Here is a 1,153,433-nt window from a genome sequence, read left to right on the forward strand (position 1 = left end):
TGCTTAGTGGACAGCCAATCATAGCCTTGCAGATGATACACTTTGTCCAGGTTCAAAGTCAACACCAAAGCCATCCACATCCTCCCCTTTTCATTTGCTGCTACTGATAAAGCACCTACTAATGTCTCGTTTTTTGAGTGATCAAAAGTCCCCAAGACAAACAATCTGAGCTACCCTCATTCAGCACAACTTCTAGGTCCTTAGACTTTGAGTACAAAGTGATGGCTTTTGTTTAAAAAATATCTGCAAATATCCACATTCACAAGTATTTTAACAATAGGTTGGATTACAGAGTTTATCCATGCCAGTAGTGTCTATTGAGGTGACTATATTTTGGCAGATTAGATCACAGAGAATGTAGAACTAAAAAGGAACTTGGAGACAGCTATCCCAGCCCACTCAGGTTACAAAGGAGGAAACTGAGTCCTGAAGAATTTCTTTCTTTCTTTTTTCATAAAAAGATCAGTCCTTTATTCATTCATGTCCTGTTCTTTGTGACCCTATTTGGAATTTTCTTGGCAAAGATACTGAAGTGGTTTGCCATTTCCTTCTCCAGCTCATTTCACTATGAGGAAAGGGAGGCAAACAAGGTAACTTGACCAGGGTCACATAGCTAGAAGTGTCTAAGACTAGATTTGAATTCAAGAAAATGAGTCTTCTTGACTTCAGAACTGGACCATTCTATCCACTGTAACCTTGCTTTTATTTGAAGTCATGTCACCATTATCAATCAATCAACAAAAATTATTAAGTGGTTATGATGTGCCAGGCCCTACAAAGAAATACTCTAGTAGAGCTATCCCAAGGGAGTCCTTTGGACATCGCTAGAAATAGGGAAAATACCAACAGGATCAAATATTTAATACATAAAAATAAATAATAATATGCTTATGCATATTATGCACATATTGATATGCTTATGTTCTATGGACTAGTGTGATCCTCTTTGTACCTTCCAAACCCAGGTTTGATTTATGGGGACCTTTAAGAGATGATAATTGTCTCCTTTACTTCAAGCGCTCACCCCAGTTTGAAACTAGGAAGTCAAACTCAGGTTGTTCCTAACAGACTAGGCAGGAACCATAACGTTGAAATAATAAATTTTAAAATTAGAATAGGATTGAAAAGGAAAGCAAAGAGAAAATCATATAGACCATAGCTTTAGGGCCAGCAGGGACCTTAAAAGTCATTTAGCTCCTTTCAAACCCATCATTTTACTGAGAGGAAACTAATGGCCTGAAGGGTTAAGCTCTTATTCAAGGTCACTTAGGTAATGAGCTGCCTCCCTCCAGGGGGAAAGGGAGCTGCAGCCTCACAGGCAGGTCTACCCTTCCAAGAGCTAATGGCAAAGGAACTGGGATTCAAACTCAGTCCTGTGACTCCATGTCCAGCACTCTCCATTGTACTACGCATCTCCACACTCATTCCCAGAAGAGTTCACCCACATCCTTGATTCCTAAGAGAGCAGCCTAGAAAAATAGTTACTCTGAGATGGATGATTCTAGTGGTGAAAACTGGAAGCTCAGTTTCTTTCTATAGCTGGAACATATTCCCAGGTATGTCTCTAGGATCGGAGACCTCAATAGAAGGCTAGGCTGTCTGTGCCTGACAATTCCTGGGCCTGGGATCGCCCTCTTTTCTTGATCTTCTCCTCATACCCTGTCTCCTACCCATCTCTCTCTAAATCATCCATCCACATTCATTTTCTTTTCTTTTCTTTTTTGCAGGGCAATGAGGGTTAAGTGACTTGTCCAGGGTCACATAGCTAGTCAGTGTCAAGTGTCTGAGGCCAAATTTGAACTCAGGTCCTCCTGAATCCAGGGCCAGTGCTTTATCCACTGCACCACCTAGCTGCCCCCCACATTCACTTTCTCATCCATTGCCTTTTCTACTCCCTTTTCCCATTATCATTCTATTATTGTGGTGACACAAATTTGCTTTTCTGCCTGAGAGAAGGAACAGGAAAAAAAAAAAAGAAAAAAAACTTCTTTGATTGCTGATCAAGAAACTTCTCACTTCTAGAAAAGGAAATTCTCTCTCTCTTCTGCCAAGGAGAAATTTTCCCTCATACATGCAGAATTCATCTCTCCCCTTCTTAAGAAAAGGAGGTGAATTACAGCCTGGTCTATATTTCTAAGAGGTACTGGCTACATTCTCTCATGAATTAAAAATTTGGAGTCCCTGAAAAATCACCTTGGGTGCACATGTATCAGTAGGAGCACATCATAAAACATTTGTTAATATACATTATTTCAAATGCATAGACAACATGCAGGTGAAGAGTCTAACTTCTCTACCCTTACTCACTTATTAGTCCCTTGCAAACTGGCTTAGGACCTCACTCGACTGAGACTGTTCTCTCCACAGTTCCTAAGCACCTCTTAGCTGTTGGATCTGATGGCCTTTTTTTACCCTTGATTTCTCTTTATCATTTGACACTGTTGAACCCTGTGTCCTGAATGTTTTCCATTTTCTGGAATTTTGTGATGTTGCTCTTTTTTGGTTCTTCTTGAACCCATCAGACCCACTCCTCAGTTTGCTTTCAGGATCATCGTTCCTGTCATGCCATGAACAAGACATTCCATCTCTCAGCTCCAGGCACTCTCTCTGACTGTCTTGCTTGCTCTCCATCCTCCCTTCTGAGTACTGATGGCCCTGGCTTCCTTTAAGTCCCAACTAAAATCATACCTTCCATAGGAAGCCTTTCCCCACCCTTCTTCAGGCAGTGCCTTCGCTCTGTTAATTATTTCCTATTTATCCTGTATATAGCTTGCTTTGCTTGTAGTCTCTTCAATTCAATTGTAAGCTCCTTGAGGGCAGGTACTGTCTTTTCTCTTTTTGTATCCCTGGTGTTTAGTAAAGTACCAGCACATGGGAGGTGATTAATAAATATTGATTGATTGATTGATCATAACTGTGAATGTGCCTCAATGCTCTGTTCTGGGCCCCCTTCTCTTCTTTCTCTCTTCTCTTTCATTTGGTGACACTTGGGAGTTTTTTGCCTTTGTTATCTCCAACATTTAGTACAGTGTATTTAAGAAATGATTGTGCCAATTAATTATCAATTGAATGATTAATTATAATTATCAAATAATTGATATACTTATTGATTGACAGGTCTATATATTACTATCGCTACTAGCTAGCATTTATATAACACTCACAATGTGCCAGGCACTGTGCTAAATATTTTACAAGTATTATCTCATTTGGTCCTCACAACAACCCAGGGAGGTAGGTGCTATCATCATCCAGTTTTATAGTTAAAGAAACAGAGGCAAACAGAGATTAAGTAACTTGCCTAAGGTCACACAGCTAGTAGGTGTCCGAGGCTAGATTTGAACTCAAGCCTTCATGACTCTAGGCCCAGGGCTCTATCCAATGCCCCATCTAGCTTCAAACCCTAGTCTCTCCCCTGAGCTTTAATTATGTATATGGATCTTAAATTGAAGAAAGGAAGGTGATAGTGAGGCTTGAAAGATAGATTGCACCAAAACAGGGTTAAGTGACTTGTCTAATATCACACAGCTAGTAAATTTCTGAGGCTACATTTGAACTCAGGTCATCCTGACTCCAGGCCCAGAGGTCTATCCACTACACTTCCTAGCTGCCCCAGTTGGTACTCATCCCTGCTGAAATACTATGGATTTGGTCACATTCTTCAATCATCAATTTTAATCCAATCTAATGAGCTTTTAAAAAAATCTATTGTGCTTTTAATATAAAACAGGTACTGTGCTAGGTGTGTGGCTCACAATTCTCCAAGAGTTTACATTCTGCTGTGGCGAAACAGAGAAGTACATACGAAATAAATACAAAGTCATTTTTTGGTAAGTGGGAATCACTAATAATTGAGGAGATTAGTAAGGTCTCTTAAGGGTTGTGACACCTGAGGTGGGTTTTAAAGGAAGCTAGGGGTTCTTTGAGAAAGAGGTGAATTAGGGAGAACATTCCAGACATGGAGGGCTGTCCCTACAAAGCCATGGAGGAAGGAGAGGGAAGGCCATCTAAGGGGACCAGAAGGCAGGAGGTAAGATGATGAGTTCTATTTTGAACATGTTGAGTTGGAATTACCAGTGGGATATCCAAAGTGGTGGTGTCCAATAAGTACTTGATAACATGTGACCGGAGTTCTGGGAAAAGATTGTTGTTCAGTAGTTTCCAACTCTTCGTGACCCCACAAGGCAAACAGGGTTAAGTGACTTGGCCAGTGACACAACTAAGAAGTATCTGAGACAGGTTTTGAATTCATGAAGATGAATCTTCTGGATTCCAAGTCTAGTGCTCTGTCTGCTGTGCCACCTAGTTGCCCCTCTTGTGACCTTGGGCAAGCACCAGAATGGGAGGAGGGAGAAGAGCATGGTTGGGGTTGGGGCAAAGGAGAGAAGGAGGAAAGAGAGAGGAAGAAGAGGAGGAAAAAACTCAAGGCCCAAGAGTCAGGAACCACAGTCAATTGAAGACCTATTCGAAATGAAAATAACACCATTCTGAAATCAGTAGGAAGTATTGTTTGATTTACACAATTCAGTTTTTTAGAAAGAAATCTAGTGTAGAAAATGACCTACTGCTATAATCTTAAATTTCCTTTTTTGCCAAGATATTAACAATGATCAAATCATCCTATTCAATATTTCAACACTGCATTCCAGTTAACAAAAGGACTTTCCTCGAATAACCCTGTGAGGTGGAGAGAATTGTTATTGCATTTTCACATATGAGGACATTTAAACTCAGAAAGATTGTAAGGTGTCCATTGTCAGCCCTTGGTGTGCTGGTGGTAGGATTCCAATTCAGGTCTCCTAACTCCAGATTCAGTACTCTTTCCATTACTCTGCCCGATTCACTGACTTGTTTAATATTTTTCTCACTTTTCTGTACCCTTATGCAACTTAGTTTCTCAGGGCAAAGCCTTTGCCTGCCAAACACTCTGTCTCTTGGTTCCTCTTCATTAGAAAGGAAAGGCATGGGGCAGCTAGGTGATACACTGGATAGAGCACCGGCCCTGGAGTCAGGAGGACCTGAGTTCAAATCCAGCCTCAGACACTTAACACTTACTGGCTGTGTGACCCCTCGGCAAGTCACTTAACCCCAATTGCCTCACCAAAAAACAAAAACAAAATAAACAAAATAAAAACAACAAAAAAAGAGAAAGGACAGGCATGCATGTACACATAGTAGAGAGGCCAAGTTTCAAAACTTTACATCTCGAAAAGCTCTCATTTCCAAAATTTCACTTCTCTACTTAATTATTGATTTACATTTGCCTCTAGATACTCTCCCTGGCTTTTGAATCTGACTTCATCTTTCTCACCTTACAAGGTGAGAATTCTCTATGGCTGGATCCTAAATTTAGGTAATTCACTATATAACTTCTCAGAACCAGTGTCTCTTCTTTTTATCTTAATGATTGTTAATGCTATAATATTTACATAGTGTGTATTATATTCTAGGCACTTTGCTAAGCACTTTGCAAATATTATCTCATTTGATTCTCACAACAACCCTGGGAGATAGGTCCTATAATTAATAATTCCTCATTTTACAGCTGAGAAAACAGACAGGGTGAAGTGTTAAAGAAACAGAGGCAAACAGAGATTAAGTGACTTGCCTAGGGTCACCCAACTAGTAAATGTCTGAGGCCAGATTTGAACTCCTGCCCAGTACTCTACCCACTGGGTCACCCAGCTGCCTGCTTCTTATCTAATGGAATGACCAAGACCATGAATTTAAAAGGTAGAATGGCAGATGGAGACAGGCCTTGCAAATTTCAGCCTTCTCTGTACCTGTCTGCCTCTTGAAAGTACAATGTTGCTCTTTGGTCAAGGCCATTAAAAGCCATGAGTAAAGAAAATGTCTTTCAATTTCCACAAGCATTTTTGAATTTCACACATCTTGCTTTTCATAGCTGGGACACAGATTTAGTCAACTTATTATCGAGGCATAAAATCTTACTTAAATGAGCAAATGATGACCTTTCGTGCTGGAAAAATGAACAGAATCCTAATCTGTGATTTCGGTAATTAGGCAGCTTTTAACCAGAACATAAATCATAGGTTCAGACAAAAACAAAGACCGCCGATATATATTCACAAGGTCTTTCAGCCTTTCTCCTCCCCCACCCCTCACACACACACACACACACACACACACACACACACACACACTATTCTCTTACCTAGCCTCTTTTGTAAATCACCCATCTCTTGTTCTCACTTATTGACTCAGAAAATGTGGACCAGACTCACCGGGGAACATACTCTCATTTTTCTAGAATACATGATGATGTCCTTCTATCAGCTCAACAGCAGGAGGTCTCCAACCATCTATAATACGGGAATATTTCTGATTCAGAAAGGAAAGTTCTTTGTCCTGCCCCATATCACGCACTTTCATGAACTGGGGCTCCCTGGCCATCACACACATGCGGTTTAATAACCCAAGTTGTTTGACAGCTCATTTTTCCTAGGGAAAAAAAAAAGAACAAGAAAAAGCCCGTCTCTTTGGTCTGCATTTGACCAACTGCTTACTGTTTTTAGCAAGGTATTTAGAAGTATTCTAAATTATTAAAGGACTGTTGGTCCAAGATCTAAAAGAAATCATGCTTCAGAAAAAGTAAAAAACTGGGTAAGAATTTAAATAATTCAAATGATGATTCAAGGCCTTACTACGAATATTCACTGACTTCAGATAGATCATTACTATGACACCGTAAAGTGTGGGAAGGGTGAGTAAGAACTTTGTGGGCTGATTTTTTAAAATTCTGCAATGATTTAGTACCTCCAGGCAAGGTTACACTCATTTAATAATGTAAATAAATATGCATAATAGCAATATAAATTAATAAAATAAGCTTGGAACTTTAAATTGAGTTGTGGTAGTTTGATCCCAATTAACCTTTTCCTCAGAGCTGGCCCACAAAGCCTTCATTTAAATTAGAACACAAAGAGCCAGGTGGAGCTAAACCAGGGAGAGGGAGTGTCATCTGGGAAAGGGGAGGAGGGGAGAGGAAGGCAAGGGAAATTCTCCTTTATACAATTCCTACTTTGGGCTATGCACTGTGCTAGGTGCTTTTTACAAATCTTATGTTATTTCATCCTCAAAACAAACCTGTGAGGTAGGTGTTATTAATATCCCCCTTTTACAGGTGAGGAAATTGAGACAAACAGGTTAAATTGTCCCAGGGTCACACAGCTAGTGAGCGTCTGAAGGTAGATATGAATTCAGGACTTCCTTTTTCCAGGCCTGGCACTCTATCCACTTCACCAACAGCTGACTATTATTGTGGGCAGCTAGATCTAGTGCCAGACCTAGAATCAGGAAGACTCCTTTTGCTGAGTTCAAATCAGACCTCAGACACTTTCTGACTGTGTGACTCTGGCCAATTCACTTAACCGTTTGCCTCAGTTTCTTCATCTATTAAATGAGCTAAAGAAGGAAATGGCAAACCACTCTAGTATCTTTGTCAAGAAAACCTCAAAAGGGGTCATAAAGAGTTGGACACAACTGCAAAACAGCTAAGCAAAATTACATTATTGTGATTGTTGTGTTAAATTGTTTACCTGGCTCTGCTTACTTTGCTCTGCATCACCTCTTAAAAGTCTTCTCATGAGTCTCAGAATTCATCATATTCATGGTTTCTTACTGCCCAAAGTTTTTGCGTTACATTCATGTACTAACAGTTTAGCCATCTTCTGATTGATAGGAATTCATCTCCAGACTTTTCTCCTACCCACAAAGATGGTAGGATTGACAGGCAGAACCACATAGACCACGACTAAGAAAGCCAAAGGATTACACAGGTCAGGAGTGCAAGAGAACCATCGTGAGGCCTGGCAGTGCACTTTGAAAGAGAGGCTTTGGGAAGATCAGCCAGGGCTGTAAAGACTAGATTGAGCCAAAATGAACTGTAACTGTGGCAGGCTGAACTGTGCAGAGATCTCAGTGTGCTCCATAGTAAGTAATCCTCTTATCCTCAGAACTACAGGATGATAAATCCAGATCTAGACAAGAGCTCAGAGGCCATCCAATCCTACCCTCCTCATCTTATAGATGAAGAAAATAAGGCTTAGGGATGTTAAGATCATACAGGTAACAATCCTTAGAGGTGGGATCAAAAAGCACCTACTATGTGCCACACACTGTGCTAAGCAGTGGGATATGAATCTAGGTCTGCTGCACTATATCCCAATTTACATGTAAGTGGGTTTTCAGTGCCATTTTCTAGCACTGGGATATTATGGAATGCTTGGATTGAGTAAGGAGAAGGAATATTATTGAGACACAAGCTGCTAACTGGATGTTCTTTTTTATTTAATATTCCATAGACTATCGCATATACAAAAGACAAAATTACTGCTTTTTGTAGTTGAAAAAAATATTTGAATGTAAGCTTGTCTTCTAATGGCTCATTGACAACATCCTTGGTATACACTGTAGTAGCAGATAGGATACAAATGATAATATAGACTTCTTTCTATTCCTACAAGATTTTGGTTTCTTCTGCTAGGTGTCTATATCTTGAAGATTTTTCAGTCTATGTAGCTCAGAGATTGAGTATTTGGTATGGCAATGTCTGTTTTAAAAGTTGCTCTTAAATTTTTATAGAGCAATCTTATATCTGGGTGATTGGAGGCATAGTTTGGGCTGTGATCAAACTCTAGTTGCAATATAGTACATTTTATTGGTTGAGGTCTCAAGGACATTTTGGCGTCTATATTTGTATTATGAGGATTTGTTATTTGCCAGACCATGAAAGATAGCAAGTTTCTGATGGATACTTCTAGATACTAGATCATATCTTGCTAGGTATTTAGTAAGTACTCAATTTTTACAGCCTGTAGTGATGTGCTATCTTGCTTCTAGTGTTTCCTTTTATTATGTGCATTGATCCTATTGGTGGAGTTGTGAACCAGTCCAACCATTCTGGAGAACATTTTGGAACTATACCCAAAGGGCTTATAAAACTGAGCTTATCTTTTTTCCCCCTACATCTTTCTTTTTTATTATATAGTATTTATTATTTTCTAGTTACATGTAGAGATAGTTTTCAACATTTGTTTTTATAAGATTTCCAGTTTCAAATTTTTCTCCCTCCTTCCCCTCTCTTCCTCCTCCCCAAGACAGCAAGCAATCTGATATAGGTTATATGTGAACAATCAAACTAAAGAAAAATCAGAGCAAAAGGGAAAAAGCTCAAAAAAGGAAAACAAAAAAAGTAGAAACAGTATGGTTCAATCTGCATCTAGATTCCACAGCTCTGTTTTACTTTTTTTTGTTTTTGATTTGGAGAGGATTTTTCATCATGAGTCCTTTAGAACTATCTTGGTCCACTGTACTGCTGAGAAGAATCAAATCTATCACAGTCGATTAACACACAATGTTGTTGATACTGTGTACAATGTTCTCCTGGTTCTGATCATCTCACTCAGCATCAGTTCATGTGAGTCCTTCCAGCTTTCTCTGAAATCTGCTTGGTCAAAGTTTCTTCATATTGATTTTTTTTTTTTTTAGTGAGGCAGTTGGGGTTGAGTGACTTGCCCAGGGTCACACAGCTAGTAAGTGTTAAGTGTCTGAGGCCGGATTTGAACTCAGGTACTCCTGACTCCAGGGCCGGTGCTCTATCCACTGCGCCACCTAGCTGCCCCATCATATTGATTTTTTTTAAACTTTGTGTTCTAAATTTTCTTCTTCCCTCCCTATGGAATCAAGCAATTCAATATAAGTCATACATGTGTAGTTATGCCAAGCATCTTCACATTAGTCAAGTTGTGAAAGAAAATAGACAGAATAACTTTAGAAAGAGGAACTAACAAATAAAATTATACTTCAATTTGTATTCAGATACTATCAGTTCTTCCTTTGTTGATGGTTTGCATTTTTCATATGTCCTTCTGATATCATCCTGCTCATCATTTCTTTCACAGTTACTATTGCTAATTGTATTACCCTCCATCCTGTTCCCTCCCCTTGATATTACTCCATTTTCTATCTTCTTTCACTCTATACCTCCTCAAAAGTGTTTTGCTTTTTACTCCCCCCTGCCCCAATCTGCCCTCCCCTTCTTCACCTCTCCCCCCTTTCCCCCTTCCCCTCCCACTTTGCCTCAGGGCAAAATATATTACTATACCCACTTGAGTGTTTATGTTATTCCCTCTTTGAACCAATTCTGATGAAAGTAAGGCTCGCTCACTCCCCCACTCCTTCCCCATTTTCCCTCCACTCCATAAGCTTTTTCTTGTTTCTTTTATGTGAGTTTTTTTACACCCTTCCACCTCTCCCTTTCCCTTTCCTCCAGTGCATTTCTCTTACCCATTAATTTTATTTTAAAGATGTCATCATGGGTCTCCTAGGTGATACAATGGACAAAGCACCAGCTCTGGATCCAGGAGGCCCTGAACCCAAATCCAGCCCCAGACATAAGCCACCCCACAAAAAACGAGGACAAATACTTTACAGATATCATCCCTTCCTATTCAATTCACATCTGTGCTCTCTGTATAAGTATATTCCTTTCAGCTGCCCTAATACTGAGAGAGTTCTTATGAGTTGGAAGTATTATCTTCTTAAGTAAGAATGCAAACAGTTTAAGCTTTTAATGTCCCTCATGATTTCTTTTTCCTGTTTACCTCTTTTTATGCTTCTCTAGGGTCTTGTACTTTAAAGTCAATTTTCTATTTTCAATTCTTGGGAATGTGGCTATAATATTCCTGGAGGTTTTCTTTTTGGGATCTCTTTCTGGAGGTGATCAATAGATTCTTTCAATTTTTATTTTACCCTCTGCTTCTAGAATATCAGGGCAATTTTCCCTTACAATTTCTTGGAAGATGATTTCTAGGCTCTTATTTTGGTCATGATTTTGAGGTAGACTAATGATTTTCAAATTATCTCTCCTGGATCTATTTTCCAGGTCAGCTTTTTTTCCAAGGAGATATTTCATATTGCCCTCTATTTTTTTCATTCAATTGGATTTGCTTTACTGTGTCTTGGTTTCTCATAAAGTCACTAGCTTCCATTTGTTCATTCCTAATTCTTAGGCAATTACTTTCTTCAGAGAGTTTTTCTATCTCCTTTCCCATTTGACTTTTCAAGCTGTTGACTTTTTTCTTGTGATTCTCCTGTATTGCTCTCATTTCTCTTTCCATCCTTTTCTCCCTCTCTCTAAATCTTCCTTCTATCTCTCTTACTTTCTCTTCAAAGTCCCTTTTGAGCTTTTCCAAGGCCTGAGCCCAATTCATATTTTTCTTGGAAGCTATGGATGTTGGAGCTTTGACTTTGTTATTATCTTCTTCTGAGGGTGTATTCTGGTCAATCTTTCCCCCAAAGAAGCTCTCTATCATCCACTGTTTTCTTTGCCGACTCATCTTAAGCCAGAAGCAGGTGTCTGATTGAAATCTGGTTCTCTATGGTCAGAAGCTTGGTGTGCCTGTGCCCCTCCCCTACTGGGCTGCCACCACTCGATTCAGCCCACTAGTTCAGAACCAGGGTGCTTCACCCCAACTCCAGCAGAGACTACAGCCACTTCACACCAATAAACCGCCAAACTCCCTCACTGGTCTGGGAACTGAGCCTCAGAAGAGGCCACTGGCACTGGCTGGCTCTAAAGTCCCGGAGGTGTTTGTTCCTGGGTGGGTCCAGGCTGCGTGCTGAGTTCCTCTTTCAGTCCTATCAGCAGGTGATCTCAATTGCCTTTTTTTGGCTGGAAAATAGTCTCACTCTGTTCTTATGTGAGTTAGGCTGCTTTGGGTTTTTTTATGGCTTTATTTGGGAGTGAGTGGATGGGTTTATTGGGAGTTTGCGGGAGTCACAGCCTCTCGCCCTGCCATCGTGGCTCCCTGAGTGTATCTTTTGACTCAGCAATACTACTACTTGGTCTGTATCCCAAAGACATCAAACAAAAAGGAAAAGAATCCATTTGTACAAAAATATTTCTAGCAGCTCTTTTTGTGGTGGCCAAGAATTGGAAATCTAGGGGATGCCCATTAGTTGGTGAATGGTTGAACAAGTTATAGCATATGAGTGTGATGGAATACTATTGTGCTATAAGAAATGACAAGTAGGATTAGTTTAGAAAAATCTGGGAAGACTTACATAAATTAATGCAAAGCAAAGTGAGCAGAATCAGGAGAACACTGCACATAATAACATTAATTTTGTAAGGATGATCAACTGTGAAAGACTTAGCTACTCTGATCAACACAATGATCTAAGACAATTCCAAAGGACTCATGATGAATAATGCTACCCACCTCCAGAGGAAACTATAGTTCTGAGTGCAGATTGAAGTATATTTTTTTACTTTCTTCATTTTTCTTGTTTTTTGGTCTAAAATATGGCTAATGTGGAAATATGTTTTGCATGACTTCACATTTATAATTGATATCAAATTGCTTGCCTTTGCCAGAAAGAGGGGAGGGGCAGAAGAGAGGGAAAGAAGTTGGTACTTAAATTTTTTTAAATGAACATTAAATTTTTACATATAATTGGGAAATATAATATATATACATATACATATAATTTACATTTACATATAATACATTTACATATAATTGGGAAATATATAATGAGATAAATAATAGTGTATTAAAATTATATGTATTGATTTATATATCCAGGCTTCCTAAAGGATAACATTTCTATAACTTCTGGTGACAAAGATATTGATCCTAAATTGCCATTATAACCCCTCTGTCTCCATAAACAAATCTTACAACTCAGCCATTCTCTCTGCTTTGTTGTTTGTATATCACTGGCTGAGTTCATGTGGATGTTATTCAGGGAGTTTTTATTTCACTTTTAGATCATACATAGCCCTCTCATAGATTTTAAAAATTATTATTAATCTCTAGAGTCATATTGTACCACAATTGAAGGAGAGGTCATGTGGCAAAATAGAAAAAAATAGTGGTTCCAGGATCAAGAAACATAGGAGTCAAATCACAATTGTGAAACCTAGATGACTGGAAAAGTCACTTAACTTCTCTGGGCTGATTTATTACTGGCTTTCCATAATCCTCTAAGGTCACTTGAAGCTCAACAGATCCTTGTCTTATTTTATAATTCTTAGAATATAGACACACAGAACAAGAGGCGGGTATGTACTTGACTCTCTTCCTGTAGGTAGATCATTATGGGCTTTTGAGATGCTTCAGTGTTAGTTTCATGCAGGAGATGTTACAGCAGTGAGTTGAGCTTGTGCCCAAAGAATCCCAAATGTTGAAAAAAATGGTGCCCTGGCTTATAAACAAGAGAAGAAAACAACACAACGCCCCTCTGGGGACCCAACCTTGCAAGCTAGTGCAAAGTGGGCGAGTGAGCCCAGTGGGCTATGTGTGTGCTATATATACAATGGTGCATATATACATATATGTATATAAGTACATGTGTTGGCATGTTTATATGTTGTTCAGTCTTTTCACTTGTGTCTGACAGTTTGTGATCCCATTTGGGGTTTTCAAGGCAAAGATGCTGGGGTGGTTTGCCATTTCCTTCTTCAGCTCATTTTAGAGAGAGACCGAGGAACTGAGGCAAACAGGATAATTGACTTGCCCAGGGTCACACAGCTAGTAAGTGTCAAGTGTCTGAGGCCGGATTTGAACTTAGGTACTCCTGAATCCAGGACCAGTGCTTTATCCACTACGCCACCTAGCTGCCATGATGGCATATTTTAACTCAGGTCCTCCTGACTCCAAGGACAACACTCTATCCATCATACCATCTAACTGCCAGCATGTATAAAAATGTGTGTGTATGTATACACACACATACTTATGGCTATAGATATATAGACATGTGCATGTATTGATGTGAGAAGTTATTTTTCTGTTTACCCAAATGTTCAGTCTTTGGTGGCATATATACATACCTATATATCTATATCCATCTATATACTATGTGGATAGATGGAGACAGACAGAGAGAGAGATCAGCAATGTTAGGTAGTGGATAAAGAGCTGGCCTTGGAGTCAGAGTTCCAATTTTGCCACTGATCTATACTGGCTAGGTGACATTAGTCAAATTATTTCACCTTAGTATGCCAGGCAATCTTTTAAGCCAGTAAATTTCCGAAGCAGGTAACCAATCTACATTGATAGAAGATTTTCCTTGCTGGGATCTCTCTATACTGACAAAAATCAGTCTTGCTAGGGGGAAAAAGATGTATTTTGCAAATACTTTTATATACAGTTGTCTCCCTGAAAGAATTTAAACTCCCTGAGTATGGGTGCAGTTTCATTTTGGTCTTTACATTCCCTGTGCCTAGTACACAGTAGGCTTGTGATTTGATTGATCCAGGGACATATTTGGTAGATATGAAGAAGATATCAAATACTCTAAGAATACAAGCTATATCTTCATTGTTCTCTACAGTAAGTCCCATACAGAATACATATACACCTTGGTATTCAAATGTTGCTAGAGCCAGGGGCACCACATTGCCTGGCTATTGAACAATTTGCTTTTTCATATTGTCTTTATGAAAGCAGCCCAGTGGAACAAATATTCACCCACTGGCCTCAGCTGCAAGGAGCTGCTCCAGTGAGGAACTGACTAGTCCACAATCAGCCCCTCCAGTTCCCTGAAGCCTTGCAGATGCTTTTCATGTTCTAAATTTTATATTTTAGCTGATTTACCCCCAAAGTATATTCATCAGCTCTTCTGTTTGCCTTTTAAGATGGTGATCAATATATGCCTGGAAAAAACACAAACATGTTACTCCTCTCTCCCCTCTCCATTTCCTCTCATCTATCTATTGCCTAAGAGTTCTGTTTATATTCCAGAAAGCCCCCTAAGCACTCCCACTCCCAATTCCAGAAATAAGTAAGACACACTTATTTATTTTAAAGTTCAGTATCTCAATTTCTGGGTTCCAACCATAAGTGAACCCCTCAGGACAGACAGATGGCAGAAAGGAATAAGAGAAGTGATGAGTTAGACAAATAGGCTTCCAACTGTCCTCTTCATCAAAAGACTCATGGGTGCCTGGGTTCTTCTTTTCCCAGGGCTTTCCTTTCCTTTCTCTACTTCCTCTTCCTCCCTGCCCTGCTCTTTGATTTTGGGTAGGGTCCAGACCCAGTGATTCATTCGGGTAGAGAGCTCTCCATAAGGAAGCTCCCTCTGTCAATACAAAGCTGTGGACTGATCTGCAGCTTAAAAAGTTGACTGGGCACTGAAAGGTTAAGTGAGTTGCCCAAATTTGTATGACTAGTGTGTTAGAGAAAGGATTTGAACCCAGATCTGCCTGATTCCCAGGCTGACCCTTTGTCAACTGCCCCATGCTGCCTCTTGCTTTCTCCCTTGGTAATACCCAAAGCAGTGACTCCTCAATAAAACTTATCTGAAGTGGCATTGGCAGCCTCACGTAAAGTGAGTTAGGGATTTGGGTGGGAAGTACTTTTGACCTGAGTGAGAAGAACAAGGAGACCATTGTACATAGTAACATTGTATGATGATCAACTGTGAAAGACTTAGCTACTCTGATCAATATGATTCAAGACAATTCCAAAGGACTCCATAATGAAAAACTATCCACCTCCAAAGAGAAACCAGTGAACTCTAAGTGCAGAATAAGCATGTTTTTTTCATTTAAAAATTTTTCTTGCTTTATTTTTTGCACATAGCTAATATGGAAATGTGTTTTGCATGACTCTTCAACATGTATAATTGATAACATGTTGCTTACCTTCTCAATGGATAGAGGAGGAGATTGAGGAAGGGAAAGAATTTGGAGTTCAAAATTTTTTTTTAAATGAATGTTTACAAAATTTTATTTGTAATTGGGAAATATTTAATGAACAAAAATATATTGGGAAAAATAGGCATATGGGAAAAATGGATATTCCCTCTAGGGCATGGTTACCAAATACCTTCCAGAGATACTCCAAATAAATAAAAATATTATAAAACATAGATAACATTACATTTTAAAACTAGTCAATATGCAGGCTGCAGGGATATTATGTTTGGACTAACAAGCACCCTTCTATTTTGAACTTGACAATACCTCACTGGGGAAATGTACAAAAGTTTTAGCTCTTTAAAGAGCATGCTTCAATGACCATTAGAGATATTGCAAGAGCTGTAGGTGTTAGGAAGTCAAATATTTCAGGGACCTTTCAAGCTCACAATAAAATAGGATCAGTGACATTAAAACACAAAATACAAACAAATTAAAAATCCCTCCAAGAACTGTCTAAACTTTTCTTGCAAATGGGCCTGATTAGCCCTCAGAAAACAAGCAATTACCTTCAGAGGGACCTGGACACTATACTGGCTACTCAAGTATTTTTAAAATGAGACATAACTCTAATATTGTATAGGAATAAAATCAATGGATTTTCTTTAAATTTTGATTCAGAAATATCCACATTCCCTTATCTTGACATGCTTCAGTCATCCTTCAAGGAGTGGTTTTTTACTCTAGGAAGAAATTCAAAAATTTCACAGAGATATGATCATTGCAGCAAATTCATAAAAAATAAATTACTATCTCCCATTAAGCAGATCCTTTGGAATGGTCAAAGGATTGGATTTGGGGAAGAAAGTTATCAATATTTTAGAACCTAAACCTTTAGATACTTTCCAATGAACTGCAGCAGCATCTGTCATGAAGGTAATCTGAGAAATCTGTGGGAGTTTTTTCCTCTAGAACAGAATTGATCTGACTCACTCCTTTCCAGGATGTGTGAGCACACATACACACACACACATACACACACACACACACACACACCTGACCCACTCAATTGAGTTTCAATTTAACTTGCCCTGAATCTGGAACAGTAGAACAGCCATTTCAAACAACAAAAATAAAAACAGGACAGTATTTCATGAGGAACACAAATGTAATAAAACCCTGTGCCACACCCTGGTATACACTTGGCTATTAATACTCTGATGTTCCAGGAAGTTAACTTGAGCTACAGAAATGATTCACTGAAATCTCTGAAAATAGAATATGAATTTAACCTTCCCTGGTCTTGGGCACAATTGTCCTTCTTCTGAAAAAGAAAACTTCAGTGACCACATTTTCAAGCAAAATACACACTGCTTTTAGTAAAAACATATCCATTTTAAGCAGCTAATTAAAAAGCCATTTAAGCAATTACACTGGGGTAACGGATCATAAAATCATTAGGAAGATGAAGCTGAAACTTGGCATGTAAACACAAAGGCTTGAAGCAGGATGGCCAGGCTTCAGGGCCATCAGATAAAGAAAGGCTCCCAATGCCATCACATTCTGTAAGTTCCAAGTTTGGCCTTTCTTGTCAACAGTGTCAGACCATAAAGAACACAGGGGTGAAGGAAATACCAGATGTCCTGGGATTTAAGACCTCGCTTATAAGTTGATTGAATTGTTCTCTATAAAAAAGGTAGGGGCAGCTAGGTAGCGCAGTGGATAAGCACTGGCCCTGGAGTCAGGAGTACCTGAGTTCAAATCCAGCCTCAGACACTTAACACTTACTAGCTGTGTGACCCTGGGCAAGTCACTTAACCCCAAGTGCCTCACTTAAATAAATAAATAAATAAAATAAAATAAAAAAGGTAGATGTGACCTTGTCAAAAGGTCAACCATTCCCCAACACTAACAGGTATTTATTTGAACATCTACAAGTCAATTTGATGTGGCAGGCATCTCTTCAGTGCCAATTGTGTGTAGGTCATTGTGACAGGCCCAGGGATAAAAAATAAAACAACCCAGACCTTACTTTCAATGAGTTTTACAGTCTAATGAGTGGATTAAGACATACAGACAGATAAGTATGATATAATGGGTGGATAAGACATACAGACAGATAATTATGATACAAGGTAGACTGAGATACAGACAAAGTTTCTATAAGAACTTTGAAAAAGGGAGACATCATTTGTGCTGCAGAAGGATCAGGGAAGGTTTCTTGAAGAAGACAATATCAATAGGCTAAGATGTGGAGGACTATGGTCTAGTCTGCACAAGCATGGAAGTTTGGGACAAAAATTAAGGAATTGTTAGGAGTCCAGGCTGCTTCAATACATAGACTAGAAGAAGGGAGGAATCCAAGATAAAGCTGGAGAAGTATGTCTTCAATGCTAGGCTAGAGAGTTTAGACTTTATGTCATAGGTAATGGAGAGCCACTGAAGTTTTTGAACTGTGAAGATAAATATGGTCAGACCTGTTATTTCAGCAGATGAACTGTGGACGGAAGGAAGACTAGAGAACTGGAAAAAGGAAAGACCAGTTAGGAGACTTTTAATTTCTTAGGTGAGAGGCAGATGATGATGACAAGGTGAGTGGAGAAGAGTGGTTGCATTGTGGAGATAGGAAGGTGGGCTGGCATTATGCTGGCCACTAGGGAGAAGAGCAAAAGAAGTATAAGATGGGGTTTTGTATGCCCATAAAAATTTCATATCTAGAAGTAAGATCTGTGCCCTGTAATGATTGGAATGACGCCACCTGCTGGAGACTTACTGTAGAAAAGCTGAAGTGAGGGGGCAGCTAGGTGGCGCAGTGGATAAAGCACCGGCCCTGGATTCAGGAGGACCTGAGTTCAAATCCGACCTCAGACACTTGATATTTACTAGCTGTGTGACCCTGGGCAAGTCACTTAACCCCCATTGCCCTGCAAAAAAAAAAAAAGAAAGAAAAGCTTAAGTGAAGGTCTTTGAGGGCAAGACCAGGAGTCTTTTCTTTGGTGTCAGGAAGTGACATTTGCTGGTGAGGGGAAGAAGGAAGAGCCTGGTGCTCTGACTAGGGCCTTTTCCTGGGGACTCTGGCAGAGAGTGGAGCTAGAAATGCCCTCTCCCTTTAATAGATAGATGAATGTAGGCCTTTCTCTCTCTCTTTACCAAATTCTATTCTCCTTAATAAATGCTTTAAAAAGCCCAACTCTTGCTAAAGCTTATAATTTATTGGCGACCACTCATTAGATATTTTAGACCGTTTAGCTAGGATTTTAGCCCTTAACCAGCCCATAACAGATAACAAGCTAGTAAATGACATAGCATGAAATTGAGCAGAATAGACATAAGGAAAAATAGCATAAGAAAGTAAAATATAATGATAATAGCACAACCAACACAACTTTTAAGGTTTGCAAAGTATTTTCTACATACATGGTCTTATTTGAGCCTTACAATAAGCTGTGAACTAGGTCCAACTTTTCAAATAAGGAAACTGAGGCTCAAAAAGATGAAGAGATTTCCTAGTTGCTGGTGATACCTAGTAAGTGGTCTGATGTAAGATTGGAATTCAATGCTTTTTTATTTCAAGTTCAGCCCCTTTTTGTGTGTCATGGTCCTCTGTTGGGGCAGCTTGGGTGGTGCAGTGAATAGTGCACCAAGCTTGGAGTCAGGAAGATCTGAATTCAAATCCAGCCTCGAGATACTTCCTAGATGAGGAATTCTGCACAAGTCAATTTACCTTATTTGCCTCAGTTCCTCATCTGTAAAATGGTCTTATACTGGAGAAGGAAATGGCAAACCATTCAAATATCTTTGCCAAGAAAAGTCCAAAATTGGGACTTGAAGAGTCAGATACAATTAAAATGACTGAATAGCAACCACAACAAAAGTGACCTCTTTGAGTCTGGCAAAGCCTCTGAATCCCTTCTTGGTTGTAATAATGCTTTTTCTATGAAATAAAACACAAAGTAGAACAAATGAGAATAATTATTTTGAAATAGCAGTTATCATTTTTTAAAAAGAATCCATGGATACTACATTATGAAGCCCTGCACTAGCCATATGGTATAAACCATAATTGCCCTTGATGTGAGGGAGACAAGTTAAGAACTCCTGCTAAGTGATGGGTACGTGAAAAGATGAAGGGATACATATGGGAAAGTATTGGTATTGCTTTTCTTTTCACTTTTTTTCTGTAAGTACCGAGTCTTAGAGAAGTGTGCATATACCAGCGGTATGCTAGTAGGTGGTATGTTTACCCTTCAGAACTCTCCCAGTAAGTTCAGGGGAGAAGGGAAGTGAAGGGAAGGGAATGAAGGAATGAAAAAGCATTTATTAAGTGCTTACTATATATAAAGCACACTGCTGAGCACAGGAAATGTAAGTAGAAATATAAAACGGTTCCTGTGCTCTCAAGGAATTCACATTCTAATGGGGGTCAAAGGTTTCAGCTGCCATGGTCCAATGGCCCTTAGTGAACCGAAGGAAATAGATCTTCATTAAAGTCATTTCTACTGATAAAACCATATCTATTTCTGATGGCAAAGCATTCCACAGTGCCAAGGATTTTGGTGATGAGAACTACCTTTTCTGGTTTTTTAGTTGCTGGGATTGCATCACCCATAGAAATAGTTGCCAGGCTAGATCTAAAAGGAGGGGTTGCTTGTGGGCATCATGATTGTGGGGGTTGGGCTTGAAGCAGGATTGGTGGTGTGGAGGGAGCAGCAACTTCCAGGGCTCTTGTGATTGTATGCCAATTGTGCCAGGTGGGAAGCAGTCCTAGACTTTGGAGGAAAAGAGGGGAGGGTGGAACCACAGAAATACCAGCTCTTATTATCCACCGGAGGTTAGTGGGAAAGCAAAGACTGGATGGGATTTAGAATTAAGATCAATAGGAGATAAAGCACTGGCCCTGGATTCAGGACGATCTGAGTTCAAATACGGCCTCAGACACTGGGCAAGTCACTTAACCCTCATTGCCTGGCCAAAAAATAAAAATAATCAATAGGAAAAAATGTTTTTGATATAGAAGGTAGGAAAAGAGAAGCTAAATGATTAAGCAGAGATATTTTAATGTGTACAGGAGGGAAGCTGCCGGATGGTCTCCATATTCTGAATAAAATAGGATGCAATATGACTTGGTGAGGGGGATGATGTAAGATTGGCGGCTTGAAGACAGTAGGAAAGCTATGGAATTGCCATGGGGGGAATGACACTGTGGTGTCAACAAAGAGTAAATCAAAGTATTGCACAGTAGCATTAACCCCGAGGTTCGAATGAATTCATCATGGGTCCATTTAACTAGTCTTTTAACTTTTCCAAGAAATGCTCTGAAGATCAATGGCAAAATGGGACAAAAAAGAATAATAGGGATTGAAGTGACATTTTCAAGGATGGTTATGAGGACAAGGGAATTTGGAGTTTTGAGGGGGGGAACAGCAGATAGAAATATTGAATTCTACTCTTTTACCTCTGCCTTGGCTTGATACAAACAATTTCCCATGTCTCTTGTCTCCTTATTTCCTTCCCTTTCCCTTGTGCTCTCCTCACCTTCTTTCCTTCCTTTCAGAATTGCTTTATGGATCACAGAAGAAACAAACCAAAGTGGAATTAAAAGAGTAGCAGGGCTAGACCCCTCCTAAACAAACAAGGTCATAGTGTATTATCACATCAAATCCTACTTCTGTCAATTTAACGCTTGTGTGACCTTGGGCAAATCTTTTAACCTCCTAGGGCCTCAGTTTCCCCATCTGTAGAATGAAGGGATTAGACCAGATGACCTTTGAGATCTCTTCTGGCTCTAGATAATGTGATTCTATGATCCCATGACCTCTTCCTCATTTTTTGGTATTATTTTGAACTTACTCGTATGTGTACATATTGTTTTCCCCAAGCTACTTGAGGACAGAGATATTTCATTTTTGTCTTTGTCTCTCCATTGCCTGGTGAAATATGTGGCATAGAGTAGGAATTTAACAAATGCTTGGGTATTGATTGATGATCTCAGATTTCCGCCCTCCTGCCCAATCCCAAACTAAGCATGAATATGCTATAAAGGCACAGTGGTCCCTCATAACCAAGTTGAAATGAGACTTTTTTTTTATTCACCTCAGTCAAATATCATAAAACATTTAAATCAGGCAACACAGGATTTGCTTCAAATGCTGCTGGTGATTTGTGGGTGGGGGACACAGTGGCCAGAGAGAAGCCAGGCTAGGCTGCAGCCTTAGGGGTTGTGGGGGGCAATTGCAGTGGGAGGGAAAAAAATCTGAAAGTTCCTTATTGGAACTATTTCTTCTTGTAAATTAGGTGTTAAAACTCAGTTGTTTCTATATTACTTAAGGATTGTAAATGTTCTCAGTGCCCTTAACTCTTTGGCATTCTAGGGCAAAGCCCTAATCACCCCCCATCCTGGTTATGACTCCGCTACATCCACAGATTCCTTTAAACCTGAAAACTAATAGAACAGAAAAGAGAGACAAAGAATCCTCAAAATTTCGCTGTTACACTGAAGTTCTTTAGATCCGGGCAGGTAGCATGTAACTCACTGTCATAGCAGAGTTAGGGGGGTCATTGATTTATGGTCTGGGCTCTGTTCTCTAATCAGATGAACTGAACTCTACTCACGGGGCATTTAGTATTTTCTAGTCTTAACTTATATGCTCAGTATAGAACACCCCTAGTTCACACATAACACAGGGTTTCGATTTTTAAAGGGATTGGCTCATTTGATGACCCATATCAATATTTGAAGCCCTGAAACTCAGAAAACACACACATAAAATGGAAGCACCTTCAGGCTGCAAATCGAGCAGAAAGAAACCAACCCTTCAGTGCATAACATGCACAATTAACTTGTCCATTAAGATAGTTTCTTAGCTCCTACTGCAGTATTTTAAAAGCCTGTGGAAACAGATTGATCTGCAGTTTCTTTTGAGAGAGATAATGGACAGTGAATAGGAGAGAGAAAAGAGTAGTTAGAATTGGAAAGTGAACTGAAATAAGTTCAAAGACAAGAGAGAGTTTATCTTTCCTTCATATTTATACCTTCATATTATGAAACACGTTGAATCCATTTTCAGTGGGACTGTAACAGACATATAGCAGTGGGAGACAAAGAGTTAATGGCCAGCCATGGTATTGGTGGGGATCTGGGAGCAGGAGCCTCAAATTGAGGAAATAGTTGGGGTGCTGTGATGGGATGAGAAGAGAAGAGAGGAGTGGATAAGCAGATGGGAATGCTTGAAAGGATGAGGACAGAAGTCTATAGTCCAGTGGTGAGGATTTCAGTCAGGACAGCATGAATGGTGGCTAGGAAGGAGATGAAAGTGGAGATGGGCTGTCTGTGCACAAGCTGGATCTCTTAAGAGGTGGCTTCACTGAAGATGGTAAAGAACTAGACAATACCCCATTAAAATGTAAAGCTGTTTTTTAAATAGGGATGGATTTGTACTCAGTATAAAATCTTAGATTTAGAGCTCAAAGGGACCTTAGATGGACATATATTTACTCCTCTCTCTCTCCCTCTCTCTCTGCTCTCTCTCTCTCTCTTCTCTCTCCTCTCTCTCTCTCTCTCTTTCTCTCTCTCTCATTTTACAGATGAGAAATAGAGACCCTAAAAAGTTGTCAGTTTTTCAGACAACAAGCCCTTACTAATATATAAATATATAAAATAAGCCCTTACTAGGGGCAGTGAATAGAATGCTGGACCTAGAGTCAGGAAAATGATCTGAGATTAGAGTCAGGAGGACCTGAGTTCAAATCTGGCCTCAGACACTTAAACACTTACTGGCTGTGTGACTTCTGGGCAAGTGACTTAACCCAAATTGCCTCCCAAAAAAAAAAAAAAAAAAAGAATCTGAGTTTAAAATCCAGTCACTTCCTAGCTGTTTGACTCTGGGTAAATCACTTAACCTCTCTTTGATTCTGTTTCCTCATCTGAAAATGGAGATAATAATATATGTAGTATCTACCTACCAGGGTTTGTTGAAAGGATCAATGAGATAATATTTATAAAGCACTTAGCAGAGTATGCCTGGCACTATAGTAGGTTCTTCATGAATGCTTCTCTCTCTCTCTCTCTCTCTCTCTCCTCTCTCTCTCTCCTCTCCCTGCCTCTCTGTCTCCCTGCCTCCCTCCCTCCCTCCCTTCCTCTCTCCCTTCCTTCCTTCCTTCCCCCCCTTCCTTCCTTCCTTCCCTCTTTCCACCAGAAAAATTAAGTGAATTGGCCTCAAACATTTACTAGTTTTGTGACCTTGGGCAAATTACTTAACTTCTGTTTGCCTCAGTTTCCTCAACTAAAAAATGGGAATAATAACTTCACAGGGTTGTGAGATAATATTTGTAAAGCACTTGATGCTTAGTAGTGCTATTATAAATGCTTATTTATTTCCACTTCCCCAATGTCACTCAGGTAAGTAAGGAATCGAGAGGAGAGATTTAAAACAAATTTTCAGACTTCAGGATCAGTGCCCTTTCCCTTGTACCATATGCTCTGTCTCATGTAGCCTAGAGTCACACAAACTAATATGTATGTGAGACCAGATTTGAACTCAGGTCCTCCTGACTTCAGGGCCAGCACCTCTATCCACTCTGCCACCTAGCTGCCCTTTTATGCAGTATAGCCTAGCTCGTTAAACTGTGGGTTGTGACCCTATCTGGGGTCGAGTAACTGAATGTGGGGGATGGCCAAAAAATTTGGCAATAGTTAAAAGGTTATGTATACTATTTTATATACCTATATACCCGGGGTTATGTAAAAATTTCTCAGGCGAAAAGGGTCACCTAGTGGAAAAAGTTTTAAGAAGCCCTGCAGCATAGTATAATAGACAAAAGTATTGGTCCCATAGCCAATCTAATCTATTGCCAAATCTAATCTCTTGTACCATCAGAACATCTTTCATCTATCTCCTCTTTCTTCATTCATTCCACAACTGCCTCAGTTCAGGGCTGTCCCCATCATGTCTCAGTTACACTATTGCTGAAGCCTCCTAATTGGCTTTCAGGCTTCAACATCTCCCATCTCCATTTCTTCTGCACAGCCGCTAAGTTGATAGTCCTTAATCATAAGTCTGACCATGTCATTCATCTGCTCAAGAATCTTCAATCTTTCCCCTATTACCTCTAGGTTAAAGTGAAAACTCCTCACTTTGGCCCATTAAACCACCTTCAGGATCTAGCTCCAGCTGCTTTTTTGCAGGTTTACTGCACGGACTTGACATTCCAGCCACAGTGGCTTACTGCTGTACCCGCACTTAGCATTTCTCTCTGCATTCTGCTTCTTAGAATCCCAAGTTCATGTGTTGCTTTCCTTCAGGAATCCTTTCCCAATCCCCAGTTCAGTGCTCAGACACATCATCTTCCCACACCCTGAGGCTTCCTGGGTCAGGCAAGTTACTAATACTCCTTTACACACTTCTAGGTTGCTGCAGCATGCTGAAGAGCAGATGAGGGTGTGCCAAGAGAACTCCCAGACTTGTTTTTTCCTGTTCTATTAGCTTTATAGGAACATGCCTGAGAGGACCTCACAACCCCAAATTCACTAAAACATTTTGGGGGACGATAATTAGTTTGGGGAAATCAGAGATGAGAAATATTCACTCTGAAATTCACATACATTGGTTGGGAAGGAACAGCTAGGTGGTACACCTGGATAGAGCACTGGGTCTGGAGTCAGGAAGACTTTTCATGAGTTCAAATCTGGACTCAGACACTTAACGGCTGTGTAGCCTGGGCAAGTCACTTCACTCTCTTTGCCTCAGTTTTCTCATCTATCAAATGAGCTGGAAAAGGACTATGGCAAAACATTTCCAAGAGAACCCCAAATGGGGTCACAAAAAGTCGGATGCAACTGAACAACAAACATTTGGGAAATCAATGATGAGAATATTCAATGCTTGAGTGTCTCTTGTGATATAGTTTGCATTTTATTTTAAATCAATATCCTTTTGAATTGCTTGTCTCTGATAAGATTCACACCAGCTAGCTGGTCATGGGGAAATCCAGGGAAAACAATGAATGAATTGATCGTAAGCCCCTAAAAGATCTAGAAAATGGACTGTAGTAGTGGGTGACACGAGTACCATAAGCCCTTGTTGTGAGTCAAAGCGGAGTTAAAAAATAGAAATCTTCTTTAATGTGTAAAGGCGGGGTCCAATATGTTCACACTCTCCAACAAAATGAAATTGTATGTAGGTGGTTTCACGTCGCATGATAAGCTGCTTGGTGACTGAGTTTTGTCTGCATTTGGTTGTCTGCTCCTTTCTGAACCCTGGCTTCCATCCTGCTTCCTCTGTCTCCTGTTTCGTCGAGGGCGCTTTGGCTGCCTACTCTTCCCCTTGTCCTGTTTCAACCTGGCTCCTGTTATGTTACCACTTCTGCCTATTCCCTCATCTTTTTTGCCATGGACTCCTGACTCACTCCACTGTCAAGACTTCTTGGTGCCAGCAAGGCAGTCTGGGGTCCCTCTGTCCAACGGCTCTAACTCCTTGATATTATGAACTCCTTTGGCAGTCTCGGGAAGCCTCTGGCCCTCTGTTTAATTAAGGTTTTTAAATAAAGAAATCAAATACTAGGATACAAAAGGAAGATCAATTATATTGAAATACATTTACCAAAATAAATATTAAAGATCAAATGAAAGGATCCCAGGTTAGGAACCCCTGTTATAAAAACCAGAACATCTCTCTTGCTCCCTACCCTCAGCTCCCAGTTGTGGCTGCTAATTGTTTTGTTTTTTGGTGAGGCAATTGGGGTTAAGTGACTTGCCCAGGGTCACACAGCTAGTAAGTGTCAAGTTTCTGAGGCTGGATTTGAACTCAGGTCCTCCTGAATCCAGGGCCAGTGCTTTATCCACTGTGCCACCTAGCTGCCCCTGCTGCTATTTGTTAATCCCTTTTCTCTTGCCACAATGGGAAAGGATTATTTTTTTTTTACGGGGCAATGAGGGTTAAGTGACTTGCCCAGGGTCACACAGCTAGCAAGTGTCAAGTGTCTGAGACCAGATTTGAACTCAGGTCCTCCCAAATCCAGGGGAGGTGCTTTATCCACTGTGCCACCTAGCTGCCCTCCTTTTTTGGTGTGGGGGGGGATTTTTGATAGCTCTTAAGTAATACCTATAGACTCAGTGACTACAGTTAATCAGCTCTACTGATTGTTGTTGAGGGAAGCTCTTTGCAGAGCTTTGACCATGCTAGAACTTGTTAACAGCTTGTAGCATCTATGATGTAAGGCCAAATTTTGCATTTACCCAATAACCTGTTGAGAGGTATTCCAAGTTTAAGCATTCTCTGCCAAGAATCTCTCTTGCTCCTGGAATTTTCCAGTGATTCCCCAAAACCCTGGCGTCATAATTTAGTGCGTCCTGATGTTGAAAGTTAAAATAAAATCAGTTTCAGCATGGATGGAACCTCAGCAATCACCTAGTCCAACCTGTAAATGAAAAGCAATCTGTTTTTATAAAGTCTCCTGAAAGCCATTTAGCCCATATTTTGAGACCTCAATTGAGAACTCAATTGAGAACTCCTGACACAGCCTACTCCACTTTTGGAGGAGTTCTAATTGTTAGGAAGTTTTCCTGACATGGAGCCAAAATCTGCCTCTTGGCAACTCCCACACTTTGCTCTAGTTCTGCAGAAGAAAAATTGTAATTCCCACATTATAGCCCTTGTAAAAAAATAGAGACAACTCTTATTTCTTCCCTAAGACTCCATTCTCTAGGAAAACCTCTCCAGTTCCCTCAATTAATCGCCATTTGCCATGATTTCCGCTCTCTCACAAGCTTGCCACCTTGCTTTGGAAAGCACCTTGTAGTTCATCCTTTGTTTTTGAAGAGGACCAGGGACATCACAGGGTGATGGCTTGACTTGCACGTCGAGTTATGCTTAAGCAGACAGAGTGGCACAAGTCGTCAGCCTCACCTTCTCTTCCAGTCATTGAAGTGCAACAAAAGTCAGGATGACTAGCAATGGCCCAGGATGCAGTATAGTGACTTTGGTGTCTTCAATGCCTGACCATGTCCTAACTGCTCCCCAGTGCCTTGCTTCAGCTGCTTTCATGGCGGCTGGAACACCCCATTCTGCTGAGGGGAAGTATTCCCAGCTTGGGGTAGACATCCCCCTAATTCACCAATGGGGTTTGAGGTCTGTTAGTTACCCTCAGCCTGGTTTAGCCTGTCTGCCAAGACAGGTTTTGTTTTTTTTTTTACTGGGGTATGGACTGCTGTTCTTCTACAGCTTCTTGGAGTCACAGGTAAGAGTTGGGTGACAGGATGGGCACCTAAAGGTGGATGAGCAGCTCTGAAAAAGGCTCAGTAGCCATACACCCAGAGATATTGGTCCTTCCTGAACACGCCATACACCCCAGACACTACCCTACCTTGTCACAGTATCACAGGGTTTAGAACTGGAAGGAATCTTAGAGGTCGTGTAGGGTAGCCACCTCATTTTATAGATGAGCAAACCTGAGGCCCAGGAATTTGAAGTGACTTACCCAAGGTCACATAGGTAGTTATTCAACATCCTTCCTGAAATCTTGTGCCCAGATCTGAATACAATTCGCTAGATACTAGTCTGAGTGTATATTTTGCATCATACCTTCCCTACTCTTGACTCCATGGTTTTCCTTAATGTAGCCTAATATTGCAATGACTGTAAGGCTAAAGATCTCTAATGGACCTTGGACCTTAGCTCGAAACTCTATGATGCTTTCAATCCTATTATGTCAGGTACAGCACTAGACTTTGGAGATACAGGATATCTCAGGGTGCTGACTTCTATAAGATAGGGTTTCTTTTTTTTGTAGGGCACAGAGGGTTAAGTGACCTTGCCCAGGGTCACACAGCCTAGTAAGTGTCAAGTGTCTGAGGTTGGATTTGAACTCAGGTCCTCCTGAATCCAGGGCCAGTGCTTTATCCACTGCACCACCTAGCTGCCCTCCTCTTATCATCTCTTCAGTTATGTTGGATTCTACTTCCAACTAGCTATTTCTGTTTTTTTTTCCTTTCCAATCTAACATAATTTATAGGATCAAACATTTAGAGCCTGAAGGTTTAGACACTATTAAACCAATCCCTCACATTAGAGAGGACAAAACTGAGGCCTATGTCACACATCAAGTGTCCAAGGCAGGATTAGAATTCAGGTCTTCCTGACTCTAGGTCTAGGGGCTTCATCCGCTATACCATACTGTCTCTTAGTTGCCTTAAAACATAAGCAAAGTAAGGTTTGATAGGTTTGTCTTACACCCTCTATCTATTGTTTTCATCCAGCACAGTCTAAGCACTGGTAGTATCCCTTTCTTTGACCTTCTTGCTTGAAAACACAGTCCTAAAAAGAGTCCTTGTTGTCCTTAACAATTATCATCAGCTTATTATTCTTAGTGTTTTTGACACTCTCCTCATGAGTCTGACTCATGCTTTGGCATTCATCCTCAGACTCCTTCCCTAGCTTCCATTTCATGTATGTCTCTAAAAAATCTAAGTTGAATTTTTAAAAATATACAGAAGAGTGCAGAGAGAAATCCAGAAGTGGATACAAATAAGGAGGGCAGCTTTACAACACCAAATTTAATAGTTTAGTACAATGCTAAATTTAACAGTCCCCTCCAAAAAAATCAAACTATTTAACAAGTCCACAATTTTATATACAATCCTCACTTCCTTTTTTTTTTTTTTTTTGGCAAACTGAAACATTCATGTTTGTTAAGTTAGTAATAAAAAAGACTTTTTAAAAATAAAAAAATCTAATTGCTTGAAGAGTTTCTTCTATGTCTACATGATTCCCTTTCATAGCTCTCCCATTCTTCATTGTCATTCATATTTCCTTGTTGGAATTTGTTCTTAAGAGCATCCGATCCTACACTAATACATTGTTGGTGGAGTTGTGAAATGTTATGACCACTTTGGAAAGTAATTGGGAATTATGCAAATGAAGTGACTAAAGTGTCCATACCCTTTGAACCAGAGACTCCATTACTGGGCTAATCCCCCCTCCCCCCCAAGGAAGCCATTGATAATTTTTAAAACTCCCTATACTCCAAAATATTTATAACAACACTTTTTTGTGATAGCTAAGAATTGGAAACAAAGTAGATGCCTATCAATTGTGGAATGGCTAAATAAATCAAAATACTTCAATGTAATGGAATATTACTGTGCTGTAAGAAATAATGTGTATAGGGGCAGCTAGGTGGCACAGTGGATAAAGCACCAGCCCAGGATTCAGGAGTACCTGTGTTCAAATCCGGCCTCAGACACTTGACACTTACTAGCTGTGTGACTCTGGGCAAGTCACTTAACCCCAATTGCCTCACCAAAAAAACAAACAAAGAAATAATGTGTATGATGACCACAGAGAAGCATGAAAAAATCTATATAAACCTGATGCAGAGTGAAATAAGCAGAGCCAAGAAAACAATATACCCAGTAATTATAACAATTTAAATGGAAGAACAGTGACACACCAAAAAATCAAAAGTAAATGCAGCAAAATTATAGAGATCAAGTGGTACTCAGATGAAGAGATATGAGAAGATATCCCCCACCCATCCCTTTGAAAAGGTGAGAGGAAAACAGATGTTATATGTGACACACATTTTCAGACTTTTTTAGTCTATCAGTAAGTTGTGCTGACTTTTTTTCCTCTCTAAAAAAACTATTTGACATATGAGATAGCTCCTTTGGAGGGTTGGTTGGAGGGATACATGGAATATCATGGTAGTGTAAGAAACAGATAATATCAATAAGCACTTTTTAAGGAGAATTCTATCCATTTTGGAGTGACTTTTCCTATTTTTAGACTGGGACACCCAACCTGTACTTTTTCTTAACTCTTTTGAATTTCTTAGCAAAAAAGATTCCAGGAAATACTACATTCTCTTGATAACATCAAGCATCCAAGTGAAAAAAATGAAACCAAGAAATCAGAATTTCCAGTGTTGTCCTTAAACTGCTGTATCATTCGTTGTTGCTGGTCTTGTCACCACCCGAGATAATAGCCATACAATCCATGAAACACCTGCTTCAAAAACAAAGCAAGAGCATCAACCCTTCTTGTAACTGCTCAATTTTTGTCTGGAGTTTCTTCCACAGAAGTGTCAAAGAATGAATGCCATAGTGCAACAGGCAGAGGGCTGGCTAAAGCTTACCTTTGCCCTTCATTTGCTGTGTCGTGTACTCATATCTAGACCATGTGTAGGACAATGGTCCTCGTTTCATTCCTTGTTAACTCTTATCGTTTGGTTCATTTAGAGTCTCTGTAGTTGCGTGGGGCTGTGGTTTCTGGGTTGGCTTGAAGTAGTTTGGCAGCAATAAAAGAACCATCATGTCAGCTTTGAAAGTTAGATTTTGAATTTATTATGTGTTTTAAAAGAAAAGCAAGCTGTACATGATAAAGATTCACAGTTTCGTGTATAATCCTCTTTTTCTGTTCTGCTCTGTATATGGAAACTCCCATTTTATTCAGTGTTTAAATTCAGAATGAAAAGAAAAATAAAATAACTGTCATGTGTCTGTTCACTTGTACTTGGTAGATCACTGGTCCAGAGGTCTTACATCTAGCCTGTATTTCTTTTCCCTCAACCCTTCTCTTAAAAAAGAGTTAACTCCCCCCACCCCCCCAGTCTCAGGGGAAAAAAGTAAGGATATTGGGAGAAGAGAAGATTCTGTCTATTGGTCATATAAGCAGATAAGTTCCTTTTCATCTATCTGGAAATACATTTGAATTTTTCAAAGGCAAAGAAAAAAATACTTTGTTCAAAAAGAAAGCAAAAACCTATTACAGACAGCCAGCATTTCCTAGCTAAGCAGCTCAGTGCAAGTTTTAGGAAAGATCTTAATCTTTATTCCAACTTAGATGCAACTTGCAAAGTTTGAACAAGAAGCTTATTAGGTTACCAACACACAGCATAGGTAAGTAACCTAGACAGAGTCTGTCACAGGCGATCCAGGCCGCTATCCCAGCCTCAACTGTATGATCAAAAAGAGCAGTCAGAGCATGGATGAAATGAATCCCAACATGACAAATGCATTTTTGAGTTGCTTGTGAAACATTCATGTTATTGCCCTGCTGGGAGCACATCCGCAGGGAGATCAAATCCGAGTTCCCAGGGCTCCAGGGATTGTGGGGTGGTGGTGGGTAGGAAGGATGGAGGATGCTCCCTCTTTCCTATCTCCTCTCATTTAATTTAGAAGACAGCTTTTCTTTGAAGCAAGCCGTTTCAATTTGAACATGGACCTTGAAATGAATGGCTCTTCAGTGGTCTGATCAGGTATGTTGTAATACCAGAAAGTATTTTCAAAAGAAAAAAAAATAATAATAAACCCATAATGGAAAAACGAGCACTTTCCCTAAAGTCCTATCAGTTATTACTAGATCTGTTATAGAAATCGAGCTCCAAGTGCCCTTTCACAGAAGAGGAGGCTGTTTCCCTCTTTCTAATTGCTAGACTGGGAGTCATTTGTCTTCCGTGCATTAGAGTTGTGCAGCCCCTTTCTTCTTTGCTCGGAGTTTCATCGAGGCAATATGCTTAATCAATGTTTGCCAATGTTTATGGTCTAATGCTTGCTGACAGCAGGTGCAGGAAAAGTAAATCCCCATCTGCATAAAAATCTTCCTTAAATTCACCAGCCCACTGTTTTGCTGTAATTTTAGGAGACAGGTGATTTTTCATGGTACCTTCCTGAGTTACCTTCCCTCCCCCCTCTTTCCCCTCTTCCATCCCCCCTATAGCTGGCTCTATTTTCCTACCTGCTGTTCTCAGAAGTTATGGCCTTATTTGTAGCAACCATCAAGATATTCTCCTTCTAGTATATTTATCTGGCTTGTTGATGAAGTCTCCCTAGTGCCTGGTCTTGACATGCTGGTCCTGGAAATTGACTTCATCCCTTAGTAATTTAGGAGCCAGTGCTGCTGTGTCAGTTAAGGGGGAGTGGGGAGGGGGCTCGTTTGGAGAGTGTCCTTTTTAGATGTGGTCAGAGATCCTCAAATCACTTCACTGGCCCAAAGGATCTATATTCAATTCAATACAATGAAAGGGGATTTCTCTGCAGGAATTCCATTAACCTTAATGAGAGTCACATGGCTAATTACCCATAGACCTCACTGGCAATGTGCCTCTAACTACAGCCTCATCCTCATCATTATCTATTTACTGAGGCACTTGAGGTGGCTCACCTCTCTGCTCCCCTTGATGGATGAGCCTGCTTGTGCATGGATGATACCAAATCATCTTCCAGAAAGATTCTCTTTCCCACATTCCCCACCCCTCCGTTTTGGCTTTTGTAGTACATTTGGACCCAGATTTCATTTCAGTTGTGTCTGACTCTTTGTGACTCCATTTGGGGTTGTCTTGGCAAACATACTGGACTGGTTTGCCATTTCTTTCTCCAGTTCATTTTACAGATGAGGAACTGAAGCAAAGAGGGTGAAGTGACTTGTCCAGGGTCATGCTGTAAGTGTCTGAGACCAGGTTTGAACCCAAGCCTTCCTGATTCCTGTTTTATTTAAATTATTGGGGTCGCCAACTATTTCTAGCTAAATTATTGAGGGGCTAAGCTGGGTTTTCTAAAATATTGCTACTTATAAATTAATGGCTATTGCATCCATTTTGGCAGTATTTATTATTAAAGCATATTCAATATTAGTAAAGAATTGACCACATGGCATTTAGCATAAGCAGAAAACCCCCCAGCGACATTTTGTCTCTACATTATCTATACTGGCCTAAGAGGAGAGCGTTCATCAATGGAACAGCATTCTGAGCCTAGAGTGCAAGCCAAGAATGGCGCTGGCCTTGTGGTCAGAGGCTTTTTCCTCTTTTGATAGAGCTGGCTCTTACACACTGACTGAAACTAATTGGGGCAGCTAGGTGGTGCAGTAGATGAAACACCAGTCCTGGATTCAGGAGGAGCTGAGTTCAAATTCCACCTCAGACACTTGACCCCCATTGCCCCACAAAACCAAAAAAACTAATTGGCTAGCATCATTCAATCCCATTGGCTGATGTGACTTGAGGGTGATCCATATTAAAATGAGCTGTACTGTGATGACATCAGGGTCTAATGGGAGACAGACCCCCTGAGGGGCAAAGTGCAATTTGGGTAGTGTGGCTTAATCCCCTCAGTTCACTGACCTTAGACTCGTCCTGCACAGAATTAGGCTCTGAGTTTAGCTAAAGTCTCCTTCCAAACCTTCCAAAGTGGAGATGGGGGAAAGGCTAGAACTGGGTCCCTGGGTCCCCCCAAGAAATCCTTTTTTTAAATTATAAAAGTATTTTATTATTTTCCAGTTACATTTAGAGATAGTTTTCAACATTTGTTTTTATAAGATTTCTAGTTTCAAATTTTTCTCCCTTCCCTCCTTCCCCCCTCCCCAAGACAGCAAGTAATAGATATAGTAATATATAGGTTATATATGTACAATCACATTAAACATATTCTGCATATGTCATGCTGTGAAATAAGAATCAAGCAAAAAGGAAAAAACCCTCAAAAAAGAAAAACAACAAAAAACATAGAAATAGTATGGCTCAATCTTCATCTAGATGCCACAGGTCCTGGATTTGCAGAACATTTTCCATCATGAGTCCTTTGGAACTATCTTGGACCATTGTATTGCTGAGAAGAATCAAGTCTATCACAGTCGATCAACACACAATGTTGTTGATACTGTGTACAGTGTTCTCCTGGTTCTTCTCATTTCACTTAGCATCAATTCATGTAAGTCCTTCCAGGTTTCTACTCAGAGGTAATCTTAGAGGGAAGGCAACAAGGTTAAGGAGTCCTGGGTAGAGTTTCTGGTAGAAAGTAGAACTTTAACTGAGTCTTGAAGGAATCCTGGGAGGCAAAGAGGCAGAGGGGAAGAGGGAGGGCATTCCAGGCATAAGGGATGGCTCATAAAATGTAGGAGGCAGATTTTAAAATTGTTATCAGACCTGTGATTTCACTGGCATAGGGAAATACCAATGAGGAACTTCCTCCCCCAATTCAGCTCACATCTGTTCTATACCTTAGCGGCTTAGATAGTCACCTGGAGAAGGAAGATGTGGGATGATTTACCCATGGCCATGAGCCAGGATGAGATGAAGGCAGGATCTGAACTCAGCTCTCCTTGACTCTCAGGCCTGCTCTCTAACCACTATATCACAGTGTCTTTTTAAAAAGCAAAACAAAACAAAATAAAAATAACCCATACAAGGTGTAAGAGGTACCTCTTGGATATGCTTGTGGCCTTGGAATCAATTTAAATTCTGCATCTGACTTGCCAGCTATATGCCCCTGGCCAGTCCTTGAACCAGCCAGTGTCCTAAGCAACTCCAAGACTCCCCAACTACAGAGTAATTGCTATGGGGCATTGGTGAAAAGACCATTCACTCTGCACTGATACAATTTTTTTAAAAACTATGCAAGACAGGAAACATCCAAGGGTATAGGTGCCCTTAGACCATTAGACCATAAAAAAAGAAGACATTTCAAAACACTTGTGCAGTGGCCACACCAAGCCCACAGCATCTTTCCTCTTGTGGTTCACATACCTCCCACGCTTCCCTCCCCAAAGCCTCTGTAGGGGTCAGCTAAATCCTCTTAAGAAGAGATAAGCAAAGATGTGAAAGGGGAATGGAGCTGGGGCCTCAAAGACCAGATAGACATAAAAAGACAAGCTGGGGGAAAAAAATTAAACAAAGCCCTGAGAGGCATCTCAAAGCAAGATGCAGAGGAAAGCCATAGTAACCCAGGATCAATTGTGTCAGTAGATCAAAGCCAAGACCTAGTGTGGTGAAGGAAAGCTAGAGGAAGGAACACGGCAGAGCATTAACTATCATCAAGGGAGATGCTTTCCTGTGTTTTGGAGTGAAATGAGAAACTCTTCTCCCCTTAGATGATAAGATTAGCTTTAGTGTCAAGAGATCAACTCAGCCTGGGAAAAACAGTTGTCTTTACCCAGCAGTACCATAGCAAAGACCCAGAAGAAAAAGCATATTGGCCCTTGGTTGGGGTGGGTGGGGCAGCGCTGCCCATGCATGCCTGTACATATGTGCACAGTTGTTATTCGGTCATTTTCCAGTTGTATCTAAGTCTTTATGACCCCACTTCAAGTTTTCTTGGCAGTGATACTGGAGCGGTTTGCCATTTCCTTCTCCTGCTCATTTTACAGATGAGGAAACTGAGGTAAACAGGAGTAACTGACTTGTCCAGGGTCGCACAGCTAGGAAGTGTCTGAGGCCAGATTTGAACTCACATAGATGACTCTTCCTGGCTCCAGGCCTGCCACTCTATCCACTACACCACCTAGCTGCCCCGGGATGTCTATCCAAGGTTAAAGGGAAAGCACTGGTAGATATCTCCAGCTATCTCTCCAATGGAGCCTGAGATTCTCAACTTGAGAGGGGGCAGGAGGAGGAGCCATGACAAGGCTGTTCTTGATGTTCTCTGAGAAAGAGAGGATTGGATTGGAGCTCTATCAATATGTCGCCTTAAATGTTGCTGGTCCAGGGGTGTGATGGGTTCAGAACCACAACAAAAAGTCACTTTCCTGGCCTCTCTCTCTCTCTCTCTCTCTCTCTCTCTCTCTCTCTCTCTCTCTCTCTCTCTCTCGTGAGGCAATTGGCATTAAGCGACTTGCCCAGGGTCACACAGCTAGTCAGTGTTAAGTGTCTGAGGCTGGATTTGAACTCAGGTCCTCCTGAATCCAGGGCCGGTGCTCTATCCACTGTGCCACCTAGCTGACCCCTGGCCGCTATCTTTTAAGTGTTACAAAAGAGTTTAAGGGTTAGAGATTTTAAAGGATAAAGTTCGGCCTTGATACCCAGCTGTCCTCCCTGAGCAGGGCCCAATTCTTTTAAGCCAGTTGTCTAATGGGAAGATTTCCACAAGCTGAGAGGGCCTCTCTGCTTACCTGGCAGATAAGCACGAAACCTGTTTCTCAATTTTAATTTAGCAGTCTTAACAAATTTATTGTTGGATGGGTATCAGGACTATGGAGTGATGGGAACAAGAGTGGCAGGAGGGCTTGGCAGAAGCAGCTGCACAGATTTGGCCGGATTCTATTTAGAGCCCCAAAGAGGGACATGGTGTGTATGATATGCTGCCAATGCTATCTCTAGCTACCGGGAATCTATCTTTTCTGTACCAGGACCCTGGCAATGGTGCTATGAATGAACCAGACTCATCCATATGGAATCCATATACCCGTCCTATGTATGTAGGAGAGTCAACACATACCAGGAGTGATTTTTTTAAATGGAATTGATCAGTGCCTGGAATGGATATCATTCCCATTAACAAGAGAGAGAATGACACATTCATACAAAGACAAGCCTGGAGCCCACAATTCTGATAATCTTGGCCTACAGTAAACTAATCCTTGGTCCCCAGGGAATAGACTGATGTAAACAGAAGAGAAGTGTTAAGAAGAACAAACACAATCAAGCAGATGGTTCAAAAGGTGACTGAAGCATGCTATAATGTGCATGGATGAGTGGGATGGGGGTAATGTGCTGTCACTGAGCATTCATTTAGGAATGCTTGGTGTTTTCTGGCTGTTTATAGGAAGTGTTCCTCATATCTAAGCTGCCAGGCCAATAACTATCACTGTGAGGCAGTGTGGTGTAGTGGATAGAGTCAGGAAGACAGGATCAATTCTAGCCTCTGACATTCATAGCTGTGTGACCTTGGAAAAGACTCTTTAAATCTCTGATCCTCAAGTCTCCTTATCTGTAAAAGGAGGAAGATGGATTATATGGATTCTAAGATACTTTCTTGCTTTAGATCTGTGATACACACAATTATATCTATTATCTCTTTTTATTCGCACAACAACCCTGGGAGGTAGGTACTATTATTATCCCCATTTTAAAGATGAAGAAGCTGATGCAAACAGGTTAAGTGATTTGCCCAGAGTCACATAGCTAGTAAGTGTCTGAAACTATACTGAGACTCACATCTTCCTGACTCTAGGTCCAGTAGTCTACCAACTGTGCCACTTACCTATTCCATGATGAAACCAAGACAGAGAGAGCCTAAATGACTGGTCCTGAATGATAACTCCTGGTTCCCCAGAGCACCACATCTCTGGAGGGTCACCTCACTGAAACCCGCCTCAGTCACTATGAGCTTAGGTCAAAGGTACCTTCTAACTCTCAGCCCATGATTCTGTAATAATGTTGCCTCTCTATTGCTTTATAGTTTTGTGGGTCAATTTTGCTAGAGAAATAAATCAAAACATGGAAAGCCATCACAATGGCCTATGGAAGATCCTGTCACCAAAGAGAACAAAGCTTCAATCAATTCAGATAGCTAACATATTAAGCAGACCTCTAGCCTCTTTGTCAATTCTGACCCCTGGCTTAATTTCACTGGCTCTCAGCAAGTACAGAGATGGGAGTTATAACCCAGAGAACAAATTTCTTCTTAGAAACTATGCCCCTGAATCAGAATATCTGGCACAGGGCCTTGTGAATAGTAGGCATTCAATAAATCATTGTTGAAAGAATGAAGTTAACCCATTTGTTTCTGAAATTATTTAAATATTTTCCCCACTGGTGGGGTTTTTGTTGTCATTATTTGTTTGTTTTAAATCCCTCTATCCATAATCCCTACTAATACCCAGTTAGAACAGGGAATTGGATTTGATTTAGAGGAGAAGGAAGGCCCAGAAAAACAAAATAAGTGCTAGTTTTAATATAATGGCCCCATGATAGTAGAATGAGATAGCCTGGGATAGTGGAATAAGATAGCCTTAACTTCCCAAGAAGGACATGGCAAGTAACTAGGTGGTACATGAATAATGGATTCCCTAGCAGTGTGACTCTCAAAGGGCTCAGTTCCCTTATATGTAAAATGAGGATAATGATAACACCAACCACTCAAAGTTGTTGTGAGGGTCAAATGAGATACATAAAGTGCTTTGCAAATCTTAAAGTGCTACCTAAAAGTTATTATTAATAAACTATTTGGATAATAGTGACAGTGGTTAATTTCATGATTTTGGTACTTAACTATTATGAAATTCTTTTTTGAAATTTTTTTTTTAGTGAGGCAATTGGGGTTAAGTGACTTGCCCAGGGTCACACAGCTAGTACGTGTTAATTTGAACTCAGGTACTTCTGACTCCAGAGCCGGTACTCTATCCACTATGCCACCTAGCTGCCCCTATTATGAAATTCTTTAAGGTTCAGTTTCCCAATCTGAAAAATGGAAATAATATGTGCCCTAGCTACTTCAAAAAAGAACAAAGTCAGAGAATTTTTAGAGTTGGAATAGACCTTCACAGCCGTTCTGTCCAGTCAATACCCAAAAGGAATCCCTACAGCCACCAAGGGTCCTGGTGAGAGAGCCAATTGTTCGGTTTGTGTCTGTTTCCCCAGCACCCAGCACCATACCCAGCACATAGTAGGTGCTAGGAAAATGCTGGTTTATGGATTGCTTTGGAATCCTTTGTACAAAAAGGAGTTTTCCTTCTGAATCGGTCTCCCTTCTCTTTCTCCTCTTCTCTTTGACTCCCTCCCTTCCCTAGTAATTTCCCATACCCTAGAACCAATGGCAGGTATATAATTTTTCTTACTGGTGTCTACATTGGGTTGCTGTGAGGAGCAAATCAAGGGTCAGAGTGCTTAGGAATGGTAAAAGGGGAACATCAAGTACCTGTTACAACCTTGTGCAAGATGTTGTTGCACTCACCTGCTTCCAATCTGTGGGCATCATCAGTGGAAAATGTCCAATGAGGAAGTGAAGACTCCCAGAACATAGCATTTGGTGGAGTGATTCTCAGGGCATAACGGACAGTTGCTGATTGTACAAATTGCAGGGATCCAAAATTAGGGGTGTTGCTATTATTGTTTACAACTTATATTTATCTTATGAAATGTTACTACTTCAAATAATTGTGTCCTCCTTGTTAATTTATAAAGCCAATGACTGGAAAATCTTTCATACCTTATAACCTATAGGACAAACAAACAGGAAACCAAACTCTACATGTAGCCCTAAATTGGTTTTCCCCCTATTCAAGGTTCTACAGGCTCTTGATTGAATAATCATTGAAGTCAGGAAGACCTGAGTTCAAGACATGCCTGGGACGCCAACTGTGTAACCCTAAGCAAGTCACTTAACTTCTCTAAATTTTAGTTTCCTTAGCTGCAAAATGGGAATAATAACTGTAGTAACTACCTCAAAGAGTTGATAGGAGGTTAACCTGAGATAATTATTGTTTGAAAATCTTAAAGGACTATGTAAATTCTGGGATTATTGAAGTTATTATTTTAATTATAAAAAACCAACATTCCCTGGATGCTCAACAAAGTGCAATTGAATTCTCTCCCATTAGCAATCTTGTAATTAAATGATTCTTCTTCCAAAATTCACTTGATTTTTAAAAGCTGAGCAAATTATTTTCATAAAATAGAATTTTTTCCCAATCTTAATGGATCATGTGTTACTGAGAGTCAGTGTTACATAGTTGGTACAAAGTGAGCCTTGAGACCAGAAAGAACTGGGTTCAGGTGCAGCTTTTGACCCATGCTGGCTTGATGACCCTTGGAGTCACTTAACTGTTTTAGGCAGCTCTGCAAGCCTTGAAATCACAGACAATATGCCAGCCTGTGTTAACAGGGAGTTCCTCATAACAATACCACAGGTACATTCCCTATCAAATCAAAGATCAAATGAGGTACCATTTGGAAAGCACTTGGCACAGTGCCTGGCACATAGTAGGCATTTAGTAAATGATCGTTCCCTTCCCACTTTCCTTTTCTCCTTTCTTCTTCTTTCGAGGCATACTGGCTTGCACTAGAAAAATGACTGAAGGAGGCAGCTAGGTAGCGCAATGGTTAAAGCACTGGCCCTGGATTCAGGAGGACCTGAGTTCAAATCCAGCCTCAGACACTTCACACTTACTAGCTGTGTGATCCTGGGCAAGTCACTTAACCCCAATTGCCTCACCAAAAAAAAAAAAAAAAAGAACGAGGGCTCTTCAGTAGGAAAAAAATAACCTGTTTCATTTTCAAATATTCAGCAAGAATAAAAAAGAGAGAAGGAAGAAATAGAGAAAATTTCTGATGAAGGACCTTTTTTTTTTGGTTACACAATTAGCAAGTCTTTAATCTTAGGGAAGCACATAGATTTATTACTTAGTAATTATTGCTAAGTAATTACTTAGTGATTAGATGGTTAAGATACAGCAGGGACTCCTCCACCAGCTTTCTGTATGGCCCTGGGCAAGTCTCCTAATTTCTTAATTTCTAATTTCCTTAGATTCGTTATCTATAAAATGAGAGTAAAACTCTCTGCCTTCTGCCTCACCCTCCTACCTGTTCCATACCCATGTGGTGATAATGAGCTTTCTGAACAAAAAATCACCCAGATATCTGTAAGTGCTTCGAGCTCCTCAGGGAGTCCCTTTATTATTGTCTGCCTTCTATTCAGTGTCCTGTGTCTCTTTAGGTAGACTGATTATTCCTCTTCAGATAAGGCCCTCTTGCAATCACACCCTTTGACAAATCTCCCTGAGGGCTCGGCCAGAGATGGAAGGGAAAGATGTGTTATCCTTCCCTCCATCAGAGGGGTACCCTGGTTTGGCCAGACAGCAAGAGCAGAGCATCTGACTCCGTAGCCCATGGTGTATCTTTTCGGGGGGTGAGATCCTGCAGGCTGGTGCTACTTTTCATAGACTTGAATTGCCTTTACCTTGGAAAAGAGATTTCATGAACTCTCAGCCAAATCTCCATTGTTCAGGAGCCAGTTGTGTAAAAGCCATTTCTATGTCAGAGGTTGCTACTTGGAACTCCACTGTCCTTAGGTTCCCAGTGCCCTAAATACCAAACATAGGCCTGAGTGTCCCACTTTGGATTGGGAACCAGGGAAACTTGTGTTTAAATCCTGCCTCTGACATTTATGAGCTGGATGACTCTAGAAAGGTCATTTAACCTCTCTCTCAGCCTCATTTTCCTCATCCATAAAACAAGAGGATTAGACTAGAGGACCCAGTAGCCATATAGAACTTCCAGTCCTAAGCCTCCTATTTAATTATAGCTCTTCTAAACATTGTTTTTGTTAGTATTACTAGCAGTAGTCAAGAACTGGGATGACATTACTAGACTGAACCTGAAACCAACATCTCCACATGACTGACTTGGGGCCATTCGGACTACTGGATCAGAGGTGTTCCTCCCTATATTATTAGTGATTGTCTTTCTATCCAGCATTTCTCTAACATTTTATGGCAGGGAAGTGTGTTGACATAACTTGCTAACTGTGTGATCCTCCCCAGGGTTCTAGAAGGAGAGCCTTATGGTTATACACATTATACAGATAAGGAATCAAAGGGTTAGGTTAAGTTGGTGTTTCAGATCTTTGGTGAGAGTAAAAACTCCCTGTCTCACAGTTCTGTGTTTTGTCTCTTAGTTGCTGCTGCTGCCTTTCTTTTTTGTTCCCCCAAGATTCTATAACTTCATTTTTATGCTGTGTAGCATGAGCACTAGCTTGCCATCTGGAATTAGATTTAACCACGGATATTGACTTCATCCTGCCAGACAGAGAGCCAGCAATGGGAATAAGCCAATAAGGAACATGATGTATGAAATCACATGCCCTAATTTACTTTGGAGCCCCATTTACAGCCCATGAAACATCCGTTGTAATTTTCCCACTGCCCATTCAAGGCCCACTGGTGCCACTGGCTGAAAAGTAAGTCAAAAACCAAGGAAAGACATGTTTCCGTGAGACCTGCCACATTGTACACAATCTATATTATCTGATGGAGGCAAAATGATGTGGGACTTGTAATAACCAGAGCTAGCTTTCATATAACACTTTGAAGTTTGTGAAGCACTTGACAAATGTAGCTTATTTTATGCTCACACACACACACACACACACACACACACACAAAACCCTGGCTGATCAGTGTCAATATCATCAATTTTCATATAAGGAAACTAAGGCAGGCAGAAGTTAAGTGAGCTGTCTAGGGTCACCTAGGGAGCATTTATACCTTGCTCTTTCTATTTTCAGTCTGTGGGACCTCACCTTGATAGTTTATAATTAACCAAAAGGTTAAAGCTTAGGAAAACCTAAATCAATCAATCAATCAACTGATCAATAAACAGTTATTAAGCACCTACTATGTGCCAGGCACTGTGCTAAGCACTGGGATACAGAAGGAGGCAAAAGACAGTGCTTGCCTTCAAGGAGATCACAATCTAATGGGAGAGACATCAAGCTAACAATATACATAAACAAGCTATAGGATAAATAGGAAATAATTAACAGAGGGGAGATGTTAGAATGAAGGGGTTTTGGGAGAGATAGCCTATAAAAGATGAGATTCTAGTGAGACTTAAAAGAAGCCAGGGAAATCAGTGGGTAGAGCTGAGTGAGGGAGAGCATTCCAGGTATTGGGGACAGCCAAGAAAATGCCAGAGAGATGGATTGTCTTGTTCATGGAACAGCAGGAAGACCAATGTCACCAGATAAAATAGTACATGACAGGGAGTAAGGTGTAAGACTAGAAATGTTGGGGTTTTTTGTTGTTGTTGTTCAGTTGTTTTCATTCTTGTTTGACTTTTCATGACCCCATTTCGGGTTTCCTTGGCAAAGACACTAGAATGGTTTGCCATTTCCTCCTCCAACTCATTTGACAGATGAGGAAACTAAGGCAAACAGGGTGAAGTGACCTGACCAGGGTCACACAGATAATAAGAGTTTGACGCCGGGTTTGAACTCAGGAAAATAAGTCTTCCTGACTCCAGGCTCAGCACGCTATCCACAGCACCACATGATTGCTAGTAATGTAGGGAGGGGGATAGGTTATGAAGGACTTTGAACGCTAGAAAGAGGATTTTGTATTTGATCCTGGAGGCCGTAAGGAGCTGATGGAATTTATAGAGTAGGGAAGAGACATGATAAGACTTGTACTTTAGGAAAATCACTTTGGTGGCTAAACAGAAGATAGACTAGAGTGGGAAAGAGACTTGAGCAGGCTGATCCATTGGATGCTACTATAACAGTCCAGGCAGGAGTTGAAGAGGCCCTGCACCAGATCTGTGGCAGTGTCAAATGAGTAAAGGAGTGTATTTGAGAGATGTTGCAAAAGTGAAATCTATGTACCTTGGCAACAGATTGTAAGTGGTGCTGTAAGGGGGGAGAGATAGTGAGGTATTGAGAATGAATCATAGTTTGGGAGCCAGAGGAGCTGGGAGAATAGTGTTGCCCTCCATAGTAACAAGGAAGAGACACGAGCTCCTCAGAAGTTCCTACATCCCTAGGAGGTAAACAATGCCTCTGACATTTCAGTGAACAGGAAACTCACATAGGGTTTACAGGAATTTCTTGGTATTACATGGCTTAGTGGATTTTTTTTTTTTTTTGGTGAGGCAATGGGGGTTAAGTGACTTGCCCAGGGTCACACAGCTAGTAAGTGTCAAGTGTCTGAGGCCGGATTTGAACTCAGGTACTCCTGAATCCAGGGCCAGTGCTTTATCCACTGCGCCACCTAGCCGCCCCCCATCTTAGTGGATTTTTACAGTCAGTAAGACCTGGGTTTGAATCCTGAGTTAGCCACTAGCTTTATGATGCAGGACAAATCATTTAACCCCTTTGGATGTCAATTTCTGCTGGGGGTTAGCCTAGTTGGCTAGTAAATTGCCTTCCAATTCTAAATCTCTAAATCTATGACACAGTCAATCAAATGCAGAGTTCAAAATGTGTTTCTGGTTTTGCCTCTTAACCATCTTCCCCAGACACCGGACAGGCTGCCATATGGGTATTTCCTTCATCTCCAATTTGTCACCCTCCCACCTACGTGTCATATTTAGTGTCCACCATGAATTGATACTCAGGGTGCTTCCTTAGACTAATCCTTAATTTCCTAGCCAGCAGTACCCAGTTAATCCCCAACTCCTCCCACACAGATTCCAGCTAAACCCCAAATCCTCCTCCACATTTCCCAGCAAATTCTCAATCTGGTTCTCTGGATCTTCCCAGCAAATTCAGACCCTTTCTTCTGCGGCTTCTCACCCCCAAACTCCTCCCTGGCAGTGTCTAACTCATCCCAGTGCCCTCTTACCAAAGCTCCCAGGTAACACAATGAAAAAACCAATGTAGATTTAAATGCTGTAAAAGCAGAGGAGGAGACAGAGGGAAAGTTCTTTGTGTGGTGGGAAGAGAAATCAGCAGAGTGTGGTATCTCTCAAATCAAGAGTAGTCAGCGGGAGGCTGTTGACAACTGGGTCAAATTTTACAGCGTGACAAAGGGGCCTAAGTCAGAAAGAAGGTGACTGGGCTTGATGATTATAAGGTTCTTGGTGACCTACCAGGGGGTTCTTAATCCAGGTTCTTTGGACTTTTGTATAATTAGATAACCTCATTTCAATATAGTGCATTTCTTTTGTAACTCTACTTTATTTTATGCATTTAAAAACCATTATTCCGCAGTAGGTTACACTGAGGAGGGGTCCACAGGGTTCACCAGACTGCCAAAGGTGATACAAAGCAAACAGGCTCATCAGTGAAGTGAAGGCAGGAATAAGATTCCAAGAGCTTTAGGAGAGAGTGAGTGTATAGAAGAAGTAGAAGCATAGATTGCAGGAAACATTTTCAAGGCATCAGCATTGAAGGGGATGAGAGAGGGATGGGATGAGGAAGACAATTGAATAGAGTAGAAGCCATGGAAAGGATTTTTTTTTGAGATTAGGGAGATCTGATCACATTTACTAACAGAAGGAATGGAGTTAGGGAAATAAAGGAATGATGGAATCAATGAACAAAAAAATAGGCTGAGCACATTGTTAAATGCTGGAGATACAAATAGAAAAGTGAAAAAGTCCCTGCCTTCAGGGAGCTTGTTTTCTTACATAGGAAAGATAACACATATTTAGTGTTCACCATGAAGTGATACCCAGGGTGCTTCCTTAAACTAATAATCAATTGACACACCCTTTCTAGAGTCAGAGATAATGTTGATTTGATGACATTTCCCAAAGTTAGTGGTAGTGTAAGGGCTAAAATTCTAGCTGTACTGTCTAAAATATCTAATGATTGGTCACCAATAAATTATAAGCTTTAGCAAGAGTTAGACTTTTAAGCATTTATTAAGGAGAATAAGAATTTGGTAAAGAGAGAGAGAAAGGCCTAGATTCATCTATCTATTAAAGGGAGAGAGCATTCCTAGCTCTGCTCTCCACCAGAGTCCACACAAGAGTCAGAGTGCCAGGCTCCCCCTTCTTCCTCCCACCAGCAAACGTCACTTCCTGACGCCAAAGAAAAGATGCATGGTCCTGCCCTCAGAGACCCTCTTCTAATGTTGGAGCTTTCCTACAGTAAGTCTCCAGCAGGTGGCGTCATTCCCATCGTTACAGTAGAAAGGGGTTACCTTTGGCCTTTTTCTTTCATGTAGGACTTGATGTTCCCCCTAGGGTTCTACACTCCAGATGCATGGTACTATTCTAGGTAGGGTTTTCCCACCAGGGGAAAAAGCTCAGGATAGTTAGAGAATTGAGTAATGCTCCTCCCTAGTGGGCCTCCACTTTACCCAGGAACCTATATAATACTCCAAACTTAGAGTACCACCTTGGGTCTGCTACCACACACATAGTGGAGAGCATTTGGAATTTGCTAGGGGATGTCAGGAGGTCCCATCTTTACAGTAGGTCAACCTTTCCAAAGGGTCTGAACAATCTGATGACTTGTAGTACTGTCCTGGTTAAATGCCTAAAAAGGAGGGTAAGGCAATATACCCACTGAAGCAGATTGTTCACTTTTCAATATGAGCATTTGCACCTTGGAAATTAAAATTCTATAAATCAGGGATTATTTATGTTTTATTGATTATCTAGACTCTGTGGTGTTTAAAAAGTTCAAGAGACATAATTTCTGGGTAATTAGTCATTTTATTAATAATGCCAGCATTTTAATAAAAGAAGCTAGTGGCACTCTTGAATGCCAGAGACAATCATAGAAGTAGGCTCACAGTTTATATGCCCTTGGAAGAGGGGTGTTGCCAAGGAGAGCAATCAACTCTTATTGGTTGACAATTAATGAGAGAATGAATATTATGATAAGAGACTGAGAGTGACATCATGCCTCTCTTTGATAGAGAGACTCTTCCTATATCCAGACCATCCTTAGCCTTGAGCAATCTAGACAAAGGGTCTACCTCCACCCAAGCTTAATTGAGTGGAATTCATTTTAGAGTTTCCTTTTAAGGTTGGGTGGGGGCTCATAGAGAAGGAAGTTCAACCTTCAGAGATGGAGTTTTTGAAATAAGGACTTTAGAAAAAGGGGAAATGCTGGATCTCCCCAAATCACTGGCTATTAATAATCAGTTCTCTCAACTTAAAGTAATGGAGGAAATATTAGTATGGTGGTTTAAACTTAAAAGTGTGTCTCGCATACATTTTCCCCCCAGAAAGCCTGTTGTTAAATATTTGCCAGCACATCCCGGATAACATCCAGATTTTGCTCCTCTACACCTAGATCCTGAGCAATTAATGTCCTTTGGTCAGCCCCATCTCTGGTCACGCTCCTTTACTTCATTACTCCGGCTCCCTGTCACACCACTGTCCCTTTCCCATTTGCCCTCCATTTCTTTGCTGTCCCTGTTGTCTCTTCTCAACAGATGCCAGAGGTCTGACCAAGACCACTACGCTGCATACAGGGCTGTCCTCTCTGGATTCCTCGGTTTTGCCATCCCTGTGTGAACTTCCCACTTAGATGCTTCACTTGAGGAAATGGTGCCAGCTGTTGATGAGCTGGATAGTGGCAAATATTATATCGTGAGCTTCTCCATCAGACTATGAGCTCCTTGAGAACAAGGGACCTATTTTGCCTTTCTTTGTACTTCCCAGCCTTAACACAGTTGTCTGCACCATAGGAGGCACTTAATTCATGACTTGACATGCTGATATCATCAGTATCACAGCTCTTTCATGATGTTGTTGTTGTTCAGTTCTGTCTGACTTTTGTCACACCATTTAGGGTATCTTGGCAGGGAACCTGGAGTGATTTGCCACTTCTTTCTCTGGCTCATTTTATAGATGAGGAAACAGAGGCAAAACAGGGCTAAGTGACTCACCCAGGGTCACACAGCTGGTACATGTCTGAGGTCAGATTTGAACTCAGGAAGATGAGTCTTCTTGACCTCCAGGCCCCTGGTGCTCTATGCACTGTAGTGCCTCCTAGCTGCCTCTCATATTTCCTAATACTAAGGAGGACAATTAAATAAAGCATTTCAAAGAGTCATTTTGATCCAATTGAAGTCAATTCGATCCAGGAAACCCTTCTTAAGTACTCATCCCCATGGAAAAGTATCATTCCAGACCACTAATAGGAGATGGATGAGAAGTCACCAATCCTTGCCATTCCCCACTGCAGTTCCAAAATTCTATGATTTTATAATAAAAAACCTTCCCATCACATGGTTTCCAAGAATGTTCTAACCAGGTTTTAGGCTCCAGAAAGTCAATGTTTCTGAAACAGCGGTATCTCATCTATGATAGGGTCCCTTCCAACTCTGAAGTTCTTTCCCTCCAAGATCTGTGTGTCAGACAGTGCTAGTGACAGTGTACTCCAACACACAGGAGGCTTCTAACACATCCCAGGACCCTGTGAAGCATCTGCTTCTCAGGGCCCATAGTAGATTCTAGCTGTTTTTACATAGTCATCATGGTATTTGGTATAGAAACTGTTTGTATCGGTTCAGCCCAGGTGTACTCAAGTTCAGATAATGTGTGACAATCCTTAAGGGGAAGGACAAAGTTTCTTAATTCCACTGAGTCCCCAAAATAATCTCCCCTGTTCCTCTAGATACTGATAGTTGCTTATGGCTTATAAGTATGCCTGTGAGTCTCAGACTCATGCTTTGTAGCTCTCTCTCAGGAACTGCTGCAATTCAGATATTTGCTCCTACTTTCACAGCCTGAGGTGCTGCTTACTGATAAGGAGGAGAGTTTATTCCCCCCCAAGAAAGGGCAGAAAATATTGTACATGTCAGAGGAAACTTGCTTTGAACTGAATTTAAAACACTAGACTCTCATGGAGGAGTGCTCACTGAGGGTTCAAGAGAAACCTTGACCTCTGGAGGTATTGATCTCATGGGCTCTTGGTTGTTTCTTTAGTAGAGAGATAATGTTGATGTGAATCTAAGTCACAGAATTTTAGAGTTGGCAGTTGTAATTTGTGGCCCAGGGACTCACCAGGTTGGTAGTTCAATAGTCACTGTGTATGGCTCCTGCCCCAACCCCTCTAGGGTATCCTTAGGGAACATCAGAATTTGGACATGTCTTTCCTTGCAAAGGCCCTCTACATACTCAGGCTAACAAGACGCTGCTCTAGGACAGGCTTTATTTAATCTGACAAAAACACATGCAAATGTGTTTTTCCCCAATATTCCCTAAACGGATGTTTTATTGGAACTTTTTCTTTAAGATTGCTTTTTAAAAAAAAGTCTCCCCAAACCTTAACTTGAAATCCCATATATTTTATTATGATCTATTCATTGAATGAGACTGCATTTTTAGGGGGTTTTTTGGGGGAGAAGGATAGGGAGGTTGTCTAATTACTCAGTTCTCTACCTTATTTTGATAATTTGAAGGTTCTTAACACAGAGTCCTTGGCACCTAAACCCACAGAGAGCCAAAATAGTTTTCTCCATCTCCTTTGCTTTCTCTAGGGATCTATATATTCCTTCTGCTTTATAAGAAAACCCTGATTGGGAGTTCTTCAAGAAGGGGAAGAAATTGTTGTTGGAAGGAAGCAGAATAGTGAGTGAAGGAGAAAGGCTTTGGAATCAGAGGGGAAAAAAGCTGCTTTCTAATCCCACTTATCAAATCCTACCTTCCTTAACTGCAAAATAAAAGAATTTTGTTAGAATGACCGTTAGGGCCCCTACTATCTCTAAATTCCTGAACCTATATGTATATGATCATCTACTTCAATTCCCCTTATTTTACATACAGGATGGAGAAATGGAAACTTGAAGAGATTAACATGATTTATTCAAGGTCATAGGGCTAGTTAGTGGAAGAGTTGAGAAAGAAATCTCTTCTGAATCTGAGCCAACTGCCACTTCTAGCCTGTCCTTCTGCCTTTTTCATTTTATTTCAAAATTAAGTTATTATTGCCATATCTTGTTTTTTCATCACTTTCATTTCTAATATACATGTCTCTTCCTCCCCTAACCATTGAGCCAACTCTTACTACAAAGACTAGAAAGAAAGAAAGGGCCAAGCCTCATTACAAAGACTAGAAACAGAATAAAAGAATAGAAACTGAGATTACAAGAGAGGAAGGAGCTGACCCATAATCACCCAGAAATGTAGAGGCAGAACCTGCCCTCAAACCCAAATCTCCTGCCTCCCCAACTCCCAGTCCAATCTTTGTCTATATATCCATTTGATCTGTCCCTGCATAATCCTGCTCATCAATTCATGATTCAGTTTCCACTCAGGTGTTGAAAACTAAATTAAAAACACAAAATCAGAGGGGTAGACCCCATGATTCTATAGGGATTCAAAAATGGACCCAAATTATACACCTTTTCTCCCCAGGCCTATTTTAATTGCATTCTAAGTTAAAAGAGGCATTATAGGGCAGCTAGGTGGTGCAGTGAATAAAGCACCGGCCCTGGATTCAGGAGGACCTGAGTTCAATACAGCCTCAGACACTTGACACTTCTTAAGTGACCCTGGGCAAGTCACTTAACCCTCCTTGCCCCGCCAAAAAAAAAGAGGTATTATAAAACAACTCTGTGCCCACATGACAGAAAGAATAAGAAAGAAATATGGAAAGCAGTTCAACACAAAACTAGCCAGACATTAGCTACATCTAACAGCATATGATGGCTCAACACCCATAGTCCCCCACCTCTACAATGAAGGGAATGAGGTACATTTTCTCAGCTCTTGTCTTATAACCAAGCCTGGCCAATATAATTAATGTTCTTATGTTCTTTCCATTTGTATGGTTGTCCCTGTAAATAGTATTTCTCTGATCTGCTTACTTGACTGCATCAATTTATAGAAGTTTTCCCATGCTCATTGGTTCTTATGAATCAGTTGCATTCTATCACTTTCATGTACCACCACAGTTTGTTTAGCCATTCTCCAATCAATGGAAATCTACTTGGTTTTCAGCTCTTTGCTGCCATAAAAAGCACTTGCTGCCTATTTTAGAAGCAAACTAAAGCCTTTCCAGTGACTTGGAGGAGTTGGACTGTTAAGTCCTTGGTGGAAATTGATGGGCATTTCTCTCACCTGCTCAGGGAGTAATCCCTTTGCACCGTTAAGTCACAATAGGCAGCTAAGTAATACAGTAGACAGAGCATAGGACTTGGAATCAGACTTGATTGGTTTGAGTCCAGCCTCAAACATTTAACTAAGAGACATTTAGCAGCGTGACATCCAAGGTCTGGATGCATCAGTTTCCTCATCTGTAAAGTGGGGATAATAATACACCCATTTCCGAGTTATGAGGGTAAAATGAGATAATTTGTAAGTCACTTTGCAATCATAATCTTTTAAAGCACTACATGAATGCTATTCACACATCATAAGTAAGATGTGATCCCCCAGGGGTAACAAATTACTATTTTTATAAGTGTCAGGCAGCAAGCACCCAGATGTGGATGCAGTTCAGAAACCATAAAAACAGTAGCTTGTAGCCACTTGCCACCATCTGTCAGATAAACTCCTTCCTTTTTTTCTTTATTCTGTTCTTGTAAAGTGTTTAGAACAGTGAAAAGCACATATTAGACATTTATGTTTCTTCCTTTCTTTCCCTTCTTTTCCCTCCTCTTCTTTTTCTCTGTCCCACCTTCCTCTTTTCTCCTCTCCCCTCTCCCCTTCTAATCTATTCCCTCCTTCTGTCCTGCCCCTCCCCTTCTTTCCTAAGTTTTCCTTAGACCTCACAGTGGTGTCCACTTAGCTGTTGTTGGCACCCAGAGCTGAAGAGATTACTAACTTTTCCATTCCAATGATGTAGTTCTCTTTTCCAGGTAACTCCTCATGATTCCATAGACAGAAACAAGGCCAGCAGCCCCAGACGCCACTGGCCTAATCCAAACCCATGCAGAAGCACCACACCTCAGGTATTTTTCCCTCATTAGATCTTATCTGCTTCTTGTGGAAATGATCTAAGTTTCCTCAAACAGAATCTCTAAAATCTTTGGGGAGTTCCTAACTTAGAGAAAGGGTTGTAGGTTGTTCACAGAATATTTTCAGGAGTCCCAGTAAATGAAATTACATTTTGATAGAGTAATCGGGTAGAAATCAGTAGACTCCTAGGACTTCAGATTGGGATGGGACCCTAGAAGTCACCTAACCTAACTGCCTAGTTTTTTAATTTAATTTTTTTTGCAGGGCAATGAGGGCTAAGTGACTTGCCCAGGGTCACATAGCTAGTAAACTGTCAAGTGTCTGAGGCTGCATTTGAACTCAGGTCCTCCTGAATCCAGGGCAGGTGCTTTATCCACTCCACCACCTAGCTGCCCCTGGAGCTGATTATTCAAATCCAGATATCAATCCAGGTCTTCTGATTCCAGATCCAATATGATTTGCATTATACCTTTCTGCTAGACATGTAGTGACTAAGACATAGTCTGAGCATGAATATCTCTGGGTCTACAGGATGTCAGATCTGGAAAAGCATCTTAAAGATAGTCTGACTCTCCCTAACTTATGGAGGAAGAAACTGAGAATAAGAGAGAGGAAGGGGCTGACCCATAAACACACCCAAAATGTAGGGGCAGAACCTGCTCTTAGACCCAAATCTCGTCCCTCCCTACCTCCCATTCTAATCTTTTTTCCTATATCCATTCTCTCTGTCCTGCATAATCTGCTCATCAATTCATGATTCAGTTTCCAGAGCGAGCCGTTCATTTGGGTGTTGGAAACAGGAATTAAAAATACAAAATCAGAAGGTAGACCACACAAGTCTACAGGGATTCAAAAATGGACCCAAATTATACATTTTTTTTTCTCCTCGGGCCTATTTTAATTGCATTCTAAGTTAAAAGAGGTATTATAAAGAACTCTGTGCTCACATGACAGAGAGAAAGATTAAGAGAGCAAAATGGAAATTCTCCCTTCTATATATCTCACACAATCTTAGCATTGAAGGGACCTTAAAAGTTATTTAGTCAATCACTTAGTCACTAAAGAAAACCCCTTTACAAGAATGCATTCGATGATGCAAAGTCCCACTGCTTTGAAGTGTAGTTGTTCACTCTATTGTGGATCAGTCCTAATTGCCAGGAAAGTTCTTCCTTATCTGCTTAAGTACAAATCTCTTGTTCTCAGTGGAAACTGGAATGGAAATCAACCAAATGCCAAAATGATGATTTTATGTTAACCATTTTGATTTCCATCCAAACTATGCAACCATTGGCACATCTCTCAATGAGTTTTCATTCTGGGGATAGCTGTTTGCGGTTCTGTGGGATTGACACTCAAGATTGGTGGCAAATATGTTTTTGTCTTCCTTGCCTTAACTCACTCAATTTTTTTTTAATGTGATAAATTGCCTCCAGAATGTCTACCACCCCAATCTCTCTCCAACTTCTTCATTTATCATGTGATCTCACACATCTTTCTTCCCCACACCCCCAGAATGGTATACAATATTTATTTTGTGTCTTAAAATTAGATTTTTTCAATTACCCAAAATTTTTTCCCCTCATGACTTTCCCCCACCACTGAAACACACACACACACACATCCTTCTTTCCATTTCATTTCTAAGCGATTACAAGTGATTCTTCTAAGTAATTGCAAGTGACTAGGTCACCCTTCATTGTGAGCCAACATCCTGATCATCATAGGCAGTGCAATGGAGTTGAACATTTTGGATCTGGCTTTCATGGGTGCCTTCTTATCAATCATTTTAGTGAATGTGAATAAAATCGACCCAGGTCATTTTTCATCTTCTGGTACATTTTCTTTCCAAGCTGTTACACTCCCGCTGAAATTGGTGACCAAAAAGGTATATTGCTGCATCTTTTAGATTCCTAAGCCAGAATTCATTTATTCAACAAACATTTATTAATCGCTTCCTACGGGCCAGGGCATTATACTAGGAGCTGGGGAGAAAAAAACAAATTAAACATTTGTTCCCTCAAGGAGTTTACATTTTACTAGACAGAGTGGGGCATATTCCCAGCTGAGTAAATTTAAAATAGTCACAAAATAACTAACATGTATATTAATAAAAAGTATTACAATAAGTAATAATTGTTCAGGCAGCTAGGTGATACAGTAAAGAGAGTACCAGCCTGGGGTCAGGAAGACTTGAGTTCAAATCTGGTTTCAGACCATTTACTAGCTGTGTGACCCTGGGCAAGTCACTTTACCCTGTTTGCCTCACTTTCTTCATCTATCAAATCAGTTGGAGAAGGAAATGGCAAACCACTCCAGTATCTTTTCAAGAAAATTTCAAATGGGGTCATGAAGAGTCTGATACAACTAAAATAATGACTAAACAATAAATTATTTGGGAGAAGGGATGCCAACAACTGGGAAATTGAGTAAATGCTCCTTGTGGGAGGCTTTGCTTAAGGTATACTTTGAAGGGAGCTATGAGTTTTCCAGGAAGTAGAAGTAAGAAGGAGGAACAGCAGCAGTTCAGGCAATGAAGGACAAAACTGTGCAAAGGCATGGGGTAGGAGATGGAATGTTGTGTAGCAAGACCAATTGACTAGGTCAGACTTCCGCTACTTCAGCCCAAAATTATACCATCTTTTTAAACACTCACATCACACTACAGTATGGACTCACAGTGATCTTATAGGTCATGGAAATGTCTAGATCTTTCTCATATGAACTGTTATTAATTTATGTCTCACGATTCTGTACTTGCGCACTAGCTTTCTTTAGTCTAAATTTAGTCATGTATCAATAATGACAGGTAACAGCTGGATAGCATGAATGCTACACTGGTTTCCACAGACTTTTAGTGTATTGGGGAGAGTGCTCTATGGAGTATTGATGGAAAGAATGGATAAGAATTGCCCGTAATGAGAGGGTTACCATATGCATTAGTAAAGTGAATATTCACACAAATCCTATTCTGAGTCCATTGAAAAAAGTACAGTTCTGAACTTCATATTTATCTTGTTAGATTTGGGTCCATTGTTCCAGGCTTTTGAAATGACTTAAACATTTTCATTCTGTGTGATTGTACACATATAACCTATATCAGATTACTTGCTGTCTTGGGGAGGGGGGAGGGAGAAAAATTTGAAACTAGAAATGTTATAAAAACAAATGTTGAAAACTATCTCTACATGTAACTGGAAAATAATAAAATAATTTTATAATTCAAAAAAATTCATTCTGATCTCTAACATTTTTAGCTGTTCTACCCAACTTTATGTTCCCTCCATATCTGATATGCATTAATCTGTATCTTTATCCAAATTATTGGTAAAACTATTGGACATTATAGGATCAAAGACTTAAATTTGGAAGCATGCCATGGGCACCTCTTCAACCTAATGACCCTGGCCTCCTGATTATTCCATGAATAAGACATTCCATCTCTCAGCTCATGCCTGGAGCACTCTCCCTTTTCTTCCTCTCTGATTACTGATTTCCCTGGCTTCATTTAAATTCCTACTAAAATTGCATCTTCCATAGGAAGTCTTTCCCAACCCATCTTAATTCTAGTACCTTCCCTCTGTTAATCATTTCCTATTTATCCTGTATGTAGCTTGCTTTGTATATGTTTGCATGTTGTCTCACCCCTTACACTATAAGCTCCTTGAGGGCAGGGACTGTTTTTTTGCCTCTTTTTGTATCCTTAGCATTTAGCATAGTGCCTGGCACATAGTAAATGTTAATTGACTGATTGACTATTGGACGAGACTTCGGAAGCCATCTGTACCAGACAGTGATCTCCTTTATAATATCCCCCAACAAGTGGTCAACTAGCCTCTGTTTAAATAGCTCTAATAAGATCTTACACAATTTATTATTAGGATGAAGTTTCACTTCAATGCCTCAAGCCCTGCCATCATATCAAATCACAGAATCGCAGCATTGGAAGTGGCCTCAGAATCCATCTATTTCAACTAATGGCTGAAAAAGAATCCTTATCTAGAAAAAAAAATAGTAAAGTAAAAAGTACACAGCAGGGAACAAAAGAAAACCTAGAAGGAAGCACAGAAAAGCTGGGGAGCTTTGAAAACAATGTGGAGTGTTTATTATATAGGGTTTCTTGGAATGGAAACTTATTGCTTTATGTTGAATCCTCTCATATTTTACTGTGTACATGGAACTGTTCTTTTTTCCTCATTTTGTATTTAAGTTTAAAATAAATAAAAATATTTACCCCAAAAAAAACTCATGGGGAAAAAAAGAATCCACATCTGTAACTTACCTGAGAAGTAGTCACCCAGCCCTTAAAGACCTCTGGAGCCAAGTTCTCAATATCTCTGGAGGCAATACTTTTCGTTTCAGGGTTGTCTAACTGTGGCAACAGGGCAGCTAGGTGGTGCAGTGGATAGAGCACTGGCCCTGGATTTAGGAGGACCTGAGTTCAAATCTGGCCTCAGACACTTTACACACTTACTAGCTGTGTGACCCTGGGAAAGTCACTTAACCCCAATTGTCTCACAAAAACAAAAAGAGTGGGCAACAATGTGGCTCAGCATTTAGAGTGCCAGGCCTGGAGTCAGGAAGACTCATCTTTGTGAATTCAAATCTATCTTCAAATACTTACTTAGTTGTGTGACTCTGGACAAGTCCCTTAACCCTGTTTGCCTCTGTTTCCTCATCCATAAAATGAGCCTGAGAAGGAAATGCCAAACTACTTCAGTATCTTTGCCAAGAAAACCTCAAATGAAGTCATGAAGAGTTGGACATGACCGAAGAATAACAAAAAATTGTTAAGTTTTCCTGACATTTGTCCTACAGTTGTTTCTGTAATCAAGGTTTCTATTCTGCCTTCTGGGGTGATGTAGAATAAGTTGAATCCCTCTTCCATAATGATATCTCTTCAAAAACTTGAAAAACACTACTCAAGGCTAATATTCTTAATTCCTTTGATGGATTGTCATATGGCATCATCTCAAGGTCATTCCCTGACTAGAATAGCGAAGGACCTTGAGATCATTCCCTTCTAAACACTCATCAGCTTTTCAATTCCATTTCTAAAATGTGGCACTGAGAATTGAGCACAAGACACAGATCTTCTTGTCGTTTGTCCTTCGTGTCATGACTTCCACTGAATTGGATTTAAATGAGGCAGGGCTGTGCAAGGTCACCAACCTTGCTCTCTCCTCCAGAGCCATCTGGTCCAGTGGCAAGATACAGATCAGGAAGACTGGAGATGGCCTCAGATGTTTAAGGCAGTTGGGATTAAGTGACTTGCCCAGGGTTACACAGCTAGAAAGTATCTGGCATGAGATTTGAACTCAGGCCCTCCCAACCTGAGGACCAGTGCTTTATCTACTGTACCACCTAGCTTCCCTAGGTAGATTTAGTCTGACCAGGGTAAAGTACAATGGTTCTACCACCTTCCTGGTCCTAGAGATTATGTATTCCTTAATGCAGTCCAAAATTACACCTAATATTTCTGGGTGCCATAGCACTCTGTTGATTTATATTGAGATTGCTGTCCACTAAAACCCCACATCTTTTTCAGATAAATTGTCATCTAGACCCATCTCCTTAGATTTTATCCATGTAAAGTTGGTTTTTTTGAACACATATGTAAGACCTGATATCTCAAATTGTTTGTCACATAATTATTATGTGAGTGGCAGATACTTCCATGGCTCTCTGTGCTTAAATACTCCTTAGAATGCCCCTTGAAAGGATGGAGAGCTTGATGCACTGGGTGGATGCTCCAAACTGGTTCTTCTACTACTGTGGTTGACTAATCGATTGTCTTAGTTCAATAGCTCACATTTATGTAGCACTTAAGGTTTTGATTTTTACAATTTTTTTTGCGGGGGTGAGGCAATGGGGATTAAGTGACTTGCCCAGGGTCACAGAGCTAGTAAGTACCAAGTGTCTGAGGCCAGATTTGAGCTCAGGTCCTTCTGACTTCAGGGCCAGTGCTCTATCCACTGCGCCACCTAGATGCCCTGACTTTAAGGTTTATAAAGCAAACTTACATGTCTCATCTTATTTGAGCCTCATAGCAGTCCCGAGGGATAGTTGCTATTATTAACTTCATTTTAGAGATGAGGAAAGTGGAGCTCGGAAATGTTAAGTGACTCCCCCAAGGCACACAGTTAGTAAATTGTCTGAGGTATAATTTGATACAGGTCTTCCTGACTCCAGGTCGAGCACTCTGTGCCACATTACTTGTCTATTGACAGGAAAAACAAGAGAGATGGATGGATTTTCCCTTTAGTATATCGATGAAGCTCTAGTTTCACTTCTGGGAGGGGGGAGGGCTTGAATGGTTTTCCATATATATCTGAATTGTCCATATTGTTCTTGGGAAGTTTTATGTATTATGTGTGTTGCAAGCTGCCTGAGGTATTCAGCATAGAAGGCACCAAAGGGTTAGTTAGGCAATGAGTCTTCTGTGAACAAGGTCAACAATAGCTATGCTTTCCACAATACCTTCTGAACCTTTCCTTATTCTCTCCAGTGTGCCTGAACCAGAAAGTGTGCAATCTTTTGTGTTCCCATCTCCTATTATTGTGCCTTACACATAGCAGGTGATCAATAAATGCTTCTTGAATTAGACCTTTACCTCAGGAATATCTTTTTATATTTCTCTCTTTTCTTTTTAAAATTCTACTTCCATTTATTGCATCTCTGTGTTAAAGAAACAATCTTAATCATAGTGAGGAGTGGGGCTCTGAAATAAGAGGATACAGGGAGGGTACATCTGGATAGTACCAGGACAGATGAGGTCACTGAGGAATGGTATATTGCCTTGGGCTAACAGTTGTATATAGGATGCCTCAATGGGTTACAGTGGGAATAGCTAGGAATAGCACAAGGTCACTGAGTGACTAAAGGAAGAGGCACTGAAAGAAGTAGGAGGTACATAGTTTTGTCTAAGGATAGCTCTGAACCCAAGTATGGGGTAAGAACTGTATTCATTGAACTTCAACTGGGAATCAACAGACATCCCCAAAGTGACCAAAACCAGATTTTCATTCATCCAAATGCCAAGATGAACACTAGTAACTCCTTCCTCTAAGACCAGCTTCTAAGTTTAACTCTGTGTGCATGTGTGCGCATGCACACGCGCACACACACACACACACACACACACACACACACACACCCTTTCAACAGCAACTAAACTGTTCTGTGTCAGTGACACCACCTGGTGACAGGTATGGGAAATGGTCTGACTCACTATCACTTCTTCCTTTTCATTTCCTTTCCTCTCAGAAGGAACATGCACATGCTGTACTCCTTTCCTGCAATACTGTACTCCTATTTTCCTTTCCTTCTTTCTTCTCTCCCTGCCTTTCTTCCTCCCTATGACTGTCTGCCTCACTCCTTCTCTCTTTCTTTCCCTCCCTCCCCTTTTAAACAGACACATTCTCCCCCTCCTCCCCCCTTTCTGGTCCTCTTCAAACACCTTCCTCCTCTCTCTCTGTCATGTTCCTAGCTCCTCCAGGAATACTCTAATAGTGGAAGCAGTCTTAGGTGGTACTAGCATGTATGATGCTTCTGCTGACCCCAAAGCTATATAAGTATAGAAAACACTTCCCAAATGGCACAGATAGTTGCTTAGGCTTCAGAGTAGGAGGTCATACTCTCTGCATTACAGAATATCTAAGAGTGGTTTGAGACCTCAGAAGTCATCTATTCCAGTCTGTTTCTGGGCAAGAATCACCTCCACAACATCTCCCCCAAAGTGGCCAGTTATCTTCTGCTGGAAGCAACCCCTGTGAAGACAGACTCACACCACCTGGCAACTACTTCTGTCAGTGCTATAGCCCTTGCTTTTGAAGACCAAGAAAAGAAAGCTGGTCACCAAAGTCCTCAGCACTGTCAAATTGTCCACTATCTGAAACTGATAAGATGGAAATTGGATTAAATAAGGGACATTAACATCTGCTTTGCTGCTGCATCCTAAGGACTGTGGGACCTTTCCATCTCACTTGCAGTTGAAACCATCCGTATATGTTGTCTTCTCCATTAGAATGTAAGCTCCTTGAGAACAGGGACTATATTTGTGTCCCTAGTGCTTAGTACAATGCATGACACATAGTAAATTTTGTTTTGTTTTGTTTTGTTTTGTTTTGTTTTGTTTTGTTTTTGGTGAGGCAATGGGGGTTAAGTGACTTGCCCAGGGTCACACAGCTAGTAAGTGTCAAGGGTCTGAGGCCGGATTTGAACTCAGGTACTCCTGACTCCAGGGCCGGTGCTCTATGTGCTGTGTCACCTAGCTTCCCCCAACATAGTAAATTCTTAAGTACTTCACTCACTCAACTCATTCATTCATTCATTTATTTAAGATCACCAATAGGGGTAACCCACTCCTTCCTGAGGTATCCTGTTCCATTTTGAGGCAGCCCTGATTGTTAGGAAGTTTTTCTTTATATTAAGCCAAAATCTCTCTCAATTTCTACTCATGGTTCTTAGTTGTATATTCTTTGAGATTAAAGAGAAAAAGTCGAATCTCACTTCCACATGACAGACCCTCAAGCACTTGATGACAGCTCTCAGGTTCCCCCTAAATTTTCTTTCCCAGACTAAACATTATCAGTTATTTAAACTCATCTTTCCTTACCAGAGGGGCAATTTTGCTGTGAAGTGGATAGCCATAATAACTATCATTTATAGAATGCTTACTATGTGCCAGGCACTCTGCAAAGCACTTTTCAATTATTATCTCATTTATTATTATCTCAATTATTATCTCATTTGATCCTCACAACAACCCCAAAGAGTAGGTGCTATTATTATCATCCCCATTCACAGATGAGGAAACTGAGGCAAACAGAGGATGAGGCCAGATTTGAACTCAGGTCTTCCTGACTCCAGGCTCAATGTGCTCTCTCAACTTTACCACCTAAGTGCCTCTATGATGAAGGGCAGATATTATTCATATCCAAGAATGACTGTACTGTAACAATAGAAGTCATCAATAAAGCTTTTTCCAGAAAATGAATTTTTTAAAATCAAAGAGGAGGGAAGGTCACCTCGACACCGTAATGAAACACTGGAGAAAGGACTTAGTGGACAATCATGCATGTGCATCTAGAGACATAATAGAATTAAAACCACAGCTATTATGGTATTCTCTTTAGGACTAACCTCTCTGGCACCTGGATTTATGGTCTGTTCTATTGTGTTCCAAATGTTCCATGATCAGCTATGGAATAAGGAGAATGGTGTCTTTTGAACATGCTCACTCATTCAATCTAAGTAAACCTTTGACTTCCAAATAGTATCTTCTTATTATGCTTTTCCATCCCCCAAACTGCATTTCTCTTCTGAATTCCCTCCTTTCGATCAACCATAGTGATGAGGACACCACTTGTGACTCTAAAGTCTTTCTTTGGGCAAGACTCCATAGTTCTTAACAATTTTCCAAGGCTTCCTAGATGGTATCATTTTTGGCGGTATCATCTATCCTCCTACGAAATACAAAGAATGAGGAGTGGCATATGTGCAGATTCATGTTCTGGGAAGACAAAAGATGATTCTGTTGTTTGATAGACCTGGGTACTGCTCAGCAAGGAGTTATCAAACACAATTCTCTCCTCCTCCTCCTCTCACCACTTCTGACTGATCTCTCACTTCCTTGCTCCTTGGAATCTGTATCATCACTCCTGGGAGCACAAGAGATTGTGTTCTTCTGAGATGGTCCAGACCCCTTCTCTAGAGGAAGAGCCTCATATCTGTGATTTAGCTCCAAATATTTCATGGTCCTCTTTCCTTCCCTTCCCTCCCCATATTCTCATCACCTCACACAATGACCATCTCCATAGGTTGGTCTCCCTGCCGCAAGTCTGAGCCCATCCAGTCTATCCTCCACTCAGCTGTCAGAGGACCTTCCTAAAGCACAGCTCTCACCATGTCACCTTCCCTCCCCCAACCCCGATCAATAAAAACCAATGACTCACTGTCCCATCTGGGATCAAATATAAAGTCCTGTCTTTTTTTTTTTTTTTTGGTGGGGCAATGGGGGTTAAGTGACTTGCCCAGGGTCACACAGCTAGTAAGTGTCAAGTGTCTGAGGCCGGATTTGAACTCAGGTACTCCTGAATCCAGGGCCGGTGCTTATCCATTGCACCACCTAGCCGCCCAAGTCCTGTCTTTTAAAGCCCTTCATAACTTGTCCCCTCCCCACTTTCCAGCCTGCTTACATCCTGTACCCCATTGTGTACTTGTGATCCAGTGACACCGGCTTCCTTGCTGTTTGTCAAGTAAGAAACTGTATCTCCCACCTTTGAGCATTTTCACTGACTGTCTCCCCACCATCCCCCTTCCTGGAAAGTTTTCCCTCCTCATTTCACCAGAGGCAGCTGGTAGTTAGTAGAGTGGATAGAATGCAGCAGCTGTGGTAAGGAAGGTCTGAGTTCAAATCTGCCCTCAGATATTTACTGGCTGTGTGACTCTAGGCAAGTTACCTAACCTCTGTTTCCCTCAGTTTCCTCAGCTGTAAAATAGGGGTAATAATAGCACTTGCATCCCAGGATTGTTGTGAGGATCAAATGAGATCATATTTATTAAAAAATAAAAAGTGCAGGCAGCTAGGTGGCACAGTGGATAAAGCACCAGCAAGTTTCAGGAGGAACTTAGTTCAAATCCGGCCTCAGACACTTGACACTTACTAGCTATGTGACCTTGGCCAAGTCACTTAACCCTCATTGCCCTGCAAAAAAAAAATAATAAATGAAATAAAAAGTGCTTAGCACAGTGCTTGGCACCTAGTACTTCTATATATAAATGCTTATTCTCTTCCTCCTTCCTTTTCATCTCTACCTCTTGCCTTCCCTGGCTTCCTTCCAGTACCAGCTAAAATCCTGTCTTCTACTGGAAGTCTTTCCCAATCCCTCTCAATTCTAGGGCCTTCTGTTTGTTAATTATTTCCAATTTATTTTGTGTATAGCTTGTTGTAGAAAGCTGTTTGTTATCTTCCCTCTTAGACTCCATGAGAGCAGGGACTGATGCACTACTCTGCACTTAGCACAGTGCTTGGTGCATAGTAGGCCCTCAATAAATGTTTATTGACCAACTACCTACTGGCCCTCCTACTAAAAAGCTTAGCATTCCTCGCTGCTTTTTGTTTTTTGTTTCATTTTGTTTTTGCAGGGCAATGAGGGTTAAGTGACTTGCCCAGGGTCACACAGCTAGTTAAGTGCCAAGTGTCTGAGGCTGGATTTGAACTCAGGGGAGTCCTGAATCCAGGGCCAGTGCTTTATCCACTGCACAACCTAGTTGCCCCATTCCTCGCTGCTTTTTTTAAAAAAATGTCTATCCTTTCTTATTCTTGAAATGCCACTTGCAATTTTTCCTTTTTTTAAAAAAAATGTATTTTGACCTTGACAAACATTAACAAACACAATCATTTTCATTTGCAAAGAACTGAAAAAGAGGATTTTTACATGAAACCATGAGTCTCCATTTATTTGTACAGCTTGTTATTTTTTTAAAGAATATAATAAATTCAACACAGTAGTTTGAAACTGTCTTGCTGCTCTAATTCTGAGCTCCCTTATTCTCTTTTTTATGTATTTTCAAATGTTTCCTTGACCTTCTTTCTCCTTTTTGTTTGACATCACGATCGCTATACTCTCCCTTTATAACTTCCCCCAACCCAATCCTCTCCCGCCCCAACCAGCAATAGTCTTCCCTTGTAACAAATAAGTTGCTATTGTTCAGTCGTTTCAGTCATGTTTGACTCTTCATGACCTCATTTGGGGTTTTCCTTGGTAAAAGATATTGGAGGGGTTGCCATTTCCTTCTCCAGCTCATTTTACAGATAAGGAAACTGAGACACATAGGAGTAAGTGAATTGCCCCAGGGTCACACAGCTAGTAAGGGTCTCTGGTCACATTTGAACTCAAGTCTTCCTGACTCCAGGCCTGCCACTTTATCCTCCATACCATTTAGCTGCCCAATAAATAAGTATAGTCAAGAAAACACACACACACACAGCATAACAGAATAAATGTCATGCTTGATAATGCATGTTTCATTCTATACTGTTAACCGATCACCTCTCTTACAAGAGATGGGAAGTGTGGTTCATCCTTGGTCTCCTGAGCCATGGATCTTCATTGCAATGATCAGAATCCTTTAGTCTTTTGAGTCTTTACAATGTTATAGTCATTGCCTAAATTGTTCTCTTGGCTCTGCTCTCTTTACTCTGCATCAGTTCATATAGGTCTTCTCAGGTTTCTCTGAATCGATCCCTTTTGCCATTTCTTATTATGTGATGATATTCCATCATCTTCATATGTTGTGATATGTTCAGACATTCCACAATGGTTGGATTTCCCACTTTTTTCCCCCAGTTCTTTGCTTCAACAAAAAGAGCTGCTATAAATATTTTTGTACATCCGGGTACTTTTCCTCTTTCTTTGATCACCTTGGGATGCATGTCAGGTAATGTTATTGCTTCCTCAAAGAGTATGCATAGTTTACTGACAAATTACCTTCCAGAATGGAAATTCAACAAAAAATTGCTTTATCCTACCATTAGGAAAGTTGTGAACTCCTATCCTAAATAAATCATGCCTCACTCACAAGCCCTTGGGGGTTGATCCTTCAATACAGCAAACTAGGAGCTCCCTAGAATAGTTAGTCAAAATGATTAGTCAAGAGAGCTACTGAAAAGAAAACATGGACTGAGGACCTGATTTCAGGTAAATAAAAGGAAAGGGTATAGGATATTCTTCTTTCCACCCTATACCCCTTCCCTTATTTATCTGCAGAGTTTCTGTTCCTTTGAGTACCATACTCCCATGTATGCACAAAGTGTATTTTGGTTTCTGTCTTAGAAGACAAGATTAAGGAGCTGGAGGATAATAAAAATTTATTAAGCACCTACTATGTGCATTTGTGTTAGTCATCAGAGACAAAGTTGTAATCCCTATTTTCAAGGAGTTTCCACTCTAATAGAAGGAATTAGACATATGCAATAATAACTATAACTTGGCAAAATATTAAATGCAAAGGAGAAGACAAAAAATTCTATGAGAAATTTGAGAAAAGGAAAAAAAAACACTCTGGGCGCAAGGAAGAGAATATTATACGTGAAGGAAGTGGCACCTGATTCAATTCAATAAGCATTTATTAAAAGCCTACCACTGGGGGCAGCTAGGTGGCGCAGTGAATAAAGCACCAACCCTGGATTCAGGAGGACCTGAGTTCAAATTCATCCTCAGACACTTGACACTTACTAGCCATGTGACCCTGGGCAAATCACTTAACCCTCATTGCCCTGCAAAAAACAAAAAGAAAAACCAAAACCTACCATGTCCTAGGTACTGCACAAAAATGGACAGTCACTGCCCTTGGAGATTTTTATATTCTATTGGAGGGAAAGGGAGAGGGAGAGGAAGACTGTGCATAACTAAATAAATACAAAATATATGCAAGAGTAAATTCAAAATAGATCAGTGGATAGAGCACTGGGCTCTATAGGGTAATGGATAGGGCCTGGAGTCAGGAAGACGTATTTAAATCTGACCTCAGACACTTACTAGCTATGTGACCTTGGGCAAGTCACTTAACCTATGTCTGCCTCAGTTTCCTCATCTATAAAATATGGATAATAATAGCATCTACCTCCCAGGGTTGTTGTAAGGATCAAATGAGATAATATTTGCAAACCTTTAAGTGCTATATAAATGGTAGCTGTTATATAAATGCTCCTCATTGAAGGGAGGAATCAATCAATCAATCAATGAGTATTTATTAAGCAGAATGAACTGAAAGATATGACATATAAGATCACTCTGTAATTATTACTCTTTGACTGAAAAAAGATTTGATTCATTAGAGTGAAATATCTACTTAGTTGTTCAGTCATTTTCAGTCATATTCAACTCTTTGTGACCCCATTTGTGGTTTTCTTGGTAATGATATGGGACTGATTTGTCATTTTCTTCTCCAGCTAATTTCACAGATGAGGAAACCAAGGCAAACAGGGTCAAGTGACTTGCCCAACATCACACAGTTAGTAAGCGTCTGAGGTTGGATATGAAATCAGGAAGATGAATCTTCCCAACTTCAGACCCAGCATTGTGTGCACTGTGCCCCCTTGCTGCCCCATATGTACTGATAGTGATATATGGGTGGAATTGAGGCTTGAGTAGAGAAGATTTGGAACAATTACTGTGGGGAGTATGACTCAATCAGAGACTTTCATATTTTTATTACCTTTTCATGTGTTTTATGTCTTCTCTGCCTTTATGTCTTTAACAGTCATTATAGGATTCAATGTGCTTCATAAAAGAATCAGACAGGGGGCAGCTAGGTGGCGCAGTGGATACAGCACCGACCCTGGAGTCAGGAATACCTGAGTTCAAATCCGGCCTCAGACACTTAACACTTACTAGCTGTGTGACCCTGGGCAAGTCACTTAACCCCAATTGCCTCACTAAAAAAAAAAAAAAAAATTAAAAAAAAAAAAAAGAATCAGACAGACCAATAAGACCTAAAGCAGTAGTGACCAGTAAGGCCTGGTGACTCATCGGACTCTTTTCTTCCATTGTTGCCCCTCTCCCCTCATGCTCCTGCCCTTGGGTATTTCTTTTAGGCCCTGAGCCTCCCCTCGAGTGAATGTAAATAGCATTCATATAGACTTAGTATTCAACTTGGGAGGTGACAGTACCATTGGCACACCACCTGTAGGGTCTTATGTTCAGTTCTGGGTGTCACATTTCAGGAAGGACATTAAGAAAGTGAATGAGGGGCAGCTAAGTGGCACAGTGGATAAAGCACTGGCCCTGGATTCAGGAGTACCTGAGTTCAAATCCAGCCTCAGACACTTGACGCTTACTAGCTGTGTGACCTCGGGCAAGTCACTTAACCCTCATTGCCCATTGCAAAAAAAAAAAAAAAAAAGGAAAGGAAAGAAAAGAAAGTGAATGAGATAGTGAAGGGACTGGAAAATATGTCACATGAGGTTTGATTGAAGGAACTAAAGGTGTTTTGGGCAGCTAGGTGACACCTAGCTCCAGGTCTGGAGTCAGGAAGACCTGAGTTCAAATCCAGCCTCAGATACTGATTAGCTATGTGACTCAAGGCAAGTCACTTCGTCCTGTTTGCCTCAGTTTCCTCATCTGTAAAATGAGCTAGAGAAGGAAATGGCAAAGCACTCTAGAATCTTTGCCAAGAAAATTCTAAATAGGGTCATAAAGAGTTGAACATGACTGAAAATGACTCAACAACAGCAACAAGAGATGTTTAATCTGGAGAACAAAAAAAAACCAACGAGGGGGTACATGAAACTATCCTTGCCTGTCTTCTAGGAGTAGGATTAGATTATTTCTCCTTGGCTGCAGAGGGCAAAGCTAGAAGCCAAGTGTGGAAGGTTTATTGAGGCAGGTTTAGGTCTAATCCTAAAGCAGAATGGATTCTATCAGAATGTAAGTGATTTATTTTTCAGTAAATGTCTTCAAGTGAAGGTTAGATGATCACTTGTTGATTCTGAAGACAGGGTTCTTGGTCAGATATGGGTGATGTTAGTTGGCCCCTGAGGGTTCTGTCTAACTCTGAGATTCTACATCATTCTCTTGTCAAATTTCCAACTTATTCTATATAGTACAGGCAGTGCAGCTAAAAAAGTAGATAGAGAGTTGCCCTTTAGGACCTGGGTTCAAGTCCTGCCCAGAGTCAGAGACAAGACCTCCGAGGGCAAAAGAAGAAGATCTCAGAGACTTTCTAAGATTTAAACTTGTCCCGTATCAGGAATTTCTTATATCAATGAAATCACAATTCTAGCCCTTCGGATCATGTGATAATACAAAGGAGAAATAAGATAACTGTATTCTTTTAACCTCTCTTTTTATTTTGTTTTCATTTGTTTACCTGGATGTTAAATTTAGCAGCTCACTCACTACCTGCATGACCCTGGGAAAGGCATTCAACCTATAGGCCTCAGTTTCTTTATCCATGTAAAACTTTTGTTTTGTAGGTTGGACTACATTATCTCTAAGTCTATGCTTTGAATTTAAGTTATTTCTCCAGCTTTCTTTTCATCTTAGTTTTCAGGTGCAGTGGAAAGGCTCTTTTGGCCTCTATTCTTCCAGGAACCAAGTTTCATCTTTTGTGGAAGTAGCTAATTATGAAACCTATCTGACCTTGAAACCTCATGAAGATTTTGTTCAATCTGGAACTAAGCATCAAATCCTTGGGGATTTTTCAAAGCTCTGAGTAGGTGTTGGATTGTGGTGATTCACACAGGGATCAGGAAATTGAGCAATTTAAATGAATCTTGGTAGAACCTCGCGGTAAGGATCTGACTAATTAGGTGGAGTCCTGTCTGTAGCATGAGCACATGGAATGAGGCCACTGTTAAATGGAGACAGTTACAATTATAGATCAGGGCTAGGCAGAATATGCCCCCTTTCTTTTAATTATTTGGACAGATTTTCCCAGGAGACGTTTCTAAGGATGATTCAACATATTCAGACCAATCACTAAAGAATACACTCATTCAGACAGATAACAAGAACAATAACACTCTTATTATGTTTTTAGTTTTACAAAAAACATTTCCCTCGAGGGTCAGTCAAGAAATTCTGGATCAGTGTGACTGACTGCTCTCTTGCTGCAAGCCTATTTCTTCTCTTTGTATCCTATATATAAAGTATCTGTTTATGATTGATCAGTCATTTCCATTGTATCTGATTCTCCATGACTCCATTTGGGATTTTCTTGGCACAGATACTGCAGTGGTTTGCCATTTCCTTCTCCAGCTTATTTTATAGATGAGGAATAGGGTTAAGTGGCTTGTCCAGGGTCACACAGCTAATGTGTCTGAAGGTAGATTTGAACTCAGGAAGATGAGGCTTCCTGACTTCAGGCTCAGTGCTCTGTGCACTATGGCCACCTAGTGGCCCAATGTGTTGATAATTATTCTTAGTTTATTTGAGAGGCAGATAGTGGATAAAGTTTTCCACTGGAAGTTAGGAAGACCTGGTTACAAATCCACTCCTAGTCAATAGTTAATTCCTACTAGGTGCCAGGCACTGTACTATGCACCCATTTTAGGAATACAAATAAGAAAAAGAAAGACCGTCCTCACCCTCAAAGAGCCTATAACCTAATGTAGGAAGACTGTATACAAAAGGAAACTGAAAGGAGGGAGGGGTGGCAAGAGAGTAAGGGGTGTGTCTTGATGTTCTTGGAGTCAAAATGAAGAGTCATCTGGGAAATGCTGAGCTTTCTAGAAAGACTTTGGGAAGAGTTTATGGCTTAGCTCTCTAACCTTCCAGTCAGAGCTTAGGAGGTGTTGAGCATCAAAGCTGAATCAATCTTAATGATGATTCATGAGGTTTCAGATGATGGCCTTATCTTGAAGGAGGCCAGAAACCTCTGACACTTACTAGTTATGTGACCATAGACAAATGATTGGGGCAGCTAGGTGGTGCAGTGGATAGAGTGACAGGCCTGGAGTCAGGAAGACTCATCTTCCCGAGTACAAATCTGGCCTCAGACACTTACTAGCTTTGTGACCCTGGACAAGTCACTTAAACCTGTTTGCCTCAGTTTCCTCATTGGCAAAATGAGCCGGAGATGGAAATGGCAAACCACTCCAGTATCTTTGCCATGAAAACCCCAAAATAAGTCATGAAGAATCAAACACTACTGAAAATGACTGAATAATAAGACAAATTATTTAACCTCTCTGAGCCTTAGGTAACTTTAAGACTATAATATTATAGGTAGGGGTGATAGGTCCTCATCATTGTTAAAAACACTAAGTCACTCTTTACATAGATTTTTTTTCCATGCTAGATTACTCTGGCTTCCCTTTTACTTGTGCCAATGCTTAACTAGGCTGTTTCAGCCAGAGTTTTATCCCAAAGCACTAATGTCTGGGGGCAGGGAGTAGGGGAAAAAGGGAATAGGGAGAGGGTTTGCTTCTTTCCTGTGGCTGCCCTCTGGCCCACATTCCACAGGCCTCCTCATCCTCATCCACAGATGTCATGTGCCACAGCTGCCTGGCTGCCCCAATGCCCTTACCAAGCCTTGCACCTGAGGGCTCTACATGCCACTCTCCTCCTTCCCCTTTCCACCAGTTCCTGGCAGTTGAGGATGTAGGGACAGGACTCAAGTGTCCCAAGGGAGGGTAGGCTTTTTCCTTTCCTGGCATAACTGTAGCTGACCAGGCTTGGAGCCTGACAACATGCCTTTCATGGGAGTTACATGAGCTCAGCTGCAACGTCAGAGTCAAGAGAGAGCAAGGCCTTCCTAGGACACTCCAGCTGACCTTCCCTCCCCCCGTCTTCTCCCAGAACTGAACTGACCCTGGATATCAGAATTCCTAATTGCAGCCCACACAATCCTATTTGTAATCCATTTCGTATTTTCAGCTGGTCTTCCCCGGATCCTCTGGGGTTTTCTCCATATGCTTTTTAAAAAGCAAAGTCTGTAATTTGCCTCTACATTAAAGTCTTTGATATTGAACCCTAGACAGTGAAGATTTCTTTTCGAGCTCTTGTCACAGCAGGCATGAGAATGGATTCCTAGAACACCATAGGCACCGTCAATATCTGCTTGTCCTGTGAAATATGAGACCTCAGCTTCACCCCTGTTCCTCTGTCTGAAAATCAGTTTGGGTCATATTGTGTTTGGAAGATATTTGAGGTTTTGATTTTTTCCTGATTCAACTGACATTCACTATACATCTATATAGCTATAGGGATAGGGGGCTAGACCTGTGATTTCATTGGTGTAAGGAACTCCTAGGTGAGGAAAATACCCCTACTAATCGAAGTAGCCTTGCCACCTTCTCTGAAATGTATAGTCTTAGAAAGTTGACAAGGTTCTTGAGAGATTCAGGGGTCACATGTTATGTGTCAAGGGTAAGACTTGAACCTCCAGGTTTTCCTGACTTGAAGAATGGCTTTCTATCCACTATGCCCTCCTGATATACTGATGTGTGTGTATGTATATATCGGTGTCTATATACACATATGTATGTGTGTTCATATATGTGTATATGTGTTTATATTTATACATGTGTATACACACACATTTGTTGTTGTTCAGTCGTGTCTGACTCATTGTCACCTTGTAGGGTTTTCTTAGCAAAGATACTGAAGTGATTTATCATTTCCTTCTCCAGTGGTTAAGAGGTTAAGTGACTTGCCCAGGGACACTTAGCTAATAAGTATCCAAGGCTGGATTTGAATTCAAGAAGATGAGTCCTCCTGGCTCTAGACCTAGTGCTCTATGCACTGAGTCATCTAGCTGCCTAAATACATATGTGTGTATATGCATACATACAATCAACATGTATGTACATATGCATCATGCATATATACAATGCACACACATGTGTACATGCACATGCATATATACAATGCATCCATATGTGTACATGCACGTGCATACATTATACACTTATGAGTACACATGTGTATGAATGTACACATATACGCATATATATGCTTTCCTAAAAGTCTTGGTACAGTTTTAAGCTTGAATAGCTTAAAACTGCACATATATGGGATACTGCTCATATGCATGCACATATTTGTTTATATATTTCTATAAATATAGATAGATGGATAGAGAGAGATGATAAATAGAAATAGAGATAGGTAGATAGATGATTAGATAGATGATAGATAGATAGATGATTAGATAGATGATAGATAGATAGATAGATAGATAGATAGATAGATAGATAGATAGATAGATAGATAGATAGATAGATAGATGGTAGAAGATAGAGCTGGATATTATAATGTACAGTGTTGTTTAAATCATGAAGTTTTTTTTTTTAATTTTAACTTGGTTCACAGTAGGGTAAAATTAATATTTGGGTTTATGGTTCCACAAATTAGGATGATCTCTTGTGGTTTTAGATTGCGATTTTAGTTCATTTGGGGATTCTGCATGTACAACACATAAGAATTAACTGGAAATACATGCAGGAAGCAAAACCAGCAAATTTTAAAACACAGGCTCTGTAAATAAACATGAAAATTGAGAGGATGTTTCCCCCATTTGTCTCCAAAGTTTCCTTTGAACAGAGGTGCCTCCACTTTGGTGACATTAACAGGCTTTGCCTCCTGGCCCGTCACTTTGTTCTTGCAGTATAGGCCAGAATGTTCATGAGAAGGACCCAACCCTGGCATTTCCCACACTTATCTTACAAACCCTGATGCAAAGTCTCATTCTCTTTTCCCCTCTGGAAGACCCATGGGTTCTGAGATCTGCAATTTGCAAGAAAGTTGTAGAAGTGGAATAATAAAGATGAGCAGCAGATGGACCTTAACTATGTGGAAAATAACGTGGGAATTTTTAGCTGCTGCTCAGTTGGGATCAGAGGCAGGTGTCTGTAAGCTTACTTTGCATAGCACTTTTAGTGCTTCCCGGTGCACATATGGGCCTGTAATGAGCTTGAGTTCCCCTCTAGCTTAGGGGTGGGGGGACCTATGCCTTTGACATCGCTTTATGATTTCTCACAAAATCAAATGTGTGTGTAATGCTGCTTCCTCCCAAGCCTGAGGCGTTTTTTTGTGGAGAGGTGGCCCTGCTACTTGCTTGCTTGTGGGCCCTGTGACTTGCTTTCTTGTTCACCTACTATGTCTGCACCAGGAAGGAGGAAGGAAAGGAAAGTGTCTCCTCCCCATTGATTAAACAAAAACACCTCTTTTGAGTGTATACCCATTTTACCAGGGTCTGAAAGGAGAGTACAGAGACAGTATAGAAAGGAGATGCAGACAGGCTACTCACCCCACTTTCTGTCCTCAGGGGTGTGCTTGCTGGCTCTCTATAGACACGTTTAGGGCCACACCGAGGCATCATGGAGTAGTCCCTGAGAGGTAGGAAGGGAACTTTGGACAAAAAGACCAAGGAGACGGAGAATGAAAACCCAGTAGAATAGCAGTGAGTACTCCCCAACTGTAGATCCTTCCTTACTTTATGGGTCAGCTGCTACTGACTTTACTGTGGTAAGAGGACTTTAGGAGCAGTCAGGATGGGAGGTAACACAGATATGCCCATGGGGCCTCACCCACTGTCTGACCTACCACCATCCTTAAGGACTCAGGCATTGACATCTGAGCAGCGTTGCTTGTGCTATTTGGGGACCCGCATTTACAACTTGGCTCTGTTATAGAGCTCTAGAACTAGAATCAGGAAGACCTAAGTTCAGATATGGCCTTAGACATTTACTGGGCACTGTGACCTTGGGCAAGTCACCTTGTCATGGATGAAAAGACTGGTTCTTGGCTTTCCTCAATTAAAGAATTAAAAACTTGAACATGTCCTGATCAAAGATAAAAGTAAGGTTTTTATTTGGCACAAGGGAGGAAAGTCTAAAACATTAACCTCCCTGAGCTCTTAGAAGAAAAACAATGTTTTTAGGAAGGGTAGATGTGAGGGAACACTTGAAACTGAAAAGTGGTAGTTTTGGGGTTATCTCTGTCTCCTGGCTCCAGCAAGGTAGTAGACATACCTGGTTAAAACTTTTATAGCTGGGGGCAGCTAGGTGGTGCAGTGGATAGAGTACGGGCCCTGGAGTCAGGAGGACCTCAGTTCAAATCTGACCACAGACACTTGACACTTACTAGCTGTGTGACCCTGGGCAAGTCACTTAACCCTTATTGCCCCTGCCCCGCAAAAAAAAAAATAGGAAGAGCTTCTTTTGATTAGTCCTAGGCCTGTTTGCATCTTTGATTTTGTTTCTCACAGGAAAAGCCCCTTTTGACTGATTCTAGGCCCATGTTAACCTCCCTTCTATTGGTTTGTAAAGTGACTTATAAATATTATCTCAAATATTCATCTTCACAACCACCTTGGGAAGTAGATGCTGGTATTATTCCCATTTTACAGATCAGGAAATGGATACAGATAGAAATGAAATGATTTGCACAGGATCACACAGCTAGTAAGTGTCTGAGGCTGAATTCAAACTCATGTCTTCTTAACAAGTCCAAGGCACTATGTATAGCTGCCTCATGATAATTCATGATGTGAAAATGACGCAATAGGTAATTAGATATATAAAGAGAAAAACAAAACAATCAAAGTTAAATACTTTGAAATTATAATGATCAAGCTTGGAGGTATGAGAAGATACTTGCCCTTCCCCCCTTTTTTGCAGAGATGGGGGATCAATCATGTGTGTAGAACACTGAATATAATAGAATTTCTAAGTGTGTGGGTTAGTTTTGCTAAACTTTTTTCTTCTTTTAAAACGCTTTATTATATGTATGAGTTTATTTTGTACATATAGGTTCTTTAACTTTTTGTTTTTAATCTCTTTTTGGATAGCAACCAAGTAGTATTTATTATAAAGGATGGCTCTCCTGGAGGAGATATTGGGAGCACACAATGGGAAGTGTTAAAATAAATCAATTAAAAAATTTAAGAAGTAATTAAGGAAATTTCAAGGGGTGATCCTGGGACAAAAGGCTGGGACAGGGTGGGGAGACCTCTCAACACTGCCATTGGGTGTCAGGGAGGAGCTCACTTGGGGTGTGACCATCAGGGAGGGATAGCAAGAACAGCTTCTGGTAGCTTCTTATTTTAACTAATTATTCTTGCTAACCAAGTGCTAAGCTCCATTGTTTATGCCATTGAAAGAGTTTCAGTGCTGTCAAAATGTAAATGTAAACTTAAAAAAAACAACCCCCAATTAATCATTATTTTAAATTGCTGTGCTCTCTAAATTTTGGTGCCCTGCAGCAAAACTCCAAGCCTCTCAGCCCTGATTCTGCTTCTAGGTTTGGGTGAGTCTGTGGTTGAAGCTGAGAGGATCCATTGTTTCTACCTCCCAGGCTCTCAAGTTGTTGAAAGATTTCTATTTGATGATGAAAAAGAGGAAGTGAGCAAGCACAGAAGTTCCACCCTGCTTCTGACATATTTACACTCTCCGTGCAAGTCCCCAAACTATAGTCAAGGCAGCAAATACTGTCTTCTTGGTGCCCAGTCCAGCACTAGGTCCTTTGTGGGAGCAGAGCATACAATCTAGGTGAGCCAAGGAGGTTTTCATCAGTGAAACAACTAGAAAAGGATACAAGATGGTCACGAGCTGGGTCACATAGGAGGAAATATGAAGTATCATGGGAATTCAAAGAAACAGTTCAGTGTTGTGGGGAAAGCTCTGGGCTTAGAGCCCATAGACTAGCTTTGTGAATGTTGTCCAGCATCCTCATTTTATTGAGAAGGAAACAGAGGACCAGAGAAGTAAAATGACTTTTCCAGGGTCACAAGTATTTATAATAATAATAGCTCACATTTATATGGCACTTTAACATTTTCAGTTCTTTGCAAATATCTCATTTGACCCTCACAACAACCCTTGGGGTTTTACCTCACCTGATTTTACAGGTGAGGTAACTGAGGTAAGCAGAATTTACATGACTTGCCCAGGGTCACACATCTAGTAAATATCTGAAGCTGGTTTTGAAATCAGATCTTCCTCACTCCAAGTCTAGCTCTCTACCCAGTGAGCCACCTAATTTGCCTGTAGTCAAGAGTAAATAGTCAGGAAGTAAAGAGCAAAGCTTCAGGGTTTTTTTATCTGTAAAATGGGATAGATATAGGATAGATATTACTCTTTCACACTGAGTAGTTGTATAAAATAAGAGGTGTGCAAAAGTGCTTTAAACCTATTGTTCATCCTTTGTTTTTGAAAAGAACTGATGACATCATGGGTGATGTTTTGACTTTTAGGTGAATTGGCGGTAAGTGAGGCTGAGCCGCACAAAGTCATCAGCCCCACTCTCTCTTCTAGAGTCATAGAAGTCCTGTGGCAAGACAAAAATCAGGACAAGTGGAGATGCCCAGGACAACCATGGCATCTTCCATGCCTTACCAAGCTCCAAGTGCTTCACAGTGCCTGCTTCAGCCAACTTCAAGGCAATTGGAACAAATTGTTCTCATCCATCTGTTCTGCTGAGGAAAGTCTTCACCTGCTTACAATACACATCTCCTTAACTCACTGACAATTCTGAAGCCTCTCAGTTACCCTCACCCTGGTTTAGCTCAACTACCAAGATAGTTTTACCAGAGTATGGCTGCAGTGCTTGCTACAACTTCTTGGAGCCACAGGTGAGAACTGGGTGAAAGGTAGACACCAAAGGTCGATGAGCAACTTTGAAAAAGGCTCAGCAGGCCCTCACACCAGAGGTGTTAGTCCTCTCTGAACACACCATAGACCTCCTTTAAACCTATGAAGTTTTATATAAATGAGTTGTTATTATTATTATTATTATTATTATTATTATTATTATTATTATTATTATTATTATTAATTACTGACAACTAAGTCAGAGAAAGCTTCATGAAGGTTAGAAGACTCAAATTAGACCTTGAAGAATGGATCACATTTTGCTTTGATGAGAAAAGCAGAGAGTACATCCCAGGAAGGGAGACCTCAATAAAGGACTGACTTTCAATTCTTGACCTGTTTGAATGTTTATCTTTCTTCCCCTGTGCCCTAAGTACAATGCACCCCAGTGTCCTTCCCTTCGTTTCTCCTCTCATGATGTTCCAGTTCATTCCCATTATAAGTCAGTCAGTAAACATTAATTAAACACCAGGGACTGCCCCTGCTCTCAAGATGCTTACAGTCTAATTGAGGAGACAACATACAAACAATTATGTATAAGCAAGCTATAGGCAAGATAAGTTGGAAATAATCCACAGAAGGAAGGTCCTAACATTAAGGTGGATCAGAAAAGGCTTCCTGTAGAAGGTGAGATATTAGCTGGGATGTGAAGGAAGCCAGTGTAGAAGGCATGGGAACAGCCGGTGAATATGCCTGGAGTGGACAGATGGAGTATCTAGGTCAAGGAACATCAAGGAGACCAGTGTCACTCTATCACAGAAATACTTGAGGGGCATAAGGTATAAGAAGAAAGGAAAGAGGTAGGGGGACATATTCTGAAGGGCTTTGAACAACAAACAGAAGATTTTCTATTTGATCTTAGAGATGGAGTTTATCAAGTAGGGGTATGTGTGACCTGGTCAGACTTTCAATTTAGGAAGATCACTTCTGCAGATGAGTAGAGGATGGATCAGATGGTTTCAATGAGCCCATCTACACAACTGAGACAGCAGGGCACTAGAAATAAAATCAGGAAGATATGTGTACAAATCCATCATTTTATCATTTTCCAGTTATATGTAGAGATAGTTTTCAACATTTGTTTTTATAAGATTTCCAATTTCCAATTTTTCTCCCTCCCCTCCTCCCCTTGATAGCAGGTAATATGATATAGGTTATATATGTATATGTATATATATATATAATAACATTAAATATATTTCTACATTAGTCATGTTATAAGAGAAGAATCAGAGCAAAAAGGAAAAACCTCAAAAAAGAACAACAACAGCACTAAAAACAAAAGAAATAGTATGGTTCAACCAGCATCCATATTCCACAGGTATTTTTTTCTGGATTTGGAGAGCCTTTTCCATCATGAGTCCTTTGGAACTTTCTTATACCATTGTATTGGTGAAAAGAATCTAGTCTATCAGAGTTGATCAACACATAATGTTGATGATACTGTGTACAATGTTCTCCTGGTTCTGCTCATCTCACTCATCATCAGTTCATGCAAGTCCTTCCAGGTTTCTCTCAACTCCTCCTGCTCATCGTTTCTTACAGCACAATAGAATTCCATTACATTCATATACCACAACTTGTTCAGCCATTCCCCAAGTGATGGGCAGCTCCTCAATTTCCAATTCCTTGCCACCACATAAAGAGCAGCTATAAACATTTGTGTACATGTGGGTCCTTTTTCCTTTTTAATGATCTCTTTGGTGAAAAGACCCAAAAGTGGTATTGCTGGGTCAAAGGGTATACGCAGCTTTATAGCCCTTTGGGCATCATTCCACATTGCTCTCCAGAATGGTTGGATCAGTTCAAAGCTCCACCAACAATGCATTAGTGTTCTAATTTTTCCACAGCTTCTCTAACATTTATTATTTTCCTAGCCAATCTGATAGGTGTCAGGTGGTACCTCAGAGTTGTTTTAATTTGCATCTCTCTAATCAATAGTGATTTAGAGCATTTTTTCATATGGCAATAGATGCCTTTGATTTCTTCATCAGAAAACTGCCTGTTCATAGCCTTTGACCATTTCTCAATTAGGGAATGACTTGTATTCTTATAAATTTGATTTTTATTATATATATTTTAGAAATAGGGGGTGGATAGGTGGTGCAGCGGATAAAGCACTGGCCCTGGATTCAGGAGTACCTGAGTCCAAATCCGGCCTCAGACACTTGACAATTACTAGCTGTGTGACCCTGGGCAAATCACTTAACCCCCATTGCCCTGCAAAAAAACCCCAAAAACCAAAAGAGAAATATATTTTAGAAATGAGGCCTTTATCAGAAATACTGGCCATAAAACTTGTTTCCTAGCTTTTTGCCTCCCTTCTAATTTTGGATGCATTACCAAAACTTTTTAATTTAATGTAATCAAAATCATCCATTTTGTATTTCATAATATTCTCTACCTCTTGTTTGGTCATAAACTGTTCTCCTTTCCAAAGATCTGAAAGGTAGACTATTCCTTCCTCTACTTGATCCTTTTTTATATAGATTGTACATGTGTAGTCATGCAAAGCAAATTTCTATATTGGCCATGTTGCAAAAAAGATCCCCCCAAAAACCTACAGACCCCCTCCCAAATCCCAAGAAATATAAAGAATTTTTTTTAAGTATGCTTCAATCTATATTCTGACTCTATCAGTTCTTTCTCTAGAGGTGTATAGCATTTTTTTACCCTAAGTCTTTGGAATTGTTTTGAATCATTGTACTACTAAAAAAAAGCTAAGTCTTCACAGCTCATCACTGTACAATACTACTGTTAGTGTATACATTGTTTTCCTGGTTCTGCTCACTTCACTTTGCATCAGTTCATATAAGTCTTTCTAGTTTCTTCTGAAACCATTCTGCTTGTCTTTTCTTATAGCAAATATAGTATTCCATTACAACTGTAAACCACAACTTGTTCAGCCATTCCCCAACTGATGGACATCCCTTCAGTTTCTAATTCTTTGACCCTGCAAAATCAGTTGCTGTAAACATATATATCCTTTTTCTTTTAAAAAAAAATTCTTGGGGCAGCTAGGTGGCACAGTAAATAAAGCACTGGCCCTGGATGCAGGAAGACCTGAGCTCAAATCTGTCCTCAGACACTTGACGCTTACTATCTGTTTGACCCTGGGCAAGTCACTTAACCCTCATTTCCCAGCAATAATAACGATGGTAATAATAATAGATTTTTAAACATCTCTTTAGAATACAGACCTAGTAATGGTATTGCTGGGTCAATGGATATGCAGTATCTGCAAGGAGTGGTAGTTTTATTTCTTCATTGCCTATTTTAATTGCTTTAATTTTTTTCTTCTCTTATTGTTATAGATAGCATTTCTAGTACAAAATTAAATAAAAGCGATGATAATAGGCATCCTTGCTTCACCCCTGATCTTATTGGGAAAGTTTCTAGCTTATCACTGTTACAGATAATTCCTGCTAATGGTTTTAGATAAATACTACTTGTCATTTTAAGGTAAGCTCCATTTATTCATATCTATCTTTTCTTTTCCATATGAAAACTTAACATATAGCTATGAAGCTAAAAGGGAGCTCAGAGGCCAGCGAGTCCAATCCCCTCATTTTACAGGTGAGGAAACTGAGGTCTAGGGAGGTCAAATAATTAACCCTAGGTCACACAGGTAATAAGCATCTAGTTCTTCAGATTCCAGAACCAGGGTCCTTACTGTATTGCTTCTCATTACACAAAGGAGCCAGGGGGTGCAATATATTTCCATTTAATTTCTCTGAAACTGCCTAGGCTGATGAAAGTTTAGAATACAGGGGGAGAGCTAACTGAGGTTGGGAAAAAAAATAAAAAGCAGGGGGGGAAAACCTACCTCTGCCACCTAGTAGTGATTCATCTGAAATGACTAAATAATGGCCAGAGGCAGGGAGAAAGGCATGTCAGTTGTTTGGCCTTCCCACACCCAAACATTGGCTTCCAATGAGTTTACATAGCCATGATTATAGGGCGGCAAAACCTAAAGCTATTGTCTTGCTTACACAGCACAGTGATATAATGTAATTCTTTTATACTTTGGTATGTATTTCCCACCTAAGGTAGGATGGGAAGACTTCTTACATTGTAGGAGGGAGAGATCAGAAAGGGATGAAAGCTAGTGTGATTAGGAACTCAGTCCCTTGCAAGTGCTTCTTCTAGCCTTCTCTTCTTTCTCAAACCATTGGTTGCCTTCCCGCTCTAGTTGTAGTCTACCATATAAAATACAGCTTAGGTTCTATCTTCTCCATGAAGCCTTTCTTCATTTCCCTAACTGCTAGGGTCCTCCCTCCCAATCTGCCTGGTATTTAGCTACTTTGTGTATATTTGCTTTTATTAGCTTTTTATTTATGCTATAGATATTTATATATGTATTTGTTGTGTCCCCCATTATATGGTAAGCTCCTTGAAGGTAGGGATGGTCTTTTTTGCCTCTTTTTATATTCCCTGCAGTTAGCACAGTGTCTGGCAAATAATAAGTGCTTAAAATGTTTATTGAATTGATTAATATGTGCTTGTTGTCTCCCCCAGTAGAATGTGAGCTCCTTGTGTGTATGGCTTTTTAAAAAATTCTTTGTACTCACATTCCTTCTGGGGTCTTCATTTGGCAACCCACAGCACAAAGCCACATGGCCTTGGCACCCACTTTCACATACTATCTTAAAATATACTCATTATTTGATTGATTTTAGAATAGTAATGCCTTTAATTAGAATAGCACATTACAGTTTAGGCAGCTAGGTGACACAGAGGATAGAACTCTGGACTTGAAGTCAAGAAGACCCCAGTTCAAATCTGACTTCAGACACTTACTAGCAGTATGACCTTGGGCAAGTCACTTAACCCTGTTTGCCTCAGTTTCCTCATCTGTCAAATGAACTGGAGAAGGAAATGGCAAACTACCTCAGGATCTTGACAAAGAAAACCCCAAATGGGATCACAAAGAGTCAGACATTTTCTGAAAAAACTCAACAAGGTCCTTTTCAGCTCTAAATCTATGATCTTAGGGATTTAATTCCTCTTGTGAGAAATATAAATCTGCCATCTCCCAAGCTATTTGTCATACAATCTTCCCCTCTACACTGTGTCATCATAGAAGTGGATTTTGTGAAGACAATTAAAAAAAGTCACCAACAATATGTTAGTTATGTGGTACAGTGGATAGAATACTGGACTTGAAATCAGAAAGACCTGAGTTTAAATTCCACTTCAGACACTTAGTAGCTACATAACCCTGGGCAAGATCCTTTAACCTCTTTCAGCCCTCAGTTTCCTCATCTGTAAATTGAAGGGTTTGGGCTCAGTGGCCACAAAAGTCTCTCTCTTTCAGCTTTAATTTTATGATCCTAAGATGGTACTACAATGTCTCCAAGCTACATAAAATTTCTCTGCATTTTTTCTTTCAAGGAAGTGACTATTGGGTTTAATTCTCCCAGGAGATATCTCCTTGCTCTGTACACCGCTGTTCCTTTGAAGTCAGTGAGCATTTTGCATGTGAGGAAGATCGGAACGTGATGGAGAATTTGGTTGTAGGGTCTTTCCAGCAATACTTTTCTTTTATCATTGACTTTCTTCCTTCCTCCAGTTTTAGCAGGTCTCTGAGGGCCTCTGAGCTGGCATTGTTCATAGATTTGAAAGGTCTTTTTAATTGAGCAGTAAAAAAAAAAGACTTTCTATAGATAATTTCCCCAGAAATGAAGTCATCTTTGGACTACTTTTATTCCTTGGTGCTCCCTGTGCTATAGTGCTATAGTTCATTGAAGATACCCCATCTTCAGACTTTATTAGTCAATTCTCAAGCCTTTATTTTAATAAGTCCAGCTTGAGGAATTCTCTATAGGATGCTCAAGTAGATGGTCTTTTAAAAATCTAAAGCTTGCTTTATCAATTGAGCTGTTCCCACTTAAATCATATTGTCCTCCTTGGAATTTTATTAGTATCCATGAATTCCACTTGGGTCATATAGGGTTCCAAGAACCTAGATATGCATACATAGAAAGTACATGTCAAAAGGAAGGTTGTTAAAGAAGTGAATTCTCTATGGGGAAAAAAATGGATGGATTCATACTTTAAGAGCTAGGAATAAATACTACAAGTTAACACTACAAGGACCAGAGGTGTCAATTGATGCAATGATTTTAAAATAACTTTTTAATAATTTTATTAGAATTTATTATAATTTCTTCTATATGTGAAAATGTACCTTAAATATAAAAAATAAGCATGTATTATAATTTTGATTTGAAATAAAAAAGTTCATCCTACTACATACTGCTTGTGCCAGTTGAGGTCCTTGAGGTATTCTTAAATTCTGGTCCTTCTTAAGGTCAAAGAGAGGAAAGCCCAAGAGAGAGAAACACAATTAAATCCCTGTAGAGGTTAAGTGATGTCTTCTTGTGACTCTATCAACAGAATGGCCTTGCAGATCATGGTTACGAGCTACATTTTGGGTACTGGGCCAGTCGGCCAATCTCCTTCTCCTGAATCAAGGACTTAATTGCTTAATTTGTCTAGGATCTCATCATGGAACTCATTACTAAATCCATCAGGGCCCCTGAGCTGTGTCAGGATGATTTAGCAGCCTTATAAGTTTTCTCTCTACTCTCTAATAATTCTAATTTTACATTAAATGCTTTGGAATGACAGGAAGATGTAACTTATCAAAATGACTGGGGATGACTTTAAAAACATCCTTTTTCCAAGGGAAGAAAAGTGTAGCTGTTGAAAGAGTCTTTTAAACTGAAAATTAATATTTAACTAAGTTATCACTAAACCTTTTCTCGTTCTAGCCCTTGATTGCTTTATTAGAAGTAATTGCTTATCTTGGTTTAAGAAGATTGGCTCAGACAGCTTACTTGCTTTATACTTCATCCATATAAACTTTATATTACACATTTCAAATGAATTTTTAACTCTTAGAGTTCCAAAAATTGGAGCGAGGGGAGGGAAGCAAGGCCATCGACAGCAACCTTTCAAAATAAAAGGGATTATGTTTTTAACATGAGGATGTCACTCCCTTTAAAAATATCATTCTTATGAATGTCAGTCGGTCTCTAGGTACCTCAAGAGCTCAGAGAGCAAATTGAACAGTGCGGATTTGGAATGAGCAGAGAGAATAGGGTCATTTGTCTGTGATGTTCTGGTGGGAGGACTTTCAATTCTCTTTTTCCTGTTTCTTATTATAATTACTGTTTGGTTTCACAATGACAACCCTCATCACTAAGGCCTTTCCAGCTTACACATGGCAGGAAGATTAATGGAAAGAGGAAACACACTCTTTTGGTATTAGCGCTACTGCTAGCTGTTAATATAACAAATATAGTGGCAGCCCATTAAATCAATTTATAAGATTTATGTTTGTGGCAGTGGGTGAAGAAGGTTTGGGATAGGAAATGTTAAGGTGAAAGGCCTGAAATATTAGCGAGAGGTATATGAATTCCATCCCTTACTTTTGAGTGCTGAAGGGAATAAACATAACATATCAGGGATTGTTTGTTGTTTTGTCTATCATCTAGACTTAAGAAAGTGATGGAGAAAATGTTAATAATGCAGATTAAACTTTAAAACGTGTCATCTATTGCAGACACTTCCCCCTCTCTCACCTCCCTCCTTACCAAACAGAGCCAGTTGTTAAACATTTGTCAGCACTCCCCTGTGTAGGGAACTCCCCAGGAAGAACTTCTCCCAATTCATGTTGGCACCTGCTCTGCAAATTCATAGTCTTAGAGAGTTGCCTAAACGGCTCTATGGCATATATTAATATTTTAAATTAAGATTATTATAATTAATTTTGTTTTGATAGTTTCATTATGCTCCTTTAGAGAATCTGGACTATCTTGGGCAACCCTGAAAATGATTTTTTAGACCCAGCCATTCACAACATGTTTTGTTTCTTCCTACCACACCCTCTACTCCAGAGAATTTAAAAGAGAGACACAGTGCCATACTCTTCCATTTCTTAAAATGGCCAACTCACCGAGCCACTGAGATCTTCCATGTCCCTGCAGGTTGTGTCAGGCAGAGGAAGACACATCTCTTGATGTATATTCAAAATCTCTAGAATATGTGTGTGCAGGAGAGGAAGTATGGTAGAGTTGGGCAGAGTGTGTGATGTGTAGTCAGTGGTGCTCAGCTCAAACCCCAGGTCTGCCATTTTCTAGCTGTGGAACCTCCAGCAAGTCATTTAACATCTCAGGGCCTGAGATTCCTCAAGTATAAAATGTGGGTGGTTGGACTGTTGTTCGGTCATTTTTCAGTTGTGTCAGACTCTTCATGACACCATTTGGGTTTTCTTGGCAAAGATACTGGACTGGTTTGCCATTTCCTTCTCCAGATCATTTGACAGATGAGGAAACTGAGGCAAAAAGGGTGAAATGACTTGCTCAGGATCTCACAACTAGTGTCTAAGGCCAGATTTGAACTCAGGAAGATGAGTCTTCCTGATTCCAGTCCTGGACCTAGTTGATTGGACTAGTTGATAGATATTTAAGCTTTCTTCCATTTGTAAATCTTGTGAAGCTCTGTAAGTATGTTGACAACAATCCCTTTATTGAAACAAGCAGAAGTATATTTTTTAAATGCCTTTCCTCCGTCCGGGTTGTTTTATGGGTAAAATGTATTTTTTTCATAAATATATCTGAGCTGAAGAGCCAGGACAACTTTTTTTTTTCCTCCAAATCCATACTTCCTGAAACTATGTCCTGGCTTATATTTCTTCTAGTACAAAATCCCACAGGCCCTAATGAACCCAATGGGTGGATGTTGTTCTTGATTAAGATGAGGAGCAGGTAGGGATTGATTCCAAAGGAGAGGACTTGGTGACAGTGAGTGCCTTGGTCCTTGGGATCTTTTGTAACAGTTACAGTCATTCAAAGTCTGAGCTGGATTGGACGGCATTCCTATGGAGTGCTATTCTCCAAGAACCATAAACAGACTGTCCAGGCCTATAGGTAGTAGTAGTAGTGTGTGTGTGTGTGTGTGTGTGTGTGTGTGTGTGTGTGTGTGTGAGATATAAGACGTCCAGATCTTGGTGATATGGACTGTGGAGGAAACCAGGAAAGTTGCTAATTCTGACTTACTCCTTACACACCAATGCCTTTACATATTACTTGGGACGGTGGATCACCTTTTATTTCTTGATACCTTATCCTGACCCTGGCTTTTCTTTTAAATTGAGCTCTCATGACTTTTCTCCCACCTTTCTGACTTCTCTGTTATCTCACTTGCTGCCTCCTTATCCTCATGCCTCTTAAACATGTGCATATTACTTAGTGCTCTTCTTTATCTATACAATCTCCTTTGGTAATGCCATCTACCCCAATGGGTGCAGCTAAGTGGCACAGTGGATAGAACACTGGGCATGGAACCAGGAAGATTCATCTTCATGAATTCAAAGCATGCCTCCAACACTTACTAGCTGTGTGACCCTGGGCAAGTCATTTAACCCTGTTTGCCTCAGTCCCTCATCTGTAAAATTAGCTAGAAAAGGAAAGAAAACTCCAAATGGGGTCACCAAGAGTCAGATATGACTGAAACAACTCAACAACAACCACCCCGATGACTTTAATTATCCCACTTCTTTCTGGGCCTCAGTTTCTTCATTTGTAAAATAAAAGTGCTAGACTATATTGCTTCTACTATTCCTTCCAGCTCCATAATCCTTGAGACCATGATCCCTTGATTGACTTACAAATCTACATCTTTAGTCTGAACAAAGAGACAAAAAAGAAACAAGTGGGTTCAAATCCTATCTCTGATGCTTGTTCTCAGTGTTCAGATTGCATCTCCTCTTAGCCTCGGTTTCCTCACTGGCAAAGTGAATGGGTCAAACTAGATGACCTCTAAGGTTACTTCCATCTCTAAATTTGTGATACTATAGTCCCATGTCCAAAAAGGAATGCTTCCTCCTCCTTTCCCTCCTAAACCAGTCCCTTCCTATAACTTGTCTGTTTCTGTACATGGCATTATCATCTTGCCAGTCATCGCAGGCCCAGTACCTTCGAGCTATCTTTGACTCTACCCTCTCCCTCATCCTCCCCACCCCCACCACATGCAATTACTTGCCAAGTCATAGGAAGTCTACTTTAGTAACGTCCTTTATCTATCATCTCTCCATTCCCACTGTAACTACCATGGTATAGATGCTTATTTCCTTTTTCTATTGTTTATTTCCTTTTTAAAAATTCATTTTAAATTTAAGTGTAAAATGAGAAAAAAGAATATTTCCATGTACACAATAGAACATAAAAAGGATTCAATATAAAACAATTTATTTCCATTTCAAACTGTTTATTTTTTTAATGTAATAAATACTACACATTATTTTCAAAGCTGCCCAGTTTTTCTGTTTCCTTCTGAGTTTTCTTTTGTTCACTGCTGTGCACTTTTTTCTTCTTTCCTTCCTACCGCACCCTAGATAAGGCTCCAGTTAAACATGATTATATATACACAGGCATATATCTATACACACACACATACACACACATTTAAGACCATACTATACATATTGCTCTGTCAGCTCGTTCTCTGGAGATGGATGGCATCTTCCTTCATAGGTCCAAGTTTTCCCATATGTGTATATGTAGTTTCCCAGTTAATTTCTTTTAATTAAATATATTTTAGCTTTAACTTTATATGAGATCATGATTGCTAATCCTACTTTTTCTTTTACAACAGTTGAAAGCATAATACATTCTACTCCAGCCCTTTATTTTAACTTTGTGTATATCTCTCATTTTTTATTGTGTTTCTTTTTAAACAACATATATTTTAATTCATTCTGCTATCCATTTCCATTTTATGGGTAAATTCATCCCACTCACATTCAAAGTTAAAATTACTAGTTCTGTATTTCCCTCCATCCATTTGTTTCCTCACTATCCTTCTCACCCTATTTACCCTATTCCTCTACAATCTAGATCCAGTCTACCTTTTCAACCATATCTGCTCCTCTTCATGTACTCTAATTTCGAACCCAAATAAGCTACTCTATATCCCCTGCTCCTGTCCTGCTCTCTCCCATCTGAGAGCAATGCCCTGAACTGAAGGTCATTTTACCCTCTTCAAAAATCTCATAGCATTTTGCCTAGACTTTTGCCCCCTTTTCCTTTGTGTCATAGTTTTCCATATGCCTCTCTTCCCCCCTCTGTCCCCATGAATTTTCAAACTCCTTGATATCAGGAACAGTTAATTTCTTATTTATCTTTGAATCTGCAGCACACAGCACAGTGCCTTATACGTAGTAGGTGTTTAATAAGTGCTTATTAAAACAAATGATCAACAATGTACTATAAACTAAGGACTCTTGACATATGATTGGATTTGTCTCTTGGGTATCCTCCTCTTTTTGAAACCAATTGTCTTTGTTTCCACCGCTCCCTTCTCTCCACCCTTACTTTTTTATTTTAATACTCTTTTCTCAGGGACTTGCCCTAGACACTCCATAATTTGGGTCATACTGTCTTCAGTAGATAATGCTCCATACTATCTGCACCTTTCCCCATTTTCTTTACCAACTGAGACTTATCCTTTCTCTGTGCCTTCTCTGAAACTTATAATGTTAAAATTGCCTGGGCTACTGAAAAGTTAAGTGACTTAAGGTCACTCAGTTAATTTGTATCACAGGTAAGACCTGAACCTAACTCTTTTTTTTTTGTTTTGTTTTGTTTTTTACAGGGCAATGAGGGTTAAATGACTTGCCCAGGGTCACACAGCTAGTAAGTGTCAAGTGTCTGAGAATGGATTTAAACTCAGGTCCTCCTGAATCCAGGGCTGGTGCTTTATCCACTGCACCACCTAACTGCCCCCAGAACCCAATTCTTTTTAACTTCTAACTCTTTACGCATAACAGTTGGCTCCCTCTGATCTATTATAACAGGTATGCCCAATTTTTTGGTTCCTAAACACATTGGCTTTCAGTAAATTTATTCTCTATTCAATATGAAAGGAAATAAATTCTAGAGCTTATCATGCAGAAGGAAATAAAATAAGGGGCAGCTAGGTGGTGCAGTGGATAAAGCACCGGCCCTGGATTCAGGAGGACCTGAGTTCAAATCCGGTCTCAGACACTTGACACTTACTGTGTGACCTTGGGCAAGTCACTTAACCTTCATTGCCCCACAAAAATAAAAAGAAGAGATAAGATAGATAATTTCAGGAGGATAATATGATTACTTGTCAAATATTCTTCATATCCCTTGGTAAGTTTGTCATGCACTTGGAAGTATACATGCCTCATGTTAGAAATTCCTGTTACAAAAATCTATGATAACATGATAATAGAATAAGCCTAGAAGTGATGTGCAAATTAACCCATATATTTCTTTTTATTGATTCTCTTTGTATTTGCATGCCACAGCAACTTTTGGAAATATTCCCTTTCCACTTCCAGAATGAACTCTCCCTTATAATAGAAAAAAAAAACAATTAAGCAAAAAATGAATGCATGTGACAACATAAATACTATTCTTCCCTATTAGTCCCCCCACCTCTCTGCCATGAAGAGGGAGATATATTTCATTAACTATTCTTCCAGAGCATTATTTAACTTGTACTTTTTAAAAAGTGACCCTATGAAAGCAATGCTTCCTCATTTTTTGATCGGACCCAAAGTCATGAATATGTCTTGGCATCAGGAGCTCTATATTCTAAACCTGACTTTGCCACAAACTATCTGGATCGATTTGGCCAAATCATTTAACCTCTCTAGATTTCAATTTCCTCATTTGTACAATGAAGGGATTGGACAGATGAACTCTAGATCATTTCAAAGCAGTCTCTTATAATAAAAAAGCATTAACTTGGGAATCGGAAGGCAGGTATTGATTTGCAACAAACTCATTGCATGACTTTGGGCAAGTAATTTCAAATCCCTGGGTCATGGTTTTCCCATCTGTAAAATGATGAGTTTGGACTATATGATCTCTAGAGTGCCTTCCAGGTCTAAAATTTGGTGACTGTGAACTGCTCTGAAGTTCTGTGGTTCTAGCCTAGTGGTTGATATTCTTTTATTTTTTTTTTTTGGTGAGGCAATGGGGGTTAAGTGACTTGCCCAGGGTCACACAGCTAGTAAGTGTTAAGTGTCTGAGGTCGGATTTGCACTCAGGTTCCCCTGACTCCAGGGCCGGTGCTCTATCCACTGTACCACCTAGCTGCCCCGATATTCTATTTTAATATTAATCCTTTAAGGTCAAATATAAATTCCTTTTATTGGCATTTAAAGCCCTTCACAACCTGACCCTACCTTTCCAAATTTATTGTACCTTACTCTACTACCTACTCTCTAGACAGTCCAGCCAAACTTGCCCTTCTGCTATTCTTCACTCTATCTCTCATTAACTATAGGCTGTCTATCAATTCTATCTCCCATATTTTCTTTTCACAGAATGAAGTACATTCTTTCATTACCTTGACCACTTGAAATCCTTCATCTCTATCAAAGCCTAACTAAAGCAACCACCTGTCCTGAGCCTGATTCTTAGTAAACTACATTTATATAATACTTTAAAGAGAGATTTCCTTACAATAAACCCATGAGGTTGATTCTTGCAACAACAGTAATAGATAACATTTATATAGTACTTTATACCTGACACAGAATTTTCTTCACAATAGCCCAGCAAAGTAAATACCATACGTTTTATCGTCATCAATCCCTATTATTCATCTAGTCATCATCAATCCATCCATCAATCATCATCATCTTATATTACTCTTGCCTCTGCTTCAAAATTTTTTTCAGTTACTATTAAATTTTTCCCGCCATCCTATTCTCTTCCCTATGATATTTATCCCTCCTCAAAAGTGATTTGCTTCTGACTACCATCTCCCCCAATCTGCCCTCCCTTCTTTCACCCCTCCCTCCTTATCCTCTTCCCCTCCTACTTTCCTACAGGGTTAGATAGATTACTCCACCCAATCAAGTGTGTATGTTATTCCCTCCTTGAGCCAACTCTGATGAGATTGAAGTCTTTGTGCCAATTCTGATGAGTATAAGCCCCAGTCCGATTCTTACAGCTGTTAGTCCCTCCCCCTCCCCCCCCAAAGTCCTTTATTTTACACCTATTTTGTATGTACTTATATGTAGATGTTGTTTCTCCTTAATGGAAAACAACTTCTAGCTGGAGGAATAGAAGACTTGGGTTCTGCCACTGTGACTCGAGTCAAGTCATATTATCCCTCTAGGTTTTAGAAAATGTGAGGGCTAAACCCGACAATCTTGAAGGTTCCTCCCAGTGCTTACGTTTATTGAGTCTCAGTAGTAATAACTGACATTCATTTAGTGCTTTAAGATTTACAATAAGATTTTACATACATTAAACGACTTGTTCCTCAATACTCTTGTTATTTCAGCTTTACAGATAGAAAAACTGGGATTAAGAGAAGTCATGCTGACGACTTGTTCAGTTCTATCCATTATATCAAAAATTCTCAAACTTTCCGGTCTCAGGACTCCTTTATACCCTTAAAAATTATTGAGGACCCCAAAGAGCTTTTATTTATGTGAATTATGCTATTGATATTTACTGTATTAAAAATTAAAACTGATAAAGTTTTAAAATATTTATGTATTAAAAACAATAAACCCATTATGTGTCAGCATAAATAATACATTTTATGAAAATAACTATGTTTTCCAAAACAAAAAAATTTTTTGCGAAGGGTGGCATTGTTTTACATATTTCTGCAAATCTCTTTAATGTCTGGCTTAATAGAAGACAATTGGATTCTCATATCTGCTTCTCCTTTCAGTTTATTGTGATACATTGGTTTAGTTTAAATACATGGAGAAAATCTGGCCTCATACAGATATAAAGTTGGAAAGGGGGGAGTATTTTAGCAGGCAAATATCATTGTCATTATCATAAAAATAGTTTTGACTTCACAGACCCCCAAAAGGATTTAGGGAACCCCTGGGCCTCAGAAGACTACACTTTGAAAATCACTACACCACTTCTTTTCTTCTTTTCTTTTCTTTTTTTTTTTCAGGGCAATGAGGGTTAAGTGACTTTCCCAGGGTCACACAGCTAGTAAATGTCAAGTATCTGAGGTTGGATTTGAACTCAGGTCCTCCTGAATCCAAGGCTGGTGCTTTATCTACCAGCTGCGCAATACTAATTCTTTTCACAATTATCTTTTTTTTTTTCAGGGCAATGAGGGTTAAGTGACTTACCTAGAGTCACAAGCTAGTGTCAAGTGTCTGAGGTTGGATTTGAACTCAGGTCCTCCTGAATCCAGGGCCAGTGCATTACCTAGCTACCCAAAACTAATTCTTTTCAACAGGCATCTATTGCTCTGAGATGCTTCATGGTTACTTAAGTATTTGTTGGTTGTTGCTGGTGGTGGTCCTTTGTTCTAGAAGAGGACTGATGACATCATGAAAGTGATGTCTTGTCTTGCACAGGAATTGGATTTAAGTGAGTCAGAGATACACAAAGTCATCAACCCCCCTCTCTCTTTCAGAGTCATAAAGGTCCAGTGGCAAGACAAAAGTCAAGACAAAATGATCCTGGGATGTTAATTGACTTGCAGTAGTGGAAGAGAGAATTTGGTTTTCTTCCATTTTTATAACTGAAAAACCTGAGGCCCAAGGAAGTCAACCGACTTTCCACAGCTCAAACAGCAAGTTGGTGATAAATTAGCTTTACATCAACTATCTGAAAGCCATCATCCTCAATGCTGTTTTTTGTTTCGTTTTGTTTGGGGTTTTTTTTTCGCAGGGAAATGAGGGTTAAGTGACTTGCCCAGGGTCACACAGCTAGTGTCAAATGTCTGAGGCAGGATTTGAACTCAGGTCCTCCTGAATCCAGGGCCGGTGTTTTATCCACTGCACCACCTAACTGCCCCTTGATGCTGTTTTGTAAACACTACTTGTATTGCCTTTCCCTGTAACTATAGGAAAGGCATGTTTTTCACGACTCCTGGTACAATATGCCCTTAATTCTTTTTGGCTCTCAGAATCACTACTGAATAGATGAAAATGAGCAGGATTGTGTGATAATGAAGGGAGCAAAAAGCAAACCTCTTAGATCAGTGTATTTTGTGCAGGAAGCTATTAAACCATCTACCCTGCATGTTTTTCTAAATTTACATTCTGACTGAAATGTAATGGTTAGATGGACAAGCAGTAATTGGTGTGCTGGGAAAATGAATTAACACTGACTTGTCTTCCCTGCAAAGTGCAAAATATATTTATATCTTCCATCTTAGAATGCTAATGCCATGATTCCGTTTTCATTGATCAAAACCAGAGATGGGGGCAGCTAGGTGGCACAGTGGATAGAGCACCGGCCCTGGAGTCAGGAGTACCTGAGTTCAAATCTGGCCTTAGACACTTGATGCTTACTAGCTGTGTGACCCTGGGCAAGTCACTTAGCCCCAGTTGCCTCACTAAAAAAAACAAAAACCAGAGATGGCTAAATCTCTGATCCTTGGTTTTACTTACAACCTTTAGAGTACCTGTTTTGTTTCATTTCATGAACACTTTCCAAACCTTTGATGACACTTCCGCCCTGGGTGAGCCCACTAATGAAAATGCACATGTACACTTTTCACAGTAAATATTTTACAAGGGACATTGAGAAACCCAAGGGGCATTAAAGGAAAGAAAAAACAAATTCATTTAAGGCAGAGCAGAATCTGATTGAACCTTGAAGTTTTCCTTTATTTGGTTCAGTTATACCTTAAATGATGGAAAATGTGATTTATTTGGCTCAATTCTTTGTTGGCAAAGAAGGATACCATCATCACTGGATTGTGTTTCACCTAGGAAATCATGCTCCCTCCCTTCCTCAGCTGTATCAATACCTGCTTGATTCCATTTAGGCTACAGAAATAGCAGTTTCTTCCCTAGTTTTTTTTTTTTTTAGTGAGGCAATTGGGGTTAAGTGACTTGCCCAGGGTCACACAGCTAGTAAGTGTTAAGTGTCTGAGGCCAGATCTGAACTCAGGTCCTCCTGACTCCAGGGCCGGTGCTCTATCCACTGCGCCACCTAGCCACCCCATCTTCCCTAGTTTTTAAAAAGGGGTATAAACAATATTCATAGGATCAGAGAATCATATAGAGAGAGCTAGAAAACCCACTTAGCCAACCCACTCATTTTACAGATGAGGAAGCTGAGGCCCATGGAAGTTAAATGATTTTCCCAAAGTCATACAAGTAGTGAACGTCAGAGGCAGAATTTGAACCCAGCTTCTCTTATTCAAGTCTGGGTTTTTTCCATGGTACTATAACATAAAATGTCACATTTTTAGTCTACAAGGGACAAAGGTTTCCTATATCAGGAACTAAGCAAAAACCATTCATTTGTAGCAAATATGCCTGGGATTCCCTCAAAAATACACATGCTTATGCATGGCCACAATACCCAGAGGAAGTGAAAGGGGAGGAGGGTGGTAGCCTTTTGAGGGAAGGACACTGGCAAAAGGAAATGCTACATGGGCAGCTCTGTGATGCTTCCCATGTGACATTTTGTCAAAAAGCCGAAATTAGTCTATGTACAGGGCTCCATGAGGCATTCTGAACACCTTTCGGGGTGTTTTAATAAGGATCTATCTAACCCCAGGTACTTCGGTCTTTCTTCATCCTCTTTATTTGATGACCTCCTTATTCAATTTCAATGTTCTCTTCTTGAGCCTCTCATTTATGTATTCGTTTATTTCTTTTTTATTTCATTCTTTATCCATTAATTTTTTTGTCTTTTTTTGTATATAGATAGACATATATACACATTTTTATACAAACATATATTTATCTGAAAATTAATATTGTAATACATATATGGATATATATTTATATATGAAAATTATGTTGATTATGTTGATATTTTATATATTTTACATATAAATATGATCTGTTGATATTTTATATACTTGTATAATTTAAGGCTTTTGACATAGGTGGTAAAGAACATTAACTGTAATTCATTTTTGTTACCCATTCCAAAAATAACAACTTGTTTGTATTTCTGAGACTGGGTCTCTCTATCTTTTTGAGTCTTGAAGAGCAGTCAGTGGCTACTCATAGACCCCATTCCTACTGCCGATTAGAATGTAGGTTTTAACCTGCTCCATTTTTCTGATCTGATCTGCCCTTCCTCTGCTCCAAAAGTCCTACCATATTGGTGCCTTATTTAGTGTGGACACCCCGCAAACTTTAGCCCTACTGTAGCTAGAACTCCTGGACTCAAGCAATCCATTCATAGGAACCTCTTCTTCATAATTCCCTGCCGCCAATAACAGGGATCACAGGCATTCACCACCAAGTCTAATTTCCCTCTCAATCATTTAATTTCTAGAATATTCTCATACCTGGAATTCACTTTCTCATCATTTCAACCTTTGAAAAGTCTTTCCTTCTTTCCAGGTTTATTAGGTGTTACCTCCTCTGTGAAGCCTCCTCTGATCTCTACCAGCTGAAAATATTTTCTCAAACCTGGAAAGACTTACATGAACTGATACAAAGTGAGAACTCTGTACACAGCAACAGCAACATTGTACGATGATCAACTGTGAATGACTTAGCTATTCTCAGCAATACAATGATCTAAGACAATTTTAAAGGACTCATGATGAAACATGCTATCCCTCTCCATAGAAGGAACTTATGGAGTCTGAATGTAGATCAAAGCATATTATTTTTCACTTTATTTTTCTTTCATGGTGATTTTTTTTATGACCTATGTTTCCTTTTACAACATGACTAATATGTAAATATGTTTTGCATGATTGCACATGTATCACCTATATCAAATTTCTTACTATCTCAGGGAGGAGAGAAGGGAAGGAGGGAAGGAGAGAATTTGGAACTCAAAATTCTAAAAAAACAAATGTTAAAAATTGTTTTTAATGCATATATCAGAAGCAGGATTTGAATCCAGGTCCTTCTTACTCTGAGGCCAACTCTCTATTCTATGTCATGCTGTCTCTTCAGATTCATGACTCATGACAAAAATCCACAAAAATCAAACAAACAAAAAACCTCAGACCATATTTAGACTAAATAAAGGTAACAGAGAACATCAGCAACTGCTGATCTATATGTCTGGTATATAGTAGGTATTTAATACATTTTTTATTAAATTGAATTGCATCCTCAAGATAACCTAAGATGGTAGTAGAGTCAAAAAGCATTTATTAAACACCTCCTATGTGCCAGGGAGCTAGATGGCTCTGTTGATAGAGCACTGGGCCTGGAGTCAGGAAGATCTGAGTTCAAATGTAGTCTCAGACACTTATTAGCTATGTGACCCTAGGCATGCCACTTAACCCCTATTTATCTAGGAGGCAGCTAAGTGGCTCATTGGGTAGAGTGCTGAGCCTGGAGTCAGGAAGACCTGAGTTCAAATCCGGCCTGAGACACTTACTAGCTATGTGAAGCTGGACAATTCACTTAACTCCTGTTTGCCTCAATAAAGCGGAGAATGAAATGGCAAAGCCCTCCTGTATTTTTGCCAAGAATACCCCATGGACAGTATGATCCACAGGTCACAACGAGTCAGCATGACTGAATAACAACAGTAAGATGTACCAGGCACTGTACTAAACTTCTGGAGTACAAAGATACAAGAGAGTCTGCCTTCAAGGAGTTCATAATTTAATGGAGAGAAGACAACATGCAAACAACTCTGTACAAAGAAGATCCATAGAGGATAAATTGGGGGGGGGTAATCTCAGAGGGGAGTCACAAGCAGTAAATGGGACTGGAAAAGGCTTCTTGCAGGAGGTAGAGTTTTAGCTGAGACTTGAGGAAATCCAGGGAGGCCAGAAGGAGATAAGGAGGTAGGAAGTGAAAGTGTTATTATTCCCATTTTACCAATAAGGAAAATGAGGCTGAAAGAAGTTAAATATTTTGACCACAGTCCTATTTAATGAAATGGTACAGGACCTGGAGTCCCTGGGTCTTTGGATGTCAAATTCAGTGCTTCTCTGAGAATAGTTGCTAGAGACTATAATGGGAGAGGATATTCTCCTGACCCTTGGAAACAGTCAGGAAAAGGAGCACCATGCCACACATATAGTGAGGTTGAGGAGCCAGATGTGACTCAGTCTGGCAATGCCAGGAAAGCAGTGGGATGCTGGGGGATGGGGGTGGTGTGGAAATGATGAAGGGCAGACAATGGCTTCTTCTGAGTTTCACTGCCCTTGACCCCTCACCTCAATTCCACAGCCAAGAATACTCCAGAAATCCTGCTAAGAAGGAGTCCTGTTCTACAAGAGTAGAGTCCTTGGGGAATCTTCAGGGGAACCAATTTGTTTGTTTGTCCTTTGGCCTGGCAAGGGAGAGAGGGGGCTAATGATGGAGTGCTTGCAGTTTTTGCTGAGAGAGTCAGATCCTCAGCCCCCGAACAGCAGGAACCAGCCTGAAAGCACTAGCTCATTTCCTACAGGTCACCAATGGGCGTCAAAGGCTAATAACTTTTGGCTGCTACTTACCTAAGCTGCTGAATTAGAACGTGCCCTTCAAACATTTTTTAAAAATACGTATCTAGAGCAGCCTCACTCCTGGTGCTTCTTTCACAAGAGAAATAAATCAAAAGGGGTTGATGTTCTCACTCTTTCTCATCAGGAAAATGAAATGAAAATATAGGCAAAAATACATTTTTTTTTCCTCAGCCAAGCTACTGTGGTCTGTTCAGTTCTCTAGTAGTTTCTTTTAAGTAGCAAGATCTCCTAGTCTGGAGTTTAATGTTCTTAGACTTGTCCCTTTTCTGTAGGGGACCAGCTGCTGCTTATCACACCGCCATGGTTTCCTGTTTGGAATTTTGGTTACTGCCCTATCTTCCTCTGTATACACTGCACACATATAGTTCTTTCCTGTTGGTCTAGTCTAGGTCCACAGAGGCCAGTTTCCTATATCCTACTTTGCTGTGTCCCTTTGAGGTTTCCTTATTTCATGGGAGTATCCAATTCAACAGACTTCTGTTAAATCTCTATTGTGTGTCAAGAGGCAGCAACATGGGGTAGTGGATTGAGGTCCAGGTGCACTTGAGTTCATATTCTATCCCTGAAACATACTAGTTATGTGACCCCCATTAAGTCACTAACCTCTCAGTGCTCCAGGCAATGCATTAAGACTATAAATTGCAGAGAAAGCACAGATCTGCATTGGTAGAGGGAGTTCCCTATACCAAGGAAATCACAGATCTGTTTTAAAAAAAAAACACTGTGTCTGGCCCAAAGCTAAGCCACTGGGGCAAAAAATATGGAAAACAGTGCAGTCCCACCCTCAAAAAGTTTGCAGTCTGATGAGGGGTGTGGGTGTGGATGTGGAATGAAGGGTACAACACAAATAACTTTGATACAAGTTAGAAAATGATTACACACAAATTGAAGGCGAAAAGGTTGGAGTCCCATAACCACTTGCTAATGCCTCCTTACTACTGTATATTTACCATATTGGTAAGACTATAAACCATATATTTCCCTCTCAATTTGGCCTATATAAAGCTGGGGGACAGCCTATACAATTTGTGTAATTCTTAAGTGTATTCCTATGCATTTTTCCCTTTCTAAAAGCTCTCCTTTGAGCAGGTAGGTGGCCCAGTGGAAAGATCTTCCTGAGTTCAAATCTGGCCTCAGAAACTTAATAGCTGTGTGACCTTGAACAAGTCACTTAACCCTGTTTCCCTCAATTTCCTTATCTATAAACTGAGCTGGAGAAGGAAATGGCAAACCACTCCAATATCTGTCAAGAAAGCCCCAAATGAGGTCATGAAGAGTTGCACATGACTGAAGAAAAGAAACCGATAACAACAACAAAAGTTTTCATTTAAGGGGTATAGTGTATTTTAGGGGCCACCTATATCTAGACAAATACAATACATAGAATAGAAATTCAGTGATCCTAGGTATAATTACTGCCCAGACTGTGCCTTGAAATTCTAGGAGAAGGGATTACACAAAGAAATTTGTTTCTTGGAACATTAAGCTGGAGGAAGGTCTATTTGGAAAATATTTGGTGGGGGAGGATCCGAGTATGAGATCATATGCTCCTGCCAATTATCCATTTTGTCATTAAGCCTTCTATTCCACAGCTACTCTCAGCAACAATATTGAAGGCTGGCTGACTGAACAAGGAAGGTATTCACTCATCTTTCCCTCCTCTGCAGTCCCAGGAACAATGCCAAAGGGTTCCAAGGTTCCAACTCTAGGATTCTGTTGCTATCCTGCCTTTTTTTTCTTTTTCTTTTTTTCTTTTTTTTTTTTTTTGGCGAGGCAATTGGGGTTAAGTGACTTGCCCAGGGTCACACAGCTAGTAGTAAGTGTTAAGTGTCTGAGGCCAGATTTGAACTCAGGTCCTCCTGACTCCAGGGCTGGTGTTCTACCCACCCACCTAGCTGCCCCTATCCTGCCATTTCTAATTCCACAACATGTTTCTCTTCTTCACCCTGCTCATTATTCACTCAGCAATCCCTTTATCCCAGGTCCTCATTTCCCCTTGCCTGAACTATTGCTATGGCTTTCTAACTGTTCTCCCTAACTCAGTTCTATCCCCACTCCAGCTCATCCCCCACTTGGCTGTTAACTAAGTTCATTCTCCTTAAGTGACTGTGTCACTCCTCAACTCAATTAACTCCATAGGCTTCCTTATTGTCTCTAGGATAAAATACAAATTTCTCTGTCTGGTTCTCAAAGCCCTTCACAACCTCATCCTTATCCATTTCTCCAGACTCATAATGGCCTCTTTCCAACAGTCTATGGTCTAACCAAATTGGACTTTTTACTGTTCCTTACACATGGTACTTCCTTCCACATACTAATGAAGTCACAGGTCCCTATTCCTTATCCTGTAAATTCTTATTATACACATCTATGTTGTCTCTTGCTTCTTGAGGGCAGAGATCGCTTCATATAGACATACCTTAGAGATGTCATGGGTTTGGTTCCAGACCACCACAATAAAGTGAATATCACAATAAAGCAAGTCATATGAACTTGGGGGTTCCCAGTACATATAAAAATTATATTTACACTATACTATAGTCTATTAGGTATGCAGAAGTATTTTTTCATATTTCTACATTAGTCATGTTGTGAAAGAATAATCAGAACAAAAGGGAAAAGCCTCAAAAAAGAAAACAGCAACAACAAAAAAAGAGAAACAGTATGGTTCAATCTATACAACAGTATTGTACCTAAAAATGAACCCCAATGTACATACCTTAATTAAAATGACTTTATTGCCAAAAAATGCGAACCTTCAGTGAGTCATAATATTTTTGCTGGCAGAGGGTCTTGCCTCAGTGTTGATGGCTGCTGATCAATCAGAGTAGTAGCTGCTGACAGTTAGGGTGGCTGGGGCAGTTTCTTGGTTTTTGGTTTTTGGTTTGTTTTTTGTTTTTGTTTTTGTTTTTTCGTGAGGCAATTGGGGTTAAGTGACTTGCCCAGGGTCACACAGCTAGTAAGTGTTAAGTGTCTGAGGCCAGATTTGAACTCAGGTCCTCCTGAATCCAGAGCCAGTGCTCTATCCACTGCACTACTTAGCTGCCCCTGGGGCAGTTTCTTAAAATAAGACAACAAAGTTTGCTGCAAGAGTTGACTCTTTATCTCACTTGTACACTTAGAGGCCATTGTAGGGTTATTAATTGGCCTGATTTTAATATTGTTGTGTCTCAGGGAGTAGGAAGGCTTGAAAAGAGGGAGAGAGACAAGAACAGCCTGTCTGTGTAGCAGTCAGAACACACAGGATATATATCAATTAAGTTCACCATCTTACATGGGCGTGGTTCTTGGCATCCCAATACAATCACAATAGAATCATCAAAGATCACTGATCACAAGTAACCATCACAGATATAATAATAATGAACAAGTCTGAAATATTGCAAGAATTATCAAAATATGACACAAAAACAGGATGCGAGCACGTGTTATTGGAAAACGGAACCAACAGACCTGCTCAGTGCAGGGTTGCCACAAACTTTCAATTCATGAAAAATAATATCCATGAAGTGCAATCAAAGGAGAGGTATGCCTGTATTTGTCTTTCTAGCCTCAGAACTTAGCACAGTGCATAGCACATACACTAGGACTTTAATAAATGTTTATTGATAGATTACTTCATCTAGGCTCACCAGATGCATCAGAGCCTTTCAGAACATAAGAATGGGTTGCGGGCAGACTTTCCAGATTTTGCCTAGAGAACATTGACTGACATCTTGTGACAATGGAGGAATGGAGTGCTAACACAAGTTGGTCAATCTGATTCAGAGATAGAAATTAGTCAGTCTGTTAGAGCTTCTGATTTTCCAGATTCAGGACGTGGGAGGTGTCAAGGACATCACCTATATACACCCACTTCCTGAGTTCAGACTCAAACACAGTAAAGTGACGAATCCCAGTACAACCAGAATGGGACAAGGTAATAAAATATGTTGTCTGGCAGTTCAAATAATCAGTCTAATAAAAATACACTTCTATATAGCCTGAAAACCCCTAGAGGGTACCAATAACTCAGGTTAACATAACCGTGGACAGATGGAGGTAGACATGGCCCCTACAACAGCACAGAAGCTGTCAAGATAAAAAGTAAATGTATAAACAAGGGAGAAATGCAGAATAGCAGCAGTGTGGGTCAGCTACCTTCAATTATACCCCGAGGAAGTGATTGGAGGCAATGGATGAAAGACAGAACCAGAGTTTTACTTGTGATCATGATCAGTGGACTACGTTGTTCTCTGAGAGACTGAATATGTTGCAGCATTTTAGAGATGACAGACTGGGATTCAGGGTGTCTTCAAAGTCTGCAGTGGTATTGAGTTCCCTTTCTTCATTCCCTTTTATATGAGTTTGTGTGGCTCCCTAAGGCTCCTTCCATGGGATTTAAAGCACAGTCCTTTCTGTGGGTTATCTGGGAGAGTAGAGCAATATGGGGAGAGAGCCTGCTAGTTTCTTCCTCTTGGGCTGTGGGAATGAGGAGGGAACATTTTCTAGATCTGTTATGTCACAACAAGACACAGGCTATGATAAGATCTGGCCACAGACTCTTTTGGCCAGTGTCACTTGAGTTATACAGTGGAAAAGGGACTAGCTTTGGATTCAGAGGACCTGAGTTCAAAACCTACCTCTGACATTTGCTACCTGTATGATATTGGACAAGTAATTTATTTTCCTTGGGTTTCAGTCTCCTCATATGTAAAATGAGATAGTTGCACTGGATGGTCTCTGAGTTCTCTTTTAGCTTCAAATGTAGGATTCTATGTTCCGAAAACTAGAATTGCAGTAGTAGGGGAGAAAAGGCAGCAACTGATATGAGGCCAGGACAGTGTGTGTTTACTTTGCCCAGTGTATTGATTGCCTGGTTCTGTACTCTTGAAATCATAAAAGCAGTAACTTTACTAAGTTTAATGGTAACAATGCCATTTATATTTAATAATCAGAGGGTCATTGACCATAGTTATCTCTGTGGTTACATTTATAGAAGAACTTTATATGATCTTAACATGCAACAGAAAAACTCCTTTTTTTTTTGGAGGAGAGCCTGTAAGGCAACATCTTGGTCCAACAAGTCAAATGCTTTTTTGTAACTAAAACCAAAAAAAGCGCAGTAAATCCAGCATGAAATCTTTCAATCAATTGGATGGCAAAAATACATTAGTGATCTCCTTGATTTGAGCCCTCCCTTCCCTGGAGCTAATCAAAACCTACCCACCTTTTCTAATCTGTATTCTTCTATCTAGAGAGGTTTTATTCAGGGGTATGCTAGTAAATATTTAACCAATCACTCTCTGGAAGGCAAGATTAATCTGCATCAAATAAAAGTTTCTCTACCACTTTCTTAATTCTAGACAATCAACAAAACAATAAATCAAGTCCTGATTTGTTGCCTTTGTGAGATTTCCTAGATGTAAACACACTGAAAATATAACAATCTGTTCTATTAAGCTAATCTGAGCTGGTTCCAAAATACTCCTGCTTCTACCAAAAATGCTTAAACCAATCTTCTAGGTCTTTTTATATTCTGTAGTTATATTGTTTGGGGTTTGATTTGGAGACAAAATGACGTACTCACAAGTCATTGGACAGTTAACAATGGTTTACTGTGCCCTAACACAGCAAGACTGTGCAACAAGGTCTCTGGACCCAGTACCCTTCATCTATCCCTGTGCATCTGGTCAGCAGGGCTGGGTAAAGCGAATTTCCCATCAAGACCAAGGGGCCTCCATGTAGCTAGGACTTGATGAGGAAGCTGTGTTAGGGAAGCCAGGGCCACTCACACAGACCGATCAGATCCTGGAAGTAACCCTGTCTTCCTTCAGGCAAAGGCTCTCCATATTGGGGATGGGAAGAAAGAAGCTGTCAGAGAACTGTTCCTATCACAGGCTATCAGCAGATAGCAACACTCTGGTTGTCCATCTGTTACATTTTTCTCCCTCTCTGCATGACTGGCCTGCATCTTTTCCTAATCATATATTTCCATGATGATTTTGCTTTGGCTACTTTCTGTATGCCCATTGTCACTGGAAGAACATTCCCATCCTTTGGTGCCCACCATGCATCTCCCCATTGCTCTTTGGGCCACCAGCAATTGTTATTCCTCAGAGACTGTGGTATTCTAAGATTTGCAGTTATATAGCTTTTTTTTTTTTTTGGTGAGGCAATTGGGGTTAAGTGACTTGCCCAAGGTCACACAGCTAGTAAGTGTTAAGTGTCTGAGGCTGGATTTGAACTCAGGTCCTCCTGACTCCAGGGCCGGTGCTCTATCCACTGCACCACCTAGCTGCCCCTGCAGTTATATAGCTTTACATAGAAAACATTTGTGCTGAAAAGCTAGGTTTTTGTGCTTCAGAGAAGCTTAGGATCATTTAAAAACATAGTAAAATTTCTCAAATGCAATCCAAACTGCTCCTTTTCTTCTCCTTAATCTTAGGTACAGTTCATCATGCATCTTCAATGCTTGCCTCAAACATACATACAAATGGACAATTTCAATTGACGTACCAAACAACTGTATGTTTGTATTGTAGGCATTTTTCATCTATTGTTTTCCCTGTATAGATTATTAGGTCAATCTCTTCATAATAGTTAATAATAACAGTAGATAACGTTTATTTAGTGCTTACTATGTGCTCTTAGCACTTTATAATTGCTATCTCATTTGATCCTTACAACAACCCTGGGAGATAGGTACTATTACTACTCCCATTTTGCATGAGGAATCTGAGGCAAATAAGTTAAGTGACTTATCCAGGTCACATGGCTACTAAGAGTCTGAGCCTAGATTTGAGTTCAGGTATTCTTTTTTGTTTGGTTGTTTTTTGTTTGTTTGTTTGTTTGTTTGTTTTTGCGGGGCAATGGGGGTTAAGTGACTTGCCCAGGGTCACACAGCTAGTAAGTGTCAAGTGTCTGAGTCCAGATTTGAACTCAGGTACTCCTGAATCCAGGGCCGGTGCTTTATCCACTGCATCACCTAGCTGCCCCCAAGTTCAGGTATTCTTGATTCCAGGCTCAGAGGTCTATTCACTGTGCTATCTACTGCATGATTATTTTCAATATTCAGTAGCATTTCATTGAGGAGGCCCTGTAATTTTCTGGATCTTGATATGATCAGCACATTATCATCCCCCAAAAGGAGCACCTAGTGGACCTTGATAGCTCGAAGGAATCCCTTTCCCATATGGATGACCTAGATTCTGCCCTTGGGACTGACCCTAAGCTCTGACAGGTATCCCAATCTTGCCTAGAAATAGTCCTCCACATAACTTCTTGGCCATTTCCAAACTAGGCCACCTGTGCTCTGGCCAACCTCCTCAAACCTAACCCATCAGAACCTGGACTCTACCCCTGAGACCTTGGACGCTGGTTCATGAGTTTTAGCCTTATCTTGCGTAGAATCGGGGCTCCATGTTACTTCCTGGCAGCTTCTAAACCATGCTGCCTCACTTGTTTTCCCTCATCCCCCTTTCCAGTTCCCCCTCATTTATCGTCTTTCCCCAGCAGAATGTAGGCTCTTTGAAGGCAGGAATTGTCTTGCTTGCTTGTATTTGTAAGCCCAGCCATTTAGCCCAGTGCCCAGCATAGAGTAAGTGCTTCCCAAAATACTTTTTCCTCCCTTTGGTCTTTTGTGACAGTAGCAATCATGTTTGAGAAGCTTATGTCTCCCTGTTCTACAAACAGAGTAGTTGCATTAATCAAGAAATAGTCTTAATATAAGAACAGGTCTCCTTGTTGGAAGGAGAATACATTTTGCTCTACTGAGTCAAATGTTTTACAAAATAAACAGTACAAACGCCAGGATTTTATAGTCTTAAGAAAAACAATACCATACCAGTTACAAATAAAACTGTCAGCATTGCTAGTCCCAGATAAACAGCTGTGCCGCTCCAACCCCCTTCTCCCCCGCCAGTTTCCCTTAAAATTGTAATAATAAAATGTCTAGGATGCTGGGAAGGCTTTTTAAAAAATACAGCAGCAAGCTTGGCTGTTATATGAATTTGGGGACTTGGTATTGGGTCTATAAAAGTGGAACAAGGCATGATCATATTCTGTTGGCATCCTTCCAGAGTTTGTGTACAGTGTAGCAAGCTGCATAGACCCAACTGGTCTGAGAAACCACTGAACTCCCAGGAGTGGCTAGAATCTGTCCATGTGTTCACTCAGTTGGCTTTTGGGACAGTTGAACCTATACTAATAAGGCATGTAAGAGCCCTTGCTTCCATTCTCATGTACCTGAAGTTGGTCTGTGGAGTCTGGAAGGATGAAAAATGAGATTTAAAGGAGCTGGGGATCAGTGGAAGGGCTGGTGAAGAGCTGGTGTAGCTGTTGAGAGTATAAACCAAGAAGTGAGGCGCTTTGCGCTGGTAATCTAATTTTGTCAAGGCTCAGACCTTAAAGATGCTGATAGATTGTGACGTCACCACCTAAGTCAAGCATAGATTTAAAGCTGAAAGGAACCTGAGAGTCCATCCAATTCAGTGGTGTCAAACTCAAATGGATTCCTCACAGTTGCATGTTGACTTAGAAAAACCATAACTTAGCATTATTTATGTTGTATTCTATTTTTCTTTATTGGGTTAAACATTTCCCAATTATATTTTACATCTGGCTGCACTGGGGAGTTTTATATTATCTCCATACTACGGGCCCTGATTTTGACACCTGTGACATAGTACAATTCCATCATTTTACAGAAGTGAGGCCTGGGGATGTCAAGGATACCTTGCCCAATATCAAAGAGTTTGCAGGTGGCAGAAAAAGGATTTAAACCAATACCATAGATTTTGATAGGACAGCTATGTGGTGCAGGGGATAGAGCACCAGACTTGCAGTAAAGAAGACATGTCTTCCTGAATTAAAATCTGGCCTCAGACACTTGCTGTGTGACCCTGGACAAGTCACTTAACCTTCTTTGCCTCAGTTTCTTCATCTGTAAAATGAGAAGGAAATGACAAACTGCTCTAGTATGTCTGCCAAGAAAACCCTAAATAGGGTTATGAAGAATTGAACCTGGCTGAACAATTAGAAGACAGATTTTGATATGGAAAGGACCTTCAAGGTTCTTTCCTTGGTCCAATCCCCTCTTTTAAGGCCCAAAGAGGGTAAATTACTTGCACCAGATCACACAGATAGGAAGTTATAGAGCAAAGTGTGTGAACCCGGGTTCTTTGATTCCAAATCTAGTATCCTTTCCATTGTGCCATGTATGTTTTAGCCTTGAGACACATAAGATTATATCATATTCTTTTGAAGTTCCCTGTCTTTTGTGGTCCTTATGGTACACTGTGGTCTTTAAGTAAATAACTTGCATTAGTCATAGTTCATATAGTGTTGATATAGTGTTGCTATAGTGTTGAAAAGAGTTTTGGAACTAGAGTCAGGAAGATCTGAATTCAAATCCTGCCTTAGACATTTACGAGAACCTGGTCAAATCACTTAACCTCTCTTTGTTCAGCTTCCTAATTTGTAAAAGTGTGATAATAATAGCACCTACCTCCAAGGGTTGTTGGGGGATTAAATGAGATAACATATATAAAGTATTCCACAAATTGTAATGCACTGTATTAAATTATTACTGTTCAATTGTCTCAGTTCTATCCAAATCTTCATGGCCCCATATGGGGTTTTCTAGGTAAAGATACTGGAGTGATTTGTCATTTCCTTCTCCAGCTCATTTGACAGATGAGGAAACTGAGGCAAACAGTATTAAGTGACTTGACTAGGATGACACAGCTAGTAAGTGTCTGAAGCTGGATTTGAACTCAGGAAAAGGAGTCTTCCTGACTCCAAGCCTGGTATTCTATCTACTGTGCCACATAGCTGTCCCAAACTATATTAAATGCTGCTATTATTATTATTGTGATTATGATTATTATGATTATGATTATGATTATGCCAGAAAATAGAAAGTGATTCTTCAAAACACTTTGCAACCATTGTTTTGCTGGAACCAGCTTAGGAGAACTGATTGTTATATTTTCACTATGAGCATTTCTACCTAGGAAGTTAACTAAGGCTACAAATTAGGGCCTGATTGATTGGTTTGTTGATTGTCTAGACGTAAGGAAGTGATAGGGGAAATGTTCATGTTAACAAAACAGATCAAACTTTAAAATGAATAATTTCTTAATATCTTTTCAGAGGGTTGGTTGTTAAACATTCACTAGGAAATCACTTCTTGCAACCCATACTTTAAAAAAAAATAAAGCATGACTCAATACACCTGTAATCTAAATTCTGGGTAGGAAGAGCCTGAGTTCTTTCAGATTCAAAGGTTGTTGTTTTATTCCACCTATCTTCCTCATAATTATGCTGTGCCTTTTTGGATTGGTAACCAGAGTAACTGGAGCAACAACACCCTGACTCCTGGAAACTATCTTCCCTCATTGGAATGAACAGTTAGCTGGAAGGCTGGGCAGGAGACTCCTTGGCTCACCGGCTCTGTGCAGCTAGTGTTCCAACACACCCAGTTTGAGTCAGTGGAATGCGTTGTTATTATCTGGAGCAACCAACTTTAGATTTGGAGTTAAAGAATTCCATGAGGGTGGTTGGGTGGGGAAGGAATCTAGAAAGAATGATCATTTTCCCAATTCTATTTGAGTTTTTCCTACCAAAAAATCCTAATGTCTCACCCGGACATGAGAGTGACCCTTGGCTCTACAAAAGGTTATGTCAACATAATGTAAATCCAAGTGGCTTCCAATAGAACAGGAGCATTGGAGTGTGTGTACAGTCAGTCAACAAGCACTATTGTGAACCAGACACAGTGATAAGTGCCAGTGATAAAAAGAAAGGTAAAAACACAGTCCCTTTCCTCAGAGGGGCTCATTTTCAAATGAGGGGACAAAATTCAAACAACTATGGACATTCAAGATAGATACAGAGTAGACAGAAGGTAATAACATCATGGAAGGCACATGAAGGATGAGATGGGGTGGAGGCAGCAAGGAACAGGAAAGGCTTCCTGCAGAAGTGAGGATTTGAGCTGTGTTCAAGGAGGACAGAGAAGCCAGGAGGCAGATGTGATGAAGGTGTGCACGCCCGACATGGGAGGTAGCCATTGAAAAGGTATGTAGTTCAGAGTGTTATGCATGAGGAATGTTGTGTATGAGGAATTTGTGTTTGTGGACCAGAGTAAATAAGTGTGAAGCTCATCACCAGAGGGTCAGAGGACTATAGATTTAGGGCTGATTGGAAACCTTCAGGGACATCTAATCCAACTCCCTTCAGTTTATAGAAGAGGAAACAGACTCACTGAGATTACAATTTATAGCTAGTTAGCATAAGAGGTAGGACCTAGACCCATATCTTCCTGGCTACAGGTCCTGTATTATATTCACACACCACACTGTCATCTACTACTCAGGTAGGGACTTTATGACCAAAGAGACTAATTAAACTGTTGACGAAATCGTGCAGGGGCATGATGTACCAGAGTTCCCATGAAAGCTTAGAAGTACTAAAGCAATTGAATTTTAAAGTATATGTGAAGAAAGGGGCCTTTTTCTTTGATATTCCAATTCTAATCCAATTCTAAAATGGAAATCTAGAGATCCTAGGAGAGGAGAGAAAACAGAAATTACTGTGAACTTTGTAATTTATTGAAATAGAAATTTCAGAAAATCTCTGTCCAACCCTTACTTTTATACTAAGAATATTTTCCTTGCTGAGGTGACTATGCCAGCTTCTGATATCAAAGTCATATATATATATGTATATATAATGTATAATATTTTACACACACGTCTCATATATGTCTGTATGTGCATGTATATGTATAGAATACATATGTATGTATATACATATATATGAATGATAGTCTTCTGGTCAGGCTATACATATATACTACATATATATGTGTAAACTATATATAATACATATAGATGTATATGTATTATGTATAGGTAGATACATATATTCTAATATTAGACAAAGCAAGAGGTACTATTAAATGATTCAGAAGTCAGAGGACATGGGTTCAAATTCTGCCTCTGAAAATTACTACCCAGAACATGTTTAACTCCTTGGGTTCTCAGTTTCCTCATTTATAAAAAGAAGAGGTTGCATTATGTGGCCTCCTAGGTCTCCTCTAGCTCTGGATCTAGGCTCCTTTGATCCTCTATGAGAAGCTTTCCTACCCAGGAAAAAAGACTATGCTATAGAAGATTGAACCTAGTATACAGTAGGGGTTCACTACAAATTTGTTGAATGGAATTGAAGCCTATAAAGATTTCAAACAATCCCATTTGTTCTAAACTTCACAAACACCAAACTGATCTTTTCTTTTTATTAGAAAAATCAAATTCTCTTTTCCTGTCTAGAGTATTAGACAAAGGATGACAGTCTAGTTGCATGTGCAGGTTGTCAAATGGATACGTTGGCCAATCAGCATTTGAAGATGAGAAAGCCTAAATCATGGCCATATGGGAGATATCTGTCACACTCAAGAAGACTGAATAGTTGGTAAATTAGGAAATTCTGAAATAGCCCAGGGGGCCATGCTGTGTTTGAGGATGTCACCATGAAGATGTATGTAGTGGAGAAAGCACTGACCAATGATTTAAATTTCCCTGGTTCAATTCCCAGGGCTTACTTATACTCTCTTTTTGGGTGACCATATACAAATCACTTCATTTTGTGAGTCTGTTTCCTTTTCTGTTAGATGGGGGAAAATACTCAAACTACCCAGTTCACAGGAGCAAAATGCTTTGTAAATTGCAAAAGTACAATGGAGGGGAAGGCTATTACAATTATTTTTTAACTAATAGGAAATTTTCTGCAACTTCATTTTATGTTTTTCATTCTAGAAATAGGAAGAATTTGTTGGCATGATCCATGGGCTGGTGGGGAGATGTTCAGTATGACCCTTTGGCAATGCAGAAACATGAGCCTCTACCAGGGGTGGCATGCAGCGCATCTACCTATTGTGAGCAATGTGAGAGAGCCTGATGCTGTAAATGGCAGCTCTGAAAGATTTAACTTCCTCCTAGATCCGGTATCACTTACAGACACTTCCCCTGGTCTTGCCATTAGCAACAAGATCTCCACCGAACAGTACCCAGCTCTCTCCTCCACTGTGCCCGGTCACCCTCTACTCTTTGACCTCCTTCCCTGGCTCTTGTCTGTCAAAAACTTCTCGACTTACTGAATGCCCACAGGGTATGGAACCAGCAGCATAACAACAAAATGATCGCTTTCTCTACCACATGACAAAAGTCTATTTGGTTCTGCCATCAGAACCATCTGTGGGCTCCCTCCATGCTGAATTTAAGTAGCTCAGCTTCCTTTATAAGACCTCTAATTTTATCCTTTATCTTCATGTCTTGTTTCTTGCAGCCTCCTTCTTTCCTGTCTGATCCACCCACCAGACTTTAGTCTTGTACCCCTCTTCAAACTTCCAATACTTCCAAATGTCCAGGCTACCTCTGACTTTCCAGAATAGACTCTTCTATTGTGATCCATTTCCCTACCTTTCCTTTCCTGTAAGGAGATATTTTAGGATCAGGTGTCTACAGCTAACATACTTGACTTAGTTTTCTATTTTGGAGATACTTTGTTTGATGGTGGTGAAAACATTTTCTATCACTGTTTTAAAGCCTTGCTGTATTTTGTTTAAATATATGGGCTTGGATGGGACTAGACCTGTGATTTCATTGTTAGAAAGAACTCCTGGTGACAAAGCTCTTTCTACAAATCCCCACTGGTGTCTGCTCTGCAATTTATATATAGTCTTAGAATGCTGGATGAGAGCACTGAGAGGTTAGGGGATTTGTCTAGGGTCACACAGACTGTAGTGAGATTTGAATCCAGGTCTTCCTAACTCTAAGGCCAGATCCTCTCTGTGATGCTATCTCCCAATATATATGCACACACATACAAACACATACATACACATATACTTGTATATTGAGAGGCAGCACTGTTTATAGACATATATGTATATACATACACATATGCACACACATATACACATACACATACACATATACATACAGTATATATATATACAGTATTGCCTCTCAGTATACATATATAAATATATATACATATACATATATATCACATGGAAAATTGCTTTTTGAAAGAATGTGGTTATAAAACTAAGTGTATAAGTACATTGTATATGTATGTATATGTGTCAATCAATTACTATATCTATGTATGGGCATATCAATCATCAAACATTTATTAAGCACCTACTAAATACTAGGAGGTATATGAGGTGTTCAGGAGGACTAGCACCTTTAGTGCTGAGCCCTTTTTAGGGCTGCTCATCCACCTTTGGTGTCTACCCATCACTTAACTCTTAACTGTCTCCAAGAAGCTTTAGCATGCCCAGCTGCTACACCTGAATAAAACCGTTCCAGCAGATGATTTAACAAGGTTGAGGATAACTGACAGGCCTCAAACCTCTCAGTGAGTAATAGGGGTGTCTACCCCAAGCTTGTGACAACTTCCCTCCAGTGGAATGGGCAGATGAGAACAATTTATTCCAACAGCAGGTGCTGTGGAGTCTGGTCAAATATCAAAGATGCCAAGGTCATCCACTGCAACCCACACCATTGCCAATCATCTTGATTGTCCTCATTACCTTTGTCATGTCCTTGGTCTTCTCAGCAAATGAAGGATGAAGAATAAGAACTATATACAAGGCACTTGTGCTAAGTACTGGAGATACAACAAATTGTCAGGCAAAAAATTGTCCTGCCCTCAAGAAGTTTGAAGTAATAGTCTTGTTAACTTGGTTTTGTAACTCTAAGTTCTTTCTTTTTTTTGGTAGGGCAATGAGGGTTAAGTGACTTGCCCAGAGTCACACAGCTAGTAAGTGTCAAGTGTCTGAGGTCAGATTTGAACTGAGGTCCTCTCGAATCCAAGGCTGGTGCTTTATCCACCATGCCACCCAGCTGCCCCCACCAAGTTCTTTCAAAAAAGGTTTTCTGAGGCTGATGAATAAGATGGACAATGAATGCCAGATGAAGGAGGTTGGAGTGAGGCATCCTCAAAAGCTAGAGGAAAACTGGCCAGGTAGAGAGAAACCTCCTTCTGATGAAGACAATTATCATTACTAACAACAACAATAACTAGCATTTAGATAGGGCTTTAGGGTTACAAAGTGCTTTACAAATATCTCTTTGATGAGAGAGGTGGTATGAGAGATTGGAGAAAGGACAGTATGAAATAGCTTCTGTAGAGACTGAAATAGGAAATCTCTTGGGGGAAGAGGGGAAGCCATGAAGAATATAAGGACTGACTTACTTCAACAAGGATCTAATTAGGGTTGGATAACATGAATTTGTAGTGGACCCATTGACTGTAGACATTCAGCTAATGTTTAGATCCATAGGAAACTGATTGAAACCAATCACATGGCACTAAAGTTGGCATCTTATTGATCTAGAATTGATTTCCTAATGTGTTCAATAGTAACTAACCCAAGACAATTTGAACATATATCTCTTTTAGCAGAATGAATGTAAACCAACCAGTGTCCATTTATATTCTTAATTTTTGTATTCTAAAAGTTTCATATAGTTCCCTTTATGGATAACTGGGTAAAATCAGGAAGTTTAAAGAAAATAAGCAAAAGGGCTCATAACCACAACTGTGACCATTAAACATTTCATTAATCTGTACCAAATACAGAAGATATGCATATATGAAAAAAAAAAACATTTCTCTTATGAGGGGAGTCAAACTGCTTCTGAGGAGGTACCACATGTCTGTAATTGCTTTCTTTTTTAGCTTCTACAAAGATTCCTAGAAGTGGAAAGGAGGGTTCTGAAAGAGATGGGAACTAGATCTTGTGAAAAATTATTTCCATAGCACACTATGGAAGAGTATATTAAGAGGAGTGATTCCTTAATTCCTTTCATCCCTCTCCTGGCCCTGTTCTTGATGTTCTCAGGACTTGAAACTCATGCCTTTACCCTCTTGGAAATTCCCTCACTATGTGGATTCTTTTTTGTCCTGGAAATTTCTACATGGCCTGTGGCCTACTGACCCTGGAATTCCCCTCCTGCTGACCCCTGGACTACTCCTCCTCAAAGCTCTGCCCTCCCTTTCCCAACGTTGAGGCCTTCTTGGAGTTGCCATTTTGTTAAGAGGCCCGAGTTTGCCTCAAGTTCCTGACTTTCTCTGGACTTCATTCCCCACTTCCACACCTCCTACTTTTCATCTCCCTTGTGTGTGTTGTCTTATCCCATTAAAATCTCTCTTTATGCTCATATTTGTATACCCAGCACCCAGAACTGTGCTTAATACTTGTTTCCTTTCTTATTCTGAAGTACCCAAAGTTGTGGCAGTTTAGGAAGTGAGCCCATTTCTGGAGTTTTCTCCAGAATGCTCTGATTGGACAAAAGATTCAGAGTGAGTTGTTCCTAATAAAGTCAGGCAACAGGTCTAAACTAAGATTAGAAAAGGGCACTGAATAGGGGGGCAATAGGCCATGATGCTACTATTGGCTCTGCCACTCATTGCTATTTGACCCTGGAAAAGTCATTTAATTTCTCTGGGCTTCATTTCCCTCATCTTTAAAATAAAAAGGTTGAACTAAGTGACTTCTATAGTTCAGCATCTGAGGTCCTTTACAACTCTCAAATTCTAGGACCTATAAATGAGTGCTAGTGGTTAAAGATGAGTGAGGAATCTACCTAATAGTACCCAAGTATTCATATTTTTATAAGGCATGCTTTAAATACATACACCATTTAAATAAATGATTGGCAACATTAACTATTGTTTATACTTATACATTTTGATAAAATTCTATTTTTATAGTTTTTAAAACTATTAGTAAAATAGCATGCCAATATTTATTTCTTAGTTTTAAACGCTACCTATAGGTAGAATAGTTGTTCAGACAATGGGGTGGTAAATAAGGCTTTACCACCCACCTGATGACAATTCATTCTAATTGTAAGTAAAATACCGTGGAGAAAAAGTACAGTCTCTTGAAGACTAATCTGCCAAACCTAAAAAGAAAAAAATTGTTAATGCAGTGCCAACCAAGATCTCTCTTTAAATTGGTTTTCTTCTCATGGGTATAAAGGTGGGAGTTGATCGAGTCAATTAATTACCCCCTCCTGTAGCCCTGTGGAAAGTGACTAACAAGATGCTATACCCTGATACCTTATTCAGGTGAGAACACCTCTGTTGACTCAATCAATCATAGGCTTTAGACTAGGTATTAAAAGTCTTTGATCAATTCAGAAGTCCTTGAAAACCATTAGATGAAATGGAATGACATTGCAGAGGAAAGTATATTCAGATTAATTGAGAAGACTTGGTCATGGTTCCTGGGGCTTTTATAAAACTATCAAGTTAGTTTGGAATTGATTATTCCGATATCTGGTAGCTTAGTGGTAAAAGGAATTACTGAGGGTGAGGAAAGGGAAAAAGCCTCAGACTCTGTCTTGATTGTCTCTCCCTTCCTGCCTTCCCTACCTTGACAAAGGATGTCCTGGTCATGAACTTCAAAAAGTTGGGGGATTTGATGTTTTTATTGGCATCCTAGCAGTGTCCCTGAAACACAAGGGAATGGCATTACGGTCTATATCAGGAACCAAGAACAAACTAGACATACCAGAGGGAAAGGACTTCTAGAAACCAGGGGCTGTTACCCATTGCCACATGTACCCTCTAAACTTAAGCTCACTTTCCCCTGGTGGAAGAACATGTCACAGAATTTTGGGAAAATGTTTTATATCAGCTGTTCTTACTTAGTAAATACTCCTTTAAAAAATCTTACTTCCTGATAATCATGGCAAGAAGTATGCTAGTAGGGACCTGTGAGCTATAGCATTAGAAAGATACCCCCCAGCCAGTCAGGGCAGTCCCTAGAACCCTGAGAGGAGATGTAACATCTGTGCTCTGGGGATCTAGCCTGTGGGAGAAGAGGCCCAGAACATTACTGCATGTGGAGGCTCATCTGGGATGAACACTGAGCCCTTCTCATTGGCAGGGATCCCCTGGAGAGAGTCTCTATTTGGGAGTATTATCATTGGATACTCTGATTTTCTAGATACATTAGAGAAATAAGCCTCTCTCTCTCTCTCTCTCTCTCTCTCTCTCTCTCTCTCTCTCTCTCTCTCTCTCTCTCTCTCTCTCTCTGGCAATGAGGGCAGTGCTGCCCCCCTCTTTTGTTTTAGATTCCAACTAGATGGCAGTCTATTTTCCTATGTGTTTCCTTATCAGATAATCATAAACAAGGAAACAAGTCTACAAATATCTATTGATCACTTACTATATGCAAGGCACAATATTAGACACTTTGGAGAGGTAAAGAATGACAGGCCACAGACTTGCTTTCAAGAGGCTTCCTAGCCTTTTGAAAATATAAAATCTATTTGTTAGAAAGGAAATCATTTGGAGCAACTAGGTGGCACAGTAGATAAAGCATGGGCCCTGTGGTCAGGAGGACCTCAGTTCAAATCAGACCTCAGACACTTACTAGCTTTATGACCCTGGAGAAGTCATTTAACCCTGTTTGCCTTTCCATTACCCCCAAAAGAAATCATTTTCCAGCTTCAATCAACCTCTGATGTTATAGATCTAAGGATTCCTTTGAAAAATGTAGATTTCAACCTACCCAAGCCTTCTCTCTGCATGGCTCCTATTTATATCTTCCTGTAAATTTTCCACAGATCTACCCAACATGCTAGAGGCATTTTGCTTGGTTTCTTGACATCACACGGGTACCAGTGCAGTAGGAAAGCTCTCTCTAAATGATGCTTGTTTTCCAGAGGAGAACAATCCAGCTCCTTTTCTAGTCCTATATTTCTCTGATATCTTTTTATGCTGCCTCTAGTACACAATTTACGGAGGTAATATGCCTTGATTCTTTTGAAGCCATGGTATGAAAATAAAACAAAAAAAATAGAAAAGGACCCTTGGTTTTGTGTGGTGTCCTTCTGCTTCCCTCTGGACAATTGCAGGATCAAGGAAAAGAGAGCAGAGGGTGCTAAGAATCACAGTTTTTAGGTTGCTTATAAACATTTGTTTAACTATTAGTACTCTAATGTGAGATCTTTGTCTAACAGCCAATGCAGATGACATCCTGCCAGAGAAGCTGGATCATATCAACGTTGACATCCTCATGATAAATGCATTCCAAATAAGGAAGTTGCAGTTAATTGGAAGGATAGTCCACGGGGTCTCTTTGGAGAGGCAAATAGAAGAGTTGGTAGATTTGGTCACAGTGTCCAAGGCAACAAGATGTGTCATTTCATGTGACATTTGGCCTTCTTATCTTGCACTCATTCACTGCTAATGATAAGCATAGAGGAAAAAAACAAAACCTTGAAGACATTGTAACTCATGTGCCAACATCTGTTGCAGAGAATGAGGAGGTTAAAAAATTCTACAAATAACTCAATAGTATTCCCAATAAAACAACATTACTTTAATATTTTGTGATTTCCATGCAAAGGGAGGAGCAGAGGAAGATGGGGGAAAATAAGTCATAAAACATGGCTCGGGATCAAGAAATGAAAAAGGCCTACACAAAAGTTTTTCTTCAAAAAGTAAGTTGAAAGCTTCTGGGCATGACAGACACATATAATGACAAAAACAACAAAATGAAATTTATTATATCTTGACAGGAAATGTCTGGATACTAATGTGGGAATCATTTCTGAATTTGGGGACTATGTGTCTATAATTAGATTTACACAGATATTATCACTGCAAAATTACATGGGAAAAATAAAACTAATAGCATATTAGAAAACTCAGGGGCAGATAGGTGATGCAGTGTATAGAGCACTGGCCCTGGAGTCAGGAGGATCTTTATTCAAATCCTGTTTGACCTTGGGCAGTCATTTAACCCTGAGTGTCTTGCAAAAAGAAAAAGAAAAGAAGAAATATCATAATGAGCAATAAATATTACTTGTAATTAATATGGCTGACTGATTTAAATTGGTTACTGATACTAAAAATTAGAAATGGATAAGAAAACAGAGACCAACATAGACTATGACCATGTCCTAAGTCAGTTTAGCTGATATTAAAAATTGTTAAAATAGGAGGGCAAAAACAAATAAATAAAAAGCCTAGAAAACCATCTTAGCAAAGCATTGGTCTTGCCAAATGGAAAGATTCCATCCATGAGCAACACTGATTTAAAATACAAGCTTTTGGGCTTTTTCTAATGATTTCCTGTTGTAGAACACATCTTCATGATGCCACAATTGATGGAAATGTGTGGCATATTGAAGACGCCACTGTGGTTAATTGATTAATGATGACAAAATAACACATAAGTGTTTTTTCATTTTATTTTATTTTTGATTAATACAGAATTTTCTCTCCTTCCCATCACTTTAAATTAAAAGAAAAAAACACTTGTAATATATGCATAGTTGAGCAAAACAAATCCCCACATTGTCCTGATGGCAAGATAACATTTATCCATAGACCAAAACACAATCTTAAAGCCTCTCCAACAAGAAGTTCCACATGCATGTACGAAGATTACACATTATTACGTGAAGGAGAAAACCCATAAAGCTATATAAGCTTCTGATTTTCTATAATGATTCTTAGATTGTCAATATCAATATAGATATAAATATCAATATGTGAGTATATTGTTAAATGCCAATATCAATATAGGTATAGTATAGGTATTGTCAATATCGGTCAAGGAATAGAAGCAGGGAGAGCTATGCTTCCAAAAGTATTAGTTACTATCATGGAGGATATTTTATACAAAGTCTGATAGATGGTTCTACTTCTGGATGATACTACTCTCATTTTATCTATCCTCAGAGCACTAGAGGGTCTTCTCAAAACACCTGGACTAACAATGCTCTCGGGGGAAAAATGGATAATAAATGTTTATTGCCCAATTATGACATTTGGTTGGATCTCCAGTCCTTGGAGTTAGTTTACCAGGCAGTAAGCCTAGTTATATGCCTATTATGTTCCAGGCACTAAATGGAGTATTCCAGTACCTGCACTAACAGGAATAGGTGATGCATATCATTATTAACTGGGATTAGATAGGAAGAAAAGGACAAGTAAGACTGCATTTGGGAAACTGCATTGCTTTCTACAATACCAAGCTTTGGGAAACAAACATGTATCTGTTTATTAGGGAGTCACTGAATGAGGGGCAATATGGATAGAGAGAAGTTCTCAGAGTCAAGAAGACTGGGTTCATTCCCTACCTCTAACACATTCTGGCTCTGTGACCCTAGGCAAGTCTCTCAATTCCCCAGGCATTTTCTAAGACTATAAATTGCATCAAGTTCTACATTGATAGAGGAAGTTTCCTTCCTTACCAGTTCTCTATTTCACTGGAAATTACAAATCTGGCAAAAAAAAAAAAAATTCCTAGTGATGCTGTATCCTAACCAATCATGGAATGCCATAACATTTTTTAGAAGAATCAAAACTGTGAATGGCTCAAGGGCAATGGAGAACACATGATATGTGTAGATAAGAGGTACGTTATGTCATTATTGCCTATGATGCCATGTGGTAGGAGCATGTCCTGGCCCCTGCCCTATGCAGAATCAGCTAATGTTTCTTTAAAAGGTATCGAAGAACTGATGCTGAGTGAGATGAGCAGAACCAGAAGAACATTGTACACAGTATCAACAACATTGTGTGTTGATCAACTGTGATAGACTTGATTCTTCTCACCAATACAATGGTCCAAGATAGTTCCAAAAGACTCATGATGGAAAAGGCTCTCCAAATCCAGAAAAAAAAAGAACTGTGGAATATGGATGCAGATTGAACCATACTATTTCTTTTGTTTTTGGTGCTGTTTTTATTTTTTGAGGTTTTTCCTTTTTGCTCTGATTCTTCTCTTATAATATGACTAATGCAGAAATATGTTTAATGTTATTGTACATATATAACCTATATCAGATTATTTGCTGTCTTGGGGAGGGGGGGAGGGAGGGAGAAAAATTTGAAACTAGGAATCTTATAAAAATAAATGTTGAAAATGATCTCTACATGTAACTGGAAAATAATAAAATGCTTTTATAATTAAAAATAAAATAAAAGGTATCAAAGGATAAAAGGTATATGATTGTAATGGAATAACACTGTGTTATAAGAAATGATGATCTCAATGATCTTAGAGAAATATGGAAACACTTACATGAAATAATGAAAAGCAAAATAAGCATAACCAAGAGAACATTGTATATAGTAACAGCAATATTGTTTTAAGAATGACTTTGAGTGAAAGTCATTTTGACTGTTATAAATACCCAAATTAACTACAAAGAACATATGAAGAAAGATGCTGTTTGCATCCAGAGAAAGATCTGAGAAATGGACATATATTATATATATATATATATAATTTTATATATTTACAAATATATATGTCTAATAGTAGCCATTTGGGGAGGAGGGAAGAAAAAAAGGGGGAAATAAAATTTACATGATAACTTTATTATATATTTAAAAGGAATAGCAAGTTGTACATAATAGATTTGTAGGTTCATTTACAACCATCTTTTTCATCACACTGTGTTATAGAATTGCTTGTTTTATTGCATAAATTTTAAAAATAAATAAAAGCTATTGAGACATTCTGTGAGACTTGATTGGCTCTGAGTGTCAACTCACTTTGTCAGTGCCTGAGTACAAAGCTGGAGCTGCTCCTGAATCCATAGTGTATGGAGAGGGGACCTTTGCTCAGCTGAACCAACTCAAAGGGTTCTCAATGCTGGTTCCTATTGAATATTCTTCTCATGCTATGGCTAAGTCAACATCTTTTTTGTTAACTGTTGAATGATTTATGAAAGTCTCATCTTGTTCCAATTGGTAGAGGAAACTTCCTCTACTAAGATGAATCTTTACCTATTATGCAACTAAAAGTTTTAGAAAGCTACCTGGCTTGCTAAGAGATTGAGTGACTTATCTGGAGTCATAGAGCCAGAATGTGTTAGAGGTGGAGCATTCCCACAAGGACTAAACTAAACTACCAAGGGACCAGAGTCAGGTTCACCCCTGAACACATGTGTAGTGAGTAAAAAAATGTATTTAAAAAGAAACATGATCTGAGAGGGAAGTGGATCTATTACATAGTGAGATTGAGGGTTAACAGAAAGATGGCCTGAGTGCTACACTGGTAGTGAATCCTATTAGTCATGATAGTATTGATTTTATAAGTGAAACCAGGAGAGAAAAGCTGTGTTACCATTTAATGGAGGAATGGTTCCCAGTTGAACTTTGGAGGGATGATTCAGGAGTTAGCAACTTGGTTTTGTTATGGATCCAAGGGCAATGTGAAACATTTGATGACATCCTTGTCCTCTTCTATTACAGCATTTAAGATAAGCTTTTTCTTTTCTTTTTGCTGTAATATTTTATTATTATCAATAACAACATTCAAGATCATGTGTGAACGGAATGAGGTAGATTATTATCAGCATTTTCTTCTTTTAATCATAAAAGCATTTTATTATTTTCCAGTTATATGTAAAGGTAGTTTTCAACATTTGTTGTCATAAGATTTTAAGTTCCAAATTTTTCTCCCTCCCTCTCTTCCTTCCTCCGCAAGACAGAAAGCAATCTGATATAGGTTATATATGTATAATCACATTAAACATATCTCTGCATTAGTCATGTTGTGAAAGAAGAATCAGAGCACAATGGAAAAACCTTAAAAAAGAAAAAAACAACCGCCAAAAAGTAGGAACAGTATGGTTCAATCTGCATTCAGAAACCACAGTTCTTTTTTCTGGATGAGGAGAACATTTTCCATCATGAGTTCTTTGGAATTGTCTTGCATCATTGCACTGCTGAGAAGAGCCAAGTCTATCACAGTTGTATGGTAAGCATTTTCAAAAGACCTCTACCAAAATAATAGAAATTTATGTACCCATACTTGTTGCAGAAGATGAGGAGGGAGAGAAATTCTATGAAGAACCCAATCATATTAAATGAGCATATATTTTACTACTTAGCAACTTCAATTAAAAAGTTAGGACTGGACAAGATAGTGAAAAAATACATTGGGGGAAAATTGGTTCTGGTATAAGAAAAAAGAGACCAAAGGCTTCAATAGCTACACAAAAATCTCATGACTACATATCATGAATGCTTTATTCAAGAAGAGAGTTGGGAATTGTTGGACATACTGAACATCAAATAATGCAACATTAAATGAAGTTGATTACATCTTGACAAACAGGAAATTATGATAAACCAGTGTGGGAGTTATTTCTAAACCAGCTGCATATGGATAGTCAGACTAGAGCAAAGATAAAACTAAATGTCATATAAGAAGAAAGATTTTAAAAAAGAAATGAGAATATAAGGCACAATATTGAGGCAACTCTAACCCGACCTATTTGAACAAGATGTTGATGCCAAAAAATGGGAAATGGATAAAAGAATAGGCATCATCACAGTTTTATCACCATTTCTTAAGAAACTGTTTAACTGATTAATTTTAACTAATTAATGTTTAACTAATTAAGTTTAACTGATACAAATAAATTGGTGCAACAAAGAAACTTAAAAATTGCCTCAGTCAGAAACCACTTGCCTTCTTTGCCAGGAGTAGAGAAATGATAGCCAAAGGCAACATTAGTTTAGAATATAAACTCATTTCTCAATTCTTACAAAGAAGGATGGTACAAAATAAGATGACCTCATAAAACAGTGGGAATAGAGACACAAAAGTTTGAGAAAGTTTATTGAGTCTAAACTAAATCAAGTCATCCTGAAGAATGAATCAGGACAAGAGGCTGATGAAAAAATGCCAGAGGTCTACAAAGATTTCCATAACAAACTCTTCTTTCTTTAAATGTCAGTGGATCTACCACATCTTTGACTCTAACATCAAAGTACCTGATGTACTTTAGGAAGAAATTGTAAAAGCAATAAGGAAAATAATGGTAGGAAAAGTAGCTGGAGGAGACCAAGAATACACAAGGAGATTCATTCTGGAAGCCATGCAACTTTTAAGGATATTGAGGTATAGAACATCAAGGTATATGAATGACAGGAAGGATCCAAATGCTTGGGGGGGAAAGTTAGAGCCGTTTTGTTTCCCCAAAAGTGATGACCAAGAAATTATCTCTGTGTTAATTCATTTCCCTGCTTTCTTTTCTTTTCTTTTCTTTTCCTTTCCTTTCTTTTATTTTATTTTCTTCTCTTCTTTTGGTAGGGAAATGAAAGTTAAATGACTTGCCCATGGTCACACAGCTAGTAAGTGTTAAGTGTCTGAAGCTGGATTTGAATTCAGGTCCTCCTGAATCCAGGGCTGGTGCTTTATCCACTGTGCTACCTAGCTGCCCCCCCCCCCCATTTCCCTGCTTTCTTATTCTAACACCCCATTGCAATAATTACTTCCTTTTAAGCCTAGGGAGAAGCATAATGGCCCCTTTGGATTTCCTTGGTTCTCTCCTTTTCCACTTTAGGTAGTTTACTATAGATGAAAAGTTCTGAATTCAGTTGCAATCAGTGAAAACTATTTATCAAGCACTTATTAATATTATTTCTAAGGCAAACAGAGTTAAGTTACTTGCCCAGGGTCACATAGCTGCTAAGTGTCTGAGGTCAAATTTGAACTCAGGTCCTCCTGACTCCAGGGCTCTATCCTCTGTATCACCTAGCATCCATTATTATTTAGCCAATTACTGTGCACTGCACATACAAAGAGGCAAAAGATAGTTCCTGGACTCAAGGAACTTATAATTTAAGGGAAGGGGGGATACAACACCCAAAAAGAAGAAAGGGAAGGGACCATGGAAGGCATGCTGTAATGCAACTGTTGAGGTTGTTCTTGTTGTTGATGTTGGTGGTGGTGGTGGTCCTTTATTCTAGAAGAAGGCCAATGACATCACGTGGGTGTTATCTTTATCTGACCACAAATTGGATTTAAGTAAGGCTGAGCTTCTGTAAAGCCATCAGCCTCACTCTCTCCTCCAGAGTCAGCTGGGTGGGAAAAGAAGAACCCTCAGGAAATTTCCTAATACCCAGGCAGAGGTTGGACTCTCTATCTAGCCTTACATTTGTGTCTGTCTCTAAATAACCCTGGGCTTCTTGTGCTTGAGGCAAAATTAACTTGATTGGAAATGTTTGGGTAGCTAAAAAACAGACTATATTCTAGTATTTCTGGATATACAGGGATTGGGAAGGGAAGCTGGGGAAAGGGTTTTCCTGTTCTTGCTATGGTATGTTTGTAGAACCAATGACTCTCTTCAGTGTCTTCCTTCACTACCACTATCCAATCCTCCCTCCCTTTGCTCCTCAGATGTATATTGTAAATGCTATCCTTGCTCTAAACTTTTGAATCCAGATCCACAATCAGAATCTCTCCCTCTTGTTCTGAGATGGCTCCTTCCTTTCATACAAATTCCTCAGGGCAGGACACTCTCTTACACAATCTTACACAATAGTTTTGATTGATCCAAGGAAGTATGCAGGTCCTATTCACACTCAGCTCTGATTGTTTGATTCAATCCAAAAGTGTTCTTATCTAGTTAAGGTATCAGAGCTAAAATGTAAAGGTTTCAATCCCACCCTTATACTCCTAGCTTACAAAATCTTTATGAGACTATTCTATATTCTTATTAAGAGCATTTTTGATGAAGGGTAGAGAAGGAGCAGTCAGACTTTCACAAATAATATTCTCCAGCAAAGTGCATCTTTACTGTCATACTAGATTGAAAAGTATAAAGAAAACAATATCCCATTGCACGTATCATTGTTAACCATAAAATGGACTTAATTTAATATTACCTTAAAGTCTCTCTTTCAACTAGGTCTTCCCAACATGGTCAGGCACTGCTCTTTGTTGGCTGGTATGAAGAGGGAAGGACACACCACCTATGTCCACTATACACTTCCTAAGGCCTTGGGGTCGGAACATAGTCAGACCTAGTCTGAAATGGTAGAAGGAAGAAAGAACACACCCTACTTTCCCTCTCTCTGATGACCAAGGACACACCACTTTCTACCACCTTACTAGACTTCTGGAAACCCCAAAGACCACAAGACCCTCTTCCAGCCTTATCCTGCCCTACTCCACAAAACAGTAGTCTTTTGGCAGGAAACACACAACTTTATGCTCATGCATGCTCCAAAGTGGGCTTCTAGATGTTTCCTTGGCCATAGGAACATGGCAAGTTAGAAAGTTGAAGGTTGTACCCAAACCTAGGGAGTTAACATTGAACCTTTTAATCATCTGCCTTCATCACCAGATCTTACTGTTATTCTCCTGGACTCATTCTACAATGGTTGGCATGCCGGGACCCCTTCTTACTTTTCCCATCCCTAAAATAATGAATTCCCTTACCCTACCACAGAAGACCAAATCCCATCTCCACAACTCCTGTGGTGAACTTATGGGACAACAAGGACAAGAATCACATAAGATAAACTGGATTGTCAAATCTGGCCTCAGACACTTGACACTTACTAGCTGTGTGACTCTGGACAAGTCACTTAATCTTTATTACCCCACAAAACAAAAGACAAACTGAATTGATTGGGTTGTGGTCTGTATGATTAAAAATAACATCTACCTTGAATAAGATTTGAGTATTGGTAGTTGATGGACTACCAGGATTGGAGTCAGGAAGTAAGTTTAGTGGCTCAGTGGATAGAGTGCCAGGCCTGGAGTCAGGAAGACTTATCTTCCTGAATTCAAATCTGTCCACAGACACTTACTACCTGTGTGACCCAGGGTAAGTCACTTTATCCTGTTTGTCTCAGTTTCCTCATCTGTAAAATGAGCTGGAGAAGAAAATGGTAAACCATCCCAGTATCTTTGCCTAGAAAACCCCAAGCAGGGTCACAAAGACTCATATACGACTGAACGACAAAAGAAGAAAAATAACCTAAGAGGGGAAAGGCTCAAGTCCAATGTTAAAAGAAATATGACATCTGATTAAAAAACAAAAAAAAACCTTTAATAGCTATGTGACCCTGGGCAAGGCACTTAAACTTTCTCAGACTCAGTTTTCTTATCTGTAAAATGAGATCACTAACTCACAGTATTATTGTGAGATTCAAATGCAATAGTATATATAAAGTGCTTTGTAAGCCTTCAAGTACTATATAAATGTAAGCTATCATTGTCATCATTATTATTCATATACTTTTGCTTGTTTGTTTGTTTTGGGGGGTTTCAGGGCAATGGGGATTAAGTGACTTGCCCAGGGTCACACAGCTAGTATCAAGTATCTGAGGCTGGATCTGAACTCAGGTCCTCCTGAATCCAGGCCAGTACTTTATCCACTGTGCCACCTAGCTGCCCCCTATTCATATACTTTTTTTTTTTAAGTGAGGCAATTGGGATTAAGTGACTTGCCCGGGGTCACACAGCTAGTAAGTGTTAAGTGTCTGAGGCTGGATTTGAACTCAGGTACTCCTGAATCCAGGGCCAGTGCTCTATCCACTGTGCCATCTAGCTGCCCCCATATACTTTTAAAAACACTACTTTCATTTTCTAGTTCTTCCAAAAATTCCAAAACACTGACCATGTCTAACATGAATGCCTCATTCCAAACCTATAGTCTCCTGAGAGATAGAAAGTATCTTTTGCCACAAGGGCTCTGAAGTCAAGATTAGAAAGACCCATCTTTTAATTTTTACTTTTTTATTCTGCAATTAATAAGCACCAAATTAAATGAGCATTTCCATATATAAAATGGAATATGATGATAATGAAGATTACACATGAAATCACAAATCTTTGTTATGTACATGCAGCTCACTTACTGTTAAGGGCTAAAATTCTAGCTAGTCTGTCTAAAATATTTAATGAGTGGTCGCCAATAAATTATAAGCTTTAGCAAGAGTTAGACTTTTAAGCATTTATTAAGGAGAATAAGAATTTGGTAAAGAGAGAGAGAAAGGCCTAGATTCCTATCTATTAAAGGGAGAGAACATTTCTAGCTCCGCTCTCCACCTGAGTCCAGAGGAAAGAGCGCGAGAGCGAGCGCCAGTCTCTTCCTTCCTCCTCCCACTAGTCTGCGTCACTTCCTGACTCCTGGTCTTGCCCTCAAAGACCTTCACTTCATGGGCAGAACTCTTCTACAGTAAGTCTCCAGCAGGTGGCGTCATTCCAATCGTTACATTACTTTTATAACATAAATGTTCACTTGGTTACTCTATATGATTAAGAAATTCCCAGTAAAATTTGTTGTTGTTTTTTCTGGGGCAATAAGGGTTAAGTGACTTGCCCAGGGTCACACAGCTAGTAAGTGTCAAGTGTCTGAGGATGGATTTGAACTCAGGTCCTCCTGAATCCAGGGCCAGTGCTTTATCCACTGCGCCACCTAGCTGCCCCCCCACCCAGTAAAGTTTTAAAAGAGTACCAGATGAAGCCACAATCAGTAAAAACCAAAGGGAAACACTAATAATAATGATAGTGATAATTAACAATAATAAGCATTTATAAAGTATTTAAAGATTTGCAAAGTACTTTTCAAATATTATCTCATTTGATCCGCACAATAGCTCTGGATATATGTTGTTAATATTCCCATTTTACAGATGAAGAAACTGAGGAAGATAGAAGTTAAAGTGACTTTCCCAGGGTCACACAGCTGTCTGAGCTCAGATTTGAACTCAGGTCTTCCTGACTCCAGGCCTAGTGCACTATCCGCTGAGCCACTTAGTTACTTCCAAATCAGTTTTTCCTTATAATGTAAGATTATACAAGAAGATATATAGAAACCTGTATAGAAACTCCAAGCAGGCCTGAAGCCACTCTAATGTCTGGTACATGAGGCCTGAAGCCAGAAGGATTTTGGTCTTAGTTGATCAGAATAAGAGATGAAGTCAGCTTCTAGTAAGCCCGTATATAAGGAGAGCTGGATGTTTCTACCATGACAATGCTTGCATGTCCACGGTCCTTTAAGAGGCTTGAAATCACTCCAGATCCAGGTTGAGGATCATGCAGGGAAATGGGGAGGTACAGAATTAAGATGTCCTGAAATTGGGCATCCCCTCCCGGGAGATACCCCAGGAGTTCAGAAGCTAGCTTAGCCTCCATTATTTGGTAGCTGCATCAGGACAAAGCCCATTCCCAATGGGGACAATGATAGAGAGGCAGAGTCAATGCTGAGAATAGTACCTGAGTTGAGCTTCCAGAAGCCAGAAATTAAGGCAGAAAGCAGGGCCTGATCCCAGCTCTGACACAGCTCCTTGTCCCAGTCTGAGATGGTTGAATAAGACAGAGAGAAGGGCCAGAAACAAGCTACCACATCAAGGTAGTGTTAGCAGAATCCAGACTTCAGCGGGGCATAATCAGTAACAGTTTGCCCACCCCATTCGAGAGTGTGGTAGAGTCTTGTCCTGGCACAAAATTCCCATCCTGCAACTGAGACTGGAATGATGATTAAACATAAGAAAATTCTGAATACCATGAAGAAATGCTATGGGTTAAGAAAAGCCCCAAGGGGCAGCTAGGTGGCATAGTGGCTAAAGCACCAGCGCTGGATTCAGGAGGACCTGAGTTCAAATCCAACCTCAGACACTTGACACTTACTAGCTGTGTTACCCTGGGAAAGTCACTTAACCCTCATTGCCTTGCCAAAAAAAAAAAAAAAAGCCCCAAAAGGTAAACCCAGAAGAAAAAGTTTAACTACACAATAAATGCAAATAGCACCTCTGAACAAAAGAGTGATTTGTCCACATGGATTCCAAGAGTGAAGGAAGAAGCAAAGGAAGAGGTAAAAAAATAAAATTTGAGTTCTTGAGGGGAAAAATGAAAGGAAAATATATTAGAAGAGAAGGTGGAAAATATTACTTCTGTAATGTACTCCCTGAAAAATAGAACAGTGCAAATGAGTTCAACATCAGGAAACAAGAAATATTAGATCAATGTCAAAATATTAGGACCAAGAAAAGAAGAAAATTTAAGCTATCTACTATAAAAAATAATTACTCTGAGGAGCAGCTAGGTGGAGTAGTAGATAAAGCACTGACTCTGGATTCAGGAGGACCTGAGTTCAAATCCAGCCTCAGACACTTGACACTTACTAGCTGTGTGACCCTGGGAGTCACTTAACCCTCACTGCCCCCAAGAAAAATAAAAATAAAAATAAAAAGAAGTAATTACTCTGAAAAACAGGTCAAGGAGAGATAATTTAAGAATTGTTAAATTCCCTGAAAACTATAGCCAAATAAAAATCTAGCTAACATATTTCAAGAAATCTTTTTTAAGTATAAGCTTAATATAATAAAAATACAAAATGAAAATCAGAAGAATCCATCTTTTGAAAAAGAACTTCTAAATTGAAACACATAAGGACATCATAGCCAAAATATAGCGCTTTTATGTCAAAGAAAAAAATACTATAAACAGAAAGAAAGAGTTCAGCTACCAAGAAACCACAGACATGATCACATAAAGCTATGCTGTATCTATTAGAAAGGGAAAAAGCAAATTTTAGACTACAATATGTGAAAAGGTGACAGAAAAACACAAAACCAAAAGTAACATAAATATATTTCAAAACTGAATGGACCTTTAGTAGAATAGAAACTTTTCAAATATTCCTAATGAAAAGATCAGAGCGGAGTAGAATCTTTGAAGTCCAAACTTATGATATAAGCAGAATTGAAAAATGGGGAATGATTCAAAGATGGAAAAAATGAAGTGATCAGGAGGAGAACAATGTAGAAATGACTAAAATGATCTAAAAGAAAAAAAAACGTTCGAAAGACTTAAGAATTTTGACCAACGTAGCGATCAATCATTACCTCAGAAGACATGTTATAGTATACTTCCCACCTCTGCAGAAAGTTCATGAACTAAAGGTTCAAGATCACATATACATTTTTAGATGTGGCCAATGTGAGAATTTCGGGGCTGCTAGAGTGCTAGATCTGGAGTCAGGAAGGCTTACCTTCCTAAATTCAAATCTGGCCTCAGACACTACCTATGTGGCCCTGGGCAAGTCACTTCATCCTGTTTGCCTCCTTTTCCTCATCTGTCAAATGAGCTGGAGAAGACAATGGCAAACCACTCTGGTATCTTTGGCAGGAAAATCCCAAATGGAGTCATAAAGACTTGGATAGAAGTGAAACACCGACTGAACAACAACGTGAGAATTTATTTTCCCTGACTACATTTATTTGTTACATAGCAGGGCTTTTTTTTTTTTTGGTGGTGGGAGGGGAGTAGGGGAAGATTGCAGAGAAATGATCAGTGATTTTAAAAAAGGAGAAAAAAAAACAGGAAAAAAGCATCAATGAAACACTAAGAAATACAAAGAGGAGAGGAGAGGAAAGTTCAGAAAAAAACACAGACAAAGCAGCTTTGTACTTCCACATTAAATTTAAGAGACCTTTTAGGAGAGAGCAAAATCCTCCCACACTACACATATACAATCCTCATATGCTATTCTCTTTCATTGTTTTTTGTATGTTCAAATGTTCATGCTTATTGATGTTTTCAAATTCATAATAAAAAAGGAAATTTTCTAAAAGCCATCTACACTTATTGCCTCTACTTCCTCTCCTCCCATCTTCTTCTAAACTGCTTGTAATAAAGCTTCCAAGCTAACTGCTTCATTGAAACTCTAAGGTTACCAACAGTCTCTTAATTGTCAAATCTAATGGTTGGTTGTTGTTTTTTTTCAGTCTTCATCCTTCTTGACCTTTCTGTAAGTTCTGATAGAGTTGAATCTCTTCCTAGATATTTTCCTCCTTGCTTTTTGTCACGGCTCTCTACTAGTTTTGACCCATTATTTCTCAGATTCCTTTGCTGGATCATCATTTATATCCTGCCCCTAATTGTGGGGGTAGCACAGGGCTCTATCTTGGACCCTTTTCTCTTTCTACACCTTCTTTCTTGGCAATCTCATCAACTCAGTAATCCCATCATAATAGGTTTAATTATCATGTCTAAATAGATGGCTTCAAAACCTTAGTCTCCCTATTTCTGTAGAGGACACTACTTTCTTAGTCAACCAGTTTTGCAACCTTAGCGTCATCCTTGATTCTTCCCTCTCCCCCACTCACCAGTTGGTAAATCTTGTGTGATCTGTTTCCACAATATACAGGGTGTCCCCAAATTCTTAATGCAGGTTTAAACTTTTCTTAAAAATTTGGCAAGTGTCTGAGGTCAGATTTGAACTCAGGTCCTCCGGAATCCAGGTCGGGTGCTTTATCCACTGCACCACCTAGCTGCCCCTAAACTTTTTGTTTGTTCGGGTTTTTTGTTTTGTTTTGGTTTTGCTGGGCAATGAGTGTTAAGTGACTTGCCCAGGGGTCACACAGCTAGTTAAGTGTCAAGTGTCTGAGGCTGGATTCGAACTCAGGTCCTCCTGAATCCAGGGCCCATGCTTTATCCACTGTGCCACTTAGCCCTCAACTTTTAATTAAACAAAACTGCACCAAGACTTTTGAGACACCTTAGTCATGAATCCATTCCTTTGGCTTCATTCACATGGGCTACCACCTTAGTTCATACACTCAACACCTGTTGTCTAGACTTTTATAATGGCCTCCTACCAGGGCTCAGTCTGTCCTGTCCCCAAATCATATTCCACACAGCTGCCAAAATAACCTTCCTAACAGCACAAGTACTTCCTTGCTCAAAAAGCTCCACTGACTCCAGTAGCCTCCCAGATAAATACAGACTTTTCTGTTTGGCTTTTAAAGCCCTTTACAATCTTATCCCATCCTCCCTTTCTGGATTTATTTCGTGTTATTCCCCTTGGAGCACTCAACATTCCAGCCAAACCAGCTTGTTTGCTGATCCCTGAATTTGGCATTCCCTCTCTTGACTCTGTACCTTGACTCAGGTTGTCTTTCCTGCCTGGAAAGACCACTCCCTGAACACCTCTCCTTCCTCCACCTTTCCGGATTCCCCTCATCATTAGTGCTTCTTCTTCCTGAAATCAGCCTGAGTAGAGTTAGTCTGTTTAAATGTTGTCCACCCAGGACTCCTCCCCAAGAAGAATGTTAATTCCTTGAGGGCAGAAATGGTTTTGGTTTTTGTATCCTCAGTGTCTTGCACATAGCAGGTGCTGAATAGATTCACGTTGTATTGTGTTGTGTTGTATTATATTGTTTTGTACAGTACTATGTTTATTGTATCCTGTTGTATTGTCAAATCTATTTGGATCTGAATATAACCCTCATTTGCCCTGAGGATATAGTCCTGCTTTAAATATTGGATTCCAGGGATTCCAGGATGAAGGAAACTGCAATCTTAGTGTAATCAAGCCTTTCCCACTGGCCTCAGTCCCTTTAAGACTCGCAGGTCACCACCTCTCATCCCTCCATTCCCCAGCACCCTAGCCATCCCAGAAAAGGCAGAGTTGTCTAGAGAGCAATGGATTACCCTAATATGAGGGGATAAGCACCAGCAAGTCTCTGTCTGGGAAGCCTTTGGGGAATTGTGACCTCTGTACTTGGCCTGGCCCCTGTTTGGATATTAGCTTCCTGTTCTCACCTGGTCTGTTGACAATGCATCTGTTTCCTGCATCATCTTCCCAGAACTGGCTCCCATTTGATGACCTTTTCCCTAGCCCTGTTCAGTATGTCTGCTTCCATCCTGGGCAAAGACACAATTGGGCAAGCGAGGGGCATGGGAGCATGCTTCTGACATTAAAGGATGCCTTTGTGGGCAGACTCTGTGAGAAACAAACTGTCTATTCTCAGCAGTGAATGGCATTCCTTCCTTGGGTTTCATGGCCTGCTCTATGCTGAGCACACCTCACTGTGTACTTCTGTGTACTTCACACTGCTCCAACAGGATCTTCTTTCCCCTAAGGCCTGCCAATTGCTTCAGAATTACCGACACAAATCAGCGCAACCCCATAGAGCAGTGATTCTTCATCTGATGTCTATAAACCTGTTTTTTTATTGATAACTATTTCAGTATAATTGGTTTCCTTAGTAATCCTATGTGTTTATCTTATGTATATTCTGAGAACAGGTTCATAGGTTTCATGAGACTTCCAAAAGGACCCATGATATAAAAAAGGTTAAGAATCCATCCTGTAGAAGGATGGGATCTAACATTTTCTTTTGCCACTTGCATCCAAGGAATTGGAAAAATAGGAGAATTTACAGAAAAGGGTGACCATGACAATAACAGCTAACATTTATATAAATTTACATAAAGCTCTAAAGTTTCAAAGTATCTATCTTTCTCTTTCCCTTCCTCTCTCTTTCTCTTTCTCTCTCTCCATCCCTCTCATCTCTCTCTCTCTCTCTCTCTCTCTCTCTCTCTCTCTCTCTCTCTCTCTCTCTCATCTATCTATCTATCTATAATGGCTGTCTATCTATCTATTTATATTATGTCACTACAGCTTCTCCCAGAAGGAAGGCCAGAAAGAAACGCAGACAAGTAGTACAGCTTTGAAAGTTACTTGCTGAATTTATTATGTGCTTAAAGGGAAAAGCAAACTATATAATAGACAGTTGTGGTTTCATGTACAGTCCTCTTTTTTTTTCTACATTGTATATGGAGAGGCTCATTTTGTTTGATGTTTGTGGAGCTCAGAATCAATAACCCAATCATGTGAGGAAGCTCTTGTTATCCCCATTTCACCAATGAGGAGTCTGAAGCTGAGTGGCTTAATGTCTTGCTTGTGGTCACACAGCTGTTAAGTGTCAGAGTTGAGATTTGACCTGGATCTTCCTAGATTTCCTGACTCCAAGTCCAGCACTCTGGGGAAGGGACTTAAGATCATCTCTTGAGCTCAAAAAGAGAAGAGAGGACTTCACTTGTCACACAGAAAAAGAATGGGACCGGGGAAGAATTGTATGACTTGATACAAAGTGAAGTAAGTAGAACCAGGAGAACGATTAATACAATAAGAACATTGTAAGGGCAATCAACTCTGAAAGTTTTAGGAACTCTGATCAAAACAATCTCCTACCACAAATCCAGAGGACTTACAATGAAACGTGCTACCCATCCTTGTAAAGGGAAGTGATGGACTCAGAATGTAGATGGAGGCATTTTATTTTGGACATGACTAATGAAGGAATTTGTATTGCTTGACTACACATGTTTGTAATGGATTTTGTTTTTCTGGCTTTCTCAATACAGAAAGAGGGAGATGGGAGGGAGAGAATTCAGAGTTGAAAATAAAATAACATTTGAAAATTTTAAAATAAAAAAATCACTTCAAAAAAGGAAGAAGAAAAAAGAAATGAAAGGAAGGGAAGGAAGGAAAGAAAGAAGAGAGGCAGGAAGGAAGGGGGAAGAAGGAAAGAAAGAAGGAAGGAGAGAAAGGAATATGAAAGGAGGGAGGGGGAAAAAATGAATAGGACTTGTTTTTAGCCCCAGAGGGCAAAACTCAGAACAATCAGTAGAATTTACAAAGGGGCAAATTTAAACTTTAGTGAAGGAAAAGCTTCTTAACAATTAAAACTAGTCTCATAAACAAGCTTTTCTACTGTAGTTAGTCCCACTGAAGCTAATATAAGAGTTGGGTTGCCTAGCTTGACAATGCAAACAGACAGACATTCTCCCTCATGAGAACCACCAGGAGGCCATATTCCTCAAGGGACCTCGTCAAGATCCCATACCCATAGTTGAACCTCAAGACACAGTCAAGAGTCATATACCCACATACCAGTGAGACTCACTGGCTTTTTTTTGTATTGCCAAGGCCATGTAGGTAGGTGGTGGCTGCTGCCTTTGATTGCTCAGCTAGTGTGTAGTGCTGACTATGTAGGTGCCTCTCTAATCTACAGGTGCCATTGTTTTGTTCATCATTGTTTGGGCCTTTTGAAAAGCTGACCTATGAATCAGTTTTACTGTTCTCTGACATAGCAACCAGTGGTGCAAAGACCATTGGCCCTGGAGTCAGTCGACCTGGATTCAGTTCCTTCTTTCTGACCCCTAGTCCACGTTTGACCCTGGGCCAATCACTTGATCTTCCCTAGCCTCAGTTTCCTCATCCATAAAATGAGGGAGCTGGAGTATATATATACATGAGCCTCTGAGTTGCATTCCAGCTATCAAGGTATGATTCTTATGATCCCCTTCTCTTTTTCCTAAAGGATATCTATGGCAATTGAGGACAACTAGGTATCATCTTCTACCTCTGAAGACTCCCCACCCAGATCATCTCAGTCTAGAGAGGGAGGTCAGAAAACTACTGCCCTTGGGCCACATCTAGTCCACCTGCTTTCTTACAGCCTGAGAGCTAAGAATGGTTTTGACATCATTCAATACAATAAAACTTGATTTTAGTGACTTTTTTTTTTGGTGAGGCAATTGGGGTTAAGTGACTTGCCCAGGGTCACACAGCTAGTAAGTGTTTAGTGTCTGAGGCTGGATTTGAACTCAGGTCCTCCTGAATCCAGGGCCGGTGCTCTATCTACTGTGCCACCTAGCTGCCCCTAAAACTTGATTTTAAAATGTAAAAATGATTCTTCTTTCACGGGCAGTATAGAAGCAGGAAGTGAGCAGGATTTAGTCTTGGCCAATAGAGGTTTTATTTTTCAGAATCTCTACTTCAGTCTCTAGGGCCATGAATAGCCCACTATACAAGTTCCTTCATGTGAAACACGCTCTATAGGGCAGTTAGGTGGCACAATACATAGAATGCTGGCTTTGGAGTCAGGAAAACCTGAGTTTAAATCCAGGCTCAGACACTTCCTGGCTGTGTGAATTTGAGCAAGTCACTTAACCTCTGGTCACCTCAGTTTTCTCATCTGTAAAATGCAAGTAACAGAAGCCTCTACTTCACAAAATTGTAGGGATAAAATGAGCTCTTTGTAAACTTTAAAAGCCCTATATAAATGATAGCTATTATTTATATTATTATTACTATGCAGCACACCCAAGGTACTTCCAGGTCACCAAAATCTTCATGGTAATGGAAGACTAATTCAGTATACTCTAAGCAGTGTAGGCCAACCTACAGAAAGTCCTTTGGTATCTAAAATGGCCTATAGGGTCCAAGAAACTAAAATCATGATAATAAAAATAAAAACAATAATCATTATTATAGCTAATATTTATATAGTACTTTTAGGTTTGCAAAATGCCTTACACATATTCTATTTGAGTCTCACAGTAACCCTGAGAGGTAGATATCATTATTATCCCCATTTCACTAATGAGGAAACTGCATCTCTGAGATGCTAAGTAACTTGCCCAAAAGACACACAGCTAAAAAATGTTCAAGGCAGAATTTGAACTCAGAGCTTCCTAATTCCAAATCCAGGGCTCTTTGAACTATTATGCCTAGCTGCCTAAGATGAGAAATGATGCTGCCTAATGAGTTCCTAAAAGTCTGGGACCAGATATAGTTGTGTACTTACTTCTCCCATTCCATTGAACCATCTAGAAATTGGAGAATTATTTTAGTCTCCTTCCAGCTGCTGCTGTTACTGTTGTTGTTGCTGCTGCATTCAGGGAAAGAAAACTTATCTTCCTGAGTTCAAATCTGGCTTCATACACTTACTAGCTGTGTGACCCTGGGCAAGTCACTTAAGTCTGTCTCAATTCCTTCATCCGTAAAATGAACTGGAGAAGGAAATGACAAACCACTACAGTATTTTTGCCAAGAAAACCCCAAATGGAGTCATGAAGAGTCCTACACAACTGAAAATGACTGAACAACAACAGACTAATGTTTCGTGTACTTAATGTTTGCTGTAAACATTGAACCACCTAGAAATTGAAAAATTATTTCCTAGTCTCCTTCCACATTACCACTCATTAGTCTGGTGGCTTATAAAACGCAGCTCCCTTATACCCATAAGATGGATCCCATATTCTACTATTCCCATCTCCACTCTCCCCATTTCAGCCCCTTATTTCTCCCATAGTACACCCTCTCCCATAATCGTGAGGTCTAAAGGGTAGCCCATCCTAAACTCCTGGCTCTTGTGGAAGTAACCGTAACAATTCATGGACTGGAAGGAACATGACCTAGGAGTTTGGAGCTGAGACTTAGCCTTCTATAATTAAGCCTTTTGGACAACAAAAGCCTTCTACTCCTGGTACCCTCACTAAATCATCCCATTAGCACTGCCCTCAGAGAAACAGTCAAAAAGTACAGTCAACAGTCATGATGAATCAGCTTGGCTCAGCACTGGGAGAGTGGACAGCAGTGAGGCCCGCTGGATTCCTTTCCTCTTGGTGGGGGTGGCATTACCAGATATATTAAGGAGGAAAAGGACTGTTACTGATGCCAATGGATTAATTGGCTGGCTGGCTGGCTTTAAGGAGCAAGGAAAGAGGGATGGATTTGGGGTCAAAGACTTTATGGCTCTGTCACTTATGACAATCTCAGCTTTGCTTTTCCAAGTGATGCCTAAGGTTCTTTCTAGCTTCAAATATATAGTTCTATGGTTATAGGCAGGTTGGATTGAAGAGCAAGACCCTCGTGAACCTTGGAGCTGCTGTTGCTGCAACAAGGAGAAGCTTCACTATCTTGGATGAGCTCCTTGCCTCTTCCTACCCAGAAAGAGGCAGCAAGTGGAGTGTGTATGTACGTCCATGTGTCATTTCCCTTAAGTATTTGTAGTGGTATTTGGTATGGTTCCCATGTGATGAGGAGTCAATGGTAAGGTCTAAGTCGGTGATGAGAGGGTTTTTCAGAAATCTTTAGCAGGTATTTGACATTGTTTATTCTGAGATTCTGTCCTGTTACCCTAAGGACAGATTTTGAGTGTCCAAACAAAGGGTTCTACCCATATGGGAATAGATTTAGAGCTAAAAGAGACCCAGAGGATTATCTAGTGCACCCTTTTTATTTTACAGATGAGGAAACTAAGGCCCAGAGAGGTTTAGTGATTTGCCCAAGAAAGGAAATAGAAGAACTAGGATTCTAACCCAGGTGCTCTGGCTCTCCATTGCAGGCTTGCAGTCACATAGAGGAGGATCCTGGGTAAAACCTTTGGTACAACCCTTCCTGGCTCACACACCCTAGGCAACCAATAGGAAAATTACCATATAGGCTCTGTGACAGAGCTGACTCACTCTGAGAATGTATCACTGCCTCTTTAATCAAATGTGGAGGATGCTTGGGCTTCATAGAACCAAGACCTTCAAGTGACCTGAGCTTCTAATACCAAGCCATTTGTGGGCTGCAGGCAGGTTTGAAGATTGTACCCTTCTGAATATGAAAATTGTGCCTCTTGTTTGTTAGAGGTTTTGAGCATTCATTGCAACACATACAATTTGATGTGTGGCCAAATAAATACCTGCATAAATAACATAGAGACTGGGGGGCGGCTAGGTGGCACAGTGGATAAAGCACTGGCCCTGGATTCAGGAGTACCTGAGTTCAAATCCGGCCTCAGACACTTGACATTTACTAGCTGTGTGACCCTGGGCAAGTCACTTAACCCCCATTGCCCCGCAAAAAATAAAATAAAAATAAAAATAACATAGAGACTGGAATTATTTTTGGCATAAAAATATGTTCAGATAAAGCCTGGATGTGGGTTGGCAACTCTCAGTTGAGGAAATTCCCAGTAGCAATGGAGATTGGCTCTTCTCAGCAACTTAGACTCTTAAAAAGAGTTGTGATTTCCCCAGGGTCACACAGCCGCTGCGTGTCAGAGATAGGACATGAATCCATGTCTTCCCAACTCCAAAGCCAACTCTCTGTCCACTATGCCATGCTGTCTCTTTCTCTTTCAAATGTACATTTCTAAAAAATTAACATGTTAGAAAATGGTTCATTGTGATGTTCTCTATCTTACATCAGCTGCCTATCTACTCCAGCTCACCCAGCTATGCTTGGGTTTAGCTTTTCACATAGAAAAGATTGTCTATAGCTTCTTCCTTCAGGCTCAATCAACCAATAAACATTTATCAAGTTCCAATCACATACTGTGCTAAGCCCTGGGGATACAAAAAGAGGCAAAAGACAGTCCCTGCCCTTAAGGAGCTTTCAATCTAATGGGGAAAGCAGCAAGCAAACAAATATATACAAAGCAAGCTATTTACAGGATAAAGAGGAAATAATTAACAGAGAGAAGGCATTGGACTTAGGAGATGTTGGAGAAGGCTTCCAGTAAAAGATGAGATTTTAGTTGGCACTGCCTAGAAGACCATGATCTATCTTTGTATAACAAACACTCTCTGTGCTCACTCCCCTGACCCATACCAGCACTAGCAATTTGGGTCCCCAGAAGGCTGGCAGTTATTACTTTAGGGATCCCAAAGCTAACTTTGTATCTGGCTTTCCTTCTGATATTAACTCACAAACCTAAACCTTGGCTTCTCCAGACCTCCCTTCACTTATATTGCTTCCCCATTACAATTAGCCCCCAGTTTCATGTTTTGTATTGTTTTGAATATTTTTTGTTTCATAAATTAGTTTTCTTTTAAAATTGCACACCCAAAAAACCCAGTACACTTAAAAATTATCTTGTAAACTTCATTCGGTGTAAATGCTATATAGTTTCTAATACTATACAAGCATCTTTTCCCTGTTGTTTTTGTCTTAGAAAAAGGTACTTATTGAAATGATACAGTAAGACCAGTAGTTTAAAAAGTATCTCTCCTAAAAGAAAAAAGCAAACAAACTTGGGGTATGCTCTCCCAAAAATACCAAGTCTACCTTGGGGGAAAGAGTAGCCATGAAGAGGGAGAGGGGATAAGCATTTATATAGTGTCTACTGTGTGATAGGCACTGCACTAAGCACTTTACAAATGCTATTATCTCATTTGATCCTCACAATAACCCTGGGAAGTAGTTGTTATTATTACCCACATTTTAGAATTGAGGAAACTGAGGCAAACAGAAGTTATATAACTCACCCAGGGTTACACAGTTGGTATGAGTCTTAGGCTGGATTTGAATTCAGATCTTCCTTCAAGCTACCTAGCTACCTCATGTCATGCCTAGATGCATGACCACAAAGAACAGTGGCACATGTATAGGAAATACATGTGGTCCTGGGTCTCATGATTTCAGAATGGCAGGGCCTAAATATCCTTTTGTTCTCTAGAGGGTCCTCTTGAAAATCTCTACATGGAATAGTGTCAGTGATGGAAGAGCCTCTCCAATGCTCAGTTGGACTTGCCCCTCTAAGGACATGGCATTCCAATGGATAGGTTAATCCTTTGCTGAACCAAGCTCAACCACTGGGCTGGGCCTGGCCAATCTCTCAGCTTCTAGGTAGCTGCCACCAGACTGGGCCAGACAGGCCACTCTGCTGAATGAGGCATTTCAGATACAGGTTTAACCATCTAAGTGAGAAATGTTCCCACCAGGCACTCAGCCTAATAGATGGCTCAGCCCCTGCCTCTTCTCAGGATGTAGCATCTCTGATGGATGAGCCGTCTGTCCCAGGATACTCCCTAGGCTCAGTTTTCCATATTCCCCATCTTCTGCCATTGGCCCAGTTGGATTATACTATGCTCTCCTAAGCTGTGATGTTATAGTTTTCCATTACTGGGTTCTTTCGCGTGTGGCAAAAACCCTTAGTATAGGACTCCCCTCCTTGACCCAGATCTGAGGTGTGCAACCTCTAGATGAGAAGTAGAAAAGGTCTAGCTTCTCCTATTGGACAATCCTTTCTGGTTCCCTCCGGAAGGTACTCCCTTGCCTAATGGTGATCAGTCTCAATTCAGGCAGTCCCACTACAATTCAGACTCCTTTCTGGATCATGCTCTTATGTAGATGAGCAGCTAGAGACAAAGGTGGAAATGCAGCCTACCCAAGAGGCAAGTTCATTCTTGAACTAGGTGATCCTCAGACCCTTCCTAAGGTGTGGAAAATTTATCCTGTATCCAAAGGCCTTCCCCTTTATAGTTCAATGAGCTCTTGGCTTTTCCTGTACTACTTCTGTTTATCAACCATGCCACTGTCTTCTCCACCATCTGCCCAGCAACAGTTTCCACCTGTGACCTCCCCAGTTCAACCCAGGCTGCTTGCCTCAGTGAGTCATTCTGGCTTCCTTTCCCATCTGTGTCCCACATGGTTTGCCTTTGCTCACTCCTATGAACTGGCCTGCTCCGTGTGTGACCAAGCACTTATTGAGGGCTGCTCTAAGTAACTAGTCTTAACACCTGTCTTAACTACAGACCTAATTAAGAATTTATTTGTAACATCACATCCATTCATAGTACCTAGCAGCCTGAAAGGAGGGACTTTCAGGACACCACCTGGCTAATCCAGTTAAGCCCAGCCCACCTGGATAGTCTTGGCCCTTCATAGAACAAAAGTTGCTAGAGGCAGAAAAGGACAGATTGGGTTCCCTGTGCTGGTGGGTAATCAGCCTAGGTGTTCCATGAATGCTTAAGGAAATCCCCCAGCTACTATAGCAATAGACATCAAATTGAATTAGTACAATAAAAAAAACCATTTCTGCAACCACTATGCTGAAGGTTAAAATGTTGAATTAAAAACTGAGAGTAAAAGCCCCAAGAGGAAGGTGCATTTAAAAAAAACAGCCACAGTCCTCCTCCATTACTGAATGCTACATTGAATGCTAAAGCCATACATTGGCTATCACCTGGGTTGTGATTTTCCCTATCATCTGAAAACTATACTTCTTATCCATTTCCATTCCAATTCAATTCAGCGAGGGTTTATTCAATGCCAGGCACTGTTAGTTGTTGGGACTACAAAGACAAAACAAAAAATAGTCCTTATACTCAAGGAGTTGGTATTCTATTGGGGAAAAACAATATGTATGTAGAAATTTAAGTGAAAAATATGCAAAGTAATTTCCAAGGGGAAACTCTAGCAGCTGGAAGGAGTGAGGTATCTTACAGGGCTTCATATAGGAAACTGGAGATATAGGGCTCAGTTTGGCCACTGAAGGACACTGAGTTTTCTCTCTTTCCAAGTGAACTTTCTGTTAGTTTAAATCAAAGGAATTGCTCACTCTTTTTATTTATGGCTAGCTTGATAGCTTTGAAATTACGTTTGCATTCAGGTGTTGCTAGATATTCATTACCTTTCTCAAATGCTATTTACAAGGCTGATTGTTTGGGGACTGTACTGTAAAGAAGGGGACATTTCACACTTGGATGGTTGACCCTTTCCTGAAAATGCCACATTCAGAGGGCATTTATTTGCCCTCTCTATTTCATATACTACTCCTTCCACAGAGTTAGTCCTCCTCTTGTTTTAATTATCTCTCCTCTTGGAAAACAGCTTCTTTCTTGTTTCTATAGTGAAACCATGGCATTTTGTAAAGCTTGACAGCAACACTCAAATAATGGACCACTGAACCAACACTCCAGCTAACAAACATAATTTGAGAGGTTTCTTTATATCAGAATTTAAAAAATAACAACAAATGGGCAAGGGGAAAAATGCAACTTTAAAGAAATGAAGAATACAGCTTTATAAACAATTCACCAAACTGCATCCCACATATAGATGCTTATGCTTCTCAGAAATTACTGCATCTTCAAACCAATAGGCAAAGTCTTCTCTGAGGTGTTTTTCTTTCCCCTGCAAGAAGCCATAATAGGTATATATCTATAATGCCTTTCTGCCAAGGAGACGAAAGTACTTTCAAAACAATCTCATAACATTGTGGTGGAGGAAATGAATGGAGAGTATTATTATCCCCACTTTACAGGTGAAGGAGGCCCAGAAAAATGAAATGATATGTGTAAAGCCTTTACACAAGTAAGTGGTAAAGCGACAAATAGAGGCCAGGCCTCTTGACTCATAGCTAGGACTTTAGTAGTTAAAAGAATAATAGGTTCCTAGCCTACCTCGTCCTTCATCATGTCAAGAGGTGATATATTTCTCACTGAATTCTCCCTTTACTCACTTACAATGCCGGCCTCTTTTCTTGTGTATGTTTCTTTCTAAAGTACCAGGGCTCTTATCTTAAAATTTCTAAGCAATAGCTGATTTTGCATAACTAATGATAATAGCTGGCATTTATATAGGACTTGAAGGGTTTACAGGTTGCTGAGAATTTCCCTTATTCTTCTTAGTCTCCCTACAGGGATGTTCCTGGACCCCTCCAAACCAGCTTATGGAGTCTAAGAAGCAGGGTCTGGCGTCCTTGCTTATTGCCTTTATCTATAAAATGAAGCTAATGATACCTCAACTACCCACCTCACAGGATTGTGGTAAGGATCTGATGAGATGATGTTTACAGAGCATTTTATAAACTATGATGTTCAAATGCGTCCCTGATCTTTTCAATTTGGATATTCATCCAGTAATGTGGATTGCAACCCATCTCAAGCCCATTTCAATCTGGTCTCAGACGCCAAATATGTCACTCCAGGCAAGTCGCTTCAACCTCTGCCTGCCTCAGTTTCCTCAACTGTGAAATGGGGATCATAATAGCACTTATTTCTCAGGGTTGTTGTGATGATCAAATGAATCCAAAAAAATTTACAGATATCTGTAAAGCACTTAGCACAGAGACATCTCTACTTTCTCCTGACATTGAAAGGGTACCAAGAGGGGGCAGCTAGATGGCGCAGTGGATAAAGCACTGGCCCTGGATTCAGGAGTACCTGAGTTCAAATCCAGCCTCAGACACTTAACACTAGCTGTGTGACCCTGGGCAAGTCACTTAACCCCAATTGCCTCATCAAAAAACAAAACAAAAAAACAAAAAACAAAAAACAAAAAACAAAAAAACAAAAAAAAAAGAAAGGGTACCAAGGAAGCACTTGAGCTGTTGAACAATTGCCCCCCCCACAACACAGTCAGCCCATCTTCTTTTTGTTCCTACTTTCCCGTTTGACATCCATTACTCAGTTCTTCAAAGTTCCTTGTTTTTTCCATGTTGCTGCTTGCTCACGCCCACCATGTTCCTCTATGCTGCCTCTTGTGTGATCATTTTTAATTCCTTTGAGATTGTGGCGCTACATGACTCACAGCCATACAGCAATACTGGTAGAATATTTGCACTAAAAAGATGAGTCTTTGTTTCTGGGAGAAGTTTATATTCACTAAAGGAGCTTTATAATATCTTGAAGGCAATCCAGCCTGTTGGTCTATTTAATTCTTGGTCCAACATGCTATTCATTTGTACTATCTGTCCTATATACATATATGAATATAATAATATAACATATCTGATTATTATCAGGTTATGATACATGGTTAGATGGACAACCAATATATATACATATAAAGAGACATGTATATATAGATATACCTAATATATAGTTAGAAGTATAACCAATGTGTATATATACATACGTGTTGATGAGCTCATATACGTATATACCAGTTATCCCTTCTAGACTGCAATTTTCTCCATCGCGATTTTGATGTATCTCTGGTTGACATGAGAAATTAAATGGGAATTTGGGGGGAGTTTTGTGGAAGCTGCAGATGATACGGGAAGGCCAGCAGACAATGCAGAAAAAGTTTAGAAACTAAGAAATGTGGTAAATATATGTGTCATATTGTATAATAACAACTCAAATTTTATAATAAGCCACTGTAAACAGCCCATAAAAGAAAAAGAAAAAAAATTCAGACTTCTCTGGTATGAAGGAAGGGTCAAATGTTTAAGGTGGATTTTCTAGATAGTGTGCAGTGAGGGGGATGCCCCTTTCATTATGTCATAATAAGAGCAATTTGTCAATAAACCCTTATTAAACTTTTATTATGTGCCAGATCTTATATTAATAGTCATTCTTCATTCACTTTTACTAAGTGGGTAAGGGCAAACTTTTCTGACTGGTTACCCAACCTCTTCCAGAAAGCTCTACAATATTCTGGGTCTCAAAGTAGACAGAATGATGTCATCTAGGTGATCCATACACCAGAGTCTCTGGAGGCCCTCAGCATCCAGAAGACTTTAGTCATCAACTTGGGCTGGATCTCCTCCATCACTGTGGTGAGCACCTTTCATGAACACGTGTCTCTGTTTCATGCCTTACTCAATATTTATGATCAAATAAGTTTCCCTCTGTGGTTACATCTTTCAAGGGCTTAAAATGTTCAGATGTGTGGAGGGGAGACACCTTGCAAACTGTAAGGTGTTAGATAAGTGTCAGCTATGTTATTCTACCAATATGACAGCCTTCATTGTTTTGGGCCGTTGTATGAAATCAAAGGAAACATTTGGCAGGAAACTTCATAATATGGCAGAAAAAACATGGGTTTGAATAGAAAGCTTTTATTGGGAATTGGATCAGAAATTCAGCCATCGCAACTTACAACAAGTTGCAAAATGTTGGAATTTTTTTCTTTTTGGCTTGGCCTATAGATGTAGGCTTATTAAGTTTCCTCTTACTCCTGCAGTGTAGACTCATTATAAATAAACAGAACGGGGGCAGCTAGGTGGCACAGTGGATAGAGCACCGGCCCTGGAGTCAGGAGTACCTGAGTTCAAATCCAGCCTCAGACACTTAACACTTATTAGCTGTGTGACCCTGGGCAAGTCACTTAACCCCAATTGCCTCACTAAAAAAAAAAAAAAAACACAAAAAACAAAATAAATAAACAGAACGATAGAATGCATTTTTACTTTTACTTTCACATAATAGAAATATTAGCAAATTTAATTACAGGCTAAGATTTATATAGGATTTTATGGAGTTAAATAAAAATGAATTCCCACCCCCCCATCTGCCTGTTTCTAAAACATTTATTCATCTGGCCAAAGTCCTTTGGTACAAATGGCACATAAGTGGTGTTAACAGGACTGGTTTAAGCTAACTTGCTGGCAGCTGGTCTGTTTCTACTGTTACTTGAAAAATAATTTTCTCTAATGCTTCCTTTCTCTTGGACATCAATTCTTTGTTTTGTTTTGTTTTGGGGTTTTGTTTTTTTTGTGTGAGGCAATTGGGATTAAGTGACTTGCCCAGGGTCACACAGCTAGTAAGTGTTAAGTGTCTGAGGATAGATTTGAACTCAGGTCCTCCTGAATCCAGGGCCAGTGCTCTATCCACTGCGCCACCTAGCTGCCCCGGACATCAATTCTTAACCTCTTGGAGGGCAAGCTATAGTTCTCAGCCTCAAAACATTAATGGTTCCACATTGTATGTAAGAGTCTTATGCCAAGATCTTGAGCCTCCATTTTGGTTTTTCCATTGGGCAACAGCTTCTAGATTACATAACTGCCATCCAAACAAAGCATCCCAACTTTGATTAAGGGAACCATGCATTCAGGGCTGATCAAATGAACAGGGCTAGACTGAGGGTGTGGGCTCTAACTCTAGGCACACACCTAAGAGTGGGTGGGTAGAATTACAGAGGCTGCTGCCCACACTGTATCCTCATCTACTATGTCAATGTGGCCCAGCTTGGGTTAGGCAGGGCAGGGCAGGGCAGGGCAAGAACAGTAACAGCAGAGGAGGGGCAGAAAAGAGCCATTCTCTCCATGCATGTGTGTAGATGAGGGGAGGATGGAAAGCTACTCATGAGGGAAAAGTGACAGCCTTTTCAGGGGTATACTTTTTTTTTGGTGGGGCAATGAGGGTTAAGTGACTTGCCCAGGGTCACACAGTTAGTACATGTCAAGTGTCTGAGGCCAGATTTGAACTCAGGTCCTCCTGAATCCAGGGCCAGTGCTTTATCCACTGCATCACCTAGCTGCCCCCAGGGATACACTTTTGTTCCAGCTGTCACAACTTGTGGGTTCTGGGAATAAAGTCTTTAGTAAACACCTTTAACTGGTACTTTATGAGCTCATTATTCAGAATCTTTTTTTCCCCTAAGAAGTGAGAAATCATTGCTTATTACATAGCATGGGTAAAGTCAAATGAGGTTGCCCTAAACTCTGAAAACTAAAAACCTTGAATCATCTGCTTTTGAAAGTAGACCTCTATAAAGATTCAATGATTAAAAGGGTCTTCTTCCATTTCTTCTTATCTTAATTTTTTGTATTTTTAATTAAATTTTATTTTTATTTTCAATTCCAGATTCTCTCCTTTAACCCCCCTTCCCACCCATTGAGAAGGCAAGAAATATGATTCCCTTTTCCATTTCTTACATGAGCTAAGAGAATCTAATAAATACTTCTGAAGAAAAAAGGGCTTATTCTAAACAGACAAGTACATTTGGAGGGCAAGGCAGCAAGACAGGGAAAAAATCAGTAACAACTTTCCAGCTGTGAATATTCATTTCAGGAGGACAAATGAAAAAAAAAAGTGGGATTCTTTTTTAATATGAGATTTTTTTAAAAAAACAAAAAAATATAATGAGATTACCATTTTAAATCTGGTCTTCTGAGTCACTTTGAGGCTTCCTGATATCATCACAAGGATGTCCATTTCTTCTGATAAGAAATCCAGGACAATTCTTTATCACTGTTTCTTGACAACATCCCATCTATTGGCGGGGGAGGGGGGGAAGGAGTGTGTGAATCAGGCAAAAGCAGTATCATGGATCAGTGGAACCCCATCATCACTATTGCAAATATAACTCCAAATCTAACCAAAGTAGCTAATGTCATTTTCATATACAAAGGTAGGTCGGTCTTGGTTCAATAGTAAGGAACTAATTTGCCTATTTTTGTGCAAAAACTTCCATGCTGAGCTCAAGAGATCCTAGTTGCAGGTACATTCAGAAATAAGCACAACATGCTGTGGCTATATTCAGTCTCAATGTTCAGAATGTTCAAGGCATACCTTGTGAAATGAGAGACATGCCAAGGGTCTAATAAACTGCTATGGCAGCCCTTCCTAATAAACAATAAGACAGAAATGGAGATTCATACACAGATCTGCCCACACAGAGACTACCAGAGAAAGACAAAGACATCCATAGGCCAAGTCTCCATTGCTTTGTAGAATGGAATAAGGTGATGAACTGACATGATTCTATGACTGTAAAATACAGTAGATAATTGTTGTGCCCTATGAGTGCCGGGCAATGGACTAGACATTGGGGATTGGTGTCCAGCTCCAGGAAGAACGAAGCCTTGCTTTCGTCACTCTGAAGCACTAATTCTGTAGGCTGGGCTGGTCCTGTCACAATTCCACTGGGTTGTGTTTTCATACTGGGGGAGGCTCTGGGAACGGAGGAGTTGTATTGTCTTTTAGCAAGTGTTAGACATTCCCAAGAGGAGAGCTGTGACTAAGGGTTCTTAAGTGGAATGATTTTATTCTGTAGTTCCAGAGTATCCTCCTCCATCTCTTCATGTCCTCCAAATCATTTAAGGCATTTAAAAGCCAGCCTCCTAGGAAAAGATACACCCTCCATCAGTATAAGGTCTCTTTGTTAAGAACATTTACAGAGATCACTGGGAAAGGCACACTATGCTAAGGCATTATAAAGTTATATAGAATCCCTAACCTTGAACAGGATTATAATCCATCAGATGATTAAATCGTGAGCTCCTTGAGGGCAGGGACTATCTTTTGCCTTCTTTTGTATGCCCAGCCCTGTGCTCAGCACAGTGACTGGTGATTAATAAATGCTTATTGATTGATTTATTATAACAATAAAACAATAATTATTATAATAATAACAATATTAATACATCAATGTTGTTCTTCAGTCATTTTTCAGTCCTGTCTGACTCTTTATAACTTCATTGGGGGTTTCTTGGCAAAGATGCCAAAGTGATTTGCCATTTCTTTCTCCAACTACCTTTACAGATGAGGAAACTGATACAAACAGGGTTAGGTGACTTGCCTAGGATAACATAGTTATTAAGTGTCTGAAGCCAGATTTGAACTCAGGAAGATGAGTCTTTTTGACATTCAGGCCTGACACTTTATCCAGTATACCATCTAGCTGCCTACATAATCAATAACATAAAATAGAATAATAGAATAGAATATATTTAGACTAGAAGTTTCTAATGAAACAGCTTGACTAGTTCTAGGTGTCAGGTACACACTCCAAGACCTCTCTAGGGGTTTGATTTGCTCCAGGACATTTCAAATCTATCTGAATTCTGGATTAGTCCTAGAACCACCCTGACATTTTGATAATCTTCTAACTTTGGAACACCTATTTCTTGAGTCTTGCTGGCATCCTTGAGGCTAAGCCCCAAGTAGATTACTCTTGGGAAATTGAGTGAGTTGGTGAAGTATTTGCTTGGCCTTCTTCCCAAGGATATTATGTTAGTTTGGCCTTTCATCTCAAGGAATAAAAACACAACCATACTCATCTCTATGCTAATAATATGGTTTGCTGATAGCCAGCCTACAAACCACGAGAGGAGCACTCCATCCAGCAAATAAAATATGGAAGAAGTCATATGCTTCTGCTGGACTGCCATCAATGGGTCACAGCACTGGACTGGTTCTGGGAAATTGTCACCATATAACCCCAGCCCAGGCAATTGGGCTATCCAAATTATAGAGGAAGATGGGTATCTTAAGGCAGTGACAGGAGTATATTTTACCAAAGTAAACTAAGGGAGTTGCAGCCTTTTACAAATATACCAATCTAGGGTAGATAGACCTACCTTTGAATACACCAATTATGAGGTCAAATGAAGATCAATAAATGGGTTGGGATAATTCCTATGGCGTCAGGGGCTAAACTCATATATTCTGCAGTCATTCTAATGATGTCTACCTTTTCTTTAGGGACAGAGGACTGGTTTAACCAGCCTACACCAAATATTCTCCATATCCATCAGATTTTTAGTTCCTAGAAGGCAGGACTTGTCTTTTGCCTTTCTTTAATTCCCAGTTCTTAGCTCCTAGTAGATGTTTAAAAATGCTTATCAACTGACTCTCTCCATTTTTCAAAGGGTTAGAATTAGAAGTACATTACCAAAAACATGACATAGTACTGGCCTGACCTTAGGATTCTTACAGGTTTTACACATAAAGCTTAGGCTCAAATTACCATCGCATTGGTGTAAGTAACTCCTTATGGCGAAACTTCCTTCTGCCGTGCAGATCAGTGTAGCAAGTATTCTGCAATTTAGAATCTTATGGAGTTTCCTGGGCACTGAGACGTTAATTTATTTGCTCAGGGTCACGGAGACAAGATATATCAAAGGCAAGAATTGAACCCAGGTCTTCCTGGTTCCAAGGCCAATTGCTTATCCACCATGCCAGGTTCCCTCTCATATACAGGGATCTATCTTTGGCCTTGTGTTGGTCAGTCAATAAGAACTTATTGAACACCTACCATGTGCTAGGCATTATAAGTGCTGGAGATACAAAAAATAGTCTTTGATCTCAAGGAGCTCCCAATCTAATGTGGGAGCCAACATGGAAACAATTATGTACACACAAGAGAAATATGTATGTCTATATATGTAAATATACACACATGCATGTATATGACATTTACTATATATTTTATAAGGGCAGCTAGGTGGCCTAGTGGATATCGCCCTGATCTGAAGTCAGGGAGATTCCTTTTCCTGAATTCAAATCTAGCCTCAGACACTTAAGTGACCTTGGACAAGTGACTCAACCTGGTTTGCCTCAGTTTCCTCATCTGTCAAATGAGTTGGAGAAGGATATAGCAAAACATTCTAGTATCTCTGCCAAGAAAGCCCCAAATGAGGTCACGAAGATTCAGACAGGACTGAAAAACAAACAACAATATGGAAGCTTGGCGGGATGAGATCAACAACAGGAAGAGGAAACAATAGTCTCAAGAGAAGAGAACTGGTTCACTAAGGTGTCAAGATGGGAAAGGAGGAGAGGGTCGCTAGTACAGAGATGATGGCCTGAGAAAGAACTGGGGAGTGGAGATCATGGTGTGGGTAAAGAACAAGATATGGGGTTGTGAGAGAGAAGCAGAATTACAGTCGTTTTTTCCCCTAATAGTATCCGACTGAGGTGACTTGCCCAGAATCATACAGCTAGTAAGTGTCTAAGGCCTGATTTAAACTCGTCTTCCAGGCCCCAGGTCCCTTACTCTATTGACTGCAATACCTGGGTGCCCCAAGTGATAACGGGGTTGTGATCAAATAAAAGAATGTTGGGGTTCATGAATATGGAAGTGCTCTTAAACAGCTTTTGTTTTAAAAAAAATCAATGACTTGTATAAAAGTATATAGAGGCCATATTCATCAAATTTGCAGATGGCACAAAGCTAGGACAGACAGCTGATATACTAGAGCCAAGATCTGAAATTATCTCAACATGCTAAAGTATTGGATTGAATCCAGTGAAATGAAATCCAATGGGATAACTGTAAATCTTACATATGGCTTCAGAAAAGTCAACTTCACAAGAACGGGATGGGGAATGCATAGTTAGAGCACATATCCCAAAAGAGATCAAGGGGTTTTAGTAGACCACAAGCTCAAGATGAGTCCGTAGTTAGTCAGAGAAGCTAATGTGACTTGGAGCTTCATCAAGGAAGGCATCATCATCTTTAGGTATTCGAGAGAGGCCACAACTGGAGTCCCGTGACCAGTTCTAGGTGCCACATTTTAGAGAGGGCATTTTAAACTAGATGACTCAACCATGTCCAAAACAGTTCATTATCTTTCTCCCCAAATGTGTCCCTCCTCTAAACTTCATTGTGCCTCAGGAAGAGAGACTGAGGCTGGTAACTTTACTCAGCTCTGACTCACTTAAATCCAATTCATGTATAAGACAGGACATTACCCCTCGATGTCAACTGTTCTCTTTGAAAATGAAGGACAAATAACAACAACTGTTGAGGCCCTCACCATCCTTTTGGTCACCAGGATTTGCATTTTTCCCCTTTTTATCTTATATTTACTTGTATGTATGTATGTATATATATATATATATATATATGTGTGTGTGTGTGTGTGTGTGTGTGTGTGTGTGTGTGTGTGTGTGTGTTTACTCAATAGAGTAGAAATTCCATGAGGTCAATGAGTGTTTCATTTTTGTCCATTCCCAGCACTGAGCAGGTGCTCAATATGATGTCTATTGATTTACTGATATAGACAAGGAGCATCCACAGATGGACAAACAGGATAAAGAGTCTCAAGCTCATGCCATTTGAGAATCAGTTGAAAAAACTGATGGGTTTTAGCAGAGAAGACTCAGAGGGCAATGAGACAGTTGTGTTCAAATATCTAAGGGCATGGAAGAGAGATTTAAACGATCTCCAGGAGTAAAACCAAGGGGTTGATGTTACAAAAGGGCAAATTCAGGTATTTCAGGAAAGAACTTAAACATTAGAGCTAACCAAAAGAAGAATGGGCTCCTCCAGGAGGCTGTGAATCCTTATTAAAGTTCTTCAGACCCAGAATGTGTTAGAGTGGGGATTGTCTGTGGGGTAGATCTGGGACTTTCTAACCCTGAAGTATTGTGTGATTTGGTGATAATCCAGGAGACTCTGTGTGTGCTCTGTCTCCTCCCTAATCCTTAGTTGTTGTTGAATCAAACTCTTTGTGACTCCATTTGGAGTCTTCTTGGCAAAGACAGTGGAATGGTTTTGGCATTTCCTTCTCCAGCTTATTTGACAGATGAGGAAACTGAGGCAAACAGGGTTAAGAGCCTTGTCTGGGGTTATATAGCTAGTCCTCAAAGCTAAAATCACCTTTCTATTTCATTTGAATTACTTGTCTTAGTTCACTTTTTTCTTGGTGGCTGTGAAAAATTAGCCACAGATGGGATCAGATAAAGACTGGTAGCTTCTCCCAAATATGTGGGACAGCTAGGGTCTGGGTTGGAAAAATAATTAAGGGTTCTTCTTCTTCTTCTTTTTGGTGAGGAAATTGGGGTCAAGTGACTTGCCCAGGGTCACACAACCAGCAAGTGTCAAATGTCTGAGGCTGGATCTGAACTCAGGTACTCCTGACTCCAGGGCTGGTGCTCTATCCACTGTGCCACCTAGCTGCCCCCACTAAGGGTTCTTCTTACAGGACAACCATCATCCTCAGGAAGTTAAATCACTACTATCTTCTTTTTATTCTCTGAATGTTTTTCATGTTCTTGACTAGAGAATACTTATCATTCTCAGATCTTCTGTTTTTCTCTTTGGCAGTGAAAATCCATTCTATTTTTTTTTTCCTGATGAGGATATTATACCATCATATATCATTGCCCAATAAAATAGGCAAAATTTGGGAATTTCCAAATTCCTAGAGTCAAAACAAAACAGCTTGGCTGAAAGCAACTTTCTTTATTAGATAGATAATGGAACTTCCAACTCAAGAATGGCTTCTAACATTGGAAGCTGTTTGTTGTTGTTCAGTTATTTCAGTCATGTCTGACCCCCGTGACCCCATCTGGGGTTTTCTTGGCAGAGATATTGGAGTAGTTTGCCATTTCCTTCTCCAGCTCACTTTACAGATGAGGAACTGAGGTAAAGAGGGTTAAGGGACTTGTCCAGGGTCACACACCTAGTAATAAGTGTCTGGGGCTGGATTTGAATTCAAGTCCTCCTGACTCCAGGGTTGGCATTCTATCAAATTAGATACCTAGCTGTCCTGGTGGCCCTTTAATGACCCTGTGATAACAAGAGCAAGGAGGCTTTCAGCTACTTTTGAACACCAGAAGGCTTAGAAGACCAAAGTACACCAACTGACGCAGTGCATTTTTTTTAAATCTCTAAGGCAAAGGAAATTAAAACAGAATGAAAATTTTTATTTCTTTTTAAAAATAATAAACATTTTTTAAAGTTCTGAGTTCTGATTTTATCCCTCCTTCCCACTCTCCCCTCTCCCCTCCCTGAGGTACAATAATATTCCATCCCCATCATATACCACAGCTTGTTTAGCCATTCACCAATGATGGGCATTCCTTTGATTTTCATGAAAATTTTTATTTCAAAGAAAAAGTATAATAAAAATGTTGAGTCAACTGTTCTGCATGGTTCTTCACAGTGCTAAAAGGACTATCATAGAATGTTCAAGGGTTAAATTCCACAAAAATTTATTAAGGGCTTATTCTGATCTCAGCCTAGGAGACAAAAGATGAAATAAAGCTTAGACGCTTGCCCTCAAGGCATGTGCAATCTAGCAATACAATTTTTTTTGAGGAGCAATGAGGTTAAGTGACTCGCCCAGGGTCACACAGCTAGTACCTGTCAAGTGTCTGAGGCTGAATCTGAACTCAGGTCCTCCTGAATCCAGGACCAGATTATCCACTGCACCACCTAGCTGCCCCTAGTAATACAGTCAAAAAAATGTTTCTCTACCTTCTAGGCCAGGAACCCCTTAACTCAAACACCCATGCATACCGATAGACTGACTTCTCTTCACGTGGCAAATTACATTGCCAAAGCTCAGTGGCAATCCGGACAAAAGGAGTAGTGGAAAGCAGAGGGAACTTGGAAGATCTGCTTGTGATTTTAGGTTCAGATCCTTAAATAAGCAATCCACCAAAATTTATTAAGCACCAACAAAGTGGGTGGTACAATGCTAGGATCCGGCAACTCCATTCTCCCGCTCCCTTTCACAAAGACTTTCCCTCAATGAGTTGCCGTGTCACAGGGGAAATCACATATGCCCAAATTAATACAAAATAAATACGTAGTAATTTGCGTAGGGGAGGGGGAGGGAGAGAGAGAGAGAGAGAGAGAGAGAGAGAGAGAGAGAGAGAGAGTGTGTGTGTGTGTGTGTGTGTGTGTGTGTGTGTGTGTGTGACCCCTGACAAGTCATAGTTTCTTCAAAAATGCAAATAATCATACCGGGAAGGCCCACTTCACAGGGATGATGTGAAGAAAGCACTTTAAAGGTTACAAAATGCGGTTCAAAGGAATTGTTGGTAACTATTCTTTAAAGCTGTTATCAATTAGGAAGTTGATTGATAGAGCTGATAGGGAGTCAGCTGGGCAGAATCATTCCTATTCTTAAGGTCACAGTTAAGCATAGATACTCAGTGCTAACTCACAGTGCCTCTTCCTACTGGATGAGGACTGGAGAACCAGTGGCTTCAGAGTGGGGAGTGGAAGTTGTGGGATTTTTGGGTTTTTTTTTTGAAAAATTCTTTAAACAACGACAAAAAGAAAGAGTGTGAAAGGGAACTCAATAGATCCAAAAGGCTTTCCTGCACGCCCAGTTCAGGGTTAGCAAAAGGAGAACCTTGACGAAGGCACCAAGTTAAGTTGTCTACCTAGCCGGTGCTGGGGGATGAGACCCCTTCAGGGGTGGGAAGGGATGTTGGACAGCGTTCTCTCTTCTCCAGAAAACCTGAGGTACGTCCAGCCCACCCATTCACTAACGCGTGGTAAATTCCTTCCAATGTATTGCCTTCGAGGTTACCCGCAAAAGAAGAGATGGAAACTCAGCTTCTGGAAAACTCAGCGTGGGGAGTACCACTTTGTAATACAAACTGGCTTCTTTCTTTCTGATTCGGTATCTAAAGCCCAGTGCCTGGCTTTCCTTCGAAGGTGTCTCGCCTGGGCCTCCGGCAGAGAGTTTCCCCTCCTCGAAGATGAGCTCCAGACCTTCCGCAGGAGCTCTCAGGCACCCTCTGTCGCCTCCAGGGCCGGCCAGCAACTTCTTTCCCAATCTTCCCCAAGTTTGGAAGCTTCCGTCAAGTGTCCTGGCTCTGGCCCGCCCGCCTCCTGTGTCCGGGCTTCCCCGGACCCCCAAGCCTGCAAGCCCGGGGCTCCGGGGCCCCTGCACCCCAGCGGAGCTCAGTGCCGGGCCTCCCTCGGGGGTCCCTCCTTTCCCCGCCTTTACCTGACGCCCGCCAGCCCGCCCGCGGCTCGGGGCGCAGCAGCCTCCTCCCACCGCCGGCCCTTCCATTGGCTCGGGCGGCTGCCCATCTCCCCCGCCAGCCCCTGCTCGGGTCCGGAGGCAGGTTTAGCCAAAGGAGCGGCCGCCGCTCCAGCTCCAGCCGGGGCAGCAGCCTCGGGAGAAGAGAGCAGGCAGGGCAACTGGGCGCGGGAGGGCACGGCGGAGCGGAGAGTCTCTGCTGGCGCCTGCTTAGCATGTCCTTGCGCACAAGAGTCCCCCAGCAACGCCGCCGCCGCCTCCCCAGCCCCGGCAGCAGCAGCAGCAACAGCAGCAGCGCCACCGCCGCTGACTCCGGAGCAGCAAACTTGGCGGCGGTGTCTCCCAGCCAGGAGATGGCCATGTAGCAGCCCGCGGGGCTCCCCCCGGACCGCCGTGCGTGCCTCTCTCCGCCCCGCCAGGGGGAAGAGAGTGAGAACTAGCCGAAGCCTAGGCAGCGCAGCATGCACACCGCAGCTGCGGGCCCCTGACGTGGGCGCCCCGAGCCTTCTCCCCGACCCGGGGACAGTCCCTTTCGGCCGGTGCCGGGGCTGCACTTCGGGGAGGGCGAGGGAAATGGGCGAGAAACTTTCGGAGCCGCCGGAGCCAGTGCCCCGCCGCGACTGTAGTAGCAGCAGCAACAGCAACAGCGTGGTCCCTGCTCTGGCGGCCGTTCCCACCGCAGCCGAGTCCCCCTGCACCTCCTCGTCTGTGTCCTCTTCTGGCTCCGAAACTCTGTCAGAGGAAGGGGAGCCTGGTTCCCAGACCGCCGCCTCCTGCGGCCAGCAGCAGCAGCAGCAGGAGCAGCAGCCGCAGCAGCCGCAGCAGCCGCAGCAGCAGCCGTCGCCGCCGCCGCCGCCAGCCCCGGGTGCAGAAGGGCCGGGAGAAGCCCGACGGCGGCCGCAGCTAGAGCCGCAGGCGGATCGCGGTGCAGTCGGGCAGCCCGGGAGCCTGGGAGCCGTGCTACCTGGGGCTGAGCGCAGCAGCGCGTCGCAGGAGGAACAGGATGAAGAGGTGAGGATCTCCTTCCCTCTCCCAGCTCTTGGACCCTAACAGTGCCTAGCCCAGGGGGAACATTGCCCCCAGCGTGGAGGGGGTGGTGGTGGTGGTACTCGAGGGGGATGGTGGTGTACTGCTTAATGGGAAGGGTCCTCTGCTCGTTGCCTCACTCGAGGGTTGGGGGCTCTGGGGGTCTTTCTCATGCTGACCGCTCTCTGGCATCCCGCTGTGTCCAGGGCCAGTGGTGCTGACAGTTTTTTTGGGGGGGGGCAGGTGGTTGGTGCTCGCTCTGCGTTGGGGGTGACTGACTTTTCTCTAACTATGTATGCATCTATCTGGTTGGTTCTTACGTGTGGGTTTACAAGATGAGTTTATGTGCAGCTTGACATTTAAAGACGCTGTTTAACATCTTTATGTGTAAACATACACATGCATATAATCTACGTGCATCTATTGCCCCCCCTCCCCCGCGCGCCCCAAACTGAATGCTGCTTGGGATCCTTGATTTCCCGTAGAAGCTCCAGGTCGCATGGAGAGTATGTGGTGTGTCGTGGTAGTGGGTGTGTGTGGAGGAGGTGTGGGGGGGATGGGGGAGGGTAGGCTTAAGGAGGCCAGGGGATGATGGAACGTTTCTTGGAGCCTGGGGAGCACAGCTGGCCTCCCTGGGAACTGCCTTGACCCAGTCGCTCTCGCCTAAGTCGTGGGAGTTTCTTGCTCCGGAAACTTCTCCCCCCTCTCCCCCCGTTTTTCTTTCCCTCCGCCTTGGTGGGCGGAATCGCCGGGCAGGTGGCTTCGTATGCCAACCCTGGTGTTCTGGTTGGGGAGCTGAGTATAGCTCCTCCAGTGTAGTGTGGAGAGGTGAGTTCCCAGGCATCCACACCACCATGTGCTTTGTTCGTGCCAAAGGGGTTTGAAGAAGGTATCCTGGCAAAAGACTTGCCGTTCTGAAGGATGTTCTGTTTGATCCGTTTGGCTTAAAATGCAGCCCTTGGCTTTCGGAAAAGATGTTCCTACAAAATTTATGATTCCTGATCTTCACAGCAGATTAATTTGATGGTCCCTTGGTTCTCCAGCTTCCTGTCCTCCCCGGCCTCCCAGGTCGTCTTCTTTGACTTGGTGCCTTTGGAATGCAGCTGTTAAGTTTGAGACCAGGGTAGCTTTAAAGTTGTTTATATAGGACATCTCTTATGGGGATGTCGACTTGATTAGATTAGCCTGGTAGATTCTGAGCATCTCCAGGGTCAGGACAATCTTCTGACTTTTTTTTGCGGGGGGGGGGGGGGGGGTATACCCAGACTTAGCACAGTGCCTTGAACATAATAGGTGCTTAATAAATACTGAACTTAGTGCTTGGACAGAGTAGTAGATATAACTGTGACCATAGATTGCCTCCGCAAGAAATTAATTTTTCAGGTCAAAATAGTATTCTTTGCATCTTTGATCTCTTTGGCAAAATGGATAGCTGTGCCTGAGAGAGAAATAAAAAACAAAGATTTCTTGAGGTTCATAGCCAGGAAAACCAACCCACTAATTTTCCCACCTTAGGAAAGAAGTTTGACTTTGGCCATGGATACTTTGACAAGGAAAAGAGATCTTACTATCAGACAAATATTAAGTGCTTATTTTGTGCCAGGGATACAAAGAGAGAAAACAGCCTTTACCCTCAAGGAACTTAAATTCTAGGGTGAGAGAAAACATAAACCAGAACATAAAAAATTAATCTGATAGATGGAGCATCACCTGTTATCACTTGACCTTGGGTTGTACCTCCCAAGAAGACTGGCCAATTGGTCTCAGGATGAACAGGATTTCTGGAGGTATCCTACCAAGTTATGGATCCAGGTCTTGAAATTGAATGGCTGTCTTTATCTTTCCATAAAGATACTCTCTGGGCCTTGGTTTTCCTCCTCATTAAAATTAGGTATTTGGACTAGGCGATGGTTAAGGTCTCCTTTTTATGTCTTAATGTACCATATTCTGTATGGCAGAGCAGATGGACCCAGACTTGGATGGGATCAGCACTCCTTAGGCTGGAGAGAGCTGTTTTGGCCTGGTGAAAGGAGTTCTGGGAAATGTTAGTTTTGGAGTTTGCCTTGACTATCACAGGGATGGATATAAGAGAATGTACATTGGTTGGAGGCTGCACACAGGTCAATATCTGTTGACCTAGCCCTAAGTTCTAATTTATTGTTAGTATTCTATAACTTTAAGGTGCATCTGAGGCAGGGGTTCTTAACTTTTTGTGTGTCATGGACCCCTTTGGCAGTTTGGTGAAGTTTGTGGACCATTTCTTAGAATAGATTGTGAAGGAAATGAAAGATTAGTGTAAATAAGGATATAGTTTTTTTCCCCATCCAAATTCATGGACTTTGGACCATGACAATCTGCCCTTGTACCTCAGGTTAAGAATCCTTGATCTAATCTAACCCCCTAGTTTTACATATGAGGAAACTGAGGCCCAATAAGTTTTATTTACCCATAATTAACTGAACAGCACACAACACTCAAACCTTTGGATGCTCAGTCTAGTTATCTTTCCACACTGTATCATGCATTTCACTTATTAAGAATGATATACTTTACACAAGTTCTGCAGTTTTAGGAATGCAGGTCCTCTTTTGGCTGATAAAGATTTGGGTCTTAGTAGATGATTTTTTGAGTTGCTGTGACCAAAAAAAAAATCATTTGCTGGTGGTCTGTTTATCTCCCGTTGATGAACCATAGTACTCTACAGGTAACTAGCCTAATTCTTGGATAGCAATCAGTTATCCTTGGGGCTGTACTTAAAACTTTCCCGACTTGGTAGGATCATCCAGACCCTGTGTTTTGCTGGTGGGGCCCTCAAGAATCAAGGTCACCTGAAGGACAACAGAATAGTTCTACAGTGGAAGATTATTAATATTTATTTTAGAGGGAGGGACATTTGTATTAACCCTGTAAGAGGCTAGTTGTGGTCAATGTCATGGGCTGGTGGTTAGATCACAGGACTGGAAGTCAGGAACCTTTCACTTTTGATTTCAGTTCTGTTGCTGATTTATTGCCTAGCCTTGGGCAAATTGTGTTGTGTTGGTGTGGTAATCCTTCTGAAGTAGGAAATGATAACTTATTTCACATGGATGTGTTGTGTGGGTTGATTGATGAAAAAAGAAGGGGAAAGATTAACATGTAGCTGTGAAATCTGAGCAAATTTGATGTAAACTGATACATGTTAATTACATAATACTTTGTAGTATTGTCCTGGGGACCCCCAAAACTGTTTAGACAAATATAAATCTTTTGTTCTGAGAAATGGGACACAAACTAAAAATAAGAGTAGGTTGTTTTGGTTTTTTTTATCAGGAGGTATGCATTATTCTTAAGGGAAAAGGGCACATTTCAGTCTTTATTCACCAGCTCTTATAATGGTATTTCTTCTTGCTTCTTGGTGTGGCCAGCTGCTTGTTTGCTGCTATTTAGTGGTCTTATTAAAACAAGTCTGGAGAGGTTTTCATCTGTTCAGGCCCAGGTAGGAGTATAATAATTAGGAAATCAGGAACAGCTTTTTTCTCATTTGTATTTTGCAATTATTAAGATTACCCCCCCCCCAGATTCTGAATAAAAATACTAAAGTCTTGCTTTGAAGGCCAACTTTTGAAAATTCTTATAACTCAACAAATCTAATCATCGCTGGAAAATTTAATATTACTATGTTGTACTTAAAAGGCTTTTCAACAGATCATATTTAAGAAAGTCGGCGGTCATTCAATAATTCAATATTTTATCTTGTTATTGTCAATGGAATTTAAAGAAACTCCAATCATTCTTAGCTTTAAAAATAACACTTTAGTTTTACATGGCACAACTTCAAGTTTTCCTGTACTTCAGATTAAACACATAAACCACAGCTGGCGTAGTTTAAATTTTTTATTTAAATAAACTGCATCTGACCCTTACTACTTGTCCCATAATCTTACAGATTTGAGGTTTGTAAGAAGTGGGGCATTCCTCCTGGCATTGAGAGTGATCACTTTGGGAAGGTTCTATAGTAACTGTTTTGGCTCAGAGAAACATTTTTTGGGCATCTGCTTTTGGCTGGAGGAAAACGATTATACCACCTTTGAAAAAAAACTTTACATTTTGTGGCTTGGATGAATATCAGGCTTCAGACTTTGGTAAATTATGATGCCTAAACTCTGTAGGTCTCAAACCAAGAAGTTAAACAGCCCACACTTGGAGAAGGATGAAAAAAATGCTTTAAGTAGTTCTGCCAGCTAGAATGGAAACAGAGGTATAGTACTAAGGAGACACCCGGCTTTATTGATACTCTTATGTGTTAACCAGGGACTGGCCAGATGGCAGAAAAGGACTTTGAAGGCAGTTAAAAGGATATCACCTCCAGATTAAATGGATTATTTATACCTGACTCTGTTTTCTGTTTCCTGACTGATGGCAAGACGAGTTTGGATATGGCTTTAAATCTTTGCCCTCCTATTCCTCACTCACTTAATAATGTTTTGATGGTCTGATCTGTTTAAAGGTTCTTTGGAGCTATCCAAGGCTTGAAACTGATAGCATCTAAAAGGGAATGGGAAAAAAAAAACCTGCTGAAATTCAGGTCTATTCAGATGCTTTAGAAAATTGCAATTAAACTCATTGGGTACAAACTCAGGGAAACTTCTGAGCTGTGCTTAGACAAACTTTTTTTTGTGTCTGAAATTCCCCAATGTCAATTGTAATTATTTCCCTAACTTCTTTACCTTCATATTAAAATTTCATATCTTCAAATATGAGAAGAGACTTGCTTAAGCATTTTGCTAAAATGTATTTTGGGATGTTTTCTGGGATAAGTTACCTTTTTATAGATGTGCCCAGTGTCACAGCTTGAAAATGATAATTAGGTAAGGTTTGGAGCAGCAGATAGGCATCTTTAGAATCACAGATCTAGTTTCCTTATTTAACCAAGAAGCTAAGGAGAGAAAATGAATGAAGTCCTAGCTCTTATTCCTTTCTCCTATAGCTGTGGGTTGGGAGTGGATGAATCACTGTTGTCATCTAAGGTGATGGAGTGGGGAGGCCTGGGGTTCTCTGGGAAGGATTTGGCCCAAACAACATTTGCTCAGGAAATATAAAGAATTGCTCACTAAATTGATTTTTGAGATTTTCCTCCTCCTTCTACTGTTTGAAATGGAAGATTTTATATATTTTAAGTAAGTAAAGATATTGGATCCTAAAAAAATGATAGTACTTTATAAGATAGTGGGGTTTTTTGGGGTTTTGGTTAATCCTAATATCACCTTTTGAAAGACATTTGAAAGAAATGGGGTGTGTGAGTTTTCATTTTAGCTTGCTTTAGGAACAGATTGAAAGAGTAGTCTTTTGGTTTTAAGATCTCTAAGGATAAACACGAATGCCACTTTTCATTGTGACTTAAGACTGGTATTTTCCTTAATGGGGAATATTAATGGGTGGACAGGTTGGAAGAGGGGGGAGCAGTGTTGAGGTGTGGGTTCACAGAGTTAAGCTACCATAAAATGCTTGCTTCTGCTCTAAGTTCCAAGGAAATCACTTAACTTGAAATTGTTTTGAGGGGCAATTGTTTTGAGATTAGTTTTGTCAGTTTGTGGAACCTTTAACATCTATGTACTCCCCCAAGTTAGGATAGGAGAGATGGACTAAGTTGGAAGGTTTGGCTAAACAGGGGAACTTTAAAGACTGGCGGCTTCCCAGTTTCTTTCCTCCCATCTTTCCAGTGTCAGTCAGTAAGCACTTATTAAGTATCTGCTGGGCAATTAGGCCATGTATCATATAGAGCACCAGGCCTGGAGTCGAGGACTCATCTTTCTGAGTTCAAATTGGCCTCAGACACTTATTAGCTGTGTGACCCTGGTCAACTCATTTCGCCCTGTTTGCCTTAATTTCTTCATCTGTAAAATGAGCTGGAGAAGCAATGTCAAATCACTCCAGTATCTTTGCCAAGAAAATCACAAAAGGGGTCACAAAGAGTTTGATACCACTGAAACTACTGAACAACAACAAATATATTGAAATGCAGTTGTTGGGCATAGTGACTATATAATCTGTGTTACTAGGCTGAAGCTGGTGGATCGATTGAGCTCTTGAATTCTGGGCTGGTACCAATATCATGAAGCCCTGAGTAAAGGGTGTGTGTGGGGGGCCCTACCTTGTCCTGCCTAAAGAGGGGTGTCCTGTCTCAGGTTAGAAATAGAGTAAATCTTGGCTTCCATGCTGATCGGCAGTAGGATGTCTGGTGAGTAGACACTGTACTTCCAGCCTGAGAGAGAAAGGGAGAAAGAAAGGCAGTTATCAAAATAGAAAATAAAAAGTTCACAGACCCCAGACATCCAGCTCTAGAAGTAGCTTGAAGAGAAGGCTATGGAAGAAGAGCCGCTTGTTTGTTGCATTGCATATAAGGCAGGATGTCTCTTACAAGAAAGAATTTCCTATGTTGGGATATCTTGGTTTGAAGGAGAGAACCGGGTGATATATATAATAAATTATGCCCCATGGAGGAGAAAATGATATGGTATCTTTCATTCCAAGAGTGCTTCTATAATTTATTATTACTTAGTTTTTATATACTGTAGTGATCTTCCTCTGAAGAACTTCTGTCCTTTTAATGCCCATAAATCTGTTTGGAGCCAAGCTGTCAATATTATCCTGATTTTATATATGGAGAAACAGATCTAGGAAGAGTAAGTCAGTGGCAAAAGCAGCAACAGACAGATTCAAGTTACCCAGTCTCTGATCCAAGGGATTTTTGCAACATCTACTATTTTGCTGTGTAAACATTTAGTAGTCCTAGGCAGGCTGCTTATTCATGAGCAGTCAGGCATAAAACCTGGTGTATCACTTTTAATTTCATGGGGGCAGTGTTTCTTATGATATACAGACAGACAAGTTTTATGGTGTACGGTTCATTAAGCCTTCTATTAATACACACGCTCTCTCTCTAGTTTTACAGGACCCTTGCTTGCTCTTAGTGATCATTTATTAAATGATATCCTAGGACACCCCGACTACACCTTAAATTACTAGTTGCATCCATCCTTTCAGTTAGAAAGGCTGCATTACAGGACCACCAGTTAGGGGTGTGGTCCTTTCCTTCAAATAAAATCCCATAATTCCATATAGACATCATTTATTTCTTGGACTGAGAAGTGACAAGGAACTCATTCAAAATGAATGTCTATTTCTGCACAAACATGTAGAGCTTGAAAACATTCTGCCTTTTTATTTAAAGACCCGTTAGCACTTAGAGCACTTTTTAACCATCCTGCCTCTGATGCTTTTTTCCTTTGTGACTTTGGGTTAGTCACTTAACTTCTGTGGGCCTCAGTTTCCTTACCTGTAAAATGAGGGTTTTGGACTCACTGGGCTCTGAGGATCTTTCTAACTCCCGTGATCTTTTGATCTACCATGAAAAGCATTTTTTTTTTTTGGTTTTGTAATTAAACAGCTAACCTTTATATTGTGCTTCAGAGATTGCAAGGCACTTTACATACATAATCTTGTTGAATCCTCACCATAACCTAGTGAGGTTGGTGTTTTTATCTCCATTTAATACCCATAAGATAATACTCCTAAAGCATAATATAGCACAATGCCAGCACTAGTAGGATCTATATAAATGTGTATTCCCTTTCCCTTCTCTGTTTTATTGATGGGGAAATTGAGGTTAAAAGCTAACCATCTGAGCTGTTCAGACTCACAAGGACCAGTGTCTGAGGCATGATTTGAACTTTCTCTCTCTCTGTCTCTCTGTCTCTCTGTCTCTCTGTCTCTCTGTCTCTCTGTCTCTCTGTCTCTCTGTCTCTCTGTCTCTCTCTGTCTCTCTCTGTCTCTCTCTGTCTCTCTCTGTCTCTCTCTGTCTCTCTCTGTCTCTCTCTGTCTCTCTCTGTCTCTGTCTCTCTCTGTCTCTCTCTGTCTCTCTCTGTCTCTCTGTCTCTCTCTGTCTCTGTCTCTCTCTGTCTCTCTCTGTCTCTCTCTGTCTCTCTCTGTCTCTCTCTGTCTCTCTGTCTCTCTCTGTCTCTCTGTCTCTCTCTGTCTCTCTCTGTCTCTCTCTGTCTCTCATTCTCCCTCTCTCCCTCTCCCCCTCTCTCCCCCGCCTCTCTCTCTGAACATACATAAGAGTGGTGGGCCAGACCTGAGTTCAAATCTTATCTCAGACACTTACTGTGTGACTCTGAGCAAGTCACTTAACCCATTTGCTTCAGTTTCCTTAACTGTAAAATGGGGATAATAAAGGACCCACCTTGAAAGGCTATTGTGAGGATCAAATGAGATATTTATAAAGCAATTATGGCACATAGAAATGCTTATTACCTTCCTCTTTCCATCCTTCTCCTCAGTCCAGGATTAAATCTACTACAGACTACACAAATGTAAATGCATAGCTATCTAACTCACATCTTAGTATTTTGAGCGTAGATTCCTCCTGGTTCTATGTCCTGGTCCTGTAACTTCATTTCTCCAATATATTTAATAAAATCTAGATCCTAATGTTAACCTGTGTTTAAGACTTGATGACTGAAATAGCTAAACTTTGATATTAATAGGAAATGCTGGTACAATTGAGGTTCCTTTAGTATGTATCTTTAAGTTCTAACATGGATAATGGCAATTTGGCTTTAATAATTACGTTTGGGGAAGATAGATAATAGAGTAAATATCAAGGGGAGGGATTAAGATGGAGGGTAATACAGTTAACAATAGTAACTGTGAAAGAAATGATGAGAAGGATGCTGTCAGAAGGACCTATGCAAAATGCAAACCATCAACAGAGAAAGAACTGATGGCATCTGAATACAGATTGAAGTATAATTTTATTTGTTAGCTCCTCTTTCTTTCTTTTTTTTGGCTGGGTGATTGGGGTTAAGTGATTTTCCCAGGGTCACACAGCTAGTAAGTGTCAAGTGTCTGAGGCCAGATTTGAACTTGGGTCCTCTTGAATCCAAGGCCAGTGCTTTACCCACTGTGCCACCTAGCTGCCCCTGTTAGCTCCTCTTTCTAAAGGTATTTTGTCTATTTTCTTTCACAACCTGACTAATGAGAAGATGTTTTGCATAACTGCACATGTATGACTTATATTAAATTGCTGGATTTCATAGGGAGGGATGAGGAGGGAAGAAGAAAATTTAGAACACAAAGTTTTTAAAAATCAATGTGAAAAGTAATGATGAGCAGGAGGAGTTCAGAGAAACCTGGAAGGACTTACATGAACTGATGCTAACTGAGGAGCAGAACCAGGAGAACATTGTATACAGTAACAGCAACATTGTGTGATGAACAGTGGTGAAAGACTTGGCTCTTTTTAGCAATGCAATGGTCCAAAACAATTTCAAAGAATTTCATAATAGAAAAGTTCTCAACATCCAGAAAAAAAGGAACTGTGGTTTATGAATGCAAATTGAACCATGCTGTTTCTACTTTGGGACTAAAAAAAATTACATTTGGGGGAACACTAATCCTTGATGCCTAAAATTTAATTAATTAATTAATTTAATGCCTAAAATTCTGCTGCATGTCTAATGGCAGACAAGATAATGAGTAGGCCAAACTTGCTTTTTTGTATATGCTGTGGAGTTTAATGGGTCCATATGAATCATATGGGTTCAGTTCTACTCTAGAAATTGCTACCTTTATTTTTTTGGCATATATTTGAAATTTGATGGTTCAGATTCTATATAACTTGAGAATGCTGGTGACTGTAAATGTGAAATAAAGATATTCTACTATTTCCACCCTTGCCTTTGATCCTTAGGTTTAGAATGCTGGTGTTTGTCAAAATTGATTTAAAAGTAGACCATGTGACAAGCATTTTGAGGCATAGCTCTCTCTTCAGATATTCCCATGGCACACATGTCTAACCTTCAGTTCCAAGGTCTGTATCCTATAAATATGGGGGGGAGGGAGATGGAGAAAATGGTTAACTTACTATTTGTCATTGTGATTGTCTTCCTGTTTAAATATCAATATATTTCCATATTAGAAATGTTTCTATGTAAATTTATCTCCAACTCCTAGTCTATAATCTTTTGATCAACCATGAAAAGTTTTTTGTTTTGCATTAATTTCTTGTGACTTAAAATACAGTATTTTCTTTGGTGGTTTTCCTTGAGGACAGGAATAACAATAATAATACCAACTCTGGGTTATGCATGAAAGACTATGTTGAAGGGTCTGACTTATTGATCCTTGAGAAGAGAAGACAGAAAGGCTAGCTGTAATAGCTGTCCTTGAATTTGAAGGGCTGCCATTTAACTTTGTATATACCCAGTGAGTACAATAATTTAATTATTAAAGTCAGGCTGTGAAGAGCATGATTGTATATAGGGACAATTTGTATTCATTCATATAAAAATAGAGATTGATCTGCCAAAATAATGACAATTAAAATGTTCTTACTTCAAATCACTTCTCTGAAGTGTCACCTCCTATATACCAAGGCTATTCCCTATGGATGTGTCTCCCTGGTTTATGCCTAGGTAATCTTTGGCATTAAACAAAAATACTTTTATTTACCAGAAAATTACAGTACTGTCTCTGTGTACCAGAAAGTTTGGCAATGGGATATTTTGGCTAGTTGAATATTTTGGTTCATTGAGGGTTAACCTACAAACCCATTTGATCCAGTTTTTGCTGCTTAAAATCTTTCCGAAATACATTAGTGCAATTTTCCTGCCTTAGTGAGCACAGCATATAGAACCCATCTGAAATTTTGATGACTGGAGATCTTGTAGTGTTTTTCAGTATCTTAATTCTCAATACCTGTTTTCTCCATAACATTACTGATAGATATGGTATGGGTCTATATCTGAAGTAGAGGGGAAGCACTATACGTAACTGCAAGCAAAAAAAAAAAAAAAAGATGTTTTCTGTTTTCAGATTTTGTCTGTCATTTGCTTCTTTTCTGAGAGATGAGTGCAGGATACCCCACTCTTCTTCCCCAACAACATTTATTAAGTGTTTACCATTAGGACTTAAAGTTCAGAAAACTTTCAATGACTTTCAATTGCTTTTGAAATAAATGTTATTTCTTTATGCTTGTATTCAAGGCCCTCCTGTATTTGGCTATATTCTGCCTTTCCAGCCTTATAGCTGAATACCCACTAATGTGTATTCTACACAAATGTAGAATAAGCTGTATTTTATAGCGGAGTGTAAGATCCAAATCAAGAGTTGAAATTTTAGCTCCCCATAATAGCTTTGTGATTATGAACGAATCACTTCAGCTCCAGTTTCTTAATCTGTAAATGGGGATAATAATTTATATTGCCTAGTTTATAGGATTTTTGTGAGGAAAATTCCTTTATAATCCTCAGTGCTATATAAATGTGGGTGATTAAACTCCAGTCAAACTATGTAACTCACTGTTCCCTAATCCAGTTCTGCCTTCACCTTATGCTAAGCATGTGCACTGGACATCTCCTAGGCCTAGAATGGACTTGATTGGAATCTTTCTCCAAGAGGTTGGTGCTGTCTCCTCAAGAAAAACCTGATGATCCTTCTGCCAAAAACGAGACCTTTTTTCTTCACTCTCTTATCCTACTCTTTAATCTCTCCTATGCATTTTATTACTTTCTAACTTGTGTTAATAATAGCAGCTAATATTTATATAGCACTTACTATGTGCCAGGCACATAGTAGGTGCCAAAGTCTATATGAATATAATCTCATTTGATCCTGGAAACAACCCTATGAAGTAGATGCTATTATTACTTTTTTTTTTTATCAGTTGAGGAAACTGAAATAGACAAAGTAACTTGCCCAAGGTCATACAGCTACAAGGTCTGAGGCTGAATTTGAACTTTGGTCTTCTAGACTCCAGCTCCAGTTCTCTATCCACTGGGCCACATAGCTCTATAAATAATACTTTATAAACCCTAATTGAATCACCTTACCATCAATTTTATTCAACTTTAAAAAAAATTTTGAGTGTCTTGCCTAGGCTGGAAGTACAGGGCTACTCATGGGGGCTTTTACCTGCTCTCTTCTGACCAGGTTCACTGTTCTTGAGTTGTTTTTCAGTCCTGTCCAACTCTTCATGACCCTATTTTGAGGTTTTCTTGGCAAAGATACTGGAATGATTTGCCATTTCCTTTTCTAGTTCTTTTTATAGGTGAAAAAACTGAGGCAAACAGGGTTAAGTGACTTGCCCAGGGTCACATAGCTAGTAAATATCTGAAGTCATATTTGAACTCAAGAAGATGAGTCTTCCTAACTCCAGGCACTCTCTCTGTCCACTGCAGTACCTATCTGCTCATCCCTACCTTAATAAAGACTTCCTTAAGAGATCCATTGCCTTCTGCTCAAAGTCCAGTTCATTCAGTTAAAACAAAAAAAAAAAAAACACTGTACAGTGGAAAAAGTATTGAGTTTTCTTACTGAATTTTGAGTCACAGAACCTGAATTCTAATCCCAGCCGTGCCCCTTACTACCTCCATGACTGTTTGTAAGTAATTTAATCTGTTTGGGAATCTTTGTCTTATAAAATGAGGGAACTATACTTGGCCTCTGAGACCTCTTCCAACATTGGATCAATGATTCTGCCATGCTTTTCGTTACTGTTTTATGCCATATCTTTACTATAAATGCCAGTTCTAAGTCAGCAGACATAGTAAGTCAGCTTTGAATGTCATACACTTGGTTTATTTATGCTAGTTAAAATTAGGTGATAATTGCTAACTTTTATAAAAGGAATTACAATCAGTTGAAGTTTATGGCTGGTTGTAACAGGTCTTCCTTTCCTAATGGAATAGGTGAAGTTCAGCAAAGTTTTCTGTAAGTCAAAGCTTCTTAAACTATAGGTCGTGACCCCATAAGAGGTCCCAGAACTGAATGTGGGAGTAGAAAAAAAGTTGGCAACAGTAAAAGGATATATATATATATATATATATATATATATATACACACACACACACATACACACACACACATATACATATATACATATACATACATACCTATTTTATATACCTATATACCCGGGGTCACATAAAAATTTATCTGGTGAAAAGTGGTCACGAGTGGGAAAAAGTTTAAGAATCCCTGCTATAAGTGATTCCTCAGTTGCTGCATTATAAAAATAAAGATAGATTGTGCTGGAAAGTTATTTTTGCTAGTGGATTGAAGCAAGCCACACAACACAACAAACCTTTTAAAAATTATGTGTTTAAAGGCTAAACTATAACTTTCAGATAAAACATTAACCACATTAAATTCTAGAAATAATATTATGCTATTAACTCAAAAAATTCAGATACAGGAAGTAAGAAATGTGTAACAGTATTAATAGAAACTGGCAATGTAATCTTTCTTAAACTGCTCACTCAGTTTGCTCTCCACTATTGAGGAAGTAATTGCTGATGAATTAAAATTCTGTTATTCTGACTAGCTCGAAACTATCTCAACACGAATTTGAGGTTCTTGGCCTTTTCTTCTTCATTGTCCCTTACACTCCAGGTCTTTTGGCCAAGACAGATGACTTGCCTTTATAGGCAAATGCTTTTGGAGTTTCTTACTGACTTTTTTGATAGGAAGGGATGGGATATCTTGCAGTGGGCTCTAAAAAATTAAAACGCATCATGTTCAAATAATAAATTAAGGACCTCCTATGTGTAGGACACTATGAGAGATGAAAGAGGTTCTAGGAATGATTTGTGCATTCAGGGAAATCTGTAAATACTTAAAAATTGGTAAAGAGGGAGACTGAGGAAGAAGGAATCCCCATATATCTCTTATATTTTATTTGTATTCCTGGAATATGCTTGGCCAGAGGAAGGGATCAGACTCAACTAGGTGAGAGTTAGATTATTTGGTTTTTAAGATTTTTTTTCCAACTTACTGGTGCTATCATTTCTCAAGCTTTTGGCTAAGATCAAGTATAGTAGCTTAGTGGTGTTAGGAGTACCCTGGACTGTGAAAATCAGGCTGATGTTTACATAATTACAGTTAGTTGACATGGATATTTTACTCTGCTATTGTCAAGTCTACACATGGTCAGCTATGCCTGAAGCAACACAATGTACCTAGTACTGTAAGTAAAATTGTAGTTTGTCTTTGGTTAACTCGTGTATCACCGTCCCACCCATTTTATTTTTTTTCCATATTAGCTTAAATTAACAATACCAAAAAAGAAAACAGTATAGGTTGCTGTAGGTATTGTTGTTAAGTCATTTTTTAGTTGTCTGACCCTCCATTAACCCATCGGGGTTTTCTTATCAGAGATACTGGAGTGGTTTGCCATTTCCTTTTCCAGCTCATTTGACAGATGAGACAAATGGGGTTAAGTGACTTGCCCAGGATTACACAGCTAAGTAAGTTTCTGAGGCCAGATTTGAACTTAGGTCTTGCTGACTCCAGATCTGGCACTCTATCCACAGTGCTGCTATCTAGCTGCTCATTAGATAGATATCAGTGTTAGGTACAGGTATGCGGAACATAGAATTGATATAAAGCACTGTCTAAACCTTAAAGCATGATACAAATGTTAAGCCACTACTGTGGTGGTGATGACGATGAGGAAGTCGAGGAATGGTGAGGATGATGAGAAAGAGGAGGAAACGTGGTATAGTAGAGAGAGAGCTGTGTCCAAATGAGGAAGACCTAGATTCTAGTCCCATAGTAGCTGACATACTGTCTTTGTGATCCTGAGGCAGCCGGATGGCTCAGTGGATAGAGTGCCACACTTGGAGTTAGGAAAATCTGAGTTCAGTTTTAGCCCCACACACTTAAGTTGTTAGCTATGTAGCCCTGAGCAGGTCACACAGCCTCTCTATATCTCAATTTCATCATTTGTAAAATGGGCATGATAATAGTACAGGGTGGGCCAAAAGTCATGAAGGGGTTTCAATATTGAATAATTACTTTATTTTTGTTTTTAATTTAAAATATCATAGCATCATATACAGTATATGTAGGAAATGAATTTATGTTACATGTGAAAAATAAAGAAATTAAATTTCAAAAAGTTATTAAAACCTCATGACTTTTAGCCCATCCTGTACATCCTGGGGTTGTTTTGAGTATAAAATGAGATATTTGTAAAGCCCTTTGCAAACCTTAAAATCCTATATAAATGTTTATTATTATTATCATGTAACCTTTTGGTGCCTCAGGAAATTCTTTAGGACTTTAAATTTATTTGGAAATGAAGATAATGTAAAAACAAAAGGTATTAATACATTTTTTAAAAAAGAATCAGTTGCAGAAAAGTGGCCTATGTGGATTGATAGAGGGAACTTCCTTACTGGGACCTCTTCTACACTGATGAAATGATGAATCCTGAACTAGCATCCTAATAATAATAATAACACATTCTATAATATATAAATATGTGAAAGAATATATAGCATGTTATATAATATTAAATTATACATAATATATAACATAATAATATATGATATAACACTGATGCTAGAAAAATGTATGACAATTGGTTTAGATATTGTCGAATCAATTGTCATACATTTTTTAGTCTCAAAGTTTACTAATAATATATATGTAATGTATACTTTATAATGTATAATGTGTACATATATAATGACACATAATGTGCAATATGTGTAACATACATTATAATGTACAGTATATACACCTGTAATATATCATCTGACATATCATGTGTAATGATTATGATTACATTTTGAGACTAGGAAATGTATGACAGTTGATGTACAAAGTATGCAAATAAAAAGTTGTAAGATTTTAGCAATATATAAGGCTTATCCCCACCTTAGTAAAGATAATTTCCTTGTCAACAAAGGAGGAAAAAGACTGATGTTTTCATACTTCATGACAGAGGTTAAAAATTTTACAGAAATATTTTCTGAACAAACAGACCTCACTGCTTACAGCTATAGTAAATAAAACTGCTAATAGATACATAAACTGGTTCTACCTAACTTAACTGGTACTGGTCTACCCTCCTAAGGAGCCTGTGAAATGGCAAAGACCCAAGAATGTAGGCAAAAAGCCATATGGGCAACATCGACATGAGCAATATGTTGATAAAAGCGTCAAATAAATGGCTCAATCAAGTGGATTTTTTTACAGAAAAAAAGGGCTTCATGAGAGCATTCACTGCAGGATCGATCACTGCTTCCAGACCAAATGAAGCTCTTTCTTAAGGGGTACAGACTTGGAGACCAACAACAGAGTTTGCAATGAAATGGTAGAAATCATGCAGCATATCACTGCGGTTTGCAAAATTTAAGCCTTTACTGATTAAGCAAAAATTAAGCAATGATCAAGTAGCCGAGTTATACACTGGGGCAGTTAGGTGGAGTAGTAGATAGAGTGCCAGGGCTCGGAGTCAGGAAAACTCATCTTCCTGAGTTCAAATGTGACCTGTGTGACCCTGGGCAAGTCACTTAATCCTGTTTGCCTCTAATTAGGTATCGGAAGCATACCACTCTTTAAAAATAGACAAATTCTTGCCCCAAATTGCCTGTATACAGTGAATTCACAAGGATTTAAGAATGCTTTTGAAATAGATTTCACTGTGTAGGGTATTTGTTATGTATGGAATGTATGGAACTAAATTCTCTCAAAACACAGAAACTCAGCAGAAGTCAGAACTACTCCCATTGTCTTATCCTCTACTGAAGTTGTCTCTGAGTTGCTTTCAGTGCTTCTACAAAAGATGAGCTTGCATCTTAGCATTTTGATTCAGTTTTAAAAAATCAGTTCTTTTATCCCCCCTGTACAATAATTTGGCAAATGTTAAATGTCAAAAAAAAATTCTCAGAAAGCATCCTGTCTTAGGACCATTTCCAGCTGAATTCCATTGAACTAGAGGGGAAAAAGTAATAATCTCCCATTTATAACATTGTTGCTGTGACACTGGTTATTATTTTGCCTAGAGTTGTGCTTTTGTGGAGTTAATTTAGTATGTTAGATATGTTAGCTTAGAATTCTCTAATATGTTCTAATCATAAGTGATGATTTATTCTTATTTTCATGACCCGTTGTTTATGTGTATATAGCATATATATATATATGTATGTATATGCTACACACACACATATATATGTATATGCTACATATATACATATACGTAGAAGTGGGGCAGCTAGGTGGGGCAGTGGATAGAGTGTCAGGCCTGCAGTCGGGAAGATCTGCATTAAAATATGACCTCAGATACTTACTAGCATTACAACCCTGGACAAGTCCCTTAACCCTGTTTTCCTCAATTCTTCATCTATAAAATGAGTTGGAGAAGGAAATGGCACTCCAATATCCTTGCCAAGAAAATTTCAAATGGGGTTATAAAGACTTGGACACAACTGAAATGACTGTTCAACACCAATACATATGTATGTGTAAACTCATAAACATACACACATAAACATATATGTATATGCATATATGTCTACATACACAATTTACACATGCATGGAGGCAGCTAGGTGGTGCAGTGGATAAAGTATTAGCCCTGGATTCAGGGGGACCTGAGCTCAAATCCTGCTTTGGGCACTTGATACTTACTAGCTGTATGACCCTGGGCAAGTCACTTAACCATCATTGCCCTGCCCCCCAAAACTTATTTACTGCAATTATATGCTTCCTTTGTAATCTAGTCTTGGCCTAGTGGATAGAATGCTGGAGTTGGAGTCTCAAGAAGATCTGGGTTCAAATCCTACCTGTGACAGTAAGTCTAACACCTCTGTACTTCACTTTCTTCATCTATAGAATGAAGATAATATCAGTAGTAGCTTATAGTTTTTGTGAGGATCAGATCAGATTATGTATATAGAGCACTTTGCAAATGAAGATGATATATACATGCCAGTTATTTTTTCAGAAATATGACCTTCAAAGACCCTCTGTCTTGTATCATAACTTAGCATATCTTGTCCAAATAACTGTTTCATTATGTAGATTTTTGCAGCTATTAAGAACATAATAGCTGGTTCTTTCTTTAGAAATCCAAACATGTCATATCCCACTTTCATCTCTGATCCCTCCTTCTGTATCCTCTCCTCTCTTTTCTAGTCCTTTATTATTTTCATACTACCCTTGCCTTTCCTAAGCATCCCAGCCCTCCTAAGTTTGCTGTTTGGTTCCAAATTTCCTTTCCTTCCATTCTATCTCATCTGTTCTCTCCTTGGTGCTATGAATTTCAACTTCCTGTTTAAAGGTCTTTGTGTTTTAATAGATGAGCTTATTAGCTCAAATGGCATTCTAGTTGTTAGTACCCATGGGAGAAATATTTTTGTTTATCAGGATGCATTCCCTCAGCCCCAGCAAATTATCTGAGAAGTGAAGTACTGGGAATCAGAGATGCTTTTGGAGCAAACCTGTCATCCCTTTCACCAGGGTCTTGACCTTTTCAAGTGATTGTGCATCCTACAGAAAAAAGACTCGTGCAATCCCAGGGAGCAAGGGAATTATAGTCCACTTTTTGAATTGTCATTCCCGACTCCCTCCTTTCCCTGTCTCTAATGCACCCCCTTTCAGCCAATTCAATCCACATCCTTGCAAATTCAGTGTTTGCTTATCAAGCTTCTGCCTTGGTGTTGCTATCACAGGTTTCAGACCCAGATCAGGGTCATTTGTCCTTTTCTTCCTCTGTTTTTTATTCCAGCATCTACTGCCTTTGCCTTGGCTCCAAACAACCACCATTCTATCTTTCATTTTCCTAGGGTCTTTGCTATTTCTTTTTTTTTTTTGGGGGGGGGTGAGGCAATTGGGGTTAAGTGACTTTCCCAGGGTCACAAAATTAGTGTCAAGTGTCTGAGGCCGGATTTGAACTCAGGTCCTCCTGAATCCAGGGCAGGTGCTCTATCCACGGCGCCATCTAGCTGTCCCATCTTTGCTATTGCTTGCTACAGCCTCTGGTCCTCCTGGCTCTCATGGCATCTTGCTGGTTACAGCAGCTGGGCATCCCATGATTGCTGCACTCTCTCTCCTTGCATAACTGAGCCAGGAAGCTCCTTTATACATATGCTTTGGACTCATAGCTTTCTGGGAAGAGATTTTTGGACTCTTTCGGCCATTTTTAACATTATGGGAAAGTTTCCTTATTTCTTTTATAGCACATGCCTGCTATAGGAATAAGTTGGGGTTCAGTTGGAATGACTTTGGAAAGTGAAGATAGAGTTCCCTTGGTGAAATAATGCTTAACCCTGTATTTAGGGATATTGGAAGGGCATTAGGCCTGAGGTGAAAGTTAGACCGCTGGAGATTGACCATGATTAGCTGATATAGAATCCCTGCTCTTAAGTCATTTTCCATAGGGGGCTGGAGTTGAAAGAAACCCAAAAGAGTAATAAATGTCCTTAGAAATTGACATTATAAATGGTTTAAGTAGCCATATTTTACACTGCTTTGGCATGCTAAATCATAATAAATAACAGCATTTATATAGTGCTTTAAGATTTGCAAAGGGATTTATAAATGTCTGTATCCTACTGGGAGGTAGTAGGTGCTACCCATCCCCATTTTATAGATTTAGGAAACTGAGGCAGACCAGGGGCTAATCGACTTGCCCAAGCTTACACAGATTGTCTAGTAAGAGTCAGAGGCCCAATTTGAACTCCATTCTTCCTGAAACCAAGTTCAGCATTCTATTGGCTACACCTGCTAATAGGTGGTCTCCAATCTCATCCTGTACTCTCATGCCTCAGTGCATTTGTACAGGGAGTTACCTTCTTCTTCCCTGACCTCTAAAACCCTTGAAGGCCCAGTTTGTGTGCTTGAGCTACTCATTAGAATTTGAGCTCTTTGGGCAAGGACTATCTTTTCTATTTGTACCTTCAGTGCTTTGCACATAGTAAGTATTTAATACATACTTTTTGATTTATTCATATTTCATTCATCAAAGAAATATTTATTAACTATACTCTGTGCCAGGCATTGTGCTAGATTCATGAAGCTTCTCTTCACTCAGTAGCTTAAAGTGAGCCTTTTAAAAAATCTTAGGCATAAGAGAGAAATTCAAAGTATTATATTAATTTTTTTTTTTTTGGTGAGGCAACTGAGGTTAAGTGACTTGCCCAGGGCCACACAGCCAGTAAGTGTCAAGTGTCTGAGACCAGGTCTGAACTCAGGTCCTCCTGAATCCAGGGCCGGTGCTCCATCCACTGCTCCACCTAGCTGCCCCATGCCTATCACATTTTACCTTGTTTCATGCATGACGGTAAGCTCTTTGAGGGGAGGGGTTGAATCATTTTTCCTCTTTGTATCCCTGGAGTCCACCATAGTGCTCAGCATTTAATGCATGGTTGAATTGAATCCACAGCTCCAGAAGAGAAACCTGCTAGCACACGATTGAAAGAGTTTTGTGTTGTTTTAAAAGAGTATCCAGTTTTAGTTAAATTAAGAAGGAAACTCTGAGGGGCAGCTAGGTGGTGCAGTGGATCGAGCACCAGCCCTGGATTCAGGAGGACCCGAGTTCAAATCCAGCCTCAGACACTTGACACTTACTAGCTGTGTGACCCTGAGCAAATCACTTAACCCCCATTGCCCCACAAAAACAAAAAAGAAGGAAACTCGGAAAATCCTTCTACTTAATCACCCTCCTGGATACATCTAGCTAGGCTGGAGCAGGAGAGAGACCAACAAGTAGCGAGTAGGCTTTGTGGGATCTGTCATTGGACAGGGCAGCAAGTTATAGGTCTCCCTTCATGGAAAGGAATCCTTCTTCCATCTGTGTCTATAAAGGGACAATGCAGGACTGACCTCCCCAGACTGCTGTTACTGGCATGGGGCTTTGATCAGTAAAAATTCCTTCTTGGTGTATTGTTGCCAGTATGTCAGTTCAGCAAACATCTATTTCAAGTATTTTTATGCAGAGTACAGGATTAGGAGCTGGGGAAGACGGGAAGATGAATGAAAACCTGATCTTTGCTTTCATGGAGTGCCAGCTTGTCTTGTAGGGTAACTTCCCTGGTTTCTGGAGGAGTCTTGAGCCAATAGAAGGATGATATTCTTGAAAAGAAACCCAGGCTTTTGTATCATAGGAGTCTCTGATGCAAAAATTAGAAGGCAAATTTGTTAACGCTTAGATAAATCGCATAGGTAAATTTGTCAATTGCATTTACAGGATTTTGTGTGACTCTATCAGGAAAGCTTTACATTGTTATCTCCTAGCTAAGATTGCTGGAATGACTGGGTTGGGGGGAGGGAGGGAGGAAGGAAGACAAAACCCCCAAACACTTGATTCTTGTATAATTTTTTCTCTTTTTCTAATTTAATATTTTGTTTTCTCCCCAATTACACACAAAAACAATTTTTTTTTAACATTTCAGGGTTTTTGTGATATTTGAGTTCCAAATTTCCACCCTCATTGAGAAGACAAGCAATTTGATATAGGTTATACATGGAATCATGAATATATACGAAGAGATTCTTGTCCATGTGTGGAACCAGTGTGGTTCCATGGAAAAAGTCTTAAGCAGAATTTAAAGTCAGAGGACCCTAGGATCAAATCCCATCTTTGTTCTTTTGTTGCCTGTAAGATACTGGGCAAGTAGCATCACTTCTCTGCGTATCAGTTTCTTCATTTATAAAATGAAGGGATCAGATGTGATGACCTCTGTGTTTCTTCTAGTTGTAAATCTATGATCCTATGCCTTTACCCCGCCTGAAATGTTATTCAGTAGTAGTGGATTCCCTCTGGACTCTTTGCAGGAGGGGAATGACCCTTCTTTCCTTGATGGTGTTCTTCTCTGTTGCCATGAAAATTAAGAAAAAAAGTCGATTTTCTTTTTCAGAAATGTTGCTTATATGTGGTAACTTTGAGTCTTATGACTTTTCCATGATAAATTGCTGCTGTAGGTGGTGATGTTTTGTGGAGTCTTCCTCCTGGTGTATTTTTAACTTTATTTACTTTTTTGCAAATAAAGCCTGAAATGTCCAATTGCAGAGGGATCCTAAAGACCCGTGGGCCTTGCCATCATCCCTTTCACTGCGTCCCTTAAACATGGATGCATTTCAGTCTGCCCTGCAGCTCAACCGCCATACATGTGTTGAATTCCTCAATTAGGGTAAAGCACCTTGAGAGCAGGGAATGTCTCTCACGTTTTCTTTTTTGTATCCCCAGCTCTTAGCTTAGTCTTCATTGACTAGACTTAGTGTCATTGACCAATATATCATATGTGACACCTTTCCTTCTTAGCTGTGTGACTTTGCACGATTCACTCAATGTTTTTTGAGCCACATACCTTTAAAATTAGGCTAATAATACTTGTACAACCTACCCCATGAGGTTGATATATGTAAATATATACACACATATGTATGTATATTCATACACTATCATATATGGCACTATTATCACATATGTGATAATATATAAATTTATATGTAACACTATTATACATATGATAGTATACTATTATCATATAGATGATGTATTAATATATAATAAATGAAATAATATAATATTTATAATTATATAATGTTATAGTGTATATAATACTGTTATAGTATATATAGCACCTATATACTATTAGTATATAATAGTATCTATACTGTTAACATATGTATAACAGATTAATATATGTATAATAGTATATATAATTCGTATATTATAATAGTATATATGATTATATATACATATAATTACTATTTACTGTTTGTGTATATTTGTTGTTCAGTCCTATCTGAGGTTTTCTTGGCAGAGATAGTGGAATGGTTTGCCATTTCCTCCTGGCTCATTTTACAGATGAGGAAACTAAGGCAAACAAGATTAAGTGACTTGCCCAGGGTCATAAAGCTAGTTAAGTGTTAGGTTGGATTTGAACCCACAAAGATGAGTCTTCCTGACTCCAGGCCTAGCACTCTATCCACTGTACCACCTAGCTGCTCACTGGCATATATACAATAATATATTACTTTATATGATAGCATATATTATATTTCTGTTATATATAAAGTGTTTATAAATGACTATACACAATTATATGTAGTCCATTATATATTATATATAGTATATATGTATAATAGTACATAACATATACTATATATGTGTATTACATATGTATACTAATAGCCAGCATTTATTTAGTGCTTTAAGGTTTGCAAAGTTTACAAATATTATATCAACTGACCTTTACAACTTCTAAGAGGTAAATGTTATTACCCCTGTTTCACAGATGAGAAAACTGAGGCAGGCAGATTAACTTGCCCAGGGTTATAAAGTTAGTTACATGTTTGAATCTGGATTTGAACCCAGGTCTCTATCTGACTCTAGGTCCCCTGCCCTGTCTCTCTTAACTGACTCCTATAAATAGGTATAGTTTCTGTTATCAATTTTACAATTGTTAGGCCCTGTAGTCATTGGAATCCTTGTATAATCTTCATTGCCTTCAGTTGTTAAGAGACCTCCTATTGTCCACTGGTTGTCAAGGATCTCCAAGTCACCTACGGTCTATTTTCAAAGTTAATCAAAAGTATATGTTTAGATTTTAGTCAGCTCTCAACTTGGAATGGGTTCTCTTTTTTTTTTTTTTTTTTTTTTTGCAGGGCAATTCGGGTTAAGTGACTTGCCCAGGGTCACACAGCTAGTAAGTGTTAAGTGTCTGAGGCCGGATTTGAACTCAGGTACTCCTGAATCCAGGGCCGGTGCTCTATCCACTGCACCATCTAGCTGCCCTATGGGTTCTCTTTTAAAAGTTTAGATGTAGATTGGTGTTATAGAACTTAAAATGTATTTTCCTACTGGAAAAATGTCATTAATGGGGGTTAAATTATGGCTGATAGACAAAAGTCTATTCAATGCACAATGTATGTGAGATTTAACACTGTTTCAGTTATACCTAGGTACTGTATGCAACACTGAAAGGCATTTTTCCATGGAAAAATATTATCTACCTTCCCCCACATTGGGAGTGGGGACATTGTTGGGTATGTGTGGAGGTTTTCTTCATGGAGGAAGATGGAATCGACACTCCTAACCACCAGTTACTTCTTCTCAGGCTGTTTATCTACATAAGAGAAACTATGGAGAGTAATTGGCTAGTAGGCATTCTCAGTTGTGTTTTTAGACTCCTTAGTTCCTCTAAGATACTACTATCTCTGAAACCCTACCTATCCTTCCTTACCCCTCTTTTTGGGCATTTTCTCAAATTGCCTTATATCTATTTCTCTGGACTTATCCCTTAAATAGAATGTAAGCTTTGTGAGGGCAGGGACTTTTGCATTTGTATCTAGTATAAGGGGATTAATCATTGAGCCCAGTCCTTGTAATGATGTGCAAAGTGCTGTTGCTGTAATTCCCCATATGGAAGAGGCTGAGGAGTTTGTTTCAAGAATAGATGACCTGTAATGGAAATGTTACTTGAAGAGATTTGGAACATGGGCAGTATGTAAATTGGTTCTGGTTTGCTAATCATGTGGTGAATAATATCCTATTTGACAGGCTATCTCTGCAGATTCAGAAAGCATCGGTTGTCTTCCCCTTTCTAGGTTTGACTTCCTTTCATTTGACTCACTTGTGCTGTTGGCATTCTGGTGTGAGAAGAGAGACAATGATGGAAGGAAAGAGGCCTTGGAGCCTTCCCATTGGGGGCCAACATGTGGCCCTGTGAATGTGAACTTTAATTATTTGCTTTGCCTGTTTTTTTGTTTTAGGTGAAAGAGATTAGCAGCTGCCCACTTGTGAACTCCTAGAGTTCAGGATGGCAAGTTTTCCTGAGGTTCAGGAGTCCAGTTACTGAATCCTTGCTGGGTTTGGCAGACAGCCCAGCATTGATGCCTTTGGGTCCCAGCCCATTCACAGCTGAGAAGAATATACAATCATGCTGCCTGTTTGGTTGTGACCTTCTTGGGACCAATGCTATATAGAAACTATGCTAAGTTTGAACCCACTCTCCTCAGAGACCAAGGTAATATAGGAAAAGTTTGCCCCTGAGATATTTGGGAGGATTTTAAATATTTCTTATATTTCTATTTTTTCATATTTCTGTTATTGTTATATCTTTAAACACGCTGAAAGACAATCATTTAAACACAACTGGGGTGCTAGTCACTAGTGGCTGACAGTGAGGGAAGGGTGCCAAAATGGACATTCTGGTGTGAGGCAGTAGAGATGAGCTACCTCCTCTTTGAGAGGAAGATGCAGCCGGCCTTACTCTGGGGAGAGGGAGGTAGAGCACGTTAAGTAGGTGCTTTGTTGAATTGGGGAGCAAGCAGCCGTTGTTGCTAGCTGTCTCTCCTGCTGCTCCTGGGCTTTTGGGGAAGTATATCCAGTACAGCAGTAACTGATTCATTTTGAGTTTGCTTTTTTGACTACCTTGTAGGTGTTCAGTGATCAGAGTCCCTGGAAATAAAAGATTTTAGCATTGCCTGGGGAAGATGGTATAATGTTGGCAGACTTTGAAGAGAAAAACTTACTAAACTCCTAGTTTCTCGTATCCCCTCTATCAAGGAGAATCCTGGGTCTGCTACTATATTTTTACCTCTGTGACTTTGGACAAGTTACTTAACACCCTGGGCCTCAAGTTCCTCCCTCTGTAAAATGAAGGGATTGGTCTAAATGGTCTCAAAAGTCCATTTCAGCCCTTAATCTGTGATATTTCTAACTTCAGACTGGGAATCATAAAATGAAGGCAACTGAAGTCCAGAATAGTGAGGCTCTGTTAAGAGAATACCTAATAGCTTTATGCGCATTTAGCTTTCCTGGCCCAAATGAATTACATCCCAGGGTTCTGAAGGAACTGACAGATGTACTACCTGAACCATATAATGAAGAAATTGCTAAGAGACCAAGATGTGCAAATATTGCCCCGATTTGTTTTTAAGGTGGTCCAAAGCGGATTAGAGAAACTATTGACTGTTTAGCCTGGTATCAGTCATGTGGGAAACGTTGTAGCATGGGTTATAGATAGTTTGAGAGCACTTAAGGAAATGTTATTAGAACCCAACATAAGTTCACTAAAGACAAGTTATACCAAAGAAACCCTACATGATGAAGTATTCTGGATAGGCTTGAATGATCTATAGTTCTCCAAGAGTTCAGCTTCATAGTGGAAAAACCAAATGGATGACAAATACCCATTGTCTCGCTGGAGATACAGTTGGATGGACAATGAATGAATAGGGGCTGACCCATCAGTACAGGTATCTTTGACAAAGATTTTAGAGAGTTGTTATGAGGAACAAATGAATTAACATATGTAAAGTGTTTTGCTTAAAGCACCATATAAATGCAGATTGTTATTATTATTGCTATTATTATTATTATATGAGCCCTGAATTGAATAGGAGCAGTGGGTGACCTGGAGAAATTCTTGGAGGTCTTTAAGCAGAGGCCAGGAGACCATTTGTTGCATATGTTATAGTGGGGATTGGCTTTGTGTCTTGAGCTGGAAATTGCTTCCCCTGGTAAATTTTGTGATTTTTGAGATTTTTCATGGATGGGTTGCAATTTGTATTACTGGAAAAGGTATCCACATCTGGGAAATCACAGATCCATTGAAACACTAAACAAATTCCATTGCATTTTTGGAGAGGGTTCCTAGGTCTAGAAGTTTTCTTAAATCATGGAATATGAGGATAAAGCCCTAAACCTGGAATGAGGAGGACCTGAGTTTTAATCTACTTCAGAATGTTTGTTTATTAGCGGGATGATCCTAGGCAAATCATTCAAACCTCTTCCAGCCTCATTTTTTTCTCATCTATAAAATGGGGATAATAATATCTACGTCATGAGTTGTTCTAAGGATCAAATGAGATAAGTAGAAAATGCTTGACATATCTTAAAGTGCTATGTAAATTTTAGCTATTAATATTTCTTGAGGCAATCAGGGTTAAGTGACTTGCCCAGGGTCACACAGTTACTAAGTGTCTGAGGCCAGATTTTAACTCATGTCCTCCTGACTCTAGTACTGGTGCTCTATCCACTTCACCACCTAGGCTGCCCCTATCATCTTTGTCATCATCACTAAATATCATCACTGTCATCTATATTTTGGTAAGGTGTCTGGCTAAATATCTGTGATTTCCTTATGGCCATGATGGAGAAATGTGGCCAGGTTGAGAATACATTTGGTAGATTCATTACTAGCTGAATCACAGTATCCTAAGAGGTGTTGATTAAGGTGGCTCATTTTCAACTTGAAGGGACATCTCTAGTAGTACTCTGCAGGCTTATGTCTGTCCCTTTTGTGTTCAAATTTTAAAATAAAACTAGAACATATAGTGACTAGTCAGATGACTGATTGGAAAATTCATAGAAAATCTGGGTTTAAGTCCACTCCCTTGGCTTCTGCAGCTCTACCTGGTTTCAGCTTCACAGAACAAGATGCCCCTCTCAGGTCAAGCTTATCACTTATAATCTCCTCACCTTGATTGAAACCACCGCTGTTAGCCTCCCCACCCTATGATTAGATGGTAGAACACCAAATTCCTCCCAAAGTTTTCCTTTATAGAAGGCAGAGACTGGACTCAGCTTATACCGCTTAACATAGGCTATTCTGCTGTCACCTCCCCACATTTGATTGTAAACTCTTTGAATCAGGGATGCCTTTCTTTTTGTTACTTCTATCCCTAGCACTTAGCATAGTGCCTGGCACGTAGTAGGCACTTAATAATTGTTTGGGCAGCTACATGGCTTAGTGGATAGAGCACTGGGGTTAGATTCAGGAAGACTTTATTTCAAATCTGGCCTTAGATGCTTACTCGTGGTGTGACCCTAGGCAAGTTATTTAACTGCTGTTTGCCTTAATCCACTGGAGAAGGAAATGGAAAACCACCAAAGTCTCTTTGCCAAGGAAACCCTATGCACTGCATTGATGTGCTACAGTCCACAGTGTCACAGAGAGCCAGACACAACTGAATGAGAGCATTGAATGTTTGTTGGATTGGATGCTGAAAGTCCAGTAAGTTTCACTAGCTCTGAGTTGGAGAAAATAATTTTAATTTCTCTGGGCCTCAGTTTCTTCATTTGTAAAATGGAGGGGTTGAACTAGAGGGACCTGAACATTCTCTTCCAGCTATGACATTCTACAAGATGAAGATGGAAGAGATGTGGTTATCCGATTTCAGCTGGTCAGAGTTTGGGAGGAATAACAAATACATACTGGTACCAGAATTGGGTTTCCAAAAAAGTGGCTGGCTGGATTGAGTACTGAAATGGACAAGATAAGATTTCGTAGGATAAATGTCAGATTCTGTGACTTGGGGGAGAAAAAAATAAGGAAGATCAAAGAATGGCACAAATACAGGATACAAAAGAAATGATCTACCAGTAGTTGATGTGAAAAACTGCTGTCTTAAGGGTTTTAGCTGACTTTGTCAACAGCTTTCATTTAGCTTAATTAGAGTCAACAGCTAATACAGTTATGGGCTTCATTTATAGAACTCTGGTAACCAAAATATAGGTGGTAACTGTTCCCCTGTATTTGTCATGGGTGTTAGACCATACAGAAAATCACTACATTTGCTCTTAGGTGACATGACCAAGCTAAGGCATGCATTTCTCAAGTATGGTGACCTGGACGATAAAGGGATTCAAAACCCTATGACATATAGGTTGAATGAACTAGAAAAGAGAATATCTAGGGCAGATAAGGTAGCTGCCTTCAGATATTTGAAAGACTCACGTTGCAGAGAGAGTTGACTTAGTCTGGCTCAAGAAGGCAGAACTATGACTGATGGGTGCAAGTAGAGGCTAAGCAGATTTCAGTTTACTCAGAAGTAAGACTTTTCTAAAGATGGAATGGGATGCCTTGAAAATAGTGGGCTTCCTATCTTCAGAGGAGTTTAAGAGGCTGAATATCCTGGGGAGGGATGTTGTAGAAATAATTGCTACACTGTGGAAATAGAATTAAAAAATTAAAACTGATTGATTGCTTTCTAATTATCATGACCGAGCTTAATTCCAAAGAAAGGAGAATTTGATGAAAATGCATCTCCCTCCCTTTAAAGAAGTGGGGAATGATAAGTAAGGAATACTTACATATATCACTGGACTTGCTTGATAGACTAGATCTAGCAGCTAAGTGGTTAGGATGTTTTTAGTACTGCCTCTGGTGATTTTTCCCACTATGGCTAATCAAAGGGAGTGATAAATAAATGAGGGCTTACCAAATGTCATAATGAAAGGTAGCTTTTTTACTCTTTATTTTTTATTCTTATAAAGGATAGCTATTTTGGCATGGTGGGATGCACAGAAAGGTGATATTAAAAATGAAACTTTTTAAAAAGAGTATTCTTGCCTTGGGTAAGAATTTGAAAAAGCTTTCTCTAAGGTTCCTTCTGACTCAGTCTATAATTCAAGAAATGTGACCAACTCATTGCTAAGCTTAATAGAACAGTCAGTGGAGAACTGGGGAGTGGGGAGATTGAGCAACACCACTTGTAGAAATTGGCCTCTTTAGAAAACACACCAGAATGCTTTTTACTAATGTGCCATTGACATAACTAATTAAAACACTAAAGGACGCTTGTCAAAACCACCCAGGGAAAAACACTTGGCCATGCAGTACCCTTGACTTTTTAATTGTATTTGTTTGAGCACTCACATTTCCTACCCATCACTGGTAGAAATTAGCAAGGCTCTGCTGAGTTTCTTTCTCTAGAATACATCACAAATGGTGTATTGATAATCAGATGTAGATGAGCCTTAAAACAATTACTCAAATCCTTCATTTCATTGGGAAATAGACTCTTGAAATGTAGATGGTAGCAGAATTCCTCCTTTCCTGAACTTGGACTGGAGAGACTTTGGGGAACAGTGGGGACAGATGTATTATTTATAACATCAAATACACAAATATGGTGCTCTATGGGAAGCACCACCTGTTCTTTCTTCACTGCACAAGAAATCCTTTACCTCCTGTCAGCACTAAAAATATCCCCACCCTTCTCCATTTTCCTATTGCCTTTCCCGAAAGGGATAGGATTGCACATTGGGACTTGGAAAGGTGATGGGGAAAGCACCATTGAACTTAGAAGGGTGATGGGGAAGGCACCATCAAAAAATAAGCTCATCCCATGACATAAGCAGGTCATAGACAAGATCTAGCTTCCAGGTTGTTAGGATGCTTTTAATACTATTTCTGGTGATTCCCCCCCCCCCCAGGGGATAATTAAAGGAAGTGATAAATGTAGATTTACCATGTGTTGCCATAATGAAAGGTGCAAGTCTTGCTAAGAAACAGAGGGGAAAGCACAATTGATACCGCTGAAGAATCTGCAGTCAGATGGGCACTGTCTTGAGCTGTTAAATGCAATTTCCTGTGGTTCTCAGAAATTTACTTTGACACTCAGAAGACAACTGAGGGTGTTGATTTAATTACCCACTTCTTCCTTTGTGGGCTTGGACTGAAAACTCTGAAAGGTCTGTTGTTATTTTTATTTCTTTCTAAAGTGTGGCGTAGGTATGTAGATCAATGGCATTTGAAGTTTTGTACTAAATTCTTGACAGGCCAGAAAAATTTGTACACCACTTGAAAGGGTGTACTTTTGGTTTGGTCAGGTGGGAAATTATCATTGGCGTCACTGGTTCTCTGGGAAACCATGGCAATGGTGCATAATAGAATTTCCATTATGCCTCTTTAATGAGGAGCAGCAGGGGAAAAAGCATTGGTTCATAGGATCATAAGGATATATGGGGGATGGGGCTCTCAAGAAGTCATCTAGACCAGTACCTTTATGTTACATATGAGGAAACTGAGGCCCAGGGAGTGTAAATGACCTCAAGGTCATAGGTAGAAGGCATAAGAGGTTAGGTTTAAACCTAAAACCCTTATGATTACAGATGTCAGAGTACACACTGTATCATGAGGGCTGAATTTAATTTAATTTAATTCCACCTTGGCCAGTCTCTAGTTGTGTGAAGTTCGGCAAGGCACAACAGCCTCTCTCAACCCTAGGACCAAAGTCCCCTCTAACTGAGAACTATGATCTGTGTATTACACTTGAGCATGAATTTGTTGCATCTTACATTCTTATCACATCTTTATTTATTTATTTATTTGGTGTGGCAATGAGGGTTAAGTGACTTGCCCAGGGTCACACAACTAGTAAGTGTCAAGGGTCTGAGGCTAGATTTGAACTCAGGTCCTCCTGAATCCAGGGCCAGTGTTTTATCCACTACACCACCTACTGCCCCTCACATCATTTTTGGGGAGTAGTGACTGAGATGATTGAAGCTTACCTTTAGGCAACTAGGTGGTACAATGGATACGGGGCAAAAAAAATCTCCAGGAAGACTTGAGTTCAAAATCTGCCTGTCACTTACTAGCTATGTGACCTTGGGCAAGTCAAATGGCCTCTTTTGTTATTGTTCAATCATTTTGATTGTGTCCAACTCTTGGTGACCCCATTTGGGGTTTTCTTGACAAAGATACTGGAGTCGTTTGCCATTTCCTTCTTTGGCTCATTTGACAGATGAGGAAACTGAGGCAAACAGGGTCAAGTGACTTACCCAGGGTCGCACATCTTCTACATGTCTGAGACCAGATTTGAATTCAGGAAGATGAGTCTTTCTGACTTCAGGCCAGGTGCTCTATCCACTGAGCCACCTAGCTGGCCCTAGGCAGCTACTTAACCTCTATCTTGTAACAATTGGAATGACACCACCTGCTGGAGACTTACTGTAGAAGAGTTCCGCCCATGAAGTGAAGGTCTTTGAGGGCAAGACCAGGAGTCTTTTCTTTGGGATCAGGAAGTGATGCGGGCTAGTGAGAGGAAGAAGGAAGGGACTAGCGCTCTGTCTCGCTCTTTTTCCTGAGGACGCTGGTGGAGAAGAGAGCTAGAAATGCGCTCTCCCTTTAATAGATAGGAATCTAGGCCTTTCCTTCTCTCTTTACCAAATTCTTATTCTCCTTAATAAATGCCTAAAAGTCTAACTCTTGCTAAAGCTTATAATTTATTGGCGACCACTCATTAGATTTTAGACAGTCTAGCTAGACTCTTAGCCCTTAACAATGTGCCTCAGCTTCCTCAACTATAATATGGGGTGATACTAGCATCTATTTCATAGGATTGCTATGAGTTTAAAATGAAAAAAATATTTGAAAAACATTTAGCACAGTGCCTAGCATATAGTAGGTAGTAATTTAAGCCATCCCTTTTTCTTTCAATAATTGCTCCTATTTTTTCCCTTTTCTTTCCTTATCTGCCCACAATTGGGGAGCACAGACAAAAAGAAAGCTACCAGAATGATGGTGACAGGGATGTGGGGAGTGATGGCATCTTAGCATCGTGCCCTATAAAGAACATGCTTAGTATTTAGAGATGTCATCACCAGAAGGCTGAAGACCTGAGCAATCGAGGAAAAACTGACCAGATCCTCAGAATCTTTGTTTTTTGTTTTTTGGGGGTTTTTTTGGATACAGATGTGAAGGAAAAAAAAACTATTCCCAGAGGGAGAAGTACCATCCATTTCTAGGAACAGTTTTGGAATGATAACTTTTAAATTACTTTGGAAGGGTTTTTTCCTTTCTGGTCATTTATGACCCAGAGAGGGATTTTTTGTTTGTTTGTTTGTTTTGTTTTTGTAGGCAATGGGGGTTAAGTGACTTGCCCAAGGTCACACAGCTAGTAAGTGTCAAGTGTCTGAGGCTGGATTTGAACTCAGGTCCTCCTGAATTCAGGGCTGGTGCTTTAACCACTGCGCCATCTAGCTGCCCCCAGAGAGGGATTTTGAATGGAGTTCAGAGCAATCTATGTTTTAAATCTCTCTAGAGACTGATTAGAGCACAGCTCCAGAGTTTTTCTTTTCTTTTTTTTTCTCCCCAAAGTGTACTTTTTAACCACAGGCCTGGGAATTTAATCGTATGCCAGTACATGCAGGGGTACTTGTCCATAAAGACCAACAGGAATGCTCCCCCAGGTTTTGCCAACCCACTGGGCCCAACCTATCACCTTCTGTGCTTTGATTTAAAAAAAAATAAACTCATTTTCAAGGGGGAAAAAGATATTTCATGTCCTTGTCATGCCCTGGTGTTCTTCAGCCAAGGATTCCCATCTGGCAGCCCCTGTCCTTTCAACCAGATGCTTACAGATCTGGGGGTTTAACTAGCTCTCTTACTCTTGTGTTGATTGTTAGATTCAAGGATAGGATTTTCTATCCTAATTTTGAGGTCATGGAAGACATGGCCAGAGTCTCCAAAGTTAATTAATAGAGATTGATGTTGGCAGCAGTGATCTCAACTGTTCTTCTACCCTTTTGAAGTTTGCATCTCTTCTCCCTTCCCCTCCCCTCCCCCCCTCTCCTTTCCCCCTCCCCCCTGCCCTCTTCCCTCCTCTCTTCTCTACTCTTCTCTTCTCCACTTAATACACTGCTTGGCACTCAGTAAGAACTACCTAAATGCTTGTTGACTTGCCAACTGGCATGAAGTAGGTGGAAGTATACGCTGCTTTCCTTAGGATAACTTTTGATGGAGCACCTGTTGCTTGCAGTGAATTGCAGAGACTTGGCCTTGAGGGAAAAGAGAGGGCAAGGCAAGAATGGTGAGAAAGTACAGGATGCAGAAGCTGTAGATAAGGGAGCAGCTAGGTGGCACAGTGGATAAAGCACCAGCCCTGGATTCAGGAGGACCTGAGTTCAGATTCGACCTCAGACACTTAACACCAGCTGTGTGACTCTGGGCAAGTCACTTAACCCTCATTGCCCTGCCAAAACAAAAACAAAAAAAACAAAACAAAAAAGCTGTAGAAAAATGTGTTCTGATATTATAATCTAGGAAGGGAAAATGTAAGTGCGTTATGCTTTTTTTTTTTCTTTTTTTTTTGTGGGGCAATGGGGGTTAAGTGACTGGTGCTTTATCGCCTGCGCCACCTAGCTGCCCCCATTATGCTTTAATTAAAGATATTTTGTTGTTGTTTAGTTTTTTCAGTCATGCTTAGGGTTAAATGATTTGCCTAGGGTCACACAGCTAAGTAAGTTTCAGAGGCCAGATTTGAACTCAGGAAGAGGAGTCTTCCTGACTTCAGGCTTGGTACTGTATTCATTGTGTCGCCTAGCTGCTTATAAAATGTATAAATACCAAATGGTGAGAAGCAGGAGGGCCAGAAAGCAAGGAGTAATCAGCTTTGGGGTAGGTGCAGTTAGAAAATCTTTAAGGATGTATGAAAAGATAGAGGTTCTCTCAGATATGATGGTGGACACCTATTGAATGTTTTCAGACTTACAAAGCACTTATGTTCAAATCTGGTCTCAGATACTAGTTGTGTGACCCTGGGCAGGTCATTTAACCCTGTTTGTCTCAGTTTTCTTTCTCATCTGTAAAATGAGACTTTCCAGGATTGTTGTAAGGGTCAAATGAGTTATTAATTATAAAGCACTTGGCACTTAGTAAGTACTTTCTGTGTGTGTGTGTGTGTGTGTGTGTGTGTGTGTGTGTGTGTGTGATTATTTTACCTCATTTGTATGTGATATCTCTCCCTCCACAGTCTTACTAAGTCTGGTCAGGTAGATAGGTAATTACATATATTATTGTCCCTATATTATTATAGAGAAGAAAACTGAGGCTCATAGTAGGGAACTTAAAACTCACACAGTAGGAGACAAAATCTGAAATCAAGCTCGGGTCTTCTGAGTACGAACTAGACGTGTCCGCCACTATCCCTACTCCAGCTGCTTGCCTTATTCTAGGACTGATGGTTTTCTTACCCAGAATTATTAGATTTCTTGGGCTGTAACTGTCTGCAAGCCTTATTTCACACCATGTTTTATCTGCCAGCTATTCTGTAGCTATGGTTACATTTTTAAAAAAGCTTTTAGTGTTGTCTTAAAAAAAACAAACCCCGACAACTTATTTTTAGAAGGACTAGTAATTGAAAGGTCAGTTTTTCCATATAATGTGTTTATGTATAATTCTTTGTGGGCCAACATTCCTACACAGTGTATACAACTTGGGTAATATATTGCAGGTGTCATATTTTCCCCATTACCTGTTTGTTTATGGTGTCATAACCCTATAGTTGAGATTGGAAGTTTCTTTTTTAAAGCTTACATTATAATGCATTATTATTTTTGGACTTGCCTTTCACAATGAAAAGCCATTTTGCACCTAAGAATTTTGGGTTTTCTTAAGGAATAAAGTGCTCTCTTTGGTGGGGGGTGGGGTGGAGAGGAAGTAGGGCAGAGCAGGTCAATTTCTATGTAAGGACCTTTGGGAATGATTCAACCTTGTCCCTTGCTTTGGGAGGGTCCTTTCTTTTGGGTCACTCAGTGACTCAGAAATGGTTTTGTTGCAGAGTACAGAGCAGTCTGTTGTTTAGACTGCTGAAGATTCTGGTGCAATGTCAGGCTGACTGGTGATTTTTTCTATCAAAAACATAATTTTTAGTTAAAAAAAAACACATTAATAAAACCAGCGTGATTGTATGTCAAAATCTTCAGGTCTTTGGAAATCGTAGGTTTTCTATACAAGGCAAGGGTGACTTTGTAACCCCCATGAGTCCTCTCTATCCACTTTAGTGCCTTTTGAGACCAACCTGGTTGAATTTTTGACCTCTTTTGTTTGTGAGTCTGAGACCATGCAGTCCCCAGACCTGTAAGGGCCAGGATAACCTTCAGCTACCTAATTGAGCCTTCAGACAAATTATAGCCCCATGGGGAGGGAGTTTCAGTCTAGGGAGAATGAAACATGGACTTCTAAACAACTCTCTGCAGAATTCACCTGCCCTTTAGAGATGTGGAAGCATAAAAAGATTCATATGTTCAACAGGTGTTTATTGCTTCCTCTGCTGTGCAAGGTTCTTTGGGCAATACAAAGGTATAGGAGAGGCCATCTCTGCTCTCCGGGAATGATCAGTCTGTAGATTATTAGGGTACCTCAGCCAAAGCAAGGGTACTGACCAGCCTTCCAGGAGCTCAGAGAAGGGAGAGGGATTACCGTCAAAGAGAAACTTGGCAGACAAGGTGGAAATTGATCTGAGACTCGTAAGGTAAGATTTTCATAAATCTGGGTCTGGCAGCAAGAGGAAGAAAAGGGCTTAATGCCTTACTTGCATATAGATGTAAAAAATGTTGAATAAACAGTGTGAGAATGTGTAGTTTATACTCCTTTTATCTGTTATACTTAATATCAATTATTTCTTTTTTTTTAATGTATGAGGTATTTTATTTTTTCCATTACATGTAAAGATAGTTCTCAACTTTTGTTTATACATGCTTTACAATTTCAGATTTTTCTCCCTCCCACCCCTCCCTCCCCCCTCCCCTAGACAGCAGGTAATCTGATATAGGTTATATATATATATCTCTATACATATACATATAGATATATATATATATATACACACACACACACACATATATATATATACACTTAATAACATTAATCCTATTTCTGCATTAATCCTGTTACAAGAGAAAGAATCAGAGCAGTGATGCAAAACCTCAAAATAGAAAGAAAAAAAAACCAACAGCACCCAAAACAAAAGAAATAATATGGTTCAATCAGCATCTATACTCCACAGTTCTTTCTTTCTTTTTTTTTTCTTGGATTTGGAGATCCTCTTCTATCATGAGTTCCCTGGAACTCTTCTGTACCATAATATCAATTATTTCAATAATGAACTCCTAAATGATCTTTTCCCCCTCTTATCTATTCCCCTAAAAAGTTCAAATGAATAATCTTTAAGAATAAAAGTTATTGGGGCAGCTAGGTGGCGCAGTGGATAGAGCACCGGCCCTGGAGTTAGGAGGACCTGAGTTCAAATCCGGCCTCAGACACTTAACACTTAACTAGCTGTGTGACCCTAGGCAAGTCACTTAACCTCAATTGCCTCACCAAAAAAAAAAAAAAGAATAAAAGTTATTAATATTTTTCCAAATCTTTCTATCATTCCAAAGACCTTGTGTGACATTGGGCGAAGTCACTTAATCTCTTAGTTTCCTCATCTGTAAAATAAGAAGGTTGAACTAGATTTTCAAGGCCTCTTCTAGCTCCAATTTTATAATCCCATAATTTCTGCTTTTTTCATGTTAATTCATGTTAACTCTGAACTTTTGACCTCTGTATTTAACAGCTATGCTTTCAACCTTAATTCTATCTCTTTAACATTGACTTTCTCCTCTTAGAGATTGCAGATAATCTGTTTAGTGAATTAAATAATAGTAAAGCTATGCTCTTGTTTTTAGAAAAACTTTTAGGTTCCTGGTATGAGGTTCAAGAAGTGTACTGAAGAAAAAAAAAGTGTACTTGACCTTATCAGAAGAATGCTTGGTATATTTTCAAGTTGGGGAGCCCATATGTTGAGGACATGGAGTTTCCAATCTGATATTCCTTTGTATGTTAGATTAGTTCTTGAAAAAATGCATTAGATGGATGCCATGTTGTGGTGCAGAAGACTGCCTGTAGAATTTTAGGGTTGGAATGAATCTTAGCATTCACATACTCTAACTTCCTACCTACCTGTGCCTCCTTTATTACATATCTGACAAGTAGTCATCCAACCTTTCTTGATCACCATACCATCAGCACATTCCATAGCTGATGAGCTTTACAATATTAAACCAAAGTCAGCCTCCTCTTGAATTCTACTCACTGATTTAAAATCTATCCTTGGAAGAGCTGTCTATAACATCACTTCTCTTGCCCATATGACAGTAACTTAATTCTCATGTATATTTCCCCTCCCAAGTGTTGGTTTTTGTTTTTGTTTTTTGTTTTGGTGTTGGGGTTAAGTGACTTGCCCAGGGTCACACAGCCAGTAAGTGTCAAGTGTCTGAGGCCGGATTTGAACTCAGGTCCTCCTGAATCCAGGGCTGGTGCTCTATCCACTGTGCCACCTAGCTGTCCCTTCCCAAGTGTTTTCTTATCCAGGGCAATTATGGGGTTCTACCTTCTCCCACTGGGGGGAGAATAGAGCCAAATTTTCTACTGCAGTGGTGTCAAACTCAGAAAAAGGTCATTAAATGCTATATAAGGATTCCTGCAGGTCATATATTTTTTTTAATTTTTTTTATTTTTTAGTGAGGCAATTGGGGTTAAGTGACTTGCCCAGGGTCACACAGCTAGTAAGTGTTAAGTGTCTGAGGTCTGATTTGAACTCAGGTACTCCTGACTCCAGGGCCGGTGCTCTATCCACTGTGCCATCTAGCTGCCCCTGCAGGTCATATATTGACTTAGAATATCACACGTTTGTATATTTCCTTCCCTCCCTTCCTTCTTTCCTTCCTTCTTTCCAAATAATATCAGCACATTAGTCAGATTTTTGTTTTTGAGTTGTTTTTGAGTCATGTCCTATTGATTTTGTGACCCCATTTGGTGTTTTCTTAGAAAAGATACTGGTGTGGTTTGCCGTTTCCTTTGCCAGCTCATTTTACATATGAGGAAACTGAGGCAAACATAGTTAAATGAGTTGTCCAGGGTCACACAGCTAGGAAGTGTCTAAGGCCAGTTTTGAACTCTGGAAGATGAGAATTCTTGACTCCAGGCATGCTATCAACTGCACTACCTCGCTGCCCTTAAAATCTAATAGGAACTATATTTAATCTCATTTTAGTCACACTCCAGAGTGTTGTGGACCATGTGTTTGATACTGCTGCTCTACTATGTTATTATTTCTGTTGTGTTGCACAGTTAAGGTACTTTTAGAACCATGAAAAAGTGGGTCGTTTGGGGAGGAGATGTCAGATTACCCATATAACCACTATTTTTCAGGGATGGTTACAGTTAGAGTATTGAATGCAGATCAAAATTGCATTTTATAATGATCGGTTTAGAAAAACAAGTAGATTATACACTTTGATGTATAATACCTGTACCTGTTGAGACTGATATTTCAGGAGGCATCATGAAGAAATGCTAATCTTAGAATCAGAAGACAGAGACTTGAATTTCAGGTCTTTTATTTACTAATTGCATAACTTTGGGCTTTAGTTTCATCATTTTTAAAGCAAAAGTGCTGAATCACATTGGCAAAGATGACCAAAAAACCAATTACAAATATTGGAGGGGCTATGGAAAAAGAAGTATATTAGTGTACTGTTGTTGAAGCTATGGATTGATACCAGTCTTTTTGGACAAGAGCTTGGAATTGTTTCCCCCTAAATCATGAAAATATGCATACCCTTTGGCCAAGCAATTAACACTATTAGGCTTACACCCCAAAGATAAAAGAGAGAGGAAAAGGACCCATATATGAAATATTCATAGCAGCTTTATGATGTAAATTGTAAAGAACTGCAAATGAAAATGATGCCCATTAATTGGGGAATGGCTGAATAATTTATGATATGTGAACACAAAAGAATATTATATCATTAAAATATTGGACCATTTCAGAGAAACCTGGGAAGACCTGTATGAACTGATATAGAGTGAAATGAACAATACCAAAATAATTTATACAATAACAATAGCATCTTATAGAACTGAAAGCTTCTCCAGGCTTGGGCTTTTAGATCTCCAAGTTGATGCTTTTTATGATATTTGCCATAATTTTGTGTGTGTGTGTGTGTGTGTGTGTGTGTGTGTGTGTGTGTGTGTGTGTGTGTGTCCCCTTAGATAAGTAACTATCAGGAAACCTTTCCCACTGTTGAAACTGCCTTCCATTTCCTTTAGTAAATGGTCTTGCAGTTACTGGAAAAACCCAACTTTTAAACTTTAACAATATATATTTAGAGGAGCTAGACCCTTTATCAAATTTCTTATTTCCAATAAGCTATTGATGTATACTTTTTTGAAATCAGTGTAATATTTGCATGCAATTAAAAAAATAATAGGATACGCAGTGGGCCTTGTGATTTCATTAATATAAGGAACTACCAAATGTGGAAACTAATATAGGTGTTCACCTTCTCTGTAACTTGGAGTCTTGAAAAGTTGCCTAGAGCATTGAGAAATTAGGGTCACACACATTGTGTTTTTGAGGTGGGTTCAACCAAGTCTATCTGTCTCCTAAGCTAGCTCAATATTCAATATGCCAAGCTGCTTCTATTTTAACTTAATTTAAATAGTTTGATTAATAAAATATCAAATTACCTTGCTCAGTTAATAGTAACAGGTTTTGTTTTTTTGTTTTGTTTTGTTTTTTAGTGAGGCAATTGGGGTTAAGTGACTTGCCCAGGGTCACACAGCTAGTAAGTGTTAAGTGTCTGAGGCCGGATTTGAACTCAGGTACTCCTGACTCCAGGGCCGGTGCTCTATCCACTAAGCCACCTAGCCGCCCCAATAGTAACAGTTTTAAACTATTTTGTACCAGAGGCTATAGAGACAGTGAGAGAATAGAGCTGGTGGGAGACAGAAAAAAAGAGATTCAAAAAGAATAAATGACCCTTATTTACTACTGTAAAGAATTAATTGTTATTTGAGTGATAATGCTTGCAATTTCACTTGGGGAACTGGACTCAATGGTGCTTACTTCAGGCAGAATATTTGGGCTTCATTCTGGCTGCTGGAACTTGCTCAGGAGCCTAATGAACAGCCTAATAGATTTTATAATAGACTTTGTGAAGCTGCTAGGCAATTTACAAAACTGGACCCACTAGACACAAATAACAATTAATTCTTTACACTACTGATGTTTGCTTTTTCTGGTCCCTTCAGCCCCCCAGTAGGAATATGGCCATTAGGTAAGGGTGACTTTTACATGAGAAAATGTGTTTGGTCATTATAGATTTTGAGGGTTGGTTTTTGTTTTTGAGTTCATGCTCTTGAACCTTGAAGACCTAAGCAGAACAGGGTGTTTCTGGGTACTGAATTGTGGCCTTACCACTTGCAAAGTAAAGACTTGAGTAGAGGAGTGCCTGAGGGTATATGTATTTCACTTACTTGGGGCTGTCAGGTCTTATCAACCTTTCTGTAGAAATATTTTTCTCCCTGAACACTCATAAAAATTCATGTTGTAATATCAATGCCTGCAGGAGACTGTAGAATTCCGTTAAGGCTGCTTATATCCCTTTCGTCAAATAGATACATCACTCTTGCATATACATACAGGTACAAATGTGTGTATGCATCTATATAGGAGGCTTGTGAGTATGCCAAAGTGGTTTAGCAGAATGAAATGAAATAAGATTATTAATTTTTCTCACTGGTACAACGTGAATTAGATGTGAATCTCTCAGTACCCTTGGCAGACTTCCTTCTCAGAAGGAAGCTGCATTTTGAATTCCCTTCACCTGATACATAACCCCTAAGATATCTTTTTCAGAATGCATATTGATTCTGTCACTATGAAAGTTACCTAATTTTAGTGCATTAGAAATGATAGTGGGCAGCTAGGTGGCACAATGGATAGAGCACCGGCCCTGGATTGAGGAGGACCTGAGTTCAAATCCGGCCTCAGACACTTAACACTTACTAGCTGTGTGACCCTGGGCAAGTCACTTAACCCCAATTGTCTCACCAAAAAACCCCCCCAAAACAAGAAATGATGGATAAAGTTAATTAGTGGGCAGAGCTCAACGTTTTAAAGTGATCAGATTATTAACAGGAGGGTAGAAAGGTAACAGTGGAGAGAAGTACTGGTTATGGATGCAGAGAACAGGGGTTCAGATGCTGTGCCTGATGCTTATTCGATGTGTGTCCTTGGGCAAATGGCCTAACCTCCCTGGTCCTCAGTTTCTTCATCTGTAAAATGGGGGTGGGGGTGGATTTAATGGTTTCTGAGGTTCTTTCCAAAGCTAGTCTTTGATCCTAGAAAGACAGAACACCTTCTGTGACTGATGCATTTCTCTTTGAAGAAACTAGGCTTCTTGCAAATCCTACTCTGTATATATTTACTCCCTTTTAAAAAAGTATAATTTTTCCTCTTGGTTTACTATACAAGCATTTAATTATTTGAAATATAGGACTTAACCTAAATTCTTTAACCCATGCATATATTTATGTACTTTTTATGTGTGTAGAAAAAGAATTAAAAATATGATTAAGACTCCATCACAAGAAGGTGATGCATTGTTACATTGCGGTAGTACTAAAACTGTCTTATCAAGTCCCGTTAATGAATGAATAAAAAACAAACATTAAGCACTTAATATGTGCCAAATACTATGCAATGCACTGGGAGATGTAAAAAGAAAAGCAAAACATTTTGTACTCTCGAGGAGTTCCCATTCTCTTAGGGAGAGACAACACATTTAGGAGGTTTTAGATACAATTCAGATGGAAAGGCTCAGTGGTCCTTGGGGACCAGCGGCAATACAGATGGTAATGCATCTTAAGTGTCATTTCTACTGATACAAACTCTTCATTTTTGGCATTGAACCATTTGACAGTGCTAAGGATTTTGGTGAGGACTTTTTTTTTTCCTGGGACTTCAGTAGCGGTGGCTGCTGAGGAGGTGGAGACTGCAGGAGACATTGGCAGGTTCCATCTCCACAGAGCTACTTCCTTGGTCCATTGCTTGATGGATTGACAGTGGGGGAAGCTTGAACCAGGACACTGAAATATAACACTATATAATAAAATGTGAATATAAAACGAGACACAGGCGATGTGGATTCTATTTTTCCTGCTACCTATGTGGGAGTAAGGAGTTAAACTGTGCTTCTTTTTGTAGGTGGGGAATAAAAGGACTCATCCATCAATTATAGATATGAGGAAGGAGGATAGAATCCTTTAAAATTTCTTCTTAAATCATGTTTGAAAATACTTGCAAATTTTCTTTGGCAGACTGAAGTAAAAAAAACCCCAAACACCCTAAAACTTTTGAATAAAATTGCGTGGTTAGGAAGTTTTTAATTCCATTGAGCTGAAATGCCTCTTTGCAACTGCTAGCATTGCCCCCTCCTATCCTTTGATAAATAGAATATGTTTAACCTCTTCACCAGATGACAGCTTTAAAAATACTTCTCTCTCCCAGCCCCTAAATCTTCTCCAGGCGAAACACTCTCAGTTACTTCAACCCATCTTCATGTGTCAGCATCCTGTCCTGCTCTTGACTCATCTGAATCCTCATCTTCAAAAATCTATTCCAGGGGCAGCCAGGTGGCACAGTGGATAGAGCACCAGCCCTGGATTCAGGAGGACCTGAATTCAAATCTGACCTCAGACCCATGACACTTACTAGCTGTATGACCCTGGGCAAGTCACTTAGCCCCAGTTGCCTCACCAAAAACCAAAAAACAACAAAAAATATCTATTCCAATCTCACTTCCTTTGTCTATAGCTCCATTTCACAATGATGTTCTCCTCTCTCCTTTGAACTCAATCAGCAAGTAGAAATACTTAAGCACCTACTATGTGCGCACACATGCTCATTTTGAGAAAGAGTACTCTAGGAGCTTGGGGGAAGGGAGAGGTCAAGAAAGGCTTTAATTGATCCAAAACAATTTCAAAGAACTCATGATAAAAAATATTCTCAACATCCAGAAAAAAAGAACTGTGGATTATGAATACAGATTGAACTATACTGTTTCTGCTTTTGGGACTTTTTTATTCCATTCTTTTTTGAAGTTTTCCCCTTTGTCCTCTGATTCTTCTTTCACCATATGACTAATGTAGAAATATGTTTAATGTGATTGTACGTATATAAACTATATCAGATTGCTTTCTGTCTTGGGGAGGAGGGATGGAAGAGAGAGTGGGAGAAAAATTTGGAACTAAAAATCACATGAAAACAAATGTTGAAAACTATCCTTACATGTAACTGGAAAATAATAAAATACTTTTATTAAAAAAAGAGAGGTTTTAATTATGAAGTAGTTCAGGTTATGTCTGGAAGGAAACAAGGGCTTTTATGAGAGGTACAGGTGGGAAGGAAGTGCATTCCTTTTAGTCCTTGCAGTATCACTTGATGCTTGTTTGCAGTAAACTACCTTGTGTTATGCAGGTCTCTCTTACTTATCCCTATCTTCATCTACATCTCCTAGCTGTGTTCCCAAGTAAGTTGTTTGTCTCAAGTCTTTTTATCTTTTTCTCTCCCCAGCACTTGTTGGTTGATTAACACTGTATCTTTGTCGGGGCTCAGTGTTTTTGTTGCTGAGTTGATTGAATGATCCTTCACAGGATCTCAAAAAGGACCTTGGGGATCAACTACTTCCAAATGTACTTGAACCAGGATGTTGTCGATGACCTACCTGACAAGTGATCATTCAACCTTTGCTTGAAGGTGTCAAGTGAGGAGGAAACCTCGACTTCCTAAAGCAGTACCTGCCAATGGACAGCTCCCATTTTTCCTACTCTTGATTCTGTCAAGCAGAACAAGTCACCCTTTTCTAACATATCAATCCTTCAAATACTCGAAGGCAGTTATCAGATTTTCCTTCCTTCCCAAATTAATTTTTTCCTTTCTTTCCAAAACAATTATTTTTATTTAAAAAATTAATTTTCTGAACATAACCTACATTTCCATATTCCCTTCCTAGAGAAAACCATTGCTGATAACAAAGAAAAAAGCAGAAGAAACCTGCAAAACTAACATATCAAGAAAAAGTAGTATATATTAACCTATTCATGCTTTGGGACCAAGCTTGGTCATTATACTTAACTTGTTTTTTGGGGGGGGCAATGAGGGTTTAGTGACTTGCCCAAGGTCACACAGCTAGTAAGTGTCAAGTGTTTGAGGCCATATTTGAACTCAGGTCCTCCTGAATCCAGGGCCAGTGCTTCATCCACTGTGCCACCTAGCTGCCCCTTGATCATTATACTTTTGCAGCATTTGATTATAATTGTTCTGTAGTTCTTCTTTCCATATATATTATTGTAGTCGTTGTTTAGTTTGCTTTCCAGTTCTATTTGCTTCATTTATCTTTATTTCATTGTTGTTGAGTAATTTCAGTTGTGTCTGACTCTTTGGGACTCTGTTTAGGATTTTCTTGGCAGATACTGGAGTGGTTTGCCATTTCCTTCTCCAGCTCATTTGAGAGATGAGGAAACTGAGGTAAAGTTAAGTGATTTGGCCAGGATTACACAAGTTGTAAATGCCTGGGGCCAGATTTGACCTTATGAAGATGAATCTCCTTGATTCTAAGTCCAGTGCTCTATCTACCATATCACCTAGCTGCAGTTACACTGCATATCTTTCATGTACAGTTGTTTATATATTATCTCCTACGTTAGATTGTGAGCTCCTTGAGGGCAAAGTCTGGATGGCGGTTGTTGTTTTAATTAGCTATTCTTTGTATCCCCAGCACTAAACACAGTACCTTGCATACAGTAAGCACTTAATAAAATGACTTTTGACTGATAGCGGACATGTACTTGGCTTCCAGTTCTTTGATCCCACAAAAAGTGCTGTTATAAATATCTTGGTATACATGGAACCTTTATTTTTGTCATTGACTTCTTTGGGGTATATACCGAGGAGTAGAATCCCCTCTCAAGTTTTCTTTTCAGGCTAAATATCTTATGTCTGAATCAGTTCTTCATTTGGTCCTTGGCCACTTTTGGCCATTCTGTGGATGTTCTCAATTTAATTCACTAAGCGTCTATTAAGAACCTACTATGTGCCTGAATCTGTGATAGATAGAGGGAATACAAAGATAAAAAGAAATGGTCCTTTCCTTCAAGGAGCTGACATTTTATTCTCTATATCATTAGCTTCTCTAACATGAACTTAGCACTATAACCTAAAAGTGTTGTGATTAGAGCAGAACACAGTGGAATTATCACTTTCCTGGTCTTGGATACCATTATCTTCTGTAATGTAGCCTATGGTCAAATAAACTTTTTTTGTTTGTTTTACTGTAATCACAGTACTGGTTCATATTGAGCCGGTAGTCCTTTATAATTCCCCATCAATTTAAAATCGTTCTCTAGCCATTCCATACCCAGCTTGTGATTGGGAAGTTAATTTTGTTGCCTCACGTATTTTAGTTGTTCAGTCATTTTTCTATTGCGTCTGACTCATTGTGACCCCATTTAGGGATTTCTTGGCAAAGATCCTAGAGTGGCTTGCTATTTCTTCTCCAACACATTTGACAGATGAGGAAACTGAGTCAAACAGGATTAAGTGACTTGCCCTGGATCACATAGCTAGTAAATGTCTGATGAAGCCAGATTTGAACTCAGGAACATGAGTCTTCTTGACTCCAGGCCTGGTACTCTATCCACTGCACTACCTAGCTACCTCCAACCTAAGTATAAGACTTTACGTTTATCTCTAGTAATCTATTTTTGTATCTTAATTCTTCCATCCAGTACATTAGCTATCCTTCCCAGCTTTGTGTCATCTATAAGCCTGAAAACATTTTTAAGCTCTAAGTGATGGATCACTCATTTGGAGAAGTTTTCAAGTAATTTCTAGTTTCCACTGCAGCAAAATGATTGATACTATTCTTGGATGTTGGTTGTAGTAGTGTTAGAGTGTGTCCAGCAGGCTCATCACTTCTTGATGAAGGTTGACTTAACTCATTCTGAAAATGTCATCCTATAAGACAATGCATTCTATTTTTAAATGTTTCTTGTATCTTTTTTTCCCCAGCTCTCCTCCTTGACCCCTCCACCCCTATAATATTGAGGCTATTTACTCATTTTACAAGATTGTGGTTGACATATCTTGCTCTTTTCCCTGTCTTAGCAGAGGTCATAATTCCACATGTTCTTGCGGCTGGTGGTCTCAGATGTGGAGGATTATGACTGCAGCTCAGGAGTAATCAGGCTGAGCAGGTGTGTTCTAAATAACAGAGATACTGTTTTAATGCAAATGTCTGCACTAATACAGAGGAAGGAAGAGGCAGATAGGAAATGACATAGCGGTTAAGTTGAAATTGTTTCTAAATAAATTGTTTTCTGCATTCTCCATGACCCAGCAGTGTCTCCTTAATATATGAGAGAGAGACAAAGGATTGTTTTTTTGCTAAGGAGATTGAGTGTCTTAATTTCTTACTGGTAGGGGTGAGTGGTGTTTAAAGAAAATAAGGTATGGGAATAAGGGCGGGACCTCACTCTAACAGTGTTCATGGCAGCCCAGAATTGAGTACAGACAGAACCTCAAATAAGAGGGTAGAAGTAACAAGTACCCAAAGCTCCTGATGGTTAGGCAATGAAATGGCAAAGGCCTGGAAGAGGAGTTCATGAGAAAGGGTTCATAGGCTCACTTTGGCTTACATTGTGCAAGGGAGATAAAAAAGAATATATATTGAATAGTACCTGAGTAGCAATCTTGCAGAAACTTGCGCTAATAAATTCTTCATGCTAGCTGAAATTTTTGCTTTATCTTCTGCAGTCCTCTCTGGTTCTAGATTTGGAGAAATGTCATAATATTGAAGGTGAAGCAAGGTAGCACAGTTAATACAGCACTGGGTCCAGAAGACTTGAGTCCAAATCTGGTCTCAGATACTTATTAGTGGTGAGACCGTGGGCAAGTCACTTAACTCCGTTTGCCTTACTTTCCTCAACTTTAGAAGGAAATGGTAAACCAGTATCTTTGCCAAGAAAACCCCGATAGTCACCACAGTCAACTAAACAAAAATAACACTATTATTGAAAGACAGGAAAGCATTTTGTGTTTTACAACTTACCCATGCCAATAGTTTTTTTTTTAAAGCATCAAGAAAGATCCCAGACAGTTCAATACAGCACCAGTGTTCCATTCTGATCTGGTCCACTGATGACTGATGTCATCTCTTCTTCTTAACCATTTAACTCTCCTATATAATTTTTAGCATCACTAGACAATGAAGTCACAAGCATTTCTCTGAAGTAAACATAACAACATTTACTTCAAAATAACAAATACTTCAGTGATAACAAACACGGCCATTTATGTGATGCCTGTTGACTCACAAAGCTGTTTGTGGACACCATTTCAGTGCATTGTCACAGAAGTTATGAGGGAGACAACAATGCCATTATTATTCCCCTTTTTTCCTGATGAGGAAACTGATACTAACAAGGGTTAAGTGACTTGCTGTAATTTACATAGCTAATAAGTGATGGAGCTAGTGTTTGACCCCAGGTGTTGGTAAATGAGACAAAAATATCATAGAAAGATATAAAATGGCTTAAATTTCTTTTATGCTTCTGTGGGATTTACTGATAGTCCTTCTTGATTATATATTGAGCCTTTGAGCTAGCACTTGATGATTATATTTTAGCATAGAAAATATGACCAGCACTTGATGGAAGAATATAATAGAACAATAAACTCCATTGCAACTCGATAATTTCTCCTCTTGCTCCTAGTAGAAAGAATGGATGATCGATAGAATGTTGAACTTGGAAGAATGGAAAAGTATTATTAAGCTCTATTGTGTTACAAGTTGTTAATCCCTGGAGATATAAATACTACAAGAGAAATCATCTCTGCCCTCAAACAGCTTACATTCTATAGAGGAAGAAAACACAGATAAAGTCGGTTGTTTTGATAGGATGCCCAACTCCTAAATTGTTAAATTTTCAGTGTGAGCCTTTATTCTACAAATCAGGGCTTGATTTATTGTTTTGTTGATTGTAGATTTAGGAAAGTAAGGGGAAAAGCATTAACAATGCAGATTAAATTGAAAAGCTGGTCCTGCATACTTTTTTCCCCAGTTGATAAAGCAACACAGTCAAAATTTCTTTTTGTTTGTTTGTTTTGTTTGTTTTTTGGTGAGGCAATTGAGGTCAAGTGACTTGCCCAGGGTCACACAGCTAGTAATTGTTAAGTGTCTGAGGTCAGATTTGAATTCAGATCCTCCTGACTCCAGGCCCTGTGCTCTATCCACTGTGCCACCTAGCTGCTCCTACAGTCAACATTTTTGATAGAAGTGACTACATTTGTTCCAGTTGTTTTTCAGTCATTTGACTTTAGTCTACTATTTCTTACTATCTCATGGAATCATTGGTTAATTGTTGGTGTTTTCTTTGGTTTATTCATATCTCAAGCCTTACATCCTTAACTAGGTCTTTGTGGTAGGGCCAGGCTCTGACTTCTAAGCTGGTTGATTCTACTTGGTCTCCAGTTCGGTTCTTCTGCTGACTTCCTCAGGGTTAACCCCTTCTGAATCATTGAGATTGAGCACTCTGGATCTTCAGGGCCCTGGTTTATGGCATGTTACAACAGAGCTGTAGGGATCTTGGAGCCAAACCCAAGGTAGCCACCTCTTCCAGTCCCAAGGTTGCTATTGGTTTCAGACCCCTCTGATGCTTTCACAAGAGATACCTCTGCTCTTACTCTTGCTCTTTTATTGTTTAATAAATAAAATTATTTTATTATTTTTCAGTTACATATAAGGATAGTTTTGAACATTTGTTTTCATAGGATTTTTAGTTCAAAATTTTTCTTCCACCCTCCCTTCCCTCCCTCCTCTCCAAGATGGAAAGCAGACTGATATAGGTTATATATGTACAATCACATTAAACCTATTTCTACATTAGTGATCTTGTGAAAGAAGAATCAGAACACAAGGGAAAAACCTCAAAAAAGAAGGAAAAAAACCAGCCCCAAAGTCGAAACAGTATTGTTCAATCTACATTCATAATCCACAGTTCTTTTTTCCTGGATGTTGAGAACGTTTTTTTATCAGAAGTTCTTTAAAACTGTTTTGGATCATTGTACTGCCTAGAAGAGCTAAGTCTATCTCCATTGTTCATCACATAATGTTGCTGTCACAGTGTTCTCCTGGTTCTGCTCCTCTCACTCAGCATCAGTACATGTACGTCCCTTCTAGGTTTTTCTGAACTCCTTCTCATTATTTTTTACAGCACAATAGTATTCCATTACATTCATATACCACAACTTGTTTAGCCATTCCCCAATTGATGGGCATTCCCTCGATTTCCAATTCTTTGCCACCACAAAGAAAGCTTCTATAAATATTTTTGTATAAGTGGGTCCTTTTCGCCCTTCTATGATCTCTTTGGGATACAGACCTAGCAGTGGTACCACTGGTTCAAAGACTCTTGCTCTTTTAGATACTGAGCTTTACAGGCCTTATATGTCTCTGGCTCATCATTAGTTGGGCTGATCAATTGATTGGAGGGGGGGTAGCCCCCCCCAACCTTCTTTATTGCCTGTGGCCTTCTGACTGGCTCTTCCTGTAGTTCTTATGATGGAAGAAATCACTGTAGTTCAGAAGTGTGATGGAACCAGCTCCTACCAAGATGATCATTAAATTTTCTATGTCAGTATTTGCATGTCAGAAAATGGCAAACATGAATCAGGGCTTGATTGATTTTGTTGATTGTTGACCTAAGAAAGTGATGACAAAAATGTTAATAATGAATATTAGACTTCACAGTGTGCCCTACATACATTCCCCATTCCCCTGGAGATCCAATTGTTAAACATTTACCAGCACACCCACCCCTGTGGTAGTTCCTCATTGGATTTCTTGATCTGTTGAAATTCCTAAACTTTTGCTGGAGATGTATATATATATATGTGTGTGTGTGTGTGTGTGTGTGTGTGTGTGTGTGTGTATGTGTGTATGTGTGTGTATATATATATATATATATATAGGAACTGGGCAATCTGCCTCCATTTAAGTAGCTATTTTGATTGAAAATGCTATTGTTAAACCTCAGTTTCCTCATCTGTAAAGTGAGGAAAATAATAACTCTAATACTACCCAACTCAGAGTGTTGCTAAGAGACTCAGATAAGATAATGTTGTTGTTGTGTCATTTTAGTTAAATCTGACTCTCTGTGACCTCATTTGGGGTTTTCTTGGCAAAGATCCTGGAGTATTTTGCCACTGCCTTCTCAGCTCATTTTACAGATGAGGAACCGGCAAACAGGGGTGAGTGACTTGCCCAGGGTCACGCAGCTAGTGAGTATATGAGGCTGGATTTGAACTCGGGTCCCCTTGAATCCAGGTCTAGCACTCTATCCAACTCTACATCAAACTGCCATAAGATAATATAAGATAGCATTTACTTATAAGATAAAATAAGTAAATGCTATCTTAAGGTCCATGATTTCTATAGGTGTTGTTATTGGGGGTCTATCTTTGTATCCTCAGTATCTAACTTAAGCAGGCCTTGTATCTATCTAGCAGATGCCTAATAAATGTTTGTTGAATGAGTGAATGGATTTTGGTGGATTCAGAGAACCTGGCTCTCAGGTTTGTTGTAATGGGACTGTTATGTAGGCAGAAAGTTAAAGCTTCTCTTCCTCTGGGGACTTTACCAGCCACGGTATTTGCTCAGCAGGGAGGGCATAAAACTATGAGATGTGTTTTGTCCTTGCCTTTGTGTTTATTAATATTGTCATCTCTCCACTCTGAATTCACTCCTTGTTTCTCCTTCTTTTTATTTTACACATCTTGATTACTGCAAAATTATTTCATCTATTGGTGTAAATTTAACCTGTTTGAATTAATTTCACACGGAGAGTTTTTTGCCCATCTCCGTTGCAATTTATCAACACAAGACTAAACACTTGAAATAAAATGAATTCCTGTCTCTCTCCCCAAAGAAAATGCCCTAGGAATAATAGGTTTTCGGAACTGAGAGAATTACTGAGCATCCAAAAGGTGTGAAGTATGTGTGAAGAAAGTGGAATTAGGATGCAGGAAGCATTTCCTTGTAAGTTTTGTGTTCAGTTTGTAACTTCTAATTTGCTGTGACAACTCAAAAGTCTTTTATTGCTGACTTGGGAGCAGAGCCAGTATCAGGGGCAGGCAGAGTAGGCAGCTGCCTTGGGTACATGCCACACAGGGATAAAACAGGGGGCACTTATAATGTTATTTTTTTTAAAAAAAATGCACTCATTTGTAATGCCAAAAATTATGCGTAGGCCTTTATTTGTGATTCTTGTTGTTCATTCACTTTTTTCAGTCATGTCCAGCTCTTTGTGAACTCATTTGGGGTTTTCTTGGCAAAGATCCTAGAGTGGTTTGCCATTTCTGCCTCCAGCTCATTTTACAGATGAAATGGACATAAACAGGTTGAAATGACTTACCCAGGATCACTCAGCTAGTAAGTGTCTGAGACTGGATTTGAACTCAGGTCTTCCTGATACCAGGGCTATCACTCCATTGTACCACCTAGCTGCCCAGAATAATACTTTGTGATTAGACAAAGGAATGTTGGAGTTCATGAATATGGAAGTCCTCTTTAAGTGCTTTATTTTAAATCAATGACTTGTGTAGAGGTATATAGATGACATATTCATCAAATTTGCAGAAAGCACAAAGCTGGGACAGATAGATGATATATTGGAATTAGGATTCAAAAAGAACTTAGCAAGCTAAAGCATTGAGCTGAATCTAATGAGATGAAATTCACTGGGATAATTGTTAAATCTTATACTTGACTTCAGAATAGTCAATTTCACAAGAACAGGCCTGAGAAAGCAGTTCTAGAGTAAATGTCATAAAAGAGATCTGGGGGTTGTAGTAGGTAGGTCAACTATCTGCCCACTTATTGGTGATAAGTAGCCTTTGATGAGAGGTAGCTAGTGGATAAAGCACCAGCCCTGGATTCAGGAGGACCTGAGTGCAAATCCAGCCTCAGAAACTCGACACTCACTACCTGTGTGACCTTGGGCAAGTCACTTAACCCTTATTGCCCTGAAAAAAACCCAAGCATTCATTAAATACCTACTATTTGTTGGGCACTGTGCTAAGTTCTGGGGATTCAAAATAAAAAATGAAACAGCCCCTACCCCAATAAGTAGCCTTTGATGGACAGTAGCCTATAATCAAGTCCAGCAGCCTCCCTAAGACCTTGTTTCCTCATCTGTAAGATGAGAGGGTTGGTTAGATGGTCTCAAAAGTCTCTCCTAGATTCAAAACCATGATCTGGTCAAATGATTATTTGGGAGGGTTTGCACAGTTTTCAAACCTTGCTGGAAGATGTACAGTGCTTTGTGTCAGCTCTTCTTGGGACCGGAATTTAGCATGATCCTGCCTCAGGGAGAGTTACAAAATCTTTTATGTTTGGGTTAGGTTAACTTGAGAATTTGTTTGTATTAAGTGAGCACACATTACCTATATGGTGATGAGAGAATATCCTAGAAGTCTGGCAGGAGGAGACTTGTATAGAAAGATGGCTAATCAGTAAGAGAGTTTTTCTGAGTTGTTTGCTCATGGAAGGCTGAATTTCCTGGCTATTGATTTTTATGTCCTATAGGACAGCCCATTTAACTCATATCTAGGAATGAGGATGGCTTTCTTTTGGGGGACTATATACCATGATGGCATGCACTGGATTGGAAAAATATTTAAGAGGCCTGTGTGCAAAACAAAATGGTACTTCTTGAGTCTGCACGTGGAAAGGTTTGCTTCCTAAACGTTTCTGATTCACGCCCACATTTGCTCCTCACCTGGATCCCTCTTTGACACAAGTGTTCTGGAGTTGCCCTCAGTCATCTTAATGTTTTGGGAATATACCTTTTAATATAAGTCCTAGGCTTTGCAATGAATATTTACATATAATATTTTAAAAGTTGTATTCTTTAATAAGTATTTACATTTTTGGTAATGTAAATAATCACCCCTTAATTCAGGAATTCTTATGCTATGCTCTGTGTGTGTGTGTGTGTGTGTGTGTGTGTGTGTGTGTGTGAGATGAACTTCTTTGGCAATTTGAAACTTATTGATCCCTTCTCAGAATAATTCTTTTAAATGTATAAAATAAAATATACAAGATTACCTGAAAATTATATTGCAGTACAATTATAAAAAAAAAAACAAAAAAAAGTTGATATCCTAGAAGTCCTCATTGATAGAGTAAATGTAGTATAATGGAAAGTCTTCTGGCTTTGGAGTTTAAGAATTTTGTCTCTGTCCCCATTAGATTGTAAGCTCCTTGAAGGTAGGGGCTGTCTTTTGTCTCTTCTTGCATCTCCAACCCTGGTTTCAGTGCCAGGCACATAGCAGGTTCTTAATAAATGTTTATTGATTGATCTGGGTTCAACTCTCCATTTTGAGTTCAAATCTCTATTTTTGCTATTTACTATCTGTGTAACAGGGCAGATAGGTAGCAAAGTGGGTAGAGTGCTTGGTCTGAAGTCAGGAAGATTCATCTTTATGAATTTAAATTTGTGCTCTGATACTTACTATAGCTGTGTGACCCTGGGCAAGTCACTTAACCCCATTTGCCTCAGTTTCTTCAAATGTAAAGCACATTAGGGAAGTTAATCACAAACTACTCCAGTAGCTTTGCCAAGAAAATGCCAAATGGAGTCACCAAGAGTCAAACATGACTGAAAGAACTAAACAGCAGCTATGTAACCTTGGCCAAATTATATAAATACTCTGGTCCTCAATTTCTTTTTTTTTTTTTTTGGTCCTCAATTTCTTATCTGTGGCATGTAGGGTTCTACTAGATGACTTCTAAAGTTCTTTATGCTACTCTAAATGTATAAATCCTATGACATTTTCTTCATTGAGTTTGTATTTTAATGTATCCATATTTCTCGAAGTTAGTTCTACTTGTAAATCATTATTTTAAAAACAAAGATAAGGGGGTCTTTAAGAAGGTTCTTAGGAAAATGTTATGTTTTAGGTAAGAACTTCTCTGCTTGTGGAAAGAATTATTATTATACCTTTAAAACTTCCTCTCTTTGGGGCGGCTAGGTGGCACAGTGCATAAAGCACCAGCTCTGGATTCAGGAGGACCTGAGTTCAAATACGACCTCAGACACTTCATACTAGCTGTGTGACCCTGGGCAAGTCATTTAACCTTCATTGCCCTGTCTCCCCCCCCCCCAAAACAAAAACAAAAATAACCTTTCTTTCTCCTCTCATTACAAAAGGACATGTTGATTTCATCAGGATGCCTGATTCAACACACCAGATTAGAAAAAGCCAAGAAAATAAGGGCATGTGACAGAGTTATTGACTGGGTACACTTCCAGAAGTTTCTTAAAACATTAAGCAGTATCAGGAAAAAGAATCTAATGGCTAGCTTTTCAAAATATTGCCTTATACATACCACTTCTGTGGCACCACCTCCTCAGGGTTGGCTTCTATCTGAATTACTCTCTTCAAATTTTAGCTGAAGGTTTAGCCCATTTCCTTTTAAACTGCTTTACTGGGGTCCATCCATGTCCATGTTTATTTCAGTGAAAGAGCTGATAAGGGAAAGCTTTCCTGGCTGTTTGAATGTACGGCAGCTGGTGTCAGCCTGTTTCATCGCTGTCCTTTGGTGTAACTCATTTTTCATAAAGCACTTGGGGATATTTTCATCATGCAAAGAATTGTCCATTTAGTTGCACCTGGATCCTGTGAGCTGATGGTATAATAATGTTGAGAATGTATTAACTGACATTGAAATGAAATAAAATAACTGCCTTAGAGTAGAGTTTCTTTTAGTTAAATAAATTCTTTAAAAACAACAACTGAGCAGGGACATGTGAGAGAATATATCAGTGATTAACATTTATGTCTGAGTTCTTATATTTTTAACGATTTTGGCATTTAATTACTAGTTGCTCTTTCATAAGTAGGAAGAACATTTCTCTTTTGGTTGTGCTGGTGTCATATCTCATTATCCCTGATTGTTATTGTTGAAATGGGACTAAACCAATCAATTTGAGTACTTTTATTCACTTTCTGGCCATTGAAATGCCATTTTATTATAGATATATTAAATCATAACCTTCTGTTTTTAAAGGGTGAGTATACCAATATGATTTAATTGGCATGCCAGCAACTGTCATGGTACCTCCTTCAACCAATGTAGCTCACAAAGGCAGTTACAGAGACAGGATTTGAACTCGGGTCTCCCAAATTCCAATGCCAGCTCTCAATCCCATACGCCACTCTGTATGGTATAGACTCTAAGATAGATTATTTCTAGTTTCTAGATAGGGTGGTGGCACAGTTGATCGAGTGCTGGACCTGAAGTCAGGAACACCTAAGTTTAAATACAGCCTTAGATCCTTACTAGCTGTGTGACCCATGGCAAGTCACTTAACCCTCTTTGCCTCAATTCCCTCATTTATAAAGTGAACTAGAGAAGAAAATGGCAAACCACTCCAATATCTCTGCCAAGAAAATGCCAAATGGGCTTACAAAGGCCTCCACCTATGTAACTAGGATAGTGTATTGGGTTTGGAGTGGGGGAAGACCCAAGTTTAAGTTGGACGTGACTGAACAACAGACTCATAACATCTCCTCATCTACCATCATCATCAACGTAATCACTACCACTACATGTTAAGGTTTTCAAAGTGCTTTTTACATTTTATCCCCACAACAACCCCAGGAGGAAGGTCACTGTTAACCTCTACCTCGCTTTCTTTATCTGTAAAATGGGCTAAGTGACTTGCCCAGGGTCACACAGGTAGGGTCTGAGGTAGGATTTGAGTGGTAGAGTGGTCAGACAGGTAAGAATTAGCAGAGAGCAATCTCCAGGGAAGAGAATATATAGAATAGTCAACAGTGTCAAATGCCAAAGAGAGATCAAGAAAAACGAGGGTTAAGGAAAGACCAGCAGACTTAATAGTTTAGAGATGGTTGTGCCTCTTGGAGCCAGCCTTTCCAGTTGAGTGGTGATGTTCCAAGTACAAGGGACTGAGAAATCAGTGGGAGGAAAGGAAGTAGAACAATAAGGTATTGATGGCCTTTTTAAAAAGGAGGTTGGCTCTGAATGGAGGAGAGAGATAAGATTGGGGGGTGGTAGTCTCAAGTGAAGGTTTTTTAGGGATTGAGCATTTTTGAAGGCAGTAGGGAAGGAATATGTCTTTGTTTCCTATGTAGAGAGAGACTGACTTAGAGGGATGTAAATAATTGAGGGGGTGGGTATTGTGTAGGGGAACATGGGGAGGGAAGGGGGCCTCAGGGGTAGATGTACAGGGGGATGACCCTAGCAAGCATCTGCAAAGAACTTTATAAATGGTCCCGTCCAGGAGTTCTTAACCTTTGGTAGTCTGGTGAAATCCATGGGTCTTTCCCAACATGCTATTAAAGGTATTATCTTTATCTATATAGATATTCCAATTCTGCATTTGTAAATGCCTCATAACCTCAAATACAACCTGAAGAAAAAGGGCATTGGGAAAGTCTCAGTCAATTCAACTGTTGGGCCTTGGACTTTAAAATTTCGGCTAAAGTCCCTTCTGCAATAAATCTTTTCTAGTTCTCCTTAAAATAAATATATTTATCTATATGTATGTATGTATATATATATGCATGCATGGATATATAGATATCCATATCTATGTTATATATGTGTATGTGCATATCTATTTGTATGTATATATAAGTAAATATATATATAGATGCACACATTTATAGAAGAAACCAATTATGTTGAAGTAATTTCATATATATATATATATTTATAAAATTTTTTTAAAGACCCAGCAAGTTCAAGAACTCAAACTTAATGGCCTCTGATTTAGTCTGACTATATTGAAAGACCGAGGCCCTAAAGTGTTGCAGTGACTTTGATTTGCCCAATGCCATTTTTTTTTTCAGATAGTATTTCAGGTTATGGGTCATTCAAGTAATAGTGGTACTCTTGGAAGCATTTAGAAATGCAGAACTGGAATTTGGGTGATTAGAGCTGGAGAGAAATGTTTTTTCCATCAACAACATAGGGTCATAGCAAAAGTTGTAGGTGCTCAATAAATATTTATTGATTAATTGATTGAATGAATTGTTCAGAGTAGCAAGCATCATGAAAAAATCTTTTTTTTTTCTATCAGAGACCACTAACTCTCAAGGGGAAAAATCAACTAAAAATCAAACAGAAGAAATTTAGTTGTTTATTTTATTTTATTTTTTAAGGAAATGGGGGAAAGTTAAAACTCATGAGATTTTTACATTAGGAAGAATAAATATATAACTTTACTCAGTAAATATGGCTGGCACATCAGACTTTTTGCACAGTGGTTTTATGAAAACCTCTTATAAATGTCGATTTTTAGAGCTAAGCAAGACCCTAGAGATGATGTAATGCTTTCATTTTGTAACAGAAAAAAACAAAAAAGAAAAAAGAAAAACCGGAGGCCCAGGGAGCTACAGTGTCTTCTCAGGGTCACACTACAAGTCAGTGTCAGCCTTGGGTTAGAATTTTGGTCTCTTTCTTATCCATTGTGCTATTTGCTTTCTCAATCACCATCCTTGTAGCTGACATTAAAAAAGAAAAATACTGTTTATACAGCCAGTTCCTGTACTTATTCTCATTCCATCCTCATTTCAACACTCCCATTTTTGGAAAGATCTACGGGTTCCACACAGCTCACAACTGTCTTGGTGATGGCCCACAGTCCATCCTCATGCCCTTATGTTAAGCCTTCTCAGCTGGGTAAGATTTAACCAGACCTTGGGCTCCACTGTCATAACTTTCAACTGTAACCAAGGGTTCTATGTAATGATGAGGCATCAGAGTTGAGTATTAATCTTGCTCAAGGTTACATAGCTAGTAAAAGTTTAGCTTTAGAAACTCTGGTGGATTTTCAGGCCAGTTTTCTCTAAAAGGCCCCCACCCAGGTGAGTAGGATAGTGTACTGGGCTTGGAGTCTGGAAGACCCAACTTTAAATATGATCCCAGACACAATAGCTGTAAGACTCTGGAAAAGTCACTTTCAACCTGTTTGCCTCAGTTTTCTCATCTATAAATGGGGATAACAGCACTGACTTCCCATGGTTCTTGTGAGGATTAAGTGAGATTGTATTTGTAAAGTGATTAGCACAGTGCTTGGCACATTGCAAGCACCATAAGTATAAGTGTTAGGTATATTATTTTTATGTTAGGCTCATAATTTGGCTCCTAACTTAATCATGAGTTGCCTTCCTGACTAAATATTTGGCATCAAATAATATTTGACAAACAACTTGCCATAAAAACAAATATAACTATACTTTCTCATAATAATTTAAAATAGTAATAGTTATTTTCTGCTCCAAGTCCTATAAAATAGGCTTAAGTATACTGTACAATTCAGTAAACCAGGGTCCACAGTGTACTATAAATCATATGTATATAATATAACTCTATAATGTAATATAGTCATAAGGACTATTTGTGTCCAACCTGTGTGGTGGAGCCTTTTGAGCTCATATTGGTCTGATCAGCCACAGCTGGAAACAGTGTACTTTGACCCTGACATTACTTTGTCATTTTGGTCCTCTTTGAGCAGGAAGGACAAAACAACCATATAATATAACTGTACTAGCACAAGTTTGGTTAAAAATTATCATGTTTTCTGTAAAATAATGATATTGCTTGTCCTTTTAGAAATTAGAATAACTTTGAGATGATTTGCCTATTTCAGGTTCCTTTAAAACAACAATAAATTGTCCTAAAAAGTTTGAAAGGCTGCCCTCCACCCCGCAGCCCCCCCCCCCGCCGATAAATTTCCCTGGAATAAGCATGCAAAAATCATTCCATTTCTTGGCAGTCATGCTCACGGTTAGGAATACACTTTTTTTTTTAAAAAGCCTAAAATTCATTACTGTTACCACTAGATGGAGAATTCATGTACCTTCATAACCTTTGAATGAAGGAAAGGGTAAGCCCTGTTCAAACAGAAGTCCAGCTTAATTTTAGGTAACTGACTCAAATAGGGATATGCTGGTAACCAGCTTTCTGATATACCTGACACACCTTTAGGTTTAATTTGCACGATTAACATTTTCTCCATAATTTTCTTAAGTCTAAATCCATCAACAAATCAGGCTCTTATTTGTAGACTTTTGACAATTTCTGAACTCATGCTGAAAATTTAACAATTGGCTCTAGTAAGAGTTAACTGCAGTATCCCTGTCTTGAATAGAATTGTGAAAGAATAAAGGTAGGGATAGACTGTAAAGTCAATTATTCCTTATTGTCACTTAAGGGAAATTTGAGATCAGGGAAAGGGCACTGAGACAGTCATAGGTTAAGATTTTTCTGGAAAGTCTTAGTATCTCCTGGCAGCTAGGTGGTGTCCTGGAGTCAGGAGGACCTGAATTCAAATCTGGTCTTAGCTGTGTGACTCTGGGCAAGTCTCTTAACCCTGATTGCCTCCACAAAAAAAAGAATAAGTCGGGGACAGCTAAGTGGTGCAGTGGATAAAGCACTGGCCCTGGATTCAGGAGGACCTGAGTTCAAATCTGACCTCAGACACTTGACACTTACTAGCTGTGTGACCTTGGGCAAGTCACTTAACCCCCATTGCCCTACCAAAAAACAAAAACAAAAAAACAAGTCTTAGTATCTCAGCCTCTCCTTTCTGTTGCCCACTATTCCCTAAAAAACAAACAAACAAAAACCCAGGACCTAGTTCTGCTTTCTGAGATCTCTTCTTCTGCTTATGATCCCACATCTGTGATTCCTAGCCTTCCCATGCACAGCAGGACAGATTAAATAACCTCTGATCAGAGATCAGCTTGCTGCTCTATTGCCTCTGCTTCTGCCTTTCTGATCTTTCTTGTCTCTACTTTGAGGTTCCCCCACCCATCTTGCAATAGTTGGACTCCATGTATTATTACATTTCGGTTACAGGACCAGAGTTCAAACTCCAGCTCTGCTACTTACTATCTGTGACCTTAGTTAAAGAATTTAACCTTTCCAGATGTCGGTTTCCTCTTCTGTAAAAAACTACCTGGGGGGGGGTCTCTGAGGTCCCTTCTAGGTCCAGAACTAGGAACTCCATTTCATTCCTGTTTAGGATTTCTGCCTGTTCCTCCTTTTAGCTTGCCTTGTTTTAGACCCTGTTGGAGTGACATATAGAGAAGGGAGCGGAGTAGAGAAGGAAGGACACATAGAAAGGGACCAAAGTAAAGGATGGGGTAAGATACACAGATTGGGTGATTTCTGAGTTGAGTTTCAATCAGATAACATTTGGGTTGTGGTTTTCAGAATGTTCTCTACTTTGGAAATGCTACTTATATGATTGGCTACTGTTATCAACTCTTGGAGTGAATTCTACCCTTGAACTTGGTGAAACTCCTGAGTAGGACACAGCTGGCTACAAAGCCTCCCAATGATGTATTGGCAGATGAAATCAAATGGATGTTGAGTTGGAGGACTTACAGTCTGGGAGTCCAAAGAGAACAGTAAAGGCCTGTCTTCATCCTTGGGCAGATACACATTGGGGTAAAAGTAGAGAACAAGGAGGAACATTTGGAGGAATCTAGAAAACCTGCATAATTGGGAGGGTAAGGAGGTATAAATTTTAACTGAGGAGCAATTAACTGTGACACAGGCAGAAGAGAGGCAGGGGTGTTATGGACTAGGAATCAGGAGACCTGACTCCTAATCTCACCTCCAACATTTATTGTGTGATCAGACAGGTCAATCATTCAGAGACTTCATTTCATCTGTAAAATGGATGTTTTAATACTCAAACTATTTGCCTGCCTTTGATTTGGAAGTGCTATAAATGTGAGCAGCTATTATTGGTATTGTTATGTCATCCTCATTTTTTGTTGTTATCCTTCCTTATTATTGTGGGAAATATTGAGGAAGATTAGGATGGAGGAAGGGCCAAGGGAACTTGGTATTAAGGAGGTCACTGGTGACCTTTGAAATAGAATTTTCTCAAGATTGATGAGAAGCCAAAGTATTTCCTATTAGAAAAAACTTCCAGTTTCTGCAAACCGAAGATTTTGAGTAATGCCTTTCTTATCCAAGAGTGCCCTAGCCACCTCTGGCTAATCGGATTCCTGTTGTTTAGTTGAATAAACATTTATTAGATACCTACAATGTGCCAGGTACTCTGATAAGCACTCAGGATGCAGAGAAAGACAAAAGACAGACCCTGCCCTCAAAGAACTTACAATTTAGTGGGGGGAGATAACATGCAAACAACTTTGTACAATCAAAAAATATAAAAGGTAAATTGGAGGTAATCTCAGAGGGAAAGCACTAAGATTTAAGGAGGACTGGGAAACACATTTTGTACGAGTTGGTATTTAAGCTGAGAATTGAAGGAAGCCAGATATGGATCTGAGAGGCATGGGAGATAGGCAGATGAAAACCTTCAGAGTTGAGAGATGGAGTGTTGTGTGTGAGGAGTGGAGCTATGATATACACTTATATTTGCCATATTTAGAGCTACCTTAGAACTACCACGCTGCTCCTTCAAAAGTCTGATTTCTTTCTCATGGGGGTTTCATTATGTGTGTGATGTTCCCATTATGTTGGGATATTACTTGCAGTAGTTGGCTAATCAGTTATTGCTTTGCTTTAGGGACTGGAACATGGCCCCTTCTACCTCCCCAGTTTTCCAGTCCCTTAGAAAGGAGTTACCCTATTGAACTTCTGTTCCTATTGAACCATTTTCTAGGCTAGTTTAGTAACATGTATGTATGTATATCATTTGTCTTCGTTTAAAGACCTGTTTAAAATTTCAATATCAACAAGTATGCTCAGGCATCACATTCCAGTTAGGCAGCAGAAGGACTTGAAGGGCAAATAGGGTAAGTATGTAAAACAAAAACCCCATGGATCTATCCTGCAATCCCCCTAACCGCTTAGTGATTTGATAGAGTGAAGCCTGTGGCAAGTGTTTCATTGGCATGTGGGTGACATGCAGGTGCCCTCCCTGGATTTTCTCTCTTCTGGCCAACAACTATGTTTTATTCCATCTCTGTCCTCAGCTGCTTATGTATGTAAGTCTCTCTTCTCCCTGTGGACATTTTCCCCACATTGGTTTGCTAGTCAAAACAAGTTTTTTTTATTCTGTACTCCAGTGGGTTCAATCTGCCTCCAGAAAATTAAGTTGTATTCTGTCTGTTTAAGTCATCATTAAGTGCAAATGCAAATGGAAAACCAATTCTGATTCTAGAATTGTTGCTGTTGTTCCTGATTCTAAGTGATTTATTAGGAAGGAAGGAAGAGCATAGCTTGATTTTTATCACATTGAAGTGACCCAAATAGCTTCCAGAGACAGAAAATGAATTTTGACCAGGAGCTGAGACATTCATTACTTGGTATGCAAGTTACTGTAACCTAGAGTTCTTCATCTAAGTCATATCGTTTTTTTAGAAGTTGAATTGGTTTTTAAATGCCATTTGTATTACTGGCCACATTTTGGGGGGCTGGCATTAATTTTTTAAAGCTTGGTTTTGGGGTTTCTTCCTCATTTTTTCAGATTTAAAGGGAAATAATATCTATGTACAGTAACTATCAATACATTGTCAAGTAATGAGTCTTTAATACTTGGAACAAAAAACCCATAAAATATTTTATAATTGAGGATGAAATGATTAGTTCTTGATTCTTCTGTGGCTTATCTCTAGTTTAATGTGGGGTGTATTTGGACATTATCAGTTTCTGACATATTCAGCAGATCCTTATTTAGCACCCTCTATATATAATGGTATTGCTTTGTATGGAATAGGAGGGAGAAAGCTCTGCCCTCCTAGAACTTATAATCTACTAGGAGAAATGGAATTGATTCAAGTTAATGAATACAGACTAGAATGTGAAATGGCGGGGGCAGCTAGGTGGCACAGTGGATAGAGTACTGGCCCTGGATTCAGAAGGACCTGAGTTCAAATCCAGCCTCAGACTTGACACTTACTAGCTGTGTGACCCTGGGCAAGTCACTTAATCCCCATTGCCCTGCAAAAAAAAAAATAAATAAATAAAATAGTATGTGAAATGGCAGTTAGATATCCACATGAAAGGTACAATGGCAGTTCAGAGGGGAAGAGAGATTTCTCTGGGGAGTTTGAGGAAAGCTGCTTCTAAGTTGTCAGCCTCACTCTCTCTTTGATGACTCTGGAGTCGCACAATTCTGCCTCACAAATCCAAAGTACATACAGTCAAAATATCACCCATTATCTACTGTTTTACCCCAACATTTTGATGTCATTGGTCCTCTTCAAAAAAACGAAGGACCGCCATCACTACCACCATTTCCACCACCACCAACATGGGGGATAGGATATTTGGGCCTTGAATGATTGGTAGGAATTATATAGATGGACCAGATTCGGGAAGGGCATTTCAACATGTAAAAGGCTCAGATTAGTTTAAAGCCTGAGAGAGGACAAGAAGCTAAAATTGCTTCTTTTCTCAACAGAGCTTTCTTATTCAATAGTGAGTCCAAGTTGGTGTTGGGTATATTAGCCTTGAATATTTTTGTCCTTGTAAAAGAACTGCGAACAAGACCTGCATCACCACCCTTTAAACTTGAACACAGTGTTTCATTATTTTAATAGTGTAAAGGAGTTGGAAAAGTTCTATCTTGAACATTATTTGGTGTACTTTAGAAATATGGTAGCAGGGATCACTCGTACTAATAGAATCAGTTAGCATTGGAAAACTGCTGAATCCAATGTATTCATCCAATATCAACCTCTCTTGATACGCTGTCTGTTGTCACTTCTCTCCAGCTTCCTCTAAATAGGAGTTACTAACCGTTTTTGTGTGATGGCCTCCTTAGACAGTTTGATGCCCATGGATTTCTTAGACTGATGCTTTTAAATGCAAATAGGTATGTGTATATGTACATAGGTAAGTATATAGCAATATATACACATACTTATACATCTATAGATACACAGTGCATATATATATATATATAGACACTACATATGCATGTATGTGTCCGTCTATCTATCTATCTAATCTACCAAGGAAACTATTCACATTAGAGAAACCTTAGAGATCAATAATCCAAAAATCTCTGAGCAGAAATCCCCTCTGTAACATCCCCAAGAGATAGTCATCCAAGTATATTAGAACAATTTTACACACGTGTGTATATATAATACACATATACATAATTGTGTTTAATGGTAGCCAGCTCTGGGGGAAGGGGGAAGGAAAAAATGGGAAAAACCGAAATTTACATGATAACTTTATTATATATTTAAAAGGAATAGCAAATTGTGCATAATAGATTTGCAGTTTCATGTGCACTTATTTTTAAAAATTAATCCTGTTATGGAAATGCTTGTTTTATCCCATAAATTTAAAAATACGTTTAAAAATTTTTAAATGGGGGAAAAAAGAAGTGATAGGGAATTCATTACCTTCCAAGGTGGTACTAGTAGTAATTAGAGGAGTGAGTATTTGAACCTAGGTGTCCTGACTCCAAGTTCCAATATTCTTTCTAATGTGCCATATGCTGTTGCTTCTTCTAAGAAGGCAATTAGATGGTACAGTGGATAGAGAGCTAGGGCTTGGAGTCAGGAAAATCTGAGTTCACATATGATGTCAGATTTCCTAGTTGTATGACCCTGGGGAAATCACTTCATCTCTATTTGCCTTAGTTTCCCCAAGTATAAAATGGGGATAATAATACCTGTGGCCCAAGATTGTCATTAGGATCATCTAATGAGATAATATATGTGAAACACTTAGTATACAGTGCCCGGCACATAGTAGGTACTTACCTTCCTTTCTTCCCTTCTTTTCTCCTGGTTACGATGTTTAAGATTGCTACCACTTGGAATATTTGGTAGATTTCCCATGATAAATCAGGCAGATTAGATTTTCTGTAGGCATATGCTATTTAAAACTGTCAAATGAGGCGGTGAGGAAGGGGAAGGCAATAATTCTAACAGACCATTTGTCAATAAAGGTTATGTACTAGCTAATTTTTTTTCTTGCCTCCATCATGAGGAAATAGTATTGTTGGGCTTTATAATACAGACACTCACTAAATGACAGGGGATGGCAGTTTTAAATTGCTGACAAAAATCTGAATCATAGAATACCCTTCTTCAAAATAAAATTTTTCATTTCAAGCACACAAAAGGATCCTCCATGAAGGTGTCTGATCAGGGCATCACAGTGACCCCTGGGTTCTCAAGGTATGTGTCCATGGAACAAAAGCCCTGTCAGACTGGAAAGGGTTGGAGTGAAGGACTATATACTTGAACCAGATTGGCTGCAAAGTGACTAATTTTTAGCCAGAGCTACTTGCTAAGTTACAGAAGGGTCAGCATCTGCATCAATAGAGGGCATGAATACCTACACCAAGAAATTAAATTGTTGACTATTGAAGAATAGTGACACTTACTAACCTTACTGCAGTAGGGTTTGCTTTAGTCCATGGCGTAAGGCTGATTTGTGATGAGGGTGTATGCTTTAGTAGACAGAGTCTTGAAGTCAGGAAGATCTAAGGTCAAGCCCCACCTTTGACACATCCTGGCTGTGTGACCTGACCTCTCAGTAAATACAGGCAGTTCTCTGGGACTACAAATTGTGGAGAAAATTCAGAGCTGCTTTAGTAGAGGGACTTTTCTCATCTGGATTTTCCCTATAGCGATGTAAAGATGCTCCCCATTCTGTTACATATGTGTTAGTTTTGTGTAAATGGTGGCTTTTAGAGGCTTCAAAACAAGTTTTCCTCAGTGGCACGAACATATTCCTTGGAATTTGGATAATATTATTTATTTTACAAAAACAAATTGGAGGTAGGCAAAGATGGAATAAAATCACGGCTATTTGCTGATAATGTGATGATTTGCTTGGAAAATCCTAAATAGTCAACTAAAATTAATTTTTAAAGTTAATTAAAAAGTAAATTAAAGAAAGTTGCAGGGTATAAAATAAGTCCCTATGCAGCATCGGCAGTCCTATTCTTAATTTTCATCTAGCTCAAAATGGCTTGACTTGTATAATGATTTACCTGATGACTACTCTAATTATACCATCATGTGTTGCATTTTAAGTAGTGAGAGGTAAGTAGAATATAAGGCCCTTGAGGGCAAAGCCTCCCTTGCCTTTAGTCTTCCTATATTAGGTGTCAAGAACAGTGCCTGAACCACAACAGGTGCCTAATGAGTATTTATTGATTGAGGGGTTTTAGCCTCTTGAGTAAAAACATAGGAAAAAAAAAGTACTGTGGCTTTGGCTAACAACTGAAACAATAACTTCTTATCCCCTAGCTTTTCTTTGTCTATGGAAACAATGTTTGATAATCATTTTCTCTACAATACGCAGGTATTAAATATTCTGAGCCACTCTTATGTCAGCAGTCTGGATGTGAGGATTTTATTTGATCATTAATTATTGATAAAGAATATATTATCTTTTGAAGTAAATCATATTGAACCTTTATAAGAACTCAGTATTTTCCTAGAGATGCTACTGGTTGATATAGTTCCAAAATAAACTTGTGATAATATCTTCTTGTTTTGAATCCCAATACTGGGCTGTTATTTCCTGCTAAAATCTGTAATTTTTCTAACATTTGGTTTTAAAACTGATATTCTATAGCTAGTTAATTGATCTTAACTAAATCAGGGTTAAAAAAATGTTGCCTAAATACTGTTTTCCCAGGAAGCTGAAATTACTTTGGCGGAATAGACTTTTAATGATAGAGTATCCATATAGACTTTATTCATTTGCTTTGAAACCAAATATTAGAAAATTATTATGCCCTTCACTTTCAACTCAAATTTAATTCATATTCCAGACTTTGCTGAGCCATTCATGGATGACATCAGATGTGTCATTAGCACTTTATTAAAACATTCATCAGAACTTGTAGGAACAGTCCCAATAACTCTGGTGCCATAGCCAAGAGCTGCTACTCTAGCTGTGAGACCAGAAGTAGACTTCATGTTTTCTTTGTAATGTCTATGCTTAAAGACTATAAATTAGAGATGTGGCCACCAATGCAATTTTACTTTAAATTGATTTTAAAATAGCCTTTAAATAACATGCCTTACTTGGGAAACTTGCCAACATTATTGTTATTAATTTCAAATATGTGGGTCTGCACTCCATTTTCACATGACTTATCCACTGGTTATTATCCTCAGCATGCTCTCTGTGCCAGAGTGGGTCTTCCCAAACTATTTAGAAATTTAATGATTTATGAAGAACCCTATGCATGCCTTTTCTCCCCCATGCCTTTTCTTCTTATATACTAAATACCGGACCTAGCAATGTCCCTGTTCAGTGACCCTGCTTCCCATTTTTTCTGAATTAAATTTTGTTTTTAAGGCCATTGGAACATGATTTGAATATTATTCTATTTAGTGCCATATGGGTTCTTGATCTTATTTCTCTGAAAATCTCAAAGCAAAAGTGGGTTGAAACAGAACTCATAAAAATCAAATTATTCATACTAATTTAGTTCTTTTTTTCCCACCTAAACTGAATACACTGTGATCTTAATTCAGTTCAACAATCATTGATTGAATGCTTAGAATGTGCAAATCACTGTGCTAGGTGCTGGGAATACAGAGTAAAAAAAAAATTAGTCCTTGCCTTTAAGGAGCTTACATTCTACTAGAGTATACAAATATACACAGATATATAAATACAAAATGTCATCAAAGTAATTTCAAGAGGAAGAATGCACCAATTTAGAGGTGGTACCTGAGTGCTAGGCCTAGAATCAAGAAGACCTGAGTTCAAATTTGACCACAGATTTTAACTCACTAGTTGTGTGACCTTGGACAAGTCACTATTTGCCTCAGTTTCCTCAGCTATAAAGTGAGGATAACAGCATCTCTCTTTGGGATTGTTGTGAGAATCAAACACAATGATGTTTCTAAAAAAGATTTGACACAGTGCCTGGAACATAGTAGGTACTGTATAAATGCATCCTTCTTCCTTGTAGACATGGGAGATAGACTGTATAAGGTGAAAGACAGAACATTGGGTGTACCTGTTGGGCATGGGAAATAGGTAGAAGACTAATTTAGAGTACTATGAAAGAAGACTAGAAAGGATTGATGGGTGCCATGTTGCAGTGGATTTTAAACTTGAAGATTTAGTGTTTTATTCTAGAAGCAATAAGGATCCACTGAAGGTATTTCAAGTTTAGGTAATAATACAATCAGCTTTCTTTCTGAAGACTATCTGTTTGGCAGCTCTGTGAAAGGGTAATTGAAAAATGGAGGAATAGAAAATAGAGAGGTCAGCTCTTTAATGGATTATTAACATTTTAAAAATGGAGAGAGTTGTTAGTTTCTTGGATAAAACCCAGTTAAGGGCAATACCTTACTCTTTATTTAATTGTAATACGTTGAAGTTGAGATGTTGGCATGAAATAATTCCTTGTTTCAAAAAACAAATTATGTGAGTATGTCATGCATGCTCACATGTGATTACTTTAAAATTCATTATTTCATTGGCATGCTTTCCATCCATACCTATCACAATCTGTCTACACTTTGTTGTGTGAGGTGTGTTGTAAATTAACCATTTCATCCACTGGTAGAGAATCTTTCTTAAATAACCTATATGGGGGCCTCAGAATCAAGTCATAGAGTTGGTCATTAGACCCATCCTCACAGCATCCAACAACAACAAGCGCCACCTAGAGCCTAGCTTCTTAAACAGTGGGTTGCAACCCCATATGGGTCACATAACTGAATGTGGAGGGGTTGCAAAAAATTTGGCAACAGTAAAAAGTTATGTATACCCATTTTATATACCTATATACCTGCAGTCACCTAAACATTTCTCAGCAAAAAGGGGTCACAAGTGGGAAAAGTTTAAGAAGCCCTGACCTAAAGCATGTACACCAGTGGCAGATTTGAAGTGACTTAGAGTTACCTGAGTGTCACTTTAAGTTTTGTAGTAGAAATATTTTACTTTCTTCTCTCTACAAGAGCAAATTTTAATTTTTTGGTTCACTAAAAAAACAAAACAAAACAAAAACAAGTTTCTGATGTGGCCTTGAGAAAGGTGGGGGCCTACATCGGGATGAGTGTCTAGACTAATGGAGTTGCTATTTTAATTCCTTCCCTCCTGGCTTCCCTGGTTTCCTTCAAGTCGCTGCCAAAAACCCCACCTTCTGCCTTATCAAGTTCTCAGTGATGTTAGTGCCTCCCCTCTGATGTTATCTACATTTTATCCTGTTTTCTTCCCCATTAGGCTGCAAGTTCTTGTTATGAAGGACTGTTTCTGTCTTTCTTTGTATCCCCAATGCTTGTCAACTCGACTATCAGAATAATTCCAATTCTGCCAATGTAGTTACTTTCCGATGGCAGATTGCAATCCATTGAGGCTTTATAAATGATCCTCATGAGTTGCTGTGGCCAAGAGAGAAATGGTTACTCTGCAGCCCACCTGGCGATGAGCCTACTGAAGCTTTCCCAGAGTGCTGAAGGACGATAAAGGGCCAGTTTATAACTGGGGACATATGAATGAATAGAAATACATGTAAGACCAAAAGCCTTTTCCTGGGAAATAAGTGGTCAAAGGATACAAATAAACCATTTTTGAAAGAATTATAAGCTATTAGCAGCCATGTGAAAACATGCCCCAAACCATTAAAAGAGAAATGCAAATTAAAACAACTGTGATGCTTTGCCTTTTGGCTTGTAGCTTGGCAAAGGTGACAAAAAATGGAAATTGTTATTGGAAGGACTAGAAGACAGGTGCGCTAATACTCTGGTGGAGCTCTGGTGGTCTGAGAAATGATTTGGAATTATGTGAGAAAAGTTAGTAGATTAGTCATGTCCTTTGACCCTCTGCTGTGTGGGTACACATGTGTGTATAGGGTGTGTTTATAGGAGTATGTATATTCTCATATATAGATAGATACACACATACAGATACACACCAACACTTACTTGCATGCATACTCACACATATATACATGTACTTACTTATACACGTGTATACTCAGTGTGTTCACACTTACACATGCACTCACACTTCTATACATATGTGTACTCATGCTTATATACATACACATGTGCATCCACACACATTTACATATACAACATGGAAGTCAAAGAAAAAAATGAAAGCTCAATATATGCCAAATTATTCATAGCAAATGTTTTATGCTAGCAAAGAACTAGACAAACGGGTGACCATAAATTGGGAAATGACTGAACAAATTGAACAAAGAATATGATGGAATATTATTGTGTAGAAAAAGAGGCAGAAGAGTATAGTTAATATGAAGAGTCATCCTTTGAGACACAGCAAGATCTGACTTCAGATACTAGCTCTGATAAACACCGCCTGTGTGACCTGGCAAGTTTATTTATCAACTCATTTAAGACTAGAGGTTGAGGGCTGCCTGTATTGCTAAGGAGACTTTCTCACTAGGAGTTCCTTATGCAGATGAAATCACAAGTCCAGACCAGAAACAAAATAAACAAATAAACAACCTTTCCTCCTCTAAATCCAACCTCGATGACTTCAAAGAATTCAGAAAAAAACATAGGGAGGTTTATCATCTATAAACTTATGGAATGAACATAAGACAGCAGCTATATGGACAACAGATAAAAGAAAGTAAGTAAAAAGAATACTAAAAAGAAGACAAAGTCCCAGCAATTTTTAACAACAGGTTTTGGTCCCAGAGAATATAGAACAAAACCCCATCACATTAGAGAAGTGGTAGAGAAGTGGGGACTACAGAGGCAGAATGTGGCATACAGTGTCAGAAATTTGCAGCATCAACTTTTTTTTGCTGAACTACCTTTACTTTTTTTTTTTGCATGGGGCAATGGGAGTTAAGTGACTTGCCCAGGGTCACATAGCTAGTAAGTGTCAAGTGTCTGAGGCTGGATTTGAACTCCGGTACTCCTGACTCCAGGGCTGGTGCTTTATCAACTGCACCACCTAGGACCTTTACTTTGTTTTAAAGAAGGCTTCTATTCCTGTGTGTGTGGGTTGGCATGTGTTTCCATGCATATTTGATATCTAGAAATGACTGTGATATAAAAACAAGGCATCTGTAAAACTTAATTTAAAAAGAAAAAAACACGTGAGTACCCAACTTGAAGCGTTCCAGTTTAGCAGGATTTACTAGAGCTTGTTTTGCTTCTCTAACCTTGAAGAACCCAGAAAGACTATTTTGGCCACAATGAGACATCTGAGGAGACCTTTGGACAAAATGACAAATATCAAAACATAAAGAAAAATTTATGCATGAAGTCATTTAAATGGTCCAAATTGCGAATACATTTGCAAAACAAAACAAAAAATCAGGCTATTATTAAGGGGCTTAGTGTCCTTCAGGCATCAGACTGAGCATTAAACTTTTTAGTCACTAGCCCAGGATTCAGGTCTCAGGCTTTATCATTTGTGAGAGCCATAACTAGGGAGAGGCAACTGGGTTTTTTCCCTTATGGGCATTGATGTGGTGGGGGCACGCACAGCCTCCCTCTAGTATTCTCTGGCCAGCTATCCCCCCAGCCCTCTGGCTCCACACAATGAAACTCCTCCTCTTCTCTCCCCCAGCAACTCTTCTATTGCCTTGTAGCATCATTCCTTTCCTGCACCATTCCCTCTCCATCTCCATCTCCATCTCCCCAGTCTCCTCCCCAGGACTGGGTTGGGGCTTTTCTGCCACTCCACAGATGTATACTAGACTCTTGGGGGATGATTGGGCACCTTGTTTGGTCATGTTGTGACAGTTTCTGGCATGCAAGCCCACCTCCCAACTTTGAAACATGTTCCTGGGACCATTTGTTGTGAGTAGGCCCAGGTGGGATCCTGAGGTTTTTCTACTCCTTGGGTGAATTTTCTTAATTCTTCGAATTGCATTACAATTAATATTTATGACACTGCCTTTTATTATCTATCTCATAGAACTATTGGGAAGAAAATTCTTTGTAAACCTTAAAGTAAAAGTTATTCCTCAGGGGCAGCTAGGTGGCACAGTGGATAAAACACCAGCCCTGGATTCAAGAGGACCTGAGTTCAAATTTGGCCTCAGACAGTTGACACTTACTAGCTGTGTGACCCTGGGCAAGACACTTAACCCCAATTGCCTCACCAAAAAAAAAAAAAGAGAGAGAGAGAGAAACTAATTCCTCATCCTCATTACCATCATCTGTGTTGTCTTGGGCAAGTCATTTAACTTTCATAAGCCATAGTTTCCTCACCTGTAAATTGGGGAGAACTATTGCGGTATTGCCTCACTCATGAGGAAAAACACTTGGTGAATTGTAAAATGTTTTATAAAGGTGAGTTATTATTATTCCTATTGTATTCTCCTTAAGCTTCCAAGTAGAGTTAGGGCAAGAGTTAGTCCTAGGAGCTTTCTGGTTATATCAAATACTTCTTTGCGTTTTCCAGAGGGTTTCTCATTTTATGACAGTGTGGGGAAGATGGCCAAAAATAGGCAAGAAATCAGAATTCCCCTTAAACCACATTTTTTTTCCTTATTGTATTTATAAGGAAGATTTTTCTCCCCCTTATTAGTGTTAACCATACTAAGATGAGAACGCTCAAGACTTGGGAAAGTTTAACTTGGCAGAGCAGAAATACAGCTGAGGATAAACTATTTGGGAAAAAGAATAAGAAAATACAGCATATTATGGAGAAAAATCCAACATGAGCAGGAAAATAATCTAGCCAACTTGCGTTTTATAGACTTCTTTATAGACTTCTGTTTGCTATCTTGTTTTTATATCAAAAATATTCAAGTGTGTTATTCCTTTCATCCTTATTGAAGCAGATACCAGTGCCTGCGCCTTCCCCTTGCCTGGGACAGTCTTGGCACCCTTTAAACAGGTCCCTCCTGGATCTCCCAAACACCTAGGATATTTTCCCTGTGGCTGTTCGAGCATTCTGAATTGGTGCTGTCTGATCTAAAAGAAGCTTTGAAATAAATGATGCTCTATCTTGTCCGCAGTACTTCATTCCCAGAATAGCAGAGTCCTATTAATTTTAATATTTCATTGCAGGCTAACAATCTCAGTAGAATAGATTGGCTCTCAATTGAACTGTATTTTGAGACATTTCTAAATGAAAGCCTTGTCAAATATTTTATTTTGCTTAGGCTTTTCAATATTTGAATTGTCATCTAGTGGAATGCCTTTACAATGCTTGATTGACCAGTGTGGCTAAAATGAGGTAGGATTTTAGATTTTTCTTTTGTAGGCTAGTCATGTTATTTTGGAACTCATTCCTGAATTTTGACTTTGCACAAAGGTTTTGCTGGTTTGCAGTTAAGATATGGATTCCCGCAGTGCTTTGGGGGCAGATGATGGATCTAGAGAAGGGGCAGGAAGAGAAGTAGGTGAGGCTGATCTGTGTGTGTGTGTGTGTGTGTGTGTGTGTGTGTGTGTGTGTGTGTGTGTGTGTGTGTGGAGGGGCTGTAAACAGGCAATACTGGACTTGGGGTTGGAAGGCTCTGGGTTCTAGTTGTGGCTCAGACAGCTGTGTAACCATGGAGGAGTCGGCCTCTCTGAACCTTGCTTTTCTTATGTCTAAGATGGGAGCTAATCACCTTTGTATATCCAGGTCACAGAGTTTCTGAAGGGGAAGCATTTAAAGTATTGTTGCTGGTTGCTTTTCTTCTTTCTTTTCTCTCTAATAGACTGTAAACCTCGTTCCTTGACTGTCAGTAAGAAAAAAAAATGGTATCCTCACCACCTAGCACAATTTCTTGCACACAAAAGGGGCACTTCATAAACATTTATTATTGGATTAAGGCTGACACTGAAAGCTGAGATCAGAAGAGACATACCACATACCATACAGAAAGGTCAAGAAATGTGGGAAGAGGGAGGTGGGGAATATTTGTTATTTGGTCTAAATGCCTTCTAGAGGATGATTTCACTTACAAGATGGAAGCTGTGCAGGGAGGCAGCGTGGGTTATCAGAGGAAAAAAATAATGTATGTACTGTGCCAACCTCTCCCCCCTCTTTTGGTAAAACCATCTATGGTACAGTTCTCATCACTTACCACTTTTTTTATATTTATGAGTGTACAGATCACAATTTTACACTTTACTGGTATGTGACTTTCCTCTGAATTATCATTCAGATTGTTTCCAAGCAAGAGCCAAAATAGATAGAGCACAACGACAGGAAAATCCCAAGAAATCAAAGCATGGAAATCCTAGATTGCTGGAAACTGTGTTCCCTGATGAAGCTGCTGGTTAGTATTTCTGAGTCCTACATTTGCATTTTCCTATGGCTCTGAGATCTCCTGCTGTAGTTGTTCCCACTGTTGTTGCAGGCTTTAGCCCATGTACATCTACACACAGTAGGTGTGCTTGTCTTCTCTCATAGAGTTGCTGAAGAGTATAAGCCAATCATGATAAAGGCCTCCCCCTCTGTCAGGAGGTTCTTAACCTTTGTGTCCTGGACCCTTTTGTAGGTCTGCTGGAGCCTGTGGACCCCTTCTCAGAATCATGTTTTTAAATGTATAAATATAGAATTACAAAGGAAACCAATTATATTGAAATAGAGTTACAAAAGCCATGTTACCCCCTCCCAACTTTACTGATGAATTTTGTTTTTAACATTATAATTGCAGGTTATTCCTTCTTTATGAGAAGTCTCACAAAAAAATTAAACAGTTAAACAAAATGAATAATACAAGTGACCTCATTTGAAAGTTCATTACCCATTAAAGAAAAAGGAACACATATGAATAGTCAGGCCAAACAAATTCCCCCACTAGTTATCCTCCCCCCTCCCATTTTCTCCCCCCACCCCCGCATTGGTATAGAGGATAGGAAGGAAAGAAAATAGGAAATAGGTTTCTGCTTTTTTTTTTTTTTTTTTTTTTAGTGAGGAAATTGGGGTTAAGTGACTTGCCCAGGGTCACACAGCCAGTAAGTGTTAAGTGTCTGAGGCCAGATTTGAATTCAGGTACTCCTGAATCCAGGGCCAATGCTTTATCTACTGCACCACCTAGCCGCCCCTCTGCTTATTTTTTAAAATAGAGGTGGGGAGGTTTTATACACACACACACACACACACACACACACACACACACACACGCACACACACATCTCTCCCCCCCTCTCCCAAGTGACATAGGGATGAGAAGGAAAGAATAGATTTTTGTTTACCTTTTTTTTAAAATACAGAGGTGGGGAGATGCTATATATGTACATACGCACATATCTTTTTTCTCCCCACTGGTATAGGGGGTGGGAGAGAGAGGAAAATAGATTTCTGTTCATTTTTTAAAATGTAGAGGTGAGGAGACACTCTTCTGTTTTCTCACTCTCCATATGTGTACATTTACACACGTGTATGTACATATATGTATGTGTGTATGTATGTATAGATGTATACACATGTACATACATATACACATGCCTCATTCTTCACCCTAAATCCATTACCTCGATCTAATGGATGGCATGTTTCATCTGGAATCTTGTATAATTATAGTTTTTAGAGCTTTCAAAGCCATTTATTTTTATATTGTTATGTACATTATTCTCATTTCATTCTTCATTGGTTTATAATAGTGCTCAAAATTTTATAATATTGATGTTATAATATAAATTCTTTTAGTTCTGCTGCATTTCCTTACTTCACTCTGCATCAGTCCATATAAGTCTTTCCTGGTTTTTTTTTTTTTTTGGCAGGGCCATGGGGGTTAAGTGACTTGCCCAGGGTCACACAGCTAGTAAGTGTCAAGTGTCTGAGGCCGGATTTGAACTCAGGTCCTACTCAATCCAGGGCCAGTGCTTTATCCACTGTGCCACCTAGCTGCCCCTCCATGTCCTTTTGAAATCATGTATTTGCTCATTTCTTAAAGCATAATAGTATTCCCTCAAATTGATATACTACAACTCATTTGGCCTTTCTTTAGCGGTTGCACATCTTATTTTAACAAAAAGATCTGCTGTGAATGTTTTTGTACATTTAGAACATTTTCCTCTATCTTTGATCTCTTTTGGGTGTTGGCTTGGCAGAGGTAGTGCTGAGTCAAAGGACACAACCCTTTATTTAGTAACTTTTTGTATATCGTTCCAAATTGCTTTCCTGAATGATTGTATCCATTCATAGGTTCACCAACAGGACATCAGTGTGCCTATTTTCCCACAGCCCCTCCAACATTTATCATTTTTCTTTTTTGGTCATCTTTGCCACTCTAACGGCTATGCTATATGGTTGAATCTCGCAATTGCTTTAATTTGCTTTTCAGAATATATATATTTTTTAAAAGTTCATGAACTCCAGGTTGAGAAAACTGTTCTAGATCTTTTTTAAAAATTTTGTGGGTTTTGATGTAGCAGCATAGTTTCTCCTTGTTCTCTATCCAATAAGACATACATACACATGCATACATGCATATATACAAGTGCATGCACATGTGTACACACATGCACATATACGTATACATACATATATATATATTGTATATTATATATTGTTAGGGCCAAATTTAGTATGGGGTGTTAATTGGGCAGCTCACCATAATATTGGGGTTCAGAAAATAATGGGGGGGGCAGCTAGGTGGCGCAGTGGATAGAGCACCAGCCCTGGATTCAGAAGTACCTGAGTTCAAATCCGGCCTCAGACACTTAACAATTACTAGCCGTGTGACCCTAAGCAAGTCACTTAACCTCAATTGCCTCACCCCCCCAAAAAAATTCAACAGAAAATAATGGGGGGCTTCTAGGTTCAGAGTTTCCCCTTCTCCAAAATGCCTCTTTTCAAGTTATGTCTCCTAGATTAATAAGAAAGGAGATTAACAGCCTCTTTCTCACAAACAAATCAGGTTTTATTAATGGGAACAAAATTTACAACACAAGTGGAGTTAATAAAGCCAGGGACAATGAGAAAGGGGATATAGAAAGTTAGAATCTAAATCTCTAGAATAAAAAGAGAAAAAAATTAAAACCCAGGTACCTCGAATAAGCTCTGCTTCCTCAGCTACTCAGAACAGCTTGGGTCTGGCAAAAACTAACTCAAACCCAACACTTGTTTCCAGTTCAGCTGGCTTAACAAGCCAGCCTCACTTCAATAACACAAACTCACCACCACCTGGAGTCTGTAGTTCCAATTAGAATCAGCTTTGCAGTCTCTCCTGGTTAGGTCACATACCACCAGCTCCCGCTCTCCCGCTCTCCCGCTCTCCCGCTCTCCCGCTCTCCCGCTCTCCCGCTCTCCCGCTCTCCCGCTCTCCCGCTCTCCCGCTCTCCCGCTCTCCCGCTCTCCCGCTCTCCCGCTCTCCCGCTCTCCCGCTCTCCCGCTCTCCCCGCTCTCCCGCTCTCCCGCTCTCCCGCTCTCTCCGCTCTCCCGCTCTCCCGCTCTCCCGCTCTCCCGCTCTCCCGCTCTCCCGCTCTCCCGCTCTCCCGCTCTCCCGCTCTCCCGCTCTCCCGCTCTCCCGCTCTCCCGCTCTCCCGCTCTCCCGCTCTCCCGCGATGCTGAGTCTCCAATTGGTTCAACATACCCCCTGGGCTGTGCCCATTATAATTTGGCCAGGCCCATGTGGGCGTGGGGGAACTCCCAGATGGGGCTTAGCTATTTAGTTTGATACTTTGATTCAATAAATGTTCTTTGTGTTGTTTGTTTTATAATGTCTTGAAGTACACACCCATCTTCTCTTAGGCTTTTGAAGATTGCATCTTTTCAGTTTGACCATGATGAAGCAAAGATGTGGTTATAAAAACTCCAAATCACAATTAATTCCTTACAATTTATTTTTTTTTCATATAAATATTTTATTTTCCAGTTACATTTAGAGATAATTTTCAACATTTGTTTTTATAAGATTTCTAGTTTCAAATTTTTCTCCCTCCCTCCCTTCCCTCACCCCTTCCCAAGATAGCAAGTAATCTGATATAGGTTATATATGTACAATGACATTAAACATATTTCTGCATTAGTCATGTTATGGGAGAAGAATCGGAGCAAAAAGGAAAAACCTCAAAAAATAAAAACAACAAAGACAATAGAAATAGTATGGTTCGATCTGCATCCAGATTCCACAGTTCTTTTTTTCTGCATTTGGAGAGTATTTTCCATCATGAGTCCTTTAGAACTATCTTGGACCATTGTATTACTGAGAAGAATCAAGTCTATCACAGTTGATCAGCACACAATGTTGTTGATACTGTGTACAATGTTCTCCTGGTCCTGTGCATCTCACTCAGCATCAGTTCATGCAGGTCCAGGTTTCTCTGAAATCTGCCTGCTCATTGTTTCTCACAGCACAATTCCATTACATTCATATACCACAACTTGTTAAGCTATTCCCCAGTTGATGGACATCCCCTCAATTTCCAATTCCTTGCCACCACAAAAAGAACATCTATAAATATTTTTGTATATTTGGGTCCTTTTCCCTTTTTTATGATCTCTTTGGGAAAAAGACCTAATAGTGGTATTGCTGAGTCAAAGGGTATGCACAGCTTTATAGCCCTTTGGGCATAGTTCCAAACTGCTATCCAGAATGGTTGGATCAGTTCACAGCTCCACCAACAATGTATTAGTGTTCATATATACGTTTATAGATTGACTTCATATATAAACATTTATAAGTTGACTTACCTAATGGGACTTAAGTATCAAACATTCTACAGTCCATTTATAACTATTATGCATCTCTCCTTTGCCTTTTGGGGCAGTCTTAATTTTTAGTCTCCAGTGTTTTTGTTTTTGTATCCCTAGCATTTTGTAAAGTGTCTGGTATATAGTAGTTGATGAATGAATGAATGCTTCTTCTATTAATCCAAAAGTCACAACCATGCAGCATCACCAACAGCTAAAACAGTGTTTGAAACAGGATTTTGGGTGCTGGGGAACAGTCACTTGGGATCATTGAAAGAATGATAGAGTTTTCCCTATTAATATATTACTATCAAGTTAGAAGTACATAGGGAAGGGGCAGCTAGGTGGTGCAGTGGATAAAGCACCGGCCCTGGATTCAGGAGGACCTGAGTTCAAATTTTACTTCAGACGCTTGCCACTTACCAGCTGCATGACCCTGGGAAAGTCACTTAACCCTCATTGCCCTTTAAAAAAAATTACATGGGAGATGGAAATTTGTCTTTGTTTGGAGAATGCCTTGCACAGAGTCCAAATGGAAGAGGGTTTCCCTGCAGGTAGTGTGGGTTCTCCAGATGCTCCTGTTTCAGGATGACATTGTGCTAATTGTGTCAAGCTCCAGAATATTATAGAATATCCTGTTGGAAATTCATGATGACTACAGAGATTGATTTAAGAAACCATATGTGAAGAAACCAATTGGATGAAAAATGTGTTTCAGATTATGCCACATAGTTGGATGGAGAGTCCATTGTGTTAGTCTATTAGCATCTAGGACAGATTGTAGACTGTCAGTGTCATGGACCCAGAATTTCAATAGGAGGAAGAGAGCAGCATGGATTTTGGAATCCATTGCCACAAACTTAATCCATAGTGGGTTTTTTATGAAATTCTCAAATTCATTTGGGAATAGCCTGCAGAATGAAAATGACATCTCATTTTAGCCACTTTGGCAAATCATGCATGGTTAAGGTGTTCCCCTGGATGACAATTCAGTTCTCAAAAAACTGAAGCCAGATGCAGCCTTTATTTTGACAGAAATTATGTTTTGACTAAGAAATGAGTCAATTAGGTCCATGAGTAATAGCTGCATTGTGATGAATTTTCAGATTTGTGAATTTCATGCTTTGTTTTCTGCATTAGGTAGATGCCATTTTGTACTGAAGCATTCTTAATACAGAATTTCTAGGCATGATCTATGAAGTCTTTTTGTTAATCCATTTGCTTTTGGCAAATAGCTGGGAAGCTATTTCATGGTGTGTAAGTGATCCTGGGTTCTTAAAGTCCATGGCATCAGACTAAGCACCAACTCTGGATGAGCCTACCAAGCTGTTGTATATGAGCTGGTGATAGATAACATGTTGGTCTGTTTTCCAAGGACCAGTCTAATTAAGTTTGGAAAGGATTATCAACACCTTGGCTGCAAGGTAACTGATTTTTTTCTGCACTTTCTCTCCACTCCCCTAATCCCTAACCAACCCAGAGACCATCTAATAAGTCATGGAGTAAATATACTCACAAAATCATGGCTAAATGAAGACCTTTTGACATTAAGGGAAGCCTTAGGTAATCAAACCCAATGTTATTAGAAAGATGCTTTAAGTTGATAAAGCACTAGGTTGGGAGTCAGGATGTTTGTCTAGGTTTCTAACTTCCCTGAGTGTGACTGTTCAGCCTAAGCTTCTACCTTTTCTCCCAACTAATGTGCTTTAGATATGATTCCTGGTAAGATAGAAACTAGTTCCAGGGAAAAGATATCCTGTTCTACATTGCCACTGTATTTGGGATGCCTCAACAAAATAAAGTAAAAATAAGTACTGGAAAGTGAACTCATCTTTGTGAGTTCAAATCAGGCTTAAGACACTTAACTATCTGTGTGACCCTGGGCAAGTCACTTAATCCTGTTTGCTTCAGTTTCTTCATCTGTAAAATTAATTATCTGGGGAAGGAAATGTCAAACAACTCCAGCAACTTTGCCAAGAAAACCCCAAATGGGGTCATGAAGAGTTGTACATGACTGAAAACGACTCAACAACAACTGGAAATTGTTTTCTACCCCTAAAGAATTTACAGTCTAGTTAAAGAAATATGATACATTCATGAGGCAAGTAGATAATAAGGACTAGGCAATCTGTATATGTTCTAATGTACAAACAGCATTTTTTGTTAAAGCCAGAACTAAAACCCTATCCCATCTACAGACTGTCAATGAGTCCTGTTTCGCATGCAGAAAGGACTGAACGCCCTTTCTTCATGCCATGTTGTGTGAGTTGAAGGAACTCTGGAGATGTTTAGACTTGAGAGGAGAAGACGTGGGCCAGGGTTAGAGTGCATATGACAACTCTCTTCTAGTGTTTGAAGTGGTTAGATTCATTTAGATGATTCATTTAGAACTGAAAGGAACCTTTGAAGTAATCTAAGTCCAGTTCTCTCATTCGAAAGATAAGGAAATGCAGTTTAGTCATTGAAGAGTTTTTTTTCAAACCCAGGACCTTCGAACCCAAATTTGTCACTTTTTTGTGTTTGGCTTCATGGGGAACAATGGGTGGAAGTTTTAAAGTGGCAACTTTAAGCTTGATTTAAGGAAAATGTCCTAAGGCTTAGACTGTCCAAAAATGGAATGGCCTGGGGATGGGGTCATGTAGCAGGTTCCCCCTCATTGAAAGGCCTTCAGATAAAGTATTGAATATAAGCTTGCTGGTTGCCAAGACTTCCTCTAACCCTGAAATCCTGTGATTCTGAAAACTTGATTCAGGGAATATTGAATATTACCACATGGAAACTACAAAAAGTTTGAGGACCATGTGAAATAAAAATATCATTAAAATAATTTCAAATTGTTTTTTTTAACTCGCTATTCAATACCTTGGTTTTCTAAATTACTTTATGATTTATAAAAGGCTGAATCGATTTTTTGCTTTTACCTTAAAGCAGTACTCTCCTCTCTATTTGCAGCTGGGCTGGGTCCTATATATGGACCTTAACATATTTATACAGTTGTAAAGGAAACACCCTGCAGTAAGGAAATGTTGTTATTTTGAAAGGAGGCGAGTTAGTGCAAGGTATGGAAGGAAATTATGTCTATGTCTTCAAAGACTTTTTTTTTTTTTGCGGGGTAATGAGGGTTAAGTGACTTGCCCGGGGTCACACAGCTAGTAAGTTTCAAATGTCTGAGGCCGGATTTGAACTCAGGTCCTCTTGAATCCAGGGCTGGTGCTTTATCCACTGCTCTACCTAGCCAGCCCCAATGTCTGTCTTAATGGAGAAGACTAAGAGTAGGGATGAGGGTAGTATGTGCAAAAAATAGTGAAAATATTAGCAACTCATTCAGGTAACATTAATTTTTGAAAAATTATTTTTAACATTCATTTAAAATTTTTTGAGTTGTAATTATCTTCCCTTTAGCCCCTCCCCCACCCATTGAGAAGGCAAATAAGATATCCACTCTATATGTGAAGTCATGCAAAACATATTTCCATATTAATTATATTACAACCTCTTTTTTTCAAAATATTTTTCCTAACATCTCTGTAAAGGCAACATACGTATGTATGTGTGTATTATTTTTATTATTTTGTTCTAGACCAGTGATTTTTTTTTGGTATTGGGAACTCCTAGTGTGGGAACTTCTCCTATCAATATGGGAAACATCTCATATACAGCAAGTGGCAGCCAGGTGGTAAAGTGGATAGAGAGAGTTGGGTCTTGAGTCAGGAAGATCTGAGTTCAGATTCTGCCTCAGATATTTAATAGCTATTGTGACCTTGGGTAAGTCACTTAACTTTTGTTTGCTTCAGTGCCCTCAGCTATAAAATAAGGATAATAGCATCTACCTCTCAAGGTTGTTGTGAGGATCAAATGAGTTAATATTTGTAAAGCACCTAACATAACACCTGGCACATAGTAGGTGCTAAATAAATGCTAACTATTGCTATTGTTGTACAGGTTGTCCCAAAAGTCAAGGCAGTTTTAATCTATTAAGTATTTTAATATTCTCCTATTCCAGTTTGTGCACAAGTCAAGATATCACCCTTGTGATATCTCTGGGCCTCTGAGAATGGAGGATGGGGGGAAGCAGTGGATAAAACACTGGCCCTGGATTCAGGAGGACCTGAGTTCAAATTTGGCCTCAGACATTTGACTTACTAGCTGTGTGACCCTGGGCAAATCACTTAACCCTCATTGCCCCACAAAAATAAAGAAAAAAAGAGAGAGAATGGAGGATGAACAACACAGGAATTTTTTACTTCTTACCTTTGTGAAATATGGACTTCGTTTAAAAACCTAAATCCTGCTCTGTTAAATCCCACATTTAACCCGAATCCACTCATCCTTCAGTAGCTGAAATGATTGTGCTACCTATGTTAACTCCATTTGTCAGGTTCAAATAAGCTTGTGTGGTTTTCACATCAGTCACAGAGTATCTGAAGTCTTTTATAATTGGGGGAGGAAGAAGGACTGGGGAATATTGATGAGAAGAAAATGCAGGTGAAATTCCTGATTCCCTTAAAGAAACAGAGATAACCTCCCTTGCTTAGGTTCACCGCTTGTTCCACCTGAGTGAGAAACAATTTGGAAGGGGCATGCTTTATTGACTAAATGAGTGGTTCTGAGGTAGCTGCCACTGACATGAGTTTCTAAAGTGTTAGTGCCTCCTGTTTCTGAAGTGCTTTAAAATATTAAACCTAGTGATTTTTGTGATCCCAAAGTGGCACATTTTCTTTTTCTTTAGCCTCTCAGTTTTTGTATACCTGGGCCTGGCCTCTTGGGCACTTAATACATTATGTGCACAGATATCAGAGGTATTAGATTCACCTTTACTAGTCAGAATTGTACTTTGACAGCCCCATATGTCTTACTTTGATTTTCTGTGTTAAATCTTACATTGGTAAGTATAGAATAGGTATGCATATCTGTGAGAGGTTTAGTTGGGAAAGTAAGGACATTTGAATTGAAAAGGTTTTTGTTTGGTGGTTTCAGAAATTATTTCTGGTTTTCAAATTCAAGTTGATTGTAAAAAAAAAAAAAGAAGAAGAAAGAAAGAAAGAGAAAATTTTTACCTTCCAGCAATGACCCAAATATGTTCACAAGTTCATTTGTTATTGGGGTATTTGGATGCCTGGCCTAAATCAATAGCCTATCTAGTTTATAGAGTGACAAGCATAGATAAAAATTATCATTGTTTCAGCAGAGGACAACTCTCTTATCACCAAGGAGAATACCTTCCTAGCCTCCAGTAGGTTAAAAATCAAGAAAGCCATCAGGATTTGGATAGGGCCTTGAGACATAATCCCCTTGAAATTCTAATTTTCCATCCATAAAATAAAGATAACATATTGCCCTGCTGCTACTTTTTAATGGAGAAAGAATAGGAATTACATATTCTGTGATAATGAAAACTAGTCTTCCTTATTTCTTGGTTTACCAGTAACTATTGGGGATGGGGCACTTTTTTACCCCAGGGTAAAAGGCATATTTTCAGTATTGTCCTGCATCACAAATTGATATGAATGCAATTAGAATGTAAAAATATGGTTCTGAACACTTCTCTTGTAGGAGTGCTTCAAGAAAAGGAAGTTTCTCTTCCTATAAAGCTTCATTTCTATAAAGCCTTAGTTTCTCTCATTTCTGTATATATGAAGTGTCTGTGTTCATTGTCTTTCAAGGTGAAGAATGGCAGTGAGGTTGTTTTGTTGGGTGATTATCATTTAGCATTGGTTAATATATGCATTTTAGCAGTTAGCTTTTTGACATAGTTTCTGCAGTGTAGAAACAGATGGCCCAAGAAGGTTAGAATTTAAAAAAAAAATAAAAAAGGAAAAAACACCCACACAGAAGAGAGCAAAGGGAAAGATAACTTAGGAGAGGATAGAAGAAGAGTTGAAAATTTACCTCCCCAGAGCCCTCTGTGGTGATATGGTATAAGGAAGGGATCATTAATTTATATTAAAAAAGAACTTATTCAGGGCAGCTAGGTGGCGCAGTGGATAAAGCACTGGCCCTGGATTCAGGAGGACCTGAGTTCAAATCCAGCCTCAGACACTTGACACTTACTAGCTGTGTGACCCTGGGCAAGTCACTTAACTCTCATTGCCCACCTAGGGAAGAAAAAAAAAAAAGAACTTGTTCAATGAGAATTCAGTATGCATAAAATCTTTCATTAAGTAGTTTAATGATTATAGATCATAGCCTTTTATAGTTGGAAAAAATTACAGATCATTCAGGTTAGTTCTCTTATTTTACAGCTGAGGAAACTGAGCCCTGGAGAAGGGAAAGGGTTTGTCTAAACGTACACAAATAGTAGCTAAGGTGGGCCTAGAATGTACTCTTTTTAACTTGGAATTTAGAGCTGAACTTTAGAGTGACTAGAACAGTCATTTTTTTTCCAGATGTATGAATTACAGTCGTTTTTCTATGAATTTCTAATGGATACACTTCAGAATTACTCCTTCCCTGTAGAGGGGGTATCATGAACCGTCATCACTTCTATGTTGGGTTGGGGGGTTTTGGTGAATTTTTGTTGCTTTTCAGCATGATGATCATACCATTACTGAGCTGGCTGTAAGCATGCTTTTTTATTTTTAGAGCTAAAACATCCAGATTGGCTTGCTCAGCCTAGGGAAGGCCTAGTTACAGGGCCTAATCTTTTTGTAACCTACTTTTAAATATGGTTTAGCTGTTTATTGTAGAAAACGATATTTTCTAGACAGTTAATCAATATCGAATTAAGCCTAAGCATGTGGAAAGTTGACTTAGTTTGAGAATGAGATTTTTTTCCATTGTCAAGGTAGTTATTGGCATATACCCAGAAGAAACAAAATAACTTAACTTTATTCAACTTGATGTAAAAGTTGGACTTGGCAACTTGTCCATAATTCTGATGCTATATTTTCTGATGTCGTATGCTGAGTGATGAGCAAAATGAGAGCAATCTTCAATTGTAAAATAAAGGTAATTGTGCTTTATAGTCGTGGTTCTGAACATTCCATATGAAGTTTGGGCAATTTTGTTGCAGTTTTCCATTATTTCTGTGTTTTTCATTATATTGTGACTGTTTGTGGGTTTGAAGATACCTGTGAAAAATAGCTTCTCAACTCTTCTAAACTAAAGACGAGGAAATGTATAAATTAAAGCTTCATCCTTAGACTGTTGGAGACAGATGCCATTCCCTGCTTTATCCACTGCTCTACCCTAGCCGGCCCCAATGTCTGTCTTAATGGAGAAGACTAAGAGTAGGGATTATTAATTGGAAGAATTTCAGCAAGTGTTAACACCTCACTCAATTAAATTTAATAAATATCAATCAAGTGCCTTATATATGTTAGGCACCGGAAATAAGAAAGACCCTTGTCTCTCCAAAAAGAATGGAATCTTGATAGGGGAGCAGGGGAGCCCAAGAGATAAAAGGGAGCAGAGAGAGCATGTACAGGCATGGACTGGGCTATAGAATTGGGAATTTGTCCCAGTTTTATCAGGAATTGTCTGATGTTTTATTTTTGCTTAGTGACCACTTTGCTCACAAAGTAGGGTGCATTTGGTGGTTTTAAAATAATGAATTTTTATTCTGAATTTAATGATTACTTCTCTCACTCAATTTCTTATATGAAGTAGACCAGAAAAAGACTTCATGTGAAACTATAAATTCTCTATTATTTTTTAAAAATTTCAAATAAATTTTATTGTAACCAAAACGAGTTCATAACAGTACATAATAAACTATTGTATATACACACAGAGAGTTTTTAAGTTATAGGAAATAAGTTTACTTTCTTTTGTCAGATATTGTTAAACAAAATTAAAGTTGCATACATTAGTAACTTAATCTCAACAACATTCCTTAATTTGGTATAAATGTGACATTTTCCTTGCTTCCTTCTATTTTGCAAATCACTTTACCTGACACTACTTATAAAGATAATATCTTTGTATCTCACTTTACTGTTTTTCTTTGACACTGATTCTAATCAGAATTTTTCATAGACTTCTTTTATATCTGGGTCATCAATGCCTTCCAAATATGGATCTCTAGCCCCTGATACGTCTGTTGCATTTTCTTTAGCATCTGGGAAGAAATTCTGTCTAAGTAACTCAGGATAATTTTCTGGATAATCAGGATCAGCAGTAGTAAAAGGAATACCATCAGATGTATAAAATGTTTGTTCATTCCTAAAATAATCAGGATCATTTTGAGGTGTTGGTTCTCTATCTATTAAGGTGCCATAACCCAGTTACTTGATCAGAGTTCTGCTAGCTTCAAAAGCATCTGTTTTACATTTGTACTGCAATTTGGATCTATATTATTATTTTTGTTGTTGTTGTACATTACATTATACATATTGTCTTGTTACACTATACTATATTAGGTATACTATTCTATATACTCCAAAGTTTACACAATATAACATATACTATCGTAGAATAAATAGCTTGTTTATATAGATCATTTATCTAAATAAACTTGTTATATATTTGTTATATATGTGTGTTTGTATGTAATATTAACATATATGTTATATGCACATACACATTATATGTAAACATAGCGCTTTCCTTTCAAAGTGCTGTGTTTGCTTGTGAGCTTTTATTGTCTTCTGTGCATTTATTTTATTTTTTATTTTAAAAATTTATTAATCTTTTTTTCTTCTATGCATTTAAAAAGTGCTTCAGTTATACATTTTTGGCAACACTACATAGCCAGCCTCCTATTTCCACTCCCTCCAGTTCTCCCCTCCATGGAAAAAAAAATACAATTCTTAAAACAAATTAACATATTTAAGCAAAACAAGTCCACACATTTTTCATGTCCAAAAATGTATATGTGTCTCTGTACTTTAGGTCCATCACCCATGTTTCAGGAGGGGGGTAGCATGCGTCATCATCACTTCTCTTGCTGTGATCTTTGTTAGTCTTACTTAGTATTGATCAGAATTCTTAAGGAAAACTGATGTGGAAGTTATCCTTGAGTCACCTATCTGTGCACAAATAGATCACAACTGTCAGAGTTAAGTTCAGAATATAAGAAAATAGGATGAGAAAATACAAATGAGAAAAAAGGATGAGACATTTGATAATGAGATGTAACCCTGAATTTAATTCAGACAAGCTACTAAAAGTTAAGTAGAAAATTGACAGCAGAAATGACATGGATACTGAATTCAATAATGTCCATCTATAAGTTATGTCAATAATAAATTGTTCCAACAAGGAGATCAAAAAGAGCCTAGAAATTGCATTAGTCAACAAATACTTGACTTAATTGTCAAATGTTGAGAGATGCTGACATAGGCAACACCAGGCTGGAATGTAAACTCATTTGTAAAATCTACAAAGAAAGATGATGGACAATTATGAGCGATATCATTTTACAGAGTGGAGAAAAATGATGGAGGATAAAGAAAAGTGTAAAGAAAGCTTGGCAAAATATTCAGTTTAAGCAAAGGCATCTCAAGGATGATAAAGGATGGAAGTGGAAAGAGGACTTGCTAAAAGAATAAAAATGGAAAACATTTCCAAAAATTATTACATTAAATTATTTCTTCCATCAGGGATAGCGGAACTATCACACTTACCCTAACACCTCAGTCTCAAAGGTACTTACACAGTGCATTAAAGAGAACAAAGATGGGGAAAATTGACGGGTTTAGATCGAGGCAGGAGAGAGGAGGTTTGAGCTGGAGGTGATAGAATATTTTAGGCCTCAAGTAATTAATTTATAAAGTGTCTAGAAGGTAGAAAGTACTTAAATGCATAGGAAAAAACCTCAGACTCCAATTTCCCCTTCCTCCCCAAATAGTGACTAATAAAACCTCAAAAACTACAACCTCTGTAATTATTTTCCTATTTATTACAAAATGTTTGAGGGTCATCCATAAACATAATGGGAGAATTTTCAATTAAGATGTTAGTAGGGAACATATAGACTTTCGCAAATGATATTCAGTAGTTTACTATCTTGTTCAGTTGTTTCTCAGTCACATCTGACTTTTTGTGACCCCATTTAGAGTTTTCCTGGCAAAGATACTGGAATAGTTTGCCATTTCCTTCTCTAGCTCATTTATAGATGAGGAAACTGAGGCAAACAGGGTTAAGTGACTTGTTCAGGATCACATAGCTAATACATGTCTAAGACCAGATTTGAACTCAGGAAGATGTCTTCCTTACTCCAGGCCTGGAACTCCATCCTTTATGCCACCTCCCTGTCCCTTTACCATCTCATAAGTGGGTAAAAGATGGGCTAGTCACCTGCCAAGAGCAAAGGATGATGAATGGATGGCTGTGGTGTTCTAATAGTATGCTCGATGCATCAGAAGAAGTGGAGGAATGGCTTCCACACTTGGTGTCAACTCCCTGTAGCAAACTTAGGGACGACTGGGTCAAGAATCTTACAGAGTAATCAGGTGTGGATGGATTATGATCTGCATTGTTGGAGAATCAATGAGGTCACATCCATTTAAATATTTGAATCTTTTTCTTTGACATCCTCACTATGTATATTGGTACAGTGGATAGAGTGCCGGGCTTGGAGTTGGGAAGACTCATTTTTTTGAGTTCAAATCCAGCCTCAGACACTTCCTAGCTGTGTGACTCTGGACAAGTCCCTTAACCCTGATTAACTCAGTTTCTTCATCTGTCAAATGAGCTGGAGAAGAAAATGGCAAACTACTCCATTATCTTTGCCAAGAAAACCCCAAATGGGGTCATGAAGAATTTAACACAACTGAAAAATGACTGAGCAAAAACAGTAAACAACACACTTCTTCTCGTGGGTTATTCCTCATTCGTGATGTGTTGCACCCTGCTCACACCCACCATGCCTCCCTCCATTGCCCTACAGGGGATCCTCACATTCACTTTTTCAGAAACTAGTTCCATTATATCATCACCACAAGAATTCTAATGTGAACCTATGCTCCAGAGAGGAGTTTGACAGTTTTGAAAAGAACTTGGGAATTTTCCAAAAACAACTTAGCATATTTTCTTCCCCCATTCAATTTTGGGCTCAACTCATTGTCCATCTGTAGTGCCAAGTAATCTATACATACACACAGGGTACATGAAGAATGCCCATCATCAAAATAGGGAACAATTGGACAGACAACTTATAGTGCTCAAGAACTCGTGTGAGTGTGTATGTGTGAGACGAGAGAGAGAGAGAGAGAGAGAGAGAGAGAGAGATTGATTTTAGTATAGATGAGACAGCAGGCAGTATGGGATATATAACAGATCTCAGTCGGGAAGACCTAGGTTCAGGTTTAGCCTTGATCAGGTTTTGGTCATCTCCAATTCTCCATGACCCCCTTTGGGGTTTTATCCTGGAGTGGGTTTGTCATTTCCTTCTCTAGCTCATTTTACACATTAGGAAACTGAGGCAATCAGGGTTAAGGGACTTGTCCAGAGTCACACAGAGTCACACAGTCTGAGGCCAGGTACTTCTTGGCAATATGGCCCGGGCCAGTCTTAATTCCCCTAGGGAACTGTCTAAGACTGTTCCTAAAGTTTCAGAGCAGGTATTGGTAGTGGGAGTTACCTCACCAGGAAATTCCCTGTCCTGATCAAATCATGGGAAAGCTAATTCCTGCCCCCCCTCAAATTTTATGTGTATTGTATTTCTTCATCTCTTATTCCTTCTTACCCACATGATGCCTAGATCTGAGGATTTACAAGAATGTTTTAGAATCCAAATATTCTATACATGTGTTATTTCCCTTTTTGGCAAGTAGAAAAGTAGAAAAAGGAATGGTTGAAGAAGAAGAGATAAATTCAGGTAAGGTCTAAGTAAAGTCCTGCATTTGCTCCTTAGAATTGAGAAGCATAATATGCTAGAAGACAAAGTCTCTTAAATCTTATAAATGGGATTTATGTGTAGAAATGAGAGTTCTAGTAGAGACAATAAATTTTTTCTCTTCTAAATTTTTAATCTGGAGGCAACAGCCAGCCATTAACCGTAATATCTTATATTTCAAGGTTTTTTTTCTTCCCAAGGAGGATTGTGTGTGCATATGCATTTGTATGTGTGCATGTGTGCACATGTGCATGCCAAGAACTAATAATTTCCGTAGGAGAAGGAAATCTTTCCTCTATTCCTCAGGCCATACTGGTGTGGCAGTAGTAGGGAGGGCAGGTAGATTAACAAAGTGGCCCGCACTGAGTCTGTTGTGGTGCTCAATGTTTTCTAGCAAATATTGCAGTGGGTGTTAATATATGTATGCTTTTTAAAAATACAAAAAAATCTTATATTTATTGTATTTTTTAACTGTGGACTCTAATTTTTTAGTATAGGAACCTGGGGGGGGGGGGGGTGAGTAGTCTTCCTCTAACATGTTTTTGCATTTGTTAAAAAAAAAACAACTGTTTAGGTACTTATTTCCCTAGTCTTTTTGCTGTTGTTGTTGTTGATCTGTCTGTGATAGTTTTGTTTAAGAGTTGATTAGTTAAGGTATTATTCTATTTCTGGGACACTCAACACAAGTAATCACAAATCTTGAGGAGAAAGATTTCTTTGATCTTTGGAACTTGTCACATCACTTCATTTACGGTTCTTCATTTCATATTTCCATCATGTAAAGTACCTTAATTACAGAACCTTTTTCTCTTCTAATTAAATATCATAATACAGGCTGGCATTTCACTTCTCATAGGCACCTCTTTCCCTTGTTTAAGAGTGACTATAATACCCTGAACTTTAGGCATTTAAACTGTTTATTTTCAAATTAAAGGAGAACTGGATCTTTTAAAATAGTTTTGATTGGCAAGTAGAACTTTGGCTCTTTTCATTCTTTTCATTGTTTCATTGAAAAGGACATAAAAATATACTTTTAGAAGTTTTTTGTTGTTGTTGGTTTTTTGTTTTTTGTGTTTTGTTGTTTTTGGTCATGTCTAAGACCACAGAGTGAGAAAAGAGGAGGTCCTGAATTTGCCCCTCCCTCCTTTCCGCTTTCCTCCCTCTCTTCTCTCCCTTCCAATTTTAAGCACAGAAAAGATTGAAATACCTCTTATAGATGAAACTCATCCACCTCCTTATGAATTACACCTGCACGATGTAGCCTAAAGCAATGGTTCAGTGGGGTCACGTATAGACTTGTAAAACTACAAATTAACATTACTTATGTATGATGTTTTGTAGGGCAACTGGGTGGTGCAGTGGTTGAAGCATTGGCCTGAAGTCAGGAAGACTTCTCTTCCTGAGTTCAAATCTGCCTTAGACAATTACTAGCTCTGAGACCCTGTGCATATCCCTTAACTCTACTACCTCAGTTTCTCATCTGTAAAATGAACTGGAGAAGGAAATGGCAAACCACTCTAGTAGCTGTGCCAAGAAAACCCCAAATGAGGTTGTGAAGAGTCAGACATGACTGAACAACACCAAATGTTTTATTGTGTTTTTATATATTTTGTTTAAAAAATTTCCACTTTTAATCTGTTTCAGGTAATACTTGGCGGTGTTGTTGGCCAAGGAATTTGAGTTTGTTACCTGTGGTAGTAGAAAGAACACAGAACTCGGAGTCAGGGCATCTGCCTTTGGGTATTGCTTCTGCTGCTGCTACTGTGTGTGTGTGAGGGGGCGGGGATGGATCTATGACAAGGCATAGAGTTGTGAAGTTCAAGGGAAATGATGTCTCGCAAAGTGTTTTATAAAGCTATATACAAATTTAAAGGCTTTTGCTAGACTTCTCCATGATATCTTTTGTTACTTGTATGGCATGTTTTGGGATTATTATATATTTTCATAATGTAATATTTTGTAGGAATTGGCCTTATCTGATCATTTGAACTGTACTAATCTGTAGAGACCACAATTATTTGCATAAGTTGAGGGCAGCAGTAGCCAAAGATCACCCACAAATTAATGGATAATTAAAACATTATCATTTCAGCTTGGTTTTGAAATACATCTTATAATAACTATATTTGTGTATATTTATACACACACATAGACATATATAAACACATGCACATATATATACATTTGCAATCGACTTCTTGGTTTACTTAGAAGAGTGATTTTTAAAGTTTGTTCCCTGAGATACTTTTCAGGGGTCCAAAGGTCAAAACCTATTTTCATAATAACACAGATGTTGTAATTTCTAATGCAGCAAGTATCCAATAAATATAAGCAATACAATCAAGAGTTCTTTAAGGGTTCTTCATTGATTTTTTAAAAAATGGAAAGGGATCTCAAGACTGCAAAAGTTTGAGAACTACTGAGTTAGAATACCTGTTGGTGTCTTTGAGCTAATGGTGACTACCAGGAAGAAGTGGTGTAGAAACCACACATGAAGTGTTGGAAAGAACCCAGTGAGGACAGAGAATTAATAGAAGTCCATCAACAGATTGGCTAATGTGTCTATGGATAATTGACAATAGTGAAAAATAGCATTTATATTCTATTTTAAGGTTTATGATGCTCTTCCCAAACATGATTTCATCTAGGCTTTGGTTGTTATTAGTAGCTTCTTGCTTTTCTTTAGAGTCAATAGAGGATTGAAAACAAGCTAAAAATAAAACAAATCAGAAAGACACCATGTTCTGTCCACGGCCCTGAGGTTATATTTTACATAGTCAAGTGTTGGCTTAAAAATTAGCCCTGGGGACATAATGAGGGACAGTGGTGTCCAACAGTGATTTGCAGTCCTTCATCCAGTTATTACTTAATTGAAGTCCCTTTCTCAGAGGTTCTTACTGTACTAAAAGTTAAAAAAACAAAGAAAACCCTACTACACTTCAAATTACCTTAAGGACAAAAGGACAAACACCAATAGAATTTTAACATTCTATCAGACTCTCAATAAATACTACTTTTTGTATACAATTACTAAGAAGTCAGCAGCCATTGTTCAAACACCCTATTAGATCAGGAGCAAAAAAATGTCAAGGCAGGAACAGCCTGGCAATTTGTTAATTGTTGATGGATATCTATTGGAGAATGGTTTTGAACAAACTATGGTAATGACTGTGATGGAATTTTATTGTGCAGTAAGAAATGATGAATGAGAATCAGTTCCTGAAGGGTAATAATAGCCAGTTGCAAATTTTTTGCATGTCACATATACAGGTGTAAAAATTCAAATCTTTAAACTTAATTTTAACTTTGAAATGGAATTATTTAAATTCCCTTTTCCTTGTTTTGTTAATATGAGTATTTTATAATTCATAAGCACTTTTCATTTAAGTTGTTGGTTTATTGGCATATAGTTGGATTAAGCTAGTTTTTAGTAATAGCATTTATTCTTCATTATTGCCATTTTTTCATTTTTCATACTTCGTTCATATTTCGTTTTTCATAACATTGATTTGTTTTTCTTCTTCTTTTTAATCAAATTAGCTAATGGCCTATCAGGGTTTTTTCCTTCAAAAATCATTTCTTAGATGTATTAGTTCGGTTGTTATTTTTTGTTTTCAGTTTGTTGATTCTTCTTTTATTTCAAGACATTTTAAAATTGCTGAGTTTTATAAACTTTCATACAACTCTACAAGAAAGCTACTAAGCGTATTTTGGGGGAGGAAGGGGAGGGTCCAGATCTTGGGTGCGGAAGATCCTTCACAAAGCCTTCAGCAACTCAGATGAAGATTTAGTCTGAAAGTATTGCTTTTGGGGCAAGAGTGACTTGGTCAAAATCACTGAGTTAATAAGTGTCTGAGGCAGGGGCTTGAACCTGTGTCTTGTGTATTCCAAGGCCAACCCCTCTATCTGCTATGTTGTATTTTCTCTCTCAACAGGAATTATCATTTTCGCTTTACAGATGGGCAGATTGAGGTGCAGAGAAGTTAAGCGATTTTCCCCAGGTTCATATAGTTAATAAATAAATAGAAGGTGGCAGTTAGGTGGCACAGTGGATAAAGCACTGGCCTTGGATTCAGGAGGACTTGAGTTCAAATCCAGCCTCAGACACTTGACACTTGATACTTAACTAGCTGTGTGACCCTGGGCAAGTCCACTTTAACCCTCATTGACCTGCAAAAAAAAAAAAAAAACAAACCCCAAAATGGATAGATAGATAGAAGGGGCAGTAATGCCACATTATCTCTCCAGAGAATTTAAAAAGAGTTTGTGATGGTGTTGAGTATTGTTCTTCGTACCTTCAACATGGGGTCATTTAATTCTTATTATCATATTCAGTCACAGATGGAGTGCATTCTAGGTTGCTGATACGCTAAAGCCTAATATCATTGTTAATGGTAATGCCATCTGTGGACAGTTATAGAACAAATTTGATTACAAAGCAGCCCAGTAAATAGAGTGTCAGGCCTGGAGTTAGGAAAAATCATCTTCTTGAGTTCAAATCTGACCTTAGACACTCATGACCCGGGGCTAGTCACTTCGCCCTGTTTGCCTCAATTTCCTCTTATGCTGACTTTTGAGTCAGGAAAACTTGGGTTCAAGTTCTCTTTCTGACACATACCAATTGTGTGACCCTTGGCAAGTTGCATAACTTGCTTTCAATATCTAAAATATCTCTATAAGAATATGTGTTGAAGAAGCTGGTACATATTGGTACAAGCAGTTTCCTATATAGATGAAATCACATATCTAGTCCCATTCTAGCTGAGCCTTACAAATCTGTTCAGCAGACTGAATGTTATTAGCAATTTCTTTAAAATGAGGAAACTGAGTTTTAGCACCCTAAGTGATATACCTATAGATGAAAAGTGTACTCAGGTTCTTAGTTAAATGTTCTTCCACATACCACACGCTAGAGCCCTAGTGGTGATTGATTGTCAGACTCTTGGCTACTGTGACTGGCTCCCAATCACATTTAGGATCAAATAGAAACCACTCTGGCCTTCAGAGCTCTTTGCAACTCACCCCTTCCCCCATCTTTCCAATCTTTTTATACCTTATCTCCCTTATTCTGCAATTCGGTGACACTGCCTTTTGCTCTTCCTCGAGACAAGACAAGCTGGCTTCCAACTCTTGGTGCTTTCGTTGGTGTACAAAGATGTTTGTTTGTTGATCCCCACCCCACCCCCATTAGACTGTGAGCTCCATGAAAACAGACTCTTTTTTTTTTTTTTTTTAGTGAGGCAATTGGGGTTGAGTGACTTGCCCAGGGTCACACAGCTAGTAAGTGTTAAGTGTCTGAGGCCGGATTTGAACCCAAGTCCTCCTGACTCCAGGGCTGGTGCTCTATCCACTGTGCCACCTAGCTGCCCCCAACAGACTCTTTTTTGCCTTTCTCTGGATATTCAAAGCTTAGCACAGTGCCTGACACATAGTAGGTACTTAATAAATGTTAGTGGACTCACTTGATGACTGACCTCATGGAGAAGAAATGGGGATTGAACTGATGTCATGTTATGGTGTAGAACTTTAGCTAGATCACCTCTCTTCTTTTACAGTCCTGCCGCCCTACTCTTACTGCTTCCCCTTTTTTTTTTTTTTTGCAGGGCAATGGGGGTTAAGTGACTTGCCCAGGGGTCATCACAGCTAGTAAGTGTCAAGTGTCTGAGGCGGATTTGACTCAGGTCCTCCTGAATCCTGGCCGGTGCTTTTATCCACTGTGCCACCTAGCTGCCCCACTGCTTCCCTTTTAAATTCTCTACAGTTAACTATTTTAAACTATTCTGTAGTTACTATTCTATATTAGAATCTTCTTGTGCCATCACTCACTGTTCTATCTGATGATAAAAGGTTTAGTCACCTGCTTCAATGGGAAGCTCGTGTGACCTTTAGTCTAAGTTCCCTCATCTGCAAAATGAGGATAATAGCGACCCCCATCCAGGATAAAATGAGATAATAGTTGTAAAGCACATTGCAAAACTTAAAGTGCTATATAAATACCATTTGATAAGAACTGCTGGGAACACTCAATATCAGTTTGGTAGAAAATAGGTTTAGACTTTAAAAGTTACAAACGCCATATGCCACAATAAATTAAAGAATGGTAAATGATCTGCATTTAAAACATTCCCAGCAATCCCATTACAAGGAGGTCATTGAAAGCAAGAACATTTTTATATATACAAAAACGCTATTTGATTTAAAAAATTATTTTCAGTTGTAAGGTGGTGTGGGAGGAACACCAGGGGCCATCTTGTTCCCTGGAGTAGAAACCAGGCAGAGTTGCAGATGGAGAGAAATGGGTACTTAATTTTTTTTTTTTTTTTTGCGGGGCAATGGGGATTAAGTGACTTGCCCAGGGTCACACAGCTAGTAAGTGTCAAGTGTCTGAGGGCCTGATTTTGAATTCAGGTACTCCTGAATCCAGGGCCGGTGCTTTATCCACTGTGCCACCTAGCCGCCCCCGGTTCTTAAATTTTTAAAAATTATATTTTATTTTCCCCCAATTACATGTAAAGCCGGTTTTTAACATTTATTTTAAAAATTGAGTTCCAATTCTCTCCCTTTCTCTCTTCCTTCCCCTCTCCCTGAGGATGGTAGCAATTTGATATTGATTATACATGTGCAATCATGCAGAACTTATTTCCATATTCCCCACTCCCCCCAAAACCAAAACCAAAAACCCATGAAAAAAAATAAAGTTAGAAATAGTAATGCTTTGATTTGAATTTAGTCTCCATCAGTTCTTTCTCTAGAGGTGGATAGCATTTTTCATCATTGAGTCCTTTGGGATTGTCTCTGATCATTGTATTGCAGAGAAGAGCTAAGTTACTTACGGTTGATCATCATACAGTGTTGCTATTACTGTGTACAGTGTTCTCCTGGTTCTGCTCACTTTGGATCAGTTTGTATGAGTCTTTCCAGGAAAAAAAGGGGATTTTAATCTTTTTTGTGTCTTGGACTCATTTGGCTCTCAGGTGAAGCCTATGAACCTTTTCTCAGAATAATGGTTTTAAGTACATAAAAAAAAATACACAGGGATAAAAAGGAAACCAATCATACTGAAATATAGTTATCAAAATAGTTTTTAAAAACAAGTTCACAGACCCTAGGTTAAGAATACCAGTTCTCAGTCATTAAGCAGTCAAGAAGCTTTTCATAAGTGCTTACTGTTTGCCAGGCACTGTATTTTTTCTTTGAAATTTAGCTTGAGATTACTTTGATTTGTTGAATCACAACTGTTCTCTGTATATGATATTGTGAAAGGGGTCCTAGACTCTGGGAGTCAGGAAATCTGGGCTATAATGTTGGCTCTGCCATTAATTAGCTGTGTGGATAAGTCATTTTCCTCTCTGGACCTCATTTCCTCATCTATAAATAGAAAAGTTAGACTAAATGGTCCTGAAGTTCTATAATATTACGAAATTTACAGTTGAAAAATAGTGATCTCATTTAGTTGGCTTAAGGCTTTATACCCTAGGCTTGCCTATACATTGCTATTGGAGGTGTTATCTTTAAATTTTATGTATTTAATCATAACGGGTAAAATTCAAGATTCTGAATTTGGCATTAACCTTATATTTTTAGCTTTATACTCTGTAGTTATGCTTCAGGGTATGCCCTTTCATAGTTGTCTTAATTATCTGTGAGTGGATTTTATGCAGCATGTATCATCCTTAGCAAATGTTGCTTTTGGGGTTATAAAGAGCTAGTATCTATCTCTTCTTAATTACTTGCTCTGGGGATATTTCAACTTTCTCTATTTGCTCTGTAGGCAGCATATAAGGAAGATCTTTGAAACCAATGCACTCTATTTTTTTTTTTCCATTTTGGGGAAGACTTGAGAGAAGGCAATCTCCTTAGATAGTCTTTTTTTGCATCTATCTAATAAATGAGCTCTCTAACCTGGCAGTGTGGGTAGAGTTTTCAGAAATATGAACAAGATTTGGTGAGGAAATTGGATTAGCTTTCCAGTACTTCCTGAGCCATATGTCCACTATTTGGATTCATCATTTTGTTTGAAGTAAATTTCTAGCATATCGGATACACCCACTAATGGAAGTTCTGTTATTTTTTATTTTTTTATTTTTAGTGAGGCAATTGGGGTTAAGTGACTTGCCCAGGGTCACACAGCTAGTAGGTGTTAAGTGTCTGAGGCTGGATTTGAACTCAGGTACTCCTGACTCCAAGGCCAGTGCTCTACCCACTGCGCCATTCTAGCTTGCCCCTATTATTTTTAATAAAATAATTTTATTATTTTCCAGTTTTGCATGTAGAGATAGTTCCAACATTTGTTTTATAAGATTTCTAGTTTCAAATTTTTCTCCCTCCCTTCCCCCAGACAGTAAGCAATCTGATATAAAATTATATATGTACAATCACATTAACATATTTCTGCATTAGTCAAGCTGGTGAAAGAAGAAACAGAGCAAAAAGGAAAAAACCTCAAAAAACAAAAACAAATAGAGATAGTATGGTTCAGTCTGCATCTAGATTCCATAGTTTCTTTTTTATGGATTTGGAGAGGCATTTTCCATCATGAGTCCCTTTGGAACTATCTTGGACCATTGTATTGCTGAGAAGAGTTCAAGTCTATCCACAGTTGATCAACACACAATGTTGTGTGATACTGTGTACAATGTTCTCCTGGTCCTGCTCATCTCACTCAGCATCAGTTCATGTAAGTCCCTCCAGGTTTCTCTGAACTCCTCCTGCTCATCATTTCTTACAGCACAGTAGTATTCCATTATATTTATATGCCACAACTTGTTCAGCCATTCCCCAATTGATGGGCAGCCCCTCAATTTCCAATTCCTTGCACCACAAAAAGAGCTATAAATATTTTTGTACATGTGGGTCCTTTTCCCTTTTTTATGATCTCTTTGGGGAAAAGACCCAAAAGTGGTATTTCTGAGTCAAAGGGTATGCACAGCTTTATAGCCCTTTGGGCATCATTCCAAATAGCTCTCCAGAATAGTTGGATTAGTTCACAACTCCCCCAACAATGCATTCGTGTTCTAATTTTTCCACAGCTTCTCCAACATTTATTATTTTCCTTTTTTGTCATATTAACCAATCGATAGGTGTCAGGTGGTACTCAGAATTGTTTTTAATTTTGAATTTCTCTAATCAATAGTGATTTAGGAACATTTTTTTCATATGGCAATATGATTTCTTCATCAGAAAACTGCCTGTTCATAGCCTTTGACCATTTCTCAATTGGGGAATGACATGGATTCTTATAAATTTGATTTAGTTCCTGATATATTTTAGAAATGAGGCCTTTATCAGAAATACTGGCTGTAAAAATTGTTTCCTAGCTTTCTGCCTCCCTTCTAATTTTGGATGCATTGCTTCTGTTTGTACAGAAACTTTTTAATTTAATGTAATCAAACTCATCCATTTTGTATTTCATAATATCTCTATCTGTTGTTCATCATAAACCTGTTCTCCTTTTCATAAATCTGAGAGGCAAACTATTTCTTCCTCTACTAAGTTACCTATGGTATCACCTTTTATGTCTAAATCATGTACCCATTTTGACCCTTATTTTAGTATAAGGCGTTATGCCTAATTTCTGCCATACTGTCTTCCGGTTTTCCTCAGAAGTTTTTGTCAAATACTGAGTTCCTATCCCAAAAGCTGAAGTCTTGGGTTTATCAAACAGTACATTACTAAAACCATTTACTACTGGTCTCCTGTGCCTAACTATCCATTGATCCACCACTCTATTTTTTGTTATTATTTTTAATGTATATTGGTTAATATTCAGGTAAGTAGCCCAGAGGTTCCAAAAGAAGGAGGTATTGAGCAAGTTCCATCCAGACCCAGATTGTTAATAACTTTTGATTGCCTAAATATTGGGAGCAGTACTCATTCAATGTCACTATTCTAATAGAGAGGACACTCGAGGAAAGAGGCAAGATCTAGTTCAAATTTGTCTCTAAGGAGAAACAACCCCTATCTGCTCAAAGTTTTCTTAGTGATTTAGTATATTGTTGTTGTTCAGTCATGTCAGATGCTTTACAACCCCATTTGAGTTTTTCTTGGCAAATATACTGGAGTGGTTTGCCATTTCCTTCTCCAGCTCATTTGACAGATGAGGAAACTGAGGCAAACAAGGGTTATTATGTGCCTTGCCCAGGGTCACATAGCTAGTAAGTGCCTGAGGCTAGATTTTACCTGGGCTTCCTAACTCCAGGCCTGACACTCTATGCATTGCACCGTATAGTTTCTCTAATGGTTTAGTAAAAGTAGGTAAATTTAGGATCAGTGTGAAGATCATGGGAAGTATTGAGAGTTTAAGACTTAGTTCATACTTGTGGTTCATGCAGCTCTCTCACTGGCCAGTCAAGAGAGAGCTTACAAGGATGAGTATAGATCTGGTGGAGTTAGTTAATAATTAATAACAATATGTTACTATGTGTCAGACACTGTGATAAGCACTGTTATCCCATCTGAACCTCACGACAACCCTGAAAGGTAGATTCTATTATGATCCCCATTTTACATTTGAGGAAACTGAGGCAGAGCTTAAGTGACTTTTCCAGGTTTTTATCGCCGTTAAAATGTCTGAGACTGAATCTGAACTTTGGTCTTTTTGACTATAGTCCCAGATCTCTGTCCATTATGCCGCTTAGCAGCCTGGAATATCAATGTAATATTTATTAAAGCCTACTATGGGTTAGACACTGTGCTAAGCACTAGGGATGCAAATACAAAATAAAGATAGGCCCTGTCCTCAAAGGATTTATAGTCTAATGGAGGAAGACGGTACACAAAGAAAGCTGAAAAGGGGGAGGGGAGTAGGGGAAAAGGTAGAGATAAAGTCCAAAAGAGTCTGAAGGGGTGCTGCCAGGTGGGAAACAGATGGCTGGCCCTTGTTGGCTCCTTAAATGGGGGGTTTTGAGTTCATGGCTCCACTCTCCAAATCAGAAGGACAGCAGGTACTGATGAGGTATGAGTAGCAAGGCTGATTGGATGTTGCAGGATGATGAGATTCCCCGATGATGAGGTTCCTGGGGGAAGAAGGAAAAGTAGGAAAAAATGTAAAAGACTACACCAGATGGGAAATGAAGAGATGGAGGCACAAGGAGAACGAAAGAGAGTGTGTGTTAGTAGTTAAGGTGGGATGTAGGGGATGTCCTGGAAGGGCTTGCTCTGAGCCCCTTTCAAGGCTGTTCATCCATCTTTGGTGTCCAGCTCTTACCTGTGGCTCCAAGAAGCTGTAGCAGGCATAGCAGGCACACTCCAGTAAAACCAGGAGACATACTAAACTAGGTTGAGAATAACTGATGGGCCACAAACCCATTAGGTAAGGCCAGAGTAATTTCTACCCCATTCATATGAAGACTTTCCCTGGTACAGTGGGTGAACAAGAGCAATTTGTTCCAATGCTTTTCAAGGTGTCTGAAGCAGGTGCTATGGAGGGCTCGGAGCTTGGTCAGATATAGAAGATGCCCTTATCCACTACATCCTGGCCCATCTGTTGTCTTAACTTTTGTTTTGCCATTGGACTTCTATGACTCTGGATGAGAGAGTGAGGTTGATGACTTTTGCAACTCTGCCTCACTTAAATTCTGTTCACCCACTAGTCAAGACATAACCCCTTGATCTCTATTCTAGATATCACCTGTCAATGTCATTGGTCCTCTTCAAAAAGGAAGGACAAACAATAACAGCAAATAAGGATCACTCTTCCAATAAAACCCTTCCCAAAGGCCAGTGCAGATGTTAAGGATTTGTCATTCTTCCAATGCCTTTCACATACCTAATAGGCATTTAAGACGGACACATTCATTCACCAAACATTTGTCTTACCTAATCCTTATTATAATTCTGTGCTATAGACAGAGCTTTTAGGATAAAAAGAGATATATAAAAACCTTTTACAAATCTTAAAGTGCTGCATACATACTAACTGTTATTATTTTTTATTATTCTTGTTTTCATTTTTTCTAGATGAGGAAACTGAGTTTCAATGAAGTCACATGAATGGCAAAATATAGCAGATCTTTGGATGCATATTTTCCCATGTCACCTTGATGAGATCTTGATAATTAGAGACAGCATGGTTTAGTGGAAGAAACACTGGATTCTGGAGTCTGAAGACCCCAAGGTTCAAGATTTGGCTGCTTTTAACATTGACTAGCCCCCATGAACCATAGGGAGAATTTTGTTAAACCCTTTTGTTTCTGTAGCTGGGTGAGCTACAATCCCAGAGGTATTAATTGACCTGTCAGGGTCACAATGGACTGTCTAAGGTCCCCTGTAGTAGTATAACTCAGGTGACTTCTCTGGGTCCCCTTCCTCCTATGGTAAAACAAAGAAAATGGTTTAGGAGAGCTTGGTTCTGAAACTCATGGAAGTTAACTAATTTATTTAAGGTTTCTTCTTATATGAAATGGAAATATTAATGATACTTGTACTACCTACTCAGAATTGTGATAAAAGGTACAAGTACAACCTCTGTGAAGTATAATATAAATGGGAGCTGTTATTTACAATGAAGTACAAGTTGTACTGTCTTAATGAAGCATTTAATTGGGTTAAGGAATAACACTTTATCTTGGTGTTTTTTTCAAGGCCCACTTTATGTTTTTGGTTTTTTTGTTGGTTTTTTGGTTTTTTGTAGGACAGTGAGGGTTTAAGTGACTGATCAGGGTCATACAGCTAGTAAGTGTCAAGTGCCGAGGCCAGATTTGAACTTCAGGTCCTCCTGAATCCAGGGCCAGTTCTTTATCCACTGCACCATCTACCTGTCCCTGAAGGCCCACTTTAATAGACAAAGAGAAAGGTTGGGAGGGGTCCAGTATAGCTGGTACTATATTAACCCTTAAAAAAGCAGATTTGAGTAAGGAAAGAAGCACCACTACCATCATTTAGTGGCCACACACACTAACTGTTCTAGGACTGAGTGGATGCTCTTCATTGACTAGAGCCAACATGATGAAATTTAAGGAGGAATAAATATCAATTTTTGCATTTAGGTTCAGAGAAGCCAGTGTCATAAAGTACACAATAAGGGAAAGATGAGTAGAAAATAGACTGATTATGCAAAGACATAAGGGTTTTATTGAACAATGAACTCCATATGATACGGTTGACAAGAATGGCTAATTAGTAGAAGTATCATTGATTCCATAGCTAGTATAGTATACACAAGGAATAGAATGAGTGTTCCATTGTACTCTGCTATGATCAGGTCATAACTGGAGTTGGATATACAGTATGGGGTGATAATTGTTTACTAGAGGGGGAAGGCAGAATGGAAAGGACCTGAAAACCATATCATACCAGGACTGGTTAGTGAAATGACTAAGGTTATTTAACTTGGAAAGGAAGGCTTTGGGGATGTGTGGGGGAAGGGGGGGAGAGATGGAAGGAAGGAAAGAAGCATTTTTTAACACCCAGAACATTTGCCAACTTCCTGACAAATACTATCTCATTCGATCCTCAGACTGTTGGCACTATAATTGTCTCCATTTTACAGTTGAGACATTGAAGCAGAGGTTAAGCAATTTGCCCCAGTTACAGTTATTAGTCAGTGTGTGAGGCCATATTTGAATGTGGGTCTTCCTGACTCTGGGCCCAGAAACTCTATCCACTGTGCACCTATAGTGCTTAGCACAATACCTGGCACAAAGGTGCTTAATGAATGTTATTGACTGACTCACTGCTAACCAATTGCCTCTAGGAAAGGGCATATTAGCTGCCTTCATGCATTTGAAGGTCTGTGCTAATGAAGGATTAAGATGGTTCTGCTTGGCCTCAGAGGGCAGGAGCAGTGGGCAAATTTTGGGGGGGAAGCAGATTTGTGGTTGATGTAAGAAATACCTTCTAAATATTGTTATTGTTGTTTAGTCATTTTCCAGTGTTTCTAACTTTCCGTAACCCCATTTGGAATTTTCTTTGCAAAGATACTGGAGTGGTTTGCCATTTTCCTTCTCCAATCCATTTTACGGATGAAGTAAACAGGGTGAAGCGACTTGCCTAAGGTCACACACTTACTAAATGTCTGAGGCTGGATTTTGAATCAGGAAGAGGAGTCTTTCTGATTCTAGGCAACTGTACCCACCATCACTGCTCTTAAGCACTGAACAAATGCTTTATTTGTTCCGTTCCAGCTCAAAACCTATGGACTATTCTGCTGTAACTCGAGATCCCTTTCAGCTTTATAGTCTCAGGATTCCTATGTAGTCACTATGGGGGATGAATGTAGTAAGTATCCTGGCAGACTTGAGCTTACTATGGGGGTTTCAAACTTCTGGGAGAATGCTGCAGGAAGAAGCAATAATATGGATTAGATTCTTGCTGAGAAGTTGTAAATCCAAAATCACTTCAAGGTCAAATATAATGAGGTTGGTTTTTTATTACACTCCAAGAGTATTAGGCTTCTCTTTTTCCCTAATAGTATAAATAAAGCAATAGTTTATTGTATAGAAATTTTGAGAGTGAGATAAAAAGGAAAAATTAATATAATTAGTTGTTTCAAAATAATCCCACTAATCTTTGTTTAATCTTGTCTGGGTTGAGTCATTCTTCAAACATACAATTAAAAATCATAATTATAGAAGCCATTTCCTCATTTGATTATCCTACTCCAGTTAGTAGAATGAACATTGGACTAGGAGTCTTGACTTATTTATTATCCCAGGTTTACTGCTAACTAGATGCAGTGTCTTTGAGCGTATCACTGGGCTTCTGTTTCCCTCAGGAAAAACAATACTTTTCATGTTTGGGATACTCAGGGGTTCTTAACCTGGGTCCATAAACTCCTTCCATTAGATTGTAAGCTCCTTGAGGGTAGGGACTGTCTTTTGCCTTCCTTTTGTATCCACCAGAACTTAGCATGGTCCCTGGCAAAATAGCAGGTGCTAATAATTGATATAATTGTTTATGATTGATTCTTTTTTTAAAAAGTTTTGGCATCTATTTAAATATAATTAGTTTCCTTTGTAATCTATATATTTTATTATATTCATTTAAAAACATATGTGAGAAAAGGGGCTAAGCTAGGCTTCCTCCACGAATGCCAAAGGGGCCCATGACACAAATAAGTTAAGAACTCTTGTGTAGGTGAGTCTCCAACATCATTTATATCCCTCAGAACTAGTGACTATGAATTGCATTGAAATAGTTTGTGTAAAACTATAGCATCATGGTACGGAAACTCTGGGCTAGAAATTTATCATATTGTTGGACAGCTATTTTTTAAAAAAGGTGAAGATACCTGGCTAAAAAAAGCATTAAGATTTCATCCAATTTTTTCAGGTATGGACACTTTAATTCACTAAAAACATATCCTTATATATACTTAGGCCAGGGCTTAAACCTTTTTCTCACTTGAGACCCCTTTTCATCCTTGAAATTTTTTATACACTTTGGGTATATAGATATATAAATAAGTACACATACACCTTTTTTCTCATAAAATATTTTATTATTTTCCAGTTACATTCTAGAGGTAGTTTTCAACATTGTTTTTTATAAGATTATATTTCAAATTTCTTTCCCCTCCCTCCCTCCCTTCCCTTCCCCTTCCTCAAGACAGCAAGCAATCCTGATTAGGTTATATATGTACAATCACAATTAAACATATTTCTGCATTAGTCATGTTATGAGAGAAGAATTAGAACAAAAAGGAAAACCTCAAAAAAGCAAAAAAACCAAGGAGAAATAGTATGTTCGATCTGCATCCAGATTCAACAGTCTTTTTTTTCTGGATTTGGAGAGTATTTTCCATCATGAGTCCTTTGGAACTACTCTTGGACATTGTATTGCTGAGAAGAATCAAGTCTATCATACTTGATCAACACACAATGTTGTTTGATACTGAGTACACATAACCTTTTACTGTTGCCAAATTATTGAGCTGTCCCCACGTTCACTTACATGATCCACAGTTCTAGGATGGTTTAATACCTAGGTTAAAGAGAAGCTGATAGATGAAGCCATCTATCTGACTTAGGCAATGAATTATTTACTAGTTTAAAAAAAAAAAAGCTCAAACCCATACTCCCCAACCTTTGTCATAAATGAGGATGAGAAAGTGAAATGGACTCCTTCAAATGACATTTTTGATTTAGCTTATGAATTTTGAAGATAATATTAATTAACTTGAAATCTAGGTCAATATAAGACAAATTATTATCATAGTGATTATATTAACCCCCATTCCGTTAGTGACCTTTACTAAAATCACTTGATCCAGCTGTACCAGACAGCCTATTTACCATCTCATGAAAACTAGGGTTAGGGAAAGAGTTGTCAGACTCTTGAGGCTTGCTAAGTGACAAGTACTTGTGCAAGATGAGGGTTGAAAATAATTCTTTTTCTTATTTTTTAGCTGACAGTGCAAGAAAAGTAAAAAGATGTAAACTTTTACACTGGAGGTTCTTTTAAATTAAATGATAAACCTTACCCAACTTAACAACACTGATAGTGTTCATTGTGATCATGGAAGCCAAATAATATACCCTCGGTAAACTACCATGCACCTGTCAGCTCTCCAATAAATGTTGATGGTAGTAATGAAATCCAGATGACTTGGGCCTACACCTCAACTAGTCAGGATGTCGGAGCACTTGGGAATAAATAGAGCACAACTACCTTCTTTTTGTGGCGGGCAGCTGGATAGCAAAGTAGACAGCGTGCCAAGCCTGGAGTCAGGAAGGCTGATCCTTCCTGCGTTCAGATATGGCCTCAGACACTTAGTAGATGTGTGACCCTGGGCACGTCACTTGATCCTGTTTGCCTTAGTTACTCATCTATTAAATGAACTGGTGAAGGAAATAGGCCAAATTACTCTAGTATCTTTGCCCAGAAAATCCCAAATGCGGTCATGAAGTGTTGAACATGAACTGAACAACAATATGAACACCTTTTTTCCCCCCCCTCTCTTTACCCATTAATTCCCTTTCACCAAGTAAGAGGCAGCATGCTACTGTGGAAGGCACTCTCTCTGGATTTGGAAGTCAGAGGGCCTAGATTCAAATTTTTTCTTTTGCCACTTATACCATTCATGCGACTCTGGGCAAATCATTTATCTCTCTGGGCCTCAGTTTCCTCATCTAGAAAATGAGGGAGTTCAGCTGGATGATCTCTTAAGGTTCCATTTAAAAAATTCTGTGATTCCATGACTTCTTGAATGCTTATATCTCAAGCCTAAATAAAAAGAATGTTTTTTACAAGATGAGGGGAAAGTAGTTCTAATTAGAAGAAAGACCTTAAAGTAGGAAGGTATCGTTTACACCCAATTCTCCTAATCAGGTGGATGAAGAAATTTAAGGCTTAAAGAAGAAAAAGAAGCTTTAAGAAGCTCATCTAGGATTATATTCCCCCCCAAAACAAAAAAACAAACAAACAATTCTTACTAACTTGTTTAATAGGAAAGGTAGGATCTAAGAAGGAATTTGGCAGACAATTGATTTACAAAAAGAAACAAAAGGAGGGGTCAGAGCCACTGTACATTAGAGGTAGGAGGGAATTTTGCTCAATCAACAAAATTGATTAAGCACCCTCTTTGTGTGGGGAACTGTGCTCAGAAGGATCTATCTAGTCCAACCTCATTATTTTATGTAAGGAAAATTAGAATGTCAAAATTTCATTTCACGACTGGAGTAGGGAAGGATTGAAATCACGGGTTTTTGTTTTTTTTGTTCGGATGGATGCTGGGGTGAATCTAATGAGGATGTACATTTGAAGTGGTAGGAGGACTTTGGAGCAGGAAGATGTAGCTCAAACACCTGAAAAGAATGAACTTTTTTGAGTTTATCATGGGATGATGATGGTAAATAATATTCATCAAGCATTCCACAATTCAGAAAGTACTTTGTCTTTCATAATTTGAGTATGTCTTCATGATGACTCTGTATAGCCATTTTTTGGGGTGTATGGGGTGTTCAGTCGTACCTTTGGTGTTAGGGCTGCTGAAGCCTTTTTCAGGGCTTGTTCATCTCACCTTTGGTGTCCACCTCTCACCTAACCCTCCCCTGCTGACTCCAAGAAGCTGTAGCAGGTACAAGCCAGTAACTCATCTCAGGGGATGGGACTAAGCCAGGTTGAAGGTAACCAACAAACTTTTAGGTAAGAAAGGGGGTGTCCCCCAAGCAAGTAAAGACTTTCCCCAGCAGAATGGGGTACCATGAGAATAGTTTGTTCCAACAGCCATGAAAGTAGCTGAAGCAGGCACTGTGGAGGGCCTTAGAGCTTGGTCAGATATAGAAGATGCCAAAATCATCCCCTACATCCTGCTCCATTGCCTGTGGTCCTGACTTTTGTCTTGCCAGCCGACTTCTATGACTTTGGAAGAGAGTGAGGCTGATGACTTTGTGCAATTCTGCCCTCACTATAATCCAATTCATACTCAAGTCAAGATGTCACATAGCTTCTCTCTCTCTCTCTCTACTCTCTCTCTCCTCTCTCTCCTCCTCTCTCTCCTCTCTTTTCTCTCTCTCTCTCTCTCTCTCTCTCTCAGTGTATGTGTGTATACACACACACACACACACATATATATACACACACCAACTACTCATCATATATACACACATATATATGTATGTATTTGAATAATGCTCCACAAGAGAGGTACCTATAGAATCTTTTCTACTAGACAGTAAGACTTGGGTTCCAATTTTGGCCCTCTGACACATGAATACTGGCTGTTTGGACCCTGGACAAGTCACTTAACCCTCTTCTCTGTCTTTCCTCCACCTCTGCCCATCTCTCTTCCTCTTTTTCCTTCCTCTCTCTCCCCTTTCCCTTCCCTTTCTCCCCTCCTTCTCCCCTCTCTCCTTCCTCTTTCACCCTTTTTTCCCTCTCCCTCCTCCCCCTCTTTTTCCCTCCTTTTTCTCCTCTATCCCTTCCTCTATCATCTCTCTCCCCCTTTCCCCTCTCCCCACAAGGGCTAGGATTCTTCCTTTTTTATTCTTGCTCCTCACAAGGTCATATTTTTTCTCAGAGCCCACCAAACACTCAGAAATAAGTTGTTGAATATCCTTGGTTTTTGATCAATCATATGTTGGTCCCAGGTCTTTAATGATGCAGCAGTACTTTAGCTGACATACAAAGACATTGTAGATGGTGGTGCTTGCAAAGTATCTTTTGAAAATCTGAAAACTTCCATTTTCCTGGTGGTTTGTGAACCTTGTGCTTGGAAGATGAATTCTAGTCTGAGAATGCCTTTTGAGAACCTGGAGTATTCACCATAAAGCTGGATAGAAGTCCCTAATAAAGAGCAACATGAGACAATAAATATTGATTTGAAAAGATGGGATCGTAAAGTGATCATCAGAGCAGTTGCTGAAATGGGATTCTTTTCTTAATTGGTGCCAAGCCAGCCTTATTATCATGGCATGGTTGATATTCAGATGGAATATCCCATTAAGACTTTTTATTCCGAGGCTGTTTTATATCCTGAAATTTTAGTGTTCTAGGAGGGCTCGGCAAAGCAGGTGAGCCTGCATATAATTGTTTCAGGATTTTAAGTTCCTGGAGACTCAAGAAAGTATTTTCCATACCTCATTCCCCACCCCACTCCCCACCCCTCCATACAAGGTAACAAAATAATGGTTCAGTCAAGAAAATTACATATTGATTCATCATCTTGGTACTTGAGAATTTTTAGGCCAGAGAGCTTCTATCCTAAGTCCTTTCTGTGAAGGTCAATGAGTAGTGGGGTAACTTCTACAATGGCCACAGTAGCTCTCTTCTCAATCTGAGTATCATTATCAATTAATATTTACTTGAGTGCCACTGGGGCCTTTATTTTAGAGAAAAGAACTTGGGGCATAATATCCAGGGTGAGGGGGAAAAGAGGAGGGAGGAAAATAGTGTTTTTAACCATTCCATCTTTCATAGAGCGAGCAAGAACAAATGAGCCTTCTCCAAAGCATTTATGAGAGAGATTAGCATGAAAGCAGTTAACTTGCAGCACAAACTTAAAATTACAACCTCATAAAGAATCCTGAAGTTACAACAAACAGCTTGAAAAATGTAATGGGCATTTTGCTGTTAAACCTCCCATTTGGTTATCTCTTTACTTGAATCTCTCTCTCCCTTTCCTTCTCTATTGCCCTGAGCACTCTGAAGTAACTCTTTCAGGCCCACAAGAGGCTTTTGCATGGGAAAGAACAATAAAATTGCTAACTATCCATTGAGATTGGTCCAGAAGCCAGGGTCCATGGGTGTTCAAAGACACCAAGTATTTAGGAAGTCAATGGTAGAAGATGCTTGGGTAAAGACCACCCACAGTGTTGGAGTTTCTGAGTTCTCTGTCTTAAAATTTTCACCTTCTTAGATTATACTCTGTTTCACTGGCCCTACTTGGTGCTTCTAGCATACAGCACATCCATCTTCAATCTGTCCCTCTGTATTGGTTTACTCAAGTATTGGCATGTTCTTCCTCTTTGCTCTACCCTCTTTTTCCCCTGGCCTCAAGACTCTTCTCAGATATCACCTGTGCAGGAGACCTTTATTGTCCCTCTACCACCACTGCCTCTCCTTCCTCCCCATTTTCTGCCCTGAGATGATCACTGCTGCGTTCTTGTATGTATCTTACGTGTTGTCTCCCCATTGGAAACAAAGTCCTTGAGGGCAGATACTGTTTTTAATGTTTCTTTGTATCCCCAATTCTAAGCACAAAATTTGGCACCACAGTAAGGGCCTTAATAAATGCTTTTTAATTCTTCTGAAAGGAGCTCTAGACTTGAAGTCAAAAGACCTGGGTTCTAGCACTTTGCCACTTACTAGCTCTTAGGGGTAGCTAGGTGGTGCAGGAGATAGAGCACCAGGTCTGGAGCCAGGAACACTCACATTCCTGAGTTCAAATTTGGCCTCCAGCAATTATTAGCTGTGTGACCCTGGACAGGTCACTTGACCCTATTTGCCTCAGTTTCCTCATCTGTAAAACTGAGTGGAGAAGGAAATGGCAAACCCACTGCAGTGTCTTTGCCAAGAAACCCCAAATGGGGGTCATGAGGAGTTGGACATGACTGAACACCAACCACCTTAACCCTTAAAAGCGCTCTGAGAAACAATCTATCCTCCGGGAATCAGCGGCATATATATACTGTTGCTGTTGCCCTTAGGTTTGTGACAAATTGAGCAAGAAAAAAACTATTAGACTGAAAATCATATTACATGAGGATGAGATTTTGGGGCAGGTTTTGGAACCTTTTAGCCTCAGTTTCCCCATCTGTGAAATAGGGATGATACTCAAACTACTTACCTCAGAGGGTTGTTTTGAGGAAAACATTTTTCAAGTTAATAAAAGCATTTATTAAAATATGACAAACATATCCTCCTTTTTCTAAGGTTACCTTAGCTGTCCCTTGAAAACTTTAAAGGGATGGAGGCAAAATCATGTTTTTGACATTTCAGGCATTGTGTTGACCTTGTTAGCAGCAGAAAAAACTGCTTCCTTGATAGGTCCTGTCCTTTGAGGAAAGCACTTGGCATACTTTAAAGGGTTAGACACATGTGAGTTACTGTGGTTATGGGGCAGAGGATAGAGGAGCTATCTAGGTGCCCCTGGCTAGAAACCTTGGCACTCCTTTCTAGCTCTGGAGTTCCAGAACAGTGGCTAACATAGAAAGAGCAAGGTCAGTAACCAGGGTGCTAAGGACGATGCAAGGGAAGAAGGAATACGGAAGGCTATTCATTCCTAATGAACACACCTTTTTGTTTCTGGGGTAGGTACTAGGCGTGCGAGATTCCTACAGAGTTGGAGGGGCCCTGCAAGTCCAACTCCCCTTATTTTACACATGAGGAAACTGAAGTTCAAAGAAGACCATGTGTTGCCAGAGCTACTAAGTTCCAGAGGCAGAATTTGAACCCAGGTCTTCCTGACTCCTCCTCCAACCTACCTATAGCATAGAGAGATTAGGTAACTTGGCTAGGGGTCACATAGCCAGTATGTTTCAGAGGCAGGTCTTGAACCTTTGTCTTCTTGTCTCTGAAGTCAGCACTTTATCTGCTATGCTACAACTGCCTCTTATATAGTATGTGACCAAATAGATTTTGGACATGGATTAATCTTTTAAGCTAGCGTTTCTCAAACTAATTTAGCTATAGCACCCTGGTGGTGGTTGAATTAGTCTAATAAAATACCAAAATTCTAGTTCAGGTAAAGGAAAAATAACTTTTTCTTATCAGTTTGTCATTAGATGTTTAAAGAAATAGCGTATCCTTGACCATATCTCCTTACCCCTTCCCCTTCTTCTTCCCCTTTCCCTTTCCCTTTCCTTCCCTTCTCTTCTTTCCCCTTCCCTCCCCTCTTTCCCTGCCTTTCCAAGCTCACTTGAAAGAGAAGGAAAATCCTTTGTCATATAAGCCTGTGCTGTGTGCAGTGGATTGCCCTTGACAGATGTGCTCAGTGTGAGAGGGAGACTCCTTGTTAATTAGTCTATAATTATAGGCTGGAGAATGCAGCCAGGAGGAATGGATGGCAGGCAAGTGGAGAAGACTGGGTGGGAAAGAGAAGTAGAGAGAATAAGGGAGGGAGGGAATAAACAACTTATGTAGTGTCTACTATGTGCCAGGCACTGTGTTAAGACCTTTTTACAAATGTTACCTCATTTGATCATTACAGCAATGCTCTGGGGTAGATCATACAGAGGGAAAAGACCTGAGATAACATAAGCAGAGGCAGGTTTCACAGTAAAGATAGAATCATCTCTTTTGGCAAAGGAACTCCAAATAATGGCTGAAAGGGTAGCCCCCAAGGTGTGACCAGCTGCTTTGGGGAAGAATACCTGAGCTACAAGGGACAGCTCAGCCCTCCCTTCTGTGTCTGTGCCAGTCTCTTATTCCTGACTTCTACTCTGCTCAGTTCCTTCCACCAACCCTGGCAACCAGATCCAGGATGTTCCTGATCCCTAACTTTCTGTGATCATCTTACAGATACGCTTAGGAGGTCCTCACTCACTGCATCTCCCTTTGTCTCCTGGCAGAGTGGTTCTGTCCTGGCCCATGTGTTATATGTACTTCAAGCATACAATTTCAATCTTGCTGTGCCTATCATTGTTATGATACTTATACATGTAATTTTTATATTTAATATTTTGTAAGAAAAATGCATTCAGTATAAGAAATTTTCTCACAGAATAATAATGGCTAATATAGCATTTTAAGGTTTGCAATTTTGATTGCTCATAGATGTAGAGCTGGAAAGGACCACAGAGGCCATCTTTCATTCCCATCCTCATTTTTTGAGGAAACTGAAGCCCAGGAAGTTGTGATTTGTCCAAGGTCCCACAGATAATGTTGGAGGTGGATTTGAACCCAGATCTTCTGACTCCACAGTCCAGTACTCTTTTCCATTGCACCATTCTAGGTGGGGAATTCATGGAACAGTTTGGGAAACATTGATCTCAATCAATCAATTAACATTTATTAAGCACCTACTGTTTGCTAAGCACTGGGGATACAAAAAAAGGCAAAAGATAGTCCCTTTCCTCCCGGAGCTTATAATTTTTTTTTTTTTTTTGTGGGGCAATGAAGGTTAAGTGATTTGCTCAGGGTCACAGAGCCAGTAAGTGTCAGTTGTCTGAAGCCAGATTTGAATTTAGGTCTTCCTGAATTCAGGGCCGGTGCTTTATCCACTGTACCACCTAGCTGCCCCTAGGAGCTTATAATCTAATGGTCTCTTACAGTCTAATTATCTGAGTTTTTTCAGCTTATTTTTATTTTTGTGAGGCAATTGGGGTTAAGTGACTTGCCTAGGGTCACACAGTAATTAAGTGTCTGAGTCAGGATTTGAACTCAGGTTTCTCCTGAATCCAGGGCCGGTCCAGATTCTTTATGCAAACATTCAAACTAATGCTCATTGAAACAAAAACTGAAGTCCATCTTTGAGACTACAGATTCCAAATAAAGTAACTTCATAAGCTTAGAGACCTTATTTTCTATGACTATCTAATAGAATCATTCATTTTGGCCTCAGACACTGTCTGTGTGAGCCTGGACAAGACATTTAACTGTTTGCCTCAGTTCCTCATCTGTAAAATGACCTAGAGAAGGAAATGGCAAACCATTCCAATATTCATTTTTTTGCTCAATAACTTTTTCTTGGTGGATAAATACCCATATTCATTTTGGTATTTCCCCTCTTTGTAGAAATGCAGGAGCTCCTGAGATGTGGAAAAAGCTTCATGGTTTTTCTAATTGTGGTCACTTTATGTTTTTAATGTGGTCACTTGCTGTTCTGTCTAGATTCAAGGAGTGTCTGTTTGGGGGCAAGGAGTAGCCTTTGAGTCTCAGCAGGGGAAGCAAGTCCTAAGAACCAGGGGGTAGCTTCTTCCAAGCCCTCCCTATTCGTTGACATCATGGGATTAAAAACAACACGTTTTTCAGCCTTTTCATCTTTTGAGTCAATACGGGCCATTGCTTGGTATAAATCTAAAATAGTACGGGTAAATTGTAGGTCAGGATGTTAAAAGGGTGTGTTTCACTGCGTGAAACACCTGGGCAGCTTCTGGTATTATTTTTGACATCAATTTCTAGTTCCTTTTTAAACTGGAAAGCTTAAAAGGCTTTTTACCCTGACGGGGAGCAGTCCAGTCAACTACTGGCTTTTAGGAGATTCACCTCCATGCGTTCTGTTTAATTCAGTCGTCTTAGTGAAAAATAACTGGGGGATGAGGGAAGCAGTAGTGGCCCATGCTTGGTGTTGTCATTTTCTATTGCAGTCTCCTTTTGTTCTCCTGGGTAGAGCTCATGAGCTCATTGACAGTCTCCTCAATGCCTGCAGCAACCCCCCCCCCCCTACCCTAAATAATTAAAGAAGGAATGAGAATGTCAATTCAACCTCTTATGGAGAGTTAGAGAGAACCACAGATCTTGTTTTAGGGCCAGGCCTTTCCCCTCCAGCTACTTTAAATCCCCTACTAATTCAGAGGTTTTATTTACTGAACAAACACAGAGAACATAGAACTACTGCTCTGCTTTGGAAAAAACCTGCTTGTGTTATTATTTTTACTGAAGTCAGAGATTTTATTTTTTCCCCCATGCATACATTCTGTGAGCTGTCAGTGCTCATCTCTCTAAGAAAAAATTAGAATGCAGCATGTCCCTGTGAGGTCACAAAAGCTTCTCAAAGAAAGCATTATTCAAGTAATCAACATTTATTAGGCACCTACTTTGTGCTATGGGCAGCTGGATAGTGCAGTGGATAAAAGTGCCAGGCTTAGAGTCAGGAAGACTTGGTTTCCTCAGTTCAAATCTGGCCTCAGAAACTTACTAACCACATAACCCTAGGCAAGTCACTGAATCCTATTGGCCTCAGTTTCCTTCTCTGTAAAATGAGCTGGAGAAGGAAATGGCAAACCACTCCATTATCTCTGCCAAGAAAACCCTAACGGGGCCATGAAGAGTTGGGCATGACTGAACTGACTGAACAACAACAACTATGTGCCAGCTACTTTGCTAATCGTCAAGGATAAAAAAAAGAAGGAATGAGACAGCCCCTGCCTTCAAGGATCTTACAGTCTTATGGAGGGAGACAACATGTAAACAAATATATACAAAGCAAACTATATACAAGATAAAGGAGATAATCAACAGAGGAAATGCAACAGAATTAAGAGGTATTCAGGGAGGCTTCACTGCAGAATGGTCACCTCCAGAAGAAAACTAAATTATTCTTTAAAGATCCTGAATGCCTGTATCATCAATGACCAGCTATCAGAGCATGCTATAAACAAGACCAAAGTCATGGATAGATCATAGGGGCCAATTAGATTTGCTCTGTTATATAATTATAGACTAGTTCCCTTGAATCCAAATGGCATGACCACATTTTCCTAAAACAATTTAAAGAGATGTCAGGGTCTTAGAATTTGTTAACTATAGGCTCATAGACATAGAATTGGAAGGGATCCTGTTGACGCTGAATCATTTCAGTTGTCTGACTCATCTTGACTCTACTTGGGATTTTCTTGGCAAAGATACTGGAGTGGTTTGCCCTTTCCTTCTCCAGCTCATTTTACAGATGAGGAAACTGATGCAGACAGAGTTAAGTGACTTGCCCAGGGTCACACAGCTACTAAGTGTCTGAGGCCAGATTTGAACACCCCAGTCCAGGTTCAGCACTCTATCCATTGCTCCACAAGGGGATTCTAGAGGTTATCTATCTATTCCAACCCTCTTAATTTGTGATAACTTGTCCTAGACTACACTATCCTAGCCAGTCTGAGATTTGGACCTAGCACCTCTCATTGCAGTCCTCATACTTTTATCTCACTCTCCATATCCAGCCAGGTACCAAACCTTGTTTTCTATTTCCATGGTATTTCTTGTATCTGTGTCCTCAGCACTTCTTATCTAGACTGTTCCAACAGCCTTCTTGTTGGTCTTCTTGCCTCAAGTTCTTCCTTATCCCAAGGCATCATCCACACAGTTGCTTAAAGGGATTTTCCTGAAGCATAAATCTGACCATGTGACTCCTTTAATAAATTCCAGTGATTCCCTATTATCTCTAGAAATAAATATATATTCCTCTGGCTTTTAAAACCTTTCACATTTTGACCTTAACCTGTCTTCTGTTAAAGGCTAAAATTCTAGCAAGTCTGTCTAAAATATCTAATGAGTGGTTGCCAATAAATTATAAGCTTTAGCAAGAGTTAGGCTTTTAAGCATTTATTAAGGAGAATAAGAATTTGGTAAAGAGAGAAGAAAAGGCCTAGATTCCTATCTATTAAAGGGAAAGCGCATTTAGCTCTCTTCTCCACCAGCGTCCTCAGGCAAAAAGAGAGCGAGACAGAGCACCCAGCTCCCCCTTCCTCCTCCCACTAGCAAACGTCACTTCCTGATGCCAAAGCCGCATGGCCTTGCTGTCAAAGACCTTCCTTTCATGGTGGAGCTTTTCTACAGTAAGTCTCCAGCAGGTGGCATCATTCCAATCGTTACACTTCCCAGACACATTATCCACTACTCTGCTAAATGTTCTGTGGTCTAGCCTTCTCTACTCCTCTCCTCATATTCTCATCTCTAGGCCTTTGCACCTGTAGTTCCCTCATGCCTGGAATACACTCCTTTACCACCTCTGGTTCATAGGATTCCTAACATCCTTCAAGATTACATCTCAAGTATTCCATAATATATGTCTGTCTTCCCTTCCTTCCTTCCTCCCTTCCTCCCTTCCTTCCTTTTGTGGGGCAATGAGGGTTAAGTGACTTGCCAGGGTCACACAGCTAGTAAGTGTCAAGTGTCTGAGGCTGGATTTGAACTCAGGTCCTCCTGAATCCAGGGCTGGTGCTTTATCCACTGCGGTCACCTAGCTCCCCCCCTCTGTATGTATTTTCTGTACTTAGATATATACGTGGTGTCCCTGCTATTTGAATGTAAGCTTCTTGAGAGTAGGGATTATTTGCTTTTTGTCCTTGTGTATCCACTGCCTGGCACGTAGTAAGGTGCATATTGATTGACTCCATGATATAATACTCCAAAATTATATGGGTTATCACCAAATTCTTTTTAAATCTATTTCCATGTAAACTTGTAAAATATAGTATAAATTTTAAAAAGAAAGTTTTGGTTGGGTTTTTTTGTTGGTTTTTTGGGGGGTTTTTTTGCAGGGCAATTGGGGTTAAGTGACTTGCCCAGGGTCACACAGCTAGTAAGTGTTAAGTGTCTGAGGCCGGATTTGAACTCATGTCCTCCTGAATCCAGGGCCAGTGCTCTATCCACTACACCACCTAGCTTCCCCAAGAAGGTTTTAAGACTTCAGATATGAAAAATATCTTGCAAGTGCTAAAAAGAATGCATTAAATCAAAAGATAAGGTGAAAATGAAAATCAATTTATTAACTTAAGTAATGGTAGTATTGAGAATAGTTTATTTGAAATCGGGGAGGAACAAATAGTCCCCAGAATTGCATATAGAAATTAAGAAAATCTTTTGATTTGTTTGTTGGTGGGTTTAGGACTTTGGTATTTTTAGAGTACAGATTGCATTAAGGTTAGTGTATTGGAGATCAGATTACCTTTACCAGTTAAAGTATGATGTGTGGAGTAGCAAGGTAGTAGTAGGCCCAAAGTGGAGTTTACATAGTGAGCCCTGTGAGGGCAGGAGTAGACTGTCTTTTAGCACTGTTCCTAGCATATGGTAGTTACTTAATAAATGCTTTGACTGGAGTTTACCCTCTAGCCAGGGGAGACATGGACACACACATGTACAAGACACAAATATACATGTGTATACACACATTTGTGCATGTGCACATATATACATGTATATATGAAACATTTAAATTTTCATATGCAAAATATGTACAGGGTAATTTGGGGAGGGAGTGTGGAAATCAGGATAGGTTTAATGTAAGAAGTGGTGTTCTTGCCTCTGAATGGCCAGCGTTCACCTTATTTTTTGAAGCTAAAGACACTCTTCTGTGACCTTATTAACATAATTTTAATCTTACAAATGTTGTCTCGTAGATTTAGAAAATCCTCCCTCTCAGCTTCTGTTCAGTACTGAAATTCTGCTCAGCTTTCTACAATGCCTAACTCTACTATTATTGAAAGTCATGGCAGTGTTGTCATGTTTCTCTCTTGATATGTTTTAGCTGCCGTATTAAAAATCTTGGCTTCCATATTAAACCTCTAACTTAAAGGGGTGAAAGTTATGTTTTCAACCATTAGCTATGGTATTGGAAAGAACTACCCATATGTAGGCACTCTGATTCATATTACAAATTTTCTAACAAATGGTAATGTTTATAAAATGATAAAACACAGTCCATGGCAACTTGTTATCATCATTTAGTTAGCATGATGACCAACTTCCTTCCCTATCTATATAGCGGATAGTGTTCTTCTTGCCTTGTTGGGTATTCCAGTTTTCTGAGAGCAGAAACTCAAGACTACTTGCTTCCCACCAGGGATTTGGATAATTAATTAATCAATAAGCATTTATTAAGCACATACTATGTAAATCAGTCATTCAATCAATCAGCATTTATTAAGCACCTACTAAATGCTAGGGATACAAAAAGAGGCAAAAGACAGTACCTGCCCTTGAGGAGCTTACAATCCAATGGGGAAACAACATGCAAACCAATATGTAAAAAGCAAGGTATGTATTAGATAAAGAGGAAATAATTTAAAAGAGAGAAAGTGCTGGAATTAAGGGGAGAGGTAATTAGGGAGGACTTTGGTAGAAGATGGGATTTAAGTTGGGTCTTAAAGGAAGCTAGCATGTGCAAATCAAGATATCACCCTTAATGTCATTGGTCCTCTTTAAGAACAAAGGAGGCTAGGGAGGTCAGCCTGCCATTGGGCTTGGCACTGGGAATACAAGTATAAAGGAGAAAAAAATATAAATTTATGTATGTATATGTATATGTGTATATATACACACACCTATGTATATATATATATATATATATACAAGTATAAAGGAGAATATACATATATAAACACATCCACCAAATAGTTAAATAAAAGATAGTTTGGGAGGGAATCAAGAAAGGTTTTATGCAGAAGATGGTGGTTGGGGGCGGCTAGGTGGCGCAGTGGATAAAGCATTGGCCCTGGATTCAGGAGGACCTGAATTAAAATCCAGCCTCAGATACTTAACACTTACTAGCTGTGTGACCCTGGGCAAGTCACTTAACCCTCATTGCCCTGCATTAAAAAAAAAAAAAAAAAGAAGATGGTGGTTGGGCTACATTTTAATGAAAGCAAAGGACTCAAGGTGGACATACGGAGGGAGTGTATTCCAGGCATGGGAGAAGGTTAATGCAAAGGTGCAGAGATGATTTGGTCATGGGCAAGGAGAGAGAAGGCCAGTTTGTCTGGATTGAATAATATGGGAGAGAAAGTTCTGTTGAAGGAAGCTGAAAATATAGGTTGGGATCATATTGTGTAGAGCTTTAAAAACTAAACAGAGTAGTTTATATTTGATGCTAGGAAGCCACTGGAAGGAAGGAAAGACGCTTTATTAAATACCTATTATGCACCCTGCATTATACTAAGCATTTTATAAATATCTTCTTTGGTTTCCACAACAACCCTGGGTGGTAGCTGCTGGTATTACTTTCATTTTGAACATGAGGATCCTGAGTCTGAGAGAGGTTAACTGATATTCCCAGCAACCCTGGCTTCTCCTGCCCCACTGACTCCGTGCCGTTTACACACTGGAACTTCCTTTTGCATGTGCCCTTCTCCTTAGAGCTCAGTCAGACACAGTGTTCAGTGAGGTGCTTGAGAACTCTCAAGAAGTTGGCATTTTGGGGCAGCTAGGTGGCGCAGTGGATAGAGCACTGGCCCTGGAATCAGGAGTACCTGAGTTCAAATCCAGACTCAGACACTTAACACTTACTAGCTGTGTGACCCTGGGCAAGTCACTTAACCCCACTTGCCTCACTAAAAAAAAAAAAAAAAGTTGGCATTTTGGATTATTCTAGAGTGGGGGTTAACCTTTGCATGTCATAGGCCCCTCTGGCAGTCTGAAGCCTATAGATTCCCCAGAATATTGTCTTTAAATGCATAAAAGAAAATCTATATAGCATTGCAAAAGAGATGTATTATTTTGAAGTAGAGATGGCTTTATCTTTGTCATCCACATCCTCAGATTTCTTGAAAGCTATCCACAGAACCCCTGCATCAGAGTGCACAAACCCCCAGCAGCAGGTCCTGTGTTTCCTGGGGCAGCTCATTATAAAGTGAGCCATCAGGTGACTAGCAGGGTAACCTGCAGCACAAAGCCTTGAATTCAGGTTGTCCTGACCCCCAGCCGTGATAAACCATGGTTATTGTGAACAGAGAATGAAATGAAGCTAAGTCTGCGTCAGGAATCCCATCATCAAATTAAAACACACGTGTCTTATTGCCTGCAATTAAAGCACGTCTTATTTTCCTTGCTATGATCTCTTGGGAGAATTTCAGAGAGGGAGTTTTGCTGCTTCTAATACTAATGTGGCAGCTTGTTTGAAAAGACACAGCAGGGTGGCTTGATGTAGAAGGAAGGTCACTGAGCTCGCTTCCAAACTTCTTGTGAAAGCCATAGTGGGGCTAGCTCTGAAGTGTCTGTTTCAACATTTTCCCATCGAAATAGGGTAGAGATCTGACCGCCATTCTTATTGCACAGGTCTCCAGCCAGGATGATGAGGAGGCTGATGATAATAATAGCAAGGAAGAAGTGGGGGGTGGGGAGAAGCAAAGGGGGAGGACCATTCTATAAACTATGAAACTGTAGGGGGAAAAATAGTAGTTTCTTATTTTTGAGCCACACTAGAGGGCTTTTTTCCCTCTCTTTTATGCTCTATTCTCAAAGAGCACTGGTTAATAATTCACACAGAGTTACCAATTAAGTAGAAATTTTATTCGAAGCTGCAGCAGGTTCCATTAAATGTATTTGGGAACCAAGAGCATGAATTGCTCCAAAAGTAGTTTGAGTATTATTAATATAGATATGTCTCTAACGACCAGCTGGGCCTGAATGTTTGCCTAAGAGGCTGGTTGCCAGCCGGTTTGTTCTCTAGCTGGTTGCAGAAAATGAGTGATTGCTGGTCATAAGCACATAGGACTTGGGGTGTCATATTTGCACCCTTGTCCTCAATGCAGGGAGCTGGTTTCTTGTTTGTGGGTTGGGGTAGGGCAGGAGGGAAGGGAAGGGAAGAGAAGAGGTAGTCTGGTAGATGAAGCTAGCATTGGTGTGAGGAGTGGGTAGTGTTCAGGCCAACCATATTGTGCAGTAGTCTGCGCTAGGCATTATGAGAAATTACAAGGAGCCAAGGCCTATGTCATTTAGGATAGAGGCATTGAGGTGACCCAGTGGATACAGCACTTGGTCTAGAGTCAGGAGGACCCTAGTTAAAATGTGACCTCTGATACTAACCAACTGTGGCCAAGTCACCTGGCCTCTGCCTGCTTCAGTTTTTTACTGTAAAACAGGGGGTAATGAAAACACCTACCCCCCAGAATAAGTGAGGATCAAATGAGATAATATTTGTAAAGTGCTTAGAGCAGTTTCTCATACAGATCAGGCACTTAACAAATGCTTGTTCCTCTCCTTTCTTCCTCTTTAGGAGAAAGAGGACAAATAAACATCTTTATACACCTCTTGCATAGAGGTGGTATGGTGTAACCTTGGGTTCAGATCTTGTCTCTGACTCATAGTAGCTGTGTGAACCTGGGCAAGTCTTTTACCCTTGATGTGCCTCTGGTGCCTCCATAGGGCTTTTCTATTTTGTGACAAATGGTTGGATCTACTGGTAATTGAGAGTTTTCACCCTGAGAAATCTAGGAGAAAATGGAGAGGCAGTAAGGCATGGAAGAGAAAGTCAGGAAGACCTAGATTGAAGTTCTGGCTCTGATATAGACTATTTGTGTGATGATGGGCAATTCACCTCATTTCCTAGGCATTTTAGACAATTCTCTAAGACTTCAAGATATAAGTAAGTTACATAATGATACAACTGTATCAGTGGAGGGAGTTTCCACACCTACAATTCCCCACCCAAGAGGAATCACAGATCCAGGTGCAAGTGATGAACTGTGAACTGGAGGTATGAGAGATTTACTCACAAGTTTAAAAACAACTCCTCTATCTCTCCCTATCTTTTTCTCATGAAATTGGGAAAGGCATAGGGACAAACAAGTAATATAAATTTTGTGTGACTACTCCATCAGATAATAAACCTGGATGACCTATTCCTGTGTTTTATGTGTTTTGTGGTGGTGGGTAAATGGAAGGGCAATTAAGAGAAAAGAATCCACAAGTTTTCTTGTCCCCTGGGGATCAAGAGTCTGACTCTGAAGTCTGGTCTCCTGCCTTTCTAACCAGACCCCACCTGAAAGTTGCCCAAACCTCATATCAACAACATTATCCATTTGCCCTTGAATAGCTCTTAGCTTAACTCTTCCAGCTAAGTTTTTTATACGGGAGGCTTTCCTTGCTCTATCCCACCAATGATCACAAAGGCAACCCTGGCTTTTCCTGCCCCCACTGACTCCAGGCAGTTTCTGCACTGGGATTGGCAGTGCTTAGCAGGGAGTGTCTGGCTCTATTTTGCCTGGTAGTTTCCCCATAAACTAACTGCCTTTGGTAACATTGTGGTGTGAAGTAACTTCTTGAGATGTCTGCCTGTACCTACACAATTACAGATGTTTGAAGGACATTCTCCCTCCCTCTCCCCTCCCCACTTCTTCCCCCTTCCCCCTACCTTGCCTGTTTTTGTTTTTGTTTTTTCTATCTAAAAAAGCATAACATAATGAAATATTTATTGTGGTACAAAAGTTGACTTCCAGGATTGGCCAATTGAGGAACTGACTACTGAAAGGTTCACCCCCAGGAGCCTGGTAATGGGAGGTGGTGCTGCTGGTGAGAGTGGTGGAACTTTATATACTATATTGAAGCTTTGCAAAGCATTTTATTTTATTTATTTATTTATTTGGGGGGGGGGGGTGAGGCAATTGGGGTTAAGTGACTTGCCCAGGGTCACACAGCTAGTAAGTGTTAAGTGTCTGAATTCAAATCTTTGAACTCAGGTCCTCCTAAATCCAGGGCCAGGGCTCTATCCACTGTGCCACCTAGCTGCTCCTGCAAAGCATTTTCAATCTATTATCTCCTTTAATCATTGCAACAGACTTCGGAGGTCACAAGGACCTCCACATCTATTTCTTCTTGGCCAACCATGGCATAAGAACCTAACCCTGGAGGAATTTGTGCCCTGGGGGCACACACTCTTAACTGGTGACTATTTTTCCTGGAATTCTTTCAGGAAATTTCTACCTGTGCTTTATTAACTCTCTCCTCTTAAGTCAAATCTTCCTTCCTTTCCTTCTCTCCTCACCATGGAACCGTTGAATGATGAGCAGATAAACTCGGTCATTGTTCTTTGATAGACTTTCTTCCCATGGTAGTGGTGGGTGAAGTTAACAATATGGAATATGGGTTCAGGGGCTTGGGATGGAACAACCCAGGAAATCATAGCCCTTCTCCTCTATCACCGTTTTGTCCTTGCTAAAATATTACACACACACACACACACACACACACACACACACACACACACACACACACACACACAATGTATATATGTGTGTATACTGTAATGATTGGAATGATGCCACCTGCTGGAGACTTACTATAGGAAAGCTCCACCATGAGGAGAGGGCCTCTGAGGGCAAGGCCGTGCAGCTTTTCCTTGGTGTCAGGAAGTGCCGTTTGCTCATGGGTACTGTCTGTCAAGGCTACCAGCCAATCAACGTGAGGAGCCTCCCATTCCTGGGAGGAACACAGGAAGTAGGAAGGGGACGCTGGGGGAAGAGTTCTCTGTCTTTTTTTGGTTCCTGACCTCACCGTGGTGGAGGGGAGACACTCCAGAGGACTTCACAGGGAAATTGAGGAAAGATAGGATTGCCAGGTTGTAAGAATTCTGTTCTCAATCTTTCTCTTTCTTTTACTATCTTTCAATAAACCCTTTTTCTTTTTTTTTTTTATTTTGTGTGTGAGGCAATTAGGGTTAAGTGACTTGCCCACGGTCACACAGCTAGTAAGTGGCAAGTGTCTGAGGCCAGATTTGAACTCAGGTCCTCCTGAATCCAGGGCCGGTGCTCTATCCACTGTGCCATCTAGCTGCCCCTCAATAAACCCTTAAAAACCTAAACTCATTTTATTAGTGATTTTAGTCAGTTGCCCCCAAAACTGGGGAAACAGATTAGAACCTACATTTAGAAATTTAAATTACACAATACATTTGTTTATATATGTGTGTGTGTGTGTGTGTGTGTGTGTGTATACACACTCTAATGGAATGATGGCTCAGATAATAATCTTTCCCTTTATTTGTTTTGCTTATGACCTTGGGCTCTCTAAGGAATCCTATGGCAGCAGGGTATTCCACAGGGTTGCTGATAGCCCAGGGCCAGATTTATTGTTCCCTTGTCTCCCCTAGATGTTGGATGGGTCCCACTTTGTTCATGCTGCCCTTATGTCCTTATCAGTAAGATCTCTTGCTGTCTCTGTGTGTCTCTTGTCTCTCTCTGTCTCCCTCACCATTTATCTGTTTCTTTCTTACTGTCTCACTGTCTCATTATCTGTCCATTTTTCTCTCTCTGTCTCTTTGTCTCTCCCTCCCTCCCTCCCTGTCTCCCTCTCTCTCTCTCTTTTGCTCCCTTCCAAGTCCACCCCCCTTGTCTGTCTCCTCTGCTCCCTGCCCCTATCTATCTCTCCCTTCCTCAGGGTCTGGTATAAAGCTTTTAAATACGTTGGCTAGTTCTTGATGTCCCTCCAGTGCTTCTGTATGTAAATGGACCAGAAAAGCAGGCCTGTGGTATTATATGACATTGGATACAGTAGTAAATGACAATAGCTTTTTTAGAAGTAGTCAAAGACAAAGGAATCGAAGCTATCTGTATAATCATATAAAAAATGTTGTAGATCACTATTGATCAGAGAAATGCAAATTAAAACAAATCTGAGGTATCATCTCACACCTATCAGAGTGACAAATATAACAAAAATGGAAAATATTGGATATTGGAGGGGATGTGGGAGAACTGGGATGCTAATCCACTGTTGGTGGAATTGTGAAAAGATCCAACCATTCTAGAGAACAATTTGGAAATATTTCCAAAGGGCTATAGAACTGTGCATGTCCTTTGATCCAGCAATACCACTGCTAGGTTTATATCCCACAGATATCCCAAAAAAGAGAATATTTTGCATAAATTTTTTTTTGTGAAAAATTTGTAAAAAAGTATTTATAGCAGCTCTTTTTGTAGTAGCTAAGAATTGGAAATCAAAGGAATGCCCATCAATTGGGGAATGGCTAAACAAGTTGTGGCATATGATGATGATGGAACATTATTGTGCTGTAAGAAATGACAAGCAGAAAAAAAAAAAAGAAATGACTAGCAGGATGATTTCAGAAAGTCCTGGAAGGACTTTTATGAACTGATGTATAGTGAAGTGAAGAACCAAGAGAACATTGTGCCCAGTGACACCAATACTGTTTGAAGAACTATGAATGAATTAACTTTTCTCAGCAATGCCATGAAACAAGACAATCCCAAAGGACTAATGATGAAGTATACTATCCACCTCCAAAGAAAGACCTGATATTGATTGAACACAGACTGAAGCATGCTATTTTTCACTTTCTTTCATTTTTTCTTTTATTCAATATTTCTTATGCAAAATGACTAATATGGTAATGTTTTACATAATTGTACAAGAATAACCTATATCTGATTGCTTAATGCCTCAGGAAGGGGGGAGGGTTGGGAGGGAAGAAGGAATAAAATTTGTAACTCAAAACTTTAAATGATAATGGTTATTATTTTTTTTAAAGTGGTCAAAGAAAAAATAAATTCAAATATTTTCATAGCTTTTCTAATATGATGGCTTTTAAAATTAAATTAATTTGATATGCTCTGCCTAGTCAAATGTGCTGTTTTTGTTGTTTGTCCTTCCTTCTTGAAAAGGACCATGACATCAGTGATGTCATGACTTGCAGTGAGTTTGTTTTAAGTGAGGGAGGGCTGTGCAAGGTCGCCAACATTACTCTTTCCTCCAGAGCCATCTGGGTCCAGTGGCAAGATATACATCAGGATGACTGGAGATGGCCCCAGATGTTTGAGGCAGTTGGGGTTACGTGACTTGCCCAGGATCATACAGCTAGTAAGTGTCAAGTGTCTGAGGCCGAATTTGAACTCATGTTCAGGGCCAGTGCTCTATCCACTGTGCTATCTAGCTACCCAAGTCAAATGAAAGTCCCATAAAAGTAGGGATTATTTCATTCTTTGGCACAGTGCCTGGCACATAGTAGGCACTTAATAAACATTTATGCTTTGATGGTGTTATGTTACATAGGCCTATAGCCAAAAGGTTATGCTTGTCAGTGAGGGGGAAAGATGCATCTGGCAGTACAGAAATGAGAGGTTTAAATTTCTAGGCTGTTGTTCCCAAGCAAATATACTATTGAATGGGATATTTTCAATCATTAACTATCCTTTCTAGTATACCAGTCATATGTATCTTGCTGCCAATAGATGAATTTGGCTATTGGATAATCTGTAATAAAGGTTTTAGCAGGTAAGTCGTTATCTAAGTCAGAAATAGCAGCTGTTAAACACTACTCTGGGAAATGGTGTGCTGTCTTTGGCAACCGATATCCCTTGAACACACAGACTTGAGGGTGTCCCCATTTTTTATAAAGATTTATATGCACCCTTCAGTGAAACCAAGCTATAAAAGGTCAGAACCTGACTGAACAGGGGAGATATGAGGCTTCATGGTGCTATAAGGGACCTTAGAGGTCATCTTGTCCAACCCCATTTTATAGAGAAAGCTCCCGGAAAAGAGAGGAAATGACTGATCCAGAGTCACCCGGTAACTTTGTATTGCATCTGTGGCTAACATCTACGTTACCAAAATACTGAATCCATTTAACAGAACTTTTCCAAGCACCTACTGCATGTAAGGCACTGAGGGAGGTAAAGTCAGAAAGGCATGGGCCCGGTTCAAGAAGCTTACAGTGTGGTAAGGGGCAACATACAGATACTTTTTTCCACCCCACCCCTCAAGATTCTATGTAGTACATTATTTACTGAACACCTACGTTGTGCAAAGCACCAGGCTAACAAGTTGGAAATGCCCTGGGTTGGTTTTAAATGGCAGATTTCTCCTATTTTATGCCAACTGCTAAAACATGGGGTTCTTGAAAAACTGCAGAAATCATGGGTATAAATAAATGTCTACTGGAAAGGCAGTAGCTTTAAGTCTGTCTATTGCTTGAAGTGCTAAGAATATCCCAAGGAGACAGGCAAAATGTTTCTTAAAATGTTGAAAAGTAATGACTTTAAGTAGCCCATGGCTCTTTTTTATGAATCTATATGGCTCATTCATAAAGATTTTGGAAATTTGTAGCAGTTAGACTTTGAATTAGCAATGTCGACAACCCAGATAACCTTTTGGCTGTAGGCCCATGTGAAATTTGGCACTGATTAATTCCCCTGCTTGGGTAGGACTTTAAACCTAATGGGAAATTGATATGGGGTTTAGTGTAAACTAAAACGGGGGGGGGGGTGAGGGGGAGTCAAGACAATAAATTGATTCCATAGATATTTATTTTAAGGATTTGACTGAGCTTCAACAAAATGTATTAATGAGCTTTCTTGGGAACCCTTGTCCTAAAATGGTACAGAGAACCACCTATGTCATCTTGGATAAGCCACTTAAATACTGTGGGCCTCAGTTTCCTCACTTATAAAGTGTGGAAGTGATGGTGGTGGGGAGAGAAGAGAAGATTAGAGTTTATAGACCTTTCTAGCTCAAGAATCCAGATCAGTGAGCCTAATTAATAAATTATGTATTTAGACCACCAGTCCATGTCAGCATCTTGGTATGTGATAAACCGCAAACTATAATAAGAATGCCAGAATTTATAAGTTGAATGTTTGGTTCTTTGCCTTGTGTCCCTAAAGATATTTTTGTCTAGAAATGAACAACTTGAATTCCTTCCCTCATGGTAGGGGACTTTCATTGATTAAAGAAGCAGTGGGTGATGTTAGGTTTTGTTTTGGTTTTTGGTTTTTTTTTTTTTTGGCAAGGCAATGAGGGTTAAGTGACTTGCACAGGGTCACACAGTTAGTGTCAAGTGTCTGAGGCCACATTTGAACTCGGGTCATCCTGAATCCACTGTACCACCTAGCTGCCCCCAATGTTGGCTTTCTGATAGCCATGGCAGTGCCACTGAGCAGATAGGCACTCATTGGCTGCATCCCTGAGTTTAAGCTCAGAGTTTCTGAGCCCCTAAAGTACATCACAGGGTTATGGGAAAGATCAAATGAGGTAATGTATATAAAGAGTTTTAAACCTTAATGCTCATAATAGGGGTTGAACAAAAAAAAATCATTGAGTGAATGGGTCAACATGCATTTATTAAGTGCTTACTGTATGCCAAGAATGTCAGGAAAGAAAGGTAGAAACAGTCCCTGCCTTCAAGGAGTCTAGATGCTAATGGCATCTAAGGAAATTGGTCCATTCTAGCTAAGGCTGGTCCTGAAGGCCAGGAATGTTGATGTGTTGGGGTCAAGAGATAGATCTGGGCTAAATGAGCAATACCTTTCCATACCCCACCTGTAGATTGGACAATGTTTGGGCGCTTGTTTTACAAGCTACAAGGTGGAGTCGGAGAAGGCATGGTGATACTGTAGAAGACAGTGCTCTAGAGGGCATAGCATCTTTGCCAACTTTTTCCTAGAGGAGACACCTAGATTTTAAACTTGTGTCCTCCATTCAGTAAGCCAGACCTCCTTCAAGGCTTGTCCTTGGTCTTGTTCATATAATTATTTAGCCTCTTCCTTTGGTTTCAATTCAATATTGTGTTATTCATTACTGATAAAACAACAACAACCCTTTAGTAGAAGAAAAGCCTCATTTTTTGTCATAACCACTTTAAAAATAAAACTACTTTATAGTAAGAAAATTACTGCTCTATCTAACCTGAATCTCTCATGATTCCATATAAGGCCACTTTTTTCTTCTTTCCACCATAAAGACAGTGGGGTACTTTTCATCCTCAAATAATTTTGTGACCTTGAAAACCATTAAATTAGCCCCCTTGGTATTTTAATCTTCAGGCTAAGCCTAAATTTAACATTTCATTTTAGGTCTATTTGGAAGCATCTCCTAGTCTTGTTTTTTTTTTTGGGGGGGGGTAGGGCAATGAGAGTTAAGTGACTTGCCCAGGGTCACACCGCTAGTAAGTGTCAAGTGTCTGAGGCCGAATTTGAACTCAGTTTCTCCTGAATCCAGGCCCACTGCTTTATCCACTGCTCCCACCTAGCTGCTTCAAATAAAATACTATTAAAAAAAACTCCAAATGGGCATCACAAAGAGGAACACAACTTAAAACAACTGAGCATCAACAACAAAACTCTATTTTGCCATCAGCCTTCTCTTCACTTGAATTTTCCCCACCTCCAGTAGGGCTCAATAGATAGAGCACTGGCCCTGAAGTTGGAACAAGCTGAGTTCAGATCTCACCTCAGACACTTTCTAGCTGCATATGACCCTGGGCAAATCACTTGACCCCATTTGCCTTAAACATCCAGGGCCATCTCCAGTTCTGATTTATATCTTTCCACTGGACCCAGATTGCTCTGGAGGAGAGAGTGAGGCTGGTGACCTTGCACAGCCCTGCCTCACTTAAATCCAGTTCAGTGCAAGACATGACATCACCCTGATGTCATGGCCTTCTTCCGGAACCAAGGACAAACAACAACCCCACCTCTGCTGATTGACTTTTTTGTACTTGAATGATTTGTTTTACTTGTTAAGTACACTATTGCTGGACTGACATCATTAAACTTCCTTTTCCCATTCTGGCTCCTTAGTATTTCTCAAGCTTGTCAACATCTTTTTGAAATACAACTCACCAAGGTCATTTTTAATTCTAAGCTTCCCCAACTCCCAATTTATGCGAGTCACTTCTACCCTGTGCTATTGAGCTGCTCTTGAGGTTGATGAATAACTTGCCTCACATGGCTGATTTAAATAGATTCCTATTTTCTGAATAATCACTGAAATTTACAATGATTAGCATTACAATATTCTATGTCATGCCATTTTATGTCATTCCATAATATACCTTACTTTATTACAAGGGAGCTGTGATAATTTGCAGGCACTTTGAGCTAATTTGGTTGAGTTCCAGACTAAAATCCTATTGTTGGTAAACTTGTCTGCATATTTATATGGTCTGGCCCAGAATTTCCTGTTGCTGTAATGAAAAGCTTTATTATATTTGCAAGACGTGGAAAGTAGGGGTAGTTTAAAATTCTTCCTTGTGCATTAATCATCACTCAGGATGAAAAAAAAAAGTGGAAAGAATCTAGAGATGACTAGGGGTCAGGAGACTTGAAGTCTTGTCCCGGTTCTGCTCTGCACTCCCTCTGGGACCTTGGATGAGTCAATCTAGGCATGGTTCTTTCCAAGTCAAGATGACAGGCAGGATTGGGGCTTCACTCAAAGGATCAAAGGTTCATAGATGTATTGCTGAAAAGTCCCTTAGAGTCCATTTAGTCCAACTCTTATTTTACAGATGAGGAAACTGCATCCTAGAAAGGTCAAGTGACTTTCCCAAGGTCATACATATTAGAGGAGAGAGCAGCAATTTAAGCCCTTTTCTTCTTATTCCAAATTGAGCACTTATTCTATTGTACTATGCCGACCTCCCCTCCTGAATGGCACGGGATCTCATCCTGCAGAGATGTTCTTGTATGAGCTTTCCCATCTCAGCTCACTAAAGCTTCTTCTATAGGATACACACAGTCTTTGTAAACTTTTAAAGCTTTTCATTTTTTAATACCCCTTGATTGTATACTAGAAAAAATCTGTATTTTTTTTTTGCAATGAGCCTCAATTTTCTCTTTTGTAAAATAGGATAGTTGTACATCTGGTTGTTTCAAGGATCAAATGAGATAGTGTATATGAGATTATTTTTTTTAAATAGCTGTCACTGCAAAAAATAAAATAAAATAGCTGTCAGGGCAGCTAGGTGGTGCAGTGGATAAAGCACCAGCCCTGGATTCAGAAGGACCTGAGTTCAAATCCAGACTCAGACACTTGACACTTACTAGCTGTGTGACCCTGGGCAAGCCACTTAACCCTCATTGCTCAGCAAAAAAATAAAATAAAAGCTTACACATGAGGTTTTAAGGGTTACAGGTATGTGTGTGCGTGTGTGTGTGTGTGTGTGTGTGTGTGTGTGTATATAAAGGTTGTTGGGAGGATTGAGTGACTATATATATATATATATATATATACACATATATATATATATATACACACACACATATATAGCCATTTAATTTTCCTAACAACCTTTTGAGGGGTAGGTATTATTGGTATTAGTGTTCACATTTTGTAGATAGTGAAGTGGAGGCTCAGAGACATAAGTGATGTGCCCTGCAACTTTAAATACATAAAATATATGATATTATATATTACAATCATATATATAACATATATAACATAATAATATATAAAGTGGCATAGAAGAAAATAGAAAAAGTATGTAGTTAACAAACATTAAAAAAATTCTTATGTGACATACTGTACTAAGGGCTAGGAAATGAAAGAAAGAAAAAAAAAAACATCTTTGCCTTCAAAGACCTGACATTTTACTGGGGAAACAGCATGTAACTAAGTAGGTATAAATAAGATATGTAGAGTTGTTATTCAACATTTCAGTCATATCCAGCTCTTCATGAGGCCATTTGAGGTTTTCTTGACAAAGATACTGGGGTGGTTTGCCATTTCCTTCTCCAGCCAATTTTAAAGATAAGGAAACTGAGGCAAAAGGGTTAAGTGACTTGCCTAGGGTCACATAGCTAGTAAGTGTCTGAGGCTAGATTTGAATTCAGGAAGAGGAGCCTTCCTGACTCCAGTCCTGGCACTCTATCTACCATGCCACCTAGCAGTCCATGTACAGAATAATGGAAGATAATCTGAGAGGAAAAGGTACTAACAGAAAATAAGGTTTATGGGGAGTCTTGAGGCCATGGTGGCAACTAAGAGGCAGAGGTGAGAGAGAGAAGAGCATTCTGGGAACAGCTGGTACAGGCATTGAGATGAAAGATGCTGTGTTTAAGGAATTATAAATGGGCCACCATTGTTGGATGGTGGAGTGAGTGGAGGTAATAAAATGTTAGTAGACTGGAAAGTTACCAAGTTATGAAGGGCTTCAAATGCCAAATAAAAGAATTCCTATTTAAGAATGGAAGTAATAAGGAGTCACTGGCACTCATTGAATGGGGTGGGCACATGAACCTAAGCTGTAGAAAAATTCCATCACTAGCTGGAGGGTAGATTGTAGTAAGGGACCTAAGCTAGGGAGACCCATTTAAACTATTACAATATCCCAGAGCTGATGAGTGCTTGACCAAAGTCCTGGGTGGGAGTAAAGAAGAGGAGACCTGTAAGAGTGATGGTAAGAATAACAAGATTTGAACATGGTTCAATTTCAGTCACTGAAATCCTCTTCCATGGCATCATGGTGGCATGGAAGTGATCCTAGGGACTCGAAGGCTATCCCAGAGACACAGTTTCGATCATAAGCCTGGACTGATGATGGAATGTTACAGAAGAACTGGCCAGGCTAAGTTTGAAGAGCTCTGACAAGTAGTTGTCTTCAGGGGGATGAATTTTTCAGCCACAGTGAATCTTTGAAGTCTGTTGAATGAGCTATAGAAGGCCTGTGGTCTGCATCAAGGCTGGGAGGACCAGCCAGGGACAGAGTCACAGATTCTTGAAGTACTGAAGTGTAAATGAATGTGCAGGATTTGAATGTAAGAAAAGGGATGGCCTGATGCCTAGCCAGATACCTGTAATAGCCGGGGGAGGCTGAGACTGATGGATCCCTTAAATTCTGGTACCTGTCTCAGGGAGTGGATGGGGCCCTCAGGTGTTTGGTCCAAGGAGTGCTTAATTGGCCTGGTCACAAAAATTAATTAAATCTCCTTTGCCAACACATATTGGGCCACGCTGAGTGGACTCTATACTTCTAGCCTGGGTGATTTAGAGAAAACTAGCTTTTCCTTTTTTTTAAAGGACTATTTTTTCAGTCTTTCCTTTATAACTATGAGCTTTGGTCATCACAGTGTCCAATACAGATGTCTCTGGGCTAAAATTGCTATTTGCTCTCTACATATCTGCTTTATGGCTATTCACAATTGATACAAAGCCTCATTATATTATTAACCACCTATTACCTTGGACTGTAATCTATTTTTATCCCCTTCAAATAGTAACCTCATTGCTATTTGAATCCCATCCAATTTGTCTGTAATCACTTCTAGGCAGTAATTGCCTGTGCCGAGGTCTACGTGATATGGTATATGGGGGCAAACAAGCCTCAGATTGGGGGCATTTAAATAGTCATATGATTTTTAAGGAGCGTGAGTATTTTGTCATACTGTTGGTATCCTAAAATATTGGAAGAACTTCTTATCCAAGACCGTTAACCTTTTGGAAAGTAATTTTGTCAAAGTTGAAAGCAAGTGAACTTTTGGGAAAGACACCACTGGCTCGACATTAATAAGGTTAGGAGCAGTTCTAAAGATGTTTTCATTGACTCTGCTGACAATATTTTATTATGTGAGCAAGTCATGTTCAGATTTAAGTTTATGAAGCTCATTATGCATCTAAGAGAGGAGTAGGCATATGGGGCATACAGAGGGAGTATAATTACTTTCTGTGTAGGTGGGAAGATACAACTAGATCACAACGAATATTCATTCAGCAAATATTAAGTGAATTTTGTTCAAGGCACTTAATTAGTTGCTACAGTGGATAGAGATGGGAAAAAAATGGGAGAGTCTCTAAATGCAAGGAATTTACATTAAGTAGCACCAAAGAAGGTGGAGGTGAGAAAGACCCTAAAGATCATCTAGTGAAATACCTTCAGATTGTCCATTGAACAGATGAGGAGACTGAGCCTTACCCATAGAGTTGAAATGATTTGCTCCCGGTCACATGGCCAGTTGGTATCCATGTTGGGGACTAGATTCCAGGTCACTTCTTCTCCTTCCTCTGCTCCTGTTGTTGTAGATTCACCCAAATCCAACTTGGCTCTGATCTTTCCTCAGTTGCTAAGGACTTGAACCTTCCTTAAGAAGGTGTCACCATTAGCAGAGAATGGTTCCCTGTGCTTCTGTTAGCCAGGATCAACTAGCACCTTGTTCATTTCACCTCTGGTGAGTGTTAATTTCTCTTTGTCTGGATTGTGGAAAGAAGTCTTATGTCTTGACTGAGGAAGGATTACTTTATGGAAGCCAATGTTAAATCTTTTTTCCTCTTTAAAACCAGTGATGTATTCTCTCTCTCTTTTTTTTTTTTTTTTTGCGGGGCAATGGGGGTCACACAGCTAGTAAGTGTCAAGTGTCTGAGGCTGGATTTGAACTCAGGTACTCCTGAATCCAGGGCCGGTGCTTTATCCACTGCGCCACCTAGCCGCCCCCTCAGTGATGTATTCTCAAACTCCCCTTTCACTAATCCCATTTATGATTTGTTTCCAATTGTTTTGCTATCTTATCTTCCTTCAGGTGTCTAGAATTGAGTCTTAAAGGATGGCTAAGGGTTTTAACTAGAGATAGAGGAAACTAGAGATAATGTGACTAGCCTCAGGGTCATATAGATAGCAAAGCCAAGATTCAGACTCTGGGCTTATGGCTATAAATAGGTCATTTAGTCCTTCATACCACATAGGTCCCCTATCTTGAATCTGAAGCAGGAGTAAGTCACTTCTATCAGGGAAGTAAGTGATCCTGAGATTCTGGGATAGCACAGAATCTAGTCATAATTGGATATATTCTCAGAAATTCTCAGGGTATCTGTCTGCCCTTTGAAGCCAGATACTTTAATTTTAATTTTTTGAAAATTGTTGCCTTTTGTTTTTAATATATTTTCAGATATATAGTTTGACCCTATTCCTTTCCCACAAACACACACACACACACACACACACACACAGACACACACACTCACTCTCACTTGACACAAATGCATAGAACACATTTGTACACACACACATACACACACACAGGCCATTTCCTTCATAAAGAAAAGCAGTTAAAACCAATCCACACAGTGACCATGGCTGCAAATGTAGACAACCTAACAAATCCCCAGTTTCTAACATCTCTAGGACTAGGAAGGTCCTGTATTTCCTTATTTCTTCTCTAAAGTAAAGGTTGATCATAGTAATTATAAAAATGTTTGACTTTATCTTATTATCCTTCTTAATTGCATTATTATAATCATTGCCTACTTTGTTTTCTAACACATCATACAAGGAAGTTTTTCCTTTAACACGAAATTCCTTGTTTTTTTCTTAGGGTACAGTAATGTATCTTCAGTAATTCTTTGAGAGATAGGCATGTACTTGCCTTCTAATTCTTTGCTATGATATAAAGTGTTGCTAGGAATATTTTGGTAGCTATAGTTCTTTTGAGGTCAGGTGCTTTTCAGCTTTAGTGTCTTGATAATGACAATGCCTTAGGTTTGGGTATTTCCAGCTGGGATCATGAAACTAGGCCTTCTATCTCTGATACTCTCACATTCTGTGAAGAGGCTCAGCCCTGATTTATATCTAAAAATGTCAGCATGTTATTCATTAAAAAAATGTAGATATTTTCATTCTATTTTGACTTTTTTCCCTTCCAACAAAGGACAATCAAATTTTATATTTGCAATTTTTTCAAAACGATGACTATTATGTTTAGCTTAAGGTATTTTAATATTATTATTATTCTTAGCATTAGCAAAGAAATAATTCCTCTCTCACCACACATTTTATATGGTACTTTATTCTCTTATTATACCAAATGGCATAATAAGTAAGAGAACAGGAATTGTACTGAAGAAATAGGAAGTTTCCAATTCCTTTGGTAGAGGTGATTTATTAAGAATTATTACTCCTTTGTGGTAGTTATGCTGGCTATATTTAATTTATTATTTTTTGAAGTTTCCTGAATTCCTTCAGGTCCCTTGCTTTCTCCAGAGGGATTTTTAATTTAGTATTCATTTAGCCTAGTTTCTAACCTGGGGAAAGGTTAGAAGTATGGAGTTAATTTTTTTTTTAAGAGAGGGGAGATTATATAGAGGATGGTCTGTGGTTACAACCATCTCTTGATTATTTATGTTAATGAGACATAGGGGCAAAATAGTGTCCCAGCTGTGTGCTGGTTAATAATGTATGGTGGTACTATCATGCTTTGGACTCAGAACGGGTGAGGTATTCTCACTTTCTCTATTTAATAAAGATAAGAGACCAAGGACATATACTGTATATATTCCCAGTGGTACATTCCTATTTTATTTTTATGTAGGCTTGAAAGATGTTCAGCATTACACTACACCCTTAGGTGTACTGTGAAAAGGATGTTTTGTTCTTTTTCAGCTATGAACTCAGGCCCAGTAACTCAGTAATTCCAACTTCCCATAGAGATACATAAAAACAGCCTTAACTCATATGGAAATATACTCTCTGTAACTAAACTTATATCTGGCTGTGCAGTCAAACTACTCATCACATTACTAATTCTGCCAGTGCTTCTTTTGAATCTTTTATGTATAGTGCATTGTTCTGGGCCTGGGGGATAGAAAAATGAAATGATAGCAACTCTTACCTTCAAGGAGCCTACTGTCTGGTCTTTTTATTTCTCCAAAACTCATTAATATTTGTGTTATTTCTCTTTTCTAGCTTTTCTTCCTTTGGGTTAAGCAAAGATTCATCTTCATTTGGGAGCTATTTTTAAATTTCCTAGTTAGGATCTGATACTTATGTGTGTGTATGTGGGGGACGGGCTATTTTTGGCCTAGGGAGAATACCATGTATTTGTCTCCCACATACTTTACCCTTTTCATGTTAACTATCATTATGGCTAGTTGATTTAATACCATTAAGGTACCACATACTTATAAGAATACATTTTAAATGGTTTGAAATGGCATGTCTGGTTTTTTAAAAGAGATTAATATTGGATGATAATAAATGGGTTTGACTCACTCAAATAAGGTAATCCGTGACTAGTTGACTGGCTAGCACTGGGAGAAGAGATGGTCACTTTGCTTACCTAGGAGGTGGGAAATAAAGGTCTGAAGGAAAAACCCTTCCTAGAGGGGAGAAGCCAAGAGAGTAGTTGTAGTGGAATAGGTCCACCCAGGCAAGGAAGGGTGACTCAAATAAAAGGGGGTTACAACTTGTGCTAGTAAATGTTTAACAGCTGATTCTGTGAAAACCAGGATATGCTTTCAAGTTTCTGAATTATTTACAATTTTTAAAAATCACTCTCTTAAGTGTAAACAATTAACAAAACAATAAACCCAAGCCCGAATTCCTAGAGTTTGCAGATTTCTAAGGTGTAAAGGTTCACATTGAAAATTTACCAATTGGCTTTCCTGGCAATTGGTGTTGGCTCCACCACACCCCAGGGAACCAGAACCCTCCTTAGTAACATACCATTTTACTACTGCTAGATGAGCTTTATCTCTCCACTACTTCTAATTGTTGTATGATGCAATACTTCTATTATCTGCTACCATCTTTTCCTGTAAGGTTTTACAAACGAGTTTCTGTTACAGACCAGTTATGTCTTTAGCTGTCATTTCTGCTTAACAAGAAGTGTCTGTTGGTGGAGGTGATTTCTAGGTTCTTTTGATCTTCTTTGGCGTGATTATTTATTTATTTATTTTTATTTTTTTAGTGAGGCAATTGGGGTTAAGTGACTTGCCCAGCTAGTAAGTGTTAAGTGTCTGAGGCTGGATTTGAACTCAGGTACTCCTGACTCCAGGGCCAGTGTTCTATCCACTGCACCACCTAGCTACCCCTGGCATGATTATTTTATTGATTCTTTTTGCCATTAATATCATCAATTTATTAATCTATCCCTTTCCTTCACCCTGCCCATTAAGCCATCTGTTACAAAAAAGATTTCCTTAGAGTAGGAGAAAAAAGGCGCTTAAAAAAATCAAACGGCATGTTGGCCATGTCCAAGAGTACTGTATATGTAATATTCTACATCCGTGGTTCCCCATAACTCTAGTCAATGACACGGAGGGATGTTCATTTCCTTAATTTTGCTCTAGCACCAAGCTTGGTCATTATAATTACATAGCGCTCTGCTCTGTTTTATTTTTCTTTACTTTGATGTTGTAGCCATCATATATATATATATATATATATATACACACATACACACACACACAGATATATACATACACATATGTATGTATATGTATGTATGTATATATGTGTGTGTATCATTTTTTGTATATATTGTTTTACTAAATACTATTTGCTTACTTCACTCAGTATTACTTCATGTTGATCTTCTTTACGTCTCTGAATTCTTCATATTTGTCTTTACTTACTATAGGGCAATATTCTATTCTATGCAAATACCAAAATCTGTTTAGTCAGCCAGTTCCTAATTGGTGGGTATCTAATTTGTTTCTAGTTCTTTGATACCATAAAATTCTGTTGTTTATATTTTGTTATATTTTTTTACCTTTATGTTGACATACATGTCTACTCTAATGGTAAGACATCTGAGTCAAAGAATATGGATAATTTCATCCTTTTTTTGGTCATTCCAAATTGTTTTGTAAAATGGACGGACCACTTTGCAGGGGCCCCAATGATGTATCAATGCTTTAAGCTTTTGTCAGAAATGGTGATAAGGCCATGTTGATGGCTGTCTTTTTTTAAAAAAGCATTCCTTATCTTTTTACTATCAATAATTTGTTTGAATCCATATATGTCAGCTTGGAGTTGTTTTAACTGTACATCATATGTTCTCATTTTAATTCTAATTTGATATTGATTTTAATCTTTCTTTATTTTTACAAGTCATTGATCTGCCTACCTTGATATTTCTTAAATGCCCTCCTCCTTGGTAATCAGTTACTTCTTGTCTGTCAACATTTAGGTGAGCTCTAAACACTGTGCATCTAATGGCATTTGGACAGTGGGCATTCTTTGTCCACTGTTTTTTCCTGGGGAGATAATTAGGCCAAACACTTTTGAAAGATGACAGCTCTCATCCAGGAAGCTCTGCTGGGTTCTGATACTAGATGCAGTAAGAAAAACATCATCCACATGTAGGACTGGGTTCGGAATCTCACCATTTATAGGGAATTTCTCTTCCACTTGGCCTCTATCATGGATCTCCTCTGTAACACTGGCAAATACCTTTGGCACGCATATGTCTCCTTGTTCTATACTTTTATCATTATGATCAGAGGATTTTTGAGCAAAGTTAGTCCTGTTCTTGTATCTTTCAAGGAAAATTTGGTGATTTAAAAATATGTCATTTACTCCATCAACTAACACCAAATACTGTTAAGCATTGGGAATAAAAAAAAAAAAAAAAAGGCAAGACAGTCCCCAGTCTCAAGGAACTCAGAGCTCTTTGAAATTCAATGTAGTCCACAGATAATAGACATCAGCATACTTATCTTAAGATAATGTGAGTGGACAATGAGTGGGGTACAGAGTTAGTTGAACATAGAGAAGACAGATTAAATTGACTTTGGGAAATAGCAGAATTTTTTTAATGATGTCAAACTTCTCCAAACAAAGGTTCATCATTGTAATACCAATGTCCTTCCTGGAGTAACTGTATGATTCTAAGGCATGGAACACTACAGTGTCCATCTTAGATGACTGTTACTGATGGACCAGGTAGACGAATGAACTTTCCGTCCAGCTGTAGAGCATGGACTGGTCAGTAGGCATTCTAAATCCACTTGCTTTTCATGTTTGGGGATTGGTAAGCCAAACTTTTTTGGTTGGTTATAGTTCTCATTTGGAGAGCTCTATGATGTTCTGGAGTTTGATGTACTCATACATATGTAGGGCTTCTATAACAGGAATTCTTACCTTTTTTGCGTTGTGAACTCCTTTGGCGGTTGTGTGAAGTCTATGGACTCCTTCTTAGAATGTTTTTAAATGCATGGGAAAAAAAAAGTGTGTAGGATTATAAGGCAAACCAATTGAATTGAAATGATTATAAAAATATTTTTTAAATTTGTGGGCCCCACATTAAGAACCTGTGATACTTAAGGAATTCATATATATATGTGAGTGTGCCTATGTATATATATATATATATATATATATATATATATATATATGCCTGTGTATTTGTACATATGTGTGTGTATATGTGTATATATGTATATACATACATATCTATGAAACAAAGTAGCTTGATGGTGCCATGGAGAGTGTGTGGCCTGGAGTCAGGAAGACTTGAATTTAAATCTGGCCTTGGACACTTATTAGCTGTGTCACTAGTTGTTGTGACCTTAGGCAAATCACTTAACCCTGTTTGCCTCAGTTTCCTCATCTGTAAAATGAGCTAGAGAAGGAAATGGCAAACCACTTTAGTATCTGTCAAGAAAACCCCCAAAAGGGGTCATGAAGAGTTAGACAAGATTGAAATGACTGAAGAACAACTATATATATAAACATACATACATACATATGTGTGTATATGCTACATATATATGTGGAGTATATATATTTATGTAGAGATTTATACTATATATGTCTATGTTGACATATGTAATATATATACCAACATATATACTCTCTACATATAATCTGGGCAATAGACTTTCTTCATAAATTTGATCTTTACCATGTGCTTGGTCAGAACAAACTCTTTTTTAAATGGCTAAGGAACCATGAGTATTAATATAAAAGTTTGAGTTAATAGAATAGCTATTTGAAACTTTAAGTAAATGAGTCATTCTGGATAGCAGAATTTTCTTGGCTAAAGCTGGTTAGTTCTTTAAATGTCAGAACTTTATTTTAACCTTTTAAACGGAGTTTCCCCCCTAAAATATATAGCATACTTTCCTGTCTTCCTAGAGCATACTGGATATAACTTAACCTTCAGCAGATGACAGATTGGCACTGTACTTTCCACACAGGTGTTGAATAAATGTTGAACTGTATTGAACGGATCAGGACCATCATTAGAAATGTTGGTTTTTGTGATCTAGCTAAAGAGATGGAGACATAGATGGTATGTTACATCAGGCTCAGTGGATACTAATATTAGCAGTAGCCCTGGAACATTTTCTTAAAGAGTCCCAGGTGGCAGCTTGGTTTTTATTCATATATCTCTTTCTCATGAAGCTACATGACATTTTGGACAGTATAATATTCCTTTCTTCAAAATTAATTAGTGGCTTAAAGGCTGAACCAGCCTTCTTTCTAATGTTTTTCCCTACTCCGGAAATTATCTTTCTCATTTTTTCCATTGGTATCTTTTGGATCTCCTTATATCTTTGAAAACATTATTTTTATTAATTTTATCTGCATTACTGACACCATTGATCCCTCTTTGTCAGCATAAACCCACTCTTCTATTTCACTTGTATGAACATGGTGAGAGGAGGTATAAAGGACAATCATTCCTTGCTATTTGAAATATTTTTTCTAGGATGATCAATGGAAGATTTATTCTACGATCTTTATCAGAAGATGATGATGTTTCTGCCGACATGACAGCAGGCAATTTTTTTTCCTAGATTCCCCTTAGTGGGCTTATGAACAGAATTTTGAACACAAAATTAAAATTTGCATTTGAATGTTCTAATAAGACAAAAGTCCCCAAAGAATACCTACTTTATGGATCAACTTAATCATCACTTTGATCTTGGAAGTCAGGAATATAAGTTCAAATCATGCCTCTGACACTTGCTTGTTATTTGACTCTGTGCAAGTCACTTAACCTCTTTCTGCCTCAACTTCTCTATCTGCAAAATGAGAATAATAGCAACTACCCCCAGAGTTGGTGTGAGGATCAAATGAAATTATATTTGTAAAGTACTTTGCAAACATCAAATTGCTATATAAAGGTTTGCTACTATGATTATTATTAGTAACCCACTCAATGTGTAGGTTGAATCAGAAAGATTAAATGAGGGACAAGAATATAATAAAAATATTAGTCATTAACTGTCCTTTCTTATTTTGAGAAATTGAAAGTCTTTCTCTCTTTAGGTAAGCCTCTGAATGTTCCTTTGCATCTATAGCTGAACTGACCAATCAGAGCATTGCAGATGTAATCATAGGGTCTTTGGATCTTCTCCAGTTGTTTACCTGTTGACAAATAGTCAGGGACTGGGCTTTCCATTGAATAGTTCAGAAGATTTTTCAGTGGTTACTTTCCAGCCTGGAGCTATTCCTGAGGCCTGTGAGTTCTGGGAGCTTGGTCTCTGGATAGCTGAGGTTTTACTCTGCTCTATGTTAATACATGGTACTTTAGAATTCTGCTTGCATAAATGCATAGGAAATGATATGAAGATTAAGCTCATGGTGTGCTCTTTGCATTTCCCTGTAGTTTTCTTTCGTTCTTTCTTTTTTAGATAGGTAGAGCTTGGGCATGTGCAGAATGCTAACTCCAGGAATCATATGTAATTAAATAGATGTACTACAAAAGTCCCAAGCGCTTTGCTTTTTTATAATCTCTGCTTCACTAGCATATAGCAATTGTCACAGGAGAAATTGGTGATGGTGGGGGTCCTTAGGTATTCTTTAAAGAATCACACCTTCTTACATTCAAATCCAATTAGAATAAAATAATCTTTTATTTGGGTGCTAGAGAAAGGAACCAAGAGAGAAATCAAGGACTTCTCTCCAGGGGAGATGGTTCAGAGACATGATTCTCTGAGTTACCTATCTCCTCGAACAGAAGAAAGGCAAAAGCTTTTATAGATGTTAGATGGGATGGACCGATGGGGTGACCACCTGACAATGGAAAGTTCCCTTTGGGGGTGGGGAAAGCCTGAGTGAGAAGTGATGGTCCTGACTTCTGGAGTTATCCCTGTCCCTTGGCTCTGATCAGGCAGCAGCCATGCCTAATGACCTTATCTTCCTTAATTCTCAAGATGTGTCTGTCCTTTAGTTTAGCTGGCTAGTTTAAACTTTAATACTCCCAAATTCCCTTGATTTGTCCGAACCCTGTGACAGGGATCAAGGAATATTTTTTTAAAGTTACAAATGACAAAAATCATGTATTAGTATATTAAGTTAAAGAGAGGGAAGCTATAGTTTTATGTTGGACAACACACTTAAATAGTTTTCAGAGGAGTACTACATAGGTATTTCAATGCTGAATACTTTTGCAAATGACTCATGAGCATGAGATAAAGTTAAACACTGATAACAATAGAACCACATATTTGTGTTATGGCTATAAGAAAGAATGATGGGCAGTTGGCCATTAGACAGCTAGGTGGTACAGTGGATAGAGCAAGTGCTAGGCCTGAAGTCAGACTCATCTTCCTGAGTTCACATTTGGCCTCAGAGCCTTACTAGCTGTGAGACCCTGTGCAAGTCACTTAACCCTATTTGCCTCAGTTTTCTCATCTGTAAAATGAGCTGGAGAAGGAAATGGCAAATTACTTCAGTATCTTTGCAAAGAAAACCCCAAAATGGGGTCACGAAAAGTAAGACATGATTAAGCAACATTAACAAAAGTTAACCACTAAATATTACTTAATTTGACTAATAGAGGAATAGAATATAGATTTTGGTCTCCATGCATGTTTCCTGATATCAATTTAAGTATATTTTTAGAATATACTTTTTTGATGTAACAGGGAAAATTAATATATCAAAATTAAATTTTAAAAAATTCAAGGTTGCTGCAGAAGGCCAGCCTCCATTGATATTTCATCATCCATGTCTCACCCTCTAGCCTCGGGTGGTGCCTAAGGGTCTGTGTTTGGCAGTCTTCTCTCTACTGATTCTCTCTTTGTGATCTCATCGCTCCCATTCACTTAATTCTCTGTGTGAAGATGATTCCTAGATATACATAGACATTCCCAATCTCACTACTGTGATTCATCTCCAAATGGGTGCTCTCTGGCCATCTCAAACAAACAAAAATGTCCAAAGAATAATTTCTCATCTTCCTCCCTAAACTCAATTCTCTTAAAACGGTCCTATATCTATATTTCTACTGTCTGGTTATCCACACAATTTGAATCATCTCCTCTGTTTCTCTCTTCCTTGTTCCCCATATCCAGTCAATCAGTTATCAAGTCTTATTGATTTTACCTTTTTTTGGGGGGGGGGCACGCAGGGCAATGACAGTTAAGTGACTTGCCCAGGGTCACACAGCTAGTCAAGTGTCTGAGGCCAGATTTGAACTCCAGTTGTCCTGAAAACAGGGCTGGTGCTTTATCCACTGCGCCACCTAGCTGCCTCATCCCCCACTTTTTTTTTTTTTTAATTTTCCTTATTCCCCATATCCAGTCAATCAGTTGATTTTATCCTTACAACCTCCCTGACATTCTTCCCTTCTTTCTACAATATAGCTGCCACTACCCTGATTCAGGCTGTTATCTTGTCTCTCTTAGAGTTTATTGCAAGAGCCTTATAATGGCACTCTTATCTTCTAGTCTTTCTTTCAGTCTTTATATAGCTGCCAAAACAATCTTCCTACAGCATAAGTGCGAGGATGTCTATTCTCCTATTCAAGGACATCTAGTGGCTTCTCATAGCCTTGGGGTGATATATAAATTCCCCGGCTTGGGGTTTAAAGCCCTTTAAAATCTGGCATAGACTCCTCTAAACTTTCCACTTTCACACACTTCATATTCCTACCAAAATGACTCATGTGATGTTCCTGGACTCAACATTCCAATGAGGGCAATGAGGGTTAAGTAACTTGCCCAGGGTCACACAACTAGTAAGTGTCAAGTGTCTGAAGCCAGTTTTGAACTCAGGTCCTCCTGAATCCAGGGCTGCTGCTTTATCCAGTGTGCCACCTCACTGCCCCCAGTCCAAGACAGTTTAAATGGACCCATGATGAAAGATGCCGTCCACCTCCAGAGAGGAACTGATGAACTCTGAATGCTTTTTAAAACTTTATTTTCATTGTTTTATTTTGTTTGTGGGTGGGGTTTTTTGTGAGGTGGCCAATATGGAAATACATTTTGCATGACTTCACATGTCACATGTATAATCCATATCAAATTGTTTTCTTTCTCAAAGAGGGATGGAGGGGCAGGAGAGAGGGAAAGAATTTGGAACTCAAAATTTTTTTAAATGTGTTAAAAATTTTTTACATGTAATTAGGAAATATTTAACAAAATAAATTTAATTAAAAAAAATTTCTGGCCTCCTTTAAGGCTCAACTTAAGTGTTTTTTCCTAGGGGAAAACTTTTTTGATGTCCCTTACTTGTTGGTGTTCACTTTCTCTTCAAATAATCCTGCTTCTACTTATCAGTTTACACTTTGGTTTCTCCAGTAGAATATAAATTCCTTGAGGGCAATTAATTGTTTTTCAATTTGCTTTTGTATTATGGCTGCCTTAAACTTAGTAAGTGCTTAATAAACATGCTGGTTGGATTGGATAAATACAGTATCTGATTGAATTCCTAAGGCAGTTATTATATACCTGAAAAATATAAGGCAATATGGTAGGAAAAGGAATATAATGTTTTCCTCAAAAAGGAAAAAAAACAACCCTACAGACTCTGTCCTCAAGGAACTTACACTCTATGTAAATAGATAAGTAAATACCAGAAAGTTTTGGAAGGAGGGGACACCAACAATAGGGGGATTAGGAAAGGATTCCAGGAGGAATTTGAATTTGAGCTAAGCACTATAGAAAATTAAGGATTCCAAGAGGCAAAAGTTATGAGAAACTACTTGCTAGACATGGAAAGGAAAGGAAAAGGAAAAGAAGAGAATACATATTTATATAATGCCTACTATCTTCTAGACACTATATTTGATCTTCACAACAACTGTACTAGGCTATGATGTTATTATTATCATCTGCTATGATGTTATTATCATCCTCATTTCACGATGAGGAAAGTAAGGCAGAGATTAAAGTGACTTGCCCAGGATCACATAGTTGGTGAATGTCTGAGGCTAGTTTCAAACTCGGGTCTCCCTGATACCAACCTTGGTGCTCTATCTACTGTGCCATCTAGCTACATAGGAGATAGCCTATGGCCAGGGCATTGAGATGGAGAATAGAAGATTAGTTATTGGAATAAAAATTAGGATAATTTCATTGGAATAAAGGGTGCTTGAAGTAGGGGGAAGGATGTGAAATGATTCTAAAAAAGAAAGAAATAGATCGAAGTGTCTTAAAGTGATTTTCCCATGGTCATATGGTGAGATCTTGGAAGAGCTTAGCCTAGAATCCATCTCTTAGTTCAATGTTTAATCCTTAAAATTATATAACTGCTGTTGAATATTTCAGGATATAATTGGTTACTTGAAGTTGTACTTCATACTTAGCTCTGTGTTGAACAACGTTTGAGTTCAACATTTCATCTATATTTAACTTCTCATGGAATGTTTTTATTAGTTATAACATTGTAAACTAGCTCTTGGCTTCCCTTCTTTGAGAGGTTCAGGAAGAAGCCATAAAATTCCATTTTTAAGGACTAGATGATATTCCACAAAAATATAGCTCCTTGGGGGGAAATGCAAATGGACAATTTTGCACCGAGAAGTTTACTTTTTAAAAAAAAGATGTTGTATGCTATGCATCTCCAGAGAAGGAACTGATGGTATCTGAATGCAAATCGAAGCATCCTTTTTCTTTACTAATTTTTTTGTCTGTGTTTTCTTTCACAATATGACTAACATGGAAACATGTTTTGTATGACTTCACATGTATAACCTATATCAAATCACTTGCCTTCTCAATGTGAGGGAAGTGAAGAAGGGAGGGGGAGAATTTAGAATTCAAAAAATTTTTGAAAACAAATGTCAAAAGTTTTTACATGTAATTGGGGGAAAATAAAATATTTTATTTTAAAAAGACATTGTATCGAATTGGAATTCTGCTGGGAGACAAAGAATTAGTTTTCCTCTTTATGAATGAGTTGCTATACAGAAAACTCAAGTGCTATCAAGACTCAAGCAGGACTGTCAAATATTTTCTACTGGTTCATTTCAAGTTGTGCTGGCACAGTGCAAAGGGGCAGAATTTGGACTCAGATTTGAGTTTGAGCCTCAACTCTGCCACTTTCTTCCTGTGAGGAGACTGTGTATAGTCAAGTCACCTCACTTTGTGGGGGGGCGCCTCTGTTTACTCATATTTATGAGAATCTTTTTTTTTTTAATTTGGAGGCAAATTGGGGTTAAAGTGACTTGCCCATGATCACACAGCTAATAAGTGTCTGAGGTCTGATTTGAATGCAAGTCCTCCTTACTCCAGGGCCGGTGCTTTATCCACTGCACCACCTAGCTGCCCCCCCACCCCCCCACCCCCCGCCCCGAAGCTTTTATTATATTAGATGTCTGAAGTCTTTTCAGAATCCTATGAATTTATACAATGGGCACTTCCATTGAAATAGTATCATGTGAAAATGGGACTTTAAAGCAATGACCAAATGTTGATAAGCCTTGATGAGGGCAGTGACAATGAGCCAGGCGAGTTGATTTGGTTTTCAACATATACAGATAAATTACTCATATTAGGGATGCTAGAAGTACTTTCCCAGCTCTGAGCAATCACTCTTAAAGCCATTTCTTGGATGCAAAAATCAAATGAATAAATAAATAAAATTAGTAGAAGTACTTTCTTCATTGTCTGATATAGGTCAAGAGGTAAGATGTGCAGCTGTAGCTGTTTTCAAAGCTGTTCTAAGTGTTGTTAATAATTATACATAATTACAGCACCACAGCCTTTGAAAGCCCCGTGACTTTCTCTGGCATTCCGGTAGAGAGGGAGTCTTCAATCACTCACCCATTCCCAAGAGTTCGGGTATCAAGATATTGGCCAAGCCTGTAGCAACAAAACACTAAGGCCCTCTTGGCATGATGTAAACTCCAATCTTCCCCAAGAGATTTAATAAAATAGTTTTGAGAGTAGAGCTGGAAAAATGTGGTCATTCAGTTACTGTAAGACATGGGAACTTTGCTATTGGCAAATGTAAAACAAATTTGGGCTTGCCACTCTTTCATAAGCACCTGGCCCCGGCGGCCTTGGCTACTTTACTGGAACTATCTAAATAACTCCTTGGGAGCCAAAGATAGATGTGTACCTTCTGCCTGTGTGCCCAGTGCTCAGTAAGTAAGTTGCATGGTGGAGACCTTTTGCTTACAAAGACTGTTTGAACCTGGGGTGAGGATGGCAGAAGGTTTATAATAGGTAGGGGGATAAATATTTAGGTGGTGGTGAAGTGGGGAGGAGAGTCTGGGTGGTGAGTGGGGAGGAGAAAACAAGGGAAAACAACGATGTTAAGTTGGATGGACTTTCTGATTTCAGAGCTAGAAGGGATCTTGGAGAAAGTTCAACTCCCTTATTTACTAGAGAAGTAAGTTTTGACTTGCCCGAGGTCAGCTAGCAAGTCAGAAGCAGAGCAAAAACCTAGGCTCCTTGAATCCTAAACAACAAAAATGGTAATAACTCCCCGTGTGGGGGCAGCTAGGTGGCGCCATAGTGCACAGAGCCCCTGTCCTGGAGTCAGGAAGACGCATCTTTTTGAGTTCAAATCCAACCTTAGACACTTGCTAGCTGTGTGACCCTGGACAAGTCACTTCATCCTGTTTGCCTCGGTTTCCTGATCTATAAAATGAGTGATTAGGAGGTTGGTTTTGGAGGAAAAACGAGGCCTGTAATGGTGAGTTCATCTGTAGAGTAAGTGTTTCGCTGAGGTGATCCAGAAAGGCCTTCCAGCTCTAAATTCTATCATCCTATAAACTGAGCTTTCCATTTTCAGTTATAGTGAATATAAAACATTTATTTTCCCATAGTGATTGTGAGCTGTTTATTTGACTGTCGTTAAGGGTTTAGATGGGTATTCTGTTCTAAAACTCCATTTATTACTCCATCATTCTAAAGCTTAAAGAGCCTACCAAATCCTTTTGAGTTTTAATTTTCTAGGGCTACCTTTTGACTATATATGAAATTTATTTTTTGAGTAGCTATCGGTAGTTTTAGGAAACTCGGTTGAGAGTGGCAGAAAAGGGGCTTCAAAAAAATGCCAGTGTGCCAGAGTAAACACAAAACGGGTGAAATGCTAACAAGAATTTACTTTGCCCAAACATCACAGGCTATTCCGAAACTCTGAAGTACATAATTTTCTTCTTCAGGATTGTAAACTGTTTTTCAGCCTTGATACTCAGAAGTTCCTAGCGCGTGTTCGCCCCCAGCACCTTTATGCCTTTTCTTCTGTTAATGCCATTTGTCATAACACCCAAACATGTCAGAGGAGATGTATAGGAAGAGCTTGCCTTAACTTAACAGAGTTTACTGTATTATCTATATGGTCAAGAGAATGAAATGTTCTGCTTAATAAAACATCTGATTAATAGAGAGTTACCGAATATAGACTGCCAATTGTCAAAGAATTAGATGCAATAAAATACACTTAATACAAGAACATAATTTAATCTTTGTTTCAGAAAGCATTTCATGATCTTATGGTACTCTGGGGTCATTGTGATGAGTATGAATTATTCATTTTTTTCTGGTGAAATGCAGAAATGCCTAATAGAGATTCCAGTTGATAGAATGCTGGATAAGCCAGCTTTTACTGTAATTAAACAATCTAGACAGTTGTAAATTTTAAAATTTGAACATGTGCCCTGATTGTCTAGCAAATTGAAAGCCAAGATGTGGACTCCTAGGCTTGCCCCCACAATTGTTTAGAAATAGATTTGCTTCTTACTTTGTATAAGACTTTACTGCTTATAGAATTAAATGTCACCCAGGGCTCCTCAGTTTAAGTCAGCGAGTACCTATGAAGTACTTATTATGTACTTGGAGAAGGAAATGGCAAACCATTCCAGTATCTTTGTCAAGAAAACCCCAAATGGGTCATGAAGAGTTGAACATGACTGAAAATGTCTGAACAACAGCATCTATTACTACCATCACAACCACCACCACCACCTCCTCTTCCTCCTCCTCCTCCACTGCCACTACTACTACTACTACTACTACTACTACTACTACTGCCACCACTACCACCACCACTACTACTGCTACCACTGCTAATACTACTACCACCAGTACTATTACATGCAAGGAACTGTGCTAAGCTTAAGGAATACAAATATAAGCAGAGAAGAAAAGATCCCTGCCTCAAAGAAGCTTACCTTGTAATGAGGAGAATTAATATGTAAGAGGAAGCTGAAAAGGGTGGGGTGGGGTGGGGAACCCACATAAGGATATAATCAAGAAAGCCTGGAATGTCAGGGGTACAGTCTGAAGGGGAAGGAATGCATGGCTGGCCTGGGTGGTTTCTTTAAAATGGAGGTTCTGGAAGGATCCTGCCAATGAGAGAAAGGGGTGGGAGTATGGGGAATGTGAACTTTGGGATGAGGAGGTTTCCAGGTTATAGTAGAGCAAGTCCAACATCAGCTTTCTTCCCTGGAAGAGAATCCAGAGGCTTAGGGGTTTTTTTGTTGGAGGGATTTGTATGCCCTGTTGATGAAATGAAGAAAGAAGGCAATGCAACTTATCCTCCTAATTCCTTAAATGCTCCATCTGGATCTTACTTGGGAGACGGAAAGATATAGTGACTGGCAGTCAGGGAATCTGGATTCATTCAGATTTGCCATGTCACTCTGATTTTTGGACAAGTTGATTCGTCTTTCTAGACCTCCGTTGCTTCATCTAGAAAACAAAGTGGTTGGACTATTTTTGAGGTGGTGACTGACAGTCAAATTCTCATGCATTGTATGGCAGGTAAACTCTGGATAAAGTTACCCTGAGTTGAGTGGTCCTTTTGACCTTTGAATTCTGTGCTTTAGCAAGAAACATCACTCCCCTTAATGTGGAAACCATACAATTTGCATGGAGTTCCACTTTTATTCAGTGATTCCTGCAAGGACACATATTCCTTAGTGTCCTGGAAAGGGTGTGTGACCGCCTGTTACATGCCTCAATTCTCCAGGGAGCACATCTTTTGGGCCTGTGTAGTTTCTGATGGACAGGAAAGATGTCTGATAATACAATTCTGCGTTTGTACACTTTGCTCTCTGATGAACTTCCAATTTCGTTGCTTTTTACTTCTAATTGCTGAGTAGACAAGTTATCTATCTTTGATTTCTGGCCTTTTGCTTTGAGATCTTTCCCCCTTTTAATTGGTCACGACCTTGCTTATGGGATGGTCATTTGGTGACTATCCAAGTTGTGCATGTTCTTGGCAGTACTTCTTATTTTATGATAGTCCTCTCTGAAATGTGTTAGGAATATGTTTAAGCAGGGGAAATCCTTACAGGTGGATTTCCCCTAGTCTCGTACTCATTTCTTTTACTGGTGGAAGGGTATCTCCCATATGAGAGTTTGCCTCTTGGGTCACATTAGATACAGCATAACAATGGGGACATGTTGGAAACATGTGTCAGAGGTATCCTAGGTTCAAATTCTACACCTGGGGCTTACTCTGTGACCTTATGCAAATCGCTTAATTTCTCTGGGTCTGAGTTTTCTCATTTATAAAATGAAGAGATTGGACTGGGTAGCCTTTGGAGTTCCTAGATCAGTGTTCTAATGGAGAAAATAAGCAAACAACAAATTCTCTGTTAAAGTGTAAGTGAGAATGGAATGTTAATATATGCCAGTGTTTGCAGGGATCCTATGAACCCTTGGGTAGGGTGCTTATGTTTACCCGTGAGCTATTAAAAATCTTCCATGACTTGGACCAATTGTAAAGTCACCTTTTGGTCTCCTAATTAGTTATCCAATACAGGTCTCACATTTCATGGAATCGTCTGGCATTTTAGACAGTGAAGAGAAGAAAGGAAAATATAACTTAATTTCATTTACATACCTACTCTGGGAGGGCTCCCTTTATCACTGTTACTTTTGGAGAGTGTTAAATGTGGTCAAACAGTTACCATTTGCTGTTGGTATTTGCCATCCCTTTGGGAGCTGGCCTAAATTTAGGGAATTATGAGGCTCCTCCAAAGCCTAGAATAAACTTAAAGATCCCCCAAAATATCTTATATCTTAAGAGATATGATAAAGTTCTCTATGAGGAAATAGAGAGGTTTTGTAGGATTGGGGTAGTGGAACAAATACCAGATTTGCAGTAGGGAAAGATATGGGTTTGAATTCTGACACTTTAATAACTCTGTGATAAAAGGCAACTTTTCTTAGACCTACTTTCTTCATCTATAAAATAGGGATAGTACCAATAGTTATTCAAACAATCATTTGAGAAAATATATAGAAAGCATTTTATAAGGGACAGCTAGGTGGCGCAGTGGATAGAGCACCAGCCCTGGAGTCAGGAGTACCCGAGTTCGAATCCGGCCTCAGACACTTAACACTTACTAGCTGTGTGACCCTGGGCAAGTCACTTAACCCCAATTGTCTCACTAAAACAAACAAACAAAAAAGAGAGCATTTTATAAACCTGTAAATCTCCTTTTCCCTTAGATTAACTCTGTGCTTTTCCTATCCAATCTCCTTTCATCTATTCGATATCTCCTGATGCTCCAGGCTTTCATGATGAAAGGAAAAGAAGGAAATGTTCCCTTTTCCCATCTCCATCTCTCTCAAGGTCCTAGGCTTGAAGTCCAGAGAGGTGATGCTGTTGAACATGAGCTGTGATCTTGCAGATAATCCTTTGAATTTTTCAACTTAAATTTATCAGGCACTTAATCATTTGAACTCTCTTCTGTCTCAGGGGTTTTTGGGTACTAATGTATACTGCTTTGCCAAAGGAGAAAAAGCTTGAAATATTTTTAGAGAGGACAATACAGCACAATTGTTGACAGCTAAAATTGTGTTTCCAGATGTTAATATTTTGGGGCTAAAGTCTCATTCTACAAGAAGCCTTTTCTGATCCCCCTTAATGCCTACTAGGACCTTCCCTCTGCTGATTATCTCCAATTCAGCCTATACATCTCTTGCTTGTACATTCTTGTTAACATGTTGTTGTCTCTCCAATTGTGTTGTGAGATTCTTGAGAGCTGGCACTGTGTTTCACCTTTCTTTTTATCCCTGGAACTTAGCATAGTGATTGGCACATAATAGACACTTAATAAAAGTTTATTGTCTGAACCCCTACCACCAGTGCCTAGCACAGTGACTGATATGGCACATAGTAGGTGTTCAGCAAATGCCTGTTGACTTGAGTTACAATACATGCTGCAGTAAGGTAAGAGTGCAACCGTAACACTTTTTTTCTTAGTCAGTCTGGAAGCAAAACGGTTATGCTGCTGTGGCTTCTTGTAGATGGGTTAAACAGGTAAAACAATCTCCATTTGTCATCTGTGATCTGTTGACTTCTCTCTACTCACTGTCTTCTCTCTTACTCATTGCGTATGTCAATAGATAGAAACATATATTCCTGTCCTGTCCACACATACCTGTTAATAGGAATATAAGAACACAGTGGTCCTCCAGTCCAACCTTCCCATTTTATAGATGGGGAGTCTAGATGAAGGCCCATGGAGGTTGTGACTAGTCCAAGGCCACATGTTTGGATTTGAATCCAGGTCTTTCGACTGCAGAGTCAGTGTTGTAACCACTGTACCATTCTGCCTCCTTCTTTCTTATACTTTTCTCCTATTTTCTCTATATTTCCTGCCCCCCTTTTTAAAAACATGGTTTTATTTATGCAAAGATGGAGTCTTTAACCAAAAGATGGAGTCTTTTTTATAGTTACAGTAAATTCATAGCAGTGTTAAGTATGTTGGTTTACTTTAGTTTGCCAGAAACTTAATTCATTGTTCCTTATCAACTGTTTGGGTGTTGTTAGTACTCCTTCCTATCTTAGTTTCCTTCCCCCAATCTGGGTGAGCAGCCAAATCTCTGTTATTGAGTTTCTCTTTCATTGCTTTTCCATTGAGGAATTTGGGTTATGATTCATCAGGTTCTGATGCTTAGTCAATTTTTAGTGGTTCTAATTTTCTAAGAATTGGTCCTAATGTTATGGGGAAAAATGTTTAAGTGAGTAATTTTCAGTTCTGAAAAAAAGCATCCCCCATTTCTAGCTCCATTAAGCTCTTCATGGGAATACTTTGGTAAATAAGCAATTTGAATTCAGAAGAATAATTTAATTCCTTTTCCTTTCTTACTCTTTCCCATGGCAGTGCCTGTGATTCTCCCTTATTTGTTCAGTAAAGTTATTTTTCTTGATTTCCTAAAAGGTTCTGAAACAAAATCACCATATAAATGCTAAATCTATTAACTTTGTAAATAAGGTAAGGCCTTATATTAGATCATGAACTGCATTCACCATCCTATCAGTTTTTGTTCACTTGTTTCAGTTCTTTCTGACTTTTCATCACCCCATTTGGGGTTTTCTTTGCAGAGATCCTGGAGTGGCTTGCCATTTCCTTCTCCAGCTCATTTTACAGGTGAGGAAACTGAGGCAAACAGAGTTAAGCAACTTTCCTGGGGTCACAAAGCTTGTAAATGGCTCAGATAAAATTTGAACTCATCATTATGGGTCTTCCTGACTCCAGGCCTGGCACTCTATCCACTGTGCCACATAGCTTGCAGTCCATTAAAACTGAAGTATGAATCATCACATTTATTGCTATTAAATACCATCTTATTAAATTTGGCCCAGGGGCAGCTAGGTGGCGCAGTGGATAGAGCACTGGCCCTGGAGTCAGGAGTACCTGAGTTCAAATCTGGCCTCAGACACTTAACACTTACTAGCTGTGTGACCCTGGGCAAGTTACTTAACCCCAATTGCCTCACTAAAAAAAAAAAAAAAAAAAAAAAAAATTTGGCCCAGTGGTCTTCACTGGTCAAGATCCTTTTGAATCCTCATTCTGTCTAGTGTGTTAACAATCCCGTTAACATTTGCAGCACCTGCAGGTTTGATAAACATGCCATTTACGGTTTTGTGGGGTTTTTTGGCAGGGCAATGAGCGTTAAGTGACTTGCCTAGGGTCACACAGCTAGTGTCAAGTGTCTGAGGCTGGATTTGAACTCAGGTACTCCTGAATTCAGGGCTGGTGCTTTATCCACTGAGGCACCTAGCTGCCCCCCATTCAGGTTTTTTTAAAGTCATTATTAAAAATACAAAATAGCTTAGTACCAAGCCGAGATTGAGTTGGACAGTCCACTGGAGACATTCCAAGTTCGTATCTAACTTCAGCCTCTCAGTCTATGCTCTGAACTGTCAGGCTAATCCATCGTTACATGTCAGAGCATTCATGGTCTCATCTCCCTTCTTTACTTCAGAGCACAACCTATCCAATGCTGCTTCATCTGTTGAATTCTATTGTCCCTCCCAAGATGCCTCACATGGAGTCAGCAAAGACCAGTGTACATTCTACTTTAGGCACTTTCTTAGCTGTGTGACCTAAACTGATTCATTTAGCTACTCTTTCCCCATCCACAAAATGGAGATAATAATGGCATCTCCAATATGTAAAGCAACTTGCAACTAGATAAATGTGAATTGTGATTGCTAATTTTGCTGTCGTTTCAGTGTTTTTGAAGCCTTTCATATTTAATGAATACCTGTATAGTCTTAGAGTTGTCCATCTATTATTTCTTGTTTTTCTTGGCTATATGACTTGCCTAATTCCATTCTGGTCATACATTTCTTTAACAACATACTTTACTTTCTGAATCTGAAAATGTGCACATATAAACATATGCATACATATAAAGTATACTGTGTATACACAGATGTACATATGCACATGCAATGTGTACCCACATACATGCATGTGCATGGGGCGTCTGTACCTATATAATCTAAGTAAATGTATGTATGCTTATATATTTTATGCAGTATGTGCACATATATAATTCATGCACATGTAGATATACATGTGTATAATATATGTGTATGCATACACATAAATAAATCAGACAAGCTCTGAAGATAGTGTGCTGGACCCAGAATTGAGTAGGACTTGGAGATTATCTTAGATCGTACTTGTGAAATTGTAAAGGGCTTTAAACAATCCTAAACTGCTCATGGTGGCTGCTGTTGCTGGGGGAAAAAGAAATAAAAAACAAAACTCAAATACAATATCCTGTCTGTTTAATGCCAGTGTACTCTCAACTGTGAATAATAGAGTACCATGTTTTGAAAGAATCAAAGCCGGCTGTGACCCAAAGAACAGGAGATGGATACCTGAGAGATGTGGCATGGGAAGGCAGCATAATGTGGGAGAATTATGGATTTGGTGGCATCGGACCTAGGTTCAATTTCTGTCTGTTACATTTTATACATATGATGTTGGTCAAAGTGCTTAAACTCTTTGGGTGTCAGTTTCCTTATCAGTAAATTGGACTAAATGAGCTCTCTATTATTTCAAGCTTTAAGCCTTTAAACTTTGGATCTCTCATGCCCAGAACAGAACATGGAAACTACATGTGATCTTGCAAGGCGAGAGGACAATGGGACTATCATATCCTTTGTCTGGGATATTCTGCTTCATGTAATGGATTTACTATTTGCTAGTTGTATTCCACTGCTGACATGCTGAGTGTGTAATCCACCAAAATCATCTAAATGTGTTTTTTTCCCCTCACACAAATAGCGTGTAGCCAGTATGCATCTCCTACTTTGAATTTGGGATATCTATCTATATATCTCTATCTACGTATCTACCTATGTACCTACCTGAAGACCTTGGTCCAGATTTTGCCTCAGACACGTACTAGTTGTTTTTACCATGAACAAGTTACTTAATTAAACTCTGTGGGCCTCATTTTCCTGTTCCATAAAGTGAGGAGGTTGGACTAAGGGCCCTTCTAACTCTATATCTATGATCCTGTACAATGATTTATGTAATATAAGGCAATTGGAGGAATGAAATAGTTGGTAGGGGACAGGAATAGGAATCAAAAAAGGCTTCATGGAGAATGTAACACCAGAGCCCAGCTTTGAAGTACAGTGTTTCTCTTAGGTAGTACAAAGCATCACATTCTAATTCTTCCCTGTGGCTCTAGTAAAGGAGGGGGAAATGCATGCATCTGGCCTTGAGTTTGGGTTGCCCAACACTGGAATAGCATTTTATCACCTGAGTCATTCTGATGAACTTTCCCAATTCTTCTATCCCCTTTCCCTTTTTCTGATATGAAAAGTGAGAAGTCTGAAGCAAATTCTATAGAGATTTTGTCATTTCTACCATGCTTATGTAGTTTCTAGAGATTGCAGAAGAGTAAATTTAAATTTCCCTAGTTGGAAAGGAGACTCAGGCTTCACTGTCTCCACTCTGAATAACTTTCTCCTTCCTCTCAGGGGAGATCACTAGGCACTTCATAGATCCCCATGTTAGGAGAATTGTTTAGAATATTCAGCCTGAGTTATTTCCTGTCCCTCTTCTCTTCAGTTCTAATCTTTTTGGTGACTAAATTTACAAAAAAACGTTTCTAAATGATTATCTTCTTCAAGAACAAAACAAAATGAATATCTTTTAAAAATATCATTTGAAGAATCCATATACATTTAGTTTGCTTCATCCATTCAAATTGGGTATAAGCACAGGAGCCAGTGATTTAGGGGAAAAAGACATTTGGTCAGTTGCTGCTCAGCCGTTTTCCACCCCTTTCCCTTTTTCTGATATGAAACTAACTATTGTTTTTCTTCGATGATTGTATCCTGGCTGGGGCATGGGGGACTTTACATATGCTCTATGTATTTTATGTACTTCCTATTTTATGTATTCAGGGACTCATCATCTCTGTGCTGCTTCATGTTATCCATATATCATTAAATGATCGTTCTTGTACTTACTTTATTTGCTATTGTTTTTTAAATAACCGTGGGACTGTAGTGATCTCTAAATGGCCTTAAGCATACCCAGGAGATTCTAATTAAGTTCTTGGTCATATAATCTGATATGTGTTGGAAATAAATACTAGAGAACTACTTGATTCTTTTTTTTTTTTTGTGAGGCAATTGGGATTAAGTGACCTGCCCAGGGTCACACAGCTAGTAAGTGTTAAGTGTCTGAGGTCGGATTTGAACTCAGGTCCTCTTGACTCCAGGGCTGGTGCTCTATCTACTGCGCCATCTAGCTGCCCCAGAACTACTTGATTCTTAATTTTTAAAAAGCCAAAAATAACTTTAAAATAAAATGTTTAGACATATCTCAATACCTTTTTAATTTGACTCAGTATTTCACTCAGTATATCTTAAAAGGTGAACTATTCATGAACTTTAAATTCCAGCCAAATTGGGCTCAACATCCCCATCTGCTGCCTCCATATTTGTATATGCCATTCCACAGGGAGTTAAACTCCCTCCTCATCACAGTGTCTCAATCTTTATCTTCCTTCAAAATTCTCACCAGGAGCCATTTTATCTCCAGTACCTGCTTTCCTCTTCAATGGCTTGTCTATAGCAGGAAACTCATAAGTATTTTTTAAATAATTGAATTGACTTTAGGTTAAATATCAACTTGCCTGGCATTATTAGATGTGTACCCCCCAAAAAAGCAGTTTGTGCCCCCCATTTTACTTAAAGAATAGATATCTCTTATCCACTGGTTGAACTCTGTAACTTTGTTGATGGAAGCAGCTCAAAACCCGTTTAAATTCAGCAGTTATAAAATAGAATGGATGGAATCATACAGCTGGATGGATCTTAGAACTTAACCAGCTCCATTTTTCATTTTACAGATGATGAAAATGAGAGACCCAGAAATGTGAGCACAAGGGTTAAAGCAATCCCATATTTCATATTCCATGAGTGAAACCTCAAACTGCATGCCTGAAGATGAGACTAGTAAAGACAGAAGGAGACTGATGAGAGTGACAGGGATGGAAAGAGACAGTATGACTTTGAGTGCATAATTTAATCTCATTGGGCCTAGTTTCTTCTTCTGTAAAATGAGGGGATTGGACTAGATGACCTCTAAGATCCTTCCCTGCAGTAGATGTATGATCCTATCATTTAATGGAGTGGTGAGGTATGGAATTGGAAAAGAGTTGGAGAGTCTCTAGAACAAAATGACAAAAAACAAAAGAAAAAGTGAAGGACTTTGAGTCCATGCCATATCAGGATTATGAAATGGATGGAAGTTACAGTGAGGGAAATTTAAGTTTGATTTAAGGAAAATGTCACAACAATCAGACTTGTCCAAAAATGTAATAAATTGAGTTCCAGAGGTGGAGCCAAGATGTCGAAGTGAAACCAGGAAGCTGCCTGAGCTCTCCCAAATTTCCTTTAGAAACAACATTAAATTAAACCTCTCAACAGATTCCAGAGCTGTAAAACCTGCAAAAACAAAAACAAAAAAACAAGAAACAAACCAAAAAATGGAATGAAACAATCTTCCTACTTAAGATAACCTAGAAGATTTTCAGGAAAGTTCATCTCATCTGGGTAAAAGGGGAGCACAGCTCAGCATAAAGGGTGTCTGAGCCAGCCATCAAAAGGCTTTTAATCACAGCACAGATCAGCAGATGAGCAACTGAGGTCCTAGCTCAGCAAGCTAGTGGCACAGCAAACAAGATGTGAGGCCACCAGCCCCAACGCTGCTGATACTTCAGAGCAGAAAGCTGGTGACTTGGCTCCCAACCTCCAGCAAAAGAAGTTTTGGACAGTGCATGCTGTATCCTAGGAGCAGAACTCAACCTTAAAAGGCATAAAAGAAGCTAAAATAAAAATATGAATAAGAAACAAAAAGGAGCCCTCACCACTGACAGTTACTATGGTGACAGAGAGGATCAAAACATAAATGCAGAGGAAGACAACAATGATAAAACTCCTACATGTGAAGCCTTAAAGGGGAAGAAGAATTCATCTTGAGTCCAAAAAGCCCTCCTGGAAGAGCTCAAAAAGGGTTTTATAAACCAAATAAAAGAGGTAGAAGAAAAATTGGGAGAAGAAATGAGAGTTATGCAAGAGAAAGTCAATAGCTTTGAAAAAGAAAATAATGAAATAAAAATACAATTGGAAAATTGAAAAAGAATAATTCCCTAAGAATCAGAATTGAGCAGATAGATGCTAATGACTCAATGAGACAACAGGCAGAAGTAAAGCAGAATAAAAATAATATAAAAGTAGAAGAAAACATAAAATACCTTTTCAGAAAAACAACAGACCTGGAAAATAGATCCAGGAGGCACATTATAAGAATAATCGGACTACCTGAAGACCATGATCAAAAAAAAAAAAAGCATAGAGAGCATATTTCAGGACATTATTGAGGATAACTGCCCCAATGTCTTATAATCAGAGGAAAAATTAGTCATTGAAAGAATCCACCAATCACCTCCTGAAATAGACCCTAAAAAGAAAATACCAAGGAATATCATAGCTAAATTCCAGAACTATCAAGTAACGGAGAAAATACTGAGAGCAGCCAGAAAGAAACAATTTAAATATCAAGGAACAACAATAAGAATTACACAGGACTTGGCAGCTTCAGCATTAAAGGATCAGAGGACTTGGAATATGATATTCCGGAAGGCAAAGGACCTGGGATTACAACCAAGAATGTACTCTCAGCAAAATTAAGCATAATATTTCAGGGAAAATGATGGACATTCAATGAAATAGGAGACTTTAAAACTTTCCTAATGAAAAGCCTAGAACTGAACAGAAAATTCAATCTATAAATACAAGACTCAAGAGACACATGAAAAGGTGAAAAGATTGGGGTGGAAACCATGTTATTCATTAGGGTTAAAATGTTTGCATCCCTACATGGGAAGAAGATACTTGTAACTCTTGAGAACTGTATCTTTATTAAGGCATATAGGTGGATTACAGAGAGACAGAAGGTGTAGGTATAAGTGGATTCTGATGTGATTATATTAAAAAAACTTAAAGGGAAACAAAAAGGATTATACTGGGGGAAGAGAAAAGGGAAGGCAGAGTGGGGTAAATCACATCCCATGAAGAGGCACAAAAGACCTATTACAATAGAGGGAAAGAAGTGAGGGGTGAGCATTATTTTGACCTTACTCTCATCTGATTTGGCTCAAAAAGGGAATAACATACACACTCAGGTGGGTATAGAATTCTATCTTACACTATTGGGAAGTAAAAAGGAAAAGGGGAAAGGGGAAAGAAAAAGGTGGGGTTGATAGAAGGATGGGTAAAACTAGGAATTGAAAGGGGAAAGGACAAAAGGGAGGTGAGGCTGATAGAAGGAAGGGTAGACTGAGGTGGGCAGAAACAAAACACTAGTGTGAGGGACAGCTAGGTGGTACAGTAGATAAAGCACCAGCCCTGGATTCCAGAGGACCTGAGTTCAAATCCAGCCTCAGACACTTGATACTTACTAGCTGTGTGACCCTGGGCAAGACACTTAACCCTCATTGCCCCACCAAAACACACACACACACACACACACACACCAAAACACTAGTGAGAAGGGACAGGGGAAAGGAAAAGAGAACACAAACAAGGGATAAAATAGGATGCAGGGACATACACAGTAATCATAACTGTGAATGTGAATGGGATGAACTCTCCTATAAAAGAAGATAGCAGAGTGGATTAAAAACCAGAATCTTACACTATTTTGTTTATAAGAAACACATATGAAGCTGAGAGAGACACACAGAGTAAAGATAAAAGGCTAGAACAGAATATATTATGCTTTACCTGAAATTAAAAAAAAAAAATCGGGTAGCAATTATCTCAGATAAAGCAAAACCAAAAATTGACCAAAAGAGGTGTGAGACTCAAAATTGGATATACAGAACATTAAACTCCCCCTTTTAACTTTTCCCTTTTATATATATATTTATATGTATATGTCTCCCAGACCACTAAGAAAAAGAAGGCTCTGAGCTTTAATCTGTGAGGGATTAGTTTTTATTGTTTGGGAATTAGACAACAAAAGGTGATACCAATTAAGGAAATAGGGAAGTAGAAATACAGATGAATGACCTTAGATCTAAACTTAGTCTATTTTCCTTTATAAAACTCACCAAATCCCAAACTTCCAGGCCAAGAACCAGCACACCCAAAGCCGAACACCAACCACGTGTTTCTGAAATCCTCTCGCCTGCGCGCGCACCATCACAAATAAGTTTAACAGCCAGAGAATGCCAACTTCCGTTCCTGCCCTCACTTTTAAGTTCATGTACCAGAACTTCCTTGCATTCTCCTCCCCAACAAAGGAGGTCCTTCAAAAGCCCCTTCAGTAGCATGTGCAGTCTCTCAAATGATTCAGCTAAAACTTCCAAAAAGATGGATTCTCTATATCTTTACCACAAATAATTTTTACCACAGAGGTAAGGAAGGAAACTACATCTTGATAAAAGGTACCATAGACAATGAAGTAATATCAATAATAAACATGTATTGGGGAAGCTAGGTGGCGCAGTGGATAGAGCACCGGCCCTGGAGTCAGGAGTACCTGAGTTCAAATCTGGCCTCAGACACTTAACACTTACTAGCTGTGTGACCCTAGACAAATCACTTAACCCCAATTGCCTCACTAAAAAAAAAAAACAAAAGAAAAAAGAATAAACATGTATGCACCAAGTAGTATAGCATCTAAATTTGTGGAGAAGAAGTTAATTGAGTTACACGAAGAAATATAGAAAAACCATATTAGCTTTTCCGGCGGTGAAGATCTCCCCGTGCCAACATGCCTCTCGTGAAAGATCTCCTGCACCCCTCTCCCGAGGAGGAGAAGCGGAAACACAAGAAGAAGCATCTGGTGCAGAGTCCAAACTCGTATTTCATGGATGTAAAGTGCCCGGGCTGCTATAAAATCACCACTGTCTTCAGCCACGCACAAACGGTGGTTCTCTGTGTCAGATGCTCCACTGTACTTTGTCAGCCTACAGGAGGAAAGGCAAGACTTACAGAAGGATGCTCCTTCAGAAAGAAGCAGCACTAATGACTGAATCAAGATGAATGAGGAAGTGTAGAGAATAAAACAAATTTGGTACAAAAAAAAAACTATATTAGTGGGCAATTTAAACTAATAAGAAGGTAGTTAAGGAGGTGAATAGAATTTTAGAAAAATTAAATATGATGGACCTCTGGAGAAAACTGAATGGGGATAGAAAAGAATATGCCTTTTGCTCAGTGGTGCATGGCACATACACAAAAATTGACCATGTATTAGGGCATAAAAACCTCACAGTCAAGTGCAGAAAGGCAGAAATAGTAAGTGCATCCTTTTCAGATCATGATGCAATAAAAATTGTGTAATAGAGGGCCAAGGAAAGATAGACCAAAAATGAATTGGAAACTAAATAATCTCATCCTAAAGAATGAGTGGGTCAAACAACAAATCATAGAAACAATCAATAACTTTATCCAAGAGCATGACAATAATGAGACAACATATCAAAACTTATGGGATTCAGCCAAAGCAGTTCTTAGGGGAAATTTTATATCTCTAAATGCCTGCATGAATAAAATAGAGAACGGGGAGATCAATGAATTGTGCATGCAACTAAAAAATCTGGGAAAAGGACAAATTAAAAATCTCTAAATTCCAAATTAGAAATACTGAAAATTAAAGGAGAGATTAATAAAATTAAAAGTAAGAAAACTATAGAATTAATAAATAAAACTGAGAGTTTGTTCTATGAAAAAAACAATAAAATAGATAAACCTTTGGTTAATTTGATTTGAAAAAAGAAAAAAGAAAACCAAATTACCAGCATCAAAAATGAAAAGGACAAACACACCACCAATGAAGAGGAAATTAAAAACAATAATTAGGAGCTATTTTCCCTAAGCATATGCCAGTAAATTTGACAATCTAAATGAAATGGATGAATATTTACAAAAATATAAACTTCCCAGATTAACAGAAGAGGAAACAAAATCCTTAAATAAGACCACTTTAGAAAAAGAAATTGAACAAGCCATCAACGAACTCCCTAATGTAAAGAATTAATTGTTATTTGAGGTCACTAAGAAACCATCTCCAGGGCCAGATGGGTTTACAAATGAATTATACCAAACATTTAAAGAGAAATTAATTCCAATATTATAAAAAGTATTTGGAAAAATAGGTAAAGAAAGAATCCTACCAGATTCCTTCTATGAGACAAATCTGGTGCTGATACCTAAACCAGGAAGAATAAAAACAGAGCAAGAAAATTATAGACCAATCTCCCTAATGAATATTGATGCAAAAATTCTAAATAGACTATTAGCAGAGAGATAACAGCAATAAATAATAAAATAAATAATAAAATAAAGCAGCACTTATCAAAACTATTTGGTACTGGCTAAGAAATAGAGAGGAGGATCAGTGGAATAGGTTAGGCACACAAAACAGCAGTAAATGAATATAGCAATCTCCTGTTTGATAAACCCAAAGACTCTAGCCTCCAAGATAAGAAGTCACTATTTGACAAAACTTGTTTGGAAAACTGGAAAATAGTATGGTACACAAACTAGGCATAGACCAACATCTTACACTGTACACCAAAGTAAAGTCAAAATGGGTACAAGGTCTAGACATAAGGGGTAATAACCATAGGCAAATTAGAAAAGGAAGGAATAGTTTACTTGTCAGAAATGTGGAGAGGGAAAGCATTTATGACCAAAGATGAGATAGAGAACATTATGAAATGCAGAATGGAGCATTTTGACTACATTAAATTAAAAAAGGTTTTGCACAAACAAAACCAATACATACAAGATTAGAAGGAAAGCAGAAAGTTTGTAAACAATTTTTACAGTCATTGTTTCTGATAAAGGCTTCATATCTAAAATATGTAGAAAACTGAATCAATTACATAAGAAAACAAGTCATTCCCCAATTGAGAAATGCTCAAAGGATATGAACAGGCAGTTTTCAGATAACGAAATTAAAGCTATCTATAGCCAGATGAAAAAATGTTCTCAGTCACTACTGATTAGAGAAATGCAAATTAAAACTACTCTGAGGTACCACCTCATACCTATCCAATTGGCCAATATGACCAAAAAAAGGAAAATGATAAATGTTGGAGAAGATGTGGGAAATTGGAACTGTGAACTGATCCAACCATTCTGGAGAGCAATTTGGAACCATGCCCAAAAGGCTTTAAAACTGTGCATACCCTTTGACCCAGCAATAATACCACTACTAGATCTATATTCCAAAAAGATCATAGAAAAGGGAAAAGGACCCACATGCACAAAAATATTTATAGTTCCTCTTTTTTGTGGTAGCAAAGAATTGGAAATTGAGGGGATGCCCATCAGTTGGAAAATGGCTAAACAAGTTGTGGTATATGAATGTAATGGAACACTACTGTGTTATAAGAAATGATAAGTGGATGGATTTCAGAAAAACCTGGAAAGACTTACATGAGTTGATGTTGAGTGAAATGAGCAGAACCAAGAGAGCATTGTACACAATATCAACAACTTTTTATGATCATCAACTGTGATAGACTTAACTCTTCTCGGTAATACAGTGATCCAAGACAATGCCAAAAGACAGGTGGAAAATGCTCTCCACATTCAGAAAAAGAACTTTGGAGTCTGAATGCAGACTGAAGCATATTATTTTCACTTTTGTTGTTGCTTTTTTTGTTAACGTTTTTGTTTATTCTTTCTTGCATTTTTTCCTTTTGTTCTGATTGATGTGGAAATATGTTTAACATAATTGTAATATATAACCTATGTCAAATTGCTTGCTTGCCTAGGGAGGGGGGAGGGAGGGGTGGATGAGAGAAAAATTTGGAACTCAAATATCTTTACATATAATTGAGAAAAATTAAAAATTAAAATGAAATTAAATCTTTAAAATGTAATAGGTTGCCTTGGTAGGTAGTCTGAAGGAGAGGCTGGCTAATTGATACAGTAAAGCCTCAAAGGAGGTGTGTCATTCCTTCCTCTGAAAAAGTGAATACAACCTAGACCTGGTTAGGTTTCATTGGTTTCCTAATGTTCACAGACAACTATCAAGCACTGTGTTGGTCTTGTTCAGTCCATTCAGTTGTGTCTGACTCTTCATGAACCCATTTCAGGTTTTTTTCGCAAAGATACTGGAGCGGTTTGTCATTTCCTTCTCCAGCTCATTTGACAGATGAGGAAATTGAGGCAAACAGATTCAAGTGACTTACCCAGGGTCACACAGCTAGTAAGAGTCTGAGGCCACATTTGAACTCAAGAAGAGTCTTCCTGACTCCAGGCTCCTATGCACAGTGCCACCTGGCTGCCCATTAAGGACAATAAAACTTCACTAATTTGAACTCTGTCATTCTGAAATTGGTGATAATTCCTGTCCCATCTTGATTAAGTTCACCTTTGCTCTAGCTATTAAAAAGGAGTTTTCTGTGAAAATTAAATTAATAAGATTAAAAGAAGAGGAGTGTTTAACCTATGTGAGAGAGGAAGAGGTAATCATAAGGCCTCTGGGCTTGTCATTCACTGGCACAAGCCACTACTAGATGAAGAAACTCTACCAAGGCAGGTTAGCACCTTCCTCTAACTTAGGGCCTTGGTTGCCTTACCACCCAGCTTCTTAAACCATGGGTTCTGATGCGGTCTCATAACTGAATGTGGGTGTCCTGAAAAATTTGGCAACAGTAAAAGGATATGCGTAACAATTTCCACTCCCCACCCCTTTTCACCAGAGAAATTTTATGCAACCCCAGATATATAGCTATATAAAATAGGTATATATAACCTTTTACTATTGCCATCTTGGGGACCCCATATTCAGTTAGGTGACCCCATATCCACAATTTAAGAAGCTCTGCCTTAGAGTAATGAGAGAATAGTTGACTTGTCTAGGGTCATAGAGCCAATGTATGTCAGACCCAGAACTTAAACCTAGGATATCCTGGGTCTAAGGCCAGCTCTCTAACCATTATACCATTATTTAAAGGAAGAAACTGTTTTCATATACTTGAGAATTATTTGTTTTAGAAAATCTCAGAATTTGGGATTTGGAAAGATCCTTCTAGTGTAAGAGTATTTAACCTTTTTTCCTCAAAACGTGCCATGGTCCCCTTGGGCAGTTTGGCAAAGTCTCTGGACCCCTTTGCAAAGTAATGTTTTTAAATGTATGAAATAAAATACAAAGTAAACTGTTCATATTCAAATGCATTTATAAAATGTACATCCACATCCCTTTGTATACAAAAAAAGGTTCATGCACCTTTGGTTAAGAAACTCTGAACTAGCTCAACCAATATAGGAAAAAGTTTGATGTTCAAAAATTTACTAATTATAAACCATTTAAAAAACTTTGTATTTAAAATTACCTTATTTAGAAACATTTTCTGATTAGGATTTTTTAAAAAACCTGATTCACACTAGATCTCCTTATTCCTGAAACCCCATATCTGGACTCCTAAATCTGTAATTTAAAAATGCAATTATAACTTTCACCTGTACCTTGTTTAACATCTGCCTTATTTTTAGTTTCCATCCCCCCCCCCCCCCCCCCCCGTGAGGCAATTGGGGTTAAGTGACTTGCCCAGGGTCACGCAGCTAGTAAGTGTCAAGTATCTGAGGCCGGATTTGAATTCAGGTCCTCCTGACTCCAGGGCCAGTGCTCTATCCTAGCTGCCACCTAGCTGCCCCTCCATTCATTTTTTATGAAATAAAAACCTTGGATTATTTATCCTTTTTTAATCTGAAAAGTATTTTATTATTTTCCAGTTACATGTAAAGATAGTTTTCAACATTTGTGGATTATTTATCTTTTATGCTGTTTGCAACCAAAACACATTTTTTACGTGTTAGTATCAATACTGATTTTTCCTGAATATTCCCTTTGCTGATTTTTCTAGACTCACCATCCCACTGTACCTTCTTTTCTCTCCACCTCTGTGGACTTACTTATATGATAACATTTATTAAGAGACTTTTCAACTCCCTGACTTCTCTGGACTCCAGCCATTGGATCTCTGAGCTGTAGAGTGTTTAACTGGAGTTTCTGAACTAAAGTTGATGGATTTAGAAATTATTTTTCCCCTTCAGGAAACTGAGCTTATTATTAGGGCTTCCTAAATCTTTAGTGGTTGGCTTTTTGTCAGGGATAACTACCATAAGGAGACAAGTAAGACATTCACCACCTTAAAAATTTCCTTTTGTCTAGATTAAAAAAAAAGACTATTCCAGCTTAAATGGTATAACGTGCATTCTTTTGAAAAGAAATGCAGAACAGCTATTCCTCCTTATAATCATTCCTCTTCCCAGCAGGAAATCACAATAAAATATAGTCAGGAAAAAAGATAGAGATAGACAGTCTCTTTCTTGAGGAATTCTGTTTTGTCAGCTGAGTCCACATTAACTGAAAGTTTAATGGCCTGTATATATAGTTATCTTCATTGACCATTATTTTCTAATAACTTTAAATAAACAGTGGTGTCACTGTTTTTTATGATAGTATTTGAAATACCCACAAGTTTGCTTTTAAGTCATTTAATGTTGGGGGATAGGAAAAGCTCTTTTTTAATGAGATGTAGAAGGAGGTACTAGATTTGAATTGTAGGTCTGCCACATTACAGTTTCCTCATCTGTAAAATCAGGGAATTATCTAGAATGATCTAAGTCCTTTTCAGATCTAAAGCTATGATCCTTTGATTGCGAAAACCAAATATTCATAGATTTTTGTTTTACTAAGTGCTTAATGTAGCACAATATATTTTTGTATTCTTGTTTGTTTTGTGGTCAGTTAAACTCCAAAATGATTTTTATTTGTCATTGTAATTCCACCAGAAATCTGCATATGTGTGACTGCTGACTTTCCTGTCTCTTTTCTATTTCTAGTCTGTTTAAAAAAAATTTTTTAAATGCTTCATAGATGCTTTCTGGGGGTGATCTCAGTCATTTTCTGTTATGCCTCCTTTTATACTCACCCCAGTGGAACTGTCCCTTGTAACAAGGGGGAAAAGCTCCCCCCAATACTTAAGCAAAACTGACTGACAATGCAACATTTTGCTTCAATAGGCTCCTGCCTCTCTACGCTGAGGGGAAGAAAGTTATATCGTATCAAATATTTTCTGGGACAAAGATTGGTCACTGCAGTTAATCTGAGTTCTATATTGTGGTCAGTATTTGTGTGTCTGTGAATTAAATTCTATAGAAGTTAGTTTTCTCAGTCATCTATTTAGTGATTTGGAATCTTGAGTACCCAGGAAAATCTTCATTTATTTATTTATTTGGAGGTGGTTGTGGAGAGGAAGTTCAGTGCCACAGACACCTGCTCTCTTTGTTAGAGTGTTTTTGGGCTTCCATGATCAGGATCCTTGAAACTTAGGTCAATTTAATTAAAATTGACTTTGCCTCCAGGGACTAAGTGATAAAGAATGTAAAACCAACCCTTTACTTTTTATTTTCTGTTGTCGTTACTGGCTAATGGGAGAAAGGGCAAAGGGAAAAACACTAGAGAGGGAGTAGTCAATCATAACTGTAATCCTATATTCATCCTTGCCTTCTTGCAGGCATAGGTGTGGTTGCAATTGTATGCTTCTGGAATGTTCCTTATAAATTTCTATTCTGGGGCTAGTGAGGGAAAGGAGGAACAGTAATTGATATTTTACTGTGTGTGCATGTACGTGTGCATGAGAGAAAGGGGTGGGGGAGAGAGAGATCCCTTTGAAGGTAGGAGACTTCTAATAGAAGGCCTAGGCTAAGACACTGGTTCAGGCAGATAGATAGTTAAGTGGATAGAGTACCAGGCCTGGAATCAGGAAGACACCTCTTCCTGAGTTCAAATCCAGCATTAGATGTTCAATAGCTATGTGACCCAGAGTAAGTCACTTAACCCTGTTTGCCTCAGTTTCCTCATCTGTAAAATGAGGTGAAGAAGGACATGGCAAACTACTCCAGGATGTTTGCTGGGAAAACCCCGTGGGTTTACAAACAGTTGGACACGACTGAAGCAATTCAGCAAGATGCTGTTGAACTGTTTATCATTTGCTGAGTAATGTTTTAAGTCATCAGTTATTAAAAAAAACCTCAATTTGTTAGCGAGGAAACCTAGTTCAACCATTCTCATCCCTGTCACTTTGTGAATTTTGAAATATACTGAAAATACCTCTAAAATACCTGTAAAATCAGGGAATTATCTAGTATGATTTCTTAAGCCCTTTCCAGATCTAAAGCTATGATCCTTTGATTGTGAAAACCAAATATTCATAGATTTTTGTTTTACCCAAGACTAAGCCTTGTCTCACTGCAGAAGATGTGAGGAGCTAGACCAGGGAGGGGTTAGCAGCATCTATTAGCTTCTGTAATTTCTTGGTTGATGCCATAGAATCTCCTATTATAAGGAAAGGAAACATTTCATAGGGGTATTTTTCCTGCTGGTGACCTCAGCCAGAGAGAAAGAGTTCAAGGGAAAGTGCGTGCTACTCAAAGTATATTCTCCTTGATTTGTCCATAATTCAAATCAACAAATGTTGAAAATGTCTGCTGTGGAGATAGCCTTGTACTATGTCCTGGGTAAAAGCACTTAACTTTAAGATAAGAGGAAGGCTCCTGTTTTCATCGAGGTCACAGTTTATTAAAGGAATAGTTACAAATAACTTTAAGAATTTTAGTATGTAGGAAATCTTAACCTTGGTAATTTAAAGTAATTATCTTTTACTCCATAACCCATAAAATGCAAAGTAATAAAGCTGTACTATGTACAGGAATACATTTTCTTCTCCATGAATAACCTTGGTTTGGGCGTCTTGGTCAGGCACTCGTAATTCGGTCCGTGTTTTTCTTATGGCTCTTCAAACAAAGGATATGTCTGCGTCTAATCTCATTTTGTAAACTGGACTCTCCCAGTCCTTGCTGGCGATCAATAAGGAAGAAGAGAACTGGCATATAGAAATAGTGACCATGTTATAGGCATTCCAGTTACAGAAGGAATTAGAAGAAAGTTTTTTAAGTAACATTTCACTATGAGTAAACTAAGATAGAGTAGCAGCTAGGTGCTGGGCCTTGAATCAGTAAGACCTCAGTTCAAATCCAGCCTTAGACACTTACTAGCTGTGTGAATCTGCTCAAGTCACTTAATCTCTGTTTGCCTCAGTTTCCTCATCTGTAAATTGGAGATAATAATTGCACCAACCTCTCCACATTTTTGCGAGGCTCAAATAAGATAACTGCAACCCATTTAGGACAGTACCTGGCACATAGCAAGTACTATGTAAATGAGAATTATTATTATAAAACCATCTTTCTCCATTATTACGGTTTCACTGTAAGTACCAAGTGAACATTACAGCGATCTTTGAAACAGGTATAATAATCTAATCTAAATATGTTGAGTAAATACTACCTGATGAAAGTTAATTATTAATTTTTTTTTAAGTCTCTTGAGACAAAGCCCCATCTGTCTCTTTTTTTGGCTTGGAATTTAGCTGTCATCTTATTGTAAAGGTGCTATGAAATGAGGTGGCCCGTGGAGAAGCCAGCCCGCCAGTTACATTCTGTTTAACCACAGCTATGATTTTCCCCTCAAAGCTCTAAAGCATATAGGTCTGTCCTGTGATTAAATAAAGGAAAAATCCTATAAAATGTATGGGCCTATTGATTTCATGTAGGTATCTAATAGAAAATCAGATAGCTATTTTAATACACAGGTAAATTTGGCTTTCAATAAAGTACTCACTTAAAATCTTTTAAACAAACTTATTACATTTTTTAGTCTCATGCTAAAGGGAGAAAATGTCTCTTGGCTGATTGTTAATTCTGTTCTAAAAAACTATTTTTAAATTCGAGGAAATGATGGTTTTTAAATTGTCTATTTTTCATTCTTCTAAAGATGAAGAATGTGGAAAAGAGCAAAGTTCATATTAGGATTTAGTTTATTGAACTGAAAACTTAATTTTTAAATGAGCTGCCGCTAATTCAGAATAGTCTTTTGGAAGACAGTACATACCCTGTTAGCATGGGAAAATCCTGGCACTGTTCACTGGTTGGCGATGGGAAGGTGTGGAACATTTGAATTATGCTTGACAACACTTGGTGTCTGGAAGAGTATGTTCTAACCCTAAAACTCCACCCAAAGGTAATGTCATCTGAAAAAGCCACAGCATGTTAGGTCCTTAGACACTTAAATTCCTTGCTTCATTAGGAATAGTAATAACAATATTTATTGTAGTACTTTAAGGTTTGCAAAATGCTTCGTGTGTGTATATATAGTGGCTCATTTTATCACATGATACATTGAACAACTAGGCTCTTTGTACACGTGCCTAATTATTTAGTTGTCTCTCTTAAAATTTCCTTTTCATGAAAGACATACATGAGATCAAATGAGATGGCACCTGAAAAGTGTTTTGCAAATATTAAAACCTGATATAAATCTTAGCTGGCTGCATTTAAACAAAACAAAACAAAACCCAAACCACCCCATTTCTCAGCTAAGTCTATCTTGCTTTTGGTGTCTGTCAGTTATTAGAGTACTTTCCTCTAAGTTCTCTGTCACATGACTTGGTCCAACTTCTAATTTATGTCCTTTTCTATGCATATATTTCGAAACTGTGTACGAAGGACTTTCTCTTATGAGAAACTCTCATCAGTGATTTGGGTTGTTATATCAAAAATCTTTATTTTCTTGATAAAGTTATAAATATTGGTCACAAACTCATATTTTACTAGAAATCCAAAAAGTGAGCCTTAATTTCTTTGCTTTGAGAACATATGCATATTTCATTATTCTTCCTACATTCTTAATGTGATATTTTTTTAAATGACTATAAATATTGGATGTGGCTATGACTTATTACCCAGTGTTATCTTCTATTTACACTTCCCCCTCTCCTTCTCTTTTCTCCCTCCCCAAGGGTAAAAAAAATAAAATAAATGCTTGTCCTCTCAGTGACTTGAGTACCTGTAGGGCTTTACAGCACTAAGTTTTGAACCTCCAAGCCTCAGTGCAAAGGAAAAACATATTCTTTGCTCTGCTTCTTTTGTCAATACCTATCAGAAAACATACCCAGTGTTCTAAAAAAAAAAAAAATCCTGCCCCACCCACCTCCTGGCTGGAGATCCTTTGAAATCCTGCCCATTTATACACCAGCCAGCTGGCTTGTCTGGCCTTATGGCTAGTCTTTCTGCTGGAAATAGAAGTGTTGTAGAACCTCAAAAAAAAAAAAAGAATTATAAAATTTATAACTGACAAGGACCTTGGTGATTATGTCAACCAAACTCTGTCTCATGAGGAAACTGGGGCCTAGAGAGGTTAAAAGACTTGTCCAAGGTCATTCAGGTATGTAGCAGAGGATGGGTTCTAATCCACTACAGTATGATCCTTCTCCTTTTTATTTCATATGAACTAATGCTAGTTAAGTACCTATTTATTAAGTTCCTGCTCCAGTGTGTAGTCTCTGCTATGTTGGAAAGCCTGGCTAGGCAGCAGCCAAAGTCTGTGTGCTGGGGTTCAGTCTTCCTAAGGCCTGTGAGGTTCATCACCAGCAGCCTGGCTACTTGGTGATAGTTTTTTATTTTTATTTAATTTTTATTCCTTTATTTTTGCTATAGCGATCCCTAAAACAACACAACAACAAAAACAGAGAGCACAGGACAGTGAAAAAGATTTGGATTTGGAGTCAGAGCACACAGGTACTGCCCTTGTCACTTTGTTATTGTCTGGTTGTTTTCAGTCGTGTCCAGCTGTCTGTGACCCCATTTAGGGTCTTCTTTGCAAAGATCCCAAAGTGGTTTGCAATTTTGTTCTCCTGCTCATTTTCCAATAAAGGGACTGAGGCAAACAGGGTTAAGTGACTTGCTCAGGGTCACACAGCTAGGAAATGTTTAAGGTCAGACTTGAACTCAGGAATAGTCTTCCAGACTCTAGGCCCAGTGCTGTATCTATTGCACCACCTAGCTGCCCCTTTGTCATTTATTTCCTTTCAAGTCAAAAAGCATTTATTAAGTGCCCATTATGTGCCAGGCACTGTGCTAAGCAAACAAAACTCCAGTCCTTCCTTCATCTCAAGGAGCTCATAGTGTAATGGAGGAACTCACAGGACCTCCATGTCTCTGGTTCTCATTTTCCTCATTAAGAAAATTATATAGTAGACTTGAGCTGGACACAACTGAAAATGGCTAAACAATAACAAAAGTAGACTTGATGACCTAAGGTCCCTTAGCTATGAAGACATATCTTTTATCCTGTGTAGGAGATACTGTACTTGGCACAGGAGATATAACAAAAATAAATCTCTGAATCCAGGCAGCTGACATTCTCTGGGGAGGAGGCTGATATCATTTGTACATATATAAATATAATTCAGAGTAGGTTGTGATGAAGACAGAGAAGAGTTCCAGGCAGAATGCTCTAGAAAATTTTGGGGAGAGCATTTAAACTAGCAAAGATGATTTAGAGGGACCATGATAGCATTTCAAATATTTGAAGATTGTTATCAAGCCTAGTGCTTGGCATGTAATAAGTGTTTAATAAATGTTCATCCATTAAAATGAAAGTAGGAGGACATTAATGCTCTGTTATTCAAGAAGACAGTACTTGGAGGAGCGAGTGGAAATTCCAGGAAGGTAGACTTTGGCTCAATGTAAGAAAGAGCTTTCCAACACTTAGAGATTTTATTAAATGGAATGGGCTGCTCTGTAAGTTTCTTATGACTGGAGGTTTTTAAACAGAGGCCAAATGTTGCCTTTACAAAGACTCGGCATATTTTCCTGGTGTTTACTTTGTGTATGTTTTTATATATATGGACAATATATAGGGAAACTTTCATATATATGCATACATACACACACACACACACACACACACACACACACACACATATATAAAGTCTCCCTATATATTGTCTCTCCCTTGCAGAATGTAAGCTCTTTGAGGGGAGGCACTTATTTTATTTTTATCTTTGTATACCCCAGTGCTTAGCACAATGCCTGGCATGTAGTGGGTACTTTTGCAATGCTGTAGATTGATTTGATTGGGTAGGGAGTTGGAAGAGATGTGGTCCAAAGTCTTTTCTGATTACTGAATTCTTCTAGGTGGAGTAATAACTGGAAGCCTGACAATATAAATAGTCCTCCCTTTTTCCGCATCGATGCCCCAGGCTACATGTGAAATCTTTTTTCTCCATCTAGGTTGCCTCTCCTTGAAAATCCTTGATGTTCACTTTATTTTTTTTCCCTTTTAGAAGTTTTATTGATTCCTTTTCTACATCAGCCACTCAAAAAATATACCCTCTCCCTTATAACAAAAGGTGGGGGGAGGAAATAAGCCAAATCAAACTGCACAATGGCCAAGTGTGAGAGCATTACAGGACATTGTACACCTCTAACTTCTTCCACGTCTAGCAAAAGGAGGAAGCTACATTTCCTAAGTTCTTCTCTGTGTCTGAGCTTGGTCATTATAATTAAATAACACCCAGTTTCATTTTATTGTTCTTTTCTGCTTCGTTTCTGTAGTCATTGTATAGATAATTTCTTTGGTTTTTCTCATTTCCCTCTGCCTTAGTTCATATGTCTTCACATTATAGTGCATGCCTCAGAAGGTAAGAATCCCAGCTCCAACTGGCACTGATGAGTTGAGAACATGGCTACAATGTACCCTCATGGATCAAGAGGTAACGTTATGGAGAGGGTTTGGGGAAATGATTCTGTTACTGTAGCACTCAAGCTCCCACTTACGCTTATGGCCATGATTATCAATTGGTATCAGTGAAGTAGAATTGATTAGCTTTTAGAAAAAGGTATACAGTTTAATATAATTGATATAACCCCTTTCCCTCTGAGGTCTGTGACACACATCCTAATGATACAGTCAAATCAGTCAATAAGCATTTATTAAGCACTTACTGTTTACCAAGTGGACAGCTTGGTGGCACAGTGGATATACTCTCAAGCCTGGAGTCAGGAAGACTCATTTTCTTAAGTTCAAATCTGGCCTCAGATTCTTACTAGGTGTGTGACTTTTGACAAGTCACTTACTTATGTTTGCCTCAGCTTCCTTATCTGTCAAATAAGCTAGAGAAGGAAATGGCAAACCACTCCAGTGTCTTTGCCAAGAAAACCCCAAATGGGGTCACAGAGTTGGACATAATTGAACATAACTGAACAACAACAAAATTTGCCAAGCACTATGCAAGGTGTTAGGATTATAAAGAAAGACAAACATATTCCCTGATCTCAAAGGACTAATGCTTTCAGAATCTAATGAGGGAGGTAAGATGATAATAGCCATGTACAAACAAGATATGTACAAGATAAATTGGGGATGATCAACAGAGGGAAGGCACAGAATGAAGGAGGATAGGGAAAGGCTACTTGTAGAAGATGGGATTTTAGGTGGGACTTCAAGAAAGCCAGAAGGCAGAGATAAAGGAGAGGGGGAAGTCTGAGGTGTGGAAGCTCGCCCATGGAAAGGCACAAAGTAGATAGAGTATCTTGTGCAAGGACCAGCAGGGAGACCAGTGTTACTGGATTGTAGGTTATTTCCTGCCAGTAAAGTGGAAGAGGGCTGGGAAATTAGGAAGGCATCAGTTTTTTTTGAAGGGCTTTTAAAGCAAAAGGAAGGATTGTATATTTGCCCCTGGAGGCAAATGGCAGTCACTGGAGTTTGAGTGAAGGGATGGCATGGTCCCAGCTATGATTTAGGAAGATATCTTTTTTTTGGGGGGTGGCAATGAAAGTTAAGTGACTTGCCCAGGGTCACACAGCTAGTAAGTGTCAAGTGTCTGAGGCTGGATTTTAACTCGGGTCCTCCTGACTCCAGGGCTGGTGCTTTATACACTGCGCCAACCTAGCTGCCCCAGGAAGATCACTTTAATAGCCAAGTAGTAGAGAAAGTATATTCAGCTTAGAGGGCACACATGGCAAAGGGGTGAGTCACAACTCCTGTAGTCTTTTTGCTAGAGTTTTTAAGATTATCCCTCAAGAATGGGGTATCTTTCATGTCGGGCTCCCTGCAGAGCCTTGAATCTGCATCTAGTCTGCCCTAGGCTCTTGATGAAGATTCAGCTATTCTGGGGAAGCTGCTAGGAACTTGATGGGAAGTTGGGAAGTCCCAAATCCTCTACCTGCTAAATTGGGAAGAAGGCAGGCTGCTCTTCTGAAGCTTCCCCCTTAAGTGATTTGAGTGCTTCTCCTTTATGCTGGCAGACTCCTGAGTTTTTTTGATTCCATTCAGATTCATGGTTTTATATAACCCCATAGGAAGCAACCAAGTTTCTCAGGCAGTCCATGAATTCCTGTCATTCATAACGGGGTCCAGGCCTTGTTCATATCTAGTAAATGTCCAAGAAGTCTTTTTAGCTGATAAATGTATCTTAAATGTTTTAGGGCTGAGCACCTTGACACTGGGTGGGGGTGATTTTGCTTTTGACCTTATGTTATGTTTCTCTTAATTTCTCATATTTGAAATTTCTTTTTAAAAAATTTTAATTTAATTTTAATTGTTTTATATTTGAAATTTCTTATTCAAATAATATTCCATTAATTTCATATTATAGAATTTGTATAGCTGTTAGTCCCAATCAATGTATGCCCACTTGATTTCTAGTTTTTTGCTATCTCAAAAATGATGTTATGAATGATTTGGTGTGCACAGGCCATTTCATTTGGTATATATAGGGAATTCCACTAATTCTGAGGCCCTTGACCTCCTTGGATATATACACAGCTGCGCATTGATGTTCACTTTGAACGGTTTCTCATTTGTAAATGTGATTTGCTTTTTTCCTGATTCTGCATCTTTTCTAAAAATGGCCTGGGCACAACAGACTTTTAGATAACACAGTAAGGTATAGGGTTTTTGATAATATATGGACTTCACTTGGTTGACAGATTTATTTAGCGCGAATGAGATTTTTAAATTACACGCCACTGTGAGATAGCTTACTGACTACGGGTAAGACACCTTCCTGTGGTGTGACCCCGATCCTGGCTAATGGGCCATCCAGGCCCTGTGTTTTGTACTGTTTCAAGAGCACCACCATGATCAGCAATATTCATCTAGCTGGAATTACAATCACAGGAGCAATAGAGTGTGGCCCCCTCATAAGAATCCTTGCTTTGGAATCTCAAGGATATGAGTTAAAATCCCATCTCTGGGTAGGCTTTACTGTTCTCTTTTAGAAAGTGAAGGAAATGGACTAGATGATCTCTGCTCTCCTCCCCAGCCCCCCAGCTCCCAGCTCCAAGTCAGTGATCTTGAACAGAAGATGAATAAGGAGAAGAAAATCTGAAAACTGAATTTAGCAAAGAAAATGAAAACATTGGACAAGTGGCATGCCAATGCCAACGTTAGCTTGCTTGGGAATGTTAGTGTGGACAAGTCTGTGATTAAAATCATTTGTTAAACTGAAGACAGTCTTAGGGAACATGTTATGGCTCTAAGTTATGGTGCAAAAATAAACTCCTCCTTGTTTTGCCTCTCCCTCACCTATTAATATGTTCCTTATTCATGTATAGCAATACAACCCCATTTTTCCTATTTATCTTTCAGTTGCTGGAAAACATAATTGCAATGATTTTTTCTTTTTAACTAAGAGCACAGCTATGTAAAGTTTGAATTATTGGGAGTGGGCAAAAATATTTCTACAAAACAGTACTTCTGCAGAATCTTTGTTTATAACCTCATTCTTGGGCACAAATAGGATACTAGGCTCCTCATGTTTTGTTTTGAGGAGCTGTTGACATATTATCTTTGTGTGGATCTATACTGGTATGTATTTTTTTGAGATTTTTGTATTAATCTTTTAGGTTAGTATTGTCATATGCCTAGAAGCTTCCCTCAGGATATTTATTTGATGCAGGAAGGTCCAAGCAATTGTAGACCCCCTTGCTATCTGGGTTCTGTGTGGGGTGTTTCATGCAATCATTACTACATCAGTCAGAGTTGATGGACTGGCCACATTGTTCAAATGCCAAATGTATGCTTTCCTAAAAGACTATTTTATGGAGAGGTCTCACAAGGCAAGCTCTCACGTGGGGGTCACAAAGAGTGATACAAAGACACTCTCAAGTTCTCTCCTAGGAGCTTTGGAATTGGTTGCATGACACGAAAGACAGTGGCAGAGGACCACTCAGCATGGCGTGCTCTCATCAGAGAAGGTTCTGTGCTCTATGAGCAAAGCAGAATCGAAGTAACTCAAAAGAAACCTGAGAAGCGCACATTTGGAGAATCCACCCCAAATATTCACATGTACTATTTGTGCCCAGTCTGTGGTAGGACCTTCCAAGCCTGTATTAGTTTGATCAGCCACAGTTATTGGACACACTGTAACTTGACCCTAACACAGCGATGTCATTTTAGTCTTCTTGGAGGATGAAGGACAACAATCAACTACATCAATGTAACTCAAGCCCCCAGTTGTGCTCAGCATACTCGTGGACCAGGCAGGAACTTCAAGTCTAAGAGCAAAGCATTTAATTGAGATAGGAGCATAAGTTGAATAAGGGAAAAACAAAAGTAGAGCAATTCCTAACCCTTACTTTCCCCATATATAAATGGGTGAAAACCCCTACAGGATCCAGAAGGATCATAAACCAGTGCTCTGTCATTTCAGGGAATCAGGACAGAAACACAATCAGCTCAGAGATAATGCCCATTTGAGGGAAACAGGTTCCATGCTGCCTGTATTGATCTTGCCTTTGCTTTTGCCGGGTCTGTCCCAGGAACTAGAGATCTACTCAGTCCTCAGTGCAGACATTTGCTAGGATGGCCAACTCCTGGATGAGAACTGGAAAAGAAAGATGAAGAAACTCTAATTCAGAGAAGTTGTGATTTGCAAATGATCACACAAATGGTAAATAGTAGAGCCAGGATTTAAACTTGGGTCCTTTGACTCCAAATCTGGTGTCTCCACTGGACTGTACTAATTTGGGGATACAATGGAGCTTTTTTTCTTCCTTCTCCAACTGCAGCTTGACTTGTTCCTCTCTGTCTTCCTGGGTCTCTGAATGTTGAATTTATTATTATTATTATTATTATTTTTTGCTGGGCAATGGGGGTTAAGTGACTTGCCCAGGGTCGCACAGCTAGTAAGTCAAGTGTCTGAGGCCGGATTTGAACTCAGGTACTCCTGAATTCAGGGCCGGTGCTTAATCCACTGCACCACCTAGCCACCCCTTTGATTTTGTTTTTTAAAGTCTTATCTCTTAAGACTCCACAACAGTCAGACCCCCACCTTGTGGCAGAACCCTTCTTCTGAGACACACAACCTCCTGAGAATTTCTCCCATTTGCTCTGGGCCCCAAATGTCACGGCAAATGAGATCCTGGTGACTTCTCTTTGTAGCCATGTGAAATCTCCATAAACATTTATAAGAAGTTCCCTGTTTGTGAATCACTTCAGACCTTGGTGAACAGCTGGTTCCCTACTTTTTGAAGTTCAAGAGTTTTACTAGTATTCCAGAAAAATCTCTCAGGAAAAGTGACATGCTCCCCTTTCCCATTCTTGAAAAATCTATTTCCTTTGCTCTGGGTTAAATGTAACCATCTTTAATTAGAAGTAAGGACATATGTTCAGTGTGCTGAATGCTGCATTTATTGGTAATTATATGCCAGAGAATTTAGAGTTAGACCTGTCTTTGAGAAAATACAACCTTTATTTTCATCTAATTATAACTTGTTTTTACATGGTGTTTTGAAGTTTACAAAGTGCTTTCCTTCCAAAAACCCTTTGAGGACTTTCCTAAATATTTCTGAGTTTGGGTTTATGAAGTTTAATTTTTTTTCTTCAAGAATACAACCACTGCCCCCTTCCTGCTCTTTTTAATAAACTCATGTTCCAATATTCACTTGCAAAAGGCCCTTTTTAAGTCCTGTGTGGGTACTTTTCTGTTTGTGTGTCTGTCTCTGTGTCTGTTTCTGTATTTGTGCCTCTATCTGTCTGTCTTTTTGTCTGTGGCTTCCCTGTGATTTTAGCAGTATAGGGAATTATGGATGATCAGCTTTCTCTAACGATATAAATTAGTATCTTCCCTGCTGGTGGGTTGGTATTGAACCCAGGTCTCTTTATCCCTAAGACCAGCTCTTTGTCCACTATTCCATGTTGCTTCTCATGTCAGTATTTACTGCTGGCTAAGATGATTTTTCAGCTTCTTTGAAAATTAATAGTTCTGAATGTTGGAAAATGTAGAAACCACTATTTCTAGATAAAGAGGATTTCTTCCCACTTCATTGAGCTAGTAAACAAGGACTTTGAGCTAGTAAGTAACAACAGGAAATACATTTCAGGCCAGGGAAGATTTTGTTTCCTTAGTTTTAGTCTGTTTATCTAGTTTTAGAATATATATCCAGGTTCAGGTCTATTTCATATTGACTTACTAGGATTTTCTAAAGAGGAAATGCCTTTCATTGATTCCTCTTGCAGTGAAAAGGTCATGTTTGGGTTTAGTTTGGGAGTTTAACAACTTTGTATACTAGATTCTGATTTTTTTATTTGTGTATTACTTTAGTTCAAATCCGGGGCGTGGCAAAAACCTCATGTTGATTGATGATGTGTGACCTGGTTTCTATAGCTGTGTATTAATTTTAGAATTAAAATGTTATAAAGCTCTTTCTTTCTTTCTTCCTTTCTTCCATCCATCCATCCATCCATCCATCCATCTTCTGAGGGATTTTCATGAGTGTTCCATTGAGGAAATTGGTGACATTCTAGTGATTGTGATTTGAAAATCACAAAGTTTAAAGGACAGTGTTTGGATCTGGGAGTAAGGTGCCCCCAAGCTTCAATTCCAGCTCTGCTACTGAATAAGTAACCTTTCCATGCTTTGCTTTACAAATTTATAAAAGTGTGGTTTTCATCTCCCCTTTGTGTGTTTAAAAAGGGAAAATGTGAAAAGGGAATTTGACAAGGTCAAAAGTGCTATAAATCATTAGGTAGTATTTATAAAAAACAGACCTGTGAATCTTCCAGTTCCCTTTGAGAGCCAGATCTTTTGAGAGACAATTCCCCTGAAAGCCTGGCATAGCCTGGTGGAAAGTGTGTGGACCTAGAAGGAGAAGACAACTAGATATAATCTCACCTTAATGACTCTGGGCAAGTTATTTAATCTCCTTGAAGCTTCATTTTCTCATCTGTAAAATGAGGTTGACGATGCTGGAAGTCCCTACCTCACAAAATTGTCGTAAACCTTAAAGTATTATATAAATGTGAACTGTTGTTATTTTTCCCCACTCAACAATCCTTTAGCCTCCATACATTCCTTTGCTTTTCTTCCAACCTGTTATGTGTATCATTTCCTCTACCTGGAATATACTTTGCACCTGTGTCCATTTTTCAAGGTTCAGGTCAAATGCCTCCTCTTTTATAAAACCTTCTCTAAGAATTATAAATGACGATCTCCCTCTCCTCTGAGCTTCTAGAGTACTTTCTTGGTATTATTTCACTTATTGCCTTTAATTTTGCCATTTGTAATAACAATAATTGATATTTACTAGTGCTTTAAAGCATACAAAGCACTCTACTTATATTGTTTAAATCTTACAACAACCTTACGAGGTATAGGCAGGTTACTTTTTAGCCTTATTTTACAGATGAAGAAACTGAGGTTCAGGTGAAATGGCTAGTCCAAAGTCAAACAGCTGGTGTCAAAGGTGAGTTTTGAGTGTAAATCAAGCTGACCCTGACTCCTACATAATCTTCTTTATTCTGTTAGGTGGAGAAATACTATATGGTCAGGGAATGAGTCTAATTTTCATGTCTTTTTAAGCACTTAGCTCATTTTTTTTCAGGTAGGAGGACAGTCAAATATATGTAAAACTCAAGAGATTGGACTAGATTGATACTGAAGTCCCTTGTTTGGCATGTGAGCTTGTGCATGCATGCACACATCTATTTATTTGTTTCATCGATGCTTTTTATATTGACATCATAGTCACTTCCAGCTCCTTTCTCACTGTGAGCCTTGTAAAAAAATAAAAAATAAAGCCAAGCAATATGTCTATCAAATCTGACAATGTTTTCAACATGTCGTCTCCTCCTCCTCCTCTTCCTCTTCCTCCTCTACAGTGATTAAAAATTAGGTCCGGGGGCAGCTAGATGGCACAGTGGTTAAAGCACCAGCCCTGGAGTCAGGAGTACCTGAGTTCAAATCCGGCCTCAGTCACTTGACACTTACTAGCTGTGTGACCCTGGGCAAGTCACTTAACCCCCATTGCCTGCAAAAAGAAAAAAAATTAGGTCCTTTTCTTCTTCTCTCTCCTCTTCGTCTTCTTTTCCTACCTCCTCCTCTTTTCCTCCTCCACTTTTCCTTCCTCTTCATCTTCTTTTTCTTCCTCCTTCCTCTTCTTCCACTTCTTCCTCTTCTTTTATTTGCTTTTCTTTCCTTCTTTTTGTGGACAAGCATAGTCATTCTGATTACATAGCCTTTGGCTTTATTTTATTCTTTTTGCTTACATCATTGTCATAGTGCGTACTGTTTTCGTCATTTTGCTTACTTTGCTGTCAGTTCATACAAGTCTTTTCATGTTTCTCTGAATTCCTCATATCAGATGACTTTATGATCTCTTTTTTATGATCTCCTTTTACTTAATCTGCCCAGTATATTTTTCCTCGGCTCTTTGTTTCTCTACAACTTTCTGCTCTTTAAACAACACTAGGAAAACAACTCTGTGTGTTCAAAGGACCGTGGAGAAACTGGGATTGAGTAAATGTTGTGCTCATCATTGATGTGCCTCCTGATGGCTGATCAATAGGACATTTTAAAAAAAAACATAGACAATAGTAAGTCACAGCTAATTTCCCCAGTAATGCATGTTTGCAGAGCCGACAATTAAGAAAGTTTGAGAAGCTACTTGGATTTTGTTTTCCTCCTGTTTTCTGATTTTCTTCACATCCCCAAAGTGCTGGTTTCCTCCAATACTTCTGTGGGTTTGTGATTTCTTATATGTGAGTATTCCTTTCAGTTGTGCGAGTGGCAGCTATCTAGATCTCCCTGTTCATATTCTTCTATAAGGCTCCTGTAAAGGATCTACTATGTTTTACTGATATGTCACCAGTTCCTTTTCCATGTTGTGGGTACTATCACAGTGCTCAGACTCTCCATCCCTTATTCCTGCTATGTGACTGCCCCCTCATTTTACTGTTTATATATTGTCTCCGTAATGTCCTTTTTGATCCTTCTTGTACTGCTGTCGAATGAGACAATAATTATAAAGTGCTTAGGAAAGCGTCTGGCACATACTAAGTGCTGTATAAATGTTAACTATCATTACTAGGTCACCACTGAAAAGAAATTGCCGCTAAGTGGTCCCCACCATGTGTTCTCTATTGCCCTTTGGGCCACCCTCAGAATCCTCTTGGAGTCATGGAACCTTTCCAAGCCCAAAGAGATCTCTGAGTTCATCTAATCCAGTCTTCCATTTCTTTTTTATAATTTATTCTTTACTGAATGAATGAATATTTTTACACATTTGTCAGGTCATTTGCATATGGAATCGTAGATCAGCTAAGAATGTGATTCTGTTGGTATAGGTTTTGACCCATTGTGTGCATTTATTCCACCATTCTGTTGGCAGGCATAAATGTAGTACCAATATTTATGATTATTCAATCACAATCAAGCACTTACTAAACTTTTACCATGTTCTGTTTACAATCTTAAATGCTGAAGATACAAAGACGAAAAGCAAATGGTCTCTGGTCTCAAGTTGCTTACTTTCTGTCAGGGTACCCAGCTTGTATAAACAAACTCAATACAACACAGTGGAGGGGGGGAATAACAGTATAGGTATTCGCAACCAGTAGGATCAGGGAAGGGCTCATGGAGGAGGTGGTGTTTGAGGGAAATTAGAGATTGTTAAGAAAGTGGGTGAGGAGATAGCCTCTTCCAGGTTCTGGTGGGGGACAACTTGTTTTTGTTTTTAGTAATTTTTATTCTGGCATTAATCAGATTTCTTTTAAAATTATATTATACTCACCATCTGAATAAGTTTTTACATCATCTCTGTAGTTAGGACTCAGGCTGCCCAGTTATGCCAGTAACTAATAATATGATCTTGGGCAAGTAACTTCCCTTCTGTGGGCCTTAGTTTTCTTACCTATGTCATTGAAAAGAATCATCAATATTGTCTTTTGTGTTTAGGCAATGATCTGCCAGAAACAATTTACTTAACATTGTTATAAATAAAGCATTGTTCTGCTTGGGATGAAATGACCAATCTAACAGTTTCTTTATGCCCTCACACATCTCTCTACACAACACATTTTGAAGTGACATTAATAGAAATTTTGAGCAAGGAAAAAAGTTACAATATGATAAAATACAGTTTGGGGCATCACATTCTGCCCCATCTAATAGAACCAGAGTAACCTAATCTTTTCCTAAAGCTATTGAAATCTTTCTTTGCCCTACTCCCTCAAGAGATCTCCTGGCTAATCAATGGGTTTTCCTCCCCCAAATCAATACCCTAATGCCTTAAAATGAGGCAAGATCCTAGTACTTCTTATTCCTTCTAGGGATGGGGAAGACAAAGAGCTCAACTAGATTAGCAGTATTTCTAGTTCTAAATCTGGTTCCCACCTTTAATCCATTTTCCCTTTCTCTAGCTTTAGTTCTTTGACCTTTTATATGCTTTCCCCAAAGGAAAAGTCCAGAAAGGGCTTTAGTCTGTAGAAATATTTATTATTTTCAGTTGCACTAAAAAATATGCTTCCCCATCTATAACATATGGGGGTTGGGAAGGGACAGTTATACTCTTAAGGTCATATGCCAGTGTTAGCATTTTATTTAGTATTACTATTTTTTTTTTTTGTTATACGTTTAGGTTTAGACTTTTTAGAATATTGAATTCTGGTCTTCTGCATACCATAGTGTACTTATTCTTTGCCTCTCCCCTGTTTGGCTGGATAAAAAAAATGAACTCTGAATTTTAATTTTGCCTTTTTAATGAATATAAAACTTATGTTCTTTTAATGGACTATGTTGGGAAAACAAATTTCATTCTCTGTGCAATTCTGGGGTTTATGATATGGGATGGTGAGAGTTTCCAAGCTCTGGTTAATGTTTTTTTCATAGCAGTTAGGCAGCTAGATGTAATTGAAAGATGAAGGAAACTTGAATTCTTACATACCTGAGGTATCCGTATTTGACAGCATGTTTAATGATTTTTAACACGGTATAATAAATTTATAATAAAGTTGATCATGAATTTGACTTTGAGTCACAAATTTAAAATGGAAGTTTTCCTCAAAGATAAAATTTAGATGATGGAGCTGAATTTGATCATATAGCTCAAGTGAACTTATGAAAAGCATTTTTTTAAACTGTGACATATGATTGTTTTGAAGGAATTGGAAAAATTTATTTATTATAATAAAAAAGTTTGTTTATAATTATGAATGATAGTGCTGATCTTGTCAAGTTTTTTTTTTTTTAAAGAAGAACCATGACTTTGAGCTTTTTCACTTGAAATTGCATTTCAAGGAAAGAAGATGTTAGGTTCAGGAGACTTGAACTTAAATCCTCACTTTGCCACTTAAGTACTAATGTGACATTGGGTGATCAGTGACCTCTCAGAGGCTTCGGTTACCTCTTTTGTAAAATGAGGAAGGGGTGTGCTTGGATGCCTCTGAAGAATCTTTCTACCTCCACTGCCTTATCTAAGAAAAACTGAACTTTCTCCTTTTTTTTTAGCTTGTTAGTTTGCCTCTTTTTGCCTTCATTTCTCCTTGTTTTTTGGTGAAGGCAGGGGACTTAATATTGTTCTCATCATCAAATAAAAATTATTTGCTCTTGTTAGGCCAGTAGATTCAAAATATAAGCTTTAGGACCAGTGATCTCACTGTGTGTGATTATAAGTGATTTGGTGTGAGGATAAAAAAGCTGTAGTGGAAGAGACTTTAAAAAACAAAAACAAAGCATGATGAAGACTGATCTTAAGTATTACCTTTAACCAGGAGAGGAGGAAAAGGTGTTTATTGAATGCCATTAGATCAAGAGTGAGCTGACCTGGGTTCCCCAGGGTGCCATTAGCCTATTGTTGCCTTTAGCTCTATCTCTATCCACTAACTACTGTATTTTTAATGAAGTTCAGTAGACCAAAGAAGCAGGATATTTATTCCTTCTGTTTTGTGTGTTTATTGGGCGTCGGAATACTGTCAAAGGGGTAGTAAAATTATCACATGTGTGGTGACATTTGTCTGAGTTTTGAGAGAGTGCATAGATATTTCCACTATGATCTGAATTGAATGGTTTGGTTTTTATAGATGTCAGAACCAGAAGAAAGAGGAGGAAAAAAATTAAGTTAGAGGATGTATAATATTAGCAACCACTGGTTATGATAGAGTTGACTTATATGGGGAAGTTTAAAATCAAAATAATAACATTTGAGGGAGTTCAGTCTTTGTGGAGTTAGCTTCAATGACAGTGTGGTAAACTCAGTTCCTCTGCATTTGTCTATTTTAGAAACCGCTTTGTATATATTATGCCTATGTTTCACTGAAGACACATATCATTTGGCCCTTCCTACAAGGCATTCCTCCCCCCCTCCCCATAATGAAATGTATATTAACTATGCAAGAGCTTCATATGGCAGCATTTTAATCATCTCCTATTGATTTATACATCAGCCTCAATGCTACATATTGAGGGCCTCAATCCTAAGCCTGCTTCACTGTGGGCTCCTCATTCTCTCAGCTCTCTACCTGACTAGGATAATGCTCTGAGGCTTTCCTAATAATTTTTTTTTCCTAAGGAAAACAGTTGTGATTAGCAAGCTGTAAAATGTCAGAAGTATGGTTGCTTCCCCTCTGCTTTGTGATGGGCATAAAACAAATAATGGGGCAGAAAAATATTGTCATTGGCCATGACTGATAATGGGCATTCCACCTTATTTAAAATTAATAAATGCAGAGTTTTGAGCTTTGGCATGAGGCTGAATGATTTATTGCAAGCTGCTGGTGCCAAAAGAATGTTTTACATTTATGGAGGGGGGGTGTGAATGAATGGCATTCTGTCAGTCAGTGGCTACATTTCCTTGTAAGGGTACTCTAGTATTGTATCTGGGAACTTCTCCAGCAGTAAAAATGACAGTTGTTCCTAAGAACTCTGAGTTTGTTACTATAAGCTGATTGGTACAAAGGGTAATGTTTTGCCTTTAAGAAAATAAAAACCATTAAAAAGTTGGGATCTAGTTGGTGGTGGACATATCCCTCCTTCCCACACTGACAGGAATAAATAAATTGCAACCCAGGGCTTCCAACTGAAACTTAGTTAGAATCTCATTTGAATTGAAAGGGTACAGATGGATTTTGCATATGAAGGAAAATGTTCTCTCATCATTAGTATTCATGTGAAATCCCCAAATCTCCTCCCAGAAGACATATATTCTCCTCAGCAAATTAAAGCATCTTTTTTTTAGAGTCCAAATGATGATGGTGTCAACTATTGATGAAGATGAATAGGTAATTTCCCCCACTCAATTTGTACCTCTTTTTTCCCCTGCTTTTGAAAGTGTCTTTGAAATCTAGTTCAGTGTTGGCTTTGGTTGTGTCTTTTTAAACTAGGTAGACAACTCCTTTCCTTCCCTCTTCCAAATGCAGGCTATCTTATTGGTATAAATGTACAGATCAAGTAATAGCAGAGAATGTTGGAAAATGTAAAGATATTTTATAACTGTTTGATGCAGATATATTCGCTAATGATGAGTAAGAGTGAGCCTACCTGGGTTCCCTGATTGATAGTCATTTAAAAGATAGTGATTTAAAAGATAGTGACAGTGTGGAATGGGGTAAGGCAACTATTTATTTGACTATTAACATTGGGAGAGTTCCAATTACAAATAACTATACATGCACACACAAACACAAGTACATATGTAAAGGTTTTAATCTTTGTCCAAAAATTACCAGTAATTGTTTTTCTTTTCTTTTTTTTTAAAGAATTTTGTTTTCATATCACAGTCATTACTGGATATAATTCTCATTGCCCACCTGCCCCAGCCCAATGAGCCTTCCCTTATAACAAAGAAAATCACTAACTACATTTTTCAAACTTTCCATTGTGCATATGTTCATGCCTTCATACTCATTGGCTGAATTTTTCTTGTTCTTGGATTGCTGGTCTGGAAATAGGCCATTGGTTCACTAATAGGTGTTTCCCGGCTGGACTAGCATCCTCCTTCCTGTCAGTGCTGATTATTCAATACAACAAAATTCACTTCAGTATTCACGTTATTAAATTTCTGTTACATAACTATAGGAAAAGCACCAATGGTGGCTAACTAGGAAATCAAGAACTCAGTAAGCAATGATATGCCAACTTTTCAAGAATTTTCTTCAAATCACGGATAAAAAAGAGGCAATGGAACACAATGTAAAGTGGTTCTTGAACTTGAAGCAAGTGGACTTTTCAGTACTTATTGTAGGCTGGTTATATTTGTTATTTTAAAGGAAGCACCAGCTCACTGCTGTACACTTGGTGGTTTTGATTTTAAATGTTGGGAGACATCAATATTATTCTATTATTATTTTATTATTCTATAATATATTACTGTGCATATAATATTATAATATTCTATTTGTTGACTCTTCATGACCCCATTTGGGGTTTTGACAAACTACTGCAGTATCTTTGTCATTTCTTTCCCCAATGTATTTATTTATTTATCTATTTATTCATCCATCCATCCATCTATCCACCCACCCACCCACCCACTCACTCACTCACTCACTTACTTATTACAACACAGCTAATCAAGTGTCTGAGGCTGGATTTGAACTCGGGTCTTCCTTAATCTAGGGCCGGTGCTTTATCCACTGTGCCACCTAGCTGCCTCCTACCCAGCTTATTTTTACAGGTGAGGAAACTGAGGCAAAAGGGTTAAGTAATTTACAGAGGGTCATATAGCTAGTAAGTGTCCAAAGCCAGATTTGAACTCAGGAAGATGAGTCTTCCTGACTCCAGGCCCAGCAAGCTATCCACTGCGCCCCCTAGTGTTATTTGAAGGAGTTTCTGTTCTACCAAGGAGAGACATTTGCTCACTAACACTTCAGTGTCTGTTTTGTGTTTTTATGATAAAATAGTGACGGTAGTAACTTAGAAATAGCTGCCAATCAGAACAGCTGTTATCTTTGGAGGCACTGGGATATATCTGTCAAACTCCTGCCTTGAGCATATGGAGCTTCAATGAATGTGTCATGATAGTTGTATTACATCACAGGTCTTGAGCACTGGCATTTCCCTTGGTCAAGTGACTCTGGGGACTAGGCAGTCTGCCCATTTGTTTTAGCAATCTACTTCTCCTGAAATAGTTCCCGTATCACCCACCCCAGGACTTTGTTTGGTTTTCTGGTTTTGCCTTAAATAGACTGTTACCGAGGTTAAAAAATAAATGTGTCTATCATTAATACCTTGGGTCAGTGTCTGCCTTTAACATGCCATCCATAATTTGGTTATGCAACATGGTTGGGATTGGAATGTATTGATGGAACCCTCAAACAGTGATCTAGGGGCATGGAATAGCCTTGGGATGAAAGGAAATGTGGGGGGATTTTAAAGCAAAATGTTAAGCTTATTATTATTGTACCAAAAAGGACCATGCATGAATATAAATGGTAATTTTTAAATGTATGCATTGTCTGGTACTTTATAGATGAGAATATCATAAGTGTTAGCATTTTCTGATAGAATCCCTATTCAGAGTTTGGAACCTTGAGAGTTCTGTGGAATAGTAGAAGTAAGGAAATGCTTGTCTATAAGATACCTAATATCTGGTTTTTTGGAACATGAGGGCAACAAGATTTTCCCTTTCCATCTAGGTGTTAGTCATAATTTATCCCTGCCTCAAATCTAGCTAAGGGGGTTTATAGAATATGATTTACATGATTTTTGAGATGGTTGACCTGCAGGCCTTTGTTTTCTTTCCTGTATTTTGTCTTGAGTTTTCCTTGTGTCCACATGTAATCCAGCTGTTAAGGCGGTATTGCCTTTGAATTGAAATTGTAGAATTTCTTATTTTCTGTCATTTGGTTTCAGGGTTTGATGTTCGCTTTCCCAGAGAATATAATAGTAATTTATTTTGTCACCAATCTGGATATACTACAGGGTGGGCCAAAAGTCACCATATTATTTTTTCTTTATTTTTCACCATTTATGAGATTTGATTTTTCACATGTGATGTAAAAAATTCATTTCTATATATACTGTATATGATGCTATGGTATTGTAAATTAAAAACAAAAGATGAAGGAGTTATTAAGTATTTCAATATTGAAACCCCTTTGTGATTTTTGGCCTACTCTACATCTCCTTCCCCTACTCTCTTGCCTCTTTCTTTCCTAATTCAATCTCCCGTCTCCTAAAAGCCACACCTATCTATTCTCTGTATTTTGTATGTAACTATTTACACATTGTCTGTCCCTTTAGAATATAAGCTCTGTGAGCACAGAAACTGTTTCTGCCTTTTTTATAACCCCAAAGCTGATCACAGTGCCTGGAATATATTAAGTGCTTAATAAATGTTTATTGACCAAGCCCGTCATTTCCTCATGTCTGCTTTTCCAGCATCACTCATCTTAACTTGTCCATCTTATACAGAGATACATGATTAATTGACGTTAAAAACTTCATCACAGGATCATAGATTAAGAGGCTTGGGGAGACTCTTAGAGGCTGTTTAGTGTAACCCCCTCATTTTCCAAACAAGGAAATTGAGGTCCAGGGAGGTCAAGTACACGGTTGCATAGCTAATAAGAAGTAAAATTGAATTTTGAATTCTTGACCCCAAAGCCAATTCTTTTTTCCATTGTAATATGCTCCTTCCCTCACTCATCATGACTCCCAATTGTCTGTTGGGCCATAGCTAGATTCCTTCATTTTGTATATCAAGTGCCTTTTTACCCTTCCTTTCCTGACTTTCCAAACACATCTTGTTACTAATATGGCCCCTCTATCACCTGTTGAGTCAGTTTGCTCTTAGTACTCTTTCACAATTCCCATCCTGGTGTCTTTGGTTTTATGGGTCTACTATAACCCCTAGAAATCCAAATTGATTACTTCTTTTCATATCTAGCTAAAATTCACCTTTTCTGAAAATTCTTCTTTGAGTAATCTCACCTTGATCTTTGTAGATTCCCACTTTCTTCATCTTTTATGTGGACAGTTCTTAATATATAATTTTGCATTATGTAAATATTGCTTTCTTTTTTTGTTTTGTTTTGAGTTTTTTTGAGGGACACAATTGGGGTTAAGTGACTTGTCTAGTAAGTGTCTGAGGACAGATTTGAACTCAGGTCCATCCCGTTTTCAGGGTTCTATACACTTTGCCACCTAACTGCACCTATATATTGCTTTCCACTTGTCCTCTAGTAGTTGCAGATGTGACTGACCTCCCCTACTAAATGAAAGTTTAGGGGCAGAGATTTATATTTTATATCTTCTAAGTACCTGGGCATAAAGTAGGATCTTCTTTGATCTTGAAGATAGGTTTCTAGTCCAACTCCCTCATTTTATGGAAAAGGAAATTGATCCTCAAAGAGTCGAAATGGATATGCCCAAGGATTTGTGCAAAATTCTAGTGGCAGAACTGGGACTGTTGCCTTCTGACCCCAAGTCCCTTGCCTCTGTGTGTGTGTGTGTGTGTGTGTGTGTGTGTGTGTGTGTGTGTGACTTTCTAATAAATGTTCAGTGACTGAATGGAGGTTGGTTCCATTTTTGGTATTGGTTTGTATACCAATTTACAGTTTTATCATGGGCCATTAGCCTGTGTTTGGCCTGATTGTATGTAATGGTATGGAAGGTCCTGATGTATTCTTTGAGATGTGTGGACATCAGTACCAAAGGGTAATTGTATTAGAGTAGGTTTCTTCTGTGTTGATAAGATCAACATAATGTAGTTCTCTTTTCAGGTAGTCCAAATTTCTAATCACAGGCTGAAAGAAATTAGGGTTTAGTGTAAGGGAAATTATATTCAGATAAAGTAAAGTGTTACAATAAAAATTATAAGTTTGTCTCATGGCACAAATGCAGTATTTTGTCTTTTGGTATCTGAGGAGGTGCGTTGTTAATTTGTGATGGGAAAGACTAGGAATCTCGAGGTTTTTGTTTGTTGAGGCAAGGTGATCCTTTTAGAACTTCTTGAATTCAATCCTACAAATATTCATAAAGCACCTGTGTGCCTGGCACTGTGTGAGCTGGAGTTAGAAAGATGAAACCCCCACTAGTCCATCATCAAAGGAGTGAATCTTCTACTGGGGTAGGGCAATACAATTTGAGAAAGAGTGGGGCTACTCCTGGGGGTATGAGGGATGGGGGAACCAAGGAAGGGAGTGTTTTAGAGAGTTGACTCTATCCCTGAGTTTAGTTTATCATTAAAAGAAAGGTTTTGAGTGTTCCAAAGGAGAAAGGAGGGCATCCTAGGAACAGGGGATGCCTTGTGCAAGTACACAGAGGGATGAGAATGCCAAAGTTGGGGAATAGCTAGTATTCAAATTTGGCCGGAACAGAGAGTGTGTGAGGGGAAGTAATATGAAATAAAGCTTAAAAGGTGGCTGGGAGCCAGATGCTGAAAGACTTTAAACCCTAGCCTAAGAGTTCACATTTTGTACTGAAGGTAAATAGGCATTCACTGACCTTTGTTGAGTAGGGGAGTGACACAATGCCTTAGATTATTTTGGCAGCTGTGTTGCTGCTGGATTGGAGAAGGAAAGGACTGGAGTCAGAGAGTAAGCTATTCAGTAAAGAGTTGAGGTAAGGAGTGATAAGGCTGATAACTCCTTAAGCTCAGAGAAAGGAGGGATAGAAGATGTTAAATGAGCATAATTGATAAGATTTGGCAGCTAATTGAATGTGGGCAGGGTTGAGGAAAAGGGAAGAGTTTACAAACCTGAGTGCTCTGGGTATGTGTATGGGGGAAAAGCCCTGGCAGAAATAGGGGGAAATTTAGAGGGGTAGTTTTAGGGCATGAAATAAATTGCATTCTAGTTATCAGGATTTTCAAAATGTCAGTGGTACATACAGATGAATATGCCTGGCAGGCAGTTGGTGACATGGTACTAGAATGCAGGAGAGAGATTAGGGCTGGAGGTTGCTAAGTGGGGCAATTGATAGAGACCTGCACCTGGAGCAAGGAAGACCTGACTTCAAATATAGCCTCAGAAATGTACTAGCTGTGTGATCCTGGGCAAAAATCACTGCCTCTGTCTGCTTCAGTCACAAGTGGAAAAAGTTTAAGAAGGCCTAGGCTACCTACCCTCACTGGATATCTTTATTTCCCTCGTCCTTTACTCCTTTCGGTTTCCTTTTAGCTGTTCTCCCATTAGAATGTAAGCTTCTGAGGGCAGAGTTTGTTTTCTGTTCTGCTTCTTTTTTGTATTTGTAGAGATCAGCATGGCACTTGGCATATAGGCAGTTATTAATAAATGCTTGTTGATTGACTGGAAAAAGTTAACTTCAATTTTGGACACGTAGAGTTTGAGATGCCTACAGGATATAGAGGCAACTATGTCTAGCAGGCATATGGAGATGTGGATTTGTAAATCACCTTGTTGTTCAGTTGAGTCCAATTCTTGGGTACTCTGGGATTTTCTTGACAAAGATTCTAGGGGGCAGCTAGGTGGCACAGGGGAGAAAGCACCAGCCCTGGATTCCGGAGGACCTGAGTTCAAATCTAGCCTCAGACACTTGACACTTACTAGCTGTGTGACCCTGGGCAAGTCATTTAACCCTATTGCCCCACAAACAAACAAACAAAAACAAAGATTCTGGAGTGGTTTGCTATTTCTTTCAACAGCTCATTTTTTAGATGAGGAAACTGAGGCAAATGGTTAAGTGACCTGTCCAGGGTCGCACAGCTATTAAGTGTCTGAGGCCAGACTTGAACTAAGGAAGATAAGTCTTCCTCAGTCCAGACCTTATACTCTATCCACTGTGCCACCCAGATGCCCTGAGTAAATCATCTGCATAGTGATAGATAAACCTGTGGGAGCTAATGAGATCACTTAGAGAATTGTGATGAGAAGCTACCCCACAACAGAGCCCTGGGGCATATCCATGCATTCAGAATATGGGACATGCATGATGATCCAGCAAAGACTAAAAAGGAGGTGGTCAGATGAGTAGGAGGAGAACCAGTGCAAGGCGCTGTCACAAAAAAACTCAGGGACAAAAGTATCCAGAGGATGGTAGCTTGAAGGGATGTCAAGGTTGAATAAAGTTTTTATTTTAAAAATGGAGGATGCCTGGGTGTTTATGTAGGAAGCAGGAAAGGAGCTAGTAGACAAGGAGATGTGCATATGATGGTACTGTGCCGTCAGCCCTCTCAGAAGCCTAACTTGTGAGAGGGAGGAGATGCTCTCTGGGGCAAGATGCTAAAGGAATCAGGAAAGGGATAATTTCAAGGGTTCCTTCAGTTTCAGTATGTTTGATTTTCTTTGTAATTCCCCAGAATGCTTTATAAATGTTATTGACTACTAGCAGGGCAGCAATGACTAATAGGTCATGTATTCAGTCTTAGAGACCCTTGAACAGTTTGACTAGGTTGCTCTTGCTGCTTCTATCACCGTGGAGTCAGTACCTTCTCTACTCAATGAAGGAAGAATGTATCAATTCCTAGGGTATCATTTGTTATTGTTGTTCCATTCCGAAGAGTGAAATCTTTTTTCCCCAGACTGCAAGAGGCAAGTCTTTACTTGTGATATCTCGGGAAGCTCCAAGCAGAAGTTCTGTGTTCATACTTCAGTGGATGGCATTGTGAAAGTGGAGATTTCGTTTTTATGCAAGGCAGGTTTGATTTTGTATATTTGTATGTGTATATACCTTTACTCACACATACAGATATACACATTTATATATACTGTAAAGCTGGGATCATATGGTTACACATGTAGAATGAGAAGAGTTATTAGAGCTCACCTCGTAACCACCCCCTCCTTGATCCCTTTCATTTTGCAAGGAAAGAACCTATGGTCAAAGGTAGTAACTAGTACAACCAGGACTTGGAATCTGGCCCTCAGATTACAAATCTGGTTGTTCTGGGCTTCAGCACAGTGGATGTTTGTCTTGAGAACTGTTAGGTTTTTAAAAATAATTAAACTGAGAAGTGGATTAAAATGACAACATAGGGCTTTAGTAAGGGTTCTCTATACATAATGTGGTGCGCAAAAGGCTATATTTAACACAATATTAAGGTAACAAATGTAAACCCCACAGATGTAGGTTTCCATAGTAGCATTATTCACTAGCATATCACATAATTCTGATTAGTATAACCAATTAACTGGAGAACCTGAAATGTGAGGCAGAAGTGCTTTGAAAGTCTTGGTTTGTTTCATAAAATCTCACATATTGCTTTTGTACAGAAATCTACCTGCTCCTGATGAGGTGGACAATGGTGGTTTTAACTGCTTGAAAGGAGGGGGGGGGGATTTACTCAATGTGGAATGCTTTTTAAAGTTACAATTATCCCTTCCACATTCCAACCTTTCCCATTGTGGTTTTGATTTATCATGGGTTGGCATGAGAAATTAAATGGGAATTTTGGGGGAGGTTTGTGGAAGCCTCAGATGACAAGCAAAGGCCAATAGATGACACAGAAAAAGTTTAGAAACTCAGAAATGCATAAAACATGTGCATGGTATTGTATAGTATCAACATGTTTTATCTTTTAATACCATAATAATTCAGGCTTTCTCTGGTATGAAAGGAGGATCAAAAACTTTTATGTGGATTTTCCATATAGCAGAGGTGTAGCACCCCTAAGCCCCACAATGTGGAAAAGATAACTGTACACTCATCTCATTTTCAGTCTTTTTAGTTGTAGAATATGAACTGTTAGAGGAAAAAACAAGTTTTCTTGTTTGGCTCCTGTTTGGCGCTTGGAAAATTGGACACTGGTGGAGGGACCCAAAGTTTTGCTTTCCTTTTTCATAGCTTCTTTGCCCATCACTGTGTTTTTCTCAATTATTTTTTTTTTTGCCACAATTAGCTATGGCAGTGAGAGGGTCTTTTTGCCAAAGAAAAATAAATCCTCTTCTTCAAAGCTGCTATGCTTTTTTCTTATCCAAAATAAGATATTTACAGAAGGTTATACTAGAAGACGACTCATCAATATTCCATGTAATTCTAAATGGTTTCATTTTTACTAGTGTTGCCATGCCAGCACTTATTATGAATAATAGCTGACATTTATATGGTACTCTAAAGTTTGCATATAATTTTTATGTATGTTTTCCTTATTTGGTCCTGAAAAACCATGCGAGGTGGGCACTCTAGATATTTTTATTCCCGTTCTACAAATGAGGGAAAATGACTCACCTGAGGTTGGCTAGTAAGTCTTGGTGAGATTAGAGATTTGAACCCTTGTCTTCCTGATTTCAAGGCCAGTGCTCTAAAGTCATGTAGCTACAAAAGATGTTCATTAGATTTGAGATCTGGAGAGAACAGTAATAACCAATAATTATAGATGTCACTGTAAAGAAGAGAGGATGTGGTCTATGTGGACAGCATTGTTAGTTTTTCATGATTTTTTTCTTTCTCTGAAAAAAAAAATGCCCTTCTCCTTGTCCCCACACTCCCATTGAGGAAAAAAAAAGATAAAACTCCTATTTACAAACATGTTTGGTCAACCAAAATAAATTCCCACATTGGCCATGTTTTTTTGAATATCAATCTTTTTTTTTTTTTTAAAGTGAGGCAATTGGGGTTAAGTGACTTGCCCAGGGTTACACAGCTAGTAAGTGTTAAGTGTCTGAGGCCAGATTTGAACTCAGGTACTCCTGACTCCAGGGCCGGTGCTCTATCCACTGTGTCACCTAGCTGCCCCTAGGCCATGTTTTTTTTTTTTTTTAAAAGTCTAAATTTGTACTCCAAGTCTGTTGCTTCTCTCAGAAGGAGATAGACAGCATGCTTCTTCATGAAGTTTAAGGAATTGTAGTTGATCATTGCATTGATTCTAAGTATTTCACATTTCTTTGCCTTTATACTGTTGTTGTTGTGATAATAACTTGTTCTCTTGGCTTTGCCATTTCACTCTGTATTAGTTCAGAAAAATTTTCTTAGGTTTCTCTGAAACCATCCCTTTCATTTGCTAAGGCACAATGATATTCTATCACATTCACATACCATACTTTGTTCGGCCATTTCCAATCTTTGGGCAACTCCCCTCAGTGTATTATTCCCTTTGCATTCTTTTTACAATTATTAAAACACAACAGAAACACTTTGACCCCTGGTAATGATGAGGTTCATAGGAGATACATATCTCCCCATATTAGAAAAGAAATGGCTTTTCCTTGTTTAGTCCTCTATAATTATTCATTTATATTTAACTTTTTGTGTTTATGCATCAAATTTTCTATACAGCTCACATCTTTTCATCAGAAATGCTTGAAAGTCCTCTACTTCTTTAAAATACATTTTCCCCTGGAAGGATTATACTTAGGTTTGTAAGATGTTATTCTTGGTTGTAAACCTATACATATCCTTTGCCTTCTGAAATGTATCATTCCAAGCTTACCACTCCTTTATTTAGTGGTGGCTATTATATCTTGTATGATCCTGATTGTGGTTAATCAGAATTGAATTCTTTCTGGCCCATTGTAGTATTTTCCTTTGATTTGGAAGTTCTAGCTTTTGGATATGACATTCCTTGAACTTTGCATTTTGGGGCTTCTAGGAGGTGGTAATTGGTGGGTTTCTTCTGTTTCCCTTTCACCTTCTGATTATGTTTTAATATATTTTTAGTTTTAAACATTCACTTTTTAAAAATTTTGAGTTTTTAATTATCTCTTTTCCTTCAGGCCTTCCCCTCCCCATTGAGAAGACAAGCAGTAGGATACCTATTATGCATGTGAAGTCATGTAAAACATTGCCATATTAACCATGTTGTAAAAAAAAAAAACACCACGAAATGAAAAAACAAAGTTAAAACCAATATGCTTCAGTCTGCTTTCATAGTTTATCAGTTTTCTCACAGGAGTTGGGTAGTATTTTTCATCATGAGTTCTTGGGAATTTTCTTGAATCATTGTATTTATATTTATATTTAATTTATTAAATATTTACCAATTACTTGTTAAATTTATTTAACCATTTTTTTAAATTTTGAGTTCAAAATTCTCTCTTCCTCCTGCCCCTTCTTTACTCATTGATAAGATAAGCATTATGATATTGATTATATACATGAAGTCATGCCATATTAGCCATGCTAACAAAGAAAACACACAAAAAAAAAAACCCCAAGGAAATGAAAGTTAAAAAAGAATGCTTCAATATGCGCTCAGAATTAATCAGTTCTCTCTCTGGAGAAGATAGGATTTTTGTCATGGGTCCTTTGTAATTGTCTTGGATCATTGTATTGATTAAAGTAGCTAAGGTTTTCACAGCTGATCATCATTACAATATTGCTGTATACAATGTTCCCCTGGTTCTTTTCAATTCATGTTGCATCAGTTCATAAAAGTCTTCCCAGGAAACCTTCTCCCTCATCATTTCTTTTTTTCCCTTTTTTTTTGGGGGGGGGCAAGGCAGTTCGGGTTAAGTGACTTGCCCAGGGTCACACAGCTAGTAAGTGTTAAGTGTCTGAAGCCAGATTTGAACTGAGGTCCTCCTGAATCCAGGGCAGGTGCTCTATCCACTGTGCCACCTAGCTGCCCCCTCATCATTTCTTAAGGAACAATAGTGTTTCATCACAATCATATAAAATAACTTGTTCAGCCATTCTGCAATTGTTGGCCATTCCCTCAGTTTCTAATTCTTTGCCATCACAAAAAGCTTCTGTAACTTTTTTTATATATATAAATAGGTCCTTTTCCTTTTCCTTTGATGTTTTTGGAATACAGACCTACCCAATAGTGGTTTTGATCAATCAAAGGGTATAATTCCAAATTGTTCTCTGGAATACTTGGACCAGTTTACGACTCCACCAACAGTGTATTAGTGTCAATATTTTTTCACATCCCCTTCAGCCTTTGTCATTTTTCTTTTATGTCATTTTAGCCAATCTGATAGGTAGGTGGTGGTACCTCAGAGTTGTTTTTATTTGTATTTCTCTAATAAAGTTTAGAGCATTTTTGCATATGTCTATTGATAGCTTTGATTTTTTTTTGTTTGAAAACTGCCTGTTTATATCTCTTGATCATTTATCAGGTAGTGTTGGCTTCTCATTCTAAGGTCTTGTCAGTTTTCTTTTAAGATTTCTTGAAATGTAATGTCTAGGCTCTTTTTTTCCAGGGGACATATAGCTATCTTGGAGTCTAATGATTTTTATTTAGTTGATAACATGTTTTCTTCTATATAACTTAGGTTTTCTTCTATTTTTTCAATTTTTTGAATTTGTTTTAATATTTCTTGTTGTCTAAAGGAATAATTATATTCTATTTGGCTCCTAATTTTTAGGGAGTTAGTTGCTTGGGTATAGTTTTATACTTTTTGTGTCAATCTGTTATTTCCCTTTCTAATTCTTCTATAGCTCTCACCCCACCTTTTCCTTTTCTGCTCTCATATAAATTATAAAAACATTTTCAATTCTTTCTGTAAAGCCCTTGCTTGATCTCTTCCAGGAATTCTATTTGAATTTTTGCCCAAGCTGTGTTGCTTTTTGAGGCTTTGCTTTCTAGATGTCTTGGAGTCATTCTCTTCTGGGTTTGTGTCATGAGTGTCCCTGTCATCATAGTACCTCTTTATGGTTGGATTATTGTTTGTTTGTTTTTTAAATTATTCTTTTTTTGTTTTGTTTGCAGGGCAATGGGGTTTAAGTGACTTGCCCAGGGTCACACAGCTAGTAAGTGTCTGAGGCTGGGTTTGAACTCAGGTCCTCCTGAATCCAAGGCTAGTGCCTTATCCATTGCACCACCTAGCTGCCCCCTAAATCATTCTTATAGTTTATTTTCTTGGGTCAGACTTTGCTAGGAATAGGCTTTATTCGCTTCTGGAGGGAATGTATTAGAGGAGCTTGTGTTTTACTGCAACTTTTTTTAGATTGAGTGTTGTATTATTATTCCAAGATTTCAGGGTCTGCTGGGGGTGAGAGCCTGTAAGCTTTCAGTGCTTCCAAAGTAGTGTATTTGAGGGCAAAGTGTCATTTTGATCTTAGCTTTGCAAAATTCTCACCTAGAACATATTAACTCTCATTTCAAGACCTGAATAACATAACTGCAGGGTTTCCCTCAGTAGACTGCTACTTGACTCAGACAGCTCTGCTGGTTCAGGCTTCTCTTTGGTCTGAATTTCCTGCTTTGGTTATTCCCCAGAAGGCTTCACACTGGGTTTGGGGCTGGAACTGAGACCCTCCTCCTCTGCACTCCGAGGGAGGAGCCACACAACTGTTGCTGGCTTCTGAACTTGCTTCTTGGTGAGTATACAGCCTCAGTCCCTGGACTGTTCTTCACTCTGTAGGTATAGGTCTCCTCTTCAGTCTGCCCTGGATCTGTGGCCTAAAACTCAATGCTGAGAGACAGAGCTGCCAATTGGCATTAGTTCTCATACCCTTACAAGGTGGTGTTCCTCTATGGGAGTCTGGAACCATTTTTTTCTCTTATGTACAGCATAGGACATCTTTCTGGTTTTGCCCTGGAATGTTCAATGAAGCACACTTCAGGACACACCCACTTCCACAGAGTATACAGACTTCTCTGTCTTCCTATGCTGACCTGTGCTAGAAAAATGACTCACTGTGATTTTATCTTCAATTTCCTGATCAAGACTTAATTTAGTGCATTTTGGCACATTTTATAAGTCTTTGGAAAAGAGGTATTGGGGAGAGCTATGTTGTACTTCTTCCTGCTATTCCCCAACTATTCTTTATCTTCTTCTTTCTCCTTTTTCTCCTTTTCTTCATTCATAATCTCTTCTTTCTCCTCTTTTCTTTCCTTTTCTCCTCCTTTCCCTTCTCTTTCTCTTTTTCCTTTTCTTCCTTTTTTACTCCTTTTTCTCTCCTTTCTCTCTTCCCCTTTTTCTTCCTCTTCATCTCCTTTTCCTTCTCTTCCTTGTTTTCTTTTTACTCTTCTTCCTTATCTTTTAAACTAGTGTAGCAGTTCTTAAGCCCTCCAAGTCATATTGAATGAAGGGCATATACACAGTACAACTATAATATAACAAGACAGATGTTCATGCATGGCTTATGGAAGTCTATTCCATTACTTTACAGTCACACTGCATGTATAGCTGATGACAGCTTGCCTTGTGAATTATATTGTGATCACAGGTTGTTGCACTTGATTGGACACTTTCCAACTGATGCATCTTATTTTAAAATTAGTTTTTCGTTGTGTTGATTGAACTTTGGTTAGAAAGTATTGGGGCTGCCTTAAGTTTGGCAGCACGATAATCCATGAAGTTCTCGGTGGGTTGCTTTCCTTCAAGAGTGGTTATCGGAGTCTTTAAATATTTATAGGTTCTTGCCACCAGCCCCCGTTTCTCATTCTTTGCCTTAATTAGCCATGGCAGTGAATGAAGAGTCTTTCATTGCAGAGGGAAAAAAAGAAAATCACTACACTAAGAATGTTCTTCATTATTCAAGTCACCCTTAAGTTATCCAAAATAAGACCCTCAGGGAAAACTTTTTTTTTTTTCCCTTGGTTCTGAGTGAAGGAAATGGCAGTTCCCATTTGTAATCAAATCCGCTGTCTTTTTAAGGAGAGAGTATTTCCATCCAACAGATATTTTGGAATTTCAGAATTACTTGTATAATTGACCACACCCTCCCTACTGAGACTTAACCCAGAGAACCGACAACTTACATCTTTCTCCAGTAATTTGGGGATAAGGATAGGAAATGCCAGCAGCAGGGTAGAAAATACATACCACCAACAGCTGAGTTTTAATCTCCCCTACCTTTAAATCCCTTTTTGCAAGAAGTCCTTGGATGGAGAAGAAAGAACCTGGGGTAAATAAATGATAACTTTATTTCCATGTTCTAGTTATTCAGGCAATGAGAGCAGGCCTACTTCTAGGCTCATAGAATGTATATCACCTTCAACTAGATGTTGAAGACCTCTCTCTGCTGATCCTTTTCTTTATAGTGGCTAATTAATATTTAATTTGCTTTTTCGAGGGTTTCTGTCCATGTTGCTACCTTCAGCATAGCCTCAAGCAATGATATAACTGATAGCCTCCTACATGTCATCATAAAAATCCTATCTATTAAATATATTTATGCTACACAAAATTTATTATACAAAGACAAGCAAAACAAGATGTTTTCCCTACCATTTAAGCATATGGGACTTTGTACACAGGCAAGAAATATTTCCGCATGTGTGTACCTGTGTGTATGTGTGTGTGTGTGAGAGAGAGAATTAGTAATAATAATTTTGTTGTTGAGTCATTTAATTAATGTCTGACTCTCTGTGACTCCATAGTTTTCCATTTCCTTCTCCAGCTCATTTTACAGATGAGAAAACTGAGGCAAACAATGTGAAGTGACTTGCCCAGGGTCACATAGCTAGTTAATGTCTGAGACCCAATTTGAACTCAGGTCTTCCTGACTCCAAGGCTGGCACCACCTAGCTGTCAAGTAATAATAGCAGCTAGTATTTATATATCACTGACAATATGACAGGCACTGTGCTAAATAAGCTCTTTATAGATATTATCTCAGTTGATACAACAACCCTGGGAGAAAGGAGCTATTATTATCATCCCCATTTTACAAATGAGGAAACTGAGGGAAGCAAAGGTTAAATAACTTACCCAAGGTTACTGAGCTAAGTAAGTGTCTGAGGCCAGATTTAAATACAGATCTTCCTGACTCCTAGCCCAGGGCTCTATCCACCACTCCATACAGAAGCATATCTGGGGGGCAGCTAGGTGGCACAGTGGATAAAGCACCAGCCCTGAATTCAGGAGGACCTGAGTTCAAATCCAGCCTCAGACACTTGACACTTACTAGCTGTGTGACCCTGGGCAAGTCACTTAACCCTCATTACACTGCAAAAAGAGAGAGAAGAAAGGAGTCGGGGAGAGGGAGGGGGGTTGAGAGAGAAGTATATCTGGAAATGACTCCTATAAAAAACAAACAAAAGTAATCTATAATACTTTAAAGAAGATCTCTCACAAGATCTAGGGCTCATTTAGAAAGAGTGGAAAAACCTTAAGTGTAAATTAATCTTAAAGGTTTAGATACAAATGCTATTCCCCAACCTGAGTACTGTTTCTTCTCAAGCCACAAAGGTATGTTGCATCATTTAAATGTACAGTTACGCCTCTGAGGTGTCCCAAGGGACTTCATAAACCCTCTTAAGGGTTTATGATTAGAATTTGGCCACCAGAGATGATTTTTTGTTGTTGTTCATGGACACTAATGAGGACAGGACATGGCACCTATGTTTGTGAGGGGAGGACTATGAAATCATCCTTGAAATAAGATATACCTAAATTTAAGGCATATTTTTGCAAAACTTTATTATAAATTGCTTGCAATCATATCACACTTCTCTGTTTTGCCTTATTTTAAACATGCTATCTACCACCCTCCTCAGGGCCCCTCATTTTTTTTCATGCCTGGATAATTTCAGTGGCTTCCCAGAGGGCCCTTATTGATGCCCGTTTCTGCCCTTCCTCCCAAGTCAGCCTGTGTCCAGCTGTCAAAATGGTCTTCCTTTAACATTACTGTGATATTTCCCAGCTTAAAAAACATTGCTTCCTATTTGAGATGAAGCTAAATCTTAACCTCTTCTCTGATGCTTTCTGGACCACTAGGCCCTACCCCATTTGTTTGGCTTAGTTTTTCCCTTCTCCCCCAAGACTTCACTCTCTGCTCTAGAACAGTTGCTTGTCCCCCCCACCCCTTGTCCTCTCTTACATCCTTCCCCAAAAGGAGTCGCATTAGGGAGGGGATACATGCCTGTGCTGGGACTAGGTAATTAACAGGCAGACAATCAACTGCCGCTTTGACCTTTCCCATTTATCCTTTTGGTCCCAGTTCAAAAGTACCCTTCAAGTCCCACCTTCTCCATGAAGCCTTCTTCATCTTTTTGGATGTCCAGAACCAAAAGAACATCCTTGGAGTCTTAGGGTTAACAGGAGCTGAGCAGAGGGATCCCAGGGGATCCCAGTGTTGTACCAAGCAGATTAGAGAGCCTCAACAGAGATGAGGGGTGCTGGTGAATTGCTGTCACTTTTCAGCTGATGTGAGAAAAAGGCAGGGGGAGGGGGGCTCCTGAAACCTGTCAAATAATCCTGAATGTGGGAGGAAGCTTCAGTCAGAGTGGATTGTGGAGGGCTAATTTGACAACAACAAAGGAGCGGCAAGTGTGTTAGAGCCGATAGAAAGCTGACCTCTGATCGAGGAAGAACTGGGTGACCTGGAGTCCTGTGTCTGTCATATATTGGCTATGTGACACTGGAAAAGTAATTTAATCTTTCAGTCCTCCAGGCTGCTCTCTCAAGACTCTCATCTGCATTGGAAAGGGAGAGTTTTCTCACCAAAAGGTGAATACTACTTTGCCTGCCTTATTTCATGTTATAACTTTTACTTAATCCAGCACCATGTTTGATAGATACCAATCAGTGAATTCTTCCCACTGAACCTCCAATAACTTCTTTCTCTGGCTAAATTTTAAAGTCATGTCAATAAGCATTTATTAATTGCTTGCTGTTTGTCGAGGACTGGTAAACACTAGGAATACTAAGAAAGGCAAGAACATCCCCTGTTTTCAAGGAGTTTACAATAATATGGTGGAGACAACTTGCAAACAACTATTTAGAAAAAGATGAAAAGATACAAAGATAGGCAGGATGATATTCAATTCAAATCTGAGCCTCTGTTTGATTTCATCTGGCCCTAAAGGATGCATTTCTTGGGTCACTGTTGTAATAGCCTTAGGAATAATTTCCCTTCTGGTAGAATCCACATAGCCTACACTTAAAAAAAAATTATTTTTTTTCCCTTAATTACATGTAGAAACAATTTTTAACATTTTAAAAAAGTTTTTGAGTTCCAAATTCTATCCCTTCCTCCCTGTCTCCTTCCCTGAGATAATGAGCATATATTTCCATATTAATCATTCTATTTAAAAAAACTCAAACAAAAAAGAAAAGGAAGTGAAAAATAGTATGCTTCTCTCTGTATTCAGACTACATCAGTTCTTTCTCTGGAGGTAGATCGCATTTTTTTCACCTTGAGTCCTTTGGTATTATCTTGGGTCATTGTATTGCTGAGGATAGCTAAGTCATTCATGGTAGAATTTTGTTGTTACTGTGTACAATGTTCTTCTGATTCTGCTCACTTCACTCTGCATCTGTTCATTTTAAGTCTTTCCAGGTTTTTCTGAAATCATCCTGCTTGTCATTTTTTATAGCACAATAGTATTCCATTACAATCATATACCACAACTTCTTCAGCTATTCCCCAATTGATGGGCCTTCCCTTGATTTCTAATTTTTTGTCCCCAAAACAGAGCTACTATAAATATTTTTGTACAAATAGGTTCTTTTCCCTTTTGAAAAAAATTCTCTTGGATTACAGACCTAGAAGTGGTGTTGATGGATCAAAGGGAACACATAGCTTTATAGCCCTTTGGGCGTGGTTCCAATTTACTCTCCAGAACGGTTGTATCATTTCACAATTCCACCAACAGTGCATTAGTATCCTAGTTTTCCCCACATACTTCCCAACATTTATCATTTTCCATTTCTGTCTTATTAGCCAGTGTGATGGGTATGAGGTTACCATACCAGTTGTTTTAATTTGCATTTTTCTATTCAGTAGTGATTTAGAGTATTTTTTCATATGACTGTAGATAGCTTTAATTTCTTCATCTGAAAACTGCCAATTTTTCACCGTTTCTCAATTGGGGGATGGCTCTTCTTTTTATAAATTTGACTCCATTTTCTATATATTTGAGAAACAAGACCTTTATCACATATATTCAGTCTATACTCACATAGTTTTAAGGATTAAAACTATTGAAATGATGTAAAAAGTAGTTGATAAATTACTGTAATTAACTTATCACACTGTCTGATAACAAATTACTGTATTTACATAGCCTCGTATGGACTCACACGGCTTAAGAATCCATAGAGCCCGCTTTTTCCTTTATTTTTCTTTCTGATCCTTTACCCTTCTCCCTTTCTCCTGCATCTTCCCTGATTTTTTTATTTCTTTATTTGAATATATTTCTTGCTGTTTCCTCCTTCCACTCCCACACCCACCCCATTTAATTCCCACTTTTGTCAGAGTCAGGGCTTGAGAAAGGTAATTAGAATGAATGAGATAGGAGACTGTTCATGTTGGAGAAGACTAGGTCAAGTTAAGTCAACAAGCATTTATTAAGCATCATGCTAAGTGCTATGTAGGCAGCTAGGTGGCGTAGTGGATAGAGTTCTGGGCCTGGAGTCAGGAAGACTGAGTTCAAATTTGACTTCAGAAACTTATTAGCTGTGTAACGCTGGGCAAGTCGCTTAACTCTTTACCTCAGTTTCCTCATCTGTCAAATGAGCTGGAGAAGGAAATGTGAAACCACTCCAATATCTTTGCCAAGAAAAGCCCAAATAGGGTCACAAAGAGTTGGACATGTCTGAAAAACAACTGAACAAGTGCTATATGCAAGCATTCTTATATAAGGACGTGAGAGCCAGGCGGAGATGGGCCTGCAGAACTTTGAGCTTAAAGCTACATCTTAACCCTGAAGAATCATTCTAAGGAGGAATAGACAGGTTTAGGTAATTTATAATGATTATTCTAATTCCATGACCTTAGGGTGTGTCTGTAGGCTAGTGGAGGGCTAGAGGGTGGGTGGATTGATTTCAGAGACCCAGTTAAAGGGAAATTGGAATCTGGGCAAGAAAATGTAGCCTTTGGGGACCATATTTGGTGAACTTCTGTACAAGGTAGGAGGTTTGTGGGCATGCTAGGCATAGGGAATTGGGATGTTTAGATTATAATGGGACCAGCTGCTGTCTTGTTTCCCTCTTGAATTGGTGAGCTACTAGCCTTAACTGTTACATTGCTCTTGATTAGGGACAAGATTGGTTCCAGAGTTAAGTGAATTGGCATTTGAGGGATGTGAGGACAAAGAACCCAAGCAGATCTTCTTTTGTTTGCTTCTCCTCCTCTGTCTCTTTGTTCCTCCCTGTTCCTCCTTTCCTTTCTCTTTTCTACTCTCTCCTACTCTGTCTTTTCTTCTGGCCATTACTTTCTTCTTTCCTCTCTTCCTTTTGTTCCCTCTCTTCCTCATTCCACTTCATCTCCCTTTCCCTTCCACTGAAGTTGAATTTTTTTAAAAGTGTGTTATATTCTATAAAAATTTTACATTGTGCATGTTGAGTTGAAGTCATATATATATATATATATATATATATATATATAGTATAATAAACTCATATTGTTATGGGGGAATGGGGTACGGGCTTTGGTTAGGGGTAGGGGTTCTTAGGAATTCCTCTTTAAGGAATTATACCCTCTTGCACACAAAAGCACTTAGACTAAGATGGTAGTTTATTTAGGGGCAAGGGAAGGGAAGGGAAACCATGAAAGAAATCCTTGGACTTCTCATGGGGAGATAGGCACAAAGCACGTGGCTCTGAAGTACCAATCTCCTCGAGCAGGAGACTGGCAGGTACTTTTATAGGGGGCTGATGGGGGTGTGACCATCTGTTGCAGAAAGTTCCTTTAGTGAGGGAGGACCATCTCCCACTGGTGGTGAAGAGAGGAATTGGGTGAGGAGTGGCTATGGATCTCTCTTCAGGACACAAAGGCCGCAGCCACACCCAAATTTATCTCCCCAGGGGTAAGGGAGATCAGAATGAAGGGAGGAGATCCCTAAACTAGCTCAGTTGGATTTGGTTCCACTTATCTCTCTGTCCTCTGGTTTAGTTTCTCAAGGAGAATATTCCTCAATGTGCCCCAGAGAACTTCTGGGGGACCCTGGGCCCACAACAATATGTTTGTGTGTAATATAGAAATATTTAAGATTAGATATATTATCTATAGATATAATATGTAAATATATTATAAATGGATATAGATAAATGTTATTCTTTCCCTGTGCTTGGGATTCAATCCTTTTATTTCCTTGGGGTTAGAGGCCCAGTTTGTTTTTCTTCAATTTTCCAAGCTCTTCAATGACTGGTTTTTATTCTTTTAAAAAGATTTTAGTCTGAACTCCAGGTTAATCCTTTCCCTAAAAGTTTCTCTGGTTCATTAAGCTGCTGCAAAATGGTGACTCATTCCTCTTAACTTTGCTGTTCCCAAGAAGATTTGTTTTGCTTTTTAGGTCAAAGTTCTAGTTATTTCTATTAGACACTATGATTTGCTCAAGCGGCCCAGTTTTCCTTAAAAAATGATCAGTTTTCATGTGTATAAACATAGCATTTGACCAAAGAGTTCAAAGTTTTACAAGGTAAAGTTATGTTAAGATAGAAGTATCAGAACATGTTTCTTTTTGTCTCTTTCTCAGATCTCTTAGAAGCTAAGTTTCCATTGTCTGGGTGCCTTTCTTTATTGTTTCTATTGAACCACTAATGTTGGTGACCTTTAACAATGGAGGTGGAGTTAGATTGTTCTACAACAATGACATATGGCCAGTGTTAATTGGAGTAATTTAGAAAGGAGGGCAAATTATAGAGGGTGTGATACTGTATGTTTCAGTAAAATCCCTGATCTCATTGCATACTCCCTCTGATTCAGGGAATCTTCACTTGTGCTCCATAAACCCTTTGGGGTCCACAATTTCAGGGAGTCCACGAACTTGGATGTGAAAAAAAATTACATGTTTTAATACAATTTTCTCCGTTTCTAATCCCATGAGTTTCATTTTATGCATTTAAAAATAAGCTTCTAAGAAGGGGTCCATAGATTTCACTATAATGCCAAAGTGCAGAATTACACACAAAAAAGAATAAAAAAGAATGAGAAGGCCCACACTAGTCCAGTGGTATCAAACCCGAATAAAAATGGGGACCATTAATCTGTATGTGAGGATTCCTGTGGGCTGTATATTGACTGCGTTTTAAAATATAAGTTGGCTATTTCTTTGTATTTAAATTTATTTTGTTAAATACATTTTACATTTTACATTTTAATCTGTTTTGGGTGGCACTTGAGAGTGTTGTGGGCAGCATTCTGGAGGCATGTTTGATACCTGTGCTCTAGATCAAAGCTTCTTAAACTGTGGGGTTGTGTAACTGAATGTTGGGGTCGTGAAAATTTGGTCAACGTTAAAAAATTATGTATACCTGTTTTACATATGTACTCAGGGTCATGTAAAAATTTCTCTGGCCAAAGGGGGTTGCTAGTGGAAAGAGTTTAAGAAGTCCTGGTCTAGATGACAGGTGGGCTTTGGGCATCTCTGGTCCATGTCCTCCCATAAATCCTACCTAGAGATTCCATCTAACAATAAATAAAGGATTGGATCAATTGTTATCAATTTTACCAGAAACTGTACAAACCCAGTATAAAATTACTTTTACTTAAATTATATTACATATACCACCATTCTTATATAGTATTTTATTGTAAGAGAGAAATAAGATAAAAAATATTTTTAACATACTTGGAAAGTTATTTTATTCATTATTTGCCTCAGTTTCTTTCTCTATAAAATGAAAATACTAATAGTCCCAACCTCCCAGGGTTGTTGTAAAGATTAAATGGGACAATATTTGTCAAGTGTTTGGTAAAGTGCCCATAGATCCACAAGTAGGTCCTTAAAAATGCTTGTTTCTTTCCTGGTATTTAGATAAGAATTCCTTGTTATTTATTGAGTGGATAGAATTGGAGTATGAAGTCAGTCAGAACCCTCTGGTGCACTGCATGGTTGGCCTGCTTTGCTTTCTATTCAGTCAACACACATTTGTTGTTGCTGTTTGTTGTCTGTCCTTCATTCAAGAAGAGGACTGGGGAGGTGATGTCGTAACTTGCAGTGAGTTGGATTTAAGTGAGGGAGGGCTGTGCAAGGTCAGCAACCTCACTTTCTCCTCTAGAGCCATCTGGTTTCAGTGACAAGATATCTATCAGGACCACCAGAGATGATCCTGGATGCTTAAGGCTATTGGAGTTAAGTGACTTGCCCAGGATCACACAGCTAATAAGTGTCTGAGGTGAGATTTAAACTCAGGTCCTCTGGACTCCAGGGCCAGTGCTCTATCCACTGTGCCACCTAGCTGCCCCAACACACATTTTTTTTTTTTTTTAGTGAAGCAATTGGGGTTAAGTGACTTGCCCAGGGTCACACAGCTAGTAAGTATTTAGTGTCTGAGGCCGGATTTGAACTCAGGTATTCCTGACTCCAGGGCCCGTGCTCTATCCACTGCGCCACTTAGCTGCCCCCAACACACATTTATTAAGTACTGAGAACACACATAAAGGCCAAAAACCAAACAAACAAAACCCTGCTCCTTCCCTCAAGGAACTCATCTTCTAAGGGAAGAGACAACATCCAAATAATAATAATGCATACAAGATATGTTTGGAATAGAAAGAAGGTAATCTGAGAGGAGACATTAGCAAGGGAAGAGAGGACTGAGAGGCCTCTTGTAGAAGGTAGGTTTTGAGCAGAGTCTTAAAGGAAGCTGGAGAAGTTAGGAGACTGAGATGAGGAGAAGGAGGAGATGGAGGAGGAGAAGGAAATGGAGGAGGAGATGGAGAAGATGATGATTCTAGGCATGGGAGACAACCAGGCCCAAGGCAGAGTTAGGAGATGGAGTGCCATGCATAAGAAACAGCAAGGAGGTCAGTGACCCTGTCATACACAACATGGAGGGGACTAAAAGTCTTATAATACATCTTTGGCCTAGTTGATTTATTTTTTTTAAGGTGAGCCCAATAGTTAACATCAACTGCTTCTTGAGTTCCCTTTGGGCAATGGACCTGTGCTTGGGGCCGTGATATTGTTCTGTGGTTGTATATGTTGTTTTAATTATTTTTTCTTTTAGTAAGGAAAGGAATTGACTTTTTTCAAGTCCAATTGACAGACAAAAGTAAGATGGTGATATCAAAGTTCTAATTTACATATTTCCTCTGAAGGGAGGAAAGAAAATCAATTCTTTTAATAGATCAAACTAGTACAGCTCCCTTTTTTTTAGGTGGATGAAATTGTAGTTTGATCTTGTAATGTATTTTAGGATTTATAAGATAATGCTTGGAGGGAATAAGCATCTAAGATATTTTAATGCAACTCTAATTGAAGTTTGTTTGCAGCACAAAGAATTAATTATGAAATTAAAGATGAAAAAAGGGTTGGGCTATCTCGTCTATCTCTCTGCTTTAAATACATGCCATTGCTATGTTTTTCCTCAGAAGAAAACTGATTGGAGAGGTGATTTTTAAAACAACAACACATTTTAGGTGGATTAACTTTTCATGGGGAATTATTGCACATGAAAGATCTTGTCGACAATTGACAGTTAAGTGTTTTGTCGAAAATGTAGTACTTGGATGGTTTGCTGAAATTCAAATTGAATAACATTTGCTGATAGAACAGAATATAGCTTCTGAATTGGGGCATTTTAATTAATTTAGATGTGTGACCAGCACAATAGAGTCTGGTTGCTCTCTGAATTCTGAGGATTATTCAAATGATACACTTGAGAGTTTGACTCTTGAATAGCAGCTCAGGCTGTGGTTTACCAGCTCTTGGGCTGTGACCCTGGGAAAGGTCATTTAAGCTTAATGCAGTTCTCTTACTTTTTCTTTAATAAGTGGAATTACAATAGCTATTTCCTTTCTTCTAGGATAGAAATGGGAAGCAGTTCAGTGTCATTTGTTAATTCTTTTCCTTCTTGCTACAGGAATTTTCCAGACTTAAAAACTACTTATGGAAAAAAAAAAGGGGGGGGGCAGCTAGGTGGCGCAGTGGATAGAGCACCAGCCTTGGATTCAGGAGGACCTGAGTTCAAATCTGACCTCAGACATTTGACACTTACTAGCTGTGTGACCCTGGGCAAGTCACTTAACCCCTGTTGCCTCACTAAAAAAACAAACAAACAAACAAATAAACAAAAACGACTTATGGTTTGGTTATCTTTCCAAAGGCATATGAGTGGCAATGTGGTGTAGTGGATAGAGAGGTGGCTTTGAGTTCAAGTTTCACTTGTGACATACTGGGTATGGGACTAGGGAAATCACTTAACCCCACCAATGCTCTAGGCCAGGGTTTCTTAATTTTTTTCCACTCTTGACCCCTTTTTGACTGAGGTGATCCTGGGAATATAGGTATATAAAATAGGCATAGGCATCCTTTTACTGTTGCCAAATTTTTTGTGACCTCCCCCACATTCAATGACCCCATATGGGGTCATGAATCACAGTTTAAGAAGCTAGGCTCTAAATTCCAGAGAAGGTGCCCACCTGTGTTGATATGGAGAGTTTCGCTTATAGAAATTTCCTATAACAAAGAAATCACAGTTGCATTCCCTTACCTATGTGTTTCAGCAGTTTGTCAAATCAGTTGTTTAGAATGTGTAAATGTACAAAGCATTTTTTTTATGGAAACAAGATTACAAATGATGCTTAAGGGCCTAGCCTGGGCCAAAAAGTCTACTTAGGTAATTGAACAGTAGTAGTGTTTGAAGTTAAATAAACTCTAGCAATACTTCAGTTTGGGATTAAATGACAGGCAGCCCAACTTGGCCTTGAAATGGGGAGGATCTGGGTTCAGGTCTAGCCTCTAAAGCATATTGGTTCTGTGCCTAGGGGCAAATCATTTGATCTTTCAATGTGGTAGGTCAGTGGTGTCAAACTCAAATAGAAATGGGGACCAGTAAACTATACATAAGGACAGCTAGGTAGTAGAATAGATAGAGTATCATGTCTGGAGTGAGGAAGTCAGTTCAAATCTGGCCTCGTACTAGCTCCGTGACCCTGGGCAAGTCACTTAATCCTGTTTGTCTCAATTTCTTCATTGGTCAAATGAGCTGAGAAGGAAATGGCAAATTCCTACAGTATCTTTGGCAGGAAAACTCCAAATGGGGTAACTGAGAGTCAGATATGACTGAAAAAAGACTGAACAACAAATCACACATATTGACTTTGAAAAAACACATAGTAATAATATATTTTATTGCCTTTTGGTTATTTTGTTAAATATTTCCCAATTCCATTTGTATCTGGTTCTAGCTGAAATAGGGAATGTTGTGGGCCAAGTGAGACACCCTCATATTTGGCATCTCTGCCCTAGGCAGTTCTCTAAGATTACTTCCTTGTAGATCTGCTTTGTGTGAACTCCTTGAGGGCAGGGATTGGTTTGCATTTCTTTGTGTCTCTAGCTCTTTGTACTCTGCCAGTCATAGATGGGGTGCCTAATAAAAGTTTGTTGACTGGGAGGAGAGAGTTTCTGCAGTATGAAATTTCTACAACTGATCTGGTACCAACTTTCCACCACTGTCCCACCTCCCTAAATAAATGGGTTAAGTGGGGATGACCTTGGACCCTTTCCATTAATTCACATTGTGGCCCTAAGAACATGCATTATACAAGGTATTCTAGTGAAGATGTTTCATATTTACTTTTCTCCTCTTTCTCTATGACAGTCCCCACTCCCTTGCCTCCTTTGGCAGCTTCCTGGATTGTTGTAGGAAGTCAAAGGTCTGGGCATGGAACGTGATATTAAATTGGGGAATGGCCTTTAATGAGAACATTCTCACCTCCTAGCATTTGTATAGTAAGGCCTCCTTATTCAGGGTATCATTGTTAATCTTTTCATCAATTCTATGCTTCTAAATAAGACTCACTCCAGGGTCCATATTCTCTGAGCTAACAGGAGAATTTCCCAGAGATTCCTTATTCCATTGTTAATCTCAAACCCTTCAGGTATGTATCCATGGTAAATAAAAATGAGAATATTCTCCTTATGCTCTTCAGTGTATTTTTGACATCAAATAACTCAAAACTATCTCCCCAGAAATCAGCATATAGGAAAACATTGCTGTTATGATCTTAGCAGAAAAAAGGATACATCCAATTTTAGTTTCCCCTTATCTAATTTTCTTAGGATCATAGCTGTAGGGTTGAAAGGAAGCTTTGCCCAACCCCTGTATTTTATGGATGAGAAAATAAAGTCCCAGAACCCATGAGATGGTTTGGCCAAGGTCACTAGGGAAGAAATACAAAGGAAACAGAATTGTAACACAGACCATCGGAGGGCAAATCCAGAGCTCCTTCCACTGGGCAATTCCACTTCTGTTATGGAGACAGATTTTGATTTAAAAAAACCCCAAATGAAACCAAACCCAACCCAAAACCCCTTCTACGTAATTAGAGCAGTTCAGTCATGACGGGGGCAGTAGTAGTCACAGGAGGAAACAGGGTTCTCTGAAGATGCGCCCCTCCTCTACATTACTAAAGATCAAGTCTGTGAGTTTGTTGTAGAAGAAATCGTTCTTGTTGAGGTATGAGTTGGACTAGAGGCAGCTAGTGTTATATTGGATAGGTGGAGAGCTTAGAGATTGATCAGGCATTGAAGATATCAAGGTCAACCACTTTATCCCTAACCATCACCTGTTATCTTGACTTTTGGCTTTCCACTGGACTTTGATGACTTAGGAAAAAAGAATGAAGGTGACAACTTTGTGTAATTCTGCCTCACTTAAATCCAGTTCTCTTGAGGTCAAGACATCCCCTGTGATGTCATTGGGCCTCTTTGAAATAAAAGACAAACAACATCAACAACAACCACCATCACCATCGTCATCAATACCACCACCAATAACAGCAACTGGATAGAACACTGAACCTGGAGTCAGGAAGATCTGAATTCAAATCCATTCCAAGACGCTAGCCTTGGACAAATCACTCCAATCTCTATCTTCGTTGCCTTCTTCATCTGCAAAATGGGGATCATCATAACACCTTTCAGGGTTGTTAGTGAGAATCAAAAGAAAATAATAATGGTAAAACCCGCTTATCACAGTGCCTGACTCATAGAAAGTAACATGTAAATGCTTATTTCCCCTCCCCCTACTATCCCATTGATGGCACCTGAGATACTTTTCAATGTAGACTTATTTGGATCTATCCTTTTTTTTTTTTTCAAGGATTGTGAAGGAAGGTGAGTTGTTAGAATCCTAAAACATTTTGATTTTTTTTGACTGACTTTTTTCTTGACCTTGAAGCATTTATTCTTACATAGATGAAAAGGAAAGGAGAAATGTGATTTTGAATTCATTTGGCTTATAAGGATATAATTTTATTTAAGTTGCTAGATAGGGACATTTCCATATGTCTCTTTCCTGATCCCTAAATAAGGTAGGGAGGCCAGGTGGTGCTTGGATGTGGCAGTCAGGGCTGTGACTCAGTGTGGAAAATTTAGAGTGACGACCTAGAGGCTGAGCCCCTCCCTTTCCTCCCCACTTGTAACACTCTTCCCATCATTAACCATTCTTGAAATCTCAGAATTTGCTTCCTCCCTTAGTGGTCACACTGACTGCTCTGTCTTCCAACACTTTCTCTTTAAGATTCCACATATGATGCAATTTCTAAAAATGTTATCATAGAAGCATAAAATATTTTCCCATTTTTTCTGGTGCCTCAATCTATTTCATAACCACTAAACCTTTTTAGGACCCAAACTCATCTCTCCTGAGTGTGTGGGGTTGGGGGACTTTAAGTGATCTTATAAATACCCTCCATTAAATAGCTTCTGAAAAATGGAGTAATAAGTATGTTAACATAGGCACAAGCTTCTTTAAATTCAGCACGGATTTTTTTCCCCCCTCCTGAAGACTGTAGGCTCCAACAGCTTTGTCTTGTCTGCATTCTCATTGGCTACCTGAAAATATTGCCATTCCTGGTTAGTACATTTCTCTTTTAGGATAACTGTCTTGACTGAGCACAGTCTGGTATTGGTTTATCCCTTAGATGCTTGGCTGGCAAATTTAGCATGGGTTAGGTAATTTTTGTGTGAATCTTTACTGTGATGCTGGACTCATGGAGAGCCCTTTTGTTGCAATAATTAAAATAGTGACCATGGTATTAGTTAAGGAAAATGCAGAAGCAGAAAATTACCCACTTTGAGGTAAAATAGTATTATTTCAATGTAAGGTAATCTGCTTTCTTTGGAAAGCAGTTAGTGTGAATCACAAGCAAAAGGTCTACCTACCTTCATGTTATTTCATACATTTTAACATCTCTGGTTTTCTTGACTATTTAATATCAGGAAACTGAATAATAATGACTTCTCTGGAATGTGCCTTACTAGTGTTCCTTCATTTTGACATGGGGGGCATTGTATGATATCATATATGCAGTAGATATTGGTAATTATAAAAATAAGAGCATTTATATAGTGCTTAAAATTTGCAGTGCTTTAAATATGTTATCTCATTTGATTCTTACAACTCCCTACCTGTGAGGTAGGTACTAATATTATTCCGATTCTGTAGATGAGGAAACAACGTGAAAGAGTTTAAATGATTTGTCCAGGGTTATACACCTACTAAATGCCTGAAGCAAAATTTGAACTCTGGTCTTCCAATCCTTAGAAGCTAGGTGGCCCAGTGGATAGAGTGTTGGACCTGGAGTCAGGAAGACTTCGTGAGTTCAAATCTGGCCTCAGCCACTTACTAGCTATGTGACCCTGGGCAAGTCACATAATCCTGTTGCCTCAGTTTTCTCATCCATCAGATGAGCTGGAGAAGGAAATGGCAAACCAGTCCAGTACCTTTGCCAAGAAGACCCAAAATAGGGTCACAGAGAACTGGACACAAGTGAATAACTTCTTCCAGTCCTTGCGTCTAGCATTCTATCCATTCTTGCCCCTAGCTTATCTCTTTGACTTAATGGACTTTGGTCTTAGGATGTTCACATTAAAATACATGAGATCTAGCTTTCTGAGTGGCTGAAGAAACACAGCAGAAACAAATTGATGGTATAGTTGTGGAAGATACTAGTGGGATGAGGCTTTGTGGATTGGAAGGAAGTTAAGATGTTCACTTATTCCTCCGTGGAGGAGGAGGAATAGTAGTAATAGGAAGTGGAGGTTTTGTTCAGCAGATTCACTTATAACTTTAGGAGAGAGAAGGTCATGTCTCCAGAAAAGAAGTTGATTGTTAACCTCATGCCTCTTTTTCAACTTGAAGTTAAGTGTTCAGTCTGGGGAGGAAATTGCTGCTTCAGTAACTTTAAAGGATTTAAAAATTGAAAGTTCTTTTCAGCCTTTTTTTTTTTTTTGCCATAAGTTTACATTTATATAAGGGATTTAACACCCCCTCCCCCTTTTAAGGAAAACAACCCTTCACAATTTGTTTTCTCAGCAGTTTTGCTTTTTCATACTCTTAATAGAGATTTACAAGAGTAAAGGGGAAATCTTTTCCAAAATATGATCTGAATATTTAAATCACATGGCTAGAGTGAACATTCATATTCTCTCTCTCTCTCTCTCTCTCTCTCTCTCTCTCTCTCTCTCTGCAATGAGGGTTAAGTGACTTGCCCAGGGTCACACAGCTAGTAAGTGTCAAGTGTCTGAGGTTGGATTTGAACTCAGGTCCTCTGAATCCAGGACTGGTGCTTTATCCACTGCACTACCCAGCTGCTCCCTTGAACATTCTCTTATTCTTTTTTTAGTTTTATATTGACAAATTACAAATGAAGAGACTATATATCCATTTCCAACACCAAACCAGGTAGATGGCATACTCTACTATATGTGAAGGCAGTGCCAGTGGAAGTTTTTTTTCTTTATTAGCTCTGAGAGTTATGACAATACTGTTGACACTATCCTATAATTTTAGGTCAGAGGCACTTTTCGAAGGCTTTATCAATTTTGCAGCCTCACCCGTCTTCAGAGGTTGAAAAGTTCTTTGTTGGAGCTTGAGGTGTGCATGGGGGAAGAACCACCTTCAACCCCAAATAAGCTAAATCTTTGACAGCTGCCCTTTCTTCCTCCTAGGTCTTCATACTTAATGGTGCTTCTGCATCAAGGCCTCCTTGAATTTGTATGTATAAAATTTTGAATCTTTATTTCAGTATAATCAATGTCTTTTATAACCTGTTGTATTTTGTTGTTGAATCATTTCAATCATGTCCAACTCTCCACGACCCTATTTGGGGTCTTCTTGGCAAAGATACTGGACTGGTTTGCCATTTCCTTCTCCAGCTCATTTGATAGATGAGGAAACTGAGGCAAAAATGTGAAGTGACTTGCCCAAGGTTTCCAAGATTACATGGTAACAGAACTTGGATTTGAATCTGGGACTTCTGATTTAAAATTCATTCCTCTTTCCTACTGGTTTCCGACTAGAACCCTCTTACCATGTCATGATGCTGCCTTCAATTTTTTTTTTCAGTAGTCTATTCTGATATATTGAGTTTTGCCTAGGATTGCATTATCAATTATCTTGTCAACATCAGAGCCAACTTTAAGAAAAACTTTGCACTGTTTTCCCCTGTTCCTTCACTTAATATTTCTATTCTCTCCATACATCCTTAATTGATCTTTTCTTACCACTTCAAGTCAATCTGTCTTTCAGGATTTATTAAGTCCCAATACATGCTAAGCACTGGAGATACAAAAGATGGCAAAAGATAGCCCCTTCCCTCAAGGAGCTTACAGTCTAATGAAGGAGATGACATGCAAATGAATATATACAAAGCAAACTATATATAGGACTAATAGAAAAAAAATGAACAGAGACAAGAAATTACAATGAAGAGAAGTTGGGGAAGGCTTCCAGTTAAAGATGGGATTTTAGTTGGGACTTATAGGAAGCCAGGGTGATTAGTAGGCAGAATGGAGGAAGAAGAACAATTCACGAGGTGGGGGGGGGCAGGGGCTGGGGGGGAGGGGAAGATAGAGAAAATGTCTAGAAGAGAGAGGCGGGTATCACAGTGGCTCAACCAGACCTGCTCTTTAGGCAAGTACTGACCTTTTTCAGCTCTTCACTCATCCAAATTGAGTTTCTTGGTGTCCTATTCCCCTTGGATTTTGCTAGGAGACTCAAATCTGAAAAATGTGTTCAGACTGAGATGTATGTTTGATAATGGCTTCGCACCCTACTTGTCCCAAATACCATTTTTTTTTTGTAGGAGTTTTATTTTTCCTTCCTTCCTTCCTTCCTTCCTTCCTTCCTTCCTTCCTTCCTTCCTTCCTTCCTTCCTTCCTTCCTTCCTTCCTTCCTTCCTTCCTTCCTTCCTTCCTTCCTTCCTTCCTTCCTTCCTTCTTTCCTTCTTTCCTTCTTTCCTTCTTTCGTGGGTCAGTGAGGGTTAAGTGACTTGCCCAGGGTCACATAGTAAGTGTCAAGTGTTTGAGGTCAGATTTAAACTCAGGCAAAGCCAGTGCTTTATCCACTATGCCACCTGGCTGCCCAGGAGTCTTATTTTTCTTTTCATTCATAGTTTCCTAAGATCATGGACCTAGGGCTGGAAGGGACCTCAGAATCCATCTACTCCAATCATCTTGTTTTACAGTAGAGGAGGATCCATTTCAATAAGCATATATTAAGTTCCCACTGTATACCAGGCCCTTTAATAGCTGATGAGGCTACAAAGACCATGAATAAATGAATGAATCAATAAGTAAGCAAACAAATAAGTAAACAAATAAGAAAGAACAAAAGAGGGAGTCCCTGCCTCAAGAACCTTATGTTTATTAGGAGGAAATAATGTATACACAATAAAGTAAATAAAGCATTTTAAGTACTTCCTGTATACTTGGCAGTATACTGTGTTCTGGGTATATAACCACAAGCAAGCAAGACAGTCTCTGCCCTTAGAAGAGCTTTAATGGGGGGAGGGGGATACAGTACATAAAGGGAACCTTGAAAAGGTATGGTGTGAGGGGGTGCTTCACTTTAAGGCATGGTTTGGAACTGCTGACCTGTGTCTGGGAAGTGAGGTGGAGGCCTTCTGGGTAAGATAAGGCAGAAGTTTACCTCAGGGAAGAGTTTAAATTTGTTGTGGCAGAACTGTTGGGCGTATTTTGGGGGCTTTCCCCCTGTCTTTTCAATCCATCACATTGGCTACTGCCTTTTCTACCTCCCCTTAAGGAGGCCTGGGTTGCCACATATGGCCAAGCATGGTTGTAAAGTTGGGGGGGGGGCAGGAAATAAAAATTTTGCTCTGCAAAGAGCATGATGTACACGTAGTCTGTAGAAACCATTAAATTACTATTTTAAGGGTCTTTGATGATAGCAATAGCTTACTGACCTCGAAGCATTTATTGCAGGATTGTAAGCATATTCTGTCTTCTTATGGACATGCGGATGACTGAAGAAAATAGATCAAACACAATTGAGCCCATTACACAATGCTGTTTCTCTTTGTTGATGATTGACTGGATTGGATAGAATGCCAATAGAATGACTTGACTCATCCTGTTGTTGCAGAGTTACCTTAGGGCTCTATTCAACTTTGCTGAGTTGTCAGGCCTACTCAAAAGTTTCCAGAATCTGTTTAGTTATTTGTCAGAGTTGGATTTTTTTTCCCTCCCTCTTAAAAGTACAGGCATACCTCACTTAGATATTTTGGTTTTGTGAATTCTTTGAAGTGCATACTTTTCTACTGATGCAGTTTGAAACCTTTCCTTATCCTGGGTGCCTCCTGTTTCTGTCTTCCTATAAATTATGTGGTATGGGGGGACATTCAAAACATCGGCATTCTTCTAATTCTCTTTTTAAAAAAATTATTATTTTTAACATTCTTTTCTTTTTAAATTGAGTTCCAGATTTTCTCCCTCACTCCCACACTCACTAAGAAAGGGAGCAAAATGATATCAGTTATGCATGTGAAATGCATATCATTTCCATATTAGCCACATCACACAAAAATAAAATGGAAAAAAATTATATTTCAGTTTGCACTCAGAATTCATCAATTTCAGTTTTTCATCATTAGTCCTTTAGAATAATATTTGATTAATGTATAATCAGAGTAGCCAAGTCTTTTACCATTGATCATCATCACAACATTGCTGTTACTATGCTTAATGATCTCCCAGCTCTTCTCGCTTCATTTTGCATCAGTTCACATAAGTCTTCCCTTGTTTTTCTGAAACCATCTTCCTCATCTTTTTTTATATCACAATATTACTCCATCACAATCTTATAGCGCAATTTGTTTAGCTAATACAGTTAATTGATGAACATTCCCTCAATTTCTAATTCTTTGTCAACACGAAAAGAGTTGCTAGAAATATTTTTGTACATATAGTTCCTTTTTCTTTGATCTCTCTGGAGTATAGACCTAGTAGTGGTATTTCTAGATCAAAGGGCATGCACAGTTTTATCACCTTTAGGGTTTATTTCTGAGTTGTTGTCTAGAATGGTTGGAATAGTTCACAACTCTACCAACAGTTTATTAGTGTACCTATTTTCCCTTTTTCCATCTAGCATTTGTCATTTTTGAGGTAGTACTTCAGAGTTGTTTGACTTTTCATTTCTCTAATCTATAATGAGTCAGAGCATTTTTTTCATATAATTATAGCCATCTTTGATAAAAAAAAACTGCCTGTTTATATCCTTTGATTATTTATCAGTTAGAGAATGGCTTTTATTTTCATTAATTTGATTCAGTCTCCTATTAAGAAATGAGGTCTTTATAAGAGAAACTTATAAAGCTGCAAAATTTTTTTGATATTCATTGTCTATGGTACCTTTAAAAAAAAACAAAATGTCCCTGATTCTTTCTTTTAATTAGGTCTGTTTTTGTTTTTGCTTTGTCTGAGATCATGATTGCTACCCTTGCCTTTTTTGCTTCAGCTGAAGCATATAAGATTCTGCTCCAGCTCTGTGTTTTAACTTTGTATGTTTGTTTCTCTTTTAAGTGTGTCTCTTGTAAACAACATGTTTTTGGATTCTGGATCCTAATCCTTTTTGCTTCTGCTACTGTTTATGACTGAACTTTTCCCATTCACATTCACAGTTATGATCACTAATTGTGTGCATTTTCCTCCATCCTGTTTTCCTCTCCCCCCTGCTCCTGTCGCTCCTCAAAAATCTGTTTTGCTTCTGCTCTCCCTTTTATCATTCTTTATCCCCCACTCCCAATTCTCTTATCCCCTTCCCTTCCTATTTCCCTTCTCTACTTCTCTTGACATTACAGATTTACTGATGGAACGCTTGGCTGTCATTCACTTTCACTTATCTCTTATTCCAGCAATGACTTGGCTATCACACATTCTCCATGTATTTATCTGACCATTGCACTGTGGAGCTCTTTACCTGGGGTTCTTACTAGAGGCCGTGGTCTTTCATGACTTAAAGCCATACAGCATCACAGGAAGAATGTTCTTGGTTCAAAAGCTGACTGTTTACTTCAGTGAAAAGTTTAAGATCATGAAATGTCCTGTGTTATTTCCCAAAAGGTAATCCAGGCCACAATCTCCTGTTCAGTTCTGAGCACTTCTTACTGTTCATGCCTAGTCTACCTAAGATTTGTATTCTGAAGAACTGCTTTATAGGTTGTCTGTTCAACCATATATTGAAGCCTTTTTCAAAGGTAGTCAATGTCTCTCAATATAAGTGGTTTCTTTTGTAATCTTCTATCTTTTGTTGTCTTCATTTAAGAGCATTATCCTGAGAAGGGGTCATAGGTACCTCCAGACTGCCTGAGGGATCCATGATGAAAAGTAAAAAAAAGGTTAAGGACTTCTAGATAGTGAATCCCTCTTCAGTACAGACTCTGTGCTAGACATTCTTCTTGATTGTGGCAGACACCTTTAGCAAGTAAATGTTTCTGTTTTAGGCTTTGCTTTATATTAATCATGAGAGGATCATTGAATGTTATTTCTATATCTTCCAAGGAATCTTGCTTGATTTTGACCTATGCATGAGAGACACCTTGTTTGAGAGCCTTTGACGGAGCTGTTTGCTTTACTGAATTTAAGGACTCATTTTCTAGTCAACAAACCACAAGCATAATGGACTCTTGCTTTCTCTCATCAATTGTGAGACCATAAAAATGTCTCTTATAGGGAATTCTTTATAAAATACTTCTTCTAGTTAAACTGTAATCCACAATGCCCACAGTGCATATGTATAAAATATTTATTTTTTCCTTTTTGGGGAATGGGTCTCCTTGTCAACCAGACTCAAAGTGAAGCTCCCACTCATGAGTCCAGTCCCCACTCTAGGTTGGTTTGCCCCTCCTTAGGCAGCTTTCTGTTCTCCTGGCATACCATATTGCAACTGGATTTAGTTTAGTAAACTAACTGATGAATTTTGCTTTCTGCAGCTCAGAACTCTTGAGCTCAAGCAATCCGCCAGCCTCTGCCTCTCCGGTAACTGGTTTTACAAACATTTGCCACCATGCCTGGCCATGTACAGGTTATTCTTATAATGGTAAAATTAGCATGTGGGTGTATTAATGCTCTCTGTGTCATTGTTTTTATTTTTTTTGGGGGGAAAGTATGGGGTAACAAGGTATGAGTTTTTTTGAGCAAGGCTTCGGTGTTCCCCTTCCTTCTTGTATATTCTTTAAGAGCCAGTCCTCCAGTGTTCTCAAAACTGTGCAGCCTCAATCACCTAACAGTGCTAGCTGAAAAAGTACATCATTAGATGAAAGGGAGTGGGGCACATTTAGTTCCATAGGAACAATGTTTCTGTATACAAAGTAGGAAATATGGTAACGAGTAAGCAGACCAGTGGCTCTGGGGGACAGTATATTAGCTTGCATTAATAGAGATGATCAGAAATGGAGTGGGATTTTATAATTTAGGATTATAGAACTAGAGCTAGAAGGGACTCCACAAATTATCTGGTTCAACCTTCTTATTTTACAGATGAGGAAACTGAGGAAACGATTTGCCCAAGGCTACATCAATAGTAAGGATTAGAGATGGGTTAGATCCTCTGAGTTTGTGGTTGGGTTTGATAACAATATATTTTTTTTTACTTCATGGATGGCCACACATAATAATATTTATTTAATAATAATAACATATAATGCGATGTCATTAAATATTAAATTGAACTTACACAATTTATATAGGATTTCTCATCATCATTATTATCATATCACTGAGATTCCTTCAAATTCTCAAGTTCTGGAAATCTGTCATATCTACCACTCTCAGGAGAATAATAGAAATCATTCATGGTAACCAGAATAATTCAGTCTGCAGACAGTAGGATAAGGGCCACTACCAGCAGCAGTAGTAGTAGTAGACAACTGTTAATAAATTGAAAATGTATTAAAAAGGGCAAAAGTGGACAGAGCACCGGGTCTGGAACCAGAAGACTCATTTTTGGGAGTTTAAATCTGGTCTCAGTCACCTACTGGCTCTGTGACCCTGGGCAAGTCACCCAACCCTATAACAATATTTTTAATACATAACATATTATACAATGTAATTATAACATTCATTTAAACTATAGACATTGTTATTGTTGAGTTATATCTGTTATGTTTGACTCTTTGTGACCTCATTTGCTATTTTCTTGGCAAAGATACTGGAGTAGTTTGCCATTTCCTTATCCTGCTCATTTTATAGATGAAGAAGCTGAGGCAAACAGGGTTAAGTAACTTCATAGCTACTAAGTGTCTGAGGCCAGATTTGAACTCATATCTTCCTGATAGCAGCCTAGCACTCTATTTTACCACGTAGCTGCCCACTAGCATTTACATTAGTCTGCCTGTCTTCTCACAGCCCCTCCAACAATGATTATTTCTGTCTTGTATCATATTTGACAGGTTGGTGTCAACCTTCATTCTTTACCTTCTGACTAAATTGATGACTTCTTTGAAAATTAAGGCTGTATTGTTCTATGTTGCCATTTGACTTGAGCTGGGGCTTTAATTCACTGAGGCATTTTTTCTTAGTAGTTCAAGAGCCTTACACAATAGTAGATTTTCTTCAGGCTGGACTTATTGGTAGCCTCAGTGGCAATTTGCACAGATTAGCTTCTCTGATTTCTCATTTATTAGGGATCTCAGGGTATAAATTAGTAAAGTTAGATGTAAAATATTAACATTTTTCATAGAATTGCAGCATTTTAGTTCTGGAAGAGACCTTAGAAATTTTTTTAGTTGAATTCTCTCATTTTATGCATGAGGAAATTGAGGCATAGAAAGGTTAACAGAATTCCCTAAAATCATATAACTAGCAGTGACCACACTAGAACTCAGGATCTCCTGACCCCTTGTCCTCCTCAATTCCAAGCCAATTCTACACTGTTCAGGAAAGCCAAACTATATCTCTTAATTGTTTTTCAAGTGATGAACTATTATTCTGATTTTAAGTATATACTTTTTGATTAAAATTTAAAAAAACACTAAGTTTCACTGAGTAGCCATGAAGAAAAATGAGAAGGGGGGGAGGGCGGCACAGAGTGTTTGATTCTGCATGCCAGAATTTCCTGCCTTTTTCCTCCTCTTCCCTTATTTCTTACTTTTTTCTTTTTTCTTTGTTTCCAGTCTTTATTCAATCAACAAGTATTTATTTATTTATCTATTTATTTATTCATTCATTCATGTACGTATGTATGTGTTTTTCTTTCAGGGCATTGAGGGTTAAGTGACTTGCCCAGGGTCACACAGCTAGTAATTGTGAAGTGTCTGAAGCTGGATTTGAACTCGGGTCCTCCTCAATACAGGGCCAGTGCTTTATCCACTGTGCCACCTAGCTTCCCCAACAAGTATTTATTAAGTATCTACTACTCACCAGATAATATAAAACAGTTATCAGATACTTACTGTATGCCAGGCATGGTAGAGATTCAAAAACCAAAAGCAACCCCTTCTTCCAGTAGCATATGTTATGTAGGGAATAGGTTCATGGCATTGCAAGCAGAGGTTAGTAAGTTTGTGCAAGCTCTCACTGGAAGCAAGTAGCAACATTTGAACCCAGGTCTTTGCACTTCAAATTCAGTGCTCTTTCTGTTTCATCACTGGTACTGACAATATCCTGTGCTATAGGGCATAAGAAAAAAGATATAGACTTCAAAAGTTGTTTCTTTGCATTTTTTTGAGTGTTAAGATAGAGGGAGCCAGTAGATTATAAAACATCACTTAGCTTTTATTTTTTGTTGTTATTGAAAACTGTAGATGCATAAATCTAGAAAATAAAACAGGGATGATTCTTCAAATCACATAGTATTTAAAAGTGAACAAAAGCATTTTCTTTTGAAGACTATCTTGTTTGAAAGATGCAATTTTCCTCTTTTCCTAGTTTATCGCTTTGGTACCAGATTACGAACTGGTATTTATATGGCAGGTAAAGCTTTGCGAAGTACTTGACAACAAAGAGTCATTTCACCCTTCTAGCAATCCTGTGAGACAGAGCAAGCCTTATTATTTTCATATTATTGTTTAGTTGTTTTCAATCATGTCTGACTCTTGGTGACCCCATTTGTGGTTTTCTTGGCAGAGATGCTAGAGTGGTTTGTCATTTCCTTCTCCAGCTTGTTTGAGGAAACTGAGGCAAACAGGGTGAAGTGACTTGCCCAGGGTCACACAGCTAGTAAATTCTGGGGCCAGATTTTATCTCATGAAGATGAATCTTCCTGACTCTCAGTCAAGCACTGTAACAACTTTGCCTCATTATTCTTATATTATAGATGAGAAAACTGAAGGTTGCCATGGTGAAGTGACTTTTTCCCTTGACAGAGCTTGGAATTAAACTCTGGTCTTCTGACTTCAGGGCCAGTATCCTTTCCTCTTTATACCATGCTCCTTCCCTATGTCACAGGGGAAAAGGTGGTAGGGGTTCTTAGGTATTCCTCTGTAAAGAATTATATTCTTGCACACAGTACAATTAGAATTAAAATGGTCCTTTTATTTGGGGCTAAGTGACCAAGGGCTAAGTCAAAGACTTTGCCCTTGGGGAATAGGGATCAAACATCCTTCTCTCATAACAGAAGTAAAGCTAAAACTTTTATAGAGGATAGATGGGGTGACCACCTAAAAAGTTCCTTTTGGGGGTGGGGTAGGGAAAGCCTGGATGCTTGTCATATTCCTGAAAGTTGACGGGGATTTTTTTGAAATGATGGTCCTGACCTTTGGGGTTATCTCTGTCTCCTAGCACTGGTCAGGTAGTAGCCACATCTAAGTGACTTTCCTGCTATAGAATTTTATCCCCCAGTACTTCTTAAGTGTGTCTAGCCTGATACCTAGTTGATCAATGTAAACTTTAATAGTCCCTTGATTCCTTGATATGTCTGTCTTGTTATCTGGTTATCCTAAGCCCCATGTCACCTAGCTGTGATGCTGAATAGGAGTGCTACTTTTTCATAGCAAAGAAGGTGCAAGTCCATTGGTAAGTAATAAGCACTACTCACTGAGCAAGAATGTGTCATGTCTCTTCAATTATAATGTAAGCTTCTTGAGAGTAGGTTTGTTTTGCTTTTTTCTTCGAACTTTTCAGAGCTTAGTTCTGTACTTAGCACATAGTAGGCATTTAATATTTGGTCATTGGTGGGTCTATGTGAGTGGAGAGTGAAAAAAATTGATGTGTACTTAGAAAGACAGGACAAATTTTCCTTTTTGTTAGGATTTCATGGGACTTTGTTGTGAGGATAATCTTGACTATATTTAGAGCAGACAAATTCTTGTTGTTTTCTAAGTTCTAGTCACTTGGAAGATCAAGGAGAGTGGGTAGGGGTGATATATTTAGGAAAGGCCGGTCATATATTTGTGAACCAAGTAGACATTCTGCAGGTATAAGAATTTGAGAACAATTTTATCCCATAAAGTTTCATTATGAATATTGAAAAAAACTCTTACCTTTTAAAGGTAACTCAAAGTGTGTTTCAGACAGTTAAATTGCCATGAGGAACGTTTATTCTCTTTGCAGGTATTCCCAAGACCATTTATTTTACAATAAAGGAAGGAGTGAAAACCCAAGCATGGCATAGTGTATAGATAGGATCATACGTTTAGTAGAATACAGAAGGAAATTTTGAGACTACCCAATCTGTGGGCTCTTAATTTGGGGTTCATGAACTTATTTAAAAATATATATTTGATAACTGCCTTTCAACATAATTGATTTTCTTTGTCATTCCTATATATTTTCTTTCTTCATTTAAAAACATTCTGAGAAGGGCTACATAGGCTTCATCAGAATGCTTCTTGTCTAAGAGATTAACGACCAAAAGGTCCCAAGGTTGCATAGGTAAGCAGAGGCATGTTTAAAGGGTTTAGCATGTCTGCCAAGGCACACCTTAATGTCTCCAAAAATGGTAAAAATTGGCATTTTATGCTTCATTTTAAAAAAATAAAATTTGGATAATTTTTAAAAGTTAAATTTTAGTTCCTTTAGTTTAACCAGTAAAATTAAGCAATCCAAGAAAGGTTTGCCAAGTACATTATGTACCAGGCATGGTACTATGGTGCCAAAAAATAATACTTTCCATTATTGAATACTATTCAGTAAAGGTTCACATTTTAAAAAATGCCTTGGGTGCATACCCTGATAGAATGTATTGTACACACCTCTATGGATGTTGCAGTGATGCAACTCTGAGCCCAAGTTTTAACTCCAGATCTCTTTTCACTAAACCAGGCCTGAGGGAACAAAGGGAGGGGGTTTCTCAGGAGCAGTTTTAATTTGAACAAACGTATTCAGAAGCTACCAGGTGGTTGACATCTCATGGAAATGTAAAATATGAAAGAAACTTGTGACACAGTCCTTGCCATACAGGAGGTTTTCAGGACCCCCAAAGCCTGTTGTGAGTTTTCCAAGCTTCGGTAGCAGGTTATGGGCTAGAGGTTCTTAGAAGTGTTCTTCCGAGGTTTCTGTGAAGGATAACTTTGAAGTCAGCCTCTGTGCCCTGATACTGAGCTACATATATTGCCCCCATGTGTTATCGTGACTTGGGGACTTTGGAAAAAGTTGAAAAACATTAAATGGATATCATTTAAAGCAGAGGGCCCAAAGTGGCATGCTTGAAGTCTTACATAAGCTCCTGGGTGTGATGAAATGTTTTTAAAGAGATCATGAGTGTTCGATTCAGTATAGAAAATGAAAAATAAATGGTAGGGCTGCAGTGGACCATTTAGAGATGCTGTGACTAATTGCAAGAAAAATGTTAGAGCCACTGACAAGCTAGGGAAAATTTAGAAAAATGGCCTATTTAGAGACAGGCCTGGTGGGACTGTGATCTGATGGTTAGGTTGGAATGGGATGCAGGGGCTTGGCTCTGTTCTTTCCAATATTTTCCTCCAGAGCTATATGCCTCCTCTCCATTTTCTTGGATGTAAATGATCATTTCCCTTATCCTATAGAGGGGTTCACTATGATTAAAAATCCTGCCTTATGGTTGTACAGTCATATAGCAAAGCACAATTTCTTTTTCACAATTTTCTGTTTCATTTTTTTTAATGTCTCCCCCATTTTATATCTTTTCTGGCTTGGTAGGAAAGAGAAATGCCCAGAAAGGCTATGTAAGGAAACCACACCATCGCTTTCTTCAGCATTACCTTGTCTCAGCCTGTTTTGTTTTTCTACCCTGCTAATCTCCAATATAACAATCTTCTCCACGGTAATTAAATATAATATTACAAGCAGAGGAATTTAACTTCAGGTGAAAAATAAATGCAGGAGTTGGTGAACCTTATACAATAAACATTTGCATTTTATGCAGCTGTCGCACAGAATTAAGAGGAAATGCAGTAAGAAGAGCTAACCTTAGCTGGGTGGATGTTTGTTTGCCACCTTCAGTCTCTGAATCCCAGGATCTTTGGGTCCTTTTGGACTGGAATATGCCCAAGGTGCTTTGAAGAATGTCAGTGGCACAGTGCCACCTTGTGGCCACAAGAGCTTCCCTCTCTATTTATTTATTTGTATTAGGAAAGGCAAATTGGAAAAAAGAAATTCCAGTTTTGTAATCCGCCAGTACTTTGAGCTAGCACATACTTGTATGGCTTATATAGTGAATGCTTTTATTTAAAGTGAGGTCATCCACAACACCATTGGAGTTAGAATTCAGGTATATATTACGGGCATGGGTGTGGGAATGCCTTTTTTATATCTTCCTAGGCATTTGTGTATCTGAAGTATGTCTGTCATAAATGTATAAGAAAAAAAAATGTGCTTTTGTTCAAGCATAGACATTTCTTCTCCTAAAAACTGGGCAAATATTTTAAAAATAATTATTTTTGTCTGTACCTGTGATTTCAGCAGGGTATAGAACTCTGTAATGAAAAATTCCATTAACTAGTTAAGTTATTTCAATCATTTAAAACTTTTCATGGGGCGGCTAGGTGGCGCAGTGGATGGAGCACCCACCCTGGAGTCAGGAGTACCTGAGTTCAAATCCAGCCTCAGACACTTAACACTTACTAGCTGTATGACCCTGGGCAAGTCACTTAACCCCAATTGCCTCACTAAACACACACACACACACACACACACACACACACACACACACACCCTCTTCATGACCCCATTTTGGGATTTTCTTGGCAAAGATACTGGAGTGATTATCTATTTCCTTCTCCAGCTCATTTTCCAGATGAGGAACCTGAAGCAAACAGGGTGAAGTGACTTGCCCAGGGTTACACAGCTAGGAGCTCAGATTTGAACTCAAGAAGAGGAGTCTTCCTGACTTCCGGCCTGGCACTTTATCTACTGCACCATCTACCTGTCTCATTAGCCATTAACTGATGTAGATTAAGTATTTTAAAGTTTATAGATAGTTTTAGCAAACTACCTAAGGCACTGAGAGATTAAATGATTTGTTCAGGGTTAAAAACTTCAGGCTCACTGAATCTCAGGATTATTTTTTATCAGTTTTCCATTCATTTATAAAATTATAAAATCATAGGTTTGGAGCTGGAAGAGATTTTTTAAACCAAGTCAAAATTATTTGACAGATCAGGAAAATGAAGCAAAAAGTTAAGGGTCTAAGGGAGGGTTTGAACCCAGGTTTTCTAGAATCTAAGTACTCTCTTACAGGTATCATTAAAATAAATCTGGCTAGTAATGTGACAGGAGGGATTTTATTTTAAAAACAAAACAAATGTTTTTAATAGCTGAGGAAACTAAGGTGTAATTTAAGAGATTTGTCCAGTGACACAATAAATTATAAAAGAAAAGATCCAAACCCCAATCTGTCCTGATTCCAAGTCCAGCATTCTTTCTACCCTGCAGTGTAGCCTCTCTTCAAGTGATTTTTGTCTATTGAAAAACCAAAAAGCAAAAATGAAAGACACGGTAGTATTTCTTTTTCCTTGTAACAGATTTCCTTTAAAGTGTTGTATAGTGTCAGATGGATCTGTATGTTGGTGGCGCTTTGAAAATACCTGCACGTATCTAAGAATCGATATACAAGTAACTTTCCCTCCTGTGAATAACTGAAGATGTATGTTAATTGTCCACAAGCTCATTTTGCTACGAGGCAGAGAGTCTTACAGATGAAAAACACCACCTTGGATCTCTGCAATTCCCAGAACTAACCAATCAAATTCAAGACAAAATGGGATGGGGAGAGAGGAAAAGGAAATATGAAGCAAATAGCTCATTAGTCTTGCCTTCTGGGCTTGGAGGGGATGTGATCCCTCAGAAAGTGACACTTGTTTTTTTGTCTTTGCAGCTTGATCACATTCTGTCCCCTCCACCCATGCCATTTCGAAAATGCAGCAACCCTGATGTATCTGCTGTCCCTGGAAAATCACTTAAATTTAAAAGACAGCTGAGCGAAGATGGGAGACAGCTGAGGCGAGGCAGCCTTGGAGGAGCACTCACGGGTGAGTATGGGGATGGTTTAGGATTGCTATGCTCTTTGGAAGTGCCCAGAGTCCCCTGTGATGCCCAGACTCCTCTTTCCATTGCTGTAATCTCAAGCAGTCTGTGATTTAGAGAAATCCTAGGGAGCCATCTGAGGCGCATAACCATGTGGTCACATAAGCTGATTGCAATGGCCAAAATTGGGGGTTGAACCCAGTTCTTCTCAACTCCACGGCTACTCTTTCCACTAGTTCAGCTTGCTTCTTACTTAACTCAGGCCTAGCTTTGGAGATTGGTTCATTTGAAAATGAACTGGCCCCTGTGCCTAAACACAGGAAACTTTGATTCAGAGTTAAAAAAAAAACACCAACAAAAATAAAACAAAATAAGGATCATTTGAATTCTGCCTCAGATTAAATTCTCCAGTCTTCACCACCATGCCTCAACTGCCTTCTTTCAGTGTCTCTGCAGCCCTGATCTCCATTTTGGGGAGGGGGGAGCACCTAGATCAGCTAATTTTTCATTCTCTAAGCTTTGCCATCATCCCTCAACTGCTTTCTTCCTCTGGCCCTGCAGTCCACCCTTTCACCTCCTACCCTTGCTTTTCAGCTCCCTTAGGGAGAGAGAGAAAATATTCACATACATCTACTAAGTCATTTACAACAGAGTAAACTAGTCGGAAGGAGTTTGGTTCATTTGGAAGAAAACAACAGTCATGGGGGCAGCTAGGTGGCCCTGGATTCAGGAGGACCTGAGTTCAAATCCGACCTCAGACACAATACTTATTAGCTGTGTGACCCTGGCCAAGTCACTTAACTCTCATTGCCCTGCAAAAAAAGGAAAAAAACAACAGTCAGATGCTTTTCCTTCCCTTTCTATTAGAATGTAGGCTTCTTGAGGGCAGGGACTATCATTTTCTTTCCTGGTACATAGTAAGCACTTAATGCTGGTTGACTAGTTGTATGATCCATGGCAAGTCATTTAATTGCTATGTGCCTCAGTTTCCTCAAATGTAAAATGAGGGGGTTGGACTTGATGGCCTCTCAGATCTCTGGTTTGTCTATTTTCTCACTTGATAAGACCAGTCCTTTTCCTGTTTTCTCTAAACCCTTACTGCTGGATGAAGAGTAGCCCTTTTATGCCTATAGTCTAATCAGCAGTCCTGTTGACTAGCTGTTTTCCATGCCTGGACTGTTTTCCTTCCTCATCCCAGCCTCCTAGATTCCTTCAAGTGTTGGCTAAAGTCCCATCTTCTGCATGGTCTTTCCTGGTCCTCCTTAAGCTTAGTGCATTTCTTCTGAGATAACCCTACACTTATGTTGTATTTATCTTGTTTGTACATGTAGTTATTTGCATGTTCCTTCCCCCAATTGGACTGTAAACTCTTTGAGAGCAGGGCGCACTTGCTCTCTCTCTCTCTCTCTCTCTCTCTCTCTCTCTCTCTCTCTCTCTCTCTCTCTCTCAATTGTCTGAGGCCAGATTTGAACTCAGGTCCTTCTGAATCCAGGGCTGGTGCTTTATCCACTGTGCCACCTAGCTGCCCAACACCTCTCTTTTTATTATCAGTGCTTACCATAGTGCCTGGAACAGGGTATTGTTTAATAAATGCTTGCTGACTGACTACCAAATCTTAGTCATAACTGTGATGCCAAATTTACTGGCAAGATCTTTTTTTTCCTGTTCATCTTGTACATGTTTGTGTATCATCATTATCATCTCAGATTGTAAGAATTATTATTGACCATTTTTCTGCCTATTGTTTTCTTACAAATGAATCAAATTCTTTACTGCTAATTTTCTTACTCTTTTCATTGTTACTCTGTTCTGACTTAGTATATGTATGTGGATATTTCCTCCCTTTCCCTCCATGTTCAATTTAAAGACCCCTTGATTAGATTTGCAAGTCTCCAGACAGATATTTTGTATTGATCTTTATTCCACCACTCACTCCTGTATTTCAGGTCATGATCCACAAAACCAAACCTCCTCCAGCACCAAAAGCCCTTAATATATAAACAATTTTTTAGTATTTCTGTGAAAATGAAGACAAGTTTCCAAATGATACCTGAGAGCAAAGATATCATGCTTGCTGGTAGTCCCCAGCTGTCTGAACCAGGTTAAAATGTAATTGGTAAATGTGTAACAAAATAAATAACAATGCAGTAAAACATGGGTAATGTTAATTTGCAGTTTTCTAGTTCGTATATGACCAGCAGAGATCATTTCCTATTGGAGTTTGACAGTTTGTCTAGAGGATTTGGAAGTTAATATTCATAATACAATTTTGCCTATTGGATATTTCAAACTGGATGTCCTGGAGATAACTTTTATAAGGTTATATATGTACAATCATATTAAACATATTTTGCATTAGTCATCTTGTGAAAGAAGAATCAGAACAAAAGGGAAAACCTCAAAAAATAAAAAACAAAAACAAAAAAAAAGAGAAACCGTATGGTTCAGTCTGCATCTAGATTCCACAGTTTCTTTTTTTCTGGATGTGGAGAGCATTTGGAATTTTCTTGGATCATTGTATTGCTGAGAAGAGCTAAGTCTATCACAGTTAATCATCTCACAGTGTTGTTGATATTGTGTACAATGTTCATCCTGGAGATATCTTAAACTCACCATATCAAAAACTAAATTTGCTACTCTTCAACCCTCTTCCAGACTGTTCTGTTTCTGTTAAAGATACCCCTATTCTTCCTGGCTCCCAGATTCATAACCCTGGTCTTATCCCAGGCTCCTCACTTTTTCTCACTCCACATAATGTGCTTAATTGCCAAATCTTGTCATTTCTATCTTGTACCTGGACCCCTTTTGTCTACCCTCATAACTACCAACTTAGTTCTTATCTCTTGCCTATTATTATTACACCCATGTCTTACTTAGTCCCCACATGTTTCCATTCTCCACATTGTTACTAAAGTGATCTGCCTTAAACTCAGCTTTGGCTAGGTGACTCTTCTACTCAGTAAATTCCCAGTGGCTCACTATTTGGGGGGGGGGGACAGTGAGGGTTAAGTGACTTGCCCAGGGTCACACAACTAGTAAATGTCAAGTGTCTGCGGCCACATTTGAAATCAGATCCTCCTTAATTCAGGGTTGGTGTTTTATCCACTGCACTACCTAGCTGCCCCCTGTCTCACTATTTCTTGCCTCTAGAATTAAATATTATAAACTCCTTTATTTAGCTTTTAAAGTCATCCCAATTTATTGTTTCAGACTCACTGTAATTTACTCTTCTTCCTACACCCTAAAATGCAACCAAAGTGCCCTTCTCTTTATTCCTCTCTCCATACCATGGCACTGTCTGGCTGTCTTCTATACTTGGAATGTTATTGTTGTTCAATCATTTCAATTGTATAGATGCTTTGTAACCCCATTTGCGTTTTGTTTTTGTAAAGATACTGCAGTGGTTTGTCATTTTCTTCTCCAGCTCATTTTTTTTTCCTCCAGCTCATTTGACAGATGAGGAAACTAAGGCAAACAGAATTAAGTGACTTGCCCAGGATAATACATTTAGTAAAAGTCTGAGGCTAGATTTTATCTCAAGATGCGGCTTCTTGATTTCAAGCCCAGTGCTCTGTACCAACTAGCTGCTTGCTTGGAATGTACTTCCTCCTCATACCCGAGAATCTATCTCCTTGCAAGTCAGTTCTTCCTTCACAAGCTCTATCTACTGCTAAAGGTTTTTCCTGATCCCCATCACTCCCAGTGCCCCTCCTCTCAAAATGCCTTGTATTTAAAAGTTTTATATCTATCTGTATGTTTTAAAAATATTTATTCCGTCTATTTTTATATAGGTTCTTGCCATCTCCCCCATTAGTAGCAATTGTTTCATTTGTTATATTTTTACCCCCAGCAGTACGACAGTGCCTAATACAAAAGAGAGGCTGAATAAATGTTTGTTCATAAATTGATAAATTATCTCATTTCCTCATCAGAAAATGTCCTGGATTAGTAGTTACCTCTGGTACCTTGAAACTTCAGCCTGACTACATGGAATCAATTGCACGGGGTAGTGTGTGTGGGGGGGGGGTGTTTCCAGAGGATATGGCCTTGGCTTAATTTGGGTATTGTCTGAATGTCTAACCTAATAATATATAATTTAATCCCATAATATGGTTGTTGAAACTAGAACCTTTTCTAGGGACGAAGGCATTAAGTAGTTCAGGAGTAGAGACAAGGGGTTGGGGGGACGTTTTTTGTCTTTGGATCTCTAAGCAGTAACTGCTTAATCAATTCTTGTTGATTGAATGACTGATAGTGGAATCCTTGAGCAAACATCCTGCTTTGGGAATAGAAAAGGTCTGTCATTCCCTTCCATCCTCACCCAGTGGGATAGTTATTGCTGACAAGGTTTTGTCCTTGAAACAATCTATACAAATCGTTTCTTCTTGACTACCATTTTGATTCAGTAGCTATAGGATATTTTATTAAAAATAAAATTGGACAATTTCTCTTCAGTGCTGGTCAGAGGTTGGGGACATGTAAACAACAGGACCCCAAGGGCTGCAGTTTATTACATACCTTATCATCTGGTGGTGGAGGTTATTTGGGAGGAGGGGGGTGAGGAGGGGGAAGGGGATTCTAGTTTTCACTTTTTATATAGCCCAGTATGCCGAGATCTCTTAAAAGCACTATGTAAACATTTACTGAGATTCCCAGCACCCTGGTGAGGGAGATGAGGCAGAATTCTAATCATTTTTCAGACCCATAAAGTGCGGCCAGGAGATGTTGTAGTATGCCTGATGGTTCACAGCAAGGAAGTTTCAGCAGGAGAAGCAGAACCTCAGGATCTCAACTTCTGGCTCCTTGACATGTAAATGAATGCCCAGAACCCATTTACAGTCCACTTGGACTGGGGTCTGCTTCATGGACTTCATAGCCAAGGATTGGGAGACATTCTTTCTTTATAAAGAGAGAAGTAGCATTTCTTTTGAATGCTTGAGTGTGTGGGATAGAGGGAGAATGGACCACACATACATGTATTATACACATGTACCACACGTATTATAGGCATGTATATAATACACAGCACACACAGACATGCAAGCAGCTCTCTATACACATATGCACATACATATGCAACAATGTTTGTGTGCACATGTTAAACACCTATATACCATGTGTTACATATGTTAACACATGCACGATATATATATATATATATATATATATATATGTCTTTGAAGAACTTTGGAATTGATTGTGAAACATGTCAGACACTGGCAGAGGACAGCCCAGTATGTCCTGCCGTCAGCAGAGAAGGTGCTGTGCTCTATGAGCAAAGCAGAATTGAAGCAAATCAAAATAAATGTGAGATGGGAAAATTTAGAGATGTTTCCACTCCAAATGTTCGTATGGACTATTTGTGCCCAACCTGTGGTAGAGTCTTTTAAGCTCATATCGGTCTGATCAGCCATGGTTTGGACACACTATAGCCTGACCCCAATATAGTAATGCCATTTTAGTCCTCTTCAAGAACAAAGGACAGAGCAGCTAGGTGGCGCAGTGGATAGAGCACTGGCCCTGGAGTCAGAAGTACCTGAGTTCAAATCTGGCCTCAGACACTTAACACTTACTAGCTGTGTGACCCTGGGCAAGTCACTTAACCCCAATTGCCTCACCAAAAAACAACAACAACAAAAAAACAAAACAACAAAGGACAACAACTAACCAATGACCAATACATATATGTGCAATACACAAAACATGCACCAGATCTATGTATACACATGTATATATGTATGTGTATGTACACATGTAATTAGAAAAGCAGTGAGAAATCAAATATTAGTATATAAATCAGAATTTATAAACTCGACTGGTATCATAGTGTTACATCTGGTGCAACAAAAAAAGGAAGGATTTTTCTTTCCTGAAGTAAGAATGGCATATATGGGGCAAAGCATTTTTGAGTAAATTACTTTGAGGAGAAGGAAAAACATAAAGCCAGTTAAATATGCTTGCAGAACTTCACCAGTGTGGAGTTAGCATGAACTTCCCTCCTCTCTAAGAATCTTCGAGTCCAGTGTCTGTGTTTGGGGTTCTTAGCTTTTATTTAAATTTCTTGTATCAAAAGTAGCAAATAGAGGGCAGCTAGGTGGCGCAGCGGATAAAGTGCCAGCCCCGGATTCAGGAGGCCCTGAGTTCAAATCCGGCCTCAGACACTTGACACTAGCTATGTGACCCTGGGCAAGTAACTTAACCCCTGTTGCCCTGCCAAAAAAAAAAAGTAGCAAATAGACCAGCCCCTGAATACTAAAAACATTTTTTAGGGATTTGAAAAGTTCTAGCAATGCGACTGAGATAGTTGGAAATCTGGAGGGTATATAATGGTTATTCTCACATCTCAAGTGATGAGCTGTCCTCACCTGCAATTCCTCTGTAGGTACCTTGGATTCCAGTTTGTCTGTCTCTGGAAATTAAATCAGCTTTGGATTGATCAGATCTTAGGTCTCAAGGCCAAGTACCTCAAAGGCCAGTGGCCTATGACTGAGAATAGTTTTATCAGGCCCCTGAGGACCTAATTTTTTTCTTCTTCTAGTTTTTCAAATGACATGGAAACATTGTTATTATGTTTTAATCTTACTATTTTCAGTGAATAGAAATCTATTTTCTCTTTCTCTCAGCCCCATTCCACCATGTTGGGGAAAACAACCACAACTACCTGTAACAAGTATGCATAGTCAATCAAAACATTCCTTCATTACCCATAGCCTCCAAATGTTTCAATCTACATACTCAGTCCATCAGCTCTCTGTCAGGAGGTGGGGAGTCTGCTCTGTTGGTCCTCTGGAATTGTGGCTAGTCACTATGTTCATCAGAGTTTAAATAGATTTTTATTTTTATCTTTTTTTTTTTTTAAGTGAGGCAATTGGGGTTAAGTGACTTGCTCAGGGTCACGCAGCTAGTAAGTGTGTGTTAAGTGTCTGAGGCCGGATTTGAACTCAGGTACTCCTGACTCCAGGGCTGGTGCACTATCCACTGCGCCATCTAGCTGCCCCCTATTTCTATCTTTTAATATCACCAGAACTTTTCTCAGTATCTCTCACCTTCACTTTTCCAGAATACCATCCCCCATAATAAATGACACTTTTAATGAAAAAAAAAAGAAAGAAAAAAATTATCTGCAAAACAGATCAGTATATTGAAAAGAAACCTGACAATATATGCACAATATCACACACACATACACATGGTTGTCTCACTTCTGCACAGGAGTAATGGAGTATCTTCTCTTATTTTTTCTTTGGAGCCATGTTTTTTCCTTGTAACTAATGTTATATAATTGTTTCTGCTCACTCAACTCTGCATCAGTTCATATAAGACTTCCGGTTTTCTCTGAAATTATATGTTTCGTTGTTTCTTACAGCACAGGGATGTTCCATTATATTAATATGCCATTATTTGTTTAGCCCTTCCCCAATTGATAGCCTCCCTTGCCATTAATTTCCAATTCTTTGCCATAAAAAAAATCTGCTTAAAACATTTTTGAACAAATTGGCCATTTAGTGATACTTTCAAACATTGTGCTTTATCTCTTTGTTGATGAACTTGTTGTTTAGTCATTTCAGTTGTGTCTGACACTTTGTGACCTCATTTCGGGTTTTCTTGGCAAAGATACTGGAGTGGTTTGCCATTTTCTTCTCCAGCTCAGGAAACTGAGGCAAACAGGATTAGATGACTTTCCCAGTGTCACAAAGCTAGTAAGTGTCTGAGGTCAGATTTGAACTCATAAAGATGAGTCTTCCTGACTCCAGGCCCTGCACTTTATGCAGTGTGCCACCTATCTGAACTTAACAGTGCAAAAATCTTAACTAGGGCAAGGTTGGAGAGTTAGCTGAGTTTAATCTGACTGTGAGGCTCTGCCTAGTCAGGGGGGTGGGGAGTAGGAGTCTGGGTGGGATTTACTTATTGATCAAAATGAATATTTGAATGTTATGAGCACAGCAGTGGCAGAGTGCCACAAGCCAGCCTTGTTTATCTAGCCAATGTACTGTGTTGTGCTTGAATAGTTTCTCATCCAAGTGCCTCATTAAGCTCCAAGAGCAACTTTAAAGGAATCTAGATGGGGATAAATCTAACTAAAATATGGCTATTTATAAGTGGCTTTGGCATTGACTGAATATTGCCTCTGAAAACCTAGGAGGAAGTATACATATCACTTACTGTCTAAAAAAAAAATGCTTGCCAAAGAGGGTGTTTGAACACAAGAATCAAAAAGATGAATCCAGATGCACATGAATAGTTAATAAGGGCAGAGGAGGCTCTCATTTATCCCTGTATCACCCCTTCCTCTAAGGCTAATGGTAGATCTGAATAGAGAACATTCAATTAAAAATATTTATTAAGTGCCTTCTCTGGGATAGGTGCTGTATTTGATATTGAAGAATACAAAGGTTAAAACAAAAGGTAATCACTACCCTAAAAGAATTCTACTTTTTTTGGTGGGAGACAGAATGGATAATGAACGGATCAGGAGAGGAGTGGCCCTTGAGCAGAGCTTTGAATGAAGAAAAAGATTCTAAGAGGAAGAGGTGAAGAAGGAAGTCAGTTTCAGGCATGGCCTTGGGGGTGGTGGTGGTGGAAATGGAACTTGAGGGTAGCCCATGCTAATGCATGGAATTGGGAGTGTGGAGAGTAGCCAGCGGGCCAGTTTGTCTGGAATATAGAGTGAAGGGAAGTAGCACCAACTATGTCTGGTTGGGGCATTAAATAAGTTTTTACTTTATCCCAGAGCTAATTGAGAGTCATTGAAGCTGTTTGAGAAAGAAGATGACATGTAGTTTAGGAACGTTATTACGATAGCATTGTGGAGGATGCATTGTGGTTCGTTTCTTGGAAGAAATGCCAAGATTTCCTTCCTAGGAAAATATCAGATTTTAGTTTTCCATTCTGATTCCTGGTTTCAACGTTTCTTACTAATAGTGTGTACTATATTGTACATAGATGTAAGAAACAATTGTCTTACCAAGAACTCTGGAGGCCATTGGTGCAGCAAAGAATATTTATTAAAACATTCCTGCAAGAGCAGGTGACCTGAATAGACACACACATTAAGACTCATACACAGCCTTTTATTCCCTACTCCCAGTCTTTGGTTCCATACCATTTCCTCATTAGCTGGGTACCAAAGGGTTTACAGCATACCCAAAGTGCCTAAGTGACCCAAATAAGTCTCTGTCCCGGTTTCCATCTCCCATTCCTGACAATTCACAGCTCCCCTGCCCCTTATCTCCTTTATACTTTATTTGGTCTTAGTTTCCCTCTGCAGTAAACATATGCTGATGGTCGAGCCACAAGACTGGTTAAGCTCTAGAAATAGATTCTAAGCAGAACTTCCTTCACTGCTATGTGGACAGCTAGGAAATGAACTTTTATGCAGATGCACATTTATCTATGTCAGTTTTCCACAATAGACAGTACCAGTCTTACCTTGTGGTAAGCCTTGCCTGCTCTAAAGACCGTTTTTGCTACTGTCTACTATTTTCTCCCCAAAACTTATGATACATCTCAGTTGAGAGTATACATCTAGGGGGGGAAAGTGTGAATCCTGCTCCATAACACAGGAAAGAAATTGGTTTAGCTTGATTCTGGTGAATCAAGCCCATTTAGAGCTAAGAAAAATATGTAGCTTAACAGAAATAATTTATGGAGTTAAAAAGAACATTTCTGCTTATTTAAGTCTCCAAGCAACAGATCCACTGGACTAGCATTTTTGCCTTGGCAATAAGCTTTTTGTAACATTTCTTGCTTCTATGATTTTAAGTCATTTTCTGTCTTGGATATTTTGTTGATCATGTGGGTTATATAATTAGATATGAAGACATCTGTATGTCTGTCTGTCTATCTAATTTATCTATATTTCATGGCTTTCCTTTTTGGAGTAAGCTTTGGTCTTAAGAGACCTTCCTAATGGGACATCCAGCTCTTCCATAGTTCTTGGACAGATGCTGCTTCTCAATGGATTTCTGTTAGGGAGATTTTGAGTGTGATTTCCCATGCAGATGGTCCACATGATGAGTTACTGCTTGTTTAAGTTCTCCCTCCCCTTCCCTCCCTACTACTTCCAGGAATTAGAGTTGGTTAATGACTGGGAACTTCCAAATGGCCACCCGTTTCAGAACCAGACAGGCAGAGAATTCTCTTGGAAGCTCATCCTCTTTTCTTCAGATATTACAACTCCACAGCTTCCTCAAAAGTGGATCCCAAGTAAAGATATTAAAAATGGTATGGATGGACACTGCCACTGTTATGGTGCAGGCTCTCATCTCTTCCCATCTGGATTATCGCAATTGTCTGATGGTTGGTCCTCCTGCTTTAAGTCTCTCTTCATGCCAGGCCATCCTACACTCCAGCTGTCAAAGTTATCTTCCTAAAGTGCAGGTCTGACCATGTCAGCTCCCCCCTCCCCCACCTCAAATACACTCTCATGATTCCCTGTTACTTCCAGAATTAGATATAAAATAAAATCCTCTAGTTTGTATTGCCCTTCACAGAGCTTGCCCCCCCAACCTTTTCTAATCTTCTTATATTTTATTGCCCTCCATATACCTCAGTGATCCAGAGACACTGAGTTCCTTGCTATTCATCACACAAAATATTCCATCTCTGGTGCTAGGCATTTTCACTAGCTGTCCCTCATTCTTGGAATTCTCTCCCTTCCTCCCCTCTGCCTCCTGGATTCTTTCAAATGTTAGCTAAAATCCTATCTTCAGAGGCCTTTCGCAGTCCTCCTTAATCTTTATGCCTTCCCTCTGATGTTACTCCCAATTTATCCCACACGTATCATGTTTTTACATAGTTCTTTACATGTTGCCACTTTTGTTATTTAGACTGTAAACTCTTTGAAGACAGAGACTGATTTTTGCAGTTCTTTGTATTCCCAGGGCCTGGCATATAGTAGGTGCTTAATAAATGTTTCTTGAAGAGCTACTTCCAAGGATGCTTGCTTGTCCTGCGCTTTTTTTTGTGTTTGTTTGTTTGGGGTTTTTTTTGCAGGCAATGGGGGTTAAGTGACTTGCCCAGGGTCACACAGCTAGTAAGTGTCAAGTGTCTGAGGCCAGATTTGAACTCAGGTCCTCCTGAATCCAGGGCTGGTGCTTTAATCACCGTGCCATCTAGCTGCCCCTTGTCCTGTGCTTTTGATAGTATAAAAGGAAAGTAGTCTGGGCTCAAGTTTCTTAAAACCTCAGATGTGTTCAGATATATTGCCAAGAATATCTGCTGTGTAATATATATAATTTCTTGATTATCTATGTTGGTCAGGTATTGTAACAAGCCAGCACTTAAAGACAGTAGCTGGCACAAAGTAGGCAGTTAATCAATCCTAGTCAATTAAGACGTCTAAGCTTCTCTAAGACCTCCAGCAAATGGAATGTTCAGAAGGGTATTCCAGAAGAATCAGGGGCTGTGTTTTGTTTTAAAGTTCTTTACAGGTGGTGTTTAGTCATCTGTATGTGCAGCTAACCATATTAAAATATGCCACTAAGAGCTGGACATGACTGAAAAATGACAAATGAAAAAGTACTCAGAGTTAAGTTACTGTACTATTTGGCACAACGATAAAAGTTGGAAATAGTCTCTGCCCTCATGAAAGTTACATTTGAAAGTTCTGAATTTTAATTTAAAATAGCATACTGAAAACTACACAGCCTCCCCAAGGGAAGATGTTGGGTAAGATGAGAAAATTAGATTATAAAGAGGGCAAAGGGGGACAATCAGCAGCCCCCGGGAATTGAATAGGTTTTTCTTGTTGGGAGTGACCTTGCATGTGTTTCAGAAAAGCTCTCTGTTTCATACTTTTGTGTTCATAAAGACCAAGCTCTATGTGAACTCGAGAGGCCAGAAGTCAGAAGCTATCAGGGGCCTACTCTTTTGGCTCAGCTGCTTTCCTGCCCAGTTACACATCCTCCGTGTCCATTCATGCTCTTGAAATCATGCAACTTATGACTTTTCATTTTTATGGCAAAATCTTCACGGAATACTATTCTAGGTTGTAAGGAGAAAAATATGGTGTCTCTCTTCTTAGAGTTTTACATATACATAGCGGGAGACATAATAAAATGGGCAATAGTTTCTACTGTAGAAAACAGATTTGTAGTCAAGACAATGGAAAGTAATATGACTGCATTGGCATGGATCATAGGAAACAAGAATAAACTGAGATAGGGCTCTAGTGCCAATTCTTTTTTTTTAATCATAAAAGTATTTTATTAACATTTGTTTTCATAAGATTTTTAGTTCCAAATTTTTCTCCCACCCTCTCTTCCCTTCCCCCACCAAGACATAAAGCAATCTGATATAGGCTGTATTGTACAATTGCATTAAACACATTTCTGCATAAATCATGTTGTGAAATGAGAATCAGAGCAAAAGAGAAAAACCTTGAAAAAGAGAAAAAACAACAACAAAAAAGTAGAAACAGTATGGTTCAGTCTGCATTCAGAATCCACATTTCTTTTTTCTGTGTAGTCCCAATTCTTAAAACATTGAATTCTGTCTTATCTAGTCATAAGATTATAGACTTAGAGCTAAGAGGAATTTTTAGAGATAGTTTAGCCAACTCCCTGATTTTCTAGATGAGAAAACCTAAGGCTTTAGGGAGGTCACCGAGCTTGTAAATATCTAAGGTACAATGTGAACCTGGTCTTTCCTTACTCGAAGCCCAACACCCAATCTGTTGCATTACCTAGCTTTCTCCTTACTTCTCTGTGTGTACAACATTGGGCAAAAATGAATTTTGGACTCCCTCTTGGTGATGCCTGAATCATGAACAGAAAATAGGCGGTGGGAATAATTCAAGATAACCTAGTTTAATAGGGGTGTATGTGCAAGTGGCCAGGATAATTACAGAGACAGGTGAGGCAGGGTAGTGATTTGGGAGTCACTAAAGCATTTCCTTCCAGATGTACTTAATTGGGAAACCTTCATAGAATAATTCACTTTTAGTTTAAGGGTAGAAATGGAGGGACTTGACAGATGGGAGGTGGTGCCTTAATACTGCCCTTGATCTCAATTCTTCCATATAAATCAGACCTCTGTCCAAGGTACCTACTTTGCTTTCCCTCCTTTCCTTCCTGAGAATGGAATGTCACTTTCATAATACTCCCTAAAGTCCACCTATGACTGAACAAACCAGGCATGCCACCTCTTGTTTTAAATTCATTTTTGGTGGCTGACAGAAGATAAAAAAATAAAAAGCTTTGTGTTTATTGGGTAATAAGCTAAAACAGAGCAAATTCCATGTATATAATCCACATAAAAATGTGAAGAATTGTAAAGGCCACCCACCATGAAGTTTAAAGATTTATAAAAATTAGTGTTTCTGAGATATTCATGGCCCTGGTGGTGGTAGCTAGCATTTGTCATTGTCATTTTCCATTGTCATTCAAGTACTTAATCAACCCATATTGTCAAGGGTAAATTTATTTTCTCATGTCTGCCTAGCCCGATGATTTCTCTTTTCTTTGACATTAGTGCCTCTGGATCTGACATCATCACACAGTCTCTTAAAATGAGAACTGAGGACCAGTCTTTTCTTTGTTTTTAACTCTTTCCTGACTTGTTCAGTGGTGCTTTCTAGTCTCTAAAAGGTATTCAAAGCTCCTTTTGGAGTTTGCCTCCCTCTGAGCAGGAAGTGCTCAGAAATAATCCTCTTCATCTCACTAGATTATCTGTCCACTCTGTGCTATCTGCCCTGGTACTAGTGATGTCATTGAACTAGGCACAGAGGCTGTATGAGGACTGTGGAGTAAAGTCATAAGTTAATAAAGGTACACTTGAGTTTATACAAATCTGTGTGTATATATGGGGAAGGAAATGGCAAACCACCCCAGTATCTTTGCCAAGAAAACCCCATATAGGGTCATGAAGAGTCAGACATAACTGGACAACTGGACAACAACTTGCATGTGTGTATCATACAGTATACTTATTGTACATATATTTAGGCAGATATTGGTATGCACAAAAGTAATGTAGAGCATTGGAGTTAATATGTAGAAAATGAGAGGTGTGTGTGTGTGTGCAAGTATATGTGCATGCTTGCATTCATGTGCGCAAGCGCTCAGGTTTCTTCAGAATCTGAGCAGTCCAATTTGAGTTAGGATCGATCATTCATCCATTCAACAAATATTTATTGAGCATACACTATGCCCTGCTATCTCCAGTTGCCCGGTTGTTGGATCTTATTTCATGCTTTTGCCCTGTGAAAAGCCTGTTTGAATTTGCCCTTTGTGACTCCCCCAATCCCATCTATTCAGCACCTCTATTACCATTCATGGAGGAGAGCCTGCAGAGAATAAATGATTTTAACAGAATGGGCAGAAAAGTGATATCACAGTTTTCTTCTCTTGAGAATTGGGTTTGCAAGTGATTGAAATAAGTACATAGCAATATACCTCTGCATAGTACATTGAAACACAGAAGGAGACTCTTCAAGGAATGCGAGGGGTTCTTATTCTCATTGGAAGTGCTACTCTAACATAGGCATGAGGTAGCGCTTGTGCATTAGCTGAAATTTAATCACATCCTGACATTTGACTTCTCAGAAGCAGTCAGTGGCAAAATAATAGACCAGACTTTTAGACAGTAAATGCTGTAACTTGTAGGTGTTGTGCTAACAGACAAAGGAAGCTTCTTGTCCTGATTTTCCTTTTGACTTTGGCAACAGGAGAAAGGTAGCGTGTAATGCTTTTGAAAACATACTTGTTTTTGTAAGGGTTTTGTAAGAGTATTTGCAAAATGATATAGAGCAGTGTGCTTGTAGGACAGCTCCTGTTCTCCATTGGTATCTAGCAAAATAAAGAGAACAGGGCTAAATCCTTCTGCCTGTTGAATGGACTTATTGAGGACATGGTTGCATAGGACAGGGACCCACAGCTGGGTTGTGATATGCACCACTGAAAGGAGCACTCAGATTCCTCAGTGAGATGGCAGATGTCTTGGAGAATAGCAGCTACTGGTGTGTCATTCTTAGGGTCCTACATGCTGTAGTTGTTACTGGCAGCTGGGTGGAATGTAGGATTTGAAGACAAAGATTTAAATTTGAATCCTGACTCAGACATTTACTAGGAAGCCTCAGTTTCCATTTTTTTGAGGAGAGGATAATGATAGCACCTACTTCCTAGTACTGTTGTATGAATCAAATGAGGTAACTGATAGAAAGCATTTTGTAAACCTCAAAGCACTGTATAAATTCTGTGGTGGTGATTTTCGTGGTTGTTGGTGGTGGTTGTTGGTGGTGGTTGTTGTTGGTGGTGGGTATGGGTGTGTGTGTGTGTGTGTGTGTGTGTGTGTGTGTGTGTGTGTGTAGGGGTGGGGTGGGGTGGGGCACTAGTAACTTCTCCTGAGAGGTTTGATGGCTTATTCCCAGGAGAAATTTAAATATGTATCAGAAGTGTACACACTGTATCTGATCCCTTTAGAAACTGGAAGTGTGTAGAAACTTAAAGGGATCCAATATGTTTTATCTTTCCCCTGTCTCCCCTCTTTCTCTTCTCTCCCCTTTTCTCTTTCTTTCCTTCATCTCCCTTTCTCTTTTCCCTTCTCCCCTTCTTTCCCTCTATCTTTTGCTTTCTTTCTCTCCCTTTCTCTTCCATATTATATTTTAGATTTCTTGTTTGTGAGTTGCAGTTAATTTGAATACACTATCACTTGGATAAAGTGCTGGACCTGGAGTCAGGAGAACTCATCTTCCTGAATTCAAATCTGGCCTCACACACTCATTGGCTGTGTAACCCCACTTAACCCCATTTGCCTCAGTTTCTTCATCTGTCAAATGACAGATGGGGAAGGAAATGGCAAACTACTCCACTATCTTTGCCAAGAAAACCTCAAATGGGGTCATGAAGAGTCGTATACAAATGAAAAATGACTGAGAATTTCTGAATGACTACCAAGCCTAGGAGACAAAACACAAAAGAACAAAATGACTTTGCTATTGTTACCCCTCATCCCCATTTCTGTTCCAGCCAAACTCGATTGCTGGCTGTTTGCTAAACTCAGGGTTCCGCCTTCTGTTGCAGTATGTTCCCACCAACCATTCCTTATGCCTGTAATACGCTCCCTTCTCAGCTCTGCCTTTTAGACTTCTTCTCTCCCTTCAAGTGTCAGCTTTGCTGTCACTTTTATGAAGACTCCTCTGCTCCCCTCCCCAGTTAGTGAAGCATTTTTTGTCAAAAGAGGGACAGTTAACTTGCATTTCCAAAGCTGGATCATCTGCACATTGGTGGCAGGAAAATGCATTTGAATATGCAGAGTTGTGAAATTGGTGATGTAGAAGGATTTCAGTCAAACAAAATAGAAAAAAAAACAACAAAATTACATCATGTAATTAATTTTAAATGGCAAGAAATATTAATGCTGTTTGGTTTATTGTTCACTAACAATAACAACCATATATTTATATAGTGCTTTAAGGTTTACAAAGAAAGTATTCTTTTTACAACAGGTAGGGGGTGTAACAGTAGTATTATCTCTGTTTTACAGATGAAGAAACTGTGAGCTCATTAACAGCTAATTAAGTGACTTTCTCAAGGTCATGTAGCTATTTACTGATAGAATCAGACCTACAACCCATACCTTCTTATCCTAGTACTTATGTTATTGCCACCTCAAGGTACTGCTTCCAAATATGTGGGGGAAATAGTCCCTAGCAATAGGTACCACCATCACCTCCAGGTTCCTTTAATCACAGGAAGCAAGAGGCAGATGTATTACTAAGTAAAAGGATTAGAAAGTATAAAGCTTTGAATGAATTGGAAGGGGAGCTATTGTCTGGGAAAAAAAGATTGGCCTTGTATTTGTTTTGGCCCTTAAAAAGTTAGGATTTTTACCTTGCATGGAGACCAGGCAGGAAGCCCAAGAAGAACCCAGTGGAAGAGGAGATTTAGAAAAAAAAATTTACACCAACTGATACTTTCCCTCAAAGTTACTTCTGCAGTAGGAGAAAACACCTCTAGCAAGGAGTAGGACCAGTCAATAGAGGCAACCTTTATATAAGACTCATATTATCTTAACCATATGCAGATTCTGTAATTTAATTAAACACCACAAACACACATGTGTACATTCTACATTCCAGTAGACTGTTAGTTCCTTGAAAACTTTCTTTTGGTCTTTGTAATCCTATGCCTAGTACAATGGCTAGTGCATGGTGGGTACTTTATAAATGTTTCTTGTACAAATGAAACTGTTCCCCTGCCTCTCTCTTACCCTTTTCGCTTCCTAACTTGTTTCATAATAATCTCTCTCAAGTTGTGTCTCCTGTTAGAGAATGTAAGCCCTTTGGAGCCAGGATGTGTTTGATTTTCATTTCTGTATTCCTAGTAGCTACTTAATAAATGTTTGTTGAGTTTCTAAACTTTGGGGGAGAATTTGGATTGGGGGGAGGAATTGAAGGGAGTGAAAGGACCCATATAAAAGAAATAGCAGCTCTTTTAGAGAAGCCTCCTGTAAAGCCCAAGGAAGTCTTTATGGTGCAGCCTGTGTGTACATAAAGCTCTGAAAGGGAGACCCTGAAAGGAAACATGCTGTTGTGTGTGACTTTTTAACAAGGGGCCATGGGTATCTTTGTTCTGTTCCTACTTCTTTTTAAACTCTGCCACTGAGTAAGGCTCAAGTCTTCCCTCCCTGCGGCTGCTTTCTTTTTCTTGTCTTTTGTGGATCGCTTGTGCTAATGACAAATAACAGCACAACTCCCTGGCCTCATTCCTGACTTTAAATTTAGGGCTAATGTCAAGAGCGCTTAGTGTGGTAGAGGAGATGTAGGCTTTCCCAGGTAATTTGGATGTGTCAATCAATTTTGAGTATGCAAAGGCATATTCCTGTGGGTTTGATTGGAAATGCCTTCAAAACACAAGGCACCACATTAAAAGTGTGAGATACTGTCTTAAGTCTAACTGTTATACAATGTACTTTGAAAATATATTCTACTCTGTACCTTGGATTAATGGAATCATTTCTTCAGAGGTTTGAAAAAAACTGAGTCCAAAATTATCAAAGTTTTGGCTGGGGCATGACTAGATCACCCCTCTAATTATGATAACCATTTAAATAATAGATGATTTGGCATGTAGCTCCTGTCCACAGGATGCTTATAGTCTAAATGGGACACAGTTGACTCATAGGTTAAATGCACTTATATGTTTGTATCCATGGATACAGGAACAGAAAATCGGGACTGTGTAGTTAAACCACAACAGGTGATATGTAAACAGTCTCAGTGACTGGGTTGAGGGTGATGGTCACCCAAAAGGCCTGCTTGTGTAGGGGGATCAAGTGCCATTTCAATGAGGAAAGCATCATAGGAGAATGGAGTTTTTTTGTTTTGTTTTGTTTTTGTTTTTTTTGCAGGGCAGTGAGGGTTAAGTGACTTGCCAAGGGTCACACAGCTAGTTAAGTGTCAAGTGTCTGAGGCTGGATTTGAACTCAGGTCCTCCTGAATCCAAGGCCAGTGCTTTATCCACTGTGCCACCTAGCTGTCCCCTAGAATGGAGTTTTCAAAGATGGATGAGAATATCCATGTCATTTCAGGTGTCCCAAGGTATTGAGGTGAAGAATAAATAAATGGAAAGGGACGATGACAACGATGACGATGACGATGACTGCCGTTAGGTAGATTGGGATGAGCTGCTGAAGAGCTTTTGCCCGTTTTGTAGATCTGGATGGGAATGGGAGTGAACTCCACGTAGTGCATAGAGTGACCTGGTTAGAGGAGGGCTTCATGAAAGGGAATATTTTGGTAGCATATTATTTCACTAGCATTTAAAGAGGATTGGAATGAAGAGAGGTTGGAGGCAGTGAGAGTGGAGAGAGAAGCTGCTTTTACATTTGCTAGTTAGTTTTAGTTGGCTTTCTTTGGAGAGGATTTTCCCACAGAGTTGAGGAAGGTAGAGAAAGCAGACAGAATGAGGAGGAGGAGGAGGAGGAGGAAGAGAAGGAGGAATGGGAGGGGAAGGAAGAGAAATCAGTGAGATTGCAAGTAGTTTAGCAGCTGCTCCACACATCCACACCTGCCTCCTAGAAAAAATGGTTCTATTTATTTGCTGTTTCCGTCCATATATCTTGCTAGCAGCATTCATCAATATCTGTCATTTCTCAGAGGGTTTGGACATGTCTAGCAATTCATTCTACTGAATTATATTTCAATACACGAATCAGGGGGAGGCAGAATTGCAGATGTTAACTTTGACCTATGCTCCAACATCACTTAGACACCACCACCCAATGAGCAGCCTGACCTCACTCAGACAAACATTCTAAGCAACACCGAACAGTGTTATTTTCTTGTTATCACACTGACTTTAGCAGACTATATTTAATACTTAAAAAAATCAATTTCAGTTGTCGCATTAGCCATTGGACTATGCAGCTGAGGCTTAGGGGCAAACCATTATTTATTTCTAATAAGGATTTTATATCTGGATAACAACTACCTAAAGGGAGCTTACCCTGGTGGTCCAGGGACAGCTCTCTCTGAAGAGGGTCAGACTGACCCAGGCTGCATTTTGAGGTGGGTTGTTTGTCTTTTGGGGGGGTGGTAAAGGGGGAATATGATTTTCTTGTCATATTTTTAGAGGGAGAACTTGCAGCCTGTAGATTCGAGACTGATGAATAGCAGTGATGTGTCTGGAATTTCGTAGTCTTGCCTGAGGAAAATGGTCATTGGAACTTGAAGAACATGGGAGGAAAAAGAGAAATGAAAAGGCTAGATCTTTCCAGCTCTGGCCTTAGGAGCATTACCAGCCTTTCCTGTATTTAAATATGTCTTCTGTATGTCTCTCCCTTTCTGAGGTGCTGGCTTTCTCCTAGAGGTTGGCAATATTCATAGTAGGTATCAACGAAGAGGCCCTGGTAGGACTTGACCTGCTACTAGATATTGTACATGGTGGGCCAAAAGTCATGAAAGGGTCTGATATTTTAATAACTTTTTGAAAATTGTTTTTTCTTTATTTTTTGCCATTTATGAGATTTGATTTTTTTATGTAATGTAAATTCATTTCCTATATATATGTATTTATCTATATACTGTATATGATAATATGGTATTGTAAATTAAAAACAAAAAATAAAGGAGTTATTAAATATTGTTGACTTTCAGCCCATCCTGTACAAGGTTAAATAAGCTTTAATTTGCTACGAGGCTACAGTTTATCTCTTTGTCTCAATAACTGAATTCATGAAAAAAGATTTTATTAAGCACTGTCTATGTGAAAAGCATATATATTCTCCATCTTTAGAAATATAAGTAAATAGAAAAGTGGAGACAATCTCTGCTCTCAAAGAATTCACATTCTAATGGGGAATGGAAAACATTTTTTAGTACTTTTCCTTTTAGATTAATGGTCTCTTGAGATTCTGTGCTGAATTCATTTCAATTGAATCTAAAGTATATATAAAGTAATTTTTAGGGACAGGTCAAAAGCAATTGAGGGGATCTGGATGAGTCTCCTGTAAGGAGCCGGCACTTGGATTGAGCTATAGAGAAATCGAGGGATTGTATAACACCCAGGGGAGAACAGTACAGGGATGGGGAACTGCCTTTAAGAAGGCTTAGAGGAGGGGCAGCTAGGTGGCACAGTGGATAGAGCGCCGGCCCTGGAGTCAGGAGTACCTGAGTTCAAATCCGGCCTCAGACACTTAACACTTACTAGCTGTGTGACCCTGGGCAAGTCACTTAACCCCAATTGCCTTGCTTAAAAAAAAAAAAAGAAGGCTTAGAGGCAGGAAATTATAGGATAAGAGATTTCAAGCTGGAAGGGATGTTACCAGTCATCTGGTCCAAACCCCACATCTTACAGATAAGGAAACTGAGGCAGAGGAAAGTCAAATGACTTGCAGAAAGTCACAGAAGTAGCAAGTCTCTGAGGCAGGATTTGAACCGAGGTCTTTCTGATAGAGTCCAGCTCTTTATTCACCACTACACACACGCACACACACACACACACACACACACACACACACACACACACTTTCTGGGGGGCGGGGGAGCAGGGTACTACTGCTGTTTCCCATCACCTCAGCAAGTCTGCTTTGTTGAACACTTTCCTTCTGTGTAATCTTCAAACTTGAGCATCACAGTTTTAAAGCTGGAATGGACCTTAGAAGTCCTGTTCTGCCCTCATTTTATAGATCAGGAAGCTGAGGACCAAGAGATATTAACAAACTTGTCCCTGTATTCAAATAAGTAAAGTGACAGGGACGGGGGGTTGATCCACGAGTGCTTTGTCTCCAAATCTAGCACTTTTAAGTACGCCCAGGTCGTGGTCATCCTATGGCAATCTATATATGGTAGATGCTTAATAAATGCTGGTCGAATGACATTAATAAATAGTTATTAAGTACCTTCTATCTACAGGACACACTGTTGGTGTTGGGAATACAAAATTCCCTCTGTTAATGTTTAGTGGGAGGGAGCAGAAGACAGACACATGAATAATAAACTTTTTTAAAATGGAATTTCTCTTTCTTTTTTTTTCAGGGCAGTGAGGGTTAAGTGACTTGCCCAGGGTCACACAGCTAGTAAGTGTCAAGTGTCTGAGGCCAAATTTGAACTCAGGTCCTCCTGAATCCAGGGCCAGTGCTTTGTCCAGTGTGCCACCTAGCTGCCCCGATAAAAGTTATAATGTTTTAATTTCGTAAGAGAGGGATTTGAGAAAGGAAAGATCCCTTCTTGATGAAGAGTCAGAGTGGACTTCCTGAAGAATGTGGAAACTAAGATGGGCCTTGAAGGAAGGGAAGAATTTTGAAACGTATAGAGATAGATAGATGGTCAAGTCCCTGATAGGCTGGACTATTTCATTTTTGCCTTTGTCTTTTAGAACATATATGTATTATAAGAACATAGGGTTAGAGAGAGTCATAAGAGACCTTACAAGGCCATTTAGTTCAAGTCCTTCATTTTACAGATGAAGAAACTGAGGTCCAGGAAGGTTAAATGACTTGCCCAAAGTCACCCTGGTAGCAAATGGCAGAGTCAGTATTCAAAGCCAGGCCTTCTGATTCTTAATCCAGCACTTTGTACTATTTCATTGCCTAGAAGATTTCCTGTCATAAATGCATATTGATTGATTGGGGGTGGGGTTATAGGGTGTTCATTCTGAGGGAAGAGTAAACTGGTAAGACTGGTGAGATTTTTGACTTGATAGTAACATATAATGCACGAAGAGGAATAAGATCAGAAAAGGAGATGGGAGGAGCCAGATTATGAAGGGCCTTTAATGACGGTTCGAGGAGTTTGTGTTTTATTGGTAAGGAAAGGGAAACCATTGGTGTTCTTTGAGCAGGAGAGTGATTTGGTTGCAAGTAAGGCAATGCAAGGGGTTTTATAGCAGCCCTATGAAGACAGATTAGAGAAAAGAAACCAGTGACTGGGAAATCAAATAATCTGTGGCTGTATTCAGAGCTTTTCTCATAAACTTGTCTCTTAATAGTCTTCTTTTGGCTTTTGGTCAATCTCTTGTGTGGTACCAGCTATGTACAGGGGCCAGCAAACTCCAGGTCTCTGTTTTCTTCCCCTTCTCTTCCTCTTCCTTTTCCTCTTTTCTTCCTTTCCTCTTCTTCTTTTCCTCTTTTCTCTTCCTTTTCCTCTCTTCTTCCTCTTCCCTTCCTCTCTTCTTCCTCTTCCCTTTCTTTCCCTTCCTCTTCCCTTCCCTCTCTTTTTTCTTCTCCTCTCTTCTTTTTCATCTCTCCTCTCTTTTCTCTTCCTTCTTTTCTCTCCTTTCTCTCTTTTTCTTTCTCTCCTCAAGTCTCTTAGTTTCTCAAATCATATTTATTTGTGTCATTAAGAGTAGTGAGTTAGTAGTGTTGTTGATTCTCTGCCAGTGTAGTCATTTCCTAGCATTCTGGGTAAGAAATTGGAAGTCATTCATCCATGGGAGAGGGAAGATTAAAGGAACCAAATCTATGTACTACAGTAGCACAGCTAAATGATGAATAAGGGGGAGACTATAATTGCCTGTGAGTATAACCATCACCAGCAAGAGGAAGCAACTGTTTGGGGGTGAGCAATGGGGCATGGATAGGAATGAGAAGGAGCCATGTTCTAATGATGATGGAGTACTGTTTCATTTGTATGCCTTCTGAGTCATGGGTTTTACTCCTGATACAATCAGGGACTGACTGCTCTCTTAACTCGTCTCTATCTCTAAAATATATAGGGAATGTGTATTAAGCCAGGTGTTTCTGTCATATCAGCTACTCCTTGAGGATGTTAGACTCTTAGGAGTTATCAACTCCTTTATGCTCAGATCAGGCTAGTCTGTTGAAGGTATTTCCTTAGTGTAAACCTGCAGTTTTCAAAGTATGGCACAAAGGACCCCTAGGAGGTCCCCAAGACCCTTTCAGGTAGTCTGTGAAATTAACACTATTTTTTGTAATATTACTTTCATTTCTAATATGGTAAATATTGATAACTATAACCCACATAAGCAAAAACTCTTTGGGGTCATCAATAACTTTGGGGGGGGCGGGGCAATGTGAGTTAAGTGACTGGCCCAGGGTCACACAGCTAGTAAGTGTCAAGTGTCTGAGGCTGGATTTTAACTCAGGTCTTTCTGAATCCAGGGTTAGTGCTTCATCTACTGCACCACCTAGCTGCCCCAATAATTTTTAAGAGCATTAAAGGAAAACTACTTGTTTAGGCTTAGTCATATCACATGCTTATGTTTAGTTTTAAATTATTAGCATCTTGCATTTTGGACATCTTCCTTTTGATTATTTTGTAGTCTAAGAAAGATTGGAATTGTGCGGATGTGTGCTTTATCTATGGAGATCTTAGGGGGATATTTAATGGTATGTTTTAAAAATCTCAAAGCTTGAAATCCCTTGTGAAGTAGGTAAATCTAGTCAAATTTCCCTCCTCTCTTTATGCCCTGGTAGTTAGGTGCCTTTCAAGGCTGCATTGACTCTTTGAATAGGGATGGTGCTGAAATTGTTGCTGGCTTCATACTTGTCTTCCTCAATGAGCATCTTGAGATACTCCAGCAGTGCATCAGTACAATCAGAATGGTTACATCAGCAGAGGGTACTTGGGACAGCTGCTTGCTTGCTTGTTTGTTTTCTCTCTGTGGAGCAGATTTTAAAGGAAAAGAGGTACAAGTCCCAGAGAAGGTGCATTGTGACAAAGGTTCAGGGGAAAGACTGGCAGTAGACTTTGTAATCCACTGTAAGGAGATGGTCTCAGACACCAAACACTTTGCCATTGCTACTGTGTTTGGGAAAGGTTGGAAAGTGGCTCATAAAACAAATGATTGTCCCAGGACAGAACTCTGCCTGTACAGAACAAGATTTCAGCAGGAATTGACGGTTGTAGTTTTTGCTTCAAAATTCCAGGTGCTTAATAGAAAATATTAAAGTATGTTCTGAAGTATATGTTAAAATTTTACTAATTTTATTTTATTTTAGCCTGGACTCCTAATTTTCATTGGTGCAGGGAACTTCCAGTGAAGAACACTTGTTTACTAAAGCAGATTGGAAACTGGGCTACAATTGAGTCTTAGAGAGATACCTGGGCCATAGAGAGGTTGAGTGACCTGCCCAGGGTCACATGGGCAGAATGTATCACATGCAGGATTTGAATCCAGGTTTTTTTAATCAAAAGTCTAGTTCTCTGTCATACTTCATTAATTAGAAGTTACTTGAATTGGAAGAGAAAAATCAAATGCTCTATTCAAGTTTTAAGAAACTCAATTTAGTATTAAAAATTAACAACTTTGGTGGCAGAGATGACCTCTCAAATATGAGTAGCTACCACAATTGTCCATTAATTTCCAACACATGCATTTGAGTAATGCAGCTGACAGATGCTAATTTTCTTAAGTTGTAGGTAGCAAATGATGCATAACTAAAACAGCAACACACTTTTCAGTGGCTTTTGATCCTCATCAGAAATCAATTTTAAACAGTTTCATGTAATCGTAAGTAACTAAGGCATGATGTTAGTGGCTTCTAATGATTGCCAGAAACCCATCTCCTACTCTCTCCTTCTCTATTAACTCTAATGGGCATCTAAATACGAATAAAGTAGCTCATGTACAGTGGTTTCAGGTACTAAAACTTATAGTGCCTCTGTCATTCTTCAGCATTGAACCTTGTGAAGGAATAAAGATCTCCAAGATTTTGTTCAGTGTAGGGACCATAAACTTTATTGGTACATTAATGTTTTCATGATGTTGTCCTGAAATGCTAGGTCATTATTTATTGTAGTTACTGGGGAAGACCAAGATTTTCAGTCTCTGTTAGATGTGAAAAGTAAATAGGGTGCAGTATAGGCCCAGTAAAGGCCAAATGTCATGTTGGTAAGTAATGAGCCAGTACTTGATACCTACAACTGCGGCAGTCACTAAGAGAGGCTAGAACATAATTAAGTCCAGTCTTGCCCGAAAGAGTCTTAAGAGATATTGCTGTGGAGACATGAGGAATAATTGGAAAATATAATTAAATGCTAAAATTTAATTATATACATATAGACATATGTATATACTTATAATAAACATTTATTAAGTCAGTAAACATTTGTTAAGAGCCTACTATGTGCCAAGCCCAATGCTAAGCCCTGGAGATACAAAGAAAGGCAACTTTAGTTCTTAGCTTCAAGGAGCTTACAATCTAATTGGATAAACAATATGCAAACAACTGTACTAACAAGCAAATTGGAGATAATCAATACGGGCAAGGCTCTGGCATTAGGGTGAGATGCTAGAATATACAGAGGATAAATACAAGGTACATTAGGGAAATAGAGTCTAGTGTTTGAGAAGTGGGAGGATAAGGAAGGGCATATATTGAATAGGATTTCTTAAAGTGGAATCTTTGAGTCCTAAATATATGTATTAATAACCACATTTGATACAATTAGTTATCTTTATATTTTTTGTGATTGTTTTATACGCTTAAATAGTACTCTAAGAAGAAGGGCTCTGTAAATCTTTATCAGAATGACAAAGGAGGCACTCACACACATGTAAACAGTGCTGTAGAAGATAGTGTTTGAGTTGAATTTCGAAGGAAACCAGGGATTCCAAGAGGGAGAGATAAAGAGTGGAATCAATAGAAAGTATAGTTTAAATCGCTAGTTCAGTGGTCTCATTTTGTAGATGAAGAAACAAAGTCTTGGCACACTGAACTTGTCAGCTATCAGAAGAATAGTTCTTAGCACTTGACTCTTAGCTCCCAAGCCCAGGTTTTCTTACTTTAAATTGGATAACCTTTGCTATTTGGCAGTGGTGTTGCAGAATCCTTTTGGTCTACATTGTGGAAAAAATAGTACATGCTTCTATTTTTAGTTAAATATAATTGAACTGATGCAAAGTGAAGTAAGCAGAGTCAGGGAAATATAGTATGACTATAACAATGGAAATGGAAAGGATATCCACAAAACAATTGAAAGTGAATGTTGTGAAATTACACTGAGCAAGCTGAGCCCCAACGAAGAGACAGGAGAAGACATTTCTCCCATGTCATTTAGAGAGGTGTGTATATGGGGGTGGGCTGGGCTTGGAGGATCCACAGCTGTACAACACTGCTTATAAAATGTCAGATTTTTGTTGTTGTTGTACTGGTCAGTTTACTGACTTTTTTTTCCTTTAAAAATTCTTTTATAAGGGATGGCTCTCTGAGAGAGGGTAGGAGAGAGAATATAGGGAGAAATCTAGTAAAAACAAAAGATATCAACAAATCTATTAATAGTAATTGTAATATTTCAGTAGATTTTAATTCAAAATTATCAAATGATTTTCATATATTTATCCTGAACCTTGTTCCCTGTGACATATCTAAAGCAGAGCAGTGGGTAAGCATTCCATGTATGTGCATTTATCTACATCTATATACTTTAGATCAAAGCTTTTAAAATATGGGTTCTTGACCGCACATGGGGTTGCATGACTGAACAAGGGAGTCACAAAACATTGGCAAGAGTAAAAGGTTATCATACTATTTCTTTTGTTTTTGATGCTGTTGTTTTTTTTCCATTTTGAGGTTTTTCATCATTGCTCTGATTTTTTCTCTTATAACATGACTAATGCAGAAATATGTTTAATGTTATTGTGTGTGTATATATGTATATGTATATGTATGTGTATATATATACACATACATATATACATATATATACATACTTACATACATATACATATACATATATATATATATATATATATATAACCTATATCAGATTACCTGCTGTCTAGGGGAGGGGGGAGGGAGGGGAGGGAGGGAGAAAAATCTGAAATTGTAAAGCTTGTATAAACAAAAGTTGAGAACTATCTTTACATGTAACGGAAAAAAATACTTTATTAATTTAAAAAAAGAGTAAAAGGTTATATATGCCTATTTTATATATCTATATACCCCGGCAGACATTTCTCAGACAAAGAGGGGTCATGAGTGGAAAAAGTTTAAGAAGCCCTGCTTTAGATGTGTATGTATACCTCTTTCTCTTTCTCTTTTTCTCTCTGTTTCTACAACTCTGTTTTTCTCTCCCTTCCCCCTTCTCCCCCCTCTTTTTTCCTCTCTCTCCCCCTCACCCTTTCTCCTTTCCTCCCCCCTCTCTCCCCCTTCTTTCCTTTCCTCCCTCCCTTCTCTTTTTCTTTTCTCTCTTTCCCTTCTTCCCTCCCTTCCTCTCTCACGAATATTAAGAATAGGTACATATATGCCCTCAGCTTTTATTTTAGAAGTTCTGCTACTTTTCAGCATCTCCTTCCCTTTTCGCTGATAAATCACATACACATACCAAAGACTAATTAAAGAAAAGAAATTTAATTTTGGACACAAAATACATAGACCCACAGAAAGAAATGTTGACACATTCAGTTTTTAAAAGGTTAATCTGTTTGTTTTGTAACAAGTAACTGCACAGAGACTGTGATGATTCAATTCAACAAGTGGTATTTAGTGACTACAAGGCATTGTATCATTTGCTTCCTACAAACCTATCAAGAATAGTAAATTTCACACTGTGTATACTCTGTATTGGATTGATCAGTTAATAAGCATTTATTAAATGTTTACTGAATGCCAGATGGGAAGGCAGTATTGCATTGTGGTTAGAGAGCTGGCCTTCAGGCCAGAAAGAACTCTATCCAAGATCTGCCTCTGACCCCTACTGTGTGACTCTGGGCCAGGCACTTATCCTCCCAGGTCCCAGGAAACACTCTCAGACTAGAAGATGTGGAGAAGGGGTCATCCTATGTTGGTAGATGGTATGTTCTTACCAAGAGTTTTACTACATTAGTGAAATTAGAGGTCTGTTAAAACAATGACTCCCTCTCTTTTCCTCTTCCTTCCCCCCCACCCTGCCATGTCAGACAGTATATAGAGACAAAAATGAGAGTTGTTGCCCTCAAGGTGCTTACATTTTGTCAAAAGGTCTCTAACTCTGTAAGGACACAGGGTCATTTGGTGTAATTTGCCCTTTTGGGTAAGATGTGCTTAGAACATGTCCCAGGAGCCATCATTTCCAAAACAACCAGTTGATTTGGCCTACTTGACCTGCCCCCCAGGTCTTCCTTGTGGCATTGAATCAGGGAAGAGAAGAGGAAAGACTCGGTTTCCATAGTTCTTGTATCCACAGGAATATGTATTATTGAGGAGTGGGTTGTGGGGAGGCGTGCAAAAATGTAGGGGCAGAAGGCTACACCTTCTTCTTTCCAACAATGTAATCAACCACTAACATACCTGATACTACCTAAACCAGTGAGTAACATTTGGTGGAAAAAAAGAAAAAAGAATAGTTGTCTCTTCCCTTTCTGTTTTTATGTACTCAGTAAATTTTTAAAAATACATATAAAACTGATGATCAATAATAATAGTTAACATTTATATAGCACTTTGAGGTTTTCAAATTTAAAAATATTATTTCATTTTATCCTTACCAATATCTTGGGAGGTAATTGCTATCATTATCCTCCATTTACAAAAGAAGAAACTGTGGCTGAGAGAGATTAAAAGATTCACCTAAGCTCACATAGTGTATGTCTGAGGGTAGGTTTGAACTCATGTCTCCCTGACTGTCCACTGCACTACCAACGTGTCTCTGTTGTTGCTGTTCACTTGTTCAGTCCTATCCAAATCTTTGTGACTCCACTTGGAGTTTTCTTGGCAAAGATACAAGAGTGGTTTGCTATTTCCTTCTCTAGCTCATTTTACAGATGGGGAAACCAAGGCAAACAGGGTTAAGTGACTTGCCCAGGGTCATATAGCTAGTAAACATCTGAGCAAATAACTGCCTCTATTTTCATAATATTAATAATGGTCTTTCTGATTATAACACACACCACCCCCTTCAGTTCCCCCAAGTTTTTTTTTTATTTTAGACTTTTATTAGGAATCATGACTTTTTTAAAAAATAAAAGTATTTTATTATTTTCCAGTTACATGTAGAGATAGTTTTCAACATTTGTTTATATAAGATTTCCAATTTCAAATTATTCTTCCTCCCTCCTCTCCTTCCCCCTCCCCTCCCGTAGACAGCAGGCAATCTGATATAGGTTTATATATATATATATATAATATATATAACGTTAAACATACTTCTCCATTAGTCGTGTTATACAAAAAGAACCAGTGCAAAAAGGAAAAACCTCAGAAAAGAAAAACAGCACCAAAAACAAAAGAAACAGTATGGTCCAATCAGTATCCATATTCCACAGTTCCTTTTTTTTTTCTGGATTTGGCAAGACTTCCCCCAAGTTTTAATTTCAGTACTCATCTTTCTACTTTGGGAGCTGAAGGGAGCAAATTTCCAGAACTGTCCTGTAACAACCTATTGATTCTTCTCCACATCCCTTTTAAGGCCTTTCTCCCTTGTTCCTCCTTGATCTGTATTTCAAAGGAGCTTTGGCTGAAAAGCTGATAAGTAGCCTGGACTATAAGTGTAATATCTTGCATAAGCCAGATTTTTTTGTGTGTGTGCTGATGACCAATACTCCAATAGAGAGAAGTAGTAGAATTTTAAGTGATAGGTTTTATGCTTCAATAAATCTATACTTCTGGGTCATTGTTGCTATTTTATTGGGCCAGTAGTCTCAAAGGCAGAACCGTGCTGATAAGCCATTTTGCCAATGAAACTAGAAGTCACTTTTTCCACTCTGAGTTTAAGTATAGATTTCTTAAAAGCATGTCAAAGTAAAAGTCAGGACTCTTTAATGTGCAAAGTACACGACAAGTACAGTCTTCAACATTTTACTAAGTTCATTTTTTTTCTAGTTCTGAGTTTTAGGACAGGTCCAAATTTGTGCATGTGAATCCCCTGAAGTGGTCCCATATATTCAAGTTGGTACTAGTCAAAGTTATAATTATGTAAAATGTGATCATTAGTTCTAGCCCAATGGAAATGTGCAATACGAATTGTAATAATGCCACCCCTTCAGGGGATTCACCATTCATAGTAATCAGAACCTATCATTGATATTAAATATAGACAAGCTAGTTAGTTTTGCTACCTGATACTAGTGAAACAATTCAATAAATTCAATTAAATTTTTAAAGGCATTTAAAAGTGCTTACGTTTCCCCATTTGCCTACACAAATATTATGAGGGGCTTTATGCCTAGCATTTTCATGATCGACCTTGCTTGCTCAAAAGGAAATGAGGCAAGCTTGATATGACTGATTGTTAATGAATCTAGTCTAGCTTATATTAATAATGGATTTACTTGGTAAGTAAATCCTTGGCAGGACATTGTATACTGATCTCCAGACACGGTCTTTACCTCATGGATTCTTCCCCCCCCCCCCCCGCTCATTTTATATTTATTTAGAATGTTATTTTCCCCAATTACATGTAAAAACAATTTTAACATCCATTTTTAAAAAGTTTTAAATTCTCTTCCTGCCCCTCCAACTTCCCTTAAGAAGGCAAGCTTTCAACATCCTCATGGATTCTTACAGAAGTAACATTCAAAATAGATTGAGGGAAGATCACCGGGAAGATACAAAGTGCTATGGAGTACTATGTGAGGCTGAGGAAGGAAAGAAGGATGATTCTAGCAGAGGAAGACCAAGGAAGTCTTCCTGGAGGAGGTGACTAAGTAGGAATAGAACAGGTGAAGAGAGATATAGACCAAGTGTATGGGCAAAGTTATGGAGGCTGGAATGCAGGGGATGTGCCATTGAGTCCTTGTTGCTGCTTTTCATTTAAACCTTGCATGAAGCATGAATCTTAGCCACATTTCAACAAATGGTCATGAATGAATGAAAACCCATTTTATTAATTACTGAATAAGTGCAAAGCACTGTGCTAAGTCCTGGGCATACAAATGAAAGAAGACAACTTCTCTCAAGGAGTTTATACTGTGATGGGGGACACAACTTATAGTGAAGCAAAGCAGATGGCAGTGCCACTGGCTGAATTTTCAGGAATGGTGTGGTGGTGGGTGGGATGTCACTGCAGTTTTGGCACTAGGCAATCTGATTTGTTGTTATTCTTAACATCTGCTACACACCCAGTGCTAAAATTGGATACTGGATTATCAAGATCCATATTTTAGATATTTTGCTTCTATTAATGGAGCCTAAAAATCACTTGAATTTTCTTCTTTACCTGCATCACATGGTTAATTCATTTTGAGTTTGCAGTCCACCCTCAAGAAGTTCACTCTCTAATGCAGAAGACAGTATGTAGTCTGAACTTCTGCAATTGATTTTTTTTTAACCCAAGTATAGGCCATTGTATTTACCTATTTATCCATATAAAATTAATTGTCTTATATTTGATCTGCTCCTCCATTCTGTAGAAATCTTCTTGGATCCTGATTCTACTATCTAGAGTGCTAGCTGTTCTTGCACATCCATCAGTCCAGACGTGTGTCATTTATAGATTTACTAAACTGGTTTTAGATTGTCTTCTTGTTAGTGATAAAAATGTCCAACATAATAGGGGCCAAGGATGGAGTCTCGTGGCATTCCATCAATTGGCATTTTTGTTTTGTTTTGGTCTAGACAATCAACCAGTTCAGAATCCATAAAGCTAATGTTTTAGTTATTTCCATTACAGTAATGTTATATACATAATTATATTTAATTTAAGAGAGAAGCACATCTTAATTATATACTTCTATTTACATTTTTCCATTTGCCTATGCAAATATCTATCACAAGGGGCTTCATGCATAGGGTTTTCCTGAGTGACCCTGCCCAAAAAGAAATGAGGCTAGCTTGTTATGATTGATTCTTAATGGGTCTAGTATGGCTCATATTAATAATGGATTTACTTACTAAGTGCTCACAAATAATCCCGTTAATATCTCTTATAGATTTTTCATGGGGATTTGGAAGCATACCATCTTACCGGTGGTTTTGGAAAACCCATTTTCTTTCTCTGTTTTCTAAAAAGAAATTAGTATATTATGTACTTTTCTTTAGTCATTTTGCACTGAGAAGCAGATTCTCTGTTCATTCAGCTGGGTTTTATAACACATGAAAGCCGGTAAATAGTGGTTCACCAAAAACAAAATACTTGTCACTTGCCACTGGCTTTCTGATCATGAACGTTTTTTGTACTTAGGTAGGTTGTATGGTGGAGACCTTTCGTACCAGGCCTGTGACTTTGGAAGTCTTTTCTCCTTTGTAGCCTCTGCCCTCAAGAAGCTCACACAGTATGTAAATAACTAGTCATACACAAGATAAATACAGAATAGATGAATGTAACATGAAAGGGAGGGCAGCTGAGTGGTGCAGTAGGTAGAATGTTGGGCCTGGAGGCAGGAAGACTCATTTTCCAGAGTTCAAATCTGGCCCCAGACACTTTCTAGCTTTGTGACCCTGGTTAAGTCACTTAACCCTGTTTGCCTCAGTCTCCACATTTGCAAAATGAGCTGGAGAAGGAAATGGCAAACCACTCCAGTGTCTTTGCCAAGAAAACTCCAAATGGGGTCAGAGTCAGATAGGATTGAAATGACTGAATAACAAAATTTAGATTGTCACGTTTGTGGAGGAGATTAAGACTGGAAAAATAGGAAGGGGGCTACATTATGAAGAGTTTTAAATGCCACAGAAACACTTATAGTTGATTCTGCAGGTAATATAAAGGAGTCACTGGGATTCCTTGATCAGGTAAATGACACGGTTAGATTTACACTTCAGAAGAATCACCTTGGAAGTTGAGTGGAGAACGGATTGGAGTGGAGGTATACTTGGGCAAGGGAGACCAGTTAGCAGGTTGTTGTAGTAATTAATGTGAGAGTGGAAGGAGACCTGCATTGGGGTTGTGACTGTGGGGAAAGGACAGAAGTAGGCATACATAAGAGATGATGTGAAAGTTGAAATGACAAAATTAAGCAACCAATTGGATATATAAGATGAATAAGAGTGAGGGACCAAAGAGGATGCTGAGGCTTTGAGACAGGGTGGTGCGATAATAGGAAAATCAGGAAGAGAGGATGGGTTTTGGGGAAAGATATTGAGGGGTTCTTATCCATTGTTTCTTTGAATTTAGTTCTCATGACTGTGCTTATTAGTTAGGTAAATAAACTTTGTAGGGGCAGGAGACTAATTTCCCATACATTGAAAAATGTATATTGGCATTAGCTAGGCAAAAAATAAAGGATTATTTTTGTCCAATTATAAACAATAAATATTAAATTCTTACTTCGTACAAGGCATGGTATTGGGAATAGACTCTACAGAACATAACAATCAAACATGTAAGAAATATAACAAAGCAAAATCTCTTTCTTCAAGGAACTTACAACCTAATAGGGGAGATATCATAGGCCAACACAAGCATAATAGCAGTTAAAATAAGTGCCAAGGAGAAGTCTGTATATAATGGAACACGAGGGGGCAGCTAGGTGGCACAGTGGATAGACTACCGGCCCTGGATTCAGGAGGACCTGAGTTCAAATTCGATCTCAGACACATGACACTTACTAGCTGTGTGACCCTGGGCAAGTCACTTAATCCTCATTGCCCTGGGGGGAAAAATGGAACCGAGAGTTGAAGAGGGTTGTGACCTCTTTCAGCAGGAAGTACATGAAGGTGAGGCTGGAAAGATATTTTGGTCCTCGATGTGAAAGCCCTTAATTGTCAGACCAAAGATTTAGGGACTTTATTGGGGAGGCAATAATAGAGAGGCAGTGGAAATTTTAGAGCAAAGAAGCGATGTCATCAGAGGTGTGTATTAGGAAAATTACTCAGCCTACTATGTGAAGGATTGATTGGAGAGGGGAAAGACTGGAGGCAGAGAGAGAGCAGGTAGGAGGCTCTTTCAGTAGTCCAGGTAAGAGGTGATAGACCTGACCTTGGGTTGTGGAAAGGAGGGGACCAGTTATCAGATGTTGCAGAAGTTGAATTGCCTGGACTTGGTAATTGATTGGATGTGGAGGAGAGGAAGGAGGGTAAGATTATAAAGAGATTTCAAGTCTGGGTATCTGGGAGGAAGATGGTGGTGTCATCAACAGAGAAATGAAGCAAAGCTTAGCTTTCTTTTAAACATATAAACATCTGTATTAGCACATAATCCAGATGGAAAAAATTGCTGTTCAATTGTTCAACCCAGACTATTGATGTCATGATTTATTCAGAGAGAAGATAGGCATTATGTAAAGCCTATCCTCTTTGGGCACATGGGGATAGCTAAGTGTCTCATAGGAGTTAAGGGAAGGGGGACTAGAATGAACAAATGGAGCATCCTTTTTTCACCTCAAATGCATGCCGTCCATTGTGTTGGTCTCAGCAGTATTCATTTCAGATTGTAACATCCCTGTCTAGAGACTTTCATATCAATATATTTGATGTGATTCTTTGTATGTCATCACTAGACTTCAAAGATAGATTTTTTAAAAAAAGATGAGCTTTAATACATACACTGTGATGGAAATTCAGAATACTTTGGACTCAGTTAATTACAGGATGCATTTATTGTGCTTATTTTATGTTCAAGACAAAGTTTCAGAGAATGGGATACAAAAAAGGAAAGTAGAACAGTCCCTGCCAGCAAGGAGTTTACAATCAAATGGATGGAAGGGGATTTTACGTACATAAATAAACAGGGCATGAGGAAGGATGGATTAAACACAAAGGAAAGATTCAAACATCAGAAATTTGAGGAGGAAAAGGTCACTTTTAACTGAGATCAGGGCAGGGCTAAGGAGGAGTTGTATGTAGGAGATGACCTTGGAGTTTGGAACTTGAAAGCTGAGAAAGATGTCAGAAAGGGACAATGTGAAGGGGGAGGGTGTTCTGAGCCGGACTAGGGAGATGAGGACAAGAGTGGAGAACAACTAGTATTTCAACTCAGCTGCAGTGGAGAGGTCAGGAAGGGACTAAAACTGGGAAGGCATAATTAGAGTCTGATTTGGGGAAGCTTTAAGGCCCAGCCTGAGGAGATTTTATTATAATTCATAGGCATTAGTTTACTCCCCAGAGCTTTGTTGTTGTTCAGCCATTTCAGTCTTGCCCTTTTGTGGTTTTCTTGGCAAAGATACTGGAGTGGTTTGCCATTTCCTTCTCAGCTCATTTTACATATGAGGAAACTGAGGCAAACAGGGTTATGTAATTTGTTTAAGGGTCACACAGCTAGTAAATATCTGAGACCAGATTTGGATTCATGAAGATAAGTCTTCTTGACTCCAGGCCTGGCATTCCATTCACTACTCCACCTGCTTGCCTTTCTCCAAAGGTAGAGTCTTATTAAAGTTAGACCCATGTGATAAAGGGAAAGATTGAAACAAGGAGACCAATTACAGTAAATCAATAAAGATTTATTAAGCACCCATCATCATATGCCAAACAATGTGTTAGGGGCTAGAAATAGGAAGACAAAAATGGAACTGTGCCTGCCCTCAATGAGCTCACATTTTGTTGGAGAGATAACATGTAGGTAAATACAAAATAGATGCAAGGTATTGGGGAATGGCATGCTAGTTCAGGTGAGAGGCAATCAGGGTTTGAACTTAGGTGTTAACATTGTGAGGATGGATGCAAGAGACATTCCTGAGCTGAAATCTCTAGGGACTGTGACTCAGTAATCACACCTGTCAGTACTTTCAGTACCCAGGATGTAATTCACCTGGGCCAGGTGACACACACTCTTCAAAGGAAGCAGAATCCTCTCCTAATCCTCTCCCCTACTTCCCTTGGATATCAAGTCTTATCAGTGCTTTTGTGTTCTGTTCTTTCTAGACCTGAGAAGACTAGCCTAATGAATAGAGTATTGGCCTTGTAGCCAGGAAGATCTGGGTTAAAATTATGCTTCTGACACCTACAAGCTGCATGACCCTGGACAAGTCCCTTAACTGTTCAGTGTACTGGATCTGAGGTGTCAAATGTCATTTGGAAATATTTAACAAAATAAATAAAAATTCAGTACAAGATAGATAATGTTAACATGTGACTTTATAGGTCATTGTGCAGCCTGAAGTGATCCTCGTGTACTCTAGTCACCCTGTGTTTCCCAATGGGAGCTTCACACCACTGCTTTAGGCAACTCTCAGACTATAAATAGCAGAGAAGGGGCCAAAGTGCATGGGTAGAAGGCGTTTCCACACCTGGGAGTTCCTTCTACCATCGAATAGCAGCTTGATTCCTTATCCCCTAACTTCTAGTCCTGCCTGCCCTCCTCATTTATTCAAATCAGTTATCCAAGATAGTTCTCTTTAGTATTGGTAGGCATAGGAGCATGGATTTAGAGCCAGAAAGGACCTCAAAAGCCATGGAACCCAACTTCCTCATTTTACAACTGAGGAAACTGAGGCTGAGAAAAATTAAGATGTTTGCTATGGGTCACACAGCAAATAAGTGTCTGCAGTTGGTTTCAAACTCACATCTTTCTGACCTTTGGACTTTTAAATCCAGCGTTCAAGCTACTGAACCACTTACTGCCTCTAGTTCAACTTTGACTCTACACTTAGTTATTCCCATACCCTTTACCAAAGAAACAGTTCCATCCATATTCTTTGACCCTCTTTTCTCCAATATGGCAAGCTTCATTTGACGTCGATATCTATTTTAAGCCAGCGTTAGCTTTTCTGACTTTATTACACCACTATGCCATAATCTGCCCTTGTTTCTATCATATACACATGTGTGTTTATGTGTGTGTCTATATATACATATATACAAATATGTAACGTTTATGTGTATGTGTATACACATATACATATATGTATGAGTGTATGTACATGTATGTATATGTTGGTAGTTGTTGTCTAGTTGTTTTTCAGTTGTATCCATTTCTTCATAACTCTGGGGTTTTCTTGGCAAATACACTGGAGTGATTTGCCATTTCCTTCTCCAGCTCATTTCACAGATGAGGAAACTGAGGCAAACAAGGTGAAGTGAATTGACCAGGGTCATTTAGCTAATAAGTGTCTGAGGCCAGATTTTGACAGCTCTGCTTTTTCTACCTCATCAGGTATAATTCTTTGTCTTTAGACATGCGAACTTGAGAGCTTTCTACTCTCTTTCCTGGGCTGACTTCATCTGTAGAATTTCAGTCCCTGGAATGTTACCTATTTTTTTCTCTGAATTCTGAAATCTTTCCTAAAATAAAGGGTATTTTCTAGAGCATGTCTGCCTTTTCATTTCTATCACATATCCTAAGATGGAGTCATTACTTCTTCCCCATATTTCCCAATGGGCTGATGAAAAGTCATGTAGAGAATAGAAGTTTCCCTGGTTCCTCCATATTTGAAGAAAGAGATTACTGTAAAAGTAAGCCAGATTATTAACTAGCAGATTTTTGAGATAATTGCATTCCCCATCATAATTGTATCATGTGCCTGTGTCAGGCTTATAATCTGTTTGTTGAATTCATCTATTTCCTCTTTCTGTCTAGGCGGTCTAGCCGACATCAGGTCTGCGCTAAGGAGGATGAGTCTGGTAGCAATGTATATAGAATCAACTGCAAGGAGAGTGTGCAATTAGGAAAGATTGTCAGGAACCTATTGCAGTAATCCAGGCATTTGATCTTGAGTAATATATAATGGGTTGTGGCAGTTCAAATTGAGAGGAGAGAGATGAGCATAAAAAACATTGTGTAAGTAACAATTCCAAATGACTCATGATGAAAAATGCCTTCTACTTCCAGAGAATTGATGAATTGAGTGCAGACTGAAGCCTATGCCTATATATATATATATATATATATATATATATATATATATATATATATATATATATATACACACACACACATATAGATAGATACATACACATACATATATGTTTATATTTACATATTTATATTTTTGCTTTCCTTCATTTTCTCTTTTTTCTTTTCTTTTTTTTGGCAACATGGCTAATGTGGAAATACATTTTATATGACTTTATACGTATGATGGGCATCCTGTTTCTTGTCTTCTCAATGGGTGGGGAAGGGGTGCAGGGAGGAAGAAAATTTGGAACTGAAAATTAAAAATTAACAAAAAATGAAATATTGTGGAAGGATATTCAGTTGGATAGTCATACTCAGTATCTGATTGTATATGAAAGGTGAGGGAAGAGTCAAAGTTTGAAACATTTTTGACTAGGTGCCATGGCTAGAAATAGTTGGCATTTATAAAATAATTTTTAACTCTTGTTCCATTTCCCTCAGAAATTTTGGCTGAATTTGTCCCCAAGCTGTATTTTCCTTGTAGGTTTTGCTTATAAGGAAAAGGAGAAGGGAAGGTATTAAGCATTTATATAGCACCTACTCTATGCCAGTTACTGTGCTAAGTGTTTTACAAATATTATCTCAGTTGATCCTCAAAAGAACCCTTTTATCATCATCGTTTTAAAATTGAGGAAATTGAGGCAGAGGTTACGTGACATGCACAGGGGCACACAGTTAGTAAGTGTCTGAGGGCAGATACGAATTCAGGTCTGATTCTTGGTCCAACACTTTATCCACTGTGTTGCTTAGTTATCTTTCATAGATGTTTTGGAATCATTGTATTCTTTGGATTTCTGTCTTGGGCATCTCTGACACCAGGATAGGTCTTTATGGAGGGATTCTATATTTTTGTTCCTTTGCTCATTCCTCTATCTTTATTTCTTGACTCTAGACTTTGTTAGGGCTAGGCTTTGCATGCATCTCTTGCTTGGGTTCTGCTGTTGCTTTCTCTGGGTATTGAGTGCTCCGTGATTTAAGGATCTCAGGAATAATCCAGCTAGGTATCTGCAAGCTTGCAGTGGGCCCAGAGTGGTCTGATCCAGAGCAAAGGCTGATTGCTTCCTTCCTGCTCTAAGTTTTGCAAGCTCTTGACCCCGATTTATGTCTGAACAACACAATGGTCATCTTGCTCCTGGTTAGAATTACAGTACACTGCTCCTGGCCCCAGCCAGTAGGAATCTATAAGTCTAGAATAATGAAACTGCAGGCTTCCTTTTGTTGGTTTGTTTTTGGCAGGGCAATGAGGGTTAAGTGACTTGCCCGGGGTCACACAGCTAGTAAGTGTCAAGTGTCTGAGGCCGGATTTGTACTCAGGTCCTCCTGAATCCAGGATCAGTGCTTTCTCCACTGCACCACCTAGCTGCCCCCTGCAGACTTCCTTTTGATCTGAGCTCCCTGTTCTGGCTGTTTTGCTATAGGTTTCAGACTGAGCTGGGGGTTGGAACTGCGACCCTACTCTGTTCCTAGAGTCGGAGCCACAAAGTTGCTACTTCTGGCCTGTATATGTTCCTTGTCCAGGTCTAGCACCTCTAGATGAAAATCCACTCCTCAGACCACACTAGATGTGTGAACCAGCCTGGGGGTCTGAGTGACAGAGCTACCAATGGCACCTGCATCAAACCCCTCTGTGCTGGAGCAGTGACTCTTCTTGCCTTAGTGCACAGCACTGACCCTCCTCAAATCCCCTACTAAATGAGTAAGAGGAGGATACCAAAGTGGAAATGAACTATTGAAACTACAGACCTGAAACTCCTGAGAGATGATCAAAGTGGAAAGTTTAGATTAGATAATTACCTCAATCTGCACTGAAATGATAGGAATGAATGAATTGACCAAGGAAAAGTGTTTAGAGATAGGAAAGGAGAGTCAAAGACATAACCTTGGGAACATGGTAAAGAGTACTGCTTAATCAATATTAATTCTGTTGAAATGAGTTGAACAAGAGCAGCAAGATGGTGCAGTGGATAGATAACAGCCTGGAGTCAGGAGGACCTGAGTTGAAATCCAGGCTCAGACTTTTACTAGCTGTGTGACCCTGGGCAAGTCACATAACCGAGGCTGCTAGAAAGAAAGGAAAGAAGGAAGGAAGGAAGAGAAAAAGAAAATGAATTGAACATTCTTTAAGGGGTCAGTAAGAAGATGAGTTAGGAAAAGAAACAACAACAAAAAAAGATGCAGTTGCATCTTTTACTTGGGAGAGTTCCATATAAATATTTGCAATGAGTATGATGTCTCTGGAAAACAAATGGGAAATTATTTAGGATGGGGGTGTGGTCAGCTTTGTCAAATGCTGCAGAAAAGTCAAAGAATAACAGGACTAAAGTCGGCTATTAGATTAGGTTATCGATTAAGCAATTGCTATTTGCCACGATGCATTTTCTTCAATATTTAATGTGGACAACGACATGTAGGTATCCTTAAACTTTACCAACCTGCCAATGGGGCCTGTGGCTCAAAATAAGTTTGTTTGGTTTTTTTTTTGCAGGGCAATGAGGGTTAAGTGACTTGCCCAGGGTCACACAGCTAGTAAGTGTCAAGTGTCTGAGGCCGGATTTGAACTCAGGTATTCCTGAATCAAGGGCCGGTGCTTTATCCACTGCGCCATCTAGATGCCCCCTCAAAATAAGTTTTAAGAGCCCTCCTCTAGAATTGTCATAGGTATCAGTGAAGGGATTGTCCTCACTGGGAGTTCTCTCAGCAACAAAAAAAAAAAGTCCCAACTCCATAAAAGCAAACGGTTATTTTGGAAAATACAGGAAAAAATCCCAGACCATTGGGAAGCAGGGGGATAGAAGTGGGGGTGGTATACCATTAAAACTGTGTTTTCTTTGCATCTAACAGGGAGGTACCTGCTTCCAAACACCATTGCGGAGCAGTCATGGCTGGCAGCTGCAGAGACCTCCAACCTCATCCGGATGCGCAGTCAGGCTCTTGGTCAGTCAGCTCCTTCCCTCACTGCTAGCATGGTGAGTGAAATGCAGGCTTCGTTCAGGCCTGAAAGAAAGGACATGGATTCTTTGCTACAAGATAGTCGAATTTCAAGGGCAGAGTAAGGGTTGGGGGAGAGAAACACATAGCCATGACGTGCGCGATGACAGGTTTTCCCGCCCTGTCCTTTGGTTTGTTTAACCTGGGCAGTAGGAATTAAATGATTAAATAAATGATAAATTAAATTATTAATAATGTAAATTATTAATAACTGCCTGTTAGAAATGAGTGGTGTTTCCAGGAATGTGAGGGTGTGGAAACCTGTACTTTAAATTACCTGATATTGCTTTCCATTGTTAAATCTCCTTTAGAGTATTTCCCATGACTTTCTCTTCCAAGTTAACTTCCTGGTTTCTCTACTCTTTTCTTTGCCAGGCAACAACAAAATTTTGCCAATAAAATGGGACAGAAAGAAAAGGTCTCATTGAAAGACAATATATGTATTAAACCACATTTCCCATTTAGAGTTATCTCACGGGACCCTCTTTTTGGTTCCAGGTTTTACACTCTTGTGTAAAAAAAGAGGCTATAAAAATGGCTTAGCATTTAGAGTTGTTATCTAATAGGCCCCTCTTCTATTAGGTTCCTGGTTTTACACTCTAGTACAACAAAAAGGGCTATAAAATGGCTTTTGTACTTAATTTCTATTAAATGTGGTGGATGGGGATTTGTGTGGCCATGGCAACATCTGCCACGGGAAGATGGGTTTCAAACTCCATCATGAAAATACTATAAGAACTACATAAATCTTTGCAGGTCCTTATCTGGAATCTTTTGCATGGGGAGTCCTTTTGTTAAAGGATGAAAATGAGGGACATTTGTACAGATCTTTAAGATTTGGGAGGCACCATTCTCACAGCAGCACTGTGAAATAGATAGTGTTTCTGTTTTACAGGTGAAGAAACTGAGGGTCTGAAAGGTTGAGTCACTTGCCTATGGTTACTAAATGTCTGAGACAAGATTCAAATCCAGAGCTCCTGACTTAAATGCCCTCCCACACTGCCTGGTGTCTCATCTTGGCTAGTCCATTAATTAGCCATGGAGGCTTGGACCATTCTCTTGATTTCTTGGTGCCCCAGTTTTCCTATAAAACATGGACGTTGTCCTCAGTTTCCTCATCTGTAAAATGAGAGGGCTAGAATCTGTGGTCTCCAAGTTTCCTTCTAGCTCTAAAATTATTATTCTATGAGCCATTGCTAATGTCTAAGGTCCCTTTTAGCTCTAAAGACTGATTTCTTAAGCAATTTAAGTTCCTGACTGTTCCCAAATAAGTTTTTGTTGGTTGAGCTACTCTTCTCAAGACCTTTCGTGTGTGCACAATGAGGCTGCCATTTGTAAACCTGATCTATCTTTTTTTTGGTGGATGTTAAGTTTACACCTAATTGTGCTTTTAGTCCCAGGTAGCAAGAAGTCAAATTCATCTTTTTTTTTCCCTCCTCTGAGAAAATGTATTAAAGCTTAAGGTAGAGTTATGCCTGTACCACTTGAGAATTTTAAGTCTTTTCAGCTAGCAACTTTTGAAGTAAAAATTATTTCTTAAAAACTGTGGTATTGGGGCAGCTAGGTGGCGCAGTGGATAGAGCACTGGCCCTGGATTCAGGAGGACCTGAGTTCAAATCCGGCCTCAGACCCTTGACATGTACTAGCTGTGTGACCCTGGGCAAGTCACTTAACCCTAGTTGCCTCACCAAAACAAAAAGCAAAACTGTGGTATTACTCTTGTATCCCTCCGTAGTAACAATGGTTGGTTTTAATTGGCAATGATAACTCTGACAGTGTTGGTCAAAGCAAGCTTGTCATGATATCTGGGGTAAAGTGTCCAGATGTAGGAAACATTTATTCTCTGCTGAAGTTCTGTTTGATGCTGAGCTAAGATATTTGCAAACAGGACCAAAGAGATCTTGGGAAACGGTAGCAGACAAATGAGGAGTTGTATAAAATTGTGGTGGGCCTCATTCCATTTCCTGCTCAGAATTTCATTATTTAAATTGAAGATGTTTGCTTAAAGGGAAGACCTCAAAAATACTGAAGTGATTTCATAGCTAATTCAAATTTTTTTATTCAATTGGATTTACGTATAAGTGCCTACTATGTGAAAGGAACTGTGATATGGATAAAGAAAAACAACAACATGACAATCTCTATCTTCGAGGAGCTTCCAATGTACTGGGGATGGCACTATACATTGTGTAATATGTTGCCTAAACCAGGGTTTTGCTCATTATCTTCCCCTGGCATCATAGATGTCACGTTAACAATTTTGGATTTTAAACCTGCTTTTAGCTGGAAAATTATTTCACCCCGTCTTTTTGTGGTTTCTGGTGCTCCAGGAATTGTCTTATGGCATTATTTGAAAGTATTTGGAGGGGTTTTGGGGAGAACTCAGGCAAGTCACTGCCTTTCCTCTGCCATCTTGGCTCTGCCCCCTGGAATTGTAAACCCCCTTTTAAAATGTATTTTTTTCTTCTTGCTTTTATTTCCTAGGTTTAAAGCACATTGCAAACTTTAAAGGGCTATTTTCTTTGCATTTTCCTCTCATATTTAAATCACATCACAAGCTTTAAAGTTTTTAAAATTTTAAAATTTAAAATTTAAAGCTTTTAAATTAATAGGTTATGATTATTGTGGTTATTTGAATCTCAGTTTTACTTGCTAAATGAAGACAGGATGTCATCAGCTTTTTAGTGAGTACTTTGTAGTACTTGGTGGTCAAGTTTATTAACCAGGCAACTCTCACCTCTCCTTCCCTCTCCACCCCAACCCCCACCTCCATTGATGCACATATTGTAATCTTAGGAAAATATTGGTTAGCTGTTTGCCTCGTCTCCTTTGTTTCAATGATGCAGAATAACAGCAGGAGAAGATGGTCCCTTCTGGTGTCCCCATTGTCTCCATTTCCTCATTATTCTGTTCTTGTCTCAGGCCAGATATCACTGCCACACAGCACATGCAATTATAGTGCTGAAAGTCTTATGATACATTTTTCTGTGCCCAACTTTCAGCACAAACATTCTAAAGACTACATAGTGGGGAAAGGTCATATATTTGATTCTTCTCTCTTTAGGGAGAATAGAATAGAATATAGAAAGTAAAGGGGAAAAGTATAGAAAAGTATATTTTTAAAAGTATAGAAACTATTATAGGATATTTTAACCAGGCAATTTGAGTAAAGAAAGAGGAACTTTGATTTCCTGGTGAATGGAGTGGAAGGGTAGAAGTTCCCCACTGTGGGCAGTTTGTATATTGTCTATCTCTTCTTTTATTCATGGAGAAACTGACCAAATCCTCTAGTTGTGAAACTGATCATTGGTCCTCTCTGTTCTCTAATGGATAATCTATTGAGTTTCTTCACCTCAGTCTAGAGTGATCTTGTTACTCTGTTATGAATCCCAAGAGGTGCTCTGAAATTCCACAGTATCCTCCAGTTTTGATCAGCCTTTAAAATTCTGAAATACAAAGCATCCTGTTTATCTTGGAGAAGATCCCTGAAAAGTGAAAGCAGCCATGTACTTAGTTGCCTCTGCTGTCCTTGTAGAAGGGTAGTAAACACTCCATGCAAGAGTCATTTTAATTTTAAAAGCAAACTGACTTTTTGGCATTTTGTGGTTCCTTGAAGAAATAACAAAATTAAGGGAGATGATAGGTGTTTTCAAGTGTGAGAAGACAGGATACCACAGAGAGGGCTTTCCTCAGCAGTATACTGCCTTGTACAATATGGCAGACTGATGCCAATATGCAGGAAATTCATACATGTCTACAACCTTGACCTGAGTGGATGCCAATGAGATATAAATGAGGTTACTTAGGTTTTGGCAGGTGTAGCCTTCAGTAAACGTGTTGTCTGCAGTTCCTTTGATGTCACAGACAGATTAAGCATTGCTAACTACTCTCTTGGTTAGGAGATGAATTCTTAGCCTGAAGTAGCTCATTTTCCTTGGCTCTGCTGAATGCGGTTGTGCTGCCTGAACCAGACACATTGGACGCCTCAGATAATTGGCTTGGTGCCGCTTTTTCCTGAGTAGCCAGATAGTGGGCAGAATACATGCTTAGTGACTATCTGCCTGCTGGGGTACCAGCCGGGAGTGCCGATGAGGTGTCAGATGAGTACTCCATATACATTAATCTGGAGAAGGGAAAAAGTCTTCTCCCATTTGCTTCTTCCATCTTTCTGTCCCTCCCTACACACAGGTAGTTTATCAAAGAAGCTGCTGTCATCAAAAGCAGATGGATTTATACAGATGCTCCTCTTTGGCAAGCAGACGGGAATTCAGGAGGCAAAAACATGGCAACTTATCAGTCTATAGGAAAATACGAGGGCAGGAAGCCTTGCTGACTAAAATTTGATAATGGTGCATGTAGCAGTCATAAGAAATGCCAACTTGTGCGATACTTAGCAGTAACGGATGAGTGTCAGCACACAAAAAGGAATGGATTTCAAGGACTCATTCTCTCTGGTTAATTTTTCTTTGTGTTATTTCCTTCATCCTTCATTTCCTTCACTTCCCATCCTTGAACCCTTTATATATAATGCTCCAGTTTCTTCGTGTCTTTTTTTAAAGTAGGCTCTAGTTGTCTAATTTCTGTTAGACCTGTGGCTTAGTTTTATATATTCAGTTATTTGGCCCTTTCAGTCAATCCATAAGTATTAGGCAACTACTGTGTGCCACACACTGTGCCAAGCACTGGAAATTTTAAAAAACAGGCAAAAGGGGGCAGCTAGGTGGCGCAGTGGATAGAGCACCGGCCTTGGAGTCAGGAGTACCTGAGTTCAAATCCGGCCTCAGACACTTAACACGTACTAGCTGTGTGACCCTGGGCAAGTCACTTAACCCCAATTGCCTCACTTAAAAAACAAACAAACAAAAAAAACAGGCAAAAGATAGTCCCTGTTCTATAAAGACACACACAGAAATAGACACATCAGATATAAATTAGGAATGGGAAGGGGAGGGAAACAAACATTTGTTAAACACCTATTATGTGTCAGGCATTCTGTTAAGAGCCTTATAAATATTATTTCATTTGATTCTCATAACCAATCTAGGAAGTAGGTTCTGTTATGGTCCTCATTTTATAGCTGAGGGAACTGAAGCAGACAGGACCGCTTCTTCTTCTTCTTCATTTTTTTTTGGGGGGGGGCAGGGCAATGGTGGTTAAGTGACTTGCCCAGGGTCACTCAGCTAGTAAGTGTCAAGTGTATGAGGCCGGATTTGAACTCAGGTCCTCCTGAATCCAGGGCCAGTGCTTTATCCACTACGCCACCTAGCTGCCCCCTGACACCACAGCTTCTAAGTGTCCGAGGCCAAATTTGAATTCAGGTCTTTCCAACTTCAAGCCTACTCTTCCATCCAATGCACCATCTTCTTCACCTTTCAGAAGTCAAGCTCCAGATTGGGCTGGGTTTGAAGTCAGTTCACCTTGGTTCAATTCAACAGGCATTAAGTACCCACTATGTGGTGGGTGATAGCTAGCATTTATATATAACTTTATGTTTCCCAAAGTGTTCTCCAAATATTATCTCTTTTTTTTTTTTAAATATGGAACGCTTCACGAATTTGCGTGTCATCCTTGCGCAGGGGCCATGCTAATCTTCTCTGTATCGTTCCAATTTTAGTATATGTGCTGCCGAAGCGAGCACCAAATATTATCTCTTGATCTTCACAGCAATCCTGGGAGATAGGTGCTATTATTATTCCCCATTTTACATATGGAGAAACTAAGGCAGAGAGGTTAAGTGACTTGCTTAGCATCAAACAATTAGTACATGGTAGAAGCAGGATTCAATTTGGGTCTTCCTGACTTCAAGTCCAATGTTCTCTCTGCTGCATCTGTCATATGGGTGGCAAGTATGACTGGGAGAAAGGATGTTTCTTAGAGACCAATAGTCGAGTGTATGGAAGCCACGAGGCAGAGTGGGGGTGATGAAAGGCTCTGGACAAAAAAGCAGGAAGTGATGTGTTCCTTTCAAATGATATAATCATTTGAGGCAATTCAGTATTTCTGTACTTAGTGTGGAATGAAGGTAAACAACTACCTTTTAATTTCTCTCTTCCCTAAAATTCTTAACCTGCTTATGGCATGATGATGTTGGAAGAAATTTCTCCTAGAGAGATGAGTTCCTCCTCCTCTGCCCCCCCCACCTTTTTATTGCTTCTAAGTATGAATGCCACCTTTAAGCTTGACACATGTTAGGTTTTATAAAAAAAACCTTAAGTGTTTTCTTTTTATTTGTGTTCTCAACACTTAGCACAGTGTCTGGTATATGGTAAACACTTAACAAGTACTGGTGGAATAATAGTACAAATAGCTAGTATATCTGTGTACATATATACACTCATATAAAACACACTTATACATATATATCCCTATACATCTATACACACACCCCCTATACATCTATACACATACATACACACATCTATGTGTACAGATGTATAGATCTTATCCCATTTGATACTAACAGCAATCTTGGGAACCTAATAGCCATAATTATTATTATCTTTATTTTACATATGAGGTTACTGGGACAGACAGAGGTTAATTCATTTGCCCAAGGTCACCCATATAGGAAGTATCTGAGGTAAGGTTTGATGTCAGAACTTCCTGAGTCTAGTCTAAACTAGCCAAAACTCTTGCAAGAGAAATAGTACATTGAAAGAATCTAGATGAATATTTGTGTTTGTGTGTGTGTGTGTGTGTCTATAACAATGTCTTATAAACTAGGGATAGATAATGTGCTACAGAGTGTATTTTTCTTTCTTAATACTTTAAATATATGACATCTTGACTTTATGCATGTGTTACTTGTATGGTTACTTAACATTATACTAATAAATCATTATATCTCAAGAGAAAAATCTGGCATGAGATCCAGTTAATGCACAATGAGATTTTATCTTTTGAATCTTATCGTAGGAATACTTTTAGTACATTTTGATAAATTGTTTTATGATAACTTGTTCATATAAAGCTATGAGTTGACATTCATTACTAGATATAGATTCACTACTGTTTTCCTTTTTTAAAAACATCATTTAACCAACAACTGATCATTTTAACAAGCACAATATTGACCCCTTCACTTTGATCCATCACCTGTCCATAAGGAGTTGTGTGCATGCTTCATCACTGGTCTTCTGAATTCAGTGCTGATCACTGAGGCCTTACAGGCTAAGCTGTTTTCCTGTATATTATTGTGACCACTGTATCAGTTGCTCTGCAGGTTCAGATTACTTTGTTCTTCATCGGTCCATGCAAGTCATCCTAGATTTCTTTAGACCTATAGTATTCATCAGTTCCCATGGCAAATTAACATTCCCTCACATTTATATACCACAGTTTGCTAAGCCATTCCCAAATTTAGTCCCAAAATTCCCATTTTGCTTCTAGTTTTTGCTACTTAGCCTCAATTTTTTTTTGTGGGGCAATGGGGGTTAAGTGACTTCCCCAGGGTCACACAGCTAGTAAGTGTCAAGTATCTGAGGCTGGATTTGAACTCAGGACTTCCCAACTCCAGGGCCAGCCCTCTATCCACTGTGCTACCTAGCTGTTCAGGATCATATACCTAGTAAGTGGAGAGCTGTGATTCAAATCCAGGTTGTCTAACTCCAAATTGAGTGCTCTGTTTACTACTCCATATTAGCCCCATTTTCACTGTTTTTGTGAGTGAAATGGAATAATTACACACACACACACACACACACACACACACACACACACACACACACCTTTTCCATGCCTTTCTTTCCTCAGGTAAAATTTTCATTAGTCAACTACTGCTTCAGAAGAGATTCATTGAAATAAACAGAATTACTTGAGAATCATGAAATACAGGAAAAGCTTTGAAATACACCTAGGTGCATAAGGTTTTAAGTTGAAACTGTAGGTCCCTAAATAAAACTATATGACAGGACCCTTTTCCAGATCACTGCTCTGAACAATAACTAATCTTTACCATATTTCATAGGAGTATAACCTCCTCTGTGGTTTCCAAGGGATTGGGGGCAACTTGCAAACTCCATTGTATGAGCTCAATTCATTCATACTTGCTGACCAATTAAGTAGAATAAAGAATTGCTGATGCTGAGATACGCATCGATCCCATGGTAAACTATCAGATATGGAGCACATGTACAAGAGCTGAAAAACATTGACTTGAAATATATCAAGGAATATCCATAAAATGGGCAGTAGTCCATATCTCCATCACTGTCCTGCCACAGTAGTTGTTGGTAACTTGTATTGCTCTTGCGGTTAATTTAACTGTGGAGTGTGAGTATAATGTCCACACCTGAAGGCATTATTCTACAATTCAGAAAGTACATATTTTTTTTTATCCCAAGAGCAGGAATCTCAATTGTGAAATAGTGCCTTCAGCTGTGGATATTATAATCACAGTCTCAGGAGCTCTTGTATTCCAAGAGTAATACATTTCATCGTTATTGCCCTCAGAGCCAGGTACTGTTTATATTAAGGGAATGAATTTTCATAACTCAGTAGATAAATAGCAATGGGGAAGCCAAGAGTGGATTATTATAGGTCAACCCTAATCCGTGAAAATAAATCTCATTACAAACTCATCTGGACCCATTCATAAGACTAGCTAGTGTAACATGAGCATAAATTTGAAACACTACTTAAAATTAGCCATTAAATCCTAGCTAAGACTCTTAACTACTGGTTTCAATGAAGTCATATCCTAAATATGCATGCTTATGGCAAGTGTAAGTGCTCCCAGGAAGTCATCAGTAGACACCATTGGGTGAATAGTGTGAGCTGATTGGCTAATGGATAAATGAAGGACTGTATATTTTTATTTTGGTTCATTTTATTCAAATGGTGTATAGTCTTAAAAAATTATTTTAGAGCTTCCTGTGCCCTAATTTCCCAAACTTGTAAAATCATTAATGCAAAGCTGGAAGGAACAACTGTTACACATTCCTGCTGATGACTTTGCAGTAATTTACCAACATTCATTATTAGATGGATATCCTCATCTTTCACATTCAGAGAAGCCGATACTTAATGATGTTGCTATCACTTAGGGCAGTGTGCTTGGAAAGGTGTTGTCTACTACTGAAAATTATTGATGAAGTTTATAAAAAGGCCCGTAGGATCATAGATTGAAATGAAGCCCCTCATTTCACAGATAAAGAAACTGAGAAACAGTAAGGTTAAGTAATTTGCCTGAAGACACACAGGTACTAATAATCAGAAGTAGGACACAGATACTGACTCTATTAGAGCCAGAGCCCTTTCCACTGTATCAGTCCCTATTGTAGGCTTTAGTCATTGGTACAGTGTTCGTGGAAGTGGGGACACTGGACATTAGCCTTGAGAGATATCTAGGATATAAAGAGGCAGTATAAAGAGAGGTAAATGGATGTAGAACTAGCAAAAACACAGTGGAAATGATAGGACCATAGATTTAAAGTTTCTAGTAGGGACCTCAGAGGGCTGCTTAGTTGTTTTTTGTTTGTTTGTTTTTTGTTTGTTTGTTTGTTTGTTTGTTTGTTTGTTTTTTGGTGAGGCAATTGGGGTTAAGTGACTTGCCCAGGGTCACACAGCTAGTAATTAAGTGTCTGAGGCCATATTTGAACTCAGGTCCTCCTGACTCCAGGTCTGGTGCTCTATCCACTGCACCACCTAGCTGCCCCCAGTTGTGTGGTTTTTGTTTTTTAAACGAAATGAAGTGCCTTTGTTAGTCTGTGCTATTTGTCAGAACTGTGCTTTTAAGTGAATAAAATAAAATACATAGTATTATGAAGGAAGGCAATTCTAGTGAAATGTGGTTATTAAAATATTTTTAAAATAAATTCATGGACACTGGGTTAAGAAGTCTTGCTTTAGATCAAATCATTTCTCATTTATAGGCAGGGGAACTGAAGCCTGAAGAAGGAATGTCATTTGCCCAAAGTAACATCCTGAATCAGAGGCATAGCTGGGACTGGAACCCAGGTTTCCTTGACTCCCAGGTCCCCACTGCATTTTCTGCTCTATCACTGTTCCATGTAGCTGCCTCATACCAGTATGATAAAGAAGAAAATGAAAATCTGTAAAATGGGGGTAATAATGTCACCTACATCCCAGGGTGGTTGTGAGCATCAAATGAAATAATATTTGTGACGTGCTTAGCACAGTGGCTGGTATATAGGCATTATATAAATGCCAGACTATTATTAGCTATCCCATCCACTAAGAATATCAGTAGGCTTGAGGCCATAGGAAGAGGTGTCAGGAGACATGGTTGGATGAAATGATACATTGAGCATCTTTTGATTGATGTTTCTATTTAGAATGGTGTGTTGCTTTTGACACAGACAGAAGGGGAGCACTCAGCTCCAGGAGCTTTGAGTACCAAGGAGATGAAGACACCTGACTTCAAAATTCTAGTCTTGGGAGAACAATAATATACATTAGTAAGAAGAATTTAATGTCCTCAAATGGATGAGGAGACAGACACCATCAAGCAGAGGGTTTCTGGTCACTGAGTACATTCTGATTGATTATGGAAGTTGGGAATGGGGGGGGGGGGAATCACCTAAGCACCACAAGTGCCACCTGGGTCCTCAGGATATCCTCAGCCTTTTCTTTTTGAGCCAAAATGACCATGTGGTTGTTTTCATAGAGAGAATAATAGGACGTTAATAATTCCCTACTGGATTCTGATTTTTTTTTTCATATGGCTTAGCTCCAGTGAATCCCCAGAAAAATGAGTGATGGGGCTAGGTAGAAAAACCCAGCTCAGGTATTTTGTGACATCATAAATCTTCCCTGCTACTGTTGAGGAAAAAGCTATGGTGGTTTACTATGGAAGTACACCAGTCTTAGTCTTCTTGGGTTTATTTCCAACAGTCAAGGAAGGTTGTGATGGAAGACATTTTTAAGAATCTGGAAATTCTTTTACTTAACAATATGTAGCAGGAGCAATCCTTGGTTATGATCTGGGTGTAAAATTATAGAGCAGTAAAATATGTGTTTATGAAAATATTTTAATCTAATTGGTGATTCTGTACACTGTTCATGACAGATCCTTTTCCCCACCCCATAGGAGCTTTTCTGTGATGTACTTGATTTCCTTAGTTTCCAAACCTCTGGCACATCTTTTGTTTGTTTGTTTGTTTGTTTGTTTGTTTATTTATTTATTTATTTATTTATTTATTTATTTAGCAGGGCAATGGGGGTTAAGTGACTTGCCCAGGGTCACACAGCTAGTAAGTGTAAAGTGTCTGAGGCCAGATTTGAACTCAGGTACTCCTGAATCCAGGGCCGGTGCTTTATCCACTGCGCCACCTAGCCACCCCTTTTGTTTATTTTTAAATGATTCTTCTCTTTTTTGGTTGGCCACTTGCATCTAGTATTTCGAGGGTTTTTTTTATTAGCTTTAAATATCTGCATCTTCTGGATACTAGGCTGAGATTCCTTTTCACCAACACTTATTAGTTAATGTGGTAAATGAGGAAATGCAGTAGAGTGTTTAAGCAATCTACTGCTGAAGTTATCCTCTGACATGGACTAGAGTAGTTGTTTGGGTGGTGATTTTGGATTTATCATAGGCACTATGGGATGAATGAGAAAAAATTCAGGACAGTCGTAAAGAAAGGATGAAACCAAATTCCTGCTGTATAATCATAACCACAAAACTAAATTTCTGTAAGATTATAATATTTTTCTTCACTTTCTTTGCTTTCCTTAAGAGAAGGATAGGAACAGGACCTGCAGGTTGACACTTCCTCTGCATCAAACAGAGGACAGCTAGGTGGAGAAATTGATGGAGTGCTGGGCCTAGAGTCAGGAGGACTCATTCATCTTTCTGAGTTCAAATCTGGCCTCCAACACTTGCTAGCTGTGTGACCCTGGGCAAGTCACTTAACCCTGTTTGCCTCTGTTTCCTCATCTGTAAATTGAAGTGGAGAAGTAAATCGCAAACCACTTCTGTATCTCTACCAAGAAAACCCCAAATAAGGTCACAGAGTTGGACACGATTGAAAAATGACTCAACAACTACAGCAGATTGCCTTGAATCAGGAGTTTTTAACCTGAGTTTTATGGAATCCTAAGCAATCTGTGGATAGATTTCAAGGGGTCCATGGACTTGGATGGAGAAAAAATACATCTTTCTTTTTATTAAACTTTGGTTTCCTTTGTCAATTCTATGTATTTTTTTTTGTGCCATTATGTTGAGACCACAGGGGACTACAGACAATATCAGACTATCAAAAGAGATCTAGGACAAATGGGAAATAAAGGTATGAACTCCTATTTTTCATGTTATAAAGCAATAGTTTTCAATTTTTTTGGTTTCAGAACCCTTTTACATTCTTAAAAACTATCAAGAACTTTCCATCCCCCTCCATTAGCTTTTGTTTATGTAGGTTTTATATATTGATATTTACCACAGTAGAAATTAAAACATGTTAGTATTATTATGAAAATAGTTTTTACTTCCCTGACCCCTGAAAAGGTCTTGGGGGGACCCCAAGGGGATCCAGGACCACACTTTGAGAACTGCTACTTTAGAGCAATTGGGAGGTTGAATTTTAATAAGGATCATATCCAGTATGTGTCAAAGTCAGGACTTTTAGAATATGATTTAAAAATGAAATGTACATGACAGAAGCTCACAAATATTTTTTCTTTTATAAATATACATTGATATGTTTGTTGACTGTTTAGAAGGGAGCATGGTACAGGGGAGAAGCTCTAGGTTTGAAACCAGACAATGTGAATTCAAGGTCTGGGTTTGGATCTTACTTGCCACCTGTGTGACTGTAAGCAAGTCACTGAAGCTTTTTGGCATCAGTTTCCTCTTCTCTAGGGGGCTTGGACCAGATGACTTCTGAGCTCCCTACCATCTCTAATTCTAGGAAACTATGAGTTTCACAATTGATTGTACTTTATTTAGTTTTTTTTTAATTCTTTTTTTTTTTTTTGGCGGGGCAATGGGGGTTAAGTGACTTGCCCAGGGTCACACAGCTAGCAAGTGTCAAGTGTCCGAGGCTGGATCTGAACCCAGGTACTCCTGAATCCAGGGCTGGTGCTTTTATCCACTGCGCCACCTAGCTGCCCCCAAAATTCATTATTTTTAAACATTCATTTACCTTTTTTTTGTGTGTGTGAGGCAATTGGGGTTAAGTGACTTGCCCAGGGTCACACAGCTAGTAAGTATTAAGTGTCTGAGGCCGGATTTGAACTCAGGTACTCCTGACTCCAGGGCCGGTGCTCTATCCACTGTGCCACCCAGCTGCCCCCATTTACCTTTATTTTTTAATTTTGAATTCTTTCCCTCCCTTCATTCCTCCCTCCCCCACTCATCTAGTAGGCAAGAAACATGATATTGATTATACATGTTGAAATCATTCAACACATTTCTGTATTAGCCCTGTTGCCAAAAAAAGACAAGAAAACTTTTTTAAAAAAGAAGTTATTGATAATGGGAGAAACACATGTGGTTCTTTTTTTGTTTAATTTGAAATATTTAAATATAAACCTTGAGCCAGATGCAGTGAAATAATTGTTGAAATTCCTGAGTCTGACTTGTTATTTATCTGGGTAACCAATTTTAGGGCACCTATATGTGACAATATATATGTGGTAGTAAGTATCTATGTGCTATTTGCTCAAAATGTGGGTTGCTATAAGCTGTCAATTGGGTAAAACTTCAGCCAGAGAATTTGCTGCTACAAAAATCTGATTTGGTGACCAGGTGTCACTATTCACACTCCCAGGCCGGGGCCTTTCAATCAGTCCTCTCTGCCTGAATCTCTTGAAACCTCCTGCCTCACAATGATGGCTGCTTCTTTTGCCCTTTTGGCTCAGAAGGAGCATTTAACACTTTGCTGTTTTGAGTCTTGATCACCCTTTGGGTGTAATTAATTCCCGCAGGACTCTTCCCTCCATGTATTGTCCACAGAATACATTCTTCTAGTTGAGCCAAGGTAGCTATTGTAACCACCTCTCTTTTGAATAATCAGGGAAACATACTCAAGGACAGATAACAGTGTATCTTTTAAAAAATGGAGATGTGGTATTCATCTTCACTCTCCTTTCTCAAGCTAATTGATGAAAGGAAAGTGGGGGAAGAAGCTGCTTTCCTTGGGTTTACCAGGTGCCTTATGATTTAGATTCAAAATTGTCCGTGGTCCTCATTATCCCTTCCCCCGCCCCATCATTGCAGCTGCTGTCAGTTTTCTATAAGTCTGAATAGGAGAAAGATCTCAAAGCATAGAAAGGGTGTCTCTCATATCCCCACTAGATGTACTTCTGACACAGAGGGATAATCATGACTCCTTGGGGTGTGTGTTAGTGGCAGGAACAACACCTTTCCCATAAGAAGTTTCAGAATTTCTTTTGCCGGCCTCCCTTTTGTTGTTATTTACCTAGGCTCTGAAGTCTGCCACAAAAGCAGCTAAATAGGCAAGGATTTCCTACACTAAATAACATTATTTAGTATTTCAAGGATCCATTATTTCACTGGATGTGTATGTACTCATTCCACCAGTGAAGATTTCAACCCTTCCATATCTTAGTAGATCTTCAATGCATTATTGCGATTGGGGGGGGGCAGGGAATCACTTGATGTCAACTATCTGTAACTTAACTAGGCCAACCTTGGATAACCCATTAGAGCTGCCCTGCTGTGGTGTTTGAGAGTCTAGGGTCACTTCCACACTCTGAGTCATTGAATGACTACTTTTTAATGGGTTACATATTCCATTTACCTTATAATAAATAAAAGGGGATTTGTTTCATTACAGACTTAACATCGGAGTTGCTATGCTGAATTTTGCATTTAACTTGAAATGACTGAGCTATAAAATGACATGAATTTGTGTAAATTCCTGAAGGAGCAGAAATGGACCATATTTATTATTCTTTTTTTGCAAGATTTAACGTCTTATGTAGAATACCTTACAGCTAATTTTCAACTCACGATTTTATTGCTTATGAACCCTAATTATTTTTTTCTGGCATGATGAATGCACTCTGCTCTGTTTATCGGTACTCAGTTAAGCGTGTTTATTTCTTTTCCTATTTGTTTGCATAAATATAACTTGATCACCTTTTGGTGGTCCCAGGCTCACATTGTGGTAAGATTTGCATGAAAAATAATGCAAAGTTGTGATCACTTTCAATCTGCTTCCTTCCATTTGCTCCTCAATTCTCTGATTAGGCAGGCATAAACCAAATCCCAGCAGATTTGAATGGGCATTCTGTTTTCTGTTCTTGTCCTGGCCAACATCCATCAGTTATACAAGTACAAATGATGGAAGGAAGACTCTGGATTTGTTGGACTTTACCTAATGCTTTTAGACCCCTGTAGAGAAGCTGTTGGTGGGGGGCAATCTCTGTCTTCCTTTGGCATGCCTAATCTTTGATTATGATGAAATATAGATAATTGTCTAAAAATACAGACTGTTCCAGAGTCCAGGGATCATCACTGTGGATTATAAGGAAATGAACTATTAAGCGCTTTTGTTGGTGTAGTCTCAGGTGTATCAGTGGAGAGAATACCTTGGATTTTAAAGTTGCCATCCTTTTTGCCAATGCGCAGGCATGCAGGTGCATACACACACACACACACACTCACACACACACTCACACACTCACACACTCCTTATTAAACAAAGAACACCTTGTATTCAAAGATAAACCACAGAATCATAGACTTTTAGAATAGGAAGAGTCCTTTGAGTTCAGCTTAGTTCAGCTCTAGCATTTTACAGATGAGAAAACGGAAGTCCATTGAGATTGTTAGTGATAAATGGAACTTGACTCTCAATCCATCGTTATTTTCTCTCCATCATTGTATCACTGGTAGAGTTTGTCATCTTGCTTATTAAAGTGAACCTCGACATTATTCTTATTTCTTAATGGCTTTAGGGCAGTTTTGAAACATTTGATGGGCAGGATGGAACTTGCATGTAGCATTTCATTTTCAGCTCTTAATATCTGTACCTTGACTTATGGATTAATTTCAAATGTCCACACTATTCCAAACATGTTTGCATTGAAATGCGATACAAGGAAGAGCAGCTAGGTGGCGCAGTGGAGAGAACACAGGCCTTGGAATCAGGAGGAACTGAATCCAAATCAGGCCTCAAGACATTTACTAACTGTGTGACCCTGGGCAAATCACTTAACCCTGACTGCCTCCCCAAAAAAAGTTTTTTAAAAAAACTGATACAAGGAGACCTTATCTCTCTCTTTTTCCCTCTTTCTTCCCAATTTGTTTTTCTTCTTCTGGGGAGGAGATAAATTAGAGAAAAGACTGCTTGTATTTAGGATTCATGGGAAAGATTGTCAAAGAAGGAGAGGAAGGATACAGGAAGAGCAGTGTAGGTGGCTCTGGAGGTAGAATTTAAAGGTGAAAAAGGAATCCATTTAATAGAAATAGAACTCTAAGTTGTTGCAGGCATAGGGAATAGGGCTAATGAAAGCAACAATAAGCAACAGAAAGAAAACTAGGGAACACTGGCCTAAGTTGTAGTAAATGAGGAAGAAAACCCCAAATAGGGTCACAAAGAGTCAAACATGACTAAAAGCCATGAAACAACAGAAAAATTACACTGGACTGAGTAAAATGTTAGGGAGACAGAAATAAAAGGCAAAAATAGCCAATTGCCTTTTCATTCATTCATTCATTTAAAGTTTTGAGTTCCAAATTCTATCCCTCTCTCATTCGGCCACCTCCTGTCCTGAGGTGGTGGTAAGCAATCAGATATAGGTTAGACATATGCAATTATGTAAAACATTACCGTATTAGTCATTCATTGCCTTCTAATAGAATAAGTACAACAGTACTCCTAGGAGGGGAATGATAGAGATGGGTAGTTTGGTCTGGAAAATCACAAGGATGGAGAGTCAAGAGTAGGGTAATTTATTGACGCTTACTTTTAAGGATTAGAAATGTTGACTTAATTATTGTTCCAAGATCAAGACTGGTATGGCATGTCCAGATAAGGGGATATCTTACTATTCAGTAACACAAGATCCTTGGACAGGAGCTGGAGTGCTGGGTCTGAGGCAAGGTGGCTACACAGCAGTATGGCACGAAAAAGGCGAGTGCATTGGAGATTACCTATATACAGTATTCCTCATCCACAGTCCTCTACCCCAGACAAGGACTTCATCTCCTTTCCCATGGCCTCTTATGTCTGAATGGTGGTGGTTGCCTCTCAGAAGACAGAGTCCTGAGTTGAACACAATCATACCAGTCTGGGTCTGGTGTGACTAGAATCAAAAAGTTTAGAAAGCAAGGACTCATGTATTAAAACAAAACAAAATAACAAGAAAAAATGAGTTAAAAAGAACTAAGGAAGGAAACATGCATTAGTCATTTATTAAGAATTTATATGTGCCTGGCACTGTGTTTAATACTGAGAGAAAAGACCATATTTGAACTCTTCTCAGAGTCATGAGAACAGAAAGTAAGTTAAGTTTCAAATCCCAGTTTAAGTAAGGTATGCTAACACAGAGAATTGTGATAAGGAGGAGAGGACACTCTTGCCCAGAATATGTTATTGCTTGGTATCGTATTTCATACAGTGTGATTGGTTGACTTGGTACAATCTGATTAGTTGATACTATATGTAAATACTGGAATGTGATTGTTTGGGAGCAGACCCTTTGTGTGTATAAATAGCTCTGTGGATTTTTACTTGGGGCACTCTCCACCACATTCAGGAGAGTGCCCACCTTCTTGAAGATGTATTAAAGAAGCCTTCAACCACACTCTGCTGCCTACTTGGATTATTTGAGCTGCAACACTTATTTGAGCTCCTAGTTGCATTTCTAACAGTACTTTACAAATATCTCATTTGATCCTCACAATAACTCTAGAAGGTACATGATATTATTACCCTAATTTTGCAATTGAAGCAACTTTAATGACTTGCTCTCAAGATCTCCCAGCTAGTGTCTGAGATGAGATTTGAACTCGGGTCTTCCTGGGCCCACCACTCTATCCACTGTACCACCTCTAAGGAATGAAATCTTTGCATAATAAGATGTTAGAATTTAAAGGAACTTTCAAAGAACATCTAGGCTGATCTCCTTATTTTACAGATGAAGAAACTAATCTCCAGAGATGAGAGGAGGTAAAGGTGGTAATAGAGTTTAACTCTTCCAACTCCTAGTGCAATGTTCTTGCTAAAGTCCCACTTGGTCTCCACTTTTCAGATAGCAAAGTCAAGACTAGTACCCAGCTCTTCTGAATCCCAATCTTGTGTGTTTCCTTTTATGGCCTGCTGGGGGATTTCTTTTTTCCATTAAAGAATGCTTATGGGGCAGCTAGTTGACACAGCACAGCCCTGGGGACCTGAGTTCAAATAGGGCTTTAGACCCTTCCTAGATTTGTGACCCTGGACAAGTCGCTTAACCCTGATTGCCTCTAAAAGAAAAAAAGGAAAAAAAAAAAAGAAAAATGCTAATATATACAACTTGGAGTCAAAAGATTTATATCCTGCCTTTAGCATGGCTTGTTTTATGATCTTAAGCAAGTCATTTAATCTCTTAAGTTTTTGGTACCTCTCTAAAAATAAAAGGTATATATTGTTTTTCAGTCACATCTGAGTCTTTGTGACCCCCTTTGGGGTTTTCTTGGCTGACATATTGGAGTAGTTTGTCATTTCCTTCTCCAGCTCATTTGACAAATGAGGAAACTGAAGCAAATAGGAGTTAGTGACTTGCCCAGGGTCATATAGCTAATAAGTATTTGAGGCCAGATTTGAATTCAGGAAAATGAGTCTTCCTGATTTGGGGCCCAACACTCGATCTACTGTGCCACCCAGCTGTTATATGTAGGAGGACTGTAATCTGCCTTAGTGATGAAATCCCAGGTCCTTGATGTACTGATATTTAAAATTGTGTAAAGGATATTATTTTTTAAAAATTCCTTCTTCCCATAGTATTAGATAAAATATTTCCTTTGCTATGTGCATTCATGTTGTCTTTCTTTTAATTTTTTTCAAAAATATTTTTATTCATTCATTTCAACAGTTATTTTAAACAGTAATCTAAAAAACGGAGTTCTAAATTCTCTTCATTCATCCCCTCCATCCATTGAGGAGGCAAGCAATCTATCACTTATTCATGGGAAGTCATGTAAAACATATTTCCATATTAACCGTGTTGCAAAAAAAAGCAAAAAAAAAAAAAAAAGAAGAGTGCTCTTCAGTCTGCACTTAGTTGAGTTCATCAGTAATCTCTCTAGAGACATATAGCATTTTTCATCATGGGTCCTTTGGAATTGTCATGGGTGTATGCTTTCTTTTAGATTGATGCTTGTATCCTCCTAGCAATGTGCCACACATATGTGGAGGCATAACAAATAGATTTTGATTAATAGAGTGAATCACGTGATCATCTCAATCTGTCCTTTCTACATTGAATCATCTTTTCTTTTTGTCAAAATCCAATTCTTGGGGCAGCTAGGTGGCGCAGTGGATAGAGCACCGGCCCTGGAGTCAGGAGGACCTGAGTTCAAATCCGGCCCCAGACACTTAACACTTACTACCTGTGTGACCCTGGGCAAGTCACTTAACCCCAATTGCCTCACTAAAAAAACAAGAAAAAAAATCCAATTCTTTCTAGTCCTTCCTGCAACAAAAACTTAGGCCACACTCCTTTACCCAATTTGGATGTACACCCTCAGGCCTGAGAGGTGTGTCATATCCCTAGGCAGATTTTTTTTATGGAAAGATATTAAAAAAGAAATAGGCAAGCCTTTGTTAAATGTGTCACTAACTGCCTCTAAATTGACACAAGTGTTGACAGTTATTGTGAGAATTGTTTCAAAACTAATTATGTTAATTAGAATGAAACGTACTAGTAATTGCATGTATTCAAACATTATACCAACACCCTTTGGTACTTTCTTTTCCAGATGTAAGACATCCATTTGTTTCTTGAAAAGCTACAAAATTATAGCTGCAATAAGAAATAATTACCAACAAATAAAATGGGTTCTTTAGAAATATACACTAATTGGCTTAATATGTGAATGACAGAAGTAAATGTTAAAATGTGAAGCACATAAGACAGGGACATTGATTGTGAAAACATAGGTTTTCTACTATTTATTTAAATAAACTTTCACATGGAGATTAATACATCTTTTGACTTACTTCCATTTAAAATAGGCTCTTTGCAGCATTTTCCTGGTGGCCTAGATGAGCTTTCTTAAAATGATATATAATTTATAATTCAGATTTTAATTTAATTTCCTGTCTTAAAAATCCCATTTTCTTTTATATTTCATTTTTATGTGGACAATGTTTCACCATGAATTCTTGGAAACAGCAGAAACCAGATGATACAATAATGAAACTTTTAAGTGAATTAGAACATAAAACATTATAAACAGGACTTTCAAGTAATTAGCCAAATATTTTTAAAACATTTTTTAAAAAATTACTGAATATTTTGGAAAACTAAACCAGGGAATTAGAGACTTCTCAGAAACCAAAACTCTTTGAGGTGTGCTCTTTCTATTAATTTTCCACAGCCATTTTCTTTTTGCGACTTTATGTTTATTTCCCCCTGAGGATGTATTTATAAGTTAGTATTAATATAATGTTTCTGGTAAATAATTTTTAGAGCTATGCAAACACTTAAAAACACTGTGTTAGATGAGATGACATCATAAGGTTCTTCCCTCTTCTATAATTGTGATGGTGGTTAGGGGCAGGGAGCTTTCTACTGTTTTTTTTTCCTCCCTGTACCACCACCACCTTTCTTACCTATATGACTTTGAGCAAATCTTTGGACTTTGGAACCTCAGTTTCCCCCAAACTGTAAAATAAGAGTATTAGACTATATGATTTCCAAAGTTTGTTCCAGCTCTCTAGAGCCTATGACCTTACAAGCTTGACTCTAGATCTTGGATATTCAGCTTAGCATGTCAGATAGGATGATTGCTGCTGACCTCTTCTTTTTGCCCTGATCCTTATAAATAGTTCATAGCCCTTCACTCTCCCCTTTCATCCCTTGTAAAATGGTTTCCTTAAAGGGAAATCTCATGCACACACGGATACTTGCATGCACTCACAGAGACAGACACACAAAAAGTTCTGAATGTAAAAATGTAAAAGGGGAAAACCAATGCCATTTATAATGCTTACTAGTCTTGTGACCTCAGGTAGATCATTTATATTCTTTGAGCCTGCTTCTTTATCTGTAAAATGAGATTAGTAATCCTGGTTGGGCAAACTCACAATGCTCAAGTAAAATGACATGTATGAGATTATTTTCATATTTTAAAACATTATTGGGGTAGCTAGGTGATGCAGTGGATAAAGCACCAGCCCTGGATTCAGGAATATCTGAGTTCAAATCCGGCCTCAGACACTTAACACTTACTAGCTGTGTGACCCTGGGCAAGTCACTTACCCCCAATTGCCCTGCCAAAAAAAATATTATTTTTATTATTCCCTTTGAATAAATACTAGCTCTTATCTTTTTTTAAGTACTATACTCTTAATGGTTCCTCCATCAATGATAATGATAGTAGAATATTACAGAGACAATTTTGTTGAAATATGGGTTCAACTAGACCAAGGGTTCTTTGTTTAAAATAATAAATGTTTTTATTTATAGTTTGGGGTTCTAATTTTTATCCCTCTTTCCCATCCTCCCCTCCCCTCTCCCTGAGGCGGCAAACAATCAGATATGGGTTATACATGTATGATTATATAAAACATTACCATATTTGTCATTTTGCACAAGAAAACTTGATTAAAAGAAAAAATAAAAGAAAGAGAAAAATAGCATGCTTCAGTCTGTTCCATCAACATCAGTTCTCTCTTTGGAGGTGGATAATATGTTTCATCAATAGTCCTTTGAGATTGTCTTGGATCATTGTATTGTTGAGAATAGTCAAGTCATTCACAGTTCTCCATCAAACAATATTGCTGTCTCTGTGCACAATGTTCTCTTGGTCCTGCTCACTCCACAATACATCATTTCATACATGTCTTTCCAGGCCGTTCTGAAGTTATCCTGATTGTTATTTCTTATAGTACAATAATATTCCATCACCATCATATACCACAGTTTGGTTAGCCATTCCCCAATTGATGGACATTCCGTTGATTTCCAATTCTTAATCACCACAAAAAGAACTACTATAAATATTTTTGTACAAATAGGTCTTTTTCTCTTTTGGGGGATTAGACCAGGAGTTCTTAACCTGGGATCTGTGAAGTTGTTTTTTTTTTTTTTAATATTTGGACAACTGTATATCATTAGCATTTAGTTCCTTTGTAATGATGTGTATTTTATTTTATGTGTTTCAAACATTATTTAGATTCTCTAAATCTAGTATAGGTTACCCCAGACTGCCAGAGTGTCCTATATCTCAATAAGGGATAAGGACTCTGGACCAGAATCTCTTGGAGGTTTCTTCTAAATCTGATATTCTGCATGTCAGTGATTGCCTTATGAGTCATATCTGATCTTACTACCAGTGACAGGAAACTTTCTTAGCCCCCTCTTTCTTCAGGACTTTTCCCCTTCAGCCATGTCTTACTTTAAGATTCAACTGAGTAGCTAGGTGACACAGGGGATAAAGCACCGGCCCTGGATTCAGGAGGACCTGAGTTCAAATCCAGCCTCAGACAATTGATGCTTCTTAGCTGTGTGGCTCTGGGCAAGTCACTTTACCATCATTGCCCTGCAAAGGAAAAAAAAAAGAGTCAACCAACTTGTTCTTTTCTAGAATGACTGCATAATCAGTTCTAGCTCTGTGGCTGGTCTACGTGGTTTGGATTTTGGGCATATCATTCCTTCTAGAATTTTGCTTCCACAACCAGAAGCTCTGAATTTTGGAACCTAGGATTTATTTATCAGGAACTCCTCTTTTTATCTTTTATCTTTTTATCTTTTTATCCTCTCTGACCTTCTCCCCCATCCATTATTTTCCTTTTTTTGATTAGTTTGCTCATAGCCAAAAAAAAATGTTAAATTATCCCTCTTTGGCAAAATTTTCCCCTCCCCTTACACTGATATTTTAACAGCCTACATCAGGACTTCTCAGAATCCCATCTCTGAATCTTTTATTTCTCTCCTACCCCCTCCCATCCCATCCTACTCTTGGTGTGAAATCCGCTCATACTCTTATATCCCAACTCTGAATTTATTAGTTGTTCACCAAATATTCTTTTTCCACATGGAGACTTCAATGTCCACAGAACTGCCATTCAGATATCTACATCTGCTCAGGTTGATGATTTATAGATTACCAAATGATGATATCATGGCATATGAATGCCCAGAGGAGGCAAGAGAACTGAAAGCCAGGTACTGTGTCTTGAAACACTAGTAGAGTGTGCCATCTTCTCCTGGCTGTTTCCATGTTTCTACAGTTCTAAGCACCAGCTTCCATACTGGCTATTCCTTTCATCTACGTGTTCTCAAGTTGAGCCATGTTCCCTTTTCACTGTCTCGCACCCATGTTTTATGTCTTCATTCACAAAATATTCCTTACTCAGTCATTCAGAGTCTCTCAGGTTCTCCTTCATTCTTTTAATAACTGCTGCATGCATCATTGCAAACTCATCCAGGGACCAGATCTCACAAATCACCATATCACTGCATATTAATTGTCTTCAAATAGATGGACAGTTTGTGGCCATGTGTAATTGCTATATGCAGCTGTTTTTCCCTTTCAAACTAATTACCTTCTTATGGGGCTATCTGCCTTTTAATTCCCATGGCCCCAGAGCATTCTTTCTGGTTTTGATCTGCACCCCCTGGTATTCCTTCCCTGGTAACCATGCCTGTTGGCAGAGCCAAAATGGCACATGTTCCTTAAGGTCAGTGCCTATGGGATGCCTCTCCTTGGCTCAGTGTTTTGTTCCTACCACCTCTCTGCTTTTAAGGTTCTGCGTATGGCTCAGCTCCCTTTCTTCCACTATGCCAGGGTAGTGGTTTTTTAAAATTCAGGCTAATAATTGAAAATCCTTCAAACACACTGTATATATTAACAGAACATCTCTCACCTCCTTACTCCTCCCCACACCCCACATTCCCCATAAATAAATGAAGTCTTTAACACAACACTTTGCAATGAAATGTTAATGCTAAATCAAGTTTTAAGGAATACCTTGGGTAGTGGGGGCAGAGTGAGAATACTTGTCTTTAATTGTTTTACTGTTTCTCAGGCATACTCAAAAGAAAAGTCAAACATATTTCTGGGGCTTTCTTATCCTTGGTTATTCCCTTTATTTTCTCTATCAACTAATAAAGACACTGTTGATTTATAACAGAAACTTTACATGTTTTAATTATAGGATTTCCATGTCTTCTATGAAATTATTTTCAGAAGCCTGCTTGTCATTTTGTTTTCCAACCAAATTTTCAAACCTTTGTCTATAGCTGATTTACAGAAACAAATAGGATGGTAAAAAGAGAGAAAATGAGTATAGAGTTAGTCGACCTATTATTTTGCCAAATGATACTACATAATGATACACATAAGAAATTTGCTCTCCTTGCATTCTGAGTCATTCTGTCCCTACTATTCTCCACACATGATGATAGGAAGGCTATAGTCCAGGGAGAATGGGAGCTGACAGCACGCAAGAAATAATTCACCTCATCCATCAGGCTTGACATTCCTTGGGTTGCTCTACCTGTCAGAGAAGGGAGACTTGAGTAGGGTTGAATGGTTCCCACTTGTCTGGCATTTTAAGCAAATCCGAATTTCCTATGAAATTAACCAAATGCAGCTGAACATGCTTCCCTTCATTGCCATTATCTTACAGCTTGTTCAACAAGACAAAAGCATGTCGCATAGTTCTCTCTTTCCCTAAAATAAAGCAGTCATTTGAGCTTAGTGTGCAAAAGAATCTAGCATGTACACAAATATAGTTTTCTTCTTTGGTTAAGTAGAAATTGAGCTTCTTATTCCTGAATTCTTATACTCAGTTGACAAATTTGAAAACGTACTTAGGTAAGAGTGAGTTCCATCTATCATACACCTTCAAATATCATTTGATTTTTTTTAACATAACAAACATCAACAAGTATTTGCTATTCAGATTGTTAACTACATCTACTGGTTCACCAAGAAAGAAGAATATTTGTTCCTCAATATTGGGCTATTTTCCATGTCTCCTTTTCTCCCTTGATTGACTTTTTAAAAACCTTTGAAAATGTAACACATCCATTTTCACGTAGGTGATAAGTTCTTAAAAGACAACATGATATAGTGAATATAGTGCTGGATTTGGAATTTTGAACACCTGGGTCCAACTTCTATCTCAGACATTTATTTATTAGCTGTTTGTCCACTGGTAAGCTGCTCTGAAGGGCAGGTAGATAGAGTTCTGGACCTGAAGTCAGAAGACCCATCTTCTTGAGTTCAAATCTAGCCTCAGACACTCACCAGCTGTGTGTCCCTGGGAAGTCACTTCACCCTGTTTTCCTTAGTTTCCTCATTTGTCAAATGAGCTGGAGAAGGAAATAGTAAACTATTCCAGTGTCTCTGCCAAGAAAAACTCAAATGGGGTCAAGAAGAGTTGGACATGACTGAAACGACTGAACAACAACAAAAAGCCTCTTTGAGCCTCTATTTTCACATCTGTACGATGGAAATAATAACACATTTAGTATCTACAGGGTTTGGGGGAGGATCAAGTGAAATTCTGCATGCCCAGTGCTTTGTAGATTTTAAAGTGATCTATAAAAGCTGCAATTATAATTATTTCTATATTAAAGTTATTTCAAATTCTATATTAAAATTATTAAAAATTATTTCTATATTAAAAGGTGTTTTGGATACTGTATTAGATGAGCTCTCTGCTTTTTTTCTTCACTGTCTTTGCTTCTACATACCCTTCAGCCTCCCAGTTATCTCCCTTCCTCCTTTTTCCTCTCATTACTCAACTCATGATTTATTACAGAGGAGTTACATTTTCTAGCAGTTCTGCATGACTAGATTTGGAGTTGAGGGAAGAATCTCTTGACTGGATTTTCACTGTTCACATTCCTCCTCAGAGGTAGCACAGACTTGGTTCCTAAAAGATAACATATCTCCAAGGGAGATGCTTTTCTCAGAAAGTTAAGAGCTTCCACTTTCCACCAACACCTACTTTGTGTTGGCTCCATTAATATCAAAGCCAATATCCCCGGATGTATCTCTAGATGGCAGCATCCACCTCTCTCTGCCTAGGGCTAGACTAGAAATGATCAGGTTGAACATAGCCCCAAGGAGGATGGGTTTGTTTTTTGTGTCTCTGTATCCTTTTGAGTGGGATCTTTCCTTCCCCTTACTTGTATTTCTAAGAAAGTTTGAATTTTGGAAGACTACTGTGAGTTGGGTATTTAGCAGTGATATCTTTCAGCTCAGTCTGATGTGTTCAGTTTTATATAGCATTTCCCTGTGATCTTACTTTCAAAAGTATAGGGTAAATTAAAAAAACAACCCAAACACCCAAATACAAACACATACTAGGAATTTGAAAATGCATGTCCTTTGTGATTATTTGTTTTCTTTGATGTTTTACAAGTTATATTTATGTGACTATCAAAACTAAAATGTGTATATACACCTCTGCATATATACACTTGTATATGTCTACACTTGTGTACACACACATGTTTACACATGGATATATGCATATACACAATACACACTTGCCCAATGCTATGCACGAACACAGGTGTATGTGCACACACTATACATGTTTGTACACATGTGTTCATGTATAATAAGCACATGTGTAACCTGTATTGTGGGGGGGTATGTGTGTATGTATGCTTGTATGTGTTTGTGTATATGTGACATATAAAGACACGTGAATATATAAACATATATATGTGTATAATACATATCATCTACATCTACAAACACACACAATAAGATATATAGAAGCTTCCTGGTATCATAGATAGAGATGACCTGAAAACAATAAAACTTTGCAGGTCAGATTCTGTTTCTGACATGTACTGGCTCTGTAACACTTAAGTAATCCCTTAACTTTTCAGTGTCCCAGCAATAATCTCAGTCTCTGGGTTGTAGAGGGGGGTGTCACTATTATTGGTAAAGGGAGTTTCCTCTCCCAAGCGTTGCCCATACCAGTTTTAGTACCTATCTCCATCACTACAAGTAATATCATATATACATTTTATATGTGTATGTGTGTGTGTTTGTGTGTGTGTGTGTATATATATATATGTAGCTAGAGATGAATTTATATGCATAGTTGGAATGAAATATCAAATCTTTGTGACTTTTATCTGTGCACTTCAATTCTGAAAGCCAGTGGTTTGGTAAAGACATCTGTCAAGTCTTTATCTGGAGTGTTATTATATGAAAGTGTTGAGCTAGGATTTTTGCTATGAATTTCAAACAAAAGTTTACTCATTGATAGCTATTAATGGTATGAAGCGAAGGTATGACCTCTTTTCTAAAGAAAGTCTTATCTTTCAGAATGGAATTATAAATAGGACAATGATTTATGCATTTTCCAATTGTTCTTTCCTATTATGACATGAGTTGCCGTAACATAATAGGTGGTGCAGCCTTTCAGTTTTGAAGATGATAATCATCTTTTTACAGTTAGCTTAAAAGGTCGATGTGATCCAGAGTTTGTTGCATTGTGTATAGCAGAGTGTTTTTTAAAATTTGTAACTATCACCACTAATAATTATCATACCTTCATCTTACATTTACTGTTTATTATGAACCTGACAATAAGCACTCAAAGGTAAGAGTTAATATAAGCTTTCTGTTTTTCAAAGCACTTTGATGTACATGCTGTTATTCAAATAGTGTCTGGGCTACCTGGAACATTCTGACATTGATTCTTATTTACCAAAGAGATACATACCCATGTAAAGCTGACTCACTTTGATGATATGTAAATATAATTTCTTCCTGTTCAGCATCGGGGGTAAATTGGAACAGGACCAGAGGGGGAGGAATAGCTCTGTGCACGAGCGCACACGAGTGCATGAGCATTTTTTGGTCAGCTTTCTGCTTGGTGATCTATCTTGTTTTAGTGTAAAAGATACTTATGACAAAAATCCTCACATGAATATTCTATCTGTCTCAAGTTCCATGTTGCTCTGTCATTGATTCTCTGGTTTGTAGTGCCCAATTGATTTAAACCAAACCCTAACTACTTCATTATATCACATTGGACCTAGTCCTGGGTCACCAGTCAGTGTTTGCTTTGCCACTATGGAAACTAAGCACAAGTAAAAGAAGCTGAATTAAACTTCATGGCTCCAGACTCTGAGTCATAAAGTGTATTTGGGTGGTTTATTTGGAAATAAAGCAAGTTGAAGAAGTGCCTCCTTGTCTGTTGGACATTTATTGAGTGAAACACTGAATTTCTTCTGCTCTTGACAACCTTGGATGTCCAAAGCCTGTTCAGGCTGCCAGTAGTATACTGCCCCCCCCCCATCTCATGCTCTCCTTCCCTCTCCTTCTGCCTTTCCTCACAGATGTGAGAGCTGTGACTTTGAGAATGTGCATGTAGGGGTAGAGCTTTGCAACCAGATGGGTAGGTGTGTTAATTCCATCTGGGACAGGATTTGTACACAACTGGTTCTTAGAGCATTTTTTAGAAGTTAGAAAAAAATCATCTTTATCCTATATTACGATCTAAGAAAGGTCCTGTAACTTATCATAAAATCCCAAGAGGATGCGTATTTAGCTAGAGAGGATATCTATTGAGATAGCTCAGAAGCTTTCTAGTCCAACTTCCTCATTTTACAGACAGGGAAACTAAGCTCCAGAAAAGAAAAGTGGCTTGCCCACAGTCACACAGATAGCAAGTAATTGGGCTGAAATTTGCATTGTAGTTACGATATGAACCAAGGCCCATTGACTCCAAATCCAGGACTGTCTCCATTGCACCATGGAATAACACTAACCCCTAACTCACCTTCATGCATCATCATGGCCATCATCATCCATCATTATTATCATCACATGGGTGGCACAGTGGATATAGCACTGGCCCTGGAGTCAGGAGGACCTGGATTCAAATTTCACTTCAGACACAACTAGCTGTGTGACCCTAGGCAAGTCACTTAACCCCAACTGCCTTAAACATCCGGGGCCACAACCAGTTATCCTGATGTATATCTTGCCATTGGACCCAGATGGCTCTAGAGGAGAGAGTGAGGTTGGTGACCTTGCACAGCCCTCCCTTACTTATATCCAATTCAGCACAAGTTATGATATCGGGGTGATGTCATGGTCCTCTTCGAGAATGAAGGACAAACAATTGTTATCACAGCTAGAAGGTAGCTAGCACTCAGAGGGTTCACAGAACATCTTACCCATGCTATTTTGTTTACATAGTAACTCTGGGAGGAAGGTGCTTTCAATTATCTCCATTTACAGATAAGCAAACTGAAGGAGACAGAGGTTTAATGTTTGTTAATACACAGTTATTAAGCACCTCCTATACGCCAAACACTTCTAAGCCCTAAAAATACAAAGAAAGATTAAAAAAGTAGTTTCTCCCCTCAAGGAGCTTGCAGTCTAATGGGAGAGACAACTTGCAAATAACTGTACAAACAAGCTATGTGTGGGATAAATTGGAAGTAATCCACAAAGGGAAGGAATTAGAATCAGGAGGGGCCAGGAGAGTCTCCTTGTAGAAAACATGATACAATAAATACTTGTTAAGCACCTACTAAGTGCCAACCACTGTGCTAAGTGCCGGGGATCCAAATAAGAAAAAGAATGATAGCCATTTCCCCTGAGGAGCTCCTGATTTAATGGAGGTAACAACACATAAAAAGAAGCCGAAAAGTGAGGAGAGGGTTAGGGACATGATGATAATGGGGCAATTGAAGCAAGCAGGGCAACCAGTGGCAAATGAAGAGATGGCTGGCATTTTGAGACCCATTATAAAGGGAGGCTTTGGGAGGAGTTTTTTGCTATGCTCCCTCCAATCAGAGGGGCCGAAGCAAATAAGGGGACTGAAGAAGTGTGAGTACCAAAGGTGAAGCCATCTCCCTAGTGATGCCTTTCCAGGTGATGAGCTTATCCTGAGGTGGCGGGGCAAGCTGAAGAAGATGATGATAGTGGAAGAGCTGAAACTAAAAGAGCAGCTAAGATTTTCACCGACTTGAAGGAAGCCCTGGGAGCCAGGAGGTAGAAATGAGAAGGGAGAAGATTCCAGGAATGGAGGGGACAGCCCTTCTTGCTCCATGATCAGTAAGGAGGCCAGCGTCACCAGACTGGAGAATATAGGATATGCTCAAGGTCACCACAGCTATTACTTGCTTTAAACTTGGATGCTCTTAAATGCCACCTACTTGCCCTAGCTCAGACCATCTTCTTTTTATTCCAGAAAATCACAACACCTTCCTTATCATTTTAATTTTGATTCATAATGTAAATTCATAATGAGGATGAGTGTAAAGACAATGGCCAAGTTTTCCAGCCAGTGGAAGCTTCAAATTTGGGTCTTCCTGATTCTGTTGTGAGATTCTTTGGCTTGTCGGTGGCAGAGCCCAACCTCATTTATATGTGGAATTATTCTGACTGTGCAGATAATCTTCTATCAAGCCATTTGCAGTTAATATGGCTTTTCTAAAAGAACTTTGATAATGAACACCCTTAGAGTGGCTGCTGTCAGTGGGGAAGAGATGCCAGGAATTTAGTCAGTCTTTAAGATTTTCCTGTTTAATCCAACAATACACCAAGTGGTGGTGTCCTTGTTCCAAGCTACAAGAGCACTCGGGGTGTTTGCTGAAATCTTGTTTTGTTTTTGTTTGTTGTTTTTTTCATCCTCCTTACCTTTTTCCTTTTTACCTTTTTCAGTTTTGTGTTCCACCCCCTTCTGCCTCCTCCCGTCCTTTAACCTCAGAGATCCTAAGAGGTCATGTTAGGGCAGAGGCTCTATAACCTCTTAGCACTTTTAGGTCTCCCAAGTACTTTACATCCATTATTCCACCTGATCCTGACAACACCCCAGACACCATTATCAGCATTAAGATATAGTGTGTGGCCCATGGTCACAGAGCTAGTAAATATTGCTGACAGGAATGGAACCCAGCCTTATGTTGATGATGAAACCAGAGTTTTCATCGTTGATGGCTTTCCCCTTCTGCACTCTCTCCTTACTAGGTTTTCATGACATTTTTCTCTCTGGCTCTATTCCTGTTTCTCCACTATGCCCTTGAAAGCTCATTATTGACATGTCCTCATCATCCTGTAAGATCTCATCAGCCTTGGGACTCCACTTCATCATGTCCCCCTCTGTCTTTCTGGCACCATAAAGTCCAAATCTCCAGCTAAGGAGAGAACCCCGCTCAAGCTTCTCCTTATAACTCACCTGGCTGCATTACTTTGGAGACTTCTCCCTCCCCACCCTTCCCTTCAGCTTCCTTTTGTGTATTGTCTTTTCCCATTAGATTCTAAGCTATTTGAGGGCAGAAACTATCTTTAAACATTTTTTTTTGCACCCTCAGCACTTAGTGCAGTTGCCTGGCATTTCATAGGAGTTTAATGTATGTTTATTGACTATTGATTATTTTTCCTTCTAAACATCTGACCACTCTTCAGATTCCTTTGCTAGTTCTTCATTCAAATCATGCCCAATAACTATAAATGTTCCCCAAAACTCTGCCCTGCACCATCTTTTCTTTTTCTGTATTTACTCACTTGGTGATTTAATCTGCTCTTATGGGTTCAATTATCCTCTCTATGCAAATGATTCCCTTCTTTCCTTCCTACCCCCATCAAATCTCTCTCTTCCTATTTCTGTCTCCCTCAGCTCAATCTTGCCTTAGTATCTGTCACTCTCACTCTATCTATCCTGAGCTCCATACCAGCATCACTAACTTCCTTTTGGACATCTCAAACTAGATGTGTTGTATGTATCTCAGAGAGTCCAAAACACAACTTATCTCTCCCCTTCCCATCCTTCCCTCTTCTAGACTTTTTTATTGCTGTTAGTGGTATCACCATCCTCCCATCACCTGGGCTCTCACCCTTTGTCATCCTCAATTCCTCATCCTTACTCACCAAACATATCTAATCCATTGCCAAGCTGCATCTTTTCTACAACATTTCTACTATATGATTGCTGTAATCATCACTCATGTAATCACAATCCTAGAATGGACACTCTTCCCCTTTCACCTGAATATTGTAATACGCTTCTCATTAGTTTCACTACCTCAAGTCTCTCCCTGCTCCAATCTGTCCTCCACTCAGCTGCCAAGGGATTTTTCTAAAGCACAAGTGTGACCATTTCTCTTCCCCTGCCTCCATTGTTCACTGAGTTTCGGTGATTCACCATTACCTCTGTCATCAAATATAAAAATCCTTTGGCATTTAAAGCTCTTTACAACCTGGTCTTCCTACATCTTCTTATACCTTAATCTCCTTCATGCTCTCTGTGTGGCCTCCTCGCCTATTCTTTGAACACAAGACTCTCTCTCTTTGTCTCTCTTGTACCAGCTGTCTACTGTCCCTCAGATGCTCTGTGCCTTTACCTCATTTCAGTTTCCCTGATTTCATACAAGACTCAGGTCAGATCCCACTTTCTACAGGAGATCTCTCTCTGATTTGAAGCTGCCCATGGCTTCCTTTCAGACTATTTTCCATCTATTCTCCCTCTCTCTCTCTCTCTCTCTCTCTCTCTCTCTCTCTCTCTCTCTCTCTCTCTCTCTTTCTCACACACACACACACACACACATATCCATACACACACACGCACATATATGTATATATATATGTATGCATGTGTGTGTATGTGTATGTCTTGATTTTCCTGGACTTCATGACTCAAGAAGAGAGGTTGATGACTTTGTAAAACTCTGCCTCACTTAAATTCAATCCATGAGCAAGTCAAGACATCTCTCATGATGTCATTGGTCCTCTTTGAAAGTGAAGGACTGGGGACAGCTAGATGTCGCACTGGATAAAACACCAGCCCGGGATTCAGGAGGACCTGAGTTCAAATTCGACCTCAGACACTTGACAGTTACTAGCTGTGTGACCCTGGGCAAATCACTTAACTCTCATTGCCCCACCCAAACAAAAAAAGAAAAAAGAAAGTGAAGGACTAACAACAATAACAACCTACTTGTTAACTTTTTTTCTTCTTCGATAGAATATAAGCTCCTTGACTGCAGGAACTTTTTGTTTTACCCTTTCTTTATATCCCTGGTGCTCAGTATAATGATTGGCATGCAGCAAGTGCTTCATAAATGCTAGTTGATGAATTTATCACTAGAGCACTTGCCATAGATTTAGGAGGAACAGGTATTTGCAGCTACCTGAGCTTGACTCATGTCTCTGAAGTAATTATTTCTTCTGTTTGGGAATTTGGATGAACTTCCAGTCCTCTCACATAATTAAAAATCTTGACCTTTAAAAAGCTCCCCCCCCCCCCAGAGAGAGAGAGAGAGAGAGAAAGAGGGAGAGGGAGGGAGGGAGGGAGAGGGAGAGAGAGAGAGAGGGAGGGAGAGAGGGAGAGAGAGAGAGGGAGGGAGAGAGAGGGAGGGAGAGAGAGGGAGGGAGAGAGAGGGGGGAGAGAGAGAGAGAGAGAGAGAGAGAGAGAGAGAGAGAGAGAGAGAGAGAGAGAGAGAGAGAGAGAGATTGATTGAGAGATTAACTCCTTAGGTTCTCTGTCCTTCCCTTTTTCTAAAATATATGAAAAGCTTCTTTTTGAGGCTTCTAGGCATTGGCTCTTTGGACAAGAGCAGATGCAGGGGAGTGCAGGAGCTGGGAAAGAGTCCAGAGAAACTGGCTAGAAAGAGCTGCCCATATTGGAACCTCTCTGCAGACACCTGGGCTCTCTTACAGCCCCTGAGCTATGGCCATACTCAGCTGATCCTTGGCCCCGTCTGGAACTTCTGAGTATTGGCATCACAATAAGTGGACAACACTCCTAGAGCTCAATAATTTGAGAATTGAGAAAAAAATATATACAACACTGATGGCTTCATGTTACCTGTGGGAAATGTCCGATTGGGCATTTAATTCCAAGACTTAGTATTATCAGTTTATTTAGTGAAACAGATTGCAACCCATACCCTTGTGGTAGTCATGGTAGGCAGTGGCCAAAACCTCCCCCTGCCCCATTCCCTACCAAAAAAAACCCCAATAACCCCACAAACCAAAACCAAAAAATACTACAAATCATCACCTGGTGACCAGGCTGCTAGTGATGACACCCCCAGCTTAGCTATACTGATGCTTTGATGGCAAATATAAAATTTATCTTAGAGCCGCTACATGAAGCATTTTTACTCCAAAAGAATATTAAGTTGGCATGGTCTTCAAAGAGTCATGCTCATGCCACGAGCAGTCATTGCAAGTTGACTTCAGTGGAACTGTGTCATGATCATTATCACAAATAATAGCATATGTAAAAGATGAATGAGGGGAAAAGCATTCATTAACCACTTACTATATACCAGGCACTAGACTAAGCCCCTGGAATAGAAATTTTAAAAGCAAAACAAAGCAAAACCCCCCATCCCAAACCCAAGGTAGTTCTTATTTTCAAGGAGTTCACATTCTAATTGGAAAAGGCATTCATAGAAGTGAATGGTGTCCAGGGAGAGTCTTTTGGTCTGGCAAGCCCCAGTGAGTGCGTCCCTAGGGCAATTGAATGATATATTCTTCCCAGGAGCCATAATGTTGATTACAGTACCCAGAATTAGAGGTAGAAAGTGGGTAAGGTGAGAGATAAAAGGGCACCAGGCTTCAGCCTTGGCATGAAGGTGACTGGAGAGCTGCATGGCGGGTGTGGGTCAGACTAGATAAGGAAAATGCTTGGCATCATGAGTTCAAGTTCTCAGGGCAGGAGCTGGGGTGACAGGTCCATGGCAGTGAATGGAGTATGACATGAAAATAGCCAGAGCAACATGGTGGATCTGGACCAGATAAAAATAGTAAATTCTCATCAGTCAGGAGACCCAGGGCCACAGGATTGGGAACAGAAATTTATAAAGTTGTTCTCATGAGCATGTGAGAGGAGGTATTGTGTTTTAATCTCCATTTTACAAATGACAAAACTGTGGCCCAGAGAGGCTGAGAGATATGACCAGGATTCTTCAGCTAACAGAAGTCTCAGTCTTTTGGTCACAGCTCCAGATAAAAGTAACAAAGAAAAGCAATTTCTTTTGTGTTGCAAAATGTGGACTGACAGGGGATAAAGAGCTGCCATATTCTTGATAATGTAGATTTGTTTTGTTTTGTTTTTGAAATCAAAGTTTTTGTGCTCTTTCGACATTAGAATCACTGATCATCTTTACTGAGAAAATGTTACAGGGAAATAGCTACTTTCCCCCCTGTAGCCACTCCCCCTTTTTTCTCCTTTTTTAGTTTTTCTTCCCTCCACCCCACCCGTCCATAAATATTACATTTCAAAGCTTTGGGCAAGCTCTAAAGTATTTCAAATCTCTAATAGAACAAATAAAATACCCAGAGACAGTTAACATCCATCTTATGATAAGTATTTTACAAGCTGAGCCAAGACTGGGAAGAAGAGCAGAGTAAATCATGGGGAGAAGCTTAATTAAGTCATCTTCTTTTGTCCCGTAGTTTCTAAAGGAAGCATATGGACACTTGGACAAATTAAGAGGAGTGCAGGAGCTATTAAGTTTCTGAGAAACAATGATGACATTGCCTGCCCTTTGAATAATGGTCTCTGTCAAGTTTTTGAACACATTGCTCAGGAAAGGAGAGCAGATATTAAAAAGATCTCCAGAAGCATAGGAGAGACTTTCAGAGAGCTGCTGACTTGAGGAATCAATATAGTAATTTGTGCTCATACTGTGACTTATCAAAACATCTGAAAAGAGCTTACAAAGAAGTCCAAGAATTTCCTAATTTTACACATGAAGAAATAGATGACCAAGAAGTTGGTGCAGGATGGATTTCTAGTATTATCATACTCATTCTTTATGAGTATGAAATGGCATACAATGGAATATGATGAGATAGCATTGCGTTCAGAGAAATGTTAGTATATGGTTAGCAACCAGTTTAAAAAAAAAAGATTACCCCTGACACACTTTGGAATTTAATTTGCATTATTAAATTTTTCTCTATCCCTTTCTAAAGTCTAGATAGTCCACAAAAGAATAAATCGAGCCCTTGTAGCATTTGCCAGTTTCTAAACCCTGACTCAATTGCATTGGAAAGAGGGTGGGATTGGGAGTCAGTAGACTTGGGGCAAATCCCTTAACCTCTCTGGGCCTCAGTTTCCTCATGTAAAATGAAGTAGGGTTGGAGTGGTGTACTGGAGTTCTCTGAGCTCCCTTCCAGTTCTAAATGTATGATGTAGGGAAAGGACAAAGAATCCAGATTGTAAAAGGACTAGGATTGGAGAGTTGATCTTCGGGATCTATGATCTCATCAATGTGGGTACTCCCACCAGTGGTACATATTGCAAGCTGTTCATGCCTTCTCATCCTGTGTGATTCTTGGCCATATTTTCCCATAGATCCTCCACATGGTGACCACTCATTTTCCTCAGGCGTCTGGTGGTGGTGTAGAGGGTCAGTTCTGGAATGAAGAAGACATAAGTTCAAAATGGCCTTATCAGACATTTACTAGTTGTGTGACCCTGGAGACACCACTTAACCCCAGTTTGCTTCAGTTCCTCATCATTAAAAGTGGGGGGATCATAATAACACCTGTCTCCCATGGTTGTTATGCAGATGGGATGAGACAATAGATGTAAAGTGCTTAGCATGATGCCTGGCATATTGTAAGTGCTATATTACTGTTAGCTGTTATTATTATTGTCATTCCTCCATATTTCATAGATATCAGCTGATCATGTGGGTTGTCCACTGACTTTTCCTAGCAATCAATCAAACACTTACCAATTGCCTGCTATGGGTCAGGCCGAATCATGGTGTGGCCATCATTCATGAAAATGCTGTAGATAATGAGAGCCCAGACCAAAAGCAGAAAAGGACCTTGGAGCTTATCTGGTCCAGCCCTATCATTTTAACAGAAAAGGAAGCCACCCAGAGAGTGGCAGTGATTGGTCAAGGTCATACAGATAATAAATGGCAAAGAATGTATTTTGAACTTAAGAACTCTCCAAATCCAGTGTTCTTTCCATGGTGCCTTTGGAAAGATAAGTCCTACAGAGTAATGTAGAGCAGTTTTACCTGGGGGGGTCAGGAAGACCCGGGTTCAAATCCTCCCTCCAACTCTTGCTAGCTGTGTAACTTTGAGCTAGTCCCTTAACCTTTTGGTTCCCCAGGTGACTCTGTAAGAATATTACTGACAGGCTGGTTGTTCATATGCATTGTTCACACAATGATGAAATCATGTCTTCTTCTTTGGTGTACTCCTTCTCCCCCGCCCCTCCAAAAAAGATGAATACTGTACTGTGCTTTATTCTTGATCCGCTTTAAGAGAATTTGTTTGTTTCCCTGGTGCCTAGCACAGAGCTTAGTATATAGTGGGTGTTTAATAAATACTTATAGAATGAATGAGAACTGAATAATACTCAGTAAAACAGCTGGGTAAATGTTGTACCAATGAAAATTCATGATTTTTTTTGTATTCTCTTCCACTTAGAGAAATGACTCTTGAGGGCTTTGGGATATACAAGTCAGATGTTTCAAAAAGGGGGCCGACTTAATTTCAATTTTTTTCAACGATTGAGTGAGATTAAAATAACTGTAGCTGTATGAAACAGGCATGGGGATATCCTTGTTGTTAGATGTAACTTGTATAGTGGATTTGATCAGAGGATCTGAGTGTGAATTCCAGTTAAGATACTTAGTAGCTATGCGACTTTCTCTAAGATATTGTGGACATTAGTTTCCTCATCTATAAAATTAGCAGGTTAAATTACATAATTTCTTAGGTCTTTTGCAGATCTAGTGCCTGTGATATTATTCTTTTTCATTGCCCCTAGCTCCAAAACAAAGACCCAGTCCTGAATTTAAAACAGACCTTTTTATTGTTTTAAGCAAAAAATGAAGTCTTCAGTATTTGATTTGGAGTAAGGAAAGAAATGTTTAGAATAAATATGTAGTAATATGACCTTGCTTATTTGTGTGTGAGTCAGACACAGAATGTTGATAAAAATCACTTATGTTCCATGTGTTTTACTTGTAAAGATATGTAGTTGATGGAGCATGTCTCCATGGAATGGAATCAAAGGTGTCTGGAGCCAGCTCAAATTTGCTCTCAAAAGCTGATTGTTAAATTTTTAGGTTGAGCATTTATATCAACAAATGATAAAAATCAAGGCTCTGTTTATTTTTTGTTGTCTAGACTTAAGTGATGGAGAAAATGTTAATGAGGGGCAGCTAGGTGGTGCAGTGGATAGAGCACCAGCCCTGGAGTAAGGAGTACCTGAGTTCAAATCCGGCCTCAGACACTTAACACTTACTAGCTGTGTGACCCTGGGCAAGTCACTTAACCCCAATTGACTCACTAAAAAAAAAAAATGTTACTGAAGATTAAACTACAAAATTGTTGTACACACATCCACTTTCCCCTGAGAGCCACTTGTTAAACATTTGCTGGATAGGTCATGTGCTGCACCATAGGCCCAGGGTATGTAAGACAGAAATGAAAAAATAGGGTCTTTAGTGTTATCTCAGCCATTGAGAAGGAAGCTACCAAGATTCACAGGGACAGAATTTGAATAGAAAATCTTTTTGGAGGGAGAGAATCCATTCTCAGGGCAGCATGAGAAAGGGACTCAGGAAAGGGAGAAATAACCTCATAGTCCAGGATGACAGGATCCAAAGTTAGTCTAAGGAGATAGACGAGACAATTCTGTTACCAAGGAGAGAGACAACCACCTTGGTCCAATCAGTCAACAAGCATTTATTAAGCACTGTGTGCCAGACACTGTGATAGGAGCTAGGGATACAGTGACAAAGAAGGAAACAATCCCTTCTTTCAAAGAATTATGTTCTATTCAGACAAACTAAGAAACCAGAGATGTTGCAAGAGTTTTAGAGGGTTAAAAAACTGAGATCTCCAGAGGCATGTGGATGAGGCAAAAAATCTCGACTCATGGACAGGAGACCATTATAACTGAGTATTTTTCTTTTTGTTTTATTTGTTTGTTTTTTGCGGGACAATGAGGGTTAAGTGACTTGCCCAAGGCTAGTTAAGTGTCAAGTGTCTGAGGCAGGATTTGAACTCAGGCCCTCCTGAATTTAGGGCTGGTGCTTTATCCACTGCATCGCTTAGCTGCCCCACTAAGTATTTTTCTTGTCTCAGAACCCAGGGGTCCAAGATGCCAACTTGTCCAGATGGACAACTAGCAAGTGTTAGATGAAAAGGATAGAGCCAGGTTGAAATAGACACCTGAGAAGGCAAGAGAAAGGACTTGTTTGGAGATGGGGGAGGGGGGTGAGAAAGGAAGAGATGTCAGAGGCTCTGGAAGACCAACCTCCAGAGTTGAGAAAACTGATTCTGAAAGGCTGAAACATCACGCAACCTTGGCAAGCATATCAACCATCTAGAGAGCTGCAAATGAGCTAGCATTAACCTGTTAAAGGGCTTCAGTAAGGAGAGAAGGTGGGAAATAGCAAGGCCAAGTTCCCTTTGTAAGGTGTAAACTTTGTTGTAGTTGCAGTTGTGTTAACTCTTCATGACCCTATTGGGGGTATTCTTGGAAAAGATACTGCAGTGGTTTTCCATTTCCTTCTCCACGTCATTTCACTGATGAAGAACTGAGGTAAACAGGGTAAAACGACTTGTACAGGGTCACATAGTAAGTGTCTGAGGCTAAATTTGAACCCAGATCTTCCTGACTTCAGGCCCAGGTGCTCTTTCCACTGTCACCTAGCTGTCAGCGTGTAAAATTTGTACTTCTCTAGTGGGAGTAATTTCCCCTTCTTTTCCCCTTCCCTCTTCCCAGTATACTCAGACTTTTCATTGCTGATTCCTGATGCCCACATGGAAACTTTTTATTTTTGGTGGGGTGGGCCTGCTTCCAGTCATATGTGACTCATTACTGAGGGGATTGCATTATGAGTTACTGGAGAACCCTGTTATTTGCTGATCTGAAGATACTGATGACTAAAATTGGGTATTGGGAAAGGAATGTGTAACTCCTTCACCTCTTTGTTCCTTTCTAGTTGTAAATCATGTTAGGACTGTTGAGAGCTATATCCTGATAGTCATGTGGGGGAGGCATGGCTGGCCCATTCACCTATATCAGCCTCTAAGAGACTGTAAATTTACAACAGTTGAAACAGAATAATATAGTGCTTTAAGATTTGAAAAACACTTTTCAAATGTGATCTCCTTTGATCCTCACAAGAACCTGTGGAGGTAGGTACTATTATTAAATGTATTTTACAGATGGAGAAACTGAGGCCAACTGAAGTTACCTGGTCAGGTAGTCAAGATCCAAGGTCATATTTGAACAAGAGCTACCCACTGCACCATTTAGCACAAATTCGACCCATGTTCAGCCTAAGTCTGGGTTGGGGCTACCTTTTGTTTTTCTCCTTTATGATCTTAGACCTGGGGTTGGACAAACTTCGGCCCAGGGGCCAAATCCAGTGGCTCACCTGTTTTTGTGCAGCCTGGGAGATAAGAATGGAGCTATTGGTTGTGCCCTGAAAGTTTTATATAATTGCTTGGAACCAGGAATGGGGCCACCATTAGACTTAGTCATATGCTATTATATTCCCCTCCTAGTCCCCCCACCCCCCATTTCCTTTCTAGTACTTTGTATCCCTTTCAAAAACCTCTAGAGGGGATTGTGTTATTTTGTCAGGAGCAAAGGAAGCATCTGGGAAAGGAAGGAATCTGCATTCCTTTTGCTTTGGGGAGCTGGATATTGAGAAACTGGGTACAGATGGGGGAAGCAGTAGCAGCAAAAAAGCCATCAGAGCAGGGGTTCTTAACCTTTTTTTGGTCACACAGAGCCCTTTGGTAATCTGGTGACACCTATGGACCCCTCCTAAAAAGAATGGTTTTAATGTGTGATGAAATATATAGGATGACAGAGGAAATCAGTTTTATTGTAATACAGTTATCAAAATATTAGAAAGAAACTAGACAGCAGTGAGCCAGGTCCCTGGGTTTCTTGAAGCTAAACAGGATATTCTTACTGGGTTGGGGGCAGCTGCAGCAAGCTCCTCTCCCTATCCCACATTTCCCCTAAACTATGAAAACCAAAGGCTAAGAGTCTAGAAGGGGAAAAAAAGTTGAGATCAATTTAAAGCTTTGAAAATGTACACTTTACAATGAAAATGTAATTTTCAGAACGTAATTCTCTGCCTGGGAAAGTCAGGCATTGAAAGCATCTTGAGCCCGGTGAAAGCTGTAATGAAGCTCTATAGTTTGTCCTTAAAAATTATGAGACAGGAAACCAAGTACTGAACAATGATGAATAAGTTCACTTTTGTGCTGAGACTGGTACTCCAATCCGAGGGGCTCAAGGAAGGAGAGGAGGTCATCAGAGATGATCTTTTGGTCTAAATGACTTGAATTTAGCCAAAAAAACAATAATGACAGTGGCAAAAATCTTTCCTGGGTTGATAATCTTCTCTCTTTTAACACCTAATAAGATAGAACTACAGATATTTTCCCCAGTTTTTACTGACACAGGGTAAATTGGATACAGGAATGAAAAATTTATGAAACCAAACAGATATTTGCGGTGGATGGTTAGTTTTGCTGTAATAGCTTACTAAGGATTAAGCACCTTTTTTAGCAAAAAAGGATTCGCAGATCTGAATAGTAACTTTCCAGTTAAGGCCACATGAAGTGATCTGCTTTAGGAGTCCCTTTCTTATGGGTAGACAGACCCTTTTTTTGTTTGTATTTGTCAACCTAAACAGTTACATATTTCACCACTGCCAGATGGTGCATGATAAGGAGACAGCAGATAGGAACTTTTTGTTGTTATTGTTATTCAGTCATTTCCAGTTGGGTCTGACTCTATGTGACCCTATTTAGGGTTTTCCTGGCAAAGATTCTGGATGTTATGGGGTTGGAACACAGCAAGGAATTTAAGACTATTACTACCAGCCAAAGGAGGAACACACCTTGAGAAGAAAGAGGGATAAGCCCATTAGGCATGGCTGCTGCCTGATCAGCCAGGGGACAGAGATAACTCCAGAAGTCTTGACCACCACCTATCATTCAAGCTTTCTCCACCTCCAAAGGGAACTTTCCATTGTCAGGTGGTGATCACCCCATCATCTATAAAAGCTTTTTCCTTTCTCCTGTTAGAGGAGATAGGTATCTCAAAGAATCATGTCTTTGAACCATCTCCCCTTCAGAGAAGTCCCTGACTTATCTCTTGGTCTTCTTTCTCTAGTGCCTAAATACTTTTTTTGTGGCAGGGCAATGAGGGTTAAGTGACTTGCCAAGGGTCATACAATATAGCTAGTAAGTGTCAAGTGTCTGAGGCTGGATTTGAACTCAGGTACTCTTGAATCCAGGGCCAGTGCTTTATCCACTGTAGCACCTAAATAAAAGATGATTTGATTCTAACTGGATTTGTGTGCAAGAGGGTGTAGTTCTTTGTAGAGGAATACCTAAGGAACCCCACCTTCACCAATTTCCCCTTGACATCATTCTGGTGCCCACCCCATAACACTGGAGTAGTTTGCAAATTCCTTCTCCTCAGTTTCTAGATGAGGAAACTGAGGCAAATGGAGTTAAGTTACTTGCCCAAGGTCACACAGATAGTAATTGTCAGGGGCTGGATTTTAACTCAGGAAGGCAAGTCTTAGGGCCTCCAGGCCTGGCACAATATCTATGGCACTAGGTTGTGCCTACTAGGATATGTCCTGGTGACTGCTTGCCTAACAACTCTTGATACAGGATTTCTTTATGTTTGGGAAGGTTATTCTAACTTGTGCAATCTCTGAATTTTCTTCTGTCTTACCTTGGATAACCAAGAGTTGGAAAATTTGTAAGTAAATGAATAAATAAAAACAGGATGGTTTGTCCACTGGGTGGCACAAGATCAAATCTCTCTGAAGCATTTCTTTCTAAGTAGTTGTATCTAAGTAAGAGTTTATGAAACTAAAATGTATATTGATGAATTATTTTCTTTTAATGAACCCATAATGTATGTGTTGGGCATTTAGAAAACAAATTAAAAGTCAGGCACTCAAATCAATTGGAAACAACTGTCTAGACCCTCTTAAAGCTGCCTTCTTTTAGTGATAAAATGTAGTAGTCAGGAGAAAATTTTTGCATCTAATAAGGACTGTGGTTGACATTAAAATGGCAAAAAATTGGCCTCATCTGTTAATTAGCATTTGTTAAGCTATATAACCAGGAAGAAGTCTCCAGGTGAAGTTGGAACATATTATCAGAACCATTAAGGAGCATTTGAAAATGGGCATCTTTTGTTATTTGATTAACAAATTGTCATCTTGAATTTTTTTTTACATATAAGGTATTTTATTTTTTCCGTTACATGTAAAGATAGTTCTCAACTTTTGTTTATATAAGCTTTACAATTTCAGATTTTTCTCCCTCCCTCCCCTCCCTCCCCCCTCCCCTAGACAGCAGGTAATCTGATATAGGTTATATCTATATATCTATATACATATACATATATATATACACACACACATATATATCCATAATAATAACATTAATACTATTTATGCATTAATCCTGTTATAAGAGAAAAAATCAGGGCAGTAATGCAAAACCTCAAAATAGAAAAAAAAATAGCACCCAAAACAAAAGAAATAGTATGGTTCAATAAGCATCTATACTCCACAGTTCTTTTTTTTTTTCCTTGGATTTGGAGATCCTCTTCTATTATGAGTTCCCTGGAACTCTTCTGTACCATTGCATTGGTGAGAAGAATATGTCATCTTGAATATTGACATCGTAACTAAGAAATTGTTCTCTTTGACCAATGCTTCCCTTCCCTCCTGCCCCTGTTTCTTTATTGATTTTTGAAAAGGCAGTTGCTTTACTGTAGGTCTAACTTATATGCAGGAGGATAATGTTTTCCTTGACAGTAATTTGAGTTTTCTAGAATGATTGAGTTTTATGGCTTGTGATCTCCCAAATCATTTATGTAAAACATTTTGGCTTCCTTGGTGTCAGAATGATTTTTTTTCATAAAATGTCGAATATTTGAGTTTAAGGCATCCTTTTTTTAAAAGAACATTTGGTTACTTTCTTTATGTCATATCAGCTGTAACTTGCCTTTGGAGGCAAAGACAATAGTAAAATCTATTGCACCATGTTGCTTAAATGAGTTACTAGTAACTTCTCCTGGATTTGCAATTAAACACCCAAGCTAAATGAGGAACTCCATGCAGAGTGGGTAATCGTCATGGTTGTTACTCCGGATGGTGAGGAAGCATGCAAATGAAGCAGTCTCCTGACAGCTTAATCTGAGCACCCCTTCTGAAAACTGAGTTATCAAACTGGGGAAATGCTTTAGAAAATGTAAATTGCAGAAGGTGCCTGAGTTCCAAAGCTGTCTTCCAATAATATGTTTCAGTTTTACAAGGTGTTCTTGGTTTTTTCCCCCCAAAATGTTGTCTTCCTGATTATCCATGGAAAGTGATTTGGGTTGTTTGGGGAAAAGAAAACTGATTTAAACTTTAAAATTATCTTTTGCCAGAAAAATTAGGGTGTTCACATTCTCATTGTATCCAGTTTTTTAAAAAAGCAAAATTAATGAATTGCAGTTGGTAGCCTGATCAGAAAAAGTCCCACCACATTCTCTTTTTGGTATTAGTAAAGCAGTAACAGAGATGCAAAGTTTCAAGTATAGGGGAGGAAGTAATTTTGAAGATGCCAGTAGAATTTGGGAAGCCCCAAGTAGAGATGAATGAGATGACACCCCTTCCTTTTCTTTTTCTCTTTCTCTCTCTTAATAAGGTGAGTCATTTTATCTGTCTGCTATAGCCAAGACAGATTCACTTTCTCCAGGTCACTGAACTTCAATTTTAGCAGAAAAGATTGTACTAAAAGTACCATGTCTTCTCTAGAAAACTTGAGTCTTTGGTGAAAAGAGATTAAAGGTACACTGTATACCTCTTTTATGACCATAAGAATCAATCTCTCCTCTTTTCTCTTCTCTCTCTGTTTCTTATATTATAATGAGTTTGAAGGAAGATTGTGGACATGCACGAGAGCTCTCTGATTGATGGAATGTACTGCATGAGAGACCCCTTGACTTAGCAGTAAGAGGGTCTCTTGAGTAGAATGGCCTCTTAAGTATTAAACCTGTTTGATATAAGAAGTGTGTGGAGTAGAAGGAAATTGAATTGAGAGAATTGGAGGGGGATATTATTACTGGGCACATCTAACATCTTTAAGTGTGTAGAACCTATAGGAAATTCCCAGTGCCATTGTTCATTGCCTTTGCTTATGCTCCTACCTTTAAAAAATTGCTACCTTCAAATGGCATATGCCATGATTACTGAGACCTTTAGGTGGCACACTTGACCTGGAGTCAGGAAGACATGAGGTTCAATATGGCTTCAGACCCTTAATAGCTGTGTGATGCTGGGCAAATTACTTACCCTCTCTCTGCTTCAATTTCCTTATCTGTAAAATGGAAATAAGTTGTGAGGATAAAATGTGGTATTTGTAAACTGTATTACAAACATATAAGCTCTGTAAATGCCAACTATATTATCCTTATTGTTGGTATTTAGGGAAATATCCCCGGGAACATGAAATCACCCACCAACTGGTCATATTGTCCTAGCTCGTGGGAAATCTATGTTGCCCCAGAGAGACGCGATTGCTTTCCCTAAAGATGTCCAAGAAGATAGAACTCACAGTCTCTCTTTGGTATTCTGTTCCTTTAAGTAATTTAAGTAAATTATTTGAGGTTGAAAAGGAGCACTTTTGGGGCAGCTAGGTGGCGCAGTGGATAGAGCACCGGCCCTGGATTCAGGAGGACCTGAGTTCAAATCCGGCCTCAGACACTTAACAATTACTAGCTGTGTGACCCTAGGCAAGTCACTTAACCCCAATTGCCTCACCAAAAAAAAAAAAAAAAAGAAAAAAAAAAAGAAAAGGAGCACTTTTTCTATGACACCAGATTAAGATAAGGGGACAATAAGGCATAGCCTATATTAAGGAAGTGGTTCTAAACTTCACCTGTCTTGTCCTAATAAAATAATTTTTCATTGCCTTGCTTAAAAGAATAGGAATCCACTTAATTAATGATAATCTGGTCAATCTATTGTAACATTTAAAATGCAGAACTCTTGAAATCCATAAATATTCATCGTAGGGCCCAGTGCTGTGCAGTTGTTGTTGTGGGTTTTTTTTTTTTATTGGATCTTATTAGGTGATAATGGAATCCATGATTGTGAGTGTTTGATTCAGGGAAAATACAATTAGTTCTAGAGAAACACATTGTCCATTAATGATGTCATTAAGATTAATGAAAATAAATGGGTGAGCTAAGGATTTCAAAGATAAAATAGTGACTTTATATCAGTCTGTAAAATCTGAGAAGTATTTTCAAAAGAAGATAACATAGATGCATCCCTGCTGGTTTCTTGGCTAGACTGGTGATAGAAGGTAAACTTAACAAATGTAATGTGACCAGATAGGACGTAGTAGTATTTAAAATGCCATTTTTCTGAAGAACTTCACCTTTTGGAATATTTAGGTGAAGATTAAAATCAGATTTGCCTCAAAGATAATTTTTGATGGATCCACTCCATAAACTGTGTGTTTATGTGTGAGTATGTAAGAGTATACATATATTTGAATTTTTCCACATCAACATAGAATAAATTATTGTTAATTAAAAAAACAGAAAAGAGTTCGTTTTTAATTAGCTCAGGGAAAGAGACAAGAAAAAGAATGAAAGTCTACTCCAACAGGATCTTATATCCAGTAACTTGACGCCCCCCCCCAAAAAAAAACCTGAAATAGTTAAGAATTTAGAAAAAATATTTGTTTTTGTAAAAAGTAATATATTTGTTTTCTTAATAGTTGTGTTTAGGAAAATATTTGTTTTGTGTGGGAAGAGGTTAAGCAATAGAAATTTAGAAATTATCAGACATCTGAGTTCTTTTTATTGAAATACGGCCTTTTCATCATTTTAATTTTAGCTAGATAGATGACACTACTCTTGGAGCAGAGTGGGTATCTGAATCCATCATAAGCAAATGGTGAGGGAGATCACGGGCAAGTCAGATTTGGCTTCCACTCAATGCTGCAGTGGCCTTCTGGCTGCATGGTCTTGTTTCAGTTGCATAAATTCATAAAAAAACACACCAGAGCTGCTTTTTTCTCAGGATAACCCTTTCTTCTTATGGCAAACATCAGCAAAGGGAGAAAGACAGCTTTGCTTATTTTATGATCAAGCCTGGCTGGACAAAGTCATGATAACAGATGTGATGGCTAGTGCCTAGTGCAGTGGATAGATACCATCTATAGGAAGCCAAATAAAATGTAAAACAAAAGTAAAAAAATATGAGGATCGTAAAGAAATATGTAAAGATGGGTAACAGTGCTCTGTGAAGAGAGTAGAACTGTAGTAGTCTTTGTATTGGTGATGACTTTATGTAAAAATGAATGTAAAAGGCCTGACAAGGAGATTAGAAGACAACAGAAAGTAGAAGGCTAAGTTATTTGTAAGGCAAAGCATATTTTTAAAATGATCAACAGTACTGATTATCTAATTATATGGTGGTGTTTGTTGTTGTTGTTTTTTTAAATAAAGTTTTTGTAGGCAGGTTGGTGGAGTAGTGGTTAGAGCTCTGGACTCGGCGTCAACAACACTCAAGTTCAACTCTTGCCTCCTGCATTTAATTGCTATGTGACTGGGCCAATTACTCAACCTATTTCACCCTGTTTCTTCTTTGATAAAAGGGCCATAGTAGCACCTACCTCATGGGGTTGTTATGAGAATCAAATAAAATAATCTATTTAAGTAGCTCTGTCGAACATTAAAGCTCTTTAAAGAACATAGAAATGCTTGCTATTATTATAATTATGTTCATAGTTGGGTTTTTTAAATGACAATTTCTTCAATGAAACAATGACTCATTGCAACCCCCCCCCCAACTTTTCTCCACTGAAAGGGGAATAATTATTCCCATTTCTGTGTACTCACTATAGAGAAATGCCAGTACTAACTAGAGAACACTTTGGATTTCTCAGAGGAAGAACTACAGGAACCGTCAATATGATAAAGTGCACAGCCCATATTTTCTAACATTCCTAACTTCCAGGAAGAGAAAGTATACTTTTTTGCATGTGAACGAACTTGTAAAAGATATGTTGTAAAATTGTAAAAGAAAATTTGTAAAGGAAATTGTTCTTTTCCCAGTCAAGGTCCCAGATTTTTTTTTGTCTTTGAATAGAATTTTATTTTCCAAAATATATGTAAAAACAAAATTTTAACATCAATTTTTTTAAAACTTTGTGTTCCAACTTCTCTTCCTCCCCTCTATTTGCACCTCCCACCCCCAAGAACTCAAGCAATTCAAAATAAGTTATACATGAGTAGTCATGGAAAAATTCCCATATTAGCTAGTTGTGAGAGAAAACAGTCAAAAAAACCCGGTCCCAGATTTTTTGACTTGGAAAATAGGATCACTTGTTAACTCTGAAGTGTTGTTATCATAATATATGCATTTTTAATGACAAGGAAGTGAATTCCATGCTTCTGTGTAAAGTAATGGAGTCTTAAAGGATTACTTCTTCTCTTGGGATGTTCAGTAATATGGGCCCTTTCTCTATCTCCAAGCCTACAGACCTATATGCCCTGTTGAGCAAGATGGTGTACTGATCCATGAAAATTTGTTTTAGGATGACAGGGAAATAAAACATTTGAGGAGAAATTCAGCAAGAATAAATAGGGTCGGGCAGCTAGGTGGCACAGTGGATAGAGCACCGGCCCTGGAGTCAGGAGGACCTGAGTTCAAATCCGGCTTCAGACACTCAACACTTACTAGCTGTGTGACCCTGGGCAAGTCACTTAACCCCAATTGCCTCACTAAAAAATTTAAAAAAAAAATAATAAATAGGGTCATGCTAGAATTTTTTGGGTTTTTTTGACTGAATGAACCCTAAAAACCATGTTGTCTACTCCTTTCTTTATGGGTAACTTTCAGTCTTTGGGAAGAATTCATAGGAGATTCTACCCTTTATGTGTATAATGGAAACAAGATCTGAATAAGACTCTTGGCCAAGAATACTGAGTTAATTTAACTCAAAGCCTCTAGGTAGATTTAAGCTCAAGATTTAATCTTGAATTTAAGATTTAAAACCATCAGTCTGTCAGTTTGCATTAGGCCAGTAAGAGCTATATTGTAATCTGTATTTTGGTTTTTTAAAAAGCCATTATTAGATAGATAGTCAACTAGATCAGTTTATGCATGCATAGCCTACTTTTAATTAGCCATTTTTCTATGCTTTGTGGTCAATCTGATTTAAAAATCTGAAGGTGACTGCAGTCTGTTTTCTCTCTCAGAAGATTTTCCGGTTTGATTTTTCACCTTGTGTTGATTTTTTTTTCAGAAGCTTAACCACTTTATCGTCCTTTTAACCTAGATCTGATCTCTTTGTCACTGTAGGGAGAGAGAAGTGGAGGAAAAAAAGTATGAGATGTGTGTTGCCTGAAAGCATTTTTGCAATCTCTGATGTCTTCTCTAGACTTGGAATAAAGGAGAGTTTAGACCCTCTCCAGGGTTCTTGTTTGGGAGGACCTTGCAGAACACTTTACAATGAATGCTTAAATATTTCAGATTCTCAAAATACCATGGGGGTTCTGATCATAAAGTCACTAGTCTGGATATCGCCATACCTCTACCTCTTAAGTTTATGGTATGTGTAGGAATTTTATTATAGACATGCTACTGATATCCTCTTGGTCTTAAGATCATAGAATTAGGGCTTAGTATCCTCATTTTATAGTTGAGGAAACTGAGGCCCAAGTTAGTCATTTGACTTGCCCAAGGCCACACAGTAGTCAGCATCAGAAGTGGGATTTGAACTCAAGTCCTCTGCTCCCAGAGAAAGGGTTCTTTTCACTGTGCTCTGCTGCTTTCTCCTATTCTTTCCTCTCAAATAGCACATGAGTATTGGGATTGGCATCTTTCTGAGTATTAGGTTATGTTTCCAAGATTCAGCTGTGCACCATTTAAAAAGGAAGACACTTTATTTAAGCAGAGAAAAAAGGAATGAGGCCATTGTCATCTCTTCCTAAGTGCTTGTGCTTCTGTAGATATAAAAAAATTAAGTTATATTACATAGTTTTTATTAGAAATGGTATATTTTGTGGGTTCGTGTGTTAGCAAAGCGGGGAATATTTTTCTGCTGTGATTGATGTTAGGGCATTTATGAGGACAGTGTACTATATTTCATATGTATATGAGTGTGTCATTGTTAAAATGTTCAAAAGAAAATTATGTATGTAATTTATATTTTATTATTTCCTTCAAGGATATAATTTTTTCAATACCATGATTCCTGTCATTTTGTCGGTAGTGATTTGATGGCTAATATGCCAGAAATAATTAGATAAAAAAGGTGATGAAAACGTCAAGACAATATAGCATCTAGTGAAAAGCCTTAAGCAAAATTGTGGGTATTACACTGTACAAAGCACCAATTGCATACATTATAAAGTCACAAAGAGTATAGACAGAATGGAAAATGGAGCTAAAGAGCTGATAGTGTGGGATGTCATATATTACACACGTATATGCGGGCTGTTGACCCCACCTGCATTTCATGCTAAGTGAAACACGGTTGGTAAAATGCTACTCTTAGGATAAATCCAGACTTTGTTCTTTTGTCACTGGAAAAGTATTAGATGTTTTCATTTGGGGGGGTGGGGATGGGATAAATCCTATCTTCCTCTGGAAGGCAGTTTGCTCTTGGTTTTGCTCTCCTGCCTGACAGTATTTTTAGATTGCCTTGCTAACCTTAAGATGTTTAAATTTTGTTTGGACAACAACATTGTTGTTTCTTTTTGTGTACTAATTCTCATGTGTGATTTTAAATAAGGTTCTAATTTTAATTTGTAAAAAAAAAAATCCAGGCAAAGGTAGCTCCTATTACTCATGGCTTACTTTGATCATTTGTTCTTAATTTGAGTAGTGTATCTTAGGGCTATTTTGAATCGAATAGAATCTGATTCAAGGTTTTAGGTATTGGCTGGCAGTGGGAGTAAACCCTTGTTTATTTAAAATGTGGTTTTTAACTCATGGACCAAATAGTCTGGTTTGTGGAAAAACATCCACAAATACTTCGAAATGTTCAGTTTTAATGTCAGGCTTATTTAGACATAAAATACTCAACACTGGAGCCCACACTTGTCATAAGCTGAAATATTCTGATGGAGAAATGAATAAATGACCCTGAGAATGCTGAAGTTTGTAATCAGTTTTATGGGTAAGGGCAAGTAGAGTCTTGGGAATTCTCCTCTCCTGCTGTATTAGTCTACCTAAACTAAAGGACCCCATAGAGTAAAGTTAACGGAAAGCCTACATAAAGTTTGAAGGAGTAGATCTTATGCTTGCCTGAGTATGTAGCTTCTGGTCACAGTGACTGAAAGGCTAAGTTTGGCTTTGTGGAATGATAAATACCTATCTATATGTTCCATTTAGAATGTCAAAAGCTTAGATGCATAAGATTTTAGAGCTGGATGAGACTCCTATTCTCACACTGAGGGGCTGGGCCTCCTTAAAAACTCCTATTAGCCAAATGGAAACTATGCCTGAGAGGACCTTATGTCTTTGGCCAATCCCCTGCTGGGCAGAAATGCCACTGGGCCTTAGATCACTTTTATTCTCCTTTATGGATGGTAGCCCCTCGACTTATGCTTGCTTCCTGACCAAAGCTTCCTTCTGGTCTCCGGATTTCTGATCCCCCTTACATTATGTCCTATCCACTAGGCTGCCTAGTGTCTGGCAGTTTCCTTTAGTCTCCAAAGGAGCAGATTAATTTGCATTCATTCCTTATTAGAAGCAGATTTCTTTGCTTTCATGTTGTAAGTCTTCCCTCCCATGTACACACAAAGTCCTTTCTTGGTTCACATTCTACATATGACAATGACACGTGGGGAAAGGGTTGGGGGAAATTATAAGGCTGCATTTAAATATAAATACTGAAGTATATCTTGGATTAAACCCCAAATTATGGATACAATTGATCATGGTGAATTTCAAGGCTTCTCTGCTATTTTGGTTGAGGCAAGGACAGAATCAGGCAACAATATAGCCCCTAGTTGCCACCAATGGCCTGGGGAATGGATTTGGAACCTCCCATTATGTATTGTGGAACTACCTTCTCTGCCCCCTCCTGCTTTCCTAAATCATGAGAAAAGCAAGAACACCATCATTTTCAAGCCAGGACCTGGGATGGAGATGCTCACTAGGGATGGGTGCCTGGGCTGTACTCCTACTTAGTTGTGTTTCCCTGAGATATAACAACCACCACCGCCACCCATTTCACTTAGCACATTGAGATGTGTAAAGTACCTCTCCTTTGATCATCATGACAACACTGGGAAGCAACTACTTGTATTATCCTTATTTTAGATATGACAAAACTGAGTCTGAGAAAGCTTAAGTGACCTTCTCCGTGACACTACTTAGTGTCTGAGGCAGGGGTTAAACTCGGGTCTTCCTGACTCCAAGGCCAGCACTCAATCTCCTATTACACCTTCCCACCTCACCAATGTCTTGGCCCTTTATAATTTCTTCTATCAATCAAAAAGCCAGACACTAGTTTTCTGACCACCAAGATCCTGATCCAGACACCAAAGCCTCTTGCCATCAAAACATCATCCTAAGATACCAGACCTGTAAGGGAGTTAAGCTCACAGGTATTTTCCTTGCCATCGTGGGATCAAGTCAAAAGGAACTGGTGCTGAATGTGAGTTCAGTTAGGCTTTTGGATGAATCAGTCATCAAATCCCTCCTATTCCAGATGCTCAGCTGCTTCTCCTTTTTGCTTTTGTGTTTGAGGGAGAACATACTGACACCCTTCTCCCTAATCTACCCCCCAGCCCTTGCCATCATCACAGAAGCCATGAGGGTGAGGTCCCTACTGTAACGATTGGAATAACGCCACCTGCTGGATACTTACTGTAGAAGAGTTCTGCCCATGAAGCGAAGGTCTTTGAGGGCAAGACCAGGCATCAGGAAGTGACGCAGACTAGTGGGAGGAGGAAGGAAGAGACTGGCGCTCAGGCTCGCGCTCTTTCCTCGGGACTCGGGTGGAGAGCGGAGCTAGAAATGTGCTCTCCCTTTAATAGATAGGAATCTAGGCCTTTTCTCTCTCTCTCTTTACCAAATTCTTATTCTCCTTAATAAATGCTTAAAAGTCTAACTCTTGCTAAAGCTTATAATTTATTGGCGACCACTCATTAGATATTTTAGACAGATTAGCTAGAATTTTAACCCTTAACACTACCCATGTAAATATTTCTCTAGCCTATGACTGGCAAATTCTTACCTCCTCTCCTTATTTCTGTGATTCAGATTCGATGAAAACTCCCTTCTCTCTGCAGTCACTGCCTCTTCTCTCTGTCTTATCTACCCTTAGTCCCTCTTCTGATTTTTCCTCTCCTTTGTGCCCTCTTGCCCAGTCTATCCTGAAAAAAAAAACTTCCCTTTATATTAGATTTTCTTTGTACTCAAGGAAATCTGGTTTCCTCTGGAAAACCCTACATCCCCAGTCACACAAAAGCCCATCTTCTATGAGAAGCTTCTTTTGATCCCCTTTAATAGTGGTGCCTTCCTTCAGTCAATTAAATTCAATTTGCACATAGTTGTTTTTAGGTTGTCTTTTCCAGTAGACTGTGAGTTCCTTGCAAGCAGGGTCTATGTTTTGCTTTTTTTTTTTTTTTTAATGCCCAGCACTTAGCACAGTGCTTGGCACATGGGTGTGCCATTCATAAATGCTTATCAACTTACTGGTTGCTCCTCTAATTCTGGACCAGGAAGAGAAGAAAGACAAGAATACTCTTTGTTCCTCAGTGCCACTTCCAGATCCTTCCTATACCGCTATCACTTTATTCCGTATATCTGTATTCAGTCATTTCAGTCATGTCTGATTCTCTATTTCCCCATTTTAAGGTTTTCTTAGCAAAGATACTGGAATGGGGGCAGCTAGGTGGCACAGTAGATAAAGCACCAGCCCTGGATTCAGGAGGACCTGAGTTCAAATCCAACCTCAGACACTTGACACTTACTAGCAGTGTGACCCTGGGCAAGTCACTTAACCCCTATTAGCCTGCCCCACCCCCAAAGATACTGAAGTGGTTTGCCATTTCCTTCTCCTGCTCATTTGACTGATGAAGAAACTGAGGCAAACAGGGTTAAGTGACTTACCCAGGATCACACAGCCAGCAAGCGTTGGAGGCCAGATTTGAACTCATGAAGATGAGTCTTCCTGATTCTAAGCCCAGTGCTGTATCCATTGCCCAACCTAGCTACTGCCATACATCTATATCACCCAATAATATCATCTTCTAATCTCCAGGGCATTTTTTTTGCAGGGCAATGAGGGTTAAATGACTTGCCCAGGGTCACACAGCTAGTTAAGTGTCAAGTGTCTGAGACTGGATTTGAACTCAGGTCCTCCTGAATCCAAGGCCAGTGCTTTATCCACTGCGCCAACTAGCTGCCCTCTCCAGGGCATTTTAACTCCCTTTTCAGTGAGTTCAATATCTGGCTTGGAGGTTTCCTCTCCATCCCATTCCTCTTCTTATCCTTGGGAAATTCAGTATATATGATGCTTTCTCTAAGATCAATTGCTTCAGTTCCCATGGTCTGTAGCTCCACTGTCCTCATGGTGATATCTTCTGTTTCATGATAGGTAGCATTATAGATCTAGAACCATCAGGGATATCAAAGGCCAACAAATCCAACAGTCTCATTTTTTCAGAAGAGCAAACTGAGGTCCAGAGACATGAACCGATTTGTGATCCAGAGCTCTAAATGATCTCTACATGATCATACCCTCCTTAAGCTTCAGTCTTTCCCCTTCTCTTGAGATAGAAGGTTACTTCACCCCATCCTGATCTCCAAATCCCATTGACTCTTCACTGGCTTCACTTTTCTCTTTTTGAATTCTTGACTCTGGAGTTTTCCAGTTCAACTGTGTACTGTCTTCTACTTAATTACTTGTACATTGAGAGAAGGGATCGTGCTTTTTTTTCCCCTTCTGTTGATCCTCAGCATCTCTCATGTGACCTTTTACATTGTAGGCACTTAAGAATTGTTTTAGTGTAAGAGTCTTACAGAATTGGAGCTGGAAGGGATGTTTGTGATCATCTAGTGTAAAATTTTTCATTATACAGTTTCAGAAACTGAGGCCTAGAGAAGTGAATTATTCATTCAAGGTTGCAAAAGCAAATGGCTTATTTACGTACATTGGGAATTAAAAAAAAATGGCTTAATTGTGAAGGTACTGCTCACTACTTTCATGGTGTATTCTGGTGATGCTTCTTAAACAGTGCATTTATTTGTCGGTGATATTTTTATTTCACAGATGGATAAAATATTAGGATGAAGAAGTAAGTGGGGGTCAATTATCAACAACTGGTGTTTTAGCTCTTCAGATTCAATGTCTTCCCTTAGGAATAAGCATACATTCATTGTCAAAAATAACCAACTAGAAAACCTATGTATCTTGTGATGACATCCATTGATTAAGGAGTGATACTGCAAAAATGTGGTTTTCTTAAGTTTTGATACAGGGCAATTCTTTTTGTTGTTTGGGTTTTTTTGTGGGGCAATAAGGGTTAAGTGACTTGCCCAGGGTCACACAGCTAGTAAGTGTGAAGTGTCTGAGGCTGGATTTGAACTCAGGTCCTCCTGAATCCAGGGCTGGTGCTTTATCTACTGTACCACCTAGATGCCCCCTGGCAATTCTTTTTAAAACTCTGAAGAGGCATAAAAATGCTTTCTTTTCCATGGAATGTTGTCATGGTGACAATTCCCAAGATACCCAAGACTCATCACCCTCTTACATGGGGTGGCAAATCTTGGATATTTAATCCCAGGCAGTGGGATTAAATATTTCAAGTATTCATGTCCTTTTAGGGAGTCCAATTGTGGAGATAAAAAAAGACAGAGATGTTTTCTTAAATAAAGTTGTCTGTGTTAAATATGCAGCTTTAGAAGTGTTGGCAGTAATTAAACTGAGGTTAGATGACCAACTGGAAGGAGTGCTTTAAAAAAGATTGTTGCCTTGGGTAAGTGATGGGTTTTGTCTTGGGGTAGATGGTCCAAGGTCTTTTTCACCCTCAGAGATTTGATGACTTTTAAGAATCAACCCCGTCTTCTCTACCCTAGTCCCTAGTTTCTATGAATAATGGATGGAAATGTACAGAAGACATGCTTAAGTGGATTAACACCAGGTAGTGGGGGGGGGGGACAGCTAGGTGGAGCAGTGGATAAAGCACAGGCCCTGGATTCAGGAGTACCTGAGTTCAAATCCAGCCTCAGACACTTCACACTTACTAGCTGTGTGACCCTAGGCAAGTCACTTAAACCTCATTGTCCTGCAAAAAAACAAAACAAAACACAAAACAAAACAAAAAAACACCAGAGAGTGGGAGCTGGTGCAGTGGATAGTGTGGGCATGGTGGGTGAACGTAAATTTCTAATTTCAATAAGTGCAGACTATATTTTATACTTTTATGAGTATTTTCCCATTCTTTTGTTTCTCTTGACTCTCTCTCCCTCCTTCCTACCCTTCCGGTTTAGTGATGTTGGATACCCAGTGTAGGATCAATAATTGTTTGATTGATTAAGAGGTAGTATAAGTCCCCTAGACTGAAAAGCAATGGAAATGTAGGTCGTCAATGTGATGAGAAGGAAGCAAGGCTATTTGTTCCTGAATAACTTATAAAAAGTTGTTGTATTTCTGCCCTGAGCTTATATTAGGTTGTACAAAATTACATTAGGATTTTTTGTTATAGCAGGTGACTCTAATATAGGCTTAGACTCAGATGATCTCTAAAAGCCCTTTCCAGTTTTAAAATCCTGTCTTGTGCCTAGAAAAAAATGCAAATTACTTCTGGCACTGTTTTTTGTTGTTGTTAGACAAAGAACTCTTATTCACATTGTTAGCTAGGGCTTAGAAATATTTTTATTTTAGGAAACTGTTTATTGTAATAATATTTATTATAACAAAATTTGACCCACATAATAGTGTCCATTCTGTGAAGTAAATTATACTCAGAACTGGCGGTGCAGGAGGGTATCTTTGCACAAGATTTGTTTTCCACTTTAAACCTGTCTTTGGCTTTTAACATTCTAAATAATGACAAAGGCTGGTAAATTCCATTATTTGAATGTTTGGAAGCTAAGATATGCACAAGTTGATATCTTGTAAATTTAATCTCAACAATGTGAATATATCCCATAAAGGTGTAAAAACCATGGAAAACCAAGCCGTATAATGGGAATCTGGACAGAAAGCTAATTAGTCAGTACCTATGAATGGTGTCATCAGTCTAAGTTTTTATTGCATTTTTAATACATGGTTTATCTTGATGAGAAAATCTGTAGACATAGGGTAAGTGTAGCAATTTTCCTTTTACTATTCCCTTAGCTGAGCTGTTATTGCTTGATGTTATTCTTTCAGCAGTCTTTTATTTTTGTCCCAAATGTTTTTGCCTCTGGCTGGTTTTATTTCTCTAAAATGTATGTGTATCCCTTCTCAAAGTGATGCCTTTTGACAGGTAATCAATATTTTTTCATACTAGATTTGATGGTGCTATGGTCATAATCCTCGTCTTAGGGTTAGTTAATGGTTGAATACTAACCTAGATTTTTATCTAATTCATATCCTTTGTTAAGAAATGTACCTTTCCCCGTCAGCCAAGTTTCCACTCAGCTACTTTATGCCCATCAAAGCCCCCACTGCCCCTGAAAAGTGTTACAGGTTACATGGGTGCAGTTGCTATCAGAAATTCATTCCAATTCTCAGGGAGACAAGATGTCCTTCAGCTTTCCCTTCCAGCTAAACTAATTCAAGCATGACAGAAAAGATACTCTTGGAATCTGGGTTGGGGGGGGGGGCAAGAATTTGGCACTTCCTTGAGATCTCTTCATTGGTGGGAAAACTTCCTTTATTAGGTTCCTCATGTAATTGTGGGCTGCCCTTTGTTATCCTCTTTCTACTTAGTGATAAAAACATGCATCAGTTCCTGACATCACAGCAGAAGTGGACACATGCATCTTGATCCTCTGTGTGTGTGTGTGCGTGCGCTTTAAGTCCTTCTCCTAGGGACTCTTAAAATATTTCTTAAACTCAGAATTTGGATTTGCTGTAGATGATGAAGGCATAACAGGTGATAAGGTTATCCACACCTGCAGCCAGGGTATTGTTTCAGGAACCACAATCTAATATCAAGGCAATGGAATGCCTCCAATGCTGCAGTGGGAGAACTGGGAAGGGGGGAGACATCTGGCAGAACACAGGTAAGAATTACAATCCTTTTTGCTTTCATAGAAGAATAAATCTGTTTTTAGGGCAAAGTCAGGAACAACTAGGTGGCTCAGTGGATAGAGTGGTAAGCCCGGCATCAGGAAGACTCATCTTCATCAGTTCAAATTTAGCCTCCAATACTTACTAGCTGTGTGACCCTGGGCAAGTCACTTAACCCTGTTTGGCTCAGTTCCTCATCTATAAAATGAGCTGGAGAAGGAAATGACAAACCACTCTGGTATCTTTGTCACAAAACCCCCAAATGGGGTAACCGAAAATGATTGAACAACAACAACCACCACCACATGGCTGGTAGTGGGTGGGGAGGGCAACCATTCTCAACAAGCTTTGTTTTGTTTTTCTTGACAGATAACTTACAAGATTTCTATCTTTTTTGTCTATTTGTCTATTTAATTAAAATGAAGCACTACTTTTAAAAATTTGTAGAAGAATTTATTCTTGTATATACTGTTGTTTTGGGTTTGTATGGATTTTGTGCTACTTTAGTTTCAGAGATGGTACCTCTTCTGTATATGAGTGTGGACTAAAAATTCTCTGGGGTTTTCATCCTTAAGTGGTATCAAATGAACAGGCCTAAGTGGCAAACACACTCTTATGCTTCTGAACTGATGCCTCTGCTGCTGATGGCATTTCTTGACAAGATTGCTCTTTGTATATCTGGAGATATATGCAAAGGCCAGTTTTGAACATAACATGCAATCAATTTTACTCTGGGGTTAGATTCTTAAATCCCAAAGCTATTTTTAATGGCATAATCTAATCAATTGATATCAAGCCTAATAGTCTGATGACAGCGGAGAAAAGATCAATGGCCAGTTCAACAGCAGGTGTCTAGATAAGAAAATGTTGCAATACTTTTTCCTCCATTGTGGAATATTTTTATATGATTCTTTTTGAAAACTTGGGATTCAAGTAGCTGAAATGCATTCCCCACCCCTGCATTCTCTGTCTCTTTCCCCTCATCCCTATCATCATTATCATAGCTATCAGCAGCAGCAGCACCAACACCATCATCTATCTAAACTCTCTAAGGGTATTCTACTCTTTGTTGTTGGGATCCCTGGCCCCTAGCACAGTACTTGGCACATGTTGTATAGTCATTTTTCAGTCATGTCCCATTCTTTGTGACCCCATTTGTTGTTTTCTTGGCAAAGATTCTGGAATGGTTTGCCATTTCCTTCTCCTTTTCATTTGACAGATGAAGAAACTAAAGCAAACAGGGTTAAGTGACATGCCCAGGGTCACATAGCTAGGAGGTGTCTGAGGCTGGTTTTTAACTCATGAAACCTGAGTCTTCCTGATTCCAGGTCAGATGTTCTATCTCCTTTGCCACCCAGCTGCCCCATAGTAGGTGCTTCATAGATACTTATTGATTAATTGGTAGATAGAATTTGTCCCTTGGATTAAGCGAAGGCCAAGTAGTTCAGGAGGTAACTAGGAGTGACCAGTTCCTATTCTCATCTCCTAAGACTAAACAGTGCAATTCTTGATTTAAGTATCTTAAGCTTCTAAATCAAGGGGAACTAATTTATTATTAAGAGGTAATATTGGTATAGTGTTACTTCAGTGCTGTGCCCATAACGAAAACTTAATATTCATCTCTTGGTTGCATTGAATTGAAATAAGATGTGGGTGAGCAACGTAAACAAGCTGAAACAGACTGTGAAATTGCACATGATGGGAATTTTTTTTTTACTGCTTATAGACTATAAATAGGTTAATAGACCAGCTAATGATGGCATTTAATATTTCCCCTTCCCCCTCCCCTTTATGTTGTGGTCAGCTGTTAAGATAACTAACTTACTATTTTAAGGGAAATTAAAATCCCAAATGTCTCAATGCTTGGGATGGGAATCTACTTGCCTAGGTATTTATGTAAATGACTTGGCTATCAAGCTGTTAGGTAAATCACCAGCGCTGACTGGAAAGGCAGCTTGTGGACGACGCTACGTTTTGTTTTCTTTGATACCATCGGGAGGATGAGAGGGAGCCAGGCTTGGCTGTGCTGCTTGACTGACCCTCCGGGCCCCAGGTTTTCACCATCCCGATGGGCGACCTCCTTTGACACAGCTCTCACTGCTGATTTAGTGAGACACTCTGACCTTAGAGTGGCTTCCGAAAGGGCTGCGCCTAAAGCCCCTTCCCTTTAGCAGCGGGTGGTGCTACCGTTATTGTTCTGGAGGAGGAGAAGTCGACCACGGTGGGGGAAAGAAGCATCCCGAGGATTTCCTCCGTCTAACAGCTACCCCTGCCTGGATAAACGCATTAGGTGACCCGAGCCCACTTGCTGCTTTGTAACGCTGCTGCAAGCATTCATGATCTCTGAAGTTGCTGGAGTGAATAACTAAACTGGAATCAGCTGACTGCCCTGCTCCAATCAGATAAACCGTGATGTAAGTGTTTAGCAGCTGCTAGGATCTGAATTAGCGTGCTGAAGTAGAGGTGTGTGTAGTACAGCATGGCTAGACTCTCGTGGAAGGACTAAGAGAAGGCAAGGAGGGAAATGGATGAGTCCAGCATCCTGAGGAGAAGAGGGCTCCAGGTAGGATACTGTTTCATTCTGGAAATGTAACCTTTGCAGTGCTCAGTTGTTAAGGTTCTCAAAGTTGCCGTTTCCTCATTCCTCTACCGTACACAAATATGTGGACAATTTCTGGTGCCTACTTGGCGGTGTGATAGATTGTGCCTCCAATTACAGGTGGAGCATATTCTGGGGTTCATTGAAAGAGGGTTTTATCATCAGAGATGATAGATCAGATTGGGAGTTTCACACTTTGGTTCCGTGCCCAAGAATAGTTCATTCTGGAGAGCTGTGCTGACAATTGATCAGCAGATCTGGCAGTACTGTCAAGTTCATGCAAAGTCTGTCAAGGTTCAGAACTGTTGACTTCTGAAAACGCTGTTCGTGGTAACCTGTCAAGACTAACCTCACGGCTTTCAGCATCTCTCTGCTCTCACTGCAGATGTGTGCAGCTGTTTGCTTTCGGAGTTTCTCCTTGTCAGTGATAGGGAAGTTTCTGCCCACAGCTCAATTGAAGTTCCTTTGTAGTTTGTAAATGCTGAAATCAGAAAAGCGATGCACTTGGCCAGTTTGCTTTTTGTGCCTGAGTATTTCCTAATTAAATTACTGTGATATTAACATAAAAATGCATTCCAAATAGAAACTTGGCAACAGCAAACCTGGGGGAAAAAACATCTGCTTGGCACTTTAAAAGTTGTTATTTTTTTTTTAAAGCCAAACATAAATTTGTTTGAAGTTCGGATATTTAGGCCTCTTTCCCTTCCTTTCTTTTTTTGTAAGAGATATTTTGTTTGTGAAGTAATTTAATCTATGGCTAACCATTAGTGATATAGACTAGTTTTTAGTACATTATTTTGAAAATGGAAACTTAGAAACACAGAGAAGTTGCCCATGTTAAATTTCTTCCAGATTTATTACTTTCAAAAAGTATTTTGAGTACTGTTGACCTTTGAATCACTGTGACACACTCACTGTCTTCCCTGCCTATTTGTCTGCTTCTTAGTTCTAAGTACCAATTTTTAGTCTGGATACCCCAAATGATTCATATTATAGTATTGCAACATATATCTGAGCAGACTAAAAGGTTACTTGTAATGAAAAGGAGTAAATTCAAAACTTGAGGTTAAATGTCATAGGTATTGTTTCAAACATAGGCAAAACAAGGTGCCTCCTTAATGATTTTCAGTGTTGGCCATTGTTTTTGAACATACAGCATTGTTAGTCACCCTCCGCTATGAATTTCCTTTTCTTTGTTTCCATCACATCTATAAAGTTCTTGCAATGCACAGCTGTTTGTCCATGTCCTATGTGGGGTCACTAGTTAAATATGGAGCAGTTCTTTGTTTTAAAGATGATAAACTCCATCCAACTCCAGTTTTCAAATTCCCAGTAAACTGAACACTAATAACTGTTTCCTCCTTCAGTAAAGCAATCTACTGTGGCTGATGTTTTTGTATATGCTTTTTAGAAATAGAGAGCTTATATAAATAGAATTTAGAGAAATTCCTTTGTGTATGTTTAATCTTTGTGTCATATAAACGAATGTTGTACAGCTTATATATAGATACATATTTTACATTATAGAATATATATTCAAAACTTAGAAGGTATGAATCCAAAAGCTTTCGTATTCTTTGGTAGTTGAAATTGCTAAATGATTTTTTATTTTTGCTAACACTATAAAATATTAAAGGCTGTAATCATTTAAAATAAGGGCTGAGTAAACATTTCCCACTTTAGTTCTTATACATGGTATTGTTTATTACTGCTCCTAAAAAATGTCTCTGAATGTCTGTCTATTCCCCCCCCCCAAAGAAAACACACAAAGAAAAAAAACTTACCACAATATAGTAGAACCTCCACCAACAGCATTTGAAGTGGTAAGAGCAGAGTAGCAGAAAAATAGATTTTTAAGAACATTTCTATAAAACCTGCTATAGCCTACTGTGTAATGCATAAAGAATGTGTGCTTTCTAACATTAAGAGATAAAGTCTCTGTACTGGTGAGAGCTTGTGTGTGTGTGTTTATATATAGAAATGATTACACATATCTGCTCTAAAGTCCCAAATCTTATGAGCTACAACTTCATTTTGGTTTGAAAATGCTTGTTTTGTTTTCCATCCCATTATGGGTAGCATATATTTGGGGGAAAATGACATCATACATAGCTGCTTTAAGAAAATCTGAAGTTCTGAAGTATGTAAATTGGAAGGGTGTGTATGTGTGTGTGTGTTGGGGGGGGGCGGTGATCATTTGTAATACAAGGAAGATCCCCTGGAGGATTCTTTTAAATCTTCTGAAATTGGTCAATTTTTTTATTTATATCAAAGTTTGTTTCAGATAGTACATACATCTTATAAAATGAGGTACTGCCATGGGACACAGGGCACATGGGACAGTAGCTAGACCTGAATGACTTGTTTTGCTGTGTGATGGTAAGTCACTTAAGTTCTCTGGCCCAGTTTCCTCCTATGTCAAAGAGGAATGATATTATTGCCTGCCTTACCTACTTCAGAAGCCTGTTGTGAGTATAAAATAATAGCTGCAAAAAATAATTTGGAAATGTAAAAGTTGTATACAGGCACTAGGATTTGTTATCTCTCTTGGCAGCTACCATGGCCATAAGCAATGGTTAGTTTTTATTTTTGTTTTTCAATGAAAGTATCTGTATCTGTAACATTCATCTGGTTTCAGTTTTTTTTTCTTTAGGCAGAACAAACAAGTAGGAAAAGTGTGAAAATGTGCTGATGCCTCTTCATCATTAGGACACACTAATATGAAGGATGTGACTGTACAATATCACACTGAGAAGTGGGTTCTACATACATTGCAGTGTCTGTTGCTTTGTCATATTGCTAGCTATTTCTTAAAACAACTTAAATATTTTTGTTAAAAAATCCAGGGTATGTAGATTTGCTAATTTACTAGGAGGATCATAGGACCATAGAGTTAAAGCTGGAAGGGACTTTAGAAGTCATCAAGGCCAACACTTTCACAGGTGAGGAAACTGAGTTAATACTGATAGGTTAAGTGACTTGACCAGGGTCACTCAACTAGTATTTGAGGTAGAATTTGAATGTGGGACTTTGCTATTTACTATACCTCCTTCCCCTTTTAAAAGAAAATAAACAGACTCTGAACTTGGATCACACAGTTCTCAAAGCTCTCAAACATGGTATTTTTTTCTTTTTTTTTATGAAAGGTGGACTTTGAAAATTATTTTTTTCTGACCCTATAGTTTCCCAGAAGCAGGGATGCCTCAAAAAAGAACAGAAAGAACTGAGTTGTTCATTGTAAATGCCTCTAGTTTTTCATCTTTCGAATGGAATGTATTAATATTTTCTGTCCTCCTGATGGCACTTCAATCATGGCCTTTGAAATGATTGCATGAGAAAAGGGGCCCTGGTATTCCTACTGTTAGAATCCAGGAAACTTCTCAGGTTTCATCTCAAAACTCAGAAAATCCTGAAGAATGGATGGGCTTGGGCAGACTCTGGACTTGTGGCAATTTGAATTTCTAGACAGGTCTAATTTATCAAAGGATAAGTGGCTCCTTCTGGCCTCATATCCATCATACAAGAATCATATATATTTTTTTCATCTGTCAGGGGAATTAATTGTTTTAGAAACTTGAATTGCATGATCTTTTTTGTCATTTCAATGGAAGGATACATATACCTATTAAGGACGACTAGTTGGCTGAGGAGATGTGAACAACAGGTATTATTATCAGGGTATACAGCTGTACAAAGAGCCAGATGGAGCCACCAAAGAAGTCAGCATCTTTCCCTCCTACTGCTGGCCCCACAGGCTTTCCTCTCCCAGTTTTTTTTTTTCTTTTGGTTCGTATTTTTTTTTTTTGGCAGTGTCCTTTACTAAATGCTGACATTTCTGCATTCAAAGTTTCAGTTGGAGCTAAAATGCGAAAATATTTTCCTAGACCAGACAACCCTCAAATCCCTGCTTAACCTGTTAGAGTCTTGAGCTTATGTCCATAGACTCCCTTCCCATTCTCCTTCCCCACCCTTCTAAATATCTGTCATTCCTAATTCTGCTGGAGCCTTAATTTGTCTATGATCTTGCTCTGGAATTCAGAAGCAGGTGGGTTTATCCTGGGCTGTTTCTGTATCCAAATGCCACTTGAGCAAGACTTGAATGAAGGTTGGTGAAGTTGGAATAGCTCAGTGTTTTTCTCTGTTAGAACCATAACATGATCATTGCTCCCTTTATTTTTGAGCTTTAGATTCCATGGCTCATTCATTCAGTGGGAGTGGTGATCTCTCTCACAGTCATCATTTGAGTGCTGATGTCGTTTAGTTGTGGAGCTATGAAATCCACATTAGAAACACTTGTGACCATACTAACGCCTTTTCAACATGAGGTGTTTTTATTCTAAGTTAATTGCCAAAAGGGTTATTTTGAACAGGAGAAAGGGGCCTGGTAAATCGACTCTCTGTTAGATATTGGGGTCATTAGTAATATTCTCTCGGTACATGTCCAAGCTATGCTTGACAGCCGGCAAATCACTTAACCATTTAGGAGTTCTATTTCTCCTTCTAAATATAAAGGCAACAATATGATCAAATCACAATTATCGAGACTAATGGATCCTAAGGGATATCCTGGACAAATGAGGTTACTACACACTCCCTCCCATTGGATTTTTGCCATTAGTTTTCCCCTGTACTTTCCCCTCAATAAACATTTTGTTAAGGGTGTTAATAAGAAGTAACACCGACTATTTTGGTGTTAGTTCTCTTCCTTTTCTTCCCCTGCCCATCATCTTCTATCATGCTTATGAAGTGAACAATGACATTTTCCCCATTCCTTACATATAAAGGCTTTTCCCTACTCATATCCCCATGTTGACTAGGTGGTATGATGGATAGAGTGCCAGGGCGTCATAACTGTAGTCAGTTGTATCCAATTCTACATGATCCCATTTGGGGTTTTCTTGGCAAAGATACTGGAATGGTTTGCCAGCTCATTTTGCAGATGAGGAAACTGAGGCAAACAGGGTTAGGTGACTTGCCCAGGATCACACAGCTAGTAAGTGTCTGTGGTCGGATTTGAACTCAGGTCTTCCTCACTCCATCCACTTCACCACTGACTTGCTCCACTGATACTATCCTAATGTAAAGCATTATCATTTCATATATGCATTATATCTGAGCTTGCCTCAGATCCATACTATATATCAGTGCTAGACTTATTTTTCCTAAAGCAGTGATTTCCTCATGCTGTTCTCCTTCCTAAAGTTCATCGACTCCCCATTTTAAAAAAAAATAATAAACATTTTTATTTATAGTTTTGAGTTCCAGTTTTTATCCCTCTTTCCCTCCCTCCCCTCGCCCCTCCCTGAGGTGGCAAGCAATTAGATATGGGTTATACATATATGAATATGTAAAACATTACCATATTAGTCATTTTGTACAAGAAAACTTGAAAAAGAGAAAAAAAATTAAAGTAAAAAATAGCATGCTTCAATCTGTGTTCCATCAACATCAGTTCTTTTTGGGGAGGTGGATAGTATGTTTCATCGATAGTCCTTTCACTCCCCATTTCTTTCAGAAAAAGATCCAGACTTCTTTCCTGGGGAATTTATGGTTGTCTTCAATACAAATCCAACATAATTTTCCAGCTTGATCTCAGCCTAACTACAAAGTTTTCTTTAACCCTTCACTCTGGCCAAAATCAAATCCTCAAATATATCAACCGTCACACCATGTTGCTGTCTCTGTCTCTCTCTCTCTCTCTCTTGGCCATGGGAAGAGTGCTGGATTTGAAGCTAGAGAACCGGGGTTCATATCTTGGCTCTGCCACTTAATTGACTGGGTGGCCTTGGTTACTTAAACTCTTTAAGCCTGTTATTTTCCTTTGTAAGATGAAAGTTGGGTCAAATAATTCCTCGAGTTTCACCTCTAACTTTCTATTTCTGCCATCTTTTAATTGCAATACCCTTCCCTTTCCCTCTATGGATCCAGTATTGCTCATCTTCCAGATAACAGCTTAGATCAGTCCTCTTCAATGAAGCCTTCAGTAGTCACTTCACTTGATACCAGTTTATCCTTTCTTTAACTTTCCTGATGTTTAATTGGCCACATCTCCTCCTCCTCCTCCTCTTCTTTCCTTCTCCTCCTCTTCTTTTCTTCTCTTTCTCCTTCTCCTTCTCTTTTGACAATGAGGGTTAAGTGACTTGCCCAGGGTCACACAGCTAGTAAGTGTCAAGTGTCTGAGCCAGATTTGAACTCAGGTCCTCCTGAATCCAGGGTCTGTGCTTTATCCGCTCCTCCACCTAGCTGCCCCCCACATCACTTCTTTTAGCACTAATTATCTAAACCCTTTTGTTTTCTAAGTGATTTGTTGCTGTATGTCTTGTCTTCCCCTCCCCCTTGAGTAGAATTTCCTTGAGGGTAGGAAGCATATCTAACAATGCTAATGTTCCGTTCCCATCCCAACTTAAAACAATTCTTAGAACTGAAATAAAAACAATGACACTCCCCCACCCCTACCCCATTCTCCATTACTCTCCAAATAGTTAAAGAATTGTGAACTGGTCCAGGCATTCTGGAATGCCAATCTGGACCTAGGACAAAAAATTTACCAGACTGTGTATTTACCTTTTGACCTAGCTTTACCACTACTTGGCCTATATCCTAAAGAGAGCAAAGAAAGAGGGAAAAAAATCTTTATTTATAAAAATATTTATAGCTATTTCTTTTCATGGTAACAAAAGACTAAAAGGTAAGGGGGGAGGTGGTAGCCTCTGGGGGAGTGGCTAAATAAATGATGGTTTGTGAATCCAATGGAATATTATTGTGCTATAAGAATTGAGAAAATGAACAATTTCAGAGAAAATGGAGAAGATCTTTGTGAACAGATACTGAGGGAACTAAGCAAAACCAGAATGATGATTTATAAAAATGACAACAATGTTATAAAGAAAATCAGCATTGAAAGACTTTAAGACTTAAGACTTTATTTAATTAAATGAAAATGAAACATTGCCACTCACCTCCTTCCAGAGAGGCAATGAACTTAAAATGCAGGAAGAGATAATATGTTTGGGGCGAGGTCATTGTAGAAATTTGCCTTCCTAGTCTCTATATATTTATGAGGAAGATTTCCCTTTTCTTTTTTTCGTCCTATGGGGGAGGTTTAATGGGAGTGACAGATTAGAAATGCATGTAAAAATAAACTTATTTAAAATTAGTTGGCAACTAAAGGGACTAGATAATTCCACAAACTGGACAAAGTGTCTCCCCAGTAAATGAGAATTAAAGGAGCTTTCAGAAAAAAAAAAAAAAACTTTTGAAAGCCCACATGCAAGCTCAACCACATTCTCTTTTGCCATTGGCACTCAGACACAAAGAAATTATTCATCCAGCCTAGTCACCAAGTAAATTGTGAATAAAAAGAGAAGTTTTCATCTGTTCAAAAAACATTTTTTTTCCTTAATTTAATCAAAACCACTCTGGCCTTCTTAAGGAAGGACCTTGCAAACCATTCTCAACTCAGAAGTCCTCTGTGGCATCTTCTTGTGCCCTTCATCCTTCTGCCTTCTGGAGAACTCCTCTGGGTGCTGCTCATGTAGATGTGACTGTTTTCAGCCTGATCTACCGCCACTGTTGTTCTGCTGTGAGCATGTGAGCAGAATGTCTCTGGACCTAAGCTATCAAATGAGATGCAGACACACCAGCTCTATAACAAGAACCAGGTCTCTTCAAATGGATGAATAAAAAAGAAATGACATTTATTTTGGACCCAATATATCAAGCACTCTCATAGATGCTGGGCATACAAATATTAAAGGGACACTGTCTCAGTCCCTCATGGGAGCTAGGTGATGCAGTGGACAGAGCTCTCTGTGCCTGAAGTCAGGAATATTTGAGTTCAAATCCAGACTGCTCCTAGATAGTTTTGTGACCCTGGGCGAGTCACTTAATCTGTCTGTTTCAGTTCCCTCAACTGTAAAATGAGGCTTATAATAACACTTGTCTCTCACAATAGTGAAGATCAAATGAGATCATACTGGGCATTTACTTGATCCATGTTATTGTTGTTGTTCAGCCGTGTCTGACTATTCATGATCCTATTTTAGGTTTTCTTGGCAAAAATACTGGAGTGCTTTGCTATTTCCTTCCCCAGCTCATTTGAAAGATAAGGAAGCTGAAGCAAACAGTTAAATGACTTGCCTAGGGTCACACAGCTAGTACATGTCTGAGGCCATATTTGAACTCAAGATCATGAAGTCATCCTGACTCCAGGGCAGGTGCTCTATCCCCTGTGCCACCTAGCTGTCCCCCTGCTACCTAGTAGGTCCTTCTTAAATGTTTGTTTCTTTTCCTTCTCTCTCTATAATAGAGGGAACAAACACATGGAGTGGAGTGGTGACTAGGAAAATTTCTTTTGGTCTGGGGAGTCATAGGGAATGATAGGGCAGAGAGTGGTTGATTGCCATAAGCTTCCCAGTAACAATGTCATTATTAGTTTGATTGTTCCTCTAATAAGAGTAGGGCAAGGTGGGGAGCACTGTATAGATGGCAGGACATGTGGAAATATGGCATGGGCTAACAACTCTGACCCTTTTCTTTTGGGTGGAACCAGGGTGTGTATGGGGAGATGACCTTGTTTTGACTCCTGAAGCTCACAAATTCAAGGGTGTGGGAGGGCTCCTGTGATAGGATAGAGAAGAATATAGGCAAATGACCAACTTTTGGAACCACTATTGGGCGTCCAGACATGAAACAGAAATAGTGTTTACAAAGGCCACCTCTGACATACATGCTTTGAATTGTTCATACCTAGTCATTCCCCAATAACAGAAAAGCTTCTTTCTAGGAACTGTGTAGCTAAAGAGAGCCTCTAGATGCTATGGGATAATAAAATTCCAAGATTTAGGAAAATCATAGATAACCCTTTTTGATAACTGATTCCTAAGAGTGGTTAGATTGTAAATGTGATGTGCATTTGATTTCTGCAATCAAGATTGGAACAGGTGTATGGAGAGCAAGTGGGCACAAGAGTATTCACGAATTCCCCAAGCTAATAGGTTCCCCCTGAAAATTGTTTTCAACAAACATCATGGTGTGTATTTTAACATTAATTTTGTGTAAGGAAGTGGCTAGAGTTTGGTTAAAATTACACATAAGAAAGAGACCAAGCTACTTTTGTGCTTTAGTGTCAGACCTTGAAAATAATGTAGTCAATTTTGAAGATGTGGATTTCTTTTCAAATTGCATCCAAAGTTGACAACTTGCATACAAGTCTCATTCCAATGCAATTTGAAAAGGCTCAATGAAACACCTCAAACCAGAGGCTATAATAGAAAAAGCAATTCAACCTTAAATGAAGATGATGAGGATGGTGCTATACTGCTGAAACAGTGAGTGAGTTTAATACCTGAGAGAGGCTGCATAAGGATTCATCTAAGATTTTCTTTTCACTCCATTTACATGAACTACCTTTGATTGAAATTAGGGGTACAGGTCTCAGGAGGCATGGAATGTGTTGTACATTTTCATCAGTTCACTGACATTCTATTTCTAATTAATCCCTCCTCTCCTCCCCTTCCCTGAGGGTTTTTTTTAGGGGGGGGGATGTTGGGGGAGGAGAATAAAATAGTGAACACTTCTTGCATTGTAGGTTTTAATTCCTGGCTTATTTGTAACTGCAACATTTTGGATTTTGGTATTTTTTGCTGTAGACCTTTGTACAGGGGTTAGTCTTAATATGTAGCTCTGCCACATGTGCATTCTTAGATATACTTTGCAAGAGGTAAAATCCTGCTATCCTGAAGGACCAGCACAGGAATTTGATTTTGGGTGCCAGAATTTGATTATGTAGATTCTTGCTTGGAGTAAAGGGGCTGTCAGCTGGATGAATTTTAGTTTAAATAGATCTGTTCATTATAATGCTATTTGCCATATATTAACCTTATCGGTCCTTCTATGTTCCCTACATTGTCTTGGTCCTTGACCTATCACCCTGATAAGGGAAGCATGGCACCATTGTTTTGGCCACTTTTCCAGTTGAATCCAAAGTTAGCTTACATTATTTTGCTATCAGCTAGAGTTTTGGAAGAGTGTCCTTAAGATGCTGCCGCTGCTAATTATAACAAAACAACAATAATAATAATAGGTAACATTTATATTGCACCTACCTTATGCCAGTCAGTGTGTTAAACTCTTTTTACAAATATCTCATTTAACTCTCACAACAACCCTGGGAGGGAGGTATCATTCTTCCCATATTACAGATGAGGAAACTGACACAAACAGGTGAAGTGACTTGCCCAGGGTCACACAGCTAATGAGTGATTGAGGCTGGATAGTGCATAGAGAGCCATCCTTGGAGTCAACCTTGAGTTGAAGCTGTCCTTCTGACATATAATTGTTGTATGATGATGGGAAAATAAATTAACCTTTCAGTCTCTTGGAAGCTTTCTAGGATCACCTCTTATAGATGAGTTTCTCAGCTATATTGGAAGAGGGAGATTATCTCACACTACTAAATTAACAGGTCTCCTCCTAAAAAAGAGATTTTTGGTAATTAACCAAACATTTATTAAGTACCTGTTATATTCCTGGAACTATGGTATGTGCAAATAAAAGAACAAAGCCTATTCTAAAGGAATTTACATAATCCCACTGAATGGGATGCCACCTGCAGACCCTGGATTTCGTCATCTAGATTACTAATAAGAGTCATACAAGAACTATATTCTAAGGGCAACAATGAGCTATTTAGGAATCATTTTGGTGTTCACAGGCCAGGGAGGTACGGTGTATTGTCAGTGGTCCTCCATGGAGGAGGAGGTGTAAAGGAAGCTGCATTGTTGGGTAGCAAAGTTTAAAGCAGGAGCTCAGGTAGCATTCCCTGAAATAAGATTTTCGGTATAGGCTCATGCGTGACCTGCATGTATATTGATTCTTTGAGGGCCAGGCTGGATAAATTAAGGGAGGCTGCTTCTTAGAATGGCCATTGGGTGATGCAGTCAGTTTTAACCATGGCAGCCAATGGAGTCAGTCTGTGGAGACAGAGAGGGGTTTGTATTTATATAACCAGAGACTCCCTCTAGAAGGAGTCAGGGATCCTTTAAATATCAAAATAAATCCCATTTTTTGGTATTCTAGAAATCTCTGCTTCTGGGGGAGGGGTATTTTGGTAGTTGTTTCTAATAGCATTTTTCTAGCTACTTGTATTTAGTGTGGAGAATGGCACGAGTGAGGGAGAGAAAAGGTCAGGAAAGGAGGAGTGTCAGTGACAGTTATCCCAACTATAGATAGTTGATCCACTTTCCCTCAAGTTTGAAATGGTTTCCATGCCTCAATGGGCCCATGTAGCCCATATTGTTTTTATTGTGTTTTGGCTCTAGCAAACCAGTGTGCTGATATGTGGAAGGGTTCAATAGTTTGTAACTAATGTGAAGAATTAATTCTTATTTGAGGTTTTTATGCCTCTTCAAGCACTGGCCTGGCGCTCCACAAAGCGCACGGTGCTCCACCCACTGGTTGTAGACATTGCCAGGGCTCTGGCACCTCACATCATCACCACTCGCCAACGCCTACATGGGCCTGGCAAAATTATAATGATTGGAACCCTAGTGAGGGCAGTCATGTGACTGTCAGAGAGGCCATCCCATTGGCTGGGGCTGTGTGGGGTGTTTCTAGGTTTGGGGGAGGAGAATTGGGCATTCTAGGTGGAAGCTGGAAAGCGACAGGTGTTCTGCTGCGTATTTTCAGCTGATTCCTGGGCGGTGGTATTTTTTCAGGTATTATAATTTCCCTTTCCCCATTTTATTTCCTTTCCCTTGATCCTACTGATTCTGTTTGTGTTTTCTTTTTTTAAGTTCGTTCTTGTTAAAATAAATCTTGTTCTGTTTTGAGGGAGGCTGCTGGTCTCCTTCCTTGCCCCAATATTGCAGCGAGCACTTAGCTAGCACTCCCCAATTAAAAATTGGTCCCTACACTTCCTTGACCTGACAAACGTTTACTGGATGTGAACTATGGGCAGCTAGATGGTGCAGTGGATAGAGCACCTGACCTGGAGTCAGGAAGACTTCCTGAGTTCAATTCTGGCCTAAGATACTAGTTGTATGACCCTGGGCAAATCACTTCACCCTGTTTGCCTCCCTTTTCTCAACTCCAAAATGAGCTGAAGAAGGAAACGGAAAACTACTCCAGTACCTTGACAAGAAAACCCTAAATGGGATTATAGAATAACAACAAAACTATTTGTAAAGCACTCTGGAATGGATACCCAAAAAGCATCTTGTCTGAGGGAGCAGACTGCTGGCTTCCTGAAACAGTGAATTAGAAGGACAGATTATTGGGGGAGAAATAAGGCTATAGTAATGTGTTGGAATCGATTGGGGTAGAGCTAAGAATGTGATGATTCTGGTCTTGATCCCATTACTTGATGGGGGAGCTACTGAAGGTGTTCCCCTTATGTATCTAATAGTCTGTGACTTTTTTCCCATTATAATTCGGAAGTAGCAGACAAAGATTTAGAGAGGGCAGGGAGAAGAAAGATCAGAGGGTTTGTAATATGACATTATTAAGTATTGTTGATATTATAGGTCTGAATCCTGGTAAGAAATATTCTGTCAATTACTAGGCCAGAATCCCATTATTTCACGAAGTATTTAGTCTGTTCTTTAACTGGTTCTTGTCCCTCTCCTCTTTGTATGACAATCACCAGGCAGTGCCTTTTCTTAACAATTTCATTTCTGCCTATGCAGGGACTATAGAATTCAGCTTTTAGCACCTGCCATTATGTGCTTCTCATTCAGTGCTTGAACAGTGAAAACCTGTCATACAACTTCCTTGTGCTGAAATTATTTTGATCTATATCAGCCAGAATTGGTTCTGAGATGTTGTATATTAACTTTTACGTGCTACTTTCTCCAGAAGCTAATTGAATGATTTTTTTTTAATGATAGTCTATGCCTTTGACCAATTTGGCAGAGCATGTGTCATGTGACCTTATTGATATGCTAATGTATATCACACACAGGAACCCCAAGAATTCTCACATGCAATTCTTGGTTGTTTCTGATGAAAATTGGTATTCAAAATCTGTCTAAATTCTTTTATTCATATGAATTTGTGTTTAAGCTTTGCTGCCATGTCTTGATAATTCTCATCACTATTGTTTAAATTTTCTGAAATAAAACTTTTCTCACATGTTTCTACAAACCTATGGGCCACTTGATCCAATGAAAATCATCACACATGTGGCTTTTAAACAATGAGTGAATAAAGCATTTGTTAAATACTAACTATGTGAAAAGAGCTGGGTATACAAATAGAAAAGTCCTTTCCCTGTCCTCAAGGACCTTAGATTCTTTTTAAAAAAATAATAAACATTTTTATTTATAGTTTTGAGTTCCAATTTTTATTCCTTCTTCCTTCTCTCCCCTCTCCTGGAGGCAGTAAGAAGTCAGATATGGGTTATACTTGTCTGATTATGTAAAACATTACCATATTAGTCATTTTGTACAAGGAAACTTGAATAGGAGAAAAAAATGAAAGTGAAAAATAGCATGTTTCAGTCTGTGCTCCATCAATATAAGTTCTTTCTTTGGAGGTGGATAGTATGTTTCATCCATTGTCCTTTGGGATTGTTTTGGATCATTGTATTGATGAGAATAGTTAAGTCATTCACAGTCTCTGTGCCCAACGTTCTTTTGGTTCTGCTCACTTCACTTTTTATTAGTTCAGACAAGTCTTTCCAGGCCTTTCTGAAGTCATCCTGCTTGTCATTTCTTATAGCACAATAATATTCCATCACCATCATATACCACAGATTGTTTAGCCATTCCTCTATTGATGGGCATTCCTTTGATTTCCAATTCTTAGCCACCACACACACACACACACACACACACACACACACACACACACACACACACAAACAAAAACCCTGCTATAAATATTTTTCTACAAATAGGTCCTTTTATCTTTATTTAAAATTTTGAGTTTAAAATTTTATCCCTCCTTCCATCCTTCCTCTGACCCCTCCCTGTGGTGGTAGGAGCTACATTCTAATGGTAGAGTAAGTGTATCAGAAACTATGTTTTGTGTGTCATGTATGAATTCCTAACCAGTGTATGTGTACACATGTGTTTGTCATACTCACTGTTCTGATTGGCATAATTTTATATATCTAAAATAAGTTTTATATAAAAGGTGTTTGAATTTAGCACCTTGTTGGTTTTGACTCAGAAAAATCTGAATCTTCCATGTCCAGTGCTGCAGAGAGATGGATATTGATGTTGAGACATTTCTCCTGCTCTCCTAAGTCCCCCTTTCTTTATAAACTTCATCAGACCTGATGTAGCATACAGTGTTTTGGTCAGTTAATTCACCTGTATTTTTAAAGCAATCATCCATTGCTCCCTGCCCGTCAAGTGTTTTAAAAGTATACTGTTTCTGCAGGCAGGTCCGTTTTCTCATTAATATAGCTGTTAAGGAGCCAGCCTTCTGGAAACATCCGACAGTATCCTCTGCAATCACTCCCCTCTACGACTTGGTCAAGACCGAACGGTACAGAGAAATGCAATATTCTTAGTGAGGGCCTTTGGCACAGTGCCACCCCAAGGCCTGCCGCTCCTATCATACTTCTTACTAATGCCTTTTGATAATTGCACTAACATTTCTTGATAATGCCTACAATATGTCACCAGGCTGACTGTTTGGTATTATGTTTGGAAGGAGGGACATAAACTTAATGGTCCTTCATGTCAAATCCTTTGGTGAGCCATGCGTCTCCACAGAGGAATTTCGGTGATGGTTTGAATTAAGCTTTCTGTCATTTTCTGGGAACCATATGGAGAATGAGTTTGCCAGTCCTGCCTGTGCTGCTCCTCATTCTGTAACTCCCAGGTAGGCCTGATTGTTCTCAAGAACAGCAAATGTTGGGGAGAGTTTGGAGTCAGACTGCCAGCTGGCATTTGTCATCCTCTTCTGAGTGTAATCGATCTGCATGAAGCATCATGCTCTGACCTTTATCCCTGCTCTTTGCTGGGTTATCTCCTCTTTAAGCTTATTTCCTTTGGAATGCTTTTAAACTGGCTGTAGTGTACCTGCTTCAAGGGTTAATGGGGCCTTCATCCTCACTTCCTGGCTCCTTACACCAGGAGGGTCTCTCTCATTGTAATGGTCTTTCCTCACATTGTGGAAAGCTTTCCTTCAGTGGCCCAATATTGAATGCTGGTGAGAGGTCTGGCATTTGTCTGAAACTACTGTCCAAACTATTTTCTCATTCTCTGTTCTTTCTTCCCTTTTTCTATCATGCTTTGATAGAATTACTCAGCTTTTCTGCATTTGGGGTTTTCCCACCTTTGTAAACTTTAGTCCCTCATTCTTACTTCAGTCTAATGATTTCCTGAAGCATGGGGACTAGCATCGCTTTATCTCACAGGGGTAGCGTGGATCACTGTCAGACTTAGAGAAGCATCTCTGGCTTCTTCTGTGATGACTAACTAAGCAACAGTGTTGCGCACTCTGTTCTGGGCCATTATCTCTACCTAGGGGCTATGTCCACCATAGGTGTGGTGCCTTAACCTTCTTTCAGGTTATTGTGAAACAATTCAGTGAAGGGGAGGGAGCTGATTTTTTTTCCCCTACTGAAGGCCATTGACACACAGGAAAAAAAAGTTAAAGGTTTTGTAGTTAAAGACAAATTAATTTGTGGTTATTTATCATGTAATAATGATAATTATTAATAAAATAATATAATAAACAAAATTAAGAACTGGGAACATGACATCTTATTCAGATGTTTTGGAGCAATCAAGGGAAAAAGAGGAGAGGATTGGGTGGCCAAAGGTGAGGGGGACTAGGAAGATATTGAAAGAAAACCAGAATGTGGAGAGGGTGAAGATGAGGAAAATAAGTGTGTGGGATGGGGTTTGGAGGAGACAAGAAGAGAGAACCAGCACCAACTCCAGGCACCAGGGTTTCAAAGACAAAAGAAAATAGTTCCTTTCCTTAAAGAACTTGCATTCTCCTGGTCATAGCAGACACATGGAACTATAGACACAGATATTAAGTAGACAGCCAATGAGAGCCTTAATGAGAAACTTGGACAGCTGACATCTCTACTTTCACAGCTATGTGGCACAATTCATAGAGTGCTGGTCCTGGAGTCAGGAAGATCGAAGTGTGAATCCTGCCTTAAACACTTTCAGCTATATGACTCTAGTCAAGTCACATACTCTCCTATAAAATGGGGTTAAAATAGGACCTACCTCGAGGGCAGCTAGGTGGCGCAGTGGATAAAGCACCGACCCTGGATTCAGGAGGACCTGAGTTCAAATCCGGATTCAGACACTCAACACTTACTAGCTGTGTGACCTTGGGCAAGTCACTTAACCCTCATTGCTCCGCAAAAAACCCCAACAAAACAAAACCAAAAAAATAGGACCTACCTCACAGGGTTGAAACAAGATAGGATATGTGCCAGGTGCTTTGCCAACCTTAAAGCACCATATAAATGCTAGCTATCATCATTATTATTAAGCAATATGCTCCACTTTCAGGGTTGTTGTAGTGTTGTAAATGTTGACCTAGCTGGGAATACTGTACTTGAGTACTTGTCCCTGAGCATAAGGAGACATTTTTCAGGGCATATATGTTCAATGAAGTAGAGGTAGTCAATCATTTCACTTACCATCAATTTTACTTGGATAGAAGACTAATTCACACTCTAATACATCAGCGTGTCTGTAAACTTGTCATTGTCAGTATTCCTTTTAATGGTCAAGTTTATAATCCATCCATGTCTGCCCATACTAAGTTGCTCTCATCTGTGTCCTCCTATAAGTTTCTCATAAAAAGTCCATGCAACATCTGGGACCTTCTTCATGTGCTCTTTTCCTTATGTGGATGCCAACAGAGTACATGGGAAATACATTGGCTAGCTTAAGAAACTCCGAGGGTCTTCCCTTCCTAGATTGATTCTTTTGTGAAGGCAAAATAGGCCATCTTTTACCTTAATTGCTGCCTAGCCTTTAACCACTGAATGGGTGTTGCCTCAGACAACCTGAGACCTGGGAAAGACCTTAACTTATCCTTAAAGGCCAAGGTCTCCCACTGCATCTGGGGGTATCTCCAGTCATTCTGACCTGTGTCTTGTCCAGTGACTCTGGAAGAGAGAGTCGTGCTGATGACTTTGCATAGCCCTGCCTCACTTAAAACCAATTCACAAAAAACAAAACAAAACAGAAAAACAATTCACTGCAAGGCATGACATCCCTTCCTAACACCATGGTCCTCTTTGAGAATGAGGGACAAACAATAATTGGTTAACTCACTTTTGCTACAAAACCGGCTCATCTTTTTTCTTTTTCTTTCTTCCCCACATTTATGTCTTTTATTTTACCTTTTATACCAGTTTTCCCTTTCAATTTCTTGTTTGTAATGCTTACCATGAGCTCCTTCCTTTGGGTGACCTTCAACTTTGGTTCTCTGGAGACTGTCAGGTGGCATGACTTGCATCTATATAGCATCAGTAGAAGAATATTGATGTTGCAAGCAATCTTGGCCTGAAGATGTGGAAGAACAACATAGAAGTCAATTTTTGTATAATAAACTTAGGGCTTAATCTCAATTCTTATTTCATCCAGAAGGATCTGTACACTTCCATATGCATATAGAGAACAATACTTGTAAACAGGAATCCATGAGGCATGAAAATACCAGTATTTGAAACTCAAACTCATCCTAAGGCTTTTAAAACTTTTATAGATAATTCATAATGTGAGAATAAAGAATATGTATTTCTACCCTGAAAACTCTAGGAAGTGATATGATGCCTATGAAAATTATAGTTCATTTTACATCAGAAACAAATTTACTTTAGAGTCTATAGATTTTTATTATGAAACTCAAAAAGACAGCACCTAGAAATTATGCTGGAATAACCCCTGACTAGTCATATAGTCTTGGATGAATCAATCACTTTGTAAAGGAGAGGCCCAGGAATCCTCCAAAGTCCTTTTAAATTATAACATTTAGACCAGTTTTCTCTACATAGTAGTTGCTTAATAAATATGTTTAAATATGGAATGTCCCAATTTCTTACACTATTTTTCCCCTTGTATCATTCATGGGTAGTCTGAGAGTGTGCATAATGATCAAAGGAAGTTAGATATTAGCATGACATGGTGCTGGATTTAGAATCAAATTACTTGGGTTGGCATCCAGCTTTTGCTGTTTACTACCTATGTGAAATCACTTTATTTCCCTTCTCATCAATTTTTTCATGTATAAAATGAGGGGATCAGACTGAATGACCTAGGAGATTTTTCTGCCTCTTAATCCTATAATTATATTTTAGTGAGGCAGTTGGAGTTAAGTGACTTGCCCAAGGTCACACAGCTAGTAAGTGTTAAGTGTCTGAGGTTGGATTTGAACTCAGGTCCTCCTGAATCCAGGGCCAGTTCTTTATCCACTGCGCCACCTTGATGCCCCTTAATCCTATAATTATAAGAAATTAGTTCATGTAATATAAAGGTGAACAGTTGAGGTCCCTAGGCCCATATCATTTCCCTCCTCCCCCTCCACCCCATTTCTTGTTTTTAGATGTCATTAAGGACCAAGAAGAAATCAAAAAGTTTCTCCAAACTTTGGAATTTCCATTATTCTTTTAAAATGACTCCAGTATGTTATTTACAGAATCTCCCTTTTCCTTCCTTTAAGAGAACTATCAACTTTTATACATTATTTTAAGTGGGTTCCATTAGTTGCTATGTTTATAAAAAGGCAGACAAAGCACAAAACAAAAGAAGGATTAAAATACTTTGTTTCTTTCAGCAAAATCTGTTCTTCTTACAAATCATGGCAATTAAAAAAAACTGTATTGTGTGATGGGCATACTTAATACTCGAGTCATTAAGGTTTGGCCTTTTTTTAATTAATTGATAAATAGTTACTGCATGTTAACTAGGTAGAGATTGTTGGAAATTTCAAAGAATTTGATGACAGGAAGCAAATAGGACAAGAAGACACAAAACTTCATTCCATCTTCATCTTTGCTCATTTTTCCCTTGGATAACTCTTGGTATGTTTAGACTAAAACCTGCAATTATTTGACTAATAAGGTGACTGATCTCCAGTTTGATGTAATATAAGGGAAACAATAATAAAGGGACAAGGAAATCCTGGCCAGTGGTGGTGATGATGATATTATTATTGCTGTTGTTGTTATACGTGACTGGTTGAGCTTTATCTTCCTTCCTTTCTCCTGATTTTCTCTTTCTCTGCAGGCATTTGCTCAGTGAAATATTCTCAGCCTTATTTTGATCTGTCGTTCGCTGGATTTCTCTCTCAATCCCGTGGACAATATTGCCACACCATATGCATGTCTGAACCTAATTACATAGCTCTGACGCCTCGCATGCTCAGTTAGTTTGGGAGCAGTCTTCAGTTTGAGATGAGTCAGAATGTGCGTGGAACATATGAAGACCATTCACCAGGGATTCAGCCTCTCCTCCCCCTTCATCCTGCTATTCTAAGTCAAATCTTGGCTTGAGGACCTTATTGTCTATAACAGAGAAAGCCTGTCTCAACCCAGTGACAACCTCTGAAATAATTATAAAATTCCTTTTTTTTTGAGAAAGGGTTTAGGGGAGGGCTGGTGACCCTCTTATCTATGTTTAATTCATTTTGCTCCATCCAACAGTGTTTCAATTATGATGAGAGCACTTGATCAATGTTAAAGTCCAAGTTCAGTTAAGAATCCCCCCCCCCCCCGCCCCCGGGATTCTAAGACTTCATTATTTTTCATTATCAATGTGGACTGAGTTTTTAAAAAATGTGCCTCAATTTGATTTCTTTTCATGTGTCATTGTTTTGTGTATGAGGAGGTAGTGTGGTACAATGAAAAGATCACACCCTCTGGAGTCAGAGGACCTGGGTTCTGCCTTACAGCCTTTATCACTATGAGAAAGTCACTTCCCTTCCCAAGGGTGAGACCAGGTTGGCTTCTGACCATGCCAGAGCTTAGACAGTATAAAAGAAAGGGATGCTCAGCTGCTTGGTTTTGGGGGCATTGTCTGGCACTCTCTGTTTCTTAAAAAAAGTGGGATTAATTCAATAAACATTTATTGAGTAACTGATATGTACAAGTTTTTGTGGTAATCATTGAGATAAGTAAAAGGATAAAACAGGACGTGGTCCTCACCTTCAAGAAGTCTGACATTTAGTAGGACTAGATTGAAGGTGTATATAGCACTGTCATACAGAAGTGAAATGTTGAAATTGACCTTAGACATCATCTAGTCAGGAAGATCCGGATTCAGGTCTCACCTCTGTTACTTAATGGCTGTGTAACCTTGGCCTAATTACTTAACCTCTCAGTGCTGAGGCAACTCACTTGGGCAATAAATAAGTGGTGTAACATTTGCTGATCTCTTGAATTTCCTTGCTGGGAATTTCCCTACATAGATGAAGTCACAAGTTTAGATGCTTTTAAGATAGGACATCTAAATAAAATGAGATCTGGGGATTTGTTCTAAATTATGGGACAATAGAATATGTTGGGGGAAAGAGAGGTATTATATGTTTTTGGGTAAGACTGGAGGAGAAATAAGGATAAAGGATAGGAGCTACAGGACATGTTTTGGGAAGGACAAAAATTGATTATGACTTACTTGGGGTCGTGAACCTGGGAAACTCATAGGTCTACTTGCCTCAGTTTCCCTACCTGTAAAATGAACTGGAGAAGGAAATGGCAAACCACTCCAGAAGCTTTGCCAGGAAAATCCCAAATGGGACTGTCCATACTCTTTATTGCTATGACACATTATGTCTTCATGGAAGCCACTGTCACTTGGTTGCAGATTCGGAAACCGAAGCCCATAGACACAAAGTGACTTGCCTAAAGCCACATGGTCAGTCAAAAAACTAGAACCAGAACACACATTTCCTGGCCCTTGCTCCACTTTCCCCCACTATATCTCAGTTCTCCTTATTATACTTAAAAAGACACAAATATGAAGTGATTGCTTCAGATCCCTCACATGAGTTATTGTTAGAACAAAAAACCAAACTCCTTTCCTCAGCTCCCAGTTCGTCTTTTTTTCTTTCTTTCCATGTGAGTGTAATGGAGAAAGATCCCAAGTGTAGCCTGACATCACATCTTTTCTTATTCTTCCTATAGAATTCTGCAAGGGCGGGATAGGGTGACCAGGGATGAAAGGACTGTGATTTCATGTTGAAAAATCAGTCGGAAATGTCTCCCAATTTTAACACAGCCTTTGCAAAAGTCATTTTGGGAAAATAATCTCCAGGCATGAGGCAACAATACATTGTGGTTACAACAGCTAGAATCAGCACAGGACCATAAATTCTGAATGCTGTTCCTTTCATATCCTCTGACTCACTCCAGGACTTGGAATAGATGACATCATTGCTCCTGCCACACCTGTGCATGTAGCACAAGAGCAGTGTTGCTCTCAGCTCTCACAATCTGCTGTCTTGTGAGCCTGTGCCCTGGCGCTCCTGCCCTTAGAGGCTCATCATCGGGGGCCACTTGCTCCTATGTCAGTATCTACCCTTTTATGCCTGCTTACATTTAATTTATTTTCTCTCCAGTTCTTCCCTTTGATAAACTGGGACAAGCCTATACTTCTTGAGCTGAATAGTCAGGGCATTTTATTAACAAAAAACAAAACAAAAAAAAACCACCTTTGATTTCTTTGCTCTTGAATTTCCTAAATTTTAGAAGAAAAGCATAGAGCTTTCCAAAAGTTGCTGCTGTCCCTGGGGTCTAGTCCTTTTTGTATCCTTTTAAAACAGTTTTAAGTGTGTATCCTTGTTCTTTAAGTTTACATCTTGCCCCCTCACATTAAAAAAAAATTCTGAAAGGGCTCTTTTAGCCTTCGTTTTAATAAAGAATTCTGTAACAATGAGGGCTCCCCTGCCACTTCTGTGGGTCTTTCCGTAAGGAACTGCTGCCCTATGTTTCCATCCCAGTTCTGGTGAACAATCAATGTTCTCCCGTAGATCTTAACTTTAATCTTTTATAATTTGGAGCGGATTAAGGCATTTCTAATAACTAATGGGACTTTAGTGTAGCATTCCACTTTCATCATTATTCCTTTCCTTTTCCACATTGGAAATGTAATGATTATGCATGCATGCATGTATACATACACATACACACAAACAAACACATATACACAGTACACACATATACACATGTATGTAGACACATATGTGTATATATATGTATATTTACACATATATTTATATGCAGATGGGTAGCAGGAGGCAGGGAGAGGAGAGAAATACTGTAGGGCATTGCCCTAACTAGTGTGTTAATAGGCGCACATCCAGCAGACTAATGGATTAGGCTGCCAAGCAATTGGAGCCAACCCGTTAGTTACAAATTTTTGTTACGCAAAATTTAACACTCATGGCAGAATTGCAAGGAATTCACCAAGTAGCCTCAGATGTATTCTTTCTTTTCTGGCAATTGCTCTTATAGGACAGTTTAATTGGTGTGAGATACTGTCCTAACTTCTTGTTTCTTTCATTTTCTAGGAAATGACTCTTAAGGGTTACCATTTTCCTAATGCTTTAAAAACCTATACTACGTACCTAAAACACTTTTTATTTTTTTATTACCTCCACACATCATCAGGTTATTATAGCGTAATTGCTAATTCTTTCTATTGAGTATTTCTTTATGTTACAATTTCTCTGATCATTCATTTCGAGAAGTTGGCTATAACATAGAAAAAATGATTTCTTAATCTGAATTCTTGCTACCAACTACTTTTTTGCACTATTATATTGTTTTCATTAACACTATTTTAGCAACCTTTTAAAGTCAGAGAAGATATATCAAAATTCCCTTCAAATTTTAATGGTCAGTTTTCTTTAAAACAACAAAAAGAAAGTACTATTAGACTTGCTATAGAGGTCTAAGAAACATTTAAACAAAAAGAACGTGGCTTTTAGGAAAAGAGAAAAACAGATTCTGTGTGTGTGTGTGTGTGTGTGTGTCCGAGTTCGAGCTTGTGTGTGATGCTTAAAATAGGATAGGGACACATTGGCAAATCTTTTTAAAAGAAAATTTCACTACTGTAACATAGTACAATGAATGGCAGCTGGCTACCTGCTGTGCCTCTTGCAGGTACTGAAGAGTTTCATTATAGAGCCCTTGAAAGGGGCCACCCCTTGAAGTTCAGAACCAAATGTCAGCTCCATTTCTCTCAAACCGATTTCCCATGATTTTCCTTTTGGAAAATATTGGACAATAGAATGAAAGAGACAGGATAGTATTCTGCTTAGAATGAGGAATCCGGTTGGGAGAATAGTGCTTTTTAATAAGAGTATAACACAATTCCTGATATCATCTCAGGTCACCAGACATTTATTGGGTCTCTCGCTATATAATTCAAGAAGAGACCTGAAGAATTGTTATATGGACAGGGTGGGATATGCCTTGCTAAGGCAGTGCTGTCTGTGCATGCTAGGGGGCACTGTGGGGTAAGCCGGTGGTATCCTGACTCTTGACACCTTTCAGGGTTCTGTAGTTGATGCTTCACTGTTTCCCCTGAGTTGTTCTCAAGTAATAATGTTCAGTCTTCTTGAAGGCATCCTTGTGCCTGGCCTGTAACTGATATATAATGCCCATTCTCGGGGTTGGGATGGAATGCTGTTAAAACCGGACAACCTCAGGCAGTATAATTCTACTTTTGACTCTGGTAAACAATTGAATATGGCTCCTACCCTGGGACCTCAACAGAACATGTACTTAAATGACTGCTTCTGCCCTGGATGAACTATGTCTTAAGGTGCTGAAGAAATTTGCAGAAATGCCGTTGGCAACCTCTAAAATAACCAAACAAACCAACCCTGGAGAGAGGAACAGGTGTCACAGTGCAGGTGATGCACAGAGTATGTCCCTGTTGAAAAAAAAAAGAAGTTGGATTCTGTAAATTTTAGGTTGGGGAGCAATTCCTAGCAAAATTCTTAAACATTTCTAAAGGGATAATTTGTAAACACTTGGAAAGAAAGGCAGTAATCCCCACAAGTCAGCATGCATGGGTCCATCAAATCATGATAGACTAAACTCATTTCCTTTTTTTAATGGCATTATTAGATTTAGCACTCTGTTGTGGTTTTCGTTGTTTTTGAGTTGTTTCAGTTGTGTCCAACTCTTGGTGATCCCATTCGGGGTTTTCTTGGCAGAGATACTGGAATAGTTTGCTATTTCCTTCACTTGACAGATGAGGAAACTGAGGCAAACAGGATTAAGTGACTTGCTTAGAGTCACACAGTAAATGTCCGAGGCTGGATTTAAACTCAGGAAGGTGAGTCTTCCTGATTCCAGGCCTGGCACTCCAACCACTGTGACACCTAACTACCCTAATTAGGTTGCATTAATTAAAGTATAGTGTCTAAAATATGAACCTTCTTAGATTACATAGGAGAATTTTGTTCAGTTCTGGGCACCACATTTTAGAGGTGATATTGATAAGGCAAATATTCCAGAGAAAGGCAATTAGGATTGTGAGAAAATTCAAATTCAGACCCTATAAGGTTTGTTTGAAGAAACTGGAGATGGTTAGTCTACAGATATAAGTTGTGTTAGAAGGGCTGTTTCATGGAAGACTAATTAGATATGTTTTGCTTGGACCTGAGTACAAAATTAGGTGATAAGTGGGAATGACGGGTGAGTTACTTCAGTTCAAAATAAAGGAAAACATTCTAACATTTAAAGCTATCTAAAATTAGAATGGATTGCCTTAATAATAGCAGCTAACATAGGAGAGGTAGGTGGTGCAGTGGATAAAGCACTGGCCCTGGATTCAGGAGGACCTGAGTTCAAATGTGACCTTAAGACACTTACTAGCTGTGTGACTCAGGGCAGGTCAATTAACCCTCATTACCTCGACAAAAAAAAATAATAGTAGCTAACATTTATATAGCACTTACTAAAGCTATAGTAGTAGTAGTAGTAGTAGTAGTAGTTAACATTTATATAGCACTTACTATGTGCCAGGCACTTTACAAATACTATCTCATTTAATCCTCACAATACCTCTGGAAGGTAGCTGATATTATTATTCCCATTTTAAAGATAAGAAAGTTGAGGCAAATAGAAGTTAAGTGACTTGCCCAGGGCCACATAGCTAGTAACTGTCTTAAGGTCAAATTTGAACTTATTTCTTCCTGACATAGGTCTACTGCTCTTTCTACTCAGTTCTCTGACACTTGAAGTCTTCAAATAGAGACACTGAAGAGTTCATTTTTTAGGGATGTTCCAAAGAGGGGTCTTAGTCAAGGATAGCTTCGCTGGGCTGGCCACTTCAGATTCTGAGGTTCTAAACAAAATTGACAGTGATAGTCTTAGTTCAAGAGTGGATCTGTGAGTCACCTTCATGTAGATAAGACAGTTAAACTCATGGAAGCTGATGAGGTCACCAAGAGAAAGTGTTACAGGAAGAGAAAAGAAGAGGGCCCTGAACAGAGCCTCAGCACCAATAGGAGGTATGAGATGGATGGTGAAGCAGCACAGGAGACTGAGCAGTATCAGTCAGCTCCTCTTCCTCACCCTCCTCCTTTGGCACACCACAAGCACAGATCTATTGAACTTAAATACTGACAGTCCCATTCTCACCATTGTAGCTCTATGTGGCCTGTTGACCTCTTGATTCATCCTGCTGAGATTTTGGCCTCCTTGTTGACTATTTGGTGTACTTTCAAATTCAGCCTCTAAGTCTTTTTGTTGTTCAGTCATTTAAGTCGTGTCCAACTCTTCCTGACCCCTTTTGAGGTTTTCTTAGCAAAGATACTGGAGCTGTTTGCCATTTCCTTCTCCACTTCATTTTATAGATGAGGAAACGGAGGCAAACAGGCTTAAGTGGCCTGCCTGGGGTCACATAGTAAATGTCTGAGGCTGGATTTGAACTCAGGAAGATGAGTCTTCTTGACTCCAGGCCTGGTGCTCTATTCACTGGGCCATCTAGCTGTCTCTCTAGGTCATATGATTCATCTGTTTTCTTTCATTCTTCATATAGAGCCTGGCCAACATCTCTCTGCAGTAACCTGTCTCTGGTACATCAGTCATCCCTGATTGTTTTTTAAAGCTTTTTGATATTTATGTGATTAACACAGGAGGTTATAGGCCACCCTTCTTTTCTTTGCACAGTGGGCATTTGCGAGCTTCCACACCCCACTCTGTATGCTATACCAGCATTTAAAAGAAGATAGTACTGTAGGATGGACCATTTCAGCCCTCATTATCATTCAGTGTTTGAGGCTGGATTTTAACTCAGGTCCTCCTGACTCTAGACTCGGCGTTTTATCCACTGCACCACTATCTATCTCTATCTCTCTCTCTATCTCTCTCTCTATCTCTCTCTCTATCTCTATCTATCTCTCTCTGTATAATGTGTGTATGTGTATATGTATGTATGCATATATGTGTGTGTATTATGTGTATGTGTACACACATATATTATATTCGTGCATACGTATATACTTTATATCTGGACCTGTGATTTCAATGGGATAGAGAATGCCAAGAGAGGAAAGGTTCTCCATCAATGCCGAGGGGGGGCGACTTCTTTACTACTTAACAGGGGCTTGGAGAGGTTGAGCAACCTGCATGGGGTCATACACTTCACTGTGTGTCAGAAGTGGGAACTGACCTCAGATCTCCCTAGTTCTGAGGTCATTTCTCTACCTGTCCTGCCCTGTTGCTTCTTCAAGAAGAAAATTAAGGTGTTCCTAATTGATCCTGATTTGACTCGTCTATTAAGAGTGGCACAGCAGGCCTTTACGCTAGCCACAGATGTTTCAGGACAATTCTGTTCCCTAGATGAACTGCTGTGCAAATGTTGGATCATCAGTGATAGGGAATAGCTTATTTTCCCTTCAGTATTCTCACCTCAAGGATGCTAGTTAATGCACACTGGCTTTTTCTCCATTGCCATGTCATGGATTGTTGCCCATGAGGTGAATACCTTCCTAATCCCAAAGTGCACAGCGTTGAAGGATTCTATGTTCTTTTCATTTTTCCCAGAGTAGCCAAACTGTGTATATATTGTTAATGGTTGAAAAGTCTGCTTGAAAGCTGGCCTGCGTATGGATGACAGATGGAGTTCTCTAGGTCCTTCTTGATGCAGGAAGATATGATGCATGTGAAGAGCTTGCAGATTTATGAAAGGAGAGTGATGGGGCAGTAATGATGAATGCCTCCCAGGTTGTCCTTGTTCCAAAGCAAGATTCTTCTTTGACTGAGGGACCTTCATGCTCATGATATCTGTGTATCTATGAGTCTGGAGAGCCTGAGGACATGTCTTGTCAGTCCCTGTCAAACCTTTTGATTCAATTTAGTAAGTATTTATTAAAGGTGCCAATTCTGGGCCAGACACTCTGCTAGTTTCTGCTGAGTAGACAGAAAGAAAAACAGCCCCTGACCTCAAGAAGCTCAGCCATTTCCAGCACTTCATCTGTTGTAATAATTTACAGAACGGATGAGGGTGTGTGGTGTCCAAGTTCTTCTGTGAATCTAAGAATGATGAAGACCCATATAGTATTTCTCAAAGGTACTTACCATTTACTTGTCTGCTTTAGGGACAATTACTGTTCTTATCTTTTAATGTGATTAGCATTCTGGTCTTATAGTTGAGGTTTAAATTCTTTTTTTTTTTTTTTTTGTAGGCAGGATGGTGGTGGGGTGGGTAGACAGCTGGACTTGTAGTTAGGAATATCTGACTCCAAATCCAGCCTCAGACAATTACTAGCTGTGTGATCCCTAGGAAATGGGGGTAATAACTGCATCCACCTCACAGGATTCTTGTGAAATCTAGAGCCTGCTCTGTGGTGCTGTGGATAGAAAGCTGGGCCTGGAGTCAAGAAGACCTGAGCTGTGAGGCTCACATGTGATGGTATTTATAAAGTGCTTAACACAGTGCCTGGCATATCGAAGCGCTATATAAATGTTAGTCATTGTGATCTTGATAATAATGATTGAGTACTAAATGAGATAACATATTAAGTGCTTTGTAAACTTGAAAATACTATAGAAATGCTCACTATTATTTTTATTAATTAGTTAAAGATCCATTTTTACTTGAACCTGGTTCTTTACACTTTGATTCTTGTTGACTATTTGAGATGATTCCCTTCCCCCACCCAGAATATTGTATCATGAGAATATTTCCTTTTGTCTGAACCTCTTCTCTCCTTCCCTTACTCTTCCCTCCCCTCCCCTCCCCTCCCCTTTCTGTTTTTTCTCTTTTCTGTTTTTTTTAAATTGGATTTCCCCAATTGATGGTGAAGTAATTTTTAGAATCATCTCTTTTAATTAAATTCATTCACAATTTCAGTAAAGTAGAAGCTCCTTGATACCAGGAACTAGTTTTAATATTCTTCTCTTTGTAACCCCTTTGCCTAGCTTGGGTGCCTTACAAATGGTAGGCATTTAAGTATCTGTCAAATGTAACTGAATTGAATCACTTGGTTGTAGTGACAGGCACATAGTAAGCCCTTAATAAACGTGTTACCTTGCCTGTTGTCTTTCTACGAAACAGAAAGGTTGAAAAAATTAAAGAATGTACTATTTATTCATATCAAGAGGAATCGGAATTAGCTATGAAAGGGTGGGAAAAAATCTCTCTGAGTCTTATCTTACCTTACCCCAGTGCTTGAGTTGTAGATTCCCCTGGTATACCTACTGGAGACAGGAAAGGTAGAAGGTTGGTTCCTTTCAGTGACAGAAAACATTTAGTACAATTGTGGATGTTCAAATGGATTTGTACAAGTTGGAAATAATTAAGAAACATTTGGCGAAGATGCATAGCAAAAGTCACAGTTCTGTTTATAATGGCTCGAGACTACTTGGGACAAGTGTTCCTGACAGATGCGCTAGCCAGATGTACCCAGCAGGTCCTTTGGGTGGCTGTGATGAGAGTGTCACAGCAGAATCTGCAAAGCACACATGTTTTTTCCATTCTTCACTGAAAATCTTTTCCTTTTAACTCTCTTCCCTTGTTTATTCCAAGTAGTTATAATTCTCCATTGAGCCTATTGAGTATTCTCAAAGCTACAGATTTATGTTGTTGCTGAAAGGCTGATGGTGTTTGTGAATGAATGAATGAATAAATAGAGAACTGAGATATTTTGTGAGCATGTGAGAGGGACCTCTCATTTATACTAGTTTGTCTTCTATAATTAGTATAATATGAAGCTAGAAAGCTCTGTTCTGAAAGACTGGGGCCCAAGTTAAGTAATAGAGTTGGGAATATTTTAATTTTTCCCTTAAATTTACATTTTGGTTAAAAATGTCCATAGAAAAATTAGAGGGAAGTGTGGGATACCAACTATGAATGACAAGAGAGTGTTCCAAAATGTTTTAGAGATGTGGTTTTGCTTTTGTTTTGTTTTATTTTTTTTTTCATTCAGCTAACTCTGTGAATTTCCTGCCTGTATGGATATATGGATATAAGAGGAAGCTTGGTAGAGTGGATAAAGTACTGGGCTTGGAGTCCAGACCTGGGTTCAAATCTTGCCTCAGACACTTCTTAGCTGTGGGGATGCTGAGCAAGTCACTTAAACTTCCTGAACCTCAATTTCCTTATCTTCCAAATGACAGGGTTGTATTAGATGGCCTCCAGAGGCCCCTTCTAGCTCAGAATCTATTATCATCCTATCAAGAAATGTTAGAAAAAGGCACAATTCCTGTGAGAATTTTTGAATGTAAGTTACTGGGGAAAAAAATCAGATTTTTCTCTAAATATACAGCTTGTGTTTGAATAAGTGCTTGAATGTAAGCACTTGAAAATAGAATGAAGTTGGAATTTTTACTACTTATTCATAGAATATTAGTAGAAGCAGAAATAATAGCTGAGCGCGCGTGTGTGTAGACCATTACAAATTGTGCAGATTTGGGGGGGATACTTGTTGGAGAGAGGAGATGCAATGATTTGCATCTTTCTCCTCTATAGAAATGTGCTGGTAGAGATCTCTGTTCATAAAAAGTAAAGGGAACAGGTCTGACTGTGATCTGATAGCATCCATTCAAGTAGTGTTGGAGGCATAATTAAAGAATGAGTGGTGCTTGCTCACAATGATCATTCTAAGGTTCTTGTAGATGAATACTACTATGAGAAGACTCTGAGGCAATAGGATAGCAAAATAGAAAAGGCTGACACTAGGTAAGGGAGACCACACATTTGCTTTTGTCCAATTTATCTATTTAGAGTCCCTTGCTGGGATCTGGAATAGGTTGTTTGGTTTTTTGTTTGTTTTTCATGTTAGCCACTACAGACTTAAAAAAAAATGTGGGTATGATTTTGATTTGTTTTATTTAATGTCTCCAGCTGAAAAGAAGGAAAAGTGAAGTATTGATCCATCTTCTTCGAGTTATTCATTGTCCTCACATGTACCATTGAATGTCAACTCTTTTGGGAAAAAGAGATTAGAATTACCTGTAGGGTATCCTTATCTGGGAGATACAGACTGGCTGATTGCCTTCCTGATTCCAATTCTGATCATGATTCCTTTATTACTTCTCCACATTTCATGTTTATATCCGATTCTAAAATGGCTAATGTGCTTTTCTTACACAATGTGCTTATACTTAGGAAGATATCGAGATGTTCTGATCATGCCATTTATAAATGCATTATGGATTTTGGAATTTCCCTCTTGCTGCAGATACTGAACTGGACAATCAGATTGGGTGCTTGAGCAGCTGTTAAACCTCTATTCTTTCAGTCTCTTCCTTACTGTTTCATTTCTGAGTTTATCTAAATGAAAATGCAAGATAATTTCCAGTGTAGCTCCTCCTCATCTTTCAGACTGTATCCTCAAGGTGGTTTTTAGTCTTGCAGTGCATTGTAGCAGATATCAGCAGCTCTGTCCGTTTAAATTCTGAGTGAGGGCTTAGATGACGTGAGACACGATATTCCAGTTTTCATTGACCTTTGGACAGAGCCAGTAGTTCTTACAGTTCTCTGCAACCAGATTTTACTAAACACCTTATTTTGTAAATAATGCCTTGCCAGGTACAAAGCTCGGATGATCAGTCCTCCCCTCCTGCCCTTGAAGTTCAAATAGGTCAGCAAGAAGAGCTCCTGGGTCCATGAACCTTAGGAAACTCCAACCTCTAAGTTATCAGTCAAGTTAGCTGTAGAAACCTTTCCCCTTTTTATCTTTTCAGTCTTTGTAGCCAGGGGTGTCCCACAGGGCTCTGTCCTGGGCCCTCTTCTTTTGTCCCTCTACATCGCTTCACCTGGTGATCCCAACTCCTATGGATTTTATTACCATCTCTATTATCCAACCTTGGCTTCCAGAATTGCATCTCCAGCTGCCTTTCTGTCATGTTGAACTAGATATTCAACAGACATCTTGAACTGAACATGTCCAAAACTAAACTCATCATCTTTCTTCCCTAAGCCCTCTCCCCTTGCTATGTTTCCTATTTTGGGAGGGTATTTTTTTTTCTCCCAGTCTTGAGACTTGCAACCTAGGTATTGTCATTATTTCTTACCCTTCACATCCAATCTGTTGCCAAGCAAGACTTATCAATATTACCTTTGCAACATTGCTCAAACATGACCCCTTCTCTCCTCTGACACTGCCACCACTGTGGTCCAAGACATCATCACCTCATGACTGGACAATTGTAATAGCCTACTGATGGGACTGCCTGCCCCCAGTCTCTCCCCACTCCAATATGTTCTCTATTTAGCCCCCAAAGGGGTTTTCCTAAAGCACCTACCAGGACATATACCCCACCCCACCCCCATTCACTAATCTTTATTTGCTCCCTATCACCTCCAGAATCAAATAAAAAATCCTATTTGCTGTTCAAGGCCCTTTATAACCTGCCCCACCCCTACTCTCTCCAATCCTTACTCTCTACTGTGACAGTGACATTAGCTTCCTTGTTATTCCTGGAACAAGGCATTCCAGCTCAATGATCAGATCATTCTCTCTGGCTGTTTCACATGACTGGAATGCTCTATTTCCTTGTCTCAGGCCTTCCTTCAAGTCGTAGCTAAAATCTCACCTTCTACAGGAAGACTTTCCTAATCCTTCTTAATTCTAGTATGTTTCCCCTGTTGATTATGTCATATTTATCTGTATATGACTTGTTTGTACAGATTTGTTTGTATATTCTCTTATTAGATTGTAAGCTTCTCAAGGGCAGGAACCGTCTTTCACCTTTATATCCTCAGAACTTAACACAAAGTGCCTGGCAACTACTTAAAAGCTTAAAAATGGCAAGCAGGATGATTTCAGAAAAGCCTGGAAAGACTTGTATTAACTGATATATAGTAAAGTGAGTAGAACCAAGAGAACATTGTGTAGTCACAGCAATGTTGTTTGATGAAGAATTGTGAATGACTTACCTATTCTCAGCAATACAATGATCCAAGACAATCCCAAAGGATTAATGATGAAGCATACTATCCACCTCCAAAGAAAGAACTGATGGTGATTGAACACAGACTGAAGCATGCTATTTTTCACTTTCATCTTTTTCTCTTATTCAAGTTTTCTTATACAAATTTACTAATTTGGTAATGTTTTACATAATTTCACATTTATAACCTATATCTGATTGCTTACTGCCTTGGGTGGGAGGGAGAGAAGGAAGGAGGGATAAAATTTGGAACTCAAAATTTTAAATAAAAATATTTGTTGTTAAAAAATAAAAGCTTAGAAGATGTTTATTGAATGCCCAACTAAGATATGTTTAAAAAAGGGGGGGCACTTCCTAAAAGGATACTTGATTTGTCATTGTTCCTTAACTGTATCTTAGAACAGAGTAAGGGTAGGACTAGGGGAATTCTGGGATACTTTTCAGAGGTTGATTTAGATTTGGAAATTTTAGGATCCAGGTCTGCTGTTTGGGACTAGAATAAGCCTCAGGGAAACCTCTCCAACCCTCCTTTGACTCCTATTCTAAGATGACCTCAGGCTGAGTGGTCAGGTTCTGGGACTAGTGACAGAATAACAAGCTCCTATCAGAAGACTGCTTATAATGCAGAAGAATAGTGAATGACTCACATTTAAATAACTATGGGAAAGGAGGGGATTAAAAGAAACATTTCTGTGTCAAAATTCTCAAATGATAAAAATAAATAAAATCTGGGAGCCAGTGTTCTGAGTCATCCAGATGGTCCTCATTTTAATGAAGGCATATTGGAGTATGGTAATCCTCCCTCCAGATATTGAGGGGATTGAAGTTGCTGTGGTCACTTCTCACTTGGAAATAAGTCATAAGCAAAGGCAACCTGAAGGCCAAAGGTGGATGCAGAATCCTTGGACAGGCTGCCAGGCAGGGATGTGCTAGTGAATGTTTAACAACCAGTTATAAGGAGGGAGGGGTTATATTGTTCCCATGATACACTTTTAAGTTTTATCCAAATTTAGAACATTTTCCTTCCCCGCTTTAAGTGTAGGTAATCAACAAAATTTATAATTCAAGCCCCACTTTGTAGCCTTTGCTGATTTCTAAGATGCAACTAAATTCATGCTCTTGCTAAAAATCTGCCAATTTGAGCTGGGTCCAGCATAGCTGGTGCCAGACCACTATACTCTGGATTGGCTATTTGATCCAATTCCTTTTCTTTAAAAAGCAATCAAAATATTTGGGTATTGGAGGCCTTTCTTTAAGGAGCCCTTCCACCTGTTGAATATCCAACAATGTGCCATAATATATGTCATCCTTCCCCATCTTCACCTCCTCTAGTTGATCAACGAGCATATATTAAGTATCTGTAGGTGTTTGGCGTACAAAAGACTAAAGTGAAATGGTCCTTGACTTTGAGGAGGTAACTATCTACCTAGGGAAGACAACATATCCTTATTAGAGCTAGATACAAAACAGATACACAGTAATAAAAAAAAGAGTAACTAGAGAATGAAAAGAAATGCTACAGGGTACCACTATGTTGCTTGGTGTTGCAGAGCATTCAAAGACTATGGGACATCGTGATTCCTGCCCTCAGAGTGGTTGCCATCTGTTTATGAAGCTAGTGACTCTGAAACTAGAAACTGAAATTGAGAACAGTTGTTCTTCAGAATCACAATAATTGGCAGATTCCCACAAATCTGTGGGATTTATCTCCAACTTCCCCCTCCTTCCCATTAAATATTAAGGAGTCAGAGATAATTCTTAAAATGTTTCCCTAAATATGTTTTAGCTGCATTGGATTAGCACATTTTTCTTGGCAAAGAATGCTTTTCCTTGTTTTTTTTTAAATGAGATTTTTCTCCCTCTGCAGTCTTTCTTGTTTTTCTTCTGAAACACTTCCTTTGCTTCTCTTCTCCCATCAACTGCCCCTATTCTATTTATTCCCTGTACTTCAGCCCTTTCAGCACTTCCCACCCTTAGCCTTTGATTCTACTTTCTTCACAAATTGTATAACATGCTTCCTTCCTGTTTTGCATTCCATAGGACACAGACCAATCATAGTGGAAGTACATTGACAACATGAGAAACTAGTTTCAAATGGCAGGCATTTTTTTTATAATAGAATCAGGATAAATGACTTGTTGGTTAAGAAATAGCACCACCTGGTTCTAGTGTTTAGAATGTAGAATATAGCAATCTGTTGGAAGTATAGCCATTGCCAAGGCATTTAATATAGAATTAGCATGGGATTCTTGATTTAGATTGGGAGACTCAAAGTTTTCATTGAATGTCTTTCACCTGCTATAACCTTAGTCAAATCAAATGTCAGCTATTGGCTTATCTTGGCATCAAGGTGAAAGACAGTGACACATAGTGTTTAATTCTGGGTTCCTTAAGTCCTTGATTAGACCTTATGATTGCATAGTCACAATAAGTATAAATCACAATAAGTTGTCTCTCAGTCAGTGTAAATTAATGATAATTGTTCGCCTTTACATAGCACTTTAAGACTGACAAAGCACTTTTCTTACAACAACCCTTTGATGGAAGTAGAACAACTATATTATTATTTAAATTTTTTTGTTGTCATTCAGTTATGTCAGTTGTGTCCAACTCCTCGTGACCGCATTTGAAGTTTTCTTGGCAAAGATACTAGAGAGGTTTGCCATTTCCTTCTCCAGCTCTTTTGACAGATGAGAACACTGAGGTCAACAGGGCTAAGTGACTTGGCCAAGGTCACACAGCTAGTAAGTGTCTGAGACTAGATTTGAACTCAAGGAAATGAGTGAGTCTTCCTGAATCCAGGCCCAGTACTTTATCCACTTAGCCACCTATCTGCCTTATCCCTATTTTGTTGTTGTCAAGTCAATTTTCAGTCATGTCCAACTCTTCATGACCCTATTTGGGTTTGTTTTTTGTATTTTATTTTTGGCAGAGATACTGGAGTGATTTGCCATTTCCTTCTCCAGCTCATTTTATAGATGAGTAACTTAGGCAGTCAAGTGACTTGGCCAGGATGACACAACTAGTTGGTGTCTGAGGCTAGATCTGAACTCTCAGTAAGATGTATCTTCCTGACTCCAAGCCCTGCACTCTATCCACTGCACCATCTAGCTGCCTATTTTATGGATGAGGAAAATGAAGCTTTGAAACAGTGGGGCTTTTTCAAGAACACACATGATCATACAACTAGTAAGTGTCTGATTCAGGATTTGAACCAGAATTCAAAGTAGCAGGCTGACTCTCACAGCATCTGAAAAAAGAGATATTTATTTGTGTTCTTGACAGGTCTGTCTCTTTGTTTCATACTTAGCCACATTTAATGAAATAAATAGAAATTCATTGAGCTTCCACCATATATACCTAGACAAATATGTACATATACACCCACATATATGTTTCTCTGTCTTTTTCTCTGTGTGTGTAGAGACAAATACACACACACACACACACACACACACACACACACCCACACCCCACTAGTAACTAATTTCAGTCATGGCCTGAGCAGTGTAAACAGTATGGTGGGAAATCCTTCAGTAATGGCAGAAATGTGATCCACAGACTAGAATGTGACTACATTACATTCTTTAGGGAGAAAAGTTGTTTGTTCTTAGTTTTCAAAGAGGACCAGTGCTGTCATGAAGATGATGTCTTGACTTCTGCATGCATTGGACTTAAGTGAAGCAGAACTGAAGGAAAAGTGATTTTGGTGAACGACTAGAGAAAGCATTCCATGAAACATTTGGCTGAACAGAATATTAATGACAATTTTACCTGTTAATAGGATCTGAACTCTTATCTTGGTTCCTTATCTCTGTAAGAAAGGTGCTAGATGCCCTTTTCTTACTGAGCAGACCCGAGAAGCTACACTCCTGCCCTTTTTATGATGTTGGCTCTGAAGTGTAGACCTAATTGTCCATTCCAAGTGCTCCATTTTAGTTCAGTCCTTTAGGAGAGTCTGCATGTTTAGGGGATCTCCTTTGACTCTGAGTTTATGGAATATTTGACTCAATATTTCTGCATAGTTAAAATCAAACACATGTCAGAAATCTGTGATTTCAGATCAGTGATGTAGTCCATGTAGGAACTCCCATCTCACCCTTCATGATTAAGTCTTTGAATTGTTTGAAGTTGAGAAGTTAAAGGACTTTCTCATAAAAACAGCTACGTGACACAGTTGATAGAGCACTAGGCCTGGAGACTGAAAGACTTGAATTCAAATCCCACCTCAGACATTTCCTAATGGCGTGACCCTGGACAAATCACTTAACTGCTGTCTGCTTCAGTTTCCTCATCTGTATACTAGGGATAACAATAATACCTACCTCTGAGATGAGATAATATTTGTAAAAGGCTTAGCATAGAGCCTGGCCCATCGAGGCATAATAAATCCTTGTTCTCCCTCCACTCCTCCTTTGTCCCTTTGCTAGTGTTAAGTCTATTTTGTGTTTATTCACTTTATATTAATACTCCTTGGAAGGAGGAATAATTCTCTCCCTTTGTGTGTGTCTCCATCTCTCTGTGTCTCTTTGTCTCTGGCCACCTTCTCTTTCTGTGTCTCTCTGTCTCTGTTTGTGTGTGTGTGTGTGTGTGTGTATGTGTGTATGTGTGTGTATATATATATATATATATACATATATATATACACACACATGAATATATGTATGTGTATGCACATGAAATTGCTCACATACACACATACTCCAAATTATCATGTGCATTTATATGTATACATGCATATGTGTGTGTGTATATATATATATATATATTGGTTTATGTATATGTATATGTGTATATGTATGTTGGATAGCTCCTCCTGGATGCTCTCTAGGTCCTTCAGAATCCAACATGTCTAAATATGAACTTATTCTCTTTTCTTTGTAAATAAACCTATCCTTCCTTTAAATCCCAGTTTCGGTTGAGTGCTTGACACAACTAAAGTCACCCAGGGTTGTAACCTCAGAGTTATCTTCAGTTCTTCCTTCTTCCTTCCTCCTCCCTCCCCCTGCCCAATAGCTAATCAGTTGCAAAATCTTGCTGATCTCTATTTTCATAGTATCACTCCCCTCCCATCTGTCTCCTTTTCTTTCCCATGACCACCACTCTGCTTTTTTTTAAAGACCCTGACACATCTCACCTCCCCATTGGTGCCTTGCTTCCAACCTCTCCCCACTCTGATCCATTTCCTGCTAGGCTGCCAAAATAATGTTGGAGGCATGGTTACAACTCCGTCTCTGCCCTGTTCCGAGACCTTCAGTGGTTCCACAATGACCATGAGATAAGAAACAACCACCTTCCACTCACATTTAAGGTCCCCTACAATATGGCTACTGTTACTTTTCCAGCCTTCTTTACAAAGTCTTTGTTCTGGTCAAAATACATTACTAATTGACTGTTCCTGGAATTTGACATTTCATCCCCCACCTGCCGTTCATTTTGAAGAAGCCATCCCTTCCCCTTGAGTGGAAAAGCACTCCCTTCTTAGCCCCATGCCTCACAAGCCTTGCCTTCCTTAAAGATTCAAAATTCTGGGCATGGAGTCTGAGCATCTTGGTTCAGATTCCACATCGGACGCTTACTAGACTTATGACCCTGGGCAAATCACTTAATCTTTCTATGCCTCAGTTTCCTCATCTGTAAAAGGAGAAGCTTGGTTCTAATGGTGTCTGAGGTCCCTTCCACTTCTCAGTCTAGAATACTGTTATCTGCTTAAGTTCTGCCTCCCCTTTGAAATTTCCTGGATATGTCTCCCTTTTCCATCAGTTGTTAATGTGCTCTCCTACCTCAATTTTCCCTGTATTGTATTTGTTCACATAGATATTTTATCTTTACCTCTCACCTTTTCTCCTACTATAGAATCTCCCTGAGGATGGAGACTGTTAACATTTTGTTATTGTTGTTAGGGCCAATGTCAATGGGTTATGGGAATAATATTCACTTTAAAAACAAAACAAAACGCAAAGACAATTGATTGAGTTGATGATATAGCAGTTGTGTCCAGAACAAATGGACAGATGCAGGATTGTACTGGTATCCTTGAAGTGCTAAAGAACCCAAGAAAGGCCTCTTTCATGCAGTGGATGATTTCTTTGTGGAAGATTTACAGAAAGGCATGGTTATGATGGGAACTACATTGGATGAATAAATCTAGTGGGACCAATATGTTCACTGGTAGATCATTGAACCCTTGAAGTGAAAGCTTGCTTTTTCCAGTGCTCCTGAAGAGATCTGCCTCTTGATTCCAGGGTCTCTGACTATTCTCCTTGCATCTCTCAGAGCCAATGAAACCAATCAAAGCATCTTTTAGTGAGTGTATACTAAGTCCCTTGCTTAATTCAATCCAGATGGAGTCTAATTATCAGGGTCTTATTACTTGCTTTCAATAATTTGCTTTGGGGAAAACTTGGAGCGGTGTTTAAATTTTTATTTCAGGTTCAGAATTGGTTTACTTAAAAAAATATGAGATTTCCATTTGGAGTGTTGGGTTCTCCTGTAATTTAGGAGTTCTAAAATTTATTTCATTTTTTGAAAAATGTGTTTGGGGTGATATCATGTAATTTTTTTCAAAATTAAATTGAACTGGTTTAAGAGATTTGACAAGTAAGGGTATAATCACACTTTATTTTGAAAGCTGGAGATAGCAATTAGAGCTATAAAATTATCTTCTATAATAAAATATTAGGTGATATTTAGAATAAAACTTGTTAATATGAACTAATAGCTAAGCTCAAATGCCTTTACAAAATATCACTTAATGGTGGATTTAACATACTATAGGGCCCACGCATTTTTCTAAAAGTAGTAATAAACTTAAAAACCCCACATATTTCAGCTATAATACAACAGTTTGATTCCTAAAACAGATGTTGTGAAGTCTCCAGGAAATTACAGTGATTATGAAATAGGGAAAAATTAATTTACTTGTAAAACAGGTGTCCTTAATGTCTCAGAACTTTTAAAGCTACTAATCATATTGTCATTTTTTCCTCTTTTTCTTTTGAAAATTTAAGTTCTCTGTTTACTTTCTTAATTTAAAGAGATTTTAACTAACATCAGTTTTAAACCAACCTGTGTATTAATTTCTTTAGGCATTCTATGCAAAATCACCATAATATAGTTTTCTTTTTAAGAATTGTTGTTGTTTACATGACTAATGCAGAAATAAGTTTAATGTGATTGTACATATATAACCTATATCAGATTACTTTCTGTCTTGGGGAGCAGGGAGGGAAGAGAAGGAGGGAGAAAAATTGGAACTAGAAATCTTATAAAAACAAATGCTGAAAACTATCTTTCCATGTAACTGGAAAAAAATAAAATACAATTAAGATTTTTAAAAAATTGTTGCATCGTTTCAGCTGTGATTCCATTTGGGGTTTTCTTGGTAGAGATACTGAAGTAGTTTGCCATTTCCTTCTCAAGCTCATTTGACAGATGAAGAAACTGAGGCAGAGTTGAGTGACTTGCCCAGAGTCACACAGCTAGTAAGTATGTGAGGCCAGATTTGAACTCAGGAAGATGAGTCTTCTTGACTCCAGGCCTGGCACTCTATTCACTGCACCCCCTACTCCTAGTCTTTCCCTTCAAGGTCTAGATCAAATGTCACATCCTTCAGGAACTAGTTTTGAATTCTTCCTGCTGATAGTTTCCCTTCCCCATGCATTCACTCCTATAACAATGTTTATATCCTGTATTTACTTATCTGTCAACATATACATCCCCAGGAGAACATAAACTCCTTGAGAGCAGGTATAGAGTGTAAACTCCTTGAGGGCAGGCATAGCTATATTTTTGTCTTTGTATCCTGCCTAGCACAGTGACCTGGATGTAGTAGACATTTAAAAATTGCTTATTGATTTGATATGTCTATAGTACTAAGTATTCGTTGAAGATAGAATTTATTTTATCTCTCTGTATTTTAGGGGGATGCTGGGGCTGGAATAACATTTCAATGGGTCATTGCTGTGACTTCTGCTTCTCCAGTCACCTTCCCCACCCTGGCCATGTTTTAAACAAATGATATTAGGCTCGAGAGAATACCCCAAATATTACAAGGACCTGCAAAGAGGCAAAGTTACTGTAAAATGGTGTCATGTAGCCTTGATCAATGAAGAAATTGATGTGGAAGAATGAAGGAAGAGAATCCTATTAGCTTTACTCTGCCATCATGATGGTTGCTTATGTGTACATCCAATTGTTTGCAAATCAACCACTTATGCTTCTGTATTTTAGTCTATTCATTATTGCCCAGATATGGGACAATCAGCCCATTCATAGGCTGTCATCCTGTACAATTTTCATTCTTGTCTGTTTATAATTGTCCTTGGAGGATCCATCTAAAAGGCCAATGGAGGCAGTTATGGTATTGTTTGCATGGCTTCCTCTTGTAAGAAATAATTATCTTACACCTCACTCCCTTTTACCTACCTTGAGCTCCAATGACACTAAACTCCTTGCTTTTGTTCTCACTAGCCACTCCATCTACTAATCGGGTGCATTTCCTTTGGTTATCCCCCAGGAAATTCTCTACCTCTTCACACCTAGTTTCTCTGGCTTCCTTTGGATTCCAGACAAATTCCTCCCTTTCTCAAGAAGCTTTTCCTGATCTCTCTCTCTGTTTTTTTATTTTTTGGTGAGGCAATTTGGGTTAAGTGACTTGCCCAAGGTCACACAGCTAGTAAGTGCCATGTGTCTGAGGCTGGATTTGAACTCAGGTCCTCCTGACTCGAGGGCCCGTGCTCTATTCACTGCACCACCTAGCTGCCCCTGATCTCTCTTAATGTTAATGCATTTCCTAGGTTGATTATCTCCAATTTATCCAGAGGCAGCCAGGTAGTTCAGTAGATAGAGCACCTGACCTATAGTCAGGAAGACTTGAGTTCAAAATCTGACTTCAGATGCTTCCTAGTTGTATGACCCTGGGCAAGTCACTTAAGGTCTGTCTGCCTCCATTTCCTCCATTGTAAAATAATGATCATAATTATACCTGCCTCCTTGCATGGTTGTGGGCATCAGATGATCCACACACCTGGCACACAGTAAGCACTTAATGAATGTTCATTTCCTTCCTATACATCTTTTTTTCTTCATAGCCATTTGCAAGTGTTTGTTCCTTGAGAGAAAAGACTGGTTTTTGCCTTTGTTTTCATTCCAGTACTTAGTAGAGCACTCAGCACATAATAGGTTATTAATAAATTCTTGTTAACTGAGTAATATCCAAGGTACTGATGATGCCCATTTTTTTAAAAAAGATCAGCCATAAGTCATTAAATTGTTTTTGTTAAGTAACGATTAATAGTATCCTCTCCTATGTGAGCCTGTCTTTGTGAATCACTACTGAACCACAGCATCAATAACTCCCATTCCCACAAATGACCTTATATGTTTCCTGGCCATCCTGAAGGATTCTCAGCTTCTAGGTTAGCATTCCTTTTTCCTTTCTCCACAGCTTCTAATACGAGGCCTGAAGGTCATTAAAATGAATTTGAAAAACTAAGTCCTTGAAAGGATGTGAAGCTAAATGAGGTCCTTTCATCTTTATCGAGTTATGGCTTATGGAGATCTCCACAAATTATAGTGTAATTAGAACCGTGGGTTATGACAACAGATGCCTGTGGCCTCATAACTATAAAATGTGTTCTGTGCCCTAGGTGGCACATTTTAACATTTGGTAGCATTTCTGGTCCCTCTTTTGATTTGCCTTACATGTTTGCTAATTGTTAAATCTTACAGACTTGTGAACTGATATGATGCTGGTCATTCAATAATATTCAAGGACTTGGTTTGCTTTGCATAGAGGTTCACTGTTGAATTGATTTGTTGGTACTCGATAGCTCCTTTTTCCAATTTGTAATATCTTGGCTTTATTAAAATATGATATTTAATAAGGATTCAAAATGGGAAAAGAGAATAGTGAATATAGGCAAAAGGATTCATCGGAGGTGACTCTAAAGGTTACTTCTAATTCTCTACCAATATCTCAGAATTAAAATAGTTTCATAATGGATTTGTATAAATTATTCCAAAAGTGTATGAAACATTAACATAGACCTTTATGTGCTGTTCATTCCTTTTCTTGACATCTCCAAATTGGATATGTCTAAGAATAGATTTTTTTTTTCCTTTCTAAAATGGGAGTGATGGGCTGATTTGACTTTAGAGTTAAAAATTTTTCCTAATGGCTACTATATTTGAATTAAGGTTGCCAATACTTGATCAGTAGAACTAGGTTTTCAATCATTTGAAGTTTGCTACTAAATTCCATGTACACCAGCAAATTCTTAATTATATGTAACATCCTATATGTTCAAAGTGGTGGCATGATACAAATTAGGGCTGTAATCAGGAGTTGTCTGATTTACAAGTTTAGAGAGCAATATATTGTTTGGAAACAATGCCATACTGTGCATGAAGAGGTTTCTCATTTTCAAATTATCAGAAGAAATCTTAGCAAATTATAGAAATGATCAATGATTCAGCTAACATCAGTTAACCTTCTTTAAATGCAAAGATTGTTCTTGTGTTGACACTTCTGTCCTCAGCCTAATAGCTTGTTTATTTACTTGGAATCTGCTTCTTTCAATAGTGGCTATTAGCACAGCAGATTGGTATTGGCTGAGCCTACATAAATAAAAGTTTTCTACTTACCCCCTTGAAACTGAAGCACTTGACAGCTAGGTGGCACAGTAGATAAAGCACAAGCCCTGGATTCAGGAGGACCTGAGTTCAAATCCAGCCTCAAACACATGACACTTACTAGCTGTGTGACCCTGGACAAGTCACTTAACCCTCATTGCCCCGCGAAAAGAAAAAAGAAACTGAAGCATTCTACAAAGGAAAACTTTTTGATGGGTGCAAGGAAGGGTTTAGAGCCCGGGATGAAGGTAGGAAGGCAGAAAATAAGCATTAAGTGTCTACCATGTGCCAGCACTGTGCAAAGTGCTATGTAAAGATCTCATTTGATAGTTAAATGAGTTAGTCATTAGATTGAGAAGATAGGCAATATAAGGACTGTTGTTGATTACTTGATGGCCATCAGCCGCTGCTATCCCATCATGACAGCACAAGGACAGTGTGTCACTTCAGAATGGCTTATGTATGGACTAGAGTGTGAAGGCCGAGCCAGCCGGTATTTAGGACTAGACTTTTATTTATTTATTCATTTTCTTCTATTAATAAACATTTTTATTTATAGTTTTGAGTTCCAAATTTTATCCCCCCCTCTCCCTGCCTTCCCTCCCCCTCCCTGAAGCAAGAAAGCAATTAGATGTGGGTTATACATGTGTAATTATGTAAAACATTACCATATTAATCATTTTGTATAAGAAAATGAATAAAAGAAAAAATGAAAAAGTGAAAAATAGCATAATTCAATCTGTGTTCAATCAATATCAGTTTTTTTTCCTTTGGAGGCGGATAGTATGCTTCATCATTAGTCCTTTGGGATTGTTTTGGATCATTGTAACGCTAAAAATAGTTGTCATTCACAGTTCTTCATCAAACAATATTGCTGTCTCTGTGCACAATGTTCTCCTGGTTCTGCTCACTTCACTATACATCAGTTCATCAATGTCTTTCCAGGCCTTTCTGAAATCACTCTGCTTGTCATTTCTTATCACCCAATAATATTCCATCACCATCATTTACCACAGCTTGTTTAGCCATTCCCCAATTGATGGACATTCCTTTGATTTCCAATTCCTAGCTATCACAAAAAGAGCTGCTATAAATATTTTTGTACAAATAGGTCTTTGTCTCTTTTGGGGGATGTCTTTGGGATATAAACCTAGCAGGGGTATTGCTGGATCAAAGGGTATGCACAATCCTATAGCCCTTTGGGCATAGTTCCAAATTGCTCTCCAGACTGGTTGGACCTTTTCACAACTCTACTACCAGTGGATTAGGACTAGACTTTTAGTATTTGAAGAAAATGAAGTCCCCAATTCTATTTCCCTTTATATGAATGGTTGACACGCATACTTTCCATGAGAGCTAAACTACTCTTTGAGAAAGAACTAGTAATTTAAAGATAAACTTTATAGGTTTCCTTGCTGGATTTTAATTTTCCTTAAGAAATTCTTTTTAATGAAACCGATTATTAATGCAACCAATTATATTCTGCTGTGGGCAAATAAATACATCACCCCAACAAGTCATAATTTACTCGCTCATTTTGGAACATGTGACCAGTGGCAGATTAATAACTTCTGGATATCATATAGCAACTAACCCATGATATTAATCTGAAAATTTAAGTAAATATTTTTGTATTGTCAAATGGTAGTTAAGGTACACCTAAGAACTATCCATTTTCAACATTTCCTTCCATGCTTGGAATAAACTTCCTTCTTACTTCTACTTCATAGACTCTTCCCTTAAGATACAGCTCAGGTACCATCTTCATGAAGCATTTTCAGAGCCACCTAAATACTAGTACTTTCCCTCTTTGCATTTAACTACTTTAACTGTATATACATATCTATATATATTGTGCATATATGTATATATTGTATATGCATGTGTGTATATGCTGCATATACATATATTTTTATTGATTCACTTTATACCTGTGTGTGTGTTTCATATGTCCTTGTTATATCTACCACTAGACTGAAAGCTCATTGCAAGTAGGCGTTGCTTTATTCTCTGTACTTCTCTCTCCAGCCCATGGTATAGTACCTAACTTGTAGTATGTAGTTAATAAATACTTGTTTGTTTGCACGCACAGAGATTTCAAACACTGGAATACCTTTTTAAATCCTTTTGGTCTTTTGAATTGTTGGAATCCTTTTTTGGTCTACTAGGTCAGAACTAGATCAGTTGGGATTAAACCATGTTAGATCACTCATGATGGCAGGCCAACATGACAAGTAACCAACAACCTGGAGTAATATGTAGAGGGTCTCCTGACTCTGGGGATAGGAATACTTGGTTTGAGTCCTGCCTTTAAGGAGAACTAAGCACTGGCTGTGGAAACATGGACAATCACTTAACTAACCGTTCAGTGCTCAAGGCAGCTCTTTAAGACTCTCTCTTTCTCTGTCTTTGTCTCTGTTTCTGTCTGTCTCTGTGTATATAGCTATATCTTTCATAAGTCTGTCTATTTGCCTGCCTGCCTGTCTGTCTCTGTCTCTGTTGCTGTCTCTCTCTTTCTCCATTGTATTAGTGGAGGGAATTTGCCTCATGCCTATGAAATCACAAGTCCCAACCAAGAAAACCAAAACCAAGCAATCATTTAGGAAAGCTGTCTGTGTACTCAACCATCCACAGAAGTTTCTGTACCCTGCTACAGCAGTGCTATTGATGGAGGTCTGACTCATTCATTGTACTATCACATGGATTTCTGCACTGCAAGGCAGATTGTTTTTTGGTTTTTTTGGTTTGTTTTGGTTTTTTGCTGAGGCAATTGGGGTTAAGCGACTTGCCCAGGGTCACACAGCTAGTAAGTGTCAAGTGTCTGAGGCTGGATTTGAACTCAGGTTCTCCTGACTCCAGGGCCAGTGCTCTATCCACTGCGACACCTAGCTGCCCCATGCAAGGCATATTGTAAGAAGGATTCTCTGGCTATATCATGTTAATTATAGCTTAACCTCTTATACCTTTGGGATCCTAGGCACAGAATAACTCTTGCGACTCTTCAGTGTGTCTCTAGTTCTGTCTGTTGGATTATCCAACTGTGGATCAAACTTCATGTGGGAATCTGTATAAGCCTGAAGGAAGAGAAAAAACACAGTAGGGATATTATGCTTTCCAGCTAGTGTATTCACTTTTGTTGGGGAAGGTAAGAGAACTGGCCCTGGAGTCAGGAAGACATGAGTTCAAATCTAGCCTCTGACACTTGATTCTTTACTAGCTGTGTGACCTGGGCAAGTCACTTAACCCTGATTGTCTCAAAACATCCAGGGCCACCTCTAGTCTTCCTGATATCTATCTTGCCACTGGACCCAGTTGTCTCTGGAGCAGAGAGTGAGGCTGGTGACCATTATATTGCTACTGTGGTTTCATAAAGCTGGTTGGGGATGAGACATTTGAGCTTCTTTAAATAATTTATTTTAGCATGGCTATATTTTATTAAAAAACAAATTTTAGATTGTTTTTGAAATAAGGTCCTATGCTAAAAAAACTTGCTCTGATTGCCCAGACTGTCATTTTATTTCTATGTGCAATTCATTAAAATAGCTCTAATCCTTCAGGCTGCCCCTCAGTTTCTATTAAGATGTATTGCTTGAATCTTTGTGTAAATACATTGATTATTTTATAGACCCATTTGTTAATCTTGTGCATCTGGTGTTCAAGATTCATTGAGCTTGATAACAAATGAGATGAAAGAAGAGACAAGAATTCAAGGGCCTGCTTAGTCGCCTTGAAGGATGAGATGTCTTTTCACCAGCTTTCTACCAATGGGGGGCATAAATATTATGACTCTGATTTTAGGTATGAGATTTAACAGCGACATCTGCCCCCTGCTGAGTTCAGGGTACAATTAGCTAATTAAAAAAAAACAAACCAACAACTGTTTTCACCTTGGTGTTAGAAGAAAAGCTGTAAAGTGCAGGCCTGGAATTGAGTTAATTTGCATGTTGACTGTAAATGTATATTTAACTCTGTGATTAATTTTTTTCCCGGTGAGTGGGAGAATCTGGCATTGTTTATACTGATGATGTTTCCTTATTATGGTTTAGAACATTTAAATCAGTTGTAATGATTCCATATGGAATCACAATCCATAGCTTTCTTCCCACTTGGATCAGTAGGGATAATTATTTGTTTACATGTGATTAGAACACTATTTTTGGGGGGGAGGTAAAAATAGCATAACTCATTTGTGGTATCCTTTTGGAGAATGACAGAGAGAAATTTCTGCTTGCTTAACATGCTTTAAAAATATTAATGTTGGAAATCTAGCTAGCCAATTATTTTGCTTCAAAGACAGGTGTTTCCTATCAAATTCAAAAGAGATTTTTCAAATTTAGCTAAATTTGTGATGAACAAAGATTAGTCTGTGTTAACATGAAGAGTGGCTTGGAGAGAAGAGAGTGAATGAAGGTTCAGGAGGTGTATAGTGTAGGAGGTGCATGGTGTAGTTAAGGTGGGTGAATGTATGGGTCAGTATGGGGGGGGAGGGGTGGGATGGGATGAGGATGGAGATCTAGGAAATGCATATAAAAATAATGGAGAAAGAAAGGATAGGACTTGAGAAGTTGTGAGGTATGCATGGTAAGGGAGAGAGAAGAATCAATAAGATAGAATCAAGATTTCAGATGCCACAGACTGGATAGGCAGATCTGGAACTTGAGAAAAAGGTTGAAATAAGAGAAATGGCCTCTTTAAACCACCTGTTTAAAGGTGGTAGCTGGAGTTGTTGGGAATGATTGAGGAGAGGGAAGGAGGTGGTAAAGGGTGGCCATTAAGGAAAGACCCAAAGAGATGGCAGAGCAAGTAGGAAAGAGGAAGAGGGACAATTAGATAGTCAACAAGCACTTTTTAATCACTGTGATAAGTTCTTGGACTACAAAGGGCAAAAACCACAATGACCTAATGTGAGAGAGAAAAGGATCAAGGATCAATTGGTTTTATTGCAAGAGGCCCAATGAGGCCCTAAATATGATTTTTTGTATTAAAGCCTTGGGGTATTTTTTAGAATAGATACAATTCTAAGACTATTTCCTTAGCTATTTCAAAAGATAGTAGGGGAAAAGGGAAAAAGAAAAAAACAACATGTTGGCATGTCAGTGACTAGAGGAGATATTTACTTGCAGTTTGCCGTTTATGACATTTCATTTCTGTAAGGTGGTTATCCTTGTGGTCATTGCAGTGATTGCTGACAATTCAAGTGGATATGATTGATATATGTCTTAAAGAAAAATAGCTGTTATCCTTGTGGAGGAAAAAAAAGTTGATATCCTATATTTTACTAACAAGATGTTCCTTTCACATTTTCCTTCTGTCAAGTAGAGATGACCAAGTAGTAACCGATCTCTGCTGGCAGTTTTCTGGGAGTTTTGTATCTGGTGTTGCTTTGCTTTTAGCAAACACTGCCCCTGGTGCTGACCTCCTTTTGTGACCCTTGAAGTCCATGCTGTCAGTCACTGGGGACAGGATTCCTACTTACATTCTTTGATTGTATCCCCAATATTCCCTGTAGGGTCTTGTGTCTACCAGGTGTTTAATAAGTGTTTCTTGGATTTAATTTGGCTGGTGGGTTTCTCAGGAGGTTGGGAATATAGAGCTGTGCCCATTTTTCAAAATCCTAGCAAGACCTTCCCCTTTCAAATGGAACTTGTTGAATTGAGAAGGAAAAATCGACCTTCAGATTACTTTAAGGTGCATGCCTGAGGATAGATTTATCTCTTTTGAGCACTGGAACAAGATTACTATGTAAGATTATCATTTTTTTCTGGGCTTCCAGAACATTACTGGACAGACTTTTTGGTGATTGCCAGAGAATTCAGCAGGGATGCATCTTAGATGAGTCAGGGCAGAACTTCTCAGGCAAAGGTGATTTCAAGGTTGGGAGGAACTCAGAAATTCCCTGTGTTATTCTAGTGAAATGTGACTGGGGAGAAGCACTGCTAATCTGAAATATGCCTTCTATTAGGATAAGAAGAAGGATGGCATTTTCAGCTGTTGAGGCGTAATTGAGTTAATGGAGCTTGTGGATAAAATTACCCTTAACTCTCCCCTCCTATTTTTTTACCCTTTATCAACATTAAAAGTGGAATAGAGGGGGCAGCTAGGTGGCGCAGTGGATAGAGCTCTGGCCCTGGATTCAGGAGGACCTGAGTTCAAATCTGGCCTCAGACACTTAACACTTACTAACTGTGTGACCCTGGTCAAGTCACTTAACCCCAATTGCCTCACACACACACACACACACACACACACACACACACACAAAGTGGAATATAAAATATCAGCTAATGAAATCACAAAGATGGCCCTATGAAACTATAACCTATTAAATTCTAATGGGAAGAGAAATGTCTCAATTTTGACATTTTGTGGATGTCAAATACACATGCATGGCTAAAGGAGAATAAATTGAATAGCATATTTGTAGCATATGCACTTATTGGGAGAATATCAAATGTACTTTGTGTATGTTTATAAAGTTTTAGATAGATAATGACGAAAATACAGTTAAACACTCTCCCTCTCCCTTTTTTGGCCATTTTTCCATCACCTCATGTCCCACCTTCTCCTCTCCCTTTTTCCTGTTCATTTCCCCCCTTTCCATTCACTGTCAGGAAGGGCAGCCTCCGAAGAGCCATTTCAGCTCAGCCCGGCATCGGCAGAGACTAGTGGACACGTCAGCTCCAAAAGTGAGTAGGCATTTATAAGCCTATCTACATTTGGTTGGGTGGGTAGGGATTGCCAATATTTGAGTGGGTTGTCATGGTGTGTTTGCGTGTGTTTTGAATGCTAAGCCTAAAATACATATTTTTTCCTAGTGTCAGAGGTCTCTTTATGAAAGGAAATTCAAGTCCAATTGTGCTTGTTTGTGTGTACTATATTCATTAAGTACATCCGCGTTCTTCTTTTGTACTCCTGGCTACTTGCCTTTGGTCTTGACATTCTCCTTGAAGTTACAGAAGTTTCATTATGTTTTGGGGAGAGAAAAAAACTAGTTCTGAAATTTTCTAAGATTTTATGCCCTTTAGTTACCCTATAACCTGGTTTTTCTTCCATAATTTGATAAGAAGGTATCAAGGTACAGTAGAAAATGTACTGACTTTAGAGTCAGAGGACATGGATTGGAATCTCTTCTGAAGCTTATTACCTATATATGACCTTGAGCAAGTTATTTAATGTTTCTGGGCTTTGTTTTTCTTAATAGTAAAATTAGGGGATTGCTCCAAACTGGATTTTGAGGTCTCTGTCAAATCTAAATGAATGATTTTATGGATCTGTGATCTCATCCATAAGAACATTGTTTCCATTGATACCACAGATGTCCTTTTTGTATAACTCATCCATTTTTGTATTTTTAAAAATTCCTTTTTATTATGAATTTAATATAATCAGCCAGTGGAAACATTTTAATATAAAAAGAACAAGAGAACTGAATGAGAAACCAAATCATCACATATAATTTTAAATAATTAAATTAGCATTTATTAAATGCCAAATCTATTAAATCACTAAGTTTGTGATTGACTTATTAAATTTTCCCTATGGCTACTTTATAATTTTTATTTTCTTCTGCACCTTTGAAAAGATGTTTGGTTGATGCTCTTTTTGCATTTCTGTCACTAGTTTCTAATTAAATCCTTTTCCTCCCCTGAATAAGTCTTAACTAATACCCAAAGTATATATAGCCAACCAAAACAAATCAGCACTTTGGCCAAGGCTGAAATGGTATATCTCATTTTGCACTTCCAGTCCATTACCTTTCCCTCCCAAGATGGATGACATGCTTTATCATCAGTTCTCTGAAGTCACAATTATTCACTGCTTTGAACAGACTTCTTAAATCTTTCCAACTTGTTTTGTTTTATAATACTGTGATCATTGGGTAAATGGCTCCCGTGGTTCAGTACATTTCATTCTCCCCAAGTTTATGTAAGTCTTTCCATGTTTCTCTGAATTCTTCATTTCTTAGGACAGAGTAATATTCCATTACTTTTGTATATCATGGCCATTCCCCAACTGATAGGTGCACCAACTTTGTTCCCAGTTCTTTGATACAATGAAAAGTATTGCTATAAATATTCGTGTATGTATGGGTCCTTTCCCTCTGTCCTTGACCTCCTTTGAATTTGCAAATGAATTAGTTTCCATTTTCTATAGAACAAGATTCATTGTGACCTGAGTTCTTCTGGATTTCATCTCCGCCTTTCCTTCTCTTTCTTCCCACTTCAGCTTAATCTCTGAAGTGCCAAAATGGCCTTATCATAAGGGAATATCATTACCTGGTGTTCTGGCATGGATCTCAGTGGCACCAGCACATTTGGGCTGCATTGTTTTCTCTCTCCTTTCCTTTGCTGTAACAAAGTGGGAAGGGCCCTGGATCTGGCATAAGGGGACCTGAATTTGAATTCTGATGCTGCCACTTGTGATGTATGTGCTCATAACACTCTAGGTCTCAATTTTCTTATCTGTTTAATGAGTGAGTTGGACAAGGTGGTCTCTAAAGTCCTTTCCAGAGCTAAATCAATTATCCTATAGTCATCCTGTCTTCATATTGCATATTCTTCAGTCTCTTCCTCCCCTCAGCTCTTTGTATCACAGTACAGCTAGGTGGTGCAGTAGAGTGACTTGCCTGGAGTCCGGAAGACTTTTTTTCCTGAGTTCGAATACAGCCTCAGATACTAGCCTTGTGATCCTGCATAAGTCACTTAACCCTCCCTGTCTCAGTTTCTTCACCTGTAACGTGAATTGGATAAGGAAATGGCAAACTGTTCTAGTGTCTTTGCCAAAAAACCCCCAAATGGGGTCAAGAAAAGTCAGGGATAACTGTGAAAGCAATGGAACAACAACAAATTAACGAATTTCTTCAATTGATGCCACGGGTACTTTTGGAGAGAATTGTGACTTTTCCTCCTACATAAACTCCCCCCCCCCCCGCCCCGGGGCAGTGGGGGTTAAGTGACTTGCCCAAGGTCACACAGCTAGTAAGTGTCAAGTGTCTGAAGCCGAATTTGAACTCAGGTCCTCCTGAATCCAGGGCTAGTGCTTTATCCACTGCACCACCTAGCTGCCCCCTAGATAAACTTTGCTCTCAGTGTTACATGAATAGCTTCCTTAGTGTCACCAAATAGGGCATCTGTTTTTCTGGGAGAAAATATAGCTCTGTGGCTCTAGGTAGTGTGGATTTTATTGTAGGCCAAGAAGTCTTTCCTAACATTTAAGAGGATGGAGAGGATAGTTACTATATGGATATAGTATTTAGACAATAGCAAATGGAAATACTAGCATATAGTCAGTGACCTTTTTCTGTATGCCACTTGGCTAAGAATCCACCCTGAATCATTTTCAGTTTCATTACCTAGGAGTCTAAAAACACTTTATAGCAAAGTCATCACTGGCCCATGATGTTGGGTGTCCTTTTTTCAGTGCTAGGAGATGAAACTAATAGTTTAGGTAAATGTCCTATGCTATATTTTAAGTATACTGATTTTGTTACCTACCTAAATTTATAACTTGGGGGGAAGGATGGAATGTAAGAAAATTTTCTTGTCCCATTAAATACATGTTCCTTGACTATAGGGCTTATTATAGCTATTCATTCAGCAGACATTTGTTGAGGCTCTTCTAAGGGGCAGACCAAAAAAAAAAAGAAAGAAAGAAAGAAAAGAAAAGAAAAGAAACAGCTCCTGCCTTCATGGAGTTTAATCTAGCTGGAAAAGTATAAAAGTATCATGAATACTAGTAACTAAAATGGGGCATAGAATGTGAAATTGCAATGAGATAGTTTTATAGTACAATGGGAATTTCAAAAGCCAAAGAGATTATGTATAGCTGGGGACAGATCAGGAAAGACTTCATGTGCAAAATGGTATTAATTAGTTTCATACTCGCAAATTAATCTCTTTATTTGCAAACCAAAAGTGATCTTCCATCACTGTATTTTGTGACAGCCCATTTCTTTTTTATGTATTTTATTAACGGATTTTTAATATCCTAATTCCCTCTGAACATCTCCCTTTTATAGTGTTCTGTGTTAAGTGTCTGTCAAGGAGCAGGGAGGGCAGGATAGGAAGGGAAAGGAAGCTAACAGATGTTGTGTTTTCTTTTGCGATTGGGTCCCTCTATCTTTCCTGGCTTTAAGTATGGTGGCCACTCACACACTCTCCCTACTCCTGGAGGGAGCTCACCATATTGGTGCTTGACTTGGTATGGTCACCAGGTTGTATTAAGCCCTATGGCAACTTAGAACTCCTGAACTCAAAGGAATTCCCACCCTCAGTTTCTCTATCAATAGGACTTATAGGCATATAGTTAGGCAAAATCTTCTGATAGACTGACTACAAATGCTAGGGTGTCATGTTTCATATCTGTAGTTCACCACCGCTCTACCAAAAGGATATTAGTGTGTTCCAGGATCAACCCTCTGGAACAACCATTAGCCATTGCATTTGATCCAAATTATGTTGTCTGTTCTTATTTTGTTCACTTACATCATTGTAGTCATTTCATGTATGCTTCTATTAGTCTTTACCATCTAAAAATATTCCTTAAGAAGTATATACCCTACAAGCCAGCAATCCCTTTTCAACAAAGGAATGATCTTGATACCTGGGTGAGAAGTATGGAAAAGTGAGGTTAATTTGGGCGGGGAGGGTGTTAGGCAATCTTGTGTGTTTTGAGCCCAGGAAAACAAGCTTTTAAATGTGTTTTATTTAAATAAGAGTAAAGGGTTAAAAAGAAATCAAAGGCAGGTAATGTAGCTCAGATTTGGCTAAGCCTGTCCACTGGGAAGCTGCAAAATGTCTGTTACTATAAGACTGAGAAACTTTAAGAAGGCCTAGAAAGGAAACTCTCCCCAGTGAAAATGACTGTGTACAACACATGAACCAAGAATCAAGAAAAATGTGCTGCAGGAATAACAATTCAAAGGGCAAAACCAGTTATTTGTGAAGCTGGTAAAGGCTTCTCTTAAATAAAAATCAATTGGATTCAGGCACATAGGGGATGGGGGCAGGAGGAGTGGAGATGGGAGTAGGCAGAAGGACAGAAAAAAACCACGGGATAGTGTCCAGAGGATTAGGATCCAAATCTCCTGGCATCTCTGCACATAATGATGATAAAGATTTATTCTAGATGAGCTGTCTACATAAATTGGGAGGTTCATCAGTATTGAATTTCTGATAGTGCAAAACTATTAGCTGGCACAGGGGCTAATGGGAAGTTAAGTCTCAGAAGGAGAGAAGAAAGTATTAGAACCCAAGACTTGATTTGTTTAAGAAATAAAACACACACACACACACACACACACACACACACACACACATATCCACACGCATCATAACATACCAAAGCTACAGCTCCCAGGAGCCTGTCTCTTCTTCTAAGTTGTGTGCTTCACGACACAGTTGTGAGACTTGAAATGCCTTTGTGATCCCATCATTTTCTGTGACTCTTTCTAATGAAGGTGAGCTTATGAAACCCAGACTGCCTTGTTGCTGAAATCAGCCCTGCAGCCATTTCAGAGCAGATGTCCGACTTTTCTGAGTATTCTAAACCTTTTAGGATTGATCCTTTTAAAACGTTTTTTTTTAAATCTAACCCAAGAATAAATAAATTCTGTTGACTTTGAGATCCTGAAGCTCACTGTTCAGAAAGTGAACAAAGCAACTTGGATAGCTCTTTGGTCCCTGTACAACATGCATGGCCGCTACTTAGCACGTGTGCAATAAAGCAAACGAAAATTAGTTTTCAGCTATATAAATCACAAATGGTGTTTCTGCCCATATTCTTGTGGGAAAATGCAGATTGATTTATAAAGCACTGAAGGGTTGGGCTTTGAAATATATACATTTCCGTAGCTTCATTATGCACTGAGTTTCTGGATAGTAATTAACACCCCTCAGTCCCAAGAATTATAAGAGTGTTAAAGAATAATTTATCTTTTTTGGAGTATGTAGCACTTGTCTATTTAAGGAAGTAGGAAGATGGTGAAGAGAGAAAGGAAGAAACCTTGTGATTTTCATCATTCTAGTTACAATATTGTGGCCATTTAAAAGAGTATAAAAATGCAGCTTTGAAGAAATTGTAAAAAAAAAAAATGTGGGTATCTGTTGTAGTGGTATTCAAGGCTGTTTGTAATTTTATTTTTGATGCCAGCCCACATATAGGATTTACTTCCAGGAAAGAGCATCAGATATGGAGGCAGAAGACCTGCATCTGAATGCCAGTTCTACTACTAACCAACCACCTGTGTCACTTTTGTTGTTCAGTTGTGTCCAACTTTTCATGACCCCATCTGGAGTTTTCTTGGCAAAGGTACTAGAGCGGTTCGTCGTTTCCTTTTCCAGCTCATTTTACAGATGAGGAAACTGAGGAAAACAGGGTAAAGTGACTTACCCAGGGTCACACAGGGTCTGTCCCCTGTGTCACCTGGCTGCTGTGTGACCTGAGGTAAATGTCTTAAACTATCCAGGTCTTAGTTTCCTCATCTATGAAAAGGAATTGATCTATATGACTTTGGCGATCACTTCAATCTCTAGAACTATGCTCCTATGACCTCAGACTATCCACTTAAGTCTCTAGGCCTGTTTCCCTTACATGTAAAATGTCAGGGTAGGGGTAGGAGGTAGATCAGACCATAACATCTCAAAATCCAAATTTCCATATAACTCTAAAATCATATGGTCCAACCATTCAACAAATATTATTAAATATCTGTCATATGCAAAGCATTGTGTTAGGAATGGGGGCAGGGCTAAGAAGAAAATTTCTGCACTTAAATCTTCCCTTTTCATTTTGGAGGCAATACTTGAAAAAATTAAATAATTTGAGAAAAGTTCATGGCAGCATATGGACAATCATTAGATTGTATGATTTATCCCATAAGTCCTATGTTAGTTTGGGGAAAGAATTAGTATGGGGACAGGGGAAAGCAACATAGTAAAATGGAGAGAGTGTAGAATTAGGAGTGGAGAAACCTGGGTTTGAGTTCTGGCTCTGCATGGGAACTATGTAATTGCATATAAGTTGCCACTTACTGCCTAGGAGACATTGGGCTAGTTATTCTACAACCTCTTTTGTCATCAATTTACTCCTTCTTAAAATGATGGCGTTGCAGTAGATGACTTCTGAGTTCTCTTCCAGCTGTAAATCTCAGAACCCATACCTTTTGCTTACTGAGTAAAGGATCTTAGATCCAGATAAAGACCGAAGGACCTTCACAAGCTACTGAGTCCAACTGCTTCATCTAATAGATGATGAGTTGAAAATGAGGTGCAGGAAGTGTAAATGGCTTTTTTTGCATACCAGAGGCAGAATTTGAACCCAGATCTTCTGACTCCAATGTCATACTACCTTTTCTTTATCAGGGAGCCTCATAAATTGCCTTTACAGCCAGTTTTTCCATCAAATGAAAATCTGGTACATTAATTCATAATAAAATGCCTTATTATTTTTTTATCAAAAATGTGATTACTTACCACAATCTAACAAATTTATCTCTGGATAATTTTTGGTTCTATTAAAAGATAAAATTGGTTCCCCCCAAAAGATGACTATTGCCTCAAAAGATATTCAGTCTAGGGGCACTTGAGTGGCGCAGTGGATAGAGTACCGGCCCTGGAGTCAGGAGGACCTGAGTTCAAATCAGGCCTCAGACACTTGACACTTACTAGCTATGTGACCCTGGGCAAGTCACTTAACCCCAATGGCCTCACCCTGCCCCCCCAAAAGATATTCAGTCCAGCAAACACAGTTTGTGTTCTAATTGAAGCAAGTATACAGTATCCTAAGGTGACTACTTTGAAGGGGACAACACTCATTTGTATGTGTGTGTTCGTTATGCTCCCCTCTCCATTATATTAAAAGTTTTCTATTATTTTATAGGTAGGCCTTGTACTTTATCCCTAATATATCTTCTCCTATAATCACTGCCAGGACATTAGCTTCTTAGAACTTGAAGGGACCTTAAAGCTGGTTTAATTCAACAGAGTCCTTTTATAGTTGACATAACTGAGTTCCAGAGCTGGCATATGACTTTAGCATAAAGTCAGATAGCTCGTTAGTGGCAGAGCTGGATATAGGCAGCCAGTCCCCAGACTCCTAGGCCAGTTTTCAAGGCTTCTTAACCTTTTAGTTATTAAACTTCTTAACAGTAATTTTTCAATATCAATTTTATATGGATTTCATTTAAATTTCACCATGATTATGTCAAGTTCTCAGTGAACAAGCATTTTAAAGTACCTCTTACGTGTGGGTTATTGTGCACTGGGGATATCCATATAAAAGTAAGGAGTGTACAGTTTACTGGTGGAATACAACAAATTATTTAGACATGTCTCACTTCATAAACTCAAGGAACTTCAGATTTTGGAGGTAAGTTAGAGACCATCTGGGGCAATCTTTGCCCAGAAATGACTCCCTTCTATAACACATCTGATGAGTAGCCATTAAGCTTTGGCTTGGAGACCTTCAATGAGGGGGGACCCATTAATAATGCCTGAGGCAGCCTATTCCCCTTTTGGATAGTTCTAGTTCTCAGGAATCTTTAAATTATATTTTCTGAACCAAAATCTTCTGATTTGTAACTTCCTCTCATTGATCTTATTTCTGCCTTCTGAAGCCAAACATAAGTCTAAGCTCTCTTTCATGTGACAGGCCTTTGACATGACAGATAAGTTTTAGTATTTCCTACTTATTCATATCAATATTAGCATTTTGCTTGATCCAACTCAAGTTTCTTCCTTCCTGACTTTTGTTTAATCTTACACCTAGTTTTCAATGCTCCCGTAGTTTAAAAGTTTTGCTTGAATAGCTACATTATCTTGTCCTATTTTACTGTGTCCTCCTTAAATTCTGTATTTATTAAAACCTACTATGTGCAAAAGGCTGGAAGCACTGTGATAGAGATTGGAGATAACAAAGATAAGAGCAATGTAGTCCCTTCCCTCAAAACGGGCTTGGGAGGTTGTGGTATTTACACAGATAAGCATCATAGGAGTTAGAGAGTGATGATGGCAAAGTACTCTAGAAAAATCTCAAGAGTAAATGCTTTAAGTAAATGCTAGATGGTGCAGTAGATAGAGCACTGGCCCTGGAGTCAGGAGTACCAGAGTTCAAATCCGGCCTCAGACACTTAACACTTACTAGCTGAGTGACCCTGGGCAAGTCACTTAACCCCAATTGCCTCACTAAAAAAAACAAACAACCAACCAAAAAACAAGAGTAAATGCTTTAAGCTGGATGGCATCTGGGAATGAAGACTTCATGCAGAGGGGCTAGCTGAGCTGTGATGGAAGAGAAGCGTTTTAAGAGGTGAAGGTGATGGAGGGCTGCATATTAGGCACTCAGGGTGGTCTATGGCCAAGTAGTTCTCAAGTGGTACACATTAGACCTTGTCACTCTTAGTAAATTGTAATGACTTCTTCTGTCCCCTAAGATAAGCTCTAGACTTTTCCGTTGGGCATTTAAAGTCCTTCACCACTTCACCAGAGCCCACCTTTCCAGCCTTCTCAAACATTTCCTCACTTCCCGAACTTCATGGTGTTACCATGCCAACTCCATAGCTTTTCTCTCATGTGCTACCCCATCTCTGCACATAGCTTACTCTGAATAGATTTACACATTAAGACTGCGAGCTCTTTGAAGGAAGGGACTATCCTTTTCCTCTTTTGTATTCTTAGCACTGAGCACAATGACTGGTGCACAGTAAGTGCTTAATAAATGTTTATTGCTGAATTGATATTTGCGCACACGGACTAGTTGCCTTCCATATTTAGAATGTAGTACTTATTTATGTCCACTTCTTGGAATCTCTTGCTTTGTCTAAAACTTGGTTTAAATACTAGTATCTACAGGAAACCTTTCCTGATTCCTTTTGGCTGCTAGAGTTCCCCTCAATTACATTGTTTTTATTTTATCTTTAAATTATACCAATTAGGGACAGGTAGGTGGTGCAATGAATAAAGCACCAGCCCTGGATTCAAGAGGACCTGAATTCAAATGAATGAATGGATGGATGGATGAATGAATGGGTAGTTGAATGGATATTACCAATTGGTTATATGAGTAAGCTACTTGGCAGAGGTTACTATTTTCTTTTGGACTTTGTTTCCTAGTATCTTGCTGTATGTCTGGAACATAGTAGGTGTTTAATAAATGTTTTCTCCTTTGTCTAATTGACCTCAAGAAAGAAAGGTAAACTTCCTGGGCTTCAGTTTTCTCATTTGTAAAATTAGGATAATCAAAATAATACTTTTAACACAGGATTGTTAAGAGGACCAAATGAGACAGCATATATAAAGTATTTTGCATGTCTTAAAGGGACTCTTTGTGACCACATTTAGAGTTTTCTTGACGAAGGTGCTAGAGTGGTTTGTTATTTCATTCTCCAGCTCATTTTATAGATGAGGAAACTGAGGCAAAGAGGGTAAAGTGCCTTGCCCAGGGTCACACAGCTAGTAAGTATCTGGAGTCAGATTTGAACTCAGGAAGATGAATATTTTCTGAGTCCAACTATTATACTGGCTATTAAATACTAAAATAGGAATTCTGAAAATAAAGGTACAGATGAACAGAATTGAAACAAAAAGTGCATTGAGGGGGGCAGCTAGGTGACGGACGCAGTGGATAAAGCACTGGCCCTGGATTCAGTAGGACCTGAGTTCAAATCTAGCCTCAGAAACTTGACATTTCCTAGCTGTGTGATCCTGGGCAAGTCACTTAAACCTCATTGCCCCGCACAAAATTTTTAAAAATAAAGGTTAAAAAAAATTCAGTCAATTTTTAAAAAGTGCAATGAATTCACAAATAAAACTAGAGGCTTAAAAAAGATAAATATTAGTCCCTTTAAAGGAGGGAAAAGGCAAATTACTAGCATCAAGAATTAAAAAGAAGTCACAACAAATGAAGAATAATTTTTTTTAAATATTAGAAAATATTTTGCCCAATTAAATGCAAACAATTTAAGTGAAATGGATGAATGTTTACAATATTTAAAATACCAAAACAAATAGGAGAAATAAGATTTTAATTAACCTAATCTTTGGTTGGGGTTTTGTAAGGCAATTGGGGTTAAGTGACTTGCCCAGGGTCACACAGCTAGTAAGTGTTAAGTGTCTGAGGCCAGATTTGAACTCAGGTACTCTTGAATCCAGAGCTGGTGCTCTATCCACTACGCCACCTAGCTGCCTCTAATTAACCTAATCTTAAAAAAAGAAATTGAATAGGCCATAAATTAATTGCTTCTCTCCTCCCCCCCACAAGAAACCGAAGATGAACTGAATTACATCAACCATTCAAATAATTGTTAATTCCAATATTACATAAATATTTTTTTAAAAGGAAAAGAAGGGATTCTACAAAATCTTTTCTATTATTCAAATATGATCTTATGTTCTTGATACCTAAAGCAGGAAGAGACAATTATACACCAATATACCCAATGACTGTAAATGCAAAAATTTTAAATACTATCATAGCAAAGAGTCTAAAACAATGTACCAGAAAGATTGTATATTATGATCAAGTAAGATATATACTGAGAATACAGTTGATTTAACCATAATATTAATAACAAAATTTAAATCACATGATTATATCAAGATATATAAAATCTTTTGATAAATGATATACTCATTTTTTGGAAGCATTGGAACAAATGAATATTTTCTTAATATAGCAGATAGTATCTAAAACAAAAATCCAGCATTACATGCAATGGAAATAAATGACAGACCTTTCTAATAAGATTAGAGGTAAAACAAAGTTGCCAGTTATCACCATGCCTATTTAATATAGTGATATAAATGCAATCTTTAGCATTTAGACAAAGGAAAATAGCTGAGGGAATTAAGCGTAGATGAATAAGAAACAAAATTATTGATTTTGGCAAATGATATATTGATCTACATAGAGAACCCACTGAAGAAACTAAGATAAATCATTGTTCTTTCTGTATTCGCCAACAAAACCCAGCAATAAGATGTAGAAAGAAAAATTCCTACATGGCACATAAAATGTTTGGGACTATACCAGTATAATTAAAATAATCTTTTTTCCCAAATTAATTCACCTATCAATTCCATGTCAATCAAACCGGAAGGGATTATTTGAGAAATCTAGAAAAAATACCAGAATTCATTCAGAGGAACAACAGGTGAAGATGCTCAAGAGAAATTTTTTTAAAGAAAAGAGACCCAGCATTGACAGAACTCAGACTTTATTGCAATGCAGTAATTGCCAAAACTCTCTGGTATTGGTTAAAAAAAGATCATAGATGTTAAACTGAACAATTTTTATTAAACAAAATTGGAAAGCTTTGCACAAGTAAAATCAATGCAGTTAAAATTAAAATGGAAACATGTTGGTGGAGTTGTAAACTGATCCAACCATTCCAGAGAGCAATTTGGAACTATGCCCAAAGGGCTATAGATTTGTGTGTACTCTTTAAGCCAGCAATATCCTAAATATCTCTTTATCCTAAAGAGATCATAAAAAAGGGGAAAGGACACACATGTAAAAAATATTGATAGCTGCTCTTTTTGTGGTGGCAAAGAATTGGATATTGAGGCGATTCCCATCAATTGGGGAATGGCTGAACAAGTTGTGGTATATGAATATAATGGAATACTATTGTGCTGTAAGAAATGATGAGAAGGTGGATTTCAGAGAAACCTGGAAGGACTTACATGAACTGATGATGAGTGTAATGAGCAGAACCAGGAGATCATTGTACACAGTATCAACAACATTGTGTGACGATCAACTGAGATAGACTTAACTCTTCTCAGTACAGTGATCCAAGATAATTCCAAAGGACTCATGATGGAAAAAGCTCTCCACATCCAGGGAAAAAACCTGTGGAATCTAGATGTGGATTGTGCCATACTGTTTCTACTTTTTTTTGGTTTTGTTTTTGTTTTTTTCAGGTTTTTCCATTTTGTTCTGATTCTTTTTTTACAACAGGATTAATGCAGAAATACCTTTCATGTGATTGTACATATATAAACTGTATTAGATTGCTTGCTGTCTTGGGGAGGGGGAGGGAAAGGAGGGAGAAAAATTTGGAACGAGAAATCTTATAAAAACAAATGTTTAGAGGGCAGCTAGGTACGAAGTGGATAAAGCACCAGCCCTGAATTCAGAAGGACCTGAGTTCAAATTTGGCCTTAGACACTTGACACTTAGTAGCTGTGTGACTCTTGGGCAAGTCACTTTAACCCTCATTGCCCTGCCCAAAAAAAGAAAGAAAGGAAGAAAGAAAGGAAGAAAGGAAGGAAGAAAGAAAGAAAGAAAGAAAGGAAGAAAGAAAGAAAGAAAAAGTTTAAAACTATAGATACATGTAACTAGAAAATAATAAAATAGCTTCATGATAAAAATTAAAATGGAAACAGCTGGGAAAATTACTTGCAGAAGGCTTCTCTGAAAGAGGCCAGACATCCAAAATATATTCAAAGGGGATGAATATTTTAAAATGCAGAGAAAAATCTCAAGGAAACTCAGATAAATCTGTTAGATTTGTTTGTTTGTTTGTTTTGCAGAACAGTGAGGGTTAAGTGACTTGCCCAGGGTCACACAGTTAGTAAGTGTCAAGTGTCTGGGGTCGGATTTGAACTCAGGTCTTCCTGAATCCAGGGCCAGTGCTTTATCCACTGTGCCACCTAGCTGCCCCCTGCAGGTTAGTTTTGAAAGTAAGATTTTGAATTAATGATATACTTTTAAAAAAGCAAGCTGTACATAATGGAGAGATGTAGTTTTATATACAACTCTATTTCTTTTCTACTTTGTATATGGAGAAATTCTGTCTCTCTGTCCTTATATCTGTGTCTCTTTCTGTCTTTATATCAGTATCTCTCTTTCTGTTTCTGCATGTCTCTCTTTTGCCATATGTCTCTCTCTGTCTTTGTTCCTGTATCTCTATCTTTTAGTGTCTGACTCTCTGGCTCTCTATATGTCCCTGTATCTATCTGCCTGTGTCTCTTTCTCTCTGTATCTCTGTGTTTTTGTTTCTCTGGATCTCTTTGTGTCTTTGTCTCTGTGTATTTCTGTCTCTGGTCTTCTCTAAGTTCAGAATTTGGGGAAAAAGCAAAAAAATGTAATTAAAGCCTTAAATGCAACTATATTTGCATCATACTCTTAAAGATATTCATTTGGAAACAAGCGCTGATTTAATTTTATCTTACTTCGTATGTGCCTCTTGGGGAAAGTTGGGGCTGGAAAAGCTTGCTATGTGACACGTTGCTTCTGTATGTTGCTATATGAAGGGATTCGTTACAGTGCAAAGAACCAATGAACTTGGAATCAGGAGGCCTATGTTTAAATTAAGCTTAGCCACTTCCTAAGTATTACCTTTGGACAAGTCATTTAACCTGTGCCTCACTGATGGCAATAGCCAGTGCCCCATCTATTTCACTGGGTTGTTGTCAAGAAAGTCTTGGTAATCCTTAAAGTTATTTCAAAACCAAATAATTATTATACATTTCTTTTTTTCTCTTTTTTTCGTGAGGCAATTGGGGTTAAGTGACTTGCCCAGGGTCACACAGCTAGTAAGTGTCTGAGGCTGGATTTGAACTCAGGTCCTCCTTAATCCAGGGCTAGTGCTCTATCCACTGCACCATCTAGCTGCCCCCAAATTAATTATTATTATTATTTTTTTTAGTGAGGCAATTGGGGTTAAGTGACTTGCCCAGGGTCACACAGCTAGTAAGTGTTAAGTGTCTGAGGCCGGATTTGAACTCAGGTACTCCTGACTCCAGGGCCGGTGCCCTATCCACTCTGCCACTTAGCTGCCCCCTATTATACATTTATTAATATAGAATGCCTCCCTGCTACAATCCTGCTGTGTATGTACCTCTGCTAGATGAAAATCTACAATTCAACAATTGGACCCAGTTGTTGGGATGATTATTAGTAAGCATCAAGATGTTAATTCCTCCCCTTAGCTCTTTTTTTGGGGGGGGCGCAATGAGGGTTAAGTGACTTGCCCAGGGTCACACAGCTAGTAAGTGTCAGGTATCTGAGGCCAGTTTTGAACTCAGGTCCTCCTGAACCCAGGGCCAGTGCTTTATCCACTGCGCCACCTAGCTGCTCCCCCTCCCCTTACCTCTTATAATGTTTGTACTCCTTTAGAGCCTAACTTCTTTTTTTTAAATCTTAATAGTATTTTTTCCAGTTACATTTAAAGATAGTTTTCAACATTTGTTTGGTTTTTTGTTTTTTTTTTACATATAAGGTATTTTATTTTTTCTGTTACATGTAAAGATAGTTCTCAATTTTTGTTTATACAAGCTTTACAATTTCAGATTTTTCTCCCTCCCTCCCCTCCCTCCCCCCTCCCCTAGACAGCAGGTAATCTGATATAGGTTATATCTATATATCTCTATACATATACATATAGATATATACACACACACATATATATATATATACACATAATAACATTAATCCTATTTCTGCATTAATCCTGTTACAAGAGAAAAAATCAGAGCAGTGATGCAAAACCTCAAAATAGAAAAAAAAAAAAACCAACAGCACCCAAAACAAAAGAAATAGTATGGTTCCATCAGCATCTATACTCCACAGTTCTTTTTTTTTTTACCTTGGATTTGGAGATCCTCTTCTATCATGAGTTCCCTGGAACTCTTCTGTACCATTGCATTGGTGAGAAGAATATAGTCCATCACAGTAGGTCAACCCTCAATGTTGATGATAGTGTGTACAATGTTCTTCTGGTTCTGCTCATCTCACTCATCATCAGCCCACGCAAGACCCTCCAGGTTTCTCTGAACTCCTCCTGCTAATCATTTCTTACAGCATAATAGTATTCCATTGTATTCATATACCACAACTTGTCCAGCCATTCCCCAATTGATGGGCACCCCCTCAACTTCCAATTCCTTGCTACCACGTAAAGAGCAGCTATAAATATTTTTGTACATGTGGGTCCCTTTTCCCCTTCCATGATTTCTTTGGGAAAAAGACCTAAAAGTGGAATTGCTGGGTCAAAGGGTATGCACAGCTTTATCGCCCTTTGGGCATAATTCCAAATTGCTCTCCAGAATGGTTGGATCAGTTCACAGCTCCACCAACAATGCATTAGTGTTCCAATTTTCCCACAGCTTCTCCAACATTTATTATCTTCCTTTTTTGTCATTTTAGCCAATCTGATAGGTGTCAGGTGGTACCTCAGAGTTGTTTTAATTTGCATCTCTCTAATCATTAGAGATTTAGAGCATTTTTTCATATGGGAATAGATAGCTTTGGTTTCTTCATCAGAAAACTGCCTGTTCATATCCTTTGACCATTTCTCAATTGGGGAATGACTTGGATTCTTATAAATTTGATTTAATTCCCTATATATTTTAGAGATGAGGCCTTTATCAGAAGCACTGGCCTCAAAAATTGTTTCCCAGCTTTCTGCCTCCCTTCCAATTTTGGATGCATTGCTTCTGTTTGTACAAAATTTTTTTAAATTTAATATAATCAAAATCATTCATTTTGTATTTTATAATATACTCTATCTCTTGTTTGGTCAAAAACTGTTTTCCTTTCCAAAGATCTGATAGGTACACTATTCCTTTCTCTCCTAATTTACCTATGGTATCACCTCTTATGTCTAACTCGTATCCATTTTGACCTTATTTTAGTATAAGGTGTAAGATGTTGGTCTATGCCTAATTTCTGCCATACTATCTTCCAGTTTTCCCAGCAGTTTTTGTCAAATACTGAGTTCCTATCCCAGAAGCTGGAGTCTTTGGGTTTATCAAACACTACATTACTAGTGTCATTTACTACTGCATTTCCTGAGCCTAGCCTATTCCATTGATCTACCACTCTATTTTTTAGCCAGTACCAGATAGTTTTGATAACTGCCGCTTTATAATAAAGCTCCAGGTTTGGTAATGCTAACCCACCTTCCTGTGAATTTTTTTTCATTATTTCCCTGGATATTCTTGATTTTTTGTTTTTCTCAACATTTGTTTTTATAAGATTTTGGGTTCAAAATTTTTCTTCCTCCCCAAGACAGAAAGAAATCTGATATAAGCTATATATATACAATCATATTAAACATATTTCCGCATTAGTTATGTTGTGAATGAAGAATGAGAAAAAAAGGGGAAAAACCTCTTTAAAAAAGTAGAAACAGTATGGTTCAATAAGCATTCAGATTCCACAGTTCCTTTTTCTGGATGTGGAAAACATTTTCCATCATGAGTTCTTTGGAATTGTCTTAGATCATTGTATTGTGGAGAAGAGCTAAGCCTATCACAGTTGATCATCACACAATGTTTAGAGCCTAACTTCTTAAATTGTGGGTTACGACCGCATGTGGAATCTCACAACTGAATGTGGGGGTCATGAAAAATTTGGCAACAGTAATATGCTATGGATACCTATTTTATTTACCTATATACCTGGGGCCACATAAAAATTTCTCAAGTATAAAGGGATGGCAAGTGGACAAAGTTTAAGAAGCCTTGCTTTAAAGTACACCTGCCTTCCTGCCACCTCTTCCCACCCCCAGCTCTTGTTCTTTTCTTTGAATTACTTTTTGGTTGACTTTTTAAAATCTAATAGAATATAAGCTCTCTCTTTGAGAACAAGAACCCTTTTATTTTTTGGTTTGGGCCCCTACACCTAGCATAGTGTCTTGCTTTTTTGTTGCTATTGCTCTGGAAAGGCAGTGTGTCATCTTATATCTTAGGTATTTCATAGGATCATCAAGAGAGCTGGCCTTAGAATCTGGAAGACCTGGATTCAAATTCTGCTTGGAACACTACTAGCTCTTCTCATTGCTCTAGGCAAGCCTCTCTAGAGGTTCTTAACCATGTCTCAGAATAATGATATTAAATGAATAAAAAATATATAGTATTAAAAAGGAAGCCAGTTGTGTTGAAATACAATTAGAAGAAATATTTTTTAAAAGCCCACAAATTCATGGACCCCAGTTTAAGAATGCCTGCTCCTGGAGGAGTTCAGAGAAACCTGGAAGGTCTTGCGTGAGCTGATGATGAGTGAGATGAGCAGAACCAGAAGAACATTGTACACAGTATCATCAACATTGAGGGTTGACCTACTGTGATGGACTATATTCTTCTCACCAATGCAATGGTACAGAAGAGTTCCAGGGAACTCATGATAGAAGAGGATCTCCAAATCCAAGGAAAAAAAAAAGAACTGTGGAGTATAGATGCTGATTGAACCATACTATTTCTTTTGTTTTGGGTGCTGTGTTTTTTTTTTTTTCTATTTTGAGGTTTTGCATCACTGCTCTGATTTTTTTCTCTTGTAACAGGATTAATGCAGAAATAGGTTTAATGTTATTATGTGTGTGTATATATATATGTATGTATAGATATATCTATATCTATATGTATATAGATATATAGATATGTAGATTTAACCTATATCAGATTGCCTGCTGTCTAGGGGAGGGGGGAAGGAGAGGAGGGAGGGAGAAAAATCTGAAATTGGAAAGCTTGTATAAACAAAAATTGAGAACTATCTTTACATGTAACGGAAAAAATAAAATACCTTATACATTAAAAAAAAGAAATGCCTGCTCCTCATGATATGTTGCAGAAATGGTGCTGACTTGTTATTGGTAGAGGAATTGTTGTTGTTTGTTCTTCATTCTTGAAGAGGACCATGACATCAAGGTGATGTCATGACTTGCATTGTATTGGATTTAAATAAGGGAGGGGTGTACAAGGTCACCAACCTCACTCCTTGAGAGCCATCTGGGTCCAATGGCAAGATATTCTCTCTCTCTCTCTCTGTCTGTCTCTCTCTCTCTCCATCTCCATATCCCCTCTGTCCCTGTCCCTCTCTCTCTCTGTCTCTGTCTCTCTCTCTCTAATCCATATCTCACAGGATGACTGGAGATAGCCCTGGATGTTTCAGGCAATTGGGGTTAAGTGACTTACCCAGGGTCATGCCAGCTAGTAAATGTCTGAAGTTAGATTTGAACTCAGGTCCTCCCAACTTTACGGCCAGTGCTTTATCCACTACACTACCTAGAAATATTTTATTAGCTCCCTATGCTAATGGATTCACAGATGCAATCCTTGGCATGGGAAGCTCTTCCCAGAATGAAAATTCCTACCACCAATGAGGCAAATTATCTGCAACTTACAGTTTTAGAAAGTTGTCTTTGGTACCTAAAGGTTAAATGAATCTCACTGTGTCACATCTACACTATCTGTCAGAGGCAGGACCCAGTCTGGATCTTCCCACCTTCAGGACCAATAGTTTCTTGGGTTACATAGTCAACTAAGTATTGGATTGAATAAGTAGACATGGCTCCCTAGTTCTTCTGAGTCCCAATAAATTTTTTGTAACTAAGCTTATTGGAAAAACAAGGTATTTCAGGTGAACTAGCAGAGGAAGGAATCCCACAATCTTTAAAATGACTTCAGAATTCACCTAGTCAAACCCACACTGAAATAGAAATCTCTTCCCTTCCCCCTACCACAGTACTATTTCATAAGTGATCTTTGACTTGCTTCAAGACTTTTAGAGAAAGTTTGACTTGGGGAAAAGTCATGTGTCAACAGGTAGCTCAGTCTGGATGGTAAATCCCTGGGGGCAAGAAGGAAACTTAGGCTCAAGTCAGGCATCGAGTGGTAACCTCAGTAATAAGAAATGGAAAATAAAATGAGCATTTCCTTATATGTTATAAAACAGATGGAGAAGATTGTACATGAAACTGCAAAATCTTTGTTTTCTTAAGTATATAATCAACATGTAACTGTCAAAGCTGTCTTCTTTGTCTGTGATTCCTTCTAGCCTTCTCCTCACCCATTCCCTCTTTTCTCTCTTTACTCAAGGGAACCCTATTCCAACTCCCCACACATCTATGACCTGCTCTTCATACTTGTATATGCTATACAATATAAACTTCCCAAGGGTAAGGACCTAGTACTTGTCCTAGTGCCTTTAACATTATAGGCATTTAATAAATGTTTGAATTAAAATTAAATGTGTATGCCCAGTAGCCACCCCAAACATGACCTAAACCAATATCTGTGACATCTGTGAACAGCAGCACATACTATGATGATAACATAGTGGGAAGATACCCAAGCTTGAACCCAGCCACCGCCATGTTGTTTCCCATCCCTAGTCTTTACCTCTGTCTTCTCTAGCACTTACTTACTTCACTGCCTTAACAGACAATCTTATCCCTTACTACTATGTAGTATACTCACCAATGCATCTGTTCTAAGCTGGCACCAAATGTTAGCCAGTCCTCGCATACACCAAACCACTCCTATTTCATTTCTCTGCCCATAAACTGGCATAGTTTTTTTACCCCATGCTATAAACTGATGATACTGCAGCTGATTACAGAAGGTTGTGGGTAGAGGTAAACAATCTCTTTTTTGCTCCATTTGTGCCTTTGCTCCATTTGTGTACTTTTACTCACCTTCCTAGTCTTGTACTGCCCTAATCTTCTGATGTTTTCTCAGTGTTTTGTCCTATAAACTAACAAATGTGGTTAACAAGAGTTGGGGTTTAAAATGGAATGTACTTGTTCCATGACTTTAAAGAATGTCATAGAGGTGGAAATGAGAACATTGCTTGTCTGTTTAGCAGATTGTAACTAAAATATTGTGATTTTAAAATATAAATAAATCCCTCCAGTTCCATCTATCATATCCTTGGATAATTCTGTGTATTTGCCCTTAAATACATTGGATTTTTTCTGTTGTAGCTCACTAGATTGTCTGAGCCCCTTAGCTAGTATTAACAAGAAGTGCTGTCTTAGGTAAAAATCAATGAAAAGTTATATTTCACAGTTTATAGATGTTTGCTTCATGTATATCCTACAGAATGCTTGATGTGTATTATACCTTTCAGAAATAATTCTATTTTCTTCCATGTTTGTACTTAGACTTTTAAATATTTTCTGTGATGTTGCTTTCTGTTATCATGTGACATCCAGGAATACAGAAAAAAAGATGTAAGCTTATAATTCAGCTTACAAGTAGAATAAATTTAAAGCTTTCAGTTTATTATGGATTTAAAAATAATAATAATACATATCCATATAGAAGTTCAAGCAATGTATTTACGTAATTTTTCTTAATTCTTAGCCTAGCCCTGGAGATAGACAATGAGCAGATTATTATCTTTTATTTAAAAATAGAATCCCTCAGTTTCCTAACACCAGAGTCATCCTGGATTTGTCACTATACCTCACCCCATATATCTAGTTAGTTGCTAGTTTTGAAATTTCTACTCGTACAATTTTTTTACTCAGTTCTTTCTCTGTGCTCATTAAGCCTCCAACTCCATTTCTGTCCTTATCACCTTTTGCCTGGACTTTTCCATTGATCTCCAGGTTGGTCTCCTTTCTTCAAACCCCAAGTCTCTTCTCCAATTTATCCTCCATACAGTTGCCAAAGTGATTTTCCTTAAGCTCAAATCTGACTTTGATACTTATTTAGTAGGAGAGTAACAATGCCTTCCCATTGTTCCTAGGATCAAATATAAAATGTCTTTAAAAAATAATACTATTTATTTATTTATTCATTCATTCATTTATTTATTCATTCATTCATTCATTCATTCACTCCTTCATTTCTTCATTCTATTTGTTTATAACTAAATGGTCCTTCACTAGCTGATTCCAATCCCTTCAATTCCCTAATCCCAATCCAGTCAGTTCCATTTCTTATTTTTTTCATGCACTCCAACTGGCAAAACTGTCTTCTCTGTTCTTCACACACAGCAGTCCATTTCCCATTTCCTTACCCTCAAGTTGGTCATCTTGTATATGTGGAATTCACTCCTCCCTCACTTTTGCCTCACAGAATCCCTCACTTACTCAAAGAATCAATTTAAGCACCATATATGTAACCCTTTTCTAATTTCCCCAACTGTGAGTACCCTGCTTCCTTAACTACTTTGCATTATGTTTATTTTATATCCTTTAATTCTATATGTACTTACATACATGCCTCCCCCAATAGGATAAAAATACCTTTAGAAAAGGAAATGTTTCATTTTTTATATTTATTTGTATAACCAACACTTTGCACAGTGCACTTTGCCAAGCACATAGGCAGTTAGTATGTATTGATTGAGTGAATTGAGGAAACAAGGCTTCTGAGGGATAAAGTGACTTGCCCACAGTCGCATAGCCCCTGTTGGTAGAAATGTACTAGGCTGCATTGGGAGAGCTTTTTCATGGTTATATTTAAATTCCAGGTTATAGCTCCAGTTTCAATGTTAGGTTATTAAAAACTAAAGTCGGGGCAGCTACATGGTGCAGTGGATAAAGCACCATCCCTGGATTCAGAAGGGCCTGAGTTCAAATCCGTCCACTTGACACTTACTAGCTTTGTGACCCTGGGCAAGTCACTTAACCCCAATTGCCTCACCAAAACAAAACAAAACAAAACCCCAAAACCAAACCAAACAAAAACCCTAAAGTCTAGTTTGTGAGAGAAGAAAAAGGGTTTTTTTTTGGGGGGGGGGCAATGAGGGTTAAGTGACTTGCCCAGGGTCACACAGCTAGTAAGTGTCAAGTATCTGAGACTGCATTTGAACTCAGGTCTTCCTCCTGAATCCAGAGCAGGTGCTTTATCCACTAAAAGTTAGTTTTAATCATGGCTCTTCAAGCAGTTGGATTGTTCTTTTTAACCTTCAGAGTCACCATAGTTGACTGCTAAAGATTTGTATGCCAAGAACTCAGTAGAGAAAACGAAAGAGGAATGATTGCTTATTTGAAAAAGAGAGAGGAGGGAAATTCACATCTTGTTTTTAAATAAGCATTCAGGAGGATGTTGTATATTAGCTAGAGAGTTAGATTTGATCAAATCCATGATCATCTCCATTAATTCTGTGAAAGAATACAGATACCATAATTAGTGGCCACATGTAACATAGGAAGCTTTCTGTTTTCTGTAGTTTTCCTTATCATTTTCCCTACCCACTCACCTCACCATCAGTGCTGCTTCTTCAACCCTCAACCTAGAATAAAATTAAATATATATATATATATATACACACATATAAGCTATTGAAGTATGTATTATATTTAATATAAAATTGTTTAATAATTTAAATCATATGTATACATGTACATACATGTATATATATGTATATATGTGTTTGTATATATGTATATTGCATTGTGAGAAAATAATGGATTTTGGGATGCCCAGAGGTCCTGCTGGAGAGGATAATATTAAGATTGATTGGATTGACTTTGCTGTTTAACTCACTTAAAATTGTCTTGATTGAAGCCACGTCTGCCCTGAGAGCCTGGCCCTCAGGGGGTATGTTCTCTGAATTCTGACCTCAGCATTTCTGCTTATGGACCACCCTCAAGTTCAGTAAACCAATAGACTTGCATGATGCCAGCCAATTAGCTTCGAGTAGTGTGGAAGGGCTGCTTCTCCATTAGGGTCTCAGATTCACTCTTGGAGGAAGAAACAGGCCAGGCTGAACTCTAGGCTAGATAGGCCTTTTCTTAACTTTCTGAGCCAAGTGTTTTCTCTTTACTAATATTTGGTATGCTTTAATCAATGCTTAATGCCCCAAACTGATACTAAAGCTTCTAATCTATAAGTAACAAATATATTAGAAACCTCAGCTAATTTTCCCCAAACTTGGGAAAGAAATAAGGTGACCACATACAGTTTTCAACACCACAGTGTGTACGTGTACACACACACACAGACACATAGACACACGCACAGTCTGGTCACTCCTAAGTGTATGTGTATAGGGGTAGCTAGGTGGCAGAGTGGATAAAGCCCCGGCCCTGGATTCAGGAGGCCCTGAGTTCATATCTGGCCTCAGACACTTGACACTTACTAGCTGTGTGACCCTGGGCAAGTCACTTGACCCTCATTGCTCTGCAAAAAAAAAAAAAGTGCGTGTATGTGTATATTATTTTATATATCTAATATATACATACATACATATACACTCTGGAGCTTAATGTGATCTTTCCTAAGGATTGTATAATGGCAAGAGCATTAGGCCTCAGATCATGAAATTTGATTTTAGCCCTGGCTTTGCCACAGGGCAGCTAGGTGGTGAACTGGTTAGAGTGCAGGGCCTGGAGTGAGGAAAACTCATCCTCTTTAACACGTCAGACAGTTCCTAGCTGTGTGATCCTGGGCAAGTCACTTCACTCTGTTTGCCTCAGTTTCCTCATCTGTCAGACGAGCTGGAGAATGAAATGGCAAACCACTACTGTATCCTTGCCAAGAAAGTCCGAAATGGCATCACAGAGAGTCATACATGACTGAACAACATTTCCAGCAGATGAGCTTTGGAATCTTGGACAAGTGACTTCATCTTTACCAAATTTCATTTTGGTTTCCTTATTTGTTAAATTAATAGTTGAGCTAGAGTTTGATAATTATACCCATTTCCATAATGTTTTCGGTTTTTTTGTTTGTTTGTTTTTTTCAGGGCAATTGGGGTTAAGTGACTTGCTCAGGGTCACACAGCTAGTAAGTGTCAAGTGTCTGAGGCCGGATTTGAACTCAGGTCCTCCTGAATCCAGGGCCAGTGCTATATTCATTGGGCCACCTGGCTGCCCCACATAATGTGTGTGTGTGTGTGTGTGTGTGTGTGTGTGTGTGTGTGTGTGTGTTTGTTTTGTGGGCAGTGGGGGTCAAGTGATTTGCCCAGGGTCACACAGCTAGTAAGTGTCAAGTGTCTGAAGCCGGATTTGAACTCAGGTACTCCTGAATCCAAGGCTGGTGCTTTATCCACTATGCCACCTAGCTGACCGCCCCCCCCATAATGTTTTGTTTTTAAGATTTGCGAAGTCCCTTCCTCAAAATAGCCTTGTGAAATGCATAGTTTATTATTACTCCCATTTTAGAGATGAAGAAACAGTCTCTAAGAAGCCATGCCTTCCCTAGGGTTGTATGACTGTGAACATCCATCAGTTCTGTGTTAAATCGAGTACTTCTCGGATTCCAAGTCTGCAGCTATTTCTTGGATCCCTCCCTGCCTCTCTGCATCCCTTCCATACTCTTCAGCTTCTAATTCTGGGCCATTCTTTTTTTTTCTTAATTTATGGGCCATTCTTGTTAAATATTTTCTGAGACAGTGTGCATCTGCACCTCTTCCTTGGTAGAAGGTGTGTGTGTTTCAATAAGGCCTTTTATTTACTTGTTATTGGTGTTTGGAGAGGTGGGTTTTTTTTGTTTTGTTTTGTTTTGTTTTTTGTGGGTCAGTGAGGGTTAAGTGACTTGCCCAGGGTCAATACAGCTGGTAAGTGTCAAGTATTTGAGGCTAATTTGAACTCAGGTCCTCCTGAATCCAGGGCTGGTTCTTTAATTCACTGTGTCACTTAGCTGTCCCCCAGGGGTGTGTTCTTAATAGGTTTCTTGACTTTTTGTCTTGACCCAAGGAAATCTTGGAGAAGATATTCTTATATGTCAGGAAATTCCCAGTTAGGGAAAAGGAAACTGGGAATACCTTTAAAAAGGATAATTGAGGCCACTTAATGTTGCTTGGCAATCGACTGGTCCTGACAGAGTACCAGATGCAGCAATAATAGATGAAAGTAGTAACAGTCCCTGTTTATTGGGTTTATCTTTCTCGTGTGTTATAGTCCTGGATGACAAAAGTCAGAATTAATGTGATTTTATGCATTTGATTGATTCCTCAGAGTGCTTAATCAAAAAAGTTCACAAGAGATTTGTTTGTGTTGCCCATATCTTCAGAGGTTCCTTATGGGATAGGCTCTAACAATTTTGTGAAGTAAGCGAGAAAACAGTTTGTCCTTTTATAGCACACATTACCCCTCCTTTTAGTTCTTAGTAGAATATTGCTGGGAAAGACAAAGTTGGTGTGTTGACTTATAACAGTGTCCAGAGCCCTATTTTGTGATAATTTTGCACCTTGATTAAGCTTTTCCGTGAACACAATCTTGTAAAGCCTTTGGTGGGAATGGTCAAAGAGTAAATATGCAAATAGTAAACTGGATAACACCTTCCTGCCTTCCCCCACCTGATGTTAGTAAATGTACAAAAAGTAAACTTGGTAATTCCTTCCTACCCTATATTAAAAGGTCCTTAAATATTCATCATTTATTCAGTAGGCATTGATTAGATATCTGATGTGTGTCAAGCATGGATTATACAAAGACAAGGCTAAGACATTCTCTGACTTCAAAGAACTTCTGTTTTACTTGTGACTGGTAGAGGAAAACATGAACCTGGCAAAATAATTGCAGAATATTTCGAGGGGAAAAAAGACAAGCAAAGTAATTTCCAAGGGGAGGATACTGACTCTAGAGGGATCAGGGTGGGCCTTCTGTAGGCACTTTAAAAACACTTTTAAAAGTGCTTACAGGAGGGCAGCTAGGTGGCACAGTGGATAAAACAACGGTCCTGGATTCAGGAGGACCTGAGTTCAAATGTGGCTCAGACACTTGACACTTACTAACTGTGTGACCCTGGGCAAGTCACTTAACTCTCATTGCCCTGCCTCCCCCCAAAAAAGTGCTTACAAAGCTTGCTGATTGAGGCAGAGGTCAGGAAGGAATTCATCTCATTTTCGAAGTATCTGACTATGCCAGGGGCCAGACATCAGAGATGGAATAACACGTACTAATAAGAGTAAAGAGGCCAGTGTAACTGGAACAGTTCATGGGAATGATGATAATATGAAGGATGGAGCTAGGTGGCCAATGGGTAGAGTGCTAGACTTGGAGTCAGGAAGTTCTGAGTTCAAATCCTGTCTCAGACATTTACTAGCTGTGTGATTATGGGTTAAGTCATTAACCTCTTTAAGTCTCAGTTTCCTCATCTGTAAAATTGGGGGTAATAATATCATCTACTTCTTAGAGTTGTTGTGAGGATCAAATAAGAGCATATGTAAGTGCTTTATAAACCTTAAAGGGCTATATCAATGATAGCTATTATTGCTGTTTATCATTTGCAGTAAGTCTGGGAAGGTAGATTGGAGCCATATCGTGTGGGGCTTTAAAAGGTAGAACATCTTTTTAATCAGGGAGGTAAAGGAAATAGATCTGTATTTTGAGAAGGCTATTTTGGCAGCTGTATAGAGAATGGAGAAACTAGATACAAAGCTCCCTATTACCTTGAGGATCAAATATAAAATCCTGTTTGACTTTTAAGGTCCTTCTTAATCTGACCCCTGCTTATCTTTCCCCTCCTTTTATACCTTACTTCCCCCCTCCATATACTCTGAGCTCTGGGGACACTGGCCTCCTTGGAGTTCCTCATACATAACACCTCCAACTCTTGTATCCATGAATTTTTATTAACTGCTCCCTATACTTGGAATCCAGTCTCTCCTCATCGCTGCCTCCTTAAATCAATCCAGTCTCAGTTTCTACAAGAAGCCTTCATGGTCTCCCTTCCTAGCACCGGTTCTGTGTGATTATCTCTAAATTATTGTCTATATATCTTGTTTCTACATAGTTGCATGTTGTCTCCTCCACTCCACCCCCATTAGACTTCTAGAGCAAGGATTGTTTTTTCAGGGTTTTTTTTGTTTTTGTTTTTTGCCTTTCTTTGTATCCTCAGTGCTTAGCATAGTGCTTAGCACAGAGTAGATGCTTACTACTTGTTTGTTGACTTGAGTTTGAGGACTATTGAACTATTCAAATAATAATGAGGTCATGAACTAGAGGGGCAGCAATGGATGGTCAAGATGGGTAGAGGAAGTCAGTGATTCTTGATAGTTGATTAGATGTGATGAGAGGATGCAGAAGAAGAAAGAGTCAAGGATGGCTAAGAGGTTGTGAATTTTGGTGATTAGAAGCAAATGTTACCTGATAACAGAAATGGGAAAGCTAGAAAAGCGAAAGAGCTCGATAATGAATTCTTCTTTGGACATGTTAAGTTTGAATACTATAGGACGTTCCATTGAAAATGTCCAGTAGGGAGGATTGGTGATGCAACAGTAGTAGAATTCAGGGCAGCTAGGTGGTACAGTGGATAAATCACCTGCCCTGGATTCAGGAGGACCTGAGTTCAAATTTGACCTCAAACACTTGACACACACTAGCTGTGTGACCCTGGGCAAGTCACTTAACCCCTATTGCTTCACCAAAAAACCAAAAAACAAGCAAACAAAAAAAGAGTAGTAGAATTCAGAGAGAAATTGGACATGCTATTTCTCTCTCTTTCCTCTCTCTCTTGCTCTCTCTCCCTCCCTCTTTCCCCCTCTCCCCCTCTCTCCATTTCTCTCCCCACCTTGCTCCTCCTTTCTCCCCCCACATATATACATCTGGATACACACATATATGTATATACGTATTGTTGAGTTGTTTCAGTTGTATCTGATTCTCCATGACCCCATTTGGAGTTTTCTCAGCAGAAATATTAGAGTGGTTTGGCATTTGCTCCTCCAGCTCATTTGATGAATGAGGAAACTGAGGCAAACAAGATGAAGTGACTTGCCCAGTGTCACACAACTAGTAAGTGCCTAAGGCCATATTTGCATCCAGGAAATTGAGTCTTCTTGACTCCAGGCTCAGAACCCTATGCACTGCACCACTTAGCTGTCCTCATTTTTACAGGTGAGGAAACTGAGGTCCACAGTGGTTAAGTGAATTGTTGAAAGTCACAAAGGTGGCAGGTAGAAGAGCCTGAGGTCTTGAATCCAGTGCTGTTTTGTATTATGTGGCATGCTGAGAATTTGGGAAAATAACCATCTTTCTCGAGGATTTTTTTTTTTGATCATCAGCTCTTGCTTTCTTCAGATCATTGGTAGTAAAAGTGAGAAATTATTCTTTTTTTTAAATTATTTTTATTATTATTATTTTATTATTTTTTATTATTTTATTATTCTTTTTCATTTATTATTAGTTGTGGTTTCCAGTGGATACCTGGCAATCTGGAACTAGTTTGATTTTTATTTGTCCTTCATTCTTGAAGAGGATTATGACAGATGTCATGACTTGCAGTGAATTGGATTTAAGTGAGGAAGGACTATACAAAGTCACCAGCCTCACTTTCTCCTTCAGAGCCATCTGGGTCTAGTGATAAGATCTATTATCAGGACAACAGGAGATGGCTCCAGATGTTTAAGGCAATTGGGTTTAAGTGACTTGCCCAGGATCATACAGCTAGTAAGTGTCTGAGGTCATATTTGTACTCAGGTCCTCTGAACTTCAGGACCAATGCTCTATCCACTGAGCCACCTAGCTGCCTCATGGAGCAATGGAAAAAGTACTGAATTTTGACATCAAGAAGCATTAAGTTGGGGCAGCTAGGTGACGCAGTGGATAGAGCACCGGCCCTGGAATCAGGAGTACCTGAGTTCAAATCCGGCCTCAGACACTTAACACTTACTAGCTGTGTGACCCTGGGCAAGTCGCTTAACCCCAATTGCCTCACTAAAAAAAAAAGAAGAAGAAGAATTAAGTTTCATTCCTGGTTTTGTCTCTTTGTGACTTTGGGGAAGTTAACTCCCCCTCTCTGGGTCTAGTTTTTTTTTTTCATTTCTAAGATGAAGGAGCCAGGCTGGATGAGAGCCCTGTGGTGCCTGATAAAGTTGTGATCCTGACACTGTTTAATTCAGGGATACAATTAATTGATTTTGACAGGGTTGTCAGTTTGCACAATGCCATCACCTTCTGTTCTTCTGTCAGATAACTTATACATTCTCTGAGCCATCTAAGATGTAGTGACATCTACCAAGTGGATGTTCTCACTTTTTTTTTACTCTGGGATCTGCTTTTAAACAAAGTTAACGGGTAAGGCTCCTGGAATCCATTTGAGGTGGAAGGTATGCCATGATTCTTGACTGCAAAGTAGCACAGTGAATAGACTTCTGGGCCTGGCGACTGGAAGACTTGAGTTAAAATCCTCTCAAACACTTGTTAGCTCTGTGACCCTGGGCAAGTCACTTAACCTTGTATTCAGTTTCCTCATAGGTAAAAAGAGGATTATTACAGCACTTCCCTCCTAAGATTGCTGTGAGGAACAAGTAGGATAATTTTGTAAAATGTTTTACAAAACTTCAGGTGTTACATAAATGCTAATTATTATTATTCCATCATCATCATCACCACCATCATCATTGTTGTTATTTTTCCCAGGACTTAGTAGAAGAAAACTATTGCTCATTCACTTTAGGAAGACAAAAAAGTTAATGAATGTAGCCAAACCCTTTGCATTCCAGGGGTGAGGTCAGCCATTACATTCCCCAAATGAAAAAAGACAACTGACTAGTCAGCTAGTCTGCAACTGGAAGGAACTCAATATATTACTGTTTTTTGATGCATTCTTTGGCTGCAAGTGAAGGAGTCCTGTGTTTCTAGTAAAGAAAAATTGGACTAAGTTTTATTTTAACCTTGCAGATAGAAGCCACTAATTACACTTTCCCTTAACTTATCCACTTAAACCCCCTTTTTTTTTTTAAGTGAGGCAATTGGGGTTAAGTGACTTGCTCAGGGTCACACAGATAGTAAGTGTTAAGTGTCTGAGGCCAGATTTGAACTCAGGTACTCCTGACTCCAGGGCCGGTGCTCTATCCACTGCGCCACCTAGCCGCCCCCACTTAACCCTTTTTATCTGCATCTGCTACTCTTTCTTTTGTTGTTGTTGTTTAGTTGTGTACAACTCTTTGTGATCCCATGGAGTTGTATATGGGGTTTTCTTGGCAGAGATACTGGAGTGGTTTGCCATTTCCTTCTCCAGTGTGTTCGCATTTTCCAAATGAGGAACTGAGGCAAATACAGGTTACACAGTAAGTGTCTGAAAATGGATTTGAACTCAGTTTTTCCTGCCCCTGGCCTGATGCTCTATCCCCAGCACCACCTACCTAGCTGCCCCAAACTCTCCATCTACCCCATCATAAAAACTGGGGTGGGAGTACAGAAACATCTATTTGCCCAGACAGAGAATTGTGAGCAGCTGTGTTATTTGTTTCAGGGACTTCTAGCCTTCTGTCATGCTCCTACATAGACAAACTTGAACATTTATGTGATTTTTGACAGTAGCCAGGATCTATGTGGAATAAGGGTTTTTCAAAAACATTTTTCAGTCAATATGTTTACTCTACTCCACCAGCCATGCAGTGATACGGTACATCACCAGTACTTGAAATAGACTGCAACAGGAGGTCAGAATGGAGCATAGATTTTCTAACACAGCATGTTAGATGAAATGATTTTGTGTACTTTGAAGTGGAAAATTCAATCAGAATTTGCCACACTTTTTAGTTAAAGCAACACTGTTATTTATTGATGAAAGGTAGACTAAGAAAAAAACAGAAGGCAAACAGAATAAATGAGAAAACAAACATTTTATTTCTGGTTGCAGCAAGAGACTTTTCTTCTACATTTTATTGAAATCCATGTGAAATACTTCTCCCCCCCCTCCAAGAGACATTTAAAATAAGCCCAAAGAGTTATAGAATGTTTCAAGCTTATGCCAATATTTATAGGTCTCACACTGGTAAATGTGGAATCCTGCCTTTTAAGTGAGTTTAGTTCTGATTAAGAGATGGCCTTCATGATTTATTAATGGTAATTGCTACTGTCCAAGTAACCCGTTTTGACTTAGTAGTAAAGTAGCAGAGTTCATTTGGCTAACAACCGAAGCTATCAATAATGAAGTTGAAAGAGTGTGGAGTCTGAGCTAACCTAAGTAGGCTGAGAATATTTAAATTTATTACTATTTTACATCTGACCATTGATGCACTGAGGATTTTTATAGATATAGCTACTTGTTATGGAGATGAATAATTTATACTCTTTTAGAATTTAAAAACCTTCACATTTCTATCAATTTTGTGGATGAATATTAAGGACACGTCAGTGTGCTAGTCTGGGTGATCTTAAAGGCATCTGTGTAAGCAATTGATTCCAGGAGAGATTTATTCTGTTTTAGTTCTGTTTTAATGGTTATTCCTTTAGAAGAATCCCCAGTAGATAGGTGGTCAAAGAATATGAATAGGCAGTTTTCAAAAGAAGAAATGCAAAGTGTTAACAAGTCTTTGGACAAATATTCTATCTCACTAAATGAGAGAACTGTTAAGTAAAATAAATAAATAAAGCAACTGAAGTTCTACCTCATATCAGATGAGGATGTCTCTCTTCCCCTACCCTCTCACAACTGAGAAACTTTCCTCATGCTTCATGAAAAAAGAAAGCCTGTTCTGAGAATTCCTCCTTCTCCTCTCCTCATCTCACATTACATGACTTCACTTATGTATCAAATGAAGTTCTGACCCTTCTTCTTCCCAAAGCAAACCCTTATGCATGTGCCCTGACTTCCCCTGCAAATTGCTCCCCCACCCTGATCACCCCCATTTCTCCCCTTTATCCTGCTCTGTTTACTAGCTCCTTCCTTGCTACTGACAGACATGCTCATGTATTCTCCATACTTTAAGGAAAAAAACCCACTCTTGATCTAACAATCCCCACTAGTTATTGTCCTGTGTCTCTTCTCCGTTTTCTGCCTACACTCCTTGAGAAAGCATGTAATTAGTGCCCTTATTTCCTCTCCTCTTGGTCTTTTCTGAATCCTCTGTAATTTGACTTCTGACCTTCAAATTGGTTTGAAATGGCTCTCTATAAGGTGATCTCTCAATTATCAAATCTTAGGATCTTTATGCAATCCTGACTGTCCCAGACCTCTCTGCAGCATTAGATGCTATTGATCACTCTTTCTTCCTTGGATACCCTCTTTTCTCTGGGTTTTCATGACACTGCTGTCTCCTAGTTCTCTTCCTTCTTTTGTAACCACTCAGTCTCCTTTGCTGGTTCTTTATCTGTGTCCTGTCCACTCATCCTGGGTATTGCTTTTGTCTTTGTCCTGGGCCTCATTTTTGCTCAGTACTGTCTCACTTGATGACCTCATCATCTTCCATAGGTTCAGCAAACATCTCTATTCAGATTTATATATCTATATATCCAGCTCTGGTCTTGCCTTTTAAGTTATCTTCGCCTAACTAGTACATCTTGTATGTATCTAGTTATTTACATGTAGTCTGTCCCATTAGATTTCATGTTCCTTGAAGGAACCCCAGCGTTTAGTAAGCACTTAGTAAATACCTCTTGACTGACTGACTTAAAGGCCTGCTAATGCATTGGTAGAGGAACTGTGAATTGCCCCAACTATTCTAGAAATACGTTGAAAGTTCACAGATCTCTGATCAAGAATCAACAAGTCTTTGTCAGAAGACAGATAAAAATATGCCTCTCTCATCTCAGTAGAAGGATGGTAAACACTTAGTATAGAATGAGGCATACATTTTTAGACATGGCTAATATTTTGCTTGGATCCACTTTGTTGTTTGCTCAAAGTGGTTTTTTTTTTTGTTTGTTTGGTTTTTTGGTGAGGCAATTGGGGTTAAGTGACTTGCTCAGGGTCACACAGCTAGGAAGTATTAACTGTCTGAGACCAGATTTGAATTCAGGTCCTCCTGAATCCAGGTGCTCTATCCATTGCACAACCTAGCTTCCTGTTCCACTTTGTTGTTACATGGATGAGGGTGACACTGAAGAGGAGGAAGTGACAGAAATGCTGTGGGGGATGAGGCAACCATGGATAATTTTTTTTCTTTTAAAAACAGAAAAGCTTTGGAGAAAAATAGGAGTTGGCTCTTCTAGGATGCGTGTCTTATTTTTGATCCTTGGCATGATACCTCATTTGGCTTGCTTTGAGCTAGCAATTGAAGTAGTACAGCAATTTAATAGTATTAATACTAATTAAACATCTCTGCCATATTTTTGACCCAGCTATCAATTATAGCTGTTCCACCTTCACATCTTTAACTGGGAATTTCCTCTCTTTAACTACAATCGACTACCTTTCACTTATCCTATTTCTTTGCCCCTATTGAACTTGTTCTTTGCTCTCATTCTAACTTGCAGGCCCTCCCCTCACTCTGAACATTACCTGCTTTCCTACTCAGTCTGACTCACTTAGACAGTGTTGTCTATGATTCTGTCTTTAGCAGCTTAGAATTTCTCTCTCCTGTCATTTCTGCTGTGACCACTTCGTCAGTCCCCAGTCTCTAGAAACTTCACTGTCTTCTTTCTCTTGTCAGGATAGGGGGCTGCCAAGCCCATCAGAGGTCCTGAAACTGGGAGGTGACACCTTTCTACAAATTGCTACTATCCTAGCCCCCCCCCCCCCTGCACCGTAGTATGCTTGGCAATTCTTTTTTTTTTCTTTTTGGCGGGGCAATGGGGGTTAAATGACTTGCCCGGGGTCACACAGCTAGTAAGTGTTAAGTGTCTGAGGCTGGATTTGAACTCAGGTACTCCTGAATCCAGGGCCAGCGCTTTAACCACTTCGCCATCTAGCTGCCCCCTTGGCAATTCTTTATGTTGCCCCAAAATCCTCATCCATTCTCCTTAAGCTCCTGACGTCACCTATTTCCTCATTACTGTCTGCAAAGTCTATTTCACCTCATCATTTGCAGAGAAGAGAGACTACTCCCTTCCTTTCCTCCTCAAAATTTCTGTCTTTATCCTCCCCTTTTGTTTCAGAGGGAAAAAATGCCCCCCTCCTTTCCAAGGCTACATTTTCTACTTGTGCTTTGAGTCTCATCCCCTTAAGTGTGCACCAAGTATGGGTATCATCACTTTTGCCCCCTGTGCTTTGCATCTCCAGTCTTGATCTTTTTTTGGTGGAGTGGGCACCAGATTTTTTTTCTTCTGTCTAAAAAATTCTCATTTTCCCTTGTCTTAGAAAAGTCCTTTCTTAATGTTATGGTTCTCTTGAGGTACCATTCTTTTCTCTCTTTCTCTTGGTTACTAAACACCTTGAATGATTAATCTATGCACGTTTCCTCTATTTCCTCATTTCTCATCCATCCCTGAAGCTCCATGGAAATTGTACTCAGCCCTTTTAAAAGTCTGTATCATTCTTTATTCCTCCTATTGTAATTGATACTTTTAATCACCTCCTGCTTCTTGACATTCTTTTTTCTTGAATTTCATGAATCTGCATTCTATAAATTTACCTCCTTTCTTTCTTGGCAAGCCTTTTTTGTCTCCTGATTGAGTCTTATTTCTCTTTCTGCCCGGTAAATGTTGGCATTTTCTATGGTTCTGTTCTTGGTACTCTTTCTTTCCCTTTATGTTCCTAGTTTTTTGTGGTTTTGTGTTTTGTTTGTTTTTAGTGATTTCATTTGCTTTGCTTTGATTATCAATTGTATGGTAATAACTTCCAAAACTCCAGTCTTGATCCCACCCAATCAAGCCTCAGACACACATTTTAACTCTGCTAGACATCTAGAACTTAGTATATCCAAAATTATTTTCTTCTTCCATCTGATCTCTTTTTTTCTAATAATAGTACCAGTATTGTCTTGTGAACCAGACTTGAAGCTTAAAAATTCTCCTCAGGTGTGTGTGTGTGTGTGTGTGTGTGTGTGTGTGTGTGTAGCAGAACTCAGACTCGGGTCCAAAGACTCTTCTTTAGTCTGATTCTGAAGGTAGCTTTCTTTCCATTATGCCACGCTACCTCTCCTTTGTGAAATAAAGGTAATGATACTTGTTTTACCATCCTTAGGGGGCTGTTGGGAGCAAAGTGCTTTTCAAAGCTTAAAACACTGCAGAAATGTGAATTGAACAGCTCAAGTATTCCTCAGAGCACCATCACCCCACCCACTTTGTGTTATGTTTATTTGTATCTGTGTCATAGCCTATACCATTAACTCCTTGTTAGCAAAGACTCCCATTTCTTTGTGTGTGGTCCCTCTATCACCAGGGCTAAAGACATAGTAGGTGCTTACTAAAGAGTTGTTGAGTTGAATTGAATTGTTAATCTGTTCTTCCTTGGATAGATTTCTCCACTTCTTTCATTATACTTTCACATGCTAGTATGATTTATATAGTTGTACTTAGAGGTCTCTTGTTCCTGTACTAGACTTTGATTCCATGATGGTACGGACTATCTCATTCATCATTGTTTCCCCCATAGAATCTTACCCATGGACCAAGGAGCAAAGATTTAGAGCTAGAAGAGACTAAATGTCGGGACTAGGACTTGGATGCTAGTCTCATGACTTCAGATTTAGTGATCTTTCCATTTCCCCTTATTTCCTTTCTCTTTATAAATGCTAATTGAATGAATTTGGGCAGCTAGAGGCCCATTGCTTTAGAATCAGAAAGACTCATTTTTCTCAGTTTAAGTCTGGACTCAGACACTTACTAGCTGTGTGATCCTGGGCAAGTCATTTAACTCTTTGCCTCAGTTTCCTCATCTTTCAAATGAACCAGAGAAGGAAATGGCAACCCATTCCAGTATCTTTGCCAAGAAACCACAAATGGGGTCACATAGAGTTGGACATGACTGAATAACAACTGAATGAGTGAATGAATGATGGGTGATTGTCCGCATATGCTCATGAGTTCACTTAATTAATTTGTGATCTGAATATTTTAGTCTCTGACTCTGGAGAGATGTGAATGCCTTGCCTCGTTTTACTGTCTGAAAAACTTTGCTTTTCCTTACCCTCTCTCCTCCCTATTTGTTATTGCTGCAGTTTTTAAAGTTTCCTTTGGCTTGTTTTCTTTATTTATTCCTGGGTCACCTACTCTGTTTTTGTTCTAACTAAGCTCTCCTTGATCTTTACACATTGCACTCAACATTATCATAATAATGACTGACATTTATATAGCACCTACTATTTGCCAGGCATTATGCTAAGCACTTTAAAAATATTGTTTCTTTCAATACTTGTGCCTTGTGCACTTGTGTAAAGTGCTTTATATATGTCAATTTCGTTCTCATGGCAACCCTGGGAGTCTACTGACATTATTATCCCCATTTTACAGATGAGGAAACTGAGGTAGCAAGTTTGAATGACTTGTTCCAGGTCACACAGCTAGTAAATATCTGAGGCTGGGCCTAAACTCCAAACATATCTCTCTCTGGCTCCTGGCCTAGTTTTTGTAATTCAATGAAGGACTTATGAATTTGTCAGATTTATCATGATCAGTATTAATTCCAAGTTATCTTGCACCCTCAAGGAATCAGGGGACCTAAGTAATGGCGATGAATACTTCCCCCCTACCCCAAAGATGGGTTTATATTTTTAATTACCAAGGGATAAGAGACACATTTCTGACCTTTTAGAGGGATATCAGATTTTAAACTTGTACCACTGTCAAGAAACATGTGCTCAGAAATCACAAGGATCTGTTTTGAGAATAGAATTTAGACTTCAGAAAGAGGCAATTAAAAACCCAAAGCTTACTTCTCCTTTTGAAGCTTAAAGAGAAGTCTCAGAAAATTGAAATGTTTTCTGCTAATTAACTGTCACAAATATGATGTCATTAAGCTCTAAGTCTCTAGTTATCTTCAAAGCCATTAACAAAGACTGCACGATCCTCTTAAATATGTAAAAGAGAAAACAAATTGCCAAATCATAATGAATGTTCTGTAGAACTTTCCTATTTCCCTTAGAATGTGATACTAATTAAAGAAGGATTTCATTATTTTCAAAGCTATTACAGGCAGTGGTCCTCTTCTTTGATAAGAAATCTAATGCATAGAAATGAATTATTGGTACTGGTTGTTATGATTGGTCATTTGCGAATCTCTTTGGGTCATATCTAATTGTGAAGGCTCACTATTGAGTAGCAATTACTGTCTTTACATTGTTAAGAATATACAATATGTTAAGCATGATGGCTTGCATCAGTAATACCTGCTGCTGAGGAAACTGAGGCTGGTAGATCACTTGAACTCAGGAGTTCTGAGGTGCCGTGAGCTAAATCCATTAAGTGTCCAGACTAAATCTAGTCTGCAGAATTAGGGGGTGACCAGGCTCCCTAAGGAGGAACATATCTGTCCATGTCAGAAACAAAATCGATTAAAGCTTCCATGCAGACGAGCAGTATTATTGGTCCCTTGAGAGGTCAATCTGGGTGACATAGACACAATATCTTCTCTCTTCCACTACTTACCCTCTCCCTAAAGTAAAACATCCATTTTGCCAAAAGTGATGCCATTGGGGGCAGCTAGGTGGCACAGTGGATAGAGCACCAGCCCTGGAGTCAGGAGTATCTGAGTTCAAATCCGGCCTCAGACACTTAAAACTTACGAGTTGTGTGACCCTGGACAAGTCACTTAACCCCAATTGCCTCACTTAAAAAAAAAAGTGATGCCACTGAACACCAGAGATAACATGAGCAGTGTGAATCAGAAAGGCAAAGTCTCTTGGGAACCTTTCCTAGAAAGAGCATCAGTTTCTAAGAGCAGGAGGAGCCAGTTTTGTCAACTGATAAATTCCCTTATTATCCGTTTCAGATTTTCCACTGTTCCATATGGCTGGGCCCATGGAATACTGAGTAAAACACATCATCTACGTGCCAACTCTTTCTTTCATTTGTTTACCCCATTGTGATAAATCTCAGCCCTGCTAGAGAATCTAGTTCGCATTATTGATTATTTTAATCTGGATGTCATTAATCTCCCATTGCCCTTATACTTTTTTTATATGTATGTTGTAAAGTGTGTTCCCCAATTTAGTTATTTTGCATTTAGATGGATAGAAATGCCCAGAAGTAAGTATACTTTGGGGTATTGCCTTCACATCACATTTTAGAAGTCCCATAAGCTAACTCACTAATAAATTTCTGGGCTGAAATTAGCCTTTCAGAAGTGACCATTGCAACAAGTAGGGTACGTGCTTAGTAAATAAAAATGATGGATCTGGTAAGCTGTAGGAATTCAGAACCACTGATCAAGTAGAATTAGCTGATTTTCTTTCTTCTGAATTGCATGTATAATTGCATGTAAGTTCCCATGGTATCTGGTCTAGAAAAACTGGTATCTTCCTAATTTGTTTACAAGGGACATAAATTCGTTTTTTTCTTTTTAATTATATAGATATAGGGGGCGGCTAGGTGGCACAGTGGATAAAGCACCAGCCCTGGATTCAGGAGTTCCTGAGTTCAAATCTGGCCTCAGACACTTGACACTTACTGGCTGTGTGACCCTGGGCAAGTCACTTAACCCCCATTGCCCTGAAAAAAAAAAGGATATAGATATATTGATTGATTGCAGGGCAGGGAGGGTTAAGTGATTTGCCCAGGGTCACACAGCTAATAAGTGTCAAGTGTCTGGGGTCAGATTTGATTTCAGGTCCTACTGAATTCCAGGGCTGGTGCTTTATCTACTCCACTACCTAGCTTCCCCCAATAATAAACTTTTTTATTTATACTTTTTGGGTTCCAATTTTTATCCCTCTTTCCCTCCCTTCCCTTCCCCCTCCCCGAGGTGGCAAATAATCAGATATGGATTATACATGTATGATTGTGTAAAACTTTACCATATTTGTCATTTTGTACAAGAAAACTTGATTAAAAGGAAAAAAAATGAAAGAAAGTGAAAAATGGCATGCTTTAGTCTGTTCCATCAATATCAGTTCTTTCTTTGGAGGTGGATAGTATGTTTCATCCTGTCCCTTGGAATACTGGATCATTGTATTGTTGAGAATAGTCACGTCATTCACAGTTCTTCATCAAACAATATGGCTGTCTCTGTGTACAATGTCATAAATTCTTTAATATACAAGCAGGTGCCATTTTTTGGCAAACAAATTTAAACAATTTTTTAAAAATCCTCTAGACTAGGGAGTATTAACCTGGGATATGTGAACTTAATAAATATATTTCATCAAAACTAGATTACTTTATCATATTGCTCTTTTATTTTATACATTTAAAAACATTGTTGGGGACAGCTAGGTGGCACAGTGTATAGAGCACCGGCCCTGGATTCAGGAGGAGTTGAGTTCAAATCCAGCCTCAGACACTTAACAATTACTAGCTGTGTGACCCTGGGCAAGTCACTTAACCCCAATTGCCTCACCAAAAAAAGCCAAACAAACAAAAAAACTTTGTTAGAAGTGCTTCACCAAACTGCCAAGGTTCCCTGTCTCTCCCCTCTCTCCCTCTTCCACAAAATGTTTAAGTACCCCTGCTGAAAACCATTGTTAAATGTTAGGGTTAGGCCAATGAGTTAAATAACCCTTTCTAAAATTATTGCCTCCCTGTCAGTGATGACAAGCTAGATCACTGTAAGACTTACTTGTGCATTAGTTTGAAAGTTTGTTGACTCACTGAGATCTAGCATAGAACACATGCTATTTCCTTCCTGACAGTTGAAGTTTTCTTCTAACTCAGAGTCATTGGTATTTATTCATTTCATTCCCAGGGCATTCTCCTGGGTAATGAGAAGATTCGAAGATCACATCAGGCTTCTGTGAATTTGAGATGTGGGGAGCTGTTCTTGTTGAAAAATGGTAGAGATTCCCAGTGACTCTGAAAGGTGCCTTATATCTACTATATTAACCATCTTTTAAGAAGCTTATGAACATTGTAGCTTTTATCGATTTGGGGGAATTGGACCCAGCAATAAGCAATAAAAGTCGATGGTAACTTTCTCCGTACATAGGGGTGTATGAATCAATATTTTGAATTTACTATAATTTACTGGTAATGGATAGAAGAAGTAAAAGAATTGCAGTGTCTTCTTGTGGGTCACAGCTGTGCAATGTATCTCTCCCCCCCTTACTTAAGCTCTGTTGTAGGTCATTGTTTTCTAATAACCAGAAATATGGTAGCTGAGTTGATAGGTATATTTATCAATCCATTTCACAAGATTATTTGAACTATAAGAAGTCAAATGAGACTACAGTTATTTGTTCTGCGCACAGTGATCTGAGTTTTGCAAGCCCAAAGATCATCAAATGCTTTAAATTTTTGTTAAATACCTCAGAGACAATTAAAAACCTATAAAGCATATCTCCTTTTGTTTTGTTTTGTTTTTTAGTGAGGCAATCAGGGTTAAGTGACTTGCCCAGGGTCACACAGCTAGTAAGTGTTAAGTGTCTGAGGCCGGATTTGAACTCAGGTACTCCTGACTCCAGGGCCGGTACTCTTATCCATTGCGCCACCTAGCTGCCCCAGCATATCTCCTTTTGATCCCTTCACATGAATGGAAAAACCATTCCTGGTATTGTGGGCAGAGTATTGGATTTGGAGTCAGGGAGGACCTTCTAAACTTACCTCCAACATTCTAGCTGTGTGACCATTGGTGAGTCAGTCACACATCCCCTGTGTCTGTGTCCTTATCTGTCAGGTAGGAATGTTAATACCTGCAGTAGCCATTTCAGAGGCTTGTTTTAAGGATAAAATGAAATAATGTATGTAGGATATGCTTTGTAAACCTACAAACAATACATGTATACATATATATGTATCTAGACAAATACATACAAATACAAATGTACATACAAATACAGAAATCTATATGAAAATAAGGCAATCTTGACCTGATGAAATTTTACAAAAATAAACATAATATAAGATAGAATGCGAATTATCTTGTATTAACTTAACTATTTAACTATTGTATCCTCGAGTAGAATGTAGACTTCTTGAAGTCATTGCTTTTTCCCGTTTGTGTGTCTTCTACTTAGCAGTGTTGAAGAAGGAAATGGTAAACCACTCCAGTGTCTTTACCAAGAAAACCCCAAATGGCATCAACAGAACAACCTATAATGGTGTCCTTTGCATGGTGGCACTCAGTGCTTGAAGGCAGCTGTTATGCTCTGTACTTGCACCCTTTGTCTTTTCTTCTTCAGAAGATAATGAATACCTTTTGTGTTTGGGGAGTTGTGAATAGTTTTAGAAAAGTTTTCACCTATATAGTGAAATGACTAATGCTTAGTTTCATCTTTAGTATAGCTGATCAATCCCTAATGATTCTTAAGGCTAAAAGGCAATGTCAGGAAATTCTACAAACCTCTCAACCCCTTTGGTTATAATGGAATTCAGAGAAGCTAGCTGACAATTTTGTAGATTCCCACTTGATTTGGACCACTTCTGATGCCACTGGACTTCTCCTTGACTTTAACTCCATGGCCAGCTACTTCAAGGATGAATTTCTAAAGAACCATTTATTTATCTATTCCATTAACATCCTTCAAACACATCCAATATTCTATCTTTCATCTTTTTTTCAGAGGTAGCACCATTTTTCTAATTACCCAGATTCCCAAGGTGGAACTCACTTATAGTTCTTCTCTCTCCTTTCTGCTTCTCTCTAATCAGGGGCCAAGTCTTGTTTCTACTTCCACAGCATCTCCCATATCCTTCCTCTTCTCTCCACTCATGTAGTCATCACATTCGTTCAGGCCCTCATCAACTCCAGTGTGAACTAATGCAACAGCTTCTGAATTGGACTTTCTGTCTCCTGTCTCCTATCATCTCTAGTGTCATCTTAATCCTTCCATTCAGATAAATTGATATTCCTAAGGCATTAGTCTGGTGATGTCACTGATACCCAGTAAGTTTCTGTAGCTCCCTATCACTTCAAAGATAAAATACAGACCATTCTATGTTGTGTTTAAAGCCCTTCATAGTTTGACTCTTATCTTTGTAGATCTCATAACACTCCCCCCCCTTTTGCAAATGATGTTATGGGCAAGCTGGTTCCACAGACCATATTCTATTTCCTCTCTTCATGTCTCTATGCCATGCATAGAACACACTTGCACATCTTGGAAATTTCTTGCTCCTGAAAAGGTTCAGATGAAATGTCACTTCCCATACAAGACCCTTCTTAATTCCTTCAGTTATGATATTAGTGCCTTCCCTTCCTCTCCCAAAATACTTTTGATTTATGTGACATGTATTTTATATTCATTTATCCATGTACACATTGTTTCCTCTTAGTAGACCATAAGCTCTGAGATGGTGGAGTCTGTGAAATGTTTTGTCTTTTGAGCCTTACATAGTGTCTTGAAAATAGTTAGGCAGTAAATAAATGCTTATTGAGGTAATGGAAGAATAAATCTTGAAAGGTTTGCTGGAGCCAAAATGTGTGTTAATTGAAGATATAATCGAGAGATATTTAATAGACACAGTATGTAACTTTTGAGCCTGGAGAAAAGGAAATCCAGGACACTAAATATCCTCTTTATCTAGGCAGTGGCATCCACATCTGGTCTTCAAATGTTGTCCTACTGTCTTCTGCATTAAACCCACTTTGTTACTGCTGTGTTAGTGAAAAAAGGCTGGGCCCGGAATCAGGAAGATCTGTGTTCAAATTTGGCCTCAGATACTTAGTTGCCCAGACCCTGGCTAAGTCATTTCTCCTCTGTTTGCTTCAGTTTCCTCAACTGTAAAGTGCAGATAATAAATTAGCACCTATTTCCCAGCATTGTTATGAGAAGCAAATGAGCTAATAAGCAAGCAAACAAACAAATTTTTAAAAATAAATTTAAAAATAAAGAATCAAAAGAAGTAATATTTGTAAAAGCACTTAGCACAGTGCCTGACCCATAGGAGGCTCTTTATAAATGTTTATTCTCTCTCCCCTCTGTGACTCAGGCTACATATTAATGTATGTATGGTTTCAATTCAAAATCTAGATTTGAAATATCAGTTCTCTTGAATGGTGTCTGGTTTTGCCTCTCTCTCCTGTGGAGAAATATGGCCTTCAAAATTCTATCAAAACTCTGCCTTTCTTGAACTCTAAAATGATATTTAGTCCTTTATTAATGAGCCAGGCAGTTTTGTTTTCTTTTTCCTTGGCACTGATAACAAAGTGATTTATGTAAAATAGAAGTATTAGTAATTTCTGGGAATGATTAACATTTTACTTAATATTCAACCATTAGCCTAGTAGACAGGAAGAAAAACCTTGACTAAGCAGTAAGATTTCCCCTATCTGTAGTTGAATTGCCAGACAGAACCTGTAGGAAATGGGTCTGGTTCCTGAGTTTGTTGCCTGATTTTTTTGTTTTTTTGTTTTTTAATGTCAAGGGTACACCATGTAAGGAAGAATCAGAGGATACAGTAATTGGCTGGAAAGGAAGCATGTTTCACTTGTTCATTTATTTGGGGCTAGCTGATTACTTGAATTGTCATGCTTTTTCTACTTTAAAAGCTTCAGTTAGAAGTATTACCTTTCAGGGCCTTGTTTCAGATGAAATCAGTTTCTGTTCAAATAATTTATGTGTGAAATGTGCTTAGTACTTGCCAAGATCCGTGGACATTGTTCCTCTCTAAAAGTAATTGCCAGTGTTTTGTTTAATTTGGAAACTCCTTTGACAATTCCCAGGGGACTCTATGGTTTAGGGATTGGGGGTGGGGTGGGATCAAGGGGAGAAGGATCAGGGTGTCTAGATTGGGAATGTTTCCAAATAAAGGCTGCTGTAGCTTGGCAGATTTTCTTTTGTTGGAAGGTAGGTTTAACTAATAATGCACTTTCCATCATTTATCTAAGAAATCAAAAGTATGGATGTGTGTTTAGTTTCAATTTAAAATTAAAATTGATTTTTCCTCATTTTGTGTATTAACTGTCAAAACATTAGCTTGTTATAATTGCCCATGAAGCCAAACCCCTCAACCCAGTCACCGAAATTTACCTTTCTAAGACAGAAAGATCTTAAATATCATCTTCTTCCAAACAACCTCCTCTGCTTATTACTCCTTCGAAGGGTTCTTTGGCCCCCAACTAATCCAGTCCTGCCACGTGACTTGGCTTTCTGCTCAAGACATTGCTGAAATGCCTCCCTTTTGCCCTCCTGCCTTCTTATCTGATTGATGTTCTTGCTCAAGTCTTTCCTAGTTAAACTCATCTCTACCTGATCCCTTTCTTTCTATTCTGCCTTATTGCCTGTCTTAGGACTGTCCACATATTGCATTTCACGTGCATATGTTCTGTTTCTTTCCATAGATTTAAACACTCCCCGCCTTTTATTTATTTTCATTTGTGGCACTTCCATCACTTAGTACAATGATGTGAGTATTTAGGCGCTCAATAAGTGCTCATTAGCCAAATCAGCTGCTTAAGTGAGAGAGTCATCAGTGAGTTCTCTGTAGTTATATTGTGTAGTAACTTGTCAATAGCTGGCTCAAGCAACTAATGGCTAATTAAGAAGGCGTAATCAGAAGAATACAAAGACACTCCTACAGGCTGCCATAGCACTTTAAAAGCCAAACCGTTAAAATAAAACCTCTCCCTTACTTTTAGTTGGAGGGGTCCTTAAGACACATTGCACCTGGTGTTGAAGGAGGTGGCTCCATTGTGTAATGAAGAGCAGAGTCCAATGGCAGTGGGGTCTCAGTGTGTTAATACACACCCCACCCACCTCCCAAGATTCTGAAAAAGGCCCCTTTCTTTTTAAGCTGTAAAGCCTTTTCTGAGAGCTATTAATCTTACTAGAATCATAGGGTTGTCAATTTAAGGTAGAAGAGCCCTTAGAGGTCAAGTCCAACTGCTTCATCTTACAAGTGAGGAAACTGAGGCAAAACAAGTTGCCTAAGGTCAAACAAAGGATTCATGACAGAGCTTGGACATAAATCCAGGGCCTCTTGATGCTGAAGCCAGAATTCTTTTCTCTGTACCAAGCTGCAATTATAATTGGTTCCCAAGATAACATGGGGCTTCATGAAGCGGTGATTCAGGGGAAACAGAGCTTAGGGGAGTGGAGCCTGGATGATTGGGAGCAAGGGTTGAACAAGAAAGAAACAAACAAGATACATGTATGGGACATTTTCTCATGCTATTGGATAGTGTGGAATTTTTATGAAAATGTGAAACCTAAGCCAGTATCAGCTATACAGGTTATTATTTTCTTAAAAAATTAATATTTTGAGTTTAATTATTTATAAGACTTAGTGGACCATTTAAGTATGAGAACTCAGAAAAGTTGCTCCAGACTTGGTTAATGAATAGCATTCCAAAATCAAAAACAGTAGGTCCTTCCATTTAATAAATGTTGCCGGACAACTGATGTGATGATCAGAATGCTGGGCTTGGAGTCAGGAAGACCTCAGTTTAAATCCCACCTCCTGCGGTTCCTGATTGTTTGGCTATGATCAGATCATGTAAACTCTTTGGTCCTGAGTATCCTTGTCTCTAAAATGGGGGTGGAGGGTTCACTTGAGATGTCCCCTAATGTGCCTTTCCTTTCTAAAGCGATGATCCTATGAACCTCTCTGGATTTTGTTTGCTCTGGGGTGTGTATTGTATGGGTGTTCATTCCAAGATATAATCCTGTAAATCACTTTAAATGGATGGCTTGAACATTCTTCAAACATGTGTGGAACACTGAGCCATATGCTATTGTTTGCACACACGTAACTTTTAAATAGTGGAAATAAATAAAAATGTCTTCAGGAGCATAATGAAAATTGCTTATATATTCAAAGCATGGCAGTTTCTTCTATCACTTTCCTCAGTGAGACAAACTATCTGAATATTTTTTGTTTTAAATAATTTCAGGACCAAAAACTCTCTCCAAGGCTGGGGAATCCTTCATTGTGTTTATAATCCCAACCGGGACCAATTAAATAATTTCTAACCCTGTGTTTGCAACAACCTAATGTGTTCCTGGAAATCACAGATTTTTCAAGACAGTTTCAAAACAATTAAACAATTAATTTTGATCCAAATAAATATTTAAAATAAGCATTTGCTATATAAGGAGTAAGAGAGTAGTGAAATTGATTAAATAATGATAATGCTTTCAGAACTAGAGGAATGCTGGGAATCACCATTCTAAGTAATCTTAGCTCCACATTCCAATGCATCCATTCTTTGGTCAGGGTAGATATTATTCCCTGAGAAGCAGAACATGTATTTACCCACTCATCCTAAGCATTTGTTGTTCTGCTACTTCATAAATCCTTCATAGGAAATTCACCCAATGATCTTCGAGGCTTTTTTCTAGATCAGAGATTTTTAAGCTAGGGTCCATGGACCCCATGAATGGATTTCAGGAGTTTGTAAACTTGAATAGGAAAAATGCGTCTTTATTTTCACTAATCTTAAACTGAAATCCCATAATTCCTTCAATTATGAATGTAGGCAACAAATCTTAGTAGAATTTCATTTCATCAGATCGCAAAAGGGACAAAGGGTTAATGACTCAAAAAAGGTTAAGAACCCCTTTTCTAGAATTCTTGGCATTGTTTAGATAGCTGTGGAGTATATTGATGGTCAGTTTGGTCACCACTTGATCTTGTCATATGACTGACCCACCTTCTTTTCTACTCATGCATTTCCCTGATGACATTCTTTACTCCATTTCTTCTGTCTTCATTTGTAATATGTTGCACCCTCATACACCCTGTGCCTCATTGATTGCCCTTTGATGTACAACTTGAATTCTTTAGGGACTGTGGTATTCTGTGACCTATCATAGTACAGCGCCATCCAGAGACCGTTGTGTTTAAAAATAGGGACTGTTGTTTCAGGGAGACTGGGTTGATTCATTTTTTTTCTCCAAATTTGTGATCCTGTGAACATTTTTCATAGAGATGAGGAATCAATGGTTCAGGTAATGTGCTGAGAACAATGTCAATTAGTAGCAGAGCTGGGAACAGAGTGGGGCAGTGAGGGTTAAGTGACTTGCCCAGGGTCACACAGCTAGTAAGTGTCAAGTGTCTGAAGCCAGATAGGGCTGATGCTTTATCTGGGTGAATCACTTTTCTGAATTTTTCCATTGCCTTTGGTATGGTATAAATAATAAATAATAATAACAATAAGCCCCCTTTGGGGAGAAGAGGGTAAAGCCTTTTCAGTTCCTTATAATGGTTTTATTTAGCAGTGATCCAATAATTGCTGGATTTTCAAAAACAGAGCCTTCTTAATTGTTACTACTTGTTCCCATTTCTTCCTCCTCCCTCCAATTTTTGCCATAAAATAGTTAACAAGGATTCATTCTAGTGTATGGAATTGCTACCGTATGAGTTATTTCTCTAAGTATCTAACTACTTTTCATCAAATTTAATGTTGACATTTTAAAAGATGAAACAAAGACATATGCAAGTTATGGGAGATAGTTTAAGGGCTAAATGCTTAGGCTCTGTGGCTTGGCCATTTCTGCACAAAGAGGCGAGATTTATCAGCTTGTGGTACTTATACATTTGGTCAGCAGCCATCATCATCATCCTCTGCCTCCAGTTGCAGAGCCCTCTGAGTGTTCGTAGACTTCATCAGGTAGAATGCTCCCAAGGTCTCAGCCACAGTGCATTCATTTTTCTCACTTTATTACCATCACATCTGATTCCAATTTGCTACCAAATTGAGTTTCCATTCCCGAGCTTGACATTCAAGCCCGTCAGGTGGATTAGCGCTGTCAGCTTTGTTAGTGTAGCTTCAGGTCAGCTAGCACTGGCCTATTAAATGTCCTCTGCTCCCCATCCTGGCATCTCTGCTACTTGTGTGGCTATCCCTTTGAGCAGCAGGGCTGGGTTACCCAATGTAACCTTTTAGCAACAGCAGAGGGTTTCCCATCATAACCTTTCTCCTTGTTGAGAAATAGTAATTCTAGACCCACTGAATAGCTTTTCTGATTAAGAGAGAGAGAGAGAGAGTGGATTTTTAGTCCTTATTTTCTTGCTGTTTCAGCAGCTTTTCATCAGGCCAGAAAGGCTAGTGTTCTGTGATTGGGTCATTAGGTGGAATTTGATTGATTGGACCATTGTGCAGAGGGGCCTTCTTTGATTCATTGGTCTGGACCTTTCTCACTTGCTTTCTATACTTATGATTTCTGCATATGGAGCTTAAACATAATTTGTGAAGTTTTGCTTCTAAACTGAGAGAGAAATTGGCAGCTTTGCCTCCTTTTGCCTTTTCTTTTTTCCCTTTCTTTTCATTCCCTTTTTTTTTCTCCCACTGACTGGATTTGAACACTGTGACTGGACACAAAAGCCTTAGAGCTGTTCCTTTTGGTTTGTTTGTTTCTGTTCTGTTATTTGTTCTAGGCTTTTGGTTAAGAGGGAAGGATGCTGTCTGGGGAGTTTGACAATGAATTGGCCCTGAGGATCAGAAGGAGTTGTAATCAGTTTGGCTACTGTTCTTCAAAAGGGAAGGGGGTTGTTATGTTGTAATTTTTTTTTTACCCCAGGTGATTACTCTGTTTCTCAGCCAAAGATCAATCACCAAATGATCACACTAAGTAGGAACACAACAACTTCAGTATTTGGATTTCCATTTACACTCCCATTTCTAAAGCAGGTGATTATGAATGTTTATGACTATATTTTACCAAGGCTATAAGTATAAATGAAAATATCTTTGAATTTCATGTTTCATAATTTAGGGATCTATATCAGCAAATACTCATCCACCAAAGGTTAATCAAGGGGTGGAGGGAAGGCTTTATTTCATTCTCCTCCTCTTTTCCATCTTGCCCAGCCCCTCTCTCCACACAGACTAGGGGCTATGAAAATAGGAATGTCAACAACTCATTTAATGCATCTGCTAATTGTTCTTCCTTCCTTAAGTTTAGCTTTAATATATGTTACAAATAACAATAGGAATGTTTACTTGTCAATTGACAAGAAAAGTAGCTGTTATAGAATTATTCTAACTCTTGCTGTCAGATTTCTTTCTTCTAAGGTATATCAAGAGAAATTATGCTTTCCAGAATTAATGAATTCTTGGTATTTCTTAAAAATCTTACTCTTTAAAAATTGTTTTACTGCTTAGGAGCAATATCTGAGACAGCCTTACAAGCTAAGCATTCAGAGATCTACTATAAACAGTGAATGGAATAGATCAGAGTGGTAGAAATGAGGGAAAACATATTTTAAAAGACAATGCTTGAGCTCCTAGAAAGGCAGAAAATAAATGAAAATAATGAGAATGAATAACCTAATATGATCTAATCTTTGACAATTTATTGTGTGCACATTTTGAGATTGAAATAGGTCTTATAACTAATTCCTTTCTGTTCTTTAATTACAAATAATATTGAGCGCCTGGGTTACTGAGGAATTTATTATAGTGAGTCTGGGTCTCTTTAGCATCTTTTTGTGGTGGTTGTTTGACTTTCTTGCTGTCTGTTTCTATAAAATGTAGATGATTGATTGACCCTTTAGCTGTAATGGCTAACATAGTCTACTTCCTGATATCATTAGGATGATTCATCATAATGAACATTTTTTTCTGTCTGAAATAGTCAGCTATTAAATGCTGACATTTACCATGTTTCTTGGAGGATTAAACCAAAGTCTAGTTTTTATAATTTATTCTTTTTTTTAACACGTTGATATATAAAATTATGTGTAACAGCGTATTTGTCCCAATCTCTCATCCATAGATGGTCCCTTTCTAGTTTATCTAGTCATTAGTTGACCCATGTTGGGAAGCTGCATGGTACAGTAGAACAATCATCTAGTCTGAATTCAGAGGATCTGAGTTCAAATCTTACATCTGTCATTTACTACCTTGACCATTTCACTTCCTGGGTCTTTCTTTCCTTATCTGGAAAATGCTGGGTTTGGACAAGATTGCCTCTGATATCCCATCTACACCTTTATCCCTGTTCCTCACCAGCTAAATTCTTCTGCTTTGGCACAATAAGTAAGACTAATGGAGGGGAAAATGTGAAAAAACACTTTCTCTGTAATCTTTTACTACAACTTTGCCTTTTTTGACAGGGCAATGAGGGTTAAGTGACTTGCTCAGGGTCACACAGCTAGTAAGTGTCAATTGTCTGAGGCCGGATTTGAACTCAGGTCCCTCTGAATCCAGGACCAGCACTTTATCTACTGCACCACCTAGCTGCCCTAGAACTTTGCTTTTTAAAAATGTTTAATAGTGGGGCAGCTAGATGGTGCAGTGGATAGAGCACCGGCCCTGGATTCAGGAGGACCTGAGTTCAAATCCGGCCTCAGACACTTAACACTTACTGGCTGTGTGACCCTGGGCAAGTCACTTAACCCCAATTGCCTCACCAAAGAGAAATTTAAAAAAACAAAAAAAAGTTTAATAGTATTTTATTTTTCCCTAATTATATGTAAAGACAATTTTTAGCATTCATTTTTCTGTTTGTTTCAAAACCTACCCAACAACCACTTTATTTTGAGGTGTATTATATACAACCAAGTGCATAAAATGAAATAATGTGGTTATCCCCTTGAAATTTATTACAACTAAAAATTAGAAAATGAAATGTTGACAATCTTATAAACTATTTTGTATCATTGACTGACGTCCTTATACAGAATAAAGAATTCTGTGGGGAGCATTCATTTTACAAGATTTTGAGTTAAAGATTTTTCTGCCTCCTTCCATTCCCTTTTCCTAAATGGTAGGCAATTTGATATTAGTTGTATATGTGCAATCATGTAAAACATATTTCTATATTAGTCACAGATGTGAAAGAAGAAACAGTCCAGAAGGAAAAAAAGAATGAAATAATAAAGTGATTGAAAATAGTATGCTTTGATCTGCAATTAGAGCCCATCAGTTCTTTATCTCTATGTGGAGAGCATTTTCCATCATGAGTCCTTTATAATTGTCTTAGATTATTGTATTGCTGAGAAGAGCTAAGTCTATTACAGTTGATCATCACACAATGTTGCACTTGAACTGTGCTTTTATTTTAATAACTAATTTTTTATTTTTCGTTCAATGAAAGCCCATCTTTAGGACCTACTTCAGTTCCCACTGAAAAAGAAAGAAAAACCCATATATATATATATATATATATATATATATATATATATATATATATATATATATATATATATATGTACACATACACGTATAGTTGAGCAAAACAAACTCCCACATTGTCTATATCCTAAAAAATTTGGGGGAAAAAGGCTTCATTCTTAAGTTCACCATCTCTCTGTCAAGACATGTGTAGCATATTTTGTGATGAGTCCTGTGGAATCATTAAATTGATCAGATTTTCTAAGTTTTTCAATGATGTTTTTCTTTATCATACTGTTGTAATTGTGTAAATTATTCTAGTTCTGTTCACTTTGTATCAGTTCATGTATATTTTACCAAGTTTTTCTAAGATTCCCCTGCTCATCATTTCTTACAGTACAGTAGCATTCCATCACATTCATATAGCATAACTTGTTTAGCCATCCCTACTTGATAGATAACCCCTTAGTCTCTAATTCTTTGACATCTCAAAAAGAACTTACATATCTATGTATGTATGCATGGATATAGACACAGATACAGATATAGATATAGGTTCTTTTCCTCTTTATTTAATCTCTTTGACAGCATAGACCTAGGTCAAAGGGTTTGTTTTTTAGATTTTGAAATGGCATTAGAATCACAATGTTGATTTGCAGTATTTGACTGTGATTTTTTAAGAGGGTGATGTTTTCCCATTATTTTCCTCTGGAAAATTAGACACAGATATTCACAATATAAGTACATTTTGTTAAGGGAACCATGAAGGAACGGGACTGGGATTGTAATGATGTCATTGAAATCTCTCTAGTCTGTAAAATAGCCACACAAAAGTGTGAGGAAGGAGTGATTTTTAAAAGTGTAAAGATATCTTTTATGTCACACTAATTTCATGTTTATTTCTCCCCCCCCCTTTTTTTTTCAGAAGGAGCTAAGTCTCCCTAGAAGAGGAAGTTTGTAAGTAACAAAAGATTCTTCCATTATAATCTTTTGTATGATTGTGATGTAATCATTCATTGAAGTATTTATTAGGTTTGTCAGTGGCAAATTGAAGGTTAAATGTGACAACTAACTGGCCTTAGCATAGCAACAAAGAAAATGGAATTTATATGCATGAGCGTCAATATTCCATGATTTGAATATAATTGAATGTCCTTTGTAGTGGCCTCTAAATTATAATTACAGTGCAAGATTTCCAAGGTTTCTAATGGGTGATGTGAACTAAGAATGCATTTTTATTCTAGTGTGACCCTTAATTTAAGAAAAAAGAATCTGCCAATTTAACGAGCTTGGTCCTTTGGATGAAAATATTTGGCATGCAGATAGTACAAACGACTGTGATGAGAATGATTGCTGTGCTCTAACTTCTAGAAATTCAAGTTCAGTCTTTTTCACAGCCATTGCTAAGCAGAGAAGACTAGATTGTTTTGCATCTGAATTGTTGAAGATGAGCAGTGGAAATAGAGCTTACACTATATATCTCATTCAGCTTTTAATGGCCTGACTCATGTGATGCTACTTTATGATTAAAATTGCAGATTTATGTACCTCGACTTGATTTCCCCATAGTATGTTTCAACCTATTGTTTTTTAGGATTAATAGTATGTTATTTGCCTCATATATAGCTTTTTCTCCTGGAACTTACCATTTGAAATTAGCTACTCTTACATTCATTTAAAGTAAGAGCAGGTTTATGATCAATTGCTGGTGTAACTGCTGACAGAAACGTTTAGGGTTTGAAACTGAGGAGCTTATGGAAGTAGTGTTTGTGTAGTGGGGAAGTTGCTTTTTATGTTTATGGGTATTACATTTAAGGTTAGTACAAGTTTTCACCAGCAGGGGGGAGGATGTGGACATAGAGAGATGTTGAAAGGCAAGGTGAATCTTAAGAGCTAAATACAGCCATGTACCTATTTATCAAGTCATCATTTAACAAGCAGTTGTTAAATGCCTATTATGAGCTAGTCTCACAATACTAAACACTAGGGATACAAAAAAGGCAAAAACAAAGAAGCAAATAACTCACGAGTTCCAGATTGTAAAGACCTCAAAGTCTAGTATTCAGATTCTGGAAGCCTTCAAAGTAGTACTCCGTTTTGCTTAGTTTGGAGCCTGTGCTGTCCGGATGGCAGAGGAAATGGATATTTTTTGGACTACCTTTGGATAAGTTACTGCTGGTGTTAAGGTTGTATTTCTTGGCTTTAGGTAAATGACTAATTGTTTGCCATTGGAGAGTCCTAAACCCCTGGTGTTTGTGAAGTAGAGGTTAACATAGCTATTTCTCCCTTCCTTGAGCATAATTCTCTTGCCTGGATTGGTGAGTCTGGCCTTAGTGTCACCGTCCTAGAAAGAAAAAGCAAAACAACAAATAGCTAAAACCTTCCCGTATCATCATTGCTTGAAAGAAGTTGAAGAGGGAAAATGGTCATCTTTTTCTTTTCCCTTTCTCTTCTTTGAAAATAAAAGTACTTTAGATTTTGTTTTGTTTTGTATACAATATGAAGAACTTTGTCACTCTGAGTGGTCTTCCACAGATCTTCCACAAAGAGCGCACAGTAAGTCATACTTACTTGTCCTCTTTGTTTCTCGGTGGTTATATTCATTGATTGCCCATTGAATGACCATTAAGAAATCAGGCTGATGTGTATTTTAGACCATATTTCCTTTTGAGGTATTTGATTTATTCCCATGTGTGACTGTGTTAACAGCCAACGGGGCAACTTGAGAGAAAGGAGTAAATGCAAAATTCTGTTCCTTAAAACTTGCTTTATATGACAGGGGGGTCCTATGTGAAGATGAAGAACCTCCTTTTTGGGAGGAGAGTGAAGAGTGGTGTGTATAAGCATGGCCATATGTGTGCAATTGGAACATGTGAAGAACTCTGTCTCTGCTATTTGCAAAACGTGTGCAACCCTCATGCATTATCAACATAAACCTCTTGCTTTTGTTTTAGTTTTATATCAACTCTGAGAGAAATATAAACCATTGAAAAAGTGAACCAAAATTAAGACAATACATACAGGGATTTGGTCTGTGATGTCGCTGGCATAGGAAACTCAGGGGTGAGGAAGCTTAATCAATATGGCTTAGCACCTCTTTTTTTCTGATAAAAGTATTTTATTTTTTCCAGTTACATGTGGCACCTCTTTGCTTAGTCTTAGAGAATTGCCTAGAGCATTGAGGGATTAAGTGACTCACCCAGCCTATATGTGATAGAGAGGGCAGGTCTTCCAGGGTATAAGATGCTTTGCACAAAAACAAAAATATCATTTTATGTTTATTTGATTAAAAATACTTTCAGTGCTCTTGCCCCAGTACCCATACTTAAATTTGGTCAGCAGTACCTATGGAGAATTCCAATAATTGCCTTCTATATACAAAGCATTTTTATGGCACTGGGAAAAGGAATTTTTTTATGCTAGAGTGATTTTAATGTAAATCTAATGAAGACAGACATTGCTTCATCTTTATTACCTATCTGTGCAAGCCAGCATAATGGAGCCTGGTTATTGAGACTTCTGCAATTTATTTACCAAATAAATATCACCTATGTTTTCTTAAATCTGTATTATGCTTTCAACAGAATGATTGGGGATTCAGTTCTATATTATGTAACAGCAGTATTTCCATTTAAAAAGCGAGGTAGTGAACTTATCTAAGTTTTTTTTGTTTGGGTATTCTGCATGGTACAAACCTATACCTATTTGTTACACTTCTTGAACATATATACACACATGTACATATATATAACATGCATATATTTTAAATAAATATATATTTTGAAATGCAAATTTTACATGAAATGCTAAATTATATAGCTTTAGAAATTAAGCATTTGCTTGTGGCTTTTTTTTTTAGCTTAAAGGTAATCTTTGTCTAGAATTATAAGCTATAAAAAGCTAACCCTCTAAAACTCTCAGAAATGGAAGTCAACGCCATTTGTGGCCGTCTTACAGAAGTCCTCATAATAACAAGTGATTGACCAGAACTGAGGACAAGTCAAGTTTTAAGTTTTGGGGTTTTTTGTTTTTGTTTTGCGCTTTTTTTGGCGCATGGCTTATCTTCATCAATGTTTCCTTATTTTAGCTTTTATCATGTTTCCAAAAGAATTTGGACTGGAAATCATTTCTACTTCTTATGCCCTTTTTGCACAAATAGGTCAGGTAAATAATGTTAACAAGGTTATTGGTGAAATGTATGTGGTCGCTGTATACTGCAAAGAGTACCAGACCTGATTCCCTTCCTGAACTTCTGGTCCCCTATCATTAATAGCCTTTTGGTGGACTCTGCACTGGATCTGCCATAAGTATGTTTACCTTAACAAACCGAAAACAGAACTCATAATCTGTCATTCAACCCCCCTCCCCTTCCTAACTTCCTGATTTTTGTTAAGTGTACCACCATCCATCCAGTCACTCCAATTTTCATCCTCAGAGTTTCAACTCTTCCCTTTCCCTCACCCCAAGTCTTATTAATTCTACCTTCCTTCCTATTCTTTCATTTGTCCTTTCTCTTCCCCTATTTTAGGTCAAATCCTCTTCTCTTGCCTGAGTGATTGTAATAGCCTTCTAATTGGATTGCCCGCTTCAAGTCTCCTCATCAATCCATTCTTCACACAGCTGCTGGGGTGATATGCCTAGAACAAAGATCTCCTCATGTCAGCCCCCTGCTCAGGAAGCTTCACACTTGTCTCTAGGAAATACCTATTTCTCTCTGCCATTTAAGGCTTTTTGTTATGTCTCTCCCCTACCTTTTGAAGCTGATTAGACATTAAATCCTTTGACATACCTTGTGATGTGCCCAATGCTAACCTTCTTTCTCTTCTAGGTATACACAATTCCAACTCCTATCCCAATGTCTTTTCCCAGGCTGGTCTCCATGCTTGGGATGCATTCCTTCCTATGTTTTTTTTTTCCTTTGAATCCCTTTGGTCCTTCAAAATTCATCTCAACTGCTACCTTATACATGAGACCTTTTCTTATTCCTCTGGCTACTGGCTTGCCTCTCCTTCCCTTGCCCCATAAAAATAAATTATATTTATTTTTATATTTTTTCACATACTTATGTGTATGTGAAAATTATATTTATAATAAATTATATTTATTTAAAATTATATTTATTTTTATATTTTTTCACATACTTATGTGTATGCATGTTGTTTCTCTTAATACAAGGTTCTTGAAGGCTAGGACCGGTATGCTTTTGTCTTGGTATGCATAGTACCTGGCATGGAGGCATAGAGTTGGCACTTAATAGAGGTAGCTAGTTGTTCTAGCTGAGATTGGATTCAGGAAGACCTGAGTTCAAATCTAACTTCAAGCACTTACTAAATGTGTGACCTTGGGGAAGTCACTTAATTTTTGTCTGCTTCAATTTCCTCAGCTATAAACTAGAGATAATAAATAGCATCTCCTTTGAGGATTAAATTAAACAATAATTTAAAGCTATTAGGACAGTTTCTAGCACATAGTACCTACTCTGTGCTCGTGGATTGAAAGGATGAAAGTTTGAGGGATGAAATTTACTTGAAAAATTATATGTCTTCATGTCTTTACTTAACACTAATTTCTTCTTTACTTGCCACAAATTAGTGAGGTATTATATATTTTATATTTTTGTGATACTTATAATTATATTATCTATTTGTTAATAAAAACAAATCATTGTTTGGCCAAAATTCCACATAACTCAAACTTACTGTGACTGGATCTAAAACTATATGGATTAAGACTTATTTTATTTTCTTAATTAGAACCATTTCCCACTGTATATACATACCAAAGAATCACTAGATTTTTTTACTTACTATTTAAAAAGTTCACCTCTACCAGAATATAATTTCTCACATGAATTCATTTCCCTTATCAATAGCATAAACTATGTACTCTGGGGAAAATACTATGCCAAAGAAGCTGTAATGGAATTGAGTTTTGTTGAATTCAGGCTAGATTTGTCCACCACAGAAGGTAAAGATTCTCTTTATTAATTGTTAAAGTGAGATCCCTTCATTTCATGGGTTTTCCTATAATGCTCAGATGAGATTTATAACCCTTGAGGGTAAAGGTGTGTATATGTATATGTATATGTATATGTATATGTATATGTATATGTATATGTATATGTATATGTATATGTATATGTATATGTGTGTATGTGTGTGTGTGGGGGGGGCGGTCTTGAAGGGAGGAGAAGAGACAATAATTGGCTACTCTCCTCATTTGTTCTCTAGTGCTGCTTAGGATTTTTCCATGCAGACAAGAACCACACTAAGTTCACAAATATTTGTGACTATTGGCATATGGCCTGATTGTTTCCTACATATTGAAAGGATTTATCAGCAAAGGAATACTTTTACTTGTGTATATAATTCTAGAGCTTTATGAATGCTCGAAGCTCAAACATCTTTCTTCAGTTGTGCTTTTAAACTTAGAAGCAGTAAGAGGGATTTGGGATCTAGTTTTTGGCTCCTTCAACCTCCTACTTTTTATAAGACTTGAATAATAGCAGAATTGTACAACTTTTCTTCGAAAGTAGCCCTATAAATCTACTGATATATGAGTAAGAACTGAAAATTAATCTGGACAGCGTATAGAATTCTGGGGCGGACTATGTCATGTATGTATGATGTATTACATTTAGTAGTATAATATATTGTGATTATTAAATGATTCTGGAGCATTGGAACAGCCTCACCCCCAGGAGAGAGATTCAGGAGTTTATTGGTCCTTTACTTACCTTGAGAAATCATTTGGCAACATTATTCTCTCCCTTTTTTCTCTTCAAAGGATGTTTCCTTCTCTTCATTTCTTCTGTTATATTCAATATTGCTGTAACTTAATCATGTGATTAGTAGCAGTGGCAGGGATAGAGATGAATTAACCCTATAGTTGATCACTTCTTTTTTTTTCTTTTTTGTTTTTGAGGCAATTGGGGTTAAGTGACTTGCCCAAAGTCACACAGCTAGTAAGTGTTAAGTGTCTGAGGCCAGATTTGAACTCAGGTCCTCCTGAATCCAGGGCCGGTGCTCTATCCACTGTGCCACCTAGCTGCCCCCATGATCACTTCTTGCTTGATGTGATTTCAGGGGTGTCAAGAATCTCCACCCCACACACACAATGTTTTCTTAGGTGCTACCATGAAAAGCTTAAAATTCTAGGTCTGCTACTCACCTATTTAAATGCAAATAATCTTAGGAATGGGTAACATCTTAAATTAGGAGTTCTCCAACTTAATTGATTTACTGTACCCTTAGTGTCTCAGGAATTATTTTATAGCACCCCTAGGCCAAAAGAAATACCTAACAATTACGTTTATTAAGAAGTTAGATCCAAATAATTTAGTAAATGTCTTAACACCTTAGCTGTTTGAAGAAAATACACACAAATTGAAAGAAAAAATAATTTTATTCTTTTTTTTTTTTTAAGTGAGGCAATTGGGGTTAAGTGACTTGCCCAGGGTCTCACAGCTAGTAAGTGTCAAGTGTCTGAGGCTGGATTTGAACTCAGGTATTCCTGACTCCAGGGCTGGTGCTCTATCCACCTAGCTGCCCCAATTTTATTCTTAAATTTCTACAATTACTTATTAAAACCTTATGTGTGGGGGCAGCTAGGTGGCGCAGTGGATAGAGCACCAGCCCTGGATTCAGGAGTACCTGAGTTCAAATCCGACCTCAGACACTTAACACTTACTAGCTGTGTGACCCTGGGCAAGTCACTTAACCCCAATGGCCTCACTAAAAACAAAACAAAACAAAACAAAAACAAAAAAACCCCAAAACCTTATGTGTGTCTTTTGGGTACTACATAGCTTCACAAAACTTGGAATCAGATTCCACATTAAGTGGTACTTGCTTTTTTTTTTAATCACAACAATTGCTGAAAATCCAGCTTTGCAAAGATAGAACATGAGAAGGTTCAAGAAGTTTTTGGCATAGCTAAAAGTACAAGTAAACAAAAAAAAAATCACAGAAGAGGATTTTGAATAATCTAATGGTGGAACTGGGAACTACTTCCAGCTGGTAGTTCTAGGTGTGTGACAGATTTTTTCTTTCTTTTCCTGAAGGCATCCTTGTTGGCCACAGATACTATGGTGCACAGTTTGGGAAGTAGAGGCTTAAACTATTTTCAGTGAATTCATTGCGGGGTGGGGGGTGTGTGTTTAGAAAGCAAATTGTTGCCTAAAAGAGAGAAGACAGTAAGGCCCTACAGAATGAATAGTAGGGTGACTAGTAGGGGCATTAGGACATGGAGAAGAAAGTTGTCAAAAGAAGAATGGGGGAGGAACAGATACACTTTATCTACTTGACACTTTACCTTCTGGGCATATGCCTGGGTGAGAGAAAAAAAAGGTCAGGTAGCAAAAGACAAATAGTTTGGGTGGATTTTTGTGGTTGGAGTAAGTTTAAGTTCCCTGGGCTAATATATCACTCAAAGGGAAGTGACATATCACAGGTTTAAAATGACCCTAGGATCACTAGAGTAGTTTAATTTATTATTTCAAGCTTGCTCATTCCTCGTAGTGGTGAATCAGATGTTTTGGTTTAATATATTTCTAGGTCAACTTTTTTAAGTGATAAAAAATTTGGTTTTGTAGCTCATGGGATATATTTATATGAGAGAGTGTGTGTGCATGTGTGTGTGTGTGTGTGTGTGTGTGTGTGTGTATCTTCTTGGACCAAAACCTTGAAATCTTACCTGTTGGTCAGAAATGGGACATCCAACTCCTTGAATGGCTAAAGACATATGTTAAAAATATTGTTTGTTGTAAAACAAGGTCACTCCTGCAATGTAACAGTATTGAATCCACTTTATTTTATGGCTGATTAAGCTGGATATATGGGTTTCCAAATATATGAAGGCAGAATTTCCTAGAGAGTAAGCTTGATTTGGGCCAAAAATGAAGGTTAGATCTTATTACTTAGTTTTCTAAATAAATCTACCTCCCCCCCCCCAGCTCTGCATGACCCTTTACCTCCCTCAAAATACTGAAGTAAAAAAGCTAAAATAGGTATTTCTGACCATAGAATTTCATTTTGACTGTTAGAAAACAAAAAACAATAAAAAGAGTGAATGTTGCATCTGAATTAGCATTTAAAGTGGCATGTTTATACAGAGTCAGAATGGTGTAATATATCCGGGGAGCAGAGAGAGGATTTCAGACTGTGAAGGAATGTCAATTGCATTCATATATTCATTGGGTGGCCATTTGGGTAGTAGTATTAGTTTGCAGCATTCTTTAAAACTGATCTATTCTTTTGTGAAGTTTGTAGGTAAGGAAAGCTAGAGGTAAGAGACATCTTCCAGTGGTTCCTATTGTCTACCAATACTATATGAAGACCCCTGTAATTCTAAATGCTAACATTTTCCAACCGGTTTTATTCATCTTATTTCTTGTAACCCCAAAGACCTGTGACACATGAGGGAAAAATGTATATTTTAAATTTGTGGTTCATTATAACCTGAGAGTGGGCAGGATTGGGGATGGGGATGGGGATGGGGATTGGCATGGGGATGGGGATATGGGGTAAGATGAGCTGTTGAAGAGGAAATGCGTTTATTGTTGTGTTCTCAGCACTCATCACGCAGGCCTAGCTTTTGCTTGCTTTTTCTCACCAGAGTGTATAGCTTTTACAGCTTTCTCACACAACCATTACAAATCCCATGCACTGGAAGCAAAAGAAAGTGATAACATTATAAGGTGCTAAATGGAAAGACTCAGCCATATGTATATTTCACTGGGACATAGTATTATGAGATTTTTCTTTCTGAGAGAGTTTATTAAATTTTTAAATGCCATATCATATATGTATATAATTTAATTTATCATATATATAATTTAATTTATGTGTATATATATATATTTAAATAAAATTAATGAGACTGGATGGATAGATGATCAAGCCTTCAGGAAAGGGGGAAAAGAAGCTTATATTAGTCAAGATTTGCAAACATAGGCAACCCTTTAAAACTGTGAATTACAAGGAAGGTGCTGATCAGCAATGGTGGTTTTATTGTCTATACTGAATTAATCATTGAAAGAACATGTATTTCTTTGCAATGTGCCAAGCACTGTGCTAAGTATGGAAATAAAAATACAAAATCAAAGACTATCTCCCCACTCAAGAAGTTTATATTCTCATAGCAGGAAACAACATGTCTATGTGAGGTAATGACTAGGGACACTATTTTTATTTTTATTTTTGAAGCTAACAGGAATGGTGAACAGAGCCATAATGGAGTGTATTGGAAAATCCTTTCTAATAGCAATGGTAAGATTGATTTTGGGCCCCTAGGTGGTGCAGTGGATACAGCCTGGAGTCAGAAAGACTCATCTTCCTGAATTCAAATCTGGTCTCAGACACTTACTAGCTAGCTGTGTGACTCTGGACAAGTTACTCAATCCTATTTGCCTCAGTTTCTTCATCTATAAAATGAGCTGGAGAAAGAAATGGCCAACCACTCCAGTATCTGCCAAGAAAACCCTACATGGGGTCACAAAGAGTTAGACATGACTGAAACAACAACACCCTCAACAGAATTCATTTTATTATGTTCCATGGCTGGTAAGTTGACTGGTGAGTAAAGTGAAGCATGACTAGAAGCAACCTAGATATAATAGACCATGTGAGGCACTGATCATTTAGGGTGGTCAAACAGAGATATCAGCATCTTATGTGAGCAATAGTAAGGAGGTCAGTGTAATGAGTTGGATCCTAGAGTACATGGACAGAAGTTTGTTGTTGTTTGTCCTTCGTTCTTGAAGAGGACCTTGGCATTGGTGGGTGATGTCAAGACTTGCAGTGAATTGGATTTAAGTGAGGGAGGGCTGTGCAAAGTCACCAGCCTCACTCTCTCCTGCAGAGCCATCTGGGTCCAGTGGCAAGTTATATATCAGAATGACCGGAGATGGCCCTGCATGTTTGAGGCAGTCAGGGTTAAGTGACTTATCCAGAGTCACACAGCTATTAAGTGTCAAGGCCACCTCTCTCTCTCTCTCTCTCTCTCTCTCTCTCTCTCTCTCTCTCTCTCTCTCTCACACACACACACACACACACACACACACACACACACACACACACACACACAGAAATATGTATAATTTCCCCTAATAGAACAAAAGTTCCTTGAAGGTAGAGACTTTATTTTTTGTCTTTAAATCCTGAATGCCTACCATAATCCCTGCAATTTGGTAGGGATTTGATTTATGGTTTTAAACCCCAGAATATTGTAGACTCTATGAAGCAAGAAGATGATTTACTCAGATGTACTCATCATAACTGGCCATACAAGAAATGCTGAGGGAACAAAAAAAAATCTTGTTGTCCTGACTCTGCTGTCCAGTTGGATGGGCAGTTCCTCTCAGTGGTACACATACTGCAAACGGAAGGTGAGTTGGCCTCAGAATTGAACAGGAAGAGAAGCGTAGGCAGGATTGCCTTTGGGAAATTACATGGTGCTTTTAATGACTCCAAAATTTCTCCCTGAAACAAAGGCCCATTTTTAAAAACAACAATATTCTTCTGCCAGTGCTCTATGGTTGGCCATGAGTCATGGAACAACATGTCTCTGAAGAATTAAATCAAGGATGACCCAAAGGGTAGTGGAAAGACACACGGTGGGCCTGAGCAGCCTGCAACACATTATTACCAAAGAAGAATTGTGCAAGAGAAATGTCACAAAGGGTGGTGTCAGATAATTCAATGGTAATGAAAGTGAATGGTCTTAAAGTGAAGGTAAGGGCTAACTAATGGACAGCCTGTATGCTGTACATTGTTTATGCAATGTCAAGAAATCCAGAGGAGCCTCCCCCTGTAAGAGGTTTAAAGGAGAATTTGAACAAGAGTTCCATGAGATCAAAAGGGTTGTGTCAGTCACTGAGCATTTATTAAGTGCCTAATATCTGCCAGAGAGCAGCTAGGGACTAGGGATGCTATTTTGGTTTTGGCTTTTGAAGTTAATGGGGATGATTAAGTGAGTCAAGAGGGAGTATATTAAAACATCCTTTCTAATAGCAGTGGCAGGATTAATTTGGGGCAGCTAAGTGGCCCAGTGGTTACAGCCCTGTGCCTAGAGTCCGAAAGACTCATCTTCCTGAGTTCAAATCTGGTCCCAGATACTTACTAGCTGTGTGACTCTGGGCAAGTCACTTAACCCTGTGTGCCTCAGTTTCCTCATATGTAAAATGAGCTGCGGAAGGAATGACAAACAACTCCAGTATCTTGGCTGAGAAAACCCCAAATGGAGTCATGAAGAATCATGACTGAACAATAGCATCAGTATGTGCTAGGGACTGAGCTAAGTGCTGGTGAGAAATACAAAGAAAGTAAAGACAGGCCTGCATTCTAGGAGCTCATATTCTAATATGTTCTGCATGTTAGAAGAAATACCCATTTCAGTGAGATCACAGGACCATCAAAGAATGTAAGCCATACTTTTTTTGCAGGGCAATGAGGGTTAAGTGACTTTCCCAGGGTCACACAGCTAGTAAGTGTCAAGTGTCTGAGGCCAGATTTGAACTCAGGGTCCTCCTGAATCCAGGGCTGGTGCTTTATCCACTGCGCCACCTAGCTGACCCCTTGTAAGCCATACTTGATGAAGGAATGAATGATTGAAAAATATCCAAGTGCTTCTTGTATGCCAAGCACCATTGTAAGCTTTGGGGATACAAATAGATGAAGACAGTCCACATCCTAAGGAACTCATATTTTAATTAGGGGACATTCACATATGAAAAAGCAGCCATGCTGAAGGACCCGAGGTGTTTTAGCAGATCTTGATAATGGTAATAGCTCATCATGTTATTATTACAAATCAGTATAGCTACATTGGATCTTCGTAAGGCTTAGCACAGTGCTTGGCGCAGAGTAGGCAACTGATAAATGCTTGTTAATTGGTGGTTGATAGACTCTGAGCAATCCTATGGTACAGAATAATACAGGTATGAGTTTCCCTGTTTGTCAGATGAGACTCAAAAAGGTTAAGAGATTTGCCTAAGATGATGAAGAATAAGGAGCAGAGCTGAGCTCAAACCCATCCAGGTCTGACAGTGAGTTTAGTATTCATTGCACTATGTTATGGTGACTTTTTTTTTAAAGTGAGGCAATTGGGGTCAAGTGACTTGCCCAAGGTCACACAGCTAGTGTTAAGTGTCTGAGGCAGGATTTGAACCCAGGTACTCCTGACTCCAGGGCCAGTGCTCTATCCACTGTGCCACCTAGCTGGCCCTATGGTGACTTTTAAAAAAAATCACAGAGCTTAGGAATTGAGACTCTATTTGGTTTTGAGACTATCTTTGGAAATAAATTATGAATAGAAACGGAGCAGCATAATTTCTCCTAGACTGGACTTTTAATAATGGTATCACTAACCAAGGATAGAGGAGAAATTAAGTGAGCTGGCATTCCTTTGGTGTTTCGGAACTCTTTGAGGAGGACTGTGGTATGCTGGGAGGGGCTCCTGATTTGGAGTCAGAGGCCCTGGGCTCCAATCTTTACTTAGTGCTTCCTATCCTTACAGGGACTTAGTTTCCTCATCTGTAAAATGAGGGAGTTGGATTTTAGGTCCTGTAAAGTCCTTTCCAGTTGTACATCTTTGACCCTATGACTAGTGGCCTTTTAGATCCCTTCTGGTTAGAAATCTATGATTCTGTGATCCTATTTCAAAATTCATAGTCAAAGAAAGAAGAAAGGAAACAAGCATTTATTAAGTGCCAACTATGTGCCAGGCACTGTCCTTAGCACTTTGAAAGTATCTCATTTGATCCCCTCAACAACCTTGGAAGATAGTTGCTATTATTATCCCACTTTTACTGTTGAGGAAAGGGAGGCAGACAGAGGTTAAGTGACCAGCCTGGGATCACACAACTAGTAAGCATGTGAGGTTGGGTTTGAATTAAAGTCTTCCTGACTCCAAGTTCAACACTCTATTATTGCATGGAGCATCTAGTTGCCTCAAGGCTATTGTGAATATAGGCACATATTTGTTTGTTTTTTATAAACTTGTGTTTTTAACTACTGGAGATCTTGTAAAGGTCAAGTAACTTTCATAAAGTGGCCTGAGCAAATTCATATGATTTTAAGTCACAAAGTTCTAGAGAAGACAGACTTACTGTTTCTTTCCTTTCCTTCAAACTGGAAAACAGAATTAAAGAGAATAGATTATGCTGAGAATATAACAATGCCTCTGAGTTGGTTATGAAAAGAGATTCTCATACTACCTACCGGAAATCATCAAGATACTTGGAATTTTTCTTGGTTGTTGAAAGGAAATATGGTATACTATAAAGAGTGTAGGCTTAAGAGTCCAGAATTGTTGTTGAATTGTGTCTGACTCTTTGTCAGACCCATTTGGGGTTTTCATTGCAAAGATACTGGAGTGGTTTGCCATTTCCTTCTCCAGCTCATTTTATAGATGAAGAAACTGAGACAAACAGAATGAAGTGACTTCTCCCGGGTCACACAGCTACGAAGTGTCTGAGGCCCGATTTGAACTTAGGTCTTGAGTCCAGACCAGGCTCTCTGACCATATGCACGACCTAGCTGCCTTAAGAATTCAGATACCTGTGTTTGAATCCTGTAATTGGGACGTTAAGGGCTTCAAGCTCATGCTAATGTACATAGAGTTCAATTGACAGAACTGGGGATGGGTACAGAGAAGAAGCCTTAGGTGAGGACTTAAGGGGGTGCATGACAGGTTTCTTTAAGTTCTTAAAAGGCCCTCCTATGGAAGAATCATCAAACTTATTCTGCTTAGTCCTAGAAAGCAGAACTAGGAGTGACAAGTAGTAAAGTTGGTGAGATTTATGTTTGGGCTCAATGTAAAGGAAAATTTCCTGATGGATGAGAGTGATACAGACGTGGAACAGGCCAATTGAAGAGGCAAGAGACTTCTCACTGGAGGTCTTTCGGTACAGGTTGTAGAGGAGATTCTTACCAGTGTCTGAGGAGGTACATGACAATGCCATTCCTCTATTAAAATGTTTAGCAGCTCCCTGTTCCCTTTAGATTTAAAAGAATTTTTAGCCTGACATTCAAAGCTTTCCATAGTCTAGTTCCCACCAATTTTTTTTCATATTTCAGAATACTACTTAGATTAGTACATATTTCAATCAGAATGGCCCATTACTTCAGCCTCATGTGGGACATTATGTCCTCTGTCTTTGTGCCTCTGTATAGGATGTTCCTGATGTCTGGCATACCATCCCTCCTGACTTTAGCATCATAGAATTCCCAGATTCCTTCAAAATTCAGTTTATATGCCAACTACTAAAAGCCTTTCATTGTTTTCCTGGTTGTTAGGACTCTGTGCTTATCTCTGTGCATGGGTGTGGGGGCGTGTGCATACACATACACATACACACACACACACATACACACACACACACCCCTTGCAATTTTCAGAAAGCAAGAGTAGGGGAGAGTATTGTAGTATCCCTTGAAGAACATCTGGGTGTTGAGGTACCATAAGTCAAAGAGAGGAGGTGGCAGCTAAGAGTCAGTAGGGGGAACCTTTGAGCCAGAATCTGGGCCTTGTTGGGGTGGAAAAAAGAATGCCTTTCAGTGTGGGGGATTAGGGATATAAAAGTGCAATACTGGGTCCCTGTGTCATACATAATATTATAAGCTATGATAAGGGTCAGTGGACTTTCAGATGGATTAGCAAAATCCAGAGGAATAGTTGAAAGCTTGTAAAGTAGTATAGCATGGTGTCTACAGACCTGGCCTTGGGGTCCAGATGACGCAAATTAACCTCAGCCTGTGACATGTACTGGTTGAGTAACCTTGGACAAGTGACTCCAGTTCTTAGAACCCTGGACAGCTCTGAAAGCCTATTCAGGGAGTAGTCTAGGGACTTAGCACCTTGGACAGCTCTCAAAGACCATTTAGGGACAAGCCACCAACCTGCATCTGTGGAAGGGGAATCCACACCAATGAAAATACATATGCAGATTTTAAATGGATGAATCATGCATATGGAAACATAGTTCTGTGCAGAACAGATGCTTCATTTGGAAGTAGTCAGAGAAGCCAAATTCTCTAATTTTAGATTTTTACCTCCCTTGATTTAAGGGAACAACTAACACATTACCACCTTTTGGAGAAATCTTTGAAGAGGAGTATACACAAGACTCTAAGAGGAATGTGAGTAGTGACAATGTCTTATCCAAACTTAGCATCAAACCCAAACTCTACACACAGTAGGTGCTTTTAAGAAAATTGAATATACTTATCTATGGTTGTGTATTTCTCCTGTATCCTTTTTTTTTTCTGTTTTGTTTTGTTTAGCAGATGAGGGTCAAGTGATTTGCCCAGGGTCACACAGTAAGTGACAACTGTTTGAGGCTGGATTTGAATTCAGGTCCTCCTGAATCCAGGGCTGGTGCTTTATGCACTTCACCACCTAGCTGCCCCCTTCTGTATCCTTTTTGAGTCTGAGCTCAGTAGCTATATATGGCACTGGGAGATGTGTGGCCGGATTCTTTCCTTTGAAAGCTTAGTCTTAAAGAAGTGGAGTTCATTGGGATTAATTTATCTTTTTTTAACTGAAAGGGGAATTGCCTTTGAGCAGCTGTCACATGTTGATGTCTGAATGGAAAATTGCCTTTATTCCTATGTATAGGAACCAAGGATGGCTCTTCCTTTGAGGATTCTAGCTACCATCCTACTAGCAAAAAGAGAGGAAGCATAGTAAAGTATTTTATTTTTTTCCGTTACATGTAAAGATAGTCCTCAACTTTTGTTTATACAAGCTTTACAATTTCAGATTTTTCTCCCTCCCCCCCTTCTTCCCCCCTCCCCTAGACAGCAGGTAATCTGATATAGGTTTATATATATATATATATATATATATATATATATAATAACATTAAACATATTTCTGCATTAGTCATGGAGGAAGCATAGTAGCTCTTAATATCCATACAATTGAAAAGCTTTAAAACAGTATAGTCTAAAATATATAAGTACTCTTAATTTTCCATGTTATACATCAGCATACTTAGTACCCAAAGCCATCAATAATCAGTTATTTGGTAAGAGAGTGAATGGTTCTTTTCATCTTTTTTTTGGCTAGTCCCATAGAATGTTATAGTCAGAAAGTACTTAAGAATCCATATCCCCCTTGCCCCACAAACACATACTCTAAAGAGGAAGAAATTGGGACCACAGGAATGAAGTGACTTGCTCAATCAAATAGCTAGTAATTGGCATGGCCAGTTACTTTTCATTTTTTACTTGGATGCTCTCCTCTGGGTTTCACCATCATGCCTTATAAACCTCATCATTCTGCAAGATCACTTCAGCCCTGCAACTTGTACTTTCTCTGTACCTTCTGCCCCTTAGCCCCCTTCCTCTGACTGAAGAGGGTATGGCTGCACCCCTCTGAATTTGGCCCTTATGCTCCTGCTCTGGGTACTTAACCCCCCACTCCTACCTACTTTTCAGTTTACTTTTGTTTGGTGGTTTGTTGTCTTCCTCCATTAGATTGTAAGCACCTTGAGGGCAAGGTATTTTTTTTATAATTCCTAGTGCTTAACAGTGCCTGGCATGTCCTATCCCTTTTGAGTTTTTTTAAAAAACGGTTTATTGGGGCAGCTAGGTGGCGCAGTGGATAGAGCACCGGCCCTGGAGTCAGGAGTACGTGAGTTCAAATCCAGCCTCAGACACTTAACACTAGCTGTGTGACCCTGGGTAAGTCACTTAACCTCAATTGCCTCACAAAAAAAAAAAAGATTAAGTGACTGGACTGAATATCTAACATAAATTAGTCCTGGTGGATTATACTTCAGTGGCATTTGAGTATATTTTAAAAGTCATCTTATGTGAGATCACAGATTCAGAAGTTGAAGGGACCTTAGTTATTCTTCCCAACCCTCTCACTTTACAGATGAGAAAGCAGTGGTTGAGAGATCCTAAATGATTTGTCCGAGGTCACAATGTAAGGCCTCTAACTATGAATCAAACACTTTTTCCAATATGACATGCAGAATGTAATAAAGGAATGGACTTGTTCAAAGGTGTGTTAGTAAATGTTTAACAACCTGCTCTCCAGTGGAGAAAAACTTCCTTACAGCACACTTTAAGTTTAAATCTGCATTATTAACATTTTCTCTGTGACTTTGAGTATAGACTAGAGGTGTCAAACTTGGAGGTCACATGTGATCCAAAATATTTACAAAGTGTGACCCAATCCAGGTTATAATATAATTGGGAAATACTTAACAAAATAATAAAAATATAATAAAACATAAATAATATTACATTTAAAAACTTATGGTAGGGGCAGCTAGGTGGCACAGTGGATAAAGCACCAGCCCTGGATTCAGGAGGACCTGAGTTCAAATGTGGCCTCAGATACTTGACACTTACTAGCTGTGTGACCCTGGGCAAGTCACTTAACCCTCATTGCCCTGCAAAAAAAAGACAAACAAAAAACCTTATGGTAGTATGCATTCCACAGGGATCCTTCTTATTGTGCTTCAATCTTTTAAAGTTGTATCCGACTCTTGGTGACCCCATTTGGGGTCTTCTTGGTGTGAGAAAATAATGGGATTTGACAGATACTCAAAGGCCCTACCTGGAGATTAATCTAAACTGATTGAATTAAGTGAGAGTGATTAGGCTGATTAGCCTACTTCAAGTTAATTAGATTGTAACCACACCTGGCTAGACCTTAAGAAGGTATTGTTCTCAGAAGCTAAGGACTTTGAAATTAACTTCAAGACCACCTTCAAGTGCAGTGAACCAATGGATTTGGATGAGGCCTACCAGTCAGCTTGAAGCAGTGTGTAAGGACCGCCTCTGCTCTGGACCTATAAAAAGCTTCCACACTTAGTTTGAGAGGAGTTTTTGGTTGAAACAGGCTTGTGGTGGAGGACTTGAGGAAGAACCCAACCAGGCTGGAACTCTAGGCCAGATAGGCCTTTTCTTTTCTTTCCCTTCCCTCCCCTTCCCTCCCCTCCCCTCCTTCCTATTGGGATTAAGTGATTTGTCCAAGGTCACACAGATAGTAAGTGTTAAGTGTCTGAGGCCAGATTTGGACTGGGGTCCTCCTGAATCCAGGGCTGGTACTCTATCCACTGTGGCATCTAGCCCCCCTAGATAGGCCTTTTCTCAACTTTCTGAACTCCACATGAATACCTGGTATGCTTTAATAAATGCTTAATGCCCAAAGACTGGTGCTAAAGCTTCTAATTTAAGGTGACCACACATTTAGATTTTAAACATCACATTGGCAATAAGACTGAGTGGTTTGCCATTTTCTTCTCCAGTTCATTTGGCAGATGAGGAAATTGAGGCAAACAGGGTGAAGTAACTTGCTCAAGGTCATGCAGCTAGTGTCTGAAACCACATTTGAACTCAGGAATGTGAGCCTTTCTGACTCTAGGCACAGCACTGTAGCTACTGCATCATCTAGTTGTCTTTTATCACCAAGTACATTATTCTATATGCTATATAGTAGTGGTGTCAAACTCAGATAGAAATAGGAGCTAATAAATATCCCACTACATCATCTAATTTACTCCACTAACTTTAAAGTTATTTAAAGAAACTGACTCAGAGGAAATGATTTTCCCAACATAGTAAGGTAGGAGCAGGATTGGGACTTGAACCCAACATTATTCTGAGTCCTAACAATGTATTATTGTCTCTCTTATCATTGTGTAGTTTCCCTAAGTGCATAACATTCCTTTCCTAGGAGGAGAACCTATATGTATGTTTGTGTGTGTGCATGTGTGTGTGCTAGCTAGTTAGTATTATATATTATAATAATACCAATTTTTATGGAGTTGCAGATGGATAATGCTAGCAAAGATAGGTCCATCTAGTTTAATTAATTGCAGTTCTTAACCTGGAATCTCTGAACTTTTTGTAATGTTTTGATAATATATTTCAGTACCTGGTTTCCTTTGTAATCTTTTGTTTATACATCTTCCTCAGATCAATAAAGGAGCCCATGACAGAAAAAAAAGGTTAAGAATATCTAATGTAATACATACTTAAAGTTGCTTAAGTTTGGTGGGAGAGTGTCTACCCCAAGCATGTGAAGACTTCCCAGAGTGGAATTGACAGATGAAAACAGTTTGTTTCAATGGCCATGACAGTGGCTGAAGCTTAGAGTTAGGTGAGACATCAAAAACACTAAAGTGGGGCAGCTAGGTGGCTCAGTGGACAAAGAACCAGAAGTCAGGAGGACCTGAGTTCAAATCTCACCTTAGACACTTAGCACTTACTAGCTGTGTGACCCTAGGCAAGTCACTTAACCCCAATTGCCTCACCAAAAAACCAAAAAAAACAAACAAAAAAAACCCCAAAACACTAAGGTTATCCACTTCATCTGGTCATCTGGACTTTTGTCTTGCCACTGTACTTTGATGACTCTGAAAGAGAGAGTGAAGCTGGCGGCGGCTTTGTGCAACTCTACCTCAGTTACATCCAGTTCACAGGCAAGTCAAGACATTACCTCATGATGTCATTGAGCCTCTTCAAAAATGAAGGATAGGGGTAGGTAGGTGGCGCAGTGGATAGAGCACTGGCCCTGGAGTCAGGAGGACCTGAGTTCAAATCCGGCCTCAGACACTTGACACTTACTAGCTGTGTGACCCTGGGCAAGTCACTTAACCCCAATTGCCTCACCAAAAAAAAAATCGAAGGATAAACAACAATAAGACAAAGTATGTATTCACTTGTTTTTTTTTTTTTCGCCTTAGTTGACCAAACCATTTATCCTTATTCTAATTAAAGCATGGTCAATGAAAAGACTGAGTCTAAGAACCCCAGTAAAAGTTGTTGGAATACTAAGGAGAAGTAAGACAGAGAAGCTGTTCAAAATTAATATTGCCCCCCTAAGACTTTCCTTTTTCTGGCACCTAGTAGCCCCTGAAATATCCCATAGCTGGGAATTGGACGTTGTTGAAAGCACAGCTGCTCAATTGCATCTCATGCTTGTGGAGTGAGCCCTGCTGAACTGCCTGAAGAGCCATATAATCCTGGAGTCTGGCAGTTAAAGTCTTTCTCTGCAGCTCACAATGCATTTTTATTATCCAACCATTTCAGCAGAGTTATCACCACTCTCTGTCTTTGCTTCATCCTCTGTGTTGTTTATAAGTTTGTGAGCTAGACAGAATCTTGTAGGATATGTGGAAGACCGAGGATAAACTTAGCCAAGCAGCTAATTCTTAAGTTCAGACATTGTGGCAAAAATACCCACTCCTTAAAAAAGTGACTACAGGAAGCCCTGGGGTCAGAGGTAGATGTGATGAAGTATAAATGTGAAATCTTAAGTATTTTTAAATGGCTTCCCAGAAGATACCTGTCTTTAACTGCTCTTTTATATTTGAGGTCTAACCAGAGAAGGGATTTATGGTTGTAAATCCAGCTGGAGGAATGAGACCACCAAGATGAACCAGGTGGGCTGGTGAAAGGATGCAGGGGGAGAGGGAAAGAAGGGAGCTCTGAAGAGTTAACAGAGGTTTGACAAAATACTGGATTTATAGAGTGGCTGGGGGGCATGAAGGGTGAGATGGTCCAAAGTGGAGACAGTAGAGGTGAATAATTACTGCGAGAGCTTCTAGAGGACGGACAGAAGAGAGCAGAGTTAGAAAGGCAGCAGGAAGAAGAGGTGTAGAGGTTGTGTGTGGAAATTGGTTGTCAGGATGGCCATGAGTGACTCATCTCAGATAAACTGGATGAAATAGGCAACTGTGCCCCTACCTAGAGAAAGTCCTCTCCAATTTCTTGTGGGAAGATCCCTGTAAAAGCTGGCATGGTTTGTAGGTCAGGTAGATGGTTTGAGAACTGCTTGGATCTGATGCCAAAGGGAGAATGACTTGGGGCCCAGAGCAAAAGATTCTTCTTCTCAGCAATCTTACGGGGCTAAAAGAGAATTAGGCTGGTACCTGGAGATAGATGTAGGAAAGATTATTGAGGACAATCATTCCAGGGAGTTGGGACCTAGACAAGAAGGGCATGAGTATGGAAGAAGTAACTAGCAACAGGATATACTTGCAAAAGACTGCTTAATAGTTTAAATCTGTGTCACGTTGACTCATTGCAGACTGAGTATGTGCTTTATTGCAATTGTATATCATTTCATCCCCAAATTTTCTTACTTTGGGATAGAAAATAGGGGCAGCTAGATGGCACAGTGGATAGAGCACCGGCCCTGGATTCAGGAGTACCTGAGTTCAAATCTGGCCTCAGACACTTAACACTTACTAGCTGTGTGACCCTGGGCAAGTCGCTTAACCCCAATTGCCTCACTAAAAAAAAATAAATAAACAAAAAACAAAGAAAATAGATGTGTACTTACTTGAATTATGTTCTCAGAACTACAGTGAACAGGTTGAGAGAAGATTTCTGAAGCCACAGTATGGTCTTTAGAAGAGTAATTCTTCCCCTTTTGTTGTTGGGTGTTGGCCAAGGAAATTTACCATTAAGAAGCTGGACCTTGCCTTAACTATCTTTAAGCAGATCTTCCCTCCAGAGTGCTCCACTTTGTCAATCATTGAGAAGCTTAATTTCTCCTTGCAAAAGTTCTAGAATTTATCACCCAGGTAAGAGCCTAGTAAAATAAAATTGTATTATGTTTATCATTGAGCAGAACAAAATTCTTCCATTTTGGAGTTCATTCTGCTAAACAATAAAAAATAAGCCACAGCTACTTTTGACTTATGGTAATTCCACTATAAGTTATATTGTAAATATGAGCTTGGGTAAATCATTTTACTGCTCTTGATACCTTATCTGTGAAATGATTAGGTTACATGTGGTAACCTAAGGTAGGGTAATAGCACCAGAGATCTGGGACTGGACTGAAAGGATCTTGGTCTAGTTCAACTCCATTCTAGATGAGGAAACCAAGAACCATAGAATTTAAGTGACTTTTTCAATGTTACAGAGGTAATTAAGTGGTCAGGCTGACCATATCTCCACATTCAGCATACTTGCAACACCGTGCCAAAGACAGCTCTGAGAGTCTCTTAATTTTAGGTCCTGAAAATTAATTTTTTAGAGAATCAGAATATAATGTGTAAAAACAGAGAATATATTAATGAGGTTTCTAACTCCATCTTCATAATCAGAGAAGCCAAAATACATATTTGGGAGTGAAATCTATTAGTTTTGAACTTTCTTCTTCCCTCCACCACTGTTCCACCAGTCTCAATTAAATTTGTTCTTTTCCTTTCTTATTACATGACAGAAGTCATTCTTTTTCTCTCCAAACACTGGGAAAAGCTCTATTGGACTAAACTTGTTCCTATAGCACTAGTATCTTCTTTCTGATGTATTCCAGTCCTTTGTGTGATAATGGAATCCTGTTGGGGGGGTAGAATTTGAGGGGGTAGACTTTAGGTTTTTGGGAATTATGATCTATTCTGTCCCTGAGCTCTTTAAATTGCTAACATTCTCCTGCTTGTTAAAGAAGCATTTATAGCTTTCTTTGTCATCATGGCTTCTGGAGTCAAAAGGAGACTCACTCACTCAATACAAAGCCTCTAGGTAACATTTGTGGATAGATCACTGTACCCAGAAAAAGAAGACCAGAGTTCAAATTCAGCCTCTGACACTTAATTGTCCTTTGACTTTGCGCAAGTCACTTAACCTTTGTTTGCCTCAGTTTCCTCATCTGTTAAATAGGGGATAATCATACTTCCGGTATTGCTGAAAGGATAAAATGAAATAATATTTTAAAGGACCTTATGCACTTTAGAGTACTGTAAAAACACTATTTTGTTATTGTTTTTTAACCAAAAGAGCAAAAGGGATTTAATTCCATATTTATACCCCCTTGTTAGCCCATGTCTAGTACACCAGTTTATGATACAACAGTGCATCAATCTACATTGATTTAATTTTCAGGCTCGAAAAGCCAAAACCTTGAGTTTTTTAAATTACACTGAAAATTAGTCCTACAGACAGGAATCCTTAGCATGATTTTTATAGAGAAATTTGTAAATGTCACTATGTTCTTTTCTCTTCCCGTTTCCATTCATTGTAGTCCAAACTACAATGACTAAAATAACTGGCTACCTTCAAAAAATGCATTTTTTCCTCTTCTAGTATCAGGTTAGCTATATAAAAACCAGTATAGTATCTCCCTTGGAAAGTGCCAGGCCTGTTGAAATCCATGAATAAAAACACATTTAAAATATGCCTCCTCTGTTGCATTTTAAGGTGAAGATATTTTAAATGTAACTACAGTCCTATTCATGAGAGCCACAGAAAAGTCAAAGCATTTTTACATAATGCTATAGAGGAGAGAAATATGTCATGAGATTAAGGGGAATATTCTCATTTGAAGAGGTTACCTCAGCCCTCTGCAATTTAGGTTTTATATATATATATATATATATATATATATATATATATATGTGTGTGTGTGTGTGTGTGTATATGTGTGTGTAAATATACATATATGTGTGCGTGTGTACATATACATATACATATACATATACATATACATATACATATACATATACATATACATATACATATACATATACATATACATATACATATACATATATTTGCCTGGTCACTCACTTCTCAGCTGTTTCTTTCTCCTGACTAGATGAAGGACCATTCATTTTTAACTTCTAATGTATTTGACAGCAGAGCATAAGATCACAGCTCTAGGGGACGCTGCTACAGAAGAAATATTTTCCTTACAGAGCACTTTAAAAAAAAAAAAAACCACAACTTTTTATCTCCCAGATCACCAGGTAACTTGGATGCCTACACAATGAAGAATTCAGAACATTCTATTTCTGCATAGGCACGCTGGGAGCTTGGGCTTTGAAGTGTATTGCTTCCCATTGTGGAGCTGCAATGGGAAACCGGGGTGTTTCGTCATCTTTGCAGTGGTGTCCACAAAGCCAGATGGCTTTGTGAAATGATCCCAAATGCAGGACGACTGATTAAAAGAAAAGTCAGCTAGCTGAAGGCACTCATAGCCAGAGTCAGTCTGGGAGGAAAAGTCTTCTCTTAGGCTGACGGGGTAGGTCCAATCTTTCCTTTATGTTTATGTTGGACGATTCCATTTCTTCATGTTAAAGCATCAGTTGGGTTACCCAAAAATAAATTGAGGGGGCAGCTAGGTGGTGCAGTGGATAGAGCACCAGCCCTGGATTCAGGAGGACCTGAGTTCAAATCTGGCCTCAGACACTTTACATTAACTGTGTGACCCTGGGCAAGTAAGTCACTTAACCCCAATTGCCTCACCAAAAAATAATAATAATAAATTGAGGCAGATTCTGGCAATTGTCAAAAGGTCAGGCTAAACCTGTCTTTGGAACATAGTGTTTTGAGGGGACCTTCTTAAACATAAGGAGGACTTAAGAATGAAGTGTTTTAAAAACTGTAAAAGTTTTTTTAGGTTGTAGGTAACATCATAGTAATTCTTCACCTTTGGATTTTGTTTTTTACTTTCTCTGTTTTTGGTTACAGACCTGTACCCTTTAAAAGCCCCATTCGATGGGGCGTCAGTATAAAAATGAAACAATCCTTGCCTTCAAGTAGCTTACATTCTTAGTGGTGGGGTAGAGTAGGATGTAACATATATAAGTATATACAAGATATATGCACAATATATAAAGTAAAATTTTTGGAGACAAGAGGATGGAGCTTGGAAGATCAAGAGAAAAGATTCACATAGAAAATAATGCTTGAATTGAACTTTTTAAAATTAATTTTTCCCGATTGATATTCTGTCTTCTCCTTCCCCCAAAGAAAAAGCATTAAAAACAAAATCCCTGTTACAAAACTGTGTAGTCATTTTTAATGCCTAAAGCCATTATAACTCATCTCTTTCCGATACAGTCCAGAAAGCCTTCATTAAATGCTTACTATATGCAAGGCATTAGGAATATTGAGACAAAAACAAACCCTACCTTCAGGGACCTTACATGGTATTGGAAATGAATGAAGATACAGCACGTAAACATAAATGTATTGGGGGAAGAAAGAGGAGATTAGGAAGACAAGGGAGGGAGAGACAAAAGCTAACTAATAATCATGTTTTTTGTGAGAAGTGACTCATGACCTTGATTCTTGAAGGAAATGAAGGATTCTAAGAGGTCAGGACCCATTTAGAGTTTGTGGGACCAAGTGCCAAAGCATTTAGCCTGTCTAGGTCTGTTTTTCATCTCATGATCCTTTGAGTGAGGAGTGTATTCCAGGTCTCAAGGGCAGCTTTGTCAAGTCTCTGCCTCAGATCCTGTATTTAGAGTAAGGGCAACTTGTGTTCAAATCCAGGATCTTCCATTTATAGTCCATGTTGTAAAACAAATTACAGTTCTCTCTTCCACATCGAGATGTTTTTCCCATAGTGGTTTTGATATATCATGGATTGACATAAGAAATTAAATGGGAATTTTGGGGTAGTTTTATGGAAAGCAGGGATGACAAAGGCCAGCAAACCACCCAGAAAAAGCTTAGAAACTCAGAAGTGATATACACAAACATACACACACTTACATGCATACACATATGCACATATACATACCAGTGTACGCGTGTGCACATGCATGTATGTATATGTGTGTCTATACGTGCATATATATGTATATTATAATTGTATAATATAAACTGTGACCACATACTCAACCCAGATTTTACAATAAGGTACTTATCCTATAAAAGAAAAAGAAAAAAATTAGATGACTTCTCTGGTATGAAGGGAGGACCAAAAATTTTTACTTGGATTTTCCATATCATGGGGGTACTGCGTCTTTAACTCCAGCAATATAGAAGGGATAACTGTACTTATCTGTAATTTAGTTTCCTCACCTGTAAAATGAAAGGATCAGGGGGCAGCTAGGTGGCACAGTGAATAAAGTACCAGCCCTGGATTCAGGAGTAACTGAGTTCATATCTGGCCTCAGACACTTGACACTTACTAGCTGTGTGACCCTGGGCAAGTCACTTAACCCCCATTGCCCCGCAAAAAAAAAAAAAAGAAAAAGGATCAGACTGTATGATTACCAAAGTGGTTTTTTTTTAACCTCTCAAGTATTTTAATAGCAATGCCAAACTAGATGTAAAAGTTTCTCCTCTAGGGAGAACTCCTTTGTGGATAATGCTACTCTTGCCTCTGGGTGCTCATTGAGATTTGCCCTGTTATAATTCTGTATCTGCTTTGCTGCTCTGGTAGTAGTCATAACCAGAGCAGAATTGCAGTTACTGGAATTGATGAAAAGATAGTCTCAAAAGCAAAAGGATTTCTAGGACACATTGTTCTTATGATCCAACTTATTGTGCTACCAAATAATGGATTGGGAATTGGTTATGGGGGGGGGGGGTGAGGACTGTGAATCAATCTATCATCAAGGATTCATTGAGTACTTATTTCTTATGTACCAGGGGCTATATTAGGTACTGGGATATAAGGAGAAAAATGAAAATTCCTGCCCTCAAGGAGTTTGCCTTCTTTGGGGGGGGGGGAAGGAAAGAAAACAGTATGTGTGTGTGTGTGTGTGTGTGTGTGTGTGTGTACATATATGTGTATACATCTTTCTGTTTCTACTGTGGTAGTTTTTGTGGGGGAAGCATTAGGAGGGGGGGGGTCCGGAGAGGCTTCATGTAGAAGGTAAAGCTTGAATTGAAATTTTTTTTTTTTTAGTAAAGATCTGGCTTCTTTCCTTTCCACCTCTACCCCCAATTAAGAAAGCAAGAAGCACCAAAATCCTTTTTATAAACATGTATTTTCAAGCAAAACAAAGTGAATGGAAGTTTAAAGGAAACTAGCAATTTTAAGAGGTGGAGGTGAGGAAAGACTACAATATAGAAGTTGGGAGATGGAGTTGCATGTGTGAGCAAGAAGTCCTCGACAGCAGTGTGTGTGGAAGAAGATAGTTAATAATAAGACTGATTTCCTTCGAGACTCTCCATTTTCCATCAGTGCCACTGCTTAGTTTGGAATATCTTGAGTCCTCAAGGATAAGATGATGACCTGAAATCTCATTACCCTGTTGATTGACTCAGCTTTTTTTAAATGATAAAAATTTTTATTTATAGTTTTGAGTTCCAAATTTTATCCCTCCTTTCCTCCCTCCTTTTTCCTCTCCCTGAGATGGTAAGCAATCAGATATGGGTTATACATGTGCAATTATGTAAAACATTACCATATTAGTATTGACTCAGCTTTTGATATGCAACAACACGCTTTCAAGCTTCCTCACTTGCCTCTCCCCTCTGACCAGAGGGCTGGAGCAGGGTGCAATAAACTTCTCCCAAGGCCTTCCCTTTGTAGTGGGCTCACAACTTATGGAGTAACTCTCCGTCTGCAATCAACAACTCAGCTTGGTTTTAACTTCACTTTCCCTCCCCCCTTTCCATTTCCTTTTTTCCCCCTTGTATTATACTCTTCCATTAGATTGTAAGCTCCTTGAGTGAATGAAGTATCTTTCCCTCAAAACCCCCCTTCCCCTTTTATTTGTAGTTCAGGCACTTAGTACAGTGCCTAGAACATAACAGGTGCTTTAAAAAGGTCTATTAAATTCAATTAACTCAGCTCAAGCATCAAAAACCTTTCCTTATTTACACTGCTAGAACACTTGCTTCCAAAATTGCCTTGTATTCTTTTTTCACATATGTATTTTGTATGTATGTATATTGTGTATATGTATGTGTGTGTGTGTGTATGTTCAAGATGTTTTCCTCATTAGAATGAGGAATTATAATAATAATAAGCTCTTTAAAGGTGAGGGGAGGGACTGCTTCATTTTTTCCTTTTTATCTCTCGATCTTTGTGTGCCCATGGTAAGGGCATATCTTCAACAACATCCTTGTTGATTGGTTGCTATGTATTTCCATTAATTCATCAAGTTGGATTCTAGTTTACTGTTTGGGTAAAATAGAAGATTACCAAAAATCCTTCACTGTTGGTTTTTCAAAATGAATAGCAACATAGTTATTGTATATTATGAATTACTCTAAACTTATATGTATCCTTTATATCAGGGTTCTGTGTGTGTGTGTGTGTGTGTGTGTGTGTGTGTGTGTGTGTGTGTGTGTGTGATGGACCCCTATGGAAGTTTGGTGAAGTGTGCGGATTCCCTTTTAGGATAATGTTCTTGAAAGTATAAGAGAAAATGTATACAATTACAAAAGAAACTAATTATTCTGAAATACAAATATTAAAACATCAGAAAACAAGGTTAAGAACTACTGCTCTAGATAGATGAATCAGTCAATAAGCATTTATTAATCATTTAACAAGCATTTATTAAGCACCTATTGTATTTGAGGCACTACGATAAATGCTAGGGATTGAAACAAGAAGCAAATAATAGTCCTTGTTCTCAAGGAGCTCATAATTTAATGGGGGGGAACAACAAAGAAACACATATATACCAACAAGCTATATAGAGTATAGATGGGAAATAATGAACAGAGGGAATACACTGGAATTAAGAGGGGTTGGGAGAAACTTCCTGTAGTAGATGGGATTTTAGTTGAGACATGGAAGAGGAGGCCAGTAATAAGGTTTAAGAAGACTAGAAAGGTGTGTATGTGTGGGGAGGGCAGGGATGAAGGACTTTGCCAAACCCAGGATTTTGTATTTGATCTGGGACGTGATAATGGACTTTATTGAGTAGGGAAGGGTTGGGATGGGGGTGATTTGGTCAGACCTGTGCTTGAGGAAAATCACTGGCAGCTGAATGGAAGATAAAATGGAATTTCCAATATGATATAAAACTGTCTCTTTAGATAAATATGAGGATGTCAGTGAGGATATATAGAGTTGGAGGCACTTTCAGTATTGATATTTATTGATGTCGATGACATTTTATTATCCACTATTTTGTTCAATTCAAATTCTTACTCTTTGCAAATCACCCACATGAATATATATTTGGGTAAGACTTAGTCTCTATCCTCAAGTAGCTGACAATTGAGTGAGTTTGCTAATAAGCACAAATTAGAGTATGATAGCTTAAAAAATTCTATAAGACATCAGAGGAGGGAGCAGTTATGTGTGACTTGGGGTAATGGTGGGCTTTGTTCTCTCCTTTGAATCATAATTTTGGTCACTTACAAAACGTGTGGTATAAGTAATTGATCTTGATAGAGAAAATTAAGATAGCACAATATGGGGTCTTCATTTATGTCTCAATTATTTTACCTTCTGTTTTGCTTTTTTTTTTTTTTGGTGGGACAGTGAGGGTTAACTGACTTGCCCATGGTCACACAGCCAGTAAGTGTCAAGAAGTGTCTGAGGCCAGATTTGAACTCAGTTCCTCATCACCACCTAGTTTTCCACTTACCTTCTGAATTATAACAATTAATTATTTGAAAAAATGGGGCTGATCTTGGAGCTCTCTTTCACTGTCCCTTGCTGTCTCTCTCTCTCTCTCCCTTCCTTTCCATCTCTGTATGTAGATATGTAGAGATAGATCTCATTCCTTTGTCGTTTCATAGATCATGAACCCAAGAAATGCTTTTTGATCATAGTGGTGTGTTGATGTTTTCAACTTTTCTCTTTCTTTTGGTCAGGAAGTACTTTTGCATGTCTGACCAGTCATACATAAATCTTTTCTTCTGCTAAGCCCAGAAAATTAGTTTCAGGGTCTTATACTTTAGCTTCCTCAACACAAAAGGAATCATTTCAGCAGAATGCTAAATTGTTTGCCTTAATCATGTCAAAGAACATGGGGAAGACTGAATAATTTCCTTAACTACTTGTTTTTTGAAATGTTAACTATTGTTTTTGTACCACTTTTGGCAATATTTTAAAGTCCAATGAAGCACTTAAAATACTATTAAGTTAATATGTAAAAAAGATATTCTAAACTTTGAGATAAAGCAGGATTTAGTAATCAACAAAGTTTTTTATTATATAGGGAATAAAACATTTAGTGCAATAGTTGGAGCTTCATAAGATTCCCCCAAAGTTCCCAACACACTATTCTGTTCCAGGATGTGCTTTGAAGACAAAGCAGACATACCAAATTTGGTGATTTGTGAAAGGTTTCTCAGTGATCGTGGTATATAGCTAAACAGATTTCCCACATAGTTCCTTGTATTGATTACCCAAGGGTTGAATGCACTGTTTTTATATTTACACCCTTCATTTCTTTGTCTCCCTTTTTGACTCCTTACGTTCTTAGATGTTTCATAAGAAATAGTGGTATTTAGGCCCAAAGGGGAATGAGAGGAAATGAAATTCACAAAATCACGTAATTCTTTCTTTGTTTTTAATTTTTGTTTGTTTTGTTTTTTGGTGAGGCAGTTGGGGTTAAGTGACTTGCCCAGGGTCACACAGCTAGTAAATGTTAAGTGTCTGAGGCCTGATTTAAAATCAGGTCCACCTGACTCCTGACTATCCACTCATGTAATTCTTAACTCAAAGGGTTTTCAAAATAGTTTTTTCCTCCCATTACTTAAAAGCTCAGATAACCATTTCAGTGCATAAGTAATGGCAGCCAATACTTTATTTACTCGTAGATTTTTCCTGTTTGAATTCTCTTCAATAACAATTTTTACATTTTATTTTATTTTAAAGATTCTCAAAGACAGCGCTTATCACTGAGTATTCTCTTGGAGCTATCTTCCTTCTTTCTACCCCAGAGAAAGTCTGTATATTCAAGGAGTTTCTATTGAGCCTTCACAAAATCATCAGCATGTCAAATCTGTGGCAATGAAGTCCCCACTGCATGAAATGGCTACACAAGGATTTTATGTTAAGTGATCTAACAAGCCACATCTCTCCACTAATATATATTTAGATGAGTTGACTAATTTGGCTACAATGAGACATGGTGAATACCTAGAGATTCTCATTATTCACATTCTCCTACTACTATAAACAGTTGAAAAACTTTTCTTATAAGCTTGTTTCTACACCTTGGTTGTTTGTCCATATTTCACCTTAATTTTTTTTGGGGGGGGCAATGAGAGTTAAATGACTTTCCTAAGGTCACACCTTTAGTAAGTGTCAAGTGTCTGAGGCCAGATTTGAACTCAGGTCCTCCTGAATCAAGGGCCAGTGCTTTATCCACCGCACTACTTAGCTGCCCCTCACCTTAATTTCTTTTTTTTCACCTTAATTTCTAACAGTCGTTTCTACTCAGATTCTTATCGGTAGTACGCTGGAACCAAAAGAACAGAAGTCTCATTGACCTTAATCCTCACCTTCATCTCTGTGTTCAGGACCTAACACCATCAATGCAACTTGGCAATGTCCTTATAAGCCCATTCTGGTGACTCAGTATCTATATCCCAGTTTTGTAGGTTTTGCCTTTTTGTGAGCCTTGATGAGAACTGGAGAGACACGGTATGTCTGCTTTATTATACAAACTCCTCTGGTATCATCAAGATACATATGACTTTAACCATTAGGAGAAGGATAATTTTGGTGAGCAAAATATCACATCACACCTTCCAACATGAATTTCCAAAACCACAAACTTCTTTTCTAATTAAAAAATAGTGACTGCTAGAGAATAAAGCTTTACTTCAGGGGTAAGTGGATTTCAAATATAGGCCATTTTTTTCTTCATCAAAACGTACAGGAACTTTGCTGATAGTGATTAGCTATCTGTTTCTTCATAGTGATACTTATCAAAACAGGATTGTAGTAATAATTAGACATTTAATTGCAACTGAATTAGCATTTGGTTTCCTAAAGCAGAAGCTCTAAATAATTCACCTTCAGAAACTGTTCTGTGGGGTATTGAGCTGTTTCTGTCTGGAAGCTGCCCTCTCCACCCCAGCCCTGGCCAGATGTCATCACAAGGGTCTTTCATACTGAAAGGCTTGTGAAATATTCATCCATTCACCAAATATTTATGGAACACCCACTGAGCTCCAGGCACTAAAGGGGATACAAAGGCATGTTCTCTGCTCTTGAGGATATTATAGTCCTTTAGGGGAAATAAGACATACACAAATAAAATATGAGGTAAATGTGAAAGTGCAATAAGGAAGGTACAAAGAAATTTCTATGGAGTCCCGAGGAGGGAGAGATGATTTCCAGCTATAAGGATTACAGAATGCTTCGAGGAGGAAATGACCTTTGAGCTGGGCCTTAAATAACAGGTGGAGAAAATTCCACACATTGAAAAAGATGTAAGCAAAAGCATAGAAGTGAAAAACCACAGGGCATATTTATGGAAAAGCAAGTAGAGCAGATTTGGCTAAAGTATAGGGTTTGAAAAGGAAAGAAGGAGATAAGGTAACGTAGGCTGGACCACATTATGGAGAACCTTGTGTGATGTGTAAAATTAAATGTGTGGTCGCCTTATTCCTGTCCCAAGTGTAAGGAAAGCTAGCTAGGGTTTACTTATTTTTCTTTGTTTTGTTTTGTTTTTGCAGGGCAATGGGGGTTAAGTGACTTGCCCAGGGTCACACAGCTAGTAAGTGTTAAGTGTCTGAGGCTGGATTTGAACTCAGGTACTCCTGAATCCAGGGCCAACGCTTTAACCACTGTGCCATCTAGCTGCCCTAGGGTTTACTTATAAATTAGAAACTTTAGTAGTTGTGTAGGAGAAAATGGAGGTAGAACTTTTATATGACTACTGTAATAATTGAGGCTTATGAGAGCTTGAATTGTAGTGATAGTGTTAGGAAATTAGAGAACGAAATTGGATATAAGTATTGCAGAAAGTAGAATTGTTTGTCTTGTAGAAGAGTCAAAGATGACCCTGATCTTTCAAACCTAAGGTGGTGATATTGTGAGGAAAAGGAATGAGCATTGGGGGAAGGTGGCGAATTTGACTTTGTAAATGAAAATTGAATAAAGAGAAAGGAGGCTGGCAGTAGTACCAAAGCCACCTTGACCCTGGCTGCAGCAAATTGAAATTTAAAAAATAACAAACCCCGTAGAAATCATGAAATCTAGTCCAATTTACAGGCAGAAGGAATCACTAGTCTAATCTGCTTGACCAGCAATAGTCCACTCTCTGCTTTGTGACTTCTAAGGAGGGAGAATTCATTTCTTGATGTATCCCCTTCCACTATTAGTTCAGCTCTAACAATGAGGAAGCTTTTTCTGAAACCAAGCCTAGATTTCCCCTTGGCAGGTTCCACCCATTGTTCCTGGTTCTGCCCTCTGGGTCCAAACAGAACAAGTCTTCACCCTCTTTCTATGTCAGCCCTTCCGATTTTTGAGATCAACTCTGGTACCTTTTCTTAGTCTTCTCTTCTCCAGGCTAAATCACCCTAGATCTTTACACTGGTCCTTGTATGATGTGGACTCAGAGCCTTTAACCATCCTGGTTGCCCTCCTCTAGATTTTTCTCCAGGTTATCACTGTCCATCTTGAAAGGCCTGAGGGCTAAGATATCCTTGCTGGAGAGGCGGGCCATTCACTCCATGATGTGTGGATACTATCTAAGTAGTTGAAGTGGGTGGCTACCACCTTTTGGTTTCTTCACTTACTGATCTCAGCACTCCCTTCCTCAGAATTTTCAGTCTGACCTATGCTGCAACCCTCACTTGTCCTAAGTTAGAATTTGACTCTGTGTCTGTCTGTCTTTCTAACCCTGTGTGTTTGTAAAGGCATTTACCTTGTGAAGATGATATATCATCAGTTGAGGACTGAGGAAGATAAAGACATTTCATTTCATTCAGAGGGAGAGAGCTAGTCTTTCTTATTTTATCTTACATTCACCAGAACAATTTTTTTTTATTTTTAAATTTTTGGGGGGTTGGGCATTGAGGGTTAAGTGACTTACCCAAGGTCACACAGCTAGTAAGTGTAAGTGTCTGAGGCTGAATTTGAACTCAGGTCCTTCTGAATCCAGTGCTGGTACTTTATCCACTGAGTCGCCTAGCTGCCTCCCAAAACAATGTTTTAAAGTTAGCTCTGGGTTCTTCCAGTTTAGACTCTCACAGGGCTGGCCTAACTTTTATGTGTACAAAAAACCCTTTATTTTGACAAGGAATGATAAATGAACTTCACTTTCTTTGTATAAACTGAGTAAGCGCAAACACAGAAGAACCAAAAAACTTATTAGGTACATAATTTTTTGGACTTTGTTTCTTATCATCGCTTATTTTTCTAACTAGTGGTTTATCTTTATCTTTTCCCTTGATGTTAAGATCTGTGTTTACAGCCTGGACCAGCTTTTTAGTTCTCCCAAATTTTCCCAGGCTAAGATATTTACAGTCCTCTCTAGCACCTGGTTTCTCCTGACCTTTCCTTTACTGTCTCAACTTTTTGTGTAGCTCTGAACTGCTATAGGAAATGTAGCATATATGTGTTATATGATATAGCATATAAATATAGCTGTAGGAAATGCACTTGAAGTGATTGGGTCCTTATACACAACTGCATGATACATTCAAGTCACTACTTTTGGAGAAATGGTTCCGTTACACCCTCAGATTTCTTGTGTTTCCTGTATTAGTTATTAGTTTTATTGGGTTATCTGTAAAGGATGTTTAATATTTCTGCTCTTTAAAAATTATGTTTTTTTTCTTATGTGCCTTAGCACATGAACAAGTTTTGTAATGGTACTGTGGGGTACTTAGAAACAGGTATATACTTAAATGTTCCCCTTTAGAAGATGCTGCCTTTGAAATCTACTTTTCTCAACATTCTATTCAGCTCTATGGTTTCCTTTCTGTTAGATTTATCTAATTTATAAAGTGGAACATTAAAATCCCCTAAAACATTGTTGGCAATTCATGTTTTTGTGATTTACTTAAGGTTTATATTATGAATTTGGATTCTATACCATTTGTGTCTGTGTGTTCATATACAATAGTATTATCTATTTTGCCTTCAAGTTAACATAGTGTCTCTGCTTGTACCTTTTGACATTGTAAATTTTTATTGTTGTCTGAAATCATGGTCCTAACTCTTGATTTTTGGGGGGAATTGTTTTCTTTAGTAAATTTGTTTTAGCACCTCATTTCCCTTCCATGTGTCCTTATTTTTTGTATATTTTTTTGTAGGGAATGGAAAGGAATAAGAATTTACATAGTGCCTACTATGTGTCAGGCACTGTTCTAAATATTTTACTATTATCTCATTTGGTCCTTTCAATAACCCTAGTAGATAAGTATTATTATTATCTCCATTTTGCATTTGAGGCAACTGAGGTAAACAAGGGTTAAGTGATTTTCCCAGGGTCACATAGAGTCATTAAGTGTCTGAGGCTGGATTTGAATTGTCTTCTTGACTCTAGACCCCATTCTGTCTGCTACACTATCTAGTCATATATACAGAAAATTGTTAGGGTTTTTTCTCCTTGTATAAAGGAAATTGTTGAAGTTTGTTTTTATCTACCCTACTATTCTCTTTTGTTTTGATGGGGCTAAATGCCATTCAAATTTAAAGTTATTATGCTTCATTTATCTATTGTGTTGATTTTTCATTGTTCATCTTCTAAGTTAGCATTTGTCCCCTGTGATTGGTTAGCTTTGCTTGCACTTAATTTGATTCCTAGCCTCCCTTCTTCTTTCTGATATCTTTGCCCTGTTTTGCTTCTTGGATTTACTCATGTAAGAGTGGCATTAAAAAACTTTCCATTTTTCTTTGGTGCTCAAGAAGATAAAAATACTTTTTAATTGAATCAAAGTCAGAAATAAGTGAAATTGGGCTATTATATCTTTAATCAATCAATACATTGGTCAGGGATCAGGCTCCAAGCAAATTATCTAAAAGGGAGAAGGTATCTCAAAATTCCCATGATGTTGGAGCAAGTATAGAGCAAATGGTGTCAGCTGTGCCCAAGAAAGGATCTATCTAGTAGAGTCATTAGTTCTTTGGGCCTCTTGAAGAGGAGAACCTTGGATGAAAGAAGTCTCTAGAAAAGGTCTACTTTAAAAAGAAAGAAAGAAAGAAAGAAAGAAAAGGTCTGCTCTTTCTCCAACTTCACATTCTGATGCTTCTCTACAAACTCTATGATGTCATCTGCTATTTTGTTACCCAGTGTTTCTAGTAAACTGAATTTTCCCTCAGCTACAAAGAAGCCAGGATTGACTAGAGCTAGATATACTTATGCTGATAAGGTCAGTCAGACAACCCAGTCTCTGCAGAGGTGTTAGAAATTTTCTTATTTTAGAATTGTCTTCAGAAAAAAATGTGACTGAACTTAGAACTTATCATTTCAAATAAACTTGCTAAAGCTAAAGAGGAGGGAACCAAGTGGATCTTAGGGGCCTTATGTTGTCTCGTACACTTTAAATGAGCTGTAATTATTGTAATAGGGCATTACACTTAAATTATTATTTTCTCCATCTTTTACATTTATTTTCTTATTTTACTCTATACTTGGCTATCCCAAGTATGAAGTTTAGAATCTTCTCTACCCCTAGTCTGCCATCTTAAATTGAATAACAATGATTTGTGATAACTTTTCCCCCAAAAGCCATTAATTTACTACTTTTGCCTCCTTATTTCTTTTTCTTTCTATCTACTCTAAGATATACTTTCCATTTTAATGAGCTATTTGATGACAAGTTATTTAGTCTCTTTTTTTAGCTCACACAAGGTAGGTCTTAGGAAGGGGGGGCGGGAATGGGAGAGATTTGTTGCCACCTCTGTCCTTTTAATCAATTACCATTATCAGAGAGCATACCCACTCTACTTTCCACCCCTTCTCTTCTCAAAACTAGACTGGGTGGAAGGGCATCTCCAATTTCTTATCACTTGGTGCCCTTTCATTAGGGAGAAGGTTCCTATTTGGAGAATATAAGGCACCCTGATGACCTTCTTCTTTTTTTTTTTTTTTTGAATAACATTCTAGCCTTCTCTCCCCCCACCCCCACCCCCACCTTTCCTAGACAAGAAACATGTCTGGGCTATTTGAGTTGAATTTTCACTGACTATTCAAGGGAATTCACTTGGCTGTTAGCAAAATTTGTTATTTGAAATTAATTTTTCAGAGTTCAGTTTTTATATATCATGGTAATTAAATTTTGGGGTTTTTCTCTGTCTTCTGTGGATTACATCAGTGCTTTCCTTTTCTGTTTTCAGTTTTTCTGAATAATCTTCATGTATATTTTTCTTGTGATATGATGTTCAGACTTTTTATATCATCTTTTTTTTTTCTTCTTTCTGGGTTACATGATCCTCATTAGCTATGCAGATCTTTCATCACACAACTCCCCACCACCTGGTTTCTTTAAAGAAACAAGCCTTTTTTTAGTTTTGAATATCTTATAAATCAAAACATAGATAAAACAGGCAAAAGAAATTCCTTCACAACACTTCTGAAAACAAAATCTTAAATATGTATGATGTGGTTGAAAATAATTGATAAAATTAGGTCTGAGCATGTCTGAAATTCACTTGCCCATTTTATTCACGTTTTAGAAAAGTTTTTTTTTAAATGATACTTGATATTTGCATTTCTAGAATATCATTTGAAAGTTGTAGTCATAGGAGCTGCTATGTGGCTCAATGGATAGAACACTGGCCCTGAAGTCAGAAGGATCTGATTTCAAATGTGCCAAGTCACTTAAAACCTATGGCCTCCCTCCCCCCCCCCCCGGCCAAAAGAAAGTTTTAGATATAAACATTATTGTAAAATATGAAAGGTTGGGAATTGCATTTTTTAAAAAAAATTATGCATACAAAACAGTGGAACGAAGCAGTCAATGGACTCTATATTTAGAGATGGAAGGGACCTTAGGAATCATCCATTAATTCAGTCCTCTACCCTTGCCACCTTTTTATAAATGACAAAATCAAGATTTAGAGAACTTAGGTGACTTGCCCAGTCTCTTACAGGTAGTAAATGGTAGAGGTGGCATTGGAACCCAGGCCTAATGACTAAAGTTCCCATTCTTTCTCCACCACATCATTCTGACCTTGCATCAGGGATCCTGGGAATGTCTTTCACTTACTAGCTGTGTGACCTTAGTGGAAATGATTAATTTCTTTTATACTTGGATTCTTTATCTGAAAATGAGTTTAATACTCTTGCTATCTACTTGGCTTTGTAAAGTGTAAAACACTACTTAAAGGTGAACTATGATATACTCAATTTCTGTACCAGGTTTAATTGAAATCAGGCTGCCCTTGGGGGCAGCTAGTTAGCGAAGTGGATAAAGCACCGGCCCCAGATTCAGGAGGATGTGAGTTCAAATATGGCCTCAGACATTTACTAGCTATGTGACCCTGGGCAAGTCACTTAACCCTCACATACAAGATGCAATGAAAGGGAGAGGTTGACATCCCATTTCTCAAACTCAGGTGACAACAATGTGATACTGAACTTCTGATCAGTATTGGAAAACTAAAGCCTGGTGATTATTTTGGAATGATGATCACTGGACTTTTAGGCATACAAGGAGGAGCTCTGAACTGAGGGGAACAACTGACTCACCTTAACAAGAATTTAGTATCCCCTTTCATTTGGTTAAAAGGCCACCCATTCTCTAGTGACAGACCTATGGGGAAAATGTAGCCAAGTGGTCTGCTTCAGCTGATAGTCTTCCCTGGGGAGTTGTGCATAAAATCCCATTTAGTGAGGCCTTGCAAAGGTGAACTTGCTTAGAGAAAGCCATAATGTAAAGTATTTTGAGAGCTTTCTGAAAGGAATGAGACAAAAAAGAGTCCCTGTCAAGAAAGACTGTCATCTTTATCAGCAAATGTAGTGTAACCAGGACCCTTAGTTTATGAAGTGGGAGGTTTAATTAGGAGTTATCAAGAATGAGGTACCATTCAGCCTGTGTGGTGGAGGCCTTGTTAGTCTTTAGCAAAGTGTTCACTTTGAGGACAGTGATTTCTGCTGATAAATGGTAGTTTCACGGGACTTTTTTCTTGATAAAGAATTAGTTTTTGTTTTATTACAAGTGTAGATGTCACTTTCGAAGTTGTGAAGTCATGTCAAAGAGGATGTGAGTGTTTTACCTTCTCCAACAAATTTGTACTTCAAGAAATCTCACTTTTAAAATATCACAAGTGAAAATATAAGGGAAATACTAAAATGGGAAAAAAAGAAACAGAAATAAACTGGTGTTTAAATTGTGCTTGCATACTGAATTAATTCCCTGCTTGGCCAGTTCTTATTTACAACCAGAAATTAGGGAATAGTAATTTGTGGCCTGCAAAGTAAACTGAATAGGTAATCAAGGTTTCCATTGCCTTGGTGTTGATATTTAGCTATGCGTAGGTCATGGGTTGACAATTAGTTCTGTTCATCAGAGCATGTCTACAATCTTTGATATCTACTTAAGCTATATAAATAATTTGTACCATTTTATTATGAATTTTCTATTAATCTGTGATAGAGTGAAATCTGATATTTTCACTGTGACTAACCATGAAATTTAGCAATTAAATTCTTTCATTTATTCAGAGACAATATTTAAAAATTGTACTTGGAAAAAAATCCAATCTCAACAAAGTGTTGTGGATTTCAGAATTTCAGATATTCAACTCGGTGACATTTTATAAATAGCAAAAGAAGCTGTTCATCGTTATATCTAATCTCCTGGTAATCATCTCCTTTAATTCTTATTTAAACATGAATCGTATTTTGCACCTCTTAACCATTAGGGAATTCTAAGTTTCTGTGGTCACTTAAAGCCCAGCAATCAATCTTTTGCCTATATAAATCTTAATATTATTGATCAATTCATTTAACCTTTCTAAGGATTCTGTCCGTGTATTGTTTAACTGGAAGACACTACCAGAGTAGTCCCCCCAAATCTGAATTTTGATGACCTAGGCTCATTAGCACAAGATGACTGCTTCTCTAGACCTTGACCCACCCTCCTCACCTCTACCTTCCCACCTGTCCTTTCCTTGTCTCTCTCTCTCTCTTTCTCTGTTGCTATTCCCATGCTCCATGCTTATGTCTGTGGGATCTAGCACCTCCTCGTCCATGACCTCAGATAGACAATCAGTCAGACACAACTGAACAAAAACCTGCCTTTTCCTCTGAAACCCACTGCCTGCCTAGTTGGGCAGCACTAGTTTGGAGGCAGTCAATATCACCCATTGACTAAGATGAATACTAGCCAAGCCAAGGAATGCCTCTCATGGGACCTTACCTCTTTCTTTTGTGGCCGGAAGTGTGTCACAGAAGAGGTTAATCTTTTCCTCCTCTCCCCCACCAGCTAGAACTCCTTTCTCCTTGTACCTGTTGCTCCAGGTCCCTCTCACTGTGTGACTCATATTAGGCCTGAAGACCCTCTTCACTGTGTATTAAGATATGCTGAACAAAGGTCTTTTTGCTTTTTAAGTATTAAGTTACTTATATTATCAAATGAGGAAATATTTGTAAAGCACTTAGTATTGTACCCTGCACACAGTAGGTATTTAATAAATGCTTGTTATGTTTCATTCTCTCTCTTCTGTGAAATCTTCCCTAAGTACCACATTGGCAATAACTTAGATGGCATCTCCTTAGAACATAATATAACCTCACATATTATTGATGAATACAATTAGCCAGTCTTAGAATTCTGTCCATCTATGGAGGACATTATGGAGGATTCTACTGGAGGATTCGACCACCACCACCTTGAATCAAATCTGTGTTTTGGAGACCTAGGCTCATTTTCAGCAATCTGCCTGTGCTCTAGACCCTGCCCTAAATGGGAACACCTTTCACCTTTCTATTTCCGCTAACACTCTAAACTTGAATCATCCTAATGTCTTCTAATATAATCAAATTTGTTGAATTCATGACAGCAGCATTTAAATGGTAGACAGGCATCAAAATTTTCCTTCTAAAATTTGAGCTCCTGAGACTTGTATGATTTGGGGGCCCCTAATAAACTGTGTTAACAAATGTTCCTAAAGCAGGATTGCCAAATTGTGTTCCTTGAAGGCTGGATCTTCCTTGCATTATGGATGATGGATCTATGAGAAAATTTTGATAGCAAAATTATTTGGGAATAGGGAGTGGGAGACGGCAAAAAGGCTCTCACTTGTTCAAGACTGGGGAAGAGGCAGTGCTAGATACAGATTGAGAGGTCCTTTTGATAAAATATGCGGGCTGCTTGGGAACACTGTAGAGAAGGAGTGGGGCTCATCAGTTATCTCGACCTCTGCTGGAACTGTCATCACTGAACACAGAGCAGTTGATTCATTCCTGACTTGCCTGGGTAATCATTTCATTCTTCAAAAGGAAGAGGAAGCAATACTGGGGACTGCTATTTTGGGACTGATTCTAACAAATAAGAAGCAACAGATTTCTGAAACAGAAATAACTAGAACCTTTGGGAGAAAGGCAGCTTCTTAGAGGCTTTGATAAGAATGGGAAGACTGAACAAGGTCTGACATCTCCTAGATTTGGGCCGGAGAGATTTCAAAAACTTCAGAGGAAGTATAGCTAGAACTCTATCTTCTTAGAGGAAGATCAAGGAGTAGGGATACTCCCAGTGACACCTTAAAATATTATTGATATCTTCTGTTTTTATATTACCTTCATTCTTAAATTTATTCCTCCATCCTCCTGTACTTAGCCTTCCTTTCGGGGGAAGGCCATTCAGTGAAACCAGCCAACCTACCAACTTTGTCCAACCATATATAAAATGTTCTATGCCCAATTAAAAAAAAAAGTTCTTTTAAAAGACCACGTTTTGGGCATGAGTGAGTCAATAGAGAGTAGAATTGTTGCTTAGGAGAGTATGGGGTGGTGATAACCCACAGGAGAAGAAAGGACTTACTTGTTTTACTTATCTCATTCAGAAGTGGAGAATGATGTTGGGTCTGGGAAGTAGAAAGGAGAGAGATGCTTAGCAGAGAATTGACACCCATGGTAAGTGAGAGGGTCAGTGAGAGAGCACCTAGCTGCCCTTTGAGTTCAAGTCACCGGCCCGAGTGGAACTATATTATAGGGTCCCAAACCAACTTTGGGATGTGATTATTTAACTTCCCTTTGTGTGTTTTTGAGTGGTGGTGGTGATGATGACGACGACGATGACGACAAGGATGATGACAATCGATGTTGTGCTTATGTGCTTGGCACTGTGCTATACAATTAGTAATTAATAATAGCTAACATTTATATAGCACTATGTGCCAGGTATTGTGCTAAGCACTTTACACCGATTTTCTCATTTGATTTTCACAACACCCTAGGAAGATAGGTACCATTATTATCCTCATTTTACAGATGAGGCAACTTAGGCAAACTGAGGTGAAATGGCTTGCCCAGGGTCACACAGCTAGTAAATGTCTGATACCGAATTTGAATTCAGATCTTCCCCACTCTAGGCCAGTAATCTATCTACCATACCACCTCGGTGCCCAAACTGTGGAGAGAAGAGAGAAAGGTGTTCCGTGGGACTGGAGATAGTCAAATGACAAATACAGAATGGAAGGGGACAAAACTAGATAGTATTCAATGTGAAAAAGATGAACTTTTAGTGAAGTGCAACCTTTATATAGATATATAGACATATAGATATATATAAAATTCTATTCCAGGCACCATGTTTTACAAAGGCAGTTGACAAGCTGTAGTGCATCCAAAGGGTGTTGACCATTGATATTGAGGGAGAATCAAAAGCACGGCCATAGAAAGATGGATTGGAGGGATTAGAGTATTTATTTAACTTATATGCAGAGTACATCATGTGAAATGCCAGGCTGGAGGAATCAAAAGCTGGAATTTAGGTTGCTGGGAGAAATATCAATGATTTTAGATATGCAAACAATACTACTCTGCTGGCAGAAAAGAAAAATTAAAAATCCTCTTGGTGAGGATGGAAAAAGAAGTAAAAGTTGACTTGAGGGGGCAGCTAGGTGGCGCAGTGGATGAAGCACTGGCCCTGGATTCAGGAGGACCTGAGTTCAACTGGCCTCAGACACTTGACACTTACTAGCTGTGTGACTCTGGGCAAGTCACTTAACCCTTATTGCCCCACAAAAAAAAAGAAAAAAGAAAAGTCACGTACTGAAGCTAAAACTGAAATACTTTGGCCATGTAATAAGACAGGACTCATTGAAGATAAAAGGAGAAGGGGATGGCAGAGGATGAGAAGGATAGATGGTGTCATGGAAGCAATGAATGTAAACTTGGACAAACTTCAGGGGATAGTGGAGGACAGAAGGGCCTGCTATGCTATGGTCAGTAAGGTGATGAAGAATTCGTCATGACTGAACAACTGAACAACGCATCAAAAAACTTGTCTGGTGACACGATTGCTATCTTAAAATTTTTGAGGATTCTTTTATAAAAGAGAAATTCATCCAGTTTTGCTACGTTTCTGACTGAAGAACCAGGAGCAAAGTTTAGAAGAAGCTACAAAGATGTAGAATGAGGACCAATCTTAGGGAAATTTTCCAGAAAAAAAAAAACATGATAAAAGTGAAATGAACTTCTCTGAGAAGATAGTCATTTACCCATTGCAGGATCTCTTCAATCAGGGACTGAATAATTGCTTGTTGGGTATGTAACATAGGAGATTCCCAAAGGACAAGGTCACTTCCAACTGAAGTCATCTTCTGAGAAGATGCTGTGATTGCATAACTATACCTGACACTGACCCTCATCAGTATCTAATAGCTGTTAGCTGCCAGTCCGTATCTGGCCTGGTGCTGAGTGTTTTATTCAGCCGAGAAAAAGCTCTTTCTTGTGTTACAGGTTTCTTATATTTTCTGACAAGAGGACAGATATACAAAATATCTAAGGAGACAATAAATACAATGGCTGTCCATGATAAAAATGACTAAATTTGTCCCTAAACTGAAAGATTATCAGTATGAATAGCAACTTAAATTGTATTCCATTAGAGTGGATAATGTACACGTTGGTTCAGTTCCCATCCCAGATAAGTAGAATTATATGGAACTGAAAACTTTCTAGAACACTTTATAAACACTGTCTCAATTTGATTCTCACAGCCACCCTGTGGGGTAGATGCTAGTAATATTTTCATTTTTATAGATGAAGTGATGACTTCCCTATGATTACACACCTTGTCTGAGACCAGAGTTGAACTCGGGCCTTCTTGACTCCATGTCTAGGGATCTATCTACTGTGTCATTTAGCATAATAGCTTTGTGATAATGGGCTGGTCTCATAACTTCTCTCAGGGACAGCTAGATGGCACAGTGTATAGAGTGCTGGATTTGGAGCGAAGGAGACTCATCTTTGTGAGTTCAAATCCAGCCTCAGACACTTACTATCTGTTTGACCCTGGCCAAGTCACTCAGCCCTGTTTGCCTCAGTTTCTCATCTGTATAAATGAGCTGGAGAAGTAAATGGCAAACCACCTCAGTATCTTTGCCAAGAAAACTCCCAAAAAAGGGTTACAAAGAGTCGGGCACAACTGATACAACTGAATACCTTTTCTGAATTTTGATTTCCTCATCTATTAAAATGGGGATGATAGTAGCACCCACTTCACAGGGTTGTTATGAGGATCACACGGGATAGTGTGTGTGTGAAACACGTTGCAAACTTTGAAGTACTATATAAATTTTGAATTATTATTACTTGTTACCTGGAAGCCATATCAATCCAAATTTAGCTTGTAAATTTGGATTGATATGGCTTCCAGGTACCAAATAATAATATACTATCTTTTACTTGTGTAGACATATAATTACACATGTGTATAAATGTGTTATAAATAGTATCCATTCTATATAATGCCAATTGCATATACATATATGTGTCTCTATATATACATACATATAATTATGGACACACTTAAGTCAGGTTTTTCTTTCCCTTCCATAATAGGTCCTTGCTCAACTAATGAAAGACGGATCTTAAATACATAACTCTTTCAATTGTCTCTTATCCTCATTCCCAATTTACCTTCATCTCAGATAAGCCCGCTTTTTCCCCCGTCATTCACATCATACAGTTCTTACATTGTAAATGCCTGATAGGGTTTAAAAAGCAGGTTTTATCAGTGGCACTTACTGTACTATTTTTATTAAAAAAAAAAAAAAAGATGATTTACTTGGAAGGCTTTCTTTCTGAGGTCATAATATATGGTGTTTCCTAAGAGTTTTACTTCACCTCATTGCCTCCTCTGGCTGACCAGTTTTGCAAGTCAAAATTCTGAAGAGGTTTGTCAAAACAAAATTGCTTACTTAAACCTATGGAATGTGCTTGGAGCAGAACCTGAGCTAATTCTCATAGTCCCTAACCTTTCTTCCTATTATTCTTGTCAGCTGCTTTTCAGAGGCTTGCAATTCTTTTATAAGTATTTATTGAATTCCTGTATCAAGTAGTTTCCATGTGGAGATATTGAAGTATTAAAATATACCTTTAATTTGAAAAAGGAAATACCATCCTATTTGGGACTTCTAAAATTTCACTTCTATTTTTTTTTTAATTTTTAATTTTTGGTGGGCCGAGGATTAAATGACTTGCCCAGGTTCACACAGCTAGTAAGTGTCAAGTGTCTGAGGACTGATTTGAACTCAGATCCTCCTAAATCCAGAGCTGGTGCTTTATCCACTGTGCCACCTAGCTGCCCCTCACTTCTAAATTTTTAAAAACAAATTGGAGTGCCAAAGGAGGCAATATCTTTGCAAATAGGTATGCCATCCTTGTTCCTTTGCTGGTCTGCGCACCTCCTGTAAGAACTAAAGTCTCACTTCCAATTATAATGCTACTAATATGATGAAAATAACTGGTCATATAATAATTTAATCCCAGTGTTGGAAGTGAGTTTGAAAGTCATTTAGCACAACTTTTCACTTAATGCAGTAATCTTTGGTCATTCAGCTTTGCCTCAAACAAACATCAAATGATTAGTGTTGGAGTGGAGGGAGGAAGAACTAAAAAGGTGATATGTGTAGATAACTAATTTTTTTCCATGCTTCATACATTGTAAAGTACTCAATAAATGTTTCTTTTCATTCAGTTACAGAAGTATTATTGAAAACAAGGTTTCTTAGCTTGGGATCCATGAACTTTTTTCTTTAGTATTTTTGATTAACTATATTTAAATATAATTTATGTTCTTTGTAAGCCATATATTTGATTTTATTAATTTAAAACATTATTCTGAGAAGGGGGTCCATAAACTTTATCAGAAGCCCAAAGGCTTCTAAACACAAAAGTTTAGCAGTCTTGATTTAAAGAAATATAACTGGAAAAAATTAGTATTGTCTCTGTAATCACAGTTATTACTCAATGTTATTTAAATATAATCCTCAAGTATTCTGATTAAACTGCCAAAGTGATAATAAAAATAAAATTATAAAAATAATTCCCTAGAATTTATGTATAATACTTGTAAAGCACTTTATATCTGATTATCTCATTTGATCCTTACAGCACTCCTACAAAATAGTTGCTATTATCCCCATTTTGCAGATAATAGCTAATAGTTAACATTTGTTTGAGACAAATGAAAAGCCTGAGAGACAAAGTTTCTGGGCAGTTAATAATAAATTTATTAATTATGTCTAGAAAATAATAAATTGAGGTCAGTGTTTCTCAGAAACCAAAGAGAATCTTGGAGGCCACTGAATGTTTAACCTTGGAAAAGGAGTTGTCCCTGGCAGGTGGAAAATCATCTCTGATTGGTTAACAATTAATGAGCGAGTGAATATGATAAGGAGAGGTGGGTTTATTCTAATGAAGGGCTGGGCCATGACTTTGATAATTTCACTCTTGGACAAAGAGACTCATCACTACCGAGGCCACTCCCAGCTGGGCAATTTAGACAAAAGGATCTGTTCTCCACCCAGTCCGGCTAGAATAGGACATAATGGTCCAGAATTGACCTAGATTAGATTCTCTTTACTCTTTAATCAAAAATAAGACCTTCCAGTTGGGTGGCATCCCACCCAAGATTGAGAAGAATGGCTCATTGTCAGTCCTGTCCTTCACAAGGAATGGGCTTTGTATGAGGAAATAGAAAAGGGAAAAACACTGAATTTCCCTAAATATTAATAATTATTGATAATCATTTCTCTCATACTGTGGTTTACTATGTACCAGGCACTGTGCTAGCCACTTGGGATACAAGTAAGAACAATGAAACAATTCTTCCTCACAAGAATCTTGTTCTTATTTCCCTTGACTTGCTTCTAAGAGGCAGAGGGCTCTTGAGCCTCGAAGTAGGCAACATCATTTCTAGGCTTGGCACTAAAAAATCCCAGTGAGAGGGGAGAATGGAGGCCTTTTCTGACTGGCATCTTGTCCTTATCACAGGAGCTGACTCCTTTGCCTTTTTTTAGGGCTCTTAATGAGGCCTAGAGAGCCATCACTCTATGGCTGTTTTTATTCTGTTTTCTTTATCTCAGAAATAGAAAGCCCATTCTCTCCTCATGTTTCAGGCAGATGTAAAGGTAAATAGACTCAGCAAGACATTTTCCCCCATGACTGCCTTTTCCCCTATCAGGGAAATTTCATTCCTGGGGACTTCAACTGCGTACTTCTAGTCATTCTTCTAACTAGCTTTCAAGACCCCATCCTGGTGCAAAACTTTTTGCACCCAGGGAAATTTGCTAGGTTTTGGCATTTTATAAATTGATTCTACTGAAGATCTCTGTTAAAATTGGTTTCTCCAGCACATGAACTGTTCACAAAGAAAGTCAAATCTTTCCCCACTTTTATTAAAGCACCTTTTAGACAAAAATATATAGTGGTGTCTTCACATACATTGCTATGCTGAATTAAGAATCGGCTATTTCTTGAAAGCAAAATTGCTGTACTCAAGGATCTGCCCAAATCATCTGGATTTCAGTAGCCCAGCCCAGCTCTTCCCATCCCAAGAATACTGGAACCACTGATTCTACAGTAGATATGCTGATTACTGTATTCTAATACATGAACCCACAGAAAGGCCTTAAGGAGAGAAAAATGAAGAGGACATTTGTAGGAGGGTCTGCAAGGAAGGAAGAGTAAATGGATGTTTGATGCATCATTAGTCATTATAACAGCTGTGTTCTGTTAAAGAGATGTTCAATCAGTGGAGGATTGGAATAGATAATCTATCAAGAGAAAAAGAGATTTTTACCTTGAGAAGCTGTTATTTTTTTTGAATGCTTAATGTAGGTCAAAAGGGAATATGGAGTCTGTGTCACTCTTGTTGTTCAGTTGCATCTGACTGTTTATGACCTGGTGGAGCAATTGTTCATGGGTTTTCTTTGTAAAGATACTGGGGTGGTCTGTCATTTCCTTCTCTGGTGGATGATCTTTCATCAGAACTCTTCACTATGACCTGTCCATCTTGGGTATTCCTGCATGGGGATAGGTCATAGTTTCATTGAGCCATGCAAGTGCCTACTCCATGACAAAATAGCAATCCAGTAAGGGTATGCCAGTCTTAACAGAAGCCAAAGTTTTCATGTTTTATTTTGTAAAACATAAAGTTACAGAGTAGTCACAGGTATTGACTCTACCTTTTCCCCTTCCCAAAGACTTTCTCTGTCTGTGTGTCTTACTATGTCTTTCTGCCTTTCTCTGTTGTCTGTGTCTCTCTCTGTCTTTGTCTCTCTACCTCTGTCTCCATCCTTTGTTCCCTCCCTCTCCCCTTCTCTATTTCTCTTTCTATAAAGTGTATATATACACACACATACACACATATACACTGCATATTCAGTCATTAAAGAGCTTTATCTAAACCCTATTTAAGGGGTGAATTAGCCATCCTATGAGTCATGTCTCTTAGCTTTGGTAATGGTATGGAAATTTCATTTCTAATGAAATATACTCGTAATCCTAGAATTCTGAGTTTAATTCTAAAGCATTGAACAGATAACTGACTAAAGACAAGGAACAGGAGTATAGATTATTAAGAATATTAGAAGTTAAAACATTGTCATTGCTGAAAAAACTTGGCATTCTTACTGTCCTATCACGATGACTACATGTTGTCATTTTTATCTATCTTATGTGACCTCCACACAGCAATTAAAATGTATTCATATAAAAATGAAGACAACAGTAAATTTGAAGTGACTTATTCCTTGTAATGGAAATGCATTGTGAAGCAGATCATCTACATGAATCAACTTATCATAATGGTCTCTCAAGCAAGAAATATTGTAAGTTGTAGTTTTAGCATATTTTAGTACAAGTTCAGTATTTACAGGGGACATTAATTACAGTAGCACAGGTCTTTGTACTCACCAATAGCTCCATTTTCCCCATAGTCACATTCTTTTTTTTTTTTTTTTTTTTTTTTTTGCGGGGCAGTGGGGGTTAAGTGACTTGCCCAGGGTCACACAGCTAGTAAGTGTCAAGTGTCTGAGGCCAGATTTGAACTCAGGTACTCCTGAATCCAGGGCCAGGGCTCTATCCACTGTGCCACCTAGCTGCCCCCCCCCATAGTCACATTCTTAAGTTCACTTAAGTGTTAAAATTCTATTTGGTGATTTTTTTTAAAGAATAAAAGTTATAGTATGATGAATTATAGGAATCTCAGAGTGATTGAGAAATGCTAAACTTCTCTAATTTGCCTTTCAATGTGAAGGAAACATCAACATCTCTTGGTAACTTTCATGTTAACCCTTATGTATAGAACCACCCCTGGTTTTTTTCCTCTAACCATATGACAATGCACCTGTCTTCTCTCCTCTTTATCATATATATCTTAGTTATAACATTTTTGTAATACAGTATTTGGGAGTGAAGTATTGCTTTAGAGAATTGCCAGTATGCTGTGGTGATACAGATCTGTACCTGCTCTGCAACTTAGAATCTTGGAGACTTCCCTGAAGCACTGAGGGGTTAAATGACCTGTCCAGAGTCATACTGCCACAATGTATTAGAGGATGGAATGGAAACCAGGTCTTCCTGACTCCCAGGATACTTCTGTGTCTACCAGACCATGTTTACTTTCAGTTAAACATAGTCTTTGAAAACTTGTATTTTTTAAGTAATTTAATTATATTTTTCTTCTAAATATAGAAAAGCCTTGTGGTCTGTGGTACCCCATGGGCTGAGACACACCCTTGGAGAAGCACTGCCCATAAAGACTGAATTACCCATATCTAGTGAACCACAGGACTTTGGTGGTGGTTTCAAGAATCACCAAGCCGCCCCTTCTCCCCTTAGGCTGTCAATTACTCTTTCTTACTCCTAGGTCTCCTCTCAGGATGTATTTTTTGTTGTTTAAAAGGTTGTGGTTGTGATAGAAAAGCTGAGGCTTCTGTTAGGTTTGTTGTGATTTGGCTCCACAGCATACTAACATAATATTATAGAGCAGAGTGGGTGGTTCTGTAGTCTTTTGCAAAGGAAGGTAGTTCACTAGTTTTGTAAATAAGATAAATACTCTTGACCAAACTTGGTCCTGAAGAAGAGATGAGAAAATGAACTTCCTTCCCTTATGTATAGAGGGAGATGTATGGGCCCAGAACATTGCATATTCCATTCATTTGTTAGTTTTAGCTTTGCTAGAGGCCAGGGGTTTCCCTGCTCTTGCTGCTACTTTGGAAGAATGGGCCAATTTCTGGGTATAAAGAAAGGGGAAATGAAGGTCATATAAAAAAATACATCAGTTTTTTTCATTATGAGAAACGAGTATTCTTCCCTTTCCCCCCTTCTCCTTATCTGTCTTGTCTGGTATTTTCTTTCCCTTTTAATAGCTGTTGGAGATTTTTTCACCTTGACGTTGGAGGTGAGGGGTCAATTCAGGAAGGCTATTTCTCTCACGTAAACAATTGAAAATAAAATGAGAACTTAATTTCTAATCATTCTGTGGATAATGCTGGTTCATGGCAAATGTTGTTTATCTTTTTAAACATGTTCTATAGGGGCAGATAGGTGGTGCAGTGAATGGAGCACCAGCCCTGGAGTCAGGAGTACCTGAGTTCAAATCCAGCCTCAGACACTTAACACTTACTAGCTGTGTGACCCTGGGCAAGGCACTTAACCCCAATTGCCTCACTTAAAAGAAAACAAAACAAAACATGTTCTGTAACTTAAATTACAAATTTACTTTTGGAACTACACCATTCCTAAACCAGGTGGTTGCCTATACTAAAAACATTAGGCTCTTTGTTGTTTTTTGGTTTTTGTTTTGGGTTTTTTTGCAGGGCAGTGATGGTTAAGTGACTTGCCCAGGGTCACACAGCTAGTAAGTGTTAAGTGTCTGAGACTGGATTTGAAATCAGGTCCAGTGCTTTATCCACTGCACCACCTAGCTGCCCCCAACAATAAGCTCTTGAGCAAAAGATGAAAACCAGTGATATAAATGATAGGCACCCAGGCTATCCCACCAAAATCAGTTTCACCCATAGCATAGATTTTTGTTTGTTTGGTTTTTTTGCGGGGCAGTGGGGGTTAAGTGACTTGCCCAAGGTCACACAGCTAGTAAGTGTCAAGTGTCCAAGGCCAGATTTGAACTCAGGAACTCCTGAATCCAGGGCCAGTGCTGTATCCACTGTGCCACCTAGCCACCCCCTTACCCATAACATAGTTCAAGTAGTATCTGCCCAGGTCTTAATAATAATAGCAATAACAACATCATTTACATCACTTTAAGGTTTACAAAGCACAGCAATTAAGTGACATTATTGTTTGCCTTTTACATAAAAGGAACCTGAAGTTGAGAAAAGTTAAGTGATTTGCCCTGGGTCACACAGGCAGTAAGTATCTGAGGTGGGACTGGAATACAGGACTGCCTGACTTCAAGTTCAGTGTTCTCTGCACTTCACCACCTCAATGGCTATACCGCCTTATACCCCAGTTCTAAGCCCACAGAAGAAGAGTGACCTGTGAGTGAGGGACTAAGTCGAGACTTGACAGTGGGGCCACTTTGGTGGCAGTTGTTGGGGAAAGTTTCAGGCAAGCTAGAAGCAAAATGGAGATAATGAAGAATAATGTAGGATCAAAAGAGGGAGTATAACTGTAAAGTGCTAAATGATATTATGGGGTCTGTGGTTATGGCAGCTTGGCTAATAAGAGTAGACATTGGGCGTGAAATCTGCTCTGAAGGAGCAGCTCCATGGAGGTATTCTGGTGTGCATGAAAAGATGACGGCTAAGGTAATGGCTTATAGCATTCAAAGTTGCCCATCTGCCTACAGTGTGTTCTTACGAGATGTGCTGTGATCCAGGATCCTATTGTGTATATAATTTGTGTAACTTTCATAATGATAATATCTGCAGGATGATACTCATTAAACTTATAAAGTCAAATTAATTTGTGGCTAAGATAGTGGAGTGTGGGCTGGAACCCGGCTGAACGCCACCTCCACCCCCACTGATGCTCCCCTCCCAACAACTTTAAAATAATGTCTCAAATCAAAATTTGGAATGGCAGAAACAAAGAAAGATCAGAGGGAGACATTTTTCCATCCTAAGACAGCTTGGGATGTCTGCAAGAGAGGCCAGGTCTGCAACACCACAGGAACATGAATGGTAGACCTCAGGGGCAGCTGCAATAGCAGCAGCAACTTCAGGAGCTCTTGGCCCAGATATGGAAAGGGGGTCATACAACTGGTAGGACAGAGATTACAGGGGATTCTTGCTGGCATTGGGTGTAGCTGACACTGATTGGCAACTCTGTTTCCCATAAACAGTATGGGTCATGATTCCAGAGGAGATAGGAGCCCTTGTGATTTATCACAAGAGAGCAGAGGACCTTGTTACATTTCCAGGGCCAAGAGGAACACTAATACTGTTGGCTGCAGGGGACCTTCCTGTGTAGAGACCAGAGCACAGACCAGGAAAGCAGTGACCACACCTCTGCCAGGATAACAACATTTTGAAAGCACCCAAAACTTGCAGACCCAAAAAAACAGCTTTGAAAATAGCAGTACATAGGGGCAGCTAGGTGGTGCAGTGGATAGAACACTGACCCTGGAGTCAGGAGTAGCTGAGTTCAAATCCAGCCTCAGACACTTAACACTTACTAGCTGTGTGACCCTGGGCAAGTCATTTAACCCCAATTGCCTCACTAAAAAAAAAAGAAAGAAAGAAAATAGCAGCACAAAAAAAGCCTGAAGTTGCTAACAGTGCCTCCCCATCCCCAGGTATACATAAATATAAAGTTCAGAGTAAAGAAATAGGCTGCAAAAATGAGCAAACAATAAAAAAGAACTTGACCATAAAAACTACAATAATGACAGTGAATTACCAAGACACAATCTAAGAAGATGATACCAATGTAAAAACAGCTACAAGCAAAGCCTCAAAGAAAAATGTAAATTTGACCTAAGGCCAACAGAGAATTAAAGAAAGAAAGAAATATGGTAGAAACAAATGGAAAAAGAAATGAGAGTGATTCAAAACAATTATGAAAAGAAAATTAACAACTTGAGACAGGCATCTTTGCAAAGTTTTGCTTGGGGGTAGAGCTAGAATTTAAATTTCACAACATTGGTGCCAAGTAATGACAAAATGAGAGGGTCAAGTGTTCTCTGCCTTGTTGTATAGTAGAATACAATTCAGTTGATTAATTACACAGTTAGGATTTTGAAGTATTTTGGATATTTTATTCAGTTCTGAGCACCATACTTTGTAAAGAACATTAATATCCTTTAGGGAGTTCAGAGGAAGGTGACCAGGATGGTAACCTGAAGGACCTACTGTCCAGTCAGGATTGATCAAAGGAATTGGAGATGTTTATCCTGGAGAAAAGAAGAGGCAAGCAACCTTTTTAAAGTACCTCAAGGGAGATCACATGGCAGAGGAACTAGACTTGTACTTTTTGTTCCCAAAGAGGAAGAGCCAGAAACAGTGGATGGAACATGCAAAGAGACTGATTTAGGCTTAATGTCAGAAAAACAGACAAATAAATTTCCTAACTATTTAAAAGGAGAATTAGGTACTTCTGGATGTGGCAGGTTGTCTATCACTGGAGAGCTTCAAGCAGAAACTATATAGCCACTCATTGGAAATGTTCTAGTGTTTAGTCATTTCAGTTGTATCCGACTCTTTGCGACACCATTTTGGGTATTCTTGGCAAAGATACTGGAGTGGTTTGCCATCTCCTTCTCCAGCGCATTTGACAGATGAAGAAACTGAGGCAAGCAGGGTGAAGTGCCAGGGACACACAGCGAGAAAGGGTCTGAGGCCAGATTTGAACTCATGAAGATGAACTCTTTCCACCATTTAGCTGCCCAATGTTGTAGTAGAGATTCCTTTTAGTATGTGGATTGGACTAGATGGGTACTAAAGTTCCATTCACTGATAAAATTCTGGGATTCTAGCCTGTCATGATCCAATTTTGTTGTCCCTTTTTATTAACCCTCTCTGCTTTGTACTATCCATAATTTCATTTAATTTATGTTTTCATCTAAGTCATTGTTCAACATATCAGAATAGAGATTGCTGTGTTTCTGGAGCCAAGGAACAAAGGTCAAAAAGAGAGAGGAGATTTGTGAATGGTCGTGCCGTATTCCAATTTGCTACTCTGGCACTGATCTTATACCTCAGTGTCATGCTCAGTGAAAGAAGAGTTTAGCTCTGGAATTTTCTTGTGGAATGTTGTGAGATGGCCATTGTTTTATAGAATGTTAGGGCTGGAAGGGATCTCAGAGGATGAATCTAACATTCTCATCTTACAGATGAGAAAACTCCCAAGGCTAAAAAGATGATCAACCCAATATCGGATCAGTGTTTAAGTATGATTACTGATATAAGTTGAGAATTTTCTTCCAAAGTTGTCCTTCCTTCCATGTGATAGCCCAGCAGTTTTTTTTTTCTTTTCAAAGGAAATCCCTCCCCTTTTTATCTTCATTTCACATTATTTAGGATCTGTGGTTGATGGCCTTCAAAAGAATGATATATCATTGGATGTTTTATTCAACACATTGCTGTTTTACCCTTTTGTGTAGTGATTTAAATTGCTCTGGAAGTTCATGAAAGGTTGTCATAGATTTTTCCGACAGTAAATGACAAGTGGTGATATATATGGTGAATGTTCTAGGCATATTAGAAATTATTGTTGCTACCACTGTTTTCTGGAGATGGATTTCCCCCACATGATACTGAACATTTAAGGCCAAATTTTTCAAGCAACAGATTTTTGCTTCTCACCTCACATGTTATATGTAATAATGTGTAATTAATATATAATGGTAAAATAATATATAATAATGTATTAATGGAAACTAAACTAAAATAATAAATCATAATAAAGTAAAAGTAAAAATCATATAAAGTAAATACAATGTTTATATATGTTATGTTATAATTGATATATTATCATATATTTTATTTATGTCATATTCTATAACATTAATATAAAGTAAAATAATATAATAATAAAGCAAAAGTTAAAATAACATATAATAATAATAAAAATGGAGTGTAATTACAACTGTGGGAAATCACACAGTACCTTTAAAAACAGATTGGGACAAAACAAATACAATTTTTTAAATCTTTTGTCCCTTCATTATATTCGCTTCCTTTTCCTGAGTTCTAGTATAATCCTTTGAAGATCTTTACCTTACCAGCCCCTAATGAAATGTAAATAAAATGAATGATCACAGCTTCATATGGGTCTGGTATTTGTGATAGCCTTGGTAACTTGTCGAGTAGATTTAAGTATGTAAAGAATTCTTCTGGGCATAGTCAAGAGAATTTCTTAGTTTTCTCCCCAATTTTTATGATGTACTAACTCTCTTTACTTCTGAGTTCTTTACTGTTTCAGACCTTGCCTGGGAGAAACAGGACTCCAGAAACTGAGTATATTGTATATGGGTCTCATTTCTTGTCTCTGCAGGTAAAGGTCCAGGTCAAATTGCTACCTGAGCTTGACCAGACTGCAAAAATTGGAGCTGAAGGCAAATATCTATCTCACTTTCTTGCCACCTTTTCTTCCTTCATCCCTATCTCAATTAACAGAAAGAATTCACTCCAAGACTTAGCCAAATTTCCCTAAAAATGCTGTGGCCTTTCATACAGTATTGCACTTATTAACTCCTTTTCTCTAAAGACTAGGGAATCTCAGCTCCTGTGAGATATTCTACCTTGTCTTGTGGGTTTAGAAGTCATTGTGGAAGGCTGTCTGTAGGGGAGGTTTTGTAACCCCTGACACCGCTCTCCCCTGCATTCCCTCCATTCTTGAGCAATCATTAAATCAAAATCACCACAGGACTCAGCCCTCTATCTCCCTCCCTCCCTTTCTTCTTTTCTCCCTCTCCTTTCCTCCTTTTTATTTACTTCCTCCCTCCTTTCCACAAGCCACCCAGAGTTTCTCCTTGGCAGTTGTGAACTGAAGATTCAGATAGTGCCCTTGAAGTTAGCAGTAAGCATACCCTGTCTTGGCCATGAGTATACCCTGATTCCCTCAGGAAAAGAAGAGTTGAATTTTTATTGTAGAGTTCAGATCATGTACACATTTAAATTCTTAATGCCCTGGCTAAAGGTTTTGCAGTGTGAATTTTTTATTTTTAAAATTCTAGATGCTGATGCTGAAAGGAAGTGACTTTGTGACTGGAAATTGGGGAAAATCAAGTAATGGACTTGATTAGTAATTTCAGATGGCTCTTGGATTTTTTCTTTTTTTTTTTTTAATGTATAAGGTATTTTATTTTTTCCGTTACATGTAAAGATAGTTCTCAACTTTTGTTTATACAAGTTTTACAATTTCAGATTTTTCTTCCCCCCTCCCCTAGACAGCAGGTAATCTGATATAGGTTATATCTATATATCTCTATACATATAGATATAGATATAGATATATACACACACATATATATACACATAATAACATTAATCCTATTTCTGCATTAATCCTGTTACATTGGATTTTTTCAAATCTAATTTCTCTCTGAATGGTTAGAAGGGAAGCCAAGTATCTGAATCTCTTTTCAATGAAGGGACTAACTGCCAGTTCTCATATGTGCATTAGGGGAAGAGTGACCAGGGGTTTTCTGTCTCTGTCCCTCTGTCTTTTTGTCTCTCTGTCTGTCAGTCTTGCTAGCTATGTGGCAAGAGTGCTAGGACTGTAGTCAGGAAGACCTAAGTACAAATCCTCACATTAATTCTGTGACCTTGATCAATTCATTTAACCTTTGTCTCAGGTTCCTCAACTGTAAAGTGAAGATAATAACAGTACCTACCATGAAGTGTTGTTGTGAAGATCAAATGAGATAATATTTATAAATCACTTAGCATAGTGCCTGATATATAATAGGCATTATGTAATGTTTCTTATTATTTTATTATTATCATTATCATTATCATTATCATCTTTATATAATCAAATTATTTACTTATTTTGAAAATGGGGAAGAGGAGCCTGATTGGCATCTTCAAAGCGAAGGATATGCAAAGGTCTCTTTTCTAAAGTTAGTCACTTGAAGAGATAGAATTGAAAGGGGGGGGGAAGCATTTATTGAATACCTAGAATTCACATTATAATGGATTATTACTATAAAGAGACTAAAGCAACAGTTCCTGAATTTGTAGTTATGGCAACAAGACGGACACATTCATTCCCATATGTCTAAATTTCATTGATGTGCACATAAGTGCCCACATATTACATATGCCTGCTTGTTTACGTGTAGCAGTGTGACCAAACCCCCTTGAGGGCAGGGACCATGACATTGTACCAGCTGCCAATCGCTTCTCTGATAGCACCGTCTCCCTGCTCTGTATTGATCTTATATATACCTTTTGAGTAAGAAAATGAGGAGGAATATGTTATGGGGTAAAGTAATCAACATAATAAATACCAAATAGGAAATTAACGCTAAATAAAGTTTCTCCTTCACATCAGTTATCTTCCACCCTTTTCAGGCAGCAGGTAAGGATGAGAATAATCAATCATCTGATCTCTAAGCAAGAGTCCATATGAAACTTGGATTCAGACAACTTTCACCATCATATCCACTGTTGGTTTGCATTCAGTGTTCATTCTGTCAATTGCTTTTATCCCTCTTCTGTTTCTTTTCTGATACAGGGGAAAACTGGCTTGTTAGGTCAGATGAGAATTTATTCACATGAGAAGGTCCCAGAAGTCACTTGGGGTTAGGTTTCACTGATTCTCCCTGACTCTTGAATATTAAGAGGTTAGGGGGAATTGGGCAGGTGTTTGGTTCCATTATAGCACTGACAGGAGAACTTTAGGAAGCAAAATGATCACCTGACCTCAAGGTAGTTGATGATCCTGGGCCTTGAAACAATTGAAATCTGAGTGTGAACTCAGTTGATACTAAGTTCAAGAGAACGGCAGTGAATACAGTGTTCAGGATACTCAAACTCATCGGTCTCAATTACCCATTGACACCTTGACAGAATTTGCAAAATTCACCGAAATCCACATCTCCTGGACAACTAGCAGCCTGCAAAGTCAATCTTTTAATATAGCTGTTTCTGAATGACAGCTAGGGAAGGAGGAATAATGCTCAAGTGATTGAAAAGCAGAATTTATATCTTTGGATTGTAAAGATTTTGTTTTATTTGTAAGTTTCAGATTTGGTCCTAACTTTGCCCTCATGATGAAAAATGGTCTTATTAAGAGAAAGAGGAACCTATTATCAGTGGGGAGTGGCTATTATAAAACAAGGAGGGGTCAGTAGATCTGGAAAGGGGGAGTTGTGTATGTGGAAAGAAATTGAGGGAAAACACCTTAGTGTCTCATTCCTCCCTCCCCCACAACCACAACTATCATGTATATGCAAAGGGACAATAGAGAAGTTGCATATGTAATTGGGGAATTTGGAAGTAAATATAGCACATCATTCTTGGCAAAAACAAATACTTCTTTTTGCAATGTTTTGATAACCTTTAGTAGGTTTAAAGTCCTACCTTGCTGAAAAGCCTTTTAACTATTAAACTATTATTTAACTATACATTTTGAGAAAGTGAATCCTTTCTTCTACATTGTATTTTCTCCTCCCATTACCAGCTTTCTCTTTCTCTCTCGTTTTTGTTCCAGTCTCTTAACTGTCAATAGAGATAGGTCTGAGGACATGGAAGGTAAAATATTTCATTTGTAGGTTATAGGTATTTTACTGGTCCAAAGTATGATTTGGGTCAAGGAACACAGGGACATTAACTGTTGTACAGTCTTAAGCCTGGATCAGTATTTCAGTATAAACCATCACAAAAAAAAAAAAGAATATTGACAAATAGAGGGGAGAGAAACAGGGAAGGTGAAGGAACTAGAGAATTTAATATACTAATGATTTAAAAGGAAAAGGTACAGGGAATATTTGACTTGGAGAAGAAACAGTTTACCCAGAGGAGTGGTGAATGTGTTAACCATCTTCAAGTCATTGAAGGTCTGTCAAGAGGAAGACGGATTGGTCCTATTCTACTTGGCTCAAGAGGACAGAACTAAAAAGAGTTACATGGAAGCTTGCAGAGTGTCACTTATAGGATTGATGTAAGGAAAACACTTGCTAATGGTTAGAGCTAAAAGTGTATTGGACTGCCTTGGGAGATGGGGGTTTCTCTCATAAGGGAAAACTAGATGACCACTCTTCTGTGATGGACTATACCCATTTTAGACTAGATGGCCTCTGAGGTCCCTTTCAATGATGAGGTGATTTTGCTGCTTGTTCTATCTTCTCCTTTTACAGCATCACTTTTAATCCTTTTGCTTAGAATTTTACTAATTAGATGTTTCAAATTTCATTGAGATGAAAGCCAGTTCAGTAATTGTCATTCACTGTGGTAGTTCTCTCTGGTCTCTCCTGTTCAAATCTCTTCACTCTTCCCCCCCCCTTTTTTTAGCAAGAGGATAGCCAATCAGTCAAGCATTTAGTGCAGCATTCTAGTTAAATAACAAAAACAAATTTTTTTTTTTTTTTTTTGCGGGGCAATTGGGGTTAAGTGACTTGCCCAGGGTCACACAGCCAGCAAGTGCCAAGTGTCTGAGGCCGGATCTGAACTCAGGTACTCCTGAATCCAGGGCCGTTGCTCTATCTACTGCGCCATCTAGCTGCCCCACAAAAACAAATTAAAGGAAAAATTCCCATTTTTTTAAAAGCAAAGTTCAGTTTATAAATTGAGAGAGAACCATATGGAACAGCTAGATGGCGCAGTGGATAGAGCACTCGCCCTGGATTCAGGAGGACCTGAGTTCAAATCCGGCCTCAGACACTTAACACTTACTAGCTGTGTGACCCTGGGCAAGTCACTTAACCTCAATTGCCTCACCAAAAAAAAGAAAAAAAGAGAGAGAACCATAGCTACTGAACATGTATTATAGTTACCTAAAAGTTCCTAGTACAATCTCTTCCACATAACAGTAGCTTAATAAATGCTAGAAAATAGTGGGTTTTAAAAATTATATCGATAGTCTGTTTAGCTTGGGTTTTTCCCAATTCTATAAATTGAGAATATTGGTAACATGGCTTTGAGCAACAGAGAAATACTTAATACCTGTTGTTTATTGTGGTCTGTCAGGAGGTTGTAAAACCACACTGGAGGTGAGTGCTTGGTTTGAAATTGTGTAGAATATGACACCTCCCCCTCTCCAAAAGATAAAGATAAAGGAAAAGGAGAGTTATAGTGTAAGAAACCCATCATATATATATATATGTATATATATATGTATATATGTATATATATACACATACACACATACACACATACATGTATATGTATACACATATATGTGTATACACACATATACCTATATGTATACATACATACATATATGTATGCATTTCATAAATACTATTTCACACAGGTAATCAACATTGCTTTTCAACTAGTCTTTACTACTCAAGTATTACTTAGTATATGAAAGCCAGTGTCTATGAATTTGGCTCGTTTTCCTAACTCATGATTGACTAACAGGTCAGTTTCTCAAAGGGCAACTTATCTAGTTTATCATCTGTGTATCTCAACTCCCTGTTGGATTTGTTGCCTTCTGCTGCTTCAATGTAGGTGGGAGTTTCAGATGACCCTCCCTTTGGGCTTACTTCTCGCCTCTTTGTGCCTCTGGTATAACTCTTTTTTTTTTTTTAAAGTGAGGCAATTGGGGTTAAGTGACTTGCCCAGGGTCACACAGCTAGTAAGTGTTAAATGTCTGAGGCTGGATATGAACTCAAGTACTCCTGACTCCAGGGCCAGTGCTCTATCCACTGCGCCACCTAGCTGCCCCTGGTATAACTCTTGAACTTGGAAACTACTGAATCTGTACTGCTGAACTGCTAGATTCTGAATTCGTTTGATGTGTTCTATATAGGCCCATAGGGTGTAACTTCCTTTTCGCTCAGTTATAAAATATTTTCTGTATGGTGTCATCAACTTTTATCTAATGTTCAAAATATATCACTTCTGTTCATGCCTGGTTTATACCTTTGATTGATTCAATCAAGAAATTTAGGGCCTTCTTTGTTTCATCAGTATTGAGTTCCCCTACCCCTCTACATGGGTATTGCAGTTGTGGAATAGTAGATAGTGTTGGATCCAGGAAGATCTGTGTGTGAATTCTGCCTCAGATACGTAGTAGCTATGTGACCCTGACCTTAAGTGGGAGTGGAACAGGGAGAAAATTACCTGTCACATCTACAGATGGGAGAAGAGATCTAAGCTCTCTCAAAATCCTAGTTTCTCCTTATGTATATTAGGAGAAATAATAGCACCTAATTAACAGGATTGATGTAAAGCTCAAATAAAATAGCATATATATATATATATATATACATATGTGTGTGTATGTATGTATGTTTTGTAAACTTAAAGGTGCTTTATAAATATGAGTTTCTATTATTCCTTTAAGACACAAAGAGTATTGCCTCTTGCCTTTTAGAAAAAAAAGAACTTTCTACACAACCAGGTATTCTCTAATAATAAAAAAGACTATCCTGTCTATCCTAAACCAATTTTGAAGGGATTTTTATTGGGCTTATTTTGTTTCCAAGATATCTCCCCTGTTCTCCATGACTTTAATTTCTTCTCTACTGTGCAATTTTTAAATCAATCTCTTCACCCTCCGTCTTCCCCTCCAAAAAAAACCAATTTGGGCTTTTTTCTCCTTCTCCTTCTTTGCAACTGTTCACCTGATATACATTCCATAACTCTCCCTTGAGGAAAGTAGAAACAAGAATTTTATCTTTAAGTGACCTTTTCCTTGTTTAGAACCATCCCCACTAAAAAGTACAAATAGTCACACCTCTGCCCTTTTTATTTATATCTTGCTTTTGGCCCCTTTTCCAAGCTATGCCTGAGTGACAAAGGCAGGGTGACAGTAACTGGGACTTTGTTGCTGTTGTTTTTTTAATTCAGTTGTATTATAAATTCAGTTTCAAATTCTCTCTACCCGTTGAGAAGACAAGAAACCCATAGCAAATATGAAGTCATGCAAAACAGATTTTCACATTAGCCATGTTCTGAGAAAAGAAGGTAAGAAAAAGAGACAGGAAAAAAATATGCTTCAATCAGTACGCTGAGTCCATCAGTTTTTTATCTTGAGGTGAATAGTATTTTTTATGAGTCCTTTGGAATTGTGGTGGGCCATTGTGTTGGTAAGAGTTACTAAATATTTCACAGTTTATTATCATTACAATATTGTTGTACTGTGTAAATTGTTCACCTGGTTCTGCTCACTCATTTCACTTTGTATCAGTTCATTTAAGTCTTCCCATGCCCTTATGAAACCAGGTCTGTTTTAATTTACATTCCTCTAATTATTAATGATTTAGAGCATTATTTCATGCGACCCTTTCTTTCTTCCCCCAAAAACTGTTCAGATCCTTTTAAAATCTATCAATTGGAAATACGGGCTGAGAGTTTTCTCCAGCTATAGATAGATTTTAGGGGGCCATGCTGGGCCACAAGTAAAGCCTAACCCCGCAATCTGGCTGACACACCAGACACCCGCCCGAGGAATTTGCCCCAGAGCCTCTGAATCGGATGCATCACCAGTGTCGTCGTCTTCGTCTTCGTCTTCGTCTTCGTCTTCGTCTTCGTCTTTGTCTTCGTCTTCGTCTTCGTCTTCGTCTTCGTCTTCGTCTTCGTCTTCGTCTTCGTCTTCGTCGTCGTCTTCGTCGTCGTCTTCTTCTTCTTCTTCTTCTTCTTCTTCTTCTCAGGATATAAAATATTTATTTGTTTGTTTGTTTGTTTGTTTTTCTGTTACATGTAAAGATAGTTCTCAACTTTTGTTTATATAAGCTTTCCAATTTCAAATTTTTCTCCCTCCCTCCCCCCTCCCCTAGACAGCAGGTAATTTGATATAGGTCATATATATATATATATATATATATATACACACACACACATATATAATAACATTAATCCTATTTCTGCATTAGTCATGTTATAAGAGAAAAATCAGAGCAATGATGAAAAACCTCAAAATAGAAAAAACAACAGCACCAAAAACAAAAGAAATAGTATGGTTCATTCAGCATCTATACTCCACAGGTTTTTTTTTTCCTTGGATTTGGAGATCCTCTTCTATCATGAGTTCCCTGGAACTCTTCTGTACCATTGCATTGGTGAGAAGAATATAGTCCATCACAGTAGATCAACACTCAATGTTGATGATACTGTGTACAGTGTTCTTCTGGTTCTGCTCATCTCACTCATCATCAGCCCACGCAAGACCCTCCAGGTTTCTCTGAACTCCTCTTGCTCATCATTTCTTACAGCACAATAGTATTCCATTGTATTCATATACCACAACTTGTCCAGCCATTCCCCAATTGATGGGCATCCCCTCAACTTCCAATTCCTTGCCACTACAAAAAGAGCAGCTATAAATATTTTTGTACATGTGGGTCCCTTTCCCCTTTCCATGATTTCTTTGGGAAAAAGACCCAAAAGTGGTATTGCTGGGTCAAAGGGTATGCACAGCTTTATCGCCCTTTGGGCATAATTCCAAATTGCTCTCCAGAATGGTTGGATCAGCTCACAGCTCCACCAACAATGCATTAGTGTTCCAATTTCCCTACAGCTTCTCCAACATTTATTATTTTCCTTTTTTGTCATTTTAGCCAATCTGATAGGTGTCAGGTGGTACCTCAGAGTTGTTTTAATTTGCATCTCTCTAATCATTAGAGATTTAGATCATTTTTTCATATGGGAATAGATAGCTTTGGTTTCTTCATCAGAAAACTGCCTGTTCATATCCTTTGACCATTTCTCAATTGGGGAATGACTTGGATTCTTATAAATTTGATTTAGTTCCCTATATATTTTAGAGATGAGGCCTTTATCAGAAGTACTGGCCACAAAATTTTTTTCCCAGCTTTCTGCCTCCCTTCTAATTTTGGATGCATTGCTTCTGTTTGTACAAAATTTTTTTAATTTAATGTAATCAAAATCATCCATTTTGCATTTTATAATATACTCTATCTCTTGTTTGGTCATAAACTGTTTTCCTTTCCAAAGATCTGATAGGTAGACTACCAGTGTCTTCTTGAACTGAGTGTATGGTTGGCTTAAATGGCTGGTGGCAGGGAGGTGGTAAGTGCAGGGGTACCAGTGGACTGGGGGGAAGAATTCAACTGCCCCACCCCAGCAGGTAACCAGGAAGAAATCCTGAGTGGCGGGAGGCCCAGGTGGGGGAGGGGAGCAGGCTCATAGAAGCTAAGAACCACACCACAGAAAGCTTTGCTGGTTGGTTGTGTAGTAAGGAGGCTTGAGGTTATCTCTGGACCAGAGAACAGACCAGGTGAGATTAAAACTTGCCCCGCCCCCAAACCAAAACACCTGGGACCCTCTGAAGCTGAGAACAGGAGCTGAGCCAAGAAGCAGGGCCCCCCCCTCCCCTGCCCAGTGGAGAGTTTAAAATCAAATAAAATTGAGGCCAAGCCAGCTGAGAAGAAGCCCAATCTCTCTCTCTCTCTCTCTCTCTCTCTCTCTCTCTCTCTCTCTCTCTCTCTCTCTCTCACACACACACACACACACACACACACACACACACACACACACCACCAGGCCACACTGTAACTTGAACAGTGTGTCCTGGAAGCAGAGCTACACTTTAAGAAGGACTTAAAAGCCAAGAAATAATAAGCCAGGATAAGTAGACAGAGAAAGCAGAAGACCATCGAAAACTCCTTTGGGGGAAAGGTAGACCACAATACAACCTCAGAAGAAGATAACAGGGTCAAATCTCCAACATCCAAAGCTCCCAAGAAAAATATGAACTGGTCTCAAGCCATGGAAGCTCTCAAAAGGGCCTTCAAAGAGAAAATAGGAGAGATAGAAGGAAGATGTAGGGAGAGAAAGGAAAGAATGGAAAGAGAAATGAGAGCAATGCAGGAGAGTCCTGAGAAAAAAGTCAACAGCTTGAAAAGCCAAATGGAAAAGGAGATTAAAAAACTGTCTGATGAAAATAACTACCTAAGAATTAGGATTGAACAAATGGAAGCTTATGAGAAACCAAGACACAGTAAAGCAAATCCAATTGAATGAAAAAAATAGAGGACAATATGAAATATCTCCTTGGAAAAACAGCTGACCTGGAAAATAAATCTAGGAGAGATAATTTGAAAATCATTGAACTACCTGAAAACCATGACCAAAACAAGAGCTTAGACACTATCCTCCAAGAGTTTGTGAGGGAAAATTGCCCTGATATTCTAGAAGCAGAAGGTAAAATAGAAATTGAAAGAATCCACCGATCACCTCCTGAAAGAGATCCCAAAAGGAAAACCTCTAGGAATATTATAGCCAAATTCCAGAACTCCCAGGTCAAGGAGAAAATATTGCAAGCAGCTAGAAAAAAGGAATTCAAATACTGTGGAGATCCAGTAAGGATAAAGCAAGATCTAGCAGCTTCTGTATTAAAGGACCAGACGGCATGGAATATGGTATTCCAGAGGGCAAAGGAACTGGGACGTCAGCCAAAAATCACGTACCCACAAAATTAATCATAATCTTTCATAGTAATAAATGGGATTTCAATGAAAAAGATGTCTTTCAGGCATTTTTGATGAAAAGACCTGAACTGAATAGAAAATTTGACTTTCAAATACAAGACCCTGGAGAAGCATAAAAAGGTAAACAGGAAAAAGACTTCATGAGGGATATTAAAAGATCAAACTGTTTACATTCCTACATGGGAAGATAATACTTTGATATCATAAGAACTATCTCAGTAAGAAACTCAGAGAAGACACAGGTCTGAACTGAATATGAAGGGATGATATCTGTAAAGCATTTATGTTTTGTTCTTTGTGGGGCAGACAGGGTGGGCTGTCATGTCTGGGGCCAGATTTGGGCTTGGAGCCTCCTGGGTCCAGGGCTGGTGCATTGTCCACTGTGCCACCTAACTAACCCATGATGACATCTTTTAAATAGGGTTGAGGTGTAGGAGAAATAGACTGGGGGAGGGGGAAGAGGAGAGATGGTCTGTAGAGAGGTAGTTCACATGAAGGAAATAAGAAAAAATCTTATGGAGGGGAGGGGAATAGGGAGAAGGAGTTGTAGAATGAGTGTACCTTAATATCATCAGAATTGGCTCAAAGAAAGACTAACATACATACTCAAGTAGGTATAGTAATATATTTTTGCCCTGCAGGAGGGAAGGTAGATAAGGGGGGTGGGGGGAGAAAGGAAGGAGGGAAGGGTAGATTGGGAGAGAGAGAAGTAAAAAGCAAAACACTTTCAAGGAAGGTGAAGATGTTCTGCATTACTGCACAAGTATGACATACTGAATTGCTTGATCTCATAGGGAGGGTTGAGGAAGGAGGGAAGAAGAAAAATTTAGAACACAGAATTAGCTCAAAGACCTTAATCTCATCAGACTGGGCTCATGGAGGGAATAACATTCACATCCAATTGGGAGGAGTAATCTGTTTAACCCTACAGGAAAGTTGAAGGGGAAGGGAATAAGGAAGGAAGGGTAAAAAAAAAAAGGAGTGCAGAGAGGAGAGGATAGTCAGAAGTAAAACACTTTTGAGGAGAAATAGGTAAAAGAAGATAGAAAATAGAGTAAATAACATGGGAAGGGAATAGGATGGAGGGAAATAGTTATGATGTTTGATTATATTGGCAAAACATATGGTGCCTACTTTGATGGGCTATTATGAAGAAAATTCTCTGTCAAGTTTAAGGTACTATATACTGGTTATGATGAACAGGATGTTGTCAGAAAAACCTGGAAAGACCTACATGAACTGAAGCAGAGTGAAATGTGCTGTATACAAAATAACAGCAATAGTGGGGGATGATCTGCTGGGAATCACATGTTTATTTTCAGCAAGGCAATGATCCAATATATCCCTGAAGGACTTATGAAAATTGCAAGCTATCTACAGAGAAAGAACTGATAGTATCTGAAAACAGATGGAAACACATTTAAAAAAAAATTTTTTCCTCTTTGACAATTCCTTAATCTGAAGTTTTGAGGTTTTTTGTTTTTTTTTACTGTTTTATCTCACAGCCTAGCTAATGTGGAGATGTTTTCCATGACTACTCATGTATAACTTATTTGGAATTGCTTGAGTTCTTGTGAGTGGGGGTTGGGAATGGAGGGAGGAAGAGAAGTTGGAACACAAAGTTTTAAAAATTGATGTTAAAAAAAAATCCAAAATGTATCTGAAGATAAAAGAATGAAACTGAAAATTTATACTAAAAACAAAAGACAAAAAAACAACAAAAGAAAATCTATCAATTGAAGAGTGTCCTTATTTTTATAAATTTGCCTCAGTTCCTTATATATTTTAGTAATGATATTTTTTTAACCAGAGAAACTTGCTTCAAAGATTTCTCTCCAGTTTCCTGCTTTTGTTCTAATTTTAGCTTCATTAATTTTGTTTGTACAAAAATGTTTTAATTTTATGTAACAAAATTATCCATTTTACCTCTTGGAAAGCTCTCTTTCTTTCGTTTGGTCATGAGCTCTTCCTCTACCCTTAGATCTGTATTGTAGTTTCTTCTTGGTTCCATTAATATTCTTATGATATCACCCTTTATGTATAAATCACATAACCATTTTGAACTTATTTCGGCAAACAGAATGAGATATTGGTTTGTGCTTAGTGTCTACCAGACTACTTTCCAGGATTCCCGACTATTTTTTTCAAATACTGAATTCTTGCTCCTGTAACTTGGATTTTTGGGTTTGCCATACACTGAATTGGTATGTTCATTGGCTTCTATATACTGTATATCTAATCTCTTCCATTAATCAACAACTATATTTATTCTCTATTACCATATTGTGGGGGGTTTTAGGTTTGTTGTTTTTTTTTTTTTGCAGGACAGTGAGGGTTAAGTGACTTGCACAGGGTCACACAGCTAGTAAGTGTCAAGTGTCTGAGACTGTATTTGAACTCAGGTCCTCCTGAATCCAGGGCCGGTGCTTTATCCACTGTGCCACCTAGCTGCCCCCTGCCTCTAGTTCTTTTAAATGGAATTTCTCCTTTTTAAAATTAATTAATTAATTAGTTTTTTGCAGGGCAATGGGGGTTAAGTGACTTGCCCAGGGTCACATAGCTAGTAAGTGTCAAGTGTCTGAGACTGGCTTTGAACTCAGGTATTCCTGAATCCAGGGCCGGTGCATTATCCACTGTACCACCTAGCTGCCCCAGAATTTCTCCTTTTAAATCTTCTTGATTGGTTTTGTTAGTAATATACAGTAATACTGATGATTTGTATGGGTTTATTTTATATACTGCACCTTTGCTGAAGTTGTTAATTTTTTCAATTAGTTCTTTAGTTGACTAGTTGATTGTCTAAGTAGAAATCATATCATTTGCAAAAGGTGATGGTTTTTTTCCTCTTTGCCTGTGCTTAATCATTTAATTTCATTTTCTTGCCTTATTGCTATAGCTAACATTTTTAGTATAATCCTGAATAGTAATGATGATAGTGGTTATCTTTGCCTTACTCCTGATCTTATTAGAAAGTCTTCTAGCTTATCCTTATTACAGAAAATGCTTGGTTTTGGTTTTAGATAGATCTTTATTTTAAGATTTAAAATTATTTATGAAAAGCTCCATTTGGGGGCAGCTAGGTGGCGCAGTAGATAAAGCACCGGCCCTGGATTCAGGAGGACCTGACCTGAGTTCAAATCCAGCCTCAGACACTTGACACTTACTAGCTGTGTGACCCTGGCAAATCACTTAACCTTCATTACCCTGTCCACCCCACAAAAAAAGAGCTCCATTTGTTGTTGTGTTTTCTAGTGTTTTTTAAACAGAAATGGGTATTGCATTTTGTCAAAAGATTTTGCTGCATCTTTTGAAATAATTGTATTATTTTTTCTTGTTTTTGATGTTGACATGGTTGATTATACCTATAGTTTTCCTAATATTGAACCAGCCTTGTACTATTCATATTAATCAATCTTGCTTAGTCATACACAAAGTGTTTGTTCTTTGCGATATATATTGTTGTAATCTCCTTACTAGCATTTTATTTTAAAATTTTGCCTCAATATTTATTAGAAAGCAGTCTGTGCTTTTTCTGTCTTGGATCTTCCTGGTTTGTTGATGGAATTTATCAACTAATATCTTAGCCCACTGCATCAGTCTCTCCACCAGGATACATACATCTTTGGAGCAAAAACAATAGGATAGGGGCAGCTAGGTAGTGCAGTGGATAGAGCACCAGCCCTGGAGTCAGGAAGACCTGAGTTCAAATCTGGCCTTAGACACTTGACACTTACTAGTTATGTGACCCTGGGCAAGTCACTTGACCCCAATTTCCTCACCCAAAACCCCCCCAAAAAATCCAAATCAATAGGACACAAGGAAAGACACTTTGGCAACTCATCTGCCAAGAACTACTCTTCTCTTGCACAAAGAGATCCTGGCTCTATTGGTCTTCCTTCTAAAACACTTAATTAACATAAATCCACCCTAATACCAGCTTGGTTTCTCCTCACTTTTATATACTGCTTAGAGACAAGCCTCATATTAAGAAAGATGTTGGTACCTACATTTGGGTCATTGATAGTATTTCCACTGCCTTCCACCCCACTGATCAACTCCTGCTTTCTTGATGGGGCTAACAAGAGCTACTTAGAATAATTGCTGTGAACTAGGGGTTTGGCTATCATATTACTTAATTTTGTAATTGATGGATTCTTTGAAACACATCAGCAAGCCTATTCATATAGTTACAAGGGACTTTTTGAGTTTAGGGGAGGGATGAGGAATTATCATCTATGAATTTGTTGGCATATGGGAATTTTTCCTCTGGGAGGGACCTCTTTTCCAAAGTCATTCAGCAGATGGTTCTCAACTTTAAGTCTCAGAGGACTGCTTGTGGCACTGAGACATTAAGCAAGGGACTTGGTAGCCAATTATATGGCAGAACTTGAACCCTGGTCGTCTTCGCTCCAAGTCTGTTCTTTAGCCACTCTGTGATGTTACCTTTCATATAGAGCAACTAATCTAAATCCTCATTTTACTGATAAGGAATTTAAAGGTCCCCATGAAGTAAAATAACACCCCTAAGGGCAGAAGAAATTGTATAATTTGGTGTCTTTTTATATCTGCTTTCTTATCTCTATAAGAATCAGAATAGTCTATGGATGTCATGGGTATTGTTAAAAATACAAGGGAAAGGAAACAGGAAGACATCTATGGACAGTTTTCTATAGCAGACAGCTTTATGGTCACAAAATTGAATGAGAAGTATAGAGAATATAAGGTCCTGCTGTGTTTGGGGTTTATTGATTTTTAAATTCTAATTGATATCTTGTGTTTTTACATCACCTTCGTTTCTGAATATATGCCTCCCACCTTCCCTACCTAGTGAACCATTCCTTGTTAGAGGATTGCTATTGATTTATTTTTTTAACAGCAGTTGATTCATTAGAATGAAGCCTAACCTTGAAGGGATTCTTCCACAAGGCGGTTCTTCTGTGCATAAGTTAAAGTCACGCAAGGCCCTATGACAGATTCCGCAATACAAATGCCTTTGTTCAGCAGTCTTCTGAATATTGAGATCAAGAAAGGTGAACCAAAAGGACACACACGATGAGGTTTTTGCCAGTGTCATATAAAATGTCTTTCAATGAATTAAAAAAAATGCCCCAAGGATTATCTATTAAATGCACAGCTCTCTCCAAAAGTTCTTATTCATTTATGATATAATAATTACATCGAACACCAAAACACTACAAAGTTATCTTAGTGAAATCCATAGTGACATGCCAAAAAAATTAATCCCCACAGTGGAAAAATCTAGTGGATATTAAAAAAACATATTGTCAAGACTATGACATGTGTCATTTTTCCTTGATGCCGTGGCTTCCAGTCATCAACACCATGATCTTGGAAGACTCATAATTAAAAGCAACATGACAGTGTAATGAAAATAGTCTGAATGAATGAATGAATGAGAAAAAATTTGTTAGGCATTTATTATGTGCCAAGCACTGTACAAAATGCTGATGCTACAGATGGGGGGCGGGGGAAGCTGTCTCCACTTTTAGGAGTTTACATTTTGGGAAAGACAGCACACACATGATTCAGCTGCAGGGCTATGGAAAGGCCTGGAGGTCCTAAGGATGCACAGCATGGTGAATGGCAAGGCTCAGGAGACCTTGGGTCTTTCTGACAAGGCCAGGAGCCTGAAAAGTTTTCAGCTCACCACCATTGGGAAGGGAGGAGGGGCTTAAGAATCAGAGTGGAGGAAGGTAGGGAAGTGAGACAGCATCAGGTCAATAGGAAAAAGGGGAAGGGGTCATTGGCAAGAAGACTGAAAGTAGGATCAGGGCATTGTGTAGGAGAAAGAAAAAAGTGCTCCTTATTACCCAGCTTCAACTGGGGTCCTCTTGGTATCCTCAAATAGTAGGAATAAGTAGACTACAGCATATTAGAAAAGGTGATTTGGGGCAACTAGGTGGCGCAGTGGATAAAGAACCGGTCCTGGATTCAGGAGGACCAGAGTTCAAATTCGACCTCAGACACTTGACATTTACTAGCTGTGTGACCCTGGGCAAGTCACTTAACCCCCATTGCCCTGAAAAAAACTAAACAAACCAAAAAACAAGAAACAGAAAAGGTGATTTCAGCAAGAGAAGTGACATAAAATACATCACTGAAGATGGAGAGAAAATGATGTTTATTCTTCATGGAATTGACAGCGTTGTACTTAGTCAAGACTTGGGTTCATCTCCCACCTAATGATGTGTGCCTAGCTGTGTGACTGTGGGCAGCTAGGAAACTTATCTGAGGATTTGTTTCCTCATTAATCAAATATGGATTTTTTTGCATTTGTAATAGATGATCATTATGAGGCTCAAATGAGATAATTTATGCAAAGCACTTTCCAAACCTTTATGTGCTATATAAATCAGCTATTTTATGTCATTGTATATATAGCATAATTAGTATGCTTAGAAAGGTTGTCCTTTCCTCCCTCACCTCCTTATTCCCATTGGTATTTTTGACCTTCATTTCTATATATTGATTTTGTTATTTGATCTAATTCTATAAAGTATTCTCTTGGAAATTTAATTGATGTAGTGTGAAATTTATGGAGTAATTTAAGTAGTATGTTCATTTTTAACTTATTAGTCTGGCCTAACCTTAAATGTTGTATATCTTTCCAATTATTTAGGTCACCCTTCATTTTCTGTTTTACTCAATTGATTGCTTAATTTTCTATAGAACAAAAATTAGGTATTTTTTCAAAAATTTATTCTCATCTTTGACATTTTTCTCCTGCTGTTCATATAGTCTTCTAGTGTTTAGACAATGGTACACAGAGACATACATGTCTCTGTGTGTGTGTATGTGTGTGTGTGTATTGCTGAGCCATTTATGCTTTTTTGTTGTTGGTTAAAATATTTGTATATGCTCCCAGGGTGTTTCTTTCTTTTTTTTTTGCGGGGCAGTGGAGCTTAAGTGACTTGCCCAGGATCACACAGCTAGTAAGTGTCAAGTGTCTGAGGCTGGATTTGAACTCAGGTCCTCCTAAATCCAGGGCCAGTGCTTTATCCACTGCACCACCTAGCCACCCCTTCCCAGGGTGTTTCTAAAGGAAAGGTTAACCAAATTTATACACACACACACACACACACACACACACACACACACACATATGCCATCTACATATCTTTGTATGTATTAGTTTATATAATGAATATATGTATGAATTATATATATAACTTTATGCAGTAAATGTATTTGCTGAAAAGTTGTGTGTGAATCAAATACTGACAAATAGTGTCTTAAATATATTAGTGGAATTTAGCAGCAGCTAAGTGGCATAGTAGATAGAATACTGAGTTTGGAGTTAGGAAGACCTGAGTTCAAATTCAGCCTCCAGTCATTTCCTCTGGGCAAATTACTTAAGCTCAGTTTCCTCATCTGTAGAGGATAATAACATCCATCTCCTGTGTTTTTTGTGAAAATACCATGATATATTTTTTTAGTGCTTTGCAAACCAAAGTGTACTATATAAATTCTATAATTGTTCCTTTTTGTGTCAATCAAAGTGACAGTATATTGGGTTTGTGTAAAGAGCAGTATATCTGTATTTCTAGTGTTTTCCCTGCCTCCACACTCTTTTAAGTCAGGTATTACAAACAGGATTAACCTTGACATTAAATTTGGCCTTTATGCGTTAACTTTTTGTCTAGGAAAATTGGCCAAGCTCAACCATACGTAGGCATAAAAGACAAGTGAGAAAGCATTCTTGTGTTCTCCATTTTCTGTAAAGCTGGGAACCATGGTTTTGAGATCAGATAGTTACCCCAGTGGGAGATTGTGTCAACAGAAGAAGTGTCTGTTCATGCTTTGGGCATTTCAGCTGGTAGGAGTGGAGAATTTTAATTGCCAGCCTGCTGAGCCTATGATGGCTTTTACTCTGTAGTAAGACAGGCAATAGGGACAATAGAGAGGTGGTGTTTTGTTGGTGGTGGTGTTGTTTTAAAGCACCAATCAAGATCTAAAAGGTTCACATCAGGAGGCAATAATGTCCTTCCATAAATTTCTTATTGATGTCTAGATTGTTTATGGTGGTTTCCTTGGTCTGTAGTCTGGAGTTTCCCTTGGATTTTGGCTCATTTATTTCTAGAATACTTAAGACAAATGAGAGAACATGGGTAGTTTAAATTTCCCTTTGACCTGATCTCTACACATTTATTTAAAATTTGTAATACTAACTTGAATTTCTATAGTGCTTATGGTTTTCTAAACAACTTTTCTTCATGCTGGTAGTTGTTGGTATTTCTTTTTCCTGCCTTATCAATGAAGAAACTGAGGCTTAGTTGGCCTTAAAGAGGCCAAGTGATTGACCTACCCAGACTGGAGGTGAGACCTTTTTACTCCAAATCTAGTGTTCACTGCTCTACTGCCTTCATTCCTTTCTTGTAATTTACTTGCTTCTGGAATCACATAGCTCTGAGTATGAATTATTCTGAATACCAGCTTCTTTCCTTAGATTTCATAGACATTGAAAATAATTTTGTCCCTTTTCTCTCACAGTAATAGCTTCTTAATCTGAAATTCGAGTGACAAGTGCATGTAAATTAGTTGACTTCCCAAGTTATGCCAATTCTACTATACCCATAAAAACATAACAGCAGCTAGGTGGCGCAGTGGATAAAGCGCTGGCCCTGGACTCAGGAGGACCTGAGTTCAAATCCGGCCTCAGATACTTGACACTTATTAGCTGTGTGACCCTGGGCAAGTCACTTAACCCTCATTGCCCCACCAAAACACACACACACACACACACATACACACACACACACACACCCCAAACAAAACCAAACCATAGCAGCTTAGTCCTGGTGTCTATGGTAATTAATCATTGTAACAGGAAATAAGGATCACTATAACAAAGTGAAAGTTTTGGATCAGTCAATCAAAAAATATGTTACCTCTCAGCAAGCCTGACAGTAATGATAAACTAAGCTTGAGTTATCATCTTCGGTTCTATAGATTATTAGTTGGGAAATGGATAATTTTTATCTATTGCTAAACTAAGACACTAAGTGATTGGATGATTATTTGAAGATTTTCAAAGAAAGCAATGAATGAAAGACAGTTCAATTTTCTTTAGCATTAAATGTGGTTTACTTCTTTTAATAACTCTTATTATATTTCTCTTGAAGGGCCTTCAAGGGTTTTGAAGAGTAATAAAAGAATCTGAAATTCAGGTTACCTTGTTTTGAGTAAGATTATGGTAATTTTTCAGCAACTGTGTTCATTTTTACATAGTTGAGGAAGTGAAACCCAGAGCCATGTCCATTAACAGTGAGAGCCAGAAAGGTATGTTGGGAAGTACCATATAGGAAGAATCAGGAGACCTGCATTCTAAGTCAATCTTTAGATTTAACTGACTCTGTTTATATGACATAGAGGCAAGTCATTTCAGTTCTATAGTCTTTAGTTTACTTATCCGTAGAATGATGGTGAATCAGGTGTTACTTCGCACTCAAGCACAGTTGTTTAGACTCTCCTTACTGGTAGAGATTACTCTATGGTCCATGCTTATGTAAAAGACAAAGTTAATAGGAGTATGCATAGAGGAGCTCGGGCCACTTTGAGAGGATTCTTCTTCCTCAGTTTTTTATCTTGGTTCAGAGATCTCTTCTCCATGAAGAAAATCTGGGACAGCATCTTGCCTCTCCATTATCACTCTATCTCTTGAAGATAGTAGTCAGAAGAACAAGGCACTCTCATTTCCCAAATTCTCACCAACTCCACCCTTCACTCAGAACATGGCACTTATAGCAGTCATTCTTGACCAGCGAGGAGAGTATTATTCAAATGAGTTTGATTTCTGGATTATATTTTTAACCTCTAAAGCCCTACCCTGCTCAGATTCCATTAAGCACTAACCGTCTGGAAATGTACTTTGTGGGGTAAAGATGTTTAAAAAAATAATCTGAAGTCTAAGTTTTCATCAAAAAACACCATTAATCTCTTCACCTGATTGATTCTCTCCCGCAAAAAAAAACAACACAAACAAAAAAAAACCCCTCAAAAAACAGTACTTCAGTAATATAATGTTTCAGACTAGAATTTGAAATGTGGATCATTTATATTTTGTTTTATCTTGGGATTAAGTTTCTCTTCCTATTAGGTTTCTCTTCAGATAATCTATTTATTTAGTGGTAGCCTTGTTGTTGCAACCTGACACACCATTTGAAAGTAATCATGGGATTTTAAGGGCACAGATGCAGAGCTAGAAGAGAACTCAGCAGCCAACCTCTTACCTTTACAGATGAACCATCTTGAGAGCTAGGAAAATTAAGTGACTTGCTGGAGGTCATAAAAGTTATGTATCAGAGATGGGATTTGAACTCAGTTCCTCTGACTCCAAAGCCAGTATCCTTTCTACTGAACTATGCTCATATTTTACAAGTCAATTTTTGAGGCAGATAGGGAGGGCATAGAGTAAGGGACCTGAAATCAGGAAGACCTGAGTTCAAATTCAGCATCAGACACTTAGCAGTTGTGTGACCCTGGGTAAGTCGTTTAACCCTTGTCTGCCTCAGTTTCCTCAACTGTAAAATGATGCTTATAATAGCACCTACTTCTCAGGGGTTGTTGTAGGGATAAATGAGATATCTGTAAAGCTTTTTATAAATAAATGTCAAAGTGCTAGCTATTATATATGTTAAAATATATAAATGCTAACTATTATGATTTTTGTTATTCAGTTGTTTCAGTTGTGTCTGACTCTTTGTGACCCTATTTGGCTTTTTATTGGCAGAAATACTAAGGCGATTTACCATTTCCTTCTCCAGCTCATTTTCCAGAAAAGGAAACTGAGGCAAACAGGGTTAAGTCACATGTCAAGTTTGCACAGCTAGTAAGTATCTGAGGCCAGATTTTAACTCATGATGTGTCTTCCTGATTCTAGGCCTGACACTCTGTTCACTGTACCACCTAAGTGCCCCTATTATTATGGTAACTATCGTCATCATCATCAAGAAACATTTGATCATCACTTTACCATTTGCATCATTTCCGTTCCTTCCCCTCATCTCTCAAATATTCAGGAATGAGGGGTTAAAGTCCTTTTTCTAAAAGGCCCCTCAAGAACAGGTTAGAAGCAAGGTGAACATATGTTGCTGTGAGGACCTGAAGACTCAGCATTCCCAATCTATGTGTTTGAAGCCATGGACCAACAAAAAGAAAAAAATTTAAAAGCTTCAGAAATTTCTTGGCCAATGTTAATTAATGCATCTTCAAAGGCATATAAAGCCTGGAATTTCACACTTCGTGGCAGAGCCTACAGGTTTTCATTTTCTTGAATCAAATTTCCATTTCCACACAAGATTAAGTGAAGAAATTACAATAAGTCAGTAGAGAATGAAGTCACCACCCCTTGTGGCTCTCTAACCTCCAAGAAACCCAGGGAAACACTTGAAAATAAAATAAAAGTGTGAACTTAGTATTAGCCTATACCATGAGGAAATGTGTTCCCTCATTTGCCTGTCGTGGCAAAAACCCATGCTTTTCTGTTTGCCAAAATTTTATGAGCCAGAAATCTGTGTTGACTGATGATCATAACAAAAATCCTCACATTGACTGATCATGGTGGTTTTTTTTAAAGAAATCCAAGCTGCTTTGTATAAAATAAACAATACCAGAATGTGTTTACATAAAGGGGTAATAATCATAAGATATTATTGATTGAAAAAATGTGTTATTAGATTTCTATCTTTTCTTTATTTTTAACTGAAGGAGAGAAGGTATAACTTCCTGTTGAAGTAAGGAGATGGAGGATCTCATTTAGTAGTATAACAGGGCCTTTCAGAAGAGAACAGTACTCATTTTGGGGACTTTTCAAGATAATGTCACTGAACACTGTTTTTCACATGTTTTCATAATTTTAAACATAAACAGCTAATAAATACCCCCAAAAAGCCTTTTCTTCTCTCCACCCCCACTCTCACTATAGTTATTGAATGTTCTGTGAAATCCAAGTTTTCGATAGTTTGCAAAAACATTGGTGTTTGGTTTTTTTTTTTTTTATGAGAGTTTGTACAGTAATTTTTTTGGGGGGGTGAGGCAATTGGGGTTAAATGACTTGCCCAGGGTCACACAGCTAGTAAGTGTTAAATATCTGAGTTCACATTTGAACTCAGGTCCTCCTGACTCTAAGGCCAGTGCTCTATCCACTGCGCCACCTAGCTGCCCCATGAGTAATTTTTAAAGGAGCTGTATATTCTGGAAAATGATTACTTATTATGAGTGTAAAAATAGCCTAGCCTAGATAGAGGCTACTTTTCCCTGTTAATAATAGGATATACCATATGAGGGTATGAAGGAAGCATCTTTTCGTTGGAAAGCTATCTGTTCAAACTGTTTCAAATGTTGAAACAAAGGGAAAGGGCCCGTGAAAGATGTCATTTGCCTCTGACACAATGCTGTACTTTTAAGTGTGTGTATTTCTTTTGCGTGTGTGTATTTCTTTTTAATTTTTAAATTTTTTTTTGCAGGGCAATGAGGATTAAGTGACTTGCCCAAGGTCATACAGCTAGTAAGTGTCAAGTGTCTGAGGTCAGATTTGAACTCAGGTCCTCCTGAATCCAGGTTATCCACTGCGCCACCTAGCTGTACACCACCTAGCTGTATCCCCATCCCTTCTAATAAATGTTTCACTTATAAGCAAAGAAATTTCTTTCTCTAAAGAAATACACAGGGGCAGCTAGATGGCGCGGTGGATAAAGCACCAGCCCTGGATTCAGGAGGACCTGAGTTCAAATCTGGCCTCAGACACTTGACACTTACTAGCTTTGTGACCCTGTGCAAGTCACTTAACCCTCATTGCCCTGAAAAAAAAGGAAAAGAAAAAGAAATAAAGAAGGGATGGGGATGAGGCACAGTGGATAGAGCATTGGATCTACAGAAGCACCTAAGTTCAAATGTGGTCTCAGACAGTAACTGTGTGACCCTGGTCAAGTCACTTAACCTCGATTTCCTACAAACAAAAACAATAAAAAAGAAGGGCTATGGAGACTACTGAAGCTAGAGGAACATTGGAATCATATATCCAGAGGTGGAAGAGACCTCAGAGGTTTTCAAGGGATACTTTTTTTTTTGTATCTTGAAATCTTTTTGGCAACCTGGGGAAGCCAGTGGGTCCCTTCTCAGAATAATGGTTTTAAATGCACAATACATACATAATTTTTACATAAGAAAAAAATATTTAAATAGTTACCAAAATAGTTTTTTAAATGAGCTAACAAACCTCAAGGTGAGAATCCCTAATCTAGTCTAACCTCTTCATTTTACAGGTGAGAAAACTCAGGTAGTTAGTGTCCTGGGTGGGATTTGAACATGGGTCTTTTGACTACAGAGTCAGTTTTCTTTCCCCCTGGCAGCATGGTTTCCAGTAATTGTCTTTTCCTAATGGGAAAGTTGGCTATTGGGAAGCACTTCCTCGATGTACTTTGTGCTCAATGTGTTCAGAGAATGAAAACAACAGGAGATACATAGTCACCTTTATGGTTGGAATTTTTCTGTTTATGGTCATTTAGAAAAAGAGACTAAGAAAAATTGCTATCCTCTAGAGCCAATTTCTAGTACTGGAGTCAAAAGTGATTTATGATCTGATAAAAGACAAAGAACAAGTGAAAAAGTCATCCTATACTTTCTTTTTAATGTAACATCCCACCTAAGACTACTGTCACCCAGAGCCATACCTAGGAATGTTTTTCCCTGGTGCAAATACTGTAATATGTTCTGAAGGTGTACAGAGTGGGAAGGGGTGGTAGCAGGAGACAGAATGTCCTTTTGGTGGAGAAGTCCCAAGATGACCCGAGGCCACTGACAGTGCTCAGTTGTTTCTTCACACTTGGCACTGAATAAGTCTAATTTGTTGGGGGAAAAAGGGGAGGGGGATGAGGCAGCAGAAAGCAGATCTGTGCTTTCATAAATATCCTTCATCATCATTGACTTCCTTTGCAATCCTGTGGCCTAGATGGTCTCAGAGAAAATGACATCATAGCTAAGTTCCTCCATTTGTCCCTAGTTAGTTAACCTCTGGTAAACATTTTATTCCTGTACTCTAATTCACTTGATGGCTGGGCTCAAAGATTCCAAAGCAAAGATTCCATAAGCAATGGGAACAAGTAATAGCATTCTCTACCAATTATCATTTTGCAAACCTCAAAAGAAGCAAGTGTTTCAAATCCCTTCAAATAATGCCATAAGACAATACCTGGAGCAGTAGAACCCATAAAAGGATGGGGTGAGATTATTTTCTAGCCAAAGACAGCTTAGAAGGTCAGCAGGAGGGGTCTGTTCCACTGGGGCAGGAGTGGAACCCGACCCCGAGGTCGAGCCAACACAGATCCAGCCCCAGGCTGACTGCACCAGAGAAAGAGACCTCCAGAGCCTCTGAATTGACTGCAGCACCAGTGTCTTCTAGAACTAAGCTCACAGTCTGATGAGAGGGCTGAGTGGTTGTCCAGGGGGAGATTATAGGGGTCTCTGCTGACTGTGAGGTGGAACTCGGTTTTACCCCTTCTGGGAACCAGGAAGCAGCCTTGAGTGGTGGTGACCCAGGGGGGAGAGGGACACAGGCTCACCAGAGCTATCAATCCAGTGAAAAAACAAAAATTTTGTTTTCTGGTTGAAGAGCAAGTAGGCCTGTTGTTATTTTCAGACCATAGCATGAAGGCTAGGTGAGTGGAGAATGTGCCTCTCCTTAAACTGTACTGACTGGGACCCCCTGAAGCTTGGGACAGTGCAGCCTGGACACAGTGCCCTGCTTTAGGGAGTAAAGTCAAGTAAAAGATAGGCAAGATGAGCAGAGAGAGAAAGATGAAGACCATAGAAAGTTTCTTTAGTGACAAGGTGGATCTCAGTGCACCCTCAGAAGAGGATAGCAACGTCAGGCCTCCTACATCCAAAGCTTCCAAGAAAAATATGAATTGGTCTTAGGCCATAGAGGTTCTCAAAAATGACTTTGAAGATAAAATAAGAGAGGTAGATGAAAAATGGAAAGAGAAATGAAAGTGATGCAGGAAAGTCATGGAAAAAAGTCAGCAGCTTGAAAAGCCAAATTGAAAAGCTCTCTGAAAAAAATAATTGCCTAAGAATTAGGATTGAGCAAATGGAAGCTAGTGACTGTATGAGAAACAAAGACAGTTTGAGCTCCATGAAATTTTTTAGATTTTCAGTGTGAACATTAAGACCTTGGGAATTGACAAACATCAGAGCTGAGAAACATCCAAGACAACCCTAGGTTTGAGGAAACATTTTTTCCCTCCCAGAGTATCCTAGCTACTGTCCCTTTGAGGGGTCCTTCAGTGCCTGTACTGTACTCAAAGTGACTCACCCTACGTTCAACCCAGTCCCCAGTCCTCCTTGTCCCACTTCTTAGTCACCCCCATTCTATACACATACATTTCTGGGCTCTGGGTCCAGACAGGAAATGAGACCAAAAAATTGTAAAGAAAAATCCCTGGATTGTAGAAATAAAAGCATCCTCAAGAAGTCATGTCCCCAGGGGGCAGCTAGGTGGTGCAGTGGATAAAGCACTGGCCTTGGATTCAGGAGTACCCGAGTTCAAATCCAGCCTCAGACACTTGACACTTAACTAGCTGTGTGACCCTGGGCAAGTCACTTAACCCTCATTGCCCTGCAAAAATTAAAAAAAAAAAAAAAAGAAGTCATGTCCCCGCTACCTGGATAGGATTATGTTCATCACCCAGTTTGCCTCACTTGGATTCTTTGCTCTCCCTACCTTGCCTCATTCCTATTCCTCTCTCTGTATGCAGATGGTGTGTGGGAGAAGCTACCCCTCACCCCCTTCACAAACACATGCACATACATGAACACACATTTCTGCCCAAATACTGTCCTTTCAGCTGTTCTCTTTCCCAAGACCTTCCCAGGCAGCAAGATGCATTTGATGGAGAGGCCACTGCTGTCAGCCCTGAGGAAAGCCCCCTCTTTGGACCAGTTGTGTCTAGCTTGGCCTCTGCTTTTTTACCCCACTGACCCAGGGAACCCCAGGAGACAACCAAGGTCTGTCCCCTACAAGATACTTCTTACTCCCTTTTTGACATTGTAGTCAGGGCCTCTCCTTCCATCAGTTTGTATAGAAAAAAATCTCCATTTCTGAGAGACAACTTTTTTGAGGGTTTGCAAGATGATAATTGGTAGAGAATGGTGTTACCTGCTCCCATTGTTTCTAGGCCTATGCTTGGGAATCTTGGAGACTAGCAATTGGTTGAATTAGAATATAGGAATAATATGTTCTCCCATTTACCAAAGGTTAACTAACTAGGGACATATGGAATGTCTTATCTATGATGCCATTTTCTTTGGGCTTAGGATTGCAAAAGGAAGTCAATGATCACAAAAGATACTTATCAAAATATTTTAAAAGCAAGTTCAAGTTCTCCAGGTTAAGAATCCCTAGGGGATATATGCCAAGTTATTTGGCAAGTGCTGGGAGAGTGGCTTTAGGTTATTTTCTCAAGTGCAGAGTCAAAAATCTCATCAAGGTATTTGTGATTTTGATTTCCTTGGGATTCTCCATGTGAAATGCTAACTCGGGGTTCATAGGGGAAGGAAAATCAACTTCCAATACGCAAAGATCTTAATGAGGCCTTATTAATATAGCTCTGCATAAATTTATATACTCATGTATCTATTCTGGAGCAAACATACTAAATCATTTACATTCCTCAGGGTAAAGAAGGATAACGCAGTTATAAAAGTTTAGGAAGTACGACCATGTCCTTATAATAACAAGATGATGACAACAAGAGTAATAGCTTTTATATGGAACTTCAAGGTTTACATAGTGCTTTATGATAATCTCATTGTATCCTTACAGCCACCCTGGGAGTTAGGTGTTGTTATTATACTCATTTTATAAATGTGGAAACAGAGGAAGAGGTTTAGTGATTTGGCCAACATCATGTGCTTGGTCAGTGTCTGAGACTAGATTTTAACTTGGGTTTTCTTGACTCCAGATCCACTGTGATACTTAGCTGCCCTATACAAATAAAAAGAAAGGGAAATAGAATCAAGAGTCCAGATGTTATGGAAAATACTGCATCAGTTAAAGTTGTTTTTTCCCCCTGGACACACAATTCTGTTATAGGCTCTGAAGGTCAGAATTGTGCCTCTACATTGGATTCAATTAGCATGTTACCTCTAGCTTCACATCTCCAACTACCTACTGGACATCTTGAAATTGATGCCTTATAGACATTGGGGGTCACCAGTATCATTAGCTATGCCCTCCATTAACTGGCGAGATCTTATAAGTTAATTTCCAGATATTGAATGCATTTTGTTGTTAACTAATACATTGTTAACTAATGATATTTTCCTTCTGATCATTCTCTTTGGTTTTCTTGGTAATATTTAGAAAGGCTAATGATTTTTGTTATTTATTTTGAATTTTGCTACTTTACTAAGGATAGTGATCATCTTAATGAATTTTTATCTTAATTATCTCTAGTTCTCTACCTTTGGTGCATCAGTTATAGAAATAGTAAGTTCCTTCATTCCTTCCCCAACCAATGTTTCCTTGAGTAGAGTTCTTTTTGATCCTCCAAGCTCATAGATTCTCTCCATTTTAATTTTCTCTGTGACCCTGAGACAAGGTGGCCCTCTTAAAGGAAAATAGTATTCTCTAGCCTTTTTACATAATGAAAACATTGGATCATTAACTAGTCTTTTCAAGCTATTCAGATTTATTTAACTTGCTTTAATGTCTTTCATTTGATATATTTGCATCTCAAATATTGTCCACAATTTTAATTTTCTCAAAAAGAATGCTTTTTTTTTTTTTGCGGGGCAATGAGGGTTAAGTGACTTTCCCAGGTTCACATAGTTAGTAAGTGTCAAGTGTCTGATGTCAGATTTGAACTCAGGTCCTCCTGAATTCCGAGCTAGTGCTTTATCCTCTACTCCACCTAGCTTCCCCGTAGAATGCTCTTTAAACTTCACTATATTTAATTTTACAGAGTGGCAATTTTTGTTAGCATTTTGGAAATTCGTGTTTTTGTTTTTCTTTTTTTCTTCTATTGATGATAAGTGGTCCTGAGTGATTGACTAGAATTTCTTGGTACATAATCTCACTCCTCTTAGCTTTTCGAAATATTTTCTCTTTAATCTTTGGACTTTGGATCCTGGTAACCACATTTCTTGGTAACTTAAATATAGGATTCTCTTCTAGTGGTATCCTATGGATGCTATTTATCTGCAAATTGAATTCCAGTTTCATTCCTTCCATGCAACTCTCTTATATGATTTCCTTTTGCTTTCTTTCTTTCTTTTTCTTTTTTTTTGCAGGGCAGTGAGGGTTAAGTGATTTGTCTGAGGTGACACAGCTAGTAAGTGTCAAGTGTTTTTATGATTTCTTTCTTTCTTTTTTTTTAGTGAGGCAACTGGGGTTAAGTGACTTGCCCAGGGTCACACAGCTAGTAAGTGTTAAGTTTCTGAGGTCAGATTTGAACTCAGATACTCCTGACTTCAGGGCCAGTGCTCTATCCACTGCACCATCTAGCTGCCCCTATGATTTCTTAAAATACAGTATCTAAGCTTCTGTTTTCCAAGAAAGTCAGTGATGTGATTCTTAGGTGATTTTTTTCAACATTAATCTTTGAAGGCCTTTTAAAAAATACCAATATCAAATGTTGTTTCAGTTTTCATAATGTTTGACTTTGATTGACATGGTTAATTATTCTTGTTGGTTCACCAAGCTTTTGAATTATGGCTCCTTTATAACTTTACTAAAGTTACTTCTCTCAGTCTCAGCTATTTTTTTTCCTTTCAAATTTTTCAGTAAGTCAAATTCCACTTCTCTTTTCTTTGAATATTTTCATCAGACACTGCAATCACTCTTAGAATTTTTGAAAAAGAAGGGCAGGGAATAAGCATTTACATAGTGCCTACTTTGTGTTAGACACTGTGCTAAGTGCTTTACAAATATCATCTCTTTTAATTTGTGTCCATTTTCTTCTTTTTACCTAGGGTTCAAGTGGTAGTTATTTCAGAATTTTTCTCTTCTACAAATTCTACTAGCATATAATATTTAAATATTGCCTTTTATTTTCTTATATCTGGTAGTGAGCTTGGGGTGGGGGGAAGAGTTCTTTCCTATACCCTTGTTATCTTTTTTTGTTTTGTTTTTTTCTGTTTCAGTTTGTCACATTTTTATCAGTTTAAAGGTGATGAGAAAAATGGATTTAAATCAAAAGCCCTGTTACATTGTCTGAAAAGGCTCATTAAATTTTGAGTCATTTAAATTTAGAAAATATTTTCATCAATAGTGAAAATTTAAGTGAACATTTAAGAAGCCCTAGCTTAGCCATCCCCAAATGACTCTTTAAAGCATTTTTTAAAAAAAGGAATACCTAACATATACTTGTACCTTTCTTTGTTCTTTCATACTTTTTTGTGGCAATTTTGCACCTTTTACATTCAACCTCTTTACTTCTTGAAACCATGCTAAAAGTTTGTATAAGGATTCAGGTTCACTTAACATAAAATTGCTTCACATCTTATTATCAAGTGCCATTTAGTAAGATTTTGGGGAAAGCCCTAAAAATCATGATAATTCAGCATCTTGCCTTTCATGAATCCCTGTCATTTAGTCAGGTCAGGAAAATATTTTATTTTCAACTCATCATATAATACCTAATAAATTCTTTTTTCCCCTTCCTCATTTTGGTGGGAATCATAGAGGAATGGATGTTTGCATAGAAAATATATGGCATGATTTCTATATCCTTTCATTGTTCAGGTGCCTTATTTCTATAGGATAGTATGTACTAGAGAGTTCTGTTTCTACTTGTATGTTCAACACATTAGAGCCACAATCTCTTACTAATTGAACAGACTCATAAGTAAGCAGGAATGTTGTTTTTCAGTTGATTTACTCATATCAGTTATCAGAGGGGAGAATTTATTGCTTTTTATCTCTGTACCTCTGTTTCCCCAAAGGGAGGTTAAGCTTTTGTCCATAATGTTATGTGGCTATGGAAGAAAGCATTATAAACCCCCCACAATTTAACCATTTTATTTGTTTTTTCATCATACATTTTTATTTCAAAATAAATGTTTATTCCAGCTTCTCCTATCTGTAAGCTTTGATTATGGCAGTCATTTTGGAAAATCTCCCCTTTTGTCTTGTAAATTGTAAACAGTGTGTTGACACTGTAATTTGTTTCACAAAAAGTTATGCCAACCAATTTTTTTCAGTAGACTAAGGGTCCTGGGGGGAGATAAAAATAAATATGACATGATCCTTGATCTCAGGAATTTTACAGCATTGTTAAAGGCTTGGATTATAGTTGTTAAATTTGAATACTTATTCTTCTGTGATATCTATAACTTCTCCCCTTTACTCTCCAGCCTAATTTCTAATTTCCTTTTTTAGATTTGATCATATTTTACCTGGATTATACATTATCTTTTCCTCCTTGCCTAGACTTGATTTCTCCTTTATTTAGTGTTGATTTTTGGCACAGAAAAGTTTGCCACTGGGTCACCATGCTCCTTATTTTGACCATGACACCTCCCTGCTCAGAACCTTCTAAATAAATTTCCTCTGCAGTTACTTCCAACATTTGTTAAGCATTCACTCTGTGCAAAGTACCGTAGCCGAAATTTAGGATAAAAAGACAAAAATTAAATCCTCTCTGTACTCAGAGAGCTGATAGGCTACCAGGAGTGACAGAGCATGGATATAGAGAAGTAAATTTGAAGTCATTTGAGGAGTTTCCCACTTGAGATAAGCTGCCCACGAGCTCCAGGTAGAGATATCTAGCAGGAAATGGGCAATATGGGGCTAAAATTCAGAAGATGTTAGGGTTGAATATATAGATTTGAGAATCATCTGCATGAAGATAATAATTGAACCCATGGGAGGAGAGAACAAAAAGGGAAAAAGAAGAGGGTCTGGGAGGAGGGAAGAGTCATAGGGGAGACAGATACTTAAGGCATAAGAGATGGATAATAGTCTCACAAAGGCTCTTGAGAAGAAGAAATAATCATTTCCATATTAAGCTAAGTAAGCATTAGAGGCACAGTAGAATTATAAGATAGTCTGAGTCCTCAAAAAAGTCACAATGTGGTTGGGGAGACTAGACCAAATACTTGGAAAATGGCAAACAATTCAAGTCTATCTTATTAAGCGCTAAATCATATGATAGAAACTATAAACATTGGAGGAATTCAGAGGCTGAAGATGTAAAAGACAACATAGAGAAAGCAGGATTTGACTTGGGCTTTGAAACATGAGGAGAATTTGGTTAGGTGACAAGAAGGGAGCACAACTGAAGTATGAGAATAGGGGAAGTGACACTGAGGAGATATTAATCTTCAGGAAAGGTCTTGAACAAATTAGTTTAGACAGATGTTAATGAGAATAATGTTTACTAGGAACCAACATTGGTTCACCAAGGAAAAGGATGCCAAGCTAACCTCCTTTATATTTTTCTGCCATAAAATTACTAGAGAGAGAGATTAGGCAGCGTCATGTCAGAGACATAATATTTCAAGATTTCAGGAAAGCAGGCAGATCTCTCAGGGCATGCTCCAGTCTTGCCTGTAACATTTTAGTGAGTCACTAGAAGAAGCAAATTTTTTTTGAAATATGCAAAGGACAAAGTGCTTAATGAACAAAATAGCTTACCAATAAGTAAGCACTTATGAAGTGCCTACTGTGTACCAGATACTATGCTAGGCACTGGAGATACAAATAAAAAGAATGAAATGATACCTATTCCCTGAATAGTTTACATTCTAATGGAAGATGACAATAAGGACATACAAAATGAATACAAAGTAGTTCAGGAAGGAGAACCCTAGACATTCTTTATATATAGAAAGTGGTGTTTGAGCACAGTCTTGAAGAAAGGGAAGGATTCTATGAGATGGAGCCAAGGAGGGAGTGCATTCCAGGCATGGTGTTTTGCCCATGTAAAGCATGGGGCTGAAAAATGGAATGTTGTATGTGAGGAATGGAGAGAAGGCCAGTTTGGCCAGATTGCAGAGTGAAGGAGGGAATGTGATTTTTTTAAAATTAATAAAGTATTTTATTTTTTTTCCATTACATGTAAAGATACTTCTCAACTTTTGTTTATACAAGCTTTACAATTTCAGATTTTTCTCCCTCCCTCCCCTCCCTCCTCCCTCCCCTAGACAGCAGGTAATCTGATATAGGTTATATATGTATAGACATAATAACATTAAACATATTTCTGCATTAGTCATGTCACAAGAGAAAAAATCAGAGCAATGATGAAAAACCTCAAAATAGAAAAAAACAACAGCATCAAAAACAAAAGAAATAGTATGGTTCCATCAGCATCTATACTCCACAGTTCTTTTTTTTTTCTTGGATTTGGAGATCCTCTTCCATCACAAGTTCCCTGGAACTCTTTTGTGCCATTGCATTGGTGAGAAGAATATAGTCCATCACAGTAGATCAACACTCAATGTTGATGATACTGTGTACAATGTTCTTCTGGTTCTGCTCATCTCACTCATCATCAGCTCACACAAGACCCTCCAGGTTTCTCTGAACTCCTCTTGCTCATCATTTCTTACAGCACAATAGTATTCCATTGTATTCATATACCACAACTTGTCCAACCATTCCCCAATTGATGGGCACCCCCTCAACTTCCAATTCCTTGCCACCACATAAAGAGCAGCTATAAATATTTTTGTACATGTGGGTCCCTTTCCCCTTTCCATGATTTCTTTGGGAAAAAGACCCAAAAGTGGTATTGCTGGGTCAAAGGGTATGCACAGCTTTATTGCCCTTTGGGCATAATTCCAAATTGCTCTCCAGAATGGTTGGATCAGTTCTCAGCTCCACCAACAATGGATTAGTGTTCCAATTTTGAGGGAATGTGATTTTACTCTAATGTGTCTTTTGAGCTATGTCTCACGTTTCTTCTTCTCATGCATTCTATATTCTCTTCAAACTGCAGTGTTAGCTATGTTAAATGTGCTTCCATGACTCTTCATTGTTTTTTCCTTGCTTGGAACCTTCCCACACCCTCTACCCCCAGTCTTGACCTATCAAGAACCTACCTATCCTCTGTGAAAAGCTCCTCTGATTATCTCAGCGAGTAATAATCTATCAGTCATCTAATCATAGAATAATAGAATATTGAGGTTGGGAGTTGGGAGACATTAATGATCATTCAGTCCAAGTCTCTTATTTTGTAGATGAGGGAATTGAAGCCTTAAAGAGGTAAAGAGAAATGACCAAACTGGATCTTTTTAGCACTGTACATTTATGTACTTATATTTTAAATCTGTTTTACATTTATGTGGATCTTATCACCCCAATTCGATTGCAGATTCCACTAGGGCCAGAAACCAGATCATATTTATATCCATATCTCCTCCAGGTCCCAACATGAATCCTTGATAAATGTTTGTTGAATGCATGGATTATTCATTACATTTGTATAACATGAAATTCTTGAAGAAACTGGAAATCATGTATTGTTGACTGAGAGAAGACTTAGAGGGGGAAAGGAGGGAGAGATGTAATAGTTGTGTGCAAAATTTGATGTGTTATCATAAAGACATATTTGCTGCAATTCTTAAGGGAAGAATTACAGCTAAGGAGAAGAAATTACAAGGAGTCAGGAAGAACTTTCTAACAAAATTGTCCAACTTAGACTATGGCTATACATAATATACATTTAATACATACCAACAATTATACACACTACTTTAAAAGATCTATGATTTCATGTGTATAGATAGCCCTTATATGCAGTATAGGTCATGACCCCTCAGTGACTTAGAAGATGGTTTCATGAGTTGTTTTAGTTCCTCCAAAAAAGAGAGAAAAATATTTGATGGCCAACCATCCAGGGACAAAACATTCCACATTTATCTAGGATGGTCTCAGGACCAGATGTAGACTGTCACTCCTGGACCTGGACCTGTAATCTTGTTGGTTTGGTATATATTGGACTTCCTTGAATTTACATACCTCTCTAGCACAGTCTCCAGGAACCAATGGTCATCTACATATCATTATGAAAAGGACTTTGATAGAGAAGCAGCAATACGAGATTACAATGATATAGCATGTTATATGGTTTATAAGTAAGCACATTTGAAATGGGGAAAAGTTCCCCAACAAATAAATGACCTAAATGTAGACTGACATATTGCTTCATGAGGTGATGAGTCCCCCAGCACTTGTGGTTCAGGGGATTTCTTTAAGCAAAGGCTAAATAACCACTTGCTGGGTACATTGACCACTTGGGTCAATACCTTTGTATAAGTGGTCCCTCATAGTTGGAATTTAATTCCTCATTACCTTCTTCCTTTCAAAGTATAATTCACATCCTACCTCTTACTCAAGGTCTTCAATGTACCTACCTCCCCCCACCCTCAGTTATTAGCATTCTCTCTTACAATTACTTTGTATTTCTTTATATATTTTTGTATTTATTAACTTGTATATGTATTATATAACTACAATGAAAGTTAAACTCCTTTTCTTTTCTTTTCTTCTTTTTTATTGTGGGGCAATGAGGGTTGAGTGACTTGCCCAGGGTCACACAGCTAGTGAGTGTTAAGTGTCTGAGGCAGGATTTGAACTCAGGTACTCCTGAATACAGGGCTGGTGCTTTATCCATTGCACTACCTAGCTTCTCCAAGATAAACTCCTTTTTAAAAAAAGAGTAGTTGATTTTTTTTTGTCTTTGTATTTCCAACAATTTCAGTGTTTGAGTTGAGTGGAGGAGGTTCCTTTTTTTCGGGTCCAGATTGGACTTGATGGTCTCTGACATTTCTTCCAGTTCTGAAATCATGTGATTCTGTGATCCTCAAGGTCCCATCTGGATCTCTTAGACTAGTTGAACATGCTCGGTGTTGCTCTAAGATGAACTAGTTTGATGTTTTATATGCCATATTCATCTCTGAACTCTTTAGAATTTGCGGGCTTCTTGACCTAAAGAGTAAAATCAGTGGCCAGGATTCTACAAAATAAGCCAGCAGTTGTTGACAAGTTTTATTTTTGTCCTCTTGGGATTTCATTAACATAGAGAGCTCCATGGTGAGAAAGCTGTCTACCAATTCAGATGCATAAATGGTAGTGTTAGAGAGTTTCCTGGGGACACAGAGGGTGACTGCCAACATTACCCGACCCATATGTGTCAGAGGTGGGTCGTAAACCCAGGTGTTCCTGCCTCTGAGACTGGCTTTTTATCCACCATACCATGCTGGCTCTATACTCTATAACAAGTATGAAAATTGTATTAAGGGAAGTGAGTTAGATAAGTTGTTCATACATTACAATACAAGTTCACTCCTTACTACAAGCCATGAATGCTAGGGGGGAAATGGGTCCTTTGGATGTAGGCTGTCATAAAATATGTTCCCTTTTCCTTCCTTAGGCTCTGTGAAATATATAGCATTTAGATGTCCCAGATTGAGCTTTACAGATGAAATTGAAAAGTTAAAGCCCCTATCTCCTATTTTCAATTTTCGTCTGTGACTATTTTAAAGGGGCTACTTTTTTTAACCCCTCTGCTCTCTCCCCTTTCTCCAGTCTTTGGACTTCCCTCAAATTAATACAGTTAGTTTATTCCTGTTTCCTATGGTTTCCAGTTATAGGAAGGAGCCTGATTATTTTCATTCAGTGCCTTTCTCCTATCTCTTTCCTGCAGAAAAATGAGTAATTCTGTTAACTCTACCAAGTAAAGGGGAAACTGGAAGTTGAACAAGATGGCTAAATTCTCTTTGAAAGGATCACAGGCAAGTGGTCGACACTGACGGAAGAGAAACTCTTTGAGAAGTGACCACTGCTGTGGCATTATTGTGATGATTATTCTTGAAGCTGTCAGTCCGCATGCGGTGAAGAGGACTTTTCATTCCACAGAGGTGAAAAGTGTGCATGTTCCCGGAGCGACTTTTTTTTTTTTAATTTTTATTTATTTTTGAATCAGAAACAAACGAACAGCTCTGCAGAGCTGAAAGCTTCCTTCCCTTCCCTAAGTCGGTTCAGGGTGCGCTGCTGCTATCCTGCAGAAACCCGGCTGACATCTCTTGATTACAGCGAGAGGTGGAAGGACCCAAACTTGCTGTCTCCCCCCTCCCCCCAGAGATTGTTAGTCCATTCCTTTATAGTGGTTCATTTTGGCTCTCTGTCATCACCAGGATGCTGGCAGGGAATGTGTGTCATGGTTACAATAGAGTGTGGTGACATATAACAGCCATGGAAGCCCAGCGGGAAAGGCTACAAATTCCAGGGTTGACCTTGGAGTAAGTATTGTCTGTCTTTAATATTTTAATGCTTTCTGCATGGCTAGCTTTCCTGCAGCCAATAGCTATTTAGCATTTGTTTGTACTGACAGTCTCGGAGCACTGCAGTGTGAGGTGGAAGGAACGCGTCTTAAATGCATCCGCATTTGGTCTCTGCTAATGTGTATGAGCCTAGACCCAGGATTTTGCGGTACAGTTGACAGAAAGCATTGTTGCATATTTAAAGTTCCTAAATCTCAGTTCTGGAAACATCTTAACAGCTCATTGTGAAAGAATCTGTCTGCAGGCCATGGTGTTCCTGCCTTTTCTCCCCCTCTCTTACTGTTTGTTTATCCCAGTGCTGGCTTTTTTTTTGAAAGGCCTCCATCTATATTGAATAAAGGAAAGCATTACAGAGGATTAGAGGGTAATAGAAATGTTATTTGTGATCATTCATTAGATGTGATCCATGTTTTATGTGCGTAACAGAATATTAATGAACTGTATTACATTTTGAATCATCGCTGCATAGTATCCAGTCACTGCATTGAGTCTGTTTACCTAGTTCAGCTCTGTTTACTTGGCTTTTTTTTTTAAACTGATTAACTCATCTGTCTGCTTCCAGATTTTATTTTGCTGTAGCTAGGTGAAAATGTCCACATTTAATCTGTGGCGCAGAAGTTAAGCATGTTCTGTGGTCCAGAAATTGTCATTACATTTTTATTTCAAATCTCTTGTTCAAAGATAAGTAATAGGTGAGTGTATGTTTCCTTACGTTCATGTTCTGTTTGAAATGATATATTTAAATGAACATCAATCTGAAAGAAAATAATTTGAGTATTTTCTTGTTTTGTGCCCTTTTAAAAAGGTATTTTGTAAAATTATATTTGGGGAAAATCTTAATTCTAGTTTTCTTATTCAGAAACAGTTCTGAGAACTGCAGGTATTGCAAAATTAAACCTGCACTCACATACTAGTATTGATTATTCTTTGGGAATCCCACAAATGCGTCATACTAGGGAATTTGTTACCTTGAATAATTAATAATGGTTCTGCTGCTGAAGCAATTTTTAACATTTTAAAATTTGATTTCCAATTAAAATTATATTTAATATATGCTGATGATTCTCTTACTCTTAAAAAGTTGGCAGACCATTCCAAGCTTCTGAATTTGTCATTAAATAGGTAGAATATAGCATCACCTCTTCCTATTCCCCCCAAAATCTATCTCCTTATGTCACTGTACTCTCACTATTATCCTGGAAATATAGCCATAGTACCTACATGTTCCTCAGTCTTTCTGACCTTATGTAAATATGAAGCTAGCATTTCTGTGTGTGTGTGTGTGTGTGTGTGTGTGTGTGTGTGTGTCTGTCTCTCTCTGTCTCTGTCTCTCCATAGATGTATACACTCTAGTCTTTAACATTTGATTTTTTAAAAAAGATGTTATATCATTCCTTTTGGAATTAGCGGCCATATTAAATTATCATTTGTCATTTTTCTTTAATTCATGTAACATTTTGTTGACTTTAATGTGGGAGACCTCCACAGTAAACTTTTTAATCCCATTTTGTAAATTGTAAGACTGAGGAACAACTGCAAATTTGGTGACTTGGCCAGAGCTAAAAAAAAAAAAATGGACATTGGGGCCATATATATAATGAAGGCATTCTTGACTTTTAGTTGTAAGATCAGAATATATCCACAAACAACCCCCCCACCCCCAAGCCTACTATCATGATTAACGTCATTCACATTAACTAGGTTACTGTTATCATTTAAGGTTATTGAGAGGGAAAAATAGGCATCTCACTTAAATGTCATGGCAGTCTTAATATGTAGTTTGATTTGAGGGTTTTGTTTACCTTGAATTGTGAAATTGGTCTTAAATGTTCTTAGCTAATTTCACATTCATTCAATAACCTAGTTCTTCTGTGTTGGAATAAAATACCTCATCATTTTTGCAGGGAAATGTTTGAACTACAATTTCAATTTTTATTTTACTCAAAAAGTAGTTTAATGTATCCCATTCCCAGTTAATTTGTAAGCCTAGGCCAGGGCCCCAGTTTTCATAATTAGTATTTTTTTTTTAGTGACACTTGGATATGTACTTAAGAGATAATGTTTTTTTTTTAAGACAGTTCCTTGGGCACTGCAATCCTAGGGTTTATTTTATCCTGACTCATTTTATACTATGTACATAATACAATCCAGAACATCCATATTGACCTACTAAATAACATTGAGCCAATTTAGTTCCCTATTATAGCACAAGTCCTACTGGATTTAAGATTGAAAGCCTTCTAGGTATACTTTGGGAGAACTGATACTTATTTAGTATATTCACCAGGACTTCTAAAGCTATTCAGTCTTTAGCAAACTTCTGTCCTCTTGACCATATGGACCTGGCCTTGCAATTCTTTTTGGGGGGGTTGGGGGGGTGGAAGGGGGAGAACTAAATTTCCTAGAGTTTTAAAGATTTCAGATGGTACCATCCATAGGCACAGTGAAAATGTATCTTTCATGACAGAGAAGGCATCAGCACTAGTATACAACTATTTCAGGGCAAGAAGGGGTGAAGAAAACTCTATTTGAAATGATGGTTGTGTTTAATGAACATTTTGGAAAGCTTTCCAGTGAGCTGCTAAGTTTGGGGTTTGGGTTTTTTTTAATATAGCGTATTAAAGATCAGTCACTTTTTTTCACTATGTCAGTGGTCTGAGATGTGCTAGTTTTTAAGTATTCAGAGTATTGATATCAAACCAAACCATAGTTTTCTATGCTATAAATGTCAGTAAATTAGATGAATATAAAAAACTTTAAATTTCAGATTTTAAAGTTCTCTTTTAAGCCAAATATAGCCAGCTCTCCATTATTCAAGGTAATAGGGGACAGGGTGAGAATAAGTTTATGTAAATCCACAGATAATTCTCAAAAAATCATTTTAGCCACAGTTGACAAGATTGAGTGAGGGAAGGCCAAAAATAATTGAAGTTAGCTAGCTTTTGATATAGTTAAACTTGAGTCTATGGTCCTTCCTATTCTTGGAATGAAAGAAATTTGTAATAGAAACTTAGGGGTTTGACCTCAGTTTATCGAGTAAGGTGTAACTAAAACCTAGTGTTAGAAACTCTCTCCTTCATAGCACATTTCCTATTGTTAAATATAGCTTGGAGAGGTAGCATTCTAGTGTATGAGCAAGAGATTTGATTAGTCCTTGTGAATCAATCAAGATTTGACTGTAGTGTCAAATTCCACCTCCAACAAAACTTTGGCCAGAATCTTTACAAGTAATAAACTTGACTGAGCTAAGTTCTCCCGCTTTTCTCAAAAGTTAGATGAAAGAGATAGGGAAGGGGAAAAAAAAACTACACACATCTAAGTCATTCACAAATTTATGATCACATTGCTGAGTAATGGAGAGTTGGTTAATTACTCTTTGGAAAGTTAGGAAGTAGGAACAAGATGCAATAGGTAACCAAGCAAGAGGCATTTGCAAAATAAAAGAATTTAAAATAGATTTTAATGAATATAAAATATTTTGTACAGATATAAATGTAAAGGTCCTTTAAAAATTAATCCTCATGTTTAAAATTATATTACCTTGCGAAAAAGAGGCACTTTTCACAAAAGAAACTCAAAACATTATATACCAGACTTTATTTCTTTCCACTTTTTAAAAACTCTAGTATCTGACTTCTGACTTTTTATTGCTTAATTTTTGTTTTCTTTTAATTATGTCCTTGATTTTCTAGTAATTCCCACTCTAAGGATAGAGCAAGCCCTTGTTAGAAATGGCACTAGATTTTCTAGCAATCTCAAATTTTAAAAATCTAAGTTGTGTTGTAATATATAAAAGATTATTTGCTGTACTTTTAAAATTTAAATATTACCTTGGAGTTTTGTTTATTCTAAATTTGGGAGCAAAAAAAATGCCTGCTGAATGGTTGAGTAACTAAAACCAAAGAGTTCTTTTGAGTTTTTGGCTTAGAGTGACCAACATCCTTTAAATGACTCATGCTACTTTTTGCAAAATTATTTTTTTTTGCCACTGGGAATGACATTATTTTAACTTGCAGTCTCACTCCAAGAAGCCTGAGTCCAACCCCAACCAGTCCCTGCAGTCCATGCAGTCCTCTGTTCGCTTTTCATTTTTGGAGGTAAGCAAGTGAACAACTGCTTTTGGTTGGCTTGTTTTTTGGTGTTTTTTTTCCCCTATTCCCCCAATGCCCCTCTTTTGGAAGCAACTCTAGGGAAAAAAATCAGAAAGTCACTCATTCATCACCTTCATTCTCATCCCTTGCAACTTCATCCTCTAAGTGTTGAACGTTTTATTCAATATCATATCTTCATCTCAAAAAAAAAAAGTCAGGGTAGGATGTTGATTGAGTACAGTTCAATTCCTGAAGTCTGTGGATTCCAAAGTCTAATGTGCCTTCCATCCTTCAGCTCTCTGGGTCTAACTTAGTTCAGTTGTCTTAATCCATTTTTTTCTATGTGAAATGTCACAGAATTTTCCCACGTTAGAGGGTGCCATATACAGGATCTCATTAAAAATAAACAATCACTTCCTTACAATGAAACAACTGTGATTTTTTTTAGTACTTCTAAGGGTTGATGTCATGATAACCACTATCACAAAAACAATATCTTTCCATATGGAGAAACTTCATTAAGATTAAATTTACTCACAATTTGTCATGATTTGTCTATGGTTAGATATAACCGTTATCCTTGTTTGTCTTCATAAAGAGGATTAACCTTATCAGTAGGAAAGTTTTTTTCAAGGACTTGGTAGAATGTACAGTTTGAAGCACTGTAGGAATACCTTGTTGTAATATACAGTAAGTTTGCTAATTATAAACTATTCTTATCTATTGAACCTCTAAGGACCTCTGGGTCCTTAAAATAGGTTACTAGGTCACATTTAAAATACATAGCTCAGTGATTTTTACTAATATAAAAACTAACATACTTAGAATGTGGGCTTATATGTAGTTGTAATGAATGCATCTTTTTAAAAAGACTATTATTTAGACTTTTCACTCTTCTACAGTACCCTCTGCCTGCTTAGATTATGGTCCAAATATGGGCCATACCAGAAAAATCCTCTTATTTCATGAAAAAGGTAACTGAGGGCCTAAGAGGCAAAATGAATTGCTCATGGTTGCCTAGCTAATAAGTAGTAGAACTGAGATTTGAATCCAGACTGTCTAACTTCAAGTCCAGCATTCTTTCATGGCAATGTTTCAAAAGTAGGAAAGAATACATGGCCATAATGCATTGCATTTGTGATCTGATCTACCATGGTACATTGTAACCCATCACATTGGTATAAACTGAAAAACAATCATTTTTCACCTCTCTGTGACATGGGGGACAGAGTACTTGGATCCCAGAATTTCTGTAAGCTTTTCAAAGTTGAACAAGAGATTCAAACAGACCTATTACTTTCACTTGTCTTTAAATGATTTCCCATTCTTAGAAGAGTATCTGACTCCCTCAGTCAATCAGTAAGTATCTACTTAGGGCTTCTAGGTAGCACAGTGGATAAAAGCACTGGCCCTGGATTCAGGAGGACCTGAGTTCAAATTTTAATTCAGACACTTTAAACTTAATAGCTGTGTGACCCTGGACAAGTCACTCTAACCCTCATTGCCCTGGAAAAACAAAAACAAAAACGAAAAAACAAAACCAAGTATCAATTTAGAACATATATTAAGGACTCACCATGTGCTTGGCAATGTCCTCAGTCAACAAACGAGCCAAAAAAGCTTTTGCCCTCAAGTATCTTCCAAACTAGTAGTATAAGACAATACATAAAAGGTATTTGGAAAGGGAAGGTTTGCAATAGCATGTTGTGGAAATGAGCTAGAAGTGAGCAGGATCTTGCTTTGGGGAAAGATAAGGCAGGAGTTCACTTTTCAGAGCTGGAGAACCTAGAGACAGAGTCCAGATTTGTTATGGGAGAGCAGAATGATCAAGAAAGATTCGGTAATTAATTGATTACCTGATTAATTAAGAATGATGACTAAGGGAGAGGCAGACTAGTGAATAACTAGTTTGAAAATGCTTTTCTTAAGCATATCAGGCATTGTACTGAGGACTGGGAATACAGTGAAAGGCAAAAACCATTCCTTGAAGGACCTTGCATTCTAACAGAATGAGGTGGGAAATGTAAAAACTAAGTATGTCTAAATTGTGCTGAGTAAAGGGGTTGTAATATTCCAGAGAAAGCCTCTGGTAGCTGTTGGAGGGAATGAAGAACTAGCCTCCTTTACATAGATAGTGGCTTTGAAGCTGAGTCTTGAGAGAAGACAGGGATTCTAAGAGGAAGCGGTGAAGGATAGTATTCCATGAATAGGTCACATTCAGCACCAAGTTACAAACATGGGAGATGGAGTTGGTATGCAAGGAATAGCAAGTTAGCCATTGGGGATGGATATTTGAGGGGGGAGTAAACTGTAAGAGGCAACTCATGGAATGTTGTACACAAAGACAGAAATATTGTTTGATGAAGATCTGTGAATGACTTAACTATTCTCAGCAATACAACGATCCAAGACAATGCTAACGGACTAATGATGAAACATACTATCTACCTCCAAAGAGAGAACTGATATTTATTGAACACAGACTGACACATGCAATTTTCACTTTGACTTTTCTTTTATTCAAGTTTTCTTGTACAAAATTATTAATATGGTAATATTTTACATAATTATACCTGTATAACCCATATCTGACTGCTTACCACTTCAGGGGAGAAGTGGGGGGAAAGCAGGAGGAATAATATTTGGATCTTAAAACTACAAATAAAATTGTTTATTATCTTTTTAAAAGAGGCAACTCATGCTAATTACAGGCAAAACACCCAAGAGGAAGGGGAACACCCTCCTAAGTGCAAAGCTAAACAAATAAAGTGACAACTGCATCATCATACATCATACTTGTGTGATGGGTCTCAGGAGCTTGGTGGCCCATCATTCTCATCATACAGTTTTGGGTACAATTGGAAAAAACGATGCAGGATTATTTAGGAAAGCTATTGAAACTCCATGTATTTAGCACATACAGAAGTGACTGCTCATCTAAGTCTCAACTCAGGTTAGTTTTGCCAGTCAAAAAAAAGTTTGGTATTTGGAGCTCCCATCAGGGCATCGGGTCCAGACCTCTTCCTACTTTTCTGTTGCACTGAGTTCCATGGAGCCCTGGGAACAAGGTACAAGAGTCTTTGGAGAGTAGAACTCCCATGGAATTTCCTCCTATCACTCTTGGAACTACTTTCTAGTTGCCAAAAGTGGGGTAATCTGCATGGTTGGAGGGATCTGGTAGAAGGGGGATCTCAGTCAGAAGGGAGAGTAGCTAGACATTTCAGTGAGATTCCTATCCTTACATTTATTTGCACCAATATGGTAATCCAAATCACTAAGGCTTTATTGTATTTTTTTCTGTCTAGCATGAAGGTCTTCCCAGGCTATGTAGTCAGAAAAGGAAAATGTTTATCTAAGTAAGGATATGTATTTCTTAGCTTTAAGAACATCAGGAATTTAAATCCTCACTGGTTGAAAAGCAGGCCTCACAATTAATACTATTAAATTATTTGTTTGCAATAGGAAATTCTATGTTATTTCATATTTGCAAATGAATGAAAATTTATGATTCATGGTTCACTTGCTCAACGATATTATCATATATATTTTATATTTCAATGAGTGTGATGCAAAGGTTGTCCACTTATGGATTTAAAAAAAACAAAACAACAAAATAAAAAACACCTCACTGCACTAGAGTTTGATAGTCCTTGTTGCTAGGGTGAGGGATGGAGGTAATAAGCATATACCACATACATTGCAGTTTGTTATTGCATGTTTGCTATTCATAGAATATCTGTAAGTGTATTATTTTTTAATGTAAGTTATCTTGTTTTTCATTCATTGGATTGCAGTGGGTAGGTTCCTAAATTTTTTTCTTGCTGTGTGTGTTCCTATTGGGAATATTGCAGGAGGGTCTATGGAAGGATGGTAGTCCTGCACAGTAGCAGTATTTATGCCCTTTTGCGGTGCTGACAGGCACAGTTTCTAAATATGGCAATGGATGATCCATTTCCTTTCATAGTAAAGCTTTGCAGGCAGGCTGCATTGAGACATGAGTCAGCACGTCTCCAGTGGAACTGAATGGGCCTCTGCTGGCCTGTCTTTTTCAGAGTTCCCCCAAAATATGATATCATGATGGTTTGCAGGAAGTACAGTGGCTAACTGCATTTTAAAATTCTTTACTGTCAGGTCACCGAGATATAAGAAATCACCCAAGCTGTTAAACAGGCTTAAGAATCTACAATGTTTCTGAGGATAGGCCTGAAAGATTAAGACTGAGAATAAAAGCAGCAAAGGGAAGCAATCAATGTTATTTTTCTCGAATATAAGGAGCTTATTCTAAGGTTCCATAGTCTAAAACACAAACTAGGACAATAAGGGCCAGATCTTAGAACTGTACAATCAGAAAACCTATGTATTAATTATTGCAACCTATATCTGAGCAGAATCATCTCTCTAATGTCCTTGACTACTAAACCTCCCCTGGAAGATGTCCGCTGAGGGAACTCACTACCTACTAATCCGGTTAAATTGAATTTTTCACTGGATGTGATTTTTAGGAATTTTTTTCCCCTTACATACAGCAAACTAGATTCTAACATGAAGAATGAATGAGCCAAAACCTTGGTCAGGATACCCAGGAACTGCAGTATGGAATCCATATTTGAGACCACACATGTCCAAAGACTCTTGTGAATCTCCAGCACATTAGGAATTTCCCAAACACAACTGCCCATGGGATTACTGGTATCCTCATGCTATCACCATGAGTATTGGTAACACAGGTGTTTGCCTGTAACAGTCTACTTGCTCTTCATATCTTATCTGTGATTGCATAATAAAGCCCTATGGGTAGGAGCTACATCCTGTACTGTCTTGTCTCTCCTGTATAGGCAGGCATTCAGTAAATGATTACTGGTTGATTGAATCAATCGACATTTATTAGCATCAGTATGTATTATCTGTGCTCTACTAAATAAACTTCTGAAGACAAAAAGGAGTGGAAGGCAAAAGACAATCTGGTTCATCTTAAATTCTCTTTCCTCATTTCTGAATAGATATCAGCTAGTCAAGACTGGCTCCAAGTCTTTTCTCACCATTTCTATTTTTCATGATTTTATCCACCCTCTTTTTCCTCATCTCCCTTTCTTCTTTGCTTTCAAAACCTGAAAGATATTAAAACTGTGGCCAGAGCTAGTGGTAGAGTCTACACTTCCTTCCCTGCTTATTATCCTTTATTCCAGCTTACTCCATTTCCTGCAATAGAGTAGGAGTGATGTTCAGTATTGTTTTGGGGAGAATATTTGAAAAGAGTCTATCCTGGGTGTGGCCTTCAGGTAGAAAAGAATAGGAGGTTCAGGTATTTAATTAAAAAACACCTTTATGTTAGCCATTTTGGAAGGTAATACATTTTGACAACTGAAACAGGGGAAAAGGGAGAAATATTCAGAAATAAACATGGTAAAACTTATTTATTTAGAATTTTCCCCACCTTACATGTAAAAACAAATCATAATATCGATTTTTAAAACTTTGTGTTCCAGGGTCAGCTAGGTGGCTCAGTGGATAGAGCACTGGCTCTAGAGTCAGGAGGACCTGAGTTCAAATCTGGCCTCAGACACTTGACACTTACTTAGCTGTGTGACCCTGGGCAAGTCACTTAACCCTCATTGCCCCACAAAAAAAAAAAAACACAAAAAAACTTTGTGTTCCAAATTCTCGTCCTTCCTCCCTATCACCCCTTTAAGAATGAAAGCAGTTCAGTATAAGACATATATGTGCAGTCGTGCAAAACATAGCAGACAGAAAAAACTTTAGAAAAAGGAACAATAGCAACAACTACAAAATATACTTCCATCTGTATTCAGATACCATCAGTTCTTTCTTTGTAGATGAATTGCCTTTTCCATAAAACCTTCAGAGTTGCCTTGGATCATTGCATTGCTGAAAATAACTAAGCCATTTGAAGCAGATCATCTTACAATATTGCTGTTATTTTGTGCATAGCACATTTCGCTTTGCATCAGCTCATGTAAGTCTTTCTAGGTATTTCTGATAGCATCCTGCTCATCTTTTTTTTTATAGTGAACTACATTTATATAGTATTTTAAAGGGAAATTTCCTTACAAAACACCCATGAGGTTGATCATTGCAACAACAATAGCTAACATTCATATAGTACCTTATACCTGACAAAGAATTTTTTTCCATGGTAAAACTTGATGGAGAAATTGCAAGGTAGTGGGCCTCTTAAAATGTTTATGTAGGAGAGGAAGAAAGAGTCACCCCCTTCAAATCACAAAACCCTAACTCCACAGTGGACCCAAACCAAACATGTTCGGTAGCTGCCTGAATAAGAGGAGAGCATGTAAGGAAGTACCATTGTGTGACTTGGAACAGTCAGGATGTTTTCTAATGCCCCAGGGCCTGAACAGTGAGAACAGTGACTTTTTTTTTTTTTACACTTTGTGTCCTGACCCATTTATAACCCCTAATTTCCCTTGAATGCCCTTTACACTCTGCTCGATGCTGGCAGTGAAAATCAGTGTGAAATTTGGAGACTTCAAGGGCCCCCAACTGGAGCTAAGCAGTAGAATGATAACTATTGCAATGGCAGAAGTACTGCAAGGGCATCCTTAGATCTGAGTACCAGGAACCTCAGTGCTTATTAATGATAATTATTATCCTAAAGGACAATTATACAGAAAATACAGGTTTTTCAGAAGGGGAGAAAGAGACACTTTATTTTAAAAATGATTTTTCAGTGGACAAGCATATTTGTTTTCTCTACTTGCCTCCTCATTTATAAAGAAAAAAGAAAGATTTGAAACAAAGAGATGTATAAAACAAAATCACGTATTGGCCATGTGCAAAAAAGTATGTCTCATTCTGCTTCTCGAGTCCCTGATTTACTGGTCTTCTGGAATTATGATTGGTTTTATCAAAGTTCTCAAGTCACACAACACTTTAGATGTTGGAAAGTTTCTCCATTAGACTATAAGCTCCTTGAGGACAGGAACTCTTTTTACTTTCTCTTTGTAGCCTCAGTGCACATTGCCTGGGACATAGTAAGCTCTGCATAAATGCTTGTTGATTGATGAAATAGACTGAGAGATTAAGTGACTTGTCCATGATCACACAACTAATGAGTATAGGTGAGACAACGTGATTCCAGGCCTCTCCTGACTTCAGGTCTCTGGTTCTTTCCACAACATCATAGTATATGATCAGTTTCAAGGTGTCCAAGGCTCTAGGAATGGTGAGTTAAGCCTCCTCCCCCAATGGTTCTGGGACAAATGTGAAGTCAAAATCTGACTGAAACTTGGAGACATAGAAAGTGTTTGAAGGAGAACAGATGATATCACTTAAAAGTTAAAAATTAAAGATTTACAATTTAAAACTTTTAAAGAACTGAAAGAAAACTCAGTTTAGTATTGAGAAGCATGGAGGTTTGTTAAGTGTCTTAAAATACAGTTTGTTACATAAGAAAGAGATGGGACTTGACTTCGTCACCTCCATGGACAGAGCAAAAAGAGATCTCCTTGAACCACAAAAGGAAGGATTTGAGGTGGGACAGGGACTATGTCATAAAGAATGTAAAAAAGAGATTTTAGAGATCAGCAGTTTTAGTAGTTAGAGGTTTTAGAGGACGCCCAATGGAAAGAATGCTATCTCTGGAGTCAGAGGACTGAGTTCAAATGTCACCTGTGTGGCTTCCCTGGGCCTCAATTTTCTCATCTGTAAAATGAGAGAGTTAGACAGGGTTAGCTTTACTTAAATCTATGATTCTTTAATCTAGTTTGACCCCTTCATTTTACATTTGCCTTACTCCATTATGAGCAAAATGCCTTAAAAGCAGCCAACAAATGTTTTTGAGCCCATAAACTCCATGAAGATGAAGACCTCCCTGTCTTGTCTAAATTTTGTAAATCCTCCTATACCTAACATGGGGCTCTGTACACAGTAGGGACTTAATGAACATTGTTAAATAAATGAATAAATAAATATTCTTGTCATCGATGATTGTTAAATATAAAATTATATTACCTCAGACTTAAATGACATTGTAGCTCAGAATTCTTTCTCATGGCCCCCTTTAGCATTCTAGTGAAGCCTTTGAACCCCTTCTCAGAATCATATTTTAAATACATAAAATATATAGGATTCCAAAGGAAACCAATTATTTACAAATACTGTTATAAATTTTAGAAAAAAGTTCACACACTCCAGATTAAGAAGCCTTACACTAGAACTCTCTTAGTAGCGTCCCTCTCGTTTTATAGATGAAGGAACTAAGATCTAGACCATTTATGAGACTCAAGGCATCACAGATTGCTAGTCGCAAAGAAGAGTCTAAGAGCTTAGGCTTCACCCACACAAGGGAGGCTGTGCTGGGAGTTGTGTACAAGGAGTTAATGCCAATCTTCTGATCCTACACAGTCCCTCCCACACCCCCTTCTTTATCAGGACACTGTCAATCTAGTTTCCTCTTGAAGAGAGCATTGGTCATTTACCTTGGGAATTTACTCATTACACTTAATTTGTATCAGGAACAGTTCTAGATCTAGCTATGTGACCCTGGGCAAGTCACTTAACCCTCATTGCACAGCGCAAAAAAAAAAAAAAGAAGAAGAAAGAAAGAAAGAAGGAAAGGAACAGTTCTAGGTATAAGTATATGAAGACAAAAATGAAACAGTCCCTGCCTTCAAGTAGCTTATGTCCTATCTGCCACCCAGCAATAATAGAAAAACAGGGGGGAAAGTGAGACCCTCATTAATGGTTCCTTTCTTTGACACGCAACCCTTAACCCTGCTTGTCTCATAGGGAATGCTATGGAGTATACATACTTTCCTGGAGATGGTTATACAGTAGGATTCACACTGTGACTCAGAAAGTTTAAGTGACTTGGGAATTGATAAGTGACATTGTTCTATCTTTCCATGATGGACACAAAGGATTGAGAATCTATTGTTAGAGTTTGAAAAGACTTTGGAGTCCAACATCTCATTTTGCAAATGAGGAAACAGGATCAGATGGGTTGCTCAATGTAGGACAGATAGTAAATATCACAGCTAGGATTTGAACCCAAATCATTTCACTTCAAATCAGTTTTCTTTCCACGATACCATGCTGTTGCTTCGGGTGAGGTAACCTTTCAAGGTTCCCTCAAATATGTCGCTCTGTAATCTGGCATAGCATATAGCCAGCCCTGGAATTAAAAAGCCCTGAATTCAAGTTCCATCCCTAATACTGTGTGAACCCAGGCAAAGTCATCTTCATCTCTCAGTGTCCCAGACAATTTTCTTCTATAATCTTATATTACAGAACAGTTTATCCTCTAAAGGAGTTTTATCACTGGAATTTTCCTAGGTCAATGAACTTACACGTCTGAATTTTTTTAATCCTAAAATGCTTTGCATTAATCTGCTGCTAAGACCTTTATGTAATTAAATGTTTGTTTTACATTAAATTACTAGATAAAAGATTGAGAGGCAAAGAAAGTTTTATGTCACTGCCAACAGAAGATAAATGAAAAATGCATTGTAAAGAGGTAGTTTCATAAGTCTTGGGTTTGAATGCCAAATCTACCACTTTACTTTTACATTATTACTTACTGCCCTTTATTGCTTTACTACTACAAGGTCACTGTGACCTTGAGGAATATCATCTATGCACTGTAGGCCTCAATGTCCTCATATGTAAAGGGGAGCACTTGGACTCATTGGCCTCTAAGATCCCTTCCATGTTTTCTGTGATTTGAGAGGAATGAAAATCCCAAGAGACAAGAGATTCTGGGTAATCAATAATCAATTTATTAATTAGGCAAACTGATAATCAATAAATTGATGGTCAGTGATTTCTCTAAGCAGCCAGAGACAAAACCATAATGATCCCTGAATGCTTAAATACCTTTGGAAAAGGCAGGCCCCTGACAGGTGAAAATCAACCCTGGTTGGTGAACTATTAATGAGGAGGTGGACTTTCAAATGAGGAAGTAGGCTGAAAGTCTTCTGCTCCTCCTGCTGAGAATGTGGCTTGATCAGGAGACTCAGCCGCCTCCAGCAATCTGGACAACAGACTCCAGCTCTACCCAAACCACTCTGGTTGGTTTTCTTCTTCATGAGCTGGGTTACCTAAACTTCAGTGATGGGGTACAAGGGCATAGACTTGGTGCTTTGGGGTGAAATTCACCTAGATTAGATTCTGTTTACACTTTTAAACAAAAGTAAGCTCTCCTAGTTTGATGGGGGTCCTGCCCAAGCAGGTAGAACACATTCACAGAGAATTCAGACAATTTCATCTCTCAGCCTTGTCCTTCAGAGAATAGCTGACTGACCTATAGGGGCTGGTCCCTGAATGAGGAAATAAAGAGAAGCATTAATCCTAATTTAATATTTCATTATTAAAATAGTACAAAAATAACCACTTCTTTCAAATTGTTTAATGTAATGGGGAAAACTATTCAAGTCAGGCTTTGGATGTTTCTGAGGAACTCTGACATTTTGTTAATTTTCACCATTCTCTTTTAAGGAATGGGTTATTCAAGGATGGCTAGTACCTCTGGTATGAGGGCTTGCCAGACACATACAGAGAGAGAGAGAGAGAGAGAGAGAGAGAGAGAGAGAGAGAGAGAGAGAGAGAGAGAGAGAGAGAGAATACAAAATAATTGGGGTTGAGGGAAGAGAGAGATACTGACTTTTGAGTGATTTCAAGAGGTGGGTGAAAGGAGGGAGTTCATTCCAGGCATGGAGTAGAGAAATATGTTGATGGGAGATTGATTGTCATATGTGACATATGGCAAGTAGGCTTATTTCGCTGGGCCATTGAGTACAGGAATGGGAAGTATTATATAATAAGCCTGAAAAAGTAGGCAAAGGCCAGATTGTGATGGGCTGTAAATGCCAAGCTGAGGAATTTGTATTTTATCCTAGAGGTAATAGTTTTAACTCAATTTTTTGAAAAATGCCTGGGCATGGCTCTGGTATACCAATGTTAATTAAAAACTATCCTGTTTGCCAAAGTACCACATAGGTTTCATACCCAGACAGTTCAGAATTAAAATAATGTGCTATAGTAGATTTTGGTAATTTCTGTTTTCAAGGTGAGGGACAGAGATAATAAGCATATATCCCCAGTACATCACAGGATGTCATTATTTTATGTTTTCTATTCACAGGGAATCTGTAAATGTCTAAAAACATCACCTGATTACTAAACCTTTTTTTCAATTTCATTTACTTTTTAGGATAAGCAATGTCATTTGTCTTTTTTATTGTTCTTCTCTTCTCCCCCCACTCCTTTTTTCCGTTTTGAGGAGAACATTGGAAAATCCGAAGGAGCTACTACCAGATGGCATTTTTTTCATATACTGCATATACCAGTGTTGTACTCACATGAATGTGATAGTTTAATGAATTGCCTTATGCATTCCTGAGTTTTATTTCTGAATTGCAATGTAGGACAGACCTTGTTTTATGCAGACACTTCAAAGAATGGTACTGCTCTGCTTTGCTGTGCCAAGAATCTGATGCCAAGTTAGAGGCTGGGAGGGCTCAGCTTTTCTGCCCATGTCATTACAGGAGTACATATGTGAGTAGTGAAGAAGGGGGACAAGAATTGCTGAAGTTTCTACCCCCAACAGCCTCTTTCTTTTCTCCCCTCACCCCCACCCTGCCCTAATGCTGTCACAGATGATGAGGTTAGTGATGCTTCCAAGTGTACCAACAAGGGGCCATGTAGGTAATGTAGTACAGTAAGAGGACTGCCTAATTTTAATCCTGAGTGCCTGGATTCAAATCCATCCTCTGAAATTTATGACCTTTGGGACTTTGGGCAAGTCATTTCATTTCTCTGGGTCTTAGTTTACTTATCTGAAAAATGAGAAGGCTGGACTGAATGACTCTGAGGTCCTATCAATTCTAAATCTATGATCCTGTGATGGGAGGAGGGATATAAAAGGGGAGGGGTGTCTGAGCAGTGATAGCAGAGAGTTGCAGAAGTATGTAATCCAAACTCTCCAACTATTGCCTTTGAGCTGAGACTTTACTCAATAAATGTTTGTTGGTTAATTGGATAGATTAATTGATATACAGAAAGGTGATGTCTGGCTGATGAGCACTCACTCATTCACTTCTAGTATAAGCTACTCAGGGTTAACATGGACATTTATTCAAGTCTTACTGTAATTCATAATTCAAATATGTTTTAATTTGTTCTTTTTATTGTGAATTTAAATATCAAATATAAACATTTAAATAAAGAAAAATATTTTATATGAAATTGAATTTCTATTACATGAAATATTTAAATACATATGTGTGTATGTGTGTGTGTGTGTGTGTGTGTGTGTGTGTATATATATATATATATATATATAAAATTTAACACAATAGTAACAAAACTACCCTGCTTGTCTTTGTCACCTTCATAAGTACTTCTGCTCTTTTCTGTGTATTTTTAAATGTGTTGTTGATGCTCTTTTCTGGCATTACTATAACTGCTCAATAACTCCCTACACAATGGAAGTAATGCTTTGTAAGGAATAAGATAGGCAAAATAACAAAAAGCCTCAGCATTTTGGTCATCTGAAAATATGTGTTTCATTGTGTACCTACATACAGTCAGTCAGTCCATTACCTCTTGACCAAGAAGTAAGAAGCGTGCTTCTGACTTTGATTGGTCATTGCATTAACCAAAGTTCTTAAGTCTTCCAGAGGTGTTTTCTTTATATGGTAATTATATATATTTATGGTGATTGTATAAATTGTTCCTTTGGTTCTGCTCATTTCCTCTGCCTCTGTTGATATAAATGTTCCCAGGTTTGTCTGAATCCATCTCTTTTATAATTTCTTACATTATGTAGGGTCATTCATTATATTCATATACCATAATTTCCTTTCATTGATTGGTGCATAATTGTTTGCTTTTCTTTGCTACAACAAAAAGTCCTTTTCCTCTGTATTCAACATTTTGGAGTATATGTGTATAGTGGCTTCACTGAGTTAAAGGGTATATACAGTTTAATGACTTTTCAGATACAATTTAAAATTGCTTTCCAGAAGGGTTAGACCACTTCACACCTCCAACAACATCGAATTAGTTAGTGTACCTGTCCTTCTAAAACCCCTCCAAAATAGCATTTTTTCTTTCCTCATCTTCAATATAATGGAGATGAGGTAGACCTTGAGAATTTTAATTTGTATTTCTCCTCTTAATGATTTGAAACATTCTCTCTCTCTCTCTCTCCTTCCTTCCCTCTTTCCTTCTCCTCCCTCCCTCCCTTCTTTCCTTCCTTTGGAGCTAGAAATCTTATAAAAACAAATGTTAAAAATTATATTTACGGGCAGCTAGATGGCACAGTGGATAGAGCACCGGCCCTGGAGTCAGGAGGACCTGAGTTCAAGTCTGGCCTCAGACACTCAACCCTTACTAGCTGTGTGACCCTGGGCAAGTCACTTAACCCCAATTGCCTCACTAAAAAAAAAAAAATTATATTTACATGTAACTGCAAATAATAAAATACTTTTAAGATTAAAAAAGATATCACATGAGAAAAAAATTTAAAATTGTTATTTATTTGTTTATTTCTAGTTTTCAACATTTGTTTTTATAAGATTTCTAGTTCCAAATTTTTCTCCCTCCCTTCCCTCCCCCCTCCCCAAGACAGAAAGGAATCTAATATAGGTTATATATGTACAATCACATTAAACATATTTCTGTATTAGTTGTGTTGTGAAAGAAGAATCAGAACAAAAGGAGAAAACCTCAAAAAAGAAAAAAAAATAAAAGTAAAAACAGTATGGTTCAATCTGCATTCAGAATCCACAGTTCTTTTTGCTCACAGGTAATATTCTTTTTTTTTTTTTTTTTGGTGAGGCAATTGAGTTTAAGGGACTTGCCCAGGGTCACACAGCTAGTAAGTGTTAAGTGTCTGAGGCTGGATTTGAACTTGGGTTCTCCTGAATCCAGGGCTGGTGCTCTATCCACTTCGCCACCTAGCTGCCCCTAGGTAATATTCTTAAAGGGGCAGGAGGGGCTATTATCCAAGGAAACTAGCAGACCGTCAGTTTTCTATAGCACATTTTGAGTCACTCAGTAATTAAAAAGTATAGATAATGCAGAGTTCACACTCTTGTACATTACTTTTATGTTTTTTTAAAGGTTTGAGTTGATAGAGAAAAATCATTAAGGACTCTACTCAAATGAGCATTTATTAAGTGACTACTATGTGCTAAGTACTGTGCTAAGTGCTAGGGAAAACAAAAAGAGACAAAAGACAGTTCCTGCCTTCAAAGAGCTTATCATCAAATGTGCAGAAAACATACAAGCTATATACAGGACAAATAGGAAATAATTAACAAAGGGGAGGGACTGGGGTAGGTTTTCTTGAGCAGGTAGGATTTTAGTTAGTGCTTAAAGGAACTGGGAGAGATGAGTAGTCAGTCAGAGAGAAGGAAGGGGAGAGCATTGGAGGCACCACTGGGGACAGCCAGAGAAAGTGCTCACATCTGAGAGATGGAATGTCTTGTTTGCAGAAGAGCCAAGAGGCCAGAGTCATTGCATTGAATGGTTACATGTAAGAAGATTGGAAAGGTAGGAGGGGGCTACTTTATGAATGATTTCAAATGTTGAACAGAGCTTTGGGTATTTGATCCTGGAGATAGAGATAGAGAGCCACTAGAATTTATTGAATTGGGGCAGGACAGAACAGGACGGGAGTGGGGGGGGCGCGGTTTGGGGGATGACATGATTGGGCCTGAGCTTTAGGTCAATCACTTCAGTGCCTGAGTGGAGGATAGACTGGAATAGAGAAAGGCTTGAGTCTTGCTGACCCACCAGTGGCTGTTGCAGTAATCAAGGCATGAGGTAATGAGGGCAGGAGAAGAGACTTCTGCCATTCATATGTTAATATTACATAAGATTCATTGATGGTGGAGTAGTTGATTTGGGGTTTTAATATGTGTTACTTTTTAAACCAAAATGTGCCTTCCAATAATTTTGTTGTGTTGGTTGCTTTATTCTTCCATTACCTGAAACAGATTCAATGTTTCCTGCTAAATGTTTGAATATAGAGGGTTATGGCTGTAGGAGAAACTGACTTTTCTGCTATCTTTTTCTTGCCTTTCTTATTCCATTTTGGCTATTTAGCAATTGAACTTTTCAGTTAGTTTTAAGCTACTAGATTTTAGAGGTCTTAATTTTTATACAGAATATAGAGTTATTAGACATTTTGGAGATTCTTATGTATGTTCTTATATAGAATATTTCTTTTAAAAAGAGAAAAATAATAGGAATTCACCTGGGACAGGCTTTAGATGACATATCAGCTTGACATAGAGTAGATTGGAACTTCTGCCGTATAATTTTATAGCAGAGTAGAATATATTATTAGATAGGATCTTATTGGGATCCCCATTCCTGAGGCTTGAATTATTAAAATATTAGAAGGACATTCATATAAGGCAGTAGTTCTCACAGTATGAATCCCAACAATTCCTTGTTTATCACAAAGTGACAGTGCATTGAGCAGATGTCTGTGAGTAATTCTAAGTACTTATAGATGTTTGATCTATTACAAACATTTGTAACATCTTCCCAGGCCTCTTTTTTTTTAATGAATGTGTGATTCCAGAAATAAAAGGATTTGATGATGACTATGGGCCTAGACACTGATGGATAAGCTCAGTCTTTTGCAGAAATATATTCAGCAGGTTGCAATTTCCATTAGGCCTTCTGCCAATAGTAGAATGATCTATATGAACAGCATTTCTGTACCTTTTATCAAGCAGTGAATGAGGAAGCTGCCTCTGATGTTCAGTCACCTTCCTACCACAATACATTCCTGTTTAAGTTTTGGTCACATTTAGGAAAAATGTTGCTTCTGCATGTGATCTTTTCTTTTATTAGAAAAAAAAAACAACTAAAATATTTCCATTTTTACCTTAGCTGCCATAAAATAAATGATTCTTTTTAATACAATTCTTTAAAATTTGCACAACTCTTTCTTCATAACCATCTTCTGAATTATAAGGTACTACAAATTTTATTATCCCCATTTTAGAAATGAAACCTTTGAGGCTTGGAGACATAAGGTGTTTTGCCTCAGTTCACAAAGTCATAGTATTAGAACTAGGATTACAGTCAGTGTCTGCTTCATGTCAAGTCAATGTTCCTCCTTAGTCCACCTTGCTTCTTTCCAAAAACTGAAGAACCAAATCCATAGCCCAGTTGCTTTGATAAATTCCCCTTCCAGCTTTCATAGCACCTTCTACCTTTGCTTCCCTTAGTCCCACTTATCTTTTTTTAAGTCTTCTTTGAACAAAAATGTCATTCCTCAGTAAGTGCTCAGAGGATATGTACAGCGTTCAAAAGAATTGCATCCTCTAAATGACCACATGAAAACTTCCTCCTAATAATGGTAAAGAAAATTGAATTGAAACAACTCCAAAATATCACCTCACATCCTATAAAATTTCAAATTGGCAAAGATGATCCACAACCAATGTTGAGGCTACGCAAAGAGTGGGTCAGTTAGGTGGCTCAATGGGTAGAGTGCTGGGCCTGGAATCAGGAAGACTCATTTCCCTGTGTTCAAATCTGGCCTCATACACTTACCTACACATACTGTGTGACCCTAGGCAAGCCACTTCAACTTGTTTGCCTCAGTTTATCATCTGTCAAATAAGCTGGAGAAGGAAATGACGAACCACTCCATGATCTTTGCCAAGAAAACCCCAAGTGGGGGTCATGGAGAGTAGAACAGAGACTGAAATGACTAAACAACAAATGCAAAGACCAGGCACACTGCTATCCAGAATAGTTTAGCCATTTCCCAGTTCCACTGTCAGAATGTTAGTCTGCAATGGAGCCAAAGGGTTGCTAAATTGTTTATACCTTTTGACATAGAGTTCCTATTGGCACATACCCTCAGGATACAGAAATACCATGCAAATAGAAATAAAGGTCTAATAAATACCAAAATATTTATAATATCATTCTTTGTGGTTGTTTTGTGGTGTCCTGTAATACCGGGCACATAGTAGGTACTTAATAAATGCTAGTTATCTGACTAGCAAGAAACAGCAAATAGATTGTGTATTCATCAATAGGGGAATGAATTAAGAAAAACAACAACTGTGATTTATGAATGCCATAGAATACTACTCTTTAATAGTGTAGTAATTAAAAGAAATGTTGAGAAATTTCTATTAACTGATGCAAGCCCAAAGAAGCCAAGTGAAATGAACGAAAAGGAAACAACAAAACCATTCATGTTTTGAGCAAACTGATAATAAAACAATTCCTGTTACAGAGAGTTGAGAGACCACTTAGGCATAATATTGTGTACATTATCATACTTTCTCATTGTCTTGCGTCACTTGACCTAATTGGTTTCATTTGTTACAGGAGAGGTTGGCATCTAGAAAGACAAAACATGGGTCATTTCCAGATATGACAAATTTTTTTTTTAAGTTATCAAGATATATTTTTAAAGTCTTATTTAAAACCTTGTTTTCATCAGTAAAGTCATCTCAAGTCCTTTGGGAAGTAGTCAAGGTATAAACTTTAAATACAAAGGGATAAAAATTTACAGCACTGAGCTTCCACTTGACATCACCATGTTCTTGGTCTGAGGCTCAAAACCTTGGAATAATTTCTGACTTTTCCTTCTCCCTCAGTTTTACATCCAAATCAGTTGTAAAACCCTATTAATTTTACCTCCAAAATATCTCTCCTATCCTTTTTCTCCCCTTTGTATTCTAGTTCAAGCAGGTATCACCCTTCACTAGGACATTTGCAAAAGCTTCCTAACTGTGCTTCCTACCATCAGCATGCCTCTTCTGCATTCCATCCTTAGCGATGTTCCCAAAATAATCTTCCTGCTGCATGGTTAGGGCCATGTCACTCCCCAGCTGAAAACCTTGAGTGGCTTCCTGTTGTTAATAGAATAAAATAGAAATGCTTTAGCTTGACATTTAACAGCTTCCACAATCTGTTTCCAACAAACCTTTCTCACTGTAATTCAAGTTACTCTGTTTCATGTACTTTTTGTTATTAATAGCTATAATTTATATCATGCTTTTGAGTATACAAAGTGCTTTGCATACATTTTTATATTTAGTTCTCACAATGACCCTGATATAAAGAGGTTTTTACCTACAATATCTTATTTGGTCCTTAGAACTAAAAGTATTTTTTTCCTCCATTTTGCCAGTGGAGAAACAGAAGCTTAGGGAGATTGAGACTTGTCCATGGATGCACGTAGAATAAGAAGATCCTAGGTCTAGAGCTGGAAAAGGTCTGAGAACCCTCATTTTATGTAGATGAAGACACACTGAGTACAAGGGGAGTAATGTGACTTCCCAACAAAGCCACACAGGAAGCAGGCATCAAAAGCATGATTTGAACCCAAGTCCCCTGATTCCTGAGATATTATTCTCTATGTACCAGATAATTTTCTTTACCTTCCAGTTAGGTTACCTGTTCCCATCTCAAATCTGTGAGCTAATGATTACATTTTCATTATTAGAATTTAGACCTCAGAAATGGGAAAATGCTACAAATCAGAACTTGATTTGTTGATTGTCTAAACTTTTTGGTTTTTTTGGTGAGGCAATTGGGGTTAAGTGACTTGCCCAGGGTCACACAGCTAGTAAGTGTCAAGTGTCTGAGGCCGGATTTGAATTCAGGTTCTCCTGAATCCAGGGCTGGTGCTTTATCCACCTCTCTACCTAGCTGCCCCTTCCATCATTTTTTAAAGTTTGGACAATCAGGGGATTACAAGCCCTGGATTCAGGAGAACCTGAATTCAAATCCGGCTTCAGACACTTGACACTTACTAGCTTTGTGACCCTGGGCAAGTCTCTTAACCCTCATTGCCCTGCCCCCCCCCCAAAAAAAGTTATGGAAAAAATGTTAATAATACAATTAAATATAAAAGTACATCTTGCATACTTTTTTTCCTCTCAGAGATAATCATTAAATATTTACTTGCCTGTTTCCTAATACATCTTTAGATCTCCTGCCTCTGCATTTCTTCAGGCTATTCCTCCATGCCTAAAATGCCTCCTCGTTTCCACCTTGTTCTAAGACTAAACTCAGGGACATCCTCCATCATGAAGCCTTTTCTGATTCCTGTCCCCTTCCTTCACCCCTAAGTGAAAATGCTTGCTTCCTCATTAGGTTTTCCTGGAAAGGTTTGTCCAGATCTCTCCTTTGAGTTTCTGTCACTCTCTACTTGATATCATTTAATTGGTTGCATGCTGTATCTCCTTTCATAGATTTTAAATGCTGAAAGGGCAGAAAAGTTCATATTTTATCTCCCCTCAGTACCTACCACAATGCATTATACAAAGTAGATGCTTACTACAGGTGGAGGTTGGGGGGAAGGGGGAGTTGCTGCTTGGATTGCTTTATTTTGTATTATTTCTTACATTATTGTTTGAAAGAGGGGTGGACGGACAGATGGATGAAAAAGCTAAGTGTTAAGCACTGTGCTAAGTGCTAGGAGTAAAAGAAGAAAAGACAATATCTGCTCTGAAGGAGCTTATGTTGTACTAAGTGGGAGAGGGAGAGAACATATGTAGGAGTTTCCAGCTACACAAGTCAAAGGGAAAGTACCTGTGGTCCTTAGGCTGCATTGGCAAAACAATTGGTGGTGACGCTTTTTCAATGCAATTTCCTTTAACATGACTGTATCCATTTCTGGATTAATATTGCCAAAGATTTTGGTAAGGAGAAAATTTTTTTCCAGATCTTTAATATCTGTGGTTTCTGAGATGGCTTCAATTAATACCTGTAGAGGAAATTAACAGATCATATGTGTAATTGGGTTGCTTCTGTGTTAGGTTTAGGGGCCAGGCTGAAAGAAAAATATTACTATGGCCTCAGGTCTTGGGTTTTCCTGCCTAATGGGGCCATTTGGTTGGTTGTTGGCATTGGGGGAGGCAAGAATGGCATTGCCTTCTCTACAGGCATTGGTCTCCTCTGTGATGGCTCTTGGGCCTGGACTGGAAGCAGAGTTATTGGTCTGGAGGCTGCTGCTATTCCCAGACTTTTTTTGTTCAGGATTCTTCACTGTCTGTACCAACATCTGATAGGAGGCAGCAACAGTGGTTTGACCTACTTGGTACATGCCACCTCATGTCTTACCCACAGGGTGTTTTGTTGCTGTTACTACAAAGATTGTTGTTATGAATGTTTGGGTGTATCTTAGTTTTTTGTTTCTGTCTTTGTACTTATTGGGGTAAATGGCAGTAATCAGGCCCAAATCATACCCATTGATTATTTTTAATATAAAATCTAGACTATTCAGATAATTCAATGAGAAAAGCAAAGGTTAGTCAAGAAAATTCTCTCTCTCTCTCTCTCACACACACACACACACACACACACACACACACACACACAAACACACACCTCGAAACACTGTTCTAATGTGGCTTTTCTTTATGATAAGTATATTAGTCTCATGCCCCTATAAAACAATTTCTTTATAGTTGTCCGATGCTGTTCTAAGTTGGATGGATTATTAGCCTGCACATGTAACCACTCATTAAGTTTTCATATGTTCACTTTAAAATACAGTGGAATTACTCCCGTAGTGCCTTGATGGATCTGCTTTGTTCGTTAAGATGCCTTAGGTTTTATGCCAATCATAGAACTTCTCCTTTCTGCTGGTGAGAGACAGATGAATGAAGTAACTTGAAATCTAGCCTCCTTCCAGTATTTTTCATTGCATTGATTTGGGACTTAGCATAAGTCATTTCACTTTTTTTTTCCAAACCTATTTTCTCTTGTAAGCAGGGGATATGACTAATAATGGCGACCCATTTGAAAGGATAATAGAATAGTAATGTTGTTTGAAAGTATAAGGTGGAGGTGATAATAGGAGGCATGTGAATGCTTTGGTGAAATGAAGTATATAAACAGTATATTAAATGACTTTACCAGCTACAACATTAAGAAAACAGGATTTACCTCATCTGGGTATTGAAAGAATCAATTATCTAATGTTTATAAAATGTTTCAAGGTAAGTGCTCAGTCTTATTGTCACTAGCTCTATATTGTCCTTAGAAACCTAATTTACAGCATGAAGTAAAGAGTAGACCTTTCCATAGAGTAACAGTATTACATAGAGATGGTCATTGAATGTGACAATGAATAACGAGAGAAAGAAGCTGAATTCATAGTGTTCCTGGCAACATGTGGAAAGGAAAAGAGCCCAGTGTCAACAAAAGGTAGGCTTTTCTATGCTCTTCATGATAATCAACTCAAATGAATTAGTATCCTTTCTCATTAGTAAAATATGATGGAGATATCCTGAAGTGAGAGTGACATTCATTCTCTTATTGCAACAGTACTGCAAAAGCTTTCTGTTTCCTCTGTGTGGGAGAAGAACATAGCTCAGTCATCTGATTCCCTCTCTTTCATATACAGTTAACTCTTTTCAGTTAGCAACTTGTTATTTTCTGTTTATTAGAAAGGCCACATGAATCTTGCATTTAGTTGCATTTAGTTGATGCCCCGTGGAAGAGTGGAAAGAGTGTTGGCTACGGAGTCAGAGAACATGGGTTCAAATCTACCCTCAGACCCATGATATCTGTACAACTTTAGGTGAGTCACTTGATTGTCTTGCATCTCAGTTTCCTCATCTTTAAAACGAGGCAATTGAACCAAGTGGCCTTTATGGTCTTTTCCAGCTACAGAAAAATGAATCCATCTGTGATCCTATATGGGGCTACTGAGATTTCAGTAAGTCATTAATGTTGTACCAGCAATGATTCTTCTTGAAATGATCCTTGACAGTTAACACATAGACATTATTGACGCTCATTCCACTTTTCACATTTTCTGAAGATATAACCTTGCTGTATAAGGAAGAATTTTAGGCTATTAGAATCTTTTTTGGCATAAAGGGATAATGCCCTAGAGGACGAAGTCACAGATCCTAGAGATCAAGGTCTGTGGTCTAAATTAGTTGTTATTGTTGTTGTTGTTTGTCCTTCATTCTCAAAGAGGACCATGACATTAGGAGGTGATGTATACTAATATATATTAGTATATATTTTACTTTTGAGACTTACAAAAATATGCATCTTGTATTCTTCTTATGCTTAAGAAGAAAATTAATTTGTATGTAAAGCATTAATAGAATAATGCTGAATATAATTAATGACAAAGTCGGTGATCTTTAAGATTTGCAAAGCATTTAAAATACCTTATTATATTTTATCCTCACAAAGTTCTTTGACATAAGGTTGATGCTATTATTTCATTTTACAAATGAGAAAACTGAGGCAGATGAGAAGTAAAGTGACTTGGATCTTCCTGATTTCAAGCCTGCACTCTATCCATTATGCAGATTGTGTTGGACCTGGAGTCAGAAGACCTGAGTTCAAATCCAGCCTCAGATATTTATTAGCTAGTTGTACCTGGGCAAGTCATAGCTTCTATCTACCTCATCTGTAAAATGGGACTCATAAGCGTATCTACCTCCCTGGGTTGTTATGCAGATAAAATGAAGTGATATTTGTCAAGTACTTTTACAAACCTTTAAGCAAAATTTAAATGCTAACTATGATGGTGACAGTAGTGATTATATCATTTGTTCTATTGTGTAGACAATAAACCAATTAAAATTTTGAACAGGAAAAGACACATAGTCACAGATGGCTTTCTAGAGTTGAGTCTTAATATGGACCTTGAAAAATAGATAGGACTTAAATAAACAGAAGAGTCCTGTGACCACTTGCCCATAGTTTATCTCAAGTAAGGTTGGTTGAACCAGGTAACTTGTTATATTGAGAAGTGTGAATAAATGTATAAGACAAAATGGAACTTACTCTTATTTCCACAAATTCAGACTTCTTTAATGATTGAGACTGATATGTATATGAAGTACAAATCACTCAGGAATTAAAATGTCATCAGCTTTGTAGATTTAATCACCAGCAACAAGTTCAACAAGATTTTGTATCCCACAGGATGCTGTGTGTGTGTATAGTACATCTCAAAAGGACAGTGAGGCAGTGCAGTGGATAGAGCACAGGGCCTGGAGTCTCCAGGAAGACTCATCATCCAGAGTTTATATGTGGCCTCAGATATTTTCTAGCTGAGTGACCCTGGGCAAGTCACTTTACCCTATTTGCCTCAATTTCCTCATCTGTAAAATGAGCTCAAGAAGGAAATGGCAAAACATTCTGTTATCTTTGCCAAGAAAACCCTAAATGGGGTCACAAAAAGTTAGACACGATTGAAAAAAATGACTGAACAATAACAAATGTCTAAAAAACCATAATAGGTCCTAATTCAGGACCATCTCTTTATGCCTAGTCCCTTGACAGAGAATTCCTTGATCATATGTGTAAGTGGTGGTTAACAGGCCAATAGAAATCGAATAAAAGTTAGCGTAAATGCTTTTGGATAGAAATTGTCATTTTGAGTGACCCATATATGCACTAATTTAAAAACTGCTTTATTGAGTTTTAAAATAAGTGTTGGGGGGAAAAGCTTTTAGTTTAAAAGAAATTATTCCTATAAATTATCTTTTGTTCCATTGAGAAACTTTTAACTGAATTACTTCTGAAATACATTTTCAATTAAGTAAACGCTTTTTCAGTTGTCATTTATAGTTCTGTATCTTGCCTTCATTTTGACAGTTCTGCCTGCCAATATGACTATATTTGGCCTATTTACAAATAGCCCAGCTTCTATATGTTGGGTTAAAGAGTATATATTTTTGTGTCATATTTTCATTCGGTATTAGTTATAGTCTGCCTACAGTTCACAACATATTACCCAATTCATTTTAATATGTTTAATATGTTCCTAAACCAATAAAGCAAAACACTGAGAAAACACCAAAATAATATTAATAGGGGGCAACTAGGTGGCACAGTGGATAAAGCACCAGCCCTGGATTCAGGAAGACCTGAGTTCAAATCTGGCCTCAGACACTTGACACTTACTAGCTGTGTGACCCTGGCCAAGTCAATTAGCCCTCATTTCCCTGTAAAATAATAATGATAATAATCATTATCATTATCATTATCATCATCTTAAATGTTTCCTTCACTTTAAAAGTTCAGAGGGGGCGGCTAGGTGGCGCAGTAGATAAAGCACCGGTCCTGGATTCAGGAGTTCCTGAGTTCAAATCTGGCCTCAGACACTTGATACTTACTAGCTGTGTGACCCTGGGCAAGTCACTTAACCCCCATTGCCCCGCAAAAAAAAAAAAAAAAAAAAGTTCAGAGAACTTTATTGTAAACATATCAGTGATGGTAGAGGCCTGGGTTACATGTTGCCAGGAAGATAGTGGCTTGTTCTTCCATAGGACTTTACCCCACTAGGTGATAGAGGAAGTGGAGCACATCAGTCTCCAGCATACACTTTCTACAGTCCCCAACAAATTTTCATCATCATTGACTCTCTTAGGTCAGTTAAAACTGGTAGCAAGAAAAAGCCAGGAATGTTGTCTTTTGTCCATAGGCTCTAAAGAGAGAGAACTCATATTTCTGTAGTCCTCAACATTTTTTACTGGGTGTTTTCCTCATAACCACCTCCTTAAGTTAGAGCAACAGAGTCACAGTGTTCAAGTGACTTGTTATTTGACAGTGAGTGGGTGTCAACTCTGACAACCAGTCTATGATACTTCCCCTTACAGATATTGTACTGAAACTGAGGCCCTTCGAGCTAACTTCTTTGGGATCTAGATCCAGATCCTGACCACATGTGGCCTTTTAGAATCTCCCGGGCCCATCAGCTCATGCTTCCTGGATCGGGTCTTCAAATGCTGCTTATAAAGAAGGATTAGGAATAATATGTGTCAGCATACAAAAAGACCAAAATTTTTTTGGTTGTAGAAATAAATTAGATTTTATTTCAAATGCTTCTGTTGGGGGGGGGGGTGTGAGGGGGTAACATGAAAGGGATTGAATGTGTAATGTGTTTAATATTGTTTGCTAGTGTTGTACACGATGGCTTTTTGTGTAATCTGATTATGATTCATTCAACATTTCATGATAATATAGCTGTGGTTGCTGGGACCTGCAACTCGGAGCTTAGAAATCTATGATTAGCCAAAGCTTTTAAGGGTGTTTTCATTATGTATCTCTAATTCTTTGGCACTGCAGGCTGGATTTTCTCTGTGTAGAATCTAAGGCCTAAAATGGATATGCTGTAGAGTTAAATAGATATTCTTCCATAGCATTTCCTCTATTCTTGGAGCCTTTTACTTTTATGTGGCACATGGGCCGTTAGTGCATGGGATCATAAATTTAGAGCTGGAGGGGACCTTAGAGCTAGGGGGCCTTTGAGGCCACCCTGTCTATCCCTTTTATTTTACAGATGAAGAACCTGGGACCTAGAGGTGAAGGGATTTGCCTGTGGTAGCATATCTAATAAGTGACCAAGGTACATTTCAAAGCCAAGTCTTCTGGCTTCAGATTTAACACTCTTTCCATTGTGCTGTACTGTAATTGAATGTTCATTAGTGGACCCATAAAGAAGAGATAACTGAAATTAGTAGTCATAGTTTTAAAAAGGCAATGAAAATCAGAAATAGTTTTTGAAGTTAAGTAAATTAAAAAGGAAAGCCCTGCCTTTTTATTATAATCTAGCTTTGAAGGTTAGACTTTTTGTCTTTTTTAGGGATATTTTTAAGGACACTTAAGATTTAAGACTTACAGATATGTTTCTGGAAGGCAAGACCTTGAAAGTGAGTATGAAAGTCTCTTTCCTTCTTTATTCATTTGCTTTAAAAATTAGTCCCCATGAGACTGTGCATACCCTTTGACCCAGTAGTACCACTACTAGGTTTGTTGTATCCCAAGGAGATCATAAAAAGAGAAAAGGACTCACATGTACAAAAATATTTATAGCAGATCTCTTTGTGGTGGCAAAGAATTGGAAATTGAGGAAATGCCCATAATTGGGGAATAGCTAAACAAGTTGTGGCATATGAATGTAATGGAATACTATTGTGCCAAAAGAAATAATGAGCAGGCAGATTTCAGAAAAACCTGGAAAGACTTAGGTGGACTGATGCTGAGTGAAGTGAGCAGAACCAGGAGAATATTGCACACAGTAACAGAAACATTGTGTGATGAACAACTGTGATAGACTTGGCTTTTCTCAGCAGTGCAATGACCCAAGACAATTCCAAAGAACTTATCTAGAAAAAAGAACTAAGGATTCTGAATGCAGATTGAATCATGCTATTTCTACTTTTTTAGTTGTTGTTTTTGTTTTGGGGGGGGTTTCCCTTTTGTTCTGATTCTTCTTTCACAACATGACTAATGCATAAATATGTTTGATATGATTGTACATATGGGTGGGGGGAAGGGAGAAAGAAGGGAGGGAGGGAGAAAAATTTGTAACTAAAAATCTTATCAAAACAAATGGTGAGGGTGCAGCTAGGTGGAGTAGTAGATAAAGCACTGGCCCTGGATTCAGGACTACCAGAGTTCAAATCTGTCCTCAGACACTTGACACTTAATAGCTGTGTGACACTGGGCAAGTCACTTAACCCTTATTGTACTGCAAAAACAAACAAACAAAATGTTTAAATCTCAAAAAGGCGGGGTGGGGGGGTGGGGGGGTGGAGCTAGGTAGCCCAGAGGATAAAGCACTGGCCCTGGATTCAGGAGGACCCAAGTTCAAATCTGGCCTCAGACACTTGACACTTGCTAGCTGTGTCACTTAACCCTCATTACCCTACCCAAAACAAAACAAACAAAAAAACCCAAATGGTATCTTTACATGTAACTGGAAAATAATAAAATACTTTTATGATAAAAAACAACAAAACAAAAAAATTAGTCCTCATGAAACAATCTTGGTACAACTAAATCTATTTAATAACTACTTCTCTATTAACAAATATTTTTTATAAAACAAGTATTTATACACTTTTTTGCTATGTACAAGGGATTGGTACTTTATCCATTGCACCACCCAGGTGTCTTATAGGAAACATCGCCTGAAACTTAACCAAATCTATTTTTCCTTTGTAACCTAGCTTGGATTCTTAGGACTGATCTGTATAGGAAATGATGTCTGGCCATGTATAAACCTCACGTTTTCACCAGTAGTACATGCATTTTGATCTGGGATGTCATGGAAATGACAACCCAAAAGTACTTATGGAAACTGAGTAACTGAATTCACCTTTGCTTTCACATTGTTTCCTTTCACATCTGTGATTCTAATACTCTTAATCTAGTCCATGTGGCTCTGTAAGCATTCTATAAATATTAGATAATCTAATCTATTAATATTGAAAGTATATTTTTAAAAATAGTAAAAGTTAAAGCACCAGTAGGAATGCTCTTTAGCCCTGGAGTCCATATAGATCATCAAATATGAAAAAGAATGGAAATATTTAGTAAAACCCATAGAAGTTGGTTTTTAATGCTTTAGACTATATCATATAGTCAGTCAATCACCAAAAGATAAGTGCCTACTATATATCTGGCGCTATACTAAAGGCTGGGGATACAAAGAACGGGTAAAAAAAAAAAAGAAAAAAAACAAAAAGCCAACAGTCCCTGCTCTCAAGGAGCTCAGTCTAATGGGGAGAGACAACATGCAAACAACCATGTATAAACAGGCTATATACAGGATAAATTAGGCATTCAAATTAAGGGGCTCAAGAAAGCCTTCCTATAGAAGGCAGGATTTTAACTGGAATTGGATGGAAGCTTGGGAAGCCAGGAGGAGGAAATAAGATGAGCTAGGAGAACATTGCAGGCCTGGGGACAGGCAGTGAAAATGCCCTGAGTCTAAGGGACAGCCATGTGCGGCAGTAGATAAAGCACCAGCCCTGGATTTAGGAGGACATGAGTTCAAATTCAGCCTCAGACACTGGACACTTACTAACTGTGCGACCCTGAGCAAGTCACTTAACCCTTATTTCCCTGCCACAAAAAAAGAAAGAAAGAGAAAGAAAGAAAGAGAAAGGAAGGAAAGAAAGGGAGAAAGAGGGGAAAGAAAGAGAAACAAAATAAAAGAAAAGGGAAAAAAAAGAAAATGCCCTGAGTCAGGAGATAGAATGGTGGCTTGTCCAAGGAACAACAAGGCCACTGTCATTAGGTCTCATTTGGCAGGTTCGAGGAGGGGTTTAAGGTCTAAGAAAGCCAGATAGGTAAAGAGGGGAGCTGGTTATAAAGAACTTTGAACACCTAGTGGATTATTTTCTATGTGATCCAGGACATTGGTCCACTGAAGCCACTGGGCATTTACTGAGGACAGCAGTGATGTGGTTAAACTTTTTCTTCAGAAAAATGGAGGATGGGGAGAGAGTGTTTTTCATAGAAGTTCAAAAACTTGAATTTGTCCAAGAAAAATGATTGTTATAAGCCAAATTGTGGTTGGGTTTTGAGGTTTGCACTTCTCATTTTATTAAGAATTCAGTTTTCGGGGAAGCTAGATGGCGCAGTGGATAGAGCACCGGCCTTGGAGTCAGGAGTACCTGGGTTCAGATCCGGCCTCAGACACTTAACACTTACTGGCTGTGTGACCCTGGGCAAGTCACTTAACCCCAATTGCCTCACTAAAATAAAAAAAAGAAAAAAAAAGAATTCAGTTTTCTATATAGCATACGTCTACCTGATTTTTTCTTTAAATCATAAAATTTTAATTCTTCACTGGTGAAGAGACTGTAAGTTTTAAGTTGTCTAAGCTCTCACAATGAGGTAATGTTTGTATTTTGATGAAAAACAGTTTCTGATCAGGTCACCACCTCATGATGACTGTGTGGCCAGACTTCAAATCTGACATTTCCACAGAGTAGCCAGTGACTAATGTGACAAGCAGGGTGGTCTTCCAAGTGTTAAGGATGCTAGCAGCTACTGATTTAGCTTTCTCCAGGCTAAATTACCTTTTCAACCCCAACCCTAACTCTAACCCTAGCCATCATTATGTGTCATCTTCTAAGGTGTTATTGCCTTCTCCCTAATACATACATATATGTAGACATCTTTAATTATGCATACACACATACATAACATGGTTGTTTTCATACTGCGTCCTAAACTCCTTCCTCACCCCCTAGGGGATTGCAAGCTCCTATAGGGCAGTTGGTTTTGTCTTGGACCCTCCAGCTCACTTTCACATCTCTCTTTGTAGAGCTGAAAGCTAATTCTAATGAAAATTTAGCTCAGTCCAACTTGGACTAAAGAATCCCTCAAAAAATTTTTGGGCAGCAAGATAACATGGATGCATTTGGACACTTTCTCCAATATATTGTGAAATTATATTGTAGAAGAGCCTAGAGGGTTTTTTTTATTCAAATGATGGAAATTTTTCATTATTGATTTATGAAAGCTTGTGTGTTTGAAGACAGCATGACAACCTGCTGGAGACTCCTGATGCTTGTCAAGGGAAACCCCCGAGTCCTAGAAAAACTGACATCAGTAAAAATCACTTAAAGATCTGGCTTCAGAAACAAAAACTCATTTCCCCCTTGAGAATGTCATATTGCAGTTTGAGTCCAAACACTGGGTTATCTTGGCTGGGTAGCAAAATCTTGCTCTGACAGCCTTTGTTCTCCCTAGCTGGTGTTTTGGCGGCATATATCAGTACATCAGTAAATGTGATTTCTCTCTTGTAGAAACTGATGTGACTACAGTTACATTAAGCCCATATTTTCTTTCTTATTAAAGTACCTATCTGTTGTTTGTTCAAAAATGAATGCCACTCTCCCAATCCAGTGCTAAATTTTTCTGGTCTTTTTTCTGCTAATCAGCATTTCGAGCTACATTGGGTAGACTGTGGTTAAATTTTAATTCATGGTAGCAAAGCATGTACGCTTAAATAATTATGTATAAGCAGGATCCTGTTCAACTAAGTGCTGTGAGTTCTACAAAGATGATTCAGCTAAATGGTAGTATTTAATTTGAACAAGTAATGGAATCACTTTGCACAGTTGTAACACACAGTCCTTATTTAGTGGAATCATTGGATGATGCAATTGGTGAGTTCTTTGTGATCTTTTCTGTTGGTCATATCTCCAATCCTGTGTTATGTAACTATTTCCATTCATTGGTAGCTGATTGGTAAGCTGAAAAAAGAGGAGTGTAATTTATCAGTGACTCATGTTCAGTGGCAACTCTTGTGAGGTAGTGAGATTAGGAGGAAATGGGTAAATTATATTGGGGTGAGTTTTATAAGCCATTTATCTGAGCTGTGTCTAGTATTGGAGAATTCATCAAGAGTTGATTTTGTTCTATAAACTTAAAGAATGGCTATTTCCATGTTGAATATAGGTTTAACCATGCTTAAAAATTAGGTTTTGTTGTTGGTCAGTGGTTTTAGATATGTCTGATTCTTCATGACCCTCTTCCAGGGTTTCTTGGCAAAGATACTAGACTGGTTCATTTTACAGATGAGAAAATGGAGGCAATGATTTGCCCAGGGTCACACAGCTGGTAGTGTCTGAGGCCAGATTGGAATTCAAGAAGATGAGTCTTCCTGACTTCAGGCCTGGTGCTCCATCCACTGTGCCACATGACTGCCCCCACAAAGTAGTTAGGAACTAGAATTTTTGCTGCCGCTCTTTAAAAGCAATTAAGCAATCATGCTGAGTAAGTCATTAAATGATACTCCTGGACTCATTATTAATAAAGTATGTTGTGAAGGAGGTGGTGTTGCTCCCTTACCCTCAACTGTGTTTCAGTGACTTATTTGTCAGAAACTAGGTTACCAAACATACAGCTAATGTAGGAAACATGGGAAAGATAAGAGAAAATCTATGGAAAAGATCATTAAGTTTGTGGAAAATTGTAAATATGCATGATGGAATGCCAGGGCAGAAGGAGAAAAAAGATAAAAAGGTTTATCTTAATGGTGATGGGGAAGGGAGTTTCCCTGTGCTTAAAAAAAAAGCAGACAGGGGCAACTAGGTGGTGCAGTGGATAGAGCACTGGCCCTGGATTCAGAAGGACCTTAGTTCAAATCCAGATTCAGACACTTGACACTTACTAGCTGTGTGACCCTAGGCAAGTCACTTAACCCCGATTGCTTCACTAAAAATAAAAAATAAAAATAAAAAGCAGACAGATGTGTTATGGTAGAGGGACCTTGTTTCTAAGGACTATAGGAAACAGCCCCCACCTGTCCTTTCCAGGACAGTCAGGAGCATCTCTGGGATCAGAATGGGGGACCACTGTTACTGCCTACTCCTAGTGTTACCTTGTAATCATTCCCTTATTATTTCTCCTCCCCCCTAAAATTAAATTTTACTTTTCTTAGCCAACCTTAAGATAATGATAATAATGGAAGGGGGAAGGAATATGTGCATTTTTACAGTGCTCCAAGGTTTGTAAAGTGCTGTACATAAGTTTGTCACCATTACCATCTGGCCAGTCCTACCTAACCCACCCCACCCATCTCCTACCAGCTTGCTAATGCCCTAAAATTCTACTAATAAAGGAGGGAATCGTTTATTTCATAATTAGATTAGAAGGCTTAAAATGAAAATACTATTAGAGGTAAGTAGGACTTGCCTACACCAAGGTAAAATCCATCCATTCATATTTATAAATGATGAAGATCAGATCCTTCAGTGTTTTGCTAAGTGAAAGAAAGGACTAGGAAGAAAGGAAGGGGAGGAGACTGGCTAAAATTGGAGAAAGGGGGAAAAGAATGGGAAAAGAGTGAAGAATGATGGGTTGGCAGTTGAAGAAGCAATTTCTCTTATAGTTTTGCCTTGAATCAGCTCTATTTATTATGTAATGTATAATTAACAGTGATAATTTATTATATAACATAATAATTTGCATAGCAATTTAAAGTTTACAAAGTACTTTTCTTAAAAGAAGCCCATGAGATAGGTAATAACTCAGATAATAACTGAGCCTCCCAAGAGTTAAGTGACTTGCTTATGGCAAATGTCTGATAAAGTATTCAAACCCTTTCTCCTCAATGCAAATCCAGCATTCTTTTTACTGCACTACATTACCGCTAACTCTATATTGTTTATCCACAAATGAGTAGAAACAGAATAGAAGCCGTGCATTGAGGTGTCTTTGTCATGTCTATTTACAAACACAGGAGCTCTCCTTTAAATGATTGATGAAGAATTTTAAACTATGTATTTCACCATCAAGAATAGAATCATAGATCTAGAATTAGGAAGACCTCAAAAGCCATCCAGTCCAATCCTCTCATTTTATAGTAAATGACTTACTTTTAAAAGTATTTATTAAATGCTTAGAGTGTGCTGAGTCCTGCACTAAACCCTGGGGATACAAAGAGCCTTTTGTTCCTAAGGCGCTTCCATCTTCATTGGAGAAGACAACACACATCCATCAGACAGTCAACCAACAAGCATTTGTTAAGCCCTCACTGGGGGCCAGGCACTGTGTTAACTTCTGGGGATAAAAAGTAAAGGAAAGAACAGTCCTTTTTTTTTTTCAAGGAATTCATATCCTAAATGAGGAAGAGAATTCATAAGATTGTTAACTATAGGGTGGATGGAAAGGTTCAGGGATCCCATGGTTCAGTGTAAGATGGTCAGCAAGGCCTAGGAATCCTTGAAGGGAGTAGTATAGCTTCAGAGCAAATGTTAAAGCCCAGTTGTCCTTGGGGCACAGCTGTAGGGCGAAGTGGTTTACCATTTCAATGGATAAATTCATGACTCCCTGTTCATCTAAACAAAGTGAAGCAGGATGGCACAAGGTCTTGCATGTTCATGTCCACTGAGGCCCACTGAGGTTAAGTGACTTACTCAAAGTCAACAAGTAGTCAGGATCAGAAATGAAATATGAATCCAAGATCTCTGACTTCAGAAACTATGTTCTTTCCTTGGTACCATCCCACCTTCCTTCCTTGCTTTGAGATTTGTTCACAGAGATCTGTACTGGGGATGGATTTGTACTCACCCATCCAAATTACCTCTTTTACTAACCATTCAGCAAGTATGTTCAATAAGAGAGAAAAGCGGAAATATTACATGGTCCCTGACTCTAGAGGTTGACATTTTGGGGAAATAAAGCTAGCACATTAAGACAATGAGAAAGCCATTTCATAATAATTTTAGTATACATTTCAAGGATTCATGGAGGAAGTCTAGTATGACCTAGGCTTTGAAGCATGGGCTCTAGATAAGTGGAAGAATATATGTATATGTATATATATATGTATATATGTATATGTGTGTGTATATGTGTATATATAGATAGATAGAGATATTTCCCCAGAAAGAAGATGAATGTGAAGGTTAAAGGCTAGAAGATAGAAATATGTAAGGATTGCACAGAACTATACTCTAAACCAGGGGGCCTTATAGCCCTTGAGAGTTTTAATTATTATAGTGGGTCCAGAAATCTATATATGCATGAAATATTATCATTTTAATCTATAGTTTCAAAGAAATATGTACCATAATTTAATGAGTCATAAGAGACAGTATAGCATAATGGATGGAGAGCCTACCTTAAAACCAGGAAGACCTGAATTCAGGTCCTGCTTCTGACTAATAATGGATGTGTGGCTCCCAGGGTTTCAAATCTTGAGGCAAGTCTTTAGACTGAGTTGCAGAGAAGGTGCAAAACCAGTGATAAAATCAGTTTCCTCACCTATCTATCATACCTTCTACTAATGAAATCAGAGGTCTAGTCCCATAACATCTTTTCTCTGAATAAATAATTCTCAGGCATCTATATTGTGGATTTATTGTGATTAATAAGACTCAGATTCTTTTAAGAATACTACTGAATTCATGGTGGCTTTTTGTCAAGTATTTTCTTAATCAACAAAAATTAATATTTTGTGATGTCTACAAAATTCTTTGACATCAAAAAGAAGTCCTCATACAATGAGAAAAAGGGGGATGAGAGAGGGGGAAACCAGTTCTCTAAATGATCTAGCTATTCTCAAAAAAAAAAAAAAAGGCCACATATTATGTTACTATGTTATTGAAAGCAGAGAACAAGGCATACAGTCAATGTGATAACCACTAGGAGGAGTCCCAGGTCAAATGTGAGGGCCAAAGGACAGAAACCATGAACTTTCAAATCAATATGATTCAAACAAAATTCATATAACGATTTGGGAGAAAAGAGTCAGTTGAAACTAGTGGAAATCTGAAGTAGTCAATTTCACTTCAAATAATATTTAAGGATGAGCAAGTTGGGTGGCAACTGAAGATTCTGAGAGTTTTTGTTTTTTTAAACCAGACCCTCATGGAGAATCTGGCACAGGATTCATTTCTATTTTAGAGTTATTGATTGAATGTCCTATAACAAATTAATATCTATGATTAAATGAAATTCATTAAAATAGCACAGCCCCATTATAAATGAAAAGATATAATCTCTTCCTTGCCTTAACCTAGATTCGCCATCATTTGCTTTTGCTTTTCTTCCATGACAATGTGTTTTCTTGGTTTGCCTCCTAATCCTCATACCATTCCTCTTCTATCTCTTTTTCCTGCCCTCTATAGGGATTCTGATTTATACTTTGCTCTTGTTTTTATATAATTACTCCCTTCTTGTGGCTTTAACTTATTATTTAACTGTTACTATTTTTATCACCTAAAAAGCAAGGGATAAAATCTATTTACATAGTACTTTATGTTTGATATATTATGAAGTACTGTGAGGAAAATTAGATTGTAAATTTTACTATTTCAGTGACCCTCATTGCTATGGATACTCCCTTTATTTGCACAGATTGTAATCCATCCCTACTTTCTTATCCCATGCTCTTCCTATCTATATTCTCCTATTAGGGAGAACTACTCAATATGAAGGAACTCCTCCCCACATATGTCTAAATTTCATGGTATTATTGAAGCATTCGAATTTTTCCATCTGTTATCCCCTCCTTTGTTCAGTCATACATTTCCTGGGTGATAAGCTTTAATATATGTGACTCTCTGTCTATCTCTATCAGCTATCTATCAGTCTATTATCACCTAGCTATCTATCATTTATTTATCAACTCGCTATAATTTATCTATCTTTTTATCTACTTATCTATCATTTATCTGTCTCTATCACCTAGCAATCATTTATCAATCTATCACCTATTTATCTGTCTATATATGTGTCTATCATTTATCTATCTATCCTTCTGTCTTTCTATCATTTATCTCTATCTTCCATCTGTCTGTCTATCTATCTGTCATTTAACTGTCTGTCTTTCTGTCTGTCTAAATAAAGCATCATGGATGGAGAGTTGCTTTCAAACCCAGGAAGACAGGAGTTCATGTCTCACCTCCAACACATACTGGCTGTATGACCCATGACAAGTCACTTGCTTCTCAGTTGCAGAGGTGCTAATCTTCCTTGATAGAGGAGTTTCTTCACTTTGAGGGTTCAGTGTGCCACTGAAATCCTAGATAGGGTCGATATTGTTGATATAGATATATACACAAACATACTTATATATGTATATGTATATATGTACATAGATATGTATGTATGAGTACATCAGTCGTATCAAAATCACATAGAAAGAAGCATCACTAAACCACACATCAGGAATCCCTTTGGGCCTTAAAAACCACATATTTACATTATTTGTGTCTTTTTATATTTTTATTTATTTTGTTAAATATTTCCCAATTACATTTTAATTTCATTTAGGCCATACTTGGGATTACATGGCCTGTGGGCCATGTGTTTGACACCTCTGGTGTTTATAGTTACATATGTGTGTGATAGTGAATATATTGCCTACTTATTTCTGTATGAAGGCAGATGTGTGTGTATGTGCATATGTGTTTATATGTGTGTGTGAGGTGTTGTAGATCTCTATTGCCTAATTGGATCTGTGAAGTATATATTGCTGGTGTTATTATCACCATTTTATAAACTGGGAAACTGAAAAACAGAAAAAAATAAGTAACTTTCCTAAGAAACAGCAAATCTAGTTTTGAACACAGGTTTTCTGACTCTGTATCCAGTGAATGCTGCTTCTACAATGCTCTAGTTAGCCTCCAGACCTGTATTTCTAGCCTGGTCTTTTCACTGCATTCTTGGTCTTTTTTTTTCCAAGTACTGACAGGGTACTCTCCCTTCAATATCAAAGTCATATCAAACTGGTGGTTATGTTCAGTCATTTTCCATCATGTCTGATTCTTCATGACTCCATTTAGGATTTTCCTGGGAAAGATATTGTAGTGGTTTACCATTTCCTCCTCCAAGTCGTTTTGCAGATGAGGAACTAAGGCAAATAAGGTGACTTGCCTAGGGTCACACAGCTATCTCAGAAGGAACTTGAACTCATGTCTTCTGGACTCCAGGACCAACACTTGGATATTATCTACTATGCCACCTAACTGCCCTATATCTAACTAGTTCTAAAACTGAACTCATCCTTATTCACAAACAGGCTCTCTGCATATACACCTTTAAGTGTGTATGTGTATGTGTATGTGTATAGATAGTGTGTATGTGTATGTGTGTGTGTATGTGTATAGATAGTGTTTGTATATATGTGTGAGTGTGTGCATTTATGTAAATTTATGTGATTGAACTGATGATCCTTTAAAAGATTTCAAACTGTTTTGTGCTGTAAGAGTCTATGTCTTTAATATTAAATAATAATTTAATAGTAATTGAATGATTCTAAATATCAAGCAGAAATAATGGAAAGTCATGATCCTAGAAGAATGAAAAACACAAATAACAGAAGTCAATGGTACATTAAAGTTATAAGGAGGTTGCAACATATTTAAGAAATGGAATAAAAGCAGTGTTGCTTTCCTAAATGTTTAACAATCAGATCTCTGAAAATGAACAACACACTTTTAGGACTAATCTGCATCATTTACATTTTCACCATCACTTTCTTAAATCTAGACATTAAACAAAATAGTAATTTAAGTTCTGATTTGTGAAGTTTGCTAGTTTCTAAGGTGTAAATGATTCAACACTGAAAATTTAACAATCAGCTCTGGCAAAGCTACTATAAACTGTCTTTAGCACATCTCTAATTAAAGCCATTATCAAAGATGTGTGACTTCATTCATTTTTATGTAAATAGTATTTTATTTTTTCCAATTACATGTAAAGATGGTCTTCAACAATTATTTTTTTTACAAAATTTTGAGTTCCAAATTTTTCTACCTCCCTCATTCCCCGCCACCCTCCCCAAGATGGCAAGCAATCTGATATAGGTTATACATGTGCAATCATGTTAAACATATTTTCCACATTAGGCATATTGTGAAAGAAGAAACAGATCAAAAGGGAAAAAAACATGAAAAAAGTGAAAATAGTATGCTTCAATCTACATTCGGACTCCATAGTTCTTTTTCTGGATGTGGAGAGCATTTTCCATCATGAGTCTTGGATCATTGTCTTGTTGAGAAGAGCTAAATCTATCACAGTCAGTTGATCATTTACTGCATTCTTTCTCGATTGGCCTTGAAGCAAGAGTGAGAGATCATAAATGATCAACTCTGGTGCTGTATTGGTACTCTTAAAATATTAAAAGGAAAAAGGTGTATTTCGTTGGTTGGGACGATCCTCTGTGAAACAGTGATGGGAAACATGGACTCAAATAACACCGGAGAAGGTGTGGGATGCTCATCAATGGAGGGAGAAACCACAGAATGACCCAATCACGTGGGTCCTTGGAAGTCCTTGGGCTCTCTCCTATATGCAATGTTTCTTAAGGTAGCTTGTATTTTATAGCACAAGAGGGAGGAAGTTTGCATATCCTTTTTATTAATGGGAAGGCTTTGTAAGGGACATTTTAAAAAGTCAAATTGATAGATATATGCGTGGAATTCTTGTGAAAGAGGCAAGAGAGCCTTGTCCTAGAAAGACCTTCCTTGTCTTGATTAGGTGAGTTTTTCAGCCTCCGTAAGTGCATTTATAAATGGGAAATGAGTCACAATTTTACAGTTTATTTGGTGTGACCTGACTTCATCAAGTTTACAGCACATTCTGTATGCTGATGAATTTTGAGCAATGTGTTTTTCAGATCTGAACCTTTCAGCAGAGCTTGGCACATAAGCATTTGGAACCTCTTAGGATACAAACTGCTGAGAGATCATTTAAACACTTTAAGAGAAAATCAGGTTCACCCTCTGATATTTTCCATGTGTAATAAAATTGTGGGCTGAAAGGTGTGGGGAATGGAGTTTGGTTCCTTTTTTCTTTCTTTTTTTTCTTTTCTAAAGAGCAAGGCTAATGGTTTTGACCTTCTGGCCCAATGAATCATGTCAAGTATTTGGTTCTTTAGGATTCATATTTTAACTTCAGGGAGTCAGTGCAGAAAGCGCCATGCTGGTTTTAGGGGTGGTTAGGTAGAGTAATGAGTCTCATCCATTAAAAAAAAAAAAACCAAAAAACTTAAAGACAGAAACAGGCCCTTATCATGTTAATCACTTTGGCTCCTTGGGGGCCCTTGAAATATTTGTTAAGTAGTTAAAACAATAAGATTGGATTTCATTAAGGATGTTTCACTGTTGTGTTTGAAGTTCTTAAGTATACCATGTACTGTTATAATATTGTCTAATTTAAACTCACTGACTTGGTATTCATTATTTGTTTTCCACTAGCTTAAAATTTACTTTTAACCTAAAATTTATCATTTTTCCAAGTATTTCTTTCATAATAAATTTAAGATTATGTGACCATTTTGCCCCAAGATCCTGAGGTTTGGCTCTCCTTAGGAAGCTATGTGAAGCCCATGGTCATTTGGGCTTTCTCCTGGCCTGACACACTAATCTTCCATATGGATCAATGTACTCAAAATCCTTCAATGAATCCCTGGTGCCTACTCAGTAAAGTTCAGATCCCTTAGCCTGGCATTCATGGTCTTCACCATCTGGTGCACCCCGACCTTTTCCACTCTTATCTTGTGATTCTTCTTCATACTCTGTGTTTCTGTCACACTAGACAATTCAGCATCCCTAATATGCCCACTGGAATTTCCTGTCTTAGGGTCTTTGCCTACAGCTGTTTCCTATATGTGGAATATTTTCCCTGACCCCCGTCTATTTTCTGAAATCTTAACTGCTCTTTAAGGTCCAGATCAAAATCTTGCTCCTCAATGACGCCTTACCTCCTCCCACTAAGATCCGTCTCCTTTAGACCTTCCTAATGGTGTTTTACCTTCATATATTTGTCATGTAGTGAAATAGTCATTTCTGGCTTTGTCCCATCCTTACACAGACTGTAAACCCCATTAGCAGAGTAGTGGCCTAGTCTTACTCAATCTCTTAATCTCCCTCAGCCTTAGAGTAGTGCTTAATTAATTCAACAGGAGTAAGAGTAGAAGCAGATACAAATCCAGGCCACTAGGGAGTACTACTGAGAAGAAAGTTTGTTCAGGTTAAGGGACAATCAGATATGTCCACATAGTCATACAACTTTGATGTAAGATTTAGGACTGGAAGGTAACTTAGTTTATCTGTTTTCATCTTCATGTGAAGCATGAGGAAACTGAAGGCGAATGGGCCTAGCTTGCTTAAGATCAACTGCAGGAAGTGGGAGAGCTGAAATCTGAACCCAAGTCCTCTGACTCCAAATACATTCCACGCTGCTTTCAACCTTGCCTGGTGATCATGCCTCATTGCTTCTGATTTCTACTTTAGTCCCAGAGAATATTCATAACACTTTGGCTAGGATCCCTGGAAGAGAGAGAGAGAGAGGGAGTTGGGATTTATTCCAACTCATAGTATGTCAGTCAGTTGATTATCTGCCTATTATGCCAAGTTATTCCCAAAAGCAGTCTTTCCAACATGAGAAACTCTCTTGGTGAGTGTGAATGTCTTCTCAGTCTTCTTTCATAACCTTTCCTTTCTCCCCAGCAGTTTAATCCCATTACAGATCATCCGTAGGACCTTCCTCAAATTTAGGACAATATCCTTCTTCCCATCCTTTCATGACCCAGCCTAGTTGCAGGTTTCTTTTTCTGGCTCAGAATCCATGGGAAACCAGCCACTCTGATTCTTTGCTAAGTCTGCAGTAATCACAGCCTTTTATAGATTGTTTCATGTTTACAGAGTGGTTTTACAGTCATTAATTAGCTGTCCTCCCGAGATCTCCGTGAGGTAGCTATTATGGACCTTTTACTTGTTAAAAGAAACCGAGTCAGAGAGAGAAAATAAGAGCCCAAGGGCACAGAGAATCCTCCTTTCTCAAACCACTTCCCCAAGAACTTTGGCCTTTGGAAAGGCATACATATGTTGTGACAAGTATGGGCGTGTGGACACAGCGGACACCCAAACTGGTAAATGAATATTAAACCTTGTCTTTTTTTCCATTGTAATTCTGAACTGAGAATCAGGGCAGCAGAAGTCTTTCAGGAAAGTTTTACTAAGTATCTGAATATAATAGCTAGCTTTTTAAATAGAATTTTTGCTTTATGGATATAATTTCATTTGTTCCTCGCAACAACTTTAGGAGTTCAGTACTATTTTTATCTTTATTTCACAGATGAGTAAATTGAGATACAGAGAAGTTAAGTAACTCATCCAGGGTCACACAGTCAGTAAGTGTCTGAGGTAGGATTTGAACTCACCTCTTCCTGACTCTAGGCCCAGTACTCTAGCTACTGAGCCACCTAGCTGCTAACCTCCTACCCCCCAAAACACACACAAACCCTCAATTTGAACATCCACAGAAGAGAACTTCAAACTCTTTAACTGTATGGATTAACAAAAATCACCGATGCCATTTTTCATGTGTATTTCTTCATCCTTTACATGAGGGAGCAGATTAGACAATGTAAGTTCCCTTCCAGGCCTCAACCCATTTCTTTTTTTTTTTCCTCTCTTAAAACATAAAAATAATGATTAGGCCTCAGTAAAAATAAGCAAAACTTGTTCTCTGCATATTGCTTTCCATTTCTGCCTTTGTTCCAAATTCCATGTCATCTTTAGGTCTTCTTACATCACCAGGGATGGAATATTCCCTCAACTGCCATTGCAGTGGATTAGTGAGGCCTTTCTGCTCCCTGTAACTGTGGCTCTCCTATGTTTGTATCAATGGTTATAGAGATGTATCTACAGCTTTCCAATTCAGTGGCACCACACTTCTTTATTTTAAAAAAATTTTTAAATTTTAAAAAAATTGAAAATTTTTAATATTTTAAATTTTTTAAATTTTTAATATTTTGGGCACCTTATTTCTACCATGAATTCATAGAGAGAGAATAAGGATGGAAAAGGAAACTCATGTTCAAGTTGGTTGCTTTTGCCACTTGCTATGAGGTCTCTGAAAGGTTCCATGAAAAAAAGCAAAGTGAAAACTGAGGGTTTATCTGAACATTTGGCCATATTGGTTGCTAGGGCCTGCATTTAGGAAGATCCAAGTTCAAATTCGACCTGTGATACTGGGCAAGTCACAACTTCTGTCAACCTCATTTTCCTCGACTGTAAAATGAGGGTAATAATAGCACCTACTCCCCAAGGTGGTTGTGAGACTCAAATGAAAATAATTTTGTAAAGCACTTAGCATAATGCATGGCCCATATTAGGTTCTTAATAATGTACTTGTTGATGCTCCTTTCCTCTCTTCTTTCCCATTTTCCACCACCATTGGAGATTTGACTGAAATCTCTCTAGAGCAGCCCCAATCAAAGACAGCTTTTCTTCAATTAGGACTAGCTCATATTATTGTCCCAAATCATATCTCATCTTCATGTAAGCAGAAAACAGAGGAGTTTTATGTGACACTTTATTTATGGATTTGATCTTACTATACAAGTACAAGAATCATTTGAACATAAGTAAGCACTTTGAAATCATCTCTGAGTTTATCAGTTATCTGTCAGTATATCCCTTCTAGGAGAAGTCCATTCTTAACTTTGTGTTTCTTGGATTTGTAAAGCTACTGGTTTGAACTTCGATTTTTTTTTTTTTTGAACCAGGCAGATGGGGTGTATTTAAGTTGAGGACACAGAAGTGAAGTGTTTGATTTCACTGAATGGAGGCTAACTCGAGATCCATTTCTGGCTTCACAGATCCTGAAACATTGAGTTGCTGAAGAGTAAAAGAGTGCTTCATCTAGGCTAAATATCTCTAAGATCCCTTGTAGGCCACGAACCTCACAGATTCTTAAAGGAGGGTGTGATTCTATTTCTGTTACAGAATTACTGAATGGCCCTTTCTGGGTCAGAGTTTTTGTAGTAATATTTTGTATCCACATTTCTCATGCGATTACTCAAGGGAAATGATTTAGGCAATGTGAAGGGCCACAGACGTTAAATAATGATCATTTTTTAAAGTCTTTTTAGATACCAAATGATTAGAGCAGCTAGGTGGCGCAGTGGATAAAGCACCAGCCCTGAATTCAGAAGGACCTGAGTTCAGATGCAGCCTCAGACACTTGACACTAGTTGTGTGACCCTGGGCAAGTCACTTAACCCTCATTGCCCTGGAAAAAAACAAACAAATAAACAAGCAAAAAAAAAAAAAAAGATACCAAATGATTCTAGATGAGCTTTCATGAGCAAGGGAAAGTTGCCACTCCCCAAGCCCATCCTCCCACCTTTTTCCCTTGCTATTGAGGCCAACCTATGTAATTTGAGGGTGTTTGGAGTTGCTGCAGGGAAAATCCGACACAGTGAATAATTTGATAAATTCATGATCAGTATCATTAGAGCCTAGGAAGAAACTTTTATGTCTTTCTTATTTAGAGCACCAAATGCAGTATTCTCCAAAAAGAAACTTTTCATTTTAGAAAAATGGCTGACCTCTTTTGTATTTACATCACCTATTCCCCCTGAATATATAACTTTTCAAAAAGGAGAAAAAACAAAGGGGGGGGGAAGGTCATTCAACTAAACTAACCAATACATCAGTAGTTGCCTGTCGAAACAATGTGCCACACTCATTCTCCCAACTCTGCAAAAACGGGAGGCCTAGTGCATCTTTGCTCAACTCTTGTCTTCAGGCAAACAGTCATTATGACTACACAGCACTCAGTTTTAAAAAAAATTTTTTAAGCTACTCTTCAGAGGTGACTTAACAAATCTTCATTTACTCACTCCCTGGGGATAGGGCAAGAGGGGAATAGGATTGAGGATCCCAGTTTTCCTTCCAGGAGGGAAAGAGAGTATGGCCTATATCTACAAGTTACAAAGTCCGGTTCAATTTAGGAGACATTAAGGCCCAACTTTGTGGAAAGGCCTAGGAAATGGCAAAATGGGATGCAACGTTCACCAGGGCTGTGAGTTTCTGACAGTGGGAGGAAAAGGAAGATGGTGGTGTGGCCTCTTCTGCCTCTGCATCTATCTAAAACTCATCTAACTAAAAGATCTTGCTTTCAAAATTAAGATAGCCAGAGATGATCACAATTGAAACACTATTAGTGAACCCTGTGCTTTCCTCTGGGATTCCCTTCCATATATACTGTATATATCTTTCATGTACATAGTTGTTTGGGGTAGCTAGGTGGCACAGTGGATAGAGTGCCAGGACTAGAGTCAAGAAGACCTGAGTTCAAATTCAGCCTCAGACACTCACTAGTTATGTGATCCTGGACAAGTCACTGACTCCTGTTTGCCTCAGTTTCTTCATCTGCAAAATGTGTTGGAGAAGGAAATAGCAAGCCACTCCAGTATCTTTGCCAAGAAAATCCCAAATGGGGTCATGAAGAGTAGGACATGACTCAAAAATGACTAAACAACAACAACATTTTTTCTTTGTTGTCTCCTCCATTATTTTGTAAGCTTCCTTAGAGAAGGACTCAATTTTTTACCTTAATTTGTAATATTCCCATGCTTTGTAGTGTCTGGTACATAGTAAGTGCTTAAACAATGTTTACTGACTGACTTTAGCACAGTTTCTCACAGAAATATGTGACTCAGAAAAGACGTTTCCACATATGAAGAAGGCCTGGTCAGGATCATGTACCATTAGGGAAGCACAGGGGCCTCTAGAAAGAGTTTAGCTTTCACAGGTTTTCTTTCTAGTGCCATGCCTTTTACTGACAAACATCAGCTAGGTCACTTTGATACCTTCCCTGCCTTCTATGTCAGTTTTTCACTGTTTTAGGATCTGCCTTTAGAATATAATTTAAGGATAAATTATATTTTTGACTCCTGCTACCACTGTCCATTTAACATTACCTGGAAGTGTCATGGCAGTATTAGAGAGAGCATGACACAATTTCTCACTTTTCCTTGGTCAGTCGTACAGTGCCTAACCTTAGAGTTTAGCCCCAGGCCTCTTTCATGATGCTGGGTCTTGGACATGCACTTTTTCACTATTTTTGGCATATGAGTTTATCATTTGATGTCCATTTATCCCAAGGGGATATCTCAGTGCTGCACTCAAAGTTACCAGTTGTCTCCTTGTTATGAGTGACACCTGCAAAATTCTCTCTTGAGGCTTTTCCAGGTTGTTACTCTTTGTGCCTTTTCTTCTTCCGGACTTCTCACAAATGGGACAGGAGCCTTTGTCGTGGGTGTGTTGGATGTCTGGAGAATCAAAGCGAACCAGACTTCAAAGAAGTGGCCAGGAGGTAGCCAATTTAGAACACTCTCATTGCCCTTCCTAGCCTTTATCTTGCTATGTGGAGGCTGCCGTAGTAATGACCCTTGACTGGGCTTTGGTTTGCCAGTCTTGGCAAAAGGGGGTGGGGGTGAGGGTGCTGTGGAATATTAGAGCTAGATTAGAAATTATTTAGTTGAAGCCTTTATTTTACAGATGAGAGGATGAGTGGACATGCCTGAATCGTTCAGGTTTTATTTCCAACACTGCAGCAAGGAAAGAGCTTTTACTCTGTCAGCTATACTTGTCTTATAGAAAAATAAAAGCCTACTCTTTTGCCAGAATTTTGTAGTCAGGATGCAATTAAACACCCTTTAACTCTCACCTTGTGGTCTTGAACCAGCATTTCTTAACCTGGGGTCTGGGAACTTTAAAGGAAAAAAGTGTGTGTGTTTATACACACACATATAAATGTATAAGCATTTGTATGTGTCTCTGTGTGTATATCTATATCTATACACACATGATTTGTAAGGTTAGGCACTGTACAAATAACAAATGAAAAGTGAAAAATTGTGTAACACTCTCTAATAGTGCTATGACATTTCTGGGTAACGTTAAGTGGACAAGAGTCAGATGGCCAGTGGCAGGAGTCAAAGTATAATTTACCCTTAGATTATCTTATAAATGCAGGCCCTAAAACGGTGTGTGTATATAATTGATGTATATAAACACACATCATATATGATACGTATAAATATGACATATATAATAAACATATACATGTGTACATATATGCATATGCATGTACATATATATTGTTAACTTATCAATGGCTTCCTTTATAATCTTATGCATTTTATTTTATTATTTAAAAGTATTATTCTGAGACAGGGTTGTAGGCTTTTTTTTTTTTTGCGGGGCAATGGGGGTTAAATGACTTGCCCAGGGTCACACAGCTAGTAAGTGTCAAGTGTCTGAGACCTGATTTGAACTCAGGTACTCCTGAATCTAGGGCTGGTGCTTTATTCGCTGTGCCACCTAGCCACCCCAGGGTCATAGGCTTTTGAAGGGGTCCATGACCCACTAGACAAACCCCTGAGCTAGAGGAACAGAATCATAGCTATCACGGAAATCTCTCACCTGAACTATTACAGTAACTTTTTAATAGGTTTCCTTGATTCCACTCTTCTTATTCAAGCCATCTTTTTCATACCTGCCAATCAGATATTCTTAAAACATAGATGTGATTCAAAAAATTTCAGCACCAAGGGTGGTGGCACACAGTTGTAGTCATTTCTTTTTTGTTTGTTTGGTTTGGTTTTGCAGGGCAGTGAGGGTTAAGTGACTTGCCCAGGGTTACACAGCTAGTAAGTGTCAAGTGTCTGAGGTCAAATTTGAACTCAGGTCCTCCAGAATCCAGGGCTGGTGCTTTATCTACTGCACCACCTAGCTGCCCCCAGTTGTAGTAATTTCTACTAGGAAAGCTGAACTGGTAGATTGCTTAAGCTTGAGAGGTCTAAACTGCAACAGGGCAAAAGCCTATTTTGCATTTTGGTACTAATTCCTACACCAAGATAGTGAACCCGGACTACCTGATGAGGAGTGAACTGGCCCAGGTCAGAAATGGAATCTTGAGTCCAAGCTTCTTGCCAATCATCAGTAGGATCAAGCTTCTGAGCTTTAAGCTTGGGGAGATGAAGAGATTCAATCTCTTGGGTGTTGGGTGGAACCTTCAATGGCTTCCTATTGCTACTGGGATAAAATATAATACCTTCTTTTTAGTATTAGCTAAATTGGATCCCAGCTCTCTTTTGAGCCTAATTTCATACTACTCCCTTTCATCTTATATTCCAGCTAAAATAGCCTGCTAGTTTTTTACTATTCATACCACCTCATTTCTGATGGCAACTAGTTGGCAAGTGGATAGAGTGGTGGGCCTGGAGATAGACTCATCTTCCTGAGTTCAAATCCAGCCTCAGACACTTACTAGTTGCGTGACACTAGACAAGTCACTTAACCCGGTTTGCCTCAGTTTCTTCATCTGTAAAATGAGCTGGAGAAGGAAACCACTCCATTCCAATATCTTTGCCAAAAAACAGACAAAGAAAACCTAAATGGATTCATGAAGAGTCAGATATAACTAAAAAACGACTGAACAACAACAGCACCCTGTCTATGCACAGTGTGTCCCTAATGTCTGGAATGAACTTTCTGCTGCTTAGGTGCCTTTGTTGATCCTGTTCCACTCCATGTTAGTGTTTTCCACCTCCTCAAATTACTCTATGTATTCTCTATTTATCTCCCAATAGAACATAAGACCCTTCAGAAATGGCTCATTTCCCCCCTTTGTTTCCCTGTTTGCACATAGTGGGTGCTTTAACAAATGATCACTGAATTGAAAAGGAAGCTTCATTCTAGATGAATAGAAGAACTTCTGAGAAGTTATTCTTGGAAAGGCAAATAAAGGAGGGGCCACAGTTTTCAGAGTCATAGATTTAAAGTTGGAAGGGACCTTGGAGTTTCTCTAGTCCAACTTGCCTATTTTTAAAGCTGGGAAAACTGCAGGTCACTGAGAGGTGCTGGTCGTCCAAAGGTCGCATGAAGAATCAGTGACAGGGAAAGAATCTGATCCCGCCTCCTCTGACTCTTTCCATTGCAGCACTGCCCGGTGCTTTTTAACTCGCATTCCAGATCAACGAGAAATATGGATTATGGAGTCATTTGGTCTATTTGTATTGCCTTCACATAAGCATTGCCCTAGAATTTCCAAAACTTTAAGATCTCACTGTGGACTATGAAGCATTTGATTGAGTTACCTTTGTAAAAGTTTTTTTTTTTTTTAAACTATGTATCTCCCATGAGGCCTTGAGGTCGGGCAGTTGGTCATGGACTCAGGATGACTTGGGTTCAAATCTAACCTCAGTTACTCTAGCTGTGTGACCCTAGGCAAGTCACTTAATCTCTGTTTGCCTTGTTTCCTCAGCTGTAAAATGGAGGTGATAATAGCATGTACTTACCAGGGTTGTTGTGAGAATCAAATGAAATAACTTAGCACAGTGCCTGGCACATACTAGGCACTTAATAAGTTCTTTCCTTCATTCCCTAAACATGTAAAAAAAAAAAAGATGCCTTCAAAAATTTAATACAGATAGTTTTATTCATTAGTTTTCAGATTATTATAGGAATTGAGATAAAAGGCAAATAGGTGAATGCTCATCATTGAAGGAGTTGGTCATGGTCATAGAGGAAGTTGAGCCCATAGCCCAAATTGAAGATGACATTGTGCCAATTTCATCAAACCCCGGGACATTGCAGAACTTTAAAAATGAGATCCAGCAAACATTTGAGTATTCCATTCAGCTATCCACATTGAAAAATCCAAATGGATAAAGAATATTTTTGTCCAGATTGACACATAATTAGAGATTTTATAGATATGCAATTGGAAGCAACCTCTGAGCTACGCCTTCAGCACATATATCTTGGACAGATATTACAGCTAGACAAGAACCTGGGACAAGAGATGAATAGGAGGAGTAAAGGCTGGATTTGCTTTAGAAAATTGCAGTGTTATTAAAGGCCTTAAGTTATTCCTGAAATACGCACCTTTTAAACATTTTTTCAAAAGACTAGCCCATAGATAATTTCAGCTTAATGTGCCAACATCTGTTCCAGAGGTTTGGTCAGTCAGTTGCTAAACACACATTTATTAAGGATCCTGTGACAGGGCCTATTTTAAAATCTGAAATATAATATATAGGCAAGAACATGGTCTGTGCTATCAAAGAGTTCAGTACAATAAGGTAGATAACATGCAAATAACTGTGCACATATGTTGTATATACAAATGAGCACACACATATTGACATACATAGAAGATGTATATGTATATATACACATATGCATGTATATGTTTAGAGACACACACACACACACACACACACACACACATATATATATATATATGTATATATATATATATATGTAGTATTAATAGGAGGTAATCTCAGAGGGAAGGGACTATCGGGAGAAGGGGAACTGAGAGAACTGAGAAGGGCTTCCTGCTGAGAAGGGTATGTAAGATGAATCTTGCAGGAAACCCAAGGAAGCCAGGTATACCTTTTTTTTTTTTTTTTTGCATGGCAATGGGGGTTAAGTGACTTGCCCAGGGTCACACAGCTAGTAAGTGTCAAGTGTCTGAGGCCGGATTTGAACTCAGGTACTCCTGAATCCAGGGCCGGTGCTTTATCCACTGCGCCACCTAGCCGCCCCCGAAGCCAGGTATAGGAAGTGAAGAGGGAGGGTATTCTCAGGACTTAATGCCTTTCCACTGGTCTTAGGAGATGGAATGTTTTATGTTTAGAATTACATGTAGACTTAGACCATAGTGTACATGGAGGGAATCAAGTATAAGATTAGAAAGTGAAGAAGTAACCAGATTGTGAAAAAAATCAACAATAACCTCTTATTTAAAATATCCTGTATTTCAATATTCTGACCATTCAGTGGTGCCCTCGAGAAAAGATGGCAAAAACTGTGGTGGAAGATACGATTTAAACAGATAAGAAGCATACTAGTTACCAATGTGGGGGTTGTTTCTGTATTTATCTGTTACTTGTTAGAGTAAAAAATAAAAATTAACACCAGATTAGAAGGCAGTAAATGAGAAGGCATGATGCCCAATTAAGGGAGTTCTAGCCTCAACTGATTTAAACAAGCTTATTGACATTGTGGAGTGGGGGGAAGGGAAATGGATAAGAAAACTTACCTGGATACAGACTGCTACCATTTCCTAAGGCAGTTTAACATATAAAATTAACAAGGAGGAAACGGGGAAAAAAGCCTAAACATTGCTTCAGCTAGCAAAGAATAAACTTCTTGACAAGTGAAATGATATGGCAGCCAAGGACAACATAGGTTTATAATATAAAATCATTTGAAAAGATATATGAAAGGATACTGAGTAGTATTTTATTTTATGAGTAAAATTGCCTGGTAAAATCAAAAGAAACAGTGGAAGTAAAGCCAAATATATAAAAAACATGGTAAGAAACTCAACAAAGCAAAATTGCCCTAAGGACGTTTATGGATTAAAGTGCATCCTTAATAATGGTTTAGAAGGGATTCTGAAGGTTTTTATAAATGATATTCTGAACCAAACTTCTCTACAGACAAACATTGGCTGAAAGGGACACAGGGTATATGATTCAACTGAACTTATGTAGGCAATTTTTAAAAAAGGATTTGGTAGACCAAAATATCACCTCAGTGACTCTTTTGTTGTAGATGATGCATATATGTCGTATGGAATTCTTTGAAAGATTTAATAATAGAAGTAGCCTTGTTCAATGACTGATATCAATATCAAATAAAATAGAAAGATAAATGCTTGTTAAATGTGTTTGCCAGGGGCAGCTAGGTGGCGCAGTGGATGGAGCACCGGCCCTGGAGTCAGGAGTACCTGGGTTCAGATCTGGCCTCAGACGCTTAATACTTACTAGCTGTGTGACCCTGGGCAAGTCACTTAACCCCAATTGCCTCACTAAAAAACAAACAAACAAACAATAAATGTGTTTGCCAGTGTCATGTAGCACCAAGCCCACATGGAAAGGATCCCCCCCTAGAGGTTGTGAGGTTCCTCAACTGTTCCTCTTTATTTATTGCCCCAAAATAATACATTGGGCCCAACTTATTGTCCACATTCACTTTGTCCAAAATATGTCACATGATGGATAAGCACTATGGGTTGTCCATCTACTTGCATATTGTAGTCTGAACAGCAGCCTCAACCTGTTCCTGAAAAAAAGTTGTTTTTTTTTTTTAAACAACAATATAATTCTGGTGATGCTATATGACTGTGAGTCATAGAATACCATGTTCTCTGAAGAACTAAAGTTAAGGTCATCCAAAGGGCAATGGAGACATACATGGTGGGCATGAGTCACCTGAAGCATATTACAAATAACAACTTATGCAAGAGTAGCAATGAGACGGATGTCATCAATGAGATATGACTGGAAAAGAAGGTGGTCCAATCCTATGGCTAGAGTCAAGCATAACCAGCACAATCTAGAAGAAGGCTCCCAACAGATTGTGAAGAGCCACATAGGATGAGTGCTATTCCTTGCTGGTTCCTTGCCATTATAACAAGTACCCTATGAAAGGCAGCATGGAGCCAGTGATAGTGTTGAACTTCAAGTCAGAATTACCCAATGTCTAATCTGACTTTAAATATTTCCTTGCAGTGCACAGAGTGCTGGGCCTCACCTTCCTGAGTTCAAACCTGGCCTCAGACACTTGTTAGTTGTGTGACCCTGAGCAAGTTACTTAACCTTGTTTGCCTCAGTTTCCTCAGTTGCAAAATAAAATGATGATTAAAATCACACCTCCGTGGGGCAGCTAGGTGGCACAGAGGATAGAGCACCGGTCTTAGAGTCAGGAGGACCTGAGTTCAAATCCAGCCTCAGACACTTGACAACTTACTAGCTATGTGACCCTGGGCAAGTCACTTAACCTCAATTGCCTCACTAAAAAAAAAAACTGAATAAATGAATAATTAATTAATTAATAACACCTCCCTCACAGGATTGCTGTAAGGATCAAATGAGACAATATATGTATAATTGTTTCCGAGCTTAAAGTGCTATATGGGCATACCTTGGAGATATTGCAGGTTCATTTCCACAATAAAGTAAATTAATTCCACCACAATAAAGTAAATTTCATAGTAAAGCAAATCATGAATTTTTTGGTTTCCTAGTGCATATAAAAGTGAGCAATAGTATTATGTCTAAGAACATATGTGCATACCTTAACTAAAAATCCTTTATTGCTAAAAAATGCTGGCCGTTATCTGATCCTTCAGTGAGACGTATTCTTTTTACTGGTGGAGGCTCTTGGCCTGATGTTGATGACTTCTGACTGACCAGGGCGGTAGCTGTGGCAATTTCTTAAAAGTAGGACGACAGTGAAGTTTGCCATGTGAATCAACTCTTCCTTTCACTATTAGAGGCCATTGTAAGGTTATTAATTGGCCTAATTTTAATATTGTTGTGTCTCAGGTAATGGGGAGAGAGACAGGGAATGGCCAGTGGATGGAGCAGTTAGAACACATACAATATTTATCAGTTAATTTGGCTGTCTTATATGGACACAGTCCATGGTGTTCCCAAAACAATCACCATAGTAATCATTAAAAACCACTAATCAAACATCACCATAATGGAAAAGTTTGAAATATTGCGAGAATCACGAGAATGTGGCTCAGAGACATGATATGAGCGAGCACATGCCGTTGGGCAAATGGCACCAACGGACTTGCTTAACGCAGGGTTGCCACAAACCTTCAATTTGTAAAAAAATCTATCTGCGAAGCACAATAAAGTGCAATAAAGTGAGCATATGTCTTTGTAAGTGTTGGTTATTATTATCCTTTTGAAGAAATTACAGATTGCATAAAAGTATTACATTATGGTTTTTTTAATGATCTGTCATGGTTTTTAATTATATAAATAGAATAAAATTTGTGGGGGGAAATGGTTTTTTGGACTCATTGGATGAACTTAGAAGATCATCTCCTGTGAAATGCCATAATTTCTTCAAAATATCCGTGACAAGTTATCTTCTTTATTATCTGCTTATTGCATGCCCTTGCTTATTAAAAGAGGATTTTCTCCTTCATTTTCTAATATCTTGACCCAGTGTGTAGAGCGTTAACTCTGAAGTCCTTAACTTTTTTGTGTCATTGGATCTCTTTAGTAATCTGGTGAAGCCTATGGTCTTCTCAGAGGGAGAGATGGGTTTTTTGTGTGTGTGTGTTTGTGTGTGTGTTTTTGTTCAGAGTGATGTTTTTAAATGCATAAAAGAAATCATAAAATATTTCAGAGGAAACCAATTACATAGAAATAGAATTATAATTTTCCTTTTAATTCATAGCCTACAGGTTAAGAATCACCACGTTAAGTTCCTTCATTCCTTACCAATGGGCTTTTAAAAAAATTAACATTAATAAGGCACCTACTGTGTGCCAGGAACTGTGTGTAGCACTTTACAACTGATCTCATTTGATCCTCGCAACCACCCTGGGAAGTAGATGCTATCATCATCTGAGGAAACTGAGGCAAACAGCTGTGACTTGCCCAGGTTCACACAGCTAGGGATTGTCTGAAGGCAGACTAGAACTCAGATCCTCCTAACTCCTGTCCCAGTACTTGATCCACTGAAGCTATTATACTTTCTACAGTAACTGACTGCCTCCATCTGCTTTTTTCCCCCTTTTGCCTTTGAAATGAAAATACTGTAGTCTTCTTTACTCTTTATCTCCTAACAGTGGTGAATGTTTGTTTCTATTTGTTACATCATCACTTACCTGTTCAATACTTGGATTGGCTACTAAAATAGTCCATACTCATAGGTACAATTTCATGAAAGTTTTCAGATCACCATGAATTGAAATTTGAGCTTTTCTGATGGTATTTCACATTGTATTAATGTTACTGAGTTTCAAAAAATCAAAATTCTTTCCCTTGAGGTTTACACAGTTTAGTCGAATAGTTAGCCAAAAAGGTAAATGGATAATAGTATAAATAATCCAAAAATCCAGAGTTAATTTAAGAAACCTTTGGAAATTCTATATTTTGGGATAGCAAATTTGAATTCCTAGTCATGTCTCTATTTGTTTAATATTAAAATTAATTTTTATTCCCCAAGAATATGAAAAATGGACAAGAGGAGGTCAATTGCTCCTAGTCTAGAGCTAAGGTAGATAGTAGGCATGGCCTAGAATTCAAAAGGGACTGTGTAAAGTTCACACATTGGCAATTCCACTACATGAATAATGGAATATAATTTTACATCCAGCCAAGAACAAGGCACTGCATGTATTCAAAACTCAATCAGCTTTGCAGATATCTACTGGGCATAGGTAATGAAGGACTGGTGACCTAGCAAATAGGAATACTTTTCTCCTTTTGTGTCACTCCAGGGAAGAGATCAGGATATTTTTATTTATTATATTTTATATATTTTAAGTGAATTTTATTACTTATTTACAAGACTGATGCATTGATTAAATATTATTGTTTTATATAACAGCAAATTATATTAGGCAAGTTTTTGGAAGGTGTCACTTGGACAGCTTGTGTATGTTCCAAAGTTTATAAACTATTCATAGTGTTATAAAATTCTTAGGGGCTTGAGAATAGCCAGATTATAGCTATGAAGACTCTTTTCACCAAATATGTGACCTCTTTTTAAAGTTTATAACTTGATCTTTTGAGTTTGCTTATGGAACCAATTTGGCAAGAACATTGCTTTTCCTCACTGACATGGATATTCTCAGGACTTGGTCTCTGACATTAGGAAAATACAAATTCTTATCATTAGAGAAGAAGGTGAGTATTTCTCCCTTCTACGTGAATATGTCATCTATGACTCCTTTACAAAGATCTTTTACTCTACTTCTAATGAAATCCCTTTCTTTAATTTTAGGAAAGTGACTAGGAAAAAAAGTGTGGGAACAAAACCCCAGCAGATCAATTAACCTTGATCTTGTGTTACAGAACAGTCTCAGTAGCTGCTTGCCTAAATATAACCACACTGACCCATTTTGTAAAATGGTGATAGGAGTACTTGCCCTTCTTACCTCATGGGATTGTTCTGAGGATTAGGCTGCAGATAAGGTATATGGAAGCATGTTGTTGACAAGAAAGTCTTATGCAAATATGTTAATGATGATAGTAAATCATATATACAGTTCCTATATTACTCAATCTATCAATAAACATTTCTTAAATGCTCACAAGAGGCGGCTAGGTGGCACAGTGGATAAAGCACTGGCCCTGGATTCAGGAGTTCCTGAGTTCAAATCCGGCCTCAGACACTTGACACTTACTAGCTGTGTGACCCTGGGCAAGTCACTTAACCCCATTGCCCCATGTAAAAGAAAAAAAAATTAAAATTAAATGCTCACAGGTGCTGGAGATAAAAAAAGAGGTGAAAGACAGTTTCAAATTTAATTCGTGTGTGTCTGTGTATCTGTGTCTGTGTTTATGGTCAGTTATTTTTCAGTTGTGTCTGACTCTTCATGACCTCATTTTGGGTTTTCTTGCCAAAGACACTGGAGTATTTTACCATTTCCTTCTCCAGCTCATTCTGCAGATGAGGAAACTGAGGCAAATAGAGTTAAATGACTTGCCTAGCTAGTAAGTGTTCCCGACTCCAGGTCTGTCACTCTCATCTACTGTGCCAGCTTGCTGTCTGATTCACACTTAGAAAATATTTAAGAAATAACAAAGCTGAGTTCAACAAACAAAATACCCATGAATTTAATATCAATGTAATATTATTTATTATTACATTCATTGATTATGCTGTAATAAATAATGTAAGTAATAGTTAAAATTTATATAGCACTTTAAAATTTGCAAAGCATTTTACTTGTAGTATTATGTCATTTGATCTTCACAACAACTCTGTGAGGAAGGTTATATTTTCCCCATTTTATAGATGAGAAAACAGAAATTGAGAGAGGTTAAGCCATTTGCCCAGGGTATACAGCTAGTAAGTGTCAGAAATGGAATTTGGGTCTTCCTGACTTCAAAATCTACTTACATCTACTTCTCCTTTAGAATTGAGTGTTGGGGGCCCCTAGATGGTAGGATGGCTTAAAAACCAGCCCTGGAGTCAGGAACATATGAGTTCAGATCTGACCTCAGACACTAGCTGTGTGATCTTAGTCAAGTCATTTAACCGTGATTGCCTCAAAAAAAATAGAATTGAGTATTCACACTCTTTCTAATTTGTATTGATTTCTGATATCAAAAAGTTTTAAATAGCACTCTGATGTCCAAGGAGTTAAATATAAGGAAACCAAAACACGGAAGATAACACTTGTCTGAATTTAATAGGTCTTTTTCTTCTAGAAGAATTTATTTTTCCTCAGCTAATGGAGAGGTGCCCTTTGTGACACCAGGTGACCTCTCTGCCCTATGTTCTCTTATACTACCACATAGAGTTGAGGATCTCCACAGCTGTACTCTGTCATCCTTATTATAGTTTCACATCAAGTATTGAGAAATGTGGACCGGACCACAAAGATTTACCATGACCTTTTCAGTATGTTTATACCCCATGAAGGTCAAGGAATTACTAATTTTCCAGACATTGCTCTATATCTCATTTCTTTCCTTGGGAATTTTTAAGGTAATCAGTGAATCACGAAGTGTGCATTGACTAGACCTATGTTTATCTCAGTGTAGGGGCCCTTCTTTATCAAAGCAGATAAGTCTCAGCTCTGTAATTTGTAATCTCATAGAAGTGAGATATTTGTAAAGTGCTTTGTCAGTCTTAAAGTGTTATACAAATGCTACCTGTTGTTGCTTTTCTTTATTAATATTTATTACTGCTATTATTATTATTATTACCATTTAAAAAATATTTATTACCAGAAAGTCCACTGAGCAATTAAATGATTTGTCCAGAGTAACAGGGCCAAAATGTAGGAAAAGGGAGAGTTGAACCTATATTTTCCTGACTCCTAACCTGGTCTTCCATCTACTGTTACATGCTATCTGATATTTACTTTCATATTTACACACTCCCTCATTTCTTTTTTTAGTATCTTAATGGCACTAAATGAAATTATTGAATCCTTTGCTCTTTCTGGATATGGTCTTTAATCCTGTACTTTTTTTTTTGGCAAAAGGGCCAAAAAGGCCAAAAAGACCCCGTCTTTTACATGTAGTGATAATTTTGCTTTATTTCTCAGAAAAGGGGAACTTTTTTTTTCTTGAAAATGTCTTTTTATTTAAGCCATGATTGTTCTCCCCCCCCCCTCCCCTTCCTATTATCCATTGAGATTTTGGGATTGTTTTTTGCTTGGATACATGGAGCTAACATCCCTTCTTCCTTCGGAGGCTCCAGTTGTAAGAACTACTCAACACAACTCTAGAGAATCATAAAATATAAACATCGGAGGGGATCTTGGTAAGCCATCTAGTACAACTCCACCCGAATCAGGAATCTCTTTATGAAACATTTTGGGCGAGTGGTAATTCAGTCTTCGTTTGAAGACCGCTAATAAGAGAGTACAACCTTAGGCTGTCTATTCCCATTTTGGAGGTGTAATCCTTAGCAAGAGTTTTCCTTATATTAAATTAGATTAAATTAAATTTGCCTCTGCTACATTTACTCATGGTTCTTGGTTCTGTCATTGTGAGGTTGGGATGGGGGTGGGAGGAGGTGAAGGGGCAAGCAAAAATAATCGAATCCTTCTTCAACATGACAGCCCCATTCTTAGAGGGATTGGGAAGGAGTATCCAAGTCTTTCTTCCCTAGGCTAAACATCTTGGTCCTTCAGCCAATCCTTGAAAGGCCTAGTCTTCAGTTATTTTCCAGTTTTGGTTAACCTTTTCTGAATGCTTTATCTTATCTATGCCCTTCCTAAAGCTTGTCCTCCACGCAACCCCCTGCCCCCATCCTAGAACTGAACAATGGTCTCTCCATAGCAAAGCTATCACCTTCCCACTTCTGGACTCTATACTTATACTGGTTTAACTTGACTGCTCCCACTGATTGATGTAGTTAATGCTCTTCTGCCCCTCTCCCTATTGTGAGTCACCTGAGAACTTTGTCTGCTGGTGAGTAGCAAGAGAGGGAATATGTTATAGGGATTCATGCAAAGCAGTAGCTGCATCCAGATCACTCAACAGGTATTATTAAGCAAATTCTATTCACCAGGCACTTGGGATACAAAGGCAAAATTTAGAAGGTCCCTACCCTCCAGGAGCTTACCTTTCTATTGGCAGACACAGTATGCACATACTTAAACATATGTAAAATAAATAAAAGGAAATGGGTGGGGGGAGTGCCAAGATGCTAAGTGCTTAGAAAGTGGATCAAGAAAGACCTCTTATAGAAGTTGGCACTGGAGTTGAGCTTTGGAGGAAACTATGGGCTATAAGCAGCTGGGTGAGTGCTGGAGCTGGAGTCAGGGACAGTATTGGCAAAAACAATGGTCCATGGGATCATGAAGAGTCAGACACAACAACAGCAATGGGTTATAAGAGGTGGGATTAGAAAGGGAATACTTTCCAGAAAATGAAGAACAACTTGGGGGAGGAAGGGAAGAAGAGAGGGAGGGAGGGAGGATTGAAAGAAGGAAGGAAGACAGACATATTAAACACCAACTCCATGTGAGGCATGTTACAAATATTATCTCTCTTGATCCTCATTAATAATAGCCCTAGGGGATAGGTGCTATTATTAGTCCTATTTTACAGTTGAGGAAACTGAGGCAGACAGAGATTATATGGCTTGGCCAGGATCACACAGCTAGTGTCTGAGACCATATTGGAATTCAGGTCTTTCTGATTCCAGTATCTGCTGCACTATACAAAGGCACAGAGAAGAGAAATTGATATTTATGAAGAACACTGGAAAAAATGCCAGTGTGGTTGGACTGTTGAGTTCATGATAGGGAATAATATATAACAGGCTGAAAAGGTAGGATAGTTACATTGAGATGGGCTTTAAATACTAAAAAGGAGAGTTTGCTTATGCCCTTAAATCTGAGAAGAACCCATTGTAGTATATGGAGTAGGTGATTAGCATGATGAGACCTTTTCTTTAGGAGGATCACCATCTTTCTAATCAATCAGGTTCACAAACTTATATCCTTAGAGTCTTCATCCTCACCCCACATATGCAGTCACTTGCCAGATCATGACCCTTCTTCCATATCATCTGCAAGGTCATAGTGATGCCAGTGTGAGAAGGCATCAATAACCCCAGCTGTGAGGGCAGCCATCTTCTCCTGAGGACCAATAGATTCTGATTGTATGCTCCATATATCAGTGATTCTAGGTCCAGAATTTCTGAGTACTCAGCTAATGAATGCCTGTGGGATGTGTGTCATATATCAGTTATGAATTGTATTGCTGAGAGCAGCTATGGAAAATGAAAAGCAATGCTAGAATTCCTAGGTTTATAGTGAACTATATAATGTCTAGGAATTTCTTAGATTTGGGAGGAGCAGTGAATGGTGGTTGTTTCATGTTGTATTGTTTTATTGCTTTTATTTGATCCTATGCCAACAGTAAAATGGTTCTTTTGTGGTTCTTCCTGTGGGGAGGTTAACTCCCATGCCTAGGGTTCTTAACTTGGCATCCTTCAACTGTTTTTTTTTAATGTTGATAACTATATTCCAGTATAATTGGTTTCCTTTTTAATCCTATGTGTTGTATTTTATGCATTTAAAAGCATTTTGAGAAGGAATCTGTGACACACACAATAAGGTTAAGAATTCCAATATTATGCCAAGGTCGTGTAACTAGGGCTTAGTGAAATACATCAATGTTAAGAAGGAGAGGGAACTTAGGAGCTGATTCTATTAGGATAAATCCATAATAATCTATACCTCCTAGACAGTGAATCTATATGGATGGTCAGAGAGAGCTGGAAGTTGGAGATAAAAACCCTTCTACATTCTGAGTACCATAGAGAATGTCACTTCTCTAGCCCTTCTGTTGGGGGTAGGGGGTTAGGATAGGGAGGAGTCCAGTAGTCCTCAGAGGAAGGGTGGACCTGGTATAGCATCTGATCCTTCTTGTTCAGCAGGACCAGGATGGTGGCTATCAATGCTCCTTGATGTTTAAACCCATATTGAAATTTAAGTCCTCCGAGAGCCCCAAGGGTGGTGGTTGTTGTTTTGCAAGAACTGTTCTTTAGCACTATCTTCCTCATCCTTTATTTGTGAAATTGGTTTTCTGAACTTAGAGTTATATGTTGATCCCTATTAAACTCCATGCGATCCTATCATCTTACTTGATTGACCTTATTTCTAGCTTGTTTAGCTCTTTTTCATCCATTGTGTGAATCCCAGCTTCATGTCATCTGCAGATCTGACAAGGGTGGCTTCTCACTTCATCAGTATTTGAAGCAACTCAAGCAACTTTGTATATTTCCTCCCACCCCCAGATACATTAGAACAAATCTAAATTATGGTGAAATAAATACACTTGAGGAACAATTGTCTTAACTTTGCCCCCCCCACCACATGCAAAAATTTCCTCACTTTTCCTAAGCTGACTCTTTAGCTATATTTCCAGCTCTTTGTCCAGTATTTCATAATGATAATTTTCCTGCTTTCTTAGGATGTCCTCATTGCTAAAGTCATCCGCTAATGTCTCCTTGTGGTATGAAAGTGACCTTCCATTCTTGAAGGTTTCTATCAGTGAAGCTCAAACTCGGTAAATTTTATTCAAGCTGAGAATGCTTTCCATATAGTCCTAGTAGTGGACTATTTATTTGTCATCCAAAGACAAGCCTAAATAAATTCAGGAATCCCATCAGAAGATTGGTCACCAGGTTATGAACTATTTTCTTTGGCCATGACAACTCATAGAGACCATCTCCTAAGACAAGGAGGAATTGTCTCCTGTGTGGGGAAGGTGTGCCTACCCCATTGAAATCATAGGGTTTCTCAAAATGAGACATCTTTGAATGTCACTTACAAATTAACTGCAGGTGTTTGTTATTTTTAACCAATGGCCTCTTTTTAGGCTGTATTCAACACAACTTCTGTCCCAAACCCTCATAGTTTCAGGAAGTTCTGAAACCTTCAGAAAGGGAGGTGACAACTATCATGGATTTCTAAGTCTAGACTACTGGAAAAGCCTATCCATTCTTAGAATCCCTGAATACTCTGAAGTTGATAGAGATAGGAAGAAGTCAGTCAAGTCCACATCAGATCTCTCTGGGGTCCTTCTAGCAATAGCATACCTAAGGAGAGTCTTGTGCCAACAAGCTCTTTGAAAAACCTTCCAAAATGCAAGCTGTCCCTTAATCTAGTTGCTCAATACTCCTGCCTCACTCCCAGGCTGAGCTGTGTGAAACTCCAAAGCATCTGAAACTTATCAAAAGTTTGGGGGAAAGGGTTAATGGACACATTGACTTCTGGCACTGGTGTAGTTGAAAAACAGTACAGAACGTAATGATATTGAAAGTCATTCAAAGTAATAGGCATATCCAGAAATGTTTAAAAAATGAATGATGCGGGGGCGGCTAGGTGGCGCAGTGGATAAAGCACCGGCCCTGGATTCAGGAGTACCTGAGTTCAAATCTGGCCTCAGACACTTGACACTTACTAGCTGTGTGACCCTAGGCAAGTCACTTAACCCCCATTGCCCTGCAAAAAAAAAAAAAAAGAAGAAGAATGATGCTAGGGATGGTAGAGGGTGTGTTTTGGGGGAAACACTTTGGGATGGAAGGGAGGATCATAAAGTTGAAGGAGAGGATGCCAAACCTTGCTCATGGGGAGAAATGGGAGGAGAGGTATTTGGCTTAACCTTTTTTAGACTTTTCTTTTCATGATTTGGTTTAGAATAGTTTCCTTACCTTCTGTTGGCTTAATTTCTTTTTAACATGGAAACATGGTAACATGGCAAGGAACTTCATTTGGAATGAAGTGAAAGAGAATCACAAGTCACATCTTTCACAACAGACTAGATTGTGGAAGTATTGCTCAATGTGTACAGTTTTTCTGTGTGTTCGAGTATGAGGGAGGTTTTGAGGATTTTTAATAAGAATTTATAAGAAACTCCCACCTATTACATTTCTGCCACTGGATTCTTGGCAAAGTCACCTAACTGAACTGTAATTTCTGGCAGCACAGTTATTTCTTGGGTAGAAAACTTGAGTATCTGACAGTTTTCATTCTTGTGTTTACTGACTTTGTTGCCATTAGAATTATAGATGCCTAAAGCAAGTCAAACGGGTTGGATGGCAAATTATACTTCAGACTCACTCCCACTCTTATCTCAGCCTACTGAGTGAATTTATCATCTCCTTTCACTACTCTTACTGATTTGGTTGATAAGTCCTCTCTTACCTCACTTGTCTTTCTGGATCCTCACACATGCCAGGTTTTTAAAATTTTTTCCAAGCTGAATTTTTGGTACACCCAACATTCCTCTTTACTGTGTAATACACAGTAAAGATTTTTTTTTTAGGTCTAAATGTCATTTCATTGTTATAGTGAACTCTAAATGAGGAAACTCTGTACCAACACATCTGGGATGCTGAGAGTTGAGTGATTTGCCCAGGGTCACTGTGTGTCAGAGGTGGGGCTTGAACTCAGGTCTCCCTGACTCCATGTTCAGTTTTCATTTACTGTGCCAAAATGAAGGTTGATTAGATTAGATTTAATTATAGGAATGTATAATGTATTTATTCCCTAGCCTTCCTTTGATTACTTCTTTTACCCTATTTTACTCCTCCTTTATTAGGAATTTGTGAAACTTTAAGACAGTCTTATTGGATTGTGTATTCAGTAAAACACCATGGAAAATTTTATTTGGCCTCTTAAAATATGGATTCAAATCCTAGCAGTATTATGACGTGTTATCTTTGGCAAGTCATTTAATCTCTCTGGACCTCAGTTTCCCCATTTATATAATAAATGAGTTTGGACTACATGCCCACTAAAACCCCTTACGACTCTAAATCATATGAGCCTATGACAGATTAGTGTGACCATAAGTAATAGGCTGTGTATTTGTAAATACATGGTTTTGACATCTTTTAATAATAAATTGAGTATTGAATATGAGAGAGTGTGCATATTCTCTTTGGGGTATATGGAATGGGGCGTGGATTTTGGTTTTTGAACCCATATTTCTGTTGGTGTCCAAAAAAATTCCTGACCCTGGTGGCCAAATTTTTGGTGATGATGTTTTCTGAACTTAGCTAGTCTGATTCATAGCCACAAATATATAGGCCACCACCTAACCAGGACAAGAAGTCTGGCCAGAGCTTGTGTTCCCCTGGTATCAAGAGCTCAGGGGCACCTCCATAGCACACTGAGATATTCAGTAAGAATTGATCACAAAGATCCCTGAGGAAGGGAAACATTGCATCATTTCATCAGTAACTTCATCAGTAATTTTTCCCTGGTATTCTACCTATTTTTGAGCCCTGTTGGCTTGTTTCTAAACCTAGTGATGGTCTTAAGTGACTGTTAAGTTAGGAGAGGACACTAACATAACCCTCCTTGACTCAAAAGTCTTCAGTGACTGTCTTTAACATACAATATTAGGGGCAGCTAACTAGCACAGTGGATAGAGCACAGGAGTTACCTGAGTTCAAGTCTGGCCTCAGACGTTTAACACTTACCAGCTGTGTGACCCTGGGCAAGTCACTTAACCCCAATTGCCTCACTAAAACAAACAAACAAAAAAACGTACAATATTAAAATAAAAGCTCCTTAGCCTGGCATTCAAGGCCCTACTAAATCTGCCTTGAAACCTCCTTCAACTTATTTTTATTTCCTTTAAATTCTGCCCAAACTAGTCCACTAGCCAGTTTTGTATCTTCCCTTGCCTTCCCTTACTTTGCAAATTTCCATAGGGCCATCTCTGTTAAAAAAAAAAAAAATTATTCCCTTTCCTCAAGCACACCTTACATTCACCCTCCATGAAGTTATTTCCCCTGATAGTTCTAACCTAGAAGAAATCACTCTTTCTACAGTTTGTTAGAGCACTTTGAATCCTATCACATTCTCTCTCATTATAATCAGTGTGTCACTGCTATACCCCAGTAAACTATAAGTCCTTTGAGATCAGCTATTGTCATTTTTTAATCTTTTTATCTTACCATTATCGATGGGGAGTAGTGAATAATGCCCATCTAATCACTAGGGGCAGCTAGGTGACAATAGAGAGAGCACTAGGCTTTGAATCAGGAAGACTCATCTTCATGAGTTCAAATCCAGCCTGGACATTTCTAGCTGTGTGACCCTGGGCAAGTCACTTAACCCTGTTTATCTCAGTTTCCCCATCTGTCAAATGAACTGGAGAAGGAATGGCAAACTACTTCTGTAACTCTACCAAGAAAATCCCAAATAAGGTCCCAAAGAGTCCACAACTGAAACAACAACAAAAAGTCATTGTTTGCCGATTGAAGTTGAATTCTTCCTGTATTATCAGCTCCTTGAGGTCATGACCTCCTTGAGAGGTTTTGTTTGTTTGTTTTTGGTACCTCTAGCTCCTAGCCCCTTGCCTGGAACATAGGAGGTACTTAATAAATGATAGTTTCTTGGTTGACTAAAAGAAACAGGTCATTTTTTTTCTTCCTGGTTATATCCTTAGTATTTATCATTATGACATAGAAAGAGACAGATAGATGGATGATTTTCATTTTTGTTTTTTTGTGGGACAGTGGGGGTTAAGTGCTTTGCCCAAGGTCACACAGCTAGTAAATGTCAAGTGTCTGAGGCCAGATTTGAACTCAGATCCTCCTGAATCCAGTGTCAGTGTTTTATCCATTGCTCCACCTAGCTGCCCCTAGATGGATGATTAATTAATGTTTTTTCAATGTATTTGAATTGAAAGTCAAGAAGCCAAGAGCCAGTTACCGCATGCTGAATCCCTAAGCTGTGTCAAGATTAGGGAGACCCATACAGTTATTTCTGATGTCTTCAGAGATGCCTTATACTGTGAGACCCTATAGGTTACTTAGCTATCTCTGCAAGGATCCTGGTTCCTAGGTGTTGCTCCATGACCTTAGGCAATTCCATTTTCCATTTTCTCCTTGGGAAGCATCATACCTTCTCAGTAGAGAGAATCAGAGTAGATAGTCTGTGTAAAAGCACTTTGGAAACTATAAAGTGCTCATCAAATGTATTTGTTATAATTATGTTTATTATCATCTAGATGATTAAAATTTAAGATCAAAGAGCTCCCAAACACAACCTATCACCCTTTCCCTACTCTATGCTTCCCTTCTAGTAAAATAGTGTTGAAAGTTTTGGGAGTGAATTTGTTCCCAGTATTTCTCTCCAGAGGTGAGTAAGCCAACATTTAAAGTTTCATTTGTTAATTTAAAGTAGTCATGTATCTTATCTCTTTATATCAGTAACATTATGCAGTTATTACTGTCTTTGGTGTTTTCATGAGTCATCTGAATGCCATTACTTTCTTCATAATAAGTGACAATTAGGTTGAATGAATGGAAAAGCATCCAGTATACAAAATAAGCATTCAAATATAAAATAAGATGCGCCCTTTCCTCCAAGGGCTTTCATTTCAATGGTTGTGACCACTCATACTTGGAAGGAGAGGCCAGGGAAGGGAGCGTCTGGGAAATTCCAGGGATAATAAAGTGATACATATGGAAGCCTTTCTATGATACATATGGAAGACTTGCCCTTTCTAGGAACAATTGTATTTGTTTGCCTTAGAGTAAGAGATGGAGGGGATCCAAGCCAAAGACAGCAGGGTGGATGGTCAGATAGTAGTGATGAATGGCTGGATAGAATGTGGAGCTTCTCTCAGTCTGGTCTCAGTCTGGGGCTGGCTAGATGAAGTGGGCTAATTGAGTTTGTGCTCCACTAATTTCTTTCTCCCGGTAGACAGTTCCAAGGAGAGAGGAGTTGGTAAGTCAGTTTCATCTTTGATAGATACAGTTTATCTAAGCAATGTACCTTCTTGTCAAATGAGGTAGCACATGTAGATTACTTTGTAACTTCTAAAACATTAAGATCAGTTGATTTTGTTACAGTGTCATTACTTTAGAGGCCATGTGGTATAATGGAAAGAGTGCTGGGCATGGACTCAGGAAGATACTTGTTCAAATTCTGCATCTGACATTTAGTAGCTCTGTGACCAAGGGCAAATAATTTAACCTTATTGAGCCTCAGGCAATTCTCTTAGAGGATAATTTTTAAACCTATGAAGTTGTAGTCTTTGTCAGTGCAGGGAATTAACATACTGAGAATTCTCACACCGACAGAATCACAAGCTCTTGATGCATTAGATAATGCATTGCCATCTGAATGTATATCATTCATAGACAAACACAGAGGCACACAGAAATTTAAGAGTTGGACTACTACAAACTTTCTAGTCTAATCCATATCTGTTGATTTCATCTGTAAAGTCCCCTAGAAGTCTACCCTTTGACACCATTGGGATGAGGGGAGGACTATCAGCTACCAGGATCCTGAGACAGCCTATTCTGCTTTTGGATGACCTCTTGGGAAAATGAATGCTCTACTTCTCTTCTACCCTCTGGGATCAAACAAAATAAATCTAATCCCTTAGCTAAATGACATCCTTTTGATATTTGACAGCAAGCATAAATAATGTGCCTTCTAAGCCTTCTTTCCTCCATTATAAGTTATAAATGGGTTGTGATCTGCATCTGTGGAGGGAACTTCCACACTAGGAGTTCTCTAGTTCTTCCTATTATATATTCTCTGTTTTTTCTGCCATAGTCCACTTCTTTTGTATACATTTCTGGCATATCTTTTCTAAAATATGATTTTCAGAACTGAATACTGTTTTCCAGATTTGATCTACCCAGAGGAGAATCTGTAGACCAGTTCCCTTCCTCATTCTGAATATTGCATAGTAACATTAACATTTTGGGTGCCATGTGACACTGTTGATTTATAATGGATTGTAACCTATGGAATCCCCAAGATCTTTTTCATAGCAACTGTTACCAAGCAAAATCTCCCCTATATCCCTAACTTCTACAATTGACTCACTCAGAAGACCCAGAAGACAGTGTGCTATATATACTGGAAGGAATAACTAAGCTGAGAATCAGGAGACTTGAGTTGTCATTCTACTTCTACAAATAATTACCCAGGGCAAGACACTCCTCTGAGCCTTGGTTTCCTCATGTTTTGGAAGGTTGAGACAGGCCTACATGATTCATAGCATCATAGATAGAGTTAGAGAAGACGTCAGATGCCATGTAATCCAACTCTGATTTTGCAGATGAGAAAACTGAGGTCCAAGAGGTTGAATGACTTGATCAATGATGGATGAGTAAGGTCCTCTTCAGTTTGAATATTCATGAATCTACCCTCCCGCCAGTTCTGTAATATAAAGATGATGATAATTTTTTCACATTTCTAAAATTCAGCATAATGCTTAAACTCAACTTAATGGTACTCTTCTTCCTCATTTAAAGAAATATTATTTTTTAAAATGCCTGTAGCTACCTCTACTCTTTTTATCTTTTGATTTTGCTTTTGGGTAGATGATTTTTTGGATTTCATAAAGCTATACCTAATTTATGACAGATTCACAGTTATGCACTGTAGTAATCACATTGGCATGAAGGAAAACTCAAGTTTTGCTTACCAAAAGTTTTAGACTTTAGGCACTAAATGTAAGGCACTGTATTTGTACTAATTTTCCTAGGAAACAGGCAGCTTCTCAGTTAGTAAAGATCCTTCACGGATTTCATCCAGGGGATTGTAATTGTGAGCTACCCTAGGTATTTGTGAGTTATATCCTTTTTCCCTCCTGAATGAATCACAGTTGCCTTTCCAGGTGAAATAATGCTTTACCTTGCATGTCCTGCTAAAATTCCCTCCCCCCTCCCTTTTTTGTGGAGGAGAATAGTCCATTCCTTGTTATGGAGTGGGGAGTTGAAGGAGAAGGAAGACGTCTGTGTAACATGCTAGGAGGCTACCACCCTGGGACGAGCAAGCAGTCTTCTGAATGCTGTTTCCCATAAGTCCCTGCTACTGAAATGTTTGCTTCACAACCTTGCAAGCTGGGTTGCTTGCTATGTGAACACAGTCTTAGGGACATTAAGGAAATTAATCTGTTCTCTCCCTCCGTACAAAAGTACCTACTTCCATCCTTATTTCCCCACAGGCAGCAGGGCTAGGATGAGTGGTAACCTGCTTAAATCCTGGAGAAGGCTCCTTAAAGATTAGCTGATTTTTTTTTTAATCTTGCCCCTAAAAGGGAAGAGAAAAGGGTGGGGGTGGGGGTGAGAAGAAATTGTCTCGCTCTAAATGTTCGTCTCATCATTAAAAGGGAAGGTGAAGGAAATCGTGGGGTATGTTCACGTTCATATGTGCAGGCTTTTTCTGATAAGCAGCTGCCTGACACGGAAGACTCAAAATAGTAGTTTTCTCTCCCCCCTCTGAGTAGCCCTGAATGGTATCTGCCAAACAGATGACAAAGTACCTAGGGCTGAATCACATACAGAGACAGCATTTTCAGCAGAACATAGGGCTAAACTATTGTAATTACTGTTTATAGCTGGCAGTGCCTGAGCAAGAGAGGTCAGACCAAAGAGGAAACAAGTTATCGAACCTTAGAGAAAATGCTGTATATTAATTATAGGATCCGAGGGGGACGCGTGCTTCTCAGACATGCTCTAAGTTGCTTTTGAGATCACAGTTCGCATTACATTTTCTCTAGAGGGAGTGAGTAGATAATTGGGTTTTTTTTTTCTGTTTCTTTTTTTCCTCCCCCCCCCCTTTTTTTGTTTGTTTGTTTTGTTTTTTACGGCTTTGAACCTCCAGTGGATTGAAGAGAGAGAAAGAGAAAAATGGATATGTCTGACCCCAATTTTTGGACTGTCCTCTCAAACTTTACTTTGCCTCATTTGAGGAGTGGAAACAGGCTTCGCCGAACACAAAGGTAAAACGCTGCTGGAGTTTGCCTGGAGAGGGAATGCTTTCGTTTCTGAGGTCCCCATCTCAGTTTTCTTTGCCATGAAGTTTTTAGTCACTGCAGCTTTGTTTCCCGAACAGCACTTTAAGAAAGTTTGACAGGCTGCAAGGAAAACATTTATCACTTTAAGTATTGGACCATCGTTACAGGTTTCATTGTGGGGTGTGATGAGCGTGCTTGTCACAATTGGGTTCTCAGCCTTTGAGACGGATGAGATGAATTGTGTGGAGAAAAGACTGGGAGGGCAGGAGGTTCCTTTTCTGACTGTATGCACCTTTGATCTGATAACGTGGATCCGTTTCACACAAGCAGACATCAGGACTTTGGATTCTCTTTGTAGAGTGTTTCAGAGGCTTCCCTGGATCAAATATTTGACCTTTATTTGAAGCAGATGTCCTATATAGAGAGAGCTCAAGTTAGCCAATTTCATCGTGTGCTTAAAGAGGCAGGTCGGCACATAACTTGGCCATTTTGTTTTTACCGGTTTGCTGGCATTTGTTATGAATACAAGGCTGGCCTTTTCATTTCCTGGCATTTTCATCTTTGACAGAAGAGTAAAAAGAAGAGAGTTGTTGTTTTGGGGATGCTGGTTGTTGTTTTCCCAATCAAGGTAAAGCTAATGCCACAGGTGGCAGAAAGTTCCAACTTAGGTGGGTTGCTGGCGTGAATAGAGAAGGATATATTTTGGGTACCTGTGAATTTGGAGGGTTTTGTTCTTGCCACATATATGTACATAGTAGAAAGGTAAAGCTGTAATTTGTCCTGATTTTTGTTGATGAGCAACTCCAAAGAATTTAAATACATCGAACTTGCTTACTTCAAAACCAGCACTCATTCATTTTGACATACCCTTAAGTAATATTATGTAGCCAAGAAAACAGGATGTAGGCTTATCCTATTTGGAATTTAATAAACTCATATTATCTTGTATGTTACAATATTCAGAGATGATATTTTATCGGGATGGGGGCTGCTGGGAGCAGACAACCTCAGCAATATCATTTTATTAATATACCTGAAACTTTGTACAGTAAAAATGCAGATTCAACAATACAAGGTATTGGGGGGGGGATGCAGTTTGTGATTTTCTTGTTATGCTCTTAGCACTCATCCACGGTCAGCTTCAGTACAATTGGATGCTGTATTCTTGTAGAGGAAAAAAAAGTCACAAGATGTCCCTGAGAGATTTAAAATCATCATTATCTTTTCAGTGATTCCTAGCACAGCCAGACTGCAGTTCTAAAGCTGTGACTTTTAAATAACATCTCTGTACTTTTGTCCTTCTGTCATGTAATATTTATAGAGAAGTTTCAACATGTTGATTTTTCCCCCCTTGGGTTTGAGCTATTCCACTCAAGCATCAAGCCCAAAGAGCATCTCACCAAACTGCACCCATGTAGGTGGACATTGGAACTGTGTTGAAGCTGCCACTCCTCCAAATAGAAGTAAACTTTGGAGCTTCTTGCCTTTTCATTGGGCACATGCTTTCAACTTATGCTCACTGTTAAGATTCTGGAGTCACAAAGCTCTGTTTTTTAGTTGGGTCAGGTTTACTGTCAGCAGCGTCTCTCCCCCCACATCTCCTCCTCCACCACCACCACCACCACCACCCTTCCCCATGCAGGCTTACTTGTTCAGACTTGGGAGACCATCAGCCTCTTTTTTTTCCTCTCCTTTTTACACCTGTTGATAGAGAAGTATCATGCTGAGTCAAGTAGAGGAATTATTCTTTGAATTCCCTGGCAATTTGGTTTCTGGTCCTTGGCTTTAAGTAACAATCACTTGGGGTGGGGTCATTTCTGATCAGTGGCAGTTTTAAGGGTTTTAAGAGATGATGTAGTACACAGGACTTTGAGTCAGAAGGACCTGAGATCAAATCCTGTTTCATACAATTGTTAGGTGTGCGACTGTGGGCAAGTCACTGAACGTGACTTGGTTTCTTCATCTGTAAAATGAAAGTTGGATTCTGTTGCCTCTAAGAACCCTTTCAGCTTTAATGAACCTATGAAAGTGACTTAGTTCTGTTCTTGCCCTAGGGACTTCTCAGAAACTTCATTGTTTCTGGGCATCCCTGGGAAATTGAAATCACTCTTTGTGGGGTGAAGATATCTACATTAGTTTGAAACCTTTGGAATAACCTCAGTCCCGTACCCCCTTCCCTTACCTCCAGTCCTGCTTGGGAAAGTCAGTTTCACCAATGTTGATATTCTTTGTGCATACTTTTAGTCTTCTTGGGATCCTTAGTAATAGTAAGATCTGTATCTTATCTAGAGCTGCTATTGACTAGAATAATCCTCCCTTCTTCACAATGGAGCTGTACTCTGATGTAGACCTGAATCAAGCCTAAGGGTTTAGGTGGAAATTGCTCTGGAGTCTTGTGAATTCATCTTCCTCCAAGGCTCCTGGGATTGAGTTTCTCACTGTGTTAATATTGTTGTTGTTGTTGTATTGGGGTTTTTTTCCTGTCATGTGTGACTCTTCATTTGGGGTTTTCTTGGCAAAGCTACTGGAGCGGTTTGCCATTTTCTGCAGCCCATTTGACTGGTGAGAGACAGAGGCAGACAAGATTAAGTGACTTGCCTAGGGTCACACAGCTAGTTAAGTGTCAGGGACTGGATTTGAACTCAGGAAAATAAGTCATCCTGACTACAGGCCCTGCACTTTATCCACTGTGCCACCTAGCTAATAATAAAGATGTTTGAAAATGCTTGGACAAAGTCTCTCTACTTCTCAGAACTTAAGATATCTACAGACTTCAACTCTTTTTAGCAGTAAGGGTTTTATGTTAGAACCTAGAAACTTCAAGGATTTTAGGATTTGCAGGGTTTGGAGGCATCAAATCTTCACCTACCATTTGTTGTTTAATCTTTTTCTGTCATGTCCAACTCTTCATGACCTCTTTTGGGGTTTTCTTGGCTAAGATACTAAAGTAGTTTACCATTTCCTTTTCCAACTCATTTTACAGATGAGGAAACCATGGCAAATTGGGTTAAGTGATTTAAACAGAATCATACCACTAATAAGTATATGAGGCTGGATTTGAACTCATGTTCAGGTCCTACACTCTATATACTGCACCACTTATGGTTTTCTTCAATGACTGCCCTGCATTCATATTTACTATTATTCATTTTTTGTTATACATATCCAGAAAGATGTGGGGTAGTTAATTCCTTAGTCACTGGCAATAAATGGAGAGATCTACTTTTTGTCACAAAACAGTATGCAATGCCTAGCCTTCCCTAAAATAATTTGAAAAGTAAACCCTTAACACACGTGAAACATTTATATTTTGATACCCTGTATTCAGACTAACTTTCCCAAGCACTGTTCTCTTCTCTTAGTGTACATGGCTTATTTCTGCTTCCCTAATTGGCCCCAAGTTTTCTAAACCTTTCCTTTCTAAAGGGCCTCTCCCATTCCTAATGTTCCTGCTCTTTCATTGGCTTAGATATGGTGCCTGTGACTTTGCAGATATCCTTCTCCAGACAGCCACCACCCTTTTGCGTATCTCTTCTACCCAGATCTTGTTTCTTCCCCAGAATGCTCAGTATCTTTGCCTAACATACCCCTTTCATAGTGGACTGTAGGCTGATTGCACCATTTAGTATTTTGACTTTAAGGATCCCCACACATCTTTACCTTCTTCTTAATAAATACCTACTTCTGAAGGCCAACTAAGAGTGAAATTATACTTTGAGTCAATAAATAAGAACTCATTAGCCTAAGGGAAATAATAGCTGAAAAGGGGGGGGGGTGCTCTGTCCCACTTAAATCAAAGGAATGAGATATCTTCCTCCTCACTTTAAAACTTTATTACAATGGGACTTAACCCTATTGAACATTTTGTTCCAAGATAACCAATTGTTTCACCTAGCTATCTGTTATGCTAACTTGTCACCTTTTAGTCCAAATTATTTAGGAATTTTTAGATATTACAGATGTCCTCTCCCAGAATTGTGTAACATAATGAGGTTTCTTTCACCATTTAATTTCAGTATTTCAGGGGGTCTGTTGGGCTAGGCATCAGACTTATTCTAGTCCCTGGAAGTGGGAGCATCTAGACTTGAGTTATCTAAAGCCTCTATTCTTTAAGATTAGACCCTTTCAGATAGAGTGGAGTGCTTGAACTTCCTGTCCTTCACTAGCAGATTTGGTACGTCTTGCTCTTCATGCTCTTTTGATTTTGACTGATGCTGACATTTGAGTTGTTCCCTTGAAACTTCCCATTCTCCTCACCCCAGCCCCCTCACTGTTTTACCTCAAAGCACTCACATTCCACTGGAAACATTCATTCTCTCTCTCTCTCTCTCTCTCTCTCTCTCTCCCCCCCTCTCTCAACTAGGTTGGCATTTCCCTTTTCCTACCTTACTCCCTCAGGGCAATTTCAGTTCAATAGTTCAGTTGCTACTCTGGGGAGCAGACTTCTGAGATGAATGGAAAAGTTAAGAATGCTGAGCTAGACCAGCAGATTATTTTCATTAAGAGAACAATTACAACATTTAATAGTTTATTTTATTCTGTTCATCTGAATCCCACCCCCCACCCCCAGCAATAACACAGACTACACGTGACACACTGTGTTTTCTGGGCATGTGTATGATTTCTTGTCTGCTCTTTATATCATCTTATCTTGGCTCCTATTTTACTAATATCTATCAAATATATGGAGTGGTGCAACATGTATATAGAAAGCCAACATCTAAGCAGAAGTATGCTAGAGTCAGCTCTTAACAGAGCTGATTGTTGAATTTTAAATGGTCAGTATGAATATTTACATCTAGGAAATCATCAAATGCCACAAATTAGGGCTTGGTTTTTTTTTGTCTAGATTTAATAAAGTGATAGAGAAAGTGTTAATAATACAAATTAAACTTAAAAATGTATCCTGCATAGATTCCTAATTTTTCTTCAGACAGCCAGATGTTAAATATGTACCAAAATGCTGCTGCCTCTAAGCCAGGAATAACAACAATAATAACTAACATTTATATAGCACTCACTATGTGCCAGGCACTGTGCTAAGTGATCCTTACAAAACCTGGAAAGGTGGGCTTTTTTGCCCATTTTATCTATGAGGAAATGGAGTTAAACAGGGTCTTGCCCAGGTCACACAGCAAGTAAGTGTCCGAGGTTGTGTTTGAACTCAGGTATCCTCAACTCCAAATTGCCACTACTCACTTTGCCACCTAGCTGTCCCCAAGTTCTGCCTATTACACATCCTGTCTGTGTGACCCTGAACAAGTTACTTAACCACTCCGCGTTCTAGGTAACTCTCAGACTAGATGTTATCGAAGTTGCTGACTTGCATAAATTAGTAGAAATGTCCTCCTTGCCTGGGAGTTCCCTGTATTGATGAAGTCAGAAGTCAGGTTCCTATTAAGTTCCTTAAGTGTACTACGTTGGAGTCAAGAACATGGTTTGTTTTCTGAGAGCTAGAGCTATCTCGGCAGCCATCTTCCCTATCTGTACTAGTCAGCATTTTCAGGTCCTGTCAAATGTGTGAGTGAAGATGCTCTTGAGGGATCTTGGATGATGCCAGTAGTTGCATCCTAAAAGCTTTAGGATTTGTTTCACTTGTGTCCACACTGTGCCTCCCTGTCAGCAAAGGCCATAGCATTGGGTGAAAATTTTCCTTGGATTTGTTCTTGAATATAGTCCTGTCAGGAATATGGAAAATAAACTTAGCCAATTTCCTACTGCTCTCCTCCATTCCAGGCCCCCCAAGAGTTGACAGTTACTCCTACTCCCTTTTTGATTTCTAGTAATTAAATGCAATAACATGACTTCATTGCATTTGCTTTTCTGTTTGTGGATCATGGATGATAGTATGAAAAGTGAGCTATTCAGCCACACCTCCTTCCCCCCACACACTCCCCAAAATTATATTCTCTTATTCATTGTTGCTATCTTTCCTGTCATCTTTCTCTCACAAATTTGCAATCATTTTCAGATCTTTCTACCTTCCCTGTTACCTGCTCCAAGATTCAAGATCTTGACCCAACCCTATAAGGAACCATTTATGCAATAGCTCTAATGTTGACTGATTCTTACCTCTTTCAAAACTTTTGCTTTGAACAGAACCATCCCCTCCCCCACTGCCACTCTTTGCTATATAGGGTCTCTGTTTCTTGGAGGCAGGAACCAAGTTTTCACCATCTTCATTTGTTCATCTGAAACCTAGCATAATGTTTGTGCTTAATAGGATGGAGACAGGGACTGGACCAGATATTTCATTGCTATAAGAGACTTAAGGTGAGGACACTACTTCTCCCAAGGCAAGCAGGCACCCTCTTTGCAAATTAGAGTCTTAAAGGCTTATCTCTCTCTCTGAGACTTGCTAAGTATGTATAGGAGAAGAAATTTGAATCCAGGTCTTCTTGGAAGTTGGCTGTCTAGCCACTTTAACATATGGTGGAAAGGTAATTGTAAAACAGGAACCATGAATTTAGTGGTAGTGACCAGATGAATAAATATTCACTTATCTTCCTCATTCAAGTCTCTTCAGAATATGCTTGCCAGATAAATTATCCTTACCTTGCTGGTCATGTCAAATTCTGACGGTTTGTTCTTACCTTAGGGCTCTGCCCCTCCCTGTATCTCTGTTCTCATTTCCTCCCACTCCTTGTCTCCTTCTCTCGTCTCTGCCCAGGCCTGTTGCCTAACTGCCTCCTTTTATACCCCTTGCTTCTTCATGCTTTAGATTAGATTTTCTGCAGTCAGGATTGCTGCTTAATAATTGCATGTCGTAGCTTCTGAGGCCTCCTCTTTAGCTGACTCAAAATTTCCTATATTCCATGGAACCCTTACCCAGGGCCCTTCTTCTCCTTAGAAGGAATGGTGCCTTCATCCCACTGACATGATTTTCTAGGAAAGGAGGAAAAGAATCTAACCTTTACCTCTTTGTGGCTATTCTGGTTTTTTGTTTTGCTCTGTTTTCTTTATCAGTCTATCATTTACCTAAGATTGTAACTGCCTAGGACTGGAGTGCTGTTATTGTGTTTAGTCCCTTCCTTTTTGTTTGTTTATTTTGTTTTGCTTTTGTTTTTGTTTTGTTTTTACAAGGCACTGGGGTTAAGTGACTTGTCCAGGGTCACACAGCCAGTAAGTGTCTAGTGTCTGAGACTGGATTTGACCTCAGGTCCTCCTGAATCCAGGGCCAGTGCTTTATCCACTGTACCACCTAGCTGCCCCCTTGTCCCTTCCTTTTTGAAGCCAAACAAATAGGAGTAATAACAGGCATGTGCACATTTTGGAAAGCATGCCTGTACTTTCTGTTATAGAGCCTACAACAAGAGCTTATAGATTTTCCTTCTCCCCTAACTCAACTCCTTTGTAGAGAGGGAAAACAAAGACTATATATATTTCTAAAGGAAATTCATTAGAAACAAACCTTTGGAATCTGGAGAATGCCTCTCCTGGAGAGCATGGGCAGTTCATTGTTGTAACAGGGCAGTAAAAGGAGGTATGATTTTTTTTTTTTAATTCTCAAGGGGCGGGGGGGATTGTGTTGCTGTTGGGTAAAGAGTTAGTACATGGTTTGCACATGTTTTTCATAGTTTTTGCTAATCCTTTGGCCATGTGTTCCATTTTGTGCTTACACCTAGTTACCAGATACATAAGCAGTATCTTCAAACAAGGCCAACCTCCCATTTGCCCGAAGCAAGAAGCCTTCTGTTTCCTGGACTTTATAATTGATAGGTTGTTGGGGGAGAGAGGTCATTTAAGTTCCTGTGTGGGAATGACCCAAACAGAAGGAGCTTTAAGGAATGCTTGCTTATTTCTGAAGGACTTAGAAGATTGGCATTCTCCTCATCAAGATACTGTCTTGTCAGAGAGACTGATCCTGCATTCCCATCATCCCCATTCCCTCTGCCTCTAGTAAGGGTGAGGCTGGACACAGCTGTTGTAACTTGAACTCTGCCTTCCTATTTTCTAGTGATATTATAGTAATTGAGGAACATGAAAGAATCAGTGACAAATCTAAATTTTTTTTAAATCCTGGGACATTAACTATGTTTAATTATAATGTTCTGGTACTGCCAAAACACTCCTGTCTTCCCCCTCATAGAAGTGTTAGGTACTAGTGGCAGGGAATGTGGTATACATTATTAGAGGCTTTGACTGTGTGAGTTGGTTTTTTTGGTTTATTTAATTTTGAACTTAGCAAATACAAAAAAAAATCATTTCCACATACCAAGTAGAACACAAAAATAATTTTATATGAAACCCTGAATTTCTATTCCATATAGCTTGCTTTAAAAAAATGTATATAATGAGATCAGTACATTACTTTCTCTGATTCTTTTTTTTTTTTTTTTTGGTACATTACTTTCAAAACTGTCCTGTTTATGCTTCTTTCTGAATTTCATTCTGTTCTCTCTGTGGCTTTTAAAATGTTTTAATAGCTCTTCTCTCTTTTTTTCTTTTGCATTACTCTTTATATTTTCATGTCTCCCCCTGCCAATTTCCGTATTAAAAACATAAAAAGAGACCTTTGTAACAAATAAACCTAGTCAACCAAAACAAAATAAAATTGCTTTTTCTTTACAACGTGGTCATATTAATTGTTCTCCTGATTCTGCTCACTTTCTTCTTCTTCAGTTCATTCTTCCCAGGATTTCCTAAAATCTTGTCTTTCATCATTTCTTATACCATCATAATATATCATATTCACACACCAAAATTTCTTCATCCATTTCCCAATTGATGGGTACCAACCCTTCACAACTTAGCGTTTTACCTGCTTTGCTTTGCCTTATTTTCTCCTCTTAACCCTCCCCTTCCCATTTTTTAGGATCAGGAAGGTTGTTTTGTGACTTATTCCTCCCTGGTTATTTCCCTCCTAACCTTACCCCCCCCATGACATCTTATTTTTTAATTCAGATTTATATATTTCTCCACCAAACACCCTATCAGTCTGATTCTGAGTCTGTATGTATGTCCAAACTGCCTTTGCTCTGTATGATAAAGAATGAGATTATATATCTATATCTGTAGCCATATACTGCCCACTCCCCCACCCCCTTCTTTGTATGTATATACTCTTATTGTATACCCCAATTATGAGAAATGGCAAGCTCTACGCCCCTTTCTTCTTCCTTCTACACTAGTGTATTCTTTCCACCCTGCCTTCTCTTTCCCTACTCAGAACCCTGAGAATAGCTCATCCAGTCAGTCATAAACATGTATTAGTGCCTATCACATGCCAAACACTATGCTAAGTTCTGAGGATACAAATATGAAAAAAGAAAGTCCTGCCCTCTAGGAGCTTATAATCTAAGGGGAGAATACAAAAACACAAAAGAGAAGCTGAAAAATGGAGGGGAGGTTCCCTACAATGGTAAGGAATGGTCAGAGAAATTTCCTAGTGCAGCCAGGTAAGAAATGAAGAGGTGTTCTTGGGGGTAGGAGGTGGGAAGGGAGGGAGGAAGAGAAGTTGGAACACAAAGTTTTTAAAAATTGATGTTGGGCAGCTAGATGGCGCAGTGGATAAAGCACTGGCCCTGGATTCAGGAGTACCTGAGTTCAAATCTGGCCTCAGACACTTAACACTTACTAGCTGTGTGACCCTGGGCAAGTCGCTTAACCCCAATTGCCTCACCCCCCCCAAAAAAAAATTTGATGTCAAAATTTGTGTTTACATGTAATTTGGAAAATAAAATTCTAAACAGGAAAAAAAAAAAGAAATGAAGAGGTGTTCTGAGCTCTGCCTCCCTCCTTAAATGGAGGGTTTGAAATTCAAGTCCCTACCTTCTAATCTGAGCCATTGAGGGTAGTGATGAGGGGAAGTATCCAAGGCTAATGGTATCTTGCAAGATGATGAAGTGTTCTAAATAATGAGCTTCCTGAGGCATTATGCAAAAGTCAGAGATGTCTCAAAGTGGTGCAGTCAGGTGAGAAACAAAGTCCTCTATTATTTTTATTTAACACCCTCCCTAACGTTTGAAGGGATGCTTATTGCTCCTTTGCCTACACTGGCATTGCTTTTCTGGTAGGCCCCCTTTCCTGTTGTCCATGGCTTCCTGGCTGACATCTTGTGCATTTCAGTGGTGGATGAAGTCACTTGCTGAAGTTTCTCATTGAATTTATTCATCATTTTTCACTCATGCTATTTGTATGTTTTTGCTGGAGTAGGTGGGCTGCCTACCTCCATACCAGTAGTCATTATGGCTGGAAGTTCATCAACTGGTTTTACTTTTATGGTTGTCTTTGTTACAAAAAGGGATGATTCAGTGGTGGGGTGGGGGTTACCCAGGGGAAAGGAAGGAGTGAGAAGAAGGGAATTTAAAAACCAAAAGAGACCTCTAAAACCATTTTTTTCCTGGGGATGACTTGATAAAAGCAGACCCAGAAAAGAACAAAATGTTGAAAAAAAGGGAGGGGGGAGATCAGTCCTACAGCAGCAAAATGCTTGATTCTGTAAGCAGCAAGAATAAGAACTTATTAAACATCAACAGTGTTTATTTAAGGCACTGTGTTAAGTGCTAGATACAAGGAATGGCAGCAACAGTCCTGTCCTCAAGGAGCTCACAATCTAAGTGGGAGGAGTAAGAGGTTTGTCCTTAATGATACCTAACTTATTTTGCAGCCAAGGTATTTTTCATACAAACATTTAAATAGTGCTTAATATGTGCTAGTGTATTTCCGTCCATGCCCCTAAAGGCTTTTCCTCTGTCTTTTCCTATATCTGTCTGGCAGTTAGGAACAGTTCCCTATGATCCTTTAAATGTCCACCTGAAACTGTGACAATGAAGCAATATCACATATTTTTGCTACTAGTTGCATACATTAATCAAAGGAAATTATACCTAAACCAAATGAGTTGGAAGTTATTTACTGTTTTGGAGGAAAATGATGCAGAATTTGTGCTTGATCAGCACATGAAAGCAAAAAACATTGGAGAAAGCTGAATAAGGCCATCTAAAAAGACAATCTCTTTTCTTGTTATAGTGCTTACTTTAGTATAGAAAACAGCATATTTCTACCCCTGCTTTGTGAATTTCTTGTCTTCCACTCATGGCAGTTTGCACTTTCTTAGAGAGAGGAGTTTCCTGAGGACTTGACTTATTGCAGACAGAAATACATTTACAACCTGGAAAATTGGGGAAAGGATCATAACCTTTAAAGGACCTGCTCTTTTAGCTGTGAAAAATCTGACTAAGCCCTTGTGACAGATAGCAAGGAGTTAGATCCTTCTGGAAATTGTTGTCCTTCATCTCCCTTTCCTCCCTCCCCAAGTCTTTCTGGTGAATTTAGATCCAGATCTCCCTTGGAGTTTACCTTAAGAGCTTCTCAGTGAATCAGCTGGGTGGAGGGAGAGAGGGAGTGGCAGAGTAGGTGAAGGTTCTGTGAAACCTGATGCTGTCTCATGGAATCATCCAAATTAGCCATGTAAGAGACTGATCTCCTTTGTGATGTTTAACTTGCTTATGAGTGTTGAGTGCATGAGTATTCTCTATAGCATACTTCCTTCTCCATGATTCAGCCTAGGTTTAAATGTGTCTTAAGGCACAATACTGGGTCATGCCCCTGACAGGCCTTTCAATGCATCTCTTCACTGACTGTCAGTCTTGGAGCATTGTGCTCATTCTAGTGTTTTCTGACTACTGAACCATAAGGTCATTTCCAAATCTTTAGCTTGCATGAAAACTGTAAATACCCTTTTAACTGCTAGGTCTCTTAAACTGCTATATTATATACCCTTTAGCCAGAAATGATATACCTAGAAAAATGTTTGAGTCTTACGCATGAGTAGAGAGGGAAAATGGTATTTGACCAAAGGAGAAAGCTCTGCAGTATGAGCATTGGTGCAGATAAATAAAAAACACTAGGAAATAGGGTGAACGAAATCTTTGTTGTTATAAAATAATGGTCATGAATTGCTTGTTGTGTAATGTCATTTCATAAGTCTGACTTGGCCGGCCTATTGATTTTGGAGATTGGGATAAAATTCCTTATAGATACTACTTTCAGTATTTGCTAATCTGAAGAATTTTGATCCAGAACCAAGGACTTTTGCAACTAGAGAACCTTGGTTAAATAGTGGATGTTTAAAATCCTTTGCCCATTTAAGATTGTTTTTTCCATCCTATATGCTGATTTCGCATTTTGTAACCTAGTAGCAGTTATGTAAAGCCACACAATCTCAGAAACCCAGAAGTTTATTGTTTTTCATTTTTAAAAAAAGTCATCTAATTATCTTGGACAAAATAAAAGGCACACAAGTAGAGTTTTGCTAAATTTTATGACTCACTTGCCTTAGTGAAACTCTTGTCTCAAGCAATAGTTTCAAAAAGGGACCCACTATAGATTGCATAGGGTACTTGCCCTTCCCTCTACTACAGGAACCACTTGGGTAATATTTAGTCTTACAGTTGGGATGAAGTCTAGTATTCCAAATTTATATAGTGGAATTGGTGTAAAGGTCCTCACTATTAACTCAGGCTAGAATTCGCACAATCTCAGATATGGAATTCAATTCAGGAAATATTTAAGTGCCTGTGACAGGAAAGACTCTCCCTATTCAATCAACCCCAGTGGCTCCCTATGACTTCCAGGATAAAATATAAAATCCTCTGGTTTGGTGTTCAGAGCCCTTCAGAACCTGATCCCCTCCTTCTTTCTCAGTCATCTCACATGTTATTCCCTCCCACATATTCTGTGAACCAGTGGCACTGGACTCCTTGCTGTTGCTGTGACAAGACACTAGCCATTTTCAATGGCTGACCTCCCTTGCCCAGAATTCCCTCCCTCCTCACCTCTGTCGCCTTCCCTCTCTTCAGATTCTGGCTAAAATTCCATAGTATAGGAGAAAACTTCAGCAATCCCCTTAATGTTAGTACCTTCCCTCTGTTGTTTATCTCCAATTTACCCTATCTATATACATAGTTGTTTGTATTTCTCCTCCATTAGACCGAACTCCTTGAGAGAGGGGACTGTATTTTGCCTTTGTTTACTCAGTGTTTAGCACAGTGCCTGGTATACAGTAGGTATTTAATAAATGCTTCTTGACTGACTTCCTCCTGGATATTGAGGATGCAGATACAAAAGTGAACAATCCCTTCCCTAAAGGATTTTATATTCAAAGCATAATACAATGAAAATTAGAGATTGCACCATAACTCAGGGAAGGATCCCACAGGAGGTAGCACCTCATCTGAGTTCAGCAGTCAAGCAAAGCTTCTTATCAAGGAGTGAGAACACTGCACCTGAAGCATCGAGAATGACTTGCAGATCATGACATGAGGATTTGCAGTATCAAGTTCAGGTAACTGTGAGTAATTCAGTTTGACTGAATACATGAAGGAGGGAGCAATGAGAAATGAGACTGGACAGAAAGATTGGAACAAAACTGTGGAGTTCTCTAAATACCAGGTTAAGGAGAGTATATTTTGTCTTAGATGTAATGGAGAGCTATTGAAGGTCTTTTGAGCAAGAAGGGTGACATAGTCAAACCTGTGCTTTAGGAGAGTCAATGTAGCACAGTATATAGAGTATTAGGTTCAAATCTCACCTCAGATACTTAATACTTGTGTGTCCTCAGCAAGTCATTTAAACTCTCTGTGCCTCAGTTTCCTTATCTGTAGTATGAAGGGAATTGTACTGCAGGGCCTCTTAAGGCCCCTTCCACATTCTATATCTATGATGATATGATCCTTTGAATATTATTTTGGCGGAGAATGGGGCTGGGCATAAGGGGAGAGATTAGAAGTGGGGAACCACTTTGGAAAATGTTACAGTAAACAAGTTGAGAGGTGATGATGACCTTAGAGTAGAGGTTGAAAGATATGTCGTGGTAAAATTGACAAGCTTTGGCAGTTGAGTAAATACACAGGGTGAACAATATGAATCTGGGTAACTAAGAAAATGGGATTACTTTTAATTGAATTTGGAGGAGGGACAGATTTAGTGAGGAAGGCAAATTCTGTAGATTCCCTCCCTCTATCAATTTTAGCTAAATTTATCCTTTGAAAACAAGGGCTTTTGCATCAAAAGCATGCAAATGCATCATAGGAATAATTTGCTTTGCCTTTTTTTAAACCTTTAAAAACTAGGCTAAAAACCAGACCCATATCCAAATCTATAAGTCCTATTAATAATAATATTGCCTCGTACTCCTTTCTCATTTGACAGTTTACAAACCACTTTCCCGTGAATCGTTTCATTCGATTCTCAGCATGATCTTGTATGATCCTCATGGCCAGTCTTACCAATCCTATCCTCTTCAAGTACAAAGGACAAACAAGAACAACAACCTATCCTACTTTACAGATGAAGCTTAGGGAAGAATTGGTCCAAGTCACACAATTTTGAGAATAGCAGATTTTGAACTAGACCCTAGGTTGGCAGTACTGAATTTTAAATCACCCTATTGGGGCAGCTAGGTGGCGCAGTGGATAAAGCACTGGCCTTGAAATCAGGAGGACCTGAGTTCAAATCCAGCCTCAGACACTTGACACTTAACTAGCTGTGTGACCCTGGGCAAGTCACTTAACCCCCATTGCCCTTAAAATAAATAAATAAACAAACAAACAAACAGATAAATAAATAAATTACCCTATTAAAAGATGAAATTTTCTTTTGAATTGTTTGGTGCTTTACCATCCCTTGGTGATTTCTTGAGTAATTCTTCACGTTAAATGAGAGTATTTGTGTCATTTCCATCTTTTCACCCCAGATTAGGCTACTTTTGTTGCTTGGAGAGACAGATGTTGGATTTAACTGCCACCTGATAGATGTTGGTGTGAGGAAATACTTTGGCGCCATTCCCAGAAAACATGGACATATAGTATTTCTCAAGTGTGGTACACCAGAGCGAGTTACAGAGTAATCGTCCCTGTGGAAAAGAGTTCCAATATTCTTGACTCTCTGGTTTCTGGCACTGAACGATACGTTCAGAAACATTGTGCAGATGCCAGGGTAAATATATATATGCCCTTTCCCCTCTCTTTCAGTTAGCTGTCTTCATCTCTAAATAATTGTTTAGGAATTAAGGAAGCTCGTCATGGCCTATTGTTCTGGAAAGATTATGGCCATTATTTTAAGCTGGATTGGTTGTTCCCATGTAAGTGACATGTTGAGTCTGGTGATTAGAAAGTAGAGGTTGCTGCAGTTTCTTTATCCCACCCATTCTTGTATCCACTTGTATGTGCACAAACAGGCAGCGGCTTGTAGCTGATCCTTCAGCAATTCAACACACTGGATTTAAGTTCCCTTTAATGGAGAAACCTGTTGGTTTCTGTTTGGAAGTGTTTCAAGGACCAGGATTTGGGGGATTTATTTGGAAGTTCCCAGTTGTATACAATTCTTCAAATATCACTAAAGGCATTATTCCCGTTAGGAAAAGTTCTCAAGTTATGTTGACCTTAAATTATAAACCCAGTTATCTTAGGGTGTTTTAAGGATTAGAATAGGAAATTGTAGATTTCCACTCAATAGTCCCTGTATTTCTTAGCATTTTTATTCTTTCTTTTTCCCTTCCTGCTTTCTAGAGGAGCCAGACAAGTTCAAGGTGTCCAGTAGTTCGGCAAAAAGAGGAATAAAGGAGGCAGCTAGGTGGCGCAGTGGATAAAGCACTGGCCCTGGATTCAGTGGACCTAAGTTCAAATCTGGCCTCAGACACTTGACACTTACCAGCTGTGTGACCCTGGGCAAGTCACATAACCCTCATTGCCCTGCCAAAAAAAAAAAAAAAAGAGGAAGAAAGGACTGGCCAGTCAACTGTAGAGTAAGCAAGAATTGGCTGCATTTATTTCAAAGCTGTTTGGAGAGAAAAGCTACAGATGTATACATCTTTGTGTTCAATTTTTGCAATATTTGAAAAGCTTGTTGATTATCTCAAGCAATATTTAGCCATTGAATAATTTATTAATACTGTACTAGACAAATGTTTGCTTTTTTTTTGGCAGCGGTGGTGGTGGGGCAATGGGGGTTAAGTGACTTGCCCAGGGTCACACAGCTAGTAAGTGTCAAGTGTCTGAGGTCGGATTTGTACTCCTGAATCCAGGGCCGGTGCTTTTATCCACTGTGCCGCCTATCTGCCCCCTGCATTTTATTTTAAATTTAAAAATTAATTACTAAACTTTTTTTTAAGTGCTTTAAATGTTACAAAGGAATTGTAATGCTTTGTTGATCCCAGTTTTGTCACAGAATTTATGACTATATATGTGTAATGTATATGTGTATATTATGTTTGTATATAATATATGCATACATATATGTGTATATAACCACACACACAACATATCTGCATATGTGTGTTTATCAATATATACATGTATATTATGTGCAGTCTGAAAATTTGAGAAATGCATAGGATTATGGATTTTCAGAGTCTAGTAAAATAAACTCTTGCTGTATCCATCTCTGAAGGATATCTGCTGGGCCCACCTCATGGAACAAGGGACCTTATATAACTTTTTACAAATATCTGGTTTATTTAACTTTTCCACAAAATCAACTAATAACACAAATCGGGGCAGCTAGGTGGTCCAATGGATAAAGCACTGGGCCTGGAGTCAGGAAGACCTGAGTTCAAATACAATTTAAGATACTAACTGTCTGACCCTGGGAAAGTCACTTAACTCTATTTGCCTTGGTTCCCTCATCTGTAAAATGAGCTGGAGAAGAAAATGACAACCCACTCAGTATCTTTGAGAAGAAAACCCCAAATGGGGTCACAAAGAGTAAGACATTACTGAGCAAAAGTTGAACTAACAGGGATTAGATATTATAAGTGTATAGGTATTTTATCCACTAATGTAGACTTCAGCTCCCATCTGTGATTTAGTAGATGATACTTCCTGAATCCCGCCCCCCTCTTCTTCCTCAAATAGCTGGTGGCCAATAACTGTCTGGATATAAGCCTATTTCAACTTAACAAGTTTACTCTATCCTAGACAAAACGCAACTGTGTCAAAGCACTGTGTTTTCAAGAGGAACATAAACAAGTTGGAGAAGACAGACAAGAGAGTGAATGAGATATGAAGGGGACCAAAGACCATACCTGGTTTAAGGATTGTTTGAAAGGAGTTAGAGTATTTATCCTGAAGAAAAGCCTGGATGGCTATGGGGAGGAAGATGCCATTATGTTCTTCAGATACTTAAAGGTATGCCATGTGGAAGAACAATAGAACCATGTCTGTTACTAGGCCAATATTCAAGATCCTGATAAGAACTATAAGAGCTTGTGCCCTACTAGCATAACCTTCAAGAACTCCAGAAAACCTCTTGGCCACAGTGAAGTATTGACATGGGACTTTAGTGGAGGGTTAAGTATATGGTAACTGGGAAAACTGCCTTTTTGACATATGAAAAGATTACATGCACATTTTCTTTAAATGTCACCCTCTGCTAATCCCTGTAAAAAGTTACTCAGTATATAGACATTTAATTTACACATTTTTTTTTTCAGGAATTTGACTAGCATGTCAGACAATGGATAGCTGCCCTTGACCCTTTTCAATACGTATCAATGACTTGGATAAAAATATTTTCTTTCCTTTGTTTTTGAAGAGGACCGGTGATATCATGGGGTTATGTCTTGATTGGTGCATGACATAAAGCCCAATAGCTAACGTGTTCAAAAATATCTCAGGAGGCTAGATGAATAAGTTAAGTCTCAATAAGGATGCACATCAAGTCCTATGTTTAGGTTTCAAAAATCAGCTACATGAGTACAGTCCAGCATGGGGGAGGTGCAATGACTGTTACACTCATCCTTTGGCAGAATGCTTCTAGAGTCCAGGCACTACATGTCAAGAGAGCAATTGAGTAGTTGGAGAAGGGAGAGGAGATAGTGACCAAGAAGTTGAGGGGACGGTGCACAGTGCCTGGCATTTAGTCAGACATATATAAGTGCTTGCTGGCTTGTCTCAAAGCCATCCCCTGTGAGGGTCGATTTGAAGAAGCTGGAGATTTGTATCCTAAAGAAGGATTGACTTGGTGGAGGAATATTCTTAATTTTTCCAATTTTATGTGGAAGATGAATAAGTTGGTTTTTTTTTTCAGGGAGCATAACTGGAACCATTGGGAGTCAGAGAGGGGAACATCTTACTTAGCTCGTATAAGGAAGTAATTTCTAATCATTAGAACTGTTTATAAATGAAATTGACTCCTTTCTTGTGCTGAAATACCAGGCATTGGAATCCTAAAGTAGATGCTGGGATGACCAGTGGCTGGGGATTTTTTAGAATATCATGGTTCAGGTAGCAATTTTTGTTTAGTCCTGAAGTCCTTTTCCATTCCCAGATCCTATTAACTTATGGTAACCCTTATGACTATGAAGGAATCCCTTTATAAATGAGAACACATTCTCAAAGTACACAGAAGTATAAAATTCATTACTTCTTAGTTTATACCACCTATATAAAGATGTCTATTATCTTAATATTTGCCTGTCATAACAATGGAGGTGTTAAACATGTCAATATTATTGAACATAGTTCTGAATTAATGGGACTGATCCAAAGAATAGGACTATTCTTTATTCTCCATTTCTCACTCTAAATAATACCCCCTTAAAAGTTCTAATGCTAACTCAGTAGATTCAAATAACCACCATCCCCACGGGCTTAAATTCAAAATTTCAAGTATCCAAATTGTATCCCCAAAGTATTTGCGCTGTCTTGCCAGATGGCAACCCAATTAATATGTTTTTGCAAGGTGAAGAAATGTTTTTTCATGGGGGAACAATGAGTTCCATCTGCTGAAATTTCTCTTTTCTCCCTCTCACCCTTTGGGAGAATCATCATTTAGTTTTTGGAAATAAACAGCAACTCCCCCCCATCCCTATATAATGGTATTATACTTTTGAGAGATACATTTAATGACTCTTTTTATATTTATGAAAATATCTTGAAGAGATATATAAATAGATTAAAATATGTGGATGTTCATCTTACATATAGACTATATCATTCATTTGTTCATGTGTACAGATGATTTTCTTGAAAGATAAACATATTAAGTCATAGTAGGAAATATGTTTTTTTAAAAGTTGACTCTAAATGCCTTTATTTATGCATCCCTCTTAAAATCATTAATTTGACTCCCCATTTGGAGTAGAAGACAAGTTAGAGAATTGACCTAAAAGCGCTTAGTACAAATAATGTTGAAGAAGGATAATTTGAACCTGGGTAGAAGTTGCAAAGAAGTAATTTAGACTTGATATAAGGAAAAAAATTCAATAATCTGAGGTGTACAAAGATGAAATGGATGACCTCAGAAGATAGCGGATTACCTGTTATTTGAGGTCTTTAAGCAAAGCAAAGCTGAAAATGCTGTTTCCAGGTATGATTTGTAGTAAAGGGGTTTGAAATTCCTCCCATCTCTTAAGTTCTGTGAATACTTAAAAAGGTCCATAATTTATTTCACCTGTGTGAAGACTCTTTCCACTGACACAGGCCACAGGCCACAGGCCACATTCTCTCATCCTTTTCATCAGTGGGCCTCCTGAGTTACCTTTGCTAATTTCCATAATGCACCTCTTTGAATTGAGCTAGGCTAACTTTCAGATTGTGTATACTCAATCCTTCTTACCACCTTTACTCAAAAGCTTTCCTAACTTGGTTCAAACTCACCAGGGCTTGAGCTCTACTGGACATCCAGGGCAACTGGCTTTCACTGACAAGAGACAACTTCTGTCTTTTGCTTTTACTTGCCATCCCCTTTCCTTAGGACACTAGGAGACTCACTCCTTTTTATAGGCAGTAGTGGGTTAGGGAGTAGGAGGACATCTGTCTATCTACCATCCTAAGCTGGGATTTAGCCATAGAAACAGTGTGAAATTTGATGTTTGAGTTCTAGAGTTCTTTCAGAACCTTCTATTTCAGAAGTAGCATAATAGTCTTTTGTGGGCTGAACTGAGAACCTATGTAGCTTTTTTTGTTGTTGGAAAAATCTCCCACCAGATAATTACTACCTTCTTCTAGATAATTGTTTTTTAAAATTATTACTAGTTTGACATCATATAACCTAAACTTCCCAATGAACTGCCTTTCACAGTACATTCCCAGAAAAAACACTTCATTTATTAATAGAAAAGAATGTGTCCCTAATTTATGCATATGTGTCCTTTAACTTTGACAGTATTGTACTAATGACTGTTGAATCTAGTCACAATTTGTTGTGATTTTGTTGAACTTGTTATCACCACTATATATGCTTTTCTTTTAGCTCTTCACTTGTATAACTTAATCTATCTTTCCATGTTCCTCTGAATTCTCCATACTTGTTCTTACATTAATGGTACATTAATGTACCATGAACGTTCATTCATGTTCACATTTTGTTTGCATCTTTTTTCTTATAAATAATGCTACAACAAGCATTTTTTTAAACATAAGGACCTGTCTTCTAGTTCCTTGGGATATAGTTCTAATAATGGAAACTCTGGGTCAGAGGATAATTTCTTGCATAATTCTAAAATACTTTCCAAAGTGGTTTAAAACCAATCAGCAGTGAATTAAGCTATGTTTCTCTATAACCCCTCCAACAAAGAATTTTCCTGTCTTCTAGGATTTTTTGTTTGTTTTGCTTTGTTTCTGCTAGCTTAATGAGTGTGACAGGATACCTTGGAGTTGTTTCCATGTCTAATAACTTTTCTTAAAATATCGATACATGTTTTTCTGCATTCCTAATAAATAAGTAATTTTCACTTCTAGCATCTGGAACATTATTAAAATCTTGAGCTGGAGTAAAGTCAAGAGTAAGCTCAGAGTTTAAGCTGTCACCTGAATTCTTAAATATAATAATGCAAATTATCTTGGCCTTCCTTAAATATCATGGACATGGATAGAAATGAAATTGACTTTCCCTAACATTGATTCGTGTATCAATACCAAGGATGCGATTTAGACTACGGGGCATCTAAATTAGGCCATTTCTAAAGAAAGTGGTACTAATTCAGCTGTATCTCATGCTGGCTATTGCAGAAACTTTTCAAAGCAACCTCCTACACTTTGGAATTTTCCAGAGTATTCAATAAACCAAAATTGTCACTGTGAGTTTCAAATACTATACTTAGCAAAATAGATTTTTTTTTCCCTCTCCAAGTAATTTTTCCAGACTTCTTCCTTCTTTGCAGGTAATGATCTGTCTTTATATTTTGGCGGCTTAGTCACTCATAGGTTTATTTTAGACTTTTATCAAGGAATAACATACTTTTCTAAACTTACCATGTATAAATATCTAGTCATATGTCATACATTTCAGGGGAAATATTGACTATTATGCTAAGCAAATGAGAAAATTTCCAAAGGTCTGGCACCTTTCTAAAACGTATACTAAAATGTTACAATTAAACTTAATAGGAAAAAAGGGAGAGGAGGAACCGGATGTCAGGATTTTGTCACAGTAGAACTCTTTATAGAAAAATTAGTGTGTCCTTGCCCTTACTTTCCTAATACAGTAAAGAGAGCCAAGAGACTTTAAAGAACTTCTAAAGCAATTATGGTTTCACTATATTTTTGTTATTTTCAAGGCAATAGTATAGATTTATGTAGTGTGTTTTTAGAATAAGAAGAGAATTACTTGGAGTGTGGGGGAGTGGCTATTCAAGTATAGCCTTGGGTACTGGTAGCCATAGCTCTAACACTTACTGTAGGACCTTGGGCAAATCATTTAACCTCTTTAAAATAAAGAACTCCTACTAGGAGCCTTGAAGGGTACCTTCTAGCCTATCCCCACATGGCTTTCTTAGGATCCTTCCAACTCTGTTTTTCTAATATGATGCCCTAGTATGTTGTATATGGATTGTTAATTTTCTGTTATTAATTTTCTTTAACAAAAAGATAGCCCCTGGTGGTTGGATCTCAAACACAAACTCTAGAATGCAAAGCTTCCTTTTAGGCAACTTTTATGCCGGGTGAATATATATATATATATATGCATGCTTGTCTTTCATTCTCAGATGATTTGATTTCTGTGTCTGTGCCTAAAACAATATTCAACCGCCATCTTGTGACATCAGCTAACCACATTTCTTTGAAAGGAGTTTAATATATTTTTTTCCTTCCTTAATCCTCCAGCATCCAACAGGTTTATAAAGTGATAAAGAGAAATAGCTAGCCCTCTTTTTAGTGAGTTTATAATTACCGAACATAAATCTACTGACTCGAAAACGCACCTTGTTGGTTAAAACAGAAAGGTTGATACCTGAACTGAATTGAGTGAAAACTGGTCACTACCGTGGGTGAAACAAAGTTTCTCCTACTATCTATCTTCAGTCTCTTACAGATTTTTAAGCGCCTGTAGTCTGTTCTAATTTGGTTCTAGGCCTAAGTGAATTAGGCCAAGGGCAAGTCTCCAGAGAGACAATGAAAAAAAAAAAAGATTTAAGAGATTCTCAATAGCAGACCTGGCCTGCGGTGACTATGTCCTTAAGCACCTTTCCCCAGTGAATAGAGCCAGCTAACCTTTACTAGAGTTTGTGTACACAAAGACTTGCTGAAACACCATTTTGACCTCTAAAGACAATAGGGTGAGCATCTCCTTAAAAGGAATCTATGTATCCTACTTCAGCCCAGAGTTCTTTTACAAGACTGACTAGTGTTTCCTTTATTACTTCCATAGCCCCAGTGGGATTCTCAAATTAACCAATAAATGGAAAGTGCAGTCAACTCAGTTCTAGGATTTTACTCAGGGAAGGGGAAAAGAAGTGACTTAGCCAGGTGATGATGAGGGATATGTGCAGGAATATTCCTACTCATAAAGTTTTTAAAAATAAATAATAAACCTTGGGAGTTAGATCAGGCATAACATAACAGCACTGACTCTTGTCCTGCCTTTTAGGAACACAGAAAATGTCTTTATGCATTTCATGGAACAGGATGTGACCAAACCAATTGGTTATTCCAATTTGCGATGGCTGGTGGATGGTTCTGTGAATAGTAGAATCAGTATTCTGGGTACCCACTACTGAAACATCATTTAAGACTGGTGGTAAATCAGAAAGTTCAAGTCTTTCACATCCCTATTGGCCCCCAATTGAGCCACAGTCAGAATATAGATTAAGTGCACGGATGCTACAGAACTAAGAAACAGTCCCTTTTGCTTAAATACATTTAGTTCATCTCTTTTTTCTAACAGCATTTATTTGCCTTAAAGAAGAAGTATTTTGGTATTGAATTAATGGTACACCTATTGCCAAATCATTCTTCTCTTCTTACTGGTGATATCTAGGTAAAATCAGATGTTTCCATGAATTTATGATGACATTTGTTCACCCCCATACTCCTCCCCATACTTTCGCCTACATTTTCCCTAAATGCCTCATTCCCATGGGAAAAGAGTCTGAAATACATTATCCAAGAGGGCTGTGAAAATTCCCTCCTGGAAAAGTTCTACATACTCATCTGGAATAGGTTAAGTGCAGTTCTTTCCTAAGGTAAATGAATAGATGAAATCCATGTTTTCTAACCTCAATACTGCAGCTTGTTTGGAAATTTCAGACTATGTTGCTGTATACCTAGAAGTAATCAGAATAAAAGAGGATCCCCTAACTCCATATCCACTAATGGTGTTTGGTATGTCTGGGAAATAAGAATTAGCCAAGAGCCCTACTTGTCTTAAGAATCTGGTTAAATTTGAATGAGGTGGGTGTGGTCTGGGAGAAGGAGTCCTAGACTGGGATTGAGAAAATGTGTTTTTAGAATTCTTAGTCATTAGTTTGCTCTGTGATCCTGTCTAGTCATTTTTACCTTTGTCTATTTCTCCATATATAAGTTAAAAGTTTGGAAGAGATGAGTTCAATACTAAATTATTTTGATTTTTTTTCTGATTCAAAGGGATATTTTGGGCCTGTGAGTGCATTTGTCCTCAGTCTTCAGGCTCTATCATTTATCAGCCATGTAACTATATACAAGTCCCTTCACCTTCCTGGGCCTCACTTTCCACATCTGGAAATTGAGAGAGCTGATCTCAGTGACCTGCAATGCTCTCTCTAATTTAAGAGTCCTGTGATGCATCCTGACATCTTAAGTGAGAAACATTAGGTCTTGGTGATCCTTGGAAATTCCCATGAGTCTATGGATTGACTCGTTAACTAAAAGTTGCCATGTGTACACGTACCAGTGAGTAGGATGATGGAAAAATACATCATGTACTACAGTACTCACTCATCTACAAGCTTGAATTGTATCATCCATCTGGAGTAGGAAAGCTTTCAAATATTAAAAAAATTAAGTAATAAATGCAAATCACTTCCCATTAGCTAATATTGAATCTTTTTTTCTTTGTCAGAGTCTATAGATACTTTAGCAAGAGCTTCTAAGTGTTGCTCAAATCAATGGAGTAAGAAGAATTTATCTTAGCCATTTTATAAGAGATTATCTATACCTCACCATTACTTAACTCTCTCAGATTTCAAACTATGAAAAGCAAGGAAATATAAGGAGTTTGTTGTTGTATGAGGAAGCTGGGTGGCACAGTAGTTAACATTCTGGATCTGGAGACAGCAAGACCAGAGTTCAGATTTGGCCTCATACACTTCTGGGCTGTGTGATCCTGGGCAAGTTACTTAACTATTTGACTCAGTTTCCTCACCTGTAAAATGGGGATAATAATAGTTCCTACCTCCCAGAACTTTTGTGAGGATCAAATATGATGACATATATAAACTGTTTTGTAAACCTTAAAGCTCTGTGTAAATGCTGGCTATCGTTTTTAAATAGAAAAATATGTTTGAGCTAGATTTGGATAATTGCAATAATGATGGCTGGTATTTTCATAGCACTTTAAATTTTTCCAAATTGCTTAACATACATTATCAAATTTAAGCTTTACAACTCTGTGCTATAGGTACTGCAGGTAGCATCCCTACTTTACAGGTGAATAAAACTGAGGCTAGAGCTTTAGTGACTTGCCTACAAGATCACCCAGATTGTGGTAGAGGTGGGATTTAAATCCAGATCTTTTATGCTTCAAATTTACCACCCTAAGCACTCTTCCATGATGCCTTTCTTAGTTATTTTCTCTGATAATTTAGTCTTTGTTTTTTCTTTTCTTTTTTTTTTCCAGGGCAATGAGGGTTAAGCGACTTGCCCAGGGTCACACAGCTAGTTAAGTGTCAAGTGTCTGAGGCCAGATTTGAACTCAGGTACTCCTGAATCTAGGGCTGATGCTTTATCTACTATGCCACCTAACTGCCCCCTGATAATTTAGTCTTTAGAGGAGACAGAGCTGGTTTACTTTTTGCTGACCCACTGCAGACACTGGCTCATTGACTCTACCCATAAGAGGAAATGTGAACCTAGGTTCAAATTCCTTAGGCAAATCACTTGGAGCCTCAGTCTCCTTATCTGTATAAAAGTGATAGTAGTATTTATATTCTCTACCTTTTACAAGATTAGTGCAAGCACAGGGTATCTAAAGTACTTTAAAGTGTACAAAGCATAAAACCTGCCATCATTAATATAACAGCCAAAGTCTGAACATTGGGACTTGGAACGGGGCCTTTGAGATTGATGCCAACAAAGTAATCACCAGTTGTCACCTTCTCCCACAGGGTAAACCCTATTTAACATGACTGTACCTATGAAGTTAGAGTGGTCTACTGTTGAGACTCATTTGGTCTGCTTCCTTTTACTTTAGGATGGATAAAAGATCATTTACTTTAAGTGAGTAAACAAGGCTCCTTAATTCTTGGGTGGTATGAACCCTTTTGGCAGTCTGGTGAAGACTATGAACCCCCCTCTCCCTTCTCAGAATCATGTTTTTTACCCACTTTCACAATAGAAGGAAATGCTAAATTTAAGTTAAAGATTAGTAAAAATAAATATGTATTTTTTTCCCCACCCAAGTTGCTGAACTCCCTAAAATCTATTCATGGGCCATTTGGAGATCTGTAGATCCCAGGGTAAGAAACCCTGCTCTAGACTGATACGTGTCACAAGTCTTCTATTCCTTCATAAATGGTTCTGTTAGTTATGACCCACTCCAAATCCATCACATGATGGTCCTCCTTCTGATGATGTGCCTCTGAAGATTTAGGCTGCTTTCTCCTATGACACCAGTGGCCCAAGCGTCAATTCTTTCCAGCTTCATAGGATCTGGAAGAGTTTAAGAATAACCTTTAATAGCCTGAGGCCTGTGCCATGAAGTGTTATGGCTTGCTACTTTTGTGACCACACGACACCAATTTTTTAACATGAGACTGTTTTTGTTGTAATGATTATCCAACAAATTACAGAGGAAGACTGAACCATGGACTTCCAGGCCCCCTTTTTTTTCCTCATTGCCACTATTTATCAATATCATTTATTGACTCTCCTGCCACTTGCTTTAAATTTGATGCCAACCATAACAAAACAGAGTAATTGTAAATCACAATCCCTTAGGCACATTTTCCTCCAGTAATATTGGTGACCATAGTAATGTGCTCAAAAGAGATGGAAAAAACCATCCATCATTTCTCAGTGAATCATATAGTTGACACATACATTAGGATCAAGGTGTCCTTCCTTTTTCAAGTCTGGGCTTCACTTTACGGTTGATTTTTCTTTTTTGAATGAAAATAAGATTTGGGACTGAAAAGAAATCATTTAAAATGATTCAGTATGCTCAATTTTGGTAAAATGCAGATGATCTAAAACAAATATTAAATCAGGATAACTTATAGTTAGGAAGCATATTTAAATAATTTTACAGGTCATCATGAGGAATATCTATTCCCCATGGACAGGCTTATTTAATGTAATCTTGTCATTCTTACAATGTTTGTCAAAAATGCCTTGACCAGTTCAGTAGTCATATCTGTGCTGTGCTGCTTATAAAACCAAGGTCATTAGCCCAAAGTCTTAAATTTCTCATTTTGTAAGATTCTGACTTAATAAGAGCATTGGCAGGGCAGCTAGATGGTGCAGTGGATAGAACACTGGCCCTGGATTCAGGAGGACCTGAGTTCAAATCTTGCCTCAGACCCTTGACACTTACTAGCTGTGTGACCCTGGGCAAGTCACTTAACCCCAATTGCCTTACCAAAAAACAAACAAACAAAAAAACAAATAAGAGCATTGGCTAATTTTTAGCTATTTATATTAATTTTCAAATCTCATTAAAATGTATATTTTAACCCCTTCCCTACCCTTCTCCAAACCAAATAAGCAATATCTGGTCAGTAGGTTCAAGACCTGTCAAGTGGCCCCTACTTGACCTCATTGTCACGAGAGTGTCTACTAAAAATAATTCAGCATAATAAATGCATTTTCCAGTCTTTGAAATATTTTAATATGCACATCTATTGTGCCATATCATTAGGCAGTGTTATACTCACATGTATTTATTTATAACAAGGGCAAGCAGGAACATTGACCAGTCATGTGGAAAACCTCCCTGCCTGGCTTGGCAAATAAGAACAAGGAAAAAAAATGAAACAAAACAAAAACCCAACAGCGTTCTCAGGGCAGAGGTGAATGGTTTTCTCTCTGCTCCTGGGAAAAACAAATAAAGAAAAAGAAAGTGAAAGTCCTCAGTGCTCTAGTTGCTTGTTCTCAGATTGGAAATAAGACATTTTCAAACAAGCTCCCTTTTCCCGCTTGGTACCTATATCCAAACATGATGAGAAGTAAAGAATACTGGGCTTCAAATGAGAAAACTCGGGCCCAGAACTCAGTTCTAGCACTGATTACCTGTGTAACTATGTAGAAGTCATGACATCTCTCTGATCTTTAGGCACCTCTTTGTAAAATAGGAATATAAGGCCTGAAATCAGGCAGTCAGCTATCTTCACAAAAAAAAAGTCAGGTGCTGTCTACTGTGGGGACCACTTTTTAATTGGGGAGTATTAGCTAAGCGGCTTGCCACAATATTGGGACAAGGAAGGAGACCGGCAGCCCCCCTCAAAAAAGAACAGGATTTATTTTAACAAGAACAAACTTAAAAAAAAAAAAAACCACAAACAGGATCAGTAGGATCAAGGGAAAGGAAATAAAATGGGGAAAGGGAAATTATACAACCTGAGAAAATACCACTGCCCAGGAATCAGCTGAGAATACCTATTGCCTTCCAGCATCCTGCTAGAATGCCCAATTCTCCTCCCCCAATCCCAGAAAACCCCATACCGCCCCAGCCAATGGGATGGCCACTGTGACAGTCACATGACTGCCCTCACTAGGCTTCCAATCATTATAATTTTGCCAGGCCCATGTAGGTGTTGGTGAGTGGTGATGAAGTAAGGTGCCAGCGCCATGGCAACGGCTACAACCAGTGGATGGAGCACGGTGCAGTTTGCAGAGACTTAAAAACCTCAATTAACAATTCATTCTTTACACTACCTAAGAGTGCTAAGAATGGGAGGAAAGTAAACCATGAAGCACTGTATAAAGTGAATTGTCATAACATATATCATTATTGTCCTACCCCCTCTTCCTCATCCCACTGGTTACTCAGATACTACTGGGTATCAAAAGGCCCAATGGGAAGAAACTTCAGCAGCCTTTTTCTTCTTCTACCCTAACCCCTGATGCACAATTTTCTCTAGGTACTGGATGTTGGGGTGCTTGCAGCCCAACCACTACCACTATTTCCACCCCTTCCTGAAGTAACCAAGAACTTTATTTCATTGCAGTCATCAGGCCCACTGCTCACTTCCCAACAGTCATTGGTTGGGGATCCATCTTCCCTGTTATTACTCCTCAGAGTCCACTGGACATTACCACCCATCCTAAAACTTTTTCCTCTAGATTGCTGGTTGTCCTTCAACGCTGAATCAGTCTATTTGTCTGTCTGCCTATCCACCTATCCATATATCCATCTATATGTGTATGTACACACATTGTTGTTATTGTTCAGTTGTGTGGGACCCTTTGTGACCCTGTTCTCCAGATCATTTGACAGATGAGGACACTGAGGCAAACAGGGTTAAGTGACTTGGCCAGGGTGACACAGCTAGAAAGTGTCTGAGGCCGGATTTGAAATCAGGAAGATAAGTCTTCCTGACTCCAGGCCTGGCATTCTATCCACTGTGCCACCTAGATGCCCCTTCTTGAGCCCATAGAATGTCTTAAAATAAAGGTACATTCCTGCTGTTTTTTCTTTGACATATTCTGGGCATAATTCCTAACAGTCTGAATGAGTTTATGGTTTCCACTTTCATGGGTAGACCCATAAAATATTAGAATAAGAAAGAACATTGTAGATGACCTAAGCTTTCCCTCTCATTCTGCAGATGAAGAAATTGAACCGCAGAAAGCACAAAGACTTACTCAGTCACACATTACTGGAAAGTTTCTATAATTCAGTTCTTTCCCTTCTCATTTCAGTGTTGTCTCTACTGTGCCACACTTTGTCCAGTGGCCATCCATGTTTTAAGGAAGAACATTTGCTCCCTGACCCCTAAAATGTCTTTTGATACTTGATATGATGATATCCACAATTTGAGGTTCATCTCTCTGGCATTTTTCTCACTTCCTGTTAAAATCCAAAACCCTCTCCTGGTAATAGTCATTTGTACCCTAGTCTGGATGAGTTTATCAGATCCTTTCTGATTTCCTGAGAGCAAGCTTTGTTGGAGAGAGGAAGAGGAAATGCTAGATGCCTGGAAGGGCATGACTGGGGGATAGATAGTGAGAGGAAGAAAGATTAAGGGTAAAGAAAGAAAAGTGCCTTAAGAGAAACTTTACTGTAACCTTCACATTTTTGTCTAGGCCCAGTGCCCCTCACCTATGCTTTCTACAGAATATTGAAGAAGTTAATCAGTGTTAATCAGTTCTTGGACTCATAAGATCTCCCCAGATTTTTCTTTTTAGCATTATTTGAGTTGCCAAAAACTGCTACTTGGAACGAAAGACTCCATGGATGTTTTGAAACTGCCTGAGTGTTTCTAAAAAACTAGACCAGGAAAGGGAAATGGTTGGCATATGATTGAAAAGTAATGGTTCTATTTAGGGTTTCCTTTTCCTTGGTGTTTTGGAATTGTGGCTTAACCACTTTTAATTCTGTGAGAAGCAGGACAAGACAGCTGCTGCAGCTCCAACTTACTACTGGTATCCCAGTGAGCATTAGCAGTGCTCTGGAAGAACTAATAGTTCTGAATTTCTAGTCCAGGGAGACAGATAAAGATTTTTATACACACACACACACACACACACACACACACACACACACACTCATGCATACATGCATGCACATGCACATACACATACATAAATAATATATGAAAGCAACTGAATGGACTACACATATTAAGGAACTGGAACTCTGTGTGTGTGTGTGTGTGTCTGTCTGTCTGTCTGTCTGTCTGTCTGTCCCTGTATTTCTCTGTCTGACTGTCTTTCCTTGTCTGTCTCTGTCTCTGTCTCTGTCTATCTCTCTGCCTTTATCTGTCTCTCATCAAGTGAGAAGCAGGAGTGCCTTAAAATTTTAATTCTATGGTCTTTATAAAGGACAAAAAGTAGGTTCTGCAAAAAGAGTCTTTTACTGTTAACACAATTGATATGTCAGATCATGAAGATAGTGGAAGATGTAAAGGGGTCTTCTTAGAATTTGTTGGGGGAACTTTTTTTTTAATGGAGTGGGTTAGGTATAGGAAAAATAGGAGAGTAAATAGTTCACTCTAAGTAGGAAAATAAGTTAGTATTGCCACCTAACTACATTGTTGAAATTTGCTACTTCTGGGTATTGGAAGATATTAATTGAATTTTAATTTAAATAAAGATACTTGTTTCCTTATATATTGCTGATAGATGTCTTGACCATTTTTGTATAACAGTTTGGAAGAAACTTTCAGCAAAATGAAAAAAATTTGGACATTTCTTGAAGTTAAATTTCAAGTTATCCTGATATTTCACCTTTATTAGTTTTAGGTTTTAGAAAGCCTGATTTAGAATTTCTATTTATCAGGAATCTCAATACTTCACAATAATCATTAGACAGGAATGCTAAAAATTATGTACCTAACAGTGATGTAAAAACTAGGAAATACATTAATGCCTAAAATTCTGCATTAAACCTATGTCATAAATTACTATGTATAGATTTTACAGGAATATAAAAATGTTATCTATCATTGTCATGATTTTATAAGATTTGTGTAGGACATTGCCTTTTAAACTTTCACCCTTATTCCCCTGTTAACCCGGGGTCTTTAATCCAAAGATTCCCTTTCCTCCAAATTCCACAAGATTCCTCCACTAAAACCAATCAATAAAACAGTGACCATTTGTTAATCATTAAAAAACAAAGCCTCAATGGACATTTTTTCAATATAACTAATTCCATAGGACAGTATGGCATGAAAGTAACTATGATGAGATGAAGAATGCTGTGATCTAGCAAATAAATGTTCATGCTCTCCATTATGATTAAACCTTTTCCATGAGAGTAACTGGAATGATTCCAGGAATTTAGGCCCTTTCAAATTTAAGACATCGGTCTGAATGTAGCCCAAGTGAGTCATGAGTGAGAGTCATGACCATATGATGGTTACTGGATGCCTTATCTCAATGAGAGAGACACATGCTTAGTTCCCACAGGAGAGGTGTCCACCTCACTGGGGGAGGAAATAGATCACCTTGTTATTTTTCACCCAGGGCTCTAGGATTTCTGAGTCACAGAAACAGAATTACCTATTCACAGCTGAGTGGCCATTCCAGATGAGGACTAAGAAAATTGTTATGGCTATTTGAGGTGGGGGGATCCTTCATTTGGTGCTTATTCATAAATTAAAGGGTCTTCTGATCGTCTGTCCTCACTGTAGTGCATTTCATGAGTTTTAATTTTCAATTAAATACATAATAATTATTTTATGACATTCCAAACATTTTACACCTCTTGGCCACTTGTTTCTTTCGCTCTTTCAAAGGATCCCATTCTGGCAGAAGATGGATTCATTTCTTGTGAGAATGTGAATGAATCCATTTGGCAGTGGCTGGCAATATCTCTGCATGTTTATTTATGTGTTTCTTTTGTTTGTTATTCTAAGCTAGTTAGGCCATGGTGCTAATCAGGCCAAGGTCATGGCTTTGTCCCCATGGTGGTTAGCTTGAGCTGTGAAAAGGCTGTTTTCCCTGCTGAAAACTTTACCTCAGACCCAGGCCAGACATCTGCCAAATGAGTATTATTGTTCACAGGGCAGACCTGGTTAGTGAGTGTGGTTAACTTCTCATAAGCCTTCACCCCATGTGAAAGAAAGACAGAAGGAAGGACAAAGGAATGATGGAAACTAGGAAGGAATGAAGGAAGGAATGGAGATAGGAAGGAGGGAATGACAAGAGGAAGAAAGGAAGGAGAAACTATTAGCAACTGAATCTTCCTCAGTAGAATAATTTTAATCTCTGAAGAGAAACACATTTTGTGGTATCTTGGTTTATTTGTAACCTCTGTCCTGTCAGAAACTCCTTGTGGATAGATTATCCCATAGGACTACAAAAGCATGTATCTTCACACCCAGTGGAATCCAGCTGTTGTTGATTTACAGCCACTGTAGAAAAGCCCATAGGCAATTTTCAGGACAGACAAGTCTCTTTGTAGATTAGCAGAAGTGGACCTTTTGATGGGTCACCTTGTTCAATTCATCTATTGTAAGATTTCTTGATGGGGACATGTTAAAATAATTTATTTGACAAGGTTGCTTTTTTATCATATCTTAGGGTTAGAATCATCAATGTAATTAATGTTTATGGAATTGGAAGAACAGAATGTCTGACTACTTTGACATACTTGGCATATCATCATTATCAGCTGACATCCCTCTAAGCTATGTGGGAAGGTGGATGGAATAACTGACCCCTTCCATAACTTGGTTCCTTCCAGAATAATAAATCTGAGGACCTACTAAGATAGCTTTCTGTTATTAGCAGGGCAGGACTTCCTTGATTCAAACTAGACTGTTTTCTAAGAAAAAATGCTAGCATAAAAAGTCTATCATAAAGTTTGGAATAAAGAAGGTATGATATTATCTATGATCCATGTTATGGCTCATCCTAGCAAGAAGGAAGCTGAACTATGACCTGAAAAGAAGGGATGTAGTAGATGAGTCTTAGAGGCAGGGAGGAGTCTCCTTAAGAGCCTTACTCTGAGTCTTTCCGTTAGTTCTTCCCTTCCTATCAGTGGCTTTTCTTCTTGTCTCTGAAGATTGCATAGGAGTTACTGCTGGACCTAGAAGCAAGGATTGGTTGATAATTTGTTTCAGTCTTCCTTTCAGGAATATTTTTTATGTTTCATATCTCTAGGGTTTCCATTAAGGATTGTATTTTCAATCTGTGGAAGTTAACTTTGATTACTTTGTACATTTCCTCAAAATTCATGTGTTTTATAGTCATTATCAAATCTCTCTCAGGCAAAATTCTCTAGTGAGATGCAGGCTGCTATGGAATGAATTGGGAAGTGTCTTTAATAAGAATGTGTATCATTGTGAATGATGGTAACTTGAAGATGTGTTGAAGTGTCTAGTTGTTTGCCTTAGCTTTTTCAGATTTGCATTAAGCTGCCTTTAAATAACATTTGCAAATTTTTTCTGTAAAGCAAATCATTAAATTTTAAAACATAAAAAACAAACTGTACAAGAACTTTACTCATAGATAGTACAACCCTAGCATTACTTTAAGGATCAAACAATGAAATATTTCGGAAGTGAGAAGGAAGGAGACATGATCAGAAATCTGGAATTGAAAGGATCAAGCTAACAAAATAAGAACCTAAGTCAGAGACTTCAGTAATTTTATAAAACAACAACAGAGTCTTTATGCAGTTTTTGATAATAATAGCACCTACTTCACAATGTTATTATGAATATAAAATGAAATTACATATGTGAAGGGCTTTGCAAATCTTAAAGTAGCGATAGTATACATAAAAACTTTATCACATAGGTCCATTGTAGAGTTTATCACCACTGTAGTCTTAGTACAGCTTAAATATGCACAAGGACTTTAGGAAGATATTCATGTCATGAGTGTACGTACATACATGCATACATACACACATATGTGTATAGGTGTATATATGTGTGTATATATATATTTTTATACACATACAATATATACACACAGACACACGTGTGTGTGTCTGTGTGTATATGCTCTCCTTACCTTTGTAAGTGGATGCCTTTGGAGTTCTTTCCCCAGCTGAGTCAATTTTAATACCAGTTTCTATCCCTCAAACCATTAGTTCATAAAACTCCTCTTTGTGACACACCATGCCACTGGCATCCTTTCCTTGCCTGGCACATGTGAAAAATGAGTCAGTGGAAATATCACTTAGTCATTGTGGCCTACTTCTGTAAGTTGTGGACAGCTTAGGTGTGTATTTGTAAAAGGAACAGATCTGTCTCGAGCTACTATGATACACTTGCCTATTTTCTTGTATATAAGTAATTCATTTGACATAATTGTTTTTGGAATAATTTCTCCCACAGAAGAAACCCACCATCTCTGAGGGCAGCTCATTCCAATTCTGGACAACTCTGATGGCTACGAAGTTTTTTTTCCCATTAAAACTGAATCTGATCCTTATAACTTTTTCCCATTCTGACTCTACCCTCTAGAGCCAAAAAAAGCAAGTCTTAATTCTTCCTTCTGCTATCATGGGCTCCCAAGTCATGTCTTCTCCAGGCTAAACTTTCCCAGTTCTTTCAGTCAGTGCAAATGGACATTTAATCAGAATTTAACAGTGTTATGCTAGGAAGATTAATATAAATTCTAGCCAAAAACAACAACAACAACAACAACAAATCCCAAGATGACACCAGCTTAAGAGAAGTAGGTCTGTTGAATATAGAATTGTCAGCCAAATTTTCTTTTGGGAACTCTTCTTTCAATCTTTTCCTCATTTTCCTACATTGTTCCTGTTTGTCTTATGAGTAATACATGTACATATATGTTTTAACACATATGAGTAATATATATATATACATATATATTATATATTTATATATATATATATTTACACAAATAAAAATTAAAACTGCTTATTTGCCAACTGGACATAAGCAAGTTATATAGTTTGTTACCAGTCATATAACATGCTATCAAGGATATGTTGTTAAAAAGAAAAAGACATCACTGAGCATTTATGGCAAAGAAAGGTGTGAGTAGGATAGAGACAACAGTTTGAGAATCTGATATTGGCTCAGTACTCAGAGGATCAGAGATACAGAAGGATCCTTAGAGAATATGGAGTCCAACTTCTCATTTCACAAATGAGGAAACTGAGACACAGTGTGGTTAAGTAACTTGCCCAGTGTCACATAGCTAATAGGAGTCTGTGATAGAATTTGAATCCAGGTCCCCCTTATTCCAAGTCCAGGGCTCTATTCACTACAATATACCGTGCTTAGGATAACTTTAAAAGACTTTGAGAACTCTGACCAGTGCAGTAACTAGCCAGTTCCAGAGGATTCAGAAGTGATGGACCCAGGGTACATGCAAATAGAGATGTAGATGTATTTGGACATGGCCAGTGGAGGGATTTGTTTTGTTCAACTGTACATTTGTGTTATGAGAGTTTTGTTCTTCTTTCTTTTTCATTCCAGGGTAGAGGAGGGCGGAGGTCAGAAAGTAGATTTTTGGTAACTGAAAAATAAAATAAATATTTAAAAAGTGCACTCTGTATATTCCCAAGATAACAGACAAATCCGAGGAAGATGTCAATCTGAGCACTGGGAATAACCTCCCTGAAAGATTTATAGAAAAATATGGACTATAGCCACACAGAATGAGATGGCTTAGAAAGGTTGCCGTCTGTGCTAGGGAAGGAGAATGCAGTTCAGGTATCTGCACTGATGAAATCCCACTTACTTCCAAGTGTATTGTACAGTCAGTCTACTAGTACTTTGGAAATGGGAAAGTCTCTGGGTGACTGCTGGATTAATAGCACACCTTTAGATGTTTACTTACCTATAAGATCAATTTCAGTGCGGTGCCTTCCTAGAATATGATGAATTAAATTATAATTTATAATTCATGATGTGTCATTTAACCTTAGCTTAGCCATGCTTTTAAATGAATCTGTTGTTTACCATGTAAGCACACAGGCTCCCGATGGTGAAAAAGAATAAACACTCAGGAACATAGTGAATAGCAAAGAATAGTGTGGGGACCTAAATTAGTGTTTGAAGACCTGATTCCACAGGATCATAGTGCTAGAGGTAGAAGGAACCTTGGAGGCCATCTATCTAGCCCAAGTTCATCGAAGGTGGTATTGGGTAGGATTTGATCTCCACTCCTCTAACCAGCTAGGTGGCCTGGAGTCAGCAAGACTCCTCTTCCTGAATTAAAATCTAACTTCAACCACTATCTGTGTGACCCTGGGCAAGTCACTTTATCCTGTTTGCCTCAGTTTCCTCATCCGTAAAATGAACTGGAAAAGGAAATGGCAAACTGTTCCAGTATCTTTGCTAAGAAAGCCCTGAATGGTGTCACAAAGAGTCAGACATGGGGCAGCTAGGTGGTGCAGTGGATAGAGCACCGGCCCTGGAGTCAGGAGGACCTGAGTTCAAATCCGGCCTCAGACACTTAACACTTACTAGCTGTGTGACCCTGGGCAAGTCACTTAACCCCAATTGCCTCACTAAAAAAAAAAAAGAGTCAGACATGACTGGAATGACCAAACAACAATAACTGGGCTAGTCTTCTTGCTGGGACCCTATCCCAGATGTACCATTATTCTTTATTTTGAGTGGTTCTCCTTTTAAACTGAAAGTCAATTTGTTCTTGGACTTTTTGACCACAAAATAGCAACTGTTTGCCATTAAAATAACACTCCTGCTTATTATCTACTGAGACCATTATTTTACTTGGAACTGAAATTATTTGTTTGTATTCTTTTCTAATTGGGGACAGACATATCTCTCCTAGAAAGTTATTGAACAGACATACTGGGTAGTGTCGTATTGTCACAGTTTTTCCATGTTGTATTGGAATACTGACCTCATGTTGGTTCTGGAAACATTGAAATGGATTTTATACATGAGCCAGAAGCTTCTCCTTGAGGGCTTTGTTGTTGTTCCGGTTATTCAGTCATGTCCAACTTTTCATGACTCTCTGGTCAGATTGTTCTACCCTGCACTATCTTTCAAAGTCTGTTCAAGTTCATGTTCATTGTTTCAATGACACTATCTCTCCATCTCATTCTCTGCTCTCCCTTTTTTCTTTTGCCTTTAATCTTTCTCAACATCAGAATCTTTTCCAATGAGTCCAGTCATTTCATTATTCAGCCAAAGTATTTAAGCTTCAGTATTGAGCCTTCCAGTGAATAGTCTGAGGTAATTTAAGTACTGACCGATTTGACTTCCTTGCTGTCCAAGGGATTCTCAAAAGTCTTTTACTTTTTGACAATAGGGACTGAATTTGGTTTTTGTTTTGAGTTTCTTTTTTTTCTTTCCTCCCTGCCTTTTCCTTCCTTCCCTCCTCTCCATCCCCCTTCCCTTCCTTTCCTCCCCCTTCCCCTTCCTTTCTTCCCCCCAACTTCCTTTCCTCCCTCTCTCCTTTCCTTCCTCTGTCTCTCCCAATTCTTAGCATATTGTATGACACATAGTAGGCACTACTTAATAAATGCTAGTTCACTGACTCCTGGTCCAAGTCTTTCTAGAAGCAGTAGGAATGGGAGGTAGAGTTAATTCCAAAGGAGCTGTAGGACCCTAGGACATGCTATACCTAGGACATACTATAACAGTCCTTTAGCATGAAAATTGTTGTTGGTTTGGCTTTATCATCTCCAAAGATCAAGATTCAGCAGAAATGCTGGTGAAGCCATTGGACTTAAGCATTCTTGTGTGAAAAAAGTCTTTCCACATTCATTTTTCCTTCAAAACCTTATCTTCCATCTTTTTATTTTCAAAATAACTGCCTTTGATATGTAAAATAAGTTTCATTTAAAAATCTTGTTTTCCAAATATTCAACATCTTATGTTTATATCCCATATACTTCCCAGGTTCTGACCTAGATAGACAATGTCCTTGAATAACTAACTGCCTGGAAACTTTTATTACATTTATTAGGTGCAATTTTTGTTATCTCTTCTGTAACTGAATGGAGTCCACAGTTTACTATTTATGATAGACTACATATTAGACAAAAGACTGAATCAAAAGTCAATTGGTTAGTGACTAAAATATAAATTGCCTTATCTTATTTTCTGTAACCTCCTTGTTTAGAGTAACTCAGCAGAAAAGTAAGTCTAATGTTACTTCAGTGCCTTGAGAATTTTGGCTTCTTCCCTAAAGATTATTTAGACTTTCTTCTTACGCAGGCTTTCTACAAGGTGGTAGAAATTATATTTGTTCATCCTAACCCCTGAATTGCTGGTATGAGTACCCATTCAGCACTGTATTTATCTTTCACTTTCTTCTCCACCCATGTGGCTTTTCTGCATCCTTTGGAAGGGGGGGGGTCAAGAGGGCAAGTAGGGAGAACATTATTCTCCCAGGACCATGCTTATAATCATGTTGTTGGGTGAGGCACTTTAAGAATACCACATCCTGCCTAGAGCCAGGACCAGCCCTGACCCAAGTGTTCTCTGGCCCCTAGATTTTCAGGGGCCAATAAATCAACAAGAATTTTAAAAAAATATTTCCAATGTACTCACCAAGTGTTGGGGATATTGGTAGTCCTTGCCCCTCAGGTATTTATATCCTATAGGATTAAAACCCTCCCCTAATTTCTATGTATTTGTTTCACCTCATATTTATTAAGCACTTTAATATGCAAAGTATTCTCCTAGGCATTTGGGATATCCAAGGAAGAAAAATGGCAGTGACTCTCTCTAGAAGGAACTCATAGTCTCAATAAATGTCCTATAAGATGGGCTTAGAGGATGTCAAACATTGCTGATCGAGATTCCCTCTATTCCACTGGCCCAGATAATGTGAACTTTGTACTTATATGCAATGTGGCAGTCTTAATTGTTTAATAGCTAGCATTATAGCTTGAAACACCTAGGTTATCTCAGCTAAATGTTAAATATATTCCAGGATTTGGTGATAAACCCAAATCCAACATAAATCCACTGGTGAAATCTTCCAAGCCTAATGAACATGTTTTAAAATAAATAAGAAAGAAGCATCTAATTTAAATTCAAGAGTATCAACATTAGGTAGAATCTTGGAGTTAGGAAGACCTGGGTTCAAGTTTTGTATATGACACATACTACTTTGTGATTCTAGGAAAGACTGAAATTCTCATTACTCCCAATCAACTCTTTATCACCGTAAATTGCACAGAAATTGCTGATTTCCATCTTTGAAAGAAATTTCCATAGGGGGGCGCTTCAGGCCCCCTACCCCCTGCCCCTACCCAAATGTAACTATCTAGAAAAATTATAAGTATGTACATGAGAATTATGAAAAACAGAAATCATCAGTGAGTGCTTTGGTAGGACTCAAAAGAATAGGTTCTGTAAAAACCTTATGTTAGGCAGGTCACTTAAAAGACAGATGTTTTGTTGGACGTCATTGTAGTAGACAGAATTTAGTTCCCTATCACTTGAGGTTCCCTGTGGAAAGCTGGGTTTTATTGGTAATTTCATCAATTGAGGCCAGTAGCCTGCTGTTTTTCTGTTTGGAATTTTCAACTTGTCAGTTGTATAAAAGCTGTAAAATTCCTGAAGTCATAAAGCTACTTATTAAAACATTGGAGTTTTGATGTATGACCCACCATTATAAAAAATGTCTCATCACTACTTGTTGAGAGCAGCAGCTATTTGAGAGCAATATTGGTTTTTGTTTCCCATCGGCTGAGGTTGTAATGTCTCGCCCACAGTAGGTACACTATAAACATTCATTAATTTTTTTTAGTTGAATTCAAACTTTTTCACTCATATGCTTTTAGATTTGAAAATAACCTTAGTTTGGAATACTGTGACTTTATATTCAAGTAACTCCTTATTTGGATGCTTTAAGAGATCCTTGATTTCATTGATTCATCAAGCATTTCTTAAGCACCTGCTGTTTGTAAGATCTTTCTTGGAGACGGACAAAAATAATAGTGATTATCTACAAGATTTATATTCTACTGGAAAGATATGCTTTATAAACAGAGATAAGCTTAAGATAATATTAAAAGGAGAAAACAAAATCAATTGAGAGAAATGAGATATTCTCATAGGAATTAAAATTGGTACCTAAATTAATCCTTGAAATCAGCAACTGATTCTAAGAAGGAGAAGTCAAGGCATTCTAGACATGAGGGAAAGCTTGTAAAAAGTCATGGAAGGGGGCAGCTAGGTGGCACAGTGGATAAAGCACTGGCCCTGGATTCAGGAAGACCTGAGTTCAAATCTGACCTCAGACACTTGACACTAGCTGTGTGACCCTGGACAAGTCACTTAACCCCAATTGCCTTACCAAAAAAAAGTCATGGAGGAAGGTAATGGAATGTGGAGTTAGAAGGCCACCTTAGCTGAAATTCACAGTGTGTAAGGAGTAACATGAAATAAGATTGTGAAAAGCTGTAAATGCAAAGGAGAGGTTTTATTTCATCCTATATAGAAATTTCAACTCCTGAAAACCTTAGTAGATGTTTCATGAGTTATTATGTCCCCCAAATTATATCATGTGTTTTCCAAATGCACTGGTAATGAGCCTTTCCAGACATTATTAGTTTGGTCCTCCGGTCCCTCAGTGAGCCCATTTCTGAAGTCCACCCAGCTCCTAATAGCCAGGGCTTGAATTATCCCTGGGACACAACCTTTCAGAGTCCAGAATTACTGCCACATGGCAAGAGATAACATTATTAGACTATTTAGCAGAGAAAGTAGATATCTGTTTATAGTTAAAAGGTTTATGAAAGGCCCCATTTAAAATAACTCCAGACAGTATAAAATTTCTGGGAGTGCACCTGCTAAAACAAACCCAGAAACTATATAAATGAAAAACCTTTTTTACAAATAAAATCAGATTTAAATAATTGTAGAAATATTAATTGTTCATGGGTAGTAGTTCTTTTCATTGACTACGTTTGGCCAAGCTCTAGAGGGTTGCCTTGTGCTCAAGCTCTACGTATTTGTGGGTGTTTCCTGCTCCATGTGTTGCTATAGTTGCCGAAGACAGAAAGGTGCTTATTAAAACATGGGAGGCATGATATACGTTTATGAATGGCTGAAGATTATAGCAATGCCTCATCATTAGTTCTCTAATTGTGAGCTTCAGGATTGTTAATGAGAGTAAACCAGAACTAGTCCCTTTTCCCCCCTTCACTACATTATCAGGTGTAGTGGTGCAGTGGATAGAAAGACAAAGACCTTTAGAGGTAGGAAAATCTGGGTTTAAGTCCTTATATTATCTAACTTTAGGCAACCCTTAAGATTCATCTAAATTGCGGAGGAGTGGTGGATCTACATCTGTGGAAGGAGTTCTCTACAAGGGGAGTTCTCTGCAGGCCCGCAGGCACCCACAGGTTCACACACTCACTTTCACACACACAAACACATACACACGCACAAAATCATTGTTAAAATTATGATTATTTTTTGTCCAGACCTTTGATTTCCCATAATATGATATGGAGAATATAGAGCCATGTTTTTGTATGTTTTGACTTCCATTTTATTTTAATGTATCTCACTGCAAAGTTGAATTTTTTTTTTTTTTGGTGAGGCAATTGGGGTTGAGTGACTTGCCCAGGGTCACACAGCTAATAAGTGTTAAGTGTCTGAGGCCAGACTTGAACTCAGGTCCTCCTGACTCCAGGGCCGGTGCTCTATCCACTGTGCCATCTAGCTGCCCCCAAAGTTGAAATTTTTTAAAGTTCTTATGTGAAAAAATGATAGAGAAAAAGTTTTTAATATAGAACTTAAAGCCTTCCTACTCTCTCTTAAATTGAGGTATCGATACAATTGGCTTTTATTAATCTAGTCGTTGTATTGCCCAGTTATTATGAAGATTCAGACATACTCTAAAGAATGTGGGTCCTGACTATTTCATAAAAGACGAGCACGATATTAGTGCTATCTCCCATTACCAGAGATTCTAATAGATAAATACCAAGAAAGACCTAGGTTCAAGTCCTTTCTTTTAGAAATCCTAGCTCTGTGAACTGGAACAAGTCAATTAACCTCCCAATGCTGTGAGCTACTCTCTGAGTTGTAGAAAATGTATGGAATATGCTTTGGGAGAAAGAAGTTTTTATCAGGAAACTCCCCTCCCTTATTTTAAACAAACATTTCTTAAGCAGCTACTATATTATCTTGTTTTTGTTTTTGTTTTTTGTAGAGCAATTGGGGTTAAGTGACTTGCCCAGGGTCACACAGCTAGTAAGTGTCAAGTGTCTGAGGCCGGATTTGAACTCAGGTCCTCCTGAATCCAGGGCCGGTGCTCTATCCACTGCGCCACCTAGCTGCCCGCTACTATATTATCTTGTCTAATCCTCACAGAAACCCTGGGAGATAGGTGCTGCTGCTATACTCATTTTACAGTTGAGGAAACTGAGGCAAACATTGTTTAAGTGTCTTGCTCAGAGTCACACAACTAGGAAATATCTGAGAACAAAACTGAATTCAGGTCTTCCTGATTTCAGGCCTTTAGTCATATTAGTCAAAACCAAAAATACATATAATTGATATTTAAGAAAATAATATCATTATTATCTGGAGAGGAAGGGTTGTTAATGATCTTCGGTGGGGAATATGGAATAGGATAAAATTCTATTCTGTGTTTAGCTTGATTCATGTGTGTAGGTCTTAATGCAGAACTGTACATTTTTATAGCTCTATTAGAAAATACCTTAGGAGGTGCAGATTTATTACCACATTAAAAATAGAATTTCCCCCTGTCATTACTCGTATTATCTATTTAAGAGCTAGATTATATCAGGTTAAATGGAATACGTCCATGTCAGATGATACAGGTACAATTGGGTAGTGTGGGTAGAGCTTTTTAGTTTACATTATCTCTCTTTTTATGTAATAATGATTCCCCTTTCGTGAATTGTTCTACACACTTCTTAGTAAATCCATTCTTTTTAGTATAAAGAGATGTTTACTGATTTAGTTTGTTTTTACATCACCTTAATTTCTGACTCTATTCCTCCGTCCAACCTAGTAAGCCATCCCTTGAAACAAATAATAAAAGGTGGGGGGGCAAGAGGGAAGGGGAGGAATTCAGCAAAACTAAGCAATACACACCAAACATCAACTGAGTCAGAGAATATATGCCGCGTTCCATACCAATAATCGCCGATCCCTGCAGAGAATGGAGGATGACTTAGCATATGGATTCATAAAGGGAATAACATTCATCAGTGCTTAGCCCCAGAGATCTTATTAAGGAAGATAAATTTCCTCAGACTGCCCTAATACATATGATCGTAGATTCATATTATCATTATCAAAAGAAATAATATTTGTAAAAGCACTTTATCACAGAGCCTTGCAAACAGTTGACACTATATAAATACTTCTCTCCTCTTTCCTCTTCCTCACCTCCCCTGCCCCCATACCTCCAGAGAGGAGCCCTCAGAGGCCATTTCCCTAGTACCCTCATTTTAGAGGAAATAGGGACCCTCTGAAGCAAAGTGACTTGTTTAGCACTACTGAGTATCAGAGGTGGGATTTTAGACAAGGTCCTCTGATTCTAAACTAGAGCAAGTGTTCTTTCTGATGGACCATGCTATCTCCCATTGAGTTTTGCTAGATGGAAAGCAGACTGATAGCGAGAGAGAATGGCTGCTAAATGGAATATATGCAGAACAGAAAGTTCACAGACTTGAACAAAGTATTTAGTCAATATCAATGCTCTTTGGGACTTGGTAAACCACATTAATGGTACCAAAATGGAAGAAATGAGCTTTCTGAATGGCGTCCTCTTTATCATTAACTGCTTTGAACATCCCTCCCATATGGGAGCTTTTCTGTGTGATCAGAGTTTTTATCCTTGCCTGTTAAATCTCCATGTAATTTTTAGGACAATATCAAAGAGTCAGATACTTCAACTACATTCTTCACCCCCCCCCACCCCCCCCCCCCGCCCCGGTCCATCAATGACTAATAATGAAGTTATACAATTAAGATCTTTGGGGATCCTAATAAATGTTTATAAATAACATTCTTCTGAACAACTGTCTTCTCTCCATGATTCTTATAAAATCCTGGGGAATATTACTACCATTTTAAAAAAGCAAAACAAGATTAATCAGGTCATCTAACTCCTTTTTTAAAAGTTTGATGACAAAACTTCATTGATATTTCAAAGGTGATGTGAAATCTCATCACTAGTTTTGATTCCCTGCACATCCTTCAAAGACTGCAGTAGAATTCAGATTCATTCTTCTGGGTGGCTATTTTATCATCAACAAATATTTAGGGATTAATGTTGGGGGTTGGTATTGTATTCATTGACATGGTAATTTCCATAATGGCCTGTCCTTGAGTCACTTAGAAAAAGCAAACACAAAACAAAGGCACATATTACCCTAGCATTGTGCCCTTGCTCTTAATTATCAAATAGCTAATTTCCATCATTGGCAAGAAAATTTATAAACTTCTCAAATTTTGCATTTACTTACACATCTATTTCCAAGGTGATTACTTGACATAATCAGTGACTTGAACTTAATTAGAGCTCTCAACAAATGAAAATTTTTGTGTATCTGACAAATATGTTTGCATTTCCCATGTATTGTCATACTGGGACCCACATTCAGAAAATATTTTCAAGAGCTATATGATAATGATCAAAACTGAATACTTTTCTTAAATAAGCAGGTTATTTTTTTCCAATTAGAATGAAAAGATAAACATAAATATGATTTATTAATTTATTCCTTGCATCATCCACTTTGCTAATAAAAGCCAAGTTTAGACTTAAGCATATCATATACTATTGATTCCCTAACTATTCTTGATGATTGAAGCATTGCTATGATTCTCTTAAGCTTTATAAAGGATTTATGGAGAAGTATGCTTCCACTTGGCCTTTACCACAGAACAACACCCATATGGAAATGAGCACATTGTGAGATTTTGGTTAGAGATAATGAACTGATTATTCAAGTAATCAGTTGATTCAACACTAAAAGAGACATCACAGAACTTGTACATTGGAACCCCCAAAATAAAAACCAGATACTTTCATTTGCCAGGGTCCTCACCGTGTTGTGAATATTAAAACTTCCAGATCAGCAAGTGTGTTTTGCCTGTTCCTTCCCAACTTCTAGCCCCTTGATCTTTTTTTCTGCTATTTCTAGGGTGTATTAGGATGTCACAAACCACTTAAACTGACACCCATTCTGTGATTGGCCCCTCCCTACCTTTTGAATTCAAATAAAAATGGGTCAGTTGAGTGAATAGTGTCAGGCCTGGAGTCAGGAAGACTCATCGTCCTGAACTCAAATCCAGCCTCAGATACTTACTAGTTGTATGACCCGGGGCAAGTCACTTAACCCTGTCTGCCTCAGTTTCCTCACCTATAAAATGAACTGGCAAAGGAAATGGAAAACCACTCTATATCTTTGCCAAGAAGACTCCAAATGGGGTCAGGAGGAGCTGGATATGACTGGACAACAACAAAGGAGTAAAATAATCACTAAGACTTTATTAAGCACCTACTATGTGACAGGTTCTGTGCTGGGTTCTAGGAAGACAAAGACAAACATTTTTGCCTTTAAGGATCTCACTAGTATTCTCACAACCTCAAGAGAAAGTGAGGAAGGTCTCTGCCATGTTGGAATTAACTTATGAGAGAACATGGTCACCATGTGGCATGAGCTAGGTTATGATCTTGATCATTGGAGGCAAAGATCCAAATCAGCGAGATCACAGATCAATTGCAGTATTTGAAACACGAAAAATGCTCTATTTTCCATCCATGGGTCTTTGTAAAAATCCAGGATAAGCAGTCATTTTATTTAGGTAGTTTAATGTGATTCATTCCAGGGATTTCATGGTATAGTAGATGATTTCATGAAATTCATTTCAGCTCACTGATTCTATGAAGTGAGTTTACAATAGTTCAGATAAGAGATGACCATTAGGGCTGTGAAGACAAAGAGGAAATGCTGCAAATAAGGTGAAATATCTTCCAGCATGTTTTAAAACTTCACCATAAATATGAATTATGATTGCCTGTTGGTGGTGGAAACAATAGAAAAAGCAGGTAACAAATGTCACAAATGAACAACTTCCGTAGCAGTAATAAATCCTAGCTCTCAAATAACTCCAAAACCTCTTCTGGGACCTTCTTCCTCTCCCACTGCACCCCCTCCCTGCCTCCAATTTCTTAGAATCCATTCTTTCATCACACATTTGTCAGGTGTTCGTTTTGTGCAGAGTCCTGTGTTAGGAATACTGATATAAATAAGACAAGCAGCCTCACAGCCTTCAGAGATTATTTACACATCGCTCAAGCTCCATTTTTCTCAATGATAAAAACTGCACACTGGTGAAAGTGTTTCCTTCTCGAGGCTTTTGCTTCAGAGAATGATCTTGCCTCATTGAAGGGGGTGGAACTGGTCTGATCTGAGCACTGTCACATTCTCTCATCTCTAGTAAAGAAGATCATACCATATGGTTCCCCCTGGGAAGAGACCTTGAACATCAGCTTTTTTTTTTAAAATCAGTGAGGAAACTGAAGCCCAGTGAGGTGAAAATACTTGCCCAAGGTCCCACCAATAGTAGGTGGCAGATCAATAACATGGCTCTTTTTTTTTTCTGTTAAGCCTTGGGTGGACAGGTTTTGCTATTCTCCCAATTACATAATGTCTCTAAAACTGAACAATGGAGCTATTTAAAATCTCAGGGAAATGTCTCCCTCCCCAGATTTCCTGATTGTAAACTCCTGTGAAAATCTCTGGGGTCCCTAGTACCAATTCTCTCCTTCCTAAGCCTAGAAAAAACCATTATTAAGGAGTGGGTTCCCCGCCCCCCCATGGAGACTTTTAATAAAGTTAGAAACAAGAACAACAAGATCTGAGTTATAGTAGGAAAAAAAACAGTTGGTGGTTGTGTTGGTGGAGGGGAATCGGGGATTAACTTTGTTTTATGAGCGTGTTTGGCACTGAGTTCCATAGTCACCAATCTATAGAAACGAGGTATGACTCACTGCTCACACCACTCCCTAGACCCAAACTTGTTTTCTTCTCTTACTATACCATAGGATGCTGTACATCAGAGATGCAAAAATAGATGACTAAGTTCTTGTAGGATGCATTTATAAAGAGAGAAACACCTAGAGTCACATACTCACGGGCTCTTTAGGCTAGAAGGGAATTTATGTGCCCTCTAGTTTAACCCTTCCCCCTCCCTTCCATTTTATAGACAAAGAAACTGAAACATATCTAGCAGGTGTTCAAGCTGGGTCTTTTACCCAGATCTTCTGATACTAGATGCATTATTTTTGCCACCACACATTTTATATTCCTTCAAACCTCCAGCATCGTTTTCTGTTTCCTCGCATCCCCCACCCAACAGCCAAAAAAAAAAAAACCTCAAAAGGTACAAAATGTTTTATATCTTTTGCTAGACATAATTTCCTGTGTTTAGTGGCATTGATGCCTTACTGCTAAATACATAAGGTCAGTACAACCTGCAGTTGAAGACTCTGGGATTTAGAGATAAGAATTCTGTTTTAAAGGAAAAACTTATTCTATGTTTTGTGAGTCCTGCAATTGCACAAATGTATAGTGACGGGGAAAAAAGACTTGTTTGAAGTTTGGTTAGGCCTGTTGTTTTGTTTAATATGCATGTTATCACATAGGATTTGGGATTTTTATTGAAAAATAAGGATTAATAGCAAGTGATAAAGTCTATATTTTCTTTTATTGTCTCAGTGAGCTGTTTTCCATAGGTCTAAGATTTGAATTCTAATACATTTGATTTGTCTTGCGCGTGGATGATTTTCTTTGCCATGGGTGAGATGTTCAGGATTCTTTCCTGTTTAGAGTCTCCACATCAGAGTTTGAAGCTTCTCACACTCTAACCTGTGACTTTCTTGTTAGAAGGGTGTTGGGTTTGTTTGTTTTTAAAATATGACTTTTTGTGAAGGTTGAGGTTGCTTTAAAGTTCAGGGATTTAGGGGTAAGGTTAAATTATGCCTCTGAGTCACCAAGTAGTGAATGCAGAATGAGAGTTATCATAGGCCTGTGATAGGGAATATGCTGGGGGAGTTTTGTTTGCCTTGAGTATGAGATAGACACACATGAGTGCCAAGCCCAGTCCAGCTATGGATGAGCTCACCACTTCAAAACTTGGAGGCTGGGCCTGTGATGGGCAGGTCATTATGTCGGTCATAGAGATGCTGAAGAGTTGAGTGATAAAGGCGTTACATATGGGGAACTTAAGGAGAAACAGTGAGGGCAATCAGCTGGACTAAAGTGGGGAAACTTAAGGGAGATGCCCTAAAGTGACCTGATGAAAATGGGGCACACATATTTAGGATCAGGAAATTGTGTACGTGAGACAGATCTGTGATTTTACAGAGAAAAATAAAGGATATAAAGACAGAGGGAATTTGTATATTTTAATTGTAGTTTTATTTTTATATATCTCACTTGTAGTTGGCATTTAAAAAGGTTCTTATGTGGGAGTGTTAGAGAAAAGAAAACTTAGTGATTTGCCTTTCTAATATCCTTTAAGCCTAGGTTATAAATGCAATAGGACCTTCTTATGACATGACTGGGGAAAGCTAGGTGGCTACAGTCAGGAAGGCCTGAGTTCAAATCCAGCCTCAGACTGTGTAATCCTGAGAAACTCATTTAACTCTATGTGCCTCAATTTCCTCATCTGTAAAATGAGCCAGAGAAGAAAATAGCAAAACATTCCAGTATCTTGGCCAAGAAAACCGCAAATGGAGTCATGAAGAGTCAAATAGGACTAAAAAGACACCTTAACAATGTCATGGCTAGTTCATATAGTCAGATGAAATCTAAAAAATATAAAATCTAATTATGTACCGTAAAACCATGGCATTAGTGCTTTCTCCCAGTTTAGTGTACATCAAGAAATCTGACCTTATAAACTAGATTTGGAAAATCCTCTTCAGCTCTGTATAGAGTTAACTGACTTATCTACCAATTGAAAGGCAGAAATAATAAGAAAAAAGAATAACCCAGAAATAACTAATGTTCAACTTTGAAATTCAACATGAGACATACCCTGATAAACATATCCTATAAAATGTAATATCATCAATAATAATAATAATTATTATTATTATCCATAATATTCTCTAAGCTTTATTTGGGCATAAATGTTTCTTCTATCCATAGATCTGATAAACAACTTTTTCCATATTTTTCTCCTTTTTTGTGATGTTACCTTTCATATTTAGATTATTTATCAATTTGCAGCTTATCTTGGAATAAAGTGTGAGGTGTTGATCTAAATCTAATCTCTGTCAAACTACTGTCCCAGTTTTCCTAGCTGGTTTTGTCAAATAGCGAGTCCTTCCTGCGGTCGATGGGATCTGTGCTTACTGAATGCTAGCATACTAGATACATTTGCTTCTGTATTGTGTGCACCTAATCAGTTCCACTGATGGAGTGCCCTGTTTTTTTATCCAGTATCAACTTGTTTTGAGAATTACAGCTTTGTTATCTGGCACTGCTAGGCCTCCTTTATTCTCACTTCTTTTCATTATTTCCCTTGAGATGCTTGACCTTTTCTGCCTTCTTATGAATTTGGGGGGTTTTTTGTTGGTTGTTTCCCCCCTCCCAGTTTAGTAAAGTGATTGTTAGCTTGATTGACATGGCATTGAATAACTAAGTTGATCTAGATTATATTGTCATTTTTATAATGTTGACTCCTCCTACCCTTGAGCAATGAATAATTTTCCAATTATTTAGGTCAGTCTATTTCTATAAATAGTGGCTTGTAGTTGTGTTTGTATAGCCCTTGTCTGTATCTTGGTAGATAGACTCCCAATTATTTTATAACTGAAGTTATTGTAAATGGAATTTTCCCTCTTTCTTTTCCTACTGGGTTTTATTGATATCACATAGAAATTCTGATCATTCATGTGGAGTTATTTTAAATCTTGTAAATATATTGAAGTTTATATATGTATTTCCTTTCTGTACCTGCCTAGACTAGCTGGGATGGGTGGAAGCAAAGAGGAAGCCTTAGGTCATCATGAGTAGTTTACATGTGGAATAATATGCTTTCTGGATAATTGAGCAGATTGTATAAAAACATCTAAATGATGATGTCAGTTCTGGCCAACATATAAAACTCTGTGTGTGTGTGATCCTTTCATAAGAAAATGGACAAGTATAACTTCCCTCTCTTCCCTTAGCTTTTTCTAGGGTCAAGGGATCCTGAGTGGGGGAGAACTATGGAAATAAACGTTTCCCCCTTTCTCTCAAATGTCCTCTTCTCTCTTTTCTTGTCTATTCATATCTTGCATCTTATTCAAAACTTGGCAACCTCAAGTCTTGTCTCTTCCATGAAGCCTTCTCCTGATTGCTAAAGCCCTTGTTTATTTCCCTATTCTCTGAATTCCTACAATTGTTACATCTGACTATACAATTTAGCCCTTTTTCTTTGGATATTTTTCTTTGAATTTCAAAAACAAATGTCATGCCTACTGTACCTTTTAGTAATCAGGTTCTCTGCTTTAGGTTTCCCTTCCTAAACCAGAGAGCAAATTTCTTGAAGAAAAAAGAGCATAACCTAAAATTCTTCTGCATTTCCAAGGGTACCTACTACTTTGCTGTAGATATTCAATAAATTCCTCATTGAATGAGAAAAAATTCTTATCCAAGGCATGAGAAACCAAGGAAAGATTTAAAAAAACCATTGAGGAGGGCCAGTAGAGGTGAATGAGACTAGTAAGAGTAGGGAGGATGTAAGTGCGTAGAGGGACAAATTAGTCATGAAAGAAGGCAAGTGGAACAGGTCCTTTTTTGTTTGTGACTAAACTGTTGTTACTCATTTGTTTAAGAGCAAATAGAAATTTGTAACCCCTGCGACAGAAGCTTCCTAGTGACATGAAGACACCAGGTGTTCTTCTCACTTCCCTGGCCCATTGCCCAGTCCCAGATAATCTGGAACTGGTGATACCTGATTCTCCCTCTTCCCTCTTCCCCCCAACAAGGGTATCCACTAGCTCCCCTTATATGAGCACAGGTTCACAAGACTATACAGAGCTCAAACTTAGAGCAGGACACACAGAAAGTAATTATATGTACATTCCCAATTCCCCTCCCCCAGGGTCATGTAAAGTCTTTCTCACTTACAGTACTAAATGGTTCATGTTGGTTCCCCCTTTTCAGAACACCCCTCCGTGTCTCCTCCAACTATGCTTCATTCTTTCTCTTTTCCCCCATCCCACTGCAGCTTTCCCCGACTTGAAACAGGCACATCCAGTCACTTTTCATCATTGGTTCCTCTAACCACTGCACCCTCCTGCACCCCAACTCTCCTTTGTTCCTTGCTTGTGGAGATCCTCTTGATATCTTTATTCTCCAGAACCTCTCCTTACTAAAACTCAGCTTCACTGCTGTCCTCAGTTGAGCTTTCCTCTATCAGATGATAATTATACCCTTTCCCAGGAGACCAGCTCATCTTGAACCAGTGCCTGGAAGAGTTGTGGGTTTTTTTAGTGCACACACATGCACACATACATGCACATGCACACACAGTCTTATACACAGTCCCTGAAGATTCCAACAGCTTCCTACTATATTACGCTTATTTGGAAGATTTGAAAGTTATTTCATCTTATACCTCCAAAACAGGTCTTTGCCTTCAGTTATGAGGAGTTTATGCTGCCTGCCTCCTTTCTTCACCAGCATCCAAATGGTGCATCTCTGTTCATGCTCAGACCTCCTGCTGAGGAGAACTTTTTTCCTCTTCCTAGCTTGTCTGTCTTCCCCCTAAGACAACTGGGACAGTTTATTCAAAATTTGGAGATCTAGAATTTCAGGAGAAATAAATATTTTTAACAAGTGAGAAGGAAAGGAACTAGGAGTACCAGGTCTCAAATTTTATTTATGAGGCAATAATCCTCATAATGATTTGTTACTGGTTAAAAAAGAGAGAGCAATTATTCAAACAGATCAGTTGCACATCATACAGAATAAACCTTGTGTAGTGTGGTGTTTGATAAGTCCAAAGATCACAGCTATTGCACTCAGGACTCACTGACAAAACTGCTGGGAAGACTGGACACAAGTTTGGCAGGAATTAGGTTTTAAACCAATACTTCATACCATATACTAAATAAGCCCCAAATAGATACATGTTCTCTCTCTATTAAAGGTCACGTCATGAATAAATTAGAGGAGGGGCAGCTAGGTGGCACAGTGGATAGAGCACTTGGCCCTGGAGTCAGGAGGACCTGAGTTCAAAGCCAGCCTCAGACACTTAACACTTACTAGCTGTGTGACCTTGGGCAAGTCACTTAACCCCAATTGCCTCACCAAAAAATAAATGAATGAATGAATGAATGAATTAGAGGAGCAAGGAAGAAATTACCTTTCAAGCATATGTAAAGGGGAAGAATTCATGACCAAATAAGGAATAGATAGAGAGGATCACAAAAGATAAACTGAACAATTTCTGTTACATAAAATTAAAAATAACATTTGTGCCAATCTAATTCAGCTGTGATTAGAAGTTTCTCGATAAAGATCTCTTTTCCAAGATGCATAAGGAATAAGTTCCATTCTCCAGTTGATAAATGGTCAAAAAATAAACAAACATTTCTTAAAGGAAGAAATCCAAGCTGTTATTGTTGAGTCATTTCAGTCATGTCCGACTCCTCCTGACCCTATTTGGGATTTTCTTGGCAAAGGTAGTGGAGTGGTTTGTCATTTCTTTCTATGAGGAAATTCAGACAAACAGGAAGATGAGTCTTCTTGACTCCAGGCCCAACACTCTATCCACTGTGCCACCTACCTGCCCATAATAGCCGCAAGGAGAAAATACTCCAAATCATTAATACAAAAATACAAATTAAAGCACCTCTAAGGTTCCACCTCACACCTATCAAATTGACAAAAATTGATAATAAGAAAAGGAAATTAGCAGATGTTGGATGGACGGTAGGAAAATAGGCACTTTGAGCACTGTTGGTAGAACTGTGAATTGGTTCAATCTTTCTAGAAAGCAATTTGGAACTGTTCTCAGAAAGTTACTAAACTGTGCATTACCTTTGTCCCAGTAATACTGATACTATGCCTGTACCTCAGAAAAAATTAAAGAGGAAAAAATACTACATAAACAAAATATTTTTTGTTGAAGCAAAAAACTGCAAACTAAGGGGGATGTCAATCAATTGGGGAATGTTTGAATAAATTACAAATCCAATGGAATACTATTGTTGGAAGAAACAAGGAAAGGAGATGGACTTCAGAGAAACCCAGAAGACTTATATGAACTGATATAGAAGGAAGTGAGCAGAACCAGGATAACAATTTGTACTATAATAATAGCATTGTATAAATGAACAATTTTAAGATTTAAGATTTCTGATCAATACAATGATCAACCGCAATTCCAGCAGACTGATGACAGAGCATTCTACCCACCTCCTATTAGAGAGATGGTGATGGACAAATTATGTACATATATTTTTGGCCATATGAAAATTTATTTTGCTTGACTATGCATATTTGTTACAATGGTGTTTTTTTTCCATTTTTTTCTGATGAGGAGAAGGTAGAAGGGAATGAAAATAAATGCTTGTTAATTGAAAAAATATTTAATTGAAAAATCATTTTGGAGCTCCTTAGAGGGGAGAAGAGAAGAGCAGATTGTTCTAACAACCTGGAAAACAGAGATTTTTAAGTCCCTACTACTCGGTTTGGGGATTTAAAACAACTAAGAAAATTAGTATGGTTGATTGGAAAATTACTTAAAAGCCTTTCTCCTACAACTCCCACATTCCACAACCTTCAGCTCCAGAATTTTAGATTTTTTTTTTTGTTATTGTTGTTTTAGCCAATCTCATCTCGGCCAAATGAGGGGCTGACAAAGAAAACATCAAGGAAAGCAAATGAGAAAGAGACATCTGACAATTTAATTGAGGCAAGATGTATGTGGATGACCTTTTGTTGTTTCCATGCTAAGGCAGATTATTGTTTCCTTCTTCAAGGACTGCTTTTTTCATGTTGAAAGCCAGTAGCTGAAGCAGCAGTGAATTATAAGTACTTAATGCATGAATGTAGTATTTATTTTAATGTCCCTCTGGACGGTTTTCCTGGTCTTTTCCATGTTGTTTTTTCCTCCTTTACTCCCATGCCCATTATAACAACTGGCATTTGTGTCATTACAAAATATTATTTTGTGAGAGTCTAATTTTTTATTAAAGGAAATGAACAGCAAAAATCAGGGTACAAGATTGCTTATTGGCTTACCATATCCCCTTTCTTACAGAAAATGAAGAAAAGGATGCAAGAGCTTCCCAATGCTCATCTAAATACATTCTTTTGACAAATGTTTAGTTTTAAAGGTGAACGTTTAATTCACTTTATTACAATTTAGGGACTATTTATTAAGCATGTAATATGTGTAAGACATAATGCTAGACACTTTGAATACAAACCTGAAGGAAAGTTAAAGGGGAGAAAGGGAAGGAAGGAAGGAGGGAGGGAGGGAAGGAAGAAGGAAGGAAAGAAGGAAAGAGAAAGACTCCCTGTCCTTAAGGAACTTGTTGACACTCAAAAGCCAAATATGCTTTCTCCCCCACCCCCACCACCCAATTCTATAACTTGACTGTGCATAACTGTATCAGAACGGGTGTGAAACTTAACATTTCTAGTATTTTGGGATCTTCAACTTCTTTGGAATCGTAATATTTTGGAGTAAAAGATATTTCATAGACTATATAGGCCTGCTTCCTTCCCATTTTATAAAGAAACTGATTTTTATAAAGGTTAAATGACTTGACCAGAATTATGTAGCCAGTGACCCAGCCCAATGGTGTCTTTCTGTTACATTATTACTTCTCATTTATAGTATATGTGAATTTGAAATGTCCCCATATTCCTTAATTGGTTCTTAAGATGCTTCTTGAGCCCAATCCTCCCCCCGACCATATGAGCAGAGATACAGTGGGCTGTAAATCTGTAATTTGGTTCCCTGAATGGAGAAAGTGTTTTGCCCTCATTTTTTTCATGCTGGCCAAATTGTTTTTCCCCCTAGGAATTGTTTGGGATAGAATTAAGCCAAGGCCATTTATTGTTCTAAGGCAGCATTTTCTAGCCTCTAGACAATTGCCTTTTCTATCTGCTTCTTCTCCCATGTTGATTTTCAGTGCAAATGAAAGGGATTCCTAAGCAGTTGGGAGGCCAGCTAAAATGGGAACAAGTGTTATTGGGGCAGCCAGGGGAGAAGGAAGAAAAGACTAATAACCTATGATTTTATTGTTAGAAGAGACCTCAGAGATTAATTTACACTAACTCCCCATTTTACAGATGAGGAAACTAATGCCTGGAGCTGCTGAGTGAGTGATTCACCAAGGTCACAGGGATAGGACAACACCTGTACTACTTGCCCAGATGGTCACAGAAAGAGGCTCTTAGCTCATTCAAGTTCAGAAAGGAGTGATAATGTCCTCTCCTGAGGGAGAATTAATCTTCTAACTACTTTAACAGATCAGATTTAACTATAGAACTAATGAAGCCAGTAGACTAAACAAGTACTTCATTGCTCATAAAGTGTTTCTTGGTGTAGCAAATGAAGCTGACGGAATTTTAAAATAGATTAGAAAGGAATACCTCAATATTATAGCCTTTGTTTAGGAAAGTTTAGTTTTAACAAAATGTTCCTTTGAATTTATCTTAAAATTTTGATTTTAAATGATAGCGGTACATAAAAGTTAACAAATTTATGATGACAACGTAGAAAAATAAAAGCCTTCATTATTCATATGCACATTGCTTTGGGGTCTTCCTCCCGATTTTGCTTTATTTGTTAAAAATAAAGCAACATTTTAGAAGACAAACCCATTCAGTTAATGTTTCAGAAATCAGGCTGAAAGGCAGACCCTGCTCTCTGCTTTTTTACAAGGGCAAATACATCAAAGAGCTTCTGGATCTGGAATTAGAGGCTGGGGGGTCCAGCTACTAACTCAGCTACTTTTTAACTGTGATCTTGGACCAATCATTTCTACTCTCTAGGCCCCAGTTACTCCACCCATAAAGCGAAGAAAGTTGAATTAAATCAGGGTTCTCTTTAACCTTTTTTTTTGTGTCAAGGACCACTGGGGAAGTCTGCTGAAACCAGTGAAACCCTAGACCAGTAATGTTTTTAAATAACTGAAGCAAATGCTAATTTTTTGTTAGAAGTTACTGAAAATAAGGACATAACTTTTCCCCCCCTCATCCAAGTTCCTGGACCTCTCAGAATCAAACCATAGACCCTCATACATCCCAGGTTAAGAGCTCTGATATTAACTAGTCTCTAAAGGCTCTTTCACCTTTAAATCTTTGACCCTATGAAATGCTAGCCTTTATTTAAACTGAATAATGATGTCATCCCCTCAAAGTAGACAATCATGGATCTTGAGCCTACAAAATCCATTTTTAATTTGAAAATTTAGGGGAAATTTTATTTTATTTTTGTTAATTTTCCTGTATTTAATATTTATAAACAGATATTAGGAAGAAATTGCATTTTCTTGAGAGGTAAGGGCTCTATTAAATTCTCAGATGAATTTGAAATCCATACAGTTTCCCTTTCTAGGTCCCCAGGAGTTTAATATAGAGATTCTTCTTTGGTGCTACCTTCTAGTTTATTTTAGGTAGACTGTAAGCTGCTTCAAGGCAGAGACTGTTTCCATTTTGTTTTTTCATCACCTTATGCCTGGCATGTAGTAGATGCTCTGACATTGATTCATAAGTAACTTTTTAAACTGTTCTTTAATTGCTTTATTTGTGTGATTATTTTGTTTCCCTGGTTAAAATACTGAGGGATGGACATTATAGTCTTTCATTCATTCATTCAACAAATATTTATGGGAAGAATGTTATATGTTCAAAGCATCACACTGAGTGAGGAAAATACAGTATTATATGATAGCTTCAGTTTTTAAAAATAATAGTTAATATTTACATATCACTTTAATGGTTTCAAAGCACTATCCATGTATCAGATAATTTGATCCTCACAAAAGCTCTGGGTGGTAGGTGCTCTTAGCATCCCTATTTTACAAATGAGGAAACTGAGGCAGAGAGACACTAACTGATGTGCTCTGAGTCACACACAGCTAGTCAGTGAAGTAAAATTTGAAGTCCAGTGTCCAGACTCCACATCCAGCATTATATCCAGCGAGCCACCCAGCAGCCTCTTAGGAGGTGATGAATTCTCCCTGATCAGGCCTTTAAACAAAGGCTGAGAAGGTATGATTGTAGAGAAGTTCTTTGTTCAGAAACATATTTGGCTGGATGACCTCTTAGGTTTCTTCTGGGTTTTTTTGTGTGTTTTTTTTTATGTTCTTTTTAATAGGAACTTAACAATCATTAACAAATGTAAATTTTCTTCTCCTTCCAAGAGATGTCTCAAATTAGAAATTTTCTGCTACTAGACTTAGAATACCAGAGCTTAACTGAAAAACTGCAAGGATTTCTGCCATTATTTAAAGTCCCCAGATATTTGGTTAGCTTCTCATTTAGCCAGTCATGCCATTCCCTTCCTAACCCAAGTAAACAAGAGTCTGTACTTTAAAGGGGATCTTGACTTATAGAAAACCTTATTTATAAAAAGCTGGTCAGGGGCGGCTAGGTGGCGCAGTGGATAAAGCACCGGACCTGGATTCAGGAGTACCTGAGTTAAAATCTGGCCTCAGACACTTGACACTTACTAGCTGGGCAAGTCACTTAACCCCCATTGCCCCGCAAAATAAAATAAAATAAAATAAAATAAAAAGCTGATCACATCTGTTGAGTGATTGAGGTAGGGTTGTGAAATACACACACACGCACATTACATGCAAAATTATATTTCTAAATTTACTTTTCCTTAAAATCTTGAAGATGAATGCCTATTCCTAGTGTTCTTCCCTTTCCAGTCTCTCCTTCCCTTCCTCCCCCCCCCCCCAACTTCCCCTCCAAGTCCTCTATTTAAATTTGTGGCCTGGAGCTGCTTTTTACAATGACAGCTAGGTGTTAGGGTAGGTGGAGCTCTGGACCTTGGAGTGAGAAAGACCTGAGTTCTAATAGTGCCTTAATCATTTATGAGCTATTCAACCCTGGGCAAGTCACTTCTAGGCCCTCAGTTTCATCTATAAAATGGGGATAATAACTGCACCTGACTCACAGGCTGGATGTGAAAATTTTAAATGAGATAACATATGTAAAGTGCTATGCAAACCTTAAAGCACCATGCAAATGCTTGTTACTACCAAAAACTTGGGCTGTGGAGCACCAACTCTATGTAGGCCCTACCAAATTAGAAGACTTCAAGTAGGGCCCAGCATGGTACTGCAAATCTGTCATGTAAGTGCCTAATTGTGAGGGGTGATTCCATTTTTGGTTCTAGCATTTTTTTTAAAATGATGTGCTAAATCTGAAGGGGAAGGAAGAGTATTAGCACCAATGAAATCCTAGATCCTTGACACAGTGAAGTATTCCCTTGAGGAAAACTTGGCCAGACAGATATTTCCTTACACTTACACATCACTGACTTTCATTTGATTTTTATTGTTTTTTTTGAGGGGCAATGAGGGTTAAGTGACTTGCCCAAGGTCACACAGCTAGTAAGTGTCAAGTGTCTGAGGCCGAATTTGAACTCAAGTCCTTCTAAATCCAGGCCCGGTGCTTTATCCACTGTGCCACCTAGCTGCTTCTGACTTTCATTTTAAAAGATATGTCTGTGTTGATTTGTGTACTTTTAATTCTCTGTAAGTCCCAACTTCACTGACTACATGCAGAGCAGTTATTTTTTTTTAAAAATCATCATTGCTTTGTAATACTTCTTGTATAATGGATGGTAATACTCAATACACTGTAGCAAAAGTTAGCAGATGTTCACGTATGGTAAAGCTTTGGTGTCTCATTAGCCTCCTACATCAATTTATTTTCATAAATGGGCTACTCTATCAAGATTTATTAATAAATTGTAGACCAGCTTCCTAGAATTGCTGGAACGCCTCTCTCCTAACTCATTATGTTATTAAGAACCCTCAACGATGGCTAGTTAAAGACCATATGTCCAATTCAGTGCTGGCCTTTGTAGTCAGCTATGGACATAAAAATTACTGCTAGTGGGCTTTCTCCCTCCCCAAAATTACCTGGACATTATCAGAGTTGATTAGTATTCAGTTCCCTAAATAAATGTTATTTTGAGAATGGAGCTGGATTTCAGTCATCTAGGGAAATTACAGAAGGTCATGGCCTGGTAGGCCTCAGAGGCTTGGTGAACCTGGGGAGAGAAGAAGTAAAAGTCTCTCCTGTTAGGTGGTAGCCTGTGTAGAACCAGATGTTATGTTTTAGTTTTTAAAGGCCCCATGGACTCTCTCACACCATGAACAACTAACTGGGCTGGCCTCGAGCCCACTGACGCTATAAACAAGAAACAAAAATAGTTGGGCACCCTTAGACAAAATATGTCCAGTGTGTGAGCCTTCTTCTCCTGTGTACTGTATGACCTAGGTGGCATAGGAGGTAAAGGAAATCAATATTCTTTCCTGTTTGCCAGAAAAGTACCATTTGTCCTAGATTGGAGACTGTAAAGTTCCCTGTGAAACTTTTCTGCTACTTATTGGAGAGGAACAGCTATGATCCAGTGAAAAGGTGTGGCTAGCCTGTTCACTTCTCATAATACTCCTGGCCAAAGGCCGTCCATACATACAAGGTACTTCCTTGTGGCTGCTTTGCCACTCCCTAGTGCTTCTCTACCTTGACTACCTTTTCATCTGTGACATCCTCATGCACAGAGCATGATTCTCCTTGTTCCGTGGGTGCCAAATACCCTGCGTCACAGCCGGTCTCTTGTTTTGATTTTTCATTGGTTTCAATCAGCGCCAACTCTTCGTGACCCTATGTGGGGTTGTCTTGGCAAAGATACTAGAGTGGTTTGCCATTTCCTTCTTCAGCTCATTTAATAGATGAGGAAACTGAGGCAAACAGGGTTGAGTGACTTGCCCAGGGTCACAGAGCTAGCAAGTGTCTGAGGCCAGAGTGACAAAAAATGAGTCCAGTCCAAAGGAGGGTAAATGGCTTGTCCCACTGTAGTCGTGTTAGAGCTAGAATTTGAACCATGGCCTTTTCCAAAGAGAAGTTTGAAGTGATTTGTAGAGACAGTGCACAGTAGTGAAGAGAATGCTAGGTTTGATGTTGGAAAATCTGGGTTCACATCTTGCCTCACACTAGCAGACCTCAGGTCAGTCACCTGACCTCTGTTTCTCAGGCAGCTTCCTTAGACTTTTCTACCAAATCTAAAGCAATTACCTGGAGAATTTTCCACAATGGAAATTCCCTTCACCTTATCTTACATTTCAGCTCCTTTGAATTAAACCTATTACTAAGAGCTACTAATTGAATTATCTCTCCTACTAATTAGCCTAGAAGCTGTCCAATGGTTAGAGATCTGTCTTTAGCACCCCAAGGACCTGGATTCAAGTGTGATCCTGCAGATCTTATAAACTTCTATTGCTCTAGGAAATTCTCCAAGATTTTACATTGCAAAGAAGGTGCTAACTACTTGAAACTTTTTTTTTTTAAGCGAGGCAATTGGGGTTAAGTGACTTGCCCAGGGTCACACAGCTAGTAAGTGTTAAGTGTCTGAGGCCAGATTTGAACTCAGGTCCTCCTGACTCCAGGGCCGGTGCTTTATCCACTGTGCCATCTAGCTGCCCCAGTGCTAACTACTTTAGGAGAGGAAGTTTCCTCCTTGAGGAGTTTCTCTTATCATTGAAAATCACAAGTCCAGTCCCTACCCAGGACTCTTAGATCTTGATGATTATAGCTGGGAGGGGGCATGGGAGGCACAGTCCATTTAACTCTTCTCATGTGTTTTAACATATGATGCCATGACTTTTATGCTCTATTTGGGTCCAAAGGTTAGACTCCTATGTCAAGATCAGCACTAGATATTGAGGAGAAAGAGACCAGACTTTTGTCTGATGGGGGTGAATTCTAACATAAGATTTTTTGGAGGAGGGAAGGGGATTTTATCCCGTGGGATGTTACATGTTGTATTGATTCTTAGTGTATCTGAGTTTGGGGAACCAAGTGTGTCAAAGCTTAGGCTGTATTGTGTAAGTGCTCCAGAAAATGAGCTCACATGTATTCCTATATTCAGTGTAAGTAGGGTGTTATTCTTTAAGCTGTGAACTGTGTTGGAACTGTTCATTCTAGTCACTGTGCTGAACTGTTTTCAGGTTATTGTATGGTATAGCCAAAAAAACCCAAAACACCCCCTCCCCCCGCAAGGTCGAAATTAATATTCTTTTCTACAACATGTAATTAAACACAGACCTTTAGTGTCCCTTTTCATGCCCCCTTCCTCCCAAATGCAAGTTCCTAAGAAATTATTATTTTTCTCTATATGTATTTGGGCAACTAGGTGGTGCAGTGGATAGAGCACCAGCCTTAGAGTCAGGAGGACCTGAGTACAAAATAGGCCTCATATATTTCCTAGCTGTGTGACTCTGGTAAAGTCACTTAACCCTCTTCACCTCAGTTTCTTCATCTGTCAAGATGAGAAGGAAATGGCAAACCACTCCAGTATCTTTGCCAGGAAAATCCCAAATGGAGGTCACAGAAAGTAGGACACAACTGAAACTCCTCAACAACAACAACAACAAATATACTTATTCCTTCCCTCCCCCTTTTTTTTTGGTTTAGACTGGATGAATTCATCAGGTTAGAGAACTCCTGATTTATCAGCTCCTACCAATGCAGACCACAGTACCTGCACTACAACTTGTACTTTTAGAGAATTGCCTAAGGCATTAAGAGGTTAAGTGACTCTCCGAGAGTCATACAGCCAGGTTGTGTCAGAAGTAGGATTTGGACCCAGGTCTCATCTGACTCTTGGGTCAGCTCCCTATCTGCCTCTTGTGTCCTTATTTATGTTTGTTTATCTAGAAAGTAGCCAGGGACTGGCTTTGTTTAGGAAACAAAACATTTCAGTGGCTACTTGGTTTTTCCCAAGATTTTCTTCTAACAGAGGGGCCATGTTGAATGAAGGATTAATTAATCCTTAAACATGATCACTCACTTCTGTCCTATTTTCATTACATTTATCCTTTTTCATCCCCTTTTTCATTTGTACCTTCATTTTTTTTAATATTTGATTTAGTCTTCCTCTTGCATATTTCTGCCCGAATTTAGGTTTTGAAAGGAAATACTTCGTTCTGTTACCAGTAGTTAACAGTAATACTCTCCAAGTTCAAAAAAGAAGCCATACACATTGTCCTTAGGAAATGACATTTTTAAGACCTTCTTCTTCAGCTTCCAAGGAGGGAAAGAAGCACTTTTGAGAAGTGTCCCCCGACCTGAAACCCAAGACAGGCAAATGTTTCTGTCCAAACACCTTCTCTATCATCCTGAGCCTCAGTTTACCCTTCAACAAAAAGGGAGATAAACATATTACTTGTAGCACCTACCTCACTGGGATGTTGTGAGGCTCAAGTGGAGGTAATGGGTGTCAGACACTTGGCAAATTTGTAAAATGCTACATAAATGTCAGCTCTGATCTGTTATTATAAAATGCCAGGCCAAGAAACTGTAATGATGGGAAACCACTGACAGTTTCTGAGCAGAGGATGATGGCGTCATCCCTGAGCATCAAACAAATGACTTTGGCAGCTGTGTGAGAGATGGATGGATTAGAGGGGTTATTGCCCAAAGGCAAAGAAACTGGATAGTAGGTTTTCTGGGGAGGAAAGGGAGAGGGATGGATAGAAGTGATAATAATGGAGATAAAATCTGCCGGACCTGACAACTGAAGGGGGGAGAGGGAAGAGGAAAGAAGAGTCAAAGATGACTTCTTTAGGGAGGGAATGTCCAGATGCAGTCTGAACTGATTTTAACTGAGTACACAGAAGTGACACCGTTGTCCTCTGGCATTAATGCAGCAGCAGGTAAACCTTTATGTGTATTTCAGTGCTGGTCACAAGCAAATTACGCAAATCAGCCGGGAATTTCCTGCCACAATGGAAATAAATGTTCCTGTTTTGCTAGGTAGGGCATCACCTGCACTTTCCTCACCCTGAGGGGTGGTGTTGGGTGGGGTAGAGGACAATGAGGCAGAAATTCAAGTATAGCAACTTTGGCTAAAATACAAGGAATTCTCTTTCACTCTGAAATGAATATGTTTCAACTTAGTTTATCATGTTTGTGAATGGGTGTGGGATTTGTTCCAGGCCTCAACACAGCAGATAGTGTTGGGCCTGGAGTTGTAAAGAACTGAGTTAAAATTCAGCCTCTAACCATTAATTAATTGTGCAATTCTGGATAAATCACTTCAAGTGCCTCTGCTTCATTTTCCTTAACTATAAAATGGGATTAATAACGGCACTTACCTTTCAGAGTTATTGTTAAGGCCAAATGAGATAATATTTGTAAAGCATTTAACACATGGCCTGGCACATAGTAGGTGCTTTATAAATGCTTATTTCTCCCCCTTCAGTACTCCCCCCCCCCCCACACACACACACAATTCCCCTACTAGAGAGAAAAGGCCAGAGTATTTGCTGTATTAGATAAGACTCTGGAAGTCATGAAGATCTGAATTTTAATCTTACCTCAGATACTTACTTACTGGGCAGCTAGGTAGCACAGTGGATAGAATGCCAGGTCTTGTGTTAGGAAGACTTATTTTCCTGAATTCAAATCTAGCCTCATAAACTTACTAGCTGTGTGACCCTGGATGAATCACTTAACCCTGTTTGCCTCAGTTTCCTCATCTATCAAATGAGCTGGAGAAGGAAATGGCAAACCAGTCCAGGATCTCTGCCAAGAAAACCCCACATGGGATCAGGAAGAGTCAAACACAAATGAAATGACTGAACAAAAGCAACAGACCTTTACTGGCTGTGATAGACTGGGAAAGAAAGTCATTTAACCCTTCTCCAGCTTAGTCCTCTCATCTGTAAAATAAGGGTAATAATAGCACCTACCTCCCACAGTGATTGTGAGGCTTACATGAGAGAGTATACATAAAGTGCTTGGCAAACCTTAAGGTGTTATGTAAATGTTAGCTATTTTTATTATAGTCTTCACATGTAATAAAAATTTGATTAAATTAATTCTGTAGCACCATAAAATTTAAGGCACATAGTTAAAATTCTGAAGACTTTTTGTTTTTAGTTACATGTTGTGGAATTAATAAAAACAAAATAGCAGCTACATCCTCTTACATGAATTAGATCTGAACCATACATTTGTAAAGATAACAAATCTTTATGGAGTATGCAAACATAATTTATCTGTAATTTCACTTGTTATCTATAATTTCAATTGATCATGGTGATCAGATCTCTTTTTAAGTTCTTATTTCCCCATACTGTCTTTAACATATTGATATCATTGAAATTGTCACTTTCCTTCCTTCCAATGTTGACTATACTGAAAATGTAAAATGCATGCTGTATTTTTGTCTTTATTTGGTAGTGTTGGCTCTTTGTATTTGGTCTTTGGAATATATTAATTTTCCCAGCTGTACCTTAGAAAATCCAGTTTTTGTTTGCAGTGATTATTCATGTAAGAAAGATCTTTTCTTAATCCTTTGCTTCAACTAAGTCAACATGTCATGTTGACAACCCTCCTACCAAATTTAATAATTCTGTTGTGTTAAAATGCTGTCATCAGCACAGACTTAACCTTACATCAATAGCAGTTCACATTTCTTATTTATCTACATTACAAATATAAACATTAATAATTAAAGTTGTCAAAATGAAATCTTTATAAATGACTGAATCAGATGCTAAATGTTAAGTGAAAAACAACAACACATCCTTCCTTTGCTATTTTTAATAGCAATTAACCTTTATTGTAAGTCATTTGCTCTTGTATTATTTAGAGTTGCCATGAAGACAAAATATCTAGGATTTTATAAATCTCATCAACGTTATCCATTTTTTTTCATTAATGTTACCACTGATATTGAATATTCCTCCACTGAAATAGACATTCGTTTTGTATGAACCCAAAACATATTTTACAACATTGTTTTGTTAAAAATGATGGCCTCTGATGTAAAGGTTATGAATTAAACTTATCTAATTCTGGATAGGTAAGAGTCTGCATCACAAAACTCCACTTATAATTAAGCATCAAGGGTCCAGTCTTATTTAACAACTTCATTAGCAACCTTAGGAGGAGTAAACATTGTCTTAATTAAACTCACAAACAATAGTAGGAGGTGTTGAAAGCTCCAGGAGGAACAATAAAATTAGCTAATACTACTTAAAGAGGTTTCAAAATACATACATGCATACATACATACATACACACACATACATATATGTATACATGCCTATGTATATATCTATATATAGTTTCCCATGAAACCAGAAAATATACTTGTCTAGCTCTTTTATCGGTGTATTGAGGAAAGTGGATGGCATGGGCTAAAACTAACAGGGATCACACATGTAAAAAAATCACTCTTTTGTGATATTTTAATAAAAGTTTAGATTTACTTTGGAGATACCTGTCAATTAACTCTGAGTGGGAAGTACCATGAATTTGAATGCAGTATACAAGAATTTTTTTTAAATAAGTGACAGAATATATTTATCTTAGGAGACATTGTCTGTTCTATTGACAAAAAGGCACAGATGTGGGGCAGCTAGGTGGCACAGTGGATAGAGCACCGGCCCTGGAGTCAGGAGTTCAAATCCGGCCTCAGACACTTAACACTTACTAGCTGTGTGACCCTGGGCAAGTCACTTAACCCCAATTGCCTCACTAAAAAAAAAAAAGAAAGAAAGAAAAAGGCACAGATGTGAATTTTGTTTCAATAATTAGATTTTTAATTAGTGTATCACTGTAAGATTGATAAGTCATTGCTCTTCATTGCACATGATTTTGTGTTAGAAATTACATGTAAACAAAGATGTTCCCCATAGTTTTATAATTGATTTGAAAACTAAATTTATTCTCTGGATAGAATGTGTCACGTACTTTATGGACAAAAAAGATCACTTTTTATTACAGCTCCACTGATGATGAGGAATATTAATGGTGTTACAGTTTATTAATCAGTTTTATTTTCTAATAGACAAGATGCAATCTAACTACATGTGTATAATCTATATCAAATTGCTTGCCTTCTTGAGGGGGAAGGGGAAGAAGGGATAAAATTTGAAACTCAAAATTTTTGAAAAATGCTTTAAAATGTTTTACAGGAAATTGAGAAAGAAATAAAAATCAAATAAAGACAAGATGCAATCACCCTGCAAATGTATATGGCTGTGTTTTGGTAGGCAGTCACTTCATTAATAGCATAGAGAAATAGGTTGCTACCACTTATTATGTCCCTTCTTTAAATTTGCTTGTATGTGATTCAGAATAAATTTGGATTTTAAAGCTTGACCTTCTTCTCCCTTTCATTCTTTTATTTCTTTTCTTTTTTTCTTTCAGTTGCCGAACAAGTAACCGGAAAAGCTTAATAGGAAATGGCCAGTCACCAGCATTGCCTCGTCCACACTCCCCCCTCTCTGCTCATGCAGGTAATTTCCCATGCATTATTTTGTGCCAGTTCTTTTGCTTCCTTTTATTTAAAAAAAATCCAGTTGTTATGAGGACTCAGGTGCATCTTTGTAGCTTCTTTTCATAATGGTTTTAATTTTCCATTCTTAGGAAAGACAATTTCTGTTTCTGCCTAAACCTTAACCTTTTATAAACCTTCTAAATTATCTCTAAAATGCTTGGAGAGTCTAACCTCTTGAAAAAGCAACTTTCTTTTCCAGTTTTATTCCTTTTTCAAGTTAATCAACAGTGGTTCTCCCTGTTTAAGTTCAGATGAAGCAATATTAGAGTCTTCATATATTTTTCAGATTGTTTTAAACTAGCTGATGCCACTTGAAGGGTGCCTTCTACATACTTTTTGGAGTGGTGTGCAGAATTCCCCAGGAAATCTTTCTTGCCCAGATTTCTAGACTTAAGAAGTATCTTGGCCAGGGCAGCTAGGTGGTGCAGTGGATAGAGCACAGGCCCTGGAGTCAGGAGGACCTGAGTTCAAATCCAACCTCAGACACTTGCCACTTACTAGCTGTGTGACCCTGGGCAAGTCATTTAACCCCAATTGCCTCACCCCCCCCAAAAAAAGAAAGAAAGAAAAGAAAAGAAAAAGAAAAAAGAAGTATCTTGGCCAAAGTTTGGAACCTCATTTGATCAGTAGGGGTTATTGTAGCTTATCTGTTCTAGAAGGGTTCTTGAAGGATCTCTGTGGTTCTTTCTCATTGGGTATTGGCTGACAAAGTAGGTTTCTTTTTACTCTGTATTCTCTACTGATTGAAACCTTTTTTGGGGAGGAAGAAGGAAAAGGGTTCGGCCACAGCATTTGGGTGGCAGCATTGGGATGAGGATGGAGGGGGATTCATAATAGAAAGAAGATTAGTGGCCAGGGGAATTGTTCTTGAAATTGAAATTGTTGGGGCAGCTAGGTGGAGCAGTGGATAAAGCACTGGCCTTGGATGCAGGAGAACCTGAGTTCAAGTGCAGCCTCAGACACTTGACACTAGCTTTGTGACCCTGGGCAAGTCACTTAACCCTCATTGCCCCCCAGAAAAAGAAAAAAAGAAATCGAAATTGTGAGGCAGGAGCACTGTACAAAGTGGAAGCTACTGAATTTGTTGTGTACTTGTACTTGGAGGGAAGAAGCAAACTATTTGTGGTGCAGATTTGCATGTATAAATGCCCTTTGTTCTGCTTTGTTCATGGAAATGGTCATCTTGTTTACATTTTGTTAAATTCAGAATAAAAAAATACAGAAATGGAAGCTGGTACCTTAAGCAAGTCCAGAGAGATTAATGGTCCGAAGTTCAGGACATCGTTGAATCACAGAATTTCAGAGTAGGAAGGGATCACTTCAGCCAACTAGTCAAACACATAGACAAAAAGAATCTCCATTGTAACATTCCTGACAAGAGGTCATCTGGCCTCTACTGGAAGTTCAAGAAGGGGGAATCCATTACCTTTCAAGGCAACTTAGTCAGTTCTTGAACAATAAACCATGAGAAAAGCAATAGCACGTTGAACTAGACAGTTTGCTATGCTCACTTTCTGCTGACACACATGGATTTGTTTTTATTAGCAGTCTGCTGCCCCCCAAATCATTCATTATCATTATCTACAGTAATATACACTCCACTTCATGCTGGACAATTATCTAGAAAAATGGATAATCCAGTAGGATTAGAGCAACTTCTGAAGTCAGGAAGACCCGAGTTCAAATTCAGTCTCAGACTCTTACTAGTAGTGTGAACCTGAGCAAGTCATTTAACGTTTACCTGCCTCAGTTTCCTCAGTTGTAAAATGTAGATACTATTGTTCCCCCCCCAAAAAATGTAAATACTATTAGTTCATACCTCATACGGTTATTTAAAAGATCAAATGAGATAGTATTTATAAAATATATAACATAGTCCCTAACACATAATGAGAACTTGATAAATGCTTCTTCTTTCCCCCCTGTCCTGAAGACCCTGTGAAAATGCTCCTGACACTTGGAATCTTCTGTCTTTCTTCTGTGATTAGGGAAGGTAACTGGCAAGTGCTCACTGACAAGAGAATCCTTCAAGAGTCTAGATTTCTTGTGAGATGGATAAAGTTGTTCAGGAGCATTCTAGAGTTACAAGCAGCATAGCATAACTGATAGAAATATGGCCTTCAAGTGATCAAGACCTGGATTCAGATCCTGTCTTTCCTACATACCAGATTTATAACCACAAGAAAGTCGCTTAATTCCTCAGTCCTCCGGATAACAATCCTCTGCAAGTTGTAGACCTGCATTGATGAGTTAGCAGATATAAAAGCACATTGTAAACCTTTTGTTTAGTCATTTTTCAATCGTGTCCAAATCTTGTTTGAGGTTTTCTTGGCGGAGACACTGGAATGGTTTGCCATTTCCTTCTTAAACAGGCAAATTGGGTTAAGTGACTTGCCTAGGGTCACACAGCTAATGCGTATCTGGGGATAAATTTGAAGTCAGGTCTTCCTGAATCCAGGCCTAGTGCTGTATTCACTGCGCCATCTAGCTGCCCCATTGCAAACCTTAAAGTGGTATACAAATACTGGTTTTCAATTTAGGCCTTCCCCACCATGAAGAAATCACTGACCTCTCATCTTATTCTTCTCTTTCTCCCCTTCCCTAAAAATAATGATTAAAGAAAGATGATGAAGACTGGGTGTGGTTTGTTCCCTAAGAAAGTCCTATAGAGTCTTAGAAATCAGAGGCCAAACTCTTCATTTTTCAAATCATGATAATTCAAATTAATCTAAACTTTTAACGTCACAGAAGCTTTTTCTTCATAGCAACTCTCTGCAGTCGGTAGTACATGTAGGATTCACTACTCCCATTGTACAGATAAGAAAACTGAGGCCTAGAGTGCTTTGTGACATGCCTACGTGATCACACAACTAGGCAGTAAATAAAACTCCAAGCCTCCTATTATCAGCCTACTGGTGTGTTTCACTCCACCATATGATGCCTACCACAGTATTGTATTTTAAAACTCATTTAGTGGGAAAGAGAATAAATTCTTTTTGCACAGACTTCAGTTTTGAGTACACACCTGTGATTTCATTGACGTAGGGAATCATTCCCAGTGAGGAGACTCTGTACCAATGCAGATTAACAACTATTCCAGGATTTGTAGTCTTAACCAAGTTGACTGAGGCATTGAAAGTTTAAATGAATGGCCCAGAGTTGCACAGTCGATACTTATCCAAGTCAGAATTCTAATTCAGGTCTTCCTGACTCTCAGGTCTGCTTACTATTTACTGTGCTTTGTTTTCCAGCCAGTCTTGATTAGCAATTGAAAGTCTAAGCATGGAACATGATTGTTTCAATAGTTTTGTTTTTTGTTTTCATAATCGTACAGGGCCAGGACTGAATAAACCAAAAGGGATGACTCAAAGTCCAAGTATCCGGTCTAGCATGACAGTCTGAGTGACACGCTGTTATCTGTCCATATCTGTGCAGCTGAACATGAGCTCATTTTTCCTACTTCATAATCTTTGGGTTTTTGATCGTTCAGTGATATGTCACTGTTCTGAGGCAATCTCTCCCAGGCTTATGTTCCCATCGATCAGCCTTTTATCGCTGAATCTTCTTTTTATTTTAATCATATTGACAAGAGGAAGAAATGAAGCTATGACTTCACTAGTACCTTTATTCCAGTGTTTATTTTATGGTATCCAGAGGCTCAGAACAACCCCTTCTCCTCCCCTCTGTTGAACTTCATTATTCATATTTATCAGAAGAAGAGAAGAGCTTGTCTTTCTGATCCTGAGAGTTACTTTGTTTTTGCAATAGATTTTATAGTTTTGTTGTATTTTTGTGTGATGGGAACAAAGAGATGATTATAACCTCAGAGACAGGTGGGAATCTGGCAGTCTTTTTGTGGGGGAGATATAACAGTGTTACAGAAATAAATCTGAAGGAAGGGGAGCCTTCCTTATTATGAAATCTTTTGACAAGTAGAGCAAGCTCAGTCATTTAAGCAGTTAATTAAGGTTTACCCAAGCTGCTCCCCTTTCCTCCCATTCTTTCTTGTTGATTAACCTGTTGTTATTGCCCAGTTGTTCATCTTTCCTCCAAAAGGTAGAGTAGGGCAAAGGAGAGTGGGTAAATTAAAAAAAAAAAAAGATCCCTTTGGCTATTTGCTTTCTCACAGTTCAGGTTTGGAATAAGTGTTGCTTGAATAGAATGTTGGGATAAATTTTTTGTTTTATCTGTCAATCTTTTTTGCCCATATCCCCAGACTATTTTCTGAAGCCAGAAAGGTTGAACAAATTCAGGATGGAAAGAGAATGAATTTCTCCTTTTTTTGAGGAGAAGTAGCAGAATATCATTATTACTTCAGCATAGGTCAAATTTCAACACATTCTCATAGTAACCCACATCACGAATTTCAAGATATTAATGTGCATGCATACACTATTAGGTATGGACATACATTAAGGCTTATGTATACGCTTGAAATGTATGTCTCTCTCAATCACAGTAGTAAAAGGGGATGCTATAGTATAATGATTTTTCAAACAAGGAGGCCAGGGAAGCCCACAAGTGTAGGAAGTTAGCTATAAACTAGAAATTAGGTGGGTTGAAGAAAATATATTCATCTTTTCCCAAGTGGAGCAGAAATTCCTTAAGGAATTTACTGCCTCATATATTATTTTTGTATTATCTTAAAAGAAATGCCAAAGCCAAATAGAATTGTTGTGGGGGAGAAAATGAAAACAACAATAGGAGGACAAATTTCCCTTTGGGAATTTCCTTCAGAGCTAGTTTATGAACCACACAATTAACACACATTTATTGAGTACCCAAAACGTGCCATAAGCAATCCAATCTTTGTATGTGATAGTCACATGGTGCTTTTGTACCTCAAAAGTATTTATCCAGCCTAATCAGGGATCTGGATGACATTTTGCTGTGTACAAACCTCAAACCAACCCTCAGAGATTGAAGATTTGCTATCATTAAGTATATTCATATGGAGGGGCCACATACCTACAAAGTTGTTATTTAGTCATTTCAGTCATATCCAAATCTTCCTGACCCCATTTGGGGTTTTCCTGGCAAAGATACTGGAGGGGTTTGTCATTTCCTTCTCCAGTTCATTTGACAGATGAGGAAACTGAGACAAACGGGGTTAAGTGACTTGTCAGGGGGCACACAGCTAGTATGTGTCTGAGACCAGATTTGAACTCAGGAATATATAAGTCTTATTGACTCCAAGCGAGGCACTCTATTCACTATGCCACTTAGGCTACCCACCCAAAGAGTAGAAACAAAAATATTCTGAGGAATGGCAACATCATTGAAATTTATTTGTATATTCTTGCAAAGTGACTTGTGAAAGTTAGCACTCATTTGAATGTGAGTTCTAGTATGCCTGGATTTTTTTCTTATAGTTACCCCTTATATTATCTTCTCAACTAGACGTTACCCTCCTAAATATTTGTTTAATGGAAGAGGATGTTGATTTATATAGTATTTGAGGGTTTGCCAAGCGCTTTTACAGATTTTCTCATTTGACTCTCACAATAACCCTGGAAGGTAGGTGCTGTCCCCAGTTTACAGATGAAGAAACTGAGACACAGAGAGGTGAAGTCATTTGCTCAGCTAGCAATGTGGTCATTTGCCACAGACTTGGGTCTTCCTGATTCAAATCCTACACTCTACCACTGTGCCACGTAGGGGAGAAAGGTAAATGAATATAAGAAGCACTAAATCTAAATATTCAACATGATGAATGATACTTAAAATGAACATGGATTTTGTTCTCTGTATTTTGGAAATCCCTTGATGTTTGGAAGTATTAAATTTTGGACCGATAAAATATTGGTTTAACTCAAATTGTAATACAGTCTGTATCAGAACTTTAGCATGTTAATACCTCATTTATCAAGACATAACTTGCCTAATATCCAACCTATATAGAATACAGTGAATAACCAAGAAATAGTAATTTATATATATATATTTTTTAAAGAAGAGCACAAAATGGGAGGAACACTGGCCCTGGAGTCAGGAGAACCTGAGTTCAAATGTTACCTCAGGGGCAGCTAGGTGGCACAGTGGATAAAGCACCGGCCCTGGATTCAGGAGTTCCTGAGTTCAAATCCGGCCCCAGACACTTGACACTTAACACTTACTAGCTGTGTGACCCTGAGCAAGTCACTTAACCCCAATTGCCTCACTAAAAAAACAAAACAAAACAAATGTTACCTCAGATACTTACTAGCTGTGTGACCCTGGGCTTAACACTGACTGCCTCAAAAAAAAAAAAAAAAGACAGGCACAGTATTTTATTTTTTTTATCATAAGAGTATTTTGTTATTTTCCAGTTACATGTAAAGATAGTTTTCAACATTTGTTTTCATTAGATTTTTAATTCTAAATTTTTCTCCCTCCCTTCCTTCCCTCCCTCCCCCTTCCCCAAGACAGAAAGCAATCTGATATAGGTTATATATGTACAATCACATTAAACATACTTCTGCGTTAGTCCTGTTGTGTAAGAAGAATCAGAACACCAGGGAAATACCTCAAAAAAGCAAAAAAAAAAAAACCTACACCAAACAAAACAATCAAAAAATAGAAACAGTATGGTTCAATCTGCATTCAGAATCCACAGTTCTTTTTTTCTGAATGTGGAGAACATTTTCTATTATGAGTTCTTTGGAATTGTCTTAGATCATTGCACTGCTGAGAAGAGCCAAGTCACAGGTGATCATCACACAATGTTGCTGTTACTGTGTACAATGTTTTCCTGGTTCTGTTCATTTCACTCAGCATCAGCCCACTTAAGTCTTTCCAGGTTTTTCTGAAATCCATTTGCTTATTTCTTACAGCAAAGTAGTATTCCATTACATTCATATACCACAACTTGTTCAGCCATTCCCCAAGTGATGGTTATTCCCTCGATTTCCAATTGTTTGCCACCACAAAGAGGGCTGCTATAAATATTTTTGTACATGTGGGTGACAGGCACAATAGATGTCACAAAGTCCAAGTACTAAATGAAGTCACTATTTAGGGCTGTTTCTGATAGCCTCACTGAGTCTGTCCACTTGGCAGTACCAGGTATTAATTGGCAAGCAGTGAGATAGGTCAGACTAGAGATGCCTAGGTCTAAAAATTCAGTGGATTATTAAGGGCCAGGCAGGTCTATGACAGGGGTAGTTAGCATACCAGGTGACAAGAGTAAAACTCCAAAAATATCTGGACAAGTTAGAGAGAGGCCAGTAAATAAGATAAAATTTAACAGGAATATATGTAAAGGCCTGTGTTTATTCTAGACAGTAGTTCATATGATAAAGAGATGGGGAAGAGGGGTTCAATGAATCTCAAGCTATGCATAGGTTAATAGTGCAACATGGCAGCCCCCCAGACACCCCAAAAAAACTAATGAAATTTTCATCTGTATTAAGAAAGGAGTGAAGTTAAAATGCAGAAGATGGTCCCCTGGGATTCTACTCTATCCAGACAATATTTGAAGTATTGGATTCTATTCTGGAGTTACATCTTAGACAGGATGCTGGGAAACTGGATCAGGGCCAGAGGAGACCAATCAGAGAGGTTTGGAGGAGCTGTTAAAAGAACTGAGATGTTTAGCCTGGAGAAGAAAAGGAAGGAAAAAAGAGACAAGTATTGGCAATGTTGTCCTAATACAGAAAAGGATTAAGCTTGTTGTGCTATGCCTCAGAGGGCAGAAGTGGGAACAATGGGTAGAAGTTTGCTGGTGGATGGACCCATGACTGGCTGACTGGATTGAAATAACAGAGAAACTGGTTTTAGCTTAATGTAAGGAAAACATCTTCTAATGTTTAGAGTTGCCTCTGATTGGAATGCTTAAGGAAAGGGTGAGTTTTCCATCATAGGAAATTTCTAAGCAGAGTCTGAATGATTCTTGAACTCCTCTTGGTCAGGTACAGGCTGTTGTCACTGGCCCTGTGGGGGCCTTTCCAACACTGAGTCTCTGATTCAGTGGTTCCCACCGTGAGTCAGAAGTAAATGTCAAGGCATGAGTGGGATGTCAGGAGAATTTGGCAATAGGTAGAAGTTGAGTAAGCAATCTAGGGGTTGTCAGGCTGTTGTGCCCCAAGGAGTCCAAGGACAGAACCCCAAGGTAGGGTCTGGCAACTAGCACATGGCCGATGAAAACAGGCACTTGGCATGGGGGAGGCTGCTGAAATTCAGAGAGGCCTCTAGTCCTTAGAACAAATTACTGATTGTATGGGCAAAGTAGGGGGTAGGATGTAGAAAGCAGCAGTTATACATTTGCAGGGATTGGGGTAGGGTACAAGGTGAAAGCTTGATCTTAGATAACAAAAGTCCAGTTGTTAGTGTGATGTTTAAAATCTATATTGTGGTCGCCTTAAATTAGAAACTTTAGCACCAGTCCTTGGGCATTAAACATTTATTAAAACATACAGGTATTCACATGGAGTTCAGAAAGTTAAGAAAAGCCTATCTAGCCTTGAGTTCCAGCCTGGTTGGGTTCTTCCTCAAGTCCTCCACCACCAGCCTGCTTCAACCACAAACTCACTAGCAAACTGATTGTGGAAGCTTTTTATAGGTCTGGAACAGAGGCAGTCCTTACACACTGCTTCAAGGTGATTGGTTGGCGTCCTCCAAATCCATTGGTTTACTGAATTTGAAGGTGTTCTCATTAGAATCAAAAGATAAGGTCAGAGCAGACCTAGCAACAAGACTGACTTATTACTACTTAGCAGTCAATCTAGGGCTCCTTTCTTCTGCCTATGGGGCAGATTAAGCCTATAGGTAGAAAATCTGGGAGGGACTTGGGGCCCAGGATCCAGGCCAATTATTATAATCCTCTCCCCTTAGGCAAAGCCCCTATACCTTTGTTATTTGATTTTTCACCTCTTAGTACACCTGCAACAGCCAATTAAAAAGGGTGAGAACCAAGTGGAAAGTAGACCCATGGAGGCCAGCAAGAAGTGGAAGGTGACAGTCTCCACAGCAAGGGAGGAAACAGGAAAAAATCCTTAGAAAAGTAGACATAAAAATTCAAAAAGCATAACAGTCTGAGGCCATTTATTTTCAGGGTAAGTAAACAGTTATCTGGAAAATCCACTTATGTCAAACGCTTCATTCTCTAGTAGCGCTATAAATAGATTAAAGGTGGCTTAGGAGAAATTCATGGATGGAGATCCATAATGTGTTATTAAAGGAAACTAAGATGTGAGGGGGATTCATGCCTTCCCTCCGGGCCACTCTCAGGGACAGAATACTGGGCTTAGTGGATTGTGCTTCTTATTGAGTATAGCACTTTCTGCTTCTTCTGAACAACAGCAAAACCTCCTCTGCTTTTAAGTGGGGAAAGAGATTCCTAGCAGAGGCTGTCACTTGCCAGTGTTACTGTCAGGAGCTTGCTTAGAGCATCAGCCCTTCCAGATTGGCCCCCTCCCTCCCCTTCCTCTCCCTAGGCAAATGAGTACAGACTTTATTCTTGAATTCCATGGCTGGAATGCTGTCTGCCCCTCGGCTCAACCTCTCATCTTTCTTGACTTCCTTCAAATTCCACCTAAATTCCCACCTAGTACAGGAAGCCTTTCTTGACTTGCCTCCTCATCCCCAACCCCTTAATTCTAATGCCTTCTCTCTGTTAATTTCAATTTATCTTGCCTATAGCCGTCTGCACGTTGTCTCCCCTACAAAATATGAGCTTCTTGTGGACAAGAACTATCTTTTGTCTTTTTTAACAAATTAATCAGTCAGTTATTTATTTATTTTGGGGAGATTTGTGGGATAAAACAAGCATTTTCATAATATGATAATAATAATAAAAGTTGATTACCTATGAAATTGAAAATCTTTCTTTGTATCTCCAGCACTCAGCATTTGCCTGGCACATAGTAGGCACTTATTAAGATTTATTTATTAAAATAAATAATAGTCTGCTTAATAATTGACTAACTGAAAAAAATCAGGAAATGCACAGTAAAATTTATAAAAAAATTGAAAAGGTAGCTTATGGTGCCACCTTGGGATTTATTCACTCTGGGTGATTCACCATCCCCTAGATGCTAAAGAGGTGAAATGTGAAAAGCAGTGCTGTAGAATGAATTCTTATCTATTCAGTACAACAAATATTAAATTCTTACTAAGTACAAAGCCTCAAGCTAGGCATTTAGAATAGGAACAAAAGTAAAAAGGACTTCTTGCCCCCAGGGATTTTGCATTTTACCAGATTTGGTGGGAAGGTACAATACTGAAACAGGTAAGTGAATGAATAATAATTCGAGAGAGAACACCAATAACTAGAGGGATTGGGAGAAGTTTCTTTGGACATCCTAATTTCCCTTAATGAAGGCACCTAAACTGAACTTTAAGGAAAACTATGAATTCTCTCTGAGGTAGGAGATGTAATGCCCAGGTTTGCAAACAGCACTTGAAGTCTGACTCAGAGGTTCAGGATCCCACCTTTACTTTTCATTTTGAGATTAAGAATTTCTTTCCTTCCTTCCTTCCTTCCTTCCTTCCTTCCTTCCTTCCTTCCTTCCTTCCTTCCTTCCTTCCTTCCTTCCTTCCTTCCTTCCTTCCTTCCTTCCTTCCTTCCTTCCTTCCTTCCTTCCTTCCTTCCTTCCTTCCTTCCTTCCTTCCTTCCTTCCTTCCTTCCTTCCTTCCTTCCTTCCTTCCTTCCTTCCTTCCTTCCTTCCTTCCTTCCTTCCTTCCTTCCTTCCTTCCTTCCTTCCTTCCTTCCTTCCTTCCTTCCTTCCTTCCTTCCTTCCTTCCTTCCTTCCTTCCTTCCTTCCTTCCTTCCTTCCTTCCTTCCTTCCTTCCTTCCTTCCTTCCTTCCTTCCTTCCTTCCTTCCTTCCTTCCTTCCTTCCTTCCTTCCTTCCTTCCTTCCTTCCTTCCTTCCTTCCTTCCTTCCTTCCTTCCTTCCTTCCTTCCTTCCTTCCTTCCTTCCTTCCTTCCTTCCTTCCTTCCTTCCTTCCTTCCTTCCTTCCTTCCTTCCTTCCTTCCTTCCTTCCTTCCTTCCTTCCTTCCTTCCTTCCTTCCTTCCTTCCTTCCTTCCTTCCTTCCTTCCTTCCTTCCTTCCTTCCTTCCTTCCTTCCTTCCTTCCTTCCTTCCTTCCTTCCTTCCTTCCTTCCTTCCTTCCTTCCTTCCTTCCTTCCTTCCTTCCTTCCTTCCTTCCTTCCTTCCTTCCTTCCTTCCTTCCTTCCTTCCTTCCTTCCTTCCTTCCTTCCTTCCTTCCTTCCTTCCTTCCTTCCTTCCTTCCTTCCTTCCTTCCTTCCTTCCTTCCTTCCTTCCACTGAATAATTTAACCACATAGTTATTCCTCCATTTGTTGGGTTGATTTAGCAGGCATTGGATGAAAAGAACCATGTTTGAATTAGTGTTGTGCCATGGTAGAAGGAGCACTGGGTTTGAAGTTCAGAGAGACTTGAGCTCATTCCCCACCTCCAGTGAGACCATGGGCAGTGTGACCTTGGGTAGGTCACTTAATCTCTCTGAAAATTAGTTTTGTTCTCTGTAAAATAAAGATGATTCCTGTCATCCCTGCCTCACTAAGGTATTTTTATGATCAGATGACAAAATGTATGTAAGCTTTAAGGTGCTCTGTAAGCACTATTATTCTTAATATAGGATCTCATTTTGACATCAGAGCACGTGTGTTTTCTGTACCTTGTGAGGGGGCCACTTAGCAGATCAGCTTGTCTGAACCTACTTCTCATTCTGTAACTAAATTGTACTCTCCATATGTGTCATAACCATTTTGTGTTTCATAACACATAATCATATCTGTTTCATAACCATTTGCTCAGAACTAAGGATAAACTTCAATTTTCCCATTCTCTATGCTATCCACAGTTGTTGTTTTTTTAATTTTCTACAAATTCTGTGTCTATAATGGTTGTACTCAGGGTATATATACTATGTAACAACGTATATACTATAAAATGGGGGTATACCCTTGTTTGGTGCAGTTAAAGCCCTGCTATTGGAGAGTATTCCCTATTCAGGGGTCCTTGTATATTTCCTAATAATGCAAGAGATGTCAGGGAAATGTCACCCTCTGAAAAATAATCAGCATGAACTATATGAAATTAGCTCATTGATAAGAATACGGTGTCTCTATAGTCCAACCAGAGAGAGAGACTGACCAGGAATTTTCTCCTGTTTCTCATTGATTGGCTTGTCTTGGGAGGCCCCATCAGAAAGGTGATAATTTTGAATATTACTGATATATAGAAAGTAGTAGCTTACTCAACTGTATTAAATGTGTTCAAGGTAGTGTTGTCATAATGAAGGGGGGTGGGCCGGCAGGGGATCATTTGCATGAAAGCCTTAGACTGCAACCTCTGTATAGAGCCCCATATTAGGGAGGAGGTTCATCTTCACTAGATCAGGGATTAGCTCCCCAGATTCTGTGGTAGCCTGGATGACCATAGTGAAGACCATCCAACCTTCTTTGTTCTAATGCCATGCTTCTTAATTGTCCATTCTTACCTTAAAATTATTATACATCTCACCCTTCCTCTCTAAGGAAAAGAATCAGCAGATTCCTGTCTAAACAATAGGTGTTTTTGCTGCACTGTTATATCACCAATTAGGAATACACACTAATAATTATTAGAGGCAGCTCCTTATGAAGTCAATTTTCTTCAACATTTATTAAGCTTTTGCTCTGTGTAAGGTACTGCGCTAGGTATTAGTGATACAAAGACAGAACTAAAAAGTCCTTGAACTTAAGGAACTTAATTTACTTACCAAGAGCATTCTTCACATACACAAGTAGATAGGAAGTATATACAAAGAGTACTGACAACTGGGGGCTTTGGAGTTGGGACTGAGAATGGAGAGGAATCAAAAACCTCTGGTAAGGAGGCATCATGTGAGCAGGGCTTGGAAGGAACATAAATGGCAGAAGTAGAGGAGGGGGTATGTTTTAGATGTTGAGGAACATCTGTGCAAATGCACAGGTGGAAGAGGGAATGTCATGGACAGCAAACATCAACTAGCCGGGTTAGTCTAGAACAGAGACTATGTGAAGGATAGCGACAATATGACATAGGACTGGAAAGACCTATGCTGGAAAACTTTCAGTGCCGGCCTGGGGATTTTGTGTTTTATCCTAAAAGCAATAGCTCCCTATTTTGAGCTATTTTGAGAATCGGAGGAAGTAGCGTGATCAGACCTATGTTCAAGGAATATCAATTTGATGGCTATATGGAGAATGAAATAGATGAGGGAAAGACCAGAAGCAAGGAGAGCAACCAGGAAGCATTTGCTGTTATTAAGATAAGAGATGATGAGGCAGAATAAATAGACAGGGACAGATGTGAATGATATGATGGTTAACACTTCAAGACTTGGCAACCAGTTAGATAGGGGGGTGAAGGAAAGAAAAGAGTCAAAGGTACTTCCATAGTTTTGAACCTTGGTGACCAGGCGGAGGCTGATGCCAGCAGAGATAGCAAATGTGGCAGAATGTGTGGTTTGGGGGAAAACAATCACTATAACTAAAGCTTTCATACTGTGAGGCTTGTTTGTGTTTTCTACTACACTGCCATATAGTTAGGTATTCCCTTTCTTCCTGCCCCTCCCCACACCATATAGAAATTGGTCTGCATGGTTTTTATCTTTTTTCTTTCCCTCCCCCCAACTTTGTTACATCTATACTGAATGCACCCTTTTCCTTTTTATCCATAAACCCTTAAAATGGTTAACTGCCCTTTTTGTTTAATGAGTTGTCGCCATCATTCTTTTTTGTGTGAACATTAACTTTCAGGTATCGTTATTAAAGTACTTTTCTCCTTCCTTCCTATCTCCTTCCTTCTTATTCTTCTCTCCTCCTCACCCCCTTCCTTCCTCTTTTCTTCTTCCCTCCCGCCTTCCTTCCTCCCTCTCCTCTCCCTCCCTCCCTCCTGCCTTCCCTTCTTCCCTCTCTCCCTCCTTTCTTTCATCTTCCCTCTTTCCTTCCCTCTCTTCCTCCTTATCTCCCTCCCTCCTTTCTTTCCCCCTCTGTCCCTCCTTTGTTCCATCCCTCCTTCCCTCCCCTCCTTCTTTCCTTTCAAAATTCTGGGTTTGACTTCCAGTTCTTATCTTTATTATCCCTGTGATTTTTATCTTTGAACAGCTCACTTCATCTCCCTGGGTCTACTCACCCATCTTGTAAATTGAGAGAATTAGATTAGATGAGCTCTAAGGCCTCCTCCCAGTCTAAATCCAAGGATTCTATAAAACCCATAATCAGTCATCAACACTGCTTTTAAGGACTCTACTGGTGATCTACAGTGAGATTATGAGACTTCTGAAATAAATCTGTTTTGAGCCATAGATTTACTAATGTTTCTAATGAGATTTAAGATTGGTGACATGGGAAATGTGGCACTTACTAGAAGGTAAAAATTGAAGTAGGCAAGTCTTCAAGTGACCAGACGAAAGAAAAGATGATTTGTAGATTTTTCACACACACACACACACACACACACACACACACACACACACACACACACACACACACACACTCCTTGCCCCCAAGTGAAAAAAGAAATTCACTTTGAGCTTTTACTAAATCTGACACTTACTATACTGCTTTCCTTATATTAGAAATCTTCCTTTGCCCCACTCCTAGCCTCCTCTGCCCCCATTATTATGAGCCAATGACATCTGTCTGACTGAAGTACTTTTGGGCCTATGGAAAGCCTATTCCTTTATCTTTCAGCCCTCAGTATTTAGCCCCCAATCAGTAAATCTAATAGATAATCCTAAAAGACCCACCCCAGTGATAAAACTTACATCTAACCACTTTGCTCTTTTCCATCTCAGTCTGTAGATCTTCCATTTTAATCACTTAAGAATTTCTTCTTCTAAGAATTGCTTCCGCCCCCCCCCCAACTAATTTTCTGTCTTCTCTTTAATTTGTAATCACAGAATGTTAGAATATCAGGAAGGGATCTAGGCCACCATGTAGTGTAGGGGTTTTTAACCTCTAGTCTGTGAACTTTTAGTAATTATCTTGATAACCATATTTCAATGTAATTGGCTTCCTTTGTAATCCAGTGTATTTTATTTTTCACAATTAAAAACATAATCTGCAGAGAAGGGTCATGGGCTTCATCAACTTTCAGAGAAGTCCATTTAAAAAAAAAAAAGATGAAGACACTCCGACCTAACCCAGCCTGTACTGGAAAGGAGCCCTTGCTCTAACACACCCAACAACTACCTATGCCTAAATGACCTCAGTGGAGGGTAGGCCACCACTTCCTAAGCAACCCGTCCCACTTTGGAACTGTTCCAATTGTTAGGAAGTTTAGCCTGACATCAAGTTAAAACTTTCCCCTTCTCAGTTTCCACCCATAACTCCTGGCCCTATCCTCTGGGATTAATAGAATAAATCTAATCCCTACTTCCCTTGACAATTCTTTAAAAATTTGAAGATGGCTTTCATATTTCCCCCTTGAACTTTTTCTTCTTTACCTAAACTTGCCTAGTAAGGGCCATTGAAGCTGAAATAAACTCTCCAAAGAGGACAGCCATGGCAAACCTGAGGCAGGGTCACAGTAGCCTCGGGATTGACAAGAGTTCTTCTGTTCAGCCTTTTGTACCTTCTGGTCTCCCCAGAGCCATTAAACAGGTTTTTTGTTTGTTTTTCATGCTGTGAAAAAAACAGATTAGAAGTCCCTTCTTGTGAAAGGAATTATAACCTATACAAAAAGAGAGACATTCTTCCCCTTCTTGTGAAAGGAATTGTAACCTACACAAAAAAAGAGAGATGCTTCCTTTCTTGGGAAAATCCTCTCTTAATCTTTTAGGATGGCATATACATGTGGATTTCCTTTTCCAGTGGGGGTGGCCATAATCCACTTACACACTCTTGCTTCCTTTCCCTTGTGACCAAGAACATATTTTAAGACAGCTGAATAGGGTGAGGAGGAGTGGAGAATCCAACTTGTGGCTGGATATTCAGAGCAAAATAAGCATCCCCCCCCCCTTTTTCCTTCCCTCCCCACCACCATTACCAGCCTAGTGTTCTAACTATAGAATCATAAAACTTACTATAAGACCACATGAATTATCCAACCACAGAATCCTAGAAACATAGAATTGTTCTATCATTCAGTCAACAAGCATTTATTAAGTACCTACTATGTGCCAGGGAACACCAAGAAAGTAAAAATTAGTACCTGCCCTCGAGAAGCTCACAGTCTAATGCAGAGAAAAACATACAAACAACTATGTACAAATGAGATATATACAAGCTAAATTGGAGATAATCAGCAGAGGGAGGACACTAGCATTAAGGATGGTCAGAAAACGATTCTTGCAGAAGGTAGGATTTTAGCTTTAGGGAGATCATTTTGATGGCTGAGTGAAGGATGGACAGGAGAGGGGAGAGACTTGAGGCAGGGATACCAACCAGACCTCATCTAATCCAAGCCTTCATTTTTTGGAAAGAGAAATTGAGATGCAAAGATGTGAAGTGATTTTTTCTGAGGTCACACACAAATGGGAATGGCAAAGCCTGAAGTAGAATTCAAGCCTCTTGACTTATAGTCTGTTGTTTTGACCAGTAAAGCATGTTATCATTCACTGTGGTTATTATTCATTAAAGCAAGTGTGGCATTTACCATCTGGACAAGTCACAAAACCATAGTTTCAAAAGTCTCTATTTTCAGCATAAGGTATCCATATTAACCTACATTTTCACACGTGACAATGAAGCCCAGTGTATCATAATAGTACATGTGTGCCTTGTGGTAACTATGGAATCCAGATCTCTAAACTTACCTTGAAATAATTAAAATTCTAACACTAATGATGCTTTAGGTGGTGTGGTAATACATGCCAATAGGCCCCACAACTTAGGTAACATCAAGCTGGTGGGTCTCTTGAGCTCATAAGTTCTGAGCTGCAATAGGCTAAGCTGCTCAGGTGTCAGCATCAAGTTTGGCATTAAGATTCTGAGCCCCAGGTGCAGCTAGATGGTGGAGTGGGCCCTGGATTCAGGAGGAACTGAGTTCAAATCCAGCCTCAGACAGTTGACACTTACTGGCCATGTGACTCTGGGCAATTCGCTTAACCCTCATTTCCCTCCCCGCCCTCCCCTATATGTGTGTGTGCGTGTGCGCGCGCGCACATGTACATGTGTATATATCTATATATCTATATCTATATATCACGTCTAAGATATATAGCAAGTCACCAAAAAAAATATTCTGAGCCCCCAGGAATTGGGGGCCTACTGATTGTCTAAGCAGGGGGAAATCAACCCATGTCAGAAACTGAGCAGGTCATATATCCTTTGCCAATCAAAATGGAATTAGGCCCTTATTTCCAGACAGAGCAAGATAGGAACACCCAGTTTATTTTTGGTGGGATAATGAGGGTTAAGTGATTTGCCCAGGGTCACACAGCTACAAAGTGTCAAGTGTCTGAAGCCAAAGAATACTGTTTTAATGTATATTTCTGTATTTACTGCTAGAATGTTTGGGTTCTCCCCCAAGTAAGCCTTATAAGATCTCAACTTAAATGTCAGCAACTTTAATAGTATATAATTAGAGAACCATGAAATATGAAGTTATCCATACTCTCATATGAAGCTTAAATGATCCCATTGTGGTAGAACAGGATTCTATTAACATTCCTGCATTGGAGTTCTGGCATTCCCCACCCCTCCCACTTTTGCTTCTTGAGGAAGCATCTCAAGTAGAGAAGTTTTAGAAACTGGAAGGAGAAGGAGGAGGAGAGAAGGAGAAGAAGAAGAGGGAGAGAGAGGAGGAGAAGAAATAATGTTTCGCTTATATATCCTCTAAACCCTTAGCATTTGTCATCATCTTTGGGGTTTCTAGGGAAGGGAAGGAGGAAAGAAGGATATTCACTTTTAGCCTGGGTTGTGACTCCTCAGAATCAAAAATTGTCACAGGAAATTCTGCTGCTGATATATAATGTGCATCGTCAGGTCTGTGTGTCGCTGATACCTAACCACATATTTAAGAATATGCAAAGCTTTTTTTTTTTTTCCATGGCAGAGCAGTTCTATGTAAAATTTCAGGAAGCAAGAGTCTGAGCGACATTGTACAGACGTACCCTGTGTTAGAGGGGGCAGATGCCCGTAGCTGAGGAAGAAGATGCAAAGTTGGGCCCTCCTTGCCCAGGCACTGGGATCTACATTGCAATCAGATCCTGAAAGATTCCTCCCCTCCTAACATGCTGCTGGATGGCTTATGGATACAATGGAAGTAGTTCTCCTTGGGCATTTTGTACAGTATCTCATAAATGCCTCCTAAAGAGATAAGAGGCAGTTCAGACAATGGGAAGAGCACCATGCACATAGTTACTAGGTCTGGTCTTTGTCTTTGTTCTGCCACCTACCTTAGCCTCTCTTCCTCATCTAGAAAATGGGGACAGTAATAGCCACCCTTCCTGTTTCCTGTTGTTCTTCTGTCATTCAGTCCTGTCCAAATTGGGTTGTTGGAAGACCTGACTAGTGCAAAGCATGAGAATGCGTCTTTGCAAACTATAAAGATACATGGAAACATTAGGAATGGGGATTCCCCTAGGGAACCCAGACCCCAACCCCATCCCAAGCACCATATGGAGGCACCTGAAGGCAGCTAGGTGGCATAGTAGATAGAGCCCCAAGCCTGGAGACAGGAAGACCTGAGTTCAAATCCAGCCTCAGATAGTAGCTGTGCAATCATGGGCAAGTCACTTAACTCCATTTGCCTCCATTTCCTCATTGGTCAAATGAGTTAGAAAAGGCAATGGCAAACAACTCCAGTGTATTTGCCAAGAAAACCCCAAATGGGGTCACAAAGAATTGAATGTGATTGAAATAATTCAACAACAACAACTAATGTCATGGAGAGAACACCGAAGACCTGAACCCCAGGACAGCTCCAGCTCTGACTGGCTTTGTGACCATAGGCAACTTGCTTCACTTGCCCCAGCCTCCGTCCACTTGTATGTAAAATGGAAATGAAATAATATACTTCCTGTTCTCTAGGGCTCTTGAAGGAGAGGGCTCCATACACTTGAAATTGCTATACAAATGTGAACTGCTGTTACCATTCTCCGCCTTACTCCCCATCCTAGAGTCCTGTAACTTGAGTAAGGATCTGGCAAATGCCAGGGATACAAATTTTGAAAGTAAATTATCCTAGCCCTTAAGGAACTTAACTGTTAATGTGGAATACAGTGCATATTGTCACAACTTATGATGCAGTGGGTAGAGAGCTGGCCCTGAAAGCAGAAAGACCTGAGTTCAAATCCCACCTCATACATTTACTAGCTTGTGAACAAGTCACTTAAAAAAAATCTCTGCTTCAGTTTCCACAGTTGTAAAATGGGATAGCACCTGTATCCCCCAGGGTGGTTGTGAGGATCAAATCAGATAATATTTGTAAAAAGTGCTTAGCACAGTGCCTAGAGCCCAAATACTACATAAAGGCTTATCCCCTTCCCTTCCACCCATTTAAGGTAGCTGTAGCCAACGAAAAAGTCAAATGTATATTGCCACGGGACAGATGGCAAGATTTGCAGTCTAGGTAGGTCCTAGTAGCCTGGTGAGTGTCTGGTGGTTCATGGTTAACTCCAGGGTAGAATCTCAAATCCAAATAGATTTTCTCTCCCAGCCATGGGAGAGTGTGGAGAAGGGTCATTGTCCCTGGTGCAGAGAAGATGGCTCCAGCCAGGCAGAGAGGGCAAGATGCCCACACTGGTTAGGCCCTTCTGAATGTCTGGATAAATTGAACTTAGGCTGATTAGCTTTGTACTTAGGAATGACTAAATGAATGAGCATTTATTAAGCTCTTACTATGTGCAGTGGACTGTGATAAATGCTAGGGATGCAAATAAGCAAGGCAGTCTCTGCTTTTAAGGTGCTCAGGTTCCAAGGGGTACAGGACATTTCAGCTGCAAGTCAGATGGAAAGACCCTGTGGTCCTTGGCATTTAGTAGTATAGCAGATGGTAGTGCTTCTTCATTAATGTTATTTCCATTAAGAAAACCATATTGGTTTCTGATGCTAAACCATTGACAGTGAGTGCCAAGGACTTAGATGGCGAGAACTGTTTTTGCCTACGTCTTTAATGCCTGTGGCTACTAAGCATCCGAGAAGGAAGTTGGCAGGTCTCATTTTCACAAAGGGTTGGTTACTTCTCTGGAATACAGATGAGAGGACCCAGCTGGAAGTATGGCTGGTGGGCTGGGAATTGTTGTTCCCAGGGATTTGGGGCATACCTCCCTGTAAGCATAAGAAAATTTGGTGGTGAGAAAAGGAGCGGTGAGCCCAATCTCAAGGATGACTCTCCCTTAATGATGGCTTCAAGGGCTGAGCTTGAAGCCTGATGGTCTGAAGGATGCTGCTATTCCTGGATCTCATACTCAGCATCTGAGGCAGTCTTCATGAGGTCTGAGGAGAGGGTGGTGATGGAGGTAGTTTGACTTGGCTGGCACATGCCATCTCTTATCTCTCCATTATGGTCCCTTGCTACTTTAACTAGTCTGGCTTGCCTAGGAATGAAAGTATTTTGTTTCATATTAAATTAATTTGAGATTTGGGGTATTTGGTTCCAAAATCAAGGGATTCTAATATTGATTTCCTTTCCATGTTCTAGATTAGTTCTTCATAGAACCTTATTGTTAGAAGGGATCTCAAAGAACATTCAGTCTAATCTCATTTATATCATCTTCCTTTGATCTCTGTTTCTGCTTGTCTTGCCATTCTTTTAATATATTGGTGCGTGGTAACCAAAGGCAGTGTAGCACATGTGATAGAAAGATTTAGAACCAAAAACTTGAATTTGAGTCCTGGATCCAATACTTATCAATTAAGTGATGTTAGGCAAATTATCTCACTTCTCTGAAATTTGTCTAGAAAATGTTAGTGGTAATACTTCATAGGAAAAATGTTTTGTAAAGTAATATGTAAATGTCAGTGATCATTGCCTATTAGATCTTTTTAATACCTGGAACAGCCAAGATTGATGTCAGAATGGATTTGGTTTTTATATATCTGATAATTAATTCAAACATGCTTTAAAAAAAAAAAAGTTGAGCCAGATCTTGGGTAAAAATTAATGTACTTGTAATATTCATTTACATATCAGAAAGTGTGATTTATAAATTAAACTCAACAAGCATTTTTAAAGCACCTACTCTGTACAAATGATAAACCTAGAAATAGAGTTGCTGCCCCCAAGAAGTTTAATTCTACCTGGGGTGGGGGATGATATAGAGGAAGATAAAACATTTATACAGATAAATCAAGTGCAAATGTGGTGACTATGCCATTAATATCAATATGTTTTATTTGGATGGACTTAGAGTAGGAAAGCTATTATCCTCTAAGCAAAAGTTAATTTCCTGAGCCTCCTCTTCCCCTTAAAGAGGAGGGATTGACCTTTTTCCTTAGATCCTTAGTGGTAACCATCAGTCAGTATCTGAGCACCTCCCCTGGGCTTCAGGATGACTTCATGCAAGCCTAAACTCAGTTTTTGATGTTTTAGGATTTTAGAACAGGCCCTACTCTAGAGTGGCAAATACTTCCAGACCAAAACCTTATGTGCACAGAAGATATAATTTAGCCAAGTGCAGGAAATCAAAGAATCTGACAAGTTCCTAAAGATGGGAAAAGCACATTTTCCCTCTAGGCTTCTAGTATTTGGCTGAGTAATTTGAGATTAAGAAATCTAAGAGGGGGCAGCTAGGTGGTGAAGTGGATAAAGCACTAGCCCTGGAGTCAGGAGGACCTGAGTTCAAATGTGGCCTCAGACACTTGACACTTACTTGCTATGTGGCCCTGGGCAAGTCACTTGACCCTCACTGCCCCACAAAAAGGAAAACAAAAAAGAAATCTAAGAGTTATTTCATTTTTTTGGTCAATTTTATTTCATCATTTCAGGAGAAATTGGGCTCTGATCTCTTCACAATTCCTTTCATTTGACAATTTTGATATTCCAGAGGACAAAGATCAAGTGTCAACTCTTTCCCTTCTATAAGACCCCCTAGCAGATGTCTGCCTCCTTTGCAATATAGAAAATCGATACTGTACCTTTTGTTACAAGTACCACCCATGCAGGGATGTGTGCTTTGGCTATAGTTCCAACGAGTATTTTTTCATTTCATCTTTACTTTTCTTATTGGTGCCAAAAACAGATGTTCATTGCCTCTGGTGACTTTTAGAGCTTTAGCCATTTCTATGAGGATTACATTCAGATTATTTTTTGATTTCTTTTTTGTTATTGGTAAGCTAAGACACAGAATATCTAAGTTTAGAATACTGTTATTCACATTTGTCAAAAATGAGCAATAACTTTTCAAGGGATTTTAAGTGTTGTTGCCCTTAGAGGATCCCATTTGCACATTGCTGTTACTCTTGCCATCTGCCAGAGCACCCAGCCTACAACTTGCAGTATGAGTCAGTTTTCTATTCAGGGGCTTTTATTACTAAGAGTACTGAAGTTATGCCCTTTTCCTATTCATTCTTTACCAAGCCCCATGGTAATTAGTGATGAGCTCTCACTGTTACCTTCTGATTCTCATCCATCCAGAAAAGATGGGGCTCTCTCTGAGCCAGAAACATTGATTTAGAATAAGAAAGCTGCGGTGTAATGCCTTTATGACATATTTGGAAGAAATATAGAAGAAAATAAAGCACCTTTGCTTGGAATTTGCTCTAAGAAATTACCACCAAAGTAATTAGCAGAAATAATTTTTGTAAAAAGGATGACATAAGCAATTGAAAACTTGCTTTCTTGCAAGTACACTGTAAAATTGTTTCAGCATAAGAAACCTCAGCCCTAAAGCTTCCCAAACTTACCATAAAGTTTGCAGATTTGATTTGCTGTGTCCTCAGATCCAGAATGCAAGGAATAAACTTCTCATGGAGATACTATCTCCTCCATTTTTATGCAGTTGCATTTTTTAAATGATATGATTTTCAGTCCTACCTTTGTATTATCACTTATGCTAACATAGTTGACTTTTCTTATTTTTTTCTGAATAGAATTTTATTTTCCAAAATATATGTAAAAAACCAAATTTTGACATCAATTTTTTAAAACTTTGTGTTCCAACTTCTCTTCCTCCTTCCCTTCCCACCCCCCCACCACAAGAACTCAAGCAATTCAAAATAAGTTATACATGAGTAGTCATGGAAAACATTCCCACATTAGCTAGATTGTGAGAGAAAACAGTTTTTTAAAAAAACTTCAGATTAAGGAATTGTCAAAAAAAGACTTTTCTTATTTTTAAAAATAAAGCTATATTAATAATGATGGTGATGATATATATACCAGTGAGGTTACTCAGCATAATATTTCAAGGATGAGGAAGATATAACTCAACAAGTCATTTTCCTTAGTCCTCTGGTATATTTGGTTCATTAACTGAAATATTGGGTTTGGGCTTATGATAGAAATGGGTCTAGTTGAAAATGGGACAACCATAGAATGATATGGTTTAGGACTGGAAAGGATCTTAGTAATCTGGGCCTGAACTCAGGAAGACTCATCTTCCTGAGTTCAAATCTGGCCTCAGACACTTACTAGCTGTGTGACTCCGGACAAGTCACTTAACCCTGTTTGTCTCATGTGAAGCTGGAAAAGGAAATGGCAAAGCATTCCAATATCTTTGCCAAGAAAACTCCAAATAGGGTCACAAAACATTGGGCATGATTAAAAAATAATTGAACAGGGCAGCTAGGTGGTGCAGTGGATAAAGCACCGGCCCTGGATTCAGGAGTACCTGAGTTCAAATCCGGCCTCAGACACTTGACACTAGCTGTGTGACCCTGGGCACGTCACCTAACCCCAATTGCCTCACACGCAAAAAAAATTGAACATGAACACAGTTAAAAGAGGTGAGTAGATAATTTTCCAGTTAAAAAACCCCAGCAATATCATGTGATTCACCTGTTTTTGCCCTTTACTTTGAAGGAAGGTGACTGAGAATCTTGACAGAACTTTGAAGACAAAAATATTTATTTTACTTATCTGTCCCATTACATTCCTTGGGTTTTCACTGGCTTGTCCCCCATGCCTGGAATACCCTTCATTTCCTGGCTTCCCTAATTTCCTTTAGGTCCCAGCTAAAATCCTATTATCTGTAACAAGCCTTTCCTGATCCTCCTTGATCATAATGCCTTGCCTCTGTTGATTATCTCCAAGTTAGATGTTTGTATGTTGTCTCCATCATGAGAATTTAAGCCCCTTGAGAGCAGGGACTAGTTTTTTATTTTGTTTTTTGACCATTCTTTGTTTCCCTGGTGATCAGCACAGTGTTTGGCATATAAAAGCTGCTTAACAAATACTTATTGATTTCATACTATATAGCTAGACTTTCTTCAAGTATGGGTCCAGAGACAAACTACTCTTAAGCTCTTTGTCAGAGGCTCTGCCTAATTAAAGTTCAGAGGCCCATCATCAGGGGCCGGTTTCAGGATGATGCATAGTTGAGCCCCAGCAACTCTCAAAATCCATTTACTGAGTTATAGAGGAGTTGCTATGAAGGGAGCACGCTTAACAATAAAATCACATCCCATGATGAGCAAAACTCTTCCCACATTTTTGAGGGGTTTAGGGGACCTCTCCCTTGAATTTAGTCTTGGACAGTTGCCAGGGTCACTAAGAAGTTAAATGACTTGACCAGGGTGAGCAGAATGCAGACAACTCTTTCCATTGCCAGATACCTTTACACATAGTAGGCACTTAATGTGTTGAATTTAGATTCTAGGTTTTTCAAGTATTGAAGCATAAATGCTGTGTCTTGTTGCATGGTTAAGGAATGAACAAAGATGTCCAGTAAGGAAGAACAGTTAGTAAATTTATAAACAACACTTCTTCTAGGATATCTTTTGTTAGCTTGAAACTTTATGCTGTGATTCTAACTACCATTAAGGGGTAAGAGGGAGGTATATAATGATCTGGACCTGTCATTTCATTCATCTGGGGAATTTCCCCAATCAAGACACTTCGAGCAGTTGTGTAATTTGTGGATTTGGAGAATTGGCTGCAGGATTGAGAGTTTAAATTATTTGCCAAAGGTCACACAACTAATTGGTATCACAGAAACAGGACTTCAGCTCTTGCCTAGTCAAGGTTCCCCCATTGTCAATCAGTAAACATTTAAGTGCCTATTATGAGCCAGGCACTGTGCTTTGAGGTTACAATGTGAAAAAGAAAGACAATCCCCGCCTTCCAGGAGTTTACAGTCTAACCAGGAAGACTTCACACAAAAGGAAGTTGGTCAGAGGCATAATGGAGTCCAGTCCAAAGGAGTGTGGCTGGTGGGAAATGAAGAAGAGACCACTGGCTGTTTTAAAGTGGAGGCTTTGAGTAGCCCCTATCAGAGTGGCTACTACTGAGGAGGTGTAGGTACCAAAGCTGATATAATCTCATAGGTTGATGAGTTCCCTGGTGCTGAGTTTTCCCTGAGTCATGATGGAGTCTAATTCAAAAGGGTACAACTGGTGGGGAAGTTGTAACACTATAATGGTATTACCAACATTAAATTGATTGAGCCTTAATCTTTGCTGGTAGAAATTTTAAGGGTGTGAAATTCATTCATTTTAGTTATTTCAAACACATCATTTTCTGGTGTAAATGAATGAATTTCATGAATAGTTAAGACTTGCTTATTAGCTGCCTGACCCTGGGCAAGTCACTTAACCTCAAACTGTCTCAGTTTCCTCATCTGTAAAATGGGAATAATGATAACACTGACCTCTCAGGGTTGTTGTGAGGATAAAATAAGATCATGTTTGCAAAGTGCTTCACGAACCTTAAAGCATTATGTAAATGCTTGCTATTATTGTTATTATCAGTTCAAACATGATTACAGTTGATGAGGGAAGTTTGAATGAGCCCTAATTCATGTATTTGTTAATAATTCTTCCCTTTTATGACCACCCTTACTAGTTCTTTCCCTGAGAACATAACACACAAAACACAGGCCTTGAATATTTGAATTTTAGAGGAAGTGAGTAATGGTGAGTCTATAATTTACTGAATGAGATCAGGGAGAATACTTAGGACAATTGCATGATCTCACTGGGTTAAAGGAAGCTATTTTCTCTTGTGGTTGGTCTAGGAAGCCTTTCATGAAAAACTTTGGACTTAGGAAATTGCTTAAAAGTTAACATTTATAGAGTGTTTCCAAAGCACTTTACTCACATCATCACATTTGATCTTCTCAACAACTTTATGAGGTAGGAGCTGTTACTGTACCCATTTTCTAGGTGAAGAAATAGGGAGCTAGAGGTTAAGTGACTTGCCTAGTGTCCAAAGCAAGATTTGAAGTCAGGTTTTCCTGACCCTATATCCAACAATCTATCCATTGTATCATCTAGCTGCCTGTTGCCTAAATAATATTCAAGAAAGGTCTTTATGAAATGAGCATAATATCCAAGTGTAATAGATGAATATGTAAAGGATGAGTGTTATCCTCAGGTAAATGAACTGCAGGTCTGGGTCCTTCTTCTATCCAAACAGATCAAACTTAGTCTGTTACTTAGTGATTAGGTCCTAGGGAGTTGCATGAGGCATATGGACAGATGACTTGCCCAGAGTAGAACAGGTAAGACAGGATTTGAACCCAGGTCTTACCACCCAGGCATCCATCACTACACCATGCTATATCTATAGCTAATGATATCTCTTATTTAAATGTTTTTTGGTGAGGCAGTTGGGGTTAAGTGACTTGCCCAGGGTCACACAGCTAGTAATTGTCAAGTGTTTGAGGCCGGATTTGAACTTAGGTACTCCTGAATCCAGGGCTAATGCTTTTTCCACTGCGCCACCTAGCTGCCCCTCTTATTTAAATGTACACATTTGAGGAAGCGATGTGAATGCAAAAGGTGTCATTTAAATATTTCCTCTTTTACTGGGACTTGGTGATTTATACAGACTGATTTCTGAGCAGAATTTCCAGGTAAAGGGGAAATTATATTAGGTTAAGGAACTGAAATGGGTCTAGCTAAGTTAAGGTAGAAAAATAAAATCTATACCTGCAGGTACATTCTTTTGTAAAAAGCCTTTAAATTAAGCCCAGGAAATCTGTCTACTTTCTAAGGTGACTAGAATTCATCATATTTCATAAAATTCTTGTTACATTTCTAGGAATATCTCTTTTTGGTAGCTCCTTCACCTTGATCTTACAAATAAATGCCAAGCAGTAATTTTAAACAAAGAGCTAAACTAACCCCCTCTTCATTACTGAGCAGGTCATTTACTTTCAAGGGGAAAAAACAGACAACTAAAAATCTGCTTTCTTTATCATTCTTGACATTCACCGATCTTTCCTTGGGATCACCTTGAGATGTGACATCAATCCAGAGCAATAAGGAAGGGTCAATGAAAAGCTAAGACATTCTCAAGAATCCATTATAACATGCCTCAAAGGAATTCTTATCAATGCTGAAGCATTTCAAAGTGTACACAAATTCCAAAGTAAACTGCTTCATGAAACTAAAACACAAGGTGTCTTCTAAGTCTTCTAACACAGAATTGACCATGTTATTAGGTCTCTCTTTGACCCACTCCCACCCTATCAGTCATTTCTCCGAAATTGTTAGGTCCACATTTTTTGCTCTGCTACTATAAAACCCTGTTAAGGGTCTGAACCATTATTAGTTTTGTTATAAATAGTACAATCAAGCCTTTAAATTATAAATGTTTCAGTGAATTATTTTTCTTATTAAAAATTCATATGTACATATTTAAAAATAATACCTTGGGGGCAGCTAGGGGGCACAGTGGATAAAGCACTGGCCCTGGATTCAGGAGGACCTGAGTTCAAATCCAGCCTCAGACACTTGCCACTTACTAGCTGTGTGACCCTAGGCAAGTCACTTAACTCCCATTGCCCCACAAAAAAACCCCACAACAACCCCCCCAAATAATACCTTGTTTTTCCCCAATTACATGTTAAAACAATATTTTAAACATTTATACAAGCTTTACAATTTCAGATTTTTCTCCCTCCCTCCCGTTCCTCTCCCCTCCCCTGGACAGCAGGTAATCTGATATAGGATATATATATATATATATATATATATATATATATATATATATATATATATATATATATATACACACATAATAACATATTTTAAACATTTTTTTAAAAGTTTTACATTCCAAATTCTATCTATCCATGCCCTCACCACTCCCTGAGATGGTAAGCAATCTGATATAGTTTGTACTTGTGCAATCATGTAAAATATTTCCATAAAAACTTTGATATATATATGTGTATATATATATATATATATATTTAAATATACATCTACATGTGCACATATACACACACATATAAATAATATATGAAAAGGATCATAGATTTAGAACTGGAAGGATCCTTAGAAGTCACTGCACCCTTCACCTTCATTGTATAGATGAGCAAACCAAGGAACAGTGAGGTTAAGTAATTTGCCTAGGGTCACACACCATCTGAAACTAAATTTGAACCCAGATCTTCCTGATTCCAAGTCCAATGCTTTATCCATTAGATTTCTAGTAATTTTGATGGATCCTAAAGAGAGAATTTATGGAAGATAGCCTGGTTTCATGCATGGAATGTTGGAATTAGAATGTGTATTTGAAACTCATTTCAAACAATTTCCATAAGAAGTTGGGTCTCTTAATTTCTCTGAGCCTCAGTTTGCCCATGTTTAAAAAATAGGGATGAAAATAGCGCCTGCTTCACAGGATCATTATGGAAATCATGTGAGAGATTGCACATGGAATGCTTACATAAGTATAAATTTTTGTTTTGTTTTGTTTTGTTTTGTTTTGCTGGGCAGTTGGGGTTAAGTGACTTGACCAGGGTCACACAACTAGTAAGTGTTAAGTGTCTGAGGCCGGATTTGAACTCAGGTCCTCCTGAATCCAGGGCCACTCCTCTATCCACTGCACCACCAAGCTGCCCAGTATAAGTTATTTCAAGTAAAATGAGAAGCTTCTTAAGGGTAGGGAATGTTCAACTGTTTTTCCCCTTTGTATGTATTGTGCCTACATAATCCTTGGTGCATAATAAATTCCTAATACATGCTTTACCGAAGCGAATGGAAGAACATGGGCAGAGATCACATAGAATAAGCACAGAATCATTTAATTTGACAGCATGTTAACTATGTGACTTTAGGAAAATTAATTCACTTTAATAATATTTGGATTACCTGCCAACAAGGATTGTTGTAAACTCTGGAGCATTATACAAATGTGCGTTAGTGATATGTATTACCATCATTACTAGAAAAATGGAATGATTACAATTGATAGAATTGATACAGTTGATAAGAGGAGTACTCATATTAATGATATAAAAGATTCACCAATTATCAAAATCTATAGGTAGTGCAATAGATAAAGCACTGGGCCTGGAGTTTGGAAGACCTGAGTTTAAATCCAGCATCAGACACTTAATAGGTGTGTGACCCTGGGCACTTCTCCCTATCTATAAAATGACCTAGTAAAGAAAATGCCAAACCACTCCATTGTCCTTGTCAAGAAAACCCCAAATGAGGCCATGAAGAGTTGGACACAACTGAAATGACTGAACAGAATTTTGCAGTATAGAAATGGTTGGCCTCTTATCAACACCCTGAGAGAATTTCTACAAATATTATCTTCATTTTAGAGGTGAATAAATTGAGGATTAGGGAGATCTAGAGTTAGAAAGGGCCTCAAAAGCATTTTAGTCCAAAATCCTCATTTGTAAAATGAGGAAACTGAGTCCTAAGGAGGTTACAAGACATGCCCCAAAATCCCACAGGAAATAAGCACCAGGAGCGACATTTGAATCCAGTCCCTCTGACTCCATTGCCAGTATAGGTACTTTCCACCATACCAGACCGCTTCAGATTAAATGACCTGCCCAAGATCACCTGACTAGTAAATAATAAAAAACTGAATCTAGGTTTCCCGGCATCTCCATATTCCCTTCTCACCCCATCCATCATTTCTCTGAAAGTTTTAGACTCACATATATACTAATCTACCATAGTACCCGAGCCATTAATTAATATTGTTTCAATCTTTTTATAAATAGTATAGTCAAGCATTAAAACTCTATGGGTTCCAGTGAATTATTCTGACAAGTGACTCACTATAAATATATAGATATGTTAAGGGCTAAAATTCTAGCTAAACTGTCTAAAATATCTAATGAGTGGTCGCCAATAAATTATAAGCTTTAGCAAGAGTTAGACTTTTAAGCATTTATTAAGTAGAATAAGAATTTGGTAAAGAGAGAGAGAAAGGCCTAGATTCCTGTCTATTAAAGGGAGAGCACATTTCTAGCTCCCTTCTCCACCAGCGTCCTCAGGAAAGAGCCCGAGACTGAGTGCCAGTCTCTTCCTTCCTCCTCCCACTAGCTCGCGTCACTTCCTGATGCTAAAGAAAAGACTCCTGGTCTTGCCCTCAAAGACCTTCGCTTCATGGGCAGAACTCTTCTACAGTAAGTCTCCAGCAGGTGGCGTCATTCCAATCGTTACAGATATATATATGCATATATATCTATATATTTATATACATACATACATACATACATACATACATACATATATATATATATATATATATATATATATATATATATATATATACATGTGTGTAATAGGATCATGGATTTAGAATTGAAGGGATCTTTAGCAGCCCCCAAATCCCATATCTTCATCTTTTACAGATGAGGAAATTGAAGCAGGGAGTCCACTTCCCACTAAATATATAAAATTTTTAAATCTAAAGTTTCTGTTTATAAACCTCAGACCAGTATGGTTCCCCATAAAGCATGATGTGTTTATAACGGACACAAATCAATTGGGCTCCGTTGGCTTTCATGATTCCAAAAGAACTGTTATTAATGGGAGAGAAAAACAGAAAGGCTCATGCTTTTAGCAACATCATCTTCATCCCTCACATTTATGTAGCACTTTCAAGTTTATAAAGCATTTTCCTTACTAGCCCCCTGCGGTAGATAGTATCAGGGTAATAATGATCCTCCCCATTTCACAGATGAAGAAACCGAGAACCAAAGAGGAAAAAATGTCTTGCTCAGAGTCACAACTGGCACGTGTTAGAACTGGGATGCTAAAATGTAAAAGTTTAAGCTACTCAGTCTGTTTGCCTCTGAGTGCACCAAACAGGATATTTGAAATTAACAGGTAATTCAGTGACCTGATTTTTGGCCAATAGGCTCAATTTTCTTCATAAATCCTTTAACTATAATGACTCAAGTACCTCTCCATCCCTCCTCACCCCTTCCCTTGCCTTTCTACTGCTTATTTGAGGTATCTTTGAAGGAGTGACATGTTCAAAAGGCAAGCTATCAGGAAAGATGACAAAGAGAAGGAACAAGGAGCCTAGATAATAACAGACTCGGTTTCTTTTATAAAATGACTTCCCTTAATTCTTAGTGCCATTCTCTGCCCAAGTTTGTTAATGTATCTAGCCAGCAACCTGCTCTGGTGCCTTCAGAGTTTTCCCAGACCCATCTCTGAAAGCCAGGCTGAGGGCAAAGGATTTCCTGAGCTAATTTGATGCCAGCCAGCTGCCCACTGTAACAGAGCTATTTAATGGAAAGTTTAATTAATACTGCCCTTGATTATTTTTTAGAAAGATTACTGTCCAGGTCTCTGAGCAAAAGGAACGTTTGAAAACCTTGACTTCTGCTGACATCTGGTGAGATTGGGTGTGACTCATTCCCCGTTAGATAACTGGATCTCTTCTCTTCCCAACCCCTCTCTCTCTAGGGGGGTGGGGGGCACCTGCAGAACAATCCTGGTACCCAGGTGTGTTTTCTGCTGACAGTCATCTTCCAAAACTCCCTGGGTAGGAGTCTGCTGAGTAAGGTCCTGGTTTTTTTCTCCCCTCTCCCCCACCACAACACCCTCCAGTTGCAATGAATCTCCTGCAAAAGGGGTGTTAAGTCAGCCCGGCGCTTGTTATCATGGTGCTGAAGGCTGAAGGCTGAAGGCTGAAAGCCATTTAAGAGCATCATCAAGTCAGGACAAGGCTTCAAACTGAGGCTCACTTTTGTGGTCCGCCAGGAGTTTCAAATGGCTGTTATTAATCCTCAGGTTCCCTCCTTGCTAATAGAAAACCAGTGCATCCAAGCTTCATGTGCTATTAAAAATCCATTAATAACCTAGAGCGGGTGCAGCATATGCCTTTTCAAAAGGTTTGTCGTTTGCCTCTCTGTGGTGAAGACGTAGGACTTCTCCAGCCTAATTACAAAACAATCAAACAGTTTAATTAATCTGGATATAGTTTTCTTAACAATAATGGCCTCCAAAATGAGGCACCCTGCGTATAGCCATTAGGTGAAGAATTGTTCCGATGTACAGATTACCTATTCCTCTGTTTCTTTTCCCTGGGGACGATAGAGTTAATTACCTAGCTGAGGCTGGACCACCGGTCAGGTTTACTTTATCAGGTCACAAATATCAGCAGTAATCTCAGCAGTGTCTAAAATATCCTAGCACTCAAAACATACAAGAGCCAACAAATCCCTAGGAACAGCAGGATTTGAGTAATAAGCAAGTGCAGCACATATGGGCAGGGAATGGACTGGCACCAGTTTGCATGTGAGAGTCTCTCAGGTATTGCTTTGCAGATGGGTGGATGGATTTGGAGAGCAGGGCTGGGAGGAATGAAGGTCACACACAGGACTCTGGTTACAGTCCATCTTGCTTTCCTGGTCCAGGCCCATGCTCTGTGGGCAGCACAGACACTTACCCAAAGTCCCCATTTCCTCATGAGTTAAGATTTCTTCCACTTTCTGGTTTGCAGTTTTATTTAACTTGGAAACCTTTTGAGCCCTTAGTCACCAAATAGCATTACAGGTTACTAACTCTTTTGAGACTGAGAATAGCTCATGAGTACATAGCATTTTGTGGTTTATGAGTTGAGCTCCTCGTAACATCTTTGAGAGATAAGTAGTTATTATGCCCTCTTAAAAGATGGGAAAACTGATTCTCTCCTCTTTTATCCATTCTTTTTTTTTTTTTTTTTTTTAGTGAGGCAATTGGGGTTAAGTGACTTGCCCAGGGCCACACAGCTAATAAGTGTTAAGTGTCTGAGGCCGGATTTGAACTCAGGTACTCCTGACTCCACGGCTGGTGCTCTATCCACTGCGCCACCTAGCTGCCCCTCTTTCATCCATTCTTGTTCATTAGGATAAAGGAGAAACTTTGAAATACTAAAGCCCCCAAATTCACCCCATCTCCTCAGCCTTCAAAGACCTTGTCTTCTATTTAAGAATACTGAAGCAACCCCTTACAACCCCTTTCATACTTCAGAACATCTTTATCTCTTCCCCCAGCCTCTCCTCTTTTGCTTTAGTCTCAGAAGATGACATAATCCTCCTTCCAAAGCTAGTCCTTTCCCTTGTGCCCTGGAAGTCCTTTCTTCCCAATTCCCCCAGGAGCTTGTCCCATTGATCATTCACAGTCTATCTTTGTAACATACTCACACCTGTCTTCAGTCTCCATTTCTCTAACAGCTCCTTCTCTATTCACCAAAAATCTGGTAGAATATAATCTTCTTGAGGGTGAATTTTTGTCTTGATAAATATAGTAATTGGCAAATAATAGGAGCTTAATAAATGCTTTCTTAATTGAATTCCCCAAGTCCAAAACCCTATCTCTGATCCTTTTATCTGCTCTATCTGCCTTTCTTCACCACCCAACTAATGTATTCCTTCACCCATGGCAACCTGCATTTCTGACCCTACTGCCCTACAGCATCTACTCTCCCAGGGTTCCAGTTACCCTCCTCGTTATTAAAATTGATGTTCTTTTCTCAATTCTCAGTTTCCTTATACTTTTTTCCCCCTTCTGGATACTTTCCTCTCTTGATTCCTGTGACTTTGCTTTCTTTCTTAATCTTTCTTGACTGATTAATTATACTCTGCCAGCCTTTCTAAGGTATATTTCTCCTTGGTCCTTCTTTACTCTTCCCTGCCTCTCTCCCTCCCTCCTTCCCTCCATCCCTTCTTCCTCCTCCTTCTCTTTCTTCTCTCTCTCTCTCTTCTGTGTCTCTCTGTCTCTGCCTATCTCTGTCTCTTTCTGTCTGTCTGTCTGTCTCTCTCTGTTTCCTCCCTTTTGTGATCTCATCTTCTGTGGTTTCACTTATGTATGTTTGTTGAATGAATAATGAATGAAATGAAAATTGTTGGATCAGTTATTCTCAAATCTATCCCATGTTTTCCATTCTCCTGCTGTCAGCCCCATTCTAAATGTTCTTTTTCTACCCATCCATCCTGCCTATCAATGCCAGATTAGTCTTATAAAATAGCGTGGTGGTGCAGTGCATAGAGTACTGGGCTTGGAGTCAGGAAAACATGACTTCAAATCTAGCTTCACACACTTATTAGATGGGTGACCCTGGGCAAGTCAGTTCCCCTCTGTCTGCACAGTTTCCTCAGATGTAAAATGGGGATCTCTTAGGTTTGTTGTGAGGATCCAATGAGATGCTATTTGTAAAGAGCTTGGAACAATGGCTGGGCAGCTAGGATAGAGTGCTGGACATAGAGTTAGGAAGACTCTTTTTCCTGAGTTCAAATCTGGCCTCAGACACTAGCTGTGTGACCCTGGGTAAGTCACTTAACCCTATTTGCCTCCATTTGCTCACCTGTAAAATGAACTGGAGAAGGAAATGGCAAACCCCTCCAGTATCTTTGCCAAGGAAACCCCAAAAGGAGACATGAAGAATCAGACTGAACAAAAACACAATGCCTAGCACATAGTACACTTTTGATAAATCTTTGTTTCCTTCCTTCCTGAAACCAGGACTTCATTATATTACTTTCCTGTTCAAAAACTGAGTGTCTCCCTTGCCTGCAGGATAAAGATCAAACTCATATAGAGCATTCATTTGTCCCACACTACCAATTTGACTGTTTGATTAGCTCAGGGCCACCCATGCTATTCCAGTGGACCTGGGATCATCTTAGCAAGCATAATTCAGAAAGCAGTACTGTGGTACATCTGAATCATTGCTGCATCTCTCCCAGTTCTGCTCCATGCTGGGCAGGGCAGGGGTCAATGACAATAATAGTATAACCTGAACCGACACTAACACCTCACTGAACTCCAAAGAGACTGGAAGCCACACTGTGAGTGCAGCAATCCTCCCCTACCTCCCAGCATTTGTCCCTTCCCCCGCACCCATTCTTACCAGTTCTCCCTATACCTTTCTGATCATCCACTCTACACCCCCCAAATGACTGGTCTCTTTTTTTCTTTCAAGCCACTCCCCCAAAGCCCTCCTACTTCCTGTACCTCCAAATGCCCTTGCTAAAATGTAGCACAAGCTCCTTGTCAGCTGTTCCTACAGAAGCTAGTGCTGCAAAGGGAACTTCCCACAGAGGAGAATGGTGACACCTGGGCTGCCTCCCAGACCCGCAGTGTCCCTCCTCTCTCATCACTCACCCCATATTCTGATAAGCCCCTTAGAGTCAGGGCAAGATCAGAATTCAAATTCCACCTTTGTCACTTGTTTCTTGGGACATCTTGGGCAAGTACTTCTATGACCTCATGTTCACTTATCTATAAAGTAGGTGATGCTAATACATGCAGTTGTCTTAGCTCACAAAGGTCTCTTGAGATCATATATGATACTGAATGGACTAAGGTGCTGTACAGATGTGAGGTGCTGAGTGATGACTCTCTTGCTGTTCTTATGAGGAAAAACCCTTCTCCTGCCAGCCTTCTCTCCCTGTCTCCTAGTGCAACACACTCCTGAGTATTCCGGGATTTGGCTGGTTGTTCTCCTTGCCCGGAATACATTTCCTTCTACTCCTTGCATATCCTAATTGTGCCTGCCCTTTGCATGGTGTTCAGGGCTCATCACCTCTTACCATTACAATGAATAGCCTCCTAATTGGACTCCCGGCTTCCAGTCTCTCCCCTTCTCCATCTACAGAACGGCCATATTAATCTTCCAAAGAGCGACCACATCATCCCATTTCTCAAAAGCTTTTACTGGTTCCCTATGGCCTCAAGGCCTTCTTGGGGAGGCATTTAAAACTCTCCATGATCTGGTTCCCATCTTTCCGGACTTTTTCAAAATTATTTTTTTCATGAATTCTACATTCCACACAAATTGGACTGCTCACTATTTCCCCCCATCAAATGTCCCATCTCCTGCCTTTATACGTTGGCACATGTCATCTTCTGTTCCTGAAAGGTACGCTTTCCTCTGGTCTATCCCTCAATATTCTGTTTCTCTGTCTCTCTCTGTCTATCTCTCTCTCTCTGAAATGAATGCAAGAAAAAAGTGCTATTTTTGTTTTCTTTAAGGGAATGTAAGATCATTCGATTTCTTGAAAGTGTCAAGAATATTAAAAGTGGCTCATACCGTGTCAGGCAGGTACCACAAAGGAGTTTTAAGTCTTAGAGGATTAACTGGTATCACAGGGTGAATGAATATATGAACAAATGAATGAAAAGGGTTTTAATTACATGCTTACTGTGTGCCAGGTACCACTGTCTTTAGCCCTGGGGGATACCAATGCAGAAAGCAAGGCAGCCCTTTGCCTCAAAGAATTTACATTCTTTCAGCGGAAGACAACATATACACGGGAGTCATGACTAGGGAGAGGTGTTTTGGTCTAGGAAATCATAGGGCTGGTGTATGGAGTCAGAGGACAAGAATACCAGTTATCTGTAAAGAAGGTATGCATTAAAATGCAACAAAATTAATTTTTTAAAAAGAAGGTATGCATAGTCTAGAGAAAGTAGAAAATAAATTGTAAAAGGTAATGAGAATTATGCCAAGATGGAGAAAACGTTATGGATGAAGGTGTGAAACTTTTATAACAGTGGTGGGGTAAACAAAAAAGGAAGTATATGTTAATTTGGTCAGAATGTAGAATTTTTTTTTTTTTTTTTTGCAAAGGCAAGACCAGAGATGAGAAGGTTACAGATGGTTAAGATGGAAAGAGACTGACAGCTTAAATGAGCATTTAGAGTACGATTTAATTAGCCTGTCTCCTTATGGAACCAAAGGGAATGTATTCCTTTCAGTACCTTCATAAGGTGGTAGGCCAGCACCTGAGATACATATGTGAAATGAGGTTCTCTGGACTACGTACTCATCAAATTCAGGAACAAAGAATGAGTCAGAGTTCTGGGTTCATTTCTCTAACCTTCCTTTCCACAGTGCTTCTTCCGTATTCAGGTGGTCCCTTCGCCCTTCTCTGATGACTGTGAACGTACAACCTCAGGTCTAGTGTCCCCTTTTCAAAGCAGACAACACTTCACACTGGGGGCCAGGTTTTATATGTGCTGATATTTAGCTTTTAATTAGCACAAGCTCAGTGACTAGTTTCAGAATGGCTCAGCTTCTAGCCATTAAATGAATTGTGGTTTCTCATAATTTGTTTTTGTTTGGTCTGTGTAGAGCTTGAGTAAATTGTGCAGTCCCCCAAATAAAGATCAACCTCTCTAACAAGATGCCCAGTCTTAGATTTTTTCCCCTCGGGGAACAAAAATTCCTGCCACCTTGAAATTATTGGCACCTCTTGAGGAATATGAAGAGCCATGTAAAAGCTCAGCTTAGAGTGGGGGAGAGTTGAAAGAACTTAATTTAGCTCTGCAGATAAATGGACAAAAAGAGTCAGGGGGTACTGGGCAGCAAATGCGCAATGCTCGTCTCCAGGGGCCCACTGAACAACAGATGCAGGGACATGATAAATTTCATTGCAGCAGGGGAAATGTATCTTGATTCTCTACCCAGAAAGAAATGGGCTTCTCAGCGCTTCCCAGTTAAATAGCTTTGATTGTGTTGTCTGTCATAAAGTTAATGGCATCTGTTGAAGACATCACTATAAAATTTGCAACCTTAAGTTAATTGAAAATTTTCTGTAGAATTGTAGCAAGTCTGCAAGTCCTCAAGGTAGCCCTAAATGTATCTCTCCCTAATGTGTTAGTCTATTCTTTCTGCAGATGGGTAGTAATTTTTACCCCTTTACAATCAGACACTGGCTTTAAACTGAAGTCTTGCATTCCTTATACCTAATTAGAGTTATAAATTTCATTAAGGAACCAGTAGTGTGGCAAATGGTTTGCTGTTAATAGCTGGGCATTTTTTTCCTGGGGTACTTTTGCTTATTTCAGAAAAAAAAAAAGATCAGATCTGTTTCACGTCATTTTTTCTTTATCTTTTGTCTTCTTTTTTTAAAAAACTAAACTGATTCCATTTTCATCATGTCCTCAGACAGTTCAACCATTCTAATTAAATATGCAGCAAAAGACAGGGGCAAGCTGGAGTACCCCTGAACTTCCTCTCACCAGCTGCCTGCCAAGCTTTGTCAATGATCAGCAGCAGGTTGAGGCTAATATGAAAAAGTAACAAGCCCCCAGAGGAGGTGCCCTCCTCATGAGGAGCCATCACTGTTCCACATCACTTAGGAAAAAGATGACTTCCCCATATCCTGATCTAACTGAGAAAGAGTGTGCTTTGGGAGGCTCCTGAATTTTTAAGGCAGCCTAACAATTCATAGTCCATCTGGTTAAGATTAGAGGAATTTCAGAGAAACATATTGGCAAGACATAATCTTATTCAAACACTAAAGGTTTTCAGGGTTTTTGAAATAAAGATATATATGCCCTTTTGGGGGTAGGTGGGGTGGAGGCAATTTAATCGCCTACAATGTGCTAGTCACACTGCTGAGAACTTTGTAAATAAAACCTCATTTGATCTAGTAGGTAGGTACTATTATTATCCCCATTTTACAGTTGAGGAGACTAAGGAAGACTGGGATTAAGTTTGTTTTTTTGCAGGGCAATGGGGGTTAAGTGACTTGCCCAGGGTCATACAGCTAGTAAGTGTCAAGTGTCTGAGATTATATTTGAACTCAGTCCTCCTGAATCCAGGGCCGGTGCTGGAAGTATGTTTTGCATGATTTCACATGGATAATTGATATCCTCTTGCTTGCCTTTTCAAGGGACAGGGGTAGGAGAGAGAATTTGGAATTCAAAATTTAGAAAAAATGAATGTTAATTTTAAAAAATGTAATTGGGAAATATTTAATGACATAAATATTTTTTAAAGTAGTACCTTTATTGACTTTTCTTCTTAGGTATTATCATTTTGATTTATTAACTATTTTAAGATCAGATATAGTATATCTGCCCCTTAAAATATATGCCTGTGATTATAAAGACCCAATTTTAACAAAATAACATCTATCCTATCCTCTTAATTCCCTTAAACTAAAAAGATACATTTGAGATATGATTTTCAAGACATAAGGATTTTTGTATTTATTATTTTGCAACACCTAGACTTTGAGACTGATCAATAAATATTGATGAAGAGGAAAGAATTTGCTTTTGCATATGCCTTCACTGGAAGTCTCATTTTTGTTTTTTATTTTTGCTCTTGTACTCCTAAACATTGTTATTTAAAATAAACGAGATTACAGTGTGTTTTTGGTTTTTCCCTGTAGTCTAGTTCCTTAAGGAAACTGCAAGTGACAGAATGATACTGGAATCCTAAAGTGATACAAATAAAAAATCTTATTGTTTTTTGTCTCCTTTCTTCTCAACAGGAAATAGTCCTCAAGATAGCCCAAGAAATTTCTCCCCTAGTGCCTCAGCCCACTTCTCTTTTGCACGAAGGTAGGCGTGTGTGTCTGTCTGTGTGCATGTGTGTCTGTTGGAAAACTGTATATATAGGGTAGGGAGGAAATGTTACTTGTACCTAGTGAAAATGTGACACACAAATCCGAATACTTTCCTTATCCAGTCACCAAGGATTCCCACAAATCATGTGATTTTCACCTTAGTGATTTTGACTTTGCCAATATGAAGTTAATTGTTTACTTTTTGCTTGGATATTAGTCATAGCAAATATATCACCAGCAGAAGAAAATAGAGAACAATTACCCACAAAACATAACTCCTTTTCCTTCCCCAGTTAAAAGGAAGTGCTTCCATATCTTTACCACTTTTGCCACCAAATCCAAACATTCTATTTAAAACTGGATTTGGAAACTAAATTATCTGAAGAATTGCTTCTTTTCTCTAAACCAAACTTAAATCTTTAAAAAGTTAAATCTAGGGGCAGCTAGATGGCGCAGTGGATAGAGCACCAGCCCTGGATTCAGGAGTACCTAAGTACCTAAGTTCGAATCCGGCCTCAGACACTTAACACTTACTAGCTGTGTGACCCTGGGCAAGTCACTTAACCCCAATTGCCTCACCAAAAAAAAAGTTAAATCTATATTTAATAAAGCCTTGTAGACATGAAAAAAAAATCATTGAACCAATAGGTTTCATTGGGGAGGAGAATTTGTATTCTTATCACCTCCTTTTTTTTTTTTTTTTTTGCGGGGCAATGGGGGTTAAGTGACTTGCCCAGGGTTACACAGCTAGTAAGTGTCAAGTGTCTGAGGCCAGATTTGAACTCAGGTATTCCTGAATCCAGAGCCGGTGCTTTATCCACTGCGCCACCTAGCTGCCCCTTATTACCTCCTCTTACCAATATAACATCTTCCTCACTATTCTTTGTATTTTGAGGGCAGAAAGAACATAATATATACTTGTCTTAAAATAAGTTCTGCTTAATTTTAGTTTAACTTGTGGGTTTTACTTTAGCAACTTTAAAGAAGGTATGATAGATGAATCTTATGATTTTCTCTGGAATATTCATAGTGGATATCCTCTACCAGGAAATAAAATGTAAACACATGGTACTCAGGTGCCATAAAGATATTAATAAGCTCTACAAAAAGTGAGTTAGGTTTTTTCTTTTCTCCATTAGGATAATTTTCTTTAGTTCTTCAGAATAGAGACCTATGAGATTAAGAAAAATAATTAGCGCATTTTAGTATCTTTGAAAATAAAGGAAACGTACTAAAGAAGTACAAATCTCATTACACTATGCAATTAAAACTAGTACAAATCATATTCTCTTAATCCTGCCTGATTTATAAAAGTGAAGAGTTCCTAATAATTAAGTGGGTGATTGAAGGACAGATGAATTTTGCTTCCCTGATAAAAAAAAAATAAACATAAAGAAGCCCCCAGGCATGTTAATTTTTGTCAAACAGACCATAAACCATGACAGTGGATTATCACAGGAGAGCACCAGTTCATTTCTGCGTAAATTTCCAGATGGAACTCCCTACACACTCCTTCAAAAATATTAATTTGGGTAGGGACATGAGTGATCATATATTTAACTCTAAACTCATGTTCGTATATACTTGTTTAATATCATGAGATCTCTCTCTGGTGCTGAGAGTTGGTTTTCATGGAAATTCCCCATGTGGACTCCCACTCCTTTTGCCGTACATTCCTGAACTGAAGGGGTGAGATAATTATTCTCTGAGCTCATCTTATTTTGGCAATTAAAAAAATGTTTAGACATAAAAATTAGCATGAATGAAATAACTAAATCTGAACATCCGTTTGTTTTTGAATAGAGGAAAAAAGGTTTAGTAGTAATGTTTCCAGACCTCATATCATTCTTAACCTGCATGCCAAGATGTTATCGATATGGTTCCTCATTATAATTTTACATTGACTGATTTGAAAATTAGAAAGTCACGTCATGATATATGACTGCTTTCAGAAGTAGCTGTTGGTATAAAAGTATTGAATCCATTTTTTTAATGACACATTTTTAAAAAATGAAATTTGCTATAAAAGGATTGACACAGGAAAATGTACCTTAGTAGATCGAGTCTGGTATCTAAGAATCATGTTCCCTTCAGTTCTAACTGTAGCTCTGATGGGGCTGGGTGACCTAACTAGAGTTACTTAACCTTTCTATCCCTCAATTCTCTCATTTGCAAAAAGGAGGTAATAACTCTGTCTTCCTTTTCAAAGAAGTTGTGGAGGTTAACTAACAATTGTAAATTGTTTTCAGTTTCATTGGAAACACATAGCATCATGTAAATGCTAGCTAATCATAAGCTCTTTCCTTACAGCCCAAGGTTTTATATATGCCAAGTTAAATCCCAGAGTACATTTTCATAAGCAAGTTGTAAAGTCTTGAAAAGAGTTTATAGTGGAACTACTGATACGACAGACCATGGCATTATTCACTGATCATAACAACCTTTCCTGATGAGTAGTTTGAGAGGTTGTTTTTATAGGGAAGTAGGGAATTAGAATGTCCTCTATTTAATTTAGATACCAAAAAAGTTCCAGAGTGGATTATTTTTAATCCTGTACACCCAAGGAGATATTGAAATCAATCAAATTGTTTTTCTTCATTAAAAGCCAGGTTAATATTTAATTAGTTAGTTATAATTTGGTGCTTTTCCCTTTCTTTGTAGTAGAAAGAAAATCATCCTCTTAGGTTTTTTCATCAGTATTGAAATGCTGGTGCTGGTTATTTTAACTTATATTTGTATCTCTTATTTCCAACATTTTTCCTTCTTTATTTTTTCTATTTAATATACTAAAATTCTTACCTGCAGGGAAAAAGCTCTTTTAGGAAAAAGCCTCATGAGCCAAGTTTTCCTCCTAGAATTGTATTGATAGCAACTGCAGAGAAGCAGTGTTGAGTTAAACCAGTGTGTACCAAATGGCCTTTCTGTGTAATTATTCTTTAAAAAGGTTCTGTTTCTCCTAAACTTAGAAAGCCCCTTATCATGTGTAGTTGTCATAGTAATGAAAATGGAGTGATTTTTTAAAACCACATACAGCTAAAGAGATCCCCCAAAATGAGATAACCAGACAAGGTACAAGTAATTCTTGGTCCACTGCTGCACAATATACAATATATTCTCATTTTAACATGTTTCCAGTTGTATCTTTTGAGTAGTAAGCGAATATAATTTATGCTTCAGAGCTAATAAAAACACATGTCTTGGAATTGTTCATTCATCTGAAAGATGCTCATTGATACCTGAGGGAAAGAAGAGATAATGAATCACACACACATACACACCACACACACAAATCATGGTGAGGGAAATGGTATTTCTCACTTTTTCCAATGACTAGTTTATGATAATTAATATTAAATGGACTAAATAATTATTCTTAATTTCCTCTTTTTAAACAAAATAAAACTACGTAGGTGTTTTAGGTCTAAAGTGAAAACATAGGTTTTTCTTTTTTAATCTTTAATGACTAATCAAAGAAAACAGTTTCCCCAAGAATTAAGTCTTCTCCACTTTTTTTGTTTGCACATCTCTTTTGAACATATAACTTTATTAATTTTATATTTAATATCTAGCTGCAAGTGCAATGGTTTTAAAATATTTGGGGATAAGATAATAATAATAATAATGATTTAAATCCCATTTCATAGTGTATTTACATATGTTATTTTGCTTCTGTTCTTTAAACATTCTTGATTCAATTGTCCTCCAGTCATGGGCACAGAAATGACAGGTAAACTTTGTTTAAAACATAGTTGGTGATGTACATCCATTTAAATTTATCCATCTTGTTTCTGTGGGCCATACAAGTCAACCAGTGGTCATTCTGGCCTAGTATAGCTTAAGCTTCATTTTAGGCCATAATGTTCATTTTTCATAATAATAGTTAACTATGGCATTTTTCAAATTGAAGTCCAATCCTATTGAAGTTATTGACTTCCCATCGTTTGAACTATATGTGTAAGTGTAGACTCTAAAATTTTCTTTGTTTGCTTTTCTTTTTTTTTTTCCTAGTGGATTGATAGAGTCATGGCTACAAATAAAATTCCATTTTGAATAGTGATTACAGTAGCCCTCTGTGCCATATGCTTCTTCCTTTCTTATATGTATCTCAGCCTATTGTCCTTGGTGAACTGTAATCTGTGTACACGTCTCTGTGTATGTGTGTGTTTTCATTTTGTCATCTAATTGTTAAGATAATGGTTTTGTGATTTACAAATAAAGATTTTTACTTTTGAAGGTTTTAGGTTATATATACTTTTAGTGTCTCCCATCCCTTTTCCTAAACAAGGTTACTTTTTGTTGTGTTCCCTTACCTCAGACCCTTGGAATGACCTTCACTGAGCAGTTTATCAGCTTCTTATCCTGCACTTAGCATATGAAAATAAAAACTAGCTCCTATAAGACAGGGAGGCATTTTTTCCATAAAAGCTTTGGCACCCTTTTATTTGTCCCAATATCAAAAACCTCTCCCGTCTACCTAGCATCCAGTTATGATGATAGGCAGAAAATTTTCTGTTGTTGGCTATCCAGGAAGATAGCTGTTTGCTCATAAACTTTTTAAAGGGCTGCCATGGTGACGTGTTGTATGACTGGGCCACAGGATTGGTGCCATAACTCCAAGTAAAGTAGATTTTAAGGCACTTATTTTCTTAGTGCTAAAACAATTAGCCACGAAGGCTTGAACCACTGGGAAAACTCCCTATATCCATTCTCTTAGAAGTATGTTTAATTATTATTTTTTTTAAAACAGCCTACTCTTAAACTAGTGAACACAAAGCTTTTTATGCAGTTTAATTCCACACAGACCAATGTAAGATGCCAGTGATGTAATTTAGACCCAATGTCAGTTCCTCCTTCTAAAGAGCTTGATTCCAGATTATCTGTTACCTGGTGGGGTGTTTTTCCCCCTCCTTTTACTTCTCATTAATTTGAATCTGCTGAGCCTGACAGTTATAATTATCCCTAGTATTCATTTTGTCAAAGTATATTAGTGAGAGATCAATATTATGGATCAGCCCATTCAGTTTCTACTTGTTTCAGCCTATTGATTCTGTTTAAATAAAAGTCAACCTGGTGCATAATGTTTGTTTACCCGGACCATTGGTGAGAGTTTACCCATTCTCATACATCTTGCTGTGTATTGTTGTGTCATTCACTTGTCTAAAAATGCTTGTAACCCTGAGATTTCTGTACGATAATATTCTAGTGTTTGCTTGCACTAAATTCAATGTCTCAATAGGACTGATGGACGCCGTTGGTCTTTGGCCTCTCTCCCTTCTTCTGGCTATGGAACAAATACACCCAGTTCCACGGTATCTGTAAGTGTCTGATAGTTTTCTTTCCTCCTTCTAACACTTTAGAGGTATCACACAGGCATGTTTTTTCCTCAGGGTGTTGCCAGAAGAAAGAATAGGCTAATCTGTGTATGTCTGCCCCTCTGGGTAGATTTTGCATCAAGTGATAGCCATGGTACATACAACAAATATGCCTTTTTATTGCCAACTTGTCCTTTTTGGTTCCTAAAAATAAACCCCAGCAATAGGGAATTGGACTTTATAAGGTGATATTCCCTTTAGCTTTATCCTAGATTCCATAAAGATTTGAGGAAAGAGCTTCAAATTTGTAGAACTTTTAACCATCTATTAGTTAGATTCTATGCTACTGGTATTTGTGTCTTGTTTAATTAGATGATTTCTTGGAAATTACCAGGATGATATTAATAAATTCTCTACTCACCTCTTGTGTCTTCCTAAAGATGACAGAAGGTTACCCAAAAAATGACAAGAATTGAACCTTGGGACCTATATATTTTATTTTGCAAGTTTCATCTGTATTCCAGGGTGTTTCGGATGCCTGAACTGTGATGTGAGATTCTTACTCTAAGGAGAAAGCTAAGAAGAACCCAGGAACAGAATAAAATGAACACATTAAATAAAAACATGGTGGGAATAAGGAAGGTTCATTGCACAGTATTGGAGAGTCATACTCCATCAGAGTCATATTGCAACAGAAAAGCCAGGCAAATACTGAAAACAATTTAATAGGGCAAGTCAATTCTCTCTGAGTTTTTCTCATAGAGATGTGAAATGTCTGTGATTGGAAAGAAAGACAAGGCTACGCAGGCATATTGGGAAGTGGTAGGCACACAAGAAGGCTCAATCAGTGATTGATTTTTGGCAGTTTGAAGAGTTCTGGGCTGTGCTGAAGGATAAGGAGGTGACCTTGAGGCCACTTTCAAGCCTGTTTGTTATGACCCCTTCTTTGCCACTTCCTTGGCACCATGTTGTCCACATGAAGTAGTTAAAACTCCTATTGGTCATAGGAGCCAAGCAGTTGGTATAACCCAGGCATTTCATGCTTCTACGCTACTGACATTGGTTATACAGTATATGTGTTCTTTTCAGAATATATTTTAAGCTGCCTTCCTTCCTTGTTCACCATGTTTCCTGTCTCCATATCGTGTGTTGGTGTCAAGAAGGGATGCACCTTATTTTTCCATCTGTTACTCTGATATGACTTGGCATAAGCATCTAATTTATCATCTATCTCTTTTGAGAACTATCTAGACAATTTCATTTGGTTTCTGTCAGCAACTGAATGTGCTATATGTGAGCAAAGCATACTCTAAAAACAAAAACAAACAAAAACGAAAAAACAGCAACTACCAAGTGACAACAGGCTTCCAGCTAATAGTAAGCAATCACAAAATTTTAGTGGGGCCATTGTCATTGGAAACCAAGCCACGTCATAGAAGTAAAAAACATGGAAACCTTCTTGTGGAAATACATTTTGAATTGTAGAGTCATAGAGAGAGTGGAAAGCCACTACTAGAGCCTATATCTCCTGAGTCTTGGTCCAGCCATGCTTTGCATGCACTGGTTTGCAGTGCATATCACGTGTTATTTTACTGACAGATATGACTGCAACAGTAGAATCACTCCTGTCCCAAGCTATCTTCAGTGAGCTTCTAAAGAAAGTGCATCTATGAGCATCTCTAGTGAAGCACTTATGCTTGGTTATACTAACAGCTTCTGACTACTGGAAAGATGTTTTTCTTTTTTAAATAAGCATGAATTATATTAAAGCAAAGAATAGTATAAAAACTTTGATCCTAAAATTCCTATGTGTGGTTGTGTCTCTCTGTTTGTTTTGCTTCAAAAATTTCAAAAAAAATCTTGGCCTTTAAAATTATTTCTTGCTTAAGGACCAAGGAAGCATTTTAATGTATGGACTGTAACTGCTATTATTTCACCAAAGCATCAGCATCCCAATTTACCCGGGGTAGAAGTAATTAACAGATGCTAGAAATGCAATGCCTTATATTTCCACTCTCTTAAATCTTTGCATTTCTTTAAAGATTTGGAAAACGGATAGTGGTTATATCTTCTACCTCTATGATGTAATTATTTTTGCAAAAACAGATATGGGAAGAGAGACAGCCCATCTTCTCATAGTTCTTGCAGTGATTTAAATGGCTAAAACATGAATAGAGATGACTATAATAATTTAAATTGTATTAAATGTATTCAATGGGTATAAAAATGCACTGTGAAGATGGTGGGAGGGGAAGCACAAACATGGTACAAACTTATCAGAGCAGAGATCAAATGGGGAAGTTTTCACTGAGGGGTGGGAGGATATCATTTGAGTTGGGATTTAAAGAGTGAGTAGGAATTTAGTGTAATGGAAATGCAATCGCTGCATTCTTCTAGTGGCTCCTTGAATTTTCTGAATATATAAATTGATATACTCGATATTTTGATGGAGCCATGATTTCAGACAGGATGGGTGTTTCCTCCAACAATTTAGGCGTCAATGTTTCCTTAAAAATCTGCCCTATTAGAGTCACACTCTATAACATTTACTGATATATTATATAGTAATTCAAGTAATTTTTCAAAGGAAAGAGCCCAAGTAGAAGGAAAAGCACAGAAAGATGTGAAGAATATTAGTTTTGTATGTTAAGTAGTTGGTTTCTTTTTTTTTTTCCATTTGTTTAGGAGGGACATGGATTAAATGCTATTTCTTTTTTTTATATATACCTTAGTTCTTCATTTGCTGGCAAAGATAACATATCATACCCTATTCCAAAAGAATTTTTTGTGGGTTAGCAAGATGAAGAATCTTGTGAGGCATTTTGACCTTTTTGAGAATTGCTATGAAAATTCACGGAATGATCCCTGCAGCCATAATTGCAAATATAGTGGGAGATAGGCCTCTTTATTATTGTCAGTGGAGTGTAGGTTGTCTGTGTTTGTCTGAGGAGTTCTGTCTGGATGCAGAGAGATAACCTAACTGTGCTGGTCTTGTTGCAGTCATCCTGTTCCTCCCAGGAGAAGTTGCATCAGTTACCATACCAACCAACACCTGATGAATTACACTTTTTGTCAAAACATTTCTGCACTGAAAGCATCGCCACGGAGAACAGATGCAGAAACACTCCAATGCGCCCCCGTTCTCGAAGTCTCAGGTGACTTTTAGCTATTGTTTTGTTTTGTTTTGTTTTCTTACTGGAAACTTGTTATCTTGGGTTGACTTATTTCTTCTAGGGCAGTGGTTCTCAAAGTGTGGTCCAGAGTTCCACACTTTCAAGGAGTCTGTGAGGTCAAAACTATTTTCTTTATCATATTACAGTGTTTTAATTTCTAATTTGGTAAATATTGATGGATACAATTCATATAAACAAAAATTCTTGAGGGGTGGATTCTTAATTTTTAAGTGTATAAAGGAGTCTTGAGACCAAAAAGTTTGAGAACCTCTATTTTAGCATCTGCTTTTTTTAAACTTTTTTCCTAATTCCATTTTGCAAGACGAGTTAATTATCTTAATTTTTATGAATGTAATGTTTGTTCACCTAAAATAACCCTATTAATTATCAATGGAAGACATCTTCTTTTAAGTCATTACCAGTTATCACATAAAGCTCAAGACCTTCCCATAGGATCATAGTCATTAGAATTTTCAGGACGGGCAGCTAGGTGGCGCAATGGATAGAGCACCGGCCCTGGAGTCAGGAGTACCTGAGTTCAAATTCGGCCTCAGACACTTAACACTTACTAGCTGTGTGACCCTGGGCAAGTCACTTAACCCCAACTGCCTCACTAAAAACAACCAAAAAAGACTTTTCAGAACAGGATAAATACAAATAATTATATTTTCAAGAGAAGTTAACAGTCTTATTCTTCTTGCTTTTCAAGACTTCTTGAAAAGGTCAGCTAGGCAAGATGATGCATGTCTATAATTCCTACTACTGGGGAGGCTGAGGCTGAACTCCACAGTAATGAGCTGCACTATGCTGAAGTTGATTGGGTATAGCTGCATTCAATTCAACCCCAGGTTGCCTTAGGAGGGACAAATCAGTCTTGATCAGAAATGGAATAAATCAAAATTCTTATGCTAATCAAAGTGAAGTTAGGCCATGTACTTTAGCCTAAGTGAGATAGGGAGGTCCAGTCTTTTAAAAAAAAGATAAGGAGAAAAAGAAGGGAAAGCAGAAGGGATGGAAGGAGGGACTGAGGGAGGAAGGGAATAAGTGAAGGGAGAGAGGGGAGGGTGGGCAAGAAAGGAGAGGAAGCAAGGAAGTTAGGCAAGGTCAGCAGAAGTGGAAGAAACAATGCTCTTAGATACTTTGGATCTCACTGACACAGGTATTTCCTGCATGCACACCTTCTCATCCTATGTAACTTGTCAGCATTCTCTTACTGAGGTGCTATAGGGACCTTCCTCTTCATCTCTTGATTTGCCTAGATACCCGTGGAGCACCCTGGTTGTCCTTCAGCTATATCTCACTCTCACCACAAGAGAAGGCCATGTACTTTCTAAGTAAACCATCCCTCTAATTATATTCTTTGTCTACATAACAAGTTTAAATCAATAAAGATCACATTTTATATATCACTCTCTGATCTCATCAGTGTATGTTGCTTCCTCTATCAATGCATATGGCCAACTCTTCTGCAATTTTATTATCTTAGAACCTGAGGGACTTGCACAAGATCATGTGATTAAAGATAAAACTTGAACTCAGATCTTTCTGAATCTGAAAAAAACACACAACATATTTGTATCTAGTATACCAAACAGCCTCTCATAGAACTTTAGTTTTCCTTATTTTGGACATCTCTTCCTTCTCCTTCTAATAAGATGTCCTTCCCATATCAAAGTATCAGCTAATTTTTTTCCCCAAATAGGTTTCCTCTATTTTCCTTTTTTTTTTTTTTTGGTGGGGCAATGGGACTTCAGTGACTTGCCCAGGGTCACAGATCTAGTAAGTGTCAAGTGTCTGAGACCAAATTTGAACTCAGGTCCTCCTGAATCCAGGGCCGGTGCTTTATCCACTGCACCACCTAGCTGCCCCTGTTTCCTGTATTTTCTATGGGAACTAAGTATAATAAATAAAAAAGTGAATGAATAAGTAAATGAGTAAATGAATAGATAAATAAAACACTGAGCTTTGTGGGTCTCATTGAACTATTTCAGCTGAAATATGATCTGCTGGCTTGGACCCAGGTTCTGGCTAATCCTAAGGTTTCAGGAGCCAGAGCTACTTGAATCTAGGTTCAAAATCACTTTTTGACTTCAGGATTCTTTTCTTTTTCTTTTTTAAAAAATATGTCTTTATTTAATGAATGGAGTCTCATAGTTTAATAGTGCTGCAGCATTTATTAATCATATAATGCATAAAAATGATCCCTGAGATCTCAAGGAAAGCTTATTTAATGGTAGCTTGCACTTGTAGAGCATTGTAAGGTTTGCAGAATGCTTCACAAACATATCTCATGATATCCTTATAACAGCCCTGGGAGATAGATATTATCCTGATTTTACTAATGAGGAAACTGAGGCAGACAGTGATTAAGTGACTTTGTCCAGAGTCACACAGCTAGTTAAGTGTCTGAGGCCAGGTTCAAAATCTTGTCTTTCTGATGTCAGGCCCAACACTATCCATTATGCCACCCAGTTGCATATAACAATGCTCCATGAGAGAAGTGTATATTCTACCATATATTCTATGGGCACTATTTTTTTATTTAACAAAAACTTCCCAGATATTTACTCAAGGAAGTATGTGATGCTCACATCAATTAAACAGAAAGTCCACATACCTTTTAAAAAACAAAAAGAAAAAACCATGGCAGACAGGACAAAGATGATAAACTATTATGAGAATAAGAAAGCTACAGAATCCTAGAATTTCAGAACCGGAGGAGACCTCAATGATATCTGAAAAAAAAAAAATCTCCCCTCCAACATCACCAGCCACCTTCTGTATGAAGACCTCCAGTAAGGTCGAACCTCCCATGTCCCAATGTAGCTAATTCTACTTTTGTACAGTTCTAATTGTTAGGAAAGACTTCCTGATTTCAAGACTAAATTTGCTCTTTGCTACTTCCCCCTATTGTTCTTAGCCCTGCCCACAGGGGACAGAGAGAACAAATCTAATCTCTCTTCCACATGGTTGTCCTTCAGATACAGGGCAACTGGCATCTCACCCCTCCCCAACTCCCAAAGTGGTTTTTTTTTTTGTTGTTGTTGTTTGTTTTGTTTGTTTGTTTTCCCCAAAGTGTTCTGTTCTCCCACTTAAAATATCCCCAGTTCCTTCAGCTGGTCTTTATCTAGCATGAACTCATGGTTTTTAACCTTCCTGGACCTTCTCCAGGTCGTCAGTGTCCCTCCTAAACTGTGATACCCAGAAATGGTTGTAAGACTGCCGATGTGTCACCAGGGCAAAGTATACCTGGATTCTGTCCTCGGTGTTCCTGTAATCTGTACCTCTCTCAATAAGATCTCATTAGCTTTTTTTTTTCTTTTTCCTGGCTGAATGTTTATGCATCTTCCATCTACACAGTAGATTTCCCAGTACATGGTGCCTCACTCAGCATCCCATGCAAATGGGACATAGTTAAGAGATGTGTTTTTGATGAGCAAATAAATGGTACAGTACTCAGCATGGAACACCGATGCTATGAAAGAATTTTTTTTTTTTAATTGAGGCAATGGGGGTTAAGTGACTTGCCCAGGGTCACACAGCTACTAAGTATCAAGTGTCTGAGGCCTGATTTGAACTCAGGTACTCCTGACTCCAGGGCCAGTGCTCTATCCACTGTACCACCTAGCTGCCCCCGCTATGAAAGAATTTTAAAACCACTTTAGTGTTATGAGACAGACTCCTGGTTTCTGGTACAAGCTTGAACTAACAACTACTTAATGCAAGAGTTCTTATCCTTGGATCCATGAATTTTTTTTTAATGTATTGATAACTATTCCAATAGAGTTGCTTTCCCCTCTACTCCTGTGTATGTTATTTTATACCTTTAGAAAAGGGATTCTTGGGGTAGCTAGGTGATGCAATGGATAAAACACCAGCCCTGGATTCAGGAAGACCTGAGTTCAAATTCAGGCTCAGACACTTGACATTTAACTAGCTGTGTGACCCTGGGCCAGTCACTTAACCCTCATTGCCCCAGCCGAGGGGAGGGGGAAGGGAGAAAGAAAGAAACGAAAAAGGATTCTGAGAAGAGGGTTCATGAGCTTCACCAGACTGCCAAAGTGGGTCCATGACCTAAAAAGGCTAAGACCCCCCGATTTGAAGGGTCCATATTATTGTACTTTCTTTTAATATTAGAGACTAATTAGATTTTTTTTTTTTTTTTGCGGGGCAGTGGGTATTATTTGACTGGCCCAGGGTCACACAGCTAGTAAGTGTCTGAGGCCGGATTTAAACTCAGGTACTCCTGAATCTAGGGCTGGTGCTTTATCCACTGTGCCACCTAGCTGCCCCTGAGACTAATTAGATTTAATAAAAGAACTTTATTTTTTCAGTTTTATTTTAATTTATGGAATAAAACAATCATTTCCATTTTTATAAATTTTTTTGAACAAATAATAAAAGAACTTTATGCCAATGTGTATCTTGTTTTAGGCACCATTTTAATTGCTTCTCCTGAGCTACTTTCACCAATATTAAGACAAACAATAAAGCCCAGTTTAAGCAGATAAAACTGCCACTCCCTGTATTGTTTTCTAAAGTTATTTTGTGGAATCTCATCTTTTCTGTGTCTCATGCACTATTCAGTATTTTCATGTACTATTTAATGTGTATATGTATACACACACACACACACACAAATGGCTGAAGCCATAGTTTATTATATAATCTGCTTTTGTAACGAAGGCTGCATAGCATTTTGCATGCAAACAGATTGTTTATAAATAGGAAACCTCCTTTCATTACATGCTGTGACAAGTTTAAAAGGATAATGTGCTTCACTTGCAGCCCTGGACGTTCTCCCGCCTGCTGTGACCATGAAATAATTATGATGAACCATGTCTACAAAGAAAGGTTCCCAAAGGTAATGAATTGTGTTTAAGATGCGCAGCATCTCTACTAACAGGCAGTGTAGGTTTTAAGTATGTGTTTGGTGGTTTTGTTATTGGAAGTAATGATCCAATCCAGTAATGAGTTTCATAAAGCAGGCACCAAACTCTTATTAGAAAGATAAAATTGCTATAAATTAAAAAAAAAAAAACTGCTGAGAACTGACCCTTCTTTCTTTAGGTATTACTGAACTGGTTCTAAAATTCATTTTTGCTGGTTATATATAGTCTGGGAAGCTATTGTTCAGTAATTTTTATTTAAAATCAAAAGTCACTTCTGGGCCCTTCATGCTCCCAGTGTTCTAGGAATAACGTGTTATGTCATGAGGAGCTCTTTTTTTTCCTCCTTTTCACCCATAATCTCATAGTATTCATACACATAGGCAGAATGAGCTTTAGGTTGTTTCCCATTATTTTCTCCCTATCCCTCTCCCCAGCTCCTTCTACTCTCTCAAGTTTCCCACTTCTCTACTCATTATTTTTTTTAAGTTAATTATTGACTTAGATCTAGAAGTGGAAAGTGTCGTTTGACTTGCTTTGCTCTTAGAATGCAAGACTTAGATCATCCTGAAGAGAAGCAAAAGGCTGGGACCCTGGTCAGGAAAAACTATGACATTCATCTTTTATTATTATCCTCATTCCCCAGATAGTTTGGATTTTGAAGAAGAGAGGGATAACCCTTGGAAAATTCTCCATTTTGCTCTTACTTCAGCCCCCCCCCCCCCCGTAAACCCAAGGAAGGGAACAAAAGGAAACCTTTGGTTTCATAAATCAGGCACAGAGTGCTTATTATTTTTAATGAGTCCAACATTGATGTCATTGATTAAAGCAGTTTGAGCTATTTATCACATGTCAGTTGTTCAGCAGGAAAGTAGACACTGACTCTACATAGAAACTATTTGCTTTATTGGGGAGAGACGTGGGTGTTGAGGGGAAGTAAATACCAGGGAAATGGAATATGACAGCTTATGATTGGGGATATCTTAGGCCAGGAGTCAAGATTAGGCAATAGGTGATTAAAAAAGAATTGAATCAAGTGGGAAAGTGAAATCCTAGAAGATTTACTAAGAGAATCTTCTTGTGCTTTTATTTATGAAATAGGTTTTCCAGGAAAAGGGATGCAAAGGTAACCAGAGAGGTTATACCATAGAAAGGTGTACTATGATGGATAGAGAGCTGCCCTCATAGCCAGAGGACTTGGATTCAAGACCCACCTCTGACACATGTGCAAGTCACTTAGCCAATCAATGCTCTAGGCAGCTCTTCATAAGTTACAGTGAAGGTGCTAATACCTGCACTACTGAAAGGAGTTTCCTCACCTGGGAGTTCTCCCTATTAACAAAATCACCAGTCCTGTCTGTATCCCTATGACAGTTCCTTGAAATATTAACAACAAGAAGTGGGGAGGGAAAGGAGGGAGGGGGAAAATTTGAAACTCAAAATCTTACAAAAACAAATGTTGAAAACTATTTTTACATGTAACTGGAAAAACATAAAATACTTTTAAGATTGGGAAAAAAGAATAAAAAAATAAAAACAAAACAGTAACAATAAAGAACGCTGGGCATATCTGACAGACCATATGTAGGAGGACTGGTAAAGAAATGAAGGCATCTCAGTGTTTGTACATTATTTGAGCTGTAGGGAGAAAATACCATAGGCCATTATTCATTTGATAGGTTGAAAACCAGGGAATATGAATGGTTGGCATTCCATGTTATTGAGCATTATTCACATGGTAGTATTTCTTATAAGATTATTATCAATACTTGTTCTTAAAAATAACTAGAAGCTTCAGAAAGTGCTAGTTTATTGTAATGATGTAATTGGGAATATGTGTGCATGTTATATCATAACCTGGTTGGTGGTTTTTTTTTTTTTTCTCCCCCACCCCTTCATTTAACAGGCTACAGCTCAGATGGAAGAACGTCTTCAGGAAATTATCACAAACTATTCTCCCGATAACGTTCTCCCCCTGGCAGATGGAGTACTTAGTTTCACCCACCATCAGATCATTGAACTGGCTCGAGATTGCTTGGATAAATCCCATCAGGGCCTCATCACCTCACGATACTTCCTCGAATTACAGCACAAATTAGATAAGTTGCTACAGGAGGTATGGACCGTGCATGGTACAGAGATAATTATCTTTTGCTGAAAAATTGTATGAGAACATTTGCTTAAAAGTTGTTGCAGTGAAATAGTTGAGGTTGCTGTCTCGAGGAGAAAAAAAAATAGATGGTGAAGTACTATAAATTCATACTGGTTGTTGTTTAACGTAATTAAAAAGTTAATGCAGTAACCTTTACGGAAACCTCAGGGCCCAACAATGTACGACTCCAGGATAAGTGGATTGTGAAGGATTTAAAAGCAGTCATTTTTCCCCCTAGTCCGCAAGTTATAAATTGCCTGTGTGTATGTGCATGCCTTTATGAAGCTATCTAGTACTAATATCTGAAAAGGGTAAATGGAAAAGTACCAGCTTCTTCCAGGCCATATGCCCTGTTAATTAACCTGCATGGTGTTGGGTAGCAAATGGCAAACCTTAAATTTTCACTAGTGTCAGCTCTTATTCTTTAAAAAAACACCATCCCATTTCCAAAATGAATGATAAAGAGAGGGCCTGTCTGGGCCTAACACTTGCATGCATAACTCTTGATAACACCCCTGAGAGTGTGTGTGTGACAAGTTGCACAGGATGATAGGGGGCAGGGAGTTGAGTGGACTAAATCAATAATAGAGTTCCTCTAAGTAATTGAAGCAGATCAACCACAAATAAAACCAGTAATTAAGTATATCAGATGCATTTTGTCTAAATGTATTATGGGAGATCTGATTGTCCTGTCTCGACATCACTCGAGGTTGTACTCTCAGTGCATAAATATGCAAATAAGTCCAATGAACAACCCTATCATGACTGAATCTTAGGGGAAATTTTTGTTCAGGTGGTATGTGTGCTAGGACAAATGTCACCTCACTGCTAGAGTATGCTTGACTTAACAGCAAGCAATAATCTAATCCTGTTGCAGTTTTTAATTGAAAAGACTAGTGAAATCATAACAAAGCACCTATGTAAATGACTTTTGGTTCCCCTGGGGGTAATTGGGACTTTTTAAATGGCAAGCTTCTTGTTGGAAGGTGTAAGTTACAGCCAAAAATGTTGCCTGTAAGGCTTCCTCTGATTCCATTGCTCTTTTCTCTTTCTTTCTTTCAGAGGGGGAGTGGGGTTGGGATGGGGGATGGAGAGGCAGTCAGGGTTAAATAACTTGTCCAGAATCACACAGCTAGTAAGTATCTGAAGTCAGATTTGAACTTGGGTCCTCCTGAATCAGGGCCACTGCACCACCTAGCTCTTTTTCACATTGTCTCTATTATTGCCAGTTTGGCCCCGTGTTTCTTGTTTCAGTCTAAGTATCCATGAACATGAGTACTTGGTCCTACTTGTAGTGGGAAAAGAGAATGATTGGAAACCTTCCCACCTTTGAAAACACACACACACACACACACACACACACACACACACACACATAATCATGAATAAATAGATCATTCATGAAGGTAGAGCTATAATGATGTTACCAGATGTATCATTAAACATTAAGTGCCTACTATGTGCTAGGCACTGTGCTAAGTAAGCACTGGGGATACAAAGAAAGGCAAATATAGTCCCTGCCCTTGTGGGACACTTAGTCTAATGGGGGTAGATAACAAACAAATGTACAAATAAGCTATAGACAAATTAGAAACCATTAACAGGGGGAAGGAGAAGCATCTTATAGAAGATGGGATTATAACTGGGATTGGAAGGGAGTCAAGAGGCAGAGATGGAGGAGGGAGAACATTCCAGGCATGAGGGACAGCCAGAAAAACTTGTTCAGAGCCAGAAGATGTACTCTTTTGTGTGAGGTCAGTGTTATTGGATCAGAGTACATGGAAAGGGGGGGCGGGTTATGAGGGGAGAAAATGATTGGAGCCACTGGAGTTTATGGAGTGTGGGCAGGGGTGCGAAGAGTGTGAGAAGGGCAGAACTGTATTTTAGGAAGATCCCTTTGACAACTGAGTAGAAGATGGACTGAGGTGATGAGGCCTTAAGCAAGATGGTATCAGAGGAGGGAAGGAGACATATGCAAGACATTGTTACAGGGGTAAAAATTGATAGACCTTGAAAATAGATTGGATGTGGGTAGTAAGAGAGAGTGAGTAGGTAAGGATGATTCCCAGGTTTTTGAGTCTGGGAAAACTAGGAGTGAGAAGTTTAGAAGGGGGCAGAGTTGAGGGAGGATAACAAATTCAGTTTTGGACATGTTAAGTTTATGATGTGTACTAGATATTGTTAGAGACATCCAAGAGGCAGCTGGAGATACAAGATCAGCAGAAAGAATAGGGCTGGATGAATAGATTTAAGAAACATCAGCATAAAGATAATAATCAAGTCCATGGGAACTAATTAGATCACCAGGTGAAATTATATGGAAAGAGAAGAGCAGAGGATTCAGGACAGAGCCCTGAGGTAAACTCACAGTTAGCAAGCATGACATGGGTAAAGATCCAGCAAAGGAAACTGAGAAGGAGTGGTCAGATAGGGAGGAGGAGAACAAGGAGGACCAGTGTCCTGAAAACCTAGAGAGAAGAGAGTATCAATTAAGAGAAAGTGATCAATAGCATCAAAGGCTACAGAGTGGTCAAGAAGGATAAGGACTGAGAAAAGGCCACTAGATTTGGCAATTAAGAGATTGTTAGTAACTTTGGAGAGAGCAATTATGGTTGAATGTTGAGATTGGAAGCCAGACTGTAGAGTTAAGATGAAAGGGAGTGGAAAGGAAGTGGAAGCACCCATTATAAATGGCCTTCTCAAAAATGTTTAGCCACAAAAGACAATAGAGATATGAGAAAATAGCAGGAATGGAAGAATGGAGCAAAGGGCTTTTTGGGAATAGGAAAAACCATGGGCATGTTTGTAGGTAATAGAGCAGCAGCTATTTGATAGGCAGAGATTGAAATATGAGAGTGGGCATGATTGAAGGAAAAGTCTGCTAGAGAAAACAGACAGAATGGCATCCCTTGTGCATATAGAAAACCTTGCTTTGGGAAGTAGAAGAGCTACCTCATAGTGTGATAGAGAGGTGAAGGAGGAGATAGAGACAGAAAGCATCTGGGTGATATGAGAAGAGCAGGAGGGGAGAAAAGGGACCTCTCAACCTATGGCTTCAATTTTTCCAGTAAAATGTGAGGCAGGGTTCTTTTTTTTTAATTAATTAATTAATTAATTTTTTTTTAAGTGAGGCAATGGGGGTTAAGTGACTTGTCCAGGGTCACACAGCTAGTAAGTGTTAAATGTCTGAGGCCGAATTTGAACTCAGGTACTCCTGACTCCAGGGCTGGTGCTCTATCCACTGTACCACCTAGCTGCCCCAAGGCAGGGTTCTTAACTGAGATGTTGGGAGAAGGAGGAAGCCATAGGAAATTTGAGGAGTGAAAAGGTTTGGCCGGGTACTCTGTAGTGAGTGGGATAGAGGTAATTAGGGACGTGTAAAAGGATTGCCTTGCAACTGTGATGGCCTAGTCAAATTATGTAACACATTCATAGTGGATCGGGTCGGCCTGATTTTGTGATTTTCTCCTAATTTGTTTAGCAGTATGTATGTGCCAGTGATCCCAGTGAAACTCCCTACTCAGTTTGCTTTTCCGTGGTTCTGTGCACCACATACCACCTGGCCTGTTTCATGGATGAATTTCTCTTTACCAAGTCTAGAAAGTTCTGAATTGGCATCATAGTGGATGATGCCCAAGTCATGTTCATTGGTTTATAACAAGGCAATACTTCACTATTTGGGCAGAGATGAGTTTGTGTTTACAGCATAAAAGTCATTCCTTGGTGATAAGGACATCTTTTGTGTTTCACTGTAAGCTGCTTGAATATAGAAATGGTTTCATTTTTGTGATTGGATTCCCTAGTACCTCACCTGGCCCCCAGCAGTCGCTTAATAAATGTTTGTTGATTCCTTGATTGATTGATTTCTTGTCCATACCTCTATCTCAGTAGGTAAACATTTCTATTCACCATTTTACTTTTCAGCAGTTAAAACTCTCTTCAAAACCACATTTACCATAGACATCAAGGACTGGGAATGTTAAAAGCAAAGCTAAATACACAAGGCTGGCAAAGGTGCCCTCACCAGAGTTGCAGTATGGGAACATGCCTTTGGTTTTCTTGTAGTGTGTTTATTGTCGGTTCCCAGCTGTGACAGACCTTCAAGGAATAGCAGGGTTCCCTATAGCCACTTAATGCATTGTACCATTCTTTGGCATAACTGGGGGAAATGCTCTCCCGGGCTTTGAGCAGTTTGATTTAGCTAATGCTTTTTTAAAGTTCTGAGGTTGAGGTCAGGTTAAACTGAATGTTTTTTGGATGTCTCAATCCTTTTGCTTAGGTGTGTTTATGAACAGAAAATATAACCTACTCTCAGATCTGGGTCACAAATTTTATTTTGACCAAGGCTTAAAATAGAAACATGTTCATGGTATCTATTAGTGTTCTCGTTTAGTAGAACATTGCTGACAACCTGAAACAGATGTTTCTCTTCCCAGTTGTAGTTCTCTTTCAAATTGAATGTTTGGGTGTTTTTCTAATATATCAAAGCTGCTATAGTTTCTTTCCCCCTTTTTACAATTGTAGAATTAGTAGATGAAATCTTTGACTATTAGCTTCTGTGTTTTTATTTTATATGATAATGCTTGCAAGTAGAAAGGAAATTAATGTGTATTTTTGTAGTTTCTATGATAGTGTTTCTATAACCTAACCAATTTAATGAGATAAAACCTTTTCTTTTTCTTTACCTTTTCCATTGCAAAGCCCTTCTGAAAGCTATTAATATTTTGTTCAGTTTTTCATGTTGTTCTCAGATACATAAAACAGTGATAGTATTGTATTACATAGGAACCTTATTGTGCAACTTCTATTGTCAATATAAAAGGAAAAGGGATTTTTAAAAAATATATGAACGAGGAGATGATGATTATCTTTGAGAAGGAAGAAAAAACACACATGGCTTCTTGGTATTCATTATATCTCATAGAATCTTGTCTTTGTTGAAGAAAAAAAGTTAGAAACTTTAAGTATAATTTAAATCTTTGAAACCGTCTCTCCCATGGATGAAAAGAGTCTTAGAAAAGTTAGAAATGATAGACCTCTAGAGAAAATTGAATGGCAATAGAAAGAAGTATTCTTTCTTCTCAATCGTATATGACACTGTCACAAGAATTGACTATGTATCAAGACATAAAAACCTTACAAACAAATGCATAGAAGCAGAAATATTAAATGTGCCCTTTTCAGACCACAATACAATAAAAATTACATTCAATAAAGGGCCATAGAAGCATAGATCAAAAATTAATTAGAAACTAATCTCATCCTAAAGAATGAGTACATTAAAATCCTCTCCCATGCCTCCCTCTGTGTATTTTTCTTTGGAACATACTCAATTTTCCCAGTGCTCACCAATCATCTTTTTTTTCCCCTTTTCAACATTTGCTTCCATTCTTTGTCTATATGTGCTTTTCTATACATAGGATTTAACAAATATTTATTGAGTCCCTTCTGTGCACAAAGTACTGTATTAGGCAAATATATATGCTCCCCCCCCAAGGAGTTTACCATCTAATTGGGACACAGCTACTTCTACATGAATCGTTATAACACAAAAGAGAATGTGATCCATGCTAATAAGTCCAGACAGAGATTCATGGGAAATTTCAGGGAGGAACGAGAATTTTGAGCAGGAGCACTTGAGAGAGATACCTAAGGTGGACAAGGATTTCAAATTAGCTATTACAGAGCACAGTGTCCATTCCAGGGGCATGGCAAATGGTATGAAAAAAACTATAGCGGATAGACTGAAAACAGAGCTGCAAATAATTCAATTTGGCTTAAATGTAAACTGCATAAAAGAGAGCGAGTAAAAGTTTATGAACCAACTTATGAAGTCTTAAATATGATGGTAAGGAGTCTGTATTTTATAAGGTAGGCAGTGGAAAGATACTGAAAGTTTTTGTGTAGAGAATTGGCATGACCAGAGGGGTATTACATTAGGAAGATTAGCCAGGCAGCAGTGTGAAGATTGGATGGAGAAAGGAGAGAGTCCAGGAAGACCATTTAGAAATGTTCCCACCACTACCCCCCCAAAAAACAATTGCATCAGTCCAGCTAAGAGGTAAGATAAGGAGGTCCTTACCAGAGTAGGGGAAGTAGCAAAGACAGAATTGAGTGTGAGGTTTTTTTTAGGTAGATTTGACAGATTTTGGCAACTGATTGACGTATGGTGTGAGGTATGACAAAAGGAGGACAAGAAGTGAAAGATGACTTTGAGGTTATGAGCCTAGTTATCAGGTAGGACTATGAAATTTGAGTGAGGGGAAAAATAGTGGAATTAGATAAATAAGGGATATGTATGGTGTTTGATGTGGGGTAAGGAACCGTGGGGTTGAAATTATGAGTAATATTTTAGACATCTTGAATTTGAATTGTCAGCAGAAAATCCAGGTGGTTATATACAAAATATAGTTAGAAATGCATAGAGGTCCCTGGGCATCAAGCTATCAGGTACCAGAGCAGCTATGGCAGCAAGCTAGCCAAGAAGGTGAGAGTCACTCAGAGAGATAGAAACCACTGGGGAAAGAAGCATCTACGTAGCATTTGTCAGGCTATATTCAGCAAACATGATCTGTAAAATAACCCATGAACAGCCCTGATGCAGTTATCCCAAATAAGCTTGCATATATTAGCTTCTGTCCGGTTTATTATCACTATGATGCTTTATTGATTAGTGTTCTCTTTCACTGTGGGAATAAAACTGTCTGTTCCATACCAAGGTAGACAGGCCGAGAGAAATGCAGGATTACATCTTAGAAGAACAAAGGTGGGCTGTAGATTTGGGAAGCATCCACAGATTGCCATGTCAAAGAGTGTAGAAAGAGAAGAAAAAGGGCCAACATCTTTCCAATGCCTGCCTTATAACTACTCTCTTGAAGCATCCAAATTTAAGGTGTTGGGAGGAAGATGAGGAGCCAACATAAAGATAGAAAAGTGATGTGGACAGAGATGAAGGTAGGATGAGATGCATGAGTGACATGAAATAGAAAGCAAAGTAAAAGAAAGGTGCATTGGTCAGTGGTGTCCAATCACATGGTGAGGCCTGGAGGAAAGCGATCACAGTGGATAGAGAGCTTGGACTGGAGTCAAGAAGACCTGAGTTAAAATCTAGCCTCAGATATTTAATAACTGTGTGACCCTGGGCAAGTCACTTAAGTGCTGTCTGCCTCAGTTTCCTCATCTGTTAAATGGATAGAGTGCCACTCAGAGTCAGGAAGACTTACATCCCTGAGTTTAAATCCAGCCTCAGACACTTACTAGCTTTGTGACTCTGGGCAAATCACTTAACCCTTTTTACTGCTGTTCCTCATTTGTCAAATGAGCTGTGGAAGGAAATGGCAAATCATTCCAGTATCTTTACCAAGAAAATCCCAAATGGGGTCATGCAGAGTCAAACACGACTGACAGTGACTGAACCACAACAACCTCCCAGGATTATTATATAAATCAAATGAGATAACATCTGTAAAACACTTAGCCCAGTCCTTGGCACATATTAAGTGGTATAAAATATTGGCTATCATTATTATTATTATTTCTTCATCTGTAAGATGGGGATAATAATGGCACCTGCCTCCCAGGGTTGTTGTAAGGATCAAATGAGAAAATTATTGTAAAGCACTTAGCCCAGTCCTTGGCACATATCAAGTGGTATAAAATGTTGGCTATCATTATTATTATTTCCTCATCTATAAGATGGGGATAATAATGGCACCTGCCTCCCAGGGTTGTTGTTAGGATCAAATGAGAAAATTATTGTAAAGCACTTAGCACAGTCTCTGGCACATAGTAAGCACTATGTAAGTGTTCCCTGTTGTTCTATTATAAGGGATTGAGGAGGAAGGATGAAAAATCAGAAGGAGAGTTTTAACAGCAACCACAGCAATAATAGCTAGCATTTATAGAGTAGCTTAAGGTTTCCAAAGCTCTTTACAAATGGCATCTTGTTTTATCCTCACAGTAATCATGGGATTTAGGTGCTACTTTTAGCTCCATTTTATAGATGAGGACACTGAGGCAGAGAGATTAAATAATTTGCCTAGGATCACATTAATTAGTAAGTATCTAAGACAAGTTTAGGGATTTTCTTGGCAGAGATGCTGGAAGTGGTTTGCTATTTCTTTCTCCAGCTCATTTGACAGATGAGGCAACCAAGGCAAATAGGGTGAAGTAACTTGCCCAGGTCGTACATCCAATAAGTATCAGAGGCAGATTTGAACTCAGAGAGAGGAGTCTTCCTGATTCTAGGCCCAGCGCTCCATCAACTGCACCACCTAGCAAGGGAAGAGAAGGAGAATTGAGGGAGACTCTCGTATGAGGGCCTGAATCTTCTATGCGTGCGTGCGTGTGTGTGTGTGTGTGTGTGTGTGTGTGTGTGTGTATGGCATGTATGTGCATGTACAGGTCTACCAGTGTGCATGTGTGTCTGTATATTGTACATATGCATATATGTATGCACATATGTGTGTGTACATGTAGATGTATCTTTCTGTGTGTCTTTTAAAGCCCTTCACAACCTGGCCCTTCCTTCCTTCCCCCACTTTATTACCCTTAGCATGCTCTAAATCTATTGGCACTGGGCTCCTTGCTGTTCCTCACACAAGACCCCCCCATCCCCCAGGCCCTTTTTTTGGGGGGAGGGGGGTGAGGAATCAGGGTTAAGTGACTTGTCCAGGGTCACACAGCTAGTAAGTAGCAAATGTCTGAGGCCAGATTTGAACTCAGGTCCTCCTGAATCCAGGGCTGGTGCTCTATCCACTGCACCACCTAGCTGCCCCAAGGTTCTTTTTATGTTCACTGCATGTGCCCCACCCCCAGAATATTCTCCAACTTCTCCTCTCCCTGCTGCCTTTGCTGGCGTGCTTCAGGCCTTGGCTAAAATCCTACCTTCAGCCTTCCCTCTAGTGCTGGTGCCTTGTTTCTGAGTCTACCCCAATTTACCCTGTACATATATAATTGTTTTATTTTTATTTTTATTTTTTTTGTGAGGCAGTTGGGTTTAAGTGACTTGCCCAGGGTCACACAGCTAGTAAGTGTTAAGTGTCTGAGGCCAGATTTGAACTTGGGTACTCCTGACTCCAGGGCCAGTGTTCCACTTCACCACCTAGCTGCCCCTTATCGTGTGTGTGTGTGTGTGTGTGTGTGTGTGTGTGTGTACATACACACATATACATATACGCACATCTATATCTATCTATCTATCTATATTGTTTGTACAAAGTCATCTGTATATTGACTTCCCCTTAGAATGTGAACACCATGAGGGCATCGGTGATTTTTTTGTTGCCTTTCTTTGCATTTCTAGCCCTTTGCACACTAGCTGCCGCATCATAAGCACTTAAAGGAAGCCTTGTTGAGTACCTGAAAAGATTCCATGTAGCATAATTCAATGTTTTGTCCTGGATAATTCATTTTGGATCTGGGCTTTGCTCTTGGCAGAGAACCTTCCTGCACATTCTTACATGGCTCTCCTGGCCAGTTTAGTCACCACAATTAATTGCACCAATACGACCTCCCTTTGCTACTTGCTCTGTTGATCTGGAATTTAAGCCACAGCAGAGGAAAAACTTTCAATCATTATAGTCAACGAGGACACACCCCTTTGACTCAGCCACCCACAGCAACCTGCGGTTAATCGTGCTGGCATTTTGGGGTCAGAAGCCTCAGAGAGCTTGACCTTGCTTAACAAAAGATCATTAGGAAAATTTGAGCTCCGTTTTGGTAGCACTTAGGAAATTGGACTTTTGATTCTTCACGTTGTGTGCTTTTTAAAAAATGTACTGGCTAAGTTTCTCATCACAGCAGTTACAGCTTTAGAACAGGAAGTTCCAGGCCTTCTACTATCCCTCACCTCTCAGTTTATAGATGACAGTCTAAGACTGGAGTAGGTTAAGTGATTTGCCTGAAGTCACACAGGTAGTAAACAGCAGAGCCAAAGGTCATGCCTGGGTCCTCTGAGTCTAAATCCAATAGACTTTCCACTATACCTTACTGCCCCTCATGCCTTGGTAAAAAGAAGGGGAAAAAAGACAAGATGGAAAAAAAAACCCACTTATTTAGTTAAACTGCAATATTGAATGGGTGCATAGTCAAAAATCAGAACACAATATATACAGATGGAATATGAATTAGAGGATGTGTTCTGTAGGTATGCATTCATTCATTAAGCAAACATTTTTTGACTTTTTAGTTTAATTTTTTAAAAAATAATAAAAATAGCCTTTTTTCCTTCTCACTTGACTCCCCTTATCTCTCTCCCTTCCCCTCTCCAGTGAGAAAGAAAGAAAAACAAAACCCTTATTACAATCCTATATAGTCAAGCAAAACAAATTCCTGTGTTGGCTATGTTAAGAAAAAAAAGTCTCAATCTAAACAAACTTTTAAATGCTTACTCTGTATAGGATGGATGAAAAACATTTGTGCCAGGCGTACAGATACAGAAGTGAAAGAGCCCCTGGCCTCGATTTCTATCCTGGGTGCTGGGGGAAAATAGAGAATTTAGTTAAGACATGCTTCCTTTTCTCGTGGACCTCACAGTCTACCTAAATAGAACGGTGCTTCCTGTTTAGTGGTCAGCAAACTATTTAGGGGTTCTTGATGATGATCCTAGGATTTCATGCTAAAATTTCTGGTGCCATAAGCAACAAATAATAGCCCAATTTTGTTAATATTTTTTTTCCTTTATGACAACAAGCGTGCACATGTTCAAAGTATCACAAATGAGCTTCTTGAGGGCAGGGACTGTCTTTTGCCATTCTTCATATTCCCAGTGCTTAGCACAGTGTCTTGCACATAGCTGGTGTTTGATAAGCATTCATTGATTTAACAGTTCTTTGTGGAGAAACTTAGAAACAGTTGTGATCATACTCACAACGATTTACTTAAAGTTTAGATGCATCATTTTCATAATGATAGGTAGAATAAAATGTCATATTTTGTGCTAGTTATATAATTTAAATTTTAATTTGGAGCTTTTGCAGTAAAAGTTTTCATTGTAGTTATTATAAACCCTTAATGAACAAGTCTAAAAAGATATAATGAGTAGTATATTCAGTTACCCTAAAGCTGCTACATTTTGTTTTTGTTGAGGGGTCAACTGAACAAAAAGTTTTGGGAATCACCATTTAGGAGTAATCAGATTAAAACTAGATAGCCGGGCAGCTAGGTGACACAGTGGATAGAGCACCGGCCCTGGATTCAGGAGCACCTGAGTTCAAATCCAGCCTCAGACATTTGATACTTACTAGCTGTGTGACCCTGGGCAAGTCATTTAACCCCAATTGCCTCACCAAAAAAAAAGAAAGAAAGAAAGAAAGAAAGAAAAAGAAAACTAGATAGCTATACAGTATTACATGAGGTCTATGTGTGGTTGTAGTATCTCCCCCCACATCTCTCTGTCTCTGTCTCTATCTCTATCTGTGTCTCCTCTATCTCATCTCTATCTCTATCCCTATCCCTATCGCTATCTATATCTATCTATATATCATTGTATATGTACCCACATATGTAGGAAAATATGAGCATTATCCAGTGATCTGAACCAAATGTAACCCACTCCTTTCAATTTTTTTGAAAGCACAGTTGGAGTTGAGTCTTATCCACACTTTATGCATGTTCTTCCTTGAATGTGTTAAATTACTTGGATAGCAAGAAAATTAATTCATACTATCACAAGTGAAACTCATGTTGGCTTAGGTGTGTAGACATCACTTTTCACTCTGAAAAACAGGGCACCAAACAGAGATATTAAAGGTACTTTTGCCATGAATGGGTATTTGCATGAAAATGGCAGCCTTCAGATTAAAGTAAAGCTTACTAACTTTACTTGCTGTTTGGTTCGGGGCAAGTCACTTACCTGTGTTTGCCTCAGTTTCCTCATCTGTAAAATGAGCTGGGAATGGCAAACCACTCCAGTATCTTTGCCACAAAGATCCCAAATGAGGTCATGAAGAGTTGGACATGACTGGAAAATGACCAAAAAAACCAAAAAGTTATTAGTTAGTCAGTCTTGTAACTACTTTTTTCTCCCCATATATTTGAAAAAGAATCATATATACTATTGAATGTTTGCAGTCATCTGATTTATGTGCTTTGCTGATTAGCCTTTAACTTCACCATTTTGTATCATCACTCTTTTTTCTTGCCCTTTCTCAGGCTCACGACCGTTCAGAAAGTGGAGAGTTGGCATTTATCAAACAACTGGTTCGCAAGATTCTAATAGTTATTGCTCGCCCTGCACGCTTATTGGAATGCCTGGTAAGTGGTCGAGGGCCATAGTGAGGTTTCTTATTTCTTAATGCTAGGAAGAGGCAGTATTGGAGAGAAGTTTAGGTTTGCTCAGAATAAAATCTCTGCATTAAAAGGAAAGCCATGTGATGTTTTATATATCAGACTTCCAGTTTATTCAGAAACTGATCAGAATATATAAACTGACCTTTGGGGAAGACTGCTTGGCTCTTAGAACATTAATAGATTGGCTGCAGGATAGCCCAAGTAGATTTGAGAGATAGATTTGAACTCAGGTCCTTCTGAATCCAGAGCTGGTGCTTTATCCACTGTGCCACCTAGCTGCTCCCCTATTTTGTTTTATAAGGACAATAATCAGCTAATAATTTGGGGAACCATAAGGAAACATTTCTTGACTATTTACTAATAGTTTTTGGAGAGATCAGATCTTAGAGAACAGAAAGTCTTTTGGCCTCCTGGCTTTAACAACTCTTTCAAAGAAATGAAATTGTGAGTAAGAGTTATCTTAGTAACTAAAAGTTTTAACTTCCTTTTTCATAATGGGGAGTTCTGGAAGTAAATACAGTGATTTTCAAGTCAAAGGAAATTGGAAAAGAGGGGTATCCACAAATTGTGTACATACTGAATAAACACAAGTGTATTTTGTGCTGACTTTAGGAGCTTAAATTAAGATCTGAAATAACTGTAAACATTTTCAGTTGTTTGATGCCTATGAATATTGCCCCAACCAGAACCTGTCAAGTATGTGGGGTATTCAATAATCCCCCCAAATGTTGGTGAAAAGGAGCTTCACTTTGTGGAGAAAAGGGAATAGGGTGGATATGGTATGGCAGACATCTTGAAGACTTAGTTTGGGGGTTCCAGCTCTGCCTTTTGTGAACTGTGTGGCATTAGTCAAGTTCCTTTCTATTTGTGCCCATCCTTTTCCTCATCTATAAAACAAGTAGATTGGATGGGTTGGCAGCATGCGTAGTGTACTGGACCATGAAGTCAGGAAGAACTGAGTTTGATTCCTTCAGGCCTTGGCCACTTAGCTGTGTGACCCTGAATGAATGGTCTCTCATGCTGTCTTTCTCTATTTCTTCTGATTTAAAATGAAGGATTTGGCCTCAAAAGCTCTTCCAGTTCTAATCCTACAATCCTGTGAGCCTAGGGCTCCTGCCACCAGCTCAAACATAAACATGATTGTGTTTTTCCTCAAATAGGAATTTGATCCTGAAGAATTCTACTACCTCTTGGAAGCGGCCGAAGGCCATGCAAAGGAAGGGCAAGGCATTAAAACAGACATTCCTAGGTATATTATCAGCCAGCTGGGACTAAATAAGGATCCTTTGGAAGGTAAATGTCCCTTATTGAACACTCATGGAGGAGGAGGGAAGAAGGGAAGGTCATTTCTCAGGGATGCCTTCTTGATTCTTTGTGACGTTGCTCCACCAGCTTCTATTACCTGCTGACCAGTCTTTTGAAAGCATCAACTCTTCCATAAAGGACTATCCTGCCTCCGCAAACCCAACTCACAACCCAAATTAACCTTCACCATTCTGTGCTTACCCAAAAAGTAGTCTCATATTTTTAACTACCTCCAATTTATGGTATACATGGACAGATCTGGACATCCTAGTGTCCGGCTAGGCTTGCAATGTTCAGAGAAGCATCAAAATTCTTAAAATGTACAGGCTCTATATGCGAATTTGGGAGATTTAAATAAGAAGTGAGATGTGTATGTAGGTAGCTTAAGCCATTCTTTCAGTACTACATCATTTGTAATATTAAGGGAGTATATTTCCTCCCTAGTACCCACTGTCTATGCTTACAAAGAAAATGTTTCTCTGACTGGTTATCTAATAGTCTATGTTTCATTGGTTCCTTTCAAAGATACTCTGTGTTTTCTTTCAGAAATAAATAAAGCAATTAAGTAAACTTTTTGGAAAGTAATGTAGTGAATATTTTGAAACAATCCTTGGGGTAGAAATATAAGGGGTAAGTTACAGGGTGAAAGATCCTTAAACCAGATTTGAGATTCTGTTGATATAAAAAATTGCAGGGGAGGAAGTTCCCCCTGCCAATGGATATCACCTCTTATTTAGCATCTTCTAATCAAAGAGAGTGAACTGGGGTATGAGAACCTAAGTGATATGCAGTCAGTGTATATCAGCCACAGAACATAGAGCCAGTTCTTCCTGACTCAGGCCACATAGTCTCTCCTAAGTAAGGAATACTATGTAGTATTTCCAGGCTGGGTCACTGTATCTGAGAAATATACTTTAGGACAATACAAAAAAATAATACAACACAATACAAAATAATACAATACAAAAAACAGTTTAGTGCAATAGAAAAAGGGAAGCTAGGAGACTTGGTGGATAGAATACTGGGCCTCAATTCAGGAATACTCATCTCTCTGATTTCAAATCTGACTTCAGACACTTAGAATCCGTGTGACCCTGGGCAAATCACTTAACCCTGTTTGCCTCAGTTTCCTCATCTGTGAAATAGAAGGAAATGGCAAACTACTCCAATATCTCTACTAAGAAAACCCCAAATGGGGCCACAGAGAATTAGATATGACTGAAAAACAACAACAATAAACAATAGAAAAAACTCTGGACTTGCATATAGAACATGGGGTTGGATTCAGTTTCCAGATCTTCCACCAAGTAGATTTTGTTTTCAGCTTACCCACTTGTAAAATGAAGTTAAATCATATTATTGCTCAGTGTCCTTTCCAGCCCATCATTCTATGATTCATTTATGCTTCCTTTTTCTAAGAAAATAAGGAAATACTAGTATTACATTGAATTAACTCAAACATATATGTGTGTGTATATGTATGTATATATATATATATATATATATCTTCAAAAGAGTTTGTGCTTCTTTCAGATAGAAAAAGTAGATGCTTTTCCATTGGGTCACTAAATTTAAAGCACAGACCTAAAAATTACGGTTTGGTCATTTTTTTAAAACTACAATTAAGAAACTACTTTAAAAAAAACTTCCTATTTCATTACATGGTTTGATCTCATCAACTAAAACAGAAGGTTTGGTGCTGGCTAGAAAGGTGCAGAAACAACGGAGGATTCTTTCATTCAAAATTGTCTTCTTGGTTCATTAGACTGAGTTTGCAAACAGTATTTATCTTGCTAAATTGTTTGTAACGGTGGTAAATGTTGGCACAAAGATTCTTCCCATCTGAAGGCAGGGAACCTGCCACTGTAGACCCGTCTCTCCTATTTCCTCCTGCTTTGTTTGCTGTTCTGGCCATAGTATATTTTCTTCCAGTGAAATGATGCATGCATTACTGGGAGATAATGCCAGATAAATTTATACTGTACCGAAAGCAATACCACAACAGATTCATCACTTATCAGAGACTGGTGACTGCATTTCTGAAAAGTTCCCTGGGGAGAAATTTTTCCCCCATGGCTTTTAAATTACCATCTTTACCTTTTTGTATCATGAGTCTTCAGAAATGGTTTAAATCAATGAAATAAAAAGGGCAGATGTTTAATGGTATTTAGATGAGTTTTAAAAATCTCTTCAGGCATTACAAAATGATGCCTTAGCTCCCTGCTTCAAAAGCTGACTCTCGGTTCCATTCCATTACTACCCACTGCTTACAAATAATATGTGTTTCCCAGATAATAGTTATTTAGCAAAAATTCTATTTAAAACAGAACCATTTTTTAATTTATTTCTTTTTTATGAAAGTAATTGGAGTGGGGGAGGCTGTCAAAGTGTATTATGGTGACTCTTCACGCCACTGGAATTTAAGGTCGTGTCAGCAATTGCATTATAAACCTAGTTCTTCACAGGTTTATCCCTGGGAGGTAGATGTCACATAGACTGAACCTTAGTAGTGGGGCTGGCCTTGAGGAGCCACTTGTCTGCCTTCTTGGGCCCATTTTCATTTCGAATAAAGGCAGCGTTTGATTTCATTGGACATCTGTAATTCATTTTTGTCAAAGAGAGGTTATCATTTTCTAGCCTCTGTACTCCAGATTTCAGTTTGAGAAATGATCTTTTAAGCCACCCATGTTATTATTTAAAATAAGACTGCTGAAATACAGTTTCTAAGCTTTCATCACTTCGGAAAATGTTTGTATCTCTGTTTTTTTAACACCTGCCAAAATAATTATTAAAATGTAAAACAAGGGTCCCAGTCCATAGGAATGACTTTATTTAGGAAGACCATCAAATAAATAATAGCTATATTTTACCAATTCTTTAGGAGTTCAACTAACCACATCCATGTGATAACAGCTCTGTAGCCATACACGCTATTCATATCGTTGGACACTCTTTGACAGCATTGGGAAGAAAACAGAAAGTGCTTACTTTAACTTACCTTTTCTGCTTGGTTTACGTTCATTTTGCAATTTTTCTTGTTGGTAAAATGCAAAACTTACATTTACTCCAGAGTATGATTTTGGCTCTTTTTTTACCTTAAATTGTATAAAGTCATCATTCTGTAATCATTTAAATATAGTTTTCCAATAATCCCTAATGATGTAGGAGATACTTTTGAAATATCTGTTAGTATATTATATTTTTAAATTTGATTTTAATTTATAGAATAAAACAAGCATTTCTATAACAGTACAACAAAAAATGACAATTGTACGTGAAACTATACATCTGCTATGTACAACTTACTGTTCCTTTCAAATATACAACAAAATTATTGTGTAATTTTTTTCTTTTTTTCTCCTTCCACCTCATAAAGATGGCTACCATTAGATACATATGTATGTGTATATATGTGTATGTATATGTATATGTATATGTATGCACACACATACATATATGTATATAATTCTATACATGCATTCTATACATTCTATTTATCAGTTCTTTCTCTGGATGCAGATAGTATCTTTCTTCATATGTCCTTTATAGTTAATTTGGTTATTTATAATAGACAAAATAACTTATTCACTCAAAGTAATTCTTAAAATGGTATTGCGGTGACTGTAAACAGTGTTCTCTTGGTTCTGCTCATTTTGCTCTTAAGGATTTCATGCAAGTCCTTCCATGTTTTTCTAATGAGCTCATTTCTTATAGCACAGGAGTATTATTCATATATATATATATATATATATATATATGTATGTTCATATATAGAGAGATATCTTCTTTTCCTTATAATACAGTAGTATTCTGCCATAACTAGTACAGCCATTCCCCAATTGATGGGCATCCCTATAATTTCCAGTTCTTTGCCACCACAAGGAGAGCTGCTATAAACATGTTAGAACATAGAGGTTCTTTTCCTTTTTTCCCTAATCATCTCTGGAAATAGACCACGTAGTGGTATTGCTGGGTCAAAGGTTATATAGGTAGTTTAATATCTCTTTGGACGTAATTCCAGATTGCTCTCCAAAATGGTTGGATCATTTTACAATATGTTATTTCAAACAGTTCAAGAACCATTATTAATTAAATATAATTTTATTAAATTTTTTTCTTGAAAAATGATTTGTAACATTTAAAAAATAAGCCTTTGTAAGTCTGTCATTGCCTGACACCTTAAACTAATATGTGGTGTCGATAGAAGGCTCATTGGATGGTGGCCTTGGCTATAGCTCTGGCTCAGCTATTATCTTACTGTGTGACCTTGGGCAAGCCAATTAACTTCTCTAGATCTCCATTTCCTCATTTGTAAGAATACATGAGCATGTTCCAAAATGTGCTATATGACATAATGAAGACTGTCAGTCAACAAGAGGGACTTTGGGAGAAAATGTCAAAAGTAATGATACTTCCCCTTATATTAGATATGAATTTATGTATCAAAAATACCTCGTTAATTTTTCAATCATTATTTTTACTTTGTTGCATATTTTTCCCATGCTCTTCTCTTCCATGTCTCCAGACCCTTCCCCCAAACCAGCAGATAGGTTCTCTCAGTATAAATTACCCAAAGGGATCTGTTCCCAAATTAGTTCAGGAGACACTACACTAGATATTATCTAACAGTTTCTATGAACCCATTCATACAGAGCAAAGGGATGCCAGGCTCCTGTCTTTAGGCTATGGCATATGAAGTTGGGACAGTTGCCAGGCATCCACTGAAGCCAGCTCAAACAGCCTAATGAGAGTCAATTGTTAAAATTTCAGTGTGAACATTTATACCTCAGAAATTGGCAGCAAATCTAGACTTGCTTTATTGTTTTGTTGATTGTCTAGACTTAAGAAAGTGATGGAGAAAATATTAATAATGTAGATTAAACCCCCAAAGTATTTCATGCATAGTCATTTTTCCTCTCAGAGAGCTAGTTATATACATATATATATTATATACATATATACACAGTTATTATATATATACACATATATAAATTATATACATATATATACATTTACTGTATACCACTGGATATGTGGCATGCTCACTTTTTGGTCTGTGTCCTATGTCTCCCTGGTTGTGAGTGTGGGTTGTTTTGCCCATAAAGATAATTTTAGCTATGTGCCCAAGGATGGTTATTTTCAGTGGGGTATTCAGACAGATGCCCCAGGGATGTAATAAATACTTCTTCCAGGAGAAGGTTAAGAGTTGTCATTTCTTACACATCAGCTATAGAGAGACATTCTTTGATCCCAATTTCCTTCCAGGTCCCTAACAATTTTTAAAGTGACAGAACCTTTACAATGGTCTATGAAGCCTAGACACCATCAAGTGGTGGGCTTGTATCTTCATGGAGTGAAGTGATCATGGAAACTCACTATAAAGAAAAGAATGAAAGAAAGAGGAATCATAAACTATAACAAAATTATAAAAAACAAGGGTTCTGCTTTTGTAACATTTAGGAATTATGATTTTTACTTTTTTCTGTTGTGTGAGAAACATAATTTTTCCTTCAGGTTTCAGCCTAGCACTTTTGTCTTTCGCAACTTTTGACATGTCTATTCTAATCTTTCTTTTCTGTTTTTCCCTTTAGAAATGGCACAGCTAGGGAGCTATGATAGTGGGACAGCAGAAACACCAGAAACTGATGAATCAGTGAGCGTAAGTGTTATCCTTTGGCAAAATCTGTTGCTTTGTAAACACTAAACATCTAAATATTTTGTGTTAATGGTATTATGCTTCACAATATTTCTTTCCATCCTTTGCTAGGTTTGCAAAGACTGGTTTTCAAAATGTTGATATAATACTAAATTTAAAATAAGGTATATTATTTACCTCTGTATCCATGTTTACTTCCATGCCACAATGTGGTGTCAGGGTAGAAATTTAGTGTAGATTGTGTTTTGAAAAAATAAAGTCTAATTTATAGGGACATCATCTCACAAAATAGTGGAACATTGAAGGTTAAAACAAATCTTCAGAAAGCTTAAAGTTAAAACTCAACCAAGCCAGAGTATACCAAGAACATTTATAGATAAAATTAGGAGGCTAAAAGAAATAGAAGTGAATTGAAACAGATCTATCCACAAATCTAAAATAATCTAGTGTCAGGTCAGTGAGAATACAAATACTACATTTGGATGTTAATACATTAGGGACTTAAGAAAATGAAGATGGGGAAAGCAGATGAACCAGAGAATCAACACAATTTTAGAGGGACTCAGATTGTTTTTTAAAAAATATCTCAAAAAAAAAGATTTGCCAAAAATGGGGAGAAAACAGACATATTGACACCAAAAAAGTGATTAAGAAGATATCAGCAGGGGCAGCAAGGTGGCACAGTGGATAAAGCACCGGCCCTAGATTCAGGAGGACCTGAGTTCAAATCCGGCCTCAGACACTTGATACTTACTAGCTGTGTGACCCTAGGCAAGTCACTTAACCCTAATTGCCTCGCCAAAAAAAAAAAAAAAGAAGATATCAGCAAAACTGACCTATATGCCTACATCAATATCATCATCACTGACCTACCATGGTTTCCAAAAAAAGTACTTCATATATGTTAGTTCATTTGATCCCTACCACAACACTCCAAGTTAAGAACAATAGACATTATTATGCACATTTTAAAGATGAGAAAATTAAGGTTGTAGAGAAGGTAAGTGATTTACTTATAGTTAAACGACTAGTAAATGACAAAGACAAGATTCAAGACTAGTTTTATCCATATTCCAAGTACAGCACTTTCCACTATATTATCAAGGATATCTTTGATGAATATTAAGAGAACAGAGCAAACTTTCTTGTATAGTTCTTTGCAGAAGATATCTTTACAATAAAATAATCATGAGGTATAGAAAATAGATCTCCCTGCTATTTACTTTTTGTTGGTTTACCCCCCCCCAAAATCTGTTTGAGTTAGTATGAGTATGCATCCAAAAAAGCCTTCCTACCACCATGAGAGAATTGACAACTGGGAGACTCCAAAGCATATGTCAAGGGCATGCAAGATTCCTTGGTAGATATAACTACAGAAATAATTGTTCAGTTATGAAATGGAAGGCCAGTCATTACTCAGAGGCATATACTTACCAAAGATGTTAATTACTGTCATGAAGGACTTTCTATACAAAAGTTCACATAGAAGTAGCTCTCCAGCAGAGTGAGATTTTTCTGATACCCTTGTTCCCATGTGGCATTGTGCTGATTGCATCAAGTTCTAAGCTCTGAGGCTGAAGCTACAGGGCATTCTCATTGGGATCCATGACCACTCAAAAGAGATTGGCCTAATGATCCTCACAAGAGACAGGGAGAGGGAGTATACCTGTGATTTCATAGATATAAGGAACTCCCAGATGAGAGAATTCACTCTACCATTGTAGGTTGGTCTTCTTTGCAAATTATAGCCTTAGAATGTTGTCCAGAACTTACCCAGGGTCACAACAGCCAGGATGTTAGAGGTAAAACCTGAATCTTGATCTTCTTGGCTTCAAGGCTGCCTTTCATTGAAAAATATCATAAAAAATGCTATTGTCTAGATTATGAAAAGTCATTGAACAGCCAACTCACTGAGTTAGTAGAGTGGTACCTAAGTCTTGGGTAGGCACTACAGATGCATAATGAACCAGGCCCAGAAATGAATAGAAAGGTGAGAACAGGAAGAGTTGCTTTGGGGAAATTGCACAATACCTTAAATGGTCCCTCAGTTACCCCCTGTTGCCAAAGCATTCTTTTAACAAATTTAAACATATTCTCCCATGAATTGGCTTAATCTCATGTAACATATCAGATTCTAAGAACTCAGAATTACAGATAACCCAAAGAGTAAAGGAAAATACATTCAAGAAGTGATGTAAAAGGCATCATACTTGTCATAAATGACTACAAGTAGAAGCTGAACATATAGCAAGTAAAAGGGATAACAGATGAATAGCCTAAAGTGCTGCACTGGCAAACATGAAATATCTGATCTTAAAGAAGGCCTATAGAGAATTTGATGATATATTCTTCTTTAGTAATTCAATTTACAGGCATTTTATTAGGTAACCTTAATATGTGCCATACTAGGTCCTAGAGATTCAAACACAGAAATGAAACAAGCCTTTCCCTCAAGGAGCTTACGGTCTGATGATGAAAGGCTTATATAAATCAGGGATTCTTAAACTCTTTCCACTTGTGACCCCTTTTCGTCCAAGAAATTATTATGCAACCCTGAGTTTTAGGTATACATACTTATATATGTTGTGTATTCAGAAACCTTTTACTGTTGCCAAATTTTTCACAACTCCCACATTCAGTTATGTGACCCCATAGAGGGTCACAACGCGCAGTTTAAGAAACTTTGGAATAAATATAAGAGTTTACATGCAATAAATAAAAGGGAATATGGGGCAGTGGGTACCATAGTAGCTAGCAGGGAACAGGTCAGGTCAGGAAAAGCCTTCATGCAGAGTCTTCTATGAAGGATTTGTGGAAGGGCACGGACAAGAACTGCATGGAATGAGAAAGCCAAGGTGGGCTAAAATATCCAGAAGTGAAGAGTTGCCCCTACACGAATAAGGTCATGAATCTATCATTGAAGAAGCTTGATCCTTTCATGTTATTTTGTCTTAGGGGTCAGCAAATTGGAGCAGATCACTGGGGGGTTGGGGGGGAGGGATGCTAAGCCTGCAGTTGATCCTTTATTCCATTAGAGATAGAGGCCACTGAATGAGCTGGGTCTCTGGAACATTTCTAGATAGAGTCTTTGAGCTGAACATTGGCAATGTTACAGCTGCCTCTGGCCTTAAGGAAGACTTTTGTTGGGGAGGAGGGGGGATTCAGAAGTCTTTTTCCTAGTATGGAGGCCGCCACCAGAACTGGGCCAGGCTAAGTAATACTGACCTCTCCATGCTAATAGAAGGAACCCTTAATTGGCTTTGATTTTAATGTTGAACTGCTCACTTGGTCATAGTGAAATTAAAGAGAAGAAATAAAGAAAGCATTGTTGTACTTAGAAAAGCTGCACTTTTGCTGACTTTCCCAGAGTTATTCAGGAGGCCAGATAATTGTCATCATCCCAGTTTACACAGAGAAACTGAGGCCAACTGAGGTGCCCTGGCCAAGGGTAAAAATACTCACTTCTGAATGCTATAGCCATTCCCTGGGTCACATTCTTTATTTTGTCTTATGCTTGGAAACAGGTCTAAATGTTCAGAAATTTTGATCTCAAATCCTCACAAAGGACTCCCTGTAGATGAACTGAGCCTGATCAGTTTTGTCTGGGAAATTGATATGGACTTCTCAGAAAGCTTGATGCCTTTCTCTTCAATAGTTTGAATGAAAAATGAGGCAGTGTAATGAGCAGAGGAAAGGATGAGCTATTTAAACCCATTATCCTGAAATTTAGCACTCTGGCTCTGCCAGATTGATTTCAGAGGCTGCCTCACAGATACCTTTAGACCAAGTACTCTTAACTCAGCATATTCAACAACAGAACCTGGAATGGTATTGTTTTCCTCATTTGTCTATTAAATCACATTGTGTCAGAATATTTGTTAACTTTCATTTCTTGTTTTCCAGAGCTCTAATACTTCACTGAAACTTAGAAGAAAACCTCGGGAAAGTGATTTTGAAACAATCAAATTGATTAGCAACGGAGCATATGGGTGAGTAATTCAAGATAAGCTTTTTGGGGTACTTTAATGTAACAGAATTATAGCCATCATTCTCTTTAAGCAAACTGGTATTATCTTGGAATGGCTTTTTAAAATGTTTTCTTTACTGGCAAATCTTTCACCAAAGGTTCCTCACATGAGGTAAAATAAACTTTTTTTTCCCTTCCAATGAATTAGTTAATAAATATAAATTTAGAAGTTGCCCCTTCAGATTTTAAGGTTAAAGGGGGTTCTTTATAAAATCTCCCTTCTTCCTTGCTTGCCCCAGAACAGTGAAATAAGCATTGGATAATTGAGGAATGCCTAAAGCACTTTTGGTCAGATCTTCCCTGCCATGATGATATCTCTCATAAATATGCCATGTTGCATTCATCACTATAACATTTGTATTATCCCATTTACTTCTTTCCCCTCTACCCTCTACCCCCAATATCGTAGGAAGATTAGTGCTCAAATAAAAGTAATCAGTGAAATTTTTAAGTAATTTCCACCCAATTTATCTTATGTCCTTTGTTTAGAAAATTTATTTTAGTGTTCATGTCACTCCTTGAATTTTTTTAATTCTAAATTACAAGCTAAAGCACTATGTAATGAGGTCCCTTTTGGGACATGCTTTTGGAGACTAGGTCTCACCATCTCTTCTGGTTTGGAAATTTGATAGCAGCTCATTCAATTCAATAAGCATTTATTAAGCATCTACTAGGGCAACTAGTGGATAGACTCATCTTCCTGACTTCAAATCTGGCCTCAGACACTTACTTAACTGTGTGACTCTGAGCAAGTCACTTGGCCCTGTTTGCCTCACTTTCCTCATCTACCAAAACAGCTGGAAAAGGAAATGACAAATCACTCTAGTATCTTTGCCAAGAAAACCCCAGATGGTGTCACACAGAGTTGAACATGACTGAAGAGACCGAACAACAAAAAAGCGCCTACTGTGTGCAAGGCACTGTGCTAATAGCTGGGAATACAAAAAGAGGCAAAAGACAGTTCCTGCCTTCAAGGAGCCTTATCTAATCTAATGGGGGGGGGGGGGACAACATAAATACATACAAATAAATACATACAAAACAATCTATATACAGGATAAACTGGACATGAACAGTAAAGGGAAGGCACTGGAATTAAGAGGACTTGAGGAAGGCTTCCTGTAGGATTTTAGTTGGTATTTAAAGAATTACAATCCTACTGTTGGTCAGCATGGAAGCTTTGACCTGTTCCTTTTCTGACCTGGGCTCATTCACCCCTCCTTAGGCCATCTGGTAGCCTTCTACTCCCAGAGGCTCACCGTGTTGGTGTCACATTTAGTGCAGATGCTTAACAGCTCTCACTCCTCTGTATCTCAGAACTCTCAAATTCAAGCACTCTGCCAGCCTCAGCCTCGTCGTGTTGTAGCAGTTATAGGCACATCCCACCACATCTGCCCTTGGCTTGTTTTTGTAGGAATTTGTATTATTTTCCTTATATTGGCCACAGTTTTAAGTGCTAGGTGAATCATTATGAGTTGGTTAAAAAAAAAGAGCTAGAAAAGATATACCAGTGGTGCCTTATTGCTTTTAGATTATCAAAGGACACCAGTATAATTAACCAATAATCCTAGTTCCATCTGTAGATAGAAAGCAGTAAACTATTCCATGGCCATTTATAGCAGTTTGTTATGTGTATAAGCCAATGAAATAAAAATTATTGTTGCTGTGCTATGAGTTTCCTTTAGTTTTTTTTTTCTTCCTCCAATATTTTCCACTTCATTAATTTGGTGAAGTAACTTAAATATTTGTGAGTTTTTCCTATGCTTCACCGATTTATCTTCAGGAATATGTCAAGGGCCATGTTCTGTAATGTGCCTTGTAAATGCTTTCTGATAGTATATTATTGGAGTATCATATTTCCTTCAAGGACCTAATTGAAGGTTTTATTCCTAATGAAGTTTTGGAAATGCTTTTCTGGAGTGTGATTTTTTTTTTCTCCTGGTTTGGGTTTGATGCTGTTGCTTTGAGTATTTCTTGCTACATTAGTGGGATAAAAGGCTGAGCATATTTGACTTAATATAACTCTGGGCTTGAGTATAACTGTATTCAATGTGGGATTCTGGGTATGATTATATACGAATACTGGTTTTATGAAAGTTTCAACACCTATCTTAGCAGTACTCGGTGTTATAATTGGTTGAGTAAACTCATTTGTAGTGCAATTAAACAACTGTATAGTAGATGAGGTATATCTGACTTCAGGGAATGGTTTGGAATATACAAGAAGTTAAACAAGCTGTGAATCAGTAAACACCCAGGATGTGGGCCAAGTCATTAATGGCTTCACAAGCTGTCTCTTTTAGCCTTTACCATCCAGCCAAAACTTTTTTTTTCCTTTGGCTCCTCTCAAATTAAATTTCTCATTATATTTCCAGCAGATTTCCTCTACATTTTAATTATTTTAAATTTGAAGTTGGAATGAAGCTACACCCGTTGGACCACCCACTCAAGATGCTGTTTACATGCTTATGTGAACCAGCCGAATGAATGGTTCACTTTATGGGTGGATGAACCCTCTCTGTTGTAGGTTTTCCTAGGCAGTTGTACATGAGTGTTGTGTAACAGTGTCTACTTGTGAGGGTGATTGACATTGAAACACATTCAGAGACTTTCCAGAATGGTATCATTTAGGGAATTGGTGGCCCTGTGACTGAAATGCTTTGTTTTGAAAGGCTAACTACATTTGGACTAAAACACATGCCCTGATTTTCTCAACCTTACACTTAGTCAACAATTAACATTGGAAAACTGGGTCTTTAATTTACAGAACTGCAGATTATTTAACATTTGTTGATATGATGATATTCTAAGCATTTCTCATGTTTGCTTTAAAACCAGATTGGTTTTTAGTCATAACTTAGTTTTCTTCACTAGGGCTGGTAATTTCTTGCTTCTTGAACTGGACAATCCCACTTGGATTTTGTCATTTCTACTTAAAATCCTTTACAGAGACGGAAGATTATTAAAGAAAAAAATTGGAAAAACAGTATTTTTCATTCTTCCTTCTGCTCTCTCACAGAGAGATGTATTTGAAGGTGGACCAACTCAAGTGTTTTGCATGTGTGCTTGTGTGTGTGTGTGCGTGTGCGTGTGTGAAAATACTGGAAGGTTATGTAAACTGAATGAACTAAGCACCAGAAGAGCTGGGTTCCACCCCTACCTCTCCCACTATTGACGTGATTGTGAGCTAGTCATTTTATCTTGAGGGGCTTCTGTTTCCTCATTTGCAAAATGAAGGGTTAAACTAGATGTCCACTAATGTCTCTTCCAGCTATAACTTTCTGTGGTTCTGCTTAGGCGTACATGCACTCACTAGCAGACACTAGGTTTCTTTTTCTCCATGCTTTTCATAGCCACCTTTACTGGTCCTCCTGTACTCTCAAAGAGTCACATAATCCTTGCACTCCTACACCAAGTGCTGTACACAGATTTTCACATTCATAATACGATTGGTTCATTCCATTCTAGACGCTATCCTTCCTTCCATTGGTTAGCTTCATGGTGCAGTAGGTAGAATGCTGGACCTGGAGAGTTAGGAGACATGAATTAATTCAACCCCTGCCTTGGGTACTTGCTGTGTGATCATGGGCAAAGTACTTAACCTCTCAAAGCTTCAGATTTCTCATCTATGAAATGAGGATACTGAGCCTTGCACTACCTGCCTCACAGGGTTGTTGTGAAGAAGTCTCTTTCCAGAACTGAAAAGTGTTATGCAAATATGTCTGCTTGTCTATTTTTCCCTTTTCCCATCTCTTTGTCTCTGTCTCTGTCTCTCCACTCTCCTCTGAACCCAGATTTTCTTATCTCCACTTGAAAATAGTTCAAGAATGGTAAGCTCTAGACAAATATAAGCTGACTTTGGGGGATGGCTACAGATGATGTAGACTTGAATCCTCGCTCTGCCCCTTATAACCTGTATGACCCCAGGCGAGTCCTTTCATTTAGTTGGACCTCAATTTCCTCATCTGTAAAACCAATGGGTTGGACTACATAGCCTTTGAAGTCTCTTCCACCTTGAAATCTGTGATCTTAAGTACATTTCCCAAGAAATAGTGCTATGATATTCTCACTCATTGCATCATCTTTATCTGGGTAAATCTGATTTCTTCTTCTAGGATCTTTGTATCTCAGCACACCTGTGGAATTAATTTTACTTGCTGAATTTTTTTGTTGTTGTTTCCATAAATCATGTTATTCTCAGAATATTCTAATGAGGAAAAAAATACAAAAGCTACCCCCGGTTTGAGGATTGGAAAAACTGGGAATATATGAGTGTATGTGTATGTGTATGTGTATACATGTGCGTGTATGTGTATATATGTACGTATGCATGCATGTGTATGTATATATGTATATGTGTGTATAGGTTTTTACATGGTACCAGGTAAAAGAAGAAGGGGAGATTGGATTGGAATTAGGGTAGAAATGGACTCAAGGGATATCCCTTCTTTATTCTTCCTTAACATCATACATACTCAACTTCTTTCTTCTCTGTTGTTATCTCCATCTAACATATTACTAAACAGCTCTTTCCATAATGAATTTCAAATATCTACCAGTAGCAACTATATGAAATGCAGAACATCAAACTTCAGGAAGTATAAATGTGTGACACCCAGACTATGGCATTTTTGAGCTGAACAGTAGCACAACCAGTTGATTCTCAAAAGCCATTTCTTAAGATATTTAGCAAATAGTCTACTTTTTAAACATAACTACTTCACAAATTCATTTTTAAATGTTTTTTTCTTTATCAAGTAAGCTTAACTGCTGATCCTAAAGAAAACACAATAAAAAAAACAAACCAGCCCTCTTCATAGCAGTTTTACAATATGCATTTGAGGGTGGAAGGGGAGGCCAATTTAATTTCTACTTCCATCGAATCTGCACTTATTCTCACAACTGAGTGGGTGTGAACAAAGCTTTCCCTGGGATGAAGTAGGAGAAAAGGAAAAGAAAATGGAATATATGTAGCCTGAGATTATTGTAGAAAGAAAAGCAACCAAGGAAGAAGAGGGAGAATACTGTAGAGGTCTGAAAGAATACCTTTATCCAGAAGACAAAGGAAGGAAAAGACTAAGTGTATAAGGGAAGATGAAGATTGACTCAGTTGAGAGGGAGGGGAAAATAAAGGACACCCTCCCCTCCGCATTGTGTGAATGAAAAAAAATTGATAGCTGTGTTTGTTAGGAAAGATGAAAACTTTGGGTTAAATTATAATTGGGCTTACTGAAAACCCTGTGAATGTTTTACCCTGATATCATGCCTATGGTATACAGACTATGTCCACATTGAAGCTGGGCTGTCTTGGGTCAGCACTGATTTTTTTTCCAGACAATAATAAATGTGGTTAGGATACATACTTAGAATTCCCAAGAAAAGCACACCATTGGGATATTCCTGGGGAGCAGAGTCCCATCTAGCATTTTTGTTTTGGGAGTGTGTGTGTGTGTGTGTATAAACATACACACATATGAGGGGGACATGGTATGGTGTAGATTTTTTAGATGAGTACGTTTTTTCATTACTTCATGGATGCTTAGCTTTCTCTTCACTCAGTTAATCAGTTAAGTCATGACTAATGTCCTCTCACCCCAACCCTAGAATTCTCAGTTGCTCTCACTAGTGTGATAATCACAGAGTAGGGGTAGTGTCTTGTGAGAGGAAAACACTCACTGCTCTTGTGTGTTGTTCCCAGGTTACTGTTTCCTCAGCCCTCTCCACTCAAATTATTTGCCCTTTTAATCCTTGGTTTCCCCTAGCCTCAGGAAAACCAGTGCTGCTAGCATAGTAGAGGAGGTAAAGCAGTGCCCTGATTTCATGGATGTGTGTGGTCTAAGTACAAATTCAACATTGGGACAAAAGTATGAAATTAATCACCTTTCCCAAGCCCTAGATGTTGGGAAATGCATTTCCTGTGGAAGCAAGAATGGTTATGTCTCAGTTGGTGGTCAGTTAACAAGGAAATTAGAAGGTGTGTTAGAAGGGCATTCTCCCTTCTGGCCATATCTCTACCATGGCTGCCTCCTCTCTTCTCCTCCTTCTTCCTCCCCCAAGCATTCTGCTCATTTATCCAGAAATCTCATAGGATGAAAATTGAAAATTGCATGATATCCTCAGCCAGGTTTCCCAGGATCGAAACTACTCCCCGCCTGTAATCCAGACACTTTCAGAAGCTGTATTATTTCTCAGACCACAAGGGTACCATTTAGTAAATTACTGCTTTAGTCAATCAAGGAATAATACCTAACTTGGAGCTTGGAAGCTAGGGAGTTAGGCACTAGATAGAACTGGCTCATCATGTATAACTTTAACCATCCTAACTCTGCTAAATTATATATCAGATTTTCTTTTTCAGTTTAAAAAAGCTGAACATCACTTTGTTAGTTATTGGAAAATTCCTCTACCTGGGGATTGTCCATTCGCTTCCTTGGGCAATGAAGATGGATTTGATGTCTTACTGTGTAACCTATGACCTTTATTGAAGGAAAACCTAGAATCAATTCGAGCTTAAAGAATTGTGCTGAGTTTGGGGTGGTGATTTTTTTGGTTTTTTGTTTCTTTTTACTGGCTGTGGTCTTGAGTGCTGAATCTTGACCTAAATAAGAAATTCGGAGCTACACACAAAAAATGGGGTGGGAAGGGAATTGGTGACTTCATTTTAAAGCATACCAGAAACACACTCAGTTCCTCTTATTTTTCTGAGAACACCCCAATTTTTGCACTTACTTGCAGGGCTGTTTATTTTGTGCGGCATAAAGAATCCAGACAGAGGTTTGCCATGAAGAAGATTAATAAACAGAACCTCATTCTCCGGAACCAGATTCAGCAGGCCTTTGTGGAACGTGATATCCTGACGTTTGCGGAAAATCCATTTGTGGTCAGCATGTACTGTTCCTTTGAAACAAGACGCCACTTGTGCATGGTCATGGAATATGTGGAAGGTAACCCTTGTTACTACATAGGAAAATATAATTGGACCAGGAAATTCCACTTGCCATTTTAATGTGATGGAAGCATTCTGTGTTTATGCCATTCATCGTCCATATCCAGTCGGGAGCCAATGCCCAGCAATGAGATGGCTTTATTCCCAGTCATTACATACTGATAATTGCCTGTAAAATGCCTGATCTGTAATAATAAAGGGAAATTAGTGAGATTTGGAAAAGTTTTTAATAGCTTGTAATCACAACTACCTCCTCCCTCTTTGGTCTTCAGTGCTAGAAATACAGATTGGAGTTTCTCTTTTTTCCCCCCTTCCATTCTTTTGGTAGACCCTGGGCAGGGTAGAGAGCATGAGACTGGACAGCCAGATCTTCCCTCTGACATTTCATAGGTGACTCCGGGCAAATCACCCAACCTGCCTCAGCCTCAGTTTCCTCATCTCTAAAATGGGGATGATAATGCCTGCAAGTGCCTACCTCATAGGGCCAGTGATGATGTATAGAGCTGTGATGCATCATAGAGATGATGTCTGGAATGCCCTTTGCTAGCCTTAAAATGCTAGACACATGTCAGCTATAGCCATTATTAATGAATATCATCACATTCCTTATAGCTGGTCATGATAAAGAATGAATTGAACCTAAGTCTTTGACTCACTTTTATTTTACCTTAGGGGAAAATGTTTGCATGACCCATTTTTAGTCTAATTTTCATTATTAACGTTTTCCTTCATCACTGTCTTAAGTCTCTAGATAGCACAACAACAAATATCAAGCCCTGATTTGTCCCATTTGCCAGTTGCTGTGGTGCAAATGCTCCTTCTAAAAATTTAACAATTGTGTCTCATGAGTAAGCTGGCCCTGGTACACCCTCAAATCACATCCTTGTAAATAAAGATCAGCAGGTTGACCCTAAACCAAGAGATTTTTTTTTTTTGGCCTCTAATTTAAGCTTTGAGCCACGTAGGTTGTTTAGTGCACTAAGCCTGGAATCAAAAAGACCTGAGTTCAAATCTGACCTCAGACACTAGCTGTGTGACCCTGGGCAAGTCACTTTACCCTGTTTGCCTCAGTTTCTTCATCTGTCAAATGAGCTGGAGAAGGAAATGGCAAACTGATCCAGTATCTTTGCCAAGAAAACCTCAAGTGGGGTCATGAGGAGTTGAACACAGCTGAAATGACTGAACAAAAGCAATTTAAGCTTCTTCATTATTAGTCCCATTTCACCATCTGATATCTTATGACAAGCATGAGGATAAGCATTTTATTCCCAAAATTAGTAGAAAATTCTTAATAATGCTATGGCCCATTGATGCTTTGAGTTTGACAAAAGGATACTTACTGTACGCTTTAAAATAATTAGCCTCATGAGAATCTAATTAAAGACTTAGGAGATTCATAATTGAATCTCCCATTTGTATAGGGCTTTACAATTTACAGTGTCTTGTCACATGTATTCTCTCATCTGTTTGATCCTCACCACAACCCCATGACATGGGCAAGGCAGGAGTCATTCTCGCTCTTTTTCAGATTTGGAAATCCAGAAAAGGATAGGTTAAATAACTTGCTGGAAGGCATATCCTGGTCTAGCCTGAGAGGCAGAAGGCAAGCCTGGGCTTGACTCTTTATCTGGTGATGTTTCCATCATACTACACTGCTGCTCTACTTCTGGGCAGCTAGGTGGTCCAGTGGATAGAGCAGCAGCAGCGTAGTCAGGAGGACCTGAGTTCAAATATGGCCTCAGACACTTCCTGGCTGTGTGACCCCAGGCAAGTCACTTCTCCTTGTTTGCCTCAGTTTCCTCGTCTTTCAAATGAGCTGGAGAAAGAAATGGTGTCTTTGCCAAGAAAACCCCAAATGGGCTCATAAAAAAGTCAGATGTGACTGAACAACTACAAAAGCTGTTCTACTTTGCTATGGTTCATAATGGTTTTGTGTTTAGTTTAATTTGGCCAGCAGTTGAGTGAATGCCTCTCCTAAGTAGGGCACTGTGGGAGTAGGTCTTGAGTGGAATGATGTCCTCTGACACGTGCTATCAATTGAAGAGGAGGTAGCTATGCTTATGGAATTTAGCGTTCTAAATTGGTGAGTCCGTTTAACTTAGTTGTTCCTATCCTAGATACATCTTATTTCTTATGTTTTACAGGGGGAGATTGTGCAACTTTAATGAAAAACATGGGTCCTTTGCCAGTAGACATGGCTCGAATGTACTTTGCTGAGACGGTTCTAGCCTTGGAGTATCTGCATAATTATGGCATCGTGCACAGGGATTTGAAACCAGACAAGTATGTGCCCTGAGTGAATCCAGAAGCAGTTTTTACTGGGGGGGAGAAAGTAGATAGAGGAGAAATATAAAAGTATGCTTTTTATTTTGCAAGAAAATGTTTCCTACTGCTGCCAACCACTCTGGCCAATTATGAATTCTCAGCTAATAGGCGTCTTATTTTTTGAATGGGTTATTTTTAACAGTTATAATGAATATGTTGATTTTTATAATCCTTTAAGAGCCACCATGCTTGTGATAATAGCTCGAGGGGAACACATTTGTTCAAGGGGAAGAAATGAATATCAAAACAGGGGCAGTAGAAAGAGCTGTTTGTCAACCTGAAAGTATGAAATATCTTTTAATATGCAAATGTAGGTCAGCGTCAGATGGGAAACTTCATATGTGCTAAAGATCTATAATGTGTTCTACCCAGGGAAATGTGGTAGTTACACCTGGAAGTTGGAATCTCAAAAAATGGTGTGTCTATGGGTCACCTATTTCCTCAAAGGTTCATTCAAAGGAACTTGCTGTTTTAGTACATGAAATATAATATTGAATTGTGACCAATGCTCCACCCCTGCCCTGCAAAATTAACGGCACAGCTTTTCAGAGGACTGAAGTTTATGCCTTCATTTTTTCCCAAAGACCATTCATGTATTTAAAGCTTTATTGGAAATAATTTGGGTGTTTACTTATCCTAGCCACCTCACTCCACACTGAGACTCAATGTGCCCATCAGTCAAGAAGCATTTATTAAGCCCCTTTCCTATGCCAGGAGCAAAAAGAAACAGAAGCCATCATTGCCCTCAGGGAGTTTCCATTCTTTTGTGGAGTGGAGAGAACATATACAGATTATGTGCAAGATATATACAAAATAAGTACAAAGTAATTTCCGGGAGCAAGCTAAACCCTAATTGTGAAGAGGATCAGAAAAGACCTTGGTTCCTCTGCTCTTGAGGAATTCTACTTTTCAAGCATATAGGCAGGGGATCTTCATTTGCTAAATGGTATTTTGGCATCTTCACCTTCCCTGACGGTACCTGCCCAATCAGTGGTTGATTTTTGCAGCTCGATTGCAAAACCACCCCGACATGGGATCCAACTCACATCATCTTGATATTTGGTATGCTCTCATTCACAGTTTGCTGGTCACATCCATGGGACACATAAAGCTTACTGATTTTGGTTTATCCAAAGTGGGACTGATGAGTATGACCACCAACCTTTATGAGGGTCACATTGAGAAGGATGCACGAGAGTTCCTAGACAAGCAGGTAAGCTTGATTCCCCATTCCCTTCTAAAAAGCAATTGCCAAGTACAGGAATTCCCATGTTCACAGCGGAATTGCAAATAAAATAAATGTAAACCATGGTTGCATCGCTGTTGGTGATTTAGATGTCTGTTCAAAAGTTACCTTCGGTAGGCTGCAAATTGCTTCCATTTTTCTCCTTCCAGTCCCCTCTCCTCCTTCCTCCCTACTCCCACTGCCCACCTCCTCTGTGTCCCTCCCCCAACATTATGGTCTATTAGGAAGATGAACGATCTAATTGTACGCAAGTGGGATTGTGAGAGAGACAAATGGAAAACTGTTTTTATAAGGAATTCAGGAGTCTCCGCAGAGTACTTGTGAAACTCATGATGCATTGTACAATCAAGGGTGCTAAAATCCTCGATGTGGCCCATTTCCCTTTCAGCATGCCTCATTACTGTTTGCCCACAATCTGTTCACTGTAAAAGTTACTTAAGGTAAACCCATCTCAACTTTCAGGCTTTCCTGTAGAAAGCAAGGTGTGGGGATATTCAAGTTCTGTAAACTCCAAAACGGACTTTGGGGCTTGCATTATTATTTAGTTTAATATGGGTCCATTTAAATTTAATATGCATAAACATAGGACACTATTTAAATGTTTGAATTCAGTCAAATGTGACAAAATGGATGTTTGGAATCCAGTTTTTCATCTTTGGTCCCTAAGTAATTGACTTCCTTTGGTGCTATTGAATCTAATGATCTAAGCCCTTTATCCAAAGCCATGTGGTTTGAGCAGGTGTGTGTTTCCCTGAAATAATTATTGTTCCATCATCTTGCTCATTCTAACTTATTTCTAATATTCCAATTATTGTTAGGTCTGTGGGACACCTGAATACATCGCACCAGAAGTGATTCTGAGGCAGGGTTATGGAAAGCCAGTGGACTGGTGGGCCATGGGAATCATTCTCTATGAGTTTCTGGTTGGATGCGTGCCATTCTTTGGGGACACACCAGAAGAGCTATTTGGACAAGTCATCAGTGGTAAATATCACTAGAAATCATTTCCAAGCTACTGCTGGGAAACAGCTATTTAATGCAAATCCAAGGGGTATCTAAGAATCTACTATTAAAATGTTAACTTTTAGCAAAAACTTGAGCCAACAAATTAAAAGAACTCGCTTTTCGAAGCACATAACTGTTTTTCATGATATCAAGGGTAAAATTTGGATTGAAATCCAGTCCGAGAAAATGTTGTTGATGCACAATTCAGAAGTTCATCAACAATATATCCTATGTTTATGGTGTACCATTTTTTACTAAAGGAATTGACGTGGGATTTACAAATGATTTGACTGTGGGCCAGTCTTTCCATCCTTAATAGGAAACTTGTATCAGGAAAGAAAAGGTTAATAGAGATGCTATTTGTATCAAAGGGAAAATGGCTAATGGTGCAATAAAGAAATTAACAAAAATGTAATAATCTTCTAAAACAAATGTCTACCAAATAATAAATAATGAGAAAGTGAAGGAAACAAATTTAATTCACAGATTGTTAATGATTTCATTGGTGGTTGTTATGGTATAATGTTATTTCTGTAACAGCTGTTCTTCTTTCATTTAAAATTCAATAACCTTTAGATCTTAACCTGCATGCTGACCCTAACTATTGTCATGCAGCTTGTGGCAAAACTAAATGATAATTAAACAGAATTTTTCACTCCTCTACCTGCTGTTTCCATAAATTTCCCAGATGCATAGATATAGATGGCCCCTATGTATGCCAGAAGTTTATCAGACATCTCAGTTACCATATTCTCCAGAAGTCTATTCTGGACTGTGCTACAAAGTCCAGAAACAGTAACAGAAGAAGGAGGAGGAAAATAAACCTGGCTATTCTGTATGTGAGGAGTAGAGTGATCCTATCACTAGTCTCTGTCTCTGACTTTGCAAGCCAGGCATGTTTGTAAACTTTAATGAAGTGGATTTGTGGGTTGCCTGCAGTGTATGACCCTTTCATACAATATCCTAGCTGTTTATGGATTTATAACCGTGCTGTTTTTCTGATGTGATATACCAAGGCCTGAGTGGCAAGGGGAATCAACTGTTTAATTAACACAAGCGGCAAATGCTGGCTTTGTTCTCCATGCCTTACGGCTGAGATGCATATTCATGTTTTATTTTCCAAATCAGATTTAAACTGCAGGCAGTGGAAGCTGGAGGCAGACACACATAGAAATAACTCATGTTTTTTATTGCATTTCCTTACACACAGGCACGCACACATATCTTCAGGCAAGTGCCTTTTAAGATGTAGTTGAAAATATTACAATATTCATGACAAAATTTTAAATACTTTAATTATGATTATTTTGAGTGTCTCTCCTCAGTCCTGGGAATTTGCGTGTGCCCCCTTTCCAAACTCCTATGCTTCTTATGTATTTTTCACTAAATTCTTTTGTTGTTATGAGAAGAACATAAAACATGCCTTTGGGGCAGAGTTTTTGTTAGAGTGAGCCCAGAAATTGGATATCTTTTGCTCTTAGAAGTTGTTTTTTGTTTTTTTTTTTCCCCTAGAGAGCTGACCACCCTTGTTCTGTTAAATGCTGAAAGCTCTCTGGAATATGTGTCAAATCAGGATTTGGGGACAGGGGCAGCCTCTTTGTATTGAGCCTTTAGTTTTCTAACCCAGTAAATCCTGGGTTCATGAGGGTTCAAGAGGTGTCTGATGGTAAAATAAAATAAAAGACTAAGCTGAATGTAACTGAAGCAGATATTGTTTTATTATTAGCATGAAGGTAATCAGCAGGTATGGAGAAAAGATGGGTGCCCAGAGACAAATGCACTGAGGAAACTAAATGAAATCCCTACCTGGCTTCCCCGGATATACCTTCCCTGCCAGTGATGGTCACTGCTGTCACTGTGTCATCCACATTATATATTTTATTATTATTATTATATTTTATATATATATTTCTATACATATATACACATATAAATGTTTCTCTTTCTTGTAGATGAAATCAATTGGCCTGAAAAAGATGAAGCACCCCCTCCCGATGCCCAGGATCTGATTACACTGCTTCTCCGGCAGAATCCTCTGGAGAGATTGGGAACAGGTTAGGGTACAACTTGTTTTCATTTTTGCTAATATGCAAGAAATAGCATCTACGTGAAACATGGTGAAGCTTTTGTTTGTGTTTTGTTTTGCATGGGAAACATCTGTTAGTCGATGTAGAACATGACGACAACTCATTATAGCAACGATGTTTAGGGATATTATTGTGTATTGGGTTGTGGGGCTTTTTTTTTTTCCTTTTTGCTGACTCAGAGCAGTTAGCAAAAAAGAGAGTATTTTTTTTCTGTACGAAACCGAAGCTACTCTTGCCTTAAACAAGAGCCTTATCTCAAGGTAAAACCTAGACACCACACAGAGCTCTCCCCCTCCTAAAAAAGACTGACTCTCTGACTCTCTGACACTCTCTCTCTCTCTCTCTCTCTGACACTCTCTCTCTCTCTCTCTCTCTCTCTCTCTCTCTCTCTCTCTCTCTCTCTCTCTCTCTCTCTCTCTCTCCCTCTCTCTCTCCCTCTCTCTCTCCCTCTCCCTCTCCCTCTCCCTCTCTCCTCCTCCCCCTTCCCCTCCCTCTCCCTCTCCCTCTCCCTCTCTCTCCCCCTCCCTCTCTCAAGCATTAGTATTCACTTGAACAGGGGAAAGTAGAACCAACTGGTCCAGCTCAAGGCGTGGCACCCAAGCTCACAAATAATCTGACCTAGCAAATTACTTCCCACAGACTTTGGGTTAGGTGATTGGTACTTGAACTAATTACTAGAAAATGAGTGCCTGGGGAAGGGCTATGCTATCTTATCATTGGCATTCAGCACTGTGGTCTGAGGAGGAGGATTAAAAGCACAGGCTTTTGAGGTTAAGGAGATAAAAAGAAATTAGTGAGAAGAAAGCCTGCTGACTATTATGTTGCCAATTTTCTGTTTCGGCTCCTTCTCCTCCTCCTTTGCACTTCTCTAGCTAGGTGGTACAGTGGTTAGAATGCTGGACTTGGAGTCAGAAAGACATCTTCCTGAATTCAAATCTGGCCTCAGATGCTTACTGTCTGACCTTGAGTAAGTTACTTAACCCCATTTGCCTCAGTTCCTCTGTAAAATGAGCTGGAGAAGGAAATGGCAAACAACTCTGATCTCTTTGCCAAGGAAACTCCAAATAGGGTCGCAAAGAGTCAGACATGACTGAAACAACTGAACAACAACAACAAAGCTCTAAAAGGAGAGACTGACCAACATTAGCCTTGTAAAGACCATTAGATATCGCTGTCCTGAGCTGCCCATATATTATGGCCATAATTTCCATTAACATTTTCCTCTTTACCAGGGCTAGTGTTGTGTGTGATCTATCTCTCCTCTCTCTCTCTTCTTTCCTCTCTTCCCCCCTTTCTCCCTTTCCTATACCCCCTCCTGCTCTCTCTCCCTTCTCCTCTCTCTCCTTTCTTTTTCCTCCTCCTCTCTCTCCTCTCCCCACTCTTAAATATTAGAAGACATCGCAGAAAGAAAAAAAAATACATAGTAACTACACCAGATGAGTCTTATGTTATGGTCTATGCTCACCCCCTAAACTGTACCTTAGGGAGATATTGCCTTTGCTTCCTTTTGGTTCCTTTGTGATGCTGCATGGTGGTGGTGGTGGTGGGTGTGCTGAAGTGCACTCTGAGCTGTACTTTTTCCTGTTGTTGGTGGAGCCAACAGCTCTGTTTCTTGGACATGGACGACTTGTCTCCCTCCTTTTCAGATGGAGTAAAGAGGATGCTTGTGCCGTGTGTGTGTGTGTGTGTGTGTGTGTGTGTGTGTGTGTGTGTGTGTGTACACATACACATACATGCTCTTGCACCACCCTACCTTAAAGAAGCTCGCTTGTGATGGTGGAGTTATGTTTAGATTAAGTGCCAGAGGAATCAATCATTTCCTTGTTTTAGCAACCATCCTCCTCCATTCCTCTTTACCCAGTGTTTATTTTTTTTAAATCTTCCCATAGGGGCAGCTTGGTAACACTGTAGATAAAGCACCTGCCCTGGATTTAGGAGGAACTGAATTCAAATCTGGCCCCAGACACTTGACACTTACTAGCTGCATGACCCTGGGAAAGTCATTTAACCCTCATTGCCTCGAGCAAAAAAAAAAAATCTCCCCATGGTGGTGGTGGTAGTAGTAGCAGCAGCAGCAGCAGCAGCAGTAGTAGTAGTAGTAGTAGTAATACTTGGTAGCATTTATATCACGTTCAGGTTTATGGAGCACTTTATATATGTCCTTTCATCGGATTGACACAGTGACCCTGTGAAGGAGGTGCTGTTATTAGGTTCATTTTATAGGTGAGCAAAATGAGTCTCAGATTAAAGGATTCATCAAGGATCCAAGGATCATACAACTGCTAAATCTCTGAAGTAGGATTTGAACTCAGATCTTCCTCATTCTAAATTCAGGGCTGATTTACTCTTTCCCCTCACTACCTTAGGCAATTGGTTTTTTCCTTTTCTGAAATGGACTTCAGTGAGATTTAATTTGGAGGTAGGTAGGTGGTGCAGTGAATGGAGTGCTAGGCCTGGAGTGAGGGAGACCCGAGTTAAAATTCAGCCTCTGACACTTACTAGATGTGTGACCCTGGGCAAGTCACTTAACCCTGATTTGCCCCAGTTTCCTCATGTGTAAAATGAGCTGAAGAAGGAAATGGGAAAAATACTCCAGTATCTCTGCCAAGAAAACCCCAAATGGGGCTGTGGAGAGTTGGACATGACTGAACAACAACAAAAGATTAAATTTAAGAGTCTGAAAAATAAGTGTAACTATTACACAGTCATGTCTGAGAATTGGATTATGGATGAGGATAGAATCCTGAAAACATATTTTTTTTTTTCAGATGCAGCTAGATGGCATAGTGGTTAGAATTTTGAAGTCAAGAACTCCTTACGTTCAAATCCTGTTTACTACACTTGTTAGCTGTGTGATCCTGGCTGAGTCACTTACTTACCTTCTCTCAACCTCAGTATGCTCATCTGGAAAAATGGTGATAATAATAGCACAGCATTATTTTTTCAGTTTTTCTTTATTACAAAGGAGGGTTCAAAAATCGAGATAGACCCAGGGCAGCTAGGTGGCGCAATGGATAGAGCCCCAGCCTGGGAGTCAGGAGGACCTGAGTTCAAATCCGGCCTCAGGCACTTGACATTTACTAGCTGTCTGACCCTGAGCAAGTCACTTAACCCCAATTGCCTCACCCCCCCCAAAAAAAAATGGAAATAGACCCCTAGGAAATTATTGTGGTATATAAAAAAAACCAAAAAAGTTTCAAAATGCAAAGTTAACTTCACATCTTAAACATCCATAAATGGATATTGAGACATAAATATGTCTCTGTCTATGCTTCCTTTCCCTTCCATTTTTTTTTTGAGCAAATGTTTGAGTGGGCACAAGAATATTTCCAAAAACAAACTTTTAAAGCCACCCCTCACCCCAGAGTACCCATGGAAACGTGGCATTTCCATGCCCTTTTTCCCACTTCAGTTCCTGGATTGTGTTGGATTTGTCAGATGGTATGGGTGCACATATATCATGTGCTGGTGAATTGTTTTTCTCTTCTTTATCTCTTTGACTGGCACTTTGGGTCTTTTCGGGGTTTGGCAGTTTGAGGAGCTAATCCCTTAACAGAAGCCCAAAAGAGACATTTGAAATATCTGGCCCCAGCTTTTAGTGTTGTCAGGGAAAAGCCTGCGAAATAGGCAGCCACTGTGTGATGGGTCCCTGTAGGGCCCTGCTGAGCGCTACCTGCTGCTTGTCCCGAAGGCTTGCCTTCCTGCTTCAGAGGGCAGCATTTTGTATTTAATGCATATTTAGCTGACAAAATAATGCACCATGAAAATGTGTAAATGCATATTTGCCTGAGAGACTGGAGCAGCTGAGAAAAGGGGTGTGAAGAATATAATGGATGTTTTAGAAACTTCCACAAGAGGAGAGAAAAACCATGGGCATGGGAGAAATTTAATGTCACAGCATCATAAAATTTCGGTGTAATTAGGAAGCTAGAAGTTGGGGATTGACCTACTTCAACTCTGCTTTTGAACTTCTAATGTGCTGTGAACACAGTCTCTTCTTTGGGTAGTAATGCTGGGTTCTTGCAGTGTAGTTTGCTGTTTTTTCATGGTCTTTAACATGGTTGTTTTTATATGGAATTTTTTATTATTTGGTAGTATTTTATAACTTTAATTTTCCTCCCAATTTATCCTTTTCCTTTCATTCTTTCCTTCTAAGTTATGGGAAGAGCAAAAGACTGATCATTACCTGTCACCCCCACCCCCCACCCCCATGTCCCCTGAGTTAAAGGATGTCTCAGTGGGAGGCTCCTAGGAGATGAAGTCAACCGAAAAGAACTTAAACAAACAAACAAACCATCTCCCTAAAGATAACATGAGGGTTCTGGATCCTGAAGAAGCTGGTTGTCCTTGGCTGAGATATATGGCACTTGATTATTTGCCAGAGCTTTGCTACTTGTTTAATTTTATTATTTTTTTTAATGTCTATTTAAGTCTTAGTTTTATATGACCATCTCCAAATATATACCTTCACCATCCCCTGGCTTCCTTCAAGACACAGCTCAAATCCCATCTTCTACAAGAGCCTTTCCTGGTTGTCCCCCTACCTCCAACCCCCATGTCCCACTTCTGGTGCCTTTCTTCTGAGATACCTTGATTGGGGGTGGGTCAGGGGGGGTGTTTGTTGTTGTTGTTGTTGAGATAATCAAGGTTAAATGACTTGCCCAGGGTTAGTAAGTGTCTGGGAGCATATTTTAACACAGTTGTCCTGACCTCAGGGTCAATGTCCTCTATCATCTGTGTCACCTAGCTGCCCTTCCCATTTACTCTGCATATTTTCCATTTGCTTATTTGTGTTTACTTGTTTTCCCCACCATCCCTTAGCATGTGGGCTCTCTGAAGACAAGGACCATATTCTTGCCTTGTTTAGCAAAGTGTCTGGCATAAAGTTAGTGCTTAATAAGTGCTTATTGACCAATCAGCTTGGGGTGGGAGGAGGCAATTCAGGAAAACTAACCAACACATAAACCAAATCTGATAGTATATGTGTGATGTTCGGTGCCATCTCTGCAGAAGAGAAAGGAAAGAACATTTTCTCATCTCTTCTTTGGGGACCATTTTTTTTATCATCATTCACTTTAGTTTTGGGGTTGTTCCTTCCATGTACATTGTTTTATAGTTGTATATCTTATTTTCCTTGGTTCGGCTTACTCTGCTTTATATTAGTTCATCTAAGTCTTTCCATGTTTCTCTGACTTTTTCATTTCCCATAGTGCAGTATTATTACAATGTATTGGGGCAGCTAGGTGGTACAGTGGATAGAGTGTCAGCCCTAGAATCCGGAGGACCTGAGTTCAAATGTGGCCTCAGACACTTAACACTTACTAGCTATGTGACCCTGGGCAAGTCACTTAACTCCAATTGCCTCATCAACAAAAAAGAAAGAAAGCAAGCAACAATGTATTAATGTGAAACAGTTTGTTTAACCCTTTCCCTAAGACTTCTTAAGTCTTAGAGATCAACATTGGCAAGGGTAATTCCTCAGCAGAGCTCTCTATAGTTATTAAATTAAAGGTTTGGTTTAGGGGGTGGGTGAGAATAAGAGTCAGGCATTGAGAATCCTTTAAGGTTTTGAGTAGGTATTGACATGATGCAAACATTTTGCATAAAGATTAATCTGGAAGCAATGTGCAGAATGGATTGAAGGGGGAAGAGAATGGAATTAGGAGCCTAGGTCAAGAGGCTGTAGCAGTCATTCATAGGTGAGGTGATAAAGACCTAAACTAAGTTGCAGATATAGGAAGAGCATCATGAATTAATTGCTACTTTTTTTAGTATAATAAGAGGTTCAGTAAACAAAAGGTTCATTAGATTGTATACTCCTTGGGGGCAGGGACTGTCTTTTTGCCTTTTTGTATCCCTTGTGCTTAGCATACATAGTGCCTAGCTTTAATAAATATGTGTTGATGGATAGTAAATCCATTTTGCCAATTCACATAAAGATAATGAGAACACAGTTATATTGGAAAGGCTTAATTACTTCAAGAAATCCATAATTTATTCCAACAATGTCACTACTCCCACTCATTCAGATTGCAACACATGCACACACACATACACATGCTAATAAGTGGTTTCATGAGTTGCTGTAGTCCCACAATTTGTCATTTGGTGTCTGACTTTCTGGTGATGAACATCTCTGAGCAAACTTAACTGATCCTGAATTGGCAAGTCCCAAATCTTTTTAGCATGCCAAGGTCACACAGTGCTGGAGTGGCCTTTGGGAACACAGGATCTAGATGAGGGAGGCATTAGAGTAAGACTTTAGTAAAGGAGTATAAGGCAACTGAGTGGTTCAGTGGATAGAGCACTGGACTTGGAATCAGGAAGACTCATCTTCATGAGTTCAAATTTGACTTCAGACACTTACTAGCTGTGTGACTCTGGGCAAGTCACTTAATTGTGTTTGCCTCAGTTTCTTCATCTGTAAAATGAGCTGGAGAAGGAAATAGCAAACCTGCCCCAGCATCTTTCCCAAAAAAAACCCAAATGGGGTCATGAAGAGTCAGACAGGACTGAAAATGACTAAACAACAAAAAGGACTATAAACCAGTAAACTGATGTGGATTTAACATTCTGTCTCAAGAATTCCACATTCAGTGTGTGCTCCGTGTGATAAGGTTTGATCGATGCTCAATATTATGCTGTCTACTCCTTTCATGGAAATTTAGATGAGAAATCTAGTGACAGTTTTTCTTACACTGAACTGTTTGTATGCACATGCATGCTCTTAGTGCTTTTCCACTTTCTTCTTTTCTGAAAACTGCTCCATTTTCTGAAATTTAATCCTAGTTAAGATTTCAAGATGTAACAAATATTTTGTGACATAGACTAGAGGTAAAAGGCAGTGTAGCATAATGTAAAGGCCACTGGATTTAGAGTCAGGACCTGAGTTCAAATCCCAGCTGTGCCTTTTACTACATGTTTTAACTATGATTGAATCATTTAACTTCTCTGTGTGCCTTAGTTTCTTCATGTCTAAACTGAGAAGTTACACTCAGTGATCTCTAAGGTCCCCTTCTAGTCTAAAGGATTAGATAGTGCATTGGCCTTATCCCTTTGAACTATGACAGATAGATTTCCTAACTCTTCATCCTGACATCAAACAAAGATTCGTCTATTTGCAACTTTTGCCCGTTGACCCTAGTTCTCTTTTCTGTGTCCCAGCAGTACAAATCTAATCTGTTAATGTGACAACTTTTCTAATACTTTAAGACATCCTATTGCTCCTGAGTCTTCTCTTTTTTAAGCTAAAGATCTTTAGTTCCCCAATCCGGGTGCCATCTTCCATGCAGCCTTTAGCTTATCAATATCTTTCTTGATGTGTGGTGCTCAGAAATGATGTGGTTTGACCAGGGCATAATACAGAAGGACTTTCACCTGATTCTTCCTGAAAGCTGTGCCTCTCAATGCAGCCCAAGTTTGTGACACCTCTTTGGGGTGCTGTGTCACATAGTTGACTCATGCTGAGATTTCAGCCCACTAAGACACCAGATCCTCTTCGAGTAAACTGTGGTATACCATGACTCTTCATCTTGAGTTTTTGAAGCTGATTTTTTTAACCTGAGTTTAAGACTTCATCCCTGTTAAATATCATCATATTAGATTCAGCCCAATGTTCTAGCCTGTCAAGGTATTTTTGGATCCTGCTTCTGTCATCCAGTCTATTAACTATCCTTCTAATTTGCTACATTGATAAACATACTTTCTAGGCCTCTATCCAAGTTGTTGATAGAAATGTTATACAGCTAAGAGCTAAGTATGAGTCCCTGAGGCATTTGACTAAACGTTGGCTTCCAAGTTGACAACTCACCATTGTTGACTACTCTTTGGATCCATCCATCCAAACAATTATAAATCCATCTAATTGTATTATCAACTGGTCTACATCGCTCCACTGTTTCCATGAGAATAAAAATAAATAATTTGTCAAACACCTGGCTAAAATCTGGGTAAACTATATTTGTAATATTTGCTAATCTACCAATTTAGTAACCTTGTCCACAAAGGAAATAAGATTGGACCAGCATATCCTTATTCTTGCTAAGGTCACATTGGGTCTTTGTGTTCACTTTTTTCCTTTGATAGACGTTTACAAATCATTTCTTTAGTAATACATCCTAGAGTTTTTCCGGGAATCAAAGTAAAACTCACTGACCCAATGGCTTACAAATTCAGTTCTTTGAAAATCAGTACATTTGTCCTTCAGTGTTGTAGTATCATTTCCATTTTCCATGATCTTTATTACAGTGGCTCAGGAGATCACATCTTCCAATTATTTAAGTACAGAAGGATCTCATTAATCTAGGTTAGGTCACTTAAATTAATCAAGAGCTGCTAGGCATAATAATGATAATTACTAGCATTATATAGCACCTCCTATGGGCCAGGCCCCATGCCTACTGATTAATAAATATCTCATTTGATCCTCACAACAACTCTGGAGAATAGGTGCTAATATTAACCCCGTTTTACTATTAAGGAAACTGAGGCAAACAGAGGTTAAGTGATTTGTCCAGAGTCACCCTTCTAGTAAGTGACTGATGCTGTATTTGAACCCGGGTCTTTTTTAGGCTCAGCTCTATCCACTGCACCACCTTATATTAGATATCAGATCTATGTTAATCATTCTTGTTTGTCTTTTCTAGTCTAAAGGACATATCTTTGACAAAGAAAACATAAGAAAAATAAAAAGCAACAACAATCTACTCTTCTCTCTGTAGACATTTTTCATTATCCTATTCATCTTGAACAGTGCTCCTATGCCTTCTTGGTCTTCCTCTTTCCCCTAGTATCACTAAGAAATAATCCACCCCCCCCCATCTTGTTTTTTGCTTTCATCACTGTCTTTGGTTCATTCTGATATTTAGTACTCCTAATGCTCTTGTTATAGGATTTTGCCACACTTTTGTATTTATCTTCTGTTATATGTCCATCTTTTCAACTGATACACACACACACACACACACACACACACACACACACACACGTGTGTGTGTATGTGTATATATACATCTCATTTAAAATCTAACGTGGTTGTTGAATTATCTGTACATTTACATTAGTGTCTTCAAACAATTCCCACTATTACTCCTCGATGGAATTGTTTTCATTTATATCTTCACAAATTCTTGAGAATTGCCCATCCATACTTGCCTCACTTCCTCTCAAAGATTTTAGTCTGTGGGATCCCACCTGTCTTTCCATATGAACCCTTAGAAGTCTGCTCTTCACAAATCTTGGTTGCAAATTATACTGTGACTAGTTTTGCTGCCTGTTTCTATCATAAACTTGAGGATAATGGTCCTTTCTACCCCAGAAATGACTTCTTCCTTATTAGTGAGAATCAGATGCAGGATAGAATTCTTACTTGATGGTTCTTGCACCATTTGAAGAATGAATTTGTCATGTAGGCAAGTCAAGAAGTTAATAGATGCTCTCCTTTTGAGAGGGAATGAGAGAGACAGAAATATTCAGAAAAGTCCTGAGTAATTGGCTATATTATAATGCTTCTTTGCCAGATTTTTTATCTCTTTCCTAAGACCTCATCTATTTTCTTCCTATGTCCAGGTGGTCTGTAGGTGGTCTCCAATGATAAAATTTCTTCTACTTCTCTCTCCATTTATCTTGAACCAAATGCTCTTCATCATATTTCCCTTTTATGGTGCATATATTTCTTCACATGCATATACTTTCTTAAGTAGACAGTACTACTCCCTCCTCCTTTTTATTTATTCATATATCCAAAGCAGTACTCTAGTCCAAAATTTCATCCTGCTAGGTCTCAATGATACCCATGAGGTCAAATTTGTCTCTTGCATTAGGACCTCTATTTCTTCTTGCTTTTTGCCTATACTTTGTTCATTTGTTTATAGCATTTTGTGACCATGGGCTTTACAACTGATTCCTTTCCTGGATTGTATTTACCATGAATTTCTGCATATCTAAACTGATATCCTTATTTCTCTATGTATTATCTAACTTGATGAATGCACATAGACAGTTTTCTCCCTCCCCTATCCTTTTCATTTAAAAACCATATTGTGTGGGGCAGCTAGGTGGTGCAGTGGATAAAGCACTGGCCCTGGATTCAGGAGGACCAGAGTTCAAATGTGACCTCAGACATTTGCCACTTACTAGCTGTGCGACCCTGGGAAAGTCACTTAACCCTCATTGCCCCGCAAAAAACCAAAAACCAAAATAAAAATCATATTGTGGCCTTCCTCAGAGCAATCTTAGGAAGACAGTATATGCAGGTTATTTTCTTCAGGAGTTTAAGACCATATCTACAAGAGGAACAAGGTTTAACTTGTAAGGAAGGAAGGTTCTAGACAACACAAAGAAGAATTTTAGTTGTAGATTAATGATGAGAAGCTCTTGGTTCATATAATAATTAGGAAAATAGTACTACTATTAGACATCAAGGAGACTCTTAATGGCATGGGCAATGAAACCATTGTTTGGGTGTCCCTAGGTGGCCATTTAGGAGAAATAACAAGTTATCTTCATACATACATACATTTGCTGGAGGCAGAGAGGTAGACTAAGTGAGCTCTGTGATTCCATTACAAATCTTATCTCTTTTTATATACTATGTACATATTTTAAATGTTTCAGGCCAAGTATACCCTTTAAAATGGCAAGTGCTCTTTTTGAATCATGAACTGAATATACAGAACATTGTTTTCCCAAATTGTGCCTTTATGCTCTGTTGGCATGAAGAAGTCTACAAATTCACAAATTTGATAAATTTTAGTCTCATGCTGTATGAATCCATAAAACAAATTCAGCAATTTCAGACTTAAGAATTCATACTACATAGACACTAATTCCTTCCTAATTACATATGTAATCCAGTGAAATTACATTACGCATTTGTTATCATTCAAAACAAACTCATCATTATCTTTATCACTGTAAGAAATATCATTGTCACAGCAAATTCCTCCTCTGGAATTTTTTTTTTATTTGTGTATAATGATCATGTCTTTATGGGGACAATGAACCTAGTTCCTCAGGTTCACCATAATGTGGTTTTCAGATGTTACATCATCAATCTCTGAAAAAAAATGGGAGAAATAATGGGAAAAATTAACAAAAGAAAAATTGAACCCACGGGATTATTACTGAAGTAATCAAATATCTTCCTGACAGTTGTTTGGGGGAATTGTTTCCTTTGGTCCTGATGACGGACTGAGAATTGAAGATGTCTCTGCTTCTCTCTGGCTATGCTTTTCTCTGGCTCTGGCTTTCTTTTCTCCTGCTCTTCCTCCCTCTTGTCCTATGAATTTAGCCACCTATCTGCCTCAAGCATTTGAGTCTCCTCATTTTCTCTCATGCTCCCCCAGGTGGTGCTTATGAAGTAAAGCAACACCAATTTTTCCGTTCCCTGGACTGGAATAGTTTGCTGAGACAGAAGGCAGAATTCATCCCTCAGCTAGAATCAGAAGACGACACAAGTTACTTCGATAGTACGTATTATCTTAAAATATAAGTGAATGCAGCATGACTAACATGGAAATAAGTTGGCATGACTGCACGTATATAACCTATATACATTGCTTGACTTCTCAATGAGAGGGAGGGAGAGAATTTGGAACTCAAAAGTTTTTTAAATGAATGTTAAAAATTACTTGTGTTTGGGGGAAATAGTAAAGATATTTTTAAAAATTAAAAATATGTAAGTGAATGATGTGTATGTAACAAGAAATCATCCAAGTGTTTGACATTACAGTGGGAACTTTCTGGAGAGGCCAGATGTTCTTAGTGGGAACAGCTCTACAGTTGGAGTCAGAGAACTCAGGTTCATATTCCAGCTCAGCTGTGTTCTACACATGTAACTTTAGACGAGTCTCTGTGGGCCTCAGTTTCCACATCTGTAAAATAAGGCTTTTGGCCAATGTTACCACTAAGGCCCTCCCACTTCTAAATCCTTATGGATGGAATCTTTAATAGATTGTGGTAACTGTCTCCTGCAAAATGGGGGTTCGAAGTGAGCTTGACTGTTCACCATTTTTCTGCAGCTCGTTCAGAGAAGTATCACCATATGGAAACAGAAGAAGAAGATGATACCAATGATGAAGATTTTAATTTGGAAATACGGCAATTTTCTTCGTGCTCCCATAGGTTTTCCAAAGTAAGTCAAAACTGCCCCTAGATTCCAGGAAGCCAATGCTTGGAAAGATTTTGCAAAGACTCCTTATCCTACCTGCTTGCCTCCAGGCAGGAGGATGCCTAAACTACCTTGACTGAGGGATCACCTGTCCTGTCAGTAACATATACATATACATACATATTTACATGTTTAGTTATTTAAATTTATTTATATATTATATGTAATATATTTCTAACCTGTAATATAATATATAATATTTCTCTATATATAAATGTGTGCATACATACTCTTTGGGGGGGAAATTCAGATAGATGGACGGACAGAGTGTGTGTGTATGTGTGTGTGTGTGTGTGTATGAGAACATATGTATACACACATTTATACATATATATGTGTTATATATACACGTACACACACATAGATAAATGGATAGGGGTGGATGGATGGATAGACAGTCAGATGGACAGATAGGTGGAAGGACAGAGACAGACAGACAGATAGATAGATAGATAGATAGATAGATAGATAGATAGATAGATATTCTCCTCTTCTCTCTGCACTCCCCCCTGGAAGAATAGCTCAGCCTTTCTTCATAACCTGATCAAAGTCTCACAGCACAGGGAGAAAATTCTCCCGTGTGCCCATCATTGTCTTTCCTACTGTAAATTAAACCAGTTGTTGTAGTTGGAGCCCAGCATTTGTGGAGATGAGAATACCTGCATGCCCGACCTCACTAAAGTGACTGTAAAGAAGGCATTGTATAAATATGAGCTGTTCAATAGTTTATTTTCAGTCACTTATAGGCTGGTGACATTGAGAAAATGACCTGGTGTGCTTCTATTTGCCTTGGGCTTTTGTTCCAGTCCTGAAACCATCACCCTTACCCTCAATTTGCCAGAGTCCAAAGAGTGTCCATAGTCAAATACTAGGTGTCATGGGGACTTATCAGAAGGGAAGGCCTTGAGCTTACAGTCCAATACTTTTTTAAAATAGTGTATAAGCACAAGTAATAGAAACATGCTAACATAATCATGAATTCATGGTCTACTGGGAAGAGCATCGTGAATGTGTAGCCAGAAGACCTGGGTTTGAATAACAGCCATGCCTAAAAGCCATTCAATCTACCCTTTTCATTTTAGGCATGACAAAACTAAAACTCTGAGTGTTTAACTTACTCCAAATCATCTATAAAATGAAGAAGGTAGACTTTATGATCTCCATGCCCCTTCCACAAATGTGGCACAATGGGAAGAGTTCTGAGATAGAAGATCTGGGTTCTACTCCCTAAGCAAGTGCATTAAACTGAGTTCCTTGAAAACAGTCTGGGTTATTTGGGGATTTGGGGTTTTTTTTGGTTTTTGGTTTTGTTGGTTGGTTGATTGGGATTTTTTGCCTTTCTTTGTAGTCTGAGCACTTAGCACAGGGTCTGGAACATAATTGGTGCTTTTAAAAATGCTTGTTTATTTGACTATTGATTGTCTTCTGTTGGCCTCAGTTTCCTCATCTGTAAAATAAGGCCCCTGAAGTATCTTTTCTACTCTGAATCTATGCCCCTGTGATTCTCTCTCTTTTTTTTTTTTTTTTTGGTGAGGCAATTGGGGTTAAGTGACTTAAGTAACTTGCCCAGGGTCACACAGCTAGTAAGTGTTAAGTGTCTGAGGCCGGATTTGAACTCAGGTACTCCTGACTCCAGGGCTGGTGCTCTATCCACTGTGCCACCTAGCTGCCCCTCCCCTGTGATTCTAATAATTTTAAATAGGGGCTTTTTTTGCAAGTGGAAATGTGGGGTGATTGGGAGCCTGGTAGAGTTATCTCAAGGAGGAGGCAAGTTTTACATAGTAAAGAGGCATTCCAGGAAAGAAGTGATTGTTCATAAGTGAGATCAGTAGGTTTGAAGAAGCAAATATTAACTGAAGTGTAATGGGGCCTGAGTACAGTTGAGTATGTGGAATGAGAGGGGATGCTGTGATTCTAGTAGAGTCCAAAGGCCAACTGGAGAGTTGTCATTTGATTCAAGGGGAACTGAGATCTGTTGTTGAATTCTGAAAAGGCTTGGAGGCTATCAAAGGGACAATGCCTGAGGAAAAGAATCATTGCTGCTGTGTATCAATAGCTTGGGGGAAGAAGGGAAGCTGGAGATAGGGAGGGGTCTCTAGGACAGGTTTACCTTTTATCTGGAGGTGAAGTGATTTGGCTGGAAGGCAGAAATACAGAGTTAACTGGTAACTTCCCAGTTCTATAGATTTGGCTGCCAGCGTTTCAAATGAAATGGTGTGGTTTCTGTGTAGTGTTTAATACCTTCAGAGGTTTTTTCTGCCTTTTAAAAAATTAGTTAATATGCAGAGAATACTCCATTATACTTTGATGACTCCATGCTCTTCCTATCTACTATTGCATATAGCACCCCATCCATGCCTTCTCATCATCTATAAATCTTATACATGTTCCTTACTATTCAGTAAGTGCATTACCTAGTTTTTTGAATATACACAGGCAGCTTTGGGGTGCAGTGGATTGAGCGCCAGGCCTGGAGTGAGGAAGACACATCTTCCAGAGTTCAAATCTGGCCTCAGACACTTCCTAGCTTTGTGACCCTGGGCAAGTTACTCAACCTTGTTTACGTCAGTTTCAAAATCTGTAAAATGAGCTGGAGAAGGAAATAGCAAACCACTTCAATATCTTAGTCAATGTAAAAAAAGTTAATTATTAATTATAACTAACCTAGAAAAATTATAATAACTGTACTTATGAAAAATTATAATTGGGCCATAAGTCCCTTCGTGGTTGCCATTCAAATGTAAAAATATTTTATTAACTAGGCCTAATTTTAGGGGCCAAAGCTGACTGGGATACTTTATCTGGGACTGTTGACTATTTGGCTATCTGACTACTATTAATTTAATGTGGGCCATTTATAAAGTTCCACCACACTGCTCCACTCCCAAAATTGATAAGCAAAAGATTAAGAAGCTTCTTAATTAAATAATCAAAGCAGAGTTTATTTATGAGATACTATTTAAAATTAAGAATACAGGGAGATAAAATGTACAACCTGACTGCATTGCAGTGCATCTCTTTCCACTGGGTCTCTTTCCCACCTGCTGCACTTGGAACTTCTTTAATACAATAAGGGCCTTAGCCGCCTCTTGCCTTCGGGCACTCAGGTTCTTTATTCTAACTCCCAGCCCCTTTCACTTTGTAAATACCCCTGCTTCTAACTTTCCTCTCCTTACTGCCACCACTGAACCCCTGTGTTTCTCTCTCACCTTCTGTCTATCTGCTCCATCAGTCTGCCCTTCATCAGTCTGCCCTTTGGCCTCTCTTTTGCCGCCCCTCTAATCTTGTCCGCCGGCCTTTCCTCCTTGCTCCTAGTCCTTTAGCCTTCTCCTGCGTCCTTCTAGCCCCGCCCCCCCCCCGCCCGCCCCCGTCTCTGTCTCTAATCTGCCCCGCTCCAACCTTTCTAATCTCGTCAGCCGCCTCCCAGTCCTCCTCTGGGCCTCTATCCCCAGTCTAACCCCCAGGTATATATATATCTTTGCTCCACTCAAATCTCGAGGCTTTTTACACCCACACACCAAGCTAATCTGCCAGCCAGGGCTGCGGCTGGGGCTGGGGGGATGCTCGAGCCTCACGTGCCTCAGCACAGCCTACCTCAGAGCTCAGCTTGGACAAGCCCAGGATATCTCAGATACCTCTGCTCAGGACGGAGGTTCCCAGCTGTCTGACCTGGTGTCTTGTACAGCCCACGGGGCTTTTTGGCTCAGCTGAAGCAGAGGGGGAGGGGCACCAGCACCTCCCACACAGAAGAGACCCTGAGGGCCTAAGGCTTTCTAATCTCAGCCTAAAGATAGGGTCTCCAAATCAAAATAAATTTCCACACCAAGAAAACCCCCAGTGGGCTCACAGAGAGTTGGACATGACTAAAACAACTTAGCAATGGCAGCAGCGGCAGAGTACAGTGAAAAGAATGCTGGATTTGGTCAGATTCTACCCCCATCACTGCCTGTATCTTCCTCGGCAAGCCACCTCACACTATAGGCTTCAGTTTCCTTATCTATAAAATGAGATGAGGGTAGATGGTTCCTTCTAGGTCTAAAGCTGTAATCCTCTGATACAGTAAGAACTTAATATCTGTTGAATAAAAAAGAGGTTACTATCATGTGGCACATTTACAGAGAATGGAATAAAGACATTGAGACAGTAATAGATCCACGTCTGGGAGTCAAGAGCTTAGACTATGTCAGGAGCTTGTCAGAGCTGTCTCCCAGATGAAGTTTTGGGTTTTTCTTTTTTTTTTCTGGGCTGCCTTCATCCCAGTAACTAACACTGCCTCCCTCTCCTCCACTACTCTGACAAAGCCTTCTCCAGCATATACAATCTCTGCACCCACCCCTGACCCCTACTGCCACCCTCACCACCACCAGCGCCTTGTTACAGGATGGCTGCAAGGTTGCTCCAAGCTAACAGAGTGGATCCAAGTAGTACCCTGTGGGTTGATTCAGCTTGCTTAATCTTCTCTTTTGTGACATTTGCTCATCCTTATGGGAGGGTGATGGCTCTCTAAAGGCAGTCTGAGATCTCTCATGATGACAAGCTTTATCTCTGCAGGGACCCCAGTGCCACAGTGAGCAAAGTTGACAGTCTGTATGTGTGATTTGTAAGCTAAACAAAAACCACTGATTTTTTTATGACCAAAATACGTGCTGTCTTTTTTCCTAAATCTTTGAAGCAAGTAATTTATTCTTTTCTTTACAGTCAATGCCAGTTCATTTTTCTGTTTCCCACCCCTGACTGGTGGCCATTAAATCTCTCTCTCTGATATTTTTTTTGATTGACTTTATGGTTAAGAAGTAATCTAAGATGTGCATTGATCCTCTGACCTAGAAACCCCAAAGCATCTATGGATTTTGTTTGCAGACACAAAGTTCATACAGGGAAATGATGAGAAGAGTTGATGAATTCATAACAACAACAAAAAAAAGGTTATTCATTGACTCCACACCTCAGCAGAAAGGAGAAGCATTCAGACACTGCTTTCTTAACATAGATTCCTTGAATTCAGACTTCAGTCATAGTGCCTCATAAAAAATAAAAAAGACAAATCCTGACATTATAACACAAAGAATTTGTTAATGATTAAGGACTTTTCTCTCTTAGGTTTTTAGCAGCATAGACCGAATAACTCGGAATCCTGGAGAAGAGAAAGAAGATTCAGGAGATAAAACAAAGAGTACAGCTCTACCATCTGTGGAGACATTGAGTTGGAGTTCAGAGTATTCTGAAATGTAGGTAGAAATGTCTGTTTTAAAAAGTTACAAAATTGCTGGCCACAAGACCTGGCTATCCTATCCAATACCTCCTCCAAGTCCGGTTATATTCTCCAGCTGTTTGTTTTTCATCTGATCTCTTAAAAAATCAATATTTTAGCAGGTTTTCCCACCTTCCTTCTTTTCTTTCTTTCTCACTCTCTCTTTCTGGTTTTTTCTCTCCCTTCCCTCCCACTCTCTTCTTTTTCTTGCTCTCCTTTTTCTCTTTCTTTCTTTCTCACTCTCTCTTTCTGGTTTTTTCTCTCCCTTCCCTCCCACTCTCTTCTTTTTCTTGCTCTCCTTTTTCTCTTTCTTTCTTTCTCACTCTCTCTTTCCTTTTTTTTTTTGTAATTTAAGGCAACAGTTATCCACATCGAACTCTTCTGATACTGAGAGTAATAGACACAGACTCAGCTCAGGCTTGCTTCCCAAACTGGCTATTTCAACTGAGGGAGAACAAAGTGAGCCAGTTGCGTGCCCTAGAGAATCTAGGGAGGAGCCTGAGAAGCCAGCACTTCCATCTGAAGAATCTGCCCAAGATGAACCTGAGGTCACCACGCCTGCAAGCACCATTAGCAGCTCCACACTCTCTGGTAAGGAGTTTGGCTTTGAGGTTTCTGCCAATTCAACACCATCTGGTTGGTTAGGAAGTGGTTTCTTTGCCCTGGGGATATCCAGGGCCAGCCTTGGACAAGGCATTATTACCTCAGTTATGTAACTATTGGAATGACGCCACCTGCTGGAGACTTACTGTAGGAAAGCTCCAACATGAGGAGAGGGCCTCTGAGGGCAGGACCATGTGGCTTTCTTTGAAGTCAGGAAGTGACATTGGCTTGTGGGAGGAGGAAGGGGGAGGCTGGCGTGCTGGGTCGCTCTCTTTCCTGAGGATTCTGGTAGAGAAGGGAGCTAGGAATGCTCTCTCCCTTTAATAGATAGATGAATCTAGGCCTTTCTCTCTCTCTTTACCAAATTCTTATTCTCCTTAATAAATGCTTAAAAGTCTAAAACTCTTGCTAAAGCTTATAATTTATTGGCGACCACTCATTAGATATTTTAGACAATATAGCTAGAATTTTAGCCCTTACAGTTACCAGGTTTCATTAAGGACCCCCTAACAGCAGATAGCTCTGTGTCACTCAAATTCTACCTAATCATCTTCATCACTACTGTTGTCTTTGGCATACATACATACATATATACATACATACATACATACATACATACATACATACATACACAGTTACCTTAATCTTAAGGCATGGCTTTCATTTTCATAGGTGACATGAGTTTCTTTTTAAATAATAATAAACATTTTTGTTTAAAGTTTTGAGTTCCAAATTTTATCCCTCCTTCCTCCCTCCCTGAGGTGGTAAGCAATCAGATATAGGTGCAATTATGGTAACGTTAATTTTAATGAAAGATGAATATTAAATGTTAATTTTTTTCAAACTATTGAATTCAACCCTGATGGAGTGCATGATTGATTGTTCAAATGGAATTTGACTGCAAATTTGCTCATAGACTCATAAGATCCATTTAATTAAATTCAACCAGTATTTATGGAGCACCTACTGTGTGCAAGGTTCTGTGCTAATGGCTAAAGATACAGAAACAAAACAATCCTTGCCCCTTAGGAGCTTATATTCCAGGGGAAGAGGTCGTCAACATGTACAAGATAGAGACACAATAATTTAGAAAGATGGAGTCCTGATAACTGGCAGGGGAAGGGGATGGGTGGGCACAATCCAGAAAGGTCTGATGTAAGAGGTACCATTGAAGCTAAGCTTGGATAGGAGCTTAGAAAAGGTGATTTAAAGGTCTTTTGGTCCAACCTTCCACCTATTGTTAAAATCCCTTCCACAATCACTATGACAGATTTCCAATTCAGCCTTTGCTTAGATGCTTCCAGTAACAAGGTACTCGGTACCTAAAATAGTAACTCATTCATTAGAAAGTCTTTCTTTCCAGTTTAGGGTCCTGTAGATGATGCTAGAACCCACAGGACATCCTTGACTCTGTTCATAAAATAAAAGATCCTGGCAGAGGCCTTATTGCTTTCCATGAGATCATAGTCTCTTAGAATTGAAAAGGTTATCAGAGGTCATCTAGTACAAACCATCCCCTACCGTTTACAACATGAAGGCCCTCTAAGTTATCCCCAAAATAGGCATCTAGCATCTACTTTGGAGATTTCCAGAGTCAGGGAATTGCCTTCGTGGATAGCTCTGGTTGTTATTGCCATCACATGGGGTTCTCAGCAGAATACAAGATCTGGAAGTTCTTAACAGACTTGGAGAGACCTCGAGTGTGGGTCGAGTGACTGTAAGTAAATCCTTCATTTGAGGAACAGCCTAGCCAAAATTCAAAGAAGTGTATCATCAACTTAGAGGCAAGGTGGTTAAATTTTCAGCCACAGAAACTCTTGAATGCCATCTCTTAAAGTTATAGAGGAGGGAGTACCTACAACATTGATGACCTCACAAATCACTGACCTGTCTGATGATTAAGAGAAACAGTATGGCATAGTGAATAGAGACTGGCCTGGAAGCTGGGAAGACCTGGGTTTAAGTCTCGGACACATACTGGTTATGTGACCCTGAGCTAGTAACCTCTCTGTCCCCAGGCAATTCTCAAAGTCAGCTATAAATGAGAGAGAAAGTGCCAGCCTGCATTGGTAGATGGCATTCCTTCACCAGGACATCCCTATACCAATCTCATAAGTCCTATCCCTGGGCCTACTACTCATTTCCTTATATGAAACCCAAAATCTGCCTCATGGCCCCTTCCCTGACAGTAACTTCTATCCATTGTTCCTAGTCCCTCCCCTGCTTTCTGGGGCCAAGTAGAACAAATCTAATCTCTCTTCCATAAATATTTGAAGAGAGTGAGACTGATGACGTTTTGTTTTTTTTGTTTGTTTGTTTTTTTTGGTGAGGCAACTGGGGCCAAGTGACTTGCCCAGGGTCACACAGCTAGTAAGTGTTAAGTGTCTGAGGCCGGATTTGAACTCAGGTACTCCTGACTCCAGGGCCGGTGCCTTATCCATTGTACCACCTAGCTGCCCCCGAGACTGATGACTTTTGCAACTCTGCCTCAGGTAAATAATTCGTGGGCTAGTCAAAACATCACCCCCATGGTATCATTGGTCCTCTTTAAAAACAAAGCTTTGTAGCTGTCCTATGTCTTAAAATTTGGATTTAAAGTTGCCTGATTCATATATAATATTCATTGAATGCAATTCCTCAGACACTTAACAAGTCCTTACCATGTGCTAGACATGTGAAGGGCTGAGGAGGCAAAGCCAAAAATGAAATCAGTCATGCCCTCACCTCAGGAAGCTTGTGCTTTTATTGAACAAATCTGTTGAAGAAACAAAAGAATACCTGGACTGATTATTTTAATGAAGTAGTCTAATTGGCCAGTTCTATGTATAGGTGACTGGGAATTTGATGACCCATACTTCCAAGAACCTAGAATTATCCAGTATGGAAAGATGGAAAGAGAACTGACTCTGGAGTAAAAGGACTTGGCTTCAAATTCTGCCCCTTCTGCTTACTACCTATGTGACTTCGTAGAAGTAACTTAACCTCTAGGACTTCAGCTAATTAATCTGTAAAATAAGGGATCTGAATGGGATAGAATTTAAGACCCCTACTTCTAAACCTATGACCCTGTGACTCCATCTTCTTCATATCTCTTCTTCACTTTTTCTTGTTGGACATCATCAAACACTTCAAGTTGAAATTTCTAACCAATCATGTAACAACTTAGAATGTAAGGGGTGGGGGCAGAGGGGACCAGCCCAGGAGTCTGTTGGACCTGTGTTCTCATCCAGCCACAGATACTTATTAGTTTTGTGACTTTGGCAAGTCACTTAATCCTGATGGCCCCTCGTACCCCGCCAAAAAAGGGGGAAAAGAAAAGAGAAAAAAAAAGAAAGAAATGTAAGGAGGGAGGGGCGGTGCCCATGTAGATTTAGAAAGCTTTTTAAATGATTGTAAATTCTAACTTTCTGGCCTTATTACTAAGCCTCTTCTCAAATCATTCACAGAAATCTTTACTTTCATTTTTACTTTATTTTACACTGTATATTTACATTTGTTTGTAATTGATTGTTAATGGCTAAGTTGCTTATTGTCTCTCCCCTGTCAGGTCCCACTGAGTTGTAGGAGTGGGGAGGAGGGGAAGAGAGCCTCAGAGTTTGATTGATCACTTCCATAATTTTGAAAATGTCTATTCCAAGTCTTGCCATGCATTTAGATTAATAGATTAAAACTACCTTCCTTCCCATAGCCCTTCTCTTTCTCTCCCCCATACCCACACTAAAAATAATCAAAGACCTGAAGGACTGCCCAGAATGGAGATGAGCTCAGCTAGTCATTGCCAAGGATAATTAGGGAATCAGACGACCGTGACTGTCATAAAATTAAATTCCTTGATTTTTATATGGCTCAACCATCTCATGCATGTTTGCATACACACACACACACACACACACACACACACACACACTGTATTGACATTTAGAGAACATTAAGGTGATATTACCTACTATGAGTAGCCAAGAAAGTCAACTCCTACCCAATACTTATATAAATTAAGTGGGCAAAGTAGAGGCAGGAAGTGCTGTTGGGAGAGAAGAGAGAGAGACAGAGAGAAAAAGAGGAGGGAGGGAGGGGGGAGAGAGACAGAGAGAGAGAGAGAACTAGAGAAGGGGAGGGAGAGACAGAGATAGTCACACACAAACTCTAATGTCCAACTACTCAACTACATACAGAGCATATTTATTCTTTTTTTCTAATGCTCAATTGATTTTGAATCTGAATATATTCTTGTAAAATGAAAATACATTATCACAGATTTGCCAAAATCCACTAGCCAATTAAAAATGTAAAGGAATCCATTATATTTGTTTTTTTGAGGGATTCTTCTTACTGATTTCTGTAATCTAATCTAATCTGTTATAAAAATTCAATTACATTAGGATTTTCTACTCTTGTGTACATTGTTCTGTTGATTAAGATATAGTATCACTAGGAAAAAATCCTTAAATTAATATACAATGAGAAATTGTGTTTGTAAAGCTGTTGTTTGCTATTCAGTCATTTCACTTGTGTTTGACTCTTTGTGACCCCATTTGAAGTTTTCATAGCAAAAATACTGGAATGCTTTGCCATTTCCTTCTCCAGCTCATTTTACAGATGAGGAAACTGAGGCAAGTAGGGTAAAGTGACATGCCCAGGGTCACACAGCTAGTAAGTGTTTGTGGTCCAGATTTGAATTCAGGGAGATGAGTCTTCCTGACTCCAGGCCTGGTACTCTATCCACTGTGCCACCTAGCTGCCCCAAAGTAGTTGTTTACCATACCAATATTTATAGTCAATTAATTTTTGCATACATATTAAATATAAATATGTGTGTTTATATATAGATGCATATATACAAATATAGTATTGTGTGTATAGAGATAGATAGAGCTTGGTTCTATACTTTTATTTCTAAATGTAACTTCCAGGTGAAGGAATCCCTTCTACCAATGCAGACTGGCACTTTCTCTTCAAATATTAGGCTTAGTGGGGGCAGCTAGGTGGCGCCGTGGATAAAGCACCGGCCCTGGATTCAGGAGGACCTGAGTTCAAATGTGACCTCAGACACTTGACACTTACTAAAGCTGTGTGACCCTGGGCAAGTCACTTAATCCTCACTGCTGCCCCCCCCCTCCAAAAAAAAAGCAGTTTAGTTTGAATCTCCAGCCTGTCAGTCAGGACTTGAACCTAGATCTTCCTGGCCTTGTGACTGACTGGCTCTGATGCTTTGTGTGCGTTCATTGTACTATGAGCCTCATCATCAGGAAGCTCTGCGTCCAGCTTAGGTTTCTGACATGTAGGCTATGAGACCCTGAGCAAAGCCATTAGCCTCTTTCCATCTGTTTCCTTAATAAAATTTAATTTAAAAAATTAATAAACTAAATCTGCTGTAAAAAAATACAACAAAATAAAATGGAGGTAATAGCATCTACCTCACAGATGTGTTATAAAGATCAAGAGATGTGTAAAGTACTTTGAAAGCTTTAAAATGCTACAGGAATGTTAGTGACTACTGTATACATTATATATAAATAGATAAAGATTGAACAAGTTACAGAGTGCAGTATAGTTTGATTTCGTTATTTGCAAACCATAAAAAGGGTTATGTACCATAAAGTTATATTGTTTTTCTGGCCCTTTAATTAAATTGGATCGAATGAAAATACATGAAACTTAAAACACCATATTCATTGTGGGGCAGATTATAGTTCAGCTCCAGCCTCCCCCACTGATTCCTTAGATCAGACCAAAATAAGTGGGTAAGCAAGACTCCACCATGGAAGAAGACCCATAGATTAACAACCCATATGAACATAAAGCTTAGAAAACACAAGCCCTGGCGAGGCCGAGGGTTTGGGTTTTTTGTTTGTTTTGTTTTTGTTTTGTTTTAATGACACAGAGGTATCACTGTGATGTACTACAGTGGAAAGAGAGCACTGGTTATAGGATCAGAGTACTTGGGTTCAAATCCCAACTCTGACTCTTACTTTACATGTGACCTTAGACAAATCACTTAACCTCACTGGGTCTCAGTTTCCTCATTGGTAAGATGAGGGGGTTGGACTAGATGGCCTATGAGACCTCTTATAACTCTAGAACTGTGGTCCTATATCAAAGGCAGGGATCTTGCCAGATGACCCCTGATGTCCTTTGTAGCTCTAGATTATTATCAGTAATTCTTAGTGAAGTTTTCTTTTCAACTGCTAAGCAATTTTAAAAGTACTTGCCCCTCACTTTTATTCTGCCTGGGTGCTTTTAATGAGATTTAAGTACTTGCAGGGACTGGGTATCCTCAAGGTGATAACAACAAAGGAGTTTTGTATAGTGGCCAGTGGAAGTTTAAATAAGATTATGAATACTCCTCCTGTGGAGGAGAGGAAGTGGTGTCAATGATTAGGAAAAGACCAGTCAGGCATAATAATTTGTGAGTGAAAAGGTGAGGGGTATTGTCACATGGTGTAGATGCTCTGCCCTTCAGGAAATTAGGGAGACTTGTCACTTCTGCTAGACAACGTGCCTTTTCTCTAATCAAGTATCTATTAAATGACCTTGTCTTCTGTAGGCTTCCATCCATTCTGCCCCCTCCAGCATGGCATTGTCATATCCTACACTGAAAGTGGAAGGTGGATGGTTAAGAGTCACCCTTCCCCTAAGCTTCTGCTACAACAAGGGATGAATGAGTGAAGCCTGAAATCATCAGTTCAAAAATAAGACAGTGTCATGATTAAGTAAAATTTCACATAGGTAGTGATGTTGTCTTCCCATAGCCTGAGTAACTTCAAAAGGGAATAGGACTTGTCACAATAGCTTTATTCTCCTTGGTAGGTGAATGTAGTCCTGAAGGTGACTGAATGTGTTGAATATTTCTCTTTGTTAGAGTTAATAAATGAAAGAAAAATGACCTTTTTCCTTTCTGTTTTTCTAGAGAGACTCTAGAGTGAGGGACATATATGCATACACACATATGTCCATGTGAACATATATGTATATGTGTATATACACACACACACATATATATATAAATAAAACTCGAGTCATAGAGACATACATTCATTTGCCATTTAACATAAAGGAATCCATCATATGTCATGTTCTGAGGGTCTTTTCTTACAGATTTCTATAATTTAATAGAAGGAAAAAACTGCAACTATATTATATCCTTGTCTTTCTTTGTGTGTGTATATGTATATATTTTTGTATATGTGCGTGTGTGTGTGTGTGTGTGTGTGTGTATATATATATATACACACACACACACACACAAAGATGGAAGTCCTTCAAAGAATTCTCCAGACTATAAACTATGAAGGGGAGAAGAGGAACAGGAATTAGGTATCCATTAATGTGGGGAAAAAGGAGATTTGAACGGTGTTCTTATAATTTATATTTTATCCTACAGAAAATGGGCAGCCAATGAAGGTTTTTGAGCATGGAAGTGGCCTAGCATGCAATAGAAACATTATTTTGGCAGCATTCAATATAATTGGGAGGGGGCAGGTTAGCAACAAGATCAATTAGGTGGAGGCAATTACATTATTAATACAAGTGAGAGGGAAGAAGGGCTTCCTTTGTGAGTGGAGATACAGTGGAATGCAAATCCATGGTATTTGATGATTGGTTATGAGGTGTGGGGGGGAAGGAAGAGTTCAAGATTACCCTGTTTCAGGAGGATACAGCAACAGAAATGGAGAATCAGGAAGGAAAAGCAACTTTCCTGGAATGGAGATGGGACTGGAGAATGGTGGATTCCATTTGGATTTGTGGAGTTTGAGGTACCCTCAGGGTATCCAAATGTTTGGTTCTTATCAGTGATAATACAGAATGATGATACGGATGATACAGATATCTTGATACAGAAAAAAAAAGTTTTCCTTACAGACAACATAGAATGAAAAATGAAAAAGGAAAATTATTTATTGGGGATTATTTTCCATGATAAGTGTCAGGGTGGTGTAGTAGTCCCAGATGCTGACTGTGTGACTTTGCACAAGGAATTCCAATTTTCAGTGTGCTGGGTAACTCTAAGAATGCAAGTTACAGACAAGATGCCATCCTCCATTGGCAGGAGTTCCCTTACCTGGGGATTCCAAATAACAATGAAATCACAGATTAAGCCCCTTTATGGTAGGGTGTGGTTATTACACTGTAGTTGGGGACAGATTCATCCATAGTCGTCTTCTCTCTTCTTTCACCTTGCTGAAATCAGTCCTGTGTTTTAATGTTCCCCTGACATTGTATAAACTTCATTAACAAAATGGGGTGTTTCCCAGGTGTTGTTGTCCTTTCCCCCCTCCCCCTTCTCTCTCTCTCCCTCTCTCTCCCCACCTGCACAATCCATGGTTTTCCTGAATGTGTTTATCCCTTCTTCTTTGTACAGTTGGAAGTTTTTCAGAGCATTTGGATCAGATAAATGGAAGGAGCGAGTGTGTGGACAGTACAGATAATTCCTCAAAGCCATCCAGTGAACCCGCTTCTCAAATGGCTCGTCAGCGATTAGAAAGCACAGAGAAAAAGAAAATCTCTGGGAAAGTCACAAAGTCCCTTTCTGCCAGTGCTCTGTCCCTCATGATCCCAGGAGGTAGAGATAAATCTATTAGCATGAAATCTTGTGGTTTGTGCATGCTGCCTTCTTACCCCATTTGGAACGCTGATCAAAATGTGAGATTTCTCTTGGCACGAATGGAGTCTCCTGACCCCTGTCATTCCCACAGAGCACTCGGTGGCTTATTTCCTTATGTTTGTGTGTCTCTTCCTTTCTCCATCTGCTGGAAAAACAAAACAAAACAAGAATCAAGATCCTTCCTTTTAATGAAGCTTTTAAATTTCTGTCATTTTTAGGCCAATGTGTCATGAAAGTAATCCTAATCTTCCCTCCCCCGCTTCCCCACTGTGAATCCTTGCAGTTTACATGTGGAGATTTGCACAGACACATTTTTACATGTCACAAAACACCTGGCAGTATCCTTGACTGGGAGCTAAGGATGATTTTCCTCATCTTAATAATAGAGGAAACAGTCATGGGGAAACACAGTGATAACTGTGAATCAGGCAGTGCTGGAATTAAGTTTTCTTTTCTTGATCTGTTGATCTGTGATGCCTCATCCTACTTGCCTTCAGTTTATTTGTGTGTTTGTACAATCTTTTCTTTTGGGGAGCTGTCTTTCAGGAGCCTAATTTTATCATCAGTGAATAAGCCCTGAAGTCCCTGATGTAACCACCTCCAGAGGTGGAGTGGACACTGGTGGTAACATCTGTGACTTACCAGGCAGAAGACACATAGAAGATGCCAAATGGGAATAGAATAACTTGGCAGATGGCTTGTACTGGAAAAAAATACAGGCTCTGTAGGATGAGAATATTTTCCATTTTCTATATTCACACTAGTGTAGAGGGAAACTTGGTATGTGTGCTTTTCTGAGCCCCTTATTCGCAGCTCATTGACATGCTCATTTGTAAGTTCGGTTTGCTCTCATAAATATCCACTCAGAGCTGCAAAATATATTCCTGTGTGTTTCTATAAACCACAGTGAGATGGTATTTCCCAGTGGTACTGCTTGATGGGAAACGTAGGTTTGATGTGACCCACACTTTGAATCACACTGGTCTAGAGGGGTAGGGGATGAATTTGGTTTCCAGGTGATGAATGGCACCCTGGGCTGTAAAGACTTGGGAAGGAGGATAAGCAGAGGGCTAGATTTCCTTTATTTAAAAAAATAGTAATAACAATGACAATGGGCATTTAAACAGCATTTAAAGGTTTGCAGAAGGTGTTGTATGTATTATCTGATCTGAGCCCCTCTGTAGTCATGTGAGGTAGGTGGCATAGGTATTATTAGCATCTCCATTTTGTAGATGAGGAAACTTAGACAAAGAGAGCACAGGTGGCTTGCCTGTAGTTGCACACCTAGTAAGTGTGTCAAATGGAATTTGAGCCCAAGTTTTCTCTACACAAGTCTAGCACTTGGTTTGCTGATACCACATTGCTTCTTCTTCTTTTTTTTTTTTTTTGGTGAGGCAATGAGGGTTAAGTCACTTGCCTAGGGTCACGCAGCTAGTGTCAAGTGTCTGAAGCCACATTCAAATCAGGTCCTCCAGACCTGAGGGTCGGTGCTTTATCCACTGCACCACCTAGCTGCCCCCACATTGTTTCTTAATAATGAAAAAGAAGTGGGCAGCTAGGTGGAGCAGTGGATAAAGCACTGACCCTGGATTCATGAGGACCTGAGTTCAAATCCAGCCTCAGACACTTGACACTAGCTGTGTGACCCTGGGCAAGTCACTTAACCCTCATTGCCCCCCCCCAAAAAAAAGGTTTTTTTGAGTATATATGTACGTGTAGCTATAAGTATATAAATATGTATGCATACATACAAATATGTGTTCTTTTTTTAACATTTCAAGTTCCAAAATTATATATATATACACTCTTACCAGATACTTGAGGAGGGTCTTACCTGTCTGTCTCTGCCCTCCCTCAGCCCCTGTCATGCCCTTAAACTGCAGACAAAATGAAATTAGATAATCTATGTAAAGCCTTTTGCAAACCTTAAAGCACTACTTAAATGTGCCCTTCCTGAATGTTCCCAAGACCATAAACTCAGTTGTGAAATACTGCCCTGGCTAGACCAGAGAATCATGAATGAATTGGAGCCAAGAAATAACATAGAGCCACTGGGCAAAGAGGCAGGTGTTTTGTTGACCTAGAAGGCAAGGAGAACTGGATTAGAGTGACTGTGTGACCCAGAGAAGTCGCTGGACTTCTCAGTGCTCTAGGCAATGCTCTGGGATTATAAATTGCAGGGAAGTTGACAACCTACCTTAGGAGAAGCAGTTTCCTCACCTGGGAGTTCTCTGCCCAAGTAAAATCAAAGAGCCAGTCCCCAGCCCTATCCCTCTTGGAAGATAACTCTTTTTTGAAAGAGGAAGGGAAGAAAGAAGGAAGGAAGGAAGGAAGGAAGGAAGGAAGGAAGGAAGGAAGGAAGGAAGGAAGGAAGGATGGAAGGAAGGATGGATGGAAAATATGGGAGGGAGAAAGAAAGAGAGGAAGGGAAGAGGGAAGAAGGAAGGGGGAGAGAGAAGAAGTGAGGGAAGAAAGGAGAGAGTGAGAAAAATGAAGGAAGGAAGGAAAGGAGGAGAGAGGGAGGAAGAAAGGGAGGGAGGAAGGAAAGAAGGAAGGGGGAGGGGGAGAGAGGAGAGAGAATATTAACTAAGCACTTCTTGGAATTTCCATTTCTTTCAGCTGGGTGGAATCAGATTATTGGTGTCAAGAGTAACACCTTGAAAACCAGTCATTTTATTGCCATGGCAATGAGTTGCTCCTTTATATAGGCACCAGTATTTCTGAGCTTCCTAATAAATTATATAATCACAACTGTCTTTTGATACTCAAAAAACGTTACTTAAAGCTGCCACTAAGTTGTTTTCTTTGTTATGTGTTTGGAAGGGAAAAAACCCCTACTATTAACATTATTAAACTTGCTAAGTTCAGAATTTGAAATGTTGGCAGCTGTTAGGGTAGCTTGTCTAGTGCTCATCGTGTAAGGTTTGCTTCAAAACAAGTGATTACATGTCCCCGTTTCCTCTTAATTAAGCAATAAAAAGACCAGCAGCTTGAAGCTCATCAGAACAGTCCCTAAACAAAATAAAACATCTTTTGTGTGCATTATATCAAAGGATTTAAGGGAGGAGGAGGAATATGCTTTTAAATTGAAGGTATTACTTGAAAAATTAGTATGAATAGTAGTAACTTCCAAATTATAAGGTGTATTTGACAGTGTCTTTTTTTTTTTTAGATCAGTACTGGTTCTCAGTGTTTTTGTTGTCTATTTTCTTCCATTTTCATTTAAATGGGTTTGTCTGGGTGACTGTACCAATCATTCAATCAAACCTCTTCTCAGAGTTGATTCCTTGTCATTATGGCTGTTTGCATTTTTTGTGATTGGGATTGATGTTAACAGGTGGTTCTTTGTTGCAGATATGTTTGGTGTTTCTCCCCTGGGAAGTCCTATGTCTCCCCATTCCTTGTCCTCCGATCCTTCTTCTTCCCGAGATTCTTCCCCCAGTCGGGACTCCTCAGCAGCTTCTGCAAGTCCCCATCAGCCTATTGTGATCCATAGTTCAGGGAAGAAATATGGTTTCACCATCCGGGCCATCCGAGTGTACGTGGGTGACAGTGACATCTATACAGTTCATCATATAGTTTGGGTAAGAACCATGACATTTAAAATTTTTTCATTGAATTGAAAAAAATGAATATATACTTTTTGCAGCAAGAATTAGGATAATAGGACAGTGTTTAATTCTTTTTAAAATAATCAACAAAAATAAATTATTTCTCTCTCACCTCCCCACCCCTGAAAATAATGAAAAAAAAAAACAACTCTTATAGAAAATATGCAAAGGCAAGCAAAACAAAGTTCCACACAGCCACATCCCAAAATATATTTCCATTTGCACACTGACTCCTTTACCTCTCAGGAGGCAAGGAGCCTGCTTCATCCATGATACTCTGGAATCCTAATTGTTCATTTCATTGGTGAGAATTCTCTGGTCTTTGACCCCCTCTTGTGAAAAAGTAGCCTTCTCCACAGAATTCCCCTCCTAGGGACTGGGAGGTTTTGCTTACCAAACATGTACTTTTCTCTTGGCCTTCAGAACGTGGAAGAAGGGAGTCCTGCATACCAGGCAGGACTGAAGGCTGGAGATCTGATCACTCACATCAATGGAGAGCCCGTGCATGGGCTTGTACACACTGAGGTCATTGAGCTGCTGCTAAAGGTATGCATCTCCATGTTGGACCCAAAATCCTGTTTCAAATCACACTTCCATTCACTCCCTACCCACTTATCCCTCTCTATGGTGACTTCACTCCTGCCTTAGAGAGCTCCATTATTAATAACAGCTCTTCAGTTGGGGGCACTGTTAAGTTTGCAGTGACACCCTTCCTAAAAGCCACGTTTTCCTGTGACACTCTGGATTCCTTAGTAGAGTATCCTGTGGATCCAGACCAAGAGTGTTGATAAACTGAGAGATAAGATAAGCAGATGTATGCTGGTAAGTGGAACTGCCTTTAGAAGTCATGGAAGTGGGGGAATGAATGTGTAATAGCGATTATGGAAATAGGTGTAGCCAAAGAGAAAATAGGTCAAATTCCATTTTTAGATTGATAGCAGTGAAAGAATTGGTCCAAATGACATGTTTAGTATTTGTTTGGATTTTTTTTTTTTGCAAATATTGCTGATTAAAAAATAGAGTATCTTAAAGTCTCTTTTAATGGAATTAGAAAATAATAAATTCCTAGAAGCATTAGTACAAGTCCAAAGGAATGGGAAAAACCTGGTCTTTGAATACTCTAGACAGTTCTGTAGTGTTATTTATCCTCTAAACAAGCTGTCTTTGTGACACAGGATTTGAAAAAAAAATCTGTAACCCTTCCAGCCCTGTATAATCATGAAGCTCCATGGCTTCTGTAATCCTTTCATTTGCCATTCTAGTCCCAAGTAAGAATCAGATATTTAAAATGAAGCAAGAGTGGCTCAGTTCAGAGCTCCTCCCCAAACCCTGACTGGGGCAGAGCATCTCAGGACAGCCTTTATTCCCTGGACTAGTTAAATAGAAAGTCACCACATGTCATTGAATTTGCTGATAGACACGTTGGAGGCCGTTTTGTTTTCCTTGGAGCTGAAGAGTACTACACGCTGTTGAAACCCAAGTAGACGATCCAGCCCCCAAGTACATAAAAGAGGAATTCAAGAGGAGGAATCAGTGTAATGAAATGAAAAAAGCTACAAGGGGTTTAATTATCTTCTCAGTGAGCTGTGTAATCACGCTGAAACTTCCATGTTTAAGAGACAGACATTTCCTGAGCAAAGGCAGTTATTTAGTGGTTAGCATTGACCATTGATGGTTTGGGCTTCACTGTCACTAAGTGAACAGCAGAGAGGTATCTACTTTTTTGTGCCATTCTGTCAGGTACATGGTATGTTAAATTTACAAACTATCTTACAGAATCTCCTCCGTCTTCTCCACTCCATCCACATGAGAAAGGACCAGGAGTAGGATGCAGCATGCCAGGATTGGAGTCAGAGACACCTGAGTTCAATATGACCTCAGAGACTTGGTAGTTGTGTGACCCTAGCTAAGTCACTTAACCTCTGCCTGCCTCAGTTTCCTTATCTGTAAAGTGTGATGGCACCTACTTCAGTGTTTTTGTGAGGATAGATAAGATCATATTTGTACAGTGCTTTTGCAAACCTTTATGGACAGCTAGGTGGTATAGTAGATAGAGTGCTGAAACTGGTGTCTTCCTGAGTTCAAATCTAGCCTCAGACACTTACTAGCTGTGTGACCCTGGGCAATTCACTTCACCCTGTTTGCCTCAGTTTCCTCCTCTGTCAAATGAGCTGGAGAAAGAAATGTCAAACCCATCCAGGAACTTTGCCAAGCAAACCCCAAATGGGGTCACAAAGATTGAAGAACAACGACAAATTGGAAACCTTCAAGCACGATATAGATGCATGTAAGCACTCACTGAAACCAAAAAACACCATGACCAGTTAATGTTCTTAAAGTAAGAACATAGCCAAGTTGTCCAGAGTTTATCATTTTGATCATTTTTTCCCAAGCTCCTTAAGAAATAAATAGTGTAGGGGCAACTAGGTGGCACAATGGATAAAGCACCAGCCCTGGATTCAGGAGGAATCCTGAGTTCAAATCTGGCCTCTGACACTTATTAGCTGTGTGACTCTGGGCAAGTCACTTAACCCTCATTGCCCCGCCAAAAAAAGAAAGAAAGAAAGAAATAGTGCAGAGGGGCTGGGTTAGGCACACAGGCATTAAGAAAGGTGTCCCTTGGGGGCAGCTAGGTGACACAGTGGATAGAACACCGGCCCTGGAGTCAGGAGGACCTGAGTTCAAATCCAGACTCAGACACTTAACACTTACTATCTGTGTGACCTTGGGCAAGTCACTTAACCCCAATTGCCTCACCAAAGACAAACAAACAAACAAACCAAAAAAAAAAAAAAACAAACAAACAAGAAAGGTGTCCCTTGTCATCATGTAGAATATACCTGGACCTTAGTAGACTATAAGCTTTTGGAGGGTAGAAGGACTATACCCTTTTTGTTTCTGCATATGAAGCATCTTGCATAGTGCCTAGAATGCCCTTTTTGTGTGTGTGTCTAGACCTGAGATTTCATCAATGTAGGGATCCATTTTCCAGATAAGGAAACTCTGCCAATGTGGATCAGCAGCTGTCCAATTCAATTGAGTAAACATGTATCAAGTGCCTAGTGTGTGCCAGGCACTGTACCAAGTGCTAGGGATACAAATAAGAAAAGGAAAGACAGTTGCTTTCCTCAAGGAGTGTTCAGTCTAATGAGAGAGAATACACAAAAGGAATTTGAGAAGAGTGAGATGGACACCAGGGGGTTCCTGGCCCAGGGGCATCTTGTTTCATTGAGTTGAAACCAAGAAGAGCCTAATTTCTGCCCTTGGTTTTGTTGTTGTTGTTGTTGTTGTTGTTGTTGTTTGTGAGGCAATTGGGGTTAAGTGACTTGTCCAGGGTCACACAGCTAGTAAATATCAAGTGTCTGAGGCCAGGTTCGAACTCAGGTCCTCCTGGCTCTGCCCTTGTTTTTTGTTTTTAAAGGCATAGGAGGCTGAAGGGGGTAGACAGGTTTCTGAGTATTCAAGGCTAATTTGGTAGTATGATAATGATACTAGAAGTGATTAGATTATCCTGGGAAGGGTGGCACTGATTTTTCTCAGGGTCACACAATCAATATATGTCAGAGCCAGACGAGCTCAGGTTCTCTCTCCACCACACAACCTGACCTCTCTTGTACATAGTAGGGCTTTTACAAAGTAGGTACTTTATTTATTTTTGTTGTTGTTGTTGAATTGAATGCAGCTTTTCAATTCCACATCCAGGGCTCTTTCCATTCCACTATCTTTCTCTTATCCTGTGGTATTAATTTTAATTCCAAGCCTGCGATTCAAATTGTCTCAGAAATACCCTTGCCATATGTTCTGGGAATTTCATTCTTTGGGAACAGGTAGAGGGACCACAGAAAAGTGGAAAAATATAATATGTATTTAGGTACAGTGAGTAGCTCCCAACTTGGCTAAAGCAGTAAAAGTTTATAAAGCTCAGGGCCAGATTGTGGAGAGCCTTGGATACCAGACCAGAGAAAAAGAGAAATTGGGCTTCATCCCATAGGCTTCATTCCTTTCTCTGGTACTTCAACAACCATAGTGATATCTACACCTCCCAGACTAGTAATGAATGCATCTGGCTCATATTACATTAAACACATAGCCAGCCACTAAGTCACCCAAGCACACATGTGACAAGCCAGTTGCAGAATTAGGTTGAAAAATTAGGTGTCTGAACTCTTATTAATTATTCGAACAGTCCAGAAAGTCAATAATTTCTCTCTGTTCCATGCGAATCATCCAGATAATTTAATAGGAAACTGAATTGATTAAAAAGTTAATGGACTGCTAGACTAATTTTTGATATTTTTATATTTGGCCATATATAATACATGTGTTTTTTTATAAATACCATGAGAGTTTTTCAGAAAGCCAACTGTCAAAAGAGGGCAGAATATAGATTTGAATTCCCCCCCTTCTAGGGAGTAGCTTACCTTTCCTGAGGTTTTTTTTCCCCATTTGTAAAATGAGAAAATAGGACTAGATGACATAGAGGGTCCTTTCCACCCCTAAATCTGCAATACCATGAATCACGAGCCATCACCTACAAGCAATTCATAAATAATCTTGGTTCAGACATTTGCAGTAGATGAGATGATCTACTAGATGTCAGGCTGCATAATTCTCTCCGGAGCCCTAAAGTTTCCTAAGCGTGGTAGGGAGGTGAAGGCATAGGGCTGCATTGACCAGCCTCCACAAGCTTATGCATGAGGGGATACTTCATAAATCACAAGAAGGCTTACACAAATCCTGGAAAAAATTTGAATTTACAAAAATTAGTAACTTAAAGGGGGTCCCTCAATGTGTGTTCTTATTGCTGTTCTTTGCCAAGGTCCCCTACCTTGTGAAGTTGTCATTGAAGTTAAGCAATGTACTCTTATTCAAACAATAGCATGCAACAACTACACCAGTATAGGCTTTGTTGTTGTTGTTGTTGTTGTTCTTGATTTAAGTAAATTTTTCTTTGAGTTGCCTGAAAAGGTCTTAATAAAATTATATTCCATGAAGAATTTGAATGGAAAGAAAGTGGTAGTTTTATTAATGTCTAAGGTATTGACTGTTTTCTCTCACAACCTAGCTAATGTGGGAATGTTTTCCATGATTACTCATATATAACTTATTCTGAATTTCTTGAGTTCTTGTGGGTGGGGGGTAGGAATGGAGGGAGGAAGAGAAGTTGGAACACAAAGTTTTTAAAAATCGATATTAAAATTTGTTTTTACATATATTTTGGAAAATAAAATTCTATTAAGAGGGAAAAAAAAAGCAAGGTGTTGAAATGGATGGAACCAAAGCAAAAGCTAGTGTAGTAGGGTCAGTAATGTCCTTGTTACTGCATGAAGTAATATTTGGTCCCATTTGCCCTGAATTATATGTTCATGTGTCAACACTTTTGGGAAGAGGCACATTTAATCATTAGGTGGCTAAACTATGGGACTTGAGACACAATAGATGGAATCTAAATAGATTCCAACAGTGATCAATCTTCAGAATAGATGCTGTAATAGGAGCCGTAATTCATAGGCAAGGAACCAAGGTTTACTTGGGATCTTTCCCTTACACTTGATTGACTGTCTCATCTTTTCATACTCATCATACTATGCACTAAAGAAGGAGACACAGACTTGGCTGTGTTTTATTGGATCTGGGTTTTCCTCCTTGTTTTTGTTGTTCAGTCATTTTTCAGTCATTTCCAAGTTTTCATGACCCTATTTGAGGTTTTCTTGGCAAAAGATACTGGAGCAGTTTGTCATTTCTTTTTCCAGCTCATTTTCTGGATGAGAAAACTAAGGCAAACAGGGTTAAGTGACTTTCCCAGGGTCACACAACTATTAAGTGTCTGAGACCAGATTGATCTCAGGAAGATGAGTCTTCCAAACTCTAGACCCAGCACTCTGTGTGCTATGGTACCACCTAGCTGCCCCAAGGGTTTCTTCTTATCTCAAAGATAGTGGTTCTCCAGTTTCCTTCTGCTACTGAAATTTCTTTGGTTTACTTACTATAATTTGTACATAACATCCTTTCTCCCACCTCCATATTCTTATGCAAGCTTTTCCCTCCCTCTCCTAATGCCTAGAATACTTTATCTGCAATCCACTAATTCTTGGAATCTCTAGCTCTCTTTGGGACTTAGCTCAAATGCCACTGCCTACAAGAGACCTCTCCTGATTCTTTAGGTGTTAGGGTTCTCTTGCTCTACCTTCCTTCTTGCCCCCTTGCAAATCTCTTTGCCCATATATTTATTTACTTAACTTTGAACATGCTGTAACTACTCAGTAAAAAGCAAAATCTCTGCATGCAAAGACTTCTTCACTTTCTGCATATATACAAATAATCTCTCTCTCTCGCTCTCGCTCTCTCTCTCTCTCTCACTCTCTCTCTCACTTTCTCGCTCTGCAAGTAAAATTATATGTGGACACCCTATTTCTGTCCCAAGTTTATGGACAATTAGAGTGCACATGTCTCTGAAAGTCAGGAAAGCCTAACTAGGATCTAGGGGAGGAGAGAGAAAATGGGCCATGTCTGCTCTCTCCAAGTTCCTGGGCCAAGAGAGGGATAAGCAAGCATAAACTCTCTGAGGGAAGGCAGAGAGGTGGCCCTGACACACTGCTTAAAGCTAATTGGCTAGCATCATTCAGATCTGTTGGTTCACTGGATTTGAGGGTGGTTCAACACAGTGTGTGCTGATTTCAGAGCCCAGAGAACAGATCCTCTGGCAGGAACAAGGCTTTCAGGTGGGTGTGGTTTTAATCCCCATTCACTGTCCCAGGTCCCACTTGGCTGACTCTGGGCCAATCTTATTTTTTGTTTTTGTTTTTTTGGTGAGGCAGTTGGGGTTAAGTGACTTGTCCAGGGTCACACAAGTGGTAAGTGTCAAGTGTCTGAGGCTGGATTTGAACTCAGGTCCTCCTGACTCCAGAGCCGGTGCTCTATCCACTGTACCACCTAGCTGCCCCCTGGGCCAGTGTTTAAAGATCAGGCAGTTAGGCCCTCGAATGAGGGGGTCTCTGAGAGTCCCAAAACCCCATTATTTTCTCTCTCTATCACACACACATACACTATGCATACATATATGTGGGTAAACAGGCTGGGCCAAAAGTCATGATGTTTTAATAACTCTTTGAAAATTATTTTTTCTTTATTTTTTTGCCATTTATGAGATTTGCTTTTTCACACACTGTAAATTCATTTCCTATGTATACTGTATATGATGCTATGGTATTATAAATTTAAAACAAAAAAAAAGGAGTTATTAAACATTTAAACCTCTTCATAACCTTTGGACCACTCTGTGTGTGTATGTATACACAATATATTATATGTATATAAAATATATTGTGCATGTCCATATAAATCCATATACCTATATAGACATACAATATATTATGTATAATATTACATATCTGTGTATATCTATCTATTTATCTATAAAATCCCCCTAGCTTGTAGTGGGCACTTAATAAAATGTTACTAATTGATTGATACACAAAGACATAAATTCTCAATTAGAACCATTTTTTCTTCTAAATCATATTTCTTCCTAGTTAGCAAGTCATAGTATATGTACACATATTATTCACAAAATTCAGTATACTACATCTCTCTTCATTTTGAATGTAATGGTATTTAAATATCCACGCACAATTTACCCAACAATATAATAAATAATTAAGTGTGCAAGCAATGTCCAACCAAAATGGATGCAACAATTAAGTCAATTTGTCATGACGTATGAGACGCTAGTGTAGTTCTTTCTTTAGATAATCAATTCATGTGGCTTTTGTAACAAGTCTGAAAGCATTTGTGTCTTTCTCCTTAAATAGCTGGAGTCTTCAGAATATTCATCAGCATCTCTCCCCTTGTAGAAGCGTAGCTCTCTCTTGGGCTATGAAGATGCTAAAGAAGGATGCTGGTATTGCCGTACCAAGGCACAACCCCATGCTGCAAAGTTTTACACTGAGGCAGGCCTTCTCCTGGTCCCTTAGCCTTGTGAAAGCCTTTTTATTATAGAACTGATTAATCCAGTAGAAATATACAATTAACTCTCAGTTGGTGGTCTAGTTACAGAGAGACTGTCTCTCATACCTGCCGGCTTTAGCAGAGACTTCACCACCAAGCAAGGATATTTTGCTAAGACAGAAGAAAGTCTTTTCTTTAAAAAAAATTTAATTTAAGAATTTGAGAATTCTTGACTTCTGTACAAGGGATTAGGGGGTGGGTAAAAGGCAGAGAAAGTGCTAATGGACCCAGGGAAGGTGGGACAGGAAAATGGAATCACTAGGCAGATTGTATCAACTATCTCATAATAGTGTTGCCATTATTATTTCCCCTCTACTCAATTTGTGTAGTGTATGGTATCCTGTGTTAAATTCAAATTTATTATTTTTTCAATGAGATTTTATTTTTTTCTCTCTCATATTCAAAACAAAACAAAACAATGCTCTGTTGTCTTCAGTGATTCAAATGTTTTGCTAAGACTTATGTGCCATATATGTACATTTATTGTCTTCAAACTAGTCTGGTTGAGTCACTGAATTACTCTTAAATATCTTCTCTCCCTTTTTTTTTTTTCTTCGGGTAGAGTGGAAATAAGGTGTCAATCACCACAACTCCTTTTGAAAACACATCAATCAAAACAGGCCCAGCTCGAAGAAATAGCTACAAGAGCCGGATGGTAAGACGGAGTAAGAAGACCAAAAAGAAAGAAAGTCTAGAAAGGTTAGTCCAGTTTTTTATTTTGTGCAGTCCATCCTTTTTTGAGGGGGAGGGTTATGAATGTGATATATACTTCCTTTTTTGTGATCCTTCCTCTACTCTCTTCCCTTCCCCCAATAAAATTCACAAATAATAGCTAACATTTCTATAATGTATAATGACTTATAAGACACTTTGTACCAGCACCGTGTTGAACCTTTCATAGTTATCATCTCATATTTTTCCTCACAACAACCCTGAGAGACAGGTGCTATTATTACTCCCATTTTATAAATAAGGAAATTCAGTCCAATAGGAGTTAACTGATTTGCTTAGGGTTATACCACTAGGAAAGTATCTGAGGCCAGATTTGAATCTCCTGACTCCAGGCCTGGTGCTCTATCCACTGAGCCACCTGGTGGCGCCAGTGGATAGGGTACTATCCTCAAAGCCAAGTAGTCCTTCTGGGTTCAAGTCCCACACCTGACAGCCTATGTGATCCTGAGCAAGTCCCCTGATTGCTCTGTGTTCTTGGAAACCTCTCAGGACTAGCATAGAAGGTGCTGATGGGCATTGATTGAGGGGAGTTTCTTCACCCAGGAGTTCCCCATGCCAAGGAAAGCACAGATCCAGCCCCTTGCCACCCTGCCTCTCACTTGAGATATAAGCATTTTAAGGACAGGAGGGGAAATTTCCCATTTAAACACATCAAAAATGGGGGATCCAAAGGTTGATATTGTGACAAATGCTGAGCTGCATGGACAGAGCATTTCCATCTGTACCTGTTGCATTAAGGAGCCCCAAATAAGCATGGCCTAGGTTTGCCACAGGGCTGCCAGGCCCCATCCCAGAGGGGCTCTGCTGTGATAAGCTTCCTTCCCCAATTTTTTCTACTTAAATGTACAACCTGTCTTGTTATTACACATGCTTGAGTGCTGCCCAATGCAAAGGAAGCACGGGGCATTGGATAAAGCTCCCACCCAAGGTAATCCCATCAAAGACATTTACTCATGTAGAGATAATGGCTTTTCTTTCTGTGGGGATTTACTTTGCAGTATTTCTTAATTAAATTGTGCCTCTTTATATTTTTGGATATGTGCCCAGAAGCAAAGGATGCCCTTTTAACAAAACGAACAAATAAATAAGTAATTGAATGTATTTAACAGTTTCATTTTCTCCACATCCCTTCTTAAATGTAGAATGTTTATGAACTAGACTGTGAAATCTGTGCTATATATACATTGTTTTAAAGAGGCCATAATTCTTCTTCCCCTTAACAGCTTGTTTCAAATCTTAAAACGCTTTTTAGAAATGAAAATAGCCCCTAATTCTCCACCATGACTATGGTATCCCCCTCACTGATTCACCCTCAACCTCTTCCCCTTCTATTAACTTGCTTCTTTTGGATACAGGGGCAGGAGTAAAATTTGTTGAGAATTTGTCTCCCAAAGTCTTCTGACATATTTGGTGCTATTTCCTCTACAGGCGGAGATCCCTCTTCAAAAAACTAGCTAAACAGCCTTCGCCTTTACTCCACACTAGCCGAAGTTTCTCCTGTTTAAACCGTTCTCTTTCATCTGGAGAGAGCCTCCCCGGGTCCCCAACTCATAGCTTGTCTCCCCGATCACCTACCCCAAGCTACCGTTCCACTCCAGATTTTCCATCTGGTGAGTTTCCCTTTCGAAATAAGAAAAGATGCTTGGAAACCTAGTCTTCAGCTTGCCCACTATTAAGAAAGCATGATCTTGTATAATCTGTATCAAATTGCTTGCCTTCCTCAATGAGAGGGGAGGAAGAGAATTTGAGACTCAAATTTTTTTTTTAAATGTTAAAAATTGTTGTTACATATAATTGGGGAAAATATATGTGTATATGTATATACAATTATACACATATATAATAAATAATTGGGGAAATATATATATATACATATGTATGTATATATATATAATATTTCCCCAATTACATGTGACAATTTTTAATATTTGTTTAATATAGAGAGATTTTATTTTTATATTGTATAATTTATTTATATTATATGAAATATAATATGTAATAAGTATATCATTATATAAAATAAATATAATTTCTATGCACATATATGCATGATCTTTTAGGAGATGGATTAAATAGGCCCTTCCGTGTCACCAAAGATAGTGAGCTAAGCAGAATCATGATGCAAAATAAGATATTTAAAAATAATTAAAGTAATTACTAAAATAATAGCGGGCCTTTACAGAGGTGGGGGATTATGGGTCTGGAACAGTACATATTATATTAGACTTTTTGGATGAGTTGATTGGTTTTGACAAACCTTTTTTTCTTCTTGTTAAAATCCCTAGTCATTAATATGATCATGTTTATAAAAATGCACATGAATAGCCTATATCTGATTGTTTATTGCCTCCGAGAGGGGAAAGGGTAAGAAGGAAAGGAGGGATAGAATTTGGAACTCAAAACTTTAAATTAAAATGTTTATTATTTTAAAAAATAAAAAAAAATTAAGTCCCTAGTCAAAAAGGATTGCTGTTTGTGGGTTTGGGAGTGGAGTCTGGGAAGGGGAGGTGCTAACAGTTGCAGAGAAGGGTCTGGCTTGCATTAATTGAGGGGAATTTCTTATATATGGGAATCATAGGTGATGTGAAAACAAAAGAAATTGATAAATTGTTTTTGACATAATGAACATTATCAAGCTACTGAAAATAGTGTGTTATATCTTAGGCATAAACAGGTTTAGCTTAAAAATTAGAAAATAGTGTTTTAATTAGAGTAGCTAAATCTATAACTAGTTCATCTACCATGTACCCAGAATGCTCTGCAGAACAGAGACATGGAAAAGAAAAATGAGCTTTTGGTTCTCATGAGGTCTTTGCTTTTTATGCCCACAGGTACTAATTCTTCCCAGAGCAGCTCTCCAAGTTCCAGTGCCCCCAATTCTCCAGCTGGTTCTGGGCACATCAGGCCCAGCACTCTCCATGGCTTGGCACCCAAACTCAGTGGACAGAGATACCGGTCAGGGAGACGTAAATCAGCGGGCAGCATTCCGCTTTCCCCATTGGCCAGGACACCTTCTCCAACCCCACAGCCCCCCTCCCCTCAGCGGTCACCGTCCCCCTTGCTAGGACACTCTCTTGGCAATTCCAAGATTGTACAGGCCTTTCCCAGCAAAATGCATTCCCCACCCACGATCGTCAGACACATCGTGAGGCCCAAGAGTGCTGAGCCACCAAGGTCCCCCCTGCTCAAGAGAGTCCAGTCTGAAGAAAAACTTTCTCCTTCCTACAGCAGTGACAAGAAGCATCTCTGTTCTCGTAAACATAGTCTGGAGGTGACTCAGGAAGAGGTGCAGCGGGAGCAGTCTCAAAGAGACACGACGCTCCAGAGCCTAGAGGAGAACGTGTGTGATGCCCCTTCCCTCACCCGAGCCAGGCCTGTGGAACAAGGCTGCCTGAAACGCCCCATCTCAAGAAAGCTGGGAAGGCAGGAGTCTGTGGACGAGCTAGACAGAGAGAAACTCAAAGCCAAGGTGGTGACGAAGAAACAAGACTTCCCTGAGAAGCCAGAACCCCTGCAGAAATCCCATGAACCATGCAGCGATTTGGAAAACCTCACGACCTTGAGACTGGAAGAGAGAGAGAAGAAAACATATCAGAAGGCTTTAGAGAGATCCAGTAATTTTGAGAATAGAGCAGCAATGCAGGAGACGACATCGTTGTCATCCCTGTCAGTCAGCGGCCTGCTTCACAAGAATGCAGCCGGTGTGAAGCCCAGCGATGGGGACGCCCAGGTAGCCTGCCACAGACTCACCCTCAGTGAGCATAGCCTGGGCTCTCACGACTACAAGAGGATGCCTCCTCCGTGCCTGCTGCAGGACATGCTCACACACCCGGCAGAGAGAATGGCTGGCGGGAGAGGGGATGGTGCCGAGAAGGCCAGCCAGCCCAAAGAATTCAGCAAGTTTGAAAAATTCGATGGCAAGCTCACAAATATCGATTACCTTCGGAAGAAGATGACCTTTGAGGAGAAAGATGACGGCCTGGGTTCAGTGCTGAAGCCCAAGCTGACATCAAATGTCCATGAATGCCTACAGCTGAATGCCACCAGGTCTATAAATGTGCAGCAGGACCCCACTCCCATCTCAGAAAGCCGGGTGGTCATCGGCAGCACCCACGGGGTGCAGATCAGTTCTACGGCGTTTGTTCCTCTCAAGGCTCTGGCTGGTCGAGCAGAGAGTGGGGTGGAGAAGTCCACCTTGATTCCTCCTGAATCCCCAGTCAGGAAAAGTCCATCAGAATATAAACTGGAAGGCAGGTCTGTTTCTTGCCTCAAGCCTATTGAAGGCACTTTAGACATCGCTTTATTATCAGGGCCTCAGGCTTCCAAGACAGAAGGGCCGTCACTGGCTTCTACGGAGACCCATCATCTCAGTAGTGACACGGGACCCGTTCTGTCTGTGAGTTCCACGAAGGGCGAAGCTGCCAGTCAGAAGGAGCCCCCAGTGAGTTGCTTAAAGATGAACAAATCCTACCTTCTAGAACCCCGATTTCAGCAACCGAGCAAGGGATTCTCAAGCACACCAGCAGCCCCAGAACTGGAAAAGGAGAGAAGGGTCTCCCATTCAGCTGTAAGAAACCCTGCCCCCATCAGTGAAAGCAGTCATAAGAGAGAGGACAAACGGTGGGACCACCCAGCTGTGGAGGCCAAACTCCTTTCCTCCCCTGGTCAGAATGCCACGACTGGCCCCAAACCAGCAGCTCCCCCAGCGTTCCTCAGTCCTGATAATAACCCTGGAAGAGAGAGGCAGAACCACAAGGAATCCTCTGGGAAGTACCCACCGACCTCGAGAAGCAGCGAGCCGCTGACGGTGGTGAGGGCAGAGGTCGCCCGAGAATCCTTTATGGAGCATTTGACCCTGGACGCTCCAAAAGCTAGCAGCTTTGGAAACAGTGCTTCTGGAGTCAGACCCAGCCCAGACTTTCCCACTCAGCCACGTGCAGTGGAGAAACTTAGGGGTGCTGGTGGCAAAGCTGATCTCAAAGAAGGTAAAGAAATAACCAAGCCGCTGGCCAGAGAGGACACTCGCTCCTCTAGGATTCCTGGTGAGAGGGAGGTGAGCAAGCAGAAAACCAGTGTGGACCTGAAGCCTGAGGCTTCTCTCTCAAAAAGGTCTGGCCAGCTGCCAGGAGTCAGTAACACCAAGAATGAAAAAGCCCTGGGCTTTCCATCATTACAGAAGGACAGTCCCAAAGAAGTGGAAAGGAAAGACTCAACTTTTCAGAAACAGGTCAGCAGCCCCCAGCCTTCACTGGCCTCCAAGGACCCCCCTGGTGCAGTGACCAGGCAGCAGCTCAGTTCACCAATTCTCCCTTCAGTTAAGGAGCCTGTCTCTAGGACCTGTGCGTCAGAGGTGCCCACGGGCCTTCCTGATGCTCCCGTCAAGCCTGCTGCAGCCCAGGCAGAAGGCAGCGGCCACAAGCTCAAGCCTGCACCTGAGGCTTGCCCTCCAAAGTCTAAACCCTCGGAAAGAATGGTGGCATCCCAGAAACAGTGTGTGGGAGCTGCCAAGGAGAAAGAGGCTGCCCTGCAGGCCCCCAGCAGCACTAGCAAAGAGGTGAAAAGCACCAGCAGAACTGTGCCGGAGACCTTTCCCTTCATCTCTGGCTCCCAAAGGAAACTGAACAATGAGGGTGTGCAGGGGGACAGAACCCCTGACTCCCAAGGTGGGCCAACGCCTTCGTGCCAGACAGAGGGCGGCACTACCCTTGACAACAAGTTGAAATCCCTATGTAATAGCAGCACCCCGGCGGTCCATTCACAGAGGCAGGACCCCACTGGCTCAATTGAGCTGGCAGAACAGAAGGTTTCCATGGTCCCAGAAAAACAGCCCCTGCCCCTGAAGCACCCCAAGCCATCCACTGTGAAAGACACTCCCTCTCTGTGCAAGCAGACTGACAAAAACCCAAGTCCCTCGGCCACCTGCAAGCAGACTGACAAGGGCCCAGGTCCCTTGGCCAACATGGCAGACAAGAAGCCAGAAGGGAAAAAATGCACTGACGCACTTTATGTTCTACCTGACTGTGGGAAACTGGAGCACAATCTTTCATTGGCGAACTGCGAGGCCAAGGTTAAAGGTGGGGAGAAGCCAGCTGGAGCAGGGAAGAGCTCCTCAGAGCCCAAAGGGAAAGCTCCACCTTCACAGAAGCAGTTGATGGAAACCAGCAAACAGGGTGGGATGAAGCGTTCTCCGTCAGCCACCGGGCAGAGTTCCTTGCACTCGACTGCCCCCTCAGAGAAGACTCTGAGCTCCTCATCCAGTTTCCCTGAGTCTAAGTCAGGCATCCTGGAGACCTCTTCACTGGCTGGGGACACCCCTTCTGCCAAGACAAACATGAGCCAGGCAGAACCATCAGCTCCTAGCACCAGGGACTTTAGGAAGCCAGGGTCTGGGGCAGATGGGAGAACACAAATGACCAAGAGTGATTCATTGCCATCCTTCAGTAGCACAGCAGGTGCCCTGGAGGCCCACCACCCTGATTCACACCTCAGGGGGGAAGTCAGGACCCTGGACAGGGCCCTCTCCATGACCACCACAACCCAGGCCCAAACTCTGGCTTCCAGGAAACAGAATGTAGGAAAAGACATTCCCAGGTCAGCTACAAACACTGACCGCCTTGTAGCCTCTTCTTCTGAAAAGGACTTTGTGGTACGCCAGCGACGAGGGAAAGAAGCTTTGCGGAGCAGCCCCCACAAAAAGGCTTCCTAATGGGGCAGGACCCAGGAGGCAGGACTGTGGAGACTCGGATTGGATGTTGTTAACTATGTCCTGACGACCTTCAAAAAACCAGCACCAAATGGGATTGTTCGCCAGGCAGAGCTTTGGGAGGAGGAAGAGGAGGAAGAGGAGGAGAAGGGTGGACAAAGAGATAGAGAGGACCTTTTTCCATATGCCTTCCCAATTGTAACCGGTAAAACTGTTACCATTATAGTATTTGTACAAAAATACCTTTACAGTTGAGAGTTGTTGAGGAAAAAAGATGTTCTCTGTAAATATCTAGCAGTGTGTTTGGTTTTTGAATGTAGAATATACACTTTGCTGCTGATTGCGTTGTTTACTACAACTTTTTTGTTAAACAAATTGTTGCTTTGCCACTTACTTACCATAATGTAGGAAAGAAGCAAAATTACTAAAACTGGGGCATATGCCCTCACACACATATACACAAAACACAGTTTTGGTCTATGGTTTAAAACAATAGTTCAAGGCTACATTTTTACAAGTTAAAGTATTCTAAGAGTTAAAGGCAAAAAAATCATAAATACAGCAGTTCGTGAATTTTTATGTGTATTTTTAATCAGATTTTGATAGTACTGTATCTGGCTACCTATATTTCCAGATCTAATTTAAAATGTAACTTGATCACTGCATTTAAAATCTGCCTCAGTTAGGATAGGCCTGGACTCACGGGGCCTACCATTTTTATTTCATGAATGTCCTAGCAAGGCCTTTTGATCCCAGGTCCAAGTGTCTGAAAGACCAGTTGTTCACTTTTGGTCTGTTGGTATATGTCTTGGGCCTTCACCTCACGTGGCGCTGGGACTATAAATACTCATCAGCTTAATTTCTGCTGTAATCCTTTCATTTTTTTTTTCTTTCAGCTCTTAAACTCAGGCCTTTATGCTGTGAGTCTTATGTATAAGAAGCACATGTGTTGTCCTCCCATATCTGCCCTGCTCTAGTATAAGAAGAAAAGACGATGACTTAAACCCCCTCAAGTATTTAGGTTTGAGTAATCAGTTTCATGAATTGTAGCACTTTTTTCGAGTTTGACATTTTTGGGCAAAAAAAGGAAAAAGTGGTTTTAGCATCATGTCATAAATAGAGATAACCAGGACATCAGATCCATTTTAATACATAGTGGGGGCCTTATGTTATAGATAAAGCTTGCTGTTTTTAGCAAGTAATCCTGGGTTTCACATTCGTCTCTAAATGCATTGGGTAGCTCCATACATTTCATAACATGATCTCTTTATTTGTATGCAAAAAAGTAAATACTGTATTATTAATAAAAAGCAGCATTTTTGTAACAAAGAGACCTTGCTGGAGCTATTTGGTGCTTGAATGTGACTGTCCTTTTTACTTTTGCTAAGCCTTATTTAAATTTTATATACTGTGGAACATGTAGAATTTGTCAGATGATTTTAGTGCTGACGTACTTTGTTTTGTTCTGTTCTGTCTTTTTTTTTTTCTTTCTGAGGGAAAAGCACTTGATGAAACAAGTACTAAGGCACTAAGGGAAAATCAACACAGATAAGTATTTTTAAGATGCTTGGGATCGACATCACAATATTTCTGCTCCTTTTTCTCCCCTACTAAGGCGTATGCCCACCAAGAAGTAATCAAGCCCTCTATCCCTGATGGGGATTTTTTACTTTATCCAGGTTCTAAGCACAGTATAATCTTGAGCCTGAAGTGTGTTTGTCTGGCCAGGTTGTGAACAGGGCTCCTAAAACAAAAATATGATCCAATTAGTTCTTTGGGTTTTGCCTCATTCTAATGAAATGCTAATAGAAAGAAAAAGAAACACTTTCCCTCCCCTTAATTTTTCATAGGGCATGGCCATTTCCCATCCTCCCTTTGACACTTGTAAAGGAAACAAACATTTTTCATTTTTTTTTACTGATTTTGAATACTGGTCTCAACATTTGCAGTATATATCTGTGTTTGACGATCATCACCCCAATACTAATGCACTCAGACATCATGAAGCTTCGATCAAGGAGGTATTTCATAGTTTACAGCCCTTGCATTTTAACTGTCCTATTGTTTCCTTTAAAGCACAATTAGCTGCTTGTTTACAATGATATCCTTTTTATGTATATTTTGTATAGTGTGTTATCATCATTTCTGCCAAATCTGGTTTTGCATTTTGGATGAGTAATGAGTACAATGGGGTTGTGTTCATGTAATACCTGTTTGTTGGTGTGAAACTCTCTAATCAGCTGGTAGAAATCCTCCTGCTGTGTTCTATCTGGTCAGTCTTTGTGTGATTGTAAGATGTGCTCCTTGGTAGTACTCCTAGCTGTAGATTTGCCAGCTTAAAAAAAAAGTTTGTTAGGTTCTGTGCAATAAAGTGTTTGCAGTCTGATTTTCTGGAAGAAATTCCTTATGGATGTCATAATTGTTGTATATTGAACAAATATTTATACTTATGCAGTTGCATAACATTGAAATAAAAATTTAGCATGAAAAGATAAAGACTGGTAGGTTCTTACTCCCTTCTCTTTCCTGACCATCACCCTCCCCCCTAAGGAAAGAAAGTTGCTCAATATAAAAGAAGTTGTTAATCGTAGTTCTAGGATTCTATAAATTTATTTTACCAGCAGCAGTAAGGCTGCCAAAAGAACAAATAACTAACCAAGAAATAGTTCATTGGGATATTTGTTTTAAATTCTCCCCCCCACACAATTCATTTTCTGAGAACAAGAAAGAATTCCAAGATGAAATAATACATTCTTGGTCATGATCAGTTTTAGCATCTATGAGAACAGTTACATAGCTTATATCCTGCTTAAAGAAAAGCTACGCTCTTGGGAAGAATTATGGTACTAATCCTTTTGTGGGTTTTTTTTTTTTTTGGTGGTATGCAGTAAAGTAATTCAGGTCTCACACTAAAGAATTTACCCAGGATGTTACAGACATATCCAGAATGTACCTAACAAAGCTAATCTCATCATCCACCAAACAATCGTCAAGCATTTGTTAAGCTCTTACTGTGTGCCAGGGAATGTGCGAGGTGCTAGAAATACAGGATCTTACAGTCTATGAAATGATCCAATACAAACCTCTGGAAGTTTATATTTTAAAATTTAAGGAGGCAGCTAGGTGGTACAGTGGATAAAGCACTGGCTTTGGATTCAGGAGGACCTGAGTTCAAATCTAGCCTCAGACACTTGACACTTACTAGCTGTGTGACCCTGGGCAAGTCACTTAACCCCCATTGCCCCACAAAAAAAAAAATTAAGGCAGTTTTTTTTGGGGGGGAGTCACTAATAATAGCTCAGGAAAGGAGAGAAAGGCTTCATAGAGGAGCTAGTATTTCAGCTGAGCTTTAGATGAAAATCCATTCTTAGAGAAAGAGGTGAAGAGGTAGACTCCAGATATGGAATAAAGACCAATGAGGGGTGTGTAAGGAACAGCCAGCAGGGCACTTCAGCTGTATGGAGAGTGCATGAAGAGGAATGATATAGAATCAGGCAGCTAATGAATAATAGGAATAATATCATCGGATTTTAAGGTGAAAAGAAGCTTAGAGGTCATCTACCCAACCCCTCATTTTGGAATGGAGAGTGCAAGAGGTAGAGCACTGGCCCTGGATTCAGGAGGACCTGAGTTCAAATCTAGCCTCAGACACTTGACAACTTACTAGCCGTGTGACCCTGGGCGAATCACTTAATCCCAATTGCCTCACCAAAAAAAAAAAAAATCGGTGTTTACCTTGGTTTTTATATAATAAAGAAGCAGCCACAAAGCAAGGAAAACTGAAATTCATGTCTGTCCTCTAGTCTAAGTTGACTTTGAGACATGGGGCAACATACAGCCTCTTAGTCCTCTAAGTCACTCTGTAAGACTATTTAAGTTACCCAAAATTTACCAGCATTGGTGGAGGGCCTTTTCTCATCTGAATCCCATATGACAATGCTATCAGAGGTCCAGTTCCTATACTTTGAGATGAAGAAAGATTTCAAGAGGAAAAAAAATATTTAAAACCTTTTAGGAGAGGGAACAGTTACAGAAATGTATTATAAATATTAGATGTATATTATAAATAAATATTAAGCACCTATTATATGCCACTATGCTAAGACCTTGACAGAAAATTTCATTTGAGCCTCACAATAGCCCTGAGAAGTAGGTGCTATTATGATACTCATTTTACAGTTGAGGAAACTGAGGCAGGTGGTCAAGTGACTTGCCACTTGTTACACAGCTAGGAAGTATCTATAACTGGATTTGAACTCGGTTTTTTTTTAACTCCAAGCCTAGCACTCTATCCATGACACTAGCTACCTTTTAGATGAAGCCTGGATTTAAAGGACCTCAAAATGTCATTGTCCCATATAATAATATTATTACTAACTTTCATTTGTATGCTGACAATCCATTTTGGTCCAGACCACATTGATTATTTCATGAGGAAGAGAGTTCAAATATTATGTCCTGGTTTTATAAGGAAGGAAACTTAAGCTCCCTAAGACTTGCCTAAATATTCAAATTTGGTCATCTAACTCCACCAATAATGATTTTTTTTTGCAACAAACATTTATTTAATTTTTTCCAGTTACATGTAAGGGTAGTTTTCAATATTCATTTTCGTAAGATTTAGAATTCCAAGTTTTTCTCCCTCCCTCCCTGCCTTTCCTCCCCACGCCACAAAACCACAACCAGGTTATGTATGTACAATCCACAAGTGTTTTTTTAATTAGTTCTTTCTATGGGGGTGGATAGTAAGCTTTGTCATTGGATTGTCTTGGATCATTGCATTGCTGAGAGTAGTTAAGTCATTCACAATTGCTCATCGAACAATATTGCTGTCCCTATGCACAATGTCCTCCCAGCTCTGATCACTTTACTATACATCAGTTCATGAGTCTTTCCAGGTTTTTCTGGGATCATCCTGTTTGTTATTTCCGATAACATAAGACCATTCCACCACAATCATATACCACAGTTTCTTCTGTCATTCCTCAGTTAATGGATATTCCCTTGATTCTCAATTATTAGCCACCACAAAGAGTTGCTATAAATATTTTTTGTACAAATTTTTCCCCTTTTCTCTTTTTCATGATTACTATTGTTAACTGTTTCCCTTCCATCCTATTCCCTTCCCCATGATATTTATTCTGTTATCCATCTTCTTTCATCCTATCCCTCTTCAAAAGGGATTTGCTTCTGTCTGTACCCTCCCCCAATCTGCCCTTCCTTCTTTTGCCCCGCTCTCTTTATTCCCTTCCCCTCCTTTTTTCCTGCAGGGTTAGAGAGATTACTCCACTCAATTGAGTGTGTATGTTATTCCCTCCTTAAGCCATTTTTTTTTTTCAGTGAGGCAATTGGGATTAAGTGACTTGCCCAGGGTCACGCAGCTAGTAAGTGTTAAGTGTCTGAGGCCGGATTTGAACTCAGGTCCTCCTGACTCCAGGGCCGGTGCTCTATCTACTGTGCCACCTAGGTGCCCTTCCTTAAGCCAATTCTAATGAGATTGAGGTCTTTGAGCCAACTTTGATGAGTGTTAGACTCATTTACTGCCCAGATTAAATAGATTGCTCCACACAGTTGGGTGTGTATGTTTTAGTTCCTCCTTGAGGCAACTCTAATGAGTTTAAGGTCTTTGAGCCTTTTCTGATGAGTATAAAATTAATTTACTGCTCTGCTCTTCTCCCATCTCTTCCCCCACTCCATAAGCCTTCTCCTGTTTCTTTCATGTAGGATTTCACCTCTCCCCTTCCCCCTCCCCCAGTGCATTCCCCTTACCCCTCAATTTAACCTTAAAGATGTCATTATGGGGCAGCTAGGTGACAAAGTGGACACCCTGGATCCAGGGGGATCTCAGCCAAAACCCGTCCTCAGACACAAGACAGTCACCCACTGCACAACCCCAGGTATATCACTCAACTCCAATTTTCCATGGTTCTCTAGGGTCTTGTATTTAAAAGTCAAATTTGCCACTCAGTTCAGGTCTTTTCATCACAAATACCTGAAAGTCCTCTTTTATTAAAGTCCCATTTTTTCCTCTGAAAGATCTATGGTCAGTTTTGCTGAGTAGGTGATTCTTGGTTGTAATCCCAATTCCTTTGCCCTCTGGAATATCATATTCCATGCCCTCCAGTTCTTTAATGTAGAAGCTGCTAGATCTTGTGCTATCCTGACTGGGGCTCCACAGTACTTGAATTCTTTCTTTTTGGCAGCTTGCAACATTTTCTCCTTGACCTGAGAGCTCTGGACTTTGGATATAATATTCCTAGGATTTTTCCACCTTCTGGAGGTGATCAGTGGATTCTTTCAATTTCTATTTTAGCTTCTGCTTCTAGAATTTCAGGGCAATATTCCCTGAGAATATCTTGGAAGATGATGTCTAAGCTTTTTCCTTGATCATAGTTTTTTTTGTTTTTGTTTTTTTTAGTAAGACAATTGGGGTTAAGTGACTTGCCTAGGGTCACACAGCTAGTAAGTGTTAAGTGTCTGAGGTCGGATTTGAACTCAGGTACTCCTGACTCGAGGGCCGGTGCTCTATCCACTGTGCCACCTAGCTGCCCCAATCATAGTTTTCAGGTAGCCCAATAATTTTCAGATTATCTCCCCTGGACCTATTTTCCAGGTCAGCAGTTTTTTCAAGAAGATATTTCACATTGCCCTCTATTTTTTTATTCATTTGGATTTGCTTTATTGTGTCTTAGTTTCTTATAAAGTCACTGGCTTCCATTTGTTCAATTCTAATTCTTAGGCAATTATTTTCATCAGAGAGCTTTTCCATTTGGTTTTTCAAGCTGTTGACTTTTTCTCATATCTTTCCTGCATCACCCTCATTTCTCTTTCCATTTTTTCCTCTACCTCTCTATCTTCAAAGTCCTTATTGAGTGCCTCTATGGCCTGAGACTAATTCGTATTTTTCCTGGAAGCTTTAGATATAGGGGCCCTGATGTTGACATCTTCCTCTGAGGGTGCACTTTGACCTTCCTTGTCACTGAAGAAGCTTTCTATGGTCCTTACCTTCCTCTATCTGCTCATCTTGCCTTTCTTTTACTTGGCTTTTAGCTCCTTAAAGTGGGGCACTGTTTCCAGGCTGCAGTATCCCAAGCTTCAGAAGTCCCAGGTGGTATGATTTAAGGAAGAGCAGGTCCTTTCACTCACCTGGCCTGTTCCCTGGTCCATAGATGACCCCAGACCAACTTGCTAATCAACCAACTTTGTATGTTGTGGTTTTCAGCTCTGACGAGCCTGTGTCGCTCCCCCACCTGGGCCACTGCTTCTCGAGCCTACCTTCTGGTTCCCAGCAGGGGTGAAAAACCCAAGTTCTGCCTCAGCACCAGCATAGACCCCTGTAGTCTCCCTCCTGCCAAGGGCTCAGCCCTCTCACCAGACTGTGAGCTTATTTCCAGACAACACTGGCGCTTCAGCTGATTCAGAGGCTCTGGGGGTCTCCTTCTCTGGTGAGGCCTTCCTGGGACTGGATCTGTGTCAGGGTGACTGTGGGGTTGGGCTCAACTCCTGTATTAGCACAGCAGCTCCCTCCTTCTGACCTTCTAAGCCATTCTTGGTTGAAAGATGACTTCAGCACATTCTTTTGTGGGTTTTACTGCTCCAGGCATTGTCCTATGTCATTATTTGGATGTTTTTTGGAGTGATTGTGTCAGGAGTTCAAGAGCTCATTGCCGTTCCCCTGCCATTTTGGCTCTGCCCTGGAAGTCTTACACCAGTAATTATAATAGCAATTGCTAGCATTTATGTAGTGCCTTCAGGTTTGCAAAGCACTTTATAAATATCTCATTTTATCCTCACAGCAACTCTGAGAGGAAGGTGTTGTTAGCCCCATTTTACAGATGAAGAAACTAAGGCAAACAGCTTAAGTGGCTTGCTCAGTGTCACCCAGCTGTTCCATGTCTGAGGCTAGATTTGAACTTAGCCCAGAGCTCTCTCCTCCCACTAGCCATCTTCTACTCTTTTAAGAAGCATAATTACTGGGGGCAGCTAGGTGACGCAGTGGATAAAGTACTGGCCCTGGATTCAGGAGGACCTGGGTTCAAATCTGGCCTCAGACACTTGACACTTACTAGCTGTGTGACCTTGGGCAAGTCACTTAACCCTCATTGCCCCACCCCCACTCCCTCCAAAAAGCATAATTACTATAAGTTAGAGAAGTAAGTTTTCTGCAAGCATAGTTGTGGTTTTCTTGCATCTTAGTGCCAGCCTACTTTTTTACCTGGAAGAACACATTTGATTTTATGTGGCAGGGAAAAGGAGGATGGGTGGAGGATAATGATCAATTTACACACACACACAAAAAATGTATAGCCAACTTTTCAAGACTTTTATCTGTTCCATAAATTATTTGAGCCAGTAGATAGGCAGCAGCTGATTTTTTTTTGTTTTTTAGTAAATTCAGTAGAATTGGCTTGAAGTTTAATTTTTTCCCAAAAAGTAATAAAAAATGGCTTCACCAAATCTGTGTAGAAATGGCAAACCACTCCAGTGTCAAGAAAAACCCCCAAAGGGGTCACACAGAGTTATACACAACTGAAAAGGACTGAACAACACATTTTTAATCATAAAAGTATTTTATTATTTTCCAGTTACATGTAGAGATAGTTTTCAACATTTGTTTTTATAAGATTTCTAGTTCCAAATTTTTCTCCCTCCCCTTTCCTCCTCCCTCTCTAAGACAGTAAGCAATCTGATATAGGTTATATATGTACAATAATATTAAACATTTATGCATTAGTCATGGAATAGCATATTTTAAAGCAATAGCAACCAAAGGAAGCTTTCATGTGAAAGCTTTTTAGTGTAATTCCAATCCATCCTCTGGGAGCAAATAGGTCATTTCAAAGGCAAGCCAAACAAGTCAAAAAGAAGCTGGCTGTGGGTCAAACTTCAGTCCAAGTTACTCTGCCATACTAATAGGTATGCCCACACGTGACTGAATTTCATTAGATTTCTCAAGTAGATTCAGAGCCAGAGTGGACATCCATAGAGTTTCACGACAAGCATGTACAGGGACAAGCACTAAGGACTCTTTGACTGTGGTATCATTTTAAAGGAAGTTACAGATCATGCTATGACAATCCCAAGACATCTAGTTCCCCATTCCCTTATAACTGGGCCATTAAAATCCTTCTTGGTTTTAAATTGAGAATTTGTGGATGGGTGAAGAACCATCGGGCAAGAAAACTAATCATTCTGAGTAATAGTATTCCTTCTAATTAATCAACAGGCAATTACCCATCTAATACATTTGGTTCATAGCACAAAAGCAACATGAGAGAGCAGAGCTATATTAATTATAGAAATCTGCTCCCTGATGTGTAGGTCAGACATTAAGGAACCACGGGAGGGTTCTTTTATACACTGTGCTTATTGGCCTTAAATCGGGGTACTACTCCCCCCTTGAGGTCCAAGCAAACTGTATACATATTCTTTTTCTTTTACTCCTGTTATGATCACCATCAAAGTCAATCTGAGGAGATGAAGGTGGCTCAATACATAGAAAGCTGGACCTAGAGTCAGGAGTTCAAATCCTGCCTCAGACTCTGAGTCTGTATGTGCCTGGGCAAGTTACTTAACCTCTCTGCCTCAGTTTCCTCATCTACAAAATGTGGCTAATATCACCTTTCTCAGGGTTGTTGTGAGAATCAAAATAAATATTATATCTAAAGCATTCTGTGCACTTTCAAGTGCTATATAAAAGCTATCACCATCATTACCACCACAAATCTTTAAATAGCATGAAGGTATTGGCAGCTCTTGCTAGCATTTGACATTGCTTCTGCCAAAATATTCTATCCCACACCCTGAACCTTCTATTAGGATCTTCTTCCAGAGATTACGCAACATAGCCTTATGGAAAGAATTACACACACATATATCCATATATACACATACACATGTATATATGTATGTGTGTGTATATACATACACCCATACATGCATATATATGTACTATCCTTTGGCTGTGTGGACAGTTGGGGGTTTCACTGGGGAGAGTGTAGTGTGTGTGTAGTACAGTGGAAAAAAAATATTGGATTTGAAGTCACAGGACCTGGGTTAAAATATTTTTGTAATATTGGAGAAGCCTCTTCACCTCATTGGGCCTCAGTTTCCTGTAAAATGAGGATGTGGAACAAGAAAGACTATGAGATCCTTCCCCCTCTAAATCTAGGATCCTATGAATCCCATATGCACAGCTTTATTAGTCAAATGCTATCAAGATGGGACAGCTAGGTGGCACAGTGGATAGAGCACTGTGCCTGGAGTCAGGAAGACTCATCTTCCTGAGTTCAAATCTGGCCTCAGACACTTCTTAACTGTGTGACCCTGGGCAACTCACTTAACCCTGTTTGCTTCAGTTTCTTCATCTGTCAAATGAGCTGGAAAAGGAAATGGTAAACCACGCAAGAATCTTTGCCAAATAAACTCCAAATGGAATCACCAAGAGTTGGACATAACTGAACAACAATGATATCGAGATAGCAGGATCATATATTTATAGCTAGAATGGGCCATGGAGACCATTTAGTTCAACTCCTTCATTTTATAAATGAGTCCGTTAAGACCCAAAGGAAGTAATTGACTTCCCCAAAGTCTCCCTAATAAGGAGTAAAGGGGAGAGCTAGGATTTGAACACAAATCTGCTAAATCCATTGTTCTTACTGCTCTACCAAGATGTTCTTGCTTTTCATAGGAAAGAGGTCCTGTCCTCTAAAAGAACAGGAGGGGGGCAGCTAGGTGGAGCAGTGGATAGAGCACCGGCCCCAGAGTCAGGAGGACCTGAGTTCAAATCCAGCCTCAGACACTTATCACTTACTGGCTGTGTGACCCTGGGCAAGTCACTTAACCCCAATTGCCTCACCAAAAAAGAAAAGAAGAAGAAGAACAGGAGGGAGGATCGAAGTTGAGGGGATTGGAGCTCTAGAGGCAGAGGCTCTCTCAGGAGGACTTGTGGGCCCAAGCTGACACTTAGTCATACTTACTAGGTCAACCAGCCCTTCCCATCCAATGAAGCCACGGCTGCTGGCTGCAGCTCCCTCCTCCTCCTCCTCTGGCTAATGTGTGTCTATCTGCTGTGTGCTTAGCAGGGTCCCTCTTGGCTCCCACTAGGCTTTGCTAACCTATGCATATTTGATAGCCAGTGTGGCCTTAGGTTCAAATCCATTAGCTCTTTGGTCACCCCAGGCATTTCCACAGGCAAATGGGACTCATTAGCAACAGACCCTCAGAGGAAATCCACAGCTGCGGCCCCAGGGAGCTTGGGAACAATCCATCCTAAAGAATAAAATCACCATATCTTATTTATAACATCACGAGGTGATCTTTGAAAGCAATCTCTGTACTATAAATTTCTGACTGTATAATCTGTGCCTTTCACTGCTTTGCATGAAAGCCCTTCAGAAAGGTAATTTGTTTCAGAGGCTGAAGGCCTGCCTAGGTGTAAGTTTTGACAAGCCACCCAGGGTCAGACCTGACTTTCAATTGTTTGTGATGTCAGTCAGTTCATGCAAATGGATGGGAGGGGAAATCTTTTGCATACAATTACTAATTATGGCCCTATATATGTTTGTTGTTTCCCACCCGAAAATTTTTTGAAAAATGATTAATACTACCGTAAGCTGAGAAACGCTTCATAAATATTCATTGGACAGATCATCCATCTCTGTTGGGATATGGCTGTGACCCTGAGGGCTGAAGTATGCTGATGTCTCCAGGCCCTGAAGCAGGCGCCCGGCCTCTACAGGTCTCTACAAAGTCTTCATATGTCACACTGGTATTGCCATGTCCTAGGGTCCTAACCTGTCTAATAACAATCCCTAGTCTGCCATTTCTGTCCTCTAGAATATACATGTGGTGATAAATGATGTTCTTCTGAAGCCATTCATGAAATTGAGAGGTCCCTGCTCAGCTTGGGTCTGGAAGCACTGCTGTGGCTGGTCCCCTGGCAGCCCCCTTCTCCTTGGGAAATGGTTTGTTGTAAAAATATGTAGCTGGAAAAATGTATTTGAACACACAGAGCAATGGGGAAATGTCACCATTTATACCAGCACAGGGTAAGAGGAAAATATTTTCACAACTGAGAGTACCTTTATTTTTAAAATTTTTATACAAATTGGTCCTTCTTTGATTGGATTTTGGCATCAATACATGCTGTATACCTTCAATGCTTCTATTGTGAGTCAGTGTGACTCAGTGGGTTGGGGTAAGGAGGGGCAAGCAGGAGAAGGCATGAGGCAGGATGATTTAGGTGGGCATCTGTGATTAAAAATTACTTTTGTGCAGGCCTCAGAACTGTGCTGTGGATACCTGGGGGCTGGGTGTCATTCCTTGAGCCAAGTGGAGGATAGCTGAATTAAAGGAAGAGATCTGGAGAACCACTGAGAAGGCTGAAAAGGTTACACTGGTCTCCAAGACATTAAAGGCTACTGAGGGCCAACAACTTGAATCATTTGTTACAAAATTATTAATATTTTTTAAGCACCAAATACAAGAGATAATCATAGACTTCTAGGTAAGAATAAAATGTTAGTTTTGAAATTCAGTGGATCTAAACTTTCCTTGTAATCAAAGGAATGCCGGTAAATGATGGTGATAGAATATTATTGTGCTATAAGAAATGACTAGCAGGATGACTTCAGAGAGGCCTAGAAAGACTTGTATGAACTGATGTAGAGTAAAGTGAGCAGAACCAATGAACATTGTGCACAGAGACAACAATATTGTTTGATGAAGAACTGTGAGTGACTTGACTATTCTTAACAATGCAATGATCTAAAACAATCCCAAAGGACTGATGAAACATACTATTGACCTCCAAAGAGAGAACTGATATTGATGGAACACAGCCTGAGGCATGCTATTTTTCAGTTTCTTTCATTTTTTTCTTTTATTCAAGTTTTCTTATACAAAATGACTAATATGGTAATGTTTTACATAATAGTACATGTATAACCTATATCTGATTGCTTACTGCATCAGGGAGAGGGAAGGGGAAGGTGGGATAAAAATTGGAAACAAAAACTATAAATAACAATGTTTATTACTTTAAAAAAAAGGTTTTAAAAACAAACTTTCCTTGTGAATGAGATGGATTTTTAAAAAGCAGTTTTGTTACAAGTTCAAACCAAGTGTAAAGTATGTGACCAGAATGGGGACTAGCAGATTGGAGACCTGGATTTGGAGCCCAGTAGGCCTGGGTTCAAATCCTATTTTAGACAGTTATTAACTGTGTGACCCTGGGCAAGTCATTAAACTTCTCTGGGCCTCAGTTCCTTCATCTGTAAAATGAGGGGGTTGGACTTGATGGCCTCTAAGTTCCCTTCCAACTCTAAATCTTTAATCCTATGCTCCTACCCTAATATTAAAGGCTATTTGCAGGGGTCTCAGTATAGACACCTTTTTTTAAAACATTTTTTTAGTTTCAAATTCCTGCGCTCCTCCCTCCAACCCCTTCCCCACCCATTGAGAAGGAAGGCAAAATGATACCCGTTAGACATGAGAAGTCATGCAAAACATATTTCTATATTAGCGATGTTGCAAAAAAAAAAGGAAAGAAAAGAAAACGAAAAAATATATGCTTCGATCTGCATTCAGAGTTCATCAGTTCTCTCTCTGGAGATGGATAACATTTTACAACATGGATCCTTTGGAATTATCTTGGATCATTGTCTTAATCAGAGTCACTAAGTCTTTCACAGTCGATTTTTGCGACAATATTGCTGTTCCTGTGTACAATGTTCTCCTTGTTCTGCTCACTTCACTTTGCTTTAGCTCATAGAAGTCTTCCCAGGTTTTTCTGAAACCACCCCCCTTGTCATTTCTTATAGCACCATAGTATTCCATCACCATCCATATACTACAACTTGTTCAGCCATTCCCTAGTTGATGGGCATCCCCTAAAATTCCAAGTCTTTTCCACTTACAAAAAGAGCTGCTATCAGATTTTTATACCTTTAGATTCTTTGCCTTTTCCTTTATATCCTTGGGATACAGACCTAATAGTGGTATTGTTGGGTCAAAGGGTGTGCACAGTTTTATACTTTATAGTTTTATATTTTATTTTATATAGTCCTTTGGGTATAGTTTCAAATTGTTCTCCAGAATGGTTGGACCAGTTCATAGCTCCACTGACAGTACATTAGTAAGCAGGCAGTATACATCAAAGGTAATACAGATAAACAGGATATTACTGGCTGAAGACTGTGTGTTTGCAGACAGATTTAATCTTCAGGATGCCTAAGGAGGACTTGAGATGTATCTAATAAAGGCAGCAGTGACAGTGTGATGGAAAGAGTAGTATAATTGGGGTCAAATCGTTCAGGTTAAAACCTGCTTCTACCATCTTCATGACCTTGGGCAAGTTACTTAACCTCTGCCAACCTCAGGGTCCTGGTTTGTAAAAGGAGGGGGCTGGCTTCAATGACCTCCAGGTCATCTTGTCCGACTTCTTCCTTTTACAAACAAGGACACTGATGCCCACAGAGATTGTGACTTACCCAAGGTAGCAAGTGCAGAGACAGGATTTGAATGGGTGCAAATTCAAGATGCTTTCCTCTGTACCATCCACTATACGACCAGGAACTCCACTTTTACAAATGAATGTTACCTTAAGACGACTCTAAAGAGAACTAGAATGGGTAGTTACTCCAAAAATGAGCATCCAGAAAACTAGGGAATGGGTGGGATTTACCCCCTTAACGATATGCAATGGGTAGTAAAATAATGCCATACCAAATCCCAATTTAGATCACAAAACCTTCAGCTATGTATGTCCCTGTGGCCTTAGCCTTGCAAAGGAGGGAAAGCTAACACAGAAAACTCCATTTCAAGGACAGGAAAAGATCTCTGACATTCTCTGTCCATAGGTAAAGGAGTGCTTAATACATGCTTCTGAGGCTAGCATAAAAAAGTGTTATTTAGGCATTAAATTTTTCTTTTTTTTTCTTTTTTCTTTATTTAATTTTGGGGGTGGAGTGGGGCAATGAGGGTTAAGTGACTTGCCCAGGGTCACACAGCTAGTAAGTGTGAAGTGTCTGAGGCCGGATTTGAACTCAGGTCCTCCTGAATCCAGGACTGGTGCTTTATCCACTGTGCCACCTAGCTGCCCCCTGAATTTAATTTTTTCAATTTAAATGTTTAAGATGCAGCTCAAGCATCATCTTCTGTATAAAGCCTTTCCTGATTCCCTGAACTGCTAGTGCCCCTTTTCCTAAACCTCTTTGTACACATTAGTATTGATTCACTTTATGCTGTCTATATTTTTGTTTGTATTTGTCTCCCTCATTAGAATGTACATTCCATGTGGGGTGTATGGGGTGTTCAGGAAGGACAAGCACTTCTGGTAGGAGAACTTGCTGAACCCTTTTCAGGGCTGCTCATCTACCTTTGGTGTCCACCTATTACCCATTTCTCACTTGTGACCCAGGATGCTATAGCCTGCATAGCAGCCATACCCCAGTAAAACCATCTTGGCTTATGGGCTAAACCAGGTTAACAGTAACTCACAGTCCTCAAAGCAGTCAGTGAGTTAGAGGGGTTTCTACTCCAAGCATGTGAACACTTTCCTTGGTACAACAGGTGGCTAAGAACAGTTTATTCCAATGGCCATGAAGGGGGCTGGAGCAGGCACTGGGGAGCACTTAGAGCTCCGTCAGACACTGAAGACTCCAAGGGCATCCAGTGCATCCCAGGCCATCACCAGTCATCTTGACTTTTTTATTGCTGCTGAACTTTAATGACTCAGGGAGAGAGTGAGGCTGATGACTTTGTGCAGCTCTGCCTCACTTAAATCCAGTTCACACACAAGTAAAGACAAGATCCTGTGGGGCAGCTAGGTGGCGCAGTGTATAAAGCACTGGCCCTGGATTCAGGAAGACCTGAGTTCAAATCCAGCCTCAGACACTTGACACTTACTAGCTGTGTGACCCTGGGCAAGTCACTTAACCCTCATTGCCCCCCCCCCAAAAAAAAAAACATTAAAAATTTTTAAAAAAGACAACACCGTGTGATGTCAATGACCCTCTTCGAACACAATGGACAAACAACAGTAACATTCCTTACAAGTAGGGATTTCATTCTTTGTCCTTGCATCCCCAGCACCTAGCACAGCGTCAGGAACATGGTAGACACTTGATAAATGCTTGTTGATTAAGAATTAGGAAAAACTTTCTATTAAATCCTCAGGTAGGAAGGAAATTTCAGGTGACCTAAGATGATTCTCTGTTCCATTTTAGCAGATTTCCCCTCAACCACTGAGGACAGATGAGTTCCTTAAAATACACTAGTGAATAATTGTATACATCATCTATACCACTGTAAACTACTAGTACCACCATCACTACCACAATGACAAGGACTTGCTTATTGCTGTCTAACCCAAATCCCCCTTGCTTAAAAAAAAATTCTTAATTGATCTCTTGGTATGCAGTGATATATGGAGTCCCTATCCCTCACCTTACTTCCTATTACTTAGCAAATGAAAAGAACAAAATTTGAAAAGACCCTTGTTTTGTATTTGTCAACCAAGAAAATTTCAAACAACTCTGACTAGAGAGCTGTACAAAGCCAGGGCGATGCTGCCATTTTTCATTCTGAAACATTGAGACTTCTTTTTTATTATTTAATTTTTATTCTGATATTTTCTCAAATATAAAAAGCCAAAATTCTTACACCAACCTTCAAAAGAAAACCATGCAGAACAATTAAAAATGTTTACAGCCTTTTGTTCCCTTAAGTTTGCTTCTTTATACTAGGTTGTCAACAGGACAGACCTTTCTTAAAAAATTCCACATTGTTAGGCCAATCCTGGTCCTGGCCAATATAGATGGCTCCAAGATTACTGCCTTAGTGGTCTCTCTGGCACTCCTAGTTCTGAAGTATTAACAAGTATGGCACTTACCCAGCTGGGAAACTTTAACAACTGTGGTTTACAAAAGGGGCAGAAAATATCTTTCTCCTAATGTCAACAAATCAAAATTACTAATAGTCCAGTTAGCTTTGTTCTAATCATAAGTAGACATCCTGCCCACTCCAAAATAATTCAGGGGACAAGAAATCAATGTCACTTGTGAACCTTTAAGCAAGAGGACTACAAGTAATGTACCAACGAGTAACTGATTTACTATTTGATGACAATGTTTAAAAAACAGGATTTAGTTCAGGGGATAGGGATGAGAGGACACTCAGCCACTTCACAGTTATTTGAAAGTCATTGAGACTTTCAAAGAAAAAATGCACTAATTCCATAATTTGCTATTGAGTTATTAGTGATGAATGGAGATCTTGGGGTGAGCATAACTGATTCCCCAACTCTTGGGTGCTGCAATTTATTCCCCAAGTCTCTCTGGATGGAAGCATGCCAGCTTTTATGCACCACTGTGTTATTTGCTCACACACACTCTGAAATGCAGGGTCAGTTTACAGAGCTCTGGCATACAATAATAACACATTTTTATAGGAGTAACTTGTCAGGGCCAACAACAACATGCGATACATAAAACCAATAAACACACCGAGGATACAGATTCTGGCCTCATAACCAAGATAAAGCAGTAAAATTGACAGCAGCCATCAAAACACTCCCATTCTAACTTTGCACTGTGAATTTACTGTTGCTTAAAACAGAGCTGCTGTCATAAAATATTAGATTAGAGTAAAGTTATGGAGTTGCAAGTACTTACCATGGGCTGGGTACTTGCATGGTAAATCAAATCAAGGCAGAGAATTAGGGACTTTTCCAAACTTGGAAAATTTTGACACAAGCAGGATATTGAATCACAACATACATGTGTATTATAGTTACATAGAGACTATGTAGTCTTTTTAAGTTTAATTTTGAAAATTATACATGTACCCATACATATTACATGTATAATATGCTATAGTGATATATATACATATATAATACATATATAACATGCACATATATATTGTGTATGTATATTTTGGTATGCTATATTATTATGTATGATATATGTGTGATGTTTAAAATATAAATTGTGGTCTCCTTAAATTAGAAGCTTCAGCACCAGTCTTTGGGCATTAAACATTTATTAAAGCATACAGGTATTCACAAGGAGTTCAGAAAGTTAAGAAAAAGCCTATCTAGCCTAGAGTTCCAGCCTGGTTGGGTTCTTCCTCAAGTCCTCCTCCACGAGCCTGCTTTAATCAGGAACTCTCAGCAAGCTGATTGTGGAAGCTTTTGATAGGTCTGGAACAGAGGCGGTCCTTACACACTGCTTCAAACTGATTGGTTGGCATCATCCAAATCCATTGGTTTTGAAGGTGTTCTCAAATTGAGTTCACAGTCTAGCTTCTGAGAATAATACCTTCTTAAGGGCTAGCCAGGTGTGATTACAATCTAGTTAACTTGAAGTAGACTAATCAGCAGTCAATCACTCTCACTTGATTCAATCAGTCTAGATTAATCTCCAGGTGGGTCCTTGAGTATCTGCTAAATCCCATTATTTCATCACATATGCATATACCACACATTTGTATATTGTATTTTCTTTTGTATATATTATAGTCATATATATATATAAAATATACACATGTGTTGTGTATATGTGTACTTTTCCAAATTAAATTTGAAAAGAATACTGTTAAGTGGTGAAAAGCTTTTTATCTACATAAGCATACCAATGGAACCAGAGACACTGGAAATAAGTAAATATAAAATGTCAGGCTGGACTGATGAGTCTTGGGAGTATAGATGATGATTCCTCTTTCTAGTTTTTTTAATCATAAAAGTATTTTATTATTTTCCAGTTACATGTAAAAATAGTTTTCAACATTTGTTTCCATAAGATTTTTAGTTCCAAATTTTTCTCCCACCCTTCTCTCTCCACCCTCCCCAAAACAGAAAGCAATCTGACATAGGTTATATATGTATAATCACATTAAACATATTTCTGCATTAGTCATGTTGTGAAAGAAGAATCAGAACACAAGGGAAAAACCTCAAAAAAGAAAACAACAACAACAACAAAGTAGAAACAGAATGGTTCAATATGCATTAAGAATCTACAATTCTTTTTTTTCCTGGATGTGGAGAACATTTTCCATCATGAGTTCTTTGGAATTATCTTGGATAATTGCACTGCTGAGAAGAGACAAGTCTATCACAGTGGATCATCACACAATGTTGTTGTTACTGTGTACAATGTTCCCCTGGTTCTGCTCACTTCACTCAGCATCAGTCCATTTAAATCTTTCCAGGTTTTTCTGAAGTCAGCCTGCTCATCATTTCTTACAGCACAATAGTATTCCATTGCATTCATATACCACAGCTTGTTCAGCCATTCTCCAATTGAAGGCACGCCTCAATTTCCAATTCTTTACCACTCTTTAACTTCAACAAGCCCAGTGGTACCATGGTTTCTTCAATATGGGTTCGGCACACAGCTTATCCATGCCTTCTCATTCTGTGAAATTCTTATTGTTGCTCTTCCATAGACTCTCTCCAGTGAGAGTTAAAGGTTTTCCCCTTGGTCTCCAGTCCATGTTTCCACTCATACCTGCCAGTGGAGCATAGCCAGTGGCTATTCATTTGTTATCTCTCCATTTTGGAACATGATTGGAGGCACCTCCTTTTCCTCTTTTACATTGCCCTAGTGATATTGATACTGATTCTTACCCAGAGGTCATCACTTGCATTTCTTGATGGCCCTGTGAGTCACATGCAATTTGGATTTCTCAGATATTGCAGTGTTCCAGGTTTCATAATTATATAGCATCACCACAAAAACATTTGTTTGAAAAAGATAGTTCTTTGCTTCTTGCTTGGTATTGTTACAAACATCGTGCGGTGGGTAGAGTTCCAGGACTGGAGTCAGGAAGATCTACATGCAAATCTGGTCCCAGACTGGCTATGTGACCCTTGGTAACTCACCTAACTTCTTTGCCTCAGTTTTCTTAATCATAAAATGGAGATCATAATAGCACCTAGCTTGCAGGGGTTTTATGACAATCGAAGGAGATAATATTTTTTAAAAGTGCTAAGAATTGTACCTGGTGCATAGTAGATGTCATATGAATACTTTCCCCCCTTTTATCTGAGCAAGATATCATTTTATTAACAGGAACATGCTACTTGTCAATAAAACGGTCAGTGGCTAACCTCAGATTTATTCCAAAAACTCTGAGCAAAAGGACAGCTCCCTTTTTAAAAGTTTTAGGGATATGCACATACCAGCAATCAGACCCAATCTTCTGTCTTTAAGGAATGCTTTTAGTAAATTTATGGATCGCAACTGTACCCTGAGGACGATGATAATGAACTAGCTTCCCCATTTGTTTTCAAGTTCAGTCTAATCCTTTCCCTCTCACCCTTTATTGTTCAATTGTAAAAGTGGTTCCAGATTTGTGTACTAGTATGGATTGGCCATCCAACTGTATATTGTAGTCTGAGCAATAAGAATTTTCATCCGTTTTGTTTTTCCTGTATGGATTTCAAATCCACTATCTTTTGAATGACCATGGACTTTACCTAACATGTTATGCAGCTTTCTAAGGATTAATGCAACCAACACAATGTCATCCACCAACAGGAGCACCTGGAGACCCTCGCCATCTCTTAGAAATCCCTCTTCTCCACCAGAGGGTCACTGGTAAATTCTAAACTACAGTTTAAATCCATTCCAGCTTGAAAGTATCCTGGCACTGCAGATGAGTAAGTACTACACAAGCTTAATTTACTTAATAGGGCATTTGCCCAGGGCTGCTGCAAGAACATCATCTTGCTGCAGGAAAATCTTTTTTATACTGGACTAGAGGGGAGGGGTCAAGGCATAGTTTCCATAGGAAATATGGCTCTGTATCTCAAGCAATAGCAACATAATCATTGTTGTTCAGTTGTTTCAGTCATGTCAGACTCTTCATGATCCCATTTGGGGTTTTCTTGTGAATACACTGGAGTAGTTTGCAATTTCCTTCTCTAGCTCATTTTATAGATCAGGAAACTGAGGCAAACAGGGTTAAGTGACTTGCCCAGAGTCAAACAGCTAGTAAGTATCTGAGGCTAGATCTGAATTCAGGAAGATGAATCTTTTTGACTCCAGGCCCAGCACTCTACCCGATGTGCCACCTAGCTGCCCAACACAATCATATCTACCTTTAACCTAACTTCAAGATTGATTTAAAACATGCAAGTGTCATGCAGTATATTAAAAACAAGGTTACAAGGACGCTTGGACTTCTGCCTCATTTCCAGCCTTGTTTCCCGTTTTCAATCTGTTTCTGGGAAATTAAGCTGCACACATATAGGCATCTGAGGAAACTGGCTCCAAAGAGCCAGTTCTTAATCTGAGGTCCATCGACGTAAAAAAAAAATTGATAATTCTATTTCAGTATAATTGGTTTTCCTTGCAATCCTGTGTATTTTATTTTATGCACTTTAAAACATTGGCCATAGGCTTCACCCAACTTCCCAAGGAGTCCACAACACAAAAAAGTTTAAGAACCACTCTTCACATCAATTTTCAATGCCCTAAATATGTTAGGGTGTGTAGGGTTTTATGCTAAAGTCTACTGGTAGATAGGTAGGCAGAAAGACAGGCAGCTAGATGGTGCAGAGGGTAGAGCATTAGCCCGAGTCAGGAGGACCTGAATTCAAATCTGAAGTATCCTTCAAAAAGGATAATTACTAGCTGTGTGACCCTAGCAAGTCACTTAACCCTGTTTGACTCAGTTTCCTCATTTGTAAAATGAGCCAGAGAAGGAAATGGCAAACTATTCCAGGATCTCTGCCAAGAAAACCCCCAAAGAGTTGGACATGACTGAACAACAAAGACAAAGGGATCTCCAGCCTTTTACAAATGTGCTAATCTGGGGTAAGTAAATCTCAGCTACCTTTGTATAGACCAAAACAAATATAACAGAGAAGGATAAGCAGGAGTTGGTAGGATTCCTTAGATGTTGGGCCCTGCATTCGTGAATTTGTTCCATCTCCATGTCCTCTCCCTCTTCCCTGTGGAAGAAGGAAACCCCTATAACCAGCTTTTGTTGCAGGAAACACTGGAGAAAGAAACAAGAATGGGGCAGCTAGGTGGTGCAGTAGATAAAGCACTGGTCATGGATTCAGGAGGACCTGAGTTCAAATATGGCCTCAGACACTTGACACTTACTAGCTGTATGACCCTGGGCAAGTCACTTAACCCCAACTGCCTCACTAAAAAATAAATAAATAAAATTAAAAAGAAGAAGAAGAAAAACGAAACAAGAGTAGCCTGCCATTCCTGAAAATTCCTGAAACTTCCACAGCCCCCTTTGTGGCTATTGTCACATATTATAGTGATTTTTGTATATGTCATATTCCCCATTAGAGTTTGAGCTATGAAAAAACCTGTCTTCTATAAAGTTCTCGGCACATAATAAGCAATTAATTTTTGTTGGAGTTCAAGTCATGTAAGAACTTAGGACAGGGTGGTCCTAGGAAAGTCCAGACCAGAAGCTGTGTCAGATAAGACACAGGGCCGCCACATACTATTAAGTCAGGCAGGGCGGCTGACAAGGCCCGAGGAGTCAGTCAGTAGTGTATATCTAGGCAGGCAGGAGTCCAAATTAAAGGAAGAACAGACAGGTGCTGCAGGTCTAACTAGGCAGACAAGGGCCACAACCCAGGAGGATAAGGCAGCAGGAATTTTTTTTTAAATAAAAATAAAAAAAACTTTAAAAACCAGGATCAGAGACTGGGGAACAAGGATCCAGACAAATGGTCTGGACTGCAATGGTTTCCAAGTAACAGGCTTGGGCCACTAGCTGCAAAAATGGAGCTGAATATCGGGCTAACAGGTTTCCAGGGGAAGGGTTCATTTTATGTTTCCTGGCCAGGGCCAGGTCTGACCTCGGAAGGTGTAAGTGGGCTCGACCTCCCCACACGTACAGCTATGGGGTGCCAGGAAGCACAGAGAGGGACAGTATCCGTTGGCATCCATCCACAAAAGTAGAATTTTCCCTTTGCTAAAAGCAACAAAGCTTTTAATATGTGCATTAACTAATACTTTGATTAACACCCAGGAAAACCAGAGGACAGAAAAACCAGGCCTAACCCTCCCAATTCCTGCTCTCAGCTCTTTACCTTATCTGGGCAAGATACAGCTGCACAGGATTAAACGGAGCCTTAATCGTTGGTCAACTCAGAACTTCATAATAATATAGAATTTGCCTGAAGATTTCAAAATAACAGCCATCATTACTATAGCACCTGGAGGTTTGCAAAGTGCTTTGCTAATTATCTCCTTTGATACTCTCAACCCTGTGAGATAGAAGTGTATATCTAGGCAGGCAGAGGTCCAAATAAAAGGAAAAATAGACAGGTGCTATAGGTCTATCTAGGCAGGCAAGGGCCACAACCCAAGAGGCTAAGGCAGCAGGAAATGAAAAGAACAAATTTACATATGGTGAAACTGAGTTGGAAAAGGTTAGTGACTTACTCAAAGTCACACAGCTAGTAAAAGTCTGCGGGAGGGGAGCAGCTAGATGGCACAGTGGATAAAGCACCGGCCCTGGATTCAGGAGTACCTGAGTTCAAATCCAGCCTCAGACTCTTGGCACTTACTAGCTGTGTGACCCTGGGCAAGTCACTTAACCCCCAATGACCCACACACACAAAAAACAAAAACAAAAACAAAAAAAAAGTCTGCGGGAGGATTCAAATTCTGGACTTCCTGATTGCAAGTCCAGGGCTCTACATGCTGCACATCTGCCTGCCTCAGGCAAAACAATGTTTGTGCCTCATCTCTAATAATAGCTAATAGTTAAGATTTGTAAAATCCTTTACAAATATTCCCATTCTCACAACAGTTCTGAGGTGAGTGTTATTATTATCCTCATTTTACAGATGAGGAAACTAAGACACGAAGAGGTTAATCCATTTGCTCAAAATTGGACAGCTAGTTAAGTGTCTGAGTCTGAATTTGAACTTAGGTTTAGGTGGCCCAATGGATAGAGAATCAGGACTAGAGGCGGGAAGACTCTTCTTCCTGAGCAAAAATCTGCCCTCAGACACTTACTAGCTTTGTGACCTTGGGCAAATCACTTAACCCTGTTTGCCTCTGATTTTTCATCTGTAAAATGAGCTGAAAAAAGAAATGGCAAAGCACTCCAGTATCTTTGCCAAGAAAACCTGAAATGGGATCATGAAGTATTGGACACAACTGAGCAAGAACATCCTGACTCCAGGTCCAGAAAGCTAAGATCTCTAGATCACCTAAAAATTAACACCAAGCTTGTTTTGTGCTACCATAATCATCTCCAAGGGTGTTGTCAAAATTTCAAAATTTCAAGGGAAAATTCAGTCAAGCAGCAATTATTAAGTGCCTACTGTGTGCCAAGTACTGTCCTGGGCTCTGGAAATACACACTTTTATTTATTTATATTTTTTTTTTGTGAGGCAATTGGGGTCAAGTGACTTGTCCAGGGTCACACAGCTAGTAAGTGTCAAGTGTCTGAGGTTGGAATTGAACTCAGGTCCTCCTGAATCCAGGGCCATTGCTCTATCCACTGTGCCACCTGGTTGCCCCCGGCAATAAACATTTTAAAAAGAAGGAAGAGAAAAAAGAAGGGAGAAGAAAACAGTCTGTACACTTAAAGTTTGAGCTTACATTCTTTCAGGGGAAATTGAATTTAAGTGAATCAATGAAAACCTTTAGTTCACTAGAACTAAGAGCCTTTTTTCGCCCCCAGCAAAGGTTAGGGGCTAAACTAGGGCCCTCTGCAATGCACTTTGGGGGAATATTGTCTTGTGAGCCTGACTAAAACTGTAATTTGGACAGCTGTGCACATGCTGGTTCTCTGCTCTCATGGGGAATGAACAGCACAGGAGGCTGCATCCACCAGGACAGCAACAATACAGACAGAGCCTCTGTATTTTTTCTCAATATGTCCTCTCAGGGTGTGGACCTGTTATCACAATTCACAGCTATGGTCACATAATCAAAAGGGGAGTCCCTCCTTTCCACACACACCATCTCCCCCAGCAAAGCTTTCAGGTTTATTTGCGGAATTTAAGTCCCTTCAGAAACACAAAAAGAACAAATTATAAAAAAGGACAGAAATGGATTCCATGGAGCTTCCTCTCTGGAGCTGAATGAACAAGGGTTTCCTGTGCTTCCCAGTGTTCTACCTGCCACCTCAAGATGTTTTTCCAAGGCAGTAATGACAAGGAGAAGGAAGGCCAAGTTGTTAATTGTTTTGGAAAGTGCTTTTGAAGTCAGATGGAAACAAAATGATGAATGGAATACTCATAATCCTGGAGTTGGACATAAACAACTATGAAGAAGGCCCTAAAATAATGAATAGCTAGCTAGTGGTATCTTCCTTACCTCCCCCCAACACAACCCTCCCCCAGCAACCAAACTGATTATATCATTTGGTGACTAGCATTGACAAAGGTCAGAAGTGTCAACAAGCATTTATTAAGCGCCCATTTCCATGTCAGGCACTGCTGGGGGATATAGAGAGGAAAGAAAATAATTCCTATCCTAACGGGATTTACATTCTTGCTGGGAAAAATATGTATACCAATAAGCATTTTTTTTAACATTACAAAGTATTGAGGGGAGAGAGGGAGCACTAACAATGGGAGAATCAGGAATGGTTTCTTGTAGCAGCCAGCACTTGGAAAACTCCAAGAAGCTTAGTTAGGTGAGGAGGGAGATGTGAGAAAATAATGGGTTTTGGAACTCCCAAAGGCCCCAGCTCGAGGGGATTGATTGGATTGACTGAGATTGACTGATTTTTCTGATGAACTCACTTAAAGTTAATTCAATTGAAGCCCCACCTGCCTGGCCCTCAAGAGGGTGTTCTCAGAGACTGTGGACTCTGACCTCAACATGGGACTACCCTCAATCCAGTGAACCAATGGATTTGGGTGATGCTGGCCAATTAGCTTGAAGAAGGGTGAAAGGATGGCCTCTCCTCTGGACGCAGAGAGAGCTTCAATGGGGACTTGGTCTCTGGGGAACAGGCTCGTGGTGGAAGACTTAAGGAAGAACCAGGCCAGGCTGGAACTTTAGGCTACATAGGCCTTTTCTTAACTTTCTGACCCAGGTGTTCTCTTTTAACTAATACTTGGTATGCTTTAATAAATGCTTAACACCCCCAAACTGGTGCTAAAGCTTCTAATTTATAAGTAACAAATATATTAGAAACCCCAGCTAATTTTCCCCAAAGTTGGGACAGAAATAAGGCAACCACACATTACATTTTACATGTTACAGTGGGACATTCTAGGCATGAAAGACAGCTTGTGCAAAGGCAAAGGGATGGGAGATGGGATGCTTGAGGAGTGGTAAGTAGACCAGATTGGCTTGAGCACTCAAGGGGAAGTGGTCTTCAGTTATTGTGGAAATGATCACCTTTGTCCTCCTGGAAAGGCCAAGGTTACCCACTGTATCCTAGGCCATGGCCAGTCATCTTGACTTTTGTCTTGTAACTGGACTTCAGTGACTCTGGAGGACAGAATGAGGCTAATGACTTTGCCCAGCTCTGCCTCACTCCAATTCATGCACAAGTCAGCATATAGCACACATGGTGTCATTGGTCCTCTTCAAAAATGAAGGATGAACAAAAACCACCTTTGTGGTCCTCCCACCACAGATGTCATGCACACCCTATGGTTGTATTCTCCCTCTATCTTTCATAGGTCATAGTTCAGTTAATTTCACCCAGGGCAATCTTTTTTCCTCAGTACTTATAATTTTTTTTAAAATCTTCTCCTTCTTCTCTTTCTTACAACTTTTGCCCATTTAGTTACCTTGGGAAAAACTTCTCCTCCCTCTGTCTTTGTTTTTTCTATTTGGCCTTAATCAAGTCCAGGAAGCCTAAAAAGAAGGCTAGCAGTACCCCTAGGTCATGGAAAGTGAATACTATCAATTTCAAAATGAAATTAAACAACGGGGGGAAAAATAGTGAGGCCCATATCCAAAGCCCAGGAAAGTGCCCCAAGATCCTCCTTAGCATACCTCTCTTAGTCTCTCCCTCCATCTGCCTTCTCATTCTCTGTAAAGTAAGTGTTCTTGCCCTTCAGCACTAAAGATAAACAAAAGTTTAATCAACTGTATTGCTTTTATTATTTTTGCTTTATTTAGTAACTAGTATGGCAGCTATATTGGATAGGAGCTGTAGTCATTATAAATGTCTTTCGACTTGAAAAATTCAATTCTCTTAAGGATTGAAAAGACCTTGCTGAGATGGCTTAAGAATCTAATAATAATATTATTTCTTTGGGAGATCATATGGCCAGTGCTGAACATGGCATGTGATAACCTAAGGACTATCTGGACTTGTGGAGCTAGGACTTTCAGGTGGGAGGAAATGGTCCTCGTTAGATCTGATGTCATTAAAAGAAATATGGTCAGAGTTTTAATACTCTGTGGGCATTTTGCACCCTGTAGGATCATGTTCTCCTAAGGATCTGAGTAGAATAGTGGAACCTCCTGCATAACAGGTTCATGGCTGAGACTTTTCTTTTTCATAAGATCATAGATTTAGAGTTGGAAGGGACCTCAGAGGTTGTCTAGTCCAGCTCCTTCATTTTATTGGTAAGGAGACTGAAGCCTAAAGAAGTGACATGATTTGCCCAATTGGGATCATACAGGAAATAAGTGACAGAGCTGGTTTTTAAATGCAGCTCCTGTGAATCCAGATCCACTTTTCTTTACACTATTGTAGAGCAGACTTTCTTTATTTTTCTTTTTAAAATTTTTTTTTTATTAAGTGAGGCAATTGGGGTTAAGTGACTTGCCCAGGGTCACACAGATAGTAAGTGTCAAGTGTCTGAGGCCAGGTTTGAACTCAGGTCCTCCCGAATCCAGGGCCAGGGCTCTATCCACTACACCACCTAGCTGCCCCTAGAACAGCCTTTCTTTTACTTAGGTGTGATTTTCTATTTTTTTTTTTGTGGGGCAATGGGAATTAAGTGACTTTCCCCAGGGTCTCACAGCTAGTAAGTATCAAGTGCCTGAGGCTGGATTTGAACTCAGGTCCTCTTGAATCCAGGGCCGGTGCTTTATCCACTGTGCTACCTAGCTGCCCCCTGTGATTTTCTAATTTAAAAGAAACATTTAAGGTTGGCTCCTGCTTTAGTGGTTGTGTGGAAGATGAATGGGAGAGGGGAGAGATTGGAAGCAGTGAAACTTATTTTAAGTCTTTCTCAACAGTCCAGCCTGAGAAGAGACCAGGAACTGAACTGGGCAGGGTGGTACCATGACGAGACAGAAGTGGGTGGATGCCAGAAATATTGAGAATGAAGAATCCACAAGAAATGGCAACTAATTAGATATGATTGGTGAAAGAATAGAGGCCAACTCTAGGTTATAAATCTTGACCACCTGAAGAATGATGGAACACTTGACAAAAATAAGGAAACTAGGAAAAAGGGTGGGCTTAGAGGAGGAAATAATGAATTTGTTTGAGTAACCTTGTGTTTTAAGTGCTTCTGAGACATTTAGGTGGGCCTATCTAGTAGGCTGTTGAAAACTTGGGGTTGAACATCCAGAATAAAACGACCACTGGATATGTAGATTGATTTGCATGAAAATGATAGCAGAATTCATAGAAGCTGATGAGATAAACAACTGGGAGAATTTAGTGACCAGAGTGCCTTAGGACAGAGCTCTGGGATACACTCAACAAGCATGGAGGGTGGGGTGGGGAAGGGGAGGGCATGGATGATAATTTGGCAGAGGAGAGTGACAAATATAAAAAGCCATGACTAAGAACTGTCACAAAAACCCAGGAAGAGGAGAATTTATAAGAGATGAACGACAAATCAAGTTTTTCTTTTATCAGGGAGGCAATAGGGAGGAACTTTGAAGGCTTTTGAGCAGGGGAGGGACCTAGTCAGAACTTTCTTACTGGGCACTGGATGTTTTAGCACCTGTGTGAAGGAGGGACTGGGGAGAGGAGAGAAGCAAGGAAGCCAGTTAGAGGACTATTACTATAGTCCTGTTGAGTGATGATAAAACACTTTATCCAAAATGGTCCTTGATAAATGTTTCTTGAATTGTCGAAGGTGATAAGAGTCTGAACTAGGCTGGTGACTGTCAGTAGAGAGAACAGAGAGGATAAATTAGATGTAGTGAAGGTAGAATTTACCAGATATTGGATATGGGGAAAGTGTAGATGAGGAAAGATGAGTCTGAGGGTTCAAGCATAGATGGAGGAAAGGATTGTGAAGTTAAGAGGAGAGGCAGGTTTGGGTGGAGTGAGGGGAAGCTTTAGGAGGGGAGACATATTAGCAGTTTTGGAGATATTTAATTTAAGGTGCTAGGGTGGGCCATCCAGGAGGATATGCTCAACAGGCAATTGGGGATAAAGACCTGAGGTTCAGAGAAGAGATTAGGCCTGGATACACAAATGTTGGATTCAGTGCAGATGAGATAATGGAATCTATGATTGTGCATGAGTTCTCCAAGGAGAGAACGGAAGGAAAGAGAATAAGCACTAAGACAGACCCCTGAGAAGGACACCAATGCTTAAGGCTTGGGGCAGGAGGGAGGGGGAGGGGAGGGAAGAAAGTGAAAAAAGCAGAAAGGACAGAGGAGTGTACCTAAAGATAGGAGAATCAGGAGACACTGTCATGGAAGCCAAGGGAGGCCAGAATCAGTAAGCAGGAGGAGATGGGTGATCATCAGTGTCAAAAACTGCAGAGGGGTCAAGGAAGAGGAGATCTGAGAAAAGGTCCCTGGATTTAGCAGCTAAATTGTTGTTAGTAACTTTTGAGTAGATTCAGTAGAGGAGTGGGATTACTAGGGCTTTAGGCATAAATGGGTAGTGACATAAGTTGGCTCTGGTGGGGAAGGGGAGCTCTGCTTTTTTTTTCTGGGTGTTTTAAAGGTTTTAGAAATTATCTTTAGAAATCTCTTTCCTCTGGGGAAGAGTGGGAGGGTTGGGAAAGGAAGGGAAGTTATCTGATAGTTCATCAATCTGAGCATCTGATTGTCAAAGGCTAAGCAAACATTTCAATCAGGGAAAGATGCTCATTGTTCACTGGCCTCAAGATGTCTGTTATCTCATCTCTTTTAATGAAAATTGAAGCTAAGTGAAGTGAGGGAAAAGGGAAGGTATGTGTTTGAACAGGGGACAGTCAGAGTAGTGGGCTGTGTTAAATGAGGACAAAGTTGTAGGATGGAGATCATGGCAGCCTTGTCCAAAGGTTGCTGGTCACGTGATGGGGGGGCGGGGCAGAACCCAAATGCCAAATTAGTTGATAAAGAAAAGGACAGAGCTAGACATTAAATTTGGCCAGAAATTCTGAATTTGCTTCAGGTCCACCAATGGGGCATAAAGCATGAATCAACAGAGAGAGACAGAGATTGAGGTCATTGAGATCCCCAGGGGATGAGAGGTGCCTACAAGTTCACTCTGGCTCTTTGGAGGCCAGTTAGGGAAATTAGATCAATTCTTGTCCAAAGGACTTTTCTAGCCCAAACACTTAGGGAGAAATGGGGAGTATGCTACAATTCAAAGAGTACTAAAGTTGGGATCAAAGATCCTGGTTTCAAATCTTGCCTCTGATACTTGTATGAAGAGGGAGTAGGGGGCAGCTAGGTGGTGTAGTGGATAGAGCACTGGCCCTGGATTCAGGAGGACCTGAGTTCAAATGCGACTTCAGACACTTGACACTAGCTGTGTGACCCTGGGCAAGTAACTTAACCCCAACTGCCTCACCAAAACAAACAAACAAACAAACAAAACCAAGGGGGAGTAGGACTTTCAGATTTCTTTGAACTAAAAAAAACAAATCTATGAGCCAGGTATCCTAGGAACTCATCATGGGACCCAAGATCTTTCCAAAAGTTAATAGCCATTTGTAATAACCTTTGTTACTTCTCCTGAATACATCCTCTTCTCTCTTTTGACACTGTCACTACTAGCTGTACATTGGTACAGCCCTCATCTCATCAACCCTGGACTATTGCAGTAGCCTCTGGTTAGTCTACCTGACTGAAACGTCTCCCTACTCCAGTCCATTCCCTATTCAACCACTTAAGTGCTTTTCTTTTTTCTTTTTTTTTTTAGTGAGGCAACTGGGGTTAAGTGACTTGCCCAGGGTCACACAGCTAGTAAGTGTTAAGTGTCTGAGGCTGGATTTGAACTCAGGTACTCCTGACTCCAGGACCGGTGCTCTATCCACTGCACCACCTAGCTGCTTTTTAAGTGCTTTTCTTTGGGGGGGGGAGTTGTTTTTGGTTTTTTTTGGGGGGGGCAATGAGGGTTAAGTGACTTGTCCAGGGTCATACACCTACTGTCAAGTGTCTGAGGCCAGATTTGAACGCACGTCCTCCTGAATTCAGGCCTGGTGCTTTATACACTGTACCACCTAGCTGCCCTAAGTGCTTTTCTTAAAGCACAAATCTGACCATGTCACCCTGCTACTCACTAAACTCCAGGGGCTCCCAATTGCCTCCAGGATCAAATACAATATCTTCAGTTTGACATTCAAAGCTCATCATAACTTATCCCCCTCCTACCTTTCCTGTCTTCTTATACCAAACTCCCTACCACATACTATTCCATACAGTGACACTGGCTTCCTGGCTCTTCCATCCACACCTGGGCTCCAGGACTTTTCTTTGGCTATCCTTCATGCCTGCAATGCTCTCCCTCCTCTGCTCTAACTACTAGATTTCTTGAAGTCCCAAATAAAATCCCATCTTTTACAGGAAGTCGTTTATAACTCTTCTCAATTCTAGTGCCTTCCCTCTCATTTCCTATTTATCCTGTATATAGCTTGTAGTATGTATTTGTTGTTTCCCCCATTAGATCGTGAGCTCCTTGAGGCCAAGGACTGCCTTTCACCTCTTTTTTGTATCCCCAGTGTTTACCACAGTGCTTTCCACATAGTAGGTACTTACTGAATGTTTATTAGTTGATTCATTGACAAGCCAATCCAAATTTATCATATAGAAAACTGGAATATGAGTCAACATGTGACCCAGGCAGGCCTAGAATGGTTAATTCTCAAAATGGAGAATGAGTTTCAGTCATAAAAGAAGAGAGGACCTTAAAAAGGGTGAAATCTATATCTACAGAATATTTGCAATAGGCCTGAGATTTACTATCAAAATAAACTTACATCCTTTCCCTATTATCTTTTGTATATTGTAATACTGCCTACTGTGTACCTGTAGTTCTTAGTGGTAAAAACAAAGCAAAGCAAAACAAAACAAAACAAAAATCAAAAACCTTTAAAAGACTGAAAAGCGGGGTTGTGTACTATTTACAGTGGGGAGAGCAAGAAAGATTGGGGGAAAAAACTGCTTCTTCTCCTGTAACACAGTCATAGAAGAACCTAGGCTAGGAGAGAAGTGAAGGCAATGAGAAACAAGTAGGGGGGAGCCAAAGAACCCCATCCCGAGTCCTGTTGGTGGAAGAAGAGTAGGGGCAAGATAGCAGCCAGCCAGTACCAGTCCATTCTCTCACAGGTACCTGTCTGGCTCACCCCACCACCAGCACCCTTGGGTATACAATGATGAGTTCCTCTTGTGATCTGTAGCACAGGAGCCCATCATCACAAAAAAAAAAAATGAAGAAGAAGAAAAAGAAAGTACTTAGTCCCCACTGGACTCAGGAGTCAATCTGAAAAGGCTGGTTAGAAGAAGTGGGCAGTGGACACCCACCTGGGGAAGGTCAGGTAGGACTCCTGCCTTTACTGGAAACCTTCAGACCTAAATATTTTCATATTTTCTAATTACATAGCGTCGGGCTAAGACAATTAACATAGTGAAGACTATCAAAAGAAATAGCACCAGAAAGAAAATTCCCACAGCCGGAAGGGCACAGGAGACAGTTACATCAGACAACTTCACCCCTCTTAGAGCTGGGGGATTCCCACATGTGGTCTCATCAGGGTCTGTAATGTTATTCAGATTTTCCTTGTACCATGTCAGAAAGTGAATATTGGAACAACTACAGTCTAGGGGGTTGTGACTTAAATTAATGGTGCTCTGCTGGGAAAAGGCAGGTAGAAGACTAGGTGGAATGATACGTATACTGTTGTCTGCCAGGTTGAGATGAATTGTCTGGAGATCGCCAAGAGCTGCCAAGCCTGACTCAGTCAGGCTGTTGTGCTGCAGGTCTAAGTACCTGAGTTTGCCAAGGCTTCCAAAGGCCTGGTGTTCTAGAGTTGTTAGGCCACAGGATGACAGAATGAGGACCTGTAAGCTGTCCAAAGGGTGGAGCAGATTGTCTGTGGTGAGGATCCCAGACTGAAAGAGATTCCCACCCAGGTCTAGATGCTGAAGACCTTGCAGACCCACCAGCAGCTGAGGATTGCTGGTCTCAACAAGGCAGTTAGAGAGATTCAGGACCTGGAGGAGATGGAGATTTTGGAAAGGACTGGAGGAAGCATCAGTATGGAGATGTGTAGAGGCGAAATCCAATAGCTCCAGCTGAGAGCATTCTCTGAAAGCCTCCCCTTTGAGGGTATGCGCCTCATTATAACTCAAGTTCAGATGCTTCAGATGAGACAGGTTCCTCAGCTGACTATTACAGCAGGCATCCGAGGCAACATTACTGTGGCTTAAATCTAGGTGCAAAAGGCTTTTTAGATTTTCTAAGCAGCCTGTGCCCAAGTCTAGCTTGTGTATGTTGCCTTTAACATAAAGATGAGTAAGGGAAGGGAAGCTGGCAGCATTGATTTGGCACAAATCACCAAATGAGTTTTGATTCAACACTAATTTCTTAAGCTGATTCATCTCAATGCCAGAGGGTAAACTGTGCCAGTGAGCTTTAGTCAGATCTAGCTCTTGGAGTCCGGTGAAGCACTGAAAGGTGGCAGGTGATCTTGAGAAATGTCGAAACTGTAAGTTGAGGGCTTCCACAGACATATTGCATAGCCCTTTCAGCATGGCTGGGCTTATATCTAGATCATCTACATCTTGAAAGGTCCCAAGCCAAAGAGTTTGAGTGATGGAATTCTGTAGCCCCTTTAACACAATAGAAACATCAGGGATCCCTCCAAAGTTCAAGCTTTGAAAGTCAGTAGAGTTGAAAGCCCCATCCTCGATGTCCCAAATATTATTGCCCTTCAAGATAAGGCTTAAGTTGGTTGCCTTTTTCAAGGATTCCACATCTTTCTTAGCAATGTGATGTATGGCGTTACGTTCAAAGTCCAGGACTTTCAGGCTATGAGTAGGAAATGTTGAGGGGATTTGGATGGATGAAAGATGATTGCTGCCAAGATGCAGAGTTTCCAAGTTTTCCAAATTATGCATTGGAATAAATGTAATACTAGTCATGCCTGTTTGGGTTAAGGTGAGATGCTTTAGGGCCCTAGGACCTTCAAAAGCTGTGTCTGCCACAAATATCAGGGGATTTCCAGTCAGTATAATGGTATTTAGGTCATTATTGTTTTCAAAAGCATCTTCATGCACCCAGTTAATTTCACACCTTAAAAAAGATGGGGTTGGAGAACAAAATAATCAATTAGAAGGATATAATTGCCCCCCAAACAGCAATAAAACAACTCATGGAGCAGCAAAACCCACAAAAGGATGGCTGAGATTATTTTCCAGCCAAAGACAGCTCAGAGGGGGCCAGGCTGGTCTGCAAAAAGAGTTCAACCCCATGATCACACCAACACAGATCCCAGGCAGGCTATACCATAGAAACTTAGCCCCGAACCTACCAATCAGCTGCAGCACCAGCATCTTCTGGAACTAACCTTACAGTCAGGTGAGAGGGCTGAATGTCTGCTTGGGGGGGGGAGGGGAATATAGGGGTGTCTGTGGGATGTAAGGAGGAATTCAGCTATCCCACCCCAGCAGGGAACCAGGAAGAAATCTTGAGCAGCAGGTGGCCCAGGTCGGGGAGGGGAGCAGGCTTGTTGGAGCTAAGAACCACAGCACACAAAGTTCTGCTGGCCAGTTAATTAGCAAGTTGGCTTGAGGTTATCTTCAGACCAAAGAACAGGCCAGGTGAGAGAAAAACTGGCCCTCCCTCAAACTGAAACACTTGGGACCCTCTGAAGCTTGGGACAGTGTAGCTTGGAAGTAGGGCCCCAATGTAAGAGGGAGTTAAAAGTCAAGTAAAAGATGGCAAGATGAGCAAACAAAGAAAGTTGAGACCTATAGAAAGTTTCTTTAGTGACAAGGAAGATCGAGGTACACCCTCAGAAGAGGATAATAACCTCAGGGCCCCTACATCCAAAGCTTCCAAGAAATATATGAATTGGTCTCGGGCCATGGAAGTGCTCAAAAGGGAATTTGAAGAGAAAGTAGGAGAGCTAGAAGGAAGATTTAGAGATGGAGGAAAGAATGGAAAGAGAAATGAGAGCAATGAAGGAGAGTCATGAGAAAAAAGTCAACAGCTTGAAAAGCCAAATGGAAAAGGAGACACAAAAGCTCTTAGAAGAAAATTATTGCCCAAGAATTAGGATTGAACAAATGGAAGCTAGTGACTTTATGAGAAACTAAGACACAGTAAAGCACATCCAAATGAATAAAAAAATAGAGGGCAATATGAAATACTTCCTTGGAAAAACAGCTGACCTGGAAAATAGATCCAGGAGGGATAATTTGAAAATCATTGGACTACCTGAAAGCCATGACCAAAATAAAAGTTGAGACAGCAGCTTCCAAGAAATTGTCAGGGAAAATTGCCCTGGTATTCTAGAAGCAGAAGGTAAAATAGAAATTGAAAGAATCCACTGATTACCTCCTGAAAGAGATCCCAAAAGGAAAATCTCCAGGAATATTTTAGCCAAATTTCAGAGCTTCCAGGTCAAGGAGAAAATATTGCAAGCAGCTAGAAAAAAGGAATTCAAATACTGTGGAGCTACAGTCAGGATAACACAAGATCTAGCAGCATCTACATTAAAGGACCAGAAGACATGGAATATGATATTCTGGAATGGCAAAGGAACTGGGACTACTGCCAAGAATCACCTATTCAGCAAAACTGAGTATAATCTTTCAGGTTAAAAAATGGGACTTCAATGAAAAAGAGGACTTTCAGGTATTTGTGATGAAAAGACCTGAACTGAATAGAAAATTTAACTTTTAAATACAAGACCGTAGAGAAGCATTAAAAAGGTAAACAGAAAAAAGGAATCAGGAGGGATATTAAAAGATTAAACTCTTTACTTTTCTACATGGGAAGATAATACTTCTAACTCATAATAACTTTCTCAGTATTAGGGCAGCTGAAAAGAATACATTTAGGGGGCAGCTAGGCGGCACAGTGGATAAAGCACCGGCCCTGGATTCAGGAGTACCTGAGTTCAAATCCAGCCACAGACACTTGACACTTACTAGCTGTGTGACCCTGTGCAAATCACTTAACCCCCATAGCCTCGCAAAAAAAAAAAGAAAAAAAGAAAAGGAAAAAAATACACTTAGAGGACACAGGTATGAACTGAATATGAAGGGATGATATCTGTAAAGCATTTATTTTTTGTTTATCCTTGCTTTTTATGGGGCAGGCAGGGTGGGGTATGTTATGTCTGGGGCCAGATTTGGGCTCAGGGCCTCCTGGATCCAGGGCTGGTGCTTTGTCCACTGTGCCACCTAGCTAACACATGATGACATCTTTAAAATAAAGTTAAGGGAGGGGCAGCTAGGTGGCGCAGTGGCTAGAGCACCGGCCCTGGAGTCAGGAGTACCTGAGTTCAAATCCGGCCTCAGACACTTAACACTTACTAGCTGTGTGACCCTGGGCAAGTCACTTAACCCCAATTGCCTCACTTAAAAAAAATAAATAAAGTTAAGGGGTAAGAGGAATGCACTGGAAGAAAGGGAAAGGGAGAGGTGGACTGGGGAGAGGTAGCTCACATGAAGGAAACAAGAGAAAAAAACAAGAAAAAGCTTATGGAGGGGAGGGGAAGAGGGGGAAGGAGTGAGGGAGTGAGTGAACCTTACCATCATCAGAATTGGCTCAAGGAGGGAGTAACATATGTACTCAAATGGGTATAGTAATATATTTTGCCCTGAAGGAAAGTGGGAGGGGAAGGAGATAAGGGATGGGGGGAGAAGAGGGGAAGGAAGGAAGGAAGGAAGGGTAGGTTGGGGGAGGAAGCAGTAAAAAGCAAAACACTTTTGAGGAAGGTGAAGATGTTCTGCATAACTGCACATGTATGACATATATTGAATTGCTTGATTTCATAGGGAGGGTTAAGGAGTGAGGGAGGAAGAAAATTTAGAACACAGAATTAGCTCAAAGACCTTAATCTCATCAGAGTTGGTTCTAGGAGGGAATAACATACACACCCAATTGGGAGGAGTAATCTATCTAACCCTACAGTAAAGTAGGAGGGGGAGAGGATAAGGAGGGGAACGGTGAAAGAAGAGAGGGCAGAGCAGGGGAGGGGGCAGTCAGAAGCAAAACACTTTTGAGGAGGAATAGGGTAAAAGAAGATAGAAAATAGAGTAAATATCATGGGAAGGGAATAGGATAGAGGGAAACAGATATGATGATTGATTATAATGGCAAAATGTATGGTACTCATTCTGCTGGGCTATTGTGAAGAAAATTCTTTTTTAAGTTTAATGTACTATATAAAAATTATGATGAACAGGATGTTATCAGAAAAACCTGGAAAGACCTACATGAACTGAAGCACAGTGAAATGTACTGTGTAAAAAAAGAACAGCAATAGTGTAAGATGATTTGCTGGGAAGGATGTGGTTATTTTCAGCAATGCAATGATCCAATATAACTCTGAAGGACTTATAAAAATTGCAGTCCATCTATAGAGAAAGAATTGATGATATCTGAAAACAGATTGAAGCATAATTTTTTTTGACAGTTCCATAATCTGAAGTTTTGTTTTTATCTGTTTTCTCTCACAACTAAGCTAATGTGGATATGTTTTCCATGGCTACTCATGTATAGCTTATATTGAATTGCTTGAGTTCTTGGGGGTGGTGGGTGGGAAGGGAGGAAGAAAGATAAATTGGAACACAAAATTTTAAAAAATTGATGTCAAAATTTGTTTTTATGTGTAATTTGGAAAATAAAGTTCTAAACAGAAAAAATCAATTAGAATCAAATACATAGGTAGGTAGGTAGATAGATAGATGATAGACAGATGATAGATGTTGATAGATTATAGATGATAGATAGGTGATAGGTGATAGATATATTAGATGATAGAAAGACAGATAGATGATAGGTGATTGATAGATGGTAGATGATAGATAGATGGATAGATAGATAAATAGATGGATAGATGATAGGTAATAGGTGATAGATATATTAAATGATAGATGATAGGTGATTGAGAGATAGATGTTAGATAGATTGATGGTAGATGATAGACAAACAGATAGATAAGATTATAGACAGACAGAGAGATAGATGATTTATAGATGATAGATGATAGATAGGTGATAGATATATTAGATGATAGACAGACAGATAGAAAGAAAGGTAGATGATAGACATATAGATAGATAGATGATAGGTAGATGATAGATAGATAGATGGATAGATAGATAGATGAGAGATAGATGAGAGATAGGTGCAGAGGCATAGACCATAGGACCACAGATCTAGAACTGGGAGGGACCTTAGAGGTCATTTAGGCCAAGCTTCTCATTATATAAATGATAAAACTGAGTTCCAGAGACATTACATAATTTGACTGTGAGGAAATGGGGAATGGTCTCCTCTCAGTAAGGTTATAGTAGTCACCATTCAAATTACACTCCTCAGAACCTGTTTGAGGAAAAAGGTTTCAGTCTCCCTCCTTCCCCTCCAGCAAACAAGATCACATGGTTCAAGGAGCCCTGAGCTGGTCTCAGGTCCTCTCCTGGGCTGTGTCCATATAAGGGAAGATTGAAGAAATGTCCCTCTGTCACCTCCCCCATTGGCTAAAAACCCAAAGGATAATTATGGAAATTAGGGTTAGGAATACTATGTTCTGGTTAGCTAGTTTTTGCGTCTAGATTGTAACCCTTGAGTAATTGGACCAGTGATGAAAAAGGGGAAGGTCCATTTGTGTTAGGGACTAGGGGTTAAAACAGGGCCTGCAAACCTCCATTCTTTGCACCCACCAGCTGCATACTGGGTTGCCCATTCTCGCGAGAATGACAATAAATAAGCCTTTGACACATCACTGCCGCTGAGTTCCAGAGAATTATTGAGCAGGAGTTGTTTTCCTCACATTGTGCAACGTAACACAGGGAAGTGGCAGAGATGGGATTTAAACCCAGGTTCAATATTTCTACTCTATCCTGTTGCTTCTGAGACTAAAACAGTCCCTTAGGTACATACTAAACACCTCCCTGCCCCCCTACTATTTCTTTTTTCCTTGTTTCTTTTTCTTTTTTCTTTCTTTCTTTTTTTGGTGGGGCAATGAGGGTTAAGTGACTTGCCCAGGGTCACACAGCTAGTAAGTGTCAAGTGTCTGAGGCCAGATTGGAACTCAGGTCCTCTTGAATCCAGGGCCTGTGCTTTATCCACTGTACCACCTAGCTGCCCCCATATTTGACACTTCTGACCAGACTAAGAGTCAGAAGACCTGGATTCTAATTTGAACTGGAACAATACTTACTTTGTGACTTTGGGCAAGTTGCTTCCTTTATGTGGGACTCAGTTTTCCTATCTCTAAAATTGGGGATAATATGGTAATGTAGCATAGTAGAAAAGACTGTTGGATTTATAATCATGGGACCTGCATTCAGATCTTGGCTCAGCCACTTGTCTATGCAGCCCTAGTCAATTCACCTAATTTCTCTGGGCTTCAGTTTCCTTAAATGTCAAATGATGGAGTTGGCAAAACTAAATGACATGCAATTATAATGACCAAACTTAGCGCTGGAGAAGAGTTGAAAAAATTTATCCCCATCCCTCCATTGTAGAGGTGGGGTACTATGAGTATAAAATATGGCATATGTTATCAGATGTGATTGATGTATTAATTAGTTTGCAAGACTACTTTTTCCCCTTTCCTTTTAAAATTTTTGTTATAAGGGATAGATAGGAGAGGGGGTAGGAAAGTGCATTTGTGCATGTGTTTGTATGTGTATGTCTGTACGAGTATATACACACACAGACACACATATTCATAAAGGTGATATAAAAATAAAAGATATCTTTTAAAAGGTTTTTTTTTTTTTCAAAAAAGAAGCAAGTTTTTTTGAAAATGTTTTAGCAGAAGGTTGATCTAATATGAATGCTGTTGCAGAAGGAAGTCTTTCATTCCTGTCAGGTATCAGCATGATACCAGTATATACATGTGCATTTCTGTTATTTATTTGTTCATTTATTTATCTACTTATCGATTTGTTTATTTATACATGTTTCTATCTATTTATTTATTTGCTTATCTATCCATTTATTTATTTATTCATCCATCCATCCATTTATTTGTTCATTCATTTGTTTATTCATTCATTTGCTTACTCATTCATTTATTTATTCATTCATTCATTTATTTTTTCCCTCTTTCATTCATTTATTCACTTATTTATCAATCCATTCATTTATTTATTTACTTGTTTGGTCATTTATCAAATTTTTTATTTATTTGTTTGTTCATTTTTTAAAAATTTGTTTATTTACTTAAATGAGAGGATTGCACTTCATGGCCTCTAAGGTCCCTTCCAGGTCTAAATCTATGATTCTATGATTAAATTAGTTAATGTGAGCATTACTTTGAAAATTATAAAACCCCATGGGAAGTGATCTCAAAGATTGCTAAGTGGTGGAGGGAGGTATCATCTTTTTTAGGGGAGGCCTAACTTGTCTTTATACAGGGTCCTGGGAGCAAAAGCTCTGTTATGGGTCAGGACAGAATTTAATGGGATCAGGAGTTGGAGGGAGCCATCAAATGGTGATTTAAAACAACGTTGTCAAAATAAAATAGAAACGGATCATTGCTTACTGCATGTTGTCTTAGAAAACCACAAGTTAGCATTGTCTACATTATATTGTATTTTTATTTATTTTGTTAGACATTTCCTAATTACTTTTTAAATATCATTCTGGCCACAGTCTGAAATAGGCTGAGAGTTTGTTGCCTCTGCTGGACCTGAGGTGATCATAGACATTCACCATCATTTTTGGGACATCTCTCCCTTCCTCCCTGCTTCATATGCTTTTACCTTCTACCTCTGGCCTTTCCAATAGCTCTCCTCAAGGTACCCTTTGTTCTGTTTAACCTGATTCCATATAGCTAATAATAAAATACCTTGCATTTATATAATGCTTTAAGGTTGCAAAATGTTTTATATATATATATGTGTATGTATATATACATATATGTGTGTGTGTGTGTGTGTGTACATACACACACTATATTTTATTTGAATCTCACAACAGCCCTTTGAGGCAGTTGTTATCATTATCTCTATTTTACAGATGTGGAAAACTGAGGCTGAGAGTAAACCCAGTTGCTTACCTCTAGTAAGCATCTGAGGCAGAATTTGAACTCACACCTTACTGACTTTAAGTCTAACAATCTAGCCACTAAAACACCTAGAATTCTGAGGTCTGCTGAGGGACATGGTGTGTTTTTCTCCTGCCCATACCTCCTAAGAGATCTTCCTATGTGGGTACCAGATATAAGGCATGGTGATTTTTTCCCCTTAGTCTGTGATTTCATCAGTGTGGAGACCTGTTTAATCTGGACAGCATGTTTATTGATGATTATCAGTCACTCATTTAATAATCTTTAATAGTTGCCTGGGCATCTAAGTGGCACAGTGGATAGAATTCCAGGCCTGGAGTTAGGAAGACTCATCTTTCTGATTTCAAATCTGGCCTCAGACATTTACTACTTGTGTAACCCTGGGAAAGTCACTTAACCCTGTTAGCCTTTGTTTACTCATATGTCAAATGAACTGGAGAAGGAAGTGGCAAACCCCTCCAGTATCTTTGCCAAGAAAACCCCAAATGGGGTCACAAGAGTCAGATATAACTGAAACAACTGAATAATAGCAATAGTTGCCTAGGGCACTGAGAGGGAATTGCCCAAGGTCACACAACTAGTATTTGCAAGAGGGAGGACTGGAACCCAGATCTTACTGACTACAGTGCCAGCTATTTAGCTGCTTCTTTATGCTTCCTTTCAAGGTATATAATTGCTCCATTAAAATACTGCTTTATACAGGGAAATAATTTATTTACCTGGTTAAATCTAAGTAGACCAATTCTCTGAGCCTGCCAAAGGTTGAGTTTTGGAGGTCAGGGAGAAAGTTAAAACTGAAGTCAAGAAATTTCGTTGTGTTTGGAAGACTTTCAGGAATCTCTTCAAGTCCTAGGTTTTCACAGTTGTAGGTTACGCTGGATTTAACCTGTTGGAAGGAACAAAAGATCTTAATGCTTGAGTCAGAGGATCCAAATTCTCTGAATCTACAGATGGTGTTCTTTCCAGGGTTACATGATATCTTCCAATCAGGAGGATAAGAAGGACCATTTACATTCAGTCCAGACTACATTGATGATTAGTAGGAACAATTTTTGAGGAGAAAGAGAACTCAGTGGTTATTTAGTTCAACCCTTTTGTTTTACAGATAAGAAAGTGAGGCCAGTTTCACTGAGAACCATACCTTATTACATACATCCCCAGACATAACAGAAATAGAACAGCTCTGTAAACTCATGTATGCACTTTAAACATTCATAACAATGTACATACCTGCCCTAGCAAAGTGTTTTATGACCATAATGGTACATCTTATACTAATGCTTCTGAACCTTGGAGTCATCTTTCTCTCTCACTGCCATGTCCAATAAATTGCCAAGTCTTGTCAATTTACCTGCTTCGCATCCCTCATATGTGTTCCCTTCTTGACTCTTGGAGGCCAATACTCTAGGTCAGGACTTTATCACACCTCATATGGGCTATTACAATCAGCTCTTAATTTGTCTCCCTTGTAATCCAATCTCTCTCCTCTCCAATCTCTCTTCCATATAGCTGTCAAATTTCTATTCCTAAAGCATAGATCTCACCATTTCACACTCCCACCAAAAAATCTTCAGTGGCTCCCAATAGCTCTATAAAATACAAATAAATAGAAAATTAATAAAATAATGCATTTTAAAATTGGATAAAATATAAACTCTTTTGGTATTTAAAATGCTTTACAATCTGGCTCTTGGACAGGTAGGTGGTGCAGTGGATAGAGTGCTGGGTATAGTGTTAGGAAGACTCATCTTCCTGAGTTCAAATCCAACCTTAGACACTTACTAGCTGTGTGACCCTGGGCAAGTCACTTAACTCTTTTTGTCTTAGTTTCTTCAAATGTCGAATGAGTTAGAAAAGGAAATTGCAAACTGCTCCAATAACTTTGCCAAGAAATCCCCAAATAGGGTCACAAAGAATCAGAAATGACTGAAACAATTAGATAGCAAGAACAAAACAAGTCAGGAAGACCTGTATTCAAGTTCCACTTCTGACACATCCTGTTTGTATGCTTCTAGACAAGTCAACCTCCCACTGCCCCCTGATGGAACTAATTCTCTAAGCCATAAACTACAGAACAGTTGCTATTATGCATTGATGTAGGAGTCTATCCACATAGGAACTGAAATCACAGATTCATTCCCCTCTGCAAAAGGATTTATGGAGATAGCAAAGCCCAGGAAGAATGTTTCCAGTTCAGAGGTTTTGTGCTCATCTAATTAGAACTGTATCCAAGACTGCCCTCAGTGCATTCAGTGAGGCCCAGTGAATACTGATCTTAGTGGAACACCTATTCTATCCTGTACTATGCCTTGGAGCCAGAGCCAGGACAACAGTGTGGCAAAACTACCCCCAAGCTAGCAGTTAATGGTAGTCAGAGAAGAGCATCAGTATGAATGTAGGATCACAAGTCTGGAGATAAGTGGACCAGTTCATCTGCAGTGAGGTAAGGCAGAAAAAGAGCAGGTAAGACAGTCAGACCAGGTCTGAGGCATCACTTTTCAGATCAGAGGCGAGCAAATGACACAAAGGATTTCAAGGAGGAGGCTGGTCAGGCTCATCCAAGAAGGGAGACTGGCTGCTCCAGGGAGATGGAGAGGGGGGTGAGGCAAGCATTGATTAAGCTCCTATTCTGTGCCAGGTACTTTGCAAATATCTTCTTTGATCCTTACAACCACCCTGGGGAAGGAGGTGCTATCATTATCATTTCCATTTTACAGTTGAGGAAACTGAGGCAGATGGAAGTTAAATAACTTGTCCAGGTAAGTGTCTAAGGCTGGATTTGAACTCAGGTTTTGGGGCAGCTAGGTGGCGCAGTGGATAGAGCACCAGCCCTGGATTCAGGAGGACATGAGTTCAAATATGGCCTCAGACACTTAACACTTACTAGCTGTGTGACCCTGGGCAAGTCACTTAACCCCAATTACCTCACCAAAAACAAACAAACAAAAATCAATGTGAACTCAGGTTTTCCTGACTCTCAGCCCAACATTCTATCCTCTGTAGCAGGGACAGTAGAGAGCTGAATCTGGAGTCAGAGGGCCTGGATTTAAATCTTGTCTTGCTAGTCACCATTAAAAAAGCAAACAAAACAAAAACTTTGGGTAAGCCCTTCATCTCTCTTCTTACCTCATGGGCAAGCCTCCTTTACCTGGGTTTTCTTATATGTAAAATGAGGGACAAGATAATGACAGAAGCCCTTCTGGTTCTAAATCTCTGTGCCTGTGGTAATTGAGGATAACTGAAAAGTATGGACCAAAGTTCAGACAGTGTCTGGTTTCAGGAAATGGTGTCTGGGATGGGTTTCTTCTTTGTCTTAGTAACCATAGTGCTTAGTGCACTGTCCTACACAGAACTGGAATGTAATAAATGCTTCTTGAGTTAGATTCTTAGGCCTAGTGGAAACTAACATGAGCCTAGTTCAATGTGTCACTCATTGGGGAAGACCTCACTGACCCATCCCTCTCTTCTCTTCTCCTCCCTTTCTCCTTTCTCCTCTCCCCTCCCCCTCCCCACACTTAGGGGGTGGTTACACAGGATTTCTAGGCCATCAGACAAACTTTATCCTATGGACTTATCCTCCTTAAGGATCTCATAAAAGGCCAGCAGACTGAATCTGTTTAAACATTAAAAGAAAAATATGAACATTTATCAACCAGCCTTTCAGTGATGCAGAATCTATCCCTCTCATATTAGCCTCAATAGCAATATCAGTACAGAAATCTATAATACAAGTAACATCACTTCCCTTTTCATCTCTCTCCTCTTCCTTCTCCCCCTCTCCTCCCTCTCAATCTTCCCTTAGCCAGCTACCCTCTCAGCTCTAACTTTCCTGCCCTTCTTTTCCTTCCCCTTTTTTTCTCCCTTCACCTGCCTTTCTCCCCTATCTTTCCCCTCCCCCTTTCTTCTTATTTCCCCCCTCCTCTTTACTATGATATGAGTCGCCCCTGGTAGAGGCACCAGAGAAGACATTAACTCTGACTCACCACACCCCATCCCAGGCCTGATAATGACCTGCTCTAGCTTCCTGTTCCCCTGGGCTCAAAATCAGCATTTCCCTCCTGAAAATCTTGAGATTATCCATTCCCTCAATGCATGCACTTTTACGGAAGAGACCAGGCCTGCCATGCTAATTGCCTTACAGTATAACTCACTCATAGGGATTTCTGCTGATCTGGGCACCTTTTACCATGGGAAGTATGAGTAAGCTCAGAGTAAGGAAGTCAGATTTTCCTCTTAATCACATGGAGGAGATGGAAGCATTATAACTGTCACTAATGCAAATTGTATATTTATATCAATTTGCAATTCATTCAGCGTCTTACACAGACCTCAGTCCTTTAGGGATCTCTACAAATTCTCACCATGTTTTTGAAATGCACACTTTGCATTTCAACCTCTGATTTGGCTGACTGACTGCTGGGAGGCAACACATGTGGGCGGCAATTCCCAGGTGCCAGCCCCTGTATGCAGCAGGAGCACCCATAGCTATTGAGACACAGCTGCTGCTCCAGCTGGACTGCCCCTGGTTCCCCTATTCCTCACCCGACCAGACCAGGGCTGCTCCTGGGCCTTCACTCTGCTGCCTCAGCTGCAGCACTGATACCCCTGACGAGCAGGAGCAAGAAAGAGTGTGGCAGAATTTGTCTGGCTCCATTATGCCCTTGTAGCAGGAGACTTTAAGGCAGCAAAAACTTTTTTTTCTCCTCTTGAATTTGTTAGGGCTTCAGAGCTCTTACGATATACTTAAATAACTCCAGACCTAATCTTTCTCTGAGCCACACTAAGTTCTTTACCTCACTAAAAGGATACAGAGAGAAGAGCCCAGCTCTCCAATGAGGCTCAACCAAAGCCTGGGTGCACTCTTGAAACTGTGGCCAAGTAGCCACAGGAAGAGAAACTCCACCTCCCTGTCCAGCCTGCAAAGAAGGCAGATCAGACTCAGCTTCTCAAGGATATTAGAGTTTAGAGCAATGGAGAATAACAGGAAGTGCACTGAGTTATGCAACTGTATGGAATAAAGTCCAGTTAACTGAAACATTACAATTTAGCAGGTTTTATTCCCCTTGTACTCATTTTTTAAAAGGAGAAAAAGGCAAATCACAAAATAATATGTGCTATCCAAGATGTACAATTGGACAGGACCTAAAGCCATATAATTTTAAATCATCATTTTATAGATGAGGAAGTGGTCCTGGGGAGTTAGGTGATTTGCCAGGGTCACCATAGCACCACCATGAGATCATGGAAGTCATCTAACCTGACCTCCTCGTTATAAAAATGAATTGCCCAGAGTAACATGGAGAATAAGTGGAAGAGGATCAGAACCCATCTCTTCTGACTCCAAATTCAGTTTGGAGGCCACTATCCCAATGGTGGCCCCCCAAACAGGCTAAGGACAGGAATACCCCAAACCCAAAATAATTCACCCAAGATCACTGTCCATTTGACATGATGAAGGGGAACAGAAACTGGACTTTTAGTCGCAACTCAAGTTCTATCTTGCTTTTTATAGTTTCTGACTATGTGGTTCTGGATGGATATGACATAAGCCATTTCAGCCTCCTTGTCCACATCTGTAAAAAATAATAATAATAATAATAACTCTACTAACCTCAGAAAAAGATACTTTGTCAGCTCTAAGGAACTTTATAAATAAAAACTCATGAATCTATATTTCCTATACTGGACAGTCCTAATTGATTAATTCTAATTGATTAATCACAATTAATAATAATAATAATAATAATAATTGATGCTCACAATGGTTACCTTTAGCCACTACAAATCCTTAATTATCAGAAAGATCCCTCATTAAATGATGACCATTCTCCTGTCTTTACTAAAGCAGGAAAACAATCTAAAACATTTGAGTGGAAATTACAACCCAAAAGGGGAGGGTGGTTCAGATCCCTTAATGGATATTAGAGGTAACTAGGCTGAGACAGCTAGGTGACATAGTACATAAAAGTGCTGGACTCAGAGCCAGGAAGACTTGAATACAAATTCTGCCTTAGACTGACTAGTTGTGTGATCCTGGGCAAGTTATTTAACTTCTGTTTCCCTCAGTTTCTTTGTTTGCAAAATGAAGATAATAAGTCATTCCAGTTTTTTTTGTATCAAATGAAAAACTATTTGTAAAGCCCTTTGCAAATCTTAAAGCACCATATAAATCCTATTATTATTATTACTATTACCATAGAAAGAGCTACAGTCACAGCATCCCGAGTAAATATTGTTTAAAACATTGTGACCCTGAAAATAGCCCGAGTTGATGATCAGCTGGAGAGAGCATGGGAAGGGAGCAGGTCTTGCAAAGAGCAATACTATGACACCAGTGGAAGATAGCCCAGCTTTGTATCAAAGATATGAGTTGCCCCTCCATGCATATACTGTGATTATACATTCACATGTGCATCCCTTCACATATGGATGCCTGTGTTTCCCTTTTTGTGAATGTCCGCCCCATAATTCCTATACACTGGGTGTGTGTGTGTGTGTGTATATATATATATATATATATATATATATATATATATATATATATATATATATATATATATATATATATATATATTTGTTGAAGATTGAGATCAAGGTTGGAGAGGAAAAATTATTATTTACATTGCTATTTTATGAAAAATGCCTTTGTAATGAACTGAATATGTCATCTGACTAACTGATAAAAAACAAAATACTTTAGTGGGGGCTTTTGAGCTATGGTTTGGAGAGGATTCTGACCCACAAAATACCTAGAACCTGAAGTAGCTAACTGAGAGCCCAGAGTGAATCAATCACACTACAAAGTAGTCCTGAGTTTTGCATGTTTCCATGGTTACTTAAAGTTGTTTCACAAATTCATGGCTCTGTAAGTAATGCAATGAGTAAGTGGAAGCTCAAGCTAATCAATTTGAAAAGACATTTTAAAATAGAATTACAAAAATATTAGTTAGAGCTTAGTGGGCAATAATTATTAGGCCTCTGAACTGTAGCAATTTTTATTTTTTTACCCATTAGTTCTTTAGTTCTAGAAGAGAAGAGAAGGCTGGGATACAGAGTTTGGGCAGCATGGGATACTTGTGCTACCCAGGGACTCCAAGTTTGATATGTTGACAGAACAAAATTTGTGTACTTATGAACAGTTATTTTCATTTTGGGTGACTTGTAATATTACTTTGGGATTGAGGTATTATCATCTTCAAGGAAATGAGTTAGGTCTAAAATATTCCAAATTCTTCATGTTCAACAGATACTCTATCCTCCACCCCCACACAATAAACCTTAATCCCCCTGGCCTTGCATGTTACTGGCCTGCTAATGTTCAACTCTGAGTGACCTCCACTACTAGATTGTTGTGTTCCTGTTCCCTGACTGCCCCCCCCCACCAAATCCTTGGAGAGAGCTATGAAATCATGATGATTTCACCTGCTATAAATTTATGGAGCATAACTTCATCTGTACCCTCACAGTTGCAGGACAATCTTTCTTTTCAATTCTCACTGCTTCTTGATGTCATTTCCCACAGGAATTGTTTCAAACCTTTTCCTCTCTTCTAAAACCTATACTATAACATCCCTCACCCCTTACACACATGTGAGATGATCTAGCCTCCTATTTCACTTAGAAGCCTGAGGTCATCTGAAGTAAGCTTTCCCAATGCTGCTGCTCTGCAACTTAAAACTTTGGAGTATCTTCACCCATTCTCTCTTCCTCTCCTCTTGTCTTACAATGAGGTGTCCTTACTCCTTGCCAAGATTAATCTATCTGTGCTCTTGATCTCATCCCTTGTGCCTATTCTTTTTTTTTTATTTTAAAATTTCTTTATTTTACTGTCAAATCATAAACTCACAGACTCTTCAGACTACAAAGAGCCTGGGTAATCTTCCAGTTAAGGATATTACAGACCTTGTTGGCATTTTGTCATTAAATTGGTCATGTCTGCCACTTCACTTTCTTTTTTTTAATTTTTAAAAATTTTTATTAATTTTTTTTAGTTTTCAACATTTGTTTTTATAAGATTTCTAGTTTCAAAATTTTCTCCCTCCCTCCCCTCCCTCCCCCCTCCCCAAGACAGCAAGTAATCTGATATAGGTTATGTATGTGCAGTCACATTAAACATATTTCTGCATTATGACAGAAGAAAGAGCAAAAAGGAAAAACCTCAAAAAAGAAAAACAATAATAAAAAACAATAGAAATAGGGGCAGCTAGGTGGCACAGTAGATAAAGCACTTGTTCTGGATTCAGTTCAAATCCGGCCTCAGACACTTGACACTTACTAGCTGTGTGACCTTGGGCGAGTCACTTAACCCTCATTGCCCCCCCAAAAACCCCTCAAACCCCAAAACAATAGAAATAGTATGTTTCGATCTGCATCTAGATTCTGCAGTTCTTTTTTTCCCCTGGATTTGGAGAGCATTTTCCATCATGAGTCCTTTGGAACTATCTTGGACCATTGTAGTGGTGAGAAGAATCAAGTCTATCACAGTTGATCAACACATAATGTTATAGAAACTGTGTACAATGTTCTCCTGGTTCTGCTCATCTCACTCATCATCAGTTCATGCAAGTCCTTCCAGATTTCTCTGAAATCCACCTGCTCATTGTTTCTTACAGCACAATAGTATTCCATTGATTGATATACCATAACTTGTCGAACCATTCTCCAATTGGTGGGCAACCCCTCAATTTCCAATTCCTTGCCAACACAAAAAGAGCAGCTATAAATATTTTTGTACATGTGGGTTCTTTTCCATTTTTATGATCTCTTTGGGAAAAAGACCTAATAGTGGTATTGCTGGGTCACAGTTTTATAGCGCTTTGGGCATAGTTCCAAACGGCTCTCCAGAATGGTTGGGTCAGTTCACAGCTGCACCAATAATGCATTGGCGTTCCATTTTTTCCACAACTTCTCCAACATTTATTATTTTCCTTTTTTTTGTCATATTAGCCAATCTGATAGGTGTCAGGTGGTACCTCAGAGTTATTTAAATTTGCATTTCTCTAATCAATAGTGATTTAGATAATTTTTTCATATGACAATATATAGCTTTGATTTCTTCATCAGAAAACTGTCTGTTCACATCCCTTGACCATTTCTCAATTGGGGAATGACTTGGATTCTTATAAATTTGATTTAGTTCCCAATATATTTTAGAAATGAGGCCCTTGTAAGAAACAATAAGCAGGAGGAATTCAGAGAAATCTGGAGGGTCTTGCATGGGCTGATGATGAGTGAGATGAGCAGAACCAGAAAAACATTGTACACAGTATCATCAACATTGTGTATTGATCTACTGTGATGGAATATATTCTTTTCACCAATGCAATGGTACAGAAGAGTTCCAGGGAACTCATGATGGAAGAGAATCTCCAAATCCAAGAAGAAAAAAAACTGTGGAGTATAGATGCTGAACGAACCATACTATTTCTTTTGTTTTTGGTGCTGTTGTTGTTTTTCTATTTTGAGGTTTTTCCTCATTGCTCTGATTTTTCTCTTATAACATGACTAATGCAGAAATATGTTTAATGTTATATATATATATATATATACCTATATCAGATTACCTGCTGTCTAGGGGAGGGAGGAGGGAGGGGGGAGGGAGAAAAATCTGAAATTGGAAAGCTTGTATGAACAAAAGTTGAGAACTATCTTTACATGTTTTGTTTTGGTTTTTTTTGCTTTTAGTGAGGCAATTGGGGTTAAGTGACTTGCCCAGGGTCACACAGCTAGTAAGTGTTAACTGTCTGAGGCCAGATTTGAACTCAGGTACTCCTGAATCCAGGGCCGGTGCTCTATCCACTGCGCCATCTAGCTGCCCCACTATCTTTACATATAATGGGAAAAAAAAAAAGAAATGAGGCCTTTATCAGAAGTACTGGTGGGGGCACCTAGGTGGCACAGTGCATAGAGCACCAGCCCTGGAGTCAGGAGGACCTGAGTTCAAATCCGGCCTCAGAAACTTAACACTTACTAGCTGTGTGACCCTGGGCAAGTCACTTAACCCCAATTGCCTCTCTAAAAAAAAAAAAGTACTGGCTATAAAAATTGTGACCCAGCTTTCTGTCTCCCTTCTAATTTTGCATGCATTGCTTCTGTTTGTACAAAACCTTTTTAATTTAATGTGATCAAAATCATTCATTTTGCATTTCATAATATTCTCTATCTCTTGTTTGGTAATAAACTGTTCTCCTTTCCAAAGATCTGAGAGGTAAATTATTCCTTCCTCTCCTAATTTACCCATGGTATCACCTTTTATGTCTAAATCATGTACCCATTTTGACCTTATTTTAGTACAAGGTATAAGATGTTCGCCTATGCCTAGTTTCTGCCATATTATCTTCCAGTTTTCTCAGCAGTTTTTGTCAAATACTGAGTTCCTATCCCAGAAGTTGGAGTTTTGGGGTTTATCAAACAGTACATTACTAAAGTCATTTACTACTGTGTCTCCTGTGCCTAACCTATTCCATTGATCCTCCACTCTATTTCTTAGTCAGTACCAAATAGTTTTGATGACTGCTGCTTTATAGTAAAGCCTCAGATTTGCTACAGCTAGCCCACTTTCCTGTGCATTTTTTTTCTTGACCTTTGGTTTTTCCAGATTAATTTTGTTAATTATTTTTTTCTAGCTCTAGAAAATTTTAGGTAGTCTGATTGGTATGGCACTGAATATGTAAATTAATTTAGGTAGAATTGTCATTTTTATTATATTAGCTTGACCTATCCATGAGCAATTGATATTTTTCCAATTATTTAGCTGTGATTTGATTTGTGTCAAAAGTGTTTTGTATTTGTGTTCATAGAGTTCCTGGGTTTGTCTTGGCAAGTAGACTCTTGTGCCTACTCTTGAACCATACTCAATCATTCTATAGTCTCTAAAGCACCTTTCATCTTTCTATCTTCATTGACTCTATGCCATTTGCTTATTTGTTTGTTTTTTAGTGAAGCAATTGGGGTCAAGTGACCTGCTCAGGGTCACACAGCTAGCAAGTGTTAAGTGTCTGAGGCCGGATCTGAACTCAGGTACTCCTGACTCCAGGGCCAGTGCTCTATCCACTGCGCCACCTAGCTGCCCCTGACTCTATGCCATTTGCATAAAAACATGTATAAGTTTCCCCAAATTGCTTTTTAAAAATCTTTCCTTACCTCTCCTAACATCAAACCACTATCTCACCCATGGGTCATCAAACTTCTTGAAAGGGACAACTACAATAAAATGGAAATAATCAATGTAGGAGGGGTTATAAAATACAGTAGAACTAACGTGACATTGGTGGAGCTCTGAATTAGTAATAGCATTCAGTGAAATAATTTTAAATTATTCTGAGAGAGTGACTAAAATGTCTATCCCCTTTGTCTCAGAGATCCCAATGCTAGGTATATCTCCCAAAGAAATCAAAGTCAGAAACAAAGGTCAATATACAGCAAAATATTTATAGAGGCACCATTTGTAGTAAAAACAACAACAACAAAAACAAAAACAACAACAAAGAATGAGAAACAAACTTCACTTACATTGATTAGGGAATGAATAACTAAACAAATTGTGGTACACAAATATGATAGTGGCATATTACTGCCTTGTGAAAAACAATGAAATGAAGACTACAAGGAGAACATGAGAAGACAGACAAACTGATGCAAAGTGAAGTAAACAGAACCAGGAAAACAACCAAGAAAAAGGAAGAAAGGGGCAGCTAGGTAGCACAGTGGATCAAGCACTGGCCCTGGATTCAGGAGGACCTGAGTTCAAATCTGGCCTCAGACATGTGACACTTACTAGCTGTGTGACCCTGGGCAAGTCACTTTACCCCCATTGCCCCACAAAAAAAAAAAAAAGAAAAAGAAAGAAAACCAATAACAACAGTTATTCAATTTTAAAATGGAAACTTAAGACTATAATGTGATTTTGATGACCCAAAGAAGAGATATGAATGGGGAGCTCTGGATGAAAATGTTGTATGTTCTATTGGACTGTGTTGGTTAGATTTGCTGAACAACTTTTTTCTCCTTTTTAAAAAATAATTTGTTATAAAGGGAAGTAAGATAGTAAGATAGACTCTTAGGATCATATATCTAAGGCTGGAGTGGTGAGGATTCAGGAAGATTCATCTTCCCGAGTTCAAATCTAGGCTCAGTCACTTCCTAGCTGAGTGATCCTGGGCAAGTCAGTTAACCCAGTTTGCCTCAGTTTCCTCATCTGTAAAATGAGCTGGAAAAGGAAATGGCAAATCACTCCAGTATCTTTGCCAAGAAAACCCCAAATGGGGTCACAGAGAGTCAGACATGTCTGAAATGATTGAACAACAACAACTGTAGAGGTCACTTAATCCATGCCCTCATTTTACAGATGAGGAAATGGAATCCTAGAGAGATCAAATGATTTACCCAGTATCAGAGGTGGGATTTGAACCCAGGTCCTTCGAATCCAAAGCCAGTGCTCTCCCCACTGCCACACACTGCCTCCAGAATGTTTTCCCCATTACCTATCATACTTTTTGGCTTCCTTATTTTACTCCATGACATCATCATTCGTCCCATTCTCCAAAGTTGAAATTGGAGTATTATTGTGAACTTTTCCTTCTCTTTTAAAAACAGGTTGTCAAGTCCCATAAATACCATGTCTGTGGTCTCTTGAACTGGTCCCCACTTCTCCTTCCTGTTTTTTTTATTATCACCCAACATCTCATTACCCAAACATCCACCCCTGACACTAGTTCAACCCCCTATCAGCTTTTGCACACTTCCATTCTGTGTTCAACTCAGCAGAGCTTGACTACTCAGCATACCCCATACATGCCCCATGCTGTCCCACCTTTGGCCCATGGCTTACATTGTTCCCTCTGCCTGAAATTTTATATCCTCATCTCCATCTGTCGAAATCCTAATTTTTGGCCTATTTCAAATGCCACGTCCCCCAGGAAACTTTCTCTTATCTTCCTAGTAAGTGTTCCCTTCAGCATTGCTTTTATAGGCTGGTCCTATGCTATTTCACATTAGAGTAATAATATATAAAATATTATGAAGCTTATTAAATATTGTCTATATTATATGCACTATAACATATAATGTTATATAATATTGCTTTGTTGAAAACACCTTCTGATTTAGCAGCCTTTGAATTTCACTCAAGGGATGTTCTATCCCTTTATTCATGTATCATCAACACTTTCCACTTTTAATATTAAATCAGTGGCTAGGCTGGTGCAGTGGATAGAATGCTTGGCCTGGAGTCAAGAAGACCTGAATTCGGGGCGGCTAGGTGGTGCAGTGGGTAGAGCACTGGCCCTGGATTCAGGAGGACCTGAGTTCAAATCCGGCCTCAGACACTTAACACTTACTAGCTGTGTAACGCTGGGCAAGTCACTTAACCCCAATTGCCTCACTAAAAAAAAAAAAAAAAAAAAAAAGACCTGAATTCAAATCTGGCCTCAAACTCTTACTAGCTGTGTGAACATAGGCAAGTCACTTAATTCTATTTGCTTCAGTTTCCTCATCTGTAAAATTATATAGTATAGACTAATAATATATAGTATAGTTATAAGTATGTTGTGATAATAAAACATTTATACAGAACTTTAAGGTTTGCAAAAACACTTTATATACTTTATCTCAATCTGTTCTCACAACAACTTTATGAGGTAGATAGGGTAACTACCGAATCTCCATTCCACAGATGAGAAAACTGAGGTTCAAAGAGATAAATTGGCATATCCATGATCATACAGAAAGATGTTGGAGGTGGAATTTGAACCCAGGTTTTCCTTCTTCTACCTTCCATCTACTGTGCCACACTGCTTCTCTTTCTGATCATTTAACTACCCCAAACTAGATGGTGAGTTCAGTCAAGACTTGTGTATTTAAGCTTTGTACATCTCTAAGGAAGAGGCAGCCTACAGTGGTGCTTAGAGAGGTGCCTTATAGTCAAAAAGATCTGGGTTAAAATCCTGCCTCTGACATACACAGACTGTGTGATCCTGGACAAGTCACTTAACTTTTCAGTTCCCAAGCCCTAAGACTGTAAGTTGCTGAAAACAGCCAAACTGAATGGGTAGGACTTTCCTTTTTAAGAGAAAGGAAGGAAACAAGCATCAATTATGTGCCAGCTCTATGCTAAGTGATTTTACAAATATTATCTCATTTGATACTCACAACGATCCTGGGAGGAAGCTGCTATCATTATCTTCCCAATTTTACAGTTCAGGAAACTGAGGCAAATAGGTTAAGCAACTTGGAGGGTCACTCAGCTAGTATCTGAGATAGATGTGGAATTCAGGTCTTCCTGATTCGAGGGCTCAGTGCTCTGTCTACTGAAATTACAAGTTTCCATGGGGCAGCTAGCTGGCTCAGTGGATAGCGCTCTGGCCCTGGAGTCAGGAGGACCTGAGTTCAAATCTGGCCTCAGACACTTAATACTAACTGGGTGACCCTGGGCAAGTCACTTAACCCCAATTGCCCTGCAATAGAAAGAAAGAAAGAAAGAAATTACAAGTTCCCTCTTCCCCTAAACAAAACAAGACTCTCTCCAAGTAGTTTGCATAGAGCAAACACTGAATAAATGGTTGTTGAGTCACATCCAATGCTTTTTGATCCCTTTTTGGAGTTGGCTTGACAAAGATTCTCGATTGGTTTGCCACTTCCTTCTCTAGCTCTTTTTTACAGATGAGGAAACTGAGGCAAATAGGGTTAAGTAACTTGCCCAAGGCCACACAGCTAGTAAGTATCTGAGGCCAGAGTTGAACTCAGGTCTTCCTGACTCCAGACCCAGCGTTTTATTCACTGAGCCACCACCTAGCTGCTGGTTTCATATTAAAAGTGGAAAGTGCTGATGTTACATGGATAAAGGGAGAGAACAGCCCTTGAGTGAAATTCAAGGCTGCTAAATTGGAAGGTGATTTCAACACAAGCAAGCAGAAAGAAAAGACAGATGGATCTAAAGGAGTTAGGAACACAGCGGCGGGGTGGGGGGGTTGGGGGGGTCGGGAAGAAAAGCAAAAGAAGGTCCTGATTGAAAAATGCAAATGAACCCCCATGGGGAAAGACAAAGGAAAAATACAGACACAGCACTCAGTCAATGAGTGATACTTTGGGTTAAAAAAAAAAAAAGCTCCTGCTCTGAGAGAGCTGTGGATGAACAAAGAGAAAATAAGGTTGTGAGCTGCCCCCTGCTACCTAAGGGGACCAGGGTGGACAGACCACATGGGGCTCCTTTGATCGATAGATTGCAGGAGGTCATGGATACAGGGCAGCCCTGCCCAGGTGGGGAGGCCCGTCAGAACCTCTCCCTCCAAGTGCTAGACAAGGTCACATCCTAATGACTCCATTCTGCTTGATAAGAAGCCAAAGCAGAGAGGGGCAGTAAATGGGGGTGGGGGGGTGGGAACAGAAGACATCTAGAATAGAAAGAGGAAGTCCCCAGTACTTCTCTGCATTGGCAGTGGCTGACCAAAAGGCGGAAGCAGCTTCTGTGGCTGGCTTTCTGTCCATATTTTCGTTTTCTTCTGCTACCAACAGCCTAAATCTGATTGCCCTGGAAATTGGAGCACCCATCCTGCCTGGCTCTCTGGGTCTGGGATCCCTGCTTCCTTTCATTTGAGAGACAGAACAACCAAAATGCTTTATTATGGTACTTTATTGATGCAGCTAGGTGGCATGATGGAGACAGTGCCACATTTGGAGCCAGGTTAGGACTTGGAAGCTTGCCTCAGACACTTAATAGATAGATTCATAGTCCTGGGAAATTCACTTAAACTCTCCTTGCCTCAGTTTTCCCATTGGAAAAAAATGGGGCTGATAAAGCATTTACTTCACAAGGTTGTTGTAAGGATCAGATGAGATAATATGTGCAAAGTGCTTTGCAAACTTTAAAGTCCTATACACTTATCCCTTCCACCCTGTGACTTTCCTTATTGTGGTTTTTCTATACCACAGGTCAGCATAGGAAATTTTTTAAAAACATATTTCCCCTTTAGTCATGTTGTAGAACAAAAAGGGAGAAAAAAAACACAAGAAAGAAGAAACAACAAGAAGAAAAGAAAAACAACAAAAGTGAAAATAGTATGCTTCAATCTGCATTTAGACTCCACAGTTATTTTTCTGGATGTGGAGAGCATTTACCTTCACGAGTCTTTTGGCATTTTCTTGGATCATTGAATTGCTGAGAAGAGTTAAGTCTATTACGGTTGATCATCATACAGTGTTGCTCTTACTGTGTACAGTGTTCTCCTGGTTCCGCTCACTTCACTCAGCATCAGTCCACTTAAATCTTTCCAGGTTTCTTTGAACTCCTCCTGCTCATTCATCCTTTCTTACAGCACAATACTATTCCATTACATTCATATACCACAACTTGTTCAGCCACTCCCCAGTTGATAGACATGCCCTTGATTTCCAATTCTTTACTACCACAGAGAGAACAGCTATAAATATTTTTGTACATGCAGGTCCTTTCCCCTTTTTTATGCTCTCTTTGGGATACAGACCCAGCAGTGGTATTGCTGGGTCAAAGGGTATACACAGTTTTCCAGCCTTTTGGGCATGGTTCCAAATTGCTCTCTAGAATGGTTGGATGAGTTCACAACTTCATCAATAAGCGTAGGAAATTAAATGGGAATTTTGCAGAAGCCACAGATAACACACAAAGGCCAGCAGATGACACAGAAAAGGTTTAGAAATTCAGAAATGCATAAAATATATGTATAGTATTGTATGATAGCAACATATTTTATCTTTTGATACTATAATAATTCAGACTTTTTCTCTGGTACGAAGGGAGGGCCAAAAATTTTTACACAGATTTTCCAGAGGTGGGGGTGGGAGAGTGCACAGTGGAGGGTTTGGGGGGAAGGGTACCACTCCCATAACTCTCTCAAGTGGAAGGGATAACTGTATAATGCTATCTGTGATATCTGTGCAATCAAAACCAATTGAAGGCAGAGAAAGAATGTAAGACAGCTGCAGAGATAAGACGATCTCCAGTTTAACTCAACCTGATCTTGACTGAGGGGGCCACACAAAGCCCGTCTCCCTTTGTCCCACCCACTCCCAGAGGTGTCAGACATGGTCCAATAGGGCAGCCAGACTCCATCTTTTCATTGCTTCAGTCTGTCTTGGCTGTGAGCATAGTGTTGTAAAGGACACTTTGGTGTTTGAGGAAGACCAGATGCCTTTGATTTTGCTACAGAAGCTCCTTATCTCCCTCACCAAAAATAAATAAATAAATAATTTTTAAAAAGGAAGTAACCATGAGAAACGGAGACAAGGGGAAGAGTCATTTCCTTAGGAGAACTCATCCTAAGCAAGGTTGGCTCTAGAAAAAATGTGAAGTTTATTTTCTGGTGCCTTCAGCTGCTCTTTTCCACTCTCTCAGCCCCTTGGGTCACGCTCTGTCTGCACTCCTTTCTCTGGCACCCAAACTCCTGCTTTCTCTCTACTCTCTTAGAATCATAGACTTTCAGAAGTGGAAACACCACCTGAGAGAGCATCTTACCCAACCTCTTTACTGTACAACTGAAGAAACTGAAGCCCAGGGAAGTTGTGACTTGCCTAAGGACATTCAGCTAATAAGAAAGAAAGCTGATGTTGGAATGTGAGGCTCTGGGCACTGGCTTAGTTCTGTCCCTTTTCCAGATACCTCTTATTAACTCAGAATTATAATGAAGATCAAATGGGATAAAGTAGGCAAAGTGCTTTGCAAACTGTGAAACCGTATACATGAGAACTGTTACTGCTATTGTTCAGTAGTCTGACTCTTTGTGACCCCATGGATAGCACACCAGTACTGTTCAGGAAGTTCGCTTGGCAAAGAAACTGGAATGATTTGCCATTTCTTTCTCCAGTGGATTAAGGCAAACACAGGTTAAATGCCTTGCCCAGGATCACACAGTTAGTAAATGTCTGAGGTCATATTTGAACTCAGATCTTCCTGACTTCAGGTCCAGTGCTCTATCCCCTGAATAATCTAGCTGCTTCTGAACTGTTATTACCCCTCAGGAAAGGACCTGATAAGCCCATTTAGACTAAGACTGGAAGAGAGAGAGGGAAAGAGTAAATAACAATTATTAATAATAATAATTAATAATGATATGGTTAATATTTAAACAACACTTTAAGATTTACAAAGTACTGTATAAACATCATTTCAATTTATCATCGCAACAACCCTGGGAGGAAGGTGCTATTATTATCCTCACTTTACCGATGAGGAAACTGAGGCAATTAAGTGACTTGTCCAGAGTCATACAACTAGTAAATGTCCGAGGTCAGATTTGAACTCATGTCTTCTGACTCCAGATCTAGCACTTTATCCATTAAATCACCTACATTGCAAGGTTGGGGGGGGGTGTTTGCATCTGAACAGAAGACATTAGGCCTAATGAATCAAACAACCCTAAGATCAAACAACCTATTCTAGTTTTATAAAGGTTTTCATATACATATTTCATTTTGTCCTCCCTATAGCCCAACAGGATGAGGATTGAGGGTATAGAAGGGGAATTACTTCACATAAGGAAACAGGCTCAGGGAGTCTAAGGGACCTACCCCAGGTCACACAGCTTGCACATAGTAAGCTAAGAACTAGAACCCAGCCTTCTAACTCTCCACTTTCCATCAACAGTTCTGCTTCCATGGAGATCAAGTCCTGCCTTGGATAAACTGATCACCTGAAGTCTCATTATCATACTGATGGACTTGATCCTCAACTCCTCAATGGCTTCTCCCTCTGATTGGAGGGCTGGAGGGTGGAGCAGTAAACTCCTCCTAACGCCTTCCTTTATAGAGGGCTGGTAGCTGAATTTTTCAGGTAATTCCACTTTCCATTAGTCGCTCCCTTGGACCTCTGGCACCTCCCTCTTTTTCAGCTTCCTTCTGGGTAGTGTCCTCCCCACCCCATCAGATTGGAAATTCCTTGAGGGCAGAGACTCTTTTTCTTTTTCTTATTTGCACATAGTAGGTGCTTAATAAATGTTGATTAAATTGAATTGAACTATTGAAAATCCTGTGCTCTCTAATGAGAGAATGTCAAGAAACAGAGGATCATAGACTTGGAGCTATATTTAATACAGCTCCTGGTATACAGTAAGCCTTTAATAAGTGCTTGCTTATGGGATTTGACTTAGAAGGGACCTCAGAGATAGATAATAAAGTCCAACCCTCTCATTTTACAGTTGAGGAAACTGAGTCCGAGAGAGGGGGAAATGATGTGTTCAAGGTCACCAATATAGAAGTAGCAGGGCAGACATTTGAACCCAGGTTCTCTTGTCTCCAAAACCTAGCACTCTTTCTACTACTTTGGTGGGAGGAGAAAGAGGAGGAGCTTAGCCTTTTGGTGGTTTCTAAAAGTCTCATTGCAGTTAGGTGGTTCAGTGGACAGAATGCCAGGCCTGGGGTCAGGAAGACTCTTCTTTATGAGTTCAAGTCTGCCCTCAGGCACTTACTAGTCATGTGACCCTGGGCAAGTCACTTAAACCCTGTTTGCCTCAGTTTCCTCCTCTGTAAAATGAACTGGGAAAGGAAATGGCAAACCACTCCAGTATTTGTGCCAAGAAAACTCCAAATGGGGTTAGGAAGAGTCAGTTGGACACTACTGAAAAACCACAGAACAACAATAACAAAAATATTGTGAAGGTGGCTGCCAGGTTGTCATACTTGGGCTCAGAAGCAAGTCTTTTATTCATTTGGTCCCAGAAGGGGAGGGCAGGGTGGTATTTATCCACCTGGCAGGTTGTTGCAAAAGAAGATGGACCTTAACTTTCAACAATTGTTGGAAAATTGAAGGGTTCACAAGGCTAAAAGAAGGATTATTTAAAACTAGGCCATTTGTGACAGTGTGGTTAGAGTGGGATTAGCCTGCATGACCTCACATAACACTTTTCTATTTCCTCTAGGATAAAATATAAACTCCTCCATATGATTTTTTTTTAAAGCCCTTCACAATCTTACCTCTCTGCCTTCCCTACTCTGCCTTCCAGCTAAACTGGCTTCCTTGCCCAATTCCCCATTCCAGCTCCTGCCTCTTTCTGTACCTTGGCATAGGCTTGGCCCCATCCCAAATTTTTTTTTTCAATTTTTTTTTTTGTGAGGCAATTGGGGTTAAGTGATTTGCCCAGGGTCACACAGCTAGTAAGTGTCAAGTGTCTGAGGCCAGATTTGAACTCAGGTACTCCTGACTCCAGGGCCGGTGCTCTATCTGCTGTGCCACCTAGCTGCGCCCCCCCCATCCTTAATTGAAATATACTCCCACCCCACTTCCAAAGATCCTGGAGTGGTTTATCATTTCCTTCTCCAGCTTGTTTTATAGATGAGGAAACTGAGGCAAATAGCACTAAGTGACTGGCCCAGGGTCACACAGATAGTAAGTATTAGAGGCTAGTAAGTAGATGAGTGAGTATCTCAGGAAGATGACTTCTTGACTTCAGACCAGGCACTAAGTGCCACCCAGCTGCCCTCTTAGGTAAGATTTTTCTGATCTCTCTCCCTAACCCTGAAGCTGTTAGTGATCTGGGCCTCCTCTTACCTCTTGTAGAAAAGAAGCTCTTTGAGGGCAGGGATTTTTGTCTTTTCATCCCCCAGGAGCCATCTTCAATGAGATTTTAGGAACCACCAAAAAGCTGACTTCCTTCTCTATGCCTAGCTCTAGCACCTGGGATGTCTAAGAAATGCCTGTCAAATTGAATTGAACTGAATCATGTACTATTGTAGTTACATGTGTTTGTGTTATGCCCCGCTTCTAAACTGTCAGTTAAATGAAAATAGGAGCCTTTGGACTGTGAGTCCTTTGAGGGTGGGCACTGTTTTTGTTTTTGTTTCGTATTTCCAGCAGAAATGCTCCCCGACTTGACTGGACAACTCGGATCTATCACAATCGTGCCTCTCTCTCATCATCTAGCGCATGTTAGGGAAGTTCCTCAGGGTCACATGATAAGTGTCAGAAGCAGGATTGAAACCCAGGTCTCTCCTGATTTAATGTTGGTGATCAGTATAACTCTCCAGCCAAGTAAGAGTCTTTTCTTCTCTTCCCCATAAGTACCACCCCCTTCCCCCAGTAATGGCTCACAACCCTGGTTCAAAAAAGTATTCTGGTGCCTTGTCCCTATTGGCCACTCCCAACTTTTCATTATTACACACTTGTAATACACTTGTTTGTACATGGCTGCTTGTATGTTGTGTCTCCCATTAGATTGTGAGCTCCCCAAGAACAAGGGTCGCCTTTTCCCTTTGTATTTTTAGTGCTTAGCACAGTGCACAGAGTAGGCACTTAACAGGCTCTCTGTTAGAGGGACTTTTTCTCACTGTTTTGATTGTTCACCTAGTTCTTGCACAAGCTAACTAGAAAAAAACCCAGGAATGCTGCCTTAGTCCTTTCAGATCTGAGTAGTGTAGATACATTTTATTTAGTCTCCTTTTCTCTAACAAAATAATCACTGAAGGCTTGTAAAATCATTCTTCCCTGGGGTCTCCCAGAAGCATTTAATAATTTCATTGCCATTCTTCAGAGCCTTTCCCATTTAGTCCCCTGTAATTCTGCTGGTGCAGGAGGGCAGATCCCTCCCACACCTAAGGGCCCCTATCATTTTCCCTGAAGGCTCTTGCTATTCATCAGCTTTCCCCTGTTTTATCTTCCTGTAGTTTCAGCTGCCCATGACTAGAGCCCGTGAATGTGTCACTGGATACATCTTTACCTTCTTTCCCTGGAGCAGTGAAAGAAAATGACTACTTGGGAGAGAGCTGCAGAGCATCTGCCTACGCCCAAAGGCAGTGTGGTATAATGGAAAAAGCCCTGAACTTGAAGTCAGAATTCAAGGATTTAGATCTGGAAAGGAAGCATTTGGTCCTGGAGGTCACACATATGGGAAACACCAGAGTCAGAACTCAAATGAAGGCCTCACAATTCATCTGAACAAGTCCAAGCCTCCAGTAGACTATGTCACCTTAGGTAAATCATGGCAATGCTAAAAATCCCATTTTCTTCATCTGTGAAATGGGGGTAATGATGCATTTATTCCCTACCTTGTAGGGTCATTTTGTGCAAATAAGGTAAAGTAGCTAGAACATTTTGGAATTTTAAACACTAATTTTATAGAGAGTCAACCTCCAAAGTAGGATGTCCTGTGTTCAAGTACCCCCTCTGACTGTGCAAATCAGCACAAGTGTCTTAACCTGTCAGTGTTCTAGGACAGTGGTTCTCAAAGGGTGGTCCAGGGATGTCTAGGGAGTCCATGAAGGCAAAATTATTTTCATAGAAATACTAAGAAATTTACGTTTCTTTTCTTTTCTTTTTTGGTGAGGCCATTGAGGTTAAGTGACTTGCCCAGGGTCACACAGCTAGTAAGTGTCAAGTGTCTGAGGCTGGATTTGAACTCAGATCCTCCTGACTCCAGGGCTGCTGCTCTATCCACTGGGCCACCCAGCTGCCCCTCTTTTTTTTTCTAATATGGTAAATTGCAATAGATAGAACCCAGGTAAATCCTGAATAATTGGGATCCTGAATCAGAGTATAAAGGGGTCTTGAGACCAAAAAGTTTGACATTCCTTGCTCTCTAAGACTATAAGTTGTAAAGGTGCTGACATGCCCTGATAAAAGGAGTTTCCTTTTTCTGGGGGTGCCTGTGTTTAATGAAACCACAGAGTAAGTCCTCAGATATATGTTTTATTCACTCATTTTCAGGTGTGTTCTACTCTTCATGACCCTATTTGGGGTTTTCTAGGCAAAGATACTGGAATAGTTTGCTATTTCCTTCTCCAGCTCATTTGACAGATGAGTAAACTGAGGGGAACAGGGTAAAGTGACTTGCCCAGGGTCACGCAGCTAGTAAGTATCTGAGACCATATTTGAATTCAGGTTCTCCTGACTTCAGGGTTGGCACTCTATCCACTGCATCATCTAGCTATACACACACACACACACACACACACACACACACACACACACACGTAATCTATTAAAACTTTCGCTTAATATGAGATTGTCAGGAGAGAAACCAGAAAAAAAGACAAAGAAGTACAAAATGACTTTTAAACGACCCCCCCCCCCATGGATGGTACAGGTGGGGTGGGAAAAGAGGGCAACTCCTTTCCTCTTTCAGCCTCAATTTTCTCCTCTGTAAAATGAAGGGGTTGGACACCATGATGTCAAAGGTGCCTTCCAGCACAAAATCCTTGGATCCTGATTTTGCATTATACTGCATTGCCTTTGGAGGAGGGGGGATGCTCAGGAGCTCCCGAGCAGTCATTTTCTTTCATTGCTCCACGGGAAGATGGTGGTAAAGATGCATCGGTGGCACATTCATGAGATTTAGTAACAGGCAGCTGAGACTGCAGGGAGATAAGACTAGGGGGGTGGGGTATGTCTACAAATGAATGAAAACCTTGTTACTCATTTGACTTTTCAGCTTAAGTAATAAACTGACCACAATGAGCAAATCCTTTGGGCTCCTTGGTTGAAAGGCCTTTAGAAACTCACTTTAATGCAGTGGTTCGGAAATTATAATGGGATCATAGGTTCATAGATTTGGATCTGGAGGAGACATTAGAAATTATCTAGTCTCGGGGTAGCTAGGTGGCACAGTGGGTAAAGCACCAGCCCTGGATTCAGGAGTTCCTGAGTTCAAATCTGGCCTCGGACACTTGACTGTGTGACCCTGGGCAAGTCACTTAACCCCCATTGCCCTGCAAAAACAAAAACAAAAAAACAAACAAACAAAAAAGAAATTTTCTAGTCTCACATTTTTTAATTTACAAAGGGGGAAACTGAGGCCAAGAGATGGGAAGAAACTTGCCCATGGTCAGTTAACAAATTAGTAAAACCTCAATTCAAACTGACCATTCTTCTCCAAATCCTGTTATATACATCTCAGTGTACTTATCTCATACTTCTCCCTTCCACATGGGCAGTACTGAAATATGTCCTGTCCTACTTGGACACTTTGAATTACTATATTTCCTCTGATTTTTGGGGTCCAGAACTATGTTTTTTTAAAAATTATCATTGGTGTCAGGGAAGGCGCCCTGAAGAAACAGTCTCTGATGATGCCAGGCAACAACTGAGTTCCTCAGCAATTTATGTTCCAGAAGAGTTCCCTGGAGCACCGAGGAGTTCAATGAATCTCACATGCTAATGATCTCACAGCTAATAGCATGTTCCAAAAGTCTTAGTGAAGTTTTAAGCTTTAATACCTTCAGAAGAATCAACACTGCAAACTTAGGTTTAAAATCATTTGAAAGTTTAACTATTTAAATTTCTTACATGGTTATTGAGTTTTGAGCAATAAATTTTAATTCGAAAATGATGATGCACCCTGTTATTATGTGTTGTGTATGATGATGCTTTCTCAGACCTGAGGATTAGTGGAGTGGATCCTCTTGCTTGTCTGATCTATTTCCATTAGTCTTTTTCTTGTTGGGTTGTCAAAACTGTCATGAATGCATCAAAACCTTGTTCTTTGGATGATTTTAAGGGTAAAATGCAATCTTTTGGGTTACTGGGCAAGCGACTGATGAAAATTTTTACACAATTCAAAAATTCACTAGAGCAATGTTCAGCATGAGCGTGAAATTGTTAATAAGAAATATATCAATATCTTAAAAGTACAAATAACATTTCAAATGTTTTTTGCAAGCTAGTAGCATTTGTAGTTCTAAAGTTAGTAAAGCTTAAGACTGCACTAAGACTTTTGGGACACCGCATCCAGAAGTAGGATTTTGAACCTATCTACTACAACTATTCCTATGCTGCCTTTCTGTCTATACTAAAATGAACATATATTCCCGAATTTAAATGCCAGGATATGTGGTTTGACAAAGCATATGCCTTTTCAAAAAGCATATTAGAAAGACCCTTTCTTTTCTTGAAGTTGCAACTGACTTGGTGAATGCAGGGCATATTTATGGTTCATATATCTATGGTTCATATCTCTTTCTCTCTATATATATATCTATGGTTCATATACCTATATCTATATATATGGTTCATATATACACATGTGTGTATATACACAATACACATATATACATACATACATATATAGACATGTATACCCCACCCCATTCAACCATCCTACCCCCACATATGTATATATGTATGTATATATATATATATGTGTGTGTATATGTATGTACTCTACTCCTCCTCCTCCAACAATCTCCAGTATCTGCCTACTGAAGATCCAGCCTTCACTATCTAGCTCTATTCTACTTCTTCCATGAAACCTTCCTTGATTTCCCTAGTGTACACTGTTTTTAACAACTTCCCATTGAAGTTGTATGTCTCTTTTGCATTTCTCATGCCCTACTTTGTGTTAGAGCTATTAATATGAAGTCCTGGAAGGCAGTATTAGCTTCACTTTTGTCTGTGCATCACCAATACCTGGCACGTGGCACAAACTAGGTGCTTAATAAATGCTGGTTGAAATGAGTTTAATTAAATTGAATATAGTGGATTTTCCTCCTGGATTATAAGTTCCACAAGGGCAGGGATCAGGTCTTATTTATCTTTGTATGTCCCTCCAGTCTAGCATAATGCTCTAAATACAGGGGTAGGGACAGGGACTAGGCTTGTGATATCATTGGTATTGGGGACTTCTGGGTGAGGAAACTCACTCTCCCAATATGGGTCAACACCTTCTCTATAACTTACATTCATAGAGAGCTCCCTAGGGCTCTGTACACAGTAGGGGTTTAATACTTGTTCACTGGATCATTGATAAATTGAGTTAATGAGAACATAGGCAAGGGATCAAATGCAGCCACGGTCAAATGCTGGCCTGTGGGGCACCGGGATGAGAATCGGCACCCTTGAGAACTGCTTTCTTAGGCTACTCAGAGCACCTGAACCGGCTCTCAACTCAAGGTATTTGGTTATTCCTTGGACCATTACCAAGAGACATTGGCGTACATTATGAATTTGTCTACAATTTGAATACATTGGCTGGCCCGACCCTGGACTGTCTAGTAAAGGACTTCTAGTGGATCTCAAAAACTTTCCAGCTTTCTTCCCCGGTGACAGATCATTCCTATTCCTAGAGCATCCATGAGATCCACATGTTTTTAGGACCACATACCATACCACCTACTCAGACTTACCCTCCCCATGTTCAGAATGTGTGACTAGTCTAATTCTGTCCAAAGTGACCTGTCCTCTCTCCTCATCTCCACCTCCTGTTTTCCCTGGCATCCTTCGAGTCTCTCTAAATCCTCGCCTTCTGCCTTTCCTGATAGCTCTGTAATGCTAGTGCCCCCTCCCCCTCCCCCTCCCCCTCCCCCGGTAATTTCTCCAATTCATCTTTTATATAGGGACAGCTATGGTGGTGCAGTGGGTAGAGAGCTAGACCTGGAATCAGGAAGACTGTGGAAATTTATTTTGATTTGGGGACCCTACCTTTAGGCTAGATTAGAAAGCCTTAGGGCCCTCAGGGTCTCTCCCCCTCCTCCTCAGCTTCAGCTGAGTGAAAAAGCCCTGTGGGCTATACAAGACGCCAGGTCAGACAGCTGGGGTGGGGGGGGGAAGCCCCCAGCTCCGACCTGAGCGGAGCTATCTGAAGGATCCCGGATGGTCTGTGCTGAGGCATGAGGCTCGAGAGCACCCCCCCCCCCCCCCCCCCCCCCCCCCGCAGCTGCAGCTCTGGCTGGCAGATTAGCTTGGTCCTGTGGGGGCGAAGGAAGCCCCGAGATTTGAGTGGAGAGAAGAAAAGGTATATATAGGCCTGGGAGTGAGATAGAAAAAGAAGGAAGGGGACGGACTAGATAAAGGAGGACAGGCTGAGGACGGACTAGATAGACAAGACTCAGGGGTTCGGACAGACAAGAAGAGGTCAAGAGGCGGCTGAGGAGACGGCAAAGATTGGAGACTAGAGACGGGGCTACAAGGACGCAGGAGAAGAAGAGAAGGACTAGGAGCAGGCAAAAGAGAGGCGGAAGGGCAAACTGACAAGAGCAGACTGACAAGGTTACAGGCCTTAATACAAACCAGGGAAAGTGTAACGTGCCCTGAGGCCTGAGGCGGCTAAGGCCCTTATTGTATTCAAGAAGTTGGAAGTGCAGCAGGTGGGAAAGAGAAGCAGTGGAAAGAGACCACAGGAAAGCAGTCAGGTTGTACATTTTATTTCCCTGTATTCCTAATTTGAAATAGTATCTCATAAATAAACTCTGCTTTGATTATTTGGTTAAGAGGCTTCTTAATCTTTAGTTTATCAGTTTGGGAGCAGTGTGGTGGAACTTTACAAACGGCCCAACATTAAATTAATGAAGTCAGATAGCCAAATAGTCAACTGTCTCCAGATTAGTCTTCCAGTCAGCTTTAGTCCCCCCCCCCCAAATTGTTAGTCAATTCAAAAATATTCTAACAAGACCTATCTTCCTGAGTTTTCAATTCCTGCCTCAGAGCCTTACTAGCTATGCGACCCTGGGCAAGTCACTTCACCCTGTTTGCCTCGGTTCCCTCACCTGTCAAATAAGCTGGAGAAGGAAATGGCAAACCACTCCAGTATTCTTTTGCAAGAAAAACGCCAAATAGGGTCACGAAGAATCAGGGCACAACTGAGTCTACACAAAAATCCATTTATAGGTCATTTGCCTATAGCTATTCACATGCGGTCCTCCCTCATTTTAGATTGTGAGATACTGGCAGCAGGAACTGTCTTTTAACCCCAGCCTCTTAGGCATAGTTGCTGACATATAGTAGGCACTTAATAATTGCTGCTGGGATAACTCATTCTAAATTCTGATAGACCAATTCAGACTGAGTTGTTACTTCATTCACATTACAAGAGAAAGTCAGAGCTAGGAGAAGGGCAATGTTTGGCTTAAAGGAATTACTCTTTAAAGACAATGGTAATTTAAACTGATATTGATATAGGTCTTTAAGGTTAGCAAAGAATGATCTCATCTAGGAGGTAGGTATTGTTATTTGGAAACTGAAACTCAAGGAGGCTAAGTAACTGCCAATCATCACAGAACTGGAAAATATCAGAGGTAGAGTAGGAGCAGCCTTAGGGACAATGGCCAATATACTATAGGGGAAGTTGCAAAATTTGAGGTCAGGTGCTTTCTATGCTGTAGCTCCTAATACAAATTGAGGCTTCTTAAACATGTTATGGGGGGGGGGGGCAGCTGGGTGACACAGTGAGTAGAGCACTGGACCTAAAGTCAGGAAGACTGATCTTCCTGATTTCAAATATGACCTCAGACACTAGCTGTGTGACCCTGGGCAGTCACTCAACCCTTTGACCTCAGTTTCCCTCATTTTTAAAATGAGTTTGGAGCAGGAAATGGCAAACCACTCCAGTATCTTTGCCAAGAAAACCCCAAATGGGGTCACAGAGAGTGGGACACGACCTGAAAAATGAAAAGAGTCAGGTTTTAGATCAAAGTTGTATAGCCTGAGATTCTTCAAGGCTCCACCTTGTAGTAGCCACCTGACTGCACAAGAGCAGGAGGAAGCCTGAGCTTGTGGCTTCAGGAGTAGCAGGATGGAGCAAATACTCATCTCCTGGTTTTTTCCTCTTTTTCCTCTACCCCTAAAGCAAAGCTAATTGAGCAGGCTCAGAATCAGCTACTTTGGCCTTCCGTGCTTGACTCTGCAAGGTCCTGTTGACTCCTGTTAGATGTGCTTCATCTTTCCCAAGCACTGTAGCCTGGTCCCCCAGAGTGCAGTTATATGACCCACAGAGTTAGAGGTGGAAGGAAACTTAGATGTCATCCAATCCAATGGCTTTCAGTTTCCGCTCAAGAGCAAACTAAGGCTAGGAGACCACCAAGGCTCCCAGATGGCACAGAGACAGTGAGTATGAGCCCTCTGACAGACTCCAAGCTGTTTTCTTCTATAGCATCATGCAGCCTTCTTTCTGCTCTTAGGAGTTACAGGGGCTGTTCGTCTTGTCCACCTGTGGAACTGATTGAATTCTGAATGTAAAATTACCACAAAATGAAGTGATTTTTTTACAAAGAAAAGAAAGAGGGCAGCTAGGTGCTGCAGTTGGATAAAGCACCAGCTCTGGATTCAGGAGGACCTGAGTTCAAATCCGGCCCCAGACACTTGAATACTTACTAGCTGTGTGACCCTGAGCAAATCACTTAACCCTCATTGCCCCACCAAAAAAAAGAGAAAGGAAAAGAAGGTGATTGAAGCATCTTTAAAAAAGAAAATAGAAAAAACAAAACAAAAGGAAGACTAGAAAAGAAAGTCAAATAACAGGACGGCTTTGAGAGCTACAGTTGAACTTATATTTAAAAAGAAAAGCAAATGTACATGACAGAGCCTGAGGTTTCAAGTATAATGTTCTTTTTCTGTTCCCTCTGCATATGCAAATATTCTATTTAGTTATAGTTTGCTACGCTTAGAATTAAAGTAAAAATTAATAATTAGAAAAAAACGAAAAAAATAAAACCCCAAAATGAAGTTACTGTGTCTCTCCTGCCCCAGCCAAAGTGCTGGCTTATTAAAGTACAGTAATTTTATGATGATGTCTTGAACTGAAAGTTGATCAATCAACAGGGACTGGTCATTGGGCCATGGATTTGCCCACTTCGAGACTGAGGGATTTTCCCTCCCCATGTATGTGTGCATAGATTTGTCATTCTGCTCTGTCTTCAAGGACAGACTTTAAGATGTCTTTGAGAAATGTCCTTTGGTTAATGTCTTTGATATCATCAATGCAGGTAACTAACTCACCATGTGGAAGCTTTTGCGATACAAATCATTTGTTAACTTAACAGTTAGAGATTTGCCAAGAGCAGGGCTTCTTTTCCCACTCAGACCCCTTTTCACCCTGGGGGAATTTTATGCAACCCAGGATATATAGGTATATAAAATGGATATACATATCAAACATTTGCTGCCAAATTTTTTTTCGACCCCCACATTCAGACTCAGTTTAAGCTTTGACTTAAAGCACTGGGAGCTTAAGGTACTTGATCACGGCCTGAAGCTGGTATCAACCAATCAATTAGCCAATAAGAACTTGTTAAGGGCTTACCATTAGGTCTGGATAGGGCCACAGAGAGAAAAAGGGAAATAGTCCCTCTCCTCAAAGAATTTACATTCTATGGTGTAACCAATATGTATCCATATAGTATAATACTGGCACCAGGTGGCACAATGGATAAAGCACCGGACCTACAGTCAGGAAGACTCATCTTCTTGAGTTCAAATCTGGGCTCAGATACTTCCTAGCTGTGTGACCCTGGCGAGTCACTTAACATTGTTTGCCTCAGTTTCCTTCATCTGTAAAATGAGCTGGAGGCAGGAAATGCAAACCCTCCAGTATCTTCGCCAAGAAAACCCCAAATGGGTCACAAAGATTCAGACAAGTGACTGAAACAACTGAATAACAACTATACACAAATATACAGGATACATATATACACATACATATCACATACATGAAGCAGTTCTTCCTGACTCTAAGGCAGTCCTTTACCTCCTATCCTAACTGTCCTTTACAAATATCCCTTTTGCTGCTAAGAAGTCTTAATGTCTAGACCAAGTGTTCTTGACAGTTTTTGTTTCAAAGACTCCTTTTCAGTCTACTGAAGCCTATGGACTTCAATTATATGTGTCTTATTGCTACATGCATGCATACACAATATACTTGGAAAGAGTTCATAGGCTTTTCTATATTATATATATGTTATTGCTTCAAGTATATATATGTATGTATGTGTATAGTATATGCATTAAATAAAATACAAAAGATTATAAAGAAAATCAATAGGAAATCAATTATGCTGAAATATAGTTATTACGATTAAAAATCAGAAACACAAGTTTATAGATCAAGGGTGGCCATACCCTTCTCATGTTCATACACTTCTGTTTCAAGTCTGACCTCAACCTAACCTTTATCTGTCTACTCCCAAACTTATCTTTTATTCCTGCTTCTGGTCTTGTTTCAGTCTCCTTTTTATGTTGTCTGTTTTTACGAACTTCTGTTTTGGATTGTGTTCTTTTCATCAAGTCTGTCTTCTCTCCCTGTACCTTACCATCCTACCTCCTAATTCCTGTTTTGTTTGTAGTTGCTGATCTGACTTTCTGGCCCTACCTCAGCCTAACTCAAATGCCATCCATCCATCTGCTCACAGCCATTAACATCACATCAACCCCAATGCACCAAGGCAGCCCACTTGTCACATAGGGGCCCAGCAGCCAAGATGCAGGTTTCAGCCACCATGGAAGCAGTTGTCAGACAGGCCTAGGAATTGGAAAAATAGATAATGCCAGGCAACCCACTCGGGAAGAGCTGAGGAGGAAGGCTGAGGGTGGGCATTTGATGAGAAAAGGGAGCAAGACTGAGTTCTTCCATAATAACCCTTAGAAAGAACTCCTAATTTGAAAAACACAGTTTGAGTGCGTAGAAGTTAGGTAAAATTGGCTCTTCTCTCCTTTTTTGTTCTTTGTGTTGGAATGACAAAATGGAGAGCTGTGGAAAAATGAGGGGATGTTGGCAGAGGGTTTATATCTTTAGGATTTAGAGTTGGAAAGGACCTTGGAGTTGTAAACATCTCTAAACCAAATATGGGTCACCCTCCCCCCACTCTTTAACACCCATTTCTGCTTTGTGAGAATGAGGAATAAGTTAGTGGCAACAAATTGGTTGATGCTTTGCCTTGAAACCCTTTCAATGATCCCACTCTCTATGTTCACTGGAAAGAGACTATGACTTAATTCACTGGAAAGAGACTATGACTTAGTATCAGAAAACCTGAGTTCTAATTCCAGCTCTGCCACCCATTGGTTCTCTGATCTTGGGTTAGTCCCTGGTCCTCCATTCACTAATCTATAAAAATTAGAGAGTTGGAATGATCTCTAAGATTTCTTCTAGCTCTAATATTCTATGAATGTGAAATAGAATTCTTTCTGGGACATGGTTGGCTGAAGAAAAGAATATTCCCAGACCTTTTCTTTCCTGACACTGAGCCTGCTTCCCATTCTGTCTGAGATATCTGGCTTACTCCACCCCCCACCCCCCCAAAAGAAAATCTGGCCGTGCTCCTCATTTTCCTTTTATTGAGGGAGATTGAATAGTGGGATGCTTGAACTCAGGTCAGATTCCAAATTGTACATCTGGATTTAACCTAGAGAAAGACTAGCCTTTCCACTCCTTCCAGGTTCCCCTCCCTCTCTTTTGTCTCTTCTCTTCTCCTGTACCCCTACTTTTATAGAACTTACCTCAGTGCACATCTGGGCTGCAGATATAACTCCTACACAGTGAGGAGTCAACGGGATGACCAGAAGCAGGCAGCACATGTAGCCTGACATCTCTAAGGCTTGTATGACTTCAAGCCCAGCTGCCCCGTCCACCCTCTTGAGTCAAGCAGTGGCTGTCAATGAAATATACAACAACCCAAGAGCTCAAAGCCGGGAGCTCTGACAAAAGTGAAAACATGGGTCAAAGTTTTCACCCTTTGGGCAGTTCCTCCCTCCTCTTACCACAAAAAGAGGAAATCTCTCTTGGCCTGGGCCCCTCCCCACCCACCCACCACCAAAAGTTCAGCCCCACTGGGAGTATGAATGATTAACACAGCACTTCCTGATGGTAAACCTGATGTATTTGAGCAACTCTAGGCTAGATGTTCTCAACCTGGGCTCCACTGATAGATTTTGGGAAGTCCATGAGCTTGGTTGGGAAAAATATGTCTTTATTATTACCATAATTAATTTTCTTTGTAATCCTATGGATTTCATTTTGTGCTTTAAAAATGTTAATCTGAGAAGGGATTTATAGGCTTCACCAGACTGTGGGGAAATGGGAGAGTTGACACAAAAAAGATGAAGAACCTCTGGTCTAGGGCTGGGGGTGGGTGGTGTATTTGGTTCCCAGACTAATAATTCATTTTGATGTGGACCAGTTTTGGCAGATGTTAAGTTTTCTACCCCTGAAATTGAGAGCTACTGGGAAGCCTTAGAGAACTTTTATTGATTTGAAGAAGCTCCATCAAAATAATTGCTTGGAGCAAGGTGAAGTGTGACTACAGAGTAGGATGGGCAAAAGGATGCCCTGAGGTTTTGGGTGAGGTGGCACAGTGAAGGTGAAAAACTGGATTTCGTCATAATCTTCCTATGAGCTCTTACCTTACCACCTCAATTCATGTACCAATCCTTCTTTTCCTTAATACTCTGGGTTTACTTGGCACTGCTCTCCCCCTAGTTCTTGTCTTACTTGTTTGGCCTCTTCTTAGTCTTCAATGCCAGATCATTATCTATTTCATGTTTCCTAAAATGAGTTGGAAAAGGAAATGGCAAGCCATTCTAGTATCTCTGCCAAAAAATACCAAAATGCAGTTGTAAAGAGTCAGAAATGACTGAAACTGCTCTACTACTACTACTACTACTACTACTACTACTACTACTACTACTACTACTATTACTACTACTATATTCCAAGATTCTCTCCTGGGCCATCTTCTCTTCTCCCTTTCCCCCCTCTCTTAATGATCTCATTAATTCCCATTGGTTAAATTATGATCTCTATGCAGATGACTCACAAATCTATATATCCAGGCCCAGTCTCTCTCCTGAGCTTTGGTCCTGGACTACTGCCTACTGAACATTTCAAATGGTATGTCCTGGAGACATAGCATGTCCAAAACAGAACTTGGTATTCTCCTTCTCCCTCCAAACCCTCCCCTCTTCCTAAATTCCATATTCATGTCAAGGAGTATTATCATTCTCCTAGTCTTCCAGGTTTGTAACCTAAGTGTTATCCATGATTCTTCACATCCTCTCATCTCACATATCCAAAAGGTGGCCAGACCTTGCTGTTCCTCCCAACTGACTTCGACTGTCTATTCTACAGCCACCACCTTAGTTCACTTCTAACCCAGAGTATTGTAATGTCTTCCTAAATGGTCTCCCCACTTTAAGTCATTCATAACTTCAATCCACCTTCCACTCAAATGGATTTCCATCTGATTTCCCATAATGCCAAAATGATTTCCCATAAGCACAAATCTGTCTCATTCCCCACCTCAATAAACTCTAGTGGGTCTGTATCACCTCCCAGTTAAAAATGAAATTACCCTTTTGGGCCTTCAAAGTCCTTTACAAACTCATCCTTACCTATCTCTCTAGCCATGTTGTATATTCCAACCTTCTTACATTCTGTGGTCCAGACAAACTGGCCCATTCTTTATTCCTCACACATAGCACTTGAAGTCCCATCTCTGACCTTTTGTACTGTTCATCCTCATGCCTGAAATGCTTTTCCTCCTCACCTCTGCCTGTCAGGATTCCTGATTTCCTTCAAATCTCTGCTCTACTTTACTTTACTTTTATATTACTTTCCACCTGACACCTTTCCTGATCCCCCCAACCATTAGTGTTCTCCCTAACTACTATGTTTTTATTGTGTATTTATTTGTGTATGTATTTAAATTTATATATGTTGTCTTAGGGGCAGCTAGATGACTCAGTGGATAGTGTTGGGCCTGAGTCAGAAGACTTGCATTTAAAATCGGCCTCAGACCCTTAATGGCTGTGTGACCTTGGGCAAGTCACTTAACCCTAATTGCCTTTTTAAAAAAAAGCAAATCGAAGAAAACCCCATGGGACAGTATGGTCCATGGAGTCAAGAAGAGTTGGACATGACTGAACCAACAACAATGTTGTCTCACCCAATAGATATAAGTTCCTTGAGATCAGGGATTTTTTCTCTTTTGCCTTTGCATTTCCAGGGCCTAGCACAGTCCTTGGCACATAGGGCATCGGATAAATATTTGTTGATTGATTAGGTGATCAATCAATAAGCATATATTGAAGCACAAGTTATAGTGCTAGGCAGCATGCTGGGTGGGGTGGGGTACAAGACAGAAATGAAAACAGTTCCTGCCCCGAAGGAGTTTGCTTTCTATCAAAGGAGACAACACATGCACATATTACTATATACATAATATTCTACAAGTTGTGGGGGACCAATTTTTTAATTGGGGAGTGCTAGCTAAGCGGCTCGCCGTAATATTGGGGCAAGGAAGGAGACCGGCAGCTTCCCTCAAAACAGAACAAGATTTATTTTAACAAGAACGAACTTAAAAAAACAACAACACACAAACAGGATCAGTAGGATCAAGGGAAAGGAAAATAAAATCGGGAAAGGGAAATTATAATACCTGAAAAAAATACCACCACCCAGGAATCAGCTGAAAATACGCAGCAGAACACCTGTCACTTTCCAGCTTCCATCTAGAATGCCAATTCTCCTCCCCCAAACCTAGAAAACACCCCACACAGCCCCAGCCAATGGGATGGCCGCTCTGACAGTCACATGACTGCCCTCACTAGGCTTCCAATCATTATAATTTTGCCAGGCTATGTAGGAGTCAGCGCGAGTGGTGATGACGTGAGGTGCCAGAGCCCTGGCAATGCTACAACCAGTGGGTGGAGCACGGTGCGGTTTGGCAGAGCCCCAGGCTAAGGGAATGTACAACAACCTTCTGGTACAGGGGGCAGGGCTGAGACATGGGGAAGAGTATAGGCCAGGAAGGGAAGCAGGGTTCAGATTTCCTTGATGTCTCCGAAACGTTACCCACAAAGAAACTTTTAAAGCCTCCTGGTAGTCTGGGGTGCTTTGGAAACCTCTAAGAGAAGAGAAAACTATACAAAACCATTCCAGTTCTGTATAGGACTAATCCCTACCACAGGTGCTGAGGGTTAGAAAAAGAGCCTCAGCCCCTTGGCATGCAAATGGAGGCCAGAAGGAATGGTTGGATTAAGTCCTAACTCCTGCCTGAATCTCTCCTCCATTTTATTCTCTAACCTTCCCATGTCTGCATCTCTGGCTTCCTCCTCCCCATTCTGAGGCTTTAGTGACGCCCCTTCGTTGTTGGAACAATCTGAACTCTGCTTCTGGGCTAAGCTTCCATACTGGACAGCAAGCAACAAGCTGGTGATGTAATTGGATTTCCTTTGTTCTTATATCATTAACTCCATAATTTAAGGTTCTATGATTTCATCATTCTGGGTTCCCCTTTATTGGTAGATATCACAACCCCTCTATAATTTAGGAGATGGTCTTTGAGAGTTCCTGTGGCTGGAAAAATTCAGCTCCCTGTGGCCAGGCTGGGGATGAGCTTCACTGAACAAACTTATTTAGGCTGGTCCCCAGAGGACAGATATAGTCAATTACTGGAACTATATTTGATGCCTTTTCTGTCTCAGTGGAACCTTCCTGCCCTTGTGTTTCATTGGTGGCCTCTTGGAAAGCTCAGGGTCGCTTTAATGCCATGATGAAGCACTGGAAGGGGACTTTTGGTGGAAGGCTCTTAATCATGTTTTCCCCTTGCCAAAATGTGTTCAGGCAGCAGGCATTCTACTTCATATTTGCTCTTTTTCTCCATTTCATTCAGTTCCTTAATTTTGCCTTGGCTTTTAGAATTCTAGCTTTATAGTTTGTACATACTGTTTTATAGTCATACATGTTGGTTTGCTTGTTGTCTCTCCCATTAGATTATCAGCTCCTTGAGGGCAGGAATTATCTTTTTGCTTTTTTTTTCTTTTTGTATTCCCAATGCTTAGCCCAGTGCCTAGCACATAGTAGGTTGTATTTTTTTTTTTTTTTTGGTGAGGCAATTGGGGTTAAGTGACTTGCCCAGTGTCACACAACTAGTAAGTGTCAAGGGTCTGAGGCCGGATTTGAACTCAGGTCCTCGTGAATCCAGGGATGGTGCTCTATCCACTGTGCCACCTAGCTGCCCCCACGTAGTAGGTTCTTAACAAATATTGATTGACTGACTGACTTGACTTTTGACCCTTTGCTGTTTTTAATTTCAAACCCCACTTCTATCTGCATCTGTTCTCTTTCTGTGCCTGCATGTTCCTTTGTGTTTTCGCATTTTTACTGAGCTTCACTCATATGTGTGTAGGAGTTGCTCCTCTACTTCTTTGTCATAGGTGCCTTCTCTGGTATTATTTCATGGGACCTCACCAAAGTTACTGCTATAACTTATGGGGACTGTACAGGTCTCTGGGAAGAGTGGTCTTCAAGAATCTGTGATGGCATTCTGTGCACTTCCTCCACTGATGCAGATATACTTTAGGAGATAGTTGGCCTGAATTGCTAGGGCCCCACACAGGAGGTCTGATTTCTCCAACTCTTGAGGTTAGAACCATCCTTCTTGGGCAGAGAAAGACATGGCAGGCTTGCTATTGGTTCACTTATGCTCAAGGAAAGAAACAAAGTGGAAGAGGTAGCCAGAGGTCAGTGGTCTAGGTTCAGGCTCTCCCATGTGGCAAATGTGCCTACTGCCGTGTTTAAGTGATCACTGAAAGTCAGAGAGAGAGAAACAGAGAGAGAGAGAGAGACAGAGACAGAGAGAGAGAGAGACAGAGAGAGAGAGACAGACACAGAGGCACAGAGATAAAGAGAAACGAGAGGAGGGAGGAAGAGAGAGACAGACAGAGAGAGGGAGACACATATCACATGCTCTGAGACAGGAAAAAGAAAAAGAAAGCAAAAACGAATGTGATTTCTTCTTTTAAAGTTCACTGAGTGGGAGTTCCTTCCTGGCTTAGTGGCCTTGGCCTTTGCCTCTGCCACTGCCAGAGAGACAAAGGGAATAATCCAAGGATGTCTCTGTCACTCTAAAATACAAGTCCTGTAGCACTGACCTACATGCATCACAGGAAATAGTCAGGGAAGCCCAGCTCAGCTTCACATGTTCCAGAGGGTATTCTCTCCCCACAGTAGATAGGGAGGATCTGATGAGTCCACTGCACCCTTAACATTTGACCACAGTCTGGAGGCAGCTAAGTGGCGCAATGGATGAAGGAAGCACTACTGGCCCTGGATTCAGGAGGACCTGAGTTCAAATCTGGCCTCAGACAGTTGACACATAACAGCTGTATGACCCTGGGCAAATCATTTAACCCTCATTGCCTCACCAGAAAAAACTCCAAAACAAACAAAAACCCCCCATTTAACCAGTCTTCTTTTGATATCCTCATGTTCCGTTTTGCTTGCCTAGAGGAGTTAATAGTATTTGTAGGTATTGTCTCATCCACTGGCTCATTGTGACTTCTGCATACAAGTTTGAAACCTTCAGATTTGATCTTTCCTTCGTATGTGATTATTATTTTATACTTAATGAACCCAAATAACAAATCAATATCAATGGATAAATATTCCATGAAATGAAGGAGCTGTTTAATGTGTTTTTTAGTGAAACAATCTGGCTTGATTGCATCTATATACATTGAGGAGCTAATAAGTTTTGTTTTGACTCCTTTAATTTGGAAACCATATTTATTTCATTGTAGGAGAGATGATAATGGATTTAAAGCTAGGCAGAACCATAATGTGTTTAAAGAGTTTTCCTTGAAAAATGTGTTTTTGTTCATTTTTGACATTATCACACTGTCATATTTTAAATGGAGAAGAGTTTTCCATGTGGATGTTAAATACTCTAATATTCTCACTCTGTTTGGACCTATTCCATATATTTGCAGTACATGAACAAGCCAAGAGTATGGGACTGAGTCAAAGGCTTTATGATAACCAACATAAGCAATATAAATGATATGAATCTTTGGGGCTGCTTGTTCAATAATTATCTTTATTGATAATAGGTTGCTTTTTAGACTGTCAGGATGTTCATATGCACTTTTATTTGCTCTTTTGCCAATATAGTATTTATTCTCTTTTAAGTGTTAGCCAGTGATTGTTATTGTTGTTGTTGTCATTGTTGTTGTTGTTGTGGTGTGTGTGTGTATGTGTGTATGAGTGATATAAGCTGTGAGTGCTCAGCATAAAGTATGTCAACACCTCATTGTCCTACCTTTGGAAGTGTAGTTGGTGTTCTCAGCTTTGGTGAATAGATACCTGATGCCTCCTGTTGAGTAAGGTAGGTAAAGCTTGTGTTCGAGAAGGAGATGGTAGAATCCTTTCCTTCATGGATCAAAGAGTTTGAGCCAATAACTATAGATCTTACCTGGCCCGATAATTGCAATTTTGTAAAGAAATTAAAGCTTCCATCACCTCTCTGGATGGAACTGTTCTGTCATTCGATGTTGTTGTGGTTGTTCAGTTGTTTTTCAGTCATGAATGACTCTTCATGACCCCATTTGGAGTTTTCTTGGAAAAGATATTAGAGTGATTTGTCATTTCCTTTTCCAGCTCATTTTATAGATGAGGAAACTAAGTCAAATGGGGGTAAGTGACTTGCCCAGGGTCACATAACTTCCTCCGTCAGGGCTTTTCTCTCTCCTGTGTGTTTTTTTTTTCTTTTACACTTGTCAAGCCTCTGTAGGAAAGTTTTGATTATTGTCAAAATTGTTTACTTTGTTCTTTTTTTTTTGTGGGGCAATTGGGGTTAAGTGACTTGCCCAGGGTCACACAGCTAGTAAGTGTTTAAGTGTCTGAACTCAGGTCCTCCTGAATCCAGGGCCGGTACTCTATCCACTGTGCCACCTAGCTGCCCCTACTTTGTTCTTTATACGACTTTGATTCCTTCTAATCTAGGATCAGAAATCTAGAGCTTGAAGAGACCTAGTGTAACTCTCTTATTTTATAGATGAGGAGACTGAGGATCAAGTAGCTTAAAATCTTTGTCCAGGGTGATACAGGGAGTAAGCGTCAGGAATGAGATTTGAACCCAGGTTCTTTGATTCCGGAGCCAATATATTTTTCCCATTCTACAGTACCAGGCCTGGAATCAGGAAGGGCTGAGTTTAAATCCAGTCTCGGATACTTACTGGCTGTATGGCTCTGGGAAAATCACTTAACCTCTCTGACTGCCTCAGTTTCCTCATCTGTAAAATGGGGATAATAATAGCACCTACTTCTCATGCTTCTTGTGAGGATCAAACAAGATAATAATTGTGAAGTGCTTAGCATGATGCCTGGTACATAGCAGGTATGCAGTAGGATCTATAAGTGTTATCTAGTTGCTAGTATTATTCTGCTGTTCTAGAAGCAGCTTAGAGTCAGGAAGACCTAAGTCCAGAGGTGGATGAGCAGCCCTGAAAAGGGCTCTGCAAGCCCTCAGTGGCCACACCCTGGTAGAACCATCTCAGCAGCTGAGGGTAATTGACAGGCCTCAAACCTGTGGATGAATTAGGGGGATGTCTACCTCAAGCATTTGAAGACTTCCCCCAGCAGAATGGGCGAATGAGAACAATTTGTTCCAATGGCCAGGAAGGCGGCTGAAACAGAGTCTGTGGGCTGCTTAGAGCTTTGCAAGGGTCACCCACTGCATCCTGGGGAGCTCCGGTGGCATCACCTGTTGTCCTGACTTTTGTCTTTTCACTGGGCTTTGGTGACTCTGGGAGAGTGAAGATGAAGACTTTGTGCAGCTCTGCCTCACTTAAATCCAATCGTGCAAGAGTCAAGACATAATTTTGTCACTGGTCCTCCTTGGAATCAGGGACCATCACCACCACCACCACCACAACATAACACAACAACAACAACAACATTTCATCTAATCCAGGCTTAGGGATAAAGTGTTATTTTCTTTAATCATATTCCTGCATTGATTGAAGATAAGTTGTATGAATTGGGACTGAGTTTGCTGTTGACAAGAAGCAGGATGAAGCCTTTGCCTCTAACTATTCTAGCCAATCAGAACTATCCTTAAAAGTAGGGTGAGGCTGAAACTGTCCACCTGTCTCCTTCTGAGATTCATAGGAGCATCATCTCATTGGCTGATATGCCAATCAAACCTGAGCAATTATCAGAACCCAATTCACCAGGATTTCTTGTTTCCCATCACAGATACTGTAGTGGTCTCAGGGAAGCCAGACTTCCTGCCATGTATCACCTTGACTGGCCTTCCCCTCCTTTGCTGTTGTTTCTCCTAATATGAACAGTGAGTTGAGCTTCTATTAACAACAACAACCACGCCAAGCAAACAACAAAAACGGTATTCTTGTTATTATCATTCTAGGCAAACCAGTTTCAAATCCTGTCTCTGATGTGTACTGGCTATGTGACCCTGGATGAATCTCATAACCTCTTAGCGATCAAGGCAAGTCTCTAGACTGGCACTGGTAGAAGAACCTTCCTTACCATGGTGTTCCCTTTACCAGTGAAACCACAGATCTGGTCTCTATCCTCTCTTGACATTTGATAAAATTCAGATAAAAGCATTTCTGGCATATCTCTACTCTATCATTGTTCTTTTATGCTTAATGCTTTCCAGACTAATGCACAGGTGACTTAAATGGTTAATTATTGCAGAGGAATAAAAGTATTGGGATAACAGCTCATCTTCTGCAAGTCCAGTGAAAGCATTTTCTGAACAACTCCAGAAACACACGGGATGAGGAGATTAATATGTACCTCTTCACATATGGTTTTGATTTCTTCTGCTAGAGTTCTATCTTTTGAGAGTGTTTCATTCCTTGTAGATTGGAGTTATGAATATTCAATATGATGACATCTATTAAAACATTGTTCTGGGGCAGCTAGGTGGCTCAGTGGAGTACCTGAGTTCAAATCCGGCCTCAGACACTTAACACTTACTAGCTGTGTGACCCTGGGCAAGTCACTTAACCCTAATTGCCTCACTAAAAAAACCCAAAAACCCCAAAACCCCCAAAAAACAAAACAAAAAAAACCCATTGTTCTTACATTTTTATGGGTCAATGTTAAGTCTGGGTGATCATAGGCAGCAATTATGTCTGTGGGGATGCTCTATTTCCAATGCAATTATTCCTGAATTTTCTATTACAATTACTGGTCTAGTCCATCAGATTTTTGGCCATGTATCCTAGAAGACCCACGTTAGAATCCTCTTTCAGAATTAGAATAGCTATGTGATCCTGGGCATGTCACTTACCCTTTTTAAGACTCAGTTTTCTTATGTGTAAAATGAGGATAATTATAGCACCTACTTTACAAAGTTGCTGTCAGGATCAAATGAGGTCTATATCATCTCTTTCTCCATCTTCTGCTCTATCTCTGCTTCTGTATCTCTGTCTCCATCTCTGTTTCTCTTTGTCTCTGTTCTGTCTCTCTCTGTCTCTAGCTCTATCTCTATTTCTGTCTCTGTTCTATCTCCATCTCCATCTCTGTCTCTATTGTATCTTACTATTTCTGTCTCTAGCTTTAGCTCTATCTCCATCTCTGTCTCTGTATCTTTCCATCTCCATCTTAATTCGAATCTTTACTGAAACCCATACAAAGCACTCTACACACCTTCAAGGACTATATAGATGTAAGCTATACTATTCCCATTATTCAGCTCACAGTATTATTGTGAAGATCTAAACTGACAATGTCTGTTGAAGACTTTTGGAAACTCTAAGCCCCAAACAAATGTAAGTTATTATTATTAGCATGAAAAGGAAACTGCAAAGGGCTATTTAAATGTCAGCTCTCTAGGAGGCTTTGGGATCATCTCTTTGATTAAGCGTGGGATGCCCAAAGGCATGAATCTGCCCAGATGAGCTCAATAAGCTGGGTGAATTGAGGAGAGGAAACTCCCTTGGTTTTTGCTTGGGGACCCCCCAGGGAAACTCTGGCCTTTTAGCAGAAAATCAGCAGAAAATGGATGGCATCCAGACTAGGGAGCCCTCCAGGGCTTCAGCAGTTACTTCTCCTCAGGGAGCGCCCCTGGCATTAGCTCCGTTTTCAGAGGCTGGTGCATGAATGTGCTAGGTGTTTTTGAAACCGCTGAACAGATAACAGCCTTGGTAATTCAATCATGGGAGCCTCGAGCAATCAACATGCCATCTGGACAGAATCTAACTTGGTGCCCAAGAAGATAAAGACATCTGGACTTTGTAAATGCCAAGGACGTGCCAACTCAGTCCGGCATGTGTGGACTGCTCCCAACCTTGCACTGACAAGCTCCCTTAATTGCACAAAATCTACAGCTTTGAGCTCCTGCTGGGAAAGCCAATTGCCTGATGCTGCTAAGGAGCGTCTTAGATATCACACCCTGGTAAAAGCTGTCAGTGTGCTTTGGCTACAGCCAAAAAACCCAGCAACTTTTCCATTGCAATCTCAGTGTTAAAGAGATGGATTTACTACCCGGACGGCTTACCTAGGGCTCCTTTATAATGGTGCCGGGGAGTAGGCGGCTGCTTCTGGCCCATCTTCCAGTGAGAGCCTCACTCTGGCTGCTGATTGTTAAGTAGAGTGGAGTGAAAATGTTTGTACATACAAAGAAGCTAATTAAGGTCGTTTGCCAGCTCTACATACAGAAGCAGTCTGCCCCCATCTTTTTAGCTTTCTGTGGCCTTTTCAGGGAAAGAATAACAGCTCTCGTTCAATCTCACAGAATCTTATTCAACAAGCATTTATCAAACCCCAACTATGTGCCCGGTAGTGTGTGAATCATTAGTAATACAAAGGTGAAAATCAATCAACAAACATGTGTTGTATTACCTACTATTTGCAAGGCACAGGGCTAAGTATCAGGGAACGCGCGCGTGCGTGCGTGCGTGCGTGCGTGTGTGTGTGTGTGTGTGTGTGTGTTCCAGCTGAACTTGTGACTTCATTGTTTTGGAACCTCTGGTGCAATATATGTAGTCTTATGTGGCTGAATGACTTACCATTATCTTCAGAAGAAGAACTTGAAACCACAGCTTCCAAGTCTACTATAGCATCCCCGCCCCGCCACCAACCAAAGGGCTAGGGATCAAAAGAGAGAAACAAAATAATTCCTGACTTCAAGAAACTGACATTTTTCTGGAAAAAGGTGATTGTTATTCAATCAATCAATCAGCACACTGCCTGGCATACAGTAGGCATTTAGTGAATGCCTATTGATTGAGAGAATTGTGGGGTCTGAGGAAGATTTTTCAGAACAGGGCAAACTTGGGCATGCTTATGGGCGGCAGGGAAAGGACCAGTAGATAGACAGGAACTCTGCCACCCCGCATTGGGGTCTTTTTGGCAAAGACGCTGGAGAGGTTTGCCATTTCCTACTCCATTCATTTAATGGATGGGGAAACTGAGGCAAACAGGCTGAAGTGATTTACCCAGCATTACACAGCTAGTAAGTATCTGAGGCCAGATTTGAACTCAGGAATTCTCTCCACTGCACCATCTAGCTGCCAGATTAGAAGAAGGGAATGGGTCAAATTGACATGTAGAGGTATTATTTTTGGTGAGGAGAGGAACCCAAGAAATTCGAGAGCTGAGGACTGTGTAGAGCTGGACTGCAAACCTACATTTGAAGCCTCAATATCTGTGAATCTGTGAAGCACAGTTTTTTCATCTGTAAAATGGGAATGAAAATACTTGCAATACCTCATAGAATTTAATTGAGAGCAGAGTGTGGATGCTGAAGTAAGGCAGATTTCTTCTTGATTTAAGGAAAAGCTTCCTAAAAGTTACAGCTGGCCCAAAGTGGATGAGCTGCCTCAGAAGGTACTGAACTCCCTATTTCCAGGGGCTTCCACTTAGAGGCTTTATAATGGCTCGTCACCAAGTTAGAGGAGATTCTGATTCAGGAATTCCTCTTAGACTAGATGACCTCTGAGGTCCCTTACAATTCTGAGATTCTGTGATGCAGATAGAGGTTTGGAAGATAAAGATTTGGCAGCCAAAAAAAGCTAATTCACCAATCAACAAGCATTTGTTAAGTGTCTAAAATCATAGAAGGAAACAATCCCCACTTCCTAGGGGCTCACATTCTTATGTGGCCTTAGTCTACATTAAGAGAGGACAAAGCATACAACAGAGAGACATATAATGGTTAGAGAGCCAGCTTCAGAGGAAGGAAGACCTGGGTTCAAATCCTACAGTTCTGCCACTCACTGAGCATGTGATTTTGGGCAAATCATTTAACTCCTCAGCGTCATGATGACTCTTTGAGAGTAGATTATTGATCAGGGTGAGTGGACAGAGGATAATAATAATAATAACAACAACAGCTGATACTTATATAGCACTTACTATATAAATCACACCCTGTGCCAAGTACTTTATAATTCTTACCTCATTTGATCCTCACAATAACCCTAGAGGTAGGTACTATTAGTATCCCCATTTTACAGTGAGGAAACTGAGGCAAAAAGAGGTTAAATGACTTACTCACCCAGTGACTAGTGGGTATCTGAGGCTGAATTTGAACTTGACTTCCTAACTCCAATTCCAGCCCACTATCCGCTGGGCCACCTACACCTGTGAATTAATAGGTCTTGATGAAAAGCCAAAGAAAACAAAGAAACCCATAGAATGAAGGAGATGATAGTTGAATTTGACTATGTCCTGGGCAGCTAGGTGGTGCAGTAGATAGAGCACTAGATTTGGAATCAAGAATCTTTGTGAGTTCAAATCTAGCCTCAGACACTTACTAGCTGTGTGATCCCGGGTAAGTCACTTCACTTTGTTTTTCACAGTTTATTTATCTGTAAGTGTCTTCGCCAAGAAAACCCCAAGTGGAGTCAAGAAGAGCTATACATGACTGAAACGACTGAACATAAGAAAGGGAGACATTCCTTTGAAATCACGAGTCCTACCAAATTAAAAAGTCCAAGTTATAATTTGGTAAATTACCTGTAAAATGAGCTGTTTATCTTCTTTAAATCTCCAACCCAACTGAAACACACAGTTTTCTCTGAAGTTGAGTACAGTAAATACTCCTAATCAAAAGAATTTGATAATACATCCTTTCTTTGCTGGTGTTTAGCTCTCACATGCTTAAGGAGTTTTGAAAGTGGGGGGGATGGGGTTGCTAAGCATCATGAATATGTTTCTCCAAGATAACAATAATAAGTGGCATTTATATAGAGTAAGCAAAGCACTCTACTTACATTATGTCATTTGCTGTGGGGCTATTTGGAGTTGAGTTTCTTTGTTTTTAGAGTAATACAAAAAGATGGAGAACTTTTTTTTTTGGCCAGGTTTGCTGTTTAGAAAAAAGATTCTGAAAGCCCTATTGTTTCTGACTTTTAAAAAATGTTCAAGTGTGTTTACTCAAGTGGTTTGAATGAAGCACTCTGATCAATGGCAAGTTGCCACCATCAGATGGAGAGCTGATCAGAAGCCCTGCTGTCCCACAGAGTCACTGTCTCCTAAAAGAGTTTTCCATTCTCCTCCTCCCTTGTCTCTCTCCAAGGTTTTGTTTTGTTTTCCTTGCCTGCCACTCGTTTCATTTCTCTTCTGCTTGCTTTTCTGGTGCCCTTTCTTCTGTTAACCCTTTCCTCTTACCATCTTTTACTTCTCTTTATCTTTTGCCTTCCTTTGTCTAGAGATCTTCATTTTCCTTTCTACTGAGCCTTCTTCGGTGGCTTTTCATGTCCTGACAACATTTATCTGTCCTTTACTCCTTAAAGTCTCATTTCCACCGGCTGCCAGCATCTCACGTCCTTTGGATGTTCAGATTGTGAGCTAGGCTGTGGTTGTCCACGTGCCCAAGTCTGCTCAGCTGTCTGAATGAGTTGGAGAGGGAACCTTGTCTCAACTCTCAGCCTAGAGCTTCCTCACTCTGATTGACAGGGTGCATGGTGCCCAGTTGAGCTGTGATAACAGGATGCGCCAGCACAAATGCAGGGTGAGCAGGTGGGCAACAAATCTCCAGAATGATAGCAAGCAGACTGCCTTGGTCCTGGAAGAAGGAAGCATTAGTCAGTGGAGCAGCCAAGTTTATCCCCCAATGGGACCAGATTGAGATTTCAGATTTTCCTATAAGAGATGGGAGACTATGAGACCTGCTGGGAAGAAATTTAAGAAGCCAAAAACTAGTGTAGCTTAGGTATTTTCAGCAGGGAGTAGAGGAGGAGCCTTTTGGGAATAGCAATTGGGAAGCCTGAAAGAGTCTACACTTTTATCTTATTGCATAAACAAATGTTATGAAGGGCACAGAAACAGCAGAGACTGGGAAATAAAAGATTACTGAGTATACCAAGTATCTGTCAAGTGTTTAAGGTTAAGGGGAGCCATTCAGCTATAGGGGGAAAATATTGAATTTATAGTTACAAACCCACTAGACTTCTCCTTTGGAACCTGTTTCTTATTGTGGTCTTTTAAAATGAAAAAAAAAAAGATGAAATTTTGAATCTCCATTTCTCTTTTCAACATGTAGATGTGACATACTTTAAACAAAACACAGATTTAGAAATATAATATAAATATAATAAATTAACTTTAATATAATTTATATAAATATAATCAATGAAAATATAAATTTTTATTTCAATAAAAGATTCTTCTAAGAGAGGCAGTACAGATAGAGAACTGGAACTGGAATAAAAAAGACTTGAGTTCAAATCCTGCCTATGACATCCACTAGCTGTGTCACCCTGGCCAAATCACATAAGCTCTTGGGGCCCTAGTCAGTTCTCAGAGAATGTTAGATTATAGGGAAGGTAGTAAACAGCATGAGCATAGGGAATTTCTTTTCTTTCCTTTTCTTTTCTTTGTGAGGCAATTGGGGTTAAGTGACTTGCCCAGAGTCACACAGCTAGTAAGTGTCAAGTGTTTGAGGCCAGATTTGAACTCAGGTCCTCCTGACTCCATGGCCAGTGCTCTATCTACTGCACCACCTAGCTGCCCCTGAGCACAAGGAATTTCTCACTGGAAGCCCCCTATAGCAATAAAATTTCAAGTCTAGTTTTGTTGTTGTTGTTATTTTTTCTTGTGGAGCAATGGGGGTTAAGTGTCTTGTCCAGGGTCACATAGTGTCAAGTGTCTGAGGTCGGATTGGAACTCAGGTCCTCCTGAATCTAGGGCCGGTACATTATCCGCTGCGCCATCTAGCTGCCCCTGATGTTGTTTTTTAATATACGATTCTTTGCTTTATTAAAGAATTCTCCAGAGGTTTCCTTTAAATAATGGGATACTCTATTGCATTAAAAATGTGATCTAGTTTATAAAAATTCAAGTTACATGTATATCTGTTGTGTAAAGTATACCAGTACATCTGAAATATATTTAGTGAAGACATTTATATGAATGCCGTCAAAGTATATTTACTTAGTATTTGTTAGTCTTCTTCAAACTCCAGCTCTGAAATTGATTTGAAACCAGATAAGGTTTAGTTTGAAAAATGGTTTTATTGGATAGGATGGCCCTCAACAAGGGGTTGGCAGAAAGATTTCCCTGGGGGGCTGTAATACCAATATTGGATGTTGGCATGGATGTGGGCTCTGCCATTAGCCGTGTCAGGAAGATGGCACTTGTGTTGATGTGACAGTGATATAGGAACCAGCTTATTTGCTCCCTGCCTCTGTTAGTTATGGTGTCACTGTTAGAAGTAATGGAGTTCAAGACTAGACCAAGTGCCTTATGGGCAGATTGTAACCTTTGAGCTTTACTTAGTTCAGGAAGTAGGAAAATGGCTAGGCTGTTTTTTATAGTTCCAAAAGAGACAAGCTATTCAGACATTTGTCCGTCAATACCTCCATTTGATAATTTTCAAAATCAGAAAGATCCTTTTAAAAATCCCCATTCTTTCCCCTGTGAAGACTCTCAGAGGCAGTGCAGCCGAACCTCAAGGGTCAGGAAGGCCTTGGTTTTCCTTTTGCCTCAGATATTCGCTATGTCTGTGACTGGGAAAACCCCTTAATTTCTCAGAGCCTCAGTCTTCTCAGCTGTATAAAACGGGGCTGATGATAAGAGCACCTAACTCATGGGAGTCTCATGAGGCTTTAATGAAATAAAGTAAATAAAGAGCTTTATGAACCTTAAAGCACCGTACTTGGGTGAAGTATTATCCTCATCATTATTAGTATGACCTCTAAGTTCTTTAATCATCTGATTCTATGATTTGTGATTTTATGAGGACGACTGTGCCCTGAACCCAAACAGATCTCACTCCCTCTCTGACTCAGTAGCTAGAGATCTTCTCTGGCCAAAAGCCTTACCACTTGGTATTCTGACGATGAACTTTTCCTCACTCAGCTAGCTGGGAAGCATGGTCCTCAGATGACAGGTACACGGCCCCACTCTCAAAGCTTTTCTGCTTTGGAAGCATCTCCCAGACTTTTTTTTTTTTCCCGTTGAAAATCTTTGAGAAACCAAGCTCATTTCTGTGCCACAATGAGTCTGGAGTAAGGCTAAAAACCCAAACTGAAACTTCACTGTGACCTTGACACTGACCTTTATTTCCTTAAAAAATAAACGTATTATTTGCTTAAAACAATGTACTTAAGGAATTTACATTCACATGGTGGTCTGAATAGCCATATATGGAGAGAGGGGGAGAAAAAACCATTTACCTCTCTCCAATAAAGAGCAGAGGTTTAGAGCTGGATAGGATGTAAGCTCCTTGAGGGTTGGTCTTTGTATCCTCGGCACTTAGCATAGTGCCTTGTACACAGTAGCTGCTTACTTTTTGTTGTTGTTAGGTGGTACCATACAATAGGAGATCTGTTGCAGACTCTTTTACCTATGAAGAAACTGTGGCCCAGAGAGTTTTCTTTGTCCAATTCAATTCATCAAACATTTGTTGAATATCCATGATGTGCAAGGCATACCTTGCTAGCCACTGAGGATCCTAAACCAAAAATGGAATAAAACTTTGCCTTCAAGGAGCAGGTATATAGACAAATAAATGCGAGATAAATTGAGGAAGGAAAAAGCATGTGTCAAACAGAAGTTAAGTGACTTTCCCAGGGTCACACAGCTAGGAAATGTCTGAAGCAGGATTTGAACTCAGGTCTTCCTGACTCTAAGATTAGTGTTCTATTACCTAGAATGTTTATGTCACCTAGAATATTTGACTTAAAATAATTTTTAAAAAATTCTGTGGCTAAGTAGCCTAAATAATGGTACTGTCTAGTCTATCCGTCCTACCTCCTTCTTTTATGGAGGATAAACTGAGACCTAGAGAAATTGGAACTACACATGGAGTAAATATCAGAGCCAGGATTTCAATCCCAGTCTTTTGACTCCTAAACTAGCATTCTCTCCATCACACTGTCCTAAAAACCACTGTTCTGCATTTAGCAGGTGCTTAATAAGTGTTGGTGAATTTAAGGAATGAAGTGACATCAGCCTGACACAGAGATTTCTCTGGTCAATCCTATTTATTTTCTGGCTTCCCCTCCTCCCTGTCCATCACCCACTCTGGGAAACAAAAGCCTGGCTGTCCCAATAGCTTGTTCTAATCCAGTCCCTTCTTTGAGAAACTATTGATTTAATCGCTTTGGCTAAGTAATCTTCGTTTAGTGAGGCTAGGTTACACAGCAATTTAAAATCATTTACTGCTATTCCACTAAATGGTTTAATTGGAATAGGAAATGTGGCACTCAGAAGGGAAAGGTTTTGCCTTTGGCACCAGATCCAGCAATGATCCCTTAAAACCTGTGCCCAGCTCCATGCTTGTCTCTCAAATGTTCATGCTGCCACCTAGTGACCACTTTCTGAATATCACAACAAAATGATGCTGGGGGAACCCATGTTCTGTTCTGTTCTGCTCATCTTCTCTTCTCTTGTCTTCTTCCATACCCCCAACCCTTTATATTTTAAAATTAAAATTCAAATTCAAAATTTAAAAATTGATCTCTTTTGTTTTTACATCAAATCCCCCCCCCCCATCCTTGTAATAAAGATGAAAAAGGAAAAGATCAGACTAAGAGCAGGTCAAGAAAAACCAACAAGCGTGTCAACTGAGTGTGACAGTATAGGAATTGTTCTTTGCCCACAGTCTCCTCATAGAACATACATTTTCTTGACTCTTCTTCGGGGATAGCCATGGTCATTTTAATCATACAGAATTCAGTTTCATTTGATTCTTCTTTATGTTCACATTGTTGCTGTTGTGTCTGTTGTTTTTCCAATTCTGCTTATGTCAGTCACTCTGTATTAGTTCATCCAAGTCTTTCAATGCTTTTCTGTATTCAGCATCTTCATAGTTCATTACAAGTTCCTGTAATGTTCCATTCCATCAGGTCCTTGGATATCTGACCCTTTTCAGAAATATTTCGTGTAAAGATTTTTTCCAAATGATCCCCCAAATTCCAATTCCACCCAATCCCCCCCCCCCAATTTTTTCCTAATTGAGTATGGAAGGATCATGTAACTACAGGCAGAAGGGGCCCAAGAGACAATCTAGTCTAATTCCTTCATTTCTCAAGATTGTGAAGAAGAAAATACAAGATCAAAGGATCATATATTTAGAGCTTCTATCAAAGACAAACTTCTTATTTTACAAGTAAGGAAGCTAAGGATGAAAGAAGTGGACAGCTAGTAAATGTTAGGTAGGATTCAAACTCAGGTCTTCCGGACTTCAAGTCCACTGTACCACCTAAACTGAGGCCAAGGGAGATTAAGTGTCCAAGGTCACACACGTAGTAAATATCAGAGGTAAAATTTGAACATGGATCCTCTGCATCTAAAACTAGTTATCTTTCAGCTTTTGAAACAGATAGATGCCAGTGGAAAGTTCCTGTTTCTGACTGAAACAGATTTGTTATGTTATATTTGTTTTATATGATATTAATTATATTGAATTAATCATATCAATTGAATTATATTAATCATATAAAATTAATTATATCAATTATATTATATTAATTATATAATGTTTCATCATTATGTTGTTATGCATTTTATTCTATGCTATGCTATTCTATATTATGTTATATTTATTATATTGTATTAGCTATGTCATGTTATATTACATTGTATTATATAACATCACATATCATATTATAGCACACATAGATATATACATATACATACACATGTATGTATATATGTCTACTTGTTTTTTCAGGAAGAGGAGGAGGAAGATGCATGCCTATAAAGTCAGAAGCACTGGTTAAATAAAATACCTTGGACAACAGGAACAAAATGCAACTGTAGTTAATAAAAAGGGGACTTGGGACTTGCTGGTACAGAAGCTATCTCAGCTTGGAGTTTTTTAAAGTGAATGTGAGTGTCTCAAATCAAAGTTCCTTTGTGTGTGTATGAATGTGGAGGGAGGAGGGAGCGTGGGTGTATGTTTTGTTCAGTAAGGATATGACAGCGTAATTTAGGTGCCTAGAAATTGTGCCAGTCATTCTATTTGTAGACTAACTCCCTTCCTGTCTCCCTATTAATCCTATTGAAGTACTTGACACATTCTGTGACTCTGAAAAATATTAGTACAAAGTTTGCTGTCCTTTTCTTATCAGGGGTCAGTCCTTGGCCCAGAGAGGGCTAAACAAAGGAAAGCTCTTTCATTGAGGTTCAGGACCTGCTGCTTTGTATGAATGAACGAATGGATGAATGAATGAATGAATGAGCAAAGTACTGTTCTAGGCATTAAGGATACAAATAGGAAAGCAAGACAATACCTACTCTCAAGGAACTCATTCTAGGAGACAACTTATAGGAAGTCGCAAAATTTTAGATAAATATTGATAATTTATTTATCAATATTAGTATGTGGATATCCTGGTATGGAAAAGGGAGGTGGAAAGAAGGAAGAAGAAAAGTTTGCATTATAAACATTTCTTGGATCAAAAGACTTCAATGACTTCACATTGCCTTTAAAATTAAGTTTAGACTCTGGCCTGTAATTTAAGGCCCCATAATCTGGTCCAGAAATCTATCTTCCAAAGTTGTCATCACTCTTCAACCTAAATGCTCTACTCTAGTCTGACTGGTCTACTCACTGTGATTTTTTTTTCTTTTTTGCCTTGTGTTAATTATGGCCTAAATTAGCTTTGGACTGACACCGACTGAAATTCATCTGTTGTAAGCTTATCAATAATAACTTCAAGGTTTGTACCCCGACTTGGAGAGTTTCCTCTTTGAAAACATATGAGCTTGGCTTATTTTGCTCTCATCATTATCTAAAAGCCAGCTCCACTAGAAACAGGAAAGGGATTCAAAGTAGTCAATCATTCTTTGGATAAGTCTCATTCCAATATCTGGGAGAAATAAGAAAGAACTATTCTATATTATATGTATAATATAAAATAAATATACAATAATATTATATACTAACATACATAATATTATATAATTTATTATAAATGTATTATAATATTTCCTCCACTCTCCTTCAAAGGAAAAGGGTGGGGGGAGGGTTGAGAGACCTGTGTCCTTAAGGATATGTATTTTCCTGTATTTCATTGTATTTTCAATATTCTCTTTTTCATGAGCCTTGAGAGTAATTGTCCTTAAAAGGAGTTCTCCTTCTGGGTACCTAGGTCATAGATCTAGGGTAGGAAGATACCTTGGAGATGCTGTGTAGTCTGCCCTCATTTTACAAATGAGTAAACTGAAACCCAAAACAGTTAAATAACTTGGCCAAGTTCACATAGGTATTAAGTTCCTGACTCCAAATCTAGTGGTGTTTCCACAAAGATTTGTCAAGTACTTCTATGCCTATGCCTATGCCTATGCCTATGCCTATGCCTATGCCTATGCCTATGCCTATGCCTATGCCTATGCCTATGCCTATGCCTAAGTCTATGCCTATGTCTATGTCTATGTCTATGTCTATGTCTATGTCTATGTCTATGTCTATGTCTATGTCTATGTCTATGTCTATGTCTATGTCTATGTCTATGTCTATGTCTATGTCTATGTCTATGTCTATGTCTATGTCTATGCCTATGCCTATGCCTATGTCTATGTCTATGCCTATGCCTATGTCTTTGTCTATTTCTATGTCATCTATGGCTTCTATGTTTTGGAAAATGTTTTTGTGATTCCTTAGAAAGAACAGTGTTAGGGGCAGCTAGGTGGCGCAGTGAATAGAGCACCAGCCCTGGAGTCAGGAGTACCTGAGTTCAAATCTGGCCTCAGAACATTGACACTTACTAGCTGTGTGACCCTGGGCAAGTCACTTAACCCAATTGCCTCACACACACACACACAAAAACAAAACCAAAACCAAAACCCAAAGAACAGTGTTGATAATGAGCCCAGGACATGAAGTCAGAAGTTGGCTTAGCTCCACTCCTGTATGACTGTGGACAAGTCCCTTAATCTCTTTGAGCCTCAGTTTTCTCTTCTGTAAAATGGAAGTTATGATTATTGGCACTATCCACATCACTCATTCTAGCTCAGGCAGCCTGGAGTCAGAAAGATTTCGGTAGTAAACATCAGAGGCAGAATTTGAACCCAGATCCTCCATCCCTAAATTAAAAATTCTCTTCATTGCCCCATGTTTCCTTTCTTGTATTGATTCTAGACCCCCTCACATAGCCTGGGAATGGATCATTTAAACTTTCAAAGTCCCTTAAATTCAGGAATCCACTATCATTGTACCCTTGAGAGGTAGCATGGTGGAGTGAGTAGTTGGGGCACTCAATTTGGAATTAGGACAACTGGAGTTCAAATCCAGCCTCAGTTCAAGGTTATAGCTATGGGACTCTGGGAAAGCGACTTAACTTCTCTTTGCCTTAGTTTTCTTAGCTGAAAAATTGGAATCATAACAGCACTTATGTCTCAGGGTTGTTATGAGGATCAGATGAGATAAAATATGTAAAGCACTTAGCACAGTGCTTAGTACATTGAAGGTTTATCCCTCCTCACCTCCCACCGGTTAGTTACTTGGGAAAGTGCCACTATAAGCAGTGAGGCACTAAATAAATCTGTTATGCTGAAGGTGTGGTCCTTCTTTTGTCTGACTTCCTCCCACCTCCTCTCATTCACCTCCCCCACTCCCTCCTCTGACTCATAACTCTCCCTCTTTCAGAGAATAAGAGTGATGGAGGAAGAGGCTCATTCTTCTTACTTCCAATGAGAAGTAAGATTGCTAAGGTGGTAAGACTTCTCTACCCAGTCCATTAAAAGATTGTTGTCTTTGCTTTTCAATCTCTCTCTCTCCATGTCATTTATCTATCTATCTATCTATCTATCTATCTATCTATCTATCTATCTATCTATCTATCTATCTATCTATCTATACATATATATGCATATGTGTATATGTATATATGTGTATGCATAAGTGTGTGTATACACACACACACACAATATATACATATACTATATTGTTGTTGAGTCATTTCAGTTGTGTCTGAGTCTTTGTGACCCCATTTGGGGTTTTCGTGGCGAAGATACCGAAATGGTTTGCCATTTCCTTCTTCAGCTCATTTAAAAAAAAAAAAAACAGATAAGGAAACTAAGGCAAACAGGATTAAGTGAATTTCACAGGGTCACACAACTAGTAGGTGTCTAAGGTCAAATTGAACACATGAAGATGAGTCTTCCTGACTCCTCGAGGCTTGGTATTCTATCTACTGTATCACCTAGCTTTCACATATATGTGTAGAAAATATATGCACACATGTATACATGAATGTACACATACACATGTATATATGTAAATATATAATAAATATACATGATCTAGAAATTAAATTTATACATTAATAAGTACAAACATCTTATATAAATATATCTGTATATCCTTATATAATATATTCTATTTTACAGCTACATTATATATACACATACATACATGTATATATTTGTTTTATTTTTTGTTTTTTAAAGAAAAATCAGAGAGAGATACCTTTCCACTATTCTGGTTCTCTCCCTGTGGTCACTCACAGTATTGCAATAAAACTTGGGGAACTGAGAAAAAAAAATAAAGAAAAATCAGCCTCTAGAAGACTGAATTTCTTTAAATTTTATCTCAGCTATTTTCCCAAAAGAGCCTAAGGTGTCTATTGAAATTGTCAGCTTCTTGGTCAGTCATCAGTTCTGCCCAAATCTTACCCTAAGCCATACAAGCCAGCATTTCCTGTGCTGCCCTTCACCTGCCAGCCAGGTGAAGTCTGAGAGCGGGAGTGGAGCTGATGCATTCTGGGTAGTTTCAAGCAGGAAGCTGGGCCCATTGGGAGGGAAGTGAAACGCCATATCAAGTGATTTTAGGTAACTACAGGAACTACACTGTGACTGCCTGATAAAGGAACTGAAAACGACCAAAAAAAAAGACCGTGTTCTTCAGAGATTTTAAACACAATTACACTAACTATGAATTGCTCAATGATGGGGAACAGAGCTTTTTGGTCTCTTCACAAGACCATTTGAATACCCAAGCTCAGAACTGATTTACTGCCTAATTTACAGCTCCTGCTCCAATTAGGAGCCTCAGTTTGGACAGACTCGAATGAGGGCCAAACACAAAGCCTTTTCAAAATGACTTTTTAAAAAGCCTCCTAGCGGGGCAGCTAGGTGGCGCAGTGGATAGAGCACCGGCCCTGGATTCAGGAGTACCTGAGTTCAAATCCGGCCTCAGACACTTAACACTTACTAGCTGTGTGACCCTGGGCAAGTCACTTAACCCCAATTGCCTCACTAAAAAAAAAAAAAAGCCTCCTAGGGCCTTGGATTCGAATAACCCAAGGCAGGTCTCAGGGCAAGTTGCTTAAGCTCTCTGAACCTCAGTTTCTTCTTCTGTAAAATGAGAAAATTGGTCTAAAAGATTCTAAAGACCTTTTTTGTTTGAAGTATGAACCTATGCAGTGGAGAGATTTGTTTGTTTCAGTGGTGCTTAGTCTTGGCTGGGCCACTGATTAGTTATGTGTTCCTTGGAAAGCTGCTGAATCTCTTTATACCCCAGCTATGCTTAGAAGTGGGGTGGGCAAATCATCTTGCCTAAGACTTTTTTTTAATTTAAAATTTTAAAATTTAAAATTTTTATTTTTTATTTTTATTTTTTTGCCTAAGAGTTTACTAAAAAAAGCAAGGCCATCCATATTGAGTTTCCTAGTGTCTCTGATGTCACTCCTCCTAACTTCCCTGCTGCCATAATTCCCCCTTCTCAACTCTGCTTTGTAATCCCTAGTTTCACAGAATTGTATATTTAACGCTGGAAGGGAGGTTCCTTGGAGATGATCCAGTCCAACCCTCTAATTTTTACAGATAAGGTAACTGAGGCCCAGAGAAGTAAAGTGACTTGCTTCGGGTCATACAACTGATAAATATATGAAGTAGGATCTGAACCCAGATCTTCCTGGCTCTAGGTTCAGTGCCTTATCCTCTACCTTACCATGCCTCTTTCTTCCAAGCCCAGTTCAAATGATGCCTCCTTCACAGGACCTTTCTTGATTCCCCTATTTGTTAGCAAGCTCTCTTTCTTGAAATGACTTAATATTATTTCACATATGTTGTGCATTAATCTGTTTGCACACTGTCATATCCTGCTAGTAGTGGATAAGCTACTTGAGGGACCATTTTGTTTTTGTCTTTGTATCACAGTGCCTTGAAATACTTTATAATAAATACCTGTTGAATTAAATTGACTTTGCTTGAATAGGATAAATGATCTCTAAGGTCCCCTTCTAGTTATTGTTCAGTTGTTTTCAGTCATGCCTGATTCTTTGTGACTCCATTTGGAGTTTTCTTGCAAAGATCTTGAAGTGGTTTATCATTTCCTTCTCCAGCTCCTTTTACAGATGAGGAAACTGAGGCAAATTGGGTGAAGTGACTTGTCCAGGGTCACACAGCTACTAAGTGTCTGAGGCCAGATTTCAACCCAGGTCTTCCTGATTCCAGGTCTGACACACTTTCCACTGTGCCTCCTAACTGTCTCCCTTTACCTTAACATACTACAATTTATTAATAATAAATAATTAGTAATAAATTGCTCATTACTTTAACATACCACAATTTATTTAGATCCTCCCCTTTTGCTAGATATTTAGTTTGCTTTGAGTTTTCTTTTCCTTTTTATTTTTGCTTTTGTTTTGTTTTTTTAGTGAGGCAATTGGGTTAAGTGACTTGCCCAGGGTTACACAGCTAGTAAGTGTTAAGTGTCTGAGGCCAGATTTCAACTCAGGTACTCCTGACTCCAGGGCTGGTGCTCTATCCACTGCGCCACCTAGCTGCCCCTCTTTTCCTTTTTAAAACTTACATATACTGCTACTACAAAAAAATTGGAAATACACCCCATCCTATTTTTTGTTTTGTTTTATTTCTGTTAATACTTTCAGGGTATTTTCCCAACAAAGAAATTCTCAGGTCAAAGGGTATGATATTTTGTAACTTTTAATATGTACTGCCAGATTTCTCTCGAAAAGACTATGAGTTTACAATTCCATCAATGGTGAATGAGTGGACCTATTTTCCCATGGTCCTGACAGCATGACATTTTGTTACACTTACATGACAAAGATTTGAGAAAAACACAAAAGAAAGATAAAGCATGGGCATGGTAGCCACTAATTCCTGAATCAAAATAGATGATTTGTGGGTTGAAAAAGTCCATTTTTCCCTTTAATTTCTGGACTTATGGTTGCCGCACATGGCTAATATGCTAACATGGTTTGCACGACTTAGCATGTATAATTGACATCATGTTGTTTCCCTTCTCAACAGGCAGCTGAGAGGCTGGAGGGAGGGAGAGAATTTGGAACTCAAAATTAAAAAAAATGAATGTTGAAAACAAACACAGTAAATAAAATGAAAACAAATCTTTTTTTGGTGGTGGGATGGGGCAATGAGGGTTAAGTGACTTGCCCAGGGTCACACAGCTAGCAAGTCTGAAGTGTCTGAGCTGGATTTGAACTCAGGTCCTCCTGAATCCAGGGCTAGTGCTTTATCCACTGCGCCACCTAGCTGCCCCCAAATGAAAACAAATCTTATCCATTAAAAGAGAGAACATGCTCAAAAGAAAGAAAAGACATATAGTTGTTGCAGAGCCCATTATTTTTCGAAAAATAAGGACTGCTTGACAGGGAGATAAACTCAGGCATGAAACAGATAGTTTTAAGCAGGAAAGAATCATGGAATGATTTCCATCAGTTGAAAGGTGAGCCTGATGAGGACATTTGCAAACAGCTTCTTTGCTAAAGCTCTGGTCCTTGGTTATTTTACATTTTACTTCTCTGCGTTCAGCCTGGTAGATGCCAAGCAGGCTCTTTTTTTTTTTTTGGTATTCTCTCTGTCTCTGTCTCTTGGTTTCTGTCACTCTCTCTGTCTCTTTTCTGTCTGTCTCTGTCTCTCTGTGTCTCTTGGTTTCTGTCTCTGTCTGTCACTTTTCTTTTTGTCTCTGTTCTTTGTCTTATTGTGTCTCTTGGTTTCTGTCTCTGTCTCCTCTCTTTTTCTCTCTCTTTGTCACTTTTTTCTTTGTCTCTGTCTTTCCTCTCTTTGTCCGTCTATCTCTCTTATTATTTCTCTTGGTTTCTGTCTCTCTTTTTCTGTCTCTCTCCTCTTTGTCTCTCTGTCTCTGTCTCTCTGTGTCTCTTGGTTTTTGTCTCTCTACCTCTGTCTCTGTCTCTCTCTGTCACTTTCCTCTTTGTCTCTGATCCCTCTGTCTGTCTGTCTCGCTTATTGTGTCTCTTTGTTTCTATCTCTCTGTGTCTGTCTCTTCTCTTTGACTCTCTGTCTCTGTCACTTTCTTCTTTGTCTCTGTCTCTCCTCTCTTTGTCTGTCTCTCTTATCACGTCTCTTGGTTTCTGTCTCTCTGTCTCCTCTCTTTGTCTCCCTGTCATCTCCTTCTTTGTCTCTGTCTCTCCTCTCTTTGTCTGTCTGTCTCTTTTATAGTGTCTCTTGGTTTCTGTCTCTCTGCCTCTGTCTCCTTTCTCTGTCTCTCTTTCCTTTCTCTTTCCCCCACAACTGCTCCAGGAACTGATGCTTAAGCTGCTTGGGTGCCCAGAGAAAAGGGAAAATGCTAGCAGCCTTTCAAGATCTTACAAGGGCCTGGAAGGAAGTGATCTCATAAGACACAAATAGGAGATGACCCCCATGCTAGATACAGACTTGCTTGAGAGGCCATGCACTCATGAGCCAGCTCTGTAGGGGGAGGGGCATTCTGTCACAGATCCTCCCAAGCTTAGAGAGGTGTTTTTACACCTCAAGGCCTGCAGAAAGGAAAGTCCTGAGGATCTGGGATTGTCCCTTTAGTCTCTCTCTGTGGAGTTCTGACTCAGCAACCAATTAAAATGTCATAGCTCATAGGAGGCAATCAGAGAATACCTGAATCTGCTCAGAAATGTGTGGGGTGGGGGTCAGGAGGTGTGGATATATGTGCTCCCAAGTGAGGTGGCAGCCAGAGAAACAGGCCTTTCAGTGTTGCTGTGGAGTCAGAAGGAATAAGGAAGCTTTTAGACCTGTAAGAAACTGTCAGGGTAGGGACCTGGGTGAATGAGATTGGGGTGAAACTTTGACCTGGGACCCATCCAGGAACTTGCAGTCTAAGTGACCCACTGTGATGAGACATATCTCTCTATCCTTCTGTCCTTGGACTTGAGATTAGAACTTGGAAGGTGAACTAAGAATTACACCATGTGAAACTGTGTCAAGTCAATGGAGTAGTATGAACCTCTCCTTAGAATTTAGGCCTTTTGTTTCACATTTGTATCCTAAGATTTCTTCACATTGCAGATAATCCCCTACCTTTTGGAGTTTAATTCTGGTTCATTTTAAAATTATTTTTTGGTGGGGCGCCCACTGGCCTGTGAAACTCCCTTCACTAGTGGGGATCAGAGACTGTTTTACAAGTTATAATCATAGAGAGTTGCCTGGGGCACGGTGTGTGTCATTGTTGGGGGAGGGGGTGAGGCCTTGAATTTAGGTCATTCTGACTTCAAGGCAAATTCTCTACCCACTAAGCCATGCTTTTGATTTCAAATTGCTTAATCAACACTAGGGTAGCACCGGGTCTGGAGTCAGGAAGGCTCATCTCCCTGAGTTCATGTTTGGCTTCAGACACTTATTATTTGTGCAACCCTGGGCAAGTCACTTCACCCCATTTGCCTCAGTTTCCTCATCTGTAAAATGTTCTGGAGAAGAAAATGTCAAACCAGTTCAGTATCTTTGCTAAGCAAATCCTATAAGGGGGCACAAAATGTCAAACATGACTAAAATGACTGAAGGCTTGTCCAAACACTGAGAAGGCAGTGGTATATCTCCCACAATTCTGTAACAGATGTTTTGAAGTTCCGTTTAACTATGTGCCCTAACAGTTGTTTTTGTGGCTTTTCACTGAAGGGTGAAGTGGTCTGATGGTTCTGAGAAAAGTCAGGTATTGGGTTGCTGTTTCTTGTTGGCCTAGGTGTCTATGAGGTGAGGGGCCTTTTGTAGCTTTCAGCAAATTGAGGTTAGAGATGAATATGAAGAATTCCAAAAAATTCTGGGTCTTCCTTAGTTTTTCTTTCTTTTTTTGTGGGGCAATGAGGGTTAAGTGACTTGCCCAGGGTCACACAGCTAGTAAGTGTCAAGTGTCTGAGGCTGGATTTGAACTTAGGTCCTCCTGAATCCAGGGCCAGTGTTCTATCCACTGTGCCATCTAGCTGTCCCCCCCCCCCCCAAATTTGTTTGTTTGTTTTGTTTTGTTTTTTCCAGGGCAATGAGGGTTAAGTGACTTGCCCAGGGTCACACAGCTAATATCAAATGTCTGAGGCCAGACTTGAACTCAGGTCTCCTGAATCCAGGGCTGGTGCTTTATCCACTATGCTACCTAGCTGCCCTGGTCTTCCTTAGTTTTTAAAAATGTTTTTCAGTGGTAGAAACATCATTGTCATCATGAACAGCAACTTTTTGTTTTTTGGGTGGGGCAGTGGGGGTTAAGTGACTTGCCCAGGGTCACACAGCTAGTGTCAAGTGTCTGAGGCCAGATTTGAACTCAGGTACTGCGCCACCTAACTGCCCCCCATGAACAGCAACTTTAATACAATGGAATGATTTTTAATGTTTCTGCTGGCAATAGGAAATTTTTTATTTTTTATTTTTGGTAGGGAGTGGGGCAAATAGGCACTGTCTCAAACTTTCTTGGAGAGCTTTTTAAAAAGACTTAGGCCAGGGCAGCTAGATGGCACAGTGGATAGAGCACCGGCCCTGGAGTTGGGAGTACCTGAGTTCAAATCCGACCTCAGACACTTAACACTTACTAGCTGTGTGACCCTGGGCAAGTCACTTAACCCCAATTGCCTCACTAAAAAAACAAACAAACAAACAAAAAAACTTAGGCCATCTGAACTCTCCTTTCCATCACTCCTCTCACCACCCAAGAAGTCTTTCCAAACTCTAAAAAGGCAAATTAATGATGGTTAAGTGTTTAATTAATGCTAATAAAGCACCAGCATGTCAATGCAGGCATAGTCAGAGAAACTGCAAAGTTCCATCCAGACAGATTACTCCATAAGTGAATCAGTGAGCCAGACAATGTGTGATCAATATGGGTAATGCAGCGTAATTGTATTTTTAATGTTTTCTGTGAGTTAGAGGACATTGGAGTCTTTTGCATAATCAGTGTATTGGATACATTTATGCTCATTGTCAATATCATAGAGAGAATCAGTCACTGCTGGGCACAGAGGCAGAAGAAACACCAAGTTGGTACTTTGAGCAGCATATGGAGACATTTCCCTGAGACCCTCTCTTGGTGCTGGGGCTCTGAAAAATAGCTGAAGTGAAAAGTAGCTGATGGCTCTGGCACTTCTAACAACACATTTCAAGAGCTAGTGTATCTTGAATCAAAGCAGCCTATACACGGCAGAGGGTAGAACATGTGTTGAGAATGAATTCAGGGAAGAAACCACTTGAGTCTGGTACTAGCTAGGGTACCTGTGTTGTTTTTTAAGTATTTCCAGAGAGGCCTGGTGTCATTGTGGTGTGGGGTACTATCCATAGCTCTTTTCTAGATCAGGGCTCAGGGCTTTCCCACATAGTGTACACCACAACTGATAAGCAAGTATTGATGAAAGCTATAGTCAGATGTAGATTAGAGCTGCCTAAGTGAATTGTACCAGAGGATATTGCTTCCAGTTTCCCATATATGGGAGAGATCTCTGGTGGATGGCATGGGGCACCCACTACTTTTGTTGTGCTTTAGGGGAAAAGATTTGGTTCTCTCTCCCACAGATTTTATTCTGGGCAGAGAATCAGCCAGGCCCTGAAACTTGAAGAAATGAAGCAACTCATACTAAGGCTTCTATGTGACAATGAAAGGGGAGGTATTCTGGAAAGAATGCAGATATAAGCTACTGGCTTATACAGGAAAAGGTTTGAAAATCAAAAACTCCAAGAGAGACAGACTGAGTATAAGGCTAGGACACAGCTGGTAAACCAACAGTGAGACTCATAAAAATAGAAAGAATAATGAATGATTTTTAAAAAGTTCATAACACATCAAACAAGTATAATACTATTAAAAACCTTTGCATTTCTTTTTTTCTTTTCTTTTCTTTTTTTTTGGTGACGCATTTGGGGTTAAGTGACTTGCTCAGGGTCACACAGCTAGTAAGTGTTAAGTGTCTGAGGCCAGATTTGAATTTAGGTCCTCCTGAATCCAGGGCTCTATCCACTGCACCACCTAGCTGCCCTTCCTTTACATTTCTAAAGAGAGCTTAATGTAGACTCCGGGTTAAATGGAAGGCAATTGATTTGATGAGTTCCCCACCCATATATTATCAGTTCTTTTATTGGGAACACACTCTCAGAATGTAGTAGAAATCAGCTTATCTTGATTTTGATATAAAACTCATCATAAAAGTATAGACAATAAATAAACATGGTTGATTGAGAGAAGGAAGCTCCTAAGAGTAAGCAATGCAATTCAGGCAGCAATGAGACAGAGAAAAGGGAGGAAACAAATAGAATATATGTCCTCTAGGTCCCACTTGTAACCTAGAGGCCCAATCAAGGAAACTGCAAAGTTCTTTCTTGACAGATCACTCTATAAGTAGAGTCAGTGAGCCAGACAAGGCCATCGATTATCTTGCTGTCAGTGTGGGACCATACCCTAGAGTTCTTCTCATCTTCAAGGATATAAAAATACCTGGGCTTCCCATGTCTTTTGTTATTTCTGTCTCCCATGACCCTGCAGTCCTTCCTTTCAGCTCAAAAAACTATACTTTCCATCAGTGAAATGAACTCACTGAAAAAGATCTCTCTTCAGAGATCATGGAACAATAACAAAAAACTCCACTGTGGTTCAAAAGGGACATATGAGACCAAATGAGAGATAGAAAGTCTTAGAAAATGTAAAATGAGGGTGGAGCCAAGATGGCGGAGAGGAAGCAGCAAGCTGCCTGAGCTCTCCTTCTGTTCCCTCAAAACGAACATTAAATCAAGCCTCTGGACGGATTCTGAAACTACAGAACCTGCAAAGAGACAGAGAGACACAGTCCTCCAACCAGAGATAATTTAGAAGACTTCAGGAAAAGGTCGGTCTGACTCGGGCAAAAGGGAGGCCCAGCGCAGGGCAGCAACCCAGCGCCGAGGGGGTCGGGGCAAATCAGCAGGAGCTGCGGGTCACAGCCGAACAACTGAGGCTCCCGGAACCTGGTTCAAAAATCTGGTGGCCAAGAAGGACAGTGGAAAAACTTACCTGTACCGGCCGAGAGGGCCACGAACGGCGGGATCAGACGCCGGGGTCTGGCGCCTGGCTGGCCGAGCACAATCAGACAGGAAGTGCAGGACAGGGGATCTCCACACACCATAAAGGCCTCAGAGTAAAAGCCCGGTCACACAGCACCTATACACCTGCACAAGAAGCCCAAAACAGGGACCCTGGTGCCCCCAGAGCAGACCTCAACTTAAAGAATAAATAAATAAGCTGCAATAATGAGTAAGAAGCAAAAAGAGCCCTCTCCATTGAGAGCTTCTGTATCAATAGGGAAGAAGCCAACACAAACTCAGATGAGGACAATACCCTCAAATTGTCTACATCTGAAGCCTCACAAGGGAAGGTGAATTGGTCGCAAGAACAAAAAGCCTTCCTGGAAGAGCTCAAAAAGGATTTTAAAAATCAATTGCAAGAGGTAGAAGAAAAAATGGGGAGAGAAATGAAAGCAACACAAAAAAACTATGAAAAAAGAATCAGCAGCTTAGAAAAGGAAGCTGAAGAAAACAAAGCCTTAAAAAATTCATTTGGCCAAATGGAAAAAAAGCTGCATAATCTCACTGAAGAAAACAATACCTTAAAAAATTCACTTAGCCAAACGGAAAAAAAGGTACATAATCTCACTGAAGAAAACAATACCTTAAAAAATTCACTTAGCCAAATGGAAAAAAAGGTGCATAATCTCACTGAAGAAAACAATGCCTTAAAAATTAAAGTGGGACAGTTGGAAGAAAAGGAATCCATGAGACACCAAGAATCGGTCAAGCAGAATAAAAAAAATGAAAAAATAGAAGAAAATGTGAAATACCTCATTGGAAAGACAACTGATCTGGAAAACAGATCGAGGAGAGACAATTTGAGAATCATTGGACTGCCTGAAAGCCATGACCAGAAAAAGAATCTAGATACCATATTCCAGGAAATTATTAAGGAGAACTGCCCTGATATCATAGAATCAGAGGATAAAATCATCATTGAAAGAATCCATCGATCACCTCCTGAAAGAGACCCCAAAAGGAAAACTCCAAGGAATATTGTAGCCAAATTCCAGAATTATCAGGTGAAGGAGAAAATACTCCAAGCAGCCAGAAAGAAGCAATTTAAATATCATGGAGCCACAGTCAGGATTGCTCAGGACCTGGCAGCTTCAACATTAAAGGACCGCAAGGCTTGGAATATGATATTCCGGAAGGCAAAGGAGATTGGATTGCAGCCGAGAATCTATTACCCAGCAAAAATGTGCATTTTCTTTCAGGGGAAAAGATGGACATTTAATGACATTGGGGACTTTCAATCTTTCCTGGTGAAAAGACCAGAACTGAATAGAAAATTTGATCTCAACATACAAGACTCAAGAGAAGTTTAAAAAGGTAAACAGAGGGGGAAAAAAAAAGCTACCCTATTAGGTTAAACTGTTTATATCCCTACACAGGAAGATAATACTCATAACTCTTAAGAACTGTAAATGTATTTGGGCAGAGAGAAGGACTTTATATAGAGGGGATAAATATAAATTGTCTTTGATGTGATGATACAAAAGAATTAAGGGGATAAAAAGGGAGTCTATGGGGAGGAGAGGAAAGGGGAGGTGGAATGGGATGAATTATATCATACGAAGAGGTGGAAAAAAACCTATTATAATAGAGGGAAAGAAAGGAGGGGGGAACATGGTTTCAACCCTATTCTCATTAGATTTGACTCAAAGAGGGAATAACATATACGTTCATTGGGATAAAGAAACTTAACTCACTCTTTAGGGAAACAAAAGGGGAAGGGAAAGGGGGGGACTGAGAAGGGAGGACAAAAGCAAGGGAGAAAAGGGTAAAGAAAAGAGAGGGGGGTGATAAAAAGGGAGGGCAGATTGGGGGAGGCAGGGGTAAGAAGTAAAACGTCGGTGAGGAGGAATAGGGTGAAAGAAGGGGGGAAAAGTACAAAGGGGGTAAATAGAATGGAGGGGAATAGACAGTCAGTAATAATAACTGTGAATGTGAATGGGATGAACTCTGCTATAAAACGGAAGCGAATTGCAGAGTGGATTAAAAACCAGAATCCTACAATATGCTGTTTACAAGAAACACATTTGAAGCAGAGAGATACACACAGAGTAAAGGTAAAAGGCTGGAGCAGAATATATTATGCCTCAGCTAAAGTAAAAAAGGCAGGGGTAGCAATCCTTATCTCAGACAAAGTGCAGGCAAAAATAGGTCTCATTAAAAGAGATAAGGAAGGAAATTACATCTTACTTAAAGGTACTATAGATAATGAAGTAATATCAATATTGAATATGTATGCGCCAAGTGGTATAGCATCCAAGTTCTTAGAGGAGAAGTTAAATGAGTTACAAGAGGAATTAGATAGTAATACTATACTAGTGGGGGATCTGAATCTCCCCCTCTCAGAATTAGATAAATCTAGCCAAAAAATAAATAAGAAAGAAGTGAAAGAGGTGAATAGATTACTAGAAAAGTTAGACATGATAGATGTCTGGAGAAAATTGAATGGGGATAGAAAGGAATATACCTTTTTCTCAGCAGTACATGGCACATTTTCAAAAATTGACCATGTATTAGGGCACAAAAACATCATAGTCAAATGTAGAAAGGCAGAAATAGTAAATGCATCCTTCTCAGATCATGATGCAATAAAAATTACATGTAAGAAAGAGCCAGGGAAAAGTAGAATGAAAATCAATTGGAAACTAAATAATTTCATTCTAAAGAATGAATGGGCCAAACAAGAAATCATAGAAACAATCAATAACTTTATCCAAGAGAATGACAATAATGAGACAACATACCAAAATCTATGGGATGCAGCCAAAGCAGTGCTTAGGGGAAAATTTATAGCTCTAAATGCTTACATGAATAAAAAAGAGAAAGAGGAGATTAATGAATTGGGCATGCAACTTAAAAAGCTAGAAAAAGAACAAATTAGAAATCCCCAATTAGACACTAAATTAGAGATCCTGAAAATTAAAGGAGAAATCAATAAGATTGAAAGCAAAAAAACTATAGAACTAATCAATAAAACTAAGAGCTGGTTTTATGAAAAAACCAATAAAATAGATAAAATACTGGTTAATTTGATTAAAAAAAGAAAGAAGAAAACCAAATTACCAGTATCAAAAATGAAAAGGGTGATGTTACCACCAATGAAGTGGAAATTAAAGCAATAATTAGGAAATATTTTGCCCAACTGTATGCCAATAAATTTGACAATCTAAATGAAATGGATGAATATTTACAAAAATACAAACTGCCCAGGTTAACTGAAGAGGAAATAAAATCCTTAAATAAACCCATATTAGAAAAAGAAATTGAACAAGCTATTAATGAACTCCCTAAGAAAAAATCCCCAGGGCCAGATGGGTTTACGGGTGAATTTTACCAAACATTTAAAGAACAATTAATTCCAATATTATACAAATTATTTGGAAAAATAGGTGAAGAAGGAGTTCTACCAAATTCGTTTTATGACACAAATATGGTGGTGATACCAAAACCAGGCAAAGCAAAAACAGAGAAAGAAAATTATAGACCAATCTCCCTAATGAATATTGATGCTAAAATCTTAAATAAGATATTAGCAAGGAGATTACAGCAAGTGATCACCAGGATAATACACTATGACCAGGTGGGATTTATACCAGGAATGCAGGGCTGGTTCAACATTAGGAAAACTATTAACATAATCAACCACATCAATAAGAAAACCAACCAAAATCATATGATTATCTCAATAGATGCAGAGAAAGCTTTTGACAAAGTACAGCACCCATTCCTAATAAAAACAGTAGAGAGTTTAGGAATAGGGGGAGCTTTCCTTAGAATAATAAACAGTATCTACCTAAAGCCATCAGCAAGTATTATATGCAATGGAGATAAATTAGAGGCCTTCCCAATAAGATCAGGGGTGAAACAGGGATGTCCATTATCACCCCTATTATTTAATATTGTCCTAGAAATGTTAGCTTTAGCAATCAGAGAAGAGAAAGGAATTAAAGGAATTAGAATAGGCAAGGAGGAAACAAAACTATCACTCTTTGCAGATGATATGATGGTATACTTAAGGAATCCTCGAGAATCAAGTCAAAAATTACTTGAAACAATTAACAACTTTAGCAAAGTAGCAGGATATAAAATAAATCCACATAAATCATCAGCATTTCTATACATGACCAACAAAGTCCAGCAGCAAGAGATAGAAAGAGAAATTCCATTTAAAGTAACGGTAGGTAATATAAAATACTTGGGAGTCTACTTGCCAAGACAAACCCAGGAACTCTATGAACACAACTACCAAACACTCTTCACACAAATCAAATCAGATCTAAATAATTGGAAAGATATCAATTGCTCATGGATAGGCAGAGCTAATATAGTAAAAATGACAATACTGCCTAAATTAATTTACTTATTCAGTGCCATACCAATCAGGCTACCTAAAAATTATTTTATACAGCTAGAAAAAATAATAACAAAATTCATCTGGAAAAACAAAAAATCAAGAATATCCAGGGAAATAATGAAAAAAAATTCACAGGAAGGTGGGTTAGCGGTACCAAACCTGGAGCTTTACTATAAAGCGGCAGTCATCAAAACTATCTGGTACTGGCTAAAAAATAGAGTGGTAGATCAATGGAATAGGCTAGGCTCAGGAAAGGCAGTAGTAAATGACACTAGTAATGTAGTGTTTGATAAACCCAAAGACTCCAGCTTCTGGGATAGGAACTCAGTATTTGACAAAAACTGCTGGGAAAACTGGAAGATAGTATGGCAGAAATTAGGCTTAGACCAACATCTTACACCTTATACTAAAATAAGGTCAAAATGGATACATGATTTAGACATAAGAGGTGATACCATAGGTAAATTAGGAGAGAAAGGAATAGTGTACCTATCAGATCTTTGGAAAGGAGAACAGTTTTTGACCAAACATGAGATAGAGTATATTATAAAATGCAAAGTGGATGATTTTGATTATATTAAATTAAAAAATTTTTGTACAAACAGAAGCAATGCATCCAAAATTAGAAGGGAGGCAGAAAGCTGGGAAACAATTTTTGAGGCCAGTGCTTCTGATAAAGGTCTCATCTCTAAAATATATAGGGAATTAAATCAAATTTATAAGAATCCAAGTCATTCCCCAATTGAGAAATGGTCAAAGGATATGAACAGGCAGTTTTCTGATGAAGAAACCAAAGCTATCTATTCCCATATGAAAAAATGCTCTAAATCTCTAATGATTAGAGAGATGCAAATTAAAACAACTCTGAGGTACCACCTGACACCTATCAGATTGGCTAAAATGACAAAAAAGGAAGATAATAAATGTTGGAGAGGCTGTGGGAAAATTGGAACACTAATGCATTGTTGGTGGAGCTGTGAGCTGATCCAACCATTCTGGAGAGCAATTTGGAATTATGCCCAAAGGGCGATAAAGCTGTGCATACCCTTTGACCCAGCAATCCCACTTTTAGGTCTTTTGCCCAAAGAAATCATGGAAGGGGGAAAGGGACCCACATGTACAAAAATATTTATAGCTGCTCTTTACGTGGTAGCAAGGAATTGGAAGTTGAGGGGGTGCCCATCAATTGGGGAATGGCTGGACAAGTTGTGGTATATGAATACAATGGAATACTATTGTGCTGTAAGAAATGATGAGCAGGAAGAGTTCAGAGAAACCTGGAGGGTCTTACGTGAGCTGATGATGAGTGAGATGTGCAGAACCAGAAGAACATTGTACACAGTATCATCAACATTGAGTGTTGACCTACTGTGATGGACTATATTCTTCTCACCAATGCAATGGTACAGAAGAGTTCCAGGGAACTCATGATAGAAGAGGATCTCCAAATCCAAGAAAAAAAAAGAAAGAAAGAACTGTGGAGTATAGATGCTGATTGAACCATATTATTTCTTTTGTTTTGGGTGCTGTTTTTTTTTTTTTTCTATTTTGAGGTTTTGCATCACTGCTCTGATTCTTTCTCTTGTAACAGGATTAATGCAGAAATAGGATTAATGTTATTATGTGTATATATATGTGTGTGTATATATATATCTATATGTATATGTATAGATATATATAGATATAACCTATATCAGATTACCTGCTGTCTAGGGGAGGGGGGAGGGAGGGGAGGGAGGGAGGGAGAAAAATCTGAAAGTGTAAAGCATGTATAAACAAAAGTTGAGAACTATCTTTACATGTAACGGAAAAAATAAAATATCTCAAAAAAAAAAAAAGAAAATGTAAAATGGATAATTTTTATTACATCAAATTAAAAAGGTTTTGCATAAACAAAACCAATGCAGGCAAGATGAGAAGGAAAGCAAGAAACTTGAGGGAAATTTTACAGCAAGTTTCTCTGATAAAGGCTTCATTTCTCAAATAGGCAGAGAACTGAGTCAACTTTATGAGAATACAACTCATTTTCCAATTGATATGAGGTCAAGAATATGAACAAGCTATCTCTAGTTATATGAAAAAAAGACTAATATGGCTAAAATAACAGAAAAGGAAAATGATGAATGTTGGAGGGGATGGGAGAAATTGGGGCACTAATGCACTGCTGGTAGAATTGTGAAATTACCCAGCTATTCTGGAGAGCAATTTGGAACTATGCCCAAAGGACTATAAAATTTTTCATACCTTTATTTATTTATTTATTTGGTGAGGCAATTGGGGTTAAGTGACTTGCCCAAAGTCACACAGCTAGTAAGTATTTAGTGTCTGAGGTCGGATTTGAACTCAGGTCCTCCTGACTCCAGGGCCAGTACTCTATCCACTGTGCCACCTAGCTGCCCCCTATTTTTAAAAAAAAATTTATTTTTGGTGACTTCATACCTTTTGACCAAGCAATACCACTACTAGTTCTGTGTCCCAAAGAGATCAAAGAAAAAGGAAAAGGACCTATATTTACAAAAATATTTATAGAAGTTCTTTTTATGGTAGCAAAGAATTGGAAATTGAGAGAATGCCTCTCAGTTGGGGAATGGCTAAACAAGTTGTGGTATATGATTGTGATATAATATTATTTTGTTTTAAGAAATGATGAGTAGAATGGTTTCAGAAAAAACTGTGAAGACTTACATGAACTGAAGCTAAGTGAAGTGAGAAGAACCAGGAGAACTTTCACATAGTTACAGCAATATGGTAATGGCGATCAACTGTGAATGAATTAGCTATTTTCAGCAATATAATAATCCAAGACAATTGCAAAGGAATTATGATGAAAATGCTCTATCCATCTCTAGAGAAGAAACTGATGGAGTCTGAATGCAGATCAAAGCATACATTTTATTTTCTTTATAATTCTTTTTTGTCTGAATTTTTGTTTGCAAAATGGCTAATATGGAAATGTTTTGCATGATTGTACATGACTACACATATAAAATTTCTTGCCTTCTTAGTGCTCAAATAATAATTAATTCTTTTCAGTGAGGAGATATAAAATTTGTCCTAGGTATTGCCTTGGCTGCATCCCATTAATTTTGGTATGTTGTCTTATTGTTATGATTCTCTTTAATGAAATTGATTGTTTCTATGATTAGTTCTTTGACCTTATTCTTTAGGATTAGATTATTTAGTTTCTAACTAATTTTTAATCTATATTTCCATGGCTGTTTATTGAATGCAATTTTTATTGTATTATGATTTGAACATGATGCATTTAATGATTCTGCTTTTCTGAATTTGGTTGTGAGGTTTTTAATGTCCTGATACATGGTCAATTTTTGTGTAGGTGCTAAATGTGGCTGAGAAAAAAAGCATATTCCTTTCTATTCCCATTCAGTTTTCTCCAGAGGTGTATCATATCTAATTTTTCTAAAACTTGATTCATCTTAACTGCTTTCTCTTTTTTTAGTTATATTTATCTAATTCTGAGAAAAGAAAGTTGAGGTCTCGTTCTAGTTTAGTTTTACTGTCTATTTCCTCCTATAACTCATTTAACTTTTCCTTTAAGAATTTGGATACTATAAAATTTGGTGAATACATGTTTAGTATTAATTTTTTTTTCGGGGCAATGTGGATTAAGTGACTTACCCAGAGTCACACAGCTAGTAAGTATTAAGTGTCTAAGGCCGGATTTGAACTCAGGTCCTCCTGAATCCAGGGCTGGTGCTTTATCCACTGTGCCCCCTAGCAGCCCCATTAGTATTAATATTACTTCATTGTCTGTGGTACCTTTTAGCAATATATAGTTTCCTCATTTATCTCTTTTAATTAAATCTATTTTTGTTTTGTCTGAGATCATAATTGCTACCCTTGCTTTTTTTTTGTTTGTTTTTTACTTCACCTAAAGCATAATAGATTCTGCTCCAGGCCCTGACCTTTATTCTGTGCATCTCTCTTTGCTTCAAGTGTTTCTTGTAAACAACATATTTTAGGATTCTGGTTTTTTTAATACATTTTGCTTTCAACTTTCATTTCATGGGTGAGTTCATTCCATTCACATTCACAGTTATGATTACTACCTGTGTATTTCTCTCCATTCCTCTCTCTCTCTCTCTCTCTCCCCCCCAACCTTTTACCTTTGCCCTTCTTACCAGTGTTTTCCTTCTGACCACCACTTCCTCCAATCCATCTATCATTCTATCAGACCCCATTCCTTCTCTTGTCACCCTCTCCCTCTACTTCCCTGTAGGGTAAGATAGAATTATATACTCGACTGAGTGTTATCTTCTCTTTCAGCCAATTCCAATGAGAGTAAGGTTCAGGTATTTCTTACTAATCCTGCTGCCCTCTTCCTCTTCACCGTAAAAGCTCTTTTGTGTCTCTTTTATGTGAGATGATTTACCCCATCCTACCTCTTCTCTCCCCCTTTATTCAACACCCCCCCCCCCATTTCTGTCAGATTTCTATACCCAACTGAATGTTTAAATATATTCTTTCTTTTTTGAACCAATTCCTTTGAGAATGAGGTTCAAGCATTGCCTGTCACCTCCCCTTGACCTGGAAGCTCTGGAATTTAGCTATAATATTGCTGGAAATTTTCATTTTGGGAACTGTTTCTGGAGGTGATTGGTGGATTCTTCATTTTCTATTTTACCCTCTGGACCTAAGATATCAGGGCAGTTTTTTTTTTATAATTTCTTTAAATTATGTCTAGGATCTTTTGTTTTTTATCATGGCTTTCAGGTAGTCCAATAAAACTTGAATGATCTCTCCTGTATCAGTTGATTTTCTGATGAGATATTTCACTTTTTTTCCTATTTTTTCATTTTTTTGAATTTTGTTTCATTGTTTCTTGATGCCTCATCTTTCACTTGACCAATTTCAAATTTTTAAGGAATTATTTTCTTCAGTGAGCTTTTATAAATCTTTTTTCCCCCATTTGGCCTATTCACTTTTTAAAGGAGTTTGGATCTTCAGTGAATTTTTGTGCCTCTTTTACCATTAAGTTGATTCTGCTTTTTAAGTTTTTACTTTCTTCCATATATTTTTGTGCCTCTTTTACCAACCTGTTAGTTCTCTTTTCATAATTTTCTTGCATCACTCATTTCTTTTCCCAATTTTCCTGATACCACTGTTATCTTTTTCATTAACTGTTCTAGGAATTCTTGTTGGCTTTGGGTCCAGTTAGTATTTTGAGGTTGTAGCTGTTTTGATGTTGTTTTCTTCTGAGTTTGTGTCTTACACTTCCCTGATACCATAGTAGAATTTTATGGTGAAGTTGTTTTTGTTGTTGTTGTTGTTTGCTCATTTTTCTAGCCTGTCTTTTGACTTTGAACTCTAAGTTAAAGTTGGGCTCTGCTAACCTGGGATGTTGGGAGGTACTGTTCCAAGCCTCAGGCTTTTTCATACTGCTGTTTTCAGAACTAGGTTTAGGGTTCTTCAAGTTTTCGGTATTTCCAACATGATGTTATCCTGGGAGAGGTGTGGTCATTGCTCTCTGGTCTATGTTCTGGTATTTGCCCAGGAAAAGACCCTGCTTTCCTGCACCCACAAGTACTAATGGTCTCCTTGGCTTTGGAACTGTGACCAGGTCTCCTGCTCCCCTGAAGCTTCAAATACTAGCACCAGCACTGCTCTTGGTCCTGGAACTGTGACCAGTTCTCCTGTTCTCCTACAACCACAAGCACTAGTATTCCTCTCCACCCTGGAACTCTGACCTAGAACTGCTTATGGGCAAGAAAGTTGCCAATCAGTGCCAGTTGCACCCAGTGCCAACAAAGAGTCCCCTGCAATCTCTGACCAGTTGTATGACCCCTTTAGCATTTCTGGGTTGAGAACTCCCAAAGAACTGCTACTGCTACTCACCCTTCAAGACCTACTGCTGCTGATGCCTCTCCATGTATGTGCTTTGGACAGGGCACCATCCCCTTACCCCCATCTCAGGGTCACAGACCTCTCCTGCTAACATCCTAACTTCTCTAAGACTGGAAAAATCTCTCACCCAGATCTTTTGTTGGCTTTGCCACTCCAAAATTTGATTTGAGACATCATTTTACAGTTGTTTGGAGGGGAATATTGGGAGTATTTGTCTGGGTGGCTGCCTTTCCTCTTCCATCTTCCATAACAATTCCTTGGAACCATTCTTATGCTTTATATTTTTTCATCATTTACATTTGATTTTTTGGTGGTTCTTTCTGTTTACATGATTGTAGTCTTTGTGTATATTGTTTTCTTGGCTCTGTTTACTCTGCATCATTTCATATAGATCTTTACATACTTCTCTATATTTTTCATCTTCATCATTTATTACAGCACTTTTTCACCACTACATGGTCCTCTAAAATAAGTGTCATTATAAGAATTCTTCTCTATGTATTTTGAATAATTATTATAATTAATCTGGACTTAGTTTACCCTCTTTGTGGGAAGTTGGGTAGGATAGGGAGACAATGGATCTGACCCATCAGTTTCTTGGTATAGGGGGATTCCCTCTACAAATATAGAGGGTAACTTAAGGTCTATAACACTTATACCACGATCTATTTTTGAATGTTTAAATTTTTCCATACAATTTTGACATCTGGCCTTAAATAGGTTGTCCCCTTCCTTAGTAGCAGGGCTCCTGATTGTTTTGAGTTCCCCTTATTGAAGCCCCCTATCATTTCTACCAGACTTTTGTTGTTGTTGTTGTTTTTTTTGTTTTTGTTTTTGTTTTTAGTGAGGCAATTGGGGTTAAGTGACTTGCCCAGGGTCACACAGCTAGTAAGTGTTAAGTGTCTGAGGCTGGATTTGAACTCAGGTACTCCTGACTCCAGGGCCAGTGCTCTATCCACTGCGCCACTTAGCTGCCCAAAAAATATGGAACGCTTCACGAATTTGCTTGTCATCCTTGTGCAGGGGCCATGCTAATCTTCTCTGTATCGTTCCAATTTTAGTATATGTGCTGCTGAAGCGAGCACTCTACCAGACTTTTATTTCTAGGTAACAGCCTTATGCCTCTCCAGTCTTACTCCTCCTCTGTTCTTTCCTTCCACTTCACCATCTGGAACCTTTATTCAACTGTTAACAAATTCCCATTACTCTTAGATCTATCTCTCATACTCTTTCCATCTTCTGGCATTCATGGGAATCCAGCTTGAAGGAACACAAGGAGGTGAATCATGGCTGATGATTCAGCAAAAGAGGCTGAAAAGGAACACTAAGCCTGGTAAAAAGAGAACTGAGAGAGTGGTGCCATGAAAACCCAGAGAGGAAAGCCTAAATCTGGAGGAGAATGTGGTCAACAGGGTGCAGATCCTTCTGAGAAGTCAAGAAGTAAGAGGACTGAGAAAAGGCCATTAGGTCTGTCAACTAAGAGGTCACTGGTGACTTTGGAGGGAACCATTTCAGCTAGGTTAATTGTCAGAAGCCAGACTGCAAACCTTTATAAACTAACCCCATTTGAATTCAACTGTTTCATTCCATAGATTAGAGAAGGAAATGGCAAATGGCTCCAGTATCTTTGCCAAGAAAACCCCAAAATTGGGTCATGAAGAATTGGACATGACTGAAATGACACAACAACAACAACAACAACAACAACAACAACAAATTCTTGTGATGTCAGCGCCATCCAAAAGTCAGCAAGTCATGCCCAATTTGAGAAAATAGAGAGATTTAATGCTTTAAAAATAAAACTAAACTGGAAAACAGTATGGAAGAAATTGGGTATAGGCCAACATCTCATACTATTTACTAAAATAAGATCAAAATGGGTACATTATTTACACATAGAGGGTGATACCGTTAGCAAATTAAGAGAGCATGAAATAGTTTATCTGTCAGATTTATGGACAGGGGAAGAATTTAGGACCAAAGAAGACACAAGAGAACATTACAAAATGTAAAATAATGTTGATTATATAAAATTAGGAAGCTTTTCACAAAAAAACCCCAAATGGAACCAAAATTATAAGGATAGTAGAAAACTGGGAAATAATTTTCGCAACAAGTATCTATGATAAAGGCCTAATTTTTCATGGCTCAGAGTGAGTATAAAAAGCAATTGTTCCTGTTTTGGCCAGAAACTCTGAGGGTCTTCCTCTGATAGATTGATTATTTTATGAAGGCAAACTAGACCATCTTTTGCCTCTATTCTTACCTAGCTTTTAATTACTGAATGGGTATTGCCTCAGATAAACTGAGACCTGGGAAAGACTGGCTTAAAAAAGCCATGGGCTCCCTTTGCATCTGGAGTCTTTGCCTGTCATCCTGATCTATATATTGCCACTGGACTTTCAATGACTCTGGAGGAGAGAGTGAGGAGGATGACTTTGCATGGCTTTTCCTCACTTAAATCCAATCGTGACATCACCCTCCTGATGTCATTGAAGAACAAAGGATGAACAACAACAATCACCCTCTCTATGTATTTATACTCCAAGACTATCCTGTACTTAATAAACACTTGTTGATTGATTGACTAATACAAATATTTTCATGATCAGTACCCTACTATGTTGCATATAGAAAATACTTCTGGATTTGTGGAAAGAGCAATGGATTTGGAATTGTGGGTTGTGGGCCTGAGTTTTGACTCTGCTAAGTTACCATTGGTATGGCCTTGGGCTAATCACTTAACCTGTCTGAAAAATGAGGAAGTTGAACAAGATGATCTCTAAGATGTTTTCTGCCTCCAAGTGCTATGATCCTATGAAATATCTGTTAAATTGAATTTGGTTTGTTGGAAGGGGCACATACTCTGTGCTATTCTGAAATTGGTCTGGCCTATTTGCAAATAAATCTGTTTCTACATAGTGTCCTCAACACTTGGGTGGATATGCATAATAATTATATATATGTACATGTATATCTATATCTATGTATATGTATATCTATCTATGTTTATCATTTTATCATTCAAGCATACTGACATTGCCTACCCCATTAGATTATAAATTCTTGAACCATATGGTATGGACCATTTCATCTTCTTTCCTTTGAAATATCCCCATGTGCCTCAGACAGGATTCTGAAGAGTGTTGTTGTTCATTCACTCAGTCATGTCTAATTCTATGTGATCGCATGGACTTTGTCCCTGGTATATTTTTTGGCAAAGACACTGTAGTGGTTTGCCATTTCCATCTCCAGTGTTTCCTTATTTTATAGATGAGGAAATGAGGGAAATAAGGATTAAGTGACTTGACCAAGGTTGCACAGCTAATAAGTATCTGAGTTTGAATATGAACTCAAATCTTTCTGACCACAGGCTCTATCCATTGCACCACCTAGCTGATTCTGACCAGTGACTCTTGCCAAATTTTGAGCAACAGACATAAGTTTTCTGAAGCTTTGACTGGGGAAAGGATAACCACAAATCTATGAGTAAACAGAAAAGAAACCAAAACAAAATGGAGATGACAGAGACGCCTGGCAGGAGAGACTGATTGTGCAAGAGAAAAAAATAGACTATAAAGCTTTCAAGTCTGCTCTGAGACTTGTTATGTAGACTTTAGTGAATTCAGATGTGGTGATACAGAGAGCTTAATAGTAATCTCCCTCCTCTGGACAGAACGCCACTGGAGGAGTTCAGAAGGCACCAACAATCTTGGGCCTTGAGTACAGCACTGCCATGCAAAGCTGTATTCTCTGAGCAGCCAGACAGTCAGTCTCCTGTGATCTGATCCAAATGGGAATCTGGAGGATGGTCAACTGGCTTCAGTTCAAACTAGAAGAAATGATAATGGCTGTGGGGAAAGGACTACAGAGCCTCACAAGAAATGCTGCCTCACCTTTAATTTGTGGGGTTTATTCAATAGATTGTTAAGCGTCTGAATCTCTACTTTAGATATGTTGACTTTGAGGCCCTGCGAGCTTCCTGGGTGATCCTAATGATCTGAAGAAGCCATCATCTAAACACATTCCAGAATGATTCTTGGAAGTCATAAGAGTTGTTCAAAGAGTGAACAAACATATGGGATGACAACAGCTAGCCCTGGTCCTTTAAAGAAAGCTCTGAATGTCTGCCAGGCCTTGTAAAAGGCCCAATCTATTGTCAGAGATCAGAACAGGGCAGAAAAGGTGACATTCCCTTACAGGAAAGTAGAAATGAAGGGAGCTCTTGAGAATCTTCAGGAGCAAGGGGGTGATTCTTATCAGCTGCTAACCAATGAGCACACACCCAGCAGACAAGTCAGCCTAACTGAAACAAGAAGGTACCCTAACAGAGCGGCAGGAGGTGGCAAGTGCCAGGCAATTCAAGGCATTGCCACAACTTCCCGTCAGACCTTGAAGAAGACCCTGAGTGCTCCCTGCACCCCAGGCCCTGCTTCTAGCTCCCTCTTCACCCAAGCTACTTCTGAGAAGAGTGGTTCTTGTGGATAAGAGGCCCACCTTCCTCACCAACACCAAATACTAACTGTGCTGTTCAGTTGTTTCAATTGTGTCTGATCCTTCGTGACCCCATTTGGGGTTTTCTTGGCAAAGATACTGCAGTGGTTTGTCATTTTCTTCAGCTCATTTTACAGATGAAGAAACTGAGGCAAACAAGGTGAAGTGACTTGCCCAGGTGGAGGGGGAAGAAAGAACATGAACACAAATACATATACACAGAGAATAAATATAAAGTAATTTCTGGGAACAGAGAATGTCCTAAAACTGAGAGAATTGGATGGGCCAAGAAGGCCTCTTGTCATATAAACAGAAATAGGGGAAAGGCTGTCACTTGGTCAAAAGATGTGACCCATTGATTACTCTGGGGAAAACTGCATAACAGGCAGTAATGTGCTAGTAAATGTTTAACAACTGGCTCTCCTAAAAAAAAATGTACCCATGACCTGCTTTTAAATTTAATTCAAATTATTAACATTTTCTCCAGTACTTTCTGAACTAAGAGAGCAACAAAACAGTAAGTCAAGTTCTGCTTTGTAGCATTTGATGATTTTTTTATGTGTAAATGCTCATATTGAAAATTGAACAATTGGCTCTCAGGATCCAGTCTGAGCCAGCTCTAGTATGCTCTTGAACAGGTGAGCTAGAACAAGGATGCTCTGTCCTGCCTTTAAAGTGTTAGTAGAACAGCACTGAGAACTAATCCCAATACTGCATTTAAAAAAAGTTGGTAAATTTTGTTTTTAACATGATAGATAAACCTAGACAAACACATGAAGTACAAGGCATATTCTCTGAAAGAATTCCCACAGGAGTGATGGAGACTAGTACATAATTATACATGTTTGCAATTGACTGATAGAAGAAAGAAAGGTTGTATGCTTTAATATCAAACAAGGCAGTATCAATATTGTCCATTGTATTTAACCTGAGTTTTGCTATGATATAATGTCATCTTCATTTACATATTTGTAGCCAGGGTGCATATTATTCTTTTGACCTGCTTGCTTCATCCTATACCCCTTCCTCTGTCTACCCATATTTCTTTGAATTCTTCATATTCATTATTCCTTACAGAGCAATAATATTCTACTAGATTAATATGCTGCATTTTATTTAGACATTCCCCAGTGACAAATAATGGTTTCTTTTAACTGCTTGCTATTACGTATAGTGCTGCTGTGGAAAATCTTTCTATGGATAAATCATTTTTACCTGTCAATAACCCTTTCAAGGTAGAAGCCTAATAGTCAGATCAGTGAATGAAAGGGTATGACCAATTTTGTACCTTTTCTTGTATGATTCTGTCTTGCTTTCCCAAATGGATGGACTAGTTTACAGCCTCATTACTTGATTTCTGATAGACCCTTGAGCAATGATTTTTTTTCTGCATCAAAAGCAACAATGGCAACAACCTATTTTGCTAATTAGATGGATATAAAGTGATACATTAGAATTGTTTAATTTATATTTCTCTGGTTATTGTTTATTTGAAACACCTTTTCCCCCAGTTGGATGCTAATAGTTTCTGTTTTTTCTTTCTAAAAACTGGAATTCATTTCTTTTGATCACTTAATTACTGGGGAATGGGGAATATTATTGATTCATGCCAATTCCCTTTAGATTTTGTCTGTCAGATTTTTATTAGAGATATTTAATGCAAAAAACCCCTCTTATCTTAAGACTTTATCTTTTCTTTTTTGTTCTGTCTGCATTGCTGTTACTTTTTTGTAAAAGAGTTTTTATTTAAAAGCTTTTATAAATATATCTATATTCAGAGCTATTTTGTTGTTTGTAATTTCCTCCATACTGTGTTTGATTAAGAGTTTCCCTCAGGATGATGATGAAAAACTATACCCTTTTGGGGCAGCTAGGTGGCGCGGTGGATAAAGCACCGGCCCTGGATTCAGGAGTACTTGAGTTCAAATCTGGCCTCAGACACTTGACACTTACTAGTTGTGTGACCCTGGGCAAGTCACTTAACCCCCAATGCCCGCCAACCCCCCCCAAAACAAAAAAAACCCAAAACTATACCCTTTCATTCTCTTTAATTTTTTTATGCTATGATTAAAAAACGTATTTAGATCTTTTGTACATTAAGAATTTATTGAGGGGCAGCTAGGTGGCGCAGTGGATAAAGCACCAGCCCTGGAGTCAGGAGTACCTGAGTTCAAATCCGGCCTCAGACACTTAACACTTACTAGCTGTGTGACCCTGGGCAAGTCATTTAACCCCAATTGCCTCACTAAAAAAAACAAACAAACAAAAAGAATTTATTGAGGGGCAGCTAGGTGGTGCAGTGGATAGAGCACCGGCCCTGGAGTCAGGAGTACCTGAGTTCAAATCCGGTCTCAGACACTTAACACTTACTAGCTGTGTGACCCTGGGCAAGTCACTTAATCCCAATTGCTAGAGAGAGAGAGAGAGAGAGAGAGAGAGAGAGAGAGAGAGAGAGAGAGAGAGAGAGAGAGAATTCATTGAGGCATATAGTATAAAATGCTGGTTTAAACCCATTTTCCACAAACTGCTCTCATTTTTTCCCCCTTGAAACAAGAAAAGGGGGTAGTAGAAAAAGAGGAGAAAATTGAAAAATGCAGCAATGGAAAGATTAATAGGTTATCATAGACCTATAATACATGACTATAGAGTATGGAGGAGGGAGTTTTTGAGGTGAAGGACTTTCCTTGATTCTGAGGTTTTAAATTATTCATCTTTTACCTGCTCATGCCTTGACCAAAGACAATCAGTCATGAGTTATATGATTTATAAATACAGCAATGAATCAACAAGTCTGTTTCTGGCAAGATTGTTGTTATGGGCAGTGTCAAGGGATTTTACTTTGGCATATTAAAAACCACATTTAATTCTGGGATCTGCATGTCAGGGAGGATCAGAAAGGCCTTTCTGCCCATTCCATAGATTGATTGCATCAAGGCTACACTGTATTTTACAGGAAATGCTTTCCTTCCAGAAAGCTGAGCAAACACATCTTGTCTTAATGATTGAAGCCCTGCACCTGGGCAGAGTGTGTATCTATACACATGTAACTATGCCCCTTTACCAGCTAATCAAGAAGGAGTAAAGACTCTGAAAGCCAACAACAAATCAAACCATAACACGAGCTTTCATGTTGTACTAAAGAGAGCATCAGTGGTAATGATTCCCTAAAGAACAATTTATAAGGAGCTTTTGACTTGGTATGTATGTGTATCTATAGAGCTCTGGATTTTCATGTCTCCAGATATGCAAATATCCATAGATCTATCTCCATAAACTCTTCCTTTGCAGAGAGAAAAACAATGACTAGTGGAAACATTTGAAATTGAGGAAAGAAAAGAGGAAAATAGAGGTTTTTATTTATAGGTCACTCCATTCTCTGGACTGTAGTTCTGATGTAAGGTTATTTCCTGCTCAATATTTCTCCACTGTAGATTCCTTTTATTCATAGTTCTGGAGCCGCATGGCCAACATTAATTATCGTAGCAGCCTGTTGGAGTGCATTTGTCAGTGTTCTCCTTGTCGAATATATGGAAACTGACCATCATGTGCTCCCAATTTTAAGGGGGAAAATGTATTCTTAAAAAGCCCTTCTGAAAGGAATCTCAATTGGGAAGCAGGTATTCTGTTTTTTGACTTGGGGAAATATGGCCATTATATATCTATGGGAACTGAGTCACACATTTATGATCTTGGTCAATCCAGGTCAGCTCTGATCCTGGTTCTGTAGTCAGAGCTCATGGGTTACCACTCCCTCCCTCTGACCCATCTTGTGTGCCTGTGGGAAAGACACGGAAAGCTTCCTGTGTCTCATTTTCTTCATTGGTAAAAAGGGGCTGGACTAGATGATATCTGATGTCACTTCCCAGCTCTACAATCTTATGATTCTCCTTCTATCTTTTTTGTTCTTCCTCTTTTCCTCCCTTTATCTCTTTCTATATTTCTCTGCAATGCTTTCTCTGTCTGGTTTCCTCACTTTTCTTTTACCCCTCCCTCTTTTTCCCTTTTTTCTTCTCTCTCCTTTCCTCCTTCCCCTTCTTCATTTTCTCTCTCACTTTTCCTCCCTTTCTCCCCTCCTCTCCCTTTGTTTCTCCCTCTTTCTCCTCTTTCCCCCCTCTCTCCAAACCTTTTTTTCCTTCTCTCCATGCTCTCCATTTTCTCTCTTTCCTTCCTTTCCCCCTCCCTTCCTCTCTTTCACTTTCTCATTCTCACTCTTACTGTTAGAAAAAATTTATTGTTCAGGTGTATACTACAAAGATATTTTAAAATTCAATAGCCGGGTACTCTTTGTATCACCAAAAATGTTTCACCTTATTCTGCACCTTCATTTATGCTCTTCTCTCTCTCTCCCCACCCCGCCCCTCCTTCTCCCTCTCTCTTCCTCCCCCTCCCTCTTCTTCTCTCTCCTCCCCCTCCCCTCTCTCTTTCCTCCCCTCTCTCTTCTTCTCCCCCCTCTCTCCCCCCCTCTCCTCTCTTATCTCTCTCTCCCCCTCTCTCTATCTCTTCTTCTCTCTTTGCTCTCTCTCCTCCTCTCTCCTTTCTCCCTCTCTCCCTCTCCCTCCCTCTTCTTCTCTCTCCCTGCTCTCTCTCCCTCCCTCTCCCTTTCTCTCTCTCCTTCTCTCTCTGTCTCTCTCTGTCTCTCTCTGTCTCTCCTCTCTCTCTCTCCCTCCCTCCCCCATCCCTAGATACCCTTTAAAGTACAGCTCAAATGTTACCTTACTGAAGATCTCCTTAATCCCCCTGGCCAGTAATAACTTCTGCTTTAGACCTCTCTTAGCAATTTGTTTTGCTGTTCTCTAATGCACTTTTAACTTTCAATTTTGTGTCACAGCTATTTGTGTTTGTGTCTGTGATAGGAGTAATAGCTGCCACACAAGACAGACTAATTCTTTTTTCCCCCTAAAAGGCAGAGAATCTGTCTCCAAGACTTGATTGGTGAAGGAAGTTAAGGCTTGAGCTAATGATGGGGCTTCTCAATTGCTTAATTAATAAAAGGTCAATCCATGAAGAGTCATTGCCCCTCCAACCCCCACTCGCCAGATAGCCTACATTCATGCAAATCACCACAACACCCTGTTGACCATAGATATCTTTCTGTATGGAGCTAAGGGGGTCTTGTCTACTTGAACCAGGGCTGTATCCTTATTGGGTATCCTTTCCATGCAATGGAAGTAAATCTCCTTTTGTTCATTGTTATAAATAGTCTTTGAGTGTCTATTTTTTTTCCCAATCCTAAACCTGAAGTTCCAGACCATATTGAGTCAGGCCTGAAATTGTGTTTTATTTTCCTATCATTCTATAAGCATTATTGAGGGTAGGGACAACCTCATATGTTATAGTAAGTTTAATTTTCATGTATGGTTAGATTAAATGGTCCCTTTCTACTCTCAAATTCTGTGATAATCTTTGAATCTCCGGTAGAACCCAGCAAAATGGTGTGAATACTGTTGGCATTTAATAACTATTTGTTGGACTTGAAGACCAGTAAATATTGATTTATTACAGGTTATTTACAATTCACTTTTCTGGGCATTAGGGATGCAGAGATTTTAAAAAATGAGATAAAGCTTCTCCTTAATCAGTCGGCTTAGTTGCCAGACAGTTGAGAAGGCCTGGAAATACTAAGGTGGCAACTCCAAGGCAGATGGCAAGGCCCCAGAGATCCTTGGGGTACACGTCCTGGTGAGATGGCAGTGCCTAGGAATCTGGAGGACACATTGTCAGGACAAGTTTTAAGGCCGTAAAGTACTGTTACCTCTATGCTAAGGTCTGGTGGTTCATCTTACCAGAAAGATTGTAACTGGTGACTATTGAACTGATCCATTTGATCTGAACAGCCATGTCTGCTCTGTAGGGCAGCCCACTAAGTCACCGGTCAGTCAATAAACATTTATTAAGCACAGTCTCTGTGCCAGGGCCTGGCACAGAGATATATAAATAAATAAATAAAGATAAGGAACTCATAATTTAATGGGAAGGTGGCTATGATGTCTCTCTTCCATTTTGTCTTTTTACCTCCTGGCTAAAAACCCCCAATTCCTTATCCAGTCTTTATATGTCATAGTCCCCAGTTTCATCATCATCCTGGTTGTTCTTCTCTGGTACTCTTTGGTTTATCAATGTCCTTCCTAAAATATGGTATCCAGACCTGAACACAATACTTCAAATGAGTTTTGTTTGGGTCAGCATACAATGAGACCATAATTTCCATAACTCTGGACACCTGATTTCTCTAAATATAGCCTGATTACATAAGTTTATTTTTTTTCCCTTCCACAATGCATTGTTGACTCACATGAAGCATGTGGTCTACTTAAAACCTCAGATCTTTATCATATCAACTATGGACAGCTCATATGACTTCCCCATCTTATATTTCTGAAGCTCATATTTTAAAAGCTAAGTAGAGGACTTGAACAATTCAGTGTGATCTTGTGGAGATCGGGCTATCATTCTAGCCTATTAAGATTTGAATAGGTAGGAGACAGGAGATCCCGACTGTCATCCAACATATTAACTATGCCTTCCAGCTCATTCATTTGCAAATTTGAGAAGGATTCCATCTATGCCTATAAAGTCACTGATGAAAATGTCAAGTAGACCAGGGCAAGGCCAAATTTCTGGGCACTTCACCGGAGACCTCTATCCAAATTAGATTTAATCTGTCAATTAATGTTCTTTGGGTCTAGTTCTGACTTCATCTAACTGTGCTATCTCTTTACATTTTGTCCACAAAGATGAAATGAGAGACTTTTGGCTAAATAAAGACAAACTAGGTATTGTGGGGCAACAGAGAGAGCTCTGGATTTTTTATTTTTCTTTTGGTTTGTGAGACCTGAGCAGTCAGGCATGTGCTTGTAAATGTTTAACAAATGATACTGGAAAAAGTGTACATATGACAGATTTTTAAGTTTAACCAGCATTATTAACATTTTCTCCACCACTTTCTTACATCTAGACAATCAACAAGGGAATAACTCAAACACTGATTTGCCAAGGCATAAATGCTTTCACTGAAAATTTAACAACCAGCTCACAGGAGCCACCTCAAGCTGGTTGCAACATAGCCCTCCTTGCCTTCTATCTCAATTCTGCCACTTACCACTTGTTTGATCCTGGGAAAGGCATCTGAGTACTCTGAACTTCAGTGTTTTCATCTAAAATGAGTGGGTTGAACTAGGTGGTCCTTACCCTATAGTCCCCTACCAGCTCCAGATCTATGATCCTAAATCTATTGCACTCCCTGACCCTTCTGTGTAGTGACCACAGCTAAAAAGCATTCACCTGACAGTGCTTCTTGAAAAGTAGAAACAAAAAGACCAAAACCACCACCACCACCACCACCACCAAACCACAGCTGATATGCCAACATCTATTGCAACAAAGGCAGTAGAAAAATTTTATGATGAATTTGACAGGAGCCTCCTATATTCCTTTATATATGTAAAATGGGCTCAATAAAGAACAACAAAAATTATGGTGTGTGGTTTGGGATAAACATCTTATAATGACACATTTATTTATTTATTTATTTATTTATTTAGTTAGTGAGGCAATTGGGGTTAAGTGACTTGCCCAGGGTCACACAGCTAGTGTTAAATGTCTGAGGCCAGACTTGAACTCAGGTTCTCCTGACTCCAGGGCTGGTGCTCTATCCACTGTGCTACCTAGCTGCCCCTATAATGACACATTTATTGTTTTACAAAGTGCTTTTATCACAATAATGTCCTGAGGGTGGGTTAGGGAAGCTAGATGGTCCAGTGGATAGAGCCATGGGCCTGGAGTCAGGAAGACTCATCTTCCTGAGTTAAAATCTGACCTCAGACCCCTCAGAGCTGTGTGACCCTGGGCAAGTCACTTAACTCTGCTTCAGTTTCTTCATTTGTAAAATGACCTGGAGAAGGAAATGGAAAACCACTCCAGCATCTTTGCCAAGAAAACCCCAATTGGGGTCACGATGAGTTGTACAAGACTGAAAATGATTGAACAATGACAACAAAGGCAGGGTTAATTATGTTTAACTTCATTTTACAGATGGAGAAATTTGGACTCTGAATGATGAGGTGACTTCCCTAATAGCTAATAAATGTCTAAGGCAAGATCCAAACCCAGGGCTCTTGGGTCCAAGTTTAGTGCTTTTCACTGACTTTGAAAATGGGAAATAAATACAAATAAAGATGTTGATTTTATTTATTCACATTTTTTAGGCTAAAAAAAACCTTTTCATTGATATCTTTTGCTTTTACATCACCTTATTTTCCCAGTAGATTCCTTTTTCCCTCCCAGAGAACCATTTCTCATAATAAAAAAGAAAGAAAAAAAACAGTTTTGAAAAACTATTAAACATATAAAAAAATCTATCATATAGGGTATTCTACACCTATAGTCAGGATTTTCCCTCTGAGAATAAGTAAAGGGATGTGTATTCTCATGTCTCTTTTTTTTAGGACCAACCTTGATCATTATGATTTTGTATCATTTGCTTTCAATTGTTTTGTTGTTATTTTCTATTGTTATAGTTATTGTGTATATTATTGTCCTGGTTCTACTTCTTTTGCATCAGTTCCTATAAGGCTTCTCTTCCTTCTCTGAATCTATCACATGCATAATTTCCCACAGCATTGTTTCAACCCATTATATTCTTGTACCACAAGTTGTTTAGCCATTCCCCAATCAATAGGCATCGAATTTGCTTTTAGATCTTTGCTAACACACACACACAGACACACACCCATTGTTATAAATGGTATAAATGGGAGTTTGTATCTTATTATTCTCCTCTTCATGGGATATGCCTAGCAGTGAAATCTCTGCATTAAAGGATGGAGATGTTTTAATTACTTTATTAGTGTAATGCCAACTTGCTTTTCAGAATGGTTGGGACAATTCATAGCTCCACCAAGAAAAATTAGAATGCCTCTCTTTCTACATCTCCTTCAATATAGACGATTCCCATTTTTAGTAGTTTTTTTCTTTTTTTTTTAAACCAATTTACTAGGTGTGAAGTGAATGCTCAGAGTTGTTTTGATCTGTATTTCTATTAGTGACATATGTTTCTTAGTCAACAAGCATCTATTAAGCACTTAGCAATTCTTCTTTTGAAGACTGTTCATACAAATCCTTTGACCACTTATTTATTGTGGAATGATTACTTTTGGTCTTCTACATAACTTTCAGTTGTTGATCAGTCGTTTACAGTTGTGTCCAACTTCGTGACCCCCATTTGGGCTTTTCTTGGCAAAGATGCTGGAGTGGTTTGCCATTTCCTTCTCCAGCTCATTTGACAGATGAGGAAACTGAGGCAAACTTGGTTAAGTGACTTGCCCAGAATCACACACTTAGTAAGTGTCTGAGGCCAGAATTGAACTCAGGAAGATGAGTCTTCCTGACTCCAGACCTGGCACTGCCACCTAGCCGCCCTCTATATATCTTAATTGTCTATAAATCTTGACTATCAAAGATCATTTGATATAAAGATTTTTTTCTAATCAACTGCTTCCTTTCTTATCCTAATTGCATCTATTTGTTTATGCAAAAGCTTTTCATTTCATGTACTTGGCATTACCTATTTAATCTTCTGTAATTACATTTATCCCTAGCTTAGTTAAAAATTCACCCCCTTGGCCAAGTACCTGGTTTCTTAGAGACTTTTAACTGATACAAAATAGTTCCCACATTAAAAAATCCCAGAAACTGCCTCAGTCAGTAAACATACCATGTTTTTTTTTTTTTTCTAAACAGAGAAACATGGTAGGCAGGGGCACTGTTTGTATAAAGTATACGTTCATTTGCAAAACGTTATATAGAAGTGTGATGGGAGATTATGAACAATATTCCTTCACCAAAGATCAAAAGTCAGTGGAGAGGAAAATCAAGCTGAAGAAATCTTGGCATGAGATTCATCTAAATCAGATCATCACATGTTATTTATAGGAAGGAAGACAAAATTACACATGAAATGTAACAGATGTTCTTTGTTTTTATAGTGCTTTATTCTCATTGTCAGTGATGGGGAACCACCACATTTGGACTTTTCTATAACCTTATTTCCCCAATTCTAATATGTAAAGATGGAATTCTTATTTAAGAAAATGATGTCAGAATCATTGGAGTCATTGACTACAATATACACAGAAGAAATCTGTTCAGGCTGGAGGTAGCAATATTTGAAGGTCACCTAGGAATATATATATATTCCCCTGAGGCAGTTGGGGTTAAGTGACTTGCCCAGGGTCACACAGCTAGTAAGTATCAAGTGTCTGAGGCCAGATTTGAGCTCAGGTCCTCCTAACTCCAGTGCCAGTACTCTATCCACTGCACCACCTAGCTGCCCCATTTAAAATCTTTTTTTTTTCTCTTTTTTTGCAGGGCAATGAGGGTTAAGCAACTTGTCTAGGGTCACACAGCTAGTAAGTGCCAAGTGTCAGGCTGAATTTGAACTCAGGTCCCCCTGAATCCAGGGCTGGTGCTTTATCCACTGCGCCACCTAGCTGCCCCTAGGGATATATTTTTGACATATGTCCAAAAGAAGAAGGTTTCAAAAGATAGAGAATATTACAGCTATGTTATTTCTTTAAAGGATGACTGAGAATACATGAGCAGCTAGTGACCTTGATGCTTATTTCCCCATCTCTAGAAAAGCTTTATGATAAGGGTCTACAGACATTTTGAAGGTATCCTTGATGAAAATGGAAGAGGAGAGCAGGCAGGTTTTTAAAGATATTTTTTTCCAAGCAGACCACACATTCATAATTAAACAATTGACTGAGAAGTATAAATAATTTCAAATCCCTGTGTCATTGCTATTTTAAAATTAAAAATAAAAACAGCAAAACCAACTAGGTAGAACAAAATGCAAAGGATAACAGATGGATAGCTTAAAGGTTGCCCTAGTAACCATGATAAAGGACCTTGAGGAAGGAAGGTCGGAATGTCCCATTACTGGTCAGGTTTGTCAAGGTCGGGGAATATCTTGTATTCCTGGCACTTAGCATAGTGCCTTTCACCTTTGTCAGTACTTAATTCATGCTTGTTGAATTGAATTAAATCCTTATCTTATTATTCTGAATTATATTCTTTCTTTTTCCTCATTCCTTGGAGGGCATAGGAAACATGGGAAGATGCCCCACTATTTTTCTTGCCCACACAAAAGATGGTGAGACTATAAACAAATCATACTTATTTTGTGCCTACCCTATGGAAATCAGTTTTACTGAGTAGTATGTATGGTGACATCTCTTAAAATTTAAAGGAACTAGATTGCATCAATAGGCTGAAGCTCTGTAGGAATTTGTATCACCGAATAGAATTTTTTGAGTCAGAAAGGGTTTTGAAGATCATCTAATCCTAATTTTGCAGAGAAGGTAAGTGACTTCTTCAAGGCCACAAAGCTTTTTTGTTGTTTTCTTTTCCTTCCAGAAAAAGACTTAGAAATCAGTTTTTTTTTTTCTCTGCTCATTAAGGTTAGTCAAGCTGTCTTCCCTGGTCCAAGCTGTGCTCAGTATTCTTTTTAAATTTTTTTTTTTCTTGGTGCGGCAGGGCAATGAAGGTTAAGTGACTTGTCCAGGGTCACACAGCTAATAAGTGTCAAGTGTCTGAGGCTGGATTTGAACTCAAGTCCTCCTGAATCCAGGGCTGGTACTTTATCTACTATACCACCTAGTTGCCCCCTAATTAAAAAAAAAAATTTATTTTTCCCCCAATTACATGTTGACACATTTTTAACATTAAAAAAGTTTTGAGTTCCAAATTCTATCCCTCCTTCCTTCCATTTTCCTCCTTCTCCCCTCCCTGAGAATTGTAAACGACTTAGCTATTCTCAGCAATCTGATATAGGCTATACATGTGCAATCATGTAAAAACATTTCTGTTTTAGTCATTTTGGGTTTTTTAAAAATTTTTTTGTTTTTGCATTGCAATGGGGGTTAAGTGATTTGCCCAGGGTCACACAGCTAGTAAGTGTCAAGTGTCTGAGGGCGGATTTGAACTCAGGTACTCCTGAATCCAGGGCCGGTGCTTTATCCACTGTGCCACCTAGCCACCCCCTGTTTTAGTCATTTTTGTACAAGATGATTCAAATAACAATGAAAAGAAGGAAAGAAGGAAAGAAAGAAAGTGAAAAACAGCAGACTTCAGTCTGTATTCAGACAATATCAGTTCTTTCTCTAGAGGCAGATAGCATGCTTCATCATGAATTAGATTGTCTTAGATCATTGTATTGCAGAGAAGAGCTGAGTCGTTTATGATTCTTCATCATGCAATGTTGCTGTTACTGTCTGCAATGTTCTCCTGGTTCTGCTCACTTCACTTTGCGTCCATTCATGTGTTCAGTATTCTTAGAGTTAAAATGGAAAGAGCACTGATTTTGGAATCAGAGGGACCTGGGTTTGAATGCTGCCTTTGAATTAACAACAATGTGACCTAGGGCAGGTAAGCAACTCCCTGGACTTCAGTTTTTCCATATGTAAAAGGAAAGGGTAGTGGTGGAGTAGGATCATAAATTTAGGTCTAGAAGAGATTAGTGACCATGTAATCCAACCTCTTAATTTTATAGATGAAGAAACTGAGGCCCAGAGAGTTTACACATCCAAAGACTAGAGAACCTCAGAGGAACCATCCAGTTTTAAATCAATGATCCTAAGAATGTATATTAACCCTCTCTATTTCTGGCCTATTTGATGAGTTAGCCCTTGTGGTAGTAAAATGAAAGGGAGCTGGGCCTGAAAGGATTAAGGAAGAAACCAGCCACCCAACATGACTTCGAGACAGTATTGTGTTGTAGCACCAGGCTCAGGCATAATTGGGCTTTCTTCCATTTCTATATATGCTCTGAAGCTGAGGTGGCTGCCAGGAAGCCAGAGTGTAGCACCCAAAGCCTTTCATTTTCCAGAAGGACTCACACACTCTCTTCCTGTACAGATAAAGGAACAATTGTATCATGGGAGAACTTACTGGAAAATAATGGCCCATCACCAGGAAGGAACAGGAACTCACTCTCTGGTCACCGTCTTCAGAGACTGGTCGGAACTAAGAAGGACCTCGGAAAGGTCAGCTTATCTGCCTGTGTGCACTTTGGATGTTCTCCAGCACCTCAAAGCCATGATGAACGCATCTAGCTCTGAGGAGTTCTCTAGCACAGTCAGCACTTCCTCCGGCAATCTGTGCCTGTCATCTAATCTTTTTCACAGTCAGTCACAGGATTTTCCCAACTACTTACCTTCAATTTCCACCTTCCCAGTGCAAAGCCACCGTTCCCAGCGCCTTGGTTGCTCCTGTGAACTGACCCTCCTCACTGAAGAATTAGACAACCCTTATCCTGTCTGTTGTGGAGATTTGAATCCTATCCTTCCCCCACAAAAGTTTATATTTATCCTCCTTAGCATTTCATACCCAGCATGGCCAAGGAATGATTTTCTTGGTGAGACTATTTCTGAAGAGGTTTTTAGATGACCTATGACTCCTCTATAGGGGATCCTCTGGCCATATTTCTTTTAGAGCAGGAGTTCTTAACCTGTTTTGTACCATGGGCCTCTATGACAATCTGGTGAAGCTGGTGCCCTCTAATCTATCCAAAGACTCCAAGTTAAGAATCCCTGTGAATCTAAAGCCTTCTTTCTACTCCCTTCCCTCTGATTTTTTCTTTTCCTCTGCTTCCCTCCAATTTTTTTTTCTTTGAAGAGATCATGGTGGTAGAGTGACAAGGGCCCTGGATTTGGCCTCAGAAGATGTGCTTACACTTATTATCAGGGTAACCTTGGGCAAGTACTTCACTTCCCTTCTCTGGGTACCAATTTCCTCATGTATGAAGTTGAGGCCATTAGGCTAGATAATCTTTACGGTCTCTTCTAGTTCTAAATAACATTAATTAAGCATATGACACAGGAGATATTTTTCAAGGGATACTGATCTCAGATATTTTTGCTCTAAATCCATGTTCTAAGTGTAGGCTAACATAGATGGAAGACTGGATGTGGGGCATATTCTAGGGTTAATATTCCCATTGGACCTTCTTTTGAAGGATTCCCATCGAACCTTCTTTTGTGTTGGGAGTATTCCTATTGGACCTTCCTCTGAAGGGAACATCACCACTGGACTTTCCCTTGAGGGGAGCATTGCCATGGAAGGGGAATACGTGTGCTGGGCCACATTGTATGTGTGCCTATGGTCCTAAGTCTCCTGGTCTCCAAGCAGGTACATTAATAGTACCTCAATGGTTAGCTGGGCACACATGTTCCCAACTCTGAAGTAGACTCCCTGAGGAAACTATCTCTACTCTCAGATCCCCATCACTGGTAAATAACCCAAACAATGGGATTTAAGGGAAAAGCTTCCCAAGTACTTGTCTCTTTCCCCAAATGCTATTTAAATACCTTGTTGCAGGGGCATATAGGGGTACCTGAGGAGAGAAGAGCCATGGGGAAAAGAAGAAATGTCTGTTCCTTCGATAAATAACTCACTCCTCTAGCACCTGGATATTATCTATGATGCTGAGAGTAGAATGGCAATGATTTTAATATTTCATTGTTTGAATCAGGGAAACTTTGTCTGTTTCTTTTGAGCTGGTTCCCTGTCTGTGACCGAGGAAACTAGTAATCACAGAAGAGGATTTTTAGCCAGTGGGTCTCAGTTTACCTCAGATTGGGTTTTGGATTTTGGTGGGCTCTTTTGTTTTGCCGACATCCCTCATTTACCAATCACAGAAACGAAAAGAAAATCAAAGTACAAGTGATGGATGGATGGAAATGAAAAGTTGGCTCAAAATTTGAGTGCTGAAAAGTAGGGTGGGGTGGGAAAAGGGGCACTTATGGATGAGCTTTGAATGACTGCTATCCAGGTTTCTAATTTCCACAAGGTGGCGCTCTTAAGACGTCTCAATTTTAACTTTCAAACCACTCTTGAGAGGAAGGAGAAAATACTCTTTCAAATAATAAATATTTTTGTATCAGATAAGCAAACTCCTTGTATATGTGTACTGGAAATGTAAATAATTTTTATAAGAAAGATGTTTTAATCTATAGGGATAAGAATTGCAGAGCTATTTTATATTATAGTTTTATCTACAAACACTAAAAGCACTAATGCCAGCCAGATCTTTACTGATGTCCTCAAGTACTGTTACCTTCTGATTTCTCAATATCAGAGAGATTGGATGAGTTTTCTACAACCCAGTCAGCTTCCAGACTAAATGGAGAAATTTGCTTGTAGGAAATTTATTTGAAAACAATTAGTTCTCAATCAGCTGGAGAGAAATTTGAAATCCTCCAGTTCTCAGATACTTATTCATGCTTATTCCTTTTAGGAACTTCATTTGTTAAGAGTTGATGAGCTTATGTTCTACATAAAAATGTCTGTGTGCATATATTTGCATTTATAGATATATACATGCACACATTTGCATACAGATACAGATATATACATATATATTTGTTCTAGATATGTGATTTCATCAGGATATGGAACTCCTGGCATGGAAGCTGCCTCCACTGATGGAGATTGGTAACTTGTCTCTAAGGTATATATATATAGAGTCTTTAAGATTGACCTTTGGACCCTGAAGGGTTAAATACATTTATTTTACAGCCAATATGCATCAGAGGCAGAACATTATATAAAATTATATATTTTTTGTAAAATATATTCTCTCCTATGTAAAACCCTTGGTGATAAAATAAATGGATTAAAATATACTTGTAATGAATATGTGTAGCATATCTTTGTTGAAGAAACTAGTATTGGAATAAAACACCCAATATTTTATAAGTTTTTTATATGATGATAATGGAGTGTTGAGCTAGGGAGTCTTGGAGAAAGGGTTATGCCAGGAAGAGAAAAATCAGAGTTGGAACAACATCAGTAGATTTAACCTTTCATTGCAAGAATTTGGAAACTAAGATGGTCCTGGAAGATTCTGGTCCTCTGAGAGTGGGAGTCTCATTGTCCTTTCAATTCTGAGTCCCAAGTTGCAATTTAGTCACAGAAACAAATTTGAATGAACAAAAATTAATCTAGATTCCTGTGTTAATTAACTTATTCTTTCAATCAGCCAATCAACCAGCAAGCACGTATTAAGTATCTCAGGGTCAGTCACTGACATACAATTAAAAGAGGTGAAACAGACCCTTACTTTAACAAGCTTAAATTTGATCAGGAAAGACAACATGCATATAGGTATATAAAAATGAATACCAGATAATTTTTGGGGGGAGGGAATGGTTTCTTCTTGGATGATCTAAAATTTTATCTTTAGTTGAAAAGGATATTTACTGGTAAAATGGGATTTTTAAATGAATTTGAGATAATTTTTCAGGGGAAGTACTAGCAGATGGGAAGACCAGGAAACACTTCACACAGAAAACAGTTCTTGAGTTGAGTTGTAAAAGAGACACGGGATTCTAAGAGATAGAGGTGAATGAACAGTTATCTATCAATGAATCAATCAACAAACATTTATTTATCACTTATTATATGCCAGCCACTGTGGTAAGCATGTAGAATACAAAGATAAAGTGAGAACAGTTTCTGTCCCCAAAGAACTTATATATTTTGGGAGGAGACAACATGTACATATGTAAATAATTATATACAAGATACATACCAAAAAGGATCTTTCATGACACTTCCCAGATTTCAATCATTATCTTCTTGCTGTGAAAATACATCAGTCTATTTTAGTGCCCAAGACAATAGGTCTTTTATTCCTGGAATTCCTTTCTAAGGGACATATCAACTCTTTCTATGTGTAATTAACTTTGCCACTGTGGGAAGTTTGTACTCATTAGGACACTCAGGTTTCTTTAGAGGTTTGGCCAGACTGCTCCTTGACCTATGAACCTATTGGTCAGTGCTATTATAGAGAATGCAAAAAAAGAAAATTCCAGAAAATTCAGCTTAAAAAAAATTTTTTTGTGAGGCAATTGGGGTTAAGTGACTTGCCCAGGGTCACACAGCTATAGTAAGCATTAAGTGTCTGAGGCCCTATTTGAACTCAGGTCCTCCCTGACTCCAGGGCTGGTGCTTTGTCCAGTGCACCACCTAGCTGCCCCCCAAAATTCAGCTTTTGAAAGAGAGATGATTTGGGGTTGAGAAAAGAACATTAGATTTAGTAATTAGAGATCCCTGGTATTATCCTTTGAGTTTTTTTTTTCAGTAGGGTGGTAGGGACAATTTACAGTTATTCGAGAAATGAAGGCATGAAGGATATAAACAGTTTGCAGAAGAAGAAATTAAAACTGAATAACATCTCTATGGGGGAAAATCCAACTCACTAAAAAGAGAAACAAATTAAAGTATCTTTGAGGTTCAACTCAGTCTTCAAAATGGCAAAGATATCAAAGATGTGAATAGTCAATATTGGAGAGACCATGGGAAGACATGTACACTAATATACAACCATGGATCTGTCAGGTGGTCAGCCATCTTGAAAACAACTTGGAACTATGCTAGAAATGAATCTAAAGTGTTTGTACGCTTTGATCTAGCTAATATCACAATTGGGCATATATGCCAAGGAAGTCAAAGACAAGAGAGAAAAGTTCCAAATGCATAAAAATAGAACACCACTTTTTGTAGTCATGCTACTACTCTTACTGTCCAAATAAAAACAAAAACTGGAAACAAAGTAGATGCCCACTGATTGAGAAATGACAGAACAAATTTTAGTATATAAATGTAATAATAATGTTGTATTGTAATAGCTGATTATATGAAGAATTCAGAGAAACTTGGGAGGGTTCACACAGAGCACCAAGAGAGTAATATATACAATGACTACCACAACTCTTAAAGATATCAGGCCTCAGATCAATGCAATGACTTATCTTAAACCTAGAGGACCTATGTTGAAATATACTCCTCCTCTTCCAAGTAGAGAGAACTGGAGGTATTAGATCATGTCTACAAAGCAGACATACTTAATGTTCACTTTGTTTTGATTAACTGTACTTTTTACAAAGGAGGATCTTGGTCATGGGAGAAGGATTATTGGTAAATGACAGTGTTTTTTTTTTAAAAAGCATCAATAAAACATTAAAAAATTACTACAAAGAAAAAAAAAAGAGTGGGTAGTGAGGAACCAAGGTCAGCAAAGGTAGGGAACCCTAGGAATTTGATAGTGAAAGATGGAGAAATATAGGTCAAACTCTTGAGAAGATGGAAGATTCAAGATGGATATATCTAAAGATGTTTGTAGGCAGTGGGGGTATAGTTAGTAACAGAGAAAGGTTGAAGATAATAACAAAGAGAAAAAGAATGTACTTAAAGGGGCAAGCTCTGTGAGAACAAAGGAAGTCCTGGGTTCAAGAGTGCAAGTAGATGGATTTGACCTTGTAAAGGAGAATTGTTTGTTCCTCAGAGATTAGAATAAAGGAGGACAGACCTGGTAAAGATGTAGAAAGGGTTGAAAATAAAGCTATTACTCAGTATACTTAGAGAATCAACTAAAATACTAGCTGTAAAGTTGCAGGATATAAAATAAATTCACATAAATCATCAGCACTTTTATATATTACCAACTAAGTCCAGCAGGAAAAGATAGAAAGAGAAATTCCATTTAAAATAACTGTGGAAAATATAAAATACTTGAGAATTCATCATTTGACAAAAATTGCTGGGAAAACTGGAAAGCAGACTAGCAGAAACTAGGTACAGATTAATATTAAGATAATATATAATTAATATTGGGGCAGCTAGATGACGCAGTGGATAGAGCACTGGCCTTGGAGTCAGGAGTAGCTGAGTTCAAATCCGGCCTCAGACACTTAACACTTACTAGCTGCATGACCCTGGGCAAGTCACTTAACCCCAACTGCCTCACTAAAAAAAATATATATATATATATAATTAATATTAAGATGTTATATATTATATGGAATATAAGTACTGTATACCAAGATAAGGTCAAAATGGGTACGTGATTTAGACATAAAGAGTAATATCATAAGCAAATTAGAGGAGCGTGGAAAATTTTACCTGTCAGATCTATGAGTAAGGGAAGAACTTGTGACTAAACAAGAGATAGAGAGCAATATGACATATAAAATGGGTAATTATTATTTTGAATTGAAAACATTTTATACAAATAAAACCAATGCAGTCAAATTAGAAGGAAACCAGGAAACTGGGAAGCATTTTTACAGTAAATTTATCTGATAAAGGCCTCATTTCTGAACTATATAGAGAACTGAGTCAAAATTATAAAAATATGAGTCATTCTTCAATTGATAAAAAAAAGGTATGAACAGGCAGTTTTTAGAACAAAAAATCAAAGCTATCTATAGTCATATAATTTCTTTAAATCACTATTGTTTAGAAAAATACAAATCAAAACAACTGTAGGCATACCTCGCATCTGTCTGATTGGCTAATATGACAGAAAAGGAAAATGACAAATGTTGGAGGGGGTGTGGAAAAATTGTGACATTAATGCACTGTTGGTGGAGTGAATTGATCCAACCATTCTGAAAAGCAATTTGGAACTATGCCCAAAGGGCTATGAAACAATGTATAAACAACGTATATCCTTTTGACCCAGAAATACCATTACTAGGTCTCTATCCCACAGATATCAAAGAAAAAGGAAAATGACTTATATGTACAAAACTATTGATGGTGGCTCTTTTTGTGGTGGCAAAGAATTGGAAATTGAGGGGATGCCCATCAGATGGGGAATGTTTGAACAAGTTGTGGTATATGATTGTGCTAAAATACTATTGTGCTCTAAGAAATGAGGAGCAGAATGTTTCTAGAAAGACCTAGGAAGACTTATATGAACTGATACAAAGTGAAGTGAGCAGAACCAGGAGAACATTGTACACAATAACAGCAATATTGTACAATGTTCAACCGTGAATGATGTGCTGTTCTGAGCAATACAATGATCCAAGACAATACTGAAGGACTTATGATGAAAAATGCTATCCATCTCCAAAGAAAGAACTGTTTCAGGGGGCAGCTAGGTGGCACAGTGAATAAAGCACTGGCCCTGGATTCAGGAGGACCTGAGTTCAAATCTGGCCTCAGACACTTGACACTTACTAGTTCTGTGACCCTGGGCTAGTCACTTAACCCTCATTTCCCCACAAAAAAAACCCAACCAACCAACCAAACAAACAAACCAAAAACATAAAACAAGAAAGAACTGATTCAGTATGAATGCAGTTAAAACATACTTTTTAAAAACTTAAAATATTTTTTCTTATTTTTTGATCTGTTTTCTTTTGCAATGTGTCTAATATATAAATACATTTTATATGATTTCACATATGTAATCTCTACCAAATTTATTGCCTTCTCAAAGAGTGGGGGAAGGAGGGATGGAAGCAAAGAATTTGGAACTCAAAATTTAAAAAAATGTTAAAATGTTTTTGTACGTAATTGAGAAAAATAAGATAAAAAATATAAAAGAAAATTAGAAGGATTTTGGGGTGCAGAATAGGGGAAGTGATGGAACTCATCTTGGATGGCCTTGATTTTCACGTAAGAGGTAGGGACATATCTGATAAATAGCAGAACAGAATGGTGTTGGATGTTTGAAGAAACAATAGAATATTTAGAATAGTTGCTGTGGGGAGGGAGGTATAAGAGAGAGTCAATCAGGACAAAACTAAGAGATTGCAATGTAAGTTATAAGAGCTCAGTTGAGATTAGAATCAGATGGTTGAACATTTGTCACAAATCATAAACTTAAGTTTTTTGGGAAATGATTGTTTTTCTGCATTTACCAATTTCTATTAATAATGTCATTATTCTCTCAATTCCCAGGACTCACATAATTTTGCAGTTACCTTTGACTTCTCCTTCTCCTTTACCCTCTATATTTCATTAATCATCAATCCTGAATTGTCACACACCCCTTTGAAAGTTGTTAGCCATTAATTGTCTGGAGAGAAGCATGGCTATGGTCTAATTTAGATCCTGAGTCATTACCAAAGATGTCGGTCTGGAGTAAAGTTGGAGTGATAAAGAGGAAGTTGCTTGGCATAATAGGAAATCCAGGGATTTGAATGATGGTCTAGAATGGGAGTTTTATGTCCGAAGTCTATGAACCTATCCTTGGTCCAATGATAGTTTTCGGGGGGAGGTTGAACTTGCTTAGGGAAAATCGATCACTAACTTCAATAATAAATGTAGGGAACAAACCTGTTTTTGAGAAAGTCCATAGGCATCCCCAGATTTCCAAAAAAGGTCCATGACATAAAAAATTAAGAATCTCTGGTCTCAAACATGAAGTCAGGGAAGAAAAAGAGTGTCGGAAAGAGCTTACAATGGTCATGGGAGGGTGAGATCTGATATTGCCCATCTGAATGAAGTTTCTATTCACATATTCTCTGTCTGTGGAAGCCTCTGCTCCTTAAAGATTGGCAACAAACCTTGATTTGGCTGCCACATTAGCTTTTGAATTTTCTTTATTGTTTTCTTTCTTTGTTTCTTCTATCTGAATGACTTTGGACAAATTATTTCATTTCCCTGACTTCTGATTTTCTTCTCAGTAAAATGAAGGAGTTGAATTTAAATAAGCTCTAAGGTCCCTTTCTGCCCTGAATTCATGGTCCTTATCTCAATGAGATGGAAACCTCTTTGATGTTAAAGAATCTTTTCTTCTATAATAGACTTCCATTACAGCATCAAGTGTCCTCCACCAAAGTGGTAAGCCAATATCTCATCCTGGCATGGCAGTGACTCTTGGTTCTCAAAGGAAGAACTTATAGAACCCTGGCTTTGGCAGGCAAGTATTGAGGTATAAGCTGGGTACAGACTGTATGTCTGTTGTTTAGGGATGCACTTACCTAAGTACAGAGAATCTCATTATCAGAAGATGGACCATCGCCAGGTGATAATATTTTTTGGTCATAATATTTCAGAGAACTGTCCACTAAAGCATGGAGAGATTCTGATCTGCCTTGTTGGAAAAATTCACCCATATAGATGTAATGATGGCAAGCTGCTACAAAACCCCAAAGTACATGGAGAAAATGACATTAATTTATTAAAAAGTATTTACTAAAGTTGAGGGCAATTATTTGCACAATTGTGCACACTATATTTTGATTTCAGATCCCACAAAAATAACTAACTGATTACAAGTTAAAGCTGCACCCTATGCCAACAGAATTGAAGGCTACCATAGTTAAAAATTAGAGGAAAATTTATTGCTCATTACTACAAAGATGTAATGCATAGAAATTGAATTTCTGATGAGATGAAAAAATAAAAAAAGAATCAGTTTCCATGACTGAAAAACCACAATCTATAAGGCCTGAAGAAACCAAGCAGACTGATTACAATAACTCCAGTATACAGAGAATGTATTCAAGAATATAGAAGACCAGTGGTTATGCTATAATTTGCAATTGTAGATACTATTGTCTGAGGCTGTCACCCCATAATGGCCTTTTAACAACAGGGCTAGATTGCTAAAAGCACAGAATTTTTTTTTTTTTGTGGGGCAATTGGGGTTAAGTGGCTTGCCCAGGGTCACACAGCTAGTAAGTGTTAAGTGTCTGAGGCCAGATTTGAACTCAGGTACTCCTGACTCCAGGGCCAGTGCTCTATCCACTTCTCCACCTAGCTGCCCCCAGCACAGAATTTTTTTAAGTGTGACTCTGGCATGTTTATTATTTACTCACCAACTGATATATTTTAAAAATAGAGCCTTTGGCTCCATTGCATCCACACCAGCATTCTCTCTGGCTGTCCCCTATCCCTGGTCCTCCCTGACCTCCTTCAAATCCCAACTAAAATCCCACCTTCTACTGGAAACTTTCCCCAACCTCTCTTATTTCCTGTGCTTTCCCTCTTTTAATTATTTCCTATTTATCCTGTATATAGCTTGCTTTGTAGATATTTGTTTGCATGTTGTCTCCTCCATTAGATGGTAAGCTCCTTGGGAGCAGAGATTATTTTTTATTATTATTTTTATTATTTTTTTTTGGTGAGGCAATTGGGGTTAAGTGACTTGCCCAGGGTCACACAGCTAGTAAGGGTCAAGTGTCTGAGGCTGGATTTGAACTTAGGTGGTCCTGATTCCAGGGCCGGTGCTTTCTCCACTGCGCCACCTAGCTGCCCATAGAGATTGTCTTTTGCCTCTTTTTGTATTCCCAGAGTTTACCACAGTGCCTGGAATATGGCAGACACTTAATAAATTTTTATTGATTGATCTTGTTTGGCTGCGCCATCTGTCTGTTCTCTATCAGTCTCTTTGCTCTGGGTCAGAATGGCCAGCATTGCACTGAAGCTGAAATTTTGAGTCATTTGGGCTCATTCCCAGAACCTGGAGACTACAAGAAGTGCAGCCAGGTACCTGTTTGGTCAAGCGTGGCTTCATGCTCTCCTCAGGGCGTGAAGGACAGTGTATCCTGCACACCTTGATTTGGGCCAGCATTCAGTTGTCAGGCCCCTTTTTGGTGAGAGTTCTGAAAGTTCCTCAAAGTGTTGATCTGGGCTCCTATTCAAACAGTCTTTTTTTAGGACCCTGAAGAGAATTTGGTCTTAATAAAAAGAGGATTTGCTGGCAGTTGAGGTGTTAGTGAACCTCAAAAATCACACCTCACCCTTGGATGGTATTTCCTTCGGCTTTCCACAAGCTTTTCCCCAGAAAGAAGATGGTGGTCCTATGTGTGTATGTGTACACATGCATAAATATACACATATACATACACACACATATGGTCACATGTACACATACATAGCTATGTTGACACACACATAAATGGTGGAACCTTTGAGTTTCTCTTGTAGGGTTTTCAAAGAGTCCTAGAATATTGCTGAAAGAGACCTTATGAATCATCTAATCTATTCCCCTTTTCCCCAGAGTTTAATTTTTGTTTTTTTAAGACCCACAAGCTAGTGAAGAGAGCAAGGCACATGATCACCATTTTACCCATTAAGTTACTGAGGCCTAGAGGAATAAATAAGGAATTTCTTCCAAGCAGCTCAGCCAGTGGTGAGGGGGACAAGAAAAGGAATCCAGGTTTTCTAAATCCCAGTCCACTGTCTCTCCTTGTCTTTGGAAATGCTAGCCTTGCCTGAGGGTAAAGTAGCTTTTTCCATAACTAATTCAAAATTTTTTCCACAAGGAGTTGGCAGGAGGGGCACCATCCCATTTTCTTTTATTGGTTGGTTTGAGATTTATTTACATAGGAAGAACTTCAGATTTAGAGCTAGAAAGAACTCTAGAGATGCTTTAGTACAACCCCTTTATTTTACCGATGAAGAATCTGATGCTCAGAGATGTAATGAGAAATGTTGAATAAAGTTTCAAATGACTGTTTGCCCAGTAGAATGAGAGCATGTTCCATTCAGGCCTCCCCTCTGACCCCAATCATATGGGCCTTCTCTTCTGGCTCAATCACAAGAGGAGTTCTCTTGGTCAAACTGTTTAGACCACTCTGAGAAGGCAATGATTAGGGCATGGTGCATAACAACTCAAAATCTTATAGAAAAGGTGATTCTATGCAGATGACAGGCAAACTCCTAATAATAGCCATCATTTTTCTAGTGTCTTTAGGTTTACAAAAACTGGGAGGTTAGTGTTATTATTGGGGCAGCTAGTTGGCACAATGGATAGAACACAGGGTCTGGAGTCAGGAAGACCTGAATTCAAATCTAGCCTCAGACATTTACTAGCTGTGTGACCCTGTGCAAGTCATTTAATCTTGTTTGCCTCAGTTTCTTCACCTGTAAAATGAGCCTGAGAAGGAAATGGCAAATTACTTCAGTATCTTTGCCAAGAAACCCCACCCCACAAAGTTTCATGTAGAGTAAGATAGAAATGAAATGACTAAACAGCAACAAAGGTACTATTATTAGCCTTATTTTTCAGATGAGTTAATCTCTTTACAGAGATTTTTTTTGGGGGTGGGGCAATGAGGGTCAAGTGACTTGCCTAGGGTCACACAGTTAGTAAGTGTCAAGTGTCTGAGGCTGGATTTGAACTCAGATACTCCTGAATCCAAGGCCTGTACTTTAACTACTGTACCACCAACTGCCCCCTCTTTATAGAGATTAAGTGACTTGCTCAGGGTCATCCAGATATTAAACCTCTGGGACTGAATTTGAACTCAGGTCTTCCTGACTCCGGGTCCAATACTCTATCCGCTGCGTCATCTAGCTGCTTGGTCATATGTGATCAGACACATTAATTTCTCAGTAATGAACAAGTTACAAACTCTGACAATTATAGGGAGCAAACATCAATTCTTTTACTCATTAGGATAAAATGAAATAATAATATAAAATTCTCCAAGAATGTTTCAGAAGAAAGGGACCTTGGTGATGGAACAGCATGGAGGGGATGAGCAATGTGCCCAATCTAAAGTCACAAAGCTAGTTAGTGGCAGAGCTCGAGTTCAAATGCGGGTCCCCTGGTTCCCAGACCAGAGCTGTTTCTATCACACCACACTTTCCTTTTATAGACACAGTTTTATTATTCTTTGTGATGAATAAATATAGCTACTCCTCAAATAACCCTTCTATTGTTTCTCAGTGTTCTCCCTTTTCCCCATTTTAGACTTTTTTCATTTTTTAGGGAAGGAGGTTCTTATGAATCTCATCTCACCCCATCCCTCTCTTAAAGTGAACCTATATATTATGTGGCCTGGCACATAAGGCCCCCTCCCTCCCTTTTTATAGCTGCCTTCCAGCAGTCTCTGTCTCTCATATTTTCAAATAGAAATATAGCAGGTTGGAGCAGGCTCAGGGTTGGAGATAGAGGGTGGGAATAGGAGTAAATGGATGGGAAGAAAGTCAAATGGATGGATTTAGGCAGTACTGGGGAGACTGAGACATTAGTCACATGACTGAGCTAAATAAAGAATAAATGAGGAAGAAGGAAGGCCATTTGTCTTGTAGTGCCCTTGTTTCTCTTTTTAGTATGAAGATATATATTACTGGTGTGACCTTGGACAAGACACTTCACCTTTATGAGCCTCCATTGGCAAAATGAGGGGAGGTGGAGAGGGTTGGACTAGGCAGCCTCTGGGGTCCCTTCCAAAGCTCTAAATCCATGGAATTGAAGCTCTCAGGGAGTATTATGCACAAAGACTTGCTTGCTTGAGGGAGGAATAGGTGCAATCTAGCCACTCTAGAGTCAGGATTAACACTCAGAAACAAATTCTATGTGTGTATAGCTGAGCTAGACTAGTCCACACTATTCATCCAATGTGTCTTGTTTATCTAATGATGCTGACTTCGAATGACCAGGAACAGTGTGTGGTTGTAATATAGTGCATTAAAAAAATCTCCAAGGTTTTGGTCCTGATCAGAGACTGATTTGCATCAAGAAGAGGAGGAAATTAACGAGGTCTATAGAACTCTGTAAACAAGAACCTTCTTCCACTGTTGTCCTGAAGACTGATATGCGGAAAGTTTTATTTAGGGCAGTGCTAAAACAATCCTGCCCCGTACCATCACCTTACGAGTAAAGTGCTTATTGTTAAGTAAAATGATTATATTTAAGATCCAATAGTGTAGGGGCAGCTAGGTGGCACCAGCCCTGGAGTCAGGAGTACCTGAGTTCAAATCTGGCCTCAGACACTTAACACTTACTAGCTGTGTGACCCTGGGCAAGTCACTTAACCCCAATTGCCTCACTAAAAAAAAAAAAAAGATCCAATAGTGTCGTTATTAGAATTACTGGTCATATACATTAAAATGCATTGATGGAGACTTATGAGCTATTCCTTTCCTACTAAGAAAATATATTTACTTTCAACCAGATTTTTTAAAAAAAGAGTAAAGTGACTGAGATTCATTTATTCAACCAGCAACCGTTTTATTAAGCATTTGCCATATGTGGAACAAATTAGGGATTTACAGAAATAACTGAGGCATAGTTCCTAACCTCATGAAACTTTTAGTCTAGGGGGGAGGGGACAAAACATATACAAATGTACAGTAATTGTACTACAGAAACAAGATAAAAATACAGGAGGTATAATGTGATATGTGAACTCTGAAGAAGGAAACATCATTTGTGGTTCTGAACGGAGTAAGGTATTAGGATGGGGCAGGATGGTGTAGTGAAAGGAGATGGTATCCTGATAGATCTGGGGTGATTCTAGGTATAGGGGAACTGATGTCTTGAAAAATGTCTCAGGATGAAAGAGGGTGCTGGAGTAGCTAACCGTTAAATTTTCATTGTGAGATTTTACACCCTATGAATTGACAAAGACTACAAATCAGGGCTTGATTTATTATTATATTTTTATAATTATATATTGTGTAATTTAATATATGATATATTATATAATTTTTATTGATTTATTATTATTGTTATTTAAGAAGGCAATTGGGGTTGTGACCCTGGGACTAGCCCAGGGTCACATATCTAGTAAGTGTCTGAGGCTGGATTTGAACTTAGGTCCTCCCGACTTCAATGCTTGCCACTGTGCTATCTAGCTGTCCTCTACCCCCTTTTTATTTTTGGCTTCATTTATTATTTTGTCAATTGTCTAGACCAGAGATGTCAAATGCTCCCAGACCAGCTCAACCAGATTAAAATGTAATTGGGAAGTATTTAATAAACTGAAGAACACAGATAATGTTAATATGTGGTTCTCTAAGTCAGATGGCAGTCTGTAGAGGTACTTATGTATGGTTTAGAGACCCCATTTCTATTTGAGTTTGATACCACTCGTCCAGACTTAAGAAAGAGACTGGGGGGGGGCGGTGCAGCTAGGTGGCTCAGTGGATAAAGCACTGGCCCTGGATTCAGGAGGACCTGAGTTCAAATCCAGTCTCAGATACTTGACACTTACTAGCTCTGTGACCCTGGGCAAGCGACTTAACCCTCATTGTCCTTCAAAAGAAAAAAGAAAGAGAAAAAAAAGTTCTTAAAAGTGTGTCCTGTGTAGTTTTTCTCCCAGAAAACTGATTTACCAGTACTCCCCTGTCTGCAATTATAAATCTGGAGGCCAAAGGGACCTCAGAGCCCATCTAGACCAATCTCCTTATTTATTTATAGATGAGACCAGAACAGGTCGACTCGGGGAGGTTAAGACTTGATGAAAGTCACATCAGCAGTAAACATCAGATATGGGATTTGAATCCAGGTCTTTTGACTAGTTCTACTTCACTTTTGCTCTCTTCAAATTACTCTTTGAATGTCCATGCCTATGCTTAGGTGATAAAATGGCAGTGATCAGGAATGCTCTAGAGCTTGGCATCTTGCCCTACATGCAAATAGAACCCTTCACACCCTGACCTGGGGGCTGCCCAAAATGCTTGGCATTTGGGCCCAAGTTCAGGGACTCTTTGGGGTGGGATTCCCAAGGGGAGAGGCTCCAACTGTCACAGCTGAAGATTAAGCCTGAGGGCTGTGAAGATGAGAAAAGAACTGGTTCTTCTTATCTTCCCCACCCTGGACCCACCAATCGCCAAGTTTACCATTTCCCACAGTATACTCACAGGAGCCCTGATGTTTTACTCCATGCAATGTAAACAAGTTTGGTGAGAATTTTCTGATGCCAGAGGTAATTGAGTAGAAATATTAACTGTGAAATTATGTCTGTTATAACATCAATAACCAGCAGTTACTGTCGAAGCAGAATAGGATAGTCCTTCCCAACGTCACGTAACCTACACCTCCAATTTTTTTTCCTTCCTATTAAGGAAATACAAAATTAAGTGAGAACATTTGAGGATTTGAACAGAATTCATTTTCTTTCCACCATGGGGTTGTCTCTTCCTCTGTTTGCTGGAAAAAATCTAGTAAACACAGATTAGGGAAAAAATAAATACCATGTATTGTATACAGTCTTGATAATGATGCTATAGCAACATTTACTCATTGTACCAAGTATTGAAATCAAAGGTTTATAATAACATAATTTCATAGCAAGATCAGACAGCAGACTTCTGTTGACCTGAGTGTCTCAATTAGGCTTCTGTGGGTTTAGCCACAGGAAGCCATCAGAGAACTTAAAGACTTAATTTTTCTCATTGGTCAATCATGATGAAAACCTGTCAGAATGCAGTTACTAACCACTTCTCTCTTTTGTAATGTCTCATTTTCCATGATCTCTCCTGCCATTATCATCCTACCTCTTATGACAGTGGCATCCTTGGGGTTGCCATTATCTTTGTTCTCATTATTTCCTGATCCCTGAGGCACAGTTTCCCCAAATTCTCCTTGAGTGAGAAGAACCAGCACTTGGGTGCTGCGGACTTTAGCACATTTTGCTGACTTACTGGCAGGGCCCTGACCTAGCTTCCATCCTTTCCTGGGCATCTGGGAAAAGATTTTCAAACTATGATTTTTCTCCTTTCCTCTCTAACCTCATTTTTTTTTGGTTTTGTTTTCAAATTGTAGATACACCCTACAGAGAAAAAAATAAATTCAGAAAGTTCATTTGGACTTACTTCCAGCTGATGGCCTGATCTTACAGGCTGGCCGTACAAGTTATTTTCAGATTTCAAATAGACAACATCTCTCAGAGGGACCGGCAAAACATAACAAGGCAGCCAGAGGGGAGGAAATGAGGGATTGTCAGATAGAGCCTTTGAAGAAATTCGAATGATTCTTTTATGCTGCAATAGTTTTGTATACTTGGGGACAAACAAACAGCAGGAAGAACAGTTTTTTCCTTATTTACTAGTTTCGAGTTTGTGGCATACCACTAAATGTTTGGTTGTGGAACATTCTAAAATCTCAGGAAATGGGGTCACACAAGACTATCCCCTCCCTGATCAGTTACCAAATGTCTGAGTGGAGGGGGAAACATCTCTGCAAGATCTAAGATTTTTAGGGAGTAGCTATGAAATGAAAGAGGTGTGGAAGGCTTGGTGGGTAGTGTGGGGCAGCCGGAAGAGGTCTGAATTTGGAGTTCGAGGATGTGGATTAAAGCCCTCCTACATGAGTGACCTTGGGCAAATCCCTTCATTCAGTTTTCTTGATTGTAAAATCAGGAGGTTGGACTACATGACTTTCTACCTCCAGTTTTATGATCCTGTGTCTTGGGTTCAAATCTTGGCTTTGCTTCTAACTACTAACTGTATGACTGTGGAAAAGTCATTGAACCTCCCTAGGCCTCAATTTTCTCAATAGGATTAAATCATCTTGATGGTCCCTGTGAGCTCTAAAAAGAGAAGAAAAAATAATGATCTATGACAAAAAATTTGTCAGATTCAATTTCTGGCCCTGTCACTGGTTGGCCTTTTTTTTTTTTTTTTAAACATCTGCAGGCATTACTGTACTGAAATGAAAAAAAAATGGAGATTGCCTTATATTTGCCCTTTGACCTTTGGATACAAGCAAACACAGCTCTGTTTCTCCACCTCACTGACTGGTCTAGTTTTTAGTTCCCCATATCAGCAAATCTGGTCCAGCATGGAACACAAGAGAGGTAGAGTGGAACTAGAAACCAAAGCCAGGAAGATCAGTGTTCAAGTGCCACCTCTAGCACAGACTGCCTCTGTGACCCTGATGGGCAAGTCAATCAATCTCTGGAAGCTCTAGGCAATGCTCTAAGACTAGTATAAATTCCAGAGAAAGCACTGACTTGTATGGTAGAAGGAGTTCCCTCTACCAGTAGAACCAGAGGCCCTGTGTTCTATCTGCCCATGGAATTAATTGTAGGAGCTGTTTCTCTTCCCCAAAGGCAGCTAGAACTTGTTCCATGGAATTCTGAATGCCACCGTCAGTGTTTTCACTACCTAAACACCAGAGATGTCATTGTAGCTGCCTTTCTGGAGCCAGAATAGACCTTCTTCCTGGCAACCTAAGACTGGGGACCAGTCTTGGCCACAACTGACTTCAGAGATCTGCTGCTGTCACCATCAAAGTTGCTTTGCTACAGGAGCCCCTGCCTCTACCACCAATTCCTTTCTCCAACTCCTGTCTATCCTCACCCCTACATTTTTCATGATAATAGCTATCATTGTTAATAAAAGATGTATTTTGTTTATTTAATTAGATATTTCCCAATTGCATGTAAAATTTGTTTAATGATCATTTAAAAAATGTTTTGAGTTCCAAATTCTCTCCTCCCTTCCTTTCACCCACCCCTTGAGAAGGCAAGCAATATGCTATCAATTATACATGTGAAGTCATGTAAAATATATTTTCATATTAGCCATGTTGCAAAAGAAAGAACACACACACACATACAAACACAAACAAGAAAAAAAAAAGAAAGTTTTAAAAAAGTATGCTTCAATCTGCACTCAATTCATCAGTTCTCTCTCTGGCCACAGTTAACCTTTTTCATCATGGGTCCTTTGGAATTGTCTTAGATAATTTTCTTCATCAGAGTAATAATAATAGCTATCTTATGGACAATATCTAGATATTATATCTGTATCCATTTTATATCTAGCTATACTATGGACTTAGAGACAATTTTTTGTAACCTTTTTACAGGTTGTGAACAACCTTTCTTTCAGTAGTTTTATACTGAGGATATGTACCCTAGACCTTCTGGAGAAAAGGGGAACTGTGGTTATCTTAATTCCCTGATGGTTTTCAGTTGGCATTTCTGTTTCTTTCATGGTAAAATGGCCAAACTTTTGGGTCACCTGTCTGTATAGTGCTTAGGGTCATAAACCTAGGACTCCAGGCTTCTCAATTATGTTGTTGTTGTTGAGTTGTATCAGTCATGTCCAACTCTTTGTGACCTCATTTGGGGTTTTCTTGGCAAAGATACTGGAGTAGTTTGTGATTTCCTTCTCCAGCTCATTCTACAGATGAGGAACTGAGGAAAACAGAGTGAAGTGATTTGAACAGGATCACACAGATAGTCAGTGCTTGAGGCCAGATTTGAACTCAGGGAGATGAGTCTTCCTGACTCCAGGGTCAGCCCTCTATCCTCTGTGCCACCTAGCTGCCCTAGGTATCAGTGCTCTTTCTAGAGGCAGTTAGGTAGATAGAGTGCTGCGCCTGGAGTAATGAAGATGTTTTCTCCCTAAGTTCAAATCTGGCCTCAGATACTTACTAGTACGTGGCCTTGGGCAGGTCACTTAACCTCTGTCTGCCTCAGTTTTCTCAATTCTAAAATGGGGATCACCTACTTCCCAAGGCTGTTGGGAGGCTCAAATGAGATATTTGTAAAGTGTTTCACACAGTTCTAGGCCCATAGTAGATACTTAATAAATCCCTATTCCCTCCTTCCCCTCATGTTCATAGTCAAAGTCAGGGAATGTAGTTTCCTTGTTCAGCATAACTCCTCTCTCTACTTGAGCTTTTATGACCGTATCTGAGTGATTTATTTTTCATAGCTATGATTTATTGACATGATATACCCCATTCCCATGATTATGTCAGAATAAGCAAGGCTGTTCGTTTTTACAATATAAAACTGTCCATGTTTTGATCCATATTTCTGACATCAAGTATTTTAAAATCAGACCCACATTCACCTGACTCATTCACTCCTCCTCATGTGCACTCACAAGATGGCAGGGTCTTAGGGATATTCTTAGATCCTGCTCCAGGAAAATGTCATCATGGATTGAATGGACTTAAGGAGGGCTTCTGTGGGAAGTCAGCTTCAATTACTGCCTTTGAAAGTTGGAATAGACAGCATGGCCTAGAGGATAGCATGTCAAGCCTATGGTATGGAAACCTTGGGTTGGTATCCTGCTTCTCCTATTTGCAGTGTGACCCTGGGCAGGTCACTTAACCTCTATGTACCTCAGGATTTTTTTGGTAAGTCATACATGGAGGTGCATTCAGATCCTCATTTCCCACACCAGAAGTTTCCCATGATAACTGAACCAGAGACCTGTCCAGAGGCAGTTGCTTGAATGTACAATGGGCCATCTGAGTAATAAGTAATTTCCCCTTATTCAACATTAGGATTAGGAACTCAAATTGTGTCATATCAGGCTTTGCTAATCATCAGCTTGTCTTACTGTTGCTGAAATGTAACTTGGTGATCTTATTTTGGGCGGAGGAGGGAGTAGAGAGGCAGATTCTGGAGCTATGATTGCATCAGGTATAGAGAACCCCACGTCAATATAGAAACTCCTTCCACCAATGTACACTGGCAACTCCTTTGTAAGTTATAGTCTTGGGGAGCTGTCTTGAGGCTCTAGGAGCCTCCGGATCTCATAGAGCTAGTATGTGTCAAAGGTGGGGGCTCGGAGTCAGGTTTTCCTGGAACGGCATCCACTCGGTGATACCAGCTCCCTATCTGATATGACCATAAAGCAGGATCATTGATTAAAGATTTAGAACTGAAAGGGACCCCTGGATGAGGAAAATAAAGCCCAGGTTGACTGAGTGTTTTGCCTATTGTCAGAAAAGTAAGCAACAGAGCCTGGATTCAAATCCAGGCTCTCTGACTTTAGAACCAATGATCTTTCTGTAGAACCATTCTGGGAATAATCTTTAACGATTTTTTTTTTGGTGGGGCAATGAGGGTTAAGTGACTTGCCCAGGGTCACACAGCTAGTAAGTGTCAAGTGTCTGAGGCTGGTTTTGAACTCAGGTCCTCCTGAATCCAGAGCTAGTGCTTTATCCACTGTGCCACCTAACTGACTGCTCTATTATGACTTTTAAGTTTCAAAAAACAATGACAAAGAATATCCTTCCAAGTTGTTGCTGCTGGTCAGTCATTCAGTTGTGTCTGACTCAACCCCATGGACCGTACTGTCCATGGAGTTTTCTTACTAGAGTAATTTGCCATTTCTTTCTCCAGAGGCAAACAGAAATTAAATGACTTGCCCAGAGTCATATATCTTGTGTCTAAGACTGAATTTGAACTCAGGTCTCCCTGGCTCTGGCAATGAGGTGGCACTATGGATTAAGTGCTGGGCCTGGAGTCAGGAAGACTCATCTCTCTAAGTTCAAATCTGGCCTCAGACACTAACTAGCTGTGTGATTCTGGGCAAGTCACTTAACCCTGTTTGTCTCAGTTTCCTTATCTGTGTAATGAGCTGGAGTAGGAAATGAAAAATCAAAGGGGACCTTTTGGATCTGGTCATTCAACCAGATGACTGGAGATGACCCCAAATAGAGTGGCTAAGATCTTTTCCAGGTCTCAGTTACAAATAAATAAATGGAGAAAGAAAGAAAGGAAGGAAGGAAGGAAGGAAGGAAGGAAGGAAGGAAGGAAGGAAGGAAGGAAGGGAGGGAGGGAGGAAGAAAGAAAAAGTCTAGGAGGCCTTTCTAAGATATGGTGCTATTTTCTGTTTCATGTATCATTTGAATAGCATTTCATTAATATAAGATTTGGGATTTCTGGGCACCAAGTTCAGTGCCATTCTAAGTCTGACTTATACAACAGATGGGGACGGCAATGTACTATTGTGGAGAGAGTTGATAGAGCCCTGGGCTCAGCATCAGGAGGTACGGATTCTTTTTTTTTTTTTTGCAGGGCAATGGGGTTTAAGTGACTTGCCCAGGGTCACACAGCTAGCAAGTGTCTGAGTCTGGGTTTGAACTCAGGTCTTCCTGAATCCAAGGCTAGTGCCTTATCCATTGCGTTACCTAGCTGCCCCCAGTAGGGATTCTTTTGGCAAATACTCCTTCATATTTCTGGGTCTCAGTTTCCTTATCTATAAAAGGATTCAGCCTAGCCATCCTCTTAGTTCCTTTCCTGGGTGCAAATACTTGTCACAACTGTTTCTTCTCAAGTTTTTTCTCTTTGAGTAAAGCCCAATAGGTATTTAAAAAAAATTATTATCTGTCTTGAATGTTGTCCCTAAATTCCCAGGGCATGAGTTAAAAAGGTTTAAGTGCAGGTAATTAGCAGCCTATGTCTGTATTACAAGCAGAGGGAGCCATCGCCATTTTTGGGTGTAGCTCCTAGAAGATCCACGTGACCTACCATGTCATTTAGTCAAGTATGAAATTGTTTGATCCTGAAAAAAAAAAATAAGACTAAGAATAGCACATAATGCAGCCCCTTGTGGTGTGTTTTTCCCCCTAAGAAAGAGATGAGCAAGATATAGCATGTGAAACCCAAAGCACAAACCTTTGAAGTTTGGGCTTGGCTCAAGGGGAATCCATACCCCACAGGGCTCCCTCTGAAACGAGCTCTGAGATGGATGGGTGGAGGTGGTGGTGGTGGGGCATGTTTGGGAGATATCTATCACCCAAGATACCTTTGTTCTGACTTCTATTCATGCTTTGAGAAATACCATTTTCCAAAGTGGCTGGTCTTAAGCTTTTCTTGGGTCACCCATACATTTATCTTGCTGGGACTGAAGGTCAAAGGACAAATTATTTTGTTGAGTGTGGATCCCGTAGTCAAACATAGGCACTCAAGTTATTGGTAATTTGGACATTTCACCGAAGTTTCTCTATGGGGGTGAGGGTCCTTAGAAAGGTTACAGGTAGTTTCTTATTGAGTCATGGTCTTTGGTAATGGAGAAGGGCTTCCAGGTGGAATCCCAGAGCTGGCCTCAGAATCCAGAGGGTATTCACGTCCTGCCCTTAATACATGCTAGTGATGTGATCATGGACCTTAACCTGTCACTGCCACAGGCAACTCTCTAAGGCTAGAAGTTTCAAATGAGTTGCTGATTCATATTTGTGGAGGGAATTTTTGTGCCAAGAATTTCTCACAAATGAAATCACACACATACAAAAATCTAGCTCACCCATGGGAATTTGAGGGGGGAAAAGGTCAAATGGGAAAAAGAACTACCATAATAAAGATGTCTCCTGCTCCCCAAAATAAAAGGATGCCTAGCTGTACACAACTTTGTCAACATTGGAAAAAAATGAGAAAAGGAAGAAAAGATTTGACCAGCAAAGCCATGATCTATATGTGTGGTGTGGGACTGCCCCATGGGGCGATGAAATAGAGGAGGGAAGGCAATCTGATAAAGTGGAAATAGCACTTTATTTAGTCAGAGAATTTGGGTTTGAATCTCTGCTCTGACATTTACTATGTATATTTGGACAAGATACTTAACCTTTCTGGGTCCTAGTTTCCTCTCCACTGTCAAAAGAGAGGGTTGGAGTCCATGAACTCTAAGACCACATCTATCTCAAAATCTATGATCTGGTAGCCTTTGGGAGTGGGGTAACCTCTCTATCCTTTTCTGAACAACAGAGTTTAACCCCTGAACAATCTGATGGTCTTGACAATCAAGGAAATTAATCTGGTCTGCCTTGGGGATGGAGTCCAATCCTGCAGTGTGAGTAAATATTTTTTGTGTGTGTGAGGCAATTGGGTTTAAGTGACTTGCCCAGGGTCACATAGTGCCCAGGGACATAAGTGTCAAGTGTCTGAGGCTGGATTTGAACTCAGGTCCTCCTGACTCCAGGGCCGGTGCTCTATCCACTGTGCCACCTAGCTGCCCCAAGTAAATAGCTTTCTAACCTCTCTGATCATTTTTGTGAGCTTAACTTCTTGAGGTCATAGAAGCTTCTTTTCTTTATTTCTAGTTGTGCCTTTTCTGCAAATTCTTCTGACTAGTAACTCTGTATCTAACACTTCCTCTCCTTCCCCATCCCTGTATGCTCTGACTATATTTCTGCTGCCTGGTTTTATAATCTAGACCAAGGAAACCCAGCATAGTAAATGACCAATGCCAAATGGGAAAGTGATGGTGATTTCTCAAGTGTCAGTGTGCTGCCCCACAAGAATGGATGAGCATTTAAAGAAAAGGACATAGGTCAGTCTTTGTAGCCATTTGTATAAAATACATTCATCTGAACAGGAGGAGCGCTCTGTCCCTGCCCATCCAGTGAAGTGAATTTCTTCATTCATTATCCGAAGACCAAAAGCCAGCTCCCTTATGAAGCAGTTTGTTCTATTTGAATACTTCTAATTGTTTTTTCCTTTTTTTCTTTTCATTTTATTTAAAAATTTCCCCAAGTTACATGTAAAAAAATTAAAAACCAATTTTTTTCACGTTGATTATTTAAAACTTTTTGTTCTAAACTTTATTCCTCCCTCCCTCCAATACTTCTGGTTTTTAAATTTTTTATTTTTGGCAGAGCAATGGGGTTTAAGAGACTTGCCCAGGGTCTCACAGCTAGTGTGAAGTGTGTGAGGTCGTATTTGAACTCAGGTCCTCCTGAATCCAGGGCCAGTGCTTTATCCACTGCGCCACCTAGCTGCCCCCAATACTTCTAATTGTTAAGGATTTTTCTCCTTTAATGTACTGAAACCTGTTTCCCTGTAGCTTGCCTCTCTTGGTCCTGCTTCATTCTGCCTTCTGGGAGTAAATGGAGAGAATTTGATTCTTCTCCTACTATACTGACTTCTCTCTCAGCTTCATGTCATCTGCAAATTTGTTAAGCACACCAAACTATTTCTTCATGTAATTCAGTGATAAACATGGAGAACAGTTAAGGGCCAGGACCGAATCCTGTGGTGCTCCACTGGGGATGTCTTTCAAGGCTGACATTAATCATGACCCTTTGGGTCTGATCATTCATCCAGTTTTAAACCCACCTAATTGTAGTATCATCTATTCCGCATCTCTATTTTGTCCCCAAAGGTAACAGTATCAGGCTTAGCTCAGAAGAATGCCCTAAAATGTTATCCACCTCAGTAATCTGTAGACTAATTATAAGCCATACCATCTGAATTCCTCTAATGGGATTTCCATTTAGTTTTTGTATGGCATAGATAGAAAGAAAAGAAATGGATAAATCTTTGGGTCTGGAATATACAATTTTTCCATATATCCCTAAATGTATGTATACATATGTATGTGTGCATGTATACAGATGGAGCTTTCAGGATATATGTGGGATGACAAGTGGCTCTTGTAAGTTACTATGGAAAAAAAAACCATAAAATAATGGGAACTAGGTCAAAGATGGCAAAAAGGATTAAGTCTTAAATGGAGACAGACTTCAAGACACTGAATGGAAAAGGATCTGGCAGTACTATTGGCTACACCCTGAAAGCCTCAGCTCTGCGTCTGGCAGTAATTAAGGGAGCAAACGGGATACTGTGATGCATCAGCAGAGGAACAGGCTACAGATGAAAAAGCACTGGGAAAGGCCGCTTGTCAGTGTGGAAGCTTTTGGAGATTGTAGGAAGCAATCACTGGTATTAGAAGGAACAGGAATTGGAGTAATCATAACCCACTTCATCATTGGTGGCCAGGTGATTGACTAAGAGAAGAGTCAACGAAGTCAGGCTGGTCAATGAAGAATTTGGTGAGATGAGGGAGGTGGCCACCCAGTGTACTGACTCAAGGATAACCAATAAATGCAATGTGGGCTGGCTTGCCCATTAAAGAGCCATCTGGGACTTCTCAATGACCTTGTGCTACAGTTAGCACCCTTATGAATCATGTTGCCCATGAGTCATCCCCTCCATGATGCCAGATACAAGGATGGACTAGGTGACAGCATGCCTGCCTTGGGCATGGGGAGTAGGTAAAGCCATATGGAGCCATTAGACTAGCCCGGAAAACCTTCATGAACTCAGAGTATCCATTTGCACAAAGACTTTTTTTTTTTCTTTTTGCAGGGCAACAAGGGTTAAGTGACTTGCCCAGGGTCACATAGCTAGTAAGTGTCTGAGGCCGGATTTGAACTCAAGTACTCCTGAATCCAAGGCCACTGCTTTATCCACTGTGCCACCTAGCTGCCCTCTCCACTGCACCACCTAGCTGCCCCCTGCACAAAGACCCAACAGAAGGGATAAGAGGACAACTATGAGAGTAAAGGGATTCTCTAGCATGTCATACTCTTATGAGGAAATTTGATTTATCTTTGGTAGAAAATAATTCCTTGAAGGAGGAATAAGGAGAAATCAGATTTATAAGGATGTTAGAATCTTTAATGTATTGAGAGAACATCTTGGAGCAAAGAAAGCCTTTAACTAAGATGTGTCAGACATTTGGTGAGATTCTCAGAGGGCCAGGATCTTGTTTCTTTCATTGTTATTCTGACATTCTAATAATAATAATTGACATTTGGGGCACCTAGGTGGTGCAATGGTTAGAGTGCTGGTCCTGACGTCAGAAGGACTTGAGTTAAAATCTCACCTCAGACACTCACTGTGTGACCCTGGGCAAGTCACTTAACCCTAATTGCTTTAAACATCTGGGGACATCTCCAGTCCTCCTGATATATATCTTGCCACTGTCCCCATATGGCTCTGGAGGAGAGAGTGAGGTTAGTGACCTTGCACAGGCCTCCCTCACTTAAATCCAATTCAGTGCAATTCATGACATCATCTCTTGATGTCATGGTCCTCTTCAAGAATGAAGGACAAACAACCTGGTAACCTGGTAATAACTGACATTATATAATGCCTCAAGTTTTGTTTTGTTTTGTTTTGTTTTTGCAGGGCAATGAGGGTTAAGTGACTTGCCCAAGGTCACACAGCTAGTTAAGTGTCAAGTGTCTGAGGCTGGATTTGAACTCAGGTCCTCCTGAATCCAAGGCCAGTGCTTTATCCACTGTGCCACCTAGCTGCCCCATGCCTCAAGTTTTTTCAGTGCTTTCCCTACCTTATTTGATTTTGTTCTCACAATAATCCCATGAAGCAGATACTCTAGGTATTATCATTCCCATTTTATAGATGAGGTAACTGAGGTTCAGAGATGGTTAAGTGACTTGCTCAAGGTCACACATCTAGAAAGTGTCAGAGGTGGGTTTTGAAACAAGGTCAGCTCTTGAGACCAGGAGCAGCTCACTTTCCATTGTATCATGCTCCACCCTTTGTCTGAGTCTGAGGGAGCCAAGTAATCAGAATCTAAAGAGCTTACAAATGTGATCTTGTCATCTTAACCAGTTAGAGGCACACAAAAGTGAGGGCTTTGTGAGAGCATCTGACAGCTTCAGAGGACCTTAAGGTATATCAAACTCTCTGTGCATCTCCACTGATGCTGGCCGTAGCTAGAATCAGCTTCCAGAGTAGGAATTACCTGTTTGTTTTGTAGAAGGCCATGCTCTGGTAGTTGCTCAGTGATTACTGTGGAACAGTACGGATTTTGAGAGATTTCCCTAAGGTTATAGTTGAAGCTGGAATGTGTCAGAGCAAAGAGGCACCTCTGCTCTGAACCACAAACTCATTTACATATCCTTTATGGTTTTGGGGAACAGATAAACATAAGAGTTTCTATAGCAAACCACTGGGGACAGGCTAGATTTGGACAATGTGATCTACTGACATGTGGGAAAGCCCACTGAAAGCAAGGACTTAGGGAGTTAAGTATGGTTTAAATCCCAAAGAGCCAAGTGAACTAACTCTTTGGGGACAACAGGGCAGCCTTTAACCTCTGGTGCTTAAATGTTTCTTAGACACAATCCTAAAGGACTATGGATGAAACATACTATACACCTCCAGAGAAAGAACTGATATTGATAGAACACAGACTGAAGCATGCTGCTCTTCACTCTCATTTTTTCTTTTAATCAATTTTTTTGTACAAAATGACAAATATTGTAATGTTTTACATAATTATACATGTATAACTTATATCTGATTGCTTGCCACCTCAGCAATATCTCTGACCTCTTAGGACAATCTTAGCCATCTCAAATCCTTACAGAAGCAGGCAGAATATATATGATTTTGAAAGAAATGGGTAAATATGGAAGACAACTATTGGTTGTGTTTCTTACCTGGCATTTGCTAGATGCCATTTTTTATTATGTTATCTTTTCAAGTGTATGTTTCTCATGTCCTTAACAAGACTGTAAACTCTTTGAGGGAAGCGACCATGTCTTTTACTTTCTTTGGGTCCTCCTTCAGTTACTTTTCAGCTACTTCCCCATGCCCTGGTCCCTGGCTCCCCCTGCCAGGGCCATATAGATGCAAGCAGTCATTGCTCAGAGAACTATGCAGCAATAGGGGAACTGAGCATTTGGGCTGACTCCTGCTGCTTTGGGCCTCACCCCTGGACACTGTAGATTTCATTCTCTGATTCTCAGGGAAGTTGCAAGGTCCTAAAAGGCAGGAAGTCCTGTTTTCATACCTGGTCAATAAGAGGTAGACACTCCGTCAGGAGATGGGAATTTTTATAAAGGCCTTGGAGTACCAAGGGTGGCATTCTCAAGCAAATGGGTATGCAAGGAGTGCAAGACCACGTCACAAGCCACCAGAAGCTATAGCTGCAGTTAACCCTGTAGAGTATTAATGCACCCTGCAGAGTCAGGCACCTCAGGCGAACTCCAGGAGAGACATTTCCCCTGATTTTTCATAAAGGAAAGTTTGGCAAGACCTTTTTTCCACAGTATTTGCCTGTGTATTCCTTTGATAGCCAAGTATTTTGTTGTCTTCAAAAAACCACATGTTTTTTCCCTTAGCTAGTCAACTGTCACATATGGTTGGGTGTAGGAGGTGGAGGGAATTAAAGCCTAAGAAGAGTGAGGAGGCAGAAAGTGTGCGGTTCTCAGTCAGTTGGTCAATAAACTTTTATTAATCACATCCTATGTTCCAGACACTGTGCTGCTCTCAGTTGGTCCAGGTTGCAGGCCCAGACAAATTATGTCCCAGGGCACTGGAAGAAGTTATTGATGAATTTGGTGGACTTCTGCTAGTGATTTCTGGAGAGCTGTGGAGAGAAGGTGAGGAGCCTGGAGGTGGGTGGGCAGTTGTCCAGAAAGAGCACCAGATTTGGAGTTAGTCATATGGCACGAGGGATGGAAAGAGTATTGGACCTCAGTTTAAATCCAGACTCTATATTTTGTGTGACCTTGGGCAAGTCACTACATGGTTTTATGTCTTAGTTTCCTCATCTGTAAAATGAGTGGGCTGGATTAAATGATCACTAAAGTCCCTTTTACCTTTAAATCCCATAATGTTATATAATCCCAGTTTTTAAAAAAATATTTTTAACATTCATTTAAAATTTTTTTGAGTTCTAAATTCTCTCCCTCTCCAAGCCCTTCTCCCACCCATTGAGAAGGCAAGCTATGTAATACATGGGAAGTAATGCAAAACATATTTCTGTATTAGGCATAGTACAAAATTAAAAAAAAGAAAAGCAAGAAAAATAAAAAAATTGAAAAAAATTATGCTTCAATCTGAACTCAGATTTCATCAGTTCTCTTTCTGAAGGTCAATGGCACTTCTCATCATGGGTCTTTTGGAATTGTCTTAGATCATTGTCTTAATCAGAGTAGCTATGTCTTTCATAGTTGATCATCATTACAATATTGTTGTTGCTGTGTACCATTGTTCTGTGATTCTTATCATTTGACTTTGCATCAGTTTATGTAAATTTTCCCAGATTTTCTGAAACCATCCTGCTCACCATTTCTTTGTTCTTTGTTCTTTTTCTTCTTTCCTTCCTTCCTTCCTTCCTTCCTTCCTTCCTTCCTTCCTTCCTTCCTTCCTTCCTTCCTTCCTTCCTTCCTTCCTTCCTTCCTTTCTTTTTGGTGAGGCAATTGGGGTTAAATGACTAGTAAGTGTCAAGTGTCTGAGGCCGGATTTGAAGTCAGGTCCTCCTGAATCCAGGGCCAGTGCTTTATCCACTGCACCACCTAGCTGCCCTCTGCTCATCATTTCTTACAGCGCAATTGTATTTCATCACAAACACATACCACAACTTGTTCATCCATTCCCCAATTGATGAGAATGACCCCTGCCCCCGCCAGTTTCCAATTCTTTGCCACTAAAAAAGAGCTGTTTTAACTATTTTTGTACACAGAGGTCCTTTCCCCTTTTCTTTGATCTCTTTGGGGTACAGACCTAGTAGTGGCATTGTTGGGTAAAAGGGTAGACATGGTTTAGTAGCCCTTTGGGCATCATTCCAGATTGTTCTCCAGAATGGTTGGACCAGTTATGATCCTAGTTTGAATCCTGGTTCTAATGCTTGCTAGTGTCCAGTTCACTTCTCCAGGCCCCAGTTTCCTCATCTGTGAAATGAGGGGAAAAACCCCACAATACTTGTCCTACTTACCTTTCAAGACTTTTATAAGGAAAGTCATTTGTAGGTGTTAAAGTGCTATATAAATATAAAATGTTATTGTTATATTATTGTCTCTGGTTTCATAAAGGGGAAAAAGATAGATTCTGGAAAACTAGACTGATGAACTTGACATTCATCGCTGAACAATTCTACAACAGATCATTAAACAGATGGTTTGTAAACACTTAGAAGGGGAAGAAATGATCAGTCAGAACCAGCATGGATTCACCCAAGAAAGAGTCATGCCAAACCAACCTCATTTCCTTTTGTAGACTAAGTATTTACTAGGCTGATTTATCAGGGGTATGCCAAAGACATAGTGTATTTAATTTTTAAAAGGCATTTGAAAAAACCTCTTATGAAATCCTTTTGGATAAGGTAGAGAAGCATGGACTAGTTTGTGGTTTAGGTAGATGGATTCCTATCTGGTGAATAATTGTACCCAAAAAGTGCTCAATGGTCAACCTAGAGGGAAATCCCTAGTGACTGACATGCAACACGGTTCTGTCCTTGGCCTTTTCTTAGACAAAATCTTTACCATTGTCTTCAGTAAAAACATAATAGGTGTGGTTGTTAATTCCTTGGATGACAAAGTTGGGAGGGATTCCATTAGAATTCATTAGAAGATGGAATCAGGATTTTCCAAGGTCTTAGAAAATTCCATTAAATTGGGAGATCCTTGAGGGCAGTGACTGTCATTTGTCCTCTTTTGTATACCCACTGCTTAGCATAGTGGCACATAGTCTGTGCTAAATAAATGTTTATTGATTAATAGAGTGATAGGAGGCTGGAACAGTGGTCCAAGAGTAATCAGATTAGATTTGATAGGGAAAAATAGAAAGACAAGCATTTAGGATTTTTTTTCTTAATGACACATATAGAAGATGGTGGGATTCCTGCCTTAATAGCAATCCATGTGAAAAAGACCTTGAGGTTTTAGTTGATTGCAAGTTCAAAAAGAAGCAATGGGGGGGGGGGGTAGCTAGGTGGTGTAGTGGATAAAGCACTGGCCCTGGATTCAGAAGTACCTGAGTTCAAATCTGGCCTCAGACACTTGACACTTACTAGCTGTGTGACCCTGGGTAAGTCACTTAACCCCCCTTGCCCTGCCAAAAAAATAATAATAATAATGAAGCAATGGTGATTGCTGAAACCCAATACAATAATAGGTTTCATTAATAGGAGTAGTAACAGTACCATTCTCTTCTGACCTGGCCAAGTCTCATTCTGAATTTTATTCAGCTCTTGGCACAACATCTTAAGAAGGATCTTAACAAACAGTAATGTGTCTAGAGCAAGGTGAACAGGATGGTGAAGAGGCTTAACATTTTGTTTTCTAAAACCCTTGGAGGAAGCTGGGGTTGTTTAACCCAGAGAAGGGAAGATTTAGGGGAAGAAGACAGCTTTCTTCAAGTATTTGAAGGGCTATCATCTGGAAAAGAGATTAGGCAGATTCTGTTTGCCTTGGGAAGGGCATAAGACAAACGAATGCAAGTTAAAGGGAGGCAGAGTTCAGCTCAATTATGAAAAAGAACTTTCTAATAATTAGTTTTGTCTGAAAAGAAAATGGGCCACCTCATGGCACAGTGAGCTCATTACTAGGATCTTAGAAGCAGAGGCTGGACTTTGGGGAAAATCTCATAATGGGGCTCTGTGAATGGGGCAGGCGATGGGCTGCAGGGACCCCTAAGGTCTTTTCCAGGACTAATGTCATATGTTCTCGGATCCTATTTCAGCCCCAGGACGTGATTTCAACTCCACTTCTGCTTTTGTCACGTCCATCAGAGTGATCTTCAGACTTTGCTTCTCTGCAGGGAGAATCTTAATTTCCAAGGGGATCTTGGCTCCAGCTGCAGGGACAGACATCTGGGAGGCTCACATTTTGCCCCAGGAGTGAGCATGTCATGATGCTCCCTGAGCCCTGGCCTTGCTGGCCTAAGCCCCTCTCTCTGTGGGACCCTGTAAATCCTTCAAAATAGAGAAGCAATTCTCCCAGGGCCAAAAGAACCCTCCCTGCCCCTTTTTATAACAAATGAAGGCAAAATATCAGAAGATTTCTGAGAAGAGTAAACACTATCTAAGTGTGATCCCTTGGTGTTACTATGTAGCCCAGTCAAGATTCCACCCCCCCCCCCCCCTTCCCCTGAATGGTCTGCTTTGCACTGAAGTTAACTCATGCACTGGATTTCATCCAAGTACATTTTGTTTCTTGATTGGGAGCCAGGCTTCGCTCCTTTTGGTGCCGTTTGCTTCCCATCCCCCACCCCCCTTTCCCTCCCCTTTCTTCATTATCATTTTTGCTTTTCCTTGGGCCAGAGCCCTCAGAGGGAAAGCCAGCCCAGTCCTGCTGGCCCTGGATGGTGAGTTGGGGTGAACTCCTCTTCCTCCAGAGCGCCAGTGACACCTCTGCTAACAAGGCCAGGCACTGGCCAGCCTGAAGTGGGCTCCTGCCCAGAAAGGTATGTCTGCCACCAGCTGAAGCAGAAAGCATTTGAACTCTACACCCCTACCAAATAGCTTCCAGATGTGTAAGCTATAGCCTCACTCTGTACTCTGACTGTAGCCCTGCCAACATACATCTGCACAGTTCTGGTGCACAGGAAACATGAAAGAATATCCTTTACAACATCTGCTGTCTTTCCCTAGTTTTCCCTGTATGCCTTGCTGGTCTTTGCCCCATATTTCATCTTCTCCCTTTAAATTCTCTTTCCTTTTTTCTTTTTTCTCCTTTCTTTCTTTCTTTCTTTCTTTCTTTCTTTCTTTCTTTCTTTCTTTCTTTCTTTCTTTCTTTCTTTCTTTCTTTCTTTCTTTCTTTCTTTCTTTCTTTCTTTCTCTCTCTCTCTCTCTCTCTCTCTTTCTTTCTTTCTTCCTTCCTTCCTTCCTTCCTTCCTTCCTTCCTTCCTTCCTTCCTTCCTTCCTTCCTTCCTTCCTTCCTTCCTTCCTTCCTTCCTTCCTTCCTTCTGTCTTTCCTTCCCTCTTTCTTTCTTCCTTCCTTTCTTCCTTCCTTCCTTCCTTTCTTTCTTCCTTCCTTCCTTCCTTTCTTTCTTTCTTTCTTTCTTTCTTTCTTTCTTTCTTTCTTTCTTTCTTTCTTTCTTTCTTTCTTTCTTTCTTTCTTTCTTTCTTTCTTTCTTTCTTTCTTTCTTTCTTTCTTTCTTTCTTTCTTTCTTTCTAGATGCATCTCTTTATTGACATATGGGCTCAGGTTTATCTCTTTCATGCCTGCCTGCCCATACCTAGCCTCAGTCTTTCGGGCCAGTTGACCTAAATGGCAATGGAATCATTGAAGATTACTGGAGCTGATAAAGGAAAAAAGAACTCCACTTGGCTTATGCCGACTGCAAAAGGTCACAAAGGAAACGTTCTGGGACACTGGGAGAGGGAAGCAGACTACTACCTGGTGTGGAGGATCCACATTAATACAAGTATTTGCTGAGATCAGGATAGGGATGATTTTTGAGGGAGATCCAGTTTTGGATCACTCACTTTTTCCCCTATCACCCCATGGGAATTAAGCCAGATGCATGCTTTTTTCGTGCTTTTTAAGTACATCTTTCCCTTTCCCTACAAATTTTATTTCACCCAATAAATGACAAGGTGGGCTTCTGCGAAGTTACAAATATTTTCACTGGGCTTTAGTAACCAGAAGCCTTTCCCCCCCCCATGGTTTTCAGATGTCACCCTGTGTTTCTGATGGGGAACATGGTGGGAAAATATACAACAGATGCTTCAAGTAGGACTTTGTCTCAGTGGAACTGGGAACTCAGTTTTTGAAGATCTCTCTCCCTCCATTTTCCAGCCCTTATTTCATGGAATCCTTTACTCAAGAATTTAGGGCTGTTATGTTTTTGTAGAAAATTTTGCCTTTTGTTCATAGGATACAGAGCTAGAATGGTCATTAGAGATCATCATCATCTTCTTCTTCTTCTTCTTCTACCACTACCACTACCACTACTACTACTACTACTACTACTACCACCACCACCACCACCACAACCACTACTACTACTACTACCACCACCACCACCACCACCACTACTACTACTACTACCACAACCCCCCCCCCACCACTACTACTACTACTACTACCACCACCACCACCACCACCACCACCACCACCACCACCACCACCACCATTACTACTACTACTACTACTACCACCACTACTACTACTACTACTACTACTACTACTACTACTACTACTACTACCACCACCACCACCACCACCACTACTACTACTACTACCACCACCACCACCACCACTATTACTACTACCACCACCACCACCACCACTACTACTACTACTACCACCACCACCACCACCACCACCACCACTACTACTACTACTACCTCTACAACTACTACTACTAGCTAACATTTATATAGCACTTACTGTAATCATATATAGCACTTATATAATATAATAACAATATATCACTTATATGATATTTATATAGCACTTACTATGTGCTAGGCACTGTGTTAAGTACTTTACAATTATGATTTCATCTGAAAACTCTGGGAGGCAGTTTTTACAATTATTATACCCATTTTCTGGAGAGGGAAACTGAAGCAGAGAACAGTTGAGTGACTTGGCCAGGGTCACATAGCCTGCCAGTGACTGAGGTCAAATTTGAATTCAGTTCCTTCAGACTTAAGGCAGGTGTCCTATCTGTTGTCCCAAATTTTCCAGTAGAATGTAAACTCCTTGAAGGAATGGGTTCTTCAATTTTTGCCTTTGTATGTGTATATAACTTAATGTCTGAGCCTATTTTTAAAGTTTGTTCCTATGATTTCAATGGGATTAAGGAAACTTCCTCTATTAGTGTAGACTAGCATCTTGCTTTGAAACTTAAGAGTCCTAGATAGTGATCTAGGACACTGAGAGTTAAAGTTACTCAGACAAGGTCACACAACCAACATACATGAGCAGCAGGACTTCAAACGAGGATGAGCTGGTAAATGTTTAACCACTGACACTCTGAAAAAGGAAAATGTGCCCAGAACACATTTTAGAATTTAATCAGCCTGAATAACATTTTCTCCATCACTTTAAGTTGTTAGTTGTTCCTTATATCTACATATATCTATACAAATGTGAATTGATTTGATTGAAATAGACTAGAGAAAGGAAAAAAAACTGGCTGAATTTAGATCATCTTTATTTTTATTATTTTCTTAGTGGATTGGGCCCATACAACACTAAATTTTGAATACCACCAAAGAGTTTGAGTGAATTTTTGACTTGCACCTGATTATTTCAGTGCAGTTGTTGCTATTTTTCCTTCATTTTCTTTCTTTCTTTCTTTCCTTTTTTTTTTTTTTTTTTTTTTGGTGAGGCAATTGGGGTTGAGTAACTTACCCAGGGTCACACAGCTAGCAAATGTCAAGTGTCTGAGGCTGGATTTGAACTCGGGTCCTCCTGACTCCAGGACTGGTGCTCTATCCACTGTGCCACCTAGCTGCTCCCTGTCCTTCATTTTCAAAGAGGACCAATGACAGAGGGTGATGTTTTGACTAGTGTGTGAATTGGATGTAGATGAGGCAGTTACAGAAAGTGGCCTGCCTCACTCTCTCTTCCAGAGGCAGGACAAAAGTCAGGATGATTGGCAATAGCCCAGAATGCATTGGATGACCTTGGTGTCTTTGATGTCTGACCAAGTTCTAAGGACTTCACAGCATCTACTATAGCTGCCTTTGTGGTTCTTGAAACAAATTGTTCTCATCCACCCATTCCACTGGGAGAAGTCTTTGAATGTTTGGGGTAGACACTCCTCCAACTCACTGATGGGTTTATGGCTCCTTCAGTTACCCTCAGTCTGGTTTAGCCCATCTTCTGAGCAGGCTTGCTAGCATGTTACTGCTGCACATGCTACAGCTTCTTGGAGCCACAGGTGAAAATTGAATGCCAGGTGGACCCCAAAGGTGGATGAGCAGAAAAGGGCTGAGTAAGCCCTCACACCAGAGGTGCTAGTCCTCCTGAACTCCCTACCTCAGAGTAGGTAGACTTCAATGCAGGTAGACTTAGCCTAAATGACTTGTCTCAGTGCAGCTGGATTTGGGTGCTGAGAGACTGAGTCCAATTTAAAGACAGGGAGAGTGGCTGGTGGTGCAGGTGTGTGCCTTTAAGCTGAATAGATAGTACAGCTAATATTGTCATTCTCCACCCAGAAAGCATTTTCAGAGTTGAAAAGACCGCAGGATCCATGTGCCCCTCAGCTAAATTGCCCAGCGGTTTGAATTTTACAGGCAAATTTATGTCTCTGATTGTTTGGAATTCTCCTTGGATGTTTTCCAGCTTCGTGTTCCACAGAGCATCCCCTTTGTACTCACACAGTGGCTTCCTTTCAACTTGAATTGTGTGGAACAAAAACTTCTCAGCTTCAATTTCCCCTGAGCTGGTTCTTATAACCTCTGCTTAAGAGCTGTCTTGGGGAAGAAGAGTAAAACTAGGGTAGAATGAGATTACAAACCAGTAGTAGATTAACTGTGCGGCCTCATGGCCCATACCTTGCAGCACTTGTGATCCTGTTTATAATGCTATATGTTTATAGCCTGAATTCCCTAAATTGTTCTCCTAGGATGCCTGAGAGGTGGTGTGAATGAATGGATGCTCTGTGAGGTGGTGTGAATCGTTCTAATGTAAACAGACTCCCGGAGAAGGGTCAACTCTCGTAGCCATTACTCACAACTGCCTTATGGGCTTCCTAGATTATATAACCAGAAATTGTTCTTTCTGTCAGCTCTTCCATTTATTCTCTCTTAAATTATGTGTGTGTGTGTGTGCGTGCGTCTTCCTGCTATCAAGAGCTTCCTCTCCTACTCCCCTCAACTCTTGGAACTGCAGTTCTGTAATTTTTTTTCTTTTAAAGATGTTAAACGTTGAGCCTCCCTCTTTGTGCTCTCTGTGTTCCACCTCCCCTACACACACACACACACACACACACACACACACACACACACACACACACACACATACACACACACACACACACTCACACAGAATCATGACTGGACAAAGGTTTAATTTTAATTTCCTTCTCCCCCTATTTCTCCTCATATCCAATGGTCCAATGGAAAGAATGATGGATTTTCAATCAGAGGATCTTGGTTCAATTTTTAACTCTGCCACTTAATACTTGGGTAACCTTGTCCAAGGCCTCCTAATAATAAGACAATAAACATTTTTAAGTGTCTACTACATGCCAGGAACTTTACTAAATGCTGGGAACACAAATAAAAAAAAAGACAGTTCCTGTCCTCAAGGAGCTTGTAGTCTAATGGGCAAGACAATTCACAAAAGGAAGCTAAAAAGAAGGAGCATGGGGGGCATGATAATGGTGGAGTGGAAACCAAGGAAAGTAGCTTGTGGGAAATGAAGACTAGCTGGGATTCTGAGCCCTCCAGAAAGAAAGGCTTTGGGAGGAGCATTTTTCCCTCCAATCAGAGGGACAGAGGCAACTGGGGTTGCCAAGAACTGATAAGGTGTGAGCCCCAAAGCTGAAACAATCTTCATCATGATGATGAATTTCCTGGTAATGAAATTATCCTGGGGGATGTTGGGGTGGGCATGATGTTGGTGGATATGAATCTGTAAAATGAAGGGGGTGAACTAGATGAATTCTAAAGTACCTTCTTAGCTCTGATGTCTAGTTCTATGAATTGTCCATTCCAATATCACACATACAAACCCCACCAAATTCCCTTGTAGTTATTTTGGGTGTATAACTTGCTCTTCCTCCATTTGTCTCCAGCCTGGAATGTGGGCCCCAATGACTCATTTTGACTTCATCCAGAAAATGACTTTCTAATGTGAATAGGGCAGGGCACCCTTGATTCAAACTCATTCCTTGGGAAAAGGGATCATTCCAATGACACTGAAATCTGTCAGGGTTTGGAATGCAGAAGGTCTTATATTGCCAGCCCTCAAAGGGGGAAAGCTGAGGACACTTAGATCTTAGGAAGAAGAAATATAGCTAATAATATATGCACTGAGTAGAATGGAAATAGTGGGCAGGGCTTAAGGATAGTATTTTAAGGGCTCTGATCTCTTCCTCTATATCTGACTTTTAGTGAGTAATGGAATAGAAATCAGTGCTACCTTGTATTGCTCTTCCCTTCTCTCCTTCAGGAAGATAGACTTATTCTTGACTTTCTCCTTGGGCAGAGTTAGATAAAGAACTTCCCTTCCTGTCTGGTGGGCACAGGAGGAGCCAGTTGTCAAAGTATCAGAAATTAAGAGCTGAAAGTGTCTCTTTCTAGCAGCTTGGGGATGAGTATACATTTTATTGAACAAGATCATCTATACTTCATGTGAAGTATTTAAGAGCCAGACCTGGCTGCTTTTCAGGTGGTATTCTATCCCACTGTATATCCACACTCCTCCCTCCCCACTGCTCCCTTCCCACCTTTCAAGTCAATAAACCTATTTTAAACAAGGCACTGTTCTGGATGCTGGGGGTTCAAATAAAAAAAAAACAAACAAAAAACCCCAACACAACTAAATAGTCCCTGTCTCTGAGGAAATAACATTCTCTTGTTTCCATGTAGAAAGATAAGTTAATACAGGATTATTTGAGGAGGAAGGACACATTAAGAAGGAGGAGAGATCAGGAAAGACTTCCTGTAGGAGGTGCCAACTGATCTAATCCTGGAAAGAAGTTAGGGATTAGAAGAGGTGGCCATGAGGAGGAAGGACATCCAAAGCATAGCAACAATTTATGCAAAAGCCCAGAGATAGAAAGTAGTCCTTTGATTCCAGGAATCAGCAAGTACACTAATTGGACTGGAACACAGAATGTGCAGAGCTGAGTAATGTGTGATAAGATTAGAAAGGTAGAATAGAGCCAGACTGTAAAAGGCTTTCAATGCCAATCACCCTCATCCATTTTATTTCAATGGATCCATGATTTTTACATATGGGTATTTTCAGTGCTACAGATTGCAACCTATGCACATATTCTGGCTTTAACTCTTTGATCCTAGGACCATATTGCCCTTCCCCTCCCAAAGCTATGATTGATTCTTATTTTATGTGATTTTTTAAAAAAGTTATGTTATGGGGCAGCTAGGTGGTGCAGTGGATAAAGCACCAGCCCTGGATTCAGGAGGACCTGAGTTCAAATTTGGCCTCAGACACTTAACACTTACTAGCTGTGTGACCCTGGGCAAGTCACTTAAACCCAATTGCCTCACCAAAAAAAAATTTTTTTAAAGTTATGTTATTTTTAATTTATGGAATAAAACATGCATTTACAAACAGTATAATTTTTTAAAAAGGATGATTGTACATGGAACTGCAAATCTATTATGTACAATTTGCTATTCCTTTTAAATATATAGTTATCATCTAAATTTCTTTTTTTTCCTTTTGTCTTCCCTCCACCCTTGACCTAGAGATAGCTACTATTAGACACAAATATCTATCTGTCTGTCTGTCTATCACCTATCATTTATTTATCTATCTATGTTTATCTATCCATCATCATTCTATACAAACTTCTACTTAGTTCTTTCTCTGGATGTAGATAGTGTCTTCCTTCATAGGTCCTTTGTACTTAATTTAGGTATTTTGTAATAATCAGAATGACTTATTTACTCAAAGTTGTTCTTAAAACAATATTGCAGGGGCAGCTAGGTGGCGCAGTGGATAGAGCACCGGCCTTGGAGTCAGGAGTACCTGAGTTCAAATCCAGCCTCAGACACTTAACACTTACTAGCTGTGTGACCCTGGGCAAGTCACTTAACCCCAATTGCCTCACTAAAAAAACCCAAAAAACAATATTGCAGTTACTGTATACAATGTATACAGTTAAGCTCTGTCTTGGCTCTGCTCATTTCACTCTTCATTATTTTGCACAAGTCTATCTATGCCTTTTTAAGATTATCAAGTTCATCATTTCTCATAGCACAGTAGTATTCCATCACAGTCATATACCACAACTTGTTTAGCCATTCCCAATGAGTTGGGTATGCAATTAAAAAAAATAGAAAAAGAACAAACTAAAATCCCCAATTAAGCACTAAATTGGAAATATATTAAAAATTAAAGGTGAGATTAATAAAATTGAGTGCAAAAAACCTTATTGAATTAATAAATAAAACTAAGTTGGTTTTATGAAAAAACAATAAAATAGATAAGCTATTGGTTAATTTGATTTAAAAAAGAGAAGGAAACCAAATCACCAGTATTAAAAATGAAAAGGGTGAATATACCCCTAGTGAAGAAGAAATTAAAGCAATTATAAGGACTTATTTTGCCCATTATATGCCAATAAATGTAATAATTTAAGTGAAATGGAAGAATATTTTCAAAAATATAAATTGCCTAGATTAGCAGAAGAGGAAAGAGAATATCTAAATAGTATTTTAGAAAAAGAAATTGATCAGGCTATAAATGAGTTCCTAAGAAAAAAAATCATCAGGACCAAATGGATTTACACATGAATTCTATCTCTGTGATTCTTATTAATTTCCTCTCATAAATCCTCTATCAGTGATCTCTCTCCCCAATGGGATAGAGGCCTTCTTCTAAGTCTTTTAGTATTGTAAAAGTAGGAAGGGGGCAGGTTATGAAGAGCTGCCAGAGAAAGGAATTCATATTTGATCCTGGAGTTAATAGGAAGCCACTGGAATTTATTGAGTAGGGGTTAGGAAGATGGGGATCAGACCCATTCTCTAGAAAAATCACATTGGTAGCTGAGTGGAGAGAGAATTGGGGCAAGCAGAACAATTAGAAGGCTATTACAGTAGTTCAGGGGAAAGGTAATGAGAGTGTGAACTAGGGTGGAGACTGCACAGAGATAAGTGGACCTAAATGAGACATGTTGGGAAAGTAGAAATGACAAGATTTGGAGTTAAATTGGATTTGTGAGATGAATGAAAATAAGGAATTGAGGATGACACTGAGGCTAACATCTTGTGTGACTGGGAGGCTAGTTGTGCCCTTGACAGTAACAGAAGTTGAGAAGAGAGAGTTGCTGGGGGAGAAAGAGAATGAGTTCAGTTTTGGACATGTTGAGTTTGATGCCCATGGAAGTGTAAGCTCTATGTGAGTGGGGATTGTGTCATTCTCTGCACTCTTCTTTATCTGTACCAAAGTGCTTGCCACATAGAATGACTTCACAAATTTTTGTTGATCAGTTGATTTTGAAAGAATCAAAATCCTGAATTAGATGACTTTGGTATATTTCTTGATGACTCAGATAGTATTAACTAGGGCTGTTATCAGGGGAGATTTTTTAAGATCTATCGTATGTGTTGGGTGCCTGATTGCACTGGATCCTCAGAACAACCCCATGAGAAACGTAGCATAAACATTGTAGGCCTTATCTTAGAGTTGAGGAGAGCCAGGCTCAGAGACGTCCTCTACCTTGTACAAGGTCACCTTGCTGGCATGCTGTCTGAGAGGGGATTTAAAATCAACATTCCTGATTACAAAGCCATTATTCTCTTCATAATGCTTCACTGGCTCTTTTCAAATGGAGACATATCTATATCTATATATCTTTTCTCTATCTCTATATCTGTACCTATATCTATACCCATCTATAGTTATGTATATGTGTGATATATATTTATGTGTATATACACACATATACTCTTGTATATATACATACACACATATATGTACATATATTAATATTATAAAAAAGTTGAACAAGCTATTTTGTAGATTAATACAGAGGTAGAGCTGGAAAAGACCACAAAAGTACTTTAGTTCAATTCTATGATATGGGTAAGGAAACTGAGGCTCCGAAAGGCTCTGTGACTTGGTCAATACTTCATAGTTTTAAAACTATTTAAAACAGAATTTGAATTCAAATTTTCTTTTTTAAAAATATGACATTTTTATTTAAAGTTTTGAGTTCCAAATTTTATCCCTCCTTTCCTCTCTCCCTTCCTTCCTCCCTGAGGCAGCAAGCAATCAGATATAGGTTATACATGTGCAATCATGTAAAACATTACCATATTAATCATTTTGTATAGGAAAACTTGAATAAAATTTTAAAAATGAAAGAAATTGAAAAATAGCATGCTTCAGTCTGTGTTCAATCAATATCAGTTCTTTCTTTGGAGGTGGATAGTACGCTTTATCATTAGTCCTTTGGGATTGTCTTGGATCATTATATTGCTGAGAATATTCAAGTCATTTACAGTTCTTCATCAAACAATATTGTACAGCATTCTCATGGTTCTGCTCACATCACTATACATCAGTTCATGCAACACTTTCCAGGCCTTTCTGAAATTATACTGCTTGTCATTTCTTATAGCCAAATATTCTGACTTCATGTACACCACTCTTTCCATAATGTTCTACTGTTCTCTCTATATGAACATATGCATATGTAGGTTTTTTTGGTCCTTTACTCCTTCTCCCCACACCCCAAACATATTATTTAATTGGCATGGGCAACTCCTGGTGCAGACATTCACTCCAGGAATGCTGTTCAGCAAATCTTCTGTAAATTATACAAAATGATTTGAGGAGGGAGGATGCACCAAGAAGGAAGAAGAGAGATCAGAACAGGCTTCCTGTAAGAAGGGCCAAATGATCTGATCGTAGAAGAAAGTTAGGGATAGGAAGAGTTGGACATGAGAAGTTTCAAAGCATGGGCTGAGAGAAATGTCTGGAATATTGGAAGTTTGAATAATTTGCATGTGGTTGAACAGATGCCATATGTTAGTTCCCCCTTTCTCAAAAACCAGTCCTCTGTCTACTACATAATACTGCCTCTCATGTATGTGCATGTGTATATGTGAATGTATATGTATACATGTATACACATATATGTATGTATATCACAAACACGATTGCACGATGTGTGTTATATGCATGTACATTCAAATGTTTGTATACATCCATGCTTAAATGATGCAAAATGACTTATCTTATAGATTCATAGAATGGTAGTGCTGGAAGAGACCTCAGAGGTCCTCTATTTCAGCCCCTTTATTTTATAGTTGTGGAAACTGAGGCCAGAAGAAATTATGTAACTTGGTCTATATGTTGTGGTTATTTGGAATTCTTTCCATTTCATGACCCTGCCTCATTCCAATATGGAAGGATCAAATGCTCAGCTACATTTTCTCTTCTTTTGAAACAAAGATGTTTTTGAATTAATTGAGCACAAAAGAGTGTATTAGTCTCAAATGTTTTCATAGATTGCGTTCCAGCAACTTGCTTAGAGCCAAACCAGATTTTTCAGACCTGGCCAAAAAGTTTTCTCCCAAACCAAAGCTAATCATATAGTTTCATCCTGAATCAAATCCTCATTTGCCAAGAGTATAGCTAGTTAAGGGAAAGGTGTTTTTTATAAAGAAAAAAACCTTTTTAATAATTTAACCATTTTTGACTATTTGTCAATAGTCAATTCCGTTTGATAGCAACATTTTACATTTTGAAAAATCTATGATCCAAAGGATGGAGCATTGTTGCTGTTGTTTTTAGTAAGTCCTGGATGCTACATTCTCCATGACCTCCTGAATTCCATATGGCAGGACAATGAAGTCACTCTCCTGGATCCTGTGTACCAGCTCTTCTCCTATATAAAGTGTGAAGTATGAAAAAGTATGTCATTGGGAATATACTTCTCATGTGCCAACTTAATCTCCACTTCTTCTGTTTTGAACAATTCTGAAGTTTCTTGTTTCATGATCTCTTGGGAGCCTTTAGAATTATATCTGAGCCTATAGTCCTTGGTTCACTTTTCTTAGTCTTATAATGTTTGTTAAAAGAATTTTATATTTTCTTTGAGGATTTAGTACTCATCTTTCCTTCTGGTTTTAAAACCCTCTCTATTGATTTATCTACTTATACTCAGGATTTTAATTGTGTTTCTTTTCCCTTTAAATATATAGGTGTTTTTGTTTGTTTTTGTTTTTTTGTGGGGAGTATTCCTACTTAACTTGCTTTATGGTCCCTCCCTCTTTGCTAGTGGGTATGCTCACTTCCTTATTAGCCATTCTGTGGCTAATCACCAGTGAAAAAAGGAGGTCAAACAATCTGAACAGTTCTATAGCTTTAACTTTCTTAGATCAGGGTAAGGGGAGGAAGGAAAAGATATTCTTGGCAACTTTCCTTTCTCTGGCCAATGTAAAGATTGACTCGATGACTGCCTCCTCACACTGAGATGATGAATATGCCTAGGCTCTGGCTTGTTGCTAATTAGTCCTGCTTAAATGAGAAACACATGTTTAGTATTTGATAAACCATATTTTGCTATTGCTATGAATAACAGGTAATACATCAAGGAGTAATAGAAGCAGAAAGTAGCTATAAGAGCAACAGAAACAGTTATAGTGACTGAGACTCAGCAGTTGTAATTATTGTTGTTGTTGTTGTTGTTACTGTTTGGGTCAACTGCCATTTGAGTACTAATTGATCATAGGTAAAATGGATTTTTCTCTGCCTGTAGACCTGAGCTGATTTATACAGCTCTATAAATTAATTAAATTTTTTTTTGGGGGGTAGGGCAATAAGGGTTAAGTGACTTGCCCAGGGTCACATAGCTAGTAAGTATCAAGTGTCTGAGGCCAGATTGGAACTCAGGCCCTCCTGAATCCAGGGCTGGTGCTTTATACACTTTGCTACCTAGCTGCCCCCAATTAAAATATTTTATGTATCCATTAAAAATGCCCTGTCTATAGATTTCCATGGTGAAGTTTGAATTACTAGAATGTTCTGGGTGGATAAGATGTACTCTACATAAGATTATGGTATCCCAGATTTAGAGCTAGAAGGGACCTTGTTGTTGCTGTCCAGTCATTTTTAGTTGTGTCTGACTCTTCGTGACCGCATTCGGATCTTCCTTATTAAAGATACTGGAGTGGTTTGCCATTTCCTTCCTCAGATCATTTGATGAATGAGAAAACTGAGGCAAACAGGGTGGAGTGACTTGTCCAGGGTCACACAACTAGTATGTGTCTGAGGTACGATTTGAACTCAGGTTGGCTGCCCTTAGAAGGGACCTTAGAAGCTGTTTCCTTCCACCCCCCTGCCAACCCCCATGAAAATCAGTGTTCATAGGATTATGGATTTAGAGCTAAGAGGGACTATAGATGTTTTCTAGCCCAACCCTCTCATTTCATAGATGAGGAAACTGAGGCCCAAAGAGGTTAAATGACTTGTCCAAGTTTACATAGGTAGTAAATGATAGATTGAGACTTTGAACAGAGGTCCTCTGACTCACAGTAAAGCCTTCTTTCCACAGAATCAAGTTGTTTTTTCGGGTCAGTGTAGGCTTTGTTCAAAGACTAAGTAGTCTGAATCCCTTTTGCTTCTTTCCTAGGTTCCCTGTTCACTATCAGATTTGCTTAAATGCCTAATTATGATTTCTAAGTGAAGGTAATTATTCCTGACCCAAGGGAGAGACCTAGACTGATTTGGAGTTTAAAAAGGTCTGGGCTCAAATCTCATCTTTACATTTGCTACCTGTGTGACTTTGAGCAAATTACTTATCCTTATCTGTCCTTCAGTGTTTTTTCTGTAAAATTGTGGGGAGGGTGTTGGCTGAGAGAATCTCTATAGTCTCCTTCCAGTTCTAAATCTATTATTCTATGAACATTGCTCCAAATAGGGACAACTTCAGCACTGACCAGAGTGGACATCTTCTAGCCTGGGCCACCAGAGCCAAGGAGATGATGGTTGAACTTTTATATAACTGGAGAATCACCCACTAAACATCCCAAAGAATAGCTTTCAAATGACAACCTTTCCCCAGTAAGATCTGTGTATGCATTTAAAATAAACAGGGCTGGAAACAATGTCAAGTGTGCTGCCTCCGATGGATACCCACATGCAATCAATCAATCAATCAAGAATCATTTATTAAGCACCTACTATGTGCCAGACACTGCTAATTACTGGGGATACAAAAAAGGGGCAAAAGATAATCTCATTCTTTAAGGATCTTACAGTCTAATGGCAAAGATGACAAACAACTATATATATAGACAGGATAAATAGGAAATAATTAACAGAGGGGAGGAACTGGAATTAAGAAGAGTTGGGAAAGGCTGCCTGTAAAAGGTAAGCTTTTGGTTGGGACTTGAAGAAAGCCAGGACTCTGAGATGAGGAGTGAGATGCATTAGCTTTTCAGAATAATTTTAAGAAAATTATGGATCAATGTCCTTGTTGGTAAATAATGGCACATTGTCAATTTTTATTTTTGTGAAGTAAGGGCAATATTTTGGGTGTGGTGCTTGGAGCTGAACAATTATTGGCAAAGCCCTATTTGGTCCCTGGATGGATGAATGCCAAACCTGCCTGGAGCCAGACTGGAGCTGACCCTCCCACACAAAAGAAAAAGACACCAAAACCTCTAATCCAAGTAATAATCACATAGGCTTACACCTTCTATACCCAAACAAGTCTTGGGGCCTGCCCAGGGAGCTTATGGGATGTGTGATAGATTACTCAACCCAGTGCAGCCAAACTAGGGGATCATTTGACTGGTTTCCCCTCTTAAACGCTGAGCAGATTTAATTATATGCTTGTGCAAATGAAGTCTGTTATTTACTATGAGATAATCAGGGAGCTTTGACTACTGAATTGCAAGCACTGCAAAGGAGCTGGTCATTTATTGTAATGGCCAAATGTTTGTGAAAATTAGCAGAAGGGTAAGTTTTGTGCTAGATCAGATTATCTCAGGCCCTGGCAATCAAGAACAGCATGGTCATGTGTGATGGATTTAGAAAGTAGGAATGAGGAGGTAGAAATCAGGAGTTTGGGTCAGGGCTGTCAGAATATAATATTAGTCTGAATACAAGCAATACTCTTCTTTCCAGGACAAGTAGGGTACAAAACCTGAGGATAACTGGTGATTGGCATTGTTTTTCAATGTGTATCTATTAGAGCCATAACTAGGATTTTTTGCCCCAGGAGAAAATTCAGGTATGATCAGGCAGGGGGATAGCAGAGATGGTACAGAAGACATATCTTTTGAGGACGACATCACTCCAGGAATGGGGGAGGGCGCAATTTATGTCCCCAGTATCCTGGTCCTTAGCCTTCACAGGTAGTGGTGTTGAAGGGAAGCTCAGCGTGGCAACAGGAATCTGGAAATGGTAATCCAGATGCATCAGTATGCTGGTAAACGTTTAACAGTTGGCTCTTCAGAAAAACAAAATGCTCAGGACATACTTTGATTAATTTGAAGTATTAATATTTTTTCATCAATTTAAGTCTAAAAATCAACAAATTAATAAATCAAACTCTGATTTGTGGCAGTTGCTACTTTCTGAGGTATAAATGCTCACAATGACAATTCAACAACTGGATTTTGTGAGTGGAGATGAGATGGGTCTAGCACATCCCTATAAGAAGTGGTTATATGAAACAGTGGCACTAGCTGAAAGAGACCTTTGAGGTCAGGTGATGGGATGGTAGGCACCAAAGTGCCCTATTACTCCTTCCCCCACCCAACATATTGATGCTCTATAGCAAAGCTTCTTAAACTGTGGGTTTTGAGCCCACGGGGCAGGGGGGTCGAGTAACTGAATGCGGGGGTCACGAAAAAAATTGGCAGCAAATGTTTGATTTGTATACCTATTTTATATACCTATATTATACCTGGAGTCTCATAAAAATTTCTCATGTGATAAGGGGTTGTGAGCAGAAAAAGTTTAAGCTCTGCCCTATAGCAAATCGTGTTTTGACTCTGTTGCGCATATGCTCACATGCATATATTTTTCTTAAGGACATCTCATTTTAAGGATACAGTCTATGTTGCTATTACTATATGTTACTCCTATAGGATCATTGATTTAGAATAGGAAGGAACCTCAGGGTTCGTCTAATCCAAAGGCATCATACAGATAGTAAACAGCTGAAGTAGAATTTGAACCCAGGTCCTTTATCTCTAAATTTGACACTCTCTCCCTTGCTCTATGCTTCCCCTTCTCATATAGATTCTAGAGCCCCTTCACATAGCCTGAAAATGAATCAGCTGAACTCTCCAAGTTCTTTAAGTTCAGGATACTACTCTCATTTCCCTTCTGAGACACAAGACTGCCTAGTAGATGAAATTGACTTGGAATAAAGACAAACCAGATTAAAATCCTGCCTCAGACACTTATTTGCTGTGTGACTTTGGGCAAGTCATTTGATCTCTCTGAACCTCAGTTTATTCATCTGTAAAATGAATAGGGTTGGTTTTGATGGATTCCAAGTTCCCTTACAACTCTAAGCCCATGATCCTGAACCTGAAGCTAGGAAAGAAGGTTATTATTACTTCTTCAGCCTTCTCATCAATGGAGGAAGTCGAAAAGGAGGTAGGGAAAGAGGGGCAAGTCTCATAGTGAAGAGAAGAAGGCTGCATTATGTCCCAAACAAAGCTGAGTTCCGGGATCTACCCTGTTACAGTTTCCTGCACCTGGCAGTGGGCATACCCATCTGCCAAGAGGCTCAAAGGCCTCTTCCTTGACGGGGTGTGGGGGGTGGGGGTTGGGACTGTTGTGAGGATGAATTAAGTGTCACCAAGTCCTTGGGGAATCCCAGATGGGAGGAAGTTGATAAGGTCAAGATTCTCTGTTTCCATAATAGTTTTTTTACATTCATCGCTCTTTAAAATGTTGTGCTGCTCATTAACCACCTGTTTCTCTATTGAGAGACTTCATGTCTTTTAGGAATGCAGTTGCTCCAGACAGGACTGAAATGAATCAAATAATTTTGCCACGTTGATCCTGAAAGCAAAAACAATATTGTGGGAAAGTCAGGAACACCAACCAGTGAGTCCCTTGAGGAGGGCCCCAGCCCCGCTAACATCCAGGCTGAGCACAGACTGGAGTTTTTGAAAGTAGCCCAGGGAAAACTTCGTGCCCATAAGGAAGGAGCATCTGACTTTTCCTATTTCTGCCTCTGCTCACAAAGAAAATTCTGGCCTTTCCTCATGGAGAGCTATTTATTCTCACAAAGTTATCCTATAATTTTCATCTCCCTGGAGAAAATGTTTTCTAGTCACTTCTTTTTTTTTTTTAAAGTGATGCAATTGGGGTTAAGTGACTTGCCCAGGGTCACTGTTAAGTATCTGAGGTCGGATTTGAATTCAGGTACTCCTGACTCCAGGGCCAGTGCTCTATCCACTGCACCACCTAGCTGCCCCTCTAGTCACTTCTAATAACTTGTGATCTTCCTTCCTCCTCAGGCTAATTTTTTATAAATAATTTTTTATTGGTATCTTTTGTTTATATATAACCTGTACTTCCCACTGTATTCCTGCTGCCATCCCTTCCCAGAGAACCATCACTTTAGACAAGGAGTCATTAAAAAAAGAAAGAAGAAGAAGAAAAAAAGCTTAGTAAATCCAAGCAATATTTTGACCCAGTCCAACATTCTACATAGTGTTCCATATCCGTGGTAACTATACCTCAGCAGAGAAGTTTTATGTCTTTTCATGACTCTTTGGGATCAAGTTTGATCATGGTAATTTTGTAGCATTCAGTTTTGATTGCTTTATTGTTATTCTTTGCATTTCCATTGTTGTACTCATTGTATATGTCCTTTTATCTTGATTCTGCTGACTATGACTACATCATTTCATATTAATTTTTCCATGATTCTTTGTATTCATCTTTTATTAGAGAACAGTTATATTCCTTTACATTTATGTACCACATTTTATTTAGTCAATTAATGCATAACCCTGATTTTTAACATCCACTTAGTTTTGCTATATTTGGATTCAGGCCCCATGCTCATAAAGTAAGAGAGACATGAAAGAAAAAAAATGAGAGTAGGCATGGACCTGTCTCTTGTTCTTCTTGTCTGTTTTCTTTTTTCACTAGAGGATATAGAGAAACTAGCGGAAAATGACTCCATTGGGACTATAGGTGTGGAACACAGTGAGTATGGTCATATGTTATAGTTTTGTTGACCTGTTTTTCCATTCTTTTTTGTTTCTTTTTATTATAAGCAATTGCTCTCTGGGTAGAGGAGAAGGAAGGAACATATTGTAAAATAAAAGTAATCTAAACCCCAAGATATCAATGAAAATGTTTTAAAAGAGAAAAAAAAAAGCCTGTATTGTATAGGGTCATCCAATGTCAGATGACCCAGGTTCAAATCCTGGTTCTGCTCACTACCCATGTGACCTTGGACAAATTGCTTACATTCTCTGTACCTCGGTTACTTTATATGCAAATCTGAGATAATCCTATCACATTACCATTTTATAAAGTGCTTTATACTTTATATCTTTTTGTAGAATCTCTCATTTAATCCTGATAACAACCTTTATGGGGCAGGGAGAATAAATAATGACCTTGGATAAGTAACTTAATAATGGAAGGTATTATTAAATGCTATGTTTTGAAGAACCTTAGAGACCTCCAATAACAATTAGAAAATAGCTATTTTTGAAGTAACAAAGGGAGGAGGCTAATTCCTATCCCTGCTATTATGACTAACTTCTTTGTCTATTGGGGCCCCAGAGTCGGCCACACCTTCTTCCCTCCCTCCTTTCCCCCAATCTTTTGAGGATAATAAGGCTGAACAGTAGCTAAAACTGTGGTCTGTGCTATATAATTTACAGAAAGTTATAAAGCCACAGTGTGAATCATACATAGGATTAGTGATAAGGACTGAACTTGTAATTTCCTTGGCATAAGGAACTATCAGCACCTTCTCTGTGGTTTTCCTGGGGTCTCACAGCCAGCATGTGTCAGAGGCAGGATTTGAACCTAGGCCTTCCTGGAGCCTAGGTCATCTTTCTATTCATCTAACGATGCTGCCTCTCACACATAGTGTAAACTAACCTTTTTTAGGGCAACTAGATGGTGCAGTGGATAAAGTGCAGGACCTTGAGTCAGGAAGACTCATCTCCCTGAGTTCAAAACTAGCCTCATATACTTTCTAGCTGTGTTATTCTGGGCAAGTTACTTTACCCCGTTTGCCTCAGTTCCCTCATTTGTCAAATGAGCTAGAGAAGGAAATGGCAAACCACTCCAATATCTTTGCCAAGAAAACCCCAAGTGGGATCAGAAAAAGTCAAACAAAACTGTAATGACTAAACAATAACAACAATTTTGTCTCAAGAGTATCATATATTTAATCTGCAAAAAATAAACACAGAGGTCACTTAACTTCTTCATTGTACAGATGAGGAAATTGAGGAAGTGATTTGTCCAAGGTTACACAGGGAGTAAGTGGCTGATTTGGGATTTGAAATCAGGTTCTGCTCCTGATTCTAGATATAAGGTTTCACTGCACTACTCTGACTCCTTGCATTTCATTCCATTTCCATAATTTATATAGCAAAATCAGTGGCAATAGTGAGGTGAGAGGGATTCTGGGAGCCTATAGTGAAAACTGCCTTTGGGTGGATGGACATCTCTGACAATATATGTAGGATGGATGTTATCTATTCCTTCCCTGTCTGTGGGAACCACAGATATAAAGCTGTGCTTGCTGTTGTGCATGTGTGTGTGTGTGTGTGTGTGTGTGTGTGTGTGTGTGTGTGTGCTTGGCGGGCCCCCCCCCCCGTCACTTCTGAATACTATAACTATAATGGATCCTGTTACTCACAGGTTTCCCAAATCTTTTTGACAGAACCCAGGCATTTCTTGATGTTGCATTTCAAAAGGATCATGTAGGATGCCTGGCATATTGTGTACCAAAAACCTTTATTAGGGATGTAGGCACTTTGGAAGTCAGTGACTCATACAAGATCCAGAAATAGTCCCGAGGAAAATTGCTTTGATGTCATTTTTTCTCAGAATGTCATACTGAATACTTATCATCTCAGCAGAAATGTGTGACATGGATTGTATCTTTTATAACCCCGGGAGGGATGTTCTGTTTCTACTTGACCAGTTCGCTGAGTGAAGGAAGTACCAGACTGTTAAGGAGGTCTTGTTTAAGGAAGTAGGAAGTTCCCTATTCATCAGAAATGATAAATTATTGGAAATTTTCTCTGAAAGTAATCAGTAAGCAGCTTCTTATATTCAATGAATGACAGGATGAAAATGCATTCATTAAGTACTTACTATGTGCCAGGGACTGTGCTAAGCCCTGGGGGAAAATATAAAAAGAGAGACTGTCCCTGTTCTGAAAGAGCTTCCCTTCTAATGAGGGAAGACAGCACAGAAGGGAATTTTAGTCTTGGAAGTCACAGAAATGGTGAATGCTGCCATAGTATTCTCCAGTGAGAGGCAGCATGCATGGCATCTTCAATAAGGGACTAACCTTGGAATCAGAAGATCCAGGTTCAAATCCTGTCTCTGACACACAATGGTTATATTACTGGTTATACAAGCAAGTCACTTAAACTTTCAGTGCCCCAGGCAGCTTTCTTAGGAGTAAAAATTGCCAGTTATAAGTTGCATATCTACATTGTATGGGGGAGGAGAGGAGGAAGGAAAAGAGAGAAGTGGGGCAGAGGGGGAAGGGAGGAAGAGACTGAGGGAAAAGGGGAGAGAGACAGAGAGAGAGAGAGAGAGAGAGAGAGAGAGAGAGAGACAGAGACAGAGAGACAGAGAGACAGAGGGACAGAGAGACAGAGAGACAGAGGCAGACAAGAAAGATAGAGACAGAGAGACAGAGAGAGATAGAGAAGAGAGAGGGAGGGACAAAGAGAGAGAGTGTCAGAGAGACACAGAGGTAGATAGAGTCAGAGAGACACAGAGAGAGAGGGGCAGTTTCTACATCACAGATGTAATTATAAGTCTGAAACACAAAATTGTATTGATATCCCTTCAGGCTAATAAATTTCTGAAAATTCTTGAGCTTAAAGAACTGTACTATGAATAGTTCAATTGGTACGACTTAAAGAATAGTACTAAGAATCAGTGTATTTTAGGAGAGAGAAAATAACCAAGTGATTCTCCTGAGCATGGATTTGAATTTGTTAGTTGAGTGCTGGACATGGAGTAATATTCTAAAGTAGTGACACAGCAGGGCAGTTATGAGGAGCAGTGGATAAAGCACGGATCCTGGATTCAGGAGGACCTGAGTTTCAAATTTGGCTTCAGACACTTGACCCTAGCTGTGTGACCCTAGACAAGTCACTTAACTCTCATTGCACTGCAAAAAAAAAAAAAAAAAAGAAAAGAAAGAAAAAGAAAAAAAGAAAGAAAAAACTGGTTATCCCTTGAGATCTCTAATGAGGGCTGCTCACCTCCTTTTGTGCTCATGCCCATTCTAACAAGCACAGGGCTTTATTTGGCCCATAAGTAGCAGAGAAGTCATTTATAGTAATCTCAAGTGATCATAGCAGTCTAGATTTAGAGCTAGAAGGAACCACAGAGGTCATTGAATCCAGCACCCTCATTTTGCAGATTAGGAAACTTAGTCACAGAGGTTAAGTGACTTGCACAGGGTCAAACAGGCTAATACAGTATTTGAGGTAGGATTAAAATTCAGGTCTTCCTGACTCCAAATCCAGCCTTTTATCTACTGTATATATACCACTGCCACTGACTAGGCAGCTAGGTGGCATAGGAGATGGAACCTAGTACTTAGGAATTAGGGAAACCTGAGTGTGAATCCTCTCTCTGATTCCTTACTTGCTGTGTGACCCTGGGCAAATCATTTGATTTTTCTATTCCTCAGTTTCCCTATCTGCAAAATGAGTTAGATTAACAGCATCTGACTCACAGAATTATTATGCGGATCAAATGAGTTAACATAGGGGGAAGTGCTTTACAAGTGTCAAACTACTATTATAAGTTTTCTTCTTTCCCTCTCCTTCTGCTTCTTCCCCTCTGTCTCCTCCTCTTATTCATGCTTTTTCTCCTCTTTTTCCTCCTCCTCTTTCTTTCTTTTCCTCCTTTCCCTTTCTCATCCTTCCTTTTCTCCTCTTTCTCCTTCTCCTCCCTCTCCTTATGATAATCCTTCTTATAAATATTATATATTTATAATTTATATATAAATTATACTTATAATTTATATGTATATATAATTTATATTTATTTATAATTTACATCAATAATTATTATTATCATTATCATCTCCAAATGGTGAAGATTCCATTGTGTTGCCCATCCCACTGTAAGAAGCCTTTGGGTGAGAGGGTAGGGTGAAATGTCCATGGACAAGTTATGGCAAAAACTTAGGAAGGTTGAACACCAAGGCCTGGAGTCTTTTCACTAGTTGCTAATGCCTCTTTTTTTCTTGGGGGCATTAAGGAATGTCTATTCCTTCCTGCACTGACTTTGTTACAAACTGTTGCATTTGATCACAAATCCATGACTACCTTGACCCAAAGGGATGACTAGTCCTGGGGATATCATAGCTGTGCATACTTCATAAAACTGTCACCCCTTTCCCCTCCCCCACAACTTTTCCTTCTCTGAGTACACTCCTTTGAAGGGATAAAGAGATGGATCCCAAAGACCCTAATGTCTATTTCCCTCTAATTAGCCCTGCAGACTGATAAGAGGACATTTCCCCCACCAGGAGCCTGGGCATCTCCCTCCCAAATCTGCATTTCATGGTTAAAGTTACAAGTGTGGGTCACTTGGTAATGACAAGTCTCGAGTTCCAGTCCCAGATATCAGAAGGCTTCTTTAATCAGTGGTCCGGGTTGGTGAACTGTGAGATTTTGGCCCGACTGCAACTTGGAAGGCTCCTAGGATTTGGAAAGGCCTGCAGCCCATGTCCTAAAGAGGGAGGGGAAGGAGAGCAAAGTTCTCAGCTGGAACACTAATGAAAGCTGAATAAGATGAAACGACTTCAAAAAGATGTACAGCCAGCATTTGAAAAGTACACTCCTTCGGAGGTGGCCAAGGACTCTCGCCTCATTAGGCAGCTGAGAGCCAGGTCACTTTTTGGAGCCGACTGACACTGCTACATGGGATGTTTACCTTCAAGAGCATTTAGGCATCTCTCATCCCAGATGGGTTTGGAGGAATTTCCCTGTTTGCTAATTATCAAATTCTTGCATCTTGAACAAAGGGAGCTGTTGTTAAACTTTCTGGACCTCTTGGATTCAGGCCTCAGAGTGACTTCAGACACTGGAGCATCGGCAGAGGGCAATGTGGCTTTGTGCTTAGGGCATGTTGGGTCTGAGATGTCAGGCTGCACAGGCCCTTTGCTTAATGCTTAGTGGGCTGAAAGCCACCCTCTTGAATTTCAGTTCTGAAGGGGCTTTGATGATATTCCCCTCAAAGAAATGGGATTTTATCCAGAGGCAGAGATCATTGTGGTTACGTGAGCTTTTCTGGTGCTCAAAAGCCAGTATATCACTAGATTTCCACATGCTCATAGGAGACAGTTTTGGTTTTGAATTAGAAATCTTTCCTCTAGGTGTATGTTAGGGAGCTTGGATGAATAGAGGTGCTGACCACTTCTATTACTCAGCTCATACCCTGGTATGGACTTAGGATCTCCCAATTTCAAAGCCCTGGTGCCATTTTTAGGGGATGCAAAGGTCATGGACTCTTAGTCTTAGTCTTGCTTTCACTGGAAAGTAGTGTTTCACTCCCTGGTTAGAGATGCATTTGCCAGGGTAGTTGTATTGTAAGAAGAAACTCTGGGAGAAAACAAAACTTATTTCAAAGCCACATGCTCACTGAAAGTGGTCATATGGATAGGAGAAAATGAGTCAATAGCTGTAAGAGTTGCCTTACTCTTCACCCATAACCACCATCATCACTACCACCACCACCACCATCATCTCCTAAGAAATGGATTCTATGTAAATCCTAGGGTTCTGTTGGGTACAGCTTGGCCGTTGGCAAAATGTGAGATGAGTAAGATTTGTTTCAGGGTCGTCTCATCATTTCTCTCCCTGGCCACATATTCTTCAATCCAGGGACACTAGCCTCTTGACTGTTCCACCCACAAGACACCATCTCTGGGCTCTAGGCATTTTTTTTTTTTGGCTGTCCTCCATGCCTGGGATATTCTCCTTCCTCATCTCTGTCTACTGACTTCTCTGGCTTCCTTTAAGTCCCAGCTAAAATTCCATCTTTTACTGGAAGCCTTCCCCAATCCCACTTAGTTCTAGTGTCTTTTCTCTGTTAATTATTTCCCATTTAGCCTGTATGGAGCTTGTTTTGTATTTATTTGTTTGCATATTATCTCCCCCATTAGACTTAAGGAGCTTACAGCTCCTTGAGGGTAGGGACTGTCTTTTGCCTTTTTTTGGTATCCTCAGTGCTTATAACAGTGCCTGGAACATAGTAGGTGCTTGATAATGTTTATTAATTGACTACTTCACTAGCTGCCATACTATTGAGTACCTTTCACTCCTTTCCAGTTCTGAAATCATAATCAAATTAACTCTGTCATTGCTCCTGGTAAGGATATATCAATCCATTTTCCTGTGACTCCATTCACCCTCCTGTACTTTTCAATACCAAAATATTGTTTCCTGCTTACTACTTATATATATATATATATATATATATATATATATATATATATATATATATATATATAATTTCTTCCTATTAGAATGTAAGCTCCTTGAGACCAGGGACCACCTTCAATTTTGTACATGTATGTTCCTTATTTAATCCAGTGCTTGACACATAGTAAGTGCTTAGTAAATATTTTTTAATTAATCAACACACTCATTCATTGATTCCTTTTCAGTGCTCTTTCCCTGATCCTATCACTCAATACCCTCATGTTGCCCCTTGACTGTTCAGGGCCACATTAGTACCTACCATCCTGAAAAAGTATTCCATGTGCTAAACTTTCCCCTGGCCCCTCTGTCTCCCTCCACTTATATATGCTAGTTTTCTATCCTTTTCAGCAAATTAGTCTGTTTAACCAGGTTAAAAGAAGCTAATGGTTTAATTATCCCTACTCTCAGCAGGTCCATGGGATCTATTCTAGATGTAGTTGGAAATTCCCCTCCTTGGTCTCCTGCTTTAGTTATAAGATGGCAGGAAAAAAATATGCTAAGTGATGATATAAGGATTTAGTTGTTTCCAGAGTAACTATAGAAAGTTTATATCTTCTAGCTACTGCCCAGTGGCACCTTCTTGTGTTGGTTCCAAAGTGGTGAAGAGAGAAGAACACACCCCACCTTCTCAGGTACTCATAGTGACCATAGGATTTGAGCTAGAAAGGATCTGAGGGGTTCTGTAATCCTCCCACATCACACATTTTTAACATATGAGGATACTATGGTCACATAGGACAACTGTGGTACAGAGATTTGAGCCCCTTGGCCATCTGACTCCAAATTTTCTATTGGATATATCCTGTCACTGGATAGTTGAACTCTCAATCAGTATTAAGCCTAGTAGTGATGGTTTAAAAACCATGACATTGATGGAAAGAGGGAGAGTGCCCCATAATTATTTTGGAAGTTCTATTAGTATAGAATCCTCAAATATGGTTCAGCTTCCCAGATGATACATTTGCATTTTATCAAGGATTTTTAAAAACAGTACTTTAGTACAAAGTAGGAATTACAGACATCCTGGCAGGACAATAGAACTTTGGTAGTGTTGTAAACTTTAATGTCCTTATAGCCTCCGGTTTATCAGCAGAGGCAATAGTGACCTATAAGTTGGGTTAGTTATACTGACACACTAATATCTATTAAACTTGATGGGTGGGGGCGGCTAGGTGGTGCAGTGGATAAGCACCGGCCCTGGATTCAGGAGTACCTGAGTTCAAATCTGGCCTCAGACACTTGACACTTACTAGTGACCCTGGGCAAGTCACTTAACCCCCATTGTCCGGCAAAAAAAAAAACCCAAAAAAACAAAACAACAACAAAAAAAAACTTGATGGGCAAGTCAAATTTGGTGAATGGATTCTTTTTCCTTTTTTTTTTTTTACCTTGGTGGGGGGGGGGGTCTTCTTGTAATTGCATTGGTACTGGGAACTCCAGCTATGGAAAGTCCCTCCACCAACACCAATCTGGGGCTCATTTATCTAAATATTAGTTTGAAAGCTTCCTAAGGGGCTTAGGGAATGAAGTAACATGTGAGAGTTTGCATCATTGGTATGTGTCAGAAGCAAGACTTCAATTGAGGTCTCTGAAGTCTGCCTTCTATTTCCTACACCAGAGGCTACCATCACTAAATTTCTAATCCCTGGAAATAAAGAAGGGAGTGAGAGTGGAAGTCTCTGTGGAGTGGGGACCAGGGCCAGTGTGTCAGCCCAGGGAACTTGCTGATCCTCTCCCGGAGGAGGAGAATTTCAATCATGCAGCCTACATGCATTTTGAAAAGGGACTGGAGTCAAATGGGGCTCTGTTCCACATGTGCAAAATCAGATGTTACGACAACACTTTCAACACAGTTCTTGTCCTTTCAGAATTCTCATTTGGAGGCCTGGACCACTCCCAGAAGAGGAATTACTGACCATTCTGAGGACTGCCATACTGTTCGGCATATGACCTGAAGAGTCCTAATTCCATGAACTGAAACCTGTCACAACCAGTACAGAGGTCTTTTTAAAAGGAGGCATGGGGGGTGGGAGGAGGCGTGAAGGAGATATTTCTCCTGTATGACTTTTCTCTCCTCTTGGACATTATAAATAGCTGTGTTTCCCTTGGGTTATGGGAAAGTTGTTTCCCTGAAATGTCATTCTGGGCTTTCTACTTCAAAGTATCCCAAGGTTTCCTAAAAGTAGTCAGTCCAGTGGACTGACAAAGGAGTAAGTAGGTTACTGTTCATTGGAGTCCTGCTTCCATCATCTTAAAAGAGATTCTAAAAGGAATAGCCTAATGGGGTCTTATCAAAGCCTTGATAATCAGGATTTTATATATATATATATATATATATATATATTTTTTTTTTTTTGCGGGGCAATGAGGGTTAAATGACTTGCCCAGGGTCACACAGCCAGCAAGTGTCAAGTGTCTGAGGTCGGATTTGAACTCAGGTAGTCCTGAACTCAGGGCTGGTGCTTTATCCACTGCTCCACCCTCAATTGCCCCCTCAATGTTGTTTTCAGGTAAAATGCAAGTCCGTTAAGTTGGTATCATTTTGAAAGTCCTGCAAATAGTTATTTCTAATTGTTTAAATGATGCACTTTTTTTTGGTAAAATATGTTGGACAATTCGAGTCTCGATGTATTCATTCACTTATCCCACAAGCAATCACCAGGCACCTTCTGTGTATAAAGCACTCTGTAGATATTGGGCCTACAAAGGTGGAAAAAAAATAATTAAAGTAGTTTTCATTTTCAAGAAGTTCAATTCTTTTATTTTGGGGGAGGAGATGATACAAAGCACATACAAAGAATTAAATACAAAAAATAGACAATAAATACCACGTAATCTCCTGGATCTGTGGGTACCATCAACTGTAGGGAATGGGATTGCCTTGTGTAGGGGAGGGCACTTGAGCTGGACCTTGAAGGAAGCTCAGGATTTTAAGAGGAAGAGGGGAGGCCGCAGCTCATTTAAGGCATAAGAGAAAACCTGTTCAAAGGCTTGGAGATGGTGGATGAAATGTCAGGTATAGGGAAACACAAGGCCACCGTGGCTTCAAAGTAGTGAGTGCATGAAGGAGATTAATATGCAGTATGCCAGAGAAGGTAGGCTGGAGCCAAATGGGGAAATGCTTTAAATGCCAAACACAGGAATTGATACTTTGTCATTGAGGTTCTAGGATCTTCTTGAGCAAGATGGTGATGTGGTCAGACCTGAGTTTTAGGAATATTGTGTTGGCAGCTGTATGAAGGATAGCTGGGAAAGGGGAGAAACAGGAGGCAGGGAGTCCTTTGGGGACACTCTCAGGAGTACCTAGTTCTATTATAATGCCTCTAAATGTTTTAATTGAGTAATACATTGGAGACATGAGCCTCAAACATTCCTTTCACTTAACAATTCAGTGTCATAAGCCTTTGCCTGGTTCCTCCTCTGAGCAGACACTACCTGTGCTTGGTGGACAGCCAAGAATAACAGATCCAATTCAGTTTTTCCTGCCCACTAAGCAATGTACTCTTGCGCTCGCTCTCTCTCTCTGTCTCTCTCTCTCTTCCTCTGTTTCCCTTTTTCCCTTTCTCTGTCTCTGCCCCTCTGTTGTCTCTCTCCGGTCTCTTTACATCTTGTCTCTGTCTGTCTCTTCCCCCCTCTCATTTACCCTATATCCAGTTTTCTGCACATTTTAATCAACCTTTAAATAAAATAATTGCCTTTTCTGGAAATTTTTAAAAAGAAAATACTCAGCAGTATTTCTGGCCACATCACATGTCATCAAAAGCTCTGTTGTGGCCCTGGGATGAAGACAACTCAACACTGGGGCCCTTTGATAGCTAAAGATTGGATGTTCAGCAAATACTGTTTTGTTTTTTTTAACTCTGAAACTGCCCAGCATTGCAGTTTTTGAAACAATTTACTCTTTTCTTTGGGTCCATTTCTCATCTCCTTCAGCAGCCTCCGGAAACACGAAACAGGCCCTGTGTTTCTGTTTCGACAAAGCAGATGACATTTATGACTCTGCTTGAAGGAGAGAGAGGTGTATTAACTGACTAGTTTTCATCTTGCAGCTGATACCGTGATATGGGCTTGTTACAAATTTGTTTAATCTTGGTTCAGGCTCCAGGCCCTTTCTCTTCTTCCATCTCCTCTAAAAATCCTGGTGGGTGAAAGAAAGCAAAGCTTCAACATATGTGTTGGACTTAGAACGATTGGGGAGGGGTGGGGGGTGAAGAGTGAGAAGAGAAATGTATAACTTGAATTCCAGATCACAATGAGTTGCAGTGTATTTAGAATAATTCATTCTCCATTTTAATAGTCTGACAAATCTATCATGCACAAAAGTGACTTTTCTTGGTTGCCTGTTTTTTTCTGAGTTTTTCTTCTGCTATTGTTTATTTTATTTTATTGGAACCTAAGTAGCTTATAATGCAGCTGAAACCAGATGTTTTCCATTTGGAGGGGACTTGTCTGACAGTAAAGGCTTGGCTATGTTTGTAGGAGAAGAGGGGTTTGTGCCCTTAATGTCACTATGCATTTAATCTGTAGATGAGGCAGCTTGCCTCTAGGCATCATAGTAAAGCTGGATAGAAGGACTTTTCCGAATGTTAATGAAAGAGTGTTTGCCTTGAAATGCTATCAGCACTGACTTCACACTCCTTTGCACTGGCCTCCTTCCCATTTTACAAAAGCACTCAGCTTCTATTTTTATTGAACATTCTTCCCTTATCTTTCTGTTGGTTAGTA

General features: G+C 39.1%; 3 protein-coding genes and 2 non-coding genes across 9 annotated transcripts; 2 read left to right on the forward strand and 3 right to left on the reverse strand.

Annotated features, from left to right (window-relative positions):
- The first annotated feature begins 153,821 nt into the window (after positions 1-153,821).
- MAST4 (microtubule associated serine/threonine kinase family member 4) lies at positions 153,822-961,832 on the forward strand. Of its 5 annotated transcripts, XM_043988945.1 has the most exons (30): positions 153,822-154,655; positions 387,802-387,955; positions 428,884-429,008; positions 539,574-539,648; positions 591,271-591,302; positions 821,558-821,646; positions 861,184-861,253; positions 866,495-866,573; positions 869,571-869,725; positions 874,532-874,607; positions 876,539-876,748; positions 888,938-889,039; positions 890,236-890,368; positions 895,972-896,039; positions 899,940-900,025; positions 906,799-907,007; positions 909,154-909,292; positions 910,415-910,547; positions 911,399-911,564; positions 913,538-913,639; positions 925,018-925,140; positions 925,693-925,805; positions 930,942-931,069; positions 931,448-931,683; positions 940,055-940,255; positions 943,652-943,881; positions 944,332-944,454; positions 952,478-952,614; positions 954,076-954,257; positions 955,479-961,832. In XM_043988945.1, exons 1-30 carry the CDS (start codon positions 154,218-154,220, stop codon positions 959,351-959,353), a joined length of 7,989 nt encoding a protein of 2,662 aa, XP_043844880.1. In that variant the 5' UTR covers positions 153,822-154,217; the 3' UTR covers positions 959,354-961,832. The 5 variants fall into 5 exon arrangements, with proteins under 5 accessions (XP_043844880.1, XP_043844888.1, XP_043844906.1 ...); XM_043988953.1 differs by lacking the exons at positions 153,822-154,655; positions 387,802-387,955; positions 428,884-429,008; positions 539,574-539,648; positions 591,271-591,302 and adding exons at positions 682,988-683,188; positions 687,247-687,327; positions 864,965-864,985; XM_043988971.1 differs by lacking the exons at positions 153,822-154,655; positions 387,802-387,955; positions 428,884-429,008; positions 539,574-539,648; positions 591,271-591,302 and adding exons at positions 682,989-683,188; positions 864,965-864,985.
- Positions 318,183-318,465, forward strand: LOC122743811 (40S ribosomal protein S27-like). The gene has a single exon (XM_043988991.1). It carries the CDS (start codon positions 318,211-318,213, stop codon positions 318,463-318,465), a length of 255 nt encoding a protein of 84 aa, XP_043844926.1. The 5' UTR covers positions 318,183-318,210.
- LOC122737448 lies at positions 434,562-434,668 on the reverse strand. The gene has a single exon (XR_006354282.1). It is a non-coding gene; the product is annotated as a U6 spliceosomal RNA (small nuclear RNA).
- A 30,170-nt stretch (positions 961,833-992,002) lies between the features above and the next one.
- CD180 (CD180 molecule) lies at positions 992,003-1,033,050 on the reverse strand. The gene is made up of 3 exons (XM_043979818.1): positions 1,032,865-1,033,050; positions 1,001,426-1,001,592; positions 992,003-993,745 (listed from the first exon to the last, which is right to left on the reverse strand). The coding sequence occupies exons 1-3, from the start codon at positions 1,032,952-1,032,954 to the stop codon at positions 992,023-992,025; spliced, it is 1,980 nt and encodes a 659-aa protein (XP_043835753.1). The 5' UTR covers positions 1,032,955-1,033,050; the 3' UTR covers positions 992,003-992,022.
- A 43,019-nt stretch (positions 1,033,051-1,076,069) lies between these two features.
- On the reverse strand, positions 1,076,070-1,076,176 carry LOC122737437. Its single transcript, XR_006354272.1, has one exon. It is a non-coding gene; the product is annotated as a U6 spliceosomal RNA (small nuclear RNA).
- Between the last annotated feature and the right edge of the window lie 77,257 nt (positions 1,076,177-1,153,433).

The sequence above is a fragment of the Dromiciops gliroides genome, chromosome 1 (genome assembly GCF_019393635.1).
Source record: "Dromiciops gliroides isolate mDroGli1 chromosome 1, mDroGli1.pri, whole genome shotgun sequence".
NCBI lineage: Eukaryota > Metazoa > Chordata > Mammalia > Microbiotheria > Microbiotheriidae > Dromiciops > Dromiciops gliroides.

Excerpts from the sequence above, each read along its gene's own strand:
- MAST4 (XM_043988945.1), top strand. The coding sequence starts at position 154,218 with ATGGGCGAGAAACTTTCGGAGCCGCCGGAGCCAGTGCCCCGCCGCGAC. Across the intron at positions 387,956-428,883 it reads CCTTGGAGGAGCACTCACGG|GGAGGTACCTGCTTCCAAAC; the intron begins GTGAGTATGGGG and ends TGCATCTAACAG. Across the intron at positions 861,254-866,494 it reads CACTTCTCTTTTGCACGAAG|GACTGATGGACGCCGTTGGT; the intron begins GTAGGCGTGTGT and ends ATGTCTCAATAG.
- LOC122743811 (XM_043988991.1), top strand. The coding sequence starts at position 318,211 with ATGCCTCTCGTGAAAGATCTCCTGCACCCCTCTCCCGAGGAGGAGAAG.
- CD180 (XM_043979818.1), bottom strand. The coding sequence starts at position 1,032,954 with ATGTCAGGCTACATGTGCTGCCTGCTTCTGGTCATCCCGTTGACTCCT. Across the intron at positions 1,001,593-1,032,864 it reads CAGCCCAGATGTGCACTGAG|GTTAAATCCAGCGTAACCTA; the intron begins GTAAGTTCTATA and ends TCCTTCCAACAG. Across the intron at positions 993,746-1,001,425 it reads GTCTACTTAGATTTAACCAG|GTGTGAAATTAACTGGGTGC; the intron begins GTAAATAAATTA and ends ATCTTTTTTAAG.